At 36.6% G+C, this 1099710-nt stretch overlaps 150 protein-coding genes, 10 long non-coding RNA genes, 3 other non-coding genes and 1 pseudogene across 423 annotated transcripts in view; 82 read left to right on the top strand and 82 right to left on the bottom strand.

Annotated features, from left to right (window-relative positions):
* LOC114878943 (E3 ubiquitin-protein ligase ZNRF2) overlaps positions 1-1011 on the top strand; it is a 4057-nt gene extending 3046 nt beyond the window's left edge. For both annotated transcript variants that reach the window (XM_029193326.2, XM_029193325.2), the window contains one exon: positions 1-1011. This exon is cut by the window's left edge and continues 17 nt beyond it. In XM_029193326.2, the coding sequence (XP_029049159.1) occupies positions 1-41 (41 nt within the window). In that variant the 3' untranslated portion in view covers positions 42-1011.
* The window catches only part of LOC114878944, a 4478-nt gene extending 2374 nt beyond the window's left edge, over positions 1-2104 (bottom strand). Inside the window, exons 1-2 of the long non-coding RNA XR_003789831.2 lie at positions 1671-2104; positions 1441-1532 (exon numbers count right to left, since the gene is read on the bottom strand). This is a non-coding gene — a long non-coding RNA (uncharacterized LOC114878944). The remainder of the gene's footprint in view (positions 1-1440; positions 1533-1670) is intronic.
* An 80-nt stretch (positions 2105-2184) lies between these two features.
* On the top strand, positions 2185-7017 carry LOC114878940 (exportin-4-like). The gene is made up of 12 exons (XM_029193311.2): positions 2185-2353; positions 2881-3270; positions 3351-3624; positions 3715-4154; positions 4244-4502; positions 4564-4817; positions 4948-5387; positions 5451-5740; positions 5824-5999; positions 6067-6320; positions 6390-6618; positions 6710-7017. The coding sequence occupies exons 1-12, from the start codon at positions 2303-2305 to the stop codon at positions 6995-6997; spliced, it is 3345 nt and encodes a 1114-aa protein (XP_029049144.1). The 5' UTR covers positions 2185-2302; the 3' UTR covers positions 6998-7017.
* Positions 7018-7070: 53 nt separating this feature from the next.
* On the bottom strand, positions 7071-33233 carry LOC114878937 (kinesin-like protein unc-104). Of its 14 annotated transcripts, none has more exons than XM_046287952.1 (30): positions 33027-33233; positions 23779-23959; positions 23240-23322; positions 23072-23150; positions 22438-22783; positions 22104-22359; positions 21885-21887; positions 21587-21744; positions 21147-21286; positions 20733-20771; positions 19410-19544; positions 18828-19274; positions 18532-18734; positions 18349-18466; positions 17494-17666; positions 16708-16886; positions 16228-16365; positions 14873-15010; positions 14671-14789; positions 14164-14533; positions 13990-14080; positions 13790-13905; positions 13184-13724; positions 12906-13095; positions 12351-12598; positions 11933-12235; positions 11096-11383; positions 10870-11006; positions 10579-10680; positions 7071-10507 (listed from the first exon to the last, which is right to left on the bottom strand). In XM_046287952.1, the coding sequence occupies exons 2-30, from the start codon at positions 23876-23878 to the stop codon at positions 10405-10407; spliced, it is 5343 nt and encodes a 1780-aa protein (XP_046143908.1). In that variant the 5' UTR covers positions 23879-23959; positions 33027-33233; the 3' UTR covers positions 7071-10404. The 14 variants fall into 14 exon arrangements, with proteins under 14 accessions (XP_046143908.1, XP_046143912.1, XP_046143911.1 ...); XM_046287956.1 differs by having other exon boundaries at positions 17494-17645; XM_046287955.1 differs by having other exon boundaries at positions 12915-13095; positions 33027-33232.
* A 238-nt stretch (positions 33234-33471) lies between these two features.
* On the bottom strand, positions 33472-35237 carry LOC114878942 (superoxide dismutase [Mn], mitochondrial). Its single transcript, XM_029193324.2, has 3 exons — positions 35086-35237; positions 34094-34383; positions 33472-34018 (listed from the first exon to the last, which is right to left on the bottom strand). Exons 1-3 carry the CDS (start codon positions 35121-35123, stop codon positions 33690-33692), a joined length of 657 nt encoding a protein of 218 aa, XP_029049157.1. The 5' UTR covers positions 35124-35237; the 3' UTR covers positions 33472-33689.
* A 654-nt stretch (positions 35238-35891) lies between these two features.
* Positions 35892-38816, bottom strand: LOC114878924 (annexin B11-like). Of its 7 annotated transcripts, none has more exons than XM_029193248.2 (9): positions 38586-38816; positions 38271-38330; positions 37561-38154; positions 37271-37447; positions 37004-37208; positions 36778-36930; positions 36529-36702; positions 36250-36431; positions 35892-36181 (listed from the first exon to the last, which is right to left on the bottom strand). In XM_029193248.2, exons 2-9 carry the CDS (start codon positions 38286-38288, stop codon positions 36131-36133), a joined length of 1554 nt encoding a protein of 517 aa, XP_029049081.1. In that variant the 5' UTR covers positions 38289-38330; positions 38586-38816; the 3' UTR covers positions 35892-36130. The 7 variants fall into 7 exon arrangements, with proteins under 7 accessions (XP_029049081.1, XP_029049084.1, XP_029049082.1 ...); XM_029193251.2 differs by lacking the exon at positions 38586-38816 and adding an exon at positions 38402-38579; XM_029193249.2 differs by lacking the exon at positions 38586-38816 and adding an exon at positions 38420-38579.
* Positions 38817-39096: 280 nt separating this feature from the next.
* LOC114878923 lies at positions 39097-101664 on the bottom strand. Of its 7 annotated transcripts, XM_029193245.2 has the most exons (18): positions 100551-101664; positions 100046-100451; positions 98782-99078; positions 97569-97739; positions 86637-86804; positions 66733-66897; positions 54129-54265; positions 53262-53550; positions 52893-53167; positions 51712-51864; positions 50903-51097; positions 50267-50658; positions 49714-49950; positions 47561-47740; positions 46697-46844; positions 45703-45972; positions 45213-45547; positions 39097-44836 (listed from the first exon to the last, which is right to left on the bottom strand). In XM_029193245.2, exons 5-18 carry the CDS (start codon positions 86641-86643, stop codon positions 44497-44499), a joined length of 3123 nt encoding a protein of 1040 aa, XP_029049078.1. In that variant the 5' UTR covers positions 86644-86804; positions 97569-97739; positions 98782-99078; positions 100046-100451; positions 100551-101664; the 3' UTR covers positions 39097-44496. The 7 variants fall into 7 exon arrangements, with proteins under 7 accessions (XP_029049078.1, XP_046143691.1, XP_029049076.1 ...); XM_046287735.1 differs by having other exon boundaries at positions 100046-101664; XM_029193243.2 differs by lacking the exon at positions 100046-100451 and having other exon boundaries at positions 101022-101664.
* Positions 101665-111004: 9340 nt separating this feature from the next.
* Positions 111005-147619, bottom strand: LOC114878915 (fringe glycosyltransferase). Of its 2 annotated transcripts, none has more exons than XM_029193219.2 (9): positions 146510-147619; positions 145648-145884; positions 142548-142596; positions 140610-140712; positions 127557-127716; positions 119061-119146; positions 114064-114229; positions 113200-113285; positions 111005-112175 (listed from the first exon to the last, which is right to left on the bottom strand). In XM_029193219.2, the coding sequence occupies exons 1-9, from the start codon at positions 146804-146806 to the stop codon at positions 112118-112120; spliced, it is 1242 nt and encodes a 413-aa protein (XP_029049052.1). In that variant the 5' UTR covers positions 146807-147619; the 3' UTR covers positions 111005-112117. The 2 variants fall into 2 exon arrangements, with proteins under 2 accessions (XP_029049052.1, XP_029049053.1); XM_029193220.2 differs by lacking the exon at positions 146510-147619 and adding an exon at positions 146064-146155.
* Positions 147620-147758: 139 nt separating this feature from the next.
* Positions 147759-156814, bottom strand: LOC114878912 (lethal(3)malignant brain tumor-like protein 3). Of its 5 annotated transcripts, none has more exons than XM_029193205.2 (17): positions 156761-156814; positions 153857-154064; positions 152849-153143; positions 152521-152760; positions 151814-152442; positions 151576-151735; positions 151327-151501; positions 151071-151251; positions 150801-150999; positions 150510-150727; positions 150205-150433; positions 149938-150127; positions 149740-149861; positions 149288-149660; positions 149126-149200; positions 148708-149017; positions 147759-148596 (listed from the first exon to the last, which is right to left on the bottom strand). In XM_029193205.2, the coding sequence occupies exons 1-17, from the start codon at positions 156784-156786 to the stop codon at positions 148471-148473; spliced, it is 3756 nt and encodes a 1251-aa protein (XP_029049038.2). In that variant the 5' UTR covers positions 156787-156814; the 3' UTR covers positions 147759-148470. The 5 variants fall into 5 exon arrangements, with proteins under 5 accessions (XP_029049038.2, XP_029049040.2, XP_029049039.2 ...); XM_029193207.2 differs by having other exon boundaries at positions 148708-148975; XM_029193206.2 differs by having other exon boundaries at positions 150801-150987.
* A 526-nt stretch (positions 156815-157340) lies between these two features.
* On the top strand, positions 157341-160745 carry LOC114878914 (protein-L-isoaspartate O-methyltransferase domain-containing protein 1-like). Of its 6 annotated transcripts, XM_029193218.2 has the most exons (6): positions 157696-158074; positions 158710-159038; positions 159104-159238; positions 159320-159571; positions 159649-160005; positions 160078-160745. In XM_029193218.2, the coding sequence occupies exons 2-6, from the start codon at positions 158732-158734 to the stop codon at positions 160623-160625; spliced, it is 1599 nt and encodes a 532-aa protein (XP_029049051.2). In that variant the 5' UTR covers positions 157696-158074; positions 158710-158731; the 3' UTR covers positions 160626-160745. The 6 variants fall into 6 exon arrangements, with proteins under 6 accessions (XP_029049050.2, XP_029049047.2, XP_029049051.2 ...); XM_029193217.2 differs by lacking the exon at positions 157696-158074 and adding an exon at positions 157341-157689 and having other exon boundaries at positions 158713-159038; positions 159649-160745; XM_029193214.2 differs by lacking the exon at positions 157696-158074 and adding an exon at positions 157342-157689 and having other exon boundaries at positions 159649-160745.
* Positions 160746-160956: 211 nt separating this feature from the next.
* Positions 160957-176510, top strand: LOC114878945. Its single transcript, XM_046287917.1, has 24 exons — positions 160957-160986; positions 161053-161672; positions 161750-161818; positions 161885-162424; positions 162750-162860; positions 163362-163453; positions 163627-163719; positions 163832-163935; positions 170564-170628; positions 170814-170973; positions 171073-171215; positions 171419-171623; positions 171702-171863; positions 171931-172212; positions 172311-172559; positions 172637-172812; positions 172873-173022; positions 173122-173404; positions 173475-173684; positions 173769-173919; positions 174010-174232; positions 174365-174494; positions 174576-174696; positions 174767-176510. The coding sequence occupies exons 4-24, from the start codon at positions 161889-161891 to the stop codon at positions 175480-175482; spliced, it is 4362 nt and encodes a 1453-aa protein (XP_046143873.1). The 5' UTR covers positions 160957-160986; positions 161053-161672; positions 161750-161818; positions 161885-161888; the 3' UTR covers positions 175483-176510.
* LOC114878948 (electron transfer flavoprotein beta subunit lysine methyltransferase-like) lies at positions 162035-169670 on the bottom strand. 7 transcript variants are annotated; one of them, XM_046287920.1, is made up of 7 exons: positions 168073-168961; positions 167828-167965; positions 167658-167742; positions 166481-166900; positions 164287-164567; positions 163561-163690; positions 163411-163502 (listed from the first exon to the last, which is right to left on the bottom strand). In XM_046287920.1, exons 3-6 carry the CDS (start codon positions 167713-167715, stop codon positions 163661-163663), a joined length of 789 nt encoding a protein of 262 aa, XP_046143876.1. In that variant the 5' UTR covers positions 167716-167742; positions 167828-167965; positions 168073-168961; the 3' UTR covers positions 163411-163502; positions 163561-163660. The 7 variants fall into 7 exon arrangements, with proteins under 7 accessions (XP_046143877.1, XP_046143876.1, XP_029049175.2 ...); XM_046287921.1 differs by lacking the exons at positions 163411-163502; positions 163561-163690 and adding an exon at positions 162035-162109; XM_029193342.2 differs by lacking the exons at positions 163411-163502; positions 163561-163690; positions 168073-168961 and adding an exon at positions 169498-169670 and having other exon boundaries at positions 163962-164567.
* On the top strand, positions 169406-170443 carry LOC114878950. Its single transcript, XM_029193344.2, has 2 exons — positions 169406-169554; positions 169677-170443. The coding sequence occupies exons 1-2, from the start codon at positions 169502-169504 to the stop codon at positions 170005-170007; spliced, it is 384 nt and encodes a 127-aa protein (XP_029049177.1). The 5' UTR covers positions 169406-169501; the 3' UTR covers positions 170008-170443.
* Positions 176511-176600: 90 nt separating the features above from the next.
* Positions 176601-183837, bottom strand: LOC114878946 (nuclear receptor-binding protein homolog). Of its 4 annotated transcripts, none has more exons than XM_029193337.2 (12): positions 183730-183837; positions 183267-183529; positions 182379-182465; positions 181617-181841; positions 181406-181536; positions 181229-181323; positions 179660-179743; positions 179287-179574; positions 178946-179105; positions 178658-178844; positions 178455-178574; positions 176601-178353 (listed from the first exon to the last, which is right to left on the bottom strand). In XM_029193337.2, the coding sequence occupies exons 2-12, from the start codon at positions 183393-183395 to the stop codon at positions 178051-178053; spliced, it is 1809 nt and encodes a 602-aa protein (XP_029049170.1). In that variant the 5' UTR covers positions 183396-183529; positions 183730-183837; the 3' UTR covers positions 176601-178050. The 4 variants fall into 4 exon arrangements, with proteins under 4 accessions (XP_029049170.1, XP_029049168.1, XP_029049169.1 ...); XM_029193335.2 differs by having other exon boundaries at positions 183588-183830; XM_029193336.2 differs by having other exon boundaries at positions 183267-183506; positions 183588-183830.
* A 182-nt stretch (positions 183838-184019) lies between these two features.
* On the top strand, positions 184020-185454 carry LOC114878947. Its single transcript, XM_029193339.2, has 3 exons — positions 184020-184202; positions 184298-184366; positions 184461-185454. Exons 2-3 carry the CDS (start codon positions 184306-184308, stop codon positions 185267-185269), a joined length of 870 nt encoding a protein of 289 aa, XP_029049172.1. The 5' UTR covers positions 184020-184202; positions 184298-184305; the 3' UTR covers positions 185270-185454.
* Positions 185455-185926: 472 nt separating this feature from the next.
* On the bottom strand, positions 185927-189954 carry LOC114878916 (integral membrane protein GPR155). Of its 5 annotated transcripts, XM_046287898.1 has the most exons (13): positions 189484-189714; positions 189219-189390; positions 189016-189141; positions 188637-188926; positions 188437-188559; positions 187748-188340; positions 187605-187672; positions 187389-187535; positions 187182-187321; positions 186952-187114; positions 186718-186883; positions 186463-186646; positions 185927-186393 (listed from the first exon to the last, which is right to left on the bottom strand). In XM_046287898.1, exons 3-13 carry the CDS (start codon positions 189117-189119, stop codon positions 186080-186082), a joined length of 2292 nt encoding a protein of 763 aa, XP_046143854.1. In that variant the 5' UTR covers positions 189120-189141; positions 189219-189390; positions 189484-189714; the 3' UTR covers positions 185927-186079. The 5 variants fall into 5 exon arrangements, with proteins under 5 accessions (XP_046143854.1, XP_029049056.1, XP_029049057.1 ...); XM_029193223.2 differs by lacking the exon at positions 189484-189714 and adding an exon at positions 189721-189954 and having other exon boundaries at positions 187748-188559; XM_029193224.2 differs by having other exon boundaries at positions 187748-188559; positions 189637-189729.
* A 2948-nt stretch (positions 189955-192902) lies between these two features.
* Positions 192903-194775, top strand: LOC114878936. Its single transcript, XM_029193295.2, has 4 exons — positions 192903-193118; positions 193195-193384; positions 193463-194017; positions 194122-194775. Exons 3-4 carry the CDS (start codon positions 193574-193576, stop codon positions 194299-194301), a joined length of 624 nt encoding a protein of 207 aa, XP_029049128.2. The 5' UTR covers positions 192903-193118; positions 193195-193384; positions 193463-193573; the 3' UTR covers positions 194302-194775.
* Positions 194776-195207: 432 nt separating this feature from the next.
* On the bottom strand, positions 195208-199037 carry LOC114878917 (myeloid leukemia factor). Its single transcript, XM_046287906.1, is given in 12 exon segments — positions 195208-195567; positions 195938-195997; positions 196516-196611; positions 197478-197622; positions 197698-197715; positions 197718-197766; positions 197768-197953; positions 197955-197987; positions 198071-198144; positions 198147-198274; positions 198740-198815; positions 198971-199037. Coding segments are annotated over 10 exon segments (801 nt in total). The 5' UTR covers positions 198793-198815; positions 198971-199037; the 3' UTR covers positions 195208-195567; positions 195938-195978.
* A 1434-nt stretch (positions 199038-200471) lies between these two features.
* Positions 200472-203958, top strand: LOC114878935 (GPI inositol-deacylase). The gene is given in 12 exon segments (XM_046287801.1): positions 200472-200498; positions 200602-200659; positions 200662-200681; positions 200800-200953; positions 201027-201137; positions 201251-201354; positions 201415-201849; positions 201917-202179; positions 202252-202674; positions 202749-203135; positions 203205-203582; positions 203687-203958. Coding segments are annotated over 12 exon segments (2625 nt in total). The 3' UTR covers positions 203952-203958.
* Positions 203959-204103: 145 nt separating this feature from the next.
* LOC114878911 (E3 ubiquitin-protein ligase CHIP) lies at positions 204104-206175 on the bottom strand. The gene is made up of 4 exons (XM_029193204.2): positions 205717-206175; positions 205460-205658; positions 204874-205211; positions 204104-204774 (listed from the first exon to the last, which is right to left on the bottom strand). The coding sequence occupies exons 1-4, from the start codon at positions 205831-205833 to the stop codon at positions 204532-204534; spliced, it is 897 nt and encodes a 298-aa protein (XP_029049037.1). The 5' UTR covers positions 205834-206175; the 3' UTR covers positions 204104-204531.
* A 359-nt stretch (positions 206176-206534) lies between these two features.
* LOC123987646 (ATPase family AAA domain-containing protein 2-like) lies at positions 206535-216884 on the top strand. The gene is given in 36 exon segments (XM_046287908.1): positions 206535-206737; positions 207577-207799; positions 207983-208340; positions 208407-208578; positions 208710-208791; positions 208879-209128; positions 209207-209266; positions 209268-209356; positions 209359-209418; positions 209489-209545; positions 209548-209589; positions 209592-209609; positions 209612-209659; positions 209662-209703; positions 209706-209747; positions 209750-209772; positions 209840-209863; positions 209865-209974; positions 209976-210150; positions 210224-210240; positions 210242-210424; positions 210495-210529; positions 210532-210668; positions 210758-210848; positions 210851-210913; positions 210916-211114; positions 211116-211165; positions 211168-211231; positions 211311-211394; positions 211396-211472; positions 211475-211493; positions 211784-211819; positions 212020-212741; positions 212744-212788; positions 212791-212885; positions 212983-216884. Coding segments are annotated over 36 exon segments (4023 nt in total). The 5' UTR covers positions 206535-206590; the 3' UTR covers positions 213067-216884.
* A 2412-nt stretch (positions 216885-219296) lies between these two features.
* On the top strand, positions 219297-233833 carry LOC114878919 (collagen alpha-3(IX) chain-like). 13 transcript variants are annotated; one of them, XM_046287883.1, is made up of 24 exons: positions 219297-219465; positions 219609-219794; positions 219961-220146; positions 220238-220370; positions 220447-220545; positions 227009-227080; positions 227223-227442; positions 227529-227745; positions 228265-228435; positions 229042-229113; positions 229184-229273; positions 229489-229596; positions 229669-229776; positions 229860-230064; positions 230932-231138; positions 231213-231409; positions 231472-231615; positions 231677-231874; positions 231943-232144; positions 232313-232414; positions 232656-232757; positions 232938-233105; positions 233182-233250; positions 233323-233833. In XM_046287883.1, exons 3-24 carry the CDS (start codon positions 220069-220071, stop codon positions 233439-233441), a joined length of 3081 nt encoding a protein of 1026 aa, XP_046143839.1. In that variant the 5' UTR covers positions 219297-219465; positions 219609-219794; positions 219961-220068; the 3' UTR covers positions 233442-233833. The 13 variants fall into 13 exon arrangements, with proteins under 13 accessions (XP_046143839.1, XP_046143851.1, XP_046143846.1 ...); XM_046287885.1 differs by lacking the exons at positions 219297-219465; positions 219609-219794; positions 219961-220146; positions 220238-220370 and adding an exon at positions 220882-222221 and having other exon boundaries at positions 220493-220545; positions 227009-227076; positions 227202-227442; XM_046287887.1 differs by lacking the exons at positions 219297-219465; positions 219609-219794; positions 219961-220146; positions 220238-220370; positions 220447-220545 and adding exons at positions 220600-222221; positions 226824-226917 and having other exon boundaries at positions 227009-227076; positions 227202-227442.
* On the bottom strand, positions 224089-225316 carry LOC114878951. Its single transcript, XM_046287907.1, is given in 2 exon segments — positions 224089-225288; positions 225290-225316. Coding segments are annotated over 2 exon segments (759 nt in total). The 3' UTR covers positions 224089-224556.
* On the top strand, positions 226866-226938 carry Trnar-acg. Its single transcript has one exon. It is a non-coding gene; the product is annotated as a tRNA-Arg (tRNA).
* Positions 233834-233932: 99 nt separating the features above from the next.
* On the top strand, positions 233933-246893 carry LOC114878920 (dystrobrevin beta-like). Of its 8 annotated transcripts, none has more exons than XM_046287899.1 (18): positions 233933-234381; positions 239064-239228; positions 239387-239603; positions 239680-239762; positions 239834-239985; positions 240098-240206; positions 240328-240494; positions 240720-240847; positions 240926-241024; positions 241132-241213; positions 241471-241509; positions 241599-241711; positions 242402-242567; positions 242661-242956; positions 244476-244621; positions 245884-245943; positions 246094-246123; positions 246483-246893. In XM_046287899.1, exons 2-18 carry the CDS (start codon positions 239069-239071, stop codon positions 246743-246745), a joined length of 2310 nt encoding a protein of 769 aa, XP_046143855.1. In that variant the 5' UTR covers positions 233933-234381; positions 239064-239068; the 3' UTR covers positions 246746-246893. The 8 variants fall into 8 exon arrangements, with proteins under 8 accessions (XP_046143855.1, XP_029049069.2, XP_046143856.1 ...); XM_029193236.2 differs by having other exon boundaries at positions 241599-241717; XM_029193231.2 differs by lacking the exon at positions 233933-234381 and adding an exon at positions 238376-238470 and having other exon boundaries at positions 241599-241717.
* A 1303-nt stretch (positions 246894-248196) lies between these two features.
* Positions 248197-250548, top strand: LOC114878922 (leucine-rich repeat-containing protein 9-like). 2 transcript variants are annotated; one of them, XM_029193242.2, is made up of 5 exons: positions 248197-248796; positions 248853-249043; positions 249100-249375; positions 250112-250251; positions 250328-250548. In XM_029193242.2, the coding sequence occupies exons 1-5, from the start codon at positions 248772-248774 to the stop codon at positions 250536-250538; spliced, it is 843 nt and encodes a 280-aa protein (XP_029049075.2). In that variant the 5' UTR covers positions 248197-248771; the 3' UTR covers positions 250539-250548. The 2 variants fall into 2 exon arrangements, with proteins under 2 accessions (XP_029049075.2, XP_029049074.1); XM_029193241.2 differs by lacking the exon at positions 250328-250548 and adding an exon at positions 249450-249640 and having other exon boundaries at positions 249712-250198.
* Positions 250549-250802: 254 nt separating this feature from the next.
* On the top strand, positions 250803-252311 carry LOC114878921 (leucine-rich repeat-containing protein 9-like). The gene is made up of 3 exons (XM_046287905.1): positions 250803-250982; positions 251065-252156; positions 252222-252311. Exons 1-3 carry the CDS (start codon positions 250815-250817, stop codon positions 252222-252224), a joined length of 1263 nt encoding a protein of 420 aa, XP_046143861.1. The 5' UTR covers positions 250803-250814; the 3' UTR covers positions 252225-252311.
* Positions 252312-253257: 946 nt separating this feature from the next.
* LOC114878928 (ribosomal protein S6 kinase delta-1) lies at positions 253258-257425 on the top strand. The gene is made up of 8 exons (XM_046287897.1): positions 253258-253850; positions 254042-254157; positions 254236-255378; positions 255471-255604; positions 255678-256827; positions 256897-256992; positions 257054-257244; positions 257322-257425. Exons 2-7 carry the CDS (start codon positions 254062-254064, stop codon positions 257153-257155), a joined length of 2721 nt encoding a protein of 906 aa, XP_046143853.1. The 5' UTR covers positions 253258-253850; positions 254042-254061; the 3' UTR covers positions 257156-257244; positions 257322-257425.
* Positions 257151-261350, bottom strand: LOC114878926 (structural maintenance of chromosomes protein 2). 2 transcript variants are annotated; one of them, XM_029193268.2, is made up of 4 exons: positions 260880-261350; positions 260373-260795; positions 260023-260301; positions 257151-259956 (listed from the first exon to the last, which is right to left on the bottom strand). In XM_029193268.2, the coding sequence occupies exons 1-4, from the start codon at positions 261045-261047 to the stop codon at positions 257293-257295; spliced, it is 3534 nt and encodes a 1177-aa protein (XP_029049101.1). In that variant the 5' UTR covers positions 261048-261350; the 3' UTR covers positions 257151-257292. The 2 variants fall into 2 exon arrangements, with proteins under 2 accessions (XP_029049101.1, XP_029049102.1); XM_029193269.2 differs by lacking the exon at positions 260880-261350 and having other exon boundaries at positions 260373-260467; positions 260553-260641.
* On the top strand, positions 257592-262572 carry LOC114878934 (mediator of RNA polymerase II transcription subunit 29). Of its 3 annotated transcripts, XR_003789828.2 has the most exons (3): positions 261398-261506; positions 261640-262292; positions 262481-262572. XR_003789828.2 is itself a non-coding variant. In XM_029193290.2 (2 exons), the coding sequence occupies exon 2, from the start codon at positions 261647-261649 to the stop codon at positions 262220-262222; it is 576 nt and encodes a 191-aa protein (XP_029049123.1). In that variant the 5' UTR covers positions 257592-257678; positions 261640-261646; the 3' UTR covers positions 262223-262232. The 3 variants fall into 3 exon arrangements, 2 of the variants coding, with proteins under 2 accessions (XP_029049123.1, XP_029049124.1); XM_029193290.2 differs by lacking the exons at positions 261398-261506; positions 262481-262572 and adding an exon at positions 257592-257678 and having other exon boundaries at positions 261640-262232; XM_029193291.2 differs by lacking the exon at positions 262481-262572 and having other exon boundaries at positions 261411-261540; positions 261640-262232.
* A 101-nt stretch (positions 262573-262673) lies between these two features.
* On the top strand, positions 262674-278134 carry LOC114878931 (serum response factor homolog). Of its 3 annotated transcripts, none has more exons than XM_029193285.2 (5): positions 262674-264006; positions 266090-266341; positions 273207-273312; positions 274807-274911; positions 275484-278134. In XM_029193285.2, exons 1-5 carry the CDS (start codon positions 263530-263532, stop codon positions 275501-275503), a joined length of 960 nt encoding a protein of 319 aa, XP_029049118.1. In that variant the 5' UTR covers positions 262674-263529; the 3' UTR covers positions 275504-278134. The 3 variants fall into 3 exon arrangements, with proteins under 3 accessions (XP_029049118.1, XP_029049116.1, XP_029049115.1); XM_029193283.2 differs by having other exon boundaries at positions 275481-278134; XM_029193282.2 differs by having other exon boundaries at positions 275061-278134.
* A 95-nt stretch (positions 278135-278229) lies between these two features.
* LOC114878929 (protein UBASH3A homolog) lies at positions 278230-281448 on the top strand. Its single transcript, XM_029193278.2, has 4 exons — positions 278230-278582; positions 278913-279150; positions 279216-279917; positions 279989-281448. Exons 1-4 carry the CDS (start codon positions 278476-278478, stop codon positions 280778-280780), a joined length of 1839 nt encoding a protein of 612 aa, XP_029049111.1. The 5' UTR covers positions 278230-278475; the 3' UTR covers positions 280781-281448.
* A 41-nt stretch (positions 281449-281489) lies between these two features.
* Positions 281490-283195, bottom strand: LOC114878932 (electron transfer flavoprotein subunit beta). Of its 3 annotated transcripts, none has more exons than XM_029193288.2 (3): positions 283124-283195; positions 282041-282439; positions 281490-281961 (listed from the first exon to the last, which is right to left on the bottom strand). In XM_029193288.2, exons 2-3 carry the CDS (start codon positions 282383-282385, stop codon positions 281650-281652), a joined length of 657 nt encoding a protein of 218 aa, XP_029049121.1. In that variant the 5' UTR covers positions 282386-282439; positions 283124-283195; the 3' UTR covers positions 281490-281649. The 3 variants fall into 3 exon arrangements, with proteins under 3 accessions (XP_029049121.1, XP_029049119.1, XP_029049120.1); XM_029193286.2 differs by lacking the exon at positions 283124-283195 and adding an exon at positions 282663-282992; XM_029193287.1 differs by lacking the exon at positions 283124-283195 and adding an exon at positions 282561-282656.
* Positions 283196-283701: 506 nt separating this feature from the next.
* Positions 283702-289143, top strand: LOC114878930. 3 transcript variants are annotated; one of them, XM_029193280.2, is made up of 7 exons: positions 283702-284009; positions 284515-284986; positions 285067-285529; positions 285713-285870; positions 286023-286190; positions 286278-286736; positions 286814-289143. In XM_029193280.2, the coding sequence occupies exons 2-7, from the start codon at positions 284533-284535 to the stop codon at positions 286936-286938; spliced, it is 1827 nt and encodes a 608-aa protein (XP_029049113.1). In that variant the 5' UTR covers positions 283702-284009; positions 284515-284532; the 3' UTR covers positions 286939-289143. The 3 variants fall into 3 exon arrangements, with proteins under 3 accessions (XP_029049113.1, XP_029049112.1, XP_029049114.1); XM_029193279.2 differs by having other exon boundaries at positions 284508-284986; XM_029193281.2 differs by having other exon boundaries at positions 284508-284986; positions 286825-286924.
* Positions 289144-291511: 2368 nt separating this feature from the next.
* LOC114878933 (40S ribosomal protein S6) lies at positions 291512-293119 on the bottom strand. The gene is made up of 5 exons (XM_029193289.1): positions 293035-293119; positions 292499-292703; positions 292253-292398; positions 291831-292031; positions 291512-291754 (listed from the first exon to the last, which is right to left on the bottom strand). The coding sequence occupies exons 1-5, from the start codon at positions 293038-293040 to the stop codon at positions 291557-291559; spliced, it is 756 nt and encodes a 251-aa protein (XP_029049122.1). The 5' UTR covers positions 293041-293119; the 3' UTR covers positions 291512-291556.
* LOC114878927 (importin-11) lies at positions 293053-298629 on the top strand. Of its 5 annotated transcripts, none has more exons than XM_029193272.2 (18): positions 293053-293138; positions 294122-294250; positions 294328-294428; positions 294510-294623; positions 294705-295111; positions 295192-295452; positions 295528-295683; positions 295761-295801; positions 295881-296063; positions 296136-296247; positions 296355-296575; positions 296645-296809; positions 296875-297067; positions 297153-297390; positions 297462-297558; positions 297652-297926; positions 298004-298145; positions 298218-298629. In XM_029193272.2, exons 2-18 carry the CDS (start codon positions 294128-294130, stop codon positions 298320-298322), a joined length of 2934 nt encoding a protein of 977 aa, XP_029049105.1. In that variant the 5' UTR covers positions 293053-293138; positions 294122-294127; the 3' UTR covers positions 298323-298629. The 5 variants fall into 5 exon arrangements, with proteins under 5 accessions (XP_029049105.1, XP_029049104.1, XP_029049109.1 ...); XM_029193271.2 differs by lacking the exon at positions 293053-293138 and adding an exon at positions 293386-293488; XM_029193276.2 differs by lacking the exon at positions 293053-293138 and adding an exon at positions 293633-293801 and having other exon boundaries at positions 298019-298145.
* Positions 298630-298699: 70 nt separating this feature from the next.
* LOC114878925 (endophilin-A) lies at positions 298700-315417 on the top strand. 8 transcript variants are annotated; one of them, XM_029193259.2, is made up of 14 exons: positions 298700-298814; positions 302802-302897; positions 305836-305904; positions 306210-306426; positions 307194-307327; positions 307453-307519; positions 308054-308119; positions 308612-308697; positions 308789-308892; positions 309116-309231; positions 309722-309814; positions 309910-309921; positions 310540-310655; positions 310743-315417. In XM_029193259.2, the coding sequence occupies exons 2-14, from the start codon at positions 302853-302855 to the stop codon at positions 310860-310862; spliced, it is 1245 nt and encodes a 414-aa protein (XP_029049092.1). In that variant the 5' UTR covers positions 298700-298814; positions 302802-302852; the 3' UTR covers positions 310863-315417. The 8 variants fall into 8 exon arrangements, with proteins under 8 accessions (XP_029049092.1, XP_029049093.1, XP_029049089.1 ...); XM_029193260.2 differs by having other exon boundaries at positions 308597-308697; positions 309116-309210; XM_029193256.2 differs by having other exon boundaries at positions 308597-308697.
* Positions 315418-319507: 4090 nt separating this feature from the next.
* Positions 319508-322768, top strand: LOC114878859. Of its 2 annotated transcripts, XM_029193135.2 has the most exons (11): positions 319509-320010; positions 320074-320159; positions 320217-320418; positions 320538-320621; positions 320682-320771; positions 320836-320975; positions 321051-321213; positions 321279-321405; positions 321475-321653; positions 321728-321816; positions 322681-322768. In XM_029193135.2, the coding sequence occupies exons 1-11, from the start codon at positions 319812-319814 to the stop codon at positions 322681-322683; spliced, it is 1362 nt and encodes a 453-aa protein (XP_029048968.1). In that variant the 5' UTR covers positions 319509-319811; the 3' UTR covers positions 322684-322768. The 2 variants fall into 2 exon arrangements, with proteins under 2 accessions (XP_029048967.1, XP_029048968.1); XM_029193134.2 differs by lacking the exon at positions 322681-322768 and having other exon boundaries at positions 319508-320010; positions 321728-321871.
* Positions 321811-325892, bottom strand: LOC114878860 (protein singed wings 2). Its single transcript, XM_029193136.2, has 11 exons — positions 325192-325892; positions 324703-324925; positions 324051-324209; positions 323800-323962; positions 323445-323601; positions 323225-323373; positions 322957-323145; positions 322717-322875; positions 322429-322539; positions 322255-322344; positions 321811-322186 (listed from the first exon to the last, which is right to left on the bottom strand). Exons 2-11 carry the CDS (start codon positions 324729-324731, stop codon positions 322001-322003), a joined length of 1392 nt encoding a protein of 463 aa, XP_029048969.2. The 5' UTR covers positions 324732-324925; positions 325192-325892; the 3' UTR covers positions 321811-322000.
* A 396-nt stretch (positions 325893-326288) lies between these two features.
* LOC114878864 (SUMO-conjugating enzyme UBC9) lies at positions 326289-328081 on the top strand. The gene is made up of 5 exons (XM_029193141.2): positions 326289-326483; positions 326571-326640; positions 326959-327042; positions 327118-327380; positions 327456-328081. Exons 2-5 carry the CDS (start codon positions 326575-326577, stop codon positions 327520-327522), a joined length of 480 nt encoding a protein of 159 aa, XP_029048974.1. The 5' UTR covers positions 326289-326483; positions 326571-326574; the 3' UTR covers positions 327523-328081.
* An 88-nt stretch (positions 328082-328169) lies between these two features.
* On the top strand, positions 328170-329657 carry LOC114878863 (vitamin K epoxide reductase complex subunit 1). Its single transcript, XM_029193140.2, has 3 exons — positions 328170-328621; positions 329013-329110; positions 329202-329657. Exons 1-3 carry the CDS (start codon positions 328440-328442, stop codon positions 329408-329410), a joined length of 489 nt encoding a protein of 162 aa, XP_029048973.1. The 5' UTR covers positions 328170-328439; the 3' UTR covers positions 329411-329657.
* Positions 329658-329910: 253 nt separating this feature from the next.
* On the bottom strand, positions 329911-342906 carry LOC114878854. 4 transcript variants are annotated; one of them, XM_029193122.2, is made up of 16 exons: positions 342816-342906; positions 342175-342743; positions 340988-341234; positions 340653-340878; positions 340538-340587; positions 339964-340428; positions 337432-337562; positions 336867-336903; positions 336316-336485; positions 335777-335956; positions 333072-333287; positions 332770-333013; positions 332331-332684; positions 332049-332257; positions 331177-331979; positions 329911-330813 (listed from the first exon to the last, which is right to left on the bottom strand). In XM_029193122.2, the coding sequence occupies exons 7-16, from the start codon at positions 337480-337482 to the stop codon at positions 330279-330281; spliced, it is 2799 nt and encodes a 932-aa protein (XP_029048955.2). In that variant the 5' UTR covers positions 337483-337562; positions 339964-340428; positions 340538-340587; positions 340653-340878; positions 340988-341234; positions 342175-342743; positions 342816-342906; the 3' UTR covers positions 329911-330278. The 4 variants fall into 4 exon arrangements, with proteins under 4 accessions (XP_029048955.2, XP_029048956.2, XP_029048957.2 ...); XM_029193123.2 differs by lacking the exon at positions 340988-341234; XM_029193124.2 differs by lacking the exons at positions 342175-342743; positions 342816-342906 and having other exon boundaries at positions 331177-331648; positions 331721-331979; positions 340988-341196.
* A 137-nt stretch (positions 342907-343043) lies between these two features.
* Positions 343044-363943, top strand: LOC114878852 (autism susceptibility gene 2 protein). 5 transcript variants are annotated; one of them, XM_046288028.1, is made up of 16 exons: positions 343044-345007; positions 357743-357928; positions 358004-358117; positions 358207-358242; positions 358331-358357; positions 358429-358489; positions 358604-358767; positions 358846-359217; positions 359300-359538; positions 359617-359730; positions 359802-360022; positions 360121-360347; positions 360420-360584; positions 360657-360936; positions 361011-361152; positions 361232-363943. In XM_046288028.1, the coding sequence occupies exons 1-16, from the start codon at positions 344621-344623 to the stop codon at positions 362259-362261; spliced, it is 3765 nt and encodes a 1254-aa protein (XP_046143984.1). In that variant the 5' UTR covers positions 343044-344620; the 3' UTR covers positions 362262-363943. The 5 variants fall into 5 exon arrangements, with proteins under 5 accessions (XP_046143984.1, XP_029048949.1, XP_029048951.1 ...); XM_029193116.2 differs by having other exon boundaries at positions 358565-358767; positions 359620-359730; XM_029193118.2 differs by having other exon boundaries at positions 358565-358767; positions 360193-360347.
* LOC114878869 lies at positions 344899-347656 on the bottom strand. 2 transcript variants are annotated; one of them, XR_003789812.2, is made up of 7 exons: positions 347540-347656; positions 347034-347281; positions 346594-346762; positions 345775-346468; positions 345445-345667; positions 345112-345303; positions 344899-344991 (listed from the first exon to the last, which is right to left on the bottom strand). It is a non-coding gene; the product is annotated as an uncharacterized LOC114878869 (long non-coding RNA). The 2 variants fall into 2 exon arrangements; XR_006829940.1 differs by having other exon boundaries at positions 345457-345667.
* On the bottom strand, positions 348278-356893 carry LOC114878867. The gene is made up of 12 exons (XR_003789810.2): positions 355305-356893; positions 355009-355197; positions 354278-354527; positions 354002-354043; positions 353048-353253; positions 352795-352978; positions 352233-352603; positions 350650-352165; positions 350285-350581; positions 348836-349226; positions 348596-348706; positions 348278-348526 (listed from the first exon to the last, which is right to left on the bottom strand). It is a non-coding gene; the product is annotated as an uncharacterized LOC114878867 (long non-coding RNA).
* Positions 363944-364163: 220 nt separating the features above from the next.
* On the bottom strand, positions 364164-366383 carry LOC114878862 (RNA-binding protein with serine-rich domain 1-B-like). Its single transcript, XM_029193139.2, has 5 exons — positions 365747-366383; positions 365524-365652; positions 365125-365433; positions 364788-365035; positions 364164-364707 (listed from the first exon to the last, which is right to left on the bottom strand). The coding sequence occupies exons 1-5, from the start codon at positions 365749-365751 to the stop codon at positions 364421-364423; spliced, it is 978 nt and encodes a 325-aa protein (XP_029048972.1). The 5' UTR covers positions 365752-366383; the 3' UTR covers positions 364164-364420.
* Positions 366384-366683: 300 nt separating this feature from the next.
* LOC114878855 (palmitoyltransferase ZDHHC8) lies at positions 366684-376164 on the bottom strand. Of its 3 annotated transcripts, XM_029193125.2 has the most exons (11): positions 375851-376164; positions 374740-375014; positions 373213-374600; positions 372955-373076; positions 372739-372896; positions 372499-372671; positions 372220-372414; positions 372001-372145; positions 371215-371429; positions 370954-371148; positions 366684-369802 (listed from the first exon to the last, which is right to left on the bottom strand). In XM_029193125.2, the coding sequence occupies exons 3-11, from the start codon at positions 373302-373304 to the stop codon at positions 369088-369090; spliced, it is 2010 nt and encodes a 669-aa protein (XP_029048958.1). In that variant the 5' UTR covers positions 373305-374600; positions 374740-375014; positions 375851-376164; the 3' UTR covers positions 366684-369087. The 3 variants fall into 3 exon arrangements, with proteins under 3 accessions (XP_029048958.1, XP_029048959.1, XP_029048960.1); XM_029193126.2 differs by lacking the exons at positions 374740-375014; positions 375851-376164 and having other exon boundaries at positions 373213-374604; XM_029193127.2 differs by lacking the exons at positions 374740-375014; positions 375851-376164 and having other exon boundaries at positions 370954-371127; positions 373213-374585.
* A 95-nt stretch (positions 376165-376259) lies between these two features.
* Positions 376260-377322, top strand: LOC114878795 (troponin C). The gene is made up of 3 exons (XM_029192996.2): positions 376260-376362; positions 376630-377050; positions 377187-377322. The coding sequence occupies exons 1-3, from the start codon at positions 376360-376362 to the stop codon at positions 377213-377215; spliced, it is 453 nt and encodes a 150-aa protein (XP_029048829.2). The 5' UTR covers positions 376260-376359; the 3' UTR covers positions 377216-377322.
* Positions 377323-377418: 96 nt separating this feature from the next.
* LOC114878853 (allergen Cr-PI-like) lies at positions 377419-383504 on the bottom strand. Of its 2 annotated transcripts, none has more exons than XM_029193119.2 (9): positions 383360-383504; positions 381339-381784; positions 380723-381063; positions 380322-380606; positions 379734-380221; positions 379116-379654; positions 378899-379035; positions 378532-378823; positions 377419-378466 (listed from the first exon to the last, which is right to left on the bottom strand). In XM_029193119.2, the coding sequence occupies exons 2-9, from the start codon at positions 381406-381408 to the stop codon at positions 377559-377561; spliced, it is 3060 nt and encodes a 1019-aa protein (XP_029048952.1). In that variant the 5' UTR covers positions 381409-381784; positions 383360-383504; the 3' UTR covers positions 377419-377558. The 2 variants fall into 2 exon arrangements, with proteins under 2 accessions (XP_029048952.1, XP_029048954.1); XM_029193121.2 differs by lacking the exon at positions 383360-383504 and adding an exon at positions 382098-382149.
* Positions 383505-383806: 302 nt separating this feature from the next.
* Positions 383807-387802, top strand: LOC114878856 (mitochondrial Rho GTPase). 5 transcript variants are annotated; one of them, XM_046288030.1, is made up of 14 exons: positions 383807-384314; positions 384402-384607; positions 384682-384732; positions 384800-384901; positions 384973-385014; positions 385102-385267; positions 385328-385448; positions 385530-385722; positions 385791-386057; positions 386139-386351; positions 386440-386636; positions 386907-386945; positions 387136-387207; positions 387570-387802. In XM_046288030.1, exons 1-14 carry the CDS (start codon positions 384116-384118, stop codon positions 387694-387696), a joined length of 1995 nt encoding a protein of 664 aa, XP_046143986.1. In that variant the 5' UTR covers positions 383807-384115; the 3' UTR covers positions 387697-387802. The 5 variants fall into 5 exon arrangements, with proteins under 5 accessions (XP_046143986.1, XP_029048961.2, XP_029048962.1 ...); XM_029193128.2 differs by having other exon boundaries at positions 387136-387213; XM_029193129.2 differs by lacking the exon at positions 387136-387207 and having other exon boundaries at positions 383808-384314.
* Positions 387803-388355: 553 nt separating this feature from the next.
* LOC114878866 (coiled-coil-helix-coiled-coil-helix domain-containing protein 2-like) lies at positions 388356-389154 on the bottom strand. The gene is made up of 3 exons (XM_029193142.2): positions 389006-389154; positions 388474-388838; positions 388356-388396 (listed from the first exon to the last, which is right to left on the bottom strand). The coding sequence occupies exons 1-3, from the start codon at positions 389038-389040 to the stop codon at positions 388386-388388; spliced, it is 411 nt and encodes a 136-aa protein (XP_029048975.1). The 5' UTR covers positions 389041-389154; the 3' UTR covers positions 388356-388385.
* A 714-nt stretch (positions 389155-389868) lies between these two features.
* On the bottom strand, positions 389869-392197 carry LOC114878858 (jerky protein homolog-like). The gene is made up of 3 exons (XM_029193132.2): positions 391347-392197; positions 390204-391256; positions 389869-390108 (listed from the first exon to the last, which is right to left on the bottom strand). The coding sequence occupies exons 1-3, from the start codon at positions 391672-391674 to the stop codon at positions 389942-389944; spliced, it is 1548 nt and encodes a 515-aa protein (XP_029048965.1). The 5' UTR covers positions 391675-392197; the 3' UTR covers positions 389869-389941.
* A 422-nt stretch (positions 392198-392619) lies between these two features.
* LOC114878794 lies at positions 392620-394208 on the bottom strand. Its single transcript, XM_029192995.2, has 4 exons — positions 393479-394208; positions 393097-393395; positions 392766-393006; positions 392620-392701 (listed from the first exon to the last, which is right to left on the bottom strand). Exons 1-4 carry the CDS (start codon positions 393547-393549, stop codon positions 392620-392622), a joined length of 693 nt encoding a protein of 230 aa, XP_029048828.1. The 5' UTR covers positions 393550-394208.
* Positions 394209-394451: 243 nt separating this feature from the next.
* On the bottom strand, positions 394452-398738 carry LOC114878861 (FAS-associated factor 2). Its single transcript, XM_029193137.2, has 9 exons — positions 398568-398738; positions 397919-398409; positions 397761-397841; positions 397224-397449; positions 396959-397145; positions 396707-396880; positions 396534-396629; positions 396155-396467; positions 394452-396079 (listed from the first exon to the last, which is right to left on the bottom strand). The coding sequence occupies exons 2-9, from the start codon at positions 397979-397981 to the stop codon at positions 395915-395917; spliced, it is 1305 nt and encodes a 434-aa protein (XP_029048970.1). The 5' UTR covers positions 397982-398409; positions 398568-398738; the 3' UTR covers positions 394452-395914.
* LOC114878868 lies at positions 397380-397812 on the top strand. Its single transcript, XR_003789811.2, has 3 exons — positions 397380-397471; positions 397572-397624; positions 397725-397812. It is a non-coding gene; the product is annotated as an uncharacterized LOC114878868 (long non-coding RNA).
* A 351-nt stretch (positions 398739-399089) lies between the features above and the next one.
* LOC114878802 lies at positions 399090-399795 on the top strand. The gene is made up of 2 exons (XM_029193016.1): positions 399090-399330; positions 399398-399795. The coding sequence occupies exons 1-2, from the start codon at positions 399230-399232 to the stop codon at positions 399630-399632; spliced, it is 336 nt and encodes a 111-aa protein (XP_029048849.1). The 5' UTR covers positions 399090-399229; the 3' UTR covers positions 399633-399795.
* Positions 399712-406958, bottom strand: LOC114878797 (2-hydroxyacyl-CoA lyase 1). 4 transcript variants are annotated; one of them, XM_046287933.1, is made up of 17 exons: positions 406869-406958; positions 405748-405870; positions 405449-405655; positions 405184-405374; positions 404649-404808; positions 404389-404589; positions 403877-404191; positions 402447-402588; positions 402172-402256; positions 401553-401734; positions 401303-401479; positions 400816-401243; positions 400654-400729; positions 400301-400538; positions 400129-400236; positions 399939-400062; positions 399712-399866 (listed from the first exon to the last, which is right to left on the bottom strand). In XM_046287933.1, exons 7-17 carry the CDS (start codon positions 403919-403921, stop codon positions 399771-399773), a joined length of 1701 nt encoding a protein of 566 aa, XP_046143889.1. In that variant the 5' UTR covers positions 403922-404191; positions 404389-404589; positions 404649-404808; positions 405184-405374; positions 405449-405655; positions 405748-405870; positions 406869-406958; the 3' UTR covers positions 399712-399770. The 4 variants fall into 4 exon arrangements, with proteins under 4 accessions (XP_046143889.1, XP_029048831.1, XP_046143890.1 ...); XM_029192998.2 differs by having other exon boundaries at positions 404389-404808; XM_046287934.1 differs by having other exon boundaries at positions 404389-404808; positions 405184-405655.
* LOC114878799 (sialin-like) lies at positions 402919-411416 on the top strand. Of its 4 annotated transcripts, none has more exons than XM_029193009.2 (5): positions 402919-403190; positions 408311-409142; positions 409227-409546; positions 409633-409877; positions 410901-411416. In XM_029193009.2, the coding sequence occupies exons 1-5, from the start codon at positions 403142-403144 to the stop codon at positions 411054-411056; spliced, it is 1602 nt and encodes a 533-aa protein (XP_029048842.1). In that variant the 5' UTR covers positions 402919-403141; the 3' UTR covers positions 411057-411416. The 4 variants fall into 4 exon arrangements, with proteins under 4 accessions (XP_029048842.1, XP_029048843.1, XP_029048846.1 ...); XM_029193010.2 differs by lacking the exon at positions 402919-403190 and adding an exon at positions 406991-407079; XM_029193013.2 differs by lacking the exon at positions 402919-403190 and adding an exon at positions 407900-407996.
* A 137-nt stretch (positions 411417-411553) lies between these two features.
* LOC114878798 (arginyl-tRNA--protein transferase 1) lies at positions 411554-414769 on the bottom strand. Of its 3 annotated transcripts, XM_029193003.2 has the most exons (9): positions 414468-414769; positions 414177-414303; positions 413956-414089; positions 413458-413891; positions 413069-413230; positions 412668-412823; positions 412357-412529; positions 412023-412284; positions 411554-411931 (listed from the first exon to the last, which is right to left on the bottom strand). In XM_029193003.2, the coding sequence occupies exons 1-9, from the start codon at positions 414562-414564 to the stop codon at positions 411779-411781; spliced, it is 1698 nt and encodes a 565-aa protein (XP_029048836.1). In that variant the 5' UTR covers positions 414565-414769; the 3' UTR covers positions 411554-411778. The 3 variants fall into 3 exon arrangements, with proteins under 3 accessions (XP_029048836.1, XP_029048839.1, XP_029048840.1); XM_029193006.2 differs by lacking the exon at positions 412668-412823; XM_029193007.2 differs by lacking the exon at positions 413069-413230 and having other exon boundaries at positions 414468-414768.
* Positions 414770-415209: 440 nt separating this feature from the next.
* On the bottom strand, positions 415210-420172 carry LOC123988328. The gene is made up of 9 exons (XR_006829914.1): positions 420081-420172; positions 419619-419938; positions 419406-419522; positions 419113-419307; positions 418911-418995; positions 418042-418200; positions 416498-416722; positions 415938-416292; positions 415210-415567 (listed from the first exon to the last, which is right to left on the bottom strand). It is a non-coding gene; the product is annotated as an uncharacterized LOC123988328 (long non-coding RNA).
* Positions 417852-425609, top strand: LOC114878800 (prohormone-2-like). Its single transcript, XM_029193014.2, has 9 exons — positions 417852-418081; positions 419451-419568; positions 419654-419752; positions 419824-419956; positions 420083-420295; positions 422770-422871; positions 422957-423039; positions 423118-423350; positions 423417-425609. The coding sequence occupies exons 2-9, from the start codon at positions 419451-419453 to the stop codon at positions 423501-423503; spliced, it is 1068 nt and encodes a 355-aa protein (XP_029048847.1). The 5' UTR covers positions 417852-418081; the 3' UTR covers positions 423504-425609.
* Positions 420231-423206, bottom strand: LOC114878803. 2 transcript variants are annotated; one of them, XR_003789789.2, is made up of 5 exons: positions 423064-423206; positions 422723-422925; positions 421484-421548; positions 420422-420718; positions 420231-420317 (listed from the first exon to the last, which is right to left on the bottom strand). It is a non-coding gene; the product is annotated as an uncharacterized LOC114878803 (long non-coding RNA). The 2 variants fall into 2 exon arrangements; XR_003789788.2 differs by having other exon boundaries at positions 421493-421548.
* Positions 425610-427201: 1592 nt separating the features above from the next.
* Positions 427202-429244, top strand: LOC114878793 (poly [ADP-ribose] polymerase tankyrase-1-like). The gene is made up of 6 exons (XM_029192994.1): positions 427202-427541; positions 427603-427800; positions 427876-428042; positions 428492-428495; positions 428797-429001; positions 429104-429244. Exons 1-6 carry the CDS (start codon positions 427273-427275, stop codon positions 429242-429244), a joined length of 984 nt encoding a protein of 327 aa, XP_029048827.1. The 5' UTR covers positions 427202-427272.
* LOC114878801 (thioredoxin C-1) lies at positions 428434-430284 on the top strand. The gene is made up of 4 exons (XM_046287936.1): positions 428434-428599; positions 428797-429001; positions 429104-429253; positions 429351-430284. Exon 4 carries the CDS (start codon positions 429445-429447, stop codon positions 429877-429879), a length of 435 nt encoding a protein of 144 aa, XP_046143892.1. The 5' UTR covers positions 428434-428599; positions 428797-429001; positions 429104-429253; positions 429351-429444; the 3' UTR covers positions 429880-430284.
* Positions 430285-431176: 892 nt separating this feature from the next.
* On the bottom strand, positions 431177-440672 carry LOC114878796 (pecanex-like protein 1). Its single transcript, XM_029192997.2, has 14 exons — positions 440339-440672; positions 439860-440106; positions 439499-439774; positions 439062-439408; positions 438847-438990; positions 438509-438753; positions 438186-438442; positions 434685-437989; positions 434148-434609; positions 433930-434074; positions 433235-433847; positions 433067-433179; positions 432722-432996; positions 431177-432646 (listed from the first exon to the last, which is right to left on the bottom strand). The coding sequence occupies exons 1-14, from the start codon at positions 440489-440491 to the stop codon at positions 432365-432367; spliced, it is 6864 nt and encodes a 2287-aa protein (XP_029048830.1). The 5' UTR covers positions 440492-440672; the 3' UTR covers positions 431177-432364.
* A 322-nt stretch (positions 440673-440994) lies between these two features.
* Positions 440995-454387, top strand: LOC114878818 (mitogen-activated protein kinase kinase kinase 11-like). 3 transcript variants are annotated; one of them, XM_029193049.2, is made up of 15 exons: positions 440995-441607; positions 441748-441970; positions 442044-442278; positions 442362-442579; positions 442669-443009; positions 443092-443272; positions 443385-443533; positions 443613-443785; positions 444038-444284; positions 444361-444480; positions 445003-445200; positions 446622-446651; positions 449000-449411; positions 449475-449810; positions 449883-454387. In XM_029193049.2, exons 2-15 carry the CDS (start codon positions 441780-441782, stop codon positions 450607-450609), a joined length of 3558 nt encoding a protein of 1185 aa, XP_029048882.1. In that variant the 5' UTR covers positions 440995-441607; positions 441748-441779; the 3' UTR covers positions 450610-454387. The 3 variants fall into 3 exon arrangements, with proteins under 3 accessions (XP_029048882.1, XP_029048881.1, XP_029048883.1); XM_029193048.2 differs by having other exon boundaries at positions 440995-441970; XM_029193050.2 differs by lacking the exon at positions 446622-446651 and having other exon boundaries at positions 440995-441970.
* Positions 454388-454509: 122 nt separating this feature from the next.
* LOC114878821 (galactose mutarotase-like) lies at positions 454510-456556 on the top strand. Its single transcript, XM_029193055.2, has 9 exons — positions 454510-454781; positions 454854-455036; positions 455102-455250; positions 455315-455542; positions 455600-455764; positions 455836-455936; positions 456010-456118; positions 456188-456379; positions 456459-456556. The coding sequence occupies exons 1-9, from the start codon at positions 454712-454714 to the stop codon at positions 456549-456551; spliced, it is 1290 nt and encodes a 429-aa protein (XP_029048888.1). The 5' UTR covers positions 454510-454711; the 3' UTR covers positions 456552-456556.
* Positions 456557-456663: 107 nt separating this feature from the next.
* Positions 456664-459871, bottom strand: LOC114878820 (ATP-dependent DNA helicase DDX11). Its single transcript, XM_029193054.2, has 7 exons — positions 459074-459871; positions 458515-458991; positions 457897-458444; positions 457586-457809; positions 457324-457503; positions 457028-457243; positions 456664-456933 (listed from the first exon to the last, which is right to left on the bottom strand). The coding sequence occupies exons 1-7, from the start codon at positions 459766-459768 to the stop codon at positions 456673-456675; spliced, it is 2601 nt and encodes an 866-aa protein (XP_029048887.2). The 5' UTR covers positions 459769-459871; the 3' UTR covers positions 456664-456672.
* Positions 459872-460027: 156 nt separating this feature from the next.
* Positions 460028-466582, top strand: LOC114878819 (rabankyrin-5). Of its 2 annotated transcripts, XM_029193052.2 has the most exons (14): positions 460028-460229; positions 460308-460412; positions 460476-460665; positions 460732-460841; positions 460913-461172; positions 461259-461408; positions 463205-463608; positions 463686-464399; positions 464476-464748; positions 464818-465259; positions 465324-465521; positions 465595-465835; positions 465908-466163; positions 466243-466582. In XM_029193052.2, the coding sequence occupies exons 2-14, from the start codon at positions 460409-460411 to the stop codon at positions 466370-466372; spliced, it is 3372 nt and encodes a 1123-aa protein (XP_029048885.1). In that variant the 5' UTR covers positions 460028-460229; positions 460308-460408; the 3' UTR covers positions 466373-466582. The 2 variants fall into 2 exon arrangements, with proteins under 2 accessions (XP_029048885.1, XP_029048886.1); XM_029193053.2 differs by lacking the exons at positions 460028-460229; positions 460308-460412 and having other exon boundaries at positions 460576-460665; positions 460754-460841.
* LOC114878822 lies at positions 461577-463150 on the bottom strand. 3 transcript variants are annotated; one of them, XM_029193057.2, is made up of 4 exons: positions 462629-463150; positions 462294-462492; positions 462007-462186; positions 461577-461937 (listed from the first exon to the last, which is right to left on the bottom strand). In XM_029193057.2, the coding sequence occupies exons 2-4, from the start codon at positions 462346-462348 to the stop codon at positions 461657-461659; spliced, it is 516 nt and encodes a 171-aa protein (XP_029048890.1). In that variant the 5' UTR covers positions 462349-462492; positions 462629-463150; the 3' UTR covers positions 461577-461656. The 3 variants fall into 3 exon arrangements, with proteins under 3 accessions (XP_029048890.1, XP_029048889.1, XP_046143894.1); XM_029193056.2 differs by having other exon boundaries at positions 462007-462192; positions 462629-463141; XM_046287938.1 differs by having other exon boundaries at positions 462007-462192; positions 462789-463141.
* Positions 466583-466589: 7 nt separating the features above from the next.
* LOC114878823 (cytochrome b-c1 complex subunit 6, mitochondrial) lies at positions 466590-467358 on the bottom strand. The gene is made up of 2 exons (XM_029193058.2): positions 467096-467358; positions 466590-466864 (listed from the first exon to the last, which is right to left on the bottom strand). Exons 1-2 carry the CDS (start codon positions 467189-467191, stop codon positions 466691-466693), a joined length of 270 nt encoding a protein of 89 aa, XP_029048891.1. The 5' UTR covers positions 467192-467358; the 3' UTR covers positions 466590-466690.
* Positions 467359-467681: 323 nt separating this feature from the next.
* On the top strand, positions 467682-474559 carry LOC114878817 (histone-lysine N-methyltransferase SETD1). 2 transcript variants are annotated; one of them, XM_029193047.2, is made up of 11 exons: positions 467682-468517; positions 468612-468825; positions 469200-470956; positions 471017-471292; positions 471379-471690; positions 471772-472056; positions 472131-472771; positions 472858-473491; positions 473585-473806; positions 473886-474143; positions 474245-474559. In XM_029193047.2, the coding sequence occupies exons 3-11, from the start codon at positions 469232-469234 to the stop codon at positions 474416-474418; spliced, it is 4527 nt and encodes a 1508-aa protein (XP_029048880.1). In that variant the 5' UTR covers positions 467682-468517; positions 468612-468825; positions 469200-469231; the 3' UTR covers positions 474419-474559. The 2 variants fall into 2 exon arrangements, with proteins under 2 accessions (XP_029048880.1, XP_029048879.1); XM_029193046.2 differs by having other exon boundaries at positions 467682-468825.
* A 695-nt stretch (positions 474560-475254) lies between these two features.
* On the top strand, positions 475255-476188 carry LOC114878814 (mediator of RNA polymerase II transcription subunit 21). 2 transcript variants are annotated; one of them, XM_029193041.1, is made up of 4 exons: positions 475258-475331; positions 475394-475459; positions 475532-475643; positions 475729-476188. In XM_029193041.1, the coding sequence occupies exons 2-4, from the start codon at positions 475418-475420 to the stop codon at positions 476112-476114; spliced, it is 540 nt and encodes a 179-aa protein (XP_029048874.1). In that variant the 5' UTR covers positions 475258-475331; positions 475394-475417; the 3' UTR covers positions 476115-476188. The 2 variants fall into 2 exon arrangements, with proteins under 2 accessions (XP_029048873.1, XP_029048874.1); XM_029193040.1 differs by having other exon boundaries at positions 475255-475459.
* LOC114878807 (translation factor GUF1 homolog, mitochondrial) lies at positions 476141-478693 on the bottom strand. Its single transcript, XM_029193026.2, has 7 exons — positions 478523-478693; positions 477640-478452; positions 477329-477568; positions 476987-477255; positions 476692-476906; positions 476396-476608; positions 476141-476339 (listed from the first exon to the last, which is right to left on the bottom strand). The coding sequence occupies exons 1-7, from the start codon at positions 478594-478596 to the stop codon at positions 476214-476216; spliced, it is 1950 nt and encodes a 649-aa protein (XP_029048859.1). The 5' UTR covers positions 478597-478693; the 3' UTR covers positions 476141-476213.
* LOC114878813 (39S ribosomal protein L28, mitochondrial) lies at positions 478328-480389 on the top strand. Of its 2 annotated transcripts, none has more exons than XM_029193039.2 (6): positions 478328-478384; positions 479154-479320; positions 479401-479659; positions 479720-479863; positions 479933-480108; positions 480282-480389. In XM_029193039.2, exons 2-6 carry the CDS (start codon positions 479166-479168, stop codon positions 480337-480339), a joined length of 792 nt encoding a protein of 263 aa, XP_029048872.2. In that variant the 5' UTR covers positions 478328-478384; positions 479154-479165; the 3' UTR covers positions 480340-480389. The 2 variants fall into 2 exon arrangements, with proteins under 2 accessions (XP_029048872.2, XP_029048871.2); XM_029193038.2 differs by lacking the exon at positions 478328-478384 and adding an exon at positions 478752-479013.
* Positions 480390-486392, bottom strand: LOC114878805 (probable phosphorylase b kinase regulatory subunit alpha). 4 transcript variants are annotated; one of them, XM_029193021.2, is made up of 16 exons: positions 486198-486392; positions 485580-486084; positions 485057-485502; positions 484662-484977; positions 484374-484587; positions 484192-484301; positions 483948-484095; positions 482987-483165; positions 482760-482910; positions 482632-482658; positions 482184-482473; positions 481555-482110; positions 481427-481479; positions 481199-481357; positions 480869-481126; positions 480390-480801 (listed from the first exon to the last, which is right to left on the bottom strand). In XM_029193021.2, the coding sequence occupies exons 2-16, from the start codon at positions 486060-486062 to the stop codon at positions 480574-480576; spliced, it is 3618 nt and encodes a 1205-aa protein (XP_029048854.1). In that variant the 5' UTR covers positions 486063-486084; positions 486198-486392; the 3' UTR covers positions 480390-480573. The 4 variants fall into 4 exon arrangements, with proteins under 4 accessions (XP_029048854.1, XP_029048853.1, XP_029048855.1 ...); XM_029193020.2 differs by having other exon boundaries at positions 485580-486392; XM_029193022.2 differs by lacking the exon at positions 483948-484095 and adding an exon at positions 483326-483473 and having other exon boundaries at positions 485580-486392.
* Positions 486393-486498: 106 nt separating this feature from the next.
* Positions 486499-489333, bottom strand: LOC114878808 (cell division control protein 6 homolog). Of its 2 annotated transcripts, none has more exons than XM_029193027.2 (4): positions 488488-489333; positions 487478-488407; positions 487185-487393; positions 486499-487111 (listed from the first exon to the last, which is right to left on the bottom strand). In XM_029193027.2, exons 1-4 carry the CDS (start codon positions 488762-488764, stop codon positions 486878-486880), a joined length of 1650 nt encoding a protein of 549 aa, XP_029048860.1. In that variant the 5' UTR covers positions 488765-489333; the 3' UTR covers positions 486499-486877. The 2 variants fall into 2 exon arrangements, with proteins under 2 accessions (XP_029048860.1, XP_029048861.1); XM_029193028.2 differs by having other exon boundaries at positions 487478-488404.
* Positions 489334-490005: 672 nt separating this feature from the next.
* LOC114878812 (mitochondrial assembly of ribosomal large subunit protein 1) lies at positions 490006-491080 on the top strand. The gene is made up of 3 exons (XM_029193037.2): positions 490006-490390; positions 490470-490730; positions 490808-491080. Exons 1-3 carry the CDS (start codon positions 490066-490068, stop codon positions 491008-491010), a joined length of 789 nt encoding a protein of 262 aa, XP_029048870.2. The 5' UTR covers positions 490006-490065; the 3' UTR covers positions 491011-491080.
* Positions 491081-491337: 257 nt separating this feature from the next.
* LOC114878810 lies at positions 491338-494281 on the top strand. The gene is made up of 5 exons (XM_029193029.2): positions 491338-491744; positions 491923-492390; positions 492466-492668; positions 492743-492882; positions 492956-494281. The coding sequence occupies exons 2-5, from the start codon at positions 492026-492028 to the stop codon at positions 493853-493855; spliced, it is 1608 nt and encodes a 535-aa protein (XP_029048862.2). The 5' UTR covers positions 491338-491744; positions 491923-492025; the 3' UTR covers positions 493856-494281.
* LOC114878811 (probable E3 ubiquitin-protein ligase bre1) lies at positions 493205-497023 on the bottom strand. Of its 6 annotated transcripts, none has more exons than XM_029193036.2 (4): positions 495325-496051; positions 495108-495248; positions 494702-495028; positions 493205-493283 (listed from the first exon to the last, which is right to left on the bottom strand). In XM_029193036.2, the coding sequence occupies exons 1-3, from the start codon at positions 495766-495768 to the stop codon at positions 494738-494740; spliced, it is 876 nt and encodes a 291-aa protein (XP_029048869.2). In that variant the 5' UTR covers positions 495769-496051; the 3' UTR covers positions 493205-493283; positions 494702-494737. The 6 variants fall into 6 exon arrangements, with proteins under 6 accessions (XP_029048869.2, XP_029048866.2, XP_029048863.2 ...); XM_029193033.2 differs by lacking the exon at positions 493205-493283 and adding an exon at positions 496843-497023 and having other exon boundaries at positions 494525-495028; positions 495325-495795; XM_029193030.2 differs by lacking the exon at positions 493205-493283 and adding an exon at positions 496224-496366 and having other exon boundaries at positions 494525-495028; positions 495325-495795.
* LOC114878804 (protein chiffon) lies at positions 496465-504243 on the top strand. 4 transcript variants are annotated; one of them, XM_046287940.1, is made up of 8 exons: positions 496465-496754; positions 497230-497342; positions 499062-499304; positions 499372-499634; positions 499708-499873; positions 499955-500193; positions 500283-500620; positions 500693-504243. In XM_046287940.1, exons 1-8 carry the CDS (start codon positions 496679-496681, stop codon positions 503758-503760), a joined length of 4506 nt encoding a protein of 1501 aa, XP_046143896.1. In that variant the 5' UTR covers positions 496465-496678; the 3' UTR covers positions 503761-504243. The 4 variants fall into 4 exon arrangements, with proteins under 4 accessions (XP_046143896.1, XP_029048850.1, XP_046143897.1 ...); XM_029193017.2 differs by having other exon boundaries at positions 500283-504243; XM_046287941.1 differs by lacking the exons at positions 496465-496754; positions 497230-497342 and adding an exon at positions 498204-498755 and having other exon boundaries at positions 500283-504243.
* LOC123988329 lies at positions 497259-498055 on the bottom strand. Its single transcript, XR_006829915.1, has 2 exons — positions 497837-498055; positions 497259-497554 (listed from the first exon to the last, which is right to left on the bottom strand). It is a non-coding gene; the product is annotated as an uncharacterized LOC123988329 (long non-coding RNA).
* LOC114878815 (mitochondrial translation release factor in rescue) lies at positions 504175-505047 on the bottom strand. The gene has a single exon (XM_029193043.2). It carries the CDS (start codon positions 505045-505047, stop codon positions 504529-504531), a length of 519 nt encoding a protein of 172 aa, XP_029048876.1. The 3' UTR covers positions 504175-504528.
* On the bottom strand, positions 504788-505486 carry LOC114878816 (LYR motif-containing protein 5A). Of its 2 annotated transcripts, XM_029193045.2 has the most exons (3): positions 505211-505486; positions 505063-505126; positions 504788-504875 (listed from the first exon to the last, which is right to left on the bottom strand). In XM_029193045.2, the coding sequence occupies exons 1-2, from the start codon at positions 505364-505366 to the stop codon at positions 505088-505090; spliced, it is 195 nt and encodes a 64-aa protein (XP_029048878.1). In that variant the 5' UTR covers positions 505367-505486; the 3' UTR covers positions 504788-504875; positions 505063-505087. The 2 variants fall into 2 exon arrangements, with proteins under 2 accessions (XP_029048878.1, XP_029048877.1); XM_029193044.2 differs by lacking the exon at positions 504788-504875 and having other exon boundaries at positions 504996-505126; positions 505211-505485.
* A 614-nt stretch (positions 505487-506100) lies between these two features.
* LOC114878806 lies at positions 506101-509964 on the bottom strand. Its single transcript, XM_029193025.2, has 10 exons — positions 509188-509964; positions 508815-509102; positions 507959-508735; positions 507626-507869; positions 507337-507554; positions 507021-507263; positions 506808-506956; positions 506612-506732; positions 506372-506547; positions 506101-506310 (listed from the first exon to the last, which is right to left on the bottom strand). The coding sequence occupies exons 1-10, from the start codon at positions 509341-509343 to the stop codon at positions 506199-506201; spliced, it is 2484 nt and encodes an 827-aa protein (XP_029048858.2). The 5' UTR covers positions 509344-509964; the 3' UTR covers positions 506101-506198.
* Positions 509965-510212: 248 nt separating this feature from the next.
* LOC114878792 lies at positions 510213-513289 on the top strand. Of its 3 annotated transcripts, none has more exons than XM_029192993.1 (7): positions 510213-510324; positions 510659-510860; positions 510928-511123; positions 511198-511295; positions 511400-511500; positions 511574-511924; positions 511997-513289. In XM_029192993.1, the coding sequence occupies exons 2-7, from the start codon at positions 510813-510815 to the stop codon at positions 512322-512324; spliced, it is 1122 nt and encodes a 373-aa protein (XP_029048826.1). In that variant the 5' UTR covers positions 510213-510324; positions 510659-510812; the 3' UTR covers positions 512325-513289. The 3 variants fall into 3 exon arrangements, with proteins under 3 accessions (XP_029048826.1, XP_029048823.1, XP_029048824.1); XM_029192990.1 differs by having other exon boundaries at positions 511364-511500; XM_029192991.2 differs by having other exon boundaries at positions 510221-510329; positions 511364-511500.
* Positions 513290-513429: 140 nt separating this feature from the next.
* On the top strand, positions 513430-517927 carry LOC114878791. 2 transcript variants are annotated; one of them, XM_029192989.2, is made up of 12 exons: positions 513430-513566; positions 513644-514200; positions 514282-514394; positions 514472-516404; positions 516474-516604; positions 516688-516777; positions 516843-516971; positions 517053-517102; positions 517176-517334; positions 517402-517488; positions 517551-517630; positions 517708-517927. In XM_029192989.2, the coding sequence occupies exons 1-12, from the start codon at positions 513549-513551 to the stop codon at positions 517739-517741; spliced, it is 3381 nt and encodes a 1126-aa protein (XP_029048822.2). In that variant the 5' UTR covers positions 513430-513548; the 3' UTR covers positions 517742-517927. The 2 variants fall into 2 exon arrangements, with proteins under 2 accessions (XP_029048822.2, XP_029048821.2); XM_029192988.2 differs by having other exon boundaries at positions 513431-513566; positions 517701-517927.
* Positions 517928-517970: 43 nt separating this feature from the next.
* On the bottom strand, positions 517971-524905 carry LOC114878790 (transcription elongation factor SPT6-like). Of its 2 annotated transcripts, XM_029192986.2 has the most exons (10): positions 524643-524905; positions 524451-524535; positions 524122-524318; positions 523929-524045; positions 523832-523849; positions 520262-523713; positions 519676-520192; positions 519368-519608; positions 518854-519301; positions 517971-518780 (listed from the first exon to the last, which is right to left on the bottom strand). In XM_029192986.2, exons 1-10 carry the CDS (start codon positions 524679-524681, stop codon positions 518582-518584), a joined length of 5313 nt encoding a protein of 1770 aa, XP_029048819.1. In that variant the 5' UTR covers positions 524682-524905; the 3' UTR covers positions 517971-518581. The 2 variants fall into 2 exon arrangements, with proteins under 2 accessions (XP_029048819.1, XP_029048820.1); XM_029192987.2 differs by lacking the exon at positions 523832-523849.
* Positions 524906-525536: 631 nt separating this feature from the next.
* LOC114878829 (transmembrane protein 68) lies at positions 525537-528491 on the top strand. Of its 2 annotated transcripts, XM_029193071.2 has the most exons (7): positions 525537-526254; positions 526467-526605; positions 526679-526773; positions 526858-527219; positions 527294-527497; positions 527579-527724; positions 527899-528491. In XM_029193071.2, the coding sequence occupies exons 1-6, from the start codon at positions 526206-526208 to the stop codon at positions 527684-527686; spliced, it is 957 nt and encodes a 318-aa protein (XP_029048904.1). In that variant the 5' UTR covers positions 525537-526205; the 3' UTR covers positions 527687-527724; positions 527899-528491. The 2 variants fall into 2 exon arrangements, with proteins under 2 accessions (XP_029048904.1, XP_029048903.1); XM_029193070.2 differs by having other exon boundaries at positions 527579-528491.
* A 178-nt stretch (positions 528492-528669) lies between these two features.
* Positions 528670-530593, top strand: LOC114878831 (peptidyl-prolyl cis-trans isomerase Fkbp12). Of its 2 annotated transcripts, XM_029193074.1 has the most exons (5): positions 528671-528790; positions 528862-528911; positions 529252-529299; positions 529538-529724; positions 529994-530593. In XM_029193074.1, the coding sequence occupies exons 2-5, from the start codon at positions 528875-528877 to the stop codon at positions 530049-530051; spliced, it is 330 nt and encodes a 109-aa protein (XP_029048907.1). In that variant the 5' UTR covers positions 528671-528790; positions 528862-528874; the 3' UTR covers positions 530052-530593. The 2 variants fall into 2 exon arrangements, with proteins under 2 accessions (XP_029048906.1, XP_029048907.1); XM_029193073.2 differs by having other exon boundaries at positions 528670-528911.
* Positions 530594-530694: 101 nt separating this feature from the next.
* LOC114878826 (negative elongation factor D) lies at positions 530695-533943 on the top strand. The gene is made up of 12 exons (XM_029193065.2): positions 530695-530949; positions 531075-531282; positions 531388-531607; positions 531690-531797; positions 531889-532038; positions 532122-532252; positions 532319-532506; positions 532585-532837; positions 532913-533123; positions 533199-533339; positions 533421-533550; positions 533614-533943. The coding sequence occupies exons 2-12, from the start codon at positions 531104-531106 to the stop codon at positions 533646-533648; spliced, it is 1746 nt and encodes a 581-aa protein (XP_029048898.1). The 5' UTR covers positions 530695-530949; positions 531075-531103; the 3' UTR covers positions 533649-533943.
* On the bottom strand, positions 533692-534777 carry LOC114878832 (protein stunted-like). Of its 2 annotated transcripts, XM_029193075.2 has the most exons (4): positions 534622-534777; positions 534361-534491; positions 534214-534239; positions 533692-533851 (listed from the first exon to the last, which is right to left on the bottom strand). In XM_029193075.2, exons 1-3 carry the CDS (start codon positions 534648-534650, stop codon positions 534226-534228), a joined length of 174 nt encoding a protein of 57 aa, XP_029048908.1. In that variant the 5' UTR covers positions 534651-534777; the 3' UTR covers positions 533692-533851; positions 534214-534225. The 2 variants fall into 2 exon arrangements, with proteins under 2 accessions (XP_029048908.1, XP_029048909.1); XM_029193076.2 differs by lacking the exon at positions 534214-534239 and having other exon boundaries at positions 534622-534775.
* A 1452-nt stretch (positions 534778-536229) lies between these two features.
* On the top strand, positions 536230-542036 carry LOC114878824. 2 transcript variants are annotated; one of them, XM_029193061.2, is made up of 19 exons: positions 536230-536527; positions 536638-536741; positions 536824-536952; positions 537032-537177; positions 537241-537554; positions 537619-537791; positions 537857-538351; positions 538422-538667; positions 538746-538954; positions 539016-539279; positions 539350-539828; positions 539901-540068; positions 540141-540354; positions 540420-540593; positions 540664-540847; positions 540920-541118; positions 541179-541317; positions 541385-541569; positions 541639-542036. In XM_029193061.2, the coding sequence occupies exons 1-19, from the start codon at positions 536427-536429 to the stop codon at positions 541973-541975; spliced, it is 4260 nt and encodes a 1419-aa protein (XP_029048894.1). In that variant the 5' UTR covers positions 536230-536426; the 3' UTR covers positions 541976-542036. The 2 variants fall into 2 exon arrangements, with proteins under 2 accessions (XP_029048894.1, XP_029048893.1); XM_029193060.2 differs by having other exon boundaries at positions 536638-536765.
* Positions 542037-542051: 15 nt separating this feature from the next.
* Positions 542052-542801, bottom strand: LOC114878830 (ERI1 exoribonuclease 3). Its single transcript, XM_029193072.2, has one exon. It carries the CDS (start codon positions 542785-542787, stop codon positions 542101-542103), a length of 687 nt encoding a protein of 228 aa, XP_029048905.1. The 5' UTR covers positions 542788-542801; the 3' UTR covers positions 542052-542100.
* Positions 542802-543095: 294 nt separating this feature from the next.
* Positions 543096-545388, top strand: LOC114878827 (replication factor C subunit 5). 4 transcript variants are annotated; one of them, XM_029193069.2, is made up of 9 exons: positions 543096-543186; positions 543259-543323; positions 543398-543525; positions 543602-543764; positions 543825-543984; positions 544047-544258; positions 544337-544414; positions 544477-544619; positions 545304-545388. In XM_029193069.2, exons 1-8 carry the CDS (start codon positions 543149-543151, stop codon positions 544617-544619), a joined length of 987 nt encoding a protein of 328 aa, XP_029048902.1. In that variant the 5' UTR covers positions 543096-543148; the 3' UTR covers positions 545304-545388. The 4 variants fall into 4 exon arrangements, with proteins under 4 accessions (XP_029048902.1, XP_029048899.2, XP_029048901.2 ...); XM_029193066.2 differs by having other exon boundaries at positions 544047-544414; XM_029193068.2 differs by lacking the exon at positions 545304-545388 and adding an exon at positions 544931-545246 and having other exon boundaries at positions 544047-544414.
* A 632-nt stretch (positions 545389-546020) lies between these two features.
* LOC114878825 lies at positions 546021-580046 on the top strand. 3 transcript variants are annotated; one of them, XM_046287997.1, is made up of 24 exons: positions 546021-546149; positions 546224-546516; positions 547452-547833; positions 547949-548199; positions 548301-549529; positions 550173-550443; positions 550603-550892; positions 551515-551752; positions 567024-567124; positions 567245-567928; positions 568006-568241; positions 568323-569274; positions 569341-569566; positions 570029-571114; positions 574041-574257; positions 574326-574432; positions 574512-574648; positions 575103-575303; positions 575485-575828; positions 575909-576128; positions 576182-576487; positions 576552-577142; positions 577212-577939; positions 578018-580046. In XM_046287997.1, exons 15-24 carry the CDS (start codon positions 574052-574054, stop codon positions 578391-578393), a joined length of 3216 nt encoding a protein of 1071 aa, XP_046143953.1. In that variant the 5' UTR covers positions 546021-546149; positions 546224-546516; positions 547452-547833; positions 547949-548199; positions 548301-549529; positions 550173-550443; positions 550603-550892; positions 551515-551752; positions 567024-567124; positions 567245-567928; positions 568006-568241; positions 568323-569274; positions 569341-569566; positions 570029-571114; positions 574041-574051; the 3' UTR covers positions 578394-580046. The 3 variants fall into 3 exon arrangements, with proteins under 3 accessions (XP_046143953.1, XP_046143954.1, XP_029048896.1); XM_046287998.1 differs by lacking the exons at positions 567024-567124; positions 567245-567928; positions 568006-568241; ... (1 more) ...; positions 569341-569566; positions 570029-571114 and having other exon boundaries at positions 546021-546516; XM_029193063.2 differs by lacking the exons at positions 546021-546149; positions 546224-546516; positions 547452-547833; ... (11 more) ...; positions 574041-574257; positions 574326-574432 and having other exon boundaries at positions 574560-574810.
* LOC114878834 lies at positions 560919-566423 on the bottom strand. Of its 2 annotated transcripts, XR_006829925.1 has the most exons (5): positions 566115-566423; positions 565543-565584; positions 563523-565364; positions 563020-563446; positions 560919-562920 (listed from the first exon to the last, which is right to left on the bottom strand). It is a non-coding gene; the product is annotated as an uncharacterized LOC114878834 (long non-coding RNA). The 2 variants fall into 2 exon arrangements; XR_003789791.2 differs by having other exon boundaries at positions 563523-565584.
* Positions 580047-581000: 954 nt separating the features above from the next.
* LOC114878837 (transcription initiation factor TFIID subunit 5) lies at positions 581001-583916 on the bottom strand. The gene is made up of 11 exons (XM_029193083.2): positions 583730-583916; positions 583447-583632; positions 583173-583375; positions 582905-583101; positions 582627-582831; positions 582435-582554; positions 582225-582370; positions 582024-582161; positions 581755-581948; positions 581403-581694; positions 581001-581324 (listed from the first exon to the last, which is right to left on the bottom strand). The coding sequence occupies exons 1-11, from the start codon at positions 583796-583798 to the stop codon at positions 581110-581112; spliced, it is 1965 nt and encodes a 654-aa protein (XP_029048916.1). The 5' UTR covers positions 583799-583916; the 3' UTR covers positions 581001-581109.
* Positions 583917-584002: 86 nt separating this feature from the next.
* On the top strand, positions 584003-585981 carry LOC114878845 (probable palmitoyltransferase ZDHHC24). The gene is made up of 2 exons (XM_029193106.2): positions 584003-584100; positions 584184-585981. The coding sequence occupies exon 2, from the start codon at positions 584282-584284 to the stop codon at positions 585137-585139; it is 858 nt and encodes a 285-aa protein (XP_029048939.1). The 5' UTR covers positions 584003-584100; positions 584184-584281; the 3' UTR covers positions 585140-585981.
* On the bottom strand, positions 585566-588281 carry LOC114878839 (sulfhydryl oxidase 1-like). Its single transcript, XM_029193085.2, has 3 exons — positions 587851-588281; positions 587432-587684; positions 585566-587354 (listed from the first exon to the last, which is right to left on the bottom strand). The coding sequence occupies exons 1-3, from the start codon at positions 588128-588130 to the stop codon at positions 585959-585961; spliced, it is 1929 nt and encodes a 642-aa protein (XP_029048918.2). The 5' UTR covers positions 588131-588281; the 3' UTR covers positions 585566-585958.
* Positions 588282-588415: 134 nt separating this feature from the next.
* On the bottom strand, positions 588416-592106 carry LOC114878844 (transformer-2 protein homolog beta). Of its 5 annotated transcripts, none has more exons than XM_029193104.2 (5): positions 591941-592106; positions 591053-591559; positions 590568-590782; positions 590381-590475; positions 588416-589004 (listed from the first exon to the last, which is right to left on the bottom strand). In XM_029193104.2, the coding sequence occupies exons 1-5, from the start codon at positions 591953-591955 to the stop codon at positions 588979-588981; spliced, it is 858 nt and encodes a 285-aa protein (XP_029048937.1). In that variant the 5' UTR covers positions 591956-592106; the 3' UTR covers positions 588416-588978. The 5 variants fall into 5 exon arrangements, with proteins under 5 accessions (XP_029048937.1, XP_029048935.1, XP_029048938.1 ...); XM_029193102.2 differs by having other exon boundaries at positions 590381-590478; positions 591941-592105; XM_029193105.2 differs by having other exon boundaries at positions 588416-589654; positions 590381-590478; positions 591941-592104.
* A 512-nt stretch (positions 592107-592618) lies between these two features.
* LOC114878842 (RISC-loading complex subunit tarbp2-like) lies at positions 592619-597029 on the top strand. 4 transcript variants are annotated; one of them, XM_029193096.2, is made up of 7 exons: positions 592619-592810; positions 593519-593843; positions 593961-594081; positions 594155-594449; positions 595160-595309; positions 595396-595507; positions 596797-597029. In XM_029193096.2, exons 2-7 carry the CDS (start codon positions 593528-593530, stop codon positions 596931-596933), a joined length of 1131 nt encoding a protein of 376 aa, XP_029048929.1. In that variant the 5' UTR covers positions 592619-592810; positions 593519-593527; the 3' UTR covers positions 596934-597029. The 4 variants fall into 4 exon arrangements, with proteins under 4 accessions (XP_029048929.1, XP_029048928.1, XP_029048932.1 ...); XM_029193095.2 differs by having other exon boundaries at positions 593946-594081; XM_029193099.2 differs by lacking the exon at positions 595160-595309.
* On the bottom strand, positions 595348-596591 carry LOC114878848 (5-formyltetrahydrofolate cyclo-ligase). The gene is made up of 5 exons (XM_029193111.2): positions 596379-596591; positions 596014-596269; positions 595863-595910; positions 595588-595780; positions 595348-595498 (listed from the first exon to the last, which is right to left on the bottom strand). Exons 1-4 carry the CDS (start codon positions 596487-596489, stop codon positions 595608-595610), a joined length of 588 nt encoding a protein of 195 aa, XP_029048944.2. The 5' UTR covers positions 596490-596591; the 3' UTR covers positions 595348-595498; positions 595588-595607.
* Positions 597030-597353: 324 nt separating the features above from the next.
* On the top strand, positions 597354-601436 carry LOC114878872. Its single transcript, XM_029193144.2, has 2 exons — positions 597354-597538; positions 597599-601436. The coding sequence occupies exons 1-2, from the start codon at positions 597438-597440 to the stop codon at positions 598404-598406; spliced, it is 909 nt and encodes a 302-aa protein (XP_029048977.2). The 5' UTR covers positions 597354-597437; the 3' UTR covers positions 598407-601436.
* Positions 601437-601561: 125 nt separating this feature from the next.
* On the top strand, positions 601562-622086 carry LOC114878836 (serine-rich adhesin for platelets). Of its 3 annotated transcripts, XM_029193082.2 has the most exons (4): positions 601562-603936; positions 604510-605230; positions 614963-615193; positions 618492-622086. In XM_029193082.2, the coding sequence occupies exons 2-4, from the start codon at positions 605161-605163 to the stop codon at positions 620300-620302; spliced, it is 2112 nt and encodes a 703-aa protein (XP_029048915.2). In that variant the 5' UTR covers positions 601562-603936; positions 604510-605160; the 3' UTR covers positions 620303-622086. The 3 variants fall into 3 exon arrangements, with proteins under 3 accessions (XP_029048915.2, XP_029048914.2, XP_029048913.2); XM_029193081.2 differs by lacking the exon at positions 601562-603936 and having other exon boundaries at positions 604471-605230; XM_029193080.2 differs by lacking the exons at positions 601562-603936; positions 604510-605230 and adding an exon at positions 608988-610380.
* An 858-nt stretch (positions 622087-622944) lies between these two features.
* On the bottom strand, positions 622945-632825 carry LOC114878851. Of its 10 annotated transcripts, XR_003789804.2 has the most exons (8): positions 632428-632548; positions 632123-632363; positions 631825-632006; positions 631722-631729; positions 631499-631585; positions 630123-631432; positions 629885-630035; positions 622945-629805 (listed from the first exon to the last, which is right to left on the bottom strand). It is a non-coding gene; the product is annotated as an uncharacterized LOC114878851 (long non-coding RNA). The 10 variants fall into 10 exon arrangements; XR_003789798.2 differs by having other exon boundaries at positions 630123-630468; positions 630614-631432; positions 631499-632006; XR_003789796.2 differs by having other exon boundaries at positions 631499-631729.
* LOC114878850 (transducin beta-like protein 2) lies at positions 632305-637975 on the top strand. 2 transcript variants are annotated; one of them, XM_046288002.1, is made up of 6 exons: positions 632305-632390; positions 636533-636756; positions 636831-637017; positions 637098-637283; positions 637367-637549; positions 637611-637975. In XM_046288002.1, exons 2-6 carry the CDS (start codon positions 636670-636672, stop codon positions 637832-637834), a joined length of 867 nt encoding a protein of 288 aa, XP_046143958.1. In that variant the 5' UTR covers positions 632305-632390; positions 636533-636669; the 3' UTR covers positions 637835-637975. The 2 variants fall into 2 exon arrangements, with proteins under 2 accessions (XP_046143958.1, XP_046143957.1); XM_046288001.1 differs by lacking the exon at positions 632305-632390 and adding an exon at positions 632838-632917.
* On the top strand, positions 633494-636388 carry LOC123988337 (mRNA-capping enzyme). The gene is made up of 3 exons (XM_046288000.1): positions 633494-635232; positions 635301-635433; positions 635510-636388. Exons 1-3 carry the CDS (start codon positions 634316-634318, stop codon positions 636242-636244), a joined length of 1785 nt encoding a protein of 594 aa, XP_046143956.1. The 5' UTR covers positions 633494-634315; the 3' UTR covers positions 636245-636388.
* A 49-nt stretch (positions 637976-638024) lies between the features above and the next one.
* On the top strand, positions 638025-642112 carry LOC114878835 (unconventional myosin-XIX-like). 3 transcript variants are annotated; one of them, XM_029193078.2, is made up of 13 exons: positions 638025-638216; positions 638279-638348; positions 638453-638688; positions 638753-639082; positions 639165-639429; positions 639494-639757; positions 639831-640057; positions 640127-640303; positions 640365-640573; positions 640650-640999; positions 641059-641394; positions 641461-641696; positions 641763-642112. In XM_029193078.2, exons 1-13 carry the CDS (start codon positions 638199-638201, stop codon positions 641856-641858), a joined length of 2814 nt encoding a protein of 937 aa, XP_029048911.1. In that variant the 5' UTR covers positions 638025-638198; the 3' UTR covers positions 641859-642112. The 3 variants fall into 3 exon arrangements, with proteins under 3 accessions (XP_029048911.1, XP_029048910.1, XP_029048912.1); XM_029193077.2 differs by having other exon boundaries at positions 639822-640057; XM_029193079.2 differs by having other exon boundaries at positions 638279-638352; positions 639822-640057.
* LOC114878840 lies at positions 641892-644492 on the bottom strand. Its single transcript, XM_029193086.2, has 7 exons — positions 643968-644492; positions 643664-643895; positions 643492-643589; positions 643243-643434; positions 642823-643152; positions 642485-642753; positions 641892-642402 (listed from the first exon to the last, which is right to left on the bottom strand). The coding sequence occupies exons 1-7, from the start codon at positions 644199-644201 to the stop codon at positions 642210-642212; spliced, it is 1548 nt and encodes a 515-aa protein (XP_029048919.2). The 5' UTR covers positions 644202-644492; the 3' UTR covers positions 641892-642209.
* Positions 644493-644820: 328 nt separating this feature from the next.
* LOC114878847 (probable Bax inhibitor 1) lies at positions 644821-647137 on the top strand. 2 transcript variants are annotated; one of them, XM_046288004.1, is made up of 5 exons: positions 644821-644964; positions 645525-645826; positions 645962-646287; positions 646358-646474; positions 646714-647137. In XM_046288004.1, exons 1-4 carry the CDS (start codon positions 644918-644920, stop codon positions 646391-646393), a joined length of 711 nt encoding a protein of 236 aa, XP_046143960.1. In that variant the 5' UTR covers positions 644821-644917; the 3' UTR covers positions 646394-646474; positions 646714-647137. The 2 variants fall into 2 exon arrangements, with proteins under 2 accessions (XP_046143960.1, XP_046143959.1); XM_046288003.1 differs by lacking the exon at positions 646714-647137 and adding an exon at positions 646551-646654.
* LOC114878841 (RNA-binding protein cabeza-like) lies at positions 646803-651667 on the bottom strand. 7 transcript variants are annotated; one of them, XM_029193091.2, is made up of 9 exons: positions 651523-651667; positions 650964-650988; positions 650635-650810; positions 650499-650565; positions 649385-649416; positions 647972-648105; positions 647530-647885; positions 647179-647448; positions 646803-647093 (listed from the first exon to the last, which is right to left on the bottom strand). In XM_029193091.2, exons 1-9 carry the CDS (start codon positions 651533-651535, stop codon positions 647054-647056), a joined length of 1113 nt encoding a protein of 370 aa, XP_029048924.1. In that variant the 5' UTR covers positions 651536-651667; the 3' UTR covers positions 646803-647053. The 7 variants fall into 7 exon arrangements, with proteins under 7 accessions (XP_029048924.1, XP_029048925.1, XP_029048921.1 ...); XM_029193092.2 differs by having other exon boundaries at positions 650635-650807; XM_029193088.2 differs by having other exon boundaries at positions 650635-650988.
* Positions 651668-651860: 193 nt separating this feature from the next.
* LOC114878846 (mediator of RNA polymerase II transcription subunit 19) lies at positions 651861-654276 on the bottom strand. Of its 3 annotated transcripts, none has more exons than XM_029193108.2 (5): positions 654175-654276; positions 653304-653534; positions 653075-653231; positions 652905-653004; positions 651861-652826 (listed from the first exon to the last, which is right to left on the bottom strand). In XM_029193108.2, exons 2-5 carry the CDS (start codon positions 653488-653490, stop codon positions 652542-652544), a joined length of 729 nt encoding a protein of 242 aa, XP_029048941.1. In that variant the 5' UTR covers positions 653491-653534; positions 654175-654276; the 3' UTR covers positions 651861-652541. The 3 variants fall into 3 exon arrangements, with proteins under 3 accessions (XP_029048941.1, XP_029048940.1, XP_029048942.1); XM_029193107.2 differs by having other exon boundaries at positions 654089-654262; XM_029193109.2 differs by having other exon boundaries at positions 654124-654262.
* Positions 654277-659112: 4836 nt separating this feature from the next.
* Positions 659113-660710, top strand: LOC114876574 (transmembrane emp24 domain-containing protein 6-like). Its single transcript, XM_029188218.2, has 4 exons — positions 659113-659486; positions 659706-659902; positions 659973-660039; positions 660102-660710. Exons 1-4 carry the CDS (start codon positions 659298-659300, stop codon positions 660330-660332), a joined length of 684 nt encoding a protein of 227 aa, XP_029044051.1. The 5' UTR covers positions 659113-659297; the 3' UTR covers positions 660333-660710.
* LOC114876573 lies at positions 660657-669943 on the bottom strand. Of its 3 annotated transcripts, none has more exons than XM_029188215.2 (15): positions 669672-669943; positions 668047-669591; positions 666531-667542; positions 666163-666452; positions 665412-665881; positions 665202-665350; positions 663053-663541; positions 662893-662993; positions 662583-662685; positions 662161-662509; positions 661975-662088; positions 661752-661913; positions 661489-661683; positions 661100-661416; positions 660657-661024 (listed from the first exon to the last, which is right to left on the bottom strand). In XM_029188215.2, exons 2-15 carry the CDS (start codon positions 668284-668286, stop codon positions 660825-660827), a joined length of 4191 nt encoding a protein of 1396 aa, XP_029044048.2. In that variant the 5' UTR covers positions 668287-669591; positions 669672-669943; the 3' UTR covers positions 660657-660824. The 3 variants fall into 3 exon arrangements, with proteins under 3 accessions (XP_029044048.2, XP_029044050.2, XP_029044049.2); XM_029188217.2 differs by having other exon boundaries at positions 661100-661413; XM_029188216.2 differs by having other exon boundaries at positions 668047-669943.
* Positions 669944-670043: 100 nt separating this feature from the next.
* LOC114876575 (acyl-CoA-binding protein homolog) lies at positions 670044-670848 on the top strand. Its single transcript, XM_029188220.2, has 3 exons — positions 670044-670148; positions 670433-670547; positions 670643-670848. Exons 1-3 carry the CDS (start codon positions 670134-670136, stop codon positions 670774-670776), a joined length of 264 nt encoding a protein of 87 aa, XP_029044053.1. The 5' UTR covers positions 670044-670133; the 3' UTR covers positions 670777-670848.
* A 468-nt stretch (positions 670849-671316) lies between these two features.
* On the top strand, positions 671317-674748 carry LOC114876568 (PMS1 protein homolog 1-like). Its single transcript, XM_029188203.2, is given in 13 exon segments — positions 671317-671654; positions 671657-671715; positions 671793-671913; positions 671985-672149; positions 672216-672490; positions 672563-672682; positions 672756-672902; positions 672982-673412; positions 673486-673744; positions 673805-673925; positions 673989-674301; positions 674374-674515; positions 674593-674748. Coding segments are annotated over 13 exon segments (2340 nt in total). The 5' UTR covers positions 671317-671578; the 3' UTR covers positions 674704-674748.
* Positions 674749-675395: 647 nt separating this feature from the next.
* Positions 675396-681202, top strand: LOC114876580 (casein kinase II subunit alpha). Of its 6 annotated transcripts, none has more exons than XM_029188237.2 (8): positions 675639-675827; positions 676747-676900; positions 676979-677090; positions 677179-677391; positions 677835-678029; positions 678094-678445; positions 678528-678605; positions 680238-681202. In XM_029188237.2, the coding sequence occupies exons 1-8, from the start codon at positions 675647-675649 to the stop codon at positions 680597-680599; spliced, it is 1647 nt and encodes a 548-aa protein (XP_029044070.2). In that variant the 5' UTR covers positions 675639-675646; the 3' UTR covers positions 680600-681202. The 6 variants fall into 6 exon arrangements, with proteins under 6 accessions (XP_029044068.1, XP_029044069.1, XP_029044070.2 ...); XM_029188234.2 differs by having other exon boundaries at positions 675643-675827; positions 678528-678621; positions 680238-680288; XM_029188233.2 differs by having other exon boundaries at positions 675643-675827; positions 678528-678621; positions 680184-680288.
* LOC114876581 lies at positions 680653-683965 on the bottom strand. Its single transcript, XR_003789423.2, has 2 exons — positions 683681-683965; positions 680653-682865 (listed from the first exon to the last, which is right to left on the bottom strand). It is a non-coding gene; the product is annotated as an uncharacterized LOC114876581 (long non-coding RNA).
* Positions 683966-684295: 330 nt separating this feature from the next.
* On the top strand, positions 684296-686002 carry LOC114876614 (ubiquitin-like modifier-activating enzyme 5). Its single transcript, XM_029188333.1, has 6 exons — positions 684296-684526; positions 684594-684729; positions 684794-684990; positions 685058-685244; positions 685314-685650; positions 685729-686002. Exons 1-6 carry the CDS (start codon positions 684387-684389, stop codon positions 685905-685907), a joined length of 1176 nt encoding a protein of 391 aa, XP_029044166.1. The 5' UTR covers positions 684296-684386; the 3' UTR covers positions 685908-686002.
* A 17-nt stretch (positions 686003-686019) lies between these two features.
* On the bottom strand, positions 686020-687557 carry LOC114876613 (actin-related protein 6). Its single transcript, XM_029188332.2, has 3 exons — positions 687328-687557; positions 686289-687260; positions 686020-686219 (listed from the first exon to the last, which is right to left on the bottom strand). The coding sequence occupies exons 1-3, from the start codon at positions 687402-687404 to the stop codon at positions 686090-686092; spliced, it is 1179 nt and encodes a 392-aa protein (XP_029044165.1). The 5' UTR covers positions 687405-687557; the 3' UTR covers positions 686020-686089.
* A 145-nt stretch (positions 687558-687702) lies between these two features.
* On the bottom strand, positions 687703-702282 carry LOC114876615 (dynein axonemal heavy chain 12). Its single transcript, XM_046287970.1, has 28 exons — positions 702022-702282; positions 701309-701941; positions 700879-701125; positions 700387-700788; positions 700074-700284; positions 699743-700016; positions 699261-699641; positions 699110-699203; positions 698899-699053; positions 698528-698813; positions 698307-698468; positions 698047-698258; positions 697870-697987; positions 697435-697675; positions 697127-697373; positions 693861-697041; positions 693193-693794; positions 692846-693132; positions 692527-692780; positions 692156-692452; positions 691560-692055; positions 690723-691468; positions 690311-690664; positions 689428-690052; positions 689080-689326; positions 688595-689000; positions 688265-688528; positions 687703-688201 (listed from the first exon to the last, which is right to left on the bottom strand). The coding sequence occupies exons 2-28, from the start codon at positions 701605-701607 to the stop codon at positions 687851-687853; spliced, it is 11439 nt and encodes a 3812-aa protein (XP_046143926.1). The 5' UTR covers positions 701608-701941; positions 702022-702282; the 3' UTR covers positions 687703-687850.
* A 57-nt stretch (positions 702283-702339) lies between these two features.
* Positions 702340-708271, bottom strand: LOC114876611 (muskelin). The gene is made up of 12 exons (XM_029188331.2): positions 707967-708271; positions 707677-707746; positions 707349-707491; positions 707077-707281; positions 706811-707003; positions 706499-706734; positions 706157-706437; positions 705923-706097; positions 705647-705847; positions 705369-705560; positions 705056-705298; positions 702340-704967 (listed from the first exon to the last, which is right to left on the bottom strand). Exons 1-12 carry the CDS (start codon positions 708053-708055, stop codon positions 704725-704727), a joined length of 2271 nt encoding a protein of 756 aa, XP_029044164.1. The 5' UTR covers positions 708056-708271; the 3' UTR covers positions 702340-704724.
* Positions 708272-708302: 31 nt separating this feature from the next.
* LOC114876610 (ubiquitin-protein ligase E3C) lies at positions 708303-712975 on the bottom strand. 3 transcript variants are annotated; one of them, XM_029188330.2, is made up of 5 exons: positions 712522-712975; positions 711968-712434; positions 711352-711887; positions 709234-711281; positions 708303-709171 (listed from the first exon to the last, which is right to left on the bottom strand). In XM_029188330.2, the coding sequence occupies exons 2-5, from the start codon at positions 712408-712410 to the stop codon at positions 709004-709006; spliced, it is 3195 nt and encodes a 1064-aa protein (XP_029044163.1). In that variant the 5' UTR covers positions 712411-712434; positions 712522-712975; the 3' UTR covers positions 708303-709003. The 3 variants fall into 3 exon arrangements, with proteins under 3 accessions (XP_029044163.1, XP_029044162.1, XP_029044161.1); XM_029188329.2 differs by having other exon boundaries at positions 712527-712975; XM_029188328.2 differs by having other exon boundaries at positions 712552-712974.
* A 606-nt stretch (positions 712976-713581) lies between these two features.
* LOC114876592 lies at positions 713582-719989 on the top strand. Of its 3 annotated transcripts, XM_029188264.2 has the most exons (5): positions 713582-713776; positions 714259-714442; positions 714530-714723; positions 716644-716853; positions 716934-719989. In XM_029188264.2, the coding sequence occupies exons 1-5, from the start codon at positions 713596-713598 to the stop codon at positions 719528-719530; spliced, it is 3366 nt and encodes a 1121-aa protein (XP_029044097.2). In that variant the 5' UTR covers positions 713582-713595; the 3' UTR covers positions 719531-719989. The 3 variants fall into 3 exon arrangements, with proteins under 3 accessions (XP_029044097.2, XP_029044096.2, XP_029044098.2); XM_029188263.2 differs by having other exon boundaries at positions 714259-714723; XM_029188265.2 differs by having other exon boundaries at positions 713710-713776; positions 714263-714723.
* LOC114876597 (carbohydrate sulfotransferase 9-like) lies at positions 714631-716731 on the bottom strand. The gene is made up of 4 exons (XM_029188276.2): positions 716122-716731; positions 715734-716053; positions 715476-715662; positions 714631-715391 (listed from the first exon to the last, which is right to left on the bottom strand). Exons 1-4 carry the CDS (start codon positions 716137-716139, stop codon positions 714879-714881), a joined length of 1038 nt encoding a protein of 345 aa, XP_029044109.1. The 5' UTR covers positions 716140-716731; the 3' UTR covers positions 714631-714878.
* LOC114876596 (solute carrier family 2, facilitated glucose transporter member 10-like) lies at positions 719563-723233 on the bottom strand. 2 transcript variants are annotated; one of them, XM_029188275.2, is made up of 6 exons: positions 722899-723233; positions 722335-722684; positions 721710-722261; positions 721295-721641; positions 720988-721216; positions 719563-720922 (listed from the first exon to the last, which is right to left on the bottom strand). In XM_029188275.2, the coding sequence occupies exons 2-6, from the start codon at positions 722678-722680 to the stop codon at positions 720675-720677; spliced, it is 1722 nt and encodes a 573-aa protein (XP_029044108.1). In that variant the 5' UTR covers positions 722681-722684; positions 722899-723233; the 3' UTR covers positions 719563-720674. The 2 variants fall into 2 exon arrangements, with proteins under 2 accessions (XP_029044108.1, XP_029044107.1); XM_029188274.2 differs by having other exon boundaries at positions 722335-722721; positions 722899-723232.
* Positions 723234-723346: 113 nt separating this feature from the next.
* LOC114876594 (FERM, ARHGEF and pleckstrin domain-containing protein 1) lies at positions 723347-749681 on the top strand. 3 transcript variants are annotated; one of them, XM_029188266.2, is made up of 21 exons: positions 723358-723833; positions 724613-724867; positions 725235-725339; positions 725419-725641; positions 725781-725904; positions 725976-726063; positions 726159-726314; positions 726394-726554; positions 726641-726715; positions 728044-728186; positions 728845-729069; positions 745811-746010; positions 746238-746327; positions 746393-746768; positions 746847-746956; positions 747035-747175; positions 747239-747393; positions 747677-747798; positions 747869-748023; positions 748092-748351; positions 748418-749681. In XM_029188266.2, exons 2-21 carry the CDS (start codon positions 724679-724681, stop codon positions 748491-748493), a joined length of 3174 nt encoding a protein of 1057 aa, XP_029044099.1. In that variant the 5' UTR covers positions 723358-723833; positions 724613-724678; the 3' UTR covers positions 748494-749681. The 3 variants fall into 3 exon arrangements, with proteins under 3 accessions (XP_029044101.1, XP_029044099.1, XP_046143833.1); XM_046287877.1 differs by lacking the exon at positions 723358-723833 and adding an exon at positions 724207-724354; XM_029188268.2 differs by lacking the exons at positions 745811-746010; positions 746238-746327; positions 746393-746768; ... (5 more) ...; positions 748092-748351; positions 748418-749681 and adding an exon at positions 741754-744547 and having other exon boundaries at positions 723347-723833.
* LOC114876598 (titin homolog) lies at positions 729076-741747 on the top strand. The gene is made up of 2 exons (XM_046287878.1): positions 729076-732269; positions 732387-741747. Exons 1-2 carry the CDS (start codon positions 729123-729125, stop codon positions 737220-737222), a joined length of 7983 nt encoding a protein of 2660 aa, XP_046143834.1. The 5' UTR covers positions 729076-729122; the 3' UTR covers positions 737223-741747.
* Positions 749682-751118: 1437 nt separating the features above from the next.
* Positions 751119-753858, top strand: LOC114876595 (glycine-rich cell wall structural protein). 2 transcript variants are annotated; one of them, XM_029188273.2, is made up of 5 exons: positions 751119-751230; positions 751568-751897; positions 751965-752258; positions 752341-753355; positions 753429-753858. In XM_029188273.2, exons 1-5 carry the CDS (start codon positions 751167-751169, stop codon positions 753574-753576), a joined length of 1851 nt encoding a protein of 616 aa, XP_029044106.2. In that variant the 5' UTR covers positions 751119-751166; the 3' UTR covers positions 753577-753858. The 2 variants fall into 2 exon arrangements, with proteins under 2 accessions (XP_029044106.2, XP_029044105.2); XM_029188272.2 differs by having other exon boundaries at positions 752335-753355.
* Positions 753859-754376: 518 nt separating this feature from the next.
* Positions 754377-759367, bottom strand: LOC114876591 (collagen alpha-1(I) chain-like). Its single transcript, XM_029188262.2, has 7 exons — positions 759262-759367; positions 759151-759192; positions 758299-759066; positions 756108-758222; positions 755480-756040; positions 754861-754980; positions 754377-754779 (listed from the first exon to the last, which is right to left on the bottom strand). Exons 1-7 carry the CDS (start codon positions 759365-759367, stop codon positions 754733-754735), a joined length of 3759 nt encoding a protein of 1252 aa, XP_029044095.2. The 3' UTR covers positions 754377-754732.
* A 1772-nt stretch (positions 759368-761139) lies between these two features.
* LOC114876617 (serrate RNA effector molecule homolog) lies at positions 761140-767946 on the top strand. 5 transcript variants are annotated; one of them, XM_029188338.2, is made up of 16 exons: positions 761140-761237; positions 761653-761797; positions 761906-762187; positions 762408-762602; positions 763704-763770; positions 763839-764086; positions 764153-764319; positions 764397-764528; positions 764595-764836; positions 764894-765034; positions 765105-765332; positions 765426-765596; positions 765657-765919; positions 766077-766352; positions 766420-766542; positions 767337-767946. In XM_029188338.2, the coding sequence occupies exons 2-16, from the start codon at positions 761676-761678 to the stop codon at positions 767413-767415; spliced, it is 2736 nt and encodes a 911-aa protein (XP_029044171.2). In that variant the 5' UTR covers positions 761140-761237; positions 761653-761675; the 3' UTR covers positions 767416-767946. The 5 variants fall into 5 exon arrangements, with proteins under 5 accessions (XP_029044171.2, XP_029044174.2, XP_029044170.2 ...); XM_029188341.2 differs by having other exon boundaries at positions 761161-761276; positions 764153-764304; XM_029188337.2 differs by having other exon boundaries at positions 761162-761276.
* On the bottom strand, positions 767487-781245 carry LOC114876618. Of its 3 annotated transcripts, none has more exons than XM_029188343.2 (9): positions 781226-781245; positions 773155-774075; positions 770624-770867; positions 769640-770054; positions 769452-769579; positions 769088-769207; positions 768789-768806; positions 768258-768405; positions 767487-768180 (listed from the first exon to the last, which is right to left on the bottom strand). In XM_029188343.2, exons 2-9 carry the CDS (start codon positions 774073-774075, stop codon positions 768084-768086), a joined length of 2091 nt encoding a protein of 696 aa, XP_029044176.2. In that variant the 5' UTR covers positions 781226-781245; the 3' UTR covers positions 767487-768083. The 3 variants fall into 3 exon arrangements, with proteins under 3 accessions (XP_029044176.2, XP_029044175.2, XP_029044177.2); XM_029188342.2 differs by lacking the exon at positions 781226-781245 and adding an exon at positions 780325-780414; XM_029188344.2 differs by lacking the exons at positions 768789-768806; positions 781226-781245 and adding an exon at positions 780325-780414.
* LOC114876619 lies at positions 772456-772617 on the bottom strand. Its single transcript, XR_003789426.1, has one exon. It is a non-coding gene; the product is annotated as a U1 spliceosomal RNA (small nuclear RNA).
* Trnaa-ugc lies at positions 777520-777591 on the top strand. Its single transcript has one exon. It is a non-coding gene; the product is annotated as a tRNA-Ala (tRNA).
* A 173-nt stretch (positions 781246-781418) lies between the features above and the next one.
* Positions 781419-789191, top strand: LOC114876616 (EH domain-binding protein 1). The gene is made up of 18 exons (XM_029188336.2): positions 781419-781903; positions 781978-782185; positions 782266-782447; positions 782525-782736; positions 782803-782938; positions 783022-783255; positions 783512-783701; positions 783772-783938; positions 784018-784240; positions 784359-784529; positions 784608-784691; positions 784770-784880; positions 785027-785227; positions 785303-785452; positions 785516-785733; positions 785805-785993; positions 786070-786194; positions 786261-789191. The coding sequence occupies exons 1-17, from the start codon at positions 781800-781802 to the stop codon at positions 786149-786151; spliced, it is 2862 nt and encodes a 953-aa protein (XP_029044169.2). The 5' UTR covers positions 781419-781799; the 3' UTR covers positions 786152-786194; positions 786261-789191.
* A 183-nt stretch (positions 789192-789374) lies between these two features.
* Positions 789375-802418, bottom strand: LOC114876585 (unconventional myosin-Ie-like). Of its 3 annotated transcripts, XM_029188248.2 has the most exons (21): positions 802036-802418; positions 800418-800543; positions 799862-799951; positions 799663-799757; positions 799408-799585; positions 799129-799291; positions 798947-799054; positions 798744-798872; positions 798438-798634; positions 798200-798367; positions 792289-792459; positions 792050-792216; positions 791767-791980; positions 791434-791664; positions 791079-791363; positions 790850-791005; positions 790630-790769; positions 790402-790553; positions 790015-790338; positions 789617-789931; positions 789375-789544 (listed from the first exon to the last, which is right to left on the bottom strand). In XM_029188248.2, the coding sequence occupies exons 1-21, from the start codon at positions 802036-802038 to the stop codon at positions 789468-789470; spliced, it is 3489 nt and encodes a 1162-aa protein (XP_029044081.2). In that variant the 5' UTR covers positions 802039-802418; the 3' UTR covers positions 789375-789467. The 3 variants fall into 3 exon arrangements, with proteins under 3 accessions (XP_029044081.2, XP_029044082.2, XP_029044083.2); XM_029188249.2 differs by lacking the exon at positions 802036-802418 and having other exon boundaries at positions 799862-799941; positions 800418-800496; XM_029188250.2 differs by lacking the exons at positions 799663-799757; positions 799862-799951; positions 800418-800543; positions 802036-802418 and having other exon boundaries at positions 789376-789544; positions 799404-799546.
* On the top strand, positions 794780-798123 carry LOC114876586. Of its 3 annotated transcripts, XM_029188252.2 has the most exons (4): positions 794780-794970; positions 795088-795173; positions 796726-796941; positions 797282-798123. In XM_029188252.2, exons 3-4 carry the CDS (start codon positions 796727-796729, stop codon positions 797976-797978), a joined length of 912 nt encoding a protein of 303 aa, XP_029044085.1. In that variant the 5' UTR covers positions 794780-794970; positions 795088-795173; position 796726; the 3' UTR covers positions 797979-798123. The 3 variants fall into 3 exon arrangements, with proteins under 3 accessions (XP_029044085.1, XP_029044084.1, XP_029044086.1); XM_029188251.2 differs by having other exon boundaries at positions 794780-795173; XM_029188253.2 differs by lacking the exons at positions 794780-794970; positions 795088-795173 and adding an exon at positions 795443-795772.
* A 13769-nt stretch (positions 802419-816187) lies between the features above and the next one.
* LOC114876590 (mucin-12-like) lies at positions 816188-846646 on the top strand. Its single transcript, XM_029188261.2, has 2 exons — positions 816188-817197; positions 843738-846646. Exon 2 carries the CDS (start codon positions 843846-843848, stop codon positions 844833-844835), a length of 990 nt encoding a protein of 329 aa, XP_029044094.2. The 5' UTR covers positions 816188-817197; positions 843738-843845; the 3' UTR covers positions 844836-846646.
* Positions 846647-850435: 3789 nt separating this feature from the next.
* On the bottom strand, positions 850436-851699 carry LOC114876578 (rRNA methyltransferase 2, mitochondrial). Its single transcript, XM_029188229.2, has one exon. It carries the CDS (start codon positions 851697-851699, stop codon positions 850944-850946), a length of 756 nt encoding a protein of 251 aa, XP_029044062.1. The 3' UTR covers positions 850436-850943.
* A 370-nt stretch (positions 851700-852069) lies between these two features.
* Positions 852070-855785, top strand: LOC114876577 (WD repeat domain phosphoinositide-interacting protein 3). 4 transcript variants are annotated; one of them, XR_006829878.1, is made up of 7 exons: positions 852070-852154; positions 852870-853043; positions 853115-853222; positions 853454-853655; positions 853732-853955; positions 854030-854188; positions 854260-855785. XR_006829878.1 is itself a non-coding variant. In XM_029188225.2 (6 exons), the coding sequence occupies exons 1-6, from the start codon at positions 852088-852090 to the stop codon at positions 854134-854136; spliced, it is 1032 nt and encodes a 343-aa protein (XP_029044058.1). In that variant the 5' UTR covers positions 852070-852087; the 3' UTR covers positions 854137-855785. The 4 variants fall into 4 exon arrangements, 1 of the variants encoding a protein (XP_029044058.1); XR_003789422.2 differs by having other exon boundaries at positions 853115-853372; XR_006829877.1 differs by lacking the exon at positions 852070-852154 and adding an exon at positions 852659-852760 and having other exon boundaries at positions 853115-853372.
* LOC114876579 lies at positions 854844-857824 on the bottom strand. Of its 2 annotated transcripts, none has more exons than XM_046287759.1 (6): positions 857520-857824; positions 857131-857234; positions 856811-857054; positions 856264-856349; positions 856058-856193; positions 854844-855990 (listed from the first exon to the last, which is right to left on the bottom strand). In XM_046287759.1, the coding sequence occupies exons 2-6, from the start codon at positions 857209-857211 to the stop codon at positions 855800-855802; spliced, it is 738 nt and encodes a 245-aa protein (XP_046143715.1). In that variant the 5' UTR covers positions 857212-857234; positions 857520-857824; the 3' UTR covers positions 854844-855799. The 2 variants fall into 2 exon arrangements, with proteins under 2 accessions (XP_046143715.1, XP_029044063.1); XM_029188230.2 differs by having other exon boundaries at positions 856880-857054.
* Positions 857825-858364: 540 nt separating this feature from the next.
* LOC114876582 (UPF0193 protein EVG1) lies at positions 858365-859448 on the top strand. Its single transcript, XM_029188239.2, has 5 exons — positions 858365-858461; positions 858535-858668; positions 858730-858826; positions 858895-859038; positions 859104-859448. Exons 1-5 carry the CDS (start codon positions 858365-858367, stop codon positions 859322-859324), a joined length of 693 nt encoding a protein of 230 aa, XP_029044072.2. The 3' UTR covers positions 859325-859448.
* A 93-nt stretch (positions 859449-859541) lies between these two features.
* On the top strand, positions 859542-869090 carry LOC114876587 (sorting nexin-8-like). Of its 3 annotated transcripts, none has more exons than XM_029188255.2 (9): positions 859542-859785; positions 860284-860411; positions 865587-865719; positions 866551-866744; positions 866825-866942; positions 867043-867502; positions 867619-867835; positions 868124-868312; positions 868525-869090. In XM_029188255.2, the coding sequence occupies exons 1-9, from the start codon at positions 859761-859763 to the stop codon at positions 868609-868611; spliced, it is 1551 nt and encodes a 516-aa protein (XP_029044088.1). In that variant the 5' UTR covers positions 859542-859760; the 3' UTR covers positions 868612-869090. The 3 variants fall into 3 exon arrangements, with proteins under 3 accessions (XP_029044088.1, XP_029044090.1, XP_029044087.1); XM_029188257.2 differs by having other exon boundaries at positions 859768-859836; XM_029188254.2 differs by lacking the exon at positions 859542-859785 and having other exon boundaries at positions 860229-860411.
* A 1538-nt stretch (positions 869091-870628) lies between these two features.
* On the bottom strand, positions 870629-872140 carry LOC114876572 (U6 snRNA phosphodiesterase). Its single transcript, XM_029188213.2, has 5 exons — positions 872062-872140; positions 871816-871985; positions 871588-871730; positions 871174-871511; positions 870629-871065 (listed from the first exon to the last, which is right to left on the bottom strand). The coding sequence occupies exons 2-5, from the start codon at positions 871911-871913 to the stop codon at positions 870877-870879; spliced, it is 768 nt and encodes a 255-aa protein (XP_029044046.1). The 5' UTR covers positions 871914-871985; positions 872062-872140; the 3' UTR covers positions 870629-870876.
* A 1484-nt stretch (positions 872141-873624) lies between these two features.
* Positions 873625-875138, bottom strand: LOC114876608 (zinc finger CCHC-type and RNA-binding motif-containing protein 1-like). Its single transcript, XM_029188324.2, has 4 exons — positions 874613-875138; positions 874386-874497; positions 874007-874318; positions 873625-873893 (listed from the first exon to the last, which is right to left on the bottom strand). The coding sequence occupies exons 1-4, from the start codon at positions 874723-874725 to the stop codon at positions 873756-873758; spliced, it is 675 nt and encodes a 224-aa protein (XP_029044157.1). The 5' UTR covers positions 874726-875138; the 3' UTR covers positions 873625-873755.
* Positions 875139-875255: 117 nt separating this feature from the next.
* On the bottom strand, positions 875256-877343 carry LOC114876605 (lipid storage droplets surface-binding protein 2). Its single transcript, XM_029188318.2, has 4 exons — positions 876764-877343; positions 876188-876555; positions 875818-876106; positions 875256-875742 (listed from the first exon to the last, which is right to left on the bottom strand). Exons 2-4 carry the CDS (start codon positions 876488-876490, stop codon positions 875504-875506), a joined length of 831 nt encoding a protein of 276 aa, XP_029044151.1. The 5' UTR covers positions 876491-876555; positions 876764-877343; the 3' UTR covers positions 875256-875503.
* Positions 877344-877879: 536 nt separating this feature from the next.
* Positions 877880-881593, bottom strand: LOC123988335 (lipid storage droplets surface-binding protein 2-like). Of its 5 annotated transcripts, none has more exons than XM_046287989.1 (6): positions 881485-881589; positions 880183-880220; positions 879582-879922; positions 879109-879358; positions 878748-879015; positions 877880-878677 (listed from the first exon to the last, which is right to left on the bottom strand). In XM_046287989.1, the coding sequence occupies exons 2-5, from the start codon at positions 880208-880210 to the stop codon at positions 878765-878767; spliced, it is 870 nt and encodes a 289-aa protein (XP_046143945.1). In that variant the 5' UTR covers positions 880211-880220; positions 881485-881589; the 3' UTR covers positions 877880-878677; positions 878748-878764. The 5 variants fall into 5 exon arrangements, with proteins under 5 accessions (XP_046143945.1, XP_046143946.1, XP_046143948.1 ...); XM_046287990.1 differs by having other exon boundaries at positions 877880-878484; XM_046287992.1 differs by having other exon boundaries at positions 877880-879015; positions 879657-879922; positions 881485-881591.
* Positions 881594-882999: 1406 nt separating this feature from the next.
* On the bottom strand, positions 883000-886517 carry LOC123988336 (lipid storage droplets surface-binding protein 2-like). Of its 3 annotated transcripts, XM_046287994.1 has the most exons (5): positions 886205-886517; positions 885555-885614; positions 884040-884391; positions 883620-883854; positions 883000-883423 (listed from the first exon to the last, which is right to left on the bottom strand). In XM_046287994.1, the coding sequence occupies exons 3-5, from the start codon at positions 884349-884351 to the stop codon at positions 883161-883163; spliced, it is 810 nt and encodes a 269-aa protein (XP_046143950.1). In that variant the 5' UTR covers positions 884352-884391; positions 885555-885614; positions 886205-886517; the 3' UTR covers positions 883000-883160. The 3 variants fall into 3 exon arrangements, with proteins under 3 accessions (XP_046143950.1, XP_046143951.1, XP_046143949.1); XM_046287995.1 differs by lacking the exon at positions 885555-885614 and having other exon boundaries at positions 886209-886517; XM_046287993.1 differs by lacking the exon at positions 885555-885614 and having other exon boundaries at positions 886205-886511.
* A 686-nt stretch (positions 886518-887203) lies between these two features.
* Positions 887204-891682, bottom strand: LOC114876571 (lipid storage droplets surface-binding protein 1). 3 transcript variants are annotated; one of them, XM_046287987.1, is made up of 9 exons: positions 891222-891682; positions 890170-890312; positions 889699-889884; positions 889037-889223; positions 888762-888910; positions 888361-888618; positions 888103-888198; positions 887552-887669; positions 887204-887476 (listed from the first exon to the last, which is right to left on the bottom strand). In XM_046287987.1, exons 2-9 carry the CDS (start codon positions 890296-890298, stop codon positions 887451-887453), a joined length of 1149 nt encoding a protein of 382 aa, XP_046143943.1. In that variant the 5' UTR covers positions 890299-890312; positions 891222-891682; the 3' UTR covers positions 887204-887450. The 3 variants fall into 3 exon arrangements, with proteins under 3 accessions (XP_046143943.1, XP_046143941.1, XP_046143942.1); XM_046287985.1 differs by having other exon boundaries at positions 888762-888931; positions 891222-891678; XM_046287986.1 differs by having other exon boundaries at positions 887204-887669; positions 888762-888931; positions 891222-891677.
* Positions 891683-896418: 4736 nt separating this feature from the next.
* LOC114876604 lies at positions 896419-898705 on the top strand. The gene is made up of 2 exons (XM_029188317.2): positions 896419-897551; positions 897668-898705. The coding sequence occupies exons 1-2, from the start codon at positions 896701-896703 to the stop codon at positions 898074-898076; spliced, it is 1260 nt and encodes a 419-aa protein (XP_029044150.1). The 5' UTR covers positions 896419-896700; the 3' UTR covers positions 898077-898705.
* Positions 898706-899440: 735 nt separating this feature from the next.
* On the bottom strand, positions 899441-966546 carry LOC114876601 (calcium-activated potassium channel slowpoke). Of its 32 annotated transcripts, XM_029188304.2 has the most exons (28): positions 965083-966546; positions 955107-955168; positions 954740-954836; positions 954363-954626; positions 953938-954105; positions 937999-938090; positions 932982-933092; positions 930253-930358; positions 927915-928067; positions 927257-927412; positions 923720-923832; positions 920634-920792; positions 920356-920432; positions 917339-917407; positions 914603-914653; positions 912931-912951; positions 911110-911172; positions 908826-908858; positions 908307-908439; positions 907698-907757; positions 906646-907042; positions 906032-906215; positions 905839-905934; positions 905629-905765; positions 905388-905500; positions 905130-905285; positions 904568-904661; positions 899441-904270 (listed from the first exon to the last, which is right to left on the bottom strand). In XM_029188304.2, exons 1-28 carry the CDS (start codon positions 965383-965385, stop codon positions 904190-904192), a joined length of 3549 nt encoding a protein of 1182 aa, XP_029044137.1. In that variant the 5' UTR covers positions 965386-966546; the 3' UTR covers positions 899441-904189. The 32 variants fall into 32 exon arrangements, with proteins under 32 accessions (XP_029044137.1, XP_029044116.1, XP_029044146.1 ...); XM_029188283.2 differs by lacking the exons at positions 917339-917407; positions 923720-923832; positions 930253-930358; positions 937999-938090 and adding exons at positions 926808-926920; positions 932006-932111; positions 947458-947549 and having other exon boundaries at positions 905124-905285; XM_029188313.2 differs by lacking the exons at positions 917339-917407; positions 923720-923832; positions 930253-930358; positions 937999-938090 and adding exons at positions 926808-926920; positions 932006-932111; positions 947458-947549.
* A 1116-nt stretch (positions 966547-967662) lies between these two features.
* Positions 967663-971314, top strand: LOC114876603 (set1/Ash2 histone methyltransferase complex subunit ASH2). Its single transcript, XM_029188315.2, has 11 exons — positions 967663-968118; positions 968297-968452; positions 968531-968709; positions 968790-968962; positions 969081-969255; positions 969811-970019; positions 970089-970266; positions 970379-970523; positions 970623-970758; positions 970825-971076; positions 971142-971314. Exons 1-11 carry the CDS (start codon positions 968096-968098, stop codon positions 971244-971246), a joined length of 1731 nt encoding a protein of 576 aa, XP_029044148.2. The 5' UTR covers positions 967663-968095; the 3' UTR covers positions 971247-971314.
* On the bottom strand, positions 971312-973145 carry LOC114876609 (bolA-like protein DDB_G0274169). The gene is made up of 5 exons (XM_029188325.2): positions 972764-973145; positions 972479-972638; positions 972100-972314; positions 971571-971639; positions 971312-971489 (listed from the first exon to the last, which is right to left on the bottom strand). The coding sequence occupies exons 2-5, from the start codon at positions 972507-972509 to the stop codon at positions 971412-971414; spliced, it is 393 nt and encodes a 130-aa protein (XP_029044158.1). The 5' UTR covers positions 972510-972638; positions 972764-973145; the 3' UTR covers positions 971312-971411.
* A 96-nt stretch (positions 973146-973241) lies between these two features.
* On the bottom strand, positions 973242-1021819 carry LOC114876607. Of its 4 annotated transcripts, XM_029188319.2 has the most exons (7): positions 1021461-1021819; positions 1019694-1020114; positions 998817-998876; positions 988953-988979; positions 984941-985034; positions 979287-979578; positions 973242-975065 (listed from the first exon to the last, which is right to left on the bottom strand). In XM_029188319.2, the coding sequence occupies exons 2-7, from the start codon at positions 1019770-1019772 to the stop codon at positions 974898-974900; spliced, it is 720 nt and encodes a 239-aa protein (XP_029044152.1). In that variant the 5' UTR covers positions 1019773-1020114; positions 1021461-1021819; the 3' UTR covers positions 973242-974897. The 4 variants fall into 4 exon arrangements, with proteins under 4 accessions (XP_029044152.1, XP_029044153.1, XP_029044154.1 ...); XM_029188320.2 differs by lacking the exon at positions 988953-988979; XM_029188321.2 differs by lacking the exons at positions 1019694-1020114; positions 1021461-1021819 and adding an exon at positions 1005116-1005767.
* A 1139-nt stretch (positions 1021820-1022958) lies between these two features.
* Positions 1022959-1027917, bottom strand: LOC114876583 (ATPase H(+)-transporting accessory protein 2). Of its 2 annotated transcripts, XM_046287813.1 has the most exons (9): positions 1027755-1027917; positions 1027505-1027632; positions 1027178-1027408; positions 1026718-1027032; positions 1026539-1026631; positions 1025433-1025522; positions 1024717-1024923; positions 1023512-1023617; positions 1022959-1023435 (listed from the first exon to the last, which is right to left on the bottom strand). In XM_046287813.1, the coding sequence occupies exons 1-9, from the start codon at positions 1027795-1027797 to the stop codon at positions 1023356-1023358; spliced, it is 1293 nt and encodes a 430-aa protein (XP_046143769.1). In that variant the 5' UTR covers positions 1027798-1027917; the 3' UTR covers positions 1022959-1023355. The 2 variants fall into 2 exon arrangements, with proteins under 2 accessions (XP_046143769.1, XP_029044073.2); XM_029188240.2 differs by lacking the exon at positions 1025433-1025522 and having other exon boundaries at positions 1027755-1027915.
* Positions 1027918-1038032: 10115 nt separating this feature from the next.
* On the top strand, positions 1038033-1053449 carry LOC114873902 (V-type proton ATPase 116 kDa subunit a1). Of its 4 annotated transcripts, none has more exons than XM_029182681.2 (11): positions 1038033-1038502; positions 1039114-1039419; positions 1048088-1048188; positions 1050094-1050220; positions 1050304-1050480; positions 1050555-1050767; positions 1050838-1051603; positions 1051673-1051902; positions 1052034-1052253; positions 1052342-1052513; positions 1052732-1053449. In XM_029182681.2, the coding sequence occupies exons 1-11, from the start codon at positions 1038386-1038388 to the stop codon at positions 1052832-1052834; spliced, it is 2532 nt and encodes an 843-aa protein (XP_029038514.1). In that variant the 5' UTR covers positions 1038033-1038385; the 3' UTR covers positions 1052835-1053449. The 4 variants fall into 4 exon arrangements, with proteins under 4 accessions (XP_029038514.1, XP_029038516.1, XP_029038513.1 ...); XM_029182683.2 differs by lacking the exon at positions 1048088-1048188 and adding an exon at positions 1045058-1045110; XM_029182680.2 differs by lacking the exon at positions 1048088-1048188 and adding an exon at positions 1044305-1044417.
* A 487-nt stretch (positions 1053450-1053936) lies between these two features.
* On the top strand, positions 1053937-1060734 carry LOC114873946 (glycerol-3-phosphate dehydrogenase [NAD(+)], cytoplasmic). Of its 2 annotated transcripts, XM_029182757.2 has the most exons (8): positions 1053937-1054140; positions 1054682-1054859; positions 1055904-1056044; positions 1057009-1057150; positions 1057855-1057967; positions 1058053-1058283; positions 1058358-1058557; positions 1060463-1060734. In XM_029182757.2, the coding sequence occupies exons 1-8, from the start codon at positions 1054097-1054099 to the stop codon at positions 1060518-1060520; spliced, it is 1107 nt and encodes a 368-aa protein (XP_029038590.1). In that variant the 5' UTR covers positions 1053937-1054096; the 3' UTR covers positions 1060521-1060734. The 2 variants fall into 2 exon arrangements, with proteins under 2 accessions (XP_029038590.1, XP_029038591.1); XM_029182758.1 differs by lacking the exon at positions 1053937-1054140 and having other exon boundaries at positions 1054776-1054863.
* A 174-nt stretch (positions 1060735-1060908) lies between these two features.
* LOC114873947 (glycerol-3-phosphate dehydrogenase [NAD(+)], cytoplasmic-like) lies at positions 1060909-1068839 on the top strand. The gene is made up of 8 exons (XM_029182761.2): positions 1060909-1061209; positions 1061711-1061891; positions 1067017-1067157; positions 1067229-1067370; positions 1067536-1067648; positions 1067726-1067956; positions 1068043-1068242; positions 1068558-1068839. The coding sequence occupies exons 1-8, from the start codon at positions 1061160-1061162 to the stop codon at positions 1068586-1068588; spliced, it is 1089 nt and encodes a 362-aa protein (XP_029038594.1). The 5' UTR covers positions 1060909-1061159; the 3' UTR covers positions 1068589-1068839.
* On the bottom strand, positions 1062609-1065762 carry LOC114873949 (peroxiredoxin-6-like). The gene is made up of 5 exons (XM_029182762.2): positions 1065540-1065762; positions 1063828-1063984; positions 1063159-1063376; positions 1063014-1063089; positions 1062609-1062899 (listed from the first exon to the last, which is right to left on the bottom strand). Exons 1-5 carry the CDS (start codon positions 1065620-1065622, stop codon positions 1062771-1062773), a joined length of 663 nt encoding a protein of 220 aa, XP_029038595.1. The 5' UTR covers positions 1065623-1065762; the 3' UTR covers positions 1062609-1062770.
* A 73-nt stretch (positions 1068840-1068912) lies between the features above and the next one.
* Positions 1068913-1070271, bottom strand: LOC114873950 (complex III assembly factor LYRM7). The gene is made up of 5 exons (XM_029182763.1): positions 1070109-1070271; positions 1069892-1069964; positions 1069761-1069831; positions 1069247-1069328; positions 1068913-1069174 (listed from the first exon to the last, which is right to left on the bottom strand). The coding sequence occupies exons 1-5, from the start codon at positions 1070130-1070132 to the stop codon at positions 1069038-1069040; spliced, it is 387 nt and encodes a 128-aa protein (XP_029038596.1). The 5' UTR covers positions 1070133-1070271; the 3' UTR covers positions 1068913-1069037.
* A 1900-nt stretch (positions 1070272-1072171) lies between these two features.
* Positions 1072172-1082689, top strand: LOC114873920 (nuclear pore complex protein Nup153). The gene is made up of 5 exons (XM_029182719.2): positions 1072172-1072427; positions 1073281-1073565; positions 1073630-1077733; positions 1077814-1077935; positions 1078144-1082689. The coding sequence occupies exons 1-5, from the start codon at positions 1072353-1072355 to the stop codon at positions 1078199-1078201; spliced, it is 4644 nt and encodes a 1547-aa protein (XP_029038552.2). The 5' UTR covers positions 1072172-1072352; the 3' UTR covers positions 1078202-1082689.
* On the bottom strand, positions 1079599-1089419 carry LOC114873914 (WW domain-containing adapter protein with coiled-coil homolog). Of its 4 annotated transcripts, none has more exons than XM_029182706.2 (12): positions 1089238-1089419; positions 1088997-1089030; positions 1087290-1087530; positions 1086457-1086542; positions 1086198-1086278; positions 1085659-1085857; positions 1084884-1085222; positions 1084581-1084807; positions 1084200-1084341; positions 1083886-1084109; positions 1083631-1083758; positions 1079599-1080488 (listed from the first exon to the last, which is right to left on the bottom strand). In XM_029182706.2, exons 1-12 carry the CDS (start codon positions 1089276-1089278, stop codon positions 1080482-1080484), a joined length of 1749 nt encoding a protein of 582 aa, XP_029038539.1. In that variant the 5' UTR covers positions 1089279-1089419; the 3' UTR covers positions 1079599-1080481. The 4 variants fall into 4 exon arrangements, with proteins under 4 accessions (XP_029038539.1, XP_029038537.1, XP_029038538.1 ...); XM_029182704.2 differs by lacking the exon at positions 1079599-1080488 and adding an exon at positions 1083015-1083538; XM_029182705.2 differs by lacking the exon at positions 1079599-1080488 and adding an exon at positions 1083015-1083538 and having other exon boundaries at positions 1084200-1084338.
* Positions 1089420-1089631: 212 nt separating this feature from the next.
* LOC114873911 lies at positions 1089632-1097068 on the top strand (annotated as a pseudogene).
* The last annotated feature ends 2642 nt before the right edge of the window (positions 1097069-1099710 follow it).

Raw genomic sequence — 1099710 nt, 5'->3', positions numbered from 1 at the left:
TTCAAGTGAATCGTAGTTGCCCTGAACATCCTGGGGATTGATTTATACCCTTTGAACTTAGAAAAGCACAATGTAACTTGTTAATTCTGAAGACTCTCATCTTAGTGGGAACGAAGTCGGAGGAAACGGAAAAAAATTAAAAAGCTAGTCAAGATGGCTGCTAGTCATCATGGTGGTTGGTGTATGCGACTGACTGAATGGGACATACTCAATTTGAACATGAAAGCAAACATTTAATTAAATCCTTGATTATATTATCTGTAAGCAGGGGACTTAAAAAATCGCCATAAGATTCAACGACACACAGTGCTAATATGTATGTGTATCTATAATTAATCTATTACTGCTTTATAGCTTACTATCAATTGTACCATATTTATAAATTTTACTTAGTTTTATATCTTGAAATCGAAGTAGCATTAAGCAAGATCGTATATTTGTTATTATTACGTACTTTTTTTTTTTTTTTTTTGGAAAAGGGAATATAAAATGAATATTATAATTCCAGAATAACGATTAGAAAAAGTTTGTATTAAAAGCGTTAATTGTAATTTTATGGTTTCATAATAATGTTTCATTTTTGTTGTTTGTTGGGGAATGTATATCAGAAAGGATATTTTTGATACTTTCATAAAAGGAAGAGTTGGTATATATCAAAGTTTTAAGAAACAGACTTTTATTAGAAATGATGTTGATGTAGTAATAACGGTAAAAAGTTTAGATTTAAATTTATCTTTACTAAAATTACAACTATGTGATAAATTTCATTTACGTTTTTAGAAGCTAGAAGGTCTCTAAGGATGGAATGTAATTTACTATCAATTACAAGTTAGTTATTTCATAATTAATATCTTTTTTATATGATAAGTGTTAATATAACTCATAGTAGTTTTTATAACAGAAATGAATATGGTCTGTCAATTTTCCAGTAATATACTCGTTGTATATATCTGGATTAAACTTGTATCATACAAGATAAAAGGTTTAATAAAGTGAAAATTCCAAACCAAATATAATTATATAAATTTAAGAATTCAATACAATTATAATAATGTAAAAACAAAAATTTTATGTCAATGGGAAAGTAAAAATTCATTCCACGTTTTAAAATTATAAATAATGAACACTGTTATACTATTATTTGCAAATTTTTTCATCTATGATATTCTTGCAAACAATTTGTATACTTAGAAGTCACAATATAATTTTGTAGCTTCTGTTTTTAAATGGTACCAAGAGAATAAATCAATTCTTTTATGAAACAATGCTATGTGAAATATTTTGTCATTTGAACCATTTTATGTATAAACAATTTTATTCACTTTCTATATTGGTTTGTAGAATATGTTTAAATGATATATATTTCATATGTTCTTAAACTATACAGAAGAATATGTAATTTGTATATATGTGTTTTAAAACTAAATGAAAATTTCATACCTTATGCAACATTTTTTTTGTCATCTTGTAATACTTTCCAAACATGAGTCTCTCCTTAATTCATTTTGTAGATTGATATATTACCGAAAATCCTACAATTTAATATATAATTAAGAAATATGGATAATAGAATAAGTCTCAAATCAAATTTTCTCGCGCAAATAAAATTCAACTTGTGCACCATCTATACAAAAATGACGGAAACTACACGACGAAAAGAAGCTACTTACCGATTTATCGAACAATCGATTCTTTGACAGTCGGTAAATTACACGATAATAGTATAAATTTATATTATATTACTTCAAGAACTTTGATGTTAAACATGAGTCCTGAATATACTGAAATGAATATATGCCTTATTGAGGGTGGCGTTCTTTAGGGACTTTACATCTGTCCCTTTTTGCCCAACGAAAAGTTATCGACCAAGCACATTATCGCGCCATTTTCAATTTACATTATTCATGTTACATATTTCTGTACTTTTAATTTCACTCATACTTGTCCGTACTTTTTAATCTCACACTCTTTCTGTACTTTTAACTCCACTCATCTTACTCGTTCCTTTACATCCCCCTTTTAGTCGCCTCTTACGACAGGCAGGGGTTACCGTGGCCGTATTCTAAACCCCCCGGGCCACAGGGGGAGTGCAACGTGCAACGACAGAAATCCTACACTGTGTATCCCTGTGTCCGCTCTTATTAGATTTATAGTCACTGACAGGAGTACGTATAACTTTTAGTACATAGTGCCAGCAGTAGGAATTGCGTCTAAGTAAATTGTATGACGGATGTTATTCATTTGTTAAACTTTGCTTACAAGCGATTATTTTAACTTAGGAAACGTCAGTATTTTATAACAAATGGCAGAACAATTAATGAATGAATTGGAAAAAGCAGCTCAAGTGATTTTGGTAAATTTAAGGTTTTTTTAACGTATTTCAATACTTGCATGGAGCTTATAGTAAATATATTTTTTAAACAAATTCTGCGGGAATAATATGTATAAATATTGTAGAATAAAGTAAAAATTTAATTTAATTTAAAGCATTTAATTTAATAAAAAAGAAAATTTGAAGAACTAATACTTAATGTTTTAAAATATAAATATGTATTTAATTGTAATATTTTTAATTGTACTGTAACTAAAATATAATCTATTTTACTTTTGTAAAATTATACAATGTTTTTTTAATTATATATATGTATATGATATGTATGTTTCTTTTGTCATACATAATATTATTGAAATAAAATAAATCAGTTGTATGAATAAATAAAGTGTTTAACAATTAATACAATCCAAAGTATTTGAGATCTTTACAAATTTGCTGTTTCCATTTAATAAAAAAGAAAAATTTATTAATATTTTTCAGAACATTAGGAACATAAATATTAATTTGTTTGTATGTTTACTGTAATGATCAGATTATATTTTCAGGCACCACCGAACTTAATTTCAACGCAACAACGTCGATCTGCGGAAGAAGTTTTTTTAAATTTTCGGAAAACTAAATGTCCGTACGAGCTTTGTCGACAAATTTTGGAAACCAATACAAATGATTATATTCTTTTTGAAGCAGCCGGTTTAATAAAAATAGCCCTAATACGAGAATGGCAAACATTACAGAGTACTGTTGTTTCCTCTTTAAGACAATACCTTTTACACTATGTGATAAACAAACCAAATTTGGCTCCGTATGTCAGAGGAGTCATACTACAAGTAATTGCAATTATAATCAAAAGTAACAGTATCTTTGACAAGGGAAAGGAAAGGCAAGATATACTAGGGGAAATTGAAAACTTAATAATGACTGCTGACTTGCCAAGAGTAAATAAGATTAATTGAATAAATATTATTACTTATATAAGTACAAAAATTTGTTTTGTTACATTTTATAATATTTACAGAAACTTTTAGGATGTCATCTTATCTCAGCGATAATGCAAGAATTTGCAACCAATTCTAAATCAACAAATATCGGTTTACCATGGGGATTACATTTTGAGATAAAAGGAGGATTCCAGTCTGTTGATTTAAAAAGGATTTTTAAATTTTCTATGGGAATAGTCGACGAATTGATTAAGAAAGATTTGGAAGAAGATGCTGTAACTCTTCTTAAACAGTTACTTCCAATTTTGGAAAATATACTAACTTGGTCGTTTCTTCGTGATAGAGTTATAGATATCCTTTCTTTAGTACTACACGTTATTCAATATTCATTGTTATTATATTTTAATTCATTATATATTACTTTCCTTAACTCCGGTGCACTGCCTATGATTGAATTATTTCAGGAGTCAGGCAATCCTGCATTGAACTTAACCACCGATTGGCAAGATATAATATTAGTTCCAGCTGTATTGGATTTATTTTTTACATTATATTGGAAAGTACGAGGACATCCGCAATTAGCTTATCATGCGAGAACATGTTTAGTTCGTTTAGCAAGTTTAAATGGTGCAAAGATACCTCGCGAAGTAGTGGAACTGCAGTATCTCTCTAATTATATGGAGAGATTTTTAAAATTGATAACAAGCGTCGATATTATCGACCAAGAAGCGGTTGGGATTGCTAATATAATAAAGACGCTATTAATTTTCTTTAAAACAAGTTTGTATAATCATCTACCCGAAGATATGTTCAAATCGTTTTTGGAACAATTATCGCGGCTAACTTGTTCGTTTTTAGAAAACGCAGCGCAAGAAGAATTGGTAAGTAATATTCTGAATTTACATTTTCCATAGAAGAAGAAGAAGAAGAAAAAAAAAAACTTATATAACATATAAAACATTTTTTACAGTCAACTGTTGGTGACTGTTTGTACACAGAGGCTTTAGATGCTTTGTTTGACGCGTGGGCGTATATATTGTCTGGAAAAAATAGGTATCCTTCGGAATTTTATAAACGAAGTTCCAGCCAAATATTTGACATATATCTTCGGTGTCACTTATCACCACCGCAAGGTATAAGGAACGTCGAGGACAAGGATCTTGAAAAGGAAGAACATGATAACGAAGAGAATGATAGGGAGAGATTTAAGGAAAATTTGCAAATAATTGGTAAATTTTTACATATATACTTACACATGGATACATATACTTGTAAATTTTTTCATTTTAGGACTTTTTGGTAGACAAGTACCGCATCATTCTCTTCCATTATTGGCACAATTAATAGAAGATCGTATTTCTAAATTACGTGAAAATCTTAATATGTTAGTGGGACAGACTGAATCGTTAAAAAATAATTGTATGATTAAGTTGTACGAAGATATACATTGGTTAGTGCTTATAATAGGTAATATACTTTGCATGGAATCAGATGGTGAAGTTGCTTTAATACCTTCTGCGATAACGACCTATGATATGGAACAGGTTTGTATAATAAATAAAAGTTTTCACTAAGAAAAATTGTAACTAACTGTCTGCAATTCATTTTATATTCGGTTATTAACAAGTATATATTCATAGATAAGAAAAAAATCTATGTAATAACATTTTTTAGGTGCGTCAAGGAAAGGTTGATTTAAACCTTACACTACAATTTTTAGCATCCTCCGAAAATATTTCAACAGATATTAATATTAATACCGAATCGGTAGATCATATCATACGTTTAGTCGCCGATGTTTTTCGTTTGTGTGCCATAGAAAAAACAGCAATATCTATTCATTTAGATAGTATATTAAGTCCTGAATTAAGTTGCACCATCACTTGGTTTTTACATAAATGGTCCCTTCATTACCTATTACCACCAGAAATTCATTATTTTAAAATATCAACTACATTTATACAAGCATTTGGGGAAGATACGGCCGGTGCATCGTGGGCTGTTAATTTTTTGCTAGAAAAAGTAGAATGCAATATCAATGCTTTCAAGAGTGAACCGGCATTAATGAATGAGACTATAAACTTGTTATTATCGCTCGTTGAGTCGCCAAAGAAGTACGTATAATACAGTAAAGTAATATAATTAATAAATGATTATTAAAACGATCATGATTTCAGAGCCACTTATGTACGGAAGTCTGAACGATTTGGCAATATTTTAAATTTAGCTACAAAAGGACAATATGACTTTCCACAGGTAGTTAAAAGAGGATTAATGCAAGCAGTAGGTCAAGTTGCTGCTTCAGTTCAAAACTTAAACGAACAACACTCTTACTGGACTGAAATTTTACAATCATTGTTAGATAGATTGCCCATAAAACAAATTACCTCAGATGAAAAATTTTTACAATCTTATCATCAAGAGGAAGTAAAAGTTCAAATTATAGATATTTTGGAACGTCTTATTGGTAAAAATGTTACGAACTTTTTATCTTGTTAATATTTTCAAGAGGTAGTAATATATTATGAAAGAATTTCAATTTTATAACAGGGGTTGGACAAGGTTCACAACGTTCTGGACTACTATTTCAACATGTATATCCGGTACTACGCGAACTTCCAAATTTATTATCATTATATCATAATTATCACGAAGTAGTAGAATTAATTTTGGAGTTGCTCTGCGTATATACAAAAGAAACTGTAGCTCTTTGGAATTTATCAGAGGTAAGATTATCTTTACTACTGTGATAATTGACTGTGATCAATAAATTTATTAATTTTATGCTTCTAGACTGAAGCTGCACAAATATATGAAATATGTTTAGGTGCAATACAAAGTTACACGCGTTGTAACGCTAATCGACTGAGTGCAGATTCAACTGTAGAAGAAGATAATTATGAGGATATTTTACTACTAATGAAATTGTTAATGAATATTGAAGACGCATTCAAGGAACGAGCAGTAGATGCTTTTTTGTGTGGCTTGAGTATGCTTGTGCCTACAATGACTATAGATTTATTAAAATTCCCCCTTCTGTGTTCACAGTAAGTACTACAATTATTCATTATTATAAAAATATGATCAATCACAACTAACGTGTAATTTCTTTATAGATACTTTAAAATGATAACAGTGCTCTGCGAACTTTCTCCTGAAAAAGTACTCAATTTATCTCCTGAACTATTGCAGCCACTTTTGGCATCGGTAGAATTAGGTTTATTTTCTTTCTGTCATGTTGTATCCACGATATGCTGTAACATCATTGAAATCTTAGCAATTCAGATTTACAAAGACATTTCAAACGGACGTCCGCGAAGCCAAATAATGATACCGTTTTTAAATGTAAGTCGTGATCCTTTGAAGTAAATAGAGGCATTGTTAAAACAGTGTATGATATATTTAAATTGTAATTTTTTCTTCTTTACTCTTTTAGGTACTTATTACTGTTGTTTGGTCACAAGAAATTAACTCGAATCTTATATCGTCCGTGGATATGCCATTATATTACTTGATATGTTGTTATCAAGACGAATATCAGCAAGTTGTACAGAATATTTTATCTACTCAAACGGATCAAGAAATTGCAGAAAGATTATCGGCTGCTTTTAGACGGTTGACTTCAAATATCAAATGGGACACTGACCATTTGAGTAAAAATAGATTTAAAAAAAATTTTGACAGATTCATTACCGATGTACGTGGATTTTTAATGGTTAAATAAAGTATTTTTTGTCCTTAAAACGGTGTTTCGATATATCTTAGAATACGGGTAGTACCCTATAAAAAGGAATTCGTTAAGCACGTAAGCTTTTTATTGACCGATTTATTACACGTTACCACTTACAGTGAGTCTAGCGAAAATCGAATAATTGTAATAATAATTAATTAATACAAGTTACAGCATCGATGCATGTTTCTCATAGCAAACGATCAAAAACGAAAATGTTTTTGCAATAGATTTTTAGTTACCTTACAAACAAGTACATGAACTTACATACTTGGTACAGATTAAATCATCGTTAGCCTTTCTTCGTACGCCTCCGAATGATCTTCGACACTTGACAAAATGTTACGTTAATATTAAATTTATTTATATATTTATATAATATACTTTATCTGTATAAGGTATATATATATATATAAGCAAACATGTCTTTCGCACTCACTCACTCTCTCTCTCTCTCTCTCTCTCTCTCTCTCTCTCTCTCCGCGTACACGCGATTTATTCATTCGCTCCCTGTTACTTCCTCCTTTAATTTCTCTTTAATTCTGTATTTTGACTCCTAATAACAACAATGATTATTAATCTTACCAATGACGCTTTGCATTTTAATTTGCAATGCTCGTATCATTTTTCCCTTCGTTTCCATTCCACTTTTCTCTTTCTTTAACTTCTATTTTTTCCATTTTCCAATTTCTTTTCTATAATAATAAATTAACACTTTAACCCCCTGAAGCAACGTTTCCCTTTTTTGCTTCATATTACTTACATATACATTTTGTTATATGTAGTAGAAGAACTCAATTTTACATAAATAATATGATTAAAAATGTATAATAAAAATGTAAAATACTATATTACCGTAAGTAATGTTTGATAAATGTATTATGCGCTGGTATTATTTCCTTATGCATTTTTTTTTTCTCTTCTTCTTACGTATTAAAAAAACCGAACAATTTAATTATGCATAGATTAATTATTTTTGTTCTTTATATCGTGTAAAAGCGCATCTCGTAAGTCTTCATTTTAATTCTATATTTGTTAAAGTACAATTATTTTATAGATATACAATAAACATCTTAGAAAATATCAATGCACAGAGAGTATACCTCTTATATCGTTCAGTTCTCAGATATTTAATGTGCCTTTTGTCAGTTAGTTATGGATATTATACTTCTTATATTTATCTCTTATATTTATCTTACATGGATTTTTTCCATCCCTATTTTCAACAGGATCTGGAGTCTTTTTGGTACATTATTAAACACGAATAACAATCTAACAATACTACATGCTGAGTTATCTCTTGATAAAGAAGAAATTGAAAAAAGATTAAATAATATTGCACTGTTTATCTTACAGATTGAAAGATAAAAGAACATTAACTTTAAATATCAGCCAATATTGCACCACTCTTTTTATTCTAAAAGAGGAAATATCATCAATCTGACTTTCTAATTATAATTATTTTTAAGGGGGTTTAAAAACAAATTTTAATAAAATAATTATTAATATTGTCCATTATTTGTTTTTGTGATTCTGCAATGCTATAAATGAAAAAATTAAAAAAATTTTAAATAAAATTAAATTCATCCCTGTAATATACATATAATATCAAATGATAGTTGTACTTTGAATCGTAGAGCAACTACTCACGCGAAAACTCGCGATCGTTGAATACAATATGCATTTGGCAATGTTAAGTAAATGCACTGACAATTCCAATTTACAATTATGAATAATCACGATATAGCCCTGAACGAAGGGGTACAATTACAATTTAAATACTACTACATCTACGAATATGTAACATAAAAGAAAATTAATAATATGTATATCAATTCAACTAACTATAATAAATACTACAAGGTAAAAGCTATACATATATTAAAAGTAGAAAAGAAATGATCAATGTGTTTTTCCTTTTTTTTTCGTCGAATTGCTTTTGCTTCAAAGGGTTAAATGCCGAGTGCGTACAACTTATTAGATTACGTTTCCTCGTTCTTTTCCCGATACGCGTGTCGTCATTAACAAAATAAAACTATCATATTCTACAACAGTTAGTAAGCAAAAACGGTAACAGGAACGGGGCGTACATTCGTGGGTAGGCCACCGCGTATAAAATGACCGAGAAAATAATCCGCCTCAAAACTTTTAAGGTTTCTACTATAATCTGGTATCCAGTGGGATACTTGGTATTCGTTTCTCTCAAATCTTTGGTATACATATGTTAAAATCAATTAGAAAAATGATGACTCTTGAAATGAATTTTAACAAACTAATAAGATTAATGTTTGAATAATTATGGATAAAAAGATATCCTAGAAACTTATAATAAATAATACTGCAAACTATTCGTTTCTAAATCGAATACTGATCTACAGTAAGAATAAAAATTCGAGCCACGAAACCAATTGCTGATTCAATAATCCTACTTTCTCATGTGTTCGAGACGTCGAACGTGTTACAGAACACGAAACAAAGGGACAAAGGATTATTTCGATGACGGTCGCGACTAGCAATAACACAATAAGTAAACAAATGGCTAACAATTAATTATTCAACGATTACCGTGTTTATAATTCGTTCGAAATAATCCGCAATTCTACACGCTTTTATCGGGCGTAGAATATCCCAGGCATGAACACACAGAAATTCATAATCTCCCTTCACCCCCCTGATCCCTCCACTATTTTCGTTCTCTCCCTCTCTTTCTTACTTCCTCACGCGCCACATCTTCTCTGTTTTTCTTTTTTCTATTTTTTTTTTTTTTAATTTTTACGTAAGTATACCTACAGTGTGTATCTCTTGCCGTTGTTCTCTATGATCGTCTTAGGAATGTTTTATTTAGGCATAAATACGTTCCTTTTCGCCTCCACGCTTCAGAGAATCGCTTCGACCGACTAATACCGAGAAATTCGAATATACATATCGTAAGAGTGAGAATCGCGAGCTCCTGCAATAGACAGTCTCTTCAACGTTTGAACACGTTTCGCTTTATATCGCGAAACGAACGGAGAAACTCGGTGAGAGGAAGAGTTCGCGATTATTGAAAGTAATAATTTTTTTTTTTTTTTTTTTTAATTTACGAACGCGTGTAATTCTTTCTTTTTTTCGAAATACGAACGCCTCCGCGTTTAGTTTTGCATCTCTCTATTCGGTCGTCAGGCATAAAAGGGGTTGGCGGTCGCTTAAATCAAGACGTCGCGACATATTAATCGGCGGCTATCGAAAGCTAGTAACCGATCAATAATACGCATTCCCGAGCCATTTATTTAATAATCGAAGACTACCGAAAATCGAAAGCTACAAAGATCATGGGACTCGAAGGCCGAGTGCGACCAGCATAGCATTTTCTCGGAGGCTTTCGTAATTACGCTTGTTACCTCGGCCAACGTGTCGACCACTCACTTATTTTGATTCGACTGTTGATCTATCGGTGGAGCTAGACCAACGGGCGATGCGTTAATCAGGTTCGTTGCTGTCGGTCCTTTGCGCGCTAATTTTGACCTGAAAACAATCCTCGATTATGTATATTAGTCGTTGAGATCACAGTGGTACGACCAGTTGAAATTACATACCTGATTTGACCAGCGAGTAAAGGATTAATAGCGTATAACCAGTCGTAAACTTCTTTATCCCCTAAAGTTTGCAGCAAATACCCTCGGTGTTTTGTAACAACACTGAAAGGAAAATGATCATTGACGATAAGATTGTATACAAAGATGTTTCATAACGTTTGGGATCCAAGTGAGTCTTCCGTGTTATGAAATATCCTGTATATCAACCTCTCACATGCGCGTATCTACACTTCTGCTTGATGATTCTCTGAAATATTATAAAGTATATGTTCTTCAAATTCAATAATTTACCTGAAAGTATTTGGTACTTTCACCATAGCTAATTGATCTTCAGAATATTCAACTTGAGCAGTAGCTAAATTGATAAGAGCCCTTTCCACTGGATCCTTTTCTTCCCGAAAGATTAAAACATACGGTCGTCGTACAGCCTAACAAGCAATTTAATAAAAATACATAACAACTGATAGATAGTAAGATAATTTAATAAATGTAATTCATTTAAAATTTATGTACATACCACCCAACGTTTCTTCCAACCATTAGTCTTGTGTTCGAGAACATTTAGATAACCTTTTCTAGCGATAACTGGACTGATGCGAATCTCTTCAACTTCCGGTACATAAAGCACCAAATTCTCCTTAGACGGGGAAGAGGAACCTAATGGAGCCGGGGCGACGGTACACGTTTGGTTCGCTGATTCGCTTGCCAATATACTCTCCTGCAATTCCTGCAGTCTAGCCCTCTCCGGTGAACTCAACCTAAGGATGCACGACTTAGACCTGCTCCATACTATTATACCAGCAGCCTGCAAGTAACACTCCAGCATCAACCTGATCGTGTGTCCAATCGTGCTGGCGGTTGTCTTTGACTGCGAATTGTCTATTAATTCTCAAAATAGACACAAAGCGCAGTAGTTGTTAGGAAGCTGATTGCGCTAGAAGCGCGACTCTTTATTCAGCGAAGCTGCTCAACAGTTTGCGTGACAAATTTCAATTTTTTTTTAAAAGCAAACGTTAATCAAAGTTCAATTTCTTTTTCTATCAAGATTATATTGCGAGCTACATAAAAAAGTTGTATCGATTTTGATATCTTTTGAAACCGTGAGATATTTCGACCTTCAAATTGAATCGAATCCTCGCTGTCTTCACTCGTCATTGATAAGATCTTTTTTTTTTGATACTCAGCCAATTTTATGTAATTTTAAAATCGCATAATATGAATGAAGAAAGGGAGTATATCGTTTTTCTTTGAATCTCGAAAACAATATCTATTTTTGCCATGAAGGTAAACATGATGCGACGAAGCGTGGACAACCGCTACTAGCAGGAGCACTCAGGCATGCGGGGAGGGTTACCTGCTCTAAGTAATCACTAGCTCTCTCGTATACTGACTCTTGGGACGAGGACGATATCACCGAAGACATCATGGATGTTGTCATATCAGCCATAGTGTCTTCTCCGGGTGAAACGTCGGAAAGTAGTATGGGTTCTTTATTTGGAATCCGACCTTGAATTAATTTTATGTATTTTGTGGCCAATTCTCTTTCCCTCTCGGTCATCTCCCAAGGTTCGTAGACATCTTTACTCGTTGAACGTTTCAATTTGACTGGGCTGGCGTGCGGTTCGTTTGTAGCTTTCGCCATCATATTGCAAACTTCCTATAGCGGGGGGGGAAAAAAAAAAAATAATAGCATCGATGAAAAGCATAAATGCGGTTATTATTACGTTCATTGTTGATATTTCATTGAAATTTGTTTGAAAGAGTCTCGCTACCTTTTCACTCTTTGTGAAATCGTGTGATATTTTATTGCAGAATGAAACCTTATCGATACCAAGTTTCTCTCTTAACAATAACGTGTGTCTAACCCTCTCTACTTCTTCTAATCTCGTCAACTTCTCCAATTCCCATTGGTGATCGAATATTAAGCTATCTCCTCTAGGTCTCCATCCATGGAGGTTTTCCTCTCCTCTCACGTACGTAGAGCTTGTATCAAGTACACGACGTTGTCGCCTTTGAACACCTGAAAAATATTTGCGAAGGTGGGGTAGGTACCGAATGAATAAAGAGCGAATCGTCAGAAATAATGACGTATTCTGATTTAGCGAAATTCCATCGATTTTGTCTAAATACGAACTAATAAAAGCAACAAAGCGAAAAATTGCCAATTCATTGATATAACGATATAATAGTCATCTAAGGAATCATAAGCTGGAGCGTGTTACTTCGATGCGATGCACTTGACAAATTAACATTTATGCGACTATTATATCGATGGGAAGGGAAAGGAGATCGATGAGGGGGACTACGCTAAGGGTAGCAAGACAAACCTGGGCTACCTGCTTCCGAAGAACGACGCAGCACCAGCTCGTAAACGCCGCTGAGTCTGTTGGCTTCTTGATTGCGATAACTTCCGCTGAAGAGATGCTTCAGAGAACGTGGTCCTACTCTAGCGTCTCTGCCGTAAATGATCATGCTCAGATCTTTAGTGATGATTGCTGGTCTTCCACAATTCTCCAGCTAGAAAAGAAAATGATCAACGCTAAATTCTTGTCCACAGACAAATTCTCGTCTACAATCGGTAATATGAAAGAATAAAGGGATATACTTCAAGATACGCAGATATGGTCATGAATATCTGTTCTCCGTATGCTGTCACTCTGTTGAGCAAGGCCGAATTGTGAAGAGAACTATCCCACGCAGCTTCGAATCTAAACATACACCTATCGTCTCCAGGCACCTCTAGGTATTCTCCAGGGAACAGGCCTAACGAGAGCACCGACGAGTCGTTGTCTTCCTCTTCTGGTTCTGGTGTGTTTCTGATACGCCCAACCACCAACTCTCTTACGTCCTTCCATCGTAATTCGGATGCTGGTTCATGAACGATTGTGATTCGAATGCGACGCTGAATTCCTTGATGCAATAGGAAGAGTCCACGGCAAGGTAGATCGTCGCTGTGGTCGACCACGGATGGTACGTATTCGCCGTTAGGCGCTAGCTCACAAATTTCGAACCATACTAACACATCGTACTTGGCGTGTACATGAGATGTGCTGGGCGATGGTAAAACGCTTCCGAATTTTGGTGAACGTACGGGTTGGCTGATTGGTATCGATGGTGGAAGCATTCTCTTTGGTGGCTGCCGTACGCTAGTAAATAAATATGTTTTTGTTACGTAAAATATGAGATTTTACAGGTTTGATTTAATTCTTACTATTCCAGTTTGGCGTCCTTGTGCAGAGGATGCTGCTGGTAGTGGCCAAATACCTCGAATACTATGGGTTGAGTTTTCAGATACTCCAAGAATGATTTTGTCACAGTAACAGTAATCTAAATGAGCAGTATTTAATTAAATGACATATCGATTAGAACTTGATACAATGAATTAGTTCCTAAGGTAAATGATTAGATTACATTTTGCACATGATAAAATCCAGGTGGATTTCCTTTTCCTGTGTTCTTCACTGGCTCCGTTGAAAACGCTTCATCGTGTCGATGCAAGAAACTATGAGGAACAATAAAATTGTTATGAATCTTTGAATAATTCCAATTCCATTTCCATTTATTACATTATACATTTAAACGTACTTAAATTGGCAGAAGATGTCGGCATATTCTGTGGAAATACCCATTGCTTGCAGTACAGTCACCCTAAACGTGAATTCAGAACCAAGTAACAGATGATCCGGTAGTTCCTCTTCCTTCATGTCGCTGGAAACTGAACTATCGCCCCTGCCACTGTCAGCATCGCAGATATCGTCTTCTTCCTTGGTGTCTTTCTGTTCATTATGACCCTCTACGACGCGTTCTTCGTTTAAAAGTATTTGTCGATTCTTCTCCAGGGTCTGAGTCAACAATGTGTTACGTTTGTTCTGCTTCTGGCTACCGAACAGGTCGTCCTCGAAGGAAATTCTAGCCGATTGTCTGACGCCACTCGAGTATTCGCTGTTTTCCTCTTCTGGAACATGGGTTCGTTACGAAAAATCCTACGCCAGAATCTCTTCGAGCGATTTTAGAAGATACAAGGAAGTAGGTTTTAGGTTTAGGATTAAATATGTTCAAGGAGAAAGAGATATAGAGACACTGATTACGTACCAACCACGGCTTGCACGGCTACACGCAAGTAGCCTTTCACGTCTCCCTTCTCGTTGACTATCGCTACTTTGTGAATCAATGGTACCGGGTACATAAGATTGCTGAGGTACACGAAGGATCTGTGACAATAAAAAAATTCCTCATTTGGTACTGCTATGTATTTTGTAACTCTACTACTTCAATATTACTGTATTTTATTTACCTGCCAACCATTCGGAACCATGGAAAACGATCATAGAATGGGTCACCGCCAGTAATGGATTCTATATTGAAATCCGGAGACGTAGGTGAAAGTTCAGCCTCGTTATGGTACATTTCTCTCATCAGTTCAAGTCTTTGTCTGCACACAAAAACAAAGTCATACAATCTATATTATATCATTCAGTTAAATGTTTCATTCGTTGATAAAGGACATAGTCGAACATTGTCAGAAAGCACAGTGAAGGACACTCCATACATTAACATTCACGTTTTTGAAACATTGTGTGCGTTGTATACGTTCGCATGTATGTATTTATAGAAATCTTATGATATTATTTTGTAAATATTCAAATAAAGGGACACGCATGATATCTTTCATATATTTTTAAATTATGTAATAGAGACCATTGCAACTGCAATTGAAACACACTTCATTAATACCTATTGTCCCTGTATTTTCATCTGAACATAAAAGCTGTTGTATAGTGTTCAGCGGATAAGCTATCGAGGTACGTGTTCAAACGTGAACTGTCTACGTGATTTTTCTTCAATTTGTTGAAATTATTATTGTGCAATTAATAATGCACGATGAAAGAGTGTGAGAGTATCAGTCGCGAGGAGCGCACGTGTTCACCGAGACACTATTGAAACGTGTAAGTACAGAAGATGAACCCTGCAAGGATATCAACAATTCTTCAAAATTCAATATTTTAATCCTTTCAGTACGACGGAACTCGATTTTTATATATGTATAATCATTTCTCAGACCAAGTTTGTGACTACAATCACTGAAAGGGTTAAAAATAAATTTTGATTTATTCAACTATACAAGAAGAGTACCAAAATCTGTCGTCGACATGTCTAATCATTAACTACGATACAAGTTCGAGCAGTCTGAAGAGCACAAAGTATTTCTAAAGATACGAGTACGCAAGAGGAAGTATCATTTTAATTTTTATCTTAATTTAACACATTACAGTCCAATTGTTATTAATAAAACAAGTTAAACAAATCTTCTTATGTAAGGACTGTAATATATTAATTAGAAAATAAAGAAAAAGAAAAAAGAAGAAGAAGGATTAAATGTTCTGATGAATGCAATAAACACGCCCGGTCATGCAGAGTCCTTCGGTGGACGTATTCATTGAATCTTCAGCACAATCACAAAGCAGAGACAGAGGATTTATTTGAAAAGATATTTGTTCCTCGTACGAGAGACAGTGTACTAAAGATAGCGGTAAATGGTGAGAGACGAAATCAAGACCGGCATTTGGCGCAATCCGTATAAAGATTGAGGATGGGCGCGGAAGCGTGTGACGATAAAGAGGAAAGAGTGTCACGCGTTCGAGCACCAACCTCGAAGGCAAAAGATTTGCGAGCGAGAACTTCGGATTAGAGTAGGCCGTTAGACATTGGAAAATATCCTCTTTGGCCTCCGGAGTGCTGGGGCTCGAGTCCTCGTTGTACACGTGTCGCATCAGCTCCAAGCGCTGTCTACAAGTCAACACGTATTACTTGCGTGAGTGTTCCCCGTGCGATTTTGTCCAAGCACGTATCTGATTCAAGCGATGATTACGATTCAATTTTCTATCATTTTATCATCATTATTATTCTAGAAACTCGTTGAAAAAAGCTTAGACGCTTTAAGCGATTTATTCATCTGTATTAAGGTAAGCTTCCTTATTAATTGAGGGAAGGTGTTGAAATTCTATCGTATTGATCGTAACAATCATTTTTCTTTAAATACAATTCACTTGACTCACCTCTCTATACGTAATAAAAATGAAATAGTAATGTAAACATGTATTTGCACGAAGCAAAGTACTGATAACAAACCTTAGCTTATCGAGTGTCCAGTAGTGTGTTGCACCGTTCTTCGTGTCTTGTACTTCTACAGCGACTATCGTACGCGGGAACGGTCGTTCCTCTTCTTCGTCTTCATCTACAGCTGGCAAGAGATCCGGAGGAAGCGGTGAATAAAGCGTATCCGTGAGCAAAGTAAACTGGAATTGCACCTATAAGGAATATTCATATAATATGTCAATTAATTCATTTAAAAAGGCTTCATTCTGTTTTATTTTCTCTCTCTCTCTCTCTTTTTTTTTTTTTTTTTTTTTTAATTTAAATGAATGTAAATATTAATAAACAAAATTTAAAAATAAGTAAAAGGAAAAGTGAAGTATGAACTGAAAAAAAGAACAATGATAAAATATGCAAATTATCTTGAGACGCAAAATAATTAAGAAGTTGAAATTTCATTAACTTAATACAAGGAAGACACAGTAATATATTTATATGATTCATAGAACATCAAAAAGGGGGTACGAAAAAGTGCTCCGAACAATTATCATGGAAAAAATATTAAAAATCCAAGTTTTGACAAAATTTCTCTACAAGCATTGCAAACAACTTTGAAGATTAATTTTCATTAGATGTACTTGATGATTTCTGCATATTAAGCACACGTTCACGATGAATGGAATGAAAGTTAAAATATACAAGATGTTGAAAAAATGTTTTTAAACAGGCTGCACATGTAATGGACCATGTAGATGCGAATGACTCGTGAATAAATAAGAGTCGTTTCCAGTTAGTTCATTGGAAAATGAACCACGAGTGTACCTTCTTTTTGAGTTCGACAGAAATAGCGTTAGCTTCTTTGAGGAATATAGCGTTGCCCCAGAGATCATCCCGAAGACTTGTGAATTGATGATATTTCCATTTGCGGAAGGCCCAAGCGGCCAGCTGGAACTCTCTCTCGGTCCAGTTGCTCTCTGCGTCAAACAAGGGGTTGACTGAAATGCAAGCAATTACCAGGAAAAACAGTCAGAGAAGCCAAGCATTTCATGGATAACGGGTTCTCTTTCGTTAAAAGGACCCACCGCCACGATCAGATGATGCATCATCGTTCATCGTTGCCTAAAGGAACATACAACTCGAAATCTCAAACGAGGAACGAAGTGAAGAAGAAAGAGAATGGGTAAACGTCAGAATCGGATAGTTTACATGCGTGCATCGCAGTTAATTGAAAGATAAAAAATTGCAGAATGTACATTCAAAGAATAATCATCGGTGTTTCATTACATACCATCATCATCATCTGATCATCTCGTACAAATCCGTACGAATGGTTGAATTTGTAATGGAACGTTAGGATGATGATCGGTGGTTCCTCTACATTTCTTGGTGCGTATATATCATTTACAACCATTACAAATTCGATACTTTTAACGAAGGAAATAGTACGATCAGTACACGATCGTTGCTTAATCGTGTACAGAGTTGCGTAAAACTGTTTCAATCGAAAATTAATAAATATTTGATCTTCTTTAGTATCTATTACTGTTTTAGAAGTAATCAGAAGCGTTTGCACAACTCTGCTTGTGTGAATTTTAATAATTACAATATATAAAATATCAGACATACGCTAGTCATCGTCACATACAGAGTAGAGGATCATTCAATATATCTACTCACCAAAGATGTCTTCTTCGATGTTATTGAAGTCCTCAGGTGTGTAACTGCTGTACATTGACATTGTCATGCTTTGCTCTTCAACTTGTCTCTGGAGAGCATCTATTCGGGCCTCGTAGCTCTGAGATGTAACGATTAATCAAATAAAAATCCTACGACTAAATAACTAAGTTATCCAATACTTACCTTTCTCTGTTCTTCGAATAACTGATCCGCTTCTTCCTTCTCTTTACGGAACTGTTCTTCAAGAACCAACAATCGTTTCTCCATTTCAGCCTTTAGATCTATCCCCTGTTTCTCCAGCAACTCGATTTGGGCGAAATTCCAGTCGACTGTTTCTCCATTTCCGGGAGTCTCAGCGGGAGATCCTTTTTCTCTTCGTTCTCGTACTATGGGACAAAACGGTATTTTATGCTTTTCCTCGTTCTCTAGCATCGTCAATTTCTAATTATAAAAATATCATAAACAATTTTTCTATTCACCTTGATCCGGATGATTGAATCTGAATACATGATTCTTTCCCAAGATAACACGGGAACCAGTTTTCAGAACTACCGGTTCGGTCACCTCGCGTCCATTAACGTAGATCAAAGCACTTTTCTTTGGAATTAGGGTAATGATACCTTCGTGGTTCTCGAAGACACAGTGTTCGCTCAGTATATACGGACCGCATAGTTGAATGTCTTGCGGTATATTTGCTTCAGCGCTACCGATACGCGTGAAGCCGTCTTTGATATAGTAAATCAGGCATTCCGACATGAGGGGATCCTCGTTCAAGTTCACCAAGTGAGGAGTCTTCTTCGGTGAAAATACACCAACGGTGACACCATCCTCTTTCACGGCAACACCCATCTCTGCGAACACTGCCTCGCGTTGAAGACGAATCAACTCTGTTCTCTTCAGCTTCTCTTCCCAGGTTTCGTTCAGCTCTAAAATCACAATTACCGATTCCTTTAATTTATACCATTCAATTTGTGGCTGATTCCGAGTACGACAGACAAAGTGTCAACCTATTGATTACTATATTTAATAATTATTCATCAGAAAACAGAAGAACATTTTACCGGCTATCAATTTTTCTGAAGCCTGCAATTGATCCACCGCTTCCTCGGCGATGGTCGACGTTGTATGAGACGGGATCCTGGATCTACTTTCCTTCACATCGTCCTCGCGTTTGTTTGCTCTGACGATCTCGTCTCCTGTGGAACAGAAGATATCAGTTAAAACGATAGAACGGTGGAATAAGAGATTCGTAATGATGAATCAGCCAGGGTTGTAACACGCGTCTCGGAAACATCAAAAGCCATAACTAAAGCAGTGGCAGTAAGTGAAAGAGAAAGATTTTTTCTCATCAAAGATTCTCATCCAGAGAACCAGAATGTTGTATTTTGCGCTTTCTTTTTATTTCATAGTAATTCTGTTATTTCATTGCACAGCAATCGTGTTATTTATTTTTTACGGTATCATACGGTGTCGATCAGATTCCCATTAGAAATTTCTAATCGACGGTGCTCGTGTCGAACAGTCGATTTGTCCAGTGCCATGCAATATTTTCAGGCTAATATCGGGAACAATGTGATGGGTCTAAGTGGATAATAAGCGAGGCAAACAACACGTGTTTACTGGAGGAGGAATTTCGACACAACGTAGTACTATAAAGCCTGAAATTAATTATACGTATCTGTATCATTAATTAATATGATTCCCGGGATGTTCAAATTCTCTCTAAATGATAAATTTCGATCTTGATCGGATACTGGAAAAGTCTGAGTCATTTTTATTTTTTTTTTTAAGTCACGATCAAGACCGAGATTTTTCTGATTTATCTACTGCAATAAAAGACAACTGGTAATACTATAAATTACAAGGTATGAATGCTATATGTTCGCTTTGTTGATGAAAATGATAGTCTTCAGGAACTTCCATCAGGTTCGTTGATGTTTATTTTTGAAATTTTCAAGAGAAATCATGTGTCGTTTAACTCGAAACATCGCGTTCAACGCTAAAAGCCGCTAATAATGGCGTCCTACGAGAGACAGAGAACAACGATAATTATCAGGCGCTGATTGTTACCACATGGGCTGATTAGGTGTGTTTAAAAATGAAACAACAGAATGGCGAGTCGCGAAGCAAACGCATATATGTATAGATATATAAAGAACTTTTGTCGCGAACAATCGACAAAAACACAGAGAACAATAGAAATAGAGCAGGAAATAGAAAAAAAAAAAAAAAAAAAAGAAGAAGGAAAGATATATGACACGCATTATGCACTTGGCCGTGAATCAAGCGGACGTTCAAATAAACAGGCGCAAAAAGAGTGATCGATTGCCTGGCTTTGGTATTAGACTTTCCACTATGCGTGGATCGTCGGTGATTTTACTTACTAGATTCTTTCTTTTCATATGTGACTTTACCATCTGGCCCTACGTCAAGCACAGGGGAAACAAAGAAAAAAAAAATGTACTATGTAAATGGTGGCTTGCCTATTGAGCGCTACTTTTGTCCTTTTTCTTTTTTAAATATAATATTAGAAACAACAGTTTGCACAAGGATTTTCATTTCTTCTTCTTCCAAGTAGGTAGATTTGTTAATAATTTTATTAAGGAAATTCTTGATAAAATTTAATTCAATGTATTTCTTGCTTTCTTCTTTGAATAACTCTACTATAACAATTAGAAATAAAATAGAATCGAGTATTTCTAATTTTTATCGAAGGAGTACTTCCATACCAATAAAAAAAGAGAAGAGCTTCTTTCACTGAAATTTAATTAATAATACATAGAAAAATATGGACTCACCTTCTTGTACATCAATACCCTCTTGTTTCAGTAGCTCCCGTAATTTCTGAATTTCTTCCTTGAGCTCACGAATAAGCTTCGCGTTTGCATCCTCGTTGACAACGGCTTTGCAAACTATCTGCTTCGCTCTGTCGGCGTATCTGTAGCGAAGAATAAAAAAAAGTAGAAGCGCAGACTTCATCTCGAGTCCTTTGTTTTTCTATTTGTCAGGGAAGTTACTCTTTCATCGCGAACAAACTTCGATCTAGACTGTATATGAAACAAGAGATAAGCGAAGGAAGAAAGTTCATTTATAATTCATGAAAAGCTCGCAGCTTCTTGGAAGTTTGAATTATGAACAAACAACAATTTCTTCCGACTTGGATGGATATAAGTTTCTGAAAAACTTATTTCGGGTGAAAACAAAGAAATGAAATGAGATACGTGACGAGTAAGTATACCGTAGAGTGGAGAGAGTTTCGTCGTAATTGATGTCTGCAGGACTCACTGCCGCGATCATCGCTGTTTTAGAATTCCCTCCAAGGTTCTCTCGCAACAGCCATGTCAGTACGGAATCTCTGTAGGGGATGAAGTCGGCCTTTTTCTTCTTTTTAGTGGCCTAAGGGGATAAATATTAGCAAATATCATTCGATTGTCTTTGAATCCCTAAATATTACACATTTGTCGCTATTTATTGCTATCAAACTTAGGTATTCAACAGTGTTGAAAACAAGAAACTAAAGAAATAAATGAACTCACCGCCTAAAATTCCATGGGAAAATGGCAGCAAAATTGACAAAAGACACGTATTACGATATAACATAAAGTTTAGACAATATCTGGACAACTTTTGAAAGGGTTAAAATTTCTTAAGCTAATAACGAAAGCAACTTTTAATTTAATTATTATGAACAGTACACGATACACTGAATCTATATTTATTTTATCTACACCTTTCAGCGAAATAAATGTACTCACAATTTCAGCCAGGGCACTGATGACCTTTCCAAGTGTTGTTAAACTTTTATTGATGTTAGCACCTTCTTTCAACCTGGTACCCTTTGCCCCAGTGGAGTCAGCTCTTTCAGAGCCTGCCAAATCGACCAGCGAAATTTTGCTGACTTTCTCGGTCACTAACCCGGTAGCTGAGTCTTGCTTTTGTTGTGTGAAAAATATCGTAAAGACCGCGTGAGATCTACTCGATGTCTCGTTCATGTTCGTGGCTGCCACCGTTCTGAAATAAAATAAGCAAACGTAAATGTTTCGTTTCATTGGTAGAGTAAACAGTTCTCTCGTGGAATTCTTCTTGTACCTCGCTTTGTTGCCTTCGTCGATGAGATCGTGAATGTCCTGGTAAGACATTACTGCTAGTTTCGACAAATCCTCGACATACGGTCCAAGTAGAGGATGCTCTCGTACTCGAAGATTACCTTTGTTCTTAGGATTCAAAAGATCTCGCACCCTTTCGCAGTATATCTCCATGTAACTGACTTCCACCGAATATTTCAGGCACTCGTTTGAATTGCGACTGATTTTTCTAAAGAGGTCCTTGCAAATTTGGGGTATTATACCCTCTTGACCTTCTTCTTGTTTGCCCATCATTGTGTAAGATTTACCAGCACCAGTTTGTCCGTATGCAAATATGCATACATTGTACCCTGCATGCAAATAAGGTTACAGCTTTCAACCTGATCGAACGTTTATTTGAAAGGAAAAGTAACATAACGTGGATATGCAAGATTATCGGATATGTGTCAAGAATGTTTGAGAATTTGAACGCCCAATTCCTATCTGAATGGTATGCGAACAGGCGTATGGATTCCTAGATGTAAATTCCTTGGTATATGAGAATCTGAATGCTCAGTGTCTCAAGTATTTGAGAAATTGCGGCATCAAAGTCCAAATATGCTTTGAATCTTCCATTTCGCGTGGGAAAGTAGGCTCACCTTCGAAAGCGTGTTCCAACATCTCTTCACCGATATCCTTGTAGACCATCAATTGTGAAGAATAATTTATATCGTTTGGCTATAAGAAAAAAATGTAATCAAATGTAAATTAATCTTAAGCAGTGTAATCTTTTTCCTGTATTCTTTGAATGAATTTTAGTTACTCACGTCCATGGAAAAATAAGAATAATCGTAGTTGAAGCTTTTGATCGCATCTTTGGTACCCGACGGTGCTTTGGGATTCAATATCGCTGTAACAGAAAAAGGGAAAAAAAGTCAGTAATAATCTGAACTTTTCCTATGTATCTCCATTTTGAATAAACAAGATAAAATTTTCTGATAGAAAGTTATTTTTAAATCCAAAACCCTTTTCTTCCTGTGTATAAAAAGTGTGATAGGCAAATAAATAAGTAGATCAATGCCATGATTAAGATTAGTACCAGAGTAAGTACTAGTGCTGACTTTTATTCTAGAAATAAAATAAAAAAAAATTTTTATCGAGTTTGTCCGGTATTAAACGTTTCTTTCCATTCATTTGCATTTGATGAAAACTTAAACTTCATCCACCGCTGTAAGATTCTTATTAAACTGAAAATTGTATCGACTATGGGGCGTAAAGTTTCATCGCGTATACTGAAAGAACAGAAGCATCTCTCGAGCTGTGTTTACGATGAACCAGGTCAGGAAAGAAATGAAATTATACTTACAAGTGGTGCTGCCGGACATTTCGATGATGCATTGTGCCTCACGGGAGATCTCACGATTGTTGAAGGGTCGTACCCTCACCGCCACCTTAACCGACGACATTTTTCCTTCTGTTTTTCAATTCAGCGTCGGATCACGACGGCGGCGGTGCTGGTGATTCACTAATTTTTCCTCCTCGTTTCTCTGTATGAATAAAAAGGCATCGTTAGCCGAGCCAACAAGACGGAAATGAAAAACACGATCGAATGGTCCGTTGAATACGAACCCCCCGGATTTAGTTCACGGATTTATTATAATAAAACAACAGGGGATGGAAATGTTTTTAGCGTTAAGTATATTTTATTTATTTTAATTATTCTGTTTTAGGTCGAGTTGATAAGAGCACGGATACGATCCTTAATTAAGGTGATGATAAAAGATTGAAGAATACATGTCGGGGGTTTTATCAAATTTCATTAGGCGCTGATCGAATCTCGACGTTATAAGTTTTGTGGCGTCGCGTCGTCGATTATCCAGCAATAAGAGTAATTGGTGCATGGACGCCGCCGAAAATCGATATCCTCGACAAAAGGTTCGTCGATCGACGGATAATTATTCTTTTGGCTGAGAAACAATTGGAAAACCAGCCAATAAACATCAAGCGAATCGACACGTTAACAAAAGAAACAAGAGGATCCTCGTTTCTAGTTTCTACGCAAATCCGATTGATTTTTACACTTTGAAAACTTTGTTTCCGATATGATCGAGTAAACCTTGATTTTTACTCTTTAAAAAAGGATTGCATATTTTCATTTTTAATAAATACGTTTAACCATCGAGCTGGAAACATAAGGTTATTTAACGGAAAATGTATTTCCAGACAGGTGTATAGACAACTCGATACATAGCCTGTCTCGTCAATGGCTGACTCGTTTCACTGGAAACTTATCGACGTTCTCTTCAGCTTCGATTCTTGTCTATTCAGCTATTATACATGGAAGAGTCATATTAGGTGTAAAATTAGTTCCTCAGATCCTTCGAATCCAGACGAATCGATTGACTTTACGTAACACGAATTTTCTAGAAGTAGATTCTAATCTATGCTCAAACTTTATTTAACCCTTGAACTTATAAAACGTATACGATCCTAACTAACTGAAAATTAAATGTATAGTTTTGTTAAATCAAAGTGTTTTATATGTACAGAATAATTTTTAAGGGAATAACACGGATATGGGATACAAAATTGAATTAAAATTGGATTCTCTCCCTGGTTCGCCGTACGAAAGTTAAATTGAAAATCAAAGTGATCTATATTAAAAGAATAAATAAACAAACATATCGTTGGAAAAAATAACGAAATGCGAGTAAATTGAAATGAGAAACTGTTCATTTTCGAACGAATGTTTAATTAAAGTTATTTCTGTTCCCTTTAATCAACTTTTATACGAAGAAACTCTCTCATCTGAAAGGCTTTGAATGGCGCATTAAGGATGTTCCCTCGTAGCGTTACCAGTATAAATAGATTAAGAGTTTACGTAGACAGATTACCCGTATTGTGCCCCTTTCAAAGGGCCAACTTCTTTAAATCAAGTCAATTTCTGAAAGGTATTTTAAAATATGGATCAAGACATTCGAGCACCGGCTCGTCCTCCTATTTTCTTAATTTTTTTCCAATTTATCGTTATCCCGATCGGATGCCGTGTCGAGAGGCAAACCAATAATACTTTTGTTGGTTAATTGTACCTATCGCTTCCGAGGAATATCGAATTACGGAGGAAAGAACGGATGCTGAGATCAGCTTCTAGTGTTTCCTTGTTCGTATTGATTGTCGCCTTCGACAAGGCGATGACTCGAACCTTCTTTTTATTCCTATCAAAATATTAATATTCTATGATTAATTTAATTTTTAATCTGTATATGTACAAGGGAAATTTCGTTGTTGCCGCAAAAGAAAGAACATAATAAAGCAGCTATGTTATGTAACTATAAGAATCCAGGGTATAGAGAAATTCTTCCTAAAGGCTTTCCGAAAGGTATCTCGATAGAAATCCTTCTTTTATTATCTCATGCCTCGGGTAAACGAAAGTGACATTTTAATTGAAGAAAAGACTCCTTAAGATGACGCAATACTATTCGAGGTATTAACGTGCGTCCATGCAATAAATTTAATAAATTTAATAAATTTAATAAATGTAATCACTAATTTTGAAATATAGAAGTGCAAGCATATTACTTAATTAGTTGACTCTCAAATTAAATAATTATACTACTAAAATGAAAGTGAACTGTCGTAATATTTTTTATTATCAAATTGGAGTATTTATGATACGATACGAGTACCATTATCCTTGATACAAAAATAAAAATATTTCTATCGTTCAATCAATAGTCTCTGCCGAGAATTGTAAAAACTACAATCGACGCCTGACTACGCATTGACACGAATCACTTGAAAACTCCGCACGAGTACCGCGCGATAATCCACTCGATTTTATGAACCGCGATTTAAATCACCATTAGAACTGTAGACTGTAATTTACAAGCATTTCTTTATGAACACCTTTGACTGCTATATTTTATTTTTTATCTTTAATAATGGGTGGAAAATGTAGAACGAACGCATAAGGTGCGATATATGCAGTGATATATAACTATACTCTACGTAATCTCTGTACAAATCGTATTAAGGTGCTCTATATTGTATCTAAAAACTGACTAAGAGAATCGGCTTTCTTCATAAAGTGAAACGTAAACAATTAACGAGCCTGTAAACACATTGCATTAATTGGATAATTTCATTAACGGAGAAAAGAAAATATTTTCATAGTTCAAACTAGTTCAAACATATTTTCTTAATACTCTTATGGGAAAATAAAATTTTACTGAAGACACCGTAACGCTATAAACTTTATTTCGGCTAAATCGAATTTCGAAAAGCGTGATGGAGACTACCGGAAGTATTGTACTGCAATTTTACGAAAACATATACCGCTGCGCGTGTACATTCTTGAGATGAACGTAAAAACATCGCCACCGTGTAATCGATAACAGCTACGGGGGAGTTCGAGTTTCACGGCAACTCCGTCAAACGAAATTCTATTTTCCGATTACTCGACTCTCGAATCTTCCTGTAATTCGATCATCTATAATCGATTTGAGTACAACTGACGTTGCAACATGTTTTAGTCCAATCAGATTAACGTCGATCCCCTATGCCAATATTATTCATGTGCAAATACGTACTTTTTTCGACGCGATCGTTCATTGATTCATCGAAAAGAAACACTGATTATAGCTATTGATATTTCTAATCGTCATTTGATTCGAGCACGCGATCATGCACCGTGTAATATTCACAGAGTAATTCACATTCAAGCGTACGAAATGTATATAAATCGTTGTATTCATTTTCAACGTATATACGTGATGTGTAGCGTACACAAAATGTCGACGAACGTGTTGACAGATTCGTTCGATGAAATCAACGATGACGTACATTTCAAGAAACAGTCGTTTCTTGAGTAAAAATATCACTGAAATCGTTGACTAATCGATAGAGCAGTAGATTGAGAATATCGCGAGTCAGACGGGCGTAGGTAAAGAAACATGCACGCGTTGTATACGTGAATTTTCACGATCGATCGTCGCGAAGACATTCTTGTTTCTTACCTTTTAATCGAAGCCAAGCTAATTTCCAGCTGGCGATATTCTCTAGCTGTCAATTCAACGATGACAGTTGTCGATGGCGGACGCTAGACACTTGACAGCAGTCGTGGACTTATGAACGATGAAAACACTTGTGATTTCTAATGACGGTTACTATGACGGTGCACTGGTTATTCTTCGATGATCCTCGACATTTTTAACGGATACGTACGCGAACATTATACTGCATTCGTTCGCGGTTAAGCGTGTACGCGCGCGCATCCACTCACACACACACACGCACTGTACTACCAAATCACCCTACGCGAGAACGAGCCACTACGGCAACTCCGGTCGACGGTCGGTCGTCGAGTGACGGCTGCGCTCCAAGCGCTTGCGCACTTACCCCTCGCGGAACCCTAGAGCCGATGCGCGACTTACTACGCATGCGCGACTTACTGCGCATGCGTCATCAGTCGGTCACCTGGTAATTACAACATTCTCCCACCAACCAATCAGATGTCTTTTGAGCTTTTTCGAGTTGCCCAATTTTAATTCCTTCCTTTTTGCAGATTTCTTTGAATCTTGCTCCTTTTTCAAAAAAATTATCCGAATCTTAAATTCAATTGTATAGGTGACTAAAAGGAATTTCATCCTTTCAGATCACAGATACAACTGCGTCCTTGCTTTTCTTTGCGGAATTCGTCACGCAATTAAAGCATGGGTCATGGTTATAGAAATTTAATCTATTGCTTTGTAAAAGATGTAAATTGCAAGCACCCCATTTTTAAATAGAATTATCTGTTTTTTTTTTTTTTAGACAAATCGATCTTCAATGTTGTTCTAAGTACATAAGTATGTTCGAGATATTTCAGATTTTTTAAATAAGTCCTGAGCTTTAATTAAGGAAATATACTACTATCTCATCACGAGTTCCAACTATTTCCACAAAATTAACCCAATTCCATCCTATTCGTTCTTTTGTTCATTATATGAAAAAAATACTTTCATCCGCATTTTCAATTTTCAAATTAATTCCATTAATCAATTTATTTGTTTTCAATGAAACAAATGAAAATCCTTTCTATTATTTTTGATGCTTCTTTTTAATATCTGATTTCTCAACCGAATGTCTGAAGTATTTTACCAATATCCGTGCCATGGTACTAAAAGAAGCAATCGATTGTAGGTTCGTTCGAAATGGAATATTTAGTTAAATATTTGTCGCCCATTTTGCAAAAGGCTGCCGTTTCGTGGCGCTGGCACAAGTTGCTATTGATTCAGCAAATTTGTTCGCCTTCGCGATGCATCTTGACTTCGCCGGTGGGGCGATATTTTTTCAGGAAAGGGTCGAGGGGTTCAACTTTCTCGTAGGCGGGGATGATTCTGCGTGAAATCGAAGATGCAGTTACGTGAAACTGCAATCTCGTCGACTCGCATAATGCGGTTTGTTAAATGGAGAGTGACGCCTTTGTCGATGCGTCCGATGAAATTAGTCGAAGGGATCGTAAATAGAATCATGAAAACTGCTTTCACGTTGGTTAAGTTTCGTCGAATCTTAATCGTCGTTTTATGAAACTCGTTGAACTTCGCTTCGCTGACTTCCTACTCAATCGCTGATCCGTACTACTTGATTGGAATCGGCTTCGATATCGAAAGATTTCTTCAATTAAAAATAAAAGTATTTTCAAACACGTACACTATTCTTCGAGGACGATGTCCACTGAATGAAATCGAGAATATCATCGCACTCTTCTCTTGGGAATTTCTTATTTCTTCAGTTTATCGAGTAGAGGGGTCGTAAAGGGTATCCAAACGGTCCAACAGTGAACGTAAAACGTCGCAGAAAATACGAATCACCTTAGATACGATGAAAACACTTGTGTTAAGAATAATCTGCGGGAATCCTTGATGGATGGATATTTATTATAATTCCTATTCGAACACGTATGTAAGTGTCGACGGAATGCTTCGACAGATTATTATCAAAGTAAGATGTTCTCTCGAATCGATCCGGTCAGGAGATAAAGTAACGATACATTGCTTCAGTGTCAATAAAATGTTTAATCCTCGCTCGTACCGTGGTTCTTTCGAGGTTCTTACTCGCGCAAGGTAGTCGCAACACTTTTCATAAAAGAAGCGAGGGTCAAATTATGTTAGGACGGAAATAAAAGTGCAACAGTTCCAGCAAAAATACTTTTCTGACGGGGAAGCAATTTGCTGACTTCTTTATTTTACGCCCACTCAATTACGGTGACATTCGTCTAAAGTATTGAAAATTGATGACAATTGTCTAAAGACTTCTAAGCTACTTTGCAAGATCGCCAGACGATAACAAAACATGTATACACGATGCCTATTCGATATCGTTTAGTATGGTTATTCCGTTCGAGTATACGAAAGGTTTCTGTCCTATCGTTTACGACGTAGAGACCACCCCTAAGGACGTAGCAGATACATATAGGGGTTGGCGAGAAGAACAAAGGTCGCACACCCATCCCTCGTTAGTGGACCTGTGACGTCTCTGTTTATGCAACAGATTGTAGAAATATTAGATGTATAGTAAACAAAGTTTTACCCCTCTTTTTTATTTTAACCCCAATCTAGGTAACTGGATAGCCATCCAATTTTCCTGCTCCATTCCATTCTAAAATTAAGAATACATCGTTCTGAATAACGATAAAATCTTGTAGACCGTATGAAAAGTATGGTATAAGGGGGTGAAAATGTATTTTCGTGATACGAAGATTTTTTCGCCAAATGAGTCACGCACATCAATGACGTCAGAACGTGTATACTCAGTCATCAGTTTTAACCCACGCTCTCATGAATTGAACATTCTGTTCTGCGTTAATTTACACTTCTCATTCGTTACGTCCAATAAACAAGCAGGATTTGTCTTATCCTGAAGAATGATTTCAAGGAGCAATTAACATTTATCTTCGCAAGATACGTTAAATTTTCAAATAAAAGACTTTCTGTGTAGAAAATTTCCGAGTAAATCGACCTTCTATACCTAGAAATTATTCAACGTAATAGTAATTAGTCAGATAATTTTCTATAATTTGTTGCCACGGTAACGGCCTGCCTTGCGATCATTCATGCTAATTACCGGTTGCATCGTATTATCCGAAAATAGAGAATAATTATGAACGAGAATAAATGATATCGAATTAAAGAATAAAAAGTAATAAGCCCACAGTGTCGCATTTCCCCTTTATTTCCAATGCAATTGCCCTAATTTCATCCCTCGTTTAATTCTTCCACCGGGGACAGGTGTAATTATGATAAAATGATCATAAACACATCAGTCCTGATTATCACTGCGAACGCGAAGGACTTGGTTTCAAAGAATCACCGAGATACCGTGTAAGATATGTCTTACTTTTAAGTGATTAAAGTAAAGCATGTATCGGAAGATGAAAATTCTCTTCAACCTAAATAAATTTCCATTGGAGTTTGAATGTTTCAACGAATAATCGATTATTTCAAGTACTTGATCAATCCTTGGAAGACGAATAACCGAAGATTAACTCTGCAGAGTTCTGGTGACCTGCACTTAAAAATATATGTTCGAATGATCGATCCGAAATGGCGAAGATATGCACACGGAATGGTTGTTCGATAGGAATTCGCTCTCGAAAGTCGAATAGAATCGAAACCGGTAGTGCATGGTGGTATGCAGTAGTGGATCCAGAAAGGGAGGCGATGGGGGTGAACGGCCAGACTTATAAAACTCTAAGAAAATCAATTCATATTATGAAATAAATACGTTTTGTATTTGTTTCGCGCAAGTTCCAAATAAAGAAAGAAAAAGAATTTAAAAATATAATTTCAAATATTTCACCCCCCCCCCCATCCCTTAAGATAGGCTTCCAGAGTTGCCTCTGGTGGTTGGTGGTTGAAAGCAATATGGCGGCCCTGTGAACAGTGTCGGTTGCGCGCGCCGATCGACATCGTGGTCCAGGGTCGTGTGCATGCCCGCTTTCTCCGTTTATGGACCAATCGCATCGCACCTAGAGGAGAAAATCAATAGGCGTAGGAGCCACCACGATGACGTCAGCCTGCAACCCGACGATCGACCGATGCGACGCGGGCGGCGCCGGCCAATTTCTACGGGGCAATCAATAAGTAAAGATATCCACGATGTCAGCAATACCACCTACGTATCCCTGATAAGATTTAATAAGAATGTCGTTGATATTTGTCACTCGGTCAAAAATCTATGCGATTTCCTTATAAAGCGTACCCCTTCTGATGACGGTCATTTCCGGTGACGCATCAACTCGGAAGCGTACCAAGCCCTCCTCGCGCTTTCACTTATCAGACTATTAACTCTTACATTTATTAGGTATCATTATTGCAACATTCAATTTTCCATATTATTACGTGTTCTATCATTCTATAGAATATCGTGATTAAATACTGTTGAATGACATTATTGAAATCAATAACCCACGTTGAAGTTAATATCCATTAATTATTGTATATGGAAGATTTTTTCAAAGTACAAAATAGTAATGTAGGAATTGGACATTTTCCCTATTTCGCATTTACAACCCCTCTTGGTACGCGACAATAATTCATATTGATCTTATCCGACCTATTGAACTGAAGTTCATTTTAGACAAATTATATTTTTTCTATAACACTCGAACAGTTTTATTTTTTATATTTATCGAGGATTTTGATTAGCAAATCAAATGGGTGTTCGTATTTAAATATTCGAAAGCCAATTTCTGTTAACGCGTTCTTAACGAACTTGGTTCAGCGTGAAGGTTTAATTTATGCCTGGCAATCTTTTCAGCATCAACCTTCCGTAAGATTGCACTTGTATGCTCTAATTCCGAAAAACTCAACTTGGGCCTCAAAGAGTATACATGTTACTTTTCCTATAATGATTCGCAACCTAAATGTGTTCGTATAGAAATATACGAAATATACTTTATGTTCCATCAATAAAAGAAAAATAAAAACAAGTCTTGTGATCCAAATGCGCCTTGTATAGAATGAAAGCGCCACCTTCAACCGTAATTAACACTATCGGTAGTACACTAACGTAATGAATCATTCGAAACGTGCTACAGGCATACTATTCAATTAATTGGTTTTAGAATTGATCACAGAAAATTATACTATATCTATGCAAACATACCCGAAGAAATATCGAAAGCTATTAGACAATAAAATAATGAAATTTTGCAACTACTTTTCTCTACCATCGAACGTTCAATGTTATTTTATTCCTAGTCACTTAATATTGTTAAAAAAAAACTTGTTGCTACGATTTTCTGTGCAGTATATTCTCGAATTGTCATTGTATAAAGTAAAACTAACCAAGTCAACAATGATATATGTACCTATACATTCGTCAGAATAAAAGAACACGACGTTAAGGATTAAAAAAGTGTCTATAACTGCACATACATATCTACTTACTGTACGCTAGAGATAACGAAGTAAATAAGGAATTAATTTGTGGCGTAGGCAACAATCGTAATACGCGATATATTACGTACAAGTAAACCCACAACAACTACGAAGATAGTACCCTTCGGTGCAAATATAATTAAATGTGCGATTACTACGAGTGTTTAAAGTGACAAGAATGCATTTGACTCACTAGATACGTAGGCAGTGACGTGAAAACAGCTGAGGTCCTCCGGCCATACTGGTTCTGATTCCGTTACGTTCCTCGAGACACGGTGTTATACGCGTCGCGACGCGAGGCGACTCCGCTCTAACCGATCGATTACCAGAGGCGCGGATTAGACGTCTTTTTCTTCTTTCTCGGCACTCGCTCGTGCAGCTTACTAACCGTATGGCGCTGATGTCTTGGTGGATTGTCGCGATACTTCATGTGATATTTTCAATGCACTGTCGTGTCAAATGAAAACGGATCTAATCATGATGCGATAGTTATCGATGTATGATAAATTCGAATTGCGCGCTTCGATTCCAGCGCCATCTTTTAAATCAAATTTGAATATCTGAAATTAGAATTATCCCAGAAATAAAAAATTGCCTTTTATTTCTCTAAAAGAGATTTCTATATTGTAAATAGGCAATCATTTCCATAGAGTTTATTAGCCTTTCGTTCGTTATTACACGTATGCACGATATCTACATTATACTTATGAAATAAGTGTATATAAAATCACAAATGCTTTTTCAAAACAAATGGAACAATGGAAAATATAAAATTATTGTTTGGAAAAGATTCCTACTAAGTAAATATCACTTTTAACGCTATCATACTTAGATTCAATTATTACCAATTTACACTTTAACAGCCACTAGCAGCTTTGAAACGAGCACTGACATCATTCCAGTTAACGATATCAAAAATTGCTTTAACATAATCGGGACGAACATTTTTGTATTGCAAATAATAAGCATGCTCCCAAACATCGATGCCGAGAAGAGGTGTCCAACCAGTTGTAGCTTGTAATGGATCTTGGTTAGCACAAGTTGCTAACTTTAAACATTTTGATTTTTGACAATACCCAAGCCAACCCCAACCAGAGCCCTGAATTGCAACAGTCATTTCAGATAATCGTTTCTTCATTTCTTCCATGCTGCAAAAATCCTTTTCAATTTGTTTAAGTAGCGCAGCTGTAATAGAACAGCTGTTTTGAATTGTTAAACATTTTGTATTAAACAAATAACATTTCCCTTAAAATAACCTACCATCTGGTTTACTGCTACCTGGAGAAAGATTACACCAGAAAATAGAATGATTCACATGGCCACCACCATTGAATTTGATAGCAGGTGCTAAAGCAACCTGCGCGGTAACGTCGCCTTTGGCAACAGCTGCTTTCATTTTTTCTTCAGCAGCATTTAAATTATTTACATAAGTCGCGTGGTGCTTCGAATGATGAAGTTGCATGATTTCAGCGCATATAACAGGTTCCAAAGCTTTGTAGTCGTAAGGTAAATCGGGAAGCGTATGTTTCGCCTTCACAATTGCGTCTTTCCTAAAAAACAAAAAATATATCAATTCATTATTAGTGATAATATTTTTTCTTTAAATATACAACAAAATTGTATGTTCATTATACTCATTTGATATTATATCTATAAAACATTAATTTTATTATTTACAGATAACATGAGTATTATCATATTTATAATGTAAAATGTTTTTATTTTTTAAATCATATGATTTAAATATATATATATTTAAAGAGCAATTAACGTGCTTATCTTATGTCAAAGGTCTGTCTACACAATTTTGTATGTATTTTTATATTCCTGCTTAATTTGGATAATTTATAAATGTATATATCTTAAAAAGATTGTGCTCTTTTTTTTGGACAAAAACTCCAAATTTTTGACCGAAAGATCAAGTGCTTGCTATAAAACATAATTAATAAATTTTTGATGAAATGACTGGTATACAAATACAAATTTAATTAAGAGGAGAAGTAAAACATTTTATATGCATGTATACTTAGAATATACGACTCCAAAATGTAATACTACGCATTTTTGCGATTGGATTTTAAGACTCAAAAAGTTAGTTGCGCAGAAAATTATATGTATATTATTAACAAATATAATGTTATTTTATTAATAAAATTTAATAATTATGACAAATAGCAGAGAACGTAATAGGTTAGAAATTATATAATATCAACTATACTACAATTATAAATAAAAAATTGAATTAAACTTACACTGTACTGGACAGAAGAGCTCGTCTTACCCCAAACATTGTTGCAATGTTAATTAATATGATTGTCTTTTAATTTTTAAAAGTCAAAGTGTGAGCAATTCTAGATCAATCTGCCTTCGACGGCTTCGAAATAGCTCAATGAATATTCCTGATTCCATTCAATGACTATAGATACAAAAAGAGTCTTTGCATACCAACATTATGGTATCCGGGGTATCAAGGACCCCAATGCATCAGTGGCGCTCTCTGCATACCGACATATGATCTTGGGATCTTAAGGACCCCAAAGATATCCTTTGTGTACCAACATTTTGGCCTCCGGGGTGTCAAGGACCCCGATGCATCAGTGGCGCTCTCTTCATACCGACATATGATCTTGGGATCTTAAGGACCCCAAAGATATCCTTTGTGTACCAACATTTTGGCCTCCGGGGTGTCAAGGACCCCGATGCATCAGTGGCGCTCTCTTCATACCGACGTATCAGCATGGGGTGTTAGAGACCCCAAAGCACGGTTGCTTTACAACTATATAAGAAAATAAATGATTTAAAAAAAGCAACTGAGTTATTATTTAATGTACCCAATTTAAACAAAAAAAATTGAACTGGTTTAACAACAATTTTTTATTTTTCTTTATATCCATAGTATATATATAGATAAACATAGTAATTGTAATATATACGTATATATAGCTTATACAAGATAAAAAAACATCATATAAGAATAGTTGTCATTTTTATAAATCTGTCAATTTCTGATATTTTAGGGGTGTAGTTATAGTAGACTTTCAGATATTCAAATTCAACAACAAACGTACTGAAGTTTGAGATTCAATGTAAAACACGTATAAAGCTTTATAGTTGTAAATATTTGTATATAATAATGTTTTATATAGGAACATTGTATTTCAATGCCAGACAAATATTGTCCGTAATATATCCGATACCAATACACGCGTGATAAATAATTATGTGAACATTAATACTTGATAGATTGGAGTTTTAAATGCGACAAGGAAGAATTTGTCATTTGTTGCTGTTACAGTTTTAAGAAATAAGAGCCAGAAGGCATTTCTTGTAATGACCGGAACAATCGCCCTGAAACAGACTCAAGATTAAATTCAATTTCTATATTTATACGCATGTTTATTAGTAATTATACTAACGGCTATAAAGTTTTCCAACGATTCATCGTACTGTTGTCTGAATGCTTCTTTTATTTCTCCCATGTCTATCTCAGAACGTGTGGTAACCAGTCTAATTAAACGAGTATCGTCTGTGCCGAAACCTTTCATACTTTTGTATAATTGTTCAGCGAAAAAGGCAGCTCTGTTTTTCACGCATTTCACTATCATAGAATTTAATATCAGTGAAAATACAGAAAAAAAAAAAAAAAAAAAGAAAGAACAATCGTGACAAACACTGAAGATACAACAATTACATACCAATTGCAAGGAGGCCCTTCTTAATATCACCTGAAAATTCGTTCTCAATTGCATCTTCGATAGTGTGACCAGTTATATTTTCATATTCTTGGAATATTTGTCTCAACTGTGGAACATTTCTCTGAACAAGAATTGCATTGAATATTGATTCATCAGTACCAAAGCGAAGTTCACCTGAATAGAAATTAGAAATTACTATTTACAGCTGTTGATAATCATATCGCGTTATATGTACAGAAGAATATGTACCAGCTCTGAGAAGTTCTTTGGCATCTTCTACTGCGGCTGCAGGATCTACATCGAATGACTCATCTCTGTTGGCACAACACAACGATACCATTAACCGTTTGAAATTGCCGGAAGTATCGTCACTCAAATCATCTTCTAATGATCTTCCGTACACTGGATAAATTGCAATTGTTCTTAGAAAATGTATGGTGTTTGGTAATTTATAATTAATGCGAGTAGAACTTACTTGCTTCGTAAGCTTGTTTAATCACCCGAATCTCGTGGTTAGACATTGTGCATAATACCTCGATAAGTACGCATTCGTCGGTTCCGATACCGGACATTGCGTCATGCAGTTCCTTGGCATAATATTGTGGCAATGGCATCATCATACCGAGAACTAACTTTTCAAAGTTGCCCGATAATTCGGACTTCAAATCTTTTATTAAATCCTGTATGAAAAAAAAGCTTGTGTTAATTACATTGTTACACGTTTCATTAAAATTTTTCATACCTTTCCGTACAAAGTTTTAAACTGAACGGCAATCTCTTGACGCTGTAGATTAGTGCGATTGGCAAGTACATTAATAATAGTCTTTTCATCTGTACCAAAACCTTTCATTGCCTTTCTTAAAGCTTCCGCATCTGCTCGCGGATCGAAATCACCGTATGGTACAACAGTAGGGGATAACTAGAACAGAAATCAATAAAAAGTTGATTGTAAAATTTGCAATGGCAAAGAATGATAACTAGAAATTGATGAAAATCTAGTGTTATTTTCTATGCATGTTTTCTTAGTCTCACCTTAGGTGCAAACTGATCTTTTCGGGGGGCTTGGGCTGGGTAAGATCGTGGTGAGGCAGATTTACTTCCATAAGGAGAGTATGATCCACCACCCTGCCCCCCAGGATAGCTTCCACCTTGATAGGGATTTGAATTATTTGAGTAAGCATTAGGACCGGATGGATACGGAGAGGATCCACCAAAACATTCTTTTGCTTCTGGTACACTTTGAAGATTTGGATACACAGCATAATTTTGCTGTTGTGGATACCCAGAAGGTTGATTAGAATATGATTGTTGTGTCTGTTGAGGTGGATAAGGAGAGGTAGATTGAGGAACAGGTTGAGGCATATATTGAGGATAAGCTCCTGGTGCTGGAGCAGGGCATTGTCCGGGAACAGGATGACTAGGTTGTACAGGATAAGGAGTCGAAGGATAAGGAGAATATGGCTGTGGCATTCCAAAAGTTGTAGGTGGAGCATTTGTGAAACCAAAATTGCCACTTTGAGAATAAGGAGGAGCAGAAGCACCACCAGGGGCAGATGGTGTGCCAGGTGGAGCTCCAAATGATGTTGGTGGTGGTACATGTCCCGGAAATTGAATCACCGGTGGTCCCTTTGATACCAAGTTCAAATTAAAATCAGATATTCACACTCTTTTGTTAATATTATATCGCAAACATAGTAGAAAACCTTAACTACATTATTCAAAACCTGTATAATTTTACTTACTTGGTAACCGTAACTCATTTTGCCTGTTTTGTTTTTAACAAAAGACTGGACACAAAGGATCTGCAATAAAAAATTACCTCTTTAACCATGTAAAAAGTAATAATTAAAAGAAACAACCGTGTTATAATTACAAAAAGCGTCTGACACACCTACTTCTCGCTAAACTATCGACCGAGGAAGTAGATTAAAGAACTCAATTATGGTAATTTCGTAGACCTTATGTTTACCCACTTGTTACGAAACAATGACACACAAACTTGCCCGACCAAGCTTTATACTGAAACTGTTAACGTTGCTGATTAATTTAGAGCTTACCTAAGTTTTCAAAGAATTCTGTACTATATATATGTATCTGTAACTTTATTTTCGTGACGAATACTGTAACTGCGTTTGAAGTTAACAGAAGTTAGATATGTTACGTAGATTTAAGAGAAATGTGGGTACAGAAGAAGTATAGTGGGGGAACAAAAAAAGACAATTATTACGGTTTTACTTGACGTCACGAGATGCTGAGAAAAACTCGATGACGTTTTAGCGGAGGTTCGATTGTTCCGAGAGGCGGGAAAAAAAATGTACTGGCAACATAAGCATAAAAAGTACTAAGATCGTTAATTTATCATCATACTAGCTTTTCTCAACATCTATTAACATCGTTTTACACATTTTTAAATAGAATTATCCTTCTTATCTTAAAATCCTTCAATGTTGTACATATATCTCGAGTGTGTAATGTCACAATATTTATTTTCTTTTAGGGATTCATTTTTCCATAGGTATCTAACCTGACAGTCATGTGACACTATTCAAAATGAAAAATTTAAAAGGATCAGGTTATCGAGCATACGGTTTATTTCATTTTATTACAGAAGGAAAACTACAAAAAGGGGTAGATTAATCAGGGTAAACAAGCCGAGCAATCTTCAAAATAATTTATTAAAAATGTCGCATACTCGATATTCGAATCGGTAATCAATAATGGTATAATTAGTAACTATATGCATGTTGTGTGAGCATGTCTTTTGGAGGTTCTGTTCAAATGTTTACGGCTGACAGTGATCCATCCCCTATTGTTTTTTTTGTTAATCAATTTGTAAAAGTATCTTTCAGGTCGAACGAGACGAATCAATTATTATGTTGACGTTATCATAGGTATTCTATCGGAGTAGGTTTAATTGAAATAGAAAAAAGGAGAATGAATTCAGTTTACGCGTTAGTGAACAGATATCATACATGATTCATCGTCATGAAAGCGACGTTTCGACAGATTTCACAACAGACGATGAATCATTGGAACATCATTTGTTAATTTTCTCCTTTACCGTGACGTATATGTCGCGTCGACCTGAGAGATACGACTATACTTCTTGCTACTTAACATTTTCCTTCAAGTATATATGCGGTGCACAGTCGCATGCGCAAAATTGTTGTATACATGCGTTCGTATGTTATTGTCGGATCTGTTTTATAATTTCACGCTTACTGTAAATCGGATATTCTGTTCTTATATCGTTAATGATTATTTATTTTTGTTGCTGTCAGGAATCGAGGAAATTTCTGTATCCCGAGGTATTGCATGTACATCTTCTTTTCAAAACCTTCGTATTGCGGAAAATCTGTTTGAAGAGATCAGCAGAACCGTCTACGGGTCTGTACGATTGATGTGATTCGAATGAAAAGTTGAAGTAAACAGGCAAAGAATATTGAAAATGTGCATTCCATTTGAATTAATCGTTGCGCGGGAAGCTTTGAACCGTCGCGTCGCGTCGAGTGAGATGTTATCGACGATCGGTGATATTAGATTTCTGTTGCAGTTATCCGAAGTAGAAATTGTATGTGATTGTTTGCAAAAATAGGTGACGAGATAGTTTGAAAAGAGCGCAAATAAGGAAGATGTGCTATCAATGCTACCGTCTGCTGATGTAATTCAACGTGAAAGTAAAATATGTAACGCTTATTCGTTATTCGAACCGCCCTGAACGATGATTATTGCGCGACGCCGAAGCGTTTGAAACAATAAGCGTTTTTCGGCAGTCTTCGAGATGAGTTTCGGAACATGTGAAAGTTCCGTGCTGTTGGATAAATCAGGCCAGTCCACCGGGATTACCTTTGTGATCCAAATTGTTTTACCCATCCGATTTCTATAGCAAATAATTGATAATTATTAACTACATGTCAATTCAATGTTCTAAAATATTGACACGGTCCGATATGATTATTCGCACTTTATCTACTCTATCATATATTTTTTTTTTCTTTTTTCAGAGAAGATGAGTAATAACGATGGGTATGAGCAACACGAGGATCCTCGTTCGTGGACAGGCCTAAAACGCTGTACAAGTCAATCCGACGAGTTTTAAACTCCCTCCCGATTTTACATCATTTCCTTTTCTTTTTTGTTACACGTAACAGTTTGTCGAGAAATGATTAAACTTAATCGTGTTGTGCGGTTTCTTGGTATTCACGATATTCGTTTAACACTTACGCTTAATTATGTACATAGAAACCGCGCGAATTTTGTCGATTCGACACGCCTGACGGAATAACGAAATCGTTTCTTCCTTTCTTGATTTATCAACGGGGACTGGTGTGTACCATAATTTCTCGCAAACTTCCTGGAACTGTGTATACCTTATTTTGATTCTTAAAACAATTATTTTTCTACCTATTCTAGCAGTTACCAAGGAGCTGAAACATCGGAGAACTTGTAGTATTCAAGGTTTCGAATTCAAATACAAACGAAGAAAAGATTTTGAAATGATCAAATGGCCCGGTAAGTTGCGAGAAGAAAAGGCTGGCAGCGAATCGACGGCAACGTTTCGTCTTTGAATTCCAGCGCGCTCATGGATATGGTTTACATTGTAATTAGTAACGTCTAATCGTCTACATAGTTTACCTGGTAGCTTAGATCGTGATCTAGAATTAGTTAAAACTCGTACGTGTCTGTGTATCTTAGGTTTATTTACAATCGCGTCGTTCGTCGATTTCGCGACGATTTTACTATCTATTTACACATACACCTGTCGCGAGGGCTATCTGACTAGTTTTATCTTTGTAACTTGTTTCAATAGTTCGATGGAGCGATTAGAATAATTTCAATTTCATCCGAGTGTTAACTAATTTTTTCTATCGTTTGCAGATTGCAAGAGAAAGTAGCGCGTGTATCTGGTAATATAACCGAGTTGCAGCGAAGAAAGGAAACAAAAGAGGGATGCAACCAGATTAATAGAGCTACCATCGTGCAAACAAGTTACGATCGCGTCGAGGGTGCGTTCGTTTACTACAGTCCACGCGATTCGCCAGTCGATGGCCCTTACCCTGCGGGTGTCTCCAAACACCGGGGCCACGTTTTCATACACCGTGTCAATAAAGGTTCGCCGATAAATTGCAACTGAACCAGCGCAGCGGTTGGTTGGTGCTCGTTTGCCAATCGATTGAAACGCTCGCCTGCGATAAACCTTTTTCGTAGGTGAATACGCGAAAATACGTGGCCACCAGAGGAGAGTATTTATTTGTCGCGCGCATAACTTCATTCCCCGCTGTTCACCCTTTAGATCGTCGTCGTTGTTTTGCGTCGTGTATCTGTGTTTTCTTAAGGATCGAGATCAAGAATAATTCAAGTACACACAGTTACGAAGACCTTTGTGCGAGTTGCGTTTACAATTTATCTCGATCCTTCGATCATTTATGGTACAGATTTTTTTTATAATGATCTTATACACGGTCTTGTCTCTCTTTGTCCAGTGTCGTATCGAACTTGTAAGCTTGAGTCTGAATAAACTTTAGAATTATTTCGAATGATTATCTTTCATTGGCAGCCCTTGTTAATTACATCGAAACTTTGATTAACGAACAGGAGAAAACGTTTAATCGAACGCAACGTATCGAGGTGTGTTTTCTCTCGTTTTCTTGTTCGACGATTTCCTTCTGATACGTTATCACGATCACTCGAAACCGATCCGCGACACAATGTGTGCGATAAAACGGAAATGGCAGTGAACTGAGAAGTGTGCATCTCGTGTGTTATCACGGAATCGCTGGAGCAACAGCAACGATTGAACGCGAGAAACTAAAGTCAGTCTTCGATTCTCTGTAAATGTATGTATTTGGTATTGATCGCGCCGGACCAACGGAATCACGCGAGCCAACCGAACTAACCAAGAGAGAGAGAGAGAGAGAGAGAAGAGAAACAGTGAACGAGATGATGGTATTTTGGCACGGCCAATTCCAGCGGTCGTACGCGTTTCTTTCATTTTTGGTCCCCGCAACGCAAGAAACATGAATCGGGAATATCCGAAAAAATGGATTTGTTTGACGAGAAAGAGCGAGAGAGATATACATATAGAGATAGATAGAGAATTCGTCGAGTAGAAGAAGAATGACCGATTCGTATCGAGCGAACGAGAGAGCGAATAAACCCCGTAAACGTACGAAATAAGAGGACGCGTTTTTTTTAAAGATAAAAAAGTCTTCACGTTAGGACGAAGTCGTGGTATGGAAATCTCGACGAGAAGGTTTTACCTTCGTCTCGCGACGTTGCTGCTGCCGCTTGGGCGGTCTACTTGAAGCATACAATTAATAAATCGATACATTAACGATTGTCATTGATCAACGTATAATATGGAGGCTCGGTTTCGACGTTGCTGTTCGGCTTTCGTTTCCTGGACTTTCTATCTTCCGAATGATCGTTACGTGCACGGTTGAAACAGCGAGAAAACGATGACGGTAATTCCGGTTAGTCGACGGTAATGTGTTTAATCGCGGCGCTCTTCTCAATTTCTTTTATCATCTTCGGTTCTTCTGACATTTCTTTCCGAGCTGTGTGCTTAGTGGCTAATAGTGAAGCGGTTTGGTACAGGTCTCCGTTCGCACTCACGCTTCTCCGATGATTCGAAATAAGAAACGACGGTAATTATTTAGATTACTATTCTATTTTTAATTATTTAGAGTAATTTAAATAATTACCGAAACGACCGATACAATCGTTGAGATCGAATTTACGAAATTTGAATGACCATGTTTGCGAGTTTGAGCTTAAAAAACGTGATCGTAAGAACGGAGACGCGTGCTAAAACGGCATTATCATCCGATACAAATAGATAAATAATTATGTACAAGTATGAACATGGTGTACGAGTCGTCGGGTGTCGACCCTGAACACCCTGAATCGTAATGCCGATTCGACCACCCTAGCCGGGTGTAACAATTATTAAACGGAGCACAGCTCCGAGGAAAACAGCATTTCAGAAACAGTATATTGTATCACATAATCTCAGGCTACCATAGATTCTACCTTTCCTTCTTCCGTCGAAGTCTTATCCGCTAGTGTAATTATCATTAAGTCCCCTAAAACGATAATCGCTTGAAACATTTGGTCAAGTATCTCTAGTATATCTTTTTTTTTTTTTCATTTAAGAGAAAGATGATTCAGACTGCTCGGAGATTTCTCGTGGTTCCATGTCCATTCTCCTTGGAATCTATATCTATACGAAGGAAAATTTCCCAACAATCTTGATCATCTCCGGTTCGAAACGAAACGCCTCGATTCATCCGAACAACGGTGCGATTTCGATCGATTATTTTTTACAGAACATCTCGCGTGGTTCACCGGAAGTGAAGAGGAGAGAGCGATGTTGAGAAGAGCGAACTTAAAATCGTGCCTTCGCTGTCACGTCGATCGGCTTCTCGACGGCCGATCGAACGACTACTACTAAGAACAGCTTCCTGCTCGTGTCTCCGTTCGACGTTTCGGAAATTTATTTTATTCTAACGGTATACTCTACGAAGAATCAGTTGCCGCTAAGTTATACTACTAGCGCGAGCGAAAGGATATCGCTAGGATTTTTTCACTTTACTTATTGTCCTCGTTAAAACAATTCGATTCCCTGTTGCGCTTATTGGGAGGTGACGGATGCGTCGGAAGAGCCAAACGAGTCTCTGGAAATCGTTCGACTCTCGAACGAGGGCGAAGAAACGAAAGGGTGATTCGAGTCGTCGAACGGAGAGTCGGAGAATCGATTAGAATCTAATCTATACGTCGAGCGAAGCATTCTTACAGAGGAACAGTTCTGCGCGTTACGTAAAGGCGGATGTGGTCGCGGAGGTGTACCGTTCAGGAGGACACCAGGCAGATCGGGCAACCGCGACGACGAACGAAGGTGACCAAAGGTGATCGTCACACGGTGGTCACTCGGTCGACCTCGACGTAACGCACAGAACTGTCGCTGTGTCAGCAAATCACTTCCTTGCCGTCGATGATGGCCGTCGCTGAGCTGATGCTCTTCAGCCTGTGCTGCGATATCGAGCGACTCGCCCGTTGCCTGCAGATGCGCCAGATCACGAAGCAGATCACGGCTAGGATCGTGACGATCGCGATTAGACCGAGAGCCAGATGCAGAGGAGGCAGTTGCAACAGCATCGAGCAATGGGTCAAGGCCTCGTCGTAACCTGATGGACAGTGGGAGATGCCGTCGCACCAGAGGGACGCGTTTATGCAGGCGTCCAACTCTGGACACCGTTGGTCGCAATCTCGAGGCATTTGCAGGCCTGCCGTCGATGTCACCGACGGTCTGTCGAATAAAATCGAATAAAATCGAATAAAATCAGTCGTTACATTAACCCCTTCGCCTATGATTTGTTCGATAGTTGCGTCGGTAAGAGCTAGCTATTCGTTACTTTAAAATACAGGCTTTATTCGAAGAATTAAAAGATAAAGCTGACACTTAATTCCAGCTTCAATTTATGAAAGTTGCTATCCTGGAAAATTAAGGATAGCCTTTCTGCGAAAGATAAGAGTAAGTCTTCTTCTTAATTCAAGATCACTGAACTGTAAGAGCAGAGATAAAACGGATGCTGTTTTATTGGTAGAGCACAGAATCATAAACAGATGATAGACAAGAACAGGGTATAGGAAGATAAGATTTGAAAGGATTTTGAATGTGCTACCTTCTGGTGAGCTCGAGCCAGGTGACTGTATACGTGTCTGGTTCCTTAACGAGAAACTCCACAACGATGGTCCTGATGGGGTCCTGACTCGGTGCAAGGATCATCGCGTTGCTGCTGACGGCCCAGCCGTCGCTGAACACCTCCACCACGTGGTGCCTCGATTCTATCGGCGGTTTCGGACACACGGACACGTGGATTGCACCACCTGTGTGCACCACGATGCGGTTCTTCGTCGAGCACTTGCTGCTGTTCGACATTATCGTGCCGTGCATCTTCACGTAGAGGTACTGATTCGGTCCTGGATCGATCAACCATGGATGTTTCTCGCAATTTTTCTGAAATATAAACTTTCTTTACACTTCTAATCAGCTGAAATTTGAAGATTATTCTTACAAGTTGGTATAAGTTGTTAAAAATGATATTTTTCCACCTAGATTCGCCGTCTGGCCCAGTGTGCGACGCGTTAATCGCATTGAAACGGAGCTCTTACCTCATCCTCATCGGTGATCGGCGATTTATACTTGATCTCCCCGGATGGTCCTCTCATCCTGCGTTTCTGCAAACACGGATTGGTCTTCACAAAATCCCAGATACCCTCGAAGAACAGATTATTGTAATCGTCCAACGCGTCCATCGAGAGCACCGTGAAATGCACCTCGACGATGTTCGACGTGGATTTAACGTTCATGGGGAGAGAACGATTCGAGCAAAGACAATCCTTTTGAACGGGAGGAGCGTTCGGCCATGGAAGATCGAGCACCTGTGGATTATTCGTGAAAATTCGTGTCAATTAGAAATTAATTAGTCGACAGATTATTACGATTGCCGTGCATTCACAAAACGTGACGCCGCATTCGAGAGCATCGGCGTCCCCCTAATTGCGCTTTAAATTCGCGAATACGATTGCCGTGACTCTCGTAAATCTCCGAATCGATAACGAATGCGGCTCGGAATTCGATCGGAAATTCAGATTCATCTGGACACGAAAACGTTCATACGGCTCGATTTTGCATCTCATTTTTCTTAATTACCGAGCGATCCCTAATGGAGAAACAATCGACGCTTTCTTTTCCTCAGCGCGGACGGAAGTTTAGATTAAAATCATTATTAGCTCATCGGAGGGATCGTTGAAACAGAATTTTGCATATTTAAATTACGCGCGAATGGATTGCAAATTAACGGATGCACAGATTCTTCAGAATGTTTTTTGCATTTTCCATTTAACACCATGTCTATTGTTTTTTATTTATTTACTTTATTCCCTGCGTTATATTCTACCTCGTTTCATTCTGTTTACTTTCATTAATAATTACACTCCATATTTGTGTAATTTAATTTTAATTAAACTGTTTAATTTGTTTGCTTCGATCGGCTTTCGCTAATTCTAGTTTTTTATCAAACAATACAGTACAATACAATAAAATGTTCCCTCGTTAGAAGCAGATAGAGAATAATTATTGGGAAACAAAGTTTTATGTACGTACCTTTACGGAGAAATGATCGGAACCGACGCATAACAATCGATTAAAGTCCGAACTGGAGACGCTGCGACAAGTTCGATTCCCATTCAGCAGTTTGTTGAACCTCAGCTTCACGATTTCGTCGTGTTCGCCCTCGAATCGGTACACGCAGCTGGAAAATCCGTGTTACCCTACATTTTCAGCATTTAATCGAACTTACATTCCGCTCGTCATCTTCTCATCTCTGCACAGTACGTTGCAGGAAGATTTTCATTGAATTCGACACCCCTCGCTCCTTCTCACCCTCCTCCAGTCGCAGGGGTATAAACGAGAAACAAAGTAAACGAGCACGTTGAAACAGCCTGGCAACGGGGCGATTCTATATTACCAGCAAACAACAATACCAGACGAACAGTCTGGGCTTGTTTGCACCCTTCGCGCGAGGGGTGACAGGAATAAAATCGCGAGGACGTCGCATTTCCTCGACGTCGAATATGCGAGCGTTTATCAACGATAACGACGAGCCAGCATTTCCACCCTTTATCGGAGAAACCTTTCGTCGCGTGTAATCGTTTTCCACGATCTATCGTCAGAGAAAGGGCTGGTTCAACCCTTCGAGCGTGAAGTCCGCTTTACAAACCCATAAAGCACCGCGTCCAGCTTAACTACCGCCTTAGGAAACTTTCCATCGATTCCTCGGGATCCGATGGAATTCACTTTCCGGAGGGTGAAAAGTATCCTCTAGAGTCTAGAGTCTAGAGTTTGGGTGTCGATGAACAGAGGGTTGAGAAATTTTTGAAGATTTCTATGTTGTGGATTATTACTACTTCTACTTGTTCTATGCTCCATAAAGATGTCGCTAATGATATAAGAAGAACGATCTCTCACCTCATATTTTTCGCCCCGCCACGGCCATAAAGGAAGATGTCGCGAGGCGCTTGGAATCTGCGATCAGGATAATGATCCCGATTGCGGCTGTAGAAGATCCTCGAACAAGGACCGCTTCCGTAAGGATCACCGTCTTGATGAAGATCGACGAACTCGTAGAGTGCTCGAAAATTCACCGGCCTGAAGAAAATTTATTATTAGTCTCATTTACGCCGCGTTGAAATTTGATTATAAATAAAGGAGTAATTATTTCCTTCAGAGGCGACCACCACCTATCGGCAGCCGCTATGTTCGATATTTCCGTAATTATCCAGCTTGTCGATGTCCGTTCAACGACGTCGCGATAGGGTCAGCAAAGAGGGTTATTTACATTTTATTATTATTATTATTATTTTTTTTTTTTTTTTTACAGAAACTCGACACGTAGGTGCGTGTTCGAGCGTGATAGTCGACGAGAGAGTACGAGTAATGCGAACGTATAGCACGGTCTATTTAATCCTTTCCACATGAAACTACTCTTCTCTCTGCCTTTTATTAAACATCGTTGGATAGACAATATCTTGATCGCAGGGAATTATAAATGGCTCGCGACAACGGTGTCGTCTTTTTAGTTTCGCCGAGTGGAACGAACTCCGCTGTTCCTCGACACCTTCGCGTTAATTACAAATACGTCGTTTAATATCTCGATTTCCTTGCCTCGTCGGCTCTTCGCGAACCCAATATCTTGCCTTTCGTTATATTGTATTAACCGTCACAAAAATTCAATAAATCAGAAGTAAAGTGCAAACGTATCGAGAGCCGGGACGAAGCTTCTGATTACGCAATCAAAAAAAGAAAAAAGAAGAAGCTGAAGAGTTAATTAAATGGGAATGAATCCGAAGTACCGATCGATCGATCGGTTGGAATTTTTTAATATTAGGAAATCGTGGGAAGAGACTTTGTACTAGTCTAAAAATCAACCGTTTAATATGCAACGATCTAATACTTTGAAGAGCATTCAGTATTCCCTTGACTTCCGTTCTTCCAGCTGCGCGGCAGAAATCGTTCCTTATACTAAATAAGCGATAGCATGGGCCGGCATGGCAGGAAGAACGAAAAGGCGCGAGTGCGGTAGATATTGCGCCGCCTTCGTCGTAAAACTTCCACATTCCTCGCGTGTAACGTTTCGTATCGATTCCGGCAGGCCGGTGTCACCGGCAAATTTCGAGCGAATTTATATTCACAGCCACAGTGCAGTAAAAAAGAGGGCGAAAAAAAAGAGAAAGAGAAATAAAGGGTAGAAGAGATTTTGCAAATTTAACGTAGCCGGGTAGAATTTCAAACGCGGTTCAATTTTAATTCCTTTAGTTTCCGTTCGATTTAATCCGTTTCAATGACGGTGCGTGGAGGTTTTATAAGTGGAACCGCGGGAAAAGAGCCTCGAGACGAGGCTGCGCACAGGGTGAAAAGAGATTTTTTAACCGGAAAAAAAGAAGAGAACTCATCAATGCAGCAGGGCTGTTGTTCAGAGTGCAGATAAAAACGTGTATTTTTGTTCCCTCCGATAAAACGGGGGGAAAAGCTCGGGAACCTTTGGTGAAGCGCGATGAAATCGATGGGGTGATTGTAACCTTTGCCTTCCGTGCTCGTTCCTTTTTCTTCGTTTCGCTCGAAATCAATTTTTACGGCACTTTAAAGCTTCCCGAGAGTTTTCAATCCGGTTTACGACCAATGTAGACGACGATTTCGAAAATATTCAAGCGAAAACACTTGACGTGCATCTCGCGAGGCTCGTTTCGAGGAATTCAGGCGAAATTGGGTCGTGTGAAGTTTTTTTAATTTACAAGAGCGTAGATTTGTAAATTTGTAGGATGTAAATTAAAATTTGTTGCGAGAAATATTGGAACGCGTCGAGAAGGAAGGAACATCGAAGGGAAAGCTAGCTCATTTTCCATGAATATTCCCTGTAAAATCTCTTGAACATCGCCGCTCGAGAGAAAACATAATACGCGGTGTCGATCGATAGCGGAGTGGGCGCGCGTTTCATCGTGAAACAACGGGGAATAAAACGGCACGCGGAGCGTGTTCGAGAGGGTCTGTAATTGAAACGGAAACCGCTTTTTTTCCCCCCGTTGCCTGCTACATCTACCCGTTCGCAATCGAGTTACACTCGCCTGAGAGCCGTCGACTCGACCATCCGCATCTCGATGGTCAGGCTACTTCCCCTTGAAACGAAGCTCTCCCCGAGAGAACAGGGACGACTGGTGTTCTGAAGGATCGCGTGATCGCAGGTCCTTGGTACCATGTCCTTGCAGTAGCGGGCCAGGAGCGTGGTGTTGCCCGCTGGACGGGCCGCGAGTGGATGAGCGGGTTCTGCCGATCTGTCCGCGTGTCTCTGATGCTCAATTTCGCTGTTCAAGGCAGAGAGATTCGATGTTAGAAATGTTTTGCGTTCGTCGTTTAAAATAAACAAACAAATGCTGGAGGATGTTTCGAACTACGATTAGCTTGGAATCTTGGAGCTTGAAACTTTAAGCCACAGAAACATCTTACAGCGAAGGAAGAAGGCAAACTCGAGTTGCTAAAGCAATCAGCAGAAGCACCGACCAAGCACCAGAGGCGTTGATCGCAGTCAGGACAGGGTTTCGAGTTTCGAGTTTCGAGTTTCGAGTTTCGAGTTTCGAGTTTCGAGTGTCTAGCAATTAATCAGAGATCGGTTCAACGAACCAGAGGAGGTCGTTGCACTCGGACAACGGCATCATCTCGCCGTCCCATACTATCAGGGTGGTAGAGCAGTCCTCGTCGCCGCCGGTGGACAAGCTGGTACCCACGTGAAACTTGAGGATCGACAGCCACACGCGAAACTGTGGCTGTACAGGCCGCGGTGCTGGCCTCCTCCATACCGTTCCTGGCCTCTGTTCCGGAAACTTTGGCAAAGGACGAGGCGGTGTCGGACTCGGTAGCGTTAGCCCTGCTCCACGAAGATGGTACAAACAGGTGCTGTTCCTAGGCAACGAGTGTCTAGGCGAAGCCAGCACTCCTCCGCCGCTACCTTGAAGCCAGAACTCGCAGTGTTTGTTTTTCGCGTACGTCGGAGAGTCTGCGTCCACAAACTTCACCTATAAGAAAGAACAGACAAGCATCGATCGTTTTTCTAAAATTCATTAAAAAGGCGAGTTGCAACCGGGGTTGATCGGTGTAACCGACGTGCTCTACGTGAAAAATGTCGAATGGGGTCGTTGGTTCGGTTATCCATTTAAATGCGACCCATGAACAGGCCGTACTTTGCTCCGTCAGGTGTAAAGCATGCCCGGCGTTTCCGGGCCCCTCTCTTCTGAATGTTTCAAGAGAATTACCACGTACTTGCACTTCTAATTGAAAGCCGTGGAGAGAGTGGGGCGGTGTGGGGTGCAGAAACGTGCCGTAAGGAGACGTGGTGAACTCGACGAGGATCTCCGTTCCGCTGCTGGTCGCCTCTGGCACTGGTTCTCCTCCTCCGCAAAATTTCAGGATCACCGGATCTCGGGTGGTGTAGCCGTCGTACACGGTCACGTAATCCTGCGCCGAAAATAGAGTTATCTTTCGAATTCTGATACCGTAGCGTAGGTAAAACGGTGCGAAGATTACAAACTAGACGATAGACATTATTTAGAATTAATTATTTACAGAATTACGAAAGAAGATCGTAGGATTTAATACAGGTCTGATCAATTTTCCAATAACATTTTGGAAACACCCGTTAGATTCTCTACATTATCTTCCTTATCTAACGTTCTCCCATAGTCTGCCAATAAATTGTCCTTATCAACTTAGACCACACGGCACAGCCTTCATCCCCCATTCGAATTTAGGTAACTTGCTACCATTCTCTATCTCTCTCTCTCTCTCTCTATGTAGATCGATAAATTCGCCGATGGCTAGAGGAGAGCTCGCGAAAGACTATGTAGGTGATTTAAGAAGTGGATCTGAGATTACCATGCGAACCAACGGCTGTTCGGTTTTATGGCAACCATGGTCACGTGCAGCCGTTTCCATATCCTCTGTGAATTTATCTTGGTCCTAGTATGTATAGTTCTTCTACGTGAACCCTTCTCTTTGCAATAATATTGTATTTTCGTCATTTTTAAAGAATTCTGAAAGGCTTTGGAACATTTTATGTGGTATATAGGTACCTGAACCACGTCGCAATCCTTCCAGAGGCGAAGTTCACGGGGCGATGATTCCGCCTGGGTGGCTGCCCGTGCCCTAATGGCAACCAATTGACCCCGAGGTTGTTTCACCGAAATTAAGGCGTGTTTCCCTGGTGGTACATCGTGCTGCCTCACCTGTGTCACACGATTAAAACGGAATGAACTTGTTACCCATCCTCCTCTTAATCTTCTTTATGAAACGCTTCTTCGTTCCCTCTCATCTATTCCTTACACGCGTACAGTGTCATTTCATCAATTCGTTTAAAATTGTACCAAATGACTTGAGGTTTTTTGAGAAGCTATAATTTATCAAGATACGTGCTTTTGTTGTTTTGAAATTGTCAAAATAGTGAAGGGTAATTTTTCAACTTAAATATGCCTTTCGTAGATTTAAATAAGTTATGCGTGTGTTGAAAATTTCATCGAGATCGATGCAAACTCAGCCGGTTAAAGGCGATCCGATCTGGACAAATCGAATACGCTGTCCCTGTAATGAATATTAACAGAGCTGTTCAGGTTTGCGTAGGTGTGCGGAGCAGAGGCATTAAAGGGTTCCTAGCGACACGCAAAACACAGCCGGTAATCCGAGAAGCCGTATTTCAACGTGAAATCGCGGCAGCCCGAGCAAATTGAACGGATCGGGCCTCGATGTGTGCAGTTGCTTCGAAACGAACCGGGACCAAACCGACCAACAACAACAACAACAACAACAACAACAACAACAACAACAATGTTGGCATTTCAACGAAAATTTACGACGCTACCGTGAACCATTATTCTCTCGGCTTTGGTCAGCACGAACGGACTTTACGCTAAATACACTTCGATGGGTAGCTTTTGAAATTTCGCGGTTCCTCCAACTAGTTACTTCCTCTCTTGTTCGCTCTTCGACGACTGCGAAAATGGAAATACGGAAATTAGTTTCCGCATAAAATTTATCAACGACGAGTTTCGTTAATCAAAAACAAAAGGTTTTATCGTTCTTTTGAACTTCACAAAATTAATGCCACGTCCCTTTGGACTAGGAAGAAGGAAAAAAGGGAAAAGAAGGGAGAAGATCCAGAAAATGTGTCGGGTTCCCTCGGGTTATTCTTGTTCGGTATTCCATGGTTTACGAGCAGCTTCTTCGAAAGTTTCCAGCCGAAAATTCCCACGGGACTTACCGCGTAGTAGCAGGTGAGATTGCGCGGGTAGAGGCCGGGAAAGTTGGGCGACTGGAGCCTGCACTTCTTCCGGTCGCAGTCGCTGAATATGCGCGAACAGTATGTACCGGATATCAGGTCTCCGAGGTATTGCTCGCTGCTCGGTTTCGGGCTGGTTGATGGCTGTTCCACCATCTGCATAGGCATAGCCATCGAACTGTTCGCGTATTCGCTCGACGACGAAGAGGCTGACGTCGACTCGGTCGACGATGGTGTTCCCGTTGCTTGCGTCATTCCTTCCATTAAAAATATGCAAATTTTTATAAAATTAAAACAGGAATTAAGATAAAAAATCCGATTGAAAAGGCAAGAGATGTCTCGATCACGTACCAACGAAGGGATTCCCGTAGCGCACCACGGCATCGGACTTTCTAATCATTTTGTACGCCATCCTGAAATCAAAATTGAATCCCTTCTGATCCTTGCTGAGTCGGAGCAGCTTCAACGTGATAGAGACGGTTGGTGTCTCGCTGTAGTAAATCGCAGGACCCCAGGATGTTCCGCACCAGAGGCCGCCAACGTCCGGTCGCTGGGCCTCCGAAATTTGCAGCGACCCGTCCGGGCATCCCTCCGCTGTGAACGACACGAATTTCCCCAGGGTGAAGCTGTCGAACGTCAACTGAAATCAGACCAGACAGTAATTCCGTCAATTCTTCGTACTCGTTCCTCTGAAAATATATTTGACTTTCCACCCGGAGGAGCAAGGATTAAAAGAGCAAAGTATCGATTACCGCGAATCGAGTTATCAGACATTAATAGTTAGCCAGGAAAAATCCAGCTACCAGCTTTTCCTGATTAAAATATCGGCTCTAACGACCGCTCGAAAAAAGAAGAGAAAAATGATAGAAGCCTGCTTTTAAACGCTCTTCGCAAGCTTTTCATCTAATTCCATCCCAGCATTACCGGCTCGAAACGAACAAGTTCCTTTGATAAAAACGGCAAACAGGTAAAAATAGCCGTGGAAATGGTCGAGGCCAGCAAATACCGAGCGTATAAATAATTTCGCATAGTGTGGAGGAAAAGTTTGCCGCGAAACTTTATTCGGGCACAGATCTATTCGCGGTTGCTTTTCCGGCTAACTCCCGCAATCCCAGCAATTTGCGTTATTAAAAGTTTCACCCTTCGTTTTTCTTCCTTCTCCCCGATCCTTCTTACCTTGCCCTACAATTTTCCTGCAACCGAGAGAGTAGATTTTACCTGAACGATGTCTCCGAAATCGCCACCCGGTGCGCTAAAGGTGAGCTTGCAAATGTAAGGCACCTTATCCTCCTTTGGTCGATGAAGTTCCAGGTCGTAAGTTTTCCCCACGTCGCCGTAATAAGTCTTGTTGCAAGCTGGAACAATCAACGTACAAAGATTATCCGGAAATCTCTGTTTGTTGCGAAACGAGTCAAGTAATATCGTTTAAAATCGAAAAGAAAGAAAACATTAGTTGGCCGGAAGCGATACGTGTGTGATCGGGAATTGATTCAATCGGAGGAAGATTATCGGGAACAACTGGAAACGGATCGTAGGGAATGCCAAGACAAAGAATCGACGGTAGTTGAGGATGAATTATCGATGCCCTTAGGTGGGTTGTTCCCGGTTCGTTTTATTGTTCTAGGCAAGGAAACCCGGGCCCGATGCGCGAGCTGCAGCACTGCTGCTCGTTCAAGTTTAATGGAAAACTAGCGGAGAAAGAAGAAGAAGAAGAAAAAAAAAAGAAAAAACAGACACGAAAGGTTTGGGCGAAAGTAGAAAGTAGAGCGAACGGGAAAGCGGAGTTTCCGCGCGTTTCAACGTTCGTCATTGTACTCGGTCTTCGATATCGATCACGTGTTTATCGAGGGTAATCATCGCGAATATCGAGCTACAGCCTGTCACTAATTCACGGTAAATGCCCGTATCGTTTTTGAAAGCTGTCCAATTGTGTACACCGTATAGTTCGATCAATCTCGTTCCACTCTGACCCCGTTCGATTGATTCTGCCAAAACTCCTCCCTCCTGGTGTCGATATTATAATGCATTTTAATTAGCTGCCACTGCGCTTTCATGTATAATTAGTAGCTCTTCGATACGATTCGATTACTTACAATTAATATCAGAGAGTCTGCACAGAGACAGAGAGAGATCGGTTCGATACAAACTGGTTCCATTGATAATTGACGGCAAAGTTGATTCAGATGTCCTATGAAAGAGATCTTTATTGCATTTGAAAGGAAACCGAAACGTATACTACTCGACGATTAAGTTACTTTGGCTTCCTCTATCGGATGCTCCGTGCAGAATCACATTCTGCAGGACGGCTTGGTTACAATACTAGTTCATTGTGGGGCTTCAAGGGCTCATCACGGCCGGTAGGTATATAGTATATAGGATGGAAATCGAGGCTACATGGGCCAACACACGTAGATACACGTACACGAGGACAGATACACTGGTGACGACCCTGTGAATGGGTCGAGAACACAATGCACGCCATTTCCAGGTATCGAAGGGTCTCGTTCCTAATCAGAATCCCAGTTCGCTTGGCTAATAGACCACCTGAAATCTGGCCATCTTGCCTCCATCACCTCTGCTTCTCTTGCAACCTATCGATTACCTAATCCTTGCAATTACCAATTGCAATTTCATTTTTTACTAGCATTTTCTTTCGTTCGCGTATTTCAGAAAAGAATTGGCCGGTGCGAATAGTACTTTGAACTTTTCACGAGGAATAAAATACACTTGATACTCTCGTTTGACGGCGTGGATGGGTTATTTGAAATTCGTGCCTCGAATTGAAAATGATATTCAAGCGGTTGGCGAACTCGAACGGGCACAAGAAATATCTTGTCCCGTTAAATTTGCGGGAAATTCAATTTCTCTCGGCTGTCTGAAATTCAGCAGCCGGGATAGACGCGACGCGACGCGACGCGACGTGGTTTGTTTGACGCTATTCAATTGTACTTTCCACGCATTCTTGACACAATATAATCACGATGTATAATGACCGAACGAGAAGCGAGAAACTCTCAACGCTTTACCTTTCACCGAAATTATTCCGGCTTCGTTAAGCGCAAACTCCGATGGCTATCGTGTAAAATAATTAAAATTTTCGTGGGCAAACATTTATTTTTCCGACGGAGAAATATCATAAAGTTAAATTGCCATCGAATCGTATCCGCGGATGAACTTTCGGCTTTTTAGATAAATAAAAGAAACTTTATATGGAATTTTTCTATTGCGACAAGATGCAAAAGGGAGTGACCACGTCCTTTCTTCAAGTCGGTTAATGAAAATAATTTTTCATCGAACGGAGACAGGAAGCGAGCAAAAAATACGGGAAATGTTTGAAGAGGAAGTAGGATGGAAGACTCCGGTGTTACGGAACAATCTTGGGAAGAATCGGCTCCGTTGTAATTCAATATACGTCGTCGTTAGGTTTAATGACAGGATTCGATATCGGAAACCGATATATACGGTTCTCGGAAGTATTACGAATTCACCAGGTGCATCTGTTACGTCAAATTACGAAAGTTGCCGGTGCTCTGCTCGCTTGTTCTGCCAACGCGGTAGCCGACTCTCACGGCTGACTAATGACTGACATCAACTACTTCGCTGCGTTTCACCACACCACCGACTACGGATGCGTTTCGCCCGGTTATATCTTCTTCTCGACTGACGAATTATCCCCTTTTTGTCACTGCTCGAACCGTCACTCTTCCCTTAACCTTAACCCAGCGAAAATGGTCAAACCTTTTTTTTTTTTCTTTCCGAATTAGTAACGATTCATCTTTTCCTTCGTTCTGTTTTTCCATCTCGAGTTCTATTTTTACATTTCCCTTTATCCCGCTGTCATTTTTTCTTTCTCTCTTTACTTCAGCCACGCTAGCCGCTCCATTTCGCGTAATTCCAGCGTCGCGTTTTTGACCCGATTCTCCGTGAAAGTGCAACGCCGTCCTAATAAATCCCCGACAGCTGACCCCGGGGGATCCCTCCGGACCACCCTCTGCGGCTTATATTTTATTACGCAATAAAATATGAACTTCTCGGACCGAGTGCTTTTCTTATTTATCGCGCGGACGATTACGACCGTTTCCACGACGCGCCATTTTAAATCACTTTCCTGATTTTTTTTTTCTTCCTGGGTTCGATAAGTTGAAAATGAAAAACGGAAGAGAATACCGCGGGTTCGAGTTTTATTTTTGGCCAGTGTCCTCTCCGAAACAAAATACCAACTACTCGCCATAACGGAGCTAATATTTCTGGCAGTGTCTGACGGTGAAAAGGATAAATAACGATAAAAAAAAAAGGGATCTCTTTTTCGCGACAAAATAAATGCCGGTTATCCAGCCGGAAGCTCGCTGTGTATTTCGCGATTCTACCATAGGGTCGAGGCGAATGGACGGGACAAATAGAGGTAAAGAAGAAACGTGCACCGACTGAATAAACCTCGTGTTGCCAGGATATAAGGCTTGTCAGCTATTTTAGCTGGAAAATAAACGAAACGATCCTTTGTTTAGCGAAAATCATTGAAGTTAACGAAAAGAAAAAAAAAGAAAAAAAAAATAGAAAAAGTTTTAAGTACGCGGCTAATTTCTTCGTCGCTCCTCTCTCTTACGGAAGCTGGTGTTAACCGTAAAGCTTTACTTATTTCCGGTATAGTCTCCGAGGTAAGACCTAGACACGAGTTCTTTCGCGCGATAAGAAGGAACGAGAGTTGGATGTGAGATACTTTTACAACTTGAACGAGGATTTCCTGCAGAACACGATCTCTCCAAGAAGATGGAAATAGGAACAGAAACGATGAATTTAACGGCGGGTAATTCAGTCTTGCTTCCTTCCTGTTGAATCGTTTCCTTGGAAATTTCAAGAACCCGAAGAAACAACTATACTTCAAGATACCAAGATCTTCGGATTCAGTCAATTTTATGCATCATTCTAGGACCTTTATCGAACCCATCACCAGTCGCGTACATCCAATCTGTCGACTTCTTTCTTGTCGACATCTTCGCGAATCCAGTTTCCCTTGGAGATCTATTTGCAAGAGAGATGTGGCTATTGAGAAAGCCAATAGAGGATATACCGTGCGATCACTGGCCTATCAAGCCGAGTGCTTTTGCGGCTTCCTGGCGAATAGAAAAAGAAAATCATCTCTCGAACGTTTGATCGTTCCAAGAGCTCTCCTTTGTCGAAAGGTCTTAGATCGTTTGGCTTCCATCCTCGCCAAGCAATTACGATCCAATGATTTCACGGATCTCCTCCTTCAAACGTATTACCAACGCGATACCGAGTAAACGCTAGCGAAACTCAATGAATCTTCAATTTTGACCCGGATCTCCCCTAGCATTCCAGCAAAAATACTTTGATAAAGTTCATAAATTAAAATAAGAAACTTGAAAGCAGCGATTTTCGCTGGTTCGATAGTTTTAGCGTTAATATCTCGCTAAAGATCGATGAAATTTATAGTTTCCAACGTCAGACAAATTTCATTCTGTCGGCTGAAAATTTGTCTGGTCGTTTATCGGGGGGGGAGAGTAGACAGCCAGCGGCTAAAGGAGAATTCAGAGATCATTTTTTTTTTCCCCTGGTTTGAAACATCCGAGCCCGCGGCAACGAATGCACCAGCGAACGCACGAGGATCGACGCGACGCGGAAAAGAAAAGAAGAAAAAAAAGAAGAGAAGATGAAAATAAAGTAGAAAGATGGATAAACGAGCGAGACCAAGTGTGACTGGGCGGAGGGTAGAGGGGGCGGGCGAGAAACAGCCCTCTGGGCTCGTTGGGTGCTCATTTTGAAAAGGATACCGCGCTTTTATGTTACACCATCGAATACTGCAGGAATTTCAATTGAAATCGCAGCGTCTCCTGCTTTTTCATTTATTTTTCCTGTTTATTTTATCCCTCCCTTCTTCTCTGTATCCGCGTCCACGGCAAACGAGCGAATTTTTTGATTCCATCGCCAGTTTTGCAATGTTTCTGTTGGAAAAATATATGCGCATACGTTGAACAGAATTTTCGTTTCATCTGTCGGTTAATCGTTCGCTGTTCGATTAACGTCGCGAAAAAGACACGACACGCTTTTCACAGAGTTTCTTTGACGACTTTCGTTCGTCGATGAATTACTATTGAACGAGGACGTCAAAGAACGCCCGAGGCGTTTTTTACAGGAAACCCATTACCAGGTAATGGATTTCCGGCTAGAACTCGAACGAGTGTCAAAGATACGACCTTACAACCACCAAGTGCTCAGTCCTTCCTCGATTGATTTATAATTCTTTGCTAACCGAGAGTGATAAAAGCGCAAACTTCTCAAAAGGAAGAAATTGAAGAAAAATTTTCAAACTTCGCAAAGAAAACAGGCTGCTTTCTTGACCCCATTGTATTCTTGACCAGGTAAAGAAATATATAAATAACGAGGGACAGAGTGGAGAAAAATTGTCAGGATTTACGATGGGGATACGAGAAAAAGAGAGGAAAAGAAGATATTTATTACGTTTCACGGATGAAAAACTGAGGGGTTGATAGAGGAAACGAGGGGAAAGATGGGTGCCTATGGGCGAGTCCCCATTGAAAGCGATACGTTCGCTTTCGCGGCTCGTCCTCGGCTTCGTCTGCGTCTGAAAGGCGTCGAGCACTCGTCGTCGACGACGACGCCGGCGTCGCATTGCGCGTCACAAATTGTGCGCAGTTGCGAGCGTCGAGCACGAAAATCTACCCCGTTAGTCACAAAGGAACGACACTACCTCCTCTCACCGTTTCCTTTCCCACCTTTCTCATGGTGTCCTCCCGTTTCGCCCCAACCACCAGTATCTGTCGTGTAACGATGACAATTTTTCTGAAAATCCAATTTTACCGCCGGATGAATATTTCTTTTTTTTTGCTTTTTATTTTTTCAATACCGATAGCTAACAGAATTCGTCGCGTTGCGAGTCAGTTGTCACACGGTAAACTAACCGGTATGGATTTAAATATATTTCCATAAAAATCTATTTTCCCTGTTTTTTAAATCAGGATCACGATTCCAGTTTACGCTCTCGATGAAATCCTTTCTGTACGATTCGATTTAAGGAACTTTTCGACACTGATCGGTGGCGAATGCGAAATAGAATTAGAAAAATTCCTTCAAAGGATTAGAGGGAGGTTCGCATGGAAGCTTAGTAAAGATCATCGGTTGGTTACCGTGGAGACAAGGGAGCCGAGGAGAAAAGGATCCCCTCGAACGAGCTTACCATCCCTGTTGAATAAACGGCACACGGCCGTATGCAGGCTGCATTTAAGCGAACGAGGCACCAATATGCCACGGCCTGGCTGTTTTATCCCGTAATGGCGCGAGCCAGCTTTTGTGCGCACGCAAGAACGAGCACCAACTTCAATTCCTGCCTCCTATATACCTTTCACCCGTTTCTCTACCGTCTATGGCCTCGTTCGTTCCCGACTTATAGATTCAGCTGGTTCTCCATTGCAAACGAGAAAACTTGCCGCGTCCGTTTTCGATGGAGAACCTGTCGCGAAAAAAAAAAAAAAAAAAAAAAGGAAAGAAAGAAAGAAAGTGCTCGATCCGACGACGCGACGAGTGGCTTCGTTTCAGCTCGCGCCTCGTAAACGACGCATAAATTTATCGTCGCGAAAGAATATTATTGCGTATCCACGCGTCTATGCGTCCCAAAGGGGATGAAATTGGTGACGTTGAAATTTTAAATATCCAAAGCAGTCGACGCATTATCGTACGGTTAACTAAACGCGTAGGGAAACGGGGTTGAAAGTAACGAGGGTGGTTTGACCCGAATGGTGGTTGGCTTCTCGCCAGTTTCCTGTGTCCGCGCACTCGGCATCCAGGCCTTTACTTATATTTTTCCAGCGGTCACCGTATCAATTTCCAGCCACGATTAATTAATCGCTTGCCAGCTGCTCGCGTCGCGCCCATTCGTTCGCCATAAAAGAGGGACCGGTTAAATGTTTACTCGAAATTTGTATCGCTCACGTTGCAGGAGAATTCAATTTGCTCTTCCGTTCGAGTTTGTTGGCACAGGAACGGTGTAAACAAAGGGGTGGGAAAAAAGCTACCGAATAACTCGTCGGAATTTTGAAATTCTTTTCATCGATGTTAATCATTGCATAGTTATCGTAGATTCATTAATTTGAAAGTTTATTACTTGAAATTTCTTCGTTTTCACGCGCACGGTAGGGTATACCGCTTCAAATTGCCGCGTCTAATTGTGAGGAAGAGCGGTATCCAATCGGAACGCGTCTTACAAAATCGAGAAACGCGCTAACTTCACTACCCCGCTGCTTTGCGCTATAACGTAGGAGGACGGATTGATCGCCATTTGCGTTATTTTTTCTATTTCATTGAAATTTAAGTAATTCTGTGAATAAATTCTAGTGTAAAGTGAGAAAATGGAGGACGAGATCGGTTGCGACGACCCTCAATTTATGAATATGCTGGAAAGTTGTATCCGGATCGAAATTGGAATCGCAAAGGGGACGCTATCTAGTAAATCTCTTTTCTTATTTCTTCCCTACGCTTTTGTATAAACAAAATTCTTATGCGAACCTTTATCTTGGACAATTCTTGCAAGATCTCGACAGTGAAATAAAGGAATTGAAGGTAAAGATTCGAAAGCAATTGCAAGCTAGGAAGGAATTGAAGGAGAATACGAGAAACACACAGGAGAACTCTATAATATTAAACGCCACTTTGAACAAGTACGTAAAGCAACGATTCTAAAGGTCAATCTAAATGTACTTATCATTTTTTATTATCCTATGTTATCGATATAGACAGAGCAAATACATCAACGAAATATCCGAAAGAATCGAACTGATAAAACTTAACCTGGACAGTGATTATAAAATCATGAAGATGGAGTGCGATCAATATGAAAATATCTGCAACGAATACGAAGAAACTTGGCAAGCGTATCACGTAAGTAAAAATTTCATCAAATTCACTTGTCGGAACTGTTAAGATAATATCGAAGAACAATGAATATTTTCTAGGCAAAATACGAAGAGTTTCCATTGGCTAAGACGAGGAAGGAGGCGAAGACGCGATTGGAAAAGCTTTGCGTGGACAAAATGGTGATCGAATACAAGATCAACGAGTTGGAGAAGACACGGAAGTTGAATGAACACATCGACTGGTTGAGAACGCGCGACAAAACAGTAGAATTTGCTGGCGCAATTTCAAACGGTCTGAGACTCGATCAAACGTTGGCGGACTTGAACAAAAGTATCGAGGAGTGCAAAGAGGAACTGATCGTCGCCAATGCGGAGGTATTTTTTTTCAATTTCAACGATACCTCGTCTCGCACTACTTTCTACTTTTCTTCGTCCAGCTAGCGGCTCGGATGAAGAAGAAGGAAGAGGAAAAGAGGAAACGAGCGCTTAAGATGCTGGAAATGCCACCGCCAAGGATTAATTTCTCGATTTATGGGCGAAGAGCCGTGAAAACCGGCTTCACGGACGGCTGGAAGAAGAATTACGAGAATTCTATAGGTTCTTCTCTCATAATTTTTCATCTGATCGCGCGAAACTCGGTATTTCATTGGCGTCGTATGAATTTTGAAATCGAACGATAGATTCGCTGTCGGTGGACACGATGGTGCTGGAGGAGATGTGCACGGCCGAGGGGAACTCGGTGGAGTTGTCTCAGCTTCGGGAGGAGAACGATCCGAATGCTTCGGTATCGCCGATCGATGAATCGAGTCCTTCGCCGGATCCGGATGATCAAGAGGAAGCGGAACGCAACGAGGTAGCCAGCGAAATGGAGGAGAACGATGGGCAAGCAATCGATCCGGCTGCCGACGAGGAAATGGAACAAGAACCTTTGGAGGAGTTCGCCTTGCCGTCCAGCGTTCCCAAAGATAAGCAAACAGTTCAACGAAGCGGAGATCGAACAGATGGGTTCGAGGAGCCGCCGGTGAAGAGAACGAAGCTGATCCAGGACGAGGAGAAGGCGTCACAGACTACCGAGTCGAAAGCCGTTCGAGCAGAAAAGAAGAGAAGTCAGCTAGTCGAGCCGACGCCTGGCCCACGAATCACCAAGATCGAATCCATTCGGTATAACGTGTCTTCGTTGATGAACACGGATAAAGGAAATCTCAATCCACTCGGTACGTTTCAATTTATCCAACACCGAAACTTCTTTCACGGCACGATTCCGTTCTAGTCCGCTCGAGAAGCAGTCAATTACGTCAAGAACGTCCGGAGGCCAGGACGACGAAGGTCGCATCGGTTCGTTACGCGTCCCCTGCGAGGCAACTCGACCAAGATAATCCTAATCCCTCGAGTATGTTCACTCCTCGCCATTACGATTATTCCGACAGCAGCGATCTAAGCTTCTGCGTGGATAGCAGTATGAATTTGAAAGGTATCCCTCACCCCTTTTGTCCTAAGATTTCAATCTTGTTTCTGACATCTATTTAACCTGCTGTTCTACCATCAGACGATCAGATATCGATGTTCGGTGGATCCATTCGTGATTTTTGCGAGTGTTCCAACATATCCAATGCGATGGAGGGTGAGGAAGAAATGGCTGTAGAGGAGGAGCACAACGCGAGCGTTTCATCGACGAGAAAGAAAGCTGGCTTTCCACGTAATTATACGCTCTATTTATTCGCTACTTTTTCACCGAGTCACGTTTCTTCGCTGTTCTGTTCCAGAATTTGACTTCAGCAAGATTATGAAAGGCAACGGGGGCCGGAATACTCTGTTCTAAAAGCGACTTCCTTTAAAGGAAGATCAACGCTCGTTCCATTAGCAATTATCCAAAGATGTATCGCCGCGTAACCGAAAATAAAATGGTACGAAAGTAAAAAGGAAAAGCGTGGGGTTGGAAGTTTCTTTCGCAGACGGCGATAAATCTCCTTTCTTACGCGCCAAGACGCACGGCTTCGTTCAACGAATTTCCACGTTCGTGTATTCGAGTGAACGTGCGCGGACGGGCTGAATAATATTCGAGCAGAATTACGCGAACCCGCTGTAATTTCCACTCTAGACCGTCGCTAAAAAGCGTCGGAGAAGTTAGGCTGCTCGCTTCCTCTCTAAGAAACCGAACCGACGCGACGCGACGCGACGCGGGGTGAAAAAAGCGAACCGAAAACGTGAAAGAGCAGGGAAACGAAGAAGGAGAGGAGGAGAAAAGCTCGTTGAACGCGAGAGAAAGGGAGAGAGGAAGAGCACTCAAAGTACTAGATCCTTTAAAGCTCCCTTTTGTGAGCCACTCTTTAAATAGACCATTGCCACCGACGTTTAATCCTCTCTCGCGGAGTATTTGTAAATTATTTAAGGAACCTGGTACACGCGGTGGCTGGTTAAACGTATGTTAATCAATTCGTACGAGATTTTGCGAAAACGCGTATTTGAAAGTAAGAAAAGCTCGTTAACGGTATCTAATCGTAAGATAATTGAAGCGAAAGGTGTTGGGGTACCTACATATATCTTCTTGCTGTTTATGAGCTCACCTTTATATCGCTTTATCTCGCTCGAAATTGAAAGGGAAACGAGCCGAGCGAAAGGGTTGAAAGCGACGAGGCTGGATAGGTGTGTTTTAGGTAGGTATAACCGAGGAACGAGTTTTATTGCCAGCTGTGTATAGCGAAGAGGAGAGCTCGTTTCCTTAGGGAACCGTGAATTTCACTCGAGGCTCTAGTTCGCTTAATCCTGGCTGAGTCGCGAATATTAAGCCTGTGAGCAGTCCCGTTTGTAATGGCACGACATTTTCTGCGGTTTACAGACCACCTCCAGCCTGTTTCTACGCTATACGGGGCTATAGACAATGCGAGCAGAGAGCGAGTTTATCTTCGTTTTAAGTGGATTCCCTATATTGCTGAACTTCCTGGAGGATCGTTGCACGACCATTTGGTATTTAAACGCGTCCTACGTGTAAGTACTATGCCCCAGTACCCGATATTCCTAGTTTGCGTAATTGGTCGCGTTTGCTTGTCGAAGAAAACAAATGAACACGTACATATTACTTTTATTGCAAGGTCTATTACAAATTAAACCTCGAAATTTCCCATCTTAAGAATCGCAATCGTCTTTAAGATAACAGTAAAATTTCTAAAGTGCTTATCGCACAAACTCTCGTTCGTTTTCTTCCTATTCCATTGTCTTCCACTCAACGATCGATCGAGAAAAAGAGACTTTGCTGTTCAAAGTTTTCCAACGGCAACCGACAGCGCCGATGAAACCGAGGGAAAGTCGGGTCATTAATTTTTCCGACTGTTTTCCCGCCGAGCTTGCCTCGAACAAACAGGCAAATATTTTTCCTAACGCGACTCGCGGACTGCCGTATACTTTACTGTTTGCCACATGAAACTTCCGGTTACCTTCTCTTCCCGTGTTTACGTTGACCGTTTCAAAGCGGCAGTTACACATTAATATACCGGGGACAATCGATGAAATTTATTTCTACATCCCCTTGTATCGCCGTTTTCACTATGGAAGTCTGATTTCATCGCCAATGTACGACGTTGTTTAATGGGTCGTTCCCGGCAAGAAAGGAATAAATCAGGAAAAATTAGAGGTACAGCTTCGGGCTACTCGTTTTTGCCCACCGATTTCCCCGCCAAACTACCCTATTTTATCACCGTCTGTCGATAACAGCCAGTCTGAGTAAGGGAAACACATCCCCTGTCTTTCCAACGATTCCGTCAAGGCTTTTCTCGTAAAACCAAGAAATCCTACCGCGAAGGCATATAGATATATTCGTTTTCAAAACTTTTCTCTCGAACCCGGGGAAATCGTTATGGTATCGTTACGCGATCACTAATTATACGAACGAAACGTTCTGAAAGCGCAGGAACGAAGGCGAAAGAAATCGAGGACAGGCTCTCTAACGAAGTGGAAACAGTTTCGAGTCGACGACAATCGGGAATCGTGGCGGCTTTGAAACAGCTCGAATCGTGGCCCGGCAGGAACAATGAGAAAGAGGATCGGTTGCCGCATTCAAGCTGACAATGAGTCGAGAGAAACGTTGCTGCCCTCGCCGCGCCGCTCCGTATGCAAGAGGATCATTCTTACCCTCAGATCTCCGACTAATTATTGTGTCGATTCGAGAAGAAAATACGTCGAAGGTCGAGCTGTAACTCGAAGGTAGGCAAAACTTTTTACCTACCCTATATAGGCGTTTTTTTTTTAACGAGACCAAAGTTCCATTATTGTTCGTGGCGCATTCAGAACGAGCTCTATTTCAACTTATTCAGAAATGATAATTGGAATAGAATTGTTAGAGAGGCTTCAATGCGTTATTGTGTGCCTGGTTTAATACTGGAACGAGGAAGCTCGGTCAATCTGGTGACCCAGACCCGCTGGAAACGCGTTAAAACTTTACTTTTGCCAGAGATTAAACTTGCTAAACTTAATTTTTCACGGAAAAAACCCCGGAGACCGAGTGTCTCGACAGACGGTGAGAATTTTTATGTCTATACATCTCGCAGTGGTTCGGTTGCAAACGACGAAACGACGAAACGACGAAACGACGAAACGACGCAACGATGCCGGAAGCGAACAGACGCGAGTAGAAATCGAGTTAGCCTGGAAAGCGAGTTAATCCGACTCATGGCCGCATGGAGGCTGATGCCAGCGGGCGAGCAAACTTTGATTGGCGACGAAACTTTGGATAATTGATGCGCGGCTTGTCGGATAGAATCATCTTTCGCTATTATAACATCCATAGAAATCACTCGTTAATAGAATCATCCGAATCCCCTTACGAACTTGCTACCCGAACCCTCCAGTTCCCACTGATACAGTAAATACGATAAAGTATCGATAAGAGTTTATAGAGGTTGGAAGGTCGAAACGGGTGAAACGTAAAGGTGGTATGTACTCACGAGAACACTGTCGAGGCTCGTCGCTGCCGTCGCCGCAGTCGTCGACGACGTTGCACACCTTGTTCTGGGCGACGCAGCGTCCGTTGCCGCATTGGAACTCGCTCTGCCGACAGGAAAGCACCGTCGTCGCCATGAGAACGCAGATGAAAACCGGCCAGTGCGTGTCTGAAACAGAATGAGTTTTATTTATTTATTATTCTGCTCTAAAAGATTTCCTCGTGTTTGCGCGGAACGGGGTGGAAAGCAACCCCCCCAGCGAAGCAAACAACGCATTCGTCTTCATAATTTCGCGAGAAACAGCGGGAAAATTTATCATTCTTTTTTCCCTTCCACCGAATCAATTCAACCCGTTTGTTACGTTTGCCTAGAACCGAGATTCATCCTCTTGATTGACGGTTCGATTATTTATAGCGACTGGGACGTTTATCGATAATATTTTCCATTTATTTAACGATTATTAATTGGTTAACGCGAATGAAACATAGGGTCGTTTAGAAGAGTGCTGGCGTCCCATGGAAATGGCCCGGCTTCGAATCCCACTCGAAAATCCAATCGAGGAGACTATACATTACACGTAGGCAGAAATGTTTCCCTCTGCTTTTTTTTTTTTTTGTTCAAAGTCTCTCTGGTACTCGTAATTTTCCAGCACCCTCGAACGGAGAGTAGGTGACGCGAAAGGGGCGAAGTATTTATTTCTAGTGTCCTCGAACCGTTTAATTTTCCGCGGTGCTGTTCGAGTGGACCGAATAATTGGCCTCTGAAATTCTCGATTTTCGTCCCTCGCCTTTTACCCGTTCTTTTTTCCCCACCCTTCGTTCAGCCAGCTAGTGCTTCACCGACAGCGGTTAGGTTGCTCGGAAAGAAATCGTTCGTTGTTTCGAGGAATTATAATTCGACGAGAGTATCAGTTATACAGGAGGAGGGGACGAAAGTTCTGAGGGTGAACGTCGGAGGATTCTCGACTTCCGTCGGTTGACGACAGCATCGAAGCTTTCAATCGATACCGGAAATCGAAAGGACGTGGCTCGATATCCGTTTCTTATCGACTCTAGCTCGCTTCGCTTCTAATACCACGAAATTCTTAAAAGCTCCTCTTTGAAAGATATTCAGAAATTTTTGTTAATAACGCTAATGGTGGATCAGTTCGATAAGCATTAATCGATCGATGAATGGTAGTTGGATATTGTCGGTAATCGTCGCAATCCCTGTAGCTGCAAGTTGAACGGCATTTGAATCTGAATGCGGAACATCATAATAGCCGTAGCTTTCGAACAAGGTCCGCCCCTATGCCGTCAAAGTTTCCCGTGAATTTTCCTTCGAGGGAGCGAACAACAGAGTACAGGAAAACGCCGCGCCGCGCCCGCGCCGGTGTAACGCCGCAACGATGCAACTTCGATCGAGTTCCAGATCGATGTTATATTCTACGAGCAAAAGTTACCAGCTGCTATTAGTTCCCTCGTAACTTTGCCGATCTTGTTTCCACCGAAAGAAATTCGGCAGGATCCGATTCCGCGGAAAATTGGTCCGTTAGCCAGGCGTCGAAGGTGGCGTTAAAAATATTTTTCAACATTTTTATTTCACTTCCGAGCCCGATCGAGTTTCGAACAACTCGGAGGAGATGGATGGAAGAATTTCTTACCGAGCCGAGAGAGAGCACTTAACGCTGCGTCGTCGATTCTCAGACACTTGGCCGTTGCTTGATCAATATCCGTGGAAAGAAATAGGTCGCTCTTATTTCCGGTCCCAGGTGATTCCATTTCAAAGTTCAGTTCAACGCTCTGACCGGCAACAGGCTTGGAATATCTTTGAAAATCACCTCGCAACTTTAACCCTTCAAAGATGGATCGTTGGAACTTGTCCGAACCGACTGCTAGCATAAAACGGAAGTATGAAAATCGGATAGCTTCCTGATTGAAATATTTTCAGCCAGCTGCTATCCGAAAAATTAATATCGCTTCTTTTTCAACTGCAATCGAGCAGTTTTCTTTCAATCGAGCTGAGAAGGCAGCTGTGAAATCAACATTTTTTTCATTCACCTGTCAGAAGAGCGCTGGTGAATCGGAATGGAGTTTCTTTACCTTCTCTCGCGATTGGACTTTCGATAATGCTGTAATTCGGTTCGAGCCAGCATTGCAGCAGGGAGAACGAGAGAAATTTGTGTCAGAGTCTGTTTGGATATTTTCGAATGTTTCTCGTTTCCCGAGAAGACGCGAGTTGGCGATAAAAGCGTCAGGACGCTTTTCGTCACGGGCCAGGGGACAAAAAAGGCCTGTATCTCTCTTCCAAAGCCTACGCGGGTGGGTCGGCGTTCTTTATCGTGGAAAACGACGACAAAAGCCGGCCAGAGGCTGAAGCCATCGTGGAAAATAAAAAAGAAAAATGAAGAGAGAAAAATGGGATCGAAAAAACTTGCTCGTTCGCGGATTTTTACGTGGCATATAATATGTATGTACATCGAGGAAGAAACACGACCCTCCCTTTAGACGTTTTAACTCGTTCAGGGATGATTGCAATGAAAATCATCGATGTTTCGTTCGATGATTATTACTCGGTCGTCTTACGAGCAATCTCTGCCACGTGGAAACATTCTATTGCGACAGATTCATCAGGCTGTCAGGGTGGCCTGTTATATTCCGGGAACAATGCTGTAATTAAAATCTTCCGTCTCGTTCTGTCGCAGGACGTACGCGGCAAATTATACGTAGATTTCATAATGGATCCAGCAGGCAGGAAGTCGCGGAAGCGTTAAGGGCCATCAGATCGCATTATTACATTAATCGCAGTCGTTTCTGGATTAACGAACAACGCTCAGAATTTCTGCTGCTCAGCTTTTCCGTGAATTATATCTTCTCCGTTCTCGACTCTTAGATTTAATATCCGGATTTTTCATACCGAACGATTTCGAACGTGTTCGAAGGATTTACGGGTACGAATTCACCAGACGCGAACAACGAGCTTGTAAATGAAGAGAAACGAGAAGAGCTGTTAGACGAGTCAAGGTGTTTCTCGAATGGAAAAACGTCGAATAGCCGCGAGTGATGGAGAGAAGATAAAAATAAAAGGAGGTAGCCGCGAGGCTGGTTTTCAGCCGATACGGAAGACAGGGAAAGAGAATTCTTCTTACCGTCGCCTCCGGCTTCCTTTTCGAAACTTTCCACTTTCTTTGAGAAGGAAAAATTCCTTTCTTCGACTGCCCTCCGGGATACCTCGCGGTTTTTACTTTCGTCCTGCGCGAATCGCGAATTACCTCCGGACGAATCGGTGAAGATAAATCGCTGAAATTTTTTCGGATCGAGGATTTTCGTCAATTCACCTCGGTGTTCGTCCGTCGTACCGGAAGGTAGTAGTTGCGGCGACGGAAACCACCAAGCTTCTCGAGGTCGAAACGGAAACGGATTTGCTTAATCCGATTCACGATACGACAGTAGCCGCGAGACCGCGTTCGTTACTCGACGCGACGCCGCGACGCGACGATTTTGCGGCCGTCGTCGCGACGTTTAAGCTTGCTGACCGATCCACTAAAACGGATCACTCGCTTCGTTTCACCTTCGAAAATTACATCCCATTTATTTTATAGAGAAAGAAAGATTCAGCTGGGCGTTTCATCGTTTCCATCCGAGTATTCAACGCGATTGCGCTTCGATCCAAGTCCCAACCGGCCGATAAAATAATTCCAAGAGAGGACGGAATCGGTTGCGGTATCGGCGTCGCGTCGCGTCGCGTCGCGTAATATCGGCAAACGCGTTACGATTAGTTTAACTGCTCGCTATATCCCGGCCGTGAATTTGAAGGCTCGTTATCGATCCAGTGTCGCGATACTGTTAACCAAACTATCGTCCTTTCCGTCGTCGAAACGAAAAGAGGTAAAGGGAATATATATGTATGTAGGTAAGTCACCGATCGATTTCTCGAGCTGTTCAGATTGATTGTTCCACGCTTTAATTTTGTACCTGAATTCTCGAGTGATCCAATAACGATATTTTCTTTCATGTTTGCTTCGTTACTTCCTGAACGTCGCGTCGTATAGGTAGAGTCTCTTTGAAGGGAACAGACTACTCGGCTCTCGAATTTCTTCGTCGAAATCGTATCCGGTGACGATCGCGTTACCTCGTTTCCCTGCTTCGTTACCTTCGCAAATCACCTTTCAATTTGATCGTCAGCGAAACAATATTAAAAACTAGCTAACCCTGAATCCATCAATTTCCTTTTGAAAGGATCAACCATCTTGCGAGGAGGATGACGCAAAGGGAGGGTAAATTAGTCCGAGACTCGCGTAATCGAATTAATTTCCTCAGTCAGTCGGGTATGCGTCGATTTAGCGAGGCTCCGAAGATCCGAAGATCCGAAGATCCTCGAGGACGTTTCGACGGAAGTGCTCGACAGTCGGTGGTTAGAATCGCGTATTCGCGTTAGACAGACGAGACAGATAGACAGCCTTCCGGTTGATTTAATTGGCCGCGGGAACAATGCCGACTGATAAGACGAGCCTGTGCGGCTATTAACTCGACTATTCGATTTCCGCCGATTCGATATCTCGATATTCGAGGCAATTAGGAAATTTTCCAGGAATTTCGGAGGATTAATTGTTAGGAAGGGTAAATTAACCCCCGGGAATAGGCAACTGTGTAGTAGACAAAATTCTCTACGTTTCTTACCGAATAAATGTCCCCCGGTACGTTAGAAAAATTCCCAGCTACCAAGTTTAGTCGACCGTGCGTCGATTTACTTCCTCCGTTACTTCTCCCTCGAATCTTTAATTCCGTTCGTTAATAACACGAGTGTCGTCCGTGATTCCAAGACCGGAGTCGAACTCGGAATTTCATTATCCGGCCGACTACTTTGTTACGCGCGATCGTGCACGAAAATGAGAGGGAAAAGAAGAAGAAGAAGAAAGAAGAGGAGGAGCTGGAGGGATAGGTCTGTTATCCCGGCGAGAAAAATAGGAAAAGGTCGATTTAATCGAGATCCGAGAAAGACTCGAAGATTACAAGCAAACCTCGGAATGGTCGTTCATCGACGCCGCTTCTGCCGAATAAATTGCGGCTAGAATGATTTAGGGAAGCATTTATCCCCCCCTCCCCCCCAAGGGAATATTTCTTCTTTCTACCGAAACGTGACTCCTTTTTAATCTTGTTAATTGAACTCGTAAGTATTCATGAAACGAGTAATAATTTTCCTATCGATAACTAAATCGTTTGATTAATTAATCTCCTTCCAACTACGAATGGGGTGTACAAATTTTGCGAGTAACATTCATCTGAATGATTTTCATCTTCAATTATCGAAATCCTTCGAATCTCCAATTACAAAGAAACCGCAAGTTTGGAATAGAGTTAGAAGGGCAGATAGCCAAGCCGAGGTGAAAATCTACAAGAAGGAAGGCAAGAGGTTGAGAATGAGGGTGTTTGAGAGATAAAGGGTGAGGTCTGAAGGCACGACACGGCTGCTGGTGGCTGCTGGCTGCTGGCTGCTGGCTGCTGGCTGCTGACGGAACAATTTCATCGTTCCATCAGAGGGACGTTGCAGCCACCGATGTCCCAAGGGGTGAAAAGATGGAACCAGCAATCGATACCTAATACCTGCCAGTTTTCGATCACATTTTTTCATCACGCTATCTTCTGTTTTCCAACGATTACAGTAATTTTAGGATAAATTTATTTTTAATTTATCTATTTTGAACCTAATCGCGTTTGTAGGAAATTAAACGGTAAATAAGAGAAATGAACGAAGATAGAAAATTGAAGCTCGACTTGGAAATGTTTCTTTGATTCTGTGAGATCGTCGAACGGAAAGTTGGACATTTTCCACAGACTTTTCGCAGGTAATCGAAAGCGTTGCAGGGAGAAGTTTGCTGACTCGAGCGGGACTTTCGAGCTCGGCGGACTTTGAACAATGGTACTTTGTACCGCGGTGGATTTAATTGAATAGAAATTAGAGCATCGATCAGTCTGGTGTAGAGGCGTCGTTGAACCGTTCCGTTCGTTTACCTGGAACACCACCTGCTGTTCCATCATTTTCCTTTTTCATCGATACCAACGATTAATTAATTGCGCTTAATCACTCTAACAATCCACCACCCCGACGAATAATAAGAAATCGAATCGAACAGTCCAGGTAAAGTTCGTTAAATTTTGTTTGATTAAAACGTTCGTGAAAATGTTGGGAACATTTCCGTATCCAACTTGAATTTCGATGAAAGAAAACTGCAATTAAACGACTGAATTTTCACTTAATTATCTTAGATTCTACCTGTATAATTAGCAATAATTTATACGTCGATTGACTCGATGAAAAGGGAAATGTATTAAAAATTTACGGAGAGTTAATTTTCAAATTTAACTTTTAGCTTCTTTGAACGTGCCAGGCGCAAATATTCTGATGTATAATTTAAAATTTGAATCTTTAATTGATTAATGAAATATTTCGTAGGTACCGAATGCAGTCAATTAAATTTTCATACGTAACCTTTCAATATCGAAAGCTGCGAATGTAATTCTATATCTACGTAATTAATATTAGCAAATCGATTTGCGGTGTAAAAATTAACGATCAATTTGCGAGTGCGGGTAGTCTCTGAAAAATTTTAAAAATACCTGAAACATCCGCGTTTCTATCGTTAACCATTCCGTTCAAATTTACTTGTATCATTCGCGTTAAATTGTTCCCCTTTGATGCGGTGAAAAAAAAGTTTATTAACCTGAATTTCCTCAATTTCCCTCTGTTCTCTCGATAATCTATCGGGCCAACTTGAATTCCTTTCAAAGTATCTCTAATTTCACAAAAGCCGAAGGGTTGTTTCGTTTTTTCTCTTTTATTTGCAAGATCGATCGACTTGCCCAGCATGGAAGAAGAAGCAGCAGCTTGAAAAGAGCTTTGGAAAATCTATTTCGCGAAGCGAGCATGTAGAAAAGACGAGTAGAGCTTTCGACTAGGCAATAATGGAGCGAAACGCATCTTTCCTACAGAGATGTATAGATATTCTCGGCAAGGATCTTTATTTGCTCGATCCTGGGCCAACATTGATATCATAGATCATCGTCTAGTCCAGCAGTTCAGTTTGATTTATTCAGAGAATGAATTCGATATACCCAGCGAGTCGAATGAAAAGGAAACGTACTAACTTTCCGCCCTTTCCCCACCTTTGATCCTCGCGTTTAACCCTCGCAGGGTGGAGGATTTAGGTATCCAGTCGTATTTGCAAAATCGAATATCTTGATAAAAAGGGAGGATACAGCTGTTTTCGAGTATCCAAGGCGGCGGGTAACGAGGCCGCGTGCAAGAATAATGAAATGCCAAGATCTTGACAAGTGATCGTCGTTCAGACATGGAACAAAGTCAGGAGGGTTCTTCGGAGAGAGAAAGAGAGGGGATAACTGTAATATGTTAGAATGTTTCAGAGGAGAAAAGGGAACGAACGCATTCGACGGGATAAATTAATTTTAACGAACAACCAGTCCTACTTCTTCCCTGATTAAGCGCAGACACGCGATCCCAGCTGCTCTTCAGGACCGATCGATCGTTTGACGAGATTGTTGAATTTCGATGGGGGAACAAGAATGCGGGGGGACTCCGGCTCCCTTTTAACTGACAATCATTTCGAAGGGAAAACGAGAAAAAATTGAAAAAGATGGTAATCATTCGAACAGTTGTCAATGAACGACGCGACGTGGAGAGCCCTCGATGAATAATTTTATTTTTCTTCTTTAGGATTATTTACACGGAAATTTTATTAATTTTATTATTTGGCTAATACATATTTGCAAATTGTACGACTGAATAGTTAGTCCGTCAGGTTCGACGCAAAAGAGCGAGTATCGTCGTGTGCACCGAGGTGATCGAGTTTCATCGGTTTTCAACCATTGGAATATCGTGTGACGAGAACCATCCACTACTCTTTGATATACCGTTCCTGTTCCCGTAATGTATTGTAAAATAATAGCTTTTTTCAGCACGTTGTTGCGCGACGATAGACACTCGTGTCCGACCGAATCGATTGCTCCTGTTCATTTGTTTAACACGAGTTTTCAAATTGTTTTACTTTCATCCTTGAAATAGGTAACTGTGAACGTTATAAAACAAGGTATGCGACAATTGTCAGAGAAATACCAACAAACAACAATGATTTATAGCGTTTATAAAAAGGCAATGTCGGTAGCGTTGCTGATAGAAGAAGAGCAAAAAATTGTAGGATAGAAGAGTGATAATGGGAAAAGAGGGTTGTAATTTTTCTGAAATATCTGGTAAGAAGAAAATAAGCGATAGTAGGGATGGTGGAAAGTGAGAAGAGAGTTTGCCAGTGTGTTGATGGCAGTCGTTATGGATCGCCGACGGTAACAAGCAATTTATTCCACGAGCCGGTGGCTCGAGCTATCGCGAATTGTTGTCTGCCCTCTCTATGGGACACACTCCTGGCTATACATCGTATTATTGTCATAATACATCAGCGAGCGGCGCGGCGGGTTTTCGTTTTCCCTCCCTCGTGAATTCGAAACGTTGGCCCTGTTCCATCGATGAAAATGCACGATTCCAGGGAAATAGTTGCGACGATAGAAACGTTCAACAACCTTCAATACCATCTCGCGATTGTTTACTTTCCGCGGACTTGGACTTTTCTGTTCGACGAACTCCCTCGAACGAAACAATGGATTCTATGAATGAACGAGGAAGAACAGGGATAAAGCTATTTCTATGGGACACGTCAGGCTGCTGCCTAATTTCAAGGAACACCAGCCATAAATCTTTCTCCTCCCATTAATCATCCGACGCGGCGCGGCGGCTGGCTTCGTCGCAGAAAAAAAATCCTCGACTTCCGTTTGAGGTAAGAAATAAATTTGTGAAACGTTAACTCGATTGATCCTTCTCGAGTAAAGAGAAGAGAGGAAAAGGTAGAAAACGTTGGGAAAAGAATAGAGGAAGGACGGGGGGAGGCGATGGGTGCGATGGGTGCGATGCAACGAGAGCAAACAAAGAGTGGAAAGCCGCAGGAAATTGCTTTCTGCCTGAAACCCGTTGGGGCTGCGTGAAATCTAGGCGAATGTCTGCGTACACAGGCTCGGAGAGCGACCACGCGAAAATTTTCGCTTGCCAGCCTCGATACGCGATCAAACTTATATTTTACCCCTGATAACTTCCTTGATCTTGAGTATCCATCCACGTTTCACTTGCCATCGCATACGCTCAGACACGTTTCGTGACGATGCAACTAATCCCCGGGGAAAAGCGAATCGCGAATAGTGCTCGCTGATTGTTAATTTCAAGTAAACGAACTTTAACTCCGATAAAAAGTCATCATTTTAGAAGTAGAAGTAGAAGTAAAAGCGGAGTGTGTTTAGTCAGACAAGTGGAAGAGGTAAGGCAACAAAGTATGTAGAAGTAGAGTGTGCTCAGTCGGAGCAAGTAGAAGGAGGGTGTGTTCGGTCAGACGATGGGATAGGCGGTCGAACGAAATAGAACAACAGTGCAATTAATCGGACGAGTGGAATATAAGTACGTGGGTTGAAGCGGAGTGTCGGTTAAAGTAGAACAGGAGGACGCATAGTCAGGCAAGTGGCGCGTGCAACCGAACCAAGTAGAACAAGAGCATATTTAGTCAGACGAGTAGAATAGCTGACCGAATAAAGTAGCACAAGAGCGCACCTATGCAATATATTTTAGCAAACTCGAATAGAGGAGTGTTGTTTAGTCAGACGAGCGGAGCTTGTCGTCAATTAAAGTAGAACAAGAGGATATTTAGTCAGAGGAGAATCAAAGACAATCGAGCGAAGCAGGTCGAGAGTGTATTTAATCAGAGGAGGAAAACACGCAATAAAATTGTAAGAGAAGCACGATACGTCGATCAAACGAGTCGAATGAAACTGTAAAGCAAACTGATCGATCGGTGGCACGGTGAATAGTCGTTGAATCCTTCGGGCACGAAGAATAATTATGGTTTGCCAATTAAATTAATTGGCTGTCTGAAGGGGCCGGTTGCGGCTGGCATTCGAATAAAGCTTGGACGAAAAGGTTCGGGTCCCGTAGGACTTGGCCGACCGCAAATATAAATCTCTCAATTCGAAAGCACATACCTTGATCTTGCCGTTATCTTTTATGCCATTTTAAGTGTGTGAAATTGTCAAAGCTCGCTCGTTTACCGCAGTGCAAATATGGTAAACCGAAAGGCAAACTCCGAAGTCCACGCAGTATTAATTAAAAGACTTCTCGTTGGTAGAATCGAGATCGGTACGATTCGAATCGTACATTTAATTAACCAGGCTTCGCGAAACAATCTCGCCGAGCTTTGCCAGGAACTTCTAACGATTTCGTTCCAACCGCTTTGGAATAATTACAAGGATTACTTCCGCGAATCAGTCGCGGACTTGAATAAAACAAACCCGATTAGGATAAGTTATTTAACGTTTTTCATGGAGACGTTCAATAAATCTTCCGAGTTTTTAATGAAAGTTCGTTAAAAAGTACGCCACCGCATCCCATTTCGAATTTATATTAGTTCTATAAATAAAGTGATTTAAAAAAGGAAACAAATTCGTTACCTGGTGACTCCGACGACAAAGGATCGGCTCGTCGAGAATTTGTGTTTGCTTAGGTAGGTAAATCCTTTTCAAGGGAGGCTGCGCCGGATATGCCGTTTGTCCGTAACGGTATTACGCGAGTTCCGGAGATAGTAAGGATCAGGTTACACGGAATGCCTTTCGGTGGAGGATCGTTTGCAGGGTGGTAACGCGGTTGCTAAAGGTCACGTAACCGTACACGTAATTCCCGCCAGGCACATCCTACTCCGCTCTGCTTCTCTCCAAATGCGCGAATCAATTACAGTCACCTGCGTTACTCTTGCAATTACCATTCTGCAGTCGGCTGCTTCGCGCTGGCTAACTAAAATCCAACTTTCTAAATTACGTGTACGCAGGCTGTGAAATACGACACGGTTTCGTTGCTGCAAACAAAAACGGCCCGTTTCTCGTCTCGTCGCGTCGCATCGCGTCGCATCGCGTCGTTTCGCCTTCGCTACCGGATCGTTTACCCTGTTAATCTTCTGCAATTCTACCTAATTTTACTGATTTTCTCAAAAGTACCTCTCTCTCTCTCTCTCTTTCTCTCTGGTCGAATGCTCGAAATGAAATTTCTTGGAATTAACAAGGAGAAAGCGGGACATTAAGGAGCACCAATTTGCTCCAATTAACGCGATCACAGGAGATTTCGAAAGTAATTAGTTGGTAACCATTGTACAGCGCAAGTTTTTCGTATAATTTATATCCCCGGTTAAAGCCTCTTTCTTGTTGCAGGAAATGTAGGTAATTGGATTTTTGTTGCGGTTGATAATTAGAGAATTATAGCGGTTCTCATTTGTCTGGTACGAGATATAAATTAGAAACGGTCTAGTCGAATTAACGCGCAGTGTTCGGGGCTGGTGTTGCCAGCCATGCCAGATACATTTCTCTCTCTGTGGGATACGCGTGATTTATGCAACCGTACACTCGATTGGCTGATTCGAGGTGCTGATTATTCCTGAAATTGCAGTTGCTGCAGAAACTAGACTCCATTTGCCATTAGTCATTTCGTATCGCGCATAACGAGCAAACTTTTTATACAGAAGCGACTTTTTCTTATTTTGTTTAACGTTACACCTTCCTTCGACCGCTTTCATTTGTCGCAATTAAAAGAATTGGCCACGTGGACGCAGCGAGAAGTCTCGTGACTGGAATGCACGGTGGTCGGTTGCACTGCCGGTTCCATGCACTTTGAATCTTAATGGCTCGATTTGTATTCACAACGAGGGGATGAATTTTTCATCGACGCACGAAGGGAACGGCTGGGCCGTCGCGACGCCCTCGACGCTTCAAACTCCAACCAAGATGACCGATCACCAGCTTTCCCCTACCGTCTTGATTCAATTTCTTTCGTACAGCAAGCAATCATAGAATTTCGTTCAAGTTCAAAGCCCTTGAAAATCACAGAGCTCTCCTTTAAATTTTGCTCCTCTTCTCCTTTCTCGTTTTTTTTCCCCCCCCACCCCGTCGACCGACAAACTTTTCCCAATAAATATTACGAAGCCGCGAAAGTGGTCCACCTTACGTGTTCCTCTTTCCTCCTTCAAACTTCCCTCGTTAATTAAATCATTTATCCGAACGCCAGTCGGCGAATTGATTTACAAGATGATTTAAGTTCTCGAATAGAAGAAACGAAAGGTCGGACCTGATCTTATACCTTTCTTCGATTTACTGACGTGGAAAATTGATGTAGAAATATTAAAGACGTTAACCTGGGCCAGCGTTTTTGCCAATAATAGAGTATTATTATTACCCACGCGTTTACGCTTGAAAGATAAATAAAAATGAAGGCTATCGATGGAAAAGTAGTGACAGTGTAATATACTTACGACGGCGCAGCGGTATCGGTAGGTCTGACCACAAACATCCGAAACTACTTCGCCGACCGAACGTTTGCTGCTTGGTCTGACCAAAAGCATCCGATTCCACTGATTCTCTTCTCGATCGTGGATGCTCAGAATGCGGTTTTAACATCCTCGAACCACGAGTATTCTACACCGAATCTAAAGCTTCTATTACCTTGAAACTCTCAGCCTGATGCTCGCTTCCTTTTAACATCTCTCCAGCTGTGACCTCTTTCTATTTATATTTCCATTTCCATTTCCATTTCCATTTCTATTTCTATGAAAACGATTAACCTATCGTTTCGATTACCATTGAAATATCAGAAAAATTCAAATCTTTTCAGCTTGATAACGGATACATATATGTACATATATCCTATTGTTAAATATTCCTCTGAAAATTCTCTTCCACCGATCCGTAGGAAACAAACTCAATATCCGCTCGGTTGGTCGAAAGTTACAGCCTCGGCGAACTTCTATCGCGGTTAGATTCGATATACAGCTTGCAACTGGTTCGATATCCGCCATTCTAATCCGTCGTTCCAATTAGACGCAGGGATCCAGATAGTCGGCCGAACTTTTGCCCGGTTTCGAAATAATCGTCGCGTCGCGTCGCGTCGGTTCGCTGCCACTCGATCCGCTGTTCTCGTATTGTTCCCGTTAATGGTCGGCTAATACGATGAACAAAAGGACCCCCTCTTGGAAAGTTACAATTAATTTATGCCGTGCGCCAGGCAATGGAAAGTAAACCACGGCTCTGGTTTCGCGGTTCCGTGATTCTCGTGGAAATTCGCGAGGAGTAAAGGCGAAACACAGTCGCGCCACTTTTTCACCGGTGAAATTTAATCGTCTACTTTTATTAGAACGCGTGCAATTTAATCGTCTACTTTTATTAGAATATTTCGGGAAAATATGAAAATTATTTTCTAATTTCTACACTCGCTTTCGAACGAATCCATAATATTTTCAGTATTTGCCTGGTAATCAAGGAGCCCAGATGAATATCTCGTTATAAATGCAAGGGGTTGAACGTGTCCCAACTAACGATCTCGCAACGCCATGATCACTTTACTGGAGACATTAAGCGACCTCGTAAACCGAGGCTTTTGGACAACCGCCGAGCTTCTAATCTCTTATTTGTCCGTTCCCGGGGCGGGAGATGTTGAATTTCCCTGTAGGGAAAATTAGTATTTCACTCTGTTCGCAATCTGGAGGAACACACCGTCTCTTACCGCGACGGACAGAACGGTGTTGCGTAAGAAATAGGGACGCGAATTGCCGATAAACAGGCAAGGTAGAAACGGTGGATAGATAAGGTATGGTGGAAAAAGTTGCAAAGAAAGAGATAGCGGGACAAACAACGCGGCTCCGAAAGAAACGCAAGAAAGAGTCGAAGAAAGGGAGAAAGAGGGTAACAAGCAGACGAGAGAGAGCAAAAGCCCTGCTCGCGTTCTGGGACTGGATCAATACCACTACCACGAAATCGTGACGGGATTCACCAGCTACTCGCACACCAACGAAATCTATCTGTCTTTCTACCATCTGCACTTCGACCAGCATATCCACCCACGCACTTAAGCAATTATACATCTCTTTCAGCATTATAACTTGGAGTAATTTTTCAAGCGATAAAGTTTAATTAAAACTCAACGACACCGACGGGTTTGTATTATAATTTTCACGACGCGAAAAATCGCGATTTATCCTTCCCTCGAAAGCGTATTCCAACGGCAACGCAGACTTCTCGGCAATCTCCTTCTTTTATACTTTTCTTTTTCGGCCTTGTTTTCTACTTCCTCTTCTTCGTCGAAGCCCGGGCTTGCACCTTGACGTTGCAAGCCGGGTATACCACGAATTAAATTACACGGGATCCGGCTGCCGACTCTTTGTGATATACACGCTTGCTTACTTTCTCACACACCCCCGCCAACCGACGCTACTTTCTCTCTCCCGACTTCTGTTTTCCCAATCTTTTCCATCCATGTATTCAAGTACATCGATTTCGAAAAGTCCGTCGATAAATTTCACATTTTGCTTCGGTAATCAAACCGAATAGTATGTACAATCAATTGAGAGAGTAGAATCAAAGAACTAAGATATACTAGACCTCGCTTTTCCCTCAGTTTCCCGATTTTCCTGATTTTCCCGGGCCGTTGTGCTGATTCGCGCGGCAAGACGCAAGCCCTGTTTGTTTCCCAAATATTTGTCTATTTTCAGAGGAAAACTCGCTAATTCTACTTTGTAATAACGATGATCGAGGAAATTTCAAAGTGTATCCTTTCAATCAACCGGTCCATTGAAGGTGGCAATCACGAAGCTCTTCTTTGACTGATCGTAAAGTGTGTGTAACGCATCGAGTTAGAGTTAGGCGTGTAAGTACGTGCGAGAGAAAGGTTCCGGTAGCCGGGTAAAAGACGAGTTGGCTTTCTAGAAAGGTGGTAGAAAAGCTTTCTATTCGCGTTCGTTAACGAAGCGATCGGAAATTCGCCGGTTTTTCGCGTCGACGAACGCGTTCGTTACACACCGAGAACCGGACGAGTTTGCAACCTGCTCGTTCACCTTTGATTTCTCGCTCGATATTCTCGCCAGCGAGACAGACACAGTCGGAGTCGAAAGTCGATACGGCGGCGTGGCTAAACGCTTTGTGCACGACCGGCAAACGAACGTACAAAGGGAACGGTGAAATAAAAGTGTCGATCGGTACCCTAGAGAAGCTTGTTCAACGCGTTCGTTCGCGTTCGTTCGCGTTCGTTCGCGTTCGTTGCCTGTGTTTCTCTATGAAAGAATGACGTCTTGTAAAACGAATGACGTCGTGACTGGAAAAATGTTCTCTTTGAAAACAGCCTCTACTTAAAAATATTCGCAAGAATATATTTCACGATCGGTGGCGGAACGTGTCTATGCATCGGCGATGTTCACAGATCGTGCAACTGTAATTTAAATGGGGCTCCAACTATGCCGAAGCTTACTTATCGCAGGAATTTAATTAAGCAGATATTGATTGACTAAGCATCGATGCTAGCAAAACTGAGGAATTTCCTGATGGAAGCCGAGCTATGGATACACCAACATACTTCTATTAAACTGAACACTTTGTATTTTAAGAAGATGGTATCGTAGCGAGTGCGACTCGACGATATAACGCGATGGGGTTGAAGATAAAGCGGCAACGAACCGGGTGGTTCTCGAGGTAGACGAATAAATCTGCTGGTGGTCATAATGGCTTAATGCGGCTAGCCACGCCATCTTATTACGATGAGCGATCGTCGTCTACGCCATTATTGCCAGTCGGCCTCTAGATTAGCGGGGTTCGTGGAGCAAACAGCCAGTTATTTCCCTGAATTTCGTGACTCGATCAACTTTCGCCGTTGAAAAATTCTCGATATTTTCCTGCTTGAATACGATCTCGCGTGATCCTCCTATTTCCCGATTATGTAATTGGAAAAAGAAGCACAGAAACAGTGGATGGGGAAAGACGATGAAAGAAAGCCGATCGAGACGAGTAACAGCTAAACGAAAGGTTTTTTTCTTTATTCTCCGTCGGAAGGAAAGAGAAGGAAGCGAAGCGAAGAGAAGAGAAATTCAAGGTATGTATTCCCGATCGAAGTTAATAGAGGAACGACGGATGGGCGAAACGGATAAATAAACGAACAAATAGAAGGAGAAAAGGAATCCATCTGGCGGCTGGCCACGACTCAAAGGTTTACCCTCCTCTACGCCGCGCCGCGCCGGGAGGGATGCAAAACGCTCGAACCCCTGGCGTTTCAATGCTCGCTACGCTCCTGGATAACGGACAGGGCCGAGACGTTATTCCCCAAAGCGGCTTGGAATCCCTTTGAGTCTAACCGCCACTAAAACGGCCAGCTTCTCGGAAAATAATCGACCCCCTTTTTTCTTTTCCTTCTCGTTGGAAATTGTTCGCTGAAATCTGGTCGATAGACTGAAACTTTGCGTTGAAATTGGAAATATTTAAAACAATCTTTATACCGTTTCCATTTCACGGCATCGCGTTTCCAAAGCTCATCGTTCAATCCCAAACACATCCCTTCCGATCAAAGTCAACAAGGTATCGGCTTAAAAAAGCATCGATTCGTTTCCAGGAGGTACAAGAACAGCAGGAAGAAAAAAAGAAAAGAAATAGAAACAAACATCCCCTTCCCGTACCCTCCTCGACCCTGTCGAGGATCAGAGGAACAGGGAGAGGAAGTCTGGACGAGTGGAGGATTTGGTAAGTAAGAAAGCTTCGATCCTGGAAGAGCAGCCTCGAGTCTAGGGGTAGAGGGGTTGTTCGAGAGGACAGGGTATTTCATTGAAAGTAGGAGAACGTCGTGGAAACACTGGCTGGAGAAAAGTCGATGGGACACGAGTTTCCAGCTTTCCGCGTTAAAACGTGTCGAGACTGGGTGAAACATAGCAGGGGTTGCGAAAGGGTTGGCAACGCGGGGGAGGAAGAAGATAAAAGGCAGCGAGAGATGGTGGACCGAGGTGAAAAGAATCGGGAAGAAAATAGAGGGTGGATGGACGAGGAGAGAAAACAAGATGGGTGGAAGGAAAAGAGATGGTTAAGAAGAAGGAGACGGAAGGAGGAATTGCAAAAGGGAGGTGAAAAGAATGGGCAAAGTTAAGAAACGGAACGATTCGTCCGAGAAAAAGGGAGTTTCGGTCTCTTTAAATCGTCCCCGCGAATTCGAGCATTCATCCCTCCGCACCCTCGGGCGAACACCCTCCAACCCTCCGACGAACCATCCTGTTTGTTCGACCACGACGAAAGCAATAAATACGGAGACTCGCGGCAACTCGCGGCAACTCGCAGCCGGAAGATTCTAAGAACTTGTATTCCAGTTTAATTCCACCCCCAACCTCACCCTCGCCGACGCGTCGTTTTTTACCTCTTTCCTTCTTTATTCTTTCTTTTTCCGCACCAACACCTGAGTTCCGTTTCGCCTGATAACCGTTCGTCTTTGGCCGAGCTTTGGAAACCGTTCTACAACATCGTTCTTGTAAAAAGAAGAATACACCAGGAGGAAAATGGGAAGAAGTTGTTTAGAAAATAGAGAAAAATAATTGTTCGGCGGGATAACTTTCGGAACACCGTGTATGTAGGCAACGGTCCAAAAGCAAGCACGTTAACGATCAACCCGAAAAGCATTCAACCCCCGTGTGTAGTCGTTTAACCGTCGAAAAGTGAACGTTTCGCCGCGAAAGGCAACCCCCCTTTTACCTCGCCGCAGCCCCGGCTCACGATTCTCCGTGACCAGGGCCATTAGTGAACTTGAAATTGAGCCGATTTACGCTGATGCCAGGCTCGCCGAAACCTGCTGAAAGACGAACGAAATAAATAGACGAACTCGGTTGCGGATCGGCAGGGAGGAAATCGAGTTGCTCGATTTCGGGAAACATTCCAACGAAATGGACTTGGGGGTTGTACGTTTCGCTAGCATTCCGTGAAACTTGTATCCCTGCGAACGGGGGCTCGTTTTATTTGCCAATTCGATCTCGACCATCGAACGTTAAGCGAAATCCGAATTTCTTTTTAACACGGGAAACGGGAAACGGGAAACGCGAAAGCTCGTTAAAATCGCAATTGTACTTCTTCCGAGTATCGTTAAAACATCATCATCCCGTATTTTGTCGGGGCTGAACGGCGAGATGCGGGGGCAAGAAGGACAGTTGGCGAAAGAATTCTTCTCTGTTATGAAAAACGTTGCTCGCCAAGTGGGTTAAGAATTGACCGAGGATAAAAAGGGGATGGAAAAGGAAGTGGAAGGGTGAGAAAAGAGGGTGGAGGGTTGGCTGAAAAACGGCAGCCACGACTGCGTCAGTCGAAAACGATCGAGTTCGGCCAGCCTCTGCGGCTGTGCCGTCGAGCTATGACGCAATCCGAGTGTACGGTATAGTATAGGGGTGCACAATGGCCCGTATCTGGGTCGTGGTGTCGCCCTGATTCTGCAAGCCCGGTGTGCCTGGAAAATCGCTACGATATCTAGCAGGCCGGTGAGCAACCCTTCTGCTGACCTATTCTTCCCGCACCCCCTTCTCTTTCTTATCGTTACAACCCCTTGCCAGCGGCTTTTTCAGGGGGTAAAGACGCGCTTCGAGAGGAGTAGCAACGGCTGATTGCCTGTTTTCCGATACAGACAGCCAGGTCTTTTTCATTTTTCATTTTCTTTTGCTTCAAACTTTCTGAAAGATCGCCGTGTCTCTTTATTTTTCGAACGAGGCTGGCTTTCGATTAAAAATCATTCTCTCGATTTTTCTCAATATTATATTATTAATAATCACCGAGTAAGTATTGTAAGTAAGTAAATCGAATTAGGATTAAGGTGTTGTAAGTCAGGTTCGAGATGGCCCAGTCAAGGCTAAAGCGTACCTTTAAGACGATCGATCCGAAACGCTTAAGGTCCCATCGGTCAGAGCAATTTTCCCCGACAGTTTCCACCTTCTATTTTCCTTTCTCCGTCAGACGCTTTCGCCCAGCTTTAATTGTTCCGATAAATTCAATAACCAGAACCAACTACCTTCCCAAGAGAGATTAAGACGATGACTTTGAATGCGTTATCGAGTTCGATTCCGTTCAAACGAGTCTTCGTGCAAGAAAATGAAAAAGTAAATATTCTTGCTGGTTACCTTTTTATCAAAACCACACAGACAGGAAATTTTAATTGGCCATTCAAGAATAATTCTTTTTTGAATTGAATAAAAATTTCAGGAAAACTAATCGGTGGAAGAATCGAAACAAGGATTTGTAATGTTTTATCTGAAACGCAACGCTATAGAGAATAACCAGAAACTATAAACAATGAATCGAAGATGGAATTTTCAAGGCTTTCGCGAGAGTGTGCAAAGGAAAAAAGGAAGCCAAGCTACGGCGAACTGTTATCTCGCAACGATTATGGTTTGCTAGAGTTCAGAAAATAAAAAAAAAAATCGAGGAGAGAGAAGGAGGTCGCTAAAGCGGCGTGAAAAAGGGCGTCGAACGCGTATCCTGGAATTACGTTTCCAACGATTTTCGCGACCCAGGTCGACCGAGCACGCAGATTGCTTGCACGCAACTCTATCCGTTGTTCCAGATTTCAGCTGACACCAATTTCCCGACAATTCGAAGGAAACCCGCTCCTCTTCCTGTGAAAACGTTCAAACCTTCCACTGATTTCAACGATTTTTTACTTCGTAGTTTACCAACCAGAAAATCCACACTTCCCTGTTTTTCAATCCAAGATAAACCGAAGACTCCCGCGACTCGATTTACTTTCAAACGATATCCCGATAAACTCGACCCGAATATTCCTTTCGCCTTTGTAGCCGCGCACGATGTAGGTCGACCGATTAAAAGATAACGCGACGGTTACTCGAACAAGATAGAGACGCGATAATGTTGTTAACGTCTTCGCGAGATGTGATTCCCTTTAGCGAGCTAGCGAAAAGAGAGGGTATCGGGTTGTAGCGCGAAAGATCGACGGTGATCGATCGGAAATTGGTTGAACAGAGGATGCAGAGCAAGTTTCAAAGGACTCACCCTTCATGCCGAGTACTTGCGCTCTCCTCCAGTCGAGAGAGGACACTTTCCTGTGCTTGCTTGCTTCCTGGCCGCCTGGCAAACGCTATCGGATACGCTGGTGAAACGAGCTGTATAGTTCCGGATCACTCTTCGATCAGGAATACAGGCAGGAACATAGAACGCTCGCTGCAATTAAACGGTACGAATGTTAACGTTAAAACTGGCGTTAAATAATAAAGAGTTCGCGACGAAGGTATAGAAATAGAGGTCTGGTCGTTGGACAAGCGTTTCACGATTCGGTTGACGGTAATCCTGAATCATTAGAGAGCTTCTGGCAGGCAACAATGGCGTCTCGAAGGGACGGCTTTTGTGCGCAAGAAACGGTCTCGGTAGCGCCCAGACAAATCAACGGAAATTGGGATTTCTTTGATAGAAAGAAACCCGGTACACGGTGATGACGATGGCCGGAGGGATGATCGTTACTTGGAAAAAGGATACGCGAAAAGTATGTACGGTTTTTATATCGTTCCAATTTATCACGCGAAGCGGGCTTTATCTTTCCGAAGCGGGCTGATATCCGAGGGATGTCAGAAACAGAGGCAGGCCAGCAATAAGAGTTAACGAATCCTGGCGTTGGATTAATTCGAGCACAAACGCGGACACATACAATTAGCCCGTGTATCCGGTTACATATAAACTGGGATGCAGAGGGTGCAGGAGGGTGCGAAAAGAGCAAAGACCAGGCGGAAAAGCGAGCCGACGTCCTCTGGAAATGTGCCGGCGTTATCGTTTCCGTCCTCGTAACGTCCCGCGCTTCGGAGCTTATCGCGCTTTATCAGCAACGATCCGCTTGCAACGCGAAACTACTCTCTCGCTTTCGATCCTCCGCCCATCTTTCCTTCTTTTTTTTTTTTTTTTTTTTTATCTTTGTCCCGCGATTCTGTCAGTCGATTCTCCGCTGTTTTTTCTCCCCCGCCGAGTGTTTCCGATCGAAACACGCGTTATTCGGGATGGGATCAGAGTGCGACACTCGTTGCCACGTGTCGAGGATCGTTACAGGATCTCCAGGATTAATGGAGAACAGCATTCGGCAGTGAAAAAAGAGATCCCGTATAGAAATACATAAATATGAAATTGCAAGGGCTGTTTGGGAGCAACTGCTGGTACCAGGGGTCCTGACCAAGGGTCTAAACGATTCATAGAAGCGACAAATTCTTTTTATTTCTAAGTGACAGGCAAACGACGTGCAGCCAGTTCCTATCGACCCTCTTTATTCCCTTGTCTCTCGCTATTTTATTTGCCTAGAAACAATGGGCGAGCGAAGGGGAGGGCAAAACAGAGGGGCGGAAGAAATATGGAACGAGAGAATTTTGTACGAGTTCTTCGCAAAGAATGCTCTCGGTTATAAAACTTCTGAAATCATCTTTTTACGCCCACTGTTTCCCTCGTTTATTCCCCTCGAATATCGTCATTTTCTCTAGACGTGAAAAACGAAGCAACTTTTCACGGTTCCTCGACCGTTTCCCAACAAGCGATTTCTCAAAAATATCCTAGGCATAATTATCTGCGTGATAATTAGAAAGAAGATCCGCTCAACAATTTTCTTCGACGATAAAGTGATTAGGATGAAAGGTAATAAATAAGTTGAAAATGAAGAAAGGTAAAGCAACGGTGGAATGGAAGGCAATCAAGCGAAACCACGGAACGAAGTTATCGTTCAACATTCTCACCCTCTGATCGCGAAACAGCTAACTCTATTATCTTCATCCGGGCATTTACTCGAACCACGTGTAGGTTGCAAGAGCGGCATCGAAACGAAGCTAAGAAAGTAAGAGAAAGTGAAGAAGGCGAAAGGGAATAAGGTAAAGCTCGCAGAAAGTCCTGAGGGGGACGTTTCCCTCTTTGTAGAATTAAGTTCTAGCACGTTAACTGAGAACAGTCTCGTTAAAATGGTCGCCAAGGAAGAGCAGAGTACAAAAATACTCAAAGAGATTTGTTGAGTAACCTTTGTTATTCAAACACGATTCGAGGGTTAAATAAATTTTCTTCGTTTCTTTCTGAATCCGAAGACGCTTGGCTACCCTCGGATTCCATTAAAATTCAAATGAAGGGCTGAAATTAAGAAGTTGCTCTAAGGAAAAAATTGATCACGCTTCTTGCTTGAATCTTCGACAAGGCATTACGTTCAATTAATATTCAATTCGACCTGTAAACAAGGTGATTTCCAAGCGATCGAGGGTTTCGATAAAAAATCAAATGACTCGTTTTAAATGACGCTAGCGGTGAAACGATGTTGATGAATTGATTAATCGCGACTTTATCAATCTTTGATCGAATCATCGACGTTATCAGTTGGACGGGTAATGGATAGAAGTTAAGGCAAGTTCAACAGCCAATGAATCCAAATTCCCGTCTACCGTGCAGCTTCGTTCCTGTGGTATCAGCGCATTTCCGGTTGCGCAATCTATCCTGGAAAACCGACAATGCGAGCTGATACGAGCGTATCCAGTTTATCATCGACGGAAATTAAACTAGTTTCGAGGGTGGTCAGGAACGATATTAGCTTCGACGTGGCGAATAATCGCATTGCAAAACTGGGCCGGTTTTATCGGGTCTCTCGATACCCGATCGCCGCACGGGACATTCGTCTCTTTTCGAATAATTCAAATAATCACCGAACGACTCCGCGTAAGGACCTGTTTTGTAAAAAAGGAAAGTTCCAAGACAGAAGCGGGGTTTTGTAGTGAAACATCACCGGCACAGAAAAAAAAAAACAAAGAAAACAGAAAATGGAAAAGCGAAAAGTGAAAAGGAAGAAATAAAAAGGGGACGTTCGTTGGTGATGCGAGAGAAGCGAAACATGAACTTGCTCCATGGGCGTACTTCATCAACTCGAGGCTTGGAAAACAGAGGTGTTGGTGAATTTCAAAGGAAACCTGTCCCAGGAGAAAAGACTATCGGGGACTTTGAAAATTTCCAAAACGTAGATGTATGTCTCTGTTTACTGGTAAACCGATTCGCGGTGCCTTATTTCGGCGCCATCAATCATCTAGAGCAAGTCGCGAAGGAAGAAAATCACGGCGAAAGGAAAGTTGTTCTTAACAAAAGCTCGCTGACGTGGTCGACGTCGAAGCCAGACCATCGCCCACTCCCATCTCGGCTCCACCAACCCTCTTCTTCTTACGTTAGTGTTCCAGCCTCGACAAATCCGATGCTCCTTTTTTGCGTTACTCTCAAGATGTACTCGTATGGAGTCCAAGACACCTACCTAGGTTAACCCTAGAGAAACTCATCTCTAAAGTAGACTCAAAGAAGATTTACCTTCTCCTGGGCACTAATTTTGAAATCATGTTACGTTTCGAACCGTACATCGTTCTTGTTTCAAATTTATCTTGATACTGAAAGTTTATAGGTGATAGGCTTGACACGTGAACTGTGTGAATTAAATCTTAAGTTATCCTGGCGGGAGTGGAAACAACGCTAGGCCAAGAGTGTTATATCGGTAACAAGGAAAGGAATAGTTCGCAACCGGGTGAAACTTAATAAGAAGGCTCATAAATAGCGAAACGTAGCGATAGTAAGTTAGCCGGCCTGACGTTCCCTCGCTTGCTCATTACCATTTGCACCCTAATTCTCCGTAAAGCAGGCACAATTTACCCAAGCAGCTACACCCTTATCGAGTTAATGCCAACGAAACGGTGTACAGTTTCATTAATTATCCTGCCGTAATGTCCGGGCGACGCGACGTTTAGAAAGAACCTTCTCATATCTGGCCAAGCTGAGAGAGCCGGAAGCCCCGGCCACCGCTAATGGTCTGTCACTTTGCTTCCTTTATTTTCGGCATTTTAAAATGTTACGGAGCCCATAGCTCCGGGTCATGGATCGAAGGAACCGAGCCAAAACAGAATTATCCGTCTGTTAGAGTTTGCCAAAGGCAAAGGAGAAAATTCACTTTTGTACGATCGATATTCGCTCGAGAGAATTCCTTTTCTCAGAAAGAACGTAACAAAGATAGGAAGTCAGGGGTTGATTAACCTTGGTCAGCTGATCGGTTTTTGGTGGCGGGCATATTTCTGCCAGGTGTGGCCGGGTGAACCGTGTTAGGTTCTGCGTTGGCCATTGCGTAGCATCTCGTAGCGCAAAATGTATACACGCAAGCGAACGAGAGGCGAACGCGTAGGCTCGAAAGCCTGTAGATGATACCGATACCGATACCGATACCGATATCGATCTGCCAACTCGAGGGTTCAGTCGAGTGGCATGCTGCTGGCTGCGACCAACGTTCGACAGGATATCGGCCCTGGCTACCGCCACTGTTTACGTTGCGCAATAAATAGCCAAGCCAACGTTGCTGTTTGGTCTTGTTCGTTAGCTCGGTGATCGGCATTTAAGCTCCTTGCCGAATATTCCTCTCGGAATAATTTCCGCTTTTATTCGCAATCAGCTAATCGATGTAGAAAGTCAAAGTTTGTTCTCTTTTATCGCAGACCCTTCGATTTACTTGATCCGATACAGGGTTGCAGGTGGCGCGCGACAAAAGCGAAGAAACCGAACAATTATTTCGAGCAGTAGGGTTCAATTACGTGAACCAGCGAGATTCTATCATCTTTCTCGATAGTAATCAGCCACCTTTGTCCCAGCGATACGTTTCATTCGCTAAAAAGCCACGTTCCCGGAACGACGCCCTTTAATACTCGTCGGATTATTTTTTGCGACATCGTTCGTTCGTTTAATATCGGGTCGTTCTCGGGTGGATAACGGAAAAAGGATAACGGAAGAAAATTTCAGAATGCTCTGATGTAATTTAAAATTAGACCTATGTAGGTCTGATCCAAGTCTGAAATCGTGGCATAGAAATGAAAACGTTAATTAAATCGAATTTCGAAGAATAGGGCAAGAAAACGTGTACCTGGAACAATAGGACGGAAGATAATAAGAAATTCATCGTCAAAGTTGATTACCATCCGCAATAAGTCGCGTCTGTTAGTCAAAGGGTGGTCGCGATGGCAACGCCGGGTAAGAAACAAAAGAACGAGCAGGAAAACAGGATAGTCGACGGTATTTACTGCGTTTCTTTGTCGGGAACAGGGTGTCGTCGTGGCTGTGACGCAACATAATTTTCAATTAACCGGGTGAAAGCAGGCGCCGCGGTACGAAGCGGTAAGTAAACGTGTTTCCTTCGTCAATCAAATTAGACGGAATTGTGTGTTCGCGTGTTTTGATTCAACGATAGGATCGATTAATTTTTCGACGCCATCGGTTCTAAAGCGCTATTTCACATTGAAACATCAAGTAGAATTCACGACACGTCGAAAGGATTTCCAGTTCATTTGGAAGGTTGTTCGCAAACGAAATTCCCTTTCCGACCCGGCGAATTCCTACGGAACAATGAACCGGAGAAGTATAGTCCAAGAATGGAGAGGGCAAAAAGGGAGCGAGCGATGGTGGTAATTGAAAGCGTAGAAGTAGATAATCCGGTGGTTGGCGGCGACGGTGGAGAAGGCGGATGGAAAGAGAGGGAGGGAAGCAAACACTCGGTGGCTCGCGGCTTCTTCCCGAGGGTGTACGCTTGTTCAGCGTGTCGAGGGGCGTTTGAACGCGCTCCACCTCATGACTTATGGATCCGCGTTACACTTGGCCGATCGGCTTCTCAGCCACCCGTCACTTTCCGCTCCTGCTTTCGTCTTTTCTGCCCGTCGAGCCGAGCCGAGCCGAGCCGAGCCGAGCCGAGCCGAATAAATTTATCAATTCCTTTCTCAGAAAAGCGAAACACACCCCGGGTGTACTCGAGTTAACTTGGAATCACCAAACTTCGCTGTTCTGCTCGAGTATCTCCCATGGATTCTCCAACACCCTCTGAATTTCATTCGACGGGGATGCATGGAAAATCGGCAAGTCGTAATAACATTAGGAGACGGCTGGGAGCGAGCTAATAAACCGAGGGAGCTGATTATAAAGTTCAATGCGGCCGTTCCGAACCGTTACACCTGCGGATAGAATCAAGCCAGTGGTCATATATCAGCCGGGCAACGTTTCACAGCCAGGAACGAAAGGAGAAGGCAATAAGTCGAATAAAGAATGGAAAGGCTTTCTCTCGAACATTATACGGGATCCTTTCTTCGCTTAATTTGATTTGCAGATAAAAACAAAAATAGAGGGAAGGCTTTCTGTCTCTCGTGGGGCTTCTAACGGCAGACTCGAAGGATCGCAAAGTGGTTCCTGAATTCATTCGACGGACATTTGCAAGTAATGCAAACTTCCCCCAACGACGTTCGACGTCGTCGGGGAACCGGTTGAAATTTTCAATATTATAATTTCAACACCTTCTCGACACGGTCAATCTATTTAATGTTTGTTAAATTTCTACCTAGACACTTGGAGAATTTCTTCGAATTGATTCTAGGGGCATGCATTCTAGATTCTGTAGGTATTTTAGGTATAATCTACATACTATTAGTATTGCTATGTATAGCGATTAAACGATAAATGCCACTCTGAGAATTTGTCAAATTGGAACAGTTTAGATTGCATCTAATTCTGGTTAACTTCCAATAAAATTTAACAAAAATAACTTTCATTGTATTCTTTTTTAATAGCAACAAAAGGAAACAAACGAGGCAGAAGGTTGTGCCGATGCATTAATATCGATAGCAAGGTATAATTTGCGTAAATGGGAAGCGAGAAGTGACCGCGTGGAAACGGCTCGGCCGGTCTGAAAATATTCCCGATTGATGGGCACTTTGCGCGAACAATAGGCTAAACCGTCGTTCCGGTGATTAACCGTACACACTGTGTCGCCGACGACGAGTTTGCCTCGAATTTATCGGATTCGAGGGACCGGGGGACAGTGAACAATGAAATCTCTTTTGGGAAACTAATTCGATCGATTACCGTGCATGGAATGTTTGTTGATCTTCGACGGTGACGCCTGGCGTATTTGACTACAATAGATCCAGATTAAATAACGTTCCGTCGAAATTTCTCCTTAGGGGTTGATTCTTCAAACTTTGACCAAATTATTTTATTTATATGTATTTTCTCTAACAATAAGTTTCAGTCACGATTGACCCAGACTCCGATGTTGAAGTGTTGTTGGTTGGAGGTAAGATAGGAATTCGAAGCGATTCGAAGCGATTCGAAGCGATTCGAAGCGTTTCGGGGTCATCGATGACCTCGGGGCTAGGTGTTGCATAACTTGGGGTAGAGGATCTCGCCTCGTCAACTTTGTCGCCGGCTCTGTGATCGATCGGTTATTTACCGGTTAACGCTCGTCTCGGTTCACCGAGAACCGCGATGCATTACGCGAAACGTTCCACGGTTTCCCGGCATGCTTCTCGGGCCCGGAATTTTCATCGGGGCATCGATCGATTCAGCCTTCGAAAATGGAACGCGCTTTTGCTTTTGCGCGTTCCTCTGTCGTTTATTAAGCTGTTGCATAACAAATGGCCAATTTCGAAACATCCAAAGTCTGACACGATTTCATCGCGTCAAAGTATGGCGGGATACCGCTTCCGGCGCGTCCATTATCGATCGCTCGAAGCATCGTGAAAATCGCTTGATAAACGTTGCACCTATTTATCTGATGTTCGCTGAAAAATTTCCTCCCTTTCTCGAAAAAGAATCGGGTAAAAAATTTCAAATTGAAACGAAAGATCGAAGGGAATTTAACCAAACGAAAAGATTCGATGTAAAACTATGTTAATGCGTCACGTACGAAACACCAGAGATAAGCGTAACTGAAATTAAAAACCGGGAGATTCCTCGGAAAAGGAAATGGACCGATAGAATCGTGAGATGCATAAATTCAAGCTCGTGATCTTTCATTTTCCAAGCAAATACCATCGTTATATCATCTACACTCTCTCTCTAGAATTTATCCTTTCACGCGAGCAATAAATATTTTCACAAGTTTTCCAATGAAAATTCGAGGTATAGATAGTGGGAATTCAGAGTCGGCGTATCTGCAAAAACGTCCCCCCAATTAATCTAACGACGTTAATTAATTGATCCTATTTAGGCGAAAGGGATCGACATTTTTCGAGGTAATTTCTCAAACGTCAGTTTGACCGGCTATTTCCAACTCTTTCCACCGGCTAGCGAGTTATAGTTCATCGGAATAGATTAACGAAAGTTCCAATAGCTTGATACGTTTTAATACGATTATAGGTGAGTTTCGAACTGGACGTCAGACTTTAACTGCCCGATATAGCGCAGTTTTCCGATCGTAAAATTCAATCTTATGCCTGAGAGATAATAAAAAATTACACGTCACACGGTGTTCGAATCGATCGCTTATAAGAGCGAGTGTACTCCTCGTTTACGATTCTTCTAATTGATTCGTTACGCAACAGACGGATAGTTTGGAGATTTGAGGAGATGCTCGAGGGAAAATTGCGTGCAAATTACCGGGTTATCTCAGCGGACTCCGCAGAACTCGGGGTTGAAAATTCTTCAGGTTGGAAATTCAGCGGTAATTATTGCGTAACTTCGACCGGGGCTCTTTGTTAAACAACGAAAGGCTTCTCTTCTCGAGACGAGTATCCGATGTTGAGTACTCGAGGAAGCGTGAACTTCATCTTCACACTTCTCAACTCACCCTCTACTCTACTCTACTCTGTTTCTATCATTTTTCTCTCGCTTACAGTTCCTTTTTATCTTTTTTTTTTTTTCTTTTCAAACCTCGAAAGCTTCGAATAATATTTTTCCCTTTCGTTTTTTCGGTATTCCTTCTCTTCCTCTCTTCTTTTTTTCGGTGTTCGTTTTCATAGTATGTAGTTGGTTTTCTTTTCGCGTTGGCAAAGTAAAACACCAACGACGGCGAAAACAGCTCAAATATTTGGCGACACCATCGAGCTGCTCCGTGTTTGCCACTCATTTATTCACTTTCAACTTCATTCTCCACTTTATTTCATACTACGTTACATTGCACGTTTGTCATGTGCTCATTTTTCTTACAACTTTTCTCGCCTTTCGTCATTTTATTCCCGTCTCCACGCCCGATGCTGTCGTCAGCTTCGAATGGAATTATTTCGACAACGGAATATCGAATCGGTGCACGATTTATCGTTGAAGGTTTGACGGTTTTACGATAGCAGTTCGTGATTCTTCGTCGAAACAGCCACTTTGAGTCTCCTCGCTGAGGCGACGCTTCTCCGTCCATCATAAATATTATATTAAATTAATACGACTTTAGGTGTCTCGCGTACAGCATTCAGCTTCGTTTCGTGCTTGAGCTCGTCAAGCGGCGAATAATTTTACACTAACTGAAAATCGCATCAAGAACTTTGAGAAAGTCCGTGAAAAGTTCGGCAGGAGATTTTGGATTCGCCGAGTTGATAATTAAACAAAACTTCATTGGCCAGGTGTTGTAAAATTTCTAATGATATATTTATAAAAGGTCTGGTAAAATAGCTTCGTACTCCTTTTGCTTTTCCCTATTTCTCGTTTTCGTCGCAAATTGCTCAGCCTGCCGTGTTGGTTTCCCATAGAAAGCAGACGAAAGGCGAGTCGTCGAGGCGAAGAAGAAGAGGCGGTGAACATCGTCGACGCAACGCGACGCAGCTCTCAGATGGAATTTTAATTTCGTAGGGTAAATATACAACAGGAACAGGAAAAAGGAAAAAGGAGAAAGGAGAAAGGAAACGTGTGCACGGGTTAAACAAGCACTGTTTCGAAGAGAGCAGCCCGACAAATATTTGCGCGACTGCCATTTCGCGCACGCTAGGAAAAACACATTTTAGACCGTATACAATTAACTTCCTATTAATTCAAGCTTCGACGATCGTCTCGACGTTAATTAACCGGCCGTCGACAACGCTCGTTAACGATTCGACGGTCACTCGACGAGAATTACTTTGAAAAAAAATTTCGAAAATGATTTCGTTGCTCGGTTAATCGTCTAGTTAGCTGTTTTCAGCCACGCGTTAATCAGAGGCGTGTACCCTTCAAGAAATTCGCCGCGCCGCGCCGCGCCGTCTCGTCAGAAATGCGAACAGGTGATTCATCGTGGCCACGACAGCGAGCGATGCATTATGGGCTAGCTAGTGATAATCCATTATCGAGAGCCATGATCTCGACGCTCGTTTCCGACTGGACGAGCGATTAATCGCGAGATTAATCTTCCGCCGCGCCATGCCCATCTTATTGGACAGTGATAGTCAAAGAACAACTTTAGAGCGATTACCGGCGAAAAGCCGATCCCCAATGTAACAGGCACGCGACTATCCTTTCGTTTTATCTCTGATACGTCTATCAACCTCGAATATTCGAACTAGAGCGATAATTCTCGCGTGTGGCGCCAGATGGCGCGGTGGCCAACTCCTTTCTCGCTAGTGCTCGCTAATCATTTCATCTCTTTCCCCGTAAAACGTTCGGAAACTAAAGTTTCAAAGTCTTATAATGCAATTTTAATTCTTCTTCGATCTACTCGCGTTCAAGTACCATCGAAAATGACCCAAATACTGATATTACAATATCAGAATTGTGAGAGGTGACGCCAGATGGCGCGACAACAGACGCCATTATGGAAACTTCTTACGGATCGTTTTCCGGGAAAGGTGGAAGGTCAAAGGCTCGAGGGAGTCGCCGGATTCGAAGGCCGAGCGGAATTTTAATTCCGGCCAGCGTACAATGCGGCTCACCGACTAATTAGGTTATGCAAAACAGTCGTTCACGCGTCGCGTTGGCTGTAACCGCGTTCGCCACTGATTCTCGATATTTCCAGCCGGTCCAGCTACGAAGATTCCGTCCACCATTATTCCGGATGCTAAAACTTTCACGCTCGATTTGCATTTTCAGTTTTTCTACGCGGTTTATTAGCGAACTTTAGCTTTTGTAGCTAAATCAAAGACGGTTTTCTTGCGAGACGCGACGATGGACGTGTTTCTAGGTGTTTACGAAAACGTCGTCGGGCTGGCATAAGAGTATAAGGATCGAATTTCAAAGACTCACCCTTCATGCCGAGGACACCAGCACCCTTCTTCGTTCGACAACGACACTTTTCTTCGATTTTCACAACGACGAGGAACAACAAGGAAACTTCACGAGATCACTGACGGTCATCAACTACTCGCGCACAAACGCAAACGGTCGATCGGAGGATTCAGGAACATGGAACACTCTCTGAAACAGAAAATAATAACGACAAATCGTTAGATCTATTTTCCTCGGACCACGGTAGAAAGAAACTAAAGCGGATAAGTTAACGATTGAAAGGATTCTCGAAAAAGGGGTGGGAAATTTCTGTCGAAAGATGGCCGGCTCGAAGTAACACCGGATAGAACATTGTCGGGGTGTAATGAAATTCCTGCAGGTGTCGCAGGAAAGAAAGGAAATTCGATAAGACGACGTTGAGAGGCAGGTCTGCCTTTATCGTTGTTGTTCGAAGAAATTCCAGGGGTTGGTCCCAGGGGCGGGCCAATTTACGAGCGGGCTTACGTCCCACCCGGGAAAACTCGAAAATGAGCCGGCGTAAACGCAGTAAATTTTCACCGGTCCTCTATTCAAGAAAAAGAAAAGGATAGACGCTTTCCACGCTTTCCTCTACTTATCTGCCGCCTTCGACTTCGACTTCGACTTCGACTTCGACTTCGACTTCGACTTCTTCCTCTCGGACGGGGGTGTAACATTTTTACGAGACCCTTGCCACCCTCCCTGAGTTACTGCATTCCGTTCAGTCTACGCTATTTCACCACTATATTTCTTTGCAATTTGTTAGAGTTCACATTAAAGAAAATTTATTTAACTATCTTTTATTCGGTGTTAATTACTCGTTAAACGTTGTACCAATGATCAGTGTATCGGAGCAGAAAAGAAATCGATAAACGAGGCAGTTATCGAATGTCTGAAAGCGACTGTTAGACCGGCTACTCATCGCCGGGGGCAGCTTTGGGCTGCTCTCTTTGAGCATCAATTAATTTTCCATCTGGATTCGCGCTCGTCCAGCGTGCAAATAACCTCAGACAAGGCTGAAGTGGCTGGTTAAAGGTAGGCAAGTCGAAAAATCTTGTGAAACGAAGCGAACGAAATTCGTCGCGAAATCAGTCGAGCGAACAAGTCGACCATCGAGATAACGCAAACTTTTCTTCTCGATTCTTTCATGTAAATATAGCAACTTGAAGGATTTCCGGTTAAGTTAGCCATGTTCTTTTCTCTGCTGACTCACCTGCGATAATTTCGGCGATAAGATCCTTTCCGCAGCTTATCGGAAAGCAGCACGTCACAAAAACACACGGCACAACGTCATAGCTCGCGATCAAAGCACCCCGAGACCGGTTCGAAAGCGTTTTAATCGTGTCGAGGGTGAACCGCGACGCCCATCGAATCTCCGCTGTTCATCATTCGATCGTTGCACAATTTTTGCGCGGACCTCCGCGTGAAAACGTTTTCGTTACTACTCATTAAGACGTCCTCGACGATCGTCCATCTCATCTCCACCGAATTGCATTCATGAAGAATACCTCTGTGGAACAACGATTGCTTGAAATTATTTTTCTCGGATATGAAAAGGAAGAATTCAGGAAAAGTTTGGGAAATAGTAGGCGCGTGAGGTGGATACGCGTCAATTTGCAATTCCGTTGGAAAGCACCGAGTAGGTGGATAGTACGTCGCTTAATCCGTGCTCGATCCGGGATCTTAAACACGCGACCGGGTCAAGGACGCGAGTTGAACTTGCTTTTTCAGCAAAGCGGAGCCGCAAGGAGAGTCGTTAGTATTTAGCTCGGGGTGAAGAAGACGAGAAAGACGAGTCGAGCTGAGCTGAGCTGAGCCGAGCTGTTTCACTATGGACCGACGCGACGCGACGAGACGCGACGCGACGGGGGGATGGTTGTTTCAAAGAATTCTCAAGTGCTGGTCGAATGTTGCGGCTATTCGAGCCTCGAGGACTCCTCCACTTCCAAGGACGGAAACTTCTTTTCACCAAGTTGACCCCCTTTTCTTCCATTTTTACCTTCTCTTTTCCTTTCCCTTGAAATAAATCGTGTTTCGTAGCTGACGACTTCTTGGAATAATTAGTCGAGTGTTTAATTAAATCACCCTGCTTCCTTTCAGCTCTTTTCACGGATACCTGTTTTATCCTTAACAAAGTACCTACACTTCGAGTATTCCTTTTTAATTATCATTATTAATTATTTTGAAATGGAAGCAAAGTTGTTGGAAGAATATTTTATAGAATAAAGTCTACTTTGTAATAAGATTTTCCTTCGTTCTTTTTTCAATATGTTTCGAGCTTGACCAAGGAATGTGGAAAAGGACGAGCGTTTTCAGCTTTGGAAGCTTTGGAAGCTTTGGAAGGGCATAAAGACAACGAGACCACTTGTCGGTCGTTGATCAAGAGAGAATACTCGAGGAATTTCTACAAGAGGGTTGTCCTTTGAAGCGAGAATTCCTTCGAGATCGGCCTGCCGTTTGTCTTTGACAATAATCACCCTCGATCCTTCGGTGCTCGACTGTTCCATTTCACAGCTTACGATTCCTCCTCGACCATCTTGACTTTTCCTCGCGTCTATCGTAAACGTTTGTTCCTTTCGCAACGTCAGCTACACCATCCTCAGATTGTTCTCTTATTCTTTTCTTTTTCTTCCCACTCAAATCATTCAAGAGGACAATGGTTGTTGCAGACACGACGGGGATGAACGAAACATTCCGGGGAAAATTCAGGGATATGGAAGAAATTCTAGGAAAGAGTGATTGCAGTTTGAAGAAAATTCCAAGGAAATGGAGAAAATTGTGAAAAATTGTAAAAATGAATATTCTATCGTTATAAGATAATTGTGTAGAGGTTCGTTTAATAATTGAGCAGAGAATCAACGAATCAATCATTCGAACAATTATCTAATGGAAAGAATAATGTAAGATGATAAATTCCTCCTCTTTCTCGAGGAAAGAATGAAAAAAGCATGAAAGAAGAAGAAAGACAATCTGAAAATGCACCGTGGTGTATTCTCTCGTTGATTGAAAGTAGTTTGTCAGCGGTTCCTCCATCAGAAAGATTGCTCGAATTTCCGTGGCACAATCCACGCAGAATCCACGCAGAATCCACCGAATCATTTTTAATACCGTGAAATCTCCTCCATCTCTCGGATCTATTAGTCGGAACGACGTGCTCGAGATGAGACAAAACCGAACGGAACACTACTTTTCATCGACGTTGCGAAAGAAGAAACGACGAGCGAAAACCACCCCTCACAGAGAAACCACTGTGCGTGACACCACCTGTTCAGAAGCTTTTCATGCATCACTTTTCGCTTTTCCGAACGGTCGATTTCGTGGCCGAATTTTTCGGATGACAGGAAATTTTTCATCCAACTACAATTTCTCTTCCGCGCGTCCTTGACCAGGTCTCCAAAAAGAAACAACTATTCGTTCAACGATCGAACCACCCCTGGTAGCACAACAACCTACCAACCCTCTTTAACCCAGTTTCTCAGCGATCCTCGAAAGTGTGTCTTAGAAAAAAAAAAAAAATACACCAACTCGAGTCACACTGTTCGAATTCGAATTATAAAATCGTATCCTTCCTCAGCAATTTCACCAACTCCGACACATTGATCACCCACCAATCCTTCGATTGCCCGAATGAACTGGCCGGAAACAAGCTATAGTCGAATATAAACCAAGTCGAGTCAGCCTGAAATTTGTCGATTCGCGTGGAATTGAACCGTGTTGAATCGAGTCGCGTCGAGTTCACCTTGCCCGAGCCCCGAAAGGCGTTCGAGTAAATCTTATCGAATTCAGTCACATCGAGTCCCACCTTTACCGACTCGGTTTCTGTTCGCCGACGTAAGATTATAAAAATAAGAAAGAAGAAGAAGAAGAAGAAGAAGAAGAAGAAGAAGAAAAATAAAATTTGAAGTAGAGTATAATAGGAAGATTAGAGGGATGGCGGCGCGTATGGTAGTAAAGCGTGTTCGGTGTAGCGCGCGCGCCTCGCAACTGGCCTCGGTGTCGGTGGTCTCGCGGGGCAAACAGTATCGCGGGCTGGTTCGTTCGAGGGGTTGACCCAGTTCGAGTCAGGGCCGGAGAGTGCGCGCTACGGACGCCAGCACGTCGCGATGCCTACTGAACCGACACGACGCTCGTCGTTAAACCGACGCTGCGCGTACATTCTCCCCTTTCTCCAACCTCGCTCTTCTGCCCTTATTCTACCTCCGTTACCCTCCATCCCTTCCCTCTATGAATCTGTGTGGGGTGCGTGTGTAAGGTAGCTCGTGGAAGAACGATTTTCAGACACGCAATCGAAGGGATTGCTTTTCTGACCGATGGACCTAGAACGGTTCGGTTCGGTTCGATTGCGAGGCCGCGCTGCGAAACGAAAAACCAGCAGCAAACTCGTCGTCGTCAGCTCTCCCCTCTTCGAATACTCCTACCCCTCTATATTGATTAGTGCGCGAGTCCGCAGCCGACCACCACAGCATCCAACGACAACCTCGCTATGCTACACGCTGTCAACATCACTGACAAACCGAAATTCCAACGGCAACCCCCATAGCCCACGGGGATGCTAGAGTCCGCAGCAACTGACGTGTACGCGGCTCTTCTTCGAGTGGGCCAGCTACTTCCGTTGGGGCTTTGCGTTCAACCGAGTTCTACCTTCACTTCTACCAACGACTTCTCCATTCTCTTTTTAATTAACACGATTTTTTCATACAGTTCAATAGATAAGAAAGAAATGTTTGAAATGGAATGCTTTGACGAGTTTGTAGGGGTAGCTTATCCGAGTATTAATTAATCGGTTTGTGAAAATTAATTACCAACCTGATATTCGATATTTTACGCGAATACTGACGGAGGAATAAAAACTAATTGAAATTGACAATTTCTCGTAGATTCTTCCATCGAGAACATTGCTGTCGAAATGAATTTTTTCCATTATAAAGATGCACCGCGTAAATGGATAAAAAATAATAACGTTTGAATGGAAACGACAATGGCGGATCGGAAATTTTGCTCCGTTTAATTATATTCATTGGAACATCACTGTTCGTCAGATTTAAAGTCGCGTTTAAACCACGTTTGCAAGGGTGGCTCGTTTCTACGTTCGGGCCGGTTAGTCTGCGCGAAACTGTTCCGGTTTCCGGCGCGAAATTAGATTACCTTTTAAAATAAAAAGCAATCTAGACGGTAATACTTCCCACTTCGCGTTTCAAACTGTTTACACGAGCAACGTTCGCGATCCTGTTACGAGAACCGAGTTCATTTTTCAGGTAATTTCTCCAATACTATAATGAAACTTTTCTTCCTCTTCCTCTTCCTCTTCCTCTTCCTCTTCCTTGTTTACTAATTTTACAGTGGGTTGAGAGTGGGAACCAGTACTAGAATAAAAATTCGAATATTCCAAGTTTCACAGCTCTAAGTAGAAGATTCGGATTGGCCCTAAAACTTAATCATACTTTTCAAGTCCCGTGCGTCGCCGACCTTTCGGAGCGAGTTGAAGAAAGGACAAATTCCCAACTCCCCGTTTCTCCGCTTCAACGAAACAGAAAATTGCGAACGACTGACGTGTCAAAGTCTTTAAATTGAAAAAAGAAAATCTCACAATTACCCGTAAATAGAAAATGAAGCGAATCGTGAAAAAGTAGAGCCTGGTCCGGCCGATTTTCTCCCAGTGATAACGCAAAAAAAGAGAAGTCCGTCCACTTTAAATCACGGCCAGCCGTTCTCTCCCATTAATTAACGATATCGACAGGCCGCTAATAGACCGTCGGTATAATATGAAAATTACACTTTGCACGATCACGGGACAAACAGCTGGATTCTGGTGGTGGTTGCGCGTTCGCGAGCGCACCTGCAACAACCACGAGACGCAGGTGTGAAACGAACGCGTTTATTAATTGATTAAAGTCACTTCGAGCTATGCCCGTAGCCACTCCAGGCATTTTTCCCCCAACAAAAATAAGCGTAATCGTCAAAAAACGATATTCCCCGATATTGCACTGCTTATGAGATGCGGGGCTGGAAAATTTGAGGGATGAAGTAGCGGATGGCAAATATCAAATATTTGATTTTTTCCATTTAAATTGGGCGTAAAAAAGTATTTAATTGACAGAAGCACGCGGTATCCCGTATTACTCTTTATTTCAAATAGGGATTCACCGATGGGAAAGTTTGAAACGAAATAATCCTGTGGGTAAAAAATATACCATACCATTTTTATAATTTAAATTGAACGTATAAAAATTTGTTAGCAATAAAAACATTTATCGGGTCGAAACTAGTCCAGTGCGTTAAAAAATACCAAAGGTGTTTTCATTCGAACGAATTTACTGGTTAATCGACTGTTTATCTATCGATTATAGACTTCCGCGATTCGAACAATGCCTGGCAGGAAGGAAAAGCAGAAGCGGACCAAAGAATGAGGAAAATTCGAGCGATAAACCGCTGGAGGATAGTTCGCTCATTACAAGAATTTCATTAATTAACTCTGACCAGATGCGATTACAAAGCTGAAAATTTGCAAATCAACGATCTCGTGTTCCAGCCAGCTATCGTCTCGTGTTATTGTCCCGGAATTTACGATCGGGTTATGGTAGGGCAGGGGATCGCGGCGCGATATTAAAAAGCCACGATTCGATTTCGCGTGGAAATCGTTTCTCTTTGTCCGTTCGAAAATGCATTTCGACCTGTCTGACGTCATACAATTCGCGGTTTCACAAATTGGAATTTCACTGAAGCCCTGGATAGATCGATTCGCAATTTGCATCCAACAGATATATCTTTTTTTTTATCGTCATGAATTCACTTTTTCAAAATACTTCCGGCAAGCCTCTGAAATTTCATCCTCTAATGTTTTTATCAGAAAATAAATTTCCTCAGAAATTACTACGTATTCCGGCAATAATTGTTCTAGTAAAAGCTAGTTATTATTTTTCGCTGATAAATCGACAAATATTTTTATTTATCCGGCGACTAACGAGGAAGAGAAAAATTTGAATAACGCCTGTGTACCATAGAATAATTCAACTGGAGAAAGGTTGATTCACAATCTAAGGAAAGATAGGAAGAAGGAAGTTCGTCGACCCTCGTTCGTTAACGTCCGTTTGCTGTGTCGACGGGGGTGTAAGGGGGTTGTCAGTGGTGTGTAGGGTAAGCGAGCGCCTCGTGAAAGAAAATCAAGTGCATTCCCTGAAGGGAATTACACGCTCGAGCCTTCGTCGTCGACCTTCTTCGAAATGCATGTCCCCGGTGCAATCGCGAGCCGGTGAAAGGAGCCGAGCGGGGCTTTCGCTTTCGCTTTCGTTTCCGAAGGGTTGCCGGAACTTAAAGTCACGCTGCCAGGCCCCTTTCTAGCTGCCAGCAAAGCTACGCTTTTTTTCCGGCGTCGCGACGCTGAATGAAGCGACTAGCAACTTTTTTAGACCCTTCTTTCTGCTCTTTAACCCTGTTCGCTGGCTATTAAAGAGAAGCGTCGGAAACTGGGTAACGAACGAACCCTTTTCGTTTTTTCATTTATTAATCGATACTTTTTTCGAGTTATTCAATATCGAAAATTGTTTGAAGCAATTGTTCCGAAAGCAAAGCAAATTTAATGAATCCTGATTAAATTCCAACGTCGTCGCGTCGCGTCGCGTCGCGTCGGGTCAACTAAACACACTGGCGGCTGATTAATTCGGCACCGGAAATCGGTGGGCCGGTTGATCGATTGCTTCGATCGATTATCAAACGGAGCGGAAACGCGTACAACGGTTCACCCTGTGACCCGATTTATATTCGATGCTTGGATGGATTCGTCGCACGAAACAACGCGAAGCGAACTGATCCGTGAACCGAGAGCTTCTTTGTTTCTCAGACCAGACTCTCTGCTCGACTGCGAGACGCGTTCTTCTCGATAGTATTGGAAAATCTGTTCGTCGAGCATTATTGCCTTCCTGTCTGACAATGAAAGGTAAATGCTCGTCTTTTGGTTGCTCGTAAACGAATCAAGAAGAAGAGAAAAAATTCCAACCCCGCGATCAAAGCTGTTCTTCTATCGTTTAAGCTCGATCAACTGCGGCTCTGCTTCATGTTTGATCGTTTGTACTCGATATAGATAGGAAAATCAGAAAGCTTTAAAATATGAAAAAAAGGAAGGAATCCGTCGATAACTGAAAAAGAGAGGGACAAGCACCGTTCGCGGAGGCTATTTATCCCTCGTTTGCGTTCATCGGAGGAGCAACGTCGATGGAAGGTGAGCCGAGAACAAAGGGGGTGAAGAGCGGCAATTTGTCGTGCCGGGAAAAAAAGGAAAAGAGCAGACTTTTCCAAGCGTAGAATTAAAGGGAAAAGGAAACGGCGACAGCCTGCGTGCCGAGACGTCAGAGAATTTTAATGGCACAATAATTGGATGGCGCAACGCGACTCGCCGCTTCTAACGCGATAAACAACGCGTCGCTTCTTCCGGCCCGTTTCCATCTTGTTATCCTAGCCGGCCCGTGGCGCAATAACGCGATTAACCAGAGCCAAGAAATTCGGTTCGAGGAAATACCGATCAAACGGGCTAGTTAAGAAAATTTACTGATCATTCGATTTTCCAAACGCTTCGAGTAGCAATTTAACCGATGGAAAAATCAAGCACCCTCAACTAACGTAAGAGGGAACAAAGCGTTTACCAACTACAATTAGGTATACCGTTTAATGTCCTCTACGAGCAAGCGGCGTACCCGAATCTCCTCGGCAATGAACGCATACCAATTCGAAAGGCATCCTAAGCGGCTAAATACGCGATTCCCGACACGTGCGAGCGATCCAAGTTTCGTTAACAACTTGATACATGTGCGAGAACGGGCCGCTCTCGGTGGTCCGCGCTCTGATTGCCCGCCGAACGTTCCAAGACAAAAAGAAGAAAGAAACGCGTAGGACTAGTTAGTTAGTCGTCCGGAAAAAGGAACTCGTTTGCAAGGTAAAGAAGGAGACGGCTAGTTTTTTACTTGGCTCGTTATTGCGACAACCTTTCGCGTCTCTCTGGATTACATATTCGCGAGAAAGTCGGAAAACTGGTGGACGCACGGGAACGGCGGAAAATAGAATAACACCGTCCCCCGGAAATGAGATTTCGTGGTCCGTGTGTAATGTAATTTCAACGGGACGGAGAAGGGAGGAGGCGAGGTTCAAAAGAATGGTGAGAAAAGGGTAGCGGTAATGGGGGACGGTAGAAAATAAACGTTAAAAGCATTAAAGGGATCCGAATTTTAGATAGAATTGAGATCACCCGACAAATCCATCGTTTAGCTACGTGTATCGAATATGAAACGTCAAAGAGTGGAAGCGGACAGTTATGGGGGCGGTTAAACGTTTGAGAGCGAGGGAACGCGGTTTGCGGGCCGCTTAAACGAGAAAATGGATCCCAAAAGGTAGGCGCGCGAACACGGGAGTAACGACGCCGCGTCGGCAGGATATCTATAATGAACGTCAACTGAAATCAACGGGACATCGGCTGGCCGCGATAAATTAATTAAAGCAGCGGTGCGCGAGGCAGCCTCGGATTTCCCAAAGGCAGTATCGCTGCACGTGCCTCGCGTTCTCATCAATTTCTGATAGAACCGACTCGACGCGACGCCATACCAATTTCCCCGTTCATTGAAAAGAAATTAATTTCTTCGTTTCTCGATCGTTACACCTTTAAAATAAGAGGAGTTGAAATTTCTTAGGACAAGGACGATGATGGTGTTCGCCAGGAAAATAACAGCTGACGCGTACGTGCAGCCGCATAGAGGCCCGAAAGCGGCCGATTAGCACGGAACCGTGAAGAACCGAGGGCTATTCAAATTCAGGAAAACCCTCTCCTCGGCATCTTGAATATTCAGCGCGTCGCGTCGTTCCACGCAGACGTCCTGCGACAGGATAACGCGGCCGACCAGCTTACCGGACGGGAAACACCGTCCTTTTGGACAGTTTGCCAAGGATCAGAAAGTAATCTGACACTGCTCTTGGGGCAGAATGAATTTGTTCGATCACGTACGCGAAAACCTTTTATCTCGCTCGTCTAAGAATCTTTCTTTTTTTTTTAACAACCTGTAATTACTACTTTGTCACAATCTTCTTGTTCTTTTTTCAAAAGGCTTTGTAAAGTTTGTACAATCTTGGCGATTACAGTTGCAACAACCCTGATACGAAGCGGCAACCAGTGCCCAGATAATACGAGTTAATTCGTAAGCGACGAAGAGGGATGAAAAAGGGAAGGGTTGCTCGTAGTAGGAGCTCATCAGAGAAAGGGGTGTGTCGTTGAATAATACAGCATTATGACGTGGAGAAGAGGGAGGCGAGGGTGGTGGCGAAGGAGAGGGAGGTTGGAAATGTATTTAGGGATTTGCAGAGGCGAGCGAGGTGACGCAGGACGTCGGTTTCGGGGATGATTCTGGGTCTCAGGGGCGAGACGTGGGTCGCCGGGTAAAATCGGGTCGTGGCACTGACAGTACGACCTACATACGATTGCAACCCTCTCTCCCAGCCCCTCTTCTTATCTCTACTTCTCAGTTTCCCAGTGACGGACCACGCGATCGAGTCCGCGAAGCTACGCGTTTCTTTGGACGCATCCTCGACTTTCCACCGAGACACGTGACAGTTGCTCTCTTGGAAATTTATGCAACTCCGACACGAACTCTGACGCAAATTTCAGAGAACTAGTCGCACCTCGATGATGCTTGAAATTTTAAGCGACGAACATTGGAAATTAGAATATAAATATATCTTTCGCATCGTCTCTACATTTTTCATTAATTCAGCTTAAATCACTCGCAGATTTACGAGATGCACGATTCTACTCGAATTAGGAAAATTACTTTTCCATTTAACTCCCATTTACCCCCGAGTAATTTTCTACACAATTCTCGCAGCTGTTATGTACGCCATAAATTACGTGCTACAGAATGCCCCGACATTTTCAGCGAGAAAAGAAAGAAAAAATGAAAGGGTGCTAGTGTTCGCGAGCCAGCCCTGTTCTTACATCATCCCTCTTCATCCGGCGACCCCGGTTGCAGCCTCTTACGTCACTGGCTGCAACCGATGTGCCCGCTTCTTTTTTTCCTGAATGAGACCGAAACTTGCCAATCATCGCTTAGCCAGCTCGAAAAACAGGCTGCCTAATCGACTAAAAGGGTGGAAAAAAAAAACAAAAAAAACAAAAAAAACAACTCGCCTCCTCTTTAACTCGAAAGAAGATAGAAACGAATGCAGCCTATCGATTTGAAAAGTATGCGACGAGCCAGCTGATATCCGAGCATGAAATATCCAGGATACCTTTGACGATAGAGCGTCTAGGAAAAGATCCAGGATGCGACATTTTTCCAGAAACTCGAGTAATACGATGTAAAGCATTTTCTTGTCACTTGCTCGCGAAACTTTATCCCCCCATGTACGATAAGGGAAGTTAGCATTACCGTATCGTACGACGTGTTTCATTTTTCAGAGACCTAGTTTACCAATGGATACGTTACCACCAAGGGAGACGGGGCCAATCGTGATCTAGACAGAGGAAACGGTGCTTCGACTGATATTAAGTAGAAAAATGAATGTTTCTGAAAAGAAGAGAGGATGGAAGAGAAAGAGGAAAAGGGCCGACCTCAAATTGGCCTGAAAAAGTGAGTCGAGTCGAGCCGAGCCGAGCCGAGCCGGGGCGAGGTTCCCATTGTAAATTGAACTCACGCGCGAGCTGGAGCATCAGGGAACAACGAAAAGAAGGGAAAAAGCGAAAGAGAAAAAAAGGTAAAATAAACGGAGAAACTGCTGTTCCTCCGCATCCACGTCGCGTAGGCGTTCGCCTTTTGAGAATTCATAAATATTCGAGGAGAAGAGCAAGAACCGGGCAGAGAGGTATCAACGTTTCGCGATGGCCTAAAAATTCTTTTACGGTATTTCCCCCTTACCTACGCGACAGAGCGACCGAAAACAAGAAGGAGTTACAGAGCCACGATATATGTATAAACATTTATTGGAAAAACTTTCCTTCCAGCTTGGCCCGCGCATTCGACTTGCATTCGACCTGAAATTCGCGTATTCACTGGCAATTTCGCAACCTCTCTACAGGTTTATTCAAAATAAAAACACTCGATAGTTATTCCAACTGCTTTGAAAAAATTTTCAAATTCAAATAATTATACAGAGTGTCTCGTGATCCTGAGTGCCACTTCAAGCACGACGAATGAAGATAAAAAAAAATATATATATATAAGTTTCAAAGAATTTCGTGTTAATGATCACTCTGCACTTAACGAAACTCTATCTACTTTGTTCGTGCGTATATTAAATCAAGAAACTTGAATACGTAAGATGTGAAGAAGCCCTAGAAACACGGATGAACGAACGGTGGATAGCTGCTGTTAGTTCTTCTTCCTTTTAATCATCATTATAATTAAAAGGAAGTCAATGAAGGTTCGTTGGCATTCGAATCACGTGCTCGTTGCCTACTTCCGGTGAGATATCGAACGAGTGCATACTCGAGGAAAAATTCGAGCCGAGAAACGGGAATGGATATAACTCGACGAGTATAACTCGGATCCCCGCGAGACGGACGAATAAATTTTTCCAAAGAGCCTCGAGTAAATATGTACACGGGGGCCATGTATCTCTCGAATATACCTTCTTCGGCTACGTATAGATCTTTCTGAAACGAATCATGAAAAAGCAATCGTGGCAAGGTTCGTCGTTCAAATAAATTCAACCCCTTTTTAAGAGAAATTTTTCAATTCACTTGGAACTGAAATTAAGTCGTAAGATAAATAAAATTAATTGTGAAAATTTCTTCTAGAGACTAGTAACAGTTACCCCCTCGTTCTCCAATTGTAGTGACTTTTTCAAATTCAAGTAACAATTTCATGTCAATTCAAAAATCTTTGTAACTTTTAGATTTATGGTACGTAAAGAAATGAAGAAACATTTGAAATGATCACTTTTTTCATGATTCGATGGAAAAGTATTTTTTGGCAATCTTATCGATTAGGGACTTACCTTCGACTTCCTTTGTAACCGATGATCGTCACAATGTTGATACTTTTATTTCTCGAGATTTTCTTTAACTTCAAAGTCCAAGTTGAATATTTGCAAATTGCTAACTTGTTAGATATAGCAAAAGATGTCTGGTGAAGTAAAATGTAGAAGACGAGTGGTTGGGAATCGAAGGCGAGGAAGGAGGAGAGCAGCTTTACCGGCTTCGTTCTAGGTTTCTTCAGAGTCAGGACAGATGGAGATAGTTGGACAGGAAATCCGGCTGACACTCTGGATCTTCTGGAAAGAATTTATCGTTTCCTTATTTTCTTTGCAAATGCAATCTTTTTTACACTAGTCAAATGAAATAATTAAATATCGAATAAGAAATTCATTTTAAAAGCAAATCTATCTGTGAAGCAAAGAATTTTAATTAAAATAAGGACCAGGAGTTTGATTTTCTCAGAGAAGAATAAACGGGAGAAGAATCCTTCTGTAATATAGATATGTCCGTATATTATATAAAACATCATTATTATAAACGTACATCCGCTGTATCCTCTGACTTCATTCGAGTTTTCCTTCTCTACACATATCCAGTTCGACGCGCAACAGGTGCATAAACGTGTGTTTTCTCACGACACATTATCTCTAAAATCTCTATATTGCACATCGATTGAATCGATAGCACGCAAACGGAGATCACTGGTCACTGGTTGAAAACGACACAATCCGTCTCCTTTCCGACCGGTGTACATTCGCGCGCAAAGTGCAACGATGCAACGATGCACTTTGCGCGCGAATGTACGTTTGAATTTTCAAAGTACTTTCGCATCCGATCTCCTCTTGAACACACGCACCAGAAAGAAAGGGACAAACGCGAATTCCACTCACACCTATTAAATATCACATTGTACGGGCATTTGCTTCATTAGACATTACACAGGAGACTAGCTTAAGGTAATTTCCCTATAGGGGCGACGAGAATGTCGCCAAAATAATCTTCTCATCTCTCTTCGTGTGCTGCCAACGTTATCAAAGTTTCTTTTGGTCGGCTCGATAACGTTCGCCAGACACGAGTTCTATTTCCATATGTACAATCTGAATACGTTAAACTTTCCACGCTTAAAACAGAAATCTCTCTTCCCTACATTGTATAAATACGATCTACGAGCAAGACGCCGATGGTTTCGCTTGGTCCACCATCGGTATTTGGCCCCCGAAGAAACGACGAGGCTTTCAGACAACATTATGTAAATGTTTCCAAAGTCTCGTGTATCTACGCGTATGTACAAATTTTACAGGAACCAGTCATCTTCTACTGGTTACTAGGTAGAAGCTACCGGTTGTAAATTGTGTCCAACAGGATAAACATATCCTTAGAACGTTCGATGCATGTCTGTTGAACCCCTAACGAAATTGACTACCACACTAAATTTCACACGATCTACGATCATCGTCGTCTTATCGACAGCAAATAAAACACGAAATAACAAGAGACAACAAAGTACAAAGCGATGTCCTGCGAATAGGCGAAAAGGTCCTCGAAGACCCGACTCTCTAGGTCGATTCGGCTCAGCTGCGATCCTTCATCCGGTTGATCATCATCTGTGAGGACAATTGGCCACATGCGGGAACAAATGGCAGTGAATAGACTTGAATCTGCAATTAGAAAAAAATCCAGCCGTCGAAAAACAGCAGACTCGCTGAACCTCCGACCGTCGCTAAGGGAAATGTCAGCTGTGATAGATTAGTATATGGGATTTATTAAGAAGCACAGCATCGGGTGTAGTTGCTAAGTTTCAGGATCCTTGGAGTAACTGGAGATCAGGCAGCTGACAGTCGACGAAGGATGAGCTGGTTAGCGTGGTCACGTTAAGATTATGGCTAATATTCAGATATTGGATTAATTGAAAGTCTCTCGATGAAAGGTCTTGAATTATAAATAGAATCAAAGTGTCGAATATTCCGGGTAATTAAAAAATTTCAAATCGACACGCAGCCAACGGAAGAGCCGTTTCCTTGTTAATTATTTTTCCAGCGTCACGCCGACACGTCAAGAAAACCACTTAACCCGGCGGAAGCGAAAGAAAAACGGAACGGCAGAAACATGGTAAAAAATGAGTTCGGTGAAATTGCAGGAGTCGGTAATTATGAATAAAGTCAATTAAGAGAACGGTGAACGGGCATCTTTGTCATTAGCTGGCCCGGCCCCGCTCTGTTCTCGCGTGTTTCCTAGCCGTGGCACACGGACGACGAGGTGGCAATTATACAAGCAATTGAAGCTTTCGCGGAGCAACGTAAAAGGGATGAAAGAAACGGGAAAAGGACGCGAGGAGGAAGCAGAAAGACGAGAAGCGTCGAGAGAAGATTCAGTTACACGTGGAGGTCTACCGCTAATTGCTCCGCTCCTCTGTGTCTTTCCCTCGCCTCGGTTAGATCGTAAAAAAGATAGATTAGTCCCGTGGAATCGCGGAAGTTCGTCACCTCTCGCATTTCTAACTGCTTTTACCAGAGACGAACGCGCTTCTAAGAAATTGGAGAACGTTTCTGGTCTGAGGAATACCAGTTCCATTATTGGACAACACCTCTAATACCACACCCCTGATACTTTTTCCTTTTGTTACCGTTGCTGGACAAAAGATAGCAGAAAATTGGATAAAAGCGTGGAAAAAGGATTAATTACCTCTTTGGATCGTCCTTCATGTCGAAGCCGTCGATCTTCAGGATATTCCACTCGTCCCTAGGACCCTTCGAGTAGCTGAACGACACCTGCAAGAAGAAAAATAACGGCAACGTTGAAATGAATATAAAGGCGTGTTTTGCCGAGCATCGACGCCACGAGGAACGCGATATCGCTTATTTTCGCATGCCACCTCGAGAATCAGCTAACGCGAAATACGAGACAGGAAGTCTGATCAAGCTCTAGCTTGAAATATTTCTTCTGTCAGCTTCGTATCGCCGAGCGATCGTTTTCTACTTGGTCAGCTTTCAAACCGATCACCCCAGTGAATTTGATAAATCGAGAAACCGTTCTTTTATAAAAAAAAAAAAAAAACCTTCGTCGGCCGGCTGATTTTCGAAAGAAGGGAAAGTTTGAAAAGGTAGCGAAACAACAATGGCACCTGGCGTGCTCGGGGATCGAGGGAAGAACAATGGCCACCTGTTTCTCGTACGAGTCGCTTTCAGAGCGGCGGTAATTTTCGAACAACGAACGCGACGATTAAATAATGGTCATTGTTGGTTCGCCGATGGAAAGCGACCGCGGTGATTCATCCTACAGATTATTCTATTACTCGCGATTAGACTTCACACTGCGACCCGTACACCATCTTAATTCCCTCCCTCTGGCAACCTTTTTTTTTTTTTTTAATCCCTCGTACCGGATCAATTAATCACCGCCAGCCGAGATTGAATGGGCTAGTAGAAAGTGTAGCGTGTACCTTTTTCCAACTGTAACATCGCAGAGAAAGCGAAAAGGTACCGTCCAAGGATGAATGGGTAGATTAATGGAATTACAGAATCGAGGAAGACGGAACTTGTAAAGTACCTGATCGCCGAAGGTGTCCTTATTCAAAAACTTCATTGGCTCCAAGTGAGAATGGAATTGCTCGATGACTGTGAGTTGCTTCTTCAGTAGGTACTCGATTATGTATCCCATCGTCACGTCGTCGGGCAACCTGATTCTGTCACCCACCGTAATGAATTTTCCTCCTCTGAAAAGAAACGAAGAGAGCAGGTTAACGAAAGTAGAGAAATAACAGCAATTTCGGTTAAACTTATAAACTCGTTATGCGAATTAATTTCGTTAGCGAGCCGATAAAAGTGACAAAGTCAGAGGATGTGACTTTGGACCGGGCGAGAAATATTAGAATCTGATAATGAGAAAACAAGGTGGGTCCGGTGTTGGCCGTTTAATTGTCGGATTGCGCGAAGCAGAGGGAAGCGAGTTTAATTTACCGACATTCCACGCATGTAGATTAGCCGTGATCGTGCACCTGCTGCTCGCTTCGTCCACTGTCCTCTATCCTCGGCCGAGGTGCTCGCTTCCTCTCGCTCGAGAACTGGTTGGCCGCATTAAACCGAGTCCCAAGCGAGGGCATTTATTAAGGCCGTTCGTTCGACGCGATATCATGCCCTACAAGCCCTAACGAATTTCCCTCGATCGCTCGATAATTCCGCCTATTAATCCGATCGGATCGATTCCATCGCTGGCCACGCGTCGACACGCTTCCACCAGCTTGAAATCATTTTCCATGCCCTGTCACTGGCTGTCTCCTCGAATTAACCAAATTTCTTTCGTTCTTTATTATTTTAATGCCACGTTTAATGAAATTTTTTAAGAAATTCATAAAGATTCGTGGGTCAATCGAGAGAGAAGAGAAGAGAAGAGAAGAGAAGACGGACATAAATCGTGCCAATTAGAGCGGCGAGCAAGCTTGTATATCGAACGGAGTGGCACCTCCTGCTTCCAAGCACACGTGAGAGAACAGTACGGGGACAAATGTCTCAAAGGGTTGCCGCTGCCGCGCCGCTTTCGAACTGGTCATCGTAGATTTGTCTGCTCCGGTTGGTCGGTAGGTATGTCGGCGGAAACGAGGATACATCGTCTCGTGGAAAGACAGGAAAGAAACTTTGTTCAATTATTGGGCGAATTTACGGATTATCGCTAAAACTGACACTACAAGAACTAACGACGTTTGAAGATTAAAGTGGCGAAATCGATGCACGAACGGGAGACTTTATTATTCCAAAGCTTCGGTGGCGGGGAAAAAAGTAGGAGGATGTCCTCCGTAAGTCGGTGCGTTTACAGAGGGGTCGAAAAATCGAACGACGCGACGCGACGGGAGGAGGCGTTCTAAGTAAACACAGTTTCTTTTCCTCTCCGTTCCTTGCTCCTCTTCGAACAACCGATTTCTCACGGTCGCGCGTCCACCGAAAAATTTTCACCATATTCTCCCGTCCAATTAGCAGGAATCCCCGCGTACGCAAAGTGCCGCGTCTAATTAACGTTTTCCAAGAGTCTCGAACCGCCTAGAAGAGGACCAGGCAAAATGTTTGCGAGGAAACAAGAGCAATAGAGAAAGAAAAGGAGCCACTCATTAGCGAATACCATCGGTGAATTCTCGAATCCGACGTACCTGCTGGCCGTCTCTCTCTCTCTCTCTCGCTCTCTCTCTCCTTTGCTTCTTTTTAATTGGCCAGATTAGTCCCGAAATCGCGTACCCTTTCGCTCAGTCCCTCTCTCGCCTCTTCCTTCCGTCGCGTCGCTCCTTTTTTTTCTCCTCTGTCCCCTCCCTAACCCTGTTCGTTGCACCTTGTTCGTTCTTTCGGCACCGCCGACACGGAATATCGGCCTCGTTAAAATACCTACGGCCCCGGAGACGAAATCGAAATTTCGGGCGCTTACAAGCGAGGCAAGTGGAAGAAAGAGATCGGAAGGGTTCGTGTCCTTCGAGCTTTCAGTCTTCGTCCGCCGCTAAATAAGCCAAAGGGACAGATTTCGCTGCGATACCGACAATCCTATATCTCTTTCGCTTTCTCCTCTTCTCTTCTCTTGATCCATCGTTGGACATTCCACGGTTACGAGTTAACGAGAACGAAAACGCGATTCGCGTCCACGCGCCTTTCCACTGAAATTCCTTTGCCACGCGTGTACTTACTTATGTAAAGAGTAGAAGAGAGAAACGATAAAGATCGACTATCGATATTGAAACGTTAACGCTATCGTGCACGTAGCACCGCTTCTTCGTTGGTCGCGAGAGGATCGAAGAAACGAAGAAACGAAGAAACGAAGAAGGATCGTTATCGATCGCGATCCAAGCGCGAGAACGTCCGACTCCGTGTACGATCGTAATCCAACGAGTTAATTCTTAATCTATAAGACATCTTACAATGTCACGACTGAAGAAGAGATTCCCCTTCGACCGGTTCAATATTCCCATGGTTCGTTCCTTTCCAACCTTCCATCAATTTCGTCGCGACAATGAACGCGCCTTAAGGAAAGAGAAAAAATCCCCCCAGCAAAAACAGAACGGTTTTTAGCAGGGGAAAGTCGGAAGGGGCGCGATCGATTAACGATTTCCATGCATGTCCCAAAGATCAGAACACATGTGATAATATACTAATATTAAATTTTCAGGCTTCCATAATTAAAATTACTCATCAATTAACCACCTGCTCGTTTCTCAAGCAAAAGGTAAAATAAGTAAAGGTACGTGTCTCGAGTCTTCTTCGAGTGCGAGGAGGATCGAGAGGAGACGGAGGAAAGAAAGGATCGACGTAATTCTCTGGCAGCTCGAAGAACTCTTTGATTCCATTATTGCTCACCTAATTGGATTCCTCTCCGCGATCACAGCCTGTATACGTCTATAAACTCGCGGCTGGTGAAACCAATTTGGGCATTCCTACGTATATGTATACGTGCTGCGCCAACCGACCGATCCGTCCACGATCTATAGATCAGCCGAATCGCCGACACTCCGACTCCACCGGCCAAATTTTCGGACAATTCGGTATTCCCATTCTCTGTTTTAGAGAGTTTTCATTTCCCTTCGCGTCGAGATTCGAAAGTTTTTCAACGGTACTTTGATCGTAGTAGAAATTTCTAATTTTCTAATCTGATTTGGAAGAATTTTTCTTGAAAAAAAAGAAAAAATCTTGTTCGAAGGTTCGAGCACGGTGAATGGAGTTTTGTAAGAGCGAGCGTGCATGCACGTGGGTGGCAATCAGCTCTCCGTAGGCCCATTGTGACCGGCTCGTTGCGTTACTCGTTAATTAAGACCCATCTGCATCGGAAGCAGTGCTCTCTCTTTCCTCGATGGACAACCGATCGAGTGGGAAAAATCACGAGATTCCTCTCTTATCCTGACGTTTCAATCCCTTCGTTCGCGACGTCTTTCTTGACCGGCTCGAATCGCAACGACAATTACGCTCGACGGAAGTTGCAAACGGGCCATGTGTTAAATTATATGATCAATTTGCGGAAACTTTCTCCGATACGTGGCGGACTAATTGGAACCGGAAGTAAGATGAAACTTTACGTTCGCAGAGATAGAGATTACTCGAGTTGAACCGGTACGAGTTACAAACTATCGTATTAGAAATTCCAACGATTTTCAATCACCTTTTCTTATTCCGAATAAATATTCTTAATTGCAAGATAATTCAGGATGGCGGAAGGATTAATGGAGAAGCAGGTAGAGAGAGAGGGGAAACACTTGTTTCCTGTTAACGAAGAGCAGGATAACAGCGTTAATGGAAAATCATCGACGTTTACGAGGCACGCAGCTCCCGGTGCACCGTTACCAATGCTCGGTATCATAAATAATGAACAGTTAGAGAGGAAAGCAGTCTCGATGAGAGACCAACGGGACCAACCTTGATTATCCTCCAAACGAAGCGTCATTCTAACCCTTTACGAGCTATAATTTCAACGTTACGATAGGTTCGATTAAGCCGAAGCTCGTAAGAAACGAAATAATTGATGGAAACCGTAAACCCTAATGACACCGGAAATTAAACTGACAACTGATCTTTCTACAATTACCCTCCTTACTAATTAATACTTTTGTTCGATTCAATTATTAACCGTTGAACAACGAAGCCTGTTTCGTGAATGGAGAATTAAAATTGGGCTTCTCTCCATGGTCCGCCGTCCGAGGATTAATTGCATCGAACTTAACTCGAAGGAAGGAAGAAAAGAAAAGGAAAATGGAGGAACGGAGCTGTCGGCCGGTGAGTAGGAAAAGAAGAAACGAAGAGGAGAGATAGAAAGAGAAGGAGAGGGGAGCAGTGGCAACGTCCCTGAATGAGAAAGCGGTTCGATGCACTTGCTGCCGTATGCTCGGCTTGGTTCGTATTCGTGGCCGATTCAGATGTGTTGCAAGACGAAAGGAACGAGTGTAGAGGAGGCAGGATAATGCCAGGAGCGTGTATAGCCCGTGTGGACAAGAACGGGGAAACTCGAACGTGCCGGACAGAGGAGGTTGCGGTCTGATTCGAAAGCCCTCCCAGGTGGCGGGCTTTTTGCCAGCTTCATTCGTCTCGCCTCGTTCCTTCAACGACCCTCTCCACCCTCCTGCCCCCTCTGATCTCGTGGTGGAATCAGGGAATTGGGAAATTTCAATTGCACCCAACGAAAGGGGCGCACCCTAGATTTCTATTTTTTAAATCAGCCTTAAATCTTCTAGAGAATAAAATCGCAGAGTTTCTTGTTAATACTGAAAGAGAAAGAGAGAAGCGGTTCGGCCACCGTTCGCCACGTAAATAATGATCGACGAGAGGGCGAAGGCCCTTCAAGGGACATAAACGTTGTTTCTCCTCGCTTGGAATTGCTTCTCGAGACGAATTTATTGATAATAACGCGGATAGCTTCGCGACGTCGCGATCAACCACTTTGATTGCGCCTCGTTAACTCTTCGGTAGACCGTCTTGAACACACTCGACTAGTTCTGGATGTCCTCCAGAACTTTCTTCCTCTATTCAAATTCGTTTCGCGTTTTCTAACTAAAATTAAACTAAACGAAACTAAAGTTAAAAACTCACCCAGCCACGGGGGTCATTTTAAGGGCGAGCGCCCTGCTGATGCAAAATCCAGCGCCACCGGTCGCGAACCAGAATTTCACCTTTTGCTGAAACAGAAAAACAGAGATGGGACACTCGGTTAGTATAGTCGGATCGAAAGACACGGGGGAGAATGGTACGTATGAAAAATCGTGATCGATCGTCGGCAGGACGGTTGATCGATCGTTGTTGGCAACCGATTATCGTGGATGACTTTTCGAATCGGGGCCACGATCGATTACCCGTCGATCCAATCCGTCCGTTATCCTCCCTCTCCTTTTCCAACAAATTACATCGAACGTACGCGTATCCGACGCGTCTCTGATGAGAATTGATTGACATCCAATAAGTTTCCTTTTAACCCTTTTACTTCGATCCGTTCCCTCTCCGCCATCGATATATCCATTCACCGACACTCGACAAATAATTCACCTGTTCCTCCTTTTCAATTCTCTTTTATACGTACGTACCTACTTGAAAAATGGGACAGTGGAGAATAATTTCAAGCAGCAGCGTACACCAGCGATCAAAGGGTTAGTTGATTTCTAACCGATCGCGCGATCGCCGTAGCTCGAGGCCAGCGATCCTATCTCTATACTGGTCTAGAACTCGAGGAACTCGAGGAACTCGAGGAACTAGGCGTGGTACATGACGAACAACCGTGAACCTAAACTGTGGCTGCACGTGCGTACCACCTATCGATGAAACCGGTCTCCGACGTTCTCGAAAAAAGTCCGAGACAATGCTTCGATGCAGAGTTCCGCAAACGCTCAACCAGCCGGAACGAGGTACATTTTGCTATTCATTTGCGGTTCTCCGGCTATCATCGAACTTTATTCTCGAATAGCGGAAGAATTATCATTGTCAGTCGGGTTTCCGACGTGTACCTACGTATACGGGTTTCCTGGGTTTAGATTCGAGGGTTAAATTTCGAGGGAACTACTGATCGTTACGAAGCAGGAACCGCTAAAATCCTCGGTAACTTCCTTCGAAGGGACGATAAGAGGAGGCAAAGAGGGGGAGCGTTACAGCAATCAGCCAGCCGAATTTATCTCTGGATCGCTGCCAATCGTCGCTACGTAATTGGATATAGGATCGTGTAATCGGTTTCCCGAAGCTCGAGAGCAGCGCATCAACCCCCCCGGCTTGGAAGCCAGGAATGTAATTAGTCAGAGGCGCACCCGGTGCAATCTTCTTGGACGATCTACCGATCCACGAGGACGCTCGGACCTAACCGCGATTTCTTTCCATCCTCCTTCACAGACTACAACAGCCTCGATCGCTCGATTGGCTAAATGAACGCGTCGATAATTAAAATCGTCGACTGATTGCGCCTGGGCAACAGGTGCCGAGCTTTCCTTCGACAACAAATACGTCGCCTCGGATTTGCTTGTTAATTATAAAATGGCAGCTGGATGGTATGTGCAAGTAAAAGAAGAATCGAAAGGAGTTCACGGACGATAGTATCTCGTCTAGGCTCACCTCGACTGCTCACTGAACGAAAATTTACCAACTCGATCTAAATATCTGCGAACACGAAACTTCCCTTTGGAATTTCCAGCGCGCTTGCTTTCAACCGCGTCAGCAACCGATAACAAACGCGATCCCTGTTATCCGTGGGGAATATTAATGAACGATAATTGCCGACAAGCCGCGTCAATTTGCATGCGCGTCCACGTGCTGGTCGATGCAAGCAAATCGTCCGCCGATATCCGTCGAGTAAATAAAATAAAATAAAATAAAATAAAATAATGGAAAAAGAGGAGCAGGAGGAGCGATAAGAGGGAGAAGGAGAAAGCGAGAACTAGATTGCCGCGCCGGATGCATCGTCGCAAAAAGACCATCCTGCCGGCAGATATAAAGCTGCAGCAGGTATAATAATATCCAAGTAATGGAGGTAGCGTACGTGGCAGAGGAAGTTGGCTTTCTCTCTTTGGACGCAGCAACGATGCATTGGATAACGCATCGTTTCCATGGCGCGGCCACCGAGGCCGTCATGGGTCACGAACGCTTCTTCCATCGCGATGCCTCCGCCTCGTATACCGCTCGATACGTTCACCTGTCCTCTTTCGATCACGGCCCTATTTCATCTACCATCAAACGCGTTTAACTAACCTACGCCCCGCCTAAACGCTTCCGGGTCCCCTTGTCAACGTCTGCTTAACCCTTTAACGGGTCCATTTTTCTTCCTAACGAGAGACTCTATTGTAATATTAATCTCGTATTACGGACTTGGGAGGAAGGACAATGAGAATCAAAGGATGAATACTATGTCTCTGAAATAGTATCGAAACGGCAACTGGAAGTACCTGATTGCGTAAACAGGCAACAAAAGAGTTTCCTCTTTCACAAAAGCGTATTAACCTCTTATCTGCAATTCAATCGGGGGACCGAGCAATCTTCCGATCTAATTAGCTTCCGTTCCATTGTGACCGCGGGCAGAATTTTCCAGCGGGAACACGAGTAGGTTTCAGTTTCCACGTGGTTCGTCCGAAGCGTACGATGCGCACGATGCGCACGATGCACACGATGCACCGGTTCGTCACGGGTCACGCGCGCAATCCCGACGCATTCAAAGCGAACAATGCGACTGCTAATTACGGTAGGTTCGTTAAAATCCACGGAGAATACATGCCTCCCTCCTATTCTATTTCTATGAAATACGCCAAGTGGCGCGTACACGTCACGCCGCGCGCCGCGCCGTTAAGGCTGCGGACACCTGTAATCGGCAGATCGTAAACCATCGGGACTTGATTGAATACTTCCCAAGTGCATCGAGAAAACGTACCACTACCAAACCGAGTCAAAATCACTGGTTTCAAGTTTCTTATTTTAATTTATAAATTTTATCAAGGTATTTTTGCTGTCGAGATAAAGAATGGGGTGGTATCGATAGGTTTCAAAAATCCAGCATAGTTACAGCAAGATTTTATTATCGTAGAGCAACAGTTGCAGCAGGTACCACTTACAGTTCTTCTTTAAGTGGCGTCCAACGATTATAGGAATCGTTCTACTTCGCGGCCGAGTTCTCACGTGCGATAAAATGCCTCGGCGAACTGTTTAAACGCGACCGAACGTGGCGAACGTGTACCCGTTTGTTCGCTCCAACGAGCCTCGTTTCCTGCCAGAATTCTAACGCAACCCGATCGATACCTTTTTACCTCGAACGGCAACCCCGTTCGCGATGGTCATTCCGAGGTTTGAAAATTTTGTTTGTCGATGCGTGAATCGGTTCAACGAACGTACTCGCGAATAATGTTGATTTTCCGGCAGAATAAACAGAGCAAGATGCAATCAGAGTGCGATAGTTTCACGGCGGTGCGCACTCTAAAAAGGATTCCCACGTTCGTAACGCGTTCCGACTTCGAACGGAAGCTCAACTACGCTTCTCTAATTAATTCCACAATTTTTTTTCTCGAGACGTTAAAGTATATCGAGACAATTCCTCTATCTAATCGTAAGAAGGCAATAGAAAATCGATGAAAGGGTTCGGTGTCGCGCGACTCGAGAAAGGCATTCGTCGTTTGTCGTTCGAGAGACGAGCAAAGAACAGGCTAATTAATAGTTCCGGGAACGTTGAAGAGGTGAGGAGGAAGGATCACAGGATCGGTGGAGACAGGAAGGAGGGAGCGAGAGAAGGAGCAAGGAATGCGAGACATGTGGCGCGCATCCGCGTGCCTCCAGCCTGCGAACAGGCTGCGAATTTCTGACGAACGACCGTATAGGTGTTAGTTCGAGCTTGCAATCATCCTAAAACTGCATTGTTTACGCCAGAGACACGAAAGCCGTTCCACCTGAATATCCTCGTGAAATTGTACCCTCGACCTTTCTTTGCCTTTTTGCTGTGAGACAGCAACAGGAAAAGCACAGCAGAGTCGGTCGAGCAGAACCAGCCGACATCCCTCAGGAATCAGCGATGCAACGGTTTGCTTTACATACTCCGCGCAGCCTGACCTTTCTAACGCAAGATCAAGGCCGATGCAACTCTCCCTGCTTCCTCGAGAATAGAAGAAAATTTCAAAGTCAAATAATAACTAAGTGGTCGACGATTGCAAGGATTGAAACTGGAGTCTTTTCGAAATCTGATTAATTAATTAATTAATATGCATTCGATTACCGATTCGACGCGCTATTAGCAGTAAATCCCGTGTCGAGGGAGAGCTGTTTTGATGAACGAGCCGAGCCGGCACTGTCTCGGCTCGTTTAAATCGTCGAAAGAGTAGGGGACTGGATGGAAATTCGGGACTAGCTCACCGCGCCGTCAACGTCTACCTGTTAATTAGTTTCGGGATCGGCCACCGATCTCCGGTTATCCGTGTTTCCATTTTAGCCCCTGTCAGACCGACAACCCGATCCTTTCCACCGATTTATCGACCGGTTAATGAGCTTGCCATCTAACGGGAGAATATGAAATAATAGAGAGGAGGATCCGGCGTGAAACGAGAATATTTGTCCGTCCTTTTTATCAAATTTTACGGATCCTTAGCTAAGGGTTTTTAGTAAAAATTTCATTTTACCATCTAATTCTTGTCAGTTTGAAGACAGGAAATGGCTGCTAGAGGATTTGCGTGGAAAAAGAAGATCGAAAGAAGCGGCTTTCACGCGGCGCGGCGAGGAAAAGACGATGGAAAGAGAAGGGAAAAAAGGGGAGAACCGTAGGTGGGCACAGCGGGAAAGCAGTAAACCTGCAGCTCTCCAGTGGCCGTATTAATCATTCCGCGGCGGATACGCAGAGAGGAAAAGAGAGGCACGGTTGAATAAGGACGGAAATCACGGGCGAAAGGTGGAGCTCTCTGGTGAAATACGAGACGTTTCATTAAAGCTATCCGTCGATTCCTGCCAGCCGATAATTATCTGCTACCAACCGCTTTAATTGAGAGAACCGATTCGGATACATCCTTCGCTCCTTCTCTTATAACCTATATGTATGTAGTTTGAATTTCAATCGGTCCGTTAGACTTACGATTAGAATAAAAAGAGCGAGCTTGTCTCAAAGAAAATCATCCTCCACCTTGAGTATGCTGACCAGCATACTTTCTTTCGCCAGGACGACGGTAATTACGATTGCATCGGCACCGGGATATTGCGCTCACCACGCCCCTGGTGAAAGGGTGATCCCCTTTGTGAAGGAACGAGAAGAAAGGCGAGGCGAGGGTAAAAGAGAAGAGAAGAGAAGAGACGATGCAGGAGCCGGTGATTTCAGTTGGCCGGTAGGCTGATCCAGCCTCGGGATAACCTGCCGATGAACCGTAAACCAGGAACTTATTATGGAACCGTGTAGCTCGCGCGGGCACACAGCCGCTTTATTATTGCCACTATCCAGCAGCACGCCCTCCTAGTTGCACGTCTTTCTACCATAACTGCAGCTACGGACTTTCTACCAACCGTCCAGTTTGTTTGCTTTCCGATATTTCTAATTGCAACGCTAATTTCCACCAGGTGAATGAAAATGAAAATGGAAATGGAAATGGAAATGGAAATCGAAACCGAAACCGAAACGGGAGGTTGAGACTGTTCCCTTTTGTACTCGGATTCAGTTCTTCATGGATCGTCGATCCGAAGCTCTTCGACTTGGCCTGCAATAATAGGGCTGCGCGACGAGAATAGGACGAGATGGAGGAAGTTGCGGAAGAAAGAGTGCGAGAGAGTATTCCTCGGACAAATATAATATACGAGTACGCGAAGCCCCCGGGGAGTAACGTCCACCATACCGAGGCCATAATCTCGGCTGGAAGATGGTACCACACCCATGGGGGGTCGGCGGATAGCTCGGTGAACGCCACACGAACAGCATTCTATTCCTGCAGAAACGAGTACGATCACGGTTCGCCATCTACCTACATATTCCACTGCTCCTCGATAAAAATTCATTTTTTACCCTGTTAATCAAATAGTTTACCCTGTTTCTCAAAACCAACAGATTAATTTTTTAAATCTCTTCCCTAAGGTAAAATCCAGGACCGACCAGGATAGATTTCGCGTAAAGTACTCGCGGTATTCGTTGGAATGCAAGCAAATATCGCGGAACGAGAACACTTATGGGAGGGCACGAGAAGGGAATGAGATTCTCCGGACCATTATTACGGTCTGGCTTACCAAACGTGTACACATTATTACCGTAGAGAAATTCTTCTCCGTTAAAATCCATCAAACCTTGATCCACTTCCGTACTAAATTACACCAGAAAACTTACTCCATTCCCCGTTTTCTTTCGAAATTCTTCGAAATTCTTCGAAATTCTTCGACATTATGGTACCATTCGAGAAGGCCCGGTAAACTCGTCTTATTTTTCATTCAATGAAAATTACAGGCTTCCTCGAATGTTGCCGGCTGGTTTTAATAAAGTTGCTGGCGAATCTAAACGAACGGTAATCTGGGATACGAGCAAGCAATACTTAAGTGGGTTAGCCGTGCACGTTATCGATAGGCAGGTTGCAAAGTTACGCCGAGGGGTGGGTTTTCTATACATGTATGTATGTATGTATGTATGTATGTATGTATGTACGTACGAGGATACTGGTTCGACCGGCTCGTAAGAAGGTTGAATGAAGAGGACCACGAGAGGAAGACTGAAAAACATCGAACCTCGAGAATCGACCCTTGGACCATTTATGCCAACCGTGTCCACCGAACAATGTCCATTCACTCGAGACGCGGCTGACCGGCTTGCCGAATATGTTGTAAGAGAGACAAGATTAAAAAGAAAATAGAAAAAGAAACTCGTGAAACTCTTACGCAAGCTTGTGCAATGGTTTTTATTAATAAAAGGTTCGAACGAAAGTTTGATAAATATGCAGAAAAAGTCAGTTGGATATCAAAGTTTCGCAGTTTTAATGCTTTTGCTTAGGTATTAAAAGATAAAGTCAGGTTAGCGCGAAGAGACTCGGAAGAATCTTAATTGACGGTCCTTAATAAATTCTGACCATTTATCTCGAACAGCTGGACGAAAGTTGGAGAGACGGTGGACGAAGGAAAAATGGAAAAAGGAGCAACGATTAGAGGGTTAACGAGGGACTGGAGCAGAAATCGGGGACAGAGATAAGTAGCTTGTTGACGAATGAGCCTGATCGGTCGTTTATATAAGAAACGCTTAATCTCCGCGAGCAGAAACGAGTCGTCTGGCTTTTACAAGATTTATCGTCTCATCTCGCGACTACCGGTTTCGATTTCGTTTACCTCCGCGAAGATGCGGCGCTGAAAATTTTCTATATTCCCGATTGTTATAACCTGGATAAATTGGCCAACTAAACGCTTTCAATTTCGTCTAATTTCTGAAAGTTGTCTGAAGCGATCGTAGCACCGACAGGCGGATCAAAGCCGCTATTAATTTGTCTAAGCGGATGATAAATGCTTGGAGAAATTTTTTTTTCGAGAACACGAGACAGAAGGAGGCCGTCCTACAACGGTGATCCTTTTATTCCCCCTTTCTTCTTCTTCTTCGTCTATTTTTTCCTTTCAGTCAAGGGAAAAAGGATTAATAGGCTTATAGCATGACACCGTGGCGCGATAAGATCGCAGGCCCGTTTTACCTGTCGGCTGCCGGACTCGAGCGATCATATCTTGCGGAATCCAAATCGCATCGTGTATCTCGTAAGCCTGCTCGTAAGACAGGCCTTTTATCGATTTTTGATCGGACCTTCCTACACTTTTATACACCTCTGACAGCCGACCTCCTTTCCTACACGTCTATCCTCCCCACCCCTTTTCGCAGCACACGTCTCGGTTGCCCATTTTCTTTTTACCTCCATTTCCCCGAGCAACGATACGATACGATACGAGTTCGAGCGAGATTTTCAAAGAAACCTGCCAAACATCTTCGAGTATGTAATTTCTCGCAGACTTTGAGAAGCGAGGAGAAAGAAAGACATAATGGGGCGTGTAAGAAGCTGAGAAAATTGACCGTTCGGGAGACACGAGGAGACGGTCGTGTCTCTCGCGAGGAAAATCACGATTTCACGGCTCGACTCGACGAGATTCAACCGTAAAAAGCTGTCGTGTCCGTTGCAGCCGGGTAATAAGTATGTACTGGGTGATCCGAGAAATAATCATCGAACAATTCGATCGATGCGATATTGAAATGAAAGAAGAAAGCTTCGATTTGAAGGTTGCAAACTGAAAAATACAGTTCCCTACTTTAGGAGAAAAAATAGCCGGACCTCCCGCGACGTGCGAACAAACGAATTTCACGCCTCTAGCTAGAGACCGGGAAGAAAAAAGGAAACGCTACTCGTTATTGTCTCCGTGGGTCGTCCCTTCGAACGAGCGACTCCAAACTACCGAAAAATAGGCTTCCTTTCGGCAAAACTTTTAAAATATACAACTCGCGGAGAGAAGAGCTCGCGATGAAAATCTAAATTAGACGATCCGATTCATCTCGAAGGTGGTCTCGCTGATGTTTTCGCGGAATCGGGTAAAAAGTCGACGTCTCGAGGAAGGAGAACGGGTTTGATTCTCGGCAATTCGTTGAAATAAACTCACCGGTCTCTTGGAGGGTTCCGGTCCTTGCCTGATGATCTCCAAGGGTGCCGGTATCGAGGGCCTGCCCAGGTACCAATCCTCCCGTGGATTGTAGTTGTCCAGAAGCTTTAGCAGGCGTGGCACGTTCACGTAATTATCGTCGTCGAAGTGGCAGAACCACCTGGAAACGCAACCAGCCTCGAATTAGACTAAAAGCATAGGTTGATGAAAATCATTAGTTATCCGATTTCCTGAATGCTTATCGAAATAAACCATCCTCCAAGCGAACGGCGAACGGCGAACGGCGAACGGCGAACGCGGCGTTATCTTTATCCGATAATTACCTTTTCTTATTACTTTGCCTACCCATTAGAGAGTACGCATCGATAAAGGCGCAATGAATTTCATAGGCGCATAGAGAAGAGGCGGATCTTATCGTTCGGCAAAGCGGCTGACATCGAAACGCAATCGCGAGCAGACGTTTCTCAGAAGGCAATGCCGTAACCGAGTGCCCGCTGACAGAGTTCTACCTACATACATAGGTACGTAGCTACGTAAGATAGGCGAAATAAAATCTGTCTAACGAACGGTCCGGTACTGCCATTAGCGCTACCGGGTGGCCAGAGGCTGGCTCCCCTGGCACCGAGCCGCGGCTTGGCATCGTTAATACACCTGAATTCCAGCTTAATGGCGTAGTAGCCATTGGTCGAGGCAGCTCTGTTCCGCTTCGTATAACGCGAGAGGAGATCGTATCCTTCGCGTGAACCGGAACGATACGCTCGTTCATAGGACAATACCGAACACCAGCATCACTGAACGCGATACGGAGTGCTTGTACATCCAAATGTTTAAACAGTCTTTTAGAAATACAACGTGCCAGGTTCCAAATATTCTATACAACGAGTCAACGACGACGCGACGTATCTCCAATTCCTCTCGTCAGACACGAAATTTCCTACATATCGAGCTTTCCATCCGCTCGTACATCGAGATTCCAACGCGTATCACCGGTCCTCCCCCTTCGTTCATTCCACTTTACGCGTGCCTCCCAGACTATGAATAAGTCTCAACCCCCGGTATGATGCAGGTAAACGGGGAACAACCTAGATCTGTCTCGCTCGCTCCTCTATTCGCTGGAAATTCGAACGAACGCTACTGATTTGCATACGTATTAAGTCCAGGCTAGGCGAACCAGGACGCATGAATCATTTATACCAACCAACTCGAAACTAATTTGAAATTTGCCAAGGGAAGCAACTTCCGTCGAGACTTTACCACCGGCACGGAAAAATCTTTCCAGCCGCAGAACGATATTTATTAACCGTCCTTGGGTCGCGTTAAAATCTAACGCGCTTGCGAGAAAAACCAGAGTACTCTGTGTAAAATCTGAACGCCTTGCACCCGTAATCTGCATATATATTAGAGGGAAGCTGGAGAAAAACAGCTGGCAGAAAATAATGGCGCAAAGTTTCGTTTCTTTTCTTTTTCCTGCGCGATGTTAAGGGTGCTTCCCGTTTTGTTTTCTTCTAGAATTAATTGAATTTTTACTTTTGTAATCTATATATGTCAAATGTTGGTATATCAAAAGATCTTTCCTTACTTAATTAAAGCTGGTGAAAGAAAGAAAAAAAAAAGAAAATGTAAGTGAACCGGTTTGGCAGCATGCTGCGAGTTTCGACACTTCGGATCCTTTGATCCGCGGCAAGGTAACTCGTAAAAATCCGAAACGCCAGGCTTAATTAAATGCCGCGTCTGGAAAGGAACGAGTCACCCCCTGCGAGACCAGTTCGCCCGGGAATCGATTAAACTCGACTTTCTCGGAGAAGATCGGAAACCATTAGCCCGAGCAATTTGGCGATACGCTGATATTCGATGATGAATCGATCCGTAAATCCGAATCTAAACCCCGATCCTCGATCTTCATTCTACTCGTTCATTAATAATCATTTCGAACGAGTCGAATAGGATGGTAAATGATCGATCGAACCGAATTCGATCGTATCCGGGGAAAGAATCGACCTTCTTTGAAATGTAGCTACTCGCAGGAAACTGATCCGGAGCCGTGTAACGCGTGCGCGTGTTCGACGAGCAACGAACCGGCAAATTGACATCCAAGCTGGTCAGGCTTAATGAGTCGTGGGTGTGCCTCGTTAATTACCGTGTAAAACGGTGCTCGCGTGGCTGAAAACCGGACGCGCAAACTTGACCGAATTACTCTATTTTTCGTGGTGGACTCGATCGACGCGACGCGATATCCATCGAACGATTCTTTGTATCGAAAAGCCAGACCTCGACCGCGGAATTCGATCGTGCGTGAATAAACGATCCGTGGTAAGAAAAATAGTTGCGGGCAACCTTACAACGCTTTCCAACGCGCCACACGGCTCAAAGATTCTTCGGAATTCCGTTTATCCTCTATTTTTTTTTTTTTTTTTCTTTCTTTTTACTCCGTTTCAAAAGGAATATTTTTATTACGCCAGTCAATATATTAAGTTAAATTCGGATCGGTGAACGAATGCGCTGCTATCGCGTTTAATCATCCGAAACAATTATCCACTTGTTGATGTGATTCTTTAATTAAATCAATTATCCAATCGAGTAATCGCGTTCCGTCGAATAAGGAACGTCTTCGAATCAACTTGTCGTGAAAGCGTAGCGCGAAAAGAACCCGAGAACAAGTTTCACGGCAATCAATCGATTAACACTGTACGCATCGACGAGTTTTTTTTTCTCCGGCAAAACGGTCTCGTTTCGACTTTCACAACGCGTTGACCGATCCGATTGCTCGGTTAATAACCGAAAGTCGGCAGCCAGGACAGTGTTTTTCTTATATGCTCTTAACGAGGTCGATTCGATCGGGGCTGAAGGTGCGAAAAGAAAGCATCTACCAGCTGCCAACTGACCATTGTTTCGTTTCTGCCAATTATTTTTATTTTTAATATAGTATATGTATCTCGAAAACTAAAGCAATTAGCCCTATAAGGCCCCCAAATGTTCCCTGCTGTCTACCAGGAATATTCCATTGGCTATATCTAGCAGCAAGCAGATCCATCTACGAGACAAGCGAACACCGGGCAACCGGAAACGCAGGGTGTTCGTATCGCGAAGTCAGAGTGCGTGAAGAACGATTCGCTGGCTGAGCAACCCCCGTTCGCGATAACTCCCGCGACGGGGATTGCCCAGAAGGTGGATCCAAGATCGTGGGAACCCATGGCAGTTAACCACGCGTGGCAATGGGGCCCTTAAAAAGGCGAATGGCTCTCGCTCACACGTGCAGCGACACGCGACTCGGCCGCATGCGTTACGTCCGAGAGCCCAAACAACGCAGGGGTGGAGAAGCGCAAACGAAAGGGACCTCGCGCGATAGCTTTTGTGGGAATTGTTCTCGACCGGATTCCCATCGACTTTCCTACCCCCATGACTGCGAAACGAGTACGTAATCCATCGAGGGTGGATTCGAGTATTTCATTATTTTCATTGCGTGTTTTTAAACGAGGTATAAGTTAGAAGGTTGTTTTTCATAATACACGGACAATGATAAAAGTTATTGCAAAATGAGACGATAATTAAGTTCGTGACACGTGCAATTGCCTAATTGTTCAATTCCAATTGCAGCTAGTATGTATATGGACGGATCGTTATATGGTTATATCGAGATTGGTAACACGAGTATCGAAAAGGTCAGGGCTGACGTGTGCCGCACGTTCTCGATCCGGGCGTGGCAATCACGAGTCACGGATTAAATCGTGATTCGAGTCGGGATCACGACCCTTTCGTGTAAAAGCAATCGCCTTCGTGCGTCCACCGGTCGAGATTACCGGTCGATAGAAAATTAAAACGGGCCCGGGACACGTTGTTGCCGGACCAACGATCGATCTCTCTCTCCGCCTATCTAGAATCACCGCACGAACGCAATCACCTCGACGAGGCTCGATTTCTATATTGCGCAATCCATCGTTTGTTTATCGCTGCTGGAAGATTAATCAGCATAGAGGAGAACAAGTTTACTGGTAGCAGCCGGTGCCGATTTCAAACTCTGTCTCGGGTCTCGGATCTCGGATCTCGGATCTCGGATCCCTGATCCGGGATGATTTATGCGAGGTCCAGTTACTTTCTGGGTTAATCGAGGCGTTTCGATCTTCTCGGTTGCGAAATAATTGAATGGAATTCGAAACTGGTAGAAATATTTCTCGAAGAATAACAGAGAATTTGCATCCGTCAAGCTGATGCACGGTCGAGCGTAAAAATCGTTGTCAGGCTTGACTGAATAAGGGGTTCTTCGGAGTATGATTGCAACACTGATTACCCGTACAAAGTTGCATTTTCTGCTGGGTATCGGACCCGAAAGCCATCACGAGGGAAAAAGAAATATAAAAAGAAAGAGGAAAGGGAAAGGGAAAGGGAAAGGGAAGGAGAAGATGGAGGATCGGCAATTTTCTCTAGGTGCAATTTCACCTGTTGCGCGCATCCCATCCACCGCGGATCCGATCACACGGCTCGATTTGTAAAGGTAACGAGCCGTCTCGAATAATCTCGCTCCATTATCACCGGCTACCGATGCGATGGACACTCGATTCTCCCTTCGACCGATCGACCGACCAACCAACCAACCAACCACCATTTTATTTTTCACAACTCGCTACCCTTCGCTCCGATTCAAGAGCTCTCGAACGAAGATTATTCAATTTTCTATCTTCTAAACGTCTCGTGGCTCTCTACCGATATAAATAAAAAAAAAAACTATTCGAAAACAGTTGAAAAAGATAGAGAAGAGATAGGAGGCTCGTAATTGCGCTCGAGGAATCTTGAAGGACAATTAGTATCGGTCGGAAGGGAAAGGGAAAAGGAGATGGAAGGTGCGCAACATCTTGCAGACGCCGCGCTGGTTCGATTAGTCACTGGATACAGGTGCGGCTAAAGGAGACCGGAAGCGACGCTTTATCGGCAAAATCGTGCCGGACGGGACTCTCGACTGTCGTCGATTTCCTCCTGCCAAGTCAACCGTCGCTTCCTTCTCCCCTTAACGCGTTAACCGATCCACGGATAGAGTTTCGACTTTAACCGTGTTCGAAGTGCAATTTCTTTGAAATCGCTGGAGGAACCTCCTCGCGTGTACCCGCGTACCCTCCTACTAATAATACGAGAAGATTGCACCGAGGGCCCCGTAAAATTCCGAAAATCAGCCGGTGGAGGAAGTGTGTGCACACCTCGGGCGTTGTTTGTCAAATAAAACGATCGCGATAAAGAGCCAAGCAGAGTTTTCGAAGGGAGAGCAAGGGCGAGGCGAAACAATTGTCCGAAAGGGTGGCGCACGCGGCCGCCAGCGAGGGACGTAACTAAATCTGGCAGGCGGCACGATCCGTGCACGTGCAGCCCCGGGGCCTCACCGGGGCAAATTATTGATTATTAAACTGGGGCCCGACCGAGTAACTATCCCGAAACCCATAACCGTCGAGAGGTTGTTGCACATCTCGTGAATCGGCCGTTGCGATCCGATCGACGTCGCGTCCCGGAGAAAAAATATCAAAATCCCTTTCGTTGCATAGGAAAGTAATCTAGAGACTACTTTCCCAATTAAGAAGCAGCTGGCAAGTTTCGAACCACTTCGATCCGATCCCATTCCTGAAAGTTGGAGCCGCCACTTCGGACCAAAAGACGATTCAAAGGTCTAGTGGACCAGTTGAAACTTTCCTGATAAACATGGACCGAGTGATTCTTATGTGTATACAAGTTGAAAGTTGAGGAAAGAGACGCAAAGTCTTGGAAAGTTTCGAAAGAAGCCATCGTAGATAGGAAAATGAGCAACGGAAGTTCCCTTCGCATTGTCCAGTTTCCGTTCGAGAGCCACTTTCCAGGAGAAGGGCTAAGAAGATAAAAAGACGAAGCAGGCTAGTTTCTTTTCGAGAAAGGGAAGGAATCGAAGGTGGGTCTTGGACGTCGAACTTTTCGACACCCGATACACACAATGAGGCCAGACTTACGCATCGACCGCATCGAAGATTTTCTTTCTCCTCAACCTCGAGGATATTTTGTTACGCGGATACGATTGCATTCGTCCCCGTTTTCTTTTTATCCATCATCCCCCCGCAGAACGCCCTTCGTCCAGCGAGTCACCGCGGCCTCCTTTCCGCTTCTCTGGACTCTAGACTCTTGAGGTACTCGAATTTTCTACAGAGATAGAAAGTTTCAACGAATTGGCCAAGCTGCAAGATATATATCGGACGGCGTTTAAACGCAGGGCGTGGCGGCAAGATAAACGACCGGTAAATGGAAAGCGAGGCAAGAATGATCGGCCAATATCCGAGCTGTCCAAACAACGGGCCCCGCGGAAGCAATCGCCGTGCCGGCGCCGCGCCGCGCCGCGCCGCGCCGGTCAGATTTTAATTCACGGATATCTGAACCAATTGAAGTTTCATTTACTCTTGGAAGCGAAACGAACGATAAGAAATAAAGAGAGAGACGAAAGGGGAGAAGGTAGTCGAATTATCGGGGTAGTTGCGCACACCTAAGCCACGTTCGATGGAACTCTTTTGTTCCACTTTCGAGTGTATCAAGTTATATTGTGTACCGGCAAGCATCGTGCCGGATGTAGCAATGAGCGGCGCGGCGAGAGTCAACGAGCCATTTCCGGGGCCTCTCGCTGCAGAATATTACATTGATAACAGAAATTGCCTTCCAAGTGTTCGCGACACAGAAGACGTTCCTCCTCGAGACGTCGCGTCGCGGTCGCGTCGTACGAAAACACTGCCCTCGATTCGCTTCGCGCCGATTACCTCTATCGATCCCTGTCTTTCATATTTTTCAACCTGATCGGCGAACAGATGCGACCCGGTAACAAGCAACGCGAAAACTTATCGCAACGACGCGACGTTTGAAAAGCCGAGAAGGTTCGCGCGTTCTGGCATCGAGCCAAACGGATAAAAAGGTTCCAGGAATTCTCGATAAGGCGGAGAAGAAGCGGTATCGTCCGATTGGCCGCGGCTAAGTCGACTACCCTGAGTACTCGTTTTTTAGGCTGTCGTCGTATCTCGAGGGTCGCCGTATGGAACGCGAAACGTGTCCTCGCATGAATGATTCCATTCAGCTTCTCTGACCAAGAGAAGACAGAGAGAGAGAGAGGGGGACAGGTCGGTAGGCGATGCTCGATGAATTCGCGAGATTGCATCGGCGGATTTCGTTTCGTTTCCTTTCGTTTCCTTTCGTTTCTCGGTATTCGCGTACCTACATTAATTCGCTTATCTCGTCCCCTCTCGTGAGCCGACTGTCGAGCACGCTCGAAACCCGCGGCAGTTTGTCTTCCGAATGTTGGTTAACGGATCGAAGAAAGGTGTGCAGCCTTGAAGGATCCTAGCCTCGAGTAAGAGGCGTGCTTCGAGTACCAAGCAAGAGCAATCGTTAACCCTTGCACCGGCAAAAAATATGTAAATCAAGTTTCTTTCGCGTCCTCGCGGAATCGTGTCGCAACCGTGTTCGGGAAGGCGTTTTCCCGCCAATTTCAGCGTCCTCAGCGAGAAGCAAACGAATTCGTCAGGGCGGTTTCGAAGAGAATAAATCGGAGGGTCGACGAAGAAGAAGAAGAAGAAGAAGAAGAAGAAGAAGAAGAAGAAGAGGGAGAGGGTTCTCGCGTGAGCGAAATCTTTGTGAACGTGGCGAACGTGGAAAAAGGAGCAAGCAAAAACGGGAGCGACGTAAGAAAAAGAGGCTCTGAAGGAACAAGGGTAAGAAGAGGCGGAGGTAAAAGAAGAAGAATAAGAAGATGAAGAGGAAGGGAAAGAGGACGCATTGAAACGCGTCATTCGATCGCGAAGCCGGTATCAGGTGCAAACCAGTTTCGGTGCATACAAAAAGAGTATGCACCGACGATGGATCTGCAAATGGAGGGACACGCACTCTCCTTTACGACACAACTGGATCCACCTGGACTTTAACCCTTTTAGCAACCTTACGATCAACCCCCTGTCACCCGACGCAACTCGCAAAATCACAAATCGATGTATCATTTCGACGTAGTTTTTCGTGCTCTTTACGAGTATCATAATCATTTTCAGCTCCGATAAGAGTTCCGCTAAAAGAAAATATGTACATCCTACTCGCGATAAGAAAAAGAGACATGCGAAAAATACTAGAGAATGTAGGTCGCGTTGAGATAGCAAAAACAGTGTGTATGGTTACGCAACGATCGATTCGACTAATCGTGAGGCTGACGGTCGAACGGAGCAGCGTCATCTAAATCAATTGGGTGCGATGACGTCGGGTCAAATCGATTAAACGATCGATCGTGAAGCTGCCGTTTGAAACGATACTTGTACCTTCCCTGTCGCGCGTATCGAGCATTGAAAATATTTCATTCGACTCGAAATTTCTTTCCAATGCTTTTTAAATTTAAAAGCATATCGTACTCTATCATAGTAAAAATACTCTCTGTTCGTATTTCCCCTACATCATCGAGTAGCCCAATAACTTCTGATACAGTATCCATAGAGGAACCTCGTCTCCCTAGCAGGTCATAAATCAAACCGCTTCATAAATCTCCTTCAAATTATGAAACATACGCGTGAAAAAAAGCACTCTCCGCCGATATTAAACCCTAAAGCCAATACTGTCTTCTGGTTAACTTCGATCGAACGCTACCGTACACAGAGTACGCGGTATCGAAGGCTCTGCGTATCTGTCGCATTGAAAAATGAGGGGAAAAAAAGAAAGAAAGAAAGGAACATCGTCAACGTCCGCATGAAACGTGGTGAACGAACAACAGGCGCATTCCAATCGGCCATTACCATTTCTGCGACGCGTATATCGAGTCGAAAGGCTGGTCGCGTGCAGGAAAGAACAAAAGACAAGTCTGGCGAGTAGCCAGCCCGATCGTACGTGAACAATCCTCCTCCGCGTTTTATTTTCCACAGGAGAAATAATATTGCTGCTAGCACGAGATTCCCGGAACGATTCTCGAATCACCGAATTCGTATCACGTAAAGACGACGCTACACCTGCCAGCCCCGATGGGACACGTACGCGTAAGAAACAGGTATTTTAAACGAGCCATGCCGCTCGGCTCCAGATGGAAATTTCCCTATTGATAAATAAACTGCTCGGCTACGAAGAGAGGAAAAAGGTTTAATAATATCTGATCGTTAGCGTAGCTCCCGTTCGAAGCCGGGATGCGATCGAGGAATGACATGACAGGGGGAAGAAGAAAAAAGAAACGGGGTGGTGGTCCTAGCCGCGTCCCTAAACGCTTATTATGCGGCATTACCGGCAACCCTGCTGCCTACGTGTAGTATAACACCGAGTCACGCGAACGTTGCCTCGGAAACTTGGTCGTGTTCAGTTTTTTGCCAGTTTTTGCCGGTAATTGCAGCATCCAGCGCAGGATATCCTGAGCCTTTGCTCGAGGCGTGTCTGATTGCACGTATGTCAGTTAGGAAAGCGTGCACGCCGGATTATCCGCGTCCAACCTCGACCGACCGCACCCTGAACGCGCATGGCTAAAAATCGCTCTACGATCTACAGGCTGTCCCAGAATCGAAGCTTCGTTTCTCCAACTATGTATGTACCTTGAGGAACGATCGGTAATTATATTGCTAATTAATACGTATAAGTCGAGCATGTTCTTTCAAGGACGCGTTGCTTTCGAGTTGTTACCTCGAGCAAGCTCGTGGATCGATGGAGTCATCGACAACAACCGGTCGACGATCGATCACGTTGTATAAAGTTTTTCATCGTGTTCTCGATAATTGCTCGCGTGACCAACATACGAGATCGCCTCGTGCGAAACTGCCTTTAGGCGCACACTTTTTTTTTTCCATTCAGAAAGGAGAGGATAAAATACCCGATACCTTTCCCTCCGAGCTAAGATTTTTCCGAACCATCTTTGCGATTAAAGTAAATAAATATTCACCCCGTCGATTAATTATACCAGCGATCAAATGAATTTCCTGCAGAAACAGGCGGCCGCGAAAACGCGAAAACGCGCTATCGCGAGGGCCTCGCGTACCTATCAGCTGCCGTTTCCTCCATTGTTGTTACCCATAGAAATTCTGATCGGTAACGACGATACCGATGATTTATAGGTGCAACAGCGTATCGCTCTGTGTACTCCATTGCAGGGCTTTGGTGAAAGGATCAGCGAGTCGGTTGACGAGCAGCGTGCCGCGTTTCACCTTGTCTTATCGCGTTTCGAGCCGAGGCTAACCGCGATTTTCTATGTACACAACGATACCTGTATCGCTTCGTTCAAACAGCACGGTCGGTTTCCCGTACTTTGGCTATCGGTACCTTGCCTCGCCTACACAAAGACTATTTGCTTCGCAATCACTGATAGCAAGATAAGTTCTATCAAGAATTTTTTCTTTTTTTTTTCTTGCTAAAAGTAAATAAAATATCTTCCGGGTGATTGGAAAGTTTGCAAAGAAAACGTAGCGGAGCGTGACGAATAAGTGTTGTTCGACAACCGAAGGATCTATCGGATCTATCGGATCTATCGAGTGGTAGAGGAAAGGATCGTCAACGTTGCTGGGCGCAAATCGCGCGAAATATCGAGCAGGAATCGCGAGGAGAGCAAGAAGCAATGTCTCGTAAATAGCCAGGGGAATTGGCCTGGAAACGTTCGGACGTTTCACGGTGCGCGCAGCTGCGTGGCCGAGAGGAATTCCATAAATTCGCGGCACGGCTATGCCCGCTGCTGTTCTTTATCGATAGCACGGATCTAACTAAACGGGGAACATGTAAAACGCTCGCATAATTGGACGATGCGAGGTGCAAAATCGTCGGCGATAATTTCAGCCCGGCTGGAATCCCGTCGTTTCGGAAAAATATTAAGATATCGCGGTCGGACGATTAATCAGAATGTCCCTTAGGTAACCATTGGACCAGGATATTCGATGACCTTTTTTCACTTAATAGTCGAATAAGTTAACAATCGGAGGAGATAATTAGTTTTCAAATTGCAAAGAAGAAAGCGAGGATAAAATGAGTGGAAGGTAGATTACCCTTCGTTTAATCGCCGCGAAAGATGAAACGAAAGCAACAAGCACCCAACGTAATATTTCAAAAGCCCATAAAACCTCGTGTACCATTGCCAATAAAAATCGATGCAAGATAAAAAAACAAAAAAAAAGCATCGCCTACATGAAACGACAACAGGCTCACAAATCACTGCACCGAATGCATATCCCGACAAATATCGAACGCGTACTACCAATAAGACCGGCTTTCCAGCAACCTGTCGGAAAGCGTATAAAAGTTTCCGTGCTTCGATAAATCATGCAACGAGCGGAACGCGAAACGGCGAAAGAAAGAAAATTAAGAAGAAGAAAGAAACGAGAGATGCAGATGAAGATGAAGATGAAGAAGAAGAAAAAAAAAGGGGGCTTTCGAACAAGAGGAAGAGGATAGGGAAGGAGCCCGCATGTGACATTCGAGACACACTCCTTTACCCTTTTTCTCTTGGTGCTGCTGTTCTTTCTGTTGCTGGCTTTGCGTCGAAAGGAGAAGCAAGAGAAAGGAAGAAGATTGAATCGTCTACCGGAGGACCAGCTGGTGCACACCTCTTTCCTTTGCTCGTTAATCCCTTCTTGCCTGTTCCTCCTCACGAACCTTCAGCCTTACTTTACCGCACACAATCTCCTCCTTATTGTAGGACCGAAGTCCTGAGATGCGGGACAAAAGGATTCCTCCTGATGCACGTGAAACCACCGATCGAAAAGCGAAGAGGATCACGTCAGGACCACGTGCTTCAGGCACGAACAGAGGACGATAATTTATCGTACGAGGAAAATTATGAATTAATTAATATTTCGTTGTTCGAGCAATCTTGTAAATGGAAGGAGAAAATGGCTATTGGTTCTGGGAGGGAGACGACGCGACGCGACGCGACGCGACGGCGACGCTTTTTCCCATAACAATCCCTCTGTTCGGACGCCGGATGTTCCGGATGTTCCGGATGTTCCGAGTGTTTACCCGGTTCAGCGGCGAAACGCTTAAACCAGCTCACCGACGATGTAACCGCGATAAATGGAGAGGATCAAAGAGCAAGTACGCGATCCTTGCCGAGAGTGGAGAACAAGCTGTAATTGCAGCTGTTAATCCGACCACGGGAAGCCAGTTACCGCGTATCCGCCTCTTACAACGCCGACCAACCCCACCCCATAAATATCGACTCGTCACCCCATAAGCATCGAGTAATAAACGATTTTTCCTTTGCAATTTGAAAAATGAAACTTGATGAAAATTAAAGAAATCTTTAAATCTTCCACGTTTTCTAAATACATTCGTAGTAGTTTATTTGGAAGTTGAGAGTAGGATTTAAGTGGTGATTCGAGTGAAAAATATTTGGTTAACGGTGAATGGACTAACTGCCTACTGCTGGAAAGAATTTCAAAACACTCTGCCCCTCTTTTCTAACGTCAAGTACCCGGACACACTCTTCAAGTATTTTGATAAATGTCCTACGGAGGCTGTTTTCGGTAGCCAACCACTCAACTTCCCATGGAAAAGCTTCCTTTTTTGCCCCGCTTTTTCCACAATTTTCCATGAAAGCTACATACATAGTAGGCATATCTTCAAAAGCAAAAGTTTTCAAATCAAACCAATTGACTTCGGAATAAGAGAGAGAAAAAAAATATTCATTTTTCTGTTAAGAGAGTGGAAACGATCAACTGAGTCGATTGAAGTGTGTACACAGGCGAGTAACGTAAACACGTTAAAATTCCATTTCGGCAAGTTTTCAAAACGTGGAACGGTCGGGAAAATAAATAAAAACGATGGAGTTCGAGAGATGAAATTATGAAAGGAAAGAGGGCCGAAACGCGGTAATTGGTTCGCGACGATGACCGCTGGCCCATTAGACGTGTTTTTTCTAGCCGACGATTTACCAGAAATAATATTTTCACGCGCGAGCATCGTGCTTCCCTATCCAAACACGAATTTTCAACGGTCGTGCCGCACCGATCGCAAACAACCCTCTGTTCCTCAAAAATATACCCCGAGTTTCAATTTTATTTTTCCGATCGAAGAATCGAGACGAGACTTAAAAGAAAGGAAAAGAAAAATTGAAAATTGATAAACGGTACTCACTTGCGGCCACTGTCGAGGAACCTGTCGAATTCGACGGACATTTTGCAGCAAAGGGCCCGCCTGTTGTGGGAGGAAGAGCACTTGGTGTTGATCATATGGCCGTCTGCAAGCAAACAAGAGGAAGGTGCAGGTTTAACCATAAGGGTGGGCGTGCAATTAATTAAGAGGTTAATAATCATCCTCGTGGGTCGACGTTACAGAGGCTTAATTAATTCGGCTCGATAGCTGCCGCTCCTTCAGCAGCCACCGCCAATGCGTTTCGACCCACCGCGCCGTGATCCTCCTGATACCGTCTACCTGTTCCCATACTCTCGACCACCCTGTCGAACAATTTCACCCTCCGACGAATGACAACGCGCGTGAACATTCAGAAATTACTACAATATATGTAATATAGCGAATTTGAAATTGCCAAGGCAATTGCCAGGGAGAAAATTGAAAATAAGATAAAAAATTTGTCTGTCTTATAGAAAATTCGAAATAAAGATGTGAAAAGATTGGAGGAAGATAAAAGTTGGTGGTAGTAGGATGAAAGGGCGACAAACGAAGGGTGGATTATGCGAGGAGGCAGGTAGAAAGGGGAAGGGTGATGGTGGAGGTGCAAACCGGTGCAGAGCGCGTGTTGAGGTCAAATGTCGGACGGTGCCCGAGGGTTCGCGTGCTCATCCCTTCTCCTTCGTCCTTTTACGTAGCCGGCATCCTCCTACCCATCTCCCTCCTCCACCCACGCCTTCTGCTATACGGATAACTGACGCGTTTTGCGTCACTACTACCCACCATCGCGGCCGGGGTGCGAGCACCATGTAAGTATGTATACAGGAACCGTGAAAAATAATGCAATTCTTTCTTATTTTCCGATTATTTTCGAGAAGAGAGGAGCTGTTAGATTGAAACGTTCCACGCGTTGACGTCATTTTCGCGCGTGGACAAGGATATCATGGATATCATGGATATCGAGGATAATCGACGCGATCGATCAGAGAGTATAGAAAGAAGAGAACGGGAAACCGGTCACCCCATCTGCCGTTGCTGGAATCTCGTCCGGCCTGATCACTGCTCGAACCATTTTCTTTTTCCTTTGATTCGAACGAGAAGGATCATCCGGTTGCGTCAGTTGTCACGCGATTATCCAACGTCCAGATATCCTGATCCCATGGAACTGGTTAGAAAGACTTTCTACTTTTCGAATTCGCAATTATCGAACTCGATTCTTCGACTATATTTATGCAAATCTGCTATGCAGTTTGTTAACCTTTTCGCTACGGCGGACTTGCCGGCGAATAACCAACCTATCGCGGTACGGGAAAATGAGCATCGTGATACGGTTAAAAGGAGAAAAATGTCGAAATAATCGAGCGAAAGAAGCTGTCCGCTCCTACACAACCGCTCGTTTCGCTGGCAATTATCGCATAAACGAGGGCAGCCATTAAGACCCGCCGTCATAATTATCCTTGCCTCGTATTACAACAGAAATAAACGCGTCTCTCTGTGGCGTTCGTTTCTTTTTTTTTTCCTCTCTCTCTCTCTCTTGTTCCCATTTTAACAAAGCTATTTTCTTTCGACGAGAATAACGAAAACCGAGCTTCGAACATGCCGCCCTATCGATATCCATCAGAGAGCGAACGATAAATGATACTTTTCGTTTGTCGAATATTAACGACTGGCGTAAGATCTAAGATCTCGTGAATATTCTCATCTCTGGCGGGGATCGTAATGAACGACATTTTCGGCCTCGCGGGCTTAATTACTTCCTCAATTAACGGACTTCGCGACAGCCGTGCCTCTCTCTACGGCGTTCCTAAACCCTCCCATTATGTAGAAAAATTTCGAGAATATCGTGCAAAGGAATTATCAGGGAACACGTTTTACATGTTTCAATAAAAATAATGAGATTGATAGAATCGATAGATTGATTGGTAGACTGATAGAAATACTCACTGGTTTCGTTCTGGAAGTACGGGTCGTCGCGGTCGGTGAAGAACCACGTCTGAAAGCAGCAAGAAAAACAGAAACACGATTAGAATCCATTGTCACAGCCAGTTAGATATTTGTTGCCGAGTCGACGAAGCGAGTCTAATGATCCAAGTTTCGCTCACGTACCGATCATAAATTTCGATTTTTCCGTTCGATCGAACCGGATCGGCTCCGTCCAACAGCAACTAAATAATTTTCTAAGCTCCGAAACACCTTTGAAACGCGTTAGATTCTGTTATTTCGCCCCTCGGTACTCTGGTGCGGTGCACGTGTTAAAGCAGTCGACTATTTTTAGTTCCCAAGTTGCCTTCAGGAAGTGAACACGGCTGCAAGAACGTCGGAACGAGGGGAAACAGTGGCGCAACCAGACGTTACCAGCATTGTCTCGAGGATTTTCACAATTTCTGGGATAAACTTTCGTCGAGGAAACCGAAGGAAACCGAAGGAAACCGAAGGAAACGCGGATTCCCACCTTAATCGAACCGCTCCGAATGTTAGCTCGAACGCTCGATCGATTAAAATACTCACAATCAGATACGTGGCGTTCGAGACGAACGTCCGGTATTATGGCTATTAAAACGTTGACGAAGAAGAAAAAGAATACGATAACCTCCGTCAGCATTCGTAGAAGGAACACGAATATCCGGCAAACGAGGGACTCTCGAGAAAGGAAAAAGAGAGACGAGAGAAACGCCGTGACGTCAGTGGCACCGGCGTCGCGTTACATCGACGTAATTACATTAATCCACGCACGTACGGAGCGGCTAAAATAGGCGCGAACGTACGAAGGGAGTCCGTCTGTCAAGAAAACATTTCGGCTCAAACTGGTGGGCCGAGGGATTCAGAGCCTAATTAATTAAAATTCGTTGCAAGAGGATCCTTCTCTCGCTAATCTCTCGGTTAAAATTCAAATCTCGATTCATCCCTGCTATTACTCCAGCTACTACTTCCTCGAAATTATATCGAAAATGTTCTTCATGCTCGATCCTGTTAACGAGCGAAACGGATGTCCAATCAATTTCGAGATCAATTTCCTTGATGAGTATCGGTATGAAAATAAAAGGTAGCCCCCTTGGATACTCTATATTTTTGTCCTGTTAAATTACACCTCCAAAGTCGGCGGACAATATCGGATAAATAAACGTTGTAATTGAGCAATTATCCGCGAGCGATTCAGAAGCGAAAATACCTTTTGTGAATTGAAGGGTTGCAACGCGGAGCGAGTCACTGAAACTAATGACAAACGGTTCGCTGGAGATCGATCTCTTTGCTCGAAAAAGATGAACTTTTTCTCGAAACGAATACCTATCGGGGCACGCTTTTAACGAGCGGGCAATCGAGAACGATGACTGTCGAATTGCGAATCGGAAAAGGTTTAGAATAATGCGAGACAAGAATGGTACCGCGTTAATTTTCCAAATGGAAAAGAATTTCTGTTAAAATAATCCTACGTAGAATTGGGCAGACTTGCCATTCAACTGAATAGCTGAAACCGTGAACCGTGAAAACGAACGAAGCTTTGGCTGAACATTGAAAGAAGTCGATTTGCATTTTAAACGAGCCTTCTAACGTGTAAAACAATTCAGAGCTCCGGGCAATGATTCGTTTCCCTACCTGACCCTTCCTTTCCTTTCCCTTTCCCTTTCCCTTTCCCTTTCCCTTTCCCTTTCCCTTTCCCTTTCCCTTTCCCTCGCGGTAAATCATCTTTCGTAAATTGGATTGCGAATTCGAGGCACCGTGAAATGAAACAATTCGTTGCTAATATTTCTAACGCTTCGAACAGGATTCGTTGGGAAAACGATAAAGGGCGAGCAGTTTCGCGAAGGGTTAAATCCCCTTTCCGGCTAGAATCATGTTAATCACCGTTTGTTTCGCAAATTACACGCGATTAAAGGATCGAAATGGACGTGTGATTAAACGATCAGGTAAAAGAAGGCTTCGAAGATCGAAAAAGGTGGATCGAATTAACATGGGGCTCCATGGGGGTTACGAGGGTCAAAATTGAACCGTGAGAGCTAAGTTTGCTTCGTTTCAATCTAGACTAACGTCTAGTAATTGATGTACATATATTCGTTAACAAGAAAAGATGTAATTCGGCAAAAATTTAGTTTAAATTCATTGAACGGGCCTCCCTAAGGGTCTAACACGCCTTAAAGAGAACCGACAAAAGGAGTATGTAACTGACGAATATCGTGCCGGCTCAAGAAGATAAGTGCTCTGAAATGGGGCCTTTTGGGTGCCGAGTAATTCTCGCAAATGCGCAATTCCCGAGAATCTCTTTCTGGCTCGATTGTTGGCCCCGCGACTTTTCTCGGCTACCCGCTTCCAGGAAGTGTCGCCAGTGCCGGCCAAGAAACGGGAGAGGAAGTACAATGCATGCAATTAGTCGTGGGGAGATAATATCGCGAAAGTTGTACGCTACTAGCTCGATCCGTACCGTGAATGTTACTACACCTCCGGTTACCGAAGAGCAACGAAGACAGTCTGATAAACGAACGTATACACAAAAGGGAGAGTACACGGCGACTGCTGAGCAGATACACGCGAAGAATGAACAGATAAAATTCGTTTGTTCCGGGAACAAACAATGCAACTGTTCGTAGAGTTGGTCACCAAGTGTGTGGATGCTAATAATGAACGAGCAGCAGTGAAAAGTGAACAGAAGAAACGGTAAAACTGAAATAGAGTAAATCCCGTTCCCACGAGATCTCGTCAACGGTAACAAATCGCACACAAAGTCGCGATTATTCTCACCAGATGTCCAGCCAGTTCTAAGGATTGATTATTACCCTCGTGATATGTATCTTCTTGGGTGTTTGCTAATTAAAAAAGTATCTACCTAATTTTCAATCCATTCGATACTATTTAAGAGGAAAAACAAACTTCTACATGTAATATTTTCTATTATAAAAGAAAAGAAATTAGCGCGCCATTTTACGATTAGAAGGGTTACAATATGATGGCGCCAAAATGTCACGTGACTTGAGCTACTGCCAAGATGGCGTCGGCGCTTTCTCGAATTGTTTAAATATTAAATATGCACGCCTGATGATTCGAAACTTACCTGATCTTTGGCGAATTGAAACCACGTGCCGATGATGGCCGGCAAACGAGAATGATGGTAGTGTTTAGTAGTCTTTACACTGATAAACACATCGTTGAGATTCGTGGTGAACGGTGCCATGGTCGCCGTGGCGATTGCAGGTGTTACCGACGATTCTTCGCTTATCGTTCTCCTTGAAACTGGTATTTCCACCAGTACGCTTCGACTGTTCACTTCGACCGTCATTTCGTCGACCCACTGAAAACAAAGTGACGCACGTGTTAACTCGTGATACTTCGTAAACATCGTGCGCGACAATTCGATCAACGACGATTCTTGGAAAGGAAGCGAGCACGTGCACGCCACGATAGAACGTGTTGTACCCTCGTTCCGTGGCTCGAAATGAAAACAAACTCGACCGAACGTGTTACACTTACCTGATTTGTCGCTCGATTAACATAACTGGCTACCGATTAACCCTTCGTTACAACTAATTCGAGACGCCTACCACTAAACTCGATCTAGCGTCACCTACTACGCGAGTCAATTGACGGTTAAAATAATTTTTTAAACGACGGAATTATGGGTACTCAGGGGTGGATCAAGATCCTTGAGGCCCGGGGGCTATCGAACATCCGAGGGCCCCCTTGGTTGATAAAAATTCGATTCAAAAATTGAAATTTATTCTAAATAAAATTAAATGACATTTAATCGTAAAGAAATAGGGTAATGGTAAGAAACATTGATTCCATATTTTTTGACATAGTAAATGGAAGGTTTAGAAAGAAACTCCCTGGCAAGTGGGTTGTAGCCCCCTTAGACCTCTGCTTAGACCTACCCTTAATTCGGCGTTGCAGGTGTACTAGGAATTTATAAAACTTACCTGACGAGGTGCAACGGCCTGATAAAGGAGGATCGTAGCATAAGCGGTGGCGAGAACAAGTGCCAACGCCTGGAGACCTCGTCTAGTCGGCAGGCCACGGGGCATTTTAGCACTACCGGTGCCGGTGTATCCCGCGCCAATCACCGACAAACGAGCCTGCGGCCCACCCCCGCCGCCAAATTTCACCGACCGTCCTTCTTCAACGAGATTTTCGCGCTTTTCTCGCGCATCAACGATCAACGGCAACCACCCCACATCGTTCTCCTCCTTTTGCCTCGTAAAAAATACGCCAGTCATAACATACGACGCTAGTCACTGTTCTTCTTCACTTCTCGAACTCCTTCGATTCTCATCGAAAAGAGCAACTTCCGATTCTTTTCGATATCTCTAAATCGAACGTCCTAGCGGGAAACTATCGTAACTGCGCATGTCAACGACTCGCGCGAATTATCTTCGATTCGAAATACGCGATCATACGTAAAATTTCTTCTTCGCGTGTACGTTGTCACTTTGTAGATTAATCGCAAGCGAGGCGCAGGATATTTTAATATGCGTTATTTCGTACCAAGTTTTCAACGACACTTTCATCGTCTCGATTTTCCAACGTTTATCCAAGCCACCACCGAATTCGGTTAAAATGTGTTTCACGAATAAAGTTGTAACTTTTAAATTCACAAGATCGGTCTGCTCGAATTTTTAACAATTTAAGTGATTGTACTCTGAATCGTTTAATTATCGTAACTGCTACGAAATCCAGAGTAGTTTGCAAGTACAGGATGTCGAACAACCTGCAGCAGTAGGACGCCAAGTGTTTAGTTTGACAGTCAAGTGGTTTCTATGCACTAGAACGCTTTCGTAAAACGAAGGTACACGAAGAACCACGAGGCAAACACACGCACGACAACCTTCTCTTAACCACTCTTAACCGGTGCGCGACAAACCACCGACTGAACACATGGCCGGTCGCCGTGACTACGCTGTAAACATCGCCATAGCAGCCACTTCGCTGGCTGGCGTCTAATACAGAAGAGGGGATAAACCGACGAGTGGCACGATGCCAGGAACGAGTAGAGAGGGATAACGTTGTTTAAACGGAGCACTCCGTCCTTCCTACGTGTTCCTACGTCGGTAAGAGATTCCTATTATATTTAATTAAACATTCATTATTTTCTAAATACATACACATATGTATATACTTTAAACCCGTCGAACTTGGTCTACTCAAGGGGAATAATTCATTTCCAATATGTCGATATGATTTGTTTTTATTTCATGTTTATGTTTATATACAATCGTTACTTGAATAAGAATACACTAACATCTCTTTGTGTTGTTTGGTAAAAATGAAATGTGTTAAGTTATGGAAGCATGAAGGAATTAATCAATCATTTTATAATCTAATAATCACTGCACTATAGTGTTATCAAAAATATACAATTTTAATATGTATCACTAATAAACTCCAACGAGAGAAATCGAAATTGAACTAGTACTGCAGGTTAAGAAAATTTCTTCGAGACCTTTTCATATTTTTTTGTATTACAATATTTAATTATTAAGATTATTAATATTTACATTTGTACATGACTGAATGCACTTCACTGTATAAGAAAAATTAAAACGGACAATCGTAAGTACTTATCATGCGCGTAAATTCGGGCTATACTTATATTTTATAAAATCAAGATTATCGTCCACTTCAGTTTTAAATTGCCACACAATAGTCTTTTTCACTTTTCCAACAATCGATCCTTTTGCGTTATCGAATTTAGAAATCTCTCCTTCGTTTTTCTCTTATCAATTACAATTAAATCAACGTCCTTAATCTCGATGGAAAGTACATGTTTCCATCTCGATGATTCGTTATAATCCTCAAATAAATACTTTTGACATTATCGTCGCGATAGCTGCCACTTTACACTTTGCAAGATCCAAGTATGTGTGCGTTCATCGCACCCGATTCACGTTGCCCTTCGTCGCAGAAGAACTATGCTATTGTATAATTTAATAGCAGGGCCGAGACGCAGTCCCAATAACGTCACTAAATCCTCTTGAGTTAACATTAAAAATGCCTCGCCATCGATATTCTGAAAGTGAAAAAGAACATTCGATATTCCATATAGCATACATATGTAAATTAAATTAGATAAATGTATCGATCCCTTTCTTCTTGTTTCAATAATAATACAAGTACATACGTGTTTCCTGAAAATATTTCCAATCTCTTTACAATTAGGGACGCTCTGTATGAACTTGATCACTTCCTCGTTTGACCATCTTCGAGGGTTTGTATTTTGCTTCGCTACTACTCTGTTTAAAGCGTTGCTATGTTTCGCCCATATGTGTGGTGCATCCGGTAATGGATTGTATCCAGGAGTATAGACAGATTGATACAACTCTGTACGCAACTGTTTATCAGGCATATTTGGTGCGTATGGCGTCGAATTTAACGGTGAATCGCTATAACTGTTTGATAGAGAGTATAAGTTCTCTTCAGATATCTGTCGTCTATAGAAATATTTTAAATCAATAATTATTCAACTAACAGTTCTACATATGTATAAACGAAAACTAACGAACAAACAGAAAATTGAATAAAGTTAGAAGGGAACAAACCTTTTCTTTCGTTTCCTTAAAAGTTCGTCATCGTCCGTCTGTCCATCGCTGTGATGATGTTTCGATCTGTTTAACCTGTGTGAATAACAAATTGTTAATTCGCATAAACATATGAAAAGCGTAGAAATACAATATTACATATAAACTGTTTGTGTAATGTACTTTTCTAAATTGTCAGGCCTGTAATGTTTTTCGTAGAAATCACCGTCTTCTAGCTTCGTATCTTTCTCAGTCTTCGTTAAACGTTCATCCGAAAAGAATGGTTTCTCAATTTTCTCGAGTTTCTCGGACTTCTCCATTTTTATTTTATCAGTCTTTTCTGTTTTTGGTTTATCTTGTACATCGTCCTCGAAATCACATGTTTCGTGTTTTAAATTCAGTCTATCCGACAACTGTCTAACTTTATGAAGATTCTGAGGTGAATATGGACAACCAGATGCAGAGTTATGAGTCGCATATTTTGGTCCTTTTACATGTCCTATTCCTCTGCAACCGTACGTTCCACATTCCGGTCTGTCGTTCAAATTATCCGGAGCTATAATAAAGAATAATAGAGTTACTGGAAGTAATAGGCTGATAAATAATAGACTAAATAATGGATGAATAAATCTTACTTAATGGTGGTTCCAAAGGATGACCAGTTTTCAAACACCAACCCATAGGATGTATATCCGGAGAATCGTCGTCGACCCAATACGCGTGATTTTCTGGCCATCCATCAAATCGTATCTTTAACCTATGACGTGAAAATTTATATAATTTATCTGAATCGAAATATTTCGGTTAGAAAGAAATATTCATAATTTACGAACATATGATCTTTCACATCTTCAACCGATGCTACCCTTATGAGTTGTGGCACACGTTTATCGACTGCTTCAAGTTTCATTCCGCGCTTAAATCCACAAGGTGGTCGTTGTTTAAAAGCTCTTGCTGGTGCAACCATAGAACGGGTTTCTCTCAAATATGTATCCCATGTAAAAGATTTTGGATCCTTATAGTCTAAAAGAAAAAAAAAAAAAAAAACCATTTTCTTTCGGAAAAAGTTCTAGAATAAAACTGATCCGATTATAACTTACTGTTTGGTGGTGTAAGACTGTGACCATTATGATGACACCATCCCACAGGATGAATATATGGAGAGCTTGCATCAGCCCAATAATCGTACACTTCGTCCCAAGAATCAAAATGAACTAATATGCGAGAATCCATTAGGCCTGCTATACTAGCTACACAAACCAACGAAGAATGTTTTCTATCTACCGCTTCCAATTTCATTCCTGCACGAAAACCAGTTGGAAAGACCGACTGAAATAATCGAATATACCTGTTAGAATCCTAGAAGCTATCAAATTCGATTGCACAATTCAATCTGATTACTCACACTTTTATTTGAAAATATATTTTTCGGTGCTGCGGTAGCTTTGCAAATTTTAAGATACGCATTCCAATTAAAATTACTCGCCACGTAACCTTTCGGTGGGTCTAATCGATGTCCGTTCTTCTCTGACCATCCAGCAGGAAAGATATCCATACTGTCTGCATTTATCCAAAAATCGTAATTTTCTGCATATCCATCGAAATGCAGACGTATTCTATATCCTGTTATAAATAAATACGTACAATATGCCACGTATAGTCATCTAAATTTAAATAACAATGTTGCACTACTCACCTACTACTTCCACAACTGTAAGAACGCAATAACGTGACGGATGTTCGGGATCTATTCCTTCTAATCTCATTCCAACCTTGAAATGGTTTTTAGTGTATGGAAAAGGATCTTTGAATAGTTTAACGGGCGCTGCTTTTGCTTTACAATGTTCAAGATACTTCGACCACGAAAATCCGAGTTTTCCTGTCTGCCAAGGATACTACATACAGAGACACACTTATAAGCAGTAAGTTTCAATAACTTCTGTAAACAGAGTTTGGTTGTACTTACCTTAGATTCGGTCGAATCTCCTTGGCTCTCCTCATCCATTGCTGTGATAGTATCTTTCGTATCTTCATCCGTTTCGGATCTTACTTTGTCCTGCACTTTTTCTTCAGACTTTTCATCTATTTCTTTAGGCTGCTGTTGTTCCTGTAATAACTTTTTACGTTTCCGTTTTGCGCGTAAATCTCTGTAAAAACACGTAGAAATAAATACATGTTTAACCATCTGTTAATTCTTGAAAAAATTTTACTCAACGACCTACTTTAAGTCTTTTTCTTTTCGTATGGCAGGTTGTTTTGATTTAGCTTCTATTATTTCTGTGCAAGATGGACTACACGATATTGGACTTTCAAATTCTGCAGCTAAACCATAACACCCACAGCCTTCGCAATGATACATCGTGTCCGCCGAGACGGTTCTAGATTTTCTATCATCAGCTAGAAATAGATATCGTTTAGAAATATCCGTAAAATATGTTTCGAGGAAAACACAATTATTTGATACTACTCACGTTTCTTCTCAACGTTAATATTATTCACAGTCGGGGTACTGGATTTTGATGAATTCTGAGTTGAACAAACATTTTCTTTGTCACCGATACTATCTTTACTTTGTTTGTTAGTTTCGTCCTCGTCTACTACTTCCATAATACCAAATTCATTCATACGAAACTGTAAAATATATATATAATGTTATTTTAAAATACTAAATCACTTATAATTTAACTTTTCAATGTTATCTTTACGCACCTTTAATGTACTTCCAGGAAGTGTGCCGACACCATCTTTCCAATCTAGGACTTTTGCAGCATCAAAATTCGAATCGTTCGGATGTGTTGCGTTTAAATGATCTTTTATATCTTCATGATTATTGACTTTAGAGTCATTTTTATTGTCTGATATTGACTCAATACCACAACTTGTGCGCGTTTTAATAATCTCTATTTTTATATCATCATCCATACTCGTATTAGGAAGTTTTATAGCTTTATCTTCGCTAGGAACTACTTTAATCAATGTAATATCATCATCGTTTTGCACTTTCTTGTCCTTGTCTTGTTCTGATTCTGGGCTACTTAGAGCATAACTTACATCAACCAGACTCTCCTGTGGAGACTTTGAAAGATTTTGTTTTTTCATTCTCTTTTCACTGGATCCCCGTAATATATTACTTATGGTTTTTTTTCGTTTCTCAGGCATATTAATATCATCTTTTTTTGGAATAGGTGTAATCACAGCAGAATCGGGATTTTCTGTAATTTTTATACTGTCTGTGGAATTATTATTTCCTTTATTTGCATTTAATAAACTCATTTTTGCAATCGGATGCAAAGGTGGCGGATGTGAGACTGAATTTGTTGTTTTGGATTCCCGTAACACTATAATGTAAAAAAAAAAAATAATTTATTTTGATTTAAAAAAAAAAGAAACATTCGTAAGGATTTTCAGTTACATACCTGTAATGGTTCCTTTGTTATCGCTATTAATTTGGCCATTATTAATTTTTAAGTTGAACATACTGGACTTAGTAGGTACACTTTGTTGAGGAATACTGACTGGTAGTAATAAATTTGCCATGTGTTTAGGGGGTTGACTTTGAGATACTACTGTAGTGTTCGTCGAAGTTTGAGCTAACTGTGATATAACTGGTGCAATTACCAATTTTGGTTTAGCTATTTGAGTTGTTGTTAATGCACCTGTTAAGGAACATCAACATGTAAACTTAAGATCATCTCAATAGGAAATACTTTTCGCCACCTGTTTATAAATAAGTAAATTAATTACCTGCTGGAATGACAACAGATTCGCGTGATTTGTTGGGTTTAATGAGAGTTCCGAGATACGCAAATGTATGTTTGCCTGCTTGTGCATTACTTTGATTTCCCTGAGAAGCACTTAAGGGCACAATCTGAGCAGTGGATGTATTAGATTTTCTAAGCAGTATATGTTTCTGTCCTTGAGAAGTTGTTGTGGTACTAACAGTATTAATTGGCCGATGAATTACAATATGTTGTTTACTTTGAGAAGTAGTAACCTGGCTTGGCCCTTGTATAAATACTTTGTTTTGTCCTGTGACAATCTAAAACAAAAGTAAAACAAATGACTCATTAATGACATGAAAGCAACTTACATATTCCAGACAGATATTGCTTTACAAGTTTTGACAGATCAATCTAAACCCAATTCAGTGTCCAGTGTCCGCCCATTGTGAAGAGTTGTGTAATTTAATGTAATTCAATGAAACATCTTTCTTTTTAAGAAATTTATTTTATTCAAAAAGCACTCAAAATATTTTTATTAAAAATATGTTAAGAATACTGAATGATTAAAGGAGATAATGTTTAATCTAATCTATGTTGTTCTGCTTGTGCTCCATTGTAGCAAGTATGTTGAACAAATCTATATTTACTATAAAGTAGTACACCATTCAATGCTACCACCTACATATGAAATGTAATAAGACCTCACACTTTGTATATCAACATCTTCTGTCAAGTGTACAAATGACTCATTCAAGCTATAGGTACTTAATAATACACCATTATGTCTTAATTATTTTAGATTATTTAATGCAATTATAGGTTACTCTGACCTAAATATGTATGTATAACTAAGTGGTTTATTATACCATGTAGTGTAACATATTAATCTACTTATGTAAGAGCTTAAAGAAAAACATTAATATCTATAAAAAAATTGTATGTATATTTTTTATTCTTGCATCGAATACGGAATGCATAAGCACAAACGGAATGCCATGAAACTATTAAAATATTAAATTTATTGAATTACCTGATTATTGACTGGATTAATAATGGCAGCAAGCTGAGGAGCATTAGACGAAACCATGGCTTGGTTTGTTGTTGTTGTTGGTGCGGAACGCAATTTACTTTGTTGAATATATAATAAAGGCATGACGGATGTTGTTGGATCGTCTGATTGTAGAGTTTCTGAGCTACTATTTTCATCTATATCATCTACAACTATTTCTTCTTCCATTCTATAAAAACAATATAACAAAATACATTTTACAGAGATGCAAAACAATCTTTTATCATGATCATTTATGAATGATTTGATAAGAATGAAAAAATTTCAAGTTTTACAAATTTTGATTCGTTTAAACGATATACTTCTAATGTAATGTATAAAAACACGTGGTTAAAATATTGAAAAATAACAGTAATGCTATCTCAGATTTCGTTTGCATTTAGAAAATTAAACCTGAAAGATTTTCATAAAAACTTCTTTATTAAATAACGAAATAAATATTTAACTAACTTACAAAGAAATTTGTACGATGAATCAGAGGAATAAACGTAGCGGAAAGGACATATCGTAATTCTACAAACCTAACAGTATATAAAGATCTTCTATCAGCAAATAGAATTGTAACTAGTTACATAATTCACGAATAATTGCAAAGTTTTCTAAGCACCGAGGAAAAGATTTGGCGAACTAAATTTCAATGTAATTTGTAGACTCTAATAACTAACGCCGTTGTATCACGACTGGCCATAACTGGGCGTCAGAAGAATCACTAACACCGTTTGAAACACGCGCCTAACTATTCTAGCTGAGTGGAGTTATGTTATTATTTTTCACGTTTTCAGCTCAATTCGTGAAGCAAGTATTTATTCCACGCATTCTATAGATCGCTAAATATTGTTCAAACAAACAGTTTCAACTGTTACAACACGAACACGGTTGTTCAAATACTTTTACAAATCGGTTCGTCGCGCATCACGAATCACTCGAAGAACACAACGCGCACGCACTTTTCACTGGAATAAGAGGTTGCATGGAACTATAAAAAACTAATCTTTTCCAGGAAAATTATTAACACGATGCAAGCAATTAATACATAACACACGAAAAATAAGCCAGATTAGAATTCTATATGTTTTTATACAATTATTTTCACATATCTTTTGAGCGTTCGAGCCTTCATTCTCTGTACGCTACAGCTACGTCCTCATAGGTTCCAAGTGGAGTGGCGACGGCGCAACAGGCCGCTCGGTATTGGTTAATCGTTGATACGGGAAAGAACAAGTTTACCGTTTCGACCAATCGAAATATACTCGATACCTTACTAACCGTATCTGATGTACAGATTTTTCTTCGGTACAAGTAATTTTGAAATCATTCAAGGATCGTGGCCGATCGATCAATAAGTATATCCAACGTATTCAAGCTTTTTTCATATAATCTGTTGTTTCAACGAAATATTCTCGTTATTACAATCTCTCGATCAATCTCCCGCGCAAAATACCAACAAAAAAGAACGTTCAGCTTTGGTCCTACTGATCAATGCACGTTGAGCTAATATTTTTTTTTTTTAACAGATATCACATATTTATCGATGATTCAAGTAATATTTTTTAGTTAACTTGTAACAATTCAGATTCATCGTTGTGCTGATAATTTAATAAAAGTATAACATGCAAAATATTTTCGGTTTACGTTGATTTTAATTACAGTTGCATATTAATTTTATTATTTCATTTTTGTAGATTTAGGGTTTAACCAATGGTAGCTAGTATTTTCGTGACGTCGTATTGTTAACGTGGTTCGATTGGTTAAACGAGTAGTACGTATACATGGAAAAAAGATTCTGTCTTTAAAACTGGAATTTTAACGAGCCTTAGTAAAATTAGTAAATTTTACGATTAATATTTTCCGTTATACTATACATAATGATATCATTTCTGTTAATTCATAGAAAATGCTAATTAAGATATTCTTTCTGCATACCAAACAAACGCTCAAGTTTCGATTTCGATATACTTCTACATTAACCTCTAAAGTATAAATGCTAGCATTTATAACGCTCGATATATTATCGCTTAATATTAATAAAGTTGCAATTAATTCAGGTTATTATTGCAATATATATGTTTCATCTATTTCGTTCAAAAAGAATGTGAATTACAAATAAACTATTGCCACTACATAATTGATCAAAAATGTTAATAATTCATATATTCAGCATAAATAGATTAATGATAACGACAACAATACGATATAATTGAAATTCGCAATTTGTTTTTAACTTTCAAAAACGATACAAATTGAATAACCCTGAAAATAATTTTTTTAATTATTAACTCTTTTTACAACGTCAAGATTACGAATAAGTACTCATTTTATTTTATAATTAACTGAATAGTATATTTCTATCTAATATTTAATGTGTAAGAGGTATCGAGGTTATTTAAAAGTTTTCAAATATGATAAAACAAAATTATTGTTCTTTTAAATATAACTCTATTAATGGATCGTTATTATATGAATATGTAGACGTAATCATTATCAAAGTCACGATTGTTTGAAGTATTTCGATATAAGTGGAGGTAAATTAAAAAAGAGATATAAACAAAGATTATCATGGAAATTGATGTAACATCTATTAAAAAGTTTGTACACATTATATTCATTCATAAATACTTTAGAACTTTTTTCAAGTATACCAATGCGAGAAGTTATGAGAAGCTTTATAGGTATACTTACTAGGATAAGTGAATGTTGGTCTAACGAATTATGAGCGGTAATTTTAAGGATATATTCTATTAAACGACGAGCATGAAAAAAAATTAGCCGATCAATAAGAATCTGAATATTCAGTGATATCACTATTACATTTTACACTCAAACAGCACAATATAAACGTAAGAAATTATATGATAATAAACTCACGTTTTAAAGTTGTCAGTCGCCATCATATGCGAAGAGACGGTATCATTCCAAATGCGCATGCGCATCGACCCATGTTGCTTCTGCTGTAAAGACACATTCACATTTGTACATTTAAAATAGAATAAGATAAAAATGTTCAACTACTTGAGAAATTCGGATTCAATCGACTGTATTAAAATTGTATAATAATAGACATAATTTTCCTATCTTTTACATATAAAACTAAACAGATTTTACAAATACAACTCATATAAATTAGGTTTGATTCTCATTTGATTTCTGTTTAGACATGTATAAAATAAGGAATAATTATGATTATAAATTTTTTTATTTTTCTGCATATAAACATCGCAATGAATAAAAATCTTTTCTTTATAACTTTAAAGGATAATGCTACAAGCTCTCGGTATTAAATTACATACGCGTTAGTAATTTAAAATTTAGTCCTATAATGTAAGAATTAAATATTACACTCTTCGGTATCGATCGAAATAAAAAATAGAGATAGTACATAACAAATTTAATGTGAGCGACGAATATATTGGAACACGTATTTTGTGTTTGATTGGTGTAGAGATAAGGCTTTGTACTTTTATTAATAGTATATAATTTGGTAATATTCGTACTTAAAATTTTGTATATCTACTTAACTTGGTGCTACATTTACAACCATACATACGTTCGATACATATTATAAATACATACAAATTACAATGCGATTAGAAACGTGAAAGCAGGGTTTTTCAGTCGTTTTATTACATATACATCGATACACGAATTAGCAAAGTTATATTCATATACGTATAAGTACATGATACATATTTACTTTTATATTTTAGAGACATATGTCAAAGCATATGTAACGCTTGCGCTCGATGTTGTACGCTTCGAAGAGGCCGATTAACACACATACGCGTTTTGAAGAAAAGGTAAAAAGCCACAGAAAAGTACATTGAGATTTAAAAAAATTTCTCAAAGATTATATAAAAGGAAATAATGATTGCAAGTGATACAACTTTTTCGTGTGAAACTTGCCGATGTGCCATTTAATTTGCCATACAACAGCCGCATTCATACAATGGCGTAGAGACAGTTCGTGTTTTGTGCTATCAGCTGATGGACTTGATGGACCTTACTCTTATCAAAACAGAAGACATTATAACAGTTATTGCAGCCTGTTGTCGCAAAATGTCATATTACAATGCGTGATACTGTGCTCGTCGTAATAAACTAATTTGAGCTGGAAAAAATTTTTTTTTCGATTTAACGTCGACTCCATTATTCATTGTCATTAAATAATAGTGTTTTCATCTGGTAAGGGAAAGTTTTGACGAAAACGTTGTAAAAATTATGCGCATCTGTCAGAAGCTTTTAATATTTCTGTATATTTTTTTAAACTTGATTACTGTTACACGATACAAGCGCTCGTCATAATAATTAAATATATCCTTTATTCAATTTGTATATGTGCGACGCACTTTGACGTAATCCCAACAAGTTATATTTTGTCGCGTAATATCAACGATTTATAATTGTATTAATAAGAAACAATATAATACGAGGAAAATATGTTCGATATTTATTCAAATATGATTCTTATCAGATGAAATATATTCTGATAATTTTATAATTGTAACCTTCTTAATATTCTTACAAACTTTGATAGTATATTATAGTTTGATCTGGTAAGTTATTTTTAATGTTTAGCTCTTGAGAGTTCTGACTGCTATATCTATAGTAACATGCTATATTTTTAAAAGGATTATTAAATAAAGTTAATACACGAGTGAAAGTGGGTATAGTTTGTATTATGATGTTAACAGGAAATTGTTGGAACTTAATAGATTCTTATTCGTTTAATATTTATGAAAAAGCTTATTAAATTATGTAAATATCTAAGAAATATATTAAAGAAACATGCGATTAATAATACTTAAATTTTGTTGCAGAAGGATTTATAAATTGTTAAGTATGGGGACAACTGTAAGCAGTGGACAGAATAACGATGAATTAGTTGACGATTTAATGAAATCTGGCTATATAAGAACCAAAGAGGTGGAGAAAGTATTTAGAGCAGTCGACAGAGCAGATTATGTTCTGCCATTACATAGAGAGATTGCTTATAAAGATATTGCTTGGAAACATGGGAACATCCATTTATCGGCGCCATGTATATATAGTGAGGTAATGGAAGCTCTTTCTTTGGAACCAGGATTGAGCTTCTTAAATCTTGGATCAGGAACTGGTTATCTTAGTACAATGGCAGGACTCATATTGAGTAAGAACACTGCTATTTTATTAAATCAGTGTAGAATATTGGTGATATCTTTGTGCCTTTCTTAGGCCAACATGGAACAAATCATGGCATTGAGTTACACGAAGATTGTTTAAAGTATGCATACGAGCGACTAGAAGAATTTAAACAGAAGTCATTAGCTCTGGATGAATTTGATTTTTGTGAGCCACTTTTTATACAAGGTGATACATAAAGAATTTACTTAGAAGTATGTGTGGCTCCTGTGAAAGCAGAAAAGAGTCATGTAACTATACATTTAACAGGGAATTGTCTGAATGTTGCACCTGGTAGACAATACGATAGAGTGTATTGTGGTGCAGCATGTCCAGAAGGTCACGAAGGTTTTATCAGACAATTTGTACGCGTCGGAGGGATTCTTGTAATGCCTTTTAAGGATCATTTGCTTCGTATACACAGAATAGACGAGGATACTTGGTTGCATTTCACAATGCTGTCTGTATCATTTTCAACATTGGTTGTGCCTATTGCTTCAGAGCAAACATTGTTTCACTTACGTACGTATATTTGCCAGCGTCGTAAAATAAATGTATCGTTTGCAATTTGTTTTTATAATATCAACAATATTTTGTAGCCGAATGTGATCCGTTGTCTTTGCAAGAGTTATGCAGGGGTAAAATAAGAGATCGTTTACGTTGGAATGTCTGGATCGAACATGCAGATCTGGAGACTACAAAGCTTATAGTACCAGAACGACGAAAACTTAGTCCTCCTCCCCATCAGACTTTAAGAAGATTCGTTATTCCTATTTTCGAGGAATCCGACGAAGCTGTTTCAGACGGAGGCGAGGAATTCAGTAGAGCGGTATGTTTCTTGCTCAGTGTCGATACTCATCCTAGCGAACAATATACCTCTCAAGTAAGGACTGTCGTGCAAACTAATCCAAATGAAAATCAGAATTGGAGGAAGGCGAGCAACAGCGGGAGTAGTGGTCAGTATAATCAGAACGTAGAGAATTTTGGAAAGAGAAGCGCGTCTATGAAAGACTCTTTTTTCAACGCAGACGCATCAAACAATGCAGAGGGTGTTTCAAGTTCCACCGATGAACGATCGCAAGAAAATATAATTCACACACAGCGTATCATTAATGTCAATGAAAATATTACAACTGCTATATGTTTGAATATAAGCGACAGTGATACCGACAGCGACGACGACAACGATACCGACAGCGAAGCGGATCACGAGGAGACCCTCGTTCAACGCAAAAAAGTGGCAAAACGAGAGAAAACGGATAGCGGAATAGTGGAAGACGTAAACTTAAGTAACGAGGAAGGCAGCTCAAGTTCGAACACAAATCATTCAGACTTGGAAACGGTGTATCCATCTGAGACAGCAGACGCGATGGATTCGGATCTATCCGATATCACGCTAAATCGTGATTTGTTTAATCCTCATTCGATCTCTAGTGATAAATACCCTAAGGATGAAGTTATTGTCGCCCATTACGTAAACAAAAATGCCTTTTCTACTTTTATGAGGGAAAAGATACATCAGTTACCATTGCCTTTTGCATTAAAGCTGTATATAGCTTATAATCGAGAACTGTAAGATAAGTTAATTACATAAACAAATTACGTTATTCTAATTTAAATAAATAAATAAATAAATAAATAAATAAATAAATATATATATATAACTTTTTATCATGCAATAAGTTACATAGAACAATTGTTGTGTTGTCGCTTGATTTTTCTATCCTGAATCCATAAAAGGATCCTTGGAACTGAACGTACAAAAGTTTATGTTACTTTTTTCTTATTTTGTTCATTTAAACTCTTTTTTACAAGTATCCAATCGTATCTTTTCCCAATGTTCCGTCATAAAAGCGATTATCCATGGAATCCTGGATCATCCAACGAATTTCAACTCCACGCTCGTGCGGTTCGATCAGAAATGCAAACACGTAGATGTAAGTAACAAAGCTTGCCAGCATCCCTGCAGTACCTTCACTGCCCTTCTCTCGTCTCGATTACAGGCATCTGGGTACAGGAAGGGTGCACTGAGGGTGCGCGTAGGAGAGATCAGTTGTGCAAAGGAGGCTAACGCCCAGCTGCCCGGCAGATCGCGGGTTCGTACGTATGCGATAACATTCCGACAATCTTTGTTCAATTGTTAATCGTCTCAGACGTCTCAGAGTATAAGATCGATTCTTGGGGTAACACGTACCCCTTATGCGTGCATTTTTACCTCATCTAACGCGTTTGATTCGGCATAACCCAGCAGTGGGTTATTTCATTTCAAGCTAAATTTTTGAAAGACATGCATCATCTGTGGCTGATAATTACCTTACACTATGGAACGGCAAAAGCTTTTATCCTCCAGCATTGTACTAAACAGTTGCAACACAGGATCTTGAAAAACGACTAGAAATGACTTTATACACCTGCAGATATATACACGGATTTCTCTTCAAGGCTTGAATCGTCCTCACGAACGTTGTTTTCATGTGAAAATGAAGTGTAAGGGTGTAACGATAAGATATGTATGTGGAAGGACGAATATATTTTGAAGTGTGAAGAAGAGAGGCTATTTTGATTGTTCAAAGTGGGGACATAGGGGTTGATTCAAAACACAGACCAGTCTTTTTATTGTAATGTATGTATCATTATTATTCTTTATATCGTTAAATTAGTTAGAGTAAAAAATTAATCATCTGTTTCTTAATTTTACAGTACATCCTGCTTAATTCTTGAACCACTGTATGTGAACCACTTGAAACGACACCTTTTCGTCTGAATCAGGTAAATAAAGTTTAATTTATAACTGAAACGAAAAATCATCAAGTTTTTTGAAAACTTTCTGTTTAGAAAGATGAAGCTTCTCTGTTACGTGTGCTGTCTGAGCTTAATAGGAGGTTCCAGGACGAACGAGGTGTCGTGTGGAGATCGTCTGACGGCACCAAGGGGTGTGATCCAAAGCCCGAATTTCCCCGGCTCGTTTCCGGTTCCCATAAAGTGTCGTTGGGTGATCGACGTGTCTGACATTCCAGCGGCTAACAGCTCCATTGTTGTCTACTTGACGCAGGTCTACGTCTACAAAGGACTCAGTTTCACCGAATATGCTTATTACGAATCGGAGAACATGAACTTTGGAGCCACGTTGATCAAGGAGATCACCGAGGGCAACGTGTTCGAATATCGTTGGTTCAGAACGTTCAGACCGTTTCTAGTCGTGGAATTCGAACTTGATCGGCTCGAGGGTAATCACGTACGGGTTCTGAACGATCTGCTGGATGTGTACGGGTTCAATGTCACGTATCAAATGACCGAGGACGTGCCGAATTCGAATTCCTGTTCTGTTCAACGATGTTCTTACACCGGCGATTGCCTCGTGTCCGCGGACTACACGTGAGTTCCATGTCCCCGTTTCTCGTTTCACTTTCAATTTTCATCGCATACTTGGAATAGTTTGAGGCAATCGGTAAAAGATGGGATAATAAGAATTGCCGATTTACTATATACATATTATGTTTAAGTAAAGAAATTAATTTGAACAAGAATTTGGTACGCTGAAAAATTTCGGATCGTAGAAAGGTTTGTAGGGCATAGAGATACCGTATCAAGTCTCATGAATTATTAATAAATCCTGCGACCCTCCCAATTTATCCCTCGCCTCTGAAACTCATTCCACGTGCCGTGTACAAATAACGAAATTTTCCGTTGTTTCTGATAGGAATTTCTGGTGCAACTGTTTCGACGGCTTCAGCGGAAAGGACTGCAACGAAGGACCTCTCTGTTTCGAGGATGATCACAATGCTGTCTGCCAAAACGGAGGCACTTGCAAGTATGATATGTAATTTGTGATTTTACATCTATCTTATTTAGCAACGGTAATCATTTCTAAGTAACTTGTAATTAGCAATTTACAGAAGATCTCAAACGCGATCGTATCGAAGAGATAAAACTCCAATAGCTGATAATTTATAGAAAGTTATAATCGACGATACCATCTGCAAGGTCTCAATCAGAACGAGGGAAAGCGAACGTTTCATCGTGTTTCGTTAATCAAGCTATTAAAGTTCGCAACTTGTTATCAAACTCGAAAGTTCGTTGTCGCAGTATCAATAAACTATACCGTGACCAGTAGTATCGGCAAAGTTTGTACGTCAAAAGCCAGGCGAAACAGAATCAATCGATAATACGTATAAATGTAGGTCGATCGTCCAATTATCCTCGCATCGTTGAACTTTTTAAACTGGAAAAGCGAGCTTCGATGATTCTTGATCGAAAAATCTAGCTTGAATAAGAATGATGAATGTACGACCGGTTCGTTGAACTGTTACAGGCAAATTGGAGCAGAAGCGATGAATTGCCATTGCCTCGACGGCTATGTTGGACGTTATTGCGAGATTCGTCTTCTGGACACGATTGACGGTGGTAAGATTCACTTCCATGTTAACGCTTGTTCCGTTCACGGAGCAAATACCTATGGATAACTTTCGGATGAGTCACGTTCACGGCGTGGTCGAATTCAAGCTACTTACAGCGTGAGTCATCCGTAAGAATCAACGATGCTACCGAGGTAACATCAGGTCGACGTTTGTTCACAGAATGCCGAATCGAGAATTGCATAATGCAGTGTCCTTACGACGAAGACGAACAAGAACCGTGCACCTGTAAAAACGGTACCAAGATCTATAACAGTGAGTGTATACGCGAGTTTCTTCTATGAACATACTTTAGATAATTTGAACATTTCATAAGCATTGCTACTTATTGTTAGTTATGTTAAAGCAATCACGGAAATTGTTACAGATCGTTCGAGATACGAGTGCAGAATCAAATTATCTAACGTGACATCTTTACGAAGCGGATTGATAACGCAACACGGTAGCTTGGAGTCTTACATCGGTAAACAGGTGAGTATAGAGAGTCTGAACATAGATGTTTCTTAAATATATTATTTAGATAGTAAAAATTGAGCGTTTTGCATAGAGATACGACACGCGAGTCGCTAAACAAACAAAGAATCTATATCAGGACGAGCATACAATTTGTTACCGTGCCGATGTTTCGCAATACATATTTGGCGTCTGGCTGTCATAAATCGGATTGCCATCAGCTTGTTTACGAACAAGCCACGCGCTACCATATGACATATCTCGCTAATACCTATTGTTTGATCACGCGATGCAGTTTATCGAGTTTGTTCGTTACTTAGAGAATTCCCAAACGTAACATTTATCATAACCATAATTTTCTTGTCGTACATTTTTCGGCAACGAGTAACAGTTGAACGACGTCAATCGTTTCCTCAAATCCTCGGTGAAACCGTGTCTCCCTGGGTCTCCTAGGAAGATGCGTGTGCCATTTTTACTCGCTTCTTCCAGCCAGGGGATTAAAACGCTGGTAATTTCCTCGTCGTACAGCATGTCACCGATGAAAATGAAATCTATCAATTTATCTGGTGGACGATGCAATAAATTTTCTTGAGACACCTCGAGCTCGGCGTTGTTTACCAGCGCATTCATCATAATTGCCGTGCAGGCGACTAAAAGCACACAAAATTAACATTATCGATACGATGGAAAAATTAAAATAGCGATTTTTCTAGGCGATCAATGAACGAGCATCGATCATGCGGGATTAGGTAGAATTTCGTGGACAGGTAATCGCAGGCAACAAACGTTATTACATAATAACGTAACGTGTGCTGGTTTCCGTTGTCGCGTGTGCCTTTTTATAGCGGAAAAATATTCGTCGAGCTGATAATCAATTTTCGTTGTGGACGATTTGATACGAGTTATCTTGTTCGAACAAATGCCAGAATACAATGGCATGATCGAGTCGCGAGAAAAGCTTGGCGGGGGGTGGATAAGATAAAACAACGTAACGCGTATGCGAAGAGGATTACAACGATTGCGTAACGTTGATCAACCGCTAAAGAATCGGTCCTCGGAAAGGAACTGCTAGAAGCATCAAGTTACCTATATTGGATCATTTTATGATACTACAATCGAATAAACGAGGAAATAAGCTTGCGACAGACGAGCAGACGCTAAAAAGGAAACGTTTGAAGAAAATTCTATTATAACTTTTACTCTTAACGAAGACATGTTACGATATGTTACGACGCAATGCTAGTACGTCAACGAGATTGAGTATCGTGCAGAGGCAACGATTTAAGAATGCAACGAACGTAGAAAGCAGAAATTCACTGGCTACCTTTCACTGACGCACGAGGAGAGGCAGCCCCTCCGTTCCTGTAAAACGGGGAAAACCATGATGTCTGACCTACATTTTCGACTTTCTTCGAATCGTTCACGGCACAACTATCAATTCCCGTTATAAAAGGGAATGGCCCTTACGCTATCAAAGATTGCGTTTAGAGGAATTCGAAAGCGTAATCTTATTAGAGCAACGAATTAAAAGAGAGTCAGTTCCACGTACCGTGCGCAGTAATTAACGGATGTACCTAATTATCGATTCGCATTCTACGTGACCGATGCGCTCGAGGCGTGTTAATAGAATTAAAAAAGAACGTAGTAAACGATGGAATGATTCTTGGAACATGCTTCGATTCATTTTTGCGCTGTTCGAGCGTACCGAGTGAACGTTATCAGCGTTCGATACCTGGCATACTTTTCGAAATGTGCCATCAGTTTGTTTGGAATGTCGAGTTTGTACGCCGCGGCGGATCGTTGACCTCCTGTAAGACGGGGAACCGAGCTTGATCCAGACCTTGAGCCGGTCTTGAACTACTTTTAGCAAGAAATCCTGAATTTCAATGTTCCCCATTTAAAATATTCTTATATATACACTTTGCGTAACGTCGCTGAAAACAGGGAGATCTCGAAGAGGCAAGTTAAACCCTAATTTTGCCTTTTGTTTCAATCGTTACATCGCTTTCTAATACGTTCAATGGTTCTATCTATATCCAAAGTATATATAGCGCGCCGCTACTGTTTCGAACGACGCGACGGTCCATTCTAAATCCGTTCTGGTGATTCAAAAATTCAACGTCTGGATCCGAAGGTTCCAGTCTGCCACTTTATAAACTATCTTTTCGAGCGGACGTATGACGTAAACCGTAGTATCTACATATAGTTTTTCTTCACTTCGCTGCATGCTATGGTATTTCCACCCCCTCCATCGCATCGGTTTGTTTTATCTGAAGCACGATGCACCCAGTTCTTCCCCGTACGATGATTTTCTTTTCCTCTCCTGAAAAGGATAACACTCTCGATAACAACCTTTTGGAATTTTATTATCCGGGAACACTACCGTTTCGTTTCGTTTCCAATGTTTCTTTCAAAATTCCAGTTTCAACGAAATGGAAATAAACGCCTAATCTTTCTCAGACATCAGTCCAGATATCGACCAGCTATCTGGTAATAACTTCCTTGAAGCTGTTATTAATAGCTGCTGCTTAGCGATATCTTTACAGCTTAAATGAATGCAAACCTTTATCGATATCGTTGGCAACAACCTTGCTGGCGCCCCGAAGTTTCGCGGCTATAGCAGTTGCCCCGCATCCAGCCCCAAGGTCCAAAACGTTCCTCGAGGATGAGAACAGCGCGTTCCCTTCGTCGAGGACGAATCTGGTGAGCCCCTGTCCTCCTGGCCAATAAATCGACCAGAAGGGCTCAACGAACACGTTCCTTTTCATATTGCTGCCTTGCAGAACGTTTTGAAACGGCTCGTGATAAAGAGGGCAGTTGGGCGTTAACAAAAACAGCTTGATCTCCGGCGTCATATGATTTTTCGTCAGCTCGGTGTTGTTCAAAATTGTACGAACCACTTCAAAATCACGCGAGACAATGGCTTTAACGTAGCTGGTAGAAAATGACGAACCAAGTATCCTCCTCGCGATCATCTGGTATCCTAAAAACAAGAATGTGGTCGGTGAACAAGATTCGAGGAAATAACATTTAAATATACCAGTTATTTTTATTTATGTCTGTATTGCGAAAACTCGGTGGGAAGTTCTCGAGGAACGGTCAGACGCGTTACTTTCCCGGAACCTTATCCACGGCAATGAGAAACAGCGATTCGCTCGTCTCTTCCCCGCGATAAGATTATCTTCTACTCGCAGTCACTCTGCTTTTTTGTATATTCAAGAGGCCGACGATTTCAAGGCGCCAAATGTTTTCGATTACGACAATCGCGATGGGAATTGCGCCACGATATCAACGCTTGCCTTTGCAAAACCTTCGGATACCTCGGTTACTAATTCGGTAATTCCGTACAACTTCTCGTCGAATGATATATATTAATTAGGGACACGTGTACGAAGATATATCGTTGATAAAATAACGATTTATAACGAACGAACGAAAGAAATGGATAAATGCCTAGGATATCAAACAGAAGGTCGATGATTAGATATACTAAGGACGTGATAGATAATCGATGATCGATGGAATAATTTAATCAAATTACTTGGAAAATGCAGGAAATTTTACTGATTACATGAAACAGGAAGATGAATTAAATTTAAAAATAATAAATCCATGTTATGATGGTGTGCCCTAGCAGGCATGGCTGTTTCTACTGCGATAGAGATCCTCTTGATTAAACCGATACTTTCTCGTACTGTTTACTTATGAATCATCTGTGATATCAATGGAGAAAAAGTTACCTTTCTGTCTCATGTTTTGATATCCTCGATAAAGAAACAAAGAGAATCGAGTGTGCATACTTTTTCTAATCGACCACTTTCTATTCTGCAACAGAGTAAAGTTCTCGTAAAAGTCCAACGCGACAAGGTGCTGCAAATTGTCTTGAGTATTTTCAAATTAAACTCATTACCTAGAAGTCCACCTTTACACGCATACTTTCGAGGCTGCAGTTTCAAAGTTCTTGCCTAAGGACTCTGGGATTCCCAAGCGTCCGTGCACGCGCTCTTCGATCCCTCCAACACCTATGCAGGATTATTCAAGGAGCAATCTGAAAAAAAAAAAAGTTGCACATCTGATCCAACGTTCCAAGTGATAAAAAATGAAAATGAAAATGTCACCGCTGATCGTTTAGTAGAAATGGCAGATTCATTTTACCTCCAGCATCGTTATGCTTTATCATCGATTACGTAACAAATCAACTTTCTTCGTTCATCGAAATTAAAATCCGTTACGTGTGGTCAATTTAATTTTAGCACGCGCGTAGTCCTTTGTGGCGCGGGATATAATTGGTACGGTAAAGGACAACAGAGCGAGAGGAGGAAATCCAAAGCAGATGCGAAATATCGACTTTCCATAATTCCCCTCAACAGACCGGTGATTCCCAAGTAGATTTCCACCTGGTTTATCAGCGAATCTGTTCAAGTTGCAAGGCTGATGAAACCAAAGGGACGAGACGTTGCTGTTTGCATCATGATTTTATAAGTATATGTATCTACGGCGTATGTATAGTATATCTGTCTACGATGGACACGTGGCTATCGATCAACGTGGTACGACAGGAACAGTTGAAACCTGTTAGCCAAACGGGTGAATTTTATCCAACGAAAAGACGTTGCGAATTCGGTAGAATTCGGTTAGGCAAACTTGTCATTCCACTTAAGGAGAAACGTCGAGTCATTCAGCGTGAAAATCATCCGCTATCTACCTTCTCTCGGTCTCTCTTTCTCTGCAGGAAAGATTATGCGACGACGTTTCAAGTGAGCAAACTATCGCACAAAACCAAGTCCCTGACCCGGTCACTATTTCAGCCAAATCGTTTCTTCTTATGACGCAGCTACTTTTCTGTACAGGTTTATCCTCGAAATTTTTCCTCCCCTCACCTGTGGTAATTTCGTTACAAATATTATCATTTTTCCGATCATAGTATCAGGAATTTTACGGTAAAGTATAATGACAAAGTAAACCCCGGTATCGTAATACGAGGAAAACTGACATAAAATCCTTTTCCTCGTCAAGTGCTTATTTACCGTCGCGTCGAGCGCTAATCAAAACGTTTCGTACTCGTTTTTCAGAGGACAATATATGTATAAATCATATTAAAATTTAGCGCAAAGCTTTCCTTTTTCCGTGATATTTCGTTTCCAGGTAAAAGAGCTTTCGCGACCGATTCGTCGTCGATAAAAAGCTCCGTTCTGTGTATGTACACAGGCACGGTACGTTTTATCTGGAATACCCCGTAGATATATAGAACGTGGTGAACTGGTGGGAGGAGAAGTATAAAGGCAACGCGCGCCGGTCCTCGAGGTCATTCGTTACTCGAGCCTCCTCTCGTTCTGTTGTACCGGGGGAATACAGAATATTCGAAGCTGATCGTATTTCGTGAAAGTTTCATTGTTGCGTAAGATTGCATCGATCAGGAACTGCCAGAAGAATCAGTGAATCGTTTAATCGACTTTTAACAGTGTTGACTTCTTGTGATAACCTGTTAATCAAAGCTAAGAAAATTCCTACATTCAGTGAAGTGTGCAAACGAGGCACGCGAGAGATCAACTCGGAGGCTAAACAGGAACAAATACTTACGGATATGACACGTTGCCAGAGCTTACAGTCCTATCCATCCGCCACGATGACAGACAGGTAAGGATTCACCTTTTGATTCGACAAGTTACGTTGCTCGTTATTGCGAGAAACGTCGCAACTTTGTTGCTGCCGGTCCTTTTTTTGTTTTCTTTATAATTGATTTTCACAAAAATTTTCAGCGGTTCGTTGTCTTGGTCCGAACAGAAGGAAAAGAGATGTTCGAAATCGACGATAACCTGTGGTATGCTGCCAACGTTGCGAGCACTGGCATCCAAGGAATGCGAGAACCGTCAGGGAGCTATCTGCTGCCTCGTGCCATTCGATACAGAAATGGATTCAGCCAGTCACCTGCAAATGATCTTGCTTGAGGCATACTGTCGTGAAACGGGAATCAAGGTGTTACGAGTATCCAGGGAGCGGATACGGGATCATTTGTGTCCGGGAACCGGAGATCCATCCTGTGTACTAATATCCAACGAAGATCCATATTTTCTTGATCCACCAGAATGAATTGGAAAACGTTTATCCTTCTGGAATGAATATTTTTTCTGACTGGGTGCAGTCATGCAAAATTACCACGTTCCCTGAAGCTGCTAAGGACCGTTGAACGATCGGTGGAAGAGGGAGCCTTCCGGATACTTGGAAGAGCACCGATAACGGCCGATATAGAGACAATGGACTGGCCTAGATTCCTGCATGAATTTCGATTAAGATGAATAGTCTTGAATGCGAAGATCGTTTAGAAATATTATAAGTGATAAGAGTTAAGACCGAGAAAGAGAAGCGAAAAGTTGCGTCGATCGTGCGGGATACACGTGCTTACATGTACGGTTATGTTACGCACACACGAGTTGTTGTAATTATCATGTAATTGTTGAATATGTAAAAACGTGTCATTGTTATGACTCGATGATTATTTTATAATATACGCACTTGTTAACAAAAATAGTGACCTTTTTTTTTTATTTTTCCTCTTCTCAATTGCCTTTGCTCCATATCCTTGAAAATTATTCCATAATTTTTAACTATACGTTCCGGTTACTGACCCCTTGTAACTTCTTCACAGCTTGCAAAATACTTAAGGAATTCTAATATCTCGTCCATGGAGGATTTACAAATCCTGAGCGTGACGTGAGTAGGTACATTAAACAATAAGTAATTCCGGTCACCCCTTTAACGAAGCTCCTTAAAAAGACAAAGACACGTTACCTTACGCCGCGTAATGTTTACGCGACGATGCTGTCTTTCAATGATAAAAATCTTTAGAAACAATGCTCAAAGTACATTTTATTCTTTACCTGTCTATCGTTACATAGACCCACGTCGGAGATTACCTTCCATTTCTTCGGGAATTCGGAAGATGGAGACAAGATTCGGGAATCTCTCAACAAACTGGTGCAACGTCGACGACTTAGCGAGATCTCCCTCGAGTCGACTCATTTCACGTTTCAACAAAAGCCAGCTCTAAAATTGCAGGTAACTGTTCATCTACTTTCATCCGATACGATTTTTTTATATTAATCGATTCTTTAATTAATAGGATATACATATATAAAAGTTAATTTACCTGTTTAGAGTCTCCGTCTGAATCAGGGAAACGAACACGAGGTTCATCTCGGGGACCAATTCATCTTATCTTGTATCGCTCAAGGTAGCTATGGAATAAACTTCACCTGGTACAAGGACAACATGCTGGTGAACATGCACAAGGCTACCAGGTGAATGAACAGCGATATTTTAATCTTTATATCGTATAAAAATCAATTTGTTGTCAAACACAAGTTGAACGTTAAGTAAACTGACGCCATAGTCAGATGGTAAGGCAGGATTCATCGATCGGTCGGTAACATCGAACAGCTACTATATTCGAATTTTATTGCACTTTATTTAAAATCCTAATTCACGTATTTTTATTCTTTAGAGAAATCTGGCACAGGCATCTTCCAAACGATGGTTCCGACTTCCATACGTCGGTATTAACCATCGAGAAAGCAGCCTTGTTGGACGCGGGTCAGTATACTTGCCAGATAATTGATTGGGGTGTACAACAATGTAAAACTATTTATGTCGATGTAAGAGATGAGCCAAACGTGAAAGTAATGCCCATGAGCGCTACCATAGACAAGGTAACTGTTTCATTTCTTCACAGTACATAAATATCTATCTCTTCCTCGATTTGAAACAATTATTTTCTCCTCTTTCAGGGAAACAATATACAATTGACGTGCATGACTCCTAATATGCCCAACATTGACATAGGATTCGGTTGGACCAAGAATAGAGCCCTCCTTAAACTGGAACCCGGTAGCGAAGTGTGGGAGGATCTTTATCCAGCGGGTAGTATATTGAAAATCACAAATGCACAGGTACATTGTTTGTTTGATGAATGGCGAATCGTTTCCAAGTAATTTATCAATGGTTCCATATTTTCAGAAATCAGCGATATACACGTGCAACGTGGCAGACAAGTCCATGTCCGTCCGAATGGAAGTCGTCAATCGAACGCTAATACCCATTTGCTTGAAAGGAAAGTCTTGGGGATTAGATTGGCCGGATACGGCTCCTGGTTCCGAAGCATTGTTAGAGTGTCCACAGCATTTTGTAGGGAAGAAAGTGTCCAGGCTGTGCTCTATGAAAGATGCGACCACACCTGAATGGCAAATACCTGATTTTTCTTCTTGCTTGTATGAGCCACTCACCTCCTACTACAACAAGGTTCCCATGATTTTGTCTATTGAAACTTAGGGTATCCCCTTATGGTATACATTCGCCTCTAACTAAACTGAAATGACGATGTTCTTGCTTGCTTATAGTTTAAGAGTCTGACACTGGGTTATCAGAATACAACTGGTTCTGAAACGATCTATGGTTTCTGGGAAATCTTACGATCACGTAGTATACCACTTTATCCTGGAGAAGGTGATCGCATTCTGAGTATATTGGCTGAGGTTGAACGTTACCAGCGTAACATCGAGCCATCAGACTTACCTGCATCCACGGATGCGCTTATACGAATCATTAGTCGAATATTAAACGACAAAAATTCAATCTTAAGTCAACAGGTAGTACAGCGCTGTGTCTTAGTTTTTGATAAATCAAAAGGAAAACTGTAGAAGAAGGGCTATTTTTTAATTTCCAGAAAGTTTTACTATTGCTGCAAATCACGCGGAAAAGCTTGGCTTGCTGGACCAAGTCTGGTACTCATCCTTACAAGCATCTATCTCTTCCTTCACTGGTGGTAGATGTCCAAGAATTACAACAACACAGCGGCGATAGCATCACGCATTCTCTTCAGATCTCTGCAGATGATTCCACGTAACTGTCGTGTTTGCAGTGAAGTTTAATTAACCGTGTTACTGATTTCGTTAATTGTAGGTATCCAAATTGGTATGACGATAAAACGACCATACGATTATGGAAGAAACGACTACGTGGCGTAAAGACCAACGACACCCTTAGCGGAATCGTGATCGTTTACAAGAACGTGTCCCATTTTCTTCCAACTACCTACGTCAAAGAACTTGAGTTAGTGATCACGAAAATCAATGATTGTTTCTTTTAATATTTCTTCAGATTATTAACTCCTTGGCATTTTTTTTTTTTTTTTTTCATTTTCATTTATAGCGATGGAACAGATCTCGAATTTCGCATTAACTCTCGCATCATCACTGTGGTAGTACCTGCCTTCAGTCTTGATAAGCATAACAAGATATGGGTTGATCTGCAGATGAAGCATGTGCAGAATCAGTCAAATTCTTGGAATGTGTCCTGCGGCCTTATGGACGACACAGGAACTTGGGATCTAAACAGTTGTATCGCTAACACCTTGCCAGGAGACTCCACTACTCATTGTTTGTGTCCTAATACCGGCACGTTTGCAATTTTTCTTACGGCACGTGCAGTGAGAGTAAGTTACAGTTGGTAAAAAGTACTTCATCTAAAGTTCTGAAACAACTAAAATGCAAAAACAACTTTAGGTAGTGCTTGCTAAAAAGGAGCAAACCACGTTCATTGTAATATTCGGCTGTGGTAGCTGTTTACTACAGTGTCTTCTTTCCTCCTTGATTCTTGGATCCTTTTGGTGGAGGCATCGAAGTTGGTTGAACTTCCTAAAGCTGCAGTGTTGCGGTGCTTTGGTTGGAGCGATGGCGGTATTTATTTACGCTGTACACAACAATCTGCCAGAGGTACGGTACTTGAAGTAACATTATCGGTTACACGTGGCCCTGGAGAAATATAATTAATGCGATATCATTACTTTCTGTGGCCAGAGTTCGTACGCAATTGTGGCAATATCTTTGGAAGCATTCCTTTTGATCGGCATGTCTGCACCGATATCAGAAGCTTTGATCATCTTTGCTGGTTTGACGCAAGTTCGATCCAATCATCACTTCCAACCCACCGTTATTGCAGTAATTACTGGTCAGCTAAAATATTACATGCAGCTGATACGCTGTAAATACATATAAGTAAGAAAAGTACAAACGTTTACACAGTCTTAATGTTATCTAGGTGTACCCATCTTAGCTGTGCTAACTACGGAATTAACGCACAAGAGTACTGGTTGGAGACACGAATCGTGGTGGTTGATCTTTGGTAGCGGAGTTTACAATATATTCGTCACTTGTGCCACGATGATGTTTCTTATATTCGCATTATTATACTTGGGAATCCTGCACAAGGCTCATGCGCTTGTCGAAGAAAATGTAATGAAAAAAGAAGCGATCGAGGCAAGGTATAACTTTAACATCGATTGAATTCTCGTAACTCTTTAATTGTCATCGTAGGAATGTATCAATACTTTGGCGGGGTGGCGGTGAATGTATTAACATTAATTTTCTTAGAAATTGAAACGTTCCTTTCTCAGGTTACGAATGCTTCATCGAGCGGCTATTGTCATCTGTGGTGTAATCGCAATGGAAGCTTCCTCCATCTTCTACATAAACTCCAGTTCTATTATCTTTCATTATACATTTGCTTCTCTTTCTTCATTTTTGGTAAGTATACACAGATTGGTATAATCTGGAGGATATTGGGTTCGCGTTATAACATTTTAGCGACGACATCTATTCATTCAGGGATTCATCATAGTGATAGTTTATATCGTGAACGGTGAATTGGCGATCATCGATTTGATCCTGCGGAAATTAACATGGAAACGAGATACCGAGGAAGAAATAACATCCGAGCCAATTAAAGGTACTTTAAAAAAGAAATTTAATCAATAATACTGGGAACAGTGTAAACGGATCCGTTTCATTGTTATCAGTGTGTTCGAAGAGTGCAGAGGTTGAGAATGACACAGCACCGCCTCCTTCAACGTTGAGCTTCGGGGAGTCTTATTTAGAAGCTCGCGGTATTGCAGCTGGCAGTATAGATATGCGAGAATTTATAAACGAGTCCACATCGTCGTATTCGAAGCCTTCTGTGTCCGTCGCCGGTAGATTCTTGCCAGAGATACGAATCGATCGTTCGGACGATATAAATCTTGAAAATTACAACACCAGTCCACGGAAGTATCAGGAGACGATCGCAGCATTCGACGGCATGTTCTCTGCGCGTAGTTCCCACTGTGTAAACGAACCACCTTACGGCACCGGTGAATGTTGTGGCTTCCGAGAATACGGCAAATATCGGGAGTCGCAGGGACAGATTTTTATCGCTCACAATCCGTCACCAGAAAGCGCGGCTAAAGTTTTATGCAGCGCCGATGTTGAGTCCCGTTTAAGCGGCATGCCGGACGTTACCTTGGCCGTGAAAACTGACATTGAACTCTTGTCCACGACAGAGCTGAAGAGCAGAGAACACGTGAACGTGATCCCTGATATAGCGAACACAGCTGAACGTAAGCAACCAGACGGAGAAGAGAATACACCTGAAATAGTAATTACAAATTGCGAGGCTACAACTAGCGGGATGCTCGATCGTATTGCCCATGATCTTGATTACTTGCTGAACCGTACACACTCCACGGATGGAACTTAGGCATAAGCTTAGACTGTGCCTGAGCAATTCGATGTCCCTTGGGCAGTTATTTTATCGCCACGAGCAATCGCTTGCCGCAAAAAAGTTTAAACAGTGCTGTCCAAGACTGGGCTCCTTTTCAGTCTCCCATTACTCGCATCATCCGTCAATTTTTTGTAACGTATACACATCTAATCTTTATTGAACACCAGACAGCACTGGTTTAGAATGTTTGATAGTGCATATAGGCGACGTGTTTCATGAGATGAGCAGGAAATTTAGATTCGATCAGGTCAAGAATGCATAATGAATGACAAAGCTGGTTTCTTAACATTTTAGTAATTACACAGCGTCTAATAACGCACATTAAATTCAAAATATGTTTAAGGTACATCTGGCCAATCGATTGACAAAGTGTTGAGAAAACTTCTTGCTGTTCAGGTTTCACTTTCAAACCAATTTCTGTGTAGGAGGGAACAAGAAATCGTTTGAAAAATATTAAATGGAAACAGTACTGTCTTATCTGTTTCACAAAGTATTGCTTTATTTACTATTAGATGATGAAGGAATCAGGTAGCAAGTAAGGAAATTGTGAAGTTTTAACGATGAATTTTATCAAGTACGTGTTCAAACGAATAAACGAACAGCGGTAATTTTAAAAAAATATTATTATTATCATTATCGTCATCATCATCATCATCATCATCATCATCATCGTCGTCGTCGTCGTCGTCGTCGTTATTTATAATGTTACTCAATGTTTCATCACGTAACAAAGACCTAGCATTGTAAAAGTATTACATTAAGCCTGCAGCGTATTAAGCTAAACAAATAAGAAAATTGTACAATTTATTTACTTATTTTACAATACGTATACACTCTTTCATCTTTCTCATTAAATATTCTAAAAAAGTTCATCCGTAAAGAACTTTTATATCGAAAAGACATTTCACGTTTCTCCTTCAGCTATAACGTTACAGGAATAAATTTTTATAAAACGTATCATTTTGGATTCGTGTTTCCCTAATCGTGTTTCTAATCGTTTGTCGGTGTCAGTTAAAGTACAAACAGTGGGAGAGTGAAAGCTTAAAAACTGATCAGGAAGACAAGGAGCAACAGTATTAATGAACAAAAACAAATTTCAGGCAGTGGAATTCCGAGTTATAGTATTTATTTATCACTGTCATCGTACAGCCCTTTCAGTAATATCCACGATTCAGTCGTCGCACTTTTTTGTTTGTTTTATAATTTCAATTATAAAGCTATACATTCAATTTAGTTTCATAATCTACTTACACACTTAAGATCGAAGTTTATGTTGGTTGGTAATAGTTTTCTTTTTTTTTTTTTTACTTTACCGCTAGTAATGGTTAGTCATTTGCTTAGTGAAATGCGTCACTGAAATTTTACTTTACCGAGGTATGAAATTGGAGCAGTATCTCTTGGCCAAGCACGTGTTATAAATGCAAAAAGACATAATAAAGTCGGTGTTAGTTTGTTAGCACTCGAATATACCTATATGACTAGTTTTCTGTGTCAACAGATTTTCTTAAAAATATAAATTATTTACAAGGATTTCAGCTAATTTTATCGAGATTTAATAACCTTGGTTTAATCACATCAATAATACCGAAGTATAGGAGGGCCGTGGCTGTTTATTAGAATACTACAAAACAGAAGAAATAAAGAAGATTCTTTTTTCTACCCTTACATAGTAACAAAAAAAGGAACCTAGTCTCTTATTTTTATATTTCATTGTTCTAGACAAAGGAAATATGTCGATTCATATGACTCGGATTGAATCATAATACCATATTGGATATTTAAATGAGAACAAGTGCGAAATTTGTTAGTCTTTTCCCTTTCTTTCGTACGTTTCATTTTCATATTGCTGTACGATTAAGCTATTCTGTACCTATTAATTAGATCGTTATCTTCCTCGTTTTAGTTTTCTTTCAGCTTTGTCCATTTGTATGTACAAACTAAACTTTTTTTTTTGTTCTTTTATCATACATTGTCGCGTCACATCGCGACAAAAGATAAATTTTAACTTGGATTAATATTTAGTTCGAGTAATTCGTTCAAGTTCTCGACGAATTTCACGTTCGATAGTTAAAATGCCCTTTATCTCAGCCTAATAACAGGTGACTACGGTTATGAGTAATAATAACTAGGCGCAGTTTTGGAACTCGTTACATTCGCAATTACGTTTTCTTAATAGTTGTACAGTCAACTGAAATCATAGAGCTCGTCCTCTTCAATTTCACGTTAGATTTATTCAGTGTATATTCTAACTGTTTTTTAACTACCTTACTACTTAATAGAAAACTTAATACCGTTAAATTAAATTAAATTTTATAAACAAAATATCGTATTCTCGAATGAAATGAATATTTGATGATACTGAGTTAAACGTTTTTTTTTAGCCTAGTGGTTTAGCCACGGCACCTTTTCTGCATTTTTTTTTCATTTTATTATTTAATTCCATTCTTTTCTTCCTGTTTACTTAAATATAAAAATACATAGCCAGTCTATACATAGAGCGTGCAAAGTGGCACAGTGAACTGAGTTACCAGATATCCTGGATGGTTAACTACCGCTTTCAGTATTCAACGGTGGTTCCGTTTCATCGTGACTTTTGCTGGCGTTACTCGATACGGGGAGACCTGAGGTTTTTGGCAGCGGGTTAGTTACACTATCACTATTAGATGTTGTCGCATTATACATAGAGTTATCAAAGTGTTGCAAGCATGGAAATTCTGGACCAGGCAGCAGTAAAGTAGTTTGGGTGGGAAGATTAGTTAATGATACCATTCCAGGTGTCATCAATTGCTTATTAAAACAACTTCTTAATGCTTCTTCGATTAAATTTGCTATCTTATCACGATCGTTCTACAACAAATGAGAATAGACTGAAAATTGCTCTTACGCGTATACCTAATTATTATTGAAATTATTATTCAATTTATCATTGAATAAATGAATTCGCTTACCTCGTTAATGAATCCAAAATGTACAAGCTCTTGCGCAAGAAGCATTGAAGTATCTAATTGACTGACAGGACACGTCAATTGCCTATTCATTTTGTCATCCATTCGTAATAATATTGTCATCTATAAAATACACCAGCGTAAAAAAACAAAACAATTTTTGATGGTGATGTTAGGTAACTCTCACACTGTGTTATGTCACTCACAAGTAATTCACAACTTTCTTCTCTAGGTTTAACATTACACATCATATTAACTACTCTTCGGGACTCCACGTCCACCGGTTCGGGGGTGACCGATTTTACCGATTCGGTTACCTCGGGCGATATCGCCCTTGGTCGAACAGGCGGTGGTAGTTTTGCCATAAATGCCGTTAATGGATATATACCATATCTGTTGAGAAGAATAATAATCGATATTGTTGAGAAACAAGAGAATCAATGAAATATTACTCGTACTCGACATCGACGTACAATGATCGAAATACTACTCACTTTACATCTTCGACAAACTTTTCTAACTTTTCCGTAACAGGAATATCACTTAACCGAGTCTGCTGCGGTGGTCTACCTTGATATTTAATTTCGGCAACTACCGTATCAGGTCGGTATAGCCTTTGTAATACTTCGTCCGTTATCGTTTCTGAAATATTTGCTGGAAAAATGTAAACTCGGTTAGTTACGATGAATTCTTTTACATTTATTACAATCGCTGTAATTTCTACCTTCGTGGCACAGAAAATATGGAACATATATGTATATACAACAAGTGATACGTTCTTTGACATACCATAATATGTGTAAAGATAAGATAACGAAAATATTATTACACTTACTGGCTGAATTAACCAAAGCATGAGCTGCGAGTAATTTTAAAGAATGTACTTCAAACAAAACAGGATGAAAAAGAAGTTCCCGTGCACTCGGTCTGCTTAGAGGATCTACTTGTAGACATTTCCTGATGAAGTCTTTCTGCTGGAAATCGTCCAAGGATTCTATCGTTTTCTTAACATTTTCCTCAGTCACGATTGTACCACTATCACCGTTACCCTGAATTTCTAACGCAGCCATTTCCAGAGCGCACATACCGAACGAATAAATATCAATGGCAGGGGTTACAGAATCTGAAACACGAAAATAAGATGTATCGAAAGAAATTCTGTGATTACATATCAGTAATATTGAACGCAACAAATATAATTCACTCACTTCCATATTCTGGTGCTACGAAATGCATGTTTTTCATATTTGCTCTACAAGTTTTAACATGATGATGAATCGCATCGGGTGCCACTGTAATTAACAAACAAAACATATTATTACATTTACAAGATTTTCGAGGCAGCAGGAATTCTGTAAATTTTTCTATACAGAAATAAAAATGAGATTTTCCTTTCTGAATACCCGCCACCCCCCTCTTAATAAGTAAATCAATAAATCACTAGAAAAATTGTGTTGTAACTGAAAAATTATCCTATAAGTAACTTGAGCCCTTATATGGTTAATCAATTTAGCATACACACATGTATGTATAAAAGTGTCTCTGGAAGGAGAAAATATTTGGCTTCACAGAGACACTTTTATCGAGCAAACTGACATTTTTTTGAGTCGAAAAGATTTATTTAGGTCATGTGTATGTATATGTATGTTTATGACAATGTTTACCTCATTATGCCTAAATTACTTAGCTGGCAACGGTTGATGATTATCTGCCAAATGTCTATTTCCTTCAATTTCACCACCTTTTCACAATTTACATCAACCAAAGAACGTCGATTCTCTTGGATGAATAAAAGTACGACTGTACTTCCTCCTTCTTCAAAGACTTTGTTGTGTTTTTTCATTATCTAGATTAGCCTATCTGCTATAATTGAAAATGAGGACTCAAGTTACTTCTAATATACAAAAGCAGTTTATACACAATTTTTCTAACAGATTTACAGAAAGAGAGAGAAAGAGAGAGAGAGAGAGTGACAAAAAATTACCATACAATATAAAGATTGTAACCATAATCATATGGAATTGTTTTTAGGAAAATTACCAAAGATATTCAGCAAAAAAGTATCTCATTTTTCATACATATATATCGTTTAGTTTTAGACTCTGTCATGTTATTAATCTTATTGTGAACTTCAATTAAACATGGAGTAAAACTGTCTTCACAATACATAAATGAATCACACCCTCTTTCACACGTTATTACACTTTATAGTATAATATTTGTATGAAAATATTGTTTATACATCATTCACTCTAATAATTGGATAATGCATATTACATTACATGTCAAGTCGAGATTAATTGGGTAACTGTGTAAAACTTATTTATTACTGTCGATCGACATATCGTACAAGCGTTGTAGAGGCAATCACAGTAATAGCAATATACGTACTTTGCTTGTACCCCGTGTAAGAACAAAATAAATACCAGTTAGGTCACAGTTGTTATTTAAACTTCACTGGTTGGTTGATTAATAATCCTATATCGTGATTTTTAGTTTTCTTCCATGAAAATTATGAGAAACAAAACTATTAGCCTCTCATAGTCCTGTGAATAAAAAAAGGGAAGTGCCTTGCAAACTCCTATTCCAACATATGCTGAATAATTTCATTTAGGGATAAATGCTCTCTTGAATACCTACGAGCAGCTATTGATATTTATTAGCAGAGTGTTTCAATACATATACAAGTACAGAAACATAAAAACTGTACTTTCTTGGGCATAAAATGTCCTATAAAAAGGAAAATTGTTTTTATATTTTATTACAAAAGTACTTACCTGAACCAATCTTTACAAGCCCATTATGTTGAATAAATATAGTGTCACAAGTGAGGTTTCCATGAATAATGGGAGGAGAACAGGAATGCAAATAGCTGAAAATTTAGAAGATATTGACAAATACATACAATTATTATACTCTGAACAATTCATAATTTACACACAAAGTCATATTACCTTAATGCAGAAAGTATTTGGGTACACCAACGTTTCCATGCTTGCAGAGGCAACTTTTTCACATTACGCTTTGTTCTTTTTAGGAACTGTTTTAAAGATCCAGAGGACATATACTCAGTTATGAATATAACCTGAGAAAAACAAAATATAAAACCATGTGTAATATTTAAGATAAAGAGAGGCTGTACTTCAGTCTTGTTTTATGACTTACTCGAGGTTTATCATTATGGGTATCTGTCCAATACCTATGAAATTTAACAATATTGGGATGTTCCAATTGTGTAAGATTTTCAAACACAAGCTGTATCTTTTCCTCCTGTGCTTTAAAATTTTTTCTTTCAGAGAATTGCACTTCATTCCAAACAACTTCAACCCCTTCCTCTGTATCCATTGCCAAGTATGCACAATCAATCCCTGGTACATCACGCTGTTCCACCTAGATAACAAACAGTATTTTTCATAAAAATAGTTAATTTTATTGGTACAATTATTTACATCATTCAGATTAACAATATAAAATGCAAAAGTTAGTTTATTTACAACTATAGCTTATAAGTATGCAATATATAGTAATATTTATTTACAATGTATAAGAGTTATATAAAACAAAAATTAAACCAAGCTGTAGATATATTTTAAGAATCAATATATATATATATATATATGTATGTATATATATATATGAAGTGGCAGAATGTATTACTGCAATCATTCATTTTAAAGTTACTTAAAGCATAATTCAAACAATTTTGTGCCTATTTGCTGTTAGATTAATACGACCTTGTAAAAAATTTGAGGAGGGGAATAATTCAGGGTAGGGATCATTATAATAGAGACTGTTGATAATCTGCTACAAAGAAATAAAAGACTAAAAATTCACACAATTACAGTTTCTAATTGAATATTTCAAACCAAATCAAAACAACATGTACAAAATAAAAGAGATAGCCTATTTTTGTTTAAATAGACATACCTCCATTTCAGTTACTTCGTTTTCACTGCCTCTGGCTGTTCCAAAAGTAGAGCCTTCGGCTAACGTAGACTTGGAACCTACATACACCTAACATAAAATAATAATTATTCAACAATAAATGGACAAACATTTTCTTCACCTTTGAACTAATACTATTTGTCTTAGATGTTGCTTAGAATGTTATTACTGCAACTAGTAAATGGTCAGATTATGTTTATTTTTAGAACAAAATATGAATAACATATCACTGTTGATAAAAGCTTAGGTCAAAAAGTTGTTAGAAGTCCATTTACACGTATGAAGTTAAAAACATATAATATTTACATAGATTTCATGAAAGTTATTATTCATATGATACATTATGATTCTTATGATATACAAATTTTAAAACATATATTTAACAAGTTTTTTACAATGAAGTAAACTTATTATTCTTATACATTATCATCTTAAGGGTAAGTCTGTATCAAATTTCATATAATGTTATCTTGTAAATCTTTCTTCAACTTCAAAAATAATGAAGTATTAAACATGATTAATGGAAATAGCAACAGAAATTTCTAATTTGTCTTATAAAGATACTTCTTAATACCAAGAACCTTCCGACTCCGGTGCTTAAATACCATTTACTTTCCACACCAAAAAACAAATATCCCAATAGTTTATTAAACTAAAATCAGTGCGATATCACAAGAGACTAAGCTCATTGACGTATTTCCATTATTGTACAATAGTAGTCACAACAAACAGAACGTGTATGCCAAATGTTTAGAGCTGTACGACCAACATATAATCCAAACGTGTAGACGAACGAGATATAAACAAATGCGTTGGTGTATTATGCGCAAAATAATAATTAAAAAAAAAAAAAAAAAAACAGAGACGTACCTCTTCCCGGCGTTTGAGCCACCGCCCGCAGGGGCTCTCCTCCAGGATTTCACTCTCATCCTCAGAATCTTCACCACTTTCTCGCGGTGACTTGTGCTCTGGATCCGTGCTGGAGCGACTCCCGGGCATCACACACGCGATTAGTTGAAGGAGTAGCACCGAACAGAGCAGAACGCGGCCAAACTCATCGGTGGTAATTCAAAAGAATTCCTTAATATTGCATTTATTACACCACAAGCACTGTCAATAATACACAGGTGAACCTTAAGTAGAAAGAACAGTTGGAAGAAACGTTTAATGCTGTAGCACAATAGCACTCACAGTGACACATGCAGCGACAACCCGTTGCAGGGGAACCCGAGCTGCGATATTTCTGATCTTACGCGGTCACGCGCACGGATCTACGCTTTTCGGTTTCCCTCAAGACTTGGCCGGTGTATCAAACATCGCGTGAATAACTCACCAATTGCACTGTCAAAATAAAATCTCTGTTATGAGCAAAATAGCTTCGATGTGACACACACTCTAGTACTCATTTTCGCTCTGTCTTCGGTCACGTTCGCCCAGTATGGCGATTAGCGTGCACCGCACCCTTTTCGGACCAGGAACAGCGACACCTGTCGACCATCATTTCCACGTCTAATTTCAATCTTATTGGAGATAACTAGTAAAGTAACACTTGTCGAACCCCTGTATCATAAATTCAATAATACATACGCTATCCTATGATGTTAGGTAGTTTGTGCCCATCTAGCTACCAACAGCTACCAAGGGGCACCACTGTACCATCATGTACCATACAAAAATATTCAGATAATTCAAAGTGTTATTCTGAATTTTATACATCATCATGAGTATTACGGGTTAAATAAACATAATCTTCGAATTTGCAATTAAACTTTGAGTTATATTTTTATTTACAATTATTTTTATTCTGTATGTATGTTCAATGTGATATGTTTGCCATGCTGCACACCCACGTGGTTATTGTTGACTAAATTGTTTATTCTATTTATTGCGTTTGGTTATAGTTAAAGTAATGACATCTATAAAAACGTTGCCTTTATTAGAAGGCACAGATTTAATCGTCCTTGATGAAGGTGCGACAGAAGTATATTAAAAACTATATATATATATATATATATGTTACTATGCGCTTTAGAGCTATTTTGCAGTTGTATGTATATATTTCAGGAGTGGATGCAATGTTTGCAAGAAAATTAATTGCAGGATGGATAGAAATCTGGAAGGATAAAGATCCTAATCGTATCTTTCATGTGTTATTGTTTTCTGATCCAAAATCTATGTATCAAAATGAACCTCGTTCTTTTTCTTCAAATAGCGTTATCATTGATGACCATTACACGGTAAATGTAAATGAAATTGATGTAAATAATATGAATGAACATGATATTCATAGTGTTGTATGTATTCTGAAAACTATAGATACAAATGCTACAGTGGTCATTGATTGTTTGACATCTTTAATTTTATTTATTGGTCTGTCAAAAGCTTTATGGTTCTTAAAAGAATTAAGTAGACAAGTACCACAAATAATTTGTATTTATAGAAGAGATTTTGTACAGAATAAGGTACCTAGCATTGAAACATTAGGAAGTACATATGTAAAATTATTAAAATCTTCAAAAGGATGTATAAATAACAATTTTAATTACATAGCAGAACTTATGCACCGTAAAATAGGTGGAGGAATTTTACAACAGCGTGAATTAATTAATCAGAATAATACAACTTATGAAATTCAATCAGAGAAACTTAAAACTCATAATAAAAAATTAGATTCAATGCATAAAGATCAAAAACAAAAAGTTGAAGCTTCATTTAGAATAGAAATAAATGAAAATGAAATGAAAGAAAGAGAAGAAATAGTGTTTCCATATACGCTTAACGCGAATACAACAAACACATCTAAAATTCACTATCAACCAGAAGATGTAGATGACTTTGATGAGGAGGATCCAGATGATGATTTATGTATCTAAGTAATTTATAATTACATTTCTTTGCATAAATTGGATATGAATATGAAATTCAGAATACATTGATATATTAAGCAACATTTATTTATATATTTATTTTGCATTTTATAACATGTTAAAGCTGATACATAGAATATGTAACATTTCAGCATTGTAATAAAATCACCTAATAAAATATTTAACAGATATTTGGTAATATATTATTTTTAAAATTCAGTCATATAAATTTTAAAAGTTTTGTAAAAAATATAGATGATTTAAAACGCTATTTTCAAAAAAAGAATACTATCTCAATACTGTGCAGACTATGTACTAGGATTTTCAAGTAGAATATTAGACATTAACACTTTGATGGCCACATATTTCATGTTTATGACTGTTGTAACTTTGTTGCTTTTTATACCTAAAAGAAAATTAATTTCTATACAATGGATAGAAATAAACTAATGAAAACCACATCAAAGTGTTAATATTCGTCTTTGGCGTTCATTAAATTAAATACTATTGTATCACTTTGTACTAAAATTTTTAATAATGTAATAAAAAATATGTTACTAATGATTGACTCCAACAGAAAAAAAAAGCCACAAAGAAAATTTTTTTACAATAAATTAATATTATCAAATCCAAAAAAGGACGTATAAATAAATTTCCACTAAAAAATTTTTAATTATATATTAAAGTAAAATAGTATAAGTTAAAAATATTTTTACCATGAAAACACTCTACTTTGTAGAATTGAAAAAAAAATAGTGTTAAAAAAATAAATAATGTAAAATACATTTGAATTGCATGGAACTCATTAAAAATGTCTTAGGTATCGAAAGTGTAAAGCATGTTCTGATCGTGAAAGTGATGCGTACTATCGATGTGTTGCAAAACTCTGCTTTCTAATAAGCTCCGACCATATTGTACAGCTTCGTCTCTGTTTTGCGCAATACCAGCTTCGAGTAACCAATTAACTAAATCGGTTCCGGTGAAAACACCTCTGTGTACTTTTAACAAGCGTCTACGACATATAGCTATACGAGCACGACATTCACTTAAGTGACAACGATTAAATTGATCCCGTATTGCCTTTACTTCTGGACTTAGCGCATCTTCGGAAGGAAGCTGCAATTCTTTTTCTACAAACATGAAATAATATTCTATATTACAAAAACTTAACATTACTAACAGTAGAAATATGTTATTACCGCGCCATTTACGACACATTCGTCGTAACCAGCATCCTAATTTCCCAAAGCCGGGATCTAATCCAAAAATGGCAAATGCAATTAATGATTGGCCAAAGTTCAAAGCTACATCCAAGAATGCTAGTTCCGCATAAATGCCAGTCAACTGCTCCATTATTAATGTTCCAATTGATATGGATAAGCCCTGCCATAAAATATTATATAATGTTGATTGATTTGTAACTTTACCATTGAACAATTTTGTTATTAACTCACAATAAACATAGAACAAAGAAGTAAAATAAGGAATACGAGGTGTCGAAGAGACTGTGGATCGGTTTCTTCGTTATTATTGTTTAAATGTGCGTCACAGTCATCAATTTCATTGTTGCTGCCTCTGCATACTCCATTTGAACACCCATTTGGATATTCGCAGCCGATACTAATATTATTAAATATTAATTATAATATTACTTCAACACACGTCGATTTCTGTATGAAGTTACTTACATTGGTGTAGGTGAAGTTGAAGAAACAAGATCTTCAACATCTACCAAACATCTTTCTATACCATCATTATTAGAATTTTCTTCGTTATCTGGTAAATTAGTATAAAACGTCGAAACATGTCGGCGTTGATACCGCTGTTGTAAAACCAAACAACCTAGTGTTACTGTAAAAGAAAGAATGTAAATGCATTTTACACTTTTTAATTTTGTACATTACATATCAAAACGTACCGATAAAACAAAATGTCAGTATAAAAGTAGAAGTTGCAGCTTGAATTCTACCAAGCTGAAAATTAGGATTTCTAAAATCAAGGTCAGAGTTCTTTGGAGATATCGTACTACACATTATGGTTACTATCAAAAGTGGAACCCTGTAAATAAAAATTATTTATAGTTATTTTGTCATAACAATTATTAACACAAACAATTTCATCATACCCCCATCCAATAGGATAAAACCATTTCTGTATGTTTCGCACGAAGTCCAAAGAACGAGAACTTAAATACAACAAGGTTGCAGCTATCGCAGTCGTCCACATACGGCTTGCATATACTCCCGTTGTGATCAAAATGAACTGTATGTACCTAAATAATTTAGAAATAATATGTCTATAAATTTAATAAATAAACGTAGTTAAAAATAGTACAAATTACCATAATATCGATCCGTTATTATGAGATTCAAGTTTGGTCCAAATTATGACACCAATCGCTGTAGCAAACTGAAATTATATTTTTTTAATAAAAATTTCGACTGTACGTTATATGTACATATTCTAAGCTAAACTACTACAAACCTGTGCAATTATAATACACAATGTACATTGGTGAGTAACACACTTGTACTTTTTTCGTCCTAATCCAACGAAACAAAGAATTAACCATACGCAAATTGTTGCTGAAGCAATGCTCACATCAAAAGAAAATACATTCAATTGATGTGAATAATCTGTTGGGGTGTTTCCAGAAGAAACAGCATCAATTAATTTTGCTGATATGAACATGAGTGGAGCAGATAAGAAGGTACAAGCAACCATTGCTGATGCAATTAAATCAATTTCAAGATTATATCGAAGAGTAAAGATAAATAAAGCCGGTGCTGTTGGAATAGTACCATACAAAAATCCATATGTACTCAAATCTTGAGTAGCTGTAGCATTTTCGCCAGCATTTAAAAGAATAATGGATTCTCTTATCACTAAAGGAAGCACCAACAATTTTACTGATATTAATATGCCCGGTATAACAAGGGCTGTGCCCTTTAATTTGTGTACTTTTCCCACCATCATCAATCCCAACAGGAAAAGAGCACTGGCTGAGAAAGCATTACCAAATACATCAAGAACAGTTGCAAGTGCAGGTGGTACTAGATGTTTAAAGATTAGATTTCCTAGAATACCAAGTATAGTCATAAGAAGCACTGGATTTAATGCAATTCCTTTTGTAATGGAATAAATCATATTTTTATAACTTCTATGATTTTCACCAGAACTTTTGCCAATTTCTAATAGCACAAAACCAATTGGATTTAAAATAGCCAGAGATATGGGTGCCATTAGGTACAGATATGCAGCATATTCAGGATGAGTGTTTCCATACAGAGCATCAACTATAAAAGTATCATCATTAGTTACATCTTATTAATATATATACACATTTATATAGTATATTTTTTATTTTACATACTCATAGGATATCCAATGGCAAAATCATTACTTTGCGTAGTAAATATTGCAAACAGTGCAGCACAACCAGGGTTTGATGGTCTTTTAATGACTAGAGATACGCCAAGAACAATAAAAAATACACAACTTTTAGCTAATAACACAGCAAGAAGGAATCTCCAGTTTACTAAACTAAAATCAAGTTTTGCAAGTGACATAAAAATTAAGGAAGGCAAAGCAAATGTTCCTACAAAAGTATTTAAACCATTTGCTTCAGTTTTAGTAATGACATCAAATCTTCCTGCAACATATCTGAAATAGGTAAATATATGTTAATTTTATATAGACATTTCAAGTTACAACAAAATAATATAATGTTTAAACTATCAAAGAAAATTTACCCGCACAATATAATTGCAAAGCATTGTATCAGTGCAAGATATAAATTATCCATTGGCTCATTTGCCAATAGCGGATGATGAGATATTTCTTCCAACAGAGACATGATTAGCGAATTGTTCCAATTTCTGCAAAAATAAAATATGTTTCAAATATTCAGGTATATGCATAGAAAATACAAGAAAAATGAAAAATGGTACATTACTTTCTAATATACGTGTAATTGCATTATAATTATTTCCTAATTAAATATTGTCATCTTTCTAATATAGCATTACAATTGTCCCAAGTTGGACTTGTATATAAAAGAATATTATATAGCAATAACTTCATGTCAACTTCATTTTCCTTTGGTCGTACTGTTTCCTCTGTATATTCTGAAATTTACAAGAATTTAATTGAGTTGCATTGTAGTAATAATTCCATATGCTCGTATACTGAACAAATTAATTGCTGAAAATAAAAGAGACCATTATACAACTTGTATTATCATTACAAGACAATACAATTACTGTTGAAGATAACAATGCACATTGTGTAGAACAGAAAAATATTCACTTGCACAGAGCTATATTACACTATGTCAAATATATTATTTTTATAATGAAATGAAACGAACAAACCAGAATCTATGAAACATCTGTTCACGATAATTGTAGAATATGCTAATGACATTTAATACAGTAATCTCTTATGCTAGTTCGTACCGTTAAAACATTAGCAATACACTTATGTATTACGTTGTACGGTGTATGTACGAGCAAATTTCAATCTCATCTTCATGCACCACATCGATATTCGTAGCTGGATCATATGATTGGTTCGTCATATCACGTGTCCGTGAAAATAATCGAATTCGTACAGAGATATTTAACTTTAAATGATATTTACTAAAATCTAAAAATCTAATTTATAATCATAAGAACGATGAGATAAATCAAGGTACGTATGAATGTATATTTTTAGGTTTCATATTTATATATTTAATCATATATTTATACATAACAATACTTAAAAAAGAGGTTAATCATTGATATTGAAGATTAGATAAAGAATAAATCATTATCAAAAACGACATGAAAATATCATTATAGTACTTTCATATTAAAATGTTTCTAGTTGCTTGTATCGATTAAGTGGTACAGATAATGCGTAATAGCTTCGGATTATTAAAGATAGGTTATCATTTGCGAAGAAGCTTATCAAAAAATTACACGATAGACTTTGAACTTGTGTAAAATGCAGAGTACATATTTTTAACATAGCGAATATTTATCACATTATTAATATCAGTAAGAGGAAAATCAGCGATTCGAACAAAGAGTATTATCAAAGCATTTTATGTGTATATTTCGTTGGAAATATTTAAAAACATTATGTTATAATTAAGAAATCAACTTTATTGTCATTACGATTTTTAAATGCATATTCAACCTACGTATGTGTATTTATACATATGTATATATATATATTTCTTATGATAACAGTGCAAAGACTTTTAGCAAGCAGCAAATATAGTTTTTTTGCGTCATTGACCCCTATGAATCATATATGTATATTACATATTTACATATGTGTATATTATACCTTACGCAATTACGTAGTTGCGATATAAAGAACAAAATTTAGCAAATATTTTGCAAATTGTTTTAGTTTTATTTATTAAAAATAAAAAATAATTTAAATTCTACAAAAGCGCGAGTACATCAAAACGTTTGATTTTATTTTGTTTCAAAATTGTTATCGAAATCGTATCAATAACAATTATTGTATAAATTTCATTTTCCCTAATAGATATAAGTGCGTCTTAATTTAATTCTAATCTAAACAGACATCATATACAATAATCACGTGGCCGATAGCTAATATACTTAAGCAAACTATATATATACATACTATATACATATTAATTTGCGGTTATGCAAATATATACATGTACGGATTAAAAACATAAATATATGCCTGTGCAAACTGTCTGGGACGTCAGCTGATTCTTTAAAACAACGTTCACTTGGCAGTGTTTTATCGCGATAAGATTTCTGTACAAAGAAAGTCGAGATTCGTCAGATTTTATGTATTTTATCGTCAGACAATGAATTAGCGGTAAAGAAAAAAAAATGTGAATAATATTTGTATATGTATTGCTTTTCCAGGAAGTCCATTTAATTATATTAGTGTACCCAGAGCATATGTATATAGTCGTTATTTATCGTGACGTTATTTGAGTCAGACAGAGCTGACGTAAGGCTTCGATAGCAGAACAGCTGGAAAACGGGATAATTTTTAAGGGCATGACGCATACAACCAATCGCATTAAAAATAAATTTTCCCATGACAAATTAACTGTATATATCATTGGTAATATTAAAATTCTGTATAAAAATGAAAATAAATTTTACATACGTTATATACGTATGTATAATATGTATAATAGATTTTACGAATTACATGAAAACGCACTTATCTGATACGTGAAGTATAACCGGATGTAATACGAGAAAGGATGTAATATCATATTGTATTTAATGTAAGACGAGGAAAAGAAACTTTCTTAGTCTATTTATAAAAAATCATGGTATCACGCAATTGCGTCTTTTAAACATTACATGAGTAGCGGTCACGTGGTGAACTATCAATGGTTTAGCGGGGGGTGGAGGGATGGGTTCCGAAGGTATATAAGTTTCCGCTCACATTCCACCACTTAGTTCTGATTGGGCTTCGGACGTGTGAACTGTGCCAAGCTTCGGAGCAGGGAAAGTTTTTGTTTGTTGGTGCGCTCATTGTATGGGTAAGTTAAATATTTTACTTAAATTTTTTTACCACGTATCGTACCCTATAAACAAGATTTCAGCAAGAACTTATTAATCTATTCCAATAATTTCCATATGTGTACTTCAAACATCTTGTGTGCCCTAGTTCAAGAGGGAAATGCCTTTCACTTCAAGCATTGCATATTTTTGCATTGAGTCAGTACGTCTAGTGACGCAACAAATGGTAAATACAGAATTATAATGATGCACATACATAATATAATTGAGAAATTAAACGATGTATACTCATATATAAGATCTGCCAAGCAGAATGTAAACATAAATGTTTCCACTGTCATCAGTATTGTTGCTAGATGTAAACTCAGTTCTGAAATCTTTTTATTCTAAAATTGTTACGATATATCGATTCCATGAAAGTATTAAATAAATAAGCCTTCCTTTATTCTTACGTAATTATTTTCGATGTAGCAACTAATTTGTTTTGAATAAAGTTGAAAGATATTAAACAATGAAGATATAATGGCTTCTTTCCGGAATGAAAGATCAATATCACTAATGTAAATTATTTTATAAAAAGAATAGCTAGAAAATGATAATGGATTAGTAGGAATAGTAGCATTATATGACGAAGGTCGTACTAGACACGTGGCACGTTACATATCTATTTGGTCGTGTATTGATTCACTGTGCACATACTGTCGCCATGTTGGATACCAAGCCAACGACAAATCCGATCCTCTTTTCTACATTTATTTCACGAATTTTGTCATATGGAAGTGTGTTAATTCGTGTTCTTAAATAGCAGTGGACTTACAGTAAATATATTTAACAATAGAATTAATAATTATTTAAAATAAAACGTGGGTTTTTGTTATATTAGTTGAAGTAAAAAAAATAAATGTGCTATTTTTCCAGTATAGTTATCTTACAGCTCGACCCAAATTAGAATATTATAACAATGTCTTGACAAATAAGTTGAAATAAAAAATCTTATTTATAGAGCGAGAGAAGAGTATAAAACACGGAGAGAGCCCTGTGGAGCCAATAAGCAGCTGCAGGGATGAGCATGGCTTCGTGCCAACAGTTGGCCGCTGGGGAAGCGAATGGCCGAGTTGACTCGAGACGGCAGAAATATGGTGCCAGCCACAGGGGCAGGCACGCGGGCCCTGGATCAGGGGTGTGCCGCTACCCCTGCCGGTATGGGCCCATTACGAAGCTCCAGCCCTGACCGTATCAACGGTCGAAGAGTATGAGGAATTAGCAGGCAGCGTTGAATTGGAAACGCAGCACTTACTGCGCGAGCACCGTTATGACACCGTTGGCAATTTCCTTAAGTAAGTAGTATAGCATATTTTTCTATATTTTATCCGGATACCGACATCTATCAAAATTCCATTTTATAAACAATAGATTCTACAAGGATTACGCTGCCAGCGGTGAAAGCGTACTGGAGAGATTTTATCACAAATATCAACCACTTATAACACGTGAACATCATACTTGCGTAGGTTTGGGGTTTGAGTTACTACATCGGTTAAAGGGTTTAAACAAACGATTTCCTGACATAGCAAGTGGCCTCTACTTAGTGTCCTGCGAGGAGGTTTGTTTATCATTTATTATCACTTATTTCCTATGTTGTTAAGAATCGTTAGTAATAGTAACGTGTGATATTTAACAGACGATAGATAATGTTGCTAATTACGTCGGTGGACCACCCGCTGCAGACAGTGGAGAAAAGGAACATGTACTTGTGTGCCTGAAAATTAATATTAGCGGGCGCCGAGGAGTTATGCTTCTCGATCCCGGATATCATGTAGCTCGAGTAATTACTGTGATGGAAGATAAATTGTATCCACATACAGGCTGGTTTATTCAGTCTGACGAGCCGGATTGTAAAAAAGAGTACAATTACTTTCTATGCGCTAATGACCCTGATTATGTCGAATGGCATGAAAGGAAAACTCGATCTGACACCTTCGAGAGAACACAAGTTGCTCTTATATACGTGGCAAGGCCATATTTAACTGCCATCGATGTTACGGAACGTAGAAATTTAGTTTACAACTTCAGGAGTCTACTTGCGCGAGATACTAAAGGTCATGTTACAGCTGGTATATATTTTCCTGTTGTGCTAGACATGAATAATGCACAAACTTTTACAGTTTTTTACCAAACTAGCAACGGCAAGAAAAGAATCAAAATGGCGTTCAATAAATTTTGCGGTTCACCAAAGGTTCGGTTCCATTCGATTCGATTCGATTCAATTCAATTCGATTATACAGCATCAAATAATGTTCGGTACTGAACAAGGCACTAATTAAACAAATATATTTACAGATTAATCCCGATACCGAGGAAAAAGAAATCATCGCAGAATGTGCTCGGCAGTTAGACTTGTCACAAGATACAGTAGAAGATTTACTTTCTGCTCTTGCTACAGTTATGAGCGATTCAGCCTTCGTGGCACAACTCCTGGCTATTAATTCAAGGATCAACACCTTAGCAGAAGACAATTAACAAACATCAATTCGCCCTACATGGTGCAAGGAACATATATATCACTTTTTTTGCCAGCTTTCCTCTTACTTTTTCTTTCTTTTTTTGATTTTCATATTAATGCTTTGCTATATGTTATAAAAATTACTTTTATTCTTGTTACGATATATAGGGGGCATGATATTTTTTAATGAAATTGAATAAAAATATATACGTATTTTACGCACTGTTGTGACGTGGTTGAATGAAAATATTAACAAGGTACTTAAACAATTTTTTTAATAAATTAATTTTCAACTTTACTGTAAACTTGATAATGTTTTCATTGCAGGGATATTAAATAAAATTAAATTAGTTTATTGCTTATATAAAAACACACGAAAGTAGTGGTATTAGGGATAATTTGCTCTCCTCTATTTTTTTTTTAGCATAACGGGGTTTCAATTATACTAAATCTGTGACTTTATTTAAATAAAGCATAATGAAAAAAACTTATTACATTAAATTGTACGTTTATTGATAAATACACTACTTTAAAATACTTTGTTTTTATAGCATTATTGGATGCACTCTAAAATATATTTATAAACTCATAAATACATTTTTTAAACAAGATCTGAAAATTGATCATTCACGATTTAGAAAACCAAAAGATAATACCTCAACAGTAATTTTCAACACCAAATTAATTTTATAGTGATATGTAACTGTAGAGACATCCAAAACAGTTAAATACTCCATAATATTCTTACACTCATACTTTTCAAATACTTCGATATATAACTTTGTAGACTCTACACATATTTTATTCATTCACAGAGATTCTAAGAAATAGTTTATATGTAAAATGGAAAATAACTGCAGTGAAACTTCGGTAAGTTTATTTTTTATATCCTAAATAAAATACGTTCTTTTCTTAGAAGGAAGTTAAAAATTTAAAAAAATTCGTTCAGTTTATTTCATTTACAGAATATACAGGAACCTATTTTCTTCTTTCTAGATTCATCAGAGCAAATCAGTAGTCCCTCTATTATTGGTAATCACTACAGAAAGTACATTAAACCGTTTCGTACGAGATTAACTTCACCGAAGTTCTGCAGTAAAGTTAAAACATAGATAAAAGAAATTTAATTGAAATTCTAAACATTACTATCCGACACAATGTGACTTTTTTTGCAATCTTTGGTACTCGGTGTATGTTTACGTTTTCGGTTTCCTACTACACTTGCAGAGGCTGCTGGTGTAGATTTAATACTAGCAGATTCTATTTCATCGGCTGAATTTGAACTGTAAACACGAAAATATTGAAATATAGTTCATCTTATTAACTTAAAGATCGAGTTTCGAATGAATTATGATGTAATTAGTCCATGTGTAAAAACTTGAGGTCCATTTTAGTTAAGCCGGTAGCACACGCAGGGAGAAAAATGATTGTTATCGTTGATAAGGAATGTGTTGAAGAGTATCGAAAGAAGGAAAAGCCTGTGACTATCCGTATTTATGTGACGTTATTATAAATGGTTCTGAGGTTATTTTTACCCAATGCGTGTGCTGCTGGGTTAAAAATCATTAATAAATATGGAAAACATATCCAGAAAATTACATAAACACTGTAAGAATATTAAACATTAATTTAAAATATAGAGCAAGTACTTACGTTGCATAAGTGTCACCGCTGGGTACTATGTTTTTATTTTATTAATATTTGCGGCTGTACCTGCAATACACAATATATGGTATATTCCCTACCAACGTTTTTGTTGTATTACAGATAATAAAACGAAAAAAAAAAAAAAAGAAAAAAAGTGTTAAAACAGCAATTAATAATACTTTACTGTATATGTATACAGATATAAAATGATAAGTATCATAACAACAGTATATCACAAACAATTGGTGAATCTTTTTATTAAAATTAACAAAGTTTATTTTATGGTGAAAAATAATAAGAAAAATTAATAAATACACCTATTACCACCTTCAAAACTAATCAATAGATAAACCAAACAGTTGCATGCAAGAAATCCACACTGCAATTATTTCTAAATACCATAAGTTATCACACTAGAATGTAGTAATTATACAATATGTTACAGAATGTTATTTTATGGATATAAGATTCCATTTATGATGTATATTTTCATTCATTTATCATTAATTTCATTATATAAACACATGGACATGTTTTAAAAAAATGAGCAGAAAATGAAAGTACAAAGAAATAAGAAAACTTACCTTAAAGTCTGAGTTTGGGCTATATGTTCTAGACGTAGGCGATTTTTAAAACTACGTCTAAGAGAAGGTGTCCGTCTCGAAGAATTAGAATATCGACTATGGAAGCACATAATAAGCGAATCCACACATATACAAGAAAATAAAACACAGAGGACGAAACCAAAATTGTTTCCAATAAAAAAAAACATCAAGAGCAATATTATGTAAATCAATGACATATTTGCTTTATTTATTTTACTTATAATTTTGACGATTTACATAACTATAAATACTATTACTTAGATTTAAAGTTGCAAAATATGTCACAAACAATTACCTTTTTGTATTGACTCACCCGAGTTAATAAATAATAGTACATAAATTATACGGACAGAAACATGATAGTTCTGTTTGAATGTTGTAAGATAAGTGACCCAAAAAATGGAAAGTATTAATATCACAAAAATACTATAAATACTACAATGCAATGCACATATACCTAGATCATGCAATATTGCAACTGAAAGAAGAAATTAAAACTGAAGCTGCTTGTTTTTTATTTTAATGCTTGATACAAAATTTTGATCGGGAATGACATAGACTGAGATAGAAGTGATATACGATGATGCGATCCAATCTTGCCCTTCACTTTTTTTTACCGGTTCGTCTTCTGGATTTTTATGCACACTGCATAAATTGAACTTTATCAGTAATACTGTATACTTTCGATACTACTCTACAATGCATATATAATATCAGTTCATCAATTATATGCAACTATTTTCATTTTTCATGTTATACGTATATACAGTACTACATACCCTATTACATGCATGTAGTTATAAGAAAATATAGTAAAAAAATGTTGAAATTACGTTAAATTATCTACTACGCACATGTTTAAGGATTTATCCCACCTTTGGAAAAATACTGTTTTTCTCAAGATTCTAATACTATATATTTGATAAATTTATGAAACTAACCTTCCTGATGCATCAGGTAAAGCCAGTTGTCTATGATCAGGCCGGTTTCTAGAACCATGATGATTACCATAATGAGAATTTCCTATAGCACCAACAGTCCGGCGCGTACGTGTTTCCCATTCGTTATTGAAACTCTCTGCCTCTTCTACAAAACAGAATTTATACATTATTTCATTTCATATGTACAAAAAAGTAACAACATATGTATAAAACTAGTTACCTTCATCAAGATTAATAATTCTTGATGTTCTTCTTGTTCACCACTGTGAACATTTTGCTCTCTTTCCAAAAATGTGTGCTCTTTCTCCAATGTGATGACCAATAGCCATTTTTTTTACTCCAGTAAGGGATCACAAAACTGTTTGCTTTGTTTCTTTTACACCACCAGGTGCAGTTGTTGTAGACATGGTTGCTTGGTAAACCTGTGGGAGACCATCAGGACCGCTAGCCATAGTCATTACAGATCTAGAAGTGTAAGGAATGACAATTTGCACCCGATGCCATATTATCCTGAAACATAGTTCAGATAATAGAATTAATTATTTCCAGTGTACTATAATACTCCAAATGTTTTCTATAACAAATTTACGTACAAAGTTTGTAAAACAAATTGCCCATATAAATGATGGCATTGGTGGAAATCCAAAAGGCATCATTTGAAGTTCATTTGACGACTTCTGCTCCTATGGTTACCATCTGTGATGGCATTGTGACAAGGATGGACCCTCATTCCGAATGGCTCATTGAACAAGGAATACATCATGTCATTCATGTGTCTCATGGATTGCATGTGAGACCTGTATAAATTATACATAGATATCATTGTTTGTTATTATTTTTTTATATTAGAACCTCTTGAACTATCGTGTTACATTATGTAGTATATATACAATAAATTTTAAGAAATCATACTGCCAATTAAATATTACAAAATTTTTACAAGATAAAGCAAAAAAATACCATATTTCAATGAATATATTAAACAAAGCAAGTTGCTATGGAACAAAATTTGTGTGGAATACTAAATAAATAGAAATTATGTGAAATATGTAAGTACATGTAAAACAATAACACTGCTTCTAGATATATTCATATGAATTCACAGTTATATGAACGTATGAATACTTTTTTCATGAGTTTGAGCATGATATTAATGTCTAATATTTAATAGCATTTAGCAGAGAATGGAGAAACAATTATTTGAGTCGTATGTTTATTTACTTACTACTAAAAATTAACAAGTTAAAAATAATTTAACTCACCCAAAAATAGGATCATCATCAAGATCACCCATTAGTGATCCGAACAAGGACATTTTGGAAAACAGTTGATCGGATACTATTTGTGAAAAAAGTTACGATCCATAATGCAAGATTCAAGTAATATGAAACCTTAACTAGACGCAGCAAGATGATCTTTTATGAAAAATCGCATTCACTAGCCTACAGAAATTTCTGGAACACAGAACTGGACACGAAATGTCCCAACGATACCTTACGTTCACCGTTTCTCAATCGTAAAACGAACAGCACCAGTGAACGAATTAAGTGTTCGTACTTATGCATACATACCACACAAATGCATACTTGATATTATGATGCGTTGCATGAATCTATTACTTGATAAGTTGTTCTATTGGATGCGATCTTCTGGAACGATTTAATAATCAGTTACCTGAAATACTATTGCGCTGTGCTTGACTTTTGAGTAAACGGCACAATAATAAGCCACTTAAACAGTTACAGATACACTGTTATATAAAATAAACAGAAAGGGGTGAAGTTTTAAACGACACTCCTTTCAGGTGGTAACTGTTCGTAACTAACGAGTAGGTCTTCTGTCTTTTAAGTTGTCCTTCTATATAAAATCAGTGCTGCAGAAAAACGTTTATTTACACTGTAGTAGAAAAAAATAATAAAATATCTTTAAAACAATAAAAATAAAAATTAATATGTTGATACCTACATATGAATTATAATTTAATTGCAAATTTAAATTCCCGGCGAAGGGGAAGGGGTACAAAATTCGATCATAGTGCCATCTATACGAAAACTGCTCAAACCACTCAACAACTTACCTACTGAATCTCGGAATTTGAGGAACACTAGCGCCATCTATCCGGAACTCGCGGAAAATACTTGCCGAATAGTTTCCGCGAGTTCCGGATAGATGGCGCTAATAGTCTACTTATGGATGTTGGTAAGTCGGTAACTCGTTGAGTAGTTTGATTAATTTTTGTATAGATGGCGCTGCTGCCGAAAATTAAAATTACACCCGCCCTTTTACTTCCTTTTACTACATTATATTATTGAAAAAGATAATTTTTTAACGTTTTTTCTAGGTTTTTAGGTTTTTCAATAATTTCTGCTGATGAGATGCAGCAAAAGGAGGAGAAGATAGAAATTAAGTAAGCACCTTGGAGTCATTCGCGCTGCGTGCGGGTTCCTCGAGACCCCGGCGCCCACTCTCGGGGTTCTTAGGACCCCGGTTGGTGCGTTTTATATTTCTGCAACCTTTACATCCCTACAGCCCCTACATCCCTGCATAGCGAAATTGCTATTTTATTTAAATATTCAAACATTAATTTGAATATGTAATAAAAATAGAATATACCATAAATTACATTTGCATTCTTCAAATTCAATGCAACTATAATCATTTCCGTATATCCTTATATGAAGTATTCGATTTCAATATAAACTTGTAAATTGAAAAATAAGCTTTAATATATAAGAAATTATAATGATAATGATTAATGTCCGTGTTTTATGTATATAACTATATGGATCTGTTTTATAATAAGACCGATGACGAGTTGCGCAGGGATATTTTAGTTGCACGGCCAATTTAACTAATGCTACAGTATTGTAAACTTTGTGACTCAAATATGTTGATTTTCGTCAATCAGCTGTTTGTTTAATTGTATATTATCATTTTAAATTATGATATGGACGTATATAAATTGTTTTTAACTCCAATTTTTACATCATGAACATGACGAAGAATACCTCGATTACGATTGTAAATAATTGACCTTGTTTATAAACAACAAAATGATTCGAATTAAATCTTGTATTTATTTATACTCATTATTTTTATGTAATGTTATTCTCCTATTATATAGCTTGGAGCTGCTCGTTATGTTACGGATTTTGAGGAAAATACTTGTGATATGACATATATGTTGAATATCCTCAGTATGTGGTATGTATACACAATATAATGTTCTTTAATTAAAACATGTATGAACTAGCTCTACTAGTTTTATAATGATAGTCTGATTAATTATTTAAACAAATTATATTATGCTTGTAAACATTAGAGAATTTCCTTGGATAATAAACTAGAAGAACAATATAAAAGATATGGATTATATGCATATGGAGAAGGTTTCATTACAGAAAAACTTAGAAGGATGTATTTCTCAGGAATACCAGTTCTTTTTATACCAGGCAATGCAGGATCTCATGAGCAAGGTTTTTAAAATCTGATAACAATATTTTGATATTTTAAACATGAAGTATTGCAAACAAATTCTTTTTCTTTCAGTAAGATCTCTGGCTTCTGTGAGTTTAAGGAAAAGTTTAAAAAACAGAACTCCATTTCATTTCGACTATTTCACAGTTTCATTTGGCAAAGACTATTCTGCCTTATATGGAGGTAATATACAAAATAATAATGGAAAAACTATTTACTACTGCAAAATTTTCCATGTATTTATATCTTCTTTACATTGTTAAAGTAATAATTAACAATTTATTTATTAATTCAAGGTGTACTAATGGATGAAACATTATATGTTTCATATTGTATACAAAAAATTTTAAGTTTATACAAGACCAATGTAGAGAATATTATACTTATTGGACATTCAATGGTAAATATATAAATATATTTACTTCAGGAAGAATGTTAAACTACATTTTATTTTTTTCAGGGAGGTATTATAGCTAAAGGTTCTCTAGTATTAACACCAAATTTAAACGCTAGTGTTGCAAGTATTATTATTACTTTGGCTGCACCTCATACACCAGTGTTGGTATTAGATAGTACTTTAGCTGCTTATTATCGAAATTTGAATGATCACTTGAGTGAAATAAAAGAAGCAGGCACGAGTGTAGTATCAATAGGAGGGGGACCACGAGATATACTTGTGGCTCCAACACAAATTTTAGATTCTACAGCAGATATAAATGTTATTTCTACTGCTATACCTGATGTTTGGAAATCCACAGATCATCTATGTATTCTTTGGTGCAAACAATTAGTACTTGCCGTTGTGCGGTCATTATTTGATTCGGTCAATTATTCTCAAAAACCTCCGAAAATTTTCTCTGAACCTGAAGAAAGAATGGAGGCTTTATCATATCATTTTATCACGTACGAAACTTGTATAACGTCTTTTTATATACAGAAACCTTCTTCTGATTTTCTAAATGTTCTTACAGCGTACTTCTGGTAAAAAATTATATACCTATAAACCAACAATACAGTTTGAATCTGGTGGTGAATGGATAGAAGATATTCGAAGACATTATACATGGACTAGTAAAAATGTATCTAAGATGACATTTTCCATTTATCTTATGATTAGACTAAGAGAAGATCCAGAATATTTAACCATAGACACTATAAATTTAGAATCTAAAGATTGGTTATTTGTATGTTCAGCATCTTCCATAGAAAGGCAATCAAGGGTTTGGTAATAATATTTCTTTACCTTTTATTTTATGTTATACATTCATCATGGCATTACTTAAAGTATTTTGTTTAGCACTTGGGGCTGGAATTTAACAAATAAGACAAGGATTTCAGTAGATCCTTTACACCGTTTAAGAAAAACTGTTGATTTGAATCTTGAAGAAATAAAATACCCTGGTGTAACACACATTGTAGTAAGGATTACTCCAGATGATTTAGAAAATTATGTGGAAGTAAATGTTAATTTATATCCTTATGATACAAGAGTTATACCTGTTAGAGGTGGTTTACCTGTCTTAAAAAATTTATTTATGAAGTCCCAAGTGAGAAAGTCTGATTACGGACATATTAGATATTATGCCACTCTTGAAAATATAAATGCTGTAGCAGTTGAACTTAAAGCATCTGGATGTACAGATCCAAAACATCATGCAATTGTTGAATTAATAGAACCATGGAGTGTTGGACTTACACAAATGCAATTTTTTACTGTTGTGTAAGTATACATAAAACTAATTAAATTACTGTCATTTCAAAAATGTATTATATTAGAGAATTTTTAATGTTTAGGGATAATGGACCGAAAACATTGAAAGTTCAAACCAAATATGATTCTTCTAACATTTCCGCGAGCTTAAGAATAACTTTAGACCCGGCATGTCTCTATGAAATTAATATTCGAGAAAGTGGTATTATAGATCAGATTTCTTGTATCGTAAGAGATCGTTGGTATCTTCTATATACAACAATTATTAGTTTACTCTTAGTATTTTTGTCAATCAGAATTAATCCTGGTCATGAACAAATTCCAGTGATATTGATTACTATATTTTTCTCATTTTACTATAACTTAGTATTGGAAAGTTTAGTTGCTACAGCTATTCTTTGTGCACTTACTATCGGCGTATGTTGTTCTATTATATTTCTCGGATCAGTAGCACATAGTATTGCTGTTAGGTAAGAAAATTTAATTGTATTAATACATTATACATTAGATTTTATACGAAAATTTTTTAATTTTTTTAGATTTTTAGCACGAGCAATAGCTTTTTCAACAACATGGTCAGATTGGCTACTTGGTGGATTAAATCAACTACCGTTTATTACTGCGATTCTTGTTTTATCTTTAGTACCAGCAACCTGTGGAGCTTTGGCTATGATAATTTCAGTGTTTCTATATTTTTTAAATTTAACAAGAATGTATGAAGATTATCTAGAAGACTTATTAATGGCTTCGTTACAACATTTTAATTTAATACGACAGTTTAGAAATTTGGAAAATGATCCCGAAGAACACGAAAATACAAGACAGAGAATATTTAATCATCTTATTGTCTTCATACTCTGGTGTTTTACTGCCATTCCAGCTATACCATCTGTACTTGTTTGGGCAAAAAATTTCAGGTTTGGAATTAATTTTTATATTAGACATTTATATATATTTAGGTGCATATAAAAAAATACGGTATTAAATTGTTATAATTATATCTTCTATAAATTTATTTCAGTTATGATATGAGACTTTCCACGGAAGATCCTCTGTTACTTCAAAGCTGGATAATTTTAGTAGCATGTAGCACATTAGGATGGGTGCAAGTTCCTACTAATCACCAGGGAACTCGATCACAATTATTGTCTAGCATATTATATTTTGTTGGTTGGATTGTACTTTCAATGGGAGCAGCAAATCATCCATCTTTTTATCAATATTATATACCACCCACTGTAGCTGGAATTAATGCTATCATTGCATTAAATTTCATCACTTCTTAACATTCAATTTACTAAAAAAAATTGATTGATTTAATCCTTTTGACATGTAAGTTTTTTTACATAATACATACTAATTTATATTTATATAAATGTATGTAATTTATTTGTATAGAAGTTTTAGGACTGGATGAATAATTTTATAAATAATTAGTAAATGATTAACTAACTATTTTTTATTCACCATAAGATAAATTTATTTATCATCTATAGGAAAAAAAAAGATATACAATTATAATATTCTTGTACGATTCATACTTGCTAACAACCCACTTAAGAGTATTGTGTGCTATTTTTAATATTTAACATTAATATTCACTCACAATTTAAGAAACATTTATAAAAGAAAGTGGTTTTATTAATAACATTGTTATTACGTCTGTTCAATGGCTTAATAATTGTTCAAATAACAATAAACTAAATATATTCAGTTATAGATGAAAATTCAGATTTAAGTTTGTACAAATGCAAGATCTATTCACTGTAAGATAATGATATGCACATTTGTGTAAATCAACAGGACAAAAAAATAATCATTGTATGTATAGTTATTTATCATATGGCAGTGATCTAAATGTACATATTAATAATATAATGCCCATTCGTTTTCTTGCAGAAACGTATCTACTACTTCTTTCATAGCTAAGTTAGGAATCAGCTGATCTTGTGTTAAGCGAACTCGAGTAACTGGGTCAAAGTGTCCCACCCTTTGCAAATGTTCTTCAATGTCTTTTCGTTCGTATGTAATTCCACTTGGTGTAATTACAGGCTCTTGTAAAATTTCAAAACTAATCTTTCCACACAAATAATCAGGTACTTCTCTTTTCTGTTAAATGTGTTCACAGAGACCACAAACAAAATAAGATTATTTTCACTTGTAATGCAGTTAAAGCATTACTTTGAAAATTAATAAGTATCAACTTACCCTTCTTCTTTCATCAACTTTTGCAAACAAATCATTAAGCTGAGCCATACAGGTATCTCTTTTTTCTTCTATCTCCTCTTTTTTCCTTGCAAATTCATTAGACATACCTTCCCCTTCAATTTTACCATTTGTTTCTTTTGCTGTTTCTTGTTCCTTTAAAGCAGCCAAGCTTCTTTCAGCATCTTCTACTATTAACTGGTTTAAATATGATTGCAGTTCAATATCTTGAGCAATCCTCTGTTCTTCTCTCAATTGAAATAGACGTTTTCGTGCTTGTCTTAAAATACTGGTCATATCATCTCCATAGTTCAACTTTTGTTCCTTAGCCAAATCCACAGCTATTCCATTGCATTCAAGATATACAACCATGTGAGGGATAAGTTTTACATTCGTGTAAAAACCATAAATGTCATAAAAAAGAACATTTACAAAACATCTCTATTTAATAATATTATAATACAACAGATATATCATAGAACTAACTGAATACATTAGTAATTGCAACTGTGCTATACAGCTATATCTCCTCAATAAGTATATCAATAAAAAATCAGTAAAATTCCTAACCAAAGAGTCGCATACATACCTCTTTGTAAATGTTTGACAGCTTCGCCGAAAAGTTCCATTTCAAGAAGAGCAAGACCCAAGAAAAAATGACCTTTTACCAGACATGGATCGATGTCAAGAGCACGTCTGCAGTCTTGACAGGACGATTCCCATCGTTTCAATTTTAGGTTACACAAAGCTCGGTTCGTAAAGTATAACGCTTGGGTTGGATTTTTGATCTGCAGGAATAAGATGCAGTGTCGTAACTTGCCTGCATATGGTCATAGTGGGACTCACAATTGCTTTGGTGTAGCAGTACGCAGCATCCTCATATTTGTGAAGATTGAAAAGACGATTTCCTTGTTCCTTTAATTCCTTGTCAGAGAGATTGGCGGTTGTATACATCTTACTCATTTTGGCAACAAATTTTGTGCCGTATTGAACAATATTCTACATATGAATTCTTATCTACTAACACAACTATTGCTTTTTTACAAAAATAATTGCTTCAATCGTAAACAAATCGACCAACAAAATAGTATTGTATAACCTTAAACAAATACACGATCTTCCATTTTACTCCATCTGTCAATCATTGACTAAAGTGTGACAAAGGAGTATGTACACAAATAAAAGTGAAGGATGTTATGATTCAGCATAAAGCTACATTTTCAATAAACAGTTTAAAGAAGACTATTTTATATATACAAATGTACAAGCTTTCGTTTAGAAATATAGTGTATTCTACGATTTCGTTGATTTTTCACTCGCGAAAGACGTCAAAAAGGTAAAACAGACCACAAATTTAGTTCCTCGTTTTTTCTGTAGGACGCAGTTCATTCGTTTTCTGCGCTGGACCGCGCGCTCCTTCGCAGCTCGTATATGTGAATATGTGTAAATATTATATTAAATTGTGTATTAGGTATCAAAAATACAAAAAACAGAAGACAAAGTTGAAGAGAAGACCGGAGTCGTGATTATATTTTTTTCAGGAACTATGTCTTTAAGATTCTGAAGTGTACCACATTGCAAATACAATTTTACGGAAAGAAAATTAATAATAATAAGTGCATGGTCAGTATTGTTTAATTATGTACTTATATATATATAGCTTACATGTGTTATTTAGGTATGTATTTGCGAAAGGTAAGGTAGTATAGCATGCTGTTAGATGGATGCAATAATTCAGGTGGCGTTTAAATCAGTTTCTAACATGGCCTGTTTTACCGATGCGGAATTCCGAGTTCAGTTCAGCCTCGACGCTTGCATCACCTTAAAGATGGCCACAACTGGTAAACAGGTTAGGTTGGGTTCGTGGGTACGTTTACAGCCAATTTCAGTATGAGTTTGCATATATAGATAGTGATATGTAGTTTGCAATATGATTTTTGTAACCGTTGCCTTCAAAAAAATTGTCTATTGCAATAACAAACTTATTGGTTGTGATACGTATTATACAAGTCTGTATTTTCCTTATTTTAATATAAAGCAATTTTAAGTGATAGTCGATTATAAAACAATCTTTCTGAAGGTCTAGTGTGCATGCGCTAGGTGTACTCGATCGAGAAAGTGGTGTTATTTTACCTGAGGCATATGACGGACGTTAACAATTTCTTTTTTAATTTAACTACTAATTCGCAACAAGAATTAGCCAGATGAAGGTAATTTGTGTAGTAGGGTGTTAAATATTTTCTCTTTTAATGATTTAAAATCCCAAATGATTCGCGGAGATTAATGTTCGTGTATTTCAGGGTGAACCTAATTGCTTTCATGGTGCTTTGTTTATTATTATTATAGACAGTACTTTAATTTCCATTGTTTTACATTCTATATAATCCATTATCAATTTTATTGTCACTCTTTATTAAGACACATTTTTTACATATATTTTCGTGTATTTTTATGCTCCAAGAATCTATTTAAATGGCTAGTGTTTCATTCTACAGACAAAGCAAAATTTAAAAAAAAGCGCGTATTAACTATCAAAATTTCAAATCCTTTTTTCTCTTAATAAAAACAGTACTTGTAATAAAACCAAAAAATCATGGAAAAAAATTAATAATTTTCCTTTGTATATTCTGCATTCTTAAGAACATTTAGTAAATTTAAACATTAAGATTTAATGTTTAAAATAAAATATTGGTGAATACATTATAGATAATGTCAGATGATGATGCTGCATTGGACTCAATGGATACAGAAGAAGATATTTTTTCTCCAAGGGTCCGCAGTCTTGGCTCTAATGTTAGAAGGGTTAAAAATTTGCGTACTCTACGATCAAATTCTACTTCTCATATATCTGTGAACAATTTAAGCGTACGCCGTAGTACCCGTAATAGAATGCAAACATATGATAATCTTAACACTAGCTGGATTTTAGGTACTGGTACTATTAAACTATAATCTGAATAATACTTGATATATTTAATATACTATTTTAATGTTATTTTATTATTAATATAGTAATGATGTCAGTTCAGTGTTACATAACTCCTTCAATCATTAGCTTTTTATTGTTAAATAGTGATTGCTTTTAAACTTTTATGAAATGTTTTTTTTTTAGGAACTCAAACATTGAAAGGTTATCCTATGTTTCAACAACATGGTTCTTCATCTGATAAAGAAATGGTGGATGAAGTACCCGAAAGGAAGCGTGATGTTAGGGACCGTATGCCTCTTAGATCACGTGAAAATCACCCTCCTAATAAAAATCCAACAAGACATATTAGGGAAAGGGCTGAACATGATAGGCAAAATAATAGAGAACTTAGAGGCAGAGGTGATCGTGATCTTAGAGAAAAAACAGAACAAGAAAAAGATATTAGAGATCTTAAGGAAAGACAAGAAAGAGAGAGGACAGAGAGAGAACATAAAGATAAAATAGAAACCAGAAGTAAATCGAATGAAGAAAAAGATATAAGGTAAATATATATTTGTATAATTGATAGATTTAAGAAAGTATTAATCATTGATGAATTTATTTGTAGAACAAGAAAATCTGATAGCCCAAGTAGACTTAAAGAAGGACCTGTTACAAGACTTGGTGGTAGCTTAGGTGAAAAAGATGTAAAGCCTAAAGTAGATCAAGATGAAGCTGATGAAGATAGCTTGCAAGAAAGTGAAAAAGCAGAAAATAATGATAATTATGAAAATGAAGATGTAAATGATTTTCTGCTATTTTTTTTTAACATAAATTAATTTTTTTCGATAATTGTTTTCAATAGTAATGTTGGCCTTTGTTTATAAATTATGAATAAAATAACAATATTACAAATATATATTGTTTGTAGGGTTACGAAGACATGTATACACGTATTAAACGAACTAGAAGAAAAGCACAGCGGCAATTACCGAGAGGTGAAAAACTTACAGGTTCGATGTTTAATATATGCTATATATGTTACTTTACTTGTCTAAAAATATTATACTATACTATTTCTTACTTATTATTTCTTACAGTAGTAGATAGTGATTTAAGTGAATCGTCTGATTCTCCTGGTCCTAGAAAATACAGTTTACGTCAAAAAAAGCCTACTGTAGATAGATTTCAAGCTAACGTAGAACCAGTTCGACGGTCTATAAAAGCACTTAGAAGTGTTCTCAGTAATTCGATGAGAAGGCGTAAACATAGAAGCAAAAGTACAAGCTCTAGTGATTCCAGCGATTCGGAACCTCAACGTTATGATAAAAAGAAGAGCAAAAAAGCAAGGTAAAATGTTGGAAAAAATTTCATTGAATATAAGTATAATTATCGTATCAGTTGTTCACGCTGTTCACCTCGTAACAGGCAATCAGCAATACCTCAGGGTGGACACCTCAATCGTAAAGCGGATATAAATCCAATTACTAGATCCCTATATTATATTCAATGATGTCGGAGGCTTAGAATCACATATTCACTGCCTTAAAGAAATGGTGGTTTTTCCTATGATGTACCCAGAGTGTTTGAACGCTTTTCACATTACCCACCGAAAGGAGTACTTTTTCATGGTCCACCAGGTATTATTCTGTTTGTTGTTATTAATTGTGTATTTTTATGGTTTTTATTAATATGAAGATATTTATTTAGGAACTGGTAAAACGTTAATAGCTAGAGCATTGGCAAACGAGTGTAGTCAGGGAAGTAGGAAATGGCATTCTTTATGAGAAAAGGCGCGGATGGTTTATCGAAAGGGTCGGAGAATCGGAGCGGCATTGCGATTATTGTTTGAGCAGGCTCAACTAATGAAACCGTCCATAATATTTTTGATGAAATTGATGGCCTTGCACCTGTTCGTAGTACGAAACAGATCAAATTCATGCTAGTATTGTGTCTACACTTTTAGCGCTTATGATGGCCTCGGTGATAGAGAGGTAAATATCTTTAAAATATTTCTTGTCACTTCATATACATGAATTTACGATAACTTTTTTACTAAAGGTTATAGTTATCGGAGCAACAATAGAATAGATCTATTGATCCAGCATTACGGAGACCCGGTCGTTCGACCGAGATTATTTTTTCCCTACCTTCTATGAAAGAAAGATTAGAAATATTAAAATTCACGTTAGTAAATGAAAAATCCTCCACCAGATCAATTGTTAGAAACATTAGCTGAAAAGGCAACAGGTTATTGTGGTTCAGACCTCAGAGCTTTATGTACCGAAGCAGTTTTGCAAGGGTTGAGAAGAACGTATCCCCAAATATACATGACTAGCAATAGATTACTTTTAGATCCTGAACGAGTTGAAGTATGTGCTTATTAATACAGAGTAGAAGAATTCAAATTAATATGATGGTAAGATACTATATGAATTTTTACAGGTAAAGAAACGAGATTTTTACAGCAAGTTCTATTCTTGTACCTTCATCGCAAAGAGTCTCGCCGTGTGCTCGAAGAAAATTGCAACCCTTTATGGAACCGTTATTAGGGCCTTTAATAGAAGAGTTACTTTCTTCGATAAAAGGAATATTTCCTCATGGGGTTAATCTTGCTATGGCAAAGTATAAAACTTACACTCACGTATGACATTCTGCATGTAATAGCCATTGTTATGTAATATTGTTGTACAAAACATTTAGGGTGAAAAATTACCAAAGGAATTCATCGTCCGAGGCTATTAATTTCTGGCGAAATTTGTCGGAAGGTCAAGGGCCACCCTTAGCACAGGCACTATTGTATCACATGGAACATCTACCAGTTCAAACGTTAGATGTTAGCACTCTTTTTGCAGAAAGTGGACGATCTCCAGAAGAAACCTGCGTGCAGGTTCGTTAATTGTGAATACTATAAGAAAAAGATTAAGTGTAATTAATACGTTATAATTTGAAGTATGTTTTTTATTGGTCATAATGTAGGTATTTAATGAAGCTGCCAGAAATGTACCGTCCATAATTTATATTCGATCGATTGATCAGTGGTGCCACGTCGTACCTGAAACTGTTAAAGCAGTTTTTTGTGTCGTATCGCAGCCCTCGATCCTACATTACCCATCTTAATTTTAGCCAAAAGCGATAGACATATCAAGATCTTCCGATTCAATTACGAAGCCTTTTTAGCGAGCTTCGCGGAGAAGTTTATTCTATGAAAACACCAACAGCGGAACAAAGATCGAAATTCTTTCGACCTATTTTTATGATTCAAAGTCTAAAACCACCGAAAGTAAAGGATGATAAAGTAGAAGTTTTAGAGGAACATTCCTTAGCACCGGATCCTTGCCAAGAAGTTAACGGAAGAAGAAAGGAAAGTGATATACGAGAAAGAAGAAGTTCACTAAGGGAATTACAGAATTTGCTTAAGGGAAATTGTGCTAAGCTCGCAAGAAATAGACAGTAAATATATTATGTTATTCATTTATATTTAACTTGTTACTTTCCGAGCTGAACTTAGCAGTTAATTTTTGCATTACAGATTTTTTTATGTTACAAAACCGGTAGACACGGAAGAAGTGCCGGACTATAATATGATAATACAACAGCCATGGATTTATAAACAATGAGACAAAGATTGATATGCATTGTTAGCTCTGTGCACGAGATTTTCTTGATGATATCGATCTAATATGCAAAAATGCTTTGAATATAATCCAGATAGGTTAGTACGTTCAACATTTATTTTTATTATATTCATTAATTGTCAATTTGATTTTATAAAATCATATACATATATATATATATATATATATAAATTTTGAATAGAAAAGTAATTTAGGGAGAGTTATAATACTCCTTTTCCTTTTAAATTTTCTTGAATTAAAAAAAAAATGTATATTATGTTATCATGTTATATTATTAATATTGATATCACACATATAACATATATGTAAATATTAAGTAATGGAGCTAAAGTTTATACTGACATTTCTATTGTGTGTTTCATGTCAGCTTACGTGATAGGCCCTCCCTTGGAATATTAAAGAGGTAGTTCAGACATTCCTGCTTATCCTGTGCTGTTGTTGCTCCGTAGTGCAAGTGGCCTTCAATTCATTACTCATACTTAAATAATACATATGCCATAAATATACATATTATTGAAGGCTACTCATATTAGTTCATGTTGCTTCTCATTAGTGATGTATTTATGCATAATCTTCATATCATTGTACTGTATTCTTTCACAGAGATCCGGCGGACAAATTAATAGGGCATCGTGCATGCTCTCTACGCGATAATGCATACGCGTTGATAAAAGCAGAATTAGATTCCGATTTCGAGGATAAATGTCGTGAAATTCGAAGAACGAAGAGTTACTGAAAGTCAGTTAGCAATGAGGCCGAGAATAAGAATAATCGGCCAAAAGCGGAGCAACCTGTAACCATATCCGAACGAATAGATAAAAAAGATTCTACGAATTCTAGTCATTCTCTTGTTGTAATGGAAAGAGATATAGTAATTCTAGGAGCGTAGGATACCAGCTGGGCAGGGGTTATGTTAAAAAGTTCATAAAAAGAAAAGATTGCATTCGATGAAAGTTCAACTACACTCGATACCAGGTCTGCTTAACTAATGAATCTACTACTAAGCATCGATTTAGAAAAGTTCCAAGAATTCGAAACCGAAGCAAATAGTGTTCTAAATGGTCATAACGTTGTTGATAATACCGATTCCGAGAATGATTCGCAAAATGAAGTTCAAAGTATGCGCAAGCAACTCAAAGCAATAACGTCCTGATCACGCATCGATGAAATTGAAAATGTGGAGATATGTTTTACAGAGGAAGAGAAACAAGTAGCAAATAGTGGATCTAATTCTTCGTCTAGACGAGAAAGTATGGTGAATTATCTTCGCATCGAAGTGATTCTTGGTCTTGCGAGATTCGAAGATGATGAGAAGCTTCTGGTAGACAAAATGAAATGGAAAATGCATGGCAATATACCGTTAATAGTACTAAAGATTTCCTGTTGAAGTATTATGGGACAATTTAGTACAATTGAGTCGATGCGTAGGGAAATATGCTCAGAGTTATGATAGAAAATCACTGCCAAAGGTAAATTATTCCAAATTCTTAAACTGAAGTATAGAAAAATATAAACTATAATTTTGTGAAACCTTACAACGTACTACATAATTTATAATGTGTATAGGATTTGCTCAAGGAGGTGAGAAAGTTTGAAGAATTCAAGACAACGTATCAGGAAGCTCACGATATCGCAATCAAATGGACATAGTATAAATCATCTGCGAGGTTCGAACATAACAAAAATTCTTTTGTACACAAACACTGAACGAGATGATCAGTAAATGTGAAATCACATGATAATTTAAATGATTCTTTTTTTTTTTTCAACTCTTGCAGCTGCTGATGATTAGAAAAAAAAAAGGTGAATTTTATTATCTTGCACATATTTATGATATAACCGAAATAATAATATATTAAAATTTCGGTTCTCAAAACATGGTGAAGTGTAACTGTGTTTTTTTTTTTTTTTAGAAAGAAACAAAAGTATTATACATGAAACTAAAAAAGTAAGGAAAAAACAAAAAAACAATTTCAACTATTTATCTTAGTATGCAATCATAAATTTGTTATAACCATATTGGCTTTCATTATCTAAAATGATTAGTGGCTGATATTATATCTCCTTAGTAAAAAGGTTGGATATCGAATTTAAATATTTAATTCAATAACTATATATTCTATATTCAATAATTGCCTATCTTCAATTGTAATTTTTTACTTAAAAAAATTTGTCATTGGTATAAAAAAATGCAATTGAAATTAGTTATTATAAAATGTCCAATCACCTGCTTTTTTATACAAATCGCTTAATGAGATACTTGTGGAAACACATTTTTGAGTTAATGTATCATACTTTACATCTTAAAAAAGATGATATACTATTTCAATCGTATATACAATTTTGCAAACACTGGTCATACAAAGATGATGGTAATTTAATATAATATGTACTTAACTATAGTTTTTTACATGTATAATAATTTGACACTATTATGACATACATTCGTACAGGTAGTACCATGGTAAATTATTATAAGGTAAAATACATTATAAATTCTTAATATGCGCCCAGTTATTACTTTGGATTTTTACAGTTGTGTTGGTAATTTTATACAAGCTACTTTGAATGTAGACATATCTTCATGTATAAGTTTTCAACATGAATATAGAAAGTCCACATATGTCTTATTTTAACAAAAAAATCGGCCAAATAATACTCGTAACAAAAGTTAATTCTAAATTGAGTAAATAATTTGATAAAATCACAGTTGTGCTTATATTGAACGGTAGTTTGTATTAATTATTTCAGCTATGAAAACTTATAAATAGATTTCATAGAGAAGTTAATATGGAATACATTCCAATCTGTAAGCAGTGGTATATGTTGTATATTAAACATTTCGGGATTTGGACATAATTATTCTTAGTCAATTTTACTAATTTCGATACTAAACATTATTTGTTATGTTAATTTTTCAATTCACATCTTTACTTAATGTAGTGTTAGGTTCTAAAGATGTACTAATCAAAATCATGAATAATTTAATACATTAAATGTGTATTATATGTCTGTTGTATAGAATAACTTTAGTGCAATGACTTTTTATGAATGTATATAAAGATTATTCGAAATAGTACAAATATGTCTTTTTATATACATTAATAAAAACTAGGAGTCATTGAAACTGTTTCAATGTTATTCAAATTAGTTTGCAATTGCAAGTAGTTAAATAATATTCGGGTGATTAAATTAATTTTATGTGGGCTAGTAATACATTACTGAAATACAGCATATGCTTTTCAGTTTATTTTTACCACAGTTATAAGCCATAAGCAAAGTAATTATGAATAGGGTTTTGCGTTATTGTCAATGTAAAAGTGGATATAATTAGAAATATGAAATACCCTCGGTAAGATCTTAAACATTTATAAACAAAAACTATGTCTGTATAAATACTATTGAATATTTAGCATAAATTTACATTTAGATTTGTATACTGGTTGTGATCCATACATATAGACTGTGAAAAAGGTAGTTACCAAATTCTGATGTACTAGAAAAAAGGCAAATAAGGTTCTTCCTGTTATTATCAATCATATAAATAGTATTCATGTATACAATAGCTGTGTCTGTTAATGGATTTCTTTATACAAGTTTCAATGTCTAGGTCGGTACATAATGGGAAATATAGATTGGAGTGCGTTTAATTGGGGGGATAGTAATTAGTAATCAGGAACTGATAATTAGTACTTTTTTAAAACACATAGTATGCCATTGATGGTATGAAATTGTAATGCAATATGATCGTAAACTGATATTGTCTGACTTAGCAAATTGTTATTATTCATAATAGTAAAAATTTCAAAATCCAAAAATTAGGTTTGATATTGTAATAAATTCATTTTTTGTCTATAAGTTTATAGTTAAAATTATGGCCGAATCTTTTTCTATAATTATTTAAAATTTGTTAGAATATAGGAGTGAAAAGACTGAATTTTAGAAATGCTCACTACATAATATTTATTTTTTTGTACAGTTTGTGTTTAGATTGAATTAGCAAAGCAATTTCTGATGTCCTATTACATGATCTTCAATAATGTAAATACTAAATTTCAAGATAAAATAATTTTCTATATAACTTTACAAATATACTATATAACAGTCTATATGTTTAAAGTTTTGATATATGTTTGATGTCATTGAGTGATATACTAGAATTATAATAATTGATTTGCAGTAAAGCTAATTTGTAATGAAAACACAATCAGACAGAAAGAACTTATTTTGTTCTTTATTGTTGATTAATTGTACCATTGAAAAATTCGAGTGGTATTATCAAATAAGTGATTTAGTATTATATGTGAAATTGCTTCCATATTTAATTGTAAGTTGTTCAAGAATTCTAAATATTATACATGTATGTATAGTATAAAATTGATTCTTGAGAAATCATTGTTTTAGTGAAAATGTGTTTTATGAAACTCAAAATGCAAATTAGTATATATTAGGTGAATTTTAGTTTCTTGAATCAAATTTAATGAAATTGGTCGATGGTTTCTTTTACTCAGGTATCTGTTTCTGTACAATAAGAACAGTCAACACTGTGCAAATTAGTGCCACATTATAAAAGGTAAATAAGTATTGGTATGCATGGTAGATAAAAAAATGATTAGAAATATTGTTACCACTACACAATATGATTTACGATACGTCGTATAAGGAATTTAAGTAATGATGCTTTTACTTTTGAAAGTGTTTATACAAATTTCGTTTAACATTCATGTATCAATGTAACAATCGTTCTTTTCTTTTAATTAATTTTTTCTCAATCCAACAGTATAACATTATTAATTGAATTACATAGATATTGTTTATATTTGCCAAAGAATTTATGTAAACACATATAAAAATTAAAAAGATTCAAAACATAAGCCTCAATAAATGATACAGAAAAATCACAGGTATACAATTAAAGCAAGCAAATGACTAATTGAATCATTGTGAGCTTTCTGTTTCAATTAATAGATATTACATTCCACATTATAGTGAAGATCCGAAACATGTATGTAATTACTCAAAGAATAATTTCTGGTGCTATTTTTCTGATGTGCTATCATCTCTGTATTACCAAACGAAAATGAAGAAAAGAAAAGAAAAAAAAAAGAAAAATACTATGTAATTATATGATAAATATGTAAATTGTACTAATCGAGAGGTTCTCGTAACCACTGCCGTTCGAACTAGTTATTACAATTACTTTGCTGAAGTATTCAGATAATAAAACATTGTAATACTGTTGTTTGCAAAGACCGTGTTGTATTATAATTCAATAGAATGAAATCGAATTTGGTAAATTAACGTGATCTTTTGCAGACGACAGTTTTAAGCATACGAAGCAGATGTGTAGAAGATACAAAGAACAAAACAAAGGAGCATACACTGCCTTATTTATTTTACCATACAATTAATACGTTTTATTGTCATCATTGTAGCATAATAAATTGAAGTTTCATAACGTAACAATATGTGTTGCGTTTTACTGTCGAGAGGGGTAGATGTCCGTCCTCCTCCTCCACGGAAGACCTCCTTCGCGAAGATCTCCTCGAAGATTTCCTCACGAAGATTTTTATACGAATTTTAAAGATCACCATCTCTCTGACAGGGGTAGATCTACCCAAATAGGCTCGAACGTGTTACCAATATAGCATGAAAATTCTCAGAGATGTGAAATCTCAAAATAAAATTCATCAGAGTGGAAAAAAAAGAAGAGTCAAAGTTACTATTTAAAAATGTATACTATTCATCAATTCAGAAGCACGCGAATGTTGCTTCAAAGCGAACGAGAACGATTCGTATGTTTCGTTGAGAGATCGTATCGACGACTAGGAATAATGAAATTACATCGTGAATCGACTTGAATCAATCAATTTTATCACCGTAGAAAAATTCCAGTAAAATCCACTGGGAAAAGTATCAATGATGTACGTGTAGAGCGAAGATAAAATTTTTGAGAGTGTATGGAAAATTCGTCGGGCAAGTGTGAAATCGCGTAATATAAATGAGAATACGGTGGACGGGCATGCAAGATAAAAGCTCAGAGGAAAGCATCACGAAAGATGTCCAGCGCGAAGGATTTCTCTTGCATCGGAGGATTGGAGAAGCACATCAGGGTGGTGAAGGAAACTGTCCTCTTTCCGCTGATGTACGGTGACGTTTACGCAAGGTTCAACCTGAAACCTCCTAGGGGCTTGCTGTTTTACGGGCCTCCTGGTAAAATAAAGCGTTCTACGGTTCGTAATGAAGCACGATACTTTGCTAGGCGATCCTTCTTCATTGACAATATTGTTGTTTCACAGGAACGGGGAAGACATTGGTAGCCAGTGCTTTGGCTTCTGAGTGCAGCAACTCTGAACGCAAAGTATCTTTTATATCGAGAAAAGGTTCTGATTGCCTTAGCAAATGGGTCGGAGAGAGCGAGAAGAAACTTCAGAAAATCTTCACCCTGGTTATTATCATTATTATAATCATTAAAATTTATCTTTCTAATAGTTTTCTCCACTTTCCAGGCCCAACAATCGAAGCCTTGCATAATATTTTTCGACGAAGTCGATGGATTAGCACCGGTTCGATCGAGCCGGCAAGACTTTGTCCACGCTAGCATTGTCTCCACTCTGTTGGCCTTGATGGACGGCTTGGATAACAATTCCGAGATCATAGTAATAGGAGCAACGAACAGAATCGATGCTATAGATCCAGCTCTGAGAAGACCTGGCCGATTCGACAGAGAGTTGTACTTTCCGTTGCCCTGTTACAACGCGAGAAAGGAGATACTCTCGGTATCATTGTTCGTGGAAAAATTCAATTTCTAACATTGATACGCGTTAAACAACGAGATTTATGGCAGGTACACATCAAGAGTTGGAAGCAAAAGCCACCGCAAAAATTTTTCTCTTATCTGGCGTCGAAAACGGTCGGATTTTGCGGCAGCGATTTGCAAGCTCTTTGCGCCGAGGCGGTTATGTGTTGCGTACGAAGGAATTATCCAGAAATATATACCTCCAAGTCGAGATACCAGATCAACGATCGACCATCTTAAAGTAAGTTAAATAAATTATGCAAGTAAAAAAGAGGAGGATGGTTTTGTCGTAAGACGTTTATTGTATTCGATCGACTTCCGAACGTCTCCTCGAGCAGGAAAACAGGAAACAAAGGAGTGGTGGCTGTTGGGGAGTGGCAATTTTGCGCCCTTTAACACCGTCGGTATAAGCAAAAAGTTTGGAAACGGCCAAGATATCCTTTGGATCTATACGTCCTGGGGTGCTCCATTCAACACCACTTCATTTTTTTCTATCCTTTACCATTTTAAAGCAATAACTTAGCTTAATTGCACTGGTCATCCTTTATGGCGAAGGCCGACGACCACGTGTTTGTTCAACGGTAATAAAGTCATAAAGTCAAAATTCTCCGAGTTCTGGAAATTCTCTTATGGTTTGCAATTGTAAAAGGCAGTAAAAATGTTAATCGTATCAAACGACTTTATGAATCTATTATTGCACCCTGACGTCACGATTTTTATAGAGGTACGGAAAAGGTAGAAAACGTTAAATTAATCTATCAGGAACGTAAATCGAGATATTCTTATTAGCATACGTTTACTTCGTCACACGTGTATCAGCTGGGTCATTTGCCCGAGGCGACGTATTTAATCTGTCTGTCGAACCTCTACTTAGAGTCTGTAACATTTAATCAAGTAATAAAACGGAAAATAGTTTGTTGCAAAATACACTTTCTAACTAATCATACAGTCTCAGTTGCGTATAAAGAGTTTTTCTTTGGTGTTTTATTAGTAACTGCTAGACGTTACGGATAAATCACCCTGTATTCAAATTTCAGCAATTTTTTAATTTAAACATCGCCTTGATAGGTTGAGAAACAAGATTTCCTGAAGGCTCGACAGAACATAGTTCCAGCTTCCCATCGTGTTTCAATCGCCCCAATCAAATCTTTGTCCTCCAAGATGCAGCCTTTACTTCAAGAAAATCTATCACGCATCCTGTCCCAACTTGAGATCCTTTGTCCAGTAGGAATGCTGATTTGCGACGTCGTGTAAGCATTAAATTACTATTTACCTAACTGTTAAGTTTCATATTGTCCCGAACATGTTAATGAGAGGGGTAATAAAAGAAAAGGTCTGACTCATCATCGTTGACCTGAACAGTGTGAAAAGATCGAAGGAAATTCTTTTACAGCACCGGCAAAGCTGTATCCAGGTCAACCAGTTGTCCTAGGATGTTATTGTGCGGCGATGATTGCCATACTCGTCATCTGGGACCGGCGCTGCTTCATACCTTGGAACATTTTACCATGCCACGTGTTAGACGTGACCACTTTATTCGAGGGAAACAGGAAGGGCTGCGGAGGAAGTGATTATTCAGGTAAATAGCGACCGATTCATTCAGCGTAACAAAATGTCCGTAAAGTTCTAGTGAACACTAAAAGGACACTATTAGTCTTTTCTCCTTCTGGGTGTGAAAAAAGCAATAATTATTTGAAAAGGATTTTATTAGTTATACGATTGTATTTTAATGAATGTATCGATAGAAGATGAAGATGGCTCGACGAAGTTTACCATCGATGCTTTACGTGCCTGATGTCTTAGCTTGGTGGGACTTGGTGTGACGAGCCAGCACGTGTTGTTTTTACATCTTGATGCAAGGGTTAGATCGATCGGTACATATGTTAGTTCTGACTACTGCAAACTGTTCTCGAGAAGATCTACCAGCAGATGTAAGATAGATTACAATTATACCTCTTCCGTTATGTTAATATTATATAATAACGATTATAAGCATGATTTTTAAATTTATTCAAATATTAGGTCGCAAGCTTATTCGACGAATATCAAGGCGAAGTGTTAGAAATATTACCTCCCGCAGAACAGCAGCGTGAATTATTCTTTAAACAATTATTTATTCATTCGTCTGATATAGAATCAAATCGATCCTCCCAAGGTATAACAATAATTTTCTATCGCCATATTAGTTACGAGTCAAGAAAAATGTTAAATGATATTTGTTATTAAAATAGCGGATTTAGAACAATTTACGAATCCAAAGAAGACCAAAGAAGTAGGGAGGAGAAGGAGATTAACGAATCGAACCGACCCGAATGAAAATTCTTTATCGCGTAAGTAAATTTATCCGTTATTTATTAACGATTCAATCATCTGGCATCGCTTTGTTCAGTAAGCGATTACATCATAACTGTTTCTCGAATTAATCGTAAAAATATTTATCTTATCTCCCAAATATCGATATCAATGAGTCTGATATTATTTTTAGTCGAATTCCGTTTCCTCGAATTATGATTAATCAACAATATTTCTACGAATCCGAAATCAAATTAAAAATTAATTAATAGAACCATTGTAAAGAATTTTTTATGACATTCATTAGTAGGGTTAATTTGGTTAGCAATATCCTTCGAAGTAATTATAGAATATTCATAAAGTTATTATGGTAGAAGAGGTATCATCGTCGAGGAGAAACAAAATGGAGTCGAAAACGCGCAGCAAGCTTTACACCGTCCGATCGGCTCAATTGATGGCAACTTCAAAATCAAGTAATTTCATTAAATACAAACCACCTTTACTCCATAAACAACGAGCATTATATTTTGTCTAGAAATTAACGTTAAAAGAAAAATCAGTGCGTCAGGTGAAGGTCCGCCGATCAAACGTTTGAAGAACACATCCCCGACGAATTTGTCCGCATCGAGTAGCGAAAAACTAACAGATTTTCAAACGGAAGAATTGCTTCAGAAAATGACTATGATAACAGAATCGTGGCCTTGTCACGATCTGGAAAGTCTCTTTGCGTCTCTCGAAGCAACTTTGGAAAGAAACGAGGAAGATTTGTGTACAGCAATGGAGAAATGTTTGGAACAATTCACAGAACTGAGAAGGATAAAAGTACACGTGAAGAAAGAACAAGATGATGATGAAGATGATTGAATTTCGGTTAGAGAGAAAAGGAATTTCTTAACAACGTAAACTCTCATTCAGTAATCTGCAATTCTGTGTAAATCGTGCCACTAAAGACCTGTGTATTTTAATTTGATTGATCATTTTTTATATTGATAAGATTTATCGAAGGAACACATACATATACATCAAGATGTAATCTGATATCAAAACTTCCTGTTACAACACAGGCGAGTTTAATTTTTCGGCTTTTCACAATGGTTGCACAACAAAGAAAGTGTTCACCTTTGTGTGGTTTTTAGCGTCGAATTACTTTCTCTGGTGCGAAAGTGTCCCTTCCAAAATAAAATATACTACTATACAAGGTGTTTTCAAAACTCTGATACGATCAAATGTCTCGTAAGGAAGAAATTTTAATAGATTGTAGGTCATTGGATGAACTCTGCAAAAGCTAACGATTTAAAGTCTCACTGATAACTGATCTACGACGATCCACATGAATAGCTGTATAGCAACGAAATAGCCTCCTTCTTTCTCTGTATGCTAATTCATGATCAGCCGTATTGTCGCGTCTCTCCGATGAGGGAAGACGGAAAGCAAGATCGAATCTCCTGAAGAGAGGTGGAGAGAGTGAAGTAGTTCTCTAGGCTTATCAGTTTGTGCTGGCAGCCGAGCAATGCGTTGCTAGTCTTGCAGTTTAATTTGTGCTCGGTATTACGCGTGACATACATCCAACCCTTTACGGAATATATGTGACAGTCTATTAACTTCCGCTGATCGAGCACCAACTGTCGGAAGTGGTTCCACTCTTCCGTCACCTCGAAGACGTTGGGTACGTCGCGCTTCACGCGACCAGAAGGAGGCTCTTCACAAGAAGCCGGTAAACCCGTGCATCTCTTGCACATGGCAAAATTTTAATCAAATATACAGAAGATGTTGAACGATAGTTTATCTCCTGGTTTACGATATTAATTTTTTTTGATTTGGTATCTTAATTTGCAGTTGAAGTTGTACTAAACATTTCTTTATAACATAGTGGCTGAAGTTTCTGATCCTCATTTTAGTTGCATACACTTTGGGGGGGGGGGGGGCTCTTAAAAATATCAGGTTGGTAGCATTGTCCAGCGCCATTTCATAAACCAAAGCCTCCATTTTGTTGACTTCTGTGATCTCCTATTCATACATAGAACATTGAAAGGTGTAGAAATTTTTTGAAGTTTATGTTCAATCATAACTTGAACCTTAAACTTCCTTATTTTTGTATCAAAAGGAACATTTATTATACAAAAATACAAAATATAAACAGCTTTAAGTTAAATAGACAGCAGTAGTATGAACTTAACGAAGGTTACTTACTTACTATAAGTAATGATAGACTTATGAATCGCGTAACATGTATTTTGTTTAAGTAGACCTCGTACAAATAAAAAACAAATAATATTACATTTAAAACTCGTCGAAATATGTATATTATATAATAAAATTTATATAATATGCTTGAGTATAAATATTTCTTTCGAGTTACATGAACAGTACACTTATTTAAAAAATGTTAAGAAATGTAACTATAGCGATTTGGCAACAGTAATACTATATAATATTGATGTGCTCTTTACGATATATAACAATAACGTATATCATCAGCATAATACAAAACACTAGAACACTATTCACTGTCGAGACTAATTTAAACATATCACAATATTATTTATAAGAAATACTACATATGTATGTTCGTTACCGATTTGGATAAAACTTTTTGGTAAAAACTAACATGCCATTGGAGATTTAGTTTTCACTTGAATGTCAGTTTATCACTTTAAAAACTCACATAATTTTTATTCAAACCGGTGAGTTGGGAATTTTCTGTGTTCCTTTGTTAATAGAATAACACCCTTTGGACAAAAACATGTCCACCTTGAAACGACGCTTTCTATCGTATTATTCCGGAGACATATCCACCATTCATACGATTCCTTACAATCCGACAATGTTCTTACAGATCTGTATTCACTATTCAGTAGAATGTATTGTTTCTATCATCAATCATTCATCATTAACTAGATCTATAACGATTGTTTATTGCCCCTGTTCTCCATTCCAGCGGTACATGGGGCAACGAAATGGCGGTCGAGTTCCTGAATGTTCTCCGTATTATTATTTATCTCGATATCGTCGTTGTGCATGTAAATCCCGTATTTATGTAACATTTCATTTGTGCCGTTAATGTTACCGTTAACCGTTTATAAATTTTCTTTCAAGATGTCGCCGACAGAGGCGCCATTTTGGTTTTGTGTTTTCGCGACATGGTCTGATTGTATTCGAAATACATTTTTCTTTTCTGACTGTTTTCCACTTTTTTTCACTGGATTTTACCGTGTTTTCTTTTCTTTTTCGAAGGACTCGTTTGTTGACACCGTTGGTTTTAGTAGGCTGTTTCCGTTATCTCGCGTTCTTCTTCTCTTCTAATAGGCAGCAACTCTTGCTTTTTCATCTCTTCGATAACGTCCCGGAGCAATAACTCTTGCGCGAAGCGATTCGGTGATTCATGGTTGATATCTTCACTGCTATCATATCCCTCTGACAATTCGTAATACTTCTTGTATTCATTGTCGGGTGTTGGTCAAACGGGGTAGTAGTTTCTCGCGAAGGTGTTTGATGATTGTTGAAGAGGTGTCCGGTTGTGGACTAAGTGTTAATGAAGGCGACAGAGACTGGTCATGAGTAGGTTCTGATCGTCTAGATCCCTTGAAGACTCCTTGGATACTAATGGCTGAGGTATCGATGATTGTTGAAGAGAATGCTGATTGTTGTAGATGTGTTGATAGCTGCTCAGGTAATACTGTGGTTGGCTAAGGGGCGCTAATTGTTGTCGAGACGTAGGTTGTTGAAGAGGTGTAGACTGGTGTTGCGGAAGTCCTAAATGTAGTTCCGGAACTACTGCATCTTCGTGTATCGAAATTAATTAGTGTTCTGCGACTGTTTTTCAGAGGAAATGTCTATCAGTACCTCGACATGCATTGATATCTGTTTGTTCCTTATTTTATTAATATTTCTGATAGACTATTTATATCGTTTGTTAAGAGTATAACATCATCGTCCTTCTCTTTAGAGTTCAAACCTCGGCGTTAATAAGGTTCTACTGTTAAATGGTTTAAAACAGCGTTTCTGTTTAACGCCATATTTTCCCTCTACTACTGAATCCTCCTTGCACGTTACAATGTTGCTACCGGATATTGATTGGTACTGTTTGCTACGCGTAGCGTTGGGTCGCAACACTGACAAGGATATATTACAGAACAACAGAGGATCGATATGAGAAACGCTATTTCATAGCCATCTTTGTTCGCCTTTAATTCGGCAATATTGTGTGATTCAGTTTGAGTAGTAGCATCGATTGCTTTCATTCTCAAATGTTTGCGTTTTAAAGGAATTTTAACAACAACTTCCTCTCCTATCCTGATGGTTAACTGTAACTTTTTCCGTATCTTCAGTTCAACACTTTCCTTAGCCGTAATAGTCGAGGGTTTGAAAGAGTCAGGAAATATTTTAATTATTTCATTATATTCTATACACTGAGTTGATGTGGTAGTAATATTTTTCACTGTAGAAATCGTATGCCTGAACTTGATATGCATATCTAAGTCCGTTTTACACTTGAAATACCTCCCGCATATGTTACAACTCGCCCCCAGGATAACTACACGACAGTCACGCAACATTACACCGGCAGGGATATTAACAGTTTTCGAGCTGCAGTTACCATTAAACGCGGTGTATTGACGTTTAGACCTTCTCTTCTGAAGACCCATGCAGAAAAGGAAATCTTCTTTTCCCCTTATTTCTGAAGTGTTCACATTTTCCAATCTTGAAACAGCTGGTAAATAGTTTTCACTGGGTCCTTGATTGCCCCTCAACGAATATTTCCAAGGATCACCAATGGAGTGGGTAGTCCCTCGGTATATGTGGCGCCATCTTCTAAAGATTATTAACTTCTGCAAAAAAAAAAGCATTCAGGAACTATTATAGTAATTACTGTTGTTTTGAAATTAATATTGAGCATTTCAAATTTAATAAAATTATATGAATATTCATGTTACAAAAAAATACTGATTTTATATGTTTTTAAGAGAGAAAGAAATTAAATTTCATAAAATTACGAAACTTTACATTAATAACTTAAATTGTTCAGATACTTACATTGCAGCAAATTGATCAGGACGAATAAGCACTCCTTAAATGATTATCTTGTTTATTATGGAATCACGCCCAATTTTTAAGCGAAAGAAATCATTAGTCAACACTGTGGAATGCGGTACAATGTATGGCACATCCTACATCCAACGGAAGTTGCTTGAGATGATGCAATTGCAGTGTTGTCGGGTGTTAATCCTACCCCCACTTTTACCACTACGACGTTAATTTCCGGGGCAAAGTTAAAGGAAAATCATGTCCAAATGATTACTTAAAATATAAAAAATATGTATGATAATCTTTAATAGTCAATCCAAATTCAACGTTTCTCCGAAAACTGATACTTTTGCTGATGCGTTGACATTGTAGTGCGGCAACGCAGCACTGTTTGCAATCGGAGATTCCGATAAGACCCAAGGATGTCAGCCAATAGCAAACACCGTTTCACAACCACAACCAATGTGCATCGTCTCACTTTCCTACCCGTCGCCCCTAATACAACTGCTGCGCAGTTAGCCACAGCGCACACTACTCACTTCCAATGTAGGATTTGTTATAAAATATATAAAAACATAGATGTGGTCTTAATTTATATTCTATATATTTAACTAATACATTCTATAAAGGCTGATCTTTGATTGGGAAACTTAATTATAATTACTAATTATTATTATATTAGGTATCACTATTATAGTGTAATCTATAGGTGTATAAGTTATTTATCACTTTCTTGGGTATTTAGCTTACTGTAAACTGAAATTATTTGCAGTTACATATATAGGATTAATTGGGTGATTAATTTATGATATTCTTAAAAATATATTAACTTTACTTAGAATGTTATAGATTGAATAATGATGATGTAGAAGTCGTATCAAATTGCACTGGTCACATATTTGGATTGGCAGTCACTGGGCACATGCTGTGCTAGACTAAACACGCTGAACCGTAAACACGTCGACATAATACATACATAGAATATTTTCGACAACCATGCATATGTATGTACATACGTAAAAATATAGCCCAATTTTTTACAAAGAAATATACATAAATTTAAAATATCCCAATACGATACGAACATAAAAAATATTACTTAATCAAATATTAAAATATTCTTCTATACGTATATGTAATTAATTATTAATTACAAATATATTTTGTTACACTAATGTTTCAAATTATTGCAGAATTATTTTTCGCTGAATACCATCAATTTTTTAACTTTTATTTGAAATGTAATATTAATAATGATTTATTATATTAAATAAAAAATTATATTGTTTAGTTTCGGGGTTGTTAGATCGAAAAGAAAGATTTCTCTGAACACGGTCCTGTGGCGCAACGGATAACGCGTCTGACTACGGATCAGAAGATTCCAGGTTCGAATCCTGGCAGGATCGATGAATTTTTTTTTTTTGTAATTTAAACATACATTCCAATATTTTAATTAATACATTTTTTTTTGTACAGGATCGACTAAAATCTGCGAATGTATTTCTCAGTATGGATACTCGTGCTTGTGCAGTTTACACGTACACGTACGTAAGTTTTACTTACTTTCCTGTATTGGAGCTAGAAGATCCCACTATTATTATTCTTCATTATTCATATTTTACTCTGATAGCTTTAATTTCGAGTAACTCATTTTATGATGCTTATAAAGTTGGTGGATCAACTTCCATAGAACACATTTTCACCGAGGAACCGCTTCTGGATTCGTCCCGAGGGCCATGCGAGGGCTACGAACGTGGCGAGGACGATCTTCAAACGTTCGATTTTATAAGCAAATTGAAATTAGACCTTTTGGAGACGCATTACTCTGGCGTGACCCGCGTTAGAGGTAGCAATCGCATGCAAACAGCCTACAGATTGGAGAAAGACACCGACGTCACTTTGCCAACAAAGTACGAGCTCGTGTTCCATTTTGAAACGATGCCGAAAATCTCCTTTTTAATTTATTCGAAACCTCCTTTTTCGCATTCCCCTTCAGAAATATACTTCCCAATGGATTGCCAGAGGAATTCAGTGCAGTCTGCACGTTCAGAGCCAGGAAACTGCCTAAATATACTTGGCACGTTATCAGGATCGTCGACATGAGAAACGAGCCCCAGTTTTTAATCGCTGCGAATCCAAAAAATCTGACTCTCGATCTTTCTGTGAAGGTCCTCACAGGAGAACTGCAGATGGTATCGTTCCCAGCTGAACGCGTGAGTAGAATTTTAAAATCGTAAGGACGCAAACAATGACAAAAGTTTTTCAATACTCATGACCTAGGACACCCTATTCTTTTCTCAATTTTCAAAGCATTATTTTCAAACGCGATCGAACTCCACTAACTTCGAGCACCGTCGGCTCAAAAGCTCGTCGACAACGAAGCAGCTCTTGAAATTGTCATCGTCGATCGCGTGATGATTAAAACTGCCTGCGAGCACGATTCACGATATTTCGAAACGAAACCCTGTTGTTGTCGTGTCAAAAGCTCGGCTCTCTGTCAAATACCAATCGCTGTGTGGGCGTGTAAATCGTGTCACGGGCTGTTGCGTAAGCGTCGTGTGAAATAGTTTAAAGGTTTTTACAGGGCGTTTACCATTGCCTGCGTGCGTGCAAGATCGGAAATACCGATGAGAATACCATTCTTTGCGATATTTTTTAACCCTTTGGAGTCTTCAGACGTTGTTCATTATTTTCATTAGTAGGCCAACAACTTCTGTTTTGATTGTTGATAGATGTTCGATAAAAATTGGCATAAAATTAACATTGGTGCCTTCAAGGATAAGTTAGTGGTCTATATAGATTGCGAGTATGCTGGTACGCAGGAAACGGAAGCACGGGGACCGATTAAAGTCGATGGTGAAATCTCGGTATCGAAGATGTCCCATAGCGAACTCACTGTACCGGTAAGTTCAATCATTCGTCCTTGTAATTGAACACACTAACTAAATACATCTTGAAACACATATGGCATTCTTATGTAACCACATGACCGTATTTCGCGTAAGGTCTTAATAAGCGTTCTTAGAATATAGGAACTCTTTAATTCTGATAAGCTCGACGATGATCGGAGAGCGTGCGATCTCGATTGAAACGCGAACCAAGTTCGTTCACGCGAATTTCCCAGGAATTCACGGTGGATACCGCGGTTCTTCTCGCGACAAACGTATCTGTCGCGCGGCAGGCAATTAAGAAACACTTACTTAATAAACACTTTATAATGAACGAGGCTGGGACGTAAGTGGAACGAGCTAGATTTAGCGCCCCGCTCGAAGTGTAAAAGCGTAGCAGACATACAAAAACGCGGTGACGGATTCATTAGCCCCGTTTCACGAATAAACGACAGAAACCATCCTAATGAGATGTTGTTTCCTTTAAAATACAGTACCCTTAGACAATTGATACTTCACCTTGAAATATTATCGATACTAGCTATTATTCAGTTTCCAAATGGGAATATTTCATTCCAAAGGTTATGTAATTTCTCTTCAACCCTTAGAACGTGTGTTCAGATCGATATACAGTGGATGGTCTTAAATTGCGATCCTACGAGACCGGAGAGGGAGAGCTGCGAGGAACTACCGGTAAGCGTATATATTTTACACAACTTCACAATCCATTAAGATCCCACGGTTGTAATTAACGTAATTGCAGAAGAGCCTTAGCAGCCCTTTATTACCTCAGAGGAGACCCGGCTGCGAAATTATCTGTCCACAGGGACCTCCTGGAATTAATGGTACAAATGTATGTCAGAACATCTATCTATTAATGAAATGTAGATTTAATCTTTATCACTTTTAAAATTATATCATACTGATTTTTTACCCCCTCAAGGGAGGGGGTGGGTGCCATAGGTTGAAGTGCCTGTGTAATTAGGCACTAATACAATTGACGATACAAAGAAAATTATTTTAAAAATAATTCTTGCTTTGAAGAGCAATAAAATTTTCTTTGTTAAGGGCTTGCCCGGTCTAACAGGATTACCTGGACCTCCCGGACCAATGGGAGAACCTGGTTTACCTGGACGCTCTGGTTTACCTGGTCCCCTTGGTGCTGAAGGCAAAATAGTACGTCTTCAAAAACACATAATTACAAGCTTTTCATTTCGTTTATTATACATTGTCACTATTATTTTGTAGGGTCCGCAAGGTATTACTGGTGCTCGGGGATTTCCTGGCAGTCCAGGCCCAAAAGGATCGATCGGTCCAATTGGACCACCTGGAGCTAAAGGGGAAATCGGAGAAAGAGTGAGTTTATTATTTAATTGCTTTATTGCGTGCTGATTTGATGTTTTATCTTCGATGTTTATATTCTTTCCGATTTCCGTCAGGGAGATATGGGCTTTGCAGGACTGAAAGGAGACCAAGGATTACCAGGACCACGAGGGTATCCAGGTTCACCAGGTCCACCTGGCCCACCTGGAAACATCAGCGACTATCGTGATACTTTATTACGATTCGGAGGACCACTAGGTCCTCCAGGGAATCCGGAACAGATCGGTTCGAAGGGCGAAAAAGGTGAACGAGGCCAAAAAGGTATTTATTCGACTTCTATTTTTAAAGCTCTGCCTTGCACGGTTGAACGCGGTCGTGTCAAACGTTAAACGTTAGCGTTAAATACGATTACGTTGATTTATCCGATAAGTAATCCCTGAAGTGCTGCGTAAACTGATTCAATCTTGTTAGAAATCGTGTGGAGTTGTGGGTGTGCTGTGATTCGTCGTTAAGCACATTATTCCTTTGCCAGTTGATGGAAGATACTGGACCCTTTCATTCATTTCAATTGCATACAAATTACTTTCCTTATAGACTTTCCTTATAACAAATAATTGCACGTTGCTTCACGATACTCCAAACAAATCTTGACTCTGTTAATGAGTTAATTGCACTGTTGCAAAAGGTCATTGACACTTCTGAAGAAATAATTCCATCCAATGAAGTGTGTCAACAGTCACATTTAAAGATCGTGCACAATCGTTTTAATGGCTCCAACTGTCTAACCAAAACGTTTTCACTTATTCTGTCTTCCTTAGATAGACAAAGAATTAGATTAAAAATCGTTATTTTTGCATTTCTGATTAATTTATGACTTTTCGTTGGTATTCTAAGCATGAGAGATACGATTTCAATCTTCCCTGATGGATGACATGAAAACGATGCGTTGTTGAAACGGTATTCGACCTAGATACAGCCATTCAAAGTGATTGTAAATCAATTTGTTGCAATCTGCTGCAATACTCGCAAACCCATTTCTTTTATTAATCATTAAATGGGTGCCATTCTCGTGACAGAAGCTGCTAGTTGTTCTTAACTTATCTAATTGCAGCCATTCAAGTACTTTCCCAGAAAATAATAAACGTATAGTTTAATCCTTTCGCTTCGAAGATATAAATTTAATTTAAGGTGAAGTAGGAGACAGAGGTTATCCTGGACAAGATGGTTTTCCTGGCCCAGAAGGTAAACCAGGTCTTCCTGGACTTCCTGGTCCTGTGGGAATTACTGGTCTACCGGGAGTTCCAGGTTCTGAGGGGTTACCAGGTCCTCCTGGTGAAATCGGTGCACCTGGACCGCCTGGAATTCAAGGATTAAAAGGAGAACCCTGTCAAGATGGTAAATCAAATGTAACATCAATCAAATCGTTACTAGAATGTTTGTTTATTCCCATAGATAATTCATTTATTTAGGTTTACCTGGATCAATTGACGGTTCCGTAATACCAGGACCACCTGGTATGCCTGGGATAAACGGTCCTCCAGGACTACCTGGTATACCTGGGGAAAACGGTCCTCCAGGATTACCAGGAGTACCTGGACCTATAGGACCCCCGGGTGTACCAGGATTAGAGGGAAAAAGTGGTCCTCCAGGTTTGCCAGGAGTTCCGGTAAATATACATGTTTGATTTAAATATTACATGATCTATTTTACTTATTTCTGTATTTGTAGGGTTCAGTTGGTTTACCAGGAAAACCAGGCCCCCCTGGGCTTAGTGACATTATGGGACCACCAGGACCACCAGGACTACCAGGAGTTGATGGGAGACCTGGAGAAGTAGGTCCTATTGGACCATCTGGTTTCCCTGGAAGCACTGTAAGACTGATTTTCATTTACTATGAAATGAAATAATTAGGTCTAACTAGGATCTTTCCAGGGTATGCCAGGTTTACCCGGCGTTACTGGTATGCCAGGATTAGATGGACGACCTGGGCCTCCAGGTCTTCCGGGTCCCCCTGGACCTCCAGGACTAGCAGGGTTAGATGGGGATATGTTGAACACAAATAATGTCTTGGAAACCATTGGTAGTCCAGGAGTTAGTGGGCCCAGAGGTTTACCAGGTTTTCCAGGATTGGTATGTATATATTTCAGAAAGGGAAAATGATTTTAATAAAATTCTTATTTATGGCTATTTGAAATCAGCCGGGTGAAAGAGGTCCTGCTGGAGAACGAGGACCAGAAGGTAAAATCGGACCGCCAGGAATACCGGGGAAGGATGGAGCTTCAGGTTTGCAAGGACCACCTGGAATTAGGGGACAAACGGGAATGCCAGGTCTTCAGGGACCACCAGGAAGAAGCATCACTGATTCAGAAATTCGAGATATATGTGCCAGTGTGTTAAGAGGTAAACATCTATTCTTTTTTTAATTTTAAAAATTAAGAAACTAATAGTCCAGTTAGAAATATTTGAAAGAAACGTGTGCACCGCGTAATGTGACTCATTCTTGGCACAATCTTTGCTTTAGAAAGATACAAAGATAATTATACATTTTATTGCCACATACATATACAGAGCAGATGACTGAGATGGCAACACTGATGCAAGGTCCACCTGGTCCTCCTGGCCGAGGCCGTCCAGGTCGTCCTGGATCACCTGGTCCTCAAGGTCGCCCAGGTATACCCCAAGAAAAGGGTTACCAACTGCATTTGCCTGCATTTAGATCTATAACTGTAGAACACGATATGGTTACGGGTTTTTTATTGGTATCTGTTCACGAAAAGTCGCCACATAAGCAATATCCTTAATGTTCCTGATAGTCATAGCGAATATCATAATGGTCATCATTGTCATTGTTCTGCCACGAGTCACTTTAAATTACACCAATAAAGACGATGGAATCCTGCATGTGTCACAGAGCAGCTGAAAGAACTAACAGAGGGTCTACGAGGGCTTCCCGGGTTGCCAGGGCTGGCCCGTCAGGGCCATTCTGGTCGAACCGGAACCCAAGGCATCCCAGGTACCTACTAGACAAAAGATCCTTAATAAACTCCTTATTAACTCCTTAATAAAACTAAAATATTATAATTGATTTGATATTGAAACAAGTAGTTAACATTGCATGCTTTTAATATTAGGCGCACATTCTGGTAATAGTGGACCTTTTAGATGAAAGTTAAATTGATTAATTATTACTTAGGAGATCCAGGACCTCCGGGTCTACCCGGTGAGCGTGGTTTTGTAGGATTACCTGGACCGCAAGGTTCTATGGGTTCCCAAGGTCCACCCGGCGAACAGGGAGAGAAAGGTGATAGAGGAGCGGAAGGCGTTGGAGTGGAAGGTCCAATGGGACCAAGAGGATTACCAGGTACCACATATACTCGTTCTTATTCATTATCACTTACTAATTTTAATATTTTTTATTAACGAACGTATGTAAATAGGGCCACCTGGTAATGATGGTGTGGGTCTATCTGGCCGACAAGGAGAACGGGGAGAACCGGGCAGACCAGGTAACGAGAAAAAAAATTACAAACACGTTTTTAAGATGTGGTTTTGATACTTTTAGTTTCATTTATCGATAGGCATTCCTGGGATAAGAGGGCCAGTTGGACCGCAAGGATTACCAGGATTTTGTGAATTATGTAATTATCCAAATGCCAATTATTTACAACATACTCGGGGTAACGAGAAAGGGCCTTAAATTAAAATTCAATATACTTTCGCGGGAGTAAAATGCGAAATTTTTAAATATCAAGAGAGAAGGTATGACTTTACAAATGATGCATTTTATGGTCATAATCAGGAGGGTAAACCTACCATTTATGGTTACCTTAAGGATTTTTATGACACTCGACCTTTGATTTCAAAATCCAGCTTGCTATTGAGCAAAAGTCAATCGCCATAATTAATACATCTACCATAATAGTTTAAAAAATTTTTCGAATCACTGCTATGTTACGATAATATTTCTTATGAATAATTTAGATATTTAACTATAATATTTAATAAGTAGATCAATACAATTTGATTGAAACACTTATTACAAGGAAGTATTTTCTAAGAAATAAAAAACTGAATATGAGATGAAAAGAATTTTACAATAGACTTTTTAAATATGTTTGCTGCTCTCCCGCGCTTAATGGTTCTATTCCTCGTTCCCTCGTTCCAAGAAACGATGGCGCCACCAATCGTTTGTGCCCGTCGAAATCAGTGATGGCCGCGAGGCTCGCGAAGCACATTACATCGTGATTGCGTTGGGTTTGTTTATCGCAATATTCTTGTGCTAAGAATATTTTTACGGCTTTAATTCGAAGCAGACCGAATTTCTTCCCGGTTTTATGTAACAAGTTCGATCGAATGAATCGTATTTGTCATAACGATCTATAAAGACGCGGTTGATCTTCTTGACAGTTCGGTCCTGTGTTCAGAGTAGCAGTAGCCACTCGAGTGCCACGAGAAGTGTTGTTGCATCGCCACTTGGCTGACTTTTTCAGAACGGTAGCCGTACTAATGACGTCGTGTACGTGATCGAACGATACGAAAAAAGTTTCTGTCGACACGGTGACGGTCACCCCACACCCGTCGGCACTTTTTTTTTCCTCTCACCCTTGCTGAAGACACGCGCATCGAAGGTGTCCAAGGTATGTATACCGGCAGAGCAGGTTAGGTGCATCGCCGTGTCTCGTGACGGCGATATGGACGAATTCGATCAACATACATATTTGCATGTTTTCGTACATTTTAAACAGTATGTAAGGATAGTTTTTATTTTTATAACGATAAAGGGATTTTTAATTCTTTGCTTTGTGGTACCTAGATAGTAAAACGTATCTACTATGGCTTATTGGCGATAGAAACTAATCCATAATTTGAATGAATAATAAAGTTATCTAAATGTCATATGATATTATATTGGAAAGAGCAGAAAAATAATACAGAACGGTATATTGATTATACTGATATGGCTTAATAGGCTTGGGACTTAAATTTTGCTTTTCTTGCAAGAAAATCGTCTCCTTATTTATTTACCGTTATGATATATTATAACGGTAATGATAAGCTTCGACAAATAAGATTAACTTCATATGCGTCTAATGTAATATAACGGGCACTGTCCCGGCGAGTGTACTATCTGGCAAAGGAAGTGTTAAACAGTGTCCCACTGACACACGTTACTTCCTCTACTCGGCACTGGTCCAAAACATTATTCTCAATTGATTCATGGTGGTCGTGTACCAATTGTGAAAGTTATTCGAGTTCTGCTATATAGATAAACTTACGAATAGTTAATAGATTTATAATCTGATCATGTAACTTTCAAATTCGTATATCTTCAGCGATTGACATTTATCCCTGACGTTGATGTACGATTAAAAATTTGATGGATTAGAAAGTGTAATAATCCTTTGATCCGACGAATAATCCAGTGGATTATAATATTGTAAGTACTAATCCGTGTGACGGTATAAACGATTATTCTTCGAAGCTATTGATCTTTATATTGATATTCAAATTGAGTATAGAAATTTCAATTATAAAGTATCCAAAATTGACCGCGCCTTTTGGTCGTTCCATTTCGCGCGTTCCCCTGTACCGAAACTGTCCCACATTCCTGGCCGTTCCTCTGTCTCCTCGGGCGATCTTATACATCCCCACCTGGCCCACTTATTGTATTGATTCAAACTTAGGCATCTACACACATTCCTCATTCTTTTGCAACTTTCTGCTCGACGAGCTTCTTCTAACGCTTACTGTATGATCCTTCCGGCAATTTATGCGTCACAAAGACGGTAATTCCAACGGGGAACGTGTATGCGAAAATGGCAGACCGAAATACGCCAGAGACTTTCAAGTTACCTGGAAAATTCTTTCGGCCTTACAGTAGGCCAAGAAATTTGATTCAATGGATAAATATTAATTTATAAATTCGACTGTTTTTATTTATATTCCAAGCAATCAATAAACAAATTACATTGAAAGAAAGGAACCTAACTTCCTGATTATGGTGCAGGTTGGTTCGCTGATTGCTTCGGGGTAAAGATCAGGATAAGATCTAATACTAAATAAAATTCCGCCAATGGCACACGCGAATACGTACTTATGTTCCAGCGAGAGTATCGTAAAATATCGATTAGCCAGTACAGAAACGTACATATTTTTTATTTCATTTATCATGACTCTTGATATACAGGGTGTCCCATACAATTGGGCCAAGCTATAATTCTATATTTTAAAGCTATAGTTTCACCCTGTATATTTGCCAAGCATTCCGCGTGCTCTCGGTAGCACTGACATTAACCAGATCAGCGAAAAAGCTTTGTTCCCTGTTAAAAAGTAACTTCCGCGCAGAGCTGTACAAAACGGGCCTCCACAGGATTACATAAGTTGTTCCGTAGGGATTTGCTTTGCCGGTTTCTATCCGATTTACCGTTGCACTTTATTCTACTTTCCGAACTACATACATATATCTTTTTGAAAATCGACGACGATTGCTAATGAAATACGAGCAGGTGCAATTGAAATTTCAGAGCCAGCACATTTTTTGTCCGAATATCCATCGGTAACCTCAGACCGGAAAGCATTTACAAAGTTCATTACACCGCGTAATTAAAGAGCGAAGTGGCGAACAATACGAGAACCATCGATGCTGGTTCGCCCTTCAAATCGAGTTTGCATAACGAGTTTTAATGACTGCGAACGAAGATCAGTTGAAGAGTCGATGGAATCGAAACCATCCTTGTATATTTCCAATAATCAGAATCAAAGAGCGAATGGAGATCAAGTGTTGGTACTCGAAACTGATATTTGTCATTTCGAAGTATCATCGAAGAATTATTTTTATTTGTTTTTTTTTTTGTTATTGTGTATAAAGGATATCGATTTCCTGCCCTTCCCTCTAGGCATCCCCGTAGGCATCCCCGGGGAAAATGACGATATAGCGAAAGCGGTCTCGTGTCCTAAAATGAATCAGGGCCCCCAGAAGACGATTTTGCGTCTAAGAATACAAGAAGAGTATTAATCGTTTTAATGTTAATTTTATAAATTTTATTTGAGCTACTTTTTTTATGTCATGTATGTGAAGGGGTCCTTTTTCGGAGCTCGCCTCGGACCCCCTAAAGTCTCAGGTTCGGCTCTGAAATGAATGGTCGTAAATAAATAGCAGTACTCTGCGGCTATTCACGACTGCAATAATTCTAAGTAAAATAATCAATAATATCAAGTGGGTATTTGAAATATCCAGCCTATTTAAGAATTGTCAAAGAGCTATTTTCGTTGCTTACCGCGAAACGTCGACGGTTCTGTTGCTCTTGAAAGTACATTCCATCGAGTGTACTCGAGTATTCGCGGCGAATCATTTGAGAAAACATTGAGAATTCATCTTGTTCGATATACGCTCTAGTTGAAACAGTTGGGTAAATTTACTTAGTTTTTTGTGATTTTCCGACGAGATATACGGTGAACGACACCCTTTGAATCAGAGGAGGCTAGTTTTGTAACAACAGATTACTTGCAATAAATGATTCTGCGATATCTAATGTATTTTTAGCTTTGCTGAGGCAATTATATGCGTAAACACATTCCATACCGAAGAATTTCAACGAAGGAAGATAAGAAGTTGAATTCAAAAGCGCTGCATAGATAAATAAAAATGTTTCACTTGATAATTAAATGAAGGTGGAGCGTCGTATTTTAATTACGTTACGCAATTAGCAAGATTCGTTTTACTTCTTATTATTAACTCGTTGTTAAATACTTTTAATTTTCGCATCAACACTTTTAACGCGTTTAATACCACGTAGGTCACCAGTGGTCCGCAAGAATGATAGTTTCACGTTATCTAAAACATTTTTCTTTCGAACGATTGCAGAATATTTTGATGAATACCGTTTTTCACTCGCTGTATTTCGCTATATTCGCGAATCCTATGGGAGAGAGTATGTAATCTGTGAAAACAGGTGAGCAGATGCATTAGTCTTCATGCACAGCAACACGCTTAAGCCTCTTCTTTTGCCCGATTTCCCTTTCTCCCAACTCTTTTCATCCTAAATGCACCTGACTCCGTACCATTTTGTCGAAATACAGCCGACGAGGCATTCCTCTTATCGATTTCTCGTTTCATGCAACGGCAAATCGATTCCATGAATAATACGAGGGAAATGCTAAAAAACGAACATTTTCAGTAAAGGTACAGAAATTATAGACGTACTTAACGCTGTAATTAAAAAAAAAAAAGTTAGAAACTTCCTACGGAGCATTTTTAAACGAAAAAAAGTAGAAGGGCTGAAACTTTTAACGAACCGATTTAATACCACGATACTTTTTCTTCTCCTTTCGATCACTTCGTTACCTTCCTTTCAGCTCTAATTTATCCGTAAACTATTAATTGCTTCGATTCGACGACCACTTCCGGCTACTTCTGCAGCTCGATTTTCCCTCGAACGATCCATGAATTATGAAACAGTTGCATCTACCGCGTCGAGTGGTTTCCACGTTCCATTAAGTTAACGATTGAACTCGGTTTCATCGGTGAACCTCGATAAAAGTAATCGTCAGAGCTCTTCTGTGATTCCTTTGTTACCCGGACGAAAGTTGATGGGATACTGCCCGTTCCCATTGAAGAAAAAAGAAAAAAAAAAATTATTCGATTGGTAGAAATGAAATTAAACCAGCCAGTTGTAGGGAACATCCTGTGCACCTCAAACGCGGAAGTTATCGTCCAGGGGTCAAAGGTGCTCGTCCTCTCCAGTTATAATGAACGCGTTTCTTGATCTTAATAGCATCGAATTAATGGGGCGATCCTAGCTTCGTCACAATAGACTGGAACTAATCAAGGAACCGCGTGATGAGAATAATGCGAGGTGCATTCTGCGAATGCCACGAATAGTTCTGCAACTCGCGAAGCTTAGCTCCACGCTAATAAAAATTTATTGGGTTGAACGTACAAGATTTTCATCACAAATTTATATCGTATCTGGCTTAGCAATCCAGGGGTTAAAAAGGGGTGATTAATAAAAATAATAAATCAACGGTGGCAGGATACATTTCAAGCTTCAAATTAATATAGCATAAATACTATTAAATCGTGTCGGACTTTCAGTGTTTCGAAATTAGCCGTTTATCATGCCAGAACCTAATATAATTGCTAGTCGAGTTAACGAGCTTCGATGACTAATCGACGAACGGCCTTCGTTTCACGTGCGCCTCGTTTCTTTGCATACGAACTACGCTTACGTGCTACTCTCGTAGTGATCTAGAAGAAGTTATGAAACAAAATATTAACATTCGCTAGGTGAAACTTGGTGAAACATAATTCTTCTTTTAGATAAAATGGCAGATGATGGCGCAGGAGGATCAGGAAACGGTAGCTCAGGAGAGGCAAGCCGGTTGCAGCTCCTGCAAGAGATGCGGCAACAAAATTTCGACAGCATCCGGTTCGCATCCTATCGCACAGCTTGTAAGCTGAGATTCATTCAAAAGAAAGTTCATCGTAAGTATAGAATCAGTTAAGATGTTACTAATCATCCGATATACCCGGCTGTGTATCATTAACTTTTAAGCATTCTGGCACACCGTGACTGACCCACCAAGGACCTAACAAATGAAATCCCATAAGTACATTTACAACTTATGATTTATTGTGTGCAGTACACAACGTCGACATATGGAATGTAATCGAGGCGTTTCGAGAAAACGGTTTGAACACACTGGAACCATCGAGCACCTTGGGAGTGTCGAGGCTCGAAACTTTATTGTCTTCCTTATTTCACGCTCTTAATAAACGAGTGCCTGTTTCTCAACAAGCCAAAGTCGATGCTACGACTGCCCTGTTGATGAACTGGCTACTTGCCGCCTACACTACAGGGTACGTAAAAATACTGAATATCTAAGAAACTAGTCTTCCATTGATCATGAGACGATAATAATAAATTTTTCTACAGGGAAAACAATAAAATATCTGTGTTCTCGGTGAAAGTAGCATTGGCTACGTTGTGCGCAGGAAAGCTGATGGATAAGTTTCGATGTAAGTTTTCGATTCGTTATTTCCCACTGGGGGGTACTTATAATTATTCATTGCAATCATTTATCGAACAGATATATATTCGCAAATATCCGATAGCAACGGTCACATGATACACTGGAGATTCGCCGAATATTTGAAAGAAGTTCTAGCGTTAACAGCTGCTGTTTACGAGTCACCGTCCTTTGGATACTCCGAGGGTCTCGCCAATTCAATATTTCCTCAAGTAAGTTCGTTCAGATGAACTGATCATTGAATATGCGATTGATAAATAGCAAACTTCGTCGGACGCAGTGTGACTCGTGAATGAGTATCGTTGGTGTCACGCCGTGTTTCAGAACTCGAAAGTCACGGTTAACGATTTTTTGGATACGCTTATGTCTGATCCAGGACCGCACTGTTTAATATGGCTTCCACTGTACCATAGGATGGCTGCTGTTGAAACAGGTGATTTTCCATCTTCCGCAATGGCCCTCGGGTGTTGGGGAATTTTACCGATAGCCGGGTATCTCGCCTTATTAAAAGTATCATGGATAATTGGTTTCTTCATCCACGTGTGATTTTTCAGTGGCCCATCCTGTTATGTGTGACGCGTGTCACAAAGAGAACTTTACTGGCTTCCGATATAGATGTCAGAAATGTCACTCGTATCAGCTTTGTCAGGACTGCTTTTGGCGTGGTAAAGTTTCTGGGACACACAATAACGACCACGAGACGAGGGAGTACAGTAGTTTCGTACGTATTCTGGAGACGAAGTTTCATAATTGTCCGCATAGTGATATTATTAATTCGTTAAGAACCAAGCAGTGAAATAATGCAGTTTTTACAAGAAAGAACAACAAGGTTTTATAAAATTGTAGGACGTAAGAGTGGAAGGACTTAATTGCAACGTGGCATTGGTTCTTAATGAATTAATGCATTTTATTTTTCACACGACACTCGTTTCTATTTCTTGTATAGAAATCACCTAGCAAACAAATTGGGCATTCCCTGAGGAAGAGCTTCAGATGTGTACCTGAAAAAGGAAAGAACAGCTTACCGCGATTTCCGGAGCAACCAGAGAAGACATTAAATTTATCACACATAGTGTGAGTGCCATGATCATGATATTCCATGTTCCAATGACAATGTACTTCTTCGATCTAAATAAATTTCCTACATTGCAGCCCACCATCACCTTTACCGTCTCACAACGGTTTTCCAGATCCAGGTTTTATGGCTCCTTTCGATTCTGGATCGATGGATAGCCGTTCTACCTTAAGGAGGTGAGCGCGAAATAGTCAAACGATGCACACTTATTTTTTGTTAAATAAAAAGTCACACTTTATTTATTATTTTTTTTTTTTATATTTATCATTTGCACGTTATACAGTATGGATAGTTCAAGACTGGATGATGAACATAAATTAATAGCACGATACGCACAAAGGTTGGCTCAGGAAGCTAGGACTATGGTAAGATATTGATTTTTATATATAAATTAGTTTAATATTCCTTATAACATTATATTGAATATTATAAATACAGTTTTTTTAAATCGTTCGAATATTATAAATATTTGATATTAGATATATCTGACATAATAGTTTGGTAACAAACGTATGAAACTTTAAGCGAAATGCCTCGGTGTCTATAAATTAGAGCAACTAACTCAATTAAGCGTAGTACTGAATCATGGTTTTATGGTACTAATAATTTCATAACCACACAGCCTCGTGCCGCATCCAGAATGTCGCAAGCTGATCAAGCAGTAAGTTTTAAGTACACCAAATGATTCTTTTTTTTTCTTCTTTTTTTTCTTCTTTTTTTTTCGTCTACAATATGTGTTTTATGTTACAGGGTAGGGCTCCGTCTGATGCAAATTTGACATCGCTAGATGCCTCGAGAGCACAACGAGAACTTATATCGCAGTTAGAAGCAAAGAACAAGGAAATAATGCGCGAGATTGCAAGGTTAAGGTATACCTGTGTCGTTTATTTCCTTTATATCAAGCCTAAACCTCGAATTCATCCTGTCGAACCATCCTAGGATCATGCATGTTAAGAGAACATTCTGTTTTGCTTTGTCACCTTGGTTGCGTATAGTGCATATGTTACAGTAAAAGTGTAAATGACTAGTAAATGTATCTATTACTTTAATTGATGCTTTTACTGTGACACGTATATGTATATATTAGAGCTGAAGACATCACAACAATACTAACATTAATACAAATCTCGTCCCTTTCATGTAATGATATTCATACTTTATATATATAATTTTATACTTAGAATTTAGGAAAATTAAATCTAAAATTATTACTAATATTAATAGTTTCCCGCCTGTAACCAATATTCGTTCTTTTTCACCCTTATCATAATACATGAACTCATAAAGTTTAATTACTTATTGCAGTTACACTTTAAATAATTAAGTTTGTGATGTTCTGTAACAACGAAATTATTACTGAATTATATTAGAAGTTCAATTTAATTTGTACAACTAATAGACTCACTAGATTCACATACAGACACTACATTAATAATAATTCTCGCTTCAGCTTGTAGTCAGTCAAATGGAATACCTAGTTCAAAGGGTATTCCACAGCTCTTGCTTTCTAAGTAGCTGACAGCTTATTATATTGACATTAAATTCAACTGTAGGAGACAGCAAGAGATAGAAGCAGCTGGTTTAGAAAATCCTGCATTAATGTCTGAGCTGAGAGCCTTAAGACAGAGAAAAGACGAATTAGAAACTCACTTGGCAACGTTACAAGATTCCAGAAGACAATTAATGGTGCAGTTAGAAGGTTTAATGAAAATGTTAAAGGTATCATTCTCAGTACAGTGTATACGTTTCTTTTTAGCAATTATTTAATTTTTTTTATTGTAGTACATCGTGTAAAACTTTAAAATTATATAGAACCATCAAGCATCGCCAAGATCAACACCAAATAGTTCACCGCGAAGTACAAAGTCCCCACCTTTACCACCTGGTGCTGTTCCAAGCAGTAGATCAGCACCTCCAACTCCAGGAGGTCCGCTTTCTACGACACCTCAACAGCAACAACAGCAATCGCAAAGCCAACAACAAATGTCTCAAAGCTATCAGAGTTCTGTTCCGACGACTTCAGTGGCGAGTGTAACCAATAATACCATGCTGGGAACAATACAAAATCCTATTCCAGATAACTTGTCGTGTGTTGGAGGTGATGTAAGGTAGGCAAGCATATGAACAATCTATGTTGAAAATGTATAAAAAAAAAAATTAGTGAAAGAGAAATGCTATAAAAGAGAGCAAAAGCGTTTACTACAATCTTTGTATAAAATATTATTTTCTGAATACTTTTACATTAATTTCTCGATTTAGTGGAAAGTTATATTTAGAAACATATTCAGAAATGTATTGACAGATTTTGAAGACATAATATTTGTGAAGATAAGGAAATATTTTTTCCTTGTTTTTATCAATATTTTTTTATTTTCAATTCCTGTCAATTTGTACAAAGATTTTTAATATGTTTAACGAAGTGAACGATAATCTCATAATTAACATTATTGATTTTTATATAACTTAAAATACTTAACGTGGTATATACATCCAGTGTGCACTGTGCGCCATATTTGAAATAGTCATTAATACATAAATTTAATATAATTATCGAAATTTTTAAGTTATTAGTACACATTTAAGTTGTAAGAAGAAATCAAATACAGTCTTATTTTAGTCATATTTATAAATTAAGAAAATTTGCTGCTGTTGATTACATTTATTTGTATTTTATATACTTATGGGTTTAATAGTTGATTTCTTCTACACGCATAGTGCAAGATATAATAGTTTTCGTAGTCTCGCACCATAAACAAATCAGCACAGTAATTATATTTTGGATCGTTGCATGTGAATGTTAACGAAAATATATTTTTATTCAACTAGTAACAACAATACATTTCGTACTAGTTGAGTAATAAAAATAATTGCATATTTGGAACATTCCTATATTCAGTGTTATAAGTTTTGTTTTGTATTTTCATTAAACAAAACATCAATATATTTAAACCCATGTTGCTTTTGCTATCTTATGACGCTTTTAGGCTGTATTGAACTTTTATACTTTTATGTTATTGATCATACAGAGTGTTCGGCTACCGAAGGATGTCCACTCGTAGCCGAACACTTGTATATTAATTTTCCACGGTTTGCATTTAATTAGTCTTATGAACCATTAAGATATAGACAATTAAGATCACTGCACTTAAGACAGCATGTCAATATATTTTATTGTATAATAAACAAAATAGTGCTATACTTTCTTTATACAGAATTGTACAATGACCGCGTATATTGTTTTCTTTTTTAAAATAAATTATAGTAGTATAACTTATCTTTTATTTTTAATCTTCCAGTTTCGGTTACTAATACGATTAGAACGTTTATAATATTTCATGAAATTAAAGCTATGCGTTTTAGTAATTATAAATAACTTATACTACTTGGTTTAAAAAATGACAAGTATGACATGTATAATGTTGCATGTTTGCAGTAGTGTATTATTATACCAATTTACTAATGTTTGAATATTTTATGAAGTAGTTACTACGTAATTGCACAATAAATTTTTAAACATTAGATGCTTGCACAATAATGTCAACCACTGCGCGTGGCATGTTACAATTTTAATTTAGTATTTATTTGGATATCGCTTTATGCAAAGAAAATAGAGATTTTCGATATCAGGTCTGCGTTCAGGACAAACAGCTTGCCAGGAAGTGGTTCCAGCAGTGCGAATAATAGCTTGGGTCGATCCTTAAGAAATGACTTATTGGTAGCTGCTGACAGTGTTACTAATGCCATGTCAACACTCGTGAGGGAATTAAATTCGGGTATGTTAAATTACAACATTTTAATATAATTTGCATCAGAAATGAATGCAAAATATTTTTGTAGTTTAAAATGGCACAAGAATTTGTACTTAGCTATTTTCTTTAATACAGGCCTTCAATATAATCGTATATTTGGATTAGGAACAAAACATAGAAATGTTTATTTTAACTCTAAGAAATTAACATTTCATAAATGCGTTAATGACAAGATATTTACTAACTAAAATCAGAAGATCATTATTAATATGTATAAGCCTACTTTCATTTTGTTTCTAACACTTTGAGTAATGATCAATTTATTAAAGAAAAAAGTAAAGGATATAATGTATATAAAAATATGTTTCAAACAAATGGTTTTTATATTTACTTCTTTTATAACATCGTTCATATTAGTGTAAGCAGGCATGTTTTGCAGTACTTTTATTCTATCACATCATTAGATTTTTATAGCATGTAACAATGCATTCCCTCCTTTATATTTAGTAAACGAAATTTTACAAATTTATTCTGAAATTAAAACGGGTACAAGATGAATTTTGATGTGCATACATAATTCTATAAAAAGAAAGATAGTGTATTTTTAAAGAATGATTTATGAAGATGTATGTAATTATCAAAATAGTTTTATATCCTATGCAAATTTTGTCAACATATCTACATATCTGCATTCTTGGTAAACTTTTACAGATGTAAATACATAATTTTTTTCTCCTATCATACAGTTTGCTTGTGTAATTTCTATATTTTCTTTTTTTTTTCATTTAGTATAGATTTAGCAAGATTTAGTCTAGAAATAGCACAGACTACACTACACGTGAAACAGCAAGTGCTTCATTTAAAAAAATTTAAAATTCATTCGACAATCATAAATGCCTTTAAGCTAATTTCCGTCAAAATTTAATTTCTCAATTCATTTATAAAATCAACACAATTTTCCATGCTATATTTATGATATATGAATCATAAAATTTCTCCTCAAGCAACAAAATTAAGAGATAGGAAAACATTAATTGAAGTTACAGAACTACCATTTATTATTTTGTCTGAGATAAGTGGTATCTGAGTAATAAGGGTTTTATACAAAACTGTGATGTATTGAGGAACATTTAATTAAACTTTTTAAATGTAAATTTATGTAAAATACTTTGTTCATATTGAAATTCCAAAGAACAAATGGATATTCCCATATACAAATGACACTTTAGACGTGTTGTGGAATGTGTGTGATGCACCCCTTGTGAATGTTTCCTGGTGCCTTGCAGACTCAGACCAGGAGGATCATTCTCACAACTCTGGCCGAATTAACATCAGAAAACCGTTAGGTAAGAGTTTGTTACAATTTTAACACGTTATTACAACTCTTTCGTACCTTCACAAGCATTTGCGAGATATTACATCACTTGCTTCTTTTATATACATAAATATAATCACTATAATAGATAGTTGTTACAACAGATATTTTGTTATTTCAGAAAGCAAAATAACAAACACTAAATTCTCAGGTATCATTTTTTAGTAATTAAAATTATACTCTCTAGTTTTCTTTAGCAGTAGTTAATGAACCACACAACTTCTATTCAAATGTATTTGTAATGTATGTTTGCATTTACAAATCTGTAAGCATATTTATGTTAGTTTAACACATTGTAAATAACAGATGTAGATAACTTATTTAAATAGATATAAATACATATATATATATATATATATGAAACAGATTTTGTAAAAAAACTGGCATACTTTTTTTTTTGCAAAATAGTAAGAAAGCAATAATTAAAATGTATTAAGTTTATCTGTAATAAACCAAATTGCTATTTTTTAAATATATTACTGTATATCTAATAGATTTCATTATTTTTAGATTTCGAGGCTGGTGAGGATGGAGATGATAGTAGCGGCGGTGGAAATTCTTGGCGAGAAGAACTTCAGCGTCGCTATCAGCAAGAAAATGATTTTCTGGCTGAATTGCGTGCACGCAATGTTAATATGTCGCAAACACCATCCGCTACCCCATCCAGTGAACAAGAACAAGAAAGAGGAGAAAGGGAAGAAGCGGACGGAGAAAAGGAAGATGAAAATGAATCTAACTGGACAGAACCAGTGAAAAGATGGGTCAATCGATAAGTTTGTTAGATGACATCTATACATATTTATTCTAATGGCTTAGGAACTGCTGCTAAATGAAATGCAAATAAGTTATTATAGCTCCACTGGTTATTTATGATGGGAATATATCTGGGTGTTAGTGTGAAATATAATCAGTACGACATTAGAGTTTGGACAGTATTTAAAAGTCTTAAATTTTTAAAACAGTACTTTTAATTTCAAAAAGCTGTTTGTCATAAGATATCACGCTATAAATTTCAATGATAATATTAAATTAATATTACTATCTTTAGAAAGAATGGCGTATTGCTTACTTTAATATTGATTAACTATTTTTTAACATTATTTACAAACTTTTATCGTTTATCTTCTTCAGTTCAATATAGTATTTAATATATTTATACTTTTTGAAGAACATTGTGTGATTTCTTTTTTTAAATACAAATATCGTTTCATTTCTTTTTGTGCTTGTAATTAAATAAATTAAATATAATGCTATAAGTAATTAAAATCAAGAATATAACTTATAGTGTTTATAGGCCTAAAAATACAAGAGTTGATCTTTAAATTAGGCTAAATATGAAAAATGAACATTCTTTGTTTAGATACTTATTAATTTAGCAAACAGAATATCATGCATATACAATTTTAACATAAAAGTTTAAAAACGATATTAGACCAAACGCTCAATAGTAAATAACATGTAGTCTACATTATGTAGATGAGAATATGGAGTAAACTTTTGCACAAGTCTCTTTGACCAACTTTATACCAGAAGGTAAGTAAATATAATTAAAAAAACTTTTTTAAATTCATAATAAAAAACAATTGTTAATGGATGTTTAGTTACAGAGCATTGAATTTTTTTGTAATTTCATACAAATTACATACAATGTTCAATATAAATTTCGAAAATATTAGAAACTTAAACGAATACAGTATTTTAAATATATCTCATTGCATTAGATGCTTGACTGTAGTAACATGAAACATATTAAAACATAGGAATTTCTGTAATGTATCATCCTCATCATTAATAATATACACCTCAGAGCTAATGGTTCATAAATAAAATTCTGTTATATATATATATTTTTGTTCATGTTTATTAACAATTTTATTAGCATAGACAATGTTATATCTGTAATGATTATGAATTCAATAAAATTTATAATATCCTAAAAACTTATTGCAATCGAATAAGAAGTTCCTATTATTAACATATTTTAAGTAGTTTACAACACAATCATATTATTTATAAACCTTAGAAAAAATTACGTATTTATGAGCCAATGGCTTTGAGGTATTATATTAAATTATTACAATGATAATGTATATAAATCTCATTGTTGATAATCTATGAAACATAAATTACTGGCGTTTTTAGGTGATGCTTAAAAAATATATTGCTTAAGCATTTTAAACGGGTATACATATATATTTTCTTTTTGTAAATTTCAATAGTGTTAAAATATATTACATTTAAATGCCTAAGTTTTACACAACAATTATAATAATCACATCACATTTATAAATGTATCATTTATAATGTAAGCATTAGGACTGACTTTGTTTTATGTAATATAAGTATTTAAATTTTAGCTCTTAGATTAAATGCTGTTCCAATAAATGGTTTAATTGTTATTAATATAAAACGATACATTTTGTAATATTTACATGTGGTATGATATTTGAAACGTTATGTGTATATATTTATATATTTTTTTTTGTTTATACCGACACGAGAATTGTGTAGCAACTACATAACACCGAGTATTGAATAAAAAAATGAACGTGTAACGTAAAATAATAAAATTTTCCATTTTCTTTTTTGATATACATATCTATGTATATATGAGAATTGTTATTTAACGTTTACACAACTTAAAAAGTTCAGTAAAAATAAGTTTTAGTTTTAATTAAAATACAGTTATACTTCTTTTTGTTTAAAATTTAAAGGAAAGCAACGTGTGCTGGAAGGCAAAAAAGGTGAAGCTCAAAACAGTTGCAATTAAAAGTAAGAATTTTTAATGGCGAATTAATAATGGATAATTTTATGAATACCAAAGGTAATAAACCAAATAAATTAGTTCTAATTATTTTTAATAAATCAATTTCTTTGCAGGAAAGAAAATCAATAATAAGCGTGAATTGCATTTATTCTATTCTACAATTACATCCTTTGAAAAGTTGTTATTCACAAAGCAAAATATTCAAACATTAGTAATAATTGGTCAAAGGAATATTACCTTTCTGAATGCAATTTCGGAATTAATTCAGTTACAAGAATTATGGATTGTTGAATGTGGAATTAAGGTAACAATATAATTTGGATTTAATGAATGAATTATTGTAATGTTATATTCATTTAGGATATACCAGCTTTTAAAGAGAATTGTTTACTGAGAAAACTTTATTTATATTCCAATGAACTACCTTCTATACCAAATCTAGAAGCTTGTACAAATTTAACTACTTTATTCTTGTCAGGAAATGATATATACGAACTGAAGAATATTGATAAATTAATTTTATTGCAAGAGCTTAATTTGGCCAATAACAAATTAGAAAGAATAAATAAAATTTCTTGGAAGAAGTCTGAATTACATTATTTGAACTTGGCAGGAAATTATTTGTGTACTATGAAGGTATGTCATGTAGATAGCTGAGTAAATTGTATTTTTACAATATTATAAAATAATATCGATTTTTTAACTGCAAGGATGTACAGAATCTATCACGACTTCAAAAACTAAATTCATTAGTATTTGGGGATCCATTATATGGAGATTGTCCTTTGGTAACACTTTGCAATTATCGTATATATGTTATCCATTATGTTCCACGTATTAAAAAGCTAGATCATTACAATATATGTGAGAAAGAAAGATATTGTATCAATCATTTTTTCAAGTATTTATAACATTTCCTATCAACATATAATATAATTTTATGAAAATTAATGATTAAATTTTTATTTTTAGGAAGCAATTAGCTTATCATAATGTATTATTTTATAAGCAATTAAATGCACACTTAGGTTTATTAAAACAGAAATATAAAGAACATGAGAAAGAAATGCTTCATTTCAAAAATCAACTTTATACAAATAAAATAAATAAAGTATATAATACTTCAATTTAATGAATTTTTGTTTAACTTAACTCGTGTTAATCAATTTCTATTTATTGCATAGAAGATTCAAAATTGTTCTAAAAATGAAACATACGAAGAATTACAACATATAATGCTAAAAATGGTGTCAAATAAAAAACAACTTGTACAAATGAAAGAAATGGCAAACATGCAACTTAGAGTATATTTTCCAGTATTTTTTAGAAATAATTATATACTATAATATAATCTTGTTTATTTATTTATTAGATTTTGCAGCAGCAGTTACTTACTAATATGAAGTACTGTGGAAATTTAAATTTTATTGAATACAATGCATTTCCTGAAAACACAATTACTCAATTATGCAAACAGTTTTTAGAAGAATCACTGTGTTCAGTTATAAAAGGGTATGCAACACATATTTCTTATATTAATAACATATTATTTAAATAACAAAATTTTAATAACTTTCCTCATTTATAGTGGCATAGGCATAACAGGTTTAAAATTACATAAAGTAGTAAAAGTGTGTAATAAAGAAATTGATCAGTTAAGTAATTGGAAAAATGAAGATTTACAGTCAGATGAATGCAGTACTATTTTAAAAATTTTAATATCACCTGGAGTAACAAATATCCAAAAATGGCCTTTTAATTTCTTTAAAACTGATTTACTTATTAAAGTATTCACATAATAGTATTTATTAAGTTACATAATTTTACAACACAGAGAAATATGTTACAAATATCTTTTACTTGACAGAAAGAATTAATGGTAACTAATTGTTTGGCAGTGGCAGATTGTGATTGGTTGAATAAAATATTTTCAACTAACGAAGATAAAAATATATTAAATTTATATAATGTCTGTGAAAAACGACGCGTTTGTATACTTATACAGACACCAATTTTCAGTTCTTCTATAAAGTAATAACAATGTCAATTTTAATAATTTTCAAATATAAAATGTAATGTCTTTATACAGAACAGATAGTGCTAATGACTATTTGCATATGAAGTATGCAAATTATTGGAATGATTCAAGTGAAATTTGCCAGGTGTTTAAATTAACAAATGCAGATATCAGAAATCCCATGTTTGTTATAGAATATGAATACATATTGAATGAATCAACAAATGTAATTATTCTTTTATTATCGCAATTTAACTATTAGTAGATAAGCTTCATGTGTAATAAAAACTGTATAACTTGATTTATAGGAAGACAAATATGAAACTTCTGTTATACCACCTAGAGTAAATGAATCTCTGCATGTATGCTTATCTAATTTTAATATTGCACAATATATTAATATTAATGAAAGAGTGCAGTTACATAATCTCAGAAAAATATGTATTTGTGGACAGAAGATAAATTCAATTGATATGGATTTGGATTTACCTAATTTAAGAGAACTTGATATTTCATTTAATCAATTAATTGAATTCCCAAATTCAAGCTTTATGAAGAACGTGAAAATATTAAATATTAGTTTCAATAACATACAAGTCATACATGTTAAAGAAATTTTACCCACATTGCAGGAATTGGATATATCATGGAATTGTTTAATACATTGCTTTCAAAGCATTCAAGTTTTTACAGCTCTTATACCCAACATATGTAAATTGAATATATTTAACAATCCTTTTAAAGATATTATTGACCCAGAAGTAGCTGAATATTTAATACACATATATTTGCCAAAGTTACAGTTTATTAATGAAATTAAATGTGAAGATCTTGATTTATCCACATATTATTTCCCATGTGCATTTAATATGTGTAAGCTGAGCAACAAACGACGTAATAAAGTAATGTTTTTAAAACAAGGTATAAGAGGACAAGTGAAACTAAGAGAAAAGAAAGCTTTTAATCGAGCCAAATATATTCACATATCAAAAGATTGCTTTACAGTGTACAATATTTTACAAAATGGAGTGAATGTACAAGAGTTTTGTGCTACATGTTGTTTATTAATAACATTTCCCGTAGTAAAGCCTTTGAAAAATTTAATTAAACTAAATCTTGGTAGTAATTTTATTTCTATATTGGATGTCTTTACTCAACAAAATTTTCCAACATTAAAATACCTGGATTTAACTAATAATTTAATCACAAGCCTAGAAGCAATGGGATCATTTCACACATTACAAGAGTTTTATTGTGGGAATAATGAAATAGAAAGCCTCGTGCAAATAGATAATGTTAAATCATGGAAAATGTTATATATTATAGATCTTTGCAACAATCCAATAAATGCAGATACATTATATAAAAAGTTTATTATATTTCACTTGAGCAATATTGAAGTAAGTAAAATATTTCAAGTATTATTTTATTTTATATAATTACTATCAGTGATATAATTTTTTAGTAGTATATTTCTGGAGAATCTGTACAAAATGTAGATATCTCTGAAGCAAGATACATATTTGGCAACAAATTAGATAAATATGTGCTAAATGGAATATATAAACCTGATCGGCTAATTAATATTACACAATTGAGTCTGGTTGGTTGTTCTTTATCAAAGGTATGCTGCTCATTATAAAATTTTATAAATTACATATAATATTTATTTTATGATATTTTAATAGGTGGATCTTTCTTCTGAATGTTTACCATATTTAGAGAGCTTAGATCTCAGTAAAAATCAAATAACTTATTTATGGGGTCTTCATTCTTTTCAATATTTACACACATTATGTTTAAGCTACAATTGTCTTGAATCATTTAATGGAAATAACTGTGAGAGAACTAACTGCACATTTCCAAAATTATATACTTTATTATTAGATCATAATTACATTAAATCAGTGATGAATATTACAAAGCAAACATTACCAGTAATTAAACATTTATTTTTAAACAATAATTATCTTCAAAATATTAATGGTAATGTCTCAAATATTAGATTATATTTTATTATTTAGCTTTCAACCATAATGTACTTATCTAAAATATTTAGAAGTAACTCAGTGTTCTACATTGGAATCTTTAATTTTGGATCACAATGAAATTGAAATGCTAAACATTGATCATTTTATTGAGAATGACAATTTAAAGCTTTTGTCCCTTGAGAATAACAAGATAAAATCCTTAGAATTTGCAAAACCATTAACAAAATTAGAGAAACTTTATGTTGCTCATAATTGTTTAACAGTAAGTAAACAAGAATACATATCACATAATAAGATCATTAATATACGATGTTATTCTTCAGAATGAAGTTGAAATACGGTATTTATTATTATTGAAAAATTTAGAAGAAATAACAATTGAAGGAAATCCTTTATACATAGAGATAAATAAAGATAAAATAATTATTCAAAATTTTGAGATAAAAGAAATTGAAGAAATTTGAATAAATACGAAGAAGATTATGTATTATTTGTATTTTTCATATTAATATTCAATAAATGGTGATTGATAAGTTTCATAAACTATCATTTATGTACATAAGTAAGTACATAAGTAAGCTGCGCAGAAACTCGACTCTAGAAAAATGGCTCAAACCACCGAGAAAATTATTAAAACAGTTCTTTGACAAACTTGTATTTTAAACAGACCGCCATAAATGTGCACCAGCGCCATCTATCCGGAACCCGTGGAAACTACTCGAAGAATAGTTTCCTCGATGCCCCGATAGGTGGCGCTAGTTGACTAAACTACTATTTCCTATACTGTCGTAATAGTCCATAACATGACTGCATGACGTGCAATCGCACGCGCAGTTCCACTCAGGTGGCGAAGGAAAAGAGTTAATTATTCATAAATTTTCTCAATCGCTCTATTGTAACATATAAATAGCAAAAATAATAGTAATATGAAATCGTAATAATGTCTTTCTAACACGGTTAATTGTGATTTTCGTATAAGTCTAATTAAAAAAGATTCAACGAATAAAACGCACATTTGACATTTATCTACTATGACTTGAAACACTTACAGGACTTACATGATTTTAATAAAAAGTATGTGAAGATACATGTGTCATTAACAGGTAACTGTATGTAATAGTAGATATATTAAACTGTTCAGTGCAAGTACAAACAACGCTAATTGACAACTAATCAGTTGCAATATACATGCCTCGTAAACGGAGAAAAAAGTTAGATATATGAAACTATGATGACAGAAACACGCAAATTAAAACGATAAAGTAATAAATTTATCGAGCTTCTGCTTTTATAGTCGAAAGCGGTAGATAAACGATGGCACCCACGAGAGATAAATGGGTGAGGCGTTTTATTATTCCGGAAACAACACGGCATAAGAAAGGGTTTACTATTTACAAAGTTACATCTGTGGTATGATACAGTAAATTATATTTTTTATTATACGTATATTACAAATAGTTACAATTAATATTTTGAATTATTTTTCAGGTATTTTTAAAAAGTTCTCACGAAGAAATTTCTAAAGTATCTGTATGGAAACGTTATAATGATTTCAAGAAACTTCATTCAGAATTGCATGTTCTGTGCTCAAGATCTCAAATTAAGGAACCTTTCCCATCATTTCCAAAGCCAAAATTTTTTGGCAGATTTGAAACAGAAGTTATTGAAGAAAGAAGAGAATGTGCATTAAAGTTTTTAGAATTTATAGGAAGACATTCGTATTTATATTCTAGTGATATTTTCATAAAATTCTTTGAAACTAGTCATGCGGATTATTATTTAAATGATTGTTCACAATCTCTTAGCTCTGATACATCAGCAGAGGATGATCATAATACTTATATAAATTCTGTGCCTCCTAATGATATTGTTTCTCAAAATATTCTTCAACCTAAAAGTATTCAAGCTTCATTAATTAATCCATCTATCCCTAAGGATGAAATGAATCAATCTCAAGAAATATATAAATCTAAAGAACAATTTCCAGAATTGAATGATTTAACACATAAAACAGAGAATGAAAAATCTATAAAAGAAAATACATGTAATAATTTTCATGTTAAAGATGATAGCTTAAATAAAATTACATCTAAATTAGAGGATAATCAATTAGTTTTTAATAAAAATAACAATTTGTACAAAGATAAAAATCATAATATTAAGAATGAAAAGGATTCTATAATTGTTCAAACATCAAGTAGTAACATTACAGTTGATACTGCTGTTGAAGAATTAAATTTTTCGATAATAGCACAGGATGGTACTGATCTACCACAGACATGGCCAGAATCTTCACAATATATTTTAGTTGCAGCTGCACATATGAGTGCAGCTTTTAGACACGAAGATCTTACCGAATATGAAGAAGCATTTACTCAGTACAAAATGGGAATTTCTAGTCTGCGATCGGGCGTTGAGTCTGATTCAAATAAAGTAAGGGCGGAAGTAATAAAAGAAAAAATATCAAAATATTTAGAACGTGCAGAAAAGCTTTATAACAGATATTTAAATTGTAATGTTTCATTACTGAGTAAACCTGTGTCAGAGCTTCAATATTATAAAGTTCTGAAAATTATGAAATCAGTGATGCTTGTAAAAGATGTTCGACTAAACTGCCTCAACATTGTAAAAGTTCGTACAGAATATTGATTATAGTTTTTGTGATATTACGATGTCCTTGAATTAAAATTAAAATTTAAATAAATATACTTTAATGATTTCAGGCTATAGAAAAATTATCTACAAATAAAGAAAGTATAAGTGACTACATATTACGTGGTCAAATACCATACATGGTACGTTTACACGCCTGTGTTGAGACAGAAACTACCATATTTCTGATTTTACAGCATCTGAGGTAATTATTAGAAATAATTATGTAATTATTTAGTAAGATTAATTAAAATATAAATCATTTAATTCTGTTATAGTCGTGGAAAATTATGGGACTTTATAACATCACATTACAATACTAATAATAATAAAAATTATAATAAAATAATTATGGAAAATACTGTTGAAGAAGCTATTGATGATAACATTATTTTAAGAAAAAGTGGCATACAAAATGAAGTTAAAGACAGTAATGTAAAGAAGAATTCGAAATTTATAAGTACAAATCCACAAGTACAAATGGAAGTACACTCGGTAACGATAGATGAAAAATATGAAGAATATAGTGATGTATCTACTACCCGATTATTAGAAAAAGCACAAATATTATTGCAGTCGGTCAATGCAACTTTACAAGAAAGTAATTCCGTCGTAAATCGAATACGCGAATCAGATGGCTTGATTAACCATCAAGGTAATACCTCATTATTAAATCTAAAAAACAATGTACATCGATCTAAAAACTGTAACGAAGTAATAGATGTTAATGATGTCTCATTAAAAATTGACGATATAAATGATGAAAAGTTGACGAAGGAAAAAATACCTGAAAAAAGTGTGATAACTTCGAATTATTCAACACTATATAATATTAAAAATACCAAAAGTCAATGTAATACGAATGAATCATCTTTAAGCAACAGTTTTGATAGAAGGTCAAATGATTCTTCGACGGATAATTCAAAACCGGTCGATACACAGTTTGCAGTAGACTATAACTGCACCGATAGCGTTACAAAACAATGTGAATTAAACAAATCAATGGAGATCTGTAACAAAACTGAAATAGATAATTATTTCATACCAGATGATCAACAAATGCAATATAACGACACGACGTTATTGATGGACTCAACAAAAAATAACATTGAGGATAATGAACAAGAGCTTTGGACAATACCAGAAAATGTAATCCGTCTTTGGGCTGCTGAAATACTTTTAGCACTGGAAGCATTGCATCAACAAAAAGTTATAATTTTCGATTTAAAACCCGATAACATATTACTCGATGATAATGGGCACGTGCAATTAACGTACTTTATACCTCGTCACGACGTAGATCTGTTGAAATACAAATATCCGTACTCGGCTCCTGAATTATATACATTTTCACCTATAACTCCTCTTACTCCAGCTACAGACATTTGGAGTTTTGGAGTTATTTTATATGAATTAATAGTTGGCAATGTATGTAAAAATGAAAATAAAATTTTATTAATAGTTGTAAAAATATTATACATCATTTTTTTATTGCAGAAATTCCAAGAGAAACACCCAGTTATATTTCAACCACATTCCATACTTAACATTCCTGGAAAGCTTACAGAAAATGCAAAATCTTTGCTACATAATGTAAGTTTCTAAGTTATATTAATTAAAAAAACAATCTATGTTACACCGTACAAATTTTCAGATACTAAAGTATGAATCAAATGAAAGAATGACAATACCCGAAATAAAACAACATCCATTCTTTAAAGATTTTAACTGGTCAAGTTTGGTAAATACTCTTTAAGGGTATAATAAAAGTTTCATATGTATTCCATTTTAATGGAATATATTAGTGCTCCAAAGATTCTGAAACGAAGTCATAAATAAACTTATGTAGGTTACAATTGAGTGAGATTGGTTTCTAATGTTTTAATTCTATATTTATTTTCTTCCTGTTCTTTCACTTCTAGATACTGTCGACATTCCATCAACAAATCTAGTTGTAAATATTACGTTAGCGTTGTTAAACATTCCATCCTTTAATGATACAACAATAAACTGTGAACGTTTAAAATGTCTTTTCAACATTAATCCAATGTTCTCTGTATGAGAAAGATCCAATGCGGCGTCAACTTCATCCAAAATATAAAGAGGTGCAGGATTAAATAAGAGCATAGCCAAAATCAAGGATAAAGCTACCAAAGACCTTTGTCCTCCGGATAATTCTCCTAATGATTCTTTCCAGACACCAGAAAATGCAATTTTTATTTCTAAACCATCGATAACTGATTGATTTTCGGGAGGTTGTAATTTTGCATCAGCTCCAGGTAACAAACTACTAAATATCGATCCAAAATCTTTGTTTACTTGTTTCCAAGCTTTAAGTAATGTCTCTTTTTTCTTTTCATCTAGATGTTTAATTGTTTCTAATATTTTTCTTTTATCGTTTTCAACTATTTTCTTCCTTTTTATCATTTGATTATATTGCTCCTCCTCTTTATCCAAAAGACTAATAGCCCGAGTATTAATATTTCGACTTAATTTGTCGTGCGTAGTCTGTAAGCGATGTACCATCTGTTCCATTTCGTTAGGTTTATTAACTTCAAAATCGTAAATACCACCTGCTTTTCCAAAATAAATCTTATCCTGTTCAATCCACTCGTATTTTTGTTCAAGTTCTACTACTTTTTGTTTACAATCTGTAGCAGTCTTTTGAATTGAATTAATTTCATGATTTAACGTTTTAATATCTAATTCTGCTTCTTTACTTTCTTTTAATATCTCTTCCTTCCTATCGATAAGCTTTTGCATATAAGCGTTTTGCTTGTGGATAATATTTTTCTTTTCTATTATTTCAGATTGTATACGTTTTATATTATTATCCGCTTCATCTAACTGTTGATTTAACGCAGTTGCTTTTTCTCGTTGTACATTCAATTTTTCTTCCGATATCGTCAACTGTTCCTTTCCAGTTTCAATACCTTTTTGTAATTCTGTGATTTCTAGTTTAAGCGTTTCTGCCTCTTGCTCCCGCTTTTGCCACTCTTTACGACTATTTTCAGCTTTTTTCTTTAATTTTTCTAGTTCATTTTTGGCTTGATTTAATTGTTTCTCAAGAATACTCGATGCATTTTTCAACTGGCGCTCTAATTCTTCAGCGCGTTTACTATTTTCTTTTTCAACTTGTTTTGCTACTTCCATCTTTTGTAACAGATCTTCAATATCCTTTTCCAAAGAATCAATTTCATGTTTTATAGTATAATATTCTGTCTGTTCTAATTTTTGCTTTATCGTACTGATCTCACAATTTCGAAGATCGTATAATTGCTTTAATGACATGTATTTTTCTGCGATACTATTTATGTTTGCCAGAGTGTCCTCAATATTTTGAAGAGTTTGTCGTTTATCATTTAATTCGTTTTGAATAGCTTTCAGCTCTTCTAATTTTAAAAGAACCGATCCTGTTTTTAGTTGTGCACCACCTGATAAAGTACCAGCAGGATCCACAACATCTCCTTCTAAAGTGATACACTTCTTTTTTATATTCTCATGAAATGCAATTTTTCTAGCAATGTCAATGTCTTTGCAAATAAATATCTGCCCAAATATCCAATTCATAGCTGATTTAATTTCTTGGGGAGAATCTATAAGAGATAGCGCTGGCTGAACATTTTCTACACCACCTATCTTCTGTGCCAGATGAATTATCTGATTATCCATTGGTCTTCCATTTACTTTATTCAATGGAATAATAGTAACACGTTGTTGCAGTTGACCATGTTGAAGTAGTTTCTTGCCATTAATTTCTGTGTCTACTATTATATTATATAGCCTTGCTCCTGCAGCAATATCTAAAGCATATGCTGCTCTTCTATCTTTAATGGTCATTAATTTACATACAACTCCTTTCACAGATCTGTCGTCAAAATTAGGTTCAGGCTTTTTATATTCAAATCTGATTCTAGGATACTGTGATTCAAAATGATCTGCTTTTTCTTGCAATACTCTTATTTCATTTCTCAATACATTTCTTTGTTCTTTTAGTTGTTCTACATATCCGTCTTCGTAATTTAATTTTTTCAATTCATTTTCCAAATTTTTCACTTCTTTCTCTTTATTCTCAAGATCTTTACTATATTTTTTATGTTGATCTCCAGTATTTTTCATATCTGTTTTCTTCTTTTCTAGTCGCTCTTTACAAAGATGTAACGTCATTTCACATTGTTTATGCTGTGTCTGTGCTTTTGTCATATTTTGTTTAGCAGTTATTAATTGCTGTTCTAAGGTTGCATTTTCACCATCTTCACTTTGTAGTAAACCAGAACTGACTTTTTGGTATTTCTCTTGTGCAATCAGTACTGCATTACAATCCTGTTCATCCATTTCTTTTAAGTTTTTGAATAACCCTTCAACTTTAGCATATTCTGTCTGTTTCAATGTAAGAGAATTTTCATCCTCCATTATATTAGCCTTTAGTTGCTCTACTGCCTTTTCTGCAGCCTTAATACTTTCTTTATTACTATTATTTTCAGCTGTTAATTTACAGTGAATTTTTTCTGCATCTTTTAACTCTTTCTCTAAAACTTCTAATTGACCTCCTGCTTCCTAAAAGAAACAAAATAGTTTTAAAAAAATATACGGAATATTTATGCTTCCAATTAATATACATACTGCATCCTTCTTTTTTGCTGCTTCATCAAATTCTTTCTCAATATTTTTAAGTTCTTTTTCACCAGTCATGATACTTTTCTTTTTTTGTTCTATTTGATCTATAACAATTTGTACACTTTTTTCTGCTTTTTCACTTTCATTTAAGGCTGTAACATAGCGCCAAGCAAGACAAATTCTTTTACAGTGTTCTAATTCTCTTTCTACACGTTGATATTCTACATATTGTGTTTTTTCCTCTTTCAACTTTGCTAACTTTGGGCCTATTTCTTCGTTCAAAATCTAAAATAAAAGTCATCGATTAATTTACACACCGTAAAGTTAAATGAGTAAATTCAAAAAATAGAACATACGTCATTTATTTCCTTCAATTTACTGTCCTTCTTTTCAATAGTTTTCAAAGCAGCTTCTTTCTTGTTTTCATACATTCGTGTACCTGCAGCCTCTTCTATCATAGACAAAATTTCAACAGGTTTCATATTCAAGACTTTTGTAATTCTTCCTTGCATTATTAAAAAATGAGGATTATTTACATTTAATTGAACAGAACAAAACATGTCGTGTACACGCTTGTTTGGTACATTAGATCCATTGATTAAAAATTTATTTTTGCCACCAATTATAACCTGCCTTGTGACAGTAATTTCTTCATGATGTTCATATCCCATAGGAGATACATTTCTATCTCTATTGTCAAACGTTATAGTAACACTGGCTTTCTTAATACCTGCTTGGCCAGATTTGTAAACTAAATCTTGTAATGATGCTGCACGTACCTGTAATAAGAAAAGGTAACAGATTTTTTTAGGGACACGTGATATATTAATGAGAAATAATAATTACAGCAAGCAATACTATACCTGGCCAAGATTTGTAATACCCAAAACAAAGCATATTCCATCCAGGATATTTGATTTCCCGCTACCATTAAATCCTGTGATTGCATTAAATTCTTTGTCGAAACCGTTTATTTCTATTCTTTGTCCATATGACTTAAATCCCTCTAATACCATAGACTTAATGTACATCTTAAACTTGAATTAATTGCAGACTTAATTATAATTATACATCAAAAACACGCGAATGCACCGAAGCCACTTAAAACAAATTCAAATTCTTGGCATTGACCGGTATACTCCATTATTCTATAAAATATAGAGTGGAGGCGAGTATTAAAGGGTGGAAACTTCTTTTTTATTTAAGTTCTTGTGTTTATTTCTAAATATTCATTTTTACTCTTTCAGTTTCGTTGAAAGTGAGTAATTTTTAACGAAATCAATCATAATTTTTTCACACAAAAGTATATTTTAATAAAATATAATAACTAGATCTTTACTAAAATTCCTAGTAGAAATACCATTTGGGTTGGGTTGGGTTAGGTTAGGTTAGGTTGTTGCGCATACCATTTGAATTCCAGTCAACATCAAAAAACGTATTTAAATTTTTAAAGTGTTACCCCTTTTTTTAAATACGTTGCAAGGGTATAGGTAAGATTTTATTTCAACAATTGTTTGTATTAGGGTAAGAAATATTTTAAAACCTATGAAAAATTAATGTTAATTGCAACGGTAATAATTATAAGGTTATAGCGAAATGTCAACTTAATTATTATGTTATTAGAATCAGTATGAACATCCCTCCTATTCAACAACCAGGAACAATGGGAGTAGGACAAATGACTCAACCTGTAAATCCTCAAATTCCTCAAAATCCACAGCAGACACAACAACAGCAGGTTCAGCAGCAACAACAACAGCAACAGCAACAACAAACACAAGAAAAACTTGACAATATTTCTAAAGTTAAATCATTAATTGGACCGCTAAGAGAATCATTAGCTATAGCCCTTAAAACTGCAGCACATACACTGCACCAAAATAGTTTAGTAGATGTTGGATCACTAAAGGGCATTGATCAACCTGATCACCGTTTCAATAAAAATATGGAAGAATTTTATTCTATTTGTGATCAAATAGAATTACATTTAAAGACTTCCATAGAATGTTTATCACAGAATTCCAGTTCTTTAAGATACCTACCAGTGGCTGTCATACCAACCCGTACTGATACTGTTAGTGCTCAAGAAGGACCTGCTTTAACTTATCCTCAATTCTTGATGACTGTAAGAGCACAAGTTGCATATGTTCGTGAAATTCATGATACCTTAGTTTCTGCAGCTCATTCAATAGCATCTGGTGAATAATTTATTTTTCTTGAATAGTATATTACTTTTATTACATTTTTAAATGAGACTGTAAGCAATAAGACTAAAGGTAAGAATATTTCACCTTTATTTATGTAATTAAGTATTTGATATACACATTTGATTTTGTATATACTACAAAAAACTCTAATAATATTATTACATTATGAATAAATTTATATCTTTTTATATTTTGAATGATTATAAGAATATATGTATAAATATGTTCATGTCTGAAGTATTGTTTTTATTTTTCAGTTTGTTAAACCAAGTACTAAGTGTATGTATGTAATCTGTATACTTTATTGTTTAGAGCATAAAGTCTTGACAGAAATGCAAGGAAATGTTAATGAGCCAATTTATTACTTACAAAGTTTTATTATATTCTACATTAATATTTCGTTAGAAATATTAAAACGTGGTTTCTAACATAGAAACTGTAATCGATGCACCGATATAATTATGAACACCTAATTAGTGAAACATTTCACAGATTATTTGTACAAATTGAAACGTATTTTTCTTTTAGCTATTTCTCAATCAATTTGTACTCTGTTAAAACGAGATATACCAATATAAATGTAAACAAATGTTCATAAAACGAGGAAAATTTAAATACAGTAAGAAATAGCGGCCTAACACAGAGAGCCGCTTATCAGCCGTATGTTTTAGCAAGCACGTAGAAATAGGAAGGATATACCGGTAAAAGAGGGAGGGAGGAGAGGCGTGCAGGAAGCGCTACTGTCAGTTGGATTGGTGTTTTGTCGCGGCGCGCCGAGTGATCATTTGAAAAGGAAGGACCACCTCTGTTCACCATATTTGGCAAACTTTCCCTAATATGGTAACGTCTACTTCTAAATATGGCAGCCGGGGACGCCCTCTCGTTGATTCTGGTGTTACTCCGCGTCGTGTTTCAACAACGAATTTTGGAATATCGAAGGTGCGTAAAAGTTATTTGCCGCCGAATCGATGACCACAAGGGCCAGCTTAATTTTTTTACAAAGGTATTTTCAACGATCTTTTAACTGAAAGTTCTATCACGATTGGGTGGACTAATTTCTTAGAGCGTAGTCAATTGGTGGTGGGGGAAGCAGCTGCGCAGGAACGTACAGAGACACCGCGTTAGCACGTAGGTCAAGTTACGATACTCGGCGCGCATTCAGTTCGCGGGGAGCGCTCGTGCAGTGCGCGTTGTTGTCCCGTGTTCCTCTAGATGATTGATCACGTGGGAAGCATTGCGCCGAGTTTTCGCGATTCCGTGGTGGAGAAGGGCCGAGGGAAAGGGAATAAATGTGTGCGAGTCCGTAATGGACAACCCTAGCGGCGGAAGAGATAGTCGGTACGCAAGTCTTGGGTACAGCATGGGGATGATAGGCAGCGACGCTGGCTCGGAAATGTACGGCCGACCGTCCACCTCCCAGCTTACAACTTCTCAAATAAGCCGCAGTGGCGCCACTATGATGGCCGCGGCAGCTGCTGCAGGCGCACCAAACGCCGGCGTTGGATCCGTACAGAGGGGTATCAAGAGGACCACATCGGACGTTTGTTACGATGACAATAATGCACGGCAAGCACTTTCGCAACAGCAAGGTATGTCGATGTCCGGTGATTGTGTCCCTGACAATCTCGAGGAATCGTTTACCAGTTTGGGTCAACCGAAAAAGTCACCCCCCTCGAACGGCAAGAAGACCAAAGGACGGGTTAAAATTAAAATGGAGTACATCGACAATAAGCTACGCCGGTATACAACCTTCTCGAAAAGGAAAACTGGAATCATGAAGAAGGTTTGTATCTGACAAACCTGTCGACCTATTTTCGCTAACGTAAAAAAGTGTGTTTGAACCTCACCTGTCGGCTATCGATCCTCGCGATCGATTCGCTGTGCGATCCTAGTGTCTCTGCGCAACAAGGTGTTTTTCAAGTGTATTCAAATTTACGATCAAGGAAAAAAAAAAGAGATACACCGATAAATATGAGATTAAATGAAAAGTCAGTTTCCTAATGTGACACGTAGAACAGAAAGAAACGTGCATTATCGTCCTGTGGATATGCGGACTGCCGTGCGCTAAACTAAACGTACGGTGATGACTTTAGGGAGCGCGCGATTTATGAGTGACAACTGTGCCTTCGCTGACGTGTATTTGTACGCCAGTAACGTATCCCTGTATTTTGGATTAAAATATACCGAGCAAAATCGCTACTTGTACGCAACGCGCGTCTTTTCTTATCGGAAAAACGCTTACGAACGTGTAGTAAATTTTGACAATTCGAACCGGATGATCCATTTCTAGAGTCGACCGCGTACGCACTTCCGCTTAAATTCCAATTCCATTTTCATTTGTTTTGCTTCGTTTGACAACATAATGTATGTACACGATCGAATTTCACGTCCTAATACAGAATCAACATTTTTTTCTTTTTTGCTTCTCCTTGCTAAAAACTTTATTCGCAGGATTTATTTTCTGAACGGTAACGTACCCGGATGAATGTTAACATTGTATATTTTGTATTTCAGGTAATGGACGCGTTGTAACCGCTATGGTAGAATAATGTAAAAATTGTTTTTAAATTAAATCGAGTTTTCTTATATTTAATTCAGGTAATATTTTATATATGTTTATTATTTGACAATTGTTGCAAATTATTCTCGATATTGTGTTCTAACGGGAAAAGTACTGCTTAATCTTCAGACGTTCTATTCTTCTTTTCCTCTTAATGCGATAATAAGGCGAACAAAAATAGTCTATGATTCATTTTAATTTAAATTTATCGTTTTTTACTTACAGATGTTTATTTGATCCAAGCTTCGTGGTATCTGACTCCGTAGAAGAACCTAAAGCAAATTGCATCTTTCATACGAATATAGAAAACCAAAGATAGATTGTTCCCCTTTTCTAAAGACGGACCTCTATAATTAGCCATGTTTTGACACGAAACTGACATAATTGCTTTACAGCGTTATTTAGATAAACGAAAACGTAAATTGAAAAATTTGTAAAAAGCAATTGTTTCTTCAATTTCATACATTACAAATTATTATTTATAACAGCAGTAATAAGGAAAGTTTTGCAAAAAGATATAAAATTATATGAAACAGTCGAGCGAGTAGAGAAATCACACTGTTAAAAATATTATCTATAAACAACTTTGAACTCCAACAAAAGACCACGATTTTGTAATGTGTTTCATTCGTTTTTATAACGTGGTTACGTTGTTCCTTCAAGCAGTACGTTTCTTGGTAGCAACTGGAATTTTACAATTTAAATTTGAATTATATATGTATACAACTCGTTCTCCAATGAGCGTTGGTTTTCACTGATAAAAGAAAGAGTTCCATATGAGATGTACCGCGCGAACGCTCCAGAAAACCTTGATAATTATAATGTCGTTAAAGGTATGATCTCTGGACGAACAAGAGTGTAAACGTAGTTTTTTCCTCCGCGTGCGTTTCGAATTAATTATTTAAAAAAATAGTACGCTAATGATTGCGCAGGCGGCAGAAATCTGCATAAGTGCGCTCTATAAAGATCTGAATACATCAGGTGCACGTGATACCCGTTAAGCGTTCAAACGTCCAACAGTAAAATATTACTTTCGTTCTTCAAGGATCTGATTAAGAATTTATGACCTATAATATCTGCGATTCGCGCTTTTCTTTCTTCAAGAACCGCTGTAAAAATTGTAGAGTACACAAAACTGGTGTCCAAAGTTAATTGCTTTATATTCCAAGTATTTGGAATCCTCGGGCTTTTCCTCGAAATGGAAGAAAAAGGAACGAAACGGAGCAACGTGAATGGAGATCGAACGAAAGCAAAAAAGCCAGCCATCTTAAGAATATCCCTAATTAATAGTTGTTTCTGCTTGCAGGCGTACGAGCTGTCGACGCTGACGGGTACCCAAGTGATGCTGCTGGTGGCCAGCGAAACCGGCCACGTGTACACATTCGCGACACGGAAGTTGCAGCCGATGATAACCAGCGAGGCCGGTAAGGCATTAATCCAGACCTGCCTGAACAGCCCGGACCCACCGGCTTCCGGTTCGTCCGGCGACCAGAGGATGTCCGCGACCGGCTTCGAGGAGACCGAACTGACCTACAACATAGCCGACGACGAGCAGAAAGTAAGGCAACTGGTGTATGGCTCGCCGCACGGTGGCTCGTTGCACGGGGGATATCCGGGCGGTGGTCCAACCGGAGGGCCCCCTGGCCATCCGCAACCCCCGCCGCCACCGCCGCCGGGCTCGCAGCACGGGCCACCCTCGCATGCGCAGCACGCGCACCTGATTGCGCATGCACACGCGGGTTCGCCGAGCTCGCACCTGGTACCCTGTTCCAGTCCCGGGCCCATGCTCGCCGGTGGTCCCTATCAGCAATCCTGTCCCTCGCCTCTGCCGCCCCATCATACTTATCATCCTCACATGTCGCACTCGCATCCCCAACGGTAGTACTACCCAACTCGAACGGGCACTCAATTGTCCTCCGGCTCTTTTCGCGCGCCCGACGCGTCCGCGCCTCCTACCGCTTGTTGGCTACCGTGTTGCTTCCCATGATTGATCAGCAACACGGACCGACGTGTAGGTATACCCGGTAGAAGGTATAGAGTCGAGTCTCCCAATAAACGTACCTACCTTTAGTCTTGGGAGAATCTTGAAAGATCTAAGGGAGATCATTACCTGCTATTTAATGAAATATTGATATACAAGGCATGTAATGGGACGCTTCTTCTTTTGCACTTACTCTTAACTAAGAAAAGTCTAAATTACACGCGACGTGGATATCCGTGGAGTATAGTGATAACCGATAATCCGCGTTACAGGTATCGCCGACGCGACGGGCTGCCAGCGTAACAGCACTTATTCGTGCACTATCGCGCTCGCGTCGACTATGCTCGATCGGCTGTGACAATTCTTGGCTATTGAAATAATATGTCGTATTTAAGAACGTTCGCGCAGCTTGGTGTCGTTCGCGGTACCTGCGAGAAGAGTCAGGTTTCAGAGGGTAGTTTGGGACATAAGTTGGATGGGTGGAACGAGGTGTTTCGAAGCTTAGCTTCTGTTTTCTGACTCAACAGACGCTTCAGCGTTGGTGCGATTCCGTCCAAGACGCGAAACCGTCGCGTCGAATTAGAAGTTAGCGCGTTGAAGTTCGTCTTTTCGCGGCGGTTGAGTTTAAATGTCGTGACATTTCGAAGAATGGACACACGCTCGGTGTCGTTACAAGGATTTATAACATACTAATGCTTCATTATCGGGAGCGTGTCGCGTCGATTGACGTAAAATCGTCGTGCAAACTGAATAACGAATCAACTGGACAGAGGAAGTTCCGTACGACTTCCGACTTTCTTTTCCGGACTATCAATATCAAAATTCTCGATCAGGCGCATCGCATCCGGTATCAATGAAAGTACGGTTATTTTCTTTTCGTGCGCGTAGGGATAGTGATATCCCGTACGAAGCGTGAATAACGTTATCAACTAGGGACTCGAAATTATTATGCCGAACGTTCACCGCGTTGACGATTAATTTGACGTAAATTCAAGGGTTAATATTCGTCGTTAAAATTTTCATTATTTTCCCATACGGAAAGTAAGAAGTTTCTCCGCTCCTGCTGCAATAGCTTGATTAATCGACGCAAAGACGTATTAAAGTAAACTCACGGGGACTAGTTCGCATAATTACGTGGCAGGTGCGGTAAAAAAGATTCAACCAAATCAGTCGACGAGGTAAAATCGCGACCGCTTATGGTATCGGGACGCGCGGAGATCCTAGTACAGTTGTAACGACAATCAGAACGATGTTTTGCCACGGTTGCCTCGTTCCGAACAGTTTCGAGCAATTAACTCTTCTCTCGACTCGGTATCGCGAGCGATAGCTCTACTCTACGGACACCTGTCATCCTTTAAGACGGGGTCGACCACGCTACTTAACGCAGCAGGTTTTCCAGTGTACTTAATATACGAACAAAGTTATTTCGCGTCCCACCGTGTGCCTTACGGTAGGCTCAGGGAGAGTCTTTCGACGATACGATGCCGATTTTCTATAACCGGGCGTGTGACGATGATGTTTTCAATGAAAACTGAGCGAAAACTGCTCCGTTAACAAACGTATAAATCTAGTCCAATCGTACGAGACTTATCCGCGCTTCTATTCTACAGGGAGGTGAAACGAGGATAATCGGTCGATTTTTCCAAGTAATGATTCGTTCGTTAACGATCCAGCTTTTAACAAGTCGTTTGTGGAAATAGTTGGAATTATGGAGCTTACGATCTTTCTACGTGTTTCAGGCACTACGATTGCTGGTAATAGTTAACCCTTTTCGATAGGAAGCTACACACGCCAAAGGATTTTTATACCTTTGAAAAATTGAAACGAGTTTTCTTGAGTAATTAAAGGGAATTTCGATCGAGAAGGATTAACGATCATAGAAAATGTCATTGGTAAATTTCATAATACTAATTATTTTAATGATCGTAAGTTCGAGTGAAAAAAATATTAATAATGAAAATACGAATCAATGGCTAGATCTATACGTTAATCAAAGTCCAAAGACTTTTTCTACGATACTGTAGGTATCATGGGCGACAATTGTGCCCGTTCGAGTCGTACTTCTTTACGGGATGAAAACGTATCGCAGGACACGTATCGACGAGATTTTATTTCGTTTAACAAACGAGGAATTAAGTAGGGACAATTCTTAATCGTACAGTTAGGGTGTTAATTCGTGTGACGAAATACTCGATGAACCGTGTATTTTTTTTTTTATATTACCTACGTGTCCCGTTTTCTCGCGAACTCGAATCGTATTTATAATATCTTACCACCACGGAATCATTTTTATTTATTTAAAGAACTGTAAATACGTTGTAAATTGATCGATCGTCGCCGAGCAACGAGATATACATATATTAAGGGAACTGAAGCAAATCAATTCCAGTTCTGTTCGAAACAATCTAACATCATTGTTCCATAAAATACTCGAGGATTTAATAAAAATTATATTGTTTCATTTAAAATAATTTCCAAACAATTAAGGGACTTTTAACCCTTAGCAGTCAGAAGGTGGGAATTAATATTGTATATCATATAAAAGGAACGTAAGATTGGAAGAATTACAGGTTTTGTAAAATGATCAAATTTATTGCGATATAAATTTAATATCGAACGGCTTCCAACTGTAAAGGGTTGAAACAATCCGCGACAACTACCGAATTGGTTCGCCTCGGTTCCGCTCGATTCTATTTAATACGTACCTAACGATATCGTACCCAAGTTCGTGGGATTCGCGAGACCGGGAATCCGCGGAAAATCGAACGATCCGAGCATTTCTCCCTTTTTCCCTCCATCAAAGATCCTTATCGAGGCATCCTTGTTTTTTTTAAATACTCATGTCGTTCAGGTCGAGGTGTTCCGCCTTTCCCTGTGGTAAAAGAAAAAAAGCCACCGAAGAAACGAGAAATCGTAGTACGTGGGTGCGAGTCCGAGCCAGTAGAGACCCGGCGGTGCACGCTTGGCATTGTTGTGCATTGAATATATATATATATATATATATATATATATACATCTATACATTGTTGTGTGCATCGTACATTGTTCCGTAATGTGTTGTACTGAAAGTGGCATGTGTAGTATTTGTTTGTTTGTTTTTTTTTCTCTATCGTAGATTAAGTAGCTAGTATTTAAAATACCTTTTTAATTTAATTCACAGTATCCCTCCTCCTGTGTGTTTCCTCTCAATTTTATACTTTACGAAGTAGAGAGAACAGAAAAGAAAAAGAAGAAAAAGAACCTCTGCTCGTCCCTTTATACATTTGTGCATGCTTACGTTTTGTGCGTGTGTGTGCGTGTATGTTGTTTTCTTTTTTTTTATACCGCTTAATATTGGACAACAAAAAAAAAACAGAACATAGAGGATAGATAGATAGATAGGTAGATAGATAAATAGAAGATAGACGTAACACGTGGAAAAGCACAGGAAGGGAATAAAAAAAAAAATAATAGAAAAGTGGAGAAGAACGATATTAATTACGTGCAGGCGTGACAAGTAAGGGAGATTGAAAATTGGAAATACATAATGGTAATATGTAATCCGTGCATCTTCTCCCATCGACGCACAAAGTACAAATAATATATTAATATTACGTTTACGATAATCCTAAACGGTTAATCACGAAATGTACGGCTGGCGTGCCTATTTAGCTTATGTATCACATGTGTAAATAGTGTACTTGTAAAATACTGTGATAATATTTATATTACACGCACGTGTATTATTATTATTATTATTATTATTATTATTATTATTTTGTTTAATATTTACGATACCACGATTGTGCGTTTTGTCATCGTACGAATATTATCATAAATGGCAACGATTGTTGGTAACTTTAAGGTGCCAGTTTGTTTGTTCTAACAGGTAGGTATAAAAACCCGCCTGTTTTTAGCGAACATACCTTTTTTTAAAAAAATCTTTCGCGTCGTTCACTTTTCGCGAATTCCCGACCGACGATGATGGAAATGGAAGGAATTCGTTGCGATTAGGTAATAGTTTCGCGTGAAACGCTGAACTAGTTGTTGCGTCGAGAAGATTAAAGAAAACGAGCTGGTTCCAGTTAGGTATTAACAGTCCAGCTGAACGAACCACTTGCTCGCACTCAGCATGTACTTCATAACATTGTTGACGAAAGAAAGTTATAAAGAATGCTCTGTTTTTTTTTTCTCTCTTATTTCTCGCTAATGATGTTGGATTTCGTTTTTTGTCGCTGTCGCTTTAATGGCGCGAATCGCTTTTACTTTTCGTCTGTGCGTCCCTGCTAAATTAGATCTAATTTAAAAGCGTTTTTTTTTTCTGTAAATAATATAGGCGCTACTGTTTCAGACAGATAAAAATTACTAACATTTTCTTTTATATTAAACAACGAAAGGAGGCTTAAACGATAATTCAACTTTTGCGATCACTTTTGTAAAAGAAAAAAGTTTTCTTAAGAATAAGACACCGATAAACATTCCATTTTGCTATTCATCTTTTCAGGGTGAGTCGGGCAAGGTAGGTTTGCGCTTCGAAATCGTAACGATGTTTCGAAGAACAGTCCTCTTCCTCACCCTTTTCCGAATGCATTTTATGTAAAATTTCAAAAGGAATCGTTGCGTTAAGTTTCAAGAGGTTGAAATAAAATTTCGAACGCACGCGTGAGCGTAGGGGTGGCGATTCGCCCTCGAATGCGTAAGTTTCGTAGGGGAGGCGGCTACCGTTTCCGAGGGTTCTTAGCCCCACGATTTACGATCTAACGACTTAACGATTATTATGATGTATTTGACCAAGGAGGCACCCTGAGGTGAATCGCGGTGTTGGTACGCGACGAAGACAGCAGCTGTCGGGTACTTGGCAGGGCGAAAGAGAGAAGGGCAGAAACAGGTGGGGAGGAATGAGGGAGAAGGGAAAGAGAAAGATGGCGGAGAGAGAGAAGGTATGGAAGGTGGAAGCAGAATACCATATACGGTCACCTTTGTCAAAGGCTGCTTGTCGCCATATACAGGCAATGTTCGCGATGGCAGATACTTATATAGAGTCCAACTTAAGAATCAGGAATGTCGGTTTTTGTCGCGCCTTCTATACACACCCGTGGTAATGGAGGGGTACAAACGCGACTCGGAAGTGATCGCCGACAACGGACAAGGGTCGCTTTCGCAGCCCTTAGTCTCCTAAATCTTAACCGGTAGCCATCTCCCATTCGAGCTTGCGGAAATTGTTTTTAACCCGAAGGACGTGCATCTCGGACCCGCTGGTGGGGAAGGTATTAGTTTTCAAGCGAAATGGAAGGATACCGAAGTAGCATAATTGTTCGGAAGTAGGGTAGACTGATTAATGCTTCGCGCTGCTTTTGGAATTCAGAACCTTTGGAACGCGTTTAGAGATCTCCTTAACGGTCTCGCTCTCTCGAGGATAAAGGACGTTTATGTTTCTTCAACTCCGTCGTATCAAACTTAACGAATAAAAAGGAAAAAAAAAAGAAACAAATACACCGATGCGTTTCCATCCACTTTCCAAAGGAACGTTTCTCGCACTTCCACTTCATTGTACTTCGATAACCAGTTCGAAAGTGGAGTAGTTTGATCAGTCGACTGGACTGGAGTCGCGATGAAATCATTTTTCAAACGTTTACTCCTCTCCGCATCGCGGCCATTCGTCTTCTTCTGTCTTATTATGCTAAACACACCGTGGGTGTATTACTTCTGAAGTCATAGCTAAGAAACTTACAGAAGGATTCGATAATTGTATCGCGTAAGGATTAGGTTCGCCGATTCGCTTTCTCCCGAGGTGGTAGCGGAGGACACGTGTACGCGTGCTAACGAACGAGTCGAAATGTATGTACATATAACGCATAGGTTTGCCCGTTCACGGTTTCGCCGTGGTAAAAAGGTACCATCAGTGGTAGGCCGAGGGAGAGAAAGTCACCCGGGGAAACGTAGTCCTGCGTAAATTTGTGAGAATCTGCCGTGGAAGCGCGGTGTACGAGTTGAGGCCGCGCGGATGGCCATATAAGGTGCGCGAACAAGCTGGCGCATCTCTGGCTGCTAGGTAGGTAGGTAGGTAGGTAGGTAGGTAAGTTGGTTCGTTGCTTGTTGTTTCGTTGCTTAGTTGATTGATCGGTTAGTTGACCGTTTGATTGGCTCGCCGATATTATTGCCGAGGCGTTATCTAGAGATTTCTGTATCGCTTAACGTCGCTCCCGCTTTTCCTACCGGTTAATCGTTTTTTCATTGGGTCACTTTGTCGCGCGACTCCTCTACGCGTTACTTTGTTGGCTAATTAATTCGCCTGCTTTACGGAAGCGTCAGAGAATTTCTAGGAAGTGTCGTTGGTAGAGGTAGGCAGAAACCTTGTGACGATGATTCATAAGTTTTGTAGCAGAAAATCTTCTTATACTTTACGTGCAATCTTTTCAAATTATTATTTCTCCTAGTAACCAATTATGCCTTTCTGTTTCAGGAGGATGGCACTTCGCCTAGGTCGGACGTTTGCGCGAACGAAAGCGACGGAGACACCAGCGACGGCGATTCACCAGTGTCGAAGGATCTTTCGAAAAATCACTCCGGTAAGTTTCCTTCCCTTTAAGACGTAAGTAAAATCGGTCCGTGGGGTAAATCGTCGTCAGTATTGCGCAATCGGCGAGGAAACAATGGTTCCCAACTTAGAGCCTCCTGGTATCGTAACAATTTCACCTCGGGATTCCTCTCCAAAAGCTCGGAACAATCGCTGGGCGGTGCGTACGTGGAAAGGAACGAATTTCCTCGTGGGCGTATCGGCAGGTCGCGCGGGCTAAATCGAAGTGGCGTGGAAAATCGTTAGAGCGGTAGGTACCGTCGTGCAATCGAATCGGTCAGGTAGCCTGGTAGACGGAGAGGCGAGTAGAAAACGAGAGAATGGTATCAGCAGAGAGGTAAACGTATGATGCGTATAAGAGAGGGAGAGAGGAACAGAGAGGGAGAAGATAAAGGAAAGAGGACACTTAAAATGCGAAAAGTGTGCGAGCGATGACGAGGTTATCCGTGTAGGGGAGTACATAAGGAGTTGTACGGGCCGCGATGACCAAACTAAGACAACGACGCGCTGCCTAACTGGGAAGTAAGATCCGGTCGAAAGCCGCGCTCCGATGCAGGTGTACACATAAATATCGATGCTAATATATGGAGTGGATGCCATCCGACTTACCGATCGCCAGCATGACGTACGAGTTTTTTTTTTCTTTCTTTTCGCCTTTCCATTGTTCCCAATGGCACAAACTGTCCCGGGAGGAATTTTGATAACTCCGCCGCGTTGATATCCGATCGGTTCGATCTTACCCCCTTCGTTCGCTTTCCGATTGCTCCTTTGTCGTTCAACCTTGTTTCTGGGTTTCTTCCTTCTTCTTTTCCCCCCTTCGTCTCTTTGCTTGGTCGAAGAGGTGTCTCCTCGAGTTCTTCTTCTTTGACATTGAACGTTGTCGATTAGTTGATTGGTCGGTTCGAGTAATTAATTCTTCTCCGAGACGCTTAACTGTAAGACCAGTGCGCGTGTGTGTCGTTTCCCACTGGAATTGTATTTTCAATTGGAAATTTTATTTATTTATTTCTTCGATTTTAACCCTTTGGTACCCATCGTTCAAATGGACCTTACGTCTGACATATTCTATAAATATAATTAATACAAATAATTCACGTATGTTTAGTCTCGTATCGTGGTCTGCACTCTTTTGTCTATCTGTACCACTTTAGTCTAATCTGGTTTCATATTATGTTCACCACGTAAACGTATATTTTTAGCGATGCTTCCGGAATTAATTTAAGTAGTGAAAGAAACCCAAAAAGCAGTGGGTCATCGGTAAATTCGTTCTATCGCTCCTCTCTATTCGAGATTTAAAAACTTTAGAAAGGATGTAGGTAAAATATATAGCGTAAAGATTTTAGAAAATGAAAATAAAATTAAAGATTATGAATTGAATTATCGGCCAAAGGGCCAAAGGAAAAGGGTTAAATTGCTATTCTCTCAGCAATTCGTCTCCCTTAAAGTTATAATAGATGGTGAAAAAACTATCGATAATTGTTCGCAGGTATAATGTACCAGATGCCACAGACAGTGATTTACTCGCCGAGTCCAGGGGTTCTGCTCGGTATCGGTCAAAACGGTCAGCCAGTGCAAATCTCTCAAGAAGGAGGTGAGAAACCATGATGAACCCTGGACCAAAACCCCTACACGCATCCACCATCCTTCCGTAACCAAGAACGAGAGAGACGAGGGGTTGAAGGGTTGGTCTTTCCTCCTCCTTCCTGTTTCCCAAGTAGAGGTTTTCGCATTGTTTCGCAGGCACGATAAACCAGTCGAATTCGTCCCAGAGTAATCAACCGTTCATCACGATACCATTGAACGTAGCGATGAGCGCAGCGGGTTTGTCGCTTCCTGTTACATCCAGGATGAATATGTCGCCGACCACCACGTCCTCCTGTGATCAACCATCGGACCTGACCAAAGATCGCGACTGATACGATCGATCGTCGAAATCATTCTGGAACTGTAACGAATAACGCCCGATGGATCGTTAAAAGGGACGTCCTTTCAGTTTGACACTGGCTACCGTGACGACGCGACGCGCGAACTTTTTCTAAAGCGACGCAACAGATTCTTCTTTTTTTCTTTTTTTCTTTTTAATCACTCGTGGATGCGTGTAGATACGATACACCCGCTATGTTTGAATTTGTCGATTAATGAAAAATACTTTGATTCTAGCAGTAGTCGGTGACCGACGGTAAGACGCGTCCAGAGGGTGACGTTCCTCGCCATCTGTATTTCTCGCGAATGTATTTAATGTCTTCCCTTTTCGAAATTTGTTTTTTTACCATGGATCCATCGAGTGCAGAGGTGCAACTTTTGATGCAACGTCGATTCAACGAATTTTTTAACACGTTGAATGCTACAGGTGGGTTACGAGATTTAAATGTAATATAATTGAATAATTGGAAATTTAATGTGAATATCGGTCAACGTGTTTAACTCTTTCCAGGAAAAATTCTTACTTTCTATGATCTAAATAAATGGTACCCTGACGTATATTTCTTTGCAGCATTCAACGCGTTAATTGTACTAAAATATTGAATTTAAAGAATATTTTCGTTACCAACGTTCGACCGACTCTCGTGCAATACTAGTCAAACTTTTAGCCCAACGAACGTTCCACGAAGCAACATTTCACAATTTTTTCCTCGACAATCGAGGCGTTTTAGCGTTCGTAAATTGTTATTAGAATCGTTTAGAGACACGTTTATATCGGTGGAATTTATCGAGGAAATTTTGTACGATTTTTTTGCAAAATAAACCGCTAGGTAATTACGAAACTCAGAGCGGTGTTATTCGATCGTTAAATCGTTTCGTAGATCCTCGACATTCTAGTTGTTGAGGGATTTTTTAAGAGATTCGAAGGGCGATAATTACTTCTTAATATTACAGGGTGCTTTTAAAACGAATAATGCAGGTTGTCACTGGAGTAACTAGGATGAGGCCAGGGTGAAAAAATGTAGACCGGTTCGTTCACCATTCTACAGTTTTAAGATTCTAAAATTCCAGAATCTCAGATTTTCGAATTTCTAAAAAATCCTAGTTACGCCAATGCAGGTTGTTCTTCCTTTCAATCGTAGAGATGATAGCCGATATATTTTTTAATACGAAACTGCGATCTACCAATGACATTTGGTTCGCCTTTCTAATTGTACACCGAATTCCTATTTATTAGCTCATCGGTGAAATAATTCATCTCGAAACAACGATCGATGAATTATTAGAATTTTTCTTAATTAAACAATCGTTCGGCTTGCGTGATGGAAACACGTTTCGAGATCAATGATCAACTGATCAATCGAAGAGAAGAAAGTGATGATAGTGGCAATTTTAATTGGTCGTTTAAGTGATAAACACGCATTATTATCGACTATATACCTATTAGTATAACAGTATTTTTAATCCTACAATCTCTATTTTACACGATATGGAAATAAATTATCAGCTTCTGATAAATAACACGCGAAGAATTTGTACCTTTTTTTTTGCAATAAATATTACCTATGATTTTATAATATATGGATGGTACTATCGATCGAATTCGGCAAAGACATACTTTTAATAATAAATTAATTTACATTTAAGAGTTTGTAGAAGCTGAAGAGTTTATACAAAATTTTGTATAGGCTGTTATAAGAGAATAAGATTTGCAATACGAATGATAGTTCGATCCGTGTAAAAAAAAAACTAAAATTCATACAAAAAATCAGTAACTATATTACCTATATTATGCATTTATCATGGGTGTTAGAATCTTTTTGAAAGCATAAACAATGACCTAGTCATACAAATTTCTTTTTCTACTTTATTTTATCATTGTCTAAAAAGAGTTTTATTTAAAACGATTTAAAATACACAGTTTTTAGTTCTGTTGGCTTGAAATAAATGATTGTCAATCGATATTGCAAAGTAATTATCATTTGAAGAATATATGTATATGTTATTACAGAATAATTTTCAACGCAAGGATCGTTTATAGAATCTCTGTGAATATGGAAAAATAATTTTCGTAGTATGATTAACGTTGTTAAAGAACGTGCATTATGTGATTAAAGTGGAATTTTATTGGTATACCAAAGAAAGCCAGATGGAAACAGGTGCGAGGAAAAATGGGAAAGAAGCGAATTTGAAAAACGTCTATCATACTTTTTAAATTACATATCTCGTTTTCTGCGTTACGTGTGTCTAACGAGTTTTTGAGAAACAATCAACCTTACGTAAAAAGTAACACGAGAAGCTCGAGCTTAATGTTTGTACAATAATGGACAGATTCGAAAGTTTCATCTGTCTGTAAAGAATCAAAATTGGCAGGGTTGAAGGCGTTCTATTTTATATACAATGTGTATGCATATATATATATATATATATATATATATATATATATAATTGCATAATAAGTGCTGCGAGGATCATTTAAATTTTCTATAAAGAGGAAATGTTATAAAAATTTGCTAATATCAAAGCGTTTCTTAAATCTCTGGTTAAAAATTTAAAAAATGTTAATAGCTTCAATACATAATTTCATTAATTCTTCTTATTAAACGATATAGCATTATTAGAATTATTTAGCAATCAAGTTAGGGATAATTGAAATTTAAATGATCCTCGAACAATTCGTAAGTTACGAAGTTTTTTTTATTACTCGTTTACTGTAATATTGCAACGCGAAGAATGTTTGTAACCGAATGTTGTAACGAATGAACATATGTAAACATATCGCTGTTTTCTACACTAACTTTGCATAATATACTGGTCGTGTGCCATTGTTAAAATTGTTATGGAGTATGCGTTGGACATGAAGAAATGAAATACAGTTATTCGAATTACAATTTTGTGTACACAGTGGGTTTCGAGTGAGTTTTAATATGCTTTTTCTGTCAAATCACCGCAGATCAATATTTCATATTAACAAATTATTATTTTCCCAATCCAATAATATAATCTTTATTTATTTATATTTTTATATATTTTGAATTACACTCACTGTGCGCATATAGCGACAAATGAACAAAACTTGTGATGATAAGAAATTTATAATTTCAAAAATTTGAATTTTCAAATTCCAAATCGAATCGAAGCTTCGACTCGATTTAATCGATACATGTTACAAAGGCTAAAGGCATTCCTTTCAACAATGTTGGCAGCAGCTACCGAAATGTAATGTACCGTCATGGCGACGTTACCACCGCGGAAAAATCCAACTCCAACGAAAATTTTAAAACAGCATTTAACCCCGTTGCAAACACTTTTACAGTTGGGTTTTCCAAAACATCGAGCGTGAGTATTATGATATAATAAAATCATAAGAATGTCGTTCTTCCACTTTAACTTTACGAGCAATTAGGAATGATTGCAAGGTAGCACTGTAAACAAACAGCTGTCAAACTTAGAGTACTACTATTGTTTACATTCATTTTTCATTAAATTATACTTATTTTGACTATATTATTTAAGTTTTTATTATTTACTGTCTCTTTGGTGTTGCTTTAAAATAATATGCAATGTACATTATGTCATAAATGTATTGCATTTTATTATGTAAGAGAGGTAATAGGATTAATTGTATGACTTGCAGTAATTAAAGTTGACATTGTATTATTTTTCTAGAGAAAAAGCACTAGCTGCTACAGGACATCGAGGTATTCAACTTGCATCCGATTGGCTAGTAGCTCATGTCAGAGATCCAACTTTGGATTCTGATACCCATAGACAATATGTTTTATATGCTTGTCCCACTGGTGAATTAGCTGAGGAGCTTATGAAATTTTGGTCAGAGAGTAAAGAACTCGTATGGAATGGAGCACATAATTATATGCCACATATTACACTTGTCTCGTTCTTTAATGTATGATGTTATAATAATAGTAATATGTAAAATAATATAAAATAACACGAATGTTGTGTTTGCAGGCACCAGATGAATCTACAGAAGAATTAGTAAATGCCCTTGAAAATATAGTTAACCAAGATGAACTATCAGACAATATTGAGCTAGAAACTTACATTTCTCCCAATTTTATGGGTCTTTTTGTTAAAGAAGTAAATGCTGAATGGCTGAAAAACATTTCTGTTCGTTATGTAAATAAACTAACTAGTTTGGGTATTTCTGCAGAACCTCAAATAAAATCATTGCATTTAACATTAGCATATCAATTTCCCAGCAATTTATACCAACAGCTTCGTTTAATGGTAGAAAAATTGAAGCTTACTTCTTCAGCTAATTGGGAACTTAGATTATATTCCAGAGATTCCAGACTCCAAAATGCACATGTACATAAAGTTACACATGCTCACATGCCTAGAGAGCATGACGAATTGGAATTAAGGGTGGGAGATTACATTTATATTCCAGAAGGAGCATGTAGTGTATCTACAGATGGTTGGGTCGAAGGTATCTCTTGGTTAACTGGTATTTCAGGCCATCTACCTTTAAATCACACAAAACGTACAGCTGAATCAGATTCATGGACTTTACACACTACTATACAAATTACGGATAATAGAAATGAAATTTCGGAAAAGGATGAAATACCTGTTACTCGTAAACCACCAGTATTATCATCGGGTGATTCTGTAGATAGTCCTGATGGAATTGCAACAACCAATGAACCGGTAGTCATATTATTTCTAATTATCCTTTTGACCATTTTATTTTATTTTTATATATATTGTTTTCTGTATAGATTGAGGCTTCTGAGGCACCTTCAAGTTCCTCAAGACAAATTTTTATATGTCGCCATGGAGAAAGAGTAGATTTTACATTTGGGGCATGGATTCGTTATTGCTTCGAATCAAACGGCTCATATGTTCGCAGAGATTTGAACATGCCAAAGGAAATACCGTCAAGAAATATACAAGACTTTCGAAATGATAGTCCCTTAACTACTGTAGGTGAAGTACAAGCAAGCTTGGTAGGAGAAGCTATGAAATCATCCAGTATTAAAATAGATGTGGCTTTTACATCGCCCTCATTAAGATGTATACAAACGTTAGCTCACATTTTAAAAGGATTAGACTCAAACATTCCAATGAAAATAGAGCCCGGTCTTATTGAGTGGTTAGCATGGTATCCAAATGGTGTTCCAGTTTGGATGACATCCGAAGAATTAATAAAAGCAGGCTTTAATATAGACAAAAGCTATGATTCAGTGATTAAAACAAAAGAGCTTCCATTAAAAGAAAACGCAGCCCAGTATTATGAGAGAAGTTACGAATTAATCAAACGAATTATTGAAAGTACTGTAGGAAATATTTTAATTGTAGCTCATGCTGCTTCTTTAGCAGCTTGTACAAGGCAATTAACAGGTGGTAGAATACCACCAGCTTCGGAAGTTACTAAATTAGCTCAAAGAGTACCATATTTAGCATGCCTAACGGCACGTGAAGGGTTGGATGGTTGGCAACTTTATCCACCACCATTCCCCCCTATAACACATACAAGTAATACTAGATTCGATTGGAAAGTATTATTGTAAGGAATGATTGAGGTTTTCAGTAACGTTTTCCTCTTTTTGTCTTTTGACATATATAAATAGTTTAATTATAAAAGACTGTTCAGTAAACTTTCTGCAACGTTTTAGTTTATACGAGGTATATTAAAAAGAGAAGATAAGTATTAAGAAAATTATTTTCTTACTTGGGTTACTTATGAAGTAGTTATGCCAGATTATTACTCAATTTTTTTAAAGGATTAACATTTGTAGGGTAATAAATACGGGTATTGGCATTTAGTTTTATCTATTCGACGAAGAATTTAAAATATGTAATCTTTAAAAAAGATTAACGAATGTACGAATTACATATTTTAATATGATTTTTAAAGAGATATATTCTTATATAATTTTCGTATTTAAGTCTAGAAAGATTTTTGGTAAGCTACATAGTATTCTCGGTGAAGAAAATGCAAGGAAAAAAGAGAAATACAATAAATATTGAAAATTGCAATTCATAATCAAAATGAATGTATGTAAATGGAGATTTACAGAAACCAGTAAATGATAAAAAAAACCTCTACACATGTACAAGTACGCGACACAATAGCTGACGTCAATAATGTGTGAAAACGTAGAAGTACAAATTTGATGTAGAAAAATAATGTTGTTATTTACCAAAGAGATATATAAATATATAAGATGTTATTTTACTATGACTATCAGTTATATGATAAAGGGACCTATTGCTTTATTTTCTGCAGAAAAAAGTTTATTGAAGTATAACATACAATATCTCGTAGTGTATAAAAAGTTGTTCTATATACAGCCAAATTTAATAAAAAGTGTAATGAATATAAAGCACTGTAAAATATTTTTAACATTACTTTTCAGTAATAACATCATAATAACAACTAAACATGTCCAGCTTCTTTTAATTTTCCAATTAAAGTATCAATATCTGGTAGAATAACACCACCTTTTCTAGCTGGTGGTTCTTCAACTGACAAAATTTCAATTCTTGCAGCAAAATCTACACCAAGATCTTTTGGTGTCATTTTTTTAATTGGCTTCTTTTTAGCCTTCATAATATTTGGTAATGTAGCATATCTTGGTTCGTTAAGACGAAGATCAGTACTTAAAACTGCTGGCATTTTCATTTTAATAACTTCCAATCCTCCATCAATTTCACGTGTGATAGTTAATTCACCATTATTATTTTCAACCTATTGTACAAACACATAAATCAGATAACAGAAACGGGATTCACATAATGTTACTTCAAATTACTATTCATTAACATACTTTACTACAAAATGTTCCAGTTGGCCAATCCAAGTAACCCCCAATCATTTGTGCAGTTTGATTGCAATCATCATCTATAGCTTGCTTACCAACAATTACTAAATCTGCTTTTTCTTCTTGAGCCAATTTGGCTAAAATTTTTGAAACATGAATAGGTTGTAAAGTCTCATATTCAGCTCCAGATATCTCAACATGAATTCCTTTATCAGCACCCATTGCAAGTGCGGTTCTTATAGTATCTTGAGCTTGTGTTGGTCCACATGACACTGCAATTATTTCTTGTACAAGTTTCTTTTCTTTCATTCGTACAGCTTCCTCAATTGCAATTTCATCAAATGGATTCATTGAATGTTTTACTCCATCCGTTGTAACACCTGTTTTGTCTGGTTTAACACGAATCTGAAAGTAAAGAAAAATAAAATATATGTTACATAAACTATATGGATGCTGAGAACATATTATTTTAATAACAATTTATATTATAATTCCTTGTAACAAAATATATTTTTGTACAACTTACAAATTATGTAACATTTAAATGTTAGTATGCTCACTATCTTAATATCATTATTGTATTAATATTTCTTGCTTTTAAATATTTTAATGTATCGTTCAAATATACCTTAACTGCATAATCGATAACTCTCTTTACACCTACGAGTACACGCGCCATCGTTAACTAAATAATCAACAAATCGATAAATAATACAACTGTAAATTATAAATTCTTTTTCATAATATATATCACGAAATGATCGTAAAATTGTTCAGTTTCTCTTATACGTGGTGGGACCACTTTGTTGACAATGGTCTAAAGTTCATTTCTTTCTTGATATCAAATAAATTGGTATGTTCATTTCATGAAGCTTGCGCTGATGTAAGCAAGCGTCATAACATGGCCGTTTCAGATTTGTTAATTAGATTACAAAATTATATACATAGCCAGTTAAATAATTATTAAGAACCTTAAAAACAAAAGAATAAGAATTAAAGTTCAAACTTTTCATGACGTCAATTATAGATTTTTTCTCATTGGCTAATTTATATAAACATACGTATAAGATTACGATTGTGATACTCTACCTTTGTGCGATAACTTCTTTCATGGATCTCGATCTATGTATCTGTGATAGATAAAAGCTCAAGATCTATGATTTTATTTATATTTAGGTAAATAAAGCTATTTTTATTTGAATTATATTTTAATAGTAAGTAATAATACAATTACATAGTATTTTATATTCTAATAAATTACAAGTTCAGACGATTTTAATCTTACTGTATTATAAATGGCGCGAATGTAAAGTGTTTTTATCAAATGAAAAAATCAGGAAATAATTCATATATTACATTGCTCGTTATTGTATTATAAAGATAATGCATTATATCAATGAAAGTATTAGACAAATATTTTTTAAAGCATAATATTTTAAGGAAAAAGGACAAATTTTCGTAATTTTGCGTATGTTTATACAGCAGTATAAAACAAATTTCTCATTTTCCAATTGAGAAAATTTTAATTAGAAGTCAATTAGAAGAAGTAAAGTATCACGGATGCATAATAATTGTTATATTGTAATGAATTAATACAAAAGAAACTAAACTATCGTTGTAGAACCAATCAGAATGAATATGAAATCAAGTTTGCGCCACACATGGCGTCCAAGAACCGACGCCATCTAACGTCTGGCATTCCTGTTTTTTTTCGTGCGGGTAAAATCACGGCTTTCTATAGCGCGCAAGCCTTTATCGTTTTGTTTTGTAGAATTCGGTAAGTTAAGTGAATATCTTCGATAAATGGACTATGCTACACGTATACCGTATGAAATGTTAGCTGAGAAGAAACGTTCACGCGTTAAGGAAGTGTGTGGGAAAATGAGTTAACCGTGTGTTAACGCGCAGTGATCAACTATCCGTGGAAGTTTAGTAAGAGAATATATACCCATATTCAAGAGTTGATAACGTCGAGGTAATTTTACGTTCATCTTTAAGATCGAAAATATTACGTGGGCTTTTCAAGTATTCCAAAATTTAAAACTACCAAAAGTTTCCTTCGTGTTTATGTTTACTCCTCTAATTACCCCCTCCCTCCTCGACCACCCTCTGTACCTGAGTTTTTCCTCAATTCTCCCTCGTTTTTTTCATACTTCATTATTATCTTACTACTACGTTTTAGTTCTCCCTGTTTTGTATTTACTATTACATAAATTGATTTTACTTTATCTGTTCATTGTGTTGTTGACCTCAGTAACCAAACCATAAGATACAAAATGCTATAACTGCTGTTAAAATGTTTGCATGCGATAGATTGTTAAACTTTTTGGAACCTTTAAATATTGCTAGTAAATTATTAAATAGAAACCTAAAGTTAAATTGATTTTTATATGAAAAATATTATTGTACTTGTGTCTTTAAATGTATCGTAATTGTATGTAAGGTCACTTAATTGATACTAATTTTTTATAAGTATTTAGAGACGTATTTAGTGAAAAATGAGTGCATCGGCCTTAAAATCAACGATACCTGGAGTAGGTACTTCTCCAACATCTACCAGCCATTCTATTCTACCTATGAATGCAATGGCACAAAAGGTTGTATCGGGATCAGAACCAGGGTCTATGAAGCCTTTATCAGGAACTGGATTAAGCTATGTTACATTGCAACCACCCAGTCAGCCTTTAAGCTTAGTGCAAGATCATAGACCTTCCGTGTATCAAACACCCCCATATATAAGCAGTAATTCTGAAAAGGATTCTGAAATGGAGAAACTAATTCCAAATGGGGTTGAGATTATAAAAACAGAAACAGAGCAAAATATATCTGCTGCTATAAAACAAAGTGAAGCCAACAGAAACAATAATTTAAGTCCAGATAATCCTACGCAAGAGCCACAAAAAGAAGTTGAATCAGAGCAAGAGACGACACCTGCTAACTTAGATTTCCCTGGTTAGTAAATGTATAATAAGTTTTAATTAATTTTATATATTAATTAATTTCATATATTAATATTACTTATATTCTTTCAGCATTATGTCCACAAGTGCAAAATAAAGTTGAAGAAAAGAAGACCCCTGTAAATAATGGTTCAAAAGAATCTGAGGCAGTTCCAAACAATACAACTTTGCAAACAAAATCATCTACGCATAAACCAGAAGACACACCAGTAAAAACTGATAGTCAAAAGCCAAAAGCCACATCTCAAAGCATAAAACATGTACCAGATAGTTCTGTGACACCGCAATCAAACAATCCACCAAAGGTTGAAACAAAAAGCACTGGTTCGCCAAAAGCAAATAAAAGAAAATCTAGAGAATTAAAGGATTTAAAAGGAACACCAACAGTTTCGGATGGAGCAAGTAAACCAAAAAGAAATCGAATTCAAACGCAACCTTATCAAAGTCCATTGCCAGAAATTGCATTGCTTGTCAAAAATTTAAACAAACCTCCACCGTCGAAAGCTTCCGACGACAAACTTATAGTGTTCTATAAGTAAGTATGCAAATCGTTCGTTATCTAAAAATATGAAATACATGATATAATAGTGAATAACAATAAAATTTGTTAACTTTTTATATTAATTTTTATTTATAAATATATTATTTTTATAAATTAAATTGATAATGTTGGCTTACTATCATGCATACATTAACTTTTGTTGATGTTTATTATTAGAAATGAATTTTTGGCTGTGAGAAATGCAGAAGGAAGCTTCTATGTATGTCAAGCAATGCAAAATATATACAAATCGAGCAGACGAATTCGTATACGTTGGCTTTCTCAAGACAAAAACAATGGAGAAATATATTCACCAGATTTTTATGATTTCATAGGTAATTTTATGTAAAATTGCAATTATAACTAATAGATTTATATTTTTTTAAAACTTTGAATTAGTTTTATTGTTATATTGCTGTATAAATCTTGTTACTGTATGTAATATAAATAGTGCATTTGTATACTTCTATCTTCTTTAACATTTCAGATTTCGATTGTATATTAACAAATCTAAATTTGAACAAAATTGATAAAAACAAATTCCAGTTAACCAAAATAGAGCTTTTACGCACTGAGAATATTTTAAAGAGAGCGATTGATGTTGAAGCTGGCGTGTCTGAAAAACCTCGAGTGACAGAGGAACATCCTGATGGCCGTAAGTATTATTTTATTTTAAACTTGGTAATTTTTATTAATAGTGCTAAAGTTTATTATTGCTAAAATATTAATGTTCTATCCACAGTTGACCTTTCACTTTACAAGGATGAATCACAGTTAAAAAAGAGAAAAAATTATAATTTGCACAAACAGAAGCAAAGTTTACGTAAGAAGTCGAAGCAAATTGAAAGTTCTTCCGAGGATGATACCCTTGACGAAGAATCAGGGAAAAAATCACCCAAGTCGAGTCGTTCAAAGAAACGAACGGTTAATAAAGCATTAGCAATAGCTAAATCCGTAGCAAAGGGATCTAGTAGAGCGGAAAGAGCATTAAACAGAAACACTAAGTCTGAAAGTGAAGGTGCTACTACTGATGCTACTAATACCACTACAACTACTGTTACTACTGTTGCTAATACCGTTGCATCGGTAGATTCAAATGCAACTAAAAATAATACCGATGTTAAAAAAAGTGAAAATAAAAAGATCACGAAGCAGCAAAGTAACAACACCACGAGTGGAGTTTCAAGGACAAAGTTACGGGGTGAGAATTTTTAGCGTTATGATTTCGATGTATCATGTTTAATAAATGTGATAACAAAGAAACAATGTAATTTTTAGCACCTGCGCAGAACACATCACAGAGTAATAAAGCAGCAGGACGTCCAAAACGTACGCCAGCAGCTTCCGGAGTTCAAGCGACCGAGGAAACAACTCCCCGAAAAAAGCCACGTGGACGAGCATAAGATTAACGTAATTTGAGTATATTTCCTGTACTATGTTTAGGACAGAATCTGCATCGTAGGCAATATGTACACGTAGAACACTCTTTAAAAATCGCGATCAATTTTTAATGTAATATATATGATCTCAAGATTATTATATCTATCAGATGCTGCATTATATTATAGTCCAACAATGTGGGATCAACAATTTATATAACTGTGCGGTAAATCGCATTTAAAAAAGATAAAAAGACTCAGAGACTTATAAGAGTGATATTGTGATATCATTAAAAATTTGTACATATCGTCTACGTTTCAGATTCCAACAGGAGAAGAAAGTCACGGAATGTATGGAGAACGGTACCTTGGTTGAGTAATATCTACAGGGTGTCACACGCTAATGCACTCTTGCAATAGTCTATTTTTGATGTTGTGAGTGAAACTGTACGTGATTCAGTTGCGTTTAATTGTACACTTTCCATTGGATATGATAGCTATGTACAAATATATATGTCTGGGGCTTACGTGTACTCTATGAAAAGAAAAAAAAAAAGAAAATGGAAAACAGAGAGAGAGAGAGAGAAAAAATAGAGTACGAAAGGGTGAGAACAATCCGTGAATTATCGATCTCCGAGTTATGGATCGGTAGATTTAGAAGTACAATATCTGTACATTACGCTGAATCCTTGCTGTTTATAAAATAGCATACAAATGGTCCAGCGGCTATATTAATAACAGGCGGAGAAAAAAAGTGCCCTCAACTGTAAATCCTTGTCCTGTTATCGAATCTATGGATTCATTAAAAAAAAAAAAAAATAAGAAACCCTATGGCTGGAGATATAACATTTTTTCAATGTAGTTTATTTTCGAATCATGTCGATGAATTACTAATATAATTCATTGTTATAAAATTGATCATATTAATTATGGTGATGTTAAACTATAATTTAGCCACTCAAAACATATTATATTCCTCTTTCTTTTGAGAAGCAAAAAAAAAATTAGCACTTATTTACTCTGATAAGTCTGGATTAATATGTATAAACTTGCTTTATCTATGTATTATTTTATTTTTTCAAAGATTATGGACAAAGTGTATATTTACTAAGAGATAGATGATTATTGATTTACACTTCACCAAATCTGAATTCGTATATTTTAATATAGTTTATAGTTTATATTTTATGTCGAATTGTATTATTGGGAATATAAATTTGTGTCTATGTTAAAAAAGGGAATTTATAAGAATCATGTTAGTAAGATGTATATTGAATGATGAAGGTATCGAGACATGAAGTTGATTTTGCTACATTAACAATGATACACTGACATACCTTACAAATTTTATTTTACGTAAAGGGACCCTTTGGTTTTTTAGGAAAACCAAGGATAAATTGTTTTTATAAGGATTGCACGATCTTTTTTCCGTTTCCTTTAAAGAGAAATTCGGTCTTCAGAAATGTGTGCATTTAGTTTAAGCATCGGCCGTTGAATATTGCACAAAATGCGAAATGAGAAAGTTGTTTTCTCACTTACATGATTTTATCCATGTATGTACATATAAAGATTATTAGGTAATCAAAATTGTGAAAATGAATACAAAACTATATGAGCGTTTGGAATTTGAGGGCTAATGTATCTTATTCATTTGTGAGTGTGTGTGTCTTTTACATTAATTGTGTTGCAATATAATCAATTGCAAAACTTGTTTCCGCGGTCACTGAACACATGTGTACGTTGTACATATATTTCATAAGCTTACAAACGTAAAGTGAAAACAATTCAGCAATGCCATTTAAATGATTAGACACGTTGTCTTCTAAATAGGATACAAGGATCATTATAAATAACTGGTTAAGGTGAATGTAATTCTCGAGATGGGAAATGAATAAGATACCAATCCTGTCATTGGTCCATTGCATATTGTATTTAAAATATACACATACATAATGTATAAATTTAAAATATACGCAAACATAATGTATAAATTTAGTGAAGGATGAAAGAATGAAAAAAAAAAAAAAGAAGAAGTTATAACGATAAAGACCGAGAAATTCGCTTATATTGTTATTCGATTTTGCTTTTGAAGCAATGTCACGTTTTTTTTGGGAATTAGTTGTATAATAAACAAAATAATTCAGAGGACGGTGCAAATAACGTAATAATAAATATCATTAATTAGCGTTGATGGAAGGTATGTAATATATAATAAATTTTCAAGTCAAACTGCACTTTATTATTTCGAGATATGAGATAGATTACACGACACTAATAAAGGGCAGCTCTTGATATTCTTCTGAGCTGTTTACAAATGTTATAAAGTATAATTGAAAGGAAATTGAATCGAGGAAAAAGAAAAAACAGCAATGCATTTGCGTGCGGGCTGGTATATTTGATGAGATTAATTATTATTAAAACGTGTATTAAATCTCTATGATCGAAATTGAAATGTAGACAGTTAGATAATTGACCACAACAATCATGTTTCGCTTTATACACGATAAAATTTTTAAAATCATACTTGTCGGTTTGTTACATGTAACAAACTTTAATTTTTAAGCCAATCAATCCAAAATTCTGTATCGTTATTATCGTGTGATATATCCGTATTTTTATATTTCTTTTTTCATGATTGCATTTTGTCAGAAAAAATGAATGAAAAATCATTGTTCAAAATTAAAAAATGAAGAGTTAAAAGATATATACGTTTGCTGTATACAAACGTATATAAAATTCAAAGTACAAATAGTTTGTCATGAAAGTATCAGAATTTTAGTCCCAAATTTCGGGAACACTGGTTTAAAGTGTTACGTTAAATAAGATCTCAACTACCTCGTGATACGACTTATTTCCGCATTAAATGTGAAAATTTTTATCTCTGATTTCCGGTACACATGATTATAGAGGGACGTTTCGTTTTATTTGGATTATAAATTATTTTTATATATTTATATATATTTGAAGATACTTAATTGTTGACGCGTGAAACATCTTTCTCTAAATTAAATAGTTTTATAATTCTAATAATACTAATTGTAAAAAACCAAGTTGAATTTATTAATTTATTAAATTTCATTTAATAGATTAATATCGATTATTTTAAAGTTTTAAATTTTCTATTGTTTTTGCATCGAGTAAGATGTTTTACCCGGGAATGTTAAGTATTTTTTTTTTTTTTTTTTTATTTTCTTTATAATGTAAAGAGAAAATTTTGGTCAGTTTTTGCGGTGCCAATTATTTTAAACTTCTCAAGCAATATTCCTCCGACATCTGTCTTCAGACATTGTAAAATCTATTATTGGCTATCACTTGACTTCTAAGCACTGCTTCAATGAATTTACAGCGTATGTCCCTAATTATTCTGAATGTCACCATTGCATTCTAATTATGTAAGAAGCACACAAACCATATTACGCGTGTCGCATCCGAATAGACATTTAAAATGAAGCGTTCGCGCGATTATCTCTAAGTATGATTCTTGTAAAGATGAATATTTACATAGACAAAAGAAAAAATAAGGTACAGCCCACATGCGAAAATATCGGACCGTACTTGAAACATGTCAAAGACTGTCTTTTCGCTTCGAGGTCGTATGAATTAGCACGCACATTAGGAAGTACCTGCAAGTAGTCTACACCTGAATTCCTCGTGACTTTACTACGCTTTTGAAAATTATTTATTACTTTCAAAAATGACTTAATAATTTTAATCAATTTTAATCTTGAATTATTTTAAATTTTTTATAAAATGTTTGGTTCTAAGTTTCATATTGAAATGGCCTACTTTCTACCTACAAGAGGCGAAAGGACAGTAAATATGATTATGTGTATAGAAACGTGTTTCAAGTGGAACGGACTGATTCCTTTTGAGATTCATTTTTCTAGAATTTATTCTGTACGATTTACACGCAGTTCTATCGTTTAGAAATATTTGCAAGGAATTTCAAATGTCTAATTGTACAACTACTGTGAACATACGAGAAACATCTACCTGTCTTTACTGTATACCGTTTTCCTTTCTGTACGTTATTACCGTACTTTTTATTGGACTAACGAATTACAAACTGATGATAGTTGGTGCAATCTATATGTCTCCTGTGATTTAAGTTCACGATGAATTTGAGAAATCAGCGTTTTTCAAACAATAAAAAATATTGTGAATTTGGTGATCACAGTGATTTTTTATTCACGTATCGCCTGCTTGATTTATCTTTTTAATCATTATTATTTACACAGACATTGTCTCTATACATTTTACATTCATCAAATTTAAATTTTAAGATTTCTGAAACCCAAATATTCAAAATCGAAATTTTGTATCAGGAGAACATGACAGCAAAGAAGGTAGCATAAAGTTTCGCGCTTATCGCAGTCGGTAACTTCGGCAATGTCACCACAAATATTTACCATTTCAAACGTTCTGTAATACCATTATTGATTTTGCGCAAAAAATAATAGATAATTATTTAAAAACACGCTCCGCAATACAGTATCACATGTATCATTTTTGTTTTGTAATTCTAATTTGTTTTTTTATTTACTACCAGATCAATACAAAAGGTAAATCAAAGGAGGGTAAAATGTAACAACATAACTGAAGTTGATTTTTTTATTAAGGTAAACTCATCACTACAGTCAATTTACTTTTGTGTTGTAGGTGCTGACTGATTGGATGATTTTGAATCTCGCATAGAAGCACTGCGCCTTCGTTTCAATTCTTCCTGGCGCCTGTTCTTTGCCTCCTTTTGCCTTTGTGCTAATAATTTTGCATAATCTGCTGCCTGTTGTTTACGGGCTAGACTGCGCCTTCTCTTCAAAGCCACCCTATGTCGTTTCCTCTGTAAGAACGATACATTTTTATTTATTTTGTTACGTATTCAACATTTCTGGTAAAGGCAGAGTATATACACAAACCTGCAGAGTAAGCGGCGTAATAAGACGCTGAATTTTCGGTGCCTTAAAACGTTCTTTCTTGCCCTCCTTTTGAACTGGTCGTTTTACAACGAACTGACGCACATCATCTTCTTTAGTTAAATTGAAGAGCTTACGAATTCTGCTTGCTCTTTTAGGTCCCAAACGTCGTGGTACGTTTGTGTCGGTTAATCCCGGAATTTCCTAGAAGTTTACTTGAACTTAGTAAAACGTGTTTATGAATGTACATATTAATGAATGTATCGTTCGTACACTGAGAAAAAGTATATGTTACAGAATACAATTTCCCAAATCAAAAAACGAAATTTAATCTCCCATGTTTACGATGGTAATATAAGACACGATATTAGTTCTTACACACCCTGAAAACATGGTGAATCGATAATAACATAATGAATTAATACCTTCTCTCCTTTCTTAACAATAACAAGGGCAAGTACAGAGAGATTTGAGTCAACGATACATCCGCGAACAGATTTACGTTTACGTTCACCATCGCGTCTAGGTCTGTAGCAAGAGTGTCCCTTTGAGAGTAGTAAGCGTACACGTCCTATTAACAATAATATATTTAAATTAATATTGTAAAAATTAAGAATTAATAGAACATATTTTACTGTTATTACAGAAGGACCAAAAATCTATTGCTTTACCATTTGTCAGGACACCCTGTTTCATTGGAAACCCTTGTTTGTCATTTCCACCAGAGACACGGACAACATATCCCTTCCATTCATTACCTAGTGCATCAGCTTCCACTTCAGCACCCATACGCTTTTCATAAAAAATTCTTAGCTTATGTTCATCTGAAATCTCAAAGAGTTTCTGACATCCCGTAGCGGGATATGATACGTTCAGCTGAAAGAAAAAAAACACACATTACATTCTGGTCAATCTTTGAAGGTTAGTTTTAATATTGTTTATGGTTTTGTAATATTGTAAAATCATCATATTTTGTTTCATCTTTTTTAACACATATTATTCAAGTCAATTTCAGTTATAATTAAATGAACTAATGTTTATGTTCAATATATAACAATGCAGTACTTATAACCAAAGCGGTATTGAAGAAAGGAATATATGACAAATAATGTACATGTAAAACTGTTTACAGTGCATCATTATACAAGCTTAATTATTAATAACTTGTAATTTTTGTAAGATTCTTGAATTATTTTTGGATACAAACCTTCATCGTGACAAGTACTATGCACTGCCACGAGCCAAGAACGAAAAGAACGTGCACCGCTGGAATCGACGGTAGAGTGCGCACATCGGATATCCGTTTTACGTGTAATGAATTTTTAAACTACAAATAATACTAAATAAAATTTATAAATGCTATATATAAACGTCTACATACACGTTAAATAGTTAATGAAATTTGACATAAGCATAATGTGTCGGTAAACTGCATTTATTTGATATGGGAAAACTATTGGGGTCTATATTGATTTAATTAAAATTTTGAAATATATCCTATTACACGAAAAATAAATAGATATATAGTGTTTATTTAAATAGAAAACAGAATAAATAACAACGCATGTTATATTAAAAACATTGTTTTCATTAATATTATACGTTATTTGATTTCCTTGAAAGTTTGAAACAGGAGTGAGAATTTTTGTTTAAGTAGAAAGGTAAATTATATTGTTGATTAATATAATAATGTCCAGCAGCAAACAATATTTGTATAAAATAAAATAAAAATATGAAAAGAATTGCAATCCACGTAATAAGGTGGTTTATGTTATGACAATAACTGTCACCGTCATATTTTGTAGAAAAAGGCAAGAGTAGAGGGCAGCGTTCTGAAATCCCTACTTGCGGGCGTGTGTGACATTTTGATGTAAAGTGTCTTTGATGATTTTCGTTATGTATCGATTCAATACGTAGATATTTCTAATAAATGGAGTTTACCAAAAATAGTTCTACACACTCTGTATAAGATAGGTAATATTTGAATAGATGCAATTGATATTTTCTTATAGGTTAGGAATTGTTCAACCGGAATCGGAAAAAATGATAATTTATTTAATGTAAATACTGTAACGACAGAAGATGTTTAATTTATTGTAATGGTATTTTTGTAGCGTAACGATAACTGATACACCTTTTTCTTTATTTCTGCGTACAAACTGAACGTTGAAGGGATAAAATATCATTAGCACATGTTCAATGTTAACTCTTCTGATCGTGTTTCACAGAAGGAAACAAACAATAACAGATTATTTAGATTTAATGTAGGAATAAAATTTAGTCATATTTTGCAGGAAGATATGGATGTGGCAGTGATAGAAGTCCTTCAACAAGCGGGTAGTCAAGATCCTAATGTTTTAAAACCAGCTGAACAAACATTAAAACAATGGGAAACTGAAAGAGGATTCTATACTGCATTATATGTAAGTTGTAATAAGTTTATTATACCATGTTTATAATAAAGTTTTAATGAAATGTCTTATAATAAATCTTGTTTCAGAATGTATTTTCTAACCATTCCTTGACTATCAATATCAGATGGATGGCAATTTTATGTTTTAAAAATGGAGTTGACAGGTATTGGAGAAAGAATGCACCAAAGTAAGTACTTTTAGTAGTTGTAATTTGGGAGTATTCAAATTTTAAGGACCAAATCACATGATATATATATGATTATTACAGTGCAATTGCAGAAGATGAAAAAGAATTCCTTAGACAACGTTTAATAGAAAATTTTGAAGAACCTGTAAATCAGTTAGCTGTACAATTGGCAGCTCTTATTGCCAAAATTGCAAGGTAATCAACATATATGAAATGATTTGTATTTATTTTTCTATCTACACATACACTGTAATTAAATGAAGTAACATTGTACAGATTTGATTGCCCCAGAGAATGGGGTACATTAATTCCAAGATTATTGGATGTCATAAGAGGACAAAATCCTTTAGCACAACATCGAGCACTGTTAACATTACATCATGTTGTTAAAACCTTAGCTTCTAAGTGTTTACTTGGAGATAGACGGCTCTTCCAAGAATTAACTGTTAATGTGTTCAATTTTATTTTGAATTTATGGAACACATATACTGAATCCTTTCTTATAATGGCATCAAATGGAGCAGATACAAGTCAGATACAAGAAGCTTTAGAAAAAGCGTTACTTTTATTAAGAATACTTAGAAAACTTGTTGTAAATGGTTTCAATAAACCTTCAGAATCTCAAGATGCTATATTGTTCTTAGAAATCGTTTTCGAACGCGCAAGAACGTGTCTCGAGTGTCGTTAGTATTTTTTAATTTTCAACTAAAATTATAGAAATAATCGTGTAAATATATTTTTTAAATAATTTATGTACTTTCAGGGAAAACATTAATTTCTAGGGGTATACAGATGGAGGTATGCGATAAATTTATCATTCATTTAACCAAAGTATTGTTAGGAGTATTAGAGATACATCCATTTTGCTATATTGAATTGATACCAACATCCTTAGAATTTTCGGTTTTTTATTGTTTTACTGAAGCTGGTCAAGCTTTAACATTTGAGAGATTCATTATACAATGTTTGAACTTAATGAAGGGCATTTTGTCGACGTACTACAAACCTGCTAAAGATATCGAAGGTGCGTATAATTATACATTTATTGTACGATCTTAAGTGGATATAGTTTCTTAATTTTGAAAATTTATTAATCCAGACACAAAAAATCCGTTAAAATTAAGAGCAAATCAGTTGACGCAAGATTTTTTCACACCTGAAACATTAACTGAAATTTGTTCAAGACTCGTGACACATTACTTTCTTTTAACTCCTGCTGATTTGGAGTTATGGGATACAGATCCAGAGAATTTCGGTAAGCGTTAACTCGTGTACGTGCAGATGTATACACATTTTGTGTTTAATTATTAACTGTGCGATGATTAATTTTAGTTGTTGACGATTGCGGTGAATCATGGAAGTACAGTTTAAGGGTAAGTACTTTAAGTACCATTTGTTATGACAATGTATATCAGATATTTACGTGTTTTATAATTAAAATTTTATTTTTAGCCTTGCACGGAGTCTTTATTTTTAGCGATTTTCCATCGCTTTAGAGAAGTTCTTGCAACAGTGTTAGTCGGGTTGATGCAAAGTCATCATCAACCTGTAGATCCAAATAATTTGCATGCTATTCTATTAAAAGATGCAGTATATAATGCAGTTGGTTTGGCTGCTTTTGATTTATATGATGAGGTAGGGACAAAGTATTTCAAAGAAATCACTGTAAGCAGTCAATCAACCAGTTATCATACTTGTATGTATTAGGTAAATTTTGATCAGTGGTTTTCAACAACTTTAAAAGAAGAATTGAAAATTCAAAGTAATAATTATAGAATTATTAGAAGACGTGTATGTTGGCTTATTGGCCGATGGACAAGTAAGTGTATTCAAAAATTTTTCTTTTATCAAAGTGAACAACGAAATACACTAGATATAATACTTATTTTGATTATAGTTAGCTTAAATTTTTCATTATAATTACAGGTGTAAAATTAAGTGCAGAACTTAGACCAGAGTTGTACGAGCTTATGGTTGAAGTTCTAAGTCCTGAAGAAGATTTAGGTGTCCGTTTGGCAGCAAGCGATGCATTGAAACTTGCAATAGACGATTTCCAATTTAATCCGGAAGAATTCTCTCCTTATTTAGAGCCAGCGTTTTCTTTATTATTTTCTCTTTTGAAAGAAGTCAAAGAATGTGATACGAAAGTATGTGGTTATATGTCATTTTTTAAATTATATTTTACTTGGAGGTAATATTATTATAATTATTTTTAGATGCATATTTTATACGTGTTATCGTTTATGATCGAACGTGTTGGTAGCGAAATCAATCCACATGTTGGAGCGCTTAGTTCATATCTGCCGGCTCTTTGGCAACAATCCGAAGAACATAATATGTTAAGATGCGCTATTATTTCAACACTTATACATCTAGAAAAAGTAAGTAAAGTTGGTCTATTAAATTTTATATTTTCTCTAATGTGTTATATTTTTATTCTATACAGGCATTAGGCCCTGACAGCGTTGTTCTGGAACCACTGGTAGTAGGTGTCATTGCATTAAGTTGCGATGTTAACCATGAAAGCCATGTTTATTTGTTAGAAGACGGGTTACGGTTGTGGTTAACTTTATTGGAAAACGCACCTGCACCAACGCCAGCCGTAATGGATTTGGCTAAAAATTTGCCAGCTTTATTAGGTCAGAAAATGATTTCATACATTTTTAATAATTAACGTCGTCGTAAATGTTCCGAAGATTAAAAGTACTTTGATATTTGTTTCAGAACAATCCTACGAAAATTTAAAATTATGTCTGTACATAGTTCAAGCGTATGTAGTATTAAATCCTCAAGAATTTTTAAGTCAAAGGGGAGCAATCATAATCGAAACGCTTAGGTCACTTCTAGGAGATCTACGAGCAGAGGGAATATTAATGATTATGATTGTACTTGAAATCTGCTTATGTGCTTCACCCCGACAAAGTGCAGAACTGATTAAACCTGTTTTAATATATATATTTGAGTAGGTATAAACGTTAAAAATTATCACATTAAATTCATGTATACGTAATAAACTTTAATTTAATTTTACAGGAACGCATATAAAGGCGAGGACTCTATGAAGTTGATGACTATGTATTTATCTATTATAGCAAGAGTTTTATGGTTTTATAAAGATATTTTTATACAGGTATTAGGTTTTATACATAATATTCATTTAATTACTAATTTTGCCTATGTTTCTAATATTTAAGTTTAATTTCACTTATAAATTATTATGCAGATAATAAGTGAATTGACGAGAAAAGTGGCTGGAAATGAAGGAAGGGAGGAAGCTGTACTTGGACAAATAATACGTGTATGGGTTAACCGAATGACATTTACTATTCAGCCAGAAAGACGTAAATTATTATCTCTTGCACTCTGTTCACTCCTTGGAGCGAACAGTCCTCCTAGCGTTCTTCAACACTTCCCATTAATAATATCTAATATCGTCGAAACTCTTAATGACATGACTAAGTATGATAATATAGGATACGATATCGAGCATGCTATTGAGTACGTAAGAATTTTATATAAATTATGTGTAGTCATAAAGAATAATACAGTAATATGTATTATCTTTCTTATCCCAGTTCTTTATCGCTTAGCGGACAACCAAGTCCATCGCAATACGAGGACGAAGATTATGGAAATAAGCACGAACAGCGGAAAAAAAGGCTTGCTTTCAGTGATCCTTTATCTCGTGTATCTTTAAAAGATACGTTACAAAATCAGGTACAGTAGCAGCACAGTTCATATGTGTAATAAATCATAATGTTATTCATGATTTATTTTTCATGTTTCCAGTTAATTGCACTGCGCAGGTTAGTTGGAGATAATCAGTACAGCCGATTAATGTTAACTATTAGTCCTGAAATTGAGGAACAACTTAAACACTACGTATCTATATGAAAAAAGAGTAAGTCAAGTTAAAAAACAAAAAAAAAAAAATATTAAATTAAGCGCGATATTACATGTAAAAAAAAGCTTTACGACGCTCTATTGTAAAACGGCACTATTTTATTGTATAATACTAGCTGTTTCACTGTACTAATAATGTTGATAATAAAAAATCTCATGTCATTTCAAATTTATTCCTTTCTAATCGCTGTTAAATGACTATACATTTTTGTAGTAAACAGTTATGTTTATTAGAAAGATGTATTATCTAAAGTAGGCGTTGGATGGTAAATAAGTAGTATCTATCAGTGAAAACGTATTTGTAATTTATAATTTCTCCCGCTTATTTTTTTTTTCTTGTACTTATGATTCATCTTTGTTAGCAGAGCAATCTCTCGCCACAACTGGTAACTACAAACAGCTGTCGTCTGTGTCAAACAGTAGTAAAGGGTTAGCTCGATTCCAGTTTTAAATAGTGTACTGTTCTTACAAAATCTTGGTGCGGTGAGTGTATTAAAACATCATATCTATTATTTTACATAGAATTTCCATATTTCATTATGTATACAAAGGAAATCTTCAAATTAATGAACTTATTCGGTACATTGGTAAAATATAAATTTATTTGTTTAGTTGAACTTTTTAGTCAACATATTTGATTTTTTCGTTTTTGTATACAAAAAATAAATTAGATATATATTTTAGCATTAGATACTTATGAATTATAAAAAGAATTTAAGGGTAATAATAAACGTCGAGAAGACGCCATATTCATTATTAATTGCTTACAACAGCATCTATGATTGGTTGTATAGTATCATTATTATTATTGCAATTTTAAATTTTTATATAACGTGTATACCGGTTGGTCACACTAAAAGTGTATGAAATTATTGTTTCACATACAATTTTTAAGGTATTACTTGTTTCATTGTTAGTTTCAAGTATAACCTACTTTTTATAATTTTGATCTTTTGAAAGATTCAATTCATAAACGTACGCCTATGTACTTTTTTTTTTTACTAAAATTGTTGTAAAGCAAACACGACAATCATTAGCTTGTACCATTTATTTAATTGTTTAATGATTTTCATATTTATGTAGAGTTAGCATATTTGGAATTTACCTGTAACAGGTGTAGTTGTTTACTTTACGATTTTTCCACTAATTGAGCACGTTAAAATTAGTACTTATCAGTTGAATCTGCAACAGATAAGGAAATCCAGAATATTCTATATCGTGTTTTAAACAATTTTTAATTCTGAAAATTCTATTTAATTTTTCCATTGAAATTATTCACTATTTTTATACAGGATGTCCCATACAACTGAGTCAGGATATAAATATCAAATGGTAAAAGATAACAAAATACAGTCCCGTTGAAAAAAATAAAATTGATCCTGAAATCTTTAAAACACTTCTTTTTTATCTTCTACTATTTTAGAGATATAACTTGGCCCAGTTGCATGGAACACCCTGTACGATAGTTTCGAAATTTATTTATTATCCTGCACATATTTTGTTCCTTTTCACTTAAAAAGACTGCTCGAATAAAGCTAGGATTCTTGAAACTTATATTTCCATATAAAACGAACTACGTAATGAAAGTGAAAGTTGTTTCGTTACTCGAGATACAAATCAAAATCGCGTTTTCAAAAATTGCAAATCATTCTTCCTTCAAATTAATTAACAACAAAAAAAAAAAGAAAAAATAAGGTATCCTATAAGTGTCATATAAAAGTCGATATAATTTATCTTTCAATGTTTCTTTTTCAACTCAATTCAAACATCTCGCGTTTCATTTAAGTTTTTCCATTTTTTTTTTTTTATTTTTTTTTTTCTTCTATTCGAACGAGAACGGGCTTAATGTAAAGCTGTTAGAAATTGAAAGTAAAAGTTGGGGGCTTGCCTTCGGCAGATTAATGCCGTCTCCTGCCGGACTGTCGCGTATTTTTAGAAGTATTTTTCACGAAACGTGTGGGGGTGGTTTGTACAAAGAGGATGTACACTCAGACACACGGGGGGCGTGCAAAGCGACAAAACGTTATCGAATGATAGCAGCACCATGACCCAGTCGTATGATTCCTCCTATCACTAATCATTTAAGGTTCACCGATTTAAGAATTAATCATTATTTTTCAGATTAAAATTTACATTGAAAATGAAAGATCTTTCATTTTATTTTTCTGCTATTTTAATTTTAATAAAAGGAAAAGTGGAATTTTTAAATTACGTCAGAGAGACGGAAGCTGGCAAAGATATATCATTATTATAGAGATAAAATCTGAATAATTCATATACATATGCCTGTGACGACGATAAAAATATTTTCATCATATTATCCCCTTTCCTTACTTTCTACGCTTTGCCGTGTTCCCTTTGTTGCCTTTATTTCATACTATGACCTTTAATGCAGAATCCCTAGAGTGCTGATTTTATGACCGGACAACAATACACCACGTTGCGTTCCGCGTTTAATTAGAGCTTTGTCAAACGCACCAGTGTACAGAACTTGCAACACTTAGTTAAAACATCATTTCAATTGAATATTCAACGAGAAGCGTAATGTGCTTTTAATTAAGAAACGTTTGACGACTCGCGAACTTGAAGCATTTATAAAGTGTCCGTTTGAAAATTAATCTTAACTAATCTTGAAATCTTAATTAACCTAGAACTTTCAAGATATTAACTGTCTTTCCAGTTTTTTCATCTCCAGATTAATGTTCTGATATTGTCTGCTTCTTTTCTGTACCTCGAAGCAAAAATACTTATTTGACCTTTTTCATCCAAGTATTTACCTTTCGTAATATAAAGAGAAAATTCTTCGTTTCATTCGGTTAGATTAGCATTAGTAATTAATTTTCAAATCGAACCTTTCGTAATATTCAAAATGCAATTTTTAAACGAAAGAGAATAGTGTAAAATTCGGCCTCTCTCCATGGTCCGCCGTTCGAGGGTTGAACTAACGTGTATCTTAATTGGGAGTTAATCGCCAAATAGTTTGAGACTATATCGAGTGAAATCACGTTATCGATGTGTCATTGCCTTTCATTGAGAGAACGTCAATCTTGAATGGGAGCACGTTAATTCCACGCTGGTATCGCCCTTTAGCACCGGTGTATGTACTTAAACCGAGAGGATTGTCGAGCAGGGCCAGGCATTCGGCTTCCCTGAGCATTCAGCTCTCTGTACACGGGGGTAGAAAAAACGCGTGAGTAAGTTCGCGAGGGTTGCTGCTTGTAACGAAGAATGTCAGGCAATTAACTGAGCGAACATAAGGCTAAATAAAATCGGACTAAAAAGTAAGATGAAAAGAGGGAAAAAAAAAAATGGGGGAGGGAAGTAGAGGGAAAGTGGAGTGGATGGTAGAATCGTGAGAAAGAAGAGGTTGGCAGGAAAGGAAAGGGTTTAGAAAGGAGAAAGAGCTTGCCACGCGAGAGATGAAAGTGTAAGAAAGAGAGGCGATGATAGGAGAGTGATGAAAGGAGGGTGGGAGTAAGGGAGCAAGAAGGGAGAGACGAGGAGAGACTCGTGGCCGGGTATCGATCGGCAGCTAGAAAACTACCCCTCGAGGAAGAGGCGCAGTGTGCAAAACCGACTACGTGCGGGTCGGTGGTGCCTGTGGTGTTGATAGTCCACGCGGATCTCTGGACTTTTAATCGAGTGTCTTGCACGGCCGTGATCGTTTCTATTTTACTCTTTGTGCACTACTCGCGACGATTTTACGTTTACGACGTTGTCGGACTTACTAGGGACAAACTAGGTGAGGAGATCCATCTGCTCTGTCACCCTTTCATTTATTCATCTACCTTCACGAAAATAGAATTCATTTTCTCGATATTTCCCTGTTTTTTCCTACATTCTCTCCCTCCCTCTCAACATCGACCCCTTTATCGCTTTCCGATCGCAGGCACATATAATTTCGTCCCGACAGCGTGTTTTAAACGTTTTAACGACATTGCGAACGAAGACGGTGATGCTACGACAAGGGGGAATAAACGGTGTTGCGATAATCGTAAAGAATTTATTTCTTTAAAATCCACTGTAAGAATCTCCGCGTCGCGGCTCCTCAAGGGAGACGGTCTCTTGTTAATTCCTCTTCACCAGAAGCGACACGGTCTATTTTTGGAATCGTCGCCTTTATCCTCTGACAGAAAGGAGCCACGGCTCGTTGCAAGTACCGAGAAGGAACGTGCGTGATGTAATTTTTCGGTTAGATTTGAGAGCTTGCCGCCTGTCGGTAGAGGGTGTACATGCACATGTGTGTGGGAGGATATTGGAAAGAATCGGTTTGTCGTACAACGTGTCGGGAATTATTACATCAGAAGTAAGGGATGATGCTGGGAAAACGTGGTCGATCGATAACATTGAAAATCATCCGTCCGCGGAACGGCTGGATCTGGCGTAAAGCCAACCGGCATAGTCATCAATTCAAGCCCCTTTTTTCTTCTTTTTATATTTTAATTAACAGATTCGACATTTCTGTTGCAGATCTTTTGTTTTCCTTCCATCCGGTCAGTGAGCAGCTGAGCATCTTCCACCATGGCGTTCGCGGGGTTAAAGAAACAGATTAACAAAGCCAATCAGGTGAGTAATCATCTTTCTATGGGATTTGCCGCTTGGTTTCGCAAAGCTCGGGATTGAGATACCTTTGCCGAACGAAGGGACGTTTGAATAAACAGAAGTTGATTGTGACAAAGGTCGTAGGTTGTCAGTTTCTCTTATCAAAGATATCCTTCCATTCGTTATTCAGCTGGAATCGGTGAATAAGGTAAATGTGGCACAATCGTTCCCTTCCTACACGATTCAACGTGGCTCGATGCAACTTTTTGACCCGGTTTTAAAGTTCCACGGTTGAAATCTGGTACTTTGGCACCGGTGCTGAACGTGTTAATTCGGTTTGGTTAATTACAATTGAGATTTCTGTTACATCTTTCGTAATACGATTATGCGTAATTAAGGAATAACTTACCGTCACCTTTCGAGGACAGATTCATAAGTTTATTTAATTACCGTGAAATTAATTTTTCTGGGAAAATTCATTAATCAAATTCGTCAAAATTTATTTTTAATTTAATTTCATCACTGAAAAATGAAATTTTTCTATTGTATTTGCTGAGTAATTTAACAAAGTTGTATCTTATGTAATTATCGAACGTGGTATAAATTGATCGTAATGCGGTAACGAGTGACACAAGTAGATTTTAAAATGCACTATTGAGGTTTCGAAGACAGTTTCGAATGTTACTTTCTTTTTGGTCGTTTACAAATTCATCAAAGATCTTTCTTTTTCCTCCGTGAGCTCCATTCATTATCATTTTAGGGCTTTAATAAAATCTACAGTTATAACGTAACTTAACTGTAACCGTATGTTAATTTAACATTCGTCAGAAATCAAAATGAATAAATGCTTAACCTAATTTACCTCGCAATATTGATTCCTATGTTTGAATACCTCCCTTGATAAAGATTGTTGCTCCATTACCTTCCACTTGAATACTCTTCCAGTTTCATTCTACTTCAACAAAATTGATTATTATCATTTCCGGTTTTCTTTTAACAGCTTCATTATCTCAACCTATGCCGTTCATTATTAAGTTAAATTAAAAACTGTTCTCCTTGGATTACATTTCTCTTTTCATAATTAAAATTTTAAAAAAGCTTTAAAATATAATATTATAAAAAAAAAGGAAAAATGAAATATAATCTAGAGGGATGATTAAATTGCTTTAGTAGAATAATGATAAATAGTTTTACTGTTTTTAATCATTATTAATTTTATATCGATCGATGTACCATCCATTTGTATAGCGTTCTGACCCGAGGACAAAGGTCTTGTTCCCCTTAATGCATCTTGAGTGGAACAATTAATTCTTGTTTAGGCTGACACTTATTAAATTCGAGATGGAAAACGTCCATTGTCGCTGTTAAAGGTCTCTTTAAAATAGGAAAATTTATACAAAACGACTATCAATAAATACACCGTGGATAGAAATATCAGTTCAATGGGTTTCACGTAACGACGTAAATATTCTGGGAACGTCTCGATCAACTTTCAAAGACGATTTTATACGATGGAGTTATTAATTCCGGTTTTGTTGGCTCTTTTAAACGAATCTAAGAAACGATACTCGAGTGGCATAAATTTCAATCATAGAAGAATAATATTGGGTTCATGAAAATTCATCGCTGGAATGAATGGAAATATTGTAAGAAAGCGGCCGTTTATTAATACGTACAGACCGATAGTTTTAGCGATATCCGAGAAATATAAATAATAAACCTGATTTGATCACCGTTACATTGTCCATTTGGCACGTTTTCAATATTAAAATCTTTTTCTTCCTTTTTTTTCCTTTTTTTTCCTTTTTTTTTCCTTTTTTTTCTTTTTCACATAATCATCGCATAAATTCAAATGAAATAGTAGGCGATATTGCAAGTGCCGGATGTGGGTTAGATTTGCTCTAGGACGACGTTTAATCGGCATTGCTAAGCTACCTATATACGTTCCTGCGTGCGGTACCGTGTAACTAGGTCACTGTTAAAATAGGTCAGGGTCATATCAGACCACTGTCAAATAATCGTGTTGCTTGGCTTTAAACTTTCCAAGGATTATCACATATTGTTGCATCGAGCCCGAATCATGCGAGGTGAACGAATTTCCTTGGTCGATGGATATATCGAGTATTCCAAAATACTTCCCCCTTTTTGAACATAAAAATTCAAATGAAAGCTGTTGAAATTATTATTTCAATATTTTGTCTTTGTTTTTCCGGGGTAAGTCAGGTCCTATAGAAATTCTGAAATTTAATTTTGTAATTTTGTAATTTTGCAATTGTAAAATTTTAGAATCTTGAAGTTTTAAAATATTAAAAAGAATTGCGTCTACTTTTTTTAATAGTCGGTAGAAACCGCCAACAAAAGTAGTCGAAGAATAGCCTTAGGTGTTTTTCATCCAGGTTGGCAAAATTTCAAAGGCACATCACTTTGGATCAATTGACTGCGGATGTTATTGATCCGTAGGGCTATCCATTCTGCCACTGCCATTTTTCCCCTTTTCAAACTTCCTATGATTATATCATTTCCCATCGTCCTGCCTACCCTTCGCAATATCTCATATCACCGAAATCTCGCTTCGTTCCTTTTTCAAAATGATTTTCGAGCGAACCAACTATCGGCTCGTTTCACAAGTCCTCGAGTAATTCGGTGAATCACTTCGTGATTTAATCAACACGTGTTTCCTGTTTGCGTTCAGTCATTGAACTATATCCAGACCGAGTGGGCGATAGTTTTAGTTTCAAATGACCATTGTCGAAGTTTAAATCAGGTATTCTGTGCTTCACTTAAGGGAGGTCCCACCTTGTAAGCCTTTCATTTATCAAATCATATTATATTTTTAACAATTATTCTTCTTCAACGAGAGACAAGATAATTTTTGGAAGGATCCCAGAGGGGTGAACTTAAATTGATAAATTTCACATAGTTATTGACACACTGTTTAATAAGATGAATTTTTATTTTACAGTATATGACGGAAAAGATGGGTGGTGCGGAAGGAACCAAACTCGACGTCGACTTTATGGACATGGAGAGGGTGAGAACGCTTTTCTATATTTTTAAGGCTTCCGCGATATGTTTCTGTTGCGTAGCGTTTAACCTTGAGTCAATTCCTGTTACATTGATCATTGATGATGATCAACTTTTTGAAATTCTCATTTAACCCTTTTGGCGCCTATAGACGCTCGAGATGTTCCCTTGCCCTGTGTTATAGGCGCCCATAGGGGTCCAACAGCACCGGGGGGTCAAGGGGAGGTCTAAATATACATATAAGGCACACGTTAGAACCGAAGGATGCGAATAACATCTACAATATCGTATTGACGGTAATTTGTTTTGCAGAAAACGGACGTCACGTACGAGTTGGTGGAAGAGTTACAAATGAAAACGAAAGAGTTCCTTCAGCCGAATCCAACGGCGAGGGCGAAGATGGCCGCGGTGAAGGGCATCAGCAAACTCAGCGGTCAAGCGAAAGCCTCCACTTACCCTCAACCGGAAGGTGTTCTCGGTGATTGCATGCTTCTTTATGGGAAGAAGCTAGGGGAGGACAGCATTTTCGGTACGTTCGTTTGGTCCACCTGTTGGAAATATCTTCTGAAACATTCTGATCCTTATTGGGTCTGTCCAATCAGGAGAAAATAGGATTTTTGTTGATCACGTACATACTTTATTCTTGGTCAGGGATAAAAATTGTATCTTTATTTCTTCGTTAAAATCAATGTATTTAACTATTAATAATTATTATGTATTATCTTTTATTAACTATATTAGGTCATTCAAAAAGTTCATGCCGCCTTGTGTTCCTCTCGCTACGATACTTTTTAAATGGCTAAAAGACGACTTATGAACCTGCATCAAAGAATATTTTAATGAAACAGTTTTGCACCAATGTCGTTGTGTCTTTGAGAAAGAAATGAGAAGAAGCTGTAGAAAGATTATGCTTTCTTCGTGATATTTAAAGGTACGTTTATTATTTTGATCTAACCATTGGTTTAAAATATGGCACGAACTTTTGGGATCGCCTAATGCATAGAAATGAAATTTTTAATCGGTACCATATTTAATGCACACTGATTTCATTATTTTTCTAATCATGTTCCAACTTTTGATATATTAGATAATGCAATGTCAGTATAGTTTACATGGAATGTTTCAAAAAATTAATACAGTAGTAATCTCAATGAATATTTAACTCTTTGGGTTATAATATCGATGGCAGAGGCAACTTTCTTTAAGCATCTTACACTAAGAATAAGTAGACGCATAAATATGGATCCAAGTAAGTGGTAATTTCTGCCATTTATCTTTTCTAATTTCTGTTCATAGCTCAGGCTCTTATTGAAATGGGCGAAGCGATGAAGCAGATGGCGGACGTGAAATATTCGTTGGACGACAACATTAAGCAAAACTTCCTTGAGCCTCTGCACCATTTGCAGACCAAAGACCTAAAGGAAGTAATGGTATGTGGCGGTAGATATTAAAAAAAAAGCTTCTTTTCCTTCATTTCCAACACTGTTGTCCCATTTGTAACACACGGTGAATATAGGATCGTGAATGAAAAAGCTGATAATCCCTTTTGTTTCAGCATCATCGGAAAAAACTTCAGGGACGAAGGCTGGACTTTGATTGCAAACGAAGACGTCAAGCGAAAGGTATACTTTGTCGCACGTTGACTTATCTCTCTTTCTCCGCGTCGTTATTGATTTATTTAAGTACAACTTCGAAGGTACACGCGCGTCCTTGCAACACGAAAACTCCATACGTTCCATTTGCAATTATAATTCTGGGAGAGAAACATGTAAAAAATGACACTGTTGCACGATTTAGACGTGCCTTCCCTTCGTTTTCACCGTTCAACATTACAGTCATTCCATTCGCACGTTTTGCTGCATGTACACATTTGTTATTTTCATCGATGAATTAGTTGTTCAATGCCACGATTAACAAAATAATTTTAGATTGTATATATGAAATATTCTTGTTTCATATTAGATTCATTTTAATTACAGAAACATGTTAAACGCGCAGATTAATAATTTCCTACAAGAATTATGTTACAGTTTTCACATCTCATCTGATTTGTTTGATAATAGTTGAATATTTATTTGCAAACGATGATTTTCTTTATTTTTTCACAAAGAAAGATTGGTTTTGTTTTTGGTTTGTGTGTTTGCCTTAATCGTTAGCTGCTGGAAAAAGATCAACCAGCCCACATTTTGGAAGTCCAGCAAAGTCCTCGTCACCGTATACCGGTACGTGACTTGTACACTAGACGTGCAACAGTAATACAGTTACATCACTGTATTCATCATTTTCTTGGTCTCTTTTAACCCTTGTATATTGGAAACTTGTAAAAATTATCTTAAAATCACCCGATCCCCTTCTACTTATATTTTTGCATAGTTTTTGAAAAGTGTACATAGGTTCACAGCACAGTAAATGATGAACGTTATGGATAGTTGTATAAAATACACAAAATACACCAGATGTAAATATACATGTGCACCAAAGATATTGCGAATGTTGAATGTATTGTATCTTGTATATTACTGTGTTAGAAGAGAAAGAACGTCGTTTGGTTCAAACATTTAGTCGTTATACTCGGCTTAATTTTGTCAGCTTTTCCCTCCCCCTTTTTCATTGTATCTATAACATACCGAATTTAGGCATTGGAGCAACCCATGTAGTGCAATTTTTAATATTCTCGCTGGTGCGAATTTTGCGAGCAGGTTCTCACGTTTCAGACGACGAGATTCGTCAGGCGGAGGAAAAGTTTGCAGAAAGCCTCCATTTGGCCCAATTGGGCATGTTTAATCTGTTAGAGAATGATGTAAGTGTTGTAATAAATAATACTTTAATGCTTTTCATGTATCATATATTCTTACATACGTTTAATATTATTTCTTTCTTGTTGCATTCAGGTAGAGCAAGTAGCACAATTGGCAACATTCAGTGAAGCTCTTTTGGAATACCATCAACAGTGTACTGAAGTTTTAAGAACATTAACAGAGACACTTTTGGAGAAGTATGTATTTCAAGTTTGCATTTAAGTATTCATTCTTGTTTAAATATTAACAGATTATTTATTTATTTTCGTAAATAGTAACTAGAAGTTATAATGGAGATCTTTTTATTTAAATAGATAAGAAGATTCTTCAGGTTTCTTTACACAATAAAACTTTTAGAAGTTCTTTCCTTTATTGTGAATTAAGGACATATTCTAATAATGTCCTCATTCTTGATTCCAGGAAAGATGAGGCAGCAAATAAGCCAAAACTGGAATTCGTGCCGAAGACGTTGGCCGATTTGCAAGTTGATTTGCCTACATCGGATGCTATGAACGGTGGGAACTTCACCTTTCACGGTAAAACACATTTTACACATACACGTACAAGGTGATGGTACTTGGGGGTGGATTGGCTGTCTGTTTCTTGTTTCCTCTGTTATGTTTCTCTGCATACCCTGCAACTATTCACTCTGGTCGTATACGTATCACGTATCTCTTTCTAACTAAATTTCCTTTTTCATTTCTTTGACTATTGGATGGACATTAACTTCTTCCACTTTCTTGCACTCGAAGGAAGTCGTTGCATTCACAAGGGTAAAAAGTAACGCGATACTGTTAATATGTAAGAAGTTTGTTTAATTTTAAAAGGAGCAAGATGATGGTAGATTTAAATTATGGTGTGATTGTTACTAATAGAAATTGCAAGTCAATTGTTACATCTCCATGCATAGTATACATTAACTTCAGGATACTCTGTACAATCCTTAACACTTTTTCATCACACGTTTGACCGTTTTGTGTGTATACTCTGGCATACTTGAATGTCTGTCCTTCTGACACGATGCAGGGGCAAGTCGAGCTGGGTCTCCGATTCAGGGGGATGTGAAGCGCTCGCAGCTCGAGCTATTTCCAGCCGGAAACCCGCCACAATCTGCCAATGGTAAATTTTGCATGGGGTTGGTTTTCCCTACCGTAGGGTTCGATCAATCTATTAATTATTCAATTTCAATTCTCTTGCTTTTCGTGCACTTCAAGCCGGCCAAGAAAGTAATTAATGTTTTGCCATTTTTATGTATCTCTATTGATGTATCTTTTACTTAGCCTAACAATCTTTAATCATCAACATGCATGTTACCAATTATTCTATCTCGTGCTATGTTATGTATCTTTTTTTAAAGAACCTCGCATTTTCTAATTTGACAGATATGCAGCTTGCATTAATGTTCCAATGCTTATTTAATCTATTTACTTTAAATGTTTCTATTATTTCTATAATATGTTTGGCTGTACAAACAATAAGTGCTTACAATTTTTTTAATAAAGTATGTGTTTTTTAACTTTGATTTATAGTTACATGTAGCAGAATAATTTAGCCCGAGAGACAGAATTACAGTTATAATTTAAGAGTAATTTATTATAGTAGAATCCAAATATTAATGTGAGTTCATTTTATGAATTGGTCTAGTTTTTAGCATAAAGGAATATTTCTACCAGTCATTCATTACCCCTTACATTTAATTTTTCTCTGTATATTGATTGTGGTTATTTAGATTCAACTTATGAAACAGGTGTTTAGATACCATAGTATTCTGATTATGTGTTTAGGACTTTTAGAACATTAAGTATGATGTTTTAAATTAATAGAGAAATTTCAATGTTTTTCAGCTTCTCCCTTGCCATCTCCAAGTAAGTCTCCTGCAAGAACTCCAATGTCAAGACAACCTTGCTGCACAGCCCTGTATGATTTTGAGCCAGAGAACCCTGGAGAACTTGGATTCAAAGTAAGTACAACAGAATTGTTGCTTTGTTCTGCCTTTGCGATAATTTCTCTTAATTTATATATTAACTTTTCTCACCGTCTCTTCCAGGAGAACGATACGATCACTTTGATCCAAAAGATAGACGAGAATTGGTACGAGGGTAGCCTGAACGGTCGCACGGGTTATTTCCCAGTAACTTACGTGCAAGTCGTAGTGCCATTACCTTAAGAGGACGCGGTGCGTCTCGAAACCAAAGACCCTGCATTCGTTCACCAGCGTTTATCATGAAAATTATCTTACGCTCCGATTAGTCTAAATCTTTCCCTCGACACTTCTCTACTTCAATCATTTACGTTATAATCCTCAAGCTTATTCGAACGATGAATCCCTGAATTTACTCTATTCTGTTCCCTCTTCTTTCTAATTATCCCCAAGATAGGCTCAATACGCATGTTAATGTACATATATAATGTTATAGTGTCTTTTATTGACGTAAGGACCTTCGCGAGCGCTGATACATATTATACAGGGTGTTTTCAATCTGGTGGGACAACCCGAAAGGGAGTGAATCTACGTGAAAAAGTAAGTGGATAATGTAGAGTGAGATTTTATTCATTCTTCATAGCTTTGTCATCGGATTGATAATAGCCTGTATTTATATACATATGTACATGCAACTATAAAGAACATGTTATCAGTACACAAAATGTATACACACACACACACACACACACACACACACACACACGCCTATACAGGTCACATACGACAAAGTACCTACGATGACAGTACACTGTCAAGGGCGGCTCTTTTCTCATTCCCTATATCGCCTCATCTGTCATCTGCGTAACATCGTTCGTTAGTTTCTCACCAAAGTTTAATTGCACAAAGATATCAGAGTGGCAAGACTGCATTGAAATTCGTATTAGCGAAGTACATTAGAAAGGCCATCGTCTGGCAGATGGTAAAAAATTGGTCGTACTTTTAGACACCAGTCGCGATCGAATTTCAGTTTTAGAACTTCGTGTGGTCGATCGAATATTCAATATTCATTGTTTGGCGTTCATATCATTGTTTTTATACAGTATTAGGACACTTATTAAATTTCACATAATCTAAAGTAGTAAAAAATGTTTTTAAAGAAAATTGCATATTCTTGTTTAGGCAGTCGATCCTTCGGGACATTATAATAGTTAATTTATTTTATTATATAGAAATTTAAGTTGAAATTTGTCAAGTGTCCTAATATATTTGAGGGGTAGTTTATTATTCTGTCACATATTTAAAGCGCACGGTTCCTGATACGAAGAAGTAACGTTCATTGATTCATGGCATACATATATTTTTGCGTTGGTCCGTACGGCACAGTGAAAACCGTATAACTCGTATTATTAATATAAAATATTCGTACATTGTATAGCGATTCGTTTCCATTCCTCTGTCGTATAACTCGGCCGTTTACTCCCCCGTTACTTTTTCTTATTTTCCTTTATAATTATTTAGATGATACCAAATAGGAATTAGGCGATTTAATTTAGACGATTTTTCAAAATGGCGGCGAACCTCTTCCACGAAGTCGTCGATTTAAAAAAAGCGAACCATTAGAAATATTATACGAATTCTATTTTAATCGTGATTGCGTTTATTGTAAAATGAAATTCTTCGTTTAGAAATGTAGAATTTGTTGAAATTATCGATACAATAAGTAGATATGTTATATTTAGAAATGAAATTCGGATTGTTTTCCTTGACTTTGTACAAGAGTTCAACCGCCAGAACAATGAAAGTAATTAAAGAAACTTGGTTATTTGTTGCCACGTGGATTTTAGGTAATCTTCAACAAATACTTGCTAAGCATAATATATATATATATATATAACGTTAGAGTATATTAACTTTACTTAATTATACGTATGTTGTCGATGACGCCGACAACGGTGATGACTATGACGATGGCATTATTATTATCGTTGATACTGGCATATTTTTCCATTACTGTTACGGTGAAATGTTTATATCGTGAAATATTCTTGGCCTTACCTTACATTTTGAACCGTTCCAAAGGCAGTTTCATACGAATGTATGTATTTATGTAGTTGGTATCTGTAAATTATTGTGACACTCGGAGAACAACGTTGCAGTACAAGGGTTGAGTTCTATGATGAATTTGTATCAATTAAAGTAGATCTACTAATTAAGGATAATGGTATACCATGAGATTAATTGACATTATTAAACTAGTTTTTATTCGTACCTCTTAATTAGTTGTATCTTGTAACGCGAACTGATTATATTATTTGAACTGTACAAAAAGATCTGTTGTATTGGAACGTTGTTTTAGTGTCGATACAAATTGTCAAGAATGGAACAAACGGATTGATTTACCGCGAAAAATTCTTATGAATTATTGGCTAATGTATTCGAACACCATAACTGCTGCTATCGTCATCAGCGTTCAGTTAATTGCGAATATGAGGAAAAAAAAGGAGAGAGAGAGTTACAAGAAGAAACAGACGTTGACATATAATTTTGTCTATATTGTAATTATCGTAAAGCATGAAAACTTCTTTCGAAAAAGAAAAAAAAAAACTCGAAGTGTTATCGATGTTGTGCAATATTAAAAGTTTAACATCACGGTGTTTGATCGGTTATCGCGATCGCTGGATCAGTGTTTCTCAAAAATCGCGTGGAAAGAGCATTATTTCTCTTCGATTTTTCTATCTGGCCCGGTGAAAGGTGAGAAAGAAAACTCTCGTTCTTGTGATTTTGTCTTTGGCAGAGCGACGCGTTACTGGAAGAACGTAATAGTAGCGACTAGGTGCCATAAAAGACAGAAGGTTTTTATAGTTTCCGATTAATATAGAGGAGGATGTACTATATGTATAACAACCGATCCAATGTACAGTTACGTGCAACTAAGGCTTTTTTAAGTTCCCTAATTTTTAATTGGGTTCTCTCTGACTTTCCCTCATTCCCTTAGCTCTCCCTGGGATCTCCTTAGGTTCTCCCACGACTGAAGGCAACCGATTAGAGGATCCTTTCCTTACATTTACCCTTTACCAATGGAAGTTTACGTTGCACCCAACTGTACATTACAGCTCAAAAGTATTAAAATACTTACCAAGTTCCATGTAAGCTTTAACGAAAATTTTGGAACACTTATTTCTTCAGATGGTTTCTTAGACCAGAGTCTTATTTTTTTTTTAAATTGATTTTAAATTAATATCAGAAGAGCTGTAGATTTTTGAGAGCTGTAGAAAGGCGTTCTATAAGTATGAAGGAATAGAGTAGTTATTGCATAAACTTTTGATCAATTAAGCCTGGGCTAGATTAATAAAATAAGTGGTAGATTATATTAACCCTTTGAGGTCGTAAGTCGGGCTATGCCGAATGAGTAAGTGTTGTAATACTTTTGAGTGGTAATGTAGCTGTTTGTCACAAATTGTGATAATTAAATGTTCTTTCAAGCGCGAGCAACTGCCAGGAATTTTGTCAATTAATAAAAGTATGAAAATCAGCGAGACACGGGTTCCAAGAGTTTCCAAATAAAGAGGTAATTGCTGGTTATAATTTGAAAGTCTTGTAACTCGTGTCCACGCGTAAACGATAGCAATATAAGTAATATATTCTTGGAACGAGAGACATTATCACGCAAAGTGACGGGGTACCGTTTGAGAAACACTGTACTGGTACTTACAAGAACCACTGTAATTAAAAAAAAAGAAAAAAGAGAAAAACAAAAAAAATCATACTAATGGGAGATTAATCGATTGGTCGCGCGATATTTATTTTCGCAAGTTCGCAGCCAGGTTAGCTGCTCAGGGACCTGCGGCTAATTTCATTATTTTCTCGTCGTGAACAGAACAGAGGCGATCGAGGATCGTGAAGGGGAGAAAAGGAAGAATGAAACGAAACGATCTTATAAAATTACTAAATCGGTATCTTACTCTATAAATGTTGGCTATTGTTAAATGTTGAATATTGTTCTGCGGAGGGCTTGCCTCCTTTCGAACGATCGAGCACGGACCGTTTCGAATCGACGATCGTCCTTTTTATTTTTATTACGTCCTTCTTTTATTAATACTAACGATAAGTTAGAGACGAATAAACTTTTTTATATCGTAATAACTATGCTAGAGACTGTTTTCGTAGGTAGATTTCATTTTTAGACGATATATTTTGCGAGGTGGAAGAGGTTGGGGGAGTCGGTACCTCGGGAGATCCGTTTGAAGCGACAAGCTCTCCGCATTTTAATTGTAATCTAACTATTTGGGGCTCGAATAGAATCCCCGTAAAGTCACTGGAACATCCTTGGTCTCAAAGAAATTGAATCGTTATGGGCGCTTCCCTTTCTTTGTTCTTTCTTTCTTTTAGAAAACTCTTTCGTGTTTCTCGTGATCCTGGTCTACTTATATTTTGTAAGCATCAGAATGGCTGGAGTTCACGAGTAACACGAAAGAAAATAAGAAGACTTTTTTATAACATGAGTATGTAGAATTTTCTTTGGTTGTTCTTCTCGTTGTCTCTGATCTCTCATTTCGTTGCTTTATTTTCACTCTCGACGAAGTGCAAAAGAGACGACCAGCGGATGCAATGCAGTGATACTTTCAGACAATACATTACAATTAATTACACTTATATTAAATAAATTAATCTATTATGATTATTGAACTCCGATCGAAGAAGAATATACGAACATGTACTCGATTTCGGTCAATGCTAAATAATTATTATCACTAATTAAGAAATAAAGTGTGCTCTATGTCATGCTACTATAAGCCTATACTTTTTATTTATTACATCCATTACATCCTTTTTTTTATTTACGTGGTGGTAATCTTCAGAAAGACACCTTCAGCCCCTCTGGGGAGGGCCCGGAGGCAGCGTGGGGTGTCAGGGACCCCGAAGCACCAGGACGTTATGGCATGTGGGGTATCAGAGACCCCGGTGCATCGGTAGCGCTCCTTGCATATCGATCTATCATGTTGGGGTGTCAGGGACCCCGATGCATCCGTGGCGTTTTCTACACATGATATCTTGGGGTTTCAGGGACCCCGGTGCACCGGTCGCACTCCCTACCTACCCACCTGATATCTTTGGGGTATCAAGGACCCCGGTGCAAAAGTGGCGCTGCCTACTTATCGACCTGACATCGTTGGGGTGCCAAGTACCCCAATGCACCGATAGCGTTCGCTACTTATTCACCTGCTATCTTTGGGGTGTCGAGGACCCCGATGCATAATGGCGCTCTCTACTTATCGACATGACATCTTGGGGTTCCAGAGACCCCGATGCAGCGGTCACGCTCTCTACCTATCCACTTGATATCTTTGGGGTGCCAAGGACCCCGATACACCGGTGGCGCTGGCTACTTTTCGACCTGCTATCTCTGGGGTGTCAAGGACCCCGATGCATAGTGGCGCTCTCTACTTATCGACATGACAGTTGGGGTTTCAGGGACCCCGATGGAAAGGTGAAACAGTATACCGATATTATGGCATCCGGGGTGTCGAGGACCCCGATGCATAATGGCGCTCTCTACTTATCGACATGACATCTTGGGGTTCCAGAGACCCCGATGCAGCGGTCACGCTCTCTACCTATCCACTTGATATCTTTGGGGTGCCAAGGACCCCGATACACCGGTGGCGCTGGCTACTTTTCGACCTGCTATCTTTGGGGTGCCAAGGACCCCGATGCATAGTGGCGCTCTCTACTTATCGACATGACAGTTGGGGTTTCAGGGACCCCGATGGAAAGGTGAAACAGTATACCGACATTATGGCATCCGGGGTATCAAGGACCCCGATGTACTGCTGGCGCTCTCTAGTTATTGATCTGATATCTTTGGGGTGTCAGGGACCCCGATGCACTGCTGACGCTCTTTACTTATCGACTTGCTATCTTTGGGGTGTCGAGGACCCCGGTGCACCACCGGTGGCACTCTCTACTTATCGACCTACTATCCTCGGGGTGTCAAAGACCCCGAAACGAAGTTTTAGTACTTATATTAAATAACTAACATGATAAAAGAATTTAAATCAATTAAATAAATAGCTGTGAAAATGAATTACGAGTATTAAATAACTCAGAAATGAAATAGGGTAAATTAAATAATAACTCAGTTGCATTATTCAAATGATTTATTTATTAAAGTGCATGAAGTGAATACAAGTTTGTTGTCAAACAATTACAACAATTGAACTGACATGAATTAATGTTAATATATCATTAAATTTCTATTTATTTTGTATACTACAAATGTAGGTTTAAGATAATTTAAGGACAGACATGGTTGTACAAATGCAAAGTAATAAAGGTTATTTAAATTTATATAAAATTGTATGCATTTTTTACACACTTTGTTTTCAATTCCCCTCGTATATCATTGTTGCTGAGACGTAAAACCCTTATTAAGGGACACTTTTTAACGGATACATATAAACTAATTACGTCATTTAAGAGTGCCTCAACTACGTTTTCTTGTTTAAACTTCTGTATAAAAAATCTACTGCGCAGCGCTATCTCTTACGGTTACCTACTGCGCAGCCGGTCAAGGTTCCCGCGGGAGAATCGCGATTCCTCGGGGAACACATTTTCGAGCAAACTTAAAAGTGCTCCAATTAAAAAATTAACTAGGTCATCGTCAAGAGGGGTCAAATCCAGCCTTTCTGGGTAAAGCCTCTTTATAAAAAATCTACTGCGCAGCGCTATCTCTTACGGTTATCTACTGCGCAGCTGGTCAAGGTTCCCGCGGGAGAACCGCGATTCCTCGGGGAACACATTTTCGAGCAAACTTAAAAGTGCTCCAATTAAAAAATTAACTAGGTCATCGTCAAGAGGGGTCAAATCCAGCCTTTCTGGGTAAAGCCTCTTTATAAAAAATCTACTGCGCAGCGCTATCTCTTACGGTTATCTACTGCGCAGCTGGTCAAGGTTCCCGCGGGAGAACCGCGATTCCTCGGGGAACACATTTTCGAGCAAACTTAAAAGTGCTCCAATTAAAAAATTAACTAGGTCATCGTCAAGAGGGGTCAAATTCAGGCTTTCTGGGTAAAGCCTCTTTATAAAAAATCTACTGCGCAGCGCTATCTCTTACGGTTATCTACTGCGCAGCTGGTCAAGGTTCCCGCGGGAGAACCGCGATTCCTCGGGGAACACATTTTCGAGCAAACTTAAAAGTGCTCCAATTAAAAAATTAACTAGGTCATCGTCAAGAGGGGTCAAATTCAGGCTTTCTGGGTAAAGCCTCTTTATAAAAAATCTACTGCGCAGCGCTATCTCTTACGGTTATCTACTGCGCAGCTGGTCAAGGTTCCCGCGGGAGAACCGCGATTCCTCGGGGAACACATTTTCGAGCAAACTTAAAAGTGCTCCAATTAAAAAATTAACTAGGTCATCGTCAAGAGGGGTCAAATCCAGGCTTTCTCGGTAGAGCCTCTTTATAAAAAATCTACTGCGCAGCGCTATCTCTTACGGTTACCTACTGCGCAGCCGGTCAAGGTTCCCGCGGGTGAACCGCGATTCCTCGGGGAACACATTTTCGAGCAAACTTAAAAGTGCTCCAATTAAAAAATTAACTAGGTCATCATCAAGAGGGGTCAAATCCAGGCTTTCTCGGTAAAGCCTCTTTATAAAAAATCTACTGCGCAGCGCTATCTCTTACGGTTACCTACTGCGCAGCCGGTCAAGGTTCCCGCGGGTGAACCGCGATTCCTCGGGGAACACATTTTCGAGCAAACTTAAAAGTGCTCCAATTAAAAAATTAACTAGGTCATCATCAAGAGGGGTCAAATCTAGTCTTTCTCGGTAAAGCCTCTTTATAAAAAATCTACTGCGCAGCGCTATCTCTTACGGTTACCTACTGCGCAGCCGGTCAAGGTTCCCGCGGGAGAATCGCGATTCCTCGGGGAACACATTTTCGAGCAAACTTAAAAGTGCTCCAATTAAAAAATTAACTAGGTCATCGTCAAGAGGGGTCAAATCCAGGCTTTCTGGGTAAAGCCTCTTTATAAAAAATCTACTGCGCAGCGCTATCTCTTACGGTTACCTACTGCGCAGCTGGTCAAGGTTCTCGCGGGATAATAGCGAATCCCTGCTTGATTTAGTTCCTTTTTCAAAAACCAGATGGCGCTGATTCTAGGCCGAGATTTTAGTTCACATTTTTGCCGCTAGAGGGCCAAAATCTGTGCTTGATTTAGTTCCTTTTTCAAAAACCAGATGGCGCTGATTCTAGGCCGAGATTTTAGTTCACATTTTTGCCGCTAGAGGGCCAAAATCTGTGCTTGATTTAGTTCCTTTTTCAAAAACCAGATGGCGCTGATTCTAGGCCGAGATTTTAGTTCACATTTTTGCCGCTAGAGGGCCAAAATCTGTGCTTGATTTAGTTCCTTTTTCAAAAACCAGATGGCGCTGATTCGAGGTCGAGATTTTAGTTCGCATTTTTGCCGCTAGAGGGCCAAAATCTGTGCTTGATTTAGTTCCTTTTTCAAAAACCAGATGGCGCTGATTCGAGTTGGAGATTTTAGTTCAGATTTTTGCTGCTAGAGGGCCACAATTCCTGCTTGATTTGATTCCTTTTTCTCCCGTCAGAGGGCGTTGATTCGAGTTCTGAAATAATTTTTTTTTTTTTTTTATTTTTACGTGGAGGAAATCTTCAAAAGACACCCCCTGCCCCCCTGGGGAGGGACCGGGGGTAGTGTGGGATTTATACCCACTAAAACCTCCACGGTGGCCTGCACTGGGACTGTAGGGCGGGCCCCGGGGTCTTAGGAGAAGACACCGGGACCCCCCAGCCCTGGGGTATCGACGGCCATGTCGCGGGGGAGGGTCAAAGGCGAGACCCTCCCCCGTGTGCCGATCTCCGCCGACACCGGGGGCCACACCCGATGTCGGCACTCCTCGGGCCGCGTGCAATGGGGACCAGGGCCCCAGCCCCGGCCCCCTACGGCCCTGTGGCCCCGCTTCAGACTTGTGGGGCCGCACGATCGGTGTTGGGGAAGGGCGAGTGCCCCTCTAACCACTAATAGCATTACCTTTTCAAAATTACACACGTTGGTTAACGAGAGCAACCGAAGATCGTTTCAAGTCGTTTCATCTTTTGTTCGGTGTTCTTTAAACAACATCCAACAACTTGAAAATACTGAAACGGGCTAAAATAAAACCTACACTGTTTAAATGTCGAAACATCGAGATTCTACGTGCCAGAAAAATGATCTGCCCAAGTCGTTGCAAGGGACAGAGGATGCTGAATTCGTGTGGGGTATGATAATTGATAGATTTCCAAACGCGGCACCGCTCCTCTGCGAGATGGAAGCAGTAATAGATCGTACGGAGGATCTACTTCAACAACTACGTACGCCCTGTCGCGAAATTGGTAAGCTTTTTCAGGATAATTAATCGATTGATTATTTAAACGACACAATATTTTCTTTCTAAGAAACGTCAACCTCCTTCTGCACGCCAGACTCGGAGGATTCGACCGTGATGATCTCTGCCGAGGATTCGATGTTAACTGTCAATGATGTAAATATTATTTCAACCGTTGCTCGGTTCTCGAAACTATTTCTATATCTATTGTAGAACACGGAAGAGAATAGTACTGAAAAAATCGTGGCAGAAACGCAGGTTTCTCAGAGCACTATGTGCGAAGAGGATGCCGACATGAATGGTCAACGCTCTGTACAAGACACTACAAGTCAATCGAGTGATTTGTTAATGATATACCATCCTGAAGTTAAGAATTCTATCGTGGAAGAATTTAGTCGTTCAAAAGTTGAAACGGGTTTGTGAAATTTTTACGAAACTAACACTCTTTCTGGGACACCCTGTATACAGAAAGTTAAATGTACATTTCATGGTAATTGGCGCGAATATATTGTGTAATAATTATTATTTGTTTAGATACAGAACAGATGACAAAGCACGCGCGCAGTTTGGAGGAATGGGGTAAAGCAGTGGACAGTGTTTCACGATGCTCGAACATAGGTAATAAAAATAATTAATAAAATCACTGTCTTCACTCTACTGAATTAATCGTTACTGTAGGTAAAGATCAATCGCGTAAAAGGACAACCGACAACGAAATCAATTGCGTTGATCGCAATGAAAGTAAAACGAGAGATGACAATATTAACGGTACTTAAACTTTATCGTACGAACCATGTCTAACTGTATCAGTACAATTTTTAATATTTTTCAGATCACCAAAAGTCTTGCATTATTCTCCACAGTCAAAATAGGTGTCCAGACATCGGTGATTCTGAAATGACTGTGAACAGTCAAGTACCAATTGAAATTACGGACGATTCTGCAAGCGGTTCAATGAAAATAAATACAGCAGTAAAGTTACCTATTGCTCATGAGATACAAATTATTATATAAGTACATAGATTCGATAAATTACATTAATTAAAGGGTAGCGGTGACGAGAGTACTTCGGAACGGCGAACGCCGTTAAGCATTCTGGAAGGATACTCGAAACGATGCAAAGTTCCGATCATATACGAGTACGAGAACGAGGGTCCACATCGCTACAAGAACGTCTGCGTGATACGCGGCTCTCTCGGTGGATTTAGCGGTAAATAATATCGATCGATACTCAGTCGATTAACTGTGTTACTTATGAAACATAAATTTTGATAGCAACGTGTAGAAAGCAAACAGAGGAATCGACGAAAAATGCTCTAGCCACGGAAATTCTACAACTGATAGCTAGTCGTCAAATAGCGGATATGAAACTTGCTCCTCTTGCAAAACTTTTAAAAGAAGAGTAAATAATATATTACCTTAGCTGTATAATATTTATCAAATTATAATATCAAGGAACTTGGTTCTGCAGAATGATGGAGGTAATCAATTTAGGCATAGACAGTCCAAGAGAGACAGCACAGAAGAAGCTGTACCAATTATGTCTTGAAAAAGGAGAACAACTTCCCAAGTATTCTGTGAATAAAATGGAAACTGCTCAAGGGGTGAAGTATGTAGCTGTATGCAATGCATTAGGCTATAAGGGAGAAGGTATATGGAACAAACCTTTCCACTAGAATATAAAACCTATTTTATATTCTTTCTCTTATTTTTAATAACCGTAGGTAGAGGTGTCAGGGAATGCGTTGCGAAGAGAGCAGCTGCTGACGAATTATACCATCAGTATTGTCAGGACACGAAGACGATATTGAAGGTAGACATTCCTAACGCTTTATTTCATAGGAACTCTCCCTAACTATAGAATTACAAAAAAATTTTCACTCAGATCTTCAGAAATATCATTTAAAATGAGCAAACAAATAGATTTTCAGTTCAATCACTGTTTAAACTCCGTTTCAATATTCACGGATTACTTTCCAGCAGGTATAGAAGTTCGTCTAGGGTATTTTGGCGACGATCCAGGGCAGTTTGCCAGTTTTCCTGAAGGACCAGTAGTCGTAGAGCACTTTGACAATGATGAAAAATATCAGCAACGCTAGTATAATGTTTAGAACGTCCAGAGGATGCAGTAAATATTCTTCGTCCGGTGATACACAGATCTCCGTGCGCTTTAGGTCCCGTATCTTTAAAAAAGATATACTGTTAAACCATCGGATATTGCTTTAAAAAAGGGCGCAGCTGTGTTGCTTACAATTTTCCCGGAATTGTCCTCCCCGTTAATACGGGCACACTTGACATCGTTGATGTCTTTCACCAGGGTCGTGTATTTCATCAACAGATCCTGAAAAGCACGTGGATCGAAGAATATCCTCGCTATAAATTTAACAAGTTAAAACGCTCCTGATTTAAACTAAAATTATTCTACCTGGAAACCAGGTGTGAAAAGACAGTCACACCTCCACGGATTATTCCCCAGGTACAGGCTGACCGCGTTTCCATTATGTTGCAACACGTTTTGCAAAGCGTACGTAGGCAACTGAAACAGCAAGCACCTGAAACTCGTCGTCTCTTAATCCCTTAGACTATAATTAACGCGCTAAATCCGACAAGTGTAATCGAATGCAAATCCCCTCGAAAGGACATTCATTGTCTGATGATTATTACATTTCCGTTTCAGTAAGACATTTTAAGTTACGAAAAACATGCTACGAACATCGGTCAGCTTGTTCCCACGAAGACTGAGCAATCTGAAACGATCCACCCAACTAGATCCTTCCAACTGGACGATGGATTCGATCAGATTGTCGTCTATATACAGATCTATTACTCCTCTATACGCAGGATTCGTCGTAAGTGGTCTCAGATCCTTTATCTACAATACAATACTTTATCTACAATTCTGGTTTTATAAAAGTAATCAAAAATTAATTGAAATTAATTAAAATGTTGTAACCTTGTTTCCAGATAAACGAAGAGTGGTCGTGTTCGCCGGCAGGAAGCTAGGCATCTCCGTCAGTTCACGATGACTGCAATTTACAGAAGCAAAGGCCGTCAGCTGTCTCTGAATATGCTTTCCTCCGTGACCAACAAAGTATACTAATTCACACTCGCACACCGTCTTTCTGCACTCCTCCTTCAGCGTCTGAAATATTAAATTTATGTGGTTAGAAATGCGTGAACCAGCAGCTCTTCGCGAATAAAACTGCTTAAATTGATTTTACTTTAATTATTTCTATGACTGGAACGAGCGATCTGCCCTCGTACGGCGTGGTGCATCGTAGACTGCTTTTGTCCGAGATTTTGCGACCTAAGGAACCTTTCTCTTGGTCTAATATCCACTTCGTGTCCTCGGTACATTTCAACGGATTACCTGTTTAAATTAGCATCACCTTGAACGGTTCACGGTGATATTAAAAAGAGCATAAATACCTCGTATCTCACCTGAAAGATGAATATGGTGCAACGAAGGAATATTGAAAGTTGTAACGTTGATCTCCGCGATACTATTGTTTCTAAAATCAAGAGTCTTCAAGTGTGAGAGATCGTTGAATGCGTTATCCGGAAGTTGCTGCAGCTTGGTCCCGGTTATATTCAGTTTCTAAAAATTGCCTTACTCTTAATTCTCGCAAGAAGAAAAAAACTTCCTCGAGCCACCGTTTCTTTATTTCTACCAAGAAAACTATAATCACTTTAATTAACACGGTAGTAGCAGGTGTTTGCTGTACAAAATATTGATCATCGGTGGCCGTGGGAATTGAAGCTTGCCGTGTTTCAGAAGGGAAGTTAGTTTTCTTACTTCTAACAGTCCGATCTCTCGGGGGAAAGCAGACGTCAGCTTGGTCAGGTTGCCTCTAGCAATCACGAGTTTCTTCAATGAAGAAAATCCTCGAAGAGCGTCCTGAGGATCAAACGTTTGTTCGGGCCAATCGCAAAGCAACAGCGTGCGCACGTTCTCGCCTCTAAAACGATACAAATGTTTGTTTCTTCGGCGCTAATTTAACTATTTAAACTTCTATTAGTAAGTAACGAAACGTTGCTGATAATCACCTGAACTTCCATTTATCCTCAAGACCGTGAAAACAAACGAGACGGTGTTCGTGTTCTTTGAAATCGCACACGGCAGTCGTGTTTGAGCTCACCTGACGCGAGTCACAGTTTTCTTCGCTCTTCGACGAGCATAGGACGATAGCGAACGAAATTGTTAGCCTGTTCGATAATTATCATCTTTGTATTCATTTTTAATGAATACGTGTTTGCATGGTGAAAAGAAATGTTTAAATGTTTGTTATCTTTCGGCCACGCGAATACAGATTTAAAATCTTCGCTATCTAATCATTCCGTGAACACGGAAGCATGTAGGTTTATGCGCCATAATTTTACAGCTTAGGTAAATATTAGCGATCTTATGATACTTATCTAATCATCGTTACTTAAACTTTTCTCTGATCATCATTTTCCAATTATCGATCGCGAAAAGAAACTGCAAACACTATGAAAGATCAATCGATTTTTCGAACACGCGTTTTTCTTGTTTGCAGTTGTAATTCTCTACAGTTTATGATTGTAATTTTTCCAATACTGATAATTTGAAATTTTTGCGCAATGTATTAGTACTAATGATTCAATAGCGATTTGTATACTGTATTATTCAGATAATTATTTTAATAACATTATGAAGAAATTAAAAAGATATACTTACAAAAGAAAGTAGCTAATCATTGTCCGCATTTTGACTATTTTATTTATTAGAAAATAATGTCAAAGTTTATAACGAGAAAAAGATGGTCATTTATTATGTGTCTTCCATCGATCCATCAGGTTGAAACACAGACGTCGACTGAAAGCTGGCGATGCTAATAAGAAAATCGAAGATGATCCTCTCCTTTCATCGGATGAACGACTAAGACGATGGCAGGGTTTAACTGAAAGAGAACATATCGTAAGATGCGAGCGCAGACGCAGATACAGAATTTACATAGTACGTTAATGCATATTGCGATAATTAGATGTTTTCAGATGGGGAAAACAATGATTCGAAATCGTATGTGAGAATCCTGTACATTAAAAATGCATCTTGAAACCTTTTCACTTCATATTTGTAGTATATTAAATGTATTTATAACTATACTCTCTTATTCGTATTTATTTTTCGGTACAAATAAATAATACATTATAAATTTATATTTACCTTTAAATTTCGAGCGCGAGTTAGAGATACCTCCGCGGCCATTTTGTTATCCTGATACTAGGGGCAGAATTTGGCGCGGTTTTCAAGATAGTGATATAGTGCCACCTGTTGGAGCGATACCTCCTCGCCTATCATGTTATTCCACTAGCCGGAGCAGAATTTGGCGCGGTTTTCAAAACCGTACTAGCGTTGCATACTGACCTCTTTCAATATCATGCTACCCTAATAATCACGATGAATTTTGACAGCCAATTCATCATTACTACGGAAGCGCCATTTATTGGGACTTGGAACCTTCTTTACTCGCGTGCTATCCTGTTAGAAGAAGTAACTTTGGAGGGAAAATTCAGCCTTCCTATAGAAGCTTACGATCGTTTACGATACTTCCTTATCATACATGTTATTTTAGTTATACAAGTAGATTTTGAGTCGAGTTTCGCGATTATCTTATTTTGAACGATGAATAATACGAAAGTACAAGTGTACATACATGATAGAAATGAAATCGAACGATGTAAATTAAATTAGTAGGATTCGATAATTTTTTTTTCGCGAAGGAGATAAGATAATGTATGGAATATGTTTTATTCGTATTATCGCTTTGTTAAAATTAATACTTATTGATTAATTACTTCACTGAAACAGATTGTTAATAATACTCACCATTAAAGTGTCACCTATAAAAATGTATATGGGAGTTAGAGATTGTAAGATTTAATACATATGTATCCTAATAAATCTTATATCTTGATAAATATCCTACCGTTATAGAAATTATCATCATTGTTCTTAAAATAATTTAAATAAATGAAAAATATTTTTTATATGTTCTAATTTAACATGATTCTTAGTAAAAGAATATCAACGTTTCTTTAATAATCATAAATCACTTTTAAAAATTGTATAAGAAACTGAAGAAAGTTCAGCAACAATGAGTTAATAAAAAGAAGGTTAATTAAAAATAAAAATAGTTATACTTAATAAGCAATCGGGCGGCCATTTTACTGGACAAGTAACGATGCGTATTTTGATTGGCGCAATCCATCAGGATTTGTCCAAAACGCGCATTCCCATTTACCAGCAGAGGTCCCGGTGTAACGAATGTTACCTTTCCGTGAAAGAATTTACGCTGATATTCGTACAGCACCAAAGACGGTTACAAATCCATAGGTTTTCTGAACACGCACCCTATACAATCGCTTTCACCCTTGTGCCGCTAAGTATTTGATGTAATATCGGCGCAGAAAGTGTTTGGAATTCAAACTTTTGGAGCAGTATCGATAAATATCGTGGTAACGTCATAATTCATGTTCGCACGCTGTCTCGATTATATTTCGCGCCTAAATACGATACCTTAATACAACGCAAACTTGTTGCAGATTAATGTCAGGGATTGCAATAGCCAGGCTCGCCGAAGAGCGAAAAGCATGGAGGAAGGATCATCCGTTTGTAAGATTTCATTTTTAACAATTAATTTTCATACTTTCCACTGACACACGCATTGGTACTTTACAATAGGTTGAATGATGTTTCTAGTTTATTCTACCATACAAAATCATATTGTAAATAAGTATTTCTGTCTATAGTATATTTTGAATACAAACAATACTTTTAAAGAACGTTTTTGACTGAGCAGTTGTATGGTCAGAATCCTAACCCTTCTTATTAACACTCATGTTTAGCTTCTTGACATAATGTACAGTATGCGTTGAATAAACAGTCTATTGATGTGATGTAGGTTAAAGATGGATTGAATTTTTCTTATAGGGGTTTGTAGCACGACCAATCAAGAACCAAGATGGCTCTCTTAACTTAATGAGTTGGGAATGCGCAATACCTGGCAAGAAATCTGTAAGTTATATTGGTGACAGTGAAGTTATCGTTAAGATTTATGGTGTTATATTACTTATAGATTCAATTTTACAGACACCATGGGAGGGTGGATTATACAAGTTGCGTATGATCTTCAAGGATGATTATCCTTCCAGCCCACCAAAATGTAAATTTGAACCTCCTCTCTTTCATCCAAACGTTTATCCGTCAGGAACTGTGTGTTTGTCGCTGTTAGATGAAGAAAAAGATTGGAGGCCTGCTATTACAATCAAACAAATCCTACTTGGTATACAAGATTTGTTAAATGAACCTAATGTTAAAGATCCAGCTCAAGCAGAAGCTTACACAATATACTGGTACTGCTTTTATTTTACATAGTTACGAATCAAAGTTAAAGTAGAAATAGAAATAATATTTTATTTTTCTTCCAGTCAAAATCGCTTGGAATACGAAAAACGTGTAAGAGCTCAAGCTAGAGCGATGGCTCCACAGGAGTAAGAGTATGATAAGCCCCTAATTCAGATATTCCAACTACATACAGAGGTTATTGTATACCCATAGTATATTCTAATATCAATCTATATTTCTTATCCTTTTTATAAGTAACATTAATATATAATATATCTAATTTACTGCTGTCTGCATTTTTGGTTCATCTGGCAAAATTTTTAGGTTTAATCTATATAGATAAAAAGCTAACTATGTTGCACTTGAAAAATAAGATGTTACGTTTCTCTTAATGATATCATCATATTAAAATATAACAAAATTTTCATCAGTGACATTTCATTGTTTTACTTGTATTTGTATGATGCGAGTTCAAGCATTTCTTTGTACAATTTAATTCGTAAGTATTAGTAGCTATTACTAGTAAGACTCTAAAATAATGTTCGAAGTAAATTATGTAAAGGAAAAACGACGCGATATTGTTCTGAAACATCACGTGATTCTGCAAGTTTCAAATCATTATTCAAGTCATCCCTTAACAAAAATGTATTTGAAAATCTTGTAAGCATTGTACAAATCTTAAGGAATAAAGTATTCTAGTTCACCTTAATTTTCTTATTTTTAATTAAAAATAATGTATCTGATTAAAAATAAAGAACTGAAGATAAATAATCTTTGACTTTTAATTTGACACGACTCGGATAATACCGACCGGATTGTATCATTTTATCGGAAGAGTGAAAATCATTGTCGAGGTGGCAATGAGACCCGATGAACAGTGTCATTATTGTTTAATACGTGTTAATTTATTGATCGCCGCCGCATATGTATGACTCGCTTTTACAAGAAAGATTAGTTCCTGCTTGTAAAATTTTCAAGCGTGTTAATTTCAATCGGTTACCTTTAACCGGCAAAGTGAATTGAAAAAGATCGCAAATTTCTACGTTATTTATATTAATTCCTAAACCATGTCGTCAATTAAAAAATTCGTATGCACAATAAATAATGGAATTATTTTAATGTGTATGTTAGGTTTTACTGCTACGACCTATGCCTACGTTGTGGATGCGAAAGTAGCAGCCGATGATTTATACGAACCAATGTGCGACATTAGCGAACACGTTAGTTGCACGAAAGCATTTACATCGAAGTAAGCGTCTATTAATTTTAAAATATACAAAAAAAAAAAAAACGAGCAAAGTGAAGTCTGATCATTTTTAATGCTCTCGAAATCGAGAGACCAGCATGAAGTGAACACACGCACATCTTAATGATTCTAAAATTGAAAATAATTAAAAATCTATCACTTAATACGCAATTTAATCTCAAGTTTCTACTATTTTTCAAAATAAGTTTGTAAATATTAATACATCGAAGATATTTCGATGAAATTACGTGTGTTACAAATAGAGATCAGCCATTAGGATTCTTGCGCATGCGCTCACGTGATAAGTTTTCATTTAAATCACTGCACTAAACGAATTAAAAAAAAAACAATTAATACTTATGATAAATGTATTGAGTAGCTCGTTTCATTACAGATATGGAAAAGGATTCGGAATAATTCCAGAAACATCCCCTTTTTATATATCCAATTCTATATACGGATTAATATTTTATGCTTGGATTGCAATAATGAGTACGTACTATATTTGCGTTGTTTGTTGATGAAATACTACATTTTTCTTATTAAATTATGTTTTAATTACGCTTTAATAATTTTCTTTTAGGTTTTTCTGAAAGCTATATTGGTTCAGTCATCTTTTTAGCATCAGCAGCTGCTTCGAATTTCAGCACGATCTATACGATCTATATTTTATGCAAAATACATGACTTCTGCGTGGTCTGTGGTAGTACTTTCATCATAAATGCTATACTTTTAATACTTGCCGTTAAAAAGCATCGAAAACGGCTACGTGAACCTGGCATCCGACTTTGAAAAAATGAATTGTTCTTTACGGAAAATGACATGGAATATTTTCTTTGTAGTTGATTGTAGTAACAATAGTTTTCTTTGTAGTTTGATCAATTAATAAATAAAAAAAATTTTTTAAATGACCCGTACCCGACATTAAGATATTTCAAATCCGTTTCTTCTATGTGATTCAGAATCGTTTGTAGTTGAATAGTTTATACGCCTAAGCCAACTTCGTCAATTTTTAAGATTTTTAAAATCTCGTAACTTTTAAACTATTCAACTACAAACAAAATACTATCATTTTCCGTAAAAAAAAATGCATTTTTTCAAAATCGGATGCTAGGTTCACATAGCTATCAAAAACTATTTCGACATGGCACAGCTAAGAGAAAATCGAAGTGGATGTTGAAGAGAATTTCGATTAGATTATAACGATCGTTATAAAAATCTCTAAAAATATATATATATATGTACTTAGAACCTATATGTATATATAATTTCATTGATTACAATTTTACACATTGTACTAAGAGATATTTATATACGTACTATATTTGAATAAATTCTCCGATTGAAAAATATAAATGCAAATGCTCTGATATTATTTATGGTACAACGATAACAATGATCTAAGAATGAATCCCTATCGTTCATTCCTCTCTATTAAACTGATATGTAATCTTGGATTTGTTAAAAAAGAAAAGCAAAGATAGATAAAAACCCGGCTAGAGCTGTTAAAAGTAAACTATTCACTGGATAAGTCCTCTGCTAATCGACATTACTGAATTTCACTTCAACTATGTTACACTAAAAAGAAAAATAAGATAAGAAAAACAATTGGTTACAAAAGAATTAGAAACTTTGCGGTGAAATGAGTCACGACAATTGCTTAATACTCGCGTCTGGTGTCCTTCGGTAAATCTTTGTTACTACGACTTATACTGGCCAAGATACCTGGACTCTTAAGAGGCGGCGTTTCGTCTAAGCGATTCAATTGTAACGTAGATGTATAAGGTATCCGTGGCGGTGGAGTATCCGCGCCATTTCTACCAGCTTCGACGTTGAAGCTTTTGCTACGGGACAAGGATGACTTGTACGTCCTTTCCGGCTTGGCCGGAGGTTGGACGTTGTTCTGCACGGCAAACTTCGGGGGTGTGATCGTGTTCCTTATAGAAATATTGATCATGCTCCCGTACCGACGAGCCTGGTTCGACGGTGGAACGTTGGGGTGCACGACGGTGGCTGGTTTAACTCCGCTGGGTACAGCTGTTTGGCGTCGCGACACCTGCGATCGGCCGTACTGTCCACCGGAGTGCAAGTTCCTCGGTAAGGTTTGCGTGGTCCTCGAGTGGTCCTCCCTCTCGTGATCGTTCGCCAGACGGCCGGTGGACTTGCTAAACCTGCCGAGGGAACTGGAGACGACGCTGAAACGCGCCGATTCCGAACATTGTCTGAGAAAATATAGTCGTTGGCTCCAGCAGGTATAGCAACGACGAATTCGAAACTACATAGCGGCAACAGTCATGCTCCCCTTCATGCAGCCTTCACCCAGCAGTCGAACGTACGATTTAGACAAGCGAAGCACACCGTCTCCGGGCGCAATTATGTAAACGTGTATCAGCTTACTGGAATGATCTTTCGACGACGCTCGTTGCAGTGGGGCAACATGATACCGCGTCTGCTATTTTTACAATTAACTTGCACAACGACAGAGGGGGACTAACCCAAAGCCGTTTAACAGATTTCTTTTTTTTTTTTTGTTTTTGTTCTTAGATTAGCTTGATTACCTGTACTCGGTCTCGCCGCTAGTCCTACAGCCGCGTGTCTGACCCGACCTCCTCGCGTCGCGGTATCCTTTCTCGCGTCCATAGATACTTCCACCGAAGGGATCTTCGCCTAGATAATACCTATGCAACGGTGGCGTCGATTCGCTGCGTTGCCATTGCTCTTGACTCCCATGATCGCTCGTTCTCACGGTTTTCGTGATTTTGCCGCTGCTGTTATTAACATTCGCGTTCTTGAGAGACCTGGAGGGCCTCTCCGGAGGCTTCTCCTCGGCCTCCCTTTCGTTCACAAACGGAATGTTCTTGTCGATCACGTTGTACTGCATGTAGGTCGGTCCGTTGTCGTCCGTTTGAGTCAGCTGAGAGGTAGAGCTACTACTGGCGCGTTTGTTCTTCCTTTCGCTACTGGCTGAACGCAGTTTCCCTACTAATTTCCTGAACGATTCGCCGATCTTGTATTTGGAATGCCCTGAACCTGGACATTTAATTGAAACATGAATCTTACCGTTCAAACAATTAGCAGCGCTAAGTGCCTTTTGATATTTACTCTTTGCTGGACGAACAGGTGTCGAATTCTCGCTCGATTTCTCAGTTGACTTTTTACCATTTACTGGAATCGACTCTGGTATCGGTGAAGCTGATCTTGATCTAGATACCGACTTCTTACGGTCCTCTCGTTCGACCGATGGTACATGGACGTCTCGGTTACGACTCTCCCAGGTTCTCTGTACAACGTGAACAGGACTCGAGGTCCTGGCCGGCGTTGAATCGTTTAGACTGATCCTCTCTTCGGATTTGGTTGCCCACTGAAATCAACGATACTTTTATTTATGAAGCAAGAGAATGTTTGCTTCCTAATCTCTGTTTCCGCTCACCTGTTCCTTCGATTTCCGTCGAACAGGCGGAGACGGTACACGTTGTCGTTCGTGAAAGGATTCTTGATGTTCGCGACGAAGAACAGACTCGTACGTCTTCGAGTACGTTGATTCCGTTTGTTTCCTTGGATGCTCGTGAGCGTGTCCGTTTGTATGAACCGTCTCCACGTACTGCGACGGTGAACTGTTTCTCACCTGATTCTGTCTCTCTAAATAACAGGTATTAAACGATTACACGTAAAGTCTGTAAAGTATCATCTGTAAGAGGAAATTCTTAACCACCTCTTCCTTGATATCTCTCGGACCAGTCGCTTATTCCATGGAAGTATCCGGAAGGAGAGGTCGAATCTCTTCCGGTACTCCGTCGCTGATGTCGATTAGCATTAACATTCTGATAATCGCGTTCCTTGGGCGTGCAAGATTTCATGGTAACGTTGATGTAGCTCGTGTTGGTGCTGGTTGGGACAGGAGAGTCATCAGCGTCGATGGAGCCGTGAGAGGAACGCGATTCGCTACCGAAATGGCTCTCCAACCACTTGGAGGTCTCAAACTTTCTAGCCTCGTCTTCCTCCTCGAAGTCCAATGGCTTTTTCGTTAGCACGTCCTTGCGGGCTGGAAAGTTTTCTCCTGGAAAACCTGAAATATTACAAGAGACGAATAAAGGAGAAGGCATAGAGATGATTGTCGAATTTTTTTATTTTCAGATAAAAAAAAGGTATACCAGAGTGTTTATGGAAACGAGTGGTTCTCATGGCCGTCGGTGATGGTGTCCAATCGCCGATTCTTTCTCCCTCGGTCGTCTCCGCGACGTAGCGCATCTCTCGAGCAACCCTCTCGCCGCCAGAGATATAATCCACTATATCCTCGTCCCTTTTCTTGATAAACCTATGAGAACTCTCCTTTCTCTTCTCAGCGCCCTCGTCTTCTACATCCTTCCCATCGTCAGGAACCTCGTCGTCCTTTATCTACAGCCCGTCAGCGTTACACCGACGAATCTTTCCGAAAGATCTAAAGGGTACAAACCTCCTCGTGCTCGACCGTTCGTTTCCTCTCCGTTACGATCAGTCCGTCAGGTTTAAGTTCCTTCCTCTCGAGGGTCTTCTCGGTGTCGATAACCTTGTTCGACTTGGTCGTGTGCTGAACCACCCTGGGACCAGTTTGCGACGCCAACTGCTTGGACGATTCGGCGAGGGCCAATCTAAGATCACCCCGGTTGTTTCGCACAGCCTGCTGGTACGCCTGTAACCAAGAACCACTCGTTATTAGGACGTCTGGACCAGTTATTATCCCCGTGGAAATCCGCACGCGTTCCGAAATCCTCGTCGCGATAAACCGGATCGTCCAGATCTCGCCACCGGTCCCCTCGCGGACAAGTGGAAAGAAAGGTGTATTCTAGCAGCGAAGGTCACGGCACTCGGTGCGACAATAAATACAAAGAGAGCCCGCGACGTGACCAGACGGGACATTATCGAGCAATTACCTGTGATACCCTTGAGATTAGCGATTACGTAAAACGACGATAGCTATTGAACGGAATCGTTTCGAGCTTATCAAATAAATTGCCTCGGAGTGAAATTGATTCGAATCACCGTAGCACCCGCGACCTCCGCTAATTTTAAGGAGCGACGATGAGATGATACGATACCGGGAAACAGCTACCTCGCACGACTGCCCTATCGACGGAGGAGGAACCAGGTGTTATCACTCCTGACGGTCACATAATGGTCCGTTGAAAACGAGAAAACGGCGAACGGAAGGACAGAAGCGTCGGGGATAGTTAGTCCAGCTCGAAACAGCTGCTATGACTGGGATCTCAGGTGAAGGGAGAACGAAGCCGAAAGATCATCGACTTCCACTTCTCGACGAGCCTCTCCTCGTCTCTCCCCGGTTCTCCTCGTTTCTTTCTCTCTTCTGTTCGCGGTATTATCCCTACTTCGAATCGTTCGCTTGTAAGCGTCTCCTTTCTTCTTGTTCCGCGTCTCGATCGTACCTCTTCGTCTCTGAATCGCTCGTGCGCGAACCTGAGTACCTGTTGCTAGCGATGGACTGACTCGGTAATCGCTTCGATTCGCTTCGAATATGTTTCGAAATTCGACATCTTTTTTTTCAATTTACACTGGACACGATTCGATGTCCCGAATATCTGAATCTTTAATCGTATCGATGTCTGGAGAAGATACGAGTACGTTTTTTTTGAAACGGTCATCGATGGTCTCAGCTATCGTTACTTTCTTAACACCCTGTACCCTAACACTTTCGTCCCGACCGAATTCCAGCTTAGCCGAGATCCAACACAATGATCGCTTGAAATGTTATCGTGCCACACAGTCCTTCTCGCGTGCTCAACCTTTACCGATTTTATCCTTTTTATACCAGTCTACCCATTCATTTGCTCTCCCTTATTTATCTTTCAGCTTTTCTATAATTATGTTGACAATAGGCTCTATGGACTGATACAGGTAGATAAGTAGCGTAGGATACACCTGTTGCGTGGCTTCTAGGCGCAACGCAACCTTCCTTCCGCGTTCGTCTCTCGCCGAGTGGTTCATTAATCATCCCTCGATGACGGATCGTGATGCTTCGTCAGCGTTTGATCCGAGAGACGAACGAGCAGCTTTTTTTTCACGATCGAGACGGGGAATTCGCTTTCTCGCCAACCTCGACAAAGGCGTGAAATATGTACAAACGCGTGTACAGACGAATTGGGTAACCAATGGCTGGAAAGCTTTCTCGCGTTGTAACATTCGGCCAGAACTAAATATAGTAGCGGTAACATGGTATTCGAATACAAAGTGTCCGGGTTTAAGTGAGTACGCTTCTTTTCTCAAACTGACTCGAGTCCATTATCGCGTGATGGAACAATTACCACGGTACGTGCCACCTGTGAGACCCACCGTTTTAACGCTATTTTAGTATAATTAAACGTTACAATATCGTGGTTGGACCTGGTTCTCAGCGGACCTGAAATTTCACCAGGTCCGCTACGTGTTAACAACTCGTTGCGTTCTCTAAAGATTTACCTGAGAAGCTGTTTGCACGTTTCGATCGAACATCCTGTCTGTGAGTCACTGCTCAAACGCAGGCTCATCGATTATTTTCGGCAACGTTGAAAACACGTATCTCTCGGCGACAAGAGAAAGTTACGCACGACACACTTAACATCTTATCGACGGATGACATTATTTGTCTTTCAACTGAAATACTCGTTATCGCCTAAGGATGACACAGAAACGTCAAATTAACGCTATGACTAACATAGTAGAAACAAGAGACGATAACGTGGACCATCAAGAACTTTCTTAAAGTTGCAACCGATGAGAAAATGATTCGGTCCCGTCGATAAGGCGTTAAGAAGGGAAACTTTGACTAGGGCAGAGGAATACAGGCACGTAGCGTCCTTCGAGGATCGTGCCGGTACCCCGCCCAAGTTGGCCTTGACCAAATCAGAAACCGGGGTCGGTCGCCGCAGAATCCGAAATTTCTACTCGCCATGAAAGGAAGCTGGCCAAAAGGTAGCTCCGTATTTGTTCCTCGGCAATATACACGTGGGATGAGCGTTCGACAGAGAGGCGAACTGACCTTTTCGTGGCGCTTAAAGGCTCGCCAACAAAGAGATAGAACGTGCGCCCGCATACATAGAGAGAAAAACATGGATAGACACCAGAACGTTGTTGTATCGTGGCACGCGCAGGTGGAATTTAGGTGTGGGTGTGTCGCGTGGATTGTACCTCGTCCGAGATATCTCCCAGCTGTTGACGATCCTCTGTTTCCAGCCTCTCCTCGATCTCCTCGCGACTCCTCACCACCGTCTCGTTTAACTCCTTCTGAACTATGCTACCACCGTCCGCGGAACTCCTTCCACCTGTTGGCCATTCAACCTCCTGCGGCTGATCGCCGGTTGTTCGTCTCTGAAATAAAAAGGTAAAAACGATGAAGCGATATCGTAAGAGATTCCTTTGGAAACTACTAGGTCATTCCGTAATTAATACTATTTTTCCTGTTCATGAATTATTTAATATACCGTGTAATCTATGTACGCTGGAAACGGTTCGATTTAAATTTATAAATTTCTTAGTATTCGAATTATTTTAATGCCACGGATTTCTAACCGGCTAAGTAACGAGAACGAGATTACTTGTTTCGCGTTACAGCTACGTCACGTAGCAACGATTTCAATTTAACAGTAGAGAACAACGAGAATGATTTCCGAGAACGAGATTAAACGGTATGTAATTTTCTGTTCTGTAGTAAGCCGAAGAAATCGTACTTCTTGAGTGGTGTGTTCTTGTTGTTCGACATCCTCGGTGGTATTGGTGGTGACCAAAGGACCCGAGTCCACCACAACCTCGCCGTCCTCCAGTACAACCTGCCGCTTCACTCTGGTCTCTATTTGCCGGGTGGTAGTTATTTCCTTCTTCTTGCGGGTCTCCCATTCCTCTGGAAAGCGGAAGCGAGTACTATTTCCACTTAGGCTATACAATGGCTCTGTTATTGCGCAAAAACAATCTCCCTTCCTCTCTTTTTCTGACCGAACGAACGCGAAAGGGAGAAGAGAGTTAAAAAGGAACAAAAAGAAAAAGAAAAAATAGATACGAAAGAAGGATCGGACACGTACAAGTGGACGTACTTGCAACGATTCGTTTCGCGACGTCGAACAAGAATAAAAGAAGCTTCGTTCGCGCTAATATACGCTATAAAGTCGCTTAGCCCGCGACACGCCTTTCATTCTTATCTTCTATCCGCTTTATTTTGAATCACGACTCGATATGCTCGCATCGCGAACGAACAATGCATAACGATCACGTTAGTCGGGATTACCTTCTTTCACCAAAGCCACGGAATTCTCAGGGTCGATCTGCAATGCGAAAAAAATGATACGGTTAGATGTACTGCTTCGATGCTATCGGAATGCAGCTTATAGACTAATTAGAGGTCCAATTAACACCTTACCTAGACGAAATGTACGAGCACTTGAAATACATTGCATTATAAAACCTTGTTAATCGTTCAGGTGTGTTAAATTGTTCTCTCATAATCCATTTACATCGGAATAAATAAACGAAGAGATTCGTGTCAACGACGTATACATCTAAAAGTATAGAATCATTTACAATAGGTGTACATGTACGTCCTTGAATGGAATCAAGTTTCAATCATGCGGTGATTACTATCTCGTACAGTTTTCCATTGAAGCGTTAAAGGATTAAGATTCTCTTTCAACTCGTTATTTCTTACTTCACCGGCAATCGCTTCATCTATCTATAAAGAAAAGGAACAGTGTATATCGTACGATTGTCCCGATGCAAATGGATCAAATAGAAAGAAACAGCGATTCAGGGGAGATGGAAGGAGGCGTCCGTTTACAGGGCGTAGATCTACTCACGAGAATCGGTGGACGAGCCTCGTATCGGCGTGTCGAAATCACCTCCATCATTCGATCATGCCTGCCGGTGGAATCCTGATGCTCTCGGAGCTTCTCGTGACGGGAAGTGCACGGTTTCTTCCAATAAAAACCTGGAAGAACGATTTCGTTTATACTTCAGAATTTCCTTCAAGTTCGATAACGCTCGTTCCCGGTGGACGAGAGGGATAACAGTGACGCAAGAAACGAGAACGATCGTCGCGAAGAAGACGCAACCTATTTAACAATTGTAACGTAATCACGGCCACATCTGTCCGTGTATACGCGTACAGGCAGGGCATAATAATTCATCAGGACGCTCTTTTCTGCATGGAAGTCGAAGGCCGGAGTGGCACGCGGGCCTGTGGTCGCGACCACCTCGATATGGGCTGCGATACGATATCGAGATGGTTAAAGACACGCGTGCGCCACGTACGACCAGTTGCCGATCGCAGTGGCGTATTTGTTCGACCGTTTAACCCTTTGGTACCGGCAAACGGCTACCCGCCTATCCGTTTCTAGCTACTTCATCGAGTACTCGGTTACTCCAATGCGACTTGGGCTTCTTTTGGGAAAGAAGAAGCGTAGGAGAAGGAGAGTTCCATCACCTGAGTTATTTATAATAGGTCTCTCCTTAGGTACCTCCTCCTCCTCCTATACTGACACTTGACCAAGGGAAGCCTACGTTCCAATTGAAGTTTCAATTTCATATAGGAAATTGCACGAATCAGTGGACAGAGAAGATGGAAGGAAAAGTGTCAGCCTACGCCATTGAGCACTCGCGTCCTTGCGGTTGGAATTACGCACGGGCTCTCCCTGTCCTGGCTGGAACAGGTACGTATGTATCTCGATTTTTCCTCCCCTAGAATCTACGCTTTATAATGCAACCGTCTCGCAACAAATGACGGCTGCTACAGAGAAATATCCTGGTACACTTTTGACCCTTCCGTTAATAAAACCGAATGTTTCGTGGTCCAAGGTAGCCGGTTATTAACAGAAGGGTTAAGCAGCGTGTGTCTGAATTGATAAATGATCCCCCGACAGGGGATACCACAAGGTCTCGGATGCGCCAAAGGAGAGAACAAGACCTGAACCAGAGACGCGAACCTGAAAAACAGGTGCGATTCGTATTGACATCACGCTGGCTTCGCGACGATTCTATATACGACCGTGTCGACTTTTATCTCATTGGATATGCGTGTGACGTCAGGGATGCGTCATGCCGGTACCACGGCTAAAACCAGTAAAAACTGTCCATCGCGGAGGACGTTTTGCTCTATTGTCGCGAGACGAAACTTCTCGATTAGCTGCGAACGCGTACACCCGCTAAACGGTGCTGTTTTTACGCTCTTAAACTTAACAAACGAAGAGGGTAGCTTCGAGCCTGATTTTTCTACCTAGTTACGCCAACGATCCTCTTGAATATTTCAAGAATTTCTTTGACTTAAATCAAGCAAATGGTATCGCTGATTCTTATGGGTGTATTGGGTATTTTTCAAAATCCTCGGGTTTGGTGAACTTCACATTTAAAAACATCTAAAAAGAAGAATTTTTAGTGGTTTAAAGACACATTAAGAAATCTATGTTTAATACTTTTTGAATCTTCTTTACCTTTCTGATTATATTCCTAATTAAAAGATTACTTCCGTGTAGCGCAGAAAATTAAAAGTGCGACCTGTAAATACGCGTCGTCAATTGCGTGTTTCGTGAACCGTTTAGAGAACGCAGTTTGTTCAGAAAGCGGCGTTTAAATCACCGAATCAGCGATTTAAATGCATGGCTGAGAAACGAAAAGCGACAGATAAGTAGAGCAATCGGAGAACAGGTGGACACTCGTGGGCGGTATGCGTGCAACGCGATGGACACGTGACCTCGGCAAGGACGTCGCCATTTTGAGAGAAAATAATAAGCGCGGCAAATTTATAAATTTCACCATTTCCATATCTGTCGTCACTTTCAAAAAAGAAACGATGATTCTTTCAACCTTCCTTTTCTGATAAATTTAACGTAACAGAATGTAAGACCGTTGTTTTGCAAGTTGTTTCTTCGTTTCTAACGTTTGCCTTCTGTACCAGGTATCTCATCAATTTATCACCGGTGAAACGTTGCAACGAAGTGAATTCAATCTCTCAATCGCGATCCTTTACAGGCTGGTTAACGTAAGATCGCGAGGGGATCGTAGGGTCATCGATGAAATCGTAGAAAATCAAATCTTGTATCGGTGACGCGCGGAAAAAGAAGGCGCGGACTGAAAACGTGTCTTTACACCCGATGCACTGGGAAGATTCCCATCGGTTCTCGGTGCACGGTGAATTACGTAAGTAGCTGACAATGCCAGTCTCGTAACATCCTCGAGGAAAAAGCGATTCGATGGAGCGGCCAGCCAACGTGCACGCGGTTTTTGGAACGAGAAGTGAAAGAAGGCAGGACCAGCGAAGATGAGATACCTAGACAAAGGGGAAGGATAGAGTTCACTGATGAAAAAAGGAAAGGAAGAATCGTGTTTACATTCACCTGATTTCTGAGTCCTATTCCAATGATGACCGCTGCTCTTAAATCCGTGAATGAATGAAATTCCTGACAATTCTCTCGATCCAACGTCAGATCGCACTAGATGATATTAACTAATCGATAATAATTGTCATCGTCGAGTGAGAAACGAGACGTCGCAGCATGGACAATCGTGAAACGAACGACAAACGAAATTCCCGCGCATGCTGTCGTGGCCGGCGCGCACGATACTGTCCGTACGTCGAGCGCTTTCTGACTGATCCGCCAGCCACAGAGCACCCAGTGGGAGACGAAGATCGCCGGAGCGGCACGAAGCACAGCCGAACCATCGCCGGTGATGAGATCAAGCTGGGATCCAGCGGGGATTGATTCTTTCTATGGGCAATCACCGATACGAATTGCCAGATTACGGATCGACACCTACGACAATCCTCGGGATACCGGAGACGAATGCTTTGCTGAGCCAACCTGTAATTAATATGTAATTTTAATCGATCGATTTGGCAATCGTCGATAGATGATCACCACGCGATAACAGATGGGTTCTTGATTCATTTTTATGTTATTCCAAATGTACCTTTTTGGATAGTTCACCGACGATGAAGCACCCATAGCGATGCGAGATATCTGTAAAATAGGATTTATTAAAAAAGAAATTCTTGTAACCTCGATAAATCAGACACTTGAATCACCTTTATTGTTAAGAATAACCATTCAATGGGACCTGTATAAGGCTGTAGGATCCCTTTGTCACAGGAAGGACAACGATCCAATCAGGGACAATGCTTGTAAGGGATGCGGTCAGAAGAGTCGAGGACATTCATGATTCGACGAAATTGGCCAGCAGGTCAGAGCTGGCTCTTTGAACGTTACGGCTCATAAATTCTAGAAAAGCTGCAGCCTTCGTAATCTCTTACCCTGTAACACAATTACGAACGTTACATATTCAGTAAACTGTTTTTTCATGCACAAGATTTTGTTATGCAATCGGTATGATTGAATGAAATAAATAGAACGAAGGATTTACGTCGAGTCACGTTCCGCGTGGACATCCTAAAATGGATTAATCGTGAAAAGTGTATCTGGAGAGGAGTCACATTTTCAGAGACCAGTTCTTAACGTTCGAGGTCGTTAATATGCAAATGCAAGGTTCCAAGTGAATAGCATTATATCGCGTGCGTGTGAAGTGATTCATCCGTGAACATAATCAAAATGTCATATCTTAATATCTGTGCGCGCGAACCTCGCTCGTCTGGTTGTCCAAAAAAGGTCGTCTAGAAACAAGAAAAAAGAAGAAAAAAGAGAAAGATAGAAACCATATTTTATATATGTATATATCAGAAACGTCATTAGCATTCATTGATTTCTTTTTAGAACGCTAGAGTAATACTACCGTCACGGTTGAACGATTACAATCGTGTTGCTCTTATAATTATCGTTAACATTAACCGCAGATCGTTATTCTATGACTCAATGCTGCATCGATGCGCTCTGTTTACAGTCAACAGTGAGTCCGTAATAGGCGCTATTGACGCGGTAGCACGATTTAAATGTGCAGACTCTCGTTCGGAGAATTTTGCATTCCGTTTACGTAAGATGCAACCGAGTAAAAGAAAAAAATAAACGATCCGAAGAACGACGCAAGAATACTAAATGCATCTGTTTAATTGTAAAGCAGCTCGTAAAGTTGCGATACTTGAATAACAACAACGCGTGACTTATATAAACTAAAGCAACAAGTTCAAAGAGAAGGGAACATACTATTTTACTTATCGGAGTGAAAATACTGAAGCAGCTAACGTTCTCTCCGCAATCTCATTATCCTGGTTTTCCTTGGCGCTAATCTCGTTCTCTATATACTATATACAGATTGTAGTATCCTTGGAGCAAAATACGCGTGTCGTTGGTCCCCGTATTACCGACCGTACCGCAGCAATCATGCCAATGTCAATAGCAGAAATTGCGAGAACGATACAGTGGTGTAATAACGTGGTTAATAGCATTTAGTAATTTACTCATATCCTAGATACGGTGCTGTCGTTGCTCGAGTGGTTGGAACAGATTCAAGAAGCGATGAAAACCCAGTCCGCTCTTAATGTATCATTTTTACTTATTCTTTTTTTATACTTACACGGTTGCGTATAAACGGATCATCGCGTGTATGTAGGTAAGTAAGAAGAAGAACCACGTGACCTGGGAAGGAAGCAAGCTTACCTATAAGGATTTGGAAACGTGGCCATCGCCAAAAGCGGTCGAACAAAATCCACGACGAGATACGGTGAGACAAGTTTGCCAGAAGCGAGCGTAATTGGTCCCGTGAACTGGTTCAAAAGAGGCGCGCCTTTGCAGGTGCGCCGATCTAATGCGTCCAGACGGCTCGCTTTTTTCCCCAATGAATTCCTGCGTTTCCATCCGCTGAAAGAGAGTTATGATATCGTTAGACGAAAGGAAAATAAGGTGAATCGAGTCGAGATGAGAAGAGAAAGAAAATTTTCTAGCGTTACTCCTTCGATTCTTCGGTATCAATTCGGTGAAATTGAGAATTGCAAAATGGTTTCGGAGGAATTCGAATACAGCGCCGCGAAACAGTGAAAGTCGAAGAGCAAAGAGCTCTGTTCTTATCGTTAGCAAAATGTTAACGCAATTATCTGCCTACGAGAATTACGTGAAAGCGAGCATCGTCCTTGCTGGACCAACAAGGTTGCGTTGAAAATTTTAATGTTGAAAAAAGAAATAAAGAAGATTCATCCTTGATTCGTGTGTCAATCTTTTCCCGCGCATTCCTGAAAATATAACAAATGAGATACATTTAAATAATACAGTTTCGAATTGAAATTTTTGGTATCGACACTTACCCGCCGCCGCGCCGGTTAGAATCGTCGCAGCACGTGGCGCTAACTAACGAACCGGAGGCGCACTGCCGTAGGAAGAGACGTTTTCCATTGGTATAGGTGGTGCTGCGGGCGACGAGGATTTGGGGAGAAAAAGAAAGTACCTAGAAGAAAGAAATCAGAGAGAGGGGAATACAGTGGTGTAAGAGGCACGACCCCAGGCAAAGGGAACACATCGAGCGTATCCCTGTTCGTATGTCCGTCTTTGAAGCATAGGTACGCCATGTTCTCGGTCGTTGTATTAAGAGAGAAACAGTGTTAGAGGGTAAGAGAGATAGACCGAACAGAAGGTAGTAGACGAGTAAGAGAGAAGGTAGAGAGTAAAAGAAAGAGAGATAGACGTATGACAGAAATGCATAGCCGTGCTAGCAGCAGCACAAGCAGCAGCAAGAACAGCAGCAGCGCATAGAGGAGAGATCGCGTCGTACACGCGTAATTCGGGGCGTGTGCTAGGTGTTGCTCGGTTATCCCTAGCTCGTGTCCGTGGCTACGAATCAAAGATGTGCCGGTGTCAGTGCGGAATACGCGTCATCGTCCCGTGACGACAACGTTACAGAGGTGCGAGACTACCGAGCAGCACGGTGTGGGCAGGTCGCGGCCATTTTTACCACACGATGCGGCAACCGTGCGTGCCCGTTCGATCCGCCATTCCAAACAATCGGTGTACTTCGTGCCCTCTCAGGGTGCCTCTAGCCACGGCAACTCGTGGAGGCATCGTCGAGCAACGATAATACGTGCAAGTTTATCCTTGAAACTAGTAGCAGTATCTTCGAACGAGGAGAACGGTAGAGCTCGCGAAAGCCGGCAGTGCTGGTGGTGGTGGCGGTGGACGTCGTCGACGACGGCGACGTGGAGGAAGAGGAGAAAGAAAAGAAGAAGAAGAAGAAAAAGAAAGATGATAACGATGATGATGATGATGATGATGATAATGATGATAACAGCGACGACGACGACGACGACGACAACGACCAGCACGACGATGATGTTGACGGTGATCATCGGGAAAAAGAAACAACTCGAACAGCCGATACTTTGGAATACGAATGGAGCTGTTCGAGCGTGCCTGTGATTCGTGATAATCCCAAAGTGTGTTTCGCCGATGATAGTGCCGTTTGTGCCCAGTGTCTCTGTTTCTCTCCGTGTGTCGCTCTCCGTCAGTCCGCCCTGCGTGCGTGTTTCGCGTGCCTCCGAGCCACGCACCGGACTCTCTCCTCTTCCTCGCCAGCGCGATCGATGTGACACCGTGTCACCGTTTCAACGTCTTTTTCCCGACGGTGAATTCCTCTTGACTGGCTGGATAGAAGACTGATTCCTGAAATCAAAAGGCAGCGTTAGATGCGTGTTGTCAGGACGGTAAACGTCCCGTGAGAGTGTGTTTCGAAGCCAGTGTGTGCTCTCTTACTCGCGCTCCCTACCCTCTCTTACCTTTCCATCTGTCTCTTTTATTCACTTATTCTCGTATTCTCTGTTTTTTCCATTTCACCCTCCTTCTCTTTTTCTATCTCTCTCTCTTGCTCGCTCAAGCTAAAGAAGCATTAAAGACGACCGTAGGAATGCTCGACGATACCACGATACGACGCTGCTTGTCATCGTTCTCCTCTTCGTCTTCGTCGTCGTCGTCGCCGTCGTCGTCGCCGCGTTCTTTGGATCCGTTCGGATCCTTTTCGGCTTCTTCGAAATCGTGGAAGCTGAAGAAGTGGTGAGAGGCAGGTACCGGATACCGAGGTGACGATCACCTCTAGCCAGGGCGCGACAACGGCCCCTTAGAGATGGAGATCGAGGCGAAACAACGGAACCAGAGGAATCGGAGACGAGAGCGTGCTCAGCGTATGTTGGCGCAGAGGGAGAGCCTGGCCACCGCGAAGCAGCAGCAGCAGCAACAGCAACAACAGCAGCAACAGACGAGGCAACGGCCGAACGACGAGGAGGACAGCCACAGCGGCGAGGACGAGGACCCCGCCGCCGGTCGTGGCCTCGGACTCGCCAGGACCGGTCATCCTCGTGACAGCCATTCGCGACCGCCCAGGCCACCGCGACCCCCGAGGCCTCGTAAGAAGTCTTCCCTCGCGGCTGCCAACCAGAAGGAGCCTCCCTTCGAGGAGGACATTATCGACGGCTTTGCCATACTCGCCTTCCGCACCTACGAGGAACTCGAGGTAAGACACCTTAGTTCTCGTTTAACAGGATGATTCGTTATTTTTTTTTTTTTTTTTTTTTCAAATTCGCTCTTTTGCAGTAAAAACTTCAGTTATCTTCTTACCTGTCCACTGCCTACCTACTCTCCCTCTTAGGCGGTGTTGCATCTGTTGACGGATTTTACCACGCGTGTATGAGTGCGTGCCTGATCGTGAGTCGAGTGCAGACATACATACACCGATCCTTCTCTCCAGACCCATCGCGGACTGTCCATTTTTTTTCTCCTCGCTCGTGCCAACCAAGTTTTTGTACTACGCTGTCAAGAAGAAACGACGAACTCATTAATGCGCTTGAACGTTTGCTTTAGGATTTTCTATTTCCAGATAATTATCGTGGGATTATTTTTGTTTACACACGGCCAAACGTTTAAACTCTCTCCCCCGTCGCCTTCTCCTACCTTTATCCTTACCCCAACACACAGCCGCTAGAGCAATTTGTAGTTTGTTCGTTTGCGCCTTTTTACTCGGTTTTATATAGCTTCCATTCACCCGCGGTCCGCCTCGGCCAACAACTGTTCTTTTCACCATACCACCGTCCGTCCCCCTTCTCTGTGTATATACGTGTATAATTGAAACGCGAGGATCACATTTTAAAACGTGCTGAAAACCGTCAGCCTCGACCTGTAACGAATATTTTATTTCTTTTAAACTACAACAGATTTTTGTCAGAATATATTAAGAAGCAAATGAGTTTTGAAAATTTCATTACCCTTGCACGAGATACGTACCTATATATGTAGTCGTTCGTTCAGCTAGTTAAAAATATTGCTCGAAAAGAGTAATAAAAACCAATTAGGTTAAATTGCCTGCTGGTGCAATTAAACGGTTCACCGTTTTAACTTTGCAACGTTGATTCGACAAGATTAATTTACGAACATTTTAACTTCGCGTTGCGTTGCTTGCCTCCCGTTGGGAAAAAGAGCACAAAGTCATTGTACGCGAACCAATAGCATACCGTGTACATAAATTGAACAATTTTCTCAGCAAATTTTAATAACAAATTTCACCCGACACTAATATGTGATACACTGAATAATCTCGGCAAAGGTGCGCGTAATCGAACGAGATAATTATTCGAACGTTAAAGCTAATTTGCATATTTAAAGAGTAAGTCGTTTAAACGTATTAAAATAGTGATAACGTGGAACATTCGTATGTCCGTTAGTTTTTTTTTTTTCTCTGTTTCGCGGTATCAACATAAATTTGCATTATAACGATAGAAGACCTTGTGAATGTAATACGAGACCCAGTGTTGTGGTTTCATGCGCGATGTTGCGAGTCGTCTAACCGCGTTCTTTTTTTTCTCTTCCATATAATTTTTTCGCGAAGCAACTGCATCAGCTCCAAATAATTAGGGGATCGTGTTTCTAAACGTTTCGAAAGAGCGAAAGAAACGTTAGGGTTGAAGTGGATATTCTGCGTCTGAAACGATAATAAAATAATTAAGAATAATTATAGTATCGTGTACGTTGATTATCCTGACGGTCACCGATCACTGTTTGCTATGAATTTCATTTAATGTATTCAAATGATTCTAGAATAATTACCGTAAACGGTGCACGTTGTTTCTTAATCTTGCAATACGACGTTTGCAGAGTATTTCGAACAAGTACACCGACGATTCCAAGTTAAACATACCTATCACAGATTCTATTATTTACTCTATCAGCTTCACAATAATCTCGCGACATCAATTCTGCGCATACCGGAATTTATCTGTGGAAAGAAAAAAAAAACAGATTTTCAATAATAAATTTTCAGTTGCAAATCTTATCGTTGTACAAGGCAGATACAGACGAAGATAAATTATAATTCAACCAGTCTGTACCTTGAAGTACTCCAAACAATTAATTGATAACGATTGAATACAATTTAGGAAAATCCATCGATCATGTTATCCGGAATAACTGTTAGATATGGTATCTAATGAAATATTAGAAATGAAAGTGTAATATGTATCGAAGAATTTTATAGTGCAGATATTTACCTCGAACATTTCTTTCGCTTCTACCATATGGTATATTTTCTCAGTTGTACACGAATGTAATTTCCCAATTGTCTTGAGCAACAGCACACTTCAAACCCGCCATTCATAATACTGATTGCCTCGTTTGAGTAAACCTTCGCTTACTTTCAACATTATTTATCTTAAATAGAAAATATTATCTTCCTTCTACATAAACGTAGTTTCTCAATTCTTATGAAAAACTTAACGAGCTCGTATCCTGCTGCCACCTAATAAAACACAACTCCATTTGTAACATGAAAGTGTTATTTCAATATGCACTTAACAGCTAATGTATTCGCGTCAGATTTATTGGTTATATGATTGGAATGCACAATTCCTACTAAAGACGTTCATTTAAATTGATGTATTTCCATTTGTGCATACTTTTACCAAGTCAAGCATGAAAAGATATGCTTCTACTAATAAAAGTTTGAATATCATTGCTAGTAAATACGTTTACTTATCAACTCGGTGCGAAAACTGACCTAATTATTTTAATCATCGTCTCAAAAACTGATTATATTTACATAGAGCTTTAGGGCATCGAATATAACTTGATACTGTAGCCTTGAGCCTCAATTTCAGAAGCGTTCGCTTGATTCGTGAAGTCTGAAAAAAAAAAAAAAATGCTTGGATTCATTTCAATGTAGTAGATCGTTTTTAATTACTCGTTGAACCTTATCGTCGCGGATCGAAGCAAACGTAAATCGAATTTATTATCTTGATACAGCGAGATTCGAGGGAAAAAAAGTGGTTCGACGACCATAGTGGTGTAGATTGCGTCTACGAAGCAACGAAAACTGTTTCTCGCTGCTGCGAGCCACCTTTTATCATGATTTATCACGGACGCGACCACTAATCGTTATTTTTACTGTAGACCGCGATACCATATACCGACTGACACGCTCCTCGTCTTTGTTAACGAGCTATAATTTTCGTCGATAGATAAAAGCTTGCAACGTTACCTAGCTTTTTCCGTCGCGTTCGTTGCGACAGATTTGAAACGCGAACAAACCGATCACCGGTAGCTAGATAGGTCAATAATCATTTTGAATCACTGCAAATATTATTTCTGGAATGTTTTTGAAGTCTTGGAAATCTTTATCTCTCCTAAGGCGATTATATCTCTGTTTGACTAAATAAGATAATGTTTTGAATAATATCAGAGTAATATTATCTCTTTATACATCAATAATAATGGAATGTTACTTACTTGAAAAAAAAAAAAAATTTCTAATTCATAAAATATTCTTTGAAATATTTCAGTGCTTATTAATTGATTTTCAGTATTTAATTTCTCCGTGCTTCCATTAAATTTCGTTCCGGATTCTACAGTAATTAAATTAATTGCTAATTTGCAAAGTAGGATATTGAATATCAATTACTGTACATTAAAGAAACGTTCTATCCTTCCTCTGTTTATTTCTGGTTAACGGATAGCCCAGAATTTACATCCGTCGCAAGCGTCGCACCTGTTTGGAAAATTATTTAATTACTTGAGCACCGGTGAGATTCACCACTGAGTGAGCAATATTCATTACCTTGATTTCAACCGTATCGCTGGTTCATCGTGTCCCAATTTCACTAGCTTGCATACAGAAACAGAGCAGATGTTTCTCATCTGTTGCTCTAAATGTCCAAATTTTAGCTTGCTGAAATAGAAAAGAATATTAATGAAATAAATTGCATCTTTAATTTTTTTTTTTATTTATTCTTGTCATCACTGTAAAGCAGTAATTTTAAATCTACAAACACAATAAGCATCTTTTCAGGAAACTTACACCTTCTTCTTTAACGCAGTGGTAATACTATTTCATAAATCTCGTCCGGTATACTTCAGGCATTCCAACAGAGAGAAAAATATAAACAAGAAGGGGAAGACATTCGAGACATGCTTGTTATTTACTCGTTCATTCGGTGCATTATCGAGGCACAAAGTGCATTGTTATTGTCACGGAGAAAGTAGCCACGACGTAAACCTCTTAAACCGGTCCCTCTTGTTCCTGAACGGGTTCGCGATCCAACCTGAGCTTCTGGACGGTGCACAACAGCTGTAAAGGCTGGTGGTGAACGCTTTAGCAGGAAATGCCAGATCTTCGCTTATCAATCCAACCGGCTGAAACGCAATATTCTTCCTGCTTGAATCCTTTTCGTTTTTTCGAGTTCGTTGCGCTAAACCGAAAATTGATACAAATCGTTATTTATTTAATAAAATTTGTAATTTAAAAAGCATTTGTAAAAATTTAAAACTTCTTATTTCTTTGTTTCGTGTTAAAATCGAATAACGAGAAATAAGAAGTTTCAGACTTGAGCAAATATAATTAAACCAATCAACATGAAATCACTGAACAAGTTACAAAGCACTTCCCTTCGTTGAAATGAATATTTAAAAGCAAAGTTCTCATGGCTCACGCTCATACACATTGTTTTATTAAAATCAATACCTCTGAAGCTAACGATACTCAACCTAAAAGGGGTTAATTATAAAAACCTGAGTTGAAAAAAAAAAAAGAAGAGAGAAGCATCTTGCTCTCCGAGTACTTCTCACCCTACGTTACAACGTCTCGCGATCTCTCGCTAATTAAATGTGAGAAATCGTTAGCCGGCTGTAAGTGAATTATCAGCCAGTGCTCGCGCTTACTAGACTCCTTGTTATCTCTCGCTGAAGAAGCTAGCAAGACGGCTGAGAGGAGCGATTTGAAATGTAAACGGCAACGGGTAGGATCGTTGATTCGGTGTCAAACAATTAGTGGGGAGACGATGATACGCATCTACCGGTGTGGCACGATCGCGACTAATTATGAAAAGCCGTGGGAAGAAAAAGCAAAGACCCCTTCTCTCCTTTCTTTTTTCTTTTTTAATGCTCCTATTAAGAACACCTCCGAACGAAAGGGACTCGAGATTGGCCGTGTTTTAAAGACACTCTTCTCTTCCTGCCACTGTTCTCCACGATGATAAAATGCAAATTCGACTCGGTTAACGCTGTGCTACCCGCGATTTGGGAATCCTGTCGTCTAAGCGGTTTTGAAAGTGGAACAAATATGAGAAAACGGTTGAACAAGACTTCGTTTAACACTCGGAATTGTCGTGTCAGCTACTTTACGAGGTACTTCTTTACCCCATTATAAATAATTTTGCTGAATACCTGGAAGTGCAATATCGTATCACAATCAACGTGTTAACACCTTGCGGCTAATAATAATCAGACTTAATCTTTACATTGAATTTACCTGGAATTAATATATTTTCAACTGTTCTCTGCTTCCATTACACGGTTTTCAATTTTCTGAAACATGTTGCCAGCTCCTCGAACGTCTGATGGTTTCGCGTTTCTACCGGAGAACGCACGCGTCGATGATTTTCTTTTCGGAATTCCTCGGTTGCACCGGGAAAAATCCTTTCGGACTTTTTCGTCGTCTCGCAACAGGAACGTTCGATCTCTACCCGGGTTGAGTGTCCTTATATCAGAGATTCTTTCTTATCCGTTGCGTTCCTCGGCTCCTTCTGGTGTTCTTACATTCTTCGGGCTGCACAGGAGAAAGAGACGTCGGGTCAAGTGAGCGTTGACACGCGGCGAGAGATTATTATCGCGTACGTAACACCGTGCTCCGTAATACTTAATTATCTTGTCCGGCATCGTGAGCATTTCATTTATCCCAGGGAGAGAAAAAGATGTTGATCCTCCCGTGCGAGTAATTAGCGACATTCAATGGTACGCATTACCCCGGAGCGCATAAATGAAAAATGATCCGTCTCGAGTCGCCGCTGATGATACCGCTGTGCTTCTGAAACAGGAAGGCCGATTTCAATGATCGGGAGCAACTGTAATAGTAGGTGTTCCGCTTCGTTCCTTTTTCACCGTTTGTTTAGAATACTCGGAGGGTTGTACCGTTTTCAGCAGCTGATGGATAAAAATGATGCTGCTACTATTCTCGAGCAATAAGTTTCCTTAAAATATGTCAAACGTCTTCTTTAAATGATACAATAATCGTCGGAACGTACGTAAACCCGATAATTATTTTGAACAGCCTGTAATCAACCGCGATGAAAACAGTCGGGTCTACCCTAGCAATTAAACGTCACCTAACCCGCGTGAAACAAAAGAAGAACATATATTAACGCGCGTACGGGTTCGTTTCGTCGTTGTCCCAGCTGTAAATTCACCTAGACCGTCCTCGTTCATCGGACGAATGAATATGTGTGCGATGGCTGAATGGAATCTGAAAATACCACGACGCTTTTAATAGGAGGGCGTTTATTTATAATTGATTCAGCTAAAAACGTGCAGTCTAGCTTACTCTATCAGAAATATCTGATGGATTGTTAAAGAAAAAATTATTTATATCAGATGGAAAGAATCTTTTCTTCGTTCAATCAAGTTTATTCGAGTTTGGCTTTAGTATTCTACCAATCGCTTCAGGGCAGATTTTTACTACCACCAGCATAAACTGAGCTTTAGATTTTCTCTAAGCTCCCCCCAAAACACAAAGCAGTCGATGGAAGGCTCCTTCCCTTACCCTTAGCCAAACCTACAGCCGAATGTACGTTTCAAGACGAATTCAATAACCTATCCATTCTCTCCACTTTGTGACGTCAATCGAATTTGTCGTTACACGTCACATTGTATGAGGAACATTAATTACGTTAGGGTAAACTCGTCCTGTTCAGAATCAACCAAGCGTATCCCACATATTGCGATATCCGACCGGACTGATTAGCGGGCTACTCTCTATCGGCTCTCCCTTCATTTCTCTCTCTCTCTTTCTCTCATCCCCTTTATGTGTATATGCTCCACCCCTCGACCTAACCTCGCTCTCCCCACCTCGTCGAAATCGTTGAAATCGTTGCCACTCGATAATTAACAGCCACTTATGGATTTAGAGTGAGGTCAGTGTCACCGTACGATTACGTAAGTAATACGTGTTTTCGCATGGCAGGCACAATAATTGCAGGCAGAGGCATGGGTGTTCGGTTACAATGGAACAAGTTCATCGGTCGTGTTCACCTTCCTGATGATCTCATTATTTACACACGCTCCTCCTTCTGGCTGAATTCGCAATAATATCTTGTTCCGTGGCTCGTTCGATCTGAGATTCGGATTCACCACTCGACTGCATAATCGAGGAAGATAAATGTTATGTATAGAGGCAAACATTAATTATGGCCGATGTTGATTACCTGATTTCCTCTTATCTTGATGTGTAATCGATGATTCCTGTGCTCGAGATAGGGGAACGTTGCGTCGATTCGTATTTCTTCAGTCTGCGAATTGGTGTAATGGAGGAAATATTTGGTAATATCAAAACGTTACTTTGCCGAGTGAATGTATTATGCTTGACCCTGTTTCGAGTCACGGCCAGTTTTTTCCTTTTTACTCTAATAATTCCTTTGGACGAACGAGGCTGGTGTAACTAGTTACTGTAACGATCATTTGCAAATAATGCTTGATGCATCACGTGCGACCGTAATGTCACTCTACAAGCACCGTTTATACCGCAGTATGACTCACTTGTTGTACATTGTCGCGTACAATGGGCACTGGGAAATGACTGGAACATGAAAACGGATTTAAATGGAACACGTGTTTATCTGATGCTCGGGATAGAAGATCTTATTCGAGAGACTTTATGATTTGACATTTTAACAGTGCCATTAACACGTTATAACGTTACCGTGTAACGTTGCAAAAATTCGACAAGAAACATTAATATTTAAAATATATCTTTGGTTCGACGAGTACCGCGTGCTCCTCCGAGTTTGACCCAGGCTTTTTTGAACATCCTGTATGACTTGGAGCTGGCATTCGGCAGATTACCAAGAGAGCTCCTCTTAGCCGTCGTTAGCCGTACCGAGAGTGAGGTCAGCAACGCCACGCCACTCGATAAATCAGCTTGGCCGCCGGTGCCAACGGGGATGCCTGAAATCTGCCACGTGATCCGTCAACAGAGAGTTCAACCGGTAATGCGCGCCTACCTTCGCTCGGATATATTCACCGTCGTCGCTGAAAATCGACCACCGGAGAGAGTTCCGACGAGAGATGGTAGCCCGCTAGACGTATCACCACCAAGCGAAACTGACTCGCGACCCATTTTTCTGTCCCGTTTCTTCTCTTTCTCTTCCCTCTTGTTTTTTTTTTCTTTTCTTTTCTTTTTTTTTTTTTTTATTCTCCACGCTCACGATTTTTCTCCCGTTTATATACCTGCAACAGGGGAACCGTCGTTACCTTGACACTACGCGAAACAATTGTTTCCACGTGTTCAAGCGTGGACGACCGCGCGAGATTTATCCACTTTTTCCAGCCTTTTCTCTCGCGACCTTTATCTCCCGGTGATTTATGTCGCTCGTCTTTTAATCGAATCAACATCACACAGAGACAAATAAATCTTCTTTTCTCTATCTTAGTTAGAAAAGCAAATTTATGGTTTTACGAATTAGAAAATTAAATTAAATTTGTAACGTTATGCCCGTGGGTTGGTTGAAGTTGAAAAAAAGTACAGATACAAAAGAGAATGAATTTGTTCCATCGTCCTGGCACTGCCCTCATTTAGCATTGTTCGATTTACGCTAATTAATGAAACACTCGGAAGGCAATATGTAATTCGTTCGATTACCGACGAATATATAATTCTATCGCGTACTGAATTACAGAATACATCGCTATCCTATATCAGCAGTCACGTAACGAGGCGGAATATTTTAATAATAAACAGAGGAAAATACTCGTCCTCGTATCGCGTGCTTCGCGTGTCTGCGCTTTTCGGTATATGTTTAAAATCCCCACCAATAACGAGACCTGGTCGAACGGTAATGCTCTTAATTAAATAAAACGCTATTCAATGCAGCGTAATGATTTGCGTTACAATTTTTCCTTTTTTATCTCGTTCCATCGCGTGGATTCATTTTCATACACACAACGGATAGATTAATTTCGAAGCGTTTCAAATTACCTGTTAACCCGTGCAAAATTTCCTGTTTACACTGTGCCAGATCTGCAACACGAGAACACGTATCGGTATACTTTTATAACGAAAAAATACTAAAATTGATTGTCTAACACTAGATTGCCGGAGCGAGTCAATTTGACTCATTTACGATTTTATTGCTATGTTTAAATAATTTTCTTTTAAAACATATGTTGGTTTCTAGTAACTAATACTAGATTCAATACAATTTACTCTTGTAACCGTCGCTATGATGTTTTACTGCATTCCGCATGTACTTACATGTTTTCTTTGAAAGGGAAGAAATTGCAAAGGAGCTCCTGAATCGATATAGAAACGACAAAAGAGATACATATATCGATGATGGACGAAACACGGTCGTGCACCTGCACGATGAGTTGACCCAGTTTTTTTCTTTTTCGTTATAATTTGACACGAAAGAAGACGAACACTTTGCTTCCGGATGCGTATTTGACCAATCGCCTTGATCGTTTCGAAATTACAAAAAAAAAAAACGAAACTCACTCGACACCTGCAAAAGTAAATTTATTGAATAGTTGCATCTACAGTATTTCCCCCCTTTTTTTAAAAAATCTAACTAAACTGCAATTATTTTCATGCGGAAACGATCGTGGCCGATATTATCCGTAATAAACCTTGTACAACCGGGATAATGGCCGCACTTATTTTCAAATCATCCGAATTACTCGTACCTTCGGTACAAAATGTACGTTAACGTCCCTCGAACGGGAAATGCGTAGACCGTGTTATAAATCGATGAAAAAATATTTACGTCTGAGAATAATCTTGCAAGCTGACAAAATGATGGCCAGTTTATCGCTGTATTTACACCACTGTAAATCTTTATACCGGTCATTCCTTCTTTCTTTTTCTTACATCTACCGCCCTCTTTCTTCAGCCTTCTCTACTTTCTCCCTCTGACATGTTTTCGCAGAACTAAACTTTATTGGCCGGTTGGTCCAACTAGACGAAACACGAACACTGACGCTTACCATTAAAATGCTGATTGCATTTCTCTTCTTTTTTCTTTTCTCTTCGCCACATTCCATTCGAAGGTTTGCGTCACTTAATGGTGTTAAAATACATCATCCGCGATAAGAATCTCTCCTGCCGAGAGTTAGTCATGTTTCTCGTTCGTTGATTAACATCGTTACATTCACGAACGTCTGTTTTATAAACACCTAAAATGTAATGGGAAACTATTACCAGAGAGAGAGACAAGCGATGGAAATTGATTATGCTGTAATCAAATTTTTTTTATATATATATATCATGTTACGCAACTTACTTTTACTTCTTCCAATATATTTTCCTTCCGAATCGGGTATCGCACGAAAGGTTTTACGTAGTGAAAGTTTCGAAATACCTTACAGGCTTCTTTCGGTCGAAGCAACGAGAAGACGGTACCTTTGAATATAAACAATGCTACCATGATATATGTTTACTTTCGAATAATTTTTGGACCATGGCCAGCATCGTTTCACGCTCGGCACGTCAATTTGGTACTGGCAACTAGCCGGAATTTTCGTCAAACAGATGTCCGAACGACTGTTATTATCCGCTTGTTACAAACGAGAAATGAAGAATACTTAATCTTGACGCTAGTGACATTCGTCAAAAAAGAAACATGGCTGTCAAATTTAACGATGGGGGAATCTCTGGCGCTTCCGATTGGTCGGAAGTCGTTACGCGGGAAAGCGGCAAAATTTGAATCCGTGAACATTTCAAAGATCAAGTTTCTTAATGATCAAAAACAGAATTAGCGTAATGATTGAAATAATACATAGAAGACAGATTCGTTGTTTAATTACAGTATCTGTTTCTTCGAATTATGCGCGAATTAATGTCGCGAACTGTGAGTAGTAGCTGAATTAGAGTCCGACCGTGTCAACACCGAACGAATAGACGTGGCAACGTTGTACAGACGAGTTTAGTAGCCGGCTAGCCAAAGCACGGAGTAGCCGACCGGTGGAACGTCCGCACGTCCGGGAACGACCTTCCTTTACTCGTCCCATGTCGAGGAACTTTGCCTCCCGGACAGCCAAATGCTTCTTTATCTTTTAACTAAACAAAACTAAAGATTTGCCTTCTATATATTACTTAAAATACTTATAATAGATTGTTTAAATAAAAAATACAGTACTTTTGTTATAATAAATAAACAGAGAATGATTCAGATTCACTTTCTCCATTGAATAAATAAGAAAAAGGCAAAGAACATGTTACTTGTAGTAATACAGTTCTTCGCCTCCTTTCTATACATATTTTCTAGTCGGATGTTTATTCAATTAATTCGTCTTAGTTGAGGAGTATGTAATCTGACCGCGATACACGTCCTAGGGGGTTTCACTTCGCAGTTGGCACACGTGCGCAGGTGGAGTATGGCTAGGTGGTAGTTTTTTACACCGTGAGCTCTAGTGGCTTTTTCCCATCGTTTCTTTGGTAGCCAACCGTACAAGAAGGGGGGGTAGAGAGAAAGAGTAGACGGTTATTGGAAAAGGAAAGTAATACACCAGAGCCGAGAAAGAGAAGTCAGGGTTCGGGCTTCGTTCCTTCCAGCTGGCCTGGCACGGCAAAGGAGGCCTTGTCGCGCGGCTGCTCGTTCGGTCAATGTCTTCTCTTTCTTCCTCGCTCTTCCTCTCTACCTTCCTCGTCGGTCCCCCTCTTCTCTCTTTTTACCCTCCCCACTTTCTAGCTTCCTCTCCCTCTTTCCCCTCGTTCCCTTCACCATTACCCCGACTCGTTGCCTCTTTCATTCTCCCCACTATTCGTGTGCTGCATCGCGCACACGAGACACGGTGCTGCCTGTGAATCCTGCTGTCATCTTTTGCAAACGCCCGTGCACGTCTTGATAGCTTGAAATCTGAACGAGAATCGGTATATCACGAACGTACATCCGTCGGATAATCTTTTTGTTTGAAATCACGGCAACCACGTTTATTGCGATAACGGTATTTAGATGCACATAGGGGAAACCGAGAGAGAGAGAGAGAGAGAGAGAGAGAGAGAGAGAGCGAGAGAGTTGGGAAAAAGAAGAGGGGGGAGGGCAGAGCGCCACCCGTTCAGAAATGTGCACTGACATCGCGGTTTAAAGGCACCGACGGAAAGGCGTTCTCATACGACTTTTTCTACTGTGCGCGCACCTCCGACAGAGTTTCACTTGCGCTTCTTACGTGAACCAACAATTCATCGGCGTACCTAGTGGATAGAAAAGAAATTAGAGTCTATGTTTATAGCGGTATAAATTTGTGGGAAAATCGTGGAGTGTTTACACCATACGTGTTGAGGCACTATCCTCTTGGTTTGCTCAAATTTTATACGTGTTGAATGCAAGCAGAGCCAACTGATATCCTTGTATATTCGATACGATGAATGATCGCAAACTGAAATGAAATTTGATTATTATAATTAACGTGAAATTAGCACCACCTATACAGAGTTATCATAAAGATTATGTTACATTTATCACGATACCGCTTACAACAACGTTCATAGTTCCATGTAAATAATGATTTAAAAATAATATGATTTTCTTAGAATGAAATCTGACATCCTTACAGATGTATTTCATACGTTCAGTTTTATTTTAATAACATCTTTTGATTTTTCAAATAATAAATTTTTTTTTTAATCATTATTTTAAATGAAATTGAAAATTCTTTTATTTACATGTGTGTGTGTATAATTTATGCAAAAATGTAATTTCATTTTTCTTTTTTATTACAGAGTGCAATAAAGTTAGCTGGTAAAAATAATGTCAAGAAATTGCATACACTACGGTCAATAGTGGAAGAGAAACCAAAGGTGGATACAGGACAGAATAATAGACACAACGAGCATCACATCAAAAATCATTTCAAACACAACCATTATACACACAATTCCATACTGACACCTTCAACACTCAACCAGGTAAGTTTGAAAGAATCAATTACCTGATATATTGTAATGTAAAAATTTATAATAATACCATAATATATTTTGCAGGGCCTAGATGCAGGTACAAGTGACGATAGTGGTAGAGCATCTGAACAATTGCATGGCCCTGGTATACCTAGGGATTGCCAGGACGCAGACAGTTCCAGGGACCACCTCAGCGATGTAAGTAATGCTGGAAACATAAGATGAGATATTAGATACGACATTTAAAATACATTGGTACTTACACATTCTTCCTACTGGTCTCACAGGCTAGCAGTCATTGCAGTTCGGGTAAAGGTTATATCGTAAGTATCAAAATTGCAAGAATTAAGATATTACTTGTCAAGGTTGAAAGCTGTAATAATTGTTTCTTTTCTTTTTTATGTACTATAGTGTGATAGTGAAGGAGAAGACGATAAGGTATGCAGTCACGCTATAATACGGAATAAAAAGTGAGCAATTTTTTATTAAAAATTATTTTTCTCTTTCAGGGCTCGGATGCTGAATCGATACTCTTTGAATCTTCTACCCCACCGCCCCTTGCACGTAAATGTATGTAAAAGAAGAATCAATAATATTTGTTTGTAGTCTGAATATACTTACTTAAAATTAATGCTGATTTCTCAGACGAATTGCCATCATCTTCGCCACACGTTTTGCCTCCAGCAAACGGAGCCGGAGGTTCTCCTCCTGACACGGGTGGACAAATTTCAAATCCAGCAACGGATGCTCCGGCACCTATACCACCTCCCGTGCCTGCGTCTGCGCCAGTTCCAACAGCACCAAGTCCTCCCAGTCCTACATTACCCCCTCACATATCCCAACCACCTGTAAGTAAACGTAATTCTTCATAGTTTCGTATTCTTACAGAAGAAAATCTACAATTTATATGAAATATATATTTTCAGATGACTAGTCCATTGGCAGCAAATCCACGTGCAATAGCTCCGCAACAGCGGCCAGCTTCCCCTGCTCTGCCACCTCCTTCCCTTTCCCAACAGCCTCATACAACAATACCTGCGTTACATCCTCCTAATGTACCGCTTGTTTCCTCGAGTCATACAACTAGTCCTGCGGTTGCGAGTTTAGGTGTTACCCCAGCGGCACCTTCGAACGGAGCTACCACCACTAGCTATCCACCATCGATACCCATGGCTGCTTATCCTCAAACTCAATCTTATCCACCTCTTTATACACCGTACACTGCTCTAAATCACAGCCCGTACCTTCCGCCTGCGGTTCCATCTCCCTCCCATTCTGCTTCATCACGGGCAGAAGTGGTAAGTTACGATATTTCTTGGATAATTTAAGTAAATAGAAATGATTATTTAATTTTGAATTTATCTTCAATATTTTTTTTAGAGAGGAAGTAGAGCTTCTCCCTGTACTAACATAAATAAACAGCCTGTAGGAAATAATACGACGAATCATAATACTCCGCTAAGCGCTGCCACTACGACATGCGTGTCCACGATAACTAACACAGTTACTACGGCAAATACCATTGCTCATAGAGACATGGTAGCCTGTAGTTTAACTGGAAGAAACAATAATAATTCCCCTCGTGGACATAGCCCGAATCGAGAAAGAGAGAGTTATAGGTATAATATTATAAATTATATATATGTATACTCATTTCTTTGCGATAATCACCTCATATAAGGTATTCCTTATTGTAGCAGTAACGTCAGTAGCTTAAGTCGAGGTAGCATAACGCCTGTAAGTGTGCCAAACACATCTTCGCCAGCCAATTCTAGTCTACCTGCTTACTCCAAGCCACAAGGATGGATTGGGTATGGATGAAATTAAAGTTTATACATTTTTGAATATTTAACAATTTTTTTCTTTTTTTTGTACCTTACAGTAGCAGCACAACTTCACAATTGTCTCCAGCAACAGCAACTTCAGTACCAAGGCCAACTCCTCCACCAGTTCCACTTGGAATGCATACGTTTCCTCCACCGATGTTCGCCGCACCGTTACCACCTCCCGTCTCCAGTTCCAGTCCGCATACGTCACTGCCTTCGTTACCACCGCCAACGACCAACCCCAATCCATTCTCCGCCGAATCGCTTTTTCAAACAAGTAAGTTTCTAAGCTATGTTTCGATTTCACTTGAAATTCAAACGAGAGAAAAGGTAGAGCGAATCGTTCGAAACGAATGAGACACTAACCGAAACAAGGGGTGACTCATGTCGCAGGTCAGGCAGACCTGTTAAGGCGAGAACTTGACAATAGATTCTTGGCATCTCAAGACAGAAACGTCGGAGTCGGAGTAGGCAATTTGGGACCGCCACCTTACCTTAGGACAGAGATGCATCACCATCAACATCAGCACACCCACGTACATCAGCACACGACACCTCTGCTTCCGCCGTCAGCTGCAACAACGTTATTTCCACCTCCTATAGTAAGTAAACAGTATGATTATTGTTGTATCATATGTATCTTTCATACTTATAACGTATAACTATTTTCTCAGTTTAAGGACATTCCAAAATTGGGAGGTGTTGAATCTCCATTTTTTCGTGGGAATTTAAATCTTTCTAGTTATTCTGGTTTTAATGCCGGTCTTCTACATCCTGGAATCGGACCGCCCTCGACACCTTTTGTACCACCCAATCACTTAACATCATTTGCACCAAAGGTGAAAATGTCTAACGTTGAAAACCTGCGTAGAACGATAACCGTTGTTACAGTTCATGTTTTTTAACTACAGAAAAGTGGAAAATGGAATGCGATGCATGTGCGCATCGCATGGGAAATTTACCATCATCAACAGAAACAACAGGCGGAAGCGAAAGCAGGAAGCGTTGTTAATACTAAAACGGAATTACTAAGACCACCGGGTCATCTTTATCCAGGAGGACCAGGGGGTGGTCTTGGAATAGGCGCACCACCAATGGCACCACCGTTCCCTACTAATATACCACCAGCTCATCCTGCACCACCTCCGCCTCACCCTGTTGGTTTCTTATCCACACCACCCACGCATTTAGGTAATCATTCAACACCTGTGTGTACGTATAAAATATCAGTAAATGAAAGAACGATAATGATAATTATATTATAGCAACAGGAATGTCACCATTTGGAAGATATCCATCAACGTTCGGCGGACCGAATCCAAATTTCCCTGGCCTTTCTACCTTCCCTCCGTCGAGGGAAATGCCACCATTGGGTGGCTTGGGTTCTGTACACGATCCATGGAGAGGGTATGTTTCCGTTTAACAAAATCGCACGTTCCCTGCAATAAAAGATGATGATCGTTATTATTGATTTTACAACGTTTAGATTACAACGAGCATCCACCGGATTTCCACCAACCACGGTATCGTGGAGCCTGAAACCGGAACCGCCTGCGATCGACAGACGAGCCGAGCTCGAAGAACGAGAACGTGAGCGCGAACGGGAACGAGAACGCGAACGGGAACGTGAACGCGAACGGGAAAGGGAAAGGGAACGCGAACGGGAACGAGAACGCGAGCGCATTAGACGCGAGAAGGAAAGAGAACGGGAAGAGCAACGCGAGAGGGAAAGACGGGAACGCGAGAAGGAAGAGAAAAGAAAACAGCAGGAGGCTGCTGAAAGGGAGAGAGAAAGGAGAGACAAGGAACGTAGGGAGATGGAAAGACGAGAAATGGAACGCGAAAGATTGCTTCATCAGAATCGACAACACGTGGTAGTGGGTCGAGAACGGTCACCTTTGAGGAACGGATCGGCTCCTATGGACGTTGGCGAGGTACGGGTGAAAGAAGAGCCCCGAAGTAAAGACGACGAAGTGGTGATGCTTCCACGGCCACCGGGACCTGGTCCTGGGGGAGCATCTGCAACAGGACCCGGTCCAAGTCCACTGCCTGACACGAGATATCATCATCCTCATCCTCATTCTTACCTCGCGAGGCATCCGCACACCATGCCTGCGCCTCATTCCATGCCTCGAAGTATGCTACCTGGCTTAGGTGGTCATCCGATGCAACATTTTCCACCGCCTTCCGGTCCTGCCGGACAACCAGGCGGTCCTTGGCCCGGCGATCCTTTCAGGGATTATCGTTACGACCACCTGCAACAGTTGCGTTACAATCCACTGATGGCCGCCGCTGCGTTTAGAGCGGAGGAAGAAGAAAGAGCTAAATTGTACGCCGGATATCCACCGCCGCCTGTAAATTCTTTAAGAAACAAGGATCCCAGTCCTGGTCCACTGAGCAATTTACACATGCATCATAGAGCAGGGCCTGGACCCGGAGTGCCGACACGGCAATTAGAGCCTGGCTTGATGCACGGAGACATTCACAAGAAGGAGGATACGTCCCAATCCCGATGATACATCCTCCCCGCGTCCTCAGCTTCGGCAAGTGAACGCGCCAAGAGGCCAGCATTCTGAGCATTTAACGTCAAGTTTTCGGGCCACGGTGCTGATATTTTGCTAATGGAGAAGAGGCGTTATTTAAAAGAAATTGTACATAAATTATATGATATTTATAGTTATCAAAAAATCAGAGTGCGCTAAAGAAGATAAACGGTGTAGGAACATTTTGAATACGCACCCCGTGTAATGATCGTTAACGAAGATGCCTTGTTGCGATCGTTAAAGGTTCCGTCTGCTGCGTGAGAAAACTTAAAGGCGGTCCCTTTATACATAAACTACCAACGGGCGTTGATTAAAAAGGATGCGGTCGTTGGAAAATAAATGACGGCGATGTTATTGTGATTCTCTGCAAGTTTCGGGGATTTGACTGTTTATAGCGATCTAAACTTTAATCATTACGGTAACTATGCGTACAGTTTAAACAAAAAAAAAAAAAGTATCGTGTGTAATATTATAGATATTGTAGAATGCGAGACGATGCTACGTAAAGAAAGAAATCCAAGTTAAGAGAAAAGTTAAGCGGATCTCTACCATTACTAAAAAAAATTATTTAATTATTTATTTATTGCGACGTATAAACGAATCTCTACTACTGCTGACGTACGGATATGATCGTAAACAAAAAGAAAAAAAAAAGGATTGCCCTAATTTAATCGATATAATGTATCGAGAAAAAAAATCATTACGAACTTTACTTTTCTTCATAGAGATTATTAATTTGTACCGTAGAAGTAATAGTGAAAAAACCGAGAGGGCAAAAGAACAGATATCTTTGGCTTTTGGCGGCACAAGCTTGCTTTTTTCTTTATTTACGTGGAAATTTAGAATTGCACTTCTGGTGCTTTCCTGTGATATAAAAGTAAGATCATTCAGAAGCGTTGCAATTGTTTTTCGTCATAATTTGTAAAATAATAAAAAGGAAGGAACATATGCGATACACGTGAATCAAATTGTTTTCGAATAAATGATGAAAAAAAAAAAGAAGAAGAGGTATTGCTACACTTTTGCATTGGAGAAAATTTCTATCTGACAAAGGAACGTGGAATTTAAGTGTAAACAAATACAAAAGCAGTTTGTCCGTGCCAAAGTGCTTTAATCAAAAACACATTTAATGCTGTATAGAAAAATTGCAACTTCTGATTTTGTACCTAACAAAAATTGAGAAAGAAATATGGTTTTGCACCCTTGTTTCATCGTCCTCTCAATTATTAGCCATTACGTCGTTATGTTACCAGAGAGACAATTCGAGATATCTCAGTCTCTCTCTCTCTCTCTCTTTTTCTCTCTCTCTAGAAACAGAAAAAAATAAAATAAAATTCGTGCCATGGACCAGGCTAGATTAAAAAAAAACCCCTGGTGCCTCTAAAAGATACTTACTTATTTTGAAGTTGATCAGACTCTAAACTGTTTCATTTTACATTGTAAAGTCATCATAAAAAATGTATATTATTATATATTTAACGACCATACTGCAATTTAAAAATTGTAGATATTTTTCATCGATGCAAGGTTGCAATGTGATGCAATGATTCTGTTCTTGTAGATATCGCGAAGTATAAAAGAGAATTTTGTGTGAATAGGTTTTTTCTAAAATTGATTCTTTGTAAAAGGGTCTAATAATCATAGTTTCTATCAAAGTTGTCGTTTCTAGTACTTTTACCAAGCCTGAACATCTTGTATAGTTCATAAAGACCTCAGAAAGAAAAATAAGACGATAAGTTCGATAATAGATACTGCAGTTAAAATTGTTTTCTGAAGTCTTCGTGTCTATATGTAATATTATTACGTCACAATATCTAGAACACATTCTTTTGCCCAGGATCACCGGCTTTCAGGTACCAATCAATAGCAGCAATATATTATGTCACGTGTGAAATTGATATATATTTGAAAAACAATTTGCGAATCACGAACGGTATTTCAATCATCACCATCATTAAGAAATGTAAATTACCGTAATACCGTCGTGAACTGTTTTGAGTGCGTACACTTCCCTGTCGATATTTTTGAACGAATCGGTAAAAACTGCTTTGCTTAATATATTAAGACGACCAACCAGGATAAACTGTGTTTGATCAAATTCAGTTCTTATCTTATATGTACAAAGAAAATTGCTATCGCGAGCTGCTCGAGCTTGATCTCGTGTAACGACGGTGACGATGCCGTGGATTATTTGGGGGACTTCGCGATCGAGTTCTTGGTCTACGTCTCGGTGGCCGTGGGCTTCTACGGCGATTAATTGGAGGTGAACGTCTGCGATAACGTGGAGGAGTATTTCTACCGCCACCACCCCATCGTGGTGGTCTTCTTCCCATTGGAGGTGACATCCTTCGCATCGGTAGCGGTCGTGGTTTTGGTAATAATACTGGGGCAGCAGTAATCTCTTGACCATCTATTTGTCCTGTATAGTACAATGAAACATTATCGTTATCGATACACGTTAAGACAATAAGTTAGAAAAGTTTACAAACTCGAACGTACCACCATCCATGTGTTTCATTGCATTTTCAGCCTCGTCTGCTGTTTCGAACTCCACGTAAGCAAAGCCTCGTCCTTGATTAGGATGAAGCTTATCCATTGCAAAATCGACCATTTTTATTTGACCATACGTGGAAAATATTTCCATAATGTGTTCTTTAGTGACATTGCGCGTCAAATGTCCAATATGTATTTTTGTTGGTCTAGGAATTGGTGACCTTTCCCTGCGTTTCCTACGCGGCGAAGGTGATCTATAAAATACAAATCAAAGAAAAAATAAAAACGGTTACAAATAAGAGAGAACTTATTTTACCAATACGCATTGGACAAATATTTTTACCTAGAGCGTCCTTTTGGTTTAGGTTTATCAATCACAGAATTGCTACTTTTCTTTTTATCCTTTTCTCTGTCTCTATCCCTATCCCTGTCCCTGTCTCTTTCTCTTTCCCTTTCTTTTTCTCTTTCCTTTTCCTTATTATCGTGTCTGCGCGAAGCATCAACACTTTTACTGCGACTTCGCTTTCTTCCTCTGTCTCTAGAACTTCCAGAAGAACTTCCTGAACTGCTAGAGCTTGTACTTGAAGTAGAACTCGATCTGGAACTACTTCCACTACTTGTAGACGATGAACCTGAGCTGCTGTCCGATGAACTATAAAAATATGATTAATAAAAGCATCGTACAAACATGATCATCAGTTTCATTATTATATTTCACAGAAAAATGTTTTAATTTCCTTACCTACTCCCACTGCTCGACGATGAAGCAGCGCGCTTCTTCCTGACTACTTCTCTACCTTTCTCCCTTTTATTTTCTTTGTCCGTTGCTTCGGAATCGCTTTTACCAGTACTGTCCTTACGGCTGCGTGCCCTGTGTTCACATGAAAACACTCGATAATGATGAGGTTACAGACGAACGAAATAAACTAAATAAAAATAAGAAAACAGTAATTTACGTTACTTACATCATAGTATGATACAAATTTTCGTGTTATAGGTGCGGTTTCGTCGTCAATAAACGAAAGAAAACGTCGTTGAACGCCGTGCAAACACCAATAATGGCGGACGGTGCCGCTAAAAAAAAATCGACCTCTTCTCGCAAGACACGTTCCCGCTGTTAGTTATGTATTAAACAATATACAACACTAAACAGTATACAATACCGAAAATTAAGAAATTAAATCCATTATCGAGTCATAATGGAACAACATACGAAGTTTACGAAGTAACGATACAAAATTACCAATACAATGACGCGGCGCTCGCATCGTTATTCCCGCCGGGTTTGCGGCCATATCATACAAATCGTAAAACTATAAAAATCTGATTGTAAAATGCTCATTTTTAAATATATTAGAACTTTTGCGACATAAATAATGTTATCTCTCCTTTTTGAAACATCTTTTTTTCAAGGTCACGTCGTAAAATACAACGCTTTATACTCGTATCAGTCATAATTAGTTATTCATAATAAAAATAGGGTAATAAATATTAAAATCACAGAAACATGCTTATTGAACGTTACAGATTATTAAACTTTGAAAACTTTGAGATAATCATGACTTTTTCATCGTGAATAAAAGAAACGTATTTCCCTATGACGCATTAACATTTCAAACTTAGAAACTTATAGTAATTTTATCATTGTAACTATTCAAAACCGAAATATTTTTAGTTTATTTACTGTTAATATCGTTGATAAACTATTTGGTGGATGAAAAACATGAATATTTACCTATTAACTTTAAAAGGAAGCTTCCTAAGTTGACCAAAGTTGACTAGGCTGTTGCTGATCTCTTTAGCGAACACTCACACTATATGGCGCGCTTTTTAAAAATAGATCCCTCGTAGAGTTTGACGGTCGGCAACTCTAGAATAAAATAAAAAATTTTTCCAATACTATTAGCTTGTATTTCATGGATTTTATTTTTGTAGATTGCTGCAGCGATACGTAAGTACCGAAATGTATATGTATGTACATTTAAGTGATAATAACGAGCGATATTTATGTACAAGTACACCGAATTATAAACACTAAACATTCGTCACACCTTACACATAATTCTCTAAACCAATTCGTTTTAATTGTTGTACCAGTTTTTTGTTTCTTTTTTCTTTGCTTCTTGTTACTTTGTTTTGCTTGTAAGTGCTCTCTGAGTGTAAAAACTACATAATTGATGTGGAATATGGAAAATCGTATGTTTCCTTGATTTGGCACAGCTCATTGTAAAAGTAAAACAAAAATATATGTAACTCAACATAGAGAAGGAATGAGTAACGCGTATTTTATCTGTAGCGCCAACGTTGGAAGAAATATATGTCTAATAATAGCAGTATATCTGTTTCTCTTTCATTTTTTACCAAATATAGGATTAGTCGCCGAGAAAATGTCCCTTTAGCCTGGAAATATTCGATGTTCGATAAGCCCTTTAGCTGAACGATATGTGCTATTTAACAATAATAATTCGATTATCAATTCGTCGTAAGGTAAACGGACACACCGTATTTCGCGATTACCTTACGCATACACGGTTCGCAGTTATTCATTTAAGCCTGCATAAATAGTAATATTGGTCTCGCATTCAAATACATAATACAGAAACCGGCATGCAATTTTTAAAAGCGGGGTATATTACAAACTTAGTAGTAGCAGTAGATATACCAATAAATTTATGCAATATATAATATATTACAAAATTGTATTCCCCTTTTTTCTTTTTTTTTTCATTTTTAACAAAGTCCATTGTTTATCTTTTGTGTATTTTCTTCTTTTTTTCGTCGAGTAGATCATTCATCACTGTAAACATTTGAAACACGCTGATCTTTCATTCTTATTCTTCTTTTTTCATTTTTTCATGCAATGCTCTAATGTTCTCTTGGTATACATTCATTCGTACTACATACTTTTTTTTCCCGCATTCACACAATGTTCTCTTTCGTATATTTACTTCTTTTTTAAACTATTCTCTTTTTACTCGTAAAAATCCAATTGATCGTATTAGTGGTCACATCGATAAAATTATCATTTATAACAAACAAATGAAATCATTGTAAAGTCTTATTATTTACGTATAAATATTGTTAAATATGTATATTAAAAATTTACTACACATTTCACGATTATTTTACACAGAATTTGTTATTCTATCCTGATAATGACTTAAGTCGATTAAGTAACCCTTTGTTAAACGGACACGAATTGTTCTCGCATCAATAGAAGAATAGGAGACTACACTGGAAGACTCGATTTTGATCCCGTTCTTTTCTCGTGTATGTCGTTAAAAACCAGAAACGAAGAGCATGGATGTGATCAAAATCGAGCCTGATAAAAAAAAAAAAAAAAATGCTCGCAATAATAATCCCTATGTTCTTTGTTACTAATTGAATCGCGTGTGTATTCGAGACAAAGAAGAGGAAAACGAAAGGAACGGGAATCAACCGATGCTGCGTTTCTAGAAATTGAGTCACGACATCATGGTATAAAAATCTAAACTGACCTTACTGTGTACTAAAAAATAGAATTATTTGCTGCTAAGCGAGACAAGCTCGATCGTTAGCAAGAGTATATCGCTTAGCGAATTATCCCTAAGCGTTCGGAATTACTTTCGTTGACGCATTTCGTGACTCGATTACTTAAATCGTCAATCGGTCCGAACGCTTCTTCTTTTTTCCCTCGGATAAACGAACACGTTTCGTTCTCGTCTCTACATGTAGAATCGAAATGTTCCTTCGTTAATCAACGGACAAATGAAAAATATTGCTAGTAACATGACACAACAGTCTTACGTTGACGGTAAACTCCGCGTTGAAACGAAACGTTTATATTAATCTTATACATTGTCGTCCGTTCAACGCGAAATAAGACCTAATAACACTTTTTTTTCTATATTAGCCAGTTTGTGATGAAAAATAATTGAACACCGACGATATCTTCTTTTCACCAAGACTCTTCTCGTTTATCAGTTGTCATTCCACAGACAACAGAAACGCGAATGATACCATCGTATCAAGTTCATCGTTCGTTCGTTCGTTCGTTCAGGAAAATAATCGGCTTCTTCTCACAATATTTCAATAAAGTATATCGATAATGGATGAATATTTGGACCGGAAGAACTTATGATATCTCGACCGGGATTAATATCATTTGACATAGAATGTTTAGCTGCTTCGACACGATGATTCAGACGGATATCTCGTAAGCGGCGTACGTTCTTTCCTCTTTCGAACAGGAGACGCGTAACGTTGCCGGCAATTCTTGTACAATCTCCGTCCAGCCGCAGGTTGGCGCGGAGACCGTAAAGGTGGGCTATACAGATATTTCATAGTTCATCGTATCGTAGACACTAGCACGATCCGGTGTCGGCGTTGTGGGCCGTTGTGATCTGTTATCGTTAGGCGCTGACACCATTTCCATGGAATCCGTCATTTCTAAGGCTCTAACAAACGACATTGGTCTGCGACGCGTATCGCCCGACGTTGGAGTGGTTGGCGTCGCCATCGTTGCTTTTCGTTTCACTTGCGGCGATTGTTGATGCGGTGGGAAGACCGGTACTCCACCTCTCATTGCAGGATGATAGGCTGCTCTGGGAGCATTGGCGTACAATTGTTGCGTAGGACTCGTTGGATTTGAACGATAATAATCGTACGACGACGACGACGACGACGGCGGCGGTGGTCTTTGCGATGGCGACTGATGCGTTGTCGCGTTTCCCGTCGCACCAGCTGGAGCTGGATAGCTGCCAGGTGAATTATCTTTCCACATGTAGACACCACGTTGAGGCGAACCCGCTAACTCTCGAATGTTGTCAACGGTATTGTTAGTTCTCGAGTACGAATGTTCGGTACCTTGACGAACGAGCTCACTTTCCGACAAGAAACGACGCTGTGGACTGTAACCAGCTATAACGGCACCGCTACCAACACCGGTATTATTTCCTTGCTGTACATCATAATACGTTGGTGCTTCGTTAACTCCTATAAAATCTGGCCGACGAACCTGCGTCGGCGTACCTGGGTTCGATCTGTAACAGACACACGATACTTTCATCTCCAAACATTGATACCGATTAATTTGATGTTTGAATAACCGACAAATGCACAATAATACAGTGAACCAAGATGAATATGCGAGTGCTTGAGCATTGTAGCCATACAAATACGGCTCTGGCGAAACATACAAGAGAGAGAGAACAGCGCATCATTCCTGTTATAAAATTAGCATCTATCCAAGAAACAACGTAAAAAGGTAGCGAACCTAGGAAATACATATATATGGACATTTACTTGCGTGTTGGTCGACTGATATGTGTGTAAAAATATATATATATATGTATATACATGTATATATATATATATATATTTAAATTTAAGTATGCTTTTCTCTTAAGTATATAATATACGTATGAAATATATGCAAGAAAGCATAACTTTAAACTACGGTATGTCCTCGTAGGATGAAGTTCGTGTTTACCTGCAGTAGGTTGCAACATGATGGTAGAAAGCAGCTCCTTGCAGTTACCACCCCCTGCAGTGGGACACAAACTTATCTATATACCATATATCTTGTAATATGTACATGCAGAGAAACTAATTCTCTATTTATATTATCGTGATCTACAATCGCGCAACGCGTTTTATCATTATATATTATCACGTTCCTTCGTCATTCAGAAGGCGAGAATAGCGGTGAGAGAATATAAGGGAAGAAAGAATAAGAGCAAGAGTGAGGTGTTCATAGTGAGGGATAGGGAATCTGAAAAAATAAACAGGCTTCACATCATGTCGAAACAGGTTGCAAACAGGACATTGAATAAAAGGAGATTGTTCAATTTGTATTGATAGCGTGCTCAAGAAATGCAATGTAACTAATTACTAAATGTGGCGCTTCCCTCTTGCTCTCTACATCGAGATAAATTTTGTGCAATGTGAAACGCCGCGGCGTACAATTAAAGGAAGAAGAAAAAAAAAAAAAAAAAAGAAATGTACATTTATTAAATACTTAATATTTCAAAAAGTACTTTTAAGTGTCCACGGAATAGAACAAATATATTTCATCATCTTTATATCACACTATTTACTTTGCAGAATTCATATATTTCTTGAAATATATATTCAACATAGATTCGTAATTGTTCTATTTTCGTTTGTAAGCGATAAGGAAGGATAAACGTACCTGCGAATAGGACTGGAAATGGCGAGTGGAGTAGGTACTCCGATAGCTTTGATCCGTTGTGTCGTTGGACTAGCACCCCCCTGTCCTTGACCTCTTTGGGAAGCTGCGGCGGGTGATCCGCTTGCTTCTGGCGATAATGGATCAGGCGTATGGCTTCGAGAGCCGTTCATTCCCCTATAGGTATTGACAACGTACCTTATGTATATTAGAAAAATGAATTAACACACGAAAACATCGTTTCCTGTTATTGTATTCGTTTACCTTGGCCTTGTGTGAGGGCTGCCTCTAGTGTAATGCATTGGATGGCGATGTTGCGACGGCGGTGGATGCCTGGGAGACTCGTTGTTCTCCACAGGTGGCAGGAAGAAATTGCTTTTAGAACCGTGTCTTTGTAGCGGAGGTGTAGGCTCGCAATCCGCGGACTGAGATGCAGTGGGTTCCATATCCGTGTCCGAACCATCTCGTCCAGGGGACAACTGGAATTAAAATTAATGCATTTGATAACTATCTTTGTTGGAACATTCATTTGTAACATTCATTATTTCATTATCGTAGCACGCTATTGTACATTAATAACGCACGTTTCTTGGAAATACTGACGTTCAGCCAGGAATTGGATAAGGAACATGGGACTGAGTAAGAAAATAACTGCAACTTTCCAACGGTGTTAATAGGATATTACTGAGAGGAAGAATCGTTGCTCGAAATCGTACTCTAAAGAAAGAAATTGAAAATTAACGAACAAAGGCAAAGAATTCGAAAGATCGTGCAAGAAACGCCTTTTGAACGCATTGAAGTGCGTGCACTACAATTTGCAATTAGCATTTGTATGTATTGATAAAAGCATCGAAGCGCGGCGAAAGAGTGCAGATCTGTAACTTTCCTGAAGCAAAATAAATTACATATCTATGATAGAACTACGTACAGCTTCGTATGTTATACACCGATGAAGCATTATAAAATTGCATGCTAAAGAGGAAGTGCCTATTTACAGTTGTAAAGTCTTCATGTATGTAGTGTCAGAAGCAAAGTTGCACTAGCTCTTACCTTATTGTAAGCATTTGAACTGGCATTTCTAACACCATTGCTGCTATCCATGTAGGTTTTTACCTGGTTCTCACTGCCTATAGTCGATATCTCAGATGTAGAAACTCCGCGTCGTTTTCCTGAATACTTTTCAGGCTTAATTAAACTGAAACATTACAATATCGCAATTACTAATTACTTCGATTAACGATCCTGGTTTTCAATCGACTAGAACATTACCTGGGGTATTGTGGTCCAAATTGCGTATAACAGCAATTGTGTAAGCAACCATGAGAAAAAGGATTGTAGCCTCCGTTAAATTTACCCGTTACCTGTTCATTTGTCGTACGTCCTCTAGAAACAAGTACTACATGAAAGCCAGTCAGTCCAAATATTGGAATGAACAAAAGTATAACCACTCCCATGAGTACAAGTCTATTTTAAATTTAAGGATTATATCGTGTAAGATTACGTATTATAACTTCACTGGACAGTAATTAATTTCGAAGAAAAGGATACGCGACAATTGTATCCACTTCGCCCAACTGTTGTTTACGCTCCAATACAAAATACAGGCAAAGCCCAAATATACTGAGCATGTGAAAACTGAGAGACAAGAGAAAGAAAAAAAAGAACCTATAATTCCTCCTACCGATGCAGTTATTCACCCACGGGCAGTGATGATCGAATGTCTGAAAATATACAAAAAAAACGTTAAATTTAAAATAAAAAAAAATGTTAATTACATTTAGTACAAACCTCGATACAATGATTGCAAACACTACAATGTGAACAACGTGGAGGTCTATAAAACTTGCATGTGACACACCATTTCATACGAACTGTAATTCCATTGATTTCTACACTTTTATATAACGGAGCATGGAAGTCATCCTCTCGGTCTTCGTCAGGAGGTGCTTTAAAAAAAGATGTATCCCTTAAAAAATTTCACCTTCATTTTATGTAAAGACATACCTTTCGGAATAACTCCTGGATCCATAAATGTTGCTAACGTGAAATTTGCCAGAACAAAAAAGGTGATGACTCCTTGTAGCGCAGGTACCCATGTTCCCCATCGAAACACATAATATTGACATCTGAAAGATTAAAATGATAAGTGTTGGTACGCTCGTCTCAAAACACTAAGAAAAACTTTGAACGATGAAAGCAGGAGCACAAATATCACAGTCTCTGACGAGAATAGAAGAAGACAGACATGTGTGCAAAACTTACGGAAAACAGAAGAAGAGTGTCGTGGTGCTGAGTAGGACTGTCCAGGCAAATGTGGCTGGTAGATACCTTGTCTTCACATCGCATTTCGGCATTCTGCACACTCCACTTCGTGGTTCGACGATTAACAAATTATTAATGGGTAAGATTTCTGCTACCAGAAAACATGGCCGCGTCCATCGGCGCTGCTTATTTGCAAGTTGTGCGATCCGTATTTAGCACGGACTTCCATTCTCGTTATGTCTGTACATCGGTGGCATTTTGATAATCGTTCCTTCTATTACGCGCGCGTCACACGGGCAAAAACATCCGTAATGTGATTAATATTTAAACGCTTCTGCATACACGGTCCGCGAACACACTACCGTGCTGACATACATATATAAATATATATACATATATTGTATATATCGTGCACGACAGCGAGCCGTGCCCCCTCTAACACGAGTGTTCCGCAATGCGATCCACCAAGACCTGCGGTTCACTTTCACAATTTTCTCCTAGTAAAATTGCACTATTAGCTTAATGTCGTTCGATGCGATATTTCTAAAGCTTCGCAATTTTGAATTTTCTTTTTTACCGATCGATAACGCCCATCGTGTTTCCAAGAAAAATCTTCCTTACCGACGGTCTGTGAAACTTTTAATTCAAACTTTTCGCGGTTAAACTTTTCTAAGGGAGGAAATATCGATAATGAAATTCGTAATTTATAAATTGTGTTCCAAAGCAGATAATGATTTAAATTTCGTAATAATAAGGAATAAAAAAAACTGTCGCGGAAGAAGCGGTGCGTCGTTGCTATATTAGGAAGTATGGCAGGAGGCCAACGAGATGAAACAGAAATTAAGGGAAAGAATTCCGTCGTTACGGGCCACATGGAATCAATAAGGTATCTCTTACTGATACATAGAACGTCATTCGATTTGTATAAAGATATCAGGTTTGCACACGCGATGGTTACAGCTAATTTCATGGTTTGCGAATCATCGTACGTTCTATTAGTAACGATGCTTTTACCACCCACGTTGCGCGTTTGAGGATCAGACCGATGCCACATACCACCGAGCTTTATTATGTAAACTTTGCTATTATTTAACACACGACGCAACGTGTACGTTTCTTTATAGAAAATCTCTAATGGAAAATAAATTTAGACTCCCGCTGACCGTTTACGTGTTTAACTGGAGGAAAGCTTCCGGCTGTGTCGCTACCAGAACTGTACATATATCTACTCTGACGTTTTCCGTAATTTCATTTTCAAACGATGGAAAGATAAAATTTAAATACCGCATTGCTTCTAATTTAAGTAGGATTTTAAATACTCTCATGAATACTACAACAAAGTTTCCAACTTTCAGGAATTCACAAATGGCCCAAATGTTGAAATACCCCTGAAATTATATAGTTATAATTAGGTGTATAATTAAATACAATTGTAAAAATTACAAAATTACCGTATTCGCAGTTTCGTTTAACAGCTGATAAAGACTACCCTGTTAGAACGAGTAAAAATGGAACAGATGACATTACCAAGGAGAAGGTATTCATTTTTCGCGATGATGGATCCAGCAGGAGGGGCAGCATCCGCATACTTCTCTAACGAGTCGGCTTATGAGCACGAACTCTTGCCAAGGGGACGTGGATTTTCAGAACTTGGCACCGTCACATAATTGCTTTTGCACGCTTGAAAACCCGTTGTCACTGCCTACCGAGCATTGACAAGACGAACATCACCCACGATGACGAGGATGATGATGATGATGATGAGGACGATGATGATGGCGATGGTGACGATGCGCTCGTGCCTAAAATATTTTTAATGAGATAAATTTCGTTGGCCCGTAACAATCAGGCTCAGCTGAATGAAAATCGGACAAATACAAATGTTTCTTGCATTCCTGTGACATTCAAAACGATGATCTTGTCCTCATCAACCTGTCGCGGTTGATTGATCGTCTCGCATTATTTATAGAGCTGGCGTAAACCTTTTTTACAGGAACGATGAAACTTTACCCGGTATGATCCATTTTTGTTACTTCAGTATTTTGTATACATATAAAAATACTAAATTCTTATCATTATAGATTATAGAATGTAGAAGAGAAGAAGAATAGATTAATGAAATGTATGGTGTTGCTACAAGCGCTCTTGGAATTCTTATGGAATTAGCTGGAGGTGTAAGAAACAAGTCAAGTAAGAAGAAAGAAAAAAAAAAAAAAAATGAAAAGGAAACGTTTAGAAATAAAAATATCTAAATTCCCTTCGCGTCTGGGAAATCGCGTGATTCGTTGATGAATCGTTCGGAAAGAGTACGAGGACTTGTTATATTTCCACCGGTACACTAAGCCAGGTATATACGTTGATGTTGTAACAGTTCTCAACGTGTGGGTGTAGGATCTAAGAACAGCAACCCGGTATGAAAATTGCACATGGATATTACTCGACGTTCTTCCATCGCCCAAGAATTATAACCATTTGCGTGAAGATAGACAAATTTATATGACACTCGGTCAGTTCTGAATAATTGCCCTTCCGAGCCACTTTGGATGCACTTCTGTTAATACAATCATTACCATTGAAAACGTTTTAATGCATCCTCTGGCAAGACAAATAACAGGCAATTTTTCTTTTTCCAACTTACCTCGACTCTCTTAACGTTTCATGAATGAACACTCTCTCTCTCTCTGTTTATGCAATTTTCTAATATACAAGCGATGTCCCTAGATGAACAGATAAATGAAATGGAATTTTGTTATTTAAAAAAATCTTAACATAACTATATGGTATTGATAATTCATAATTTACTCATACCCTCGTGTTTGCAGCAGAGGTACCTTGGTTTCTTCTTTCATTTAGAATTATCCTTTGAAGTATCCTTAAATTGTTACGGTTTTGATAAGAAAACTAAAAAAAAAGAAGCTCAAGTTAGCCAGCAAATATGTTCAATGCAATCTAGTATGATTTAACGTCGGCCTTCCGTTTCGCGGAAGATCTACTTATAACATATTTCATTTTTCGTCGCGTCGCTCTATTTTTGCGCCCACCAGTTTTCTAGCTGCTTTACCAGACGTGGACGATGTCTTTATACCGGGGTGGAAAAGCTTCGGTACCTCAGGTGTCCGTCGTCCGCCGTGCGAGATATCAGTCAGCATGGTAAGTGTCGCGGTCACGGTTTCACGGTAGACCTTTTCATTTTTACATCTCCGTGTTCGCGTTCCATCGAAGCCGCTCGTGTGATTGATTAGTGAGATGAATTTGCATCGCAGTGACCTGAAAAGAAAAAAAAAGAATTAGTTTTCTTTCAATTTTTCCTTTTATTCGCCTTTAACTCCAACTTTTCCAATTGACCGTAATCTGTGATGAAACGTTTCAAAGTTCAATCAATATTTTATTATTATCCTTCGCATTTCGCGTTTGCAGGAGGAAGACGAGCAAAAGATGGCCGTGATGCGAAAAGCATTCCAAATGTTCGATACCACCAAGAGCGGCCTGATCGACACCCTGAAAATATCAACGATATTGAACACGATGGGTCAGTTGTTCGACGATGCTGATCTGAATGCTATAATAGCGGAGAACGATCCGGAAGGGACCGGAAAAGTGAACTTCGATCAATTCTGCAGGATCGCTGGTCGATTCCTGGAAGAGGAGGACGCTGAAGCGATGCAAGAGGAATTGAAAGAAGCTTTTCGTTTATACGATCGTGAAGGAAATGGATACATTACGACTGCTACCTTGAAGGAGATTCTTGCTGCTCTCGACGACAAACTAACTAGCGCGGATCTTGATGGTATAATAGCTGAAATTGATACCGATGGATCCGGCACGGTTGACTTCGATGGTGTGTAATGTTTCGCTTGTTACAAGGGGATCGCATGACCTTCGCCATCCTGATTAGATTTCTCTTCTATTTTTCTTTCGTGATGCGTTAGTGATGACGATGATAGAGTGATGGATGTACCGTTTCTTTGTTTCAGAATTCATGGAGATGATGACTGGAGAGTGATGACGTTCTGAAAGCAAAGGACAGTCTATGTTAAAATTATTAATTCGGCATTCTTATTGATCCTAGTGTCTTCAAATTTGTTTAATAAAACTATGACTTAAAGGCAATGAACTTGTTCGACTTAATCCTATGATCTTATGGTTATAAGGTGTGTACATTGTGGAGACCAGATTTTATAATAAACATTTGCTTTTTAAAGCAATTTATTCATTATGATACATCAATAAATCGATTTTTTTTTTTTTGTTTGTTACATTAATGTTACAAGATTTTGCGCACTAAGTCCGTCGTAAATGCGTACGGCTTCTTGCGATGCCGCGCGCTTCGCCAATAGGAACTGGATTTACTGAGTGATGTCGTTGGTGGGTTGTCCAGCGTGGTAGACGAGAACGTCCTTGACGAAGATGTTGGGGACGCTGAGAGCACCAGCGGTCAGAGGTCTGTCCAACGGGAAACCAAGGGGTTTGCCGTCAAGAGAGATGGCACCACCGATTATTTCGGAGATGGGTTTGTTCTGGTAGTATTCGTAGACAGTCTGGTCCTGAACGGTTTGCGGTTGAGCGTAGACACCCTGGAAACCACCGGCGTGTTGTTGTCCGCTAGCGACGATTCCAGTTCCTTGGATTCCACCTTGTACTTGAGATGCCCAGGATTGAACACCGCCGATTCCTTGGGCTCCTTCCATACCGTATGCGATTTTCACAGCCTGGACACCTTGGGCTCCAACACCAGACAATCCTGATACTCCTTGGAGACCAACGTTCATGCCTTGGATTCCTTGACCACCTTGGAGAGGTACACCATATTGGACACCTTGACCACCTCGTACGCTGTGTGGACCAGTTTGTACGCTTTGTTGACCTCCTTGTGTGTTATGATGACCACCTTGTACGCTATGTTGACTTCCTTGTTCGTGTTGACCAATTTGTACGTTTGGCAGAGTACCTACGACAACTTCGGGACCTTGTCCAACCTGTTGTGCACCTTGTAAACCTTGGGCAGAGGGTGTTCCCCAGCTCATGCGTTGCTGTCTGTAGTGGCCTCGGGGTTGATTCAGGAATTGTTGTTGCATTTGTGGTTGGTACTGTCCAGATAATCCTAATCCTTGCGCGGGTGCTGCTGCGCCACCTACTCCGGCAACATTCTTGATCCAGGTCATGTCTTGTCCTTCACCGACTGGGTTCTGGATCTGGGTGTAGGGATACTGTCCGTGGTATTTGGTGTAGACATTAGCGTAGTGGGTCCTTACGGCTGTAAAAAAGAAAGGTATTGTAGAACGTGTATCTAAGACCGTTTTATCGTCGTTGATAAATCACCTTCAATTTGTTGTTGAGCGTTGACCAAGTTTTCGGAGAAGACTTCCACGTTCTGTTGGATTCCACCGGTCATTTGAGAGAGGCTCTGTTGTTTCAGTTGTTGGTATTGTTCAGGGTTGACGATCTGGAATTGTTGTTCTTGGAAGGTCAGAGCTTGGTCTGGGATGACTGGACCGTACGGGACGTTAAGTGGACCAGAGTTGGTGATCACAACGACGAATTGCATGGGGAAACCTTGTTGTTGTCCCTTGGGGAGGCTCAACCTAGCAGGGAAGCTGAAGATCTGGTGTGGCTGTAATCATAGATTTCGTTATGAATTTCTAATCTTTTATAACTTTACTATAAAAAATCGGGGTAATTGGTTAACCTGAGTAACGTAGAATGGCTCTTGAGAGCGGATAGCATCGCTGACACCTTGTTGGATCTGGGAAACTGATGGCCAATCGGCGCTCTGTCCCGGAGCTTGTTGGGAGTTCCTAATGATGATGTTCTGGCCAGGGTGGACTGTAAAGTATACCGAATATTATGAGACAATCATTCGTAAGTAAATCATAATTGTTTAGAAGGAAAATATTGTAACATACGGTTGTGGTAGAATTGGTCGAGTTCGACGAAGAGATGCCTTTTCTGGGAGATGCTGATGGGGCGACCCTTGTAGTCGTGTTTCGGTCCAAGGTAGACACGGACAACTGCGTTGGCGACTTGTTGTTCGCTGTGAACGATGACTTGGTATTGGTAGGGATGATGGTCCAACCTCTTGAGGTGTGCCTTGACGTGTTGTTGAACAGTGTCTTGTTGTTGTTGCATGGTTTGGTCAGGTCGTTGAACGGTAACGGCATCGAGGTCGATGAAGTAGTTGGTGAAGAGGGTGATCAGTTGGCTGACATCAACGTTCTGGATGGTAACACCGGGAAGGATGAGGTCGGTGGATTGGTAGGGAGGCAGAGATTGTTGGTATTGTTTGTAGAGTCTCATAACTTTCTTGTACAGTTGGTAGAAGGCTGGGTCGTGAACAGCGGTTTGTCCAAGTTCAAGAGCAGATGGAGTGTAGTCCCATACGTTTTCGACTTCAGGGGCATTGCCAAGGAGTTTGCGAGCTACAGCTTGGAGACTTCCGTAGTACCTGTTTGAAAATAATGAAGTATTAAACATGTAACCATACTAATTAACCGCCAGCTCGTATTATTTCAGAGAAGACTAACCTTGGGTTGACGCTTCTGCCGCAACCTTCGATCAGGTCACCAAGGATGTTCATACCCTGGGGTTGGTAAAGAGAAAGGAAGATGCCTTGTGGGGTGATGACATGGCCAGAGTCGATGGCTTCCATCAATCTTTGTTCCAAAGTCATGACAGACTTGATCAGATTGCTCTTTTGTGGTTTCAGTTGCAGATTGTCTGGGCGGCCTGGGAATTCAAGTCCGTTGAGGGTGCGGAGATGAGGTTGGTAGAGATTTTTCACATTGGTCCAGTCAGTGTACGGGATGGGGCAAAGTCCGTTGGAGAGACGGTTAAGTTCGTAATGTGCCAAGAGTTGTTGGTGGAGGTACAAGTATTGGGCTCCATGGCCGATGGTGTTTTGTTGGTCCTGTGCTCCTTGTTGTAAGTATTTTCCTACAATCTGTTGTTGGTACTGTTCTTGACCCAAGGGTTGTTTTTGCTGTTGTTGTTTTTGTTGCTGTTCTTGTTGTTCCTAATATTTATAAATAAATATCGATCACATTAATTCCATAAACTTTTTTTCAAATATTTAATGAAAATATTTGTTGGCTATTTTTTTTTTAGATACTTACACTTTCCAAAATGTAGGAAGCAAGGTTGACATAGTTGTAGTATGAGGCAAGACCAACATCCTGGGTGAAGTAAGAAAGCTGTTGTTCCTCGTGAGCCAAAGTTGCAGAGCTGTTGACTGGGATCAGGATGTTTTGGATGCTCTGTTGGATTGCTTGTTGGAAGCCAATTTCTTGAGCTTCCTGGATAATTCTAGCGTCCAAGTGGTATTGGGGTAAGATTTCGTAAGTTGGAGGAAGGATAACACCCTGTGTGTCTTTACGGGTCAGGATAGCAGCAGCAACAGCCTATTCGTACGAATATAAATTTAAGTATACAGTATGTATAAAAGTTAAGAGATTAGAAAAAAGTTTTCAAGCTCAACTGATATATTAATAAGTTTCTCTTTATGTAGCTTTTATACCTTGACGAATTGTCCTTCGTTGACACGAACGCGAGCCCACGCAGCAGTCTTCAGGAAGGTAGGGTAGTCCTTGGCATCTAACAAGATCCTGTACAGGAGGGCAACTTCTTTGCGCAGTTGGCTGATGGAGTTGCTGTACATGGTACCCTTAGGTTGGACCAGACCAGCTCTTACAACACCAGCATAGTATTTCACTATGATCGGGTTGTCGTAATAATGAGCATTGCTTTCAATGTCGTATGTTTCGCCAAAGTTCTGGAGCTGTGGGTTCGGTATGTCTTGTGTGATCTTTTGCAGGAGCTGGATGCAATCTTGTTGTTTCTTTAGGAGTTCCTGGTCAGCTATAACGAATATAAAAGTGTGTTTAATACCAAGACATTGTGGCAGAGTCATAGAATGTTGTATCGTATTAAATTCTATGGACTGAATAAGTAAAGAAGAAAACAAGTAACTCAAGTTGAAATTTTTATACTCTAAATTATAGCAACATAGTTTAAGTTTTCAATGGAAACAGAAACATAGTAATGATACTGAACAAGGTAATAATTATAGCACTCTTGCAAAATGTTTCAGAGTATGAAAATTTTATAGGTAGAAGTTTGAAGTGTTAACTTACCAGCACGTTGTTTGCTGCTGTCACAGGCGGCAAAAGCCACAAGAGCTAACAGGACAAATAAGTACCTCATTGTATAGATCAAATAATACAATGTGATACTTACTGAATGTTCGAGCAGGCTTTTATACCCAAATCCTATCGAAGAAAACGTTTATCGGCGACCTGCCGACCCACCTCCCTCAAGATTTCGCGGTCTACCCGCGATATCCTTTGCTACTTCGAATGTGTTCGACGCATCCGATCGAAGGTTAACCGATGATGATACGTATCATCGTCAATAGATTCTGTATCAGGTTGTTGTACCAAAAATTCGACACCTCTTATCCGGCCGTATACTTCATAAGATACTTTGCAAATTTTCTTCTTCATTTCTTACAGAGTAGTACCGTTTCAACTGTATTTATTATAAATCATCATTATTCATTAAACTTCAAGGAAAATGGTACCTGAAAGAAGAGATAGAGATTAAAATCGACACTATCAGTTGCTGAGGTAAAAATTTTTAATTGAAGTAAAAATGTACAGGGTGTTCGACAACAGATGGGCAAAATTTTAAGGGGTGATTCTAGGGATCAAAATAAGACGAAAATCAAGAATAACGAAATAGCGTTTGCGGTTTTGTTTTAAAGTAATTAACGTTTAAAAATTCGAGTAAAAAGCGCCTGAAAGCTGCAACCCGCCCAGCACCGACGACTGAACGTCAGGTCGGCAGAGGTTGGTACAGTCATAACCAAGAATCGTTGAATAGTAAAAACTTACCTCGTGCTATTCTGTTTCTCGGTACTCCACCATTCGGTTTCGATTCTTGATTATGACTGTACCGACCCCTGCTGATCCGACGTTCAGTCGTCGGTGCTGGGCGGGTTGCAGCTTTCAGGCGCTTTTTACTCGAATATTTAAACGTTAATTATTGGAAAACAAAGTCGCAAACGCTATTTCGTTATTCTTGATTTTAGTCTTATTTTGATCCCTAAAATCACCCCTTAACATTTTGCCCACCTGTTGTCGAACACCCTGTATATTCAATTATATTCTTATTATAATTTCAATATGCTTTATTATTAAAACAGTACGAGGTAAACTTAATTTTATTTTTTTTTTAGATATTCCATGTAAGGTATTCTCCTGAAAATATTAAACATAGGTATTTGAATATTTAACAAATAACAATTGTAAAAAAAAGTATTGATCGACTATATTTCAACGTGAAATTTTTATCAAAAAGCATATATTGAATTTAAATATTTCGCAATTAAATTATCGAAATATTTTTCAACATTTTTTGCACACTTGCAAAGAGGGCACAAAATATTGAGGGTCATCGGTATCTTCACGCGCGGGATAATATAAGATAATAAGTCTTGAACTCTCAGGTGACTATATGCGCAAGGGTTATCACTTTGTTTACCTCTTAAATGTTTCGACAGTATTTTTTATATCCCTGGGGGGTAGAAAGAAAAGACAATGAAAACTTATTATCAATAAGCAATTTTTCCAATAGTAAACATGCAGGGAGATAATTAAGATTCAATTGTTTTCATTTTGTTTCTTCGTAAAAGACTTTCGCTAATTTAAATTGTAAAATTGCTGGCTTTTATGATCTATGCAATAATACAATTTTTTTCATTTTGACTTTTAACATTTCTGAAATGTTAATAAGCAAAAGTTTCATAATATTTTTGCAGTAATATCATTTAATAAATTTTTCTTTTTAACGATAAGTAACTTTTTTGCGTACACGATGATAGGTTGCTTGCTACGAATAATTGCATATAAAAACAAGAAAAAACGAATCTCGCAAAAGTATGATAACATAAAAAAGCAAAAATATACTTAGGTTTCAGATAATAGCAGCACAATCAATTGTAACTTTTTTCTTATTTTACCCTGTATCTTTTTATATTAACTATCTTTTTATTTTAATATGTTGATGCAATAGTACGCCTTTAATTTTGCAATATCTAACCAAATTTCAGAACAAAATTTTTCAAATACAAAAGTTATATTTTAAACATTTATACCTGTATTCTTTAAATAATTTCTCCTCTCCTTCTTCTAAGTTTGAACTTACTATCAGATATGTCTTTGTTCTAATATTATATCTTGATTATAATCTGTGATAACAAATTTTTTACTTGATCCACTGATGCTTGAAACTGGTGTGAAACACTGATATATTCAAGTACTATCGATTTCTACGATTTCCAGGTATATCGAGCGCAACGGGTAATTTAAATGTAGGCGCTACGGATCCATGAAATTCATTCCACAAATAGAATTATTTTCTATTTAGATTGCTGTTTCTTCGACGAAATATTTAATTCGAAATTAGATTATCTTTCGATCCTATGCTCCTAATCAAATTATCTCTTTCATTTTCTCAGCCGATTTTCTACATTTACACGTGCACGTGTATATGTTTTATATATGTATATACTGTCATTTGAAGTACTGAACGTAACCTTGAAAAGCCCACCCTCGAAGCACAAGTTCAATCGTAGCGGGTGAAGCAACACATTTTTTTATCTATATACAAGGATTTAGGGAGATCATACAGTGACTTCCAATCGTATAGATCATAATCTGTGATAAAATGTCGTCGTAATAGATCGAGAAATTACGAAGAAGTGACGTTTTGTTGCTGGTGCCGTGGTAAGGTGCGAGTATAGGTTAGGGAAGAGTACCGAAGATTTCGTTAGAAAACGACAAAGATGCCCTTAAAAAATTAGGCGGTGAATGCCGCTGTTACGTGCGATAAGTATATCATTCAAATCAGCATGGTGCAACGTCCAGTCGCGCCCAGGCGCAACGTCAGAATTCTGTTGATCGGCGATCGTGGAGTTGGTAAGACTTCTCTGATACTATCGTTAGTAAGCGAAGAATACGCGGAAGATGTGCCCTGCAAAGCAGAAGAGATCACAATACCGGCTGATGTCACCCCTGAGCAGGTTCCTACCCACATTGTTGATTATTCGGGTACATAAGAATGATGTTTGCATAATGCTTTTTTAAAAAACAATCTCATAGAGTTTCATGGTTTCATTCATCATGTTTGATTTTCAGCTGCAGAGCAAACTGAAGACCAATTAAGCGATGAAATTCAAAAGGCACATGTAATTTGCGTTGTATATTCTGTGGTAGATGAGGATACATTGGATAGAGCAGCTACTTATTGGTTACCATTAATCAGACGATGTTCATCCAACAATCGTTGCCCGGTGGTCCTTGTAGGAAACAAGATTGATCTTGTTGATTATTCGACCATTGAGGTTTGGTGTAACAATGAAGCTTGTAACATTTCATTTGTTTACTCATATTTATAGATTTTTTTTTCTATTTTTAGGCTGTATATCCTATAATGAAAGAATTCACTGAAATTGAAAGCTGTATCGAGGTAAATGTTATGATTATATTAGTATATATTTAAAATAGATTTTTAATTTATGTCTTATTGGTTTTAGTGTTCTGCCAAAACATTACAAAATGTTTCAGAAACATTTTATTATGCACAAAAAGCTGTTTTGCATCCTACCACACCATTATACAATTATGATACCCAAGAGGTAGGACTTACTAAAAGTATGTTTAATTATAAAGATTTAAGTATAGTTTACTAATATAATACAATGTTTAGCTTACAGAAGAATGTAAAGTTGCGCTTCAGAGAATTTTTAAAGTAAGCATATAAATTTTTATAAATTTGTACATTCTTCTTGTGCTCGCATATCGTATAATTATTCATGCGTTGCATTATTTCGTATAGATATGTGATTTGGATAATGATGGTTTGCTAAACGATATGGAACTAAATGCATTTCAACAATGGTGCTTCAACACTCCGTTACAACCACAGGTTTTGGAGGATGTGAAAGCTGTATTATCAAAAAATATCCAAGATGGCATTTGTAACGGATGCGTTACCATGAAAGGTATCTTGCATTGAATAATGCATAAAAACTAGTACAGGAATATGTCTTTGTTGTTCGCAGGTTTTATGTATTTACAATGTTTATTTATACAACGGGGAAGAAATGAAACAACTTGGGCTGTGTTGAGAAAATTCGGTTATGATAATGAGTTACAAATGTCTAAAGAATACATAAATCCACCGTTAGTATAGAAACAATAAGAGATATTTGAAATACATATATATTTTATGTATATTTTACATATTCTTATTGTGTTACGTAGACTAAAGGTTCCTGTTGGTTGTACAACTGAATTATCACACAAAGGTCAAGAATTTTTAACGTTGTTATTTATGCAACACGATCGTGATCGGGACGGTGCTCTTTCGCCTTCTGAACTGGAGTCATTGTTTTCACGATGTTTAACAGCACCCTGGGGTGACGAGTATAAATATACTGTACCAACTAATGAAAAGGTATATTTTTCGTTCGTTATTGCTTGATTGTTTCATCGATTTACTTTTTTTACTGCTTTGTTCAATAGGGATGGATCACATTTCAAGGGTACATGTGTCAGTGGGCATTATTAACTCTGACTAATGTACGAAAAACTCTAGAATATATGGCGTATTTGGGGTACAACATGTATAATAACGAATGTCAAACAAACGCAATCGTGGTTACTCGTGAAAAGAAGTTGGATTTGGCAAAGAAACAATCAAGCAGGAATGTTTATAGTTGTCATGTGATCGGTCCGAAAAGTAGTGGAAAAACAACATTATGTAGAACATTTGTAGATCCAAAACTTGAGGTTCGTATACTTTTGTACGTACATATAATACATTACAAATAAGTTTAAAAATATTAAAGTACTTATATGACATTGTTGCAGAAATTAACCGATGAAATGGTGCCGTCGAATTCGCATGTAACCGTGAATACGGTACATGTGTATGGCCAAGAGAAGACAATAATTCTGCGGGACATAAATATACTTAATGTTCAAGATGCTTTAACTCCAGCACAAATTCAATGTGATGCGGCGGCTCTTGTTTATGATGCTAGTAATCCTAAATCATTTGAATACATCGCACGAATTTATATTGTAAGGTTTTTGTTACATTCTCAAAGAAATTCTATCCTGAAGCATACGATACAACTTCACAATGAAATTAATTTTCTTCCTTTCACAGAAATATTTTGCAGACAGTAAAATTCCTGTTCTCATAATAGCAAATAAGAGTGATCTGTCTGAAGTAAAACAAGAGTATTTGCTGCAACCAGTAAGTTTTTGCAATAAGTACAAATTGATGCCGCCACAACCGTATAGCATCTCCCGTACAGTACGACGTGAAATCTTCGTTAAATTAGCAACAATGGCAGCTTTTCCGTAAGTATAATTCTTTAAAACATTCTTTATTGATAGATATAATTTATACAACTATTACAACGCCCCAAAAATGTAATTATTTTATGAAACAATCAAATTTACTTATCACAGAAGAAGAGAAAATATCTCAACGTAAATAGTCTCAAAGTTGTGTTGCATTTTGTTTGTTGCTGTCAAACGTTTTTATTTTATATTCTCTATAGTTTTTAAGAAAAGATGCCCTTTAAAATGAATTATTATTAGACACTAACAAAAAGATTTCATGTTTAGCCGCTTTCAAGGAGCATGGGTATTATTTTACAGAGACAGGTTGGTCTGAATTTTTGCAACAACGTAAGCATTGTAAGCTTGAGCAAATCGTGAATCACATTTTTTTTTGTTTTATTCGTACTTCACTGCACGTATACACCAGATATACAGTCGTCAAATGTGCTAGGCGATTTGCTCAGAAGATGCCGCATGATTAAGACTATTATAACAAGGTCATAAATCTTTTCAGTCCTTTGAGGCGTATGGTCCACATGTTGCTTGTCAAACCCTCACCCACTCAATGGTGGAGTTCTTTTACAAGGTTTTTGTTCGTATTATAAGTTTCTGTTAATTTCACGGTGTGCTCACGACTTACAATATGAAATGTTACGAATATTGTCTTTTTTTTTCTTTTTGCATGAGCATGAAATACAAATGGGTTTTGAATTTTTGTCGTGACTTTTCAGAAAAACATTTCACACATACATTTCTTTTTATATTATGTGTGTTATATTTTTGTGAAATTGAAATATCTAAAAGAACTAGCTATAACTTCGTTATAGGGTTGTGTGTCATGTTATTTAATTACACTATGATATGTGTGTATACACGAGTTTTCTCATAACCGGAGAATTAATATAATTTTTTCTCGGTCCCTATGAAAATTAATTCTTGACGTTACAGACATATAAATCAGTTTGGGCTAATGCAAGGGGATTCAATCGTCTGGTGGAAGGCTGGCCTTGGAATTGCAGTCGCTACTGTTGCCGGTTTTGTGGTGATGCGTGTATTAAATACAGAGAAAAGATAGTCTACCATATTTCTTTTCATGCACATTTAACTGCCTCTTTTGGTGAAGTATAAAACCGTCTTTGGAAAACGCGTTAAGTTAATAAACTATGTTCTTAAATCATTAATTTCTTATATATCCTTGACTACTTCATAACGTTTCTAATTATTCTTAAACAATGATACTATTACATATCATTATAAGTTAACTTTTGCTTTTTAATATTAGCAATTAAAATATTAGTAATTTATATTCTACATTCTTACCAGACTTTAAAAGGAATTAGAATACGTGTCAATGTTGCACAATAATACATATCAGTCTTGCACAATGCTTCTATACACAGTTTTTAACATCTCTATATATTTTAGGTTACTAAAAACTGTACTAAGTATAATGCAGGAATTATTTTTTGCTATAGATTATTAACAAATTGTTAGTTAAGAAAAGGGAATTAGGTTCTTGTTACTTTTATTATTACTTTAGATACATAATCCAGGTCTGCCTTGTGTTGTACACAGAAATCAATTTATTCCTATTCCAATTCCATACATATACAGATTATAACATTTATATAATAGGTACATGCAGGTTATACTTAACATAATCTTGTTTCAGAATATTTTTATACTATCAAATAATTTGAATAATACTCTTCCTAAATTTCTCTAAAATTCAAATGCTAACCCCTGTTTAAGAAACATATATATTTAAATTAAATCTGAAATTTAAAAAAAGTAATTTCATTAGTTTGCAACATTTAATTAGATAGATTCAACTTAATCATTTAAAACTTACGATTAGAAGCTTTGCATTGACGAAGAGCTTCATTGAAACCATCGCATAACGTAAGATCTGACTGGTTCTGAGCGCACTCCAAGAATTGTTTAACCTCCCATGCACAAGCACTGCCAGCAGGTGCAGAAGCTGGTGCAGCTTGTGCAGGGGCTGCAGCAGGTGCAACAGCTTCGTTAGAACTTCCGCTGAACAGCCCGGTTACAGCATGTCCGATGGTATGACCAACAGCAGAACCAATGGCTACACCTCCAGCGGTAGCGGCCATTTGTCCCATGAGGGATGGTTGTTGAGGTTGGGCCATCATGGGTGTTGTCGCAGGAGCAGGTGCTGGAACTGGAGCACGAGCGACAGGAGCGGGCCTAGCCCTAAAAAAGAATAAGTTTAAAAAATAAGTTTATACTTTTCTTGGCCACGTTTTCAACATGATCAAAGTATCGCGCAATTTCAGTAGGATCAACGTCGTATAATTATACAAATATTTATGCGCAATATACAGAAAATGAAATGTACGATTTGGAGGAAAGATACTTACGCCCTTGGAGCTGGAGCACGTCCTCGTCGAGGCATGTTTTATGATTTTTAGCACAAAGGATTTCGTATAATCGCTTAAACGTCCACACTCTTAGAACTTTCTTGTGATACTGCAACAGAGACTCTGAAACCCTCCGATAAGTTACGCAATGTCATCGAACTGCGCAAACTCTAAAACAATCCATGAACCTTCTAGAAAGCAGACAAGAAATAAATTGTTTCGTATAGAAGAGACAGACTTCAGTTTGTATCGAAATTGATGAATATTTAAAGAAATAAAGCATTAATACAATTAAATATTAATCATTTTCATCTATGATTCCCTTATATGCTCTTACTATAATTAATAATGCAATTTATTATTCAGAATCTACCTCACCTTATATAATATGCAACTCATAATGTTGGCTGCAATGTTAGATGAATTGTAATTAAATAGACGTGTATATTTCTGTTTTTACAAGAAGATTACAACTGTACAAAGCATTATTGCACGATTTTGTGCAAAACATTCTGTGTATAGCGAATTAATTGAAATATGTATGAAGATACAATACATATAAGTACCTATATAGATATATAAAATATGAAATCAGATCTATGATTAGTACTAACAAAGAAAATGTATATGTAAAAATAATTGTTAAATTTAGTATTTAATGACTCTTCAGAATGAGGTATAGAATTAATCAATCGTTCATTGTTTTTTTATCTCCCACTTGAGAAGCTCGCAGGGGCTGTAAGGACCCCATATCATTTTCACATCGCATCCTGCTATACCGACTGAATTGGCATTGTATCATAGCGTCCTTGGTGGTGGGAATTCAAATTAAAAAGATTTATTTTAAATACATTTAGATTAGGTTAGGTTAAAAATAATCAAGGACTTTACTTTATATATTACAAAATATACATATTATTTCATATGAAAAACACGTTAAGCATTTTCCGTAAGTTTCGCTATCCGTTGTCTCAGTCTTCTTAATACTTTCATGTCGGATATTGAGATTTCAGTTTTCTCACAAAACAGGATCAAGCAGTCTGCGGCTTCCAGTGCTTTCGATGGAGAAATTTCAGCGTCCGTAAGATCATCATTTTCTATTTCTGTAACGAATAGAATAACTAAATATATTTTGTCTATATCGTAGAAAGTTACCGCATTTAGCTTTAATTTAAGTACAAAATATATATTAACATACCGATCTTTACATTGTCGCCATACTGTACAATTTGAATAATGTCTTCGTCGGTTAGATTCTTCGAATCAGCCTGAATCCATTCATTAACCTCGTCTAATGCAATATTTTCGAGATTTCGGATCTGTTTAGAAATTTGATGAATGGATTCGGACGTGATCTGTTCAGAATTGTCTGCCGGATCAACAGGCAGGTTTAACAGATTCTTCCAACAGTTAGAAATATTTTTCTCGGTTATCTCGTCCCAAGCTTGACTGATCAATTGAACGGCATGCTTTATATTAAACGATTTCATTGCATCATCGTAATTCTCCCCAAGTTCTTGAGCGTTCAGTATAAACGTTAACAATTTTGCTTTATATCTATTCTTGATTGCCTCGATAATGCCTTGATCCAACGGTTGAACAAGTGACGTAACATTTGCAGGTAAAAATACGGCTTTAATTCCGTCAATGATTAAAGGATTTGTCGACGAATGTAACTTGGTGTCATCGAAGAGTAAAATCGCTTTCTCTGATAATCCTTTGGATCTCAAAAAATTACTAACATTTGGCACGAAATTGTCCTTGAACCATGTTTCAAAAATAGCCGCGTTCATCACGGCATTTGGATGGTTGGTATAATTCACGGGCAGCAGACGCGGTGCTAAGTTTTTTAAGGAACGCGGTTTTTGATATTTACCGATTACTAACAGCGGCATTTTCATCGAACCCGTTGCGTTACAACACGCCATTACACTTATTTTATCTTTAATTTTTCTGTTATCCGAAATCAAGCATTCCGTTTTAAGTCCTAAGCTTTCGTTCGGCGTCATTTTAAAATATAGATCAGTCTCCTTTGCGTTAAATATTTGATGGGATGTTAATTTCTCGTCCTCTACTAATTGCAGTAATTGAGTCTTAAAGTTCGCAACTACATCTGTGTCTACGGATAATTGTTCGTCGGATGTATTTAATAAACGTATCCCATTTCTCTTTTTCCAGGTACGAAACCATCCGTCGCTCGCCTTGAAGGTTTCCATACCCCCGAAACGTTGGAAAAATTCTTGCGCTTTCGCTGACAAAATGAATTTCCAAGAGTACACATTTCAGAAATCGCAAGGTATATTTTTAATTATTTTAATTGAAAAATTTATATTTCCAATACCTTTCACTCGATTAACGCTAATTGTTTTCTTCAGCCTTCTTTCACGATGAAACCAAATTGTCAGCGCTTCGTTCACCTTCTCCACGGGGGACGGTCGTATACGTTTGAATTCCGACGGCGAACTGCTATACTTTTCTAATTTTTTCCTATCTCGAACCCATTTTCTCACTGTGCTCTCGTCCACGTTGTATCGTACAGCTATATCGTTCGTAGAAACACCTGCGTCCTTTTCTTTCACTACTTCAAGCTTTTGCTGCAACGTCAAAGTTGCGTACGCTTTACGTTTCGTAGGGCTCGTACCGCTGGTGCTCGGCTGGTTCGATCCCATTTTCGAGGCACGCGATGATGTATTTTCCGCAAAGGTTCGAAAGAAACTACGGAGGACGTTCGGTAATTTCCTGCGCTCGGGGCTCTGGAGGTGGGTCTTTCCCCGAGTAGCGGGGAATTATCGAGCGTCACCGGCATGCGTGCTTTGTTTGCAATCCTTTGTGTACGTGCCAGTTGAATACAACACAGGTACACGTTCGTTGCCTACGTAGCTGACAGAGTGGGTGCACACGTGTGGGTGAGCAATGCGTGTGAGCAGGGGGCGTTCCTACAGAGAGAATTACATGGCAGGGAATTATTGAGCCAGCTCCGTTGAATGCAGTGGCATCACGGACTCGATATGTATAATTGAAGAATGAGATGGTCGTATTCTGAACGTTTAGGGTGTTTAACATAATCCAAAACCTTAAACCTTTTTATGTAAGGTTCCATTGCAATCCATTGACCAATTGTCACTAACTGTACTACATACTTTGGCTGCCAACTGATTTTGCAACTTCAGATTCGCTATATGCAAGAATTCTTTTGTGAGTACGTTACATTACTTCCTTTTTATGATGTATACCTGTTACTAAAGTACCTTTTCCTTTAGGAATGTATAATTGAAAGAGCTGGAATCATTGTTATCTTTCTATGAAGAAGAGCTACCTCCGTTATCATTTTGTGCTCCTGTTACTGAAGAAGTAATTGCTGCCAGTAATATGTACAGGGAGAGGAAGTCTCCGTACCTCTTCTGATTTTCTGTATTCTCAATCCAAAGAGGTGATTTTCGCTGAAAATATTTAGAGTCATTTGATGTCGTAATTTAATGTCATTATCGCTTCTAATTAAATACTATTTAATTAGATACTTTTAAGATTTTATTTATTAGGTATTAAAAGAAACGGAGAATAATTTTTGATACTTTTACATTATAATTTTATTTAAAATTTATTATATTTTAATACTAGATGGTATCGTTAGATTTTGATTTATTAAGATTATCTTCATCTTCTTCTTTTGACGATGACGATGCAAAATGATCCCGTCTGTAAATAAAATATAGTAAATTTTCGACTTAATTACTTGAAATTTTCAATGCAATTATCTTACATTTCAATCGGCGATTCAATTGGCTTGCTTCTAAAACTTTCCACTAACTTTTGTTTTGCTTCGCTTTCTTTCATAGTCTCTTTCATGATTAAATTATATATTTGTTTGGTATTTAATCTGCCTGATTGACTAGCAGCGGTTTTCTCAATGGAATTTTTCAATGATTCAAATATATTCTCATTTGCCTCTTGTTTTCCGATAGCGTTATTCTTTGCTATCCCTAGTTGCAGTGTTTTCGTAACTGCAAGAGATTATAATAGCTTGATATTAATTTTTTTCCCTCCTAACTGGAGATATAATAGTCATTTATAAAGTATCATATTTTTTATACCAGCCAGATCAGGATCTTTCTTCATTTCAATTGGTGGTATATTTTCAAAGTTGTATCGTGGATTCCTTAATTTAATTCCAGGTTCATCCAAAATCGTGTCTGGCAACCTTTCTACATTGTTAAATGTAACAGAAATACCGTCGTGTTCTCCCCATTCACTGGTTACAAGGAACGGTCTCTCAGATGTTAAATTATTTTCCAGGCTTTCGTTTTGCAAGGATATTTCATTCACGGGTCTCCGTATTAGTCTACTGGAAACGTTGAAGGGTAAGCGAATCGATGATTGCAGCCAATCATTTCTAGACAAGATACACATTTCATCAGGAAGGTAATTCATTTTTTTTTTTTTTTTTAACAATTATAATAAAAAGGTATCACTTACAAACACCTAGCGTGTAACAGTCCAAAAATAATGAATAATGTAGCTACCAGAGCTATCATATAAATAAACATTTTTAATATGTTTATAAGCAGTATGATGCTTCAGTGAATCATTTTGTCAATTGACTACAGCTTTCGACAAACGACAGTCGATCCAGCCTTCTAAGATTTATTATAGTAATTTGAACAAAAGCAATATGATTTTAAACACATTGATAAATTAATTTACTTGTTTCATTTACTAAAAAATTCAATTGAAATTCATCTAATGCCCTACAACTACTCACAAGTGAATAAACTCTTTTGAGATGGTTTATGCAGTAATATATCATTTTCAATTTTTCTTCATACTACCAGGCATACTAGAAGATATGGTGTTGCATTATTTTATGTTCCAAGCAAAATGATATTATTAGTTTTAAATTTTATCAGTTTGTCTGGTAATCACTCGTAAAACGAATAGTAGAATTCAGTATCTTTTCAATGTTATTAAAAGTAACTTTTAAAATTATTTTCTACCTTGTACAACAATCGTATGTTCTTTTGTACAGTCTTAATTCTATTTTTTTTTTTTTTTCTTATGTATTGTAGGAAATGTTCTTTTATTGCACGTGTGTAAAACTATTTGCAACGCATTTATATTATTTGTTCCAGATAACCACTCAATTACATTTTATTCAGCAAATATATTTATATCTGATGCTTGGTATTGGTGTTCAGTAAACATGTATATTTTAGATGAGAATTTCATTTAAAGGATGTAGCATTAATGATACTAAAAATACTATTCACGGTGTAATAAGATATTTATAAATGATACACGTTTAGTTTGAAACATGTTTATTTAAACATTGAATTGTAACAAAAAAAAGACAGCAATACCCAACATCAGATATAAGATGGCATTAAATGTCTGATCCATTTTTATGTATGTACAGAAGAGTATCCAAAGGAAAATAAACAAGTATCAAAACTAGATCACAAAACGTGTATACAAAAGTTTACATTTAATGATTAACAAATCTGATGCATCGCACAGATTATTGTTATTCGCTTTATCAAACGATTTATATATATGCATATTTATATAGGTATGTATACGTGTGTATATGTATATTATGTATAAATGCTATGGATTGCTCTTGAATATTTTATATTATTCTATAAAAGAGCAATACAAATTTGCAGGTGACGTTTTTCCTCTTGCTCGGTTCTCTTTTTTATTTGTACAGAAAAAAACGTAGCATCTAAAGAAATATTGATTCCATCAACATTTGAATATACTCAAATACTCAGAAAATTATAAATACGTATTTTTCAATATTTCAACATTTATAAACCAATAATATCATATATAAATTAAACGTTTTCCTTACAACCCATAGACAAAAGCAACAGAAATTACTTGAACTTATAATAATAAGCACTTAATTTTTAGAAAGCTAAACCTTTAAAACACGTAATATAACGTTTTAGTTTAGTCTTTGATTCTAGAAGACTGAAAGACATCTATTAATAAAAGAAAATAATAGTCACCGTTCTGTTCACATTCATAAAATAACCATATGCAAAACGAATCGGATTATACTCTAAAGGTAAACTGTTATCGCTAAATTACTTTTTCTTTCCTCATACAAAAATGTTCATCGAGTATAATTAGATTTAATCGATAATCTATTGAATTTATTTTTCCATCGTATCTAATATCATTTTTAATAAGACTGACCAGAATTGTAAGGACGGCAAAATGCAAAAGAAACCAACACTTGTTAGAAACTGTTTCATTAGTTATATTTAAAGTACAGATTTATAACATTACGATTAGTTTCGAATTTGAGGAGATTTCGAAGTGCGAATACAATAAATCTGTGCTTTAACTATAACGTATGCATTCTTTGTTTCTCTAGTTTATAAAGTACTTACATTTTTTAGTCAGCTTATTAAAAGATTCTTTTAAGCTAAAATGCATTAAGACAAATATAATAAATGTTTGGTGTACAGCTTTTGTAATGTCGTATTATATATAAGTTTCTTTTTAGTTTCTACAATGAAATCTGCTCTTTTCTATGATTCAATGTGTATTTTAGTGAACGTGTTGCATTCGTAGTACACGATAGATAGTGTACCTGTAGCTGACACGGTTTATTTTTTCGTGCAGAAAATTCAATATAATTAGACGATTTTTCATTTCCTTTTTCTCCAATGTATTTCATAAACCTGCCGCGTAACTGCACTCCCGTCATCGAACTACACTTCACATAAAATACCCGAATGTATCAAATATATATACATACATATTTATGTATGTATGTACATATATATATATATATATATATATATATATTATCTTTTTGATAAATGTCTCTTACGACAGTATCATTTTTCCATGGAATGATACTTAAACACAAAGAATGCAGTACTGAAATATCAATAGAGGTTAATCATCTAAATCATTAACATGAAGAACTTCTCTATGAGTTAATCCAGCAGCCGATAATGTTAAAATTTCTCTACACGGATATAGAACTCTCTTCGGATAACTTGTTGTTATTTCAAAACTCACTGGGGAATCCGGTTGACTAAATATCCAATGATAAACATCCTTAAAAAAAGAGATAGAAGTAATTCATTAGATTGAGTTGAGGTTTAATAAATGCAGAATAGGAATAATATATACCTCTGTCGTGTCAGACATTAAGAAACGTCTCTTCATCGTCCTTTCGCCGAGTTTAATTTGAAGATGGCATGCATTAGAATTCGTAGGCTCTGGTTCGAGAGGTACTTTATGAATTGTAAGTTCTTTTTCGCGACGAATACGCTGAATTTCCAATTCTTGTGCATTTAATTGTTCCTTTTCTCTAGCTTCTTGTTCTTCTCGCGCTCTTCGCTCTTCTTCTCTTCTGCGATCCTTTTCTTGATCCGCGCGTAACGATTCTTCGTAGGCTTGATCTTGTTGTTCACGCAAAGATTGTGCGGCACTACGTTCCGCTCTATGTTGAAACAAATAACAGGAATTAACTCGAAACTCTTATTTAGAAACACCTATATTCTCTTACCTTTCTTGGCGAGCTTGGATTAAATTAATTTCGTTGTGTTCTATGATAGTTTGCAGACGAGATATTAAATCAGTGGGAGATGGCGTGCCTTCCATCCTACGGTATAAATAAATATAGGATTAATATTAACATTAAATGAGTATTATAAAATAAAAATGCACGAATTCATGTACCGGCCAACTATTGTCATTCTGTTATCTTTCAGAACAATAATGGCCAGGAAAGGATAAGAACCAGATTTAAGAGCTTCTGCCACTTTGTATCCTTCGCCTGATTGCACGTTACATGCCCAAAACAATGTGTGCACATTTATGTACCGAACAACTTCTACATTACCTAATGTGTTCCTGTAAATGAAAATACAAGTGCACTTATTCCTTCGTATAAAATATATATTACAAATATGGAAATGCTTGCAAGATTACCTGCACCATTGATCAATATTCTGAGCTTCATCTTTATGCAAGTATACCAATAGAAATCTTAGTTCTTGTTTCGCATCAGAAAGAGCTTGACTATATGAACCTTGATAAAAAACAGGATGACTACTACCGTAACGTTCTTCGTAAGATTGAATGAAATTGATTACATCTTCCACTGGATCAGCAGATACTTAAAGTATGATTAATACATTAATATTTTTCAAAAAATTCTTCTGTATAATTGATCAGAAGAATAGTAAAAATTTACCAGGTCTAACATTTCTCCTAAATATTGAAAGAAGTAATTGTAGGATACGGATTACTCTTTCATAACATAATGAAAAGATATACCACAGGTAACTACCACTACCGCTAGAACTTCCAGCATAATGAAAATATATTCTAGAATTGCTGTCGTCTACAACTTGTGGTGGTCTTGACCTTGAGTCCTGTGCATACATTGATGGTCTTCCTTCATACAGATTTAATTGTTCCTAAATAAATAAAAAAGAAAAGGTAACATTTTTTTTTTTATCAAAAATGAAAATCATGTAGTTTTATTATAAATAATTAATTAGACAAAGAAACATGAAAATATGAATACATGTTTTTACAGATATTATATAAACAATGAAAAGCAACATATACTGGTCTCCAAGGATTCTTTGGGTATCCATAACATATTATTGATACTTTAATCGATCAACATATTCTTAAGAAATATTGTTTCAGTTTTTCCAAAACAAATACATTTATGGATCTATTTCAGGGCAGGTTTAAAAAATAGAGAGGAAAAATGATCTACCTGAACAGCTACTTCTAAATTCCAGTTATGCCTTTGCAAAACATCCCTGCAGATTGACAGGTCTTCTATACCGGTCAAATCCTAAAATGATCAGAATGATATTATAATTTGAACCATCAGACATGGCAGTAAAAATATTATGAAACAATGATTCTCACCTGGAACTGGAGGATTTTTTCAGTCTGTTCACTGCTAAATTCGTTCAACGCGAAATCTGCCATATCAACGTATTTTGTCAGCAAAAGACTAGATAAACTTTCGATGATCGTTTAGTCACTCAGTCCTAAAGAATGATTCTGAATTCATCAGCTGATACAAAAGCCTGGCACTCGAACAAAATTACGATCAAACTGCACAAGCATTTGGAGCGTGATATAAAGAATGGTTAACCTCAAGCGTTCGCGGTTTTTGGTTTATGGACCTCGGTTCATTATCATCGCGACACGTTTTCTCTCGTTACTCTGTTCTATACTCAATGTTTTCGATATCATGACTTTTTACGATAATTTACAATTTCAAGGTTCTATTTCATGCGGTACGATTTTAAGTGACGTCAGCTGCGTGCATTGGTGAAACGCATTGAAACGATAGTCAACAGTCATTCTGTATTGCCATTGGTGGAACGTTACTTTTTCAGGTAACTAATAATCTATAAAATTAATTAATTAACATACAATTTATGTAAAAACAGACAACAAATGATTGTATAAAGTATGTACAAGTGGATCTTCAATTTATTGAAGTACACGAAGTAAATGGAATAAATATCAAAATGTATTCTCAGCCTATAATTTCTGAACCTTTTACCTTTGCACAGTGACTAGAGATCAAAAAGACTGGACGTGTCTTTGTTCTTGAGCATCATTTTGGGGATCCCAGACACCCCAGATTTACTCACTGATTCTATTTCTCAAAAATCAGTCAAAATCGGCACGAGACCGAGAAATTAATAAAATAACTGTTTGAGAAACTTTTATTTTTAAAAAGATTGCCATAAAAATATATCTTATTCAAGCAAATGAAACGTGTCAGTGTGTTTACGGACGTCGATACAGGAGGGAACTGGTTTTAATTTTGGATGCAGCGCCATCTATACGAAAGTAGCGGAAACTACTTGCCGAACTGTCAACGAGTTACCGACTTACCGACAGTTTCGTCAAGGCGACACTAGCGCCATCTATCAAAAAGTCGCGGAAACTACTCGACGAGTAGTTTCCGCCACTTTCGAATAGATGGCGCTAGTGTCGCTTTGTAGATACTGTCGGTAAGTCGGTAACTCGTTGACTATTCGGCAAATAGTTTCCGCTAGTTTCGTATAGATGGCGCCACTGTCCAAACAAAAAGTCCTTAGTTAAAGGGTTGGAACATTTTCTTCTCAGCTGATTTAGACAGCCATTTTCCCGAGAGGGACGCCGAGCGTGATCGAGAGTGTAAATACACCTGTTGCATTTAATACCAATGTGCGCATAATGAGTTCGAGATCAGATAAACATGATGAGCATAGCGAAACTACTATTAAAGCTGAAATTCGGAAAACACTACTCTCTATTAATGACACAACGCACAAAATGTAAGATAAAATTATAATTTAATAAAGAATTGCAATTTAAATGAAATGCATTTATTTTATCTTTCAGAAAAAGTGAACTTGATGCAATTAATGTTCTTACTAAGAAAAATGGACAACTCCATATAGGAGTAACTCATGCAAATGAAGTATTGACCAAAGTGGCCAAAGACATGAACATAAGCAAAATTGAAAACCTTTTAAATGATGATGAAGAAGATAATGAAGCACTACCTCATTTTGGAAATGTCTTTTCTTCATCTGCCTTTCAAGAAAAGATATTGCAATGTTTAAATGATGTATAATTATAAATTTTATTACTAGGTCTTTTGTGTATATATTTTTAAGAAGCAACATAATTATTTTGTAGAAAAATACAGAAAATATGTACAAATTTGATCTGTATTACTCGTGAACAATACCTTTTTATACAATGAATAAATTTAAAGCTTTGATTCTGTTAACCAACTAAATTTTTGTTCTTTACGATCAGCCTGAGGATTGATCATAATGTTTATCAAACTTGGAGCATCACTGACCTGTAACAAAAATCATTATACCATTAAAATAATTCTTACAGATACTATACATTAAACATATATTAATTTTACCTGAAGGCATGATTTTATTGCTTGTTGAATATCCTGCACTGTCCTACAAAAATATCCTTTCTTCCCAAACATTTCTATCATTTTTTCATAATGAGTTTCAGATGTTAGAGAATTTGGTGGTGTTCTAAAAATTAATGCGTTTAGAATTACTCGCTTTTATAAGCGTACTTTTAGTGTTTCTAAAACTTACACCTGTGTCGGCTCTCCCGAAGACTGTATCTGCCTAAATGTTTCACTGTCTAATCCACCAGCGATACCATTATTATTCACAATTATAACAATAATAGGCAGTTTATACCTGAAACATTGTTAATTGTTATAAAAATTAATTTATTATTGTTATATTTACTAGCTTCAATTACCTGAACATTGTTTCAATTTCCATGCCTGAAAATCCAAAGGCACTATCTCCCTCAACGCAAAATACTCTTTTCATAGGAGCATGATTCTTACAGTAAAGAGCAGCTGCTATGCCAAAACCTAGACCTACACCCATAGTGCCAAAAGTAGCAGCGTCTAATCTATGGCGAGGTTCGTTATTTAACAAAATTGTTTTACCAATATCCATCGTATTGGCTCCTTCCGAGCAAATAATAGAATCTATGAATAAAAAATAAAAAAAGTGTCTATTAGTATTTTTTAAAGTAACATTATTTCCTCTGCTACAGTGTTAAATTTGATTGAGCTGTTTAACAGGAAATATGAAATTACTAACTAGGAGGAATCATATCTTGTATATGTTTAAAAACAGCATAGTAATTTAAGGGTACCGAAACATCCGCCGACATTCTCTGAAAAAAGAAAAAAAAAGAAATGGAAACAAAGATTTAAATTATTCGTTACACGTTTGTTTATGATAATTAAATAGAGTTCTTACATTAACAAGCGTTTTGTTCTTGTTCGCTTTAGCGAGAAGATCTTTCCACCATGGATTGCTCCTTTCAATCGACCATTTACGTTCTTTTAGAACAGTAACAAGGCAATCCACAGCTGTTGAGATGTCCGATTGAATTGCTATGGCGGAAGAAACAGAATTATGCAATTCTTCTGGGCACAAGTCGATTTGTATTATTTTAACATCAGTTTGAAAACGAGGCGATCGACCGAAATGTAACATCCAGTTTAATCTGGCGCCTAATAATAAGATAACGTCGCTCTGTTGTAACGCAGAAGTTCTTGCGCTAGAAACGCATCGTTCATCGGTGTCTGGAACAACCCCCTTTCCCATTGGCATTGGAAGGAAAGGAAGATTTGTTAAATAAACTAGATTGCGGATCTCATTTTCTGCTCTACCATAAGCAGCCCCTAAAAGATGATTTTGAATGAATATCAAATTTTTCTACCAATATCATAACATAAATTACCTTTTCCAATAATTAACAATGGTTTTCTTGCTCGCATAAGCAAGCTAGCTGCCTGTTCAACTAATTTACGATCAGGAAATATTAACGGAGGCGGTGGACAAACTGTAACTTTGAATATTTTTTCCTCGTCGACTGATTGGGTCAATATGCTGGCTGGAAAATCCAAGTAAGCAGCACCTAGAAATATTCATAACGTACAGTTATGTATATGGTATTTTGTACTTTTATCGTCGCTACAAAGTATACCTACCAGGTCGTCCGTAAGTGGACAACCGGACAGCCTTTTCTACGTGAAGCGGTATTAACCCTGCAGATGGTGGCCTGGCGGCATATTTACAATAGGGTTTAGCGGCTTCTACCTGTGGCCATTCTTGAAAACCTCCAACTCCCTCGTGATCCTGAGCGCACGATCCTCCGATTACTATGACTGGCCTGCGTAAAAATTTGCACCGCATAAATTACAGTACCTGGTATCGAAAATTTCTTTCTTCCTTTCTTAAATTTCAATTTTATTGCCATTTTTACAAATTTCTCTGTAACGTTCTTGTATCTTTCAACACAATTGATACGTGATACGTTTATGTAATCATTATCTAACTTATATGCAGTGTATCTTTTTTTTTTTAATAATATGGCACAATGAGTACGAACTGAGTTACGCAATCGATCATAAGATAATCATTTTCTTGGGATGTGAAATATGTGTGCATCCTGTGAGTGCATTAACTACAATCCATAACAATAATATTCTTATGTGTTGCATCAACGTGTTCTCATAACAAATAGATTACTATTACATATATTTTACTTCTAGATTCAGAATAGAAACATTGTTGTGGTAGAAAAAAAGAGAGGTGCACATTGCTCACCAGCAATTCACTTGAGCGTTTGCCATACCACCTATAACGTGAAGCATGCCCGGTCCAGAGACACATAAAACTACAGCTGGTTTTCCTAATTAAAAAAAAAAAGAGAAAAAATTTAATTAATCCCAAGTCATCACAGTGTGTTTACGTAGCGTAAGAAAAATCGTTGCGCGCTGTAGTAAAAATTTTAATTACGTTCCTCGAATAATATGCTCGCCTTTGCGTGTAACAATTTGTTCACACGTTTGTAACTATAACTCGAATTTTTTCCCGCTTACTCGTTAGGTAGCCATAAGCTTGTGCAGCGTAGCATGCGGCCTGTTCGTTTCTAAATCCAAGATACTGAATGCCCAGGGCCTGTATGGTCATGGACAGCTCAATTACGGGGTGTCCAATTATTCCAAAAACATATTCGATGCCCTGTAATAAAATAATTAACAGAATTATTATTGCAGTTTCCCTGCGAGTCGACTGAGAGCTGCGAATAGTTATATCAGTAAAATTAATTTGTATAATAATACAATGTTAACTTAATGACATGCGCATAACAATAAGCGGGACCATTTTTAGAAGTATTATCACTGTATTGTGATTGACGTAGTCACTACAAGCGATAAACTCGGTAAAAGGAAAAAATTAAATATACAATACTTAATATGTACAATAATTGTTGTACATAAATTTTTCTTTCATCATTCAATGACGATAAATACATTTTTCGATAATGACTAATAATAATTGTTCAGGCTTAAACGCTGAATCGTTCGAATTCGATATCAAACGTTTACAAGTTTCCTGGATAACTGCATTATTTGTGCAGTCGGCATTAAGAAAATTACTACGTATCAGTGAAAACATATATTTCTTTACTGTGATTTAGAAAACGAAATGATTCGTGCTTTTACGAATCAAGATAACGGTATACAAATTGAGAAACTGATTCGAATTTAAGTGAAGTTATAACGAAAACGGCATGCCCCGTTGCGATGAGCGAACTCCGCTTTTATCGCAAATTACAAAACGTAAGTATTACTTTTAACGAATACAAACGTTTCTAATTTTTCATAAAAATTTTCTGTATTATTTATGTGCAAATTTTCCTATTAATAAAATACGTAAAGTACCTAATAAATATTGAAGAAGTTCTTATTAATTTTCAAAAAAGGACACATTTATACGCGCGTATATCCTTTTCAATTTAAATTAAATTAAATTAAATTCTGTTACGTATAAAAATTAAATGGAAACATTTCATTGTTGTTGTTTATGTAAATACAGTGTTCTTATTTGTTAATTGATTCAACTTTATTGAACTTATAGTCGGTTATCTTTCTTCTTGCGATAGCCGTATTATCATCCTCTATCGACCTAAAAACCGTATGGAATTTTTTTAAATCCCGACTCGATTTGCAATAATAACAATCAAAATAAACCTGTAAAAAAAAAGATTCTATAAATGATATCATATTTTCATGGAAATTTAATTAAATATTAAGAAACTGAAAGCAATTGATTCAAAAATGGAATAAATAATGAATGAAGAAAATAAAAATATTTCGCTCTGCGCCTGACAAATATTTTAATAGTACTAAAAAGGTATATTGTTTGTTCAACTTGTATATTACATAACCTCTAAATGTCATTAATTTTGTAAAAAAAAAAGCAAAAATGCAAATTAAAAAAAGATGATAAAAAAACAATCTTGTACCTGAGCTTTCAGAGCCTCAGCAGTTATTTGATTTCCGCTCTTCATTTTTAAATCAAATTTCCTCGCAAAACGTTATTGCTTCTGACAGCACTATCAACCAACTCGAAGCAACTGCAGCTTAGCTGGTGTATACTGGAAGCGTAGCGTCGTTGAACTTTGGATCCGATAAAAAAATAAAACGTGTAATTCCCGAATAATTTCATTCGACCTTCCGCAAATTATATTTTTATAAATTGTAGAATTCATCCAACGGGTCAAGGGGAAATTTTTCAATTTACAATAGATATTCAAATCCGATCATCAGTTTTTGAATCTCTAAAAAAAGAAAAAGTATTTAAAATTCGGTCAAGCATAAATAATTAATTATTCATTAACAAGTGCTAATAATCATTCAAGCATCCAATGTGTTCCTTCCAATTTTAAGGGTACAAGAGGATGCTTCGGGTGAAGGCCGTTTCTTCTTCTTTATCCTTAAAATCCACTATTTTTTAATATAGGAACAACGTACTTACTTTTTTTTTTAATGATGTAACCGGCATTACAACAGTGTACTCAATCACGTATGGAATTTCAGCACGTGATTAAGAATAATTGACAAATCTGACGTGTATCTAATAAATGCAGAGACATACGCTTTGCCTTGCACTCGAGGACACGTCAGTGTTTAGCCAGGTCAATTTTGGCCCTCCGGCTCTTTCAATAACACCGTCTACCTGCAAAATACCCTGTTGCGAAAAGGATAACGGGTCCTTAAATTATGACTTAGAGGTACCTGAAGCACGGCAACGCGGTGCGAAACCATTATTCTGTAAATTTGGAAACTCGTTTTCATCGTTTCCTTCATTCTCCAACAGTCTTCTACCGAAAATTTGCCCCTGTAGCATGCAGTCACGCGTGTCGGATCGTATTCGCATTTCACAGGCGTTTCAATTCTGCAACAAGCCGTGAAATCATCAACTACTGAATTAATTAACTACCTAACACTTATATGCAATTATAGACGTCAAATTAAGCATGAACCAATTATGCAACCTTTTGTTCTATCTGATATGTTAGACGGAGCGTCTACTTTACCGACAATTAAATTTTTAATTACCAGCTATAATTTTGTTATCGATTTAAGTTATAGTTAAAATGTCCCTGCAAAACCAATAAATTAAAAGCTATTTCAAATAGAAATTGTTATTGGTTCACCCTGTAGATAACAACTTATCTGTTTATTTAAAATTTTAAAACTAGATATACATTAAACGCGAACTGTTGCAGTGTGAATTACTGTTATTTGGAAGGCGACGAGCATTTTTTACCTGCAAATTGGTCATTTACTTGTCCGGTGACCTTAGACGAAGTTGAAAGTACGCTCAGGTAGATGGGCGCATCGAAGGCGCGGTTCAACGCCGGCCACGTTAACTTACATTTAAGCCGAGGGATTTTGCCAGGAAATGCTCGCGGTGTTTATTGTCGAAGGGTACATAATGGCCCAAACGGATAAGAAGACCTAACGGTTAAAAGTGTATAATTATTTTTCACTGAATTCGACTGTCGGTGCAATTTAGAGAAAGTTGCCAGTACCTGGGGACATTTGAAAGCACTTTAATGTGCGTGCAATATTTGAAGAAAGCTTTTGGAAGTCTTTGCCGAAACACGATGCTTCAAATTATATATTTTTTTCTTCGATATTAGCTACACGCTGTTCGTCCAAGCGTACGATGAAAACCTTCCACGTTGAATTACGCAACTCTTCGGCTCGAATATCGCACTCGGTTTTTTTTTTTTAACCTAAACATAGAAACAAAATTATTATGGGATGTTAGCAATTACGGGTATCAGTATTTGTAAAATGATCAAGATAATGCTTTAACTTTTCTTACGCTCGTTAAATATTTTAAAATAAATAATATCAATGAATCCTTCTCTTCCATGTTCTTCTATTGAAAGTATATTTTCAGAATAATAGAATTATCAGAGACTGATGGTTCTGTCGTATTTGTTATCTGAAACAATAAGAATTATTCAGTTACACGATTACTCGTCTTTCACGTACACATCGCATTTGTCCTCGCGTTTGAAGTAAAATAAACATCATCTACATCGATTATTGTCAGTGAAGAAAACGCGTTATCGGGTAATTGCACATTGATTATCGACGGACGAAAGTTTACCGCTACACATCAAAGACAATGAAAGATTTGCATAACATCGAGCGCACTAGTGTGCCGCGAATTCGAGTCGAGTTCGAATGGTATTCCTGGATGAAACTCGATACAAACAAAGGACCAGAAAACCAGTAAAGCATTTACGAACATTATCCTCTGACTAATTACACACAGCTTGTCCGTGTACGTAAACAATCGAGCGATACCCTGAATTCTCCAACGAGAAAGATGCGTTTCGTTGATGTTACAATAATTTGACGATGGTATTGCGTTGCGACCACAACGAATTCGTGGCGCAAACCCGTAAACACCGTGGATTTACGTAACAACACGGTAAATTGTTGAAAATTAAGGAAGTCGCTATTCTACGATGTCAAATCACAACGGAACACCCACGCTCGTAGCGAATGATTCGCGTTTAGTTTTTCTGCTTTTATAGATCACTCGATTTATACGCATTCATGAATAGTAAAATATTGTAATTTAATTTTGCTATTTTCTACAGTGTATTGTTCGCTCAAAAGCTAACACGGTATAATTATTAAAAATTATAATTGGAAATTTAAGCTCAGATCGCTATTTTATATAGAATTTTGAAACAGCAATTAAGTAAAATTGAAAATAGCAAAATTTTCTTCGCTGTAAACAGTGAAACAACGTTCTTTTCGTCTAGTTTCTACAGTTTAAGCTAAGAATTGCAGTACAGTTCCGATATTCTCTGGCGAAATTCTAAGATAGAGGTAGCAGGGGTGGTTTGCCCGATCCCCCAAAACTTTCGATGTCCTTTCTTCTTATCCCGAGGAAGGGATGTACCTGGTTTCCCCACTTACTCTCACCTGCCGACTGCTTAAATAGCCAGGCTTGCCCAACGGATGTCATCAGTCACTCCTTGCAGAGATTCGGGTTTGTGTCGTGTTCGATAGTTTAGTTTCCCTTGAAAAATGTTCTGAAGAAGACGTGCAGAAGGAACGCGTTCAGTTTTCGTGCGTGATCCAGGAATTCCTCGCTGAAAAATGTACAAGCAGATTTACAAGAAGTTCTTTCCACGTGAGTGAAACATGGTGTTTATAATTTTCTCATTTTTTTTCCTGTCAATTCAATGTTTATAAAAAGCAAAATTTATACTCGTCGCCCTATAGTTTACACAACTGGTTAGTTATTACCTCTTCTTCCTCTTCTTTTTTTAAAACTTGAATAATTTTAAAAAGAAGTCTTCAAGTTTCAATGGTTGTTAAAATTCATGTCTATTCGCATAGTTTACAGACTTGCCGGCATAGTTTTCGAATCACGCCCGTTATTTAACCTTGTTACATGCTGATCACACTTGGCTAATTTTCTTCCTGAAGAATCTTTAATGTCCTGTTGTAGCCATCGGGTCCTATACAAATTGAAATACAGTAACTATCTATACTAATTGATAGAGATACATTAGAATGCTTGATCTTGCATCATTCTAGAACAACATTTTTGTTATTTAAATGTTATATTACCAGTTATCTGTTCCCTTCTAAAATCGATTTGTAGATTGGTTTCTGTAACGGCTGGCAAACGGTTTTATCGCAAAAGCTTAGGGAAACAGAAGTTTGATTGGTGATCGAGGCGACAGGGATGTTTGTAAATAATAGCATACGGCACAAAAATAGTTTGTAAATACAACGTGAAATGGTTGGAAAGTGGTCGAGAACTTTCTTTGAAAGACAGACTACGTCCTCGCACGCTAGGAGTAACGAACGTTGGAGGAAAGTTAAAAATTGTGCAAGAGAGTATAGGCGCGCAAGGAAACCTATTTATAGAACACTTTTTATCTTGTATAATATTTATAATAAATATAATTTTTTATCATATATTAACTCGGTTAATATAGTTCTCCAACGATATGATTGAATGTTTATAATCAGTTTTTTCTTGTCAACCGAGTAGTTGAAAAATTGAAACTAGCCGCATAAAGATGATAAGTTGTAAGGGTAAGCAATCGTTGGCGAACATTAAACAATCATAGTTGGCATGGTAACCTGTCGCATTATTTTTGCAAATTAACATTCAGGGAAATCCGGTCGCGGTCTCAAACAATATTTTCCTCGATTCCCAATGTTCATTATCAGATCCTTTCAGGACTGCGGGGGAGGGCTTTTCAACGACCCGGATGCTAAGATATGGAAATGCTTAAGTAAGCCGCAAGTTACGAGCCGTGATAAAAGCCAACCTTGATATACTTTGACCCGATTCGCCGTCTAAACGACTCAACTAAACTAGATTATTTTTCATTCTTCTTTCGCAGGATGGATCCCGACCCGAGTGCTGATCTGCCTGATGATGTTCACAGCCTGTTGGACGAACTACATGTGTCGTTTGCAGATGCCAATCCTGGCGGTTCCGATGATCAAAGCTCTGCCCGGCAATACCACAGGAGGTGCTTGCTCCGATGATCCGTCTCGTGTACGACGAGCGCTCTCCTGGCTGGACCCGGGGGCATATCTGGAAGATCACATTCTAGCGGAGAGACTGAAAGCGGCTCAAGATTCCGTGGACAAAATTCGTTTACCTAGGGACATTACAAAGAGGGAGACAGATTCATCAAAACGACCCGTCTCGCTGTTCAGCGGCGAACCTTTCGATTGGAGTCCCTCGGTCCGTGGTCAACTGATAGCAGCGTACAGCTACGGAAACGTTCCTGGAAATTTCCTGGGTGGTCTGATGGCTATGCGATGGGGAGCGAAGAAAGCGATACTCTGGACTTCTGTGGTAGCTGCTATAGTGTCACTGATAAGTCCTATCCTAGCTCAACTGCACTGGGGAGTTTTACTATTCACCAGGATAATAATCGGTGTCACCGGAGGAGTGACATTTCCGGCTTGCCACACTTTGGTCGCCAAATGGGCACCGCCTGACGAGAGGGCTCGTTTCGTTTGGTCCCTACTCGGTGGTACTTTTGGTACCGTCTTCACCTACCCCATGGTCGCTGGTATCGCCGAGAAGATGAACTGGGAGAACGGCTGGTACATTCCGTCCTTGTTGATGTTCGTCTGGATATTCTTCTGGTTTATACTCACGTACGACACGCCCGCGGAACATCCTGGGATCTCGGAAGAAGAGAAACAGTTCATCGTTAAGTAAGTGAATGTTAATCAAATTATTGATTAGAATGTAAGACAAGTTTGCGAGTAGTTTACCAAACTTTTTCATTCGTTATTCAGCTCCCAAGCGGGTACAGTGAGGACTGAAAAACCTTCGCTGGCAGAGACACCGATCAAAGAGATCTTCACGTCGGTGCCGTTCATCAGTTTGATCTTCTGCCACTTTGGCAATATGTTCTTGCTGTTCTTCTATCAGAACGCGATGATGTTGTACCTGACGAACGCTCTGGGATTCCAATTGTCAAAGGGAGGCCTGGCCGCTGGTTTGCCTTGGGCAGGAAGGATGTTCCTCGGGTTCGTCTTTAGCTGGGGCGGGGACACGCTTAAGAAAAAACAAATCGTATCTGTTACTGTTCTTCGCAAAGGCGCAACGGTGTTCTGTAATTATCTTAACAAGTTCTCCCTTGTTCGAGTATTTCACAATAGTCTTCTCTAAAATTTCTTCTTCTTTATGGTGTTTTCATAGCTCATCTCATACCAGGAATCTTCCTGATACTAGTCGGCTACGTTGGATGCAGATTCGTTCTCGCAAACGTGTTTCTGGTGCTAGCGCTGGGTTTCAACGGTGCAGCGAGTATCTCCAATTTGTCCAACAATCAAGATTTGTCACCAAACTTTGCTGGATTCCTGTACGGTATCATAAACACGATCGGCGGAACATCCGGTATGATTATTTCACCGATGGTGGAAGAAATAGCAGGGAAACACGGGGTAAGTGTCGTCCTTTCTCTTTTTATCTCGTCGCTCGTGTGCTTCGCTGTGTAATCTTGTGCTTTATCAGCTTTGCTTTGTACCCGCTTATCGCAAACGTTTGTCGAATTACTTGCATGAATTATGTAATTTTTTTGTTTGTTCATTTGTACATTCATCGTTGTGATATTAGAAGCGAATATCCTGTTACTGTCTCGTTACGCTTAAAGCTGCTCTTGGCATATTCGAGACCTCAGTTCAGCCTTGTACTCTGTTGCGTAACTCATAGTACGGGCAGTACTGGGGAATTGTGTGTGCGATGCATCCAAAATGAATCATCTAAACGATTGAAAAAAATTTCACCGACCTAATAGCACCTAGAATTTCACCTCGTCACACACAGACAGCTTTGCTTCGTTCTTCTCTTTTCTCTTTATGCAATTCGTGTATGTGGAATATAAGAATATGTATATGATAAAATTGCAATCTTTCTCTCTCGACAATTTTTGCACACGTTGGAAGGAGAGAGGATGCAACGAGTCGAAGCGATAATATACACTTCTTGGTATCCTGTAATTCTTGTCATCCAGATGCACGAAGTACTAATTACAATGTCAATATCCGTGGATTGAACGCGCTAAAAAAGTTGTATTTAAGTGGAACAGAAGAAGGCCTCGCTATGCTTATCCTATTCACATTCATCCAGACACTCTTTCGTGGTGGTGACGATTTGTGGGTACTTACTCGTCTCTATATCATCCAGCTTATAGTACGAGACGTACCTACAAGTCGCATCATCCGTAATCCACTTGCATACGCAGTATTCATATGCACTGTTTTTTTTTTTTTACCCTAATGCTTCTTAGTGATCATCTTAACAGCAATACCAGGTGTACGGGTACGTGTATCATCGATGTTATTTGCAATTTATGTGGCTTTACATGTATACGCTGTTTCTAGCTGTTGTGAAGTATCTTAAAGAGTCGTCCCTTTCGGGAACTTGCTGTTGATTAATCGTGTATAAGATTTTGTTGCGTCTTCTAGCATGCTATCGAAAGATGGCAAACGTTATTCTGGATCGGTGCTGCAGTGTGTATCGTTTGTATGATCATCTTCATATTCGGCGGCAGCGGGAACATCCAAAGTTGGAACGAAGTTCGAGCTGACCGGCAACGTCGTCAAGAAGAAGGAAGGGAGTAGCTGTTTCCTGACGTTTTTTAAAGACATCGACGTGCTATACTGAGTTGTGAAGTGAAAATAATTAGACAGGAAAGATGAAATTGTGAGTTGATTTTTAACTTTGACAAGAGCTGTGTTTATATTATTAAATGTTACGAAACGTTGCCGAGTGTAACGAAGTATCGTGATGACGAATAGTATTGTAAATATTTTATAAATCTACTGACATGTACATGTTTTAGATTATGAAATTGTTGTAATCTCAAGTGATCTATTTTGTATACCAAATGGAGGTTTTTCTATATTCTATATAACTTAAGATGTTTTAAAAAAATGTGTGATGCAAATGTTTCGTTATTAAATAAACGTGTTTAAATTAAATTGAATTCTGTTTACTGATTCGTATGATGTGGCATACAATGAAACGGAAAAAGGAAAAAAGAATTGAATTTTAAGGATGCGTTTTTGCTTATTAGAAGAAACAAATATTGCAGAACGTATGCACAGCAGCAAACAGATTTTCATTGTTAATTGAAAAGTATTTTATTAATTCGCTATACATTTTATCATCACAAATACTTTATTTGCAGTTGCTAATTTTAATTTTAATTTTACTTACTGGTTAATGTCATTTTATAACAATACTTTTCAGTGCTTCGTCTTTCCGTAAAATAAACGACTGTTCTCTATTAAAAAAAAGTAAAAGTAAATATACAAATTGAAATCTTTCACTGACCTACCGCCTAGCAGCGATAAAGCAACAATCTTTGCGCGCACTTCATCCCAACCAAACTAGCATATTCTTTAATTTCGTTTTCTTCTTCTTGTCTGACACGTTGGGATTGCCTTTTATATATTTGATACGGCATTGCAGCTCGACGATACAAAATTAATACCTAAAATGAAAACAAGATCTCTTAATAGAGAAAAGAAAAATACAAATATTTGTCATAGTAAGAATCTATAAAGCAAAGTTTATTTTAATACCTTACGAACATCGACGACACCATCTTCGTCGATAGCATCAATGTCATCGTTCAACCTGCAATATTTTTGCTTATCTAATTTCAGTAGGCAAGGTTCTATATCAAACCACCCATAAGTTTCAGGACACAATAATTTTGACGGCCTCATTCGTGCTTTGTATCGCATCTTGGGACAAGAGTGTATATAAAATCCCATGTAGTAATATTTTAAATCTGGCGCAACTTTATTTAATTGTCTCGTTAAATAAACCTCTCGAAGAGAACTACGGATAGATGTAACGATATAGATATTACAGAAAAATTAAATATCAACGTGTAAAAATTTAGATACCGACCTAAATGTTCCAAGAGAGAGGAACGAGTATGCTGGATCATAAAAGAAGTAAACACTTGAGACACAAGAAGGTAAAATATCTATCACTCCAACAGCAATTAATTCATTATCTAACCAGTATTGTTCGTGAAAAGAGCCATATCCACCGGGTGGTCCATTCTCTGGTGTCCATGACTTCAAAATTATATTTGTATATTATCTTTGTACAAAGCAACGAAATTATATATAAAAGGTAAACAACATCTAATAAAGAATGTTACGGTAATATCATACATAATATTTAAAACGTTTTAGCATTAATGCAAAGTGTACCTGCAGAGGACTTTTTACAATAAAATTAAAAAACGATTCTATATCCAATTCTTCTGGCGGATCTCCATGGACAATCATTTGGTATTTTTTATAAACATTTGCACTTACTTCAAGAGTGCTAATAAATTCGTCGGACATTGTTCTCACCAATTTTATCTGATGAATCAAAAAAAATAACTTGTAAGAAATTAATTCTTGAATTTACATATATAACAATCAACACGCTGACAATAGAAAACATAACACATAGTAAGAAGGTCCACTTTGCTCCAATCGTGTATCATTTTACGTTTTCAATGTAGCATTAATTATGTATGATATTATGCACTTATGGGTAGAAGCAGCAAATAATATTTTACCAATTCTGACAATGTATAAAATCATATGAATTGTAAAATTACCTGTAAAGGTGATTCCACAAGAATTCTCATATATTGCTTCTCTACAACCTTTTCTGCTGGAACCCCGTGAATTGTTGTTTGATATTTTTTATATGTTTCATAAGACTGTTTTGATGTTTCTATGTATCCAGGGCTCTTTGGCGAAACTCTAACTAGTTTCAGCTATTAAAATTTGTAAATTTAACATAACTGTATCCCAATAATAATCAAACAAAATATTGTAATTGAATTGAATAATCATACAAGTACAAAGTACTAAAATTTTCTTTCTGCACTTTCTTGTTACATGTTAACTTAATTTTTAGCATCGGACAAATTGGAGAAAGAAGGACCAACTTATTACATGCAACGGTTATCGAGATACTTGAAATAATCGTTACAAATCCTACCTGCAATCTATTAGTTCCATTACACATTTCTTCAAACAATTTCTCTAAACTTTTAGTATGGTTTTCTTGTTTATTTTCTTTAAACATAGCATCTATTTCTTCTTGAGTTTTTCCTTGTGCCAATAATTTATTTTGTTTGCGTTGTTTACGTAAAGCTTTCGCTTTCATGCACGGCGGTCTAGCAGCATTCATTTCTACAGACTGTAAGCTTTGAGATGTTCCATCGGTCTCATTTTTATGACTCGACGATGTAACAGGTATGCTTTCTGAAGTTTTCTGTTGAGTTTCCAAATCGCAAGCTTTTTTTTCCTTGTCCAATACAGTAGGTTGTAATCTTGCATTCACTTCATCATTTACAAATTTCACATTCATATCAGAAGCACTTTCTTGTGCTCTTAGAAAATGTCTACTATGATTAGGAATTTCTCCAATATCTACAATAGATTCATGTTAGAAATGTATGTTTTGAGGATGCATTGGAACTCTGATTATTTGTACCTATATTATCACAGTGATCCTCTTCACCAGTATCCATAGTATCATCTTTTTGCAATTCATTTCTTAAGAACTTAGCCATTCTTTTCAAGACTTTCTTTTGTGACTTAGAAATCTTAAATTGTAATGCTTCACACCTATAGCCAACAATATGGAACTTAGTATATTCATAATTAGATTCATTAGTATCATGATAGCAGTTAAAAATTATTGCACTTTATTACCTGATGGTATACATTGGGCAACACGTTTGATCCATGGTTGGCTTGTAACAATAAGAACCGCATCTTCTCCAACCTCTATCTATTAAACTTTGATAATCTTGAACGGTCAATATATGTGTTCCCATACCTAAAATATATTAAATGGTAAAGTTAACATAACAGTATGAAAAGTATATGTATATATATATACCAAACTGTCAAGAGAGGTACATAACCTATTAATAGAAATAGAGGAACATATGTAATTTAATAAAGATATGATAAAGTAGAATCTCTGATTACTATACTTGCCATGACTGAAATTTGTATTAGGACTTTTGCAATAGCCACAACTATATTTCTCTTGTTCAGCATAATATTCAACAATACTGTACGACTGTTTCGCCATTTTTTTTCCTTTGTTTTATTTACTTTTTCTACTATTATGTTAATAACATTGACGTAATCATTGAAAACCGAAGTGTAATCGCCTGAACTGTTTGTTAATAAAAGATAACTTTCTATATTAATCACTCCAACAATACCACTACGTATTTACAAATTTAACCCACTAAACAGGAAATGACATTGTGTACTGCCATCTTGTTTCAATTTTGAATGACGAGGCTAAAATTTGAATATAGCAATATCACATTAAATATTTTTAAAATATAAAAGCTATTATACATTCTCTGTTGCAAAGCTTTTACTAATTTGGTAGATCAGATTATAAATCAAAGTTACATGAAAAGAAACGTACGGATTCCTATTACATGATTAAAAAAAAAATACAACTGGATTGTTTTTAATAAAATATATCTAGCTATCTGCAAAGTTGCAAATTAAAATACTATTCATGAATTTATAAAACCCAATTACTAAAGTTAACAGTTCTTAAAACAGTAATTATAAAAGATTATACAGGGTGTTCGACAACAGGTGGGCAAAATTTTAAAGGGTGATTCTAGGGATCAAAATAAGTTTAAAAATTCGAGTAAAAAGCGCCTGAAACCTGCAACCCGCCCAGCACCGACGACTGAACGTCAGGTCGGCAGGGGTTGGTACAGTCATAACCAACAGATGCAAAAAAAAGTTATTATAAAGTAATAATTAATTAGAAATTGACTAATTCTAGTTCATTTTGTAATATCTGAATCATCACTCCTTTAAAACTATGATTTTATAATGTACAATTATTGAACTATAAGATGAGACGTCGTATTCACATTTTGCCATTTCATGAATGAAGTTATTCCTGTTTTACAGCAACAGGCGTCCCTTACTACAACAGAGTGAAACATCGATCTATTCCTTCGGGATACTCCCTACTCTTTGCTGGTTACAGTGTAAAACTTCAGTGTAGTATCAGCGACTAGAACTGCCTGTTCTATTACTGGTTTATACTACTGAACCTGCAAATCATACATCATTATTAAAATATTAAAATAAAAGATACTTTTCTGTTGGATTGTTATAACAACTTTTTAATTTTAATAACTCCTTTCATAAATATCTTACTTTAAAATTAGATGAATTATTAAGATTAATAAGAGAGAGGGTCATGGCTAAAAGTTTTGGGAAAGACTCTCAAATTCTTAAGTCCTGAAAATGTATAGATTTAAAGACTTATGGTTATTAATTAATTATTAATATTAATGTAAAAAGACCATTATGCAGGAACCTTTCATGGGATAAATGTTATCTTATCGGTTCAATATCTTATCAACCCTTCAGAATATTATTTTGGTCCTGATCGTACAACGTCCCTGGGTAAGTACTTACATACATCCACGTTCCCCTCCCACGAGTGATTTCTTCAGTACATCCCTCCACTAAATCCTGGAAGCACGGGGATTCGTCGGTTCCCAGAATCAACGGTTGACGTCAATGGGAACCAACCTTCGGGTCGAGCACGTCGAATTATATTACTTCACAGAACCAACGCCGTAATTACAGCGGCGACGAGGTCCTCCCGTGTCCTCCGTGGGATAATCAACCTTTTTACTAGATTCGTGAAAATCAACTTTTCGTCGAAAGAAAAATGAGGGCGCATCAGCTTTCAAGTTTAAAGAGAAGAGCATCTCTTAGAAGAGGGTGTGGCGTTAACTCTTTATCTTCCTAATATTTTGTCATCATCCTACAATTAAAAGTATATTTTTCTATCGTTATTATGTACCAAGAATGTAATTGTTAAATGGATCATTAAATAAAAAAATGGTCCTTTAATTAATGTCAAGGACATGCTTGTTACGTAGATAGTCTACGAGGTACAATAGTTTGTCTCTTAAATTTTAATTATTGAAAGATCCTTGTAAATACACGTTCACCCCGACAGTACATACGTGGAAAACGCGGCAGGGCGAGTCCGCGCTTCTTTTTCTGCAACTCCTTGAATTCGCGCAAGCGTGTGGCCGATTCTTCGGAAATAGATCAATTACCGAGATACTTGGTGCGACGAGATGCGTCGTATCTCAGGTAAACAGCTCGCTAAAGGATATCTTCCAAGAACTTTTCCTCCAATTCCCCATAGATACTACATTCGATCCTCCTTCGCTGTTTCTGCATATCTGAAAATACATATTATACCAGTGAATTGAATTCAAGATCCTTAACTAAGAGATCAATTTTCTTTCCTTTTTCTTCACCATGATCACAAAAAGGGTTAAACCTCCCGAAGAGAGTAAAGAGACAGCGATAAAAGAAGATGCGGGGGCGAGGTCGTAAATATTTCAAGGATCTCAGGCGATGATAAATATTTTTTCGTAAGACGTCAGCGTGATAACGCGGGAGGAAAAGAAGAAATTTCGCACGTCGCTTGATCTCTCCCTCTTTCTCTCCCCCTATCGTTTCTCATGCACGGACAGAAAATATGCGTGGGCGTTGGGTGCTCGTGGGCGTTCTGTGACGGTGACGATGGTGGTGGTGGTGTGGGCGTTTTTGCCTGTTGCGGGGGTTGAAGAAGAGCGGCCGGGGACTGAATACGGAAAACGTTGCCACAATTTTCTCCCTATCCAACCCGGTTCGGCTGTTCCAGACGGGAAAGAAAATACGGATTGAGAACAGGCGAAAACGAGCCACGTTGTCATTGTGAAAATATTGTTCGACGTTTCTCTGGAAATTACAACGACGATTTAACTATTATTCAATTTACCAATGGTTACTATGCTTCCTTTCTTCGAAAGGATATAACAATTATGAAATATTCTACGGGAAATTAATCGAGAAGGATATCGGTTTAAAGAAAACCAGAAGACAGTTCCAGGAACGACACAATTCAATTGAAACGCTTGAAGGAACCTTTTAATTAGTCCTCCCATTGACATCGAACGATTTCTTATATAATACTATGAATTAACAATCGACAATGTTTCTGGTGAAAAACTAAATTCAAAGAATCCTCTTAGACTGACTTATGGCTTATTTGTTCAATTGAACGTCGAAAAAAAAATTGAATAAATTACAGTCCTTGAAAGTTCCACCTGTTTACAACCGAATTTTCCAAACAACCACGGGGGTGGGCCAAGATGTTATGCGAGAGGAGATTTTAAGAATAGAGCCGAGGATCTGCTCGGGTCATCGCGTGGGTAGACGTATTTCGTATCACAATAGCAACGTAATACAAGTTCTGTGCGGAGCGTTCGTAGAAGTGTGCGCGTGTGCGCGTCATATCAGCCCGTAGCAAGTCGGTAGGGGTTGTTCCGAGGGGTAGGGGGTGCTCGTTCACCAAGGTGGGGTTGGTTGATCGACCGTACCCTCCGCCAGTTTTCTAGTCGTCCTGACGAGCTCGAACGTTCATTCTACCTCGATCAGCCGAACTCGCCAGTTCTCTACCATCCTCCAGAGAGAACGTCGCCACGAGAGAACGTATCCGAGAAAGAAGACTTACCAGAAGTCTGACCTGTAGAGAACAGTCAAGACTAAGAAAGGTGACTGAAATTCTATTTCAATCCTTCTGTTAATTTTCTCAAGTGCAATCGGTTCTATTCTCCAAAATATTTCAAATCCTTCGATCGATTTAATTGGCCAAGTTTCGAGAGATAAAGACCTACGAAAAAAATATTTGGTTGTTATTAGGAGGGTGAAAAAATAAACGTTCGTGCCGGTAATTGAGATTGTACATGTCAGATTTGTTAAGATTAAAAGTCCACCTTTGAATACGTAGAACAGGTGGAAAGTAATTTTAGACTGTACAAGTTGAAAAGGAATTCCTAATCTGTAATTGCGATCATCGGATTTCTTTCGAATCTTTCGATCTTTCTTTGTTAGCAAAGGAGGCAACGTTGCGACATTAGGAGCATTTCGATTCATCAATGAAAGTACAGTCAATGAAATGTATTTTTAATTGTGTGTTGCATAGAGGCGTACACAAACGCGATAAATGACTATAGAATTTCTAGACGCAACAAGTGTGCGATTTCTGAGTCTACTATATCCGGTTCAATTTCATTTCCTGGCCAGCTTTAATTGTTCGATGCTATCGCGAAGTTTCGATCGGTTTTGTAAAAGCTCTCCAAACATTTGCTGTTTTTCAGATTGAAACAGGGAGAGAGCGAAACGAAAGATAATTATTTTCTCGATCCTTGTATCAATTAAAATTCATTGTAATCACCGTATTCCTTTGAACCCTGACATTTCGAACCGATAGAAAGAGAATAGATATTGCCTCCGTTGCGATTTAGTTAATTGCGCGTTTAATTACCGACAATTCCACCGCTCTGTACATAAACTAATTTATAATTAAATTATTATCGTCACCTGTTAAGGCTGCAAAGTGCCTCGCGTTTCTCTTCTATGAAACAATCCTAATGCCACGTTTATTAATTCTGAACGAGCATCTAATCTGAAACAATATAATTGCCAAAATTAAAATTCGATTAGAATAAATCATTCGATATAACGTTACAACTGATCGCATTGAAATTTTTACAAAATCATAAAAAGGAAATGTACAACTTACGGGACTTTCTACGTGATATACCCATTAATTTTTTACACGCAATGGAAATAGATTCCTGACATTTCGCATTATATGACATTTAAGCTTCTTTCATAGCGACCTGCTATCTTCATTTACCTACCATCATGGCTAACGTAAACTTTGCCCTGTACACGAAGAGAATACTTTATAGCAACTGCATTCTTTATCCTGTATCTACAACGTATATCATCCAATAAAAAAAAAGTTAATAAAACTGTATCGATATTCCTGTCAAAGTATCTACAATTGATAATATACAGATTAAAGTTTACCTAAGGAAGATTCGAGTTAACCGTGGAAAAAATGAATTTTTCCAGATGATGTACGATTGGGTGTGGTTACTGGCTCTATGCTCTCTCATCGTGATAACCCAATCCTTGCCGACGAATCTGGCGGAAGACGGAAAAAAGACTGATCAAACGATGAGACCAAAACGTGAGACATCTATCTTGTTACTTCAAAACTGAGTAGAATATCTGATATACTCATTAACAATATCTATATTTCATTTCTGTTGTAGCTAAACGAGCACAGGAGATGTTAATGTTTGGTAATCAACAAAATCGTCAAGCAGAAAGCAACACAGGTGGATCCTCTTACTCGTCTACCGCAGAAAAGAGTGAGTATCCTATCCTTTGATCGACACGTTTCATTACTTTAATTATTCTAATTTATTATTCTTTGTTCCAGGAACTCTATCCTCGTCAGGATTGGGTGGGCTGAAAGCAGCTCTAGTCGAGGAAGAGAAGTCTTCTCGTTCCAACACACCGAACAATGCCATGTACGATCGTGATTCCTTTTCTCCCTACGAAAAGAACTACGAGTAAGTGTTTCGTCGCTCCGAGGAATATTGAACTCGATCCAAGGAGTTTGTTATCGTATAACAAAGCGACGAGCGAGGCTAATTTTCTAAGGTTAATGAAAAAGGAAAAATCAATTTCTGTTACAGTTACAGTAAGGTCCTTGTTAACGAGCTAGGCGACGAGATGCCTCAAGTATGGGATGTTCCTGCGTACTCTCGTTACTACATGAACGAGGATCGTCGAAAGAGATCCGAGAAGTCTGCAACAAGCGGATCAACCACCACGAAACCGTCTACCTCGTCGTTCCAATCCTCGACATCCACTCAGCAGTCCGCGTCACAGACACAGGCGAAGAGAAGGTGAGTGATAAACGCATGCATTCTTGTAGAATGAAAAAAAAGACACGTTGACAAAGTGAAAAGTTGCGTTTCCTCTTTTCTCGTTAAGTGCGTTTCATAGTAATCGTTGAAGGCGCGAGAATTCACCTGTGGAACAGGCAGCCTGCGACAGGGTGAATCGACTCTGTAACCCGGCTGTAATTCCCACCCCTGCGAGCACGCCTTTCCCGCCCTCTTGCTCGTGCGGGACATCCCTCTTTTTCTTCGACATTTCTTCTGAATGGGGATGAGAGGGTTGGCGAGGGCGTTGCCCTCGGCAGAAACGGCGGTCGACTTGACGACCAAGTCGGTTCAATACGACGTCGTTATCGAAGTTGATCAGCGGAGCATGTTCTGCTCCCATCCAAATCATTTATAGACCTCTTTCAAATTCATCATCTCCACCTGCAATATTAATCACTTTTAAAATTAATATTTAAATTTACAACTTGCATCGTGATTATCTGAACGATCCATTATCCCAGACTTAATTAGTAATTAAATAATCACCAAAGTCCCCTCGATTACAAGATTAACGATCGAAGGCTTATTAATTTCTTTCGGTTACCAAGCTGTTAATTCTATTCCGTTTTGCTGATTGCGCATAAATGAGACATAGTATGCGTACTGTGTACGACAACGATTACAACGGTGCAAGTTTCAACTATAGCCTGAAACGCGATATCTTTCCAGCGAAGGCTATCGATGACATTTACAACGTACACACGAAGCGGTTCTTCATTAATTAAGTGACGTCGAGGAGTGACGTTCGCCGATACGTCAGAGGATGATCAATTATTTTAAAGTCAGCCGGCTGAGTTTCTTACGTCAAACTTTTATTTTTACACGGGGAAAAAAAAAACCGTAGTCGCCGCGCCGATGTGCAACGCTTGACCCGTAAATAAATGTCACAGGTCACTCGTGCACGATTTTTCCTCTTTGCATAGGAAAGAAGGAGGCTCGCCGAGACGATCGTGGGAAACTATAATGATAGAAACTGTTTGATAGAAGTTCCAGTTAAGTGGCATTAAATTGCAAGTTCCATTGAAATTGGTGTTTAACGATAACAAGAAACAAAGTTTCTTCTTTGTTGCTTCTTATAAACGGGAAAATACTTTGGAGGCTGATCAATAATAAAATCTCGTTATCCTTCTTCCTCCGTAAATTTACCTCTATTACCTGGTAATAGTGTCTCCTTTAAGTCCCAGATAATTTGTCTGCGTTAATCGTGGGCGCTGAAAAATACGAATACCGTTAACGATTTTCCAGAAATATTAATCGTAACCGTATTAACGAAGCTAGACGGGGAAGAAAAAGAGCAGAGAAGAAAAATTGCGTCGCTAACAAGTTTTATGGAACTTGGTGAAATAATTAAATTAGTATAATCACCGAACGAAATAACGAAGGTAAATGGGGGAAATCGCGAAATTCGACGAGACGTTCACGTGTCGGACGATTATTCGATAGACCAACCACTCTGTTCACGTGGGCGTGTACGTGTTCCTGGATGCGTGGGTGGACGCGCACACACGTGTACAGTTTGGTGCAGTCATCGGGACGTTCGATACTTGTGACGCAATAGGGTAGCTTTCCAAGGGGTGGGTCCGCGAAAAGCTGAATGGAAGCGGCGAGGAAAAGTAGGTCAGACCTGACTATTACTTGACATATCGCTAGCCAATCAGCTGACGGGAATAGAGCTTCCTAGTTTGCGACGACACTTCCGTGAGATGCGTAACGATTCGCGAGAAATTTTCGTATTCAATCGACGACACGCCCGTGCCACGGACACCGTTGCCGACGGAAATTAGTGGAACGAAAGTTCATCTACAGATATGCAAATCGGGAAGCTCGAACTCTAAAAGAATTAACCTTCGGCTATTTATTCCCGTGCTACTCCGTTACAAAATTATCATTATAATTGACGGTGATGTCCACTTTTCAAGCTGAAACTCGACGGGGTCGTTCGTTCTTAGATCAATTTGTTCTTCATTTCCCGATGTATTTCTTTTTCTCCTGATTACTCGTGAGATGTACCGGGAAGAGCTGAATGAAACCACCTGACGAGTCAGACCGTTTTGGCATATGACCAACCAATCAGCTGATGGCATTAGCTGGGTGCCGTCGTATCGATCATCCGCGACAGACCGTGGCAAAAGGCATGCTCGCCAGACCTGACCTAGGATAACATCCTACCGCTGTACTCAGCGCAAACGCGTACGATCTCTTACACTCGTCGTCATTGGCGCTTGAAGAATCGTCCTTTTGTTCGCTGGCTTTTTCATTCAAAATATACTTTGCGCTTCGATGCATATACACGCGCGATTGAACTATAAATCCAGCTTCAACTAGCAATTGTAAAAGGGTCTAAAATACATACAGAGATAAAAGAAAAAAATATATATATCTTACATGGTTATTGGGTGATTGATACGAGTTGTCCAACTTGAAACTTTCAGCGTTCCAATTTATCAAGAACCACGATTCAAGAGGGAATTGGATATCGATCCGGAGGATGTGTTAACTCTGTTGTCCCTTTGGGAAAACGAGCGTCGCAAACGGTAATAACAGCCCTCTACGCGATGGTTTATAATTGCGAATGGTCGTGTAAATACCTGAAATATAAATTCATTTTTTAATATTTAGAAATTGGCACAAGTACATGAACGAAGAGTACGATAACGTAGACGACGAAGACAATCTTCTTGACGAAGAAGATCCTAGAAATGGTAAATGGAAACAAATACATGTACCTTCGTTATCGATTGAATTTCGTTTCTATTAAGACAATATCTGATTGCACGCAGTTATCCCATGGATGGATTCATCGGTGTACCCTCCTCGTCATTATAGTCTGGACTCTTTATCACCGTCAGACATAGGAATTATACGTACTCATCCATCTAGCTATTATGAACAATACGAGAACCAGTATGGTCAACAATACGATGGTACTCCTCAATATGGCCTTGTTTATCCTCAACAAAGTTACTACAATGTCCCTGAGAAGAGGTTCATGGTTTCCAGAAAACGCTCACAGGTAAGGCATCCCTGTCACCCTGGAAATGATTCATCGAGTTTTATGATTTGTAATTTTATTTTACAGGCATACGATCCTTACTCCAATTCTGCTCAGTATCAGATAAGCACTCAATCGCGAGGATACCCATACCAACACCGCTTAGTCTATTAAAATGGCCCGTTGTTGCTCGATAAAAATACGTAACGACAAATTACATTATCGAGAACGTGATCAAGAAAAGCGAGAGATATAAAGAATTTAGTAAGAAAAAGAGGGTAACGAACTGACGTTTTCGGACTCACGTATACGCAAGACAAGAAACTAATAAATAACACAGAAATTTCGAGATTCTCTGACTGAACGCCTCTCTCTCTGACGCCCCCGTTCTTTTAGCTACTCTGTCTTCGTTCTGAACACAATAATACGTGCTCGAAAGACGAACAAGAGAGGACTTTACTTTAAGAAACACGGTGCTCAGAAAGACTATACACGATCTACAAGAGCCTGCTGAATAGACAATAGCCATTATGGTAGAAGTTTCAATTGTTTGGCTAACAATGTGCGTTGCGTAAGGACTTGTGTTAATTTCATTTTGAATCTATCTGATACATCTAATTCCAGCATGCTCTTGTATTATTTCATTAACACGTTGACTGCCATAGGACAGTTAATTAATTCTTTAATCAACTTGAATGACTAATTTTTAATTATTTGACTAACTCGAATTTGTAACATCTCGAACCTCGTCGTAGTTAGCGTGTTAAATGATAAAGTTATAAATTCAAGCTCTCCTTGCTTGCAGCACGGGCAGGAAGAGCACCGATCAATCGTGCGACGACTGAAATCGTTAAAACAATCTTAGCGTACTCGAATTAAACTATCCTCGTGCTTGTCTGACTGATATTAAAAATGAATAGTTACTTTTTCATGGATTAGGTTCGAAGGTAGACGCATAGTACTCGATCCGACTAGACAACCGTAGTATTGGCGATGGGAATAAATGGTCGACCTAAAATAAAAAAGGAGGACAAGATTTCATTTCGGGACGATAGGGAACGATAGAATAGATAAAAATGAAAGACGAGGCTGAAATGTAATTTTATATAACTTACCATTCGTTTCGCTTATATGTATATCGTTACATATGCATTGTCGTCAATTTCATACGACTCGTGTGTATGCATTTCATCCCCTTTAAAACTTAGTTTGCAAGAGGGATAGAGAGAGATACTGTACACAAAACGAAATCGAAGATACAAGAACATATAGTGTATATATTGAGTACTGAAAATACCAGTTTGAATCCAATGATAAATGGTCGGTATCGTGAGCTACAACATATCTTCTATTGGATTCACACTTTATATTCGACGTGCTGACACATCGATACCCTCCTATCCTTACTTTAAACATAATTGTCAATTAATTTTCTAGCCGTGTACAGACTTATACTATTCATCGATCGCCGCAAGAATAATCCTCGATGGTTTACTTCTTACAGCGGCATATCGGCTATCAATTAAAATTTTCCGACTCGATGGTATTAATTAACGTGCTGTGTCTTGAATAACGATGATCGTGTCTGTAAAACATGGCATCTATATTAGTACAAAGTAATTGGTAATGTATTACTCGTTTGAAAATGATAGTACTTAAAAACTAATAAGAGGATTCATCGAGTTCGTGAAATTTTAATTCTTCTCTTGCTGCGAGTGTAAAGTGTGAAGTATCTTTTTAACGATAATAATCCATCGTCTTACCATTGTCACTGAAAACAAAAGGAAAGATAAAGCGGGGAAAAAAAAGAAATAAGTAAATGTGAAACTACAAACTTACCACCGAATAACATGTAATGTTCTTCTCGATTGAACCAAACACGGCCTTCCATAGAGCAAACGTTCCGAGGAGACTGAATAATTTTTCCTTTTTTTTTTTCTTCGTTCGTCTGTCTGTATGCTTGAAACGCGTACATATGATTATTTTTCACGGTAGAAACAGCAACAAGAAAAATAGAAAATGATAGAAAGAGAGAAAAAGAGAGAGAAAAATCAGAGAACGACTGACCGATCGATCCGTGAACGATCGGCGATAGAAATCTTTTTTGTCACTTGATGCTCTATATTTTTGACGATCGTTTAGTATGTAATTAGTATTTACTTAGATTAAGTATCGTTGCGACGGAATGATTCAGTATTTATTACTTATTAATATTGTAATTAGCGTTATAGATGATGAGAAGTATTGATTATTATGTACAATTAAAGGGACATCAATCAATCCGGTTTGAGTTTCATTGATAACGTGATTTTTCTCTTCAATGAAGACACTTGTTGCATATTTCTTTGGAACGCATCTTCAAAGATTGAACTAATTCTGAAACAAAAAGAAAAAGATTCAGTTATTTCAATGTAACTGCCTTGAAAATACTGCTGCACTCTTCTCAAAAGTTATTAGGTTGTTACATATAAGACAGCCAATTTTGAAATATTGTCAATGTTTTTTGTTCTCTTATGCTTATAGATTCTCTCCTGATCTGCACGCAAAATAAAAATGTCTAAGCTATTTTCTATGCACATTCGATTTTACCAATGGAAAATAAAGAGATTCATATATCGATGGTGTTTAAATTTAAAACAATACGCGTGACATCAACAAAATCGTCTAGATTTATTCAAATTTCTTGTTATCGATTTTACGAAAATGTATCCTACTATCTTCCTTCTTAATGTTAAAAAATTTGACAAAATATGTCGAGATATTTTTGCGAAAAGAAACGCGAGGAACAATAATAAAATTGAATGAACATTCACGAACATGAAAAAGTAATTCAATGAATATTTATTTCTGTGTTTCTATTAATGATCAAGCTTCTCAATGGCAACGATTCGTCATTGATTACAGATCAACTACCTGAACTATTATAAGCGCATGAGAAGGAAGAAATAAAGAGATGTGTGTCAATCGTGTTACTTTAGAACGAATCTATGTGCATATTATCGTTCTACAATATCATGTAAATGTTCAATGATATACACGTGTGCAATTTCGAAACAAAAAAGTCGTGTCAGTCGGCGCTGTAAGTATTTTTTCAAACCCATGGTGCTTCTTATATATATATTATATATAATATTGTAACAAAGCTAAACGATAAATAATAAATAACCGTATTCTACTTATAAGCATTTACTCCTGAAGCATTATTTATATATACTTCTGTTTTTTGTTAAAACAAATATATATAATATGCAAGTTAAAGATACCTACTTGATTACCTATAAACAAAAACAAAAGACGTTCTACTTTATAATAACCAATCTTTTTTCCGGTAAATTATTTCTTTTAATTATTAAAATATTTTCACATACCTATCCTTATTTTTAAAATGGCCAGAAAATCGACTCGTCACGTTGTCATTGTCGATCCTGTAGATTGGCCACAATCGTTAGATGATAATATTGATTTGAAATTATTACAAGCTTCTACCGTTCGGCATGTATCTATAGCAAGGGAAGCGCTCTCTCAGGCACGAAAATGTTTGTTTCTTGTTTTTAATTAATTTCCATCTGCAATAAATAGATTTAAAAAGGACCAATTACGTTGATGTTAAAAATAATACTTATACCATTAGTTTCGTACACTTTGTATAGGGTGCTGACGTTAATTGTAGAAGACCTGACTTCTTGACGCCTCTGCACATCGCTACTGAACACAATGATATAAAACTCATTGAATTACTCTGCAATCAGCCTTCCATCGACATCGAGGCAAGGACACTGGAAGGTTAATTACCTTCATTTAAAATTATAATTCAACACCGTAGCGAATTTAAATCTTTTTTTAAATTTAAATTTAAATTTAAATACTTTTCGCTTGCCAGATAACTGCTTTACCAACCGAGCCATCCCGATAATCGTCACATTTTTTTACATTCCATCCAGGAATGACACCTCTTCATCACGCTGCTTTTCTAGCACATCCGGATGCGATTCAAATATTGCTTGAAAATGGCGCCGTTGTTAATTGCAAGGATAACCTCGGCAGACACCCCTTACATTACGCCGTTCTGCAAAAAGACGTGAAAAGTGCCACAATATTATTAACAAACAATGCTAGCGTAAATGTTTATGATGTCTTTCACGAAAGTCCACTTTACACTAGCGTCATTCGGAGACCCTTTTTTCCCATGATTAAATTATTGTTGTCATATGGGTAAAAATATCATTTATGTTGCAATTTTTAAAATTAAATAAACATGAACCATCTTTTGTAGAGCAACAGTTCATTCGACGCCTTGCCAAGGTTCATTAGGACTACTCCTTGAGGCTCTTTTATCTATGAAAAGCACATCAGATATAATTATATTGGATCTTCTCTTTCAAAATGGAGCAGATGTAAATGCAACGGATTTTACTGGTTTACGTACCCCAATGCATATAGTGGCTATGACAGGAAATTTGCAACTAGCTACGTCAGTAGATACACGTTCAAAAATCTTCACAACGTTTTCAAGTTGAATTCTAATGGATTCTATTACACCATGTAGCTATCTTATTGAAAAAGGAGCTGATTTACGTCGAAAAAACAGAGCTGGAAAAACACCACTGGAAGTAGCTATAATGTATAAAAACTTTACAATTGCACGGTTAATTGAAAATTATTTTTCAATGGAATTAAAAATACATCGAACCGTTAGTGTAACGGACCTCACAAGTACATAAAATCAAACTTTATGTTTAATGCGCATGCGTACAATGGCAAAGTGCAGAATTGAAATTTTGATGGTCAGCAATATATCGTATCGACATCAAATGGCGCCACAATTAATAACCATAATTCACGCCTAAAATCAAACGTTATCACAACACTTAATAAACTAACTAACTAACTAATTAATTGGTATTCTGTCACTTTGGAGCAACATTTTTCACTTGAAGTTTACGACAGATTCACCTTCTTCACGAAGTTCACGTACTTCCGAAAGCTCGGTCGGTAAGATGTCGAGTAGTTTCCGTCGTTTTTCAATAGATGGCGCAGGGGGTCCAATGCCTGATGGCGTCATAGTACGTCATGTAATGCTATATATATAAACGTGTCATTTCCCGGGGAAAAGGTATACATAGTTTGTATTATATTGTATGTACTATAATGTTCTGTTGTAGTGGTGTAAATAGTCATGATTATTATGGACAGCATGCAACAAATAGATTTTAATTTCTTTATATAAATGTATCATCTATAACTAATTATATTGTATGAAAACTTTGCAAGTATGTATTGTATTTGTTATAAATGATATTTTTGTACACATCTATATAACTTACATAGATATTTGGATGAACTTAACATAATTGCAGACTTACAAAATATAACACAAATTTAATATTAATAACGCTTTGTTTCCTTTACTTATGCAAAATATATCATACTTTATATTGTGTATAAAAGTTTAAATATCTTGTTTCAGTGATATGAATAATCTGGTATTTGGAGTTGGCATAGGACTATTTGTTATTTTGATTCTGTGGGCTATAGCTTTGTTAATATTTATTGTATCATTAAGAGTTGAAAAGAAAATTGGAACTATTGCAATATTGGTTGTTGGCATATGTACAATAGTTTTAATTGCTTTGCCAAAGACCTCTGAAAAAGTTAATTCTACAGAAAATAAGGTATGAGAAGAATTGTTACATTACAAAAATTTGATATATACATATATTTATATTATTATTTATGTATTAGCTACCTGATGTCTATTTTAATCTTTTTTATAGATATATGATCATTTGTTCGTTTGGCGTATTGTATTACTTGTATTGTTGACTATATCATCTATCATTGGTTTGTTAGGATATATTAAATTTTCATTGACAGAATCAGTCAGACCAGTTCGAATATCTAATTGGGTTTTTTAAATATTAATAGTAAGTATTCTCCATTGTTATAAATTTATATCTATAAAAAACAAAGATAAATTAAATGATAAACATTCTAATTTCTTTTATTTGCTTTGTTTTGCAGAAGTTATTAATAAATGCTGCAATTGAAAAAGGCTATTTAATTTTTTTAGCCAATATTTTGTCTTCATAATACAGACAATATTTAAAATATAAAAATGTTGCGTAGTAGTACTACTAAACTTTCATCAGCTCTGGTGAGACATATTTCTTCATCTTATCAGATGAATAAACAATTTGAAATAAATAGTAATAGCGAATTTGTTAGTAAAGTAATGAATAGTTCAGTACCAGTTATTGTAAATTTTCATGCTGAGTGGTGTGATCCTTGTAAGATCCTGACACCCAAACTAATCGAGCTTATAGGACCAATGGATAACTTAGATCTTGCCATTGTGAATCTAGAATCAAATCCTGAATTAGTACATATTTTTGAAGTAAAAGCTGTCCCAGCTATTACAGTAATTTCAAGTGGATTGGTTGTTGATAAGTTTGTAGGTTTAATTGATATAGATATCATAGAAAATTTAATACACAAACTTACCAATACTTCTCCAAATTCTGAAAATGATAAGAGACCAAATGAAACATGAGTATTTTACATATTATGTAAAGTAATAATTAAATATATTTTTATTCTATTGTGCTATATAATTCTACTTCTCTTAATTTTTCAAAGAGCAATAGTAAAACAAGAGCAGCGCGATTGTGCTGCGTGACATTTAAACGATTAAAAGAAATATTTTATTACATGTTTAAAATGCAACTTGTGAAGTTGCATGAAAAAGAAAGAATAATTATGTTAAACTATAACAAATTTTATTAAAATTGTGAATAAATCTAGTTTACAAGAAGTATATTTACTATTATAAGTTAAACATAATTAAGATTTTGAATTAATACCGGGATAAAACATACGATTGTAATTTCAAAAAAGATAACATGTTTATTATTCATCATTTTTTTTTTTTTTTAATAATAATTTGTTAATTATTTTACAAACTCTTAATAATGTATTATATGTATTAGTAATATTATAACATGATTATAAAATGATTTTTTAAACTGATTGTATGTTACATAGTACAATGTTATAATAATTAGTATTAACGGCCTTTTTTTTTTATTTTACGAAGTCGCCACACTAGCAGTATTTATTAAACTAATCCTAATGTTAAAACTGAAGTATATTTCAAGGAACTTACTTTTTTTGCATAATTGCTATCACTACTTAAATATCTCTTAGTAGAGTACAGCTAATAAGATTAATTTGTTTCATCTGAATAAAATTCATTGAAAGCACATTATGCAACAAAGTTAACAATGGCTTATTATTAAATAATGAATGTAAATCTAAGACGATAAACTGTGACTGATGTAGGAATTATGAACAAATTGTTATTTAATCTAGCTTCTACTTCAGGTTTATTTCAACTTGCGAAACAATTCTGTACAATCTATGTATGAAATTGTTGCTGAAAATAGATAGTAGGCCTAAAACATAATAAAAGTGATTTAACCCATGTATTCCCTGGTAAAAGAGGTTTCTTCATCCGTTGGCAGCAAGCAATACATAAATGTATACCAACAATTAAAAGACTAGCTATAATGTTTTTTTATCAGTCAAGTGCTTTCAAGAGACACCATGATAAGGCAATGCTGTGATTCCTTGATTACTTGCAAAACCTTTTTATTTTTATTTCAAATATGTATACTCCTTTTTCAACAAAATTCTACCAAAAAAAAGTATTTTATATGTTTTTGCAAGCAACCCTGTTTTTCTTACACATGTTTCAAATTTAATTAACATACGCAATTAAATAAGTAAATTGAAAAATAATTTACGTAAATATGTACAAAATTAGGAAAAGATGTTCAATAAGTCTTTTCAAAAGAAAAAATGAGAATAAATTTATTTTTCTTTTTCGGATAAATGTGGTGTATCTACATCGAGTAATTATTAATATAATATTAATTTCTTTTAGTGACTATTATAACGAAACACATACCAAATGCAAATACACGAGCACAATTATCCTTATTTTCATACAATAAACGCATACAAACAAAATTTAAGAATATATATATATATAACATTGCTATTAGTGCACCGATATGTTCTGTAGAGGCGATTTCATGGCCCCACAAAATTACATGTTCAGTAAATACATTTGGACGCTTTAATGTTGCAGAAATGTTGCGCATATTTACAACTTATCTATATCAAGTAGTTTAAAAAAAATGTAACAAAATGTAGAAAAACACGAATGATATTATATACAAATTTTTAACTAATGTTACTTGTTGTTATTTGGCATATTCAATAACAATAACGCTAATACATTTTTTGTTCTATTCGTGCACCTTAATTATTTCTGGAAACATTCTTACACCAAAAATTAGAGTAATGTATTTAAATAGTATTTGTGATATGATTATAAATTATTAAAATTTGAATATACCCAATCACGGTACTTTATATCGATAAAAATAATAATTTAGCTGATTAACAACAAGTAACACCTAGGTTTTGTTATTACTAAATCATCTAATAGTTATATGATACATAGTATGATACAACATGATACAATTTACTTTGCGATTAGTCTTCACAGTAAATATGTACGAATAATTCTCGGATTATTAGAAGTAAAATATTAACTAATCTTTTTCTGTAAAGTTTTAAAATTCACACTTTTTAGAATTTTTCAAGGAAATTGCATCTATTGGACATTGTTGTACCGAATGAAAGATAAGGGGAAGAAAAATGAAAAATTAGAAAAAAAAAATCTAACAAATGAAAATCTTAGAAAAATTGTATAATGAAGAGTATTTTATGGCTGTATATATACACGTGTGTATGTTAGAATGAGGAAACTAGCCTTAAAATTCGTCGATTCTCATTATGTACAATTTTAAGAATAATCATTTACGATAGAACTTTATCATTTTACAACTGGAATGAAGTTTTAATTTTTAACGCATTAATTCTATTTCGTAGTGCGTGATTGAAAAAAAAAAAAAAGACTGTATGAAAATCGTCATGTGTATTACTATAAAGGATTCAAAAATACTTCATCACACTTCTGCCCCCAAATTTCGTACACCTTGCTCTGCTATCGGAACATATTTATCGTCAATTTTGACAAGTAAGATAACTTTATCTACATGAGACCGTCTATTAGGATCACGATGATTAGGGGACCAACAATGAACAACGCATCCTTCCATACCTCTTTCAGGTACCCAATGTTGCCATCCAGATCTACCACCCTGTTGTCTCATTCTTTCGTCTGGCCAGATTACGTCTATTCGACGACCCAAGTTAATAGCATCGTACACTTGATTAGGATCTATGATCTGATATAACAAATATAAAGTGAAATAATTTTTTTAACGTTACAAACAAATCATCAATTTTATTTCTCTACTTACTCGAACTCTCTGTAAGACTTCATCTTTCTCTAACTTACTGGTGAAACTTGTCTCGCTCTTAGTTTCGTTTTTAATATCGCTGTTACTAAGAAGACCAGCTAAGCTAGCAAGCGTTGAACTTGTAGGCTTTCCAACTGATGCTAACGATCCTCTATTACCACCTAGAGATCCTGTATTTGTTCTTCCTAAAGAACCACGCCCAGTTGATCCACCGATTTGACATCCAGAATCTATAGACTGTGAGCCTGATGTATGATGACCCGATTGACTGTAGCCTGTATCAAAGATCTTATTTTATACACTGTAAATAAATTACGATCGATACGCTGTAACGATAGTCTGTACCTAAATGAATATTGTACGTAGTCATCGCGTATACCCCATCATTTCCAAAACCTCCATCATCTTGAGATCCTGTTCCTCCGGAGGAACAGCCCTGACCGCATCTTCTTCTGACTCTGTAAATAATACTTTCAATAATTTCGTCGTGCGTATTACGTTAACGAGACGTACCTTTGCCATAGTTTTAAAATATTATTCTTGATTATCCCAAGACTCAAAGATCCTCCGACTATCGAACATAGTTGTTCATTAGTTTCTGCATAACTCGTTGTCAATGGTGAAACGTAAATCGGGTATCCGATCGGTTGATCGCAAGAACTATTTATTATATTTCTAAGAGCTTGTTTCGCGTTTTGTATCGAGCCACGCTCTGGGTTTCTATTTCTCAAATATACTAATTCTTGCTGTTGTCCAGCCCATAAACCACGTACACACTCGCGATTCATTTTAATTACTCGAAAACTTAAAAAACGTTTATTAAGCATTATCACTTTATATTCATCGATCCCATCGTCGAGTGCATGCCTAAGAGCCAGAAGGCTTGGGGCGCCGTTTAAAACTGCATTTCTCCAAAGTGGATCTGCTTCGTGACTGATCACAAGATTTTTGTCGTGGCTATCTATAGCTTCGTAAAGAGCAGAGAGTTCAACGTACAGTTCCGGGCTCATAAAATGATCTTGGTGTAACTTTAACGCCATCCTTACTCCTTTCGCTACGACGCTTCGTAGTAGATCAACGTCCAGTAACACCCATTCATCTCGAACCGATGTTATACGAAAATCTCCTAGATAAAACAAATTACTTTGGGTACAGATTTATTTGATATGCATCACGAGTATGAGTTCATTATTTCAATGAAATTGTACCTTTAAAAAGAGCATGTAATCCATAGAGAAAAAATTCAACATTAGAAACAGTATTATTAGACACTGCTCCTAAAACGCGTCTCCCCAGAAGACTCAATGCAAGACATAAGGATACTAGCCGTGAATTTCTTGACTTATCCAATGCCTAAAATAATTAAGAACCAATTATTCTGTATATATGTATATGTATTAGCGTAATTAAGTATTTGATACGATACCTTATCGTGTTTGTTAACGCAATATTGTATCCAATCCAAGTAAACGTTGCAAAAACTGCTTCTTGTAATTCCACTAGCTCGAAAGTCGAAATCCTCGTGAATGCTCATATTAAACACAGGATCAAGATCGACAAAATTTTTTTTAAGAGTTACACTAAGAGCATCCGCAATCTCGGAATTCTCCAGCCAATATTTTAATTTCGGCGACTTTACGGTATAGAAAACGATACTTTTCACATAGTAGGTAACCAGTACTTTACGAAATTCAAACACTTGCAGCATAGAAACAGCTGAATTGTCGGAAATTGAATATCCTTCAAGAACGTATTTAGAACTCGCAACTTCCCAAGCTAGCCAGCGTTGTCTGAAGGCTGCATTTACACTTAGAACATTTGAAAAGTGTCCCATTTCGCAGCAGCAACAATTGTTGTTATCCTCGATTCCTTCAGATATTGCTTCTACCTAAAATGAAAAATAATAATTGTTAGATTCTTCGTTAGAAATTGTTAAGTACTTGTATAAAGAGATAGTACATACTTCTCTCTGCTGGCAATAAGTTCCACGAAATTCAAGACCTCTCAATTGAAAAGTTACCAATCCATTGCCTAATTGGACAACGTGTACCAAACAGTTTAAGTAATCGGATGCTAATAGAAAACAGTCGCCCTGTTCAACGTTTCCCCAACGTCCAAGCGCAAGGTCTCCGTAAAGACTGTGTTGCAGCGATCTCGTTAATTGTTCGTAAAAGATCGAATTCAGATTATTATCATCCGCCCCGAGATTTCGATCTAAATGCGAAGACATTCGTGTATTCGAATGATCCACTCTTCTCGTCTTGTAATCACGTTCCCAAAATTTCACAGGACGTACGTACGATGATATGAAAATAGCGCTGCCCAAAAGTGGGTTTAACGGAGTGCTGAGAATCGCAGAGATACCAGCTTGCAAGAATAGCATCGCAGAATGTGGAACAGAGAATGGTTGAGCGAACGCATGGAACGCGCTACCCCACGTTATTTGCCAGGGTGCAATGTACGTGACAACGAATCGAATTTTTAACAGTAATTCATAAATCTTAGCGAACGCTATACCCGCGACGAAATAGTCTACCAAAAACGTTTCGCTGAGATCTCGAAAGTCTAGCTTAAAAAAGAGAACTGCAAATATTAGAACCAGGTAACGCGTCGACGGATCGGAATACGCAGATCTTAACGACTTCAATCCGCATACGACTATGATCAATGCGCCTATGCTTTCTCCAAATTTCGATACAATTTTTGACGAACATTCGGTAAGCGCTCCGAGAAACACAACCGGATACAGAACGTTCCTTTCCAAGAAACAGAGGCAAACATAAGCTTTCTCGAACCACATGATCCTTACCGGTTCGAGTACTTCAAATTGTGCATACTCGTGGCTACGTAGTACCGGTCTTGACAAGCACAACCATGGCAATTGTTTTCTTAGTTGCGGTACGATATAATGTAATAGAAATCCGAGGCAACTTGCGATACCCCACAGAACTGGATTTAATTCTGGTTGCAATGCTGTAAATACGGTTGAACAATGAATTCCAAAAGATAATGTACCTATTACCGTGCACACTATCAAGTCGTTCTTTAATCTTGCATTCACTGTTGCTCTTAGCTTCTCAGGTAACGGATCTACCAATTCTGTATCCGACATTTGTTCGCCCACTTCGATTTTTACGTGTTTCTTTCTTCTGTACGCTCGGAACTTTGCTTCCTTGTAAGTCGCAGACATATTATCCCTGCGAGATGTGTTCTCGATGATTTTCGCTTCCTTCTCTTCCGTATAAACTTCTGGTGGCCATAAATTTGTTTTGACTATGTCCCACATCACGCTGGGATCCGACGATGATCTACTTAAATGATAAGATACAGCAACTAATAAACCCGCGAAAATGGAAAATAAAATGTGCTGAGAAGATTTTGGTTCTGTGAGCGCTCCGTACGCTAAACCGTACAATATAACAACGGTGACGATGCTGCGACAGAGACAATATATTGATGATAGTAGACTAGTAGTTGCATTACCGCCGAATAAATGAATGTCTATGTGTTCGCAGAGGTACATTAAAAAAGTATTAATCTGAGGGAGCAAACCCAAAGAGAAGACAATTGGAAAGCACAAAAGGAATATTAGTAAAATATTCCGAATTTGCAATATAACATCGTAATCGGCGCATCGCAAACCGTATATTCGAAATTCAGATGTTTTAAAGTTTCTTAAGGATTCGTTGAAAATTAATATGAATCCTGAACACAATATGTAATAAACGGGACGAGAGAAGACTATTATACGATTGAATCCGTGTGTCGGTGAAGCGGCGTCAGGTTGAACCGACTTTAACAATGAATACTGGCATCCAGCTGTTACGAAACAAAACATGAAAGCAAATATGTCACGGTAAAATCCTTGTTGAAGTAACAGAAGACCTAACCCGGCGACGGCAATCGCTAGAAACGTTGAAACGACGGTCTCGAAAATGGTTAAATTTCTGTCTAACAATGCCAATAAAAATAAACGATCGAATCGCACTTTGATATGCGGTAATTTTCCAATTTTCCATTTATAATAATGTCTTGATTGTTTAGGCTTAGAATCGGATCCATCTAAGCCGCCGATAAATCGATTCCAAGATAAATTTGTGTTCATATCGGCCTCTTGATGCGTTGGCAATGTTAAAACAGGCACACGTCGATTAGAATCAGCTGGATAAAGGTTCAAATTAAAATATCCTAATAAATTTCGTAATCTTCGATTTCTATCCGTCATTAATTCGATACGTGACATTATATCTTGATGAAATTGATCTCGTTCTAACGTTTCGAGCTCTAATGTCTCGAGTTCGCATTGATTCGAATTTCCAGTATTTTGATGAAATTGATCTCGTTCCGACGTTTCTCCCGTCGAGTGATTGATACTTCCAGTATTCGAGGAAACTAAATTTGACGAAAATGAATTTTGTGCCTTCGTTTGATTGCTTTTTGGGCTTGACAATACAGGTGGCGTGTCTATATGTATGCTTAAATCAAGAGAATTTAATGAAGGACTGCTAGAACTGATACTCAACGTATCCGTTAATTCCCAGTTTCTATCGTAGTGTAAATTTTGATTAAGTTGTTGACGTAGCAAGGTATTTAACAATTTATCGTTATTGCTAGAAGGAACTTGCGCAGCTGCAGCAACACCAGATGCTTTCTCATCGAATGTGTAAGCTAACCAGCGTTCGTTTTCATCGTGAAAATATGGTACAGTCGCTTCTATAGCGTCGTTATGATTAGCGACTAAATGACATTCCTCGTTTGATATCAATCCGAGCAAAGCGGTGAACGGTACAACGTTATCGTCTCGATTTCTACCTCGATACGGCCTAATCGAGCACTTCAAAGGACCTCGCCTTTTTCGTGAATTTCGATTCTCTGAACTACGGCTTAATCTTAAATCGGACACAGTACTAGATTGGCCAGGTAATTCTCGGCCAGAAGTCAATAACGTAGCTAACAATGAGGATGCAAGGCTAAGCGTACTTAACTCGTTGTTCGAACCGCTAGTTTGCTCAAATCTTCCGTCTCTTCTTCTATCTTTGTCTCTTCTGACTTCTAATGTTCGTTTAAGTTTTGGCCGGGTTTGTTCAACAGTTGTAATATTATCATCTATAGCTTCTACTGCAGGCTTTGGACGGCTTTGTTTAGGTATCGCACCTTGATGTCGTTTGTTATCTGTTTCTAATTGCGGAAGTAACTTTCGTTTCACCTCGTTTTCCATGCTCAGAATCGTACTAGACGAACCAGAATCTGGTTCCTTATCATGTAATCCTACAGAATGAGAATTTATAAACTATATTGTCGTTGTTAACCCATTTTGTACTTTTAAAAGTATGATAAAGTACTTTTCATACGAATTTCACTTTTTCATGATGTATTATTATTACTTTTTTTTTTTTTGTCTTCGTATAAAGTACAGTTCAATTAGTGTTAGTAGTGTGAATGACGTTTAATAAGTTAAACTTGCCTTTGTTCGTTCGTGATTCTATTGTACAATCATTGCCTTCGAATAATCGATCTATTCCAAGAACACTTCCAACATTTAATGGATCATCTATGTTTTTCAATTTATCTTGTTTGTCTTTGGACCTCTCTCCATCTGAGAATTCACGACTGCTTTGACTCGCATTACTGTATCTCCTTTTGGCGCCAGGCTTTGATTCTTCGATTAACGCATCACGAGAATTCGCAGAATCATTATCTATACCACCATCTCCGTTAAATCTACGATTAAAATTGGATAAATTAATATCGATAATTTAATAATCATTTCTGTTACCATCGAATTACCTCGAAAATCTATCTTCAAATCGGCTAGTGCTAAGACTTCTGTCTCGATTAGAGGTAGAATTAGTTTCACAACTCTTTCGAGTAAGTAATGGACTACAGGAATCGCGAAGACTAAATCCTCCTGTACTTTCATTAGCAAACTGTTCATCGCTTTGCTCTGCTATAGGATGAACTATTTCTGATCCATAACTAAGATATGGTAATAACTGCAGTTGGTTTTTTTTTAACGTATTCTGAGGCAATACCTTTGAGACATACATATTTTTGTGTTGTTTTTTTTTAAATATAATTTTCTACGTAATACTATACATATATCTATCAATGTTATAATCACACACCTTTTTAGTATTAATAGTTTCAAGACTCTGTGGATGAAGAGGTAAATTATTGTCATCTGTAGAGTTCATATTTTTGTTAGTAGCACCAATTGTTTCGAGACTTTGCGGATGAATAAGTTGTTGATGTGGTTTCTTTGTAATAACCTTCAGAAAAATAATATAAAATTAACGTATTTTGAATAATATTATATGTTATGTTATTTCTTTATTTTTACCTCTAAAGATTGTGGATGAGATGAAATTTTATTTTTCTCCGTATCTTCCTTTTTCGATATAATTTCTAAACTCTGCGGATGATCGTTCATTAAATGAGTTTCCATCGGAATTGAATTAGAATTAAGACGTCGAACACTTTGATTGGACTTCCAGTATGGATAATCGTCTGCATGGTCTTCCAGTTCTAACGAACTCGTTTGTTTTATTTGACTTTCAGAACCTGTTTTACCAAGACTACCCTGTTTAGAGTGACGATTTCGTGAATCTTCCGATGCATGCCTGCATAATTTTCTTGGTCGATCTTCTTCGGCGATAACAACACATTTATGTCGTTTTAACCTTCTTTCTGTATGTTTTTAAAATTACCCCAAATAAATATTAATACGATAAGGAACAATTGTATCAGATTTTCATATAAAAATTTTAAAATGAATACCATTCATTATATTTCGAAAACGTGGTTCATAATACTGAGCAGAAGCTAATTCTGCTTCGTGCACATTTATACTAGGTACCATTGGTTTAGTTAATTGTGCTTCTTCTGAACTTTCTGAACTATTTTTCCTATGAATTTCTACCTTCAAATCTATAGTTGAACTAGGTTTATCTCGATTGTACTCTGATGTTATACTATCCGCGTCTGCATTTTGCACATTTGATTCGATAAAAGAGTTGCGTGATGAGCATTCAACAGGTGGTGTATCTGTTTTTCCTGTATGACAAAAGATATCTCACAAATTAGTTTTTAATAACCTTAATATACTTTATACTTTAAACATATGAGAAGACTATTATACCGCTTAAAACTTGAAGCTCTATTCCATGATCTACTTGATTCTGCGATTGTTCCCTGCATTTGTTATGCACTATACGTCTTTTTTCGCTTTCTGATCTTTGCTGACTAATGGTTTGACCACATTCTTCTAAACACTCAGTTGTATCATATACGCAATGCAATGCATGATTGACACACTTTATTGTACCAAAGATTGCTCCAATTGAAGAACAATATGCCAGCCAAACATACAACGTTGGTGGAAAATACTATAAAATAAAACATTGATGTTTAATATTAATCCATTAAGAATATAATTATATAAACTATATGCATATATGTATTAAAATCAAAAGAATAAAAAAATGTAATCCATAGTATGTAGATCATAATTATGCATTTATATGTAATGTACTTAAATATATACAACTTATATAGAATATTATTTAGCTAAAGTAAATAAGTGAGGACTAAAATGAATGCAGATATAAGTATACTTACAAGATATATGGTAAATGGTAAGCAGAGCAGGAAGAGCCAAATGTAAAGGTGAAAAGTATTTGAAAAAACATCGAGATGCGGATCGTAAAACCAGCCTCCTGTCAGGCTCGCCCAGACGCCTTGTCTCAAAATTTCCAGCGTTTGAGAACCCATACCAGTTGTAAAATTGCTCCCTCACCATCTTCCCATCACTTGCTGATTTACAGCTTTATGCGTAGTCTATCTTTTTCATTCGAAAAATCGCGTGGCAAACAATAAGGCGATACATTTTATCTCGGCCTTATTAATCAATGAATTTGGCGCACACGACTTACTGACTTCGCAGCCATCTTCACATCTCAGATGATTTCAGACACGAAGTATATAATTTCCTATAAGATACGAACACTTGTGATCTACCTTGAAATAAAGGGTTTATCGGTATCGATTAAAATAATCGAAAAATTAAATAATATATCAAAAAGCCATATAGTTACGTTAAAATATTTGATTCTTTATCCAAATCTGTAGTTCAATTAATAAATTTTAGTCTCTAAGAGAATATTTTCTTAGGTAACTTGGCAATCGCGTGATTGTAAATGAACCTTAAGACGTTGAAACAACATAAAGCAACCTTTCAAACATTCTCTCTATGAATCGTGATCGAATATATCACGTCAACGGTGGGGCCGTCAAACGAAACATGGCGACCATTAGGTTATTGCTATGAGTGCTGCCTGGTTTTCTATCGTTAAATGTGGAATCATCGTGCGTTGTGCGGGCTGACGCGAAGCGTCGTGTCCTCGGGGAGGCAAACGCGTCGCTTTAAACTCTACACAACCCGCGTACATTGCTCCTAGTGCCGATTCAATGAAAAGAATCGGTCTCGTCAACAGTGGCTTGTGGGTATACACACCCCGACGCGAGACTCCCGAGTGGTTTTATGGCATATCGAGCATTTTTCTACTATTCTGAAATTTTATCTATAATGCACCTAGTAGAAGTGTGATTTGCGTGGAAAAATCACAAATTCTTCACCGCGTTGTTGTCGGACTCGCGAATCAAAATGCCGGTCATCGTTAAAGTGTTTTTATGCATGGGGTGTTAGTGGTGGTGATCACCTCCTCTCACCCCACATTTTTCTTGTAAAATCTCTGTGTATATTTAAATTATTACCGAAACATGAAAGAACTGTTTCACATTCGTGTATCATTTATGATTTTGACAAATATGTAGAAAAGAAATGTGAAATGTGTAAGGATGTGTATAGTGGTGGAAAAATAATACAAGGTGGATATAGACTTCTTATACATGTTTGTTCAGTTTCTCTTTGGAAGAACTAATAATACATCAGAAGTGTTCTATATTATTTGTGCTTTGACTGATAAATATTGCACGAAGGTTATAAGACAAAAAGGTGTAATTTCCAGAAAGGAAAAGATTACGAAGAGTGTAAGGCCATATGCCGCCAGCCGGGCTATCGGCAAGAGGCTTGTCTACCTTGATGGACCACGGACAACCGGATGCTCGTCATCGGAGCGAGCGGTTTCTACTTCATCCAGAGAATGGCTCCTCTAATTCCCATGGTACTAGCACAGCCAATTCATCTCCACGATATCAACATAATAGTAGAACAAATAATCATTCCACAAGGTATATAAAATATATTGCATAATTTGTACTGGTAAAAAAATCTGGTACGATCGATCAAAACTTTGTATTCTAGTTACGGATATTTGTATGGACGCGCATCCAGCAACAATATGTCTGATAGCAGTGTTTCTGATACGCATAGTGGTGGTACTGCAAGAACTGTTTCTCAACAGACTAGTCCATCTCATGGTACACATTCCTCTTCTCAATCAAGACAAGACAATAGTTCAACAATTTTCACTGCATTATTCGATTACGTTGCCCAAGGCGAAGATGAGTTATCTTTACAAAGAGGTGAAACAGTCGAGGTAACTTTCTTCATAGGTATCTGTAAAGTGATAATTTTACATTAGAATAGCCAAGTACATATGTGCTTTATTTGACGCATTAGGTTCTATCTAAGGATTCAAAAATCTCAGGTGATGAAGGATGGTGGACTGGAAAAATCCATGGAAAAGTTGGTATTTTTCCAGCCAATTTTGTTGCAGAAGCAGATAGCATCGATCGAGTTTCATCGGTGATTGACAAAGTTCAACCGGTTGAAATCGATTTTGAAGAGTTACAATTAGAAGAAGTAATAGGGGTTGGTGGATTTGGGAAAGTTTATAGGTATTTAATCTAATTTCATAATGTTTTAAATACAACAGATATTGATAAGCTATAAAAATTGACATTCATAATTCTGTATAATATTTTAGAGGATTCTGGCAGAAACACGAAGTAGCTGTTAAAGCAGCTCGCCAGGATCCAGACGAAGAGCCAAGTGTGACGTTAGAAAATGTTCGACAAGAAGCAAAATTATTTTGGTTACTGAAACATGAGAACATTGTGCAATTAGAGGGGGTTTGTTTAAAAATGCCAAATATGTGTCTTGTAATGGAATACGCACGAGGTGGTAGTTTGAACAGGGTTCTTAGTGGTAGAAAAATCAGGCCTGATGTACTTGTTGATTGGGCAATACAAATTGCCCGTGGCATGGACTACCTTCACAATAAAGCTCCTATAAGTCTTATTCACAGGGACCTAAAAAGTTCTAATGGTATGTAGTAAATATTAGTATATTGAAGATTTTTAATTACATATTTGTATTTTTAATAATATATTAATTTTCTTCATAACAGTGTTATTGAGTGAACCTATAGAAAATGATGATCTACAGTATAAAACATTGAAAATAACTGACTTTGGATTAGCAAGGGAAGTTTATAAGACAACTCGTATGTCAGCAGCAGGCACATATGCTTGGATGGCACCAGAGGTTATTAAAAAGAGTACTTTCAGTAAAGCCAGTGATGTTTGGAGGTCAGTTTGATGTACCTCCTATATCACTTCAATCATAATAATACTTGTTCTCCGAAGTTTTCTTCGCTAATACAATTGTTTCTTCTCTTCTAATACATTTTTATATTTGTAGTTACGGCGTGCTTTTATGGGAACTTTTAACTGGTGAAACTCCCTATAAAGGAATAGATGCTTTAGCTGTAGCGTATGGCGTTGCTGTAAATAAACTTACATTGCCCATTCCATCAACTTGTCCTCAACCTTGGAGGTTTTTGATGGAAGGTATATTGTTACACAAAAATATTAACATTCAAAAATATGAATATTTTAAAACTGAAACGACAAATATGTATTTATTTAGCATGTTGGGCATCTGATAGTCATTCGAGGCCGGGATTTGCTGAGATTCTAGTAGCACTAGATGAAGTACGTAGTGCATTTGCAGCAACACCGCATGAATCATTTCATACGATGCAAGAAGATTGGAGGCTTGAAATTGAACAAGTTCTTCATGGATTGCGCATGAAGGAAAAGGTACACGATCTAAATTCTTTTATTTTCTAGAAATAAACTTGTACATCATAATATAAATATATATATCTATATCGTCATTCTTTTAAATGCTATACAAAGGCATGCAGATCGTTAGAAGAGGTAAGATAATATATAGCTACTGTTGAAGTTAATGACTGTCTTTATTTCTAATAGCAAAGCATAGCTTGACCGCTTCTTTAACAATTCATAAACTTTTTTTTTATTCAATTCCTTTATATTTTTATCAATTAGGAATTGCGCTGTAGAGAAGAAGAATTGACAAAAGCACAAGTACAACAACGACAACACGAAGAAAACTTGAGACAGCGAGAACAAGAACTAGCTGCCCGTGAGATAGACTTATTAGAGCGGGAACTTACAGTAATGATAATTCAACAACAAAATACTCCAACACCAAACAAGAGGCGTGGAAAATTCAAAAAGTCGAGATTAAAGTTCAATAAAAAAGAACCTGGGAGTAATATAAGTGCTCCGTCTGGTGAGCATATTAAAAAATTATAAGCATCACGATGATGAGCCAATTAATTAATGTAAATATATTTTTATTTTCATAGATTTTCGTCACACGATAACGGTTCAACATACAGCGTTGGATCGGGGAAAAGTACGAAATCCATCACGGCCGAATAGCCCACCAGGCTCACCTAGTATTCCAAGATTACGTGCAATTGCGTGTAAGTAATTTATTCTAAAAACTTGTTAGTAGTTCACAATTATGATTACGTGTTGTTCAGTATGAATGATTTTGCCCTGAGATATTTTTCAGTATTTTCGAGAAATTTGAATCACAATGTTTGCGCTTTGTAGACACGTTGTTTTAATTTAATCTTGATATTTATTGGCATGGTGTGAATAATTAAATATATTTTGATAATTTTTTTTTTCTTTGTTAAAAAAACACATAAATACATGTACATAATTTATGTTATGTTTTCTTTCTTTTTGTAAAAAAGAAATTATAGAAATTCAGAATTCAAACATTTGATATCATTTAATAGTAAAATCATTTTATAAATTTTCTTATCTATTCGATGCTCCAAATTTTCTGATACGTAAAAATATTGTTACAAACCATATAAAACAGCTTTGTTATTTTAAAGCGTATATAAAATTGAAAAAAAAAAAAGTGTTCAGGGTAAGGAGGGAAAACAAGTATCGTAGTGAGTAGCGTTTTGTTTTTTGTCTTCCTCCTTTAGTACCAGCAGATGGAGTGAAGGGTAAGACATGGGGACCGTCAACACTCCACCAACGCGAGCGCGGGGCTATTATCACACAGCCACCAAATCCTGCATCTCCAGGTGGCAAGCGGTGGTCTCGTTCTGCTCCAGATCTTGAAAAGACACCTCTGCGTACCGCCCTGTTGGCACATCGCTCCCCGCTTCTTCAAGAAATAGGTAACCCCTCCTCCAGAAAGTTGTACTCCTCAGCAAATAATTTGATAGACAATCAGCCAGGATATAGTTGTAACAACATTCCAGAAAATTCTAACAACATTCTGAAAAGTCAAAGCTGCCCACCTTGCAATATAGGTGAAGATTCGGTTATCGTCGATAACGATATTTACGAGTCTGTGGTTTTGCACAATAAACCGACGAATAATTATAAAACTCACTTTTCGGAGGACCATTTTGCCATGGATAGTTTTGCTAAATCTAATACTAGGAACACTTTAAAAACCTCGTCAGCTAGACGTCAAAAGCATATAGTCGGTGAATGGGAGCACTCGCATTCTTCAAATTTTGTACAGAGCGTAGCAAATAGTTTGGTTGGCACTGCGAAACGTGTAAAGAAGAAGAAACGTGAAAGAAGTAAGTCGAAAGAATCGAAACGTAGAGATAGCTCGGAATCACGATTAGCTGCTTTTGCTGATTTTTTTCGCTCCCCCTCTGGATCAAGGAAAAGCTCGTTAAATTCTCCGCACAGCGGAGAACGAAAGAATTCTGTTACCATTAAGATTAACGATACAGATGGTTTAGAGTCGAGTCCCGAGAATTCAGTAGGTAAAAAATCTCAGCACAAGTCAAGAATTTCTAAAAGTCCTTTAAGAGTATTCAATAAAATGAAAGCATGGGGAAGTCGAGATGCACTTGACGATAAAAGCACCGCTGTTAAAGTAGAATATAGCGTGTTAGATAATACGATATCTATGTCGCAATTTAGTCAACGTGATTCTGACCAAAATAGTGGAATGCCGAAATATTTGACTGCTAACTCGCGGGAGGGGATAGATTTCGAGAGTCTCGAGTCAGAACTTTGTAACTTTGATTCGGAACATTCGAACGACAGTTCTGTTTCAAAAAATTCCTTAGGTTTCTTTCCAGAGAACAAGTGTAAAAAATCTCCCACCTCTTTTGATTCCGTTAGCGGCGTATCGGAGCCGCGTTTGCAACAACCCCTTCCACCATTAGATCAAAGTTTCAATTTAAATTCCTCCTTAAATCATAAATCAAAAAGCAACGAATATTTGCGTAGCTGTGATAAAGACATTGATAATGTCAATTCGATGGTGCAGACGCCTGGTTACAGTCAGGATTGCGAGCGTTACACTTCACAAATGAACTATGGACAAAAGAGAAATCTAATTGAATCGCTAAGGAATCCTCCTTCGCATCGAAGTTCCGAAGATGTGAATAGTATTATTTACGCCTCACCTAAAATTACCGAGAAACCTTTGAAGAAAAGTGATAAATGATGTAATTTCTCAAAGACAAAGAGATGTGCATATAGAACGTACAATTTGCAAAAGCATTTTACGAATATATCCTCTTTCTGTTTTATATGTTTTAGTAACAATCTTATATTTTCTTTACTGCAGGCGTTTCTGAGGAAAGCATCTATCCCACTCGTAAGTCTCTTTATATTGTTGCGCAACTGTTTCACACTTCATAAGAGACCTATTTATTTTTCTTCTACATATATCACAGCTGGTCTCAGCAAATGATATTTTTAACTTCTTTCCATTGTAATCAAAGTAAAAGATCTCAAATGGGCAATGCCTCTTCATGTTCACGTTTAAATATTATATTTCGTTTTGTTTGTTTTTAATTTTTTTGTTTCTTTTCCTTTTGACAAATTGTATCTGAATAGATTGTGCTTAAAATTATTTTCATAGGAGTGCATGAATTAGCTAGATTTCATATGTTTATTGATGTTTAGAGAGAAAGAAAAAAGTATCCCCATTATATGCATATATTTGAACGACACATGTACAGTTGCAAACATTTAAAGACAAACTATGTTCCCACATTTTTATATTGATAGTATTTGTGTTTAAGATTATTTTATTTGGTTGAGTTGTTTGGAGCGGTATAAGTTATCGGTGTATACCATCTTATAGGATTTGAAATTTTATCAGAGATTAGATGATTTATCAATGAAAAATCAGTTCTCAACATATAAACAAAATTCATTTCCACATTAATTGGTGGTTCTGTTGATTAATTTTAATATGATACAAATGTCTATCAAATTACATAGCGAATATATATTATTTTAGAATATTTTAATAAAGGGTAATATCTGTACCCTGCAATAATCTAAAAACTATTTATAATTTAATTTAAATTTATAAGAATTTCATATTTTGAACTGTAATTTAATGAGTACATGAAATGTAAATGCAATCTTTCTGGTGTTGGTTCTTTTCTGATGTTATCTAAAGTATATAACATTCTAACAAAGCAGAGCTAACAGTCCTTTACTATGTGAAAAGAAATCATGTGCTTCTGCCATTACAACCAAAAGTTCTGGATTAAAATTGATTTTTTTTTCTTTTTTATTTAGGAGCGTTTCCCAAAAATTGTATTTTTTTGTACAAATTGTAATTTCGAAATTTCATGATCAAAATTACAAAATTATTATAGAGAGCATTACGTTTTAAGTGTGAAAGTAGAGTTGTATTTTTTTCCTTTGTTGCTTTAAACACACATTTTAAATTAATTTCATATTTTGTTAATTATTCTGTCCAATTTTTTTGTATTATGGTAGATTTTCGACATTTTTTAGATTCAGAAATTTCGCGCACGTCACATACAACACATGGAGCGACACGCACACTTGTATTTAGAAATAGAAATTTTTTCAATAAAACCTTTTCAGTTGGACACGTTGAATTTTGTTTTTTCGTTTTCTGAATTTTTACGCTCGGTTTATGGTAATGTTTAGTCAATTTAAAAGAGAAAAACCTTGTATATCTTGTGTACTTTATGTTTGTACTTGTATTTCAAACACATTTCCAACAATTTATAAGAAAATGAATTCATTTTCTTATATTTGTTTCAATTAATTGACTAACTAAAGATACAATAAACAATAGATGATAGTTTGTTATGCGTATTAGTGTTTTTATATTGTTTTCTTTGCCAATATAATCGAGCGTAAAAGAATCCTTTTGCATGCTTCCAGTAGGATCCTAACTATCAAGATTGGGTTTGGTCCTTTTCTTGCCCTAAGATTCCAATGTCATTTATAAAAGTATTCCATTAATTGTTTCATATTCCTATTTTGTACATAATTTATGAAGAACCATTGGTATAAAGCAGTTCCAATACAAATTTTGTACATTTGCATACTTGTACTGAAGAAATAAATAATTAAAATCAAGAGAAAAAACAAAGTTTAAAATAAAAAACAGGAATCTTCAAAGTTAGTTATAGCGAATGCTTATTGTTTTAAATATCTCTTCCCTTTTTATACTCTATCTTATTTTCAAAGTTCCATTATTTTTCAATAAATTTAGTTACTTTTAAAATATGGGTATTATGCTTTATGATTAGTAGTGTTTTTAGAAAATAATATAAAAGCTTTCTAAGAACCACTAGTAATAAGATTAGTTGAAATAAGAATGTGGCATGTAGTGTTTTAATATGATGCATGTGACACATTGCGCTTATATACACAAATAGTTATAAATAATTTAACAAATAAGCATGTAGTAACTATACTAAACTGTTTATTTAAAAGTTATTGTAATACTTGTAATGCAAGGTTTTTAAAAATTATATATAAAGGTAAGAAGAGATAAAAAGTAATAGTAATCATCATATTTTGAATCTATTTTGTATTGTGAAATATAGGAAAATAGAAGTTGAAATTGTATTCTATAATTCTAAATCTATTTTTTTTTTCTTTCTTTCTTTTTCTATAAATATGCAGCAGTATCAAAATTATTATTTTAGAAATCTGTTTTTGTAGATTATCCGGCTCTACCACCTGATCTGTCAACTGACTGGGTAACATCAGATTATCCTTTGAAACCTGGATTAACCGGACCTTACATCATGCCAATGCCTGTACCAATGCCAACTCTTTATAATGGAGAAATGAAGAAACCAAAGTTAAGCATAATAGAGCTGGTTTTATACAATATTGCGGCTATGTTAGCTGGAGTAGCAACTGGATACGATGTAAGAATGTCAAACATATCTCCAATTCATCCAAGACTGTATCCAAGGCTTGGTGAATGTGAAGATGAACCACCACGATGGTGGTTCCAAGCAGACACCGGATCAAATCGTAATTCGGGTCATCTTGGACCTGATTATGAATTTAGTTCCAGTAGTGGATATCCTCATAACACGTATCATGGACCAGCAAGACATTACAGGTACGAAATCATAATATTCTTGATTTTTAAATTAAATTATAAAAACACTTATTGTAATTATAGGCCATTTTTGAGTAACATGGGTGGTATAGCACCTGGCCTTCCACCCAGTGTTATGCCTGACAAACCCTTAAGATTTACTGACTCACCTCAACATTATGCAAGCAGTACAAGTTCGAATGCACCAACGCCAAGTCCTAGGAGAAAGAGTAGTAGTACGAGTAACGAAGATGTGTACACTCACGAGACAGGAAGGGTTGATAGGATGGAAAGAGTACCAACAATATACATGGGTAATGTTGCACCTTTTCCAGACTATGGACCTCCTGTATACACCGTTGTTCCACCAGAATATTATAGACCACCAGAACCAACGTATTTTGTACCTACAGATTATCAGTAAGTAAATTAGTAGTATAATAAAAATGAAAATTGATAGCCATATTAAATACCTCTTTTTCTCTTCCTCAGTGATAGAATGCTTGAATGCCCTGAATTTCCACATGCTTATGATAATCCGAGCAGTATAAACAGTCCAGCTCGGCCAGTGTCGAGGCTTCCTTCGTACACCCATCATCGTACTTCATCAAATGTCTCAAATGCGAGTACATCGAGTCAAAGTAACATTAATCCAACGTTTCGCTTGGAAGACGAGGACGATTATTCTTTGTATTCACCTGGACATTATTATCAACGATCTTCAGCTATTATTTCCAACGTAGGAACGTATAGCCCGAGTATGCTTAATCACGATTACGGTTCACAATTATTAACCCGTCAGAATTCTCATGATTCAAATTCAAATTCAGGAGATAGACCGAGTAATTTAGAAGTAGTTAATCGATTACGATCAAGCTTGAAACGATCAAATTATTCGTATAATTCTCCGAATAAAAGTGTTAGCAAAAATAATTCTGGTTCGGGTACACCAACGAATCCTACTCCACCAGATTCTCTGACATCCGAGGACTCTAGTTACGTTTCGGCTAAAGATAGTCAAATTTCTATAGGTAGGGTTCGATTTTCTCCTGTGACATTTGATAGAGATGGAGTTTCGCGTGAACACAGAGAAACATTACTTGATATTCCTGTACATGGACAAACTCAAGACGCTACTGTTCCGTTACAAGCTAATCGACGAATAAATAGAGGTAGAAAACCAAGTATTTCTGAATTAGAAAGAGAATTTTTGTCATAGCATTGGCTTATTTAAAATCGTGAACATAATAAAAAATAACGCTCTAAAGAATTTGTCAATCTTGAAAGTAATATTCAATTACAAACGATACGAAATTGAAGAGTACATAACGCAGCAGAAATTTATTAAATCATTGTAACTATAGAAGATACAGCGATGCACGTTGTCAAAGCACTGCCTCCTGCAAAAGATTTTATCATGTATTAATGCAGGTCATTGAGTACAGTAAGAGTTTAACATTCCATATATATATATTATATATGTATAATACTGAGATATCCTTATAAAAGACTCTTATATTCAATTAGACTGTTTTTAATTTTGGTAAAGAACTGGTATGTCTCATGTACGTTTTGTAGGAATAGTATGAATGCCAGAATTACATGGTAATATGCAACATTATAAAACGTTATTTAAATTCTACTTTATGTATTACAAATATTTTATTCATACATTCCGCACATTATGCATCTGCTGTTAGCATTGAACATGTAAATACTATATATTTCTATCGTTCTCATAATCATCTAAAACATTTGAGAAAAAGAATAAATATTTTAATTCAAATGTTCTCAGAGAAATCGTATATAAGGTAATATATACGTAATTGTTATATTAAACAGTTGAAAACGATATTAATCCCCTTTTTTTAAATATTAAGAATTGAATTATATTCCATTGACTTGTTCATCTAATGCTACTTCAGAGAAATGAAACATTATTATTCCTTTGATTATATCATTATTAATGTTAACAGCAAATTTACATTCCACCAAACTTTTTTGTGACTGATAAATTAATTGAATGTTGAATAATTGTACAATGAAACATAATTAGGAAAACATTGATGATAGTTCAACAAAACTGTTTATAATTTTCCTTATGACACAAATTTTATATTGTAAGCGATAGACAATATAGTAACTTCTTTTTGAATCACAATATTTTCCTAAGTTCTATAATGAGATCCTATGAGATCTACAATGAATTACATTTTTCTGTTGCCATTAAATTGTCATGTTTCATGTACAGTTTTATTCTTCAATTTTTATACAAATACCATGGCACTAGATACACGTGTGAAAAATTTGTACAGTAGAAATTTTAATGCATTTGTGAGTTAGCAACGTGATAGACTATATTTAATACGCTATGATGATTAAAAGTAACACTTCTTTTATATGTAAAAACAAGTATGCATTCAAGTGATTGGCATACCTGTAGAAAAGTGTCTAACATGTTTAGTCTACCTTTAAAGAACTACATACATATGTAGCTATCTAAGGTGTGATATACTTTCAAAATTATTTTAAAACAAAAACACTCCATATACATAATCATCATTGTACATACAAGTATCGAGAACAGTTATTGTTTGCTTAATGATGTAAGAATAGTTCATACATTCCTTTATATCGGTCACGTTGTGTAAAGAATACTTAAAATATTTCTCAGATTTCTAAGTGCACGAGAATGTCCCAGAAATTATTTTTTACTTACTTAAGATACTAATATATAATCAGGATACCGGGTCTTGAAAAAATCAATTCTTGTAAACCCTCTATTCTGAGTTATATTCTGTATTTTCACAAATATGAAAACAAAATGAGCTAAACTTAATTTCTTATTTGTGAATATGTTTAATTTATTGGTACAGCAAAGAATAACAACTAACAAACAATTTGAATTAAACTTATGTAAACTAATCAAAACAAAAAATTTATTTACTTGTTGCGTATATTCTACGCCGTTATACGGTATCAAAATAACTCATTTATCTCATTAACATCATGTAAAATGAAAAAGCGATAGTTTTGTTTCAAAAACTATATGTTTTTTATAATGATTTCCTGAATGATAATCAGTATTGTAGGATATGTCTCAATGTACATAAAATACAGTAGAGTTACAAAAAGAAAAAAGAGATAAACTTTGAAAAGGTATTTTTTGGTAATTTCTAATATTTATTTGATATGTAAAATGTAATCTTTTCTCAGTGTGCAGTATCAATTTTGATCTCTAATAGTTTCTTTTGTTATGTAATATTTGAAATACTTTACTCAGAATTTTCCAAAGAACAATTAATTGAATATACTGCAAAGACAATTGAGTCTTTCTTAAAATACTCTATTTAATTGGAACTAATATTATATAAAAATTGATTACATACAATGTTGAATGTTCAATTCAAAGTTCAATTTGTGAAATCTTGCATAAGTAAGGATAATTAATCAGTTGACTGAAATATTTATGATGTTATTAAAGACATAGAGTAAATATTTCATGGATATGCCTTTCTATGTTGTACAAAGATATTCTGCGGTGCTAGTATCATGTACTTAATATGTTAAGAGCAACAAAAAAATTGAAAATGCTTCCAAGGTAATTGAGAAATATTTAATGAAGTCTTAGAATGCTAACTAATATCAATAATTGTTGATAGTAACAATAACTTATACAAAACATAATATTAGGCAGCTATCAACTATTAATTATGTAATGGCGTATGATCGCCAACAGTGCTAGTCTAAGCTATATTTATTTTTTATATATTATAACTTCTTTAGCTAAAAGTAAGAAGAAGAACTCAGTTTTGTATTTCATTAAAGACCATTTATAGACTATATGTTTATCTACTAGAAAAAATATATAAGGAAACAGTGTTCAGAACAACTATGTAAAAAGTAATTTAGCACATATACTAATAACATTAAATCCACTCTCTAATTCATATGCAACAAAACTTAAGTTATCTTTTATTAAATTTAGGATTGTTTTGTTCTTTTTTAAGCTAATTAATGCGACCAAATATTGTTGTTCTGAATGTGTTTCTTTCAGTATAAATTTAAATTGTAAATATCTTCTCATTCAAGTTACACTAAAACTGCATGCAGCTTATAAATTAGTAATTTGTACAATGACACTTATGACCAAGAAGATAATTATGAAGTGTGCTTTTACTGTACACAAAGTATATTTACTGTGTTATCTCCTCTATTCTTTATATGTTTATTTCCTGTAAAATATGCTAAACAATTTTGTTATTCCTAATCACATTTAAATGTAACCGATATTGAGGAGTTATCACAGTTCATTTATTATTTGATATTCATATGTGAAATTAATTCTTTGTCAGTATTTCTTTGTAATATATGAACTTAGAGGACGTAGAATGTACTGCAACCCGTAAATTCGTAATTACTAGCAATTTATTTAAATTTTAAATTACTCCATAGTTGTAAGAATACTACTAATAAGCTAAGTGCAATGTGTTCCACGTGTATTTAAGTAAAAAGTGACTGCTTTGGTGTGCGCCTTGAAAATAATGAAATGCAGAACCCAAAGCTTAAAAAAAGAAATCTTTTATGTAATATAATTCTAACAACAATTATAAGGAGTTATAGAAACTTCAAAGTTTTCTGTGGTAAATATAGTTTGCCAAACAAAGATATTAGGTACTGCATGACCATTAACATGTATAAACAGAAGAAGAAACAGGATGATCTAATATGAAAAAAGGAATAACAATTATTCATTTTGTTATACAAAATTAGAAGAAGTTATTTCATTAAAAAAATGCAATAACAAATGTCTTCAATTTTTTACTTAACAGGTTTAAATATAACAGTGCATACCCAAAAAATTGAATGGGAACTGTATCAATGTGGTGTCTGATTTACACGAAAAATTCATGTATTTTTCCAAGCATTGTACATTACTCTATAAATATTAATTATATAAATTATAAATAGTAACCGGAGTATATATTATATTAATTACTACAATCACTGTAACATTGAAGCATCACAAATTGTAGGTGATGCCTTATTATTATTAATAAATCATTTCAAATAACATAAAAAATAAATCAATTTTTTTTTCTTATTACATTTTCACGTATTTGCCTTTATACATATATTATATATTTGAAAATCAAATGATTTTCTACTGTCTAAAGTCTAAATGAAAAAAAGAAGAATGCATTTTACATTACTTTTCATCTTCAAGAAGTGAAAATTATTGTGTTAATAATATCATAATTAATATTTCATTTTATGAAACATTTAAATCTTATTGTATTAAGCAGAATGATGTGAAAAATATGGATTTTCATAGCTGTAATTGCAAAAATATTACTATTACAGAAGGAATATTTGGAGAAATATGGAATGGTAACCACATCAATTATTTTCTTTCCTAAAAGTAACATTACACTGAAACTAATAATGAATTATAATAATTAGAAAATAAAGAGGATCAAGTATTTATTGATTCTGTACCAAAACCAGTAAAATCTTATACCATGGTAAATTCCAATCGCATGGAAGTTATTCTTATCACTTGGGGTGCTACAATTGTATCTTTAAAATGTCCAGACAAGTATGGGTACTCTTCTGACATTGTTCTCGGTTTTGATGATCTACAAGGTATAATTTTATACTCATACCATTATAAACTAAATAAATGTTTATAATATAATTCAATTTTATAGCATATATAAATCCAATAACAAATCCATTTATTGGTTGTATATTAGGCAGATGTGCAAATCGTATTAAAGATGGACAGATTACTATTAGAGGCAAAGATTATGAATTAACAAAAAACGATTTCAATAAGAAACATCATTTGCATGGAGGAGTAAACTCATTACTTGTATTATCCATTTGTATACAAATAGTAAACCATTTCTATGTTATTTTAGACAAATGGATTTGGCCGTAAAGTATGGGATTCGTACATTGCTGGATGCTCAGTTGTTATGAGTTACTTAAGTCCAGATGGGGAAGAAGGCTATCCAGGTGCAGTGTTAACTACAATAAGATTTAAATTAACTTCAGATAATAAATTAAATATTTGTATGAGAGCAACAACTTCTAAACCAACAATAGTGAATTTATCACATGGTTCCATGTTCAATTTAGCTGGACATGTAAGTAATAACATATTTTAAAATTGTGTATTTAAATAAGCATGTAACATTTAACAGGATGCTGGAGAAACAGAACTAAAAAATCATAAAGTATTATTAAACTGTGATCGTTGGACATTTGCAGACTATACCGACCCGGTTCCTACAGGTGCTATACGTGGTGTAGCTGGAACAGTTATGGACTTTCGAATACCGAGAGTTTTAGGAGATTATATGGAAAAAGTATCAAATTACTAAATATTACGGTATCTTTAATAAAATTTAAAACAGTAAAGTATTTATTTAATTCATAGGTACCTCCTGGTGAAGGCTATGACCACAATCTTTGTGTTACAAAAAATGAACAATCTGGCAGTTTATTTGTTGCTAAAGTTTGGCATGTAAAAAGTGGACGGTATACGTGAATTACATTATATGCATCAATCTTTATCAAATAATACTATATTTTCGAATATATTTTTGTTTAGTGTCTTAGAAGTATATTCAGATCAACGTGGATTACAGTTTTATACTGGAGGACACTTACCACCTCAAATTATTTCAGAATATTCGGAGAACTATGATTTGTTAGAAGATGTAAATATTTGTACTTCATTAGCACTTGAATAAGTTATATCTAGATTTATAATATATATTTTATTATAGAGCAATGAAAATGAATATGTTGAAAGTTATAAAAGTGATGAAGATGATGAAGAAGAATCAAAAAGACAATATAAAAAAATAATAGCTATACCAAAAAAGTTGGAATTTCTTTTAGGAAAACGAGGAAGTCGATATAAAAAGTTCTGTGCTTTTAGCATTCAACCACAAAATTACCCTAATGCGATACATCATGTAAGTACATAAAAAGTAACATATAAAACTTGTAAAATGAGATACTATTTAATTAATACACAAAATTAATTGCTTTCAGTCACATTTTCCATGTTCTATACTGTACCCTGGTCAAATTTATTGTCATGATTTAACATACAAATTTGAAGTATGTCTTAGAAATTATATGTAACATGTCTTCAATTTTGTATGCATGCTTATCTGTTAAATTGTTATCGTTTATAATTATATATTGTTACGTAAAGTACATAAATACCTCGAATATAATGCGTCGTTGTGTGGTTAATATAATACTAAATAGTATTGTTTGTTACTTTTACTTGCTTCTTTTTACTAAAAAATTTAGCCATAGCACCAATCATGCTACCAAAACTATTATGGATCATTAAAGTACGTTGAATCCATTGTGGAAGAGCTTTCGTTTTATGACAATAACGTTTATCTAATAATATTACCGTCGAATAATCATTGATATGTCGAATTGCTCGTCCAATACACTGATTGACTGCTTTCATACATGAATTTTCATATAAACTTTGACCAGCATTTGGTTTCTAATAAAAAAACAAAAAATATATAAATATAGTACAATGTGTATTGTAATGGGTAACTAAATTTGTTGTAATAAAAAAGAAAACATATACATACAACATTTTCATTTAAATATCTCATTTTCTCTTGTAGTTCTAATGATTTAATATTTGGATAAGGCATTCCTACAACTATAATACATCTTCCCAAATTATCAGAAAAATTCAATCCTTCGCTTAGTTTCCCACCTACTACACTAAATAATAATGAACCATTTTGTGGACTTTTCGGTCTTTCTATATGAACTGCGTATCGTTCCAAAATTTCATTGACCTAGAATTTATAATTCATTAAAAATGTACAACTTCTATAAATAATTTATATTGGAGCTTATAAGTAAATGAAGACAATACCTGAGAAGATGATTTCGGTTCTCGAAGAACACATTTTTTTACCGAAATTTTTTCTATAATACCAGATTTTTCTAAGTGCTTGTACACTAATTCCTCGAAATTATAAGAGGGTAAAAATACTACAATGCCAGCGGGTACAATATTACATAAATTTAATAAGGCTCTCCCTAACTCATCTAACTGAAACACATTATTATCATTACTTCTTGTTACCTGATTTATTAGCACTATTTATGTTGCAATGCTATAAAGTAGTCTTTACCAATTTTGTATTCTGTCGATTTTGAAAATTAAATTCAAATTCAACACCAGTAGGACCATGAGTTACAACTGAGCATATTATATTTTCTTGAGGAACTACATGATCACATGAAAATGTAACAATTCTTTCAGATTCAGCACCTGCTGCCATAAATAACTGCTCTGTAAATTCATTCATTGGTGCCATTGTTCCACCAGCTAATATTACAGCTCTAGAATCTTGAACTATCAATAATTATCAATTAAAAATCAATTTCACATAAAATGATTGAAACATTACTAATACAGATATTTTTAAATTTGTGTGCTTACTAATGTCATGGAAATGTGCTGCTGGATTTAATAACTGGAATTTTATAATACTTTGTCCAATAGTTGAACAAGGAGCAACAAATATACGTCCATCAGTGCATCTATTTTGTAAACACTCTAAGAAACTTATTATTAATATTAAAGGGTTATTTGATTGTTCTTCATTCACTGATGCTGTGACTGTATCAGATGTACTGCATTCTGCAGGTTTAGCTTTAATAGAATTTAAAAACTGCTTTATACCAGATTTTTTTACATCATGACTATGGATTTTTACATTATTTTCATATTGTTCTACAAAGCTTTGTAATTTATGACTTAATCGAGAATTTTTAATAAATTTTAACAAGTCGAATATATTTATTGTATCAATTTCTGTTTTTATTTCAAATTCTTCTATTTTGTAAGACTTTGACGTTGTTTCTGCACTTATAACGTCATCAGGATTTGATTTTGTAGTAGCTCCAAAAATAGTTAAAAGCTTTTTTAAACAAAAGCTTAACTGATTAAGGTACAGAAAATTTTTTGCAGAAAATAAAGTTTGATACCTAAAATTTATATTATTATTTTTAGTAATACATAATAATTGTAATAATAATCATCAAAATAATTTATTACCTCTTTAAATATTGTGAAAGTTGACTATAACAGTGCAATAAATTTCTGCCTGTAATCATAACACTGTGCATTTTTTCAATAGCCTCAAGTAAATTATGGGCTTCATCAATTATCAATATATTTCTTTTTAAATTAATTCCTGAACTAATTCTAGTATTTTTATGTAATACAGAATTATATGGCACTAATATTAACTGACCACATGGAATAGCTTTTCTTGATGCATAGTATGGACAAGTTTTCAGATCTTCTCCCTTTTGTACAATCTCTTCAATATCCTGAATTTCTATTACCGTTTCCCCTATCAGTAAATCCTGATTTCCTGGCATAAAAGGACAACTAGTTGCTACTTTCTTTCTTTTAACATCTTTCTCCTCTTTAACAGTAGCTTTCTTCTTTTGTAATTGTAAACATTGTTCATTAATTAAACTTTGATGCTTTAGTCTTCTTATATTTTTATTAATACAATAATTTTGCCTAAAATTATTAGTAAAACCTTGTAGAGAAATTAGTCTCTTCAAAATATTTGAACTTTATTTGAAAACAAATAATGAGCTACCTAGATGCCAATGGAACAACAGATACATTTTTTGAATAAGGACTTTTCTTGATTTCTCTTATAAATTGTGATAATTGTGAATGAGTTCTAGAACAAAAAAAGATTTTAGTATTCTCAAAAATTTCTTCTTCCTCTTTGTCTTCATCCTCAGAACTTTCTGAATGCTGCATTATATCGTCCAAAAGTATCTCTTCTTCTATATTGGTTTCTTTATCATTAAGTTCATCAGCTGACTCCTTCTTTTCTATATCAATATCATTTTTTATACGATTTATATTACTCTGACTATGTAATTTCTTCTTTCTGTTTACATTTTTAGTTGCTTCTTTTAGATTATTCTTCTTATGCTCATATTGAAGAATACTATTTAACTTTGCTTGAAGCAATTGTTTCTCCTTATTTAACTGTATTTGTTCAGTTTGTACAGAGAACCAATTATTAGATAAATTGGTACAATTTTTTATTTTTTCATCAAGATCAGAAATTGCTGTGGTCAATTGGTTCTTCTGTAGTTCTTCATGATCCAAAAGCCACTTTAAAGCACCACAGATAATTGACATGGATTTACCAGTACCAGTTGGACTTTCAAAGATTCCCAATTTAGCATTTTCCAAACAATTATACAATTCTTTCATAAATTGAACTTGAATGGAATATGGAGAAAAAGGGAAAGGAAATTCTTCAGTAGCTTGCATGTTGATTAATAATTATTCAAAGTTATATTAAGAATAATACTGTTAATCCTTACTAAGACTAATTATAGATTAATTGTTTTACAATATTTTATTTAAACATACCACAATTGTTCCATACAACAAAATGTTCAGTGTTTACATACATATATAAATACATACTCTCCCCATGGAGACCAAACCTTATCTGGGGGTATTTGAGACCCCATAAAATCATGATGCTCTAGAACAAAGATATGTCCAGCTTGGTGTATCTGTAGTCACTGCTATTAGAATCAAAGGTTAAACGTTTTTTTGTTTCTTTTAGAAGTCTAAATAGAAGTTTTTGTAACTTTCAAAAAAGTGTGACTTACAATTTTCTGAATTTAGAATGAAAATATGTATGTGCTTATATGACAAATACAATGAAGACTGTATGCGAGCGTATCATATATGATAGAATTTCATTTGTAGATTATTTAAGTGTAAGCGATACGTCGGCCTTCTTTTTTGGAAGTTTCCTCCTACAAATTTTAATCATTCATTTTTTATTCTTTTTGTAGGGAATGGATTGTGCAGAACAAATATAAACCAGTGTGAAAACGTGAACATGCAATAATTTTTTGTACTTCATAAAAGAATTAACATAATTGCTAGTGTAATCATGGGTAAGTTAAAAACACTTACTTGTAAATTAATCAATTGTTTCCAATCATATGCTTACTTTTTAGAGGATGCTATGGAAGCACAGAAATGGCAACAACATTTATCTTTGTTGCGAGAGCAATACATTAATTTATATAATACAAACACAGAACTGCAACGTGAATATGCTATTGTTACTGCAAGTAAACAAGATTCTGGATTTATTGGAAGACTTTTAACAATTATAGCATCACTATACAATCAACGTCGATATAGGTTTGTAATCTTTTAAGTTTATAACTTCATACATTAGCATTTTCATTAACAAATATTATGTTATAGTGATGTAACTATTAAATTAAAGGATCAAGAAATACCAGCACATAAGTTTATCTTATCTGCTAGAACAGATTTTTTCAGTGATCCAATGATTGCTGAAACAACTACATTAGGTAATTAGTTAAAGGGTTAATAGAACCATATGTAAAAAAAAACTCATGTATAATATAGAATATGTGTGTAGATTGGACTCATTTAGATCCTAATGTTGGATTGGTGTTACTAAAATGGATATATATGGGAAAAGTTGGTCAAGAAAATTTAACAGTAGATTTAATGAAAGCAGCTTCCAGTTTTCAATTGACAGAATTAGTTGAACTTTGTGAGAAATATTTAATTGGAACTGTGGGACTCAAAGATTGTGTACAATTGTATGCTATTGCTGAAGAATTAGGAACTCGACAATTAAAAGAGCATTGTAGCTCCTTGATTTCAGCACATTGGGTAAGATATTTATTATGTATTATGTTCAATACTTTAAATACTGATCAGTATTATAACATCAGTTTATTTAAAATTTATATGTTTAGGAAGATTTGAGTGGAGAAGATTTTAAAGAAATGCCTGGATCTTTATTGTACAAATTATTGCAAACAAAAAGTAAATACCCATTACATGCTGCTGTTAGATTGATGAGGGAAGATGTAGTGTTTTTGTATTTGGTGGAAAACAATACAGGGGTAAGTTAAAAATTTGTTAATATAAATATTGCTTATAAGCATGATGTATCATTTTGAAACATTGATTATATTTTATTTTCTTCATTTGAAAGTACTAAAAAGAATGATACAAACAAGGTATTAGAAGAAGAAAGGATTATTTCGTAAAAAATGTTAATACTTTTTATATTACTTTTTAAAAACTTTTTAAACATACATATATTTCAATGTTTTCTTTTTTATCCTAGTAAGTACATAAACAGAAAAATTCATAACGATTTTGTAAATAATAATGTTACTGTGAGCAAAGCAATATGATATATATTCATAGTTTTCATTGATTCTGATGAATTGCATAAATGGAAACTACAAAAACAATACTCTGGTGGACCTACTGGGGCTCCTCTATCTTCACCAATAAAACAACCTTCTTCATAAGCTGATTTCACAATTTCTTCGTTATCATTCCAATTATTATCTACATCATTGTAAATGGGAACTGTGCTTTTTTGAAGTGCACAATCCCTTTCTACAGTTGTTATTACAGATGCTGTAAAAAATGACAAAGTAATTAGTACAAAAATATATATATTTTTAAATATGATAAATATTTACTTACATTTAAATTTATAGTAAATAGTTTTCTTCTTACAAAGTGTTGATGATGGACAGTAAACTTGAAATCTAGAACTTCCATCAAATTGTGAACATAATAAATCAGTTTCTTCATTTCCTGGTTGTGATGGTAAACATTTGAAACATGAAATACCATGTGCAGTTATGGGTTTTATTATTGTGTCTAAAACTATACAGTGTTTAAAGAATATAATTAAAAATATTCAGATATATTAAATACTAATTTTGTTAATTAAATAACATTAACAAATATTTTGAGTAGGTACATACATAGAAAAAATGCAGTAATTAGTAAAACCTTATTTGATTTTGTTTGAAAAGCCATCTTATTTATGTCCAAAATATAGTCAATTATTAGCAGAGTATTTATGTATATTTTTAAGAATATATTTTTTAAATATTATTTACAACTTTCGTAACAATTTATGTTTATTACTAAAATTTAATTTATCATTGTCATTTTACAAACCTGAAATAATTTTAATTAATTAAACATTAAAAATTCAGTAAATATTATTACTTGTAACAGTTATTTATACATACTACTGAAATTATTGTAACAATTATAAAATTGGTTTTTAATGAAAAAAGAAAAAAAAACTTACAGATCTAAACAAATATCAATTGGTAAATATATCAAGGACTGTTGAATTCATAATTAAATTTCTCTTATATTATATAAAGTGTCATAAATTTACTAAGTAGAACATAATTTAATTAAACACTTTCACTTATTCCTAATAACATTAATTTATTAACATTCACCAAATGTCACATTGCGATGACAGAGTGTTTGTTAACTGTTCTCTTTGTTCTGCGACGAAATGCGTCCGTTTGACCGAAAGCTGACTGTGGTTAGGTGACCGTTTTCTACGCCACGTCATGATTTTTCTATCCTTTATAAACTGCCCGTTCTGTTTTATCAGAATGTAATCATCATATTTCTTTCCGTTTGCGTTTTAACGCCGTTATGTAGTCCTTAATAATAAATGTAGTATGTAGAAATCACTAATACGTGCACGTATAAGCATCCGCTACCCACTTTTACGCGCATCTCATTACGCATAAAATGCGAAGCAGTGGTTCTCAAAGAACCCTTGAAAAATTTTATCCAAACCAGAAACTTTATAATATATATACATATATTTAATTAATCATTTTTTTATTTTTATTCTTTTTAGTTAACTAAGGCCGTTAATGCACTTGATCACAAAGGAGAATTACCATTGGAAGTTGCTTTAAAAACATGTCAACCATCATTAGCACGTACCTTAGTTAAGCATGGGGCTGATTTAAATGCAAAAGATTCAAAAGGACTTACTTTACTCCAAGCTGCTATTATTAAAGGAGATTCTTATTCAGCAGAATTTATAATAGAACAGTTGCAAAATAGTGGTAACGTACAACAGCTATCCAACCCTCTGAAACTTACTGGAAACACAAAAGACATAAAGAATCCTGAAGAACTAGAAGGATGTACTGTTTTACATTTGATAACAAAACATAGTTCAGAAAATATGTTATCGATCGCGTCCCGTTTGTTACAAGCTGGGATTGATCCTAATTTACAAAATCATAAAGGATGGTAATTTAATTGTTCCTATATTATTCAATTTTCATTAAAAATAATATATTAATTTATTGTCGTATTTGTTCTTGTAGGACCGCTTTACACAAGTGCATACTGGAAAGGAACGAACCACTGTTTGATATTTTGATAGAATGTACAGATTTAAACTTGAACAAAACTACTAACGAGGATGATACTCCATTATGCATTGCAATGAAACTGGATCCGTTCGGTCAATTTTTTGCTAAACAACTTTTAGATAAAGATGTAACTTCTAATCCTATATATAAAAATACAGAAGACACTTTGCTACATGTTTTAATAAGAGAATGTAAAGAAGAAGCGGCACTGTTTTTAATCGAACATTGTAAAGATAATTTGATGAAAAAAAATAATGAAGGATACTCAGTTTTACACGAAGCCTGTAAAGTTGGTTCAAGAAACTTGACGCAAGCTTTATTAAAAAATGGTCTTCCAGTGGACGAAGTTGCATTTTCTACCGGTGATGCACCGATACATATTGCTGTATCAAATTTATACTTTGATATCGTAGTAGAATTATTAGATGCACCTAATTCGAATTCTCAGTTAAATTTGAAAAATAATGCAAACGAAACACCTTTGAGTTTAGCTATTAAAGCTCCATTTAAAAAAGGTAAAGATATTGTTTTGGCTTTGATAAAAGCTGGAGCAAATATCAACGAATACAATAAAGAAGGCTTAACGTTATTACATCAAGCAATATTAAAAGAGGATTCAGCAACGGCGATCTTTTTATTAGAAAATGGTGCAGACATGAACGCGAGGTATCTTTAATTTATTTAATATTTTTAATTTAGCATTATTTAACCCACCTTGTGATATTTAAAACTTTTAACTTAGGACTGCAAATGGAGAGGCCCCTTTACAACTTTCTGTGCACTGTAGACTAGGTGAAGTTGTTGAAGCTCTTTGTAAAAGAGGTGTGGATACTTCTGTAGGGTGTCCGTTATGGGATGCATTGGATTCGGATCAAGAAGATATAGCATCTATTTTAGTTAAATATGGAGCTGATACTGATTGTTGGGGACCTGGTCCAGATGGTTGCCTACAAACATTATTGCACAGAGCAATTGATGAGAACAAAGAAGATATTGCACAATTTCTTATAAGAAGGTGTCTAATGCATTGGAAGATTGTTATAAAAAGTTGTAGTATAACTGTTAAGTAATATTTCTATTTTAGTGGTTGCGATTTGAATGCTCCAAAAAAACTTGGTCCAGATGGCTCGGGAGGTGATGAAGCTAGAGACGAATGTACTCCATTGCACATTAGTTGTCAGTGGGGTTTAGAGCAAGTTGTGCAAACGCTTATTGAACACGATGCCGATATAAATGCTCGAGATATAGAAGGGAAAACTCCGGTTCATGTAGCCATACAAAATCAACATTCACAAATTATTTCTCTGCTGCTTTGTCATCCTAACATAGATTTAAACAAACGAGATAAAAAAGGTTTAACACCATTTGCAACAGCTTTAACATTCCGAAACAATAAGGCGGCACAAGCGATATTAGAACGATTACCTAAAGCTGCTGAACAGTATGACAACAAAGGTAGAAACTTTTTACATACTGCTATTCAAAAGAATGATATGGAAAGTATTTTGTTTCTATTATCTATACAGGTAGGTATGAAAATGCATATTTCAATTTAGTTGGAATTTTTCAATAAAACAACTAATTTTGTAGGTAGATGTAAATTCCAGAGTTCACGACGTTACACAAACTCCACCTTTACATCTTGCTGCAATATCTGGAAATGAAATGTTAGTGCGAAGTTTAATTTTGGCTGGTGCGCGCGTTAATGATACGGATGCAAATAGAAATACCGCATTACACGCTGTTGCAAAAGCAGGACATGCTGCAGTTGCTTCTGCCTTATTGCAGGTAATGCACAATATCATAAATATTTATTTGGTAAACATCATTATTAACTTATTCGTTTTCTTCTTCTTCTTAGAACAATATTAATTTTGATGCTGTAAATGCAGACGGCGACAATGCGTTACATGTAGCTGTAAGAGAAGGTCATGTAGGAGTAGTAAGAACACTTTTAACTGAATGTACACTAGATGCAGAAGCGGTCAATCTTAAAGGAAGAAATGCTTTACATGAATTAGCCAGATGTGGAAAAGATAATGCAGCAACTATATGCGAACTTTTCTTAGAATGTATGTCACACTATCCAGTAAATAATGCAGGTAAAAATATATAAGAATATATTAAACTAAATATAAATATAAATGAATTCTAATAAAGATATTTTGTTTAAGACTTGGATGGTAATACTCCATTACTGATAGCTTATATGAAAGGCAATGGTCAACTTTGTCGTACGTTAGTAAAATCGGGTGCATGTTTAGCATCGATGAATAAAGAAGGAATTACAATTTTTAATTATCAAGTAGCAACGAAACAGTTACTGTATAGATTATTAGACTCGTTAACGCAAGAAGCACCATGGGCTGATAAAGATCTCTGTTTGGAATGTGGTACAAAATTCTCTCTCACAATGCGAAAACATCACTGGTACAAAAACTGTAACATATATTATATATATAATTTACATTTATATAAAACTAATTTTTTTTGTTTTTACTTTTTTTAGCCGTCACTGTGGTCGAGTTTTGTGCAATAAATGTTCTGGTCAAGATGTTCCAATTGTAAAATTCGGATTAAATAAACCAGTGCGTGTTTGTGCAGTATGTTTTGATGTATTACAAGTAGGTGCTGAATAATATAAGACTTCAAATAAAAGAAACATTCGAATGTAAATAAAATAAATGTCATTCCATATACATTTCTAATGAAGGCTATACCAAATGTTTTTATATAATTCTATATCAAGCATATTGTAATTCATTGTATTATATAATTCCTCTTGTTGAAATTTTGTTAAATTTATAGCTCTTAAATTTTAAATACAGATAAAGGAATATCAACATAAATTAATACTTACTTATAAATAACCATTTATTCCTAATGTTATATGTCTACAATGTATCGATTTACAAGATTTTTTAACAATGATTACACATTTCAATTGATTCACGGTCTTACTTAAGTAAACTGAATAGTTTCTCTGCTACACAATGATCTACACATTCTACATAATCAATTAATTCCTCAAGACAAGTTTCTTCTGTCTCAGGAGTTGAATTAACACGATCATTACATGTAGTTAGTTTCTCTTGCATAGTAGCACATTTAGCTTTTTTTGCACATTTTTCCTGGAAAAAAAGGACAAAAATACGTAAAAAGTAAGAAATAGTTAATTTATCAAAATGAAATATACTGGAAAAATAATTTTATATAATGGCAGACAAATAAATGTAACAGTGGAAATGATCCTCCAATTTTATAAACTTACATTTTCATTGTTAACAAAAAAGTATTAAAATTTCAGAGGCTAAAACTTTAAATTATTATAATATAAGCATTATATAATAATTTTGACTTACCCGAAGCTGTTTTTGAGGATCAACTAATTCTCCGTCTTCCTCTTCAGCCTTTACGGTTGGGATATTACGTTTAAAGAAACTTTGTAGAAAAGACATTTTTAAAAGTAACTTTTCTTTTACTTTAAGGTAGTTATTTTAAATTGACTTAAAATGTACAACAAATTACTAAGATGGAAATGCAAAATTTAATAGGCACAAAATACTGACTTTAGTTGACCATTTCATAGATGAACCGTAGGTTAGGTTGTAATTGTAGCATGTACGCCCTCTTTCGAATTATAAAGAAACAGTAAATATATTAACCCTTCATCGGTAACAAATAAATATTACAGATTGTAGATAATAAAAAATTGATTAATTATTTATTTATTTTGAATTGTCGAAAAAGTAATCAATTACTTTCTTTTCAGATGTAAATGAAATGAAGAAGATGTTCTTCTTATCAAAAGCAAACTACAAAAGTAAAACTGATTTTTTTGGGAGAATTTGTATTTTTCTTTTCCTCGATATTTCCATAAGTATTAAGCTGTAATATAATTTTACTTTCATGAATATATTTTAAAATGTATTTTAATGTTATTTTGATACAAAGTATGGCGCTTATATACGTATTACGTATGCGCACGATAATGCGCAATTTTCTTTAGAAGCAGAAAGTTCATTTGCCAATAGGTTTCATGAAAATTCTCTTAGATCAAGACTGACCAATACGTGTATTAAATGCTACTCATTGTATGAGAAGATTTTCAACAATTATTTTGCAATACCGTTATTAAGCGTTAATTAGTAAATTATTGGTAAATATAACAGAATGCCAGTAGCAGGCGAAATTTTCAACTATTTTCTCGACGCAACTAAAATCTGTGAATCAAGACAGAATAGGACACGAAAAAAAATGTTACATATTTGGCTCAGTTGCACGCTTGGATGTTTCTTTGGGGTACTTTAGCCTATTAATTTATTGATAAAATAGTCTAAACATCGTCTTTACGAATATGAAAAATATCTTACTTTCACTGAAAATGTTCATATCATTTGTTTAGTAAAAATGATTAAAAGAACCGTCATGCTCTTTACAACAAGGATGGCGTCATCCGAAACTGTTCACGTAGTTTTATCAAAGCTATGAATTTGTTAACGTACAGTAAACGTATTCCATACATTGAATTAAAGTGAAATAAGTATCGGTAAATTATTTAGTTGACACACCATCGTTTGCAATACTGATTATAACTCAATAAAAATTAGGAAAATGCGAGGGTGCAGTGCGTTGTACTAACAGTCAAACATTGAAGTAGTTTTGCGCTGGTGTGTCGGAAAGGTAGTATCAATAAACCTTCTATATTTTTTATGAAGAACGATATCAACGAAGAATAAAACGGAATGAGATATTGAAGCTAACACATAAATGACGTCCACATAGTAAATACAATATTATACAAGCAAGTTGAAAAATTACACTTTTGAAAAAACCGGGACGTATTTGTATAAAACTTAAGGATTGTGTTTCCCATAGAAAGAGGCATTGCTTCACTGGAATTTATACAAGGATATAACTTTAAAAGACGTGATTCACGGAATTCTTTTTACGAAATGGTTGTCACATTGTTTATTCATACGAAAGTACAACCGAAAGTTTTTGAAACATTTAAGGTTATGTATTATTGAAACATGAATTTCTTGTATTCATAAGCAAAGCAATTCATCGGAGACACGAAATCATTCTGGTCGTAAGTTGAACAACATTTCTATCATATATTATGTTAAGCAATAATATTTATTGTATTAGTATAAATTTGGAGTATTTAATCTTAAATATACCTTTTAATCTTCTTTTATTAGTTTGTTTATTTGAAATGTTTATTTTTTAACTATACAATAGTTTCAACATTCCATATATTATAATTATGTAGTAGGAACTTTGGAATTATAAAGACAAATATAACTTTAGAGGTGATAAGTAGATCTTATCTTATGCTAATATTTTCTGTACTGTTTTTCCTTGCAATGCTATTATACATATATACTATTTAGTATTTTAGTATCTTTAAATACTTAAAAGGTTTATTATATAATGATAATGTAATTCTGATTTTATGTTTAGCAAGTTACGCGAGTGGATAATGCTTGGAGGCAATGAACGGAATGGAGAGACATGGGCATGGACATGGACATTCGCATGCACATTCACACCGTCATCGGCATTCACATGGAACTATACAAAATACATCACAAAATTCCAGTCAATCGTCGAAACATAGCCACGCTCATACACCGCATTCGCAAAAAGATACATCTGCTGCCCAACCAGCTCAGAAGCCAAGAAATTATAAATTATTAGTTGATCCATTTTTGGTGAAAGGTGCTACAAAATTATATAGATACGATGGTATGGTTCCAGGAGATCCAACTTATCCGGAAGTTCAACCACGAGACCCCAGATCCCAATTAACACGAATTTGGACTCGTTTAGAACAGCTCGATTTACCTGTACCTAGGTTTAAAATTGACTCGAATTATTGTGGTGAACCGCCTCCGCTCGAAGTAACATTTTGCCATTTAAATGACAATATTGATAAAACTTTTTTATCGGATATGGTTCAAAAATTCGGCGCTGTGGAAGAGCTAATTGTTTATTATCATCCATTAACGAATAAGCATCTTGGAATTGCAAGGGTGGTGTTTGAAAGTACGAAGGCTTCTAAAGCTTGTGTAGAAAAATTAAATAATACATCTGTGATGGGTAAAGTTTTAAGAGTATTTCTTGATGCATTTGGGGATGAATGTAAAAAAATTTATGATGAATTAACTGCTGAAAAGAAGCCGGAAAAGAAAATAGAAAAAGAAATCAAGCCTGAAATTGAACAGGAGAAACAAACACCGATTGAAAAAATTATTCCCGAAGAAAGGGATGATTTTAAAAGTAATAAAAAGATGGTATCGAGTATAGAAAAGGTGAGAGATACGTATGCGGAGAACTCAAGATATAGTAAATATCGAGATTATCCAACTCCTAGTGGTAGTACTGGAAGCGATTTAGGCTATGGTACTGCGCCTAGCGAACTAAATTATTCTAGTAATTATTCTCAAAATTCAACTCCAGCTACGAATTATGATTTTTACTATAGCGGTTACCACCATCAACCTCCGAATAATTATTTACCAAGTATGCCTCAAGGTGTATCTCAGAATCTTCCGATCCAACAAAATTCTAGTATGTGGTGGGGAAACAGTACAGGAACAGCAACTTACGCATCATCTTCTATGTGGCCTGTTCAGCATGGGACAAATTTAGATAATTCTAATTCTAACGTAGTTCCAATTTCCAAGGCTTCTAATATAAAAATGCATCAGACCCCGAAAAAAGAGAAAGAAAATCAAAACGTAACGAAAAATTCATCACGGGATTCACCGGTGGAGACTCGTAAAACGTTAGATTTGGATACCAGAATCGCTATGTTATTAAAAGACAAGGCAGGAGGAATGGCACCTCCGTTCCTGCAATTTGGTAGCGATTCGGAAGACGAGAAAAAATCTATTAACGCGGATAATGAAATACTTTCAGACCCACCGAGCCCGTTTTTATCTCATGAGATATACAAATCGTGTTTTGAAAAAATGAGGGAAAGAAATAAAGAACAATGGAAAGTGCATGAAAATAGCATTAATCAATTTTCTATCGATGAAGAGCTGGGAAGTGTGATAAGTTCGAGCGAAGATGAAGCATTATTGGGAAGTTATAGCCCTGCACCGGATGAAATCGAGCCAGAACCACCAAAAGAGCCACCACCTCCACCTCCGCCAGATGATGATAGAATGTCGTTAAGTCCGTTAAGTTCAGGAGATGAGAAAATTGAAGAGGTACGTATATTATAAATCACAAATGAAATATATATGTATAATAATTATTTAAATATTCAGGTTATAGCTCAAACAGAACCTGCAAGCCAGTTGTATCCTGGAGCTGGTTATCCTGGTCATATAACCCATTATCCTCCCAATGATATGTATCATTGGCCTCGACCGGCACAGTATCCATACCCTTATGGAACAACATATTTACAAAGTCATTACCAACCAAATACTACATCATTCTCTGGAACAGTAGGAAATCATCAAGGAACAAATTATTATCCATCTTTTCAGTCAAGATTGCATGCTATGGCAAATCACAGCATTACGAAAGATAATCCACAGGTATATACTTATATGTATACTCTAGATATAATAACATATTTTTGTTATTTAAAATGTTAATAAAAATGTGATTATCGAAAATCCAGGGTCCTACTATCAATGGGGTATTAAACAGAGTTGTAAATGAATTAAAACAAATTTTAAAAAAGGATTTTAATAAGAAAATGATTGAAAATACCGCGTTTAAATTATTTGAAGTATGGTGGGATGAAAAGAAATCAGAGAAAAGTCAAAATCAAGGAGGTGATAATACTACTGTTATTAGCAGTAATAAAGAAGAAGGCTCAAAACCTCAGGGATTATCGCTACTGTTAGAACAAGGAACTCCACTTGGATTTAATTATGATGGATTTGGTTTGGGCATTAGAGCTAGCATGCCAAAGATGCCTTCTTTCAGGGTAAACTTCTTATTTCCATTATATATGAATTTCTGTATAGTTAAATTAATATAATTATAATTACCTTGCCTTACTTTTCAGCGCAAGATTAAAGCTCCAAGCCCGTTACCGCAAGATGAAGATAGTCGTCAGTCTGATCATGGTGATACTGAAATTATAGAAAGCGATAGCGATCTTGATCTAGAATCTGTACAAAAAATTGAAAGGCCAATTACCTCTCTTCCAAGTGTTTCTTCGTCGTCGTCGTCGTCGTCGTCGTCGACATCAAGTGCGAGCAGTAGCGAAGAAATTAGTTGCAGCGAATCTTCTAGTAGTTCCAGTGATAGTTCAGATGAAGAAGTATGTTCTGCGAACTATGAAGACGAGGTATTATAATAATTACAATTATTTTTATAAATACTCCAATGTGATACTTTCATATAGTTATTTTTTATTTTCAGCAAGACACGGACAGCCGTATGTCGGATCATCGTCCCCTTGCTTGCAATAGCGAAGATCCTGATATTTTAATGGAATTTGCTATTCAACGCTCGTTAGATTGTCCGACACCGTTTGGCAGAGAAACACCAATACCTGATATTAAAATAAAAGATGGAATCTTGAACGAGTTTCCGCAATGTGATAACGATGCTACCCCAATACCATCTCCGCTAAGATACGAAAACGATAAAGAAGAAAATGAAGAGATGATTGAAAAATCTGTTGACGAGGAAATTCTTGAGAAACATGTAACGGTAAAAGAAGACGTAGAAGCAAAGGATATTGAAGATGAAACTGAAAATGAAGTACCGATTGCACATATTGGTATTTTAATGGTAACAAGCAAACAAGAACCGTGTGATATGCAAAAAATGGAAAATTCTGCAGCAGAAGCTTTGATAACGTTAGCTGGCCAAGATAATATTATAAGACATAGAAGTCCGGGACCTGTACAACCAAATATTATTAGAGCTCTTCAAACTATGTCTGAAAAATATATTAACGATGAACCCATATTAAAAGAATCAGAAAAGATCGAGATGTTTAGTGAGATACCTACTACCGATTCGGAGGAAGAAAGCTTAGAAATTAGAAGGTTAAGGTTTGTAAAATTATGAACATTATTATTATTATTATTATGTATTAAGCGAATTAGTGTAAAAATTTAAATTATTTTGCATTGATTAGGTATCAAGCTGAAGCCGAACTTCGATTAAACGGTCAGCAGAGTCCAAATTCACAAGCTTCTCAAGTATTCATGGAACATTCATACTCATTGCCACCGACACAATCAGAAATAGCGAAAACTGTACTTCGTGCACCTCCGGCGCCGATAAAACCTGTAAAAATAAAACCTTCAAAAATGATGAAATTAGCTAAGGGTAAAGACAAAACTCACAAAGTAGAAAAGCGAAAATATAATAAATATACCAAAATTCATACTCATCAAAATCATGAAGGAGAAAAAGAGAATATTGAAAATGAATTTGTTTATCAAAAATATCCGAAAAAAGTAGAGGAACCAACAGTAACGTATAAAGAACGTGATCTAATGTCGGAAATGGCTATTTTGTATGAATTTCTAACTAGAGGAATAGACGCGGAAGATGTGGAATATTTAAGACGAAGTTACGAAGCCTTGTTAGCCGATGATACTCAAGGTTATTGGTTAAACGATACGCATTGGGTTGATCATCCTCCAACCGATCTTCCAAGTCCTGCTAAACGAAGAAAACGAGATGAACTTAGATTGCATACAAGTGGAAGTGCAAGAACGGAAGGATATTACAAAGTTGATGTACGAGAGAAAGCTAAACATAAGGTATGATTCCGCATACGTATCAATGTTTAATTAACTTTTAATTGATTCTCAATATCCAAGGATGAAATTTTAAAAAACTTTTTCTTTTTGTAGCATCACTATGCGCAAAGCATACAACGCAGTAACGATGTTGAGGATAGTAATGGCCCTTATGCTGGAGGTGATGGAACAATGAATGGTCCAAAGAATAATAATAAAACTTTAACCGGTAAAATGCAAGCTTTATCTCGAGAAGCTCGAAGTAATCAACGTCGGTTATTAACGGCCTTCGGTATTGATACCGATAGTGATCTTCTTAAGTTTAATCAGTTGAAGGTAAGATTTTTCTAAATTCTTGTTATTAGTATTAATTTTTATAAAACACGTTTTATCACGTTCGTTTCATATATTACAGTTTAGGAAAAAACAATTGAAATTCGCGAAATCTGGCATACACGATTGGGGTTTATTCGCTATGGAACCAATAGCAGCTGATGAAATGGTCATTGAATATGTTGGTCAAATGGTTAGGCCAGTTGTTGCTGACTTAAGAGAGTCTCAGTATGAAGCTACTGGTATTGGAAGTTCTTATCTTTTCCGCATCGATTTAGATACAATTATTGATGCAACGAAATGTGGAAACTTAGCACGATTTATTAATCATAGCTGCAATGTGAGTATTTATAACAAGTATCTATATTTCAAATGCAATTTTATTCTCTACAATCATCTTCTTTGATCAACTTGTAAATTTTGTCTTGTCTTCTTTTTCAGCCGAATTGTTACGCAAAAGTAATTACAATCGAAAGTCAAAAGAAAATTGTAATCTATAGTAAACAACCGATAGGAGTTAACGAGGAAATTACATACGATTATAAATTTCCATTGGAGGATGATAAAATCCCATGCTTATGTGGAGCACCACAATGTCGGGGTACTCTTAATTGAATCGTTCATGAAACTATATTGTTCATCCTTTTTTCCTGTCTTCTACATTTCATCACACTCCACTCATATTTTTGTAAATATTTCCCCATGTAAACATTTTATAAAATGCAATGGAAAAATGCTAAATTATGTTAATATGTACTCCTTTTCTTTTTTCTAATATCCTTCCCATTAATATGGTACGTTGAAATATTCAAGAGTGAACTCGAACAGCGTTATAATATTTATATTTTATCATTGTTTTTGTACATACGTAATTTAAAGACTTTATTCCTATTATGTTTCTGTTAAAAATAAAATGATCATTTGTTAAAAGACAACACTTAGTCGATATAAAGAAAATTTCCACTTCATAACGATCATTCAAATTAAAATATAAATATTTGGAAATAAAGCTATAACAATAAACTTTTTACATTTATTTTATCATTTTTTAATAATTTTGTTTGTGGTTTATTTTAAATGTACTTATTCAAATAAATATAGTTTACCGCGCGCGCCGCTTCGCTTTGGACTGTAGCGCCATCTATACGAAAGTGGCGGAAACTACTTGCCGAATAGTTTCCGCGACTATGCGATAGGTGGCGCTAGTCAACTACTTATCGACTTACCTACAATTAGGTGCGGGGTACACTAGCGCCATCTATACGAAAGTGGCGGAAACTATTCGACAAGTAGTTTCCGCCACTTTCGTATAGATGGCGCTAGTGTGCCCAGTTCCAAATTGTCGGTAAGTCGATAAGTAGTTGACTAGCGCCACCTATCGCAGAGTCGCGGAAACTATTCGGCAAGTAGTTTCCGCCACTTTTGTATAGATGGCGCTATTGTACCCCTATTCCATTCAGTCCCGTTCTGTAGTCGCTATAATAACAAAGTTTTGTCATTACAAATATCTCAATAGAATTTGATTACGGTAAGGTTATTTACAGAACATTCAGAATAATATCATCCATGTTTATTAAAAACATAATATAGTTACATAGGTTGTTATTAAAGAATATGGCAGATCGTCTAACACAATTACAAGATACTATAAATCAGGTAATGTAATATTGTTTTTGAAATCAAGTTTATGTTAAAATGTTTTTCTAATAATTATATTCATTATTCTAGCAAGCTGAACATTTTTGTAATAGCGTAGGTATATTACAACAGTATTCAACACCTAGTAAATTTCCCGGTTTCGATCGTGTTGGAACCCCACAACCACACCAACCTCAAGAAGGTATTTTTTATTCATTACTCATTTCCTTTTACTTTGATCGTTTTCCATTATTGTTTATATATATATAATCACATCTGTATTTTAGATTATGCAGCCCTATTTGCAACTCTAATAGCAAGATGTGCAAAAGATATAGATACTCTAATAGAAAGTTTACCAAGTGAAGAATCATCGCAAGAATTACAAGTTGCAAGTCTTAGTCGTCTTGAACAAGAAAACCAGGAAGCTGGTGAACAGTTGGAGGAAGTTGTAAAACAAGGAGAAGCACTTTTGCAAAGGATCCAAGCTGCTTTGCAAGATATTGCTCAAAGTCAATTAGATATGCAAGATCCAGCATCTACATCTGTAATCAATATTAATCTTAATACTAATTCAGCTTTCAAACAAGATAACATGAACTCTGTAAATACTGTATCTTCAAGTAATCCACATCAGTTGTCAGATCCTTCGCCAAGTTCTGTTAATCAGTAATATATTTTTGTTAAAGTTTGCAAGAAAATGATTTTTATTAAGCATGTATGTATGTATGTACTAAAAGTAATGTATTAAATACAAGAGAAAATTTTTGTATTATCTTTTATAGAGACTTATAAATGTTTCACGAGGTATACAAATTCTTCCAATTAATTTCATGTTTTTCTTCCCTTCTGCTTGTTGTGCTAATAATTTCTTTCTTCTGGTAATATCACCACCATACTAAAAAAAAGACAATAACAGGAAAATATACAGGCACAATGCAATGAATAACTTACCAGTTTTGCAGTTACATCCTTTCTATATGCCTTTAATGTTTCTCTTGCAATGACTTTTGAATTAACACTAGCTTGAATTACTATCTCAAATAATTGACGTGGAAGATTATTTACTAATTTTTCACATAACTCTCTTCCTTTTTGACGAGCTTTACTAAGATGTACAATAGTACTAAGTTCTTCAACTGGAGTTCCATTTAAAACAATACTTAACTGTATCGTGCAGATATCAATATATGAAATAAATAGATTATATATCATTTTAATATGTAATTACTATAAATTCAGAAAGTTACCTTTACTATGTCCGAAACCTCATAATCAGATTCTTCATAATCGAAACTAGCATATCCTGAGGTAGCACGTTTTAGTGTATCGTGAAGATCGATAATAACTTCATTCAGTGGTAACAGGAATTGGTATAATGTTCTACTATGGCCAACATCTTTTGTTAATAGTTGTACACCTCGTTTCTCAAGGCATATAGATAGCACAGTACCCGTATATTCAGCTAATTAAATAATTACAAATGATTTATTAATTTTGTATTAAGTATACTTATGTTGTATAATATCGGAGTATTAAATATACTTGGTGCTATGATAGTTCCTAGTATGAAGGGTTCATAAAACTCTGCCACAATTTGTGGATCAGGAAACTCTGCAGGATTATTAAATGTGATTATCTCGTTATTATTATGTTGCTTTATATTTTTCTTGCCAACAATTTTTGCTTTATATGTAACACTAGGTGCTGTAACAACTGCTAATGCATCATATTCCTGTTCAAGACGTTGCATGAAAACTTCCATGTGTAATAAACCCAAAAATCCAATTCTAAAACCTTGCCCAAGAGCTACACTAAAATAAAAAGATATGAAAAATTAATTAAATAAATGAAGTACATTTAAAATTAAAATATTTAAAAGTATACCTAGACTCTAGTGTGACAGAAACACTGCTATCATTTAATGTTAATTTTTCAATGGCAGTTCGCATATCATCAAACTTTGACTGATCATTTGGATAAACACCTGAGAAAACCATTGGTTTTGGTGATTCAAATCCTATTAGAGGTTCAGCAACAGCATTTTTTAAATGTAATGTATCACCAATCAATGCTTCTTTGGAAGATTTCATATTACAAGAAATACATCCTATTTGACCTGCAAATCTAGAATATATATTACTGAGTATTATGACAAAACTATAAAAAATGATAAAATATTCAAGAATAATATTCACAATTTTTTTACAGGTTCTTCAGAAGGTCTTAATAGTGAAAGATGTCTAATTTCATAAGATTTTTTAGTGTACATTGCAGTAACATACTGCTTTACTGACAAAAATCCTTCTTTAACATATATTAATAAAATTGCTCCTTGGTATTTATCATACCAGCTATCAAATATCAAGGCCCTAAATGGCTTGTCTCTACATACATCAGGTGGTGGAATTCTTTCAACAATAGCATCCAAGACTTGAGGTACACCAGTACCTAACTTGGCAGATATTTTTAAAACTTTCGACTTTTCTATGTCAAATAATATCTTTAACTGTTCCATTACTCTTTCAGGATTAGCATTTTTTAAGTCTATTTTGTTAATCACTGGTATTATAACTAGATTTTGTTTAATAGCTAAATGAAAATTAGCTACAGTTTGTGCTTGTACACCATCATTTGCATCTATTACTAGAACAACTCCTTGACAAGGAGCTAATGAACGATGTACTTCAGCAGAGAAATCTACATGACCAGGTGTATCTATTAAATTAAGAAGATATTTGATTCCATTGTATGTATAATTAAGAGAAGCTGTTTGAGCTTTAACTGTAATTCCACGCTCTTTTTCAACTTGTAACTTATCTAAAATTTGTTTTCCAGAATTTGCTTTAATTGCACCTGTTAATTCCAACAGTCTATCAGCAAGAGTGCTTTTGCCATGATCAACATGTGCTATGATACTAAAATTACGAATATTTTCTATTGGTACTTCATATTCTTTATTCTTCTCTGGTTCTATAGAATAGTATCTACTATAAATTAGCAAGTGCTGTCTGAAATAAAATACATCATGTAAAACATTTGTTTCATTTTAAACAATTTTAATACATATTTAATACTAACCTTTCAATTGTTTGTAAGAAGTTCAAATTTCTTTGAGAATGCCATACATGATAAATAATTCTACTTATTTTCATAATGAATTAATAATATTTACAATTGTATTTAATATAAAAAGCATTTATGTGATCATATAAAATAATCTTTAATATCCTTATTAAAGTATATTGTCAATATTATATTATATTTAATTTGTAAAAAATATTTGTTAAAAACATTAATTGTTTATTCATAATGAGTGTAATGGATATTTATATAACTTAGGTTTAATTCATGGAATTTCTATTCAGCACTTTTCACTAGTTGGTATTTTGGTATCACTTGGTATGCTGTTGAAACCAGTGCAAAATTGTTATCTTTCCATTAACATGGTTATGTTGTCATTTTAAGCTTGCATAGCTCCTAAATTGAACAAAAAAAAAAATAAATAATATCTATAAATTTATTATTAATTTTAGAAGTATATAAATATGTCAATGAAACAAGCTGGTCAGGTAATATTTATGTTCTATCAGAAAAAAACACTTTGTCCAATCTAACCTAAATAAATAATATACGTTATTAAAACATAAGTTATTATGCATTATATGAAAAAACACGAACAAAAGAAAATTTATAAAAATGGATATTTTAGCGTTTATATTACATGCCAAAAATAACGCGATGGTCAAAAGGAATTGGTGCTGAATTACCTGCAGAATATAAAAAGTTCTGGAAAGAATGGAAATTACAACAACCGGCTGCTGTTCATTACATTAAAGAAGAAGGTACTTACGTAAGAAATGAAGAGACAGAAGAAGTGTAAGGGCTTAATAAAGTTCAATAATTATTTTCTTCATAAGATCTTTGTTAATTTAATGTTAAATGAATTTGGTTTTCAGACGTCCAGTTCAAAATGTACCACTACCATTGCAATTTCCTAAAGAATTTCATGAAGGTTTATGGGGTGGTGAAGCTGTTGTTCAAGGTTTCACAAAAAAACATAGATATGCTCGCAGAGCTCCTCACTTTTGGTTTCCTACCCTTAAAAAGTCTGTAGTTTATAGCGAAATTTTGGATAAACATATGAGTGCAGTTGTTACCACTAGAACTATTAATTTAATTCATGAACATTATGGTTTTGACCACTATCTATTGAAGGTATGTTGAAAAGAAAAATATTCTTAAGCATATCTTCTAATATCATTCAACTGTTTCTAGACTCCTGCTTGTGATTTGAAATCTGAGCTTGCACTCAAATTAAAACGTGAAATACTTATAGCATTGGCTGATAAAACTTTATATCCAAATGATCCTGTTAAAAAGGAAGAAATTTATAATAAATACAAAGAATATTTAACAGCAGTAAAGTATTATTTTAATGTTACTTCAATACTTTGTTGAATCAATATTAATCTTTACTTTTCATTTTAGTACACGCGAGAAGAAATTGAATGGTATGGTTTAACATTTGCAGAAGCTTGTAAAAAGTGGATGAAACTAAATGAACAAATGCAACAAATACAACCTTTAAAACTCAAATATAGGTCTGAATTAATTGCAGAACTTAAAGAAGAAGAAATTAAAAAAGCTGAAGAACAATTAGAGAAGTATGTATCTATACATATGTATTGTTTCTTCTACGAGAGAATAGTATCATTCCGCGCAGCTAGACTGAGCTCATAAAGTTTCTCCACCCAGTACCGCAACTTTACCTTAATTTGCTTTCCATTTACATACGTGGTGAACAAAATATACTAATGTAGCAACTTGTTTCTTTCAGATCTTCGATAAGTTGGAACGTAAAATGGAATCCTTTTAGCAGTAGAAAATCTGAGTAATACATGTGTAATGTGGCTGCATATAATAAATAAATAGGATATAAGACAAATTCATTTTTCTCATATTTACTACATCTCAAACACTGGTGTAACTGCAATATAAAAAAACGAAGTTTTTTTATACATTTGTCACAATCTTTTATTGTTTAATATACCAAACAATTGTTAATAATGGTATGATTTAAAAGAACACTTCTAAATATAATTAAAATTCATGTCTAAGAAAATAAATAATTATGATATTGAACATTCTATATCACCATCCTTTGGTAAACAGTTTAACAAAGAGGCAATGGCTCTTGTAATGTATGTCATCGTTCCGAAACTACCGCTTGGAGCACTATCATAAAAGTGTTGGCAAACATATGCTGCCCCACCGCAAAGAAGATTTCCCATTGCAGTGGTTTCTCGTTGTTCTTTCGGTTTAGCGCAGCATAGGGTGGCATCGCCATCAATTTTCATCTAGATATTTCAAAATAAATATAGTAAATGCATTTTATCTGTATTATATTATGCAATAAAAATTTACCTGGTCATCTAAAAAGATAGCATTGGCCTTGTGAACTAACTGTTCAACAGCAATAAGTCCACCCAGGGAAGCTACTACATTATATTCAGTTACTAAAGTTAACACCATTAAAGCTTCGACGATTAACTGACGATATTCTGGTTGTGGTATAGTATTCAAAACAGTTTCTACTGCTAGTGCAAATTTTAATTCCCCCGGTGTCATTTCCTGTGTAAGATTTTGAGGTAGGACCCTACCCTCAATAGCTAAACCCTGGCACTATAATATTTAATTATATAAAAATTAAGATTTCCATTGAGCAAAAACTATACGTGCGCTTATAATACATACCCGTTCGAGCACTTGCCATACTCGAGGATAAAAATCACGCGGCACTCTATTTAACGCGCCATCCAACCTTCGTCGCCGTAACCACTGACCTTGACGATCTGGTTCTGTTTCACCACCATCAACTTGATCAGCAGTTAAGAAACCTCCAATTTGTGATTTCTAAAAGTGAAACGTTCGAACTATAATGAAACTGTTGAAAAATAACTGTCGTATAAACAAGCGCATTACCTTACTAACTTTGCTGGATTTACAACTGATAACGGAAAAATTACCTCGACCAACTAAAAATAGCAATAAATTATTCTTCAGATACCAATTGTATTTAATTAAATAATTTCTATTCATAATAAACATACCGCTGCTAATTGCAAATTCTTTTCCGCTCATAATATGATGTAAAAGATTCTTCATTTCGAATGGTGATAAATTAAGCAAATGTTCAGATGCCTCTTCTCCGGTACATATTAAAGTTCTTGATAATTCCGTAGCCATTACTTGTATGATTAATCCTACTCTAAGTCTCAGCATCTCATGAAACAACTGTGGTTCTGTTCTAATGAACATTGCTAAATAAACAAGCAATTCTTGTGTTAACATAGCGGTAGATTCATCGTCTCCATAAGCTTGATGAATTAATGCTCGCAATTCGTTTTCTGGTAATGGAGCAACAATAGTATGTTCGTTGGTCGGTGGCATTCCAACCGTGACTTGTTTCTGACGGACTAATAAATCAGTGACCGCTTTGGCTAGATCCTCGACACGTTTTCCTAGCATACCAGCAGTATGACGTACGATTCCCCACATTTTTTGTTGACAGGCTTTTTCGTAAAGATCTTTCAATAAATCTTTTATTAAAACAGGATGGCCCTCTTCCACCATGCCGGTATTGAAATATAAACCTTGTGAATCAACCTAATTTGGAAAATTATTTTTAAGTTTAAATGATATAACTTATTATACTTGATGTATATTTTTGATAACTTACAAGATATTGTAAAATATCTCCTTGCTCTTCTAAACTTTCAGTTTCTCGAAGCATTGATAATAGTTCTTCAACTTCGGTATCCGCATACTGAGTTTCCCCCATGCCCCTGGATCTATGCAACTTTGGAGAATTTGGCCATGTCAATATATCATCTGTAGGAGACGGCGTGCGATCTGTAGCTGGTGGTGGAGGATTTGAAGTTAGCGTTGTATCTGTCACTTCAATAAATGGATTTGTATTTAAAATAGCAGAAGGTCTTCTATCCTCTCCTGCCATTCCAAGAATCTCAGCTACAAATTTATATAACCAATGCAAATCAATTTCTTTCTATTAAGTTTATTGAAATTTTTCAAATTTATTAACAAAACGGACATGTTAATGTTTTTCTCTTTTTTTTTATGTACTTATTAAAATTTAAAAATTAGTCATTACTTGTTAGTAAACTTACATTCTTGTGAAACGGGAGAAACCACATCTGTGGAATATATTTAAGGATCCGCTTTAGGTAGCATGCAATCAGAATGTTAGGAATTTAAATCATTTATAATACTAATATACGAAATACATAAAACTTACGTTCTACAGCAATTGATCTCGTTTTCTTAATGGCACCTTTTACAGACATTCTACGTTTCAAATTCTTTGCACTTCGAATTACCGGTCTGTTAAGGAGACCTGTGCGATGAGGAAATGCGCGCATCAAATGTTCTTCTAAATACTGTTGAACCTTAACAATTATATAAAAATATATGTAATGTGGCGTAATAACGTGTATCATATTTAGGAATATAAATTTTATGTACCTGAGGGTTTAGTTTATCCGGTCTACCGTCTTCAGAGCTTCCTAGGAAACTTAAGTTTGTGATGCAGGAAGTGCTCAAGAAATCACTTAAATTTCCCAATGAGACTCGTGTACCATTGATATAACCACTTTTTAATTTCTTCATAGTAGTTATCATGGCTAATGGTATCTTTCCTTGATCTAAGAATAATGATTACATATGTAACATTTTAATATTTATGTAAAAATAATTAAAACAACTATTTTCTGTATTGTTCTTTTAACATAACACTTGTGAGGAAAATTTGATCCTATTATGCTTCTATGTTAAATGATGAATCTAAAGCTGCCTATGGCATACCTAGGTGATTATGAGTGGCAACAAGTGTTATAGTTGGCCTGCCGAGCATTTGCTTCCAGTTGATGGTGAGGAAGGCCAAGTTGGTTGTAAAAGTGTTGGCAAGGAGGGCTGCATCGTTTGTCGTGTAGTACTCCTCCGCATCAAAGTTCTAAGACATGCAACAAACGTGCATACCACCACACATATAAGCTGTCTCCTTAGGATATTAAATTATTTGATGTGAAAATACACTGATTTTATTTATTTTCATTGAAATTTCTCAACATTAATCGATTTTGCTCATGATGAATATAAATAATAGCAACCCTTTATAAAGTACTAATTTTATTTAGTTAATTAATCGAGACCTTCCAAAGCCACTAAGTAAAATTGATAGCAAAAACAAATGCACGCATGCAGGCAGACATGTTAGATGGTTTTGTTTTGGATTATGTGCTTATAAAATCTCAATAAAAAACAGAATTCAAACAGAAAATTTCTTTATTTAAAAACCATATATTTTATCTCTGTTACTCTGAATTTTATAATGAAAAAAGAAATTTGATCTTTATAATTTCTCATGCATCAGAAAAAAAAGTAACACAGATGAAAACTATGGTTTCTAAATGTTAAATTACTGTACCTAGATGAATGTTCTTGAGGGGCATGAGCACAAGAGGCCGGCCTAACATGTTCTGCCAGCTAGACTTCAAGAAATTAATTTCGCCTTTGAATATGTCAATCATGAGCTCATAGTCCGATGCGATGTAGAAGCGGGTCATGTCTGTCAACTAATGTTTGATGCAAGAAGAGGCAACATAAGAAAAGAAATAAAAGTACAGAGAGCGGAACGGTACGATCAGTATATAAAAATAAATAATACTTACCTGTGGAGTGAATGCAAATATTTTATCGTGTAGGGAATATAATTTACTGGTGCTCAAGATTCCTACATCTCTTGATTTACGTCCAGACAATCCTAATTTTTTGTTTCGACCTGAAAATAAATACTTCAATTTAGGTGGAAACATTTAAAGAATATATAATAACTGAAATCCTTTAAACCTACCCAAATAAGTATACAAATGACTAAGTACTTTTGCAGGTTGCACTTCTATCGGGGAAACTTCTGCGATTGTTTGAACATGAATATCATGCTGAGCTATTTTCTCTCTTATTTCAGAATCTTCTGCTAGTATAACAACTTGTACCACGACATCTGGTTTCTTTTCACTACACAATCGTCTATTCAATGGATCTAATTCTCCCACAGCAAGAAAACCCTATTATTAAAATAGTGTAAGTAACTTGTAATTGCTATTTATAGTATTTTTCTTATATGTATTTACATGCTTACTTCTTGTAATAATTTTCCTAATATGTACAGAGATTGAGCCCACATAAATGGACATCTACCTAATGCAACTCGTTTTTGACTACCTGGCTCAGCATATTCTGCTGATACATTTGCAGCTTCTACAGAATATAATTCAGGTATTAATTTCATTCCGTCCTCCGTTTTGATCATTATTTCTTCTAATTGTTTCGAATATTCTGCTACTACTTCTTTATTGCCTTGGAAACAGTAATCCACGATCAAATAACAAAAGAACAAAGGCCATTCGCATTCTATGTTTTCAAACATTCGTAGTTCCCACGGTTCGTAATAAAGTCTATTGAAAATATAATAAATTTATTAGTAAATGTTGATATTACATTCTGTAACAATTCTTATTTTATTTTATCTTTTACCTGTTAGGATCTTCTTTTGGTGTTTTATATCCATCCCTCAGAAATCTTTTACATCCATAACGACCTTGTAATTTTTTAGTAATAGCATCTCTAGTTAATTGAATTAAACTAGGTTCATCTACGGCAAATGCCGGAAAGCTTATAACGGATAATAATCCGCTATCTAATTCCTTAGAGTTAGATTCACGTGGCAGCATAGACTGTAAAACTGCCTGGCACTTTTGTGCTTCATCTGCTAATACATGAATCACAGAGGTAGGTCCACCTCTTGCGCCAAATAAATCTAACTCATTCATTGCTTCCATTGCAGCTTTTGCCATTCCAATACTGCTAGCATTTAATTCTGGTAATCCATGATTTGTTTTATCACCCCTCTCCCAAATTCCATAATCAGGAGTACAATAGGCTGACTCAATATAAAATACTAAGTTCTGAATGAATGCAACCTGAAGTTAAATTAGATAAATTAAGTCATGATTTTGAAGATTATTTTATACTTAATGCACGATCTATGTATAGTTACCTCATCTAAATTGAAGACAATCTGTAAACCAGATGCTGTCATTTGTGCTAGAATCAATAAATACAAAGAAATTGCATCTATTTGAAGATGACCCCATTCTGTATCACCTACAACAGTTTGTCCATTAACAGAACTATATTTGGCATGTAAAGCATCGTGTGGATTTTGAGTGATTTTAAATTGTTCAACTTTTTCTTTCTGTTGCATCATTGCCATTAATAGACCTCTCATTAATTTCACACAACTTTGTTCAAGTTCATACGTTTTAGCTCTATCTTCATCCGCATCGGCTATCTTCTTATATGCCATTGAAAGGCCCCATACAGCAAGAATGCAGTATATATTGTCACGGATCCATGCGTGATCATTATCAGGGCTAGCAGGGAAAAGTCCTGTAACTGCATTTTGATGTTTCATAATAATCTTATGAACAATTCTTTGGTAATAATCCAAACGGACACCAGAATTACGGCGGCTTCTCATTTTGAAGATTTGTACATCAATTCTAAAAATATTTTTAGTTTTATCTTATAAAGAATACATTAAATTCTTCTAATTTTTTATTATGTTTATTGTGCTCTATTAAATTAAGAGGTTAAATATACTGCTTCACAATACTTTTGGAATACTTTGCTGAATTTTTACAGAACTATTAACAAGTTCATGTATACAAAGAAATTATCATTTTAAGAATATAAACGTTCATGTTATTCACATGTTATAAAAGATTTACAAAACTTTCAGGAAATGTATTACACATAAACATTTTGTACAATGTGAAACGAATGTCAAACGAAATAGCCCTCTATACAATTATAGGAGAATTACTGAACGGCAATGCTTGTATATAGGGCGGACAGAAAATTGCCACATGAATTTTTACATAGCATTTGACAGAAATAATAAGTAACGAAAATCATTAAAAATATAATAAATTTATTAAAACTTAAAGAAAACCGAGTGATGGTAAAACGTAATTTTAAATAAAGGCGTGCGCTATCTATTTGTTACAAACGTTCGAAAAAATATGGTGTAACATCTTATACATACAATTTTTAAACAAAACATTTAAAGGCTGAGAATTTATGACGTACACTATATACATATTAGATATTGCAATCAACTAATCATATGATAACTTTAAAAACACAATAATTTAACAGAACATGCTAATTTATAAGTTATATACTGTAAAACAATTGTCGTATAGCGTTATAAAAATATAATGTTCTATGCTGCTTAATAAACACAATATACAACCTAATAAATAATAATAATAATAATTTATGTGAACAGTACTACAAACAACTTGTGTCATTGATGATTTCTGCCATCATATTTTTGTCTTGTAAAGCTGCATCCAATTCTTCTTGGTCCCATTCCAAATTAACTTTTGATAAACGAGGTTCCTTTTTTCTTATTAATTTTAAAATACCTCTAGTTTCTATCAAGGAACATAAATTAAAGAACTCTGAAGCGTCAACGGCATGAATATTCCGTTTTTTGCAAACTTTTTTATACACTTCATGTAACTAAAATATTTATAATGATACAAATTAAAATTAATTTTCATCAACAAATATATTTATACCATTATAAACTTACTCTTCTCACTGTCACATCTTTAATTCTTCCTTTGTTTAAAATAAGTAGAAGAGAACACAATAACAACTTTTGTTGTAAAGGAAATGTGCTTTCTTCTTTTTCAATATTTTGAGATCCTCCATAAACATCATTTAAAACTGCAATGATTTCTTTTAAATCTACAGGTTTCTCTCCTGGAGGCTGCTTTTTAGGACTACTTGTATCTATTTCTATTACAGAAATGATCTTTCATTAAACATAATTATGTGCTTCCTTAATTTAAAATCATTTTTTCAATAAATAATACAACATACCTGTGTTATTCATTGGCTGTAACACTTGTTCTAATTTATGAGACTCTGCAAATTCAATTACTCTTCTACTGATATCCAATGCTCTTCTAATATCTCCAGAAATAGCAGCAACTTTTCCAGATAACATTTGTATTGCAGGTCCAGTGAATAAATCAGATACCTTTGCTTCGCTTAATCTATCAGATATTATATTAGATATTTGCTGTTTTGTGTATGATGAAAAGTGCATCAACTTTGGTTTTAGTTCACATCTAGCCTGTAACCTTGGCAATATCCTATCTGTCAAATCCAAAGCATTAGCAATGCCAACCAGAATCAGTTTTGAATTATGCATTGATGGCCATTCGAAAATAGAATATAATACAGATTGATTTTTGCTTTCTAATTGATCTATTTCATCCAAAATCATTAATAACATTTTATGTTTAGAAATTAAGTATTTTTCAATAGCTGCTTTTTTGTCTTTTACAGTTTTTGATGTAGATAAACCCAATTCTTGAATAATTTTCGCATAAATTGTAGTTGCAGATTTCATAGTGGTACAATTAACATAGATAACTTTAAACTGTGATTTAAATTCAGGCTTTAGTATTAATTTTGAAAGGCATGCTGTTTTTCCAGTACCAGGAGGTCCTGATACATATAAAGAGCCTGATGTTTCATTCTTTAAATGCCCTTCCATGAATTCTTGTAATTGATTTAGTTCCATTTCTCTGCCAGGCAAATTCTCAGGTACTGAACTATGTAAAGCTTTACGGGCATTTCGATACTTTTCAGAACTAAATAATTTTTTAGGGACTAATTTTTCTTCTTTGCCAGGGGGTGACATTATATTCAGCTTATCAAAAAGGGTAGAGGGTGTTGTTGGAGATGATAGTGGCAATGTTTTGCCCATCCTTTTTTGTTTTGGAGGTGTTGGAGTATGTTCTTCTGAAACAAATATTTTAATATTTTTCTTAATAATACATACAGAAAAGAGTTTAAAACTACAGAAAATTCAATTTACAAACCATCAGATCCGTCAGACTTCCGGGTACGTCGAGGTGTGTGGATGATTGTACCCTTATCACAAGATTTTATATTACTCTCCACCAAAACATTTTCTGAATCTGAATCTGATTCACTGCTACTTAAAGTAATCACTTTTTTTACAGTTGGTGTATATTTGTAAGAAGAATCTCTAGCAGTCGCATCGGTAAAATCTTGTATTATTGCATTACGTTTGCTTCCGTAAAATGAACATTTCTTTCGTACATTAAACGGAATTGTTGTTTGAATACCTGACATTTTTACGTATGTTTTAAGGCACTTACGGTATTAACATACACAAACTTTACTTTTTGGAAAAATTTGTCCTTTACAAACAGAGTAATATATGTTAAGTATATACATACGTCAATTTTCTGACATTCTTATTCTATTATTTTTTAACCTACAACGCTTTGTTCGCAAAACGATTACACAAAATATTTTTTTAAACACACTTTAATTGTCGCGTTTATTAATATTGCTTACTAAGTTTTAATATATAAAATACACTTATTTCTTATTCGTGCAACTGCATTGCGTATCACATGCTGTATGGCGCGGTTTTTTCGCGGGAATACACTTTGAACGCGGGAAAATGCGGAAGCACATAGTTTCCACCGTTTTTAAACAGATGGCACAGGAATCGCTTTTTTATTCTGCCCTCTGGTAGTGATTTCTATAATTCGAGTTATACCCTACCTCTAACGACGCTGTTTCTCTACCATTTTGGCATTGATCGGTGGAAGAAGTTGAAGAAATAAATCTGAAAGTAATCAAGATATTCTAGAATAATCTAAAAACCTCACAGACTTAAAATGAGAGCGAAGGTAAGATAATATTAATACTTCGTATAAATGTTATTATTTTTATACAGTATCAGATATGAAATGTTTAAATACTTAATAATTGTTTCAGTAGTAATTTTCCTTGAGAACTTTCAGTTACCACATGTTTATTATAATTCTTTTATTTGAACATTATCTTTCAGAGTTGACAGTAATTTAATTTCGAGTGTTTCAATACGGAAAGTGATATATCGTTCTGAATATAGAATATTAGAAATTAATTAAGGTTACTTTAAACTTTCAGTGGCGAAAAAAGAGGATGCGTAGGCTAAAGCGTAAAAGGAGGAAGATGCGTGCGAGGTCTAAGTGAATCTTAATTCACAATCTCTGTAAGTATATTATGAATCATAAAAATTGCAAACACTTCAACAGTTTCAATACAAAGATTTTTATATATTAATTTTATAACATTTCAGCACTAGAAATAACACCAACCACATCAGGCTGCACATTGTTACTCCAACAACTTCACACTTAATGCAAATATTTCTAGTACAGAGAGCATTTTATTAATGTATGCTTCTTGTACAATTTAATAAATTGATCTTTTAAATTATATAAAACCTTATTCTTAACCCTTTCTGCATTGTAATTATTAAGGATTAATTCATTGTTGCCAACTTTATGTAATATAAATATAGGTTATGTATGAATTGTACGTATTTGTTGCCAATCAATATAAACATAACCTTGTTTCCTACATACTGCTGCACCATGCGAATGCGTCTAATACAAACTTTATCGCGATCAAAGAAGTTATTATGTGAATATTCTAAACCACGTACAAATAAAATTATAACGTATTCTTTATTAAAACAAGTTAAGAATTTTTCAACGAATAACCAAAAATGTATTAAGCATGATGATCAAAACCAGTCGCATAACCTATCCGGTTCAATTAATATCACTCATGAAGTTTTTGAAGACAAAAATGCAGAAATTATCTACGACGTTAGTGAAGCACAAGAAACAATTAATTTAGAAGACTTAAGAATTGAGAAGGAAGATCATGATCCTTATGAGGGTATCAATTTAGAACGTAAGTTAAGACATGTTGATGTTATTGTATTGGAAAACAATTATGTATAATATTTAACAAGATATTAATGAACTTATAGGTGGCAGAATTGGAGTATTTGAAATAGAGGATCTTGTATTATTACTACAAAAGGAAAATGCTAAAAATATCTTTGTGGCTTTGGTACCTCCTGAATTATCATATGTTGATTATATGGTTGTAGTTACAGGTAGATCAAATAAGCATATGCATGCACTTGTTGAATTTGTTCGTAAAGTATATAAATTAAAAAGACATAAGACAGATTTGATACCAAAGATTGAAGGAAAAGATTCAAATCATTGGATAGCCTTAGATCTAGGTATGTTTCTTATTATATCTCATAATATTAATGCTGTTTTTAAAATAATGTTATCATTTATTGCTTCCATTGTTTAGGAAATATTGCATTGCATATTTTTTCTAAATCTGCTAGACCATTATATGATTTAGAAACACTGTGGTCAGTTGGTCCTGATTATGATGATAAGTGTAAAAGCGCATCTGAAAATATTATGGAACAATACAATGCATTCCTGTCTGATTTGGAACCTCTTGAAAATGATGAACAAAATGAAGCTGTACAAGTTCAAAGTTCATAACAATTATGTAAACATTATACATTATAGTACCATTTTATTGTAAAAAACTAAATAAATAGTAACACATGAATGAGTGTTTTTAACTTTGTAGAATTATTTGTTTTATATTTTAATGATTCTTATCAAAATAATAGCATTCTGTAAGTGTTAGAAGTATTACAAAAACAAAACTTTGTTTACTTAATAAACTATAAATATCTTAAATGATAATAAAATGAGTATTAAACCACAGGTTATTATATAATGATATCAAATTGATATACAATTGATTTCATAATTAATATTCCTACGGATAAACACCTCCCTCCCACCCATGTTTTTTACTTCATTTGTATTTAACGCACTTGCTGAAGCATTCGCCACTGAGGCAGCGTCCATATCGGAAGACGCTTTATCACTGACAAGCAAAATGGAATCTTATCGAATTATCAATTTCATTTCAAACGCTGACTAATCATTCGAATACATACGTACTTATTCTTTCTTCATGGAATTTGGTTTATATCTAACTTTTGATATCGTGTATTAAATAGAACGTGATAAGGATAATTTATCCTTACCATTTTTAGATCATTTGTGTCAACAGTTTTGCATTTTATTCGTGATTTATCTGATAAAAAGTAATTCTTCGTACAGTAATTTAGAATAATATGATCCAGTGATAAAGAATTCTTTTAAAAAATTATTTAATTTTCTTGTGAATGAAAGGACGATTAGTTTTCAACACTATTTAGGTAATGTATTTAAGTTTGTAATAAATAATTTATTTAATTCGTTTAAATATTTAAATATTTATATTTGAATATAAATTTCCGTCTATGTTTTTCCAATAAAAAAAAAACAAAAAAAATATTAAGAAAAGTTATCCTTTGAACTTAATATATATTTTGATACAAAAATTTTATTTTTCAGGCAATTACGAGATAATTTCAGGATATTTTAGACAGTATTATTATTGAAAAAGATAAAAGAAAGAAAAATGAAAAGATAGACAAAATTTGTCTAGTCTCAAAAGATGGCAAACAATTTAGATTCAGTTTGTGAAAAAAAATCAACTCGTTTTTTACAAATTCCTTTGAAATCAACTGAACAGATTTATCTGGTTTTCTTGATCCCAACATTAATCTCTTGTATGATATATATAATTCATTTCTCTGCTGACTTAGTAGTTGCCGAGCAACATTTTAGAGAAAATAATCCAGTATGGGGATATTGTACTATTGGTTTCATGTATGCACCTGCAATTGCATACTTTATGTTAACTGTTTCAAGACCAGATTGGTGGATGACAGATGATGATAAATTGACAAAGGGCATATTTGGTTGGTTTTGCCTTCAATTTTGTCAGCTGATTGGTTTTGTTTTCTTCTCTCTTTACAGGTATTATTACTTAATGCTTAGAATTAACTCTAATGTTAAAAATCATTATTAATATGATTTGTAATTCTTTATTAGGTACGCAGGACTCATGGTACTATGTATAGATGCTATTATTTTAACAGGGACAGAGAGAACAAAGACTCTAAACCTAGCAGCTGCTCCTGCAGCTATAGAATTATATTTTTTTTTACAAGCATGGTTTCAAGCTGCTCCTCAAGCTATTTTTCAAATACATTTGCTTTTTCGTGAAGGATCTCTCCACCAAAGTCATCAATCAGGTACTTTATCATGTTACACAGAACTTAATTGTAATTGAACTATAAATATAAAAATACCAAAAACGTTTTTACAGTTGTTGTAAAGGTGATTTCTATTCTTATGTCTGTTGTGATACTTGCTGTTCAAACTACCTCTTTTCAAAGATTTGAAAGTCAACGCATTAATGGTAGAAAATTACCATGGGCAATGTGGTTAAAAAAATATTGTGTTCAGGTACTTGAGTATAAGACATTATATGATTATATGTTATTTGTTTAAATATTAATTTAACTCTTATAATAAATAGGAAATTTGTGATCTTGAAGAAAAGACTCCTCTAAAATCATGCAATGTAAAAGAAGAAACTACTGCGCATGTAAATGAAGCAATACAAGATTCTGAAAATCAAAATGAATCTATAAAACTTGAAAATGAAGAAATAGAACAATCAGGTTCTCACGTTCCTTTAGATCGTCAAGTGTCTGTAACACCTCCTTTACCACCAAAAAATGTACAAATTATACCACCTCCGACTCCTTTACGTGGAATTACTACAGTTGCACCTTTGCTTGTACCAGATGTACCAGCTCCACCAAGACCAGACTCTATTTGTACAGTTACAGAACATCAGGAATCTGAAACATTTATTAAATCATTGTCTGGTACAGAAATCACTGACAAAGATAGCACACAAAATTTAAGAGTTCCGCAACGAAGATATTCGAAAAAAGGTTTAGAAGAAGATGATCCTGTTGGCAAATTTTTATGCTTTCTATGGTGGTTCTTTTTCATTCTAGCCCGCATACTCGCTATTGCTGTATTTAATGAATTTTATCCATTATACTTAGCCATTGTTCTTGGTGTACATTATATTGTAATGTTGATATATCTCTTTTATTATGTAAAATATTATGACATTATTACCTTTTTCGTTAATTTGTGGTTGGGATTAGTTTATATAATTAGTTTAATTGAATATAGAATCAAATTTAAATATGCAGACAAATGGGTATTGCCATATTATATCTTTGTATTAGTACAAAACACGTGTCTGACATTAACTTGGTATTTCAATGCAGACTGGGATGGATTTTGGTATACTTATATATTTTACGTAATTTTCGGAAGTATGTCGCTATGTATTTCATCAACCATTATTTACTGTACTTTATTAAAACCAAAGAAACATAGGGTATATACCAGTTGACAAACGCATAAAATTTTTTCGTGGTAATAAGTTCATTGAGTTGTGATTATACAAATGCTTTAATCTGTTTCTGTATCATGTATTGATACTATTTTTTTGCATATTTATATGAATTGTTTTCATTATCATGTTATATAGAAAGTAAAAGTAGATATAATAGAGAAATATTACATGGTAATAAGACTAATTATTACTCTTATTGCACGGTAATAAGAAATAAAATAATTCGTGTAATGACAAATTATAATTACAATTTTTAAATGTTAAATGAAACATTAAGGACTGATATTAATTATTAAATCTTAATATTAAAAATGTATTTTTCATACAATGTTATATATTACAGGTAGCTATTTGTATTAAATATTTATAGAAAATGTTCCAACAATAACTATATTCGGCAGCATTCTTCCTTATTTATAAATTTTATACTTATATAATATTTACAGTATTATATACATATATATATATATATATTATATAAATATACATATTACAGTATGTAATGTATATACATACTGAAATATTTGTAAATACTTATTTAAATACTTACAAGTATTAAAATATGTTTATCTTTTTATCTATGTTTTCATCTCTGAAGATAATTTTGAGTAGGAATTTATTAAAAATGACTTACGTACGATATACAGAATATAAACTAAAAAATATATATGTAAAATATATCACATTATTTATATCTGACTTCTTAATTTTAAAAACACTTTAAAATCACTATGATTAAAGTGATATAATAACATTAATAGAGATGTATTAATAAATTTGATTTGGTAAATAACATGAGCCTTATCATACACCTATTCAGTTATATTCACATTGCTTACTTACACACATATGTCTTCTTTAGTTAAGAGAATGTAATTCTCACACATGTATATTAGAATCTCTATGAAGATTTCCTAATTGTGCTTCAAACAAGATATCATTTAATAACTTTTCAGCTATAATTCTTTGGTCTAATCTCATATTTCTAAGTTTTGCAGCAACATTTCGTCCAATTGCATCAAATTCATCTTCCACTACAAATGAATTATTATGTGATATTTTCAAGAGATCAGGAGATTCAATGTCTGACTTATGTTTATGATTTAATGGAGATTCAGTCCATTCATTAGACTGATCAAAAGTTTCTTCATTTCCTAGTTGACATTCATCCTAGATAAATATTAATGTTTAGATTAGAATAAAATTACATCTGTTTTTTAAAAATTAAGATCATAAATAGTGCACTTACTGTCTTATAACATTTCCTATATCCTCTTTTTGTTCTTACTATTTTTGGATATTTAGCAGCTGATAAATCAATGTACACCATGGCAGGTTTTCTTTGATTTGACTTACACTTAATTTTCTCAACCATAAAAGGATGTACTCTCTGCAGAATACTTTAATTAATGAACACAAAATAATTATGTTAACATTAAAATGCTTCAAAAGCAAATACATCTTACTTTAATATGACTTAAAAAGTTTCCTGTAGATTTTAAATTTCCATTTAAGTGCTTTTGGCACTGTAAACAGCGGACTGTTACATTAGTATCTTCTACTCTAATTACTGTAAAGAATTCTCCATCAAGAATGGCTGGTAATCGAATTGGAGTTAGAGTCATACTTTGTTGAGTATTTGATTGTATCTGTGACATTTCATTAGGCTGATCCTGTTGATTTTGTTGCTGCTGCTGCTGTTGTTGTTGTTGTTGTTGTTGTTGTTGTTGTTGATGTTGATGTAAATTTGAAGTCTCATGATTTTCTTGATTTTCAACTTCAATTGCTTGAGAGGATACTTGTCTGCTTACTGCTTGAGATATCTCTCGCTGTTGATTTGTAGCATCAATCATGCATGTATCAAAACTTTCAATCTTTGGTTCGTACCTTTGCGTAGGAAATGTATCCATATTCTTGCACTATATGCAAAATTTATTCTAACAAAACAGTAAATTAAATAAGAAGTTCAATAGTTTAATTAAAGTTCACATAAATAATACTTTGAATACCTCCAACAAAATTATAGAACTATAATCTTTACTAACAGTTAAATGAAATACTATTATTTATCTTGGTTTCTTATTGAATTTTAGATAAGCTGCTAGATAAGAGCATCATATGAAATAATAAATCTAAATCAGATAATAGATGAAACCTTGTATGTAATAATAAGGTAAAAAAACTTCAGTGTTTCCTTACCAACTTTAAAAACAAAGCTATGCTAATGTAATGAGTAATTTTCCTGTTTTATAACAGAAAGTACTTGTGTAATGATGAAATATGCAGCACATTTCATAAAATGCTACAGATCTATATCAATTCAACTAGATGTATTCACTTAAGATCTATCACAATAGATACATACGTATATAAACAAACATATGGTAACACTGTGTGAAATAAATATTATAATTTGATTATAATTTCAACAAATTCATAGATGTAAACAGATAGTGTAGTGTAAATTTCCAAGTTTCCAAGGTATTTATTTAAAAAAAATTCGACGAGTCTAGGGACATTTCTTTCTTTTGTAGTGCCTACCCTTACAAATATGTTCTATATATTTTTGAAACATCGATTCTAGGGTGTGAACAACTTCAGTTTGTCGAGACAGTGAGAGCAATTTGGGTGGTTTTACCAAGATGAAAGTTGTTCTTAATTAATAACGGTTTCTTAAACAAATGCATCTAATTGGTGAATATGCAGAGAGATATCTGTGACGATATGTGGTACATTTGTGAGAATGGGAAGTGTTTTAAACATACTAAAATACAGTGAAAGAAAAATATCGTTGCTGTCTGTGCGGTGTATAGCATAGGAATGGTATCGCCGTCCAAAATTCAGCATCAAGAACACAAGCAGTCACCGAGAGAAAAGAAATTAAGCAAGCATTCACGTATGTTTAATATATGCACATATATTCTATAGAAACTAATGATTAATATCTAATGTATGAAAATAACCTGTAAACGGTTTTCTCTTACCTACTTCACAAAACATGTATTTAGGTAGAAAATCTCCCCTCCCTTTTCCGCGCCGTTACGTTATTATAACCGTTTTGGTACTCGTAGGATAATTTCAATATGTGCAATAACTTTGTACATTTAACCGATAAAATGTTGTGTTGTTTAATTTCTTTTAACATTATTTTATTTCGACTCTTTGTCATTATATTTTTTTTTGCCTCTTCACTGACGTCACTGAAGTGACGCGAACGTGTAATCGTGTCATCGAAATATATGGAATGAATAGAATTGTAAATATTGTTATTCTCTGATTTACACAAACTGTTACATTTTTCTTTTTTGGAATATTTAAAAATTACACCCTATCAATCGTAGTAACATTAATATATTTCTGTGACATTTCAGATGGTCACACACAGAAAGATTTGAAACCATTGGAAGGAAAATCATTTTATTTGGATATAAAGAATCATGCTACTACAACCAAAATAGAATCAAAAATCAAAGATTTGGGAGGGGTAAGCGTTTAATTGTACTTGGATAATATTGGTCAAACATTCACATTTTATCCTTGTAAAATTTTCCTATCGTTGGTTCATTATAATAACTTAGTCCATTCATAACTTGTTTCAGTACTTCTCCCCTCTATTTTTCTCGTGGTTCATCACTTTCTTGCCTACTTTTGTACGCTTCTTTCGTCTGTCTCGCTTCTCGCCTGTCTCACCTATAACTACCATTTGTATATCGTATTAACGTCAACTTGTGTACGATCGTGACAAAAAAAATTCAAGGATAGATTCGAAAATCTTCGGAAAAGTATACATCTTGGATACAGTTGTGTAAATATGAAATTTATTAATCCGATATCAATAAGATCTATAATCAAGATCGAGACAGAAATTAGCCTAGGATAACAGCAGTGAGACACAATAAGGTTATTAGAGATGATTCTATTTTTACATCGTTCGCTTTCGATGCAACGAAAGATAATATTGTAATTACATGTACTTACTAATCAACGATAGAGATGATATAATTTGAAGGTATAAATTATCGTAAAATATTTCTGTTGACAAACAACCGCTAAAAAAACCGGGTCGCGTCGCGCCATCTTTAGGGTAATCCGTGAAGTACGACGAAGTGGGGCAGATTCGTCGCTTTCAACTGTTGTGTTGTGGTTTGAAAAAACAAAAAGTATGGACGCGAAAATACAGGAAAAAGCGATTTTCACGTATTCAACGAGACTAGAGTATCCGCTTTGTCGCAATATTCGGCGAAAGAGAGCGAGCAAGAACGTAAAGCGCCGCCTCCAGGCTCGTCTGCCAAGCTGTTAACGGCGAATGGCCATTTTGTGCGTGACAGTTCTCCCCCGCGAGTAACGATCTCGTTGCGCGTCCCAGCGCTCTTTTGCTTTCCCTCGATCCTTTCCTTTCATCATTCAACGTATATCTCGATGAATTTACCTCCAGAAACATATTATCGTGAATTCCCTAGTAAAACGGTCCTAAACGCGAATGGGAAAATATTTGGAAAATTGCAAACTGATAAACAGAATTGTTCGAGGAAGTTGTTTTCTGTGAAGCTTTCGTGCGTTTCGAGACCGCTTGACAGCAGTAATCGAGTGTAAATTCATCGATTATTCTAGTTTCCGTGGATTTACATTTTTACACGAACATTTCGTTCAAAACACTTAAAAATCGTTTCGTTTCGTTTGATCCCACGTGCTTCGTTATTGTCCTGGTTTTGCGGTTTCTAACGTATTATTAGAACGGTGTGTAACAATGCGGCAACCATTGTCAACTACATGAAGATTTCCATCTACGTACGGATGGCGAGCATTTCTGGAAATTCGTTTGATAGCGCGTTTCGTTGCGCTTAAGAAGAAAACGAAATTCTTTGACGTCAGCATACCGCGATGTAAACGTGTGTTTGTAAGTCCGTTAACGGATCACTTATCACCGAGCGTCTACACTCAATGGTATTTCCTTGGTGCAGCCTCCAATCTTATTCTTCTCAGTTAAATGATCAAAGACTTGGCAGCTTTTGTTCTCTGCTCATCTTGTTGTTGTTTCCTTCATTTTCATTTTCTCCCTTTATTTCTTTGCTACGCTTCATTTCACCAAGGTAATCATTTCATTTTTAGATATTCCATAGACCTTTACTACTATGGTAATTGGAAATTCATCTAACATCTAGATAAAAGTGTGTCTAAATATGATTCATTTTCTTTTTTCTAGGTAATAGAATTATTTTTAGTACGAAGCGTTCACCTGGTAATTAGCGACAGGGTAGATAAAAGTGGTTACATAAATTTTGAAAAACATAAATGGGGTTGTGCCAGTGGAGGCAGCGGGGGACCTCCCTCGCTGAGGAGTTTAGAAACTCCAACCCCCATGCCAACTCCTCCGACACCATTTTTTAGTCCCGAGTGCCCCTTGTCTAATACAACCAATATACGGGGTCAAACTACCCAAAGATCTGTAAGTACTATGTTTGGATAAATCGTCGTTTCAATGAACACGTTATTTCAAATATAACATTTTACAGAAATCGCGAGTGGATGCAATGTTGGAACGTGCTCTGACACAGCCACAACAGTGTTCCGTGGATCCGCTTTACAACGCCCAAAGTTGGGGAATTCCTATTTGGGCAATTGACAAACTTCAGGTTTGGCTTGACAAAATCTATGCGTCTATCGAAGATACTAATCACTTAAAACGATTAAAGCGCTCAAATCAGCAAAGTTCGACTAAAGAATTGAAGGTCAGGCATCTTAAGGGTCCTTATTTAAAATTTGAATCCTTTCAAAGGTATGTTATTCGATATCTAATCTGTATAATTATATTAAGTTATACAATTGTGTAATTATTCCTCTTTATGTAGGAATACTAGACCTGTGTTCGTTGAACTACCCGTGTGGCCAACACTGAATTTTCACGGGGATCCAGGCTCGTGTCCTTTCAATACGAAAAGACGAGAAAAGCTGGAAAAATTACGAAAAGAAGTAAAAGAAAATAGGGAAGGTATTCAGCGTATCAACCGAGAGGAGGTAACGTGAAACTTACATTTCATATGTTTCATAAAGTTTTATTGATATTAAACGTACGATAATGCGTTGTATTATAAACAGGATAAAGAAATGACTCGGCGGCCACGTACAACTGCTCGTACACGTAGAACAGAACAACTAGTGTCCGGTTATTGTGAAATCTGCCGTATTAGTTATCGAGATTTATCAAAACATGTACAAAGCGATCAACATCTAAGCTTCGTTCAAAATGATGACAATTTCTTGTCCTTGGATACGTTAATTAACGCAGGAGCCAACGTAGAAGCGTTTTTAAAGCTAAATAGAACAAAAGATATAGAGTACGTAAAATACATTGTATTTACTGATGTCGTTCATTTTCTTCAAACGTTAAATAATAAATGTACCTTTTTCTTTTTTATTTTGGCAGAAAAGACTGCAATTTGTTTTCCAATGGAGATCGTAATCTTCATGATTCAGTACTGCCAGAAGGAAAAGTTACTAGAAACTCGAAAAGTTTAGGAGATTTTGATGTAGAAGATGTAAAGATGGGCCAGTGTAATGGAAATCGTAGGAATCTCAATTTGAAGCTAAGCTCGCCTCATAATTTACGTACCCGCGCGAAACACGAAAGTGGACATTTATTGAGGTCGAAAGGTAGCCCCTGGCACGAGGTCGACAAGGCGGAAAAGTTTTACGACAAATTCGAAGGTTTTACTATTAAGAAACGAGCAAAGGGAACAATATGGATCGAGGAGGACGAGCCAGGTGACAACTTTGCGCAAGAAGACGAATTGAAAGAATCGAAGCACAATGAGTACAAGATAAAAACGTTTACAGCTGAATTGGATGAGAAGTGTAACGACGAAAGGAATTGTAATATTGTGTGTAATAAACGGAAGGATCCGGGTAATCAGGTTATACAAAGGGCGGTAGTTACCTGCGGTGGTGAAGAGGACAGTGTCGGGAATACGGAATGCATCAAACAAGAACGAAGTCCGATAAAGAACAGGAATTACGAGCATATAAATGGAAGTATAAAAAATAATTGTAGTGCAAATACTTTAAGTACAAATGATCACAATGGTTTTGAGTCTTGCAGGGTGTGTAGGAGTGAAACTTCGAAAGAATTAAATTACAAGGTACAGCTTGAGAATACTGAATCCGGTACGAAAAAATTGTCGGAAACGTGTGAGATCAATGGGAAGAGTATTATTTGTAATGGTCACACCATAAAGGAGGAACAGAAGATTGACAAAGCGTTGAACGATACAGAGAAGAACGAAACGAAGGATGATAAACCGAGATATTTGAAAACAGTCAGAAGAGGCGGTAGGAGTACCAGGGGACGGCACAGATTGTCCGTCGAGGAACGTCTGATCGAGGATAATCGTGCTTATTATAAAGTGGAAGTTTTAGGAAGTAAATTAAGGTCAAGTGTATTGTCGAATAACAATTCCCAATGTACTGTACAGAAAGAGGGGAATAGCGAGGAAAAGAAGGAAGTGCCATCTAGTGAAAAACCAGTAGTTGTACGATTTAAGCGTGTAAGAAAATCCGAATTGTCGTTGTTAAGCGACGAAGCGGAGTCTTTTATGTTCGGCGAACTTAAACGGGACGATTCGAGTGAGATAAGCGACGGAGATCAGAGCAGTTTTTTGCCGAGAGATACCGAAAGTGAATGCAACGGTACTGGAAACTCGATATGCCCTAGTTCGTCCCTCGACTCTAGTTCTTTTATAAAATCGGAAACCGTTGAGGAGGATTCCCAAGATTCCGTGAACTTGGGTCGAGCTAGGAAGAGAAGACGAACGCAGGCCGAGGCTCTTATCAAAGACAACGTTGATTACTACAAATTCGAAACCCCTGGAAGTAGATTAAGGTATCAGGCACCTTTGACCGGTATTAAGGAATCTTCGGCGCTAGAACAAACGGAGAAGATCGAAGATGGAATTAATACGGAAACGGTACAGAAAGATGTGGAGAAAGTGTATCCGTCCAAACCCTCGCCAGAGGTTGAAAAAATGCAATTCTCCTTTGAGGCTATACCAAAATCCGAGCCATGGTATCAAACGTACCAACGGCAGGACAATGGTGCTGAATTTTGGCATTACTTTAGCGAAGGAGACACGCAAAAGCCGTTTCTTCTACCGTACGAGATCGAAAATTTTCACGAAATTTTATTGAAAAATCAAAGCAGAAACGAGAACAAGAAAAAAGGACGAGGACGAAGCGCGGGTTGTATCGGACGATCACCAAGGAAAAGCCCCCGTTGCCATGCATCCACGTTAGCCATCATGTCGACCATAATTAGGAAAAGAGAACAGCAACATCGCCCTCCGAATTCGTGCACGATGGAAGAGTGTCAGCCTACTGTTAGGCTACAGACGAACGCTTCTAAACCGGATCAAAAGGTTGAATTGAAATCAGACATAGACGAGGAATTGAAGGAAATGGTGAAGACCATCGACGAGATGCTGAATGCAAACGACGATCATTTGGAATTGGCTGACTCGTTCGAGCCGGACGGTACACAGATGGAATTGAATCCCAGCGAGGCAACCATTCCCAAGGGACCACCTCCGAATTTGCTTGAATTACTGGACACTTGTCACGAGATTGCTAATTGTTTAGAAAACTCGTCGTGCGCGAGTTCCGAGTGCGGCGAAGGCAACGTCGAATCACCGTTGAAACGAAGGAAAAAGAGGAAAAACAGAACAGGATGGCCTGGTAATAAAATGAAGAAAAAGCTTCAAAGTAAACCTCTAGCTTACGCGAACTGCGAGAGGAGAAATTTATTGGGAAAAGGTAGCGAGGAGAATCAGAAAAATTGTAACGTGCAGGTCACGACGAACAGCTCGAACGGATTGACGGAAGAAGCTGATACGAGAATAGTCAGATCGGTCGGAAGTATAGGGCAAGATGCTGAACAGATCTTAAGTTTTGACGAAAGAAAAACCGATGGATGTTTATTCGAAATGTACACCACCTCTGTTAACGAACCGAACGAGAAGAAAGATCAAAGTATAGAGATACTTGATAACTCTGTTTTACATATAAACGCGGAAGCTCGTATAGATTCGATTGCGTCTGATATTTGTAACGAGACCGACAGGGATTTCGTGCTAAACGAAAATTACACGTTCAGAAAAGATCTGCCTGAGGTTATAGAGATATCGGAGAACGATCCGGGGAACGACGAGAATCATGAGAATGTGTTTCGAAAGGATGTTAATTCCATATCCGAGCGACGCTTTATATCAAAAGCGGCTATAAAGAAGCGACAGCGTGACAATACATCCTCCGAAACTTGCGAGTCTCGCGTGGACCTCGAGAAACATGAAATTTTATGCAGAAAGGACGAGTTACCAAGGAAACGTCAGCCGAAGAATCATTCGGAAATCTCCGATACAGAGATCGTGCATCGCAATAACGTGTACAAAAAGGGTAGAGTTACGTCGCGGAAACGGATTTACCCGAAGAAGCGCGCGAAAAAGAACAATGTGTCTTCGGGCGCGGTGTTCGACGATGAGAACTGTAAAAAAGATTCTTATTTAAGTATTACGTGTAAAAAACAGAGTCTGAAAAGCGTGAAACGGCAAACAGATACCGTGTCGTCGGAAGCCAGGGATTCCGACGTCGAGTGTACGTTATCCAGCCGAGTTAGTCCTACGATAATAACGAGTTCGGAGCTGAAACAAAGACGGTCGAGTATTGAATTTCAGCCGGTTGTTAGAATGATGAAGATCGACGATCAAGTCGAAACGGACCACAGTATTTTATCGGTAACGATCGCGAGTAACAGACGGTTAAGAAGTTCCAGTTCTTCGAGATCAAACGCTCAACCACCGAAAAAACGTTTGAAGACCAGCCGTGGTCAGTTCGGTAGGTGGTTGAAAAATAGCTGAAATCCTCGATAAACTTTCTGTTATAGATTAACTTTCAAAATCGAGATACGCTTTTTTTTTATGAGATCTCTTTGTTGAAATTTAATCTATATCGTTCGTCGACTGTACATTGTGTATAAAATATTATTTGTGTATGTAGAATAGTATTTAACATTATCGGCACCATTGATAGAGTTTTATTAATAATTTTCCTTAATGTCTGTTTCTGATAATGATTCTGTTCAGAACGTTGTACATTCTTTACCATACAGCCTTTGCATACTTGAACGAGAAATCTTTGGTATGCGTGTAATTCTGCGTTTATAAAGTGCTTTCCTTTCCTTTAATTTTACTTTACTCCGTATACGTGCCAAATAAGTACGTATAAAACTACTTTTTCATTCGTTAAGAACATATCGTGGAATACATGCAAGGCTGTATGAAAAAGCTTTATTGTAGCATAACGATTATTTTCTCTGTTACAAAATACATCATTGAATGTAACATTATGTATTGAATTCCCTCGCAGGGAGTACACCTACTAAATACTTTATTTCAAAGAAAAATAATGTATGTAAGCCTTTTATGATTTCAAAAAAGAGATGACTATTAAAGATATGAATTTTCCATTAAAAAAAATGAAGAAGGTATTGTACACACTCCCGACCCATGTTTCACAAAGATGGTGCTAAATAATACCACATTTAATTTAAATATTATTTGAAAATATATATTATGTGATACTTGAAGTAAAAGTTTTTTTTTTTTTAATATGTTATTTTAATAATGTTACTTGATGTTTTCACGTTTTTCAAACTCTTCCTTTAAACTAGCGAGTTTCTTCTGTTTTTGTCTCCTCTTCAGAGAATCTCTTTTTTGTAATTTCTGTTCTTGACTTTCAAGAGATTCCTCCTTGTTAATCAGATTATCCAATTTTGTTAATAATAGTTCTCTAGCAATTTTTCTATTTTCTGAACAACTTCTAGTCTCATGGCATTTCACAGTTAATCCTGTGGGTATATGTTTTAAAACTACAGCATTACATGTTTTGTTAGTTGCTTGACCACCAGGTCCGCTTCCTCTTACAAATTGTTCTTTCAAGTCATGTTCTTCAAGCTTAGGTACCTTGGAATAGTCTAAAAAACGTTTATAAGATTTGTATCGAATTTGACTATTAGTACTTAAAGCACTGATGAAACTAGTATTTTGACAACAGAATGACAAATGATTTTTATTGAAAAAAATCTGCCAAAGAGAATGTTGAAAATATTTTATATTTGGTGATAACTTTAACGTTGTGGTAAACATTATGAGATCACATACATACAATTCAAGTACAGAAAAGTACTTATACCACTCGTTGTTCTTGAAGTAGTTTCTGTCCTTTCTGAAAAAAAAAAATTGTAGACAAATTTTAGGTTAAATTTAATAGATTACAATTTAATAATATTTACAAGTTTTTTATTTTTACCTGTAATAGAAATTCAATTTGTTTTTGATCAGTAATATCTTTATTTTCTTTAAAACCTTTACGAATTCTGTATCGAAAATATAATGGGTCTGTGTATTTTACATTGTGACTGTAGCGTAATAAGTCTTTGTATAATCTCAAAATTGCTTGTCTCATTTTGTACTTTTATAACGAAATTAAAATACGTTCTTAAAGTTTATTATGTAATTTACATTACCCAAATAAATGATTGGAAACTGAATATCCTAACCTGTCGCTACTAGCGCCCTGCTCTTACTGATACTATACAGGGTGTTCGACAACAGGTGGACAAAATTTTAAAGGGTGATTCTAGGGATCAAAATAAGACGAAAATCAAGAATAACGAAATAGCGTTTACGGCTTTGTTTTCCAGTAATTAACGTTTAAAAATTCGAGTAAAAAGCGCCTGAAACCTGCAACCCGCCCAGCACCGACGACTGAACGTCAGGTCAGCAGGGGTCGGTACAGTCATAACCAAGAATCGAAACCGAATGCTACAGTACCGCGAAACAGAATAGCACGATTCTTGGTTATGACTGTACCGACCCCTGCTTACCTGACGTTCAGTCGTCGGTGCTGGGCGGGTTGCAGGTTTCAGGCGCTTTTTACTCGAATTTTTAAACGTTAATTACTGGAAAACAAAGCCGTAAACGCTATTTCGTTATTCTTGATTTTCGTCTTATTTTGATCCCTAGAATCACCCCTTAAAATTTTGCCCACCTGTTGTCGAACACCCTGTATACTAACAAATTATTTAACGTAATTTTACATAATAACTTTATTAAAATATTGTATTAATAGCAATATTCTTATTCATAAATTAAATTAAAATTCAAAAGTAGATAAATTAAATATCAGTATATAAATAATTTATTTAAAAAGCTATAGTTTCAGTAAAAAATAGTTGAGAAATTGTTTTGTAAATATGATGTTTGGTTCTAATTCGATGCACAAAGAAGCGTTGTTCTTAAAATTCTTGAAATTCCATCTCAAATAATTTCTGAATAATTTCTACACCATTCATTTGTAATTCTTTTGCTATCTCAATGATCAGTTCCTCTATCAATTTATCAGAGATCCTATTTAAGAATATTTTCATTATTTAAAGTTTATGGAATAAATATGATTTGATGTTCTTACCATGCTACAATGTTCCATGGTTTATTTTGAGTATTACTAGAATACATCGGTCTCGATTGACATTGTTTTTTATATTCCAATCGGTATGCTAAAAATTGTAACTCAATCTCTTTTGGGACAACTAATTTCACTTTTTCTTTGGTATTTAAATTTACAGTTTTTTTATCATCACTAGCCTAGAAATTTATTATAAAAACATTCTTAGTATTGTTGTTTGATTACATCGTCCAAATTACTTACCCTTAATGTAATCTCATCTGCCTGACATGAAACATTACATTGTGTTGTTTTGGAAATTTTATCCATAGATGACATGCAAATCAATCGTACATTCCCACCGTGTTTATGATCTCCAGATGAGCTGTCATTGTACAAAAATATTTAATTCTACTATGCTCATTAACCAGATTATTTTATATTGTTATGTCCTTTTTACCCATTTAATTTCGAGCGTGATTGCTCACAATCTTCATCTCTCAAAAGTGCTTTAGTGTCAGAATCTTTAGGAGATTGGTATTTTTGCAAAAACTCCATTAATGTCTCCATTGAAGTTTCTGATACTGGTTTTACTTCTGATTCATTTTGCTATTAAAATTATTTATAATCAGAGTAAAAAATCAAATCTATATTTTATCATTACCACTGTTACCTTTTTCGACACAAAAGTGATTAAATCGCTTATCACAGGAGCTAGAGTAGCCAAATGTTCTTTGGTGATAGCTGTTAATTTTTTTATTAAGTCATCGTTGTTAGCAACATTTTTGACTTTCGTGTATATTTCATCGTTTTCTGTATGCTTTGACTGGCACATCTCTCCAGATGATTTCTTCTTTAATACAGCGGACTGTTGTTCCATATTCTTGTATTTAACTTGAACATTCAAATTACTATCCTATTTTGTAAGATTATCTATTTTTTAAATTGCTTTTAGAATGTTTTAAATATTTATTATTAATATATCTCACATTTTCAGTATCTATTGATACTCCATCCATCATGGTTTTAATATTTTCTTCCTTTAAGCAACTCATATTTTTCATGGAACCAGTTTGAGGAACGTCTTTAGAAGATGATGTACATGATATGGGACTAGGGTATAACAATTCTGGTACTGAACAACGTTGAGCATACATATTTTTCGATCCTACAACATTATTTTCTATTTTCTTTGGATGACTGTAGCCTAAAAACCATATTCTTAAATTAATAACATATTTAAAGTAATGTATTTCACGCAAAGTAAAATTCATATACTTTTCCTCCTGAAATTAGTCTTTTTCCTTTGATTATTTTTAGAAGATATTTTAATATCCATATTGTACATGCTTAGTCGACTGGACAAATGTTTTCGATTAAAGTGTCCTTTGTGTGGCGAAGATACCGGTACCAAACTCACAGTGGATTCACTATTTTTACATCGTGCTAGTCGATGTTTATTTTCTAAATATAATTTTAGTTTAGACAAAATAGTATCACATTTTTCTTGAAGATCCTTCCCCTGCAAGGAAAGAAAAATAATTTCTTAATACATTTTAATGCAAAGTAGTGAAATTTTAATATGTATTAAATATCTTTAATATGTATTACCAAAGACATAATAGTGGCATCTCCTGAACAAAAAGAATTGGCAGAGATCTCAACTTTATCACAAATATCTTTTAGATTGTAAACTATTTGTAATACCTCTTGAAGTTTTGTACTATGACCTTCGAGAATAGAGTTAGGAATATGTTTACAGTAAGCATTTAAAGCTTGAACTAGTAATTGATGAGCAGCAATCAATTTTTGTTTGATTATGTCTTGATGAAATACAATATTCTTATGATATTGTTTTAGTCCCATCCTGGAGGACACAATTCTGATGTGTTTTTGAATGCTTGCAACTAATCTGTTAAGATTGTATAGATAATTTCTTGAAAACCATATTGCAAACTCTATTGTTTGTTGTTGTCTTCTTTTTAAATCATTATCACCATCTGGTAAAGGAATTCTGGATAATCTAAATGAAATTTCATTTAATAACTCTGCAATTTTCTTTTGCATAGACAGAATTTTGTGTATTGTAAGTGGCTCTGGTTGTATATAAATAATACCATCTCTATTATTACTAGAATCTGAATTAGAATTGTTTTCAAACTGATTAGTTGCACGAAGAAGTTCATTTGTGTAACACTTTTTTTGCATAATTAAAGAATCAGATAGAGATTTTTTAGTTTTTGATTTAGCAACTTTTTTCAATCTTTCAGAGTCTTTACAGTTAGAAACATCTTCTTGTAAAATTGGGATTAAAACATTAGTACTTTTATTACCTTTATCCTTTACTAACAACTTCTCTTTTGGAGAATTAATCTTTGTTTGATTTGCCTAAAGTCAAATGATATAAATTTTATTTTTTTTTTTTATACAACAGATATAATCTGACTAAACATTTAAAGATACTTACTTCTATATAAATCTTTTCTCTCTTAATACCAGATTTATGAATTCCTTTGTTTCGTTCAGGGAGAGCATCTTCTTGGAGTCTCTTAAGTTCTCTATCTACATCTAGTATGTTTTCTTGCAAGAGACCTTTGATGCTTTGCATAGATTGATGATCATCTGTTTTATAAAAATCCAAATCATTTAACTCCTGTTCTTTTACAAATGAGGTCCAGATACGCTCCTCATCTTCTTTACGTCTTTGTCTTTGAACATTTTTCACTATGTGCTTAAAATGACTTTCAGGTATATACTGTAACAAGAAAAAATGTTTTTTTCCTTTTTTGCCTTATCCAACATCTGTACATATGTTTACTCATATTTATGCATAAAGATACCTTAAAGCTATAATCCTCCTTCATTTCAAAAGAAAGAAATTTTTCTTTGTCTTTGTTACTCATCTCATTGATTTGTCTATTTTCTATAATAGAAGGCATTTTCTTTTGGTTAGATGAAAGTTTTGCAAAAGTATTTGTTGAATTTTTCACGTTCATACAAGAATATAATTAATAAAATATATCAAAGGCTGCATGAACTCTGAAAAAAAATCGAACGTATTTCTATTTTTCTTTGAATGATAACACGAAAGTTAATAAATTACTTTCTATTCGGTCTTGAACAGGAGTTAAATTGACATTTTGAGCAATCTTGAGTCGATATTTTAACGAAAATACTTCAAGATATTCTTTCAAATTGAAATTAGGCCTGTATTAAACAATATAAATAAATATGTATAATATATAATTTTCTTAAGTATAAAGATTAGATTTGTTTTATGCAAATAATCATTGAATTATTATACATTTATTTATTTATATGTTATAAAATTTCAATATTGTTTCATTTCGATTTTTTTCAAAAAACGAAAATGAAACAATTAAATCTCTCTTCGTTAAAGACGTCTGAAGGAACATTGAGAAATAAGTTACAATTGTTTTGCACAAAAGTCTATGGAAGTAAACGGTAGATAAAAATCTACAAAAGCATGGGTGCGGTTAAGGGTGTGCTGTCATTTGTTAAATATCGTTGGATCAATACTCCCGCGCGCAAGGATGTAGAAAACATAGATTGTTGTGAACAAGTTTTGTCCTGCGTATCTGAAATGGTCTACCTGACGATCTATACCTTTGCGCGCTTACTTTTAAAATCGTCCAAGTAACTAGTTTGATGATTGCAAATTTTTATTTCTTTATTATAACAATTATGATAGTTTTATACGCGTACATGATAATTTGTAACTAATTAATGTATTTCGCATTTAATTATTCTGAGAAATGATTAAAATCATTTGATAGCTTGTCGTACAGGATCATGAAATTATTGTTAGCCTGTTATTCAATCCTTCGGTTGGCGCGATGTGACGTCAGAAAATTCAGGCGCAGAATCACGCTCCACCAAGCTCCCGATTACTTACGTACCGTCTCGATTTTTCGGCTTTTATTTCGCAAAACGTCTAGAAATTCGAGCGTAATTCGGTAAGGTATAAAAAGAGAACTTTAGCAACACTTTACAGAAATTCAATTCGCTTCACGATATTATATATTTTCTTAATTACATTTTTGATCATTTCATATTACTTATTTTTTCACAGTAATATTAAAATACACTGAATAACGATGTAACAGCGCGGGATGATCTTAATTCCGATAAAAAACATTATATTATTTTATTAACAGTCAATTAACACTATATCGGTGCACGATTACACAATTATTTTTTCATTCCATTAAATATTCAAAATAAACCAGTAATCATTTCCTTGTTACCATTATTATTTTAATTTATGATTTTGCAATTTTATTTTTTCAGATTGAAAATATGATCTGCTTTTGAGGGAAAGCCTCTTTGTAACAATGGGTTTGTGAATTATTTTATTCATCTGTATGCTGTTAAGAAATTTTGCTAATCATTAGATTTGTTGTGAACAGTCTTAATCTTTTATTTAAACATAAAACTTCTCAAAATGGCATCTAAAGTATTAGTTAAATTACCGACAGTGTCTTTTCCACAAGTAAGTATCGTATGTAATTTTTTAAAATATAAGATCTAAAATATTAAAACATAAATAATATTTTTAGGATAAAAAGCCACCATCAGACATAGTAACATTACCGGAAAGAAATGAAAATTTAAATCAAACTGTAAGACATCAAAGCATCAATGTTGATAGAGTTGCTCAGCTTGAGCAAAATATGAAATTTCTACAGGAGCAACATCAAGCGACGCTAGTTGCTTTACACCAAGAAGTAGATTCATTACGTCAAAAGAATAGAGGTAGAGTGTTACAGTAGTAAATTAGTAACATATTTATTATAAGTAAATTCTAATATTCTATAATTGCTATACAGATCTACAGTTTCAATTAGTATTTTCAAAAGGATCAACTTGCGTAGCTAGTACTCCTTCTTCCCCTGAAGATAATGGAACTGGGTTCATGAAAGCAAAGGTAATCTTTATAGATCAAATATGTTTTGATATTACATAAAAATTTTCTCGTCGTGTTTCCTTTTGCAGGGTAGCCCAGTGTGTGTAAACATTTCATCATTACAGGTGGAACTTTTAGAGAAAGATCTACAAGATACTAAGACATCGTTACAAGAGGCTAAAAATCAGAACCAATATTTATCTGAGATCATTGAACAACAAAATAAGTTAGTAATTGCTGAAGTTGTTAAGAAATATTTGATTAGTATAGAATTAAATAAAGACTTCTGTTTATTACAGAAAATTACAATCCATTGAAGAAGAAACGGTAAATAAACAATCATCGATGATAGACATAGGAATACAAGTGGAAAACGAAGTTGACCCAGCTCGAGCTGAATTAGTTTCGCGTTTAGAAGTTACAGAAGCGCTTGTAAAACGGTTGCGTAAACGGAACCAGGATCAACGGAAAGAAATTGGAACGTTACAGGAATCATCGGCAAATACAAGCGGTAATAAAGGAGCCCGATCTCGGGACAGTCATCGTAGCCATCGTAGCCGCGGATCACCTACTAGTACCGCGCAAGAACAAGCTCCTAATAAATTTCCACCATTACAGAGCCAAAGTTACTGGCATCGTAGAACACTTAGGTAATGTTTAAAATATATATTTTGTCTGTTATTACATATAGTAATATTTTATCTTAATTTTAATTATCGTAGGAATGGAAGGAATCGACACGACAAACAAGATCATCAATCGGAAGTAGATTCTACCGTATTACCGCAACTTCTAAACGGTAACATGAAATCAGACACAATGATTTTCGAGTCTCCATTTTATCGGTCTCGAGGATATCGTAATTATTACCGCGATGAGAGCAATCGAAAATATAGGGGTCAAAGTTCTCAAAAAGATCGTAGAGATAGCGACAACTATCATCATCGACGAGATTTTAAGGATAGAAGTTCGAAGGTTCATCAAAAAGAACTTGCAGACTCAACGGAAGGATCGACGGAAGCTGATAATTCTACCGGTAGTAAATCATAAAGTAGAAGCAATCTGCTAACTGCATCCTAGACAAATAGCAGATTTTCTGTTCTCTACTTACAGGAAATTACAAATGACTAAGTATTATTAAAAAAGACTCTGGCAGTGCTGTATTAATTAATAAGAAATGATCTACGTTTTCTTATATTCGCTTTAATAAGATAGATATCGTCAGCTAACTACATATAACTTGCTGTAGATTAGTCATAACATCGGGTTGAGATTATACAATTTTCAGTGTAAAAATCTAGTCCAATTTTACTCATATAGATGTCTTAGTATACAAGTAGAGGTTTCATGCTTTATCAATTAATAACAATTATATAGTTACTTGTGCTTCTGCAAGACAAACGAAAATATGTGATTATTCCATTTTTATCAGAAGGAGCACATAATAAACAAGTATCTTCCTTCTTGATAAAATAAATGATGTCAAGTATGGTAATAATGGTATTTATGATGACAGTTACGATAAGAATAATGATCATGATGATAATAACAACAGTGGTAACAGTAGTAATATTAGAAAACAAAAATAATAGAGATATGACCAATATTTATACGATGCTTGTTTCTCAAACTTAAAATGACCGAAGCTTAAGCTTAATATGCATGTATGTTTCGATATTGTGTATGTATGTATGTACGTGTTTTACACTTTTCCTTTCAGAATATCGAATAATTAGCCATACCGATTAAATATTGTTTATACAATAATTTGGTGCAGTTCTGTTTTAAAAAGGAGGCAACATATTGAGGAACTGTTCAGATCAAGTGTATATAGCATGTGTATTTTTTTATATTTTTTATTGAGTTTAAGTAATCATCTAACTACCTATACATTGTGTTTCATATGACAAGCGTGAGTTATGAACAGAAAACATAACTTTCCATATAATTATATTTAAGTATTATTTATTGTAATTGTAAAAAGCTATTAAACGTACCTTTCTGTTTTCCATTCATTCACTTTTCTCTCTCTTATTTATCTCTACTTATTTTATACAAAATTTATAACAGTACATACTGTGTATGGCAAGCTTTTCCAAGAGAAATTTTGAATATTGCGGCTTCCTCTTACGTGTGTATCCTTTGCCAATGGTCACGAAGCACTGAAGACGCAGACGAGAAGGGAGAACCACTGAATTTTTAAAATGGTGAACGCCATTTCAACGGAAAATTGCGCGCTTTATTTTATGTATAAGTAAACGATTAAGTGAACGAATGGCACGCATAACTGAGGTAATTAGATTTACAATTATTTTCTTTTGTTAGTGAATAATTTTTTAATTAATTTCGAATTTGTTTACATTTTTAAGGTAAAGTTTGGAGACTTGCAGGTACAAAAACGGTATAAAGAATTAGAACGAGAATTAAAACTGGCTTCTCTTAGACGGAATAGTACCACGAATAAATCGTTACCACCTTTCTTATCTCATACATCTAATAATTATGTAGATTCATCCAACTGTGCTGCTAATGATAATGATATTGTTTCTTCGAGCAAAAATTTGAAAAATATATTTTTAAGGAAAGGATTAAGTACACAAAACGATACTCAGAAAAATTGTCTTATCATGCAGCCACCTAACAGTCATGTAATTCCTCGTACTTCTAAAAAAAGGAATGATACATTAACACACAATGCAAAAGTTTCTCCAAGATCACAAAACAACCGTATTCCTTCCTACCTGGAATTTAATAGGAAGAAACAAAATTTTGAACTTTCTAGTACTACTAAACAATACACTGATTCTGTTAATCTTTCACAAATTAGTGCTGATGATTCACAAGTAAAGAATGTTAAAATTTTCATAAAATGGAAAGTTATGTTAACTGAACATGGTCAGTTAGTTATTAAAGGAATGTCACCATGGTAATTACTTTTAATTATGTATATATATTTCATTTAATATTTATCTAGTTTAATATTTATTCGTTTTGTTCATGATTTCAGTAATAAAATTTGTCAAAGTAAACCTATTGTGAGAAAATTATCAAGTATTAGTGTTGAATCAGTTGGCAAAGACTTGTACTATATACAGGGAAATATTGTTGACGATGAACATGGTAAATATCTAATATATGATTATACGTATACTTATCTTTATATATATATTATTTTTAATTTTATTTATTATATTTAGAATTACCAGAATATGTTAAGGGCAAATTTTATAATGGATTTCCTGATGACTGGGAAAATGTTCATCAAATTTGGAGAATATTTGTACAACAAGGATGTAGAGCATCCTTTCGTTGGCCTACCCCTATTACAGACAGTGATGATGATTTGAAAAGTGAATTAACAGATCTTACATATCAACATTTTGAAGATTCTAAACAAGAAGGGTCAAACTTAGAATCTTCTAAAAAATCACAGTTGTCTATACCTTATTCCGATGTTTCATTAAGTGTTTCACAGTGGGTAAATGATGGAACTTTTATTTTGAATAATTGCGAGAAAAAAGATTCATTTACACAAACATCACTTATTGGTACAACTGAAAATTTGTTTTATCATGTTGACACTGATACTCAATTGAATTATTATATGTGCAATGGAGAATGTAATAAAAACCAGGAAAATGCAAATGTTAAGTATTTTGATACCAAAAATAAAGATAAATTAAAGGAAAAATTAAATATTATTTTAAACAATTTGTTGGATAAAAGCTCTCCTACAGAGTGCATGAATGAAATTATTGAGATAGCCAAATTTTTCAATTATCTTGTATCAGATGAAGATAATGAATTCAGTACAGAAGATTTAAAACTAAAGAATTACAGAAGTGAGCACAATAAAAAAACAACTCATAAATCTGGGAAATCAGAATCGGTTTCGATGATAAACGATATAATACATAATAAAAACACGACCAGTAATTCAATAATTAATCATAAATGCATTTCAAAAGAAGATAAAATTGTACGCAATAAAATTATAAATAACGACGAACTGTTACCAAAAAAACGGACTTTTACAGAAATGAGTAAGGATAATGATAATGATGATAGTTTTGAGAATGAAAATGAAGTTTATGCAGGAGTTCCTAGAATACCAGTGGAGCGACTATTACAAAAGAGGGAAGCGTTAAAACCTCATAAACGTAAAATAAAAAAAAGGGCACATGAAAAATACGATGCTACGTGTAAACCACGTGTTTCAAATATATTCTCAGCTGAACATTATATTGATGGATCAAACTCTACACAGATGAATAACATACATTTTGACGATTCTACTATTGATACTAAAAAATATAAAAGATGTTTTCCAAGCGCAAAAAGAAGGTGTAATAATACAAATATTCAAAGTAAAATGATCAAACCTATCGATTTCGATATTACTGAAGTAGAACAGTCGAACAGACTGAATAATTTCAATGAAAGTAAAAATATGCACGAAGTACAAAAATGTTCCAAACGAAAAAATTCAACGCCAATACACAAATCTATTAACAATTTTTGCAATTCTTTTGATGAAATGAAAAATGAAAAATCTAGGAGTACATTAACTGGAAACTATACAAATACAGGAAACGAAACAACTTCTGCTATGGAAATTGTTAATGAAAAGAATGATCAACATCACAATTATACATATTGCAAATCATCTACAGAATCCTTGTGTCATAGCACTAATAAAATTGCAAAACCTACAATAATTAGCTCGGTACCTATGAACATAGAAATGAGCGATTTTGAAACAAAGTATTCTTTACGAAAACAAAAAACAGTTGCAGCTAAGAATGAAGATAAGGGTACTAAAGATTTAAATAAAGAAAATGAAACTAGCAATTTGATACAGAAAAAGTCTCCTACAAAATTTCATGCTACCAGACAGGCTGATGCAACTTTCTTAAACAATAGTAAGAAAGATTTAGAAAAACATGTTGAAGATCAGCTAGCTAATGCAGACTCTACTACTTTAAACGTGTCTCCTCGGTCTAATCTGAAAACTTTAAAAGATAATCATCAAGATACAAGGTATTCTAAACCGAAATCACTAACTGCTTGGATACCGAAAGTATTATACAAGCCAGAATTATCCTTAATTTTCAAGGGCACATTGTTAAAGTAAGCGATTAAATACATTTTATATCTTATTAATGCAACCTAAACTTCATTGTAATTTTTATCGTATAGCAATGTTGGTCACGTTCTGCGGAAAAACTTTCAAACGAAAACCGTTCTTCGTCGAGTAACAGCAAAACTGATAGAAACAGTGGATCATGAATTCTATGAGTTAATTGGCGATTTAAATGATACAAAACATGGTAGATCATTAAAATATTATACTTATACATATACCGATAGTTATATTTAATTGATTGATTGAATTTTACTATACTTTGTACAGTTATACCTAAACAATTGATAAATCATTGTCGTTATGGTTGTCCAGCCAGAATAGATCAATTTTGCAGAACCTGGAAATCATTACAAAATAGTAAGTTGAATAATTACATTATTCTGTTTATATCTATATTGTTCATAATGTTATTTATATTTCAGATGATGATAGTACAGATGATAGTACAGATGATAGTACACTTGATTTGAATAATTCGTCCACGAATGTTGTAAATGTCGGCATAAGTTCGAAAGGCAGGAGAATTATGCGCCCATTAAATTATTGGACTGGTAATGAATTAAAAACTTTTTTTTTAATTTGTATATAATGAATAAGTCTTCACATTTCTTTGTTTTTGTCATGTTTTGCAGGAGAACGCATTACATTTAAAAATGACATTCCAGTATACTCTCCGTATACAGTTAGTATGCATTTCCTTTTATTCATTTATATTTTGTAATATTTCATAGAAAATACAATATTCCATGTTGCAGAGTTTTAAAAAAAAATCAGTTGTTGAAAATACAAGTAATAAGAAACGAATTGACAATAAAGTATCTAAAAAATTTGTAACGAAACATAAAAAAGGGAAAGATGTACGAACGCAAGAATCGGATCACTCTAGTGATAGTGAAAACGTTTCCCCTCGCAAGGTAATATTGTTTTTCTTATTTTTATCCTTTTTTTCATGCTTTTATTATATTTCATTTATTTTACTAGATGCAAAGATTGATTAAACAAACACCATCTAAATCTGTAAATATAAATAATAAACAGGCTGCACATTCAACAAACATAGAAAATTCGGTAAGTTATTAATTACGCATAGCTTGAACGACAGATCTTGTAAATTGACATTAATTTCAAAGCATGAACCACATCCGAGGCTCGATAAAACGAAATTGACCAAAACATCGACGAAAGCCAACTTGGACATCTCAAAACAAATGTAATTTTCGAGAACATTATTAGTACCAATTTAACAATATATTCGACAGTAATATAATATACTTACTTAGGTTTCAGAGACCTAAAGGCTCATCTGGAAAATATGACGTAATATGTACATATTATAAAGGTATTTCATCTAAAGACGACGTACTATCCGACGATTTGGATTCACGGGTATAAAATAACATTCCCTAAAATAATTTTCATTTATACATTATATTTGTATGCTTCATCGTATATTTGATAATTAAAGTAATCCTATTATAGTTTTTAATAAAAGAGATTAAAATGTGTGCATTTGCTGTTCGTTTCAAAGTTTGGATAATAAAACAAAATTATAAGATAAAATTGTTTTATTATTTCATCGTGTAATTTAACAGTTGTATAAAGCATATAAGAAACACGTTGCATTCCTAAGTCAGTAACATAAGAACTTTACAACAACTTAATATCGATAAAATTAAAATGGAAGAAAAATATGTTATACATATGTATATATATATATATATATATATATATATATACCAAGGCATAGAATTAGTATACATTGTTATTGCAAAAAATAAATATGTAAGTCAATTTCAAAGACGATTTTTCAAATCGTACTTAATGCACATCTTTTAAAGAGAATCGAGGGTATGTAGTGACCTAATTGCATGTCACTCGTGTATGCAAGAATGTTATTTTATCGTTTATCGAAATATATAAACGTGTAAGAGGTTGAAAATCAGGTAGGAATCTGTATATTATTATTATTTTTTGATAAATGGGATCGGCATTTTTGATTTTTTATACAATTCTATTAGTGCTGAAAGATAAGAGCACTTTTTCAGAGCAATGTAATTCTCGATTCTCTTCTAGATTCCTCTGGTATTTTTCTATATCGTTTGATATAACAGAAAAAAAAAAGAAAAAAAAAACAGGATATATTATGGTGAAAACGAATTCGTTAGCTTTCATCATATAAAGGAGTACCATCTCCGCTGAGAGACATACTCCGTGGACTAGAATTGGTATGCGGTGTACCCCGAGGAGACTTGTAAGATGGAGTTCGCGTTGAAGTTCTATTGCGTGGGGTTGTTTTACCAACCGATTCCTCGTAGTTTCGTGGAGTCTTTCTACAATCGTCGTATCTTGGAGTAGAGCCACTAATGAAAAATTACAACACAAAGGTAATGATAAATATTTTTATCGATTGATAAAGGTCGAGGCGATACTCACGTGACTCGGGGACCGCTTTTTAATCGTGCCCATGCTTCCGCTGCTTTTTTCCAGTCCGTAGAATCTCCGGCTGCCGACATAGGAGGAGTAGGTCTGTGAGACGGAGTAGATCTGTGATGACCTGGAGTGGTCACCCCTGCAGGAGGAGGCGGATGAACGAATGGACCTTGCTGATGATTGGGCGTTTGCTGACCGTATCTAGGAGTTGGTTGACCGTGATGCGGTGTATGATGCGGTGTCTGGTATGGAGTCATGAAAGGTGTTTGACCAGAAGGTGTGTAAGGTGTATTGGGATAAGTATGAACTCCACCGTATCCAGTCGCGCTCGCTGTTCCTGGTGTATGCGGAGGATAGTGATGGGGAGTCTGATTCGCTACTTGCGATAAAGAATGCAACATGTGATGAGGAAGATTTTGTGCCACTCTTTGTATAGCTTCTTGGTTCATTCCTGCAATATTGATATAAAAAATTGAAGAAACATTCAAAGACTGAGAAGGATAAATCAAACGCTTACCGCTTACTGCACCTGGAGTGGTATGGTAAGGAGTTCTGGAAGTGATTGCACCACGCGGAGTACTTGGAGTAGATTGTCCAGGTACTGGATCACGAAAATGTTCCTTGAACCATCGAAACAGGTCGTTTACTCGTCCAAACATTTGCCCTCTGAACCGGAATCCTTCCGGAGACACTGTTACGTACTCGTGTCGACATCGAGTTCGGGGAAGATAAGACAAAAGAAATTTTCCAGGATAATTCTGAAACGATACAGTTATTAATAAGTATTATTATTAACCCGACATAAGCGTCGATGTTGAAACAAACCTTAGCGGCAGATATTATGTACGGTATTCCTCCAGGATTTTCTTTCTTCTGTTCCTTCAGTATTTCCTCTGCTTTATCTTTGATACCTTCAACCGTGGACTTGTAATATTTAAAGTCCAATAATTCCGAGGCGTACGCAGCCATCGGATTGACGTGTCTCGCGATTATTTCATCCAAGTCCTCGAACTCCTCGTTTCCGATCCAGAGACTTTGTCCCAGGGAGAAGGCATTCTCTTTACCTTCCTCCCTTACATCAATATGCTGATAAATTTGATCGGTCACTTTCCAAGTGACCGTCAAATGATCCGCACCCTTGCTACTTGGTCGAACTATCGCCTCTCCCTGTTTCATACTCTGCATCAATTTCTCAGCTTCGGCGAAACTGATATTGTGGAAAGAAGGATGAACGATTACTCGTTTCACGTATGTCTGACGTTGTTTCGCTTTCTTCGCGTCTTCCTCGACTTTAACATCTTTCTGTTCCGAATCCGTATCGTAGAACGGATCTCTCTGCGGTCTGAAAACAAATTAGGCAGTTTCAATATTTATTCAAAATGCTAGAAGAGAAAAAGTGAGAAGAACGTACCTCCATTCGTGATTCTTGTCAGCGAGATCGCTGCTTTTACTCGTACATTCGACGCTGAATCGTTCTACTTCGATTTTAATTATCCGACAATGTATTATTTGCCCTATGCTCACTCTCTCCTCAGGATTCGCAACGTGTCTGTCGGACAAATTCTTTATGTGAATATAACCGGATATACCGTTGTCCAGTCTGAGCCTAACGCCGGTAGCTTTGCCAGGACAAGCCCCGGCGTCGAAATGATTCCACACTTCCGACAATTCAGGGAAATCGTTCTTCAGACAAAACGGACATTGCCACAAACCCGTTTCGTCGTTCCTCACAGGATTAGCTTGGTCCAGTTGGTCGCCCTGTGGCTTCCTGTGACTTATTCCTACTACCGTCGCCAACACCAGTTTGCCAACGTAAAACGTTTCCGGCGTTTCTTTCGTTAGAATGTCGAACAATCTCTCCGCGCTGAGCGACTGATACGGTACGCGCAGATCCTTGTATCTACAATTCAATTCCGCCCTGATGTCGTACAATGTGACGCATTTATTCCCGAAACCTTGCCTCTCGAGCTCCTCCGCGAACGCGTCCAGATCAAGATCCTTCAATCGTTCAGGGGACTCGAGAATCTCCTCGAGAGCACCTGCGGGATTAGCGTCCTCGTCGTCGTATTCCAAAGCGTCGACTGCCATTTTCCTCGCCCATTCGTACGTCTCTGGATGCACCCTCGAGCCGTCTAGCACCTCTACGTACGCCTCGGTACTGTCCCCTAAGCTGTTCGTATCTATCTTGATAAAACCCGCGCAGTTAATAAACACCTTAGGACCCATGTGACAAGCGGTGACAAGTTGCGTTCTATTCTCTAACCTCTGATTAGTTTGCTTCAGCATCTTGATCAACGCTTGCCCCTTCCTCGGACCTAATCCGCAGACAAATTGTACCAAGTTACCGGAATAGGCTTGTTGCACCGCTTTATTTACGTCCACGCCAACTTCGTTCACGCGGTTCACGAATTCCAAATATATATTATCCAGAAGCTCCTCCTTCGGTAGTTGATCCTGCAAACCGTGATACTTGAGACATAATATCTCCTCGTCCGCTGTGCATAATTGAGAAAATTCCACCAAAGGATCTTGCATTCTTCTGGCCAGCGAGATAGCCTGCCGCAGTAATTCTGGATAATCCCGAAATTCTGATACACCCTTGTTGCTGTTCGAATAGATTTTCGCGAGCTCGTTGTCGCAGATCTCCACCTGGATCGAAGGGAACTGCTCCTCCTCCGCTAGATTCGCGATACATTCTTTAACATCGGCGGCGATCATCATCGCCTCCCGCGACTCACCGCCTATCACCACAACGTGTGGCTTTTTAGTCGCTATGAAATTCCGAATCGCCAACAGGTCTGCCTCCTTCATCGTTTTCTCGTCCTCCCGGTGACTATTCTTCCGTTTCATTAAATGGGGAAGTCTCAAGTGATCCGTGCACTCTCCGTCCGGGGCGATCAGACAGGTGAACGCGGCTTGAGAGTAATCCGGAACGTATGCTAAACCCATAACCCGCAACCCTTTCCCGGTGTCCCATTCCTCGTCCTCCTCCTCGGGAAATTCGCAGGTGTACGGGGCAACTTTGATCCAATTGTACATTTTGCGACAACAGGCTCTCATCACGCATTCCTTGGCTTCTGCTGTAAGATTTGTTCTAAGTTCCTTCTTCAAGCCCGGTATAACCATGCGCGTGAGCGCTGTCTCGACGCTTCCAACTCGCAAAGCATTCCAATCTTGAACGTTTTTACTGAACTCGTCTCTGTAATAGAGCTGCTTAGTTTCGTCCACGTAATTGTTGCTTGTATTCCCTTCGATGCTGTCGCTCAACGTGATCGTTATCAATTTATCCTCTTCAGCTATCATCAAGTTTAGAAACTGATCGCCGACCAAATCCCGCACGGGTTTGTCTTTCAAATATTTCATTCCATAAATCGGATGATTCTCATCGATTTCTTTGATCCCTTTTCTCGTTGGCTTCACAGATATTTTTGCTCTTTCCATGTACATCTCCCTGACACATTTTCTTACCAAAGGTTCGCGCGCTAATTGAATTGCTACCATTAATTGTGCTGCTTTTAGTACTTCCTCCGGTGTGGGGAGAATCTGACTACAGTATTCGTTGGCGATGGTCAAAGGTTCCGTAGGTTCTTGATCTACTTCGTGTCGCTGGTAATTGTCTCGTAAATTTTCAGCAAACTGTTCGGGAGTAAGACCAAATTTCTTTGCGAGACTATCGAGACCAGCTCGCCTGCAGATAGAATATGGACCACTTCGTACCGCCTGTTTCAACGTATCGTCTCCTTCGTCTTCTTCTTCAACTTCTACTTCCTCCTCTGGTGGAGGCTCGCCATTCTCTTCCGCGTCTAGAATTTCTTGCTTTCGTTTTTGAATCCTCGCCTCTTTTCTAGCTTCTTTCTCCTTTTTTCGAGCAGCTTCCTGCATAGCTGGAACTTCGTGACTGTAGTACAACATGAAATGATGATAAACATCGTTCAATTCTTCGCTGGTTTGCACGTTCTTCAGCCGTTCTATGTCGTCGTCTTTAATTACTCGCACGTTATCAGCTAAAGGTGCATCAGGATTTTTCATAATCTCGTCCAGCTGATAGTTTCTCATTTTCTCAAATAATTTTAATAAGTTTCCTTTCCTCTGACGAAGCTGACACCATTTCGCATCGAATTTATACACTTTCCAAAGATCGTTGATATTCAATTCCGGAAGAACGTATTCTTTTCTATAAAATGATATAAAAGGAACCTCGAAATGTTGATTTCGCATAAAGTCTAAAGCTTTCTTGATTTTGCCGATCGTTTGAGGCCCTTTTCGAGCTCTTTCCTTGGCTTCGGCATTTAAATGCGAGTCCTGAATCGATATAGTTGGCCGACAAAACGCTTGTTTATAGATCCATTCTGCTTCGAGATCTAACTCGTCGGAACCTTCGGCAACTGGTGTAACAGGAACCGAACGGAGCTGCATTCTTTCTGGTATATCGGTATTACGTATTTCATTATCCATGTCGGTGAAATGACCGCGTTTAAGCTCGCTAGGTTCATAAATTTCGAAAATGCTTTTCCTCGTAGTTTTCTTCTTCAATTGTTTTTTGGGTCTTCTTGGCCTTTCGGCGTCCTCGTCGTCCATATATTCATCTTCCTCTTCTTCTTCTTCTTCCTCCTCCTCCTCGTAATCCTCCTCACCGTATTTACCAAACTCATCGTAATCAAAATCGACACCGAAGATATCTTGGGCTTCTTGCAAAGCAGCATCGGAGAATATTGGCTTTTTCTTTTTACGTTTCTCAGCAATCGGTCTACCGTCATCGTCAACGATAAAATCATCCTCATCCGTGTATTCCCCTTCGCTTCCTTCTTCGTCGAACGTTTCCAATTCGGGTCTGTGACTGCGCTCGCTTCTCCTCTCATCCTCCTAACGGACGATTAAGACAAAACAGATTAGAAAAACAAAGAGAACAAGTAAATAATAATCCCATACTTCTCTGTACATCTATTATTTATCTATTATCTATTACAGTATTTTTACATACCATGGTGACTTCTCTTTCCTGATAGATGTGCGAAAATAAATGTATGTTAGTAAGTTAAATGTGCACTAATAGAGGACACGTTAAAAGGATAACTTACATCTCCAGAGCCTTCGAAAAGCTCGTTCGCGATCGCATCTCTATCATCATCCACCTCTTTTTCCTGTTCCTCCTCGGATTCCTCATCTTGAATCCTGCGGAGGCGTTTGAAACGTTTCTAAAGTAAAGGATCATATCACTATACCTGTTTAATTTAAGATTTAAAAAAAAAACAAAGGTTTGCCAAAACTTACCCTTTCAACTTTAAATCCTAAATTTTCTTCAATCAGGTCATAATCTTCGTCTTCTAAACGATCGTCGAAATCTTCATCGTCGCTCTTTTTCCGCTTCTTAGATCCACCAGAAGCGTCGCTATCTTCCCCTTCGCTCTCTTCTATAGGATTGTCATCTATCAGGTCTTTAAGCTCCTCTCTCAAGCGATCTTCATCATCTGTAAATGAATAATTAAAAACGTTATACCACTGTATAACAACTGTAGAATAAACAATTGATCCAAAATAATGCAAAAGAATATTTGCAAAAAATTATGATACAACCTTGATACGTATTACTTTATCCTCACCTTCCTCTTCTTCTTCCTCACTTTCTTCCACAGCTTTTATTTTTTTGAGTTTTTTTTTCTCGTTATCGTCTAACTCCTCTTCCTCCTAGATTGTAAAAATCATTGAATTAACGATAAAGGTATCATAGATAATTAAGAAGGAATTTCACAGCATCGTAAACGTGATGAAATTAAATTAAAAGATGCAAATACCTCACTCTCCTCTGCTTCTGAGTCTAAGAAATCAGCCATTTTTATGACGATAACTTTTGCTTTTAATTAATGGAATTTGTGTTGAAACAGACAATTTGAGAAATTCTGGATCGAGCTCCAAAATCACCACTTACGCTCGATCCAAATGTATCCAGGTGTCTTTCATTGAAAGAATGATTATCAGAGTATAACTGTAACTGAAACATTACACTGAGAACCACTGTTGCGGTCAGCACCCGCAATGAAATCAAGCTTCCTGTTCTATCGTTGAACGCAGTGACTACAGATATAAAACGACAGAACATGTTTTTGTTCTCGAAGGGTTACAATTTTGGGGATCTCAGACACCCCGAGGTAAAGATAGGTCTGCATTACACAGCACAGTTAGTATATAATACCTATTTTCAGCCCTTCTTACTCGTAATCACAACTGAAAAGCCACAATTTTGACTCCCTTTGATTCTACCTTTTTTAGAAGTTAATTAAAATCAACGCCAGACCAAGAAATTATTATTAAAATAATTGTTTGACAAACTTGTACTTTAAAAAGATCGCCCTAGAGAAGGGGGCGGGGTTAAAAATCTGATCGCAGCGCCATCTATACGAGAACGGCTCAAACTACTCAAGGAGTTACGGAGTTACCGACATCTATTAGGGGACCACTGGCGCCATCTATCAGAAAGTCGCGGAAACTATTCGACGAGTAGTTTCCGCTACTTTTGTATAGATGGCGTTAGTGATCCCTCTTCCAGACTTTGGCGGGAGATTTAATTTTGCAATTAAATTATAATTCACATTTTAATTTGTAAACCAAATGTAAAATATAAAAATAAGCATTTTTACCTAGCGATATTATTGAGAAGGTAATGTTAGTTTTAATAAGCTGTTCATAGGGACTAGCTGAGCTCGAAACGCTGAGTGATGGAATATAGTTGTTGGTATTGAAACAATTTATTTGTATCAACGTGCGTTAATCAGTTGCAGTGCAAAGTGTTTCACATTTTTATACTAATAAAGCCGAAGGTGCTTATTCTGGATGCATAAATTCTAGACCTTTCGAAAAAAAAGACAAGTTCAGTCTTGTTGGATCTGCAATCATTGTCGTCAGATGGGTTAATTAACCCCACCACCTGGGTGTTATAAACCTGTATTGTTGAAATTTGTGCATTTGAAGTTAGGTATATCGGAGTACAATTATTTTGATTATAGTGACAGACTATATGTAAATAAATACATTCTTGTCTGTATTTACGTAATTGTTTACATCAAAGTTAGCCGGTGCAGTTTAAAAAAACATCCATTTCATGCATAATTAATATGTAATTGACGAATGAATAATTAATTAGTTTAGAACTATACAAAGTTTCATAAAGTGTTAGAATATATAATATATATCCTAGATAAATTTACTCCGAAATATAAAGGTATGAAATAAAGGGAATCAGATATCCGCAAATTCATTTTTGCGTTTATACCACTACGAAGATGTTTAATAAGGCAATATCAGCATTTTTATGACTGCAATAATACATTTATTCTGTTTCCATTTTTTGTAATTTAAACATGTTTTCGGTGATATTGAACCTTCGAAAAATTTTAGAAGATGCTACAGGTATTTATATACTATATGCGTAATATTATTTTATATTTAATTACTTATAAATGAAATATTACAATGTTATAAATATGTTTTAAGTATTAGAATTCCTGTTTGTGAAAAGTTATACATCCTTCTCTATCAAATTTATCTCTTACTTATTTATTATTTATTTCATACTTTGCAACATATATAATAATAACTAACTTATATAATTTTCTTTTAAGTTGATTACATCGATGTGGATTTCACACTTTGGTTATCATGGCTTTTAATGCCATTGTTAATAACATTTTTACTTCCACTTTTAATTGTGGTATTGTTGTACTTAACTGCATTAATATTATATGTATATAAGTTACACAGGTATGTGTTTATTAATTTGAATATCATTGAAGTATAAGCTTTGTATCTTCTATATTATATTTTACCTTAACAGAGCTAGACTAAGAAATGCATATGGAACTGATTGGAGGAATGCAGCTCGCAATGTAGTAGCTGCTGTGTGGGATGCACATGGGTGGATTTGGTATGGTATGTTAAACAATATTAATATTATTTCGAATGTTCTTGCAAATGAAAAATATTTAAAACTTTCAATCTTTCTGTTTCTTATAGGATATGAAGTAGTTGGACTAGAAAATATACCAGAAAATGAACCGGTACTCTTTGTGTATTATCATGGAGCTATTCCCATAGATCTTTATTATTTTATATCTAAAGTATTACTTCTGCATTCAAAATTGATTCATACAGTAGCAGATAGATTTCTCTTTAAATGTCCTGGATGGTCTATAATTTCTGATGTATTAAATGTCATACCTGGTACTGTACAAACATGTTCTACTATTTTAAAAGATGGAAACATGCTTGCTATTTCACCTGGTGGTGTCTATGAAGCTCAATTTGGAGATTCTTATTATCAATTATTGTGGAAAAAAAGAGTAGGTTTTGCAAAGGCTGCATTGGATGCTAAAGTGGTATGTTATTTTATTGTAAGCTGTATTTTTTTTTATATTCAAATCATTTTGAAACATTAATGTTTTTGTAACAGTGCATAATACCTTTGTTTACAAAAAATGTTAGAGAAGCATTTAGAACAGTAAGTTGGGGTAGAAGAATATGGTTGAGAATATATGCTGCAACTAGATTTCCTTTTGTACCTATTTATGGAGGGTTTCCAGTAAAGTTAACAACATATGTTGGTAAACCAATTCCGTATGACGGAAATCTTACTCCTGAAGAGTTACAGGCAAAGGTAAGAATAATACGAATAAAAATGTCGTGGATTTTATTAAAATTTCAACAGAATAAGCGAGATGTAAATTGTTATTTTAAGGTTGCAGATGCACTCAGAGATTTAATAAATCAGCATCAGAGAATACCCGGAAGTATATCATCAGCTTTATTGGAAAGAATATATGATATGGACAAAAAAAAATCATAACTTCCAACATTTATTTTGAATGTTACAAAAACTTAAATGTTGGTACATTTCCAAAATTTATACTTTAATATATGCTACTCATTGTTTTATACTAATACGTCTGTTACCAGCACTCGGTTAGAAATGCGTCTACAATGGAGCATTCTTTTAACAAAATAAAATATTATAACTTAAAACTATGCACGCCATTTATATATTATACTATTTTTTAGATTATATGACAGTCTATGTTTTAATGTGACACTGGTAACGAACGTGTTAAACACTAATGAGGTGGTATTGAATTAAAACGAGGGTAGTATAAAGAAGAAAACGTTATTATTTACTTTTTAAGTATTATGAATTATTTATTTACTTAATTAATTTGTTACGTGGATTTTTGATGAGTTTTATCTTAATTTACTGATACTACAAGATAGTGAATTAGTATATCTGTTCCAATTTTGATATATTTTTTTTTTATATGAATCTTATTGAATAATATATACATTTTCATATTTATGTCTTTATATAAATGGTTTATCTTGTAAGCATTATAGGTCTTAACACATTACCTACAGCCCACAAATAAAACAAATTAGTACCTCTACTAGGAGGCTTTTGGTAGGTAAAGCGTTAACGTGAAATATTGTTAATGTAAGTCATTTGTAAATACGTTTTACGGTGTAAGTTTTTATGGTACTATTGTGATTTATCAGTAATTCCATGTATTATTTTACTTAGTAATTGTATGTGCAAGCGGTAATCAAATTTGAAAATCTATACTTGTTACTTTAAATAAAAATTATTTAACAGTGTAATATCATTTTATGATGTTTAATTTTTACATTTTCTATGGAAATCTTTACATTTCTTGTTAGCTACAAAAATAATAATTTATACTTTAAATTTGCCGGGATCGGAAATGTTCGCATCGATCGTTAAATGTTAACCGGAAGATTTGAGATAGCAGCGAACCTAACGGCGGCTTTTCCAGTTAAAACTTCTTTCCCCAAGGGTATCTTCAGATATCTTGTTATATATACACGTATTCAGCGAATGGTATTGGACTGCCATCGTTTTTTGCAGCTCCAACAGTCACGTTTATGTGAATTCTGCTTACCGGTATAGACCGTTTAACTTCATATCATAAAATTTAATTATTTCTTTGTCAAGAATCTAATTTTGTACAACAGAAAATACGTAATCATGGGCGTGGATGTGGAAGTTCTTTCTCCTGGGGATGGTAAGTATTCTGTACACAATATTCTACGATCTTTCACTTTTATTTCTCGATTGCTGTTTCTTTTTTCTTAATTTATACCTTACCGATTCCATTCTGTCTCGATTTTGAATAAATTTTAGTAGCCATATTTCTATAAAAATATGACGAAAAGTTTTCCTTAACAAAATTTATTTACAACCTTAAATCAATGGAAAGCATGCTTAGTCTGTGCCTTCTTCCAAAGAAGGCAATTTCGATTGATAGTTGATACTTTCAATGAATATTTAAAATTTTAATATTCAACACTTTTCATTTATAATGCAACATTTTTTTTAAAATAGTGTTTGCTATATGTGTACAGGTCAGACTTATCCGAAAACCGGACAAACCGTAGTCGTTCATTATACAGGTAAATATCTTTGTAACTATTTTTGTTATTACATCACTTGTGTTGCAATATTTAAACTACAAATTTTTTCTAATATATCTACAGTGTTATCACTGGAGATAAATTTTTTATGAGTGAGATATTGTGTGTGTTGAGAACAGAGTAATTGATTTCCATTATGGATATATTTTTATTTTATATATTTAGAAATAGAAAAATAGTTTTGAATTCAGGCTATAATCTTAAAAATATTCAACAGGTACTCTTCACAATGGGAAAAAATTTGACTCCAGCAGGGACCGTGGAGTGCCATTTAAGTTCAAAATAGGTAAAGGAGAAGTTATTAAAGGTTGGGACCAAGGAGTTGCTCAAATGTGTGTTGGAGAGCGTGCTAGGTTAACTTGTTCACCAGATTTTGCCTATGGTAGTCGAGGTCATCCTGGAGTATATCCTTTAATACAAAGTTCATAATTACTTATTATGTTAAGCTCTAGACTATAGGCTAAACTCTAAAAGTATATTACATGTATTTTAAATGTACAGACAGAATGTATTAATGTTTTTTACAAATGCTTTTTTTTCTTTAGTTATAAAAACTATGTCACAAAGTAATTAACATCTGAATTAGCAAGTGAAATGTGCATTTAAAGTTTAGCCACTGTGAAATATTTAATAATATGATTATTTTACTATATTATCCTTGACAAAGGCACACTATTCCTCCAAATGCAGTTCTTGTCTTTGATGTGGAATTATTGAAGGTGGAGCCTTGAAGAGTTTTTCAGGATATACCAAATTGATTACACACATCAGAATCACTGATAACTAAACGCTTTAAATTACATTATGTTAAGTAGTTATTGCATGAGTGGTATGTCACATACTTAATTTGATTGCTCATAACAACAAAAACTTTCAACCATTCATTCTGTGTTCCACTATTGCACAAGTATACAATACTACAAATTACAGTTGTATGTACAGAAATGTCCAATAACTAATTAAGATGTGTGGAATGTTAGGATACTTTTTACACATTTTTATGTCGTAAATTAATCATTATACAATCTGTTTTGAGTCTGCTCTATTGCATTTCTATTATGAGTAATTAAATTAAAATAAATTTTGAAATACTCGACATATAATTCGATATCTGTGTTCATTCCAATTACTTAATACTTGATAACAATCGCCTGGATATTTTGTACAAAATCTTTCGATAATACAAAAAGGAATGACTGTACTAATAATGTAATTGTATGGATCTTTACATGGAAAAATTCAATAAAAGCATTGTTTTGTCTCCAAATATAAATTGGGACGCGCTTATTATCTTTTTCCCCTAGATAAGGCTAGCCCTGCAGGTCAGACTTCAGGCAGCTTTTTCATGTTGGGGTTATTTATTTGTTTCGTCTGGCAACGATGGATTTTAATCTTGTTTCTATCCTGATCTTTATTCTTGATATAAAATAACAATTAATGATATATTAAGTAGTGCTAAGCTGTACAAAATAATTGAACATTAAACTATATACTTCAGCCTTTTATTTTTTACTCATTTATATGGTGTCATAATAGGCACATACGATAAACGTATATATATATATAAATACGTTGTTTACAAAATATATCATCGATTAATTATCGATTTAACTTTTTAAGAATATAAAGGTACGTAGTAATTAAACTAAATTTGAATATAATAACCGAAGTACTTAATTTAATTCTTTAATGATATAATATTTTCTACATTTCTAACCTAACCTATACTAACCTAATTTCATGATTTATATTAGGGATTAAATATCAACAATAAATAGAAATAATGGAGCCAGATTATAATGATGACCGTAGTGGTTGGGCAGATGAAATAACAAGAACAACTGAAGATGGTGGTGGGGAAGATAGTTTTGATAATCCTCAAGAAATATTAAATGAATGTTTAAATAAATTTAAGACACCAGATTATATTATGGAACCTGGTATTTTTACACAGCTTAAAAGGTATATTTTATAAATACATGTTTTGTCTTTAACCAGTAAGTTCATATTTTTAAGGATGATAAGAAGTTTCATAGTTAAGAGCAATTACTACTTTCCCTTATGTAGATATTTTCAAGCTGGTGGAAATCCTGAGCAGGTCATAGAACTATTATCAAAAAATTATACAGCTTGTGCTCAATTGGCAAACCTTCTTGCAGAATGGCTTATTCTAGCTGGAGTTAAAGTTTCAGATGTGCAAGCAATGGTAGAAAATAACTTGAAAGACATGATATTGAAAACATTTGATCCTAAGAAAGCAGATAAAATCTTTACAGAGGAGGGTGAAGTATGCATTTAGAATTTCTGTACACATTAGATTAAAAATTACAATTCAATTTATGTTTAAAGTGTAATACTTTTAATGTTAGACTCCAGCTTGGTTAACAGAAATGATTCAGCATCCCACTTGGAGATCTCTTATTTATAGACTTGCAGAAGAATATCCCGATTGTTTGATGTTGAATTTCACAATAAAGGTAAAAACATGTTTTAAATCCATGATGTTCTTGGTATACTTTTTATCAGACTGTGAAAGTATGAATATTAAATAATCAAATCTTTTTACAGCTTATATCTGATGCTGGATTTCAAGGGGAAATTACAAGTATTTCAACAGCTGCACAACAGATTGAAGTATTTTCACGAGTTTTAAAAACTGCCATTGCTGGTTTTCTGCAAAATACAGAAAATTGGCAGTCAAGTATACAAGAATGTGCGGTTCGTAGTATTAATAGCGAAAATATTTTAATCATTTAGGACAAATAAGCATTTTGTAAAATTCATATATTTTTTATTAATAGAAAATGGTATGTCATGGACAGCACACATATGTCTATAGTCAAGTATTACTACAAATTCTTGCTCAAGAATCTCGTGGTGGATTTATGATGAAGAGACTTTCGCAGGAAATTACTAAATGTGCCCAACAGAAGTAAGAAAACATACCTGAATATTTTGATTGATTTTATATATAAATTTTTAATATTTATATTTATAGTCATCATGACGTTACGCCAATAACAATGGCACTTAACGGAGCTTCGAATAGTCCGACTGCATGTCAAGCACTAGCGTCTATGTTATCACGGAATACTTTAAATCCTGCTGATATCAGTGTATTATTCAGAAATTATTCCACTACCGAACCACCACCTATAGAATTGCTACGTAATCCTCAGTTTTTGGGTAATCATGCATATTGTTTTACTTATTATTCTTCAATTTATAATACATACAAACTTACAGTTTCTTATTTAATTACAGAACTACTGGTCGATGCACTCTTTAAACCAGGTGTCAAAATTAATCCTGAACATAAATCGAAATATATATATTTATTAGCTTATGCAGCTAGTGTATGTGATATTCCAGCTAAAAAAGGACATTTGCGTAAACTAAACAAAGACGAACTAAAGACAACTATTCAAGCTATAGAGAAAGTTCATAATATTTGTAACATTAATAAAGGATCGACCGAATTAATAGCTGAATTACATACTTTGTATCAATGTATAAGGTACAATTTATTTATTCCTATTGATAATACTGCTGCATTATTATGACAAATCTGTAATTGAACAATCTTGTTTAGATTTCCTGTTGTGAGTGTTGGTATAATTAGATGGGTAGAATGTACCGTGACAGAACCATCGTATTTTAAATTATGTACAGAACATTGTCCTGTACATCTTGCATTGCTTGATGAAGTTGTAGTTTGTCATCCACTATTACATCTGAAAGTATTACAACTTCTTGTACAGTTATTTGAAAGTAAACAAGATGAACTAGAGATACTTGTACAGGTAAACGATACAAAATATTTATTAATTAATTAAAAAATCAGTAAGAACTAATTACACGTATATTTTAATGTACAGTTGGAAATGAAAAAAATGTTGATCGATAGAATGGTTAATTTATTGAGTAAAGGTTGTGTAGTACCTGTAGTATGTTATATTAAACAGTGTTGGCAACGCGGAGATACCGATGTTTCTCTAATTAGATATTTCGTTACAGAGGTATAGTGAAATTATTTTGTTTATTGATATCACCATAATGTTTAATGTACTTATATATTAATAATGTATTTATATTGCTAGGTTTTGGAAGCAATTGCTCCACCATATACTGCTGAATTTGTACATTTATTTTTACCTATGGTAGAAGACGAAGAAATTACGGGTTCGATGCGTGGTGATAGCGATAACGATCTCGTTTCAGAATTTATAAGTAAGTTCATAGGATGTTTTATACAAGAATTATATTTAATATTTAAATTTGGTAATGTTTTAGTACATTGCAAAGCACACTGCCCTACAATAAGGTGATGCACAAACGTGAAAAATGGACCAAATTAAAAAAGAACATAAGTATTGTAAGAGATACATTTATTCCCTATTTCAATACATAAATTACTAATTTATTTGACTTTCTTTTCTTTTGTTACATACAATTCAAATGCTTGGGCATAAGCATGTTTGAAAGAGAATAACTCCTTTGCTCATCTGTGATACCATAACTTATAGTTTTTCTGTAACAAAAGCAGGTATTATTAACATCATATAACTTTTGTAAATTGCATAGTGTTATGAAACTTTTAATAAAAATAGTTGTTTAATAGAATGTTCAAGCTTTTCTATTTCATCATGCAATAAAATTGTTAGATCTTTATGATTTAGGAAATTGTGTTAAATATATTTTTTCCCCTTGCTTATATCAGGCTATTATAGTACTTTGTCAATAAAGTATGTCTATAAATATAAATGTAATTTCAGACTAAACAACACAATCCATATCTGTTTTATCCACATACAAAATGTAATCACACATCCTTAAAAAAATAATATCACACAAACTTCAAATATGCAACTTCACACATTACTATAAACTTACAAACTCCCATTACTATTCCCTTTCCGCTGTAATACAAATATTTGTATGTAATGATTGTTTACTACTTATTGCATAAAAAAAAAATAGTAGACAGCAGAATCTTAATTTACACTTTACTACTTAGCCATTTGCCCTAAATATACTTACTAGCAGGTTTACCATCTTTCCACTGTGTGAATTTTATACTTGTTTCATCACGCTTTGAAGCTTCAACCTTTAAATCAGATTTCAAAGCTTGTCTTACAAGCTTGGCAGCAATTTGCGAGTAATTGATATAACTGAAATATGAATATAATCTTTTATAGTTAGAAAAATATCTCCAATAACATAATTTACAGGTTACATAATATTCCTTTCTTTAATATTAATGTGTAATATTGATAGAAATATTTTTGAGCGAATATTTACTTTAATCCTGCTTGTCTCCACGCAGACATTTCTACTGTTTTATTTTGAAGAAATGATTTTTATTTAATTATAGTGTAATTAAAGTGCCGAATTGCTTCTGATTGCTTCAGACTCAGTTCAACTCGAATAATTCTACAGAACCAAAACTGTATAGCTCAACGAATAACTACAGATTCAAAAAGACTGAAGGGTTCTAAGATACCCCTCGTGAGGATAGGTCTGCATTACACAGCACAGTTAGTATATAATACCTGTTTTCAGCCCTTCTTACTCGTAATCACAGCTGAAAAGCCACAATTTTGACTCCCTTTGATTCTACCTTTTTTAGAAGTTAATTAAAATCAACGCCAGATCAAGAAATTATCATTAAAATAATTGTTTGACAAACTTGTACTTTAAAAAGACCGCCCTAGAGAAGGGGGTGGGGTTAAAAATTCGACCGCAGCGCCATCTATACGAGAACGGTTCAAACTACTCAACGAGTTACCGACTTACCGACACCCGCAAGAGGACTACTAGCGCCATCTATACGAAAGTGGCGGAAACTACTCGACAAGTAGTTTCCTCCACTTTCGTATAGATGGCGCTAGTGGTCTTCAAAATGTCAATATTGAATTTTATTTATTGAGAAAAGGATCGTGAGCTCCATACAGGCTCATAGACCCGGTACAGCAATAAGTGTTACATATCTTTACAGTAAATTTGTAAAAGTCAAATTTACAGTAAGTTTGTGAATGTCGATAAGTCGGTAACTAGTTAAGTTGTTGACTAGCGCCATCTATACGAAAGTGGCGGAAACTACTTGTCGAGTAGTTTCCGCCACTTTCGTATAGATGGCGCTAGTGGTCTTCAAAATGTCGATATTGAATTTTATTTATTGAGAAAAGGATCGTAAGCTCCATATAAGCTCATAGACCCGGTACAGCAATAAGTGTTACATATCTTTACAGTAAATTTGTAAAAGTCAAATTTACAGTAAGTTCGTGAATGTCGATAAGTCGGTAACTAGTTAAGTTGTTGACTAGCGCCATCTATACGAAAGTGGCGGAAACTACTTGTCGAGTAGTTTCCGCCACTTTCGTATAGATGGCGCTAGTGGTCTTCAAAATGTCGATATTGAATTTTATTTATTGAGAAAAGGATCGTAAGCTCTATACGAGCTCATAGACCCGGTATAGCAATAAGTGTTACATATCTTTACAGTAAATTTGTAAAAGTCAAATTTACAGTAAGTTTGTAAATGTCGATAAGTCGGTAACTAGTTGAATAGTTGACTAGCGCCATCTATCCGATACTGGCGGAAACTAGTTGTTGAGTAGTTTCCGCGATTTCCTGATAGATGGCGCTAGTGATCCATCGGTCAGAATTTGGCGGGAGATTTAATTTTGCAGTTAAATTATAATTCATATTTTAATTTGAAAACTAAATGTAAAATATAAAAATAAGCAATTAAGGCTCTTCGAGAATCATCGGAAAGAAAGGCACGTTCCGTTTTGGTGAATCAGTAATTACCGATGTCATTTGGTCTAGATGGCAGTTTCATTACACCCGTCGCATTCAAGTTGTTAATCTAACATAAATCCAAGTTTATGTTTGAGGATTGATGACCTTAGATGGTTTCAAATTTGAACGCTAAAATCGATCAACTGTCAAACAATACGTTAGGAGTAATATGGTGCAATTTTCCCTTTGTTTCATTACTTTAGCGATTGATAAATCGCTGAGAATATCTGATACGTACACGCAATTTCTTTAAGCAATTTTTATTTCATATAATCTAGCGATAAGTAAACAAAGAATTAACAATGTTTACACCATCAAAATTAACGGGGACAGATTTTGTCGATATGACTGTATTAAATACACCCCAGCCACAAGCAACTTCCACTGTTCAAAGAAAAAGCACGTGAGTTTTCCAATTCTCTAAACTTTGTTTGCCATTGCTCAATGCATGTAATGTGGTTTAACTGATGACAAAGGATCCTTTTTCAAAACTAAATATCTTTCTTTTTCCAGATTAGAAAGTAAATTTATTAATAAAAATGTTAATGAAGCAGTGTACAAACAATTAGTCACACATAAAAATGATGCAACAAGGAAATCTGATGAATCTTCTCTTGGTATAATTAACAATATATCATCTTGTAAGTGTTTTGCATTCTTGTAAATTATACTGATTTATCTAATATCCAATCTTCACAGTATTAGCTGATGTAAGCGAAGTAGGAGACCTAGAAAAGCAAAGTGACAGTACAGTGGATGTAGAACGTGAATTTGCTAGGAGGTTGCTGCAGAGGTGTAGCGATATAAAAGCTACATCTGTTGCATATGGTAAACCCTTACTTTCACAAATGTACTCTCATGATAACATACCTTCATTTTTATTACTTATATTTCATGAATTTTGTAGACACAAACAAAGAAAATAATGCCAATATCCAAAACTTATCTGCTATACCTTCAGTTGTTCTTGATCAGGGGCGAGCTTCAAGTTTTAATCAAACAAGTTCTCAGGGTGAAAGTACTTTGCATGCATCAGTTGATAAAACAAGCAGTGTAAGTTTTGCTTACCAGAAAAACAATGTATCAGAATGATTTTGCATATATTTTTATGTTTAGGTCGTTTTTGAACCAAACGAGATAAGTGCACGATCGTCAGAACTAAGTAGAAGTTCGGAAAAATGTCGGTCATCCACTTCAAGCAAAAATGCAAATGCAATAACATTTGATGCAACCACTGCTGAATTAATGTCTCAATTTAATAACGAAGAATTTCGTCCGGCTTCTGAAATGGCCAGTCAGTTACTAGCTGATGAGCTATCTTGGCAGCAAAATTACCCCTATGCGCTTCCTGCAACAACTTCTACTGAAAAAGAATATTTAAATTTATCTTGCTTCTCTGGTATCATCGGTGAACTGGATTTATCAGTAGAGTAAGTTTCTGAAGTTCTTATTTTATAAGTTTATTTCCTCTGCATAATGTGACCAAAATTTCAGATCTTGTGCTGGGCGCAAGGTATCTGTAGATGAATTTTTCAGAAGAAAATGTGGGAATTTCGGCGAATTATCGGATGATGCCATGGCGAGACCAAGTTTCGGTTTATCTATAACTAGTCCAAACAAGAAAGGTCAGCTGGTACCACTAGTTGATTCTACTATGATGACAGAAGGTATTATTCATTTTATTTTATTTAAAAAAACATTCCAGTATATATGAGGAAGTCTATTTTTACAGGGTCTTCAGTTGGATCGTATGCTGTTAAAGATAAAACTCAACAAAATATTCCAAATACTACAAAAGATATGGAAGAACAAAGTATTATGAGTTTGACTAGTATTGCCCAAGTACTGCAGGATATAGATAATGGTACACCAAGAAGACTAGTAGATCAGCTTATAATGGCAAAGAAAAAGAAAAAACCTATGCAGATGCAAGACGAGAATGTGCCCAGAGATACCTACACGTTGTTGCCTTTAGGTCGAAAATCTATGCCTGTTACTCCAAGTAGAAAGACTGAAAATTTTAGTAAAGATGTGAAGTCGTTGAATTTTTCACCGAAATTGTCCCTGGATAGTAAAGTTGCCAACGAAATGGTAAATGTTAAACATTCAGTTCCTAGAACACTGTCGTTTAGTTCTAATTCGGGTGCAAAGGTAAATTTTGAAACCGCGTGTCAGGAACTTAAAAAGGAAATAAATAGCGGAAGTTCACCATCTTCGTATAATAAAGGTACTATCTACATTAAAAATTACAAATTTTTTTATTTCAATTAATTCAAGAACGAGATTATTGATTTCAGATTTTAATTCATTCTTGGAGGATCCTAATCTATCTCTTCAGCAATACACCATAGAAAAAAGGGCATCACCTCGTACTCCAAAGATCAACACGTTACTTAATCAAGAGGGAAAAACCATTGATCTTCAAAATGAAGAAACAGGAAGAAAAGAAGACATAAAAGAGGAAAATGTTTCGTATAAAGAGAAATCAGAAAATTCTACGCAAGATCTTTCAAGTTCGTCAGGAACTCAGACTTCTTTAAATAGTATGATATAGTAATATATATTTGTGACAGATTGGAATTTATTTGATTTTTTTTTTTAATGTTAATTATTTTTCATAGATGTTATCATTGGAAAAAATACGGAAGAACTATGTAATTGTGTTGTTAATATGTCTAGAGAAACTGATATCGAGCTTTTAAATAAAAGCGATAGGTGGGTCATTTGTTTATTAAGTGTAAATCAAGTTCAAGGAGACAAACATAATGTTCGGCTTACGTTACCGAAGGATGTGATCCTTATAAAACCAAATTCGAAGCAACATGCCAAGGTAAAAATATATTACAAATATTACAGGAATGTGAAAGCATCGCCATATTTATTTATTTTAGATTGCAGTGACAATAGTAAAAATGAGTAAACCAATTATAGCCGTCTTGAACATAACAGTATCGGATATGGTAACAAGATACGAGTGGATTATGAAACACATCATTTGTTTTAAACCGGAAGAAATTGATATAAGCATTATAAATCTTCCTGAAAAGAAAGAATTAGATTTTCAGTGTGTTATTGAAAACAGTATTACAGTTTTGCCTGTTACAATAAAAAACAAGAACAACGTTGATGTTCCTATCAAGTTTTCTTTATTACAGGTGACAATGTTATCCAAATCATTTTACAACAAAATTAATTATACAATTTCTATATTTGTATTGATTTTAGGACGAACCAGTGGTGTTTAATTTGGAAAATCTTAACGAATCACAACACGTGATGCTTAAACCTCAAGAATTATTTACTGCAAATATTAAGTGTAAAGGTATTTTGCAAAACAATGCAGAAACGAAACAACGATCTTTGCAACGATACTGTGCAACGCTAATAATTCAGGCAGGGATCAACTCGGAAAATACTATTACAGTTGCTACCATTCCACTTGTTGTACAAGTAGGAACTTGCAAAATACAAGTAATCGATACAGAGTTGCCTTTGATAGTCCCTTACAAACAAAGCAAACCACTAACTACAATAAATCTTGGAACCACACCAGTATTAATATCTGCTTCATTTGTCCAAGATAATGATTCAACAAAGAGCTCGAAATACTTTTCGATACAGCCTGAAAATTTACTTGTACAACCCAATGAAACCGGTTGTTTCTTTGTTACCTATAAACAACAGAATTCAAGCGGTTCAAAAATGTAAATCAACATTTTGGATATTTAATGTAGTATCATAAATGGATCTGTATTAATTGTACAATATTCTTATAGACATGCAAAGATTAAATTAACCGCAGCCAATAACGTCTATTACTATTCTGTAATCGGTGAATCAAGTCCGTGTACCGAAACAGAAAACGATCATTTTCGTTGTGAAACACCACAGTATTTGTCATCTGCTGGATCTCCGTCGTCTCCGCACAGTATAATTTCAAATAAGTAAGTTTAATATATACCTTACGACTATATTTTTATAAAAGATTATGTATTAATGTTTCATTGTGATAATAGATCCGGAACCTGTGGCAGAAATTCGCCTATTAGTACAGTATCAGGCTCAACTGTTGCCGGAGACAAAATTCCTATAAGAACAACTCATGCTGCTCTAGTATGGAACAGTATAAAAACAGGAAAATCAGATATCAAGGAATTTACTATTCGTAATACAAGCAATAATAAAATTAGGATTCAAGCTGTTATATCGGATAGCGAGAAAAATTTCCGGGTAACATATATAAATCATTACAAAATATGTATAATGTGAATTTTTGAAAACATTCATTCTTTCAGTTTCTTCGAGAACGACAAGCTGTAGGCACAACCACTGTGCTGCTTTTACAAGGTTTGGAAAGTAGGACATTGTCCGTTGTATTTAGCCCCCATCATTTGGGTGCAGCTAGTGGAAAAATAGTATTTAGACATTACGAACCTAGGAAAGAGGATGAATCGCGTCCTTCGAAAGTGGTGAATAAATTTATTCAATCCCTCTTTCCATATCAATGAATAATTTTAATTTACAACATACCATTTACAGCTATTTCTGTATGGCTATGGTGGCTACAGTAAAGTTGAAATTTCTGAAGCATTTAAAGACACAAGCGGAAAGATGTGGTTGTCACTAGGTACTTTAAATTCAGGAGGTTCTTTAAAGGCAAAGATAAAATTACAAAACACCGGAGACTTGTGTTCATACGTAAAAATAAAATTAACGCCAAAAGGTTATTCTTTTATAAATCAAAATTTTAATAATTAAAGGAATTATTTTCTAATGTATATTTCAACACATTTAGCTGTGTATCCTACTATGGTTTCAAGTTGGCAAGTAAACCCAAAGGAATTATTACTGAATCCAAAGGAAATCCAATGGGTGACTTTAGAATTTTATCCGCGAAAAGAAGACTTAGCGTTGTTACAACGATCTGATGTATCTCATGTGGGAACAATATTAATTACACACGGTGACGAACCATCGCGTTGGCGAATTCGTAGGTAAGCGATAGTTCATTTGAAAAGCAACTACTAAACGCTAATTTCGAATGAAATTTCTAGACTGTACAACAAAATGAAAGAAACCGGTGAATTGAGTGGAAATGAAAACGAAGCATTTAGAAATATAGTTCATCCAATATGTAAAGCTTTTCCTGGAGAACGATTAATGTCAGATATTAGTTCTATCCGAGATTCAGTGGTAAGCAGTTCGATACTTATTGTTTTATTTTACATAGTATTAAGTAATTTATTTACATGTTACTTAGCAAAATCTTGGAGACCTTTGCCGTGGCATTCGTCAACACGAGATAATGTTAACGATGGAGGCATACGCTGATGAGACTCTATCTGTTCTTCAGGACAACGCTGATGAATCACAAATGTTTTATTCTCTTTGTAGCGACAATAGTCATATATACGAAGGACACGGAGAAAGTTTTCTACCCTCTGAGTGAGTTCTAGTTAATATTTGAATGATCAAACTCGGATAAATATTTATATATAATTAAAAAATTTTCAGAACGTTTGTAGGAAATAATACGCTTCAAAATGATATGAATACCGGTAATTTCATGATTAATCCATCCATCGTAATTTTATCTCCGCCGACAAAAACAGAAGCAATTGTAACAATAAGAAGTTCTTGTACTGTAGCACAACCGTTTGAAACTTCTTTATCAAATACAGAATATTTAAGTGTTGTCCCTGCCGAGGGAATGATACCCACGAGAAGAGATTTTCAATTAAAAATACAGTGCAAACGAAAAGTCGAACGCAACTTTGATGCAGTTCTTGAAATTTATACAGAGAACAACAAGTTTGATGTACAGATAAGGGTCAATGTTAAACGATTGTAAATTGATACGTTAATTTTAAAGATATTTATTATATAAAATATACTGTAATTTTGCATTTTTATATGAGCAATATTTCATTACCAATAAATTAGTTTTCAATAAACATGTTCTTTTTTTTGTTACAGTTAGACATTAACTATTTTTTTCTTTAGAAGATTAGGTGCAGTATTTATTTTGAACTCCGTGTTATGTTGTGATTGAAGAGTTTGAATTATCTTAACTATATTTTCTACATCATTTATGCCACAGTGCAGTCTTCCATGTAAAGGAATTTTAAGAAATGTAAGCATGTCTTTCAAACTACGTGGATAATACTGAGTTGCTTCACAAAAGGTATCCTTTATATTTATCCACTTTTGAAAGTGTTCGGGTAAAGGTATATTGTCTAGTTCACATTGTGCAGGTAACATGGATTTCAAGTCCCAATCACCACAGGTTACAAACGCACAATCGTTTCCTTCTTTAAAATAATTGTGTTCTTCTAACCATTTGCAAAACTTGTCGAACACTTCTGGAAAATGAGGCTGATTTTCTACCATATCTTGTATGATCCCAGTAAGATCTGTGCAAAATGAAGTAAGCACTGGATGAACTTTTGGCTTAATATATTCATGGAAAACATTTTCTGTATTCCAGGTTTTCGTCGACACCGCTGCACAAGGAAATTCTATAATTTCTTGAGGTTCCATTTTTTCATATTTCTTACATGTGCTTTCGAAATCAATTACAAGTAAATAATTAAAGTGCTGCTTAACTTCTTTGTTTCCTTTGTAAATGGATCGAGGATATTTTTTAATTAATCTATAAGCCATTGTTGATTAAAGTTATACGGAATATTCCGGACTGTGAAATAGTTTTCGAATAAGGTTAGGAATAAGTATACTTAAACATATTTAGTATCGTATCGCAAGTTAGTTTTTTTTACAAAATCAAATTATAATTTTGTAGCTTTGTATATAATATTTTTTACAGTACATATGATTCTCCAAATGTAATCATTAATGCATCAGTGTGCATTTCGGCAAATGATTTCTACCAATCATTTGCGTCCAATTTGAAAAGCAAGTAGCGCGCTTGTACTGCCACTTGTAACAGCTTTTAAGGCGCCAAACTAATTCTTAACCTTACCGGCCGTTTTTTAAGAAGTGTATAATAAACATTGAATATTAAACAATGTCAGCAAAGCCTATGACAAGTAACAATTTACCATGGTAAGGAGTTATATTTATTTTTTATATGCGTGCTAAAAAAATGCGTTAAATATTACTTTTACTTTCTTACAGGGTCGAAAAGTATCGACCGAAAAATTTGGATGATTTAATATCTCACGAAGAAATCATCAAAACGAGTTAGTATCTAATAATGTTATAAAAGGTATGAATTCATTAGATATTTATTAATTAAATATTTCTTCTGTTATAGTAAATAAATTTATCGATGAAAATCAACTTCCTCATCTACTCTTTTACGGACCTCCCGGTACCGGGAAAACTAGCACTATACTTGCTTGTGCTCATAAGTTGTACACACCAGCTCAGTTTAATTCAATGGTTTTACCTTTAATTATATACTATTTCTATTTTAAAGAAATCATAATACCGTATTTAAATATCTCTGCAAATGTAGGTATTGGAAATGAATGCTTCGGATGACAGAGGTATTGGTATAGTGAGAGGACAGATTCTTAGTTTTGCAAGTACTGGTACACTGTATAAATCTGGTTTTAAATTAATTATCCTGGATGAAGCTGATGCTATGACCAATGATGCACAAAATGCTCTTAGGAGAAGTAAGTTTTCATTAGCAGTTTAAGTATAAATATAAGTATTAACCAGAGATTGTATTTTAGTAATTGAGAAGTATACAGACAATGTAAGATTTTGTATCATATGTAATTATCTTGGTAAAATTATCCCTGCTCTTCAATCTAGATGTACCAAGTTTAGATTTGGACCATTGTCTCCAGATCAAATTTTACCAAGATTAGAAACTATTATTAAAGAAGAAAAGTAAGTGCATACGATTTCTTGTGTACAATGCTGTAACAACTATCTATACATATGTGTTATAGTTTAAGTGTAAATGAAGATGGAAAAGAGGCATTAATGGCATTAAGTGGAGGAGATATGAGAAAAGTTTTAAATGTTCTTCAGAGTACATGGCTTGCTTTTGGTTCAGTCACAGAAGAAACTGTATATTCCTGTGTTGGTCATCCTCTTCCAGTTGATATAAAGAACATTGTGAACTGGTTATTAAATGAATCATATGAATCCTGTTATTGCAGTATCCTTTTTTTGTTTTATATACATACACTGATTATCAGTCCATTAATTATGTTTTCTTTAACATGTGTATCTATAGAAATTCAAGACATAAAAGTGAAGAAAGGGCTGGCATTACAAGATATTCTAACAGAACTCCATTTATTTGTAAATAAAAGTATGTTTTATGTTTATTATAATATTAAAAGGAATGCCAGATGTGTAATTATTTCTTTTCAGTTGAGTTTCCAGATTCGATACTTATTGATCTGGTAATTAAGCTGGCGGAAATAGAGAAGAGAGTATCTATTGGTTGCAGCGAGCCGGTGCAATTAAATGCTCTTGTTTCGGCGTTTCAAAATGCTCGTGACGTCGAAGCTTAGGTAATTTCAATTTACATTTTGTTACAAACAACTTTAAATTATTGATAAATAAACAATGGATGTTTCGATAAGAATATTTGTACATCATGCGATAATCCCTTTCATGCTCCGTTGTTATTCTTTTCTCTTTCAAAATTCATAATAAATTACATTCTCTCGTGAGCTGTATCAACGTAAGGAATCTTCAAAAATAAGTTGTAAAAGTCTAGGTCACAAATCGGTCGAGTCACCGTGAGCTCAGGTGGTCGTAAATTTTTATCTAGCCCTGGTTCGTCTAATCTCGATCATTCTCTGTTACGTGTACGAAACAGTTATAGAAAATTCATCTACGAAATGATAAGTTTCTTCATGATGGCCGACGAACGTGCCTGGGTGTATTCGACGCAATCACCGTATGTCTGTGCTTGATCGTACAAGTGGAACAACGTCTGACAGTGGTCTGACAAATACCGCCCAATCAGCACGCGATCGTTCAAGCATCACGTCGACGAAAACATATCCAGAGTCCAAACATGCAATGCTGTTATTTTCTGTCCCAGTGATGCTCACTGATTTCATCGATCTTTGTTATCATAGAAATTATTTAACACTTTCAAATAGCCATATAAATCATTCAGAAATAAAGTATATATTATTTTCTGAATTAATTCAGCTTATCTTTGATGGAAACCTGTTTACTTTCAGACACACGGTAAGGAAGAGATACAGGGTGATCCATAGATGCATGACTTCAGATACTTCAGAGAGGAATCTACACACTCCAACACGGTGTACATTAATTATTAAGTTTATTAATCTCGTTGAATCTTCTATGGAATCATCCTGCGTGTACAAGGACCTCGAATTTTGAAGTGAGCACCACTGAGACGCAACACAAGACGTAGGGGTGGTTCTTACGTTTCACCTCACGTGCAGTAAATTTTCTTCGAAGTAACAATTGAAATTATATTTCAGTTTATTCTTGAAACTGTAATCCTACTCCGATTATTCCGACATCCAAGCTTACGGAAAAGTAGAACAGTTTTCAGTTCATAATTTCGTCGTCATTAATGTCACGGTAATGAAATGTTTCGTCGCGTTTTAATTGTCCTCCCTGCAGGAAATATTTTATAACTTTTGTCGAAGCGTGCCACTTCTATCCTTCAATTTCTCTGTGCTTCAATTTCAGCGACAACTTCCGTTCTAGTTGATTGTAATTTAATGAAATTAGACGAGGGAACGATGTTAAACACATTCGATTAGCGAGGGAAAGAAGTTGTAATTTTGGAGCGTCATTAATCAATTTGCATTATGTTAACGAGGAATACGTTAATGTTACAGTTGCAAATGGAAAGGGCGAGGCTGCTTACATGTATCGTGCCTTTGAAGGAAAGCGAAGCAGAAACCGCTGAAATCGTCGTAGTGTCAGTGGTACAAACCTGTATGTCCAATCCCTGCAAGTGGAATAACCCAACACTGGTCCAGCATACCATTAACTCCCTCTCCATTTTTCTCACTCTATCACCGTTGTCTCTCTCGCTCCGCCATCAGGTATAAGTTCCTCTAATTCATTATATCTAACCTTCGTTTCCATCTATTTTTCATAATTTTCCTTCTTTTTTTAGCTAACAGAATTTTTCATTTACTTCATTAATCTTAACACGTTGCCGGATATGTATAGTTAAGGGAAAAAAGGAGAGGACAAATTTTATGTTACATAAAAAATGTAACAGAATGTGGAATGATATTTTGAGATTGCTATAATAGAAACTTTCCCGCATTTACTACTAGATGGAGCACAGGAAGTTAAAATTCTCGCTAGTGCTCGTCTGAATATCCATCACCACATGTAGAATTTGTGAAAGGATTTTAATTGCTTTCAACTATTTAAAAAAGCTACGAATATGAACGTGTAAAGGTAGCAACAAGTTCATACGTACTAATTAATGATTGCTGTAATTTGAAGCAAACATTTCACTTATTATTCAAGCGTGTAACGTCAATAATATCTGATATCGTATGCTGCAAAGGAATTTCTGATTAGGCGATGATAATTTCAAGCTGAACTGATCGTCACATTCATACTGAAATCAGATCCAATTGACGTTGACACGCACGAATTTCTCTCTCCTATGTGCACCCAGGTGGGGAATTCAGATGAAACATACATAGACGTATAGGAAAAAAAGGAAAACAAAAAATTGGATTCTCTGGTAATTTGTATTTCACAAGTTCGCAGTTTCCCTCATGCAAAGCATTCAACTATTTTAACAGGATGGGTGCACTCGAACGAGGGTGGATTTATTGTGCGCCAGGAAAAACAAGCAGACAATAAAGTGTAACCCGTCGACACAATGGTGTATCGACGATTTTCGAAAAATCTATCCACTACTCTGTTACTATGCGTTATATATCTACATCGGAAGATCCTTATTTCATGTAGAATTTTCTAAGAGATCGATGTGTTTTACAAGAGGAACCGCAGCAGGCCTCTGAATTGATAATTAAATAATACTCCGTGCTCGACATCAAACGAAACTTTCGGCTTAATAAGAACTTCCTTGGGTGTAGCGCTAGCACGTCGATTCTCTGAGTTATTTCAGCTTGAAAACTTGGCGCAGACATGCCCTTAACTTTCCGCTTCGAAATAACTAATTCAATTAGTATATCGGCACTGCTACACCCAGGGTTAACTACATCTTTCCCGGTGTATCTAATCTTCGTGCTAACGTTAACTCTGCCATTGCTAATCTACTCTTCAACCATTCGCCAAGGGAATCACCTAGTTTATAATAAGCAAACCCTGAACACTGCGTGACATTTCATTTTTTTTTCTTTTTTTTACTTTTTCAGGAATAGTATAGAATGAGAATTCATAGTTTCATGAGGAACACAGTGTATGCGTGTTAAATGATGTATCGTTGGAACTGGAGCCCAGGTACTCGGAGTCAGTCAAAAATCTCCCTTACAAAACCGATGATATTCCTCCTCGTTCCTGCGTAACGCGCAATAAACGTTTGAATAGATGAATACGAATGTTCGTCGCGGCGCACACTTTTGACGGTGTATTTGCCCGAGCATCGATCTACACCGGAGAAGTAAATCCTTTCGCAAGGCTCTGTAAATTGGGAACACGATTGCCGAGGGAAACAAAGTTGCCGGCTGTTCGATGAGGAGGAAATCAAAGCGGCGAAGATAAATAAATTAAGAAATAAGTGGTTGCACCGTCAAAGAGGTACCTTGGCAATTTGTTTCTTAATTTAAAAAACAAATTCACGTTTGATCGTCCTTAGAATAGACTTCCATCAGATTGGCCCAGAAGTAATTTGGCGTGTACCTTTATTTTTCAGCAAATAAATTATTCGCTACGGGATACAACGCGTGAAGGGATTTTTAAGATGATTCTTGACACTCGACGGAAGTTGTGCAACTTGGTTCCCGCTGGAAGCATGATTCTAATGCTCATTAAGATTCAGGGTTGCGCTGAAAATAGCATCAAGATCGCGAATAAGAGAAACCGTGGCAAGGACAGAGTTCTCTGAGCCATGCACAAGTTCGTTTCAAAATAAGCTCGAGCCCTTTAAGCGTTAAAGCTCTGCGTGTACGTATAATCGTGAAACTCGAGGAGCAACGGAAAGAAAGTTGTCCTGAAAATTTGGATATTAAATATCGTTCGATCATTTTCACGTACTTTTTGTACAGTTGCAACGCGATCGATCGGTGCTCTCACCAGTTGGAAAGAGATCTCCCGCGTCTTTTACGAAGTTGATGCGTGCTAAGGAACTTGTTCCACGATAGTTCACAGGAACCTCGATCCTCGGCTAATTATCAGGCTACCAGCTATCTATTGTATCATCTGCTTTGTATATCAACGAGCTCATCGTTCCTGAGTTCGATTGATTGGAAAACTGCTGGCTTCGTCCTTTTCTTTCCTCTTTTTGCTCTTACCGAGCCTCGTGTTCGTAACACGAGAGAAGAAGGTAGCTTCTTATGGAAAAAGAACGAGTTACCTGAGGATTTTCAGAGAAAATACGATACTTTTGCTCTAATCACGAGAAGGTAACTGAGCGAACAAATCTTTGTACAGCTAGTGTGAGCTATGTTCTAAAGGATAAGTACACCAATAGGTAACTGATACTACTACGATGCCATTAATATTGTCAAGAAAAGCATTAATCGCGATACAGTATTCATAGAAGCAGGTATGTAGATCATGAAGAGATAAAGAAAAGTATCTTTTCAATAGCGACGAGGCAAGCTGTGATAACTTCTTGAGATTAACGAGTTCCTTTTTAGGATTCCACGTCCCACTGAAACAAGGATCAGATGTGATGTTCATTGAAGAAAGGTAGCCGGTGGTATCGGAGTTTCATCTAGGCTCGTGGAGTGCGCACGGCACGCTGAAATAGGTGTACCATGGTGCGGCTCGATGCTGATCGCGGAGCTTGACCTGGAGAGGGGAGGATGGCGAAGTGGTGGCAATCGCTGTTTGGAAGGGGTTGGCGTTGTCGTTAGTGCCGTAAGTCGGCATTCAAGAGCCTAGGACCACTTTAAATGACTGTCAGATCTATCGGTTTGGAATTCAACCCCCTTTTACAAGTCCACCGCTAAATTCGTCGGATGGTTCGGGCCATTCGAAACTTTCAAACAACTAATTTGTGGATGATTTTTCCAGCCTGGATCCTCCGTATTAAAGCATCGGCGTGCAATTAAGAAATAGACTGCGACGCGACGAGGAGAGACATTTGGCTACGCGAGGCGGATACTTTTAATGGAGGCCTCGAAAAACACTGTCGCGCTTCAAGCGGCAGCAGGCATCGTTTGTCGCGGGAAATTTAGTATCATTATGTACTCTTCGAGCGGGACCATCGTGCTGTATTGTCGCCAGCGAAATGCTTCTCTTCGCTTTCAATTATAAAGAATATCTCTGCGTAAGTACGAGTTTCTTAGCCTCTCTGGTATCTATTTTCTTCTATTCTTATCCCGTTTGATTCCCTGTTCGATCATACGCTTCTCAGGTGATCTAACGATTTTCGCCTCTAACGTAGGTACGTGGCAAGTTGCGAGGCTTTTTAGTATCCCTAAAGGAGTGTCGGTTATTGTTCTTGCGTCCATTTCAGTAACAGGTTATTTATACGAGTAACGTTTTGTTACTGGGCAGCAGCAATCACTTACCGTCGAGCAAAGGTAGGACCAGCTTTGCGGCTTGTTGTCTAACTAATTCAAGAGAAGCGAACAGCCGCGGGTCGTAATCGATAATTCTCGCTCGAATCGTTTAACGACGCTTTATCAACGTCGTTTTGAGATCGGTAATTGTTATCCTGTCTTGCCTCCCCCCCTCTCTTTGGCGAGCAGAGCCGGGCGATTATTCTTCTTAATTAATTAGCGACGCTGGAAGAAAGCCGCGTCCCTCCAACCCTTGTGAAATTTATGCGAGACAAAGTAATACGCGCTCGCGGCACAGATATCGGTATTCGGTCTCTTTTAATTATCTCCTTGCGTCTTTCTCGAGCCGAGAGCAGGTCTAAAATTCTTGGCTGGAAACGGTCCATTTACGTGTGTATTTGATTGCAGGCTATTCGAAGAGAAGCATTCAGGAAGGTGGCGAGAAACACAAGAAGCGAAGGGGGTAGGCAGGCAGGCAGGCAGGCAGGCAGGGAAAGTAGGACGAGCAACATCTTCGAGCCGTCTCCTCTGTTTCTCTTCCTTTCGAGGACGTAATAGTCGGTTTTCGCGTGCTCGAAATAAAATGTTACTAATAATTCAGCTACACGATGGAACCGTCGTTGGTCCCGTTAATCGTCCACTTCCTGCGCTTACGTTCGTCCCTTGTAGACGATTCAGGGTAAGTCTTAAGACCTCAGCTGCTCTTTTGAAATCATCGCACAATCCAGTTTCCTTGGAGATGCTTGAAATCCAACGAAAGCCCCCCTCTGGTAAAAATCATTCGTGCATCGACGCGTCCGGAGGAATACGTTCGATTCATGAATCACGTAATTTGCAGCTACATCCCCCATGGTTCCGAGGTTCCTCGACACGACACTGATCGAGGGGTTGAAGCTGGAGGGGATAGAGCAGCTGGGGTGGCTGGAGCTCGAATGCGAGCTCGTGGGTACCTACACGCTGGGTCTGGGTTTGGCCGGGTCGCGGTGGCTCCTGCGCAGCGGTCCAACGAGACAGAGTCAGAAGCGGAGGACAGAGAGGCGGTAGCGGAGGCGCGGCGAGGCGAGGCGAGAGGCGACGAGTAAAAGCGAGGTAGCTGATGTGCGAGGAAGCAAGGAAGCAAGCAAGCAGGTAGGCAGGGAAAGCCTTTAGGCAGGCAAGCAGGCAAGCAAGAGCAAGCACAACCACCGGGTTTGCGAGCCACCCTCCAGTCGCCGCCCGCCGCCCGCCGCCCGCCGCCCGCCGCCCGCCACCCAAATCGGTTTCCCCCACTCGCGACCGTTTCGTACACCCCTCTTCTCCGTGGTTCTTCGCACTCCTACTCGTTCTCCGGTGCTTTCAGCCGCCTTGTTCGTTCGTCTCGTCCAGTCCTCGCGATTACGAACCTCGACCTGTTCTCGGAGTGTCTCGTCCAGGGTGGCTTAGTGCTCGCGACTGTTTCCAGGATTCCAACCGTCGCGTATTCGCCAGTTTCCGGTGGCCACTCAATCCTCTCACGATCACTGACCTGTCTCTCGTCTCGTCTAGCCGCGTTCTCGCCTCCCTTCCTCTGTTTTCTCTTCACTGGCATCGCTGAGACGGGGCCGGGGTGATCGTACGAACCAGCAAACGACAGAGAGGGGGCTCGTTCGTAACGCGGCACCCCGGGCTCCTCGGTTCCGTTGGCCAATCCGCGCGGTTCACGGGCAAAACAGATCCGCGTCTCCGTGTACCGGGAACAGAGTACTTGGTGCCAAGTGACCGTACCTTTCAGTGCGAGAATAACCAACATGACGATCGAGAGGCGCGACTACCACCTGGACGATACAACGACGCCTCCTTTGTGATTCAGCTACCACCGGAACTGACCGGGGATACCAAGCGTGCACGTTGTGCCAGCGGACGTTCACACGCGCCTCTCCATCGGTTGCCAAGCCGGCTCGGCTATCCTCGCAGCGGACGAGACCCTTCGTACCTAGGCCGGTCGTTCAACGTGGCCGATCCTTGGACATGTAAGTACAACTCGCCCCTTTATTCTACTTTCAATTTATGTATCTATGTATTTACCAAGTGTCCAAACCCGAGGAACCGCTTCTAGACGTTCGACTTTAATTTGAAGTTTGAAAAGGATTCAAGAGAGTCTACTTTAAACATCTACACCTGCAGGGCAAAGTGTTCAGAGGTGCAGCTACGCTCTACCGACGATCCGATATCCATCCTTGTTCCTTCTTTTGGTTCGATCGACTGGTCGTCCCAGGGGATCGGTTAAACGGAAAGCCAGGCGAAAATCGGTGAAAAGAGGCGGCGAGGGGCGGCCAGCCGATCGATCTGTTTGGCGGAAAGCGTGTGATACTGACAGAACTCGACCACGCGAGTAAACACTCCGAACTGGAGGAAAGGAATTGTGTCTAGCTGGGTATAGCTTCGCGGCTTCAATATTCGAGAACGTAATCGCTCGACTTTCCTCCATGTTCACAGGATAAATCGAATGTACCTGCTCGATAGAAACTAGTGTGCCTGCGGGTGGATGAGAAAAAGAGACTATAACAAGCGGCTGGTGAACGTTTAAAGTACAGAGAAGATTGCGCAACTGCGAGGGATAAAGGTAGTCGGAAAAAGGAAAAGAGAAAAATATTCGGCAAGATCGTAAAGAGGTGATAAAGGCCAGCGATCCTGTTGTATGTCCGCTTACGCGATTATCTTTGATCACCGGTTTTCTCCGAACGCTTTGATGAGTGGTTTCTTTGAGAGGGCTCGCGCTTCGATTATACGCGACGCGCGGACAGCAACACTGCGAACCCTGGGGATGCAGGGACGAGGAGAGACGAGGTGAGAAGAATCCTTTGGGTGTTGAACCGCGTCAACTTGTGCACGCGTGAAATGTGTATTTTCCGACGGTGCAACGTCCCGTGAAATGATATTTCAAATTGAAAATTCTACCCATAGGACTCGCTCTTTATCAACGAGGATACTATGCTCGCACACGATGCTTCTGCATCGTTCAGTGATAACATCAAATATAATGGCTTGTACATATTTGTACACATGAAATTGCCATTAGATTCTTATAGTTGATAGTCAAAATATGATATTACTGTTCTTTATTTTTTAATTTCTTAGGTCCAACGTTTCTAAAGCATAAGGTCACGATAGCACCTTGTTTATCCACTTCTTTGTCACTTTTATCCCTGCTAATATCCGGCTTCCAAGTTCTTAGAGACTCCAAAGATCCGTGTCTTCTAGGTAATAAAGATTGGCAAGCGTTCAGAGAACGTCATTTTATTCTGGCGGTATTAATCTGCTCTCTATCTCGTATGCAACCCTCTGGACTTCATTAATGACAACGCGTATGTTTCACTTTTGTAGAAATTTCTGCATACCGGACAGGGATTTAAGGATCCGCGTTTGGAGCTGCTGTGCACGAGGACACGTTCACGGTTGATCGTAAAATTTGCAAGAGGGCCATTTTCTGCGACGTTTTATCTGGTCGACGCAGGAAACAGAGGCGCTGCTTTGTTACGGTTATCTGAAAATGGATTAGCCTCGCAAGGTACACGCGTGTGAGATTTTACGGGGCACATTTAACGCGTTCGCTGGTATATAAGGGTCACCGGTGGCCAGCGTTGCAAATTTCATCAGGCTACCACGAGAGTTCAACTTTAGGACAATTTATAAAACATTAAACATTGTATAGTTTAATGAGAATTTTCTTTATATAATATAACTGAATATAAGCATTATCAGTGAACGCGTTAATTGGCTGTGTTTCACGGGCGTGTGACTCGGGGGCGAATCCGTTCTTTCATCGATCAGCCTTCCAAATGAACGTCTCACTAATATTCTCGTTATTCTTTAATTGACACGCTCCAAACGTAGTTAGACAAGAGCGATGCCTCAGGTAGCTTTGTCTATGTTCAGCTTAGGATTCTACAGAAATGAAGATTCCACTGAAGTGGAATTAAATTAGCCAGTTAGATACTAATTACTAGGCTATTCAAAACATGGAAAACTAAAGAGGTAGTAAACTAGTGGAAATCTAGATCAGAGTTCTATTTCTTCTGATATAATATTTCTCTTCTGAAAATACAATTCCGGTAATAAGTGTTTTTACAATTTTTCAGCAGGATCTAGCGAGTTGAAGAAGCGAAGGATTAAGACAGTAATACAGGATTCTATTGACAGAGGAGTACTTTTCGACAAAATATCTGTCTACGGATTGAGGAATTGACTGTTTTTTAGTAGCTGCTTGTTCGATTCATTGGTAGAGGATCTAGAAGGCTCGTAAACAGGGTCAAGATAGTATTTCATTCCCGCTTTCTATGGCCACTGTCGTTTTTAGCTACGTTTCCGATAACAATCCCACTATGCCGCCAACCTCCAGGAGGGATATATTCGAATCGATTCAATGCCAGCCAGGCTTTCGTGTCGACCTGGGGCATTTACGAATCAAGGATCTGGAATTAAATTCTACAAATGCGAGCGATCATTAGGGAATATGTGCTTAGAAAGGTGTAACATGGCTCTCTGTTGCAAACTAGCCTCGTTTGCGTTCAGTATCGACAGTCGTTGTTCAGCTTAATTTCTTCATTTGTAAATATTCTTATAGATAAATTGGTCATGTAATTTAGACACGGAGCCTCTTTCGCTAGATTGCCATTTTCTGCTCGAATAACTTTTTAATTCAACATTGTAACAAAACCGTTAATCTCATTCGTTAATCGAGACGAGTTTCGTCTGCTCGTTCAAGGATCAACGGATCTCGATCGAACATCGGTCCAATAATGTTAGAAGCGTTCGAGCCAGTCCGAGTAAACACGTTCCCTTCTTTAATCTCGCCACCGGTCCAAACGTTGTGTATCCCTCGAAATCTCCTACTGGTGGAGGTGGTGGCGGTTGCTCCATCTTGGAATTGCTTTACGTACGGTGAATTCGCAAGAGTCGCAGCCGAACGAGGAAGGAGAATCGACGGGGAAAACGATCGATTCGTCGGAGAGCCGTGGAGAGAACGATTGCCTGCCTCGTACCTCGGAGGTTCCTTGATTTTCCCATTTCCTTTGCGCCTTGTACGCAGCTCGTTGCACGGTTTATACGTGGCCCCGGTAATTGAGCGATTCGATGCGATGCTCGACGACCGGTTGGTCCGGTCCGGGTCAAACTTGTACCATCGGCGCGGGAAAGCTTCAAAGGGGAATCTTATCTCGCGAACAAGTGGATGTCTTCACGGCTACCCTCTTATCCTAATCTTAGCCGAACTTATCGTCTCTCCGAGGACCTCCCTCGACCTTCTTTCTTTTCTGTCTTTTCTTTTTCACTCGAGGGCTAGCTACGGCTTCGCAAACCGTCCATCAATCGTTCCATTTTTATCAACCGCAAGACTGGAACGGTGGCGAGACGGTATCGAGGATGCGGAGCTATTCCCGAAGGAACTTGGGAAATTTCGAACGTTGCTTTTTGATTTTTCCTTTGTTTGCGAATCGTTGGTTTAGGAAGAATTGGAATATTCGAATAGGTAAGATCATCCGCGAGATATTTTTAAACTTATTTTATTTTCTTTTTATTTGAACAAACTTTTTTTTTAGGAAATTTTCATAACGATGGATAATTCCAGTGATAGGTTTCAAGAAAATACCAATTGGATAGAGTTTTATTAAGAGGATCGTTAAAAATTGAAGAAGCAAGTATATTATGAATACAATATGAAGGAGAGTCTGGGGAGTAGACTCGTTTCTCGGCGTGAAGCATCGATCGACAGATCCAAGAACGTTTACAGAGAGCTGGCTAGAGCGTTTACTGGCCTCCACGGAAAATATATCGTCGAAGCTCCGCTGGGGTCAGTTACAACCGCGGCTTTAATGCTCGCGGTGAACGCGCAACAAGGGGATACACGTGTACCACGTGTTTCCCCTGTAATTTTGAATCAGATCGAAACGTCCTGCACCACGGTGGAAAACTGTCACGAGAATTCCACTCGCAAAAGATGAGCATTGAAACGAAGATTATTGCTCAGGTTCGTTTACAGACCCACCATGTTGTTCAAAGATGAATAGAACCGATGGTTGAATAGAACTGATTAACTTCGACTTCATAAAATCCAACAATGGTGAAGATTTCGAAACAATGAACTCTCCAACTGGTAGCATCGTTCTAAATCTTGGAATAATTCAAACGCAGCATCGAATTAATTACAGGAAATACTCGGTCGAAGTAGGAAGGATGCATTTGCCCGTATGGAAGCTCGTCCACTTGGTAAAAAGTTTTAATTGAAAAGCACCGACTGTTTAGGACGAATCGATTGCGAACACCTGGAAAGCTGCGAGTGCATACCTGCCTGCTGCTACCACTCGAAATAATTTCGTAATTAAGCACAGATTGCTACGATTGTCTTGCTACTGTTCTATCGGTAAGGCGTACGGAGAAGGAGGAGGAGCCCGCAATTCGATTATTCTTAACCACTCGGTTCAGAACCTTCAGGAGCAACTACGAATCAATGGGTTTGTTCGGTTCATTTGACTTGTATGAAGGAGACACATGGAATGTTATAAAATAGACTATGATTGATGATAGCAATACCATTAATTAAGGTATACACCATAGTCTGAGCTGTTGCAAAAGAACCGTGTACCGATTAAACGGTGGTTAATCCTGAAGTGTGGCTGTGTAGAAGCCTCTGCTGGACACGTCTCGAAACTGGCCGATACACAACGGATTCTCACAGCTACGCGACGCTCTATTACCGCATGTATAATCGACCAATCGACCGTTCGGATTCCCAGAACTGACACCCGATTCGTATCCGGCCATTTCGACTGGATATGCGATTCAGACGTACAGACTGTTTCCGATGCTGTCCTCGCAAATTATTACCGACGTCCAGCTGAACCGTGACCGGAGTGTAAAGGATCTTTTTTCATCAAGTTTGTCGAAACAACTGGAACACCTGGAATCAGGTCTGCGATCTTGATTAGCCGCGATACGCCATCGGGCCCGATCGTAATATCAGTTTGACACTTGGAGATCGATGAGAACGGGAAAATATCGTACGTCAGAGACTGTCGGAGAAAATTATTCAGCCGACGAGCATTACTGCTGGCCCGATTATAAATCACAGAGAAGGAGTGGATGAATGGGGGAGCGAGAGTAAGAATGGCTCACTGATAATAATCCATGGAAAGAGACACAGGATCCTCCCCCCTCTCGATTACAGTTTCATATTGAATTTTTCATCGAGCCAGCGGTACGTGGACAGCCTCTTTCATCGTAATTAGATGTTCGAGCTGGCCGGTGAATAACGATACCGCGAGCTGCACAAGCTGGCTTTGCTTCCATGCATTTCGCCTCTTTCTCACCCCGTCACGCCTTCTTCGCTCTTTCCTTTTTATTTCTTTCCTCACGATATGCCGGGACACTAAGTCCGCTCACGTTCGGCGAGGTTCGTGCGCGCGCACGCTCGCGAACGGAACAGGTAACTCTCGAAGGAACTCCAGCAAAGTATCCTGTATTAAATTACAGACGGCCAGGCGTAAATCTTCGCCAAGAGAAGGAGAAGGGAGAGCGAGAATATGTTCGTGCGAGATGGAAACTTTCTTATTTTTTTCTTTATTTTTTGTTTGCCCCTTTCCTCTGTCTTTCCTTCTCTCTTTTTCTTCAACTTTTCGAGCCAGCTTTGTATAATGGACGCCGGCTGTGTGTGCATCGTCCCCGGGATACTGGCTGCACCCCGTCACGCAGTCAGGATGTACTTAAAAGACTAGGAACTTTCTGAATCGGGATCGCTTATTAATTCCCTTGCTGTATTCTCGCTCTTTCTTGCTGCTCCATATTTCCAGGGTATATATCGATTAATTAGCACTTATAGGTTGTTAACACCAGCGAGTGGATGGCAGAGCGTTAGAGCACTTGCGAGAATGCCAGCTTCTCTCCGCCATCTGGCGGGAAATTCAGGAATTTCGCGACATCAAAGCTGTTCAGATTAGCGTATATACTAATCCTAAGATTGTTTATGGCGTGTATAACGTTAAAAGTTAAATTAGGACTTAGACAGGTTCTAAGAGCTTTACAAAGTCCACTCGTGGAACGATATTCTAGTTCGAAGAAGGATGAAAGGTTGAAAGTTGGCGAATGTAGGCGATCAAAGCTAAAGGTAGCTTTGTGACGGGTTCAGCAGGCAGGATACGGGAACAGGAACAAAGGATGTATCGCGGGTACGGGAATTACGTACACACGGTGCGTCCGGATGGAAAAGAAAAGGCGACACGGTGGAATTTGAAAAGGATAAAATGGGAATTGTTGGAAACTTCACGGTTCGCCGCGAGCGCGTTCAGTGTTGCCCTCTGTATCGACAGAGTATCGCTCTTCTTAAGTTTCTCTTCAATTGTCGAACCGAGTCGATTCGTACAGGAAGCATCCTATCCTTTATCATTCTGATTCCTCGTTGTTTGCCCTCCTATCCTTTCTAGTTTACCTTTCACGCTCTACAATCGCAATTTCATGTATCCTCTTTCACCAGTAGGATGTATCAGACATCCACCACCTTGTGTTATTTTACGGGGTCGTAAAGCGGAGGGATGGCGAAACGAGTCCCCGTGGAACGATGAAAATTATGGAACATTATTTTGACGAAATTCGGGAAGCAGAAGGAAATATCTGCAACAATTTCGGTTTCTTTTCCTTTCGCTTATCTTTTCTCATTTTCCTCTCCCTCTGCGCATCTGTCGATACAGCGAGCCGACGAAGGGATACACCGTATCGAGGGATTCCCTTTGAAGCTCCCTTAATAAAATTGAAGTCCCGGAAACGATCTTCTCTCATTAATCTTTTTAGCGGTCCTACGAGCTCGTCAAAGCGTTTATTTATTTCCGAGTAAGAAAAGGAGGAAGAAAGAGGAAGCAGATTAGAGTACGGGAGGAGGAAATAGAGAGGGAGAGGCGGAAAAATGAAAATCCGCTAGGTTCGGAGGTGCTTTCAACGAAATTAGAATTTCAAAAATGTCGGGCTAAATTTTCCTTCCCTCGTGCCCTCCCCCTGGGAGGCCGCCGCCTGACCCCGGCCCGATTATTAATCTCTTTTTCTCCACCTTTTGTCGGCCGACGCGTCTTCTCAACCCCTTTTCTTCTTCCTTCTTCTTCTTTCTCGCTCTTTTGTTTCTGGCGAACGTCGATGAAGCGATTCGTCCGCGGCCTCATCTTTATTCATCGTGTACCAGGCCCGTACACATTGTACATTACTCCGGTGAACTATTAATTCTCGTTTGACACTCGGAGACCGATGGCAGAGACACATCCCAGTACTTTTTACGGAATTTCCATGATCGATTACCGGCCGTTTGCACGGAACATATGTATCCTCTCACGATGTTTTGCCTTTCCTCCTTCCTGAAGGGACTCGACCGAGAGTAAACCGAGCGTCTACGTACCGCAGGGATCCACTCTGCATCGTTGCACGCGTGTACGTGCTGTTTGGATGGAAGAGATCCGAACAAACTTCATCGTCCCGTTTGCATATGGACTGTATCGGCAAGATCATTGGATAGGGAATACGTTTCGCGACGACTTTTCGCATGCGAGCCTCGTTGAAAATCCACAGGAGAACCAAGGGAATCTTCTACGAGATCGTCGAATAGATTGCTTTTCGTTTTATCTCATTTTTATCGTTTAATTCGATTAAATTCATGGCTCGTCGATCATTGATGAGGGCAAGAGTTAGCTAGTTCAGCCAGCTTAATTTTCCAAATCTTTCTCGTTTCTGCCAGGCAATATAGCGGTCGAAATTTTTGGCAAGCTTTTCTTTCGACGTGAATTTCAATCTGCGCGCGGACGCAGCAGCAAAATTGTTGAACGCAAATATAATTACACCCTCGCAACTGTGTGGAACCTGTGCTCTCGAGAGTATTAAGGGAGGGGGACACTGGCGCGTGGAATTATTACAATTACACGATCACGAATGAAATTGGAATGTAAAAGTAAAACGAGAGAAACCGTTGGCCGTATATCAGGACGCGATTCTCGCTAATCTGCTAATACAATTTCTCGGAAATCGGCCAATTTAACTCGTCGCTGTCTCGGCTCGACCAGCCATATAATAAATAAGAAAGCTGGCAGACCAGCGTCGAGCATGTGGCTTTTCTCCTCGTACGAAATTATGTATCTCCTCGCATAATTGCCGAGCCACCAAGAAGATCACGAACAATGAAGATCCGATGCCGAAGCCGGATTCCAGAGATCCGGCTCGACTGAAACGGATAATACGGATACCGTTTCGGAATCAAGATAACTATCTTTTTACAAAAAAGAAAACGAAGATCCTGCATCGGAAGCGGCAAACTTTTTAATTGCACGAAACACGGCCGCGCAACGAAAGGGGTGGTGGTTCGAATTCTTTGGAAGAGCTGGATGAAGCGGGACTTGAAGTGTTCAAATCCGCAACCGCTTAACGCAACGTACATATTTAGTTTCCGTACTTATGCGCCGGGGGTACGTGTAAAATTCCCGGCAACAAGAATTTCTAATTAAATAATTTCAAAGTTTCCCCAGCCGCGCGAATTACCGGGGAGATACGGACATATCCGCTCGCAATTTTCTGTCTACCACCATCATCGTACTTTCTCTGGAGCACTTTATAACGACAATATCAAATATAAACTTGATTAACCGATATAATCTTCGTACTTTTTAATAATGCCCGACAAGCTATTATCTCCAAATAGTTTAAAAATATGGCTCTTTATACAGGATGTTCGACAACAGGTGGATAAAATTTTAAGGGTTGATTCTAGGGATCAAAATAAGATGAAAATCAAGAATAACGAAATAGCGTTTGCGGCTTTGTTTTCCATTAATTAACGTTTAAAAATTCGAGTAAAAAGCGCCTGAAACCTGCAACCCGCCCAGCACCGACAACTGAACGTCAGGTCAGCAGGGGTTGGTACAGCCATAACCAAGAACATTCGGCTTCGATTCTTGGTTATGACTGTACCGACCCCTGCTGACCTGACGTTCAGTCGTCGGTGCTGAGCGGGTTGCAGGTTTCAGGCGCTTTTTACTCGAATTTTTAAACGTTAATTACTGGAAAACAAAGCCGCAAACGCTATTTCGTTATTCTTGATTTTCGTCTTATTTTCATCCCTAGAATCACCCCTTAAAATTTTATCCACCTGTTGTCGAACACCCTGTATTATGGCTCCGATTTAGTCGCTGTTCATAGCCTTGAAACGAGCTGTACAATACCTGAAATTTCGTCTACGATACTTTAGACTTCTACGTTACGCTTGGGAGCGAGAAAATTATTACAATTAGCGAGTGTGAAACGGGTGGCGCGTTGCAATACGCTCGGCGTAGGTGGAAACAAAACGCGTGTACATTCAGGTAGCGCCGATTTAATGACGTTACAGGTAGATTTAGTAATGGCCGGACACGTGACAGCTGCATTAAATTTTCGCATTAATTCGGTCCGGCCTCGCTTTCTCGTTTTTCCCCTGCCCCTCCAGCTCTATCCTCGCCGCGAATTAAACGTCCCGGAACCGATGGAGGAGGAGCTATCGCGATTATTTTTCCACCCCCCAACCCTTCGAGTTTCGCGCTCTTTTGTCCTGGACGCGCTTTTTGTTCGTATGGACGATTATTCGCGTTACGCTTCGAATTTATCATTGCGATTCGGCTGGCCCTTTTACAAAGGGTCCTGAATAATACCGTACGAACGCATTGACAAAAAAAGACTGGGTAATTCTGTCCCGTCTTCCCCGCTCCTCCTCCTCCGATGGTCGAACCTTTTTTTCAGAATTTATGGCAAATTGGAAAAACGAACGGCACACTTGTTTCTGGCGTTCGAAACAAAAAGAAAGGGGAAAGAGAATGAGACGGGTAGCGGACGCTGTTGATTGAAAGTGACCTGCTTTGCCTCGCTTTTTTCGAACGTTCGTTAATTTGTTAATCTATCTATAGAGGGACGGCGAAAAAAAACATGCACACATACATCGGTGGTTTTTGTTTGCCTCGCTCTTTATTTATAATGGATCGCCACCGCGATTCGTCATTCGAATTCCTGCCTGATTTTTTATTCACTACCAGCCTTTCATCCGCGAGACGATTCCCGTAGGAGCGCTTTTTCCCCTTCCTTTTATTTTATTTTTTATTTTTAATATACGATCGTAACCGATCACAGTCGAAGCAAAATATCGAGGATTTGGCGACGACGAGAATTCCGATATTTATTCGCATTTCAATGGTGCGTTTAGAAAGTAATAAAACAAAATGAAAAATATGGGAAAAGAAGAGTTCGTTTCGACCGATTGAAATTACTCGCTATTTTTTTAGCAGATATAGAAAGCAATATATATAAAAAAAGATAGGAGAAGAAAAATTGTAACTCGACACTCTAGCAAAACTTTGCAGACGATGCTTTTGCCTTTATTTTGGCGGGATTGCTTCCGCTATGGAACAACGACTGATTCAGCAATAACTTATCGCAAAGACTGATACACACCCACCCCATTATCCGCGATACTCTCTTTTCTATCGTGTCGACATTTTCCGATATGCCTCCCTCTACCCTTGTTAAACACCGGCTGCGTGTACGCCTTTCCCGCGGTACCGCGTCGTATTCAACTTTCCACGGAATATTTCCTCTTCGGGGAAAATATTTCGGTCGTTTGACGCTTTGAATATTCGCAAAGCCTCGGTGATTACAACTTCTTTTTGACGTGTACGTTCAATCAAGTCTACGTTTGACGTTGCAACACTCACTGTTCTGTATTTACATTTAAGTAAAATCGCGGCAAGGTTCAACTTGCGTTCGATAATATTGCGATGATTTCAATTTATCATAGAGTTCTTTTAAGAATTAATATCAAAATGGCCATTGCTGTATTTTGTTTACGCACCTCGAACTGTTCTCATCCCTTGGACCGAGTTCATTTTTCAATGCACGCCAGAGAGACATTTCAGATATCGAAATTCGCTTCGCCGCGCGATAGACGGATAATCAATAATACTATATATCGGTCGATTACCTGTTTCGTATTCCCGTCGAGACAGTTTCCTGTATCGTGCTGTGTGTTCAACATTAAACGATGCCCAGGATGGACTTTCTTCGGTTCCTTTAGGTCCTCCTTGGATTCCCAAAATAAAGCAGTGAAATTTTCAAAGATTCAACTTGTTCGTTTGAGAGCGAAGGAATCGCCGATATCCTGTCGCCGAGTCGCCGGAAAAGGAGGTGAGATTATGTTCATTTGACGAGTTACGTTGTCTGAGATGGTAATGTCTCATAGATACAGAACAGTCGTTACCTTGCGGAAGTGTCTTCGGCTTAGGGAACCGAAGTACACTGGCGTCGCTGGCGGTGCCTTGTCAGGATCGAAATTGGCGTCAGGACGATAATTTTCCCCTTGTTATGTGCTACGCGTCGCTTCTCGGTGCACGGTTGTCAAATTATTGTCGCTTGGTAAACTCATCCCTCGATGACAGAATAGTTGTGACAATGTTAAAGGGGTGCAAACCGCTGGATCGAGCGGGTCACAACTCAACCTCGGCGAGAACTTTCGTTTCTGGAAAAGCAAACGAACAATGGGTATTTGCATAACATAAAGGTACATAATAATTAAACAGCCGGTGGCAAAGGGAAAAGTTTCGAAACTGTATCCACTGACGTCGGTGATAAGAATGAATTTTTTTAGGTCATCTCGATGCACTTGATTCCATCAATTGTAATACCCTCTGAAAGAAGCAGTTTTCCATATTAAAGGGTGTATACACATTGACCCGTTTACTTTTCGCGTCTTGTTTACCGTACCTCGTTGCGATACATTATTCAGCCTGCCAAGAAGAGGAGCATCGATGAACGATCTTTATAAGATTTATCCTTTTGTGATTTATTCCATGGTAAAGTGCTTCATAATTAAACTATGGCATTCAATCGTTAAATACGTAGAACGACCAAGCTATATGCATGCATTCTGATGGATGGGAGTTTTCCATCCACCGTTTACTCTGCTCAAAGTGCTATACATTATATGTGCATCAGTGCACATTAGTTAGATGCAATCGATTGGCGTTACAATTTCTTCTTATTTACCCTTCGTGATATTCTTCTTACGTTGTTCGAGCATTAGTTTTTTTTAACGAAGGTAGAGAGATGTACAAGGACGATGGTTCGAGGAAAATTAGGCGCACGCTTCTGCAGAAGGATTAATTTTCCAACGGTAACGGATAATGCGGAGTCTGAAAATTCTTTGGAACGTTGGTGTTAGTAGTGAAAACGATCATTGGCAAGGCCGGTCTCTGCATGTGTAGTCTGCCGCGGTAAAAGCCGGTGACCTAAATGTCGCCTTTATGCCAGGGGCGTATCTGTCATACGCGCAGGTGCACCCTATCCCACGACCGCCCCCAGGATATTAGCAGTACTCTCCTCTCGACAATTTCTTCCTCATTCTCTCGCTACTATTCTTTACATCCCTGTTTCGTATCTGTCTCTATATATTTTTCGTTATCGAGACGAACGAAAAATAGAAGGGTTTATCCGGTTGTTCATCTGCTTATCTGGTTGCCGATCCACGTCCATTTATCTATTCGTTCATTTATCTACATCTTTTTTTTTTTTTTTTCTAGTTTCCACATCGACGGCTTTCATTTTCTGCTCTACATTTCTCGCGGCACGCCTCTCACCCGCCCGCCGTTCCCTACAACCTGCGCCGTCTCTCGTTTCAGTTTCTATTTTTCTTTCTTTATCTCCACTCTATCCTTCTTTCCTCCTATTCTTTCTGATTCGCCAACTTCTCTTTTGTATGAAATCCTCTTGAAAAATTTACGACGCGATAAATCATTGTTCGCTCGAAAAGGAAAACGTGAAAGAATTAGATCGCTTAAAAATGATTCCAGCCGTCACCTGCCATCCGATCTCCTCCTCCCTGTCGCGCGTATCGTGTCACCCGGGTGCACCATGGGTAAGCGGGCATTGCTTGAAAGGAATCGCTCAAGAGGAATTAATCATTTCGTTATTCTTCACAGCGATTCTCTCCTCTCCTGTTATATTTCATATTTAACCAAAGATAATAGCGGCCACGGGATTCGGCAGCTAAATGGCTATAGATTTTCGCAAACAGAAATTTGATGTTACCTAGCCGGATCGAACAATTACCCTTTCCCGGATAACAACGGGCTTTTGTTCCCCTACAAGCTCTTCGTTAACTTCGACGTCCACGTATACCTGTACGCGCGTATCTACGTACCCGCGCTCTGCTGGATTCATAAAACAAGGGATTATTTCGCGTTTCTGAATTCTCCCGTTCGCATTCAACCAGCCAGATACGTGTACACTGCAGAACTGGAAAGTTAGCCCCCGGGATGACACACAGGGGCAAGAGGGTACTCGGCTTGCACCGCCTGTCCTCATCTTTCATGCTCCCCAAACCTTTGCATTCACCTTTTTACATGACGTATGTACATTAGCATAATAGCGAATTGTTCTATCCATCCATGGATGATGGATACCTTTTAAATATTAATAATCCTCTTCTCATTGTATTTACGAGTTGTGTTCTAATAAGTTAGTCCACGATTAGGGCAACCTAAATTTTCCAACTTTTCACTGCGGCGACCTTTCCCTTGCGCTCGGGCGTCCTCTTTACCTTTTTACCTGACAAAATAAAAACTGTATGTAGAAACGTATACGTATGCATGTATGTATGATACGGGACGAGTTCGGTACTCGCACTGTATTTTAAGCGACTTGTAAAACAGATTTTGAATATTGCATAAATTCGAGTTCACGGCATTCGTGTTCGAGCTCCCTCTATTTTTCATAACATTTTTACCTCCGTAGAATATGATATCCTTTTTAACTGGTACAGGTTATGCTGAAAAATAAAAAAATCTTGATTCACGATGATTTGTACGAATGAAAGGGGAACATATTTTTTTTTCGACAATTTCGAGATACGTGCCCGGGAAAAATGTTGGGAAAAACGGGTTAATACAATAACCCGAGCTTCTGAATTAGTAAAACGTTAAAATAAACGTGGATAAGTTACACAGGAAGTAGAGGGCGGGGCGATAAACGTACGCGGTATAAGCATGTAGGATATTTTCGACTGAAAGCGTTGGGAAGTTTAAAATATATAATGCTGTTAAACGATAAATCAACCGTCCGTGTTGGCCGCGTATTGATCGAACGATGTTTCAACGCAACTTTTCGAAAGCAACTTATAAACGCCACTCGCAAGGTTGAGAACGTTTCAAAGCAATAACGCCAAGTGAAAAGTTAATCAACCGGTGCTTCTCTACTTCCTTTTAACTGTTCTCCTTCTTTCTCGCCTCTTATTCCTACCCTTCTAAAATCTCTTATCACTCCGTCCCTTTTTCCGCTTTATTCCTCGCTTCCACTCACCTGCTGCATATTTCAGTCGATCTTGAGACGCTCCAGAAGCACCAATGTTTCAAGATTTTTTCCTTCGACGTCTTCAAACATTTTTTAATTCAAACAATAATTAAAACGATTCACTTTTTAACGATTGAATCAAAAACAATGGCGTCGTTCCGTTGTCCCGTTCCTTGCATCCTGTTCCACCTGTTCCACCTGTTCCCTACATCCGGCGTAGCTAGGTTACCAGACGCCCCCCTAGGGTGCCCTAGGATGAAAATCCTAGTTACTTCAATGATCAAATTATCAATTATAATCGGATCGATGCTTTAATGAGCTTGGTTAGAACGGTAATAAACATAAAAAATTATAATAGAATTATCTCTATCGACGTTGCGCTTTGTATGCATTTATAATTATTCCAGAAATAAATGGAAATTTCCGATTATCGGGCAACGATCTTTGGCCGACGTCAGGTCAGTGTTCCCGTTTTAATTATCCCCGGCACCGGCACCTCGAATAAGTATTATTGATCCACGATATTCACGGATACGAACTGTAATATTCACGAGCAGTTTGATAAAGTTACAAGTCTCTCCATTCGTCCCTTCTTGCTCTCGAAATAACGAGAAACTATTGACTTCGGTCGGTAAAAGAGACACGTACCTACGGGGCACGTGTGCAATGCGCATTCTGTGTCGGACAGGGCAACGCACTGGTTGTCGGTGAGTCCATTAGTTATGCCCTTGATTATGAGGGATGGTCTAGAAATTTTTCATCTACGAACAACAGACACGCTTTGTCAACCCCTTTGTAGCCGAGATAATGTCACGCGCGGAGAGGGACGGAACCCTTTTCTTGGATTGGCTAATTTCCCTTTTCCTAAGAATACTTCGTCTGCCCGTTTTTGCATCCACGCTGCACACCGGTTTCTAGGTTACGGAGACGAGAGAGGAATATACAGGGATCCTATTCTATTCGAGGCAGAGCAGCGCGTTTCGAAATGAATGAATCGGACGAAACACAAAGGAGTAACGGTAAATTTTAATTTTCACCGCTCAACGTTAGAACGGTTCGCGGAATCCCGATGAAAAACGAATTATACTGAAAAACTACTTTGCCAGGTATGTTTGCTGATTTTTATTATCATTTTACAGAGGCTTTTGTACCAACGGGCAAACGAGGCCACTTGCCTTTTTACTAATCAAATATCCGTACTCCTTCAGTAATTTTGAACATATGTATGCAGGTATGGAATGAGGAAGAAGACAGGACGAACGAGAAAGAGAGAAGTTAATTAATTCTCAGTATGGAATGATAATAATACTTCCACTTTATATTTGCTCTTTTTATGATTTCAAATTAAGCTTCGCATTTTTATCGATTCGTCTGGGACCTTGACCGGATTACTCGGATTAATTTCCTGGGAAATAATAGAAACGCATTTCATACGATGGTCACGACACAGTGATACGTTTATGAAGTCCGCTATGACCGGATTTTGTAGCGGTGTTTCGTGATTGCGCATTGATTTTTCGGCGGGGTTTATTTGAAGAACGACAGGGGTGGCTGTAAATTCCGCTAGGGCCCTGGCCGACACACTGGCAAACAATTTTCCCGGATAAATGCACGATTCCTGAACGAATATTAATCCTATACAGGTGACAAGTGCACCGTAGCTCAGGTAAATTTACCGAGTTACATTTCACGATGAAACAGCATCGTGGAAGTCAAATGAAAACGTTTTATTTATAATTGAAACTCTGATTTTTATGCGTCACTTGTCGACGTCGTAGCAAACAGGATGATCAACAATTTTTTCTTGTTCCTTGAAATATCTGGTGAGCATGAATTTTTACCTCTGTACCGTTAATTCTTTGCATTCCTCAATTTGTCAAGCTTTGCCACTGATTTTCAGATAGGACGCTTGAAAGAAAAAATGAAACAGCTACGTTGTATGTACGTCATCTCGTGTAGAACTTGGATGCCAGAAAATTGTTCCATCCTGATTAAAATGTTCCTCGCCACTGGTCTCCTCTATCTTTTTTTTCCACCGTAAATCATGGTACGCGGTTTGTAAGTAGGAGCAGGAAAATTTGTGGAACCGTTGCTCGAGGCTTTATGCGTTGCCCAGGAGATGCCTCTAATGGCGAGGTAAAAAAATCCATGCAAAAATTCATATTTTAATCCTTTCCTATCGCTGATTTTATTTTTAGATTCTATACCTTTCCTTAGATCCTACGAATCTCAGAACTTAGCGAGGTCATTGTACAACCCTTTCTAAGGCAGAGGCATCGAGCCAGCGCGTTGCAAGTTAAATAAATTTGCCAAGAAAATTATATATCAGAAGTAAAGTCGGATTGATTCGACGACACGGTGACAATCAACGGGACTCGGCCAATCAATCCTCCATTCCAGTATTTCTCGAGATGAGAGGTACGGTGATGGTGGTAGTACTTTGATTACCCTCTGCGAGAAGAAAAGGAGCCCTGGCTAGTCGCCGCTGTCGATGACACCCACATTCACTCGGTTAACTATATCTACCGGGTAGCACACCGTGTTCGCGATGCGTCCTCTGCAAGAGGTGGAGGCTGTGTGTCTTTGTGTGGTCGCAATCACGAGGAGAGACGAGCACCGTTACACCGATATACAGAGGAGTAGGATGACGACTACGAGGGGTGTAGGACGAGATAGGGGACGAAGGGAGAGTAAAAGAAGTCGTAGATTAATCGGGGACGCCTAACAATCGCGCGGTATTCTTCGTTCACGTGCCCGTTCCCTGGCTCCGACTCTCTTTTCCGCACGAAAGGATGAGGCCTCTGAATTCGACGAGGCCGTGGGTACCGGCGAAACAGCCGGGAGAAGAGTGGAAAAGTGGAGAATAGAGAAGAAAAAAGAAAAGGAGGAAAAGAGGAAGAAGGAGGAAATATATAATGGAGACTCCTGGCTCGAGCATGGATTGAAGCAGCAGCCACGCGAGTACGTGTGTTCCCGCTGACGCTCCTGCAAAAAGCTAAACGTCAGGGCTTTAGGTATACCTATACCACGGCTGGTTTCGTGATGTATGACGCGTGTACGGAAGCGGGATACCAGACCGATGGAGCGAGATTACCAACGACAGATAAGATCCTGATGATGCCAGGTCGCGCCAGCCGCTCTTATCCAGCTTCTGATAGACAAGCCCCGGGTAATACATGTGTTTGTTTTGTCGGTACGATCACGATATGTTTACGTGGCTCGGTATAAATTGCAGGGAAACTAGGATTGAAAAAGAGGGGTTGAAAACCGAGTGGAATCAACGGGGTGATGAATGTACCATCGCATAAATTTCGGAATCGACTGGAGAACATGCTGAGCGGATACTTTTGTTTAGATTTCGATCACGGACTCCAGCTTCTGCGGTTCGATACGACCGAGGATAAGATAACATTTAGCTTCCCCTAAGGAAGAACGTTGGGAAGAATTTGGATGAGAAACAGGTACACCGTTTTCATTGACCCGTGAGAACCGTCGTGGCCGGTCGATAGAAGACAAGATGGAATCCTTGGAATTTCAAAATTCCAACGAACCGGAGTAATTTTTCAATTTGTACGGTGTAACACGATATCGAGTGTCGGTATCGGATTATCGGGAACCTCTCCGAACTGAAACTTCGACAACGAGATTAATAACAGGGGACAAATTCTCTAAGTTTCAATTTCTGGCACGCCCTTTAGGCGAAAATTCAATTCTCGACGATGATTCGTACTTCAATCGTGTTTCACATTTTCTCGTTATCCTCGAACGACGTCGATCTCTACTTTTTTAACGAAAAGAAAGAAAAAAACTATCCGAAACGAATCTACAGTGTAGAAAAAGGGAACGTGAAAGAGTACGAAAAGGCACATTCATCAGAATGTCCTCTGCTATACACCGGTGTTGAATAAATTAATTTCTTACAGTCCAACGTCACCGTGGAACCGATGGAAAGAAAATTAGCAGCCAGATAAAATCCTGATGATGCCAGGTCGCGCCAGCTACGGTTTACTTACTCAGCTCTTGCTACAGGAAGAGAGGATACGATACTGGGCCATGTTTGATCAACCGAGATTGCCTGTACTTTGACTGGCCAATCGATTAGTCCTCGGCGATGAAAAACGAACCGTGGATAAATAATGTAAGGCAGGCAGTAAATAATGTAACCGTGGAAACCGATGTAAGGGTGCTCTGAGATAGCGAACGTGTTTCGTTTAAAATAACCAAGTGAACGGAGAAAGAGAAAAAGGATGTTGGTAATTTGAAAAGGTAAAAGAGCTAAGGCTGGGGAAGAAATACATGTATTTTGTTATCAAAAGGGATAACGATATAATCGGTCGAACCAAAGAAGCATTGAAATTTTGATCCTCTTTGATATCGTTTCTCGTATCGAGGATGAAAATTTTATCTGGTTCTGGCTGCCGGTGCTGCTACCGCTGCTGGCGTTTTATTTATTTAATGACCCAGGCCATAGGATGTAATTAAATACCTCGCTTTTGCTGCAGCAAAACGAGCCGGGCTTTCGGGCAAATATTAATCAACCGAGGGGATATTTCGTTTGCCAACCAACTAATGCACAATTGAAAACCGTCCGTCGAATATAATATCGCAAAATTGCGCGTTACCGTTTTATTTAGAGGCCTCCGGTAAGTCCTTCGCCGTCGAGCTTTTCCACGGTCCAGAAAGTTTGATTTTTGGCAACCGTCACCGCCATCACGTACAACACTTATTTCCTTCCCTTTTCAGTACCTCCTGGCACTTTTCCCTGCCAACGTCCAACTTGGTTCGATCGCATATGTGCAGGTTCCTATTCCGCCAATAGGTAGACACATTGCATCTGTCTCGTAACACCCGAGGGGATGTATGGTCGAATAGCAGGGAACGAGGAATCTATAGAAATCGCTTGGTTGCAATAAAAAAATCCACGTGGTTGTTCGGTTTGCAAAACCAACAAGGGACACTGACCTCCTGTTTGCCTATGTTCTCCCTGCTCTTTCAAGAGTACGCTTTAGGTTTGTATTCAATTAAATCTGTTCATTCTTTAAAGTTTCATTTGTTATATATCAGGTGTTGCATATGAGATGATCACGGAAGGTTTAATATTTAGAAGACACCGCATGTCTGACTATTCGTTGATACATTCTCCTCATCAAACCCCAGTAAGTAGAATATGACGTCCATAGGGGTTCATATACGATCCTTGGATCCTCGAAAATAACAATTGTATTTAACACGCGAGCCAGTGGTGTAATCAAAGGTGCTAATTACTCTTCTCTCTATTTTTTTTCCAGAAGCTCCTCTTTAATCCACTGCAGGTCCGTAATACATTCTGAAAATCCTCCATCTTCCGTGCAGCAATTTCCGCCTTATTTATTACCAGTAATTTTTAATATCGCGTTATTGCTGTTGCCCCACGCGGTACACCGGCAGGAACCTCGTTATGAAATCTCTCGTGTGGAAAGTGACTTATCCGCAAGCTTTCCCTCGTTTTCTACACTCCTACCGTATCTGCCTCTTGTATCACTTATATACCCTTGGTAATCGTCGCTTTTTCCTGGCACTTTTCCCTGTCCGATCGAAAGGTTGCATTCAACGAACGAAACGGTTGTATGTGTACGGTAACGAGCCGTAGACACGACTCGCGGACAAAGTGACGAGCCTAAAGGTGGATAGACATTGTCGAGGATCGAATGTAACGCTTCCTGATCCCAATCCACTTCAACCGGGCTCGCATTTCGACCAGGGATAGCGTAGGTGAATTTTTCGAGCCACCTGATCAAAGGACGAAACTACTGAAAGCGAGCCAGAGTACCACGGGACTGTTTGGATCGCGTATAGGCCGATAGCACCAGGTTCCACCAGCGCGACGATCGATTTGCGAGGCTTGCATACCAATCGAGATGAAAAGAGGAGGATCGCGAGAAGGTATAATTAAGCAACAGGTTGTAGCTTCTTCGTGGGAATTTACGAGGGATACCGAGGCGAGATGACCGATTCGCGGTCTCCTAGAATTACAACCGAGGATCCTATCTATCTGGCAAGCAACCGAAACCGTCCATATTGATCCGACAGCAATTGATCGTAAAAATAGAGCCGCGTGATCAATAACGCGGAAAGAGGAGCGTCGTTTGCCAACCGACCGGAAGGTGGCTCGAAACCTCGTGCCCGGAATGATTTCGCGTCCTTATTTCGGGGGAAGATTAAAGGGCACCGATGGGAATTGTTAATGGAACTGAATCGAGCAAGAAGACTGGAGTTGCCTGGTTTTTCCGCCCGTACCTTCTGCCATTTCCCCGGCCAAGAATTTCAATGTGCAGCCGAGCAGCATGGAAATTAACGAGCTATTATCGGTGCACACCGTTGCCAGGAATAACGACAAAGTTTGACTTTTGCGAAAATCTTGACGCATACTTTCAGGATATCTTGAAAAATTCTAATCCAGGTATGTTTATAAAAGACTCGATAGTCATCTTCTGGGTATCAATCTTCTCCTCTGGTACGCTATCTCGAAGGAAGTAATGGCAGCAGGTCCAATTACAGGATTCGCTGGTGCGATCATCGATTCGAGAGGCTGCAGGCGAAAACACACGACCAATTTATGTGGAGACCGTTGTACACAGCGGATCTAAATGCGTTGTAACGGTGTATACAACCGAACTGGAGCGAGAGGGTGTTCGGTTGTTACGCAAAATCATTCTTTCCGACGGTGGATCTCCAGCGGTACCGCAACCATCTGCAAGAGAGGAGAGAGAGAGAGAAATCGTCGATCCACGATCCTTTGCCTATTCTTGGCCGACGATTCACCAGCCCCAATTTCGCATCGATGGAAACGAGCAGGAGAAAAAGAAGGAGGCCAGGGTGGGGGTGGGTTGATCCACCGCGAAGAGGTCCTCTCAATCTGCAGTCGATTTTCTCGTGCACCGACCCAATTTCGATGCCGGTGCGGGCAATTTAACCCACGGCTGCTTCTTCCTTTCCGGTTGCTTGCTGGGACACCGGTTTTTCACTCTGGAATACCGATCGCAACCGATTCTCTAACTCCTTTACCTTCACGGGTCCACGTGCAACCGTTGCTTTATTTTCTGTTGCTTTATTTTGTTAAGAAACGACAAGCACAGTTACTCGAGTACCTTCTACGTATTTATTTCTAGGACTGTTCACATGCCGGCTGGTCTATAGTTGAACGTCCATCTCGTTTGTTCTATTGTCCAGGGGAAAACCGGCGTGTTTGCTAAAATTCATTGTGAATTAACCGCCGGTAGTCTCAGAGGGAATCAGGGTACAGTGCCTGGTCACCGTGTTATTGCTGGTTGTGCTACGAGCACCACGATCCCATATCGTTTCTCTTTGTTCGGTGTCGGACCAGCGCGCCGCGACTGGCATTCATAATTTACCGACAATTTAGAAAATCGCTTGATCCACTAAACGTTCACCGTCGGATGCTCTCCTCGCTATATCGAATGGACCTTGCGCGTAAGTTCCTTCCAGTTCCGGTGACACTGTTAGGTAGCAGGCAAATTACCATATTCCTCGACTGCCTTTGGCCCAGATTCTCTTCTTCGGCTTAATATACCGAGCATTTAGAGGCACGCGTACCATACGCAGTTTCTCCCTTAAATCCGCTTATCTTTTACGAGGATATCTCCTTGCCCGACCCTCCTTTTTGTCCCGACTTCATTTCCGTCCGTTTGTCATCGAAAACGGCCGAGGCAGCAGGAAAAATGATAAACGGACGAGATAAGCCAAGGGAACTGGTTATTCGTTACGGAAATGAGGAAACTTATCCCTCTTTCAGAGATAAATAGAAAGGGTTAAACAGAATTAACACGATCCAGGATCTATCTCCGTTAAAAACCGGCTATGTTACTTTAGTCTACCAAGAGATTCTGCTCGATTTTTACATAAAATTAATAAGAATTATATTTTGATGTTTTCCAGGGTGAGGGGGCATGTTGATGTGTCGGCGGTTGCTGCTGATCGCAGCCGCGATCACGGCCTCGATCGAGGCTGGCTCCGCTAGTTACCATCCTGGAATATCCTCCGACTATTCCGGATATCCTGGTTTCCCGGTCTATCCGAGCCTGACGTCGTCCGAGTCCTCGTCGAGTGTGACCACCACGCCGACGACCAGCCTGGAGAATGTCCCCGTCTGCAGGTACAGTTTGCGTTCGACGGTCTCGGCTGTTTAGAAAATTAGATATTTCATTTATGTTCCGCGCGCAGGCCGTCCGAGTACCTGTGCGGCACCGGGAACTGCGTCGCTCAGGACAAGTACTGCGATGGCGAAGATGACTGCGGCGACAAGTCCGACGAGCCGAGATACTGTAGCCGTGAGTTTTTCACTTCAACCCTTCTTCTTTTTCTTGATACGAGAAAGTTTGATCGAACGCCTTCCGCGTGGCTTTTCAGCGTGCAATAGAACCTTGTACGGTGACGTTGGCCGGACCTACAGGGTGGAAGTACGTCGGCCAAGGGAGGATCGACTGCCGTTCTTGTGCCATTTGAACTTCACCGCCGCTGGTTCTGATCTAGGAGACCTAGTTCAGGTGGGAGACAAGAAAATGAACAAAATAATTGCTGATCCTGTGGCGCAGTGGATGGACACTAAGTGGCGGATATAATTTACTTGTCTACTACTAGGATACACATATACTCACGTGCACGTGTGGTGTTTTAGCGAAAATAGATTGTCTCTCGAAATTCTTTTTGTAAGTTTGTTTAGTTCAGTGTTTGTCCTTTTGATCTGTTTCTTTGATCTATCCTTGTTTTATGCTCGCTTCTCTGTGCGTGGAATGCAATGAAATCAGTTTCGAAACTGTGATTACTCTTTTGCCGTTTCTAAAACATAGAAACCCAATGGAAGATCCTTCAATGTTTTTCAATCTTGCACTCTAGTAACCTTCTGTCTTATTTCATCGCTAATACCATCAATTTCATATCAGTAATTCTATTAAAGAAGTATAAAAATGTATAATTGTCTTCATACGTTTGAAATGACAGCTAACATTCGACACGTTCACCGTCGGACGATTCACGTCGTTCACGTCGGAGGGCTGTCCGGATGGTTACATGACCATCCGTGAGGAGGGTCGTCCAGCGACCGGAGGGCAATGGTGCGGTAGCGCGTGGGGATACACTGTTTACTACAGCGAAACACCTTCCATCAATTTGACGCTGTATTTGCTGCGACTGTCCGAGCAAGTAAGAAACAATCTTTTTCCTTGGCAGGGTTAAATTAAACCATCTGAGTCTACCGTGTCTTTCCATCTAAACTGTACAACCATGGGAATGTATCGGGGTTACCTGTGGTCAACCCATTGATAAATTAAAGAAACCTCCAGTGTCCACGAATATAATTGATACTCAACTTGATTATTAACAGGGTATCGGCTACAATTTCGACTTCAAATTGTCGTACAAGTTCCTCAGACGTAGCGAGGCTCATCTCAGATACGGGAATAGCAGCATGTCCACGTGGCGAGGAGAGCTGGTGAACGGCACCTACTGCGACCGTGTGCTCACCAAATGCGACATCAGAGCCTGTCGACTTCAGTCGCCGAATTATCCCGGTGTTTATCCCAGAAACGTAACCTGCTATTACCGGGTGGAACAGAATCGAGCACCGCCCGGACACAGGCCTTTGCTGGCTGTGAGTCAACGGAACAGTCATAAAATACACATTAAAGATCAGGTGGTAAAGTACGATCGCAGTCAGAGGATACTTAGGTACAATTCTCGTTGATCTTGCTATATGTACCAAGCCTCGAGTCGCTCCAATTATACGGGGATTAATTTATTTACCGCAGAGTCTGGGATGAATGCAACGTGGTGCAAGATTATTTGACGGTGTACGATGGTGGTTCGACCACCGACAAGGTGTTGGTTAGGCTTTGCGGAGGAGACGCCGTGCCGGATATCGTTAGCAGTCACAACACGATGCTCCTAGAGTTTCACACGTCCCCCTACGACAATCCTTTTCATCCGGTTCCTCTGTCGTTTCTACCGGGCTTTGAGCTCGAGGTTCAGGTACCGATTACCGGTCCCAGTGTCCAAATTATTCTTACAGCGTTGATTTACAGGTGCTCTTCGTGGACGAGAAATCGAGAAGTTTCGTGAAGGAGAACAACAATTGCGATTTTTATATATCCAGCGAAGAAAGTTTATCAGGGGTCGTGGAGAATCCTAAGCACTCCTTACCTCCAAACACGACCTGTCGCTATCACTTCCAAGGCAAGCCGAACGAAATCGTTTGGCTGTCCTTTGTCAAATATTATGCTGCCACTGCTGACGCCGCCTCGAGCATCGACGTTGCTTCGGACTGTAACGCGAAGCTTCTCATATGGGACGGTGATCACACGATAGATAAATTAGTTTCCATGCGTAAGGTACTGGTCCAGTTGATTCGAGTCCTTTAAACTCCTTTACTTAAATTGGTTTAATATTCCACAGAATATTACTCTGATGGGGCAATTCTGCAAGGACGACACTCCTCGCTTATGCGACCACAGCCTGCTGCGAAACGGAAGTCGTCACGCGAGGCCCTGCAGCCTCGCGGAGAGCTACGTATCCAGCGGCAGGGATCTAACCCTGGAACATATTCTACATCAAGGAAGTGCACTTTATCCAATAAGCTTTGTACTGCGATACGAGTTCGTGCACGAGTCGGCTTCGTGTAACCACGTGTTCGGTCCCGCGTCGACATCATCCACGTCTTCCACGTCCTCACTATCCTCCTCCTCCTCCTCCTCCTCCTCACTCTCGTCGTCCGCCAAGTTAGGGAAATTCGCGTCGCCGAAAAGTGTGTTCTTCTATGGACGCGGTGGTGCGCAGAACGTTACCTGTGTGTATCGTTTCGAGGCCGAGCCAGATCACAGGATAGAACTGTCTGTAACGAGAGCCTCGTTCGGAGAGAAAGGATGTTCCTCGTACGTGGACCCGTTGGTGAATAGGTGGACCTGCGACCGACGGGTCGCCGACGCCATGAAGATAGGCACCGCGGAACTGGTCGTCGCCGAGTATCCCTGGCAAGGGGTTGAACTGGTACATCTGTATTAGTATAGCAACCCTCTGATTACAGATCAATCTAACTTCATTTTCTCTTTTATCAAGGTCCGCGACTGTCTGTGTTCGAACGTCACCGAAAGGATCCTGCTGAGGACTCTAACTTCCAACGTAGTTGAAGTTCGGTTCACGGTAACGTTGATGAACGTCACCCAAGACTACAAGGACTTCTTCTTCGAGGGAGAGTACCGATTCGTTCCGTTAAGCGCGGAGACCAGCGAGCAAGGATGTTCCACGAAACTGGAGGAACGCCGTTTACGCGGGACCAGCGGTGAAATATCCCTTCGAAGTCCGCTTCCGCGAGTTCTTCCTGGCGTGGCCGCGGTCGAGGAGATCCTTACCAACACGGAGGACTTGACCGCGACCCAGTGCGTGAACGAGCCGTGGCTGATCGAGCCGGAAGACGCGAGGATCAACTATTTGTACTTGAGGACCACCGGGTACGGTATCACTCTGGACAACGTTGAAGAATGCACCACGTTGAATCGCATCGTCGTTTACTCGGCGGCTAACACGAGGGATCGCAGCGTAATTTGTCCGGAGGGTGGTGTCGACACCGCTAGAACGGTGGACTTCTTCTCCGGGGGATGGAATTACAGCGCTGTGAACGCCAGTGTGGCAATGGCGCAACATTCCAGGAGCTTCGTCGTGGAATTTCTTCAAAGAGAGCCTGGTTTCTACGCTGTTACGTGGATGGCCATTTCCAAGAGATCCCCTAGCCCAAGCGTCGGGCCAAACGTCTTCACGATACTACCCCACGAAGATTGCCCTTACAGGTAAGACAGACCATCTTCCATGGTACAGGTATGATAACGAATACATTCGACTTAACGTTTTCTCAATTCGTTCTCTAGATGCCCGGAGATCCAGGCTTGCATCAGTTCAGTTTTATGGTGCGACGGTATTCGCCATTGTCCTTCCGGCTTCGACGAAGAGGAGGCCAACTGTTCTTATCGTTTCGGCGTGACGTTGCTTTACGTGGCCGTGGGCGCCGGGGCTCTAGGTATATTTTTGATCCTTCTACTTGCTACCGGCTGCCTCAAGTACTGCCTGTACCGACACAAGGCTCGAAAGAAAAAAAAGAACGTCGCTCTGAACGTGAACCATCTCCATGTGAACCATACTCATCACAACAACGGTCTTACCGGAAGCCGGCTTAGCGGACGGTACAACCTCGCCACACCGCAGGAGATGTATCTGGAGAATTACGGGAAGGATAGTATTTGTTGACAATACGCCATCATCGCCAATATCGAGACCACCGTGTGAATATACAGGATTTTTAAATACGCCTACCTCGCTGGCCTCTTTAATTCCCTTGCGAAGAGAAGAAAGAAAAGAAAAAGGATACCAGACGACGAATTCTGTCGACTGAATGTTCCCGAATTTGGTGGCGCGTGAATGCGCGTGAAAATATGTACGCAATAATCGTATTAAATTCCGTAGACCAATTTGAAGGCATTTAACGGACGAGCGGGTACAGAGTTATTCGAATCTTCCGGCGATGATTTACCTTTTGTCGAGGCGTAATTAACCGTGTATATCGAACAAATGGTAAATGAAATCGATGAAAAATTCGAACGCTCGTGTATATGGTTCTCATGATAAAAACTGCGGTATCAAGTAGCTCTAGGAGAACACGTCTTTTTTTTTTTAGGTTTAAAGCAACGCGTGAAAACGAGAAGCATACAGAGCGTGAGAGAACTATATAGTAGAAACTAAGGGAAGAGAAGAATGCGAGATACGTACGAGTATATGCTTTTAAAACGATGTAGGGAAAAAACTTGTAATTTGCATCGGGAGAGAATTTTTTATTACGGTCGGTTGCCGAACGAGTGCCACAAACGTCCACGACGAGAAACGACGCAGAACAGAATTTGGCGAGGAGAAGAAGATGAAGAAAGAAAACGGCGGTCCTAGTACAAACTCCTATAAACGATATTACATAAATCGCATGTGAACATCGGGGGAAAAACGGAACTGAAAGAAATGAAACACGCTGTGATGTATGTACTGGAAAAAGAGAGGAAAGAAAACACGCCAGAAGAAGAGAGGAAAACATTTTTAAAAAGTCCAAAAAACAAAAAAAAATTGAAGAGAATTATTTCGACCGATATTTATCAGTTTTTTAAATCCGTTTTACTCTATAATTTTATAATTAATTGTTTAAACGATATTCATATGCAATTTATTCTAAGGATCACGACCAAAATCAACCAACGCATTATCACGAAATCCTTCCGAATCGTTTTTATTAAACTGATCGGTGTAATCTGCGTCGATCCGTCGATAATTCCATCGTTTTTTCTAAGAAATACGGAGCCACCATTTATGCGTTAACGTAAGAGTGTAGCGATGCCCTCGAGAAACGCTCGATGCAGTTCCTTTCGGATCAATTGATTTTCAAAAGTTCATCGATCGCAGCGATGTCGGGTCAGCCTATACTCCTGCGTTAACTCGCGAGAACGTAAACCTATCCAGATTTCATAAGTACATTAACGAAGATGATATAACATATAGTTAAATCACACATGTAACCCTAGGTTTGATATCGATGCGCGAGGCTTGACTGGGAATGTAGAGATCGATGTATAGTTGATTATCAGTTTAAACGAATGCGAAAAGAAACGAAGAAGAGAAGACGGGAACGACAACGCATACATTGTAACCCTATTACGAAAGTGTTAAATTACTAAAAAAAAAAAAAAAGAAAAAAAGCCATCATTTCACGTACGCACACACGGAGCCACGTATGCAGAGAGAGTATTACCTACATACATACATACATACCATGTACACACACGTATGGTAAAAAAAAAAGCGCGTATAACTTACGTCTGTATGCTGTGATAGAAGTAAGCGTATCAACAATCGGAAATAAATTTCTCGCGTGAATCAAGTGTTGGTTGTATGCGACCCTTTAAATCTTCTACTTCTGTTCAACTTCTTAGTCGAGATTAAGTGGCAGAGGCTTGGCCTCCCAGGCTTTGGTCTTGGAAGATTCCAAGAAGAACATAATTCCAGAAGAAATAAGCGATGGGATGCCTTTCAATTAAGGAAAACTTAAATTCCATGCAAGACCCGTCTTCGTTCACATTTTAACGATCTACTCGTATTCGAACGCAACGACCTAGTATCGTACAATCAACTGGAATGGAGAACGCTCCTTTTCAGAAAGCTCAGATTTCATTATTCAAACCTTCTCTTGCTCGACCTTCGAACTAACGAGCACATTCGGTCTTAGTATTCAGCCACCTTTTTATTTTGAATGATGCGCTTTTGAAGAGCGATGTCGGTCAGTTATAAATATCTTCTTGTAAATGAAACCCTCGGTACCGATCACCGTTGATCGTCTTCAGGAGAATCTATTCGAAAAACAGTTTCACCTTGTTTTGAAATTTGTCATTTCACTTGGTCGAGGTTGTTCAGATGGTTACATACCTTGGATATTCCTGTGGATGGTATTGTTTTATGGGATAGATGAATGTTCATGAAAATACAATACAAAGCAAGTAATAGATTCAATTGCGATAGGTGTTCTAAGTTGATTTAATCATGAAAATAGAATATGGATGCGTGAAATCCAGTGATTACCAAGTGGTGCGCCTGTACCCGGTCCATCCATATTCTAGTTGTAATTGAAGTTCGTTACTTGGATCTTTGAATTGATTACATCCATCTTGTCTCCCGACGAGAGTGCTGTTGACTTTGAATGGACTCTGTCTTTTTAAATGGATTGGTACGTTCCTTGATTTATTATAGGAAGTTATATCTTCAACGCGAGGAAGAAACATGGACAAGACGTTAAATGGGTAAGTATAATTTAAACATATCGAATGATCAATGTGAAAAAGTGTATTAACAAACGTTATATTACAATAATAGGGAATCAATGCCACACCGTGTTTTATCAGTAAAAATCGATCACGAAAATTGACTAGGTTTGCTAGGTCGATTCGAACATCCCAACGCCTAATAGTAAATTTCTTCGTGAAAAGTGTAAAGTCATGACCGGAGTATTTTTGGTCGCGAACGTTCGAAGGAGATACGCTTCCGCGTTTGTTTTAACATCTGGATTATGGGATACGTTCACGTCTTCGAGGCTCATTTCTTCCGCGAGTTTTGTGAAATCCCATAATTTTATAGTAGAGTCTAACGAGCCTGAAAATGTATATCAGTCAGTCAATAAGAAAGTTCTTTGAATTTTTCAAAAAGTGCAATCATGGTGATAGTACTTACCAGATACTAACAAGTTTCCATCTCTGCTAAACGATAAACAATGAATAGTACCGGAATGACTTGACAAGGCGGCAACGAGATGACCGTGTGCCAAATCCCAAACTAAAACGCGGTGATCGGCTCCAGCCGACGCTAAAAATCGACCCTCTGCGGAAAAAGCAAGAGAATAAATCGGAGCTTTGTGTCCTGTCATTAATCTGACTTGGCTGCCAGTTACGCAGTCCCATAATCTTACTGTCATATCGCTGGAACCGGTCGCTACGTAATTCGAATTTGGATGAAACTGAACTACCTGAAAAATATTCACGGTCTTTCGTTGTACGTTAGAAATGAATAATCAAGACGAACTTACATCTACGTCCGAATAGTGACCGGCAAATATTCGAAGAGGTTGATGGGAATCGGTTGCCCATAGTCTGGCAGTTTTGTCGTGAGAGGAAGTGGCAAAGTAATAACCATGAGGTGAAAATCGAACGCACCATACTGGGAACAAATGTCCCTTGTAACATACCACGCAAGTCCATGTGTGTAAAGACCACAGCCTTACTGTAATACATTGCGTTAGAAATATTTTTCCTTATCAAGTACAGCTATAAAAATGTCATCAATTTCACGTTATACCTGTACTGTCTTCTGAGGAAGAAAGAAGTAAATTTCTATCTGGACTGAACGATAAACTGTACACGGGACCATTGTGTCCGAATAAAGATCTCGATGTTTCCGCTGTGCGATCGTCCATCATTCTTACCAATACGTCGTCTGTAATTACCGTCATACGGTTTGAATGTTAGTAATAAAAATCTTGTAGTCAACGAATATTACCTGCTTCTCTATCAATGTCCTGTAATTGTTCGCCAGTCTTCATCAGTCTTAATTTTTGTGGAACTAAACTCCAAACCTTTATACAAGAGTCACTGAATCCGATAGCTAGTAAACTCGAGTCTTCAGCTACTTCAGCCGCTGTTACACTATGTTTCATATTAGACGCGTGCTTAACTTTAATTCGACAAAATAATCTTCATGCGAACTTACGTATGAACTGTGTTTAAGAGTGTATAAAAGCATATAGATGGTAAGGTGTCTGGACCGAGTACAACGCGTTTCGATGCTTCTCTCAGTGCTTTTACCTTTTCCAATTTATCCGCATCTTTTCTGCACATAATTACATTGTGTTGCTTTTGCCGTATACGAAACGATGATACATTTACTAAGAAATTTCCTTACAAATTTGGTAAAGGCATTCTACCAACAGGTGGTGCATTCGGATCTGATTTGGTTTTCTTAGAAAACAGAGGATCCTTCTTGGCTTTCTTCTTTTTCGGTTTATCCCCATCTGCACCACCTGTATCGTCCTCCTCTTCCTCAGTTGGAGGCATACACTGAATGTCTGGCTCTTTTAAAAGTCCATAATACACTTTTGCCTTATTATCTGAAATGGAAAAACATGCTTTACCCGAATTCTCATTAACGTTGAATTTGAGAATTGCATTCCATGGTATTACCTTGTCTTGTTGCCTCACCAACCACTGCACCAGATGTAGCATCAATCTGTTGTTTGTTTCTTGCCACACCCTCGTACATATCAAAATATAAATGCTCTTGTATGATATTTAGTAATACACTGTGTTTCTTTTCTTGTAAATGTCTTTTTAATATTGAAAGAGTATCTCTTGACATTCTGATTATAAACTGATTGGACCTATAAAATGTTTTATTTCATTTATAGCACCAGATATAATTATTTATCCAAAAACCTTTGATATTACATACTTAAAAGTATCTGTTAATTCATTTCCAGCCATTTGTTCGCGTTTTGTTACATTAGATAATCTTTTCAAATCATTTTGGTAATATTCTTCTAGATTTCCACCAAACTTTTCCAATAACTGTTTAGCTTCCTCAGAATGATTATTGTAAACCAATTCAAGGTACATGTGTACCAAAACTGGGTATAAAATTGTACCCAACTCATGCTGTTTAATAGCAAATTATACTTCATTATTTCTGTATACTTCTTGTATGATTTCTACATACAATAACTTACTTTATATATATCTAAAGAACCTTCTACAAATTTCTTCAATTCGCTATATGCTTTCTCATAAAGTGCAGGATCTCCTTCGCTTTTATATGCAGAGAGTACACTGTTAACTTCAGAATCGGTCTGTTGAGCATCATCTGCAGATATATCAGTCAAATTAGCTTCTTTTTTGAATAATTCTTCCGTTCCCTGTGAAAATAACGCGTGAATAACTTATAATATATCAATGTTTATATACAAACTATAGGTTAGAAGGTATTTGGCATTGAAATTACTTGTAAAGTACCTTCAAATTGTATTTTCTAAGCAGTTGCAAAACTGCGAGCATAGTACTTTTGTCGTTGTCCATTTTCATTTAACAATTATGTCAACAATTCAAAATAATTTGTTCACAAATAAATCGTGCGAAACGTAGCACCACCTTCTTCAGCCATACGCGCATTATGGCGCGTATATACTCTAAGCGCTCCAAACATCATTTCATGAACCACCATTTAGAATTCAACCAATGGCAAACAAGCATTGTCTAAAACCATAGTTGACAAAGTGCTATAGAAATATTCATGAAAAAATTAGAAACCATGTGAAGTCGGCCACTAATCGAAGGAAGACGGCCACAATCATTTGAGTCGTATGATTTGATGAAATGATCCAAAGGTATGTAAAATGCAAAATATCAAAACAACAACAGAAAATATAAAAATTTGATAAAAGGAATAATTTGTGGTATTAAATTTTAGATTAACGTTATGAAGTAAATATATGTATTCACACCGATAAGAAGTGGTCAAGTATTCCGAGAAAAATCACGTGGTACGTGAAAAACAAATTGTTAAAAATGATTCTTCGAAAAAGAATTTGGCCTCGTACTTTAAGTGATTTCTTTTCCATGATTTTTATATTGATTATCGTGCCTCTGTTATATTGGTTCGAATTATGGGTGGTATTACCGGCAATACACGAATACGCAACTTTATTATTTATTTTACATTTTATCTTTGGAAATTTTATAATGTTAAATATTGTTGGAAATTTCACATATACAATTTTCTGTGATACCAGCACTAGAAGAGATATTATGCCAATAAGTGCTGCAAATACTAGAGACGGTTGGAGGTTATGTGCTTCTTGTGAAACCCTTGCACCTCCACGTTCGTGGCATTGCCCAACGTGTAACGTTTGCATTTTAAAGAGGGACCATCATTGTATTTTTACTGGATGTTGTATCGGTCATTACAATCACCGATATTTTGTCATGTTTCTTTTGCATTTATTTATAGCAACAGTGTATAGCTTTTATTTGAACAATTTGTTCATTTGGGATAGGATACATTTTGAATTTCCTATGTCCATAATCAAAATTATTTTTCCTTTAGCTATATTTGTTTTTGGGTTCGATGGTTCTATTGACCAATTTTATCTACTTTTATACATTGTATCTACAGTAGGAATGTTGTACACCGGGGTTTTATGCATTTATCATTTCTGTCTAATATTTAATGGTAACGTAGCAAATGAAAGTAATAAAAAAATATGTACATATAATTTAGGTTGGAAACAAAATATAAAGGAAGTATTCGGTGATCGTTGGTATTTAGCACTGATAATTCCTTATGTAAAATCTCAGTTACCACATAATGGTGTAATATGGGATACATCAAGTTCATGGCAATATATCAATCGTAAGAGTAAATAATGCATTTCTTTATAAAAAATATATACATATAAATGAACAACACAAATACATGAATGAAGTAAAACAATTTTTAGGATGGAGGAAACAAAATAAATTTTGTAAGGTTCATCAAGCTTATTATTATTATTTACAAAAATATAAATTTAAATACACATGTATTGATTAACTAATATTTATTATTGAATAAGTCATATAAATGTGAAGAATTATTACAAAAGATATGTCTTAGCACATTACTGAAAGAATTTAATTTTAATATTCACAAAGAAAGCTCAATTTAATAAAAAAATGTGAAATTTGTTCTTATTACATATAAATATAAATTTCATTACTGTAAATAGTTTCAATAAATATTATGTATAATGCATTGTACATTGATAAGACTAGTTTAAAACCACTATAAGTGTATGATATAATACAATAAACTTAAATGTTTTTTTTTGTATATTTTCCATTTGAATGCAATAATCTTAAATATACAATGTCTGTATTGAGCACTGAAACGTTATATCTACAAGTAAATGCTAAGTTACAAAAAAAGTTTGAGTAAAAAGAAATTACTTGTACTTTACTAATTAAAATATAAGCAAAATAAATATACACTACTATGTTTTACATGGAACAACTATAGTCAACATAGTTAAGAAAACAGTTAAAGCTATGTATCTATCAACACTACAGTCATGTATAAAAGAAAGGCAATCTATTAAAAAAGAACAAAATATGTACAATACAATCGTATCTCGATCACATTCTTATTCGGTTCTGTTGTACGTATGTTTTCCAAAATTCACAAGTTTCAGTTAATGAAAATAAAAATTACACTTTACCAAGCAAGCTGATATAGGCTCTTTTTCTGTAAGTTCTTTTTACTGCAAATTTTATGCAGACTAATATCAGTATGACAGCAGATGTAATATATAACACGACACAGATACTTATATCAAAAATTGTGAAATCCCATCCAATTTTTTTGCTGCTTGTATATTTACTAAGTACAAGCCTTTCTTGTCTTATTTTCATTTTATTATCGTTATCTTTACGCGCGTCAACTGACCCATAATAATTTATTCCTTTGTAGCTATATTTGTTCTTGAGATAATGTAAAACATTTTCTTCATTCCAAGTACCATTCTCGTATTTGCAATTCAGACAATGTTCTACTATTGGATATTGAATCTTTTTATGTTTTGGATCTTCGGTAGCATCACCTGCTAATCTTGCATTTACTTCATTATGAGCTGACCACAACCATAAAATACTCTCGTTGTCGTTAGAAACATCAAACATTTTATTCTTTGCAGCCATTTGTACAAAATGTTGCGAACAATCGGCACATCCAAAAAAGTGTTTTATATATCCATGCATCGCTTCTAATATCTTTCTGGGTTCATGTTCAGTATTCTTTTTTACAGCAGCATAATTAACTGTTAACATATGGAACATTGTCCAAAGACCACAGGGATATCCACGATATCCTTCCATACTCCCTTTGCACCCAATCCACTGTGGAGGCCCAGAATATATTGGAGACATTTCTTCTTCTGTGGATTTTATTATCTGACTAAATTCCTCTCCAGATATATTGTCCCGGTTTTTAATAATATCGCGAATTGTTTCTAGATAGATGTTACTATGTCTTAAAGGAAAATATTCAGCTAATACATTGAAATACTTTTTTAATGCATCCATTTTTTCTTCCTTGATTACTTTATGTAATGGAACTTCATGGCTGATAGAAAATCTCAAAGTATTTTCCAAATCCAATTGATACAAATAATCATCAGTTACCTCTGCATTCTGTGATGTTGTCACTTGCAAATGTTTTGAATTGTTGGTATTTGAATTATGATTTTCATTTTCTATAGAATGACTTTTTGTAGAGCTTTGTTCATCTAACTGTAAATTTTCTCCTCTTGAAGTCATGAATTCTTTAATGGTAGCAAAGACACCTTCCCTTGTAGGTACTCTAATTTTAAGAAACTTTTGTGTTTCATTACGACTGAAAGCTATTAAACTTGGAAAATTAGTAACTTTATTTGTTTCGCATAATAACTCATTATCAGATAAGACTCTTCTCATTTGTAATGTTGTAATTTTATGCATATCTAATATTACTTCTGCACCTAAATGCGAATCTGTCTTCTCAAACAATAAAAAGTAATATTTCACAGTATTCTGTACACCTTTCCAAACATTTGTTATTTCATAGTTTCTATAATAAAAGACACACAATTAATTTCAGTTATAAAAAGCAAAATATATATTAAAGATAAATATAAATTAATATACCTATATGGTGTAATATTAGGCCAGGAAGTACCTCGTCCTTCTTGTTGTTCTTTTTCTAATAAATCAATTAAACTATGCCTAAACTCATCAACATTATCATATTTACCCATTACTAAACCCAATGAGGATGGATTTGCATTTACAGAAAAGTATTTAATCAATGGGTAATGCATAATCTCATATTCACGACAGATTTGATTATTATCATCGTCTGCACAATCTATTGCAGCAACTACTACAATATCTCTCCATCCTTAAAAAAAATAAATAAATTTTGTATATAATTAATTTCATTCGAGAATTTATCGATTGTCAAATCTAAAGATAACATTCCTATAGACACTTTCTACATTATTTAAGATAAGCATGTATCAATGTAGATAATAATAATAATAACTCTTATATAATAGTTTACTTACCGTAAATATCATTGGCGAACTGTTTCCATAAAGGTGCAAATCGAAAACAAAAACCGCACCAACTATTATAAAATTCGACCAACCAACCTTTTGTATCTCCATAGACAGAAGACTTAAAATTAGTCGCGTTTAAAATAACTACATTATCACTGGCATTGTACAATCCTTGGGTCGGTATTTGACTGTCATACAATTTTTTTGATACCGCGGCATTGCAACTCACCGTTATTATAGCAATCAGCCATAATCTTAACAACAAATCAACACCGAAACGTTCCATATTTCTTACTCTTAATTACGCCTCTGGCAGAATAGAAATTTCGCGTTTCAGTGGGAAGGCACCATCCTCCCACTCGGAGGCGGTCCCGAGGGAATCGACGACGTATGGGAGGAAAGCACGTATATATATATAGTTCTTTAACCTGTGGCTCCCCATTCGTAGATTAACGTTTATGCGAGAAATTTTCAGTTGATATTTGTTATTAACTAGATTATACTAAAATTATTTTTAATATTTATTAATACTGAAGAGGTTGAGTAATAATAGATCTGAGATATATAGTCATTTATATCAAAAACACTGTTTATTAGTAGTTTCAATATGAATGACCGCTGCTTATACCTATACAAAATGAAAACAATAGGATGTCACCGTTAAGGATATATAAGGAGGTTTTGGGATGGTGGAGGGAATAGGGGTAAAGGTATTATATGTTTATTTATTTTATAAACACCTAATTACGGATATGTCATTTAACCAAATCAACTGATAAAGAATATGATCGGTATAAACCTTGGAGCACCTTACGCTCTTCCCTACTCATAAAAGATTTCGATGCTTCTTGAACATTTTTCGGAAACGTTCGACCAGTTTCACCCCCAACCACTGGCTTGTCCAGGTCGGGGGCCTGACGATCAACGATTTCGTACTGTCTTGAGTCTTGCAGTTCTTCTAGGCTTGAGACTTCTCAGCCGGTAATGAATGTGATTTCGGATCATATTCTTTGTCACAAGCGCGAAAAACCTTTGGATCTTCGAAATTCGAGCAAGACAAACATCTTCAGATATCTTGTCTTCAACTTTTCAAAACTTTCATTTTTTCAGAGTGAAACTTCAAACTTCCCTCTATCATCCAATACCTCTTGATTCAAAACCTTATAAACAAACAAACAGGTTAGAGAACTTACTTCTATTTTTTTAATTTTATTTTTTTGTTTTGTTTCGTTCTTTTCTGTGTGTAATGTGTTTCATTTCTTTTTCTTTTCATATAAACATTTAGAAATACCATGATCTTTCCAGATTTTATATCACGTATTGCCAGTGATATTTACTGCCCAAACGGCTGGAATACAACTTCTTTTAAGCAAATAATTAAATTGTCAAAGAAAGATGCAAATTAAATTATATTCCAACCTTCACATATTAACGTCATATACTGTTACAATACGGTAAACCTTATCTTCATAAAAGTTTTGTTAGGAAGCGATAAAAACATTATGAAAATAAGGTTTCTTTATGTCCATTCTAACCTTACTGTTTCATGCAAAGAATATGCTACACCCTTTGCACATTAAATTATTTCTCATTAATTGATATTGTACAATATCGTTATTTAAATGCCATATATTAATTGCATATGATGCAGAATTAGGTAAGGTAAGAATAGTAGTAAGAATGTAGCGTTTGCATTTTTTGACCCGGTACAGTATTGTTAGAAGAAATTTGAGGTCAAAGGGTCAAGTCACACAAATGGTCTCCCAAACACCTGGCCTCTCGCATCACACTCGTGTCACTTAATATCGACCTGAAATTCATTAAGCAACAAAAACTATGATTGTTTGACCCATCTTACGGGTTACGCTTAGTTACTACCGTACGACTTATTGGATGCATTCCTTGATGCTCCTGCCTTCCATTCTTGCTAATTTAACTACTTATTTGTACTTAAACATTTTGCTTCAACTTAAATATAAGCGGTCTACGAAAATATGAATCCAAATTAAAGAAGTTTTCGCATAAGCGACTGTTGGAGAAATTTTTCAACCACTTATAAATTTTAATTCTATAGGAAGTACCAACTTGTATATTACTTTTTTACATTGTATACAAGCGACACGGCATTTAATGATTTTTCGTTTGCTTTGCTTCTACCAACCTTACGATGGATCATAAAATTGTATTAGTATATTCTTACATAATAACTTATTTTAATATTACTGCATTTTTTAAATGTTAGAGATAACGAAAACAAGTCTAACATAATATGGTACATATTCATATTGTATGTATACGTATTCATGTGTGTGTACTGTAATATGTTGTTCTTTTAATTTCACAAAAAGGAAGAAAAAAAGAGGTTTCAGCGAATTATACAATATCAAATCAATGAGTTTTTTATTTCTGTATCCTGTGTGCATGAATCTATAGATTAATTGTATTTTCATGTGACAGAAGTATTATTTCAAAGGAGACACATATCCATGTAGACTGCTTATATTAGATTTTATAGAAGAACTAAAAGCAAACTTACGCGGAGAATAGGAGCGCGATCTGGATCTGTCGTAGCGTGAACGTCGACGACTGTAGTATGGACTGGGTGACCGTCGGTAGCTTCCTCTGTAACTACTTCTTTTTAAAAATATAAATTATTACAATTCTACTATTTTCTAAAAAGTAAATAATCGTATCGTTTAAGGTATTCACGCTAAGTAACTTACTCCCTACGTCTAGGTCCGTCCCAGCCTCGGTCGTGTAAATGTGTAGGTTTTCCCATGTAAATTCCGGGCGTGGGTGTATGAGCGCGCTGTGTGATCGAGAAAGCTACCCTTATTCTTCGGCCATCAATTTCCATTCCTGTGCACTGTTCTCTTGCTACTTTAGCATCTTCGGCAGATTCAAAATATACAAAGCAAAATCCTCTGGACCGCCCAGTCTGAAATATAAATTTTTCAATTAGCTTTGATAAAGTAAGACAAGTATAATAAATATTACTTCGCTATACCATCTTCTTGCTTTATAAAATGAAATGTACGTGTGGCCAGAGGCCTTTAACGTTTCATTATAACCTTAATGCATGAACGTTCTAAATCTCTGGCACTTTACTATACCCCTTTCTTAAAAGGGGTTATGGTTTGATTAAACAATGAATTCGCTGAAATAATGAATAAATACTTGAACATACGATACGTCAATGTTTACATACCTTTGCATCGAATACAACTTGTACACGTTCAACAGGCCCGTGTTTGGAAAAGATGTGATATATTTGTTGTTCGGTTGTGAAAATAGAAAGTCCAAATACACCTAAGCAACGAGAGGGATTAGGATTGTCCCTGTTACCGACATGACGTCGTCTAGAAGACATTGGACTTCGAGAATGTGAACGATAAATGTTCCTATCGCGTTCCCGAGAATAACGAGAACGGGAATATGAACGAGATCTGCTTCGGGAATATCGTCCACCCCTGTAAGGAGTACGACTACGACTGCGACTACTACCACGATGACCTGCACTAGCGTATTTGCTACTACGATACGATTTTCTTCCTCTGGATACAGAACGGCTTCTTGATCTTGAATATTCTTTCACCGGCCGATGAGATTCTTTGCGTTCTCTTGATTTACGTGATCTTGAATGTGAACGTGAATCTCTTAAACCGCCGTCTGCTGTTCGTGGTCTTCGAGGACTTGCACTACGACTACCGCTTCTCTGGAAAATATAAATATTATAATTTCAATAAGAATAATTTTTAATTTATTTGTATAATCTAACATATCTAATTTTACATTTGAATGTATGCAAAAGAAATGGAAGCTTAACCTTCCAGTCCATAGTTAATACATTGTATTTACTATAACGACTACAATTTGTGAAAAGTTGAACTTTAGGAATAATTTTTTAATCGATTTCACGCATTATTCAACGTTAAAACGTGACAATAATATTATTAAAAACACAATATAAGGGTAAAATACAGATGAACGTTTACGGATCGATAATGGCTGTAGTTAGCCGCATATCGTTATGGCTGCAATGTGTATAAAATTACACATAAAATTATTATTTTAGGAAACAAGGTATAGAAATTACCTCGATATCACTCATTATGGAAGTTTTAATATAAACAAATTTAACAAAATGTAGTAAAAATCAATGAAACGTTTGAAATAATACGGTGTAGCGTCAGTGTGTAGTAATGGCGTACAATCTTTGGACCGTTTCAGCGGGTAACAACCGGAAATGATGATTCTAGGTATACAAATGCGAAATACGCCAACATCCGGAGTTGCCAAGAAACGATGGTTAACATTGAAAATGGCGAACTATTTAACAAAACGGCGCCAATTTAAACATGAAACATCGTTTAACACCATCGTAGGTTTGGCAAATGTTTTATTTAAATTTATAATAATTTCTATCAGATTAATTGTATATTATCAAACAAGTAATAACAAAGAATAAAACAAATCTATTTTGTTTATAAAAATTTCAAAGCTACTTGAACTATATTCAAGAATGATATGCCAAAGAAATTTAAAAAGAGAACGTTAGGAAGTCTTCCATTAGGATAAGTTATTTTCAATGTTTAAAGTATCTACACTGAAGCGTATAAACAATTCATATTTAGACGAAAATTTGAAAGCAATGGGAGGAAAATTATGTAGGATTTAAATCTAAATATAAAATTTGACAATGAAAGCGTGTTTCCATAAAACCGCCAGTAGTGCATCTGCGCAGAAAGATGCGCGTGCTTCTGTGTCTAGAAAAACTTCAGATCGCATACTGCGACAGAACCAGAAACGAGGAAGATTCTCCGGTAGTCAGCAAACCATTTTTCTGTCGTCAAACGGATCAAGCTTTTTGTGAGACTTGGATCGGTCACAAAAAGCGGGATTCGCTTTTCGCATAGGAATTGGCCTGTTCAGGAGCCAGCTTATTTATATAAAACGTTTGAAAATTGTGAGTAAAGGTAGCAAGGTTTTTTTGATTTCGTATAGCGGACGATAGTGTGACCGGTTGGTTTATGCTCCCTATTGTCTTCGTTTCAAATAGAACATTGACAGTGATGAAAATCATTATTGACTTTATTCTCGTTTAAATCGCAATCAAACTTAACCTTTATACTTTATTGTTGTATTTTCTATGCTTCAGATACTAGAATTAATCAATGAATTTTATTACAATCATGGCCGCCAGCCGGTTTTCCTACCGTTTTATACTGCACAGACCTTGTATTAATTAGTAATTAGAACAGACTAAAATATTATTAGGACTCTGTTATTATTAAGATCTTATCATAATTTTATATATAATGTTATCTTTGTACTGTTTTACGTTTGTAAAACATCAGATTTTTGTAAATGAGAAATTGCTGAAATATGTGTTAAATTGGAAATATCATTTGACAGATCATTTAAAATGTTATTTATTCATTAAAAACATATTTGTATATTATTGTTATTACAATACAGATCATCAATTTAGATATTAAATTAATTTCAATTGTTTCAACTTTAGATATTTACATTATTTATAATTTGTATTTTTATAGATCAGATCTTGAGTAGACCAATAATTAAATTGCACTTGATATATATATTAAATGTAATTGAGATATTTGTCAATTAATTAAATCTATGTTTGAGTGTAATTTATGTTCATTTATAGATTGCCAAAATGGAAGAAATGCATCAACCGCAACAGGTTGGGCCTAATATGATGGCCAATGTAGGTGGGGTTCCTAATCATTCAAATAATGTTAACCGGCGTAGCAGACTTCGATTGTCATTACATAGTTTAATGGTAGAAAAACTTCCAATAAGTGAGGCCGCTCAATTGGAGATGAAATCATTGTCCAACAAAACTCCAGTTTCTATTCTTCAGGAATTGCTTTCTCGCAGGGGTACAACACCAAAGTATGAACTAATACAAGTAGAGGGTGCTATCCATGAGCCTATTTTTCGTTATCGTGTCACTGTTGCTGATATTGTTGGTTTGTATCTAATTTTGAATTTTTTTTTATATATAAAAAGTAATGATGTATTTGACCATTTGATATAAGTAACAAATGATAAGTATTTGACAATTGAAGCAGATCCAATTGTTTCAGCAATGGGGACTGGAAAGTCAAAAAAGGAAGCAAAACATGCTGCTGCAAGAGCTGTATTGGATAAGTTGTGTAGATTAAATAGCGAAGCTCCAGATTCTCCGCTCCAAAACAATATACCAGAGTAATAATTGATAACAATATTCAATTGCATTACTTACACGTTTTAGAGAATTGATACAATTTGTTTTATATAGTTCTGAGAATCTACAAGAATTATCAGGATACGGAGAAGAGAAAATAATCACAAATCCAATTGGAGCATTGCAAGAAATGTGTATGTCGCGTCATTGGCCCCCACCAAAATACACAATGGAAAACGAGGAAGGTCTTCCGCATGAAAGACAGTTTACCATTGTTTGTTCTATTTTAAAATATCGCGAAGTTGGTCAGGGAAGAAGTAAAAAAGTAGCAAAGAGGCATGCAGCTCACAAAATGTGGCAAGCTTTACATGATATGAATACAGAAAATTCCAATGTGGATGAAGATGAGGTAAGAATATTTTTTGTTCTTATATCCAATCTGTTGAAGGTAATGTTAAAATTAAATATTAAGGTTGTTCATCTAATGGTGTAGTACATGTTTTTAAATTCATTCAATAATTATTTCATATACATATGCAATATTTTGAATGTAACAATAAGCTTATAAATAAAGTATATAGAGACTTTTTTAGAATATAGTAGTGAAAGTAACAAAAAATAAAACTTAAATGTATTTTTGTTAGAAAATTTTGTACAACGTTTTTCAGTATGTATTTTTGTGATTTTCTGCTGTGTAAAACAATTATGACATGGAATGTATCTTGAGTATAAATCAGAGGATAGTTGTAGTAGGATAATATCGACGCGTCTTTACATAGGTTGCTTCTGTGTCTATGTTTGTGAATAGTTTTTGTTGTGTATGTGTGTGTATGTTTAGTGAAGTGGAAGTGATTTGGCACCCTATTATGAATATATATGAAATATATGCTACCTTTCTGATCACCTTGAATCTATAACGGATAATTTTTAAAATAAGAAATGTGTGTAATATGTATGTGTATTGATACTGAAATCATTTACACAGCAATATATTTTCAACAGTAAACACGCTTGGATCATTTCCACTTCATGATACTCTTAATATAAGTGCAGTCATTGGTGAAACATCTCCAATGATGAGCATGTAATTAAATTTTTATTATTAATTGTCCGTTATAGGTTTTACAAAGAAATGCAAATGTGAATGCCCGTTATGCCGATCTGAAAGGTAGCAAAATTTCAACTCTAACAACTATTCATAGCCTTAAGGTTTCACAATTTCATAAAAGTCTGAAATCATCAACTGGTGTTAAACTTTTTGAATTACAGGTTTGTAGTTATAGTAAGCAAAAACAATTACTATATTAGACCTTTGAATATTATTAAATTTTCTTTATTAATCCTTTTTGTTACAGAATACTTGTTTGAATGACGGCGATGTAAATCTGGTACAGTTTTTGCAAGAAATCGCTTCAGAGCAGCAATTTGAAGTAACTTATGTTGATATTGAAGAAAAATCTATCAGTGGTAAGTTATTTTTTTTACATTATATTAGTAACTACAGTTTTACCAAGTTGTTAATGAATATATTTTATTATTTAACTTACTATTTATTGAAAAAGTACATTTATTTTTCTGTAAGTATAAGATCCAGTAATACATCGTTTTCGGTTGTTGGAATATCCTCGCGTAATTGTTCATTAAATGCCACTGCAATTAAGTGTGGTCTTTTTTGTTGTTTCTTTAAACACAAATCCAAAAACTTATCATAATAACCCATCCCGTGTCCCAAACGTTTTCCTAGTTAACAAGTAATAACATAAAATTATTAGATTATAAATATTCTCTTCCTTAAGCAATTTGTAAATTAAAATCAACTTACCACTAAGAGAAAATGCAACACCTGGTAAAAGTATTAAATCCAACCCACCTATGACAAAGCATGCATCATTTTTTTATATTTTATTAATATTATTTTGAATATAATAGTGAAATGGAATGAAGTATGATTGTTAAAAATTAACAGTTCTTACCAGTTTCCAAAGCATTTTCTCTGGGTTCGTTAAATCTTGGTTGTTTGATATTCCATTTAGTTACTGGTAGATGTTCGTAATCATTCATTGAAAATAATTTAACCATTTCCATTTGTTTGCCATTATATCTAGGAATAAATACTTCCTTCTTCATTTCAAACATATGTTTTAATATCGGTACTGTATTAATTTCGTCATTTGTACTTAGGTATGAAGAAACCCTTTTGCTTTCTTGAAATTGTTTGAGAGAACGTAACTGTACATAATTGAAAGTGATCAAGATTAATGGAATTTCTGAACAAAATATGACCTAACCTCTTACACTCTGATTATGGATAAATTATTTATTTCATTCATGGACTTACTTTTTCAAATACTATCCTTGATTGCCTTTGTTTCTCCTCAGCACTGAGTTGTGCAATGATAGTTTTTATTTTTTTTCGTAAGTTAAGTTTGGCAGAATTTATTCCACACATGATCCTGTATCCTTACAACCCTTAAAAAAAAAAGGTACCTCATCTAACAGGTTTACATAAGCTAGAACTAACGTGTTTGTATTGAGAAACTGTAATGTGTGACCTCTGACATAGTTATCATAAATTGCTTATCACATTTAATGTATCTTAATCACTAATGTACATTTAACATAAGTTAATTGATTTTACATTATATTTTATAATAATTTGTTATACCTTTCTTTTCATTTCTAATTTTCTTATTTTAACAATTTTGCTTGAAATAAGATCTGGATCAGAGTAGAAGCACATTTTTCTATTGTTACAGGTAAATGCCAGTGCCTTGTGCAACTGTCTACATTGCCAGTGGCAGTTTGCTACGGTTGTGGTGTCACTAGTAAAGATGCTCAAGCTAGTGCTGCTCAAAACGCTTTGGAATATCTGAAAATCATGACCAAGAAGTGAGCCAGCGCTTTGCTCCTGCCAGCTGTCACGATCAATTGTAAATCCCATAATAATTTGCTGTCCAAAAATCAGAACAACAACGCAGACTCGAAAATACTATCGGTAAACAATCAAGCATTGGATAAGGGTAAAAATAGTCAAAAATTAGATCACGTGGGGAACAAGAGTAGATTATCAAAGTCATCGGTCAGAGCAGTAAATACTACAATATCCAATAAAGATGCTACGCTAAACACAATTACTACAGCATCGAACGTTACAGTTTCTACAAATAGAATAAATACATCTTTAAAAAAGAGCAATGGAAACAATGAGAACGTGAAATCTAACGAACAGCATTCAAAGAATAATTCGTCAATCTCAACCACAAATCAATCTAGCTCGAGCTTCGGTAACGTACGTGGTGTTACTGCAGTCTGTGTCGGTGGTAATGTTCCTCACGAGAGCGCATCGAAATCCAAAGATTATTCTACCAAAAAGTATTCCAGTGAAATCGATTCTAAAATGAAGAATTATCAGATACAATCCGATTACAAAGAACCTTCGGTGAACAGCCAGGACTACAAGGCAAGGAATAGCACACAAATGAACAATTTGTCGTCGAGGTTTGTAAATCAGTCGTCTGTTCAAGCTTTACACAGAGAGAATCATGGGATTTCTTCCAGTACTCAACATTCACGACCGGCATCACGGAACGATAATACAGCATTTGCTGTAGCTAGAAAGGCTTTGGAGCAACAGAATCCGGCATCGAAAATGGCACCGATTAATTTCCCACCGTTACGTGCCCCTCAGAGCATCGTAAACGTTCGTCATCCGTTCGTGACCGAAGCAAGAACCAAGCACAACGAGATAGCTGGTCCAAACACGAAATCGAAACTGAACGTAGCGTGTTCCTTGCAAAGTGGTGTGAAAGAGTTGGATCACAGCCGGCAAACGTTTCATAGTTACGGTACGTCGCAAATAGCTGGAATTCCAAATGTTCAAAGTTTAAGCAACGTTACAGCAAACATGTCGCCTTATCCTAGACCAGAAAGTTTTCCTCAACCGACCGTTGCTAGTGTGCTATTCCCAGACACTTCTCAGTTCCCTCAGTCACCTCCGTTCAGTACAACGCAAATTGGACAATTGAATCAGTATCAGACGTACGATCCTGGAAGCTTCGCGACTACACCGGTGAACGTGAATCCAGTAATCCCTCAGTTTTCCGCAGAAAGTTCGATCCCGTATCCGCAATACGATAATCCTCCTCAATTCGTGCAACCGAATCATTATCCGACAGCGGATATAGCGAACAGTCAGTATCAGTATCAGGCAGCAAGTGTTGGACAATTACAGGACTCGCCGATGTTCATTCAGAGCTTGCAGAGTCCGATTGCTGTAACTGATCAGTATGCTGCTCCTAATTACGCCAGAACTGTTAGGACAGAATTGATACCACGATTGAGGAGGCCGCCACGATTCAACAAGTAAAAATGATTTTTTTTCCACTCGATGATATGTATATATACATATTCTTAAACGATATTTCGTAACCGTGAAAGGGTGAGCATCGAATTGCATGAAAATTTGCCAATTTACTTGACTGCACTATTGATAAATTACATGGAGAGGATGTGGTAAAAGTTATTTCAATTTCTGATCCATTTTGAAATAAATTTTAACCAGTCTGCATGAATCGATGTAAGTATTAAAGTGACGGCTGGTATTTTGGCAAAGTTGCACGCGTAAAAAAAAAAAGAAAAGACAGAAAAAGACAAACAAATGTTGCCTGAAATGGTTTTATACGTTATACAGAAGATCAAATAAAAAGAAAAATCATTTTCACTTGTTTCTATCATTATTTGATGTGTGACATGGCAGGACACAGTGAGTTGAACTCGATTATAATTTTATCATGTAACTTATCTAATATTGTGGAGAAATGAAGGAAAGAGACGATTGCATGCAGTTTGTTAAATTGTACATAAAATTATGATTGTTAATAAGAATAGTTTGTAATTATATAGAATAGGGTGAACCGATTTCAATGGGTTTGATACATATTGTAAGGGTCAATGTTACGAGTAACTTTGCCTACGAAATATGAATGTTTTCCTCTGCGATATGAATTTTATTTTTTATTTTATATGCGAAAAATCTTCGAACGATACAATATACGATGGCAAAAATTACTCAGGGAACTGATGTTTATAACGTACCATCAAGATTTGTTGAAATCATTCAGGTTTACTTTGTTCTATATAATTATCGAATAGTCTCATTTCTATAAATACGTAGTAAGATGAGAAACGGTTCTGTACAAATTTGTTTTCGTCGAGATTGACTCATTGAAAGCAAATTTGTCGTAGCAAGTGGAGCAGAGCCCACAGTCATATAATGCATGTGAAAATCCATGAGGATTTGTGAAATAAGAAAGGAAGAAAGAAGAAAAGAAGTATAAGAAGAAGGAAAAGGAAAATACAGAAGCAACTGGATGATTATTATTATTATTATAATACGATAAGTCCTAGTTTTAATGAATGGTATTCTACAAGCTATACTTTGCATAGAATTAGTGGAGGTTTTCCAATATTTGAATATTAATTAGCTTATCGCTATGTTTTTAATGTGCTTCACTATCTATATATCGGATGGCGGTGTAACGATGTTCATTGCAATGCGATGGAAAACGATGAAAACACGTTAACAAAGTGGTATTTTAAAAGGGAAGAAAATTAGAATTTCTCTCTCTCGTCGAATCCTATTCGCTTAATTTGAACATCGTATCTCCACCGAGGCGTATGCACAGTGCAAACGTAGCTTTCGGCGATCCGAGTATAAACAAATGTATATGAAAGCGATCGCGTTAAACTAACGATATAATCTTTCAGTGGTGTATGTTTTTTCCTTTAATATGGTAGCTCATAAACTCATAAGCATCATATATTAAATATGCGTAAGGATTAATCGTTAAGAATTTTTCTTCACTAAGGTACACATCTCGTACAATGGAAACTATATACTCGTGTGTATTGAATTTTTCAATTGCCTAAGTGCGTCAACGTCACCGGATCAGACATTTATAACGTATAGAAAGAAGAAAGGGATGAATAACATCGCGAAAGATACATAAATAAGTGATAGACGCGTTGCGTAGCAATGCACTTAAATCATAAATTGAACTTTATCGTCCAATTTATGGATTATATGAACGATGGAGAAAAATATTCCTTTAACGACGAATCAGAGCGAAAAAGGAACATCGATCACCGAATACTGAGAATTTTTCTTCGGTTAAAGCCTAGAGTCTGTGTGTGCATACGCAATTTCGTCCACCAACGATATCTCTTATTTTCAAAATAATAATTACATAAATGTTAGCGTGTCGTATTCTTTCTTTGAATTCAAGCGCATATTGTTTCAATTTTAATTGAAAAAGCGAGTCGAAAGTGAACGTAAAATGCAAATAAGAAGTGAAATTTCACGTATGAAATAGTGTATGCATACTGTGGGATCGTTGACTCGATTTAACGATGAGTAGTGAAACTGCGACCAACGTTGAATATATTGATAGTACAAAAACGTTCGTTTTTTTTTTTTTTCTTTTTTTGTAAAAGTAAGGCGTCGCAGAGGGCACGCGTGGAATGAATGAGAGAGAACGAGAAGAGCGTGAGTGGTACGATGTTTGATGACACACGAGTGGTCCGACAAGCCGATGAGATCAATGAAATTACTCGAAAGCGATAATGTCTCCAGAATTCCTGGTTGGAGCATATTTCATACATACTTTTGGAAAATAGGCATTACTTACATGCAAAGTATAGAATGTGTATGCGTGTAGACAAAAGTTGATTGTTAGGTTGATACCGCAGACGATTATTTCTTTAAACATGAGAAACAAAGATATTAAAGAAGATGATTGATTCATTTCGAGCGAATTGAAATGAAATGATCGATATGGGTGATGATAATATTTTCTTATTGTAATTATTTTATTTATTTTTCTTTAGAGTTTGTGGAATTAGAAAAGCTCGTTGTGCCTTTTGTTTCAATTTCGTTTCTCATTTTTCTGACTGTAGAGCGCTGCTTCGCGTGGTGAGAATCTGACTAATGTATTTTTCGTGTGTAAGCGATTCATTTTCTTTTTCTTTTTTTTTTTTCTTTAGTGTCAATAGATATTAGATTCGTCGCGAATCATGAATTCGGATGACAAAACGAATGAAATACCGAACGACGTATCGTCATTGAAACGCGACGAAATTGTTTGGACTCGCCAGTTTCTAAGGGAACATAACGTCGTAGGATGTGAAATTAGAAGAGGACGGTCTGCTGAATATCTACTCGGAGAATCGACCTTTTTTTCTAAACAAAACAGATTGTTTTTATATTTTGTTCGTTAAAAAAATTAAAGTTTACGACGGTACGGTCTTGCGGGGGTTCGTAATGCTTCAAATTGGAACTATATCTTTTTTATTTTAATATTCTTTTCCAATTCTTTTTTGTTGTCATTGATGTTGATGTTGTTACTGCCATGTACGTAAGATCGTAGCTTATCGTAATTAGCTTAATTTTCATTCGATTCTAATATGTAGACGTACACTGAGTCCCATCGAAGTTGTCGCAGTGAAGTTGACCACGCATTCACTCACCGACGCGGCGTGAATGCGTTAATGAATTTGTAGCCAACTTCACTGCGACAACTTCGATGGGACTGAGTGTACATAGGACTTGAAAGCATGATTCTTCGAATTTTACAATCGTGTATGCACCCTTGGAAGAAAAAATGTTTCTGAACCGCTAATTATAAAGAAAACTCGTTGATCTTCCTTGATTTTACCAGGAGGGTCTTCGAGATCGTTTTAGGATCGAGTCGATCCATCGATCGAAATCGTTAATTGATGTGATTAATTCGCTTTAGAATTAGTCGATTCGATTGACTGTCTTAAAATAAAAGAAAAAAAAATCCCCTTTAAATAAAAAAACATTGATTTATCGTATCCCGATAGTGTTGATATCCTCTCGTCTGAGATTAGAGGGGATAGATAATTTGGGAAGAGACGAAAAATTAGCAAGAGACGACCAAGCGTGACAAAAGAGAAAAATATTGTAATAGAGAGAGAAAAATAGACTTCCCAATCTTTTTCAACTACGGGGAAGCACTTCTTCGTGGACCAACCAGTACGTAGAAACGAGAAAAAGAAGACGAATTGTTTTTCGGTTCGATTCGATAAATAGTATGTACAATATTTTACAGTATTTCACAATTTATTGTTTATAGGACAAAATAGAGATCGTTTTCTTTTCCTCGTTGGTATCATTCTTTAGTCTTGCGAAAGACGAAATCGATTTCCAGCGACTTCGAGAAGTCGATGGATAAGCAAAGGACAAAAAAAAAAAAAGAAAAAATATAATAAACCACGATGTAGCATTTTTCAAGGGGAATATAGTCGAATCTCGCGTGTTAAACGATATAAATAAAACAACTCTACATTACGATTCATTTTATTGTTCGAGCGCTGCTGCGTTTTGTATTATTCGAGAAAGCAACGGAGAGAAATGAAAGAAATAAATTCCTATAAATAGGAAGGCGTGTTTCGATGAAATTTACGATTCGATGCATTTTTCGTTGCATCTATGCATGTGCCACGAAATTCTATTCCTTTTGTCCTATATTATACACTCGTGTAGAAAAAGAAACAAATAGAAAAATATCACCGTCTCCTTTGATGTTACCAGTACGATGAATATTTCATTTTTTTTCTTTCTTTTAGATGAGTGAGACGAAAGAGCCTTAAAAAATTAATGTCTGTCTGCGACAAAAAAGAGAAAACCTTAAAACTTTAATGATGCATAGACGATATTTATGAGTTCATTTATGGTTCTCTAAAAAACTTGACTACCGATATTAAAAACTACAAGGAAATGTAGATATCCGTTTGTTCCTTGTCATAAGAAAAATAGGAAACAGTTTTATAAGATGTATAATATAAATGGTCCAAACTATCTGGATGTAATTTGTAATTTTGATACGTGAAGGGGGACACGTTACCGATCATTTCGTTCTCTTTTCTACCCTAGAATAATTTTTCATCCCTTTTTACTGCCTTCCTAACGATCTATCGCCTATCCTCCCTTTTCTGTTCTTCTGTATGTTAAATTATCCTGCGTTTGTAAAGTAATATACTGTCGGTTTTGTATAATCGAGACGGTGTACTGGCACCCAACATGGACTTAAAACAGTATAGGGAGACCCGTTTCTATAAAGGAGGGTCGTAAAATATCTATAATCAAGGTTGTTTTATGTATGATTGTGCGTGTAACATTGTTAATAAACTAACGATGCTTATGAAACTTTCACGTTTTATACCTCGACTTCCTTAGGTAGAAATTATAAGACGCCTTCCTGCCGGGAATTTGAAGGTAAATTGACGCGTTTGTATGAGGTATATTACGTAAAAGATCTCCTGTGAAAACTAGACTAGAACTTAAATATCAATCTATTATTAAACGTAAATATGATTTGTAAAGAACAATGGCAGATAAGGAAAGTTTTGTCAAAACTCGGAAGCTACATATGTACATGTTCTTTTTGAAATACCCGCCATTGTTTTGAAAAGCCCGCCATAATTCTGAGACGCCATTGCCAGCTAGCAGTCGATCGCCGAACAGCGTTGCAAGAGGTCGGTAACCTACGCAGCTTATTACTTTTTATTAACATTGTAGCCATTCTATTAATTACATTGCAATTGTAAAATGTTTTACATGTGTCAGCGAAGCATTGAAATCATTTATTTTAAGAAAGAAACACCTATAATAATTTTCTATTTTGTTAATCTTACCAGTTACCACCAGGTGGTGCTAGTGACATTGTTTTTTCGATGCGCGCATTAGTACAAAATTAAAAACCACCTAAAAATGAAGTTTGTATGTTTTCACCGTATTAAATTAATTGTTTTACAAGGACTTTGGTGTTCCATATCATGTGGCCGACACTCCCATGTGGTGACTGGTTTATTCTGTGGTATTTTCTTCTATTTATTTTGTTCATTCTACGATAACCCTACTTAATATTTTTAATTTTCAAAAGAATGCATGGCTCACCAACTTCTGTATTTAGAACAAAAATATTGTTATAAATAGAAAATAACCACGTCAATACTTACGCAATTTTAACGTGTATAGTTGTGTACGATAACACGTATATACGTCTGCAGAGAAATTCGTCGTTCTATTTTTAGCACCATGCATTTAATACGGATTAATGTTAGGGTTAGAACACCGACGAATTTCCTGCGAAGCAACAAGTGCAATGTTTATGTATCAGAATACAACCGCCAAAATAATTCGGCGTCAAAAACGACTAGGATGAATAACCTTAACATCTAAAAATAATCGAAACGATTCTTCGCGTGATGCTATTAATATCGCATAAACGAATTTTATTTCTCTTATAATAAAAAAGGAAATAAATTAAAAGAACGGTTTTCGTCTGTTGCAACTCTTTAATATTATTACAATATTCGAAAGTTTCTATTTCACTTGTTGTTAATATTTCAAATTGCTTTGTCTTATATTTAAAATTATTTGTTTACAGGTATCGTCTGCTCGAAACAAAGAATCGATACATCGATCTTATCGCTGTGCAAGTATAGAGATATACAGAAAAACGTGCGTACAAAATCGTAGAGAAAGGAAGGTGGTGTTTGAAACGGTGATACATATGTATTTCGAACGGGGCGCGACGGGACGGATTCGATCAGTTTCTGCGTCGTTTCTTCTGTCTCTGGTGCAGTGTTATCGGCCTGTTATCGTCGTGCAACACGTGTCAATATAGGCGCGCGTTGGCCGCGACGCCGGGTGCATTCACCGACACATGCGCACATCAGCTGAACGAAACTCTTCATAAACCGGCGGGAACACGTTTCTCGGGACTCAGTTGTACACGATGCCACGGATTGGCCGCGATAGACCACGTACCACGTACTACACAACGCTCTTCCTTTTCTTTGCTTTATCACGTTGTTGACGCGGCTGTTTTCGTCGCCGAGTATTCGTCACGCGTACATCATACGCATAACCTTTAATTTCTGTTCGACGCACACGCTCGCGGTACACGCGTCCGACATAAAGAAGCGCGACCGATGCATCAGTTCACCGGCACACTTCCCCGCCAAGGCGTGCGTCAATTTTCGTTGAAGAAACCAGAGAAACGAGCTAACCAGAGAGATAGAATACTTCTGAAGGAATGACCGTTCGTTTGCTCCTGGAAGAAGATCATCGGAGGATCGACGAGGATCGTCCGTCCCGTGGATACGGTAAGTGATTGTTTTTGTTTTGGTAGTCGTCGTGTCAAACACGTGCGTGTCGCAAACGTTGATCTATACGAAGCGTCGGGGCGATGTTTATGTACAGTTCGAAGTTTATCTCGCGTTTTAGACGTGTCTTAACGTTGCTACGAAGAGACTGACGTAATATCAGATGGTGGCGTTGAAATATCAAGCGCTTCTAATACAACCAAATACAAGGGGGATTTATGATTTGTGTTTGCGATCAAGAGAGAAACGAAGAAGGGATTTAAGTAAAGCATCGATGAGAAGAAAATAATCTGGTTTAAATTACGCGTTGTTTAGCGTGTCGTGTCACGTTGCGTTGGTAGACAGGTTTATAACTGTCGCCTTTCGTGATGAAGCGTAGAGAGTAGGAAGAAAAACATTTTATTTTCTCTCATCCGCTCCTTTTTTCCTTCCGTTGAAATTTCTTTGACTCACAGCATCCTTGCGTCGCAACCGCCCAAAATTATTCTTCCCGGTAACATAGACGCGTGGCAATGCCGTCGCGGAATTGCGCACTTCTTTCGTGGCGCTGTGCCAATTTCAAAGTTCAGGTACTCGAGATTGCAGCTTACTATACATATGTACAAGGTGTCTCTTTTATTCATTGCGCTAGTTTTCTATACGAATCTTACCCATGAAAGCGATAAACGTGTGGTATTCGTTTCGAGCGTAATGCTTGAAAGATAAATATGTAGGTTTACTTTGGTAGGATTTAAAAATGGCGGCCACTTGAAAACGAGGCCAACTGGCCTCGTATGTTTATGGGAACAGTTTTTGTGTTCTTTCAGAGTTGAAGATGTCCCTGAATGGATTCCTAGTTTATAAGAAAAAATATTCTATACGCCCTTTTTTTTACCTCGTTCACTGTTAATTTTCAAGGTAGTACTTTCTATTATAACCTGAAGTGAACAAATCGTTTTTTGCACATTATTCCAATCACTCGGAATTTTAAGCAGCAGGGTGACTTAAGTACTCGTTACGTAACTTGTAAGATGGGCTCGATTTGACCTCGATCGAAGCGAGGTTGAAATACCGGTTCCAAAAATTTCCGAAAAATTTGTCAATTCGGTATTGTTGAATTCGTCGCATTGTTAAAGAAGCGCCAATACCTATGACTCATTTCTATTACGATACCGACGGATATAAACATGATATTCAATTTCTTAGGAATCGAACATCCGAACAAACTGTACCCTGTGTTTCCCGTATAAGATCCTTATCGTCGATCAGATAACGCGTCGAAAAAAACAGGCAGCCGTTAATTTACACCCCCACTCGATTAGCTGACAATTGAACGAAGCGTTTCATTCACTAGAATAATATTATCGTTACGAATACTATTTACCGAATATGTGCGCCGATGACCTAATGAAGCAAACACAAGTAGAATCAATTTCATCGCACAACTCATTATGAATAATTAATAAATGAACTTGTTTTTTATCGATCAGGTGTTGAACATCGCGTGGAATGTTTCTTTCTGGCAAAGAAAACCCGTTAAATTAGATATCACCATCCGAGATTTCTTTGTTTTTATTTAAATTAAACTCTCTCGGTTTCCACTTCGAGACCATGATTAATTCCTCGCGCCGAAACTGGCGTCTTTAAATAGAAACGCCACTGTTGGTGATTACATTACGCGCATATACATCTGGCTTCTGCATAACTGTGAAAATTCGTGTACCTAAAACTTATGTGACCTCAGGGTCAGCGCATCCACCGATGAATGAAATTTTGTAATTGCTGCGATACCTTGGTTTCCCGAACCGCCGGATAGATTAAGTTAATTCCCGCGAAAACAGAAGCGCAGATGTTCGTGTACCGATTAATTATCCCCAACGGCTGCCGGTTCCAAAGGTGTCTGCTTTATATTGCGCGGTTATTTTGCGAGAAAACCTTCGAATAATGATTCATTATTAACCAGTTTTGATAAGAAACATTCCGCGACAGACGCTCGGTATCTTCAGATCGTTTATCTAGAGCCGAAGAAATCGAACTTTCCGAATCGATAAGCAATTCGATTTCGTCTGCGTAAACATCGTCTCGAGGATCTGATCGATCCTAGGAGATCGTTGTTCGATGGTCGTATAACGTGACCAGCCGCGGAAGTGACCCGGAAATCCCGTACACCGCCATCAATCATTAGGTGTCTATTCGTTGCAGGAAAACGTCTTATCGATTCCCGGTGACGTGCTTTCCTCTTCTCTCGACGTATCTCTCGGCGTTAACGATGCAAAACCCTCGTGGGAACGTTCTGTCAGAAACAGAGGAGGCATGACCGCTGGTTAATTCTAATCTTTCTATGGTTCCGCAGACGAAAGTTGACCCTCGACTAAACGTTACGGGGCAAACGACCTTTAAACTTGAGTCAGAGTTCGTTGGCTCGAGCCCAGGAAATCGAACGAGGTTTAAAGGGTGTGTACCCAGTTTCTACCCGTAGCTTTCCTTTGGCCTGAGATTAAACGCAAGGGAGCTTTGAGGACCTGCTATCACAATAACTCCCCCTACGCTTCCTGTTAATTAAGGGAAGCCTGAACTGCACGCGACCATACGCAGAAGAGTCTCGTGAAATCGACACGGGAAGCAAAGTCGAGGAAACGTCGCAGATAAAGCGTTAAAAAAATAACACCAGTCGTCGTACAACGTACTTCGTGGCGCTATACATTCAGATTTAGACCCGTCATATGTTTAATTATCGAACAAGTGACAAAATATTTCTCACTTATTGCGTTGCGGTTCGCTATCAAAAGTTTAACACGTATCAACGTATTTTGTAAACAGTAAGCGCGTAAACGAGACGTCAATGAATTTGTTTTTTCCTTTCTATGTTATTGATTTAAAAAAAATGAATTTCATTGTTTTGGTGAAACGAAAATAGCGCTGTTTCGATCAAACTGGACACCCTGTATGTTTATCGAAGGCTTCTGTTTATATACGAAGCCACGGTGGTGGTGAGGCTTGCACGTGAGAGAGTCAAATCGAGGACGAAGAGGATCGAAATGAGGAAAAGTAACGGGGCGAGTAACGGGTTGAATTTAACGCATCTTGCCGTTACGAGCACGTTTGTAAGTCTAGTTCTTAGGTCAGGTTAGATCGTGTAACTTTACGACTGTGCGTTGATAATGTACGCTTTAATAAGAAAAAACACTTCTTCCCACAAATTATCAACGATTATCGACTGTATCGATAATATAGAAAACTAGCATCGTCGGTAATAGTCTCGTTATCAAGTTCAGAGATTTTGTTTTCGATTTCTCGATTTCTTATCGATAACGTTGACGCAGTATTCTTTCTCGAGAATCACTGTCGTCACGGAAAATGTAACAGTCATCGTGTTTCCGAGAACACTGTTACCGTGTTCCGAGAACACAGTGACTAACCATCTCCGTGGGAACAGAGACTGATGTAATAGGATTTCCGGAATTTACAGCGCATCGAATAATCGAATTCAAAATGTAATTTGCAATGGCCGATGAATATTCAAACCGTTCACGGTCCGCGCTTGATTCGATGAAAGATTAATACGCTCTGATCCACCATGTATAATATAAATGAAATGGAATAATATTTGATCTGATCGAGCGCGAACGAATGGATAGCGTGGATCGGGCCTGATTGACGAAACGGCGTCTCCCGCCCGCGAAAGTTTGAAACGCTCAACCGCGCATGCCCAACGCGGTGGGAGAGCCGCGCGATCTTCGTGGGGATGAAAAACGTGGTGGGGAATTTTGTAGCGGTTAAACGCGAGACAGCAAGGGTATCGGCGCGTATATACCGGTACTAATGGTATGATCCAGCAAACACACGCTTCGAGCTCTCACGAGCGTTACGTTCAACTTCCAATGTGTCTTTCGTTCGCGATGATACCGTTTGATTTGCAAGTGTACCACCAGAGCACGCGTTCAACTAAATGGCTTACATAAGTTACGCGGTAACATTAATTTTTTGGAGATAAATCCCGCGCACGCTTCTCTGTTGACTATATCGTGAGTATTATACAGAACGATTCAACCAGGTGACGACAACTTCATTTCTCATTGGAGCGACGTTACTGTGAAACTGATTCAGAGTTTGGCACTTTTTCGTTTATTTTCATGTACACGAAATAAAGTTGCCGGCTCGCTCGATCGACGCGACCCGCTTGTTATTCGACGTAAACCACGAACAGTAGTAAGACAATAATTGAACGTTGATTTTAAATAATTGAATTGAAAAAAAGAAGAATTTAAAGAATTTAAACGACAAAAGTGTGTCGTACATGAAAATACGAAGTTGGTGATGAGCATGGCTGTGACCCAGAAACAGTTCGAGGTGGTAACTTTATCATCGGAGTAGACGAATCTCGCAACGGTGCCAAGAAAGAAAAAAACGAAGTGGGGGATCAAGGAATGCGAACGTTGTTCTTTCTACTTGCTGTGCGAGAATAAGACACGATTCGATCTTTGAAGTGGATCGACTACGATTAAGAAATTTCGACCGCGAAGAGAATCCTCTTTCCTCACGACCGTTACGATAGATCGATTAATTATCGAACCTTTAATTCGAGCAAGTGGAAATTAAAGGAAGAAAATTGTTAACGATACAGATATATTTGATAAGGAGAATAGGAAAAAGAAGCGGGCAGACTCAAATGCGGCGTTTATCGTTGCCGGCAATAACGGTCAAAGATCGTTCGAAATATCCCGTCGAGTTTCGCTTCTGCGATTCGTCTGGTACGTGGTTAAAGACTCCTCGACGTTCGAGTATCCCATCTATAAAACGCATAGTTCAGGATCACCGTGGAGTTGACGCACTGCCCGCGATCGTTGCATGATATCTCGTGTTTTTTGGAACACGCGGTCGTGTGTGTGTTCCACTCGCGTCTCGTGCTCTTATTTTTGCGGTGATTTTTTTTTTAAACGTACCTTTATTGAATAAATCGTCTATCGAAAGTGTGGTGAGCCGATCAAAGAAAGTGTCGTGATTTAATTACGCGGTGAAGATGGAGGATACAGAGGGGAAAATGATGCCGGGAACGAGCATATCCGTCTTCGTGTTAGCGAGCACGCTGTTTCTCGGCGGAGTCATCCTCGTGATCGGTTACATCGTTAGCCGGTTGTCACGGACGAACAAATCTTCGGATTCAACGAAAAGTAAGCATTGCCATGAATCAATTTCGCTAGGGAACACGTTTCAACGCTATCTAACTATCTAAGGGGGAAACAGTACCACGCTTGCGTGCTCATGGACCCTCTCACACGTTGCCGATCGCACGATTCTCTTTTCTTTTTCCTGCTTTCCACTCGTACATATCCTGATTATCGTTTTCTAAGATAAAGCGTACCGTTAGCCGAGTACGTTGGTTAAATAGGTCACGCGACAATGAAGCATGTCTAATTTCACGTATACGTGCAGAATTCTCCTACTGTTTTTTATTCATAATTCTACGCAAATTTTATATCGACAAACATTTTTTTTTTTTCTCTCTTTTCTTACTTTGAAAACACTCGAGAACGTTTTAATCGTGAAATACCAACGAATTACATATTTGCGATTGTCAATTGCTATCGCGTGATAAGTATAGTTGGTATTCGACCGAGGAATGCGCATTCGCGTTTCTCACGTTCAGAGGAAAGAGTTCGCACTAAAACGAGCGGAATATTTGAAATAAATATCATTCGAAAAGAAATTAAACGAGGCGTAACACGATCCGATAGCGTAACAACGTGCATTACTGGACGCTTGAATTCGTTCCCATGTTAATGCGCAAAGAATTGGCGGGAAATAATACTTTTACGAAGAATGCAGTTTCGCCGACTGTTTGTTATCTATAATTTGTTTAATCGCGCCAACGACTTCCGTGCGAACAGACTAAATATCAACACCGGTGATATTGTATGTAAAATAGTTACGTTTTCCTTGCTTCTTTCAAACGCGCTACCCTTGGTTTCGATTCGCACGTGTTTTTCGTCGTTCTAACAGAAAAGCCTCGCGCACTTTGCGCATCCTTCTAACGTTAGAAAAGTGTCCGTCGTTGATAATAATCGAATGGAATTAAATCACCGTTTTAGACGCGTTAACGCGAGGTCAATCCATGGAGTCGGTATTTTCGTTTGCCGGCATAAAAGTATACCGCGAAAGGTTTTCAGTGTAAAAAAAGGGAATAGAAGGAGTGGAAGGGGTTAGGACGCGGTATGGGGTGAATCAAAGAGGACAAAGAGAGCTGAAACGCAGCTGCTTCAGCACACGCATGGCCCGTGTTGAAAATGCACTTCATTCTCGTTCACGAACAAAATGGACCACGCCGCGCGCATTAAAACGCGTCTAAATATCCGAGACATTTTGTTCTCGCGTTTTTGTAGGTTAGGTCGTTCATACTTAACGTTTTCAGGACGGAAGGGATGCTGGTGCAAAATTCAGATATATTTACTGATATAAACATATTTTTATAATAATTCATCACATACATACGATAGCCGTTTAATTAATGATCGTTTAAAGCGTAATAAATGTAAATTGATAAAGCGATGATGCATTCGAATTCGTCGTTAAAAAGAACGTAATTGAACGACGAGTAGCGAGAGTAGAGTGACGTTGAAGTCGAGTAATCTTGAAAACCGGCGGGAAGCAGATTCGAAGCGTTCCTTGACGCGCGTTCGCGCCGATTATCGAAGCGTGTCGATCGCCGAGCTAACGCGTGTGGTGAATTTTTTTTTTTTCTTTGCTTAATAAATTCGTGATAAAAAACAATATTCTGTCCCTATAATTTCGTTTCGCCCTAGTGTGGATCGTTTTAACGGAGAAAGAACCACACGCAAATGACGACGGCCACCCTTGCGTATAAATAACACCGACATCGCGTGTGTATTTATACGCGCGTCTCGCGTGCGTACACGTGTACTTACGAGGAGAAACGCTCAGGGCCGTACGGACAGATACGCTCGGCGAATGAACAATCGACAGAGGTGTTATAGGGACCGATTCGGAAGAAGGACCTTCTATATTTATGGTAGAAGGAAGTGTTCGCACGTTTCCATCGTTCATCCTTAAACGTTACCTCGTCGATAGCTGGATTGAATTCGGAATTAGATTGATTTTATGGCTATACAAAGGTTATCAATTTTCGTACCATATCGTTTTTAAAATTTTTCTTATATTATACGTACAATACATTTTAAATATAACAAAAAAATTTTGTTCGCTATCTTTTTTAAAGCGGTGAAATTTTTTTATAAATATTGAAAAAACAAAAATGGTGGGAATTTATTTGAATTCAAAACAATTACATTTAAACTTTAGTATACATCTAAATCATTAAATAACTTGAAGAATAAATTACGTTCGAATAATACGTAATTAGAATTTAATCGTCTCAAGGATTAGTTGTTGAACGGTTTTCTTTTCTTGCGACGAAGATAATAATGTTGAAATTATTGCGATTAATTGCAAATTCTTAATAGCGTCACGTGTCGTTCGATACCGGTGGAGAAGGAGGGGGGGAAAAAAATTGTTGTCCGTAACGAGAGAAAGGTTAAACACGCGATTTCTGTCCCGTTGTGGCAGATAACATAAATATGTCGCAGTGCGCTACATTTTCCGGGCCAGTGCGGTAAAACACGTCCCTGAAAACTCGCGACACGCACTGCGAATAGTGCACTGACCGCGGACAACTATTTCTATTTGTCGATCGCTTTTGCTTTCTCCCTCGAACAAAACGAAATATTATCTGAACCTGTACACCGTGATTCTTAATACCCCGATTGCACAAAAAAAAAGAAAAAAATATAAAAAATATAAAAAAAAAGTCGTAAAGTAACATCGAAGAGGACATATGACACTGATAACTGAGTCTGCAATTTTCTTTTCCTTCTTTTTTATTGGTTTATTGAAATTGCATGTAGATCTTCAAGTACGTATATTATGTAATGATGACTATTAAAATACATCTATTATGCAGAAATAAATGATTGTTTCACGCGATGACACGCGTGGGTCATGGTATATTGTCTAGTGTTAAATAATAACGCTGTTTCATAGCGTATAATGAATCATTGTCAGTAATATACCTGCTAATGTTTAGTTACCCTAAAAATAGGTAAAATAGGAAAACTAGAAAATGAAATAGATAATCCATTCATTCTTTATCTCGGCATTAGCCAAGGTAAATTTTAACAAAAACATCTCGATAAAATTTATAATTTAAAATAAGAAACTTGAAACCAATCATTTTGATTGATTTGCTAGTTCTAGCGTTTGTTTTTTAAAAATTATTCTCAAGTACCATTCAGCTTCGCATTGTTTCACTCGTCCGGGTTAACGAGCCGGTACACCATTCAAGAATCCCGCAAGTTGGAATAATAATGATTCACGAATGGTGTGAATTCACGGAGCAAGCGTTTTATTGTTTAATTTCCGGCTCGGAGCGCGACTCGAAGGAAGAGAGGGATTCGAGACGGGTAATCTTGGAGAAAGGAACTCGTCATATCTGACAAATATATTAGGGTTTCCGAGTGCCAGGTAATCGAACCTGGCGCTCGTCGATACAACTCGATCGCTTTTCAAACGGTGCAATTCGTTCGTGCCGACTGACACGTTCCCACCGAGGCTACCTGATCGAAGCTATCCATTGTAATTAACGATATTTATTGCTCAGCTGTTTGCAGACGCAGCAGAAAGTCACGGGGGGTTTTACCCGAAACCTTGATTACGAGGAGAAAGTAACGTAGCCTCTTCTGAATATATTTTCGTGTAAATGACTCATTGCGCGATGACGATGACCCAGGGTAACAATTGGATCGTGCTACTTTATCTTCCGTTACATACATCAATCTCTTATTTTTTAAATTTCTTAAATTGTTTACTACGATTTTCTCGAATAGTACGAGATTTTTAAATAGTTATTAATTATTTCAAATTCCCCTCCACTTTCATTTTCCAAATCATAGACTATTTTTATAATTAATTAAATATTCTTTTTGTAATATTTGTAAATATTAATATTATCCAATATTGTTTACGAATATTTTCAAAATTTTCATTTTCTATGTAGTCAACTGGAGAAACACCAAAGGTGGGGTAAGATGAATTCTAATAGGGTAGTTTTATCCTAGTTACTATCCCAGTGACCAATCATAGCGCGTCCCTTTCGGTAGTCCAGGTCAAAGGATTTAAAAGGGCCATCGACACCGCGGTTGGCTTTAGTGGACGCGTAACATCGGTGGCAGAAGCATTATCACCGGTTCTACATAAACAGTGGTTTGTTGACGATTTTCCAGTTTCCTCGATTACTCGTCGATGTTTCACGTGGGTGCTCCGTTCCGTCTCGCTCTTTGTTTTGCTTTCGTTCTTGCCTGATAAAGTGCGAACGATTAGCGTCACAGGCCGTAAACTGTGAAGGTTCGAGATACATATATACAGGAAAGAATCTTTGATCCGTACGAAAACAACAAAAGCTACGTCAATATGGACTGGTAAGGTTACTCGTCTCTTTGACGCGTATTTTTCCCCCTTCCCGTTCTTTTTTATTTAAACACCCGTCTGTAAAATGCGAGCAGTAGACGATTCTTTCGTACAACGATGATATGTTGGTCATTGGGTTTTTAACCCTTCGCGACCTGTACGTTTATTTTCATTTATCTCCAGATAACTTTTATTACAGAATTTCATTTTTTCCCCCTTCACAGGGTTTTCCTTTTGAAACGCGTCTCACAGCAGTGCTGATCATTTCTGTTACAGATGCCACAGAATCGGAAAAGGTGAAGTTCCAAGATTCGAGGGACTCCGCTAGATCGAGCACGACTTCCGGTAGCGCGGCCGCCAATAAGCGCGCGAAGAACAAAAAGCGGCGGGAAACGCAACAGGAGTTCACGCATTCGTGGATGGTGGGCGCGTTGAAGGGCCACACCGCCACCGTCCTCGACATGAATTTCTCCAGCAACGGCAAGTTCCTCGCGAGTTGTGCCGAAGGTACGTGTCAGATAAAGAAAATGAAACGAAATTAACAAATTTTCTACTTCTTCGATAAATGTTTCTCTATCAGTGGCCTTATCGAAAGGTGCAAAGAGTGATCTATCGTATGGATCAAATTAAGCCTTACTCATCGTCGTTATCGGGTTGAAAGAAAGACAAAAATATCGTTTATTGTTATAGCTAGTATTTCCTGTTATCTCAGGAAACGTTGCACAATATTATAATAAAGTTCAAAGGCCTGTCGTTCAGAATCGACGAGTCATTTAATCAAACGGGTTAGATTTATTTTGCAGATTTCTTACGCTCGCAACAATTCTTACTATTGCGCGAGAAAATTGATAAAAATTTTATGTCCCTGATAGAGTCTCGTTCGAGGGAGAAAAATCTGTCGTTTGCAAACGGGATTCATCGGTTTTTCTATTTTTATTTGCATGTGTCGTTGTGTCGATAATAATAGCCAAAATCTCTGTCTCTTTTTCTTTTTCGTACGTCAAGAAGTACGTGAAAAATATAAAATATATATATATACATATTTTTTTTAACATTCGGAAGACGAACTGAAAGACGTGGAAAATTCTGTTCGACTATTTAATGAAATTATTCGTATCTCGTGCGGATGTTTCGCAAGGGGCCGCGTAAGGGCTAAGATATTCGAGCGTCTTCTCCTGTCCTTTAATGGTTCATCTCGTCACTGTTCGTGGGTGACCCGTTGGCCATGGAAGATTTTTCGTCGAGTTTCTCTTCTTCTTTCTCCGGACGAGTTTAACCTCGAATCCACGCGTGCGACATAGGTGCGTGCCGAGAGACATGAGTAACAGAGCGGTTTAAAAACGGTAGCCCCCCAGGTGTATTCTTGGAAACAAGGTGTTACAACGGGAGAATACAGAAATTTTTGTATCTTTTTCTTATTTCACTTGCTTCGCTAGAAGCTAGAAGTAAAACGCTAGATACTTTTTCTAGAATTAAAGGCAGGGGTTAAAATTTCCAAGGTTATCAATAAGATAGGAAATAATTTTCTTCGCCCACGGTTACGCCATCGGGAGGGGTTGATCGCCCGTGTCAAGTTTAATTCGAAGAAACGATATATAGAATTCGGGGCCAGTGGTTGATGATCACCTTTGCGAGGCGTAACGTAACAGAAGTGGCTGGTTGTAACCGCCTAATAATAGCGCTACGTGGGAAATTCTCTGGCCTTAAATCAAGCCCACACTACGAGCGACAAGAAAATTACTCTAACTCGCGATGAAGCGTCGTCATAAGCCGATAATTCGGTATACAAGATTAGCCGCGCCGGGGCCACGAGTGTTGCCTTATCCGATTCGAACGGGAAATCTAATTAGCGAACAACTTACAACTTAATTAGGAAAAAAATGTCCTAATTGGTAAACTCTCGACGAGCCCTATCCCTTGCTCTCTCCAGGATAAATCGATATAAAAATTAACTCCAAAAAAAAATATGTTTTTTCTTAACGAGCATAGATCTTTTCCCTGCTTTTCTATCTCCGATTGCTCGGAGGTCAGGATTTCCTCGAAGAATCGACGTATGGAATGCGAACCGGATGATTTCATTAAATGACGCAACGGTACATATCGAAGAAGCCGGTCATTCCTTGCGAACGGGGATACCGTGTTCCGTTATCCGAGTCACACAACCGATTCCCTCGTCCTCTCTTCTTCTTCTTGGTCGTCGTAGTCTTCGTGTTGTGTCCCTTCTTTCGTTTCACTTGGCGTGTGTGCGCGCGACCGATATCTTCTTCACCGATCCTGTTCTCTCCGCACGAAACCGTGTGTATATGTGTTACCCTCCGAGAAACTGGAGCGATTCGTTTTATCGCGAACGGCTATGGTGTTGAGGGAAAAATTCACGTACCCGTTGCAAGGTCGAGGTGATTCCGTTTTTCCTGCTCGTTTGTTTCCTTGGAAAATTGCCTGCAGCTACTTTCTGACGCAACTTCTGATGCAATCGAAGGGTGACTGCATCGACTTGGTCATTTTATTCCTTTCATTCGTGACGTTTTCCCGGATTCGAAGATTCATCGATCGATTCAACAGCAATTTGACACCGGTAGATAATTGCTTTTGAAATTAGTTGGACAGGTGTGAAGAGTAATTAGGATAAGTAATTAGCGTATTCACGAGATACCGGTTGCTAATTAAATCTTCGATTGGCTATAGGTTCTCGTGTATAACGAAAAGTAGTCGAATATCGTCGAAACTTTCAAAAATTTCTAATCTCGATCGGACAGCCTCTCGGCATCTTTAGTTACGGGACCATCCGAAAAGTTTCTCTATGTTTTGGCTCGCTTGGTGAACGCGTGTTCGTCCGCGACCAAGCGGAGAAAAGAAAGCGACCCTTTCCGTGACGCGGGTTCGGCGAAAGTTGCGTATTGCTGAATAAACGAGAAGCATTAAAACGGTTCGCCGTTTTTATTGCCCGCTACTTTTTTTCAACGATTTACTTGTAACTTTACTTTTTATAAACGCGACAAGAAAACAGTTAAATACGTTCTATCTACAGAATTAGAACAATTTCTCCGAACGATTCGGAGAAAGCTACATCCCTTATGTCTAAGTTATGTTCCTAGGGAAGCCTAGAAATTATTGTTTGATCTCTAATTAAAATCAAACGATTCGCCCCTCGCCTTATAAAATTAAATGGGATTCTTTTTTTTAAGTTTTGTATATCTCGAAGCATGACACGCGTGATCGGTGAAGAATATAAATTATAAGACGAGGGGTTGATCCTTTTTTAAATCCAATATCGACGAGCGTGTATAACGTCGACACGATGAATCCTTATGCACAGACAAAAATTCATATACGTTACTTCATGCGTCCGTGGCAAGCTTTCACTTTCACACCTTTTTTTTTTCTTTTTTGAAGCAATTAATCGCGCACCACTCGCCGCGATTTTTGCAACGATCCTTTACCTCCCCGTTCGCGTCTTTTTCTCGTCGTGAAACCGTGAAAATTTCATTAGAACGCCGTGGTTCTCGCTGGAATCGTAGCGAGTTGAATCGCATGGGTCAAGAACGGTACCGATCTTATGCTCGTCTTCTGATCGTTCAAAGACAATTTAACAAGCCAACTTTCGTTGTTCATATTATAAAAGAATGACAATAATTTTCCTAACAAGAAACGTGTGTTAGAAAGTAGCTGAAAGGGCAGAGATGCATGCGCGTGGTGTGTAGTAAAAGTTTCTAACAGTATATATAAAGTAGGTTGTCAATTTGTAAATATCATTGCCTGCCGGACGATGAACTGACGCATATATGTTTTTGTGTGTAACATAAAGATTGCGGCCTGCTCCTGAGAGAGGAGCTCCTGGTGGACCACGGGGAGAGCGACCGGTACGCCGGCTGTAAGGTGAACCGTGACACGCAGTCGTCGTCGTCGTCGTCGTCGTCGTCGTCGTCGTCGTCGTCGTCATCGTCGTCGACAAAGACATCGCCAGGAAGTCGAAGCAAGTCGTCGAGCGTGTCAACGTCCTCTTCGACGACGTCCACGTCCGGAAGTACGTCCACGGTGGCGACCGTGACCGCATCCTCGACGACGACGAAAGAGGACCGAGCGATCCTGAGCCGAAGACAACGCAAGAACCGCACCAGAGCACCGCGAGACCGACGCCGCGAGTTGTGCGACGACGAGCACGAGGACGAGCCCGCGACGCAGCAGGAGCATCATCGACACCATCATCGCCGCCAGCAGCACTATCAGAACAGTCCGTCGCGTGATTCTGTATCCGTTCAAATAAATAGCACCGACGGTAGAAAGTCTGGTTCCAGAAGGAACAAAGCTCAAAGCGATTCCCGTCGCGAAGAGAGGAAGAACGACGGTATCTTCCTGAGCCTTCAGAGAAAGGAACTGCATCATCTGAGCGACGCGGCGGTTGCCTCGTTGCTTCGCAGATACACGCTCACCGGGGAGCAGCTGGCTCACCTTGGTTACCCGGTCGAGTGCAGCTATTTCCCGGGCTACGCTGTGATCATAAATTATCTTCAGCATCCTATAGGACATCGGATTCGTAGCTATCATCATTTAGACGTGAACGCGCAAGAGTTCATCCCTGGAAGCGGTACCAGTTCCTGGACGATGGCCGAGAGCGAAGGAGACAGCGGACACTGCAGCGGTAGTTCGGTGGAGAGTTCCGATCTCGAGCAAGAAAGTTCCTCGGACAGCGACAAATACTCGGACATAGGCGAGTCCTCCTCCTCGTCCTCCACCACCGACTACTCTTGCCCTTGGTCGTCGTCGTTCGCCTCGAGTTCTCAGGAATCGTCGCGAAGGTATTCCACTCCAGAGCCTTACGAATTGGTGGTGGTGGAGCGCCGTTGCGCTAGGTGTTACAAGAGCTTCTACGTGAACCGAGAAAGCGGCGAGTATCTCCACGAGGAACGTTGCGTCTACCATTGGGGCAAACTTCGAAGCGGTCTCGTGGACGGTGCTCACAGCGAGACGTGGGAGTGTTGTCGAGGTCGTGAGACGGCTAGAGGCTGCACCAACGCCAGGATGCACGTGTGGACGGGTCTGGCACCCGGTTACAACGGTCCCTTCGACGGTTACGTGCACACCAGACCGGCCAGGATCGTACCGAAAGATGGTAACTACGGGGTGTACGCTCTCGACTGCGAGATGTGTTTCACGCGACGTGGCCTCGAATTGGCCAAGGTGACGGTGATCGGTATGGACGGTAACGTAGTGTACGATGCCCTGGTGAAACCCGACGACGAAGTGATCGATTACAACACAAGGTTCAGCGGCATAACCGCGTCGGATTTGTCGAAGGCGTCGAAAACGTTGAGGGACGTTCAAAGGGACTTGACCAGTTTCGTTCACGCCGAAACCATATTGATAGGTCACGGTCTGGAGAACGATCTTAGAGCGTTGAGATTGTTGCACACAACGGTGATCGACACGTGTGTCGCGTTCCCCCACTTCCTCGGTTATCCATTTCGCAGTAGCTTAAAGACCCTCGCGAGGACAGTGTTGCGAAGGGAGATCCAAGTGGCGGAACACGACTCCATCGAGGACGCTAGAATCGTATTAGATCTCATGCTTAGAAGACTACAACACGATCTCTCGTGGGAGTGTTCCGAGCCATCGTGAAATAACCAACGAATAACGCGGTTGTACATACTATCTTGGTGACTCGAATATACCATATACTATATACATAAATATGTACAGTGAATGGAACTCTGTCGGAGGTGATGGACCTCGGCACCCGAGAACTGAACAAATTTCGTCGAGTCTACCTAAGGTTTACCGGGCGATCACGCGGTCCTGTCGATGTATCACTTTCTTTTGTCGTTTTTTCTTTAGTGTCGAAAAAACAGAGAAAAAAAGCGCTAACGAGAATCGAATCTGTCAGGACGGGATCCACGCTGATTCCCCAGCAACTCTTCCGTCAGTGTTCAGTTCCAAGTGAAGTCTGTGATATGTTACATATATACAGAAAGATAAAAAAAGAAGCTACACGTGTATGAGCGCGTCCCAGCGCGTTCGGTCATTCGCACAGATAGACTTATAGGCACACCATACTCCCATAACACACGATTCATACGTTCAGTTTCATTCATGCGATACATTCAGTTTGTAAGGTGCGTCGTTGCCGAGGAAAAGGTTTAGCTCGATTTCAGTTGCGACCACTCGGTACCACACGAGTGATGGAATAATTTTTTTTAATAATCTTTCTCTGTTTGTTTCCTTTCTATAAATGAATCTCACTTGTAACGTCGATAAGGGCTGTTCGTATTTTTCTCTCTTTTTTTTTATTTCGTCCATCGATTCAATTTTGTTGAAGAAACAGAAGTACAAAGTAGGCTGGTGTGAGATAGAAAAAAGAAAATGAAATGTCATTTTTTGGGATGATCGAGTTTGAAGTATGACAAGTCACCCTTGAGTTCGATTCGAGCCTGTATGCTGCGTTTCGATTGCGTTCGCGGTGCATTTCTTTCACCCAAACAGTATACGAGCTACGTTGTTGATGTTGTTTTAAAACGTTCGAAGTACAATGGTTACAATTGTTAAATTTAAAGCAACATGACAGAAGTGTGAGAACACTAATAAAACGATTAAACAAAAGAAACAAAAGAATATTTCCTTTGTGTATTTCGATTAAGATACAAGTCCCATCCGCGAAACGTTTTCCTCGACAAACGCTCAACGCGTAAATTCATGTTAATAATAGGTATCTCGTGCTTGACATACTTTCATGAAGATATCATTACTCATATATACGTATAGGATGTTTCAAAAAAGATCTACATCATGAAACCTGTACGATCCTATTCTTCGCGACAAAACAATTCGAAAAGTCCTTTACCATTTTTCAATCCGACGTTTCGTTTCGGAGATACAAGCGATCAAAGATTGAGCGCTCCACTTCCGGTCCCGCGCGCATGCGCAGTCAGGCGACCAATCAGCTGTTCCGCGCAGGAGCGCAAGGATTCAAGATGGCGTCTCAGGATTTAAACTACTCGATCTTTAATCGACTGTATCTCCGAAACGAAGCATCGTATCGCAAAACGGTAAAGGACTTTTCGATTCCGTTTTTCACAGAGAATTCGTAGCTTTCACGATCTACATTTTTATTTAAAACACCCTGTATATATAGACACATTTATACGCGTAGGATAAACACACACACGTTTTATACCTTACGACCTGTCTCATGCATATTTCATTCAGCGTTGTTTTTTCGTACACGTACAAAGCGAGAGGAGGACACGCGGCGTCATTGATGCTGGTAAGTGTCTCTCGGGCTTCCACCGAGCGGTTTGCATTTAAATTCTCTAGAAAATGTCGGTAAAAGGAGGACACCGCGAATTCGAGATGTTCCTCGCGGATTTAACGAGTTTTCTTATATAAAATTTCAGTTGTGTTTTGTTTCTTTTTGCTCGTGTCTTTTTTATCCCATTGACGACAGCAGAATTTTCGACGAGGCCTCTTCTCGAGAATCGTGCGTCCTTCGTTTTCGCCGCGTGATCGCCGTCGAATTTTTCGTAAAACAGAGGGAAAGAACACGATTTGTCTTATCGTTCGACGCACGGTACGTGCCCGTTTCTCACTGGCTCGACCGTTTATCGATCGATTCCTTTTTCTTCTCTTTACGTTCCGCTTTTTTCTCGTTCACGATGAAAACGCGAACGTGAGCGCGAAGTAAGAGCGTGGACAATTTTATAATCGACGAACGATTATAATGTCCGTATCGACTTGGCCGCGGGTTTCCGTTTCGTACGTGTCGACGCGTGTAAATCATAATCGGATCGAGCCTGAGAACCACGTGTCCGATTTCGACTCACGCTCAAAATCAGACACACAGATAGATAATGTTCCGTGATTTTATATACACTGTTTGTTACGACATTTGCAGCGAACCTTGTGTGCCCGTTTACCATATACAGAGTGTTCAAAAAAATGGCTGTATCTAATAATAATTTGGACTTGCTTGATGAGCTCTTTGTATTAAGTTATGACGTATCAAATCACTGATTTCGAAAGGTATAATCTAGTAGTATTTGGATAGAATTGGTGATATATTAATTTCAGTCTTAAACTTTCAAGAAAATTCGTGTCTTTCAACTTTGAACACCCTGTGTACATCGATACACAACCGCGATACCGTGCACGCGGTCATAAGTATTCAGAAACGGAACATTTTGTATTCCCGACCTGGAGAACTAGGTTTCCGTGGTAAAAATAATTCTCGGAGGGTCGTGTGTTCGCCAACTCGAAGTTTTACTTAATTTTACCCGCCGTGATTATGCTTTTTTTTTATCTTATTCACGCGATGCCGCGTGCACCATCCCTAGCTTTAAGAATCCGTTCACGCGGTATCGCGTGTTCCACGACGGCAGCGAACGCGTGTCCGGTTTGTACATATATTTTTCATGCGACGTTTTCTTTTTTCATTACGATCCTGTGTTCAGACTTTTTCGACAGGTGCAAAAAGTCTTTTGTAATTCACACACGCGCGTTATTCGCACGAGAATTCACTCGATACGAAAGCAATACCAGCGGTATCTCGATCGGTACGAACCGATTAGTTACCGGATGACCATGGAATAACTAATGGTTATAACTAATTGATTCATTAACCTTTCCGACCTCGACACGAATTTTTTTTTTCTACGCTGTAATATATATAAACTTCGGCTTGTAAAATTCGTTTCTAAGCGTATCGTGTAAGCGAGTGTTTTGACTTTGTAATAGGTAAAAGTGCGACTGAAAATTGTAAGTATCTCGGAAATTGTGAGGAAGCAATCTTTCAAAGTACATGTATATATATATTTTTTTTGAATAATTAATACATTGACTGGCATTTCATTAAGGAAATATCAAGGAATAATCTTTATAATTTATCGTTTCAGATTATTTTAATAAAAATTCACAACTTTCACATTTTTCTTTTCTTTTTCGCCGGTCAATGTGTTAATAGAATTTATTACGATAATTATACGAATGCTTACTCTTTTCATAAACCTGCGTATACTCGTTCGAATAACCGACGTTCTACTGTGTTAAATCATCGCTTTGTAAATAAGCACACTATTTATTTCATCGCGAGATAAAAAGATAAGTACCTGGTGGCATTCTCGAATGAACGTTCCTTTGAAATTTTCGAGCTGTGAGATCTCGAAGGGCCTGAACTCGCGCAGGGCACCCGTTCGGAATTCACCGCGTTCATTAATTTCTTCATCAACCAAAATTGTTTATACTTTCGAATCATTCGCATTGAACGAAGTATTAAGAAAAAGAAAAAAGAAAAGCAGGGGAAGTGTTGTGTATGTAAATGAAGATGAAATTAGGTGAACGATTTAATCCATTTAAAAAAAAAAAAAAAAAAAACCAAGAAGAGCAATGTAATTTATACAGAAAACTTTTGCTACCAAAAAATATACGATCTACGTTTTTAAGATACCAGAACTGTTTGGGTACCGTGTATAAATTCGATCCATGAATCGTTGTTGAGAAGAAATACCAACGTGTTTCTTTTCTTTTTTTTTTTTTTTTTAATATTATTATTTTATCAGTTCGAACGTTTTCAAGCGAAGTCACTTTCAAAATATCGTCGTACATCTTGCGGAACGATCTTGTTATGCATTTCAATACAGTCGACGAGATCCTCCCTTGGTTATTGAGAAATTTTTCCTACGTTATCGCCGGTAGAGGATCTCGTTCCTTTTTAAGAAAGATTGCGTCGGAATGATGGTTTCTTGATGAATCATCCAGCCTTGAAACGATCTCGTTTAAATCCGTGCGCGTTCCCGGATGAAATTCATGAATTTCTCGAAGTCATGAAAGAGAAATCATCCCCTTATTATTTATTCTTTATTATAATCTTTGACTTACGGAGAAAGAGAGAACGTCGTTGTAATGGATCGAAATAAAGATCGAGAGAGAGAGAGAGAGAGAGAAAGAAATAAAAGAGGCCATCGTTGCGAGCGAATCCCTGTGAGTCCAGGACGTGTCCCTGAGATGAAACAATGGAAACGCTGCGACAGAGTCTGAAGCATATAATGAACTCTCTTGTTCTTGTCTCGTCTCCTCCTCCATATTTCTTTTTCACCTTTGTTTTCGATCGAACATAAAAGCGTATTGTGTTAACGCGAAGATTAACCCTTTGCGCTCTGTAATTGTTCCAACAGTTACCGATTCAAGTATACGGATCGTTATTAATCAATTCCGAATGTTACGGGCTAATTGATTCGAAAGCCGGCGAAATTGCTCGCGCAACTATGAAAAGTATAATTAGGACGAATTTCATCTTTGGTAATTAGTAGAATCTAAAGATACGCCTTGCTAATTACCACTAAATTCAATCTTAGATTATACTCGTTAGATTAGGTTTACCGGTTGTTACGAGATAATCGCGCCAGTTGAATTTCGTTTAGATTAGTCTTAGGTAAAATTTGGCAGCGTAAGTTAGTCCTTACGGTAACCGAGATTTCTTTACTCGTAAGCTATCGTGGGCGTTGTCCCAAATACTAAAGTACAGTAAGGAAAACAAAGCAATAAATAATGGTAACGATGAGAGATTTACAGTTTCAACGAAAACGTAGAAAATCTGTAGAATATTTTTACGAATAAATAGGTATAGAATCGGCAAGAAACGCGGCGATCCGAGCTCGTCTAATGAAAAAGAAATTTCGAAGCCAGGCGAAACGTAAACTTTCCAAACGTTTCTGTTATTTCCGTCGCTCGAAAGCACTGGTGGGTTACGTAAGTTTTAACCTCGCATGATCGATGAATAGAAGACGACCGTAGGAATCGCACCGATCGTTCCTCGAATCGTTTCGTCGTTCGGCAGAATCGTAATTGGTTTCTGATCGATGGCAACGTACTCATCGATTAACTTCGTCGATGACTCCATCGACATTTGTACTTCGTCACGTACTCGTTCTTTTATACACTTTTGTCTTGACATCTTCCACGATCATCGAGGATCAAGTTCCAATCTTGGAACGGAAGTTTGACACTCTGCCAAACTGTCCCTGATTGTATATTTCATTCTTCTATGGAGTCCAGACGCTGGACTGTCTAAAGGGAAAGTACTTGTACGAGTACTAAATTAGTACTGAATCTGAGAAAGTAGACTAACCAGGCCAACTAATTGACCAGTGTAACTGGTGCAAGTAACTTAGTCTAGGAAAGTAGACTAGCATCATCGGGCTGGTTAATTGACCAGTGTAACTGGTGCAAGTAATTACAGCAGGATAATTATGATGTGGTCAGAGGTCGTGTAAATAAATACCACCATCGTAATCATTAAAAACAATTTATTTTATTCAGAAAATTAAAAAAAAAATCGATATCTCGAGAACCGTGCATTTCCGGCCAAAATGACATATCGATTTTTGGTTTTGCGACTTTCGCTGAAACGAACTAGGTCCTTTTATTCTTAGAAAGAAAAATGAAATGTCAAAGTCAGGGATACGACATAGTATCTTCCTAGATTTCCAGAATGTTTTTCTGTCGCCTTCGTGAATGAATTAAGAAAGCAGTTGTACTCTTGAATTGATTCGTTAACGAGCTTGGATCGAGTCTATTTACCTTCGCTCGTTAAATATAACAATGTAGGCAGACGTGCATCAAGGACGCAAAGGTGTGCAAAATACAGTAACGATCGTGTCGATTATATTGCCCTCCTTAATTAAAACATTCTACTACATTAATAATACATTTGCTGCCTGGGCAAGTGTTCGAAAGAATTGTATAAACCATAGGCTCTTGCGAAATAATGACTAAACTTTTGAAATTGAATAATAAAAAAAGAGAAAGATTATGGAATATGAAAAAAAGCAATATTTTATACTGCCTCTCTTAAGATTATAGTAATCGTGTGCTCGTAAGTTAGGTTTCTCGTACTGCCTCTTAACACTTACATTAGCGTATCGCGATAGATTAAACGTAAGGTTTAATCTTAATTACAAGGTTCGTTAATCGCGGGTGGGAGGAACATAATCACAGATTCCATGGCACGATTTCCGTGTTACTTCGCAGCCACTCGGCAATTATTAACAAATAAAAGACAAAGGCATCGCGAAATAATCAAACGAGCGAAACGGGTTTTTATTCCGTCCCGAGAAATATCCATTATGTAAATTCAACGATCGGGAGGAGTAAATATTTGTGAACAAATTCAGACTGCAAAGGGTTAAAAGAGTATTTCCTTCTGAAATATTGAGAATCGTGCGGTATCGTGGCTGGTTGAAAAACAGATTGTCAGAAACAACGGCGCGATCGTTGTTTCCGGAAGCTTTCGCGAAAGCCTTTCGAAAGAAAGTTTCATTCCGGGAGTCTCGTATTCTGTTTGGTTCATACGGTTAGGAGATAGGTTTCACGACACCTCGGCATCATCGCGATCCCACCGAACGCAAAGGTCATTCGTTACATCATTTCGTTCCGGGGAAATTGCTTCCGCCATTTCGTACTTTCTCTTTCTTTCTCTTGCCCCGAAAATTAACGCCTCTTGTCTGTTTCGCGCGAATCGCACCGCGATCGTCTGTTCGATTAGCGATAGATCGTTAAGAGGCGCAAGAAATTTTGAAATTTCCGAACCGATGCAAATTGCGATCAGTTACTTTTGAAACGTTGCGCGATACCGAACGATCGAAATGTAAATATTTGTTAATCGACTGCGTCTTCGTTTCTTTGGGAATCTACAATTAAGCAGAGCAAGTATTAACAAGTAGACGAGAATTGGGTCGCTTTTCCATCGAACACCTGTTTTCGTTATCTGGAAATCAGCTGTTCGTGCGGGAAATTTTCGTTTTTCAATGTCGAGGTGACATTGTAACGTTATCTTAGAAGGAAGCAATATTTGAAATTAAAGCAAACATTGACTCGGTTCTTCTCGATCGAGGAAAAATAATTTTAAACTAATTATCGATTTCCTATGTAAATAAGGTACGAGAAGAAATTAAACGAGAGAATTTATACGAATCTTGTTTCAGTTTATTTAACAGATTTTCCTCGAACGAAACTTCGTTTCCTAGTCGACCGGTGTCGAGGAAAATAAAGGATCGCAACCGGATTTGCGTACAAAGGGAAAGTGTTGATCTTCGTTAAACGCGGATGCATAATCTTCCACAAGTACAGCAACGAGCCGTTATCGAGGCACGTTCTGTAATACGTAAACGCGTTTCCGACAAGAACCCGCGTCATTACGGCTTCGAGCAATCACGAAATCCATTAAGCGATTCTACCAATTGGTTAATAAATTCATTTTCCTTGCAACCAGTATCTCGACAAATTTCAGTTATCGTATATAATTCTTATAATTCGGGACGCAATCATTTTTTCCGTCGATACGCATTTCGACAGGTGCACCGCTAAATTAATTAGGAATTCCATCTTCAGATAATTCATGCAGGCAAACATTGGAAAGATAAGTCATGTTCGATAACTTATATGGTATACCGAGGTTTCTCAAATATTGAAACAGTACACCGAACGATAATGACTCCTAATTATTTTGAGCGGTGCATGAATTAACTCTTAATTATTAACACGTTCGAACAAGAGGCTGGCGGTGCCGCGATATTGCGCTATCAATTATCACAACACGAAAGATCCTCGCTCGATAAGGGGAACAATAAAATCGATGTGGTATCATGAATAATTTCCGCTTTTACAATCTTTTGTATTCGTTTACGAGCGCGAAACATGTAGATTCGTCTTTTTTTTTTCTTAGCGACAACAGAGAATATTATCGCAAGATAAGCACGCTGCGAAGTTATAACGAGGCCTAATATCGTGGCAAACATCGTAAAACGTGACGAACGTTCTTTTAGGCCCGTTTCCACATCGATCGGGCACCGATGGAAAATACATTTTAGAAGAAATTCTACGACGCTATCCCGACGACCATGAGTTTCCAACGTCGTGGACGGTTCAGACGCTATTAATACCTTTTTGTAAGCCAAGCATACAAAGGCCGCCGTGATTTCTTCCTCGTTGACCTCGTTAATTATCAGCTTCAATTATTAAGTCTTAAATCTAAATTGAAATGTTTCACGCTTTCGATGCTGTTTCACAACCCGTTCCCTTTAATAAACAACTCTTTCCTGTGTATTCTTTCTCAGATAAAATTATTTTGCATATTTTTTCATTCCCGCTCTTCTGTTTCGTGACATTCAAGAGATGACTTTATTTTGTTGAATACAAAACTAGAAACCAGTTCCTTCATCGCTAGACAGAAAAAAGGTGCGAGACAAATTTTGTTTTCCGAATCGAAAACGAAATTTCTTTGTCTTCTGTACAGATTCTTGTCGAGCGCGGAAGAAACATCTCTCACCATAGAAGTCTCCATCAGTTAGAGAAATAATAACGAGGAAAAGTTGTTGTATAACGCGGTAATTATTCCCTGCTTTTTTTTCTTATCGCGACAGCACGCGCATCGAATGATCCTTGAGAGAGCACGAGAAAAGAGAGCCCTGTTGGTTATCTGCATGGAAAACGCCGATAGCCTAGCCGTGTCCGATTCTTACGAAATTTCCTCGCGAGCCTCCGCAACGTCTTGACCGGCTCTTTCAAGAAGAAGCTGCGTGTTTGTCGTTCCTATTATCGAACGATTTTACTGTAAAACCACCACGCTAACTCGCGTGTGCTCTACGCAATTGTTGCGCAATCCTAGCGATTATTAAATCTCGTTGCGTAAAATCCTCTTCGTAAACTCTCCCTTCGCCCAATTCGATTTCGCGTCTCTTCCACGCGCTTCGCATCTTTCGGTAACTCGTTCTGTGCGATCGAAATTTCAAGGTCCGTCGTGGATGGTCCTATTAAGATTCCGCTCAATTATACGGAACGAAGGACTTCCGGGGCCGATGGCAGAAGAGAAATCGTTAGGCTGTCGACGAGATTCGTTTCGAATTGATAGAACGTTTCATAGACAAAGACCTTTCGCATTCGATCTTGAAGTAATTCCTTGAAGTATTCTAATGAAACTTCATACGCTGATGGATTACTTTAGCGTAGACGTTTAGAAAGGAAAATTCAAGAAAAAATTCTTCAAACTGATACCTGAATCGCTACCCCTTTACCTGCTCCATTGTGACAGGTACAATCAAGCGAACACTACGGTGGCAATAGACGGAAGCGAATCCCTGCAAATTGTGTTTAACGATTTTATAATCGTATCCTTCGGTCGTAAATGCGTTGATGGTAATATAAGAGGTACCTCACCGTTGAAATGTGAATTAATCCTTGGTGGTCGGAGGAAGCAACTCGTGCACCGATTGTTAAATTACACGGTGTCCAAATCATGCTCAACTTCGTACGAAAATCCAAAGTCCTTGTGGTTAAATAAAACTTGAGTTTGGAGCCTCTGATGTCGCTGAAACATCAGATAAATTTATGGTATAACAAGTGCGCGAAGGAGGGGAACGGTTCCTCTCGAGGTGGACAGTAGGAAGGTTCTTACCCGGGTCAGGGACGTTTTTCGGAGGCGTTGCCTCTCTTTATTAACAGCCACAAAGCCGGGTTGTTGAACCTGACGATTCTACCTCGACAAAACGGATTATTCGAGGTGAACGATCGACCAGATTTAACACGCGAACAACGTTAGAAACAGTTTAAAGGCCGAGTTATACAACGACCAATGAGAAATAACTCTTTTAGACATTCCTGGCCTTTTTTCGTCTCCCGAGGACACTCGGAGATTGCTGAATCTGTACCGTTATGGTAACAGAGATTTTCGTTTTCGATGCTTCCTTTAGCTTCGAGGAGGCAACGGTACCAGTGTGTAAAGGTACAGCTCGATCAATTCTCTTCGAGTCTCGATTAAGGCCTATTATATCGGCTAACTTGTATTTATGATTCCAAACACAAGCTCTATAGACTTCACATAAGCTCGTGTCTCGCAATGACCGTACTTTCGCGATAATACGACATCTTGATGTAATTAAAGGATACAATTCGAACAAAGTAAACGGCAGAAACAATTTACAGTACCGTTCAGAAGTCTTACTCAAGATAATTACAATGCGAAGCCTCGATTGTGAAGATAAACTGAATTAGTGAACTTTCGAACGATACTGTATCTTTAATCTACCCGAGACGATACATTGCTGTGCAAGCTACGGTTCTACGAATCCCTGATGAAGCGCTTCACATTAAATATAATAACGATTACGAACTGCTGAGTCGTTCCATTCGTTCAGCTGTCCAAAGAGGAACACCTTCGAGCGATTCGACTGGATGCTCAAGGTTCTGATGAAAATCTCGTTCGCTAAAATAGAGATCGTCTGTGACCAACGAACAGCCTCGCTCCTCGCACAGATCATCCGGATGGTCAGGTTTGATGTAGGAGAAAAAAGGAGAGGATGCTGCTTTAACCAGGGCATGTCGGCCAAAGAGATAGGAGCGTGTTTCCAAGGAGAAAATCTCCAGGTTTCGTGCAGCGCAACAACTTTCTTTCTTCGGATAAGGCGCGTGGGTACTTGGCGGGTCTCGAGGAAGTATTTCCTATGGTAGAAACGACCACCAGGCGTGGAGACGCCAGGGAGGACAGGAACTTTCTCCACCTCCGTTGCTCGCAACTCTATCTTGGAAATCGTGGCCCTCTTCTACTCGTTCTTTCGCGTACAGGACGTTGAATAAAAGAGGTTCAGAATGTAGGGAACATGGTGAACATCCTTTGGTAAACTGTCCTTCATGATTTGAATCAGATTTTTATCATTCATCATAAGGAATTAATGACTTCATTCCATAGTTTCCTGTCTCTCTTCTTATCTACAAATGATTATCAAAATTCATGAGTAATCCAATTAAAGTATTAAAGAATATTTTAGGATTTACTTTCCATCCGTTCACCGACAACAGCGAATCTCCTTGACAGTCTAAAGAGTGATCCATGACACGAATAACGGTGTGCCTAGTTCGTGCCTTTCAAGGGTGTGAAATAAAAGCTTAATGATACAATAAACTTCCGTTTGCAAGTACAACGAAACATGTTTCACAATGCATATCGCAATGCTAGAACAGGTGTCGGTAAAAATAACTATAACCTTATTTACTTAACTATTCAATCTGAAAAAAAAAAACAATTAACTGATAACTTGTGTATTAGTAGAATAAAGACAATTGCCTCAATTTGATAACGATATAAAAGCCACAATCGTAACCGTGAAAAGAACATCCGAAGTAAATAGAAAATAACAGGACGAAGAGTGGAGATAATGGTGGTCAGATTAGAGTAATTTATATCTCTTGCGGTATTTTGTGGGCCAACAAAACATTTTTCACGTAACTTCCATCCATGTTTCCTGTATTAGTTTATCGTTTTCATTGATTTTACTGATATTTCCTGAAAATGACGCATAATCATCGCTGAAAGATTTAAAAAACGTGCCATCTTTTGTAGGAGATAACGCGCATGCGCGCAGGCGATGCGCAGTACCTGAATGTTCAAATTAATCTTACCTGTAGCGACTAAAATGCGACGGTTTTTAGCAAACTCATTACACGACGGGGAGACGATCGTCTTATTTACATCTTGATGAACATTCTAATTACTAGGGGCCGTTCAATTTTCCGAGCCACTTATTTCTCATTGGCTGAATAACTCTGTTATACACTTCGACGAGCTCGTGCAACACTGTTCGCGTGATTCATCGTTTAGCGCTATTTTATCGACTTTCTTGAAAATTTCTCCTTCGTCTGGCTGAGAAAAAAGAAAACGAAATCAATCGTATGTATTATAATTACGAGTTACTTTTAGAATTTACTTTTCTGGTATAGAAACTAGCAATTACGAGGTTAAGTTTTTTTTTGAGGTTCTGAAGTTTCTGAAGTACGTTTAAAGGGACAAACTGAAGTTCCCTCTGGTCGAAACTCGTCGAACTTTTAACTAACCTGAACCTGTTCTCTTTTTATCCATGATCGATCGCGCGTCAGATGAATCGTGAACGATAACCTTTTATTCTTTTGTAAGTCAGAAAAAAATATTTTTTCGTTCATCGTATTTAGCAAAGTTTAGAGATTTACACGGTAAAGGTAATTGCTTATTGTTGACAGAACAGTTACGATAGATGTCCTACTTTTGTTTAAGTTTCAACGAGTCTTGGCTGAAACCATCTACTTGAATTTCACGCCACGATGGCGAATGTAGGAGAACAAAGTCGCGAAAGGACGGTGAATTTTCGCTGATGACCAATAGAAAAAAATGTGTTAGCGATAGGCCGGTTAGAGACAACGAATGCATTAAATATTCCGGAGGTAGGTTAGGCTATTGTCGATTGAGAAATCAAACGGAAGACACGAACGTGGCTCACGTCGTTTGCCGATTGCGACATGCCATCTTCGACATTACGTCAATTCCTGGCTCATATATTATCGATCAACCGATGATCCGAGCTTTTTCATGTTTATCTGTTCGTAGATTAAAAAATGTACGTGCATATCGTAAAAATATTTGCACGTTCATTTTTTATCATTGCCAAGTCTACGTCACTTGTCTTGATTATCAATCGAGTTGATATTTAAAGTATTCCATTGAAGTGATAAAAATCTACGTGTATTAAAAACAAACAGCGTGGGTGAGCCACAAGGGAACGACTTATATTTAGCAACTCGTATATTAACGTCGGGTATCGCTTTATTGCAATGTGCTACTCTCGTTCACCCCAGTCACGCTTTCTCCGACCAGTGCTAAACCGAGCTCTGCTTTTCCATTTGTACAATCTGCAGCAATTATATTTTAGTTCTTCGAGAAAGCGATACCCGATCTGTGTATCGATGTACCCTTTACGTTTTTCATAAGTTTTTTCAAAATCTCTGATAAAAAAGGTAGAATCGCTGAAAAATTTAATTTGAAGGTCAACATTTTATAAATAACCTACTTTTCGTTGACGTCATTTAAAGGACGTTACTTCGTACAAGACTAATGTGCAAGAAATTATTTGACCATGGAGTCAGTGATACGTGGAGCATCAAGGACAAATTATTCCTTTTCTACAAACGTGATTTCTCTTCGCTTCCTTACTTATATTTCAAAATATTTTAGATGATTTAAGTCAATACAGGCACGAATTATTTTTATAATTAAGGTCATAGATTCAAGGATTAATAATATGATATTTCATTTCGCGAACAGTTTAGTATTTGTTGAAGCGAAGTATAATAAATGATAATTATCAGTTTTGAGTACTTTTATTTACGTGTTTCATTCAATAAATGATGATATGTCGAAACGCAAGTATCTGAAAATTCAAATTTTTGAAAATGAAATCTATCGCATCGAGTATCGAATCGAGTAATCGATGTATCGAGAAGCTTGCTGAAAGTCGAAATCGTGAAAGTACGTAATGGCGATCAGTAGACGCTAGCAACAGCTGTTTTGTTGCACCAGCGTGGATATAAACGTGAAGTTTGTGCATTTCGTTGTTGATTTCATGAAACAAGTACTTTATTGAATCTATAACAGCAATTACAAATGAAAGAAAACTTGTTTTTTATGTTGGAAGAGAAAATAACCATAAATTCTCACAAAGATATAGGTTATACGTTCTTTATGTTTCTTTAAAGATATCTTTAATCGCTAATGATGTCTATTTTATGAAAATTTACTAATGTAATAGAAGATTCGTTAATCTTCGGAAACAAGAATTCAGGAAGATGTCAAATTGGAATGAAAGCAGAGGTCCCGTTCCACCGCGATGGCTCCACTGTCCACGAAAAGCGATCAAATTAATTCAAAATAAATTTCTTGCGTTTAAAACCCCACTGTCGTCTGCATTTGATAGCCAAGTGCCAGAAGAATGTCGTTTTACAGTGGATATGCTATTTGCGTCGTTAAAAAGTCAAAGGCTAAAATTAGGTCTATGGATTGATCTTACAAATACTACAAGATTTTATGACAAAAAGAGTTTGGAGGCATACGGGTGTAAATATTTGAAACTACAATGCAGAGGACACGGTGAAACTCCTTCAGAAGAACAAACAAAGACTTTTGTCCAAGTTTGCAAAAATTTCATATCGTATAACCCACTGGAAATTATCGGTATTCATTGTACGCATGGTTTCAATAGAACTGGTTTCCTCATAATTAGTTACTTGGTAGAAAATGATGGTACTAGTGTAGATGCCGGCTTAGTAGAGTTTGCTACTGCAAGACCACCAGGAATATATAAAGCAGATTATATTCAAGAATTATATAAACGATACGATGATGTGGAAGATGCTCCTGATCCTCCAGCTAAACCAGCCTGGTGTTTAGAATATGATGATTCTAATGTACAAGATTCTGATGAAGGTCCTAGTACAAAAGATAATAGTTGCAATAAAGATGTACCTAATAAAAGAAGAAAGCGTGAATATAATAATAAAAATCCAGTATTCATGGCTGGTGTTCCTGGTGTAACTCCCGTTTTAGAGGAAAGAAAATTACGTGGAATACAAAAACGTGTTCAAGATATGTGTAAATGGGAATCAACCGGATTTCCAGGTTCCCAACCAGTTTCAATGGATGAGAATAACATTAGATTATTGCATGAAAAACCGTACATGGTATCATGGAAGGCAGATGGAACAAGGTTAGATGAAAATAGATTTAAATTAATGAAAACAGGTTTAAAACATATTGCTTATTCTATTTGCTTAGGTATATGATGTTGATACAAGGGGATGGAGAAGTTTATTTTATAGATAGAGATAATAGCGTATTTCAAGTTAGTAAAATGACATTTCCACACCCAAAGAGTCATAGAACTCTTAGGGATACACTATTAGATGGTGTAAGTACCTGTTGCCGAAGAATTTACATATTCTGTTGAAATTGTGTAACAAGATTTCATAATGGTATTCTTCTAGGAAATGGTAATTGACAAGGCAGATGGTAAAGAGTATCCAAGATATTTAGCTTATGATGTGATCCTGTATGATGGGGAAGATGTGAGTTCATTACCATTCCACCCTGATCGTTTTTATACTATCCAACAAAATATTATGGGTGGTAGGCATAAAGCTCTGAAAGAAGGGAGAATACGAAAGGAAACGGAACCGTTTTCAATAAGATCAAAGCACTTCTGGGACGTGACACAGGCTGATACTTTGTTAAGCGACAAATTTGCTAAACAGCTTGGCCACGAACCCGATGGTTTAATTTTTCAACCTGCTAAAGAACCATATTGTACAGGGCCTTCTCCAGAGGTTCTAAAATGGAAACCTTTATCGCTTAATTCCGTTGATTTTAAATTAAAAATAGTTACAGAATCTGGTGAGGGTATCCTTCCAAAAAAAGTCGGACTTCTTTATGTAGGTGGATTAAATGTGCCATACAGTAAAATGAAAGTCACAAAACAGATAAAGGATTTAAATAATGCAATTATAGAATGTAAAATTGACAATGGTCAGTGGACTTTTATGCGCGAAAGAACAGATAAATCGTTTCCTAATTCTGCAAACACAGCTGATGCTGTATGCAGGAGTATCAGAAAACCAATAACGACTGAACGGCTCTTAGATTATATTAAAAGGCATAGATTCGTACAAGATGATTCTGATCTTATGCCACCACCAAGTAAAAAATTACATAGGAGTAACTAAGGGTATATTTATCGTGACATGTTAAATGATTTTAAAGTATGAACTACTTGTACCTAGGTTACTGTACCTTATCAAAGTAGTTTCACTGATGTAAAATCATAAGAGAATTTAAACTGTTCATTCAATAAAGAAGTTTTATAATAACTCGTGCATTCTTTTTTACCATTCTAGGTACCTTTACAAAGTTCCCTTCTTATAATAATTATTCCAAGTATTCAATTTTATTAGTAAAAAGGCAATATAATTGTGAATCATTATTTTTCTGATTTCTTTTTTCTTTTTTTTCAGATAGGACTGTTTTATTGTGGTGTACAAAAGAACTTACGGTGAAGGAAAAGCGATCGCTGCGGATTAATATAGAATTTGATCATGCAACATTAATACGTTGGTCTCCTGATGGGAAAGCTTTTATCATACATAAAGCCATGGCAAACGCTATTGAAGTCTATAAGATTGCAAAGAAACCAGATGGTACCTTGGCTTCTGCAACAAAAGCTCTAGAATTTCCTGAAGTACGTATTTCATTTTTCTCTCTTATTACCTTCTTAACATATAAATTTCATACTTGTTGTTATTAATATTTTAGCATCATACCGAAGATGTTGTTGGAATGGATATTGCATTTACAGGAAAATACATTATTACATGCAGCAAAGCAAATGATCTTGTATTATGGGACCTTAAAGGTCAGGTTCTTGCAACTGTAGAATTGCATCTTGGATCTACGTATCGAGCACGTATATCACCTTGTGGACGTTTTATTGGCACTTCTGGTTGGTAATAATCTTTTGTATTTAATTAATCATAAGATATAATAACAGTTACTTTAATCGTACTAAACTTTCTTATGTAGGATTTGTTCCAGACCTAAACGTATGGGAAGCAGTATTCAGTAAGGCCGGAGAATTTACACAAGTGAGCAAAGCTTTCGATCTCGGCGGACATACGTCTGGAATACTCGATTTTACATTTAGCGCTGATAGCAGTCAAATGGCTACTATATCAAAAGATGGAACTTTCCGCTTATATAATACGAAAGGTGATAAATTAGAAAATTCGTTTCTTATCAAATAAGAGTAGCCTATTAAATTTTATTTTAATGTTCGACTTGGATAATTATAGTTGAGTTTAAGAAAGGAGAAGATCCGCGCATACTTCAAATTGGATTATGGGAAAATACAGCATCAGCTAATATTGCACTATCTCCAAATACTGAAGTGTTGGCAATAGCTCATGGATCCTCGTTAAGTTTTTATTCTACAATTACTGGCTTGTTAGACAATACTATAGAAGATATTTTTCAAGGTATTTTTTTTTTCTTTAGTCTATCTTACAAGTTTGTATTATAATTGTATTTATATTATAGGTCCCATTATGTGCCTAACTTTCGATGCTGTGGGAGAATACATCTTGGTTGCTGGCGATAGACATATAAAAGTTTTCCGTAATATCACTGGTTATCGAGTGGCGATTGAATCCGCAAAACGCAAACTAACACAGAGACAAACGTCAGCAACTAAGGAACGCCTGGAGAAACTTATCGAAGATAATAGAAAATTTTTACAGGCAATGGGAGAAAAGTGTCCTTAATGGAATAATTTTGATGTTCTTTATAATACCTCTATGGTTTCGTTTACAAATATTAAAATACAACTTGAAATAACATTTTCCTCGCATAAAAATAAGATTGTAACATACTTTTATAATCTTGAATAAAGAAGTTCATACGAATTCGTTTGTTTATAAAAACAGATTGAAAGATAGATTTTGTATATCTAACTTCATTGCTTTTATAGTAAAAAATCGCTACATTAGTTCACCGAAAAGATATTTGTGTTTCGAAAAATGCGGTCAAAACATCTACGTGAATTTTCTGACCTTGAGCATGTAAATATTTGTGTTTGACAACATTATTTCGTTTCATTTCGATGACAGTTGTGCAACGTGACGGGATATGACTAAAGAAATAGAGGTTTGTAATTAATATCAAAGATTATTTGTATTACACGTTCTTGAATATTGGATAAATTTCAGCAATCGACTTCAATGTTTGGGTGGGATTTGATAAACGATTTAGGGGCTTTACCAGAAAATGAAGAAATTAGTATGTATGCACTTATTACTTTGTAGATACCTTGTTTCAATTACCTTTAATTACGCTTAAATTATATTTAAGAACCATACTATATAAATTATATTTTTTTTCAGTTATAGATTTCCTTTTGGAAAGACTACAACGTGGTCAAATCTATACATGGCTTGGTTCGCTACTTCTGACAATAAATCCTAATGATGAAGTATCAACATCACATCTGTACAATTTCTCAGAATTTGATAAGGATCTTAATTCATCTGAAGCTACTTATGGGGCAGAACCTCATATATACACTGTCGCCGGTAGGGCACATTACAGCCTTACTCGAGAACTGGGGCGAAATTCTCAGGTAAAAAATTCAATATCCATAAGGAAACTTTTTTTCTTAACTTGTTATTACATTATGAATTAAGGTAATCATTATAAGCGGGGCAACTGGAACAGGAAAGACATTCAATGCCTGCAAGTGTTTAGAATTTCTTAGTAAGATTAACAAAAATGAAGTACTGTCCTTTAAAGGAGATTATACGCATAATATTGTGTTGAGAATCATGGATGCTTGTCGTTTAGTATCTGCCTTTACAACAGCGTGCACTGAAAGGAATGAAGTAAGTTCAAGACATGGACAGCTTGTATGCCTTCATTATAAAGGTGACACCATTTCTGGTGCAACAATTAATTCATTTCTTTTGGAGAGAAGTAGGGTAACAAGAGGTTCAAATAATTTTCAAATTTTTTATCAGGTTGGAATTTTATATTTTATTTTATTTTATTTTTTGTATACAAAAATGGTATCTATTAGAAGATTTAAAAAATACATTTCAGATGATATTTGGAATGTCATGTGGTGAACTTGAATCTTTTAATTTATCTAAGGATGAATGTTATGATATACTGAATGTTATAAATTACAATAAAAGGAATTATTTTCAAGAAAGTTTCCAAGATACTTTAAAGGCGTTGGATATATTAGGTTTCAAACCTGATCAAAAGAAAAATATTTTTCAAGTTCTTGCCTTGTTGCTTCATATGGGAAATATTAAATTTGTTGAAAATGGTGATAGTTGTATCATTGATACTAATAACAAAAGTATGTAAATAATTATTGGATACATAAAAGAGTAACGAAGGATTTCATAGAACTTCATTTTCAGAATCCATGGAAGCTCTAAAAAGTACATGTACTTTGAGCTCTTTAACCGAGGAAACGGTGACAGAGCTACTCACTACCATTCTAATAAATCCACAAAGTACATGGCGGAAACATACCACATATCATCGGCATCTCGTTACCGTCGATGCATGTCGCAATAGACTGCATAGCATAATTAGACACATGTACGATCTTCTTTTTCACTGGGTCTTGAATCATACAAATGACGCTTTATGCGTAAAACATGAATTCTTTCAGTGGCTTGGTATGTTAAATTTAATTCTTTATTATAAATCTATTAAACTTGTTTATATACTTATGTATTTTAGGTGTATTAGATATATTTGGTTTCGAATCTTTCAATAAAAATGGTATAGAACAATTATGTGTCAATTACACTAACGAGAAGATACAGCAATATTTCATTGAAACCTATTTGGAAAAAAGTCGTAAAGATTTGGAAGAGGAAGGTTTTATTAAAGAAACTAATCCCTTGCATACGATTAATTTATATAAAGAACGTCTATATGTTATTGAAGAGGGATTATTCTTAACTTTAAATGATGTATGTAACAAAATTTGGATTCAATTTTGTAACAATATCCATTGATTTCAATATTTTTTTATATCATAGGCTTGTCAATCTCCTGTACCAACTAGCATATCTAAAATAATACAACTAGCATGCTCAAATTTACATAATGAACAAAATAAGTTTTTAGATGGAAAAGAAGGGAATTTTATTATAGAACATTATTCAGGTCCTGTGTCATATTCCATTGATGATTTGTTATCTAAAAACACTGATAAGGTATTAAATACATCGTATAATCTAGTACTAACATAATTTACTAATATATTTTTCTTTGCAGGTTCCAAACGAAATATCTATGATCTTTAACGTAAGTACAAATAAGTTCCTTCGTTCATTGATCAATATCGAAGAGGAACAATATTCACATACCGCAAAAACGTCTACTAGAAAGAGAACTATGCTTGCTAAATTAAAATATAATATAGACACGCTTATTAAAAAACTAAGCAAATGTGATTTGCATTATGTGCGATGCGTTAAGCCCAAGTAGAGTATATTTTTATATGATTATAGAAAATACGTGTAAGTAAGCACAATTTTATATTTAACAATACTTTTACAGTCGATTAACAGCTAATGCTAATGAATGGGACCGAAAAGATTTTCGAAAGCAATTGGCTTCTATTGGTGTTTTTGATACGTTGCCACTGGCTAAATGTAAATATTCTGTTCGTCTGTGTTATCAGAACTTCTGTCAACGATATTCTAAAAGACCAACAGAAACTATGAATCCTAATAAATGTGAAATGATTTTGGAGTCGATTGTGCCTAAAAGAAAATTACACACTCTAGTTCATTTTGGAAAACAATTGATATTTTTAACAGAGCCTATGTTTCTTAAATTGGAATTCTACAGAAGAAATTACCGTATAAAGTGCGCCAATAAAATACAAATGTTCTGGTTAAAGCATAGTAAGTATCATTTCAGCTTCATTTACTTATACTTTTCTAATTAACTATTCCTTTTACAGGACACAAAAACGTACCCGTTATTTCAAAATATTTGACAATCAGCGATCAAATACAAGATGAATATGAAGTGAATAAAGAAATTACATCTGTTAAATTTATGCTTGATCAAGAATTAAACAAATCAAGTAATTCTGAAGATGATGATGTGTTTATTTCTAGTTCAGTTTCACCTGACAGTGATGACTTAATAGATCATCTGAATGGTGTAACAATAAATGAACCAGAAGACAATAATAAAAATACAACAGAAAATCTAGATGAAACTCCCACAACAAAAGTATCAAAGAACGAATCATGTACTTTGGAAAAATTACACGATATTATTACCATAGATCGTAAGTATCAATTTAAGGATATACACATTGAAAATAATTTACGTGATTAATTTTTTTTAATTTCAGCCTTTTACAGGTGTAGTAGCAATACCGATATTAATTGTAACGACAACAATAACAATTCATTAAAGGAACACAATGAACATACAGCATTAGACTTTCCTGTAACAAATAGAGAATGTATTGTAAATACCTACAAACAAAAGTATTTCATGAATTCTGATACAGTTCGCACTGTAGAAATAGGATCCTTTGTATTTTTTTATAAAAATAGGATTTTGAGTCGACGACGACTAGCCAAAGTAAGCATTTAAAAATTTCAATAATATTATAAAATAACAATGAGCATAAAAAAATATTTGTTGTAGATGCCGGTAAAGTTTCATACACGTGCTACGTGTTTGATTAATTCGCATGTAGTACCATATCACGAACTACCACAAGGATTACAAGACTGTCTTTAATAGAGTTTGAATTAATTGTTCTGCTGAAGTTAGTCGCTGTGTCAGTCTTTTTCTTATTATTGCTTTAATAAACATTTCTTATTATACTTACAGCGGAAGCTATTAAACAAACGTGCTACTGTGAGTAGGATCTTAAATAACAAAGGATAAATACATACTATACGAATACGGAGTACTGTTTTCTCGCTTTAACGAGGAAATATTAAAATTAATATATTTATATGTGTTTTGAAATAAGACGAAGTTATTTTAAATAATTTTGTTTTCATAAAAATCGTCTGAAAGGTAAAAAAAATGTTTACATTATATACCGAGATGAGCATCCTTAAAGATTTGTTCCATGATACAAATTTATAAATAACCGTACAGTAGATTGTAAGTATCGAAGGTTCTTTTCTTTTTATCTTTAAGCATTAGTATTCTTCGCGATGCGACCAGTGCAAGGGTTGCTTGTAGATCGCTTCTTAAAATTTGATAATTGGCTCTTAAACTAACTCGCTTTAAATTACTCGAAGGTACAGGTCGTCCGCCAGCAAATGCGAATCTAAAATGAAATCACAGAAAGTACTGGTATAAGATACACTTATCTGTGATAAAATAAAAATCATACTTGTTTACTTTCATACCTTATTTCTCGCCTAGGACCTCGTAAAGTGGAATCGGGAAATGCTGTTTGCCGATCCCATATCAGTCGGCTGCTTGTTACAGGTCTAACGTTTACATATTTTATCTTACTTTTAATAATAATAGGAAGGGGAATAGGTTTTTTATGTTCGTTCATTGTACTTTTATAAGGAATAGGTAGATAAGGTAATAAAGAATCTCCATAATGTTCCATAAAAACTTCAATGTCTAAGATATGTGCTTGTGATTTCAGAAGGGCACAGACAGAAAGCTGAAATTAAAGTATGTATTATTAATAAAAAGAAATATTAGTAGAAAGTATAATATGAAAGTCACTCACGGCTATCTTTTGCCAAAGTGCAGAACCAGGTGGAGCAAAGTTTAAAACAGTATGAACAGAAAGTGGAGATTCTGGTTCGTGTTGGAAAAATATTAATGGCTGTATGCTTGCTATTAATTCCATAGCCATTGCCTTTTTTTTACTTCCATCTGTATTTTCTTTTTCTTCTTTTAAAAGCACATTCTCTAATGTTGGAATATATTTATCAACGACAAACGGCCACCGAAGCATTAGTTTTAATGCGCATTCTTTAAAAAGCGTTTCAAGATTTGAATTTATAAAACTTTGTCCAAGAAGTAATTCTAACAGCAATTCAGTCAATTTGTCCACCTATAATCAACAGTATTTGAAATTCTGGAATCTCGCTTTCTTCATAGAAATGATCAATAAAATTTGCATGATCTTACTGCAGAATATTACCGAAGTTAAATGATAGGGGTAGACAGCTTCGCTATTGCTTGCAATAGCAATGATAAGTTGACAAGTTCTTGTAGATACTCTTGTATACTGTGCATTATTGGAAATTACCATGGACCTAGCAATTGACATTAATTTATCTATAACTCCTTCACCACCCAAATATGCATTGGTAGCACAATCGTTAATTAAAACCTATGAACACATGTTCATATCAAATAAATGTTACATAGATCGATTGGTTAGACATACCTGAAAAGTTTTTTGGGATCCATTGAATAAAGTTTTCAATGCTTTCTTTGCATAATTATTACGTGCTTCTGTGAGTCTTACATCACATATTTCTGATTCTACAAGAAAAACGTATTAATAATGATAAGCAAATAATACAGTTTTGCAGGTGATTAAACTGACATGGGTATACCTTGAATAAAAGGTACATTGCTCTGTGATATATTAAGCGGCTCATTTATTTTTTGTACTAAATTAACAATACGTTCATTAGGAACAAAAACCTTTGCTTCTGTATGATACTCTGGCATTGATTCTGGTGCACCTAATACTGGATCTACATCACACAGATTAGTAATTACAGCATTTACATCTGTAGATGTTAAACGTTTCCTCTTGCTGTGTTTCAGCCTTGTTACACATTTCTGAAAATTGATTTGAAATATTGTATTTTATGAAGTTCTAACTACTATAAGTGCAACAATAATTATATGTACATGTAGAACTTCTCTAAGACGATATGAAGCATCCTCTGCAAGTCTTCGCAATAAAGAATCTGGCAAAGGATGCATTCCTAGCTCTTCCCCAATTGCAGATACCCATTCTGTGCTTAGCACAGCATATTTCCTTGCATTACTGTCAGCTGTATTATTGCTATTGGTATCTCCATTATTATTAACATAGGAATTGCTATATCCTGAACTAGTTTGATTAGTTAACATTTCTTTCATGATCACTTATTTTCTTCACGATAACAACGTATCAATTGTTTGGTACCGAGGTTTTCATTAATCGATAAACAATCTTTTATCGCATTCTTTTCAGTATGAACTTTATTTCCTTTAAATTAATTGCTCATATATGTTTTTATAGGAATTGCAAATAAAAAAATTGCACAGAACATTGCTTTTCGTTTATGTTTTGGAAACAATATGGCTGCCGTAACATAAATTTTATTTGTGCATTATAATTTTTCGATTACGCTGTATAATAAAAGTTTCAATATTACAAAATATTATATGGAAAGGTAAAGGAACGTAAACAGGTATGTTTTATTAAATTTTTATTGTCAAAAAGAAATCGTTTGTGTCGATATAAATAACTTATCCTCCTAGTAATTGCATGAAAGACGCTGGTGATTATGATTTCATCCTACAGATGTCAGTGTTATCAAACAAAGTTTTTCCCTGTCTTCGTCTGTTTCATAAAGAAGCTCATCTTCTGTCATTGTTACGTGAAAGCTGACGTTCCGTAAAATTTCAAGAGGCACGTCGACCAATCGGAATTGTCGACGAAATTTACGCACAGAAATATCACTGACGTGTCCACGGAAAGGAGAGCTACTTCAAAGGTTCATGATTATTCTCGTTTCACGCAAGACGAAAACAACATTGGTAGACGAATTGTGTTAATTACAGTGCGATTTGTGAAATTAAGCAGCGTAATTATGGCGGCGGTGTTGAATAATTTTGTAAATTCCTTCACGAACAGATTGTAAGTATATTTCTATGAACGGCGATATAACAATTTTTTCTTAAAATGACAATTCCGTCGTTAAACATAAATACATTATTTTCATTTTATCCTGACCCAAATCATCGGTAGTTTATTATTTTTATTTACGTCTTTGTCACTGATACGTGATGATTCGTGGTGATGTAACATCGAAGCCGTTAGAGGAATGTCTTATTTTATAAAAATGATAAATAGTTTCTTTTTTACATGCGATTAAACAAAATTACTTATCATGATATGCGTTTTTCCTTATCTACGTTATTAGAATGTAATACGACCTTCGAGCGTAAATGTAGATTCCAGAACTTCATTAATCTGAATATTTCATGCAATGAAACTTTCATTTACGAGCATAGTTTCTTATGACGTGTTCCGAATCGAGTGTAATCAAGAGTTTTGACATTCGTAAAATCATAATTGATTATTCTAAACGTTCTTTGTCTTTTCATATTTTCCACATATTTTTATATTTTTTCAATATCTTGATTATTTATATGAATTCAATGCAATGAAAATGTAACAAATTTTTATTGTTGCAGGGAATCACCAGTTAGACAACACTTAAAAAATGTCTACGGTTGTCTGTCCTTGTCAACATTATCAGCTGCTGCAGGAGCTTATATTCATTTATACACAGAGCTCCTGGAGGCTAATTTATTAACGACTCTTGGTACTTTTGGTCTTCTTTTTGCTTTAATTAGCACACCAGATAATGGAAAAAATCAAAAATTGCGGCTCAGCTACCTTCTGGGATTTGCATTTTTATCCGGGCTTGGATTGGGTCCTTTACTTCATTTGGTCATAAGTATTAACCCAAGTATTGTAATAACTGCACTTATAGGTAAGTTAATAAATCATTTCTGTTTATTTAACCATTAAATATTGTTACATATTGTGATGTCACATTATGAAATGTGTTGCACAATATGTTTAATGTATGAGCATCAACTAACTTCTTGTATCATTAATTTTTCAGGAACGACCGTTGTGTTTGTATCATTCAGTATTTCTTCTCTTTTGGCTGAACGAGGTCGTTGGCTGTACCTTGGCGGTACTCTAATTAGCTTACTAAATATTATGGTTCTGTTTTCAATTCTCAATCTCTTCCTCCGTTGGTCCTTGTTTTACCAAGCCCATTTATATATTGGATTATTCCTGATGTGTGGTTTTGTCATTTATGACACGCAATTGATCATTGAAAAATACCACATGGGCAGCAAAGATTTTATCCTGCATTCATTTGATCTTTTCATAGATTTTATTAGTATTTTCCGTCACCTTCTTATAATCCTTACACAGAAGGTAAGAAAATAAACCAGTGTATAGTAGTATATTTTTAGATTTTGTTTATTATTTACTTAATTTGTTACAGGAAATATCAAAAGAACAGCGTAAACGCAAGAATTAAGCGAGAGTAAAGGAGGTTGTAAAGTATCATACCATTCAAGTAAATCCATGAGCTAGAGGTCTTCATCTAATCTAATCATATGTAAGACATATATATTTACTATGATACAATGAATTTAAATAACACAGCTTATCAATAATTATCAAGAAATTTTTAGATGTGCGTTGATCATAAGGACGTACTATATTTATTTTGAATTACTTAGATGTCACTTCTTTTTTCAATTATCTATTACCTACTAGATTTATATACATGTATACATACATAGAGAAAAATTTATTGTACTATATTTTTATCTTTCAATAAACAAAATTTCCCAGCGTTTAGGGCGTTTTTAAATCGAACGAAAGTATTTTCATTTGAACGCAAGAAATAAAATTAAAAAAAAAAAAAAACACAAGATTTGGAATTAAAGGACTGAAATCTTATTTATTAAAATGTAACTTTACACGTATGATCATCATTTACATGTGTATATAAAACACAAAAATTACACGTCACGCATCGATTTAGGTGAATATAAAAGATGTATGAGAAAACAAATCGATGATAATGAAATGTAACACACGAATGCGTTGCGAAAATGTACATACGTTGAGATTGTGTACAAAATGTGTACAATACGTCAATAAGTGATTAATCAATCACCTTTGAATACATTTAATACGGACGCTGACGATCCCTGTCTCTATCTCCACGGCTGAAAAAAGATGCAAATAATCAATAAAGATCTAAAGAAACATATTTTGGAATGTACAGATAAAGGAAAAGATATATAAACTAACCCGCCGCCGCCTCTCATTGGACCACCCCGACCTCCTCTTCCACCCCTATCACCGCCACGAAAACTTCCTCGGCCGCCCCTGTCGCCGCCACGACCACCTCTGTCGCTTCTGAAACCACCACGGCCACCTCGATCACCACCGCGATTTCCTCGTCCGCCACCACCACCTCCACCGCCACCACCACCAGCACCTTCCGGTTTTAGACTTTTGCAGAGATTACACTGATCTCTCCAGGCAAAGTTCGTGTTACCGCATTCTGGATTGGGACACCTAAGGTAAACATTAAAGGCGTATGAAAAATTGTTTACCGTTTATATAAAACATATTTAATTTTAAAGAATAAGATAGTACCTCCAATCTCCTCCACGACCTCCTCCATCGCGTCGGTCATCACCGCTACCACGATGATGATCGTCTCTGTCACCACCACCTCCACGGCTTCCAAAACCGCCTCGACCTCGACCTCCTCCTCCTCCTCCTCCACCGCCTCCACGACTTCCACCGCTACGGCTACCTTGCCAGTTACTCTTGTGTTGAGCAATTTGTACTTTTATAGTACGTCCTTTGAACTCTTTGCCGTCGAACCAGTCGATCGCAGAACGTGCAGCGTTCTGATCATCGTAAGTCACGGTGGCTTCACCCTTTGATTTACCGGTGTTCTTATCTTTGTACATCCACACTTTAGGTTTTCCCGTTCGTTTGTCATGCTAGACATTTAGAAATATTTGTAATTAGAAAACACGCTGGTAGAATCTTTCTGTTTATGTTTTTAAATCATATTAAATAAACTTACTTTGATTATACCAATAGCTCCAAAGTGTTGACAAATTTCTTCTTCCGAAATTGAAGGATCCATACCAGATACAAAAATAGTATCCTCTTGCGTAACCATTCCATCGTTGCCACCGCCACGGTCACCGTAGCCCCCTGTAATGTAATAAGAATTAATACATCTGGCCAGAATGGCATTCCTTGACGTAGGAATAATACTTGCAAAATCTACTGTCCCTAAACCTACTCAAGTCTAAGCTAACAAGTGGAAAATTTATATTGGGTTAAAAGACAACTAAATAACATATGTTTTTAAAGAAGAATCAAATCTTGGAAACTTTTTGAAACTTAGATCTTTTATTTCCCCGTCGTATTTATTTTATGTTTAAAATAATTTTGACATTATAATTAAACTTAAATACTATACTGAGCAAACACTTTGCTCCCTTTTTGTCCTGAAGTAATTACTAATACTGTTTCAATGACCACTTCCCAAATACATTTTAAAATGAGAATAATTTCTTTTGTGGTACACAATAAGAATCTTTTAATTCATGTATGTTTAGAAACATCAAATTATCGTGACATTATAGCTTTAGTTTCCCTGAATACATGAATTTTATTTCACCTAATAAAAAGTGATACCTTTCCTTAATATTACTTCAAATTTTTGTAATTTGTTGGATTCGTGACATTTCTATTATCGTACCTTTATCGTATAAAATTATTTATTTAAAGATAATTCTTTTTTTTTCTCTTTGACCCGTGCATTAACAAAAGTATTAGTACTCATTGGCCTAATATTCTTAGTAGCGTATAACAGTATGTAGAGAACACAAGGTTGCAGCTTAACATACAAAAGGGCTGCGATATTATTTTTGATTCTTACCATTTCCCTATATTGTACTTTCGGGGAAACCTTATTAACGATCAGGGATATATGTACTTTGTTCACCAGCTGCCTTTTATACTTCAATTCACGTGGGTAAAAAACAACTGAACCTTTATGCTACAATATATACCTTTTTATAAAGCTTCCTGTTTTGTTTTATATATACAAAATTAGACTTAACGTTCATAGAACGTTAATTACTTGAATAATAAACTTGATACGTTTGAAAATTAAAAGGCAACATTACTTGTTTTCAATATAAATTTTGTAAGAAATAGAAACAAACTTTACTTATACCGATTGAAAAAGCAATTGGTGATTAAAGCAGCTTCTACAGAGCTGCGATAACATTTTCTTTCTTTTGTAAATTACACCATACTTTTCTGGTTGAATATTAGTTATCAAAGAAGAAAAAAAAATACCCCTAACAATGTTACATAGCAGCCCTTTCATATAATACAAGTAACCGAGTATTTAGATTTTAAATATTAGAGTGAAAGCTTGAATAGCACCAGACTAGTACAGACAGTCTGGTGCATTTACCTTTGTTATAACCACCACGGCCACCGCCACTGCTAAAACACAGAAGCAGATATACCAATGAGTTGACTCATGGACAGACTGATCGATCGATCGATGCATGGCGAATCAAATGCTGCTCGCCACCTCTCTTCTTGATGTACCTACTGTCTAAATGTCTGTAGTCACAATATTACTTAATACTAAATCAGTCACTTGTATCGTCATGTTAGTCTGTCACGTCCAGCATGCAGAAATTACCTACGTACATACATATTTATATACACAATATATAGTACCTTTGTAGCGGTACTACCAAAAGTATAAGAGCCATGCGATGCTCTTCACACAACTACTAAGATATAAATTGATCAAGACAATCCTATATGAAACTTTATTCTGTTCAGATCAGTTGTACTTATATTTGAGGTCCGAAAAATTTAATAAGTGGCAGAGCAGATTATCCATCATGATAAAAAAATAACTAATTATACCAGAAGTATGACCATGTTGGTACAATAATATCCTACATCAAAAAAGAGGTAAAATATAACAAAATAGTACCAATATATTCAACGAAAATTCAACTTAATATTATTGCTCGATCACACATAGATAAGCAGAATAAAAAATTTGAAACGTCTTTTAATTGTCTAGTCGATTTCAATAACCCTAAGTGGTATTAAGACAACAGTGGCCCCAGTGGCAGTATAAACCGCTTTACAGGTATGATTAATGTGAAACCTTTACGTATGCGCATAGTATTATTACATGTCGTAATAATGTAAAATCAGAATATATACCACACATTATAACCATTTTGCGTCATTTGTCGTATACAACCTGTTTTTACCTTTACCAGTTATACCTGTGTGTTAAACCTGTAGGCACACTTTAAACATATTAACACCCAATGGGCATGAAACCATTTGGAAACAGACAACAAGAGTTTTCAGAACTGTCAAGAATTTCATTTCATACCATGATTACTTCAATAAACATATTTACCTCTTCACTGATTAATAATGTCATTGTATGACTGAAGTTTTATTTTTTTTTAATTTTTTTTTTCATTAGCCTTATAATATTTTCGCTTCATCATGTATGTATATGTAAATAATATAAGAAATGAACTTACTTATATCCACCACCAGAGCGGTCACTGTATCCCCCACGATCTCCGTATCTACCACCACCTCCTTGGCCTGAATACGTAAAAGCTTGCTTTAGCAAGGCTATCTTTTGCATAGATTACTTAAAAGTATTTAATATACCTCCACCATAGCCTCCACTGGAGCTATTACGATAGCTTCCACTGCTTCCACCTCCGTGCCCATAGGTTCCACCATAACCGCCACCTCCGCTATTACTTCCCGAACTGCCTCCACCACCATAACTGTTTGGGTTGTAATTGTTTTGATTTTGTGATTGATTGTAGTCTGGGCCACTGCTGGAATTGTAACTGTTGTAACTTCCATAATTGCTTCCACTGTTTGGTGGTGGTTGACTATATTGATTGTAACTGCCACCACCACCAGTAGAAGGCGGTGGATACGAAGTATCCTGACCACCAGAAGGTGGTGGTTGGCTGTACTGATTGTACCCATGCTGTTGGTAATTTGAATACTCTAAAACAGTTAAGAAAAACATATTGTTAAACCTTAATTGACAACTTTTATGATACGTTCTAATCTATATTACATTTAGAAAAAACGACAGAATAACGTGTGTAATAATGTAGTATTGCGTAGAAGATATAAAATTAAAGCAAAATGTAAAAATCAATTTATACAAAATCCAGTGAAAAAAAAATTAAATAGGACGAGATACTTGAAATACCGATCAATAAGTTTACGCGGCGTGTGCCATAGAAGCGGAGAACACTGTTACAATTTTAGTATATATATCAATCTTGATGAAATTTTATTTAACACTTACCTTTCATTTCTTAAAGGAACAATATAAAATAATTAATTAGAAATTAATCGCAAGCAGAGAAAAGCTATAAACGTGGCAATACTTGAAGCTCGATAGTATATATTTATTACCTAAGAAACTTCTTATTAAGAAATGTTCATTATGCATGATAAAAATCAATTTTCTATTATTAGAAGATGTATCAGATTTTTTAACGTAAAAATTTCAAGTGTTTTTTTACTTACGGCTGTCCGTCATCGTGCCTTCCTCCGGTAATCAAATTGCTACACGGTAGAAAAAGCACGTAATGGCGGGAATGGTGCGACTTTCCAACGACGAATCTGAACGATTCCAGTTCAATGGTTGAACGCGGTGATTCCTTGCCGGATATCGACCACGAAGAACGGAAGTCTTATTTTTTAGATGGCGCTACGAGTACCGTCAGTTTTATACCTTCAATTGATTAAGGTAGTAATACGCGAGAATTTTAATTCAAACCGTCAGCACGAAATCGCGAATTTTTATGATTACAGGACCTTTTGGATTTTATTAGGAACACATAACAGGACAAAAATTAAAACTGTTATATTTTATGTTTTTTTTATTCTCGTATCATAATACTACACTTATTTTAAGTTTTCAGTACAATCCATGATTTTGGTTTTGGTCTTAAACAAACTTCACTGCATTTTAATTAACAAAATATTCATGAGAGTTACAAATGATTCTTTATGCAGTGATATTTGTTTTTTGTTGCTGTCTTTGATATATAATATTTACACCGACAGTAACATAATTCTGTTCATTTTAATAATCTCTGCCTATCTCCTAATAACTCGTTAAGGTATTAAACCTTTTCACACCTTACCTATTAATTTATGATACTTCAATACAAAATTAGCAATTAAGCAAATAAGATCAATTACTTATTTATAAAAAATTACTTCCCGATGGTTCAGAAAATCCATTAACGCGTATTAGATTTGTATGGATACACACGAAATATAAATACATTATTACATAGTATATATTAATAGTGTACAGCTTCTATCAGAAAAACTTTACATTTTCAAACAATGATAAAACCGAAAAGTACGAATGGTATATCTGTGAAAATAAAGACAATAAAAAACATGGTTTGCGTAATTATAACGGTGATCTGTACATACATTAGTGTTAGGAAAAAGGAAAACTTAATTGCGACTATAAAAATTCTGATGCCAGATTAAAAGTTACATATAAACAGAAATGGAGAAATTGAAGATCACGAATTGGAATGTTGAGAGGGTGTTAATCCTCCGGTATGTTCAGGACTATGTTTCTGTTTTTTCCTCTTTTTCTCTTTCTTACGTTTTTTCCTAGCTTCTTTTTCTTCGTCGTGTCTTTTTTGTTTCTTATGCTTCTTCTCATGAGTATCCGAACCACCAATGTCCGTTGATGTTGCTTCTTGACCAGTAGGTACTTCTCCTGGTTTGTGTTTATGCTTTTTATGTTTATTTTTGTGTTTTCTTTGCGGAGCCTGATTAACATAGCGATACTGTTCTGGTAACTGTAAAAATAATCAATTTTAATTTATGCCATCTATTTTAATGCATAAATTTTTCTAATATAAGATTTGTTAGCTTACAGGCCCAGGATGTAAACGAAAACCAGCCAATTGAACGCTGGTCAAAGGTAACAATTCCTTTCCACCTATTGGAGGTTTTTCGATCACAGATCTTAATGAACTAAAAAATAAAGGTATAACAGTAATAATAAAATATTTTAAACACGATAAATAAAAGATTATCGACATACCTATTATCCACATGACCAGGTCTATCTATAATTCCAGGTAAGTTAGGTAAAAATGAAGAAAGTTGTTCTTTAAGTTTTTTTCCACTAAATTTACTATAAGAATGTTCTAGGCCATAATAGGCCATTAAGTTAGTTGCCCCTGTTAGTTCGCTCTCTCCTGTAAAATTTTTATTAAGATTTATTATACATATATTTCAGAGCAGTCATTAATAAACAAATGAAATATTACCAGGGGGTTCCTTCATTAAGTAAAATGGTCCACTGTGAACGATAGATGGGTTTTTACCCAGGGAAATGGTCGTTTTCAGTGTTCCTGTTGAATCCTGACGTGAAACAACAGGAGAACGTGCACCCCTGGGTGATGATTTTGGTGAATACTGCTCCACTTTGCTACGAAACTGATCGCCCATCATCATCCTTTGATTTTACTTCATGGCACCTTCACTATAATGAATAGGCTCTAACAAAGAGCACAAATAATGCTTCTAAGCTTGCTTTGCCCAATCGATATATATTCACGCTATACTAATACATCCAAGCACAATTTGGTGCTATGATAAAATGCACAGTCAATGCATAACCTTAATATTATCATATGCACATACCATGCAACACAATAACAATGGGAATGCAACATTTGTTAAACTGCATGGTAAGTCCACAATATGTGAGAAATGTCTGATAAATTTGTCAATTCAACTTTTATAGGACATATATCATAAGGTTGTGTAATTTGTTTCTGATTATAATTTACTCTTCCATGAATTAATTGACATATTAACTGATTGTTTTATCATTCATTTAGTTTGAACTGCAGGGTACAGTTCACGGAAAATGAAACAGTTGCTGTCACCAGTGATATTTCTCAAACAATATTAGTTTTTAAACCAACAGTCAATTACAATTTTACATGGTTATAGTGTTTCTTTAAATAAATACATGATATAAATATTATGTATAAACTTATGTGTTAATTCGTTTAAATCCATTATTTCTTCAGGTATTCCCACTAACCAATAAAAATCTTTTTCCTCACATTCATTTCTTACCAAAACACTACTGAATACAAAAATTTCTATGCTTTCCTCGTTTACGCTTACAATGCATATCAACCAGGCCCACCAAACTCTACTCTTCTGAATTAGATGCGGATCATAGTTTGTCTCCCAGTCCACTTGAAGCGTTCATGTCGCTAACAAAGGTAGCTGCCTGCGGCATCTACATGAAGCTAGCCGGAAGGACACCATTTATTTTACTTTCTCCAGTTATTTGTATAATTGAATCCCTCATTATAGGCCAAGGCCACCTCAGTATCCCTTACATCCCTGCATCCCTTCCATCCCGGCATTCCTTACATCCCTACATTCCTTACATCTCTTCATCCCTTAAATCCCTACATTCTCATCATCCCTACACTCTTCTCATCCCTACATTCATTTCGACCCTACATTCTTTTCATCCCTGCATTCTCTTCATCCCTACATTCTCTTCATCCCTACATTCGTTACATTGCTTCATCCCTTATATCCCTACATTCCTTACATCCCGACATTCCTTACATCTCTTTATCCCTTACATCCCTACATTCTTTTCATCCTTACATTCCTTTCATCCCTACATTCTTTTCATCCCTATATTCCTTACATCGCTTCATCCCTCATATCCCTACATTCGCGAAAATTACGAAAAACAGCGCCCCCTAGCGGCAAAAATTTAAACTAATATCTCGATCTCAAATCAGCGCCCTCTGGTTTTTGAAAAAGGAACTAAATCAAGCAGAGGTTTTGGCCCTCTAGCGGCAAAAATGTGAACTAAAATCTCGACCTCGAATCAGCGCCATCTGGTTTTTGAAAAAGGAACTAAATCAAGCAGAGATTTTGGCCCTCTAGCGGCAAAAATGTGAACTAAAATCTCGACCTCGAATCAGCGCCATCTGGTTTTGGAAAAAGGAACTAAATCAAGCAGAGATTTTGGCCCTCTAGCGGCAAAAATGTGAACTAAAATCTCGACCTCGTATCAGCGCCATCTGGTTTTTGAAAAAGGAACTAAATCAAGCACAGATTTTGGCCCTCTAGCGGCAAAAATGTGAACTAAAATCTCGGCCTAGAATCAGCGCCATCTGGTTTTTGAAAAAGGAACTAAATCAAGCAGAGATTCGCTATTATCCCGCGAGAACCTTGACCGGCTGCGCAGTAGGTAACCGTAAGAGATAGCGCTGCGCAGTACATTTTTTATAAAGAGGCTTTACCCAGAAAGCCTGGATTTGACCCCTCTTGACGATGACCTAGTTAATTTTTTAATTGGAGCACTTTTAAGTTTGCTCGAAAATGTGTTCCCCGAGGAATCGCGATTCTCCCGCGGGAACCTTGACCGGCTGCGCAGTAGGTAACCGTAAGAGATAGCGCTGCGCAGTAGATTTTTTATAAAGAGGCTTTACCCAGAAAGGCTGGATTTGACCCCTCTTGACGATGACCTAGTTAATTTTTTAATTGGAGCACTTTTAAGTTTGCTCGAAAATGTGTTCCCCGAGGAATCGCGATTCTCCCGCGGGAACCTTGACCGGCTGCGCAGTAGGTAACCGTAAGAGATAGCGCTGCGCAGTAGATTTTTTATAAAGAGGCTTTACCCAGAAAGGCTGGATTCGACCCCTCTTGATGATGACCTAGTTAATTTTTTAATTGGAGCACTTTTAAGTTTGCTCGAAAATGTGTTCCCCGAGGAATCGCGATTCTCCCGCGGGAACCTTGACCGGCTGCGCAGTAGGTAACCGTAAGAGATAGCGCTGCGCAGTAGATTTTTTATAAAGAGGCTTTACCCAGAAAGCCTGGATTTGACCCCTCTTGACGATGACCTAGTTAATTTTTTAATTGGAGCACTTTTAAGTTTGCTCGAAAATGTGTTCCCCGAGGAATCGCGGTTCTCCCGCGGGAACCTTGACCGGCTGCGCAGTAGGTAACCGTAAGAGATAGCGCTGCGCAGTAGATTTTTTATAAAGAGGCTTTACCCAGAAAGGCTGGATTCGACCCCTCTTGACGATGACCTAGTTAATTTTTTAATTGGAGCACTTTTAAGTTTACTCGAAAATGTGTTCCCCGAGGAATCGCGATTCTCCCGCGGGAACCTTGACCGGCTGCGCAGTAGGTAACCGTAAGAGATAGCGCTGCGCAGTAGATTTTTTATAAAGAGGCTTTACCCAGAAAGGCTGGATTTGACCCCTCTTGATGATGACCTAGTTAATTTTTTAATTGGAGCACTTTTAAGTTTGCTCGAAAATGTGTTCCCCGAGGAATCGCGATTCTCCCGCGGGAACCTTGACCGGCTGCGCAGTAGGTAACCGTAAGAGATAGCGCTGCGCAGTAGATTTTTTATAAAGAGGCTTTACCCAGAAAGCCTGGATTTGACCCCTCTTGACGATGACCTAGTTAATTTTTTAATTGGAGCACTTTTAAGTTTGCTCGAAAATGTGTTCCCCGAGGAATCGCGGTTCTCCCGCGGGAACCTTGACCAGCTGCGCAGTAGGTAACCGTAAGAGATAGCGCTGCGCAGTAGATTTTTTATAAAGAGGCTTTACCCAGAAAGCCTGGATTTGACCCCTCTTGACGATGACCTAGTTAATTTTTTAATTGGAGCACTTTTAAGTTTACTCGAAAATGTGTTCCCCGAGGAATCGCGATTCTCCCGCGGGAACCTTGACCGGCTGCGCAGTAGGTAACCATAAGAGATAGCGCTGCGCAGTAGATTTTTTATACAGAAGTTTAAACAAGAAAACGTAGTTGAGGCACTCTTAAATGACGTAATTAGTTTATATGTATCCGTTAAAAAGTGTCCCTTAATAAGGGTTTTACGTCTCAGCAACAATGATATACGAGGGGAATTGAAAACAAAGTGTGTAAAAAATGCATACAATTTTATATAAATTTAAATAACCTTTATTACTTTGCATTTGTACAACCATGTCTGTCCTTAAATTATCTTAAACCTACATTTGTAGTATACAAAATAAATAGAAATTTAATGATATATTAACATTAATTCATGTCAGTTCAATTGTTGTAATTGTTTGACAACAAACTTGTATTCACTTCATGCACTTTAATAAATAAATCATTTGAATAATGCAACTGAGTTATTATTTAATTTACCCTATTTCATTTCTGAGTTATTTAATACTCGTAATTCATTTTCACAGCTATTTATTTAATTGATTTAAATTCTTTTATCATGTTAGTTATTTAATATAAGTACTAAAACTTCGTTTCGGCGTCTTTGACACCCCGAGGATAGTAGGTCGATAAGTAGAGAGTGCCACCGGTGGTGTACCGGGGTCCTCGACACCCCAAAGATAGCAGGTGAATAAGTAGCGAACGCTATCGGTGCATTGGGGTACTTGGCACCCCAACGATGTCAGGTCGATAAGTAGGCAGCGCCACTTTTGCACCGGGGTCCCTGACACCCCAAAGATATCAAGTGGGTAGGTAGGGAGTGCGACCTGTGCACCGGGGTCCCTGACACCCCAACATGATAGATCGATATGCAGGGAGCGCTACCGATGCACCGGGGTCTCTGATACCCCACATGCCATAACGTCCTGGTGCTTCGGGGTCCCTGACACCCCACGCTGCCTCCGGGCCCTCCCCAGAAGGGCTGAAGGTGTCTTTCTGAAGATTTCCACCACGTTAAAAAAAAAAAAAAAAAAAAAAGGGTATTTAACGGTTGCAGGAATGTAAGGAATACCGGGATGGAAGGAATGCAGGGATGTAAGGGATACTGAGATGCCCTTGGCCTATAATGAGGGATAAAATTATATAAATAACTGGAGAAAGTAAAATAAGTGGGGTCCTCGGCAGAAACCCAGAAGAGGGATATAATCATAAATATTATTCCCCTTTGATGAGCTTAATTAATAAGTAAAAATAAATAAATGAAGTAAATTAAATAAACTCTGGAAAAGAGTTATACTGGTTTGCCTTCTTCATACGGACCTGATATTATCCAGGGGTGTTAGGGACCCCGTTGTCCAATGACACCCTCTAAGTACCGACCTGATATCATATTGGGGTATTAAGGACCCCTAAGGCCGGTTACTATCTTTGCATACCAATAATATGGCATCCGGGGTGCCAAGGACCCCGAAGCATCGGTAGCGCTCTCTGTATACCGATCTGAATTCATCTTGGGATGTTAAGGACCCCGTAGCACGAACGACATTACATACCTACATTATGGCATCCGGGGTTCCAAGGACCCCGATATATCAGTGATGCTATCTGCTTACCGACTTGATATTTTGGGGTGTCAGGGACCCCGAAGCAACTAGCGAAATATAAGAACGAAAAATGAACAAATCGTGAAATTCACTTGTTCGGGATAGTGATGGGTATGACCGGATCTAGCGAAATATAAGACCTAAAAACGAATAAATCGTGAAACTCATTTGTTCGAGGTAGTGATGGGTACGACCGGATCTGTAGCGCATGCGCACTACAATTATTTATTATAAAACAAACTGGTAAATAATTAAGAAATTATTCACTCACAAACAATGAAAATGATATATTTATAAATCACAAACGATTTCCAATCAATTACAGTTATCAGTTATCACAAAATCTGTTTATTATGAAGAATTACTAAAAAGTTTCGGCTCACATCATGACTGAAGTAAAATTGCTAATTACAAAAGAAGTAATTTGTCACAAACGTTAAAAATAGACTCATAATCAATCACAAACGATTTACAAACGAAATACACTTAGAAAAATTAAAAATAATCATATTTTATTATTCCTTCCGGCTAGTTTCATGTAGGTGCCTGATCGGAACTAAATCGGAACTAAATTTGTAACGATTTCATACTCAAAACGAGCTATGTATGTATATGAATAAGTTTTGATTGGTATAAATGGATAAATCCTTTATCGATTTTGATCTATCGATCTTTTTTAAATTTGAATATAAGGAACTTTTAAAATACTGTATTAAGCACTTGGTTATTGTTAAAAATATCTAATAGAAGATTGTTGTAAATGCTGGGAATGTTTAATAAATTACAAGATAGTTTATGTTGCGAGAAAGGATCGAGCGAAAACAGTTGAGAAACACTGAAGATAGTGATAGCGGTAGGAGGTGAACGTTGGGATTTGGGCCACGCTTGTCAGTCGTCGTGAAAGCGATTGTTGGCCGGGTGGATTGTTGTGATGATCTGTTTGTTTAAACTCATACAATGTCCAACCTTTTACGAAGTCTGGTCTTCGGAGTGCTTGTTAGTCTCGCGAACACCAGCATGCCTCATCTCTGGTACGAAACCTTACCAGCGGTGGCCTTAGACTATAAAGTTCATATCGATGCTGGAAAAGAAGATTGTTACTTTCAATATGTTAATACAGGCGCTACTTTCTACGTAAATTTTCAGGTATACAATTATTTTCAAGATACAATTACTTTGTTAAAAATACGTTTCCTTATTCGTTATAAAGGACTTCCAAAACACCTGGGTATTTTTACACCTCAATAAGTATTTAATTAATCTCAATATTTGACCATATGGTTCGATCTACATATTTTTACCAATTATTACTTAACTTTCATTAATTAGAATGAGAAAAGTATTAAATAATGATTGTAAGCACAGGTGGTACGAGGTGGAGATGGGAAAGCTGGTTTTGCGATAAGAAATCCAGATGGAATAATAGTTCATCCCTACCAGTGGGTTTCTAATTCGGATTACCAAGATACAGTGCAGAATGCTGGTTACTACAGTATTTGTATAGACAACCAATTTTCTAGATTTGCCTCAAAATTAGTTAATTTATACATCACAGTAATCAGGTAATAAATCTATAATTATACACAGTGTATTTGTAGTTTCATTAATGTTAATCACTATTATTTATCATAGGTACGACGAATGGGATAGGTATTCGAGAGAACTGGAAGAACTGAATCTTTCCGTAGGGAACTTTACGGTATGCATCCTTTGTCCTTCTAGTTAGGAATAACGTATATATCAATCTTTTTTCCTTTATAGTCGGCGCTAACTAATGTTGAGAGAAACATTAACGACATACTTCAGACTCAACATTTGAGTAGAAGTAGAGAAGCCAGAGATCTAAATTTATTACTGGATAACAATTCTTATGTCCAAACATGGTCCATCGCGCAAATAATCGTCATATTGGTAACGACAACGATACAGGTATATTTTGTAAGGAAATTATTCGAAGTGAAGCCGTCTAAATATTCGAGAGCAGGTATATAAAGAGGAAATTTCTTTCACGATAAAAAAGTAACGTCAGATTTGTTGGATTTGTAAGTTAAATATGTAGCATGCTCTCTTCTTGGAGAGTTACCTGTTGTTCTTTGATCAAAGAAATTCGCTGTATTCTCAAAGATAGGATAATATTCCTTTTGTTAATAAGAAACTGCGAAAACACTGCATAAGACTGTCTCGTGTTTCGTACATTTACGTATGAAACATTCCATTGATCACCTTAAAGTATCCATTCATTTATTTTCTTTTATTCTCAGCTTTTTACTACGAATGTACGGACTATATATTTATGGATAAATAAAACTATTAAGGAACGTTTATAATTGCATTTATATCAGGATAATAAAGATTAACATACTTTTTTTATAGACTTCTTTAATTTTATTCGGCCCTTATGATACTCGAGGAGTGGATAAGTATAAAAAACGTCATCTTGGTTTACCCAAAGTTGCGTCTTCAAGTCTTTCAGCGAATAGCAGATTATTGTTTCATTTTTCGTTGCAGCACGTTACCGTTCAACGCGAGAAGACGGTGTCTTTGCTTTAAATTTCTCGCGCGAACGTGTTCCGATGCAACTTCTTTCGTATAATTTCCAGGAAACCAGCCCTGTTCGCGGTTCAATAATTTTTCACCGTGATACCAACCGTCTGACATCTTTCTGAACACGTTTATAACGTCCCCTGAAAAATAGAGAAAATAATAATATTAGTAATTAGCATATTGATTAAGGAAGAAACGAGAAAAAGATCGCTCACCGGGATGCAACGATAATTCGTCCGGTTGGTTTGGAGAATAACAATACAAAGCTACCACTTGAGGACAATCCCATACTTCGTAAAGGGTTTCCTCAACCAATCCTCGATTCGATGGTGAAACAGCTTCCAACCACCTTTGCCTTTCCGTATCGCTCTCGCACGTTAAGATATATTCGATTTGATGACCAGAATAATTTTCCAAAAGAGTTAACAGCATCGCGTTACGTCCCGCGAACGGCGAATCCTCAGGAACAGATTCTAAAGCGATCAAACTCCTTTTACACGTATCTATTACAGTATACGTTGTATCGTGACTACTAAAAGAAGAAGCATGCGTTACGTACGAAGGATATCCTATTTTACCTAAATAATGTTTTCATAGATCATACTTGGACTTGTATTTTGCGACTAGAAGATAATCCGTGAGTAACAAAAGGTAGAGGTGCGTTTTGTTAAACCTTCGCCCGAAGGTGAGCTTGTATTCCGCGTCGGCTTTGCTCGACAATTGTACAACAGGTCCAGTTTTAACCAGGTACTTGCCTTTCAATATAATGGGTTTAATTTTCGCGGAATACTCGAGTTTTCTATGAAACAGAAACGATGTATTTACAAGGAAGAATAGCAAGGAACGATTTGAAGAAACGATCGTCACCTGGCTAAACTTTCCATTTCCGCTTCTTTCGCCGCGGCACGCGCACCCTCGTTACATTCGGTAACGACGTAACTTAAGCTCGACAAAACTCTCTCCCAGTGATGTCTGTCGACGTGTTCGGAGGACAGTTTCGAGAGTACTGCATCGGCCAGCAAAGGAAGCCTGAATCAAACGCAATCGTGTAGTTTTTCTAAATTGATCGTTCGAGGAGCATTCGTCTCACCTGGTTATCCGTTGCATGGGTAACATTAAAAACGAATGTAACGACAAGCTTTGGCAAGCGGAACGTGCCTCAACTTGCGAGACCACGTCTAGAAACTTGAGACCCTTTCGCGTCCTGAAAGAAACGACGTCGGATTTGAAATCGACGGAAATAAAGCGAAAGTGTCTGCTTAGTAATCTCGCTCACCGTAAATCTTTGAGCGTGCTGTCGATGCTAACTTGATTCGAGCAGTACGCTACATAAATATCTAAACATTTCTCGGCATACTTGAGCAGCACGTCCGGCAGTCCGTGCAGCATAGGATCCTGCCTCCATATGCTTTCCAGCTCTGCCAGACACTGTTCCGAGGCGTGCAACACGCTTGGAATACCGCCGAACAGCTTGTCCCTTTCGACGGGCGTTAAAATCTCGTTGATAGACGGCTCGTTGATGAACTCGTTCCTTAGAACTCGCAGGGAATTCAAGTACGAAGCTTCGGACGTTAGAATTTCAAACTTTGCTTCTTGAATCTTTCTCTCCTCCGTGGTTAGACGTTCTGATGGAAAAAGTAAAATTAGATCGTCGAATAAGAAGTGTCGCAATGTTTTAGGGTAACGATGGTCGCTTACGTAGAAGACCGCTGTTTACAACTTGCACCGTCTGACACCACAACGTTCTGTGGCCTGGTTTCGCCAAGTCGGTCGTCGATTGCGATGGAATCATGTCCTCGACCTGTACGTGTCGATGGTTACTGCATTTGTGGGATAAACAGGATGCTTCTAGAAGCGTGTCATTTCAATGGGATTTCTACCATTTAACAATTATCTCGAAAAAATATTTCTAGAGTCATCCTGACGTTACTAGCCAATCTGTATCTAAGATTGAAAATCTTGAGAAGGGGGTAAGAGAAAAAGGATTGGCTCTGTTTTCAGGTGTTACCTCCTCGTAGCCATCCGAATTGGAGTCGAACGCCCCTCGGGCAGCAGCGGCAGCGTAGAACTGATACAGCGGTTCCTGCTCGGCGAGTACGCTGTAGTGATCTGTACAGAATTACAGAAAGTTACGAAATCGAAGGGAACGAGAGAAGAAGAGAGCTTACCCGTTCCTTCGTCGACGGAGGAAGGATCGCCGGCGATTTTTGTCGAATCGCCAGGACCGTTCGCGGTGTAACCGTTCAGATAGAAAGTAGAAAATCCAGTGACGCTTTTCTTAAAATGCCTAGCAAAACCAAAGTATCTACCACCCTCTAAATTCGACTGATCGTTCTCCTCGCAGACGTGTTCCTCGTCGACGGACGTTCTTCTTCGCATACGACCGAGGCTTCCTTTCGTGATGCTCCAAGTTCTTCGAAGCATCTTTATCCTCCTGCCTAGGGTTCGAGTGAGGCTGATTTCCCGCGGAGGCGGAGGATTCGGTCTGGTGGGAGCCTCCAAGTATTCGATCACGAATCGATTCGAGATCTTGTCCCTCTCGACGTTCTCCCCTTCGTTCCTCCGCTCCTCCATCTTCTCCGTCTCCGAATCGGTGCTGAAGTCATCCTGCTGGAAGGACTGCAAGCTCTCGTAGGTGCTGTCGTCGGATGCGTTCTCTGTAAAAAAGGTTCACAGGTGAAGGATGGGAAAACTGGAGGGCGATTTCAAATCGAATTTCCATCATAAGGAGGAGAGGTTGTATCAATTAACGAAATTCCCTGAAACGTCGGGAGGACCTTCGTGAACGTAGCAGGACGTCTCCTGGGTATCCAAGTCCTCGTCCAGGTCGATGACCCTCATCTGAACGAGACCCTGCGTTCTCCATGAATTTTCCTGCCCGGTTCCTTCCTTCGGCTCTTCCCTCTTCCATTCCTCCACTTTCTCCGCACGTCCCACGAGCAACACCGATCCGGTGCCAAGGCTTACAGCCACTTGAAATCATTGTTCACGGTCAAACGTCTTTCGCGATTATGTCTGCGTGAACGGCCACGTAGGAATTGCCCGACGTTTGTCCAAGATCCGAAGGCTAACCGAATCGAGCGGAGGAAAAAAGAAGAGATGCTTGGAATCAGCTATGACGCGTCGAACGAACAAAGCGTTCGATCTTTTTCTTTTTTTACAATTTGGGCGATTTTTCGAGCGGACGATGATTTTCACGAAGCGAGAAAAGAAGGTGAAGCTCGGTCTCTTGGACAGGTGTGTACAGGCATCGTTACAAGACGCACAGCTTACCTTGCGTGTTCGGACGTCGAAAAGTTTTCAAGGTCTGTTTCATTTCCACGACATTTTTGTCCGTCACGATGAAGTTTCGCGCGAAAAAACACGGTCGAAAGAGGAGCGGTCTCAGGCGTTTCGGAGGCGACGTCGATACATTTCGAGAAAGCGAGAGTGAAGAACGGGAGGGGAATAAAGGGGAACGCGAGAAATCGAGGATGCTACGCGGATTACGCGGATATACTTAAGTCTGAAAGAAGGTAAAAAGCGAGGCGGGGCGACGCGACGCGACGAGCAGCGAGGCTCGGCCGTGACTGACACTGGCGAGAGCGCAATACGCGCTTTCACCTCGCGGCAATCTGTTCGCTCGAGTCCGGTTTCCAGGCTGAGACTCGTCGATAAAATATTTTCACGTCTTTCGAATCATCGCCCACTCTCTCGGCGACAAGTTCTCCTATATTGTTACACAGCCGCGATGATCTCTAAGGAAATCCCCGAATTTACACCAATTTCCAAATGAATCGGAGGAGAATCTTTTGGAAAGTTTCGATGAACGCGATGGATTTTTTCCTCGCATATGAGTCGATCATCCGCAAAGGGTTAAGGAAAAGCGTAGGTGGTTTCAAAGCCGAAGGTGTGGCCTACTGCCGAATTCTCGGGATCGGAACACGAGCGAAGAAGCTAAAGGTGGGAGGATCGTTCCTCAGGGAAAAGTATCCTTACACGATACTGTACAAGAGGTACATCGCGTTAACTTTTACCTGACCACGGTAGAATGCTTGCAATCGTGCAAGTTGTTCCATCGCGCTGATCCCGAGAAGAACATTTTCCTTTTTCAATGGAATCGCTATGGTCACCTTTTTACCCGCGTGAAAGTGACAAAACATTAGTAAACGATGCGTTTCCTGGTGTTGCGCGTTGAAATCGTACGATTATTCGTTGACGCGTGACTTTGGAAACGATTTTCGTTTGGCGGCCCCTGGTATAGGTACACTCGTCGACAGGCTGTAGCGAAAGGGTTGAAAGTAGGTAAACGACACTGGAAACAACTTCGTAACCTACCTTGACTCGTGAGATCCCGCGTTGACTTGTTAGACGACTTCGACGAGCTTCTCCTAGATAATCTGGAACGTTGTCTTCTCCCCTTTCGGGACCATCTTTGAGTCAACTTCTTCTTACTCGAGATCACCTGCGTCTCGTTGCTTTTCCCACTGAATAGAGAAACGAGGACTAGCATTTGAAATATCGATAGAGAGAAAAGAAAATACATACGACGAATTGCTGTTCTTCTTCGGAAGCCGAGCAGGACCAAAGATCGATTCCTCCAGGTCCTCCCACTCGGACTCTTTCCCGTTCGTCCAGGTTGATCCGAGGATCGAGCCTGCCGTCGAACCTGCGTACAAACTGTTGACTCGTTCCTCGCCAGGCAGACCGACGTCATCGTAATCATCCTGATCGTTATCCAGCGCGTCGTCGCCGGTCTCCTCATCGTCCACGCTGGAATAATTGTTACCTTCGAACAGATTATAGTCGTCGTTTTCCTGCGTCTGATCCTTTTGGATCTCGGTGTTATCGTTCGCGGTGACATTTCGGGAATCGGTAACTTCGGGATCGTCGATCGGGGAAAGCAAAGTTACAACGTCGTCGTAGATAGACTCGGAATCCCTGCGGGTCGGTTGAAGGACGGTAGAAGACTCATCGGTGGAAGCAGTCGGTAAACCCACGTCATCGTAGTCGTCATCCTAATCGTTAAAACGATGATGTTATAAAATAAAATCTCGATAACTAATTGCTTGTTAACTTTCCGCAGAGGTATACGAGAACCTCTTGCGGAAAGTCATCAAGAGTCGTTCGTCGCTAATTTCCTCCCTACCACCATGGTTTCTCTTATTGTTGGATCTGAAAGTTCCGATCCCACAATATAAATGGTTATAGAAAAGAAACGAGCTAGGTGAAGAGGTACACCATCCGAGTTGGTGTAGGTAAGTTTCTAAATTGAAAGCATATGTTGAACGTTAGTCACCTGATTGATAAGATTCAGAGGGCCTACGTCATCGTACTGATCCTCGTCGACGTTCTCGAGGGTTTCGATCAGTGTAGATCGACCGAGGAGCACCTCGCGTCGCGGGTTCTCCGATAGATTCTTGCTCTGATTACTCCATAAAAAGCTGGTGTTTGTGCGGAACGAGTCGTTCCCCTCGTACGCTCGATTTTCACTCGTTTTCACCCGCTGCTGGCTCGACTCCAACGATTTTGCCGATCGCGCTCGCAGCTCGGACAACAACTCGCGTTTCCGGCTTTCCTCGCTTCTGCCTGGAATAAAGAACAGTGTCGAATTAGAAAAAATTAGAATGAAAAGAAAGAAATAAAGGATCGAAGGAAGAAACGTACGCGCAGTTTCTTCGTTCTCGTTGTCCCTTCCTGACGAGAGGGAAGAGGAGACGTCGGAGAAGAACATCTCGCTCCTCGCGACGAGAAGAGGCAAGATGGCACACTTTTGCTCGTGCGTAATTACAGCCTGCTCCAAATTAAGTTTCACCGTGTTTTCGTTCAAGATCAGATTCGGACTGGTCGCGGAGGCGACGTGAACGAAATTCGTCGGGGACGAGATGTTCAGACACCTGGATTCCTCTCTGGAGAGACTCCTCGATCTGAACCTGTCGTCGGCCATTACGTCGACCTTTTCCAACGTCGACGGTTTCAACGAGTTCAACGACGAGCTTAGAGCGCTTTTCTTCTTCTTCCTTCTCTTCGATCCCTTCACCAGGTACTCCGGCACGAAATGCAACACGTTCTTCGCGAAATGATTCTTCTTCTTACCGCGATTACCGTCGCGTTCGTTATCGAGCAGCAGCTCCTTTGTTAAGCTTTCGATCAAACGCTTTTCTTCGTCCAGTCTCGTTTCCGAGGAGCTTTTTCTCGTCAGCTCATTGGTGGGGAGCGATGTTGCGATAACGTTTTTCGAGCACAAAGCTGTTGTTTCGTTCTCGTTATTGTCGCCAAGTTTTACTTCTCGACAAGCTACCAATTCTATCCTCTCGTAATCGTCCTCGTCGGCCTGCTCGATCAAACGGTCGGATTCGCTGATGGAGTTCGGAAAAATCGCGTTTTCCTCGGCCGACGAGTCGTCCGACGCTGGTTGTATCTCTCGTCGACGAGTATCGTCTTCGCAGTAATCGGCGATCGTATCCGGTGCATTCTTTATCGGATCAGTATCGATATTGTTATCTATATCCACTGCGCGCTGTAAACAAACCACCTTCGTTTCCCCGGTGTTTCGGTCCGTGATAAAAACCGACCTCTGCTCGCTGGATCCCGAGGGTTCCGCCTCCGGGCTAGGCGACGGTAAAACCAGCACATATTTCGCGCGCTCCTTCGACGAAAGGCTGCTCGCCGCGTCCACCTGAAGGAACATTCGCACGTTCCCGCGATTCGTTAGTTCCCCGGTACACGTTGACATATCTCGTTAACGGTTTCGCGGAAATCTGCTTTCGAGTTACGCGATAGAAATCGTACCTAACTGTTTCGGACGAATAATTCCATGTGAAATGTTAGACAAAGATAAGTAAAACATACGTCAACTCGGAGAAGCATCTTTCAATGACGAGTTAACTCGTCATACGCGTCGGAGAAGTATTTAATCAATGACGAGTTAATTCGTTACATCCTACTAAACGATTAACGCGTTCACCACGAGCATCGGTTTCGTGAACTTTCGCAGCTGATGGTAAGGATAAACGACGAGTATGAAAGTACTAATCGAAAGCAAGACTGCTGGCGGTGAACGCGTCGAATCGATCTCGAGGCGCGGTTCGAATAGTTCCCGCGATCTCGACGCGCGACAGTTAATTGGAATTCCCAAGCTACGTTTTCTAACGGAAACGGGGTTATTCCAGTCGAAGCGAACCTTGAAACTGGATCTCCTGGCAGTGGTATCGTTGCAAGTTTCCCCTTTTCTCTTTGGCTCGTTCCGATCGTCGACGGGCAACAACTGCAGCGGTAAAGTTGCTCTCTTTAAAGCCAAACTGTCGAGGGTTGCATAGACGATCTTCTCCGAACTCGGTGACGGCTTTCCATCACCGTGTAGGAAGCTTCTGTTCGCTATCGGTGACAGACTCATTCTGTCCTCTCTTTTCCTCTCTTTCATCGAACCTAACGTATCTTAACTTTTTTTTTTTAAACGAACACATCCCGCGGGTTCTCAGCGCTTCAACGATTACACACAGAGACGCTGTTCCGGTGAACTAGCGATAACGAAACGTTTCGTCGCTCCGTTATCAAGTACCACTAATACCTACAGGCGTTTCTCGATCGAACGTATTTCGATTCGCACATCTGCCACCGTTCGCACAATTTTTCGACGCGTAAGCGGTACTCGCGTGTGTTATCCTTCGGTTACGCGCGATTCGAGCGCTCAGTCGAGTGTACCGCGTATTCGTAGAACAGTTAAACTTATGGACCGTTGCTCGACGCTCGACTCTCGCGAACCGTTCCGTTGCGGATGATTTCTTACTCTGATCACGTTGCACGAAATTCCGCGTTTGCGGCTCACCGAGCGAACGATAAGCGCGATCGCGTTAAAGAAAATATTTTCATTTCCGCACTGTCGCAACCGTAAACTTTGTGCCTGGTTGTTTCACGCTTTTTCATATAAACTCGGACCTTCCCGGGTAACATCTTTTCGAAACGAGCGATTCTTCAAGGTCCTCGTTCGCGTTTCAGTTTGACAGAAGAATCACGAATACATGTTTAACGTCTGACACAACGAACTTGACGTTAACGAGGCCACGGTTAAGGATTTGTCATCCACGGATCGCGGTTATCTACACGTGCATCAATGGTATTCGTCAGCCGAATAGGCGAGCACGACGATAAACGTGCCCGCTAAACGCACACTGGATTCGCGCGACGGCGCGGAGCGGAGTCGATCGAAACGATCGCCGATCGAGTGACAAATCACGCATACTCGTTGAATTTTTAAAGCGCTTTCTTTGCTCTGCCTCCGCGGCGACGGTCCCGCGTACGCGTTCGGCCATCCTCGACGGTTTTCGCCGACTCTCGTCGATCCCCTACACTGCCGTATCCCTGGAATTCCTTACCCACCCCTCCGCCCTACAATGCGCAAGTACTTTCCTTCGCTTCGTTCATCAACTGTCGCTGAACGAATCTATTTCTCGATTACGTTCGAACCATTACATACATACGTACATTGCTACGAGGATCAATTATAGCTCGTTTCCTTCTCTACCGCGATCGCGATACATTCGATGCACACGATCGAAACTACGTATTTTTTTTCTTTCAACGGTTGCGCTCGTGACTTCGCCAGTCCGGAATCGCTTCGAATAATTCCGCATTCCTTCCTGGATTTCACCCGTCCTTTCCTCCTCGCTCATTTCTCGCAACAACATTTCCCAAAATATATCAACATCCTCCTTGCTCGAACACGGCCCTGAAAAGCAGAGATTCCTGTATATAAACGCAAAGCGAACGAGCGGTAAAACGACGCATCAGCTAGTCGAAAATTCCTACATTCTTGCGCAGGTGAGTGTCGGCCGATGATGTGGCAGCTTGGCCCCATTCTCTTCTCGTTCATTTCATCGTCTCGACTTCCAACCGCTGGACCTGACTGACCAGCAGGATTCGCGTCACCGATGATGCACTCTTACAATTCTTTCCGCCGATGTAGATCAACCAGCGAACATGACGCAAACATAATGAAATATTATTAATCGCGAATGTAATGAAAAAGAAATTAGCAAAATAGGGATTAATTGCATGTCATGTGACGGAAGTAAAAACATAAATTTGAACGTTGACCGGTTCAAACTCCTCTGTGTATCGACAGATTCAGCTGTCGGTTTTTTATTATAATTGACTGTCGTTAAAAAATGCAATCGGTCGGTAAGTGGGGGCATTGGTATTTAGTCGATCCCCAGGTAGATCCGTTGGTCAGAAGTTATTAAGGGAACGCTTCCGTAGTAACCACGCAGGATGTCTCTCGATCAGGTAATCAAGATTCCGTACTGTACCTTCGGTAGGTCCGTTCCCTCGAATTATCGTAAATTTTCAACGTAACGGTTAAGTCTTACTTTCAGCTAGAAGAATCTTGCGCTCTCCTGTGAATGTATAAAATTACGCCTTTATGCAAAGTCACGAACATTACGTAAAATTCTGTTGCATTGCGTGACAAAAAATGTAACCATACTAATAACGGAAGAAAAACAAAGCTTGAATAATAATTTTACCTACAGAAAGAGGAAACACGTTTAACACGCTATATGATTTTTCAGAAATTTCAAGAAGCAGCAGAAGCTGTAAAATCTCTCAGTAAACGTCCCTCGGACAATGAATTTTTGGAGCTTTACGCACTGTACAAGCAAGCAACAGTGGGTAACGTTAATACGTGTACGTTGCTGTTTCGACGCATAATAAAAGTTAAAAGGAATACGCTATATGTGTGTTTGTTACAAGATAAACAATGATCTTACGTATGATTACAGCGAAGCCTGGCGCGTTGGACCTGAAGGGGAAAGCAAAGTGGGAAGCCTGGAAGTCGAAAGAGAATATGTCGAAGGACGATGCAAAAGAAGCGTATATCAAATTGGTTAACACGCTACAGCAAAAGTACAAATAAAATGCTTACTAGCCTGTATTTCTGTCTGTATTGCAAGATTTTTAAAATAAAAATACAACTTGTCTAAACGTTCCTCTTCCAGTTTCGATTCGATTTAAAACCCTTCAGTCATGAATTATCGATTTCTAATACGAGCAATCTTCATTCGTTCATTTTTTACTTCCGCGGACTCGCTCAAGATGGCGCCCTCGTCCAAGATGGTGTAGGGACCCACTTGTAGCGCGCAGGCGCACGATCAGTAATGGCGTCCTCGTTCAAGATGGCGTCCTCGTCCAAGATGGCGCCCTCGCCCAAGACCCCGCCCATAGACTTACTGTGTCTATGATCCCGCCCTCGCCCAAGATGGCGTCCTCGCCCAAGATGGCGTCCCAGGAGAGAATCCCCACCTCCATCACCCCGCGAAATGTAAATCGATTTTTGTAATTCCTTGTATTCATTTATAATACAGATCATAAGTTTAAAACTATACATCCTTTCGTTTTCATACAAATTCTTTTTCCAACCCTCTCCCACATACATCCTGATTTGCTCACATATTACTTGCCCGTTTTCCCAATGTCTACGAGCAATCTTGTTTAATTCGCGCCTTTTAACAGCGCCATAAAGTTAACAAATTCGCCTTTACGATCGTTTTTCCTATCTCCGAAGTTAAAGACAGTCTATTTTATTTAGTTCATGCGTGACATTTGAAATGGGTATTCGCGCGTTAACATGTGTACAGTGGGGTGCTATATGATTGTACGAATTTAAACCGAAATAAAAAGTTACATGTGTGCCAGATTTGTTTTAAATTTATTTAAAAATGACCATCTTACCTCTGGACACGAATACAGCGAAACTTATAACAACCACTCAAATTATAACTTCAGTATCTAGTGCAACAAAGAATTAATAGAAAATGCATTAGATGCTGATGGAAAAAATATTGAAATTAACTTGGTATCTCACTATTCATTGCTCATTAAAGAACATCTTTTACGCTTAAATTATCATGATACTTCTGTTTTAATCTTTAGACAGATAACGGATGTACCCTAATAGAAGTGAAAGATGATGGTTGTGGCATTTCTAAAGTAGATGCTTCCTACATGGCTTTGTCATCGTACACATCCAAAATTGTAACATTCTCTGATTTAGGTAAAAGAATATTAAGATGTATAACAATACCAAACATTGTTCTCTAAATGTAATATTAATATCCTTTATAGATTCATTAGAAACTTATGGATTTCGGGGTGAAGCATTGCACGCATTGAGTGTTGTGTCAGATCTTAGAATTATATCAAAAACAGAACAAGATGAAGTAGCTGTTTCCTATGACATTGATCGCTATGGACATATTAAAAAAACTGAACCTTGTCATAGAGCTACAGGTAGCTAATAAAATATATATATATCTTATTTTGCTTCTATTTTATTTGACTATATCTGTTTTTTAGGGACAACAGTACAAGTGAAGCAATTGTTTAAGCATTTACCAGTAAGAAGACAAATAATTACTAATTCAAAAAGAGCAAATCAAGATATTAAAACATTGGAATCGTTAGTTAAAAGTTATGGAATGTGTAAATTTGATGTACGAATAAGTTATAAAGTAGATAATATTATTAAATTCGCAAAACCTAGCACAGCTACTCTTGAAGAAGCAGTTACCTATGTTCTTGGTAGAAAGGTGTCCTCCAATATGAGTTGGATAAATATTGAAAATACAGAGGTAACCATACAAATTGTTAAATTATATGTTCTCACATCAGCACATTTTAATTCCTTACATTGTATTTTTCAGACTAATGGTAAATTAATGATTCCTTCCAAGGAATTGCAAAATGTATCTGAAGCATTTCAGTCTGGAGCACAATATATTTTTGTAAATAACAGACCTATTAAGCACAAGGAACTGGAAAAGGTATATAGTTAAAAAAATTTTAACGTTATTTAAATTACTTATAGTTACAAAAGTGTTCGAAAATTATTTCCAGATGTTAACAAAAATAATTTCAACAGCGCTAGAACAGGATTCGTCGAGTAGGAAAAAACCAATATTTCTTTTGTACATTTTCACAAATTCTGGAAATATCGATGTTAATTTAGAACCGAACAAGACTAGTATTTTCTTCAAAGAAGAGGTAACTTAATTTATAGTGTATGTAATAATAATTTATGTGAAGATTCCTACATAACGTTTCCTGATGCGTGTGTACACAGAGCATAATTCTTAATACAATACAAACATGCCTCGAAAATTTTTATGGAATTCAAAAACAAGTGCAAGAAGAAAATGTTTGTGATCAATCGCTCAATGAGTATCAAGACTGTACGCAAAACGTGATTGTTCCGAACGTAGAAAACGAATGGCCAGCGTGTAAAAAACGAAAATTATTGACAGAAGAAAATGTAACAGATAATAATGAGAAAGTTGTTCCTAAAAAATGTACCGAAATTGTAAGCAATTTAAAGTGTACTATCACTGATCATTCCAACGATAACGAGCAAGCTGCAATTTCTGAAAGAGACAAAAATTACGATATGGAACATTTGGATCTTCAAATGCCATCTTTAAATCTGAGTGAATCAGACTCAAATGAATCACAAAATTTTACATTACGTTGCAAGGAATACGGTTCTCCGGAATTAGTGTTAGTTTTTTAATTATCATATAATATACTGTAATATAACATTTTTATAGTACTGTTTCTTATCACTTTATAGTGCTAAAACTAAAAAAGAAGAAACCGACGATAGTCCTCCGATTGAATTATCTCAAAATCATGAAACGTTAAGTCAGTTACCAACTGTAGATTTGGGCGAAGATTTTAACTGGGATGATTATTCTCACGTGGACACAACTGAGAAAGAAAATGAAAAGCAAAGTGCAAATGTAAAAAGTGTGCATGAAGAGAATAAATTAAGGACAAAGAAATGTGTTACATTAAAAGAATGGAGCAAAGGGCACGTATCTGATTTAAAGGTAAATATTTGTTCATGAATTCGGTTATAGAAATATAATCAAGTGAATTAATTTTTATAGGGAGGCACGGACGTACAACCTTATAATTATTCCGAGTCAAACGAATCATCAGATAATGATACGCATCATAAAAATGTATGTGCAGGTTTTCTTAAATTTATGAAGCACATTAGATCACAAGGTAATTATCAAGGAATTAATCAAACATCTGTACTCAATGTATGAACAATACTTTCATTTTTAGTTGCAAAAAAAAACGATAATCTCACAGCAGCACAAATTGCAAATACGGTGACTAATCTTTGGAAAAGATTGTCATCCGAAGAACGTGGATATTATAGAGATCTAGCACGCGAGGAGGAGAGTGAACGCGAGAAAGAAAAGCAAGAAACGAAAAGGAAACACGTAACGGACGTTAATAAAAATAGAAATAGACTTTTAAAGGCGTTAGAGAAAATGAAAACCGTGAACCCTGAGAATAACAAAAATTTGGTAATGAGAACTATTGTACCATGGGATGTAAACTTAACGAAAGTTACCGGAAACTTTCTCGATAAGTAAATTTTCGCTTTGTCATATATTTATGAAATTATCATTTTTTTTTAACATTTGATATAAATATTTTTCAGTAATACATGTAAAAATACTAATATCATTGTTGGATTATTACGTTCGAATTTGTGGATTGTTCACAAATCTTCGCATATTTGGATCTTAGACGCTACAACTTTGAAAAAGGAATTAAATATAGCCGATAGAAACGCTAGTGAGGTACGTCGAAATCAAGCAGTGATATTATTACTTGGTATCTAGTATTTTTTACACTGTTTCTTTGTATGTATTTAAAGGATACAGCTGAGAATATGGAGCAGCTTTTGAAACAGTGGTTTTCAATAAAGGACGACTTATCGTTATTGCATCCTATACATTCGCTGCCGCAAAATAACGATACTTCTTAATTTAAAATACTGTAATTATTTATACATTATTAAATTTGAAATAAAACCGTTCATGTTTAATCTTGTATGCATTTTATGTAACAGACAAAATTTAAATTTCGTTTTACCTCGAATATACACTGAAGTTACTAACTTCAATGTCATGGAGAACGCGGTTTATACGTTGGGTTGACAAAAAGCAATTCTGATTGGTCAATATGGTTGTCTTCCTAAATTCCTCATTATAAAATATGTGTTTAATAATGTATATTCATTCGTATTAACGAAGAATATTATTCACTATTCAGCAGAAGTTACAATCTTTGTATTACAATTATAAATTTTGTTGCTAATTTTTACTATTTTGTAGGAGGTCTATTCAAAGTTATTTAATTTATTTGTATGTTTCCGGTGGCAATTTGCTGCTATTTTATATATATATATACTGTATATATATGCAGTCTAATAGCCTAACGTAATATTAGAAAATTAATATTTAAGTTTCCTCTATCTGCATGGAAAACGTGGTAAAAATTTTATGTTTTATATTCCATCAAATATCAGTTTTAGTAAAATAAATGAAAATATAAGAAGTGCAATTAATTGGGAATCGAAAATGAATATTTTAAGGAAACGACACCGATAATAAATTATCCTTTGAGGAGAATTATTAACGTTTGGAAGTTGATGGTTTTCAATCTATATATTTGAAGTTTGTGCTGGGTTGTTGGTTGCCATCTTGGACCTCGCTCGTTTGAGAAGCCGGCCGCCCGCAAAAATCTTTGAGTTTCACGCGTTCGCGCGGCCTCACGTACTCGGGAAGCAGGTTGCGTGATCTCACGAGGAATTTACTGATCTGTTGCGATCAATCTAATCAAGATTCGGGTCCGGAATGCATTAGGTGAGTCGAAAATAAGTCGAACGTTAATTTCCTGATTGCGATGGCGTGTGATTTATCTCGTACATGTGTGTTCGTGCTTTATGCCTGTGCGTGTTTCTAATCCGTGTATCGATAGGAGATAAATTTTTCCCTCGATTTTTCTTTCTTTATGAAAATATCAAATTTTTCCACGTGGAAATTCCACCTATACATGTACCACTATTCGTTCACCAAGTTGCACGTCTAAATCTATTGGAACGAAACGGTAATGTTCTAAAAACTTATAATCAATAGACATCTACAGAATAGTGTTCATTCATTCTAATCAACGTATTTTTACATTTGTTAGATTTTGCATTCTACCACCTGTATTTTCACCTGATACTCTACTTTATATCATGTAATGATTCTTATTGAAGTTGTTTTGATTCTTCTAACCATGTAACTGGTTATTCTGATCAGATCCCCCTTTGAATGTTAATAAATACCTTCAGTGAAAAGTACACTACAAAATCTATAAGCTATTTCATATACTTTCCTCATATATTTGCTGATATTTTCAAGTAGATTTTGCTGAAAATTCAAGTTGAAATTGTTGGTTAATGAAGTACCCAAGTTCTTTCCTTGCTTTGTTATTTCAATTACATAGCAAGTATTGATTTTTACTCTGTACAAATAATTTTCATTCTGTACATTCTATTTGATATAGTCATCGCATTGCTAAATAATAAGGTTCATCTTTGTATGTGATCAATGTTCATACATCATTAATGTATCGAACATAGTGGTCGTAGCGTGAATGTATGTTTTATAAAATTTGGAGCAAAGAATGTATAAAAATTGAGCGATTGTTATACTTGTAATGCTTATACATGAACATTAAATTATTGTAATTAATTATAAATGCATTGTAATATTATGAATAAATATGTGCTATCGAATTGTTTCAATGAATCTTTAATATTTAACGTATAACTTATTTGAAATATGGAAGCACAAGTTAATTAACTTAGAATTATTATCTTAAAATTCTGTATAGTTTTGTTAACAAATCATAATGTATTTAATGTTCTCCTTTTAATATAATTTTTTTTTTAATGACTTAGGTGTATGTTTGTCCTCGCGCATTCGTAACTGGGTGAGTGGAGGAGATAAATTAACTACCTTTTATAATTTTTCGATAGACAACAGTGAAAGCATAGCAATCGACAAAACAAATAGCAGTAGTGATATATCAGAAAAAATGGCACTACCCAGTAGAGCGCGAGTTTACACCGATGTAAATGCACGTAAACCTAGAGATTACTGGGACTATGAATCTTATGTTGTCGATTGGGGGTAAGTGTATTAATCTTACAACAATCGGTGTATTTATATTTTAGTCTGCTTATTTATGATTGATTCCTTATTACATAGGCAACAAGATGATTATCAGTTAGTAAGAAAATTAGGCAGAGGAAAATATAGCGAAGTGTTTGAAGCAATTAATATCACAAATAATGAAAAATGTGTTGTAAAAATTTTAAAGGTACAAAAGAAATAAGTTAGATTGTAATGAATGAATTGTGATTATTTACAGTTTTTTTTTTAAATTTTCATATGATTTTCATTTCTAGCCAGTAAAGAAGAAGAAAATAAAAAGGGAGATTAAAATCTTAGAAAATCTTAAAGGTGGGACCAACATAATTACTCTCCAAGCAGTTGTCAAAGATCCTGTATCAAGGACACCGGCACTGATTTTTGAACATGTCAACAACACAGACTTCAAGCAATTATACCAGACGCTAACAGACTACGACATAAGATACTACCTCTACGAATTATTAAAAGTGCGTGTATTGTTAAATGCAATGAAGTTCAAGTATCACTCCAATGCGAATCTTCGAGATTATTGTTTCGATAGACGTAGGTGTATATCGTAGGTCGAAGAACGAGTTCTTAAATGCTCAGTTTGTACAAATTTTCTTTACATTAATAACAATATTTATTGTAGTTGGCATAGTATTGTATATTTGTAAAAAGTAATTTACTATTTTTCCATTAGAAGAAAGAAATTTCTCTTTCGTTTTTCATAACATGATAGAAAACATTCTTAGAGATCGAGAAATTGTTTAAATTTTCGGACTCGTGAATCTTACATTAAGTAAGTAACGTCGATAGCGTTCAATTCATTTCGTAGTTATAAATGTAACTGTGTAATGGATTTATGAAAAAAAGAAATGAAAATAACGCATTAACGATACGTAACGTGTGATATTGTTTTTCTGTTTAGGCATTGGATTACTGTCATAGTATGGGAATAATGCACAGGGATGTGAAACCGCACAACGTAATGATAGATCATGAAAATCGAAAGTTGCGGTTAATCGATTGGGGTCTAGCAGAGTTCTATCATCCTGGTCAAGAATATAACGTACGAGTAGCCTCGCGTTATTTCAAAGGTCCAGAATTACTCGTAGATTTTCAGGTTCGTAAGTTGAAAATTGATTGATATATTAACAGATAAATACATCGTTCAATTTTTATTCCAGATGTATGATTATTCGTTAGATATGTGGTCACTTGGATGCATGCTTGCCAGTATGATATTCAGGAAAGAACCGTTCTTTCATGGACACGATAATTATGACCAACTAGTTAGAATTGCAAAGGTTCTTGGAACCGAGGAACTGTTCGAATACCTTGAGAAGTACCATATCGAATTGGATCCTCGTTTCAACGACATCCTAGGACGACATTCGCGTAAACGTTGGGAACGTTTCATGCATTCGGAGAATCAGCATTTGGTATCACACGAAAGTCTTGATTTTCTTGACAAACTTTTGCGCTACGATCATTACGAGAGACTCACCGCACGCGAAGCTATGGAGCATCCCTATTTTTGTAAGTAAAAAGAAAGAGAAACTCGTTGAATAATTTCAAAGGAAAAGAAATGATCTCTCTATTTCCCTTTCAATCATTCTAGATCCAATAGCGAAAGAACAAGGTCGATTAAACATGGTATCATCGTCACCTACTCCCGTAACAGGTTCGTTGCCTGTAGGTGAGTAACGGCCCAGGTAATGTCATCACCTCAATTTCCAATTTATAATTATTTAATCATATCATTCACGTATTGTTGAATCGACCATGAGAACGCCCCCCGAACTTTCCATTCGCGCATCACCGAATACGATGCGTGGTATCAGTTGAACATCCGTAAAGTTCGTAATTGATTCGAATTCGCAATTTCTATTTTATGATATTTATAATGAAAAAAAACGAAAAAAAAAAATGAAGGAAAAAAGATTGCCGGAAATACGAACAGGTCGTGTCTGTATAACAATGTACGAATACACGCAGTTCTATTACATGATTATTAGATATCGTCCGGCATATACAGTTTAGCTAATTCGCAATGGCAATTGTTGTCGCGTAAAGTGTTCGAAACGTTGAACGTAAAACACATTTATGTTAAAGTGAATCCTTAATATTAAGTATCCGTCGAGAATCGTTTCCATTGCGGATTAGATTAAAGCATTAAAAAGAAAAAAAGAAAAACCACACACACACACACTACGGTACGCTTTACGCAAGGTCGTTCCAGACACCTAAGTAACGAACAATTAAGTCTCTGCATTTTTGTCAAAATGTAAAACATCTTGTCGGTGATACTTGATTAACAGGATTCAGGAGTGTGGAATGACCGATGCGATTTATAGTCATATTATATTGAAAACGTACGAAATAAAGTAATATCGGTTCTCAACAACACATAAAGCGATCTTCTTTTTGCAACTCTCAATGCATATTTAATTTTTCATAGTACGTGGTACTTTTAGATTTCAAAAATTTTTAACGACCACCACGTCTTTTTTTTTCTTTCTTTTCTTTTTTATACATATCTTCCTTTTCGATTTTAACAAGAAGATCGTTTCAGATGGTTATAGTGTAACTAGAGATGCGACTAAACAAATGTTTGATTTGAAATATTCAAACGATTCAAGTCTGTATGTCGTTTAGTGTCGATCGATCTAAAGCTAGAGTAAAATGTATAAAAAAAAAAATTGCTATCCTTTCTTCTATTGTCGCATCGAGAATCGGTTATCGCGATGCCTCGCCAATTATGCGATGAATGCATTTCTTCTCGATACTAGTAACAGGATAAAGTCGCACGCGCTGCGGTGATAAAATAACACCTGAGAGAAAATGTTTGATTCCTCCTTAACGAAACGGTAGTTGATACACATTACAGAAATAATTTATTTAAACTGTCGAAATTTCACTATTCGCGGGGAAAATGTTATAATCTCTCTGTACAATATCAATCATAGTATCCGTTCGTCTAGTGAAAAAGCACTGACCTTAGAGTCCAAGTTTAACCGCAGCAAATATCATAAATTTAATTGTTTAATAAAATTACAAAATACACTATAATTGATATTGTACAAGTTTAATTTCGGGGGAAAAAGAAAGGAGCGTGATACGCGTGTTACATTCGTTGGAAGTTTCTCAATGATAGGTCAGGAAGGATTTGTATTATAATATTAAGTTTGGTCCGTATTAAACGACAACTGGACTTGAATTGCTCGGTCGTTTCAAAGCAGACATTTCTTTTCTTTTTTTTTTCTTCTGTTTTTAGTCAGTATACGTATTTATGAGAGGAGCGTGCGAAGAATCAAACATTTTCGTTTAGGTATCGATACTTGTTGGCGCGAGGGGCTTAATCGAAACCTTAGGCGTGACTGTGAGCAGCGTGCCGGTTCATGGAACAGACGGACTGAAATATGTGGTGGGAAGAGTTGCAAATGGGACTCGGAAAACTCTAAAGTATTCATCACATCCGTTGCGTCTTTTACATACGATATTCGACTATTCGCTCGTTATGTACTAACGGCTGATCTATTCATTCCACCTGAACTTGCGAAATCAAGAAGAAAAGTACTAATTCGTATGACGGTGGACCATTCTTTATGTAAATGGCGATTATATTCTGACATGGTATATAAAGTTCTACATTTTAGACATTCCTTGTTCTTTAATCCGGGAATCACTTGAACGAACTTATTTTTTTTTTTTCTTCTTGTAACGGAAGCGATCCGCTGTGTATATGATTCAAGTCGAACGGCTATAGACGAAAAAAAAAAAATATTAATTTATGTGTTCGTTGACTGTAGTATAACTGCGAATGGTTTAGAAACGAAGCTGTGTAGAATGGCAGAATGAAATAATCTATCAGATCAGAGTACGTGCTCCGTCCATATTGGCCGGTGTACGTGTGCCATTGAAATATTTGTATGTTGCCTTTTTTCCATCTTGTGATTTATGATTAACCGTGTTTCATTGACGCTACTACCAAACGCCATGGTCACGGGAAATTCGTAAACGCGTAAAGATACGATTAGATCATGTTATGCCACTTGGAAGATCGTCCGTTACTATACAAGATATCGTAATTAAGACGATATACGAAGCAAAAACCACGTGTATTTGCATCCACACATTACATACATACACACACACATACACACATACATAAAGCACGTGCTCACACTTATACATGTACCTTTAGGCCGCTCGGTTTAGTACTTTTAACGATGATAAAAATGTTCGTTTATATCTGATACAATGATAGTTGAATAAAATGTTTGTTATAGCCAAGTACTCTTTGTGCTCTGTGAATACCTATGTATCCAGTAATAGACACGTTACCAACGCGTTGGTTAAAAAAAGAAAGAAAAAAAGAAAAAGGCATCGTTAATCGAGAAACGAAAATGCGATTTTTCAAACGCTAGTCCCCTCTTGTTAACTTCAATGCTCATCTACGTTCCTCGGTTATTCCGACGCGCGTAGTTCGCATCGAAATCCATAATTCGCGCGATTCAATTCAAACATCGATCTAAGCGAGAATTCACAGGCACGTTAAAAAACACTTGGCGTCAGCAAAAGCCTACACACGAACGATACACGCGCCGATAACGAACCGAAACATTTGTATTGCTGTACATTTGTACGCTTGATGCGCTGATCAAAGAAATTTACACCGCATTAAATCAATCGAATTATTTCGTATACAGCATTACCAATGTGTTTCTTATAAATTGAACGAGTAATTATTTATATACGAATTTAAGCCAATTTATTGTGTACATTTGAAGAGAAAAGAAAAAAAAAAAAACGTTCACCATTAGAAGAAGATGGGGAAGAGAGAAAGAGCGAGGGAGAGGGAAAGAGAAATGACGTACTTTTGAAGAATGTATAGGAATTATAGCACACTCCACTTGTATACCATGTCCTTTCGTATTATTTCGAAAGAATTCGTCAGTTCCTATACGTATAAATTGCGCATAAAGTACGGTCAATTCGATATATATATATATATATATGTATAATGTATATATGTATGCGTGCGTATACGTACACATACATAGGACGCGGCATACGCACACATACGTATATACGTATATAGGAAACACGTATATACGCTAGCGTATTACAAATGCGTACCCTACCAAGCGGAGTGTGAATTTAAATTCGAGCATTATGTGCCCTCGAATATTATCGGCTAAGTAGTAATGTTCGCTTTTTATTCTGATCACTGCGCCGTTTTTGCCTTATTCTCATGTATTTTAAGATTTCACATGTATATATGTATATTTTATTTTTCAATAATGCTAACAAAAAAAAAAAAAATACATATACATATATATATACGTGTACCCAGATAAGCGAAAATAAGCGAGAGAGTACATAGATGTGCGAGGTGGAATACTGCGCTATAGATGTTAAACATGTAAAAAAAAAAAAAAAAAATAATGAAGGAATACTCCGTGTACGAGTAAAGTATAAATACAATTTTATTTATTATGCTTATAATAATTGTCGTATCGCTAGTACACGACAAATAATCTAATTTCAAGTCATCTTCACGTGGCAAGAACGGCGCAAATGTAATTGTTTATCCAAGTTTGATAACCTTCCCTGTTCATGCGTTAAGTTTACGATAATCTAGTTTAGTTTTATAGAAGAAAAAAAAAAGAAACTATTGAATAATTGCTATTTAAATCTGCAAACGAACTTAAAACGGAAAGAAGAAAATTAAGATAACGAATTGTCACTAATATAATTAATATATTACGCTGGATATTTTAACTTCGATAATTTTAACTTGCAACGTCATAATTTTCTTATTACGTACATATACATTGAAAGCAAAAATGTGATGTCAAACGGAAATCACTGGAAACGCCGTTCAATCGTCATCGTTCATTTATAGGCCAGTCTTAAAAATTCTTTCACATTTACCTTCGAGAACGGCTGTATCCTGAGAGAAGAAAGTGCACTGAATGTTTCATCGTACACAAATGTATATTCAAATTTTATATACTTTCATTATAATGCCAAAGCGATAAAGTAAAATTTGTTTACAGACTTTTTCAACATTTTCCTGTTTTTCTCTTCGATTGCATAGATTACTTAGATTCTTCGTTTGTTTAAACGCGGGATAGTGTAAAACAAAGTATTTTGACGTGGTTGAGGTATGACAATAAAAATTAGCCAAAGTGCACGAAAATGCTTTGACTTGAACCTGTCATCGATCGTTGAAGCATTATAACAAAAGAAAAAAAAATAACCCATTTTTATATTATGCAATATGTTTTTTCATGTTTTTGCAATGTTTACTCGGGAAATTAGTGATACGATGGCAAAATAAAGTAATGACAAAACGTTTACCGATTTGTTTTGTGCGGACATGAGACATTTGTGCGTACCATATAATGTAACGATAACATGTATGATTTACAGCCACAAAAAGAAACGTTGTAACGACACTAAAATACCAGTGCTGTATAGAACTACTTAAAAAAAAGATGCAAATACAATTTCGTTTGTATTAAAAAAAAAAAAAACAACGTTACAATTCATTTTGTAATTTTAAAATCAAACACCTATGATTGTTTTTACTTTAAACTCTTTGTTAAATATACATACGTAAAGATTCGTATAATTTAAGTATGTATGCATATTATTTTCCTTTATCTTCTATTTTTTTACTAAATATAAGTATCGTTATTTTAACAGTATATTTTGAAAATACGCAAAGGAGTTAAATAAGTTAACAGTACGTATACCACTTACTACAGATAAAGAAAGACTAGACATGCTTTGTTCTCGAAGGGTCATGATTCTGGGGGTCGCAAACGCTCCCTTGGCGAGGTTAGATCTGCAAAAATTTAACTATAATATGGAAAACATAAAATTAAATATTCCGCCAGAAAGGGGGTTCCAAATGTCGGTCCTCCAGACAGCCGCAGTATGGGAACGTGGGAGCCGCACGCTGTGTAGAAATAACTGAACCACAATGCGTTTTTATTAGCGTCATCCGGGACGAACTCTTACCAGAGAATAGTCCACACATGGACGCAGTCGGCAACGAACTGAACGCTGCGAGCTACGCTCCCCTCTCGAGCGCCGAACAGGAGTGGGGGAACGCTGCCCGCGCAACTACTTCGCCGGTTGCGCCATCTATACGAAAACGGCGCAAACTATTCGACAACTTATCGGCCGGCTTACCGACACTGGCGCGACCACTAGTGCCACCTACCGGGAAATCCCGGAAACTAATCGGGGATCGTGTTCCGCGACTTTCGAATAGATGGCGTTAGCAGTCATACTAGTGTCGGTAAACCGGTCGATAAGTTGTCGAATAGTTTCAACCACTTTTGTATAGATGGTGCTACGGTCGAAAAAAAAATAGTATATACTCTCTACCTCTTTACAGTCGAATTCAATGTTGTTGGATCTGTAGATATTGTTTTTTAGTAAAAGTGCTTTATTTTCAACAATGAACGAAGTAGAGAAATTGCAAGAACGAGTTAAAGAACTTGAAAGCAAGTTACTCGAAGAGCAGAGCAAAAATATGTCTATAACAAGAGAAAAGATAGAACATATGTCAAGCGAAGTAGTTGATTCAAATCCTTACAGGTAATTACCAGTTTCTTTTATAATATTATAATATAATATTAATGTAAGAATTCTATTTTTTGGCTAGTCGATTGATGGCATTGAAACGTATGGGTATAGTAGACAACTATGAAAGGATAAGAGAATTAACTATTGCTATAGTTGGAGTAGGTGGAGTTGGCAGTGTGACTGCAGAAATGCTAACAAGATGTGGAATAGGAAAGGTAGTAATTTTATTGTAAATCACGAGTTTTTTATTCTTTGAATAATAAACCATTTGAATTTCAGTTAATTCTTTTCGACTATGATAAGGTAGAAATGGCAAATATGAACAGACTTTTCTTTCAACCACACCAAGCTGGTCAAAGTAAAGTAGAAGCAGCAGCAAAAACATTGCAATACATTAATCCTGATGTAGATATCGATACTCATAATTATAATATTACTACAGTGGATCATTTTGAAGATTTCATGAATACCTTAAGGTATAACATGATTTTTCATAGATTAGAATTACAAGACACTGTAGTAGATATTAAATTTCATTTTTAGCACGTCGAGTTTGAATAAGGGACCGGTAGATTTGGTATTAAGTTGCGTGGACAATTTTGAAGCAAGGATGGCAATTAATGCTGCTTGTAATGAACTGAATCAGAAATGGTTTGAAAGTGGAGTCTCTGAAAATGCTGTTTCTGGTCACATTCAGTTCATCATTCCCGGGGAAACGGCTTGTTTTGCGGTGATTAAAAGTCAACAAATTACTACTTAAGATTTGAATGTCGATAGTTTTACCTCACTTCACTTTTAGTGCGCTCCTCCATTGGTAGTAGCAGAGAACATAGATGAAAAAACGTTAAAACGAGATGGCGTATGCGCAGCATCATTACCTACAACAATGGGCATTGTGGCAGGGTTTTTAGTTCAGAATTCATTGAAATACCTTTTAAATTTTGGAGATGTGACCTATTATTTAGGTTACAATGCAATGCAAGATTTCTTCCCTAAGATGATATTAAGACCAAATCCACATTGTGAGGATAGGTATTGTAGAGAACGTCAGCGGGAGTATGCGTTGAAACCAAAACCGGAAGAAAAAAAGAAAGAAATAGTTGATGATAAGCCCCTGCATGAAGATAATGAATGGGGTATGTGTCATACAAAATATGATACTATATTATACAAGATACAAGAAGGCATAATTAAATTTCTCATACGATTCTTAGGAATTTCTCTCGTCGATGAACACGATGGACAGGTAGATGAAAGTGATCGTCCATCGTCATTAGGCGTAAGAGAAGCGTATAGCGTACCGACGCCTTCGTCGGATCCTCCAGCCAATCAAATTCTGTCTGAATCTGAAGCTAGTCTAGAAGATTTAATGCAACAAATGAAATATATTTAAATATTGCTTTTGCACATTATATATGCATTCCATTCGCACCTTTTGTAACATTTTCACAATACCTAAATAATATTCCAAATTGTTACCTTTTTGTATTTATTATCTGTTGGACTTATCAAAGAATTAAAAATTTATTTACGTGCAATACGATTTTGTATAATAAAAATACAAATCTATTAAAATTAGACGTCGAAACGTTCGAAACACAGATTTTGTCCCTCTTCCTCGTAATCTTCTCTAGTTACTAAAAGAGTTGGAAGTATTGGATCTTTGGATAACGTTTTACCACCATGCCATGCGTAGGTGATGGGGCTGAAAACGACGTAATGATAAGTAATGTATTCGTCGAAAATGTCTAACAATACTGAAATATTTTTATACTTTTCGGGTAAATAAACATTTATCGTATATTCAGCAGGGGCTAGACTCCTAACTTCTTTATATATTCTTTCATGAAATCCTGGAAACTTTGCATTACCCCCAGTAAGAATAATGTTAGATAAAAGGTGTGGCCATGTCTCTTCGTCGCACCCTTTTAGACAGTCCATAATTGCTTCTGGAATACCCATCTGTCGGATGCCAACGTCCGATGGAAAAAATAAAATTTCGGGTATAGCAAATCTTTCGTTACTTAAACGCAGAGTTTGTAGTTCATTAGGAGGTTCTGGATTTTTAAGGTAACCACGTCTCAACGTCGTGTAATCTGGCAAAACATAATCTTTGATTATAGGATTGTTTTCCAGTTTACTCTTGGCAATTTCCATATCTTTGAAAAATTCTTGAGACACGAAACAGGAATCCTCCTTCACCTGATTTATCACGTAAGTTTCATCCATGACGTGAAGCTGTCTATAAGATATTATTTCTTTAAGATGGTTCGTAAGTAGCTTTCCACCCACGTCGATGCGTCTGATACCTTCTTTAACTTTGGTATCATTTACATAAGGAACTATATGAGTAAAACTATAACCGGTATCAACTACTATGCAACACTTTGTATTAGGATTTTCCGTTCTATACTGATAACAAGAAAGAGTAGAAGCATTAATTCTTAGGAGACTTTGACATTCGTATTCTTCGAAAAATATTTCTGTCGTTGCCTCTTGAACCGTTGGAAAATTGAACAAAGGCTCGGTGACAATTACAGAAAGCTGATTTAAATTCACCGGGCAACATTCTTTCGAGAATACGTAGTCCCAGACAGTTTTTTGGACGTCCCAATTGACAAGATACCCTTTTTGAAATGGTAAAATGTAAAACAATCCTGACGCGTCTCGACATTCTTCGATTTGATTTCCCACAAAAGGTCTTCGCCGTTCGCTTTTCGCTTTCATTATACAATTAGGAACCAATCTAGAAGCGAAAACATTAAGATTCGTATCATTTTTAAACCTAACCTTGTTTCATTGTTGATACTCACTTGGGGTTATCGGAAGAAGCTAACCCTACTTTTGTCGTGTAGGCGCCATTGTCAAGAACAAAAATGGAGTTACTCATGTTAAAGAAACGATTAAACAATTAGAAAATGTTCAACTGTGCTTTTCTTTTTCTCTGGTACGTTGTAAAAGTGTCATCCAGTTTCATCGAATACATATATTTCTTTAATACATGCACTGACAGAAATGTCGCTTACCGGCAGATTCAAAGCGCTTCAATATGGCGCCCTCGATTCTTGCGCCATCTACCGGCAGCAGGAGGAAGCATGGTGCCCTGGGCCTGACGCCCCCGCCTCGATGCACCCCCATTCTATCCATTCCACCCCCATGCGATCGGAAGGTTAAAGGCGCGCGATTTTATTTTTTACAAAGCTCTATTACAATAAAAGACTCTATCTCAGAAAATCGCGAATAACCATTGCGATCCTACACCATATGATTTTCATAATATATACATGTATATATTTTTTAATTTGAGATATAAAAAGCGAATAGTCTAAGCAATATTTAATGGTCGAGTTGACAAAGTAAAGCCAGCCCTCTTTTAATCCAATGTTTTACAGGACGGTCGGTATCCAAAAGAATGGATATCACGTAATTCGTTGAGTGTCCAGTTGTTTTGAGAACACCATAACGAGCCGAAGTTATGTAAAGGGGGCATTGGTAGCGTTCATTTACATCAAGCAAATTTACTTCGCACGGTTTCATCCAAATAATTGGAATGAGATCCCAGAGGATTTTTGGGTGACTTTCAGCAAGTAACATGCTCGTTAGATCCCATCTCGCGCCCGCCAAATACATTCCATAAACGTAAACGCCATCCGTGGGCGAAGTCTCTGAATCGTGGATAGGAAGTACCTAAAAATCAAAGAAACTTTTACTTCACCGATAACGTTAGGTAATTTGTAAAATAATGAAAACCTGAAAATCGAAATCAATTTTGTCGATAGGTATTTTGTATTTTCTTGCAAAGTTTTGCATCGTTGCCGTAAGAAAAGCATGGACAAACGAGAATCCGGATATCCAAAACGTCTGCGGTATACCATGCGTCAACCATTTGTGAAAAAAGTTCAATCGAAGCAAAAAGTCATTGATGAAGTTTGGCAATGGTTTTAAAGTTGGATAGGCGCACGCTTTTACCCAAGATGGTGGTATCTTCGCGTGTAATATATGAACGGCTAGAATCTACAATCGTAAATTACATTATATTGTAATTACATATTGGTAAATAATCAAGGTTTCTCATGTTACCTCTATCGCGGGTGTCATCACTATCAGCCCTTTCACCGCTTTCTCCAGCAACACGAGGGACTGTCGTATTTCGCGTAAAAGAGTGTTGTACCTTTCCAGTTCTTGTATCAGAACCGTGTTCATAGACTCCATGTACATAACGGGATACCGTTTTTGCGCCTCCTCGATGTCGAATAATTCAGGCATTCGTTTGTATATATCGTTCTTCATACTCAACAGCATTTCGTCCTGCTTAGAAGTATCACCCACCGTGACCGTTCCTCGGATTAACATCATAGACTGAAAGAAATCATTTGCTAGCTCAAGATCCCGCGTGATGCCTGCGTTCATATGTAATCCCAGTGCTTCTGGCGGTGGATTCAGAGGAATCCCTTGAATTTGTTTAATGTAATCTTCGTATTCGTTTCTAAGTATTATAATATGCGTATTAATATCTTTCTGTTTGAAACAGATGGACAGAGAGAGAGAGAGAGAGAAAGAAATACCTTTTTGGTAGAGCATATTCGGGTCCGGTATCCGCGAAAGAATAATTAGCATCGGTAATTACATCTTGGTTGTAGAAATCTTGCAATATCGTGTTCAAACATCTTCGATCTCTGTCGTCGGTGACCCTACCGCCATAATTACATTCGCCGGTTAAATATACGATCGCTTTGAAGGGTACCTCTTTGTAACCGTTCACGTATAGCTGAAGCTGTTGGGCGGATATTTGAAGGTCGGATTCATTGAAACCTGCAACAAATCGAGTCACCTGATGAATCATAAATATGGGTAATTAACCCTTTCGCTACGACGGGCGAAAGACAGGCAGCGAAAGGGTTAAAGAAACGAACCGTATCTGATGTTCCACCCCTGCGCGCCGTAATTCCGTCTTTCCTGGACCACGGCATGGAAGAAGCACAAAGCGTAAAGCAACTTGGAGTACGCTCGCTTCTTTCTTGGATCGGTGTCGAAGAAATCCGGATCCCTTGCTGCCTCGGCCTTGTACGACCTCATGATGTTATTTTGCAACCCCGTAGGCGGTTCGTTGGTCATTTTAACGCCGTTTTGCAAGATGGTGATCGGAAAGTGTTCCGATGGGTAACTGGTTAGCCAAAGGCGGAAGTTGGAGTGCGTGTTCGATGGGTCAAGTTTCTCGCAGATGCTCTCCAAAGTAGCCATCCAAGAGGCCGCCAAGTGACAGTTTTGCAAGCACACCCACTCGCCGTCGTTCTGCGCTTTTATTATCAATTTTTCAGCGATCGGCCCTTGCCCTTGACCCAGCGAGATCGACTCAAACCTGTCGGTGAAGTTGGTGCTCTCGGCGTATTTCGTTAGCGCTTCCATTGGGTCTGAACCAGGTGACAAGATGAAGATCAACGGTATCAAGAAGCTGGAATCGGCGAAGGACTTGGAGATGTCGAACGGTGGAGGTACGATGAAATTCAGACCCATTCCAGCTTTCACGAATCGTTGTATCTGAAATGATTTTCGTTGTAAGATGAAAAATATAACGCGTCGTCCTGGGAGAAGGTTTTCCGGGACCGAATTCAAGGCTAATGCAGGGATATTTTCCTAACCCTTGAAGCTAGAGGGTTATTTTTCCCCCTTTTGACATTTACGAAAAATGGCAGAACTCTTCTCATACCATCAATTATAATCTTATTATTAAAATTAGTAATAAATTACTCACCCAGATCATATCCTAAAATAATCTATATTTTTCCTTATCCTTACCATAATCATCACTTTATCGGTTCTGATTATTCTCGTAACGATCAGCTTCTGAAAGGGAGTCAAAACAGCCTCCCAAGGATGTGGTAACGGCGAGTCTTCTGGATTCAATAAATCATAATAATTTTTCCAGTCGCTTAGATGGTCAAGGAAACTTTGCTGAAACTTGGCGAAACTGGATAAAACGTTGGATCTGCAAATCTCGGCCCAGGATTTATCTGGAAGCCAAGCTGGCGCTGGATTGCCCGGAATGGCAGCCAGGGCGACACCTCCGGTTAAGAAGAACATTATCTCTTCTTGCGTGATCGCATTTTTCGACAGTAAAATCGTCACGTACAGGACGAACGAATACAGGAGCTGAAGAGAAAAAAATTGACTGGTTATTTCAAATGGAATAACTCTTCTTACGATTTACCTTATCTTTTTCGAACAACGATCTGCAAACGTTTTGGTACAAATTATAGGTGAAAGTTTCCCGCAGAAACATGAGCCTCCTCTCGAGGATGTTGCTTTTGTTCGCGGTGTCGATCGACGTCACGTACAAATTAATGAACCAGCTCAAAGAATACTGATACATGGGATCGATGTTGGGTAGATCGGTGATAGTGTAATAAAGAGCAGCGCTGTGTGTAGCGATCGGCCTGTAACTCAATCGGAACCTTTCGATTTGTACCTCCGTCTTCTTCGCGCTGGATTGTTTCTTCAATATATCAGCCGACAAGAGTTTCGACGAATCCAGAATCTCTATCGCTTCCTCGTCTTCTAAGATACTCGCACCAGACGCGGACAGGGTCTTCAGAATATTGTCCTCGACTTGCTTCAAGGCTTTCTTATTCGCCGCACTTTGAATAATCAAGTATTCTCGTTTCTCTTGTAAATCGGGTCTCTCCTTGGCCACCACGATACCTAACAGTTGATCCTCCAACGCGTCGATGGTTAAAGCGAAATTGATGATGGTCACCTTGTTGAAGACCTCCGGCAGATAGTGCGGATTCCGCAGCTTCGTCGTGATGTACAATTTGAATCGCAAATTATATTCGATCACCTTCTCGCCGAGGGTGATGTGCCACAAGGGGCCCAATTTGTATATCGCTTTGGTCAATATCGGATCGAGGGGTGGCGTCAACTCCTCCGCGACGTTCTCTATCAGTACCGGTTTGCCTGTGATTAAGGAATTCAATTGTAATTCCATTGGGAAATAAATAAACTAACTACTACTACTACTGTGATTAAGGAAAAAAGTTTCAAGTACCGTACTCCAGAGCTCGCTCTATAACATTCATATAATTGGCGTCTGTTAATTTGACAATTTCCAGTTTGTTCTGCTTCTCCATGTTCCGAATCCATTTGTTCGCTTGGCTCTGAGGATCGATGAACAAACTCCAGCGTTTAGAATTGTCCATGATGATGGCGTTCTCGGTGGAGAAGGAATCCCGCGGCAGACCGAATATGTTCCAAGAATTGATCTTTATCTCGGTACCAAGTATCTGGACGAAGTCGTAATTATCGGTGCAAGGTATCTTCAAGTTTTTAACGTGGTTCATCCATTTCAGCAGGCTCTCGTCGCGATAGGCGGCGGTGAACGGTCCTAAATACGCAATCATACCGCAGGAAATTAAAATGTCGCCTGGTAAAGTATCGTAAGACTTTTGTAAATTCGCTGCGGCCGTCATCCAACGATCTTTTTCTCCTCCTAATCCGCTGATTAATTTCTCCGCTCGAATCAGCTTGTTCCTGCAGTTTGCTACCTAAATCGATGCACAGAGAAATGATAGTTTCAATGAAAAAACTATAATTTTTTAGGTAAACATGAAACAAGAAAGAGAAGCAACGATCGCGACGTATTACCTCGTTCTCCAGTTGAATTTTCTTCTCGAGAATTGCTTGCAAACTTTGATGAAGAACAGCGAGTCTCTCGGTCAACTTGGCGAGCATTTCGCGTCTCTCGTTGAGAAACTTGACGGTGTTCTCGTAGTCCCTCTGCGCGTCGTCGAGTTTCATCCTCTTCGGGCCTACAACTTTCGCTACCTCGTCGTACAAAACCATCGCTCTCACCCATTTGCACAGCCCTTCGGCCGCTGACGACGCTCTCGCTACCACTTTTGGTTCGAAGGTTTTATTCGTCAGATAGGTCGTCTTAATTTCCTGCGGATACATCGAACTCGTTAAGAACTGTCCCGAGCGAACGGAGAACAGAAGAAGAAGAAGAAGACGGATACGTGTATTATGTTGTCAGGGATATTGTCTTTGTCGTATTGCCGTAAGGTCTCCAAGAACCTTATGTCGCCTAACAAACGTTTACTAGGTCCCCAGTAGTCGTTGAACTTTTTACCAGTTGTAGGATCTTCGACTCTAGCGGGAGGTATAGCTAACATCACGCACACAGCGGCCATTACGAGCTTCACTCCGGCGGGAGGGCTTCTCATCGTCCTTACGACGGCTATGTCGGCTGGCTTTAACGTGTTCAGAGCGGCTAACGATCGAAAATCAACCACGATTAACTGCATGAATCACGAGAGATGATAAACGCTCGCATACCTATCGCGTCGTCCAAAGCAGGAAGAACCTCCGCAAGATCAGCTTCGCATTCCGTCTTCAACTTCTTCGCGACCTCAGCTTGAACGTTCGCCATGTCTTCGTCTCTCTTCACCAACAGCCTCGCTTTCGCCACGCTCACATTTTCGGTCTCGATTTTCTTCATCGTCTCGGTCGTCTCTTTAGCAGACGCCTCGAGCTGAGGTCTCAACCGCGAAAGAGTTACCTTCATTTGGCCGATTTGTTGGGCGGCGTACTCCAGTTTATCCAGTCCGCTGATGTATCGATCTCTATCGTGGAAAAAAAAGAAAATTACACATGACACGTTCTTTATCGTCGTATCGTCGTACCTTGCAAGTATGAGTTCCTGCTGCTTCTCCTCCATCAACTCTGCGTACGTTCGTATAAGATCCAGAAATCCCGCGGTGGTGACGTACGTTTTCCTACCGGTGGCGTTATAAAATCTCGTGCTCACGTCTTTCGCGCAAACGTGAAAGTATTTGCAGGCTACCACCGCGTTTACCTTCACCTGTTCGTCGATGTTGATGTCGGTAGTGCTGCGTAGAGCTACCTGTTCCAGAGCATCCTCCGGCCATACGTCGAACCAGTCGATGGTGCAACAGTTCACCAGGCTAGGATAGAGTCGAAGCCTGATTCGGAAACTGTCGCCGATGGGGCTGAAGCAGAGCATGATGTGCAGTTTCTCTTTGCATCGGTTCACGAAGTAAGCCAGCACCGACAGGACCGATATGTCCAGGTTACGATTACCGCCTTGAGCGGCTAGCCGCGTCGCCTCGATGAGCTCTTGCCTCTCCTCGATGGTGAAGAGATTCGGTACCTCGCCGGAATTTAACAAACTGTCTATGTCGTTCAGGAAGATCTCGCTTTTGATTTGTCCTTCGGTTAAGAGAAACACGTGATCTTTGCCCGCGCCACCGGAGTTCGTGAGGACCTGGAAAAAGAATCTCGTTAGGATGAAAGAAATAGCTTGGAGATTAGTTAAAATTAAATAAAGAACCTTCTTTATATCGTCTCGCCATTCTTGCACGCCATAGGTGCTGCCGATCTCCGGCTGGAACAGACCGTGACCGACCATGGTGGACGCCAATTTGGTCAACGATTGTCTTCCGGATCCACCCACGCCGACCATCAACAAGCTCCCGCAAGGGATCACCAGTATACGACAAATCCTCGCGAGATGTTCCAGAGCGTAACGGAAGAGAACGATATCTATCTTGTGTCTATGAGTGAGATTATAGTCTTCCAGATAGGAGATCGCCACTTCGGTGTACTCGTCCATCGACTTCACTTCTTCGTACCGACGATCGGTGGGAATCGAGTCGACGTCCATGAAATTCCCGAATATCAGACTTCGCAGACTTTCCTCCGTTAATTGATCCTTGAATTTCGGTAGGTATTCGAACGCCGAGTCGAACGACTCCTTCAGATTACTGCTAACTACTTCCTTGATCTTCAAGAAGAGCCACTGCCTGTCGTCTTGATCCACTAATCTATCCCCGAACACTCTTAGAATCTCGTGGACCCAGAGTCTCGTGAAATCCGTCTTGGACTCGACGGATTCCTCTTTGATCATGGTACACCCTGTGATCACGCGAGCGAAATCACGGAGATTGAACAAATAGTGAGACTTCGTCGGGGTCGGTCTGAGCTCCGCTCGAGCGTGCTGAAAAATATTCTGCGTGGCGCGTACGATGTCGATGATGGTTCCCATCACCGCAGTGGTGAAACCGTTTCTTTGCAACCCTACGAATGCTATATTCGTAAAGATTCGAGTAACAGTTTCCTCTGAGAAATTGCTGATGCTGTACAGATTGAAGTGTCGCAAGAACCTTTGGTAGACTTCCTGTCTGCTACCACCTGGAGGTGCCATGGCGCAGACGAACATGGTGTCGTAGATGTGTATCATCTCTGGTTTCTTCAGATCGAACCAAACCTTGTGATCGAAGAACTGACGAAGGAGTTCGATGGGCGGTTGGGAGCCGTACATCTCTTTCGCGGGCATGTTCACGTCGTCGATGAAGACGATGCACTGTGTGCCAGCCAGAGGACCGAACTGATTCCTCCGTCTTTTGTACAGTTTCAGGACGATTAGTTCCTGCGTCTGTGCGGCAGTTATGTTAGGCGTGAACGTTACAAAATTCGGTAGGTATTCCTTCTCGCTCAATCTGTTCATGATCAGATCCTTTATGTAGAAACTTTTTCCGGTGCCCGTTTCACCGTAGAGAAGGAAACGTTTGCGGTGTTGCACGTGCATAAGGAACAACTGTTGATACTTGACGGTGTCGATGGTAGGGACCATCAGTTGAACGATACTCTCGGTCTCCAGAAGTTCTTGCTGCCTGGCCACATCGGCGAACCGTCTCCAAGCACCTCGACCGCGATACGTGTAAAAGCAATCGTGTATCGGCTCTTCGGTTGGAATAGAAATTAGCGCATCGACGAGAAACTCTGGAAGCGGATGTTCCTTCTGCTCGTTCTTCCAGAAGGTCAGATAATAATCGTTGAATTTCAAGCGAGAATCGTAGCTCAAGGTACCGGCGGCACCCCAGACAATAGACATCAACATGGTCGCCTGTAACCAAGGTAAAACGAATTGATCGAACGTCTTTGGATTCTGCTCGACCGCGTCCTCCATGAACATCTCGAATAGGTGCATGGTTGATACGACTTGATGGATTTGTCCGGCGTTCATGGTAACGCGGCATTGCTTTCTGATGAACTCCAAGCAGGGATCGATCAGCCAGTGAAACAGTTGCCGGATGTATTCTTTGTTATCCTGCGTCCAAGCTGGGTTTAATTTGTTCATCCAGGATCGAAAGAACGGCTTCCAGCCTAGGACCCGTGGTTCTATGTAAATCATGCCGCAACGCGAGACGGTAGCGGGGGAGGCGTGAAAAAGATCCATCGCTTCGAAGATCATCGACATTACGCCGGACATTTGCATTATCTCGCCGGACGTTAAGCAGAGTTTCTTGTTATCGTCGAGCACAGTGTTGAGGTTCTCGATCCAAACGGCGTCCACCGGCCCGTCGAAAATGATCCATTTCCTGTCGGGAGTATCCTCGGTGCAGTACCTTCGGAAGGCAACCGCGCAGACACCGTCGGTCCACTCGGAGGAGACCGGATCGAAGAAACCGTACAACTGTCCTAAGGTTATAGATTTCGGATTGATAGTGAAATACTTGGTCACCGCTCCATTCTTCTCGCCCCATTCGTCCATCAAGGTTAGAGCATCGGCCAGAGTGTAGAGGACAGAAGTTTTCCCGCCGAAAGGATCGCCGACCAGCATGAATCCGTGTCGGACGATCATCATTTCGAACGTTTGAATGATCTTCAATAGAAAACCATCCACCGGTTGCAGATTCCGTTTTCGTGCTATCTCTCGAACAGCTTTTAATAGGACGTCGTAACTGGGCGAGGGAAGCTCCAGGCCGGGGAATAAATCGGAGACTATGCCTTGGAAGAGCGGAACGTCGTGAGCCAAGAATTTCGGTAGATTCACGTCGATGACGGATCGAAGCAACAAGACAGACTCGTTCTCCTCTGGAAATTGAAGCTTGATGTTTTGAGCAGCCGTTAAGACAGTCTTCACCGCTCGCATACCGTAATCGTAATGAGATTGCGTGGATAGCTGCTCGGAGCAGAGCTTGTACGTTGTGACGATTTTTGTGGAGAGCTCTCGAGCGGTGCCAAAGCCGGACGAGTAGAGGAATATCTCGGCTATCATGGCGTAATCGGGTACCATCATCGCCACCGTTCGGAACAGTACTTTAAGATTATCGGGCAGCTCTGTGCGACCCGCGTAGCCGGGATTCATCGTGATGCAAACGTAAACGGAGGGATTTAATCTCAGTTCGGTCCCTTCGAACACGAACGTTTCCACTTTACCGCGTACAGCTTGGATGATGCAGAGGATTTGTTGCGCGACTACCGATAGCACTTCGAGCTCGATTCTGTTGAACTCGTCGAAGCAGGACCACGCGCCACACGAAGCGAGACCTTTGAAAAATTTCCCCATGTTCTTATAGTCGAGCCCCTCGGAGCAGTTGAATACTACGCACTGAACGGCGATCGCTCTGCTTAGATCCTTCGTCGTTTCCGTCTTTCCGGTACCGGCAGGACCTTCCGGCGCTCCGTTCAGGTGCAACGAGTACGCACCGATTAACGTGCGATAACATCTACGAGAAAGTTTAAACGATGAAAATTCGACGAAAGCGAAGAAGATCTGTGCAGTAAAAATTCGTACATCGTACGAATCCATACCTATCAGTTAAAGGGGTAATAACGAGTCGAGGACAATTTCCAAGATACTCGTACGCATAGGACACCGCCGTGTATATAATTCTAACAAACACGTCGTCTTCCCAATAGTAGCGTAGCTGCGCTAACCATTCAAAATCCATTTCGCTTCTGATCTTTTTGTCGATCAGCATTTTCACCACATCCATCGCGTGAACGTCAAGCGTGATGAGAGCGTTTAACGTGGTTCGATTTTGTTTCGACAAATGTCCTGCGTACAGATCAAACTCACGTGTAACGATCCCAAACCTGGATTTTCAAAGTTATGCTACCTTTAACCAGCTCCACCATGTCTAGGATTTGATGTCTTAGTTTCGAATGCAACGTTTCCATCGTCGAAGCTATACGAGTCATAAGGCTGTTTTGAACTTGCATGCTCCAGTAAATTTGCGCGACGCATAAAACGACCATACCAGGCCATATAAGCACCCACACGTTTCGTTTGTTCACCTCGTAATCTAGGTAGCTCATCAAGATTTCGTGTCGTATAGATTTCACCATTTGTTCCTCGACCTGACAAATGCGAATAACGCTCGGTAATAACCCTTTGAGTGCTATGGATGTATAATAAATGTAGAAATTGTAAATGAATAATGATTTTGGAGAGTTCACACTAGCGAAAAAGTATTAGGAGAGCTTCGCCAAGAAATATTCAGCACTCAAAGGGATAATAAAAGGAACTAAGTAAAATTGTCGTGATTTTTTACTTGAACGAGCCAGCGTTCCACGCAACCTCTCGCTGCAGCGGTCGAGATCTGCTCCTGCACGTTTACTTCTTCGCCATCCTCGCTGAACATCGAATATATCTCCATTTCGTCGTTGAATCTATAAATAAAAATTCGTCGAGATTGTTCTTGCTGCTTCGATGATTTAACAGAATTTACCCCAATTTATTTATTCCCTCGAAGCATTTTCGAAGATGCGGTTGAACGCGAAGGGGTTCCTTCGTTTCGGACAGTATTTCCAGCATATCGTCGTTGCTCAAGAAGAAGAAACGCGGGAAGTATAGTCTCTTTTTCTCCAAGTAATTCAACACCCCGTCGTTGACTTTTTCCATTAAGATGTTCGCTTCCGTCATGATTTCTAAAAGACCCACCTAAAAGCACGCCTCGATCTCGACGCGTCGTTGAAAGCGTTCACTTACAGAGCCGGCTGTTTCTCGGACGCGAGGATCCCTGGAGACGCCGGTCATCGCGCTACGAAATATTCTGTCCACTTGAACGAACAGTATTTCCTCCTCGGGCAATTGCGCCACGATATCTTTGCTCGAAAAGATCGGCAACAAATACATCCATTGCACTTGTACCTGAATAACGAGACGGGTGGCTAGAGTTTAGGCGCCTCCGAGGAAGACTTTGAGCGTACTTTGGTCCATTCGTCGATCGTCGATCGCATCCGAAGTAAAAGAGCATAGAATTCTTTCACCTCTTCCTCGATACGTTTGACGAACGCTGATCCACGCATCGCTTGGACTTTTACGATCTGCTCCTCCAACAGGGCTTGAATATCATCCAGTTGCGTTAAAATGTTTACCCCGGAGTCTTTGTACGGTACGGTGGTAAATATCACGTCGTCCCATTCGGTGATCAACTTCGCTAGCAACTCTTCGAGCATCAGTTGCTTCGTTGCGCTTGTACTTATCATTTCGTACCTAAAACGAGCAGGAGATCGTTGTACGCGTTACGTTCCTGTCTTGGAAAATTAAATTAAAATTATAACGGTGAACTCATAATTACTTTTCCAAATCGTCCATCAAGTCCATTTTTATAATCTTTCGAAAGGTCGTTCCAGCGTCGGGGGTAAGATCGAAGCCAGCTATAACCGACATATCGTCCCAATGGGTCTGCCGCAAAGCAGGATTCCGGAACACCGCCAACAGAGGTATATAATACTGCGTGAAGAAACAAGGATAAAAAATTATTCCAAGGAACAATGCGGACAATTTACCTTGAACCATTTCACATTCTCGATAAGCTGATTACAGAGGTTCAGAGGCGCTGGTTGTTGAAACGGATCCGGATCGTCCGGCGATCCCATGAAACTAAGAAAAATAATTACTGTCTTATCTCACGACGCATACGATCTTATACAGCCTTACCAATAAGGATAACTCATTGCGAGTTCCATTTTGATTTTCGTCTTGTACTGTTTATTGATCTTATTGAAATCGGTGAAGTATTCGGTAGTTTTGTTTTCGATCACGTTCGAGTCGAGATACTCGAACGGCCCATCCAACCAAACGTCGCGGTGTCTTTGCCACCGAAAACCGCGATAAATCAGTTCGTAATACGGCATTATGTTCTCTTTCAGCTCTTTGATGCGCGGATACTGAGAAACAGCGTATTGGAAAAGCTCCTCCTCTTGGTTGATCCACGTCACCCTCTCGTCAGCGCGTTCCAAGTCCCGCGCGAATTTTCGCATGTACTCTATGTACTCGTGTATTCGATCCGCGTCGTTCATATCGTTCATTATTTCTAATCTGTGTAACAATCATTCTAACAGTTAGATAATCTAAGGATTGGAAAGGATTAGTTCTAAAGGCGTTGAAAAGAGCAGTTAATTCCTAGCCGAACAACTCACCTAGGAAACATACTTTCAACGTCCGCGTTCAAGCTCTCGACCTTTCTGTGAAGCTTCTCCTCCAGCTCGTACTTCGTTTGTTCATACACCGCGCTGTTTTGTTCGAATATCGGTCTTATCCGCTTTAGCCAATGTACAGTGGTATTATTTAACTCTATGTGATCTTTGGACAATGCAGTCATTTCGATCAACGAAGCCATCATGCGCAACGACACAGTGATTTTCTCTTCCAGCGCCTTCATCAACGTCGATGCAGCCATTAACATGTATTCGCCTAAAATGGAAGCGTTTTTTTTTGTTTCAACCCTAGTTTATTCGACAGAAAATTTACCCAATTCTAGTAATTCTTTGGTAGTAGTGGGCACGTTCAAAGCTCGTTCTCTTATGTCTTCGAACGCGTTGCAAATTTCAGTGTTGTAGTTCCAATGAGTTTTAATGAGTTCCTCGATGATTAATTCGCGCACCTGTCCCGTGTAATGGAGAAGACCTACTTTCGCATCCACCTGGTATATCGTTCCCGTGGGAAAGTACTCGTGATCCAGCTGGAAAATGTATTTCTCGATTAGTTAATTAGAGTTTGGGAGCTTGAAAAATGTTTACCCTGACCGCGGCAATATAACGAGAGACTCGATCGTATTATTTACCATGCCGTTTATATCTCGGATAAATCGATTAAAATCTTCCACCTTGGCCACGCATTCTTGGAAAGTGCGCCCTGTACCAACTGTGTAAGTGGCAAGGTTTTTGTGTGTTCCCGGATCGAAAACAACTTTGAACTTCTCACGCAGTTCGTCGACGTAATCGTTTAAGGGTTGAAAAGTATGGTGTAGGACTTCGGCGAGCCGTTGATGAGTTTCTTCCAGATACCATTCAGGTAAAACGACTTTGATGTAGGCGCGATCGATTTTCACGCCTACCCATGAATCTAACGGCGGTAATTGTTGACCAATGTTACCGATATTTCCAACGATAGTGCGGAATGCCATGTAAATTTCATGCAACGTTGGGCTAAGAAACAACTCGTTGTTCTCGCATTTTAATTGCACCTGCAAAGATAAAATATTTCTTTAAACGATCCATAAAATTCAATTTTGGATAGTTTTCATATTAATCAATAAAGCGTGTAAGTTGTATACTTTTAGTAATGGTACGGTGTGCGGGTCATTCAAGATTTCAAGTAGATATACGATGGTGTTTATCATGCATGTTTCCACTTGAAGGCCGAGCAGATTATTTGCACAGTTGAGGAACGGTCGTATCGAGGGTGGAGGTACGTCGTGAAGATAGCGCGGTTGAGAGATAAGTCGCACGATGTCACCATAGTAGCCACTGCTCACTGCGAGAGCGCCTTTTTTCGTATCCGTTTCCACCAAATCCAAGAATCTTAAACGTTCCAGAAAGTGTTAAATGTGTTGAACATTAATTGTACGTTTCGTTTGTGCAATTGTGTAATAAGTGAATGGATAAAATTCATTGCAAACATGGCGCGAATGTGAGAATTCGTGACATCGCGATTGCACATGCGCGTGCGCATGCGCAACGCTTGTAGGAATTCAAATATACAACCTGTTAAAATCAAGATAACCAAGTTTCCGATAACGTCCGAAATCGCAAATCCATCGTGGCATCAGGGTGTACGTTTTGGCGACAATATTCCTCATCAGTCTATGGGGTAAATAATATTGTCTTTTTACCGCGCAACGATTTTTCAAATACTTAGGATACAGATCTGTCCGGCCGGCTAGCTTAAACGGCGGGAATCCTTTCAAATCCTCGTTACACGTTTCTTGACATTCGATCGCTACCACTTGTTTCACAGTTGCATCATGCATCGCTTCGTAATAACGTCTTTTGGTTTCTTCCATTTGTTCCTCAAAAATACCCGCATATTTGTTTCGAAGACTGGGCGTCACTAAATTGCGTATGTTGTTTTCCCACTCCTAAACGACGTAATATTCAATCGTGTAGAAATATTTCGATTGCGAATATTCGCGCGCATTTTGAAATATCGCATACAAGCAGAAGAGTATTCGAGGGTAATTTGTTCGCAAACTCTTTCAGCTTTTCGAAATAGAAACTCTGAGGCTGTTGTAATCGACACTTGCGAGTCGTTTGACACTTGTTCCCCTTTTTCTCGTGTTCGATCTTCGTTCTAGCGATTACTGATTTTAATACGTCGCGCATTTCTTCGGTGTCAACCTTGAAAAAAATATTTTGACATACAATACGCGTGATGGAATTAACAGCGATTCAAAAAAAAATAAACCGTGAAAATATACCGTTTGTAACCTAAAAGCGTTCGACCTCCTAAGAAATTCTTTAAATTCCGATTGACCGCTTAAATTATGGGTTAAGACCGTTTCACTGGACATAGTTCCACTTTCCATCGTATCCGTCATTTTTGTTAACTGCTTTTATTTTAATTGCACGTAAATTATGTTTCGACGCGAACGCGAAACTTTTTGGTTGATAGACGGAACCGAACCAAGCGAATTGGCAATTGTTTTTCGCGAATCGATCGATCGAAAGTAATCAAATATGGCGGCATGGCGGGATATTAGATCGATAACGACGAAAATTCAAATACAATAAATATGTAATTCTTGCAAAACATTCGCCTTTTTTTATTTCATATGTACATACGTGACGCACACGTTCGTGTTCAACTCGGTACAATTTGAAACGACGGTCAACAAACGATAACAAGATTCAAAATAAATGCATCTGGTTATATGCTTAACGAAAGGGATTATATTGTTTGAACGCGTAGAGTCGTGTAAACGATACGATAGCAAAAAAATCTCGCGGTAAAAGAAAAAAGAGAACGATCGTTTGGAAAACAACAATTCGTTTCGTTTTTCCTATACGCATTATCGCGATAAACAATTGGAAAACCAATAGTCTAGGATGTTCGGTAAAAACAAATGGGTCGTACAAACAGGATGGAAGTATAGAGCGCTATAATGTACAAGTATGATCCTTAATCGTACTAGAAATCACACCGTTCCCTTCCCTTTTGTTTTTCTCGTAATCGTACGTATTAGCTGACTAGAACTTCGAATATCACGTCATTAGAACTCTATTCAACGTTCTTGTCGAGTATGGTAATAAAACGATCGAATAAGATCCTGAGATAAATCTGATATTTCGTCATTTCATGAATAACATTGTGGAAGATAATGTTTTATCTCACTTTCTCTCTCGATTAAACGGATTAAACGGATCTCTAACTATCGAACACGTTTCGATAGAGTATTTCCATCTATAAATTTGAAAATGATCGGAGAAAGATCGTAAAGACGTTCGTTAAGACAGGCGTTAATTTTCTTTCTTTCCTCAAACGTTTCTCGCTTGCTGTCTCGGATTTCTTCGTTCACGATGCTTCGTTATCTTAACTTAGAACCAAATTACACAATCGTTCCGTTCGTTAGCGTTTACAGTTATATACAAAGGGCACGCTTGAACACGCTTTCCATGCATCTCGAACAGTCAACAAGCTACGTGATTCGATCACAATCTCGGCATTTATGTTTTACAATGCTAGATCTGTGATTTATGCTTACAACGATACCGAAGCGATGGCTATGTACAAAGATGTTCCGCGATGCCTGACAGCAAATGTACGTGTATCATAAGATAACGCTTATAGTACAAAGGGATTAACAGTAACGCTGGCATTAGCTATCACTCCCTATGATCTTAGAACGATCATAGGATATGTACAAGATGGTAGAAACAAAAGTGCGCAACCAGCTGCCGTTTATGTACAGGCTGTTCGATAGAAATGATGTAAACCCACCGGTTTTCGGTTTCAGATGTCCAGCACTACATTCATCTATTCGTCTAATCTATTATATTTGCAATAGCAAATTAATATAAGTCCGACGAGTACGATGCACCTTTTTAGATTTGACACCAGCTTTTCTTTTTCAAACACCCTGTACATAGAATATACGTAGACTTATCTATAATATTTATAGTAAATTCGACCGAGGAAGATAAAAAATAATTTCGTATTATTGCCATGTGTATCTCGCAGCGTCTATCTAAGTTTATCGCGAAACATTTATGGTAGATTCACACCATGAAATACAAATAACTATCTCTGTAGTCCTAGCTATTCCGTACACCACGATTCGCGGCCGTTAAACTGTACAAGATATTTGAAATAATAAACAGAGCGAAGCCATAAAAAATAGAGGAATTATGTATATATAATTTGAAACGCGTATCTAGTTTTATAACAGCGTTTACAATGGTTGACGGGCTTTTGTTTCCTGAAACTCGGAGAAATATTCTTCTAACTATACAGGGTGTTGATGATCAAAGAAAGAGCTATCTTAATCGCGTGAACACCGATAGCTATGTATACGTAGAAAATAAATCACGAACAAGTGTTAATCCCCGTATATGTACGGTAATTCGGTTTGTTGGTAATGCGGTTCAAGCACGAACGATCTAACGGTACTAGTGTATGAACAATTATAATACTTTTCTCGTTACGCTTTTCTTTATAAAATAAAATTTACAAATAAATTTAACAAATCTACGTACTACGAAAGCAGCCTATAACAATCCAATGCAAAACGAAAACTCAATACAAAAGGACACTATTTAAGTGTATACATCTTTGTCTCTTAATATAATCCGTTGTTTAATCATATCACAATAAAGAATATATATATATATTAGTATCTGTGTACCTCAAGCTATCTTTTATGCAAAATAAATCGAACTGAATTTATGTATACGCGTATGTGTATATATGTATATGCATGTATGATATACGCGGATGTCGGTGTCTCTGAAAATTCCTTTCTTCAAACGATACAAAGAATTAGACTAAAAAAATAACGTTTCCCTTCTCGAAGTTAAAACTGGTTTCGATATCGTAGAAAATATTTGTACAAGGAAACAAAAGGAATCTCTTTGCTTTACATTTTACAGACGTACCGAGTAATCGAATTTCAATCACTGTTTGATCATAATGGCAAAAGATCGATCAGATTAGCACGAGGTTGCGTCAGTGACTCGGGAAAGAATTCCGTCAGTTTATCGTACAATTCGATCCTTAATGTATGAATATCGCGCGTCGTCGGACAATACAACGACGTCGTATCCATGTTAACTAAATTTCCTAATACGGCGTCTGAACTGTTCGAATTTGCGGCTTCTCCTAGTAAGGAGTTTTGTTCTCTGAATAAAATAGACGTTAACAATTGAAACTGTAACGAAGAAATGCATAAATTTCAGAATGCGGTATAAAACAATGTGTATTGAATCCTTTTGCTGACAAGAATAATTGTTTAGTACCTCTTTTGTTTGTTCCACATCGTTATGATCGATGATTTCCGATACCTTTGTCTGCAAGTATTCCAACGCTTCGACGCTGTTGTTCAAAGCGAGCTCTTCAAACTTGTGCTTTCGTATCAGTAACTTGCATCGTTTTAGGATCTGCTCGTGGGACGGTCTGCATAATTTCAATTGCCAAAAATCGTCGAGCCGTAAATTTGGAAGACAAGCTCTTCCGGGATTCCCTCCGAACAAATAGTGAACCTGATACGTACAAAGGATTACATACCAAGCAGGAGAACTTGGCGAACACTTGGTAAAAAAAGAGACAAACCTTTTTCACGTGATCGTAAACTAATTGATGGGCGAAACGTGGACACGGTTCGAAATCTTGCATTCTATTCCAATATTTTTCTCCGATGTTATCGTTTCGATAGATGCAAGACCATCTGTTCTTCTTAATATTATACACCCAAAAAGAATGCTGCACACTATCAGACCTCTTTACTTTGTCCTTACTTAAACCCTAAGCAATCGAAAGACATTGAAAGATGTTTCTATTTCATTTCTATCTATTTCTAACGATAACGATAAAAGTTTGACCAAACGAACCGATAGAACGTATATCTCTCCCAACTCAGGATCGATGGTCGCTCTTTGGGTGAAGCCTGCTGTTGGAACGTGATTCGAGTCTTTTGCACCAAAATCGTTGAAGATGTGCTCGATATGGTTTGTGTCAACTTCGTAGGTAAAAAAATCGCTGAGATCTTCTTTACCCCTTTGACCCGCGAAAATGTATAATTTTCGGGATCCCTGGAGAAAAGAAAGGTACAATTTTACAAATCCAAACTGAACGTCGTTGTATTATTTAATTGTTCGGATATCTACCGAATGGAATAACATAGAATGACCGGCTCTGGACATGACTGTTGGTACATTAGGAGGACACGGTCTGGCAATATCACAGGCAAGTCTGTTCCAAGTACCGGTCGGTACATGGTAAGAATACAATCCAGAAAAGATTGGTTCGGTTGAACTCGACATCATACCGTGTTCTTCGGAACTGGAAATTAAATAAATGGTTTAAAACATTGATCGTTATAATAGCATCGATAAACTTACTTCGTCGGGGAGACCAAAATTCGACCGCCAAAGATGTAAATGGTACGTTTCTCAATGTCCATGGACATCTGATGATCGAAAATTAATTGAGGACCCCCTACAGCTCCCGTATCTTCCGATATTTGTGTCCATTTGTTCGATTCGATATCGTATACGTAAAAGTCACTCTTCAAGTTATCCGGCGTTCTATATCCGGCATCCAAATATCTACCAAGCGTAAAAAGTTGTCTACGTTTCGGATCAAGGCACATTTTGTGACAAGACCTTGCACTCGGACCACCCTACAATTTCATCTTTAAATTCTCTATCAAAGCTTACATGGATCCTTTATTGATAACTCACCACAGCTTCTGTATCCTTACATATAAGGGTCCATTTATTAGAAGCTATACTATAGGACCACAAATCTGAGAGGTCCTGATTTCCATCCCAACCTCCGAACAAGTATAAAAGTTCCGCGGTTGGATCAAGCACCATTTGATGACCGCCCCTCATTCCTGGCTTAATATCGTTCGATGATAATTTTGTCCAAACTGCTCTATACGTCTGAGCGTTGATGTAATCGTTTAAAAGACCCACTGTAGCATAATACATTGTATAAATTTTTAATAAAAACAATCTTTTTTTACGAGAAACTGAACAGAAAGAACTCACTCATTACGGCGTTACTTATAAAACATTCGGCTTGTAAATGATCACCCTTTGTAACTAATAAATCGTATAACCCTGTCAATCTAGAATCTTCCAGTGGAACACCGGTAACTCTTTGTAAAGTCTCTACAATCTCTGGTTGTTCAAGCTTTCTGAAGTGTTTCATACACAACCTTATTACCTCTTTTTGGCGATACTGAAACGTGAAATAAGTCGTTTTTACCGTGTATATACGCATTAATTATTGAAAATTGTCGTAGTATGTTTACCGCGTTGAGCCATTCGATACTGGGCCTCACAATTTTGTAATCATCTGTGCCAGTTAAGCGTACATGCCAGATAGAGAAATTAAAACTAGGACCCCACGATTGCAATGGAAGAATCTTTATATACCTAACTGGAAAGTAATTTTCCTCGTTTCCTAATATGTGTTTTAAATCAAATGTTTCTGGTATAGAATCATTTTTTAGTCCGCTAAAAAAAAGAAAATTGCTGATCAGCACAAATATCTATCAGTTTAAACAATAAACATTGTACTCACCTTTCTAAAAGTTCCATCATATTTTCTGCTTCTAAACCACCGTACACTTTAAACTTTTTTATGTTACATACATGTGTTTTTTCATATTTACCAAATGTAATTTTTTTCACGATCGAAGGACATTGTAATTTTAATATAAGAAACTGAAAAATTAGGACCTTCATTGTATACATTTTTCTTTGGTTAAATAATTTGAACGGCAAAGAAACGTTAAGCTTATTCAACGCATTAATCGAAAATTCGTGATTCGAATCTCTTTAAAAAAGTTGTTATAAATTTAGTTCGAATTTTCTAAACGTAAACCATATTACTTTCGAACAATGTTTACCTGTGGGTGATTGTCAATATCAGAAGACCAGCGCGACGTTTGATCCGATGGTTTATCTACAAGAATATTCCTAAAAAAAGAAAATGGAAATATTAAGTTAATTGTTTATAAGAAATCCGGCGTAATTGGTTCAATTATTTATTGTATAATTCTAATATATAGTGTCTTGTACCTAATCATAACCGTTAATTTAGGTTAGGGAATCGTTAGTTAGTAACAACTCTATATCAATTCGTAATTACAATGTTTCTATTCGAAAAAAAATTGTTTAATCATTAAGAAACCCTTACTCTGGCACGTAAGAAGAAGAAAAGCTGGAGCACTTGTAAATTTTGAACTCCAAAACTTTCTGAAAGTTGCTATTCTCGTTGGCCGCCATGTTACACAAATGACATAAGCTTTAGCACTAAATGTGCGTGCCATTTTTATAGATACATTATCTAGGGATGATCGCCATGTGAAAACATGACCCGGTGAACATAATGTAACGTTATGACAATATAAACGATCTACTTGAAATTCTATATGGTTTTAACTGAAATCCCTTCTCATTTATTTATAACTATTGTACGCATGTAAAAGTGCTGTTTGTTAAATTCAAATTACGTATTTGTAATAAATGTATATAACACTTCAGAATTTCCATTTATTTACACTAACGAATTCATAAATACATATATATATATATATGAATATGTATATATATATATATATTCTATTTCTCTCCTATACATTCAATGTTTATGTAGCACAGTGTCGACATTTATGATGAATACAAAAAATATACACAATTTACAGTTTATAGGCCAAGGGCAGAAAGTTACAACCAACAAAATATTTATGTTGTCTGTGTATGTGTATATATGCATGTGTATAAGTTCATACGCGTCGGTTAAAGTAAATTAAATGTACTCTTATAAATAATACACATTTCTTCACTGTAGTATCGGTAGTCTTTCTAGAAGATGCTACCTGATTAATTGGCCCCTCCTGACAATGTTACGTTGTTTATTGCCATATTGACGAAGATTTCTTAAATCGTTCTGCCCTACCCATGATAACTAAAACGTCGATCTTTCGGCGGGTAAGTGTTTCAAACGATACTCGTAATCGTGTTGTATCAGACGAGCGTAGCGTGTTTCCAAGCGCTTAGTAATTAACATCGAATCAAATCGCTTGTCCACGAAACGGAAACGAAACAACATTCACGGAACTGCGAATAATTGTTCTTAAACATTCACTTGATTACGCTTACAATTTATGTACAGTCAAGTATTATCGATTCGATAAACACGATTTACTTAACATTGAAAAAACTAGATCGAGTTTAACTCAATTCGAAACCAGCACCAGCTTGGATCGCGTATAAAAGTTTTTCGCGCAACGTTTTCTCGTCCGGAAACTCCGGGAGCTTTAGTAGATTCATACAGGTACTGGATGTTGGTAAACGATCGACGCTGCCCGCGTGTTGGATGCAAAACGGTGGATCAAGTTCCTAAAAGAAATAAAGATAGATGAAGGTATCGGTTCACCAGGAATTGCTTAATCGATTCGTACCTTAAATCCAAGTAAAGGGGGTCGACTGCAACTCGTTACAAACTTGAGCAACTGTCCTTTCTGTTGGTCACTGAACTCGTTGACGACTTTCCAAAAGGCAGTGATCGTCGGATGATCGGGGGCGTAGCCTCCCGTGTAGTTTGTATGCAATTTTAAGTCGTTCACGTCGACCGGAATCTGTGCACCTGATATCAATACTTGCAGCTCTTTGTTATTAAACATTTGCAACCAATCGAGAGGGATCACGCTACCGATGCCCTGTTTGAACGCGTAACACTGTGCCCTGATCTGCTTGTTCAGTTTGTAATCAGCCATCAAATGGATATACTCGATCCGGTTGTGATTCGTCACGGGTATATTCGCACCGCTCGGCTTCAACTCGTCGATTCGTCGTTCGCCCAGCTCGTCCGACAATACGGTGAAGTCCAAACCGAGATCGGCAACGTCTCCTTTGTAACTTTTCAAATAGAGTAGATTCCTGTACATGATCGGATCTAAGGAAGCTAAATGATGAACGTCAACGTCCGATTGACGACCAACGATTTTCGAGAGGAAAAACTCGGCGAACGGGAGTTCGACCAACAAATTCTCGTACAAAGCTTTTCCAAGAATTCTACCGATAAAATAATAATGTTTCGGGAAATCGTCGACCAACAATTGTACCGTAGGATTTGGATACAGCATGTTATCCTTGGTGAGCCTGAAAAAGCCTCTGTTAGGGTCGAAGCTGGTTTTTAACAATTCCGATAAAAATTCTCTAAACAGACCACCACCGTCTACGCCGGCCTCTTCAAGTCCGGCTGTATTAACCAGCTGTACGCGCATTTTTAATCGTAATTCTGGCTCGTTTTCCGGTGACAATTTTTCAAACGCGTCCTCGTACAGATAGTTCCTTCTTACCGATATTTGTATCGACGGTCCTTGCATGAAGTGGGTCAATTCACCTTGCTGTTCCGTTTTGTCACGATAAATCAGCGACTGAAATACCACAACTCGGTCGTTAAATGGCACAACAAACGGTATCTCGCGTAGCAGCGTCAATGTTCGAACTTCCTTTGCTGATAGCGGCGGTCCTTCCTCTAGCTCTTCGCGCGTGAACACCCGAAGACCTTGGAAGGGTACGTATCCCCTGAGCCTGCGTCTGCGAAACGTGAAATCTTGAGGTTTGTCGATCGGTATCGCGATATTCGATGCTATCCAGTGTCCGTCTGGGCAAAATTGCCTCCGTAAATCTCGCATGTGCAACTGCCGCAGCAAACCGACCGTGACTTTGAACAAATGCGTCCACATTTGCGTATCCTGTTGGCTCTGTATTGGACAGGACGGACCGAGAACAGCGGTCTTGTAATCGTCCCGAACTGTCGGTCGATTGTCGGGAAACGCAAGCTCGACCAAACCCAAGCAAACTCCTTTCAAATGACTCGACAGCATTACCAGTTCCGAGGTTGTAAACGGCATCGTATGTTGTCCGTTTGTATCTAACGGTTGCTCGGTTGCTTGAATAAAAAATTCCGTATCGTGTAACGTTGCTATAAGCAGACTAAATAGCGAACAAAATACGGCTAACAGTGGTACGATTTTCTTTGTGTCTTCGGTAGAGAGACTGATCCCTCGCGAGATAATCTGCAGAAGAGGCGTTGCTCCTCCGAACAACGATACTTGACAAACCGATAGCAGCGCGGTCCATAAATTCTTTAAGAATACCGGCTTGAAAGCGAGCATATATAATAGTTTATACTTATGGATGGCTAATTTGTTGGTGATTAGCAAATGATGACAGAGCTGGCACAACGGTTGCAACACGTCAGGGTCTACGCTACGATCCACAGCTAAGAGTATTCCCTGAACCCGTTGCTGTTCGTTCAACATTTCTATGCATTGATGCAAAATATCAGCTTGTTCTTGATCGATCATGCTGGTATTTGATTCCGAATCCGAATCATCCGCTTGTTCCATGTTTTCTTCGACAGCCAAAGGTATTATCGTCGAACTCATGGACGCGAGGACTTGCAAATAATTGATGAGAACATCTTTAGATTTGCATGTAACTGTAATAGAAAGAATGAACTTCGTTAGATAATGTCTTCTTCGTTAGATATTCCATTTATATATACTTACAAAATCGATTCGATTCCAGAGACAAAATGGAATAAAGCAAACTTAGCGTGGGTTCTATTTCGATTCTATTGATGCATTCGATTAATTGAGTATACGGAAATTCTACGAATTCAGATAACGATGGAATGACGAACATTCTAATTGGATCGGACAGCCTCGGTGACAGTATACTTTTACAAAATTCTTGCAGAACAAGCATAGAAAAATCGTCGTCCTGTTCTAGATAAGAAATTAAGTCCAATGGTCGTTTTATCATATCCATCAAACATTTTGAAATTGGAGTTGGTGCGACAGGCGTTGATTCCAACATACACGGAACTTTATCATCTATCAATTTTCTTAATTGATCGAAGTATTTATGTTTTATCAAATAGATAAAGATGTTTTCTAAATACTTATAACTATTTTCACGTAGAACTTTTTCCGTATCTTCTCGGCTTGTAAATATTTCTAATGCTCTCAATGGTATAGCCAAAGAATAAGCTCCACTCGTTAAGGCTTCAGAGTTGTGTTGCATACACATACGAAGAATCCATCTATAAGAATAATGTATTTTATCCGTATTATCAGACAAGAAATGAAAGAATATACTTATGATATTGTTCTTAGAATTTACCTTAATTTCCATAACCATTTGGCAGAGGTTACACATTTTTGTTTAATTTCTTGCTGATGTTTTAAAAAATGTTGTAATATCCAAACTAGCCTGCTAGCATCCAAATTATGATTATAAAAGAATAGTAATTTTCGAAAATACAGTGCTAACTCATCTAGATTTAAATTTTTGCGTCCGCTTATTTGTTGCTCTTCATCAAACTCTTTTCTCTTGGCTGTCTTATTATGTTTCCTTATAATGAAACCACGCGCAAGGGCTTGAATTTTTAATGCAGCATTATGTCTTTTACGCTGTTGCTCCCTTTTCAAACGTTCTAATTGCGCGTGCTGCAACAGAACAGACTTCTCATCCCTTCTGCTTGCACCTGCTAAATTTTGTTGAGGTTTGCGCCTGTAATCTCCTTCAAAACTGTACATGATGTGCCGACTTCTTTTCACTAACATAACATGCCTATCCTATCCTTCTCTCTACAAGAAATATTTTAATAACAATTAGTAATGTGTATTTTAATGTTTCTGTTAATGTGTTTAAGAACAATGAACATTTCTATGTACTTTACCACTCAGGAGAATCGATGACGATACCTTTAACCGATGATTTCTAAGTCTTGCTAATATCTCTTAAATACAAATATTTTGCAGAAAAGTGTCATGTCTTAAAAACTGTGAAATCTGACAAATATTTCACCGGTTATCCTCACATTCTTCAGATTACTCAACGTGATTCCAAAATGAATGGCATCGTTGATTTTGCTCAAAATTTTAATTTACTTCTGCGTGCAGTCAAATTTTTTCTTTTTTCCTTTACAAGGTTAACATCTACAACAAATTACTGCTTCCCTTGATTTATAATTCGGTACGATTTATGTCGATGATCGAATGACGGGCATACTCTCAAAAATGAGTATATTTCGATACTATGTTAGCAAAAAAACAACTATCTATTAACACCAGACCGTACGTATACGTCTAGTCATCAAATGTTCGCCATATTTTATTTCACAGTCAAATTGAAACATGCATATAAGTATGCGCATGCGTGCTATAATTGCGTATATGCATATAAATATAACATTAATTTAATCGGATGATGATTAACGAACATATTCTTTTACAATCTCTTCCGTTTCTATAACAATTTATCAGTTCCCATATGTATGATAATGATGTGTTCTAATAATAAAAAAATGACCATTTTGACTTATTTTAAACTGTAAGAACGTTCTTTCTCACTTTAATTACATTCACTGTTGCATTTTTGAGAAATTTATTTAAAAATACGATGCGACTTGAAAGAAAAGTACGCAAGTATCGGTCGCACATGGCACGATATTTTATATAAACCGCTCAATATATAATACAAGCGAGTAGTTGGATTGGAGAAAATTATTTGAAAATAATGATTCGAATTAGGATTGGTTTAAACTGTTGATAATCGTAATCATTATAACGTTAATACTTTGCAATTTTGTTAATAATTTACTTCTAGAAGAAAATGCATTTACACTTTTATTAAAAAAGTTTTTTTATATTCTTATTGATTGTAAAGGAATAAAAAAAAAGAGATTGAAAATATGCAGCTGATTTAAGAACGCGTTCTTTGATCTGTTGTGTAAAATTAAATGAAGAATGGCCGGGAAGATGGCGGCGGCAGAGTTAAAACATGATAATGTTTCATCTTATGAAACTGTGAAGAGAAATGTATCGACAGTGACACTACATAGAGAAATAGAATGTTATCAATTCAGATTGTTAGACTTATTTTACTATTTGACTTCTGTCAGTTTTTTTTTCATGGACTTAGCAACAGGTGAATGAAGAATAAAAGTTTACTATACTTGTCTTTGTTTTAATGAAAGATGATGAAGTTTATCAATGAATATATGTTAATAAATATAAAGAACCATTGACAAATCAATTTATGTTCAAAACATTCTATGTATAACGTGAAATATAAAAGGTTTTATAATTCTATATACATTGTTTATATTTGTATACTTTTTGTGATATAATGACAGCTATAGTAATGTTATAGTTATGCCACTAATTTTATGCAGTTTTTATTATCATTTATTTATATTTAATACTGTATATAAGGAGTATGGACTTCGATTAAACATTTTTCCTTTTTTTATTAAAACAATTCATACACAAATGATAACTTTTTAACTTTTATATTAACAGTAAACATAGATTGTAACATGAAAAAGACTCAAACTTTTTAAAATAATAAAAAATATAAATGTATTTATCGCATGCATGTAAAAAGCCTATAAAATACTTTTGTTATAGATAGTATTATATTTATGGAGTACTTTTTGCAAGGCCAGTTTATTTGGGGATGCTTTGCTTTGAGTTTTACAATTCTACCTGCAGGTGTTATTCAGATGTTTAGCTTGAGATGGTATCACAGTGATGGTTCTATTAAAAGTATACATTGGGCATTACATTTTTTGTTCTTAGGAGTATTACACAGGTATTATTTTAAAACTTATTTCTATCAGTTTATAATTTACTTTTTTGTTCCTTTTTTTTTTAAGAGAGAGAACAATTTTATTTCTAGGTATTTAATTTTACTTTACGCTACAATATATTCGTTAAGGAGCAAACGATTTGTGAAGGATAAAAATTGGGTATATAGACAGGAAAGTGACATATGCATGCTACACTTATTTGAGTCTTTTATGGGAGCTGCTCCACAATTAATATTGCAATTATATGTCATGGCAGTATTACATCGTACACCACCATGCACAAGTAAGAACAATTAACATGGTTATTTTAATTATAAAATCCTACAGCTGTTATCTCTATGGTAAAAATCGCTATTGCTTAAGTATCATTATCAAGCGTTAAATGCAATTATTTATCACATTAATGGTTTCATTTCTGTTATTAAATACTTGTACTTATTAAATGGGTAAATAGGAGAAAAGTTTAAAGTCATTTTCGTAAACCTTATTAATTTTATCAAGCAATGACCTAGGAACGTTTTGCATGTATTCTTTAACTAAAGTAGTTGTTGTAACTCCACGTGGGTTTATATTTTTCAAATCATTTTTTTCATACAGATATTGATTTAAACCTAACTCTTGTATTAAGAACTTTTGATCCCTATCAAAAGTATCAAATTTCAAAATGTAGTTATACTTGATTAGACAAGGTTCACATGTATCGACAAACGGTGCCCAATGTTCGTCAAAGTATTTTTCTTCTACTATGAACTGAAGAAATTCTGTAAATGTTGGTTCAAGTTGGGTTTCATTTGGTTTTCTATATTGATGATACTTGTGTGCAATGTGACGTCCGAATCTTTTATAATAATAATCTCTTCCTTCGATGTGTTCTAACTTGTCCCTATATGCGGATACAAGACGTTCAAACGGGTGGCGTACAATTAGAAATTTTTTCGTTTTATTTAATTTCTGTAATGAAAAATATGCCTTTGAAAAATATCTCTGCGATAAAAATGTAATTTTAACATTATGGATTATTTATATATCACATACTTGATATGCCCTCTTGATATCTCGATCGCGTGGAAATGCTTTTCTAACAATGGTATTTATCTGTAGCACATCTCGACGAATTAATTCCATAGCTGTCTCTGTTAATACACCTCCAAGTGTAGCAAAATGTTTCATCCAAGTAGAACTTGCTGCCTTATAGATGGGACACCATGATATCCCGTGTTCTCTACAGTATTTTAAATTTGAATAAATACATATATTTTAAAAAACAAGTACAGTAGATCATTCTATACTCACGTATCAATAATCATATTAGACAGTACATTGTCCAAATTTGAATCACTTCTACTAATGATTTGACAATACTGTTCTAATTCGTCTTTTCTGTTACTTAATTGAACCCTTACGTTTTTCATTTCTTCCATTGATAGAGTAGTTACAATAGATTTGTTATTAACTAAACTGCTGTGTTTGTAATTTTGACTATTAATATAACTTATGATTTTCAAGTGTTTACTCGTATGTAAACACGAGTTGCAGAGTAAACTCAGTAAAAGTATAAACGACATAAATATTATGGTAAATATCATGACTAACTTCGGTAAGGTAAATTGCCTCTGTAAAGAAAACACATTTTCAGTATAAAGGTATTCCATTATTTATCAGTAAATAAAGGAGTACTTACTTGTAATCCTGAAAACATGTTACTAGAAATGTATAAATACTTTGTTTCTAACAATAACAAACGTATTATTGAGCTAAGTTTTGAATTTACGAATTTGATTCTTTCTTTACATACATAGAGCCTTCAATAACAATATTATAACACTTTTCATAATGTTATAATTTAAGAAAAAACTGAAATTCAGAGGCTCCATAGTTTGACTTCCTTTGATCCGCCCCCTAAAGATAACAAAGACAGGAGCAAAGATATCATTGACAGTCTTCTATCTGTTTTTATAGAATACGTCAGGATTCAATTTAACATTCTATTTGAAAAGCATGCAGGGCTATAACTTCAAAAATAATGTTCTCTTGCCTGAGTAGGGTGGGTGTTTCAGGTGCTAAAAATAAAATGGCTTTCACTGTCACTGTTGCTTATCAGAGGATTTGAGAAAATCCATCGTTTTGACAAAACTTATCCATGAGAAATTAAATGTTATTCAAAGTGTGAATTTTTATAATTTTTAAACGAACAATTGAACAGGTTTATCTGCCATGGTGTCCTTTTGTTCTTTGAGCTGGGCTATCGGTACATACACAAGAGCAATGCAGAAAATAAACCCTGGTCATAACGAAGCCACATGGGTTGTATTAACTCTACAAGGTCTCTGGCGAGCTGGAATGCTAATATCTAGGATAGCTGTGTTGGTTCTAACAGCCCTCTGTCTAAGAGAATGGTCTTTATTGTTTCTTGGTAAGCATACCGTTGTAACACCATTCAAAATAATTTTATACAGCCAATCACAATGTGCATTCCCTCTCTAATTATTACAGGACTCCATTGGCTGTTAATGACCATTTGGGTAATTCTTCAGAACACAGACTTTTGCCCTACCTTTTGGGAAGAACGTATTTATAACTGTATCATAGGATTTATTTATTGCTTCGACTTTTTCAATTTGCGCGTAGGCAAGTCTCGGTACAGAGTACTTGTTTTTTATTCGATCATCGTGACAGAGAACGTGGTGTTCTTAATCGTGTACGTATTGTGTTTCAAAGATGCTATAAAGTCTGAGGAGATAGCGATAATAACGAGTTTGATAATCGGAGGGATGATGATCGGCTTGTCGAGTATGTTAGTTTATTACGGAAAATTTCACCCGTCCAAGTTCGGAGACGCGTCTAAGAGGAACGACGAGAAGACGTCCGAGATGGTAACCAACAAAGCCGCCACTCCTAGATCTTTCAAACAGTATTATCCGAACACGTTCGCATCCTCGTCCTGTTCTATCGATCGCTCTCAAGTGGCCACCTCGGAAGAAGCCACGACGGACAAACAATTTTTGTTAACAAACATCGTGCAGAACTCGGAATGCGCGGAAAGCGGCGTCGCGAATCAAAGCTGCACCACCGAGAACGAATCGCAGACTGCCGTTTGCGTTGTGTCCGAGTGCGATTCGGCGCACAACAACTTTTCAAAAGACAAGAACGTTTCATCGAACGCATTAGCGAAGAACGCTTTTCCTGTATCGGAAAAGGACGATGATTGCAACGACGCCAAGGAGGACGTTCATCGTCAAAAACGTAGAGGCATTTGTTTACCAACGACGCACGGTTTGGACATAGACAAAGAGGTATCCACGGAAGACAACTCTTGTCTCCCCTTGCAAAAGAGACGGGCGATCTGTTTCTCGACCCGGTTGATCCTCGAGATGGAGGACAACTTGGAGGAGAAGGTTGCTGCGGATAAGAAACGCGACGAGTTAAAGGAACGTTCTCTCGCCGACGTATGCGACGATCTGAACGGTATCGCGGTACTGAGGGACAGATTGAAAACACCGACGATGTTCAACAACGCTTGCGAGAAAATTTCCGAAACGGAGAAGCTGTCGAAAGACGAGACGATGAGCTGCGTTACCTCAATACACGATTACGAGAACGTTTGCCCGTTAGGTGTAGCTAGACCACCCTGGTGCATACGTAGTTGGAAGGGTTACACGGACATAGAGACCTACATCCACGACGACAGCGTGGTCAGGGACAGAAGGAGAGACACTTTAACGAGCACCACCACCGGTACCACTTACAGTTCCGAGTTTTCCGACACTACGTGCGCCAGTTCGCTGTTGCGAGGGATTCTGAAGCAAGACGACTACCTGGACACGCTCGCGTACGATCTGATAGATCCTCGAGAATCGAAAACCATCTACACCGAGGATGTCCCTGGCAAACGGGCCTCCGACATGGACGAACAAAACTCGATGCTTTACATCGCTAAACCGGTGGTGATCGACGAGAAAGGAGGAATGTTCGCGTTGGACACAATCTTGGAGGAGCACGACGAAATCTCGACGGACGAGTACGCTCGACCGGGCTGCGATTCCGTCAGCACTCTGGTGAACACGATAGATCAGATTAGGAAGTATACGGCTGAGAATTCACCGAGACACGTGTACCATACAACCGGTACACAGTGGGAGGATTTCGATCCGAAGAATTTAATCAAGAAGGCACAGCTGACCAGAGCGTTGTTCAAGAACGATCTGAAGGATTCTGGTGCCTGTAACGGGAATTATATTAATCGTTTAGACGACTCGGATGCTGTGGTCCGAGGGAAGTGCGAGATAGACGCTATTAAGGATTTAGTAAGATATTGTGCTATAGAATCGATCAGAAAGACACCGTTGATAGACGCGATACTGTCCGACTCGCCGATTCTAGGAAACAAAGCGAAGCTGCAGAAGCAGCAGGTTTCCATCGCTTATAGAAAAGACGAGGAGTCGAAGGAGAATGATCTGTACGTTGAGATGAGTCCTCTGGTACCTGTTGAAAACATTAAGGTTGTACATAATAATTTATCCGAGCCCCCTGTATCCTGTAACGTAACGCTCGCTAAGCCTGTCGAAGATAAATCTCCGGACACCGTGGCAAATATTTCCCCGCAGTCGACGAAGAATCATCGGGACGGGGAGAGGTTCGAAGCGAGCTGCGAGAAGCGTAGAAAAGCTATCAATTTTCCCAGACGAAAGTTTTCTCTGTTGAAAGAGAAGTTCGAGTCGAAATCGCAGCTGGTATACGTTGTCACGCCGAACAACGCTATTAAAATTGGACAACCAACCGTCTCGGCCGACTCGGAGGCGTCGAAGAGAAACGTATCGGTGATCTTGAAGAAAACGTCCGACTGTACGAGGCACGATAAGGAAAATTTAGCTCCTATCGGTCGTGCCAAACGTACCTCGTCGAACGACAGATCTCAGGTAAACGGAGAGAATAGTGACTTGATCTACGAGAACGACAAGTCTTTGTGCAATAATGATTTAAATTTAAAAGAGAGAAGACATATATTCTTGGAGCAGGTTCTATCGCCACCGAAACTTTTGACCTGGAACAAAAGAAAATCCCTTGGCGGGAGCAGCGTGAAAAAGTTGTAGGATTAATAGTTTTAAGTATCAGAATATACTCGTTTCGTAGGGTAAAACTTTTTTACGAAAGTGATATTTAGTTTTACATTATAAAGTTTCTATTTTTTTACCGTGTTTTATCGATTAGCTTTTGTTCCTGTTGGAAATAATGTTGTACATTTATCTTAAAATCGATCATGACACGATGACAAATTTCTCAATATACATACGTGTATAAATCGTTTTTTATACTATCGAGACAATTCAATTGAAACTAGTATTATGTTTTTTTGTTTTTTTTTTCTACATAGGTAACGAAGGAAGACAATGCTTTCTTTTATTAAGTTTTATTACGTATGTAAATCAATTGCATCTCATTGCCAAGTACGATATTATGCTATATAATATTGTAAATCTGCAATAATTATACATACGAAAATTATTTTTATATACAGCAATGTTATATATAATAAAAGACTTTTTACATAATGTTGTTACGTTCCTTTAAATGGCACTCGAGAGCATTGCACGTGTTCGTTATACATAGAGAAATAGTATTTAAATGAATGCGATAACGTCAGTGTATAAAGATATTACTTATCGGAATCGTACGATATTGCAATAAAAAAAATAGTGCTATTTTTGATCGTAAAGTGACGTTCAACATATACTTGTTCGTTTAAATTCTCATTTTTAGAGACGTATCATTTGCTACACTATCGTTTACATGATTCTTAATTACACTTTCTTCAACTAAATTTCTTATTAAAAGTGATTGTATCGTGCAACGTGTCGTTTAACAATGCAAAGTGAAAAATATCATTGAGAAGTACGTATAATAACTTACTCGAACAAAGTAGAAGAAATGAACGAATGAAATTAAAAAACTAATCAGTCTTTTCAGTTGAATCTTTCGTTTTTCCCCTAACTGTGTGATATGTACTATAATCGGCAGTTAAGAGAATTTTATTAAAGCATATTATTATACGTATCGTTTACGTACCATGCTTTATGAACACTGTATCGTATTTGACAAGTTCTGAATTTTGTAAATTTTTCTTTAAATGAATTCGTCGCGTAATGAAAATAAAAATTGAAATCCGAAGACATTTTAAATGCTTTTACAGACGCATTGCAATTCTATATGATTATTTCGACGCAGAGATGTTCGCTTTCAAATCAACGTACTCTGCCCGTTACTTACGTTTCCGTCATACTTTTTTATCCACTGGATGTGACAAATAAGCGGTAAACTACGCAAGTTATTGCATATACGTGTTCCGAGAGAATTCTTTCGTAGCTCTTGAGCGACCTGATGCAGAGACTTGCCTTTTGTCTCGGGGATAAGTAGAAATACGTAAACTATAGTGATGAGGCACATAAAACTGTAAAACAGATACGATCCGGCTAACGTTAACGACTCTGAAAGAAGAAAACCATTAAGTATTAAGAAGACCATGAAGAGAAATTTGAATAGAAAAACTTACTGGCCATCGCGCTAACCGATTCTGTGGCAATAATATACGTTATCCAAATAACGATGGAAATAAAACTGATGCATCTTCCTCGTACCGCTGCAGGGAAAACTTCGGTGAGATTCAACAGAGGCACCGGACCAAGTCCTAACGCGTACGCTGCTTCGTATACGAGCAACGTTATTACCGCTAAAATACGTAAACCACCGGTGAGACCCTCGGATACAATGATATTCTGGGTCTGCAATGAAACGGTTATCATTAAAACGACTCTCACCGAGTGAGACGCAAAGAAGTAGAAAAGAAAAATGGCTTATACTTCGCAAGACGCTTTGATTTGTGTCCACGTCTCTGGACTAGGGGCAATTACGGCTAACGGAGTTGGCAGTAAGGGAAACGGTGGCGGAGATCCGGTAGGTAAAACATTTTGGACTTTAACATCCTCGCTGTGATGATTCTTGCAGTGAGTATTTACAATGTCTAAATTGTCGTCGCCTCTGTCTATAGTGGCGAGTAAAGATAACAATGATATCGTTGTCATGCAAATAGTCGCCGACGTGATTAATGCTGTTCGACGTCCGCATCTTTCAATTATGACGAGAGACAACATCGTGCTGAAAACCTTGACGATGCCAAGTGATATTAATGCCGTAACTTCGGCGATGTCTGTAAAGAAGGAATACGATGGAAATGAATACGTTTCAAACGAAAGTATTATAATCTGGAATACTTACTGGAACAAATGCCTAATAGCGCGAACAATCTTGGGGCGTAATATAAAACTTGCCGTTTACCGGTGCTTTGTTGCAGTATCAGCAAGAAAGCCATAATTGTCAGAGTCTCGAATACCGTGTACCAAGCATTTTTCGACGACGTCTTCGAAACGTTTGCCATTCTTTTGTAAAGTAGAAACGGCGGAGATCGTTGAAGAAATATGATGGTGACGATACACGCGGCCAGGGCAGGCACAGCCGTTATGCCAATGGAAAATCGCCACTGATAATCTATGTTTTTCACAGCGGCAGCGATAACGGAAATCAAAAATCCGGCAGCTGTGCCCAGTTGATACAACATTATGTTGTATCCGCGTTTATTCGAATCGGATACCTCTGCCATGTATACGCAGTGAGCTACCGCTGAAACGGATCCTGAATATCCGCAAATTATCCGTGCGATAAGTAATAAGATGTAATGATTTGCCAGTGCCGACAATGTTGCGCCAAAGGTCAGGAAGATTAGCGTCGATATCATCGTCCAGCGTCGGCCAAACGAATCGATTAGAAAACCTAAAAGATGTATTATCGTTAGCATGATATATTTTCTTTTTACAATTTCGGTAAGCTATCTTTGTAGACGTACCACCGGTTAAACCACCAAGAAGAGCTCCGATGAACCAAATGCTTATTACAAAATCTTTTTCAAAGCAGTTCAAGTTAAACTCGTGCTTGATCAAAGGAGCTATAGGTTTTGCAATACCCATATCGCATCCAAAAGCGATACCTGCCAGAATTGCAACCGTAGAGACAAACACATTTTGATTCCCTGATGTTAACGGCGTCAAATTTTCATTCTGCTTTGGAAGCGGTTTTCTCAGGGTTTTCGTGGGTAGACATTGATAATTTTCATTTGGTACTTTACTTATAGATGTTTCGACAGTTTTGTTCGCGCTGTTTAACAATATTGCTGTATCTTCTTCGTCCGACATGGTTCTTAAATACAATAATCAATAGTTATTGCTTTTACATCCTGAAAAGTTAGGAATACGTTGTATAACAAAGGATATGCAAAAAGAGAGTTAATTTTAAAATAAGCAAGCGATAAGTTTGTGATCTTTTTCGGTACGAATTATGACAAAAAGGAATTGTTTTGCGCGTTTGTACGATCAACTTGTATTATAGGAAATCATTTTAATAAGATACTCACCAATTACGCGGAACAAGAATGTAAAACAAGATTGCTGTTTACTTCAGTCGATTTGACATTTGCGGTTTGGATTTGTACGTAGATATAGGAATTGACAGTTCTCGTGACATTTAACATCGCAACGCCATCTTGCGAAGACTTACAAACAAGAAGACGCGACGCTGTGCGCAGAAGCGAGGCACAGCCTCACTTTCCCTTTCGGCATCAGACCGCGTCTATCGGAAATCTGAATAAAAAGTAATGCTAAATACAGGTAACGCTAAATAAGCGTATAAAATTAAAGGGAACCTTGAAACACTTGTTCACTTTCGTTGACGAAAGAATCGAACGAAAATTCGAAGAATACGTAAAAGTGAAGAAAAGAATATCGAATTTACGATTTCGAGCGATTCGAGTTCTCGAATTTTCTCGTGGATGTCGCTGTTTGTATCTTTTCGCGTGGCTCCGCCCTTGGAGTGCATCGCGCGCTGCATGTCGAATATCATAGTAGTTAGTCGGCTATCGGACTCGAGTCGTTCAAGGTATCTAAAGAAAAGTCGAATGTCTTCCGCTTCTTTCGGTGGTTACACGTCCGTCACGTTCGGGCATTGCCGTATCTGGTACTTTATCAATGAATAATTCAACTATTTCACCCATGCTGAGAACCACTGACATTTCGTATAATTCATGCCAAGGCGGAGACGAGCACTCCGTAGATGTGTTATGTGGTTCAATTCGAAGACTTCCTCGATTGTTGCTCGGGGATATCTAGAGATCGTACGTGAAATCTATGTCGGTGGTAGACGTGGTGGGGTAAACGACTTATTAACATCGCAAGTATCGCGAAAACGATTCTACAACGGGAGTGCCGGTGCATGAGTGGTTTAGTGATCAATGAACTCTGCGGTGCTGTATATTGGGGCGTGCTGCCAGTGGTACCCATTAAGCCGGCAGATGTACGTAAAACAGAAAACATTATTTTTAAGTATCTCGTACCTATACTCTGATTGATTTCTTACTTCAGAAGTTATAGTTTAAAGCCCCACCTTTCTACGTTCGATCTTCCGTTCATTTCTGATACTCGAGTTGCTATCAGGAGCGTTCGAATTTTTTTTAAGTTTCTTTCAAATAATTTCTTTCTCTATCGAATTTTTTGAATTGTAATTTTAAAATAAAAAAAACTTTCGTCGCATAGCGTAGTTATCGAATCGATATTTTATGATACACTGTCACGTTATTCGAATTATAAAATCGCTCGTTAATCGACAAATCAACACTTTCAACCCTTTAGACCGCAGCCAATCTCTTAACGTATTCCATTAGTGCTGTTCGATTAGTAGCGTAATCGGTATAATCACGGTCTTGACGTAACATCGTCAAGTCTTCTCGTTCGGATACTCTAAGGCTGGATCATCAAGCGATAAATAAATAAATAAATATCTTGTATATAATATCACTATGAATGATGTAAACAAACGTAAGTAATGTTTTTCTCGATGTGCGGCAAAGTAGAAGAAACTTTATTAATTATCTCCTGCGTAATCTATACTATCAATTTATTTTCAATGTTCGTCGAAGGCGCTTTGCTTGTATCGATAATTTTATCAGATTATTTGTAATTTTTAAGCAGCTTTTTTTTCAAAAAAAAAGTTTCATTATTTTTTTTTTTTTTTTTCAAATGTAGAATGTAAAGGGTTTTCTCATAGACATAGGTGTGTTTAATACTTTGTTGCAGATGACAACATAATAGAAAATTATAAATTAAATTTTCCATAAGGAAATAAATAGAGGTGGTCAAGAGATGATGAACGATATAGAAAGTATAAGCATGAAGGGCAGTGGAGGATCTAAGATGCCTCACAGTCATTCGACTCCGGCAGGTGTAGACGGAGGTAGTAGAACTCCTCCTACGACACCTAGAAAAGCCGGGAAGATGCTTGCTGTTCGTGTACAAATGTTGGATGATACAATTACAATGTTTCAAGTTCAGGTTTGTATTTTTACTGTGTGACAGAATCAATGCAAAAAAGAAAAAAAATTACAAGAATCATTGTTTATCCCTTTGAAAGAGAAGTTGTCTATATATCCTTATGCTTTATACATACATTGAAAAATCATTTACCATGTATTGTCTATGCGTATAACACTCTTAAATGAACTATTGGAGCGTATAATTGGTTATACTGTGCCGCATGAAGTACGTGTATTGATGTATTGATTATTCATAAAACTTTACTTGAAGCATTAAAACCTATTAGCAAGTTACCAAACAATTGATAAGAAAATAGAAAATTGATTTTTCATTAAATAAAAACGATATACGGATTAACGTTATTTTCTGTGTATTTAAATTTTAGGCAAAAGCATTAGGAAGAGTGTTATTCGATCAGGTTTGCAAGCAGCTACATCTTTTGGAAGCTGATTATTTCGGTCTCGAGTATCAGGAACCTAATGGAACAAAAGTAAGCAACAGCCAGAAAAAGTTTTCCTGACACAAAAAGTTGAGCTAATTGATACTAATTTGTAATTGTTTGATTGCAGTACTGGTTAGATTTAGAGAAGCCTGTTTGTAGGCAAGTAGGATTGTCTTTAATCGATCCTCTTTTGAGATTTTGCGTGAAATTTTATACGCCAGACCCAGCACAATTGGAAGAGGAGTTTACAAGATATTTATTTTGCCTTCAAATCAAACGAGATTTAGCTCAAGGTTTATTACAGTGCAATGATAATACAGCAGCTTTGATGGCCAGTTATATCGTTCAAGGTAATGTTTGTTTCTTTAACCCTTTGAGGACGATCGTCGCTTATGTGTGTCCAAACATAATTTTCATAAAAATTTATAATTTTTTACTTATTGTGTTGTGAGATATATTTTTCGAACAGAAAACGATTAATCTTTTCAGCCGAATGTGGAGATTACGTAATAGAGGATTATCCGGATCACACATATTTGTCAACATACAAATTTGTGCCTCATCAAGATCAAGAATTGGAACGTCGCATAATGGAGAATCATAAGAAACACGCGTAAGATTAATTCTACTTGATAGAAAATTTCGATCAAATGCAATGTTGAAAGTGTTGTATATTTTAAACAGCGGTCAATCTCCGGCAGAAGCGGATTTGAATCTGTTAGAAACGGCGCGTCGCTGCGAGTTGTACGGAATGAAAATGCATCCGGCAAAAGTACGTATTACGAAATTTTATTAAAATTTTATATCATATAAATTTAAATTAATTAAAAAAATTATAATTATTAAAATCTCTGTTTCTCGTTGAAGGATCACGAAAGTGTACCTCTGAATCTGGCAGTGGCACACATGGGAATTGTAGTCTTTCAAAATTACACCAAGATAAATACGTTCAGTTGGGCGAAGATTAGGAAGATCAGTTTTAAAAGGAAACGATTTTTGATCAAACTTCATCCAGAGGGTTACGTGAGTATAGAAATTTCTACGAAGCAATCGTGGAATAAATTTGAATACCTCACGTTGAAGAATCTATTTGTTTTCGCAGGGTTATTACAAAGATACGGTGGAGTTCTTTTTCGAGGGTCGTAACGAGTGTAAAAATTTCTGGAAAAAGTGCGTAGAGAATCATGGATTTTTCCGTTGCTCGGTGGTAAAGCGAGTGGTACGGCAGAAAACCCGTGTTCTCAGCCGCGGCTCGTCGTTTAGGTACGTAACGATTCGATTAACAGGAAATTAAACGAGAAAACATGGAAGTTTATTAAGAAAATTTTCTCGTTGTCGCGCGAACACAGGTACAGCGGCAAAACTCAGAAGCAAATCGTTGAATTCGTACGAGACAATTACGTGAAGAGGCAGACGTTTCAAAGGTAAGTTCGATGAACGGGGTATGAAATGCGATTCAGTGATTGGCCGATCAAGAAATATTCTTGAACATATCAGTATTGTGTAGATAGTGCATGCACACCGTTATGTACTTGTCCCCCCCTTTTAATGCTGGTTTTTACACCGTTGAGACTGTATATTTTAATTAACAAGCGCACTGATCTTGCGTGGGTAAGACGGGAGGTGGCACGGTCTTGCTTTTGCCGGGACATTAATTGGTATTTATCATGTTTATCGTTGCTCTAATTTCCGTAGAATGAAATGTTTACTATGTTCGTTTTGTACTTACGTGTGTCAGTGTTGCCTGCTCGGACAGGGGTGGCGGGGAGTCAGGCTCACCATCAGGCACGATAACCCGAATGATCAATGTACCCTATTTTTTGATAGTGTCATCACTAATTCTCGTCGTTGTAACACCTAATAATACACCGCAAAGTACCATTTTACTTCACTGTCCCGACGTGTTTTCTTTACCAACGAGATATTATATTACTTGTCCATACATAGCAGTAGCCTGCTCTACAATAGAGAATAGATTAATTTTCTTTATCATTATACATCGTTATGTTCCTTGTACATACATATATACAGTTAACAGGTGCGATATACACAATTGTTCACTGTGCATTGTCGGTGTAACTCTCAGTCGGACAACGTTACTAATAATAGCGAAGAAACGTTTCGTATGCGTGGCTGAAACGAGCATGCGAAACGATTATTCTTCTAAAAAGAAACTACTAGTCTTCTGTAGACACCGGGATTTCAATTTCATGCAAAATTTATGAGGCAAACAAAAAAGTGAAGGAAACAAAAGTCTAAAGAATATACAAGCTGTTTTAGAAGAGAAGATGTACCGCACTGTTGCGGCTGTAAATTGTTTGCGGCGAAAGAAACGAAGAGATTCCTTTTTTATTTATTTTGCCACAAAGAATCATTACCGTTTCGTGATGTACATCTGTTTCGCGACAGCCTGTATACTTTTCGTACAGTTTTTGCCGATGCTTTTTATCTTTATCGTTTTGAGGGCATAATCGATTATAGCCTTTTAATCGTCAGTTTTTTGCTCGTTGAAACGTGAACAACGCGTGAGAAAAAGTTGGTGAAATAGTGAAATTTCCGGGAGAGAGAGAGTGACCCTTGAAACGATAACTATCGATCGAATAGTAAGCGATCTATGAAAATAGACGTAGGCTACCGTCTCGCGAAGAGGTGGTAGAGAAATAAAAGGAGAAAATATATAAGTTAGTTCTGGACAGGCTTGGCATTTGGTAGCCTAAGTCTGATGCTGAACTTGACTCTCTCTTGCTCGCAGGTCCAATTCGTTCCGGCAGACTAGCAGTGGTAGGGCATTGCAGGGCTTGGAGGGGGGAGGTTATCGTGGGGCCACTCCAAGCAGCTCCCTTATGGGCAGCTCCAGCATCTCTGCCCACCCCCTCCTGCCCCTCGGCGATCCTGGTATGTACCATGACCGACACCAACCTCCACGAGAAACGCTTTCTTTGCCTCTCTTTCATTTTCGTTTCTTTTACTCTTTTTTTCTTTTTTCTTTCTCTTTTAGTTTACCTATCAAACGATTCAAGTATCTACGATTTCCTTCTTTTCTCTTCTACTTCTACTTTTTCTTCATCTTTTTCTCTCACCACTCCTACGTTTTTATTTCGTCGTTCATCACCGTTCTTTCATCTCTTTTCGTTCAACCCCTGTTTTTTCCGTTCTCCGAGTAATCGTACGTACAGAGTATCGTAATGGTAGAGCAAGTAGAGTTGGCGTATTACAAATTAGAACGCTTCTATACCGAGTTCACCCGGAGTTCAGCTTGTCCACGTGTCTCGTAAGAACGTTATTTGCGCAACATTGTCAGAGTGGTAATTCGTTAACTCGGAGATCTCTCGACAGACACGAGGATCGGATCGAACGAACGAACGAAATACGATAAAACAAACAGATAGGTAACTAGATGGATGTATAAGTAGATAATCATATATGTATATATATATATGTATATACATACACATACAGATAGAAAGAGAAAGAAGAAAATAATAACGAAGAGTGTGATCGAGAGAATGGAGGAGAAAAAAGTAATTAAAAGAAATAATGGAATGTATTTCAGCACTGGAAACCCCAGCTCTGTCTCTATCATGCGGCTCGATGACACTGGATTCTCCGACGACTGTGACGAGTGTCTCGATGGGAGGGACGATTCACCGTCGCGAAGACACAGCTACGTCGTTTCGGACACTTACGTCCATCGACGTCCATTCCCCGGCCACACCCAGCCAGGTCCCAGCGCCGCGGCAGATGCTTCTTACCAGCCAGCAACGGATTTCATCAGCAGGTCGTATCAGCCCCTCTAACAGCAGTCCTCCCGAATTCCCCCCGCCGCGACCCATGCCCAGACATCCCTGGCAGCGATCGGCCAGTTGCCGCGAACTGTACGCTTCTAGCTTCGAGGATTCAGGGAAAGCTCGATCAAAGGACGAGAAAGCGTCCGGCGAACAGAATTCCTTCGAACCGTTCCGTTTGCCTTCTCAAGGCGAGCTAGACAATCCGGTGACGCGTTACGGCGAGGAGAGTAATCGTTCGTACAGCGCGGCTAGCTCGAAATTACCCTCGCTCGATCACGACTCGGTGCCCGATCGAGTGTACAGTAGCTCGTACCCGGGTACGTCATCGCTCTCCACCGAGTCAGGCCACGAGGAGTCTGGCCCGGCGGCGGATCTTTCGCACGACGATCTCTCCCACGATTCGTACGAGCTTCTCGAACGCGAGCACGAATTTGAATATCCTGAATCGTACTCGAGCCCACGGGACGACGACGAGGAGGAGGAAGAGAACGGTGGCGCGATATCGGACCGTAGCGACCAAGGAATCGAGCACGAGATGTTCCAAATGGACTCCGAGACCGATTCCTTCGTCAAGCACAGATCGATCAAATCGTCGGACAAGCAACACTTCAAATCCGTGCTCGTCGATCTAAAGAACGCGAGGGCAAAGTCAATCGATCGGTACTCGTCGGTCACCGCTGCCAACAAATCCGTAGACGGTGATTACGTGACCGTAGAATCTAGAATACAACGATCTAGCACGCAGATCGAACGAAAATTCGAGACGCGACACGTTAATTCGGTAGATCAAACGCAGCCGCCACAATCACAGCCCCAACAACAACAACAACAACAACAACAGCAAAGTAAATATCTTCCTGTTTCGCATCAGGATTCCGCGAAGAAAGATCCGGTCGTGTTACAGGTACAGAAACAAAAGATGTCGATGCTTAACGAGTTGAAAAATTTCAAGCCTAAATATAAGATCACTCACGTAGATTCGGAGGTATTGCGAGACGAGGGTATCATGCGTCCGAAATCTAGGATAGACGACGATTTGAGCCCGGTCGACGGTACCGGCAAATCGATCGCGGATCATCAGAGAGCCAGGACGGTTAGGGCGCGTAGCATAGCGAGTTTGGAGGATCACGTGTCGAGGGTGTACGTGGAAACTGGTAGCTTAGGGCGCGGGGGACACAACAAGGCTAGGGAAAGAAAATCGAATCGCGAAAGCGACGCGAAGGTCGTCAACGAGAAGACGTCGTCCAAGTCGCAAGAGAGAGCGAAAGGAGGTGGGGAGGGTCACGGGAAAAAGTTGGAGAAAATGGATTCGAGGGATCGTAAATCGGACGGACACGGTCGTCGTAGCGTGGATCGAATAGACATCCGGGAACTGCGACGAAGCATCGAAAGGCTGGACGTACGCGAGAGGAGTTACGAACGATTGGACTCGAAGGAGAAGTCGTTCCGTTACGCGGATCGTTACGAGTGGCGAGGGAAGAGCGTGGAGCGTTTAGATTGTCAGACGCTTCGAGGTAGCACGGAATACTTGAACAGAAGTCCGAAAGAGAAGACCGGTCATCGGCGTTCCGAGTCGAAGGAACGTCGAGAGAGAAGCGTGGAACGATTAGACTCGAGAGAGAAGAGGAAGAGTCCAGGAAGCAAGAGCAACACCCCGATCGACTACAATCAAAGGCACACCTTGGAGCGTTTCGATTCCGGCAACAGGAGTCCGTTCGAGCGTATCTCCGTGAAGAAACACCGAGGGAAGAGCGTGGAGAGGTTGGACTCGCAGGAGAAGCCCACTTTTGACTTCGACCCTGTCACGATCGAGCGTCTGAAGGGCTTGGAGCGTAGCAACTCGAAGGACAACAGACACGATCGAAAGTCGGAGTCGAGAAACGAGCGGAGACACACGGAGCGGGCTGATTCGCGGGAAAGAAAGTACCTGGACCGATTCGACTCGAGGTCGAGCGGCAGGAGTCTCGAGTGTATCGAGCAGGAGATATCCGAGTGGAGGCGAAGCAGCATCGAGAGGATCGAGTACAAGGATTCGAGGAAGAGTGTCAAGGCTCGAGCGGAACGGGGCAAGTCGGAGGAGAAGCCTCGGGAGAGGGACGACTGGAGGAGTTTAGAGAAAGCGCGAAAGGACGAGGAGAAACGTGAGCGGGAGCGAGAGCGGGAACGGGAACGGCAGGCGAGGCTGTCGATCGAGTCGAGAACGGACACGGTGATCGGAGTGCCTATGGAGATGGAGAGCTTCAAATCGAAGACGGTGTTCACCGAGTACGAGCCGAAAATCGTCGGAGGCGTGGTGCTGGGCTTCGACGACACGATACCGGGTCACACCCCTGTCGAGCGCACCAAGAGCGACCCGAATCCCGCGCGACAGCGCCTCGGCTCCAACAGCAAGCGACACATACTGATGCATCAGAAGTCGATCGACTTAACGCCGGCCGATTCCGGGGACGAGGATCCGTTCTCCGACAGCGCGGCTATGCAAAAGACCAACATAGAGATACCTTACACGCTGCACAAGCGACACGTGATGAACGGCACCGCGTCCGACGACAAGTCCGAATCGGACAGCGGGAAAACCTCGAAGAAAGTTACCGGTTCCGTTCGCGATTTACCTAAACTACCCCTCAAGATGATCACCGACATTTCCTGTTTCGATTTGTCCAAGTTGTCCTCGATAGACAAGACCGGCAGCAAAGTGTCACCGGATAAAGCGAAAAGCGCGACGATCACGCCGACGAGACCGAAATCAATCCTGAGTCCATCGGATAAGCCGAAGAGTATTTTGAGCCCTACGTCGAAATTGTCACCGACCGACGCGAAGAACGTGATCTGCAGTTTCTCGCCCAGTAACAGAAGCCCTTCGATCGAGCCGAACGTGACGATCGTTTCGCCGTTGGAGAAACGGTCGCCGAAGGTCTCCCCCACGGACCCGAACGTCACGATCGTGTCGGTGTTGCAGAAGAAACGTTCTCCGGATGCGTCGAAGAGCAGCGTGATAGGAACGCAGAGATCGTTCGACTCGAGGACGAAAGCGTTCAACTTCGCCGACGTGGTCGGAATGGAGATGAAGCTGAAGCTGGAGCGTAAAGCGAAGTCCGAGGTCGAGAAAGACAGTTTGAAAACGCCGGACGATAGTCTGGAGAAGCAGGACAGCATCGAGAAGATACCATTGCCGGAGATCCCTATGCCGGTTATAGGCAAATCCGACGAAGAGGCTTCGACCGTGGCTGACTCTTCGGAGAAGCAAAAGGAAGAGGAAATAAAGGAAGGCAAGAGTAGCTCAGGATCTTCTGGTGCGAGTTTGGAGAAACCAAAGGTTCCCGAGAAACCAAAGATTCTCGAGAAACCAAAGATTCCCGAGAACCCAAAGACTCTGGAAAAGCCGAGCATTCCGGAGAAGACGAAGCGGATCTTGGAGAAGATGGAATCAAAATTCTCGGCGATGAAGATGGCCGGGCCGAAGATCATCGACACGGGCTTCGACGATTTCGTCGACCCGGTCGCTGATCTGCCGTTGGACGAGGTGCCCGTGAAGCCTGTGTTGGAACTGGACAGCTTGAAGGTTCCCGAGTTCGTTCCTTTCATGTCGAGGCCGCACGGCGAGCCGTTGCGCTCCAAGTCATTGTCGTTGGCCGAGGAGAAGGCACCGATCGACACGTTGCTCTCGCCGGAGGTGGAGAACAAGCACTTCGTCCCGGACGTGTCGCCGAAGAGGGCGAAAAAGGCGAAGCCGGAGCCGAAGAAGGATTTCAAGAAGCAGTCGAAATCTTTGGAAGGGGATAAGCCTCCCCTGAAGAAGGCCGGCTCGAAGGAGGCGCGTACACCGACGGCCAGTTCGAAGATCGACAAATCGAAATTGAAACTGGGAGAGATGCCACAGGAGATCATTATAATCGACTCGACGGACGTTGCGCCGGAAGTGAGCATAGTTCAGAAGGGTAGGTCGAAGTCTGTCGGTAGACTGTCGGAGAAGGCGTACTCGACGCCGTCCAAGGAAGAGAAAGAGGAGAGCAAGAGCGGTCGGACGAAGTCTGCTTCGGTCGACGACGATACGATCAAGACAGCCGCGGTTGTCACGAAGACCGAGAAGTCTAGACCGAAATCGTTGGGCATTTCTAAGAGTCTGGGCAGTACCGAGAAGAAGGATTCCGTGGAGAAGATCTCGCCGAAGAGAACTATCGTCTCGAAAGCTTCCTCTTCTAGAAGCGAGGCAAGATCTCCGACTTCGTGCAAAGAGCCGCCTAGACAGCGAGATCCTAGGATAACGCGCTCGAAAACCGAGGTAAAAACAGACGCGGACGCGGAGGAGATTTTCGAGGTGCGAGAACGCGAAGAGGCGAACGAAGAAGCGACGGCGAAAGACGCGAAGAAGAGTTCGATCGCGCAGGAACTATCGGAAACACCGGTGGTTCTGCGAAAAGCAGGTCAGACGCCTGTGCTGTTCGCTCGCGCTCGTCTGGGTCTTTCGGAAGGGAGTGGAATCGGAGCGTTGCAGAGACAGGGCGCGACCCAGTCGCCGACCGCTCAGAGGAGAGCGAAATCCTTGGACGCACCGGTGATCGCGGTGCACAGACTTCCGCCGACGAACGCGTTCTCCAGCAAAGACGACACCGTCGACGTTTCGGAGAATCCCGAGGAGCAGGAAGAAGGTAGGGAGCAACAGGAGAGTGCAGTTGTATCGGCGAGGGTGCACTCCATTCAGGCGGAGGTGTCGCCGAATCACAGATCGGACAGCACCGATCACACCACCGTACCGGAGATCTTCACCGACTCTCTGTCGGTGACGGAAACCTCGGCACAGTATTTGGAGTCGCCTCTCACCGAGTGCAACGAGATCACCGCGAGCGCGGACCTTATTCCCTACGAAAAGGACATCGTGCAGCCGGAATCGGACGAGAAGGAGCATAAGACGATGCTGGAGACGGTGAGGGTGGACGAGAGAACGAAATTCATCGATCAGAGTTCCGTGGAGTCCGGTGCCGATCAAGAGGTACCGCTCGATAAAACGGTCAGAGCGGAGAAGATCGATCTGCTTAGTATTTCGAAGACCATAGAAGGTTCCCTGCCGCGTACCAACGTCGAAACATTTTCGGTCGCGAAGGAGGCATCGCCGGAACGCGTCGTGAGCGCGACGGATACGACTGGAAGAATGTCCATGGAGAGGGACGATCTACCGGATGTGACGGTAACCAGCGTGAACGTAGCTCGGGAAGAGGATCAACCGCCTAGGCCGATCGATTTCGACGAGGGTCAAGAAATGGTGAAATCACCGATCCAAATTTCCATCGAGGAATGTTCCGACATCGAGGACGACGGCGACGAGGAAGAAGAAGAGGAGGAGGAGGAGGAGGAGGAGGGCGAGGTGGTTCACAGTGACGATCAGGAAGACGATCAAGGGACACAGGAGCAAGATGGCGACGACAATCGTCCTCTGGACTCCGCAGACACTAGCGAGGATACCTTAGACGCTCTCGACACCCAAGTCCATATGAGAGGCATCGATAGCGAGCTCAGTTCGCCGGATTATGGCGTCGACAAAATGGACGAGAAAACTTTGGTAGAGGTCGAATTGACGCCCGAGTATTTGGAGATGAGGAGAGAGGACGAGGACGGTGCCGAAGAGTTACCAGAGGACGAGGAGCCCGAAAGAGAAACGAGGACGAAGGAGTCGGCGGAGGGGACTGGAAATCGTTTGTCCATCGAGAAGAAGCTCAGGTTAAGCAGCGAACGTTCGAGAAGCGAAGAGACCAGTACTTGGACGCCGGATCGCGAAGATCCAGAGTCGAGTTCCTGTTCGATTGCTCGACCGCTTGGTATAGGGCAGATTCAGCCGATAGTGGATCGTCGAGAAATCGCTAGGGCGAAGAGTGGTCGAAGTTCGTTGGAAGAGGAGGGCGGTGCTCAAGTTGCAAGCAAACCAGAGTCGAGTTCGACCTGGAAACCGTTTCCCTTGGAGAGTTCCGGTAGTTCGAGCACGGAGGACGGTTGGCCAGCGCAGGACGAGAACAACGCCGCTCAGTCGCAGTCGGAGGACAGCAACGGACAGAACGAGGATAGCTTTCAAGAGGATCTCGCCGATTTCCCTGGCAGTTTTATCTACCCAACGGGCCCGGATATTTTAACCAGTTGCGGCACGTTCGCGTTGACGCGAACCCTCTCGAGGATATCCGAGAGGTCCACCACTTCGGAGCAAGACAAGAGCGACCTCGAGGACTCGTTCAAGCCCAGCTCGAGGTCTCCGAGCTTGGACGACGAGTCGTTGATGTCCAGCGACCATCAACCCTCTCTATCTTCCGATCCGCCGTCCGGTACCGCTATCCCTTCCGTTTCGGACGATCGGCGCACCTCCTCCGAACTCCCAGACATTCCGATAGACGTGGTAGGCATGGGACAGGAAGAAGACTTGAGATCTCCGAAATCACCTGGCAGATCGAAGCTGCAGACTCAGAGCTCAGAAGATTGGCCGTCGCCACCTAGTTCGCCGGTCTTCGACCCACCCGTGGTTAGCCACGTGGAGACCTTCTACATGGAGATCAAGCCCGAGGAAGCGGTGAAAGTGACGGTGACCGATAGCACGGAGACACCTGGCCGATTCGATCACGACAGCGACTCCAGCGACGAGAACAGAACGCTTCACGACGATTTGCACTCCACCTTCCTGGAGGACGGGCAAAGTTCTACCTCCGCGACTACCGTCGACGGTACCGTGAAAATAGCGGTGAAACCAAAGTCGAACTCTTACATCACCGGTTCGTCGCACAGCGAGGACACATCTATGGGCTTGTCCATGTCCGAATGGTCCAGCTCGAACAACACGGTGCGCCAGTTTTGCCAGTACTCCGGCACCAAGTCCGACGACAATTCTCTGGCGGAGCTGGGTGCCTCGATATCGGACTGGTCGGGCAGCACCACCGTCGTGCCTCAACAGTATTACTCTTCGGTGGCCGGGGACAAGAGTCAAAGCGACACGACCACTACCTCGGACAAGAGCGTCACCAGCACCAGGTCGAATTCAAAACGCAGAACAACCGACGTCTCTCCTCCGACTTCTTCGTCGCCCCCCTTACCACCTCCACCGCCTCCCACGCTTCCCGACCAGCAGGAAGCATTAGACGACGATCCGTCGTCGAGGGAGGATCAGTCGTCCCGGGACGAACAATTGGACGAAGCAAGGAGGTTCATCGAGAGCCAGTTCGACGAACAGCGTCGCGTGGTGACGCGACGCAGCGAGCCGGATCAGGAAGTTATCGCGAAATCTTACACCGACGTGTCGCCTCCACGGATCACTCTGCGGAACGAATTCGACGAAGCGATCGACGACGATTTTCGGGCGATGTCCGACGACGGCGACGCGCCCCTACCGATCCTGCAGGAAGAGGAGGAGCTCGACGAGCAAGAGGAACGCGCGCGAGAGGAAGAGGATCGTTTGTACGACAACGTGCCGGCGATGAAGTACTCGAGCAGCGATCAGATTCGCATGGAGGTGGCGCGAGGAGACAGCTCCGAGGACATGCACGAAAAGTATGCCGACCTTGCGTTGACCTCTCGAACGACAGGCGACGACGATTGGTCGTTCGAGGAGGAACGGGAAACGATGTTAGAGAAGGAGAAACCTCGCTCGAGCTCGAAGTTCGAGCGAGGTTTCTCCGAGCCGATGGAAACGATCAGGTACCACGAGACCAGGTCCACCGAGCGACCCGTGATCGTTCCCATCCGTGCGAAATCCACCCCGTACTATTCGACCACAAGTCTCAGCGGCGAGTCCACCACCTCCAGCCCCCCGATGCAAATCAGAACGCAGATACGAACGAAAACGATGTCGTACTCGTCGAGCAGAAGCCCCCAGAGCGAGGGGGACACCTCGTCGAGCATGGACAGTCCCGTTCACACGCCGGTTCGCGGTCAAATCGCGGTTCGACGACGAAGGCGGGAGAACCTGAAGAGACGCCATCGAGTGATGGTCGATCTCGAGGTGAAGGACGGTCAGATCATATCTAGCACCGATTCGAGCTTCGACGTGGCCACCATACCACCGCCTTTGCTCGTCGAGCGTCCGAGTCCCGACGTCGACGACGACGAGGACGACGAGGAGGAGTACTCGGAAACGAAAGAGGAGCAGAATCGACGCCAACAGCAGCGTTGACGCGACTTTCGCGTCGACCAGCGAAACGCGTGACATCCACGCGTCGTTCGACGGAAAAGAGGAGATATCAAAAAACCTATCGAATCTGTCGCGCCAGCCGATATATAATTAGTACCTTTGTTACTCGTTTTAGAATATTCGATCGAATTTCATATACGATTGCTGGGATCCGGCAACACGCGTCAATAGGAAAGAAGGAAGCGACGGCTACACTCGTTAACGATAAATAGAGTAGGGAATATAAGAAGATAGCCGTAACGATGAAAAAAAAAAGATCTCGAGATCGATTTACCTCTGGGGAGAGGGAAAGGGAGAAGGCGGTGAAAAGGGATGCTGCTTGAATTTCATGAGAAGGACAATCATTGTTGGAAGTAAGCGATAGCATCGTGGGGTCGAAAGAAAGAAAATGCGAACAGGGTGGAAAAGAGGAATTGTCTGTTTTCTGATTCGAGAATCGAACGGTTGATAGGTTGATAGGCGGTCGGGTATGATTTCGTCATAGTTTAGTTCGTGGTCTCGTGTTTTAGGACGGAGGACAAGTTGCTCAACGTAGGTACTTAATTAAAGACGATTGCCGCGCGATTTTGTTGAATATACGCGCGGGTATATCGTTGTGGAATTGCGAATCATGGTGCGAGTGGCGGTCGAAACGGAACGCGCGGAATATATCACGGTAGGTTTAATGAAACGTTCGTTTATCGAAAGATCGAATCGCGATCGATCCGCAGCGTTCGTCTTCTTCGCTTTTTCTCCCGACGAGTAGGGGCTCTCTACGCGGTCCGTCGTCCGAACGAGGAAAATATTCGTTATCTTCATCTTTGTCTCCTCGGTTCTCACTCTTCTTCTTCTCGTTCACGAATATTTCGTGAATTATTCAACGAATAGCGGTTTTTAATCGACGATGATCGCGAATAAATCCGCGTCCCTGGAGAACGTATCGAAGCGAGGAGATGTCTTCCTGGACGATCGAGGTCAGACCTTTCTCAAGGTTTCCATCATCGTAACGGGGCAGGGTTGTTGTTACGATAGTCAAGTCAATTATAAAGTTTCGTCGATCGATGAAAGTAATCCCAGACGCTGCTTGCTTTAAAAATACCGATTACCTTGAAACAAAGGAAGGAGCCCGGCCTCGACGTTACTAATTCCCGTTGGCATCTACTTTTTCTCCGCATCTTTCAAAGCGAATTTATTCGCGGTGATCGAAGGACAAACACGCGACTCGACGAGAAACAATGAAATTGCGATTGGTTTCGAGTCTCCGTGCTTTCCGCGCGCATCGCGTTAGCTGTCACTTCATTTTCGTGCCTTCTATCCACCAGTTCCGACAAGGGTTACCCGATAAAATCGATCCCGGCTAAATTTGTCGATCGATCGTTGTTAATATAACAACGAGTTTACGAGAGAGAAAAAAAAAACGGAGGGTTGGGTTAAAGCGACGTTAAAGCGCGCGTTCGTTAGTCGAAGCGTAAGGGGGTTCGATTAAAAATAATTTCCCTCGTTGCTCGCGTTTGAAACCTCGTCGAGAACCTTGATTACGCCAGCTCGTTTTCTCCTCCATGGAAACGAATTTCTTCGTTTTCGTCGAATTTTCATTTACGACGGCACCGTCGAGAGACGCGCCATCGAAAGCAATAATAATTAAAACGTATATATCCGTAAGACGCTGATAGGCTGCGAGTGAACGGTCGACGGAGGCAAGGCTAGTGTACTTCGAAACGCTACGAAACTTAGAAAAAGCTACAAAATTACGCGATGCAGGGGGTAGAATCGCGAAGGAAAGACGAATCGTTGGGATTTTTCGAAAACGAGACGATTTCACCGTCCGACCGTCACGCTTCCTCTCGCTCGTCCCTCCGATTTTACGCTTAACGTATCACTCTGGTTTACAAACTAGCGACACACACAGACACACACGATGGTGTATATATAGTTGAGAAAGATTTTTCCCTTACAACGACGCGACGTTTGAATATTTGACGAAGAAAGCGTGCCGGTCAGAGGGTGGAGACTGAGTTCAACCCTTTCCCTGCGGCGTATACTCGGAGATTGATCGATGAATAATTTCCTCGTTACTCGATTCAAAATTCTCAGGAGAAATTCGCGTTTCGTCGACTCTCACGGGGGTCACCGATTCAATTTAACCCTTTCATGCAGGATTTTTTCTAAATTTCACTCGTGTAAAGGGTTTTCAGGGTCGCTAATTACGAATCTGAAATTAGATTTTCAAAATTTAAATACAAGGGAAATGGTTGAGTTAAGGGATTCTTGTCTCGAATCGTAGATGAAAAGCGCAAGCGGAGAGACAGGAAGCGCGTGTACATACATAATCGAGACGGAAGTTGGGGCGCGCGGCTGGATTTCCTGCAAAGAGGAGGAACGAAGCGCGTCGTGTTCGATGCTGTCCGCCGTTGCAATCACGGACGGACGATCGTTGATAATCACGTTATCGTTGAAAAAAAAAATTAATCGTTAATCACCACCGTGACCCATTAATCACCCCCCCCCCCCCCCCCTCCCTTAGTCATTGTTACGCTATTAACGCTACACTTAATCGATTACAAGGTTACCGTTACTACATCCGTAGAGGAGCGCAGTTAAGGTTATACGAAATGAAAAAGAAATGAAACTAAACTACGTATCGAAAGTTATAGTAGTAGGTAACGAAGAAGAGAGAATAAATATAATATATGAAATTAGAAGGGCGACTGGCGAGTACCGATCGCACGATGCCGAGGGTTCAAGTCGGTTTTTTCACCGGCGAGTAAACGACATTCATTTCATTCCGATAGATCGACGACGAACTCTCAAACGATTAGATCGTTCGAATTTCGTTTGCATCGGATTCGATCCGCGAAACCGTAGTTAGTTTCTCTGGATCTCTTCGGTTTTGCATGCGCATCACTGATCGGCAGGGATCACGATACGATTGAACGAGCATAAAACGATCAAATTTATCACTACGTCATTAATACTTTCCCCCGGGGAAAGATCCAGAGGTACGGTTCTGCCGATCGTCTCCGATCGAAAGGCCTTTCTAAAAGAAAATACGAAGCGAAATAGGAAAAAGAAAAAAGAGTATCGTCGTATCCTCGATCTATCCGTAACGAGTTCCTGTATCGGTTTAATTCTTGACTTATCCTCGTCTTGCATTTGTGCATTGTCAGTCCTGTCCTGCCATCGATATTACTACACACGCACGCGTCTCCTCGAGCACTGTTCTTTTTGTATCCCTTACGTTCTTGGTTTCTCTGTTTCTTCGTGTGTCATCGTATCAACTGTCCCCCCAATCACCTTCGCTCATACATTTCTCTTCTCTTCTATTTGTTTTCTCGCTCTCCTATTTATTTCTTCTTCTTATTATTGTTCGTTATCTATTTCGTACGCGTGCGTGTTGCTTGATTATGCAACGCGTATGTGCAGCCTCGTGATATCGTTGCGCTCGAAGTTTTCGGATCCGTCTAAATGGAACAGAGCCCAAAAAAATGGCCCGTTTATCAAACCGAGCCAGTTAAAATTTCAGCCGTTCGATCCGCGTTCGATCAGCTTCTACTCGTCGAGGGGGTGTAACGCGGATCGGACGCTTCCATCGTTTCTCGTCCATATGCAACCTGCAAATATATCCTCACCGTTCAACGAGACAGAGACTGTTTTAATTTAACAAGCGAAAACCTCGAGCTCGACGCGAGGCTGATAGAGTTGATCGGTTTTGTATCGAAGTTAGCAAAACGACTGAGAACATTTGATTCGTTACGATATGAACGATACGTGTATTATATGCCAGTTGTATACGCTAAGGGTGTATATGTATTTGCATATAATATATGTATACATACATACTTATATATATATATATATATATATATTTATATTTAATTATAGACATAAGAGATATAGTATGCAAGGGTCGTGATACCTGCAATAGGGATCAAGGTATTAGACGTAAAACATGTGCGGATAACTTGTACGGTTATGCGAGTTCCCGGTTGCAGCACGAACACGTTACCGTTTCTTTTACCATTTTTCGGATGAAGTTCCTTTTAGCACCCCCCTTCAATTGACTTCAAAATCCTCAGGCAAACTTCTCGTGCACCATCTTACTCTTCTAGACAACAACGAGATTTTTAATTTGAGAGTGCATTTTTTCGGTCGCCATCTCATTTGCTTTCTCAGTTGCAACTCTACGAACCAATATCAAAAATATCGAGTAAATCCTGTTAGGTGTTAGGTTTTATTTACTCATTTTGCTGTAGAATCCTCCCCCAAAAAAAAAATTTCCGCTCCTCCACATTATTGCTTTTTTGAAAAGTTTGCCTGGTAATTTTCGAGTCAATTGGAGGGGGGTGCTAAAAGGTACCCTTACCCAATTTTCTCGCGTTTCACGCGCGTACGGCACGACGCTCGAATGATACAATCCGGGGTGGAGGGTTTTTCCTTTTCGACTTCCCGTACCGAGACCGGAAGCCGGTTTGTAACGACGCGACGACGGCTGGAAACGGTTCTTACGTTATACTCTACGTGTGCTTTTCGACAGGTGGTGATCCGAACAATCGTTGGAGCTACGCGAACGGCTTCGTGAACTCGCCGGCTTGGCACGTGCCACTTCGCGTGGCACAGATTCGTAACGTAATGGTTCACGCAACGCCACGCACCCTGACCAATCGATTCCTACCGGCATACCCACATTGAGAACACCCCGGGCCAAAGAAACAAATAAAGAAGTACCACGCTACAGCTCTGAGAGAGAAATCGGGGGCCTTCCTTATCACACGGTAGACACACACGAAACCGGACCGAGAGAAGATACGCCATCTTCGATGATTCGTTCACGTTTATGCGAATCCCCGTGATATGACGCCTGTCTCGTGGACCGCGGAGAAGAACGGGGACGCGAGTAGCGCGTCTCTCTCCATGGTCCGCCACCGATTTATCTTACCCGACTGGACCGATTAAGATCGTAGGCGCCGAGAAAGCGACACATTGTCCAGAGAAATTTCGCCGGTACTTGTTCCATGAGCGAACATTTAAAGGTCGATTTCTATCGTATAGAATAGCAGGGCCGAATTAAGGGAAGCAAGGTCCTAGAAAACTTTCGTTGGATATAAATCGACCTTTCGAATTTCTCTCGGCACGAATCGTTCTTTCTTGCCGCGTTCAGTCGCGTGCCGTCGTCTCGCGGCCGAAGCTTTATTTCTCTCCCGTTTACCCATCTTCCACATCCGCCCATCTATTCACCCAGCTCTGATTAGAACGTTCGTTTCTCACCATGTTCACGATGCCTCTCACGCTTGCACTTGCACCCATAGAAGATAGAAGAACGTTAGTTTGATCCCCTTCGATCCTCCCGATTCTCACCCCTCGAAGCTGTACAGACGGTCTCCGTTCTTTTTTCCACCCCCAACGCGAATACCATAGCAAGCCCGTTCGTTTCTTTAGTCCCTGTAAATTGCATCGAGAATCCCCTGCCCCCGTTTTTTCACTTACCACGCGCCAGCCAAAATTAGTTTGCCACTCTAGTTTGGACCGTTTCGATTCCCCTCTGTATTTTGCGCAGAGATGTGAATTTTTGTTTGCGAGACGTCGACGCGCCTCCGTTAGGTTCGGGGAAAAATTTTTCGATAAACGTTTCAAGCATCGGAGACGCGATGAAACTAAACTCACATCTCTAGTTGCAGTGTGGTACTCTTTGATTTTCTCCCGCATCGTAACGCGTGCAACACACTTGCGTTGGAATCGTGTGCTCGATTGTTCTCTACTACATTAGGAACCTTGTGAACCATTACGTAGCGAAAATCCCTCTTCACACGATTCACCACTCGATACGATCCGATATCTATCTCTCACTTTGTCACCATCTTTCACCAGTCCCACGGGATAACACGACGTCTAAACACGTACACGTTACATGCAAACTTGCACTCCGTACACCGATCGACACATTTTGCAACCTATCTGTGTGTGTGTATGACACCATGTAATTCTACGTTATCTACGTTCTCTCTTCGTTCCCTCTATCCCACCTGTTCAATCAACTTTGTCGTTCTCTTTCTAACGTGGCCTTCTTCCAGGTGGTCGATCTCGTTCTTCCTTTTCCTACCGTGTCGCGCGCGTTCAACCCCTCTGCCTTTCGTGCCTCCACTCGAACACGAGTGTACATTTTCGAAATTTTATTAATAAGCCGGGGTTGAAATTTTTTAGGAGAAATTAGCGACACCACGGATCCTAATTTGAATTAATTAGGAACCGAAATTCATTTTAGAGCAGAGAGAATTTTGCGAGATTCAATTTTCTCTAACGATAGACTGGGGACAGAAATCGCGAGGCAAGGGGGTTGATCGCGGAAATACCTCGGTGAATCTATAAACAACCCTGAAGCTTTTTCGCTGTCGTTTGAAGAATCGTTGACGATCTTTTCTTTTTCTTTTCCACGATCGAAGTATCACGATACTCTTTACACGCTCTCGGACTCTTAATCGTTCGTGGAACGGTGCCAAATTTTTGCTCCAGAATCAAAAGACTCGAACGGTCGCGTACGGACCGACGTTTTGACTTTCGTCAGAGACGGATGTCTTCCACGGAACGTTCAATCGGATAACTTTTATAAACTTTTTATACGTGTCGCTCGACGGACTTTAGGGAAAGATTCGTAGAACAGACTGTGTCGCGCTTCCGTGTTTCGTTTCTTTTTTTTTTTCTTTCAACTTCACCGTCGAATGAATTTAACCCTGTGCAGTTGAAATTTCTTCTGTAAATTTTAAAAAATACAAGACGGTGCGTGGATCTTGATTTCTGAGAGAGAAAAATTTCGGATCAACCGGAGGGCTGACTGCAAAGGGTTAAAGAAATGCAGAAAAAGCAAGGGTTGCTTCGAAGAAGAGTAAAACGCGTGTCTGTCGTGTCGGCGCTCCTGCAATTTTGTAATTTATCTACCTTCGTCGCGATCGTTTATCGACATACCGTACTCGTTAACTTTCTCCCTTTCTCTCTCTCTATATATACATATATTTATATATATATACACACACGTATACATATATACATATACATACGATCCGACAATGCGCGGTGATTTCCCTTCGAAGAAGAGAAATTCTCTCGATACTCTGGTAGTTCGTTGACAGCCGCGGCTGAGGAAACATGGGGTAGGTAGATTATAAATGGGGGGAGGGAATTGGGGAAGGGGGGAATTAAAACAAAAAAAATAAATGAATAAAAGGGGAATCACGGCGTTCGAGGGAAGGGAAGTTTGCATTCCAAACGTAGGAAATCTATTGTACATTGATTATTGATACATTAATTATGATAATAATAAATTATATACAAAGTCAGATGATCCAAAGGTCTTCTGTGATTCCGTTTTTCAGTTTCGTTTTCTTATCAGTTTCTTCGACCCGTTTCTCGTTGTTTCTTCTTTCTTTCGAGTTGGTTACAAGATTTTTCTTTTCTTCTTCTTTCTCTGACTACCCTCTTTCTAGTATTCTTCGATATTTTTCTCGGTTCAAGTTTAACCCTTTGCGCTCTGCACAACTTCTATTCCTTCCATTCGACGTTGATATTAATTATTCGTTTTAGAATTTTAAATTTTCTGTGGACGGATCGAATTAATTTACGTTCAAAACTTTGTCATTGCGAGCGTTCAGAATTTCAAAGGGTGGTGAAATTTGGTATTGGCGAGCGCAGGGGGTTGACACCCCTATTAGAGATATTATTCTCCCAGTCCTTGCGCGTCGTCCTCTTTCCGTTCTTCATTACCGTATCTTTTTATCGCACTCCCGGATTTGTTGGTCGACCGGATGACAATACCATGTGTGAGTAATCCCTAACAGTGCCTATCTTTACTGTCAATGATATGTTTTCGACGATTCGTTCACTTGCTCGATAGTTGCACACCCTTGTTTCGTTTCTTCATTTCTCTTATAGTTTACCGATTTCTGGATGGAGCGTTGCATCTTTCACTTTGCACGAACACGTTCTTCGTCCGAATATTTCTTTTTTTGTTAAATGCTGCAACATGGAATGGCAACACGAACAAACTACACATTTCTATTCGATATTTTCATTTGCTTCGAAGTACTTAGTCGTTGTACATTGTCTAATATTTCGCTGCGACACTTCGGCATGTCTTGCGTTCGTCCAAGGATTACTATGATAGTTGAATATTATTTTATCTATGTTTTTTCTTTTCATAGAACATTTCGTCGCACGAGTAACGTAGATTAGCAAACGTTTTATGACAGAAAAATCTGTTTTCCTTCCTGCACGATCAACTACGTGTCTTCGTGTTAGAAAGAATGACTGAATCTCGATCCAATATCCTTGCTCGATTTTTCTCTCATTCTCTCTCTCTCTCTTTTATTTTCTTTTTCTTTTTAATCCCCTCGTTATCGAGAAAACAGTCAGCGAAGCAAAAGTCGAAAGAAGCTGGCATTTCAGTGCACCGTAGCATGCCATTCGAATTTATATACTTTGTTCCATCAGCGTTTATTATTATTATTATTTTTCAAGCGTCGTGTTTTTACTCTTTGTGGTTTCTTAACAATCCATGAGAAATTGTTTAGAGAATACCTTCTCTTACCTGCCTTCGTTTACAGATACCGAGACAGATAAGCAGGGGACACCAAAGAAACAGGAGAACAATAATTCCATGTACTCCAATGATAAATCACCGGAGAAACGTACGAACGGTGTGCTGGACACTAGTAACACGAGTATGGTGAACACTCCGGATCTTAGCCCCGTGAAAAATGTACGGAACGGAGAGCTGGAGGATCCGGAAGTCCGAAAAACTAAGGTACTTAAACAAATAATTATAGAGGTGTTAATTCTTCTTCGACCTTCCCCCTAAGCCTCCTCTTCCCCATAGCCGAGTCTCTCCCCTTAACCCATTTGCTACCACGATCCTCAAATGGGGATAGGAATATATCACTTGCAATAGGATTATATTAAATATCAAAAATAAAAATTTGGCAGTTAATGGGTTAATATTGATATTAATATTTTCACTGTTAACGTTTACAGAGATGGCCTACCGACAAGGCGTACTACATAGCGAAAGAGCTCTTAATGACCGAACGAACCTACAAGAAGGACCTCGACGTGATAAACGTGGTACGTACCAAATGGATAAAAAATCGTAATAAATTATCGAATAATTGCAAATTTTTGTCCGACAGTGGTTCAGGGAAGAGGTATCTCGAGAGACGGGATTAGAGGGCGAAGCGGTTGTTTCGCTGATCGAGCTTTTAGCGGACGTTCACGGTCCTTGCCTTCAAGAAATGGAGTCCAGATTGGAACGATGGGAGAGTAACGCTCGTCACAACATCGGTGATTTTCTCTACAACACCTTGTTGAACGTCCTACCGCTTTACGATCAATATCTGGAGAACCTAATACCCGTACTCGAGAAGATGGAATATTATACGAGGACGTCGCGACGGTTCGATCAACTCTGCCGGGACTTCGAAGCACAGAAACATTGTTATCTACCCTTAACTTCATTCCTTTTAAAGCCGTTGCAACGATTGTTGCATTACAACAGTATTATCGATAGTGAGTCGTCTTAGAAAAAGAATCTGTACCGAGATTCTGCTAGCTAGAAATTTAATCGAAACGATATCGTCTGTTTAGGATTATTAGATCATTATCCGAAAGATCATACAGATTTCGAGGATTGCTTGGCAGCTAGAGATCGTTTAGGAGAAACACTGCTGGAAGGTCTTAGTATAATTAATCAAGCAGTAAGTGTATCTCCGTCGTTTCCTCTAAAGACACTCGAAATCATTGATAATCATCCTTTCTCGCTTTTGCAAACGTAGGAGAATCTGGTTCAGTTATGCGAGATGCAAAGGGACATCAGCGGTTTCGACAACCTGGTCCAGGCAGGTCGTAGATTCATTAGACAGGGCTGCTTACAGAAATATAGTCGCAAAGGTTTCCAACAAAGAATGTTTTTCTTGGTGAGCATTTAACTGGACAAACGTCTATCGTCGCGTTTGCTAATTTTCAATTTCTTTTTTTAGTTCTCAGACATATTACTGTACACATTCCGTACTCAACAACCGACCCAATGCTTCCGGGTCCACGGTCAGCTTCCGTTGAAAGGAATGAAGATCCGTGAAAGCGACAACAAGACCGGATCAGACTTTGCGTTTGTAATAGACGGTCAGGGAAATCAGTGAGTACCTTGATCGTGGCTCTGTATTTCGTTCAACCGAATTATCGTGAATTAACGTAACGAGGTGTTAAAAGGACAGTCTCTGTATGGTCATTAAGAGGTCAATTGGCTGTATAGCGGGTTCACTTAAGCCAGCCGTTCTGTCAATTTGTAAAACGTTCCAGATGGATCGTTGAACATTATGGCGGCGAGCAATTGACTGTAAAGACTTTCTCTCGCTTCTCGTTAAGTCTCTTTCTAACTGTCAAAATCTAACACCGTTTTGCGCCAAACATTTCCATAGATCTCTGACGGTTGCCGCTAGCAACGAAGAGGAAAAGGAGAGATGGTTGGAAGATTTGTCTCAAGCCATAGCGCAAGCTGACGCGGATCCAAAAATGCCTTACATGAACCTGAGATCTTGTAGTAAGCTTTAATAATTCCTAATCGTTGAATAGCGTCGAATGGAACGATTATACGTCTGATCGATCATCAGGTTCGGCTGACGAAATGGGTGACGGTGTTGGATTAGAAGGGGACAGAGGAAGTTGCGGGGGTGCGAAGGATTCTCAACGAAGCAACACCACCGTCCACGTTTGCTGGCATCGAAACACCAGTATCAGTTACAGCGATCAATTGCGAGCGTTTCAAGTATGCGAAAGCCCCGTCTCTGGATTTTAATCGACCGAGTGTACCTGAATTTTTATTCCTCCTTTCAGAACCAACTCAGCGGATTTCTGTTACGGAAATTCAAGAACAGCAACGGTTGGCAAAAACTCTGGGTGGTATTCACGAATTTTTGTTTGTTCTTTTACAAATCGCACCGAGACGACTTCCCGTTGGCTAATCTGCCGTTGCTCGGTTACACCGTGACCACGCCGTCCGAGAAGGACGGCATCAACAAGGATTTTGTTTTTAAGCTACAATTTAAGAACCACGTTTATTTCTTCCGCGCTGAGAGCGACTACACCTTTGGGAGGTGAGGATCGTTCTTGAAACGATACGATCGAAAGCTTTGATTTATAAAAACGTAACGATCTTTCAGGTGGATCGAAGTGATCCGAAGCGCTACCCAACAGAGCCACGTGTCGATAAACTTCATAGGAAAGGAAGGATATTAACGCGAAGAATGTTGTTTTCAAAGGTTTTTAATTTTATAACGTAGTATTTAAAGCGAAGAAATCTCAAGCATCCGTCAGGGAAGTAACTCGTCGTGTACGGGACGAACGTAAATGAAACTTTGCGGCCTTATTCGTGAATTCAAATCAAATCGTTGCGATCGAAACTGTGATCGACAATCAAATCGAATATCGGAAATGTTCAGGAATGCATTTAACCGATTCTGCTTTTCGAAGCCCGATATCAAAACACATCGCGTTCTTGTCGTTTTCCTTGAACTTTGATGACTGACGCGTTCGCGTAGATACGCTTTTAGCTGATAATTGGGATATAAATAATCATTGTTTAGATCCGGACGTATCGCGTTCGTTCGAAACATTTTTACGAAAACGGATAGAAAAATCGTCTGTCCAGAATTGCTAGATATTAACGTAAAACCTTGGACCAATTTTATATAACATAATTTCATTAGCGATTCGCGTGTCTTGATGGAAAGAAAAGACAATAATTTTTCGTTAGCGTACTAGCGTTGTTTCTCGTTGCTAAATGAATATTAACGAACGACGCGGCGGAGACATTTTCTCTCGCTCTATTATTAGTAAGATTTGTAATTTAACACGTTTTCTTGTTACGTATTTAACCGTGATTCTTTCGAGGCAATATTACGCAAAGACTGGCTACGCGATTTCAATAGATAAAAAGAGAAAGAATGTTCACCATGCGGGTAAGCATTTCTTTTTATGGCGGGAGAATCTACGAGACGACATGAATATACATATCTACTACGTAAACGACGCGACAAAGAGATGCGAGTAATTTAACGGTTATCTGTTTTTTAGTTATTACGATTGTTTTGTTATAATATAGAATTTAATCGATAATATATATATACATATATAAAAATCAAAGAAGAGAATTAGTTTTATACCGAAAGAATCGTACTCAGAAGCGCGTATTCGACGCCGATAGACACGTCTATCCAAGTTTCTCTTCCGGATATGTGTAACACCCGTTATTTTCGACAATTTATTCGTGTACCTGGCGCGGACGAGCGCCCGTTCGAATTGCCAAATTTGTACGTTTATTTGAAAAAAGCAACAACGTAACGTTCTGTAACGTAAACGTTAAACACGTCGTTATGTAACATTATGTATCGATATTTCGCAATAAACGTACATTAATACTTTTAATCAGTCTCGTGCTGGTTGATCGACAGCCAGCTATGTACACGTGCGCGAGCGAACACCGAACTTGCGAGTCTTTTTTCTTCTTCTTAATTTATACCGTTTAACGCGCCTTTTATAGACTGCCGACAGAAAAAAAGGAAAAGGAACTCCTTACGGTACGATAGCCCGAGGGCAATATGGACAAAGGATTCGTTTAATCGCGTGAAAAAATCGCGTGGAAATACCCATAATGAAACGGCAGCGATCGCGAACGATACCCGTTAATCGCTTCTTCGATATCAGAATTCGTATTAAGTTTGTAATGAGTCGAGCTGGTCAAACGAGTTCTCTATGCGCAAAGAGAAAACGCAAACTGTCCTTGTAAGCGATAAATCGAGGAAAACCGATTGTATCGACGTTTATATTTAAAACGATGCCGGATCAACGATGATCTTTCGGTAATCGTGAAAGCGATGCACCGTTTCTAAGAAAACAAACAATCTCGTTAGCGATTTAGAAGACGCGGAAAGAATTGTATAATCGCGTTCGGACGTAATCGATGGAATGTTATGCGATTTGGGTCAATGTCTAAAACGCAATGCGAAAGGTTATCGGCATTACCGTCATACGAGCGAAACTTTTGTCCGACTGTCGTCGGGTATCGTTCGTTAAATCGATCAGAAAGAATTCTAATTGATACCCGATTCCAAAGCGGATCGCGTTCATTGATGGTACCCAACGGTTCCCACCTCGTTCATCCTCGAAAACGTTTCGCACCGTGCTAAGTGACGAACAGCGAGGCGGTTATCCAAAGAAAAGAGAGAAAAGAAACGTTTACACGAAATTTCCAATGACGTAATTTGCGAATCGGCTGATTTTACAGATTCTTATCCGTCGAATTCTTTTTTATCACGATCTGGGAGATCCCTCGCGGTGTACCATCCTTTCGATAACTATGTTTTACTTTTATTTTTATCGCTTAGCGTACTAATCACTGGATGAATGAATATAAGAACAAAAAAAAGATGCATCGAAGGATACGCGAGAAAGTATGAAGATCCTCGTTATGCAGGCTCAAGGATTCCACGTCTGACAGATATGACAGACGGACGTGACATAGATATCCAGGATACCGATTGAAAATCTTTTCCTTTTATATCAATCACCGAAAGAATTTTGTTTTGAACTTTTTATTGTAAACGGTTCCATCGAAAATGTTAATGAATGCGAGCGTTTCACGTGATCGTGGATGATCAAGTTCAACGACGTTGATCAATTAGAGAAGGGAGAGGAAGGATCTTCTTTAGATTAAAAGCATAAAATGTCGATTTTACCTTAGCCTTGGCCAGCGGCTGTTTTTTTGCCCTCGTTGAGTGCCGTTTCACGCTCGGATCTCCGTTCGAAGAAGCGAGGACGGTTTACAGGAAGCCGCGGGAAATTAGAGTGGGAGGGACGATATAAAGATGAGCGTCCGACGAACAATCGGAATAGAAGAATCAATCCGACATCATGCTGAGATATCGAACGGTCGGGCTTTTCGCCCTGCTGGCCATTGTCTGCGTTCAAGCGCAAGGTACCGTTTTTCAATATTACTAAACCACTCGAATCGTTTCTGTTAGATATAAGAATAATTGTACCGTCGTAATTGTGATAGTTATACTAGAGGCAATTTTGAATATTCCAAACCATAGAGTTATAATTTAACGCTAACTTTTTTCCTTTTAGACACTCGTTACCATGTTTGGTTATTTGAGTTAGCAAGAATAGTGCCGTCGTTAACATAGTCAAATTTGCACACTGCGCGACGCGAATACAAGTGACGCTATTATGTACCCTGAGTTATATTCTCGTCGTGTTTTCCAATCCCCAAATTAAGATTACGTAATTCACGCGGTATGTTTTTCGTTTAGATGAAGAAATGAAAAGGGCGAAACGTAGTCCGCATGGAATTGGTCTAGATCTGGGCAAAGCCCTTGGTGGCGGTGGTGGTTTAGGCGGAGGATTCGGAGGTGGATTCGGTGGAGGATTCGGTGCTGGCGGCGGTGGCGGAGGAGGTGGAGGTGGAGGCGGCGGCGGTGGTTTTGGAGGCGGTGGTGGCTCCGGATCCGGCGGTGGATTAGGCAAAGGAGGCGGACTTGGTGGAGGATTAGGAGCCGGTGGAGGATTAGGAGGCGGTGGAGGACTAGGAGGCGGTGGAGGATTAGGAAGCGGTGGATCTGGTTGCAGCACCGGACTGTGTGGTGAGTATCCAAATAATTTTAATAATACCCATACCTGAGAGCAGGTTTAAAAGTATAAATTGTACAGGTCTCGGAGGAGGTGGTTCCGGAGCTGGAGGAGGACACGGAGGTGGTAGCGGCAAAGGTGCCGGAGGCGGAGGCGGAGGTGGCGCCGGATCCGGTGCTGGAGGAGGATACGGCAGCGGTGGCGGAAAAGGTGGTGGTTCTGGTGCCGGAGGCTATGGTGGATCCGGTGCTGGAGGATACGGCAGCGGTGGTGGAAAAGGTGGTGGTTCTGGTGCCGGAGGATACGGCGGAGTTGGTGCTGGTAGCGGTGGTTATGGTGGTTCTGGCGCTGGCGCTGGAAGTGGTGGCTATGGAGGTAAACATTGTATAAACTTTATCGGAACCCATCATTTTTACCTACGTACAATTTTGATATATTTTCTGCTGGTTAGGAGCAGGATCAGGAGCAGGATCGGGATCAGGAGCAGGAGCAGGATCTGGTGGTGTGGTAAAGACTGGAAGTTATGGATACGGTGGCGCAGGCGCTGGAGGTGGTGCAGGCGCTGGAGGCGGTGCTGGAGGCTATGGTAGTTCTGGTGCCGGAGGCGGTGGTCATGGAGGTGCTGGTAGCGGGGGCTATGGTGGTGCTGGCGCCGGTAGCGGTGGCTATGGTGGTGCTGGAGGCGGAGGCGGCGGACATGGAGGTGGTGGTGCCGGAGGTGGTGGACATGGAGGAGCTGGTGCCGGAGGCTATGGTGGTGCTGGCGCTGGTAGCGGTGGGTATGGTAGTGCTGGCGCTGGTAGCGGAGGCTATGGTGGTGCTGGCGCTGGTAGCGGTGGCTATGGTGGTGCTGGCGCTGGTAGCGGTGGCTATGGTGGTGCTGCAGGCGGAGGCGGTGGACGTGGAAGTGGCGGCGCCGGAGGTGGTGGACATGGAGGTGCTGGTGCCGGAGGCTATGGTGGTGCCGGAGCAGGAGGCGGTGCCGGAGCCGGAGGCGGTGCCGGAGCCGGAGGCGGTGCTGGGGGCTATGGCGGTGGTCATGGAGGCGCCGGTAGCGGTGGCTACGGTGGTGCTGGCTCTGGTAGCGGAGGCTATGGCAGTGGTGGTGCCGGAAGCGGCGGATATGGCGGTGGTGGTGCCGGAAGCGGCGGATATGGCGGTGGTGGTGCCGGAAGCGGCGGATATGGCGGAGCTGGCGCAGGAGGCGGCGGATATGGCGGTTCTGGTGCTGGTGGCCTCGGCGGTAGCTCAGGCTGTGTCGGAGGGTGCAAAGGCGGTTACGGAAGTTCGAGTGCCAGTGCCAACGCGAACGCGAATGCGAACGCCTTTGCAAGCGCAAGCGCAAGTGCTCATGCAAATGCACTTGCAGGTGCGAGTGCCTCGGCAAATGCAAATGCGAATGCAAACGCCGGTGGTCTTGGAGGCCACGGGGGCTTCGGAGGATACGACGATTTAAGCGGTCATGGAGTCCCGTAAGTTCATTTATTTATACTAACGAAACGAATGCGAATAAGGAAATTAATTTACTGATTACATTTGGATTAGTTTGCTGAACCGGATGGGCGATATCAACGAGGGCGCCAACGAGGGCGGTTCCGTGGACAAGGCGAAGGGTGTCTACAGTAGCAGCTCAGCGAACCTCGATTCATCTGGAAAAGGGACGTACAAAGTGTCAGCGGGCAAAGTGCCGTAAATCATTCTGAAGAAAACCAAATCGATTCACGATCGATGACTTCCCTCGAAGTCGAGCAAGATTGCATCCGTGATCAATTGTAATCTTTACTGTGATTCGTACATTTTTTAAGTCTCGAAATAATATCTACGAATTAGTTTTCGTATCGTGATTCACCTAAACGCGTGCAATCATTATGCTTAACGTTCGCATACGAATCTTGGACGATGCTAACACCCGCTTTAAAAGCGCAGCTGCGCGTTCTTTGTAAATTGTACAACTCGAATAAACGATTAATCCTTACATCCGTTAAACTTTACACTTACGTCCGATACATGCTGTTCAATTATTATTAAGGATAAAATTGACACAACAAGAGTTATACAATCCCACCGTTTTCTCGATACAACGTTACTTAATTGTAATCTTTTTTTTTTAAAGAACAAACACGAGCGGAGATTCTCAAGGTAGAGGTAATTTAGAACGTGTTATTAGCAATATTAATGCGTTGCATATTTATGTGACTCGAGGACTGATAAAATCGTCTTCCGAGCTCGTTGCTTACCACACCATCGATATATTTAACCACAGATTCGCGCTTCTTTCAATGCTATTATGAATAATTCAGGAGTTTACACATGTAGAACGGATCGGTAACTGTTGGCATCCTAATCATTTCTGAAATTACAAATGATAATTGATGCTTACAGGCTTGAAATAGATCTCTAAATATATCCATTTCTATTTGGAACACGTTCTTTTATCGATCAATCAATTAAAAAGAAAATTATATTACTTTAAAAAAATTCTAAAGAAAAGGATCTCTTTGTTTATATTTTTTTATTTTCCTATAGCAATAACTCACATTCGTCTATAAATTCAACAACCTGATGGGCTCTATCATTATTTATTGACTATCGATAACGATCGGTATATAATTATACCACAATCAATTCGAAGAATCATTCACTGTCGAGCTAAACAGGATCCTATCCATGAAAAATACAATAATTTATTCTGCACGGGATTAGAAACGATGAGTAAGTAAAATAAATTATGATTAAACGTACAATTTAACGTAGCTCGTTTAAACAAATTGTGTAAAATATAATTTAATTCCAGTTAGTTGCAAACGTCCCCTTCTTCCGTTTTCGATAGTGTCCTTTAATTTCATTAATTATCCTTTCACAGCTGCACCTGCACCTGCACCTGCGCCTGCCCAGCCTGAAACGATGTTCGCTCTTTTAGAAACATACCTCTGGACTGTTAATAAAAACGATAAAAGGAAAGTTTATTGGAATTTACTGTTGGCACTGCTGCTCGCGTAAGCGGATGCGCCGCTGGAGGCCCAGGAACCGCTACCAGCTTGACTTCCGGCACCGCTAGAGCCCCAATTTCTGCTATTCCCTTGCCCGAAACTGGGTTCTGAAACAGAGAAAACCTTGACAAATGAAAAATGTAAGTACTCGATAGCAGTCCTTTGCTTAATTAAAAGTTATAGAGATAATTGAAGCGTCGTAATCGAGACAATAAAGGTTACGTTACATACGATAACAGTGTTACGTTTATAACGTTGAATTACGCAACGTTGTGTACGTTAAGAGAGCGGAAGCTATCCGACGTGATCAAAGATTCTCATTAATTAACAAGCAGTGGTTCTGATTTATGTTTAATTGTGAGGGAGGCTTCATCAATCAACCGGTCGTACTCGATGATTCTTTGGCCGTGTTCGACAGCGGACCTTGACGCATTTTCCCATCACACGCCACTTTACATTCATTCAATTACATTAATCTCGATCTAAGATGCCTGTCCTTTGACCTTTCGCGATCCGACGCATTTGTTTTCCGTTACGCATCGAGGAATCGGAACTCGCGTAACGACTATCTTTTATTATTTCCATTTCTACATCAGTAATTCATACCTGCAGGGCCGGACGTCGAGCCGGAGTTCGAATTGGCATAGCTGGAAGCCAGAGCGCCGCTAAACGCGCCACCGTACGATCCTGCGTTATCGGCTCCACCTTGTCCGGACAATTTTCCAAAGTCTCCGGAGCCAACTCCAACGCCTCCACCGCTTCCCAAGCCACGATTTATTCCCGACGGGCTCTTGACACCTCCAACGCCGACTGATCCAGAATTCGAGCCCGTGCCGGGATAAGGATGGTACGATCCAGAGCCTTGCGGTGCAGTTTGACCATTGAAAAATGGATTTCCACCACTCTTGTCGCCTCCTTGACCGCCTGCTTCTCCAGGCAGCGAGTGATGTGTGTCGGTAATCGGTATATCGCCACGCGAGATTCCTAAACCGGTGAAGAATGGATTGTCTTTACCGATAGGTTTCGAGGGACTTCCTGTCGAAGGAGCAGCGTTTCCGGTGCCAGTAGGACCTGTTCCCGAACTCCAGGATCCAGCTAGCGCCGTGCCCGTCAGGAACGGATTTCCCTGGCCGATAGGCTTATTGGTAGTTGTTGCAAACGGACCACCTAAAACATTTTAAGTTTTGATACATGGATTTAAGAAAAGGTAATTTAGTTTCTATCTGATATTTACTGTGCTCGAGACTTGGGACTTTTCCGCTTAAGAAGGGATTCCATTGATACGATCCATCTGGAACACCTCCAGGACCTTTATTCTCGTTTTGAATCTTATCGACGTACGATGGTCCTCCGGAACCAGGTGCACAGGCTCCTTGCGAGCAGCTAGGTCCACCGCCTCCAGACGGTGGAACGTTTCCTCCAGGAAATACTGGCTGAGAACTCTGTGAGTAATCATTCGGGGATGCACCGAAACCTCCTACTGGTCCAGAGATTTTGTCAATGCCAACAGGAGCACCCTGTTGGTTACAAGGTTTGTGATCCGGAGATTCATTTTGATTACATCCACCTCCGCCGCCGCAGTTTTGATTGCCACCTCCACAGCCACCTGTGCTACCAGTAGGTTGCGCTCCTGATGGAACTTGGTTCGATGGGTAGTTGTTTATTCCTGGTGAGCCTGGATGGGCTCCGTGAGGACCGCTGGAATACGGGGATTTTGTTGTGCCAGCACCTCCATATGGTGCAGGTTGGTAAGTAGGCTTCGTTGGTCCAGAACCCCCATAAGGACTGCTTCCACAATTTTGACTGCCACTTGCACAGCCACCTGTAGGTTGCGTTCCTGATGGAACTTGGTTCGACGGGTAGTTGTTTATTCCTGGTGAGCCTGGAGGACCTCCATGAGGACCGCTGGAATACGGGGATTTTGTTGTGCCAGCACCTCCATATGGTGCAGGTTGGTAAGTAGGCTTCGTTGGTCCAGAACTCCCATAAGGACTGCTGCCACAATTTTGACTGCCATCTGCACAGCCAGCTCCTGTGCCACCTGTTGGTTGTGTGCCTAATGGAACTTGGTTCGACGGATAGTTATTTATTCCTGGTGAGCCTGGAGAGGTTCCACGAGGACCGCTGGAATATGGGGATTTTGTTGTGCCAGTACCTCCATATGGTGCAGGTTGGTAAGCAGGCTTCGTTGTTCCTGTACCTTTAGGACGTTTCACTCCGACCGGACTACCCGGGACAGGATTAACATTTATATAAAATATATTACTCTCTCCATTGGCAGTAGGACGTCCAGGTTTGGAGCTTACACCTGTTGTCGTACTTGTGGATGGATGTGCATTTCCAGAACCAAAAGCTGGCTTACCCGTTGACGGAAACGATCCACTTCCAGAATTAGGTTTGTTTCCGTATGCATTTGGTGTAGTTTCAGGTCTGGAGGGACTCCCCTTAACGCCAGAATAAGTGGGTTTCTTTGTAGCCTCATAAGAGGTGCTTCCACTTGGATAGCTTGATGTTCCTGTGTTTGTTCCAGCGAAAGCTGTGCTCGAAGCAGCCCCACTCCCAATGCTATTAGGGCTTTGAGGACTTCCTGGATATCGTGGGCTTCCAGGTGTTCCAGGTTTAGGTCCATGTGGGCTACCTTGAAGTGATCCACTACTTGGATATTGACCAGGTCCACTTGGTGATCCATACGATGGTTTAGGTGGGCTACCTTGAAGTGATCCACTACTTGGATATTGACCAGGTCCACTTGTTGGTCCATATGAAGGTCCATGTGGACTACCTTGAGGTGATCCACTACTTGGATATTGTCCTGGTCCACTTGGTGGTCCATACGACGGTTTAAATGGACTACCTTGAGGTGATCCACTACTTGGATATTGACCAGGTCCACTTGTTGGTCCATATGAAGGTCCATGTGGGCTACCTTGAGGTGAACCACTACTCGGATATTGTCCTGGTCCACTTGCTGACCCATACGACGGTCCAGATGGACTACCTTGAGGTGAACCACTACTCGGATATTGTCCTGGTCCACTTGCTGACCCATACGACGGTCCAGATGGACTACCTTGAGGTGAACCACTACTCGGATATTGTCCTGATCCACTTGCTGGACCATACGACGGTCCAGATGGACTACTTTGAGGCGATCCACTGCTAGGATATTGTCCCTGTTGAGAAGCACCTCCGCAATTGCTGTACGGACCAGAACATCCTGTTGGAGATCCCTGCGGACCGTATCCTCCGGCGGAATAAGTAGGAAATCCTTGTTTCTGAACGTTTCCAGTATTGCCCCCAGGGCCGAATGAGATGGGAGCTTGTTTCAAAGGACCAACACCGCTTGAACCTTTATCGAAAATCGATTTACAATTATTTATAATACACTATTACCGTCCAAAGTGGTTATTAAAGTTATAGCAGACCTTGGGCACAGCTCGAGCCAGGTTGCTGACTGTTGGAGCATCCAGAACCTGTTTCTGGTTTATTGTTCCAACTTCCACCGGGCTGACCAGGTGTACCCGGTTGGGCCGAACCTCCAGGGCCTGTGTTCCAGGTACCGCCAGTTTGTGGAGCAGTTCCAAATGGTCCAGGCTTCGAACCGCTTTGTCCCTGATTCCAACTAGGTTTTGGAGTTGCTCCAACGCCGGAGTTCCAACTTGATGGTCCCTGCGTACCAACACCCGGGACCGGGGACGCCTTGTTCCATGGAGAACCTCCCGTTGGACTTCCACTTCCAGGATATCCCTGTTTGACTGGTGGTCCAAACGGTGTTCCACTTCCGACGTTACTCACGCTACTTGCAGAGCTGCCACCGACCGTAGATGGCACCTGACCACCAGGACTAACAATCCCAACTTTCTGTATCCCTCCAGGGGATCCCGTTTTACTTCCATGCCCGTGGCTGTACTTATCCCTGTACTGGCCATCGTCTCCGTCGTCGCACTCGTCCTCGTTCCTTTCCTCCGGTTCCGTTTCCTCTTCCTCCTTTTCCCAATAATCGTCGTCTTCCCACTTACATTTCTGACAGCCTTTGCCTCCGTTACCAGGCTGATTACCAGCGGATCCACTGTTGTAGCTCCGGATTCCTTTGTGTCCCTCGTGGCCAGCGTCCACTCCAGGAAGAATGCCACCGAGCGCGGATGTGCCGGCAGATGCGCTCGCATAAGAATTCGCGGACGCGAAAGCGCCGCCTAGACAAAGAATTTTAATAAAAACCATCGTGATAAAGAATTTATCAATTTCAATTCAAGTATGCTTCCAATTACGGTACGTACCGTACGCTAAGCCGCTGATCCCATCGTTCGTACCTTTTACCCCTGCAAATATAAAATTTAACTTTTATAGGGAAACGGGAAAAAAAAGGGAACAGGATTTATTTCGGTTACCTGATCCAGAGATGATCGTGGCGATGAAAAAGACAATACCGATCCTTTCGAGATTACTAATCGCCATGATCGAGTCCTCAGTCGTTCGACACGAGCCTCGAAGCATTGCAACGCGTGCTTTGATCGAATACTTCTATATATAAGGATACCCCCGGCAGTGAAAGGATCGTGTACTACGCCAGCATCATCCCCGACCGCGGAGATTCACGCCGCTGCTACCACGATGTGGGTGGCAATGAGTAATAATTGTTCAGCTCTTTCTTCGCAGACAAACGACTGGTTTCAGTCAGCCGGCCGGCTTTCTGGCGACTACGTCATCCAACTTTAGGAGTTTCCACGAGATGCAACATTCCCCTCACGTTTCGCTTAACAAGATGGAAGGAGGATTATGCAAATCGGAGGGTAGCCTAGCCTCGCTTCCTTCGAATTTATGACGACGTGCACAACATTATATTACGTTTGCATTCCTCTCCAGCTATGATGCAACTTGATCCTGTGTACGTTTGTCAAATCTATTGATTTAATTTTATTATAGCCACTCCGAGAAGCTGCCTCGTGGCGGAATGTCAAAAGTTGTAAGAGTTGAAAAACATACGTGATTTATCATACTGTGAATAACTCTTTAAGTTAAAAATCAACATTGAGCTAAGAAAAAACAAAGAATGTTGGGAATGGTGATTTAGTTCCGCGATCAAGAGACAGTGTTTCTTGTCGAAATTTCTAGATAAAGTTTCTATGTCGGTGAACACGTCAACCATTGAAACAATAAATAATACTTTTCATTGTAATTTAATGCGTGAATGATTCTATGCATTTCTATGAATCGCAACGAAGTAAACGGAGAATAATTGTGTAATTGAATTGCATGATCGCAGAATTATTTATAGATCGATGCGGTGTTAACGACGATCCTTCAAACGTCGATATCCTGCGTACGAGATTCTATCGGGATATTGGGAAAATCCGTGAACATTAAATCCTAGAAATTTTTCTACTTAATCGACAATGTAGCATTCTTACTGTCTCAGAATGCGTATTTATATATATTAGAAACAGACATTGAAAAAGTATATTAAAAAATAGACAAGAGACACATTTGTATTGGAGAAAGAACAAAATTTTCTCAGTAAACAGTTAATCGATAAACCGAGTAGGTTCGTTAATTAATTAGTCGAGTAAATAATTAGCTCGATTCGAAAATCGGATATACAAATAATTAATTATTGCTTCCTAAACTTGCATCCCTACATTCTCTTCAGCCCTACCTTCTTTGCATCCCTACATTCTTTTCATCCTTACATTCCTTACATCTCTGCATCCCTTATAATAAATATATTACGACTGCTTCGGGTGAAGGTAAGTGAAGGTAAGTAAAGGTAAGTTAGTTTTTCGCCAAAAATTTTGCAAAGTTTAGTTCCCTTTTTCGCCGACATTATGGCATCAGGGGTATGAGAGACCCCAAATCACTGGAGGTGCTTAGTGAATACCGATACGATTTCGCCCGGGGTTCCTGAGGCCCCAAGCCCCTGTAATACTCTGCATACCGACATTATGGCATCCGGGGTATGAGGGACCCCAAATCACTGGAAGTGTTCGGTGAATATCGATACGATTCCGCCCGGGGTTCCTGGGGCCCCAAGCCCCTGTAATACTCTGCATACCGACATTATGGCATCCGGGGTGTCAAGGACCCCTAAGCACCTTCGATACTCTGTATATCGACATTATGGCGTCTGGGGTGTTAGGGACCCGAATCACAGGTGGCGCTCAGAACATACCGATCTGATCCGCCTGGGTTGCCAGGGACCCCTAAATCGTAATTCCTTAAAATCAAAGGCATGTCTAGTCTTTTGTCTCTGTAGTCACTGGCGCGTGTAAGGGCGACATTAATGCTTCAAGTGGACAGAGGGATGAACTAAAATCCGCATCAAATTCACAAGAGTTTGTAGAGCCTGATGAGAGCAAAAACTTCTATGGTAAGGTTTTAATTTCGTTCAACGGTGTACTTTAAGTAGGTAAGTTTCATTTATTAATTTCAACACCATTTCAACTAACTACTTTACGCGTACATTATTGCTGCCAGATTATTTTACTTGGCTAAATTAACGAGAAGTGGCTCGGTTGCATATTCTAAAAGTAGCATTCCCGCGTTATTCGAATATTTCGTTTGAATAATTAACAATAAAACGCAGTTTGGTACCAAATGCTGGCGTTAAACAATTTAAAGAAACTGTAGCACAAGTTAAGAACGATTGAAAATGCTTCCGAATTACCATTTAAGAGATAAACGTTTTAATTGTATACCTAACCCCTAGTCGACGTAGAACAACTCCAGAGATCGTTAACAGTATTTGTTTAAAACTGATAGTCTTTGTATCGCACGTATTTCAGAATAAGCATTAAGTTCTTACATTATGGCCGACTCCGATGACGAATACGATAGAAAAAGAAGAGACAAATTCAGAGGAGAAAGAACAGAATCCTATTCTAGAGAGGGCCGCAGAGATGACCGAAGAAGAGATGATTGGGTTGATAGGTAACTATCAGGCTTACAAGTACTTAAGTATTCGTTGACAGATAAGGAATATATTATGGTACCAGTAAGAACTACTATGGTATAAGCAGCTTCTTGTAATTTTAACAGCACCAATTATTCCAGAGAATGGTCTAGTCGACCCAGGCAACGTCCAGATTACAGAGAATACCGTGGTGGAGGGGGTGGAGGAAGGGACAGATACAGTCCTGCTAGATCTCAAGAAATGGCACCTCCTATGAAAAGAATAAGAGCTGATTGGGATGATCGACCAAGATATGGGCATGATTATTACGGGGGTGGAGCAGGTGGTGCAACCTCTTGGGGTCCGGATCACTATCCACCTCCACACCATAGTAATCATCATTATGGAAACCATGGTAACAGTAGCAGGTTTGTGTTTCTTATGTCATTTTTGTAGAGATGTTCTTTTTTTCTTGTGAATTTGTTCTTGATTTATGAACAGGATTGTCATGAAAAAAAGAGGTTGTACTGTAACTATGCAAAAGAGGAGTCGATTTACTCCAAGATTGTTGGCTCGTCTGAGGTAGCGCTTACACGTTTTTCGTCGTTTAATTAATTATAATCTCGTTTTTTTTTATACTTTACGCAGTCGAGAGGTTGCCGGTAACTTCAGCAATTCCAATGTTGAAACTCAACCTCCAATGATGTCGTTTAAAGCGTTCCTTGGAACACAGGAGGATACGATTACGGACGAAGAAGCTATTAAGCGGTATAATGAATATAAATTGGAATTCAGGAGACAACAGTTGAACGAATTCTTCGTTGCGCACAAGGATGAGGAATGGTATATTTCATTTTTTTCTTCTTCTAATCTATTTATATTGTTCGCAGTTTGTCATAGAGCTGTCATACTTTTATTGTGGACATAAGAATAATTAATTTCTACAGTGGTTTAATGTTCATCTTTTTTTTTCCACGTAGCCGAATGCTGAATTTTTAGTCAGTGTTTTTTTTTTGTTTTTTTTTTTCTCAAAGAAAGTTCCATTGAAAATTGTATTCACTGTAGAAAGTAATTGATAAATTCTAATTAAACTACCATTGTCTCTGTCCAGACACGTATGCGCGTAGGTGCGTACGTACTTTGGACAGAAAGACGCGAGGGTGTAGTAGTTTTATAATTTTTGCTAAATTGCAGACACAGTTTTATCGGTAATTGCAAGCAATATGACCAGCTCTGTCTATCCCTACAGCGTACAGCCAGCCACGTCTTATGCCTTGGGCACAGGTCACCTCGCTCGTTTATTTTTTCGTACGATATTTTATGTATACCGCGTATCGCGCATCACAGAAGAATCGAGGTGTCTATTAGGTAGTTAAATAGAAATGCGAGCTGGGCGCGCAAAGCCCAAACATGCTCGTGGTAGGCCGCGTTCTAAACCCGTTTAATTATTTCTATCATTTGAGAAAATACGCTATTATCATGATAGACCTCTGTGTCGACGAGAAAACTGAATACGAGTAAAAGTATCAGAATACAGGTGAGACTTCATTCTGTAACTGACAATGTTGACAGTACGAAATGATAACTTCTTTATAATCGTCTCGAGAAAAAGGATAGAAGTAATGCTTATTCACGAGGAATGATTCGCTCTAGATACGGATGGGAAACGTAATAACTTTGTATTCGATCCAACGCCTAACGCGACAGATTTTTTCAAACATACGATTTTACCTCAATTATACATGTAATTATGAACAATTTCGCTATTTCAAGAGGATATATTCTCAATATAACATTATATTGAGAAGTTAGCAAAACTATTATTTGAACTTTCATGCAACTTTTTTCAAACACACGTCAGTAGGATATTGTTCGTTTGCGTTAACTGATGAAGAATTATTTTAACCTCGATATTGATGTAAACCTTTCTTTGTCGATTATTAGGTTCAAAATAAAATATCATCCTGAAGAGTCGGTAAAGAGAAAGGACGAACAAGTGTCAGCACTTAAGGTACAATTTACTGATTTCTAATTGATTTCAACTTATTCCTTTTGTCAATGTACCATTTTATTCCATAGAAACGGGTCGAAGTTTTCTTGGAAATGCTTGAAGTGGAAGAAATAGACAAAGTTTCCGTCGACGCCGACCAAGCTGATGCCTTGTTACATCTGTTAGATGCTGTGGTTATTAAATTGGAAGGTGGAACTGAAGAAGATTTGCAGGTGTTAGAGGTAAAACCAACGAATCCTCTTATATCGAAGGATACGAATAAGGATAAGGAGGATATAAAGAATAAAATTGGAAGCGATAAAAAAGTGGAGAACAGGTACGAAGATAATTGAAGGGAAGAAAACTGTCCAAGAAGTGATATTAATTTAACTTAACTTTACAGCGATGTAAGTAAGACAGAGGAAACCGCACCGGTAGAGAAAACGAAAAACGGTCAGACTGTAGATAATGAGAAGAGTTTGGAAAAGGAGGAAACTTCGATAGAAGAGGCGGAGAAATCAGAAGAGAATGTAGAAGAAACAAAGAAGGAGGATGGTACGGACGGCATAGGTATACATCTACCTTTGTTGAAAATTAGATAACTTGTCTTTGATCGTGATTCTAAATTTTATTATGATGAAAAATAGCTAAACTAGAGGAAATCAACGCTAAGAAAAGGAAACGAACCGATAGCAACAGTAGCAGCAGCAGTAGTAGTAGTAGCAGTAGTTCCTCAGGTAGCGACAGCAACAAAGCTGACACGCCAAAAGCAGAAACTTGTAAGTTCGAATGATAGAATCAATCGCGTAGAATTGCTATTTATAATCTAATCGTTTGTTCTCCAGCTGTAACCGAAAAGACAGACACGAATAATGAAAACATGGACGCGCAGGATGGCAAAGAAGACGACCGCGAAGCTAAAACCGATAAGGAAACGTCGGAGACTAAGAAGTCCGCGATGGAACCGGAAGCTGTAATCGATCTAGCCAGTGAAGATAAAGAGAAAGAACCTAGAGCGTTGCACAAAACCAGTAGCATCTTCCTTCGCAATTTAGCTCCGACGATCACAAAGGCAGAAGTCGAAGCGGTTAGTTATTTGCTAAATAAGTTTTCTTTTGGATAATTAAACAAGTTCATTTATTAGATGTGCAAACGCTTCCCTGGATTCTTACGAGTTGCCATAGCGGATCCTCAACCAGAGAGGAGATGGTTTAGAAGAGGATGGGTGTCTTTTGAAAGACAAGTAAACATAAAAGAGATATGTTGGAGCTTGAATAATATACGAGTAAGTTTACACCCTTTACCATAGTAAAAGAGAAAAATAAATATTTTTAATTGATATATGCTTTGTATAGTTGAGGGACTGTGAGCTTGGTGCTATAGTGAATCGAGATCTGTCGCGACGCATCCGTACGGTGAATGGTTTGACGTCCCACAAACAGATAGTCAGACACGATATTAAATTAAGCGCCAAAATTGTTCACAATTTGGACAACAGGGTTGGTCTGTGGAGCGACGAGAAGAAGGACGATAATGCAACGAAGCAAGAGGATGACAATAAAGAAAATAAAAGCATGCAAAATGTACAGGAAGTTGAACAAGTTGCATGAGTTTTGATTCGTAGCTGATTAATGCAGATAATTTTCACCGAAATATTTTTATTTATATTTTCACAGGCGTTTGGATTGTCATCGAAAAATCCTGTACTGAAGAATATCACCGATTATCTGATAGAGGAGGCATCAGCGGAAGAAGAAGAATTATTAGGAATGTCCGGTGATCAAGAAGAGGGACAATTAGGAGGCGACGGAGATGGCCCGATCGAAAGAGACCCGACCTTAATCAAGGTGCGTCTTACAGGATAACGAAGATTCGACTAGATTCTTAAAACTTGGCTTCTCTTTTAGGTTTTGGATAGATTGATTCTTTATTTACGAATAGTTCATTCGGTCGATTACTACAATCATTGCGAGTATCCGAACGAAGACGAAATGCCGAACAGATGTGGAATAATGCACGTCAGAGGTTCGCCTCCGACAGCCAAAGTATCCAGCACAGAATTATCGGAATATTGTCGCAATTTCGAGAACAAAATGGCTGCATTCTTGCAGCCTGTTGCCACTTTATCTCAAGAAGAGTACGATAAACTGGGCGCTAAAAATGCTGAAGCGTATCCTTTTTATATGCAACAGCTGTTTTATGTAGAAATTATTCTACTCTGTCAAAAAAAATAATAGATTTTGTGATCTGATTGTTAAACCATTCAAAAATTATTTAGGTGGCACTGTATTTTATCGTACATGATTTATCCTTAATTCTGCGATCAGTGAGGTTGAAAAATTCGTACAAGCCAACACTCAGGAATTGTCTAAGGACAAGTGGTTATGCCCGCTTAGCGGGAAGAAATTCAAAGGACCAGATTTCATCCGGAAGCACATATTCAACAAACACGCGGAAAAGGTGTCGGAGGTGAAGGCGGAAGCGGAATATTTCAACAATTATTTGAGAGATCCAAAGAGACCTCAGCTTCCAGAACATCCGGGAAACAAAGCACCCCCGAGGGAAACTACACGCGAGGGCTTTACCCCCTACGGATGTAGCACGTAAGTGTGTACGCGTAATTAGCGTAATGTACGAGCGAATTCTAAATGAAATGATTGGATTACACAGGTTTGGAGGATACGGAGGAGGTTACAGCGTTAGTAGAGGAGGTTACGGATCCAGTTACAGTGCGGGATTCGGTGGAGGATTTGGAATGCCGCGTCCTACCCGCGGTGGATTCAATAGAGGACGGTGAGACATCTTGTTTGTAATTATCTCTCGGACGAATTAAGTGCCATTTGTTGAATCTGTACCAGAGTAAAATGCGTTTTAAAACTGTCTCGATTTTCGAGTAAACGATCCCTTTACACACACCGTCTGTCAGAGTCAGTTTCGAAATTTGATTTGGTCGTATTGAACGTGGCGATACACGCTGTTTTACAGGGCTGCACCGGATTCAACTTCGAGGCCTATTGTTAGTTATAATGATTTGGACCAGCTAGACATGGACATGTTCTAAGTTTTATCGGGTACACTGCTCAAATTGTTTTGTAAGAAATTTCGAGAAAAAAAAAAAGATAATGCAATATTGGATACCTGTGCTAACAGATTTATGTCTGGATTATGTAACACACTAGCATCTATCGTGTTACAAAATCAGCACATTTCTTTCCTATTTAGTACGGAATTAAGTTTACAATTTATGTACATAAAAAGGATACGGGAATAAAGTAACGTGTATTTTAATTAAAAAGAAAAATTTATATATAAAAGAAAAGAAAAAGAGACTGTTCATACCGTCCTCTTTTTTTTTTTGTTAAAGAAACGGAAAACAGAACAGAGACAGACACTGTAATCTTACAAGAGAAGAAATATATAACAAATAAAATTATTTGTTACTATAATTATACATGTGCCTTTATTTCATATCCCATGTTCTCCGTTCGTATCCTATGTCCAGTTGGTCGTACATCGCGCTCTTAACTTATTGCATGTAACATAATTAAAATTAGAAAAACGTTTCTAACTGTTATTAAACGTTACAGTGGCGGTGGTGGAGACTTTCGACCAGTCATTCATTATCGCGATCTCGACGCGCCGAGAGAACCGGACGAATTCCTATAAAACTGCTTCGGTACGAATGAACGTTTCGACGATTCGAAGGACGCTGCTCTGAAAACAATACCCGAAACGTGTGCGTATCATATAATTTGTATATATTTTATTCAAAGGAGAAACATTTCGTTTAGGTAAAAATAGACTAGGTAGAAACTCCGCGGCGATGAAATTCTGACGTCGCATACATTTAAAAGAGAAAAAAAAAGAAAAATACTTTATACAAAACATCGAGGAATCATTAATTGTATACAAAAATATAGCTACGTATACGTAATCTTGTACGTGTGTGTATAAGTACGATTTCACGAGTAAAAAATATCGACCTTCCAAGTTAAGATCTTTCTTATATGTATACACACAGAGAGAGAGAGACACACACAGAGACGTACATATATTATATATATATCTTATTCACAATAGGTGAAGAATAATGTTAAGACACGCAAGAAATAATCATTGTGGTAAAAAGAATTGCTACTGTAATTGGAAATATAACGTATCAATAAAAAAGAAGAAAGTATCGTTTCCTAATTATTATCCTGGTGTTAAGTATTTACGATTGTCAAAACCATTTATTACGTACCACTGCGTGTGCCTATACAACACAATTATGTACAATTACTTACACGGGTATCTGTTATAGAAAAAGAATACTGTAAACGCGTGATTATCGGCTAGGAAATTCGATCTTTACAATGCCTCTCGTCGGTTCCGTCGCCGCAATCGTCGACACCGTTGCACTTCATTCCTTTTGTGATGCATCTGTTGTTTCTAAAGAACGAGAAGAAAAAGTTTCATCTACGCTTGGAAAAATGTAATATCTCTTCGGTTCGTTGTAATCGACTTACTGGCATGTAAATTCATGCTTGTTGCACCGTCCTTGGCAGCCGTGGGGTTCGTCGGATCCGTCGAGACAGTCCGGCAGGCCGTCGCAAAAACGCGCTTTCAATATGCACTGCCCGTTGCTGCACGTGAACTCGTTTTCCGATGGACATGCTGATATCAAAAGAGACCTTGTCGTTGCGATGGTATAAATTCAAAGGAAAGCAACGTTTTTGCGTGCATTCAAACTAGACTTACGGTGATTGAAAAAATTAATTTGCTATTTAAAAGCGTATCGCAAGCCTATTAACAAACGAGCTGTATTTCGTTTTATCTCTCGATGCATCGAGTTAAATCAAAAGCAGTATTGTGTGTAGGTGAAATCAAAGAGAGCGTTGTGCGTGTACTAATTTAGGCGGGTAAAACGGTTTAATCCTTTTCGCTTCGAGTACTAATATACAGGGTGTTCCAGAAAATGACCCCTTTTGCACCGCAGAAAAAATGATCAAGCATGAAACATGCAAAAGATTGAATTTTTACGGTATAAATGTACTCACACCAACCGAGATTACGACCTACGAAGAGAAACAGAAAAAAAAAGAGAACAAAGTTGAGAAAGACCTTCACCGAGAGGAAAAAGAAGAATAGAAAAAGATCGAGGTAAAGGATGATAGACGAACGGTCGACGAACTATGCAATGATCTCACGTAAAAGAATTTACAATTATCCAGCGTGTTTCACACGGCTAACAACAATAGTTAATAATTATTTTGACAAGTCGATAATTCGTCGAGTCGTCTACGCTTTTCTCCTTTCCCGCCTCGCGCAACGAGCGAGTCGTTACGCGTAATCTTACCTAACGTGCAATTAATCTCGTCGGCCGCGTCCCAGCAATCTATCTTGCCGTCGCATCTCTTTTCCAACGGAAGGCAGGAAGTCTCGTTACCGCACTGGAAATGCGTCTCCGGATCGCAGACTGCAAGAAAAGGCATGATTTTTGTGAATCTCTTTTCGCCCGGGAACATTTCCTCGGATCATACGGAGTAAAAAATGGTAAACCGAAGCCTCGCAAACAACGGAACGGTGAGAAAGCGGTAAAGCCGATAATAACAGAAGGTTATACCGTCTCGGGTGAAAGAAACTGGGCTAATGCGACGCGCGTAAGGTGTCTCGACAAGAAATTACATCTTTCCTTTGAGACATCCTGTACAGGTACCTACCGCAATTGTACTCGTCCGAATGATCGTAACAATTCATATGACCGTCGCAACGTTTGTCGACGGGGATGCAGAGGGTGTTCGAGCAGGTCCACTCGTCGTCCAGACAATAGTGCTCGATGTCCACGCACCTTTAGAAAAGAAAAGATTCAAATAAGGAAGAACGAAGGAGAATTTCACGGAATACGAACCTAAAAGCATCCACGTCGAGACGATGACACTTTTGCTTGTTGACCAGACAAAAGCCGGCGCATCCAGTCGGATCACGGGGGTCGAGGCTGACCCGACAGATCGGTACCTCCTCGTCGACCAACGCCACGCAAACTTCCTCCGGCAAACAGTCGTCGCAGTATCGTGTCGAATTCACGGTCCAAGCACTGGCGGCTTCCGTTTCCAATTCCACCATGGTGTTCTCCGGAAGCGATTGATCACCGTTCGAAAGAATACTCGCGGCGACGGTATCGTTCGCAGGTGTCGTCCAAGTATCGTTCAATTCCCTGCTGCTCGCGTCGTGCAAAAGCGTGCCTGCCAGCAGCGTGTTGCCGTTCGACGATTCGTTCGTCGACGATTTCAGGTACTGTTGAATCATCTGCAGCTTCTCGGGCTCTGCAAGAGGACGATCGATGGGTTACAAGTGATTTAGCAATGGGGACAACTTTTGGATGATTGGATGAATCTGATAGCCCTTGGTAAGACCTATTGACTTGGAACTTTTAAATCTATATTGTCTATATTGGCCATAGTTGCCTATACCAAAAACTCCCCTAATGGGAGTTCCCAAAGGGCAAGGGTCCTAATTAGAATACACTTTTTCAAAACGGACAACTAGATTTCACCGTAATAGGAACGACGGGCATCTGCATAACAGCGTGCCACTTTAACGAGCATCAACAACTCGGTTAAAGAATGGTCTTGCCCGGTCAGAAATAACTCTGCGCTTGGAAAATAAACGGTCAACGCCACTTGCCGTTCCTCGTGATACGCGGGACTCGAAGATCGTTGGTCGAGTTGAATCGCGGTAGCAAACGCGAGCCACGGTTGACCCAGTGGTTAAATTCATCTCGTTCCCGCAATTATTTCGCTGCGTCGAACGAAACCTCGGCCCGACGATTGGCCACGCGGTTCGAGCAGGCTTAATTACCCGGCAAAGAACGGTCGTTTATTCGAACGCTCACCGAAAACGATGTAGAGTGCCATGGCGCCGATTCCCAGCAGCGTTACTATCAGAATCAAGAGGAGGACGAGCGATCTGGTGCATCCGGAAGTCTCGATGGGACGCGCCAGATGCATGGTCCAACCGTGACGATGTTTCCGAAGTCTGGCCGGATGCGGGGGTGGTTCTCCACGGACGCTTCGTCGCAAGTTGATGCGATTTTGGGAGGACGGAGTTTGGCTTCCCAGCGGCAGGGAATTGGCCCTCTGTAACAAACGAACGATAATCGGTTTAGCTACTTTTCACCTGTGCAACGACAGAGAGCTTCACCTGATATTCTGCCATAGATACCGCATTATCCGACGACTGACACTTCTCCCCGCCGATTCCTCGATAGCTAAACGTTTTATCTATTTTCCGATATCATCTGCAAAACTAGTTTCCAGAAGCAAACAAGGGCGCGGCAGGATGACTATCAGACGTTAATGATTCATCGCTAAGAAGACGAGCAATTTCCAATTACCCTTTCGATAAGCTAATTCTCGTTTCAAAGAACTTTCTTCGAACTGTCATCGTTTCCGCTTCCATACCCGCGATCCCTGGCGGGATAAAATTAGACGCGACGTCGGTGAACGATATTTTTTCGCGCGATTATGAGGATTTATTTGCTCGCGAGTATATTAAAGTGTTACGAGAGCGTAAGAAGCTGTCGAGGCAATGGTTCGCGTCGAACTGACTATCGGTTCGCGCTCTCGCTCTTTACCTGCTTGCGTTAACCCATTTGCATTTTTATTCCGCAAAAAATTTCTTTTTCAACGAAAATTTCTTTCCTGGAAATTCTCCGGTCTCGACTTTCAGCTACCAATCGAGCAAAGTATTCCTTGGTTACCAAAGTTACTCCTTTACTGCTTTATTACCAAAGGATTTTATCATCCTCGGAATTGTACAGAAAAGATTTCTTTCCTTTAGAAATAGATGAGCTTGTAAATCGCAGGATTTTCCTTCGGTTTGATTTCACGCAAGTTCGCTCGCGGAAAAGTCAAGCGTGGCGCGATGCGGGCAGACGGATCAACGCGTCTGGCTATAGATAGACGTTTTCCACTTCCGTTCCGTTTTGGTTGTTTAGGGCGGACAAGCGCCAGACGCGACAACTGCGTTCGAGCAAAAGAACATCGACCGCTGTTATTAAAATTAACCAGTGTGATTATCGGGTTTAATTTTCCGAATAATTATACGAAGTTTCTTTCGTTCCTTTTTTTCGTTGTTACGATAATTACAGCCGTCGTACGACGATAGAGTTGAAAACTAAAGGCCGAGACGAGAAAAGAAATGACGCGATATTCGAGCCGTGAAACGGCATTGCAAACAACGAAGAATATTCTCTCGAGACTATACTCGACGTCTCTGTTTGGAATACAAATGAAACTGAAAGCGTTTCGCTCACTGATGGGATTGAAATAATTATTTAACAACCGGTTCGGTGCGCTACTGATGAAAAAATTGTTGATTATTTCGTACACGTATGGAATTATACGAATGGGTGGCGGGGAAAATGTATGTTAGAACCAGGGCCGGCTCAAGGCCTTTTTCAAACAATAATTGACTTTTTTAGAATTAGGGTCTATTTTATAAAATAATTAAAATTTTGTTTCTTTCGTGGCCTTGATAATATAACAAAAAGTTCCATTTTTAAGATGATGTGTTAATGAATTGCATGTATTAACACCGCGTACATTTTAACAAGTACACAAGAAGATCTTCTCTTGTATGAAAGTTAAAGAACTGATTTCTAAGTTCTTTGTAAGATATTAGAAGCTGTAGGGAATAGAGAAAATTAGGTTTGAATTATATTGTCCGGGACAGCGCGAACGCAGTCCCGACTACCAAAAATTATACGCCCGAGATACCCACATTAGGGGTATTCGCAAGGGTCAGCCTAACCGTAGTGCAATGGAAAAGCCTCGCCCTGGAGGAACCGCCTTCTTGATCACGGTAACCTCTGCGCCAGGTAAGTATGCTTTCCTCCGCTTCGAGCGTCAACTTATCCTATCCCCTGCGCTACTTTTGCTGCGAGAAAGGCGTACCGCTCGACGCCACCTATCGGTCAGCCCAAGCGGTTCCCCATTGGAACGACGGTTCTCAACCTACTTTCACTCTCGCGCAAGTGATTCTCAACCTATCATCTACCACTAAAAACTAAATTAACATTTTTCTGCTATAAACATAAATTTGCACTATTTTACTTCTGAATATTTCCAATTGACCATATATCATGTAAAACTAATGGTACCTGTTGCGATTCTGTATAAACGACCGAGTTACAAACGTAAGCTAATTTTTAAACTAATAAAATAATTAAAAAATTAAAAAATAAGGAACTGGAAACCACTGATTTTTACCCCTTTGGTAGTAGTTCTAGTGTTAAACTAATAAAATAATTTTAAAACTTTTAAATAAAAATTAAAAAATAAGGAACTGGAAACCACTAATTTGAACCCCTCTGGTAGTTCTAGAGTTAAACTAATAAAATAATTAAAAAATAATTGCACTCACCTGAAAGGAAGAGTGTTCCTTGACATCGGTGAAGAATATATTAGGTGTCTCCTTCGCGTACCAGCGATCCTGAGAGTAGATAGAGTTCACCCTCATCCCCGTTCGCGTTTTCTTCTCCGATGAAACTACGTCGTTTCCCTTCATCTCCATCGGCTTGACAAGATTCTGATGTCCATTGTTTCGCTCGTACTCGATCAGCTTCGATCCTGCTACCTTTTCCGAGATGCTAAACACCGAGGACAAATTGTTGCATCCGTTCACCTCGTCCATCCTTTTTACAGACGACACCGCGGGTATATCGGATAAATGACTCGGATCGAGTATCGTTAGAGGAGCTTTTGACTCCGTCGCGTACGAACTTTGTTGATTGTCTCTGTTCTTCCTTAGAACCGTCTCGTTTTCATCGTTCGTCGAGGAGGCAGCTTTGTTCCTACAGTGTTTGCAGTCCTTCTTTCTGCGTCTTCTGTTCGGTTTGCATTCGATCTGCAAGGTAGTCGATTGGCCGAAGTCATCGTCGACGAGGACCGTGTTTCCTGGCCCGATTTCCGCCTCCTGGGTGCACGCGTTCCTTCTTCGATTCGTCAGACGAACAGAGGAACTGGTGGCGAGCGAATCGAGGCCGACGCCTCGACGAAAAGGCAACGTGTGATTGCGTCGAAACGCACCGGATATCTCTGCTTCGTCTTCTCGAGACGCGTAATCGACGATGTCGAACGAACGCTGAACGCTGCTCTTTGATCGAAGATCCTCGACGTCGGACGACGTCGATACCTCTTCTATGCCGGGTAAAATGTCCTCGTACACGTGGTTATCCGTGTCCGTTTCTTCGAGCCTGCTCGACGAACGGAAACTGAAGGAGCGCGGATTCGCGGTCTCTTCGAGCCGCGGTTGTTGCTCCTCCTCGAAAGCTTGGTTCTCCATCTGAAAGCGATAAAAAGGATATTCGGGACGTGTCGAAGGATCGAATTTTCGAGCGCATCTTCTCTCTACGATCGAGGATCTCTGATCGATTCGTGACAACTTACGCTCCCCTTAGAAAGAACACGGTGTTCGCTGAAAGATAATTAAACGTTTCGTGGGCTGAGCCGGCCAATTATCGTGTCCCCGATGATCGGCGGCCCGTTTTTTCCACCGTACGCTTACCTCGAGGAAACGAACCACCAACGATTCGTTTATCGATTCGTTTATCGAATGTGGGTAGAGAAAAAACCGGACGCTCCCACGACAACCGATTCAGAACCTCTTTATGACCGCTAAATTAATCGATATTGCGAGCTACGATATTGCACCACCTTCCCTCCACCGTCCATTTAACATTCCACCGCGACTTTTGCTCTCTCTCTCTCTCTCCTTTTTCCTCGATCTTCTCCGATACGCTTCGCAAAGAGAAATAAACGATCGCAATTATGATTCGCGGAACGTTTCTTATTCAATCGAATTTCATTTCCAGATAAACGATATCGAATGTGGTTCGAAGAAGATTTCGGGTTCGCTTTTGTTCCGGAGGGAAATGTAGGTAGAAAAAGCGGGCAATTAACGATCGGCAATCTTCCGAGCGATAAGTAAATAGCGCGAGGGGCCGTAAATTGAACGGCGAAAGAGAGTTGCGACGAACGAGGGAGCGGAATTAAGCATCTCGTTGGGGAGCATCCCGACGATTGTCGCAATTATCGCGACTTGACTCTCCGATTGATCCCGCCAAGTCTCTGACGTCATCGACCCCGTGGATCTTCGATGGATCCTCTGCGATCGCGAGCTCACCATTTCCTTTCGTTCTCTCTTACAACTGCTCCGATTTTTTCGCCAACTATTTCAACGCGTTCTCGTGATTCCCAATCAAGGCAACGATCGAATCGATACAACTAATCTCCGTCGCGTTTCCATTACCAACCAAACGATTCGGGATTAATTCCACGCATCAATCGAGTCTGAGTCAACCGGTGGTGACGCATTACGCGAAACTAACAGGATCGAGTATCGTCGATTGAATGATAATAAGGGAAACGCGTTTCCAACGAACCAGTCACCGAATGGCACGAAGAAAATCCTGACAGCCTCGAATATCATTCGAGGACGGTATGGCGCGAGACCATGCGGAACCACTTTCCAAGGTGAGCTTCCTGTTAATCGAACAAAGTCGACGAAGAAAGAATGTCAAGTTGCATCGTGAAAAGAGCCGAATAAGATGGTCGAAAGTACCCATAAACCATAAAAAAAAAAAATAGTCTATTAATCTAAGGGGGTTGTACGGAGAAAAAATGTAACGTCACGTTTTTCGTTCACTTTCTTCTACGTTCGTGGATGAAAAATCAAAACCTCTGTAAAACATACGTGTTTCAAAGGTAAAGGGAAATTAAGGTTGCGTTCGATAAGCATCGGAAGGAAATGGAGCGTTTTCCAAAGGGGTGCGCGTCAGCTGCAGCGAACCCTTTACCAAGGCGTTTCATCGTTAATTGGTTAACCTCTAATTGAACGGACAGTGAATAGAACGGTGCAACGTAAGAAGAGACGGCAGCCTTAGAAGCGTAGATGAGAACTAATTAGCCATTACACGGCTCGACTGACCGATTCACTCGCCACCTTCTCTGGGCAAAAACTTGAAACAAACTTTCGATGGTTAAAAAGAAAATCGATATGCAAAGGTCAGAGCCGGATAAAGGATCTAACACGTTTCTGAAAAAGCGATATAAAAGAAGGTAAAGAAGAAGAAGGATCGAGAAGGGATGTCGTAGGGATATCTGGTGGCGCGTGGCGGACCCTTCGAGATACCGATTCCTCCTCGAGTTCGTTCCGGTCGAGCGTCTGCGGTAATTGCTTCGGTCGTTGATTAATCGGGAAGCGATTTCGACGGTCCGCCTTGCGCTTAGACAATTAGCAAGGAAACGTACACGAGCCAGCACGTGTGTGGTTCTGCGGCACTCGGTGATTAGTCACGTTGGATGGGAAGACGCGTGCCCATAGTGCCCATCCACTCGCGGGCAAACTTGTGCCCCCAGATCATTTTTAACAGCAAAGAACAGGTTAACTTTGAAATCTTGGCAATCGAAAAATCGAGCTACAATCGATCGATAAATTTCTCCTTAGGACCTTGTTTTAAAGGAGAAAAATGGCCGTTTTGGAAGGCGTGTTAATGAAGTATCGTAACGTTTGAGAGAGCGTGTAGTTAGGCGTGGAAACCGGTTGTTTGGTCGCACGTGTCGCACCATATGTCGGTGCACAGGGTGGGCAAGGGCTAACATTACGAACGCCGCTATACGTTACATCAGAGGGTCGTGAATCGAGGATATTCGTTGCAAATTATTTGCACACATCGTCTCGGACCTGTTCTCTACCCTCGAACGCGATCCCTAATTAATACAACTCGTTCGCGTTTTAATCACCGCGAATGCAGAGATCTAGGGAAATCGTCCCTGACGAGTCGCATGCCTTCGGAATTCTTTTATCGTTCGGCAACGATAGAACCAGCGATTCCTCTCCGTTATTCCTTTCTCGTGTACCCAGTGATATCGTGGAAACAACAATGGAGCATTATACGAGAGCGTGGTCCGAATTTTTCGACACAGTATCGCGATTACGACATTCCCTCTTTCCACGGTGGCCCTCGATCCGGCCCATTAATCCGTGCCTTTCGTTCCGCGCTTATTATCATCGCTGCCTCCTCCTATTTGCTTTGCTAATTCCTCGATTCAGATCGAGGAACGGCCGTTAGATATCGAAGCTTCTTGGTAAGAAACACGACGGCGGTCTGTGCTCCTTTCGCGATCGAATCAGGCTTCCATAGGGGCCTTCTTTGCTACGTTGTCATTCTCCCTGGGGATGCACAGTGTGTCGACGTTCGGGAAGAAAATCGTAACTCAAAAACTACTTGAAAAAAGGGTGCAAATATAATGCTGATATTCGACAATTAACGAACTCTTTCGTGGGAAACGCTGAAACGTTGGTTGCGGAATAAAAACCGCATAGCAGGAAAAACGGTGCAGAACCTTCGATAACAACGCGTTCGATGCATCGATCACGCCAACAGTTGCGATATCCTTTCGATCGGAAAAGTGGAACGATCTTAATGAACGGAAATTCCTTCGCGTGAATTTCATTCCGCTTCGCGTCCGCGGGTTTCCTCGACCCGCGATGACAAAACGCGCTTCTCTCCGCGGGTTTAACATTCCCGATCTATCCGGTGCATCGTTTCGCAATTCTAAGAAATGTAAGTGATTGGCTAAGAATAAAATTGCGGACGATGCAGCTGCTTCTGTTTGCGATTCAATTATATAACTCCTTGAATAGTTATCGTAATCCGTAATCAATTACATTTAACTCGAATGGTAAGGTACAACTATTAGTGCTTTATCAGAGGTTCTTTCAAGAGGGGATGTAGCTCAGTGGTAGAGCGTTCGCTTTGCATGTGAAAGGCCCCGGGTTCGATCCCCGGCATCTCCAATTTTTTTTTTTTCATAAAATCATTTTTTTAAAATTATTAATTACACAAGAATAACAAATATTTTTTAAATATTTTATCGTTAAGTACCATCTGATCCTGGTGTACCCTTTCGTCAGGCTGCGATTTCAGGTCGGAATAGTTCGGGACCACTTCGTCTTATTGTATCCACTAATAAGCGCGGTATATTGCGTCGATTATCCGCTATAAGTATAGGGTCGAAAACTGTGGGCTATCGGCAGTGAGCATTGCTCGATCGCAGCGTCACCGCCATGAACACACTCGTAATTCATACGCTCGACTATAATAGCCAGCTTTCGCTTTCTCTGCCTACTACCCTAGCCCTATCCTTCGACTCTCTTCACCGGGGCCGATGGGCGAATAAATCACGAGCCTCGTAGAGAAGAGAAGAAGAAATCGAGCAACTTTGCCCGAGATTTTCGGTGGCCGACTTATTCGTCTGGCTCGATTCGAAGATGACCGTCTCACGATCTCGTCTAGCTGGATTAATTAAACTCGATCATCGAGCAATCGACTGCTCCCTCGACACAGATCGAGTTAAATGGAAGTCAAGTACGGTGGAGTCGAAGAAAAATCGGGGAAAGATAGAAACGGAGCACGGGTTAGGAAGTTGAATCGATATCGAGGATCGATAAGTGGGTTAGGATTATCAGGTAAATCCGCGGCAATTCTGACGACGACCCTGACGGTAGGAACAGGTTTCCCGATGGAATCTCGCGAGTACGCATCCTTTGTACCTGTGCGTTTACGCGAGGGAATGCGCTGAGATTATCGCGTCAATTAATGCCCGCGCGAGCGGTTCCATACGCGGACCGCGGTTTCCAGCCTGAATTCCCAAGGGAAAAGGTCTCTGAATCGAAGGGCGAAGTAAGGGGCAAGAGTAGGAGACAATTCGCAAAGGGCGGAATAAAAATAAAAAGGAAAGAAAACGATTCTCGAAGAGTGCCACACGGAGCCAAAGATATAAATACTCTCTGTGCGTGTAACTAGAGTCGAGGCACAGCTGTCCCTCGGCTCTTTTCCATTTTCTCAATCCTAATCGCCTAGATTACGCGCTCGATCCTGCTTCCTCGTTCGCTCGCACGGTTTCTCCTAATTGCTTCTAATTATAATACCAACCGTCTATTTCGAGCTATCCGAACTATCTATGCGCGCAGACCTTTTCATCCACCTTGGTTCATTTTTCGAACGCAAGAATTCGTGAAGAGAAGAGAATTTTCCTCGGTCCTCGAGCGGCGAGCATTACCGTCGACGAGAATGATTCTTATGATAATAAGGGCAATGGGCGTTGAGGAAAGAGAAGAGAGAGGCGACCAGCTGACAATGGGACGAAAGAAAACGTAACGCTTGGCCGCGCTTCGCTAACCGAGGGTTACGCGTTCGCTTCTATTTACACCTGGCGCGTTCACGTGTCACGGGTCTACCTGTACCGATACACCGCGCCAGGGACACCCACGCGAGTTACCGCACCGATTATGCACGGAATTTCCTCCATTTTCCCTCCGCTATACGACTTTCAACTCATTGGTTAGAGTGCACGCGACGAGATATAAATACAGTAGTTGCTCGCGATGCTTTCACTTTTACCTCGGTTCGCCTCTCGTTTCAACAGGTGCATCAATCGACGATTTCCATTTCAATTTCCAAATTTCCCGCGCAAATTTTTGAACCGCCCATCACGTGACCTAACCTCCGTTACCGAATAAGGGAGCGCGCGCTTCGTTATTCGAATCTCTTCTCGTTTCAACGAGCGCGTGTGAACGTTTTTCGAAAAGAGATTAACGAAGAATGTTAACGAGGAGCGCACTCGAAGCAGTGGAAGCACTCGAGTGTACGCGCCGTTCCCAACAATGAAGGAACTTCTTTGTTCGAGGGAAGACCGCGAACGTCTTCGCGGTTACCGCCGGCTACGATCCACGGCTACGACACAAAAGCTGACTGTAATCTGTTATCCTACTGTGACGATCGATTCGACGTTATTGCGGTTACTCTGCAGAAAATCGAGCGCGAAGTAGCTCGGCTCTGCGTAGAACACGAAGCAGCCGTAGAGATTGAGAGAAAGAATAGATTTGATACGCTGGACGTAACAATTTTATCCGTCTTTATATTCCCATCGTTATCGTGAAAATCGCGATCACGGGTTCGCGAGACACGGGAAAACAATGAGAGATACCAACGAAACACGACTATGCTGTTTAGAAGCGCTTGGTACGCGGTAAACCCTCCGGCTAGTGACACTGTACGCATGCAATATGCATAAGTCGTGCCAGTTTGCCAACAGTCGCGTGCATAGCTGGATACAATAATCGTTCGTGGGAACTACGGTAAACACAAACATTCTCTTATCACTTGCTTTAGCTTGATACAGCTCGATTCGAGAAAAAAAAAGTAACTGCATATGTAGGTGAACGTAAAATCTTACAAGACATTGCAGTCGAAGCTGCAGTCGAATGTAAACAACTTTCCTACGCGAGACAATTCGATAGTTAGCTCGCTTCCCGGAAGTGCGACGAGATTAATAACGAGAGCAAAACATGAATGGACTGCTCTGAACGAAAGGCCATTTAATCGTCAATGACATTCTCCCAAAAGTATTTTTAAGTTTCTAAGAACGGTAACCGAATGCGGTTTTCAAAGAAATCAGTTTCTTTAAGTAAACTGAGAACGCTATCGAAACGCGAGTGTCATCGGAGTATATAACTGCACGTATGTACCTTTGGTTCGTTACGGGAATCTCATGTTCTCCGGAAGTGTTCTCCGTACAAAGGACGCTGTCACTTTCGCTCAGGGTCAAGTTCGTTCCACTGGTCGACGTACTTTCCGATCATCGTTGACATCCACCAATTGTCACATTTTGATCAGGGAAATTCTTAACTCAAATAACGTGTAATCGTAGTTGGCGCGCACTCGTCGCGTACCGACACTTACACGTTCAACGCCGCGCGCACTGTGCTGTAAATGATCGCGTGGCGAAAATACGCCGGCCCGGCATTCTCAGTTGTCAGGTATACAAGCCGTAGCAACCAATCGCGAAACAGTCGCACGCTCTACCGGCCAATGGGATCGTCACACTGCTTCACACGTGACAGTCGGCAAGATAGAGAATGACATTAAAATGGGTAAAAAAATTTCGAATCGCCAAAAACCATTTTCACAGATATTTCCTTTTGCAAAATGGAGCTTATTTCCAAAATGTGGCCTAAATCGGAGCATCACCCTAAAATGGTTGTCAGTGTGGTTCTTGTATATGCTAATTTGGATATCATTTACAGATTTCTACTTTTTACAAGAGTTAGCTGGGAGGTGCAGCACCATACTGGGCACAAGTAAAACCCCAGGGTGAATATCCTTTATTCTTCGAAGATAATTAGCGCACGGATTATTGCTAATAGCATTTTCTTGGAAAAATATAATGCTCGGATGAACTATCTCAATAGTATGCAACAGCAAGTTTCTAGCACCCTCTAGGTTTTCTAGTTGGAACAACATATAAAATGTTAATAATAAAATTAAATTATCTACTTATTGTATAATTATTTGCATAAGATATCCACAAGCATATAAATGTATATATTCTTTACTTTCTATACCGATAGATGTAACTTTTATATTTACCAATAAAATTCTTCAAGTATTTACAATTATAGTTGATATCACTCCCTTTAACAAATTATATAATGATTTATGAAGACTTCTTCGCAAGAAGTTTCAAATAAACTATTATTGCTAAAAATATATTTAGTCGTAGTAAGTAGGTTTCCTACCATAGAATCGTATAGTATAAGATCAATAAATTAGAATGGTTTCGTCACAGCACAAGATCGAATAGATTGTGAAACTTTTTGATCTTGTGGCTGTTTCTTCATTTACCGTGATATCAAAGTGTAACGTATTTTATATGTGCATGATATTGCGATTAAAAACATGATAACGATACGTGTGACAAGCTGTTTAAAGAAATAAATGATCTCGTAGTGCATCACTATAAGTAGTGGTATCAGACGCATGAGCGATTTTAACACTTAAGTAGTATAGATCAAATAGTATCCTTTGTCAACGATAGATCTCAGAATTTTCGTAATTTCTCATGAAGAAATGATGTGCCAGATTCAACGCGTTTGTAAGTAATCGCAAGTTGAACAACGTATAGTGACAATCATCCGAACAAACAACTATTATAAATAAGAACATGAGTTCCGTTTGGAAACGATTGCAACGAGTAAACAAGAGAGCTGCAAAGTTTGAATTCACCGTTTCGTATCATGAAGTTACTTTAGAAACAACTACAAAATGGTAAGCATGCCATATTATTTTAATTCCACTAGCCGATACCAGTTATTACAAATTTCTATGTATATTGTATGTAGGAAACCAAACAAGCTAAGCGTTGTATGGACAAGACGTAGTAGAAGAGTTAGCTCAGAACCATTGGATTGGGAGCCAAGTTTAAGCGATCCCTTAAAAGGGGTTATTAGTTGGGCAGTTCCTGACAATCACACAGTTTCAGTGACTCTGTTTAAAGATCCAAGGACCCATGAATTAGAGGACAAAGATTGGACATTTGTGATTGAAGATGTAAGAAACACAGATTATCAAAAATGTTTTACACAGAAGTAATTGAAAAGGATGTTGCTATTAATTGTCTGTATAAATAGGTCTCTTCTACCGGTAAAAGAAGGCATGTGGCCGCAACAAACATAAATATGAAGAAATATGCAACTTTAGAATCTAGTCAGCAACAACTTAAGTTGGATTTGAAACCTACTTCCAAGAAAATTGTTAGCGCTACATTAGAATGTACTTTATCGTGCGTTTTCTTACGAGAAGGCAAAGCGACGTAAGAATATAATACCGCTGATACTTGCATTTATAATTGGTTGATAAAATGTAATATTTGCCGCTTTGTTTCATCAGGGACGAGGATATGCAGAGTATGGCTAGTTTAATGTCGGTTAACAATAACAGCGATATCGCACCTTTAGATGATTTTGATAACGAAGATATACCCGAAGACGTCGAAGAAGTCTGCGTAAAAAATCTCGATGAAATCTTAGATATATCTGCTCAACTTGATTTAATGACTAGTAGTCTTACTGAAAGTGAATTACCTAGTACACCGATAAGTGGTAAGTTTCGGTGAATGTACCTTCATTTATAAGTATCTACCGATATTTTATATATGTATTTAACAGTGGCAAGTTTATCAAAGGATGATACTACACCTGTAAATGAAACAGATCGCTTCATACGCGATATTAGTCTAACAGGCATTGGTGATTCTTTTAAAGAAAAATCTCCTTTAAAGGACAATGTTGCAGTTGAAAACAAGTATGTTGAAGTGGTTAATATAATGAAATATGAACTGTATAAAAATTGATTCAGCTTTCAAGGAATATTTTGTATTATTGTAGTAAAAACATTGAACATAGTACTCTATCAAGATTACCATTGCAACCGTTAGAATTCACAAAAAACGACGGCAATATTCCTAAGTTAAAAGAAATAACACCAGGTCAAGATCTCTTAGAATGGTGTAAAGAGGTGACAAAAGATTATCCCGGTGTGAAAGTTACTAATCTTACAACATCTTGGAGAAACGGAATTGCATTTTGTGCAATTGTACATCATTTTAGACCTGATCTTATGTGCGTATATATTAAATATTTTTTCACTAATATTTAAATAATTAATCGATGCGGAAAGTTAACGAGAAGATATTTATACTTGTATTGTAAACAAAGATATATTAATTCATGGCTTTGGCAATGTGCCAAAAATTTTATTTATTTGTTCTATTTATAAATGGTTGGCACGCGATTCTTTATCTTCTTCTTTTTAACAGTATGTGTTTCTAATTTTAACAAAAAATTATTCAGTTTATATTTGTATGTAAATTTACAGAGATATAGATTCGTTGTTACCACATGATGTCAAAGGTAACTGTAAAAAAGCATTTGATGCTGGACAAGCTCTTGGTATACCAAGAGTAATAGAACCATCAGATATGGATATATTAACTGTACCTGACAAATTAGCTGTGATGACATATTTATATCAGTTGAGAGCACATTTCACTGGTCATGAATTAGAGGTACATTTTATTCTTTCATTGTCTCATATTGTCACCAATTATACTTCTTTATATTTTTTTATATGTTTAGGTACATCAAATAGGTAAAACTGCAGATGAATCTTCTTACATGATTGGTAGATTTAATACAGACAATAATTCAGATGTGAGTGTGCAACTATTCGGTCAAGAAATAATTAATTTACGGAAGAAAGATCAAGCGGAATATAAAAATAATAAAGCAGACGCTAATAGACGGTAAATGATCACTTACAAGAGAGAAAAAAAAAGAGAAAGAAACAAAAATAATAGAAAAATTACAACTATGTTTTTCCAGATCAAACCCGTTTGATAATAAAAAGGAGGATGTGAATATTGACTCCCTAAAGAATCAGTTGCACTTAAGTTTAAATATAGAAAATCAAGATCACGATCAATGCAACAAAGATAAATCTCCGTCGAGTGTTAAAGATGTTAAGGATATTATACTAGCCAGTTCAAAAAGTATTCTAGAAAAAGTGTTATCACCGACTAAAGAAAAATCTTTATCTAGAGAAAAAGTATGTAACTGTTTTTCTTTACAATATACAGATAATTATTATGTATCAATTATTTGATATAATATTATGAACTGTTTTTAAGCTTATAATGTTAGGTACTAATTCGAATTTACTATAGAGTAAATCTCCGCCAAGAATATTGCAAGTTCAACAACGACCTATATTAATGACTCGTCGCCAATTAACTGATCCGTTTGGATCAGACGAAGAAGAGGAAAACATTCAAATAATTGATGAAGAATGGCCTCAGTCGGTGACAGTGAACAAATCGGAAACACCAATTCGTGATGTCAGTACACCATTTTTAAAAACTTATATAAATATACTTCAGCTTATTTATTACATTGAATTTACTTGTGTTGTACAGGATTCAATGATCGCAAATGAAAGGGGAAATCATATCGAGTGTCAGAGTATATCATCACCTCAAGGAGAACATCGTTCTCAGCATGTAATTAGCTTTCCATTATTTTCTAGGATTTCATGTAGTGTTGCAACTAATTTATCACCCTTTTTTTTTATATATCAGCCATTAGTCAGTCGGCATGATGAATTAAGAGAACGTGCCAGACAACTATTAGAACAGGCTAGGAATACAAAGTCAGCTGGCCTTGTTTCTACTGCTGCTAGTCCTATCGAGGTTTTATTTTATTTTCAATTTTATGGTTTTTCTGTAAAATAGTTGTACATATACGTATATGTTTTGTTGTAACCCATCGTCGTTGTTTTTTCATTAATTTTCATGAGACTGTATAATCGAAAATAATTATATTTGATCGTTTATAGAGTCAGAATGATGATGAAAGACAGCAACAGTTACGTGAAAGGGCAAGGCGTTTAATCGCTGAAGTAAAAATGGGAGTTAATATTACTTCGAGTCAAGTTAACGATGACAATAGCAGTGACAGACGATCAATGGATGATCAGAATAATAGTCCAAGACGAAGTATCACACCGTCTACTCCTGGTGATAAATTTAGTACAAAGGTTGGCAATTATTATTTTATTTTTTCTATACAAGTATACCATGTATATATAAATTTTTATACATTTATATTTCAGTCTGAATACAATGGAAATATATTAGGAAGTACGAGTGTTATAGATGGTGATAAAAAGATCACATCTCCTCTGTACTCGTTTTCCAAAATAATTGAAAGAATCTCACCAGATAAAACTAGTCCCGATGGTACTTCATATGCACTCAGAGGGGTATGTTTTTAATGAATTTTTAAAACACAATTCAAGTTATAATAATACTTATTGTTTATCCAGTTGGGGAAGGATATGACATCGTACATTCAAAATGAATTAGAGGCATTAGAAAGAGAACAAACTCAAATAGATATTCAAGCTGGTAAACTTGAAAAACAACTTCGGGATGCTATGGAAAGTGATAACGAAGATGAAACTGAAAGACTGATGTCTCTATGGTTTACTCTTGTTAATAAGAAAAATGCACTTCTAAGAAGGCAAATGCAATTAAATATATTGTAAGCAGTGATATTTCTCTATCTTCTGATTAATTAAGTATATACGAAAAATTAAATGAATAATATTTTAGAGAAAAGGAAGATGATTTAGAACGACGATTTGAGTTGTTAAATCGTGAATTGAGGAGTATACTAGCGGTTGAAGATTGGAGAAAAACTCCTGAACAAAAAATGCGAGAAAATTTACTATTAGAAGAATTAGTTTCTATTGTGAACAAGAGAGATGAGCTAGTTCATCATCTTGATACACAAGAAAGAGCGTATGTATAATATTTATTAAACATACATTAAGATATATGTGTAATAATAATTTTATATTTTATTACGTTATTATAGTATAGAAGATGATGACGAAATAGAACGCGATCTATCTAGAGCTGGGTTAGCTCAACGAAACAAAAGTTGTATGATACAATGAAAACTTAATTCTCTGTTCTCCTTATTAGAACGATAAGTGACAGGTATGATATCACTTTGTTACCTATTATTCAAACAAAATGACTAGTTTTAAGTTGAAATAATTATAGGTATGATTCATTTTGCTGTGGGGTTGCCAAAGAAGACGTAAAATTTTTCTTTGACATAGAGTCAACAATTTTACAATCGATAAAACAATAATATTTAGAAAGTTATTTTGTACTATCAAGTGCAATACAAATTGTACAATCATCGTTCCATATTTATACGTGCATTATTAAGTATTGCATTAATATGATAGCACTTTTGACAGTGGATCGAAGGTTCAGATTAAAAATTGTTCCGTCGAAAAAACTACAAATTAAATAAAATCTGTTACGATGTTATGATAGTTGTAAAAAAAAAAAAGTATGTTATTCTAGGGAAGAAAAACAGTTTTGATTATATTACAGTATGTCCATGCATGATTAAAGCGTCTCATGAAAAGGCAATAGTAAAGAAGGTACTGATATTCTGATCTAAATAAGGTGCTGGAATCTTTGAATCAGAAGGAAATATGGGAAAAAATATGTTGCAATGTGTAGTTTATCGCTTCTGCAACTTGATAATATCATAAATTATATTAATCGCTTGAAAATAAGCGAAAAGTTACTAATTGCTGCGAAGTAATCCAAAAATTATATTAATATTCAAAAATTTAGCAATGAATTTTAATCGATTATACTGTTAATTTTATAATTTATGATACTCTTTTTAGATTATATTTATTTTATTTGTGCCATATAGATAGCTTAATTTCTATTTATAAATGTTACTATACGTTTACGAAATATTTGCCATTTTATGTAATATGCAATTTTGCATAAGATTCTATACTATTGATTATTTATTACTAAATTTGTTATTAGTAATGTATGGAGGCCTAATCAATTTCATACATTCTGAAAATTTGTAAATGAAAATTACTGCATACTTGTTTTTAAAAAACGGATTGATAAATAACGGTAACTTATTAAAAAAAAAAGGCATGAAAAATTGCTACATATATCACAAATATTCATGTTTCAAATTGTATAATGTTTGATTGTAATAATTTATATAATTACATATGCTTCGAAACACGATATAGCATTTTATTGATGTAGCACAAAATAAATTTATGAAGTATTTAATCGTCAAAAGTTTTAATTAAAAAATGAATTATTTTCTATTATTTGGTTCTTCAATTCTCTCACTGAAATGTGATTGTGCAATTAAAAAAATAAGTATACAGTGTTTACATTTCTTCATTAAAAGTAAAATGTTCCTTTTATCCTTTACATGTAAATATATCTTATACATGTAAAATTAATGCAATACTTATTGTTATTAAGTATTAAGAAAACGCTCTCTTAAAGGCATTGGTATTCGTTTTTGGAAAATCTAAATTTCAATTGATGTGGTATAATGTGATGGAATTGGTGCTGGCATATCATACTGAATGTAACTGCCATAATCGATCATCATTAAATATATATGAAAAAGGATACTATTGCCAAGTGTGCATGTACTAATTAGAAAGTAATTTCTTTCTTACTTTTGTGTAAAAATAACAATATCAGAAGCTGGAGAACAAATTGTAATCTTTCATTAATTTCTATGAATGAAGCATATTTTTGTTTCATGTTTATGTAGTGAATATTATTGTATATATGTAATGACATTATTAAGCTATGGCATATTAAACAACTGAAATCTGTTAATTTCCATTTAATAGATATTCAAATGTGGAATGTTCGTAGAAATCTCGTGTTGCAATATTAAGGTGTAACTATAATTGAATACTCTAATGGAAAATATTCAATTTTATGACTAATTTAGCAATAATTTATCATTTTAGTGCCTATGACTATTTATATTGGTATGTGAGAGTGCAAGGTTATGTATAATATAACAGGTGAGGTAATACATGTGCATAATTCCATGTTTGCGATCATACAGTGTATCTCATAATTATTGAAGCAATTGACGTGGCTCAATAAAAAAAAAAAAAATTTCATTGATGTTTCATATAACTCGATCATTAACATTGTTTTAAAAGTGAATAATGGAGATCAACACAAACATAAAAAGTACAAACATTTTTTCAATACTTATATATTTTCTAATCAGTGGAATGAAATATTTAAGTTAGGTTGAGATACTCTGTATGTATATTTCTGTATAAAACCAGCTTTCTGTTTTCATATCATTATTGTGCTAACATGTAACTTATTTTATTTATTATCGTTATGAACGCCGTCTTTAATAGAATATAATTGTATAAGCAATGATAATTCTTGCCAATGTTTTCCATTAAGAAGAATCGCGATCTTCTTAATTTGAAAGGTAACACGAAGTACTTCATGTGAAAGAAACAAGCGTATAATGTGTCAAAAAGTATCACGCAATAGCTATTGATAAATTAAAGCAAATAAAGCACTATAAAAAATATCAATAATTGTTGCAATACTTTTCCGTACCTTTCTAACATGACGAAGTTGTACCCAGGGTGTTCGGCTGAGGGTGGATATTCTTCGAAGGGGTCGTAGTTGGGGTGCTTCTGAATAACTTTTTCTGCTACCAAAATGCAAGTTGTGGCTTAATTTTTGAATTAATAAACGAGAAACACGCGAAAGTATCGGCTACGAGAACCACGCGCAACTTTATTCGCGAACAAACCGCGCGCCATGTCAATTCGTAGACGACGCTCTCGCGACTGCGCCTGCGCACTGCGCGCCATATCAATGCGCGCGCTCTAATTGCTCGCTATTTTTAATTAACAATTCAAAAACTAAGCCTTAACGAGCATTTTGGTAAAGGAAAAAGATGTTCACAATTACCTCAGCTACCATTCCCTTAAGGAATGCCCACCCCTAATCGAACACGCTGTATATACATTAATATTATTTAAATATGTAATAACACGAACGTTTATGTTTTGTGAGAAATATGGTATTTGTAATTTTAATAATGTTAAATAATTGTACACTTTAATATAAGTTTGAAATTCTATAAATGCAGTATAATACAATATAATTTGTTAAAGTTTTAAGTAGAATTAAAAACATTTTTATCACTGATAATTCAATATCTGAAAAATTAATTTTAAATCGTAATTTACTTAGTTTTATTACAAATATCTTACGATTAGTTTCATTTTTAAAGCCACAAGAAATATACATTGTTTTGAACTTTCAGATTATTTATTTTGTTTTCTGAGAAACAAACTTTTTAAGGTTATTTTCTTTTAAATAATTAAATAATAATTTTACTAACCGTATAAATGGTACTGAATTTTACATTTTAACAACGTAATTCGATGGAAAAAGGCCTGTTTTACCTTTCAGTCTACCGTTCCACCAACCACCTTCATCTGAAATAGAAAATATAATTCGTTATGGAAGTATAATTTAGTATCGGATTAGACTGATAATTAAAAACTTACGTTCTTTCAGTAGCTCGATAACATCGCCTTCTTTAAGTTCTAATTCATCAAGATCCTGAGGACTGTAGTTGTATAAAGCTTTCACTTTGGGTAACTGTAGTCTAGGTTTTGGAACTCGAGACACACTAGCCTCGTTATTATTATTTACTGTTTGTTTAGTGTTCGATTCTTTAACCGTTTGCATTTCCTTGTTACACGTTGTACTTTTATTGTTTTTATGATCGTTATTAACGGATGGAAGTTGAAATCCTGAAGGTATAGTTGGCGTCTGAGGCGGTGGTGGTTCAGAGGGTGGAGGTGGAAATTTCAATAGACCTATTTAATTATAATACATTCATGAAGTTATTATACTTGTTAATGTTTCAATTGACATTAATATTATGTAATTACGAACTGACCACGTGGTACAGATTTCGGATTGGTGAACATGCCCATCAAAGGCATAGAATTATTTGTTATTCTTCCTGGTTTCGTTATTTGTTTCTTCTCTTGTGTCGGTAATTTTGAAACTGGAGGACGCAAACTAGGCCTGTTTGACGGCACCACAGGCTTATGCTGTTGATGCACATTTTGATTTCTTTCTATAATTACAGGCCGATTAGGTGGCAGTGTTGGTTTGTTTGTATTTGATTGAGGAACAGCTGATGAAAAAGAATTATTATATTTCGGCCTATGATGTTGTTTATTTCTTAACGTCGTTGTAGATAGGTTTGTATTTGGTTCTGAAACATGAGATTTATAAAAATTAGTCAAAAAATTTGTAAATAATTTTATCTATAACTCACTAGTTGTATTTGGTAATCCTGGTCCAATCCAAACATTAAGGATTTTTCCATTTGGTTTCAAAATCTCCTTATCACCATAATCAATTTGGGTAAACTTTACTTGTCTTGTACCCCCACCACCCCAACCTTCTTTTTTTACCTTAAACTCTAAACTGTAAAGAAAGTACATATTACAATTATTCTATTTTAATTATTAATCTTGGTTATGGATTGTCATATAAATCTTACTTATTACTAAATTTGATGTTCAAGGTGTGCCCAGTTTCTTTAAAATATCTCTTATTCAGACTAATTAAAAATTCCGTCTTAAACACTAATTCCAACAAACTGCAGTAATCTTCCTTTGTATGAATAATAAGAAAATCATCCTGAAATCATTCAAATCAAATCATTTTTTCCTACCTCGGAGGATTACCAATTTTTTATATAGAAGTGATATTTTACTTACTTGAAGAGTACTCAATGACACGTGACTAATTTGATTGAACGAAAGCTTTCTTTTTATAACTTCTACCAATTTTTTCTTCTCCAGACCCTTTTTAATTTGTTCCCGACCGATTAAGTATAAATATTTATTCGTTAAGATAAGATCCCTTCTACTCATCTGTAACGTACCATCAATTTATTCCATACAAAACACTCCTCAATTTAATTTTCATACGAAGGTATGCAAGTACCTTAAATCTTCGATCATATTTCTTCGCTACCTCAGCGAAGAAAACTTTTTCTCTTCTACCAACTAAATTCATCAACTGTGGTTTTCCTTCTAACCCTATGTAATCGCCAACAAAATTTCTATTCAGGCTAGCTCTTCTTCGTTCTTTTCTACCAAACAACAAATCAGCCGCTTCCTGTTTCTCTACATTTTGCCGTTTCCTTGCGAAATACTTTTTAAATGCTCTTTGAATCACTCTCGCGTACGAATTATACTTTCTATCTCTCGCTTCCTCCAACATAAACAGCTGATTGAAAAAGACAAAAAATTGTAGAGCAAAAATAAATTTACCTTTGGAGAGTAAAGTTTAAACTTACGCTTTCAGGGGCCTTTATGAACAATTTCGTTCTACCTAGCTGATACTGGGATCGATCAACGTGAAGACTTTGTAATATCCATTCTACTCCTTGTTTATCATCCCCCGACCAATGTGGCCAAGTTTGTTTCGTGAGGATTCCGTATCTATATAAAAATTTAGAGAACGATCTTCTGTATGCGAAACCAGCTCTACGTACCCTTATATTTTCCTTTAAACCCAAATATTCTACCTACGTGGCACAAGAGAGAGAGAGTAAACATTGTTATGGAAATGCCAGCTTTTCATATATGCAATTACGTAAAGTTGTAACAAATTTATGAAGGAATAATACCTGATGTTTCACTCTAACTGGATCCCAGTCTCGAGGTCTTTTCGTTTCGTTCGGTTTGATACACCTGATGTAATGTGGAGTACATTTCATCAACTGATTGACCAATTGACTAGCTTGCTCTCGTATTTTATTACCAGCAGTGGTAGGCCTCGACTTAAGCGTTTTTGTTTTATTCGCTTGAGTATCGTGTAAATATAATGTGCGAATTAAAGAGCTGAAATGTCAAATGAAATCATTGTATGAAACTTGAAGTTTTTTTTTTAGAAATGATTGAGTAACTTACTTCGTACTGGTCTGCATTAATTCCACGAGATCTAAGAATAGTACGTCACGATTTTTATCACAAAATCCATCGACTGAATAAGAGACCATTCCAGCATAGTGGGAAATAGCGAATCCCTCGCTTGTACTTTGGTAATGTTCGTGTTTATTAGCTACCACTGATAGTTTCTGTAATTTTTCATTTAAAATTCATTAAATAACGAATACCGAATTTTCTATGAGAAACATCGAGTTTATTACTTTCTGCAAATCTGCATCAGCTCCGGTGCTACCTCCATGAAGGGTAGCGCATACGTCGTCCAGCACCAAGAAAAGCCCTGGTAATCGTTTCCCTTCCAAAAGATCCACTACAATTGCATTGTTGAAATATTCTATCGGTGTCCATTTAATATTTTCCGCTACGTATTCCTCCTGAAACCCAGTGAGAAAAAGAGAAAAAATGAATTAACAGTTGTTCAAGAATGATTTATTGCGTTAAATCGAGAGCCACCCAAGTGTGATCGCTCGCGTAAAAACAGTACTACATTTCGCCACGATAGAAAGGAAAGTGTTAACGACGTGATCGCGGCTCTATTAAAAATCACTTTTCATTTCGATCAGCTGCACACAGTATACGGACAACTCGGATGATCGTAAATAAATAAGAAGACGAATAAAAAAGACTTTTATCTCTTTCCTCTAATTATTCCAACTCTCATGGAAAAATAATGAATCATTCTGCCGGTTAAGATTTCCAATTACAACTTCCATTAAAATTCATTTTTTTTAGAAATCTAGAAGCCAGAGAGGAGAAGTTAAGGAAATGTAAAATTGGGAAGTAGCTTTGTTCGAAGAGTTACATTTGAATATCCGTGTTATTCGGAGACAATCGAATCTCTCACGGTCTGTATCGATAAAATACGTGGTTCCGCTCCGAATCATGGTTCAAGCATTTCGTGACAAATGATGACTTTTTAGCGGCGAGCAATTTAGTCGTCTCCGTGTTCTCTTCAGTGGCTTGCCTTTTTTTCTTTTTTCTTTTTTAACTCGGTCTAGTTGCGGTGAGCATCGAGAGGTGACGGCAAAAGTGGTACGATTCTTTTCGTTTCAACCCGAGGCGAGTACTCTATTTTCCATGCGGACGACAATCTCGTTTAACCAAAGCTTATTTATCGGTCGCTCGACAATGCGGCCATCTCAGCCCGCTTATTTATGCTTCCTTAAGGGGTTTATCCCCGTTTCACCGATCATTTTTCACGCCATTTAAAAAAAAAAACATCCTCTATCCGCTTGAATATTAATACAAAACGTCCGAGTACTTGTTATTCGGTACTACACCATAGAGAAAGCTCTTCCTAATTGTACAGAATATTAAAACAGTCATTAAAGGGAAAGTTTCGCTTTTTTATTAGCGGATATCGTTCCAAAGTGTTTATATTCTTTAACTGCAACGTTGTCACCTATTGTTCAGAGAGACAATTATTTTTTTATTCCTTTTCTCCAAAAAATGAGCTTTCTTTTATTCCCTTTATGAAGAGCCATAAACTTTATCATGAGAATCTCGAAACGTTAACGAAGGTAGATCAACTTGACGAGCCGTAGAATTTGAAGTGAGATTCGTTAAAAATGTGAATGCTCATTAGCGGTGCACCTTCGCTTTGTTCTTAACTGAAAGATACTTGAAATTTTTTTTTTTTTTTTAATAATTTACTAATAAAACATTTTTAATAGATGTGGAATTATTGTTTATTGATAAAAGTTAAAGAAGATCGTCTGGAAATTTTCACCGCAATTAACCCAGAATGCGTGTATATCTCGCACATTATCTCTAGGCTTCTTTAATTTTCTCATTCCGTAACAATGGCGAACAGTTTCTCATACACGTTTCTGTCTTTTCAACCAATTACCTTACATGCGTTAAGAGTCTTTCCTTTTTTTCCTCTATTTTCTAGTAACGGTTCACCGTATGGTGACACATGTAACAATGTGATACAATTTCAATTAATGAAAACTAAATAATAGACGAGTAAGATACAAAATCGGCAGTGCAGTGTTTAGAAAATAACACATGCAGATTTAACCCTTTAACACTATGGAGTAATTCAGCTTTCTTTTCCTTTTTAGCTCAAATTCGTCCCTTAAACTCTTTAAATAAATTTTTGAAACCACGATTTTAAAATAATGAATAGCTTCTTGGCAGGAAATATTTCAGTGGCTGGGGTTTTAAACGGTGAAATGAACCAGCTAAGGGTTATTAATAACAAATTGATACTGTAACGTTTAAAAATCATATTCATTATTGATGTTAAAGAGAGAGAGAGAGAGAGACACGACTTCCTACAAGCATAATTTCAAGTAGAGGATATCCGTTCTTAATAGATCGGACGATAGAATGATATTTGGAACAAGATGCTGTTCTTGTATCTTAAGGCAATAATTGTATCCGATCCGCGTGGAATTATTTAAAATTAGAAAAATTAAAATATCATCGCGATATTGATCAAAATTTATTCGACTCCTCCCTATGAAAGGATAATGATTCGAATGGAAAGGAATAAATCGAAAATTTCGTAATTGCAAACACGGAAGATAGGGAACGATACCAATTGTGGTAGTTAGACGGGCAAGTTGTGGCCAAAGTTGCGGAAGGGGTACATAAACAAAGAGAAAGACGAAAAGGAGAAAGCAAAGGACAGAGAACGAACGTTTCACTTAGCTATTTCATTACCTTCACTCGATCCTTGGCCGCAGTGCAAACAGAACCATCGTCTGTGCAACTTGTTTATTGAATTCATCATTTTCGCTTTTTTTCGTTTTTAGTCGAATCGATTTCGTCGATGAATCATCAGTGAGGCGCGATATTTGCGCGCGAATCATGATCATTAGATTTTACAATGGATACGAAACGTTAAAACACGGGATATCGAATAAAACATTCTTATTGTGAGTGCTGATTATTTTCTATAATTTTACTCTCGTTTCTATCGTTGATAAATAATTATTATCGTTAAACATTTTATTGGATATCCTGGCATCGGAGTGACGTAAATGAATTTTTAGATAGCCATCGAAGACCGCAACTGTACCCGCAACACCTATCGATATAGGGAAGATCAAATTTAACCCATTTTCATCCTATACTTCAGGTACGAAAGAAACGGAATTTTTTAATAGGAATATCCTTGAAAATAAATTATACGATACGTTTGATAACGATGGCAATTGTGTTATTTATTTTTAGATATTTAATTATCAATATTCTTATTAAAATTGAAAATAACAAATCACCCCTTTCGATCTTTTATCTATAAGTCGTCTTAATTGTAATTATTGCACTCGAATAATTAAAATCGAAGGATCAACGAATAGAGAGATTAAGAAAAAAAAAATTCCAAAGTTTACATAATACTGTTACAAATGCAAACGGAAGCGGGGAAAAACGAAAGAAGAGGTGCAGAAGTATGATGTAGCGAAAATGAAACTTCGAAAGGATAGAAACGCGAACACAACCGGTAGAAACTAAAGCCATTTGACAGGCCAAGTCCACGTGGACTGTTACGTTCACCAAGTATAAATCGAGTACGTTCACCAGGCCAACGAATGCACTTGCACTTTTTAAGAGAACCTGTTTCCGCTGCAACGCGAACTTACATTGAAAGAACCACACCCACCGGGGCTAACCAGAGACCATAGATCTCTTTGGAAAGGAGGACTTTTCCGTTACTTTGCTAGGGTGAACAGTAAGGTATGATTACAAAGATTGCTGTGAGATACTTTCTTGGACACGCAACGATATCCTACTAGAGTGTCACACTTGTGAAAAAGAAGAAAATGAACGAAGAACATTAGAAATAATTTTTAAAATGCAATTTTAAATTATCATTCAATATTGGAAATTATTAATTGAGAATAGGATGTATTTATGTACATATGTTGTACCACTTGAATATCCTCACGGACGTGTACATTTACACACAAAAGATGAATGAGCTATTTTAAAGGCTAGAATTACAACTGTACTCGATTATATTGAGTCATAAGGCGCGAGGAACTCGATGCTTCCTAGACGAGTCATTATGTTTGGTAATTTCGTAATTTGAACAAATTTTCTGTCGAATTTTCTACTTCCTCCGATGTCATTTGATGCATTTTATTATTGCTTACAAAAAATTATTATGGTACTTGGTAAAAAATTGATCGGTTTAAAAGATATCTTAGGGAGAGACCTCTAGGCTCTCCCTGTCTCTCCCTAAGATATCTTTCGATTAATCAATTTTTCACCCAAGTACCTTAATAATTTTTTGTAGATAATTAAAAGACGCTTCGATTGATGTATAGAAATGTATATAGTTCCATTAGAAAAAAAGAACAAAGTTGACTTTGAGGTCTTTGGAACACCTCCACTTCCGGTACCGACACGCGCATTAACATAGAAGTAACGCAAGTAAATTCGTATTATTTGATTCCTTTTTTTGTGAGGCTGCTGTTGAGAACAAGTAAAACTTTCACTGCATTTATAATAACGCGTTCCGTGTATGCTATACTATGTTGCTGACCAGGAACGTTAATGTTTCCCCTTCTTCCTTGGTGAAAACGAACAATACTCTTCGTTGCAAAAAAAAAAAAAAGAAATTGCCTTCTGTATCAAATGTACCAAAATATAATAAAATAATTAAATTGAATTAAATTGCTTTTCAGAATGTTAGCAGCAGCAAATTACTACAAGACGACTGTACTTTTTGTACTTATACAACGATCATTCTCAGCTATGGTTCTTCCCAGGCCACCTTCTTCACCGAATCATATTCAACACATTGATCGAAGAATGAACGATCGAAATCTGTACGAAGGAAAGCCTGTACAGGATTTTTCCCAAAATCCCAATATTGAAAGGACAAATACAAACGATTACAGGTATTTTCATTTAATTATTCTCTATGGATTACTAATTCTATTGTTAACTACACTCCATTATTATTTAACTACACTCCGTTTAAACATAATATTGCTTAAACGTTATTCCATAAATGTTCTTCCTCAAGAAAATAACGAGTTGTAACTCCATTGTTTCAAGATTATGAAATTTTTGTCGTGGGACTCGACCTAATTAATTAAGTGAAAAACTAAGTCACAATAGAAACACAGGAAATAAAGAGAAAAAGCCTGAAGATAATTATAATAAGTTAACTGGTCATTCATAAAAAAAAAATGATTGAATTATTTTAATATTTCAAGTAATATAATTCTTGTTCAGTCTTGTAGAAATCGAGCTTCAAAGCCCGGACGAAATGGACACGACGAATCTTCAAAACATAGTACACGCAATGTTGAAACAATCTGAGAAAGTACATAACAATAGCTATCCAAATCCAGAAGTGATACCGCATTCCATTTTTGGTGTCAGAGACGTTGGTTTAACTTCGACCTTCAAGCTAAATACGTTCAATGAGGACAGACGTGTCTTGATAGAGTCACCAAAGATACCGACTTACGACGAGAAGTTGTATTATTTAAAAAACAACAGGCCGAAAGTTTACGTGAACGTGAGAGGCCATAGCGGTACGTTTAGAAAGGATCCGGCTTTAGAAACGACCTCTACTAACGACGCTATAGGATTCCTTCGAGTGACACCGCCGTTTCAAAGGCAAACGAACTCCAAGTCTCGGTACGTTAAAAAGAATCGTTCACCAAAGAAATACGACAGGAATCATGGACATCAAAGGAATCGTTCGTGGACAGAAGCTAAAAGGTTAAACAGATTAGCATCGATTTACAATTTCGAGGCTCCCGCTACTACCGAAGGTTCTATGGTGACTTCCAGTGAATTACCAAAGCAAATACCTGCACCCCCATCAAAATTTCATAGCAGGACGCTTATGGCGCAAACAACACCCGTTCAAAATTATGCTTTGAGAAGAACAGATGTATTACCAGGCTACAGTTTCTCCTGATGAACGATAATCTATACAATTGATGAACATTGTCGCTGTGCAAGGAATTCCTGAAGTATCGCTATTAAGCAAGTGATAGTAAATAAATTGTATATAATGAGGCTCAAGAAGACAGACGATTGTAACACATAAATATGACGTTTAATAAATTATTATTTAATGCGAACCGATTCTCACGTACTACTTCTACAAAATAATAATCTGAAACTTTAAGTACTTACCTGTTCAGCCTTTAAAGTTAACTCAATGAAAATCTGCTGTAGTTTTTCGTTGACAAAATTAATACAAAATTGTTCGAAACCATTTTTCTCGAAGATCTCGAAACCATAAATGTCCAGAATCCCAATTTCAAGACCTCCTGTATTTGTCTCCATAGCTGAGTTCACTTTCTGTAAATAAAAACGATAAAATGAAAAATGATGAAGTTGTAAAGAATTCTCTATGAAAATGTAAACATACTTTAACTAAATAATCAAAGAGTCTAGCATAGATGTCCTTTGCCAAGGCATCTCGGGTATAAAGAGCCTGCTCTACATTTAAAATAACATCAACACTTTCAGACTGAGCTCCCCATTTAGACTCAAATTTTCGAGATGTTAATTTACAAGCCAACTGTTCCGCCGATACTTGAAGCAAATAAGCTGGAAAATCAAGAGCTGTAAAAGAAAGAAATACACTGTTAATAAGTTTTCATATTATATTCATTAATTGAAATTGCTAACATTATTTTTGTAATAATTATTTATTTAATTAAAGAATACTTACACTGTTTATCATAAATTTCTGAATTATTTCCCTTTTCGATAAATTGAATATTTCCTAAATGAAGTATTCCTGCAACGAGCCTCAAAATATCGATTACTTCCACGTCGCTTATCCCCATTACACTAAGCCCTATAGAAAACAAATATAATAATTATTTAGACCGAACCAGTGAATCTGTAAAGCCTTGATCGTCAAAATTGTACCCTTTAAGGTTTCTTGGAAGTCATGGGCGTCATTCATTCCTTCGACCCTATAATTTCCACCATAACTGAGGTATTGATAATAGTCCAAATTAGTTAATCCAAATTCAGCTATAAAACGTAATATTATCATTATTTTTTTTTTAATATATACGAATCTCTATTGATTTTCATTTAATATGTACATTTCATTTGCTGATTTGCCCCAGTTACAAGTTGATAAAATATATGAAAATTCCTTTCACCATGGTTATGGCAAGTAACTCTGGATTTTTCCAACAAAAAATTTAAAATTTTCCCTCCGACCGATTGACCACCGGAATCAAATTGCATCTTCACATATTTTCCCTATAAAAACAATGTATGTGTGTTACAACAAATAAAGATTTAGTTTTTGAAAATATTGGCAACATATTTTTCATAAAAATTGATGGTAAAAGTAAGGGATCTTAAAACATACATACAAATCTGCTACTGTTATTATTCCGTGTGGTTTTTGCATTGCCAAAAGCTTCCAACAGAGGATTGGATTCTAGAATTACATCTTTTACTCTTTGAACTCGCGCGCCACCACCGCTAACTCTTGCTATATAGGACATAATATATTTAGCTGCAACTGTTTTTCCAGCACCAGACTCTCCGCTGCAAAATAAAATAAAATATGTATATGGTTACTATAATTAACTCGTTTCCCAACAGAATTAAATAGAGTGTCTCACCTAATGATAACACATTGACTTTCCTTATCAATTAACATATTTCTGTACATATCATCTGTTAATCCATAAATATGTGGAGGATTTTCATATGGTGCCTGAAACAATAAAAATGATCAATTAAAAACTAACTCTAGTTTCCATAACATTTTAAACTTTTATTTATTCTATATGATAGAAATAAGAAAATTGATTTATTTACCGCTCCTTGATAAATTTCTATCTCTTTTTCTCCAAAATACGGCATCTGTTTGAAAGGATTCACCGATACCAGTACGCATCCTATACACGTCTGATAATTATTAAGGAAATTATTTTCAATTTTAATTAGCAATTAGATACATTTTTATTCTTTTATTTGTTATTTCTCAAATATTGCATTTTTTAATTAAGTCACTGTTCTCGCCAGGGTACGATATATTACAAAAAGGGTGGTAGCTGGGGTAATTCTAAACAACATTTTCCTTTGCGAAAATGTTGTTTGAAGCTTCGTTTTTGAATTATTAAAGAAAAACACTGGCCAATCAGAGTGCAGACTCAGGGACGGCGGCCTCGACTACGAAAACTAAGAAATTTATTTTTTACAAATTACAATTATCCGTAACACGAAAAAGCTTTTAGAGTATCATATCTAGCACAGTCATCGGATAAAGCAATCAGTAAAGCCATAATGATAATTCCTACAAACGGCTATATTTTCATTCATCAGTCGTGTGACGTCATCAACTGTCTAATGATAGAGAGACACGAAAGGATACAAATATATAATCGTCCATATATCTTTTTCGAAGATTTTCTACAATAGCGTCTTCATTAATTTTCGGGAGCAGAACCATATCATCCACTCCCGAAACTTTAACATTTTGACTCTGCCAATGATACACCTGAAACAATAAAACATAAATACAACGGTCGGTCGTTGTAATGTCACAACATTGAGGATCGGGTACGCGATATCGCCTGACAACAAACGTATTACCTACTTATTCGCATGTTCATAATAAATGGTACATTGGAAATAATATATTTTCGAGCTTTCGAAATTAATGGGTTAATAAACCTTAAGTCTAATATCAATTACAATGAAGCGAGGGAAGTCATACATTTAAATCCCATTACGGCTTCTGTGCCGCAAGTACCTGTACTTATTCTCCTCAATACATACCAAATCATCGGTTCATCGACATCAAACATACTTATAATTTATTATATTCGATACAATAAATTTTCAAATACAAGTAATATTCTTAGATAGAACAAAGTTTTGCCAGCTGCGTGTACTGGTTTCACAGCCCACGCCGACCGGCAAGGTGTTGTAACGTTTAAATTATGAAAACGTTCAACTGACACAATTTTCTTGATCGAGAATTTTTTTCACGTAACGACCGTAGTCGGATTGCCGTTGCGCGTTCCTTTGTTTCCCCGCGGACGGGAAGTGATTCATTTTCTCTCGGTTCAATGACAACATAAAATAAAGATACATATTAACGGTATTTATGTAACGTGAGAATAATTTCGTTTAATTACACGACGAGCAAGCGTTAAAATTTCAAGGAAATGGGTAAAAAAATTTCAGTTAAAAAAATACAAAATTCTTAGAATATTGAATCATTTGCGTTGACATTCAAATCGATAAATTTATTGATAGGGATAAAGAAAATCTCTTATGAATGAGTAGCGTACAACTTAGGCTTCCCTAAGATAAGGAGAAGCGTGAGGGGAAATATGTCCCACCACATGCCTTATGTGCCCATGTTTACGTGCGAGGACAGGAGGTTCTAGGTTAGGCTATCCCGACGATCTTCCGGGTATTTCCCAAGGTTCTTCCTGGGTTCTTCCTGGTTTCTCCTTGGGTTTTTCTTGGTTTCTTTAAACACCGAAAACAAATGGTGGGGGACTCTTCTCTCTACCTTTCCCCTTAACTAAGAGAAGCCTACGATGCACTCGAGTGTCTTTCTAGGCTCTACGGTTAATTAATTTTATCCTAATTCGTGCTAAAATATAGTACATTAAATTACTAGGGTAATGTACACTTAAAAATTTCGCATGTCAAAAAGGATCGTTAAGGTAAGTCATATCTTATCTACCTAAAACAAAGTTATCTTATCTGACAGATTATGTAGATAAATACTTTATTACGGTTTACATCAAGTTGGATCGTATCAATACATTTTGAAAATGTCAATTTGATACTTTTAAATTCATTAACAATAAACAATCGCTGTAGTCTTCATTTTCATTGTCTAAAACCTGTTTAACCGTTAACCACTTTAGAAATTTCTACTACTTTCGCTGAAAGAAATCTAAATATTTATCTATCTGGTGTTCGCTCAACCGTACACGTGAAACCGTGCAACATAATTTTTCAATGCTTACCATGTTAGAGAATTAGGCAGTAAACGGTTTTTCAGTTAAGATCCTTTATAGCAAAGAAGAACACAAAAGACAAGCACTCAACAGTTTGCAATTACTAATAACGTCATCTGTGCTATACGAATTCACGCAAGTGTATCACTTGGAATTATTGGAACACACACTGATTTGAACATTTGAGGATTAACAGAGCGAACCTAACCGTGCGACGGTATGACGAGCACTGGTCGGATGAGTCAGTGCGCCGGTCAGAGAAAACCATCATCATGCCGTGAAACATCAGTCTGAGAAACAAGCTCATCATTTGTAATTGTTTAAGAATGTTGTTCTCGTATAAACGTTTATCATTTGCGTCATACAGGCGACATGATCGTTGTAGCTTTTATTCGGTCCTAACTGCATCATTATCTCTATGGTACACGTTATTTATGTAGCAAATAATACGAATGAATTGACTGCGATGTTTGTGGTTTGTTTTTCTATTTTACCTCTGCTGTATTTTTTCGTTAATTTTTGCATTACTTTTAACCCTTAAATTAATGGAACCTGGGTCAATTGTAACCCAAACTTAAGAACATATATAAAGATATTAATCTAAAGTTAAATATATAATTTTTAAAGGAAAGATGTAAAATTTAGAAAATGAAAATTATATGAAATACAAAATTATTGTAATTTTGCGTTGAAAATTTTACCGAGAGTCCCTAGAAAAATCCCTAGAAACGAGGACACACCATTTTTTGTTCCTGCTGAACAGATTGCAAAGAAATTTAAGAGACCTGTTCAGCCATTTTTTGGATCGGATAGAGCAAAACGAGCACTCAGGGAATGGTGTATAAGATTTCGTTTAGAAAAATAATGAAAACTACGATTTCATTGATTCTTCACTCGCGAAAGACGTCAAAAAGGTAAAACAGACCACAAATTTAGTTCCTCGTTTTTTCTGTAGGGCGCAGTTCATTCGTTTAGTACGCTCGACAGTGCAATCATTCGCACCTCGTGTAGGTGATTAAATTGTGTCTTAGGTATCAAAAATACAAGAAATAGAAGACAAAATTGAAGAGAAGACCGGAATCATGACTTCTGACATCATTTCCATATTGCCTTCAGAAATGCGTAAGCTGAAAATTTATACCCTATTTTGTCGATACAGATACGAATTAAAATAACATATTTCTCATTTATTCTACTTTTATGATAATAATTTATTAAATACCATTAATATCTTATGTATTTTTCTATCTTTTTTCTTATATTTCGGTGCTTTAATGTGAAAAAAGTAATCTTGATTATATTTCAATATGGCGTTGATAATTTTCAACGAATCTTTCCATGCTTTTAATGTTAAAGTTTCAAAGCAATTCGAAGTTTCTACCAATGCCTGTGATTGGTTATTCCATTATGGCGTCCTCCTATTTCAACCAATCAGATTCATCGTTGAAGGGTGCGATGCGCGGAGTGTGATGGAGTGCAATAGTATCTTCGAAGCTTGGTTCGTTTGGCACGTGTCTGCAACAGGTAAGATTAAATTATCTTTAAATATTAAATTAAATTGTCGATCGGGTGTTAACAGTACAAAAAACAAAAAGAAACATCGAAGAGAAAATGTGCGACAGAACATCTAAGAAAGTAAGGTTCTCAGCGCGTCACTGTAATTTTCTAAAAAACACTGACATATTTTTGTTTCATTTATTTTTCATAAACATATACATCGTCTTAACATAAATTATTCTCTTCAATTCTATTTCATTGCTTCAAAAGTATCACATAACGTGAATAACCTGAAATTCGTGTACAGGTTGTTTGTTAAGCAGCTGATGTTTTATATATTTATAGCAATCAATGAAACAGCAATATAAAATGACCGGCTCTTCACTGATATTCTAGAAAATATGCAATATTTTTGGTATTATAATTACAAAGTTTTAGAATTAAATTCAGTATTATCAATAGTTGGAAAGTGATCGATTGAGTTTTAAAAGCAACGTTCATAGATGGCAGGGGAATGGAATAAAATGGGGACTTGGGATATTTTTCTACATCCTAAGTAATCTTATGCTAAGCTATGGTAATGCAAAGAGTGACATTACCGTAGTAAAATTTTGAGTCCTAACTTTCGAATTACCAAAAATCCTTCTCGCAAATATTATCTCGCTATCTGAAAAATTACTTCTGGCTGGGATGTTGACATTAAGGAGGGAAATTTTTCTAAGGTAGGAATTGGATCAAGTTCGCCAGGCTCTTCCTTGTCTTTATTTTTCCATTTCCTAATGCAACTTTGAGGCAGATAGTTTTCAAGTATACCATTGTCTCCGCTGGAGTCGGAAACCTCGTGATCATTGGATACATCTCTAACGTTTCTTTGTTTCTTAATCTGCAATGCAAATCATTATACCGTGTAAGTTTCTTTATACAATCCTTTACGTGTATGTGACGCCGATAGCGAAATTCTAATTAATTAAAGAATGGGAATAGTTCGTTTTCAGATTAGTCAAAGGATTGTTCTTATTATTATTTAAAGTATGCGTTATACGAAATATATTAAATCATTTACTGAAACTCGTTGCGCAATTCTGTCAATTAGTTTAATTAATTCGGTGCTATTTTCAACGTACCTGCAGCCAATAATCCACTAAGATCCAGCCTTGTATGAGATATATGGTCATACAAAAGATGGAGAACAGACACATGATAAAATTGTGAATAAAAATAGGATGATTTAACAAATCCTCGTCTCTGATTTTCGTTAAATCAAGATATATATCCGCGTGTTTCATTTCAATTATTCCGGCTGATAGCAATAAAACAGCTGCTATAAAGCAACCTGCAACAACCTTTATACGTTTGTAATAATTAATTTATGGATAGTAATTAAATTTCGAGATTCTCATCAAGGATAGCAAAATTAAATTAAAATTGCATTAATTACTTTGATGAGCTTAACTTATAAGTAAAAGAAAAGATAAACTGTATAAAATTACTAACAATTTGAGGTCTTTTTATTAAAATATCCGTAAAAAGCCAGAGAGCTGCAAATATAATGCTTGTAAAAATACACATTGGATAGATGTAAAAAATTGGATTCTTTTCTTGAGGTAGAAAAGGAATAGATTCATCATCTTTTCGATTCGCTCTGTTCACCTCATGATGGGCATGATGAAACACCTCTATAGCGAGGCAGATAATCTAAATTACAAATTGTTAACAGATTTTTGTATAAGTTCTTTTACAAACAAAAATCATCGGTTTTTTGTATTAAGAATTTCGATGAAACTTTAAGGTTTAAATCGACATATCATAGTTGCCATTTCTTGATACTTTTATGTCATGAAATTATATCAGACTCTTTGGATTTCGAAATCTGCCATTTGATATGAAACAGCCTAATGGAATTTGGTTATTACACGAACCTTGAAGAATCGCAAATATTATGATATTCATGAAACGTTGACATAGTAATTTTCATCGACTCCGAAGCTTTAAATTCATGTGTCATAAGTACCATTTTGTGGTACTTTTATGTCATGAAATCGTGTCGTACTTTCTATCTGTTTCGAAATCTGCCATTTGATGTAACAAGCTAATGCTTCGTCAAACACATTATATAATCATTCTAAAAAAAAGTAATAAGATAAAAAAAAATGAAAAATAGTTTAGTGGAACGTATGTACGTATCCAGTTAATCGTCTAAAGATTAAGATTTCCATTAGATATGCAGGAAAAATTGGAACAGACGTAATGAAACACGAAACTACGTTCCTCTATCAAAATATATTTCATTTGCAATTCTGAATGGTTTAGAATTACAAGAAAATACGGAAGAGAAAAGAGCGTAGAGAATAAAAGAAACGAATGACAAGTAAGAAAACGCTGACATGCGTGTTTTCGTGATATGCGCGTGTCGAGATACGAGTACCGTGTCCAATTGCATAATAATATCCTTAGGTACTCTGACTGAATCATTCGTGCGATATTTCGTTAAATCGCTGGAGAAAATTGGGTCACGCTGTTGCGATCGTGACGATATTGATGCGCGTCTCCGATTCGCTTCCTGCTTGCAACTAGACACTGGAAAGAATGATTTAAATACACGCGAAATCGGATCGGAGACAACGATGCCTGACGAACAAGAAGAAGGGTCTGTGTCATCAGACAATATTTGTGTTATTGGGAGACACGCAATTGCGTTTTATAAATATTTTCGCATTCTCCGCTCGTGTCATTTGACATGTGACTTTTTGGCATACTTTATTATATATACGTACTGTTGAAAAGAAAAGGGAAGAGACCTTATTTAATTTAATTTACACAAATGAAGTAAATTAAAATAATAAATGTCTTTCTATTTTCAAAACATAATCATCTTTAAATATTGGGTAATTTCTTACGCATTGAAAGAGGTGTAGGCTAGCGTGAACGATGTGAGAAAGATTTCGGTCTCGTTTAAATTTTACTCTGTTACTGTGATAAATACTGGCAGTTTTTGCCATCTTACGAAGGTTTCCCAATTCGTAAGCGTCATTTTCATCCGATGATCTGTTACTGTCCATTATATTTACGATTGAGAGTTATAATCTTTCATGAAATTTGACTAAAAACTAAAATGAAATTGCAGTTAATCAAATTGATTCTAGAATCAATCGATATCAATAATTAACTGCATTCATTAACTGCATTACCATTTATCAAAATTTATTAAACAATAATTTTCAGTCACAGTAACTCCTACTTGGATTAATAATCCTATGTCATATTTTTGGTAATTTTTTTTCCTTATATAAATTAATATCAGAAAAAATATAAAACAGTTTGTAGCGACATTGAGTTTCTCTTCTCGAAAGAAAAACCTTTCCCTTAAAAGAAAGTGAAACGAACAAAGGAACGATGACAGCGTAATGCAATCTCCTAATGGCAATCAAATATCTTTCTAATAGTTCGAAGAATTCTTCAAACGAATTCCTACGAATAGTTGACGGCTTCTTTGGCAATCAGGCGTATAGGAAGGAAAAAGGAATGATTTTATTCGAGTTTCTGTGCCGGATATTGCGCAAGATATCACACTCGAACGAATCGTAATAAGTTATTACGAGGCGGCATAAAGCGTTCGCTTTCATTAAGGAAAGTATTTCTATTTTGATAGCCCGTTAAGGGCTATCGTCACGCCTTTTGCTTTTCGTTGTCGCTCTCGTTAATCGTTTCTCGTACGCTTTCGAAATATAGCTTCGAAGGTGCTTGGAAAATTTCTAAAAGATGATTCAAACCTCTGGGAATCCGTGATCGTAACTGTGATCTAGTTCGAGGCGCGATAAAAAAATAGAAATTGTGAGAAATAGCAGAAACGTTAGAGAGAATGATTGAGACGTATGAAGTGCTGTTTAACAAATTGATGGCATATAAAAGTGGTGCAAAATAATATTTATATTACATGAATTTTTTTTTACTGTTGCCTTTTTTCTTTATGATTAAATGTTATTTTATTTAGAATCAATTTCAATTTTTGGACCAAGTTTATCAACCTCAAAGAACCTTCAATAGTTTAATAGCCCTAGGCTTTAGAAATCTTAATAGGGTCTTGGCTGCAAGTATCAACCAGCCATTTTGTATAATTACCATTAATGAAGGGTTTATGCAGTAATTTTAATGAATTCGTAAGCTTTAAATTGATACGACATAAGTGTTAAGTTTTATAATACTTTTATGTCATCAAATCGTGTCAAGATATTCTATGTTCCTAACCTAACCCTAACCCAAGACTCGTTATTTAAGGTAATGTTTATCTAAGTGCAAGTTATTTGATATTATGACATGTGTTAACAATATAAATGATCTTTTCAATTGGTCCCATTGGCATGTTGCGACGTGACTAGCTTCTCATCAGCTTGTAGGGTAATAACACGTGGATACACCGTGCTCGTGCCTCATCAATGGCGCCATAGTTCCTTTCTCCATCATCATCATCATCATCCGAATAACCTTGACAATCCAATCGTTGAGAAAAATTCTATATAATTTTTCTATCGGCATTTCCGAGTCGCAGGATGATTATTATGAAAATTGCACCGAAGCATTGTAAAAGACTATGAAAACTTTAATCCTTGCGTACTGAACATACACTGTGTATTCACATAAATTACGTAGAAAAATATATAGAAAATTGAGATATTAATTAGAATGAAATAAAAATAAAATATTAGAAAATAACCACCTGTGGTCTGCATCCTTCAATTCTGAAGGATCAACAAAGTGTGCGCGACGAGTTATCTACCACCCTTGTATCCGCGACGGAGGGTAGAAAAGGGTTGTTTGTATTTCCCACTGAGGGAAATGTGTGTCAACAACGAAACGTGCTTGACATGGCGAAGGAATGTTTTGATGGAAACGAAAGACACCAGTGTAATAAAAGTTATTATTTGAAAATCAATAAAGGGTGAGTCGTGTAATCAGTGCAGATAACTTCTGATTCTTTGAGAATTATATTGTTATATTGTCGCGGTAGGGGTAAAAATTTGTCAAGCTTCCAAACTCTAATTAACTAATCATTTACAATTTTTACTTGTCGGACAGCCCGTAATATCGGGTACCCGCACATCCCTAATCTGTTTCGAAATCTGCCATTTGATATGCAACAGCCTAATACATTCATTGCTCTATAGCGAACGCGTTATTAACGTGTACAAACGGTCTCGTTGAACACTGAGCTCTTTGTGAAAGAATTTAATATTCATGCAGGCGTAGGTTGCATCTTTGCAACGAAATTGCATCCGACGGCTTCCGTGGCTCGTAAACGCCTCTTTAACGCTTTTCCTCGTGTTTTTTAACGATTCAATAACGCAACTCGGTAAACGTTGATTAAGCAAAAAAAAACATTGTTTTAGTGCTGACTTGTCGTTCTCCGTGGAAACCTAAATCCATAGTTTAATCCTTTGCTTGCTTTTAATTAAAGCATTCATTAGCAAACGTAACTTGTTTCCGTTTGAAAATGAAAGAAAGGTCTTATAATGAAATTTGACTAAGGAATTTTAAAATACGGGTTAGTCGTTTCGTGTTAAACGGTACTGATTAGAAGTGATAACGAAATAATTAATAATATTGGATTCTTACCCCTCGGATGGCAGACCACGGAGAGAGGTCAATTTTAATTTAATTTTACATTTCTAAACTTTACATTATTCCTCTAAAAATTATTCTCCCAATATATGAAATTTTTTCGCTTAGAAATGAATAATTAATAATTAATTAGGGTATGTCAAAGCCCAGTTCACCGGTTAAAGGTTAATGTATTCAATGGACACTGTAATCTTCGAGATGCTAATGTTCCACTTAACAGAGGTTGTGTTTCGAATAATTCGACGAGGAAATATTAAATTGTAATTGGGTCATTATATTAGGTCATTGCATACGAAACGGCCGATTTCGAGGCATAAAAACCCGGTATAATTTGATAATATAAAAGTACCGTAAAATGGCGTTTATACGACACAAATTCACAGCCCAAATCTGAATGAAAGTAACTACAAAAAAAAGAAGCTATGAATCCAACGTTCTCAGATCCAAATACAAAATCGATAATTTGATCTCTTTAACGTAATTGTAGATGAGGGTATCGAGGAATAATTACACAAATATCGCGATGCCCGAATATTAATGCGGGCTGCTGTACATCCGGTCGTTAATGATAAATAACGCACTCAGCAACCGGCCGTTTAAGAGTAAATAGTAGCTTGATTCGTAATATTTACAAACGCACATTGATCCTCATCTATTTCTGTTTGGACTCGATTGTATGCAGTTCCAGTTAAATCTTCAGGGTATTGGAATCACGGTTAATTGTCTGGAATGCAACGGGGATCGGACTTTAATCTTCGTTACGTCGTAATTGCGCGCCGTAGAAATATAAATTTCACAGCCGTTTTTCCAATTAAAAATCGGACGAACACCGTATTAAGTACTGTGACGCAAATCAGCTAACTAGAAGCTAACTTAAATGATTCAGAATTTCACTTTGAAATGATTTCTAGGGTATTTCTGGAGGTTTTGGAAGAATTATGTGAATTAGAACAATTATCTGTGGTAATTAGCGGTTCCAGGCTATTAAGCCTTCGAGGACTTCCTTGACTAATTGAAATTTATTTTACATAAAATTAAATAACATTTAATTGCAAAGAAAGAGGGCAATAGTAAAAGGAAATTTCTCCTAGTAAAAGATAGTCCCCCTTAAATCCCCCTTAATTATTTTATGTCAATATAAGTTGAGAACAAGCGATCGCTAGAATTTTTATTCCACGATATTAAAAATTAATTATGGAAATTGTGGTAACACAGAAATAATTAGGTGTAACGTAAAATTCTAAGAACAAGTGTCGTCAGAAGCTCGTTCGAAATATCCTTAGCAATCTCGAGCGTGAATAAACTTCTTCGCGGCAATCGAGGAGTCAAGCAATCAATTAACTAATGTACTAATTACTGCTACGAGTCGACAGCTGTGAGCACGGTTCAAAGGAAGCTGGTGTTGAATGAGACCTTTATAATCACAGAAAAGTGCCATCTTGTAGAGTTCCAACTGGTACACATTCTGCCACTTTTATAAGCCTTTTCTACGTTCTCTTGAAGCGCAACGAGAGACCTCGTTAAACTTCATTTTCTTGGAGCTTCTTGCTTTAATTAAACCATTCCGGTGTGCCACATTATTTTCCTAGTTTTCCTGGAACGTGTGAAACTTACCGAATGCCGATCATTAATCGTTAATTGATATAAATATAAATTTTTCATATTTTTCACTGTAATTCATTTCTGTCGTTTTAGATTACTTTAATTAAATCAATCTTGCGCTACGAATTGAATTCTAATTTTTAACAATACGGCATATGAGGAGAAAGGTGACAATTATTTTTCAAAATTTTTTTTTTTAAATTGTCATTTCCACATAGCGGTTTCACATTTGTTTGCACATTTTCTTTCTTTCCCCTCGCATTACACGGCCGTGGTTCGCGATCCGCTTCGCGAGCATGGCAAAGTTGCAGCTGCAACTGCAGCTCGTTCGTAGGGTCATCCACGGTGCAGGAAACAGGAAATCCTGAGAAGTGAAACCAAGCAGAAACGTCGGGAACACACAGTGCCGCCACTGTCTAAGGATTCATAGCGGTAAGACAAGATTGAGGAGTTCTGCTTGCGTTTCACTCAGAAATCTCCTATACTAACTTTTGACAGTGAAAAAAACCAAACCTAACCCTAACCTAACCCATTTTCTTTTTACTCCTTCTCGGCAAAATAGGCCGGCACCACGCGAAAGTGAGGGGCTAATTAGTTTAACTAAAATATTAAATATCTTTTTTCTAAATTTGAAAAGGACGTGGTACACTGAATTTCTTCTGCAAAGCAATATAAATTTCCAATGCGTTTACTTTTGCTTTCCGTCGGTGCATTAAAATGCAGAGTTAATATACCCGCAGCGCGAAAGAAGAAAAAAAAATGCAACGAGAAAGTAAAGAATCGTATACACAAGGTATACCAGGGTATCTGAGCGATTGCTTCGACCGTAAATCGCGACTGCTAATCACGAAATAACTAGTCGGCCATGCTGGTTGCTATAGATCGTTCGATAATATGAAATAACGAGTCTTATAGAAAGCATATTGCACAACGTCCTTAACGAATGCTTTACACTTGCATCGTTCTTTTTTCGATACAAGATCTTGACTTCGGTATGCGCCGGCTCTAGCGCCGGAACACGAGCGAAACGCATTCTTCGAAATTATCAATTCGCATGCTTGCATAGGTTCTTATGTCATAGCCGGTAGAAATAGATGAAAAGAATCCCGGTGAGAAGATTGAAAGGAAATTAAAACTCGTTTAATCTTATTGATCTTATTATAATATTATAGTTATTAGAATAATTCAAAATTTGAATTTCTACATATTTTTCTTCGAACGAGTGGTACTTATTTTTAATAAATACGAAAATATTTATAATTTAGTATTTGAATGGTTAACGTCTGGATTACCTAAAGAAAAGATTAAATTTTCATCAGTCGTAGAATTTAAAAATAAGTAGCAAGCATAATAAGGAAAGTGGTCGTATTATGATCCCGTTCTCAGTATGACATGTTTCTGGAAGTTTCCATGAAAAATGACAAATAATACCATAAACTAGACTTTCATGTGATATTTTGGACAACAAAATTTGGATTCAAGTTATCCGACGGCATTTTATTTTACTATAATCGTTGCTAAGAGAAAGCGTCTACATTTAAAAATATTAAGCAAGCAAATTATCTATGCTGAAAGATTTCTCGTTACAAATAAAATTTGCCCATGACGTCTTATGACATCATCGGTCCTGAAGGTATTGAAATACTTTCTGTAGCGACTGTACGTTTCCAGCTGCACAAGGTTTCGCTGCAACTGCAAGAACCGTGCATGAAAATTGCCACGTGCATTTAGAAATAACGAAAGGAGCAGGTACAGGGTAACAGGTGAGCCGAGCTGGATGGTGCAATTAAAAATTCAGCATCTCGTTTGGAACGGGGAGGGGGCCCAAGAGGCGCAACTGCTCTTGCAGATCCGAGTCCTCGAATTTCTGGTAAACTTCCGCAAATTCCTCGTCTGCGCCCTCTGCCAGTTCCCTCGTCGATCTTCCGGCTGGCTAACCGACAATTAAACTTTCATAACCTGTTCATTAGCGCGAATTAACGCGGTGCGCTAACTCATCTGGATTCCGCTAATGCAACGCACTTAATTTACGGGGACGTCCGTGCTGCTTCACCCTGGGGGTGTGTGTTTGCTCTCCATCTCCCCGGAGGACGCGTCGACGAAACGGAGACAGAGGATAAGCGAGATCATAAACGGCACATGAGAGAGAGAGAGACGCGATGATTTCGTTTAGAGAGAGGGAGAGAGAGACGAATAAATGATAGAGGAACGACAGAGGGACATTTAGAGACTGATGGCGCAAACCTTTTAGGCAAACTAATGCATCGAACCTGTTACTACCACTGTCCATTCCCTTCTCCCTTTGTACAACAGTGTACTCGTGTGTACCCACCAGTTGGATTCATTACACAGGATACATGCCTTCTGCCAAAGTTTCGGTACCTCACCTTCGGGCCGATGAATAGTATTGGATGTCGAAGAAATTTTATTACGGGGTGTTTCAACGCGTATAATGAAAGAATAACAAAGACAAGGGAAAGGCAATAAAATGTAATTGAGCACGAGCCTTCTTGTGAACCTAACGGGAAGTATATTACCCTCTTTAGTTCCATAGTTTTATGTTTTCTTACCTTTCAGGTAAATTCAAAACGTGCGATAATTTAAAAAATAATTCTATACTGTAACCAAATTCTCATTGAAATACTCTGGAAATATTTCTTATGCAATTCATGAGATACCATAAGCTAGAAGTAAAGTGAGAAAATGAGCAGTGACCTTTGGGGCCCTGTGATAAACGAGGCCTTGAGCTGCAGCCCCAATTAAAGCACGTATGTATGTACATAGATATATAAGGTCTTCCCTGTTAGCCGAGAATGAATACACGTGTGTGGCAATTACTCGCTCGTTCCCGCCTACCTGTTCGACTAGTGCGTGTACACATAATTACAGTAGGGAATTCGCAATTATTAATTTAGCTGATACACCACAGACCTATATGCCGACCGTCTCTTTTGCAGGTGATGAGAACCATTTCGGTGTAGAAATTAATGTTCAACCTTGTGTACCATTTAAATTTGTATTACGCATGGAACATTGACGCATTATGATATCGTTGAGAAATTGCTGTCAAATAAATTCATTTAAGAATACTATAAACATTGTACCACTTTGTATAGGAACAAAAAAAAAAAAAGAAATGAAAGATCTAACGGCTGTCCGACTTAATTACAAGTCAGCATATGGAGCGGACCCCCGAGTTATTCTCCCCTTTCCTCCCGTAGTATGAATATCGCATTAAGTCATGAGTGAGAGATAACTTCGGGCAGGGGTGTGCCCCAATGGGAAACTACGAATTTAATAGAATAATAAATGGACCCGTCTGCGTAGTTCCAATACCACGGGATGATATCGTACGCGAAAGACCGCCATACGATAATTTTCACTTTTTTTTTTTACCAGCAGTTTAATTTTCTTTGATATTTCTCCGTTAACCAGCGCCGGATTAAGAGGAGCCCCGAGCCCCTCGTTGCAGGAGGTTTATCTTTAATTTTATTTAAAAGAAATTTTAATTTTTGAACCAGGTTTATCAACCAAGGTTCCACGCCGTATTCGTAATAACATATTGGAAATATATGTAAGTAGGAAGTTGACTGGTTCGAACTTTTATAACAGTAATCACGATAATGGTCGATACCGTGGTGGTTCTTTAAAAAAATTTTAAACCACACATTATGGATCGTAATATCACGCCTTACGAAAGATACAACGTTTCGGATCGTGGATGCTGCGTTGTTTGGACGTTCCTTTATCCGGATCGAAATTTTCCTCGTGTAGCCGGAGCATTATAGCGGCTTTCTGCGGCCAAGTTTACAAAATAAACAGAACCGTCCCGTATATCCGCCTCGAGGGACGATCATCGACCACGTGCAGTGAATTTGTTTGAAGCGTTGTAAAAATTTACTATGGAAGTGCGTAGAATCTTCTGGATTTAGCATCTCGTACGATAACAAGTGGTAAGTTTAAATTGAAAAATGCAACTGTTAATTCGTTTTTAGATCAAACAACTGAACCTACCTCCTTCAATGTAGGAAGGGGGTTGAAAAATATTCTGAAAAGCGTGGGCAACGTTGTTCGCTCTCCGTGCAATTTTCAGCGCACAGAGAACAGGAACGGTCAGGGCGCATGTTAGCACAGTTTACAGAATAAACACTCACGGTTGGTAGATCGGAAAGGACGAGGCGAGGAGGTAGAGGCAGCGTCCGTTGTGCACTGATAACACAATTAGCTTGTCTCGTCATGCGCGACCTCTGATAAGGGATTCCCTCGTCCTCTCTGAACCATCATCTCCCACCAGCCGAATTCTCGTCGCTTCTCTATTTGACCGAGTGCGCCTCTCTATTACTCTCGTCCACTTTAGTCGCTCGGCGAGCAGGATCGCTCGTCAGTCGAGTAAATCCAGACGAGAAGATCCCTTGGGAGTACATGGCGTTTCAGGGACGCGCGATAAAGGGGCGAGGGGGATAGTTTAACCCTCTCCTACTCTGTGCAAGAAGGGACACAACACACGGGGTGAACCGACCCCAACGTTAATACCTTCCGGCAGGTTTTCTTCACTTGATTTATTCCACAGGGGACTGGAATCGCGTGGCACGGTACGCACGTGCGTGCACACGCAGGATCGTGCCGGTTTTCGCACGAACACCAAGCGAATCGAGGTACGTCGAAAGGGGGAGGACCTGATGCTACCGACCGAGAGATACTTTAACGAAGTCCACCGATGTCCAGATCGTGCCCTCGCCGACAAATTTCGCGAGGGATTAACCCTTGTATATAATATACTCGTTCACGGGGACGGGTGTGTTTTGTGAATCGAGGAAAATATGCTAATTCCTTGGTAAATTCTGGAACAAGAATTTTTATTACGGTTGGGGGGAAATCAGGTAAACAGGTGGATGTAAAGACGATATAAGTTTAGGGAATTTTTTCTTGGATGAACCAATTTTTTGAATTTAGGTATCTACCCCGTTGAAAAGTAATTAAACAAAAGGAGTATGTCAGAAATATTTTTACCTGGATTTTAAATTTGTATTGCCACCCTCCATTTCATAAATACTTTTCATTCGCATAGGTATCGATTGAAAAGATTGCTTTCCAAGAGGTAAAGTTGAGATTTGTATTTTTTCTTAATTATTAATAGAAAATTCGATACGTATATCAGCAGTGATCTCCGGTGTTAAAAGTCGCGATAGAGAAAAAAAAAATTCCTTTGAATGATTTTTTTGGGGTCAATCGCGCATGGTGGTGGCACGAAGGCAAAGGGAGCATCGTGTCACGGTGGCTGCGATTGAAGAGAAGAGGCCACCGGGAAGCGGTAGCCATAGGCGGAGGCGCAGTGGAGCATAGGGGGTGGCAGCGGTATACGGTAATAGCATAAATTCGTGGTTGTGTAGTCGGCTCACTGGATGCCGACAAGGAGGGGGAAGGTACAGGCCAGGAACAGCCCGAGTGTCGGAAGAAACGACAGTCGCCACTCGACGTCTGCATCGAACGGAAGGTAGCTGCTCTGTGCGCGAGCCCGTGTATCCGTTCTTCGATCCAGAATAGAAACTGGTTTCAACGTGGATCATGATCCCGATGAAACCGATCGCGACGGATAAACAGCCATTGAACTGTCGTAGTTCGTACATTCTATCACGGATTCGTGAACGTTGAAAGGAACGCGAAAAAAGGACACTTTCTATTTTTTACGCGAATCATCGTGAACGTAATAAACGGTGACAAGTAAAAACGATATAACAATCGAGAAACATTCTTCGAAGTGGCATCGATCGTCGGTAAAGGATCGGTGATTGATTTTGGAATAAAGAACTGGTGATTGTGGCGGGAACGAGAAGAGGGATTCGAACGTGGCACGAATGCCAACCGAAAAAAAGAAGAGCCCGTGAAAGTGTCGGTGCGCGGGACAGAATCGAGAGGACACGTTTACCAGGGCCGACGATCGAATACGATCTATCGGTGGAACAGGTGCGAGCCACGTTTCCGTAGCTTGAGAATCAGGTAGCCCTCGGCTGAAGTTAACCACGAAGAAAGGAGACCGTGTGAAACGAGACGCCTCGACACGAGCAAGGATGTGACCAGAGAATAGACAGGGTAACAGGATTTTTCTCGTGCTAGTGACAAAAGTTCTCTGAATCGGCCGACTTTTACCTCTATAAGAAACGCCTCGTGCATGTGACAGTGAATTCTTTTTTCTTTCTATCTCCTTCCACGTGTGTTTCTTCGTTTTCGTACCTGACCAGTACGCAGCTGATCGTTCTAGTGTTGTATGAATCGTAAGAAAAACTGACGCGTAACGGCCGTGTTTGTTGACATCGGGGAAAAGTGATTCGCCAGTTTGTAAATAGACCAGAGAGGGCGCGAACCACGCGAGAAACCAGGAACGAGGAAAAGATCACGCTCAATAGACGTTTCATCAGATAACGTCGAAAAAGCTGGTTCGAGACAGGAATTCGAATGGTGAGTTTATTTTTTTTTCTATTTATTTATTCTCTAGCTACCTGTTTTGAAATTACACTGGGAACGTTGAACTCGGTGTTGTCGAGTGGTTTTACATATTTTTTTAAAGGGTGAATTTTCAAAGAGCTGGATAGAGATGCATGCATAAATAATAGCTGTGTGTCGAGTTATTCAGGAATAGTAAAGAAATAAACTTGTACTGTTCTGAGTGGTTCTGTTTTATAAGTTGATGTTGTTTTATTTCGATTCATCTGGAACGATAACTTTTTCTGACGAGTCGTTAAGTAACGATCTGTCATTAAACGTTGAATAAAAAAAAGAAGACGTTCTTGCGATTTTAGTGTAGACTTTGAAAGTGAATATTTAGAACCAGTTGTCTGTCGGCCATTTAAATGGACTGTGTTTACTTTTGAACAGAAAGAAACTACTGTTCCACTTCGTATTTCAAATTATTTATCCAGCTGTTCCTGGTTAGACGGTTTTGAACGTTTTCAAAATTATTCTCCTAATAATGTACGTGAAAAAATGTTTAATTAACTAGTTAACACTTGAGAAAAATCAAGTACTATATTTTTAGAGGTAAATGAAAATTAGAAACAAAAATAATTAATAAATAATTACTACGCTATTTATTGCAATATTTAGGATATTTAAGGGGGGTTAATGAGTTAATGGTAATTTAAATTTAATTTCGAAATTTTAAGCATAGCAAAGTTTGAGTGTGCAATTTTCGTCAAAGCAAATTTCTATAAATTTAGTTAATCTAGATTATTATTGACTCTGTATCCCCCACAGTTAACGAACCAAATTGCAATTAAATTCCAAAGTGTTGATATAACCTATTGAAGCAAGTAGATGATATAGAATGAATATTTTCTTGTAAATTTTAGCAAGGCACACATTTGTGTACATTAGATAAGTAGCTTGGCCTGATTGTGGAAGGGTTCCGTGGTATTTGTCAGCGATACTTCCGCGATTCTAACATCGACAAGTGGATTGAGGTTATTGTTACGGGCAATAAATCGATGGCCGCGATGATTGAGACAGTTACGTTGACCGTTTGCTATCTCGATTAATGGCAGTTCGGAGTGGACGGTAGCGCATGTATGTTTGTAAACAAATGACGCGATGTATTGGAAGCACAGCCGGCTGTTGATATCACGGCTCTTTGCGTAATTATTCTGCTTCTCGTTCGCCGTTTGCTGTTCATTCACACGAGAGATACATCACGTCCGAGGAGCGTACCGGAAGAAAATAAAATACGATCCGTGTGTGCACGCGCAGCTTGAAACCGAGAATAGAAAGCAGGAAATGCGAAAATCTCGTAGAAAGTCATTCGTTTCGGAGTTACGATATTTAACCCAGTGACGAACGTAAGCGGACTACCGGCTACCAGCCGACGCTACTGCGCCATTTTGAAACGCGTCAATAACCTATACGGGAGGATTAATCTCCTTTTTTCAAATTTCTGATATATCAAAGTTAGCGTACAATACACTTTTTTTAGGTTAGAATCACAATTGATCCTGCGACCGTCATTAACGCTAAAAATTAATTATAATAATATTCTTAATTAAGATCTTAATTGGATCGTAAGATAGGTTTGTAAAGAAACAAAATATCAGAATAATAATTGCATCATGACAGTAAAAAAAGAAGATTAAAACTTTTGCATATTTCCAATCACTGTACCGAAATTGATAGTACTCGACGGAAGAGAATTTCCATCAACGACTACACGCGTGTAACCAGAACATCCAGGATACACGTATGGATGATCGATTAAAACCGTAGCACGAAATGGTGTTTTTGTTTCTTTGCAAATCCTATCTGGCGAGGTTCATCGAGCCGCCAATAAAACTCAATAATCCGTCCCGGAAATATCGGTCCCCTTTGTTCCCTCTGGACTAAAAGGATGAGTCGTACACCCAGGGAGAACCAGACGAGAAAAGGAAGCGGAAATATTTCACCGCGAGTTGGACGTTAATCTGACGTTGAACGTATATCTGCCTGTGACTCTCTTCTAATGGTCAAAGACATTAAGTTCCTAACTTTTTACGGTATTATCTGTCCCCCCTTCCCACTACGCCAGTTTATCATCGTTCCTTGCTTCATTATCTTTCCTCGATGAGGACTCATCCCCAAAGCATACAAAATACCGACCGGTACGGTTTCCAGAGGTTCTCATCCTTTAACTTCTTTCTGCATTAATTGTAAGCTGAGAAAGACAATGTTCCTACAACCAGGTAGGATTATCCCTCTAACGGTATTTTACGGTCGCTTGCGTAGCCTGGGAAACGCAGGAACACCATTTCCATACGCTAAATTTTATAATTACCAGCTTTGACCCACGGAGAGAGACAAAGTCAAGTTTAACGTGGAAACGGTCCTCGGATCGTAAACAGATTATTCTCGTGGGACAAACGACCGGGGATAAATAATTCCTTGTGATAGGTTCGGATAGGTATTGTACCTACAGTTTCGATTTCCCATTGGTTCGCCAGGATTTTAGAAGGGTTATAAAACGAAATTTGACCGGTAGGAAAACTGAGAGGAGGGCGAGGTTGGGCTACCGCTAAGGGTGGTTAATACCCAAGGAAACCTGAAATTTAATTATTAAAATCGTGTAATAAAAACTACACCATCTTTGAGTGGGCAAATTTTTATATGGATATATGTACTATTATCTCACCAGGGTGACAGGCACTGATCGTGAGTATATTTGTTATAAGGGTAGTTATAAAATGGGAACATTTTTATAAACTTTATTTCTTTAACTTATCTTTGTAATTAACATTCCAGTCGTCATTACAATAACAATCCATTATACGATCATTGAACATTCATTTTTAGTCTGTTGCAATGATCAGTGGTATCTCAGAAAAATACAAATTGAGTACACAAAACAAGTTATTCGACAATTAAAACGTTGTATCGTTTCAAGATAAACCTTGAACTTTCTATCGCATATCCACGAACTTATTAGGGGGTATACCAAAGTTTTTATCTTCTTTGCAAGTTTTTGCTTTATTTTTGTACCATATACAGGGTGTTTCTGTAAAGGTTTTTGAAATTTAATGGTTAATCGTCGTTTGATAAAATAATTAATTCGTGGAAACTTCTTTGTAAGTAGGAAACTCGAATTTCAAATGTTTTATGGGACGAAGTACTTTTCCTTATTTTCCCGGTAATATTCTGGTTATGTTTTACAAGCCGATACCTGTTCCGTAAACCGAGTCCTAAAATTTCGAGTAGCTGATCGATAAGAAGTGTGTCCCGAAGACAAGTTCGGCCCTCGAGGTCAGAGATACCAGGTTAATGGAGGTCAGGATCCGCGTTCAGGTCGCGTCGAGGCCATAGAAAAGTAGATTGCGATCATTCGTCGTGAGCCTCCTGTACTTTGACTCGTTCTTCTTACTAAAGCTGTCGGTGCAGCTTACAGTCACGCAGGTGTAAGTCTTATGACAATATTATGACTGTCTATGACGAACCGTTCCGTTTTATGTCCCTACTCGTCGAGCTCTTTCAGTTTATCCATCAATTTTTCACTACATCACTATATAAAAGTAAAGTAAAATAGCATACATGGTATATAAATTTGAAACTTAAGATTTAACCTTAAAGTAAAAAGTTCCTAATTTTCCCCAGGAGAAAATTTTATCTTATTAAATTTAATGCTGTAGAATTATTATCCTAATAAATTCGCTTTGAAATGAATACTAAACATAGCAACTCTGGATGATTGAGGTTATGGAATCTGATTTCCCTACGCCGCCATTTTCCCTAGAGAAGCCTACTATGCTCAGTACTGTACAGGACGATGTTCTTTATAAAGAATAGTAGGCTTCTCTAGGGAAAATGGCGGCGTAGGGAAATCAGATTCCATAACCTCAATCATCCAGAGTTACTATGTTTAGTATTCATTTCAAAGCGAATTTATTAGGATAATAATGAATGAAATGGATAATTATGCCTACACCTGTCTCTACAGTATTAAATCTAATAGGATAAAGTTTTTTCCTAGGGAAAATTAGGGACTTTTTACTTTAAGGTTAAATCTTAAGCTTCAAATTTATATATCATGTATGCTATTTTACTTTACTTTTATGAGCGCGTGTTAGGTATTATGGCAACAGCACGAATAACTGCTTGCCTTAATATTACTTCACACGCGAGTGCACATTGTGTGCATAGATTTGCATTCTGTATATAGTCATACACACGGGGTTAACCCAGCGATTGTACAACACTTTCTAACGTGGGCTCGATCGGAATATCGGATTCGGCGTCGATCTCGATCGTGCAGGACGATCGCCACCAGATTCATCTCACGTTCTTCTTTTTTCTTCTTGCGGTTTAACGACGAAAGTGCACGCGAATCGGTACCACTGGCTCGACCGTGACACTCTTTTTTTTTATTTTCATTTCCAAGCTGTCCAACCATCAAAGAAATTCATCGGGAATGTGAGCAAATTTTCGATGAACCCGACCGACATATCGGATTGAAATGCGATTTCGTAAATCATGCCAGTCGGATCCTCTTTAGTGGGTTAATTAAGACGATTTTCCTTTTTACGGAGTTTCCCAATAATTAATGCCCGATAAAATTTATGGATCGTTTTGCAATTACCCACTGGCTTTTAGACGAACCGAATGAAATACGATCAAGGATGCTTAACGAGGCGAGAAAACGGAGGCTACTTTTTCATTACTTTGATGCCAATCGGTGTCGTAGCCTGTTAAGTTTTCAATGATAAACGGTCTGAAGGTTTGCGACCTGTTGATTACATAATTGTTATTTATTGTTTTCTTTTTCTCTTTCCTGCATTTGCAACTACCACCAGTGGCGTAACTAGGAAGGGGCCAGAGTGGTCCTGGAACAGGTTTCTTTATCCCATTTTTCTTAGATTAAATTTCAAAGCTGAAGTATTTAAAATCTTTATTAAAATATAGTTACCCTCCATCAATTTAAATGATAGCCTTTCGAAAACACCCTTTGTCTGGATGATTATTCAGTTATCTATAATACCAGACACGACCCCTGGAAAATACATGTATCCATCGTAGCCAGATATCCATAGTTGAATTTAAATGTAAGTTTAGATTTATTCTGGCTACAGAAAAGGCCACAGCTGCGCTTAGACCGTATCGGTTTCGAACGAAATCTCTCGTATAGATGTACCATATACAAACGTATAGAAAGAGGGTGGTTGGAAGGGGTCGATAATTGTGACAGAAATTCAATCCTTTGGATGGTGAACCTAATGCCCGGTACTGACCACCAATTCAATCAAGTGCCGACCAATCGTAGTCCTCGATACGGGATTTTACCCTAGGATCGTGGCGAGGGATTTTGTTACGGTTCGGTGGGGCTAAATAAAATACCATGGAACGTGTATGTATATCGTCGAAACGAAAATAGGGATTAACTATTCAATGGTAAGCGGGGAAAAGTCGAACTGTAGTTGTATGAAAGCCTTCGATCAAATTTCATCTAAATTACTATTTTCATTTCCACTTTATTATATTTTTCTAAATTAAAATTCTTTTTTTCCACGACGCCATTTTTTTCTAGGGACGTACAAAAGGGAATATTTCACCGTTCCGTTTTATTCTTTTATTTTTTATTTGCAACGATAGATCTATCTTAGGTTCTCCCTAGAACTAAATCAAATTGACCTCCGTTGCCCCAGGGTGTACATAGCACCTTGTTGATTCTAAACCCACCAGAGAATCGTTATTATTGCGATCACGGATATAGCGTGAAACTAAATTTCTCGACTTTTCTTTGTATCGGCACTGATGCGGAGAGAGCGTGTTTCGCAGGTCTCTCAGTCGCTACGTAACCCAGCCCGTAACAAATTAACAGCACACGTGTTTCGCATTCGCATCGGCCTACTCCAAAGACGGTAATAGAACTTTACAAACTGGTGTTTCAAAGACGAAATCAATCGAATCACCGTATCTCTTCTCTTCGCTTGTAAGAAACACACTGAATCATCTGTTTTTTTGTTACCACCCTATCTATCAGTGTTATAATACCTCGAAATATGAGGACCAATCACGTTTCCTTTAAAGTAGAAATCGAAGAAAAAGCTAGTCTCCAGCCCACTCGACAGTTTAATGTTACGGTAAATGTGTGCTCTAACAGTTTCGAGAAGGTGTGATGTTCGAAGAAACCGTTTGTCCTAGCTATTTAACGTCGCTATGAACTATTCGAGCAAACTGTACACTCGCGATCAAATCATGCTTCCCTAAGGAAAATGATGAAAAATTTTCATTCTGATGTTAATATTAAATTGCAAATAATTTTTTTAAAGCCTTTTCAACGAAACTGTACATAACCGTGTGTTATACTTTCTCGTGTTACAAACGGTTTCACGTTCAAGGGCTGATTGTTGGTCAGCATATTCGGTAAATCCTGCAATATGTAGGCGTTGATTTTGACCAAGCCGAGTTTGGCACACGAGCCTCGTCTTTTGACCTGATTCGTGGATCGTGTTGCGACGGCGTTGCAGCTCGGTCACGAAGAAGGTAACTTCTTCGAAACGGAGAAAGGCCGAATGAAATAGTAACGAGGAAGACGAGGTTGGAAAATATTAGAAGGTTACTCCGTTGCTTGTTAACCTGGGGGGCGAAGTTACGTAATGTCAGGATGTCCGTTCGTCTGGTTCATAAGGCATTCAGTGAGCAGCTACCGCTTCCACCTCGCCGGAACAGTTTTAAATCGCGCCTCGGAGCAACAGAGTACTGAGCTTTCCGGTTGACTCTTAGCCTGTTCCGTGGCACGTGAACAAAATGATCAGTGATGTAGGAGAAAAAAATAATATTCAAAATCTTTCGTGTTAATTTTTCTATAAAATACGATAGGTTTCAAAAATATTTTACCATCTTTTAGAAGAGAATAATTTTTGAAGAATTCGACTCGAGTTTTTTTTTTTGAGAAGCTATAGATAGATTAATTTTCTTTTTTCTTGAATAAAATTCTAATTTCCTTCGTCAGCATCGATTTTCACGAAAGACAGGATATTACCAGCATTCTCACGATCGCAATTTCTCTTTTTGCAAGAATCATCGTGTGCTGGATCCCTCCTCTAGTTCCACTTGTTCGTCAATGGATAACGGAATAGAGAAAACAATAGGAATCTACGTAGCTCGTCCAGTACAGCAATTCCTGGGATTATTGTATTAACTTTACCTCGGTGTAAACGCTTCTTTTGTTAGGATCTTATCCTTTCACCACCAGATTTCAAGGATTTCCTTCGTTCCTTACTTACCTGTCTCTCCTGTAAGATCAATCGAACGAACATGATCACGGTGTGCAGGTAGAGTGGTTGATCCCAGCTATTTAAATCTCTGTTTACCTGTCGCACGAGTCGATTCAGGTATTTAAATCTCTCTTACCTGTCGCACAAGTCGATCCAGCTATTTAAATCTTAATTGCCTGACACATAAATTGATCGGATTCTTGGTACACAGGTCTCTTGTCTTTACAACCTTCTCCTCTCCCTATTCAGATTTAGAATTTATCATAATATCTTATAACAGTAAAATTAAAAACACGATTTATGTAAAATTGCATTATTTTAAAATAGCTGTTGGATATAATGCATTGAAAATTCTAAACGAATGAGATCCAACTATTGTTCTCCATTTCATAAAACAAAACGCTGCTGCATTTAGCACACTGACGATGAATGAAAAATTAGATGCAGTGGATAAATCTTTTCTTTTTGCCACAATAAGGCATTACGGTCCTTCCGGTTGGCCAAGCATCCATATAATTCGTCGTGCTTACATGCTTCAGTTGGTCACTGTTCCAGTCAATCATCTGGGTCACGTTTTTATCCCACATTTAATGCAAAGCGAATCAATTAGAGGATCTTTGATTACGGGGGGTGTGTACACACGCCCCTCGTCATCTGGATAAACGATCAACGAAGCCCTTTTCCTCTGATGCCTGGTTAAATTAATTTTCCCACGAACGTTGACGGAATAATCAATTTTTATTACAAATTTCATTTAAACAAGAAAAAACTGTCTTTCTTTAATTATTATAAAAAGAAGCAGAGATGAAATCGTGATTGAAATTGTCGGTGATATTTTACATTTCCGTTTCCCCTATCCAATTATTTTCTCCGAAAGGAGTTTCGCATCGTAAACCCGAATTACTGGCAATAAAAAGAATATGACGTTAAAATCGAACTTTCCTTTTCTACCGGCACGAAAGCCATAGGCGCGAAGATTTCTAGGGATTCGAGGAAATCTAGGGATATCCAGATGGAAGAAATTCGATCGAGGGGAAAACCCCGGCAAACGCGTAATTATTGGCAACACTGGCCACGATGTTGCCACGAAGGTACATAAAGTGGGCCAACCATAAGGTGTGTGGGTCAGTGCCAAACCACGTCTCGGACTCGATCTCGAGGGATGAGGCTTTCTCAGGGCCAGCGACCGCTACCGGATCAACTTCGGATCGATACTGAGATCGATCTACGACACTTGGCTCGTGTTACATCGTTGTATACTTTGTAACTAATTACCACAACCACAGTCAAATAATTTGTCTTGCAAGAATAAGTTTAGCTATGGATCAGGCAGGATTTTTTTAAGTTGTTAAATTTGGTAATAAATGGTAATCTTGTCCTCAAATTTGGTATCGGGTCTTTTCGTGAATTTCTTCTTTTAAATAAGAAATTTTTTTTAATCATCCCTTCGATGGAGTAAATTTGCAAACTCTAATAGTTATCGGTAGATACTGATATTTGAAATAATAAAAGTTTTATTAGGTTTTAATACACTCGAGCAGAATATGTACTTGTTAGAGTACTCGTTCACCGACAGCTTTTATGGAGAACTTTTCTCCGCTAGACTCGGGCCACGAGTTCTCGCGTTTAATTGGAGCTTCGAACAGTATCGGCGAATGAGAAGGAAAGGTTAATTAGGAAGGAGGCTAATTGGCGAAGTAGTTGGAAGAACGGAGTAAAACGTGGAGCTCTGTAATTGGGATTCTGATCTTGAATAGATTATTAGTGGATGAGATAGTTCGATAACGATTGAAGTTTGGGAGGAGAAACTGGGAAATGATTTTCCCTCGAACTTATATAGGAAATTGAGTCTATTATCTTTTACTGGACGGACAGGAAATTAAGGGAAAGTTATAGATATTTTGTGTAATTTCAGAAAAATTAACCATCAGAGTTCTGACAAATATTTCTCCTTAGAATATTAAAAATTTTATTTGTTATAATAAACAAATAGATTTATGTATATTTACTTGACGTAGTCGACAGTATATTAAACGCAAGAAAGTTTAATAATAAAGAAAATTAATAAATTTTTTGGCTCCTCTCCCTATATCGCCATTTTCCTTATTGTTAGTGGAACCTATTGTAAGCAAAAGACCGCGTTAACAACCATCAGAGGGTTTTTTTTTATGTGAGCGATACTTAAATCACTTTGAGACACGATGCTCCGTGCAAAGCGGTCTCACAAGCCTAAGGCTGTCGGTCACTGACACTGTTTCACAACCCGCGCGACGGGCTCGACGGTCGTGTGTCACGTGACGGTAAGGTAGAATCGAAAAATAAGTGAAAGATTCGTAAAATTCAAAACGGTCTTGGCGACTAGTTTCCTTAAAATGGTATTCGAGTCTATTTTACCAATTCGAGTCATCGAATAACTAAATAAACGGTTATTTTTCAGTAAAAGATACAAAGGATCTAAAGTTGTAGCATGGCGTTCATTGTCTCGTTCGATTAACCAAGGCAGAGTGCGAAAGGCCACCTTCACCTGGTGAAGGAGCTTGGCTTTTCCGCGACCTTGAAGAGTTTCAGCATAAAGTGGCAACGAACGTCGAGAAGGCAACGTTTCGCTACCACTTGGCTCCATAACAACTCTTCAAAGGGTATTCTAAAATTTAAGATCGCCCACTGAACGATAGAACCAGATATTCCTTGAGATCTTCTACCTTTCTTTTCTTTTCTTTTTTACTTCTCAGCTCGCATAAAAGGCACCTTCGTTTTATCTGTTTTCTGGCTGTTCAGGCCAATTCAACCTATTTAACTTAAAATATTTTTCAAATTTTGAGTTATTTCAAATGTTTACAATCTTTTATATGAAATATCTAATTTTTAATGCTGGAAAGAGGCATCGAAATCCCGATGGGAAAAGTTTGTCCCACGCGTCTAGGAGGGTTAACAGTCGGGTCAATTCGTCAACTAAACCAGTTAATCGGAAGAACAGATGCGATCGTTTGAACCGATAGCCCGTTTAACTGAATTATCCGAGATCGATCGAGCCCGTTTATTGGCTTTCTCGAAACGAATCTGGAAGATTCCCTACGGGTACAAGTCGGTCGATCCTTATCAAATTGCTTTTCAAGTTGCCCAGACGAAAGAAGGAAACAAATCTGGAAAGGTAATTATCTCGATTTCGAGACGCTGCTGCGAAAGCTTGGCAAAATTAAACTCGTAATTCGAGCGACGACTTTTGTTTCAATTAAGGAACGGTAATGGCAGTTTCGCGGACTTTCCAAGCGTTGCGCTGTTGGAGATTACTTTACGTCTCATTGTATTTAAATCGACCGGTTGCAGTTTGCGTTTGCTATTGATCTAAAAGCGAGACGAAGGAAATGCAAATGAGAAGAGGAGTTTCCGCGACTCCTATAAATCTGGCTAGTTTAAAAGGAGATACTGTTTCACAGTTTCTTGGAATTTTCTTGCTGTTTTTCTTCGTTCTTGATTTCAATCTTGTGATTAATGTAGGCAACAAGTATCTTGATAAATTTTCATAACTCTAATCTGTAAAGAGTAGATGCTGTGTCCAATTACTATAGGTAGCTTTTGTGTTTGTGTGCTGAGGAATTAATTAATGAAAATATTCTAAAATCATCCGAATTTACCGAAAGATTGGCGAAGAGAAGAGGCAATCGAGACACGTGTCTGAGGCATAAAGTCTCAAAGCTGTCGTGTCTGAAACGTTGGAAAGCTGAAAAGGCTTGAGTCTAAGAAAACGCAATGAAAGCTTGATCAGCGTCGAGCTCGAGGAAAGATGCTGCTGTACTCAGAAACTGAAACTCTTCTTCTTCCCATCCTCTCTTTCAATAATATATCTTTGGCCGTAGGCCAAAACTTTCCAGACAGTTGGGCGCATTACTTGACATGGCACGAGGCAACGTTATCGAAGGAAAAAGCTCATCCCGGTGGGAATAATATTTATGGTTGGCGAACGTTGATGGAAAGAGGGTGGTATAGGATCGTCGACATTGAAACCGAACAGAAGCGAGCCTAGCTACCGTGTCTGCCTTATCTTTGGCCCTTTCCCCTTGTTATCCACCGTTCTCTCTGATATTGTGGCTCATAATGCGACTCGTGTAGGTGTACTAAAGAAAAAAAAGGATAACGATGAGCAATTTGTGCCAGGTTTCACCTTTTAAACCGATAACGACAGGAAATTCTCTGTACTTTAGGATGTATCTGAAAGAATGCTATGTTTTATGGAGCTATAACGTGTACTCTGAGGTTCTGTGTTAAGTTTCAGAATTTTTATACATTTTTTCTGACATTATTAATTATGGAAAAATAATTCTGAAGAATGTAGATTATTTTTCTCATCGAGAATTAAGGTACCGAAGGAGTGACCTTAGTTACTTCTAATTAGAATTACTTTTGAAAATTTTTCAACTATACCTAATTTTAATAACGAATAAATGTAGATGGCAGAAGCAGAATTAAAGAAAAACTGGCCCCATAAAAAGGAATTCTTGTTGATTTAGTTGACAGTTGCCGAGGACCAAAGGCTTCTGGACTTATTTCAGCTTATCTCGGCTCAATTTGTTATCACGTGACATAGAAAATTATAGAATTTATGGATTCCTTTGGTGCCGCAGCAGATGCTGCCCGCTCCACGATAAATTTAAGCAAAGAAGTAGGGTGAGCTGTCGTGTGGTAGCAAGATTTATGCGTAAAATTCATGTGCGAGGAGCGGCGCGTTTAAAACGTTTTCGGTAAAGGGATTTGTATTTGAGCACGTGTTTCCGGAGTACACTCGAAAGAAAGATTAATATTTATTTCAGCAAGTGCCGTAATAAATTATCCGATTTCTAGCAATTTCTAGCAATTTCTAGCAAATCATTTTTTTCGCTCAAATTAATAAAACAATTGAAATTCTAAAATTCGAATGGAGAGTTGATTCATCCCAGAAGACCAAAAACAGTTTCAAATATTTTGACTATTAGCAGAAGGGTTAATGCGAAAGATGTCTCAAGTTCACGGTTATTATTAACCGTCTTGTAAAAAGTTTACGAACTACGTCTCTCATTAAACCGTGTTTTCGATGCGTCAAATGTTTCGCAAGGGTACAACATTCAACATGACAAAAACATTGAATAGTCTATCAAGAGCGCAGATAAACTCGGGACGCACAGTAAAACGATGACAGCCGGCATTTTATTTGTCGCACGACTTTGATCTCGTGTAACAATTTATTTTAATAGACTGGAAGATCCCGTTTGTTCTTCAAGGGCATTTATTATATCCCTGTCGTACCGTGTTTATAAAACTCCATTATGAAAAATAAGGAAAATTTTCACGATGAGGAAGAATTATTTTTAATGTTATATCTTTCTCATCTGTACTCAAAGAAGATCGTCGTCATCGATAGCTATTAGGTATCTCAAAAATAGTATCGTTGTTCGACGAGCCAGCATCGAAGATTAAAGTGACCATGATGTGATAAAGCGTAGTCACATGCTGGATTATTAACGACAAAGTAATCAACGGCAACAGCTGAGAAATTTATAGCTTTTTAAACGCTAGATCAACAGACACCGCTCAACAGAGGAGGGAACGGTGGCAATAAAAACGTGTATTTTAGTTGAGCAAAATTCAAACGAATTCTGGGTTTCATTGGCCGATTCGTTGCTGGAAAATTTACGATTCACTCCTGGCGAAATGTAAATGTCCGCGAAATTCGTCGTTAAGTTTAATGGGGCTGATTCACCCCCCTCGAAACAATGAGCGTTCTATTCTATAAATTTCTTTCTCCACAGTGACTATTAATGTAATAGTAATTAATTACTGTAATTTTGTTAATAATTGCTTCGATGAATTAATCTTTGGTTCATTAAGTCGATGTAATTTTAAATATAGTTAATTAATTATAATTATTCGAGTAAATCTAATTTACGGTATGTACAGAGAAAAAAGGTGTATTCTTCAATGTATAGATACATGGTGCTTCTTTTCTAAGAGTATGCGAAAGATGAGGAAAAATGAAGGAAAATAGATCAAGTCTTCCTCCTTTCATGGCTCGCGTGTATCTTCGATCATAAGAGTGTTATATCGGAAATTCAGCACCTTTTCGATGGAAGAGATAGCGTGAAAGAAGTCGAGTGTCATTCTTGTGCCAACTTCCTCTTTCTTTGAAATATCTCCCGCCATCGGTCGATTTAGCACGTTTCTTCGCATCGCGAAACATATATATTTATTTCATTCTTACTCTCTTTAAAGAATCTTTTCTTAACAATTTTAAGATAAAATATTAAATTTCTGTTAAAAGTACAAAACTTTTTTTCTTCATTTTTTCCCAGTCTTCATCATATATTATAATAATTAAATTATAGAGTATTGGAGGAAATTTTATAATTTTTCTGTACATATTTCGACAATTTGTTTTTGAAAACGTAGAAAATTTGGTTTATAAAGGATTAACTTTTTTACCATGAATGACAATGTAATAATTAAATTGCGAGACATACGAGCGATTTGTATCTCATGTCAGACCGGAAGTGGGTCATATCGCCGTCACGATTGCAGGAGTTCACACTTTCATGACACAGTGATTGTGTTTCATTACGAGAAAACAAATATGAGAAGCATTTATTACGCTCAGAGTAAACTTTATATGCATGGGTTTGGGTATTAATTTATTTAAAGAAATTTTGTATTTTGTTATTAAAATTGTTATAGTTTCTACTTTGTAACAACTGGCCCCCTCATCATTTTAAGATTTGAAAATTCTAAAATACCACAATTTTAGAATTTGAAAATGAATTGGAATCAGATTTTTGAAATTCCGAAATTTCTAGGGGACCTGACCCTACCCCAAAATATCCTAGTTACGTCAATGTTATTCACAGAATCCTCAATTAAATAGCTTTAATGTTAGTACATTTCGAACGAGAGTATTACGTCTTGCAAAGATTCCATTCTACTTTGATAGAGGCATTCAATGATTATCTCCCCGTATTTAGAACAAAAATGCTACGAATGAGTGATTCACGATGGTTTAGTAATAAACGAGAACGAACTTAACGCAATAAAAGCACATTTCACGCGCTATTAACCGTAGACGGGTAAAGTGGTGTGTCTATGACATTACAGATGCATTGTAGCCTGTTTCGTTAAAAAGTTTCATTTAGCTATTAATTAATTTTCCTTCGGTGTAAAAATTGCAATTCCTCCGTAACAAATATTACCTGCTAGTACTAAACATTCTTAATTCTTGATGCCCCAATTTTTCCCTAATGCTTACTAAATATTTCTAATTCACTTTCATTATTTATAAATATTTTAAAAGATTAAAAATAATGTTTACTCATTTTTGAAAGGATATTTCCATAATTTCCTGATTTTTCTCATTTTTACTTTGCTATGTTCAAGACTAAGATAATTTAAATTAAATTTTATACCTTAATTCTAGCTTATTCCCATTTTTAATTTTAAAAGCTTAAACTGAATTTATTTTAAAATTGAAATTAATCATTTCTTTAATTTCTCTTTTACTTTCACGTGATTTGAACGATAAGAATTCGAGCCAGATGGATAACGCGATTGACCACCTTGGAAGATCAATTGCCTTCCTTGGATCGCACTTAAATAATACACATTATTGTTGCTTTATGACGTCGAGTGCTGACAGATTAATTACCTTACATAAAACTTCGCTGATGGCACTAAAGCGAGACAGTTGGTCCCAAGGTCCCGGTCGCAGTTACGTACACACCGTACCCATAAATATTAAGGAAAAAGGGGGATTGTTAATGTCAATATTGCTGTACGGTTTATTCCGTTGTCATACGTGAGATCTACAGCGTCGGATTAAGGGGAGCTTTAAGGGAACCCCCTTCACGTCAAAAAATATTTAATGACATTTTCTTTACTGTTGTCCTTTCGCTTTACGATGAAATATTATTTAATTTTTATTTAGAATAAATTTCAATCACCCATGGGGGCCCCAAAACATTAACCCCTTCGACTATGATTTTTTCGATAGTTAGCAAAAAATTTATTGTTTCAATTTTAAAAATTAAAAATGGGAATATGAAATTTAAATTATCTTAGTCTTCAACATAGCAGAGTAATCTTTACAATCCAGCAATTCTCAGCTATTATATTACACATACCTATTTTATAAAGTACCTAGGGGATAAATGATAAAGTTCAAGCTGGTTTCATGGCATTTGGACAATGGTGCTATGTATCATTTTTTCTTCTTTCTTCACTCTTGATAGATCCCGTTGGAACGCGTTAATTCTTTATAAAGCGCGCGTGTTCCTTTTCCCTTTTCAATATTTCCACGTGAAAGAAGTTGAATGTGCTGGCAGCAGGGTATAAAAGTCTTAAAGGCATGTACGTACACAACGAAACACACTCGTAATCGTAGTTCAATGCACAGGAATATTGAAAGCGTGTTCCTTGAAGGGGGCAGGTTCACAGCTCAACGGGCAAGAATGTTTTTGTCAGGTTCCGAAGAAGGCACCAGCCCTCCTCGTATATCCTGTATTTATTAGATTCCGTAAGAGTATCGTGAATCCTGTGTGATGAAAGAAGGAATAATTTTACAAATGCGATACGACTTTTTTGCATTTCGATGGATAAAATAATAAGGATAAACAACGCGTCAAAGTTCCTTAAAGAACACTCTCTAAGGATTAATGTTACACGATTTCTCGTTCATCAAACGGTGTCTCAAGGTTTTATAGAAAATTCTTGTAAATGAAAGTATGTGGACTGATGCAAGAACATTTGCAAGGATCAAAGTAGTATGATGTGATTTTTCATGGTTAATGTATGCCGTGGATTTCATGGCTGCTTAAAAAAAAATGTATAAATACCTGTGCAAAAATGTGGTACGCTATAAATAATTATTGTTTAGAGAGATTTAATTACATAATACAAAGGTGAACGTTTATCTTCGTGTAATTACTCGTCGTTTAATCCTCGGACGGCGGACCATGGAGAGAGCCCCTATTGTAATTTAATTTTGTATTTCATATTATTTTCATTTTCTAAATTTGTTTAGAAATGCGAAATTTAGTGAAAACTGGTTAAAATTTATAGATTCCTGTGGTAGAATCTTTCAGGTAGCCAACAGGTTATTCGAAAGAGAAACGATATACGTTATTTCACCTGGTTTTATCTTCTACTTATGTTAGAATAAAGGTATATGAAATAAGATAAAAAGATGTAATGTCGGGATGCAGTCGTGTGGCGAGAAAAATACATTTGTTTCTAAATATAGCAGGTCGTTGGACCGATTTAGACATCCTTCCTCGGATATGTTTTTTAGTGTTAGAAAGAAAGATGGAATGTAGGGTCGTTGGGATTCTCTTAACAGCGAATGGTTCTTCCATTTTTACTGGCCACCTAGTGCAACGGCTCTACAGAAATATCCCAATAAAGTTGGAAATATTGCCGTGTTTTTCGGGGAATAAACTTTTATTTCGTGCAGATTAAACCGCGGCCAATCGAAAAATATAAAAAATCTAAAACGAGGCTTCTTTTATGTCCTGAATTGAATTTATCGTGAAAGCTATTGCATTTTAAACGTGCGAATGGGACGGCAAATGAGAAATCTTGGTATAACTGTTCATTTTATTCAGACATTTTATGTTTAATATTTTTTAAATGGTGGAGAAACGAACTTCTGTTTGAAAAATGATTCTTAATATTGTTGCCCTTTTCCTTTACAATTAAATGCCGTTTAATTGTACTCGGAATAAATAAAACTTTTCAGAGGGGAAGGTTCGACATCCCCTATTTTTTCAATGTAGAAAAGCTTTCCATCTGGAAATTTGAATATCTGACTTTATTAATTAATTAAGGTGATCAAAGTTATTTGTCCACCCTATGTGTTACAAGTTTTCATACCGACGAGAGAGGTGTAGAATATAAAGAATTCGCGCGTTAACTCTACATCTGTGCCAATATTTCTCCAGTCGTCCATATAAATACTTTGCAACTCATTCCGCAGTGGGTAATAATTCATTCGGTGTGCCAACGTTAAGATACGCCTCGATTATGCCGGCTGTCAACGGGATGCTAAGTTTACCGAGTATTGCTAATTAATTTCCACCAATTATCATTGGCACGTTATCGGTACGCACTAGTAGAATGCACCGCGTCCCGTCGTGGCCCAAATGCGCGAGCTTACTTTTAACGTACCGTAGAATTACACAATTTCACGGCACTTCCAGCGGTGATTTTTCTCTTCGACGATCACGTTCCTCGAAACAATGGAATCGCGATAATTCATTTTCTAGAAGGCAATCTCGCTGAACGAGCAGAGCGAATAGGTGTAGCGGAATATCTGAACGAGTGAAAGGATTGCGATTCTGTAATGTGCAACGTTCCATTGATTTAACCCTTTCGCTACGACGCGACGCGACTTCCATACATTTGCTTATCAACGCGTTAGATAACGGTATTCAATTGTAAATTTGCCCATCATGAATCACTTTTTATTTAGAAATAAAATAATATAATTTTTAATTATTAAATGTAAAATTTCGTACCGCGAGTGGTGGGAGGCTAGAGACCTATATTATGGGACCCTTTTCCCTGCATCGTCATTTTCCCCAGGACCATCTAGGGGGAGGGATGAAAGCTTCGGAACACGGGGACTTATGGCATCGCCATCGTTCTTGGGGAAGTCTACCATGCTCGGTACTGTACTTAATTCCAAGTTTCCAATTTATATTCCACTTGATTGACTATTAAGTGTCTACAGTAATTAAACTTCATGTTTTTACTGTGACATGTACAAAAAAATTGATATTGCTCTAAACCAAAAATAAATACACTTAGTCAGAAAATAAAGGGGTCAATAATGGGACTGAGACTTATATGCTATCTTTGTTTCCTGTCTCTGAGAACGTCTTCGTAATGCATACTTCGATCCTGAGTAACGTTAAACCTCGCACGAGCACTGCGTGAAACCCGTGATACCTGTAATTCACACAAGTGCTCTATTACAGTAGTCCAAGTAAATGCTGATTCAGAAGTAAACAGTGCATAATATGATCATTGACACTAATGAAGGAAGTGTCGATTATCGTTGCAGAACAGGAAAATTAATCAAGGTAACGATACTAAATGAATAAAAGATCAATCAATCGATGCCTCGATAGAAAATACTTCAATTCTCCAGATACAAATATAAACCATATTACTTTGAAGATTGTATAGACATAATATACCGTGTTTACGTTACACTAAAACGTGCTAATTCCTTTTCGTTGATGGTCCATGAATCCCAAAGAAAGCCGACAGAAAATGAGTGAAACGCAGGAAGACACAACACGAGGATAAAAGAGACGTCAGAATAAACAGAAATTTAGTCATCCAGACTCATCAGTCAGACTCAAGGGCAGGTGTCTACGATTAAAAGTATCAGGGACTCGGTGTTAAGCTGGCGAATCGCCAAAAGACTTAATTCTCGCGGCTACCCAGACGAACTTTCGGTCATGCTGATTATTACTACCTCTTTCCAACCTCGTTGGCTATCGGCCAAGCATGTTGGAAACGTCCGCCGGAATTCTCATCGCGGACACGTTTGATTCTTGCGCGTCGTACGCCACGTGGATTTTTGATCACCAAAGGGTGATAAAAGAATAAGGAATTGCGAAAGGATACTTTTTCGTATAACTTTTGAATAATGCAATCGGGGACTTTTTGTTGCAAATAAAACAGTGCCGGATTAGGCGTCCGCCTAGGGCCTCCATAAGACGATTTTGCGTTTAGGATGCAAGAAGAGTAACGTTTACTTGAATATTAATCTAAATTAGTTATGCAAGCTTAATTTTATAAATTTTATTTGAGGTACTTTTTGCGAAGGGATTTCGGAGCTGATGAATATCCAATCAGATTCGAACAAATGAACTAGATAAAATGGAGGAAATGGAGGGGGGAAAATACATGGCAACGATCGCAAGAAAGCCGCGAGCATACCGCAGGAAGCTAGTACGATACACGTACGAATACAGTGATCCTGGAGCATCGCGATATATACTAGTGGCGAACCGAGAAAAAAATAAAAAGAGTAAGAAGAAGAAGAAGAAGCTGCCGCCTCCTCCGGGAGAAGAGGCCTCGAGGTCGTGGCTGCGTAGTTCCTTACGTTGGCTCCCACGAGCTCAGCCACCAACAGTCGCTTTCCAGATCAGATTCATTGACCCCGCTGAATCTCTCTCTTTCTCTCCCATCGATGCTGCTTTTTCCTCGCGACAACGAAACACCAACAATCGGAGGGAAATTAATAGTAAAAAAAAAAATGAAAAAAGAAATTTACCATTATCGTGTCTACAATTAATGCAATCTCAAGTTGAAGAGCGACCACTGAACGATTTCTTGCAGTCGGTTCGGCGAGGATTTCACGGTTACGCGGCGATAACAGCGGAGATGAATGGATGAATTTCAGGAATTGTTTCTTCTGACTGATAAGAGAATGTTTGTTGATAAAAGGTCGTTTGTTATACGTTTCTGACGAATCGTCAAATGATTTTGTTCTAATTTTAACATTTTTTAATATTTACAAGAAAAACAACATAGATATTTTATGTCGTGAATTGGACACACTTGTAGTGTCATAGGAATTAACTATGAATTTATGAGGTATCGCCTGTTACAGAGCTATAAAAAGTATATTGAAACAAATTGTTTGTGCCTGTATCTGGACTATAATTAATTGGAAAAAAGGGGAGGAGTAGAGATCAGATTCAGCTTGTTTATCTCGAAGGGTTTCGAGCTGGCGCCCTAGCAGAGAAAATAAATGACGGAGCAAACAGGAAGTGAGAAGAGTATGGAAAAAGTTGCGTGCCCTAGGCACAATGCCAATGCCCGTGAACCGAGAATCTATGAAGGTCTTTCAGTCGATTATCCATCGAAATTGTTTCGTACACGCGTAAAGGTAGCCTCGAGTATTGCACAACTTTCGTGAAGAAAGAAATTTACTTTCGTAACGCACATTAACGATGATCGTACCTGGTATTTTGAGAATTATTTTGCAAACATTCGATAATTATTTGGCAAAATGTTGTAGTATCTTTAACCGTTGAAGAGCTGATTAAAGAAGGCGGTACCAGGTCACTTTTGACCCATATCTGGAATTTTATCATAGAAAGGAAAAGTGTGTTAAAAAAATGTAAAAAAAATTAATTAAATTCGTTGTGATTGGCGTAGGTCAAAAATGATCCTGTATCCACCTGACAAGGGTTAAAGTCGAGAAAAAGAATGTAAAGGAGCAGGAAAAAAATCATGCTTCGAATATGTATCTTTGGAATTGGAACACGATCGTTGGCTGCCGATCGAGCAGAACCTGGATAGCAGAGAAACCAAGAGAAGCTGGTTTTACTAATCAGCCGAGAAACGCCACGATTACAATCCCGTGGAATGTGCTTAGAGCCGTCGTTTCGAAAGGCTTCTACTCTCACGTTCTAATGGCCGTATGTCTTTCCACACATATGTATACGTTTCCGAGGCGATCATGTGTATAGCCTCTGTGCACCGGCTACAAGGAATTTGTCTAATAGTGGCGAGAAATCGTTTTTAATGTACAGGGTGTCCTGACAAAGTACAGTGCTGAGCATAGTAGGCTTCTTTAGGGAGGAGGGCACTGGAGGAGAGAGATCCCAACCTAACCTGACACTTTAGTGTTACTTTGGAAATTACAATTTTATTACTGCATGATTAAAATTTTTAATATATAGAGATATTTATTATTTTATTGATAACGAAGGTATTCGTTTATATAAGGGGTTTGATTATACTGAAATTTTTATTGAATTATATATTTGAAATAATTAATATTAAAATAAGTGTTTCACCGTGTATACGATTCTCGACCTCCTTAGATCAGAGAGCGTTTGATATATTCCTTGGAATTGTTTCGAAATCATTGCCATTATCCTACAGAATTTCATGTAAATCATAAAGATTAATATTACACGTAATTGGATTAACAGTCGCTTATAGTTCGCCGGTGATCTTGGAAGAAGAATGGTATTTAGCACGACCTCGAAGTTGTGTAAGTTTGTAACGTTGCCAGGAATTAATTGATTTCTTTATTAATTCATAGAGAGTATCATTTTTATTAAGTGAAAGTACATCTTATGGACATGCTAAAATTGTACTCGATTGAAATTGTATTGAAAATATTATAATTAAGTATCTCATTAATTTAATTATCTTGTTCATCTAAAATATCCTCGTCATCAGTGATAGTTCAATGTCGTAATTAATGATGTTCACGGTCCACGGTTAGGATTCTTCGAAAATGAGTGTCCTTTGAAAGGATTTCGTAGTAAAAAGTTATTTAAGGAGAGGCCAAAGCTGTCATGAATGATTACAGATTCGAGAGGCGCATGACAGGTTGGCCTCGTGTTCAACGAAAGTTCATCAAGACACTGTCTGCATTGTTTGTCTCGAGGTCTTTGTAATTATGTTTACCTAACACTGTATGTTACCAGCTTATTAGTTGCAGGGTATTAGAAAAATTCAGACATTTTTTAATTTTTCACTTCCTACGTTCTTGAATTCCAAAATTCTAAAATTTTCAAATAGCAGAATTTCAGAATCCAAAATGCCACGTTTTCAAAATTTAGAAATTTCAAAATTTCGTAAAGAAGGTCCAAGTTACGCCACTGAATAAATCTATCGATAATCTATCACAGGAAAGATATAATTGAAAGTGGATCAGATTTTTCTCTAATAAAATGCGTAGTAAGTGATCTAAATTTATGCACACTTCCGTTTAGATTACCATGATTCACGTTGAATCAACATATATCTCGTTACTATTCTAAATTCTCTGCATTGGCGTCTTGTAAACGACATAAAATTCGCGAACAATCAGGCTAGGGAAGTTGTTTGAAAAGATGTTAAACCTTGTCTTTTCGATTTATTTGAACCGGTTTGGTTACTGGTTCTCTTTAGCAACGTCGAACGAAGCAGAATTAGAAGTGGTAATATGAGGATACAAATTACCAAGATTAATCAGTTTGATCATTCGATTAAACTGTCCTGTTAAACGAATAAACACAAACGAAGGTGAAATTGTTAAAAAATTTCGAATTTTAATTTATCCATAGATATTTTTATTCAAAATTTTCCATTCGACGATTGAAAATTTTAATTTTTTTCATACTCTGATAGTTCGTATGTCAGGTGTTGCTTTCATAATTTAATGATCCAAAGGATGGACCGAGTGAGAAATTTTTACATCGTTAAAGGCTCGAGTAATTTCTGTAATTATTTACCGTTGATTGGATTCCGGTAATTTCACTACTCAGCGTACATGTAACATGTGTGTACGTGTTAATGATTTAACGAGCCGTAGAGAAAATTTGCACGGTAGAAGGCTACCTCGTTACTAAATTAGAGAAAACTTGATAAATGAGATATGGCAATTTTTTTAACTTCTCTTCAAATTTACCTTACTTTAATTACAGTCTTTAATTTTTTGCAAAATGGCGTTATATTTTTTTTTACTAAAATTCTAAAATTGTAGAAATATGAAATTTTGATATTTTTTAGTTGTGGAATAGTGGATGGACCAGCACATATTTGGGGGGGGGATATCCAGTTACGTCAATGGATGTATGTAACCCTTTACATGCAATGAGGTCGCTGTTATAAAAAATTGGAATTTATCAGAAGCGAATGGAAATTCGTTCAACAAAGTAGTAACTTATTCATATATGTATACTCGTTGCGAGTTGAAACGAGCGTGCGACGATAACGCTATCGAGAACTCGTTGCATTGACAATCCAATGATTCAAAAAGCCGCTGTTTGAAGTAGCGTTTTCCTTATCTCGTAGAGAAAGCTCTTGATATCGAGACGTTGTTCGACTTGTAACAGCAATGAAAGGGGCTAAGCCATTGAGGAACGCGGATAAGAAACAACACGATCCCATGTAAGAAAGAAACTACATACTAGCAAGTATCGGTGAAAGATCGTTTCAAATGCCGCATAGAAAGAGCAAGCGGTAGCTAGAACTTTCATTGCTCGCAAGAAAAGAAGAAGGAGATTTTTTTCCTCGATTATGCAACGGAAGCTGCAGAATCTGATATAACGTAATCTAATTTACAATTATAATTGGAAGGTTTTTATGAAGAGTATAGTTTGTTTTCAGAATAAATTTCCAAAAATAACTCGGAACTTCTAGAAATTTATTTATTGAACAATTTTGGGGTGGGACTTAAATTTAAAATAAAAAATACTGAAATTTTTAAATTATTTATTATCTCTCGGACGGCGGACCATGGAGAGAGGCCGAATTTTAATTTAATTTGTACTTCATATTATTTCCATTTTTTAAATTTTACAATTTTTTGTTGAAAAATTATACGTTTAACTTTTAACTGATCCAGGCTCCGCTGTTCGAGAGTTAATAATTAAAATAGAACGAGGAAAATGGAAATGGAGCCAAATCTCTTCAGGATTTACGTCGAAAAATGATGGTAACCCATCCTCTGTAAAAAAGAATAAAATAATATCCTGGCACGTGGAAATGCAAAATCCTTATGTTTTCCAAGTGTTTTCCGTCTCTCGTAAATGACGTCTCGTTGGTAAACGTTCCCCGCGAACATTCGTAGGTCACGCGACTTTCTTGTAAATATACAAACCGCGATCTCATTCGTCTGAAATAATATCATCGTTCCCTCTTTCGATTTGTTTAAGTACGCGGAAATCAAACTGGATCGCGTAATTTATAACGTTATTTTTGATTTCCCATGATTCACTCGTGATCCAGCCGCAAAAGGCGCGATCTGCAGCAACGGAGTTCAAAATTTTTGAAAACTAACGTCGACCAGAAATGGAGATCCGAATTTTTATTAATATAAGAAATCTTAATCCCCTTCTGAAGTCTATGTAATATTTCGTTAAAATTCACCTATTGCTAGAACAATATTTGTAAAAATTATAATAGATCTGTTAAATCATGTTTATTTATCGTACATTGTTTTTACCGGATAAATTAAAATAAATTTTCAAGTAAATTCCCTTGAAAAGTGCGTCACGTTCGGAAACAATATTTAATCCTTGAAATTTCACATTATTTTCCTCTCGTGATTTGAAATAAACCTCGTTGAAATTAAAATAAGCGACGTATAAAAATGGAGCAAAGGATTGGGTTATGTATTATCTGAAATAACGAGAGGTATACGTTAGTAGATTAAATTATACGTAACTAGGTTTACATTTTATATTTAACCCTTGAACAGCTGCGTCTGGGTCAATCGAAATCCAAATTTATAAAATATATATATACAGGGATATTAACCTCGAGTTAAATGCATTTAAAATAATTTTAGAAGAAACAGTGTAAAATTTAAAAAATTAAGATAATGTGGAATATAATATTGAATTAAAATTGGGGCTCTCTCCATGGTCCGCCGTCCGGAAGGGTAATCATCGATACAAGTGATAAACGTGAAATATTTCACTTATTGAAAAAATAAAATTTGTACATGATGAGATCAGGACTAAATAGAGGGAATTCCCATCATTATAACGCAGTTAGTCCCTTAATAGCCCTTAATAAAGACAGACACTGTTCACACGCATCTTTAGATAATCGTGTACAGGAATGTAGCACATTCTTCCTAATATCTCATCGAACAAGAATTCCAAGGCATACGAGCATTCAACTTTCATTTCTCAAGTAAATCATATCATTGACACTACTACTGTTCATTCCTAACTGGTTATGCAAACTTAAGGGATCATTCTGATGATTAGATTTTATATTAATTTCAACTTTAAAATAAGCGTGCATCGATTACAAACTGATGAATGCTTTCTGTTGAGGGCGCCAGCTTGCATTTTGGGGAGGACCCACCTTAGCCCCCACTTTACCCTTTATCATCTAACGCTGAAGAGACACGAGGTGATACATTGTCGTTTTCCTTTCCTCTTCCGTTTGTTTTCTAAGTGGATTTAGATCTCGAACCGGGTTACCATCGAACAGGAACAAAATGAATTCGATTTGGAAATAGAAATTAGGGTCGAGGACATAGAAACACATCTCTTTGTCCAGTTGAACGAAGTGAAAGAAGTTCAGGGAAAGTGTGACGAATAGGAATTTAATTACGTTTTCCTTTCCTTTCGTTTTAATGGGCTGGTGTAATCCACGGTTTATGAAATATTTCCGAATACGATTAAGATGATTCAGAGAACAGATCCTGAATGATTAAACAAATATTTCAAATTTTTATCTGAATACTTTCGACTGCATTTCACTTTTGTAATTTCAGAAATTTAATGTAAATTTGTTTATATTTTCTATAGATAGAAAAATATTGGTAAAATATTCTATAAATAAACAATTCAATTTATTTATTAAAAATCCTTTTTTTTTTTTCTTTTTAATTGATCAAATATCAAAACATAAGAGTATTTAGCAATTTTACTAGCTTCACAGCACAGGGACATTGAAAACGAAAGTCCAGGAGAGAAGCAGATGAAAGGAGCAGAAAAAGGGAATTCATGGATACCGATTAGCATGGAATTTATTTCGATCACGAATTTAGCAGGCGCCATCCCACGTTCTCTTTCTCTCTCTCTCTCTTCTCCTTTTTTTTTTATTGTTCTTTTCCATCAAAGCATCGATGCCTGACACGTTCTTGAAACCGAATCTCGTGTTTGTATGGCCTATTCAGGACGTAGACATAATCGTGGCGTGGCTGCATAACGGTAAAAACAGATCTGCGTGCATTCACTTTTCCCCGTTCCTTGCTTGTGCAGTTTCTATTGCATATGTACGCGAACGAACACAGCTGTGGGTATGCAATACCTTTTCAAACTGACGAATCATCGATCCGTGCAATCGTCGTGTACAAATAACTCGATCGGTGTTACCCTTTCCTTTCGAGACACTTCAATGCTGCCAATTTACATTCTCACGCGATGTACTCTCAATTCTCTGTTAAATAAAAAATTGAAAAGAATTTAAATTTGAAATTTTGAAATTTCTAGATCACTGTTAATACAAATATTCCCTAAATTAAGATTCTAACAATTCCTCCATTCTCTACATTTTTTTCTTCGGGGAAATATCGTTTAAACTTAAAATTTTGGAAGATCTGAAATATAATTCCATGAAACTGTACCAGTCTCAATACAGAACGAAATCATTTCCAAACAGAGGAAGGGAGATTAACAGTCATTTACATTTGTTTTGTCTGGTTAAATACGATTTTATTCATCGTTCACTGTATTATCGTCCCAGTAAATAGACGATATCTCTTTCTGTTTCCAGACGAATCCGATGTGCCGAGTTTCGAGGGGAAGGTGACGAGCAGGTTTCAGACGAGAATCTTCAAGATAGCTCGAACGAATCCCGCAAGAAACCTGAAATAAAGCAAACATGCTTATGATAAGCCAGAGACGAAGGCATCCCCGTTGGAGGATGCTACTCACCGTCGTTATTTTATCCGACCTCGTTAGGCATTGCGAACCGATCTCGACGAAACGGTTAACGGACACTTCCGGTTCATCATCCTCCTCCTCGTCGTTGTCGTCGCCGACGTTATCGAGAAGCAGTTCCTCCGAAACGAGATCTCAGAATCTTGGCTCACCTAGCGATCTAGCTTGGCAAGCATGGCTGCTATTGGACTCGCAAAACGGAGGACAATCCAGTTTAGATTCCGCCACCTTTCTACGACGAATAACACCGAAAAGTGTTTTCATCGCGCCTGAACTTCCAGCGTTACCACCTTGCCCGGACGGCTACCACGCGGACACGATGGGCAGATGCGTGAAGAGCGTGAACATAGACCATCAAGCTCATCTTGGCTTTCTTCTACAACGATTGAACACCCGATACAGCAACCGAGGGGGAAGTTCCGAGTTCCCTTCGCCTAATAACAATCCAAAGAAATCCAGCGGACCGTTGCAATTAAACATTCCTCTGTTCTCGCTGGTGGACACCGAGCCGGCTCAGTCGAATCCTGAGGAAACCAGAGGCTCCTTCAGATTCCCGATAGTTGTACCCCCCGAAGAGGAGATCAATTCCAACGAAGAGGAAGAACGATCGATGGAGATCGGTACCACTTACGAGACGACGACACCGACGACAACGACCACTCCTGGAACCAGCACGACGTCCGATCTGACGACCACATCGGACGCGACCACTTCCGACACCACCATTTCCGATACAACCTCTGACGCGACGCCATCCCAGTCGACGACGTACAGCGACGATACGAGCACCTACGATACAACGATCTACGAAAGCAGCACCTACGAAACTACCGCCTACGATACGACGTCTTACGAGAACAGCACGGAAATGGAGAAGGATGAGACCTCTCCCGATAGCTTAAACACCACGACCATTCAAAACGACGTTTAATCGTGCTACCTTGATCTTCATGGGTTCTTTTCAGAATTTCGAATTAGCCCTAGTGCCAATTCGTCTAACGGAGACTCGACGGTTCAAGAGACTCTGAAGTGTCTAACGAGCTGAGCTTGCTTGGTGACCAGATAAACGTTGACTTTCATGGTGAAAGTTCTTCAAAGAGAAATGACCGTTTACGGTAAAATGTTGAAAAATTAGGATTCTGAAATGATATACTGAATCATAGAACGATGGTAGATGAGGAAAGGGGTAAGACAGTAGAAGAGTGATCTAGAAAATACCAAAGTCTTTTACTGTTAGACTTAGAACAGCCTCGGCTTAATCACCTTGTCCGGCTTAACTTTTGAAAAAGTTTCTTTTACAACTGTCGCTTTAACGATATCATTTACCAGCGCCGTCCGCATTTGTAAGTCTATAATCGAGAAACGTTTGATTAATCACACGGCCCACCTTGAACGGAGCGCGTTCAACGTCTGAACTCTTTCGCACGGTGATACTTGTATCGTGATAGACGTACAGAAGGATACTCGTGTGATACGGTATTCATCTAATTTTGTAGCTGTGTGTCAGGAATATCTCTCGTCTTGGTTATACGTTTTTGAAGAAAGGCTTTTATTTCAAAAATGAATGAGTTTAAAGTGTTGCCTGTTTGGAATTTATATAAAAGAATGTTAGATAAAAAAAATGGAATTTCAAGTTATCTATCCGCTATCTTATACTATTAGGATAATAACACTAATGGTGATAGTTAATTTTCTAATTACAAATTTCAAGCTTTCTATTTGCCACCTTGCATCATTAGAATACTATTACTAATAGTAATAATTAATATTCAAATTATAAATTTCAAATTTTCTATTTGTCATCCTACGTTATTAGTATCATCATACCAATTACCATACTAGTAATGTAAGGTAGCAAATAAAAAGTTTGAAATTTGAAATTGGAAAATTAACTATTTCATTGTAAACAAAATATCTATGGTACATGTGTCGCTATGCGAAAGAGGCTGTTACTGGTACGGGTGTACATATACAATTTGTACAAACACTTATGATGTAGTAATCGTATAATAATGATTGTGCTATATGATGTATACTTAATTCTAATTTATGTATGAGCATAATAACATACATAATTGTACAGTAAGGCATTGTCCTTAATCACATATTACACGTAGTCGATTAAACTATAAGCGGCACTGGTCTCTCTGGAATTCTGCTCTCCAAGAAGCTGATCCAGAGATCTTATCGATTATCAATTCGACGTATCAATTCTTAAGGCCTAGATTCTTTTTTTTTTTCAATATATCGGAATATTCAACGAGTAACCATACAATTAAATGCGTAAACAAGCAACCGTGTGTCCGTGTTTAATATAGAGAATAATAAATTGCTCGATGAGATTAATTGTATAAATTGCTTAGCACAATACTGTGATACCGGAGGAAAGCAGGAGACGTGTAAGTAAGTTGCGAATACATTGTAGCAAGCGTGTTACGTTAATTACGATTAAGTTCTGCCGAATTGAATTTCACATCGCGAGATATTATTAGAGAATTATAATAGGTCGTGTTATGTAAAATGTCAAATTTTTCTAAAGAGGAATGAAAATTGTTTCTCAAATTCTTACGAATATTTTATTCGTCGAAATAGGTACCAAATTGTCTTTTGCATTGGTGCATTTAGGATATCTTTTGGGGTCCCATAGAAATTTTGTAATTTTGAACATCTGGAATTTCAGAACCTTAAAATTTAAAAATTATAATTTTTTAAGACATAAGCGAAAAGAAATAATTTTTTGCAAATTTTCTAAACAAAAAAATAACAAGTTTTCAATATTTTAATTAGTGCACTCTTACGAATAACAAATTATTTCGACGAATAAAACGTTTGTTAATATTTCAAAAATGATTTCATTTCTCCTCGAAAAATCCGATATTTCATATTACGAAATGAAACACCTAATATCTTGATTTTTCTGAGGATAGTAAGACGTTTTATATTCTACTATTAGACGAAGCGATTGATAGAGCAGGATAGAAACGTAACAATGTATATTTATCGAGATACTTTCGATTTGATAGCTGGTAAAAATAACCAGTGCAATGAATATCATCGATACATGAAATAGAATCATGTGACATTTAAAATCAGTAGCTGTATCAATTGATATCGATGTTAGATGATTTATTCAATTCTGTGGCATTGGCGTAACTAGATACAAACCAGGGTGAGCCTGCCCCCCTCAAAATTGTCTATTGGCCCCTCACCATTCTAAGATTCAAAAATTGAAAAATTGAAAAATTTTAGAATTATAAAATTCTAATATTTACACTTAACATTGTTAATAGAGCTAAGGGACTTGGCCCACTCCATCCAGAAAACCTAGTTAGGCCAATGCTTTGTAGCAAGATTCATATGGTCGCGTGCAACTTAGGCTCCCTTAATTAACACATTAATTGTCATATTAGCTGACTCTTACCTACATTATTAACATTTTTTTTACTTCTATATTAAGTAGCAGCGCAATTAGGGGGGTCAGAAATCTCGGTTGACCCCTCGTTAAGAAATTAAGAAACTTTGTTTTTTAATAATTACCGCAATATTTTCGAAAGTTTCAGACGACGTGGTTCAGAATAATAAAAAATTAGGAACATTACACTTATCTTATTAGTATTCTCAGAATACTAAGCGTTTCTTAAAAATAGAAATATTATCTAATAAAATTTTTAGGAATTTCAATGTGGCAGTCAATGTGTTAAAAAGAAATATCTCACTACCTGCTTTATTTGTCCATATTCTTTATACATACACGAAACTAGGAGGTTTTAAATTATGCTCCCCTTTTCTGGCTCCTCCCACACGAAAAGCAGGTAGTGGGAGGCTCTTTACCTTATATTTACCCTACGTTGCACCTGACTGTACATATTTATCAATACGAAAAAAATATTGTATCCATTGTCAACAGTGGTTCCCTAGCGCTATGAAAAGGGAACAGGTAGGCTAGAATTTTCGAAAGGGCGTTTACCTGCGTTAGTTTACTGCATAAAACATACTACCTGCAATGGAAAATTATTTTGCTGAACGAGACGAGTGATTCAGAGTGATAGCATACAATTATACTACGCTCATTTGCTATTATAATTAATGATAAATTATTGATAAGAAAATTGAACAATATTTTACAAAATTGTGAAGGAAAAAAAATTAAGTGACAAAAATGTTCACTCAGAATAATTCTGAACGACCTAATTATTAGGTCCTAATATATAACTGAACATTATATCATCGATTAACGATTCTTAAGGATATCGTTTGATTTTCTTAGATTTAAAACGTCATTGAAGTAGGATTTTCTAATTTGTAATAACTGTTTTAATGTCGACTGAATCATTAATTATCGCGCAACTCGTGTCTTGAGCAAGTAAAATTCAACTTCGCTAATTAAGTAATCAGGGGCAGAGGTGTTAATTATGTGTCCAATACTGCCAGACCTATTATGTCAATTTAGTGCTGTCACGATCAGTCTTCGATTCCATTGCACCAAATGCTGTACTAACGCAAGTTAAAACAAAAAAAGGATTAATGTTGACATAGTCAATGAATAATGCCAACTACTTAAATTTTAAAGTACTTTGCTGGAGCACCAAAAAGGGGTGTATTATTGTATGATAATGCAATCTCGCATCGATTGAGATTTTCTTATCAAATTATTGAATTTTCATTAACTTCTTACAGGGCGATCTGGTTAACAAACTAAAATATTTTTTAAAAAAAGGGTGTCTACTCTATTCTCTGAACTTAAATTTCCCAGTATGGCTTATATTCTTAGATTTTAATAAAGAGGTTTTTGCAATAGTGAATTAAAAAAGGAAGGCATCATTGGCGTAACTAGGATATTTTTCGAAAGTGGACTAGGTGTACAGAATTTTAGAATCTTAAAATAGCGAAGACGCTAGTCCACATTTTTTGGGGGCCATTCTGACCTCTACCTAGTTATGCCAATGGTAAAGCGCAAAGAGTGATGGACCATTACTCAATTTTTCTGCTAAAATTTTCCATTTTCTACAACGAATTCTAAATGTTAGTTAACTTAGTGGCAGAATATCCTCCGAAGCTACTGTATTTTTAGCGGTTTTTTTTTTTTATTTTCTACACGTCGCGATTGAAAATGTCGAGGCATGCAAACCGAAAATACATCTTCAGAATACCGCGCCGTTATACAAAGAACGCGTCGATACGCGAAACTTCTGTTATGAAAACAATAAGTCGGCGACAAGGTCGTGTTTAATCATGTTTTATCGTGCACGAAATGTACGCGCAATAAGAAACGATCACATATTGTATATATCGTGGCCATGGATCACTGTCCGACACGAACGGTGACATCTCTTTGTACTCGTTGATGATACCCTATCGATAAGAACGAATTATAATAAGATACATCGTCGATTAATCTTCGCAGTGCAAACAGTGGAATAAAACGATTCTACGAAATGCTTAGTAGATCCGAATGATCTGCGTGTGTATAGTTGAATCACGAATTACCATCATTGTCTTCAATTGAATCTTGAACTTTTAAATCAGCTTCGAAGTATTAGCCTGTAAAAGATATTTGGTATGATATTCACAGATGAATTTATTTATGGAAATCAATGGAAATTTAGAAGAAGGAAAAAAAAGCATTAAAAATACTGTATATTAGTAGAAAAAGAAAAATTTTTTTTAAATCTTTAAAATATCTATGAATGGCATTTCAAATACTTTTGTTGCATCCTTAAACGCGCGGAATCTGGGTTCACGAACTCAGGAAATATGCTTGTGACCCCGGTATATCGAATCAGACTGATTTTAGCGGTATTGCTTTTTATTTATAGAACACGAAATCACACGTCTTCTGTCGTGAAAAATCTCGAAAGGTAAATCGCTGTTCCCCCCAGCGACCAAGTATTGTTCATACAGCTTTATTATATACACGTCGTCATGTCTACTCTTATGGTATGAAGAGACACAAATTGTTGAAATTATGCTTTTCTTTAGGTTTTCCATGAAAGAAAACTGCGAACAATATACCGTGGAATTTAATATCGCAACATATAGAAAGGGAAACATACAATATCTAAATGTCTCCTACTATTTCTTCAACTTTTTGTAGATTTCAGGATGTTCAGTTTAAGTTCGTAAGCATAATTATTTTTTAAACTTTTAAATTTTTACATAATCTTCAGATTCAACTTTTACATAAAGTTTTTTATATTCTCAATGACTTCAGCTTGAATTGAACAGTATTAGATGTGTTTTAAAAATTACCACAATTTTTTATAGAATTTTCAACATTTCACGTCTCTCCGATATAATTGAGTCAAAGCTTACACCTACATTGTATAGCTAAAACAGGTATCTACATAATATGAATGTTTTTAATTTGAGAATTATTCTATATCAACGTTTTGACCATGGTATTCAAAAGAATAAAAATTAATCCGTAATATCGTTAACTTTTCCAATGATCGTTACAACAGTTTTCTATTCCGTTTTACCTGTAAAATTATTATTACAAAAGGGCACGGGATAGAATGCATACAATAAAAATTAGAATTCTTTATATTTTATTTTCAATGAATTTTTCATTACGTGGGTCTTACACGTACATTGAATTTTAACAAAATAAAAAATTTAATATCATGGCCAGTAATTTTATCGTTCTGCGTATACTTCGATGTGGTGTGTAATCTCTCTCATGTATCTGATTGTTAATTTGTGTACATATTAATTTTATTAAGAATTGTATATATAATGGTATAATTAAGAAGCATCAACAGCATCTTAATATGTATTAATTGTAACTGTATTAAATATTATTGTATTATTTATAACTAAATATATTGATGTATATTATACATGTCGTGTTGTGTAGGAGCTGTTAGATTGCAAAAGGAAGAAGTTATAAAATCACTTGATGTTGATCTTACATCAAAATATTGTGATTTGTTATTATTTACAACCTGTCCAGGCACAATAAGCAATTATGTTATAAATGATTTTATTCATTAAACACTTTGAAGTTTAAATAACTTAAATTTGTTAATGAAACCAGATATTATAATGTACTACTAGATGTAGTCTTTATTCCTTTAAATCCTGTGGCTAAAAAAAATTTTTCTGTAGATTCATTTCTTGTGGCTTCAGGCCTTATATTTCTAACATGTTTAAAAAATTTTAGAAGATCTTTCTCTAATTGTTGAGACTTTTCACCATCCCAAACTTTACAGACAAATGTTCCATCTAGGCATGTAATTTGTAAAGCAAATTTCAATGCAGTATATGCCAGCTTTATTATATTTTCATGGTCCATGGCTTTTATACCAGATGCATTTGGAGCCATATCCGATAAAACCACATGGGCTTTTTCATCTTTTAATAGTTTTAGAAGTTCCTTTTGTGAAGTTATATTAGTGAAATCCATATTACCCAATAAAGTTGCACCTTCAATTGGATACATTGGTATTTTGTCTATTCCAATCACAGTTCCAACATCATCATCATGTTTACCATTTGCATTTGTCATTTTGATGGCAACTTGGGTCCAGCTGCCAGGAGCAGCACCACAATCGATCACAGTTTGTCCAGGTTTTAAAATCTTAAACCTTTCATTGATTTCTAATAATTTGAATGCACTTCTGCATCTATAGCTTTCTTTTTTTGCCTTTTCTACATAAGGATCTTTCAACTGCCTCGTAAGCCATAACTGTGAACTATGTTTCTTTCCTTTTAAATTTTTTGCTGTTTCTTTAAATAAGTTAGCAGATGTATGAATACATTTTGCTATTAAAAAATTGCTATATAAACTGTTCATTTTTGATTATCAATATAACCTCAAATAATATAACTTGTATTAAAAAGTATGTACACAAATTAATTAAATGTTCTATTTATTTACTTGTACTCTCATATTGATTACTATTCAATCGTACAAGGAGAATTTCCATGTACACAATTTCCTGTAAATAAACTCATAACACTAAACACAAGTTTTTATAACAACATAAATAAAAGTTGTGCTCCGATTCTATAGTATCAGCTGATTAAAACGGAAGAATACGCATGCGTAAAAACCCTATGATGGTGACGGAACTTCGTAGTTACGAAAAGTATTTGGTGTTGCTTGCCGGCGAAGATGTGATAGAATTCCACGAGTAAACCGATCATTCGAGCTAATGTTGCAATTAAATAAGTGATTTGCAATGAACTTAACGACAGGAAATCCTCACGGCAATGGCTTGCTCTATGCTGGTTTCAATCAGGACCAGGGTATGTGACCGAGTGTACTACATTTGACAGTCCGGTCATATACTGTCAAATTTATTTTTTTATACCTAACCTCTGTATTCAACGTCTGCCCTACAAATTTATCAAAACTTTATTTTTTATGTAATCAATATCGCTCTGACGTTAAACAGAACATTTTCAGATGATATTATATGTTAAAAATAATTGAAAATACATAAATATAATGCCATTTTCCCTTTTCTAACCTAATTCGTGTAAAATTTATGTCAAATTCGAATAATAAATTTGTATTAAATTTGACTAATCGATTAGATTTAAGCTATCTTCTTTATAAAGATTTTATGTAAATTACTGTCTTAATTATTTACATTTTTCTTATAAATAAATTTACATAGAAGTACACTATTTTTAAATTAATAATCTGTATATTTGTAATATTAAATGAAAGATTTATTTATAATATTATAGGTTTTATTTAAGTTATTAGAAAATTTATTTCTTGTATCATGTCTTCTTTTTACATTCTTTTGTGTATATCATGTGATATGACATTATTTTATAAAGAGCTCCTTGATAATCATTCAAATGTAATGGTTTTATCTCAAGTCCCTATGTGTTTGCTTCAATGTATGTATCAAATGCCATATTGCATTTTCAAAGAAAAAAGATAAATATATATATAATACTGAAACAGATATTAATATCATTATTATGCATGTAATCTTTTCACTTATAGGATGTTTTGCTTGCGGTATGGAAAATGGCTTCAGAGTATATAACTGTGATCCCTTAAAGGAAAAGGCACGTCTTTTTAGTGATGGAGGCCTTGGTTATGTGGAAATGCTATTTAGGTGTAACTATTTAGCCCTAGTTGGCAGTGGTGCAAAACCTATGTATCCAACAAATAAAGGTAAAACATTTGATGTTTTCAGGAATGAAAGATAAAAAGAATAAATTACTTATCTTACATAATACTTGCAGTTATGATATGGGATGACCTGAAAAAATCTCCAGCAATTACTTTAGAGTTTAATGCTCCAGTGAAGGGTGTCAAACTGAGAAGAGATAGGATAGTAGTAATTTTAGAAGGTGTTATAAAAGTTTATACATTCACACAAAATCCTCAACAGCTTCATGTTTTTGAGACCAACCCAAATCCTAGGGGTCTGTGTGTATTATGTCCAAATAGTAGTAATTCCCTGCTTGCTTTTCCTGGTAGAAAAAATGGTCATGTACAAGGTAAAGTTTTGTATAATAGATTTCTCAACCTCTTCAATTCTTTTTTCTCACAAACCAATTTTTATTTTCTTCCTTTCACAGTGATAGATTTGGCTAATACAGAAAAGCAACCATTAAATATAGAAGCTCATGAAACACCATTATCATGTATAGCTTTAAACTTACAAGGTACTAGATTGGCTACTGCTTCAGAGAAAGGTACTCTGATAAGAGTATTTGAAACGCAGAGTGGAAATATGATTAATGAATTGAGAAGAGGAGCTAATCATGCAAATATTTATTGGTAAATAATAATAAAGCACCGTTAAAATTCGTTTTCATATCATCATTAGTGATTTTATTAATTTATGTCATTACAGCATCAATTTTAATCATGATTCAACTTGGTTATGTGTAGCAAGTGATCATGGTACTGTACACGTTTTTGCTGTAGAAGATCAAAAATTAAATCGTCAATCTAGTTTAGCATCTGCCACTTTCCTGCCAAAATACTTTAGTTCAAGCTGGAGCTTTTGTAAATTTCAAGTTCCAGGTGGTCCCCAATGTATGTGTGCATTTGGAACTGATAACAATAGTATTATAGGTCAGTAACATGTTGCAGTGGTATTTTATTTCTTCAACATTTTTTTTTTATGATAATTTTTCATTATTTTACAGTAATATGTGCAGATGGTAGTTATTATAAATTCGTATTCAACAATAAAGGTGAATGCACGAGAGATTTCTATGCACAGTTCCTTGAATTAACTGACGACAAAATGTGATTGGAGAATGAAGAGGAGGTAAACTCCTGAGTATAGGAAATTTGAAAAATTTGTACGTTATTTAATTTTCTGTATTATATAGCGATAATCGAAGGAAGAGAGTATATTTTAATACGTTTTCAGTGTTCGTGAAATTTACAAGGTATAGTTTGCATGGAATACTGTTTGTTATTTAAAGTCGTACTATGTGGTACAGGACCAAACGGAAAGTACTATTATTTGTTGGTGTTACGTGCACGGTGCGTGAATTATTGATAACAAATTGAAAATGAACTTTAAGGAATACTATAACATGTTGTTATTAACTTGTTATGTGGGCCTATTCTACTTATGGAACTACAGGTTCCTGAATGTTAAAAAGAAAATGAAAAAAGAATATTTGAAATTTCTTTGAACGCGTCATTGTAAAAAGTAGTTTTCTTACGCAATTAAAACAATTTATCGTTAACGCTGACGCAAAATTATGATATGAAAAGTATCATCGCGAAGGTAATCAAATCATATTTTGTAGGATATATTTTGTTAATAATTCAATCATGTGTTTTTTTTATATTTATTTTATAAAATTATTAATCTTCCGTTTAACGTCATGGATCGTATATTATGCCTGAACCCGCTTCATATCCATCTATCATGAACAACTATAACGTTTGACTAATCATCGAATCGGTTTTTAATGATTAGCCAAATAAATAATGGGACGTATATAACGTAATAGAGTTTTGTAATCTTTATTTTTATGATCTCCATACATTTAATATACATATACACAAGAAATAACTACATTCACTTGTTAATATTGAAATATTACCAGAAAATATCAACGTTATTGTAGTATCATTAAGAACTTGACATCGAGTTTTAAAATAAAACTGAATATGAGACGAAACTCTGTATGTTGTTTATAATAAAATATCGATGATCAGATACAAGCGATGTATTTTGTCTTCTTCTTTGTTATTTCGAATCATAATCTTACGCAACTCTAGCAATTAAAATCAGTCTTACATAAGGAGAGAATATCATCAGGTGTAAACTTAAACCTTGAATGAAACGTCGTTATCAATTTAAACAAACTTTGTGTATGATGGCAATAATTAAAATGAAAAATATATTACGATATATGCGTCGCCGCTTTTTCGATATGCAATTTTATTATTAGAAAATTTCAGAACAATGTTTAAACTTCTGTGCGTTCTTCGAAATGTATTTTGAATGTAATTTCAAAGTAACGCGAGTTGTTCAAATATCAATTGTAACGCATGAGCAAGATATAATACATGTAATAATATGAAGCAAGCTTTTTGTACTGCAGATCACTTTTGAGCTTCGTGAAATAAACGTCTTCGTCGTGTCATGTATACGATAATGTACAGTGTTTTTCCAACATAAATATCCCACATTTTCTTTGTCGTTAAATTGTTAATTTTTCTTTTCTGGACAAAGATGATGTGCTCGAATTCGTTTAAATTTCATAACCATTCGTATGACCATTAAATTGTACGTTCCTTCCATTTGAAATTTCGTAATTTGTTTAAAAAACACTGTCATTTGAAAGTTATCTCTCAGTACCGAGAGTTTTGTAATCAAATGCGATTTCACATTTATTGTAACGAATAAAATCGATTTTCTGTAGCTACTTCAATAAATTTTTGTAATATCTTTAAACCTCGTACGGTTTGTTTGCTTGTGCCGGAGCGGCTTTCGGTTTTTGTACGACCGGAACTACAGGCTTTTTCTTTACGCCGTGAAGAATGTGAGTTAATCCTTTCTTCGTCTCGAGACTCTTGTAAGTGCTGTACACGACAAACCACACGTAAGAGCTGGTAATTACGAGAAACAAAACGATCATACCTGAAAGAATGAAGTTCGTCAAGCATATGTAATATAAAAGAAAATTATTTAAAAAATATCTACGTACGTTCACAAATATCTGCTTTACCACCAAGGGTAGCGATAAAGGGGCAGTCTTGTTCAACCAGGAACAAGGAAATTGTCAACGCTGATATTATAGTCATCATGACCATCATCCAAGGCGCCATGAAGTGACGATTATTCTATCAGAAGAAATGACTTTTTCTTAATCAAAAAATTACTCTGACATGCGACTGTGTAAAATGTTATTACCGTTAGCGCACCGTAGAGAAGCAATATAGTGGAGATAAAATGTATCACCGTGATGACCAGTCCGCAATACATCGAGTAAACCGTTTCTGGAACGACGAAGAATCCGTTCAAAATTTGTCGAAAATAAATGAAATTAAAGAGAACCGTATCGAGATAAATGTATGAGAGGAAAGACTTGTTAGAAAATAATTCTTATGGCTTTTTGTAAAATAATAAAACATAAAGCTGTTTGGAGTATGTACCCAGTAAAGAATTTGCGTGCAGATTGGCAGCAGATCTGACAGAATCTGTCTACAAATCCGTAGCCATCTTTTTCCGTATTTTGCTTGACAAAATCAAACGCTCATAGTTTGGAAAAAGATTTTAAATACCACTTATATAGTGACTGTTCCGTTTAAAATTTAAATGGCTGAAGTTGCAGGATCTGCTCGGTTTCTGCCGCCAATCTGCTTTAACAGGTTTTGTTATATTTCTGCCGCGAATCTGCTACAATAGCTGAATTTAACGCATCCCTGCATCAAATCTGTAGCGATTCTGTTTATAAAACCTTCTAACAGGAATTGGACAGAATCTGCTATTCGCAGGATTGGCTGACTGGCTATAATTTTACAAGCACCAGTTGCATTGTGATGAGCCATATCCATTTTCCTAGTATTAAGGTGGTTAGAGGATATGTCTTCTAAAGCTTCTCTCTCCAGAGCATCTTCTGTATCTCTTACCACCATTTCTTGAATTCCCATTGCATGTGCCAGTGCGAGCACGAAAAATATCATACTGAAGCCTGATGTAAACTGTATTGAAGAAAGAAATTTATAGTCAGAGCAATCTTTCTTGAATTATAACAGAGAATAATTATTATATATTTACCAATTGAAACACAGCTATTAACACTGTGCCTTGTTTCAAGTTGAAATAGTGTAAAAAATTTTTTAACAGTCCCACTTTCATTTTGTTAAATATTCTTCCTGAAACTAAAAGGAAACAATTTCAGGAGAATATTTATAATAATTTATTTAATAAGATTTGTTATTTGTATCCAAGTGTTTGGTTTTAATTTCTTCAATTTCAAATCTTATTAATTATCAAAAATAATGAAAAAAATCATCCTTAGATTGGAGTCGCTGCGATCGTTTTGCTTACAATAACGATAACAACAACACGAAAAAAAAGGGAGGTCTCCCCGCCACATCGAGGATGTAATTAAGTGGTCACCCTTTTCCTCAAAGGGAAAGCAAACTATGCGTGTTGTCACTCACCTGGCAGAAAAAGGAGCACGGAATATTACTAAAACGTAGCTCACAATGAGAATCAATAACTTTCACTGTTTCTCGCTTGGCTGAAAGCGAAAGATTTGATTGTCGAGAGAAATGGTATCATACGAAATCGAAGGATCTTGAAGAAGAAATATTATCCCTCTTGGTCAAGTATGCTCGAAATTACACAGTAACACGAAATTCGAATAATTTTTCTGTTTTTTTTCTTCGTGAACCAGTGTACTTTCGACGCGTAAATCGCAAGTTTATTTCGTCCAGGAGGTAGGAGCGTAACCCCTGGTGGTAGATTGCACGACATGCGCACAAGTCGAGCCACTGCCGCATCCTTCAAGGTGCATCCATTCCCACTTGATCATTGATTGATACTACCGCAAAATTATTAACTTCTGTTCTTGTAAATCCGTTTTGAACAGAATATTATTTTCATATTTCATCGCGATCGAAATTTTTGGAATTGGGAATATTTTTTAAAAATAATATGCACTTAAAAATTGTTCAAATATCGAAAATTTTTATTTTAATATTTATAAAATTAGCGTTTATTTAATTTGGATAACTTGCAGGGAAACAATATTTAAAATGCTCAAGTTTTTAATTTTTTAACTACAGAAATCGTATATCACTTGGGTTACGTATCGACAATATCAGGAAAGTTTGAATTGCAGTTTGAAAGTTAGTTCGATGGCTGAATCATCTTTAAAGTAGTCATAGAAACGCGACGCTGGGGTGGTTCATATTGAATGGGGTAACTTTAGCGATTGTCTTTTCGAGGTGTCACGAAACAGTACGCTTTTAGTTGACGCGTCGATAGTTTGCAGGAGGCTAACATGGACCGGAAATATCAGAGGGTTGAAAAGGGGGTGGGCGCGTTCCATCATCCACCAAGAGCAAAGTACAGCGAAGAGACGAGAAATCTGATTAAACGTAAGCAAATTTATCATAAGAAACAAAAGTGAAAAATGGTAAGAATTAAGGGTTAGTTTTGTTTCATTAATAGTTTTAATGGAGGAGTCTAAAGTGAGCATGATGAAGAGAAAATCAATTCAAGAAGCGCTCGACAGGGGTGATTCCTTACCGCTTCCCACGGATAAATCAAAACAGAATGCGAATAAACGTAACACGGAGTATCGGGTAAATTTGATAGGTTTATTTATAAATATTACACGCACTGACCGTTTTATTATTTTTACAGGTCACGATGCCTTCTATTTGGAAGAAACGAACTCAGGATGTCATCATTCAAAGTGGCGCATACGAGAGAGAACAATATAGAAGGACATCCCCTCTTCGTAAGATACTTCAAAATTTGTATAATTATAACGCTGTAAAATATATTTTTATTATTGATAAAATTTAGGAAATAAAGAAAAGCAAAAGCGTCATTTGGCATGTATCATGGCATACGGGAAAGATATGCCAGAAACTCCTCATGGACCAAAAGTTCTTCACAAACCGAGACGAGAGCGACGTTCGTCAGACGATGTAAATCCTATCGATGAGTGTAAGTAACAGAAATAAATTAATATCTAACATTACTACGCTGATATTTTCTTTTTTATTTTGTAGTGGTACGAGGGATTCAGGAGAGAATGGAATTTTTAAGCGACATGGAGAGCCTTGGAATGGGAAAAAAATATCGTCCTATGATACAACAAGAAATAGCACAAAAATTGCGTTTAATCGAATCGGTGGACAAGGAAAAATCCAAAGAAATTAGGAAGGAGATAAGGGAACTTGAGAAACCATTACCGAAACCATTTCCATTAGGACAATTGGATGATAATTAATAATTTTTGTATTTACCACTCTTTTGTATCTAAGTAATTTATATTTTTGTATTGTATTTACCGAATACGCTGCATATACATGTAATACAAAACGCTAGAGATTTGAATTTGTCGCGTTTAAATCGATTCGTTAAATCGACGCCTTCGAGTCGAGTATTTAAGAGGGCGCATGCGCGGCGGGAGAAGTCAGAGTCAGCCGGCCGGAGAAATCGCGTCAGTCGTCAGTTGTGCGCCACACGGCAATGGCGTATGGTGTTCGTGGTTTTTTGTTATCGTTCGTACTTTGCCGACAGCTGATATCGTGGTCTTTTCAAAACAGACAACGCGGGTGCACATAAATCATTACTCGAAAGATCATCATACACGTAACTGTAATTTCGAAAAGCCGTGGTATTACGATCTCGCAGAATCCTGGATGATCTACAAGTGATCCAATATGGCGTCGACCGATCTGTCGTTCGGTAAATGATGAACCCGTGTACCATACACACCTTTGACAAGGTCTTCCCGAGGTCGTCCGGTTTTTAAAAGCAACCTTTCCACCCTTTTAATAATGTCGCTGTAATATTACGATCTTCTGATATATTTTTCTTCCTTAAAATCTTTTATTTATTCAAAATTATTTTGTAAACATCTTTTAAGAAATTATACTTTTTTAAGTTAAGTCCAAGCACATATTGAAAACTTATCAGATAATTGTCAATACAAAGATCGATGAACAAATAAAAAAATAATTATAATATTTAATATCATTACATATGCTATTTGAGGTTAACAAGTTTGAGCAATAACGGTTTCCTCGTTTACGTAAATGCCCGATGGTTTTCCCAACATTCATTGACCTTCGCGTTATAATATTATTTTTCTTTCCCCTTTCTTTTTTTGTGAAAAGTGACACTTGGTAATTTTCCGTGAAGTGATGTACTTTTATTTTGCTTTTCGTCGCCGTGCCCAACCAGGCTGCATACCAGCGTTCTACAGAGAAGTCTACGAGAAGATCTGCTCTCCCACGAGTGGAAATGTGGAACGAGAGGTGTTTAAATCCCTTCTTGTCAAGTCCCAGCTGAGTAGCTCCGTTCTCAGCCAGGTATGTTTCTCTCTTTAAGTCTTTCTCATTTCTTTCTCCTTGTTGTCGCGTAGCTACCACCACATTCAAGAAGAGAGAGTCGAATGTTTTAACTATGTAATTTCTTCGCACGTCGTACTGTTAGGTTAATGCTACCGTTACAGGTATACGATTAACTTCTCCTGGATCGAATGACGATCAGCCATTGATTTATGGCGGATAAGAACTAGCTTTTTTCATTAAACTTAAAATTGCTTAATTTTTAATTTTTTACACTATGGAATGAAAATAAATTTTTTTTATTTGTATAAAGTGCAATAAATTACTATTATTATCGTTTAATTTAAATTCTACCAAAGAAGTAAATGAATTATATTTGTTCTGTAAACCTTGTTTAAAATTATTTTACACCGCATGCATTATGATAAATGTTTTAAATGGTCACTCGTACGTCCTTGTCGAGCCTATCACATTTGTTAATAGAAATTGCATCGAACCGGTTAGATAACGAAGCAAATGTACATACAACGGTATATGGACGACGCGTCGAAACAGATGCCACGTGAATAAATATTCTGCATAGCGGTTCATAGCGAGATAAACCGTTCCGGAATTTTTTCACGACCGTGACCAGACTCGATAAGTCTTATCTATGTATAGTTAACTAGGTCCTTACGAAACAAAAGGGACCAAACTTGATTCGGAGCGTACAATCACTTCTGATTTGCATCGTATGCGATACATATGGTGTCTTGTCTGAATCACTGGGGTCACGTTAAATACGCATGCTTGTGATATGATTCAATCTTTTAAAGATGAGTAATTCGATATTCCATCATGTTTGATGTGTATTCATTTCAGAAATCTGGAATTTTGGAATTGTGAAATTTTCAAATTGTTGAGTTCTGATATTTCGAAACCTTGAAGATTTGGAATTTGAAAATTCTGAACCAGAATTCTAATCTTAAAATTTTAGAATTGCGAAGGTCCACATTTGGGAGGGGGCAATCCAGATTTTTAGAAGGGGTAGGCCCACCCTCTTTCCCATCTAGTTATTCTTGTAATTATTTATTATTAACCACATATTAAAGGATACAAATACATAAAAATATCGTAGAAATTTCATAAATTAGTGACAAAAGAAAAATTCCAATTTTTATAGTCTGATCAAATCGTTATTAATTAATGAAGATAGAACCGCCGTTGTAGTACCATTCATATAAACACTTTTTTATCGTTTATAAATATTTTGCATTCGATGAATAGTTTCAGTCTTCACAGTCAATTATATTGTCCCGAGACTGGAATGAGTGTATCATCATTATTTTATCATTAACACGCCCGCTAACGATAGTCTGCACGGACGCCCCTTTGTAATAGTGGAAGATTACGTAGTAGGGTCAACTACAGTCGTAAATACACATTACAAATATTCCATATCTCTATGCATGTAAATTATCATTTATTATGTTTTACTACTTATGTCTGCCAATTATTCATTTATCTCTGGTGATTTCTTAATGAAATTTCAAACTTGCGCAATAACGATTAATACAATTAGGATTTATTTTCAACATTGCATAATTGCTTGTAAAAATAATTAAATTGAAAATACAACGGGTTTATCTATAATACTTGATGAAATAACTTTACTTTTAATGAAATCATGAAAATTAACATGTTGAGAATTTCTATTTCGCTTACTATTTTCCCAATAGAAGCCTGATTTGATCGCGGGTGTATGTACACGATATCATACGACGTAACAGGGATTGAACGTCGCGTCTCGTTCATTGACTAATGACACAATCAAAATAACGTTACGTGGGTCGCCGCTTGATCGTTAATCATCACGGGTCACTATAAATAGGCCGATCCTGAATGATACGCATCGTGGTACGATAATGCAAAATGTTTTTTGTTTGTCTAGTCTATTCTTACGTCTAACATTCATTAAGAAAATTATTTCATCATTAATGATAACTAATAAACTGTGTCTCAAAGGGCAACAATTAGATATATCGTAAGGTAGGACGATAAAATTAAATTAATACAAAATCAATTATTTTACAGAATTTTTATAGCATTAAATAATGTGTCAAACTTTTGATGATTCAAACTTGATCGTTGTTTATTATAATTGCCATTTTGTATTAAGGATATTAATGAATAGTTTATATAGTTATTTCCATACAATTTTAAGCTTTGAGTTAATATGAAATCGTGTTGATCGTTTCGAAATCGGTTGTTTAATATACAACAAGCTAACATTTACGAAGAATCATTGAGCGGGATTGGGTAGGGTTCTTACAAGCGTACCATGCTACGATCGACACGCAGTGACCATGCACGTGAGATAAAACCATCACGGACATGAACCGATCTCCCTTCCCTCTGCTTTTCTTCCGTCGGGGACGAGACTAATTTTGTTTAATGACATTCCAGTTGTTTCGCGCTTTATACGATACATCGTACCCGTCTCTTCCTGCTTACCAATATTTTTACACACTTATCTTGTATTTTTATTTAAAAAAAAAAAGACAATAACAAATTTACGTAGCTTACTCGATTACCTTTGAGAATTATTTATTTTTCTTTCAGAAATTTTAACAAATTTTTTTCTTGTTGCTTCACCTTTGTTTCCTTAATTAATTTGAATTGTTTCTTCTTTTTTTAAATAATTTTTGATTGATTACGTGGATGACACAGTTTTTACATTAGTAATTATAAATAATTGGTAATGTTTAATGTTAGGTAACGAGGCGTAGTGAATTCTCAGCTTTCGCGACGATTGTTTATGAGCAAAATGTTCACACGATCGCGAACAAGGAACACATTTTCACCCTCGGCACCTCTCTCGGTGAACTTGATCAACGATTAAGGTTTAATAATACTGGTGAAACCAATGAGAAAACAAGGACCCGTCGCTTTCGAACAGTGAGAACTCGGAGAACCGCATACGGAACGGTGCACTTTTATGCACTTCTCTTTTTGCTCATATTTGCGATCGTTTGAGTCCATTTGCTTCTCTTCTTCTCTCGTTCTTTTGTTTTTTCCTTGCTGCAATTCACACGGCCTCTCTTTCCATACCTTTTGCGTGTATGTAGTACGGTTTTGAACAATTGGAAGGAGGGAAATTTCTTTAGGATTTTAGATTTTTCAAATTTTGGAATAAAGAATCTGAGAATGTTCAAATTTAGAAATTTTAGAATTTTGGAATATTAATAATTTAGAATTTTAAAATTTTGAATATCTATTCAAGTGATTTTGAAATATTAAAATATCAGAATTTTGAACTTTAAAATCACCATCTGTAATGTCGGCAATTTTGCTCTAAAAGAAAAATAATAATAAAACTTTTCCTCTATTCCTTATTCTTTATAAATATCGTTATCATTGTTATGAATTTTTTTTCTTTTTCCTTGTTCATGATTAATTTCTCTGGATTATTTATTCTTGTTATTCTTGTTATTCTTCTTATTCATTGCACACTTTCTACCTCGTAATAAATATTTCAAGTTCAATGAATCTTTACGACAGAATAAATGGCGATAATAAATAGTAATTGAATGTCTCGTTGCCAGCTCCTTTATTTATCTTTTTCAAAGGTGATTCATACTTTTTTTACTTACCGTTCCAGTTTTCTGTATTCAGTTTCTCTTCTCAAGCGAACACTGATCTTCACACTTGAATAATTTATTTATCAGGTCATGTTCAATGATACGGTTCAGAAAAAAAGAAAGTTTATATTCTTGTCACTTTACAGTAATGTGTTTTTGTTAAAATACAGTACCTTTTTAATTCTCTTTTTTGTTGTTCTTGAAAATGAAAGCATCAGATTCGAGGAAAGATAAAATTACTTCCAGATTTTTCCTCCTTCTATTTATAAATTTATTAAATCAGCAGAAATTTAACTTACAAGTTACACGTAAATCTAATGATATTTTTCAGTAAGGTATGTTAGGTATCCTATCCACGAGATTTTCTAGCTGCATAATTTCAAGTTTAGATGCAGGTAACGTACGGTCTCTGTTAGCTTTGCCAGAACGGTGAAACAGAGAGATAGTAGCAATGGGAATGAAAGAAGGAGAAGCAGAATGACGGAGCAAGGTATAAAAATTCTTGGAATGTAGTTACTTTCATTTATGGCCTAATCCTTTGGATTCGTTCACAGTGTTAACCGAGGTTGCACCGTTAGTCGAGTGTATCACACTGATTGTGTCGCATTAAACTGTTTTCTCATTAAATCAAACACCTTTTTTTCCTTCTATCGTGTAAATGGTATTTATGTAATTAAAATTTTTTCTCCGAGGTCGTCCAGGTTCCCTAATTTTACTTAAAGTGTTAAGTGTCCAGCAATGATTAATTAAAAATATCATTGCATATCGCATTTCGAGCTAAATATTTGTGACACGATATTCTAGGGCAAAGGGTTAACAAATTTCAAACCCTATTATCTTTCAGTATAGTTATAATTTATTTATCCCGTTTTACTGTACTTCTTGCAACGGATAATGTTATTTAATGTTTTATCCGAAGCTGTTTGATTTAGATAAACGCTAACAAAGAGAAGAGTTATTGTAAACCTGTTTCATGTTTTTCCCGCGCGCCTTTTGCGCAATTGTTTTTTTTTCCTTCGCCTGCCTTTCGTCATACAAAATTACTCCGTTGTTTATCGTGTTATTTTACATCGAAATTATTATAACAATGTATTGCAAAATGTATACACGAACCTTGACTTATTACTAAACGGTAAAATAATTATTTAAAAAGGATACAGAAATTTTAATGAATCCAACAGATAATAACTCATTAATTTCTGACGATTTATTATATTTTTTTATATGTTTAAATTCAATGTTCGAAAACATTATTTTCATCGAGTATAAAATATTCGATATGGAACTTTCCTGAACAGGTAGAACCAAATATTTATCGAATGAGTGCAAGATTTGTAAATCATTCATCACCTGTAGTCACACTTTGTTTCAGTCGTAATAAAAATACTATTAAGATTTCTGGGCCCCCTTGGTTGATAAACTTATCTAAATTTGTAAAGAAAAAAGGCAGCATTAAAAGAATATTTTATTCGATATTTTTTCGACATAATAAATGAAAGACTTATACCAGGGCCCCATGGAAAGTGTTGATTTGAATAAATAAATCATCTAACATGTAATTACTTTTTTTTTTCAGATATGGGAACTGGTGGACAGCAAGATGGGTTATTTGACCAGGAGCGGATTATACAAGGGTCTTGCTCTAGTCGCTTTTGCTCAGCAAGGAAAACACCCCAGCGACAAACTTTTGGAGAACTCCGAGTCTCAAGGTTCGCGTGTTTTTCATAATTTTTAACAAAATAATTATAATATCACTGCCATATATCAAAAGAAAGGCGATAATGAATGTAGTATCTCGACGCTCCCAATTTTAAATATTTGCTTTCTTAGCAAAACATTGAGATTACGATAAGTTTGGTAAGGAGAGTTTTCCTCTGTCGAGAAGTCTCAAGAAAATAATGCGATCTCATTGGTCGTACTCCAACTCAACTGGACGTTTAAGAAAATTTTCTGAAGGAAAGAGGTATAAGGTGGACGACCTGATACGTAAAGTAGATTGTAATGGAAAGTAACATTGTTAACATAGTCACTGTAATTGAAACGTTATCGGTACAGGAGCTGAGATAATGCTTAAACATAGCTCAACTAACATCCGTGCGAAGAAACCCGGTTTTTAATGGTGTCACTGACCAACACAATCAGTTCTTGTTTTTCTTATCGTTAAAAGGCTAGATTTTTATCACGGTTGAAGGAGGTCCACGGGAAATGCACCGTTCTTCCGGTAATCTTTCTCACCGCCACTCTGTCTACGGGAACAATTTCTTTGTGGAACGTGCACCGTGAATTGTACACGTTTAATTTTTATTAAAAGATACAAAATATGTTTTCTTTGTTTAATCATCATTCAATTTTATAATAAAATAAATATCTATCCTCTATAAATAAAACCCCACTTCCTTTTTTTAAAATGATAATTATATCACTTTTCTACCTCTATATCAGAAGTTTCCATATCATAATTTTACAGATTTCTAATTTATTTAAAAAATACCGTCCTTTGAATTTTGCAATTTTTATACATTTTTATTTCTGTTTCATAGAATTGCCTGTTCCTGTACTGGGTGACCTATCCGAGGTAACACTCCTGGCCCAAAGGCTGCAGAAAGGTAGCAATCCTGCAAAACTGAATCTCACCTATTCGGATATATGTAATTTGGACACGATAGAAGTTAATCTAGTGCCTGAGAAGAAGGGAATTTTTCTAAAACACGTGGAATATCAAGTAACGAGCAAGGTAATATTTCTTACTTGGAGAATGTACGTATGTACAGAAAACTTATAGAATGATATTTTGAATGTAAATTTTATTTTCAGAGATTTAATTCCGTCGTTTATAGACGTTACAATGATTTCGTATCGTTACACGAACTTCTCCTAGCAAGATTTCCATACAGGTTGATACCGAAATTACCACCAAAAAAGATTGTAGGAGGTAAATTATTCATCTTTTGAATCTTCTAATATTTCTTATTCTGTTCTGCATTATATCATCCATTTTTTTAAAAACAATATTAATGGTATTTTATTTGCAGCGGATTCCCAGTTTCTAGAAGAAAGGAGACGCTCTCTTTTAAGATTCCTCACTGTAATCGCTCGTCATCCAGTGGTGAGCAAGGATCATATCGTCCAGTTCTTCTTCACGTATACCGGCGAAGAAACGCAACACAAAATTCGCGAAGTATTCAGGCGAATACCTGACGAATTTGCCACCTCAGAATTATCCTCGAGAGCGAAGGAACTGGTACCGCCTGAAACGTTAACCGAATTTGCGAACAGTCGCGATCAGATCAGGGTGATACTTCTTGGAATCTCTCGATTGAAAAACATTGCTGATTGTCTAGCAATTAGATCGCACAGCTACGCAGTTGACATGGCGGAATTAGGCACGCAGTTAAGTAATTTAGCCTCGGAACCTCATGGTACCACCACTTGGGCCAGTGGTGGTTCTACCGTTTGGCAAGAGATGAAGAAAGGTTTTCATATCATTTCAAAGTGGGTGTTATAAGCATAAAATTATTTACTCTTTTCTTTTCTTTATTAGTTAACGATGGAAATCAGCGAAGAAGTTTCACAAAGACAGAATTACCATTCATGACTGTTAATTTCAGAGAATTCAACCTACTCTCGACGAGAGCTCTTCAGCAAGCAGTCAGAGAAGAAACGATGGTATGTGAAAGGCTGAATCTCCTTCTGGATGTTTTAGTAGCTCATAGAATATTATGTGAGAGGCATGAGCGTGGAGTCAGCGCTGACCATCAACGCGCCTTGTCTACCATGCTGTCCTTAAAGAAGAGGCAAATGCAAGGAGTCATTCGAGGCACTGATGTAAGTGAATCTTCCCGAGAGGTATTCAAACAACAGACGATGATTTTTAAAGCTCCAAGAAAGATATATTTATCCGGTGATTTAACTCGATTCATTGTTATCGTGTTCGCTAGTCATTACGTGATTATTCTGAAATTACCCAAGGTCTTTTATGTTAATGAAAGAGGAAAAATGTAATATATAATTTCAAGTTTGTATCGTCTTACATAATCTCGTCTAATTGAAAGCAGACTGTATTCATTACGAGAATTATTGGATGTATTAAAAATTGTTTCATTTTATACACAGAGCGACACGGTTGAGTACCTGGAAAATAAGATGGTCGCTCAGGAATCTGTAATTGCCAACGTCGAGCTACGAAATTGCTTCTCATTACATTGCTTACACATGGAGACACAACTCGTTCATGCACACTTAGAGATACTTGCTACAGTCTTACAGAGTCTTGTAAACGTGCAAATTCGTGGACATTCCGAGGTGAGATACCATCAATATTTATACTGTATTTAAAATGCTGTCATAATTATTTTAATCTTTTATGCTATCTGAAACTTAGATTTTGGTAAGTGCAACATATTAATTATTTAAGAAGAAAAGAGCAACAATTACACTGATCATTTTCAGTAATTATATAGAGATACAAACGAGTAATAATTATGCTTACAACTTGCATTTTGAACACGTTACAGCTTGCTGAAGTGTGGAAGTTAATAGAGCCAACGATTATGAAATGTTTACCAGAGAAATCAACCAGTGGTTCAAATGGAATTTCATAGCGAAGAGAATGTATTATTTTGTGTCAAATTTTTACCTACTGCACAAATTTCGCGATTACATAGATCTAAACCCCTGTTGTGGAAGGTAAAACTCACTGGTATAAGATGGTTGTTAGAAAGAAAAAACTTTCAATGTGATTTTAATATACAACTTTAAAGCATTCGTACCGATTGAATATATCCGAACAAGATATTAAACATATTATATGTAATCGTAATAAATGCTAATAATTTTCAAAAATCGGGTGCAATAAATATTACCTACACTGACGTGTGTGTAGACCCAGAATGTTGTATAATATGGAAGATATACAATTTCAAGACTTTTAAGACATTCCTTGTTGTGTACTTAATATATTTTATGAGCTTATTGATAACCGCGAACTAGATGATAATATAATGTTGTATATATATATATAATAAGTTACGTTTTCTTTTGTAAAGTAATTGCACAATACATCAAGATATCAGTATAAAAACTGCAAAACAACTGTAAATATTTTGTTTAACAAGATACTATGTTTTTATACGAGTCAGAAGTCTGAAGAGTTTTAACATAATTTCCACATGCCACGTTGATCGTGGATATTTTAAATATTTTATATACATTTACATACGATACTCGACTTTGTATAATAATAACAAAATATATGTTGTTATTATATAATTATATATTTATTTACTCCTGCATTCCCATTTAAAGTCAATTATTTAGATAAAATTTCAAAAATGTTATTGGTGTTAAATAATAAAAATTAATAGGATGATGAATGTTTGAAAAAATATTGTACAGCGCTGAGCATTTCCTAAGGGAAAATGGCAATGTCCTCCTCCCATCGTAAAGGTCCTCAGACCTTCATTATCAAATATCTTATCAAAATTTAACTTGTTGCATTAAAATTTTTAATTCTCATTGTCATTATTGGGTTACGGGGAGGCGGAAGTTATAATTTATATTATAATATATTAATTAAATTAATAAATATTTAATAATATATAAATTATGGACATGCCACAGGCGCTTTATACCCTCGATACAGCATTGAGTCAGCGCTTCGGGGTCCCTGACACCCCAAGATATGTCGGTAAGCAGAGAGTGCTACAGATGCATCGGGGTCCCTGGAACCCCGGATGCCACAATGTCGGTATGTAGTGTAGCTGGTACTCCGGGGTCCCTGACACCCCAAGATATCAGATCGGTAAGCAGAGTCATTGATGCACGCGGTCCTTGGAACCCCGTATGCCATAATGTATGTAGGTAGGTGGTGTCACTGATGCTTCGGGGTCCCTGACACCCCAAGATATCTAGTCGGTAAGCAGATAGCGTCACTGATATATCGGGGTCCTCGGAACCCCGGATGCCATAATGTAGGTATGAAATGTCGCTGGTGCTTGGGGGTCCCTGACACCCCAAGGTATCAAGTCGGTAAGCAGAGTCATTGATGCATCGGGGTCCTTGGAACCCCGGATGCCAAAATGTGGGTATGTAATGTCGCTGGTGCTTTGGGGTCCCTGACACCCCAAGGTATCAAGTCGGTAAGCAAAGTCATTGATGCACCGGGGTCCTTGGAACCCCGGATGCCATAATGTATGTAGGTATGTGGTGTCGCCGTTGCTTTGGGGTCCCTGACACCCCAAGATGTCAAGTCGGTAAGCAGATAGCGTTACTGAAATTTCGGGGTCCTTGGAACCCCGGATGCCAAAATGTGGATATGTAAGGTCACTGATGCTTTGGGGTCTCTGACACCCCAAGATGATTTCAGGTCGGTATACAGAGAGCGCTACTGATGCTTCGGGGTCCCTGGAACCCCGGATACCATAATGTCGGTATGCAAACAGCGTCACTCGTGCTTCGGGGTCCCTGACACCCCAAGATGATATCAGGACCGTGTCTAGAGAGCTGAATACAACTCTGTTATGTTTTTATTATTTTTTAATATATACTTATGTTTTGTATTTCTCTTATTTTGTCGTCATTGAATATGAATAAAAATTCGTTCTTATTTAGGTTATAGATTATTTATTCATACAAATACCTTGACAAATACATTATTGTATATACAGACAACTCATTTTGATAAGATTAATAGTATTTATTGCATTTAGTAAAATTTAACTTGTTACATTAAAATTTTTAATTTTTTTTGTTATTATTAGATTACGAGAAGGCGCAAGTTAGACACTTGCCACAGGCGCTTCATATCCTCGTTACGGCACTGCTTAGATTTGTCGTAGACTTATATACACAACAAGAAATATTATTTATCACCTTAGCTTGAATGCATATAATTTGTTCCCAATTTTAAGATGTATCGTATCAACGTTTATGTACCTTTCTTCTTCATGGTCAGCCAAAAGTTGATTTAATTTTGTAGTCAAAATGTATAAACGGTCATTTAAACTTGCAATTTCATTACCAAGGCACCATAGAAAACTAATATGATAGGATGAATCCTATAAAAAAATTTGTAAAACACTGTTTGTATAAGATATTTAAATAAGAATGTTATAATTACCAATATGTATATGTATCTGAGAATTCCTTATATATATATTTCTTACCTCATAAAATGGTGGTAACTCATATTCAGCAAGAACACTATTAAGATTTTTTATAAAGTGAGCAAGTATTCCTTTTGATTCAAAACATTCTATTCCAAGAAATGTGCGTGTAATCTCTTCATTAGTATATGCTCTTACATTCAGAAGTTCCAAATTGAACCTGTTTGTCTGTTCACATAGTTTCTTCACTTCCTCTACGAAGGAATCAATCCAATGAAACTTCAAAATTAATGTTCTTGTTACACTAATATGAAACTCTTCAGAAAATATATTACACTTAATTGGTACTTCTCCCAGTACTGAAAACATCCATGATGTCATGGTCTCACTAGGTTCATCTGAAATTTTCAAATGTTATAATGATCTTATCTATATAATTTAAATACTGTTGTTTACTTGATTTTTGATACTAACAGTTAATATAGGCCAAGGTAGCCCAGTTACCACGTTCATGTTTAAAACTTCTCATTCGTCCCCCATGCTGATTTGGATTGTCATCAATTTCTTCATGATGTGGAACACCTTTCCATGATGCTATACTACCAGGTAAAGGTAGACTAAAAATATATACATATATAAGCATTTATATTTTAATATATTTATATTTATTATAAATCTAATTATTAAAAGTAAGATAGATACCGTTTAGGAACTTCAATAACTTTGTGGCTATCATTGTTAACTTCATCATCTTCAGAATCAGAAGAAGTATACGTTTGTAGTAAATTTAAACCTGACATCGTATATTTATAAACATTTACATTTGCGTTCTTCCATACTTTCAGGTTATATTTTGAAGCTTAGTTTTTTTTCTAAAATATGATTATTACAACATACTGCCATATCAAATGAATTTTATTTATATAGAAAACAACTTATAATTCGAACCGTTATCAACTGTTCGACGTAGAGCGAAGTGACACATCAGCACTCTTATACCGACCGCCGAGGGGTGCAGATCTACCTGCTAAACGTACATATACCTTTATTTTATTTTCTGCGTTCATTTAATTTGCTGTATTTATCTTCTTAGCTTATTGAATAAACTCATTAAGAGGAACGTGTTGATTTTATTACTCCCGTATGCATCCTTGACATCCCTGATTCCTTTACATCCCTGATTCCTTTATATCCCTGATTCCTTTACATCCCTGATTCCTTTACATCCCTGATTCCTTTACATCCCTGATTCCTTTACATCCCTGATTCCTTTACATCCCTACATTCCTAACATCCCTTTATCTCCAACATCCTTGAAAAGACGCTTTCGGCGTTCATAACAGCGCCCTCTAGTGGCGAAAAAAAGAAGTAAAGTACAAATAAATTTAGCGCCATCTGATTTTTGAAAAAGGAACTAAATCAAGTCGAAATTTTGGCCCTCTAGCGGCAAAAATGTGAACTAAAATCTCGACCTCGAGTCAGCGCCATCTGGTTTTTGAAAAAGGAACTAAATCAAGTCGAAATTTTGGCCCTCTAGCGGCAAAAATGTGAACTAAAATCTCGACCTCGAGTCAGCGCCATCTGGTTTTTGAAAAAGGAACTAAATCAAGTCGAAATTTTGGCCCTCTAGCGGCAAAAATGTGAACTAAAATCTCGACCTCGAGTCAGCGCCATCTGGTTTTTGAAAAAGGAACTAAATCAAGTCAAGATTTTGGCCCTCTAGCGGCAAAAATGTGAACTAAAATCTCGACCTCGAGTCAGCGCCATCTGGTTTTTGAAAAAGGAACTAAATCAAGTCAAGATTTTGGCCCTCTAGCGGCAAAAATGTGAACTAAAATCTCGACCTCGAGTCAGCGCCATCTGGTTTTTGAAAAAGGAACTAAATCAAGTCAAGATTTTGGCCCTCTAGCGGCAAAAATGTGAACTAAAATCTCGACCTCGAGTCAGCGCCATCTGGTTTTTGAAAAAGGAACTAAATTTTGTAAAAATTTAAATTTAAAATTATTTTTCATAAGACTTTACTTACCTTTACTTACCTTTACTCGAACCAGTGGCCATAAGTATATTATTTATAATATATTGTTATATTTATAATGTATTTATTATAAGGGTTGAAAGGATACAAGAGATGCAGGGAGAATTTAGGAGTGTAAGGGATACAGAGATATAAAAGGTATAGAAATGTAAGGGATACAGAGATATAAAGGGCACAGATATGTTGGGGATGCAAAAATGTAAGGGATACAGAGATATAAAGGGTACAGAGATGTAAGGGATGCAGAAATGTAAAGGATACAGAGATATAGAGGGTACAGAGATGTAAGGGATACAGAGATATAAAGGGTACAGAAATGTAAGGGATGCCGAGATATAAAGAAAGCAAGGATGTAAGGGATTCGTGGATGTAAGGAATGCTGGAATGTAAAGGATGCACACGGGAGTAATAAAATACCCTATATAAGTAGATAAAATTTATCTATAGATAGATAGACACTATAATATATTATACAATTCAGAATTTATATACAAATAATATATTACAAAATTAATAATAAATACATTTGAAATTTTATTATATTACAGTTGTACTTTAGTACTTGCTTAACAGTACTTATTCTATAATATTGTACTTAAAAAATATTTTATTCACTAAAATCTTCTTCATCACTAAAGTACTGATTTTTCTTATACCGTTTGCCCGATTTTTGAGTTAGCCGATTTTCTTCTTCATACCCTTTAGCTCCTAATCTCTGACTGTTTTCAAATTCTTTTTGTCTTTGCTGAAATGAAAAAATATATTATGAAATATTTGTTAAATTAATTCTCAAAAGTGGATCTTTAATTTTTATCTTTTATATATTGCTTTTGTAATACTTTTAAATTTTTGCATTACCTCCAGTGCAATGGCAGCACTTAATGTTTCTACTTCCTCTTCCCAATTATCATCAACCATTTCATCATCACTGTTTTTGTTAAAATCATTACTATGATGGCTACTGATAGATTTATGCTTCTTTCTTATTCTGGCTTTTTTTAATGGTGGATTTCTGGGACCTAGTGTATTACTTCTACAATTATATGACAAATGTCCTTCTTCTCCACATTCAAAACACTGAGATTTATCTGGATAATCTCTTCTGCGTATAAATTCAGTACTACGTCCATTATCCACTGCTATAGAACTTTTTATTGTACGACCACCTATCTATTAAACCATCATTTATTACAGATTAACAGAAATTATTATTATTATAAGTGATGCAGCTACTTACTTCTGTGTTATTTAAATTTTTAGCACAAGACATAGCATCCTCTGGGGTAAGAAATAAGACAAAAGCAACACCTCTACTTCGTCGTGTGATTTTATTTTTCATTATTGTCACCCTGTGGAGAAAAAAATAAACCCATTTCATTTTAAAGTATTTATATTCTCAACATCTTAACTAATAATGCTGATAATTTTAAGAACACTATAAAAATTGTATAACTTAGAACTTACTTTACTATTTTTCCATAACTTTGTAATAGTTGATGTAGATCATTATTTGTTAAAGAGAAAGGTAAATTTGAAATATATACTGTTGATTTACTGGGTACTACCCCACCACTCATTGTTATATTTCAAGTTATTATTATAAAGGTACGAAATTTATTTGGCTTAACCACTAAAGAAAATGAATTATCATTGCTGGGTAAAAAACGCCCGAAGACGGAAAACAAGAAATTTGATTGCTCATCTGAAGACCAAGCAGCAATATGAAATATAATTTATGATTTAAGAAGAAATAATCCAATGGTTTGAGAAGAATAATATTCCAAATACGTCGGAAAAGGAATATCTATCTTATCGGGCAATGAATTGCAAATATATAGCACGGAGACTATCAATGAAGTTACCCCAGCCGACTGGCACAACTTCTGCAAACATATAAAAAAAGTTGAAGCAGGATATTGCAAAAAAAATAGATTGATGGAGGACAGTTCAAGGGGCGGTATTCACAGTCGCAATTTATAGCCAAAAAATGAAATAGATACTGTTGCCAATGGCTTTAGTATTTATGAAATATTTAACATTAAATACAAAATTGTACAAATATTTTTAACAAATTAATATTAAAACCTTTAAATAAATATGTACAGAATATTTTTTATATGATTATAAAATCATATAATTTACAGTTATATAAATAAAATACAACATATAAACTAAAGATATTACAAAATCATTCACAATACCGCATTTGCTTGCTTTAATTTATACTGCATAATATCTAGATGACAAGAATTTTAATCTCAAATATATTATAATAAACATTCAACAAACAGGAATTTAAAAGTAATATTAATACACTGTTAGTGTTTTATATGTTTATCACAGATTACATTCATCCTAGTGAGAGACAAGGCAGTTGTTAAGTAATTTAAAAATGAACGACAATGTTGATTCTAAACATTTAATTGTTTGAATAACAATAAGAGTGTATAATATTAAAATAAGAATTTCTATTTTGTACAAGTGTTGCCACCTATCTATTAAAGCAAAGTAAATACGTCGTGAAGCACGAGAACTAAATTCACTCAGCCTTTCCACAGTATGATGTAGTTTTCCATCTTCATTGCATAATTTTTCTGTTAAAAGAAATATCAATTTCAATTATAACATAATATTAATACTTGTCTATGATATATTTCTGAGTGTCATACCTGTTTCATTACTATGAAATTCATCATAAGGAACAGGCAAATATTTATCTAACATTAACTCAACAAAATCAGTAGTATTATCGACAGTCTTTAAAATATTAATCCCTGTTTCAGTTGACATTACTCGATCTGCCTGTTGCCAACTATATATCCTTAAGTAATGAACTTTATAATAAGTTAGTAATGTCATAACTCTAACTTTATGTTTGGTTTCTTGTTTTAATTCAGTTAATGTTTTAACAGCTGGTTTCAGACGTTTAGATACAATAGACTTAGTACGATTAATTATCTGAAATATTAAATACACTTTTATTTTAATTGAAATTAAATCCAATAGAGCAATAAATATAAATATTAAAACTTGTGTAACCTGTTTTGGTTCTTCCTTGATTATAGGCAACTTTACTTCTACATAGTCCAGTCCTTGACAAAGTGTTTTATCCAAAGTATAAATTGGCTTTTCCATTAACTTAGCTACTGGTAATGATTTTTCCATTACGATATTGAAAACATTTTCCATTGTGTTAAATGCCCAATGAATGAATACATTTGTCTCTTTCACACGACCATATACTTCCATAGATTTATCCCACAAATAATTTACACTTGGTATTTGACGTGCACGATTAACAGCTTGTATTTTATAAATACAATCTGGTAATTCTACTTCCATCTTAATAACTAATAAGTAAATCCTTTATCATAGGTAAAATAATTATTTTATCATAAATTAAATATCTGTAACATGTATAATTATCTATAAATTATAAAATTAAAAGTTTCATTATATATCAGCATTATTTATTTTAATTAATTAGCGTACGTTTTATGTTTTAAATAACATATGGTACAAATTACGAAAATCTAAAATTCATTTAATAATATATTTATGTGGCAAATATTTTTAAAATTATATCTGTAATAAAGAAAAGTGATTGACACTTACCCAGTATAACAAATCTCCTTCAAAATGCGTACTCTTACATTTGCTTCGTTTTTCTCAATAGCTAAACATAAACTTTGAACTCTGAGTTGTTTTACTGGGGAATTGTTTGCTCGACAATCGACAATATAATACAAATTACTTATTCTTCTGTTGCAAAGTATTATAAGTCCGTGGAATTTTTCAGAATACGATATCGGTATTTCTTAAAACGGCGTATGAGTGCGCTACTATCATGTCTCTTTACACGTAATACATACATATTTTTATAACAAAAATGATATTGCAAAATTTACATTTTGATTTTATATCTTTAACTAATTACAAATATACTAAAAACATGTTAAATAGTAAAATATTATTAAAGATATTTTCGTTTAAAATAAAAGATGCATTGATTAAAAAAAATTTCTTTTAGAAGATTACCATCAAAATGTTTATGAACTTATAATTATTTGCGATAATTATTGAAATAATCTTTGATAAGGGAAACATGAGTTTATTTATATTTATAACTAAAAAAGGCCTAAGTTGCGTCCAACCATCCAAGCCAACTCCGGAATTCTTGTCCATATCTCAATGGACGTATAATAAAATGAAATGCGATCGCTTATCGCTTGCCACAAATGTTATTATGTTACAATATATCATTTTATGTTCTCATTGCAGGCTTGAGGTTCGACATTAATACTAAAAAATATGCTGTATTTTTAATAACTTGAAATTTAAAAAAAATCATAAATTACAATATTCGTTGTACAATAAAGTGCATAAAATAACATAATTTGATAAATTTTCCAAGTTCTATTTTGCGATATTCTTCTGGAATGAACGATCAAGACAGCTAGGAGTCGAGGAAATTAAATTAATTAGTTAATTATCTGTAAGCTAGTGGGTGCACAGACGATGCGATAAGAAGTTATTAACCCGACCCACTGTCTCAGTATCTCCTAAATGAAAATGTTTGCAAATGGCTACTTCAGATATCCCTTGATGAAGAAAAATTCTTGTAGGTCATTTGAGTAGTACAACAAGATAATTATTATCATTTATATAAAAATATTAGAAACATTAACAACGATGTGGCAGCAATATTTAATAATCTGAAAAGAATACTTATACGAGAAAAATATTCAAATATATATTCTCTAATATAATACTTGCAAACGCTTTGTATACAAAAAATATAAAGCGCAAATACATATTTCAGATATTACAATATAAAAGTTTCCTAAACTTTAAATTGAGTGTTTTGTACCATGAACAATAACTCTTATATCCAAGGATAGCATGAAATTTTGTATAATATTCAACTGAAATAATATAATTAGTTATCTGCGGATGTTTATGTAAATGCGCATTTGTATATTATAACTGAGCTGTAGAGAAAAACATTTTTTTGTTATTAGATGATTCTAAAAATATAGATATTTATTTTGCGTAAAGCATGCACATATTTTGTGCATACAGTAAAATCTCTCTAATTGTTTAATTGTAAAAAAAAGTAAAATTAAGAAACTTATTTCTTTATTATAAACTGAACTCTTACCAAAGAAGCCGCGTCGCGTGTTGCGTGACTGACTCCAATGAAGAGAATATAAATGTTGGATGAGACATACCTAGACGTAGGACGAAACCGGTGGATACTATGAGCAGGGCAACAAAAGGACAACTAGAGAGATTTTACTGTATTCCACTAGTTGATTACCATGTTCAAAATCAGCCTGTAAAATAATTGACAAATAAATTATTAATAGCTTTACATATACTTTGTATATTTTGATATGTTATAATTGCATAAACATCCGCAATCTAATGATTAAAATGAATTTAGATATTTTTTTTTTCACATTCCTAGTTGAAAAAGAGCAATTTACCATATTAGGTGTTCTATTCATTCACTTATATACAATTATTCTGTAAAAGATTATATAAAATAATATTTTTAGTAATAAAATCTTATACACATTAGTATATAAATACTAACACAAATATATCATCAATTTATTTGTTCCCTTTATTTCCCTCTGTTGGACTTTGTGCTTCCTTATCATTCTGTTTGTCATTTAAACTTAAGAAATGTGTTAGATGAAGTATAGATACAACGTTAGATATGTACGATGTCACGTCTTCTTTTTTCACGGTTTTTAATTGTGCTGCGACCGAATGGTATACTCTGTTGGCAGTTTTCGATGATAATTGACCAATGGTTTGTACTGCGTGTAAAACTTTGTTTTCATCAGCCGACACCGGAACTATAATAAAAATTTTAAAGTATAATGTAGTCTTTCAATTTTACAAAAAAAAATATATGTTATCTCTCCTTAAAGTTTTTAATATATATATACCAGGTTTGTTTTCTTCTCCTTCAACTGGTGGAAAATAGCGATCCAATAAACGATTAATGAGAACACTTGTATTATCTACACCTTGTACAGCCATATTTCCATACTGTGTGTTTAGCAATTCATTAGCCTTTACTATACTAATTTCTTTGAGCGTGGATGCTTGTTGGGTTGCTGATTCTTTTGCAGTGTACAGTTTATCAATTGTTGGTTGTAGGGAGCTGCTCATTACTGCTTTGGCTGCATCATAAATCTATAAACAATATTTAGTACTCCTTTAATATTACCATAATGGTGAGAGACTAGCTCCACTAATAGTGTTAAAAGGAAAGCAATAACATGTTACTTTTATACTTTAATATTACATAGGTTTTAAGTTTTAAAAGATTCATTTAACAAAACATTCGAAAATAAAACAAGTCACAAAAATAATACTTATTCTGTAAAGTGTTTTTTAATGCCACATTTTAGTTTACCTGTTGAGGAGGCTTTTTCATAATGGGTACTTTTTCTTCAACTATATCTAAACCTTCACACAATTTCTGATCTACCGCAGTGATTTGTCCTTCAAATTTTTTAGCTATAGGTGCAGCAATGGGAGCAGCTGTAGCAGTAGCATAGTGGAGGCCAGATTCAGCATAACTGAGTGCCCAGTTGATCAAATGATTAGAATCTTTCAAATAAGAATATGTAGATCCTGTTTTCTCGATTGCTGAATGTATAACAGGAATATTTTTCACACGATCTAGGACTTCAAGATGTGGGGTATCTTCTGACACAACATTGCATGTGACTTCCTTGGCTTCTGCCATTTTTTCTGAAAAAATTTAATACTATATTACAAATTGTACATTAGGAATTATATTCTCTATGTAACAATTACTAATTTATGAACATCTATAAATAAATAAATAATAGGGTGCAGAATAAGATAAAATGTAGTAGTAGCTTTAATTTTAATTGCTTCATTTTATATAAAAATAATGGTTGCAAAACACGCGAATCATACTCATGCGAATCAGAAACACATAAAAATACAAGTGTCGTGAATGACAAAATCGCTGTACGGTACTCAACTTGTTACAAGATTGTGTTTATAATTCATGCTTCGTTTGCTGGAAAACAAACAAAACGTATATTAAAAAGTACCATGATCAGACATTTATTTCCTGTAAATGTAACTGTTGAATCGCAACTTGTAAATTCGTAATATGAATCAATTTTATAGCTCGCATTCGTACTCTGTACTTTGACCTCAATAATTATGTCTCGTACCGTGTTCTATAGTCTTCGGGAATATACACGATTCCTGTGGTATTATATCCTCAAATATTGAAGATACAAAAAAATTGTTTATGCAAAAGTTGTATGATATGAATTTATAATCAGTATTTATTTATTAATTAGTTTCGGGATATTATAACAATGGCGGTCAATTTTGGATCCTTCCGGCACTATGGCACTTCCGGCGTGGACAGGCCTTCATCCGTACTTTATGTTTTTAGGGGCTTTATTCTACTATAAATCAGTGAATTTGTAAGCAAAATATTAAGAAAATTAATTAATAACCGATGTACAATTATTATTAAGTAATTGATAAAAAAAAATACACAGGTCCATTTAAAAAATGGAATTTCAGTTATAAGAATTTATCTCTGCTAATATATTTCCTCTTGTCATTTAATATACAAAAAGGTGAAAAAAATGAGAATTTTGATATTTTCAATATTTAAAATTCATTATGTAATAAAAAATACCAGAAATGAGTATTTTTGTAATCTATCTTATAACTGTTGAAGATAACAGCATTCCAGTACGGTATTCTGTTATCGAATTATCGATCATTATACAACGTGTAATCTAGTCATTTATTTAAAGATGATATGCTATGCAATTATATTCGCCAGATATATTACACTTCTTATATACGTTGTCAATAAGGATTAATGTTTAATTATTTACATAATCGGACAAACAGTTAATCAAGGACGATGATGCATAAAAAAATATGATTAAAAATAAGACTGTAATAATACCGTTACATATTCATTAAAGTACAATCATCGTTTAAACTGCAAGTGTTTCGCTTATTTATTAATGGTTAATAAATAAAAAATAAAAAATACGTAATTATTCATTATTCATCATTATTATGAGTTTTTACGATTCACAGTAATGACATAAATATACATATATTAAAATAATTTTCAAACTTTTATTCATTAATACCAATAAAATTAATTATTGTTACAGCAGTGGCATTAGTGTGTATTGTTATTATAGAACCACAGTTTGAATGCACTCAACATTTAAGTATCTATAGTAAAGACCTGAAAGAGGTTAATTAAACATTAATTATTAAAATTGATGTATACTTACTGTGCTTGATGCAACAGTTAGCAAAATGAAGTAACGGTAATAGACTCGTTTGTAAGCAACAACCCACACGACAGATTCAATAACACTGACGATAGACGACAGGTTCAGACAGATCTACGTAGAAGTACAATAATATAAAATGACGGTAGGTGGGGGTAGATGCACCTCAGGGCTGTAGAAAGTTACCCACCTTTATAGTCTGCAGAAATAATTAAAATCAAACCCATTGTGTTTGTAATAATAAATAATTGTAAAATAATTGTTCAATAATTGTTGTAAAATAAATAATTCAATTCCCACTGAATCTTCCAATATAAAATTCTGATACTTATTTTCTTATAAACAACTGATATCTATTTAATTAGCAGCAAATGTTTTCAGGATTATTGGATTTATAATTACTATGCAGTTTAAAGAACTTTTTAAATTGCAAATAGTCTTAAGTGTTACAAATTAAAATTTTTAGAGCATGTCAGGTGTTCTGTATGCATAATTAATCTATCGATTATCATTTTAAATGACTGAATAAATTGAAGAATGTATATAGGTGAACAGTCTAACCTAATTTAAAGTAAACAAACGATTGACACTGGTAAACATGAAATGATTACTTAAATACATATCTACAAATGAAAATAATAGATTACAGGGTACTTTGATAAATATCTACATCGGTGGATATTTTTCTGCTTCTGCGCAGATATATGTATAGTACACTCCAATAGACACGTATGCATAGTCTGTGACGTGGAGGTCATCGTCATTTCATTTTCGTAGTATGACTTGGTATGACTATGATGATTCGTGAAAGATGAGTTGCACAATTTTATGTTAGGTATTAATCTTGAAGAGAAATAAATTCATAACTGTTTCAGTTACAACTCCTATATTCTCTGCAACTCATTATTGAAAGTAATCATTAATTATTAAATTGTTGAGATACATAATTTTTAAACCCTGGGTGCTGTGAATATTAACAAAAAATAAATGTTGATATTTACAACCTATCAGAACAATTGGCTATCAATGTTGATAGCTTAAATAATTGATAATCATTGTTATCACTTATTTATAGTACATACTATGCAATTGCAATTAATTTAAATTGGGGAATATGTAGGTATACTGCAGTTCACCAGAGTCCATAACTGCGACGCGTAGGTTGGAAGATGGTGGGTGAACACAGCGAGCTCTCTGCTAATCGCTTTCCACTTCGTTTGGGAGTATCGCCAATCAGGGCGAAGATGCGTACTGGAGATGCGCGAAGAACGAAAATTGGTCTTTTCGCAGTTATGGACTCCGGTGAACTGCGGTATACATATTTGTATCATAGAAAAATCAATAATTCTTTTTACATTAATAATCATTAAATAAACAAATTCGTTTCATCATCTCAAATTTATTTCACTTGTGTATATATAGCATATATAAAAGATATGAAAACTATTATATTATGTACATACATATGTTGCACCGTCTAAATACAACACAATTAAAAAGAATACACTATAATGACAAAAATGATTTTACGAAAAGATGGAGATATATAGATTTTCTTTTTATATAAATACTTCTTAAACGTACAATATACTGAAATAAATAATGCATACGGGAAATAAATACGAAATCAATGGTGTTCACAGAAATTTTTCTTCAATGAACTGCCATTTTAATGATCAGTTCACTTTCTTCGCTTCCGCGTTTGTAGTATTATTCATGTTAGGCGTATTCTCTTCTTCTTTATGCTTTAAAGTATGAAGGTAATTTGTGAATTGTAAAAATTGTGCCACAGAACTAATGTAAGCTTTAAAATTATCTATGCTGAGGACCCTTAAGTGAAACATTATGTTTGAATACACTCGACGTGCTGCTTTATTGGATAAACGGCTGACTGTATGCAAGGTGTGGAGCAGCTTATCTTCATCGTTCGTGTTTATATCTGAAATGATAATAAAATATTATTTATTGGAAAATTGAATATTATTTAACAAATTAGTATTTAAATATTAATTTATTTTTAATTCCAAATTATTTTTTTGACTATTGGAATATTACTATCATTGTTAGAAAAAACTGATAAATTAAATGATAAAATTTTAATTATTTGCGTAATGATCTACGCTAAATGAACTTACCTATTGCAACTTCATTTTCTGTCGGAAGAAAATATTTATCGATCAGCTTATCAACAATATCAGCGGTGTTATCGATACCTCTGACAGCTGCACTTCCATACTGAGTTTCCAAAATTTGATTCGCTTTGTTCCAACTCTTATCTCTCAAGTTTACCGCTTGCGAGACAATTAAATGATTAACGAGCGAAATATTAGAAAGGGTTTGCAGTGCCAGCATATACGCATTTTCTAAAATCTAAGGAAAATATAACATTTGAATAAAACTTTGAATATTAATAATTTGTAATATTGTAATAAATCAAATATCCAGAATTAAATAAAACTTTAATCATATATAAATAGAAATATCTTTTATAGGTTTATTTTGAGTTGATGTTAAATTTTTGTTTTGGTAAACCGGAAGAAAGGTAGATTTCTAACCTGCTCAGGTTTCTCTTTGACCAATGGAACTTTTTCTTCGATTTTGTCGAGACCAAGGCACAACGTGTGGTCGACAAAGTGTATGAGGTTCTCGAGTTTCTTCACGATAGGAGCAACAGTGGGTACAGCTTTGTTAGTCGCAGTGCTCAAAGAAAATTCTGCAGTGGAGAAAGTCCAATGTACCAGTTGATGAGAGTCTTTAACACGGGAATAAGTTGCCGCTGATTTGGATATGGCACTTTCCACCACCGGAAGTTCTAACAAACGATGAAAGACTTCGATGTGAGGCAACTGCGCAACTTCCGCCGTCATTATCTTTGGATTTCCGGAAACTCGAAAACGGCTTCAAAATCTAAAACATAAAATATTATATCGTCATTTCCAAGGTTGCTGGAAAGGTCGTAAAAATAAAAACTCTTTCTATCGAAAGAAGCGCCTCGTTAATTTCAGTAATTTAACACTTTCACGGCCTCATATTTTCTGGAATTGCATGACTTGCAATTTTTACTTTCCTTTTATGTCTAGTATGAAATCATCGGCAGAATAACGAGTGAGAATTTCATTAAATTTAAAATATGTTAAATTAATTTTCCAACTGTAATTACCACCTGATATTTGTCCGTCAAAGTGTTAATAATAAAAAATGTGTACCCTCTCATTTATAAGTAATATTATTAGGTAAATTAAAATTGCTTAAATATTAATAAATATCAAGTACGTATTATACGACATTAAGTAGTACTGTAATAATACAAATAAATATTAAGAATGCACCAGCAATGCACTTTGTAATCTAACTGTGTATCAATATTATACTTTACAAATAAGATAATTAATCATTTTATGAAATCAATCATTGTATTAATATTGCAATGTAATATAATAAAACAATAAATCAATGAGAAATTGATATCTTATAGATATAATTTATTTGTTGAACAAAAACGTATTAATTGACTGAAACGAACTTCTAGTTTATTCAGTTTTAAACCAGAGCATTTAGTAGAAATTTTAGACTCAAAACGCGGAAAAGAAGTGATATACCGTGATAATGGAGAGGTCAATGGACTTACTGAATATAATGCATACATAGATGCATGTGCTATATATAACGTTTCCTTAGCTTTCGCTGGAACCATGATTTCACATAAGCTTTCACAAATTACAAACGTAGTTATTTGATTTAGTATTTTGAAACTGAAAGTCAATACGTACTACCAAAACAAATTAACTTTCACCTTTAACCTAGGATTTGTGTACCTAGAATTTAGTGTATAAACTTTGACCTTGAAATAATTATTATTACTATATTCTAATTACACTATTAATATTAAACATTAATTAACATTATACTAACTATTTTATTAATTATCAGTTGTATTATTTACAGGAATTTTTTTCATTTTTTCATGGCAATAAACAAATATGTGGACATATATAGTCATTTAAATAATAAAAATTTATAAAAATTACAAAATTACAATAATTCTTCAATAATATACTACTATTACTTACTATAGGTTTTCTTAACGTGTTGATTGTCACGAAGGTCAATAACGACTGGCACCTTAAATTCTATGTATTCGAACGATTAGTAAGGAAATCAATGTGAAAGTCAAAATTTTAAAAATAACGTACATCTGTTTTCAGACTGGGAATAAGTAAATGTACGATGGAAAATAAATTAGTATATATTAATAATCCATGATTTTAACGACTGCTTATTCTAATATTAGATAACTAAGAATGGCAGAATAGATAAGATAAACTTTGAACGGCATTAGTATTATAATAATAATTATCAAAATAAAAGCCTAAATTACTATTTTAATCATTTTAATAACTTCAATAACCACTATTTTAATATCTAATTTACTACAATAATTAATATATTTAAAAGACTAGAGAATTACGTGTTAAACTTGCACGGTAAATTTGAATATTGGTGGATTTGTCCATATAAAATCTAATATATTATTATATATCTAATATAAATAAAAATCTAATATTCTAAGCTATAACAGCGTCGAAATTTTTATTCTAACTGTATTTAATACGTACAGCTAACGTAATTTCAAATTGTTCGAAATTTTGAAAAATAAAAAAACCGCACAAGATAACTAGCAGAATTAATAACACGTTTTTTAAAGGATAAATGCACTTACATACGTGTTTGTAGTTGCCTGTTCGTTTTCTGTGTATCAGTCGCAGAGGTTTGGTTGCTATGAGTGCGTGAGTAGAAATGCGTTTGTCCAAACGCAGCCGGAACTCTTTATAACCGGCTTACCGTCTGCGCGTTAAGGTTCGTTCGAACGAGCCAATGAAAATCGACTGGGGAATATCCGCAAGCGGTGATCAAACATGTGCTACAAGGCTTCAAAGTCCGCGACAGGCGACAGGGCTTTTGTCGTTATCAGCACCGCTGGGAAACTGTCACGTAAAAACGGATGAAAATCGGTGATCACTCGCAATCGTCCACGACATCCGGAAAGGACTTTGTACACACTGCATTTTCTAGTGATACTTAGAATAAATCGAAAAATTTTTCCCCGTGGTGTTATCGCATTCGTCACCCACTCACGTATACACGTATGATGTCTTGGAATTTTGCAAATGAGATTGTTTTAGAATTGTGAATGGGTTTTTAATTTTGAGAGCTTCGAATTTTGGGAATTTCAAAATTTAATTTCAACTCATTCCAGTCTAAAACAAATGAAAATCAACTATCTCATTACATTCTTTCTTTACTCGTCTTATCGGTTACGACATAACAGTGTGTAACTTGCAAACATTTGTTTCTATATTTGATAAGAGATCCGATAATTAAGTTCAAAGTAACAGTAACATTTCTGAAGATCTATTTAGCCATTCCTTTTACTGCACTAGTAACCTTTCATAAGTTTAGTCGTAAATTTTACTAGGATATTATCGGAGTCTTATAAACAGCTTGCTACTTAAATGAGAAAAATTTATACACACAGTGAACATTAAAAAAAAATTTTTAAGATTCCAAAATTTCAGGATTCTAAAATTCTAGATTCTAAAAATTGTACAATTCAAAAATTCAAAAATTTCTAAGAAACCCTGCGCATCGTAGAAGTAGGTTCAAGTTACGCCACTGTCTTAGGCACTTAAATAAAAATAGTTAGAAAGTTTCTTCATGGTATGATAACAATCCAAAAACAAATAATCTTTATTTTTTTTTGTACACTTTCTTACTTTTACAAGTTAGTATACATTTGTACGCTAGAGTGTAAGAATAAAGAAATCTTAACGTAAAGAATTGAAAGCTAACATTGGCATCGATATATTGTGCCAATGACAAAACAAAAGTATCCTCGTCTATTTGATTATTTTTTTTTTAATCCTATTATGGCGGTGGATTGGACGTTACTAACCTGTTCGGAAATTTCAATCCGTAGTCTTTCTTATTGTTACTGACCTTGAAACAGAAACTACTGCGAATTTGTTCGAACAGAATAACATATAAACACGATTATGTTACTCGATACCATTTCGTGGTGGGTTAGAAGACATCGACATATGGTTGTTGTGATTCTGTTGATGACTTGGAACGTGCGTTACTTTGGAAACCGTTGGACGACCAGCCAGAAAAGCTGCAAACTGTTCCTGTAAAAATTATTATTATGGAAACGTATTATGCACCGAACACAAGAAGTCTCGCGGGCCGGCACAGAGGCAAGAGGAGTACTGCGCGCGCATCGACTAATCCCCTAGTTTTACTCGAGTCTGAATAATGACGCGACCGCTTCGACCAATCATATGTCAGGACTGAAAGCGTGAGGAGTACGGCCAATCAGATTGCGTTATTCTCGTGGGACTTCTATTTCGAATTATTTCGAATAGAATTAGAAATCGTATAAACTTGGGATTTATGTAAATTACTAGAATAATCTAAAAAATAACTATTATACTTAATAATTCAGTCGTTAGTCTGAATTAAATCGTTAGTCTGCGGCAATATAAAGAGAGTCTACTGTATTGGAAGTTGTTGTTATCAATATAAACATATTAAATTAATTTTTCATCGAGTTTTACATACCAACAAATGATTTGTAGTGGAGTTAAGCCTCTGTACAGCTGAGCGTATCACTGAAATTTGTTTTGCTGCATCATTTTTACCAATGATAGGCAGCATCTTCAAAAGATAAAGAAACAATATAAATACACGTATTAAGCACGCGATATAGCGTGACGAGTTGATGCGAGTGCCAGTAAGAGAATGAAAATGTTTAGGTGGTCCAAATTTAGAGAGCTTTCTCTAAATTAAACAAGAAGAGAAATATCCGAGGACGTTCACCTTTAAAGTAGCTTCTGCAACCGCAAGTAGTTGGTGTGAAAGTTTAACGAGAATTCTGCCAACATCACGTGGAGTTCTTGCTGCTAAGGCTGTTGTTCCATTAACAAGATGAACGATACGGCGTGCTGATTCACGCGTCAATAAAACCAATAACTGTTCCAGATTGGTTGGCCGAGCTTGATTTTCAGGTTCGGGTAAACTTAACGTTGCCCACAGTTCCTTCGCCATTTTGTAGGCTAGTTTCGGATCCGTTGCTAACTAAAATATCACCGATTCATTATCTTTAAGGAATCAGTGTAAAATTTAGGAAATGATAATAGTATGAAATAAAAAATTGAATTGAAATTGTGGTTCTCTCCATGGTCCGCCGTCCGAGGATCGATAATAATGATTCTACTTACCAGTTCTACCACAAATAAAAGTACATGAATGCATTCTGTTCCCTGTTCTTTAAGGGCTCGAGCTTCCGCCAATGTACGACGTGTTAGTCGTTTTTGCAATTTTCTTGAAAGTCTGGCGCCATGTTTAATAGTCCGTGTAGTGCTGCTCACTGATTCAGAAGGAGTAATTTCTGAACAGTAATTTTATTTGATTATTTAGCGTTATAATAAAATGTTTCGTAGAATGCGTAATGAAAAAGCTGGTGAAAATAATTTTAAATTTTCAAATAACTTACCTTCTTTGTCAGTAGGATCAGCGGGTAAATAACGATCAACATATTTATCCGCAACAGTCAGAGCACCGTCTAATGTATCTACTGCAACATTTGCAGCTTGACTTCCTATCTGCTTCACACTTCCGGCGCGCATCAAGACAGGCCTAACGATTTTATTGCTCACATATTCTCGTGCATTGCAGTATATCTGATTAACAAAAAAAATAATTTAAAAATTAATATAATCGGTAAACAGCTTCTGGCTGTTATTAAAATAATTTTTCTTTTTGGATTATTATAGTTATTACAGTCTTATAGCATTAACTTTGTATAAATTCGTTTGTATAACGAAGTAAAGGTCAGGGGGCCTGGTCCCAAAATACTAATCAGTCCCCTTGACAAATTTTACCTTAATGGAAATAAATATTCGGATAATATTCGCAAAATATTGAATAGAATTTAGAATTAAGTAATACAGTCGAGAGTCTACTCTATTAGAAACTTTTACCCCACCTTAGAAAAAGATTCCAGTTAAAATCCTATTTCTGGATGTAAGGCTGGGTCTTAAATGACCCAGTATCTACTATTTAAGAGTCAAGATGTTAGATAAGATGCAGAAATGAAATTCTTTTATATAGTTTTCATTTAATGATCAGAGTTTGGACAAATGTATATAAACTTACAAGATGTGGAGGGAGATGTATGGCTGGTACTCTCTGTTCAACAATATCGATACCTTTGCAAAGCAAATGATCAATTGTTGTAATGGGTCCATTCAAAGCATAAATAGCAGGTTTGGCGGATGCCGTTGCGATCGCCAGTGATTGTTCAGCGGTGCATAAACTCCAGCTCATTAAGGAATTTGAACGCTAAATATTTCAATTACTATTAGTATTTATCTATTTGAAGATAGTACGGATATGAATTCAATATAAAACACCAGTAAAAATTAAAATAAAACAGAAGAATGGAAAAAATATCGTTACATAGAAGGCTTAGAATGAGGCCCTCTATAAAGTAGGGACCCTTAGACCTCCGCTTAATCCGGCGCTGCTTTCACGGAAGCGAAGGAAACGAGTGAAAGATTAGAGAAAGTAACATCAAAATTAATGGACTTTCGAACTATTAAAAGATTTTACGTAGTTACTGCTCACTTTTATTCTATCGTACATGCTTCCAGCTATGTGTATACTGTTTTCAACAATAGGCAGGTTGGAGATTCTTGCTACGGATTCGAAATACGGCAAATCGGAATGCCGTCTCTTTACATTTGTCCGCGCCATTTGTAAATTGGTCGCTGAAATCAGTTTAATATTATTAATTAGTAATTTTATAAATATTTTTATGCATATGCCCTTTTAAATATCTGTGTATGAAGAAAAATTATTTTTTTAAAAATTAAATTACGTTAAAAATGTGACAATTATTATTATGACTTATTTATTATGTATGTTTAATGGTTAATTTATTTAGTTGATTAAAATAACAATTTTACTGCAAATTTATACTTTATACATCATAGAAATATTACGAAAAATATTTGCACAATTTGTCTAGCGAATTTACATATCGAACATAAAATATTACGTATGTTAATCAATGAAAACGAATTATAGCAACTGATAAGAAAGGTCATATTATACTAAGCTTCTTGGTTAATGTCGAAATTACACTTTTCCCTGAAAAAAAAAACTTTGCGCGAATCTACGTCGTTCGAAAATCTCCATAATTAAAATTTCCCTTAACCGTCTAAAAAAAAAAGGAAAAATTAAATTCTTTACAAATTAAATAAAATCATTGTAAGACAAAATTAACCACCGTTGATGGGTCTTAAATTACCGTTGAAACAATTCTAAATTCAATGTTGACAAACTGACGTCATTTCTTTAAAGTTTGCCATGATAAGGCCATTTTAAACACAGGTCGATACCCCTGTTCTTATCACTCTTATCGAAACACCAACGTAAACTTCAAATTGCAATCTGAATAAAAATTCACAGAGATAAAAAGAAATGAAAAATTTCATATCCTTTAGGAACGTTTTCCTTCTATTCAAAGTATATATCGATTCTAGTGTTCTTGAATGATAATTTATACGTTTGGATAATGAAAATGAAAGAAAATGAAAAATGGTTTACGGAGCAGCCTGTTGAATCTGAAAATTTTCAAGATGAAGGATTAACCCAGCTGGGTGGCTGATTCTTACCTCAGCTTATGGACCCTCGAGCAGGACAAGGGTGTTGTTCTAATGAAAATTATATAATGAAATCTAGGAGGATTGAAAGACAGATGGAAGAACAGAGAACTAGTCGGTGTTTCGTCGAAGAACACGCTGTAAACTGCACGTCGTGGTCTGCGAAACGGTATCTCATCGGCTTGACCTATGACACGTCGATTATACAGGCGCGGCAATCATAATGCTTTACGAATGAAACTTTTCTCGGCTTTCGTTTCAAATTTTTTCATCGGACATCATCGAGGGAAAAGTATTCCTATGGATCGGTCAATGATTGACACGTTGCGAGCGAAGGCCGTAAATCTACGCTCCAGGATACGAGCCTAACACCCTGACAACGAAGATCTACTCCCTTAGGCATGCAAATTTGATACCTTGAAGAATCCAAGGTGAATTTTGAAAAATTCTCATCGGATTAGTGTGTTAATCCATTAAGATCGAAGGCAGTAAATCAACTTACAATTAGTAAATCAACTATAACTTCAAATTTCCCCGCGTAAACGTTTATATGCAAGTGGTGGGGAGCCACAAGTGCAGGGACGGCTCAAAGCCTTTTAAAAAGCGATTTTCCATTTTTGTGCCCTCTTATTACCCTCATTCTTCCCTCTAAACATAAATAAGATTAAGGAAAAATTAAAGAATTAAAATGCGATGTTTTGATCTTTGCTTTGGTCTCTGAGTAATTAAAATATAATATAAAGAAAGAGAAAGCTAAACAAAAAAAAATTGTTTTAGCGCTCTTTTCGAATTGCGCCTCAAGCTATTGCTTCCTTAGCTTCGGCCCTGCACAGGTTTATGCATATATATATGGGACCCCTGTCGATATACAATGTATAGTATACTTACGGTCATTCGTCGTAGGGATGCCTACCGAGAGGGGCCAGACCTAGCAATATCATTTTCTCCGGGGAAATCTAATATGATCGAAAGTGTACAATATCGTGTTTTTTGAAAATATTCCAAAGGTGTTTCTCAATTGAATTAAAAGGTTCTAGTTTTTAGGGAAAAATTGCAATTTGTCAAAGTAGTGAAATCAGATGAAATTGATATCATGTATATAACTTATTGTTAGTTGAATCTACAGAAGGTATTTTTAAAATTTTTACAATACAATAAAATTATTAATTCTTTTTTATATTTGAAATTTATAATAGTAACCTACGAAACTCCTAAATATATTTAATATTTCAAATATTCCTTTCCCCCCCATGCATCTTCTGGTATGGTAAACAGCGGAAACGTAAGATAATTTATCAAGTTTCTGTATGGCGTCGAATAATTTTTATGTAACATCAATTTATTGTCGCACAGACTATGGTATTTTCCATTCCATGGTCGTATCACACTCGTTCTCTCTACGCAGGAACACACAAAAACGATGAAATTTTCTTATAGACTGGAAGTTATAGATTCACACTTAATAACAGTCTTAGAAAATTTATAATGGAAAAAGAAACTACGCGGAAAACTCGAAATTATCGGCTGCAGACGTTGTTAATTGCTATACAAAGTCCATCACATCGAACATCCACTGGCGTACAGTACGGACTGATGGTGTGGTAATCAATTGGACGAGTGTGAACAAAAATAAGTTTCATTATTATTATTTTTTTTGTCTATTTGACAAATATATTTGAAAGAAGGTATCATACAATTTATCTTGTATTAATAATTGAATGGAGACAGTGGTAAATGAATCGATTGATTCTATTAGCAGAAATTCAGAATTAATATTGCTTCGTGCTGACGCATATGTTGCGTCCTATTAATTATATCAATAATATTGTTGACGCATATGGTGCGTCCCACTAATTGTTTCAATAATGTTGCTGACGCAAATCTTGTCTTATTGTTTTTATACAGTGTTTATTGCTGTCGCGCCTTCTCTATTAAAAGATGAATATTGTGTCACAGGGATAGTTATCTAGTATTACTCATTGACTTTTTGTAAACAGCATTATTAAAACAATTGATAGAATGCATTGTATGTGTCAGCAGCGAAAGCGTTAAGGGAGGTCATTCGCATAAGAACTATTTATTAACATGTTTCATAACTTCGTGTTGATTTTTTAATATAATTATTTAATTTATCTGAAATTTTATTAAACTCTTTTCATTGGTAATGAAAAGTCAAATACTGATTAATAATACTTTTTAAAAAAGAAATATCTGATTAAATATATACAGTAAATATGTACAATAGGATAAAAGTTATATTGCTATGTACTTAGTTCATCAATCCCAGTTTAATTACATGGATAATGAAGCAGGAAATGATTTATTAAGTACACTGCATGCAATAATTGCATCATATATTAAATGATAATTAGGTTCATACAGTACTTGCTCTTTGTATCATCTGAAAAATTGCAAAAAACTCGACAATGATATAGAATAGAAGTCAGTATTGAATATACTTTTCTATTCGTACTTTGAAGAATTATTTAAATTTTGAAAAATTATCAATTTTGTTGTAAATATTAAAACGCAAATTAAGTAATGAACTTACGAATGTAATTAATATTAATAAAGTTATCGACATCTTTATTGTTTAATTATTTCTGCTCGCTCTAATATTCGAGAGGCCATAGGTTTGAATAAATATGCATAAATGTGTTAGAAATAACGTAAATATGATAACGTTAGATACATTGATGCTATTTTTGTAATTATCGGGATTCGTAACTTAAAGTGTTGGTATTTGCCTTTGAATGTTAACAAATGTCAGTTATAGTGTAATGAATAAATCAATATGAAGTCTTTAGACTATTACATATTGATTGGTTAAATTAAAAAATAAAAATGTACATATCACTTGGATAATTAGATGTTAGAATGTAAATATTAAAATTAAAATTAAAATTATTTTTTTCCTCTTAAATCATTCCATATTAAAGTCCAACTCCTACACTACTGATCAACGCCGGATTAAAATAAGCACTAAAGAAGGTTACAGCTTCGGGCCACATTTTGCAGGGGATTAATTTAATTATGTATTAAATTTTATAACATTTAATAATTAGCGAATATATTATTCTCTTTCTAAATTACTTTGAAAATTATTATCCTCAAAATTAAGATTTTAAGTACTCTTGCTACCCCCTTCCTGAAAAACTTGATACCAATGTAATAATTATATATTTAAATCTAACTTGTTCAAATTCAGAAATGAATCCTATTTATTTTACATAATATAAATCGATATAAAACTTTCCTAATCTACTTAAAAAAATAAAATGCAACTTTCCTGCCAATTCGGCATACAAACTTAAAATAATACAGTATGCAGATAAACAGTGCAGAGAGGTTGCAGCGAAGTGCAATAAAACGAAGATAACTATATTTAATTTTAATTATCAGAGCTTCGTGTATCATTCAATAATTGTTTAAAAGAATAGTCGTCAAACATTATCGGTAATTTATTTTTAATTTCTTTTTTGTATTCATCACCATTATAAGGCGCTTACGCGAGAAAATAGATGGGACGAAATCACTTTGTCGCTGTCAATTTCATTTATTACCCTGGTAACACGAACCGAGAGATAAGGTTGACGCGATTCTAGCTTATTATTGTTTTCAACATTTCGTGCAATGGAGATTTTATGTTTTCTGCTCGACACGATTACGTGTAAGAAGACTCAAGAATTTCCATGACAACAAATGATTTATTGCAAATTAGTTTTTTGTCTTATTGCCTTTTATTATCTTTATAGTACACTGCTTCCTTTAAGGGGTTATTCCAGTAGTTAGGCTTAACAAAATTTATTATTTTTTAGTTATCAGATTTTTAGAGTAAAATTAAAAATATTTCCTCTTTTCTCTGCTTTTACGTCTTTCATATTAAGACACGAAAAGGTCGGATCAATAAAAACTCGTTTCGATGATTAATGGAATAAAAGGTGCCACTACATTCAACTAACACTAACCAGCAATGTCAAGCGGGAAATTGCTGGCATTCATCTTGAGAAGTCACTCAAGTGATATTTCAATTAACAGGAATAGGATTCCGCAATGTTAATATCTGTTCGTTATAAATGAGAATGACTTTGGAAAAGCTGGGTTAATTGTTCTTAACTTCAAAGAACCTAAATGAACGTACCCTACAGAAAACTTTTATTTGCAATTATATATCATATTTTTCCGATAATTTAATGCTAACTAAATACTTCTGGACGGTAGTGTATCTACTGTTATGTATCTTAAGTAACTGGTTGAGCAATATGACAACGTAATAGAATCGCGTAACCATTGCTAGACTATTTCAGATAAAACCAACGCATCGAGTTGTCTGAGAAGACACCAAATGTTAACGTTAAAAAATTAGGAGATATGAAACAAAATCATTTATTATGTAATTAAATTACTTTTAACTCTGTTTCCTACTGATACAAGTATTACATCCCCCTTTTAGTCGCCTCTTACGACAGGCAGGGGTTACCGTGGCCGTATTCTGATCCCCGAGCCACAGGGATAACCATGACGTTTGGTATAAAATACAATCGAAGGCAAAGTATAATGCCCACAAATAGAAATACTAAAATAATTAAAGAAAATTTTGTTTCTTTCAATTAAAATTGGAGCTCTCCCCATGTTTCGCCTAACTTCTAATTAATATACTACTTGCCACATACCTAATATACATAGATATCTCCAGAATCCACAGGTGATTCAATAAATAGATAACGTTAGAAAACTAATTTTAGGTTTTTAGAAAAATTAAGAATTGTTAAGATTTGACAACCACCATCTTAACGCTACCTCGAATAACTTGAAAGTTACAGGAGTGCATAGCCGGTTAAAGCTCGGCTAGAAGATTGTCATCACGTGTGAAACGTGACTGTCTCACGTACTCGAGACACGTGACAACGACGTCCAGTAATATCTGTTTAATAATCAGAACGAAAACCGAGTACACTGTCTCATCGTTCCAATAATTATCAACTCCCATTCCCCAATCCCTCCGGCCATCGATATCGATCTACATGAACAGTGTCAATAAGGAGCCATCAGATCCATTTACACGGTGTATGGAGATGTAACGTGGTCTAATATTAGCCTCAATCAGGATCAATAAAGAAGAAAATAGCGTGACACGAGTACGTGCTATTATTTATCGTCTATAACGTACACGTGACGCGATTCTCCGGCCTGATATATAAAGGTATCTTGATCTTGAACGAAATTACATTCAGACCCGACGTCCTGTCGAGTATAAGGCATCGAAAAAACCTAACTTATTGCACGTCGCTCGTGATCCTTGCGACGTATATTGCCGTCGTTGACGTTTAATTAGTCACCTTGCGTAATTTTACAGTGCCGAAGTTATAAAACTTGACCGATTGTTCGGTGAAAAACGATCGCGGTAGAGTTTTGAAAACAGAGTCTTCATCGAACCACGGACTTGTCCGCTGTGTTACTCGAAGAAGTTGACCGAAGGAACACGAAGAAAATGCGCAATCCCAGCACGGAACAGATTCTCAAAGACGAAGAGTGTTTCGAAATAATTCGGAAGAAGCTCCACAAGGACTCGATGGAGGACTTCTCTTTGATCACCTACGAGGTTGTGCCTATAAACGAGGTAAACGGTTTCATGGGTCAGTATTTTACTTTGAAAGCTACCGTAGCCTGCCCCGAATCGCCGATGGAGACAAAGAACATCAAATTTTTCACTAAACTACCTCCGCCCACCACGAGCCCGCAGTACGACTTCATTCAACAATATGGAACCTTCAAGAAAGAGGTGGCCCTTTATACCACCCTGTTCCCGGAAGTGTTGAATGGTTTGGATAGTAAGTGTATCCCGGAATGTTTCCTGGGTTTGGAGAACGACGTGATAGTCTTAGAGGACATGGCTCATAGCGGTTACGAAATGACGGACAAACTGAAGCCGTTCGATTATGAACATTGCAAAGTATTGATGAAAACCCTGGCAAGATTCCATGCAAAATCTCTTATTTTTGAACAATTGTATCAAAAGAGTTTGCACGATGAATTCTTCCATTGTATGCAAGAAACACTTTGGCCTCTGAAAGATGGCCGAGCGAAGGCGATGTTCGACGCAGCTGTAAAGGGCATTGACTCCATGATCGATCTGATACCGGAACTGAACGAGGAGCAACGAAAGACTTTCAGAACGAAACTCACCGATTTGTGCGTCAGCCACGCGGATAAACTCTTGCCGTCTATTAAACATAAGAATGTACTCTGCCATGGCGACTTGTGGGCGAATAATATTTTGTTTAAGTACGACGTCGACGAGAAGCCCGTGGAGTGCTGTCTCATCGACTTCCAACTTGCCAGGTAACTAAATGCTTAATCCTAAGATGGCGAATCTTGGAGAGAACCACTTTTAAAATTTTAAATTCATAATTACTGAAGTGAATTTCTTTACCTGAGATAATTTTTATCTTTTCCAGATACAATCCACCTGCCCACGACATCCTCTGTTTCCTGCAATTCACAACGACCCGTGAGCTCCGAGAGAAACACAGCGATAAATTATTCAAGATCTACCACGACTCCATGGCGGATGCTCTGGAAGAAGCAGGATTAAACATCTCTACTGTATTCCCTTGGGACGAATTCATCGAATCTATCGAGGATTTGAAAGTTATGTGCATCACTCACGGCGTATTGAATATTCCTATCATGCTGTTAGAGCCAAGTGCAGCCAGCAAATATTTTTCGGAGGAGCCAGAGCTGTTGGAAAGCATCCTTTACGTAGACAGAACACCCCTGATTTGCGAACAGGTTAAGAGTGTGCCTCAATACCGAGCCAGGATGATGGATGCCCTATTAGAATTATATGATTATGTAACTGGATAAGAAGATGGGCTTGGCGCAACAGATATTAGAAGTTCTTTTCACTGTAGATAACAGAGATGCACCAGCATGAGTCGCTATCTTGGAAAGTAAGCGACGAGCAGAGCGAAATATTTCTCAGGGTATTCAGAAATTCATGAAATCATTAGGCGAATCATTGGAAGTTAACACAGCCATGAATCGTAGCTTTTCAAAGCTTCAATTTATAAAATTCTTTGCTTATTACGTCACTTATGATTGCACGAAAGATTGGACAAACATTAAGCACTAATTAAAAATTTGAAGTATATTTCATTCATCTGTAGATGTTCAAGTATTAGTCGCTAATGTTCGTCGTGAAGGAAATTATGCAATGGTGATGTAATTATTAAGGATAAAGAAGGTAATAATTATTTTTCAGGATAGATATTAGTGTAACTGGTAGAATACACTATTGACTGAGAGATAATTGTGTTAAGTAATGAAAGACGCCTGTATTAAGTGAATAATTATAATACAATTATTTTATTGTTATTATTGCAAGCACTTTTGTTAATATTTAAATAAAATATGTTGATGCAAGATAATGAATTTTATTACCTATCGAACAACGGTAATAAGTTAAGGCGTAATAAAAAGACTGTCAACATTTACTTTTGTGTATATAATTATTCATATCATCAATTATAATGAATATATAGTTATGTACAATATTGAATCTCATTCTTTAACAATAACATCAACAACATGATTAAACAACGTTCCTCATTGGTACACAAATTGTAAATGTACAGATAAAAAAGCATTAGATGAGGTCAATGAGGCATCGAAGGTGGCGTACGCTCAGCGCGCCTTAATTTTCTTCTTTTTTTTCCATTTTTTTTTTTCTTTCTTTGTTTTATACATCTTATAATCTCCATGTACACATGTATGTATATATCGATGTATTACAGTTTTAATATAACGTACATCGTATATATACATATATACATCGAATCATATATATATATATCAATTTTGGTATTTTGTTCGATTTGTTTTTTTATTTTTTTTTTTTACCTTTTCGTAGATTTCTTTAAACGTTAATTATGTATATTTCGTTTAGATACACACGTTCCACATACACACAAATGCGCCACGTGTATCCGTGCGACGCACGAGAATACGATTACGGGTGATGATATCGATTGAATCAGTGCATGATTTAATTATTAAAGAGAGTGCATGAATAATTTGTATCTCGTAAGCAGCCAGGCACTGAGTCGAAACTGAAACAAAACAAAAAATATTGGTATCTGAAAAATAAAATTAATTCTATGACTTTGTGTTCTGTAATACGTATATTGAATTAAACTTAAAAAAAAAAAATATTTTACATCATTAAGAAAAATGATAATAATAATTAAAAGAAAAATTTAAATACCTGGCTCACCCACGCGACGCAAATTACGACCAATCATCTAAAACTCTACACAAGGCTCCGACAAATTTCATTTGTTTTTATCACTTAACGAACAATTTCCACAAAATCTAACGCACAAATTTTTTTTTTTTTCGTATATAATCGCATCAAGGCGAGGCAGGGTCACCGAGAATCCTTCGTTTCTGATTTTTTTTTTTCGTTTTTCTTTAAAAATTACTAACTCGCCGAACGATTATTATGAAAATCGACTACTCGTGCGCGTGAACTTTCTTTAAAAACGAAATCGCGATTTATTTATTTATTTATTTTTTTTTGTCTTTTTTCGTTTTTAGAATATTTCTTTTTTCAGCAACGCCTCCGCCAGCTCTTCGAGACATCGAATTTTACAAAAAAGAAGATAATTCTAAATTGTCTTTTATTAATTTTTTTTTTTTTAATCTTCAGTCAAATTTTATTCGCAGACCTTTCATTTGCCATCAGCAGCATTAAATATTAATAAGAAAGATTTTTCTTCTTTCTCTTTCGTTCGTTTCGAAAATACTGCAGGAAACCTTCCGTTACACTCTCAATCTTCGATTTGTCGAAGTTTAATACAAAAAGAAAATATTATTTAATAATAAAATGAGATAAAAGACTGGAAAAATGGTAATATTACTGGTGATCCACTTTCAGCCATTTATACTTTCAAAATTTATTAATTTTGCTGGATAAAAAAAAGTACTATTCAAAATAAAGAACATAATTAACATCATACTAAATAGATTATTTATCTAAAATATAACTAAAATTAAATACCTTATTAACCAAAAACACAACAATTCAATTCAGTATTCACGAAAAAAAAAAAAAAAATCTATGTGCATACTTGGCCACCTATATGAATATATTTATATTGGAATTGCAATGATATTTATTCATAAAAAAAGATTATATTTCAAACTAAAAACTACTATATAAGAAAACAAAAACGTAACAAATAATAATCTAAAATTTTCACTTGAATTATATCCAGAATTATAACGCGAAACCCACATTTCAACATGGAAGCAAAGAAATTTGATGCTGAAAGTGTGTCATTAGTATCTGTTCATTGTCATGACTGTTTAAAGAAAATACATTAAACATTGATATTACGTCGCGAAGAAAAGGTAAACTGATCAACGATCGAATAGAAAGAAAAGGAAAGTAGTTGGATGGTGTATAAATCAGGAGCAACAAAAGGCATTCCTTGCGGCTGATGCTGTACCCTAGTCCCGTCCACTCAAGATGGAGTCATACGAACCGCACACCTCACCAGCCCTTCTCGCCTTAATCGAGCCATACATAGAAAGTTATATACAACGATATAACACGAACTGCAGTGGCAGTGAATAGTGCATATGGATATTGCAAATAGCAGCAATGGCGGTGGCGGCGGCGACGACTCGTAATCGCGATACACGGCAGCGTCTACCACAGCTACTTTTTTTAATAATTCCTTGTCCTTGGTAAGATCGTTCCACTTCGTCCGAAATTATTTCCACCTTATGATTGATATTGAACAAATTCGATCCCTAAGGAACGACGTATTTTTTTCGGTCTGCCATCCTGGTTGTTCAGTCGCACAACACATCATTCCACTTTACGTTAGTTCCGTACACGCGCGAACCGTGTCACCATGGTTCCCATATTTCCGTCCTTGGTTTATCCACGTATTTTCATCGATGTAACATTATTTTCGTGCGCGTGTGCGCGCACGCATGTGTGGTTTCTCTTTTGTAAATCGGTACCATTACGACTAGACGTTTTCTTTCACATGAATGAGTATATGTGTGCACGTGCGCATGTACACGCACCTGTATATGTCCTCGTATATGTGTACTACTATGTGTGCGTGTTTCAAAGTTTTGTGTGTGTGTAAGCGGGGAGCGAGGAAGAAGTAATCGGTGTGTTCATGTGTTTCCTCTTAGATGTATGTATACCTTATTTGATCCATTTTTATATACATACATACATATGTGTATACGTATACGGATGTACACCCGGGTGCAATGCAAGTAGGCTTCTGTTGATTAGGGGTGTAGGGGGAGAGAAGGACTTCCGTCATTTGCCTTGGGTCTTAGGGAAGAATAAATAAAGCAAATGGCGGGTCACTTCCTCCTCTGTACTTCCTTTTAATCAAAGGAAGCTTAAATTGCACGCGACCGTACGTACATATACAGGCTGTCTCAAAAAAAGATGCACACCGTAAGTACCGCAAGTACCATATCAAAAGAAATAAAAAATTTCTTCAGCATTTTGCAATCTGGGATTAAAAATTGGATGTTCGGTTCCATCTGGTCCCATCTAGCGAAACAATAGTGTGAATGCCCTCTTATCATTTTGATAGTGCTTTCTATGTGTGCGCTTGCCTATCTAAGTACACGTGTCCCTCAGTGTGGGTGTGAACGTCACCACATGAACAGGGTTACCCGGTAGTCGGACATCCAATATTTAATCGCTTTTATACAAGGATTTTCTTATTTCTTTTGGAGAATTTGCGATATTTTGACGGTGTGCATCTTTTTTGAGATAGCCTGTACATACTCGAGAATGTCACAAAAATATATAAAAGGGGAGAGAGTCTATGTATACATATGTATGTGCATATATATCTATAATGTATATATATACCGATATATAGTCAGGTAATACTCAAGTTGTGTGGAAAAGGGTGTTTTTTTTTTTATTGTAATTATTATTATGCTCTCACACACACAGGCATGCACGCACACATGCACGCACGCACGCACGCATACACACACATACACGCATACATACACCTTTTTATGTATAGAACCTGTACAAAGTGCTTGATTGAGATTTTTATCGTTAACCGCAAAAGAAGACACTCAAGGTAATGTTTACAGGTAGTCCCTGCACTCCCTTTTCACACGTATTCTGTTCTGTCGTGGCACGCATTGCATATCGTTTCATTTAACACTACGTATACACGGTGATTGTTGCATCAACTATTTTCTTTTCATTTGATAAACTTAAGAGAAAAGCAGGCTTGGGTGCTGTATAATTTAGTGAAATCCATTTTTTTCTTTTTATTTAATTAGTGTACCTTGTTGTGCTTAAATAAAATAATTCAATGTAATAGAATATAAATTCATTAGAAGAAAGTTAAAGACACTTATATTAAAAAATGTAATGGAACATTTTTAAAAATACATATATCCACTTCTTAGTCTCCATTTTTATTTGGTTAAGATAAATTAAAAATTAGATTTCATTAAATCGTACAACACTTTCTGCTATTAGAATGTTATATTATATATAATATATAATATGGGAGCTATAATTTACATTAGTTGCAAAAATCACCCTGTAAATGCGCATATACGTGTACATATACATATACAGGCTGGGACATTAACTTTGCCCGCCAAAAATATTTTCATAGTTTGCAGAATTACGAAACAGGATTCTTTGAAAAAGAACATGGTTAAAAAAGAAGTGATTGTGAGTTTGAAAATTCTAGTACGTCCTTAATCTACAAAAAAAGAAAAATTACAAATGTTATAATCCTAATATTGTACAACTTTTATCAATCATTTTTGCTTGTACTCTTAAGAACAATGAAGATATTTGAAGCGGGCAAAATTATCGTCCAACCATTTATGTGTACGTATTTTTCATTCGCAGACAAGGCAAGGTATAAAATCATGATACAAGAAACGAACACACGACTGTCTTGCGAAGTGAATGATGTTTTTTTTTTTATGCGAAAGAACCAGAAGAGGTCCCCTCGGGGGTGTAATTTATCTCAATCAATTTTTTACAACTTTTCTGTATCTCTTCCTCTGTCCTCCTCCTTTGACTTCATTTTTACAGTGTTCTACAGAATGACAATGTATCTGTCTATTCCGTACCTATTTACATATCCTGAATGAGCTACAGCGATGGTATACGTTAAGTCGCGAAGGCGATTACAATTCCTCAGCGATCAGCCTTGAAGATGTTCTCAAGCATTTACAGTTAAGCTGCTTGCTTCGCATTTGTATTTTTTTAGTTTTTGTGTTTTTTTATTTTATCTTTAGGTATATTCTCATTTCTTCTGTACTTTGAAAGAATGGGGAGTGGGATCTAGTCACACAGTTTGATGCTTTAAAGTAAGCCGTTCAGTCCTTATGCCGCCTTCCGTCGAAGACGTTCTTATTTCATGTCTTATACGAAGAGTGAAATAGTGTAACGTGTAGCTACCCTCGGACCGTGCTTCATCATACCATTATCCCGGTATCCCTTCTTTCTTTCTTCCTTGGCATATCTTCGTTTCCTTCTTCTTTGTTTTTTTTTTTTTTTCTCACCACGATATTCATTGCTCCACCAAGCATGCCTCAACGCAAAAATGTTCAGTCACAATGTGAAAATCAATCTTACACAGCGATGAGTTAAATAGGGATTCAAAGAAGTTTTGCAGACACTATTGAAGGGAAACCGAAACGGCTATGAGGCGCCAGCCAATAAAATATCGCTAGCGACACGTGATCAGCAGCAAAAACGGACGTGTTAGTGACTTATTGTATGGACGGGGTTTGCGATAATCCGTTGAGAACATGTAGCATCGTACCAAATGGTAGCCAACGAAGATTAATCGTATTCGCAGGGACGACGGGCGGCATGATGAGTTTCCTTTGCCTGATTATATGTAGGAATAAGGTCCATCGGTGAGGGCGCTACACAGTAACAGTCAGGAGGCATCATCCTTTCCTCGGGCTCCTCTGCTTGGTTTGTATTCTAGTCCTGGGTCGAACTGCATCAGTACGAAAACCTAAGATACACAATTATTATGTGTATTTCACGTTACCTTTACTATACAACGTTTGAGACGTTTAATTTTGAATTAGGAGTCAACAGGAACGACGATCTACGTTTGAGTTAATCGTGGGAGCCTCGTGCGGCGAAGCAGAGAAGCTCTGAACAAGGATAGACAGATTCTTGCCTTAGAGAGACAAGGATAGTGCGATAGCCAAGCAGCCATTAATTTTTCTTATTGCATTTCTCCTCCGCTAGAGGTGCTAGTGTCACTCCTGGTGATCCTTAACTAATGAACGAATAATGTAGGTACCTGATCTGTAGGTAATAACGTAAAATCATCCGGAGGATTGGTGATAACGTATCGTTTAGAAGAAGCATCGCAGGACGAGCTAGTGTCTCGAAACCTAAAAGAATTCCATTGAAAATTAGATAGGAAGAATAACCTTGTGACAACAAGCGTAGCCATAATTCATGATCTAAATTAAATACGACATGTACGATTAAACTAAAACTAAAACTAAACTAAATATGCTGGCAACAGTAACTAAACACTAAACAAACAAGTGACACGAAGATAAATCGTAAAAAATGATAGGTATTTGTTGGATGAAGGCAACTTACGATAGTCGTTGCTCTTTTTTTTTCTCACGCAAAAACGCAAAATGCAAAAGTATGCGGCAAAAAATCAAAAGTCGTATAGTAAGTACGAGAAATGGTATAGTAAGAGATAATCAATGGCGGTACAATAATTGCAGCAGCTGTGATGAAACATTTGATATTTTTGTTCAGAGATAAGATATATGTGCAGAATGTTCATGTAGAGTAATCCAATAAATACCATCGAGCGAAGGAAAAAAGACCGGTACCTGTACCTGTACAGACCAATGCACAGCATTCCATACGACTTTAATGCTGCGACAAAGAGGTCACCGTACTTGCCTCCTTCGCCGTATTGGGCTAAAGGTCCATCGTATAACGCGATTTGACCAACCCGACATCGATCTCTGTTTGCCAGACTGTCAGCAGTACTGCGAATAAACAAATAAAATAATTATGTAATTATGTAATTATGCGAAATAAAGTACGCCTGAAATTTTAATCGGTGTCCCAACGATTTTTGCACGACTTACCTATAACCTCCTCTTAAACCTGCTCCTTCAGCTAAAATTAACTCTAACTCAGGCGTTGCTCCACCAGTGATCAGCGATCGAATTAAAGTCAGCGCATTTTGATTGAAATACGTCTGTAATTAATGAAGCAAATGCAAAAATGAACGTGAAGTGTTTGTATAACTCTTTGGTTTCCAAAGATGGCCGACGAGATATTCAAAGTGTTAGATTACTAATTTATGTTAATTGTAACGTTACTAACCGTCGACATTAAAGAATCTAATACGCTGACAGCGAAAGCAGTACCACAAGCAAAGGGTTGGGTGAGGTACAACTCAGTATCCGGGTCATCGTCGTCGTCCTGGTCGAGGAACTGTACGTTACTATCATTTACGAGTTCTGAAATGAAAATGCACATTAGATAGTATCGATACCATTCTTGATGCACGTCGATTAAATTAAATTTGAGTACCTGTTATCATTGGCACGTTTGCTCCATAAACGGATCCCCGTCGCTGTAAAACAATTGGGCTGCCAACTGCGGTCAAATTATCTTGCTCATTATTTGCTGCAATTGTCACTTAACATTTACTTAATTGTATACAGGTGATGAAGGAAGGTGTTGAACTAAAGGACTATTTTATTTGAAAATAATTTATATTAACCTTGGCTGAGCACACCAATTGTATCGTCGAAGGTCATTGCCTTGATATTAAGGGACGCGAGGATGGCTTCCTTGTCGGCGAGGGTGGGGTCATCATTGCTAGGCACTTTAGCCGACAGGATACAACACATGTCGCACAGATTTACGTTCACAGCACGCAGATCGGCTCTGCTTAATGGCGAACCCTAACAAAATTTTCCATTATTTATGTGAACAATTTTATAATAGTAGTACTCTTCTTTGGTTCTTCCAGAGCCATCCCAAGCCTGAAGACAAAATGGTGCTAAGCCCGTCTATTCTTAGAACGGTAGGACATTTTTACCCCCACGCTGCTATTTAATTAAGGCGGAATTTACACTGGGCAGGTAGCCGGAGTTTAATAGCCTGTGCTAGTTCCTAAGGGCAAGGAAGATAGTCCCCCTGGACAGTCCTCCTTCCATTCACCCCCAGTACTGTCAGGTCCTACCAGTCCTGGCTATTAGCCTAATGTAAATTTGGCCTAAGGCAACCTGAATAACGCATGACTGCATATATATACAGTCATACTAGCTTTAAAAAGTCATGGACTGTGCCATTGTAGATTGCAATTCCAACCCATAAAAAATGAATACTCACATTTAACACTGATATTTTCGGTAGATTCTGCAACATCTTCCACTCGCGGCGGATGTAGTCGACAGACCCAACTATCACTACGTGTTTAAGCTCGTGGTAATGAAAATTGGAAGCTCGTAATGGCATGACAAGGTTTCTCAGTCCGATGAGGGGCGAGTCAGGATCAGCGAATAGGCAGACAACGACGTGTCCATTAAGAACCGTCATGGCTGCCTGATTACGATCCAGTATACAGTCTTCGAGGTTGCGGGATGGACTCCAATGGAACATACCCGTCGAATCATATTTCATTTCGGTCTTCTCGAAATCAAAATCCTTCGCTTGATCGTCCGCGATTCCGACTTGAAGACCACCGTTGTTGTTCACGTTGGTACCTGCCGAAGCTCTGCTCGTAGGCCTACAAGAGTAGTCTTACTTTTAGTGTATATCCGTAAAAATGTTTATATTGTAATAAACATTATTTTTAATAAATTTATCAATTTTATAATACTAATAATGGTATAAGGCTAATTCTTAAAAGCATATGTAAGCATAATGCAAAATGCACACGTACAATTTGTTATTATTTAAACATTTGAATTTTAAGGGGCATCACAAAGTTAATCAGTTATTTTTGTTACTACTGTTATTATTATAATTTGTTAAAATTTTTATGACTGTGGTTATTGTAATATTGCATGCAACGATGATATTCTTGCTCAACAATTTATAATATCTTTTTTTACAGCTAAACTTTAAAATGTTAATAAATATTTATACTATTTCATACACATTAACTATAGTTAATTTTGACTTTAGCTAATTTTAAAAATATTCAAATAGACATTCTATATAAAATGTACTTACGTTGCATGTTAATTTAAATATAAAACAATAACTAAAGCAGCTCTACATAAAAAAGTTTGTAACAATATTTCTTACTTAAAAAAACAAACAATAATCAAGCACAGATATTAACATGCAATCTACAAGTAAGCTTCACATGATAGCATAAAAAATAGTGGAAAATATAATTATGGTATAACGTGACAGTGTTAACAATAAAAGCATACATGAGCTTTTTGACTTCGTAGGCGAGGTGGTAACCAGGGTATGCGGACTCCTCTTGCGATCTGGAATCAGAAGGTATTTGTAACCTTGGATTCGTCGGTACCGAAAAATGTCTTTCGTTAAATAAATTCAATTATGTAGGCGGCTAGTGGAGGAGAAAGGTACGTTCGTCTCCCTGGGCGCCTTAAGTTCGGACTGGTGGCCGCCAGGTGGCTACGAGACTGGTGCTGTTTCTCGCTGGCGACCGACTGGCATGTGATCCACATTAATAAAAGTTTTCGAAAATTAATACCGAAGGCGTCTGGGGCAGGGATCGTATGTCGACAGCCTCATTGAGAAAGCTGGCATTACGATCCCGAGACGAAACGAGACCCCTTTCTCCTTACAATTATACTAATAATTAGATTTTGCTGAATACACCAAGTGATATGCAAACACAATAAAATTTTTTTACTTTGTTCTCTCAACGGTGTTTGCACGAATTATCAATTAATCTTCCTACGACATTGTTATTAATAATTGTGATACAAACTTGTTGCAAGTGGCCAGAAAAGCAAATGCATAAGTTCTGTACATCAAACACCAGATAAAATTTCACATAAAATAAATACCTTTGATTGTATGGTTGAGTTGGACTCAACAAGCTGTCGTTTGTCGTTCGATTCACGTTCGGTTTCACCTTATTCACCTGCTTCGTCGAGTTCATCATGGTCATTCCAACGGAATTTCGATGATTTCTCATCGCTGTAACACACAGAACGCCGTGCGTATTAATTAAACAAATTATCGATATCGACACCTCGATTATACTTATCGAATATAATCCGCATGCTATAAACAAATATTGTGTTCATAATTATACTTCAACCTAAAGTAATAAATCTATTATCTCTAATTATTTGTATATTTTTCCTTGTGTAATTCTTGGATGAAAATGAAAGGTTTTGGATGATAAATCTTAAGATAAAGGGATCAATGAGTACCTGAAGAACTATGAAAGATCTAAGTCTGTTAATACTAATTGTGAGCCACATTTAAAGCAATTTCTGGTTACTCTTCTAGCAAATATTGAGATAAAAAAATGACTTTTACTATTCTATCAGAACTCTTACTAATCAATGGAAACTTACCGTTTGGGTCGTCTCGTTCACGACTGATCTCACCTAAAATTAATACATCGGAATTAACTTAGTTTTTTTCAACTTTTCAGCTGGCGCAACTAATAGACAAAGCAACAATGATTAAAACAATTACATAGTAGTGTCACACTGATCGTGACTCAACACTCCCCCCATTTTCTTATAGCGCATCCTTACGTTTGATCGGCAACAGCCTACAGCCTCATGCTTACAGGCACGCATACTTTATCCTAAATCGTTTCCACGTGCGAATTTTTCAAAATTTTAAATAGTTAGAGTTGCAAATGCCCGATGAATGATACATAGTTTTCAAAGATACATCATACTTTGCATGGTAAGATTTGATAGCCCTGGGCCCTAGAAATCTTAATCCGGTCCTACCAAAGATGACTATTTATTGTAGAAATTTATTATAAAATAAATAAATAGTTTACTTGTAAATCACAAAAATTTATAATCTTTGATATATCCAAAGTTGTAAAAATATTGCTTTTGAAATAATTTTATAAATTATAATTTGAGCTCCGAAAACAATTTCTTAATTGTAATAAATCTTCATTCTATTGGTAAATATATCTTATTTAAAAAAAAAGAAAATTTTCCACGATAGTTGCAAAATGATTATTTTTGATGGGGTAAGTCTAATGTACCAGTGAGAACCAAAGAACATTCACGACATAAGTCAATTCCTAACCATCGTAACACGTGCTAATTACAAAAGAGAAGAAAAAGAAAAGCGGTTAGCTGTTTGTCACGGTAATCAGATGAAGCACCACCTATATAGAAAAACTTGGAAAACTGAAATAGAGTATGGAAATATGTGTTCTGTTCAACGTTACCATAGAAAGAAATTGTAATAACGAATGTGACCAATCTACCGTGCTATCTACAACTATCAATCCATCTTGTTTTAAGCTAAAAATTACAAAAATAAATATATATATATTCAGGACACGTATGAATGATACATATCAAAGTAGAAATATCGAAAAAAGTATTCTAAACTTTGTAAACCAAGTATACATATAAAAGACTAAATCACTCAGAACATCTGAATTCAGACAGCATTTCTCAAACTATCATTTTAACGCCCATTTATAATTTAAATTTCGAATAATTTTATAAAAAAAAAGAGTTTGAACATGTGTGAAATGTTCAACAAAAATTTGTGCTAAGATTTTTTTTACAATTATTAATAATTAATGCCAAAAGAGTGAGAAACGCTAGTATAATTACTCCTTTACTACTTACGCAGACGAACACCAGCAATTCTTTTTTTAACATGGTATTTTATTTATTAATTACATGGAAACGTTCATTTGCCATGGAATATTTGAATTTATTTATCTCACCAATCGAAAAGTTAATAATGATTTGAGTAATTTGGAAATTATTTTATTTCGAACTTAATTGATTATATAAAAAATACCACAATTACTCTCTATGATAAAAATATCAAATAAATTAATCATTGTGTTTTGTCTATTACAAATCATTGTTATACTAGCGAAAATCTAAAACAAAATAATACTGATACTAAGTGTGATCTAGAACCTATGAAATGTTTATGATTACTATATGTTTTCTAAATGTTGGGTTTGTAATTTATAAAGAATAATAGAAAATAAAAGGTGAAAAGAAAAATGATGTCCAGTCTAATGTCTGTATCATCTAAATGTGAGTTTCTTATGATAGAAATCAAAGTAAATCTACTATCCATACAAATGAATAAAACTATTAACAGAAAACTCTACGACTGTTACATGCACTAATTGAAACCAGAAAAAGTAGTAGATGATGATATAAGTGAAATTAAAAACTAAATTTGGTTCCTACTTTTTCCAAACTCGATATAAAACAGTGTTGGAATCTAAAACGGGCCTGTTCCATATTTTCTTTAAAATTGTACGACTCTTTGAAAAAAGTTGGAATTAATCGGTGAACTGTACCATGGACGTAAGAATCTATGAACGAAGTTCAAAGTTCCAACTTGGTTATTTGGATTCCATCGATATATTATTACATCCATAATTACAGCACACAGGAAAGAAAAGAAAGAAAAGAAAAACGAAAGGAAAGAAGAAAACGAAAACCAAGTGCAAACAGTTGTTAAAGATTAAATCGAGAGGGAAGCACTTTTCGTGAAGCAGCCCTTCGAGTTCTTTCGTCCGAGAGGCGAAAGCAATCGTTTATAGTGTTTCCGTATACGGTGTGATTTATTAAGAAGAGCAGCTTGCAAAATTATAGCATGGTTTTGATTGAGGTGTGACTGTACCTCTTACGTGAACCATCTTGGGCAGTTCTGGCGGAGTGAATGTGGGGGGAGGATGGTGGTCGTCTGTAACAAACCACTACACATGTTAGCTACCCTAACTAATTTACCTAAGGTCTAGTTTGCTACTCTATCGCTAATACTATTTGCTATTGCTATGTTTGCGTTCAAACTGACTAAAATGGAGCTCCGTACCAGCGTGAAACAAGAAATTTATATTTAAAAGCTCAATCGACTTTGTATACAACACATCTACTTACAAATGTGCTTTCCTTCCAACACCTATAATTGAATTAATTCTTCAAAACAGATTATATTACATCTAAGTATCATTTGTTGTAATGAAGTTACGCTGGAACGAATTTTATCTAATAAAATACCATTCTAAACATTACTATATATTACTGCCGAGTATATTAGTTTTCCCTGTAAGATAAATTAGCGTAAGTTGGCTGTTTTCATTCTAAGTTTAGAGATCGAGGTTTTCCACTTTATTAGCCATACGCTGTACGGCGCATGCGCGCGTCAGAACCAATCACAGCCAACCTGCGCGTTACGCACCTGCGCGGAATCAACGAAAACTCATCTATCCAATGGTATTATTACTTTGCAAAATTGAAAATACAAATGATGTTTTCTTACATATTCGTTTAGTAATAAGTGTGATGCGTAATAATCCAATTTAGATTTAGGAAAGGCTAGTATACTCGGCAACGTATATATTACTCAGGAATCTACCGTTCTAAAAATTGCTCGTTGCAACGCGGACGAGTCAGAAAATAAAGGAAAGAAATTATTAGATCTCTTCCGCGTTGTACAAACGTTGTTTAAAACAGTAAGTATCAAATAGATTGAAACAGGATGAACAGATAATATTTTCATGCTAAAACTCACAGAGGCAAGGAGCAATGAATGAACGAATCAACAAGGAAGAAATATACAAATGTGATTTCTTGAATGAAATCAAGAAATCATTGTCTTTACCTCTGTTAAGGCTATTTTATCATGCTTGGAACATGCAGTAATAAGTTCTTAAGATGTGAATATTTACTTGGTATCGCGAGTGCATATTTCTTTACAAATATAAATTGTGCAATAGATTAGAGAATTCGAAAGATTGTAGGATTCTATCGTGCTAAAGCAGAAATATATATACGAAGGAAAACTTTTACAGCGAGTGTGAAGCTAGAGTGAAACTCATCGTTTGAAATATTATTTGCAGTTATTTATCTTACGAACTCTTTTATTTTATCGCAAGAGTAATAGGTGTAAAAGGCCACTGTCTTTGGACAAATTATTCATTAATTTTTTAATTAGATTATCAGTAGATGTAGTTTAGTTTCTAAGCTTCAGAGAATAATGAAATCTTTGGAATACATTCAGAATGTCATTTTAAGCAATTTACTATTCCTCTTTTTTTTTAAATATGAGAAACGAAAATGTGAAGCAGTCTTCAGAAGTCTCCCAAAATATCTCACTAGCATCTTTAAATTCTTTCCAAGTAATCAAAGTTCCACAATGAGAAAATACTAAATAAATTTTCAAATTATTTCAATTCTAAAACCCTCTTCATTTTTATATAAAATTCTTCTTCTCTCTCTCCCACTATTGATTATGGCACCTCGGTATGTCCATAAGATTTCATAATCCACTGAATTTCATTTCAAGAATTACAGATCCTCTCTAAGCTGGTGGCCGTGTACATCCTACGTCTTGTGATCAATATATTCGCAGAATCTCGTGATTACGTAATAATAGACGCATACGTGTGTGTATACAAATATTAATTACGATTATTATACACCGGCTCCGTGTTAAACTTACTTGGGTACGAGAAGTCTTCACCTAAGTAGTAGTGGTAGAGGACGAAGAGAAGAAAATTCGAACAGATAGACACATAGAAAGTTAGTTAAAAGACATCTTTCATGACGTTTCGTGTGTATTATGTAAAGTGGGCACAGAGACTTGTGAGTCTAGGTATGATAGATATACTTATCGCGTTTGATCGCATATGTGTAGGTGAGTAACGATATACACACACACATATATGCATACACGAGTGGGTCAATAGGTGAGTTTGAAGCGAGAAAATGATAATGTTTGCCTTTAATGAGCGATGCTAAAAGGTATTATTAATTTTTCCCTTCATTCGTTTTTTTATCCTAGGCGTACATCGCTCATTTTTACCTGCCTAATTGATAATACTGCGGGCTAATTGCACAGACTTATTTGCTTCGAAGAATTAATGTTAATTATGATAATAATTGTTAAGTATATATTGACGTATGAATTTGAGGATGGTAAAATGCTATGTTATAATCCAAATAATGGTAGTGGCTTAAGGGTTGGCTTCAATGTATCACGTTACCATCCCATCGATCATCAATGGATGAAACCAAGGATGGGCATCAAGGCAATTTCTTATAGTAACGTGATATGTACATTGTTAATGAAATAATTGTAATTTATTTAATTATTATCTTCTGTAATAGACAAATAAATATTAATTCTCTGAATTTTCCCGCATAGTTTATTTAGATTAAAATATAACCAAATTTTGTTTTATCTATCTTGTATTTTTAATAATTTGAAGCATATAAGTACTGCGAAGAAAATGTAACTCGTGTGATCGTCGAAGATGTTGTAGTGAATTGAAAACAGTTAAGAAACTAATAGCATGATATCGTTAAATTTTCTTATATAATCATTGATTTTGCCAAAGAAAAATAAAGATTAATCATCTAGCTCTAAGATATTCTAAAACACGTGAAATATATTTAAATACTGAACATCGATGCAAAATTAAGTTGGAAGTACATAGTTCAAGACTCAAGGCAAATCACATCGCGCACAATCTTTTTTTTTTTATCATTTAATTTCAAATAATTCGCTCACAACAATTAACCATCGAAAGAACATTTACATACCTCCAGAAAACTACATTCAGAACAACACTGATATAGAAATATGTAATCTCAGTTGCAGCAGAAAGAAAAAAAAATAAATAAATAAAAAAAAAAAGACATCACATCAATAGAAGACTCAAAACACTAATGTTATTCTACTTTGAAACCAATTATTATGAATTTGAACGAATTTCCAAAGATTAGCAGAAAAAAAAAATATGTCTATGTTTTCCAACTTTTGATAGAAATTTAAATAAAATTTATTTTAATATTTATAAAATAACTATTGCTATTAATTAATAAATTGAAAATCATTGAATCAAATATCTTAATAACCTCGTTAAAATACATTATTTTATCCCTATCGCTTAAAAGAAAAGAAATTATAAATTTCCTAATTTATTGGCCAAAAAATGAAAATTAATTTAAAACTATTACATTTCAAAGATCTTACGAGATCATTTCACTCTTTTGTCACGGCTAGTTTTCATTTTATTAGATTAAAATAATTATAATAAAAAAAAATAAGAAATAGAGAGAATGAAAGGAATGACACGTGGAACAAAATCTACACTCGGGGGGATACATACTTGCTTTTCCAACCATCTGAACAGCTCGCACGCCTTTCCGGAATGTGGCCACTGCCCGAAGGGAGGAGAACCAGAGCTGTTAGTTGTCATATCAAAATAACATGAACCTAAATGCGGGAGGTGGCAACATGTGGAGAGGAATTGCACGATCGACGTGTCACGTATTGCAATTATTACGATTACCAAATCAAAGGTATATACATTTCCCAGGTCATAAAAATTCATGACTTTTACTGACATGCCACGACATGTCACATAATTTTCATGCGACATTAAAAGTCCTGGTCTTTTGCTGTCATGGCACTGTGACATTTCAGTGGATATTTTTATACGGGTTATGACATTCAGCTGATATTTAATATCTGAGGAAGATCCATCGATGTCACTGAATGACACGTGGAAACGTGTTCATAAGACAATATCACATAGTGTATGCCACGTCATTTTTAAAGGAACAATGTAAAATTTAGAAAATGAAAATAATATGAAATTCAAAGTGAAGGTAGTTTATGAAATGTGGACTTTAAAGACAGATATTCCTCTGCATAAAAATGTTATGGTATCATGACAGTGGAAGTAAAGACATTTAATGTCGCGTGAAAACGACATAACATTTCATATCATGGTAGTAAAAGTTACGATTTACTGCCATAAGAAAATGGATCTTAATGTCCGTTCGCATCTACAGATAATGAATGTCACACCTAGCATGGTAGACACGATATTTCCTATAAAGATTTTACATTTTCGATAAATTAAAACAGTCAGCTTTAATATACACTGTGTCTAAAAAATAATGTATTCCCTGTAGATTCTTCATTTATTAACATTTGGAATTTACGATCACTTTTTCAAGACATGAACAATTTTTTAATTTTAAATAAATAATCTGTAGATATATACCTATGACTCGGGTTTCACTGTTCTTATTTTATAAAATTTTTGTAAAATTTAAGATAAACCCTACGTAAGTAACTCGATATAAAATTTGATATACCGAGAAATATTTGTCGTGTCATGCTACGTATCAGACATATCGAATCTCTAGACATGAACGAACCTTAAACCGTAATAGATCAGTAAATAAACGAAAAGAACGTTTATAACGGGTGTGGAAAGTGCGCTGCTGTAATGGGACAATCGACAAAAGGATTTTTTTTTTAATAATTAAATAATTTCGACCTAGAAAAAGGGTTAGAACACATCAAGTATACGACAGATAAATCAGTCACTGTCGTATATTTATGCAGTGGCCGATAATAGGGAATATATATATATTTTCTTTCAAGTATAATAAATATTAATTATAGTGTCAACATTATTGTTGTGATATATAAATGAATGGTATCGAATGCGCAATATGTGAGGGGAGAATGAAGTATTTATAACCGCGTTGTGTTCGATAAACCCTGGGCATCGATCATCATTATCCGCGTAAACTTAGAACCTGAAGAGCCGGTGGCATTCGTTTGTTTATAATTCACTATTTCAAAAATTATAAGCATTTCCAAAATCCTTTTTTACACGCACATTCACATCATACACACCTTTTTTGTTAAATAAAGCAGGTCGTGGCAGGGGTGGATACAGAAGAAAGAAATGTATAAAAGTATTTTTTCAGGATCCACCCCTGAGTATATCTGTTTCCCTTATCTTTAATCCTTCGTTGCATAATTTTTGCACAATTTAAAAAAAAAAATCTGCACGTTCAACGAACTTTTACTAAGATGATCTCGTGAATTAACGTTAATCACGGTGGGGGGAGGGCAAAACGATTTTCAATCACAAACGTGACAAAAATGAATTAACGATGCTTGTTACGTAAGCACATTGAAACAATAACGAATTAACGTTTAATTACTGACAAGCCTGAAACAAGCACATCTGTTAATCGGGTGAAAACGTAACAGCCATTAAACGTGTAGACACAGAGTGTATAACGATTTTGTGGAACGTGCTTTAGCGACAAATTAGCGTATCTGCGATAAAAGAAGCAACGATATCTCGTGAGAATCACAGGCAAATTGATATTTTAAAAATAATGCAACTGGATACATTTACGGCAACGTAATTGACCTTCGTCCATATTGAATTCGACGCTGCTCTGCTTTGATAGAGAGAACGGATGCTCGTCAAACTTCACAGCTCTAGCAAAAGCCCAGCGAGAAAGAATACGACTCGAACGATATATCAAAATACCAACAATAGAAATTCAATTTTAGGTACCGTGGGGTAAGTGTATGTGATTTGGGATTGTTAAACGATCAACATTCCCATTTTTCATCACTTACACCATCTTACCTCTTTAGATGTCAAACCGGTCAACTCTGCTTGAGTCAAAGAATTAAAGGGTTAAAAATTCATTAGATTTCTCTATAGGCGGTCATAAAATTAATTTGGACCCCTATAAGCGCCTACGAGTTCCCAAAGACTCAATTAGACCCCCATAGGTGCCCAGAAAATTAATCTAGATCCCCATAAGAGTCCATAGAATCAACTTGATTCACATAGGTGTCCACAACGTAACCTATGACCCTTATAGAGATCCTTAAAATTAATTTGGACCCCCATTAGTTCATAAGCATCAGTAACGTTGCAAGGGTTAAATGTATTAATTTTGACTCAAGCAGAGAAATTGATCAAAGACTGATTGTGAGATAAAATTTGATAAATAATGCGACCAAAGGACTTTGATTAGGATTAATAGGAGGGAAAGGGAGGTACAAAGACGCGTACCGTCCAGGTAACTGCTGTAGGCAGTGTTTCCTTTCACCATGCCGGTCTGCATCATCATCATCCCCACATCTGTAAAAATCGAGCGATCGGCCCGGACACATGTTCGTGAGTAGTCACGTCGGGGCATTGTACTGCGGTGACAGGAAGAAAATTTGGAGGGTAACCGGAAGTGTAAACCGGAGAAATAAGGGAGGGATAGGAAATAAAACCCAGAAACTTTTTACGGTATCAGAATGAAAGGACGTAGTTAAATTTTATATATAGGAAATGGACAGAGGGTGATTCTACAGTAAAAAAAAATAGATTATTTAATCTTCTTAAAAGCTAAGCTTCTTATGGAAAAATGTTATTCTACACTTTTGGTTTATTTTTACACGTAGAATCTCCCCCTGTCTTGTCTCGACACACTTTCTATCTACAGTTAATGTTTACAGATTCGTACGTATATGAAATAAAAAATTTGAAAAAATATCGAAGAATATTTTTGCATTCACAAAATTAACATTTATGTACGAATCGAAAACTATAACGAGTATTAATTAATAAATTACAATTCAATGATAAAACATCACAGTTATTTCTTACGGCCAGGATAAGGGTCACTGAAAGATAAAAAGTACAAACAAAGCTCGCCAAATATTTCATATCGTCCTCCATCTCTTGTAATTAAAAAAACTCGTCGCAGTAGTTTCAATAATTCCTTAACGAGAGACGTTGATTGCCCAGGGTTTAAAATTATCATGACGGACCATTATTTCAAATGAACAGTGTACGTGTACATATGATAAATGAATTCCTTTGAATGAAGTCCCTAATCGAGATTATCCTAATCATCGAAAATTACCACCATCGACGTATCCTAAGGGAACGGCACCACAGAAGATAATCGATTATAATCGTAAAACAATCGAACCTATCGATCGATAGAGCTTCCGTTAGTGAAACTTCTCATACGATTGAAGAGATTAGATAGCGGAAGTGAGCCGAAAAATTCAAGATAGAGAGCGACAGAGAGGCAGAAAGATAGTTGAGAAAGATTGAGAGAAAGAGAGCGAATGAGTAGTTTTTTTTTTTTTTTTAAAGAAGCTATCATACCATTAGAGGGCATAAAGGTATTCGAAATTGGGGGGCTAATCATGCATGCAAGGCGAGCGAGAAGGGCACACACTAGAAGTGCAGACTAATTGTCTTGATTGGCCAGGTGGACATGCGCCAACTGACAGAACTATGAGGGTAACATATCAATCGTGTAATCAATGGTATTTCATTTTTCACGTAACAGCTATTTAAAACCCTTGAACGACGGGGTTAATTAATTAGACACCTGATTGGCACTTCGATTAATTAGAAAATTTTGCGATGTCTTTTATAGCAGGCAATAATTACACAATGATTTTTTTACCTATGGCGTTAATGCTTAATATTTAATATTTCCATAACATAAACGACAAATTAAGATATTAATTTTTTCAATTTATTTTTCAAGGAAGCACGTATCCAAAATTATTTTAATTTTTACAAATGAGTTTCAATGAAAATATTTGAATATCTGTAGTTAAAACACCATTGAATAGGTTTTCTAGGAATGGGTCACAATAGATTCCTCTCCGCCGTTCAGAGGGTTAAATAACAAGGTGCTGCTAACTCAGGCCCTGAACGATCAAAAATTTATTTAGAATAAGAAAGTTCGTAGCAAAATAAAAAAAAAATGTAAAAAAAGATTGGAACAGGACGAATTAAGGAAACCGTGAAAAACGAACAAATACCCGACTGTAACATCGCAGCAGTGTCGAATAAGTGTCTCTGAATGGGAATAAAAAGTGCGATCATCTCATTGCCATTGTCATCGTCATAATCATCATCACCACCGTCTTTTGCTTATAATATGCAGGATAAAATGGTTCAAAACTCGAAGGCATATGTACACACAAGTAAGACACACAAGAGAGATAGAAATATGCAGAGACAAAAATATATGTATGTCTATTCGAGAAAGAGAGACAGAGATAAGATAAACAGAGAAGAGGAGAAAGAGGAATCGAACAAGGATGGAAAGCAATGTGCATAAAAAGGTTTAGAGAAGCAAATAATTAAAAGTCACGATGGTAATAAATGAGTCGTCAAATGATTCTTCAGGTTTCCATTGTGTTTTGTTTGAATACATTTTTACACTTTACTTATTTTATTTATCTTGTACTATAACTCTATTTCTTATGCTACTGGTCCTACAGCTAGTAATCATGGATCCGTGTTGTATCACTCCCTTCATCTTTATGAAATTCTTACAATCTATCGTAATTCAATAATTTTAGAAAATAATGTAAAGTGTAACACTTGGAAAGTGATTATAAAAGCAGAACCCAATTGAAACCTGCAGATTTGTGACGACTAATTCGAACCATCATGAAAGTTTGAAATATTCGAGTAAAAGATTAGTTGGAAGTTGGAAAAAGATGAAATATAATAAAAAGTAGAAATAAAAGAAGATAGGAGATAGTCAGAAGATGATAGTAAAGGCTAAGCGAGCGAGTGTGAGACGTTACCTAAATCCCGGCCCCAGGAGCGCTGCTGTTGCCCCACTAGATCATATATCACAAGAGGATGGTCACAACCATGTCAATTCGTTAATTGTCGCGGTAATTACTACTACGTCTTTCGGTGGTTGAAGGAACATAGAGAAAAAGAAAAGAGGAGAGGGCGAAGGAATCACGGATAAACAGAGCTTTCTTTTCTATGTGATTCGTCCGGTTAAGTTGTTGATCATCTTGCGAGTCACACGAATTTCCTTAATTAATAAAATAAATTTGTTGGAATAATTAAGAGTTATAATAACGTGTGATTCGCAATTTCTTCGATGCATATACAGCACTCTATATACATAGAGATATCATATAATTAATTAATTAATTATCATATATCACCGATAGAACAAAGTTGAAATTAGATTAGTAAGAAAAGAACCCGGATAGAATTAAAAGATCTCGTTAATGGAATATCATTAGACTAGAAAGACTTACAATTTTTACACTTGCACTTCTTGATCAGCGTTTCGTCTTTTATATCCTCATGGCATGCTTTGCAATAGAACCACGCTCTGGAAATAGAAAATAATTTATCATTTTTAATAACTTTTTATAACTTTAATTAAGCAGAATATTTTGTTACAAAATTAATTTAAAAGAAATAATAAAAAAATTATTAAATAGTTCTAAAATTATTTTTTAAATTGTATTTCACAAATTCGATTCGAGTTCTATGATAATTGCTCTTTTCCAATTAAGAATTAAATCCTTACCTTTTCACTTCGTCGGCAGATTGAGCAATGAAGAATCCCTGAGTATTTGCAACGATCTTGGCACCACGTGGATTAATGGAGATCTTACTGTCGCTACCACCTCCTTCGCCCTTTATCTCGATCGCCAGCAACAACAGCTTCAACTTCGTGAAGCATAACCTAAGACGAAGTTTTGCATAATATTCTATGCTTATCGATATTAAATTAAAATTATTGTTATAGACAAACAGAAAACACACAACATATAATGGTTTAGGGTAAGACACATACATATAACCGAATAAGTAATGTCCTTTGCTTACAAGAAATCTTACGAGACGGCACAGAGGACAGAGGGGTACTGAGCACACATCGACGACTCTGTAGTTCTACTCGAGCCTATTGGTACACGTGACCGCCTCGACCAATAATATGGCACTAATGAACTAAGGTGGGGGGGACCAATCAGATCGCGTTATTTTCATGAGACTTCTTGTCAATGGAGGACAGTACATATTTAGTAATGTAACAAAGTGTTTATAAGTTCAAAACATTATAACATTAAATCTTAAATTTTTGCAATTTATAATAGTAACAGTGAATAATAAGAATTTTATCATTTGTATAGGAAATACATACTACACATGTAACATTGTATTTAATTTACTTACACGATATATCAAAAGTTTCTAAACAAAATTAAATTTTTATCAATGAAAAAAATTTCTCTTCGTCGTGGTAGAAATATGTTTTATTTTTGCACTTTTACTTCAATTATAGAAACTTTTGACTTTGATTACTTATTTGAAATTTCACACAAATTGCACAAGACATTAATTACAGCGTGAACAAACATCCATAACAAAATAGAGCGTTTTTTTTTAAATATGTACTTAACATTATTTTATTGTTATTAAAATTGAAATTCTGCAAGGCTCTGTTTTGCCATAAAGAAAACACCAAACACAACATGCAGATGAAGCACCTCAGCAAGCATTAATTAGGGAAATATACGAGATAATAAGGTAATTAATATTTAATAGCTCAAATCATGCGAAAGATGGAAGAAATTCAGTGTTTTCTAAACTAGTTGCTCTAAAATCCTACTCTAATCCCAAACTCGACGAAGAGACCAACAGAACTAATTACTCCTGTTGCTATAAAGTGTGACATTAATTATAAGGCGTAATATAGGCAAGAAGAGATCTAATAATTTAAATAGAGAAAAATGGCTGGCGATTTGGTGAACTGTATGTATCCGTAAACACTCGTGATAACAAAACTACACACTGTGCAAAATCAGTAGATAAAAGTCTGGGCGAAATTAAGAACCTTAACACACGCAAATAATAGGGACAGCATAAAATAAGATCTTCAATCTGTAAATTTGAGATAAAAAGGAATATTTTGTACCAATCCAGTATGTTAACAAAATATTATAAAATTAATTTTAATTACCTTAATCAGATACTAATTTTTATTAATAAAATTTGAGATTTTTTATCTACATATATTATCCTATCATTTGAATTGTTCGTGTAGATATGTAAACTAATTAAATTTATTTTTCATGTAATTCGATTATTGTTTAAAACCGTGCCCAGCATTAGAGGCTAACAGTGCATGTAATAAATACGGTGCAAAAATGAAGTAAAGAGGAATAATTATATAATAAAATAGCAAACAAACGTGATATTCGTTCGTATAAATGTAATGTAATTTAATTTAATTTTATGTGCTCCAGTAAAATTCACATAATTTTATATTATAGAATATTATTGCTGTTAAATATTTTTTGTAACTCAACTACGTATGTATAAAACAATTTTAAATTTAAATAAAACTATTGTTTCCTGTACGTGTCACTGGTACTTATGGAACTTCATTGAATGAACAATAATAGTAGAATACATTCACTAAATAACGTATGTAACTGTAACATAAAATCACGAATTCACTTAAGAAATTTTCCATAACATTGTTTAACAAATTTGTTTAAACAAAGAGCATCAGGCATGCGTGTACAACGCCATGTTTTGTTAAGAGAAAACTAGAACGTTAACATCTACGAGCACACAATGTGGTCAGGATCAAATGGAAAGGAGACCCTTTTTTTCCACGTATCCTTTCAAAAAATAGTGTTTATCTCAAAATATATATTATTTTATGTGATAAAGAATTGTGAAAATATCAATGATATAAATAGTACCTTATAGAAGGTATGCAGACTTCGTCAAACCTTGCATTATTTTCATAATCATCGCTTTATCATTAAAATTAATTAATTTATTATCTACAAAAATATGTCGCTCGAGAAATCTGCACGAACCTTATTCAAAATCAGTACTAACTACTTCTACGGCAGTATAAAAAGATTGATGCAAAAATTATTTGCTAAAATCGAAAAATTCGTTAAAAAACAAAAGAAGTAAAAAATGGTACTGGTAAAAATACATTTCGACGAAGTTTGTGTAAAATTTCAAGATACATCCAAGATACCAACAAAACATAGTCAAACTACGCTAGCCAAAAAAGATTCCTATAGAGGAAGAAACGTTCAAAAGGATGAAAAAAATCCTAGGTGACGGGTGACATTCGCATCCACGAACGAGTATGTGGTTATATGTACATGTGTACACAATGGAATGTCAGAGATACACAAAAAATATAGTGTGCGAGATCAACGATACAGACAGGCAAAAAACAAAATCTCGCACTCAAATCTCCTCTAAAGTATTCTGGTATGAGTATATGTGTGTCGTTTTATTTTATTTATAATGAACTGTTGCGCGCTGATAAGTGTCTAATGGCTGGTTTATTCCAAGAGTGATGAGACTGCTTGCTTTATAACTCAAATTGATATTCCAAATAAATAATATGAGTACGGTTTAAGAAGTATCACGTCTTTAATTTAATTTTTTAATTGTTTAAAAAATTAAATTTTAATTTTAATTAAATTTAACTTTTGAATTTTTGAAAGTGCAATATAGTCTCATTACTTTTGAAACAGAGTACATATGTATGTGTTCTGTCTAAAAGGTATAAAATGTTGTTGTTGTATCGAAAAATTTGCGTGTACGTGTCAGCCAATGGCAGCGAGAACTTACTCGCTGGCTTGGGGGAATGTCATCCCGGTAAAGGACGGGGAGAGGGTTTCCGTGTACATCTCGCAGCCCGTGCCCTGCAGGTAATCATTCTGCCATGCCTGAGTATCCGGCGACTGAAACACCAACCAATCAGGGCCCCACGTCATCAAACCTTTCAAAATACATTGGATTGACCTGACACGAGGACGGACGCTGACCAGTGGTCTGCTTCTCGTCGTGCAGGCAAACAAGAACAGACTATCTCACTTAAAGCCGAGAAAAAAATAATATTTTTTCCAAGTTGAGAATCACGGTGACATTCAATTTTCTTCGATCTTTATTATCTATGCATCATTCGGCTGTATCCTATTTCCTCTTCTTCTTTCCCTCAGATCCGAAAAGAGGCCAAAGAAATTCTTGAAGGTTTATGATTCTGATCATCTTTTTTGCAACATGTTCCTGGTATTGTTTAACGGAATTAATCACTGTTTTGTGAAATGCCTAACTACATCCTCCAACAGGATCTTGTCATTTCATCCCTAATGACAGGCTAATATTCATGGATGAGTTTTCTCCAGATTTCATTTATAATAGAGCCCTACAACCTTGAAGATTGATATGAAAGTGATGTGCCTTTCATGACCACAAAATTACCTTTCAAGACGAGAGAAGTCGTTAACCTACTGCTTAGGTGTCCTAATGCTTACCTATCTTCCATTTGCTTTAATACTTGTTCTAATTACGGTCAGCCTTCGATTAAGTTATGGCGGATTTCGGATCGATGGATAAAGAAAAATTAAATCTTAAATCGATCATAACAAAAGTAATTTAATAAGCTTGAGAAGAAAAATATTTAACTCCATGAACCGACTGGATCAAAATCTGAACCGACTGGACCAATTTATTTTTTACATGTTCGTAATATCATTCTACTTAAAAATAGTGAATTATTCATCCATGTTTCTTCGATCCACGATACCCAAATCGAGCCTGAACCGTAATTAGAAATCACAGAAAAAGAGTGGACGTATAGAAACGTTATTGAAGCGTTGAGGGGTGGCTTACATCGCTTAAGTGTAGAGCACAGATACGATATTGTACAATATAATTGATATGTTCATATATCATACAGGCTGTCTGCATTATTATTACCCAGTGTTCTTCTTTTAACTGACAAGTCGATGAATGAATAAGCAGAGGAGGAAAATGTTGCACTAAAAATTACAACTAAGATATATTGACCTGAATTTTGTTTTTAACTTTCCTGGAAATCCTTACTCAACGATCTATTTCTATATATGTACGACCTCTGACCTCACTGTAATTAACTCAGGCCACCCAGGTCAGTAGTAACGTAACCACTACACTGTTACCAGGATTTTTGAAAATTCTCTTGGCACAATCTCAATTGGCTCGCCCTTAGAGCCTCAGAAACAATAACTTCCCACTCTGAGTATCACATTAATATTATAATAATTTTATAATATATTTTATGGATGACAAAGTGTTAAATATAAATTGCAGGCTCTTTCATTTCTGTATATACTTGTCAATCAACAGAAAAACGCTGAACAAGAATAATATAGACACTCTGTATGTGTGCACACAGTATGTACCACACAAGTATCACCACGAAATTTTAAGACCTTTTTCTAATTAAAATAATTTTACCAGAATGGAATCATAGCAGTAATAAATATAAATTTTATTTTTTTTTAGTAATGCTTCATAGTTAGCGGTACACGATATCCTAGGTCCTTCAAACAATTTTAATATCATTTTTAATGTTACTGTATTTTAATCAACAGTCATTCGCAAGTGGACACGGAAGTACCTTTACTTCTGCTAATAAAATTGGTAAAAAAAAGGGTTAAAATAAAAAAATATTCTGTATATTCTAAGAGCTGTGATATTTAGAAATTATTAGTACTTAAAAATTTTGGTGAATTTGAAGGAATATCTTGAAATTTCGTGGAATCACTCCCGGGAACACCCTGTATATGCATATATATGTATAAATAGAATATAGTCCATACAATGTATATAGCGGAGTGGAGCATAGTGAAAGACAGAGCGTAGGCGAAGCTTTATCCTTTTTTTCTTTCCGATTCAAGAGACTACGGACCCTTCTCAAGTGATTCCGCCGTCGTTAACGCGTGCATAAAAAGAGTGTGAAACGGTCGACCGAGTCCGTGTACTTCTCAAACAAGTATTGAAAACTCCCAAACGAACTATACGTGCTTTTCTGAAAAGGCATTTTTAGACCTGCCATTCGAGGTTGTACGATCATTAAAGCGCAAGTACGATCGTAAAGTGGAGCCACAGAGAGATAGAGGAATATTTACAAAATGAAGAAAGTTTTTTTTTTTTCGACCATTGGTAAAGCCAGTCCTGCCGTGCTATTTTTCCATCAAATTATCTTTTCTATTTTATCATGATATTCTGACATAACGTAGACTGTTTCCTACTGATAGAATGATCATTTTAGTAAAAACTGTTAATTGTTTTAATAAAAAGTCTTACTTGGGTTAATTAGGTAAATCTGTTATGATAAACGAGAAGCCATGAAACATTGAAATTTATGTTAAAGAAGCTATTTATTATTTTAACTTGAGAATCTACTGCTAAATTTTGACAGTAATATTTTCACTTTTGGAGCCTATCATTTTTATTTATTTTTCGAGTTTCATGACCTCTTGAACTTATTAGTAATCAAATATACCAATAAGGAGATGATCCAATTTTGTACCTTCAAATTTAATAAAATCTTTAGAAATTATAGCAACAAAACGACGGAAGAAATTTTTCAAATTAAATAATTAAAAATTTGTTGAACATCTGTCTTAATATAGGGGGTGATTTGTAAAAATTAAGAAGCCTGCTACATTTTCTAAAAATTTCATCGAAATTTGTAACCCAAAATTGTAGCCTTCTCCTTGTAAGTTGTGCAGAAAACATTTGATACGAGCAAAATAAAGATAAAACTAAAAATTGCATCTGTTATTATATTAATCATATACGGAGAGAATAAAAACGAGCGGAACCACAGATCTCGTCTCTTGAATCAGATATGCAGGTGTCTGCTGGATGTTGGATTGGACCGACTTACTCAGTGGCCTTTGCAAAGGGCATTCCAATGAAGGTAGGGCTCAGTGTTTCGGTGTACATCTCCATTCCGGTTCCACGAAGGTAGTCATTCTGCCAAGCCTGCATATCGGGCGACTGGTACCAATCAACCAACCATTTCTAAATTACACACGCTCCTATGCATGTACGGATTCGCGTGTTTGTCCACAGTGAAACGATTGTCTTTCGTTCATTTTATCCTCGTATTTAAACGAACGCGTCGGAAAAAAGAAGATTCAAGGTATATCGTGTTTCTTAAAAAGCAAAATTTTCGCGAAAAACAAGAATGCAGCAGAGTCGGTAGCGCGATCACTGTGAACATCTGAACCGTGATAAACCCTAAGGAACTTTATTCACACATGCATAGATGATAAAGACGGCAAGTTTTTTTTTTTTTTTAGTTTGTCTGCCGTAGGACAACATATTACTGACCGTCTTGAAGGAACGCATGGCGAAAAGATTGGCCATCATCGTGCTGAAACCCGGCGCTAGACAGGACTGTGCGATGAAACCCAGCTTCAGTTCGGCCAGGCATATCACATCGTCACCCTGTTTCCAGTCCCATGATGGAATGTTTAATAAGTAGGCCTGAAACAGACGACATATTAGATTAATCAATTAATCAAAATTTTAGTTGATAAATTTTAATAAATACTGAGATATTTTTGCTAAAACTGACTTTGTTCAGTGGTGGGAGTAGTGTGAGAAGGCTAGTAGTAGAGTGAGTAATATGGTATACAGGAGTGGTGGGAGAAGGCTAGTAGTAGAGTGAGTAATGTGGTATACAGGAGTGGTGGGAGAAGGCTAGTAGTAGAGTGAGTAATGTGGTATACAGGAGTGGTGGGAGAAGGCTAGTAGTAGAGTGAGTAATATGGTATACCGAAGTGGTGGAAGAAAGCCAAGTAGTAAAGTAAGTAATATGATATACTGGAGTAGTGGGAGAAGGCTAGTGGTAGAGTACTCTTAAGTAGTATAGTGTACTAGAGTGGTAGGAGAAGGCTAATGGAATATACTATCGTTACTAGGTATACTGAACTGGTGAAATAATTATAAGTTAGAATAGATCTTGAATAATTTTCAAGAGTAATACCTTGTTGTGATATTGCATTAACTGAATGATAACGCGAATATCATCCGAATAGTTCTTGATGGAGATAACGCGCATAATGTTTGCCGCGTCTTCAGCGTCTGGATCCTGACAGTACTTGTTCGCCAGTACCAAACACGCATCTGCCTCGTGGACCTAAAAAAGACAATTGAAATACTTTGTACCATGTGTTACCTTGGATAAACCATCGATGGAGGAGAATTTTGTTTGGAAGGGATGATGGTCAATTAGCAACAGCAAAATAAAAATTGTTCTTGAACAAAGGAACCGTGGCAAAATAAATAATAAAGTTATATTATTTTATTACTTTTACCCTACAAAAATAGTAACCAAAATACTGTGTTTTTAATAGAAATAATCTAATAAAATAATGACTTTAGAAGTGCACCTTTCATTTAGGTAGGTGATTGTTTTAAAGAAAAGTGTGTTTTTAACCCTCGGACGACGGACCATGGAGAGAGTCACAATCTTAACGTAACTTTGTATTTCATATTTTTATTTCCCAAATTTTACACTGTTCCTTTGAAAATTATGCATTTAATTTTAATCGTTTGTTTTATAGATTTTGTAAGTTTGGGTCACGATTGACCCAGGCTCAGCTGTTCAAGGGTTAATAAAGAAATGGTCTACAATATACTGAATATGCAGAAAATGCAAATACATGGTAACTAAAGGCTCATGTTTAATGTGCGTCGTAGGTATAAATAATTAAGAACATATACTCTAAGATATAACTTATGATAATCATAAAATTACAAAAATAATGTGGAGCCAATGATCGCTCAATATTTTGATTTTATGTACCCATTAAATAATTCAACTCTTTGTTTTACAATAAATACCTTCGACGCATTCTCAGCCTATCGATAACAATAAAACTAGAAAAGCAAATTTCTGCAGCATTCCATAACACCTAAACATTAACTAAACAGTGAATTATTAAGAGTAAGGTTCATATTATGCCGTAACATGCCATACTATCAATCAAACTTAAATTCAACGATATTGCATAAATAGCCAAGCAGGTAGCCCTGCTTTCATTATTCAAATGCAAAATCTATATGTTTAATAAATAATCACGACAGAGTGTCTTTGAAAAAAAAAAAAAAAAATCTAAATTTTCAATAGATAAGAATTCTTAAAATTATTTATTTAAAAATTCTATCCGCAACCACTTACCCATTCGAATCGACAGCAGGCATAGATTTATCCATCAGGTGTAAATAACTTTCAAGGGATTTATATATTTTTTCGTTTTACACAAATTAATGGTACAATTTTATAGGCGATACGTGACGTTTCACGAAGATCCTTTTAATGAAAGATTGAATTTAAGCTCGTATGGAATCTGACATCACAAAATGACATTCGTTCAATTCGGTCTGAATGAACTGTTACAGGTTGACGAGACATAAAAGCAAACATAGGTTTTACGAAACATCGTTAATGTGCACAAAAGGGAACAAACAGGCAACAACCATCTTGGAACAACAGCATTGGTCCTTTTGTATAACAATGGTTCTCGAATTAACTACCTATTACAGTAGACTCTCGTTACATCGTTGCAAATGGGGTGGCAGAAGGGCAACATTTTTCAAACTTCCAAGCTCTGATTTGAGAGGAAGAGGCAGGGAGATAGAATTATACTTTCGTAGGTCACGATGGTGGAAAAGTAGCACTATTATGATTGTAGATCTATGCGAAGTGGCAATATAACGAGAGTCTACTATGAAGCAGTAACTATGACAGCCTTTCCTTATTTTAACGATTACTAAGATTTCCTAAAGTAATTCATCCTTTTACGAAGCAGGACATACACTTCCCATTAAAAATGGTACACCACCCTGAGGTGTGTAAAAACAGGTAAACTTTAGATAAGAATTGGACAATTTTTTTCAAGGTCAGTATTACAGAATTTGTTTAAAGCCAAAAAGAGAAAAAAAAATTGAAGATTTCAAAATTACAAAAACCTAACAGAATTCGAATGATTATTAGAATTTCATATGGGTGCTATTACAGAGAATACAATCACAGGGTTACAGCATTCCTAATGCAATGTCAAGAAGCGTGAAGACCAAAATACAAGTACATCACGTCATGAGAACTGCTTTTCGCACAACGAGGGAGACACGACAGCTTAATGGACGATAAAGGGACGTTGAATATAAAGATAGAGACAATAGAAAGAAACGTAGATGGCGATCAGCCGAATAATACACAAGTTCATATCAATCGATCGATGGAATCACACGTTTATTTAACGTATCGAAAGGACGAGGAATCTTTTTTTATTTTGTTTGATGGACAGGAAAAGACTCACCTTGACCCGTTGCAGATCAATTGGGTTCATGATGGTCCCCTGAAAGAACTCCACGGTGGTGAAATGCCGTTTGAATAGTCCCTCCAACTCGAGATCTGGTGGCTTCCTAAATGGCACAGGCCCGACAAAATCATACGTTTCTTTTTATAAATAACATTCACCTCTGATGTCGAAGGCCGCCATATTTTGCGACATATCGTTCAGCAGACCGTCAGAAGTCGGAGATATGATTTATAAAGTAAATAGTGACTTAAGTGTAATAAGGTCCTGTGTACTTGGCACTCGAGAGACGATCAAGATAACAGATCATTATACGATTTCCATTGTTGGTTTTCTAAAAAAAATTTTTCTTTATGTATTAGAAGTCTCTTTCGTAAGCCAAGAACGCAGGAATATAATGTATAATAATAAATCTAAGTAAGTCTCTACTGCACGCTGATTCGACTCCATAGCTCATTACAGCATACCATGCAGTCGCAGGCGGTTGCTTTCTACGTAATAAATTTGTACATATATATTTTGTATAATTTGACACGTACAGAGTGGCCTAAAAATAAGCAGCAACTTTAAAACATGTGCGTTCCAAAATTTCTTCATCATTTTGTTATCGAATGCCACCTTGTTGAAACATAACATAGCAAAGTTTGATCACCTAATTCCTTTTCGTTCTGTAAGTAGAGACGAAGTTAAGGGCGAGCACTTGCGAGAAAGAAACGAAACAGTGAGACATCTGGTGGCCATTAATGAAATTAACTAGACATAAGAGTCACGCAGTCGTGTAATAACACAATTATAATTGCTTATGTTTCAGAAACATAATAGATTGCTGAATGCTAAAGAAATTTTGTGTTTCTTTCTATACGAAAAATATGCATATTCTAATTTGCTGCTTGCCTTTCGAACATTCCATATGTGCGTGTACTATGTACATACACCAACATGTGAAGCAATTATGAAATAACTGAAACTTTGATCTGTGAACGTTCTGAGTGTGTGAAAAAATGTTTAACCCTTGAACAACGGAGTTTGGGTCAATCGGGGAATAATAATTTTCAAAGGAACAGTGTAAAATTTGAGAGATGAAAATAATTTGAAATACAAATTAGATTAAAATTGGGGCTCTCTCCATGGTCCGTCGTCCGAGAGTTAATTGAAAAAAAAAATGATAGCAGTAAATACGGTGATGGCTATATAGTGTAATAATCAAACAGTGAAAAAAAAAATTAAAATTTTGAAAATTACAGTTGAAACGAAAATCTACTGACAATTTCATTAAACTTTCACCCAAACCTTCCATCAGATGGCGTAGACAAGTAATTCCATTAGAAAATTCTCAGAACTTTCAGCGTATCCCACGGTAACATCAACCCCACGTTGGTGTACGTGCATAACAATATTCCCCAGTAAAATGAATTAACTCCATAACATATAAATGGCAATTGTATCCATAAGATTGTATATATGTATCATAATAATATAATGCAGTAATAATAATAATAATAATAATAATAATAAAGATAATGTAAATGCATAATAATATAGTTGTCTACATCGATCGATGGCTAGAAAAAATCGTGTTACTTTCAGGCGTATAACCTCGCGCAAATAACCTAAATAACTGCAAGAAAATAAGAAGCACGAGCGATCACGCAAAAGGGCTATAAAAGGTATAATACATATGATATGTATAAAGGTTGCTTGGTATTGTTTTATATCGTATGATGGTTGTTTCTATGGGTTTCAGAAGGGGTACCTTGACACGTTCCAGATCCACAGCGTTCATCATAGTGCCCTGAAAAAACTCCACGGTTGTGTAATGCCTCTTCAGGAGACCCTCCAATTCGAGATCTGGCTCTTTCCTGGAAACATAGATCACTCCTTACGACAATGACGATCAGACCTCACTTATTTCAACCGGCAGCCCATTGGTTTATCCTTCTCTGTATTTTCAATACTTTCCATCGCAGCTGGTCGTTAGCAGATTAACTGGGATTCTGGTTGTGTATTTCAAAGGGAATATCGAAAACCCAAGATGAACCAAGTCTGATCATCTTTAGTCGCATAACCGCAGAACAAGTTGCTTAAATAGTACACCTAACACCCTGATTATTATTCATAACTTTCTAGACATTGACTATCTCCTGACTGCTTATCGATAATCATTACAGTAGCAGACTTACTTAATTAATACTGTACTTAACGTAGTCAAAGTCGACATGGTAATGTGTGAATCAAAATGATATGAACGTAACTTTTCAGTGATGATACAATTGAGATCTTGATGATTGAAATTTGGATGATTAGGGGGGTAGGATATGAGAGGGTGGTAACACGCGATATCGAGTGAGTGGAAGTGAACGTGTCGAGGATGCCCTGTATAATCAATGTACACTCATCCTCCTCGAGGATGTCTACGAGGAAAGATGGAACTCAGGATATCATTACTGTTTCTGGAGAAACCTGATACGATTGCGAATGTACAAAGAAGTGTTTTGCCAAAAATAAACAAGCATTAAATATGAGAATTCGTAACAAAAAATTCTACAGATTAATTTTTTTTTATTTCAAAGATGATATGCTTATTTTCACATATCATCCAACAGAATATTTCTTAAATTTCTGATCTTTTATAAAAACTAATATAGATTGATTATACAGGTTTTTATTAATTAAACGATGTAATGAGAATGGGAGAGGGGAAATGAAAATAATGAATCGATGGATCATACCTATGCAAGAAGACAACTTCCACGTCGACGTCCTCGCGATCCTCGTGCAAAAAGTCCTTGAGGAAATGCGACACTGATTCGTAGGTGATGTGTCCACACACGACAATATGTCTGCCAACACAACGAACAAATTAGATTCAATTCTCGTTAAATCGGAAACGATTGAAAGACGAAAGATTTACAAGCAACTACCGTGTACACGCTCTATATATTATACATGTGTCTCGACTGACTAACGATCTCATTACATTTTTATCTCTTTCCATTTTTTTTTTTTCTTTAACAGTGATTTTGCATGTTGAAAAAATATGAAAATAACAGCTGGTTAAAGAGAGAAAAACGTAAATATCGTTGCGAAATCAAAATTTCAGCTCTTTTTGTACCAGTTTAGTCTGCTTCCGTAACAATAATCTTTTATTTGAAAACCTGACGAAATGTAATTGTAATAGAATTTAGAAAAAAGGTTCACTCGTTTGTTGCAGAACAACGAATATTTAACAATTAACAAAAATACGAGGGTGATTGAAAAAGTTCAGCCACGTTTCTGAGTCAAATGTTGGATTTAATAAAGAATTTCGAAAATAAAAAATTAGCACCTCGGATTTAGAAAATTTAAAAAACAGAATATTGGATTTAGAAAATTTGAAATGCTGCATTTGAGAAATTAAAAAATTTAGAATTTTAAATTTTAAAATCTTTAAACACCGAATTCAAAAAATAGTTTAAATAGAAAAATTTAGAAAATTCAAATTTTTACCTATAAGAACCGTACATCGATAGAAATCGATTTTCACCAATGTTCCCTCACGAAACTTTTTCAATCACCCTCGCGATAACCACAAGATCATGATATCACTGACATCCGCGTACACAATGTGTAATTAATTATGTGGACTAAACTTACCGGAGCTGCGATAGAAATTGGAGTGAGTCATTTTAGCCGACTAATGTGATCGAACCACAACTATGTACACGCGCATACACGCACACGCACACACACATATGACAAATTATCTGTGCTAGATTAATCAATATACAATAAAAACAAAAACCAAAAAAAAAAAAAAAGAAACGACAAAATGTAACAAGAATTAGATGAAATACGTAAAAGAGTGCAGGCTCGTTGACCTTGCAATCCAAATCACAAGCACAAGAACTCGTCGCTAATTCGTGTTAATTCTACGTGCAATGTGTCGCGATAATCGCATACTCTTGCTAATGCTAATTAAGTTAGACAAAATACTCGTCTAAAATGTGTTATTGCATCGTGTACCAAAACTTCACCATAACCAATATCATGCTCAATCTTTTATCTACATTGTGACATCTAAGAACAAAAAGGCACATTACGAATTCAACCAACACACACGCGTAACAATAAAAAAATAATATATTATAGTATGAAGTGTGTGTCAGTGAATCCACAATGGACCCATAAACGCATGAACGATAGTAAGCCCTACTGATAATAAGGTTATTTATCAATCTACTATACGGGGCCGACGTTTTGTCGTGTGAATGTTAAGACATGAGTGCCGTATGTGTAGAATAAGAATAAGTTACAAATATGTTGTGTGTTGGCTACAGCGAAGAGATACGTGTCGTTCGAGCCCTATTGCCCATGTAGAGAAAAGATATACCGGAAGCAGAAAAAATGTTCGAAGTGGACGATATATCTTGGAACGTTGATCAAACGTTCGTCGATGTTTGATGTTGATGTAACGAGTACGTCGCGGCTTATCTATATATCGGTATACACATAAAACCGTCGCCTGACTTAACAGAACATCCACCGACAAGGAACACATATCAACGAATAACACCCTTATTTTAATGTAATTAAGACGCTGCTCGGTGTATGTAGAATTGGACGTGCAACAATCAACAGCACCGTTGGAAAAATTATCATTCGTGTCAGGTTAAAGTATTAGGCTGCATCATATCATGTGAAACGTATGGCAAAATAGCATTCATGGTATATCAATTTGAAGCTTAAAGTTTCATGAAAAAGACAACATTAATGGTTTATCTATGTTTTTAATATAAAATAGATGGTCGTTAGTTATAGTCTGATATGACATAGTCTGATATGATCATTTGAAGTTTGATGAAAATGATGATATATTTTTAATATAAAAGCAGCTAATTACATAATTATTATCAAATTATCAATCTGTTATGATACAACCTAATAATTACGAATGTATACAGAGTGAGTTAGCTGAAATAAAATATTTTAACATTTTTTTTTTATTTTAAAGCAACAAAGAATTTAGAAAAAAATGATACGTTTTTCTATTTCTTCTAATGATTCCTAGCATCACTGCCCACAAATTCTACTTAAAAATATGCATCAGCTGCTCAGACTTATTTTGGGAATGCATATCTCATAGTTATCCTTAAAAACAAAATATTTATCAAATATTACAATAGGATTGTTCCAAATTTTGAAATATAGATTGTTTACTCAAAATATTCAAGAAAATTATATTACAGTCTGTGTAATACTTATTCCAAAAATTATTAGAATGATATTACGATTTGACGCGTGTTAGAAAGAAACATGATCAGTGAAGTATGTCACTTCATTTTAGTTTAATCTTGATAACTTTAGAATTTATTATAAAAAAATAAATAATACAAATTACAACTCACTCTGCACTATCGTAAACGTAATTGTGTAAAGGTACTTATGTTTTTTTTCTTTTTGAAAATAACACCGATGTTGTTATTATCATTTTATGATCGCTTAACGAAAAACCATAGTTGCGCTGATATAAATTGTGCGACGCATTAATTTTAAAAACGACATACAATTAATACACAAGTTCACCCTAGTCTACGGATTCGTTTGTTGGCCCACTGATTAATCCCTTCCTTAAACTTCATTATGCGTGACATAAGTTTAGCAATATACATATATATATGCGTACATATACACTTCATATATGCGTATAAATATTTATAAACATATATAAAGCGTCCACAGAATGAGTCATATTAACTGTAACATGAAATTTTCTTTAAACCTGTCAAAAAGTAGAATCTTTTAATTTCGATATTAATTTTAATCCACAATTAGTAACATGGCATCTACTAGACCTTATATTTTCTACATAAATTAAAACTTACATTCCTTTAACAATTAAAAAAAAAAATATTATGATAATTATTTGACTGATAGTATAAAAAAGGACACAGGAACAGAAACTTAAGTACAGATAGTGACGGATTTAAATAACTGAATATCTCTTGAAAATGACATAACAGTTACATTTTTAAATTTTAGATAATAATTTTGAATTCGAGATTAAACAGTTTTAAAGATGATAATCAGTAACAGTTCACATGACTCATCCTGTGAGCCTAAACCCAAGGCGGATATACACTTTATCGCTTTCCTTTCTCCAAGATTTACACGTAAAAAAACAATAATTAATGCTGTCTAAAACATCAAGGTCATTACACTCAAGTGTTGCAACATTAGGTCATATACATATATATGACCTAAGTATTGGTTAGAAATGCAGGGTACATGCTGGGCGTTGACCCTTTGCACTCAGAGAGAAATACAGCTCTAACACCATTATTTATATATATATTTCTTATTCTACATCCAAATGATATGATTTTGCGAATGATAGATTTTGAACATCGAGGAATTTATCAACTTTTGAAAATTTATTTCCATGTATTTAAATCGCACAGTTGTGCCAAAGTTGCAAAAATGAATTGGTCTAATAATCACTGTGTTGGATAAATGTAACAAAAAACGAGGAATTAAATTAATTTTTCTAAAATCTGTTATTTTTGAAAGTATGTAATATCGGTGTATAATATCTGTAACAAGAAATCGTGTTCACAATTAGTAACAATCATTTAATAATAATATTTTAATGCACGTTGTCCTTAACAGGATGATAAAATTGTTCATCTGCTTTAGTGTACCGTTATTCCTCGTCCTTCGTCACAAAATTCAAGGAAACTAACGCAATAAAGCCGTATTTGTCCCAAGTGCGGTCAATGTGAACAAACAAGCTAACATCAGTTACTGGGTATGGTAAATCTGTGATGGTAATTGGACTAGCTGATTGGCTGGTTTAAGGTGTTGGTGGGCAAGAACAAGGAACTGTATTATTGAGGATTACTCTTGAACCACGGCTGCACTAATGCCGATTATATTATACTAGAAGAGCAGGTACGGAGTGCGATTCTGCAACTAAACTTGTTCTCTAAAAAAATATACAAAATGTTCCGAAAAAAGTATACAAATCGAATACTATCGATTCTTCGTGTCAAAACTAATCGAAAAGTCCTTTGCCGTTTTTCGATTCGTTGCTTAGTTTCCGAGATATAAACGAGTGAAGATCACAGGTGCTGTGGTCATCTAAGGAACCGTCTACGCAGGCGCGACGACCATGCGATTAGTTACCCGCGCATGCGCTCGAGATCATAAAATGGCGACTCGAAATTTGAACTCAAACTTCAAACCCTTATATCTCGAGAACTAAGCCACGGATTGCAAAACGGTAAAAGACTTTTTAATTTATTCCGACACGGAGAATTATTTTCCAAATTGAACAATCTTTTTGGAACACTTTATATATACATTACGTGTACGTGTAAGTGTACGTGAGATTGTGTGTAAGAATAAACAATAGGCAATTCAAGGAATCTTTCAGACTTGTTGATAGAAAAACTCTGGTGTCTAGTCTGTGTGTATCTGTGATAAAAGAGACACATCAGGAAGTGTAGGATCCGAGATCACGGCAAGTGTAAAGATTTGGGGGGTGCGTACGGATAAAAAAAAATGAAAAGAAACGACGAAACATTGGTTCACAGCATCGTGCCGGAGGCAGGAAGAGGAACAGCGTCAGTGAGAGGATAGGACGAGGGTTAGATGTACACCATATACAAGATGTTATACGAAAAGGTAACGGGTTGGTTGATAGTAATAGACAGGGTTGCGAAGGGTGACTCAACTCGGGAAAGCTATTTGGTTGGTTGTATCTCTCACCTGCGACCTCGCTCGTTCTTCAAAGTGCCGCCATACTTGTTTCGCGTCCCGATCAGGTCAATTATCTCGGGGATACAACTGGCGAATATGGCCTACACCACGTGAATAGAACAGAACACAACACTCGCATCAATATTACTTGTGTGACAGGGGGAATAACAGTTGGTTGCTTTATTTTTTTTTTTTCTTTTTCTTTTCTTTGTATTCTTATTTAAACCTCCATCGTGTAAGTAATTTTGTAGACAGTATCGTCACGTCATTGGTCCGGGTGGATCGCTAAACGCGTGGTACAGTGATCGTATCTCTTATTAAAAAGTTTAATCGCTTGTTGTTTGTTTTTTTTTTTCTCTCTGAAGTGGCGAGGGGGAGGAAGTTTGCACTCATGAACGGATGTTAAAGTCTTTTGGCTCAGCTACGCGGGCAACGCGGCCACTCATAGAGACACGGATTAACAGTGCTGTACCGCTATGCGTGCCACGGCCCATTATAACAATCAATTAATTATGGAAACGAACACGTTCCAAGTAATTGGGCGGGGTAGGTAGGCTACCTACACCTAGGTCCTACACTCCTACACCTAAGGCCTAACTACACGTGCCGACACGTCTACCTAGTCCATTGGGCAGGTAGGTCGTAATTTGTGTCCAGTGAACCTTTTTTTACGCGAATTCTTTACAACGAGGCTAACTCGATCCTTTCGATTCACACCTTCTTGGTGGGGTAGTACACACATATATAACATATGTCTAGCAAAGAGGGCACACAATCATAAACTCATCGATTTCATTTAATTTTGCACGATTATAAAAGATATTTAAATGAATAATTTTACAAATTTATGACGTCTCATTATAAAAAATAAGGTGGAAATTTATTTCTTCAAATATTTTCAAGTTACTTTAATAAAAGACTTGGATTTTACGAAAGCTATTTTAATTCACATTTAAATTCTTAATCAGACGTTAAAAAAAAAGCTTGAAGCATAAATTTTTTCCTTATTTTTGAGAATCATGCGTTATAATTTTCTAAAATTATTCACTTCTGTGTCTTTTATAATTATGCAAATTTCAAATCAAATTAGTAAGTTCACGATTGTGTATTCCCATTGCAATAAAAAAAAAAGTGTTTTAATACGACACTTCGAATAATTCAAGTCTCGAAATCTACCTAACTCAAGGAAACCATGATTATATTGTAATATATATTCTCTCATAGAAATTTGCAAATCAATTTTATGAATCAATCCTAATAATGATCGTTGCCGCACAATGAATAATACGTCATCCTATCGTTAGAGAGCAGTTAGCGAGCGATGTTAGCGTCCGATTAATTGATAATTAGTCGAACATATCAGCGCTTGATGTAAACAATAGAGCGTTTCAAAGTGTGCAAAGAAATAAATATGATATCCTCTATACGAGTCTCTGTTTTATTAATTTCTCGAAAAGAAATCAAACGTCGAGTATGATTAATTAATATTTCGAACGACAAGGTTTAAACAAATGTACATATGTATATATATATTTTTTTTTTAAGATCGCCGATCGGCCCTTTAAAAAGCCAATAAATTAATAAATTTATTTATCGACATCCTGAGTATCTAAGTGAATAATTTGCCCTAATCTTTCAATATTTCAAATTTTCAATCAACTGAAAAATCATTAATTTTGATAATAATACAGGCCAATAGGCGATTGATCTCGAACGACTAGATTTCTCAGAAAAAAAGAAGCGGTGCGTCTGCGGCAACGAAGTCTGTGAGCGTAATTACGTAACAATATTTGCAAATTACTTTTTTTCTTTAATCAAATATTTCAAACATAAAGTGTTTCTTGGGACATGGGCTAGTGTTGATCTATATGCGTGTGTATTATCTCTTTCCCGCTTTCCTTCCGCTCGGTGATACATGTTAGTGTGAATGTAAGCTTATAAATATATAATATTATATATGTATATACACATACATTTACATATACGTGTATACGTACGCGCATATATATGTGTATATACACATACTAACAGATGTAAGGTGTTAGATGATCACGATGAAAACTATGAAGTTTAATTCCTTAAAAAAAAAAAAAATTTCCATGTTTTTTGCATGTAAGTGTTATAGAGAGGAAAGATAGATAAATTGATAGGTAGATAAAAAGCAAGAGAGAAAGAGAAAGATAGAGAGAGAGAGAGAGAGACTGTATCTCGATGAGGTTGAAGCTAACGACCTATATGCCTGAACGAAGAATAGGATGACGAACAAGCGTTTCACGGCAAACAACGAGAAGGCTGTTGTAATAATTTACAAATTTGAAGTTTCAGAAAAATAGTATTCGATTGATTATAATTTATTAAACGACTTAATTTAGTGTTTCTTTATTAATCTTTAACCATCCAGTACATGTTTCTATAAGATATTCCATTTAACGTGACCACCCTAAATATTTCTATTATTTTCGATGGTACAACGAAAAGTTTGAAAGGGCAAATATTATAGTTATCAAAATTTTCGGATCAGCGTTATATTTTTTCAAACTTTAAAATCATTTTTGTTCCTTTAAATAGAAGTACGTCTTATGATTAACGTTAAGACAAATTCGATGTTGTTCAGTTCACCTTAACCCTTAATTAATGACGCAACCTATGCGTCTTATAAAGAGATTAGCATTGTAATTCAGTAGTTAGATAGTTGTTCGAAAAATAAAATTATACAAAGGTGAAGAAATAAAAAAATGTGTGTATAAATTATAATTAGTATTGGTCTTAAGTTATCACGTTAATCACCATAGTAGAAAGAGCTGTTGAATTCCATCGATATTTTACTAATAATCTAATGTTACAAATTGTTCAATCAAATTGAAAAATTTAATCTTTGAACCTGTATTATACATTTTTTTAGTGAAAGGGTTTCATATAAGAAATACAAAATTGAATTAAAATTGTGGCTCTCCCCATGGTCCATTTAGAATAGGAATGTCATAAATACCCACTTCCCTTTTTAATAATAAACACTATTTTATTAGAAGATTTAAAAACCCAAAAACTTTTTCTACCATGGCAATCGACGTGTTAAAATGAAAAAGATTTTGAACTAAACAGGATTATTTTTCACCAAAAATACAGAAGAAATTAAAGTGGTCCATATAAATGAAACACCCTGTATACGAATAACTGTAAGTATATATGCATGTAAATACGTCTGTAGGTGTATATGTATAAGGCAATTATAAGATAACAACAAAGGGGTACCAAATCAAACGCGAATACCTTTAGCTAACCTGTTGAAGGATACACGAAATACTGAATAAATCATGCTAACTTCGTTATCTCTATTTGTAATTATTAATCATGCCAACACAGTTAAAGCCTAACCACCATTATCGGCGGTATGCCTTCTCCGTGTTAGGCCCGTTCCACGCTAAAGGGTTAAATGCAGCATTTGTGTCTCGCAATTATACGTGCAATTTCTACTAACAAAATCCCTAAAGAGCAGTCGCATGTGCCTACGCCTGCACCCCCTCTACTGCTGGCGCTCTAATGTTTATAAGTGCCAAAAATTAATTAATTAATTATCTTGTATCAAGCCAATAAAAAAAAAATTTTTAAAAAAAAGAAAATCAACAGAAATAGTGTCGTCGAACCGACGAAACGTGGGTTCCACATCTTTCGTTTCGGTATTAAACGAAAGAAATCGTTTCCCCTCTAACAGGCCATTCCGCGATTGGGTATTTTTCGTCATCTTTGAAAAAGCTACAGACTAGCCAGACCACTAACGCATGCCACCAAGAAACTTAATTCGTGAAGAAAAAGGGTAGATAGATAGATAGAGAGATAGATAGATAGATAGAGAGAGAAAAAGAGAGAACAAAAATGTTCACGGGTCGCTGATACTTTAGGGGACTTGGAAGTAATTGATTCGTTCTATTACGTTCGATAATCGGTTAAAACAAAGAAAATAAGTATCAGTGACCACCGTAACCCGCTGCTTCACGACTCCTCCTTCCACACCCTTCTGCTGGCAATTTGGATTCAGGCCCGGTGCAGACGAGCTGCTTCTGTCGCTTGCCCTTTTTTTATCCATATTTTAAGACACTTTAAAATTTTTTAAATAAATAAATAAATATTTAAGTTAATAACGAATACTTGTTGCGATGCTGGCATAGACTAGAATCGCCGGTGCCATGTCAAGACAGACGATCGCTCGTTTGTCCCGGGCCTTATTGGACGATCCGACGATCGTCGAAGAATGTAAATACACGCAGTCAATTGCTATAAAAACAGCGGATATACTGCTTGAAATGCGATTAACCCACTAGAGCCTGCCGTACGAATATTCATAAATTAATATAATAGTCCTTATTACGGGAGGATGTACGCGAATCAGGAAAAGAGAATCGAGTAAGTATGCCAAGTACACTTATTAAGAAGACTCTTCCTAAAACGATGAAATAATTATTATAAAGATATGAAGTTAATTGTAACTCTCGTGAAAGATATTAAAAATTCGTAACGAAGTGCCAGATTCCTATTAGTTAAGTGTTACAAGCGTTTTTACGGAATGTAACACGAACATATTTGTAACGATAATACATTATACGGATCTGAACAATCGAGTCAGCCTGTAACACTTTTCTAAGTAATAACGGAGAATATTGGTAGAGGGAGAATTAATGATAATAATTTATTGCTTTCACTTACTTTTTTCATACTTCAACCGTGTTTCAAGATATTAAAGTAAGGGTTCGAAGCATCAGTCGTTATATTCTGCGAGTATAATTTTAATTGGTGCTTTAATTCGTAACTTGTAAGGTAGGGTCTACCAGACCCCAGTTCACTATAACTTGATTTAGGTTTTTAGAAAAATATTCTTCGAATTATTCATCTAACAACCATAAACTCCAATGTCAAAATGATCCTGACATAAAGCTGACTGAAACGAAGAGCTATGTTGAATCAAAATAATTAAATACATATTGTTAATTGTATATGTATTGTTATTGATAAACCTCTTTCCTAGATAGATTGTCTTATACTCTAATGACCTAAGAATTTTACGAAAAATACAAACGTCGAGATAATGAAACGAATTCCTGTTATCAACAATATGTTGCATAAAATACAAGGTATCTTACCAAGATTGTACATCACAATAGATGCACATTCTTTATGACAAAAATCACATGAAATCACATTAGTAATTTATATTGTGAAACAGATTTCACATTTTTCGTCACCAATTTTCTCTATCCTTACTTAGAAAGCACTTACAGTCTCTCTTGTTTTTCCTCTGATCAATTTTTATTCACCTTATCGAACCTTCTTTAGTGGTTTATAATTGCATACAATTATTATTCTAATTATTAAGTAAACAGTTTACCTAACTATTTTATGAAACACGAGTCACTGAACTTAAGAGAAATGGTAATGATTCTGAAAGTATATTACAAAATGAATTAAAAAACAGTTGGATTTTATTTATACAGTATATATACACGATAAAATAAAAATTAATGTGCAATATTTTATAAAAAATTAAATTGTTGAAAGTGAAAAAAATACAAATACATATAAATATAAAAAGAATGTACATATGTACATGCAGAGACCACTAAAGAAACCCCGGTAAGATAGGCAGAATTTTGGAAGCAGTTTCAAAGCAAAAATTTCGTGTATCCCGAATAACAAACGTGTCCTATTCCAAACGAGAATAAAAAGTCGTGAAAAAGGTATTTTTTTTTTTGTAGGTGTATATATAAATGTATTGTGCCGAAGCAACCAACAGTCTATTTTGTATCTCAATCAAAAGCAGAAGGGTTGCCTGACGAAAAAAAAAAGAATATATAGTGTCAAAAGAGGCCAGAAAAGAAAATATTGTGAAACGAAGAAAAAGTATAATTAAAAAGATTCATGTAATATTGCCTCGACAGAATCAGAGATGAAACTGAAATAAAAAGTAATAATTTATTAAACAAATAGTGAGGAATACAAGCTACGTTTCGAGACCGTGCTGTGAGGCAATCATGTACATGTTTACTATGTATATATACATATAATGTATATATATATATGTAAATTTAGAAAGATAGAGAAAGAGAGAGATGCAACAGTAATATATTGATCTCATCTACTATATATAGTGTGTATAAACATGTGTGTATAGAATAATAAAACTCGTATGTGTATTTTCCTTTTTACAGAAGTTCAAGCATACCAGCACATGTTACCAAGATATATATATAATATATTTGCTAACTGGTAAAAAGTGGGTAAGAAAAGCGGTGAGAGTCAGCACAAGGTACTTTATATAAATAAACGGTGAGAGAAGTGGTAAAAAGAGGGTGGTGGTCCAGAAATCGGGATGCCATCTTTTCTAACAGTTACGGATCAAAAAGAGAGGGTGAGGTGTGGAGGTATTAGGAATATAATATACGCTAGTCAGAGAATAACTCTGGACAGCAATTGTAAACCCGTTTTGAAAAAATTCTTCGAAAAGAGAAAAAATGAGAAAACTTCATGAAATAGAAATTTTCATTTAGAAAATTCACAAAATACTAATCAAAATATTCTCAAAGAAAATGTTCTTCTAATTTTGCAAAAATACTATTTCAAAGAAATTGGGATCTAAAGAAAGAAAAATATATAACAAACGGGTCACTTCGCTATCCAGACTGTCTTCGCTCCTCCTCGCAACTATAATGACTACAAGGACAACAGTTTAGGGGCTAGATTCAAGGGGTGTTTTTTCTTTCTTTTCTTTTTTTTTTTTTTAATTTTTTGTTTTTGGTTGGCTTCAACGTAGGTGGATTTTTGGGATACCTGCGTCCACGCTCGCGCTTGTACTGGCCACCGTACTTGCAGCGGTTCGCGGCGAGCTCCGTGATCTCTGGGATCCAGCTGGCGAACACCGCCTACACACCCACAATCATCCGTTGCCGTCAGAACAGTACCCTAACCTGAGATTTTTTTTTTTTTTTTTTTTTTGCTATTAAGCATATGTGTATCATTACTATCAGACCCGTAATTATTTAGGCCGTATGGTGGACCTAACGCCTCTTCGTTAAAGGCGATACACGCTCGCAACGCTTCACTCTCTGCTCAATCGTTCACGACTACCGGTCAGAAATACTTCTTGTGCAACGTTTCATTCGTTTTTCACATTCGCATTCCGTAATAATAAATAATGAGTCGCATGACGTAAGGAACAAGTCATACGATAAATGATGAAAGGTGATTTGGTACTAAATAGGTACCTTCAGTGCTTAAGTATTATTTTATCGATAGTATTCAAGAATTTCATTGGAACAGAGTCACTCTGTGTACGTAGAAATATAGTGTTAAATTTTTACTTAATTATATTTTCAAAAAAATCAATATCAAAATAGGGGTATTTTTATAATTCCTAGATTTATAAATACCATTAGAAAATGGAATAATTATTTTTCATTTTCTATTAAAAAAAAAAAATCTTCCCAAGCCTAATATTTCCTAACGTAAAAATAATAAATCCTAGTACATTTCATAAAACCACATATCAAATCTGAAAGATACAGTGCCGTTAGTTAATTTCTAAACAGATGATATAATATCGCGTCACAGTGCGGTGATCCTTCAATTAACCCTCTAATCATTCTATATCCAACAACGACGTGTATATCACGCTACGTTGACGAAGAAACAAGCGTCGTGTGAAGGCTTCCGTAAATATTTCAGACTTCAATTAACTTTGGCATGCAAGGTTTCTATTGCAGCGTGTAACAACTTACAAGTCGGGCTTGGAGATACAATTGCATTGTGTAAAGACATTTCCGAGATGACATTGTTTGTCGTCACGAGTATATCATAAATAAAGAAAAAAAAAAGAAAAATAAACACACAACGGTGTTTGCCCTATATAAAGGAACACATGCGGGGATGGAAAATAAATGAAAACTGGAACGGATATTTTATTTCCCCTTATCGTTCGTATCTTGGTTACATACGATGTGTATGTATACGTATGTGTGTACATATACAGGATGTTCCATGGAAGTGAGCCAAACTGTAGCTCTAAAATGGTAGACGATAGAAACAAATTGTCATTAGATATTTATGCAAATATGTACTTTCTTTTAAGAAAATGATAGATAGCATAAAATAAATGCATAAATATCCATAGTATTCTGTCATCGATCATTGGTTGGAATTATTAGGAAAAATAAAAGGAAACGAGTACAGTGTAAGTTTCATTGTGTGATTTCATAATTAGTGGATTAATTTCCTACAACGAATGCAGGGTCATTTTGACCTGACTGTTCTGATTATCAAATCTACAGAAAGTTTTACCTAATTTTGTCACCTTTAATTATTTCGAAAATGTTTCAGTAATTTTAAGATAAAAATAAAGCTAATTTCTATGATTTTGGAGAAATTCGAATGTAACACTTTTTTTACATCTTAATTTTTCTATGAGTCAAAATAATCCTGCGTTCGTTTAACGTGTCAATCTCAAATCATATACCTGTTTCAATCTTCAGTATTATGTTTGTAGAGGTTGGATATGTTAAAGGTAGCAGACTAAAGTGGCAAACCGTGCAAAGGTGTGCTGTCGTTATATCTGGTTGATCGAAGAAGTTAAAGAAAATTCATGAATGAAAAATTCTAATCAATCAAATTTGGTGTTTCATTGAACTTTTTGAGATTTTGTGCCAAGAGTACAAGATCATGAAACTATCAAATTTTTTTTTCTTTTTCATAAGGAAAGTTTGAGAAATCTTCTCGATGAACGTACTCGGAATATTAGAAGGAAGAAATCCAATCAAGAACATGCAAAAGAGCTAGTTGTAAGATATCATGCTATTCTTCTTGAATTTGTGCATGGAAATTTCTAATAGAACACTTCTATGCATCCTGTATCTATTTTATGCTGGAAGATCCAAATAATAATTATTATTAATTATATCAATAATAACTTATTGAATATCAATTTTCATATTAAGTTATGATTTTTTTGTAAAATTTTACATTTTAGACTCAGGCATACCTTAAATCCACTTATTTGGGTTACAACATACTACATTAAAGTTTCCCTATCGTATCTTCCTAAACGAACAAACCTTTGAATCGATGAAATTTTCAAAACTGTGAATACCCACTGTCAATTTACAGCAACCTTTACTTCCTAAAGTACGATAAAAAATTTCCTACAAAAATGTATATCATTCGCTCAAATTCTTTTCTGAAATAATCGACGAAACACCTTGAACGTACGTATGTATGCCAACGCGTCTATACGAGTGTATACTTGTATGTCACATGTGTGTATGCATGATAAGTATGGTTTCATGTGAACACGTGTAATGTATATTGTAGAGAGAAGTTATATGAAGATTATTAATTATATACATACTGAAAATGAGAGAAAAAAAAAACTGAAAAAGTTAATAGACAAAAGAGACAGGATTGAAGGATTTAATTATATAATAATACCTCTTTCCGTGTTCCCGCTTGTATTCGCCGCTGTACTTGGACCTACTGCCTACGAGCTCTATTATCTCGGGTATGCTACTAGCAAAAATTGCCTGCAAATAGAAATCATAACTGGAAAATACTATGCCACTACGAACCGTTTCAAACAAACTGGGGTCATCTATGTATTGGTTGCAAATTTACAGCTCAGCTTTTCACGATATACATCCGCTAGATCTTCTGACTGTCGCAGCAGAAGGAAATAAAAGAAAGAAGACGAAAAAGGAAACGAAGGAGCAGGCAAGAGGAAATAATTCAGGGTAAATGATCTGCTATCTCGTGTTACGTGTGCACCTTCCACTGTTCTTGCGAATAAATGGTAAGCACTGTGTCATATTGAAATTTGGAAATTTGAAAATGCAAATTTTGCGACGACTATTACTACTATTCGCGTAGAAATTGACTTTATAACAGCTGTACGGATCGTCTGGGATCTAGCATCAGGAAATTAGTGTAATATTGTGAAAGCTTCGATATTAATGCGATTCCATTAGGGGAAACAAATTAATCTAACCTACATTTCTATACTGAAAAGTATTTTAGAAATGTTAATTATTACAATTAATTGGCGATTAAAATCTAATTATTCGTTTGAAGCAGTTGAAAAATCGTAAGTACAGATTTAACTTGCCCCCACTCTTCTCTATTTCAATCACGTGAGTTCTGGCATTCGTACAATGTAAAACAGTAAAAAGTGAAAGCAGAAATACATGCATGTAAAACATGTGTGAAATAGGAAAATATAGAAAAAAGAGAATAAGTGATTAACCCATTCGATTTGAACTAACATTAGCAAATCAAGCAAACTAGAAGGTGAAACACTGTTCTTCGTGCAGATTAGAGGATAGCAGGCCTCTACAATTAAATGGCAAATGAAATTTATAATTCATTATTTTATTTTTAGTATATATTATAGGCTTTTGTAGAGGACTGCAGCGAGGGAAGCGCTACTTCGTTCTGCACTTTCACTACTTCTAATTATTTAATACTACAAGAATCAACGACCCACTGTGAACGGTTAATTGTTTAATTTTTCTTAGATATTTTTAATAAAAAGGGTCAGAATTTCTGTTGAAACATCAAGATCTTATAGTGCTCCCTTCGATGTTGAATCACAAATAATTATTGTTGTTAAACACGTAAAGGCAACTAAAGACACTGCAGTTAAATAAAATACAATCGTTAGACGCGAGCGTTAGACGAGTTGAAAAACAGAAGTTTGTAAATTAAATTGAATTTTATAGATGTTTTCAAATGAAAAAACATTTTTTATAGGCAACAATGGTTTAAACTGTTTTAGAAAAATAGTATGTGTAAGGTCAGAGATAATTTAAATAGTTATTAGAAAGCTTTTGTGTATTAAATATTTTAGTTAATGTTAATATCATTAACAATTATTAACACGTTTGCTATCCTTGATTTCTTTTCATATTTTAAGTTAAAACAATTGAAGAACAAAATCAATGTTGATAGCAAATGTGTCGATATGTCAGTAGTTAAAGAACTTTCCAAAAAATCTACAAATTTATTTATTACGAGCTTTTTGTAATAATTATTTGAAATAAATGAATACCTATCGCTAAATTATTATAATTACCTTGTTAACCAATTAAACGTTTTTGAACAAACGTTGTTCGAGAAAGATTTCTATTACACTTATGCCCTCTTCATTGTGATGTTTGTCTAAATTTAAAAATTTTCAACCCTGCCCAAATCGTCATCCTACCATTCTTAGCCGCGGGACCTATTAAAATCGGTTTGAAGCGGTTCTTTATTGTTTGAATCGCGTACATTGCACCAGAACTCAATGACATCATACATTCAAGTGCCAAACAGTTTGAGGAGGTTCCAAAACAAGCTTGCTTTCAAATGGTACGAGGACATTGTTCTTGGTACAATTAAAAAAATAATCGATAAAACACGAGAATCGAAAAATTCATTTAACAATTCCCTCTTTAATTTGATCAATTTACGAGAAAAACGAATTGTATTATTCTTTTGTTTTCTGTAAAACGGTTGAAAGTGGAAATTACCATCAGCGAAAAAGTAAAATTCAATTACTGTATGCAAAATTTGATAAAAAAGCTCGTAACAAGGTTTTCTCACAAAAATTCTGATTAAATAGTTAATTTGTCAAAGTAGAAGCGGCCAAAACATGTGATCGAAAATGACCTTTTTGATTAGCGTTCGCAGAAAAACAGACAGACATACAGACAGAATGAACATCATAGATCAAGCTTGGCAAAGAAACCAATACTGTACTAAAGAAGTCATTAGGCTTCTCGTGCCTTCAAGAGAGACATAAGAGTATCGCAAAGGAGTTAAGTGTGCGATTAGAAGAGATACAATGATTAATTATATCCAGTTATTTCTCATTCTTTTGTTAATTGGGGGATAATTTAATGTTAATGCTGTAATAAAGTAAATTTATATTATTCTTTTATAAATTACTTCAGAACCGAGAAGAAGATGAATGAAAAAAGAAATAATTACTTTCGAAGATTGAAATTCATTGATATAGCATAACAGTTAAGTATTTAATGCGATAAAATGAAATATTTTGCGTTGATTTGTTATAAATATGTATCTGTAAAAATATGTTGAATTAAAAAGAAAAATTGAACGTACAGAATTTTAAAACAGATATGTTGAAACGTTTCATTTGTTATCTATATGATTTTTAATTGAAAAAGTATAAACGATCGTGCTTAATTTGACTAAATTACAGTTTTATTACGTTTTTCGTTTAATTTCTCAGGAGATTAAACACTGTTGCAAATATGAAACATTTTCAATAAAGGGTGATTGTAATTCATACTATTAATTTTCAAATGTAAATTGTTGGAAACCGAAATTTTTATCGACCTTATTTTATTTTCTGTTTCAATACACATGGGTATATTATTTATTGAAAAAATTCAACCAAAATATTTCATTCCCATCTCTATCTCCATTAAAAGTACCCTAAAACGATGTACAAACACCGTACGAAAGAAAAAAAGTGTCTCAAATTACTGCATAGAATGACAGAAATTATGTTATCTCCCTGGGATCCTGCTTATCGAGAGAGTTCGAAGCGCAAGGTGTGATCGCGATCCGCGCTATAGATCTTTTATTCATTTATTTATTTATTAATACGACAGAGTGAGGCGTGTAGGTACGAGAACGATTGAAGCTCGCCGTTGGTGGCCGTCATGAGTGTTTCGCATTTCTTTAGAAACATTTAATTATCGTATCGTACGCATACCTCCCTCGCGATCACGCCATTTTTAATCGGGCTGAATTACTATGAAAGTTAAAAGGTAGGCAATAAAACGAGTCGAGTGACGAAATGTACGCAGTGAAACTAAACTATGTATTCTTTTAGCCTTGTAACGATTTTTTCTTTCTCATTATTATTATTATCTTTGTGTTTCGTTAGTCACGAAAACGAGGGTGGCATGACCGCACGAAATATCAAGACGGTCCCGACACATAGAGGTATAGGCATAAGGCACAGGTAGCCAGTATCGCTATAGAAAAAAACTTTCTCGTTACTCGTTCTTTTCATCAATTTTCTTTTTTCTCACCGTAACGACACGAAACTAGGTCCAAGCTGGCGTGCAGGTGGACCTGCACCAGCAGTGAGCTGCTTTTTTGGAAATGAATTCGGAAGTCTTTCCTTTCGCTCCCGCAGCGTATTTATGCAAATGACTCGAGGAACAGGGGGCGCGATTTTTCAACAGGTACGATTCGATCGACGTAAAAGAAAAGATTTAAAAAAAAAACAACATATATAGAGAGAGAAAGTGTGAAGCTGCTTGGTAGGTTAAGTCGATCTGTTTACGTTCTTCCTCGATATTCCGATGAGGAATCGACTCGTATCGTTCGATTGACCACGAGATGAGTTACATAAGAATATTTTTAATAATAATCAAATGATTCGACCATCGGATCGAAGCGCGTTAAAATTGAATTGATTATGGCACGCTATTTGTTCGTACTACCGCTACCTCTGAGGCGTATAGATTGAAAAATGACAAAGGCCAATTGAAAATCAATCTGATATAGGTACGATCGGTTTTATCGAGAAAAATATGAAAATGGTAACTGTTAATAAATGATATTAATTTTTGCAAATTATTCAAACACCTCAGTTTCATCGAACATTTACGAATGACGAGTCGAATCTCTTCGTTTAACTGAGAAACATGGCCACTGCGAATCGGCGTAACGTTAAATTAGATTGTTCTATCCTTCGAAGTTCTTAGGACGTTGAAAGTGATATTTTATTTTTCGACTATCCAAGCAAACGCGCGAGAGTACGATCGATGAGGGACACATGTTCGTGTAGACACGCATACTCGCGGCCAGCCACGTTTCTCACAGACACTGCGCATCGTCGTTCAAACGAGGCAATCGATTCGCAACGAGTCACACTATCCTCCGATTATTGTTTAACCATTAGGTTGGTGCATGAAAAAAGTCTGAGAAATTTTCATTTCACATACTAAACATTGGTATAACAGTAAATTGTTCTAGAGTACGTTAACCCCTGAAGGTGCCAGCTATAAGTAGACATCGTTAGATAGACCTACTTAGTATACTCTGGTAGAGTATATTAAAGCTATAAAAAATCCTCTCCCCTTACTCGAGTGGGTAATTTTACTAAAATACTAAAGCTAATCATTATTGAGCACAGTAAAATAGTATAACACTGTAGTAAAACCCTAAATTTATATTTAGAATATATGAGCCCTAGTAGAAGTTCGGGTGCTATACTATTACTCGTGTAAACAGTTGGGTAAATGGTCGGTGGAATAGTACTGTACTTGTTGGATTAAGTAAAGTACAGTCGTTAGGCAGAGCAACTTTATCATTAGCCTGTTCTCGCTATTTCAGTGCATTACTAACGCTAGTATACTCTATCAATATAACCTAGCTTTAAACCTAGCTAGCAGATCTGTGCCTTACTATTGCACACGGGATAGTGAGCGAGTCCTGCACGAGTGCTTGCGAGAAAACGTAAGTCTAGGTTTCGCGCTACTGCCATCTAACGACAAGCGCGAGAAGTACTGTTGCTCGTCCTTTACTAACCAATCGAAGCATTCCCTTCCTTCTTTAGACTTCAATATTTTGTTCCACAGATGATTTTTTAGGAAAATGTAGGAGTTGTAAAAACAACGTTCCAAGAATTTTTAAGTTCCAGAATTATTGATTCCTATAGTACTAATAAATATATTACCTTGAACAATTATGCTTCAAACAACATTTCATATGCACCAACCTAATGTATATTAACAGATTTCCTACTATATTAGAAAACATTTACAATTTTAAACAAAAGATCAAAGAATTAGCGGATTAGAATTTTGTAAATGTAAAAAAGATATTTTCTATATAAAAATTTGCATCAATTATGATAAAAAAATCATATTACGTTTCAATTTAATTTGCCCAACGATAAAATTAATTATAACTTATGAAAGGTAAAATTCACGTTTCTTTGAAATATTCATGAAAATTAACCAGAGAACAGTGTGCGCTCGAAATATTTACCAATTTGTGTATATCGAGGAGAATATACGTGTAAATATTGTGGCCACCGCTTGCCTCGCCAATCTGAACTACTGATCTGTGACGAGACCAGCGTTCTACTCTAACGACACGAATTCTGCGAAACATTCAGCTTACTAATCGAGGCAAACCACAGTTACAATGGTTCATGATATTTAGTACAGAGACGAGTACCAAGGCAATTTCATGGAATTATGAAATATATTGTAACCACAATAAACCAGAGTGGTGACGTGAATAAACCAGACCGCTGCCACGCGGTTTAACCCTTGAACAGCGGAGTCTGCGTCAACTGTGACTCAATCTTACAAGAATATTAACTTAAAGTTAAATGTGTCATTTTTAACCGAAGTCATTTTCTAAATATTTATACTACTTTTCCTAGTATATGTATTCTACAGCATGGCAGCAGCTTAAGTACCATTCATGTCACTACTGTGGTTTATTTGGGCTACTCGAGGAAATAGCCTAATTTAACGGTTCACACCACACAACTTATCATTGAGAAGATAAAATAAAATCTTTAATAATTTATCAAGACAAAAATTCAGGAAATTCATTTTTAACCACAACCGAGATAAAAATTATCCAACAGGTTCTAAGAACTTCTGATTACTTTCAAATAAATCAAAATTCAGCTCAATGTTTCGCAGAGATCGTACAAATATTTTTTGGAAAAACGAAATTGTCTTTTATTCCTGCTCGAATCACGATGTAATGTATCGACGATATATAAATTTGAAAAAGAGGAGGAACTCAGAAATATTTCGACAATTTAGTTCTTCGCTCGGGATCTTCTATAGTAAACTATAGACTCGTTTAGTTTTCATACGTATTGAACAAAGATACTTTTGACTATTTAAGGAAAATGTGAAAAAGGCTTACCAAACCGACGAGTAGAAAAAATACTAGGAATGTGCGGCCGAGGACCGTCTGGCAGTAAACGTCGCCATATCCTACCGTGGACATCGTCACGATCAGAAAGTAGACGCAGGTCCAGTACGAAAGCTGTTGAGGGTTCGTGAACTCGAACGGGTCCCCTGAGTTTTCAAGCTGCGAACAAACAATTATCACCCTTTTAAAATCGATGGATCGATGCTAGGAGTACGATGCAGGTAGCCGAAAATTTTGCCACCCAAGCCTCAGCTCTGATTGGGCCGAATCAGGTCGGGGGACCCTAAAAGGGTTGTCCAGCACATAAATTACAAAGAATATTTGTAAAAAACAAATTATGAGAAAATGTTGCTTCTTCGTCTAAAAATCTTGCATAAAAGAATATTGTTTACAAATAAATAAATAATAATCCTTACCAAATGAATGATGCCAGCAGCTGTTAACCAGACGGAGATGAAAATCGATACAAGTTGGGCGAGACGAATGGAGCTTGATGTCTTTAGAATGTTTAGATACTGGAGGATGTCAGGGACCGTCATCAGTCGAAGGGCTCGGAGGAACCTCAGTCCGATCCACGTCCGATCGAGATATATTGATACGAAGGATGGTGGTATCGTAAAGTAGTCCACGAACGAATACATCTCCAGCATGAACCACAGCTTGTCACTGGCGGCGATAAACTATAATATTACACAAAAACGAACATTCTTTGGTACCATTTTATCATCGTTATTCTCATTTCGAGATATTGTTTATATTTCAATACTTATTATAATATAAGGTGTTAACTTACGCGTATAAAAAAGTAGACCATAAAAAATATATTGAAAGCTAAGTCTATCTGCTGAGTAATGTTGTTGCTCCACTTTTGGCAACGTTCCACCTCTTCACTGTAACAAAAAATATGAAATTTTTCTTAGATTTATAATAATTTGGCCAAAAATTGGATAATCAATAAGGTAAAAAAAATTTTCACCTGTTGAATATTATATTCTTTAATATCGTATTCTCTTTCAAATGTAAGTAATTTTATTTTCTTATTAAAAACGAATAAATTTATTCAGAAATTGATATCTAATTAAATTTGATGTGTATACTATTTATACTGTATATTATTAAAATATAAAATAATATTTTCAAAAAACAAATATCTGTCTTACCTGGAGGCATCAATGAAGTATATTATAAGCGATGCTATACTGAGAATGAAAACTAACACCACCTGAAACAAAAATCGACAAAATGATTATTTTTCAAGAAAATAATCTATTTCGTTACCTATCTACTTCCGTTACGATATAGACACGTACTAGCTATCGATATGTACATTTATACATATGATATTTCTCAACTATACAATTTCTCGTGGAAACGTATAGCGTAAGTGTGCTTGAATAAATAAAGAAGCACGGCTTATGGTATTTTAACTGTCGATCGATCTCGACGGTTGGCTTTGTTCCAAGTAACAGCTCGTCAAATTTCAAGTAATTTCATTACATGTGCCATAAAACATCGCTGGCTTATCGTTGAAATAAAGAGAAAACAATTAGTGATTGATGACTATTCCTTAATTAATAATCCACTGATTGTTATCAACATTTACCTGCTAATAGATTTTCCAACTGCTATTATATTCATACTGGTTGTATTATTGATTTACTAATGGTAAATTATAGATTCAATTTACTTATTTATTTACTGAAGAATAAAAATCAAACGCATTTAACTTATACGCTAATTTATTTAAATGAACCTTACACTGAACCTGGAAAATTATTCTTCCAATATATGAAATTCTTTCGCTTAAGAATTATGTATCTAACTTTGAATAAAAAATTATTATTTATCATCTTGTGTTAGTGTAAAATAAGTAGCAAAAAAAAACAAGAAATTATTGAAAATAAAAGATGCGCATTTATCTTGAAAATTAAGTTTCTCAAAAACTAGAGCCAGTGGCAAAAATTGAAAATTTCTAAGGGAAGTCTGTTTAAATATGAGTAGTCCAAAAAGAAATAAAAATTTATTGTTAACAACTAAATAAAAGAAACGGCTTGTAGAAAAGCAATGACAATGGAAAGAGAAACGGGTTAAGATGTTTAATTAAATGAACAATGCAGTGGACGATAATAAAACAAGCGAGCCACTCGTTCGGTTGGGATCCCTTTAAACACGAGGGTTGCGTCTTTACCTAGAGGGTGTAACATAGGTTAACAGAAGATAAGAGAAGAGGCAAAAGTGGTCTCCGCACATATGCCACGTAGGTGTCTTCTTCCTACATTCCCCTGAATCCGCTGACTGGACTCGTTTCGTCTAACAAACGAGCGCATCTAACAAGAGAAAAAAGCTCTGAACAAGTCTCTACACAACTAGCATCCTTCATCGTACACGTGAACAACCCCGATGTCGCAGATGACAGTAGCCGTATAGTGTAATAAGGCGATAAAAGGAGACATATCAGTTCAGATATCCTTTTTACTTCAGCCTGTTTCCTACACCTGCATCCCTCAAGCTATTGAAAATTTATCTATACTTTCAAATAAATAATAATTAACTTAAATTTCTGATACTTTAGCAGGCTAAGTAATTTTAGTCTTCTTGATAAAATAATAAAAATTATGTAGAAATAAATTTTAAAATATTTAAAAAATTAAAAATTCTATCATTTTTCTTTCCAAATCAGTTTTAATATTAATATCGTCAGAATTCTTACTTTCCCTATATCGCCATTTTTGCTAAGGAAACTTGAAAATTCCGTTTTGTAGAAATTACTAAGTAACTTTGATCATTTATTTGCAATTGTAAAACGGGTATACATCTAACGCCAGTTGTTCAAGTGTTGAAACAGCAATGCATAAATAATTCTCGGTTCAACTATCGCTTGACTTGACACTGAGTTTAGCCGTAACGACAACAAATCTACCCTTTCAAGAGAAAATGGACTACCCTTAGCAGTAATGCTAACAGCTTTCCAAGTCTAGCATAAAACGTGGCGATCAAGATGTAGGTCAGCAGGTTATCGCCACCGTTGCTGACCTTCTTCATCGTCCAAAGCTTTTCCAACCAATTGCCCTTTTGGGAAGACAACGACAAAAACCGAGAAAAATCGTGAATCTTGAAACCATTCAGCCAGGTAATTCTTTTGTGAAGGAACTTGGAAATAACCACTTGAACAGAAATCGACTGGGTTTACTTATCGTTCAAATTTAACGAATATAATATTTTTTGAATATCTCAATAAATTCTAATTAGTCTTGGGGTTGAATTCTCTAATAACTATTTTATTAAACATTTAAATTCTCAAATATGACTGAAATATGATGGCAAGAAGATGACTCAATTTCTCCAACTTTGATCCTCATCAGATAAATCAACTTTCTTTTTCAAATCAATTCCTACTTCAAAGTGAAACGTAATAAGTAGCTGCAGTTAGTTATAAAAATAAATGCTCGAGCGGGTCTAAAAATAATCTTTGCGCGGTGACGAACATTAACGGAAGTGAAACGAAATGGTATCACCAGTTCTTAAATCAAGTATTTCCATTTCCATCGGTCCCTTTAATAAAATGTTATTACAGTTGATCAAAGCGCCTCTATCGTTTTCCTTGAAGACAACAATTTGACCTATCGTACTTCGTTATAAATAAAGGTTGACGTTCTTATTTTAGCGTGCGAATTAGCGTGGGTCTCGGACAGGCACATCACGAGTTGCCCTCGCTATTTTCGTATCGTCAGACCACGCTAATATAAGTACATAGATGCAATCTAAACGACACTATCAAACGTTTTTAATTGATTTCTCAATTTTAAATACTGGTAAAAGAAAGAAAAATATTCTGCAAATTAAATAACAAGATTTTTTAAATTCCTGCTTCTTCTACATCACCACTTTCCAGTGTATACCCTAAAATTCTTCATTTTTAAGGTATACTTATTAATAGTTTTAAATGGAATCGATAAAAATAAAGTAGAACGTTAAAAAAACAAAATCAAAAATAAGTGAGAGTCATCAAAAAGAAAATGTTATAATTAAAGTTAAAGAAAGAATGAAAATAAACGTCTGTTTATTTTAGTACAGTCTGTTCAATGAATCCAACAATTAACCTATTTTCCAGCATAATTTCCTGCTGTAATTCTACACTTGCCCCATTGTTCTGCTAGTTTTCTTATTCAAGCAGTAAAGAAATTTTTATTTCGCAGACTGAACCACTCTAGGACATTTGTTTTCGCTTCTTTGTTATCCGTGTAACTTGACTGCACGTAAAGACTCCTTGAGAAGGCCAAACAAAAAGAAATCTTACTGCACCAAGTCTGAATTGTAAGGGGCAAAAAAAGATTTCAAATGGTTTTACACCTTTTGTAACAAAAAAAAAGTCTTATCGTTGAACAATGTTTTTCCAAGAAACTATAATTAATGGAATGATAAAAATGTAGCCATTAGTCTAGTGGCTATTTTTAACCCTTGAAGGGCCAACTAAAAACAGAAAGGCAACAAGCTGATACCGCGTTACTTTTGAACCACAGATCAATTTTCATTTTATATTCTATATACTTAAAAATTCCAGTGGATCAAAATCTTTTGCAATTATTTTCCTGAAACAACGCGTGGAGAGAGCCCCAATTTTAATTTAATTTTTTGATCCAGACTCTGCTGTTCAGGAGTTAATTATGATAAGTTAAATTTAAATATTTTAATTTTATTTATTGACCTTTAACAGAATACAATGGAAGAGTATTAAGGATAAATAAGGAAAGATTGAAGAAAGATGTTCACCTTAATATACATCCATTTCCTTGAATAAATGCATTGGCTGGTAACAGAGCGTCCCAAATTAAAACGCACTAAGTGGCAGAAAGTAGGAGAACGAGCCCGTTGCCAGGCAAGAAGTTTTACATCCCGAGATGGCATAGCCCCAAGTTTCCATCGTTTCGCGCCAACGCCACATTCGACCGACTTTTCCTCGACCAACTATTTATAGGGATAAACGTGAAATTAAACCCTGAAAATCTATCGAAGACCAAACGACAATTGCCTGCCAAAATAGACGCTAAAACTTACAATGGGGACCCTTGAAAAGTGGGGCCTGGGACTGTAGCCCCCTTATATTAAGCAATAAATTAATATATCATAAATGGTATTGTCATGAAGTTGTATTAAGTGCCATTTTGCAATAATTTTGCTCATCTAATATGCAATAATCTAATGCTTTACTCGAAATCAAACAAATATAGGTAATTTTAATACCGAACAGAAAATTCCTTTATAAAATTCTTTGAGTGTTGACGGTTACTGTGCATCAGTCGCGACAGGAAATTAACGCAAAGGCCCAAGTGTGATAACACTCTACGGAAGTGATATCTACTACAAACATGATGTCGATGATCGCTTCCACTTTAATTCTACCTCTTTCTCCGCTTGGACTCTCTGGTTTTGTTTTATATTCTCGCAGCCTTTGTCTTTGTCCCTATATTCCTATACCGGTGGTTGCAAACGATTTAGGTCAAGTATTGCAACACGTTAAATAACGTGTGGGAGTTTTCATGTGATCAACCATTAGCTTGGCGAAGCTTTTTTTTTATGGTCTGAAGAATCTTGCTTTGTGTTCCAAAGCAGTATTCTTTTTTTGCTCCTACAACAATTTAGAAGCGAAGGGATTGTTTGAAAAATATTTGATTTTTAAAGTTTCTAATTACCCTCTTCTAACAAAATTATTTCCTAAATTCCAAAGATAAGTAATTTTCTTATTAAGACAAATTAATGTATCATTAATTAATTGATGAAGATATCTATACTGTATAATTATCGCAGATGCTCGCTAAGGATTTTAAAATGATAAATTACCTAAATAATCAATTTGAATTAAATAATACGAAAGACTATAGACGCCACAATGTTTTCACGAGAAAATTCTTAACAGCACCGCGAAAATGTTGGCAAAAAGTTTAACCTCGTTTGGCTGACCTCGCTTCGTACCCGTTTCCGTTAATTTCTACAGGTATCGAACAGGCTAAACTAATCACGTAAACAATATTCATGTACATGCAAATGAACAGACATCTCCGATGTACGTGAAGGGGTAAATGAAGGAAGTAAATCTACGCGGCGTACACGCGTCTCATTCTTAACTAGTAAAACTAGATTATCGCTAATAGGCCTTGGCACACTGTACCATACTGAAAAACCGTGTCAGTCGAACGTAGAAGGGTGAGGGTTACACTCAGTATCTAACATTTTATAGTTCGACCAGGTCGAACCAGACCCGGACCTGACCAGCATCCAAACGATTGTCTCCTCCACCACCGGCGTCGTGACTAATCTGTTACATTCTTTGAAACTGATACTGGCATCTTGCCAATCTGCCACTAAAGACTTTTCTTCCAAATACGAGCCCCCCAAACTTCCTAACTCGACTTCTCCCTTTCTTCTCTTTTTCCTATTATCTTTCCAACTATTCTATATCGACAACAACAGATAAATAAGAAAAGTTGTTGAGGTTCATTTATTTACAGCACTGGGGTTGATAGGCTTCTTTTCAGAGGAACAGTGATACAGGAAGAGGAGGAGATAAATTATTATCATTATTTTTTTATTTTCTAATTGCCACTATGTAGAAGAGAGTTGAGTGTTATTTTTTACAGTGCTGAGTGAACTTCAATAATAATTTGAAATCCACTGCAGCAACACATTTCACGATGAACTTATGAATGCTGAAACATGTCGGGGGAGAAAAATGGGACACGTAAAATATTCCTCGAGTCAGAGGTCACTCGACACATTCACGGTGAAACATCGAAACTTATTAAAGATTTCTAAGGCTCGCCAGGCTTACAGGATATCTCGAGAACGGGCCATGCACGAGGTACAAGCGTCGCCAAAGGTTCTAAAAACTCTTCGTTCGCCGTTTTCTCGAGTCAAAGATGCGAACGAATTAAATAAGGAATGAGACGGGTACCAGTGAAACCGATGCGGAACATTACAAAACGAAAAAAGAAAAAAAACAAGAAAATTAAAGGAAAAAGATTGGACAGAGATTGATTTCGTTATTTAGGTCGGTCACTGAGAAGGTTACTTAGTTGGACATCGGATAAAGGTTAAATTCCAATTACAGCAGACCGACAAATAAACCTTATCACTTTATACGAAAGAAACATATTGTTATCTAGGAAATAAGGGTAGATGTAGCATCTGGGACCATTTGGAAAATTACTATGCCATTAACTGATATGTCACTAAGGAAGAAAAAGAAAATATACAGAAAATCAAAACTAATTATTTTAAATATGGAACAAATTTTTTTGGACAAAAGTACCATTTGCCATTTGTGAAATTGGCAATAGAAAAAAAAGTCACGGTTAATATCATGTACTATTTACAATATTTCTAATTAATTAAATAAAAAATGAAATTAAAATTGGGGCTCTCTCCGTGGTCCGTCATTCGAGGGTTAAAATGAAAAAGCTTGTCGGACACAAGTCCCACGACATTTTAGCATCTTTAGACTTGGATATAAGTGAGCTTCTATATTCTGAACGAGCAGCAAGGCATCAATGCGAATGCAAATAAACTACGCTTTCCAAGGCACTCCCACTCCCTTCAATTGCATTCAATGCGAGGACCTCAGTTGTGGAAAATGAGACGCGTATATAATCGTCCGCACACAGGGAGTGTATTATGTGCACACCGGTTTTGTCTCTGCGATACCATTATGGCGGCATTTCCATTTATGACGGTCCTACGAAGCAGGCCGACCGAGTCTATCTTCCCGCTATACGTCGAACCCACTTTCGAAAAAATAATAAAACCTCCTTCGCGTTCAGATATGCACATTGCACAGCCGGTGCAACAGAAAATCTCTCGATAAAGATGAAGAAAATAAAAAATAGAATACTTTTCTGAAGAACTAAGCGAAGCCTCCGCTTACCGAACGGCCAGTGTCGTCGAACTCGAGCCCAGTTTATTTTTATTCGAAAATATTTATAATAACGGATCAGTCAGGGAGGGAGGATGAGAGATTACAGGTTTATGAGCGGGAAAACCATCAGAAGGAAATGGTACCTCAGAGATCAGAGGCGGAAATGAAATTTCATTTGCTCGTCCGTGTGCATAACAGTTAGTGAAATATTTATAAACATTTCTATCAGCGTGGAAATTTTTATTACCAACTGAAAAATAAAATGAAATTCCATAAAAACTATGGGACCACCCGATGAATTTTCCAACTGGGTGCAAAGCTTCGGTTGGTTTCAGCTGAAAGTAAAGCCTAGTTTACATTGATAGAATAAATAGTAACTTGCTCGCATACCCTAATGACCTACTTCTGTTAACTTCATTCGCTATTATAATTTCTACATTAATAATCATATACTACCTGATGTTGTGGCGTTTTTAACTGTACGGTATGTATTGATTTTCTAACGGCGGGGATGGGCAACTTAGTGCCAGCAGGGCAGCTATTTTATCGCTTGCCAAGGGCAGCTGAATCACAACTCTCAGGGCAGCAGCCGCGCGGTGGGAGAACGTTCCAATGAGAGAACAGTGGACCACGTGCTGCTTTTAGCGGGTTATGAAAGCGATCTAACATTGAACGAGTAGGAAAGAAAACGAGAAGTGGCTAGACTGCATCTTACTCCTCTTAATAGCTCCTGACATCACTCTACCGAAAGGCTGCCTTGTGCTTTGCTTTAGGGCAATTCAAACTACCCTAATGCCTCGGAATAGGAGTTCTAAAGGCAATGATCATCGGTATAATCTTCCAAACAATAGGATACATTGTAATCCAGACAAGCAAGGAAGACGTTTAACGCGTTGTTCGAAATTTCTGTGGTAAGACAGGTTGAAGGTATAATTATCAAAGATACAAATAGCTAATTTTCGAAAAGGGATATTTAACAATTAGACAGCCATTTTGTGTTAAGGATTTTTATCGAATGAAATCTATTCTAGAAGATTAAGTTAAGTAAGGTGCTAGCATATAAGGTTTTCTGTAACTCGATAAGACTTAATGCGAAAAGTAAGGCACATGTCACCTAGTTTAGAGAATCATACGGTTGTTCGTTCAAGCAGTGGGTAACTGTAAGTTGCAGTTAGATTAGATTAGAGAGAAACCTACACCGTTGTCATTGTAAGACACGTGGTCATTACGTAAACAGTCATTTTCCTTTCTTTTTTTAGCCATTCTTAACGTCGCGTCAACCATAAACGTAATTAATAGTGACAAAGTTCGATTGTCATTATTAACGATAGATGTAGGTATTTTTCTATTATTTGAGACGGTGCAATTTTTCATTCTTTTACTAATAAAAATTGTTATTCACCAATTTCCTTTCTCAACCTTGCACATAAAAAAAGTACACTAACAAAATATTGTTCTTTTGTACCCTATAAATTGTGCTCCATTCTAATTATAATTGTACTGAAATGAATAGTCATAGAAAGGAGTAATTTTGATTTGTACAAGGTAAGGAAAAGATTGAATTGGATAGCCTTCGAGGAAGAGGAAAGCTGGAATACACGCCCCTCAGGATGGAACACGCACTGCGTAGAAACTACCCCTCTACTTCAGTCAACGACGTACTGGTTCCACGAACAAAAACTAGGTCACTTGCTACGATACTCGTGCTAACTGGTGTCGGGAACTCACTTTCTGTACATGGTATCGCGTAGGTAGATAGATAGGCGTGTATAGATGTACCAGGCATATAGGTGCCATAATTTTTTACCTTTTCATACAGTTTTAACCTACTCCAAATTCTTACTCGGTCGCAGATCAATCACCACGACCGATACAAATTGTACGGTATTAGTTTTCAAAATTGATTTATAGCGAATCGTTAAAGTTTCGGAAGGACAAAATGGAAGGACATTTTTATATTTCACATTTCGACAATTATCAAAGTGACCTTTTATTTTAAATTTATCTTAGAAATTAGTTGCTGATTTGTTCAAACACCAATAATTTCTAATTTAATTATGTCTAAACGATATGTGTGACAATTTTAATTTTTAATTATTAGTAAAAAATAAATATTAAAAACAAAGGCAATTTTTAAAATTAATAATACACATAAATAAAAACTTATATTCTCAAATAATAATGGAGCTCTCTTTATAGTCCGCTCCATTCCAGAGTTAAAGGGATATTCCCAAACCATGCTTCAGATCAAAGAACTCATTTCTTTTTCAACTACAAGTTAGTTAAAGGTCAAAATCCTAATTGCATCTTTAATTTTATATTAAAAATCAGGAAATAAGGAAAATAAAATATTTGACAAAACCACGAATACCAGCTGTCTAATTATTCTAATCTGAGCACAATACTGTATACAAAGGGACATATCGAACGTTGGGAAGGATGGTTTACTTTCAACGGTATAATGTAGGTAAATATGTAGTCATAGAACCGTTGTACGTTCGATTTTCTGATATTGAAATAACATTGGGGTCGATTCTCGAAATTTGAACTGTTTACATTTTTAAAACAAAACCTTATTTCCTTCTCCTATTTAAATTGATACTGTTGATAGATTTGTATTTGATAGTTTCTATGGTGTGTTAAAATCACCACTTTTCATATTGTTACTTGTATATAACATAATAAAGATAAAGTAAACATGCATGTCTGAAGCCACGAGTAGGTACGTGACACCTGCCATCAAAGCGTTAACACGTCGGCTACCACAGTAGAAATGGCCGTGTATGTTGAGACCCACTTTAGTAGAACTACTTAATATACAATACACAGAAATATTAAGAGAGACTAACTTGGAATCTCCTGTTTTTGCACACAAAAAAACATGAATAAATAACGGAATTGATGGGATACATCTTTCCCTATACTACTTAAATAATGGAAACTTAAATTGCACGTGACCCTACATGATGCAATAAATATAATATGTATACCTAACCAAAGTGAAGAATAATAATATAAAGATCCACGTATTAAAGTGAAGAATACATAACACTAGCCATTAATGTGTAATTCTATTAAAAATCGTTGATATTTCTTTCTTTTGATTGTAAGGTTATGTTAGATACATGGCGCCGGTGACCGGCGACCGCCGCTTCAGACAATCGTTCTGACAAAGGGTTAACTTACCCTGAAGGTAAGTAAGAATAAAGTAAAGGATAAAAACTTACCAAAATACGGCCCGTGGTGGTTTGTCCAGAAATCAGTTCACCGGCCCAGTCCTTGGCTTCGGTCATAAAAGTCCCCTCGAACTCCTTGCCCTGGCGGCTCGTCTTTTGCTCTTTCTGCTTCGGGTCATTTGGAGAGAATTCGGGTTCCTTGCGACAGCAGAGGAAGGCGAACGCACGCCAGAGGAGTACGATCAGCAGCCCGGCGAGGAAAGTGAAGATGCTCGATAGTAGAAAGCACCACCATTTCCGTTCCTTCAGGCAGTCGTCTACCGGGGGCTGCTCGGTCGCCTCTTCGGTCGTCATTACGGTGGATCTCTGCTGCCCCCGGGTCACACATTCACCGGCGGCTATCACAAGCAGCGGCCAACAGGGCGCTCTTTATGCGCTTCATAATTTCGTGCTGCCACGGGTCGCAGCACGCCACGCTGCAACTCTGCACGCCTCTTGCGTTTCGTCGCAGCTTCTCGCAGTTTTCCGACCACTCACCCACCAAACAGTTTTCCACCACTTTACTCTCCTTTATCCTCCTTCAAAACTTCTTAACTCACGCACGCACCAACGATCACCACCATATCACAACCCCCCTCCCCCCAACCCCACGATTATACGAAAATTCCTTTCCACCGATCTTACAACACCAATTCTGTATTTTCCTAAGTCCCTGTACAGCGAACCTATTCGCCACCTTCTCTCCTCTATCCCAGCTAACCTCTTCCCTTTTCTCCCTCACTTATTTATCACACTCTCGTATCACTAACTCACTTTCTTCTACCCCTATCGTTCCTCCGTACGTTTCCCTCTCGCGGCTCTTCCTTCCTCGTCGTCTTGTGAAATCGCTCGATATCGATCGCACCCGTTTTCACCATTCGACAGATTCGCACCGGAACAGATCTTTTCCGTTAGGAAACGATTAGCGACGTATGATCGGTGGCCCGATACTGGTGGACTTCACCCGTGGTTGCTACCATGTGGTTGATTGTCCGTCGATTATCGACGAGTTCCGTTTCGTTAAGAAATCCTCGCGACTCTTCGGGTCCAATGAAGTTTATTGTGAACCAAGGATCAGCACGACTCGCTTTCGACACGTTCGGCGGCAGCTGATGCCGCCGCCGCCGCCGCTAATGTTGCAGGTAGTTCCAATCTCGAAAGGGGGAGAATCAGAAAACAAGAAAACAAGCCACTGACACCACTACGATGTATACACATACGTAATATATATACTATGTATCCGTGTATGTGTGCGTGTACGTGTGTTTACATATACATGTATATATATTTATATGCACACATACATATGCGTGTATATATTGTATATCAAACTGGAATCCATGGATCGTACGCGACGAAACGCGCTACCGATCACGGGGGAAAAGAACTGATCTATCCGTACGCGTGTCCCGCTTCCTTAACCTACTCGACTGTACCACCGACGACGACGACGACGACGACGGCGACGACGGCGATGAGGACGACCGAGTGTTCCGACGACCATACCACTGCTCTGCAGCAATCAATACGCAACAATGGACCGGGACCAATAAGCTCGGAGCTTTTCCTGACGTAGACGCACGCTCCCTCGCTACACTTCATCCCCCACTATTCCCCCTTAAAGCTTTAATGGCAAAGCTCACCAGCAGAGACCGCCACGTTGAACCAGCGTTGCGCCAAAACACATCTAACCCTTGTTGTATCAACTCAGAATTCAACAACCGATCTGACTCTCCTTACTACTGCTGACGAAATTTTATCTTCTTATTTATGTTCTCACAATACGTATTTATATTACGAGACACTGAGAAGCTAGTTCAACGCGTCGATTGCCAATGAATGTCGAATAATTGAAAGATTTTAAGGTCACTTTTATTATTATTATTATTTAATAATAATATCAAACCATATTATTATTTTTGTAGGAAAAAATTATGTTATTATTTTAGGGTTAAACAATATGGTTACAATCGTTTTCAATTATTCATCATTCATTTAAGTAATAATAATAATATACAAAGCGATTAGTCGTGCTAGTCGTCCCTTACAATTACAAATTACATCGTAATTTGCATTTCTAATTACATCGTGCTTAAAATGTGCTTAGGAAACAATTAGAAAATTCATATACTATATAAAACATGTTATACAGTGTATATTCTTAAATAATAATTTACTAATAATTGTATTAAACAATAAAGATTATTTTGCACATCTTATTTGCAATGTAAAATTATTGCAATTTTATTATCTTCGTAATTTTATAAACTTTAGATTATAAATGTTATCACTACTGTTGATGTTTTTTTTTTTTAATAATAGATTGAAATTATCGATTTTGCCTTTTGACAACATCACAAGTGTTACACATTTGCTGATAATTATATTATATGTAATATACTTTTAGTACATTATCCAAACGCGTTTCGCATAATTTGAAATTTAATGGTTCAGAAACACTCTAATTGACATTAATTATTTATACATATAAAGCAATTCAATATGCGGGATTAAATAATTTATTTTATTAAATTATATGTATATAAAATATTCGAATATAATAAAATCAAAATAATAGCAAAAGCAATTTTGTTTTACCTTATAAATTGATTTCATTTTTAAATTTCATAACTCCTATAGGGGTGGCGAGCATCCCTCCTGTTCACCTGTATATGTATACCTAACTATCATTTCTTAATGTAATACATATTTAATATCATTTAAAGAGTATAAACAACGCAATTTATGATCTTCAACGTTTGTTGTACGTAAATTATTTATGATTTCATTCTACGAAAGATCGGCTGAGTTGCCATACCTCCCTGATATCTAATTAATGGTTGCGAGTAATCGATCCGTGGCGATGAATCGAGTTTTACGCTGTAAGTTCTAAAACAAAACATGTGTAATTGTTTAAAATTGATAAAAATACTGCTGTATGACAATACAATCTGAAATTCAAAATAAAAAGGGAAGAAAGTGAAAGTGGAAATAATAATTTATATATAACAGAAATAAAATCAAAATGTCAGAAGAAAAAATTGAGAGGTATTTATAAAATCCATCCATATATACGAAATTTGTTATATACTTATATAAATAATCATGAACTTTTTAATGTATTTATTTGCCAAGCATTCTGTTTCTATGAAATTACAAAGGTTATTCTTTTAAGGTTATGTATTATTCAGCATTTCAATTATACATTTTAAATAAATTTTTACAGTCCAATCGATAAAGCAGATGGAACGCAAATTGAATCTATGGAAGATAAGATAAAAATAAAACACGATGATAAGGGTAAACAAAAACATAAACAAGAAGATACCTCTGACAAATCTAATGGTCGAGCAAATAACAATGAAAGTGGAAATTGTTATTGGTAAAATTTGTAATTTCATATAAGTAATATGTAAATAATAGTTACCATGAATTGTTATAAATTTTCATAATTTTTCAGTGGAAAGGAAAGAAATCTTAATATCATAGAATTATTGTGTGCTAGTTGCTTAAGATGGTTTCATGAATCCTGTATCGGTTATCAGTTGGGTAAATTAGTTCCCTTTATGATGAATTATATATTCATGTGCAAAAATTGTTCTCCTACTGGTCTAGAAAGTTTCAAAAAGAACCAAGCACGTAAGGATAATAATTTCAATAACATCAGTAATGTATCATTTATATTGCTGAACTAAATTGTAAAATTCTAATTGTTTCAGCATTTCCACAAATGTGTGTAACAGCAATAGCAAATCTGTTACAAATGTCCCAAAAAGATAATGAACAAAAGATACTATTTCATAAAGACAAAGATATTATTCCTTTCATCGAATGTCACTGGGACAGTATGACTACAATGCCCCGCCGAGTTACTCAATCTTGGCATGCAACGGTAAATCAAAATATTTTTATGATATGCTCATAAATATAATGTATCCTTCTGTTTAATAAAATATATTTCTTTTAAACCAATTACTTTTAATATGAGCGAAATAATTGTGTTAATTCAGATACACAGAGCTCTATTAAAAGACGTTGGGTCGCTATTTACTATCGATGAAAGTGCTCTAGATGGTCAGTTATTTGGACTTACATGCTCTGATCTGCAAACGATCAAACCAAATTACGAAGCAATGATTAAAGGTGGTCATTTAAAAGTAACTGAAATGGGTGTTCAACATGTTGGTAAGTATAATTACAAACTGATTGTATCTTTGAATTATTCCAAAATAGAAAGATATGTTCAAAATTTAAATATGAGTTGATAAATCATTTATTTTAAATTAATATCGCTACTGCTTTTCTTTGGAAAATATAAAAATATACATGCTACCCTGTATCCAATCCCGAATCCCGTTACGAATATTTTTTCTATTCCACTTCTACATATTTATACATTCATATCTGCTTTTATCTTTTGGTTCTCTGTAGCCAGCCTTTTTTTATTTTAGTTATTTCTTATCTTATCAAGAAATGAATCAGTACCATGATATCACAGCTTGTTTGATCATAATGTCTATAACTTTAATACATTTAGTTTCTTAATAAATTCTGCATTATGATTCAGTGTCAACATATAATATAGAACAATACCAGTTATAAGTAACCATCATTTCACTACAGAGAATACTTAATCATCAAAATTACACATCCATTGTATTTCTTAGTCAATTTCGCTAATGAAATATTAAAGTTAATATTGTATAGTCAATTTTATAAGTGTAATTATGGATTGTTCAGTGCCACTTAGTGGAGGACTTCGTGGTCGCAATGCGAAACGTAAATTTCCTGGAGAAGGAACGGGCACGGGTCCTGGTAAAAAGGGTAGAGGTTCAGATATGGCAGCTCCTAAATTACCAGCTCATGGTTATCCTCTTGAACATCCTTTCAATAAAGATGGTTATAGATACATCCTTGCTGAACCAGATCCTCATGCACCATTCAGACAGGTGTGTTATTATACTGTTTTTGATATTTTACTTAATGAAAACTTAAATATCATTAACATCATTTAATAGGAATTTGATGAAAGCAGTGACTGGGCTGGAAAACCTATTCCTGGATGGTTATATAGGGCTTTAAGTCCAAGTGCAGTTTTACTTGCTTTACATAATAGAGCTCCTCAGCTCAAAGTTTCTGAGGACAGGCTTGCAGTAACTGGAGAAAAGGGCTATTGCATGGTCAGAGCTACTCACAGTATGTCGGAATCGATCACGTGATTTTATTTCATTAAGTTAATGAACATACTTTAAATAACTTGTAATTAAATCAAATTGCCTTTTATATTCTTTGTATTATTATTGTGTAGATGTAAGTAGAGGAACATGGTACTGGGAGGCGACTATCGAAGAAATGCCTGAGGGGTCAGCCACAAGACTAGGCTGGGGTCAAGAATATGCTAACTTACAAGCTCCACTTGGTTACGACAAATTTGGATATTCTTGGAGATCTAGGTACTGTAACCGAAACTAAGGAATTTTAGATTTCTTATTTCGACCCTTCACGGTCGTAAATCAAACTATGGCCCCACACTAAGAAATAATTATTGATAGGAAGGGTACACGATTTCATGAAAGTAGAGGTAAACATTATAGCAACGGTTATGGAGAGGGTGATACCTTAGGATTTTTAATACTTTTACCTGATACACATGATGTATCACATTTACCAAATACCTATAAAGATCGGGTAAGTAAAAGTTTCAATTTATGTACAATATTTCTGTGTTTTCATTAATTGATATTTACACAATAGCCCTTAGTTAAGTTCAAAAGTCACCTTTACTATGAAGAAAAGGATCAAGTGCCTGAAGCGCTTAAAGCTCTAAGACCACTCGAAGGAAGTAAAATTGTATTTTACAAAAATGGAGTAAATCAAGGCGAAGCGTTTGTTGATATTAATAAAGGGGCCTATTATCCTACTATCTCGATTCATAAAAGCGCCACAGTTTCTGTCAATTTTGGCCCGAATTTTAAGTATCCTCCAATGAACATGGCTTTTAGAGGGGTATGTTTGGTATTAATCATCTGTATTGAATTTATACATTTTTTTACATAATTTGTATTTTACAGGTGCATGACAGAGCAGAAGAAACAATAGCAGAGCAATGTATGGCTGATATACTTTATTTCACCGAAAACGAGGGAAAATTAAGACTTGATACTTTTGCTTTATGACATTAATGTATCTTTTATTTTTGGAATTAATTTTTATTTTCGAGTAAATATACTGAACTTCATGATTATAGTGTTTTATGTTTGTTCATTTCTTTTAATGATTGAACAGAGTTAAATTCTATTTTTGAAAAGCATAATTACATAATATGAAATCATTATACGTCGTTATTTTCCAAAGCCACCTCGACAAGCTGGACTTGGAGCTACATTACTATTGTCTTCCCATTGACTAGGTGTTTTTGCCTTTGTACAGAAGCAATAGACAAAGATTGATTTTTATTTTAACTATGTGAACTAAGTTTCAAATATTTTTATAACACTTACTACGATTGATAATGCGTGCACGCCGTTTTCCAGTTCTACTTGCAATAAGTTGTTTATCATTTGATGGCGCTAAATTGACAAAATTACATCTTTGATATAAATACTTTCTTACGTAATACATATCAGTAAGAACTACTACTGTACTTTAGTATAGTACGAACGTGTTAACACGCTCAGGCCCACTTGAGTAGACCTACCTATACTAAAAAAGCTACAAGATTCAAAAATGTTGCAAAATCATTCAAGTATGAAATACATGAAATTCAATTCGCAAAGTAGAAATAAGAATCTAAAACACCGGCGTCATCAAAAGAACGTCGCGTCTTAATGATTTAAATTACAACCTCCCCTTATCTCGGCGGAGACGAATCTGTTACTATGGGCTCGAATGTGTTAATCTAAATTCTCTTTTCGAAAAGACTCTTCATAATGATTGAATCTATTGTGTAAAAGCTAAATACCCATTATAATCTTAAAATTAAGCAAAATTTATTAACCTAGAGTAACTGTGTTGTAAATTTTGTCTTACCTTAAGAAGAGGTTTATCTCTGAACTTATCAGATACAACAATTACTTTAAAATGAGTTTCAGATCCTTCAGGAACATTATGCATATATGATTCATTTATTATTTCAATATAAGATGGATTTAAAGAACCCAACAACTTTTTCCTTATTGAATTTTCTATTGGGTTAGTCACTACAGTACTCATTTTTTGTAGGTCTACCAATGTTTTTGCATAGCCTGTGAATAATATGATATGAAATATTAAAAAACAATTAATTTTTTATTTCTATGCTGTAAAGAAGAGTTGGGTTAGAATGAACAAAATAAAACCTAACCTACGAATTTTGTAATTTAACCTCACAAAAAAAAGTAGCATTAATAATATAAAAAATATTACTCACTTTTTCCTACTGCTATCACAGTTCTATACATTTATTCAATTATATTACTTTGCAAATAAATAAATTATTTATAAGAATGTTTAATTGAAACGCAGATTTGATCATATGACAAGAATTACAACATTGCATATTTCTTTACTCCAAGGCAATACTTTTTGTTCTGAAAATGTTATTTTGAACTTTAATATTGTATTCCATTGTTCATTAAATTCCAACACTTATTTTGAATGTGAGAAAAAAATATGAACATAATTATACTTATAAGTTACATAAGTAAATACTTACGATTAATGACAGAATTCTATCCACGTATCGTTTAGGTTATCATTTTATTATATTTTTTATACATATATACATATATTCAATTTGGAAGTCACAAAATACGACATAATTTTAATTCTTGTTTTATAACATCTAATAGACATTTCCTTATAAATTTCTGCGCTTAAATATCAATTTGAAAATTGAAAACATTTTCATTACATTATGAATATTTAAATTTGAAGAAGCGCAGAGTTGCGCGCCAATCTTCTAAAATACTTTTCAAATTATGGCGGATCATTCATTACTCGTCTGTACGTTAGTACTTATTTTAATAAGATATTATTAATTACTGTGGATTTTAAAGAAGGAAATTAATGGGAAAACAAACAGTTAAGAATAAATACACTCTATATAAATAAATGTTTTAGTTTTCAGTAATCTTTGTTAGACAAAAGGGAAATAATGTTTTAACCACTGTAAAATAACAGTAAGCACAATGTATTCTTTGAATACTTTATTTATTATTGTGTTTAGACAGATACTTATAAGGAAAATTCAAACTGCGCCAGAAAATTATTAAGTTTTGAACAATATCAAGTGACTAGGTGATGGATTCCAACTTCCATCAATATTTCATCTATAAAAACATTTTATTATACACGGTTGTAGGCACATTATTAACTCTTAAAATTTTTTTTTCTTATCCCGTTAAAACATTGTGTTATCACATTCGCGATAAACAAACATTATAACATATTTACATTTTACAACATTCTAGTAAAGAAGTAAAAAGTTGGGCTATACAAGAAGGTGATGTAATGTTTTTGCGTACAATAAAATATTGCTATAATTTGTTGAAATCATGTTTCCCTGCGATCATTATTATCATTATATTTTTTCTCTGCATATAAATATTAATTTAATTGCAATTACATAAATCTGCGAGCACAGAATATGTATGTATTATACAAAAACAAATAATTTGACTAACGTGAAACGTGGCATCCGTTAAATATGAATGTTTATTTTTTTGAAAATTCAATTGATTAGATTATTAACCACGTTCTCGGAAATAAAGTATTGCTCGGTATAACGAAATTAAAATATCATATCAGTATTTACGTAATTATGAGCTCAATATGAGCTGTTGAATGATATTTTAGAATCTTAAATTGGCCTATGTTAGAAGTATCTACAAAATACTAGGTCATTTCCATTTTTAAAGTTAAGGAAATGATTCTGCTCCTGAATGCATGTTTCAAATGAACATCTTTTTTTCTTTTTCGTTCCCGCTCTTTCCCCCGAACGTACTAGAATCCTCGCGTATTGGAAGAAATTGCGGAATTTTACTTTAACGGTCGGCCATTATAAGAATTATAAGTAGTTCATATACTTTCATTGCTTTATACATCTATTTACACATACAACTAAGCTGCCAGGAGAAGAAAAGATGTAGAAGAGAAAAATAAATCCCTAAGGAAGGCAGCTTCTACGGTTGTATATTCTCAGGTATACATTAATACTAGCGATTCGAAATAATTTCTCATCATTAATCATGTAAAAACGTACAGAAAAGCTACGAGGTAACTCGTGTTGTCGTACTCGTTACGTTTCAGTCTCATAAGGATTTTTGACGCCATTGTCCTGCGTATCGAAGTCTATCAACTTCTTACATTTTCGTATGATTCGAGCGACGTTATTATACGCGGGACAGCTGTTTCAAAAAAAGATTTTTTCTTTCATTTATTAATAGCGCTTCTGCTTTCGCGGTTTGTGAGATACAAAATTATCTTAACTGTGGCTTTATATGTTTATCACAAAAATATTGAAGATCAGGTTATCGTTTTTATTTTAGATATTTGTACGGGAAAAATATGTTTAGGCACTTTTTTGATATGTCTCGAAATAGATATGGACCTTATCGATTCCTCTTACCTTTTTTACTTTTTGCAAGTTTCTCTTTCAGAAGTTACGCAAATATATTCTTATAATTTTGTACTCTTATTTTTTGCAAGCTATCCCATCGTTTGAACGCTCTTTCACCCTTTCTTCCTTCTCTGTTTAATACAATTCCTATCTTACATGCAGGAGAACGTCGATTACTAAGTGGAAGGTTCGCATATAGATACAGACAACGGTACAATGACGTCGGGTGTCAATATACATAGATTGTCTTTAGCTGATCCTTTAGTTCAGGAGGAATGGCACAAGTCTCCGACTCCGGCTTCCTTTTTACCAAACGGCGCCAACGCCCCCCGATATTCTTACGAAAGCCCTTTGCAAATCCAGACCTATCCGACGGTAATGCGTGTACAAGGGTATCCTGAAACAATAACACACAGAGTTATTTATATACGATCCCTGTGGCATTACGCATTACGAATTTAGGTTTACAACTTGCAAACGCTACTTTCGAGAACCGGCATGATTAACCATTGAGAAAGTACAGTCAAGTGCAAGTCAGAGACACCCACCATTTTGCCTCTGGATTTGGGAAAATCCAGGGCAGCAATGGATTAAGATTGCTGGACCTCGAGGCTATCAAATCTTGTCAAGGACTCTTTGCATTGATAAACTTGGTTACAAAATTTTTGCAACATTGAGTCTAAAATTTGCACACTTTGACATTTCTTAACATAGTATATGTAAGGCTTAGAACAGGGCCTGAGGCTTGGGGCTGTAACCCCAGTTAGACTGTCCTTGATCCAGCGCTGACTCAGGGAAATCTTAGGGAGAACCCCAGGAGGTAGATAAAGAAGGTAAATACACTTAATTCCTCTTTTTGATTAAAGGAAATTTGAGTTTTCCTTTTTGAATATTATAGCCAGTGGTAAGACCTCCTGCGCCGCCATTTCCTCTAATTCCTACCGTTCCCTTTATTCCTCCATTTATATAACTCAAGTTACAAGAAAATGAGCAAGAAACAAATGATAAAAACGAGTGAAATAATCTGTATACAAATCATCCATGAGCTTGAACCGCACACGTGTGTGGTGGCTAAGTAGCTCAAAAAGTGACAACTTATACAACACAATACATACGACCATAATGATCTACGAGGCATAGAAGTAGTCGAATACGTTGACTCGGCTGAAAAAGCAGGATACGCCTCGTGTATCCGGGCGAGACGTTACGAAATCGACCACCAGGGGCCAAAAGAGCGAGAAAGAGAAGGAATATGAACAAACGAAAACCGTTGAACAGAGGTGGATGTGACCGTGATAGATGATACATGAACAGAGAGACAGGATCCTTGTTAACTGGAATTTAGAAAGGGACTCTGACAAAGGAAGGATCTTAACTGTACGACTTCAATTTCAATGGATTTTTATAAGATGATGGCATACAGGTTCTTAATCGTACATAATAATACATGAAATGTTAGGTGTAAAGTAAAAAGTTAACAAAGTTTAAGATTCCTTTGTCCAGCAACGAATGCAGAAGTTTTGAGAGGGGGCCAAATATGTCGATCGAGTGTCTGCGCCTAATATTTTCTTAGGAACCTGTATGCCACCATCTTGCAAAACCTACTTGTTGAAATCGCAGTCGGACAGTTGGGAGGACCTTACCTCTGCGCGTCGCAGAGGAAGGCCAGGAATGAAAATACGTTTGGACGTGTTTCCCACGAAATACCATAACAAAATTACAGGAATATTGCCAATATCGTCAAGGAGAGACGCATTATTTTGTCGACTACCAGACAGCTGCACCCTGTACCAAAATCTGGCGGCTTGGCAAACGATCGTCAGACGCCCACCCACGTTAAATTTAGAGACAGCACGAAGGGTAAAGGCAGGTTTTTAGATCTGCCTATGCATTGAAAACACCAAATATAGCGGCTTTCACGAGCTGTCAGACGCGTCGGTACAGCCACACACGCGATATCGCGTGCTCGATTATTAACTCTCGAACCTTATGGCATAAAGCGACTGATTTAGGGCCGGCATTAAGCGCGTCGGTAAAAACGACAGACGGTGATGAAAATGTTGGGAAAAACGTGAAATGTCTCGAGTGATGACTAAAACCGTACACGTAACACGGTGACGTCAGTAATTATAGTAACAAATTTAAACATTCGGTCGTTTTCCACGTATCGGTTACATAACCTATACACAAAAAATGAAATTGATCCACCACGTTTCTAATTTTATCCAATGTAAGATTTATATCGTAACGTATGAAATTTATCGACCGATACTTAAACGGGAATTAATCGCGTGACGTATAGAATGAACGTAAGAAGGAAAAAGAACGTTCAATCTAATCTCACTTCCGCGCAAAGAGGAGTCACCTCGTGCTCCTTTCCTAAGGAGGTACTTAGATACATTGTACGTCATACCTGTGGAAACACTTGGGTATCAGCGACGATGACGTAGATAATGAACGTTTATAATGGGAAATAATCAAGGCTCACAGTTCAAAACACGCCGGCATGAGTCGATTTCAGAATTTAAACTCGTAGGGACTAAATATAGAAGGTATACTACTTATGTCCCGTTCTAGAAACGCAACATGTAATGGAGTTGCTATGATAAGAATAGTTGAAAAACTAGCAGATGTATAATAATGGAAAAAGCAGTAAAGATTTGTCGGTAAGTGGAGCATGAAACTGAAACATACGGCGTGTTAAATAACGGCAACAAAGCATGGTTTGAAGTGGCAACGTTGCCGATTGTTTGGGATTTTTCTGGCGGCAAGCCTCGTAGTGAGCCTCGACCTTACAACTCGTTTGCCAGCCCGTCTGCTCGTATGCTTCGTCCTTGGAGGATCGATAGCGCCATCGACTATTATTAATAACTACAATTTTCAAAGGTCTTACCGTCACCGGCTTTATCCTGGAACGTTGATAAGTCTTTTATACGTGGACTATACCTTATTTCTGTACAACAAAAGCGTCAATTACGTAATATTTTAGCGAAAATATTAACTAAATACAAAAATCTTTACTAGTTTCATTTTTCTTATGTACGTTTGAAGAGTAATTATGGTAACCTAGTAGCACCCTCATTTGACCCTCCCGAGCACAATTCGTGCTCGTAATATGAAAAGAACTGATCAAAAGAGACAAAATTATTCGTTGATAAGAAACTAACTCAGTTACGTAAACAAATGATTCTAAAATACGGTCAATTTTCGTGTATGTACATTAGAATACGTTAACTTGACTACGAGACTGAAACGAATATTAAGATGATGCTGATAATACAATTTAATAAAAAGAAAAATTAATTTGCTTATTTTAGCGACATATACCTTTGAACAGAATACATATTAAATGTCAGATGTCACATGGTGCGAGGCGCCTTCCAAGTAAAATTGCAACGAAAATAACTGTCTGTTACGTTATTTTAAAACAGATTTCTGTTTATTTTTAATTTTACTAAGGCGCCGAAAATTCTATTTCTTTTAAAATAAAAATTATATTTATGACTATGTCTATGAATTTGTTGTTTCAACAAGTTTCTGTCTTTAATTTGGCTGTGCTTTTTAAAATGTTGGTCATCAATTCAGTAACTATTGAATTTATTATTGTTAACAAATTATTTTTGTTTGATCCGGCTATGTTTTTTTAAGTAAAATGTTTTTAATTAATGATTCGTATTGATCGGGGTATATGCACCCTAATAGATTAATATGTCTATATATGTAACAAGAGGGTAAGAAATTGTCTATAGTACTACGCGAATCGATCAGTTTAGGAATGCAGGAAGTATACATCGTACACAACAAAGCCGACGCGGTTAAAAACATAGCTAATTTCCTGTTATCCTTCAAAGCGAGCGACATTGTTTGTCCATACCTTTATCTAAAACCTTTGTGTTTAGTTTTTGTTAGAAAACAAAATTCGCGACCCAAAAGGAACAGTGTAAAAGTTAGAAAATGAAAATGATATGAAATACAAATCAGAACTCTCCATGGTCCGCCATTAAAAATTGTTGCTCTTTTAAAAAATGGTTGCTGAGATGATTTTTAATGACATAAAAGTATCACAAAATGGCACTTATGGGACAAGGAACAAATGCAGTGAAAGAAGACAGTATCAGCAATTATTATAATAACCAAATAGTTCTTTGAAGTAAGGAATAAACTAGTCGAATCTGGTAATACTAGCTCTACTGGTTGCTGCAACATCAAGTAAAAAGTAGCATGGGATAGAGAGATCAACCGCCAAGAGAGAAACGCGTAGACTCGTTTCGTTGTACTCTTCAATATTACAAGTTTGTTTCGTCAACGGCCTTAAATACAATCTACCGGTTCTCGTAAGCAGATTTTTTCTGAAAAAACTTTTCCTATGGAAGACCGTGTCTGCTCTCTCTTAAATTACCTCATAGGTTTTAAAAGAGAAAGCCATGTTGGGCACGGTCAGCCCTTTGATGACCGTTTACTGTTGATACATAAAGAAAATTCGTGGATCCATTTATGGTCCACTCTAAGTTCAATCAGGAAAAGACCATCCTTATCCTTTGGGAAAACCAGATGAATCCAAGTGTACAGGAAATATAGGTTATAAGTGGGAGCAAATAAAAAAGACAGTTTTACCAACCTGGTCGTTGTACAACGCATACTGCGCCGGTGTGTGTGGCGGTGGATAAGGAGGCGGAAACTGCCAGACGAATTGATCAGTCGGATTGGCCGAAGCGTAAACGGTATCCTGTTCGATGCTTGTGTTGTTCCCCAGATCCGTTGACATCGTGGTCGTAGACGTTTGAGTGCAACAACCCTCGACAGGATAAGAGGATGAGACGATCGTCGAGACCGGCGGCGTCGTAGCTGTCTGTACTACTGCCGGTTCCGGATGTACGGCGTTCGAGTGATCCTCTCGTTTCCGCAATTTGCTACGGACAAGACGAATCGCTATCATAGTTCCATTGCTCCCGACCATCTTTCTCTTGTATTTCAGGTACAGCTTCGAGAGCCTCTTCTTAACTTGCGAAGAAATTTTCAGGCTGTTTATGGTAGAACTCTCGAACGAATCGAGAATTCTGATAGTTTCTTGAAGAAAAAAAAAATATACAGGGGTCTACTAGGTAAACCCGAGAGATAATTTGATTATTCTTTATAGAAAATAAATAGCGGTGATTCTTCTGGCAAAATTTTTGCTCCTTGTCAGTCTTTATTCTCTCTCTCTCTTTTTATCTCTTTCACTTTTCTCAATGGATTTCTCTTCAAAATTCTTTTCTCTTTTTTCTTTTTAATTAATCATAAGCCTTCGTCGTAAATACACGTTGTATCACACGGGGAAACAAGTTGTTGGCTCGAATCGTGTTTGTTTAATGTATCAATTAACCTGATGAAAATTTTGTTTCGATACTCCTGTGCTTTTAGCCCACCTTTTTCCTCTACTTCTTTACTACTGACGTATTTTACAATGCATGCTCCTAATGTTCTCGTTTACGTGCTCACTATAAACGATGACGCGTGCGTTCGGATGACTAGCTTCAGAAAATCCGTACCGTTAATGAACGACACCGGGATTTTATTATGAACCGCCGAACGAACGAACTATTATTCGGTATCGAAGAACCACCACCCGGCTTCTCTCACTGCCGAAGGGCGCGCGAGCTGCCAGAACTCACAGAAAAATTTACTACGCTTCGCTCATTTCAAAGCCAACCGAGCTCTGAGCCAGATGATGGCGCGCCGCGCTATTATATACCGTCAAGTGACGTCACAGATAGGCGCCGCTCCGATTGGAGAGAATCCTGAGCATCGACCAATCGGCTTACGCGTTACGTGAAATTCGAACGGTACACGCTTGCCCGAACTGTTTCATCGTCGTCATTCCGGTAAAGTTGTCGGTAAAGCCAGTTGCGAACGATGCATGATTTTTTCAAAGCAATAACGTTCTCTTGGAAATAGCATAATCAAAACTATCAACGTATATATATATATATATATATATATATATATATATTTGTAACTTTGTAATATATCTACATCCTTCTGCGTTTGATAAAATCTTGATAATTGAATTTTTGATCGTTTTAAATCCAATAATCTTGATTACATTTAGAAGATATCCATTAAGCCCAGTATTATTTCTTACTTAGTGGCGTCAATCTAAAAATGATTTTTTTAAAAGAAAACAAGAAATAATCTAACAGATGTATCGATAGATCGATGGATTTATTTGAAATTTATCATGATTATTAAATTATCAATTATTTTGCAAACTTTTAATGAAATTTAAGGTCAAAAGTGGGAAGTCAAAATATAGAATTGTATAATAAACTTTTGGAACCACTACTATTTTCTATTGTAAATATTACACAACAGACTTGTGATCCCTTACTCAACAAAATTAAAATGCTTTGTTGAAATAATTTATTATGCCAAAATATAACTTGATAGTGAATAGACAACCACTTAGACAGAAGGGGAAAATTGGGTGGGTGTATTCGCGTGGTCTATTTAATTAGTATCTATTCTTATCTTGGGTGTGTACACACAATGTGGCTACATTACAAAACTACCTGGATTATCGCGTTAAGTGTACCAAGTTCGCATAAAAATGAAAAAAAGTCCGAAATTTCCATGTACCTGTAAAATAAAGTTCAACTATCCCGATATTTGATACATGTAAACACATGTAAGTAAACTTTGGAACATAAATACTGAGGTACCGTATTTTAATATCAACGTAATTGGTTCGAGAACGGTACCTTTATAAAATAAATTTATAATCAGAGATAATGTATGATTAATTTATCTGTATGAAGTGCAACTCGATGACTAATATGAATCCATTTGTTAACTATCATATCCGCTCAACTTTTTTATCACTTGAACTTTCAGAGTACGTATTACGATTACAATTATTTCATCATCTCACTCAATTGTTTCCGCGTATCGAACAAATTAATTAATATTGTTAAATATATATTTTGTCTCAGAAATGGTACTTGAAAGATAATTGTTCAATATCCCTAATGATGTTTAATCTCCAAAATTTTAAAAATTGATAATGCTAATCATTTTATAAAATAATTATTAATCCGGAGTAAAAATTTCAAATTTAACGAAAATTAAATTTAATAAGACGTCAGACTGTACAAAATAACTTTCTAATATTCATCGAAAATAGAATATGAAATTTTGCAATCAAGCAAACAAGGAAGACCAAATTCGATTCAATCAACAGAAAGCTGAAAAGATTTTGGCATTTGACCAAGTCACGAGGAGTTTCAGAATTGATCGTTGAAATTTAGAATTGATTTTCCCAAGGGAGAGTAGTATGTAGTTTCGAAATGATCGAAAAAGTTTTATAAGTAAAGAGAAAAACAAAGAGAAAAAGAAATTGAAAGCTGACCTTTTCATCAATCATATACTGTCAGACTTATAGCAGAAATGGTGGACATTTATTATAGATTGATCTAGACAAAAATAGGAAAAAAAGTGATAGGTTGATTAATTTTTTTTTTTTTTAAATGGTACTTTTCTTTTCCTAGTCGACATTCGACGAACTTGATTTAAACTGTGTGGAAACTTTCTTCTGTATCTGCTGACTTAGTCTATCGGGTTTCGTATCTGTTGAATTCAAGTTTAATCAATTCACGCTTTTACTGTACTCGAAAGTACTTTCTACTCTATATTTGGTGAATTTCAATCAGATTGACTATAATCTTTTTATACATATGTTCGCATCTCTTATCTATAGGCGGTTGCTGTTAATCATTGGCGTAACTGGAGTTTTTTGTCTGCGATGGGACAGATCTTTTAATTTTACCAACAGTGTCGACAATTTTGGAATTTTGGAATTTTTCAATTTTGAGATAAAAATTTGGGTGAAACTATAGAATGTAAAAATCTTATGATTAAAATTTCAAACTGAATGAACAAATAATCAAACAAAAAGAAAAAAATATCTGTTTATTATTCTGTGTGAAACAAATACTGATTTAAGTAATAACTGCTGTTATCTTTCAGGCATGGAAAAAATAACGCGTCTGAAAATTTAAAACGAACAATCCATCGAACTTTGCTCCTCCAGATACAGAAAGAATTTTTTTTATGAAATATAACAATCGTGACGATTCATAATGTTTACAATAGTAAGTTACAACTTACTGCTCACTATAAATCTAACAGTATTTCTTTGTTCTAACGTTTAACATCCTGTTTCTGAAAACGCAGATTCGTGTTTAAACCTATTTGAAAAACAAATACGAAGACGAATGTAAATATTTTTTTTTCCGCCAATTAACGTTAATTTACATAATTTTACTAAACAGAAAAACGTAATAACTGGGGGAAATCTTGAAGTGAGTCAATCAGTGGAATCCTTAGAAAATGTGTTTTCCGTCTATTGGCGTTTGGATTATTCAAGTTGCTGATTATTCTTATCATTCATTGAATGCTTTCAATTAATATCAATAGCGAAAAAAAGATTTCATTTATAATTTCTTGACAAAGTAAATGGAAGGTTTATAACCAGGTCCCCTTGAAAAGTGGGACCAGGGGCTGTAGCCCCCTTTAGACCTATCCCTTAATTCAGCCCTGAGAACAGGGGTGAACAATTCCATCAATAGAATATTATTTTTTATTTTGTAATAAATAAAAAAAAATTGTTATAAAAATGAAATGATTTCACGATTAAAAGTGTGTGTTCTAATTTAAAAAAAAAATAGATATATATATAATCATTGCCTACGAAAGTATTAACAATTCGTTACCTGGAACACTTCTTTCCGTATGAAATATATTTTTGCATTATCTCTTTCACGAATCGTGTATTTCGACAAACTCACCAGATAACGTAAAGAAACAATGAAGAGAGAAAGATGAACGCGTTAAGTATCGCATAGAGAAAAGAATAGAGTATATTTTCATGGAAAGCGTATCGCAATGAATGTACCTGGATAAAATCTGAATGCGAAGTTTGCTCAAGTGAATAAAACGAAAATACGAAGAAATGTATTTTTATCGATTGCGGTATTCGATGTATGGAGAAACCTTTCCGTATAATCTCAATCACGATGCTGTTCGACAGGAAAACTTACAATTGGGTAAATCCAAGATAAAATCCTTTATTGCGAGATACAATGAAATTGGCTAACGGATTTTCACATTTTACTCATGCAAATTCACGTGTGACCTTCGAATTCAACTCACCGTTGTTGATAATCTCTTTATAAGTTCGACGAGTCTCTACGATACGCTTCCCTAGTCAAGTCATCACTTTCCACGAAACGTTTTTATTGTTTTACAGTTTTCCTTATCTAGTGATAAAGATACTTAGGAATCATCGAAAAAGAAAAATAACTGTTGAATTATTTATTCAACCTGTGAGTTCTGGCGCTTAAGACTTCCGATTTAAATTAGAGTTTGATAATTAATTTTAGTTGGATTCCTAGGGTTCCCTAGGATTTCGTGGAATACAACATAGTTACCTTTAAATTCTGTTATTAAAAAGCTAACATCTTTGTACTCAAATTGAAGTCATCTTCGACTATTAAATTGGCTAATTGATGATACGATGCTAATAATACAATAATCCATTTACAGGTGAATCAATTGAAAAATAGATACCCAGAAGAAAAATTAGTCAACGGTGGCCTTAATTGGATTGAACTTTAGTAGATGAATGCACGCAATTTGTTCATGTACGTCCAATTAAGCTACGATTAATGCTTGAAACGAGCATCCAATTGTAAACTTTCTATTTTCAATAATTCCAGATCTTCTTCCTTCGTCGATCCATTTAGGAACTTGTTCAATTAATCTGATTTATCAAACCGATCCATATCTATGTTATTTCCTTTTCCTTTTTCACTTTATGCTTTCCAAAGAAGCTCTCGAAGTTGTTTCCTTGCTCTGTTTTCTTTTTCTTATTGAAATTAAGTAGACGGAATAATTTTTTCTCCGTTTATAATACTATTGAATAATTCAAGCTTATAAATAAGAAATTATGTTAAATTTTCAATCTAAGAAAATAATTGATTAACCCTTCATGATTGGAATTCGATCATTCATTAATTTTATTGCAACAGGTCTCGTTGTCTATTATGAAAATATAGAAATCAATTTAAATTTAATAAATTGAAAATTGATGGGATGTATATTAATTAATTTTCAATTGAAGAGCTTCTGACCATAAAGGGTTAATTTATCTGAATTTTGCAATGCACGTGCAAGAATATAACAGAAGAGTGAAAAGTAGAATAAAAAATTTCCATTTCTTTTTTTTTCTTATATTACCTGATCGTCACAGCCAGTAGGACGATGATGACCCCTACTAACACCAACGCGATCAGCACCCCGCATATCATGTATACGCTGTCGGCTGGTGGATCTGCATAAATAAAAGCATAAGCTGTATAACATAAAATATCATGTTATTATTTATCATTGGATGCGAAACAATAAGGAAGTTAAACATGTTGATTGTCATTGTCAGATTAAGAAAAAGGGCAAAACATCATCGCGAGAGATAAAACTATACCTACGATTATGACGTTATAAAAATGATGGCGTCATATAAGTTTCATATATAATCTTAATTCATCTTCGATTATTGATTTTAAAACCATCTGCCTTCGCCGTTTATACGTGGCAAAGGTTTTATATATGACGTCAAACAAAGCGTCAAGTCTACCATAATCATGACGTTGGTTGTTTATTTTTAAATACCTTTTTTCACTACACTGATTAACTACGGTTCATTGTTAAAGTATCTAATCAATGAACTAGTAGTAGGGGTCCCGTTATTTCTGAATCATTGAAGACGCTAAAATACCATTTATTAATGACCAACCTAAGTAGGCGTTTATAAAGACCCTCGTTACGTTAAAAATGATTTTCTCGATAAATTATTAAACAAAAAACAATTCTACTTTAACCCACGTAAAGAAAATCAGATGGTATCGTTAGACCTATCATTGATCCGGTACTAATTAATTTATTTCTGTCACATTATTGAAAAGTCAAATTCACTGATAAAATAAAATATTAAATTCAACTAATCCTTTGTGTACAAATCCACGTTGCATCGCACAAAAATAAAGCTTGTCTTCGAACGATCAATTTTATTTTTAACAATTTAATTCGATCTATGTATAAGATTGTCATAATCCCTTGTCGATTGTACGTCTCCATCGGGAAACAAATTAATAACGTGTGCTTACGATAGGCAGATAAAAGCATTAGGAAGATTAGTGACAGTCAGTTAGAGGTCGGAGAACAAGTATAAAAGAAATAATGTCTGAAGCGTAATAAAACGATGATACTCTGTTTGAAAATTGGTGGTGATTGAAAATTGTTGATTTCATTCAGCATCAATCTATCATTGTCAGGTACACACGTGTATCACGAGATCAACACGTTCGTTTCATTACGAAATCATTCTGTATGATTCAGTTCGAGGGTGTCCATCCCTACTGCAAAACGAACTAATCAATATCTATGGCTAATGCTTCTTTTCAAATTACGTTGCACTACCAATACCAATGGTAATACCAATATTAATACTAATATTATTACCAATACCAATACCACTAGGAATATCACTATTAATACTATACCAATATCAGTAGTATTACCCTTGCCAATAATTAAAGACGAAAAATTAAAATTAAAAATTTGTTATATATTTTCTCTAATACACTCTGCAATATTTTTGCAGATATATTTTCAAATGACTTTTATGTAACATACCAAAGAATAATAATGGTACTTAAGCCTTCTTTGTAAGACCTTCAATACTAAAACCATTTGAAAAATTCCAATTGTCGTTTTAGCACAATAATTTGAATGCTTCCTGTATTTTCATACGTGCATCAACCGTACAAACATTCTTTTTGTATACTAATTACGTTTAATAGTATCATCTATTCTTTTTTCCCCAACAATGTCACTGCCACCAGATGTTTCTTTATGTTCAACAGATACTCGGAAGTAAACAGCGTTGAAACGAACAAGCTTTTACACCGGACTATCTATAACGACTCGTTTGAAGACGTAAAGAACCTTCTGACGCAAATGTATAATTTTCACGAGCTATAGAAAAGCGTATTGGCCGATGATCAAAATATACAGACGCTAAAAGATGTTTTAAAGCTGCTCTCTGAAAACTTCAGTATTCGACACACATTTTTAATTGGACAATTACAAATAAGCAAATTAAGTTTGCTTTGAACCTCTGAATACTTGAAAAATAAGGAGATGAAATTAACTGATAAATAAATAAATATCTTGGGCTTTTCTCTACATATATGAAGTCAACTGTTACATTCTAAAAGATACTGTACATTCTCGTTATATTGCCGCCAAGAGATCTGTAGGAATATTTATTAATTTTCATAAACTATGATAACCTGGCAATATAACGAGAGTCTACTATAGACTTTATGCGACGACTATTGTTCTGAACCTTCTTTTTACGATATAATATTTTCATTCTGTTTATAAATAATCTTGTACCGAGAAAATGGAGTAATGAACGCAGTAATTCTTGTTACGTTCTAAGTTGCTGCGATATCCAGCCACCTACATTGGAAACTATATTAAGCTTATGTATATCTATGATCCAAAATTGTATGATGTACGTCAAGTCCTTCTGCCAGTTCTCCTCATGTTTAACGTCAACTTTCTACAAAGCTCATTTAAAACGATGTCGTCAATTCGTGTTTTTCCATGACGTTATGCATGATTGTTGAAAACAAAGTCTCTAAAACATTTGCCTTTACCCAATAAAAATTGATTCTTCTTTAAATAATATTTTTACGAAATTAAGATCATTTCTTAAGTACTTATATCGTAAACATGATAATTTTCATAATTTTGGGGAAATTTTTTAGATAAGAAATATAACATATTTTCCATGTTTTTTAATTGCTGGACTCGAGGAGGAGGGGCCACAACCGATCTCACTGTTCAGAGGGTAGAAAAATATTGAATAAATTTTTTTTACTATTGCCCCCTTTCTTACGTCTAAATGTTATTTAATATTTATAGAATAAATTTCAATTTTTTAATCAAATTTATCAACCAAGGGGGACCTCAGATTTAATAGTCCCAGAGTCCCAGAAATCTTAAAAATAAACATGAGAAAAGAGAATGTATTTGTTAATTGTTTGGCTCAACGACAACCTTGCTTAGTTTTTCCAGGGTTAAGTTACAGAAACAGAAACTTTATAGAAGATTTTTAAAAATATACACTAAGATTTAAGAACCTTGAGATTTTCGCAAAATCCCGACGAACCCTGTCGTTTCATTTCTCTTATCTTCTGTCAAAATCAAATTTCGTATATTCTCGATCTTATTGACGTCAGACATCACATAAATGTCACGTGCTCGGACCGTGGAACCGTTGGCTCTATACCGCGGAAAGTTTCTTCAATTAGAAACCAATTGATCGGCTTCATGGAGAGTTACCGCCCTAAAGTTATTTCGAGGCATCCAACCTCCTAGTTTAGCAGCCAGTCGAAAATAGAATTACAGCTATCGAGTTTGGTGGAGATCATTGATCTAATCATTGACAGCGACCAACATAATCCCATAAGTAAATTATCTATCCGTCTGATTTATTTAAATCTTATCTTTTTCTATCAATTTGATAATATATTGTTGTTTTCAGACGATTTGGAATTAATGTAAAATGCCACTTATAATGTGTCAACTTGTGCCATAAGTGCCATTTTGTCGTTCTTTTATGTCATCAAATTTAGTTGTTATTTTGCTATAATTGAGAAGCAACCATTTTGTATTAATTCTCCGACGACGGACCATCGAGAGAGCCCCAATTTTAACTTAATTTTGTACTTCATATTATTTTCATCTTTCAAATTTTACATTATTCAATTTTTTAAGTTGATATTCTTGTATATGTTTTATAGGTTTGGATCCCAACTGACCTAGACTCCGGAGTTCAATGGTTAAAAATATAAATGAAACGTGTTCGTGATAATTTTTAGAAAATTTCAAGCTTTAAATTGATATAGAAGAAGAGTTATTTCAGGGTATTTTTATGTCATCAAATCGTGTCAGCCACTTAACATGCAACGACCTAATAATATAGTACGACCCCTAATACAACCATGCCCTAGTGATCGAACGATGAAAATAGATTAAGAAAATTAAATTACTATAGGGAGAAAATTATTTGACCGATCGTACGTTACATCTCATTGAAACTTTTTTTTTCTAAAATGTTTTCGATGAAATTCATTCGACAGGCAAGTAATTGCTAACGCATTAATAAAATATCACTCACCAAGATGGGACAAGAATCGCAAGGACTCTGAAACAATAAAAACGATTGAAATTAATATGGCTCACCGACAGAAAAGAAGAATGAGTGTATACGCTACTAATGTAATCCTCACGAAGAATATCAGATTTCGTTATTAACAGAACCAGAGGGGATAGGGTTGTTCAGAGATAATTGAAGATCAATTGTAATCACTTTTTTTTTTTTACTGAGAAACGAGAAAGTTTAATCTTTTATAACTAGATCTCCCTATTTGCTGCAAGGTCTCTTTATTTCATTGAGTTGAATTATTTATTTCGAAAATATGTAATAAAAGAAAAGCATAATTTTATATTTGATATTCAGTTGAGATGTGAAATAAAAAGTGAGCTATTCCATTTGAAAACATCGAAGGTGACCTGGATATCTCCGGAATAAAGTAAGGCAACGAAAGAAACGATACACGTACCATATGTCCCCTTAATAACGCTTTATTTTGTTATGAACCAATTTCTTCCTACAGTGAATGATTTAAGTGTTATTTCAGATGTTCAAATTAAACGTTTCACCCTTTATACCCTGTAAATTTGGACAAATCACAACATCACTGTTTCGTTTATCGTTTAACGAAAGATATCATTCTTATAAATCACCAAAAAAAGTAAAGAAATACATGGAGTGTCTGTAGTTGATGACAAATTATTAAAATATTTGTGCAAATTGAAATGGAACTTTTGCCCCTTATAAACCTTTGATTAAATACTATTTAACTTTATTTAGAATAAATTTTAATGTTTCAATCAAGTTTATTAACCATGGGACCTGGGGCCATCAATGAAAATTTCCATCTAAACTTAAAACTCAAATGGCTACCGTTTATAAAGATGACGATCGGAAGTCATCATTTCTGGGTCACCCATTTCTTAAATAACTGGAATTAAGTGTTAAAATCTTAGGGGTCTTCGAAATCAGAACAGTGAACCTGTAAATTCTGCCATTTTATGGTATTTACTATTGGGTCTTCTTCGACCCTGTAACCATCCAAATGTCAACAGACAAAAGAAGACTACAGGGATATCCACAAAAAGTTAAAAGTAACTGTGAAAACTTATTCAAAAGAGAAAGACATAGAAAAAGCCAAAAGTTGATATCTTGAAGATCTTTTGAAATCATATACTGTGTGACAAAAAACAGAAACAAAAATTTCGATCGGTTTACTGACAACGAAAATAATCGAGGGGTCCAAATTAAATGAATCGCCTCGTAGAATTTTTCGAAGGATGAATGTCAATGAAATCGGGACAGTTGGAAGCAAGGGTCATACAGCTCTAAAAACGATAGTGTCTTCCTAAAATGCTCGGGATTATTTTCGAGCTGTGACCTGGCTTCTGAGTTTATATTTGAATGCACCAGAAGTACTTTCGAGAGGACCGACACCTAAAAACCCCTTCAATATTCTCAGCTACTCAGCATTTAAATATAAACTGTATTTATATTTATAGTACCTCTGACACGGTGCTGATTAATTAACTATTCTATTATAATTATTAACAAATAAATATTGTCTGGTCTAACACAATGCTGTCCAAGAATTTGAAGTGTAAAACTACGAGGTTCTCAAATTCTAACATTCTAAAATTGTATGAATTTACCCCACCCCCGAAAAAAGGTCCTAGCTACGCCAATAGTCATACAAGCGAATATTGAAAAAGGAAGACAAAAAGTACGATATAGACGAGTCTAGACATTTTCTTCCACTTATATTGCCATTGTTGTCATCTCTACCTCCAAACTTATCTCGTGGCAAACTGGGGCACCCTGAACCACCAGGGTGCCCCAGTATTTTTGTGGACATACCTGTCTTAGAGGGTCAAACTGTGTAGTTATTGTACTCCATAATACGTATGTACTACTGGTCGAGGTAAATAAGAAAGTCGGGCACTGGTCCATCCAAGCTGACGCGGCGTTTTGCGAAGTTCTTGGCCCGGTCTGTCGCGACAGACAGCGTGTCAATAAACGCTATTCTTCTCTTTTTATCAAACGTATATTTACCTTCAAGCGAGATATTAAAGAGGATCTCTCAAATGTTGTCGCTAAGCGACGGTTTTAATTAAGGATTTCATTCTACGTAGTATTTAGATAAAATTGGAATATCTGTCTGGGTGATTCTAATCTCGACACAGCACAGATCTTTTCTGGCATTCACGCTTGGCTACCGTTCATTCTATCCTCATCGATGTCGGGAAAAATCAGTGAAATCTGTTATATCTGTTGCAGACGTTTCATTTAACAGTATGTGTATCGAGTCTCGTCCAAATTTCACCCACTGGCTGAAACAGCTATGTAATCGTGGACTTTGAACGCAATTCGAAATATGCCTTAAAAAGAAATGATTAAATTTTCACAAAAAAAACTTTATTACCCTTGGTTCATTAAGGAGATAAATTTTGTATGAAATTTTTTGTTTTGCAAAAATGTTTTGATGGAACAGTCTTGTCTTATCGCACTACGGTGAAGGATAGAGAAGTATAAAAACAAATAACTGTTGAAATTTATTTGTCTCTATTTTTCAGAAATGTAGAATAACAAATAAACTGATTTCATTGATTATTTTGTTCAAAACACGTTGCTACAGTAACGTAGCAACCCACTAAAAATGTCGTACTTTATATGCTTATAACTTTTTAACCATTGGATTCCTAAAGTTAAGACTTGCATTTTTAGATTCTACGCATCAAAAACTATAGATTAAAAAACAAAAATGTCGAAAATTTGGTGTCCCCTGAAGTAAAGTTTAACCTTTTCTTTAGTTGGTGCCGGTCACCGATGGCCCCGCGGTATTAAACGTGTTAATTAGATTAGGTTTATTTTAATAATTAGTCGCGTAGCTCTGTGTACCATAACTAATGTTTTGTTTTATTTGCAGTTTTTCCATGAAATTGTATGAATTAGAGCGTTTCGTGTTTCACTGTCAAGGTTCGGTAGCAAGTCTCCCGTTTAGCGGTACTAATTGCTTCTAATTGATTCTCTACGCACTAAGCCGTCTACAACTGATGAGACTTGGTAGTTTGTAATAAATGAAACTCAAGTTTCAAATATTCCTATGGCCTTCCATCATTTTGCTACCAATTCTCCATGAAAAACGAATAGAAAGTTGTGAGAAAATGGGTTAAAAAAAAAGATTTTCAAAACTTACATTTAAGGATCTTTAAAACTATACATTTGATAGTTCTTTAGGACTTGACATATTTTCCCTAAATTGAATCCATTATTATCGAAATACAAAACTATCCTCTAATACAAAGTTAACTATTTTTAGATTCAATACTTTTGAATCAAATTATACCACCATTTTGAATAAAATCCTAACCTATTAAACAACGAACAGCTACTATATATAGAATAACTGTTTGATACTGACATCTTTCTACACCCATATTAGTTTTTATAATGTGATAGTGTTAAAAAGGAAGTAAAAAATTGTTAGGTTCTTTAATAAAAAAAAGAAATAGAACTTTCGAGTAATGGATACGTTGCATATGCCACGCGTGTGACAGTCACGTGCCCAGGGAATATATTTAAGCAGCTGGCGGTAAACTAATGTTGATTGTTCGGTTGAACGAGAGGTTAATCGACAATTGAACTACTATTACGCTGGTATTAAATGGCGATAATGACCAGCTTCATTTTTTCTATGTTACATTTAAATGTAAACATAATCATGAAGCTTAAAAATTGTAAAATAATCTTCAAGGCAGGTTCATGATTACACATTATGAAAACTTAAAGTTAACCAACTCTCTTACAATGTGCCTCAAAACGTACAAACTGAATACCAAAAATAATTTACACCTTTCTTTTTTCATATAATATTTATTTTACTTACTCCTCACGTTGCTGTGTTTTATCACGACATCTTTAAGGTTTATTTTTCTCTGCAGTTACAGACGAGGAATAACACAAACCACTTTTTATATCATAAGATTTGGAGGATAAGTTGAAAAACTCTACAAGTCTTATTTTTACACTTTTCTTTCTTATACTAATGCATGCATTTAAAAGAGTGCCATCTGCGCCATCTGGCAACAAACAACGCAACTGATAAAACAGAAAATTATTTTGTAAAATAAGCAATTAGGTACCATGACTCATCGGATAGAACGTTTTAAAGTAACAGTAACCCATATAATAGCATAATAGTTCGTTAAAGCGTTAAAATTGATAATTACAACAATTCAGAGATGTTATACCATCTCTAAATCGCTATAATTACACGTCTACGTCAAAGATCTGCTAGAAAAGCGTTAGTGATTGGTTCATTAGCAAATTGTAGAAGAAATTACTTTTTGCGTATTTCAACAAGACCACCAGAACTTTGAATTACTTTAATCACCTAGCGGTAAATCAATAGTACCTACTAATGGCCCTATGAACACTCTTATTTCTACAATAGTGATCTTTTCCAATTTATTAAAGCTAGTAAAACATTATGTATCCATCACATGCTTCAAATAAAGATATTAAATTGCATTTAGTGCATCAGAAGTAATCAAGATAAAAATGAACAGAAAAGAATGCCTTCATCTTTCAGTGCTCTGAAAGCAATACTGGTAGTGCCATCTACTTAGAGAATCTCGCGGATTTCAAGCAGTGATGCAGTGACTACTTATCATTAGTGTAATCTTATTCCGAGCTATATCGGTAATGCAGAGAGTGACCCTAACCTAACCTTAGCAAAAAGTTTATTAGGCGAGAGACTTTATTAACTGTTAATGTAACAGTCTCTCGTCGGTGCTGTAACGCAGCCTTATCGATAAAGAATTATCACCTACCGATGTAATCAATTTCTCTACTTTCACATTATCAAACCAATATTTTTACACAAAGCAGCGGGTAAGTATGAAAATATTACGCAGTATGTTATCTTGTACATACTTATCTTCAAAATAAATTACCATTCAGAGATGAATTATAAACATGCATAATACAATAGATACTGTTTGCAATAAAATATAATACTTTTACTAAAATATAATAACTTTTGCACTGGGAATAGAGAATAGGGATAATTTGACCTATTTGTAATACTTTTTTACTCCCATTTACAATTTTGTAGATATCCTTCAAACTCGCATACGAGGTTTTGGTTATGAATCAATCCTTAGGTACTCATTTTTCTAGGGTTAAATTATAAGATTTTTTTTCAAAATCCACTCTAGGAGATTTTTCATTTTTGTATATACATGTATTGTTTTAGTATTTATGAACTTTTCTCAATTAGAACAGCTTTTTAATACCTCTATGAATCGAACAATCATTTATACCATTAATCAAACTAATCTTAATTATCATCAATATTCTTCTGTCAACATGTTGAAAGAATCTAAAACCTTTAGAGATAAAATTATTCGATCGGTAAAGCAAAAAACGTTCGTGACGGTCTGGCACACATCTGTTTCATTTTTAAATGTTTTCTCTATTAGAAAATGGTTTATATACCGGAACACCTGATAGTCCATTGGAGCAAGACTTGATAAATAACTAGTGATTTTTACTATGAATGTTTGCCGTACAAGAAATAAGCATTAGGCGCAACTTTTATTTTTAGGGTTTTGGGCCCAGTTACCACAAAGAACTTATTTATCATCACAAATTACAATTCATGCTAAATTAGTTACTTAAGTAAATTAATTTTTATCACCGAGTAAAATAAACACCCTCATATTAATTTCTTGATCTTTTCTGGAATTGCTAATCCTCGACCGATTAGATGTAATTTCTATTGGATAGAAAGCGAGACGGAATTAAATAGATATTATTGATAATGTTATTGATTATTGGCAAATTTTGCCCTTATATTGCATTTTATGATAATTATAATTACATCTACAATAATTACTATTATAAATTTTTGTATGTTCTATTTACAATTCATTAATATGTATCGTTTTTTCCAGCGGAAGTAATACTTATGCCAACCGGAAATTCCCTCGATTCAAAAGTGATACTGCTGATCTATATACATGAATTGCAATCAACGATGAAGGTAGGTCCATTCAAGTCCGGAAATATTTTTCTGTGGTAGAAACAGGTGGCCTTGTCCAAACTGACTGTATTTTAAATAAAGAGCGATACAAGGAAATCGTAGAGCACCATACTGTTTCATCTGGGCTACGCTTGAGCGGTCAAGGATTCATGTTCCAACGCAACAATTTAAATTTAAAACGTTCATTGAGATTTTTTCGTAGTTTGGTATAATGAAAAAAATAGGAAAATACTATTTGATCTTTATTCAATATCGCGGTAATCACTTCCGCATTGATGTAAGGAATTTTTTAGTAACTTAAAACTTTATGAGATGGTCATCATAATCATCCATTCGTTTTTAGTATACGATTCAAAGTCCACTGAGGAACAAAACATATGTATTGAGCAAGTGAAAAAAACACGTTTAAAAGAGCAGTTACAAAGTGACTTAGCAGTATAAACCAAATGATATTATCTTTAATCTACTGATAGAAATCAGTTATTATTTTCTATTGGATTGTTGGAAAGTTCGTAGCGAAATTGAATGATAATATCAAAAGCAACATTTTATTCTACACTATTGAAATTTCATCATTCTTGAAAGGAGGCGATCGCCCCTGGCATCGTTTTATGTTTCATAAATCTAGATCACCATGAACCCAGTTATAATCACGTTTAACCCTGTATAATTTCTTCAATTTAAAAAAATACATTTTCGAACTTTTATAAATCAATAATAAAAAATATGATTAATACTTTAAGCAAATCTGCAAAATATAAAGTGGTTATAAAACCATTATTTAAATTCTTTAAGTCAAATGAATAAATATTTCCATTATGCATAGACGGATGAATACTTTTTCACGTTCAAGGTATAACAGATTACCAATAGAAATTATCTATTTACCATATTCAGATACTGTAATGTGACCTTCGTGCCATTATCCGATCAAACGTGAAAACGGATTAATGCTAAGGCTAAACCAAATATTCCATACACGCCGTAACGATGGAACTATGTATGTCTTTTGATCTGACGTAAAAAATGTTATCATTCAATCGTGAACGATATACAAAATCAATTTTCATCGCGATATTTTATGATAAAACGATAAATCTCGGTCAATGATTGTTTTCAACTGGTTACGAACGATATCTAAAATGGCGCAACTTTGGTCAATTGAGAACATCGATAGAAGACTGACGAACAAACACACCGATGCATAGTACGTCATAGGTAAACGTAAGAAATTCTATTGTATCACTTCTCTCTACATTTTTATGAAAAATTTATCAGTGGACATTTACTCATTAGTTCTGTACATATTTGAATTATTTATTTATTTATTAATTATTACTTATATCACCTTTTCATCTAGAGAATTGAATTTCAAAATTACGCGCGTTTTATGTGATATACTTCCGCTTTCTAGCGAGGTGGATGTGCGTGCCAGACGTTCACGTGTTTCTCCATGATTGTCTTATTAATTATTAATAGGTAACACCTTTCATACAAATAGTTTTCTAAATTAATAATTACATTAACATTCTGCATTTTAATATTTTTTTACCTATATTTCTGTTAACAGATGTGAACACTCATCCTAAGTACTGACATAACCTATCCGTTACCCGAAATTGTCCTGAAAAGACGAATCCCTCTTCACAATTGTAAGTAATCCCATATCATTTGTTATATGTAGACTTTTATTCGATTAGTTGAGGATTTTGTTACTTAAAACTGATTTTTTAAATTCTGTATTGTAAGTCCTTATATTCCATCATTATTTTTACATACCCTTATTTTGCTGTTAATGTCCTTCAGATAATTTTATTATACGATTCCTGTTTTTACAAGTGTCAAAACTAAAAAGAATTCTCATTGAATTAAAGTAAATTTATCTTTGTTTCAATTTAAGTTTTCCTATATGAATTTAAAAGATTTGTGCTTTAATCAATTTGAATAAAAAATAAGAGGTTTGATGACTTGTAAATTAGTATAAATGAATAATTTAATGTAAAATTTTAATTTCTAATTTTATTCTTCATAAATATATTTCAATATGTCGATATTTATGAATGAATTTCGAATTTTCTCAAAAATTCTATCATTCGTCTGCACTGTGCTACATATTGTATTAATCACCGTTCACTTTGGAACTGAACTAGTCGACCCTGGACCAAATGTGTACGCGGCAAGTGTAACCGCTTTAAATCTGACCCTTCGCGAATTTCCTCGATCAAAATGATAGTGGAATGATATGCAAGAGAATCAAGATACGGGTTAGGATTACGATAAAAAAAAAAACGTGTCTGACGTGTCGTAAATTATCAGCCCGATAAACCATGAGCTTTCTTATATGATCGATTTATCGATCTTTTCTTCGAGTATAATAAAAATGTATCATATTTGATATCCATGGTCCGAAATCAAAGTACGATTGATAAGATGTGTAGGGAATTTCCTTAAAGGTTAACAAATAATCGATGAAAGACGAGAATTATTTTTGATCGCGTGCTAGAAATTTCGGGATAAAAAGGAACAATATTTTTTTTCCATTACTGTACTTACTCTTTGTTAACCCTTGAAAAGCGGAAGCTGGGTCAATCGAGACCCAACATATACAAGGATATTAATATAAAGTTGAATGTATAATTTTTAAACGAAAGAGTTTCATATATTGGAAGAATAATTTTTAAAGGAACAATATAAAATTTATAAAATGGAAATAATGTGAAATACAAAATTAAATTGAAATTGCTCTCTCCATGGTCCACAGTGGGGTTAATAACATGCCCAAGGGTTAATGAAGGATTAGGATAACCTTGTGAGGTTTACTTACCTCAGAGACAAAATATAATTAAAAAATTTCAAATTTCTACCGAAAATAGTAGTCTTCCCTACGGGAAATAGCGATATGGAGAAAAAAAGATTTCATCGCTTATTACAATACTGAAAAATAATTCGAAACTTAGCACAGCATGAGAGCATTTTTTGTCAAAATTAATTAAGTTATATATCAATTTTGATTTTTGTATCAGTACGTACTTGAAATGAGTTAAAACATAAATAATGTAAATAATAATATGTACAAATCAAATCAAGATTAAATGAAATCTGTGCCACGTTTAATTGAAGTACGTTCTTTAGATATAATTAACGAAAACAAGTTTATTGCAAGATTAAATTCAAGCCTGAGTTAAATTTACTTATGAATGACTCGAACTAAACCTACTTCTAAATTAATTATGCTATAAGTTTCGATTAAGCCTAAAATAAGGCTGATTTAGATCCAAACTAGGTTAGAATTCAGATATGACGCGTAAGTTTATCGAGATACTTGTTTATTCGAGGTCAAATTTTTCTAAACGAATCAAACACTTATAATTAATCCATAACTAGCATAGTGGCTGCCACGTGTAGAGTACGCATACACAGTACACACGGGGCCCATAGGACCCTATAGAAATGTTCGGAAATTTATAGATCATAGATAAATTGGGGATCATTATTTTATTTAAAAAAGTAAAAAATTATTCAGCTCTGATGGACTCTACCAAAATACTACCTATATACAACTTTAGGTACGAATGGGTTAACCTATTTATTTATAATGACGATAAAGATGAAAGTGCATTTGAAATAATTGTCCAATCTATGAAGTCAATTGAAATTCAACATATGAGACCGTCATAAGCGGAATAACCTTGATTTATGATAATATCAATTTCAATGACAATCAACTTATCATCTTATGGTAAGATGAAACCGTCGTTGCACTACGTAAGATAATGAACGTGTACCTTATGTAATATAAATTAAATTTATCATGAAATAACGTTAAAATTGACTGTACTCACCCGTGTCGTTATCGTGCCCTTGAATTCCATCTCCCACATCCTCGGTGGCCGTGGAGAGAGCTGAAACCAAAGACAAATAAGATCATTCTGCTGTACTTGCGTCTCCCGATTTTTTTCTTTTTCTTTATCGTTGCTCAAACGCAATTATTAATGCGCTCCACGTTATAAACACACGCGCCCTAGAAAGTAATCACGACCTTCCAAGCTTAACGGATAAATATTCAGATGGAACACAGTCATTTGCGGAATAATAAGAGTGTTACGGTGGATAACAATTAATATGTGTTTATTGTTCTCTTTAGCTTTTTACTTGCACCATTTTATCTGCGCAAGAGCTTAAGCGGAAAAGAGGAAACAAACGCATCGTGATGCAACTTAATCAAAATATAAAGTCATGGAAGTAGAGTTTTTTTTATGTAATCGACTCAGATTTTAATAAACTTTTGCATACTGAACTAATCGTGCTACTACTTAAATTTTTTTTAGTTTGTTGTTAGTGTCATGAATGTTTAAAAAATGTTTGGTATGTCATCGGGGATTGACTTATATATTAATTTTTGCATTTATTTTAAAAAAGTACAATTCAATTGCAACATGGAAATTTCTTCAATCTTTTCAAAAAGTATCTAAAGAATTTAATATAATCTTCCGAACACGTAATTGAACCAACGATTTGAATATGCATAGGTTCAACTCGTAGACACTTGTTTATCACATACTGTAAAACTAAGTATGAAACAATTAAACTAAATGTCATTAACAGGTGTTTCTAGCGCAATATCACATGCTTTATCTAAGATGATAAGAATGGAAGTTCTTTGTGTTTGTTATATTTACTTGTTAGATATAAAATATTGCGGTATTATAAAATCACAAAGGAAATCGAAACGTGCAAATTTTTGATAAGAAAAACATGAAATCGGAGTTTCATTTTCTTTATCTAATTAAAACTTTTATTTATATATTTTTATTTGAAAGAAAATTAATTTAAACTCTAAATCGTACGTTGGGTCACAACGACCCAGCCCCATTATGCAATATTAACTTCGGTTCGTTCTGGAAATTCATTTATCTTCGTTAGAAGAACAATTCTAACTACCTGAAATTAGTTTTATGTAACCACATTGTAACGAACTTTTAAAAAATGACACTTGTCTAATGATTTAAGAAGTATAAAAATACAAAATAATTAAAGAATGCAAATAAAACTGGTAAAGTCAAATTTTGTTCACTTCTGTGTTAAAATATCATAGTACGGGTAAAGTTTTCTTTTTAAATATTATTCGCACATTTTTTTCAGAAAGAATTTCATTATATGTCATTACATGTCCCGTATGTAATTTAACAGTAATGACGACAGAGGAACAGATGTGCAAAACATGTCATAAATCTTGTTCGTTAATGACTGAAATCATATTACTCAACTCGTACTACTGGCAATCAATTCTTTCACATTACTCAAATTATTTACCCAGTGTTTTCAGACATACTTTTTAATTCAGTTTGAAAAAAAAAAAGAAAGGAAATGAAAACCACTGGGATGTGGTATGTATGACATTCAAGCACATGTATCCATTTTGACAAAGGATTGAAATATCGGTATTTTATCTGATTAAAAAATAAAAAAAATAAAGATAAGTATTTGCAAAAATACAAAAATGCATTTAGCTTGAATACGTCAGACGTTTTTTAAAGATTAATCTTTTTCAGACATTTCAATCGGTCTGATTTATTACTATTATAAAGTTTTTCAAAAATATATTATCTCTTTTTTTGAATTTATTTTGAAATTCAAGTACTGAGACATAATAATACGAACGGCCACAACTGAACATCGTAATGCTTTGAGAATGAGAAGAATTTATATGTAATGAAATTTCTGTTGATCGTATGATGCGTTGGGTCAAAGGGGTCAATTCAGATCTCGTGATTATATTACTTATTAGTTATAGATGATGCTCAAAAAGACGCGTGATTGCTTGATCAAATGAATGAATTTAGACAATTACTGGTACATTTCGAGAAGACATTAAAATCGGTGTATATTATGTGACAACATTAGCCTTCAAAGTTAAACTTGGTTTGATGTAAAGTTCCTCTTTAAAAGTGACCAGGATGTTCTCCAGGCCCAACCCCATTAAGAATGTATAGGAGAATAATAGTTCGATGGATATATGCCAATAATAGGCAATTTGCCAACGTTAGTGAACTTAAAATAGCGATTGCTCAGACATAGAACAATATTGATCAAGATACGCCTCAAAACCTTCTTCAAAATATTGAAAGTAGTATTTTCTCCTTCTTTTGCCACGGGATGTCGAAATTATAATTGTGGAAATAAATGTAGCTCTGGTTTTTTTCTAATAAGTTATATAAATAATAGAGGAATTATCTTGTTTTCTTTTTCCGGTCATGAAATATAGATTAAACAACACCAAAGAAATACTTGAAACATTTTTATCTATTGTTTACTGAATACTACAAATTCATCCCTTTATAGAGGGCTTGATTAGGGTTCTTCTTCGTATTGAAGGCTAATGGAGAATTAATAGGGTAAATTATTTCCCTATGGGATACTGACAATGAGTCATGGATAGAGGTTGCTAATTGACTATTTTATTTTACTTCCTTATTGCAAGCAATAATATTTAAATATTATGGGGTTGATATTTTTATTAAGAAAGTGCGGAAGTATGCTTTGTATGTAGAAATAAAAAAAAAAAAATGTGACATAAAGGTCAGCTGTGAAAGAGTTTATTACAATGTTATTAATAAATATTGGAGGCAAGAGGTTGCAAGAAATCGTTCATTAATGAAGGTTTCATTAACAAATTAAATAAAAAAGACACAGAATTAGTTCTATTATACAAATCAATAACTGTTTCATGTTAATTACTTAAGAAATCAATAATTTCCATAAATATCGTTATTATAATTTCCGTGTAAAGGTTATAGTCTTCCGATAAGGTTAACCAATCAATTTGTGCTACACGAAGCGAAAGGTAATCAATTTCTTGTCGCCAAAAAAACCTTCAACTCGATCGATGACACGCGGACGTGCAACATTAAAATCCCACTTGTATGGTAGACCGGAAAAAAAGTACAAGAACGCCGACCGCACACTAAGAAGTAAATACCGATTTCTTATTCCGCCATCATAAATCCATAACAAGTTTAAGACCCAGGAAGTTAACGATACCGATCGCTGAATATATGCATGCATGTGTTAGATCGAGTAATAAGTTTTTTCCTGTTTTTTTTCAATTCTTAAATATATGATTTTATCTAAGATAATAAAGTACCGTGAAATTATTGATTTATAAGTCAGTACAATCTTACAAAAATAATTTTAAAAAATAATCCATCTCAGATAACCTATTCAATCTTTAATTATGAAATTTTTCACTTTTTTTTCTTCTTTTATTGGAAAAAAAATTTTGTACTAAGAATAAATAGAAATCAGATTGAATTAAGTTAAATGAATGTTGTTGCAATGTTTTCGTAAAAGATTATTTGAATTATTTTTTAAATAGCTAATCTAAAATCTTGTTTAAATCAGTGCTGAAGGAACAATCCTGATTGACTCTTAGATAATCATGAAAACAAGTGATCGCACTTGTTGATCAAACTGATATATGTATTAAATTTTGAAAACAGCATGATAATTTCACAGATTTTGTAGAAGTTACTCGAGAAAATTAAAAATTCAAGAGGTGCATCTACTTCAAATAAGCCTAATTTGTAAAGTATTTGAGCTTCTTAATCCTGCTACCTTTTGCAATATTTTATAACAAATTACTTCAACTTTTTAATAAAAAACATAAGACTCTCTAAATTAAATTATATGTTATACACGTACATATATGTATCATTGAAAAAAAAAAATTTGCACGTTAATAAACTACTTGATGACACTCCAATCCGGGAATGACTACGTATTAAAGTGTAAGAATGAAAAAATGAGTAAACATGTTGTCTTTACGTCACAGAATCCTCACTATCCGAGCATACTTGAAATATCTCATACTTCCGCGTAAACTTCAACTTCATTACCGGCTGTAGACTTTCCACGTGTGACGACAGAAAAGAACTGTTATCTAAAAACGTAATACGTTTAATTGCACGATTTACTTTCGCCGACTAAAAGGCTCAACGTACGTCAAATACAACATACGTAGGTACTCTACAAGTCGTATCGGCTAAGTAGAATAATTTTATCTCCTCTGCAATAAACATCGTCAAACAACGATGCAGTTCTATTTGCCAATTCAAAGAAGAACATACACATGCATCGTTGAAAAAAATATTGATATCGTTTAAAGAATGTTTCTTATTTTATATCTAATTAGGGTAAGCTGTGCAATTACTGGCAATTTCAGATTTAGATTCAATTGAAAGATAATTTCTAGAAACGGAGTAATGAAATAAAATGATTAATTGTAGGAAGAATAAAATATTGGAGATAATTATTTGAATATTTGGCATATTGATACCAATAATTGCACAAAATAACTCGCAACACCTATTTGTGATTTTAACATTTTATTTTCTATGCCATTATTGTTTACTGGTTACAATTAAAAATTAGGCATATTGTCTTGAATCAAGAACCTTAAATCAAGGTTTCCCAGGAAAAATAGCGATGTCCTGGTTTTAATTACTTTTAATATTAATTTTGAAAATTCCTGTTTCTCTTATATCGCCATTTACCCTAGGGAAATCTGATTCGATCGCGAGAGTACATAAATTGAAACTCGGAAATAATTCAATTAATAATCTCCTAACCTTCATTCGAATGAATGATTTCCTGGGGCTATTATTTCCTTTAAGTACCATTTTATCAAATTGGTGAGTGCAAACGAATTTACTCTGCAAGGTGTAAAACTTAGTTGAGATAATAAAAGATTACATAAATTTTATTGATTATATCAATACTCATTAAACTCGTATGATTATTTAACAATTTGTTGGGTTGTGCCCCTCCCTCATAATCTAAAGAAGAGTTAAAGTTGCAAGTATCAAATATTCCTCTAAATTAGGGTTTGTCAAAGTGTTAAATAAGCACTTGAAAAAAGAAAAGAATATTGAGGTCAAAAGTACAATTAATTTATTTTTACTAATAGAATATCTGTACTTAAAAAACGTCGAAGAAGAGTTATATACATAAATAAATAATGATTAATTTGTTGAATAAAATTATACTTCATAATTTTGTGCTATAAATCCGAAGAATTTGTTTTCGAACGCCTAATAATAAATGAAATAGTGTCATGTAACCTGTACGCATAAAAATGAAGGTGCTTTCGTGCAAATTCACGTTGAGGACTATCCCCGCGTTCTTGAACCTCGAACAGCCAACAATTCTCAATTGAATGATCGCGCTCATGCTTTATTACGTACAGTTGACTTTATTACACCGTTTAATACGTATCCCCATGTTCTACCTACATTTTCTAGAACGTACCCTGTGTATCTTTAATCAGGAAATCATTTTCGCTCCCCATTATAGTAATAAATATCAGTACCAGTTATCAATTTATAAAGACTTCAGCATGTAATACTATAAAACGAGTTCTGGGGCAAGTGTCCAGTTTGCCCTGCAAAGGAGGCTGCTCCAAAACGGCAGCAACTTAAATTTCATTATTTTCAATTTTTTCCAAAATTGGAGTCATTAATTGTGGTCAAAATAATTGCATAGATTCTGACCTAGTTTCTCTGTTAAAAAATTAGCAAACATTTTGATTGAATTTCTGACTTTTGCAATTTTACTCTTCTATCACTAATAGAAGATCATTTGAGAGCTTCGTATAGCCTGCGTTGCAAGATTAATAATTTTCAAAATATAATTAGAATAATGATAAAGTCAACCCTAGAAAATTGAACCCCCTTCCTAACTAACCTTGAGGATTAGAGGAAATAATTTTTAAAAATCTTCAGTATACGACAAAAGTAATATATTTTCAATATCTTCTAACTGATGAACGCGATAAGACCTCCGGCTAGTCTATCTAAGGATAAACATCTAAATCATACGTGACAGCAGTGATCAAAGTATTAAAGATGCTCCATCAACTCGAAGGGAGATCCCCATTTAGAATGAATGACAACCATTTGAACAAACAGAATGGTCTGGCAAAAACGAAAAAAAAAAAGAAATAGTGGCTAACGAGACGGCAGTGTCCTTCGAAGGTCAAGCATAAGTTACAAAAGACACGGATAAACGAGAAAGCACTTTCTTTCCCGCATGCGATCCACGTACACTGTATTCCATGCTGGATATCAAATTGTCGTGTACGTACCGACTTCGGCATGTTGTACGGAGAATTCCAACATAGTAGGTTGAAATGGTCGGGAATCGTGGTGGCTACGGTGTGTCAGCGCAAGGGAACAGTACGATCACACGACAGGGACACATAGATGCACGGCACAAACGAGCGACGGTATCCGATGCGAGTACAACTGAATATTTTCATAGAAATATATGCACAACGCGAACTGTCAATCGCAAGGAAGATGGCGACCGCCAATCATCGGTTATATACCGAGGTAACACATTTAAAACACAGCAGTTGCGTTGAATTAGCGAACACTGGACGTTGATTGTATATACGAGAGAGACACTCGATTACTATATCTGCGGTGTGCGTACAACACAACAATCACGCGCGTTTACACGTTAAAAGTAACGGGCAAGGTGATCGTGGATAGTACTCGTTCGTTTCGCGACGAAGAAATAAACCGAGACTTTTCACCTTCGGCGTACTTCGGTGAACTGAGTGAACCGAGGAACGCTCTCGTTCCTGTTCCCTCGCCACTGATTTTCCCCTCTTCGACAAATCCACCACCACCTCCTCCCTACTTTCCTCTTTTCTCATTTACACCGAGACGTGTTTTCTTTTCCCGAGGGAATCGATGCACACACCTGTTGCCCCGACTCTACTACCGGTCGATCGAAAGACCGCTCAACACCATCGAGTGAACGCCACCGGCCGCTCTCCACCGCTCTTATATTGACTTTGTCACGCGTGTCGAGATGAACGCTGCTTATTTTGATTAGATTCTTATCGGACGCAACGCGCCAAGCACAATAGGGCGATACGTGTCTGCCGTGGCGTGTAAGTATGTACACACAACGACGTCCGAAGCGCAGAAACTCAGCCGTTTAAAAATTTAGAAAGCAGATCGACCAGCTTGCCTAGGAGACACGTATGTGTTACACGGATGAATATGTTCGAGAGGTTGAGCATCTGCGATATTCCCTGATAATATCGCATACTCTTCTTCTTTTATAGAGGAGACAAATTATATCCTTAGCACTTGCTTAGAAGCCTTTTTGGATTGTAGAAACTCATTTCAAAGTCAGGTGGACATTTATACTTTTAATTCACAAAATAGAAAAAAATGGAATTAAGCTCTATAATGTTGCTTTAACAAAATTTTGAAAAAAGTTTTTGGGAAATTTTTTTTTTTAATTTTGTTAATGTACATTTGTAATGCTTAATGTACTGTTAAATTTTTTATCATATATGTGAAAAGTTGTGAGGGCACTTTTATGTTAGATTTGCACCCTTAAAGGGCATTTAGGTAGTAATGAGACGTACCGTTAGTCTTGTCTTAGGTCACTTTGCAAACCTGCAAAGTTTCGTTGAAATCACTAGGGGTTTTCCATCTTCCTTTGTTACAAAGGAAGGGTTATAAATATGTTCAGTCTTAAACTCACAAAACATGGATAAAAATATTAACCTAAAGTGAAATGTATAATTTTTAAGCAAAAAGGTTTCATATATTGGAAGAATAAATTTAGAAAATACAAAATTGGTCCGCCATCCGAGGGTTAAGAAGGAAGTTTTATAAAATGGATCACTGATTTCCTAGTAATATGTGCAAAAGATTAAGTGTAAACACTTGAAAAGTTGGATTAAATACCTGTAAAAGGTAGTTCGAATAGGATTCGAAATATTCAAAGTCATGCTGACAAAATGAGGCGATTTTAATACTTAAAGTATTAAAATTTTCTATGCCTCAATGATAATCACAAACTAAAAAAATATATAGTTTCAATGAAAGAAAATGGATCCCAGAAACTGGAAGTGCTAATAAAATAAAACTTCAAAAATTTCAATTTTATGATATTGTTTTTAATTATCTATATCTTCTCTCTTTAATTATCTATATCTTCGACCCTTGGTCGAACGGATATTAACACTTTGAGGGCCGCTATCGCAATTTTCGAAATTTAATGCTCAACTTCCTACGTAATTATTTTTTACTCTACCAAATACTAATTGCAATATGAAAATCCGTCATTTTGCAGTATACATTAAATGATGATTCTAAACATAAACTATCAATAATCTCCTGTCAGTTAAAATTGTAAAAGTCATGATTCCCTGAAACATGAAACTGCCGAAGTGTTAAGAACCTGCACATCATTTTACAAAAAAAAAAAAAAAAAAAAAAAAAAGTTGTACAGTAGAGGTTCTTTCCCAATTCGTGGAAGTGGGGATATCTGAATTTCTAGGGAAAAACAACCAGCATGAATTGTTGAATTATTTCTGTAAACAGGCAGATCTGTTTAGTTAGCAATATTGTATAAATATTATATTTATAGATCTTGTCTGTTTGCTACACTCGGTAATTATTTACATTGAAACTTTACACTAACCATTAAAATTTCATTTTATCTTATGGAAATCTTTTCATTTTTAAATTTTTAGAATTCTGTGCTCGAGAGCCAAATTATCCCAGTTCCATTTTTTTTTTTTTTGTTTTAGATAAATTATAGAAACCTTTTCATATTGCATTTTAAATAAAAAAAATTTAATTATATGAACAGTTTAGATTTGTGTATAAAAAAATGAGCGACTACTTTTTTCTCTGCTCAATTGTAAAAAATAACGAAGATAGACTTGGATCATTTTCGCTCTTAGATAGGTATAGAATTGAAAGTTAGCTAATTATCCACTTTTTGATATTCCACCATCATTCAGATCTGTGCCATCATTAAAATACCGTCAATGAATATGTGGCATGTATCCCAGTATTTAAATATTCGGACTACTGGAAGAATCACAATTAAGCGTGATGTAGATTAGAGCAGTTGCAAAACACTGAGCGTCCAACTGTTTGCGCTGAAAAGAGTTTACCGATGACCGTTAACCTCGATAGTTTCCGGATTACTGACAACGCTCAAACGTCACGACCGATGAGTTTAACTGCTGCTGAGATAAATACTTACATAGTTATGCTTCAATGTAACATTGCTTGATTTCATCGTTGTCTAACCCTTTTCCAATTAAATGAGATGATTTATAAGGAAAATTCAATGAATTGAGATGAATTAGCAATTAGAATCGTCGTTAAACATTGAACATCGGAGTCTTGGTCAATTGAGATCTAAATAAGAATTCATTTTTTTGCATATAATTCTTAATCTGTATATAAATGTGATAATTTCAAGATATAATAATGAGATTATTTATCTTCTACTTAAATGGAATTTTGTAAGAGATACGATTATGTTTTGTTATAGAAATTTTATCAAAGTATTGAAATCTATTGGAGTATCCAATACCTCTAGTCTATATACCTCTAGATAAAAGTGTGATAAAATTTTTCCATAGTTTTCAAACAATAGTATCTCTCCCGCTTTTCTAAACGCAACTGTTTACGTTTATTAGAAAGAATGTTTATATTGGTCAATAGGTAATTCCTTTGTTTGATTAGTAATTTGTTTTAGCTTTTGTATGCACGAGCTCTTTACGTTATTACGAATGTTTCTTTTGTAAATAGTAGAGGTAAAAAGGGATTCAGTGCACTTTTTTTATAAAATGGAAACCGTAGAAATTTTTCTTTTTAAATCATCTTAGAGCTTGCTAATGAACAAAGATTAAAAACACTTTTTTTTCTCAGATGTTCTATAAACTCGTGAAATTAACGTATTTAATTACTTAGCTGTAATTATTATAATAACGTAACTATTTAAAGAATCTTCTTGATCACATCTGATTCATCATGATAGGAATCAATGGAAATAAATTAATAGAAAAATGCAACGTAATACAGTGATGTGTACCCGGGTAAATTACCCGTGGTATGCACCTCGCCTACGTTGATTTAAAGCTTCCAAAGGGGAAAGGGGATCGATTAACCACACTGACCCTAAACGTGTCGCCAGTTAACGCTAATTTCTTCTAATAAATTAAGCTAATCAAATCTAATGGGCGATAAAGGTCTTTAAATAATTCCATCTCCATAATTCATTATGAATTGCAATGAATTTGCGTATTATATTAAATTTATTTATTCTTTAACGATTTGATCGTCAATGTATTTTAATAAGATAATGCATTATTAATTTTTTCTTTTTTCAAAATTAACCATAATTCTATCGCTCTATTTGATAGTTTAAATTTAAATTAATGAATGAGGATACTTTGATAAAATTTAAATTTGAAACTAAGTCGAGTTAAATGTTTTTACGCGAGAGGAATGCACCGTCGATAAACACGTCAAGATTCCTCAGATAATAGCGAAAATATGTGCTCGACAGTGACGATTATTATTGCGGGAGACCTTCGCGGGTGGTAAAACGTCGATGTTTTCAGTGGAGACGCAGTAGCTCATTAATCACTTTGATACAAATTTTATAAACAATGCAATTCTAGAATTTTCTTTACAATATCATTTTACTCTTAATATCCATCATCTTCTCTTCAGAAGAGAATATTAAAGGTAGTTCGAACAGATAAAAATTTAAATTGGCAACGAACAAGTGGAGTAACTTATCTGTATCTTAAAAATACCATAAAAATTTAACGAAATTGAAACATTGATTCTTGTTTCTGTTAATAAATTTTTGAAAAAATAATTTCATTAATTCAATATTACGCCATCTTTGATAACATAAATGATAATGTTATATTTATTGTAATTATCCGATAAAATTTTGAAGATAACTTAAAATAATGTAAAATTGTGATAATTTAAGTAAATCATTCACCAAATTGTAATCTCAATTCAAATTTCCAAGGTACACAGATAACATTTTTTTTATCATTGCCATAAATTCTTAAATGCCCCACAAGTAAATGAATCCGAACAAACTGTTTTCAGACTTTCGTTCGATTACTGCTACTATGCCGATGGTCACGTTTTTTCGTGATAAAATTTATTCTCACTTTAATAATAAGCATTGCAGAAGTCATGCGAAATTCATAAAATTTCGTGTGTAATACAAGCTTTAATTATTAAGTGAAATTTCGAAATCTTATTTACGAGTGTAATTTCTTATTTGTACAAATTTATGCTTCTTTATTTCATTTTATTTAAAATTGAAATATTCTGAGCATCTGAAGCATTTTTCTTGTTGTATATCTATAAATAAAAGGGTTAATGGTGGTTGGGTTGAACGAGACACCCTGTGTATTTGCAAATTAATTTTCCAATAAAATACAAAATATTTTTACATCCATACGAACCTTCCTTATGACATTTTCCAGTGACGACATGAACCATATTTGTACTCGTGATAATAGTGGCCTCGAAGAGACCTCGTGTACTCTTTTTTTTATTTAACGTTTCAACCTTCCGTGCGATCTGATACCCATTTATTGCAAACTAAATTCTTGAAATTAAAGCACAAAGGAAATCTGTTTAAAAAACGCACAAATATCTTCGATTTTTATAATTATGTAATCTTTAGATGTCAATTACTGAGGAATACAAAGCAACTTTTAATTACACAAGAATGTATTGTATCTATTGTTAAGTAATGAAAATGTTGCTGATGTTATATAAAATGTTGAATGTTGAATATGATCAAGGTTACTCGTATAAAAAATGGTTAAAAATGGTTTGAAAGATTTAAGGATGGAAGCTGCAGAGTGAAAGTCAGACCCCGTTTCGAGCATTCAGTTGCATTTAACAATGATTCTCTTTCTGTTATGGAGGACCATATTCACCAATACGTGAAATTATAAAATTCTTAAATTCTTCTATAATATTGTTCATCGATTAGACAAAATGGGAGGGTGTCTAATCTTGGAAAACTAATGATTCCAAAAAATTAACCTCCTCTACTGGAGGTAATTTAAAAAATTCACTGCAGCTTCAAAAAATATCCCAGCTCTTACTAGTAATTTTAATAATACGAGGGCATTTTTTGAAAAATTCCTTAGACTAAAATTTTCATCGAAACCCTAAATTTCTTAGACCATAAAATTTTCGCCTAGTTTCGCAAAAAAATTGTATTATTGTACAATTTTTTAATGTGTAATAAAAATAATAGAAATAGTTTAAAAATGGAAATTTGAAATTTTATTGTATAGATTGAACTAAATATTTCCCATTATTATTCATCAAATAATGAAGAAAATAATGAGAATTGTGGAATAAAGGAATTAAAAAGTGCACTGTTTATTCTGGACGTAAATCCGAGTTTGGTTTCGTTTCATTCGGACTAATTATCTTTTTTCTCTTTTATCTTATCTCAACGAAATCCTCAGCAGTTCATGCATGCACATTTTATGTATCTAAAGCTATAAGATTATTGAGTTATATTGCTCAACTTATATTGCCTGTTGTGGAGGTGCATTAAAATGTAAATTGCTCTGCTTAGACGGTAAGTAGTCTTTCAATGACGTCGAACAAGATAAATACCAACTCGTGAAAAACAATGTTACGATTTTCAGGCGAAAATATTATGCATTTCAAGCTATGCATTTTACACTTATGAATAAAATACCAAGAATAATAAAATTTTTTATAGAAACCGCTATTAACATATTACCGTTGTAAACACATGTTTAATGTAAACACGTTAATATGTCTCTAACTGTTGAAAATGTAAAGATATATTTTATATGAAAATTACTTGATTGGATAGAGGAAACTTAATAAACTGTCTGAATTTTTCAAACAAATTTTTCAGTAAAATTTAGAAAATGAAAATAATATCAGACACAAGATTAAATTAAAATTAGGACTCTCTCCATGGTCCGCTGTCGAAGGGTTAATAAAACTGTCGCTTAAGGGGGGAGTTAATTGCTACGATTATATGCCAAATTATTGCATTAAATGAGAATTAAACGTTTTTATATATGTAGAGAAAAGTTTGAAAAGTAGTGCATACTAAACGAAAGATGTAATTATTGCTGGTATACACAGGATATTTATATTTCTTGTCGCAGCACTTAGAATATATAATGCCTTGTATCTAACGCTTCGTTGACATTTCTTGTTACACTTTCTCATTACATGTTCTGTAATTCAAAAGAACGCAACAAAACGTGGGAAAAATCTCCTCAAAAAATAATCGATGTTATGTATGAATTTCTTAACATAGCAAATATGTGCTAACTTTCTTGTTCGTTGATACTGACAATAAACAGTTGATAAACAGGCAGAGTTTACTCTATAAATTCAAACGTTTTTTTTTAATCTTTCTATGTTTAGAATATTCGTGAAAACTCTAGATCCTGAAATTTTTCAATTTTTCTACGGACTTAAGTTTAACTTTCTACTTCCAGTTGTATAAATTGAAATGTAATATCCAGACCAGGAGTTAAATGTATAATCTGATAATTTATACTCGTGTATTACGTTTCAGGTAAACAAAGGATTAATTATAAAATATGTAGATATGTATATAGAATCATTTTTTCTTTTTCCAAATATTTTATAAACGATTATAACAAACTTTCTATATTCCTCTAGTTCGCTGCATTCATAAATATAACTTTATTGAAATATCAAAAAATTCCCAATTTTTATTACTTGGATATACCTACATACTTCAATGCAAATATGTAATTTATTTCAGTAACGAGTAAACATGTTTTCGTTAAAACATTCAGAGATTCCAAGTTTGAATTTCGTCTCAAAAAGTGCACACAATATGCAAGCTGAGAAATTGAATTATAATCACTCTCATGACTGTTTTGCACGAGATGCACACGTGATTAATTGAGTAAGATGACGTGTATAAGAACCTGTAGCGTAAGCAGAATACGAAAGCTCTCATAGATTCTAATTGCTTAAGTACCTATTTTATACTCTTTTACTTTATACATCTGTTCAAATATTGTTTACATTAAATAATAATACAGAATTTTCATAACATGTACTATTATTTACTTTTGACGAGAGGGGATATAAATGTATTTTTTATGGGGTCAAAATTGACTCTGCCATTATACTTAAAGGTTAAGGGTAAGGGTAAGGAAAGAACCCTTTTATCATTTGTTTTTAATGTTGAAAAAAGCCAGGAAAAATTAGGGATAGATAGGAAAAAATAGAGAGAGCCAAGGACCCAAAATTGCAATCATATTATAAATTCTAAGAAACAAAGTAAATATTGCAAAAAAAAACAAAAAAAAAAAATACAAAATTACAATCATAATACAGATTTGAAGATAGAAAGATGACACGGTATGTCTGAAAGACACAAAGGAGATCACCTGAATTACGTGATGTTTTACTTCTCAAGTAGAATGTAACCAAGTTGCACGTTATTCAAGGTTCTCCATTTATTTTTTCTCCTCTTTATTAAACCGATCTTCAATGAGAAACGCGTTCTTCGTACGTTTCCATGCGGAAGATTTTTTGGTGAGTGAAGGTTCTCAAATCCCACTTTTCTTTTTATCGAGTCGAATGCTGCACGTGTTCACCGAGACGTTTCCATTCGTGCCAAACCAGTTCCGATCGGGTTATACACGTCGCTACTTTCTGTGTAATTGTAAAATACAACCTACTGAAATATATATAGTGTTCGTATAAGTTAATTAATTTCCAGAAACAAATAGATCATTTTGAGAAATATAGGTAGTATTAAATGGAAGCGTCATCATATTCTACCAGTTTTTCCTTATAGAAATAAAACAGGATGACCATTAAAATAAGATATTGAGAAGCTAGATTCGAAATATTTATAATGAAAAGTAAGCTAGGGGTAAAAAATAACCCATATAAAAGATACTGATAATAAATTTAAAAAATATCAATTAATTTGAAATTAGCTTGTCATTGTTTTTCAAATATTTTCAAGAATTTTCAAATTCCATTTTTTTGAAAACAGAGCATCGTATAAAAAAATGTTGTTCTATATTTTTGATTTATTTCCTCACGTAGAATTATCATCTTCCTCCTTGCATTACATACGGCTGGTCATATTGTATAATACGTGGTCGTAACAAGTGATTGAAACAGTTTCAGAAATAACTGTTATGTAAAAGTTAATGTCGTTTACAAAACGCTCTGTTATAAAGGTTCCCTATCAAATCCGATGTCAGTGTCAGTAACGATATCAAGATCTATCTTGAAGTAGCTGAAATGAATTAATGACTATTACAATAAATAGTAATTTGTAGGAATGATACGACTGGTATTTTAGAAATTAACTACTACATATTGACTTTCTCTAGAGTGAAAACATTAAAAGCTCATTAACAATGTAGTGTCTTGGTCACATATGATATTTAATTTACTTTGTAAATACTTTTCTTTTGGGTGTATTATTACAAAATTGGCATTAAGCACTTTTAGAAAATTCTTAAGCATGGTTAAGACAATAGAGAAAGTGAAAACATAGCTAAACAGGTACTTTTACTTTTTTCAAATGTTTCTTTAAATACTTTTATTGCTAAAAATATTTTACAAAATTGGAGTATAAACAATTTTTAATAAATTATTACTCAAAAGCAGTAAATGATGATGTTCAAAAATGTATAAATTTTACAGAAAATTTTTATCAAAATTCGTAAAGAAAAATATTTTAGACAGCAAATTCAACAATATTTTACCGCATTATCTGTCGATTTATCTCTACTTTATCATAATATCGATTATCGGTGAAACTTGGATAAAATTTTTAATTATTGAAAAAGTAATCTTTTGTTTGAAGCGGTAGTGCTCGTATTCCACTTGATTATTACATGTTGTGATAGATAAATCTTAAGTGTACATCACGTACTAAAACGAAGTAGTAATTAATTTTGTTGCCAATAATTAATGTTACATTAAAGGTCAGAGATCAATAATTTACATGATAATTTATTTCTAATCATGAAAAAAAAATTATTCCAACGTTAGACTGATTATAAGAACAGTTCTATTGAATAGAAATTGTAATGTGGAGATTTTATGACAAAAAAAAGATAGAAAGGTTTCCCAGGAAATCACCATTTTTCCTGTAGAAACCTGATTTGATCACGAGTGAACCATTCATTCTCACTCTGTATACTTACATCCATTCAGAATGATTTTAAATAATTGCTAACCCATCACTGGATGTTAAAGTAGAATATTATGCTGAAAGTCATTAGTAAAAAACAATAAAAAAAACAAGTATGTGATAAAAAACTAGTGTGGCAGATGTTAAAGCACCTATGTTTCTGACTCAGTATACCGAAATGACTGATGATTCTGTAATTATTTACGATCAGTCAGTGATTCACCGACATAACAGGTCACAACAAAGGCCTAAGAACGAATCTGGTAACGAGACAGATGTGTAGAAAGAATTAAAATTACTAAAGAGGGAAACTCGTGCTGATATCGTCATCCATGTAAATGACGAACTTCTCATGGCTAGATTTAATCCCCATAAGGAATTGACATATGTCAAGAATTGAATTGAAAATGTAGGTCGATTCGTAGACCAGTATGGATGAAACAACGTGATTAATTACAAGATGACTGAAGGAAAATTTTTTACTTTACTGTTATAAACAAAATCAGTACCTATATTTTATCATAAAATGGAAAAAAAATGTTGCTTAATTTTATATTGAAGTTTCTATTGAAAAATGAGCGACTTAGAAGGGAAGGTTTCCGAGCTCTCGCAATAGTCATCGCTTACCCGGCATCGAAATCACCATAGCCTGCAAACTATCAGCGCGCACCCATTCTCAATTAAAAACCAATTCCCGACTCAACAAATGGTACTATGACATTTAATATCGTTTCAAAATCCTTCCTATAGTGTAGTAACCTATTTGTATGACTAATAAGGACGACACAAGTTTTACTTTCCATCATAATCTCATGATGGTCAATAGAAAATCAGAATATGGGTAATTTCTCAAATTAAGCAAATAATTCTTTTTTATTGCCTAAATAAAAATTATCTCGCACGTTGCTATATCATTTATTTAAAAAAATCAATCAGATCCCAATCAGGGACAAAAGGATTAATTTCAATTGAAAGTCCTGTATTAGCCAGGGTACTCTTCTAATTTTAATTACCATCAGTAACATTAATATATTTGATTAGTTCCTGGTACGTTGGTCCCCTTGTTTGGGTTATAATGCACCTATCTAAGAAATTACCTTGATGCACCTGTTCTAAATTCAAGACTTCACAAATCTCTTCTTCGTTTTCCTCTTCTCCAAGACGTGAAAAACATATATAATTCTCGGCTTGACAAGGTCTCCGTCAAAGGTTATCCGCATTGGTATGCATTTTTCGTTCGTAATGTCTGATTTCAGAATCATATTGTTGCGATCATTCAGTCTAATGGATCACTTCCGTGTTTTGAAAAGATACTAACCAACGCAATGTAAAATGATAATATCTCCCTTTAATTATCACCTTAACAATGTGTTTGTAAAATACTATTCACCGTTATAAAACCTTCTACATTTTCAACTGTAGGTAATAGAGGAGGTATAGTTATTCCCAGCGTATTTTACTAATAAAAATACCATCCTGTTTCTAATAACGTGAAAGTTAACGTTTACCATAAATCCAATTTGTACGTAGGAACTTTTCAAATCGCACGACACCTTCCCAGGCTCTCCCTTCAATATTCTCTCATTAATAATTGACTGCGTCCATTGATGCCACGTTCGCTTTGGCGTCGCAGACGTATCATGCCTACCATCTTGCTTTCATAATTGCACCTAACCCTAATTAACTTGTTCATGCATAGATTCGTTTCCCCTCGTTTATTAGCAAATCTGCAATTAGCGTAATAAAGTATCGCGATATTTATGACCGCACGCGACCACAAATTATTCTTTTATTCTTCTTCTTTGTACATACTCTGACGCTCTACCGGTTACACGCTGCTGCTCTAATACCATAGTCATTCCTCATTTTAAATACACTTCTACCGGTTCGTGTTACACGTGTAGCAAGTGTTCAAGTATTTTCCATTCATTTTCCTACGTACAAACAGTAATAACATCATACCTAAATCAAAACCAATTACAGTACGTGTGCGTTCTGAAGTAAGAAACTATCATAGATTACGATACAAATAAGGTACCTGGTTGGGCCTATACCCCCTAATTGTTAAACATTCATTATTTTGGAAAAAAGTCTTATAAGAAATAGGTATTTCGACCAAAATGCATTATGCAATATTTTATCAACTTATACTCCCACCTCAAGAGAAAAATTTTTTTATTGAGTTGAATTACGTTAATGAAATTGTGGCTCTCTCCATGGTCCGCCGTCTGAGGATTAAAGAGAACAAAAGGATAATGAACCAAGAAAAACATATAAGGCCATGAAAAAAGTATAGATCCTTGAAATACCATCGTTTGAGCAAAAGTATTATAAATTAACATAATATCAGAGCGAATTCTAATCACTTTTACATACTCGCTCGTCTGCGTCACTAATTCTCACTCAACCGTGAAATGACGAGTTACAAACGAAAATATGTAACAATGTAATTAGTAGTACTAAAGTACAGAACTGAAATGTAGAATGATTATTTGAATACGTATTTTTATCTGAAAATCTTGAAAAACACTACGTAACTGCTAGGCGATAGAAAAATATCTGTAACCTCCAGACGCAATTATCATCTTATCGCCCTAGCGAAGAACGATCTAAAAACAGGAACAAGCGGGGTAATCTATCGGAGCAATCGTATACGTTGTAAGCCAAGGACGGGCATCAGAGCCATTAGACGGTGCAATGCGATGCAGTGGAATCCAAAGAGGGGCATCGGTGCAATTATGATATAGTGTAACTAAGGGATGCGCATCAGGGCAATTACCGGAGCAATGATGCACTATGACCGAAGCAATCTTTAAAAGCTTTGTGATATATTATAACCCAAGTATGGGTATCAGGGTAATCCCTGGAAAGGGCATCAAAGCAATCTTTGGAAATAAGATGATACAGTGTGAACAGGAGTGAACATCAGGGTAATATCTCAAGTTAAATATTGAGAATTTTGCAAGTGTTTATATTTGTAATTAATGCATAACTTTGTTGTGCAATATTGCCAGGTATTTTAATAATTATAACTTTGCTAAAATATTATGCTGTATTATAGTAATCTTGTTATAGTAACAAAAATACACCATCTTATTAAAAAAACAAACAAATGCTAATAACTTTGAAGAATGCTAATAACGTTGCGAAAAAGAAGATCTTTTGCCCCTTTAAAAATAAATATGTTTTTCTTCAGTCATTTGCTCAGATCATTAAAAATAAAAGAGATATTTTGGGTTTCAGATTTGATTGTTAGTGACTCACCCTGTACAAAATATACTAAACACGTGTGTTTTATATTTATCATTTATTACAAACTTTGATAATGAATTTAGCACAGTGCGAAACAACTTTAAGACATAACAATTTACTTATCTATAAATAAACAAAATTATAAAAGTGTAATCGTTTTATGATTGATTTTTAGAAAAATGTTTCATGCTTCATCGTGATTCAACTTTCCCAATTAACATCCGCAGATTTTTTATTACACATAGTTTTCATAAAAAAGGAGAATATCGAGCACGAATCGATTTGGAATCTAAATGAACTGATATTTTGTTGCATAATTCGCTGTAAAGCTCCACTTTAATGCATCGCATATGGTCAAGGTGCATTTTGATTCTCTTCTTACGTATAGCAATGTGTACTCATTAACTGATCTCTAAGATATAGTCAAGGTCAAGTTCTACGTATGACGCGAGTCACACCTCCAGACCACTTACAGCAAAGATAATTCTTTTCCGCGTTTATAATTACACGCTGGGCTCTACCCATACTTCTTAATTACACCTTTCTGCGCACGCATGCTTATCAATTTTATAGCATATTTATACGGCTCTCGAAACGAACAAAATATATAACGGCGTGATATTTTTGGCAATAGGATCGAAAGAACTTATGAACCGAATGTTATTGCATTTTCTTTGGGACAAATTAATTTTTCTTTTAACGATCAAACCAGGCTTCTTCAGGGAAAATACTCTAGGCATTCTCAGGGAAAATGGTAACATAGCGAAAGGGGCCCCGTTTACGCAGGAAAATTTGAATTAATATTTATTTCGTTATTCCTACTATTAAGTTGTATACTAAATTTTATTTTTAATATTAATATTTTAAGAATTCCTACTTCCCCTATATCGCTATTTTCCCTGGAAAAACTCAATTTGATTGCAAGTATACAATGATGGCCTGCCATCTGAAACTTGTACACAAATACAATGCACGACACTGGCTACAAATATCACAAAAATGAAAATACTATAATTTTCATTTATGCGGTGACCAACGTCATAGCATTAAATGTGCCATTTTATTGTCAAGTTAAAACGTACCCTAAAAGTGTCATGACTTTTACTACCGTGACTTCGTCCTCGTGCTAATTAAATGTTTCACAATGCCATATATATTTGAGTAAATGAACTGTGCGAAACCAAGTGCATAAAGATGTCACGGTAATAGTGATAACAAAAGCCATGACTTTCAATTTCACACGAAGGCGATATGACATTTTTTGTTATGTCACGTCAATAAAAGTCACGTGAAAAAACGTACCCTAAATGAAGAGCGGTGTTATAAGAAAATACATTAACGACAGCGTATTTCCTCGTTGGAAAGACAAATAGCCCGTGAAAACAATTACTTACCTATCTCTTCGACTACGTAACGATCCTTTGGATTCATGTCCGCGATCTCCGTTACGCTAACGACAATTCTCACGCTCATCGTTGCACCTGTTTCTCTTAATCAAAACAAAATCTGTCTACACTTTGAAACAATCGAACACTTTTATTTTATTTCCTGCACAGTGATACACTTATAAATTTTTCTGTTTCTCGTTGACCGCAATTATTCACAACCTTGTGCCACTTGTCACTTTTATCAGAAATAGAAAATTCTTATCATACGTCCAAAACCTCTTATGGAACAAAAAATTGCACATAGCGAACTCACTGGATATTTTAATTTTATTAAAAATTTTGCTACTCTTCTTCGCTTCTGAATATTCAATTATTACCGTTGTGAATGTTGATTTTGACGATTGTACCGAAGAAACCTTCCCTTTATCTAAAATTAAATTGCAAATATCCACATTAACGAAACAAGTATTTTCCATAATTGCGATAATTATTTTCTATTTTTAGGGGCTGGCTTGAAAATACAGAAATTGTATAATTTCATTAAAAAATATTAGATAAATAAGAAATGAAATTTTCTCAAAATCAATTCGTTACGGGGCTATATAAATCAGAGACTTATTAGAAGTAAGAACGTTTCCTGCGGGCTATAACCTTGAAGAAGTCTAGACGTAGCAGACATACTTATTACGTAAAGCCAAAGTTACGAACGCGAATTTTTCGTCCACCGACGCTATGTCCAGAACAGATACCACGTCGTCGATGACACTACAGCCGCTTCTCGAATCGCGATTACAATTACCTCGAGGATCATGTTTGTCAGTAATGTTCGATATACATAACGATGCTATAACGAGCCGTTGTACATAGCCCCCGGTAAAAAATCCTATTGAGTGGGGCATCAAAGAATGAATATCTTACGAAAAGGGGGCTCCAACATTGGGCCATTGGTTTTTATAAAATAATTTAGAAAATGTTACATTCTTTCAAGTCCCAGTATAGAGCTGATATTCAATAGCTCTTAAATTATTTGCTTTTAAAGTTTTTTGTGGAGATTTGCGGATTATGGTGAGAGCCACAATTTTCATTTAATTTCGTATGACTCAGATCCCGCTGTTCAAAGGTTAAAGATAATTAGCATAAATTTTATTCTATTGTAAATGTTACATCGAACCTAAACTTCTAAGATAAATAACTAACAAATTTTTAAGTATGCTCCTCTCCCCCTACTATACCTCTTTCTCATTGAAGATGAAGATACCATTTTTTGAAAAATTCATTAAAAATACGAACGAGAAACGACTGTAGAAAAACGGAAATATAATAGAAAGTTAATAAAATAATTTTTATTTGGAAACCCGTTTCCTTAAAATTTCAACCCTTTTGTGTACTACAAAATCAGGTGCACCTCCGCGATTCTGTTTGCACTTTGGGCATCTCATTTTCTTTATGATCAATAACTTCGATATTGACATAATTAAATTGTATATTCGTCATCGTCATAAAATACAGAAATTACCCGGTGCAACGAATTCTAAGTAATAAAACGGTGCATTAGTAATGTTTAACTCTGATCTTAGCTTTATCTTTCGTACATTTTGAAAGGCATAAAAATTTTTGCTAATTAGAAACGTGATTTACACGACTTCATTTATTATGAAAAACACTAAATTCCGTATCTAAAGATTTAAACGCAAAGTTAATATTTCTTTGCAAAATAGTACAATTTTTCAACGCTCAATAATCGTTCAACTTTTTTGATAAAATATCAATTACCAAAAGCATCAACGATAACGGTTGCATATCTTCGAATAAGTCACAAAATCGTTGATTGCCAGTCATAGCAACTGTATAAACTTCATATTCACGAGATTGTTACTATCTGCTTCCCAGTAATAGCAGAAATTCGAAGAACGATATAAAAACAATTTTTCAATGCGTTTTTCCATTCCATCGTCAAGCGTTTCCACTAAAATCTTCTGATATCCGAGTGAGAATGATGGTTCGGATAATTACACACCCTATGATAGACAACTATCTTAACCTGAGCAATCAAACTCGATGCATCTGACAAGAATTGTCGAAGTCAACACTGTTGTATATAAGTCAAAGTAGATTAAACGTAGGCTGACAGAAAACACTAGTCGTTTCCTGTAGTAGTGACAGGTGTTGTGGCCTCGTGGGGGAATCAGTATACCTGGGTAGCTTTTCGAGCAAGAGTGGGATAATGCCAAAGTGGGGATTAAACCTTCAAAGCCGACGGTTTAAAGATACGATCATGTGTGTCTTAAGCTTCCTTTAGTCAGGTGGAGGTGTAGGGGAAAGAGTATCCCACCACTCGTATATTCATTCGTGTTCTTGTGTATGAGAATAGGAGGTCCTAGGTGAGCCTCTCCCTAGTCTCTCCCTAGGCATTCCCTGGGTTCTCCCTGGATTCTTCCAAAACTAAAGGCATGTGGTAGGAGGTTCCTCCCCTTACACCTGTCTTTATCCAAAGGAAGTCTATGTTACACCTGAATACAGGAAGAAACCTGTGTTTCGTTCTATTTGAATCTAATATTTATTGTAATTGCAAAGAAAACTCCCATCTCCAAACCTTAAGTTTATTATAAAATGCCAGATTATATTAAAGATGTAGGTGACAATGGATATAAAATCTTATTAAATTTCGTTAATGTTCAAATAACATTTTTAATTTATTCTATACAAGTATGTTGTTATAAATTGAACAGCGGTGGTCCAGAAATATGTACATAGATACAGTATATGAATATGTAATACATGTTTATATACCTCCATGTATCATTCATCAGGAATTATAAGTAGTGATTACATACAAGTATTTCAATAAAAACATTATAAACATCGAAAATTAGCATACAATGTGAAGTTGAAAGAATATTCATCGTAGGAGAATCGGACCAAAATTCATTACATATTGATGTAACCCCTTCACCTGCAGTTACTGGCACTTGTATTAATGAATAAACCTCAATTCAGTTTTACATACCGAATTTAAAGCGTTAGCAATTAATCTTCTAGAATTCGTTTACATTTATAATTAATTATCTGTTAAGCCCTACTTTGCTTAAAAGACGCTTATCCAACCCGCAAGTTACAAGCGTCTTTATAAGTAATAGAAGACCGTGTATGCATCAGTAAATTATGATTAAATATATAGACAATTATTTAATAGTTCTAGTCAAATAATGATGATACAGTAGTATTTATATAGTAATAGAAACAAAACGATCTATAACAAAAGTACAATTAATTTAATTCACAATACCCATAATAACTGTTACTTTATTTTATATAACTTTACATTCAAGTATAGTTTATTATAACTTATACTAATTTACAACAGATTTAATCTACTAGAAATACTTTTGTACAGTACTACTATGTAACAAAATTTAGTTGTTTAATAATTCCCTATAGTGCATAATAAATGAAAACTAAATGACTGACTGTTTACATTACATATGTTACAACTATTGTATACATAAATACACTACAATAGTTGTTACAATACATAATGGAACATTTCCTGTTCTTTTTTTTCTCAATACTTTATGAATTGAAATGACACATGCTTATTAAGCAAGGTTAATGATTTAAGTACAATAGATATACAGAATGGATCATTTAATTTAAATTTATATTTACATTTAATTGTCTTTCTTCATGCGATTGGAAGTCATCCTATATATTACGGAATCACGTCCGGGATCCATCTGAGCAATGGCAACTGTATTTGTAACAAATAAGAATTAGAAAAAGTATAACATATTATTAAATAATAATAATAATAAATGATTACATACTGCAAATAGCAAGCAGCGAGAAAACAAAGACAACTCCAAACCATAAAAGAATGTTAAAGATGACAGGATAATCCCCTGAATAAACTTTTGCAAGACGAGTGACTCCCTAAAACAAAAAACTTGATATTTTACTGAATTATAAACATTTGCAGTAATCCAACTGCAATAACATTCATTGTTGAATGTATTATATTCTAAACTTTTAAATGCCTAAAATGAAAAAGCTTTCTTCTTTTGTAAAAAAAAAAAAATGTTAAAGCCTTAAAAACATAACATAATATAATGCTACAAAGTTTATAATATTTTATATATACTCAAGTAATAACATTAATACAATTATTTTTCCCAATAACTTCATATTGTATGTTTTTTATATTAAGTTATCATGCATTTTACCAAATGCTACATAGTATTGTAGCATTGATAAAAAGAAATATATTAATAACAAGCATTGTCAGACAAGCACACTTAAAACATTTATATAATATATAAATAAAATATGCTAAGTTAGTAAGTATAAGCCAATATTCTTCATACCATAGCATTGCTATATCTTGCAATCTAAAACTATATCTTCGGTATATTTAAAATTGAGATTTTAAATAATGATATAAACATGCATTTAAGTATGACGTTTATAAATAAATTACATAAGTTATCAACAAATTATGTTAAATTGCAAAATAATAAAAGGCTTTCACCTTTACACGATACGAAAAATGTATACTTTAATTTGTGATATTGTTCAAAAGCATTTTGTATACTGGATTATTCACTAAATTCATGCACAATTTAATAAAGATTTACTTACAATTTTATGTGTTCTACTAACAATTACTGATAAAATATTGCATAACAATTTTTATGCTAAAGAAATATAATAGCTAAAAAAAATATTTCAAGCTTTCATGATGACTTGAATTGGTGTTTCAATTGTCTTACCAGCTTTTGGGTTGACTAGAAGAAGTGAATTGTAAAATTTACAAAACGCAAGACAATCAAAACACCAACGCGATAGAAAAACCTCCTATAAAAATGTTCTCTTAAATTAAAATATATTACTATAAAATAAATTGAGATATGTTCATTATTTTTGCAATAAGCACATCTTTGTTTCAACATAATAAAATACATTAAAATTTTCAAGTATGCAAAAAAAAAACAAAAAATTCTATTTAGAATATATGTTAAAGTGTTTGTGGTACCTGTCCTATAATTTGTGTGTTAGAATTTACTGTATTCGTCGTGTTATTCAAATCCGTATTATTTTTACCGACGTCACTATCATTATCAAAATCATTAACTGTAGTCGAACTGTCCACATCACCGTATGGTTCACTAGTACTAGTAATATTTGTATTTAAATCCTCTTCATTTTCTATATCTGTGCTATCAGCTGGATGATCATCTTGCTATAAGTACATGATTTATAAAGCAACATATGTATGTTGCAAAATTCAAGATAATCCAAACCTAATTAATTACAATATTTGTTGATCTCATACAGTATATAAAACATAATATTGATAGAGTGTAAAACATGAACGCTAATCGTTTTAACAATTTATAAACAAATATTTAAAATAAATGGAAATAATAAACAGATTAAAAATCCCGTTTTATGCATTTCTTTCCCTTCTTCTAGCAATGTCTAAACATTACAGTCTCTCTTTATTGAAATGTGTTTTATATGAATTTCGAATCCTTGTTTCAGTATATTTTGTAGTAAAATGAAATGTTGTATATTTTTTCTTTCAAACTTCACATATTAAAAGAAAAAGATATTTTGAATTACTGAATTACAGATACTGCGCTGTATATTTCATTAACATGTTTGAAAAGCATGCAGGAAACTATTTCTAATTCAAACACATCTGTTTACTTTTATTGAAATTTTTTCCATGCAACAATTTTAATATACCTTAGATGGAATATTACTATTATTGAATTTCGTATCGTTGTAAACATGTTTAACTTCCGAAGGAGATTCTATACTGTTAGTTTTATTAGCCTATAAAGGATACAGGTGTTAGATACAATAATTGAACATTCTGATGCAACCTTATTTTACTTGAAATGTAAAAGTATCATAAACACACAGTGGGCTACATAAACCATTTTAAGCGCTTTTTCTTATAATCTAATAGAAAGAATGAAAAAATTCTTTCTTATGTGTTAGAATTAATAAGAGTCTTTTATCTCATACATGAGGTACTGTTGCCGCATATGCAATATCTCATCTATTAAATAAAAAGTCTCCTTTAATCTTAAAACATAAAAAAAAAAAAAACGAATTTTGTCACTATTTCTATTATGGCCCACCCTGTATTTTCAAAGCTTATATTTATGCAGTGTCTAACAATTTTTAGCATAGTAGTAACATGTAAGTTATGTTATAGCAACAGTAATGTTATCAATATTGCCCCATTAGATTCATGTTTAGTTAATATTAGATTCATTAAACAAATAATCGTCTGAAATTACATATAAAGTGCCCCCCCAAAACAAGCAGTGAGCCTAATTATATAAATTTCGTATGTCAAAAGAAATTGAAAAGTACAATGTACAGCTTCACTGTTAGGATATAAGTGACTAAAAATTAGAAATTCAACTTCCAAGTCGCATGAAACGAATGTAAAGTACAAATGTATAAATGTAAGTTAAACAACATAATTCAGAAATTAGATGTATAATTCTTAATTGTTTATATACTAGAAATGGAATTGCAAGTTAAAAAATAGTAGAAAATTTTTTTTTGACATACGGAATTGCTTCATTGTAATAATTTGTGAGAAATATATTGAAATACATATACAATTATTGAAAAATTACACTATATTTAAGTTTCCTATAAAGTCTTTTCAGTTACTAATTAAAAATAATTCATAATCATTTTCTTTAGTTTTAATGTCATGATGTCCGTAGTAAATATTAACGTTATTAAATTGTAATGTAAATATAAAAAGTGATATGATAATGTAAAACAGAAACTTATGTTATAAATTACAAAAAGTTTTAAATACAAACCGGTTCTGAAGCCTCCCGTTTTTGCCTTTCTTGAGTTACAGAACGAATATGGTGTACCTTACTTGCATCGTTTGTAAAGGCCACAATTAATACCTGAATTAAAACAATTTTTACTTTGTATTAAATGATATTAAGAAGTTACTAAATACTGGAATTTTAATATATTATCAAAGTCATACCTGGCCCTCATAAGCTTGGATAAATGCATCGTGGATAACATTCAAAGCATTATTTAATAATAATAAAGCTTCCCTAGAAGTAGTTGAATTACTGCCGTAAGCATCAAAAATCGGGCGTAAACCAGATATGACAAGCCAATAGATATCAGATTTGGAATCTGGTTTAATTGCAGAAGGTGCTTTTTTAGCAATTGCATGGAGTAACTGTACTTCTTCAAGGAATTTCTTGTCCTCTTCCTTCCTTAAATTTAAAGCTCTCAAAGATGATTCATCGATAGGAGTTGGTTTTAATTCTCCAAGAGCAGACTGTCCTAGCTAAACTCATATTATGTACAAATTACATTATTTAATTAATTTAAGCACATAATCAAAAGAAATATACTCGCGTAAATCAATATATTTAATGTTATTAGATACAAACATTTATTTTATTTAGACTAATATTTATTATAGTACTTACAGCATCTAAACCATCTCCTAATGAAATTCTTACTAAAGTGTTATCATTGTCTCTTTCTTCAAGACGTTCTCTGAGAGCTTGCCATGTTGTTTCTTCAACTTCATTAACATATAGAGGAAATCTTTTACCCTTTGGTATATCTAGAGAATCTACTCCTTCTATTACTACTGCAACTACAGCTTCGGGAAGGCTAAATGGATCGGTAATAGAAATGCCACTCCATATTCCTCTCTGTAATAACAATCACAATGATATATTATTAAAATTTGAGATTTTATGACAATAAAATATTAACATTATGATGTTAAAAACAATTAAAAAATATACCAGTTTAACAGTAAATCCTAATGCAGCAGCTAATACTTCTTTAAGCAAGCTTTGTTCCACTTCTTCATTCCCATTAAACAGGACACTGTTTGGACTATGTAGAACTACAAAATCTCCACTTGCTTTAACTGTAACATAAAAAAAAACGGGAAAAAGAATTTGATTTGTAGTTATCAAATGTTTCTAATCACTGATATTATTTAAATTACATTCCAATATTACTTTATAATTTATATAAAACATAAAATACCTGCAACAAATACAGCTACGCAACAGAAAAACAATTTTAACATTTTTATTTCGTAGAAATTAACTATAAAATTAAGACACTCCCTTATTGTTAGACCCAATATCAATCTATAAATTCATCATATGACCCGCTAATCTGATGCTTCAATAGATGTAGCAACTCCCTGTAGTACGAGGCCACGTATGTGCTGACACATAGTGATGTATAAATGAACTAGACATATGTGAGAAAAACGAATGCAACAAAATTTGTGGGACGTGTTCAGGAGGCCCTAAAGAATGGCGCGCTGGTTCTTATATTATTCAAATCGTCAAAATCGTATAAAATATTGAAATTTATGTCTGTCAACGGTGAAGAAAATGGCGGATCGGATTCACGTGTATCAATTTATTCGTAATATAAACATTTTTGCGAATCGTATGTTCAAATAGAGACCAGAACGCCATTCTTTAGGGCGGATAGAACAAAACGAGCACCCAAGGGATGATGTACAAGCCACCAGGTAGACGAAATTTGTGTTCTACGATTTTCACTCGTGAAAGATGTCAAAAAGGTAAAACAGACCACAAATTTAGTTCCTCGCTTTTTCTGTAGGGCGCAGTTCGTTCGTTTAGTTCGAATTCAGTGATTACAGTTGGAAAATAAATCATTTTAAAAAAGCAATAAATTAATCAAATAATCGAAGAGTATTTGTAACTGTTATTATTGTATAACGTTCAATAAATATTTGATAAAAAGCAAATTTATATTAAAACACAATAATCACTTCTTAATATTGTATAAAAATTAAATAATTCAAACAAAGTTACTGGATATCCGTGTATTAAAGTTATAAAAATAATAAATTTCAATAGATATAACAATAATTTAATTAACAAACAATTGTAAAATTATAAACAATTTAAATAGATATAACAATAATTTGATTAATAAACAATTGTAAAATTAATAATAATAATTAAATAATTTTTAATAGAATAATTAAACAAAATTTTGCAACATATCCACGTGGAAATGTAAAGAAATAAACAATTTAAATAGATTTAACAATAATTTGATTAATGAACAATTGTAAAATATAAAATAATAATTAAACAAATATTAACAAATATCAGATACAAATAGTTAAATCTGCGGAACCGGTGAAGCGGAACGTCATACTTGATTGCGCGCGCCGCGCGCCGGTACAGGCGCGACCTCGAGAGGGGTCAAATCTAATCAGTCTTATCGCGACCGTCGAAGGGTACGGATCGAGCTGTCAAACATATATCGGTACGGGTTGACACCATGGATATTCGTGCATGGATTTATCAGTGTGTTACCTCAAGTGTTACTGTGTGTGCCTATGGTGTTTCCTATAGTGTTTCCCATGTGTTTTGGAATATTTATACGGATATATTAGTGCGTTTTATGGTGTGGTCACCCATGTGTTTTGACATTTTTATACAAGTGCATTAGTGTGCTGTGTGGTGTGGTACCCCATATACCTGCATGTGCTTTATTGTGTATTATGGTGTGGTTTCCTATGTGCTTTGGCATATATTTACGGATTTATTAGTGGATTTTATGGAGTGGTACCCTATGTGCTTTGGCATATTTATACGGATTTATTAGTGGGTTTTATGGAGTGGTACCCTATGTGTTTTGGCATATTTATACGAATTTATTAGTGGGTTTTATGGAGTGGTACCCTATTTGTTTGGGCATATTTATACGAATTTATTAGTAGGTTTTATGGAGTGGTACCCAATCTGTTTTACTATAATTTTGCAACTATTTTATGGTGTTCTATGGTTTTGATTTTCATGTGTTTTGGGATGTATTTGCATGTGTTTTACCATGTTTTATGGTGTAGTTATTCCCATATAGTTTTGCATGCATATTTTTGAATTATCTTATGTATTAGCATATTAATTACAACAAATTGAGAGAAAACATATATCGTTCAAGAATCGTTATTTTTATGCTTTCAGATGAATGCTTTGCCAGTGGGGGTACCGTTTCTTTGACGAGCCAACAGACGAGCTATGGATCAACCATGGATCAATCTAAGATGTGTGGCGAGTGCAGTGGTGCAAGTCAACGATCGGTGAGTCGCATGCTTTAAAGTTCCTCCGGTTCCCATCATGTCGTAGGACGAATGGTCCGTAGCGACACGGGAATTGGTTGTAATTTTTATTTTTTGAGCGAGCATAGTGACCCACGAATATCACTGTATCATTTTATACAATGATAATCGTGCAAATTGTTTTTTTGTGTATTTTATGCCTTAGCTCAGGATAGGGTTTTCTTGTACATATTTACATATACATATAGATTTCGAGTTTAAAAATGTAGAGAAGTCGGATGACCCTCCGATTTCACAATACACTTTCTTTTTTATATGTACAAGAATTTATTTCGCGATGAGCAGATTTCAATGTCAAAGTAATAAGCATGAATAGTTTTAATTACTCCAACTACTTACTTTGATAAGGAAATCGCTCTTGAAATTGAAACGTTTTTCCGCTTTTATTCGTGAAATTGGCATCAGGTTAGTATATGGGCTGGCCCCCACAGGGGAGTGGGATTTTCAGATTTATTAGTGTTGCGAAAAATTTACAGCGCGAGGGTAACTATGACAATGCACTGACTAGTATTCGGTGGGAATCCTTTTGGTTTTTAAATTCAATCCAATGTATTATTTATTAAATAAAATTAGTTACAAGGATTCCGCGGCATAAGACCGTGAAACACCATCTCATGGGAGACAAACCCATGCATTACTAGGCCTTTGCAGGCGCAGCTTTAGAATACGGAACATATGAAAATATGTTACCATATTCTAAACTGTAGTCCTTTTGTCTATACTATGGGCGTCCGTCAATCTGACACCGTTGGATGCAACGTGTTGGACGGGCGGGTAGCGCTCTTAGCGAAGGGGTGCATCCTGTCCTGGCGTTACGACGTCCAGGCGGGGTGGGTGGTATGTAGCGTCGAGCGCAAGTTCAGGGGGCCTAAGAACCTCCGTTGCCAGCTGATATTAGCAGTGCACCATGTTTTATGTCATAGTTGCCCAATTTTGCTTTTTAGTATTTGCTCTTCAAGCATTGTATAAAGTTCCCCTTTCGAACTTAAAATTCATTCTGTCACATTCACGGTTCTCGACCCTAAACACTTATCATTCGCACTTCAGCATTACGAACTCTATCACATGATCATTTATCCACCTGCATACCTTTGTGTAGTGAAATATTACCCCGTTAGATATTAATGTACCAAACATGTTTCTAGATCAGGATTTTGTATTTTAATTAGTGTTGCGAAAAATTTAGAACGCGAGAGTAAATATGACTATACACTGACTAGTATTCGGTGGGAATCCTTTTGGTATTTATTTGATAAAATTAGTTACAAGGATTCCGCGGCATAAGACCGTGAAACACCATCTCATGGGAGATAAACCCATGCATTACTAGGCCTTTGCAGGCGCAGCTTTAGAATACGGAACATATGAAAATATGTTACCATATTCTAAACTGTAGTCCTTTTGTCTATACTAGGGGCGTCCGTCAATCTGACACCGTTGGATGCAACGTGTTGGACGGGCGGGTAGCGCTCTTAGCGAAGGGGTGCATCCTGTCCTGGCGTTACGACGTCCAGGCGGGGTGGGTGGTATGTAGCGTCGAGCGCAAGTTCAGGGGGCCTAAGAACCTCCGTTGCCAGCTGATATTAGCAGTGGACGCATGTTTGAGTCATATTTGCTCAATTTTGCTTTTCAATATTTGCTCTTCAAGCATAATTTAAAGCTTCCCTTTAGTCACGTTGCTAGATCAGGACTTTCTATTTTAATTAGTGTTGCGAAAAGTTTCCAGCGCGAGAGTAACTATGACGATGCACTTACTAGTATTCGGTGGGAATCCTTTTGCTTTTTAAACTCAATGTTTTATTTAATTAATCAAATTAGTTACAAGGATTCCGCGGCATAAGACCGTGAACACCATCTCATGGGAGATAAAACCATGCATTACTAGGCCTTTGCAGGCGCAGATTTAGAATGTGGCGGAGTACCAAATCTTCCATTTGATAAACTGCTGCCTTTTGTCTATACTATGGGCGTCCGTCAATCTGACACCGTTGGATGCAACGTGTTGGACGGGCGGGTAGCGCTCTTAGCGAAGGGGTGCACCCTGTTCTAGGCGGGGTGGGTGGTATGTAGCGTCGAGCGTAAGTTCAGGGGGCCTAAGAACCTCCGTTGCCAGCTGATATTAGAAGTGCACCGTTTTTGCGTCATAGTTGCTCTATTTTGCATTTGAGTATTAGCTCTTCTTTCGTACTTGAAATTCATTCTGTCACGTTCATGGTTCTCGACCCTAAACACTCATCATTCACACTTCAGCCTCACGAACTCTATTACATAATCATTTATCCACCTGCATACCTTTGTGTAGTGAAATATTACCCCATTAGATATTAATGTACCAGACATGTTTCTAGATCAGGATTTGCTATTTTAATTAGTGTTGCGAAAAATGTCCAACGCGAGAGTAAATATGACTATACGCTGACTAGTATTCGGTGGGAATCCTTTTGGTTTTTATGTGATAAAATTAGTTACAAGGATTCCGCGGCCTAAGACCGTGAACACCACCTCATGGGAGATAAAACCATGCATTACTAGGCCTTTGCAGGCACAGCCATAGAGTACGGGACATTTAAGTATGTCGCACTCCATACGCTAAGCTGTTTTAAAGTCCTTTTGCCTATACTATTAGTGTCCACCACTCGGACACGTTGGATGCAACGTGTTCGATGGGTGGGTAGCGCTATTAGCGAAGGGGTGCATCCTGCCTTAATGGCCAAGTGCCATTGCGGCCAGGTGCCTTAAACAGGCGGGATGGGTGGTATGTAGCGTCTGGCGTATGAACTAGGGGGCCTAAGAACCTTCGTTGCCAGCTGATATTAGCAGTGGACGCATGTGGAGTCATATTTGCTTAATTTTGCTTTTTAATATTTGCTCTTCAAGCATAATTTAAAGCTCCCCTTTAGTCTTGTTGCTAGATCAGTATTTTCTATTTTAATTAGTGTTGCGAAAAATAACGCGAGAGTAAATATGACGATGCACTTACGAGTATAGGGTGGGAATCCTTTTGGTTTTGAAAGTCAATGCATTTAGTTAATCAAATTAGTTACAAGGATTCCGCGGCATAAGACCGTGAAACCATCTCATGGGAGATAAAACCATGCATTACTAGGCCTTTTCAGGCGCAGCTTTAGAATGTGGCGCACGACCATATGTTACATATTGTAAACTGCAGCCTTTTGTCTATACTATGGGCGTCCGTCAATCTGACACGTTGGATGCAACGTGTTGGACGGGCGGGTAGCGCTCTTAGCGAAGGGGTGCATCCTATCCTAGGCGGGGTGGGTGGTGGTAGCGTCGAACGCAAGTTCAGGGGGCCTAAGAACCTCCCTTGCCAGCCCTATATTAGAAGTGCACCATTTTCTCGTCATACTTGCTCTATTTTGCTTTTCAGTATTTGCTCTTCAAGCATTGTAGAAAGCTCTTCGTTCATACTTCAAATTCATTCTGTCGCGTTCACGGTTCTCGACTCTAAACATTCATCATTCACACTTCAGCCTCACGAACTCTATCGCATAATCATTTATTCACCCGCATACTCCAGTATAGTGAAATATTAGCCCGTTAGACGTTTATGTACTAGTCGCGTTTTTAGATCAGGATTTTTTTCTATTTTAATTAGTGTTGCGAAAAATTTCCAACGCGAGAGTAAATATGACAATGCACTGACTAGTATTCAGTGGGAATCCTTTTGGTTTTTAAACTCAATCCAATATATTATTTATTTAATGAAATTAGTTACAAGGATTCCGCGGCATAAGACCGTGAAACACCATCTCATGGGAGACAAACCCATGCATTACTAGGCCTTTGCAGGCGCAGCTTTAGAATATGGAACATATGAAAATATGTTACCATATTCTAAACTGTAGTCCTTTTGTCTATACTATGGGCGTCCGTCAATCTGACACCGTTGGATGCAACGTGTTGGACGGGCGGGTAGCGCTCTTAGCGAAGGGGTGCATCCTGTCCTGGCGTTACGACGTCCAGGCGGGGTGGGTGGTATGTAGTGTCGAGCGCAAGTTCAGGGGGCCTAAGAACCTCCGTTGCCAGCTGATATTAGCAGTGCACCCATGTTTTATGTCATAGTTGCTCGATTTTGCTTTTCTGTATTTGCTCTTCAAGCTTGATATTTGCAAAGTCGAGTCACTTTTGTTAAAATAGTCTTGTAAAAACGTTTATTTCCATTTGCTCTGGTCTTCGACTGACCTCACACCGCGTTACACATATCCTCCAAGCTATCTGTCTATATACTCCACCCCCCAGGGGGAGCCAGCCCATATACTAAATCAGAGCCGTGAAATTTCGCCGATATTCTTACTTTTAATAAAGTGAGAATATCATCTTTAGTTTTTGCTAATCATACGTTTTAGCTTAGGCATTTCAGCACACATGAAGAAAACTGGTAGGTGAAAATACCTTTGGCCTTGTTCATTTTTATGCCCAAAGCTCATTCGGGTACTTAGATGTACTCGCGTGGGTGGAGGGCGGTGGACAAGGTTTAGTTTTAAGTGTAATAAATTTTGGCGACTGACAGAAGTAGTGAACCAATAGTGAACCACGATACAAGTTCCACATGTGTGTGTGTGGTTAGGATGTGGAATTTGTATCGTTTTTTAACCACCTTAACTTACTATAATATTACAAATCAATTAGAAAATGTTTATCGAGTATAAATTGAAAAGTTATTACAATGCAGATATGTTACATTAAATATTTGAAAGAATACAAAAATTAAATGTGTTACTTTAACATAATGTTCACTATCATTTGTCAGTCGATTTCAGCAAAAAGGTATGAACTTATTAGAGTGTGAATGTAGAATTGAACTCGGGTGTCGGAGGCGTCCCGGGACGTTCTCTCTAGGAGTAGGCTTTTTTGCACCCGGGTGGTTGTATGAGAACCGTGGAGTGAATTTTTGTGAGAATGATTTTGCCCTTTTTTAAATATAGCAATAGGCAGGCAGGTAGTTTACTTCTGGTATGATTGAGATTAGTTTATAAGTAGGCAGGGCCAGAGCAAGCTTTCATGTTTCTTTTCGTATTCTCTTCTAATACGTGAGAAGCTTGTATCTGGGGTTGGAAATTAAAAAATCAAGAGGAAAAATGAAAATGCAAATTAATTAGTTGATTAATTAATTAATTTAGCATTCTCTCTTGATTTTTTCAAGGCCAAGCCTTATTAGTTTGTAAGTCGTAGTCGTGGTACTAGACCCGATTACAAAAATGAAGTATTAAAGTGAAAGTGCAGTGAAGTGAAGTGAAATTAAAAAGTGTTTGTGCTTGGACATTTGCAAAAATTATGCAGGTATGCGAGTAGCGATTCAAGGGATCGTTGCTCGTTTACGTGTTACGTTTTTACAAATGTCTGAGCAAACGTAAAATTTTCGCGAGTGATTTTTGTGAGGCTATTGCCGAAGAAAGAAGAGGCTATATGCTGAAGAGCCCCGGCAAAATTTGCCCAGAAGAGGGGAACTACTAATGGCTCTCCATCTTCGGATGGACAGTCATTCTGTCACTATGCTCGCTAATTTGTTTTTTCATTTTTTGTGTTTTTGCTTGAACGGTATGATTAATACCGTCCAGGACGTATTGAACTCGACATTTTACGAGTTCAATACCCAGCTCGTTGAATGGTCAACTCGCGATTTTATTTCCCCTATTTCTTTTTCGTTTATTGCTTTATTGAAATAAATTATTCTTTTCTTATTGATTTACACATCAATTATATTTCATGTTCTTATTTTAATTGTGTTCTATTTATTTAAAACATACCCTGAGATTGTAATGGTAATTTTCTGTTGGCATTTTTCATTTCAATTCTAATCGAAATTATGATGTTAATTATATTTTCTATTTCAGCATTTTATTGTTGAATTATTTTTTCTATTTCAGCATTTTATTGTTGAATTATTTTTTCTAATTCAGCATTTTATTGTTGAATTAATTTTTCTATTTCAGCATTTTATTGTTGAATTATTTTTTTTATTTCAGCATTTTATTGTTGAATTATTTTTTCTATTTCAGCATTTTATTGTTGAATTATTTTTTCTATTTCAGCATTTTATTGTTGAATTATTTTTTCTATTTCAGCATTTTATTGTTGAATTATTTTTTCTATTTCAGCATTTTATTGTTGAATTATTTTTTCTATTTCAGCATTTTATTGTTGAATTATTTTTTCTATTTCAGCATTTTATTGTTGAATTATTTTTTCTATTTCAGCATTTTATTGTTGAATTATTTTGTCTATTTCAGCATTTTATTGTTGAATTATTTTTTAATTGTTACTGAAATTATGGTGTTAATTATATTTTCTATTTCAGCATTTTATTGTTGGATTGTTATTTTGTTAATTGTTGCAGAAATTATGATGTTAATTATATTTTCGATTTCAGCATTTTATTTCAGCATTTTATTGAATTGTTATTTTCTCAATTGTTTCTGATATTAGGATGTTAATTCTATTTTCTATTTTAAGATTGTATTGTTTAAATTTTTATTTTATGTTGTCTGTTTTGAATGGTTTCATGTTATTGTATATCTAATCCTAATAATTATGTTTTCCGTTACAGCATTTTATTGTTGAATTATTATTATTTTCTCAATTATTTCTGATATTAGGATGTTAATTTTATTTTCTATTTCAAGATTGTATTGTTTAAATTTTTATTTTATGTTGTATGTTTTGAATGGTTTCACGTTCTTATGATTTTAGGGTGGGTCACTAACGTAGCCACCTCCATGTGGTGTGACCTGGTAATTGATATCGTTTTCTAAAGATAACTTTTAGAAAGCGATATCAAGCTAAGAGCTACAATAAAAAGATTTATATATTTTTTAATTGGGAAACAATAGTTTAAATTCAGAAAAGTATTTTCGGGATTGCAATATTACCATATAGAACGTATAACTATAGTAATTTTATAGTTCCTGAAAAAGGAACTTGTATGATTTTTGACTAATTACAAATGACTAATTACCTCCTTCTTGTCGAAGTCGGTTAAAAATAAAATAAAAAGAAAATCACAAAATATAGAATTTAGAAAGAACGAAGTTGTTTGATACGCAATGGTAGAAAGAAATCAACCCTGGCGAAGATATTTCAAGCAGAGTCATTGTACATTGGAAAGGTTGTAAATTTCTTTATCCATGACTCTGGTCAGGCGCCAAATCTCACCCTTGTCCACAGAACACATAATTTCTGCTTTTCATTTGATAGAAATTCGCTACGCGATAATTGAGGTGGCGCTTAAATCAGTTTCTGTTCGGTCTAATTTTCGATGAAACGTTGACTGTTTTACCGACGCGGAATTCGAAGTTCATTAGTCGGACTCTACGCACCGACGAGATACTGTATCTCGTCGGTGCTCTACGTCAGCTCAGACGTATTACCAGTCCTAACGTATGATTGGTCGAAGCAGTCACATCTATTATTTAGGCTCGTGTAAAACTAGGAGGTTAGGCGACGTGTGTATATACCAAGCCTGCTTTACGCGACTGATTGATAAAACAATTCTGCTTTAAGCGACTGATTGATAAGACAAGTCTGCTTTACGCAACTGATTGATAAAACAAGTTTGCTTTACGCGACTGATTGATAAAACAAGTTTGCTTTAAGCGACTGATTGATAAAACAAGTTTGCTTTAAGCGACTGATTGATAAAACAATTCTGCTTTAAGCGACTGATTGACAAAATAAAAGAAGCCCGCCAAATCCATTTTTGAATCATTAACTTTCACTGAAACCAGCTAGATCTGATATATGAAACTATGGATAGACATACAAAAAGTGCATCCCGTATGAGAAAGAGTCGTGCAAATGAATCAGATGATGCCAAACAATTACGTCTTTCTAAAAAACGTAAAAGATCCGCAGGGGCACGGCGTCCAGAAACTATTGATAAACACCGTTCGAGATTGTCTGCAAAGCGGAAATATGCTCGTTTGAAAGTATCGCGCGAAACTTGATGTCATGAGAGTCCATAACTGCGAAAAGATCAATTTTCGTTCTTTTCTGCGCATTGTCGCTCTGATTGGCGATACTCCCAGACGAAGTGGAAAGCGATTGGCGGAGAGCTCGCACCATCTTCCAACCTGCGCGTCTTGGTTATGGACTCTCGTGACGCTTAATATAGTATCTCCTCTTGCTTCTGTGCCGTCACGGGAGTCTTCTTGTGTTCGGTGCACAGTACTTATTTCAATTGTATGGATTGTCGCTAGTGTAGTTTTTGGGCGTTAACTAAAAATACGAGTAACGACACACCGTCATCTTGTGATTTATGGCCATCTTACCTCGTGATTATCCTATTGATTACTTATTCTATCCGCAATGAGAAGTTGGTGTGTCCGTTAAGCATTTAAGGAAAGGAGGTTTTGAAACTTATGTGAATTGATAATACGTTCAGCTACCTTTTCATTTTTAAATTTTCTAGATAAAGCTTAGTCTTTATGCTGTAGTTTTTAGTTATTTTATAATAAGGATCATTGAAATATTGTCGAATACAAATATGGGATCGCTTTTTCGAAGCGAAGAGATGACCTTGTGTCAACTCTTTTTGCAAAGTGAAGCCGCATACGCCTGTGTTTCGGAACTTGGCGAACTTGGTCTTGTGCAATTTCGAGACGTAAGTTTTATTTTATTATTATTTATTCAAAGGCTAATTTTGTTAAAGAATCTTCACGTGTAATTTCTGTGCGACGATTTTAATTTACATGTTAATAAATATAAAATATTTGTTACGGTATAGCACAAATTTTAATAAGCATTTTAACATTGTAAGTAAAACGAAAAAAATTGTAAACTCTGTTGTATTGTAAACTTTTGTCATCTTTAATGGTAAAGTATAATTCCTAATAAAATTGTTTTTATAATTTAACTAATTTTTTTAAGCTCATAATCCATTTAAAATTCACAAAATCTTAAAAGATATTAACATAGGTATTAATTTTTATATCAAAGGAAAAAATTTATTCCAATACAAGGTTTAAAGTAAAATTCACCTTTCCTGGCTCTTCCTAGCTTTCCTTGCTCCTCCTTGGCCTTCCTTGCCCCACCCTTGGTTCTCCTTGGTTTTTCCTGATTGTTCTTGGTTCTCCTTGATTCTCTCTGATTTTCATGGTTTTTTTTTGGCTCTCCTTGAATGTTTTTTCAGTTCTCTTTGACCCCGTTATTACTTCTTGACTCTTTCTGATTTTCCTTAGCATTTCTTAGTAACATTTTTACTCTCTCGTGTAGCTTAATCCTGATGTCAATGCATTTCAACGAAAATTCGTTAACGAAGTACGTCGTTGTGATGAAATGGAACGAAAATTACGATATTTGGAAAGAGAAATTAAAAAAGATGGTATTCCCATGCTTGATACCGGAGAAAATCCAGAAGCACCCCAGCCTAGAGAGATGATAGACCTGGAAGCAACGTTTGAAAAATTGGAAAATGAGCTACGAGAGGTCAATCAAAATGCAGAAGCTTTGAAACGTAATTTTTTGGAATTGACAGAGTTGAAACACATACTCAGAAAAACGCAAGTGTTTTTTGATGAGGTAAGGATGTTTTATTTGAATTCTATTTTGATAGTATAATTTGAATGATTATGGTATAATATGTAAGAGGTGTGGTTAAATATGTATTCCTAATAACATCTATTAGAAATATACAGAGTAAATTTTTGTTACACAAAAGAGGAATATTTGTTACCTCTTCTATCTTAAAAAATAACAGAATGTTATTTAAATAACTTTTATGATAATTGTTATCGATATTAGTTCTATCTCTCTTTCTGCTACTTTATCCAACATTTAATATGTATCTCACATTTTGATTGATAGAATATAGTAATATTAAAACCAGTTTAACTGTGATGTATAATATTATCTTAAGTGATCTTGAATGAAAAAATTTAATATTAATGATGAAAAGTTTTAAACTAATTTCCTCAGGTTTTTATTATTTAGCTGTAATAGAATGTAGTACTACATAAAGTAATCTTCGTTCAATTGTCACAGATTCGAGTATATGTAACTCTAAATTATTCGAGTATGATAATGTTTTATACAGTTTTCAGTGTAAGAACCTGAACAGTGTAATTAAAATAATTTTACTCTGATAAAGTACAAAATATATCAATCTATTTGCTTTTTTTGATGACATAATGATTGATTAAATGATAATTGATAACAGATAGTATTAACATAAAAATTATCTCTGTTAAGTAGCTCAGATTAGTGCAGTTAATATAATAACTAAGCAAGCAGAAGTCATCCAGGGGATACTACTGCATTAGATTTTTTCACCTGAAATGATGGATTCTTTTTTTATTTATTGTTAAGATATTTTAAAACTGAAATTTAAAGTTGTTAATTGAGAATAAATTAACACTATACAACTCGGATTCGTTAATTATATGAATACATATACTATTATGTAGGCGGCGCGCAGTATTTCGGAATAATTAAAGATTATATATCGAGATAACTATTTAGCATTTTAAGGTTTTTATTTAACATCAGTGTTTCATTTGTCATTGCAAAAGTTATAACACGATATATTAATCTTTATCCAGGATTAACAATTGTTACAATAGTATTAATAAAAAGAGGCATATTTTAGGTGGAAAATTCTTTATACATACAGTTACCATTTTTGAATTTTGAATAAATCTACTGGTCAAATATATAAATAAATATGTTTGGTGTAAAGAAATTTTTGATAGAAATAATTACATGCTTCATTATGTGAAGTAATTATTCTTTGCGGATAATCAACCCATAAACGTATTCCAAGAAAATTAGAATAGTAATATAAATTTATAATACATGCATATTTTATCTTAAATGAAAAATATTCAGTACATATATGGCGTTGAGCTTAGAAGTGCTCTGTCCGCAAAGGATCAAATGCATGGCAATAAAAGTCTATGCCTTTCAGATGCCTTTTTTGCATTTGCTTTGCAGTTTTGTATAAAAAAAGTGAAGTTATTTTACAAAACGGAAAATAATAATTTTAATACTGCTAATAATCAAATAACCAAATCAAGAAATCATTGATATGAAGCTATTTTTGTTTCGTGTTACTAATGATGCTATTGAGTGATTTTAGGACTATTAATGTGTTAGTATTGCCAACTAACAAAGTTGCAGTATTGCAAAGGACACAAGTCACTATTGAAGCCCTATCTCCCTATATCCTTTGAATTTCTCCCTTTCTTGTAACAAATTAAAAAGGAATTGCATTATATTTTATTCTTAATTCTTAATTCTTAAATATTACATAAAATTGATTAATACTACATGCATCAAAAACATTTTGCATTTATACGTAAAACGTGATAAACATTATATTACATTTCAAAATTCTTGTTCATGCAGTATTTAAATTTTTTTCAAAAACCATATTGTTTTTTAAATTGAATCAATTTGGTACATATATATATATATATAAACACATAAATGTAGTAATTAAGTGTTTTTAATTTAATATATCATTAAATCATTTTTTAAGATAGTTGTTCATAATCCCCTGTGTTTGGTTTTTCAAAAGTATCTTTTTTAGATTTTGTAAGAATCATGTCTTGCACACATGTAACGTAATGAATGTACGTACATTGTATAATAATGAGTAAACTGTAATCATGTTACATCTAGTAGTTTAATTAGTAGAAATATAGAAGTATCAAAAACATTTTATTCATATCATACTTAGTAGACTTAAACTATTTTATAATTGTATATTAATAACTGTAGCATCAAGAGTTTTGGATACTTTATATCATTACACAGCAATAAGTGTATAAAGTAACCCATTTTAACCTACTAATGAATACATTGTAGGTATTTGAAATAATATATTTATGGAAGGTATATAGTTTTGAAACAAGCATAATGTAATGTTATAAAGGTTTCAACGTTATATAAAAATTTTTCCATGCTTCCTGCCCAATATTTACATTGTGTTTCCCTAAAAACTATAAACAGTATGTTCATATATTATCTTAAATTACCATATTTTGTATCCACGAATAATAATTCATTAGATTAAAATAGGTCGCTTTACACATAATACGTAGATGGATTGTACCTATGATGCATTACATTTTCAATTGAAAAATTATTTATATAGAAAATATTTTATATTATAGTGCATTATCCTTAACAAAGAATATAACCCTTTGTATTTATTTAATTTTTATTAATTTAAAATGATGAATTAATTGCTTAATTATATGAATTTATGCATCAAAATAAAAGACATAGTACTGATGCTTGAATTGTTAAACATTTGAAAAATGCATGTAGCTAACTGGTACATGTGAATGTAACAATTAAAACTGTAACTTTTTTAAAAAATTACTGATATACATTTATTTTATGGTTTCTTTGCATGAAGCATGCCAAGTATTGTAAGTGTTATGTGTATATACAGTGTCATCATTACAAACAAAACTATGCATGCTAGAAACATTTTGAAAAAGAACTTTGATAAAAAACACATTTTTTAAACAGATCATTGTTCAGCTGGTACCCATTGCATATCACAGTACAAACTTGAAGGAAACATACACATAAAACAAAATTATCTGGGAATAACAAATAACATTTGTAAAACATTCAAGTAAAAATTTTGTTGAGTAGAACTTGATTTCAAACACATTCATTATGAAACTGCATAAAATGTTTTTGCTTTGAACTGTCTCCATCTCACATGGCAGTGAGAAATAACAAGAATGAGTATTGTAAACAATTGCTTATTTATCTTCAAATTTAAATGTGATAATTTTTATTATAAGAATCTCGATGATTCAATTAATACTTTGAGTGACATGTCACTTATATATAGGTGATATATGAGTTTTTATAAGAACCTACCACTTATATCATTGAAAATGATCTTAGCTAATTACAAATCATTTTGTTAAATACTTGAAAATTTATTTAACAGAAGTATCATAAAAATGAAAAAAAAAATATGCGTTAATTGAACCTGTTATAACTCGTTTATTTATCACTTGAAGTGTAAAATTAAGTAAAAAGCATGAAATTGGAGACTTCTTATGTAATTACATAATGTATGTGTTTGAAATCGTAGAGATACTTGTATAACTAATGTTAAATGTATTGAGCATTTTAAATACAAGTAATGTGTATATTTTAATTTATTTTACAATTTTGATTATGATACTTTAAATAATACCTAATTATAGTAGAAATCTCCTGAATGAATTATAAAATTATTGGTACAAGTCAAAATTATACTTATATTTTTTATTTTAAAGTACAAGAGTAATTCTCATAATTAATTGTTCTTATCTCTTTTGATAATCTGGCCAAAGAAATTTTATTTTCTATATTTATCTTCTAATTCAATGATTCATATAGTTATCTGTTTTTGAATGACTGCAGATTAAAAAGTGATAACATATCAATGAGATGAAGACCAGTTCTAAATATAGAAATTTAAAAATGAGTAGAAATACTGTTGTATTCAATATATTCTTTATAGTTAATTTCTGTTTAATTATAATCTCTCTTGTAAAATAGCAGTATAATACGATTTTACATAAGAAAAAGTAAGGATATAAATTTATTATCAAATTTCTGCCTGTGTCAATAATTTTGTAATTCGTTTATTGTAACTTTTATAATAGTAAACATTTTCACAGTTTTGTGATGATGAAATGAAATTTGCTCATAGTAATTTTTATTAATAGAAATCAATTTTTATAGACATTTTGCCTAAATTTAGTTACAGTATATACATTTATTACATATATATGTATTAAATATTTAAGAACATAAATTCTATATATATTTGAATGAAATAATCATTTATCCCAAACAGTACTTTCTTAATACAGAAATGACACACATATAAAAGACAAATATTTCCAGCGGTACTATACAATGTTTTGCAACGGGAAATAAGTCAAAAAGTTTTAAATATCTGTAACATGCATTTGTTCTTGATGCGTGATGTTTAAAACATAGTTCTTGATAAAAATGCAATCAGTTTTTAATATTATTATATACACAGTATCTGACTTAAATGTGTATGCGCTTAAATTATTACAGATATAAAAAAATTGTATATACAGAAATTGTTGTGTAAATAATTCATTTTGATATCTGTAATAGTTTAATAAATGTAGACATTTTAGTTAGATACTCTGATAATAATATCTTATTATTGTTTTTAAGTAAATAACTCAGTAAAATGGAATACCGCATAAGTTGGAAAATTAAATTTAATCTTGATTGCAAGCTACAAAATTATAGAATCTTTTAATTTCATACATTTGTTTTCAATTCCTTTATGAGATTTTGTAAAAATAACCATCTGTATTAAGATTGGTGAGTTTAATAAACGTATGAATAAAATATTAGACAAGTCGGGAGATAGGGCAAAAGAGAGGTGACATGTGTCTGTTGCCAGGCTGAGAATGGAGGTGTCGTGTCGCAGATGGCAGACCCCAGCCGTGAGGAAGAACAAGTCACTCTCTTGGGTGAAGAGGGCCTCCGCGCTGGCGGCCAGGCTCTCAAGCTCGGGTAATTAAATGTGGTGTAGATTCAAACAATGTAGAGCGTGGTGATTCATGAATTATCCTACAGCAGTCATTAAACTTGAAAAATTACATTTCATAATTCATTGTGCAGATCACACAAAAATGATATGAATTAAAAAATTCTCTTCTACAAATATTTGTTAAGGTAGCATTAATACCACAAATATTATATATTATGTTTATATTATTAATGTTAGTGATTTATACACTACACAAACTATCATGAAAACAATGTAACTTTAAAATCTGTAATGTAAAGGAGAATCCTTACGTTCTACATTTTAAACACCAGTGGCTAAGAATTGTGTTTGTACAACGTAAATGTTCTATAGATTTAATTTTTAAATATTTCAAAAATTTCATCAACAATTTACTATAGAGTCTCTTTACAACAATAATAGTAATATATTAAAGTAACAAAGAAAACATTAAATCTATAGATACATCTGTATGCACTTTTTAATAAAATCAGAATTTATTAATATCCATAATATTCATTATTAATATTCATAATCTGCACATATTGCAGAGCTTTTGATAAATGTTTTCTGTGCTGTTAGGCATTGTACAAATATAGATTTTAAGTAGAGGGCATGATGCGTCAGTGTGTTCTGTGGTTACAGCACCTGTATACTACGGCAGACACCATAGAAGCACACTATAGGAATCCCCTCAGGCAAGCTGTTATCAACCGTTATTTGCATTTGAAAATCTGTTTTGCTCCGTGTTTTTTACCCGTAGTTACTTAAAATCCTTTAGCTTGTAAAACCAAACAGGAGCACTAATATCATAGTCGCTAAAAGACTTGTAGTTCTTATGTTACTTATCAATTTTTCAAGAAGTCACACAAAAAAAATTAAACTTTAAGAATTAAACAGAAAGAACGTTGATTTTTGCATACAATTTCAATACTTTGATAGCTTTGCATTTCATAAAAGTATCTACTGTTGCTGCAAACTTTCACAAGACTGTTTATATATACAAAATTTTGAACTTAAATTTCATTTTATAATTAGATACTATAATTTGATTCTTGAAACATAGCATTAAGTAACTTGAATTAATTGGGATGAAAGTGTTCATAAAAAGATGACTGATGACAACCACTAATTGAACAAAGATGTACTTATGTATATAAAATTGGCTGTCAAAGTTTTGTATCTTGTATTGTAATACGTATCACGTTTTCCTATTAATGTTTTGTTGTTGTTTTAATTAATTTATCAGTACACTTCATGTTCACACTTTTTTTTTTCATTTGTACACATTAAACTAATCTGTCACAATTGTTTTATTATCTGTTTAGTTGTACTTTGCAAGTTAACTTTTTTTAAGTAACTTAAAAAAAAAAAAATAAGCAAAAATAGATGTGTATAATGTTTATAAATGGTGATGTGAAAAATCGTTGCTTTAGCGACTTTGGTTGTTCTTTAAAGACAAATACGACTGTTTGCTTAATTGAATAACATCTACCTATTGATCATATATTAATTGTTATTAAAAGAGTATCAGTTTTTTACCAGAATGTGTGTTAAATCACTGCTCTGAAATGTAATTTAAACATTATATTGTATAACAGTTGATACAGTTTGACGTCATTTACATAACTTATTTAAATTTATTTAGAACATTTCAAACTGTATCGAGTATTTATAGCAACTATAAGCTACATATGAATTCATTCATTTATTATTTATTTATATCTTTCGTGTAAATAACAAAAATGATGATGGTGTGGCCATGGGTATGTATAATAATAATAATACATATGTACATCATACATACACATACACATATGCATATGTTCCCTTTTAACATAATATGTAGTGAGCTTGGTTTGCATGTTGTGCATGTCAATAGAAAAGTATTAAAAACTTACACTTAATTACATTGAATAATATCTAATAGCAGTCTCCTTTTATATAGATGATAATAAAAGAAAAATCACTGCATTTATGTTGCTACATTGCTTGCATTATAGATATGCTTATTATTGTGGATTATACTTACGAGAAATTGTGTTCCCATTTTATGTTATTTTAAGGAAAATTTGATATATATAAAATGATATATTAAATTTGTCAAAAAATAAACTTAGAGATGAAAATATAATGTGTATATTAATGAAATATAATCAATTTTAATCTATAAATGGATTTATTCTTGAAAACGTATAACATGTTATACAAAAATATAAATACGTAGTTTAAAGATTTTCAAAAAACTTATATTATTAGATATTTTTCTATCAAATAGGTAATAGTTTGAAATATTGGAATCATTTTAAATGCTTTTCTATATTGACCTAGGAAATATAAAAAAGCTGCTTAAATCAAGTAATGTGTTGTAGGTTTTTAACAGATTATGCGCATGAAAAATTTAATAACATGCTTAAAAGAACATTCTATTAAAGCATAACAAAGTAGATTAAGTAGTTATTACAGTTGAATTTCTTTCATACGAATCTTTTTATTACACAAAGAAGCAATAGATATTTTTCTTTTTTTCCATCTCAATTCAGTGCAATTAAAATTATTCAATTCTAAGAAAATTAAATGACCTACAAATGTTCTTGATCTTTCATGACACCAACTTTATAAAACTCTGATATCCCTTATATCACACATGAGTCTATTTATAGATTAAAATAAATAAATCTATAAACACTATAATGGTAATGATAATACAACTGCTAATGGAGATACTTTTCATGTAAAAAAAGATAATTTTTCCATTCTTTTTCTGCTCCAAGAATTAACCACATTCGTATTTATATGATTATCATTATTATGTTCTATATTACTATAAAATATAGAATGAGCAAAGGATATACTATTATAAAAATAAATTAATCAATTGTCATGAGATTTCTAAGTAAATCTAAGTAGAACTTAACATTAATTTAACTCTAACAGGTATAATTATAGCTTAAATTTTTTCAGTTAATCTATTAAATAAGAATTGCCATGCATATAACACTTTTTTGTACCTTCTTTAATGCGTAATAATGATTATCTACTATTATAGATATTAACAGCTTTAGTATTATGTAACATTGCATGGTAATTCATATTTACTTCAGTTTTGATTGATTTAAGATATCTTTGTTCAAAGTTACTTCCATTAGTTTTATTAAACTTTTTTTTTATATAATGGTTTAATACATGATAGCTATTTCTATATCCTGCTCAAATAATTATGGTTACATATATTATATATTTTTTTATAATAAAATTACAATTGGCCAGAGGTAGTTCATATACATAATTTATACAGAAAGTTACATCTAAATAGGAACAAAAATTGCATAATTATAAATGGAACATAAGATGCATTGAATAAAATATTTCTGTGAATAATGAAGCTTTAGGAGTTATTTTATACTTTTAATGTAATATAGAGTATATTCTAGAATATACTAGAATATATATATTTTTTTAACTTAAAGTTATCCATAGACTTTGATAAAACTTATTTATAAAACCCCTCAAAAGAACATTTTGTTTATGAAATATGAACCCTTAAAGATATCTTTAATCATACCTCTGCGTTTATTAAACGTAAGGGACTTGTGCAAAGATAATGTGGCGTTGGAGCATTATAGTCATGTCTAGTGTGCTAATGTGGTTGTGTCTTGTCTGTTGTGTCGTCAGCAAGAGCACGCAGGCTTGAATCCTACCGAGTCCATGACACGTGCATTGATTAGTGATGATAATATCGCTCGCCAGTCTGCCCTTGGTCCTGTCCAACTGGGGTACGTACTCCATCACTAGTAAATCCTTCCCATACATTATTATTATCCTTCTGAAATCTACAATCAGAAATTATGTCAGTGATATACATGAATATTAGAATTGGGTTCCTAATAAAGTTACAGTTATCCTTTTTATTATTTCAGCAATAAATCTAAAGGACTTCTTTGTGTATAGTTGTAGTCAGATGCAAATATATTTGTTCCTTTGAACATATAAAAAAGATTAATGAAATTCTGTAAAAATGAGGAGTAAAACCATCGTAGTTACTAAGCTAATAAGCTATTTGTACTGCCGCAAGTTGTTATTAGTTTGATTGCAGAGAACATGAAGTCATTTGGTGTAAATTACGGCTTGATTAGCTAACAACATACATACTTTATGACACTTAATACAGCTATGGAAAAACTATTATAAAATTGAACTTGTTTTTTTGTACGTTTAATATTAGTACTTGATTGATAGTATATCAGATAGAAATGATAATAAAATTGTCAAGTGGATAATCCTAAGACATTAAGGGGTATAGAGATATGTCTTAATGGCTTCAAAGCAATTATAAATTTGTCTTTTTTATATCTTTAAAGGCAGACAAATATACTTACGATTAATAAATTAATACATACACGTAGTTTGATAATTGTATATTTCATCATAGATTTTAACTATGTAAGAGAATGATTAATTAATACCACCTAAATATTTTCTTTGTAGAAATTAGGAAAATCTTGATAACAAAAGGTGTATAATTTATAAAGAGTCATTATGTAATCATAATAGTTCCTGTTTTCTTTTTAATTTTCAGAAAGAACCGAATGATATACTGATAACAATCATTGCGGCTCTTCTTAAATGTGCACCTACATTTAGTTTGCTCTAATGTAACATTAAACCCAGTTTTGAAGTATAAAACATTTACCTGCTATTTTATACATCCCATGGTGTAGTAATTCATTGTAATGTATTTGTGCTTTTTTTACTGAATAGTATACCTTTTTCTATATAACAAAATGTTTATATTCCTAAATACCTAATTTACCTAAACGCACAAATAAATACATATATACTTTCTTTTTATTTAAACAAATACAATTACAATCTAATAACATTACAATCTTCAAGTTGGTTTGATTATAACTGTTTTAACATATCTTTGCATTATGGAATACCAGTAGTAACAAATGAAGCTTTTCAAGAATTGCAGTTACTGATTTTTCCAAGTTTCATAATGACATGTCTTCCTTTCTTGCTAAACGTTGTTCACTTATATAGTTTTCATTTAATTGTACCACTATTAAAATTTAACAGTTTTTTCTCTGCATAACTAAGCATATCGGAATGGTTTTTTAAAACCAAGTTTGCATATTATTGTCATTGTTGATGTCCTTGTTGTTTTACTATAATCGTTGTTACTATTATTATATAGAAACTAAAACTTTCCTTTTACTACTATAACCATGGCTACAAAAATCATCATTATCTCAATGGTACTATAAAGTATTGTTCTTCTTTTTAAGTGGATTTTTAAATAAAATTATAAACAAAACTACATAAGAAGATAAAGATGCCAAATGATACAGATTGAAAATCCAATATTAACATAATGTTAACTTTCAACAAGTTAATTTCTACTATGAAATAATTTTTACTGTATATTGCTGACATTTTATCATGTTAAATCAAAAACGAATTGTCGCAATATACAGAAAGTAATTTATAATGATCACCTTAAATATCTTCCTGTGTTGATCCTTCAAATTCAAATAAATCTATGAAATTTATTTAAAAAAGGAAATATTTTAGGTGGTCATTATAGATGCATCACACTTATACGTGTGTATGTAGCTTTTTTTTCCCTTTGTTTCCTTCTTGCGAGTACATTTTTATTAAAATTATTTTCCAAATAGTTTCGTCGCAGGAGTTATCCTAAGAGAACGTATTCCAGCATTTGAACGCATGCTTTGGCGTGCGTGTCGTGGAAATGTATTTTTACGTCAAGCAGAAATTGAAACTCCTCTGGAGGATCCCTCGACGGTAAGCAAACTTTGAAATCGTTAAGAGCATTTAACTTTCTTCCTTATTCTTTAACTATAGAATAATATTTTGTTACATTTTAGGGAGACCAAGTCTTCAAATCTGTATTCATCATATTCTTCCAAGGAGATCAGCTGAAGACTCGAGTAAAAAAAATCTGTGAAGGATTCAGAGCTACTTTGTATCCTTGCCCTGAGGCACCTGCTGATCGTCGTGAAATGGCAATGGGAGTTATGACCAGAATTGAAGATTTAAATACAGTTCAGTTCATTGTTCTCAGTATAATCATTTTCTACAATTACCAATTTAATAATTAATAAATTGTTTGATTTAGGTTCTTGGACAAACCCAAGATCATCGTCACCGTGTCTTAGTAGCTGCTGCAAAGAATATAAAAAATTGGTTTGTCAAAGTCCGTAAAATCAAGGCAATTTACCATACACTGAATTTGTTTAATTTAGATGTTACACAGAAATGTTTAATTGCTGAATGCTGGGTTCCTGTGCTGGACATTGAAACAATTCAATTGGCATTGAGACGTGGAACTGTAATTATCTATAACACCGTTTCTCATTTTTATTTAAAATTATTGTAATAATATACATTAATTATTTTAGGAACGTAGTGGAAGTTCTGTACCGCCAATTCTAAATCGTATGGCAACTTTTGAGGATCCACCAACTTACAATCGGACAAATAAATTTACTAAAGGTTTCCAAGCTTTGATAGATGCATATGGAGTTGCATCATATAGAGAAATGAATCCAGCACCTTATACTATAATAACATTTCCATTTTTGTTTGCTGTGATGTTTGGAGACTCTGGCCATGGACTTATTCTGTTTCTTTTTGGTGGATGGATGGTACTAAAGGAGAAACCACTGGCTGCGAAAAAATCTGATAATGAAATTTGGAATATATTCTTTGGTGGTCGATATATTATCTTTCTAATGGGTCTATTTTCTATCTACACTGGGTTCATATACAACGATGTGTTTTCTAAGTCATTGAATATATTTGGTTCCTACTGGGCAATCAATTATGACTATAGTACGATACACGCAAATAAGGAGTTACAACTAAATCCTAGTCAAAAGGACTATTTGCAAACTCCATATCCAGTAGGAATGGATCCTGTGTGGCAGTTAGCTGAGAATAAAATCATCTTTTTAAATTCATACAAAATGAAAATATCTATAATTTTTGGAGTCTTGCATATGTTATTTGGTGTAATTGTTGGACTGTGGAACCATATGTACTTTAGAAGGAAACTTAGCATATTTTGTGAATTTATTCCTCAAATTGTATTTTTAATGTTTCTTTTCCTGTACATGGTACTCCTTATGTTCATTAAATGGATGAAATATGGCCCTGATAGTGAAGGTAAATAATATTTTATCATTAGAATATAATGTTAATTATCAAATTTTTCATTACTATTACTATTTACAGGTACTGATCCAGAACATGGCCCTTTTTGTGCACCATCAGTATTAATTACTTTTATTAACATGGTACTAAATAAACCTGGAACCGCACCAGAACAATGCACACCTTGGATGTATGCTGGACAAGAAGGATTCCAGAAACTTCTTCTTTATGTAGCTATTCTTTGCATTCCATGGATGTTTCTCGCCAAACCTTTTATGTTAATGTACAATAGAAAGAAGCAACATGTTCAGGTTGAATGCAAAATTTAATATTTTAAACACTTATATGTCATAAGTTTATATTAAGAAAATATGCAATATACAGTAAACAGTAGTTGAAAAATACATATTGATTCTAAATATTTTTTTTTTTATATTATTAGTTAAATAACCATGGTACAGAAAATGGAGATGTAGAAGGTGGTGTTGAATCGATACAACCAGCAAACGGAGTCCCCCAAGGAACTCACAGGGAAGAAGAAGAAGAAGATATGAATGAAGTATTTATTCATCAAGGCATTCATACTATTGAGTATGTACTTGGTAGTGTATCACATACTGCGTCGTATCTGCGCTTATGGGCATTATCTCTTGCTCATGCTCGTAAGTTGAAAGATTTTTATCCACTATTTGATAATATATATGAACAATAAACATATCCTTATACACATATTTCATTAATGATGTTTAGAATTATCAGAAGTATTGTGGAATATGGTTATGAGAAATGGATTAACTCAAGAAGATTGGTCCGGTGGAATTATTTTATGGGCCATATTTGCATTTTGGGCCGTTCTTACCGTTGGTATTTTGGTACTTATGGAAGGATTGTCAGCTTTCTTACATACACTGCGACTTCATTGGTATGAGTTATTTTTTATCACAGCATAGGTGTTCCTTATTTCGTTTTATATATTTAATTTACATACAAAAGTAATTTTTATTTCTTATCCTTCATAGTTGTTTACATACATATGATTTTGAAAATCTTCTAAATAATGGGAAATGTTTTCTTCATTTAACTTGTTTTTATAAATGAAATGCTCGTTTCAGAAAATAAAGATGATTCGTATTTTTATAGGGTCGAGTTCCAAAGTAAATTTTACGCTGGACTGGGATACAGTTTTCAGCCATTTTCATTTGAAATTATTTTGGATGCGGCGCAGTCCACTGCAGAGGACTAAAATTAACTTATTTCAAAAAATGAAATGTCATGTGCAGAATATATTATTAGCGAATATGACTTTTCATAATATTGCAACATTTAATAATTAAAAGCTAATATTGTTTTTAAATAAATTACATAGTTTATATTTTAGTGCATAAAATTAATCTTTCACATGTTACAGAGTTATTTCTTTGACAATGAAAGAAGGATTCGTTTTTAAATTGCAATCATGTGTTAAAATTTGTTCGGTACAGTACTTGTAAAAATAATTGAATGTAAACTTAATTGTATAATTTATCTAATTCGTAATTAACCATAACCTTAAACGTTGTGATCAATAAATTGTTGTTATATGGTGCCTGTAGAATTTATTAAAGTATAAAAAACATAAATTGTAATTAGATCTGAAATATGTAGTGAAAGTAAATAAATATTATGTATATGTTCTGTATTTAGATACAATTACAATTATATAGAGTTAAATTGTATCTTAAAAATTGTAATCTATAATGTGATATAAAGATAAATGAAAAAACAAAAACATGAAAATTAAAACCATAATTAAAATGTACTGAAAGTACGTACATATACATATGTTACACAGTAAGAAAAAAATAAATGATGCAAAATATTATGTTTAATTAATTGAAACCAAGAACAAAATTTCCAATATGTTTATTATATTTACAAGCATTTTATATTTATTTCAAGGAAATTTGTATATTGCAATTTATTAAACATAAGAAGTTAAAAAATGAAGGAAAGTCTTCTTACATAATTATTATAATGCTATTTCCATGTTTTTTAACATATTTACTAAAAGATTTGTCATTTAATGAAGTAAATTCATTTCACTTGAAATAACATTCGGGTTTTAGAAAGTTAAATACATGTATATTCTTATATCTAAGCTTAATCTTATATTATAAGCTATCACTTTGAAATAATGCAGGATTACGTAGATAAATAAATAAAAATTATTATCTGGGTAAACAAAATTGCACCTTTGAAACATAAAAATAGAGATAACATTCGTCTTTATCATATCAGACTTTGATTGGCTAAGTAGTGATATTTGCTTGCGACGGGGCGCCTATCACTAATCGTTGGAATCCGTATACTCCCACTTCCACGAAAAATAGCGCAAGTCTTTTAGCGTTCCGAGTTCCGAGTTGTCCAGTCGCCCCCCTGCTTTAAAACTGCACAGTTTTGCACATCGGTTTTCGACCCATTTTAGTTTTCATTTTCACATCTTTATTGTTACTATTAAACAAAATAATGGAAGCTAAACAACGTGTTTGCATTATTGGATCAGGAAATTGGTGCGTTTTTTTTTTCAAATATTAGCTCTGTTCAATAATTGGTTATCATTGATTTAATTATTTGCAGTCAAATGTTTGTGTTACAATTGATTTTCATGTGTATTATGTATATGAAAACCAACTGGAATTTTGCATAGTTGTTACTTGTTTTCCTTAACAAAAGTTTTCATTTTTATTTTATTTTTCACTTTTAGCAAAATAAATTTGAAATTCCAGTTATATTTCAGAATTCATAATAAATTTAGTTTGCATGCAATTACACTATCATATAAAAATGATTAATGTAAACTAGAATTAATGATATAGTTTTAGGCTTAAATTTAAAAATGATCTTTGGAAGTAAATGTTTATTTATAAGGAATTGCCATAACAATCAACTGTCTTGGATAACACATATTTCAGATTTAAAATATTAATTTCGTTTATATTATTTTATGTAAATAAATATTTCATTCCTTGTTTTAAGTTTGTATGAATAATATTGCCTAAATAGTAATTGTAACATAATTATTATATGGTTTTCTTTATGTACGATTTATAGGGGCTCAGCTATTGCTAAGATAGTTGGAAATAATGCCAATAAGCTTAATAAATTTGAGGATCGTGTTACAATGTACGTTTATGAAGAAATTATTAACGGAAAAAAACTGACGGAGATTATTAACGAAACACACGAAAATGTAAAATATCTTCCAGGACATAAACTTCCGCCAAATGTGGTACGTAAGTAATTCAACAATAAATAATTAAATTAATTGCAATATCCGTTTAACTGTTAAAAACATTTAAAGAATAATTGAAATGAAAAACCTTAAAATACTTTTGACTTCATTTTGTATTTCCGTGTACATCAATCAAATATTTGAACACGTGTTTTTGATATCTACGTTTTAAATATTACAAAAAATGTACAAAATCATCGTAATGATAAATATAACAATGTGTAAAATTTTATTTTTTCTTGAAATGTAAACACCAAAGCTTTGATTCTTTATAGGAATAAATTTAAATACTGTATTACTTAACATCTTATAATTTGCACATTATTATTATTATTTATTTCCTATAGATATGCATTTTATGGTATTTATTATAGGTATATTAATGCAAATGTTTTATTTATATTTTTTTTATATTAGAAATTTATTTAAATTTCTTGATGATGTAAGTTCAAAAAGTTAATTTACTCGACACGTGATATATATATGAACGTATTACACGTCGTATAACCTTGCTGACTTAAATCATTCTACATAAACCATACATTCTGCTTATGTAACTTGCTTGAATGGAAGATAATGAATCATACATTTCTTCTTTGTATATTTAAATCATTTTTAACAAAGGGTAATTAAATGTATGATAATTTCCTTATTTATACCTATGATTAGAATAATAATTGATAATTTCTATAGATAATTTTCTGTAATTTAAGTCCATTTGTATTTATTTAATTGATAAAATTCCAGATAATTTAAAATTCTATATCATCTTATTAACTATTAAAGTTATTTCCTCTACATATGCATACTTAGTCTCCTAATTTTTAATATCAATAACTTTGTATAAAGGACTTGACTGTAACCAAGTTAACAGAAAATATTCTTCTTTTAATATTTACAGATTGAATATCAAAAACCCACTAAGTTAGAAATAGTTTTTTAATTATGCTAATAATGTTTTTAAGAATTGTTATTTTTATAAATCTCACCAATAAAATTGATTTAGAAATACCAATAACTAATATCATTTTGTTATTTCAGGTTGCAGTTCCTGATGTGGTAGAAGCTGCTAAAGATGCTGATATTCTTATTTTCGTAATACCGCATCAATTTATAAATAAGATATGTAGTACGTTATTAGGAAAGATTAAACCTACAGCAGTGGGTCTCTCTTTGATAAAGGTATAATTTTAACTCAACTCTAATTATATTTTTTGCAAATTGAGATAAGTACTCATCATTATAATAGATACTACAATTGACTAATAATATTAATATCTGTTAATTATTCAACTACTATATGTCACTATAGCGGTATTTCGTCGCAGTGGAAAATTCGAGAAACCATCGAATACTATTACTCTTAGTTTAAAAAGTTAGAATTTTTCCTTACTCTGGCTACTGTTTACCACATACTAGTATTTTTAGATATCAAGTTTTTAAATTCATTACATGTTTTCTCAAGGTCAAAGCGCTCCCTGAGTTTACCGCTAAAACCGTTGAAAAGAACAGTCGGACCTCCCGCACATGTTATTCCAAGCATTTATCCTACACCTAAGAAGTTTGTAAGTGGTAATTTTCTATAATCATCCAACCACAGTTTCCAAGTCAATCCTATCCCCTAATAACATGGCCCATCCCTTCAATGACTTGAGAAGACAGTTTACAATGAAGTATATTTGAAAAAATTAAAACAATTTTTCCAAGATAAATATATGTACATAATATGTAAAAGGAAATATTGTATCAATTATGACACAGTTTTACAAAAACATAAAATTGTTGATACGCTCGCATCTGAGTGCAAGAAGCTGGACAGTCGTCTATTCACCTGGGTAGATCTACCTGTATTTGAAAGGCGGGAATTTTTATTTGTTAAACAATTTTTTCATACAAAAACCTCTGTAGTGACAGTCTTTTAGATCTTATGTTAAAAGTCAATGGATAGTTCTTTTTATTTTTAATTAATTCCGTGTAAATAAATACACACATAGAGATACAATGAACTATGATACTATTAAAGCAGCAAATATTAATCACATTGTTGACAAATTTTTGAATGATTTTGCATGATTACACAATATTGATGTAATTTTAAATAATGCAACTATGCAAATTATTTGATTTATCTATTATTGTTTTGTAGGGTTTTAATCAAAAAGAGGGTGGCGGTATTGAACTTATTTCTCACATTATTTCAAAACAACTTCGTATTCCCGTCTCGGTTTTAATGGGGGCAAATTTAGCTTCTGAGGTGGCTGAGGAGATGTTTTGTGAAACTACTATTGGTAACTATTCAATGTATTTATGAAATATGTTTATACGTAAATTGTATAATGAGTGTCTAAAAAAAATGTGTTGCTTGTTACAATAATAGAAGATGCAATAATAAATGAGCTTTTTTGTCGCTTTTATGTAGAATCTGATAGTACAAAAAAGAACCGGTTTGTACATTTATAGCATACCAAAACGTACAAAAAATATGTGAACTATGAACGTACAACTATGCGAAATAAATTAAATTGTTCAGAATTTGTAAAACATACAAAATGTGTGAATTAAGATAATGTTTTAATCAGCTAGAGAGAAAAAATATTCTTATCAAAATATCTAGTCATATAAAAATTTTAATTTTATATTTATTAAATAATTCAATGTATTTTCTAGAAATATTTTAAAGTAATCTAACAATAAGATAGAAAACAATTGATAATTTGAATTATTAATACTTAATCGAATTTCAAGGATTATTTTCTTATCAGATAATTGAAAAAAAATGAAGCAGAACAAATTTACAATAAAGCGGAACTGGTTTGAATGTTTTTTTCATGCAACTAAATAAAAAATTCGATTCTAATCTTAGAAGATGGAGTTTATAAAAAGCGTACTGATAGTCGATTTGAGAAATCGACTCAAGTAATATGTATATGAAATATATGAAATTTTATAAATTCTTAAGTATAATTTTTTTTAATAACATTGTGATTTTTAGGTTGCAAGGATAAAGGAATGGCTCCTGTCCTAAGAGATTTGATACAAACATCATATTTTAGAGTTGTGGTTGTTGAAGATGTTGATTCAGTTGAATGTTGTGGAGCACTAAAGGTAATTATATTCTTAAATGTCATTTTTAATTTTACTTATAAATTTCATAAAAAATAAATAATTTTTATTTTTGATCTTTGTATAGAATATAGTAGCTTGTGGTGCTGGTTTCGTTGATGGTTTAGGATTAGGTGATAATACAAAGGCTGCAGTGATTAGATTAGGCCTTATGGAAATGATTAAATTCGTAGATTTGTTTTTCCCTGGTGGAAAACTGGCTACTTTCTTTGAAAGTTGTGGAGTTGCAGATCTTATTACTACATGCTATGGTGGCCGTAATCGTAAAGTTTCAGAAGCTTTCGTGAAAACTGGCAAGGTCAGTTTTATTACATAAGTTATAAATGTATACCGTATAAAAAATTATATAGACATCAATTATTGTGTTTATAGACAATCGAAGAATTGGAAAAAGAAATGTTGAATGGACAAAAATTGCAAGGTCCTTTTACTGCTGAAGAGGTAAATTTCATGTTAAAAGCTAGAAACATGGAAAGCAGGTTTCCTCTTTTCACAGCTATACACCGGATTTGCATTGGTGAGATAAAGCCTACAGAACTAATCGATTGCATACGTAATCATCCAGAACACATGTAAGCTTAATTGTCTCCACTATAATTAATGATGGATTAATTGAAATACCTGACATTTGATTAGAATTGACATAGAATGATAGACATTTTATTTGAAATATTATAAATTTATATCTGGAATCTCAGTAACTCCGTGTTATTAAAATGAATTTATTTTCAAATTAAGTACAAAATATAAATTTTAATAAGTTCAAAATTCTGCACTTTAATAATATGTCTATCACCACAGTAATAGTTATTTTATTTAACCATGGTCCTAGTTAACTTTGTTGTTGTTGTATTGTTGAAATATGTATAAAAACAATTTAAAACTGTGTAAAATACCCAAATATTTACACAATGGTATATAAATATACATATATAATATGTATAATAGATGTACATATTTGTAAATAGTTACCATGCGCGTGATAGCAAGATATACATATCCTTTTTCCAAAAAAATTTGCTTATTTTTGTTTAGAATATGCACAAATGGTGAAACGTTGGACTTCTTTTAGGTAAAATATATTTTATTTTTATCAGTAAAATACAGTGTTATGCATGTATGTAAAATGAATTTTAATTTTACAAGATCAAGATAACAGGATTTTTATTCTTATATTTTACAGACATTTAATAATACCAAATGAATAGAAAAATTTTATCATGTTATTGATATTGTTTAATAAACCATAGTCAAATATAGCTCAGTGGTCACCATGAGTAATAATTAAAAAAAATATACATATATATATAATTTTTTTTAAAATTTTTAACTTAATTAAAATTTATAATACGGTATATAAGAAAAATATTTTGACGTACTGTATTCAATATACATTTTTTCAGAATTATTTTTAAATCGGGTACATATTGCACATTATATTTTATTGATAAAAATAATATGTTTTTAATCATTAACATCAGGTGTCATGTTTCGCATGAATATTTATCGTTGTTCTTAATCTAAAGGGGTGTTGCGAAATTTCTCAAATGAATCTTCAGATAAAAATAAAAATAATGCTTATTAAACGCACAAAATGTTTATATTAGATCTGTTATATTAAATGACAAGTGTTAAATAAGAATCTTCTAATAATTAATTTCTTGAAAACAATCTAATTGTGTTAAAACAGAAGGTTCAACACAAAGACAAAGATATGTTTAAAAAAAATAACTTAAAGGACCATGGATTGTTAATAAATTTCATAATATTTCTTATTATTCATTCAATTTATTATGTATCTTAAATTTTTAATTATAAACTGTACTCGTATCAGACTAACTATAGTTCATGTAACAATAATTTCAATGCACCCTTAACAGCACTAATTTTTTTTTTGTCTATATACATGTGTAGAAAGTACAAAATCTTATATTCTCTATATATATCGAAAAATAATATGTAATATGTAAAAAATATGTTATGTGTTGTTATATATTTTAATGAAAATTTTATCAGAATTGTTATACAAATTAAGAAGATTCTATAGATGAATTGTACTAGCGATATTTCGATTTTATTTCCAGTTATATAAATTGTGAACTGTTATATTACAAAATCGAAATCATCTTAAACAATGTAATATGAAAATCAAATATATGACTATTATTTGTTAATCTGAATCCTTATTTAGAGTAATGTTTCTCCTTTTTTCCAAAAACCTATAATACCAATATTTTTATAATATATTGTGTTAGCAGTGTAGTTCACTAATATAAATACAGTATACTATAAATATTGTTATCTATCTCAAATAATTTTAATTGTTACACAATCTAAGTTGTACTATCATTCTACTATCAATCTTTCTATTAAGCATGCTTAAGGGTGTAAATGGTATAACTGTACATGGGTAACGTTTACAATTAAAGGTATACAACAGATTTATTTATTTTTAACTGTATTTACTTCATATGTAGGGATGACGACGTTAATACATCAATACTGCTGTGCCCTTCACCAAGATGCCATCTATGAAGATTGGAGGACAGAAGAGAAGATATTTATACCTCAAAAACTGTTTAATAATAACTGATGAGTTGGTGCAAAATTATTGATAATTTGCTACAATAATCAAAATTGATATAGTATTAATTATTTCTTTAAATGTTATGTTAGCAGTTGAGCAATTCCTTTTTATCATGATCTCTTTTTATTTTACAAATAATTTATTTGTACCGTGTCAAGAAATTTTGTATTTATTTTTGTACATCCTTAAAAATTATATTAATTAATACATCATATGAATGTTTGCTTACTATATAAACGTTACAACTGGTAATTTATATTAATAGGAAAATGAAGTTATTTGAAAGTGTTAAAACTTTTGTAACGCTTGTAGTATTATTATACTATCTCTAATTTTAAAATTTAATCTGGCTACGGTTTGCGATTGCGTTTAACCTGGCCTTGGTCCACTGAACGTCAACTGTTAGAAAATAATGTGTGATCGTTACTAAGATCAATGAAGGCTGAAGTTAGTTTGTAAGTTAGTCAGTCAATCGTACATCGGCGCCCGAAAATACGCGGATTTGCAACACTTTGTTCGTCATAAGATACCCTTAACACCTTCGTGAATTTGTAAATTCTTATTTTGTAATACTATAATACTGCAAAATGAGTGCGCCAGCAAAGAAGAGGATATGCATTGTAGGAAGTGGAAATTGGTATGTGTATTTGACAGTTTTATAATAATTTTTATAAATAAAAGTTGGAGTCTGTACTTAATAGAAATACTGTATATTCACATTATTTCTAACTAAATATGTTACAATTGTTATTACATAATTGACCATGGTACTTATTCTTAACTAATTATCACTATATTTTATTTCATTACTGACATTTGTTGAATTGCTTGCATAACATGTCAAGAGATAACATCTTATTAAATGTGCAAATCGCTAATAAATTATAATATTTAAATTTATTATCTTTAAAGTACTAATAAATAGGTTGTAACTTTTTTTTGTATAATTGGAATTCTTTACATTTCAATTTTAAAGTCAAAAAGTAAGCATTACATAAATTGAAAGATAATCTCAAAGAATTATGTAAGAAGAAAAGCTATTTATGAAAAGAACATAGAATTCGTGTATGATTATACATGTATAAAAGCCGATAGTAATATTATACGGATATTACATATTATGTATTTTCTGTTTTAGGGGTTCAGCCATTGCAAAAATTGTGGGTGCCAATGTTGTCAAGTACAACAACAAATTTGAAACACGTGTGACAATGTATGTTTATGAAGAAATAGTGAACAGCCAAAAATTAACTGATATTATAAATCAGTTGCATGAAAATGTTAAATATCTTCCTGGACACAAGCTTCCAGAAAACATAGTAAGTCTTGTTTTATACTATTGTTTTTGTTTTCTAAGGATATCATTACTGATAATTTCACAAAACATAACAAATTAGGGATATTATTCTTAAATTTATCAATATGTTTAATATTTTTAATTTTATAGCCAAAGAATATTAAATATTTTAAAAAATATACTCGGATGGTAAAATATTATAGAACTTTAGACAACAAAATTTTATAATTTGATTATTATAAAGTATTCTTTCAAATCTGCAATGCTATAAAACAGGGACTGGTACAGGGGCAGTTGCCGAGGATAATATTTCACATAGCAATTATAACAAACAAGGGAAATATATTTTGAAATGATTTAGCAAGGTCAAACAACATGTGAGACATGTTTGGCATCTGTCATGTTGTTCTGACACTGTAAGCATCGCAAATAACACATTGCCCTTGTTTGTTAGATTATAATTGAAGCCATTAATCAGTGATTGTTCCGATGCCCGCCCGTACTCCAGCGCCATGAATATTTAATTAAAAACACACAATTGATATTTAAAAAATACACTTTTTATTATTATATACTGTAAAGCAGTAACAATATCTGGATAAAGTTACAATCAAAACTTCAGATAATATTTCAAAAATTCGAAAAATATTTCAATTGTAATAATGTATTACTTATTTTATATTTCTAAAAAAATGCAACAGATTTTTCAATTATATTTTTTAAATTATCATAACAATAATTTGATTACTATTATTTTTATATTTATGAATATAACATTCCTACATATTAACTGTTGTAATTAGACTTGAATAGTGATATATTTTCTTCTATAATTTCATTTCTAAGATCACGTTAGTTAATTATAATTATATTTTATTCAAAGCTTTACTTGTAGATGCACTTAATAATCAGTGGTGGTGCGTACATAAACCTTTCCAGAAGGCATTGTTACTTTATCAACTCCTTTAGGGAACAATTTAGGAAGATCCTCATCCTTCACAGTAGGAAGAATCATAACTTTTTCTCCTGGCTATAAGAAAAAACGAAATAGATTTTAAAACACGCTAAATATTTCATTAGTAAAATTTTAAATATGTTTATCAAAATATAAGAATCACAGCTAACAAAAGTAAGGTTTACTTACCACCCAATTAGCAGGGGTTGCTATTCCTGGTTTTCTATCAACAAGTTGCAAAGAGTCTATAACTCTCAATATTTCACTGGAAATAATAACAAAGTTGTTAACATGTTTTCCATAATATATAAATCTAAATAATAATATGACTTACTCCACATTGCGACCAGTAGATGTTGGATAATGCATTGACAAGCGTACACGATGATCAGGGCTTATGATGTATAGAGCACGAACAGTTTGTGCTAGATCTGGATTATCTTTGCTTTCTTCATCAATCATATCCAATTTCACTGCCAAACTTCGGTCATGGTCAGCAATGATTGGATAAGGGAAAGCTCCGCAAATATCTTGGCAGTAGGATTTAATGTCCTGTTATAAATATATTCTTATGTAAAACAGGAATTATTTACTTTATATCATAAATTTTGAACTCCTAAACACGTTCGAACCCGGAGCAAAGCGAACCATTTTATTTTTCTTAAAAATCGTCGCCTCTCAGGTGTGGGTAGATTTACCCACGTGGGCTCGAATGTGTAAAATTCAGTTTTATATGAATTTTTGTTTTCATATTTTCTGCTGTATCATCACTGTCTCAATCACTCATGTCTTTTTCATTATATTTCATCATTCCGAACTAGTGGAAGATTTTTGCTGACTTTAAAATAGAATATATATCAGTACGATAATTCTCTGGTAGACTCTCTTATTAATGTGTACACATCCCTCATCAGTAAAAGAATTGATAATATATTTATAAATATATGGGGTGACTCATTCTGTATTTTTCTTTTAGTTTGATTTTGTTGTTTCTTCAACTTACATTAACCCAATCAACATGATCCTTCAGCTTATCAACAGAATGAGCTAGCAGTTTCGTGTTGCGACGTTCAAAATGAGGCTGATGTACTGCTAAACGTCCTAATTCAGTAGTACAAACTGGTGTGAAATCAGCAGGATGGGAGAATAGAACAACCCATCTGTAATGAAAAATTATTAAAAAATATTGTTTATTATATCAGGAATTACATTTTTCAATTTTTATAAAAATTAGAATATTACACTATTTTTTATTTTTCTGAGCTGTCATATCTAAGTACTTTCATCAGTATCAAAGGGTATAAGTCAACCACCTGGGCTAACTTGAATGGCATATGCCATGCGCTTAAATAGCTGGCATATGTCACATATAAGCACTTACTAGTTTTGCACCCAGCTGAGGATGGGCATGATTCTGTTATCTCGTCGATAAGAACATACGTGGTAGTATTCATCAGTAGGCGAAGATATATTTCTATGAAAATTGTACGAGTGAACTTTTTTCATATGTAGTGGCCATTGAAGGATTGGTCCACTTTCGGTCACCAGAAATGATGGAGAGATGACCCAACTGGGACACACTCTCTGTAGGAAACTATGTATTTATATTTTCTCATTCCTGTTGTTAATGAGTTAAATATATGTATAAAAGGAATCATAACAAGATGAGATGAGTGGATTAGGCTAACTGAAATTTTTTTTTAAGTCTTATCAAATGTTAGGGACTTCATCAGAAATTCCTGAGGTCATTTTTATCTTCTACTTGTTACTATTGTTGTTTAATTATAACTTAAGTGATTAAAGAGTTAAATCATTATAATATATTATATCATAATTATAATATCATTAAATTTCAAAATTTGATTGCTTATTCTTTGAAATTCTAAAATTAAATTTTCATTCCTATATTGTATATCTCCCCTGATAACAAGGAACCTCTAAACGTTTCTTCGCACAATATGCAAAGTAATTTATTCATTCTGGATAAGATGGTACGGATGACGGCTATTTCTTTATTACGCTGATAAAGGCGATAAATACAGCTTAAGCTTTTTAATTAAAAAATTGTTTCATACTATAGTCATCTCTCAATTTATGTGAACTATTTGTTCTATGCGATTTTTTCAGTATGTAATACAGTCACGTACCATACAGAAGGTCGAATCTATGACAAATCTGTTTACTGTTTATGTTCATTTGCAAGGAGTCACCAAATTACGCTAATATTTGAATTATATGAGAGACCTTGCCTATAGAATTAAGCAATTTTTGTTTAAATAAGAAGAATAAAATTAATTAATATTCACACGATCATCGCTGGGTCTTCTTAGACCCAGACATTTACATAAAAATGGTTATTTAATTAATATATCGTGTAATATATAATAAAGTACACTTTTCTTGAGAACTTTACATTAATAATATTTAATAAATATAAATCTTTTCAAGAACCCTCTTCACAATGAAGTAGCAAAATTGTGATTTCTGGGTTTAAAAAGTGTTATTTTGGGTTTATAAAGATATTTTAATAAGAAATATTTAAAAAATCGTAGCCATGTAATAATTTAAATAAATACCATAGAAAAATATATTATTTAATCACATGAAAAGAGGGATGATGATGATGATGGTCTATGATCAGTTTTCTTACTAATTATAGAAGATCATTATAAGTACTTTGATTGAAAATCAAATAGTAATCAAAAATAGACTTACGAGTTTCCTTGCCAAGTATAGAAATTAATGGGCCCTTGAGTTGTTTCTGCTTCAAAGTTGGGAAGGATGGAGTTAAGTCTCATGGTCGGTTCCTAATTAAAGTACTCTGAAATATAACACGTGAAGATCTGTTGTAACGCAGCGATGTTCTGACGGATGTTATATACCGGCACGCATACGGCATATGTCATATGTCATACAAATTGCGTAGTATCATTACAGTCGGTAGGCGTCGAGTACTTCTCCCACTACTCCAATCTAACTTTAGTGTATGGAAACGGTGCTAATACGTTATCTATTGATATCAGAATGAAATAGATTAGTGAACCTGATTGCTATATACAAAAGGATATTTTTTGCAATTTTAATTTGCAAAATATACTTCTTTATGCATTTATGATCACTTTGGGAAAAGCAATTTTCAAGTACCCTTTTTAATTTTCTAGGTAAATTGAGCATATTATGATGCTCAGACAGATCCATATCTTATGATCAATCTTATGATTAGCCAATATTTTTAAATATCATCCAGGCTTAATATGTTAAGTACCATAGAAGTACTATAAAAGCTCTCCTATTATAATAGCATTACATAATCAGATGAAGGAATGTTTCTTCCTTGCATTCAGGAGGACTCTCCCCTTAATCCTATAAGTATCAGATGCTTTTTTCTATACCAGTATCCTGTTACTTATCCAATGAGTAAACATAAATAGTTGTTGTAACAATTCCTCTAAAAAAGCTCCCTAGGATATATTCTACTTTGGAGTCTGTCAAACTCTTCTGCCATCCATTTCTTTGCCAGATCCTTTAATAAAGGATTATAAGGGACTTTTGAAATATCCAGGCAATCTCGGTCTGCTCATTCGCTTCCTAATTAAATTTACAAATTAGTACAAACACCTCGTACATCTACATTATAGATAATACACAGCGGAAATTAGATCTTTAAATTTCAAGTGTTTACGTCCGGTGATAAAATCATTGAGCTGTAAAGCTGATAAGCTCTTGATTTATTTCATTCAAAAAATAATCTACGTATTTAAATTACAAGTTGCACAATTATAGGTAAAATTACAAATTGATTACTTTTAATCCAGTTTTTACTTGATAGGGGTTGAATCAGTGATATATGTATAATTTTGAGAATAAAAAGTATTTGACAGAGATCTTTTTTATTGATAATTTTCCACATTGAAAGGAAGAAAGCAGCTTTTAAAGTTGTATTTACAAAATCTATTAATTCTAGATTGTTGATGCCTATGCAATCACTCATACATATTCAAATATGCAAATATATGCAACAATGTTGCATATATTTTCAACAATGATGATTCATTTGTTTGACAGATGTATGTACAAGGAAATTGCACTAGTATATGCGACTTGGAAAATCAAAAAGAATGTTATCAGAATAAATGATGTAATTCTTATATAATAAATGAACTCTATAATTTACTCCACATGTACCTTTCAGGTTGCCATTCCGGACGTTGTCGAAGCTGCAAAAGATGCAGATATCCTTATTTTTGTAATACCTCATCAATTTATACGAACTCTATGCGCAACTTTATTAGATAAAATTAAACCAACTGCTGTTGGTCTATCCCTAATTAAGGTATTAATTATTAGACTAGATTTATTTGATGATCATCATTTTGATCCAAATATTCCTGATTTTTCACGAAGGGTTTTGATCGAGGTGATGGATCAAACATTCAGCTGATTTCTAAAATCATTGAACAAAATTTAAGAATTCAATGTTATGTCTTGATGGGCGCCAACTTGGCTAATGAAGTTGCTGAAGAAAAATTCTGTGAAACCACTATTGGTAACTGTTAATCATTTGTAGAACATACTTTAATAAATGTATTAATTCATATATTATTACCTGCAGTGTAGATACTAACTAAACTCAGCAAAAAATCCTTAGATGTATGTACTGGCAAATTTTAATATATCCATAATTCGTTATAATTGTTTCTTGCTGTTATAGGCTGCAGAGATAAACGACTGGCACCATTACTGAGAGACCTTATTCAAACTCCCAATTTTAGAGTTGTGGTTGTTGATGACTGCGAAGCAGTTGAAGTATGCGGAGCTTTAAAGGTACATATACTTAGATATTATTACATAAAATGAATTTTGGATTATTTTGTATTTAATACCTATAATGTATGTTTCAGAATATTGTAGCATGTGCTGCTGGCTTTGTAGATGGTATGGGATTAGGCGATAATACAAAAGCAGCTGTTATCAGATTAGGCCTAATGGAAATGGTTAGGTTCATAGATACATTTTATAAAGGTTCCAAACTTTCAACGTTCTTTGAAAGTTGTGGTATAGCTGATTTAATAACCACTTGTTACGGTGGAAGGAACCGCAGAGTTTGTGAACAATATGTTAAAAGTGGCAAAGTATAAATTATATTCATTAATGCATTAATTTTCATTTTCTCAAAATTAGCGACATAGTAAAATATATTTGTATCTATTTTTAACAGACCATCAGACAACTTGAGGAAGAACTTCTAGGTGGTCAAAAATTACAAGGACCAGCTACAGCTGATGAAGTTCATGGAATGTTAAAAGCTAACAACTTATTAGAAAAATTTCCGTTATTTACAGCGGTACATCGCATCTGTACTGATCAATTAAGACCAGCAGATTTAATTGATCAAATTCGTAATCATCCTGAACACATGTTAGTATAAAACTAATTTTATATTTGATTATAACTCTATTTCCCCAAATAATAATTTCATAAACTAAATATATTACTAGATTTGCACCACAAACGCTATACATGTATTAACTATTGTGATCCTGTTTAATTTAAAAAAACATAACAAAACTGTTGTGATAAGTTTAAACACCCATTTATATCGGGTTGAAACATAATTGGGACTAATGCATTCCATCATCATTAAAATAACATTCTATTAAAGTAAGTCATAATTAAGATTTGTTTGACCAACCTAATTTTTAAATGTTCTTAAAGAGTTATTCACTTTTTTAGGATGAAAGTGGAAGGAGCTGAAGAGTCATAATTAAATACAATAAATGATTTCGAATGAACATCATTTTTATGTAGATAACAACTTTAGGCATCTGTCTAGAAATTATTCAAGAAATATGAAAAACAAATTAGCAATGAAATGTAATATTGTAAATATTGTATGTTATTTAGATTTATAATTATTTATGACTGCTTTTAATTACAGGTGTTGGCAATAAATTGTAATACAATGTAAGATTAATATTATATATTATGTAATACTGAATAAAATGTTTAACCTGATTCAGTGCTCATAAAAGATTTAGAACCAAAGTTATTTAAAAATAATTATTGATTATTAAGAACACGCACAAAATAGTTTGAATAAACTACATAAATATATTTTTTCATAAATTAATACATAGTTTTGGTGATTTTCAACAATATTCTAAGTTTTTACAAAGTTAAAATTTATTTTTAATTTATATTTTATCACTATCGTTATTTTACCTTATTTTTTGAAGAAGTATTTGAACATGGACTATTGTCTTGTTTATCACTTTTCACCTGATCAGGTCCCTCTGAATCCATATAGGGTACATTATCCACTAGAGCTGTATCACTTGTAATGCGAAGTTCTAAATATCACATAGTGAAATTAAAAATCAAACTGTATATCTTATAATTGATAGTGATTATAAGAATCTTACCAAACCTTCCAGGCTCTGTTTCAACTGCTTGAATTACAGTTGTTCGCACTTCATGTTCTACTTCTTCTGCAAATTTGTTTAACTGAAATAGTAAATATACAGAGTTCAATGGAAGTGATGGTACTAATCAAGAAAGGAGTGATGTTTGTGAAAAAACAAGCAGAAAACAATTTTTCTAGAAAAGATTTAATGAAAATTTAATTTATCAAGTGACACTTACTATTGAATGCCGTCGAATCGCTTGGCGTGTTCGTCAGGCGCTTTGGCACTGTGTTAATAGTACAACACCTCATTGAAACACTGATTTTATTTTAATTCAAATTAATGTTCAATTATTAATAATATCCTTACTTAAGAATTTTGCTTATTTTTTCCACGTTCTAATACTGTGATATAAAGTATTACACAATACTTTTAGATATGTTCAAGAAATATACATATGTATAGAAGATAATGTATAAATGAATATATTATGTAATATGTGGTGCAATTTGAATATGTACAAAATATTTACCTCTTCGATAGCAGCGCTGTTTGTAACATGTTTATATTTTTTATACTCCTCATTTATTTTGTCCCTTATAACTAAATGACATTTGTTAAAATATCAATACTTCACATGTTCAACAATTATTTTCACTTTACCTTTTAATGCATGTTCATCACCCTTAAAAGTATTCATTCGGGTACGATGTAGTTTCTTAAATACATGTAATACCTAAAAACCATAATTGTTTTATTAAAATAAATATTCTATGGTCATAAAAAGTAATATACATTAACATTTTCTTCAAAACATTGTATAGTGTATGCATTATTAGAACACTATAATACAACTATTGCAGAACCGCTGCCTAATTACCTCTCGCCTAAGAATATCCCCCATTTTTATTAGAACTAAATATGAACTGAATTTTTTATACTTTCAAGACGAAATAGTCAAATATTATATATATTATACGTCCTACTGACTACATACATGTCGTTGACTACAGGTTACCAGTGACTACAGATTCAACAAAACTGGACATGTCTTTGTCTTCGAGGGGTCATGATTTAAGGGGTCCCATACACCCCACAAAGTTCGATTGCTGCGCCATCTATACAAAACCGGCGGAAACTACTCAATAAATTACCGACTTATCGACTGAACTTCCGACAGTCGGTAATCGATCTCTTCATGGGCCTCGGCTCAACCTTCCCAGTTATTTATTATTTTTTTGTCTTTAAGGACCTCACGAGGCCCAACCCTTTATCACTGCACCCTTAACATCCCTGTATCCCTTGTATCACTATATTCCCTATATTCCTGCACCTCGTATATACCGGCATTCCTTACACCTCGGCATTCCTTACATTTTTGCATCCCTTACATCTTTGTACCCTTTGTATCTCTGTATCCGTTCCACTCCTGAATTCTCCCTGCATCTCTTGTATCCTTTCAACCCTTATAATAAATATATTATAAATATAATAATATACTTATGGCCACTGATTCAAGTAAAGGTAAGTAAAGGTAAGTAAAGGTAAGTAAAGGTAAGTAAACTCTCGTGAAAAATAATTTTAAATTTACAAAATTTAGTTCCTTTTTTTAAAACCAGATGGCGCTGAATCGAGGTCGAGATTTTAGTTCACATTTTTGCCGCTAGAGGGCCAAAATCTCTGCGTGATTTAGTTCCTTTTTCAAAAACCAGATGGCGCTGATTCGAGGTCGAGATTTTAGTTCGCATTTTTGCCGCTAGAGGGCCAAAATCTTTGCTTGATTTAGTTCCTTTTTCAAAAACCAGATGGCGCTGAATCGAGGTCGAGATTTTAGTTCACATTTTTGCCGCTAGAGGGCCAAAATCTCTGCGTGATTTAGTTCCTTTTTCAAAAACCAGATGGCGCTGATTCGAGGTCGAGATTTTAGTTCGCATTTTTGCCGCTAGAGGGCCAAAATCTTTGCTTGATTTAGTTCCTTTTTCAAAAACCAGATGGCGCTGAATCGAGGTCGAGATTTTAGTTCACATTTTTGCCGCTAGAGGGCCAAAATCTCTGCGTGATTTAGTTCCTTTTTCAAAAACCAGATGGCGCTGATTCGAGGTCGAGATTTTAGTTCGCATTTTTGCCGCTAGAGGGCCAAAATCTTTGCTTGATTTAGTTCCTTTTTCAAAAACCAGATGGCGCTAAATTTATTTGTGCTTTAGTTCTTTCTTTCGCCACTAGAGGGCGCTGTTACGAACGCCGAAAACGTTTTTTCATGGATGTAAGCGATAAGGGGATGTAAGGAATGCAGGGATGAAAAGAATGTAGGGATGAAAAGAATGTAGGGATGAAAAGAATGTAGGGATGAAGCGATGAAGACAATGTAAGGATGAAAAGAATGTGGGGATGAAAAGAATGTAGGGATGAAGCGATGAAGACAATGTAGGGATGAAAAGAATTTAGGGATGAAAAGAATGTAGGCATGAAAAGAATGTAGGGACGAAAGGAATGTAGGGATGTAAGGAATGCCGAGATGTAAGGAATGCAGAGATGTAAGGAATACAGAGATGTAAAAATTTGATGCTTGATCGATATTGTGGTACTATCATTGGAAGAGTACTAACAAGATGTTTGAAACAGTTCGCGAATTATAGTGTGTTGTGTCGGCAAGGTAGGGAATGACAACAAAATGTTAAACAAATTTTTATCGAGGCGCTAAAAACCATTTTCACAGATATTTCCTTTTGCGAAATGGAGCTTATTTGCAAAATTTAGCCTGAATCGGAGCATGGCGGCTTTTCGAAGCTTTGCCAAATTATTTATATTCGTCGATAATGTATCAACAGGCGAAGCGATTTTCACACCATCTGTGGAAAGAGAAATGCACGTTCTTTTTTTAAAAGCGACCATAAAAGAGATAGCTGATTTGAAGCCAGAAAGCGCATACGGTGTCACGTGGGTAGGCGCGACGAGCGCACATTCGAGAGAAACCTGGCGCCCTGGTGGCGGTCTTTGGGGCGGCCATATTTTCTCTCGTGAATTTCAGTCACGAAGGTGGTGGTTCGTTAATAATTTTTGGGATGCGCCGTTTGAAGACGTTCTCGCGTGTTTTATACTCTTAAATAAGTGAACAGTGCCAATCATGGCTAAGAGGAGTAACAATTTGACTGGAAGACGATCATCGTCGCATAATACGAAACCCTACGACGCAAACAATGTGAGTAGTCTCTTCTTGGCACGAGTCCCCGCGACAGATACGAACCTACTTTAAGTTCAACGGTTCTTCGCGCCTTACCGCTCAAATTAGATCCTTCAATAAACTTACAATGTGTACCGATCCTTCATCAAACTACTCCTTGTATGATTACCTTTTTCCTAAGATGCACTTGCATTGGACTCGCACGATGTTACGGTTATGTGAATCCATTCGATAACCTCAATCTTTTCCATACTGTTTCACTTATAAGATACCTATCGGTGCACCTATAACATATAACCTTGAAACGCGATTCCGTATGAGGATAATTTGTGAGACCCTATCATGTAACTCAATTCTCCTACACTCGCATCTTTCTGATTTTCAACGAATTTATATATTATCGCTTTACGCGTCTAATCCATATCGAAAAAAAGTACACTCGTGACTTTCAAAAATCATGTTTTGCGTATCTTCGTATAACACCTCGTAATCTTGTTTAAAAATCATTTCTTTGTAAAAACAATAATAATCATTCAGTTTACTCTGACATAAACTGAATTAACGTATAGCTTATCTATTTTTTCGTTTCTCGGTTGAACGTATTAACCTTAATTCTAAGAACAACGTGTTTTTTTATAAACTAGCATTGTTACTATATTTAAATATTAAGTTCTAGTTAGTATATTGAATATGTATAAAAAATTTAATTACCATTGAATAATAGCACTGTATGTGTCTAATTTAATTCTGTGTTCACTTCTTCATTATAAAGGTTTTATTGTATTTGGTATAATATAACTAGTAGTATAATAAAAATAAGCATTACACAAAATTATTCAGTATCTTTGTAGTTGTTTGTTTTGTATTTCAGTCTTTTGTAAAAAAGGTGGCAACAAAGGTAACTGATCTTATACCGCAAAAATCATGGATCAGTAAATGGTTTAACTCGTCTCAAAGCGATGGAGATGTATTAAATAATTCTGAGAACCCTGAAGAGGTTGAGTCAGAAGAAGATATCCAGAAGCCTCCGCCTTTGAAGCGACCGTGTATTCGCATGGATGTTACTCACCCACCTGGTACCTTTTCCATTCAACCAAGGACTAAATCTACGGTTAATAAAGCCAGCCCATCTAAATGTTCGATAAACGATGAAATGGTAAAAATAATTTATAAAAACAATTTATTCGAAAACATTTTATTCGATTAATTATTCGTTACAGTCCGAAGACTTCTGTAAACCTGCAATGGCTGGACCAAGCGGGATGAGTCATCTGGTATCTTCTACACCTGCAACACATACGGATATTAGAAGTATAGCTCCGCAGAGGTCTCAGTTGAATTCGCTAGTTACTACTACAAATAATGGGATTACAAGCGGTATGGATGACAATTCTGAATCCAGTGAGAGTACCAGCGGTTGTAGCTCTCTTATTCCACAAACAAATAGACAAGAGGCTCCATCAAATGTCTCTTACAACTCCCCGTTTAACACTAGAAAAAGATTTCACGATGAGAAATTAAGTTTCACTAACCGTATGCAGTCTCCGAGGTCTTTATTTTTAGATAACAGTTCTCGAGATTCTTTAAGTAGTCGTAGACCAAGTTTTAATGCATCAATCGTGACAAATTCGTCGGACCATTCGTCTCCCTTGTCGTCTCCTTTTTACAGTGGAAATACCACTTTCGGTGGGGCAAATGCAGCCGGTCTTTATAAACGAGGCCGCTCTTTGTTTAATAATTCAAGTGAAATTCAACTTAAAGTTCCTAAAAGAACAAGCGTTGAAGTGAAACCATCTAACGCAACAGGGGTTGATTCGTCTGGTATGAGTCAAACTGCTAAAAAGATATTGGAAACACTAGAACACTTTTCGTCGCCGATAACTGACGCTAAAAAGATTCCATTGAAAATCAATAATACCTCGTTAATAAATAAAAAGAGGACAAGAGAAGAGATTAGTACATCATCATCAACTAGAGTTGGATTGCGTCATCTAACTCGTGAATTAACTGTACCAACTGTGCCAGATATATTAAAATTAAGGCAGCGTAAAAAATTACAAGATACTACAGCTGCAGCTAGAAAAATTATTTCCGCTCGAAGCGAACCGCCGCCCCTTCAAGAATATCATCTCAGAACTACAGCTGATAATGAATCGAAGCATCATGGTAAACTGAAGGGTAAAGCATCAAATCTTGATCAGGAAGAAACAGTTCAGCCAGTCAATTTACCAAACATACCTTTGCCAATATCTTCTTTACCAAGTTTCAACTTTATACCGCCTACTAATACAAAGATAATTCATAAAACGAATACAAGTAAAGAAGAAACTTTCACATTTGCAAGTCCTATAAAAGTAACAAACGTAACAAAAAATTTGAAATCTATCAATAACTTTACATTTAGCAGCCCTATCAGTGCTGATAAACAATCAGTTGATAAATCCAACGATTCGACTATGATAAAAGGTGATGTTAAATCTAGTACAGTTCTTGGTGAGTTGGCATCTAGTGTAACACAGAATTTTATATGGTCAGGTTCGTCTACAGCTCCTAGACCAAAAGAGAAAGTGAAAAATAGCGGCGGCACTGTTCCTATTGTTTCGAATGAACTAAAATCTGGGAGCGTTATGGGTATCTTCGGTTCTAAGCCTAATAAATCTGAATTTGAGAAATCAAATGAAACAAAGACATCGTTAGATTCAAAGAAAAATTCAATCGCTAATGAAACAAATGTTGCAAGTAAAGATGATACAAAAATTACAAATTCAAACTCTGATGCACAACAAGAAACTTCAACTTTGTGGGAATGTTCCGAGTGTTTATTTAAAAATAACAGTACAGAAGTACACTGTTTTGCTTGTAAGGCTAATAAATTGAATGTTAAAAAGAAAACCGTTGAATCAACAACATCAAATATCAGTGAGACAAAAACTACAACGAACGATCATTTTGGAGCTGAGTTTAAACTTTCAAGTAATCAGTGGGAATGCACATCGTGTTTTGTACGAAACAAAGAAATTGATACTAAATGCGTTGCATGTGGTACAAGTAAACCAGGAACAAAACAGGAAGCTAATGCAACAAAATTAGTAAAATCTGACCATAATGATGTAAAGTCCTTGGAAAAATCTTGGGAATGTTCGAAATGTAAATTTAAAAATTCTGAAAATTTAATTAAATGTTCCTCTTGCAATATACAAAAAGATGCAAATATTACTAATAATACGGGTACAGTTGCAAACAAAAATGCTGGTACGGAATTGTTTGGTAATTCAAGTCTGACCAAAAATGATACTACGAGCAGCTTTAAGCCAAACAAAGATACCTGGGAATGTCCTTGTTGCATGGTTAGAAATGCTACGTCTGTTGATTCTTGTCCGTGTTGCAATACAAGTAAGCCTTGCACTGGAATTCCAGCCAAAACTGTTCCACTATTACTTGTAAACGGATTTGGAGATAAATTTAAAAAGCCTGAAGGTGCATGGAACTGTGATACTTGTATGTTACAGAACGAGGCAAAAGTTACAGAATGCGTAGCTTGTGGTGGATCGAAACCGGGTATAAAGAAATTTGATAATTCACAACCGAATACTACTTGCAGTTTACTGTTTAATTTTAGTATGCCTTCAAATGCTGGTGGTTTTAAATTTGGTATAGATAAAGCTGATCAAGAAAAGACTGACCATGTTGCGCCTACTAATGGTTTTAAATTTGGTGGTAACCAACAGAATAATCAAGTTGGTCAATTTACATTTGGCATTCAAAAGGAAGAGAAGAAAATTACTAATGAAACATTGAAAATTGAAAACAGTGCCTCGTCGACTTCGGGAAGCGGATTTGGATTTCAAATTAATACAAGTAATAATGACAAGACTGATGCAAAACAGAATTCAGAAGAAGCTGAAAAAAGGCCAGCACCATCGTTTTCGTTTGATGTTGGAAAAAGTGAAAGTGGATCAACAGCGAGTGATAAACAATCATTGAATGTTCCAACTTCTACAACACTTCCATCGACGTTTACATTTGGTGTAGCCAAACCTAAAATTAAAAAAGAATCAGATTCAAAAGATGAGAAACAGAGTGCTTTAGGTGAAAATACCGTCGTAACAGAGGTTTCGAAATCAAACATAGAAACTACACAATCCCCTGTTGTTATTAGCACCACCGCATTACCTTCGTTAAGTCAAACTAGTGCAAAAGAAGTTAAACCAACCAATTCTTTTTCATTTGGAGTACCAAGTAGCACAGTTACAGTTAATAGCAGTTCCTCTACAAATGTAGTATCAAGTCTTCCATCTTCTACTCAATCATCTTTTACGTTTCTTGAAACAAAACCAACTGTGCAAACAACATCAGCACCAACCTTTGGTCAAATATCAACACCAGCTTCGACTTTACCTAGTACATTTGCATTTGGAGAAAATAAAACAACAGAGAGTTCGTCAGTAGCAAAAACTTTTAATGCATTGACACCTGTTACTTCTGGAAATTCATTGTTCTCAAGTATTTCCAGTGCTCCATCATTGTTTAGTACTAACGGTACAAAGAACGTATCAACGTTTGGTACAGAAGAGAATAAGCAATCTGCATTTGGTATGGGTACAAATAAACTATCTACCTTTGCTGTACCAGAAAATAAAGTACCAACGTTTGGTAGTACTGAAAATAAACCTTCAATTTTTGGATCAACCGATACAAAAATGCCTGTGTTTGGAAGTACAGATAAAACGGCTTCTCCGTTTAATCCAACACCTCAAGCGTCAACTGGAACACCTTTTGGTGTGCAATCAGGAACACCAAATCTTTTTGGATCATCTGTTACTCCTGTTTTCAGTAACCAAACACCTTCAACGTTTACTACCGAATCTACACCCAATATATTTGGATCTTCCTCGAAGCCGGGTCAAAGTAATTCGTCAACTTCAAATTTATTTACATTTGGTGGTACTGCTAATCAACCAGTAGCCCAACAAGGAACTGGATTCAATTTCTCTACGAATACTAATCCTGCTGAATCGACTCAGAAACCGTTATTTACATTTGGTAGTACTGCAACTGTCCCACAAAGTGGCGGTAATTTATTTGGAAATACATTCAATAATGCTGCATCAACAAGTAGTTCGGGATTTACATTCAATGCACCTAAACCGGAAACGCCAGCATTTGGCCAACCTACCACTGCAACTCCAATTTTTGGCACACCACAGGCTGCTGCTCAAAATCAACCATCGTCATCATTTGCATCTACCGCTGCAAACACTGGATTCAATTTTGGATCTACAGCAGCCCCTGCTTCTTCAGGAGGTTTCAACTTCGGTGGAATGGTAATTATAACACTTGTGCAAATTTTTTCTTTGATTATATATTAGAAAATTTTATATTAAATGTGTAACTTTTTTTACAGGCACCTGCTTCTGCACCATCTACAGGATTTAATTTTAATCCTCCTAATAACACACCAACGTTTGATCCCAATACCCCACCATCATATAACTTTACTGGCGGAAATGCGCCTGCAACATTCAGGTATCTATTTAATATTTTACAATAGAAATTGTTATCATTATTATTAAACTACAGAAAAATCATAATGTTGGTAATGCATTTCAATAACTAATAAACAGATTTTTTTATTTAGAATATGTTGTAGCTACGAGATTAAAAATAGAGTAAAAAAAATAGGCTGTCGTATTGATTGTAAATATTTCTTATAAACTGCTATATTTTGTTTCAGTGGTACACCTACTGTGACGCAACGGAAAATCAAGAAGGCTTTTAGAAGAATGCGGTAGAGGAAAAAGTAACGTATCATCCTAGTTGCACATTTCCCGGATGTATTTTTAGTTTTGTTTTATGAAGCCGTGTATGTGAATATGTCTTTTATGCTAAAAGTTACAGTATGATAAACAGTGAAGATATCATATACCGATCGATCACATTAACGTGGTGGTATACCAAGCATTTTATGTAATATACTAATTTGCCAATGGGGTATGCTTGCGTACAACCACTTGTGTTCTACTGGATCTGTAAATTATAAATTATTTAAATTATATAATAATAACGAATGACACATTAATATTGGCATGAAGCCACTTTTGCAAATAAGACAGATCATAATGCCATTTGCATTACTAATACCTTATGCCCAAACAAGACATTATATACGTTTACTGATATGACAAGTTCATTTCATGAAATGAGAGTACCTCGATGAAAAAGAAGCACTTAATGAAGCACTATAAAAGTGCAAATTATTGAGGATGACAAGTGGGAATATATCCCTCAGGTAAGTATAAGTCATTCATAACTCGTGACGATGTCTTTGTAATTGAAGAAAAGATGTACTATCAAGATACAAGGATTACAAGTTATTATTTTTTTTGTAAAAAACAAAATGCCACAGGAAATTGAAATAATATTACATTGTGGACCGTATATAAACTTTGTTATTGTTACCTGGCTAGTTATTTTTAATAAGTTTAGAATACACGATTTTACAGAGCGAGGTACAGAAATTTGATGGAGCTTAATGTGAAGTGAATGACGATATAGTTGATAAAATTGTTTTATTCATTTTTTCTATAAACTTCGCCACGAGTATTGTGAATTGACTGAATATCAGTGAAATCCCACTGCGTATAGACATTAATTATATTTTAATTAGCATTTTATGGACCGTTCTACAATCTTTGTAGTACTAGTCCAAAGAAAATGTATCATAAAAAAAAAAAAAAATGGCATTCGGATAGTACAAACTCACGATTACTGAACAATTGCATCGAGTAGTCGAAATTGTATATTTTTTTTATATATTGAATGAAACTAATCCTATAATACTGAATGCCATTTTAATAGAATTAAATTATAGTAATGTTGCGTGTTTTACTTTAGTATGAATGAAAAACGAATCAAGGAATACCTTGAGTGAATATAAATTATTACGGGACTTCTAAAGAGTTACCTTTTTCTTTTCATTTGTTACTAAATCAAACGTACTTTTATATGCAATATCTGTTATCAGCTGTGTACATTGTTATTACTTCTGCAATATAAATTATAAAAACGTATCACTCTGTATTATAAAAAAAAGAAAAAACTCCAAGTATGAACTTTTCAAACAAATAATTTGTATATCAAATTCTTTTCTTTTCAAGAATTACAGTTATTATTTTTTTAAAATATTTTTATATTTTATTATTGACGGAATTATAAATTTTTTACAATGTGTGCAATTTTACCTAGAGTGATATTAGTTTCAATATTTGTAGGTATAGTAAAACTGTTTTCGAGACACTAAGGACCTGTAAAACAGAATATTCTTTTTAGAAGTCCCTAATTGCAGAAAGTAGTTAGTTGACGTGTTAATGATTAATGAATTAATATGAAATCGTGCACGTCCTATTTAAGACTAGGATAGTTATATCTATAATGTTGGCTTAAAATTGACAGTAGCCAAGAATAACTCGGCACAAGACCCACCTTCTGCCATAATAGATACATAGGTACAAAACAACTGTTACATATTGTTACTTTGTATGTTGTATAATATTTACATTTGTAGTTTTTAAGACATTTTTAGTTTTGCTGCGTACATATTAAGAAAACAAGGATAACGAAAGATAATACCTTGATTTCATTGTGGATAATTTACAAATTACATATTTTACAAATACCCTTCGTAGCTGTTACTTATCTGCTATGCTACAATAATATTGCTAGGTATGTAAACAAATGTATCAACATAGTTAAATTGATTTTTGTTTTTATATCATTAAAATTATATCTATCAATAAAAATCATAAGAAGCAGTTCGATGACAGAAATTAATGAGTTCAGACTTACAGTACCTTTTAATATATTTGTTGTGTAAAGGAAACAAAAAGAGAGCTCTTGTCTACGAAGGGTTCTTCCGTATATAGTTGTATTGTGTAATTTAAGAAATGATAGATTTGTATAATAATTACCAGCAGAAGCACTAACCAATGATAAAGTGAGGCTGCGCTGAGATATGTCTATGCTGCTGTCTTGCACTGTGAACATTCTCTGTCGAGGCTGTGTCGTCCATTTGTCTATCCCCTAGACAAATTTCCAAATTAATAAATATATCAAATGCTGACCTAAAGGGGCAGTACCTTTGTATTAAATCTCGTATATGGCCTTAAAATCACATAACGAGCGTATGATATAGATGTATTAACGATTGTAAAACAAATCATATTGGAATTGTTTTGTAGCAGTTTGTACTCTCCATTGCAATATGTTTGCATAAACACTTGAAGAGCACTACATTGAAATCGTTCAACAATAGACCTGTAACATTTCATAACTTGTAAAATATTTACTCTTTTATAAGTGACATTTGTTGTAACAAGCGTTAAATACCCATTTAAATATTCATTTTTATTACAACTTGACCATACATGTATTTCAATTAAATTATTCCAAAAATGAGAAAATAGCAATCAACACAGGAAAAATAGTTTATTGATAAAAATGACAATTATTAATGGTTCTTTAATTGCTATATTTTTTTTATTTGACTAGAAGAAACAAAGGAAAATTCTGAATACCCTAACTTCATACTAATAATATAATCTAGAAAATTTTTTAATTTTAATGTACAATACTTCTACAAGTTATGAAATGTAAAATAAAATGAGTCAGATGTTCAGAGGCCTTATTATAATCTTAGTCCATGAAAATTATGCATTGTACTGAATTTACACGAATATCTGTAATGATTATATTGAGGATATATTAATCAATGATCTAACGTTCAAAAAAGAGAGAGAGTTTGTTATAAAATAAGTCCAATGACTGACTGTAATTAAATACAATGTACATGGGAGAATGTTCACTGTATGCTTCAGGTGCTATGGGGATGTTATAACATTCTCATGACATGGTATAATGTTAGATAATATTGTAAAAAATTATCGGTGTTTCTCAATCGATAAAATCACTTCTAATTCGGTAATCATTAATCGCACAAATGAAGTATGAAAAATGCAAACAATTCACTCTTTTTTTTTTCAAATGAACTCAGGAAAAAATTTTTAATTATGAGTGTTTTATTTTACACTAAGCATAGTAACACATAGTTTATTGAAACATACATACATACATACATAGTAATAAAAAAGAGATTATAATAAAAATACCCGTGTATATTACATATAACAGAAATAACATCTATTTGCAAAACAAGTGTATAAATATGTAATTATAATTAATAAAACCTCGATAGCCTCATATCGTATAATTTATTGTATTAAATGTGACATGTTGCTTTAATGCATAACATTTGTGATTATGACGAAGGCTATTGAGAACTCGCGTTGAGAAACACCGTGAACAGGATACATTCACGTTAACATTATTACCAATATTATTCTTAAATGCTATCCTCCGCTGTACTCATAATAATTATATTATACAATATTAAGATACATGAAAAATATCAATCGAAAAAAAAAACAATGTTTAATTTGGATTTACAATTTTTATTTTGTAGCTAGTAAAAATAACGATTTTAGAAGGGCATTTAGATATTAATGCGAATCAAGAAGTTTAATTATATATCATACCAACTAATCACACTTACAGCTTAATTCTTTTTTAGTAAATGATTTTAAAAAAAGGTATGAGAAGAAATATGTGCACAGGTACTTTGTAAAAAGCTTCTTGATTCGCATTAAAAAAAAAAAGTAATTTGAAAAGAAACGTTTAGAATTCAGTCGCAGTCTCGAATTCTTTGATGAAATGTATCTGTTTCGTGATTAGATTTCATGTTGCTTTTTATTTCTGTAAGTATTAAGCTCACTCCTTAACAGTTCCTTAAAGAAATATACAAAGTAAGAAATCCATATTATAACTTACTGTAGTATTCGTGGTTTTATCATCCTGAACAATATATATATATATATATACTCGTTCTATGTGTTTTTCAGTGAAAATATTTTATTTTAAGCACAGTAAAGTAACTAATTTTTTTCATAATGTTTTGAACGAAAATAGAGTGGGCAAAATATAAGTGATGGAAAATTGAAATTTTATTCCACATAAAATAGCTTAGTGATTATTGTTTAAAAATTCTAATTCTATGTATATAAATATATATATATTAATTCAAAGTTCTAAGGATCACATCGTCTACTACATATTCAGTTTTTGCTTACAAGAGCTAATACAATGATATAACGTAATTCATTTTTTCTTATGTTGTACAACTGTATGAGGAGCTATGCAGAAAATAAAAATTATTTACGATTAAGATATATTAAGTGTTTCACTTATTTAACCGATTTTGGCACATACTATACAATTTCTTTTAGCAATATACTATCAAAGTACTTTCCAAAAGTACTAAAAATAATACAGATTAAGTTATTGTAAATCTCTAAAACTATTTACAAATACCTTTTATACAAATTATAATTTTCTAAACATTTTTACTTTTCTTCTTTATATATTATACTTAAAGAAAAGTTTATTAAACATGTGAAGAAAATTATTATAATTTTACAACAGAAGAGAATCATTTTTCTTTTAAATAGTCTGGGAATTAGGTAAGACAGTGGCGATAAAGAACTGAATTAAAACTTCTGGCACGAATTTTATTCCGAGATTTACAACAAAAATGTTTCAACTAGTTAAAATGCCGCTTAATCTTGGGATATGAAACATTGACACGTATAACATAGGTAATACAAGACGATGTGGACAATTTAATAGTTTGCAATGAACTGATAGAATAGATTGATTTTCTATTTACTTAGTGTTGTGTTTGCATGTGGATAGGCCTTTTGTGCTTCCCAGAGAGGGGGGCTTTTCAATTAATTATAAGACTCGTTAGTTGATAAACGAAACAACCGATCCTCTCTGGGCAGCCCATATATTCATTACTATTTTTTACCGTTTCTATCATGATATTATAATTTAGGTACAATCTTAATTATTCAATATTAATGAGAATATTAATAATTATGTTTTATTTTTTGCATGAATTATAGATTGTAATTATAATTACTTTATAAAGTTTCTTACACTAAGAATCATCAGACATGAAGGAATTTTGGGATTTTAGCTCCTCCAATGTTTGAATTTGTTGACGGAGAAATAATATCCTAGAATATTAAGTTTACCAATTCAATTTAAAAGTAATTTCATCGTTATCTTATAGGTATGATTTGAATATAAAATATGAGTGTACATATACCTTTGTTCCTGTAAAGTTGCCTGAATCTCTGTCAGCCTCACTATGGATCGTGCCGTCTTTAATTCTGCCGACACTCTTGTACACTGTAAACTTCCCATTGTGTGTGCTTCCTCACTAAGTTTCTGTGCCTATAAGTGACAATTACCGAAATATTTTTTATCATACCATTCATAGATATATCATATTATCTTATATACATATATGACATAACTATGATGAAATAACTATGTGAGTGTATGTATTACATGTATATACCTGTTTTTCAAGGATATCAGCAGGAAAGGCACGCACGTGTTGCGTTAGATCTTCCCGATAATGATTAGCAAGTGAAGGTGTTAAAGAAGGTGTTAAAGGAGGCTGTACTCTAGATAATGCTTGTAAACCTGTATTACTTAAATTTCCAAGAGAACCTAATGTGCTAAGATTTTGCAATGAGCTTAAACCTTGCACTCCAGAATTCGTACCCCCAGGACTTGTTACTGTGAAAGAAAAATAAACATATAGTTATTAAATGCTAAGTTTTATCAATTCAATCAATAGTACAAGTTTATCGTTCATCGTCAATATACATTTTCGTGCATCAATGCAATCCTGGGTTTCCGAATGCGTCGGAGTTGGTGGTCCCTCGCTTGTAATGTTGCCACTTGTATCAACTTTTAGCGGGACCATTACGTCATTTCCACTATTATTTCGGTCACCACTAGCCGACTGCTAGAAGAAAAATATAATCAAATAATTTTTATTATTATCATCTACTGTTTCACAAAACTAATAAACTGTTTATTAATTCAACTCCAATTTGAATTTAAAAAATGAAAAAATAAAGAATAAATGCTTACTATAAATTTTAATATTATAATATGAAAAAAAAATGTTGCTGAAATCTCTGTAAAAAAATTTAGATTAATTACCTAAAAAAATGTTATCCTTAAATTATAGAACACACTTACTTGTCTAGACAATAAAATAGCGGCTGTTTGAAGTGTTTGTAGTGCTTTTTGCGGTGTAATGTCAGGTTGTTCTTTATTGCCTGTGATTTGTGATAAAAGTCTTGGAAGATTTGCTAGTGAAACTGGTGGCCCTGGAGCATTACTATTTCCTTGTTGTTGCGTCGGTGAATTAAGTTTACCAGGTGTTTGTGGTGTTGACGGTGGATGTGATGTTAACCGAGGTAAAGCTATAATCAATTATTCATCTATCAGTACTTTTCTTTTCCTTTTATCATTGTATTGTATCCAATAAATAAAACATACCAGTGGCCAACAAAACAGGACCTTGGGGCAGTGGGTCGTGAGTGCAAGATAGAGGTTCAGAAGTTGGTGTAGAATCACCTGGTGATATATCCATATCCTGAGCTTGACGCTCACCTCCTGCATCCTCTCTACACGATTCGCGATCTCTTTCACGTTCACGTTCTCTTTCACGTTCTTTCTCTCTTTCCCTTTCCCTAACTGATACATCTTCCCTAGTACTACCACCACCACTTCCACTGCATGAACTCCAATATTCTCGTTTATCGGATTGACGCGATGATTTACCATCTCGCACACTGCTACTGCTATTTGACCGCGAGTTGGAATGTTTATCATGACCTGTGAGACAAAAGAAATGAAAAACCAAAATCTTCTAAACCGAATCATTTTTCTGACTTTGGTTATATTAATTAGTTGAAGTTATGAGAAATTCAGAAATTCAGTTGTTTAATATTTATCTGTATGGGGTGACTCATTCTTCAATTAGAAAAATATCATTTTCTATGCTTCAAGTATAAAATGATAAACACAAATACACAATAAATTAACTGAACTTCCTTAATTAATAAAATAACCCTTTCGCTGCAGATAATGCACATGCCATAGTCAGTTAATTGCAAGAGATTAGTAACAAATAAAATATTTACCAAGCTTTAATGATTTACGACTATTACACATTTGATACTGTAGCGAAAGGAATTGATAACATGCAAAGTACAACCATTTGTTTTTAATTAAAAACATTTATTTAGTGATATAATATCGTTAAACCTACTTGACCTAGAAGAATAATCATTAGATTGACGTTGTCGATTATCTGTTCGACTAATCCATTCCCGTGGCTTTTCCCACTGAGAAACTTCTGTTTTACAGTTGTAATAATACTTCTTCCCCGAAGAACTCATGTGCTCTGACCAATCACCGAACCTGGCCGAACGTTCCATTGCACCTCCTCGCTCATCACCACGTTTATCCTAAACAGACTGTTCTAAAATTTCCGGAAACGATTGAATCGATGGAAAATATTTATACGAATTCCAAAACTTGTTCTAAAAGATGAAATTATTTGGCCACGTTGTTGATCCTGTGTACCTATCAAATCTTCATTTTGCAATATTTTATCACTTTAAGGAATTTGTAATTCTTCAACAACATACTTGACTTGACTATTGATTTTAATATTTATTTATTTAACTTTTACATCAAACTTTATATCAAAGATAAAAATTTATTTGTTATTTTATTAAAAAACTTATTCAATGTGATATTTATGTAATTTTACTAATAACATTTGAAGTAATTCTTGATACTGACCTGACAGGAATTGTGTGATAATTTCCTTTGAGATGAAGACTCTCTTGATGAATTTGATGATAATTTTATAGGATGTAAAATCTGTAACAATAAAGAAACATTTATATCAACATACACCTCTACTTGAAACGTTTCAAACAACTTCATAAAATATTCAGCATTACACATAATACATACTTTATTCAGAAAATTTTATATAACCAAAATTAATTGGGGTATTAAGTGTTACTTAATTCCTAGTTTATAACAAATTTCATACCTCTCCACTACTCCTATCGTGGTTGGTCCTGTGTTCTGAATCTCTGCTCTCACGGCTTCTCTTGTCTTTTGGGGATCGTGCACAATCTACACATATGCAAGTAAGCATGTTACAGCTGAAAATGTTAAGACACAACCCTGTTTTTATACTGAAGAAAGAGGAATTAAATCTTTATTTCTCAAAGAAAAAAGTGTTATACAGTCGATTTTGTAACAGTTTCTTTTTTATATAATTTAAAACATAAAATTTTATTTATAAAATGAAATGAAAACATGTCCATTTCTCAAATAAATAAATATAAAATATATTTATGTTTCATTATTCTTGTATAATTTGTATAATTGTTTTATGCACAAGTTTATTCTATATTTGTGCACAATAGTGAACTATGAAGTTTTTAAATTATATTCTAAATTGTGTGCTTCTATACATAAAACGTGTGTAGAATATCATATGTAACAAATGGTATTTTATTAAATAAAATTGTTAATATTCTTCTATTTCCAAATAATAATCCGTTTTTTTCCCCAATTGATTTAGGAAATATTTTTATTCCAATTACATAAAACTTTAACATTTAACAATGCAAAAAACACTTAATTCTTCCTTATTAATTATAATCTTTAATTTTTACTGGTTGTAGCAAAATTGACTGTATTATTGTTCTTCATAAAATAATTACAATTATTGAATTTTTGAATACAGTATTTTATAAATTCATGACTATGTTTCTTAATTACTTTCTTAGTGATTTACTTTGAATATTACTTTAAAGTACATTAAACCTAAACCATATCGAACAATTAAGAGAAACAGATATAAAATTTAATTACCCGAATACTTGTCCCTAGAGGAGGATAACTTGTAGTCTCTATTTTCTCTCTCCTTCTTGTAAAGGGGTTTAGATGTGTAGCTGCGAGGACTATCTCTATCTGTTCCCATGCCCATACCCAAGCCCGCTGCTGGACTGTAAGAGTTGCCATTTGGGGAATCTCGCATACGTCCTTCGTAACGACCATCTGATGATGTCGTTGATGAGGAATAACCACCCTTAGAACTGCTGTACTTTGCGTTCTGCAATCAAAAATATTCAATGTAAGTAAAGCAGACTTTTTTTTTGTATTTTGTGAAAAATAAATAAAACAAATATTAAATATTCATATCATTTGATATCATTTTTTTAATTTTACATAAATAAAACATATTAGGATCACAATATAAATGTAACAAACATCTGTAATACATAAAATAATCATGCAATGGTAAAAACAAGAGTGCAAATTTTTATTTCATCTACATAGAATACATTTTATGAAGAAAATAGTTAATAATGTACTTTGTTTTAATGAATAATTTAATATAACTTTCATAAATTACATAAAACTGAATGAACCTATCTAATACAAATCAAGTATGAGATTAGTTAATATTAGTAGAGGTATAACTTTTATAAATAACCTATCACAAAGGAAATTCTAATTAAAATGTCAGTATAATATTTCTAAATCAGTATTAGTAATCTACATAATGAAGAATGAATTATTGATTTTCTACAAGTGAGGTTATATTTACAAGTTGAAAAAAATTGTCATCTTTCACAAAACCTGATAAATATACAATAATTTGTACATTATTTTTACCACATTCAATGTAAGCTATAAACAATACATTAAAAATCATATAAATTTCATGCACATTTGTAACTATATTACATTCAAGGACAATATTACAATTAATGTTTTTAAAATGTTTTAAAAACAATGCAATATTTTTACTAGTTGGACTCATTTTTTTTAGCTAATTATTTGAAGTGAAAAAGAAGCATCTTTTTATGCACAGAAGACTTTAGTTATATACATACATTCGACAAATGTGCATAATCAAAGTATCTGTACTTATAGCGTTAAAGTATTTGTTAGAACAGACAAATGATATGAATATTAAAGCAACTTACATACATTCAACGATGTTGTTAGTTGTTAATGCATAAAATGTATTAAATTTTTATAGAAAGAGAAAGCTATTTTTTTTACATTATCATGATATGTTACAGTAAGTAAAGTTATCTGCATATTACTGAAACATTAGATTATGAAGAATCTAATGTAATAACATATAAATGTATATAATAATAATAATTTATATATCACTAAACACATAATGATTGCACAAAAATTACACCACAATAAAATTAACAAAATAGGCGGGTAAATTACAGGAGAAACATCACAACACTGAAAAAGATGTTTGTAATGTTTCTAATACTTAAAGCCAATAATGAATTCTTTATAAATAATTTGTACTAATCGTTAGTTCATAACGAGCCAGAGGAAAAAAAAGTATGATTTAGAAAATATGAAAAGAACGATGACACAGATGATCGCGCAATTTTTCAAGAAAAAGCGTTAAATAAAGAGATGAATTTTATATTTTCTAAACAAAGGCGAAAAATAATCGCGGTAAAATTATGCGTGCAACCGCACTGTAGATAAATTACCCCCCTCCGAAATCCCCAACACCAATTGCTCGATGATATTTACCTGATAGGGATGGGCCTGGTGCTTTTCGAAGTACCTGAAATCATACAAAGTAAATGATAAATCGAATCGTTAGACAGCGGGTGTTCCGGGATGGAAAATGAAATTTCCATCGAGGAGAAACGTCCCGTGAATGGCGGTAGTAGTGATGTCGAGTGGGTCGGATGGACGGACTTGGTGATGAGAGGTGAGGTGAGTAGAGGTTGGTTGTGTCAGGATTGGGTATTTGACGGCGGTACCCTACCCATCGCTGATCCTTTGTGGTTTCCTCGCATGCATTACCATCAATGCCGGTGTCTGTGGGAAATTCGCGGCCTCGGATGTTCCCTTTTCGGTTGGTCAATGTCATAAAAACAACATTAACGCTTATTTAACAGTCAACTTTCTTTCTACCCGGACGCCATGTCACATACGTGATCGGCCGCTAGCGGTTAGTATAGCTGAAAAGTTCGCGCAACGTCTGCGCTTCTGTGTGCAACTTCTCTTCTCAGGAGCGTACATACTAAACGCTTTAAATTGACACCATACGTTCGACTACACGTGACATAACTTGTGTCAGACGACTGTTCGATCAAATGTCTATCGTAAGATTTTTCATACAATTACACGATCATTTATTTTCATTATTTTAGAATAGTATCTCTGTTCTTTAATGATTTTCATTTTGTAAAGATTAGGAGTTGTTTAAATATCAAATCTAAGTAACAACTTAATTTCTAGAATGATGACCAGTTACGCAATCACGGTTTCAAAGACTCCAATTAATTTTAAGTGATAGAATAAAATTTATATAAACTTGATTAAACATGTATAATTAAATTGAAAAATTATTAGCGTAAAAAATTTATTATTTCTGAGCATGCATACGGGTTCTTTAAAAGGAGTGACCGTTCCTGTATTCCGAATTTCCGTGACGAATGCTTTGAACGCTAGAATCACGACGACGTTAAATTAACAATCGGTGCCAGGCGTCGCGTTTCACTCAATTTTCGAAGAACTATAACAAGTTTTAAGTACGACAAGCGACGGCGCAGGTCAGCAAAATTATCGTCGCATGCGACTGTGCTGTTGCAAACACTGAAAAACTAAAGCAATGAAACTGTTAATTCACAGAGAAAAAAAATAACAACTGTGCCCATTTAATTTTCTTTTCTTTTGGGTATGTAGTAGTAAGCGTTGTAAAAGCATAAATTAGGGGTGTGGGGGTGTTTATAATGCCGCACATTGGACACATTCTTAAACAAGTTTGTATTAAGAAAAACTTCCGCTCTTTCATTGTTGATTGTTGTCTTTTTAGATATTTTCTACGACGTACCTTCCCACTGACACGCGATTACATCGATCATAAGAATATAAAAATTGTACCGAATGTTGTACTGAAAGGTGTATAAGGAATTTGGCTTTAATTGCGCTGAAAAGATTAGGTAATATTCCCTTTTATATAACTTATGGATATACTATAGAATCATAACATTTAATTTGTTAATAATTACTTCTTATTTCAAAGATAATAAAAATTATATATGGGTATTATTGATAACTATACATATATGCAACCACTTGTTTCTAGGTTCTATAAAATTTATTTTGAATGGTAGTCATGGTTCCACCTCCACCAGAGATGAATCTATGCAATTCCTTTACTTTGAATGATAATTTGAAAAATAAGAATTCCACAAGTAAGAAGCATATTATTCTAGTATACTATGAGAGGTATAGGAAACAAAAATATTAGCAGTTAACAATTCTTATTAGCAATTAGCAGTTAAAATAAATTAATGTTTAAGTCTTATACCTCTCATATAATTGGACATGTATAAGATATTTTAGTGTTATCTTAATTTTTATATTTTTATAGCAGAATTTTATACAAATGAAATAACAATGGATGAAAGAGATAAAATAGATTTTGTATGGATGCACAAAAAGTATGCCAATATATCTACGAAACATAAAACTGAAGAGGTTTTAAACAATCAATTTATTGATGCTAAATTATGTGAAAATATATTTCCATGGTTTAATAAATTTAATAAAATAATGTGTTCATCTGTGGGGAATAAGAGTTACCCATTATTAAAATATTTACTTCTTCTCTATAAACAGTAAAATCATTATCTTTGATCATTTAAGAAACATTGAAAGTATATATAAATAAAAAGCAACTGATTTTTATTAAATGTTTCAGAAATATTTTGAAGAGTATAAATATGTATTGTGAAAAGACATCAGATATGATAAAGTTAAAAAACCATATAAGTAATACATTAACATTTTTCCATCTTTATTGGCATGAAATTAAAGAGGTATTTTAACATTATTAGTTTTAATTATACTTAAAATGTTGATTTATGAACATCTTACTAAATATTTTACAGGATGCGGATGATTGTGATTGGTATTTAAATGAAATGTCAGCATTATTAGGAACGTACATAGATATGGAATTCCAGACTTTTAAACAAAATATGGATTCTTCTAAACTGGCAGCCAAACTTCTTTCAGTATTGTGGATATATTTAAGTAAGTTTACACTCATTATGGGAATTAACATATTTATAATAATTATCTATTCAATTCTGTTTCAGATAATTCAGAAAAGTATATCTTCAGAGTATTACTTAAACTTAAATTTGTTACTAAAAAGTACTCAAAAATATGTGATCCCATATTCATGTATGTAAACCTTTAATATTTTTTTATTACTAATTTAAGAAAATGAAATTTGCATTGTACAATACTGAGCATGGTAAGCTTCCCCAGGGAAAATGGCGATACCCCTCTCCGTTTTCGCGGGTTTCTGAGTTCTCGGCCTTTCTGATGCCCTTCTGATTGCTACCTTTTTAATGTCATTTTCCCTAAGGAAGTCTACTGTGCTCGATACTGTACGATACTTTATATAAAAAATTTTTTACAATAGGAAAAGTTTTACCAGTTTAGAAAAAAATATGGGATCTCTGATAGACATGGATTATGTTAGATATTTGCTTGTTTTAAAAATGTGGAAAAGAACGAAGGAAAACGTTAAAGAGAAAAAAGAAGTGAATAAGATTGCTTTAACAATATTGGGGTCATGTATACCGAAAATGAGTGATGAGTTGTTGAAGATTATACCAAAACCTCCTATAGAACATGAAAATGAAACTATCTGGTTGTTGCAACCAAATGTATTTGACTTAAAAACAGCATCCAAGAACTTCTTAGCATTTGAGGATGCAATGTCAGTCCGTTTTAGGGATTCTCATTTAGCAAAAATTTCTAATTTAAACGATTACAATACTTGACAGGTAATTTTTACATTATAAAATATTCATAGTTTTCTGTAAATATAGCGTTTGTTTAATATTTTCTTAATTTCTAACATTTTCAGATTTTGTTCTGTGATGTTCAAGAACATACTACAAACCATGAGTGCGAAAGAAGGAAAGTAAGGAATTTAAGAAATGATTGTTTCTTCGAAAATGACATACAATTTAATGAAACTATCGATCAAATGTTTGTAATTAATGCAAGAAACAAGTACAGAAAACATAAAAAAGTGTCGAAATTAAAACCCGGAGAAATAATATTAATTGATTTAACTAAGGAAGATGAATTGACGGTAAATAAGAAGAAGAACAAAAGAAGAAATAATAAAAAATTGGAATGGTTACAAATGACAAGAAAGAAATATAAAGTACAAAAACAAAATAATGAAGTAAAGTGCAGTAGTCAAGCGGAGATTGTAGATGCTCATAGTAAAGAAAACTCTGAATATTTTACAGATAATATTCTTTTGGAGCATTCACCAGTTTTGGACAATAAAATTAGTGAAAGTACAGAAAGCTGTACTTCATTGGAACAAGAACCAATCAAAGATAATATTCATGTTAATTTACAAAGCATATATGGTTATATTTTAAATAAAAGAAATAACGAATTAAAATGTTTACTTCAACACAAACAATGTGATACATCATCATTAAAACAAATTAATTTACAACGCCATAAACTGTTAGCATTATTAAAACTTTTAGATACAGTGGGACAAAATATTAAAGTACCAAAAACTATATTAAATCTACTTAAGGAAAGTAGAGAGGAAAATGAAATGTCTCAACATACCTTTATTTCTAAAAGTACAGCCAATAAATCTAGCGTAATAGATACTCAGGGTAAAGAAGAATCATTCTTTCAACCGAAAAGTTCCATAGAGACAATACCCTTGTCAAATGAGTGCCAAAATAATTTAACAAGTACACAGTCTATAAAGCAAGAATTATCAACAAATTGTAATACAACTCAAGCTGATACATATTGTCGAAATCAACCTGTTTATGTACAAAGTGATTGTCATTTACATGATTTTATATCTATGAACAGTCATGGTTCACAGGTAACAGAAGCTGTGAAACAAAAACTTTCTTGTGACACTCATGAATGCACAAGTTACTGTAAAAAAATTGAGATGAAACCTTTTTCTTACCATAACAATAGTATATTTAATATGATAAAAAGCGAAGATGCGACACAAAATAGTACCACAGACAAGAAATTAATTTGTGACAAAAATGTAATATGTATGTTAAGCGACCTTGACAAATGCATGAACGTGTTAAATCGTATTGGTGAACATATTATGACAGTACATGCAGAAAAACAACGATTAGACTGTTCAGATAAAACGGATATGTGTACCGTTGCTACTACAATTTCTGAAAATCAAATTCCAGGATCGTCATCCAGTTGGGTGCAAAATATAAATTCATTTACAAATTTAGAGAAATTGAATAAAATTTTAGAATTACATGATAAAAAGGAATTACCGAATATGTGTAATTGTCAAGATTTTCACAGATGGAATGATAAAGAAACCAACATAACATTGAATCAACTGAAATATGATTCGAATAAGTGTAAAAAGATCATTGTTTCGACATCACAGCCCAGAGATTATTACACTCACGGCAAAGACAATGAAGATAAGCCATCTCGAAGCTTTCTCTGCAATCATATAAAGTCTGAAATTGAACAGTCTGTTAAGAAAGAAGATAATGAAAGTTTCAGAATTTTAAATGACGAATCCGAACAAACGAACGAACTTAAAACGACTATATTAACGAATAATCATACCAACGAATTTTATATGAATGATCCCAAAAATATTAAAGAACCAAATCAAGATGTACATTGCGAGAATTTTTCAAAAAAGATTAATATAACGAAAACACGTTCCGTGGATGAATTCGAGAATACTGATATTTTAGATAACATTCTAAATGGAGATATAACCATTGAAGATGAGCAAGAGATTATGGAAAATTGGCAGTCGCCACTGATGTCGCCAATTAATTATGATAATTCGAACAATGTGTTAAATTGTATTGCAGAATTTTTTTCACAATCTGAACATACGCATACAAATAAAAAGGAAGAAAAATATATTGTAACAGATGCAGAGAATACTCAAACACCATTACCTGAGGGTAGTCTTGGAACAATTGGAATTCTAAATTCTTTATTCGATTTTGATTTAACAAATATGGATTTTCCTTCAAACGATTTTATGTATTCAAATGTACAAGCAGTTAATCCGCGATTAATTAAAAAAACATTTGAAACAGAAATTTTTTCAACCAAAGATTACGATAGCTCTGAATTAAATTCTCAGGACCAAAGTTTTGCAAGAAATAAAGAAAATATTTTTTTGCAAAAGGAAAGAGAACTAAGTAGCAATTACAATTATTTAATTGATAGTAGTGTGGATGTGGTTGGATTTGGTTTAAATACAAGTAAACAAAAATCACTTGAATTTCCTTCGCTAATTAAAAATTTATCTCCTGATCAATCAGTTAATTTAGTGAATTCAGATGGTATATCTTCTGAAGTAAAAGAATCATTTCCTAAGTGTTGTCTTTCTAGTCCTATTGGTAAGCTTGATACCGATAGTATAACAGAAAAATCCTATATTTTTCAAAAGGAAGATACTGTTAACCAAATCGAATGTTTTAATGATACAGTAAATCAAGTTTCATCTGAAATTTCAACTTCCAATGAAATTCCATTAAATCCGTCAATAAATTGCACATCAAGACAGCAAGATGATATTCAATCATCGGATAAGCATGTGTATTTAGAATTTGAAACGAATCCTTCATCAGTAAAACAGCCTTTAGATTCCTGTGACTTACTGTCTTCCATCGATTTAATGTCGTGCAATACAAATACAATTCCACAGTGTATAGAGCAAGAATATGAAAGCTCCATAAAGCAGAAAAACATACAACATTATTGTACAGAGAAGAAAAATTACACTGCAAAACATAGAATAGAAGTTTGTACACAGTCTAGATCATCCAATAGAAAATTAAAATGTAAAAAGAAGATTAAAATGAAAAGAAAAAAGGAAGAATCATCTTCGTCTATTGTTCAATCAAAGCATAATGAATTAAGTTTAAGATGTTCACAGCTTACTGGTATTAACATTCTAGATCATCAGGATACGCAGAATACGTGTGAATTACCTTTATCAACATTTCATGTATCATATTGTCAAAAATCACCACAAATTACATGTACCTCTGAAAATGAATACAAACAGTTCAAATGTGTAGGTATTCAGAGATTGAGAAATATGTCTCAACGAAAACAGCAAATGTTATTGAATTTCCATAACGATACTGTGATAGATGCAATTTTCAAAGAGGACCCGAAATTAGAGAATTTCAAACACATCACGGAAGATAACATCTCGGAAGATTCAAATGTATCCTGCTCACTTGAAGATTCACATATATCAGATAATAAAACTTCCATAAAATTTTTGAAAAACAATACAAAACTTGATGAAGATGTTAGTAAAGTAAATGTTACAACTGATATTTCAAATAACACGCTTGTTCAATCTGATGCCAACTGGTCGTTACAAAACGCAGACAAACAGTCTTCAAAGTTTATTGAAAAACAGATGATTGTAACTTTAGATGAAGAAATGCCCTTAAAGAGAAGAAAATTAGCTTCAAAGCTTTCATCAAATTTGGAAGCAAATGCAGTTGTTTATTCTGTAAATCAACAGAAAATGCAAAAGAAACATTTTACTTCTGTAAAGAAAGGTAAAGTTATATTTTTGTATTCTTTGCTTCATTTTAAACATAAATTAGCATTTTCTTTAATCTTTGTTTTTCTTTTTGAAACATATCAGTTTCTGTGCATATAATATATATTTTCATAAAATCAAAATTATAGTACCAATAATGTAGTTTTATAATATTACAAATCAAATTCTTTAGTATTGGATATTTTAATAAACAACTGATATAATTGTCTACATGGAAGATCTACACTGGAAGATATCATTCCAGTATGTTTAGTGCCTTACAATTATTGTATAAGTGCAATTCGTCGTAATAATAAAAATACAATAGACTTTATGTAAATGTATAATTCAAAGCAAAATATTTATTTTTAAAAAGTGTAAGAAAGTAATGTTGCCAGATACATCAACATTTCTTTTTTAACACTACTTTTTTATACTTAAGAATGTAATAATATTCAGGTAAGCTTATTTTATGGTTCTTTTGTATAAATCTAAGTTCATAATATATTTGTAATATAATATGTAATAACTGAATTATATACTATGTTAATATTTTGTTCACAGGTATCATATGTGCAAGTAGACGGAAAAAAACGATAAGTGAGTAACAATTAAAACATGTACAATATTTCTAAAATTAGCCTTACCCATTCATTAGAGTCAACAGGTGTTTTAAATACATTTGGAAATATACTTCTACAAACTGCTACGAATTTAGAAAAATAAATTACTACTGTATGAACCTTTAAACAATTGATACAAAGATACATTATTTAAATGCATTTTCTTTACAGTAAGCCAAACTTTTCAGGAATATAAAAAGAATTACTATTAGTAATGTAATAAAAATATTAATAATTATAATGATTAAATTACTTGAATGTTTAAAAACCAAAAAAGTTGAGTTTAAAATGTCACAAAGTATCGATTTTATAAATTTACATTGTAGTATGTTACTTCCAAAGAATTTTTAATAATAGTCCGTTTTCTTTTATTTCTATTTCAGTACAAATAAAAATATGCATTGTGACACTTAATTATGAATTTTACTTTTTAAAATATTATATTAGAATCTAAAATAAATTTAAGAATTACTTAGATGTTATATTTGATCTTTTAAAATCTTTCAACTTTTTCTAAGCTCATCACTTTGTAAATATATATAGATATACTTAATACCATCTGATATACTATAAAAAGTATGCCTTTAGATATAAAATTTATGACAGAAATGTTTTCAATGATCTCTTTTACAATGCTTAAGTTATAGATATATGTTTTTAGTGTTTTAATTGTTAGTGATCTATTATCATTGTTCTGATTTTATTGTATTTTGTATTATTAGACTATTCCATTGTACAAATTTTACATATGTCATTCATTAATTTGTACAATAGTTTTATACAATAGAGGCTGCCAGACTGTTAATGATATGTTTTAAATTAAACACAATAAGATATTTTAAGTTATAGATTTAAGAAGGTACAAAATACCAAATACTTTTTAAAAAAATTAGTTTAAGTTACATAATATAAAGCAAATAAAATATATCTGATTGCTGAAAGTAAAGTGAAATAATATTAGTTTTAGATTTTTTAATACTTTCCCCGAAGCAAATATTATTGTATCTTTATTTTATCCTAATAAAATAATATTGATTCAAATTTCAGACTATGATAAAATTATTTATACTCAGTTACAGAAACGTAATACAAATTAATATATATCCTAAAAATTATAGATGGTAATATAACTAAGATAATATGAAGTGTTTTATATTTTGTAGAGGGCATTTTAACAATGGAGAAGAAAACACTCTATCATTATACATATTGCTAATGTTTTAAACGTAAATTATTAATAGATCATTTCAGTATATTTAAAGATGCTTGTATTTACAATAACTGTACATAAAAAGTTACAGATATATATTTTCATATTTCATTGAATTTAAAATAATTTGTATTATTTCTATATCTCCTACTTTTAAAAGCCTAATTAAAAATATATTCGGTATATAAGAAACTACAACTATATTTATTATATGCTTTGGAATTTAAAATAGTTTTATTTTTTATACATTCTTCATTCTAATTTAATCTTTTCTATGAGAAATGACAATATGAATTACTGTATCTAAAGTACATACATTAGCAACCCCAAAAAAAATTTATATTCATAGAATATTTAAAGAATAAAAATTCATTAATGAATATATAAATATACCAAAAACACGTTTTATGAATTCAGGTATAATATTACAAATTAAAATCTTTTGTAAAAACGCAACTACAAAATAAAAAATAAAAAAATTTTTAAAGTATTCAGACAATTGTACCCTGTTATAAATGATATTACGTTCAGTTTTGGTTATAAAATAAACGTAAAAGATGAATGTCTGGGAGGTAAATGTGAGGTAAGTATGTTGTAATATACTTTTTAAAGAATTCAGCCTATGTATGTAATTTACAAGTATAGGCAAATACGGGTTTATTACTACTAATATTATTTATTATTATGACAGACTGTTCTACACAGACACAATAATGAATTCTTTTCATGAACATGAATGAATGAGGGATTTGATGTGATGTTATTGTACTAAATTAATATCTCTGATATCAGACTTTCCTTAACAAATGCTTCACGCTGCATAAAACAATTTTTTCTATAAATAATCAGCTCATATCACGTGGAAGCAGTTGGCAATTATTTGATCACATAATTTCAATCAGTACATAAAATCATAAATCTATTTAGGTTCAACTTAAAACTATCAGACTTCTTTTTCAAATGAATAAATAAATTAATGGTAACGATATAAGAACTTAAGAATACCATGTAACTTTTTGTTGAATGCGAGATTTATAGCTATTTGTAAACTTTGTACATATAATGAACTTTATTTTTTATTATTTATATCAAAGACGTTTCATCATGAAATAGTAAAATTTGATTATGATTAGTTGTATGACGAGGAACGAATTGTATATTTGTCGATGATGAGCAAAACCGTAAAATTTCATTATACTTTCTGTGATAAAACATTCAAGTAAATATACTATATATTAATAGAATAAGGTATAATAATTAACTAATAGTTGTAGACAAGAACATCAAACATAAAGGATATGGCACTAGGGTATATAAGTCATTTCTGATTTTTAAATGACTGGACATGATTGTTGCATTTACGTCAAAGACATTCGAAAGAAAAATCAAGTAATAAATTGACTTGAATGATGATTAACGCATAAGTTTCTTGGACGTTTATCCTTTAAACGTTACACTAACTCTTTCCATTTAAAATTTGTACAGTGAGGCATATTTTACCCACATTTGGAAAAAGTAGCCGAATAATTATTAAAAATATATGTAGAGTCTTTAAAACATAAATTAATGCAAAATGCTATTAATTCGAGTATCATATCAAATGACTTTTTATGTAAAAAAATTCCTATCCACTTTAACAACTATATAAAGACTAAAATGTTTCTTTTTATAAGTTCTATATAATGTTTTTAATTTTTTAATCTGATTTCTTTTTTAAGTAGCTATTATTTTGTTGTAGTTTCTTGTATAAATAGAATGAAAAAGTTTTCATTTCTAAACAATTAGTGATGACTAGTTATGTTATCTGCA

The sequence above is a fragment of the Osmia bicornis genome, chromosome 11 (assembly GCF_907164935.1).
Source record: "Osmia bicornis bicornis chromosome 11, iOsmBic2.1, whole genome shotgun sequence".
Classification (NCBI taxonomy): Eukaryota; Metazoa; Arthropoda; class Insecta; order Hymenoptera; family Megachilidae; genus Osmia; species Osmia bicornis.
The sequence above is the reverse complement of the archived record's forward strand: the minus strand, read 5'-3'. Positions and strand labels throughout refer to the sequence as shown.

What these genes read in the sequence shown, in the direction of transcription:
- LOC114878940 (XM_029193311.2), top strand. Translation starts at nt 2,303, where the DNA reads ATGGCAGAACAATTAATGAATGAATTGGAAAAAGCAGCTCAAGTGATT. An exon ending in TGACTGCTGACTTGCCAAGA is followed by an intron (nt 3,271 to 3,350) that starts GTAAATAAGATT and finishes TAATATTTACAG; the next exon opens with AAACTTTTAGGATGTCATCT. An exon ending in CTCTTTGGAATTTATCAGAG is followed by an intron (nt 6,000 to 6,066) that starts GTAAGATTATCT and finishes TTATGCTTCTAG; the next exon opens with ACTGAAGCTGCACAAATATA.
- LOC114878937 (XM_046287952.1), bottom strand. Translation starts at nt 23,878, where the DNA reads ATGTCGTCGGTTAAGGTGGCGGTGAGGGTACGACCCTTCAACAATCGT. An exon ending in ATTCAATCATCCGGATCAAG is followed by an intron (nt 18,735 to 18,827) that starts GTGAATAGAAAA and finishes TTTGTCCCATAG; the next exon opens with TACGAGAACGAAGAGAAAAA. An exon ending in TTACTCGCTGGTCAAATCAG is followed by an intron (nt 10,508 to 10,578) that starts GTATGTAATTTC and finishes GATTGTTTTCAG; the next exon opens with GTCAAAATTAGCGCGCAAAG.
- LOC114878942 (XM_029193324.2), bottom strand. Translation starts at nt 35,123, where the DNA reads ATGTTTGGGGTAAGACGAGCTCTTCTGTCCAGTACAGT. An exon ending in GCTCTTCTGTCCAGTACAGT is followed by an intron (nt 34,384 to 35,085) that starts GTAAGTTTAATT and finishes TTTGTTTTTTAG; the next exon opens with GAAAGACGCAATTGTGAAGG. An exon ending in AGGTAGCAGTAAACCAGATG is followed by an intron (nt 34,019 to 34,093) that starts GTAGGTTATTTT and finishes GTTCTATTACAG; the next exon opens with CTGCGCTACTTAAACAAATT.
- LOC114878924 (XM_029193248.2), bottom strand. An exon ending in CAAAGAACTTCTCAGAGCTG is followed by an intron (nt 36,703 to 36,777) that starts GTACATATTCTT and finishes ATTTCTATTCAG; the next exon opens with GTGAACTTCGCTTTGGTACT. An exon ending in CGTTGGAAAACTTTATAGCC is followed by an intron (nt 36,182 to 36,249) that starts GTTAGTATAATT and finishes AGTCTGTTTCAG; the next exon opens with GGCGATTGTTCCGGTCATTA.
- LOC114878923 (XM_046287735.1), bottom strand. An exon ending in GCTTTCAATTAGAAGTGCAA is followed by an intron (nt 50,659 to 50,902) that starts GTACGTGGTAAT and finishes TCTTTCTTATAG; the next exon opens with GTGAAGTTTGTGGACGCAGA. An exon ending in CCGATCATTTCTCCGTAAAG is followed by an intron (nt 45,973 to 46,696) that starts GTACGTACATAA and finishes AATAATCCACAG; the next exon opens with GTGCTCGATCTTCCATGGCC.
- LOC114878915 (XM_029193219.2), bottom strand. Translation starts at nt 146,806, where the DNA reads ATGACTGGCGTATTTTTTACGAGGCAAAAGGAGGAGAACGATGTGGGG. An exon ending in AGGCCGTTGCACCTCGTCAG is followed by an intron (nt 145,885 to 146,509) that starts GTAAGTTTTATA and finishes CTTTGTTTTCAG; the next exon opens with TGGGTCGACGAAATGACGGT. An exon ending in AGGACACCTTCGGCGATCAG is followed by an intron (nt 113,286 to 114,063) that starts GTACTTTACAAG and finishes TTCTTCTTGCAG; the next exon opens with GTGTCGTTCAGCTACTCGAA.
- LOC114878912 (XM_029193205.2), bottom strand. Translation starts at nt 156,786, where the DNA reads ATGATGGCGACTGACAACTTTAAAAC. An exon ending in GCGACTGACAACTTTAAAAC is followed by an intron (nt 154,065 to 156,760) that starts GTGAGTTTATTA and finishes TTGTTTTTATAG; the next exon opens with AATGGAAGAAGAAATAGTTG. An exon ending in CAGTCTTACACCACCAAACA is followed by an intron (nt 150,128 to 150,204) that starts GTAAGTTATAAT and finishes TTTTTCTTTTAG; the next exon opens with ACTATAAGGATCCAAAATCT.
- LOC114878914 (XM_029193217.2), top strand. Translation starts at nt 158,732, where the DNA reads ATGGGGACAACTGTAAGCAGTGGACAGAATAACGATGAATTAGTTGAC. An exon ending in AATGGCAGGACTCATATTGA is followed by an intron (nt 159,039 to 159,103) that starts GTAAGAACACTG and finishes TGCCTTTCTTAG; the next exon opens with GCCAACATGGAACAAATCAT. An exon ending in GCAAACATTGTTTCACTTAC is followed by an intron (nt 159,572 to 159,648) that starts GTACGTATATTT and finishes AATATTTTGTAG; the next exon opens with CCGAATGTGATCCGTTGTCT.
- LOC114878945 (XM_046287917.1), top strand. Translation starts at nt 161,889, where the DNA reads ATGAAGCTTCTCTGTTACGTGTGCTGTCTGAGCTTAATAGGAGGTTCC. An exon ending in CTCGTGTCCGCGGACTACAC is followed by an intron (nt 162,425 to 162,749) that starts GTGAGTTCCATG and finishes TGTTTCTGATAG; the next exon opens with GAATTTCTGGTGCAACTGTT. An exon ending in TACACAACAATCTGCCAGAG is followed by an intron (nt 173,685 to 173,768) that starts GTACGGTACTTG and finishes TTCTGTGGCCAG; the next exon opens with AGTTCGTACGCAATTGTGGC.
- LOC114878948 (XM_029193342.2), bottom strand. Translation starts at nt 167,715, where the DNA reads ATGCACACTCGATTCTCTTTGTTTCTTTATCGAGGATATCAAAACATG. An exon ending in TCAAAACATGAGACAGAAAG is followed by an intron (nt 166,901 to 167,657) that starts GTAACTTTTTCT and finishes TCTTGTTTTTAG; the next exon opens with GATACCAGATGATCGCGAGG. An exon ending in TGCCAACGATATCGATAAAG is followed by an intron (nt 164,568 to 166,480) that starts GTTTGCATTCAT and finishes GTGTGCTTTTAG; the next exon opens with TCGCCTGCACGGCAATTATG.
- LOC114878950 (XM_029193344.2), top strand. Translation starts at nt 169,502, where the DNA reads ATGACACGTTGCCAGAGCTTACAGTCCTATCCATCCGCCACGATGACA. An exon ending in TCCGCCACGATGACAGACAG is followed by an intron (nt 169,555 to 169,676) that starts GTAAGGATTCAC and finishes AAAAATTTTCAG; the next exon opens with CGGTTCGTTGTCTTGGTCCG.
- LOC114878946 (XM_029193337.2), bottom strand. Translation starts at nt 183,395, where the DNA reads ATGCCCGGGAGTCGCTCCAGCACGGATCCAGAGCACAAGTCACCGCGA. An exon ending in GGCTCAAACGCCGGGAAGAG is followed by an intron (nt 182,466 to 183,266) that starts GTACGTCTCTGT and finishes ATTTTATGTTAG; the next exon opens with GTGTATGTAGGTTCCAAGTC. An exon ending in GCTTGTAAAGATTGGTTCAG is followed by an intron (nt 179,744 to 181,228) that starts GTAAGTACTTTT and finishes TGTTAATTACAG; the next exon opens with TGGCACCCGATGCGATTCAT.
- LOC114878947 (XM_029193339.2), top strand. Translation starts at nt 184,306, where the DNA reads ATGACATCTATAAAAACGTTGCCTTTATTAGAAGGCACAGATTTAATC. An exon ending in TTTAATCGTCCTTGATGAAG is followed by an intron (nt 184,367 to 184,460) that starts GTGCGACAGAAG and finishes TATATATTTCAG; the next exon opens with GAGTGGATGCAATGTTTGCA.
- LOC114878916 (XM_029193223.2), bottom strand. Translation starts at nt 189,119, where the DNA reads ATGTCTCTGTTGGAAGAAATATCTCATCATCCGCTATTGGCAAATGAG. An exon ending in TGCCATTGGATATCCTATGA is followed by an intron (nt 188,560 to 188,636) that starts GTATGTAAAATA and finishes ATACTTTTATAG; the next exon opens with TTGATGCTCTGTATGGAAAC. An exon ending in AATAACGGATCGATATTATG is followed by an intron (nt 187,536 to 187,604) that starts GTAATTTGTACT and finishes TAAATTATTTAG; the next exon opens with GTACATACAGTTCATTTTGA.
- LOC114878936 (XM_029193295.2), top strand. Translation starts at nt 193,574, where the DNA reads ATGCTTCTCGATCCCGGATATCATGTAGCTCGAGTAATTACTGTGATG. An exon ending in AATTTTGCGGTTCACCAAAG is followed by an intron (nt 194,018 to 194,121) that starts GTTCGGTTCCAT and finishes ATATATTTACAG; the next exon opens with ATTAATCCCGATACCGAGGA.
- LOC114878911 (XM_029193204.2), bottom strand. Translation starts at nt 205,833, where the DNA reads ATGAGTAAGATGTATACAACCGCCAATCTCTCTGACAAGGAATTAAAG. An exon ending in TGTCAAACATTTACAAAGAG is followed by an intron (nt 205,212 to 205,459) that starts GTATGTATGCGA and finishes GCAATGGAATAG; the next exon opens with CTGTGGATTTGGCTAAGGAA. An exon ending in AAGTTGATGAAAGAAGAAGG is followed by an intron (nt 204,775 to 204,873) that starts GTAAGTTGATAC and finishes CACATTTAACAG; the next exon opens with AAAAGAGAAGTACCTGATTA.
- LOC114878919 (XM_046287883.1), top strand. Translation starts at nt 220,069, where the DNA reads ATGCAAGGGTTAGATCGATCGGTACATATGTTAGTTCTGACTACTGCA. An exon ending in GAATGAAAATTCTTTATCGC is followed by an intron (nt 220,546 to 227,008) that starts GTAAGTAAATTT and finishes TTTTTTGTACAG; the next exon opens with GATCGACTAAAATCTGCGAA. An exon ending in GGGACCAAGAGGATTACCAG is followed by an intron (nt 233,106 to 233,181) that starts GTACCACATATA and finishes GTATGTAAATAG; the next exon opens with GGCCACCTGGTAATGATGGT.
- LOC114878920 (XM_029193236.2), top strand. Translation starts at nt 239,069, where the DNA reads ATGGCAGATGATGGCGCAGGAGGATCAGGAAACGGTAGCTCAGGAGAG. An exon ending in CTTGCCGCCTACACTACAGG is followed by an intron (nt 239,604 to 239,679) that starts GTACGTAAAAAT and finishes ATTTTTCTACAG; the next exon opens with GGAAAACAATAAAATATCTG. An exon ending in GTTTAATGAAAATGTTAAAG is followed by an intron (nt 242,568 to 242,660) that starts GTATCATTCTCA and finishes AAAATTATATAG; the next exon opens with AACCATCAAGCATCGCCAAG.
- LOC114878922 (XM_029193242.2), top strand. Translation starts at nt 248,772, where the DNA reads ATGGATAATTTTATGAATACCAAAG. An exon ending in TAATTTTATGAATACCAAAG is followed by an intron (nt 248,797 to 248,852) that starts GTAATAAACCAA and finishes ATTTCTTTGCAG; the next exon opens with GAAAGAAAATCAATAATAAG. An exon ending in CTGTGTTCAGTTATAAAAGG is followed by an intron (nt 250,252 to 250,327) that starts GTATGCAACACA and finishes CCTCATTTATAG; the next exon opens with TGGCATAGGCATAACAGGTT.
- LOC114878921 (XM_046287905.1), top strand. Translation starts at nt 250,815, where the DNA reads ATGTCTTTATACAGAACAGATAGTGCTAATGACTATTTGCATATGAAG. An exon ending in TATTGAATGAATCAACAAAT is followed by an intron (nt 250,983 to 251,064) that starts GTAATTATTCTT and finishes CTTGATTTATAG; the next exon opens with GAAGACAAATATGAAACTTC.
- LOC114878928 (XM_046287897.1), top strand. Translation starts at nt 254,062, where the DNA reads ATGGCACCCACGAGAGATAAATGGGTGAGGCGTTTTATTATTCCGGAA. An exon ending in ACTGCCTCAACATTGTAAAA is followed by an intron (nt 255,379 to 255,470) that starts GTTCGTACAGAA and finishes TAATGATTTCAG; the next exon opens with GCTATAGAAAAATTATCTAC. An exon ending in ATGAATTAATAGTTGGCAAT is followed by an intron (nt 256,828 to 256,896) that starts GTATGTAAAAAT and finishes TTTTTATTGCAG; the next exon opens with AAATTCCAAGAGAAACACCC.
- LOC114878926 (XM_029193268.2), bottom strand. Translation starts at nt 261,047, where the DNA reads ATGTACATTAAGTCTATGGTATTAGAGGGATTTAAGTCATATGGACAA. An exon ending in AATTGAAGGAAATAAATGAC is followed by an intron (nt 260,302 to 260,372) that starts GTATGTTCTATT and finishes CTTTTATTTTAG; the next exon opens with ATTTTGAACGAAGAAATAGG. An exon ending in CAGCAAAAAAGAAGGATGCA is followed by an intron (nt 259,957 to 260,022) that starts GTATGTATATTA and finishes TGTTTCTTTTAG; the next exon opens with GAAGCAGGAGGTCAATTAGA.
- LOC114878934 (XM_029193290.2), top strand. Translation starts at nt 261,647, where the DNA reads ATGAACATCCCTCCTATTCAACAACCAGGAACAATGGGAGTAGGACAA.
- LOC114878931 (XM_029193282.2), top strand. Translation starts at nt 263,530, where the DNA reads ATGGACAACCCTAGCGGCGGAAGAGATAGTCGGTACGCAAGTCTTGGG. An exon ending in AAACTGGAATCATGAAGAAG is followed by an intron (nt 264,007 to 266,089) that starts GTTTGTATCTGA and finishes TTCTGCTTGCAG; the next exon opens with GCGTACGAGCTGTCGACGCT. An exon ending in GCAAATCTCTCAAGAAGGAG is followed by an intron (nt 274,912 to 275,060) that starts GTGAGAAACCAT and finishes ATTGTTTCGCAG; the next exon opens with GCACGATAAACCAGTCGAAT.
- LOC114878929 (XM_029193278.2), top strand. Translation starts at nt 278,476, where the DNA reads ATGGCGACGTTACCACCGCGGAAAAATCCAACTCCAACGAAAATTTTA. An exon ending in GGTTTTCCAAAACATCGAGC is followed by an intron (nt 278,583 to 278,912) that starts GTGAGTATTATG and finishes TTATTTTTCTAG; the next exon opens with AGAAAAAGCACTAGCTGCTA. An exon ending in CACTTGTCTCGTTCTTTAAT is followed by an intron (nt 279,151 to 279,215) that starts GTATGATGTTAT and finishes TTGTGTTTGCAG; the next exon opens with GCACCAGATGAATCTACAGA.
- LOC114878932 (XM_029193286.2), bottom strand. Translation starts at nt 282,713, where the DNA reads ATGGCGCGTGTACTCGTAGGTGTAAAGAGAGTTATCGATTATGCAGTT. An exon ending in TTATCGATTATGCAGTTAAG is followed by an intron (nt 282,440 to 282,662) that starts GTATATTTGAAC and finishes CTTTACTTTCAG; the next exon opens with ATTCGTGTTAAACCAGACAA. An exon ending in CTGGAACATTTTGTAGTAAA is followed by an intron (nt 281,962 to 282,040) that starts GTATGTTAATGA and finishes TTTGTACAATAG; the next exon opens with GTTGAAAATAATAATGGTGA.
- LOC114878930 (XM_029193280.2), top strand. Translation starts at nt 284,533, where the DNA reads ATGAGTGCATCGGCCTTAAAATCAACGATACCTGGAGTAGGTACTTCT. An exon ending in AAACTTATAGTGTTCTATAA is followed by an intron (nt 285,530 to 285,712) that starts GTAAGTATGCAA and finishes GTTTATTATTAG; the next exon opens with AAATGAATTTTTGGCTGTGA. An exon ending in TTCAAGGACAAAGTTACGGG is followed by an intron (nt 286,737 to 286,813) that starts GTGAGAATTTTT and finishes TGTAATTTTTAG; the next exon opens with CACCTGCGCAGAACACATCA.
- LOC114878933 (XM_029193289.1), bottom strand. An exon ending in ACAGGGTGTCCTGACAAATG is followed by an intron (nt 292,399 to 292,498) that starts GTAAAGCAATAG and finishes TATTGTTAATAG; the next exon opens with GACGTGTACGCTTACTACTC. An exon ending in TTACGCCGCTTACTCTGCAG is followed by an intron (nt 291,755 to 291,830) that starts GTTTGTGTATAT and finishes TCGTTCTTACAG; the next exon opens with AGGAAACGACATAGGGTGGC.
- LOC114878927 (XM_029193272.2), top strand. Translation starts at nt 294,128, where the DNA reads ATGGATGTGGCAGTGATAGAAGTCCTTCAACAAGCGGGTAGTCAAGAT. An exon ending in CACTTATACATCTAGAAAAA is followed by an intron (nt 296,810 to 296,874) that starts GTAAGTAAAGTT and finishes TATTCTATACAG; the next exon opens with GCATTAGGCCCTGACAGCGT. An exon ending in AAATTTGCCAGCTTTATTAG is followed by an intron (nt 297,068 to 297,152) that starts GTCAGAAAATGA and finishes TATTTGTTTCAG; the next exon opens with AACAATCCTACGAAAATTTA.
- LOC114878925 (XM_029193256.2), top strand. Translation starts at nt 302,853, where the DNA reads ATGGCGTTCGCGGGGTTAAAGAAACAGATTAACAAAGCCAATCAG. An exon ending in ACTTTATGGACATGGAGAGG is followed by an intron (nt 305,905 to 306,209) that starts GTGAGAACGCTT and finishes TTTGTTTTGCAG; the next exon opens with AAAACGGACGTCACGTACGA. An exon ending in AAGACCTAAAGGAAGTAATG is followed by an intron (nt 307,328 to 307,452) that starts GTATGTGGCGGT and finishes CTTTTGTTTCAG; the next exon opens with CATCATCGGAAAAAACTTCA.
- LOC114878859 (XM_029193134.2), top strand. Translation starts at nt 319,812, where the DNA reads ATGTCGAAACATCGAGATTCTACGTGCCAGAAAAATGATCTGCCCAAG. An exon ending in GCAAAACTTTTAAAAGAAGA is followed by an intron (nt 321,406 to 321,474) that starts GTAAATAATATA and finishes TTGGTTCTGCAG; the next exon opens with AATGATGGAGGTAATCAATT. An exon ending in ATTAGGCTATAAGGGAGAAG is followed by an intron (nt 321,654 to 321,727) that starts GTATATGGAACA and finishes TAATAACCGTAG; the next exon opens with GTAGAGGTGTCAGGGAATGC.
- LOC114878860 (XM_029193136.2), bottom strand. Translation starts at nt 324,731, where the DNA reads ATGCGGACAATGATTAGCTACTTTCTTTT. An exon ending in GAGAGATCGGACTGTTAGAA is followed by an intron (nt 323,602 to 323,799) that starts GTAAGAAAACTA and finishes GGCAATTTTTAG; the next exon opens with AAACTGAATATAACCGGGAC. An exon ending in GTGGGAACAAGCTGACCGAT is followed by an intron (nt 322,540 to 322,716) that starts GTTCGTAGCATG and finishes TTGCTGTTTCAG; the next exon opens with TTGCCTACGTACGCTTTGCA.
- LOC114878864 (XM_029193141.2), top strand. Translation starts at nt 326,575, where the DNA reads ATGTCAGGGATTGCAATAGCCAGGCTCGCCGAAGAGCGAAAAGCATGG. An exon ending in CAATACCTGGCAAGAAATCT is followed by an intron (nt 327,043 to 327,117) that starts GTAAGTTATATT and finishes TCAATTTTACAG; the next exon opens with ACACCATGGGAGGGTGGATT. An exon ending in GAAGCTTACACAATATACTG is followed by an intron (nt 327,381 to 327,455) that starts GTACTGCTTTTA and finishes TTTTTCTTCCAG; the next exon opens with TCAAAATCGCTTGGAATACG.
- LOC114878863 (XM_029193140.2), top strand. Translation starts at nt 328,440, where the DNA reads ATGTCGTCAATTAAAAAATTCGTATGCACAATAAATAATGGAATTATT. An exon ending in ACGAAAGCATTTACATCGAA is followed by an intron (nt 328,622 to 329,012) that starts GTAAGCGTCTAT and finishes GTTTCATTACAG; the next exon opens with ATATGGAAAAGGATTCGGAA. An exon ending in TGCTTGGATTGCAATAATGA is followed by an intron (nt 329,111 to 329,201) that starts GTACGTACTATA and finishes ATTTTCTTTTAG; the next exon opens with GTTTTTCTGAAAGCTATATT.
- LOC114878854 (XM_029193122.2), bottom strand. Translation starts at nt 337,482, where the DNA reads ATGATGGAGGTGATTTCGACACGCCGATACGAGGCTCGTCCACCGATT. An exon ending in CGTGGCTTTGGTGAAAGAAG is followed by an intron (nt 336,486 to 336,866) that starts GTAATCCCGACT and finishes TCCGCTTTCCAG; the next exon opens with AGGAATGGGAGACCCGCAAG. An exon ending in TGGGAGATATCTCGGACGAG is followed by an intron (nt 333,288 to 335,776) that starts GTACAATCCACG and finishes TCTTGGTTACAG; the next exon opens with GCGTACCAGCAGGCTGTGCG.
- LOC114878852 (XM_029193115.2), top strand. Translation starts at nt 344,621, where the DNA reads ATGGAGATCGAGGCGAAACAACGGAACCAGAGGAATCGGAGACGAGAG. An exon ending in ACCGCCCCTTGCACGTAAAT is followed by an intron (nt 358,490 to 358,564) that starts GTATGTAAAAGA and finishes CTGATTTCTCAG; the next exon opens with ACGAATTGCCATCATCTTCG. An exon ending in CTTCATCACGGGCAGAAGTG is followed by an intron (nt 359,218 to 359,299) that starts GTAAGTTACGAT and finishes TATTTTTTTTAG; the next exon opens with AGAGGAAGTAGAGCTTCTCC.
- LOC114878862 (XM_029193139.2), bottom strand. An exon ending in AAACCAAAAGGACGCTCTAG is followed by an intron (nt 365,036 to 365,124) that starts GTAAAAATATTT and finishes TGTATTTTATAG; the next exon opens with ATCACCTTCGCCGCGTAGGA. An exon ending in AATGAAACACATGGATGGTG is followed by an intron (nt 364,708 to 364,787) that starts GTACGTTCGAGT and finishes TGTACTATACAG; the next exon opens with GACAAATAGATGGTCAAGAG.
- LOC114878855 (XM_029193125.2), bottom strand. Translation starts at nt 373,304, where the DNA reads ATGCCGAAATGCGATGTGAAGACAAGGTATCTACCAGCCACATTTGCC. An exon ending in TTTGCAATCATTGTATCGAG is followed by an intron (nt 372,672 to 372,738) that starts GTTTGTACTAAA and finishes GTATATTTTCAG; the next exon opens with ACATTCGATCATCACTGCCC. An exon ending in AGCCCTCACACAAGGCCAAG is followed by an intron (nt 371,149 to 371,214) that starts GTAAACGAATAC and finishes AATATACATAAG; the next exon opens with GTACGTTGTCAATACCTATA.
- LOC114878795 (XM_029192996.2), top strand. An exon ending in CGGCACGGTTGACTTCGATG is followed by an intron (nt 377,051 to 377,186) that starts GTGTGTAATGTT and finishes TCTTTGTTTCAG; the next exon opens with AATTCATGGAGATGATGACT.
- LOC114878853 (XM_029193119.2), bottom strand. Translation starts at nt 381,408, where the DNA reads ATGAGGTACTTATTTGTCCTGTTAGCTCTTGTGGCTTTTGCCGCCTGT. An exon ending in CAGCAGCAAACAACGTGCTG is followed by an intron (nt 381,064 to 381,338) that starts GTAAGTTAACAC and finishes TATTCGTTATAG; the next exon opens with CTGACCAGGAACTCCTAAAG. An exon ending in ACGAAGGACAATTCGTCAAG is followed by an intron (nt 380,607 to 380,722) that starts GTATAAAAGCTA and finishes TCGTACGAATAG; the next exon opens with GCTGTTGCTGCTGCTATCCT.
- LOC114878856 (XM_029193128.2), top strand. Translation starts at nt 384,116, where the DNA reads ATGGTGCAACGTCCAGTCGCGCCCAGGCGCAACGTCAGAATTCTGTTG. An exon ending in CGCTTCAGAGAATTTTTAAA is followed by an intron (nt 385,015 to 385,101) that starts GTAAGCATATAA and finishes TATTTCGTATAG; the next exon opens with ATATGTGATTTGGATAATGA. An exon ending in AAAGAATACATAAATCCACC is followed by an intron (nt 385,449 to 385,529) that starts GTTAGTATAGAA and finishes TGTGTTACGTAG; the next exon opens with ACTAAAGGTTCCTGTTGGTT.
- LOC114878866 (XM_029193142.2), bottom strand. Translation starts at nt 389,040, where the DNA reads ATGCCTCGACGAGGACGTGCTCCAGCTCCAAGGGC. An exon ending in CGTGCTCCAGCTCCAAGGGC is followed by an intron (nt 388,839 to 389,005) that starts GTAAGTATCTTT and finishes ATTCTTTTTTAG; the next exon opens with GGCTAGGCCCGCTCCTGTCG.
- LOC114878858 (XM_029193132.2), bottom strand. Translation starts at nt 391,674, where the DNA reads ATGGGATCGAACCAGCCGAGCACCAGCGGTACGAGCCCTACGAAACGT. An exon ending in TAGCGTTAATCGAGTGAAAG is followed by an intron (nt 391,257 to 391,346) that starts GTATTGGAAATA and finishes TCATTTTGTCAG; the next exon opens with CGAAAGCGCAAGAATTTTTC. An exon ending in TGGCGACAATGTAAAGATCG is followed by an intron (nt 390,109 to 390,203) that starts GTATGTTAATAT and finishes TATTCGTTACAG; the next exon opens with AAATAGAAAATGATGATCTT.
- LOC114878794 (XM_029192995.2), bottom strand. Translation starts at nt 393,549, where the DNA reads ATGTTTATTTATATGATAGCTCTGGTAGCTACATTATTCATTATTTTT. An exon ending in CTGTTACACGCTAGGTGTTT is followed by an intron (nt 393,396 to 393,478) that starts GTAAGTGATACC and finishes TATCTTGTCTAG; the next exon opens with AAATGATTGGCTGCAATCAT. An exon ending in ATTGAATCGCCGATTGAAAT is followed by an intron (nt 392,702 to 392,765) that starts GTAAGATAATTG and finishes TTTTATTTACAG; the next exon opens with ACGGGATCATTTTGCATCGT.
- LOC114878861 (XM_029193137.2), bottom strand. Translation starts at nt 397,981, where the DNA reads ATGGCAGATTTCGCGTTGAACGAATTTAGCAGTGAACAGACTGAAAAA. An exon ending in TAGGAGAAATGTTAGACCTG is followed by an intron (nt 397,146 to 397,223) that starts GTAAATTTTTAC and finishes TCATACTTTAAG; the next exon opens with TATCTGCTGATCCAGTGGAA. An exon ending in TAATGTCTGACACGACAGAG is followed by an intron (nt 396,080 to 396,154) that starts GTATATATTATT and finishes TCTTTTTTTAAG; the next exon opens with GATGTTTATCATTGGATATT.
- LOC114878802 (XM_029193016.1), top strand. Translation starts at nt 399,230, where the DNA reads ATGAGTTCGAGATCAGATAAACATGATGAGCATAGCGAAACTACTATT. An exon ending in AATGACACAACGCACAAAAT is followed by an intron (nt 399,331 to 399,397) that starts GTAAGATAAAAT and finishes TTTATCTTTCAG; the next exon opens with AAAAAGTGAACTTGATGCAA.
- LOC114878797 (XM_046287934.1), bottom strand. Translation starts at nt 403,921, where the DNA reads ATGAAGAGCGGAAATCAAATAACTGCTGAGGCTCTGAAAGCTCAG. An exon ending in CTGAGGCTCTGAAAGCTCAG is followed by an intron (nt 402,589 to 403,876) that starts GTACAAGATTGT and finishes ATTTTATTACAG; the next exon opens with GGCATCGAATATGTTTTTGG. An exon ending in AACGCTCAAGTGAATTGCTG is followed by an intron (nt 401,735 to 402,171) that starts GTGAGCAATGTG and finishes ATTTTTACGCAG; the next exon opens with GCCAGTCATAGTAATCGGAG.
- LOC114878799 (XM_029193008.2), top strand. Translation starts at nt 408,121, where the DNA reads ATGTTCATTATCAGATCCTTTCAGGACTGCGGGGGAGGGCTTTTCAAC. An exon ending in TAAGATATGGAAATGCTTAA is followed by an intron (nt 408,200 to 408,310) that starts GTAAGCCGCAAG and finishes CTTCTTTCGCAG; the next exon opens with GATGGATCCCGACCCGAGTG. An exon ending in AAATAGCAGGGAAACACGGG is followed by an intron (nt 409,878 to 410,900) that starts GTAAGTGTCGTC and finishes TGCGTCTTCTAG; the next exon opens with CATGCTATCGAAAGATGGCA.
- LOC114878798 (XM_029193003.2), bottom strand. Translation starts at nt 414,564, where the DNA reads ATGGCGAAACAGTCGTACAGTATTGTTGAATATTATGCTGAACAAGAG. An exon ending in TAATACAAATTTCAGTCATG is followed by an intron (nt 414,304 to 414,467) that starts GCAAGTATAGTA and finishes AATATATTTTAG; the next exon opens with GTATGGGAACACATATATTG. An exon ending in ATGGAACTAATAGATTGCAG is followed by an intron (nt 413,231 to 413,457) that starts GTAGGATTTGTA and finishes AAATTTTAATAG; the next exon opens with CTGAAACTAGTTAGAGTTTC.
- LOC114878800 (XM_029193014.2), top strand. Translation starts at nt 419,451, where the DNA reads ATGATGTACGATTGGGTGTGGTTACTGGCTCTATGCTCTCTCATCGTG. An exon ending in CTCGTCTACCGCAGAAAAGA is followed by an intron (nt 419,753 to 419,823) that starts GTGAGTATCCTA and finishes TCTTTGTTCCAG; the next exon opens with GAACTCTATCCTCGTCAGGA. An exon ending in CCCTACGAAAAGAACTACGA is followed by an intron (nt 419,957 to 420,082) that starts GTAAGTGTTTCG and finishes TTTCTGTTACAG; the next exon opens with TTACAGTAAGGTCCTTGTTA.
- LOC114878793 (XM_029192994.1), top strand. Translation starts at nt 427,273, where the DNA reads ATGACACCTCTTCATCACGCTGCTTTTCTAGCACATCCGGATGCGATT. An exon ending in AAATTATTGTTGTCATATGG is followed by an intron (nt 427,542 to 427,602) that starts GTAAAAATATCA and finishes CATCTTTTGTAG; the next exon opens with AGCAACAGTTCATTCGACGC. An exon ending in TTAATTCTACAGAAAATAAG is followed by an intron (nt 429,002 to 429,103) that starts GTATGAGAAGAA and finishes TCTTTTTTATAG; the next exon opens with ATATATGATCATTTGTTCGT.
- LOC114878801 (XM_046287936.1), top strand. Translation starts at nt 429,445, where the DNA reads ATGTTGCGTAGTAGTACTACTAAACTTTCATCAGCTCTGGTGAGACAT.
- LOC114878796 (XM_029192997.2), bottom strand. Translation starts at nt 440,491, where the DNA reads ATGGGTTCTCAAACGCTGGAAATTTTGAGACAAGGCGTCTGGGCGAGC. An exon ending in AAACTATTAATACTAAAAAG is followed by an intron (nt 438,754 to 438,846) that starts GTGTGTGATTAT and finishes TATGTCTCAAAG; the next exon opens with GTATTGCCTCAGAATACGTT. An exon ending in AGAATCACGAACGAACAAAG is followed by an intron (nt 437,990 to 438,185) that starts GCAAGTTTAACT and finishes CTCATTCTGTAG; the next exon opens with GATTACATGATAAGGAACCA.
- LOC114878818 (XM_029193049.2), top strand. Translation starts at nt 441,780, where the DNA reads ATGCCGCCAGCCGGGCTATCGGCAAGAGGCTTGTCTACCTTGATGGAC. An exon ending in ACAAATAATCATTCCACAAG is followed by an intron (nt 441,971 to 442,043) that starts GTATATAAAATA and finishes TTTGTATTCTAG; the next exon opens with TTACGGATATTTGTATGGAC. An exon ending in GGATTTGGGAAAGTTTATAG is followed by an intron (nt 442,580 to 442,668) that starts GTATTTAATCTA and finishes ATAATATTTTAG; the next exon opens with AGGATTCTGGCAGAAACACG.
- LOC114878821 (XM_029193055.2), top strand. Translation starts at nt 454,712, where the DNA reads ATGGATTTTCATAGCTGTAATTGCAAAAATATTACTATTACAGAAGGA. An exon ending in AACATCATTTGCATGGAGGA is followed by an intron (nt 455,251 to 455,314) that starts GTAAACTCATTA and finishes ATGTTATTTTAG; the next exon opens with ACAAATGGATTTGGCCGTAA. An exon ending in ACTATGATTTGTTAGAAGAT is followed by an intron (nt 456,119 to 456,187) that starts GTAAATATTTGT and finishes ATTTTATTATAG; the next exon opens with AGCAATGAAAATGAATATGT.
- LOC114878820 (XM_029193054.2), bottom strand. Translation starts at nt 459,768, where the DNA reads ATGCAAGCTACTGAAGAATTTCCTTTCCCTTTTTCTCCATATTCCATT. An exon ending in AGCACATTTCCATGACATTA is followed by an intron (nt 457,810 to 457,896) that starts GTAAGCACACAA and finishes AATTATTGATAG; the next exon opens with TTCAAGATTCTAGAGCTGTA. An exon ending in AACCGAAATCATCTTCTCAG is followed by an intron (nt 457,244 to 457,323) that starts GTATTGTCTTCA and finishes TATAAATTCTAG; the next exon opens with GTCAATGAAATTTTGGAACG.
- LOC114878819 (XM_029193052.2), top strand. An exon ending in TGGTGGAAAACAATACAGGG is followed by an intron (nt 461,409 to 463,204) that starts GTAAGTTAAAAA and finishes TATTCTTTTTAG; the next exon opens with TTAACTAAGGCCGTTAATGC. An exon ending in TGTTTCTATTATCTATACAG is followed by an intron (nt 465,260 to 465,323) that starts GTAGGTATGAAA and finishes CTAATTTTGTAG; the next exon opens with GTAGATGTAAATTCCAGAGT.
- LOC114878822 (XM_029193056.2), bottom strand. Translation starts at nt 462,348, where the DNA reads ATGGCTTTTCAAACAAAATCAAATAAGGTTTTACTAATTACTGCATTT. An exon ending in AATTACTGCATTTTTTCTAT is followed by an intron (nt 462,193 to 462,293) that starts GTATGTACCTAC and finishes AACACTGTATAG; the next exon opens with TTTTAGACACAATAATAAAA. An exon ending in TATTTACTATAAATTTAAAT is followed by an intron (nt 461,938 to 462,006) that starts GTAAGTAAATAT and finishes CATTTTTTACAG; the next exon opens with CATCTGTAATAACAACTGTA.
- LOC114878823 (XM_029193058.2), bottom strand. Translation starts at nt 467,191, where the DNA reads ATGTCTTTTCTACAAAGTTTCTTTAAACGTAATATCCCAACCGTAAAG. An exon ending in ATCCTCAAAAACAGCTTCGG is followed by an intron (nt 466,865 to 467,095) that starts GTAAGTCAAAAT and finishes CTTTTTTTCCAG; the next exon opens with GAAAAATGTGCAAAAAAAGC.
- LOC114878817 (XM_029193047.2), top strand. Translation starts at nt 469,232, where the DNA reads ATGAACGGAATGGAGAGACATGGGCATGGACATGGACATTCGCATGCA. An exon ending in CAAAGATGCCTTCTTTCAGG is followed by an intron (nt 471,691 to 471,771) that starts GTAAACTTCTTA and finishes CTTACTTTTCAG; the next exon opens with CGCAAGATTAAAGCTCCAAG. An exon ending in GAGAGAAAGCTAAACATAAG is followed by an intron (nt 473,492 to 473,584) that starts GTATGATTCCGC and finishes TTCTTTTTGTAG; the next exon opens with CATCACTATGCGCAAAGCAT.
- LOC114878814 (XM_029193040.1), top strand. Translation starts at nt 475,418, where the DNA reads ATGGCAGATCGTCTAACACAATTACAAGATACTATAAATCAG. An exon ending in TACAAGATACTATAAATCAG is followed by an intron (nt 475,460 to 475,531) that starts GTAATGTAATAT and finishes TCATTATTCTAG; the next exon opens with CAAGCTGAACATTTTTGTAA. An exon ending in ACCACACCAACCTCAAGAAG is followed by an intron (nt 475,644 to 475,728) that starts GTATTTTTTATT and finishes TCTGTATTTTAG; the next exon opens with ATTATGCAGCCCTATTTGCA.
- LOC114878807 (XM_029193026.2), bottom strand. Translation starts at nt 478,596, where the DNA reads ATGAAAATAAGTAGAATTATTTATCATGTATGGCATTCTCAAAGAAAT. An exon ending in AGGAACTATCATAGCACCAA is followed by an intron (nt 476,907 to 476,986) that starts GTATATTTAATA and finishes TTATTTAATTAG; the next exon opens with CTGAATATACGGGTACTGTG. An exon ending in AGGTTTCGGACATAGTAAAG is followed by an intron (nt 476,609 to 476,691) that starts GTAACTTTCTGA and finishes TGCACGATACAG; the next exon opens with TTAAGTATTGTTTTAAATGG.
- LOC114878813 (XM_029193038.2), top strand. Translation starts at nt 478,990, where the DNA reads ATGTCAATGAAACAAGCTGGTCAG. An exon ending in CAATGAAACAAGCTGGTCAG is followed by an intron (nt 479,014 to 479,153) that starts GTAATATTTATG and finishes TGGATATTTTAG; the next exon opens with CGTTTATATTACATGCCAAA. An exon ending in AATGAAGAGACAGAAGAAGT is followed by an intron (nt 479,321 to 479,400) that starts GTAAGGGCTTAA and finishes TTTGGTTTTCAG; the next exon opens with ACGTCCAGTTCAAAATGTAC.
- LOC114878805 (XM_029193020.2), bottom strand. Translation starts at nt 486,062, where the DNA reads ATGAGAAGCCGCCGTAATTCTGGTGTCCGTTTGGATTATTACCAAAGA. An exon ending in TTGTCTTCAATTTAGATGAG is followed by an intron (nt 485,503 to 485,579) that starts GTAACTATACAT and finishes ATTTAACTTCAG; the next exon opens with GTTGCATTCATTCAGAACTT. An exon ending in TCATTTGTATACTTATTTGG is followed by an intron (nt 484,302 to 484,373) that starts GTAGGTTTAAAG and finishes ATTTATTTTCAG; the next exon opens with GTCGAAACAAAAAATTAGGA.
- LOC114878808 (XM_029193027.2), bottom strand. Translation starts at nt 488,764, where the DNA reads ATGTCAGGTATTCAAACAACAATTCCGTTTAATGTACGAAAGAAATGT. An exon ending in ACAGCCAATGAATAACACAG is followed by an intron (nt 487,394 to 487,477) that starts GTATGTTGTATT and finishes TTTCTGTAATAG; the next exon opens with AAATAGATACAAGTAGTCCT. An exon ending in AAGATGTGACAGTGAGAAGA is followed by an intron (nt 487,112 to 487,184) that starts GTAAGTTTATAA and finishes TAAATATTTTAG; the next exon opens with TTACATGAAGTGTATAAAAA.
- LOC114878812 (XM_029193037.2), top strand. Translation starts at nt 490,066, where the DNA reads ATGCGAATGCGTCTAATACAAACTTTATCGCGATCAAAGAAGTTATTA. An exon ending in TGAGGGTATCAATTTAGAAC is followed by an intron (nt 490,391 to 490,469) that starts GTAAGTTAAGAC and finishes ATGAACTTATAG; the next exon opens with GTGGCAGAATTGGAGTATTT. An exon ending in TTGGATAGCCTTAGATCTAG is followed by an intron (nt 490,731 to 490,807) that starts GTATGTTTCTTA and finishes TCCATTGTTTAG; the next exon opens with GAAATATTGCATTGCATATT.
- LOC114878810 (XM_029193029.2), top strand. Translation starts at nt 492,026, where the DNA reads ATGGCAAACAATTTAGATTCAGTTTGTGAAAAAAAATCAACTCGTTTT. An exon ending in GTTTTCTTCTCTCTTTACAG is followed by an intron (nt 492,391 to 492,465) that starts GTATTATTACTT and finishes ATTCTTTATTAG; the next exon opens with GTACGCAGGACTCATGGTAC. An exon ending in CCACCAAAGTCATCAATCAG is followed by an intron (nt 492,669 to 492,742) that starts GTACTTTATCAT and finishes ACGTTTTTACAG; the next exon opens with TTGTTGTAAAGGTGATTTCT.
- LOC114878811 (XM_029193033.2), bottom strand. Translation starts at nt 495,768, where the DNA reads ATGGATACATTTCCTACGCAAAGGTACGAACCAAAGATTGAAAGTTTT. An exon ending in ACTTTTTAAGTCATATTAAA is followed by an intron (nt 495,249 to 495,324) that starts GTAAGATGTATT and finishes AGTATTCTGCAG; the next exon opens with AGAGTACATCCTTTTATGGT. An exon ending in ATAGGAAATGTTATAAGACA is followed by an intron (nt 495,029 to 495,107) that starts GTAAGTGCACTA and finishes ATATTTATCTAG; the next exon opens with GATGAATGTCAACTAGGAAA.
- LOC114878804 (XM_029193017.2), top strand. Translation starts at nt 496,679, where the DNA reads ATGGTATCGCCGTCCAAAATTCAGCATCAAGAACACAAGCAGTCACCG. An exon ending in GTCAAACTACCCAAAGATCT is followed by an intron (nt 499,305 to 499,371) that starts GTAAGTACTATG and finishes AACATTTTACAG; the next exon opens with AAATCGCGAGTGGATGCAAT. An exon ending in AAATTTGAATCCTTTCAAAG is followed by an intron (nt 499,635 to 499,707) that starts GTATGTTATTCG and finishes CTCTTTATGTAG; the next exon opens with GAATACTAGACCTGTGTTCG.
- LOC114878815 (XM_029193043.2), bottom strand. Translation starts at nt 505,047, where the DNA reads ATGTTTACCACAACGTTAAAGTTATCACCAAATATAAAATATTTTCAA.
- LOC114878816 (XM_029193045.2), bottom strand. Translation starts at nt 505,366, where the DNA reads ATGAGACAAGCAATTTTGAGATTATACAAAGACTTATTACGCTACAGT. An exon ending in AAATTGAATTTCTATTACAG is followed by an intron (nt 505,127 to 505,210) that starts GTAAAAATAAAA and finishes TTTTTTTTTCAG; the next exon opens with AAAGGACAGAAACTACTTCA.
- LOC114878806 (XM_029193025.2), bottom strand. Translation starts at nt 509,343, where the DNA reads ATGAACGTGAAAAATTCAACAAATACTTTTGCAAAACTTTCATCTAAC. An exon ending in GACTAATTTCAGGAGGAAAA is followed by an intron (nt 507,555 to 507,625) that starts GTATATGAATTT and finishes TATGGTTTTTAG; the next exon opens with GCTACAGTCATCCAAAGAAA. An exon ending in TCACGCTCGAAATTAAATGG is followed by an intron (nt 506,733 to 506,807) that starts GTAAAAAGGACA and finishes GTACAATGACAG; the next exon opens with CTCATCTGGAGATCATAAAC.
- LOC114878792 (XM_029192990.1), top strand. Translation starts at nt 510,813, where the DNA reads ATGGCATCTAAAGTATTAGTTAAATTACCGACAGTGTCTTTTCCACAA. An exon ending in CGACAGTGTCTTTTCCACAA is followed by an intron (nt 510,861 to 510,927) that starts GTAAGTATCGTA and finishes TAATATTTTTAG; the next exon opens with GATAAAAAGCCACCATCAGA. An exon ending in ATCATTGAACAACAAAATAA is followed by an intron (nt 511,501 to 511,573) that starts GTTAGTAATTGC and finishes TGTTTATTACAG; the next exon opens with AAAATTACAATCCATTGAAG.
- LOC114878791 (XM_029192988.2), top strand. An exon ending in TTCAAGGGCACATTGTTAAA is followed by an intron (nt 516,405 to 516,473) that starts GTAAGCGATTAA and finishes TTTATCGTATAG; the next exon opens with CAATGTTGGTCACGTTCTGC. An exon ending in CAGTATACTCTCCGTATACA is followed by an intron (nt 517,103 to 517,175) that starts GTTAGTATGCAT and finishes TCCATGTTGCAG; the next exon opens with AGTTTTAAAAAAAAATCAGT.
- LOC114878790 (XM_029192986.2), bottom strand. Translation starts at nt 524,681, where the DNA reads ATGGCTGATTTCTTAGACTCAGAAGCAGAGGAGAGTGAG. An exon ending in CAGAAGCAGAGGAGAGTGAG is followed by an intron (nt 524,536 to 524,642) that starts GTATTTGCATCT and finishes TTTACAATCTAG; the next exon opens with GAGGAAGAGGAGTTAGACGA. An exon ending in AAAAGCGGTCCCCGAGTCAC is followed by an intron (nt 518,781 to 518,853) that starts GTGAGTATCGCC and finishes ATTTTTCATTAG; the next exon opens with TGGCTCTACTCCAAGATACG.
- LOC114878829 (XM_029193071.2), top strand. Translation starts at nt 526,206, where the DNA reads ATGTTTTCGGTGATATTGAACCTTCGAAAAATTTTAGAAGATGCTACA. An exon ending in CTGCATTGGATGCTAAAGTG is followed by an intron (nt 527,220 to 527,293) that starts GTATGTTATTTT and finishes TTTTTGTAACAG; the next exon opens with TGCATAATACCTTTGTTTAC. An exon ending in CTGAAGAGTTACAGGCAAAG is followed by an intron (nt 527,498 to 527,578) that starts GTAAGAATAATA and finishes TGTTATTTTAAG; the next exon opens with GTTGCAGATGCACTCAGAGA.
- LOC114878831 (XM_029193073.2), top strand. Translation starts at nt 528,875, where the DNA reads ATGGGCGTGGATGTGGAAGTTCTTTCTCCTGGGGATG. An exon ending in AGTTCTTTCTCCTGGGGATG is followed by an intron (nt 528,912 to 529,251) that starts GTAAGTATTCTG and finishes ATATGTGTACAG; the next exon opens with GTCAGACTTATCCGAAAACC. An exon ending in CGTAGTCGTTCATTATACAG is followed by an intron (nt 529,300 to 529,537) that starts GTAAATATCTTT and finishes AATATTCAACAG; the next exon opens with GTACTCTTCACAATGGGAAA.
- LOC114878826 (XM_029193065.2), top strand. Translation starts at nt 531,104, where the DNA reads ATGGAGCCAGATTATAATGATGACCGTAGTGGTTGGGCAGATGAAATA. An exon ending in TCTTTACAGAGGAGGGTGAA is followed by an intron (nt 531,608 to 531,689) that starts GTATGCATTTAG and finishes TTTTAATGTTAG; the next exon opens with ACTCCAGCTTGGTTAACAGA. An exon ending in TTAGATATTTCGTTACAGAG is followed by an intron (nt 533,340 to 533,420) that starts GTATAGTGAAAT and finishes TTATATTGCTAG; the next exon opens with GTTTTGGAAGCAATTGCTCC.
- LOC114878832 (XM_029193075.2), bottom strand. Translation starts at nt 534,650, where the DNA reads ATGTCTGCGTGGAGACAAGCAGGATTAAA. An exon ending in TGGAGACAAGCAGGATTAAA is followed by an intron (nt 534,492 to 534,621) that starts GTAAATATTCGC and finishes TTCATATTTCAG; the next exon opens with TTATATCAATTACTCGCAAA.
- LOC114878824 (XM_029193060.2), top strand. Translation starts at nt 536,427, where the DNA reads ATGTTTACACCATCAAAATTAACGGGGACAGATTTTGTCGATATGACT. An exon ending in ATAGCGAGAAAAATTTCCGG is followed by an intron (nt 540,355 to 540,419) that starts GTAACATATATA and finishes TCATTCTTTCAG; the next exon opens with TTTCTTCGAGAACGACAAGC. An exon ending in AATCGCGTCCTTCGAAAGTG is followed by an intron (nt 540,594 to 540,663) that starts GTGAATAAATTT and finishes TACCATTTACAG; the next exon opens with CTATTTCTGTATGGCTATGG.
- LOC114878830 (XM_029193072.2), bottom strand. Translation starts at nt 542,787, where the DNA reads ATGGCTTATAGATTAATTAAAAAATATCCTCGATCCATTTACAAAGGA.
- LOC114878827 (XM_029193066.2), top strand. Translation starts at nt 543,149, where the DNA reads ATGTCAGCAAAGCCTATGACAAGTAACAATTTACCATG. An exon ending in ACAAAATGCTCTTAGGAGAA is followed by an intron (nt 543,765 to 543,824) that starts GTAAGTTTTCAT and finishes ATTGTATTTTAG; the next exon opens with TAATTGAGAAGTATACAGAC. An exon ending in ACTATTATTAAAGAAGAAAA is followed by an intron (nt 543,985 to 544,046) that starts GTAAGTGCATAC and finishes TATGTGTTATAG; the next exon opens with TTTAAGTGTAAATGAAGATG.
- LOC114878825 (XM_046287997.1), top strand. Translation starts at nt 574,052, where the DNA reads ATGTTGATGTGTCGGCGGTTGCTGCTGATCGCAGCCGCGATCACGGCC. An exon ending in GAGAATGTCCCCGTCTGCAG is followed by an intron (nt 574,258 to 574,325) that starts GTACAGTTTGCG and finishes TTCCGCGCGCAG; the next exon opens with GCCGTCCGAGTACCTGTGCG. An exon ending in CCTGGCAAGGGGTTGAACTG is followed by an intron (nt 577,143 to 577,211) that starts GTACATCTGTAT and finishes TCTTTTATCAAG; the next exon opens with GTCCGCGACTGTCTGTGTTC.
- LOC114878837 (XM_029193083.2), bottom strand. Translation starts at nt 583,798, where the DNA reads ATGAAAATGGACAACGACAAAAGTACTATGCTCGCAGTTTTGCAACTG. An exon ending in GTCACTATTCGGACGTAGAT is followed by an intron (nt 581,695 to 581,754) that starts GTAAGTTCGTCT and finishes AATATTTTTCAG; the next exon opens with GTAGTTCAGTTTCATCCAAA. An exon ending in TGGAAACTTGTTAGTATCTG is followed by an intron (nt 581,325 to 581,402) that starts GTAAGTACTATC and finishes ATACATTTTCAG; the next exon opens with GCTCGTTAGACTCTACTATA.
- LOC114878845 (XM_029193106.2), top strand. Translation starts at nt 584,282, where the DNA reads ATGATTCTTCGAAAAAGAATTTGGCCTCGTACTTTAAGTGATTTCTTT.
- LOC114878839 (XM_029193085.2), bottom strand. Translation starts at nt 588,130, where the DNA reads ATGGAACGTTTCGGTGTTGATTTGTTGTTAAGATTATGGCTGATTGCT. An exon ending in GTTCGCCAATGATATTTACG is followed by an intron (nt 587,685 to 587,850) that starts GTAAGTAAACTA and finishes ATTTTTTTTAAG; the next exon opens with GATGGAGAGATATTGTAGTA. An exon ending in CCTAATATTACACCATATAG is followed by an intron (nt 587,355 to 587,431) that starts GTATATTAATTT and finishes CTTTTATTATAG; the next exon opens with AAACTATGAAATAACAAATG.
- LOC114878844 (XM_029193100.2), bottom strand. An exon ending in AAGTTGTATTCGATGCAAAG is followed by an intron (nt 590,783 to 591,052) that starts GTATGTAAACAT and finishes TTTATATTTCAG; the next exon opens with ACTGGGCGGTCCAGAGGATT. An exon ending in GACGGACCTAGACGTAGGGA is followed by an intron (nt 590,479 to 590,567) that starts GTAAGTTACTTA and finishes ATTTTTAAAAAG; the next exon opens with AAGTAGTTACAGAGGAAGCT.
- LOC114878842 (XM_029193095.2), top strand. Translation starts at nt 593,528, where the DNA reads ATGGAAGAAATGCATCAACCGCAACAGGTTGGGCCTAATATGATGGCC. An exon ending in CACTGTTGCTGATATTGTTG is followed by an intron (nt 593,844 to 593,945) that starts GTTTGTATCTAA and finishes CAATTGAAGCAG; the next exon opens with ATCCAATTGTTTCAGCAATG. An exon ending in TGAAGAAAAATCTATCAGTG is followed by an intron (nt 595,508 to 596,796) that starts GTAAGTTATTTT and finishes CTATTGTTACAG; the next exon opens with GTAAATGCCAGTGCCTTGTG.
- LOC114878848 (XM_029193111.2), bottom strand. Translation starts at nt 596,489, where the DNA reads ATGTGTGGAATAAATTCTGCCAAACTTAACTTACGAAAAAAAATAAAA. An exon ending in CAAGGATAGTATTTGAAAAA is followed by an intron (nt 596,270 to 596,378) that starts GTAAGTCCATGA and finishes AATTATGTACAG; the next exon opens with TTACGTTCTCTCAAACAATT. An exon ending in TGTTGCATTTTCTCTTAGTG is followed by an intron (nt 595,781 to 595,862) that starts GTAAGTTGATTT and finishes CTTGTTAACTAG; the next exon opens with GAAAACGTTTGGGACACGGG.
- LOC114878872 (XM_029193144.2), top strand. Translation starts at nt 597,438, where the DNA reads ATGAAGAATTATCAGATACAATCCGATTACAAAGAACCTTCGGTGAAC. An exon ending in ATGAACAATTTGTCGTCGAG is followed by an intron (nt 597,539 to 597,598) that starts GTTTGTAAATCA and finishes GATTTCTTCCAG; the next exon opens with TACTCAACATTCACGACCGG.
- LOC114878836 (XM_029193080.2), top strand. Translation starts at nt 610,230, where the DNA reads ATGGAGGATACAGAGGGGAAAATGATGCCGGGAACGAGCATATCCGTC. An exon ending in ATCTTCGGATTCAACGAAAA is followed by an intron (nt 610,381 to 614,962) that starts GTAAGCATTGCC and finishes TTTCTGTTACAG; the next exon opens with ATGCCACAGAATCGGAAAAG. An exon ending in CCTCGCGAGTTGTGCCGAAG is followed by an intron (nt 615,194 to 618,491) that starts GTACGTGTCAGA and finishes TGTAACATAAAG; the next exon opens with ATTGCGGCCTGCTCCTGAGA.
- LOC114878850 (XM_046288001.1), top strand. Translation starts at nt 632,848, where the DNA reads ATGACCAATAGAAAAAAATGTGTTAGCGATAGGCCGGTTAGAGACAAC. An exon ending in ATGCATTAAATATTCCGGAG is followed by an intron (nt 632,918 to 636,532) that starts GTAGGTTAGGCT and finishes CTTTTTTTTCAG; the next exon opens with ATAGGACTGTTTTATTGTGG. An exon ending in CCGCTTATATAATACGAAAG is followed by an intron (nt 637,284 to 637,366) that starts GTGATAAATTAG and finishes GGATAATTATAG; the next exon opens with TTGAGTTTAAGAAAGGAGAA.
- LOC123988337 (XM_046288000.1), top strand. Translation starts at nt 634,316, where the DNA reads ATGTCAAATTGGAATGAAAGCAGAGGTCCCGTTCCACCGCGATGGCTC. An exon ending in TGGAAGGCAGATGGAACAAG is followed by an intron (nt 635,233 to 635,300) that starts GTTAGATGAAAA and finishes CTATTTGCTTAG; the next exon opens with GTATATGATGTTGATACAAG. An exon ending in GGGATACACTATTAGATGGT is followed by an intron (nt 635,434 to 635,509) that starts GTAAGTACCTGT and finishes GTATTCTTCTAG; the next exon opens with GAAATGGTAATTGACAAGGC.
- LOC114878835 (XM_029193077.2), top strand. An exon ending in CATTGATACTAATAACAAAA is followed by an intron (nt 639,430 to 639,493) that starts GTATGTAAATAA and finishes CTTCATTTTCAG; the next exon opens with AATCCATGGAAGCTCTAAAA. An exon ending in TGAATTCTTTCAGTGGCTTG is followed by an intron (nt 639,758 to 639,821) that starts GTATGTTAAATT and finishes TATGTATTTTAG; the next exon opens with GTGTATTAGATATATTTGGT.
- LOC114878840 (XM_029193086.2), bottom strand. Translation starts at nt 644,201, where the DNA reads ATGAAAGAAATGTTAACTAATCAAACTAGTTCAGGATATAGCAATTCC. An exon ending in GTCTTAGAGAAGTTCTACAT is followed by an intron (nt 643,896 to 643,967) that starts GTACATATAATT and finishes ATCAATTTTCAG; the next exon opens with AAATGTGTAACAAGGCTGAA. An exon ending in ACCCCTATCATTTAACTTCG is followed by an intron (nt 643,153 to 643,242) that starts GTAATATTCTGC and finishes TGTTGATTATAG; the next exon opens with GTGGACAAATTGACTGAATT.
- LOC114878847 (XM_046288004.1), top strand. Translation starts at nt 644,918, where the DNA reads ATGGCGGCGGTGTTGAATAATTTTGTAAATTCCTTCACGAACAGATT. An exon ending in TGTAATAACTGCACTTATAG is followed by an intron (nt 645,827 to 645,961) that starts GTAAGTTAATAA and finishes TTAATTTTTCAG; the next exon opens with GAACGACCGTTGTGTTTGTA. An exon ending in TTATAATCCTTACACAGAAG is followed by an intron (nt 646,288 to 646,357) that starts GTAAGAAAATAA and finishes AATTTGTTACAG; the next exon opens with GAAATATCAAAAGAACAGCG.
- LOC114878841 (XM_029193088.2), bottom strand. An exon ending in CAGTGGAGGCTATGGTGGAG is followed by an intron (nt 650,566 to 650,634) that starts GTATATTAAATA and finishes TTACGTATTCAG; the next exon opens with GCCAAGGAGGTGGTGGTAGA. An exon ending in CCGTGGTGGTTATAACAAAG is followed by an intron (nt 648,106 to 649,384) that starts GTAAATGCACCA and finishes ATTACATTACAG; the next exon opens with GGGGCTACGGTGACCGTGGC.
- LOC114878846 (XM_029193108.2), bottom strand. Translation starts at nt 653,490, where the DNA reads ATGATGATGGGCGATCAGTTTCGTAGCAAAGTGGAGCAGTATTCACCA. An exon ending in CTTAATGAAGGAACCCCCTG is followed by an intron (nt 653,232 to 653,303) that starts GTAATATTTCAT and finishes AAAATTTTACAG; the next exon opens with GAGAGAGCGAACTAACAGGG. An exon ending in TTCGTTTACATCCTGGGCCT is followed by an intron (nt 652,827 to 652,904) that starts GTAAGCTAACAA and finishes TTATTTTTACAG; the next exon opens with TTACCAGAACAGTATCGCTA.
- LOC114876574 (XM_029188218.2), top strand. Translation starts at nt 659,298, where the DNA reads ATGTCCAACCTTTTACGAAGTCTGGTCTTCGGAGTGCTTGTTAGTCTC. An exon ending in CTTTCTACGTAAATTTTCAG is followed by an intron (nt 659,487 to 659,705) that starts GTATACAATTAT and finishes TTGTAAGCACAG; the next exon opens with GTGGTACGAGGTGGAGATGG. An exon ending in TTTCCGTAGGGAACTTTACG is followed by an intron (nt 660,040 to 660,101) that starts GTATGCATCCTT and finishes TTTCCTTTATAG; the next exon opens with TCGGCGCTAACTAATGTTGA.
- LOC114876573 (XM_029188216.2), bottom strand. Translation starts at nt 668,286, where the DNA reads ATGAAAGAGAGGAAAAGAGAGGACAGAATGAGTCTGTCACCGATAGCG. An exon ending in CCAGGAGATCCAGTTTCAAG is followed by an intron (nt 667,543 to 668,046) that starts GTTCGCTTCGAC and finishes ATGTTCCTTCAG; the next exon opens with GTGGACGCGGCGAGCAGCCT. An exon ending in TGTAAACAGCGGTCTTCTAC is followed by an intron (nt 662,510 to 662,582) that starts GTAAGCGACCAT and finishes TTTTTCCATCAG; the next exon opens with AACGTCTAACCACGGAGGAG.
- LOC114876575 (XM_029188220.2), top strand. An exon ending in AGTGGGTAACGTTAATACGT is followed by an intron (nt 670,548 to 670,642) that starts GTACGTTGCTGT and finishes GTATGATTACAG; the next exon opens with CGAAGCCTGGCGCGTTGGAC.
- LOC114876580 (XM_029188237.2), top strand. Translation starts at nt 675,647, where the DNA reads ATGTGTGTTCGTGCTTTATGCCTGTGCGTGTTTCTAATCCGTGTATCG. An exon ending in AAATCTATTGGAACGAAACG is followed by an intron (nt 675,828 to 676,746) that starts GTAATGTTCTAA and finishes ATTTTTCGATAG; the next exon opens with ACAACAGTGAAAGCATAGCA. An exon ending in TATGGAGCATCCCTATTTTT is followed by an intron (nt 678,446 to 678,527) that starts GTAAGTAAAAAG and finishes CAATCATTCTAG; the next exon opens with ATCCAATAGCGAAAGAACAA.
- LOC114876614 (XM_029188333.1), top strand. Translation starts at nt 684,387, where the DNA reads ATGAACGAAGTAGAGAAATTGCAAGAACGAGTTAAAGAACTTGAAAGC. An exon ending in GGGAAACGGCTTGTTTTGCG is followed by an intron (nt 685,245 to 685,313) that starts GTGATTAAAAGT and finishes CTTCACTTTTAG; the next exon opens with TGCGCTCCTCCATTGGTAGT. An exon ending in GCATGAAGATAATGAATGGG is followed by an intron (nt 685,651 to 685,728) that starts GTATGTGTCATA and finishes TACGATTCTTAG; the next exon opens with GAATTTCTCTCGTCGATGAA.
- LOC114876613 (XM_029188332.2), bottom strand. Translation starts at nt 687,404, where the DNA reads ATGAGTAACTCCATTTTTGTTCTTGACAATGGCGCCTACACGACAAAA. An exon ending in GCTTCTTCCGATAACCCCAA is followed by an intron (nt 687,261 to 687,327) that starts GTGAGTATCAAC and finishes TTTCGCTTCTAG; the next exon opens with ATTGGTTCCTAATTGTATAA. An exon ending in AATGTTTATTTACCCGAAAA is followed by an intron (nt 686,220 to 686,288) that starts GTATAAAAATAT and finishes CGTCGTTTTCAG; the next exon opens with CCCCATCACCTACGCATGGC.
- LOC114876615 (XM_046287970.1), bottom strand. Translation starts at nt 701,607, where the DNA reads ATGGAAGAAACCAAAAGACGTTATTACGAAGCGATGCATGATGCAACT. An exon ending in GGTTATCTTGATTTTAACAG is followed by an intron (nt 701,126 to 701,308) that starts GTTGTATATTTG and finishes GGAACGTTTAAG; the next exon opens with ATTCTTGGATTTGGTGGAAA. An exon ending in TCCGAGATATAAACGGCATG is followed by an intron (nt 700,285 to 700,386) that starts GTAAATAATACG and finishes TACATTTTCCAG; the next exon opens with CTGGATCACGAGTACTTTCC.
- LOC114876611 (XM_029188331.2), bottom strand. Translation starts at nt 708,055, where the DNA reads ATGGCGGCCAACGAGAATAGCAACTTTCAGAAAGTTTTGGAGTTCAAA. An exon ending in ATGATGGAACTTTTAGAAAG is followed by an intron (nt 707,282 to 707,348) that starts GTGAGTACAATG and finishes TCTTTTTTTTAG; the next exon opens with CGGACTAAAAAATGATTCTA. An exon ending in TTTACGATCACGTGAAAAAG is followed by an intron (nt 705,299 to 705,368) that starts GTTTGTCTCTTT and finishes TGTACGTATCAG; the next exon opens with GTTCACTATTTGTTCGGAGG.
- LOC114876610 (XM_029188330.2), bottom strand. Translation starts at nt 712,410, where the DNA reads ATGTTAGTGAAAAGAAGTCGGCACATCATGTACAGTTTTGAAGGAGAT. An exon ending in AAATGGTTATGGAAATTAAG is followed by an intron (nt 711,888 to 711,967) that starts GTAAATTCTAAG and finishes TTATTCTTATAG; the next exon opens with ATGGATTCTTCGTATGTGTA. An exon ending in CCCCTTTACTTGGATTTAAG is followed by an intron (nt 709,172 to 709,233) that starts GTACGAATCGAT and finishes TATTTCTTTTAG; the next exon opens with GAACTTGATCCACCGTTTTG.
- LOC114876592 (XM_029188263.2), top strand. Translation starts at nt 713,596, where the DNA reads ATGGCCGGGAAGATGGCGGCGGCAGAGTTAAAACATGATAATGTTTCA. An exon ending in TCGTACACCACCATGCACAA is followed by an intron (nt 714,724 to 716,643) that starts GTAAGAACAATT and finishes ACAATTGAACAG; the next exon opens with GTTTATCTGCCATGGTGTCC. An exon ending in ATGGTCTTTATTGTTTCTTG is followed by an intron (nt 716,854 to 716,933) that starts GTAAGCATACCG and finishes TAATTATTACAG; the next exon opens with GACTCCATTGGCTGTTAATG.
- LOC114876597 (XM_029188276.2), bottom strand. An exon ending in TCTAATATGATTATTGATAC is followed by an intron (nt 715,663 to 715,733) that starts GTGAGTATAGAA and finishes AAAATACTGTAG; the next exon opens with AGAACACGGGATATCATGGT. An exon ending in ATATCAAGAGGGCATATCAA is followed by an intron (nt 715,392 to 715,475) that starts GTATGTGATATA and finishes TTTTCATTACAG; the next exon opens with AAATTAAATAAAACGAAAAA.
- LOC114876596 (XM_029188275.2), bottom strand. Translation starts at nt 722,680, where the DNA reads ATGTCGGACGAAGAAGATACAGCAATATTGTTAAACAGCGCGAACAAA. An exon ending in TCTTGGTGGTTTAACCGGTG is followed by an intron (nt 722,262 to 722,334) that starts GTACGTCTACAA and finishes TACATCTTTTAG; the next exon opens with GTTTTCTAATCGATTCGTTT. An exon ending in AAATCAAAGCGTCTTGCGAA is followed by an intron (nt 721,217 to 721,294) that starts GTATAAGCCATT and finishes GTTTCATTGCAG; the next exon opens with ACCCAGAATATCATTGTATC.
- LOC114876594 (XM_029188266.2), top strand. Translation starts at nt 724,679, where the DNA reads ATGATGAACGATATAGAAAGTATAAGCATGAAGGGCAGTGGAGGATCT. An exon ending in GGCCAGTTATATCGTTCAAG is followed by an intron (nt 725,642 to 725,780) that starts GTAATGTTTGTT and finishes TAATCTTTTCAG; the next exon opens with CCGAATGTGGAGATTACGTA. An exon ending in AGCGACTACACCTTTGGGAG is followed by an intron (nt 748,352 to 748,417) that starts GTGAGGATCGTT and finishes ACGATCTTTCAG; the next exon opens with GTGGATCGAAGTGATCCGAA.
- LOC114876598 (XM_046287878.1), top strand. Translation starts at nt 729,123, where the DNA reads ATGCCCAGACATCCCTGGCAGCGATCGGCCAGTTGCCGCGAACTGTAC. An exon ending in TGCCGGAGATCCCTATGCCG is followed by an intron (nt 732,270 to 732,386) that starts GTTATAGGCAAA and finishes GCGAGTTTGGAG; the next exon opens with AAACCAAAGGTTCCCGAGAA.
- LOC114876595 (XM_029188272.2), top strand. Translation starts at nt 751,167, where the DNA reads ATGCTGAGATATCGAACGGTCGGGCTTTTCGCCCTGCTGGCCATTGTC. An exon ending in TTGCAGCACCGGACTGTGTG is followed by an intron (nt 751,898 to 751,964) that starts GTGAGTATCCAA and finishes TAAATTGTACAG; the next exon opens with GTCTCGGAGGAGGTGGTTCC. An exon ending in TGGAAGTGGTGGCTATGGAG is followed by an intron (nt 752,259 to 752,334) that starts GTAAACATTGTA and finishes TCTGCTGGTTAG; the next exon opens with GAGCAGGATCAGGAGCAGGA.
- LOC114876591 (XM_029188262.2), bottom strand. Translation starts at nt 759,367, where the DNA reads ATGCTTCGAGGCTCGTGTCGAACGACTGAGGACTCGATCATGGCGATT. An exon ending in CACGATCATCTCTGGATCAG is followed by an intron (nt 759,193 to 759,261) that starts GTAACCGAAATA and finishes TTATATTTGCAG; the next exon opens with GGGTAAAAGGTACGAACGAT. An exon ending in CGCGAGCAGCAGTGCCAACA is followed by an intron (nt 754,780 to 754,860) that starts GTAAATTCCAAT and finishes ACATCGTTTCAG; the next exon opens with GCTGGGCAGGCGCAGGTGCA.
- LOC114876617 (XM_029188338.2), top strand. Translation starts at nt 761,676, where the DNA reads ATGGCCGACTCCGATGACGAATACGATAGAAAAAGAAGAGACAAATTC. An exon ending in AACCATGGTAACAGTAGCAG is followed by an intron (nt 762,188 to 762,407) that starts GTTTGTGTTTCT and finishes TACTTTACGCAG; the next exon opens with TCGAGAGGTTGCCGGTAACT. An exon ending in CAAAGGCAGAAGTCGAAGCG is followed by an intron (nt 764,837 to 764,893) that starts GTTAGTTATTTG and finishes TTCATTTATTAG; the next exon opens with ATGTGCAAACGCTTCCCTGG.
- LOC114876618 (XM_029188343.2), bottom strand. Translation starts at nt 774,075, where the DNA reads ATGGAGAACCAAGCTTTCGAGGAGGAGCAACAACCGCGGCTCGAAGAG. An exon ending in CTCGACGTGGATGCTTTTAG is followed by an intron (nt 769,580 to 769,639) that starts GTTCGTATTCCG and finishes TCTTTTCTAAAG; the next exon opens with GTGCGTGGACATCGAGCACT. An exon ending in TTCGGACGAGTACAATTGCG is followed by an intron (nt 769,208 to 769,451) that starts GTAGGTACCTGT and finishes CTTTTCTTGCAG; the next exon opens with TCTGCGATCCGGAGACGCAT.
- LOC114876616 (XM_029188336.2), top strand. Translation starts at nt 781,800, where the DNA reads ATGAGTTCCGTTTGGAAACGATTGCAACGAGTAAACAAGAGAGCTGCA. An exon ending in TTACGAGAAGGCAAAGCGAC is followed by an intron (nt 782,448 to 782,524) that starts GTAAGAATATAA and finishes TTGTTTCATCAG; the next exon opens with GGACGAGGATATGCAGAGTA. An exon ending in CTTGATACACAAGAAAGAGC is followed by an intron (nt 785,994 to 786,069) that starts GTATGTATAATA and finishes ACGTTATTATAG; the next exon opens with TATAGAAGATGATGACGAAA.
- LOC114876586 (XM_029188252.2), top strand. Translation starts at nt 796,727, where the DNA reads ATGTTAGCAGCAGCAAATTACTACAAGACGACTGTACTTTTTGTACTT. An exon ending in ACAAATACAAACGATTACAG is followed by an intron (nt 796,942 to 797,281) that starts GTATTTTCATTT and finishes ATTCTTGTTCAG; the next exon opens with TCTTGTAGAAATCGAGCTTC.
- LOC114876585 (XM_029188248.2), bottom strand. An exon ending in TAGAAATTTATCAAGGAGCG is followed by an intron (nt 799,758 to 799,861) that starts GTAAATAAATCA and finishes TTATTGTTTCAG; the next exon opens with GCACCATATGAAAATCCTCC. An exon ending in AACATCAAATTTAGTAATAA is followed by an intron (nt 790,554 to 790,629) that starts GTAAGATTTATA and finishes CTTTCTTTACAG; the next exon opens with TTTAGAGTTTAAGGTAAAAA.
- LOC114876590 (XM_029188261.2), top strand. Translation starts at nt 843,846, where the DNA reads ATGCTTATGATAAGCCAGAGACGAAGGCATCCCCGTTGGAGGATGCTA.
- LOC114876578 (XM_029188229.2), bottom strand. Translation starts at nt 851,699, where the DNA reads ATGAACAGTTTATATAGCAATTTTTTAATAGCAAAATGTATTCATACA.
- LOC114876577 (XM_029188225.2), top strand. Translation starts at nt 852,088, where the DNA reads ATGAACTTAACGACAGGAAATCCTCACGGCAATGGCTTGCTCTATGCT. An exon ending in TGGTTTCAATCAGGACCAGG is followed by an intron (nt 852,155 to 852,869) that starts GTATGTGACCGA and finishes TTTCACTTATAG; the next exon opens with GATGTTTTGCTTGCGGTATG. An exon ending in AAAAAATGGTCATGTACAAG is followed by an intron (nt 853,373 to 853,453) that starts GTAAAGTTTTGT and finishes TTCCTTTCACAG; the next exon opens with TGATAGATTTGGCTAATACA.
- LOC114876579 (XM_046287759.1), bottom strand. Translation starts at nt 857,211, where the DNA reads ATGAAAGTGGGACTGTTAAAAAATTTTTTACACTATTTCAACTTGAAA. An exon ending in TAATAGCTGTGTTTCAATTG is followed by an intron (nt 857,055 to 857,130) that starts GTAAATATATAA and finishes TCTTCAATACAG; the next exon opens with TTTACATCAGGCTTCAGTAT. An exon ending in TGTCCAATTCCTGTTAGAAG is followed by an intron (nt 856,350 to 856,810) that starts GTTTTATAAACA and finishes TCGTCGTTCCAG; the next exon opens with AAACGGTTTACTCGATGTAT.
- LOC114876582 (XM_029188239.2), top strand. Translation starts at nt 858,365, where the DNA reads ATGGACCGGAAATATCAGAGGGTTGAAAAGGGGGTGGGCGCGTTCCAT. An exon ending in TAGAAGGACATCCCCTCTTC is followed by an intron (nt 858,827 to 858,894) that starts GTAAGATACTTC and finishes GATAAAATTTAG; the next exon opens with GAAATAAAGAAAAGCAAAAG. An exon ending in TGTAAATCCTATCGATGAGT is followed by an intron (nt 859,039 to 859,103) that starts GTAAGTAACAGA and finishes TTTATTTTGTAG; the next exon opens with TGGTACGAGGGATTCAGGAG.
- LOC114876587 (XM_029188254.2), top strand. Translation starts at nt 860,244, where the DNA reads ATGTACTTTTATTTTGCTTTTCGTCGCCGTGCCCAACCAGGCTGCATA. An exon ending in AATATCAAGTAACGAGCAAG is followed by an intron (nt 866,745 to 866,824) that starts GTAATATTTCTT and finishes TTTTATTTTCAG; the next exon opens with AGATTTAATTCCGTCGTTTA. An exon ending in AAATTCGTGGACATTCCGAG is followed by an intron (nt 868,313 to 868,524) that starts GTGAGATACCAT and finishes AACACGTTACAG; the next exon opens with CTTGCTGAAGTGTGGAAGTT.
- LOC114876572 (XM_029188213.2), bottom strand. Translation starts at nt 871,913, where the DNA reads ATGTCAGGTTTAAATTTACTACAAACGTATACTTCTTCTGATTCTGAA. An exon ending in TACCTTGGCCTATATTAACT is followed by an intron (nt 871,512 to 871,587) that starts GTTAGTATCAAA and finishes TGAAAATTTCAG; the next exon opens with ATGAACCTAGTGAGACCATG. An exon ending in AGTTACCACCATTTTATGAG is followed by an intron (nt 871,066 to 871,173) that starts GTAAGAAATATA and finishes ATTTTTTTATAG; the next exon opens with GATTCATCCTATCATATTAG.
- LOC114876608 (XM_029188324.2), bottom strand. Translation starts at nt 874,725, where the DNA reads ATGAGTGGTGGGGTAGTACCCAGTAAATCAACAGTATATATTTCAAAT. An exon ending in AGTTATGGAAAAATAGTAAA is followed by an intron (nt 874,498 to 874,612) that starts GTAAGTTCTAAG and finishes TTTTCTCCACAG; the next exon opens with GGTGACAATAATGAAAAATA. An exon ending in AAAATTTAAATAACACAGAA is followed by an intron (nt 874,319 to 874,385) that starts GTAAGTAGCTGC and finishes ATGGTTTAATAG; the next exon opens with ATAGGTGGTCGTACAATAAA.
- LOC114876605 (XM_029188318.2), bottom strand. Translation starts at nt 876,490, where the DNA reads ATGGAAGTAGAATTACCAGATTGTATTTATAAAATACAAGCTGTTAAT. An exon ending in TCAAGGAAGAACCAAAACAG is followed by an intron (nt 876,107 to 876,187) that starts GTTACACAAGTT and finishes TTAATATTTCAG; the next exon opens with ATAATTAATCGTACTAAGTC. An exon ending in ATTTCATAGTAATGAAACAG is followed by an intron (nt 875,743 to 875,817) that starts GTATGACACTCA and finishes TTCTTTTAACAG; the next exon opens with AAAAATTATGCAATGAAGAT.
- LOC123988335 (XM_046287988.1), bottom strand. Translation starts at nt 880,210, where the DNA reads ATGAATTATAAACACAATCTTGTAACAA. An exon ending in TAAACACAATCTTGTAACAA is followed by an intron (nt 879,923 to 880,182) that starts GTTGAGTACCGT and finishes AAATTTTTTCAG; the next exon opens with AAAAAATGGCAGAAGCCAAG. An exon ending in AGGAGAAGAAAACAAACCTG is followed by an intron (nt 879,016 to 879,108) that starts GTATATATATAT and finishes TTTTTATTATAG; the next exon opens with TTCCGGTGTCGGCTGATGAA.
- LOC123988336 (XM_046287994.1), bottom strand. Translation starts at nt 884,351, where the DNA reads ATGACGGCGGAAGTTGCGCAGTTGCCTCACATCGAAGTCTTTCATCGT. An exon ending in TCAAAGAGAAACCTGAGCAG is followed by an intron (nt 883,855 to 884,039) that starts GTTAGAAATCTA and finishes TATTTTCCTTAG; the next exon opens with ATTTTAGAAAATGCGTATAT. An exon ending in AGAAAATGAAGTTGCAATAG is followed by an intron (nt 883,424 to 883,619) that starts GTAAGTTCATTT and finishes TTATCATTTCAG; the next exon opens with ATATAAACACGAACGATGAA.
- LOC114876571 (XM_046287985.1), bottom strand. Translation starts at nt 890,298, where the DNA reads ATGGCGCGGACAAATGTAAAGAGACGGCATTCCGATTTGCCGTATTTC. An exon ending in TGATCCTACTGACAAAGAAG is followed by an intron (nt 888,932 to 889,036) that starts GTAAGTTATTTG and finishes ATTACTGTTCAG; the next exon opens with AAATTACTCCTTCTGAATCA. An exon ending in TTCTAACCCACCACGAAATG is followed by an intron (nt 887,477 to 887,551) that starts GTATCGAGTAAC and finishes TTTCAAGGTCAG; the next exon opens with TAACAATAAGAAAGACTACG.
- LOC114876604 (XM_029188317.2), top strand. Translation starts at nt 896,701, where the DNA reads ATGCGCAATCCCAGCACGGAACAGATTCTCAAAGACGAAGAGTGTTTC. An exon ending in ATCGACTTCCAACTTGCCAG is followed by an intron (nt 897,552 to 897,667) that starts GTAACTAAATGC and finishes TATCTTTTCCAG; the next exon opens with ATACAATCCACCTGCCCACG.
- LOC114876601 (XM_029188304.2), bottom strand. Translation starts at nt 965,385, where the DNA reads ATGACGACCGAAGAGGCGACCGAGCAGCCCCCGGTAGACGACTGCCTG. An exon ending in CTACAGCAGTTACCTGGACG is followed by an intron (nt 914,654 to 917,338) that starts GTACGCGTCTTT and finishes CCCTTCGGGCAG; the next exon opens with TGGCCACATTCCGGAAAGGC. An exon ending in TAGATTCTTTAATGTCGACG is followed by an intron (nt 905,501 to 905,628) that starts GTTAGTAACGTT and finishes CATTAATTACAG; the next exon opens with ACGTATTTCAATCAAAATGC.
- LOC114876603 (XM_029188315.2), top strand. Translation starts at nt 968,096, where the DNA reads ATGTCAGAAGAAAAAATTGAGAG. An exon ending in TCAGAAGAAAAAATTGAGAG is followed by an intron (nt 968,119 to 968,296) that starts GTATTTATAAAA and finishes AAATTTTTACAG; the next exon opens with TCCAATCGATAAAGCAGATG. An exon ending in TGAACATGGCTTTTAGAGGG is followed by an intron (nt 971,077 to 971,141) that starts GTATGTTTGGTA and finishes TGTATTTTACAG; the next exon opens with GTGCATGACAGAGCAGAAGA.
- LOC114876609 (XM_029188325.2), bottom strand. Translation starts at nt 972,509, where the DNA reads ATGTATAGAACTGTGATAGCAGTAGGAAAAA. An exon ending in TGTGATAGCAGTAGGAAAAA is followed by an intron (nt 972,315 to 972,478) that starts GTGAGTAATATT and finishes TATTATTCACAG; the next exon opens with GCTATGCAAAAACATTGGTA. An exon ending in GAGATAAACCTCTTCTTAAG is followed by an intron (nt 971,640 to 972,099) that starts GTAAGACAAAAT and finishes TTGTCAATTTAG; the next exon opens with CGCCATCAAATGATAAACAA.
- LOC114876607 (XM_029188319.2), bottom strand. Translation starts at nt 1,019,772, where the DNA reads ATGAGCGTGAGAATTGTCGTTAGCGTAACGGAGATCGCGGACATGAAT. An exon ending in AGGGCACGATAACGACACGG is followed by an intron (nt 988,980 to 998,816) that starts GTGAGTACAGTC and finishes TTATTGTTTCAG; the next exon opens with AGTCCTTGCGATTCTTGTCC. An exon ending in CTACTGGCTGTGACGATCAG is followed by an intron (nt 979,579 to 984,940) that starts GTAATATAAGAA and finishes TCTTGTCCGTAG; the next exon opens with CAAATTGCGGAAACGAGAGG.
- LOC114876583 (XM_046287813.1), bottom strand. Translation starts at nt 1,027,797, where the DNA reads ATGTTAAAATTGTTTTTCTGTTGCGTAGCTGTATTTGTTGCAG. An exon ending in TCCAAGCTTATGAGGGCCAG is followed by an intron (nt 1,026,632 to 1,026,717) that starts GTATGACTTTGA and finishes GTTTTAATTCAG; the next exon opens with GTATTAATTGTGGCCTTTAC. An exon ending in CTCGCTGCTTGCTATTTGCA is followed by an intron (nt 1,023,436 to 1,023,511) that starts GTATGTAATCAT and finishes TTACAAATACAG; the next exon opens with TTGCCATTGCTCAGATGGAT.
- LOC114873902 (XM_029182680.2), top strand. Translation starts at nt 1,038,386, where the DNA reads ATGGGATCGCTTTTTCGAAGCGAAGAGATGACCTTGTGTCAACTCTTT. An exon ending in ATATGGCCCTGATAGTGAAG is followed by an intron (nt 1,051,604 to 1,051,672) that starts GTAAATAATATT and finishes TACTATTTACAG; the next exon opens with GTACTGATCCAGAACATGGC. An exon ending in CATACACTGCGACTTCATTG is followed by an intron (nt 1,052,514 to 1,052,731) that starts GTATGAGTTATT and finishes GTATTTTTATAG; the next exon opens with GGTCGAGTTCCAAAGTAAAT.
- LOC114873946 (XM_029182757.2), top strand. Translation starts at nt 1,054,097, where the DNA reads ATGGAAGCTAAACAACGTGTTTGCATTATTGGATCAGGAAATTG. An exon ending in GTTTTGTGAAACTACTATTG is followed by an intron (nt 1,057,151 to 1,057,854) that starts GTAACTATTCAA and finishes TGTGATTTTTAG; the next exon opens with GTTGCAAGGATAAAGGAATG. An exon ending in CGTAATCATCCAGAACACAT is followed by an intron (nt 1,058,558 to 1,060,462) that starts GTAAGCTTAATT and finishes CTTCATATGTAG; the next exon opens with GGATGACGACGTTAATACAT.
- LOC114873947 (XM_029182761.2), top strand. Translation starts at nt 1,061,160, where the DNA reads ATGAGTGCGCCAGCAAAGAAGAGGATATGCATTGTAGGAAGTGGAAAT. An exon ending in ATTGTAGGAAGTGGAAATTG is followed by an intron (nt 1,061,210 to 1,061,710) that starts GTATGTGTATTT and finishes TTTCTGTTTTAG; the next exon opens with GGGTTCAGCCATTGCAAAAA. An exon ending in AATATGTTAAAAGTGGCAAA is followed by an intron (nt 1,067,957 to 1,068,042) that starts GTATAAATTATA and finishes TATTTTTAACAG; the next exon opens with ACCATCAGACAACTTGAGGA.
- LOC114873949 (XM_029182762.2), bottom strand. Translation starts at nt 1,065,622, where the DNA reads ATGAGACTTAACTCCATCCTTCCCAACTTTGAAGCAGAAACAACTCAA. An exon ending in TATACTTGGCAAGGAAACTC is followed by an intron (nt 1,063,985 to 1,065,539) that starts GTAAGTCTATTT and finishes TTTTCATTACAG; the next exon opens with ATGGGTTGTTCTATTCTCCC. An exon ending in CAACCCCTGCTAATTGGGTG is followed by an intron (nt 1,062,900 to 1,063,013) that starts GTAAGTAAACCT and finishes TTTTTCTTATAG; the next exon opens with CCAGGAGAAAAAGTTATGAT.
- LOC114873950 (XM_029182763.1), bottom strand. Translation starts at nt 1,070,132, where the DNA reads ATGGGGGATATTCTTAGGCGAGAG. An exon ending in TGATGAACATGCATTAAAAG is followed by an intron (nt 1,069,832 to 1,069,891) that starts GTAAAGTGAAAA and finishes AATGTCATTTAG; the next exon opens with TTATAAGGGACAAAATAAAT. An exon ending in ACAGCGCTGCTATCGAAGAG is followed by an intron (nt 1,069,329 to 1,069,760) that starts GTAAATATTTTG and finishes TTACTATTTCAG; the next exon opens with TTAAACAAATTTGCAGAAGA.
- LOC114873920 (XM_029182719.2), top strand. Translation starts at nt 1,072,353, where the DNA reads ATGGCTAAGAGGAGTAACAATTTGACTGGAAGACGATCATCGTCGCAT. An exon ending in AACCCTACGACGCAAACAAT is followed by an intron (nt 1,072,428 to 1,073,280) that starts GTGAGTAGTCTC and finishes TTTGTATTTCAG; the next exon opens with TCTTTTGTAAAAAAGGTGGC. An exon ending in GTTCGATAAACGATGAAATG is followed by an intron (nt 1,073,566 to 1,073,629) that starts GTAAAAATAATT and finishes TATTCGTTACAG; the next exon opens with TCCGAAGACTTCTGTAAACC.
- LOC114873914 (XM_029182704.2), bottom strand. Translation starts at nt 1,089,278, where the DNA reads ATGGTAATGCATGCGAGGAAACCACAAAGGATCAGCGATGG. An exon ending in CTCTAGGGACAAGTATTCGG is followed by an intron (nt 1,086,543 to 1,087,289) that starts GTAATTAAATTT and finishes GCATATGTGTAG; the next exon opens with ATTGTGCACGATCCCCAAAA. An exon ending in ACGATAGGAGTAGTGGAGAG is followed by an intron (nt 1,086,279 to 1,086,456) that starts GTATGAAATTTG and finishes TTATTGTTACAG; the next exon opens with ATTTTACATCCTATAAAATT.